This window comes from Leuresthes tenuis, unplaced genomic scaffold, assembly GCF_036924035.1.
Source record: "Leuresthes tenuis unplaced genomic scaffold, fLeuTen1.0.hap1 SCAF_9, whole genome shotgun sequence".
In the NCBI taxonomy this organism is placed as follows: Eukaryota; Metazoa; Chordata; class Actinopteri; order Atheriniformes; family Atherinopsidae; genus Leuresthes; species Leuresthes tenuis.
The window spans coordinates 22136991-23290423 of NW_027325363.1; the positions used below are offsets into that span (position 1 = coordinate 22136991).

Here is a 1153433-nt window from a genome sequence, read left to right on the forward strand (position 1 = left end):
TTGACATTTCTTTAACAGACAGAACACTTGTATGCATGATTCAAGCCTAATTTACTCCCAATGTCAAGTAAGTTTAATACTGTAAACAAATACAGGGTATTTTCTAGGCATGCAAGTTTCAAGATTTCTACAATATGTTAACAGGTATTGTACTGATTATCATCTGTTGAGTGAAAATGAGATTCCTGATTCTTAAATCTTCCACTACCAGTGATGTTAAATTAATTTTTACAGATTTATGTCTATCTTATTTAATTTCTATGGCAACACTTTATTTTAGCACCCGACTATGTATACCATTTCCTAAACAATACATTTGTTGTTAGAGACAGATCATCTTTCTTTCCTGGAATGTCATGTTTTCTGTGTGTTCTCATGGGAATAAACATAATATGGCCCAAAGAACACCATGTTCCTTTTATGTAATGTTTGCATGCATGAACAACAGTACAAGAGCATGTGAATGTGTCATCATTTTTGAATTTTTTCAACTACCTTATTTTAGAGTGAGACACTGCTCTCCATCAGTTGTAGCGTGACAAAATGACCAATTTCACATATGTGGAAAACTATATTGGCTCTGCATGATATGATGAAAAGGAAACAAAATATCATCCTACCATCAGTGCAGAACAATCTTGTTTAGGACTACAGCTTAAGGCAGAAACTACTCCATGCATGTTAGTGGAAGATAACATCAAGAGGTTTGTTGCTTCCCCTACTAGGTCTAAATTTGAATCAATTGATAGAACAGAAAACAAGCTCTGGTTTCTCAGGGATAAACATGATCGCAACTGCTCAAGTCCTCAGGACAGTTAACCCTGATTCTGCTTTGTGTGTGAAGAGATTGCAGTTACATTTACAAATTACAAGCACACACCAACCCAGAGGTCAGAAAAATACGTTGCCATTTTTTGCTTCTTGAAACCCCAAATACTGTTAATGTATCTTTTTTATGTTTTATGTTAACCTGTCTTATCTACCCACGTTACATTTCTCTTTTACTTTTGAGAAACATGCACAATCAACTAATGACAAAGCACTTTTTAGGTGGCATGTGAGGTGGTGGACTTTCATCTGAAAAACCTAGATAAAGTTAGGATATAAATACCAGGTCAAGGTTAGGCAGATTTACATTGGTGGGCATTACATTGAGAAAACTGGAAAGGAAATGGTGTTCCACTACAAGTGATTAAAGTTTCTTACCCTGGAAGGGTTACCTTATAACATATATAAAAGCCTTGGGTTGGTATAGAACCACACACAATTCAAAGCTAATAGAGGAAAATAAAACAACTCCAAGTTTCTCCTCTATACTGTTGCAAGGTTGACTAAAAGTCATAGTGCTGCTAAAATAATATATCCCCACAGCGCTTAGCTGTAACGATGTAATGGATGTTTTCACTAGTAAAATGTTGTCAGTTAGGAATTCAATTAATCTTTCGTCCCTCAGCTGACACAACTCTGGTGTTTGTTGCTCTGGCTTTAGAAAATAATGAAATGCATTACTAATACTGTTTTTCTCCATTTAATCTTGCTGAAGTGATGACAACTATCAGGGCCTCTAAATCATCAACACCTCTGTTAATCAGATCACTCTTTATGAGCTCACTATGTGCCATAGGCATTTAAGATCACTCTCATTAAACCCTTATTAATCACCCATTTGCAGAGTCACTTAGAATGATACATTTCAGTCTGGATTAAGAGTATATCACAGTACTGAAACTGCATTACTCAAAGTTACAAGTGACTTATTTATTGCCTCAAACAGTTGTCTTATTTCTGCTCTTGTCCTGTTAGATCTCAGCATGGCATTTGACACCATCAGCCACAATATCTTGTTACAAAGATTTGAACATAAGATTAATGGTAATGCTTTGGAGTTGTCTTTATCTGGTAGATTCTAGTTTGTACATGTAATAACAAATGGACTGTATTTGTATAGCGCTCTTCTAGTCTAGTTGACCACTCAAAACGCTTTAATTCAGTGCTTTTATTCTATACATTCATTCACTGATGGATGCATCGATCCTGAGCTACAGGAAACCCCTCCTTGTGTCCTCTGCACTTACCAGAGTTAGGTATGATGCAAAACAGAGATTAAACCAAAGGAAACTTATCAACTACTGAAGCTACAGGGTTGTCTTGGAAACACCAAGGCCTGGATGACCTTTAATTATCTTCTTCTGAATTCAGACAAAACTGAGATAATTCTTTTTGGCCCTAAAGACCGAAGGAACTCAATAGAAATCCTATGGTTACTATAGATGGCATTGGTCTCCAGTATCACTATCAGAAAGCACTGGAGTCATTTATCCCCAGAATTACTCTTTTAATTCACATAATAAACAGATATCACGAGCACTGTTCATCTTTCTGGGGAATATAAGCAAAATAGGGAGCATCCTGATTGATTCGTGCATTCATCTCATCTCATCAATTTTAGCTGGGTTGCCAAACCACTCCCTGACAATGCTTCAGTTGATCAATTGATAATACAGCCACCAGAGTACTGACTGGTACTGCCAAGAGAGATGCATTGTCTCCCCATTAAATTGAAAATCAAATTCAAAATTCTCTTTGTTACATACAAAGCCAAGTTCAATCTTATCTGTAAGATAATATCTGTTTTATTCTTTATCATCCAAAAAAAATCCCCTCCTATGATACTGGCCTGTTTGTGTTTTTCAGACTTTCTGAAACTAAAACAGGAGGCAGAGCTTGTAGCCTTCAGGCTGCCCTCTTGAAGAACTAGCTCCCAGTTTGGGTATAAAATGCTAGCTCTCCCTTAGTTTTTAAGACAAATCTTGAAACTTGGCTTTGATAACCTTTCGGCAGCTCTCAGCTCCACTGTTTTTATTCTTACTCTTTGTTTTTTATCTTTTGACTCTGTACTCCTTTAAATTATATTTTTATTATTCACATACTACTTGTGGAAGTTCTTTTTTTATCATCTCTTTTGCGCTGTACTGTAAAGAACTTTCTGTCATACTTTGTGTTTGAATTGCATTATATAAAGTTGAGTTAAATACCAGTCCAGTCACAGCAAAATGAAGCATGCATCCCTTTAAAACTATTAAATCCCTACGTATGGAATGTACGCTAAAATGGCAATGGATGTTCCTGGTGAGTGGGCTTGGAAACACACAAAAGAAGATGCATTAGAGAAAACACCTGAAAAACATCCCTGATTTCACTGTCAGTAACAGCTCTAAAACTGTAACGCTAAAATGAACAATCTATGGTCTATGGCGAAGAGACACTTCTGAAACACAGACTCTTGTTCAGGCTTATAAGCATGAACCTGATTACCTGTTCCGTTCAAGTATTTATGATGTACTCATTGGCTCAGATTTATCAGGTTTACTTTGATCAATTAATCCCTCCATGAGTGTTGTACGCTTCACAACAAAACAGATTTTTTATTGTTTTTTTTATGGTTCAGGATATGACAGCACACATAAGTGAGGAAAAGTAAGAAAAGTGAGAAAAAATAAACAAATAGTAATATGAAAATAAACCTTTTGGACTTATGTAGCTGCCAACCATCACCACAGAAATGTGGTTCAACATGGCTTGGCAGTTGGTAAGCTCTCATAACTTCTTTTTGCTCTTACTCCAATATATACATATACAAACATATCTTTGTATACACTCCCGTCTATATGAAGATGTGGGAAGTGTGTTCAAATGCCAACTGAGGCAGAAAAAAATATAATGATGCTTACACTCTCCTCTTTTGTTACCTGAGGCTAAGTTGCTAATTGCCTTTCTTTGAACACAGTTTGTGAAGTGCATGAGGGGTGGTAAATACAAACTGTGGTTGCTTGTGTGAGTTAACTGCGTTTCTGAGCAGTTATAGAAGCAACAAATTGATATTTTCAGTTCCCCCGAGAAGAAATCTATGAATACAAAGTACTGTTAGCCCCCTTAGCTGCCTTTTATCACATTGTTTCAATGATGTTTGTACTGAAATATGTTAGAACACCTAATGTCAATACAACACAGACATTTGAAAGTTTGTGCCCTTCTAGTGTTGGAGCGGCGTCAACTTTTAGCTTCAGTCTCCCTGCAAAGCCAGCATCGTACAGGGCCTTGTTCATAAAACTGGCTCTTTTTCAGTTATTCCAAATAGATTTACGTGAATAGAGAATTTCCGTCTTTCAAACACTCTCCTCTTGCTGGTGGTACAGCACAAAATACTACATACTGCTAAAAATTTGAAAGCAAAGGCATGTCTCTTTTTTAAAGCTTTGGGGTGTGTTTAAGGTGGTATTACATTGTTTTAACACTGCAGAAAAGCCAGAAAACATTTTTAAAAAAACATGACACTGGCCCTTTAAGAGTATCTATCTTTATGTTACATAAAGGATTAATAAAACATAATTCTGCTTCCTTAAAAAAAATCTGAACAGAGTGGATGGAAAATATATTAATAAACTTCAATGTGTTCATTAAAATACTCAATTGCAGGTCTTCTAAAATCGCTGAAACAAAATGTTACAACCATCCTTGTCTAACCGGCAGCACGTACATCTTGCTTGACCGTAGCCGGCTCTGCTCTGACACCCGTAAAGCTGTTTTCCCCACAAATCTGTGATTCAGGTTATTGTGAAGAGTTTGTAGTACTAATTGATAGTGTGCTTCTGTTTTGTTGAATCATTTTTGAAAACGTGTGTATCTGTATCAAAATATTAAATCACAGATCAAGTAACAGCCTCCTAACAGTAAGTAGGTGATAGAAGTTCTAGAACTTCCCGTCCGCAGGTGGATCTTTGAAACATAAATCGCCAGGACAACTATAAAAGGTTGAGAAAAGCTATGGAAAAAACACTGCAGAAGTAATGGGATAATTATATTTATCCAGAGCAACTATTGAGTGCAAACACTGAGAAAAATTAAACACGATGTTGCATTTAGTGGCAAGCGTGCAGAGAAAATTCACTGGATCACAGCAATGTGCTGTCAAGGCTATTCTTGTCCAAGCTATTAAATTTGGGAGCTGAATCGTCACTAAGATGACAGTCCCTGATTCAAATCTGAATAATGTACGATGATGAATATAATGCATCCATTGAATGGTACATTGAAATAGATACAGGCAGGTGCATGTGGGTGAGCATGTGAGTGTGTTTGAGAGAAAGAGTGAGAGGGAGAAAAAGAGGGGGATAGACACAATCATTCATTACACCCTCAAGCTAACAGCACACACGTACACACAACGAGAACACAAAATGATCAATTTATGCTTTTGCCAGGGAAGACAAGCACTTTTTACAGAGACACAAATGAAACACAGGAAACAGAAATACACGTAATTTCTAAAACTAATGAATGAAACCACACCAACAGAGAAAGTAGCTATTGTTCTTTCTCTTGCAGTGGCTAGCCAATACACTTCCTTTTCTGCTAAATAATTCATGCTTATGATGAACAAGGAAGCACATAGTTCATTAATTGCGATCAGAATAAAAGAAAATCTTAATAAGGACGAAAATCATGGCCAAAGAAAACAAGTAAGAGGGAAGAGTTTGGTTTTTACACTTCAGTGGGTAAATCCACCTTGGATTTCCTTATTTTGCACTCCGAACTAGCAGACTCTGCTGAACATGCCCCAGAGAGAGGGGACAAGCAAAGGTGACAAAATTATCAACCATTTTAAAATAAAGGTGTGCTGCTTTTCTTTCCTTGTGCTACTGCGCAAGATTTTCTTTTGGTATCCATCCAAAGACTAAGAGCAAAGCTCTTAAACCCCTTTGTCCTCTTTTTAGCAACTGTGTCTCCCTGCTGCAATTATATCTTATTAAGTATTCAAATCTCCTCGTACATGGTACTGTAATGCCTCCCCTGTCTTCATTTCCATACAGCTCCCACTGCTAAGAGAAGGGTTTATGTGTGACGTTTATCTATATATTCCAGTTTAACCTCACCTCAGTCACACGTAAGGTGCTTACTGCCTTGAGCCAGTTTTGCACATGCATCTTCACATGTAACTGTGCACATGATCTGATGAGTGCCCTGGAAATCATTCTCTGCTGCACAAGTCAAAACAAAAGCAGCGAGCCTCCAGATACCAGCAGTCAAATGTTTTACAAAACCTTATGTAACATTGATGCACAGAGACCAAATGAACCAATCACGAGCTGCGAGGTGACGTACAGTATTTCAGTCTGCTGTTTGTTCGTGGGAAAAATGTGTTGTGAGCTGGTCAGTTAAACTGTGTGAAAAAGCTGAGCGAGCCAAATCTGAAAGAAACATTTAGAACTCTGTGCAGAAGTCATATACCAGCCACTCATCTGCCCACAGAGCAGAAACATTGCATGCCTTCTGTTAAGCACAGCATCCCCACGCATATGCCATAGGCTGCCATGTGTGAACGCTGGAATTTTTTTAGACTGTAGATGAAAGTAGGAAAAGAGAAAACTACTCGTACTGCAAGGCAAGACTGTTCAGCTGTGTGTGTGTGTGTGTGTGTGTGTGGGGGGGGGGGGGGGGGGGTGTTATAAAGAATTTATTTTCCTTAGTTTTTTATTTTAGCAGGCAGACAAAGGCATGGAGAGAAAAACCCGTGCTTATTCCCAGCCAGGAGACAGAGGTCTGCCCTTTGATGTTTTTGGATGATGGCAGCCTTTGATGAGGATTTCTATGGCTGTAGAGTGGCTGCAACATGAACTGGCAGGGTTTCACCTGCTGAGACACACTGAGAACATTGTAGGAACAGTACTGAAGTTCAAGTATTAGTGTGATATTTTTCTAATTACAACTGATGAAGATCATTCTATAAATGTAGCAAGCAGCCGGCTGATCCAAAGATTCCTGATAAATATTGCTGTAAAAGCAAAATAGGGGGAGTTTTTAAAACTCCCAGCTTGTCATTTGTTGGCAGGCAGGGAAGTCCTGAGTTGTACTGTGTACTGTGTATATTACTACCAAGAAAAAGAGAAGTGCCCTGAATGTGCCAATGCACAGAAACGCTGTAGTGTTCTCTCAGATAGTGGCTCTGTGGTGACAAGAGGGATCACCTCAACATTGTCTCATGCAGTTCAGGGACTGTATGATACACAATCAGCTCTCTCTTCATTTCCCACTTTGCCTGGATGGATGCCTCCTGTCTACTGGCCTCATAAGTATTCATCACAGGTTAAACTTCGAATGCGGTGCATCACAAACACGTCATGGTAAGCACTGAGCGTGCACTTCTCTCGGTGTAGCAGATAACCTTCTCTGTGTGGCGCAAACCCAGTGAAATTAATGGGTTTCATAGCACAGTAGTTGCAGCGTGAAAGGGACATAAGCAAAGCCCTATTACTATTTATTTGCTACCTATTAGTCGCCCTTTTACTGGCTAGAATTTTGTACTTAGCATAAAGAACTTAGGCTGACGCCATCTGCTCAGCTAGCTCAAAGAAGGGAAAGCGTATACTTTATAGTTTGTTCCTTTTGCCTTAACAGTCTCCCAAGTGAAAAGTTCATCCAAAGAGAACATTAATGACAGATATATCATTTGCTTCATTTCACATAAGAAATTTAAGTTGCTGCCCATTGGGCCAATTATGTCACTCGAGGCTTGACTTAAAACTGCACAAACCAACAGAGCATACAGGGCTGGATTAATTAACAATGGCCTTTTAGCATCATTGTCTGCCATAACTTTAAGATTAATACTGCAGTGAAGCATGAGCTGAATTTAGAGCCTCTGCATGATGTGGAGAGAAGAGTTTGTAATCTACAACCACTTTACAACCCTACTGACTCATCCTGGTGCACACAGCCACATGGATGTTCTGATATGTGGGATTCTGAAGGATGATTTTTAGCCTTTCTTTTTCTTTTTTGTTATTTGCTTTTTTTGGGGTGGCAACAGTGGACCTCTTGGTAGAGAAAACAGGTGTTGTAAAAGCCTCAAGATTAACAGAATTCATGTCGCATCTGGTACACATTTTAACCTTTCTCATAGAACTATAGAGGCTTTCAGACAATCAAGTCACTAATGCATCTTTCTTTACACACTGCATTATTTTCAAATTTAAAAAAAAAATTGTTATTAGCTGTCCCTCTCTAAAATATTTTTTCTACACTTATCTTACATCCACATACTCCAGTGGAAAGCGTGGGGGAAAGTAGGGTTGGCACTAATGTGTGCTTTTGAACTCATCCTGGATTTAAGCCCTCTTGAGAAGCATTGAATGTGTAGGAAACGGAGAGAGCGAACTGTGAGATGTTAGATATCTTGTGTCAATAATAGAGATAAATCAATAGTTCCATGCACTGGCTTATAGCTTTGTCTGGGAGCTCTGAATTCAAAAGCACTTTGCTCAAAGAGGATTATAAGCCTACGCAAGACCTCTTCTGCATGCCAGTAATCAGGTATATAACAGCAGAATGTTTGCCGTTTAGGGAAAACCCTTTTTGTATGCTGCTAACACTAAAATAGGTAAACAATAAGGACATATTGTACAGTCAATGCCTGAGGTTAGTTTGACGATTTATTGATTTAGTAATACCAGAAATGTCTGAATCAATATCCAAGCCAATGCAGCTGCCTCCTTTTTCGATGAACCATACAAATTTAATTATAGTGAGGTTATTCATTTTCATTACCTCATGCAGTGAGAGTGGTGTATAATGTTGCACCAAAATAAACCGGATTTATCTGAGGAAACAATCCAATTGAAAGAGAGCTTGTCAAAGTAGTTTTCAGTGCAAATAATAGCCATGACAATCTGTGCAAAGTAGAGCAGCACTTTTTTGTCATAAAACAGTGTTAGGCTGCAAACTGTACATTTTACCGGTGTGCCTGAAAATGGCAACTACAGGATAACAAACTGACACATGCAGAGATGAGTTGGTATTCTTTATATTTATCCGCTCATTTCTCTCGCTGTCTTTTTGCTTTCCATCTCTCTTGCTCATTGAATTGGTAACCCTTGTGACTCTTCTACCTCCCACGCACCAAAACAATACTTGAACAGGAAAAAATGATGTCCCGCTCTTACCTGAATGTGGATGACTAAACTGTTTCAGGGGGAATTTTTCAACCAAGCACGCACTCTAGTGTGGACACAATTTGCAAAAGAAACACTGAAATGGATTAAAAAATGTTTATTCTCTTGATTAAAGAGAATTTGGATATACACAAGGTATCCAACAAATAATCTGCTACATAGTCTAAAGATAACCAACAAGCCATATGACTGCTGTTAGACTGTAACAACTAACAGCTGATTGTTTAGAAGCAGATCTCACCCGACCTGCCCTGTAATAAAGCTGACAATTGCACATGACTCAACAGTCAGTCGTACATGTAGAAAAAAAAAGACGAGTAAAAAAGCTACCTGAAGCATGTAGAAATTGTGCGCAGTTGTGGTTTCCTGAAAGCATAACATGGCAGCATACTTTCCTGGTGACTGGATTGTACCAATACTCTCTCATTAGTTTGTGAAACTGTCAAAAAAATGTCATTTGTTGATTTGTGTTCCAGGACTTTCTGCATTGGATTCTTGGGTATGGAAATAATTCCATACAAAAGCAGGGTCTCACAGCACTTACTATAAAATGTTTCTGATTGATGTAGTGGAAGTATACAACTTCTATCATAGAAACCAACATTTGTTTCCTGTCCACCCCATTACTTTTTACACTTTATGCAATTGTAATACATTAAAATGATGTTTTCACTCACAGCTTAATTAGGTTTTGTCACCTGAACTATATTGTTAGGTTTAGCCATTAAAAACACCTGGTTAGGTTTAGGAAACCACCAATACCTCCTCCTGATGTTGGAACTTTTGTCTTTCTAGTTCACAAAGTGGCGTGTTCTGTTCCGTCTGAAACTGAAATTAAGGACACCTCCAATTGAAATGCATTGCTTTGTGAGGATCAAAAAATAAATAAACCCCAAAAAGGAAAACAAACTCATTAATTTGTGCCTCAACAAATGAATAATTTAGTTTTGTGCCAAATGACTTGCAAGAATTGTACATCAGCGGTTGCAGTAGTATTGCTCCCCTTTGCTTCAGGTTCTTTGGGAAAAATAGCAAAATTTGTTAATTTTTCCATGAGCTCCAAAATAGTTTGATACTCTAAGTATATCCTGTAAAATACATTACTCAACAAAATAATTAGATTAGTGAATGCATTGCCAACTGATTGCTTCCCTCTTAAAATACATACCTGGTTATCACTCACATCACCAAATCACGTGTTTTTTTCTTTACTAAATCAATTTACCCTCTTTTGGCTGTTTGGGGTTAGAGAAATATATCAAATGTTTGTGTATCTCACTAGACTACACTGTGTTGAGTTGTTCTGAATTCAAGCATTTTTATCGAGGGCTTTTTGTCTCCTTTGGGTCCTGGCATTAATATGCATCTGTGAACCCCTTTGTACTATAACTCTTCCTGCATAAGGCAGCCATCCTTTTGTGAGTCATGTAATTATGTCAAGCATAGACCAGATGATACATAGATCAGTTCATATTCATTTCCAGAATGACACTCAGAGCACACCTCTGAGGGAAAGATACCTACATCTCATTTCTTTCACGCAAATTAAGCCAGTGAGTCTCAAAGATTGTTGAAATCCTACAGGCTTTATGCATCTTCAACACGTGTGGCTTCCTTGTCACTGCATGTCCTCCCTCCAGCAAGTTTTGCCTGTGACCTTTTAACAGATTCCCCTGGCATCACTGAGGCCTGCAGTCATTTCCAGGGTGCTTTGTCACAAGCAGCATAGTAAATGTTTCCAAAAGGGTCATAAACTGTATGTCAACCAGGCAGCTAATGATTGTATTACAAATTGCACATGTTGTTGTCATGAGGAAGTACTTCAAGGATGAAGAATCAGCAATATTCCTCTGCACCTCTACAAACACATATGGTTGCATACTGTGATTTGTTTGTTTGCCCTTCAGCATTGGATTAGAACTATATTTAGACGAATGAAGTATGCTAATGAGTACCTAGCCTCTGGAAGGCATATCTAACAGGCTCCAACACTCACTCTGCCAAGTCCGTAATCTTTACCCCAAATCCAAGTGTTTTTTCTTTGCTTCTATTTTCTTCTTCTGTCGACGGTGCTACATTGGTTATCGAGTTGAATAACAGACGCTTTTTTCACATGGATATGAATGTGGCTGAGGGGAGTCCTTACAAATATTTGCTGCTGAACTGCTTCTTAATTTGACAGTTAACAAACCTCCCAGAGAAATAATTCCCCTTGCATAACTGTGCTGCCTCAGATGGAAAGATAAGAAGCCCCACCCCATCAGGATTGTACCGACTGTCCTAGTGAATCATAGTCACACTTGGGTGCCTTTTTCTGCTAATTCCATCATCCACATCATGCTGTTAAGTCATGTCTCTTTCATGTAATCATCTCATGGAAAGAGAAAGTGAAGTGTGATTACGCAATGCAAGTTTTACTACAGCAGAAAGGCTTTTCTTGTTTTATCTTGAAATAACTAACCTGATTTTTTTTGGAGTAGTTCTCTATCAGAAAGTTGCTACCTGATCTCTGGGCTAACAGAGAATTGAAAAGAAGTAAAGACAACAACATGCACGGATCCTTGGAACATAATCAATATCAATACAATTTAAAAGTGAAAAGTTGGCTGTGAAAAAGAAGGATTTCCTTCTCTTCATTGATTAATCACCGCTCATGTCTTTTTTTTTTTTTTAAATCAATGGAAGTTTTTTTCAGGAGGCTTTTAAAGCCTTGGCACTGATTCTCTGGAAGAATCTGGATTATTCTGAAAAGTTGAACTGTGAAAGGAAAAAAGCATCAAGAATCCAAAATTAATAATGTGACCAGAAGTTGGCACTTTTCTTGAAAAAGCACATCTCTATTTTAGAACTGTATTTCTACAAGATTTTCACCCTGAATGCTCTTGAGACCAGACTATGACACATTTAACGAAGACGCTGCCATTTGTGAGGGAAATGATAGGAGCGAGCTTAGTTATTTGCAATAATTAACGAGTGTTGAAAGACAATTATTAATATTAAAAAACATGAATAATAAAGATAATTTATTATGGGTCACCACAGGAAAACCAGGAACTAATAACTAAACTCTAGTATCTTGTAATTCTTCACTTTCTTACGCAAAATACCTTGCATAATCTGTACTAGATATAATGAAAATTAATTAAAATGAATTAAACATACTTTATTTATCCTAAAAGGAAATTATATAATCATCTAACTGGTTGTTTTCTGGCATGGTGCCATTGCTACAATCAATGTAACGTGGTGATAAACGTATGCTTGAACGTATGATTTGTTCTATTTTCGACTTGATTGTCTGTGGCCTTCCCATGTCTTCCCATGACTTGCATTCAAACTCATCTGCTCTGTTTGAATTTACCCACTCGTATAAGAAAATGTTGTCTGGAATCAACCCCCGAAGACGTTTTGGAACTGAAATGTAAGGCAACTACATCCAGTGAATGTTGGTGCAAATGGAATAAAGCAAATTAAAGTCATTGTAAAGATAAAAATGCATTCTGAGTTTGTCACATCACAAAATAATGTGTAATTAACCACTAACCCAAAGAGGAATGATTAAAACAATACAATTAGAATTCAAAATAATAAGGAAATGACCAATGTTCTCAGGTCTGAAACACTGAGCGAATGTCTGCTGAAATCACTGATAATGTTTTAGCCAGTGCAACTTATACTTTCATGGTTTTGGCATGTCTTGCCAATGATGCAGCTTAGCTGTAGGCACAGTGAGCTTGTCAGTAGAAGAGGGACTTAACTGGTGACAAATGATCAATTGTATCTGTTTGCATCTATTTTTACCAGCTGTATTTTGTGAAAGTTTGCAAAGTTACTAGGGTGATAAACGAGGTGGGTGTTGATGGTTGTCCTCATAGCTCTGCATAAAATCAATCTTACTCCTGTAGCCCCCTAACCTCTGTGGTGCTGGTGCTAGCACTGTGGATTAACACTGAGGCTGTCTACAAGTGGGGACAGAGCAGACACTCCATCAGTGTTTGGTCCAAGATGATGATGAGATCTACTAAATTCTGTAAAGTCATCTGTCGGGGCAGCAGCATCAGAGCTAGTTGCTCAAAGAAAATGAGCAACTGACAAAGAGGTCTGACTCTGTGCTGGGGACTGCTCGGGAGCCGATTATGTAAAAAAGAGCGTTGCAAAAGTGGAACATGATGGACAATACTGCACACCCTCAACATAACATAGTGATTAGACAACAAAGTCAGATGAGTAAAAAGCCTCTTCAGCTCTGTTACAACAAAGAATATTAGAATAGGTCATTTCTGAACCCAAGCAATAACTATATCTCATGACTTTTTTTACAATGACGATAGACTAATAATTCTTTATACTGCAGAAAAAATACTCATTTTGGAAGAAATAAAGGGTTATTCCATTCAATTCAGTTGAATTTAAACAGGATCTGTGTTACCCTTGTAAGTATGGACATTTAAAATCCTTAAAAAATGCATTGTTAACTTTAGTGTCAGTTTAATTTGCTAGCTTGTTGTAAACACAACAACAATAACAGGGCCTGCATTGTTCTGATTGTGTTTCTTGTTTCCATATAGATGGAGTTTTTTTTTTTGTAAACTGTGCTTCGTGGACATGATTTTTTTCCATACACAGAGAAGGGGAAAAAGAGAGGGATCCATGGGTACTTAGCCTATTATGTATTACGTTAGAAAAAAATTAGAAAAAAATACCTCTGCAACCTTTTTCACTGATGTGGCTATTAGGTGCCTCATCATAATCAAGGATTTTGGCTGTTGCAGGGAATGATACCACTGGCATAGATATTTAGGTATAAGAATTTCATTATTTTCCAATACTATAGTGGTGGTGCAATTTGTAAACCTGGACATAAAATGAGAGAAATAGAATTTATGTAAAAAAGTCACTAGAGATCCTCTATGGTCATTTCCTGGTAGCACAGTATATTAAGGTATTTGTAGGCTCATCAAGTAACGCAGCCCCAGGTTTCATATTTATGCATAATGACATCCCTCCCAGCCCATGCATCCACTCTCTACATCACCTAATCAGGCAAAATAATTTTAAAAAAATACCCCATGATAGCAGACTTTTGATGGCTCTCAGGAGGTGAAGAGGGAAGTGTAGTGAATCCCTCAGTCCACTAATGTGCTGTTTATTCTGGCTGTAAAATCTGCTTTTTGCCTCTCGATACCATAATATGCCGTCATCTTGACCAAAAACCCTTTCTGCTTGATGAGTGAAGACTTATTATGAATAAAAGAATGTTTTCCCAAACAAGAATAAATGATACCTTCATCATAAAGCAACAGAATGGTAATTTTGAGTATATGTTGACCTTAATCGCTGTGCCCAAACACATCACAACACATAATCTGCATCGAATTGAAATAAATAAAATATTATGATCAAATTGTGTCGCATCTTCGGTCCTTATAGACATATGGCATCACTGGCAGCAAGCCTCATCTTTCAAAGTCTTTGTACCCATTTGTGTATGGCCTCAGTATGAGTCTCTGTGCATGCATTTTTGCAAGGACTCAGTTGTAAAAGGTCTATAATTAGAATTGGATGACTCCTCATATTATGTGTATTTTCAGCTGTTATACAGGCAGACCTCCAAACAGAAAAGCTTTCCCAAATTAGAATTGAAGAACTGCTTTTCAATACTTATCCATCCGTTGATCCATCAAAAAGAAAAGGCCTTGAATTTCCAAATGAAGTCTGTCGTACCATAATGTTGGCATTCAAAATAATGTCAAGGCAACAATGGTGTAACACTCAGTGTGAAAAACAGAAATGTCCCATGTAACAAATGCATTTTGATGGCTCTGCACACCCCCTCTAGATAGCTGTTATGGTTCAAGGGAGCTGTCAGCCTTCACGGAATAATGAGGAAAATGTCATGTGGCTTGATGAGCTCATACGAGATGTTTGTGACAGTGTGTGACACTTCTTTGCAATGATGTGTCACTGGACTTGAAAAGTAAAACTTGTGAGAAATGAAATATGTTTGCAATGACAGTGGCACAATTTCTTTTTTTTTTTTTCTTTTTTTTTTTACTCATGCAGTTCACAATGTAGGATTATGTTTAACACTTTGATTGCTGATACTTCGTTCGTTTGTGGTGCAAGCACAATTAGACTTTTAACTTCAATCAACATGAAATAAATGAAAGGGTTGACATATCAATACAAATGGTTAGGATACAAAGCTCGTACTGGTGGATTTGTGAACTGTTTCTAAGGTGCTCAGAAACTCTGAGACATGATCATCAAATGAACTGCTCGGCGCCTTCTAGTTGTAGAGGTAATTTGTCCCCTCAGCACAGTCTGCTTTGCTCAGTGTGCAATCTCTAAAAGGTTGAAGATCATGCCCACATATAGTGGGAAAAGCTTCATAAAACTGTCTGATTCATGCATGGTACATTTGTGCCTGGAAGTCTGAGAACCTTATTTAAGTATTTATGTATATAAACCAGGTGTAAAACAGCGTCTGCTCTGACCCACTTGTGGTTTAATGACTGCAGTTAAAAATGTCTAATAAGTGTAGATCAGCCTTTCACACTGGCCTGGAGGAATGTCAGCCCTTTTCTGAGTATAAAACATCTTCGACTCAGACATATTGTTGGCTCTCCTCACACTAACTGCCAGATGCCAGGGGAATCTTCTTTCTGCATTAATTGGATTGGGATATGGGCTTTTATTTGACCATTCCAAAACGCAAAGCTGATTCTTCTTCAGACTATCTTTGATAGATCAGTTTTTGTGTTTAGGGTCACTGTCTTGCTTTCCTACTTTAAGATTGGATCGACAGATGATGCAGCATTTTCATGCTCCTTTAAATGTATGCTCACTCAAATGTCCTAAAATGCTCCAAACACGCTACTTCTCATCTGTGCACAATAGATTCATCCAACAGCCTACTTTCTTGTCCATGTGATCTTAAGCAAAGTGCAACTGAGTAAAAATGTTCCCTTTTCCAGTCTTGCAATGTGCACCATTGTTGTTCAGTGTAGCCTTGAGGGTGGGTTCATGAATATCATCATTGTCTAGTGTGAGAGGCGCCTTTATTTGCTTCTATGCTAACCTGTGCTGCTTTGTGAACACACCCTCCTCTGGGGGGGATTTTTGTTGGTCGACAACTTGTGGGAAGGTTAACAATAGTTTTGAATTCCCTCCATTTGAACACATTTGTATCTGTCAGACGGATGAGGCCAAACTCTTTTGTGATGTTGATATAACTGTTGCGGGTTTCCTTTCTTTTTTTCTTTCTCTTTCTTTTGTTTGTGCCATGATCGCTATTTGTTGTGAAAGTCGGAATTTGATCGATCGCGGTTCTTGAATTAAAACAGAGCTCCAACCCTCTACTGACTGTCATCCTGCTGGTTGAAAGCATTTGACTCTAACATCTGAATTTAATTGTACAGGTTTCCACATTTTCATAAATATGTAACACTGGATATTCCACAATGATAATTATCAACTGTCAGTCAACAAAAGAATGAAATTTCTGTCTTGTTTGTTTAATTGGGTATAAAAAAAAAGGTAATACCTTTGAAAGAACATTGAAAACTATAAGCACTTCACAAACTTTCAAGCATCAGTCTTGTTTGGGATATTATTGATATTATTGACATTTTTGCCTTACGAGTTGGTGTGCAGGCACCTCAGACTGCAAAAAGGCCGCTATATTACAGGGAATCGAGTACAATTTAATGAAAGAAAAAACTGAGCCAAAACATAGCATTTTTGCCCCAAGTGTTCCATTTCCCCGCTGAAGGTGTGCATCTGTTTCTTTCCTCATATTATGGCACAGTACATAGACTACAATGAGCTCCTGCTGCCTCAACCCAGATTCTACCCACGCGATGGACAGCTCATCAAGATGAGTGACACATGCTGCCCCAAAGTTTTTTCCCAGTTGAGTTCGGTGTATGGATGCATTCTCTGCTTTTGTCTTTGATTTCAAAGTCAAATGTGAAAAACTGAACATGCCCATACAGAGCAGAGGGTAAGTTCCATACACCTGGCTTCCTGAGAGGAAGTACAAAACATGTGTAAGTGAAAACAAGAAGGGGAGACATTTCAGAGGCAGCAGTTGCATAAAATGTCAGTCTTGTGGGGTTTGCTGTGCACAATGTGACAGAGACATATTATTTACTCTATACTCTACAATATGATGAACAAATTGTGAATACCGGGTGTAACTCCATGAGGAGACTCTGGACTTCTTCTAAAATGATTACCATCATACAACCATCATGTTTTTACAAGTGTTCACAGGGTTCAACTCTATTACAGGTCTCCTAAGTCTGCTAAGTTTCCATGACATTATCTGAGCTGGAATTCCAGCTCATTCATAATTTAAATTCAATGACTCTTTTGACGCCGTCATCCCCCTAAAAAAGTCAATTGGCCAAAGAAAAGGACAGCCTATCTCTTTTTCTCTAATGTTAGTCCTTTGATTCCCACACTAATGAATGGATAAACCAGCCATAGCTGACAGGAAGCCTTTGATGTAAGACTAATAGAATGTAATGTGCCCTTGTGGCAGGGTTTTTATTAGCCAATGTTTTGATACAGTTAGCTGGGTTGAGGTTAAGGGGGCTTCTTTAGCCATGCATCACTGCGGGTAACATGAAGCCCCGATTCCCCATCTCTACTTCAGCTCCAATCTCACACACCTCCCATGCATCTTCTTTATTCTTCATTCACAGCTCTATTTAAGCATTTCAAATAAATGCATCATCTACGTCTCTCTCTCTCTCGCTGTCTCTGCTGTTTCTACTTTCTCTGACAGCTGCCGATTACATGCAGTCAGGTGGCTGCTTACATTAAGTCTAAATAGGATAATGGGTGTGAAATTGAGCAAAAATGCTATTTTATTCACACTGGATAGCTCTGAATGGATACCGTTGTTGCATAAAACTGAAATATAGTGGACGAGTTGGTGAAAAAAGAACCCAGCTGTCTTCATAAAAAACTATGTATGTCCTATTTTTAACAGCCTGAAATAAATGCTCTCAACTCCAATATCAAGTCTTTAATTATTTACTGCTAAAGTATGAAACATGCTGTCTTAAGATAATTGATTTCAAAAACCTTTCTCCTCCCAAAGCTTCAGTGAACTTGTAGGGTTCCTCATCTTCAATATTTAGTCGTACTGAAGCGTAAAATTGAAATCCATGTATTCCCTCAACAGTAATCATTTCTTACTGCCAAGTCAGATCAGGTCTACCTGGCAGAGAACTCTCTGGGAAAAGACCTTACTCATTCCCTCCTCCTTGTACAGCATTTATTCTTTTACAGCGCTGAGTCTGCATCACACATTCCGTCAGACAAAGGGAAAGATTCAGATAGCTTACTCTAACATGGCTGCTGCTTCAGACAGTGATTTCTTAATGAGCCAGGCTGTGGATCTCGTACTGGGCTGCTATTACAAATTGCTCCTTTTTTCTTTTTTTCTGTATCTTCAAACAGCAAAATCTTCGAGTATTGCTTTTACACGACAGCATTGTTATACTTGAGGAGTTGCTTTGTGGTTTGCATAAAACTGTATGCAAGCAATTTACTTTTCACCCCACAGTGTGGTACCAGGTAATGACAATTTCCATATCTTTTCTCATTTAGATTTATGCATTTGGCTCATAACAATTGACAAGACTGTAAAAAGGAGAGGTGCAAATCTTTCCCTGATAAGAGGGCGGCTGTAATTCAGGAGGACCAATCAGGAGATTGACTGGTAGTCTGTCAATTGGAAGGCTACTAGTTCAATACCCAGTTTCCTAAGTCTACATGTCTAAGTATCCTTGGGTGAAATACCAAATCCCACAATGACCTCCAATGTGTTCCTCATTTCTTTGGGGTAAAAGTACCTGTTGAATGAATTTGATGTAATATAATTGAATACTAATCTAGACATGAGGGGTACAATACAAATCAGGGAGAATTTTCTAAATGGAACTAACAGGGTGAAAATGAAATGGGGGGAAAAAAAACATTTCTGTATCAGTTTCTTTTTCTTGTACTCCTTTGTGATAACTCTATTTGCATCATGGAACTCATCATGGTGTCTCAGCATATGAGTGTTCACATTTGTCACCCCTGGTGCTGGTGCGGTATAAAATGTTCAGTCGTGCTATTGGACGGTTAATAGTACATTTTATTCAGTCCACACACCAAAGTGCTTATGCCTCTGCTGTCAAAACTATAGGCTGTAGTTAGTATCGGTAAATCCTTACTCCTCTACTATTTGCCTTCTCGTTGATCTCGGTACTGCCTTTACATATCCAACTGCTCAACAGCCTGCCATGTGCCACAAGAAAACACTAGGAGCATTTCGTATTGATTTAAAACAAAGAGCACACTAAACTGTAGAACTTTAACACTACTCTTGGACATTTTTTCTCTCTTTTTTTGCCTGCTACAGCAAAAAACTGTGCTAAGAAAGCAGTAAGAATTGTCCCTGTCATTGAACCTGACAATGCGGCATAGAAAGTACCCAAAGGCTGACAACACCAGAAGACTCAAGAGATAATTCATTTTTAAATTGTCATTTAATACACAGTTATTAAAGCATACTAGATGTAGATGCACAAATAAATAAATATTGTTTTTGATAAATCTCACAAATATTTGTGGGATCTTCAGGTGCATGCTTACATAATCATATCTCTCACTATCTGCCAACAATTTTACAATGTTTACTCAATAATCCTTGGATCCAAAGCATTTAATTGGGGACAAATTTGCTTACATTTAGCTGTAGGGTGTATTCTGTCCCCCAGTCCCCCACAGGATTTGCACGCCTGGGTTAGATAGCTCGAGGCCAGGCCTAGATTTGCCTTGAGGGTAATACATTTTTAAAAATTCATTCTAAAATTAATCAGTGGCCAGTGAAAGGAGGCCAGGGTGGGATTCATAAATATGTTTTCCATGACTCGTTAGGGTTACATTTCGCTTCTGTGGAGACAAAACTTCCCAGAAGGAAATCATATAAACCCACGAAGAGCTGTCACAAGAACAGTGAACATTTAACTTTTAAGTCTTTTAAAAATTACCACAGAAGTTTTGAGTGACTGGCACTGTCTGATGAATTTAACACCATCAAATCACTGCTAAGAGAAAGAAATAGTTAACACCAACTGTCTAAACAAGCTATTTTAAGCTCTGAAGTTGCACAAGGTTTAGTGCTGTAAGAATCCCTTGGGTCTGACCATGCACTACATACTGTAACCTTCTGTATATATACTGTGCATGTGTATGTGTGTGGGGGTGTGTTCATGTATATAACTATGTCCATGCTAATTAATTGGAACTGGAAACAAGGGAGAGTGAATCTCCAGCTGCTCCTCCCTGCTTCTGTACCCCTGGGTAAACTAATTCTGTTGAGACCAATAAACATGCATGCATGCACACACACACACACACACTCACGAGAGTCTCATTCACTCACACGAGAAGGTGTGAAAAGAAAAGAGAAGAACAAAAGCTAAAACAAAATTGAATTTACATGACCGAATATGAATCTGTCATATTTTCTTCTTAAAGGAGCTTCGTACTGTATAGAAAACCATCCCGGGCGGCAAACGTGAGGTTTCCTGTCATCAACTTCAAAGTGTCTAGTAGGCCAGTGTAACAAAGTGAAATTGTCATCCCACTAGAGTGTAAAAGCATTTCAGCCACAGCTATTGTTACAAATCTAAGAGGCTAAAAATGCTCTATCTTTCGCCTTTGAGCTGTTTCATAAAGTATATGCTTTGTAAGCATCTTGACCTGAATTTGCCTCCTGTGTTCACATCGAAGCCCACTCATGCAAAAAAGTGTTTTATCATAGGCAGAACATGCATTCACACAGTCCCTGACATTCAGAAGATCATATGTCTTGTTGAATGAGGCAGCAAACAAAAGGTTACATGTAATTTGTTCATTTGAGTCCAAGGACAGGAATATGACGGCAAAGGCTGTGGGAATTCTTCACTGGGTGTGTCCAAACATTTGACATGCACTGTATAGTACAAATATAATTATTTTAGTTTCGCCTCTATTGTCAATTTATCATGAGATTGTGCTGCAATGCAATTTGAGGCTGTATCTCATCATTACAGCGCTTTTTCTTAAAAGCTGGATATTATACAGCTCCTATTTTTACAAATTGTGGGGCTTTTTTCTCAGTGGCAATGTGTTGAGCTTTCCATATCCATACATTTACATGTATATTTATACACAGACAGTAATTAAAAGCAAGTTTTGAGTGTTTTGGGAATAAATACTACAAAATACCAGCAATGTATACATAATTATCTTGACAATAAATTCAATTTCTTATAAAATGTATAAAATGAGGAATAAAACTAAATCAAATGAGATGAATAATTCAAAGCTACCAAATACCTGCTAAAACAAGATATAAACTCAGACAACACTGCTTATACCGATAATAACTGACACTGTCTGTTTCTCCTGTAAAGCTGTGCCACTTAAAGTATTTCTCCTCACTAGATGCGCGCCGCTGCAGCACAGCTTATTTGCTCTGTGACGGTCGGCTATCTTCACACGTAGTTTGCTACTGCTAGTTTTGTGCAACATGGCAGGATATTTATCAGATTTTGATGACGACTTTGAGTACGATGGACGTCCTTACCGTTTTAAGCCAGAGTATACGGATGAGGAGCTCCTGGAAACGAGGATGCAGCGGGCATAGATGACATCATCCCACTAGACGCGTGTGTAGAAAGCCCCCGATAAGCCCCCCAAATAACAACAACACGGCAGCTCTGAACTAACAGTGCAATAGTACGCGTTCATTCATTCATTCCTCTTAAAGTATTGGTGAAATAAAGACAGATAATGCCTTATTTAGAGGCTGTATTGTCTAGGCCCGTTCACTACCGTTATATGGATATAGGCGGATCTTGAGTGATCAAAATAGCATCCGAAGGACGCCGGGTTTCACCAAACTGTTATCGGTGAGTAGATGAACGTATTTAAAAAAAGGTTTAAAAAACGAACTTCCCCTTTAAGGGACCCACCTTTTGTCATGTTATCATCATTAGTATTGCTTTTTAACGAGGAAAAGGTATCTCTAAACCAATTACTCCATTAGTTAGTGGAATAATGGATAGACTATTCATTTACTTAAATAATCTTTTGCTGCTCCCTGAAATGAAAGTGTATGATCTCTATAGACTACAACCATATACCACACAGGAAGAACAATAATGACAGTTTCTTTGCCACCCAAAGAAGAGTGGGGGGTGATATTGCCATCACAGCAAAATGCAGGTGACCTGTGAGCATCATGCACAGAAAAGTGTAATAACGATAACATGTTGACACCTGACAGTAGTGCAGCAGCATGCACTGCCAAAGCCTTTTCCAAATGAACAGAGCACAGCTACTGCCTTGATGTAGAAGAGCTGAGATATAGTGTCAACTCTGACACACTGATGATCGCTTTACAAGTAACTGTCACACCGTCAAGCTTTAAACTGACTCGTGACAGCTGAAGTGCACAACTGACAAAGAACCCAGCTCTAGTAGAGTATTCTGAAGGTGGCTTCCAGTCCAGGTAAAATTATTTAGAGCAGTTTAGCAATTTAGAGCAGCTTTAAACTCAAGAAAAAAAGTTCTATGCCACCAGGCCAAAATGTTGACGCGTAAGGCGTAATGGAATCAGATAAAACTGCGGGGGAGGGATTTATATATGTACTTCCTTGTTCCAGATCTGATATGGCACATCACTTTTTATGAAACTTTAATTCCCTGGTAATAAAAGAACCATCATTCTTTATATACATGTAAGGTCACACAGAGATATTTCCTGGCAGACTGATTAAAAAAAACCTACAGTAATCTTGTGAAGTGTCATAAGAAGAACTGTCTGTTTGCACCAAGCGAACCAGATCTTTTCTCCCTATTTCCAAATCTCTCTCACTTCCTCCTCTCTTGTCAGAGGGTGCGCACAGGCATTTGCAAAGCTTGTACGTGAAACTTTCATATCTCAGCATTAAAATCTACTTAAGAAAAGTGATGAGAATAGCCCCACTTCCCACACAGTTCCCCTTGTTAGAAGTTGCAGAGCAGCTTCGAAACATCGCTGGTCTGCGATGGCTTGTAGTATTAAGGGAGAAGGCTGTTTTCTGCAGAGTCAAGTTCTTTTATTATTTTTTTTTAATGAACAGCTTCAATAATCAATACATTCAACAGGACCAAGATAACACTTGACATACAGTAATCTTGCAAGGACTGAACATTTTATTTTACGTGTTACTGTAAATGAGAAGGACATGTATGACCTGGAAAAAAAAACACACGTTATGTTGTATTTGTGTGCCATGTCTGTGTTTCCAATTTGCCAAGAGAATCCCCATATTAAAGAGCTGCTTCCTTGAAAACCTACCTCGTGCCTTTGTGTGTTTCAAAACTGTTTTGGTTTTCAACAGAAATCCCACAAAACCCAGCGTCCACTGGTGCATGACTGGAGATATTTACCCTTCACGTGCAGCATGACCAAGAATTGAACTAAGCTAAACTGTTTTGCAGACAAACACAGCGGGATCGAGTGTTGCCTTGCTTCTGGTCGTGCCTGCACAGGGGCACTGCGCATAGCATTACAGAAGAGGTCTTCCAGATCTTGTGAGTGAGGGCCACACTGTTACTTTTTGAAGCCACCCAGGTGTAAAGCACTGGCTGGCTTAAGGTTCTATTCAATTTTGGCGTCTTAAGATAAGGATATATATAGATTCCTCAGCTTCCTACAGGCTTTTGCGGGTAGCTTCTCACAAAAATAAAAAAGGAGCAATCTCTCACCAATATCCTTTTCATAGCAGCAGGCAGCTTTAGCATAAGGCCACGTAATCAAGATCCTGTATGTTTCTTTGCTTACTATAGCACTTCCCACCCCCAAGGCCTCCTCCATGAACAGGATGGAACACATTCAGGGGCGTCCGATATGATCTCCTTTTGAATAATCTGTCGGGACGTAAGGCTCTGTTGCTCTCACGTTTTTGAGAAAATATATTTTACCTCCCCAGACCTCAAGACTTAGTTTTATCATGTTTGGCTCAGACTAGTTTCTTCAGCATCTCCACTGATTCCTGACTAATAGCAAAATGTGTATCATCTGTATTGGTAGCCATTTCCTTCTACGTCTCGCATAGAGCAAATATAGCACAAATTTGTAAAGACCACATGGGAAAGTGAATCATGTAAATGATCAGTCAAGAGCCAGGTGTGGGGATCAAATAAAGTTTTCTTTATTCAGCTCACTTACAGACTTAACTGTTTTGTTTTTCTTGTCTTTCTTGTCAAAGCTGTTGAGCACAAATGGTATTAGTTCATTTCAATGGTTTGAACTATTCAATATTCTACTACAAAGGATACAATAGAAACAGAAACTAACCAGGCTTTCTTCGACAGACCCATTTTAGCTTACTTAATAGTAAAGCCATTTGCAAACACGATATTCATTCTGCAGGAATATGTGCAGCCAAATCTACAGAAAAACATTTTACTCTTTCATGTACCTGGAAACAAGAACTGTGCACTCCGAATGAAGTTATTCTATTTCTTTTAACACATGAAAAAGAAAAAAAAAGCGGTCACAGAACTTACCACAAACTGATGAAGGCATTTTAAAGGTTGACGTAGGTGACATTTGCCCATGACTGCTTAATTTGTCCCAAATGTAAAAAATGAAGAGAATGTAAATAGTTACAAAATGCATGTAAATACTGGGCATAGGCATGATGCAAAGAAGAAGAAAAAAAGGTAAAACACCAACTGATGGACTGAACAAACACAATAAAAATAATGAACTCTGGAGCCTTGGTTGATATGACGTCTGAGGAAAACATGCAGATATTGTTGCCAGATAATATAAGAAGGGATTTAATCTTTCCAGCTGTCTTAGTTCAGTATATGCTGTTACCAACATAATTATTGGACAATAAATTTGATTAATTCATTTACTTGTGGTAAGTATTTACCAGACAACTAAAACATGTGTTTGAGCCAGTGGAAAGTCTCATCAGCTGGGCAAGTTAAATTAAATTGAACCTTCATTTCTTTATTGTTTTTATGGAAGACTGTGTTATACTCAGCCATCTGCAAGCTGTTCGTGCTGCTTTGTTCAAAGTCTGTCGGCCAAAAGACGTGTTCATGACTTGTGGACAAAAAAGAACTTGCATATTTGCAGTCTTTAAGCTCGTGTTTACCAACAGCCGACCTTTCACTGAAGCGTACATCAAGTACATGAAATAAAACGTCTCCATTTAGCTGTGATACTGTGCAAAGGGAACCATGTTTTTCTTTTTATACTACGGGATTTTTAAAAGAAGAAACAAACAGAAAAACAGTTTCAGATGAACATTTTTTGACAAAAATGCCAAATAGAATCTCTTCATTTTCGTCACCAGTTACAGGAACTTTACAAGTTGTCATTACAGTTTGACCATGAAATCAAAAAAGACTAAAAGAAAGCCACTTTGTTGCTCACTGTCATTGTTTTCTTGACAGATTTTATATACCCAAATAGTCACATTGATTATCTTAAATACAGCACAGAGCACTGTACTTGCACAAATCATCACAGTCATTGTATATAATAGTATATAAACATGTAAAAGAGGCCAAATCCCTGTAGATTTTTTTTTCTAGTCTTTCTTTTCACTTTTTTCAATTAGCCCTTGTTTTCCATTTGGGATAAATAAGTTTGGCTAATAGGCAGGTAAACAAAATATCACTCGCTCTTGAAAAAGCTTTTTTTCAGAGCCCGTTCATGTACTCCTAATTAACAACAAAACATAATCTGCAAATTTCATGCAGATAAACCCAACTGCTCTAATTGAGCAAATAGTTGTTGACGGTGGGCAGAAAAACTCATCAATGCCGTTCTGTGTGAAAGGAAACATTTTTGATTTACTCCTGGATTTTGCAGCTTCCAATAATAAACTGACAGCAAGTAAATGCGATCTGTTTTGCTAGTTTTTTAGCAGAATTAGGAGATTCGGCCTTTTAGTGACTTTTTAGTGAGTTACTGTGAAATCCTGATGGCACATAATTGCAAGTCAAATTTAGAAGTGACAAATGCACGGACAAATGCATAGTGTCTCAGCATCATTTGGAGAGAACAGAAAAGAGGCAGTTCAAGATACTTATTTGTTATGTGGCTTAGAGGACATATCCTGGTCAAAAATGGATCCAGGGTTTCTCATAGTAGTGATGGAGGTTCTGTGGTTAGATTTTTTTAGGTGTCTGGAACTGAATAGAAATATTTCAGTCCAGTTTGAGCTCCAGCTCTGAGCTCCTGCGTGCCTTTGTCTTTCATCTGGCTTTATAGATGAGTGGAATTGTATGTTATCTGAATACAAATGGAAGTAAGCCTTGTAATGTGACTGTCAACCCGTCCAGGGGGCTCTCACTATTAGCAGCTGGGATAGGGTCAATCCCCCCTGAGCAACTGAATCCCTGAATTGGTTTAAGCGGGTATAGAACATGGATGGATGGCTGGATTTACCAGGTCAATAGTCTGTAATCAGAGCACCATAAAAGAAGGGGTTAGCCCATCGTGACATGTTTGATTAAAGCAAGAGATGACAGAGCTGATGTAGGGACTGAGGACATGACTTTCATAACTGCCTGTGCCTTTTATGGCACAGGCTAAAAAAAGGGGGTTGGCAGAAATCTGCAAGTAGGCCCAGAAGATGAGCTCTACTGCTTCTAATGACAGCATCATCGATCAATGTCACTTAGGGGCTCAAGGAGCAGAAGATTTGAATCTTTCCAAAGTTGGCTGCAGAAACTGGAACTGGGTTGAAACAGGGCCTGCGAAACAGTGAGTGTTAGAGGAATGCAGATAATTAAATACACAGATGCAGTGGTTGTTTCTGCAGAAGTAGAAATGAAAAAAGTCAGCAGAAACCTTGGTTGTTCACCAATAAAAAGCATACAATAAGTATTGCTTGTACAAATTCACAATATTCCCTTTGAATAAACAAATATATGCATTCTCAGTCTGAAATGAGTTTATTTATAACAAGCATAAAAAGACTATTCTGGTGACATCTGATATTTGCCCTTTTAATCACCAAAACAGCTCATATCCTGTAGTAAATTGAGACTCCCACTATTTTGACAGTGTTGACAAGTGGATTCTATAACAAAGCTCTTTTACCCCACTCATGAATATGCTTTAGACTGGCAAAATGATTTTGAGGCGTTATGAAACAATCCACTTCTCAGAGTTTTTACATAGTTTTCTATGGTCATTATTCAAGCCTCTGTATCAGATGCAGACAGTGAGATGGAAATAAAAAATTGGCCTCTTGATACCGTGGGTGGAGATTAACACACTGAGAGCTGGGTGACAGGTACAGAAGGCTTCAGCTAACTCAAAAAAGTCTATTGGCTGTAGAAAAAAAGAGACATCCAATTTGCATGCAAGTGCGCACAAAGAAAATCCATAATAGTGCTGTAGTGCAATTAAAGATAACAGTTTTGAGTGTAATCTTAATTTTAACTTGAAATAGTTTGTTTCCATTATTAGCACATTGGTAAACATTTATTCATCTGTAAGATTACATGCAGCGCGACTGATCCAATCATCACTCTTCGCCACCCGCTCGTGAATTTACAGTCAACGTGACCTGCTGAGTGAGGTGCCACCTTGTGTCAGCAAATCATTTTGTTGAGGAAGGACACCCTTTAACCATGCTGCTGTCTCCATGTCATTTACATGCTCAGATTGATGCAGAGCCTACGGTGGAGACTATGTAAGCAGAAGCGTGTCTGAGTTCTAAATATAGATAGATTCCTAGTTAGCGACAGATTTTAAACAATGTCCCCCGACAGCAAGTTTAATTCAATTGAATCATACTTAAATCATCCATAAAAGGGAAATTATATTGTGCCACGGTACATCGATAATAGTCTTTAGTCGATATAAACAGTCATTGAGTAGGACTGCTGCTGTGTCGTTGTTTGCACAGCTGAAGAAGCCTCTGACTGAACACACTTTATTGTGGGGAATACCTGGGGTATGGACCAGAAGCTGAGCTAATTCAAGCTGATGTCTTTCCTCTGAGTGTGTTCTGATTGGTAGTCAAATCCAATGTATCCTTTAGTTTTTTCTGGTTTCTGTACCTCTTATTTCTTTAAATTCAACACTTTGTTTCCACATATATATTTGTATATATATGTGGAATATATGTACTCACAGACACACACATACACACGTGTGTGTGTGTGTGGAATAAAAAAGGACACCGAAAGGCCCTAAAAATGTTCTGAATCAGCTTTGTGTTTGTTTCTCCAAGCACTGCAAAAGTTTGATCATTTGAAATGTTGCTTTCCGTGTGAGAAGTTTCTGTTTCTTTATTTTCCTTTGTTCGAGTAATTCATTTGACACCTGTTTCCTTTTCACTCGTCAGGATTTAGCAGCGTCTGATTCCAAACATGGTGACATTTTTGCAACAAACTGGGGATGCACTAACAGCATTTTTCATTGAGCGCTGCTGCTTTGTACGTGAGGTTGGTGCTCAGCTCTGTTATCTCACCCACCCCTACCTTAAAGCCAGTCACAGCTCAGCGTTCCTCCTGCTGTGTCCCTCCGGCTAGTCTGCCATTAGTTTGCCACCCTGTCTCCTGGCACACATGCATCACTGAACAACATTTATAGTAATAAATCAGGCACCATTTTTACAGTCTGAGTAAAGATTATTCAGTCACCCATCCTTTACTCACACTGAAGAGATCAGTGAAGGACAGCAACAGATAGAGAGACAACCAATGAATAGGTAGGCGAAGAGGCGATGCACAAAATGGACGGATGGGTGAAATAAAACACATAAAACAGATAAAACACAATAGTGTAAAACAATGACAATGAAAAGTTGGAAGCTTTTATATAAGCTTTTATATATATATATATATATATATATATTTTATATAAGGTTTCTATGAGTTATAATTTTTTAGTTTTCTGATTTTATGGACCAAAAATCCTCAAGGCAGAGTGATAAACAGTGGGGATGAAAAAACCCCAAAATACATTTCTGTAGTTGAAGACTGGTACAAAAAATCGCCTCAACAGCCCAGGATAGATGATTTCAGCTCCATGGAAAATCTTTGCCTGACTCAGCATGCCAGAAAATCAATGAGTAATTCCTTCCTCATTCATCAGTCCAGATGCAGCGATATTTAGATTCACTCTCCTTCAGTCATATATTAATTTAGGTGAGAAACTGAGATTATTCTAGTTTATCTAAAAAGAGCCATATTTATTTTATAAGACTGTAGCACAAATAGATCTTTAGGGAAACTCTTGCAATAGAAGGCAGAAGTACTGTTGTATTTTTTTTTTTATAACTAACTGCAGAATCAGCAACATTTAGGTTGATGAGAGGCTTTTGGCAGACAGCTCCAAATGTCAACGATGAGTCCAAACCGTCCACAAGCTCCGCTTTGTCAAAGTCTCGCTCTGCAGTCACAGTGGATAACTTGGCTTTTGCTCAGTAGGACAGGAACAAAATCCTGTACCATACACCTCTGCCAGTGGCTCGTCTCCAGAACTGCCAATATGTCTGCTTTTTCAAGGCCTAGCTGTGAATGCTGTCTCTTGCTTCTACTGTTCGGTGCAAATTTGGTTGTTATTGCCACTGCAAAAGCGTGAGCAAACTAATTCACAGTGAGAGAGCAGAGCTTGCTTTGTTTAGTCATTGGTTGCTTTGTTTTAAAATCTAAAAGAAGCAATTCAATCTGTTCAGCCAGTGAGAGCAAAGCTTGATGCTGCCATACATGAGCACATTTTCAGTTTGGGGTATTTTGTTCATGCCAGCAGTTATATTTTTGTAAATAGTCATATTGTTCCACAGACCGCTGTGTTTATATCCGTGCCACTCTGCCACTGTAGTGTGAAGCTGCCCGCTGCACAATTCAAGTTATGCAGCACATCTGAGGTCCTCTCCAGTGACACAAAATAAAATTGAATACTGGGTCCCGTGATAGAGAGGAACTGTACACACTCCCGCCTCCAGACATTAAGTCTTGGAGGACAAGCAGACAGATGCACCAACAGACTGATAGACAGAGTGGTGCCAGGATAAAACTCCACCTTCTTTGGCACAACAGAGGGAGAAGAGGATTGTCAAGTCACACTCCATGTGTGGAGCCGGATAGCTGTCCTATATGGCAGGCAGACAGCGTGGAGATGAGCACAAGGAGCTAGAACAAATCTATTCATCCAGTCGTACTCACAGTGGTTTATATCGAGTCCTCCATCTGAGGTTCATTCAGACAGAGGGGAAACTTCAGTGGTTGAGAGAAAAAAATACAAGTGCGACGTACAGACCACCGGAACGACGTCCTTTGAATTGATAAAATCAAAGTGGAGATGTGTGAACATAATGAACGGTGCCACAATTTGTGAAAGGGTTGGGGTAGCGCTAACCCTTGCAGTCGTCGAGGCGACCCTGAATTCCACTGTATACCCAAGTATTCAAGAGTCAGATGTGTCAGTACTGAAATTAGGCCATACAATAAGACAATGATTCCAAGAACAACAGCAAATCTGTGACAGAATGCTGCTGGGACCAAAGTCCAGACCTCAAGTGAAATATAGTGGAGACCTTAAGTAAGTTGCCTTTTATTAACTGAAGAATTGTTGACTTCACGTTATTGCTGCCAGAGGTGGCTCCTCAAGCTGTTAAGTCATGACGAGTACTTGGTTTTTCACCCTATATTTCCCTGCATTTTGGCTTACTTTTTGCTTAAGAATGAATGGCACAGTAAAAATATATCAATATGTCAGGTCCTGATAAGGAACAGATGATTTTTTTTTCATGTCCTGACGTGTAAAACTTTAGAATTAAAGAGGATGTAGCTTAATTTTTTTTTTCACATGAACGTATTTATCCACTTGACTCTGACTATTCTGAAATACTGTCAAAGAAAGGGAACCGACCCGAGACAGAGTGCATAACAGGCCAGACAGCCGTCTAGCAGACAGCATGCATATCTTACATGACCGTGCATCCGTAGTCTGTCATGCTATGACACTATGACGCCATGTTCTACCAGGATTGGCTTGTATAACAGGTTTGTTTTACCTAACTGGTCACGCCACAGATCTGTGATGCAGGTTTCCGTGAAGAGTTTGTAGTACTAACAGATAACTAGCTTCAATTTCGTCAGATCACTGTCTTGTTTCTTTTAAGATGTGTATCAGGACAAAACATCTGCTGACCCTTCTTAGTTTTCTCTCAAAGCACGAGATTATTATTCGAATTTCCTGTGCAAATGTTTGTCTTAACGCTGCCAAAATGAAAATATACGCTTTTTTTATTTCAGCTTCTTTTTTTTTTTCTTTTTTTCTTACTACATTTTACCGATTTTTATCGTCGGTTGTCATGAATTCCTCAGTACTTCTCCAAATGAAAAATAGAAAAAATACTTGCTTTAGCACTATCAACGTGAAGCTTGACATTTTCTTCGGAAGATTTGAGGTTACCTCACTGCATCTTTATGGCAAAGTGTTAGCATTTGTTCAAAGAAAGACCAACGTCACCTTGATTAAACCCTGATATCAGAGTCTGTGAGCAGAAACAAATGAAAACGAATGGCTGTGTCAGTTTCAACGATTTCACAGCGAAAACAGACCCTGCATAAAATCTTCCTCCGGCTGCTGGTGGGGAAACAGTCCTGGCTTGTTTTTAGGCCTTTAAATCAGCTGAGTTGGCTGACCTTTTTGGTCTGTGCAGCACACACATGGAACCACTTCGCTGTGTTAAGTGTTTTGAGTTGGTCCGTTTCTGTTTGTGTATCGCTTCGTTTTTCTCACTCAGGTGCTATTTTTGTCACTGGTTCCTTTCACGGACACAACAGAAATGCACATTAGTTTCTTCTGTTTAAAGGCTCTCTGTCAGAGGAAGGGGGGTGGGGTCACACAGAAAATCCATAATCACATGGAAGGCGGTGGGGAAATGGAGCTTTGGGAAGGAAAAAGCAGAGTTAGCAAAAGTCAAACTGGAGAAAAGCCTCTTATCTTTTTTTTCTTGTTAATTCTTCTGCCTCACTCCCCTTACATCCATCTCATTCTCCAGGTTCCCATGGCAGAGTCGTGTTTGCATGAGCACCTGACCCATGGCAGCTCTCTGGGCTGTGGGGGTGTTATCAGCAAGCCAAGCCAGATGCCCTCTCACTAGGTAGCCAGCTTCATACTGCACCATCCCACACAAGCTGTCCACTGGGCTCCTCACACAGACACTGCAGAGCCACATTGTGTGTCTTTATTTATTTGATTTGACTTCTTTTTTTTTTTTTTTTGACATTGTTGTGGAAGAAGAAAGGCCTCGGGTGTTTTCATTAGATTGCTGTGTACCTGACATCATCAGGTCACACAATCTCACAACAAGCAATGGCTTTTCTGCTTTCTTTGTGGCTTGTGGCACATCCAACATAATGAAAGGGTTCCAGCTCCCAATCCCTGAGGTGCAACTCTCAACAGCATACAAGTGTTAACCAAATCTGCTTTTCTCTTTAACATTTCTTTGGGCTTTTTTTTTCATTTTTCAACCTCCCACGACTCCTGGAAAAAAAAACATCACTCTTGGAGGATGTTCATTGAGCTGTTTTATCTTATAGAAGGTGACGGATATGACACAAAAGTATTTTCCTTCACAACATTCTGGCTTTGTAAAACAAACCTCAGAGCAATTCGATGTTTTAACTGGAAAAATAGGTTTGGAATCCCTCAATCACGGGGGAGCGAATCACGACCAGCTCTTTGTTGCGCCTCCTCTGGCTTTTGTGGCAACTTCACAGCTTTCTCATAGAGCAGCTGGTTGATCAGTTTGGCAACATGGAGCCTTGTCACGACTCCTTTTTTTCTCTCTCTCTTTCTTTTGATTTTAATTTTTTCCAAATTTCAGTTCAAAATGAGATTCATACTGTGTGCTGGCCATGCGATTGTGTTGAGATCTTTCCTAAAGCAAAGTTTGAACTCTCATTGCTCTGTTGCTAGAAGTGCACTTGTTTATTTCCTGCACAGGTAATGACGTGCAACCTCACACCAAGAACGACCGTGGAAGTTTTCTCTCTTTCTCAAGTCATCTTTGTATGTTTCATTGGACCAGCACCAAGAGTGTAAATTTGTGACTAATCACTGAATATCAATTTCATCCAACCATTGTTAGTCCGTTACTCTTCTTTTCTTTAGCCCACTTCTTCTGTTTTTTTTTGTTTTTTTTATGTGTGTGTTTAGGTTTAAGCTGCCCTGGGTGTAAATCCCATTTCCTTCAGCTGGTTTCTTACAGTTTGGTCACAAAACACTGGCTTCTGGCCTCATTAGGAGACAAGCTGCCGGGTTCCTCTGACTTCTTGCTGGGATCAGTCACTTCATGTCTGACCGTGCTGTGGATGGTCCAGATTTTGCACACGGCCGACTGGTAACGCCCGGCATGTTTTGCCATGCTTTGGGTTGAATTACCTTCTTGAAGGAGTTTTCTAATCCTTTCTATTGTTTCCACAGACGGCTCTGGGACCATGTTTCCTGTGAATCAGCAGGTGCAACAGCACAATTAAGCCTTGCAAGCGCTTTCTTTTCGCTGCACTCAATTACACGTGTGCATGTATCTGTTGCAGGAATGCAAATTATGATGTAATTCCTTACTTTTCTCTGCTTGATTTGCAAAGAAACACCTTTGTAATATTAATTTCTTTTGATTTTTGTAGTTATGTTTCACAGTCAGAATGTTCTGGTGTTAAATAAAAAAAAAAGAGTGCTTTGTGAAGCCTCTGTATTTCTTTTCTTTTACAAAAGAAAACAGCTGAACAAACTTCCTCTGAGAGTAGTGATTCAATCTTTTGTTGCCGGCGGCTGCATAATGTGAAATCAAAAGTTGTGTTAGCCTTGTAGCTGCCTGAGCAGAATTCTCCTGTGATTTTCACACTCACCGACGAGGAGAGCAACTTCTTTAAAGTCAGATATTGTGCAGGCAAAATGAGAACGCTGTGCGCAGAGCAGATGGTGTTGTGAGATGGACGTGCTGCAATAACGATCACACTGTCACTGCTTCTGCCTACATGAGACCAGGCTTGCACACTGCACAGCAATTCATTATAGATAGTGTCCTTTCCTATGAAATTGCTGCATTGTGAAACCTTCCTCCCTGCATTCAGGGTCCCAATATGCTCTCCATGAGAGTTCAAAGCCATGCATTTTAAATCAGTCGTATTAATTAGTGCAGCTTTGGACTCTTTAGATCAACATAACTTGCATAAATATGTTGTTGGACTCTGTACAGCACAGTGTAATCAGTAACAGCGTCAAAGGTTTAATTCCCACAGGAGCTACCCAGGGTAAAAATATATGAACTCACTCAGCTGGAAGATGCTTCGGTTGTTAACACCACGTTAACGGAGCCGTGGCACCTTGAAGCACGAGGGCTTCAGGGTTCAAAGGTGAGCCAATAGTACGATAGATTTCCCCAGAAAAGTCTGACCTGATTTGCAGTTGTCACATGAGCAGCCTGCAGATTCACACAAACCTCGTTCAATTACGTAACTCCCGCTTGTGTGAGGGAAGTTAACACAGCCCGCTGAGCATGACGTGACAGGGCTCACTAACTCTTCCCCCCCATTGTTGTTTTGGGACAACAAATGTATATTAACAGTCCAAATAATTTCATCTCATAATCAAACCCATGTGCATGTACTGCATGTGTGCAGTCATGCGTAAAATGGCAAACACAAACCTTCTGTCTGTGCACATTTTTAAAAAGGGTTTGAGCACAAGAGGAGGGGCAGACAAAGAATCGCAGGCGACACCGTATCCACACGCAATGCACGGGGTGACTCTCGGATGTAAAATGATAAGCTTCGAATGGGCTGTCTGATTCCATTGCAAGAAGATCGGTTAACACCTGGAGAACGGAATAAGGGGGTAGATGCAGCCTTTACTGTGCTACTAACAGGAATAACCTCCTTATAAGCAATATGCAGGTGAAACACGCAGATTTAGACCAGGCAGCATGTACAGACGAGCCGGACAACATTAGAGTCAGGCAGCGTAGTAAAAACATCCTGTGGAAGTCATGTGGTGGTTCCACTTCATCACTCCCTTGTAGTCTGACCTTGAAGAGAATATGTATATTCCATTTTTTCAAAAGATGCCACCCTGCACTCAAGTGTGATGAGATTTTAGCTCAACAGTACCACAATCTTAGAAATGTGGCATCAAAAAGTAAGCAGTCACTATTCATATCATCAACATCTGTCCTGTTGGTTAGTCACTCACTAGCTGTGCAATTTCCTGGGCCTCCAGATGTTCATATTTCAAGTGCACACAACATTTTTTTACCACCCCAGGCACTTAAAGAGGGACTGCTGCATGACTGCACCATGTGCAGTGCAGCACACTCCAGCACCTGCTGTACATTTGGCGTGCTGAGGATTGTCACTGCCATCTAGTGGTAAGAAGTGATATAAAAATAAATGTCAAACACAAGAGAAGCTCGGTGCTGGATCGCTCCGATTCGCCGAAGCAGGTGCTGCTAATTCACATGAACACATTTAAAAGAACAATAAGTTGGCTGACACTCAAATGAGCTCCATTTTGATAACCTTTTTAATTAAAAATGTAATTCATTCTGTACATACAAAAATATCCAGTGGCACAATTTGTATTCGAAGAAAACAGTTAAATAAATTAAACAACCTCATCGCTACAGAATCAATGTAATCGAAATGTAGTGAAATGTAGTTTTCAGTCCAAGGAATATCAAAGTAAAGTAAATCTGTGTCAATTTGTAAACAGCTCACTTTAACTAAAAAGTCTATAGCATTGAATGTGAATCCCCATTGACCCCATGCAGAGTGGATGACAAAAAAAAGAAAATCCAGGCTTGTTAACGTTACTGCCCACAGATACACATGAAACCTATGGACTAATGAGCCCCTTCTCTGAGCTACAGATGTATCTGCAAAGGCTGATACCTGCAGTGTTGCCGCAACAAAGCCTGGAACGATCCGAAATTAAGGGAAATCAAAGCAGGTTTTCTCACAAAGAGAGAACTGGGTCACCACCTCAGTGCTTGTGAATTAGCTTTGGAAGTTGTCATTCAAAAACTGCAAGTCACAAAAGTTATGCAAAATGCTGAGCCACAGCTCTGGCATAAAACCTTTCCAAAGCACTTTAAATCTCTTCTCGAACGTTTCAGCTTAACGCTCCTCACTGCTGCCTCTGTGACAGTCAAGTCATCACATAAGGACTTAATGCACAAGCTTAAGAGTACCGTATCCCAACGCAGAAGGCACATTAACAGCTGCTTTAGTTCAGACCCAAACCAAGTACAAATGGAATTTGGTAATCAGTTGTGGTGGTTATCATTCTTCCTTTGTCAGATGGTGGGGGTGCATCATAAGTGCGGGTGCAGGTACAGAATGGCTCCCGAATCCTCCAGTCTCCTTAAGGCTTCAGCTTCGTTTTTGAGGTCATGGTAAGAATTCTGCGACAGAGAGAGGAAGACGCGCAAGTTTTTTACAGATGCATGTCAAAGGAAGCACAATTGAAAGATGACTGCTACCCACCATCATAGATTTCATAGTCTCGTGTCCATAATAATGGATGGGCTGCTGCGGGTTCTTTGAATTAGGGTATCCAAATCCGGCCACGTGAACCACGTCACAGTAGTTGAGCGCAACAAAGACAGCCAGGATACCCGTGGTAGGATGCACAGGATTCTGTGACAAAACAGAGGATAATGACATTCCATGGCAATAGGACAATCTCTCCTGACACGCTGCTTAAATTTGAACATGTTCCATATCAAAAACTCCTGGTTGTAACACTGAAAGAGACACGCAGGCATACTGTAGACACCCCAAAAATGGGTCGGTCAGTTCAATAAGATGAAGTGCTAAAATGCGCACATACATATCATGAGCATTACTCAATAAAAGAGGTAAAAACGTCATAAAAAGTGACACTCAAGCAAGCATTAATACTATGATTTGGGTGACCACTAGATGGCAGCAGAAGGAAAAAGAAAAAAGCTGCTGCACACTGCCTCTTCATCAGCACATGCCTTTCCATATGCTGCCTCACAGTCTCGCTGCACAAGTAAAACAGTTTAGTTTTTGTTCAACGACCTTTTCGTTCCATCAGATCTGAGGTGTTACAGGATCAGCAGCTCACTGCATTAGTCAGCAATAAGCTTTGCATCAAGCATGAGCTAAAAAGAAACGTAAGACGGAACAACGTGTACTTAGTTGGCTTTTAGCTCAACTGCTGGGCTCCTATTGGACGAACAGCCATATGGGTGGATTCTACTGAGCTTGTTAAGGATCCAAAAGCTGGTCCACAAAAACTAGGATGCCAGTTAAAATCATGGATTCTGAAAGTGCGGCTCGAAGCGGCACACGCAACAGCAAATTACAATCGCCCGAGAAGTCAACCGGACTTCTTTTCTTGCTTCTTCAAGATGTTCCATCTTTTTTCCAAACGTTTAAGAATAGAGGCCTTTCCATTCAAGTACTTAGAAAGCCAGGCTAGTAGGGGAAATGAGGGCTGAGGGCTATTGCCGGAGGCTATTTTTATCACTATAGTCAACAACTGTGTCAAACGACGTCCCCAAAACAAGCGTCTGTCAGGCTGTGAATGACAGCCTGCAGAAAGCTGCCGGTAGCACGCCAGGTGGCGGTACCTTGTGACTGCTCAACAGTCCTTGTTAGTGGGTGATTCTGTAGCTTCTGTGTGATTAGGATGGTAAATCCACAGAAAAGAAAAAAATTAAGTCATAGACTGCACATTAAAGCAGAAGGAACGGGATCTGACTTGAGAAACCACAACAAAAAAAATGCTGACGGCTACACTTTTAACTCCCCAAGTGTTAACCATCTACAGGTGACCTCACATTGGTTTCTTCCACTTCTTATGAAAAACTCCTCAATCACATGCCCACTCCACTTGGTCAAAAAAACTTTTCTTACTTTTTTTTTTCTTCAAACACACGAGATGGAGGCAATGTTTCCGGAGCAGAAGGAAGGGCCAAAAGAGAGGATTTTTACCCAAGAATTACCCAACTTCCTGCACATACCCACAGATAAATGAACCAACATTCTCAACTCTTTGTTTCGGTGAATATCGTGGAAATGTTCTTTGCGTTTTACTATCGAGACTAAATCCCCATAATGTCTTGGTCATTCTCCCTCTTGCTGCTACTCGCAGCATTCCAAAGGTCTTGGTTACTTGACTGAAAGATTACTGCGGCTTTAATCCCTGAGACTGGAGTACTTAACTCAGGGCTCCCCTGTACTTCATGCCAATGACGAGTTACAACCTCATACTTTTCAAAGTGAGAAACGTTTTACCAGCATGTCGTGTTCTAGCGGCACATGCACTTATCAGCCGTTTAAAGCAGACATTTAAGACAAAGTGGAGAGAAGATGTTACGTCCACTACTTGTTGTTGAGTTTATAAAGTGTTGATATGTTTTACTTAAATCTCGTGGGGTCAGTCAGCTTTGTTGGGACCATAAGAGCTGGACCCTCCATGTTTAGAGGGCAGTTTGAGAATTAGAACTAGGTTTCAGGATTAGGCTTGAAAAGGAGGTCAGAAATAGGGTGAGAGCATTTCTTTGTGAATAGTTAGGATTAGGGTTAAAAGATGGGTTATGTATGGTCAGTGGTGGGATGAGTGTTTCTGTGAGGATGGTCAAATGTACAGTTGAGTTGAGCCACAGCTCCAGTTCAGCTTGCACCGTCCTTGTGCCAGCAGGTCCTGTTTTTACTAAAAGGTGGAACTTTTAGTTTGTAGCACACAGGCAGGGACGGTTCTGCAACTCCAACAACTCTGAGCCTTTGTCCTGCTTTCGGAGCTTCAATTTTTGTACAATTCCAGGTGGCCGAGCAGGTCTACATGCATTTTAAAAGTCTGCTTTCGGTTGACCTAACACAAAAATTCATTCTTTTTTTTGTGTGCATCTTGTCTCATGCAGAGGACAAAGGGCTCTCTGCTTTATCTCGAATGTTTTGAGATTTGTTGACAGTCTCATTGACCGCTTGATATGGATTACTGACTGCATGTGGGGAAAAAAGAACATTAGACTTCTCTGCGAAAAAGGGGAATTTGGGAGGAAAAAAAACAATAATTCCTCCTCTTTTGCTACGATTTCTTTGTCTTTCTTTAACCACAGAAAACCGCAGCTTGTTTCAAGTCTTAAGTTATACATTACAAGCTGAAATCTGCTGTGTTTGTCCCTGTCAGTACGTGGGAGGAGCTCCTTGGGCTGGCAGTGAATTCAGTGTAGTGAGGATGGTTGAATATTTCTTACTAGAATGGTAAAGGTTAAAAATAGAGGCAGAACATTATGTGGCCCAGCTTATGTCTTCAGCTTGTTTACAGAATAACAAGGAACAAATGTGAGATTTAATGAGATGAGAAATGTTTGTTGCTTTGTCCCGAGTTGGCTCCTTCTGTGCACTGAGACTTCCCAGAGCCGTTTGCCACTTTCCTTATGCCTCTGTCAATGATTATCCGTGTTCACAGAAGCAAGACGGAGAATCCATTCCACATGAGATGGAGAAAGAAGAAACTTTCTCCATCCTTTTCCACAATAAGGCTTCCTTTCTAATCAATCCTTTTTCCTCTTCAGCTTTCCATGTTATGACCAAGTTTCCCATGCCTTTCTTTTGTCCCATGTCTCAGCGTTGCACGTGCGTCCTTGTTTTCAGGGGCCCGCTTCCGATGCTTGAGATTACAGTGATGTTTACCAGAATCAAAGCTTCTCTGGTTGATATTTCAGCTATAACCGAAATGAATACTTAAACTTTAATGTCATCTTGTTGATTTCCAGACAGTAACGGCCTTTAACCGACTGGCAGATTTACTGCAGAGCTACTGTCAGACACAAAGTTCCTATACTTAATGCTAAGCTAAGCTAACTTTCGGTAGATAATCACAGGAGGTTTTAATGCATGCCTGCTCTGACAATGTATTTGCACTCACACAATGTTTACATTACCTCACACGCCGGGGCAAACAAAGCGTAAATCATTCTCCATGTGGATTTCTGACCACCAGCAACTGCTCCGGCACATTATGACCATCCACCCAACAGTAATTTAGCGCTTCTATTTTCCTTTTTCCTTGCCTTCCTTTCAACTCCATTACTGTGGTATGAGCTCAGTCCTCTCCTCCACCCCACTGCCATGAGATTCGCTTTGGGTCACACCTGCAGAACTATCACTTTCATTGGAGGGTTATGATAGGAAATCCTTTCCTGCGTCATCAATAGTTTGGAGGTAAGGATCCTTGGTGCTCACACTGACGTAAAACAGGTGTGAGCAGAGAACTGCTAGGAATGCCCTTTTTCACAAATTAGCAAAAAGAAGGCTTCCGTTTTCCCTCACTGCTTTCTTCTGCTTGGGTAGTTCACATTTGCTCTCACTTGCACACATGACGTCAGTTGTATCACCACTTCCTTTAAAGAATAAAGGGCATACCACATGCCAACGATGCACAAGCACAGTCCTGACTTGAAAGATGTGTGAAAACTGCTAACTTTGAGCAAGAGAGGAAGTTAAGGTGAAGGAAATGCATGGTGGACAGTTTGCGCTTTAAGACTGCATGTGTTGCGGGGCTCCTTGTTTAACTGGTAGGGTTATTAGCGGAGGAAGGGTGAGGTATGTATCAACAGCAGGCCTCCTACTGTTAAGAACCCTGTTCAGCAGATGAGAAATGCCCAACGTTCATGGACAGAAGAAAGGAAAGGAGCACCGGAAGAAAAAAAGACTATAAAGAATGTAGATGTTGACAAAAAGCAGTGTGATTGAGGAAAAACAGTTCAGTCTCAGATGTTTTGATGCTGCATAACTTCCCTCTCACCCAGACCTTTTCATACAGATGGCGCTGAGCTCCTGTTGGGTGAGCCTGCCGATTGCCTGTAGGGTCACTGCCTTCCCACTGCTCACTCCTCTCATGCATCAGCCAGTTGTGTTTGTGCCGCAGTCCAAAAGAGTAACACCCCCTTCGCTCTTAAACAAAAGGGACTCCGGAGAGGGGGAACAAGCAGAACCAAAACAAAACTTGGCCCAGGCCAACGTCAGGGACCATCCCCACCAAACACACAACAACAGGCCTCACTCGCCAGATGGGACGCAAAGGGCCAATGGAAATGTCCTTCCACACAAGCAGGATGATATCCAAGTCCAAACTCACAGTTTCATAATCTTCCATATAAAAAAAAAATGTCATGCATCATGCTTCGCTGTTGCACAACCGCATCTCTCTCTCAATTCTGGGTTTCTGCTTTCGATGGCATTTTCGTTTCTTCAATTGACTTCAACCTCAGCTTAGCAAAGCAAACAGTGACAGAAACGAAGTAGATATTTACCAGAGAAAACAGCTAAATATCCAGCTTTGCAGAGAAGAAGATAAGGGAGGAGACTTTTGTTGAGAAACAGAACATCAGGCTGAATGCACATCATATTCTGGCCTCTCTTCAAAACCTAATTATTTCACAGCAACTCGCAGTGAAACCCAGAAGACACGAGGCTCTTATCTTGTAATGAGACACCATGCCAGACAAATGCCAAGCAGAAGCTTATCTTCATCATGTTCTGAAGTAATTGGATCCACAAAATTGCTAATAACCTTCAACCTATCACCTACTATATATCAAGAGACATGTCTCTCCAAATAAACTGTTGTCACACAGCTCAAGACACATCTGTAGAGGAAGTGTGGCTAATCAGTGGATGCTCTTTCCACCCTTGTTAACATTCTTGTGGCCAGCAGTGAAGGGCATGAGGAGGAAAGGGGGATATGGGAGAAAAAGGAACAAACAAGAGAGAAGCTTTTAGTGGGGAAATTGCTTTTGTGGATGCCAGAAACACTGAATGGTGCAAGTGTAGTTAGAGAGCAACAGTTTGAGCCTTGACAGTGGCAAAAGTGCCACTTCTAAAGACGCCTCACCTGTTTCCCCTTCGGGTGAAGAGGGATATGGAGCAGTTTCTCTGCAGTCTGGTGCAAAAAGTGTGGGTCCAGCACTCTGATCTTGTTGAAGTCACCCAACCAGATTTGGGGAGGAGGCTTCCAAAAGCCTTTCCTGACCTTAAATGCACACATAACAGAGGGAGCGATAAAAGCCAGGATGTTATGGATGTGAAGGCAACAAAAAGACAGTAAGGGAGTAAATGATTGCTATTTTTGGTTGGCAGAAAGGGTTCATTTACGCAAACTGAGATGCAATTGAACCGATGACTCCCTCATGTCTGGAGACCACTAGATCAATGTGCAAATTAGCAGGTAATGACCCTGCGACTATTAGCGGTAGGAGGCCGGAGGTGCCGGCAGCAGCAGAGTGAAGGATGTCTGCGATGGAAACTACGTTGGAGTCTAAAGAGCCCTGACATTACTGAAGTTGAAGTATTTATTGCTGATATGGATGACTTAAAGCAGCTGGGGAGAAAACCCAACAGAGCGTGTTGATGCTGAGACAAAGAAAATCAGACAGAGTGGGTTGTGTGTGGGTGAGTTTGCGTGTGAGAGAGTGCATTCTCACACATATCCTGTACCCTCTTCTCATCATAGACGATCTCTTTGACCCAGCGCAGATCTTGCTGCTTGAAAGGCACCAGGACCATGAGCGTTCCAGGCTCGTTGTGCAGTCCGGGGTTGTCGGAGGCAGACTCGGGGTAGAAGAACCTCAAGGTGGTCTTGTTCCCCACGTCCTCCTCATAGCCTCTTACTGGAGCGTTATTTAAGCTGCGGAAGAAGCGTGATTCCATGTTTAAGAAAGCAAACCGTTTCCATGGTGTTATCATAGCATGCTGTTTTTACCCTGAAGCCTTGATGTGTTCACTACACTTTGCATCCAATCATTTTATTCACTGAAGGATTTTTCATTAAGACCTTTTGCGTGCCATGAGAATACGTTTCCTTTACTCTGTTGGTAATTAAATGTTGGTTCTTCTATAAAGAGTCCACATCGTCCTCATCGTCAGACCCTTTGCATCTTATTTCAAAGGATCCATAAGAGTGCGTCCACATGCTTTAATGCTCAATCAGATCAATCACATTGTTTTTCTCGTACTTGTACAGCAATTTGTTGCCACCGTCTTTTTAAAATGCTCTATTTTAGCTCATGTCTCCTTAATCCATCCTCACCTAAAAGGCCCAGTCTGCTTTTTTTAGTGGGCTTGCTATTTGCTCAGTGACAGCAACGAGTAAAGCATCTTTTTTTCATTTTTGCTTGTTTCTTTTCAATTCTAGCCACTATGCAGGTGTAAGGCTGCTAGCTTGTACCCACGCTAAATAAATAATTGAATCTAAATCCTTTCTGAAATAAATAAATCAAATTTGCTTCAACAACTTTCCTCTTTGGGATCAATAAAGATTTATACTGACTGTTTAGCACAGTCAGCTACAGCAGGTTAAAATCTGCCTACACCTGAATAATTGCACTTTCTGTCAAAACTGCATTTTTGGGAGAAAAAAAAAGTGCCAGCCGTATAACATACTGAGATGCAAAGAAAAACGAGGCAATGACCACTGAAGTGAAGGATGTTTCACCACTACTTTCAAGTCTAGCACGAAATGACACAAATAAATAGTGAAACTAAAGTAGTCAGATCCCACTTCCAATGCTGTTGGTTTAGTTCTAACTAACGTTTACAACGACTGAAACCAAGACCTCATGTAACTAACTGTTTTAAAATGTCCCTCTCCCTCCACACATGCTCTGCTGTCACATGTTATAGAGCTAAAAAAACAAGCCTTTAAAGAACACTGTAAAATAGTTACCATGAACTAACACACCAGTGTGCCCGGGTTTCAAATTGCACATGCATTTAAGGAAACATTCATGTTTCATTACCTTTTAACAGATTTTTCAGAGAAGAACTTTGTAAATCCCAGTATAGCCCAGTCCTTCTGCAATCAATGGACACAGTAGCACAAGCTGAGATCTTGTTTGGTAAATTGATCAGTCTGCACTGTGGAAACTTAAGTCTCAACAGGCTTTTAAAAAGTCTAGCTGGGTTTCTGCGATAGAACTACCCTGATGACGTCAAGCTCTCAGGCATGCACTGAATTCTGAACGTCAATAACCTTAGTCTACTTGGCCAGGAAACCATTAGCTTCTAAAAGGGTAAGTAGAGACGTGGGGGAGGAGGAGGGGAGGTAACTGGTGTGAGGAGAAAAATGCATTGTGGACGGGCCAAATTCAGGCTGTTTAAAAGAGGCTTATAAAAACTCACAATACATGTGTTCATACCAAAGATGTAAAGTCAGATTTGCAAAATATCTCTGTCCCTGAGTAAACCAAAGGCTCTCCTCTCTCCTTCCAAAGAACTTGATATGACCCCAAACTTTGCTAACTGAAGAGGATGGCTGTGTCATGATCAGTGTCAATGTCCCACATTTGGATGCCCTCCATCATAAGTCTGCAACTAATCAAATGAATGTCCTACTGTCAGTAATCAGGGGGAAGAAAAAAAAGAAAAGAAACAATCTCCAGCTGATTCTGACGTTCTTACCTGAAACACGACAGTCGTCATGTAGAGGTTACGTGTTTTATTTTTTATGTGAATTCCACTGGTATTAGACTATCCATCAAAAATAGAAAATATAACACAAGTGGCAATGATTGGGATCCAAGAAGATCACAAGCTTTTTGAGCACTTTTTGTCTTCAATGAGAGCAGAAGAGCCAATCACCATCACTGTAAGGCATATTTTTACAGAAAAAAGCCCTGTTGGATGCCCTCCATTGGCACTGCATTAAAAACAGGCATGATTAGGTCACTGCAATCACTGAATGGTGTCAGGAACACTTTCAGGAATCATCGTATTTAAACAGAGTTCACCGTGCCATCCACAAATGCAGGGTAAAGCTTTATCATGCAAAGGCCAAATGTAAACAAGATCACAAACCCTGATGTCTTCTCTGGGCCAAAGCTCATTTAAAATGGACCGAGGCAAAGTCGAAAACAGTTCTGCGGTTAGAGAAATCAAACCGAATTCTTTTTGGAAATCATGGAGACCACATCCTCCAAACTAAAGAAGAAAAGAGACTTGTTATCAGTGCGGATCTCCTCAGTTCCAAGACTTTTACAGACTGCTACATGGCCCTGTCACAGCTCTTTTGAGAGGTGCTGATGTCATCAAATTTAAGATGAGTTCATTTTTTTTTTTTTTTTTTAACGACGGAATAGAAATTCTGCAATTTCAACATTTGACATGTTTTCCACGATCTATTGCAAACATTGGTTTATGAGATATGAAAATCCCTGCATTTCGCTCTAATTCAAAGTTTACCCAACACTCTTGGAATTGGGCTTGTGGATATGGCTGCATTAACGTTTCTGTGTGGCGTGAGCCTTGCTTACCGAATCACAACGTCATACTTGTTGATGGCGCTTCCCAAATAGCTGTTTTTAATGACGAAGCCATTGCCTATCACAACACAGGTTCTGCATTCGCGGCTGTAGAGAAAAACACACCACACACACTGAACAGGCATGACAAATTGATGGTCTTGTGCTTTTCCCGCAGTGTTCAAAATAGGAACAGAACGCTTGTCGAGAGGCATAATCAGCAAGATACTACAGCACACAAGGATTCTCTGCTAATGAGCGCATAAACTGGCCAAGTGGTCAAAAAAGGTTGAATATCTCATGACATTCAATCAATGAAATCAAATATCTAAAACAGTCAATATGAACCTTTGCTGCGACAGTAAAACGACGAGCCTAATGAGTTTCATTTGGCAAGTTTGCTTGGTTCATACTTACTTTTCAAGTTTAGCTGGCATTTGATAATTCGAAGTTACAGCAAGAACTTTGAGTAGCAGCAGCTCTGGAAAAGAAAGCAGGATAAGTGCTCGGACTGCTGAAAGCCTCAATTCACACAGACCGTTTCTTAGGGTATCGCTTGTATTACACGTTCAAAATCACAATATCGTTTTCATCAGATCTAATGTGGAGCGTTTGTAGGTGATATTCGTCAGTCAAACAGTAAAATGTGAGACATACTGAGGAAAGCGTGCAAAGGATATCATACGATGGAAAGTCAACATACCGCTGTCTTTAATGCCATAAGGCAACGTCTGCTTTGACTGATGGTCCCGCCAAAAGAAATCCTTCATTTTCAGAAAAAGCTGCGTCTGTCTGCTAATGCTGCAAGAGAGAAGTGTCCGAGCAGGAATTATAACATAAAACAGGGCTGCAGTGTTGAGATGAATTATATCACAGGAGGATATGAGTGAGGTTTCCGGCAGCGAGGCTGAAGAAAACCACTGTGAGAAGTGCTGGCCAGAGCGATAGAACCACACAATTGACAATAACATCTGTACAGCCACACGGTACAGCACTCATGAAAACCTGCCTCATTTGCTTAGCTGCAGACTTAACTGTTAAATGTGTTCTGGTAAGAATTAAAGGGGACATTTTATAAGAAAATAAAATTTGGATATTTGAAGTCACTATCAACTAAAAAACAATTATCTCCCTCTGTCGCCCGCTGGGATTTAAAAAAAACAACTAAATCACTTGACAAGCACAACTTTCCTCCTCCGTCTGGCCTAATTTTCTTGCTCGCGTTCAACCTGCTAGAACGATGAAGCCATCTTTGAATGCACTGCTCAGAAAGTATCGCTTAATGGGACCTATAACTTATACCCAAGAGTGCCAAACAGGGGCGATAAATCATCTATATCTATATTCAGAAAGAGCCTGAGGGTCGGAGGAATGGCTTCATCATGTTTGCGGTTCAGTCATTTATTCTATTCCCATACCCGCTTTATGCAACTCAGAGTCACGGGGAGCCTGGAGTCTCCACCAGCTGCCACCGGGTGAGAGTCAGAGTACACCCTAGATAAATTTCCCTCCTGCTGTGGGGGCTCGCAGTGCGAAGCCCGACACCACAATGCAGCCCGTGTTCCAGTTTATTGCAGAAAGTGGCGTGTCAGAGGCACAGGTACTGCAGCATACTAAAACACAGCATATGACATAAACTGGAGACACTTGCAGTCAGTTATAACACAGCCAGCGTGTCTTCAGCCAACGTGTGAACATATGAAATCTAATTGTTCACCAACATTCTGCTGAGGGAAGCTCCTCTCTGTTCAGGATCTAACTCTGGTTGCAGCTGATATGACTGCACGGTTCTGTCATAGACAGTTGCGATCTGATTGACAAACTTTCTTCCTCCCGAGCTTCGTTAAGCAGCTGCCGGAGTAGGAAGAAGCCTTTGGTATCAAGAGGCACAACCCCAGGAGGACGGGGGCAGAATGAGTAGTTGCTCACTTCCCCGCCCTTCACTCTTCACCTCTAAAGCCGGGTGGTCTGAGGAGCTTCTTGTTTTTTTCTTAGTAGGGGTGAGAAGACAACTGTTGTGCTTAAGCCAAGTGATAGTTTGACCGAAGAATTTCTCATGCGATTTAATGAGAAGAAAATCGTGCCAACTTGTTAAAAAAGGCATGTAAACCAGACTGAAAAGGAAAATCAGCCATTTATATGATGTCATTCAACAGCAATGTCCCTCATTAAAATCCTACATTGGCATTTTTTCTGCTGAGGAGAGGGAAAAGAAAATAAGAACATTCACAGAGCCTGTGGAGTGAAATAAATGTAGCAGGTTGTATTAAGTGAAAGGGTTGCATATCTGTCCTTGTTGGCTTCAGGCTGCAGCTGTTTATGACCTACTGTCTTTATCTGAGACATTTATTACCCTCGTGAGCCAGCTACCTCTCTGCAGGAGATCAGATTAAACCTCTTTTGGAGGGGTCTAATTGGAGTAAAATCACAGAGATTGCCTGAAAGGACTCCCTGTGAATGTAATAACTAATGTAAAAATCACAGAAGAGTGGACCATCAACCCTTAAGAAATTGTGTTCTTTTACGGGGGTAAACACAGGGATTATGGGCCCAAACATTTTTTACGGGTTGGCAGTGGAAGGTCTGCTGGGCTGAAGAAATAAACAGTGACCCTGGAGAAGGTTGGGACAAACCACAGATGGTGACCATTTCTCTATTTTGTAAGAGAGCAGAGCCCACAGAAAGACAAGTAAATATACAGCTGAATAAACTGATAATAAAGTAAAAGAAAAATAAATGAGAAGGGGTTGGAGAATGTGAAGCAACGTTTACTTACTCAAACTATTGTGTACCGCAACGGAATTTTATCAGTAGCATATACATGAGCTAACACTGGTTTATCTATTAACTTTGTCCCATTGATCACTCAGTCAAGACATTCCACTTGAGTGTATAAAACTTACAATAACAACTAGTCAGATGGAAACTCATCTTTCATAATAGGTTCTGCCCTTTCTCACGAAAAAAAAGAGTTTTTTTCCCTTTGTGGCAGATCGCGGGCAACTTTCAAGGGACCTGGCACCTCCGCTCAAATAAAAAACACTGGCAAAGTGTTTTCCTTTAATAAGCCACCCAAAATAAAGAAATGCCATTACTCACTTAAAGTTAAGGCTCTCCCACTTCTTCTGGGTTAGCCAGCCACCGCACTGCGACTTGCTACTGTTCAGAAACTTATTGGTGCCGCCAGAGCTGAAACACAGACAGTTACCACAACTTGTATTAAAAACTGCTGCTGAATCCATAAAGATGTCATGTGCCAGCAACAGTGTCCAGACCACTGGAAAAGTGCAAGAGTGGGCAAGTGTGAAGGCTTCAGCTGACCAGCAGCCCAGACCACTCAACGATCAGAATTTTGCTGGCCTTCGTATGTTGTAGTCACGGCACAGACCTCACTAGATTGTTTTTTGGTTTCTTTTACCAGAAAGGGGCATTTCTGTGGATTGTATGAACTTTAGAGCAGAGCAACTGATAAAAAATTCATGATTGTGTCAGTGTGTGTGGCATTACCTCTGAAGAATGATGTAGGAACAGTAGTATGTGACACAGGAGACGATGATGACAACTGGGACAAGCATAAGGCACCATGCTAAAGTGATTAAAGACAAAAACATATAATGAAAGAAACATATAGAATGAAAAAGGGAAAGGAAAGTCTGTATTTAATTGAGCAGGTATTTACCTGCCCATTTGAAGAAAATGTACAGTTTGTGTGACTATGAGTGGTGAAAAAAAAAGAAAACTGAAATCAGTACTACTTGCGCAAGGGGCAAATGTACAGTTTTACTAGAGAGAAACCATCCACCCAAAATGGTTTCGATTTGAATGCAAGGGGTGGAATTATTGAACTACAAAACACAAATCAGGTTCAAACATGCCACCTGTTCAATCATTGTTCAAATAACAGTCAAAGTTTAAAAAAAGTTGAAATAGAAAAAACTGGAGTTAAGCATTAACGGGCTCCGTAATCCTGGGTTTTATAGGCTTGATTTGAATTCCAGCAAAAGTAAGTTTGTACGTTGTGCAAAACCACTGCAGAGTTGTGAAATTGGTTTAGGTTAGTTTAACCTCATCCTGTGGCTTCAAGTATTTTTTTGTTTTCAGTTTTCAGCTGTTTGGTTACGTTTAGAAATAGATGCTTACCCACAAAACTACAAAATGATACTTGAAATTGAGCACACTTGACTATTTTTTTTTAAACGTCTTTAATTTTACAAGGCAATAAGAGAAATGTATCTCAGACTCTGGTATTACACAGAGTGTAACGTTACATTATAACACAAGAGCTTGGTTAGGTTCGAGAGCTGCCATTTTGTCTTCGAAGTTCGAACATTTGTTCGAAACGTGGGGAAGCTTTGAGTGCAGCAACCTGTTCAAATTCTGTATATTACTGTCTCTGAAGTGCTTCAGAGTAGCCTGTACAAACAGATGAATTAGATAACACTTCTGGAAATATTGTGGTTTAGTAAGGTCTTAAAAAAAATGTATCTCATAAGGACTTTCCACCTGTAGGGTCGATGGGCAAACTTGTCACATTTACTTTAAGAAAACACACTGCAAAATTTGATATTCGAGTATGATTAAATATCTTAAATCTTAAAAAGCAAAATATGTGTGCGTGTTTTTTATGTTCTTTTTTTATGTCCAAGCATTTCAATTGAATAAAGTTTTGTGGTTTATCAGTTTCTCTTGGTCACCTCTGACAGACTGGATCTCAGGAACAATCTATTCAAAAAAAAAAAAAAAGCTCGAGGATTGCTGATGAGTTGTATCACTGGTAAATGTAGAATCAGAGACAAAGTTAGGACAAAAATTATCTTCTGGAGACAGCAGTGTGCAAGTGGCCAATATCAGAAGTACGGACCAAACATGCAGTGAATCAACCCAAGGGCTGACTTTGCCTATGGGTTCATCCCAATCTTATGCAGCATTATACATTATTAAACTTTAACCGTGTATTGCTCCAATCAACTTGCATTTTTTAAAAGGTATCAGCATGAGTGTCCACCCCTTCAGGATTATGGGGTGCCAAATGTAAAAATTTATAGCTTGCAAATTTTGAATATGCATCTCAATTTCCTCATATTTAGCACATTTTCCTCACATTTAAGATGAAAGACAAGCTAAACTAACATTGTAAATGTACTTGTAAACATGCAAAGAGCCTGAATGTTAAATCTAATATTATATCTAAATATAAATCTAAACGTAAAGTGTAACTATTGGGGCTGGGCACATTAACGCGTTATTTTTGCAATTAACTAATTTAATTAATTATCGCCAACAATTATTTGTCTCCCATTAATGCAGTTTTTATTATTTATTTTTAATTGTAAACGTCTGTTTCTCACTGACTTTTATTTTGAAAAGGTCCATCATGAGCAAGCCTACTATGTTGCTTACTGCTGCGGTGCTCACAGGAAACAGTCAGAAAAGAAAATAATTCCGGATGGAGCGGGTTAAACAAACATGGAGAAGGTTACAGAACTTTTACGTGGCCATTTTCATTTCAAAGTTCTTCCAGACAGCGCAGTCGACAGAGCCAAAGATATTTGTAAGCACTGCAACGTTGAATTGTCTTCTGATCACCGGAGTACTTCGATCATATGACTGTACAGTTCCAATAAAAGTGCGTTATATGTTACTTTTGAATGATTGGATATTGCGTATAACAATGCAATTAAACATGATTAATCACAGGAAGTCATGCGATTAACGAGATTAAAGAATTTAATATTTGCCCAGCCCTAAATATAAATATTATATCTAAATTTAAATGTTAAATCTAATATTATAATATAATCTCGACAAGCCACTTCGTTTTCTGATGGCAGGTATTAGCAAACAATTTAGTTCGTTTTTTTGATTGCCATGTTCATAATATACATAATTCAAATAAGCAAAATAAGAAAACATCCGTGTTGCTACATGTTATTTCATGCTTTGTGGCTGACCAAATCATACAAGTCCATAAGGAAATGTGTCAGAATTATCTGATAGCTTACGGCTGAAAATGACTTTAGCGAAGACTAAAGAAATTATATGCGTTTGAATGAATTTTCATTTTTACATTTTCCCTGTCTCATAGTTAGCATTTTGGTATTTCTAATTTCTTATGACGGCTGTCTACTAAAGGTTAGACACTGACTGTTCATAAATCCCACCAGTCACTTAAAAAACAAAGTAACCTAAAGACTCCCCTGCTCATATTATCTATTCTATCCTGTATTTTCCCTCTGTCTACTTACAGTTGGATTTTATTTTTCGTATTTACTGGTAGATGTGAAACCGTTAAAAACTTCTCCTCAACCTGCTTAACTGCAAGGCAGAGAGCACAATACTCACAACAGGCATTTTAAAGTACCGTTTCTGTGTTTGGTAAGTTCAATTTTCCCTATTTATTTTCGAGGTTTAGTTATAATAATCAATAGCACATGCATGTTTGTTTATCAGTTCAACTTAAAGTTACAGCTAGTAACATGTTAGCCCAAGAAACAAAGAATTACAACAACGCTGACTAAATAATAATAATAAAGAACATTAATAACAAAAGACTTACTTTTAGTTGCCTTCTGGGACATCTTCACATCATCCTTTTCCCTCTCATGACTGCGTAATGCATGAGCTCATCCTGAAAGGGGAAATAATTCATTTACTAGTACAGTCTTTTTTTAAAACTGCACGATCTACTTCTGAGAAGAACATCTGAAACGGAAGTACAGTAAAGGAAAATTCACCTGAAAATGTGTTCGTTTGAAATGAGAGACGAAGAGAGTCAATTTCAGGATTCAAAAACACAGGAGAAAAAAAAGAGGGAACAAGACAGCGGTTAAGAGAAGTTAAGAGAGAGAGAAGGGCAGCAGAAGGCCGATCAATTTAAGAGGATCATGGTGAACTGATGGACAAACTGGACCCTGACCTGAGGGATGTAACGCATCAGCTCGTTTCAGCCATGCTTTGGAGAGATTAGATTATGGTTTAGATTAACTCAAGGGGCATTAAATGCAACACACATCTGACTTTTTATCTTTATATCCTATCTATCTCTACAGAGTCTGTCAGATCAAAGAATATCAGAGGCCAAAATCTCCCAAAATTACACTGAAAAGAGTGTACAGCTGAAAGTCTGTTTTGGGATTTGGGTGATCGAACCAACTATGCAGGAATAAAGAGTAATGTAAGACTACCTGGACCCTGCTCGGCCAAACATGGAGACGTTGAAGAAGTGAAAACCACACGATCAAATATAACAGAAAAAAAAAAATAGTTGTTACACAACCTGGAATATAATGTCAAAGCACTACAGTGTGAATCAGGGTGAGGCTTCTGTAGACTGGAGTGGGCGTGTCTTCATCCCAAGCAGGATATGAAGCTGAGATGCATCTCTCTCCAAGGTTATCTTTTTGGAAATGAACTTGCACTTAAGAATGTGAACAGAAGCAAACTTCTATTGTGTGTTTGTTTTTTTCCTTCTCTTATCAAACAAGCGGGAGGACTCTTCTTTTTTTTTTCCTCTTTTGCACGTATGCTTTTATTAGTAAAGAAAGCGTCTTATCCCTGATTTCATTGTTGTGACAAGGCCTTTGGTGTGATCCTTAATTCTTCCAGTCTCAAACTGACAGAAGAGAAAGCCATTTTTACAATTTACTTTCTTCTTCATGAAAAATGCCAGAACCTCCAAGTTCCAGCCTCCTTAGCTATCTTTGGATTTTGGACTGCAGGCCAGAAAACAATCAGTCTAAATGTGTGACTCAAGGCTTCGGCATGACATCTTGAAAGATCACACAGAATTATTAAAGCAATCGTGCAACCCGTTTCAAAATAAAAGTAAAACTCTAAGTAAAGTGCAAATAGAAAAAAAAACAGTTTTTGTCTTCAATAAAAAAAGCTAATTTTCTATTTAATACCAGCTACATGTTTAAAAAAAAATGCATGTCATCACGTTAGCACTGTGTTCACGAAACCCTTGACTTTTTCCAAATAACCCAACAAAGATGCCTTGGTGTCTAAACTAAATCAGGGAACTATTTGGCCAAACCCTAACCAACTACTGTACTTGGTTAGGTTTTGACATCTCTGGTTTCCTGCCAAATGTCCACATACATGCATGTTGGGTCAATTATTCATTCTAAATTTTAATGAACGTGATTGTGTATAGTCGTTTTGTCCCGTGATGGATTGGCGACATGTCCTGGATGACAGGATAAAAAAATGGATAGTTGGATGGATGAATGGATGAAAGGAAGTCATGTGAATCAAAGGGAGTGTGTCCATCCTGACTGTTATTGTCAAGAGAGTTTAAAAAGAAATCTTCAGCAGCACCAACAAAGACGAACGATGGCTTCCCATATTCTGTCTGAAACTGTCTTCCCAGCGGGCTACGTGTTCACATTCAAGTGAGAGGTACCATCTGGTGGCATTGTTGAGAATAGAATTCGCGTCCCACTCGACCACATATTTTACACTAAATAGAGCATTTTAAAGGTAAAGCACTTTGTGAAAGTGGTTCAGTGGCTAATTTTGTATGAATGCAGCGGCTATTACACTGCGCCTGTTCTGTGGTTCAGCCTGTCTCATCAAACAAACACCCACACTTACAGCTTTAAGAGAGCAGAGTGGAAAGACGCAAGGTTTTAATAACCTTGTATTTGTGGGTCTTGAGATCGCAGTGGAAAGGTAGACAACCGCGCTCTGACAGAACCAGGAAGGTTGCTTGACGAAGGTTCTTGGGCAAAAATCACTAGTTGTTCAAATGTCAGTTTCAAGAGCTTATATTTTTCAAAAAACGATAGGACATTTTCTTTTTATACAATTACACACAAAGATTTAAATCAAATGATTCGTCAAATCAAATAATTGCATGCCGTTTGGGCTGCTTGGTGGTGTGGTTGTTAGCACTGCCTCACAGCTAGAAAAACACTTCCATTTTCGTCTGGGGCCTTTCTGTGTGGAGTTCTCTCTGGGTACTCCGGCCTCCTCTCACGGTCCATGCAGGTTAACTGGTGAATCTAAATTGGCAGTAGGGGTGAGTGCATGGTTCTTTTTCTTGTTTGTGTCCATGTTGGCCACATTATAGATTTCCCTCAGTCTTTTTTAAAGGCTGTTTACTACAGCAGTTACAACAACTGGATATACTATGGCTTCTTCCTTGCAGACTCTAAAGGCAACACAAAAGCAAAGAGGCACAATAGAAGACTGAATGTGATACGGTTTGCAGTGAAAAAGAGTTGGAGGGGAGCCAGAATGGAGATCAGAGTGAGGGGGTACAATGCCGGGAGGCACACAGGATAGCTGGCTGGCACTGGCAGAAGTCCTCAAGATGTTCGGCACCAACTGAGAGAAAGATTTATCTCTGTCTGAGATGCCCCTCACCACAGACATGCTTACAGCCCTGCTGTAAATCTAACCATGGATCACAACAGAAATGTAGACAGACCACTTACGGTGCTTTGTCACACACTGTAGTGATTAAAGATGAGTCAGGCAGTTCCCACAAAATAGCCCAGTGGAAGTAATTCCGGCAAAGGCATTCAATTGGAAATTTGTTGCCAGAGGCATCATTGGTTAAAGCCGTATCCTCCCCTGTTACCAAGAAAACTGCTTCACGTTAAAAGAAATGGAGAGTTGTCATTAATTCAGCTTATTAACACAAACGAGTATTAACTTTACCATACTTCAAGTTTTTGGGTTCTGTAAGAAAGGACAGATGTGTGTTTGATTTACTGGATTAATTGTAAATGGGTAAAGTCCTTTCAAAACGGTGCAGACTGACATAAATTATGTGTCACAATGACCTTTTCCCCTCCGCAATCACTTGCTGATATCTCTCAACCACAGACACATTCTACAGGACAAAAAAAATCTCGTGTGTTCTGCTCACAATAGAAAATCACCTCTAACACATTTAATCCGTGTTTTAATCCACTGATGAGCTAAAATTGTGTAGAATGCACAGTAGATAAGATGTAGCGATATCGTATGTGGTTTTTCTGATAGACATGGTAAGGAGACTATTTCAGTTCTGCTTTGTGGGTGTTCTTGATATATATATAATATCTTGATCCTTATTGTCAGCCTCAACATCCTCACATTGTACACAAACAATCATTATCCAATTCCCTTTTATTGTCATTGTACAGGATACAATGAGATTGCAATAGCTCCCCACTAGGGATGGAAAAGTTACCGGTATTACGGTAAAGTGCGGTGAAATTTTACGCGAAAAAGATCACCCTTTATGTTTAAATTAATCTCATTATCGCGGTGGATTATCAGGATATGTAATTACAGCCTCATCCAACTTTCCCAAGCTTCGAGCAGTATCTATCCTCCTAAAATGCAACAACGGTTTCCGTTTTTGTTTTGAGACTCTTAGGAGCTGCCAGCTGAGCAGCTAGCCGTGTTAGCAGCTGTGTTGCTAAGTGTCTCCAAATTAAACAGAACCGAAGGCAGCCAGTCTACTGTCAGCTCCACTGAACGGAGCCGACACAATGTAAGGCGGCAATTTACCAATTACAAAATAAACTCTTTCTGTGCCAGTTGTTTGCCCCTTTAATGTGAAAGTTTCATTTTGATCAAATTTTGGCTTCAGATGTTTTAGAGTGATATGAAAATTACAAGATTTCAATTTCAAGAAATATTTCAATGCATGTGTTTTTTGGACATTTGTACAGCAATTAAGAATATTGCGATAATATTGTTAACCGTGATAATTTGGTCACTATAATCGAGATATCAAATTTTCCATATCGTTACATCTCTACTCCCCATACATTACATACAACAATAAAAACAATAATAAGAAAGTGGGAAAAAAGTAATAATGCATTTTATCACGAACACGTCAACTCATCTGTAAACAGAATATGCCAACAGATGTAGCCTTTTTCTGTTTTTTTTCCCCTCTATACATAAGCCTCTCTGAGTGCAACAGTACCATGGATTAAAATGGATCAGGACACCAGATGAGCCCATGTAGATCAAAGCACTGTAAAGGGTTTGTCTGTTAAATATAAAGACCGTTTGTAAAATAGAAACGTAAAATAAATAGATGAAGCACACTTCGAAGTATCTGTGTGGGATAGTGGCTTTAGAGCATCAGCCAAGGTCCACAATCCATTTGATTAGATTATGATTCACTTGTTAACAATTAGATGCATTTAAAGATGAGTTTGACTTTCCTTTCATATTGACCATGTCAGAAGTTGGGACTCTTTTCAGGTAAAGTTTCAGTGTTTATTTTCAGAAAATATTGCTTTTTGTAAATACTGAATTTGTAATTAACACGGCAACAATACCATTTCTTTTGGGATCAATAAAGCATTCAGTCTTCATTCTCAGTGTCTTACGTCTATAATGACTACATGAGTGCATTGCTATGTAAGCAGTCGCATCAGGATGCATTCCCCCTTTTTTTCAGTTCTTTCAACAATCACTTGAATCACAGTCGAAATCGATTCAGTCCCAGCATCTGAAGCGTATGTGATGTGTGCTACAGTCCACAAACACGATAAAAACAGTTATCCAAGTAGGCTTATTGATTGAATCGTTAATCAAATCCTTTTTTTTTTTTTGGCTGTAGAGAGCTTGTAGAGTTCTTTCAACACACACAAGAGCTTCAAGAACTTCAACTACTGGCAAAAAAAAACCAACTCTCTCGAATTGGAGCGCAAACCTGAGGTCCCTCATTAATTCTTGATTGATTCTGTCAACGAGGCTATGCTTCCCGAGCTTGTAGATGTTTGGTCGATAATCAAAGAGGTTATGCTTCCCGAGCTTGTAGATGTTTGGTCGATAATCAAAGAGGTTATGCTTCCCGAGCGTGTTGATGTTTGGTCAGGGCCAAAACAGATTACTCATGTTAGTCTTCATGTTACTTGTATTACCGCAATAATCCATTTTAATAGGCAGACTTTTTTCACAACTTCAGGAACGATTACTACCCTCATAAAAACATCTTCACTCCCTTTAGTATACTAGAAAAAGAGTTGGTCAGTATTTGAATGCTTCATTAACGCTATAGTAACAAACTGACGTGAAAATTGGTGAAGCATTAAACAACTCACAGTTGATTTTAGAGGTGCAGGGTGGCAAATTAGGTCTGAAGGGTAAAAAATGTGTGTAGGTTTTCTACATCTATGCGGGAGTAATGGATAATGGGAGCGTTTGGTTGTTATGGCAAATGACTCTTATACGAATATGTGGGATTCACAGCAGGTAGTAGCAGTAAACAACTGGGTAACATCATGGTGATTACGTCCATCTTTTTTTACAGTCTGTAGCAAAGGTCTAACACCTGGACATGTTATGACTGAGAGTTGGTTGAAGCTGTTTGGCAAGTGATCAGAACAGCAAGCCAATGGTTAGAAGGTGGACATTCAATAAGTTAAAGATAAGATATCATTTCAGAATTAAACGGTTGAAGAGGTTCGCTGAACTTTTCTAATGCAACAATGGACAAGAAAATCAAATAGTTAGCTAAATTTGGTTGAATTAGCTTGGATAAATGGTTCCATTAGTGAACTTAGATCATCAAATGATGGAACTAGTAAGCTGCGTGTGTGTAAATGGAACTTTTTTTGACAGGACTGACAGGTTTCTCTCCCTTCAATTTGCAGGCAAAGCTGCTTGGTCAAATCCAACACGGATGCCCGAGACTAAATTCTCGCACTGTTATCATTCCATCCCACAAATTCCAGATCCAACTGAAACTGGACTAAAGCCGACGGCGTCGATGTGACGTCGTCACTGAGCATCCGAAGTTCTGCGTCGAGGGAACACGTTGCTCTGCAACCCTGGTTCACCCACTGAGGGACCTGGATGAACAAATGCACTTTCGATACTTTCGAATGTGAACGGGCCGATTTGACGAACTTATACCGCCGTATACCGCAATTGACACCGGAAAAAAACGTTCTGAGCAGACCAATCACAGCCCTTACGTCCAGCGTCTATGCGACGTGTCGTTTTTTGAGGTGCATGTCAGACTACGGCGCAACCAAGGTTACATTGTGTTTGGGCTTTGTGGTTATTCTCATCCATAGTCCGCAACATGCTGCGGCACATCTGCAAGAAACTTCTTTAAGATATTATCTCTGCTTACCTGCTTGTTCTACCAAAAAAAAAGAGAGCTGCTACATTTCCTGTATGCTCATCCGTATCCTGTAAGCTCTAAGAGCAAGCCTCACTGTTTTTTTTGTGTTGACCTTGGGATGGTGTGTAGGTTGTGGGAGGACAACGTGGGAGTTCAAACTTAAGTGCCAAGCGGTAGCCTGAAAGCGTTTAGATTTGAGACATTTTTGCACAGGTTAGTTGAGACTGAAGATTAAACTATCTTATTAGGAGCTCGTCCTGTAAGAATCCTGCAGAGAGTCCGGCTCCCTGCTTTTCACATTTACATTCCAGTTTTACCAAATTCATGCCCTTTAATGGGGATAAAATGGCCTAATTCGGTAACAATTACTTGTTTTGAAGTGATTTATGGAAACCTCCCTGATGACTCATACACACCAGTCGGCTTTTAATACAACTCTTTCATGCACCAAAGACAAGAGAATGATTACAAATCCCCAAGATGAACATTTTGAGGACAGATGTGTGTTCATCGTATTTTTACAACCACACTAATTGATTCAAGCAGGAATGAGTCACTATTGCAGAGGGCATATCATGTGTTTCAGCTGATTTTCTACAAGTTGCCATGTGCTGAATATCTCTAAGCCCCAATAAACCCAACATCTGTGAACAAAGTCTCTCTTTTGTAGATGCCCCTACACTCACTGAACAAAACAATCTCATACTAACAGTGCTTCACACAAAGAAGAAAAAAGTCTGACAGAGAAAGTGGAAGTGGCCGTGCCATGGCGCCAGTCCTATCGTTCTCAGTATGACTCTCAAACATCAACTGGAGTTTCCACAGAATGTGCTCTGTCAAATTTTCTGTGTACACTCCCATGATAGAAGAAGTCAGTGAGTCCAATCTCCCAACTACCTCTTGAATACAGGCAGAACTCCCACGAAAAATGTTCGACAGACATTTGCATTAAACTCTGCAACTCTGGTGCCCTTTCAAGTCTGAAAGAACCAGTCCAGCTGATCCAGCTCTTAGAATCGCGGCACGGAGCCAGGCAGAAAGAAGGATTTCATGATGTACCAGGGCCATTTTCCATAGAGTGATGTACGGTAGAGAGCCATCATTCTGAGCTCTAATTCAACTTTTTCCGATTGATCTCATCTTTTGAACATGCCCTTTCAGCTGTAGATCCTTTAAGTCACTTTTCTTCTGTTTGAATTTACCAATCAGGAAGCCAGACTTCCTCATAATCCCTTTAAATGGTCTTGAGCAATAGTTGTTAACATGTTCTGACATTCTTCTCAATGTCAAAGTCAATGTTTTTCTCTGGACATTTGCTGCTTTTTTATTCATTTTTGGTACAGTCCTTGTACCCAAACTTTTTTTTTCTTCATAATTCAAAAGGAATGCCAAGGAACGAGTTTTAAATTGTATCTTCGGGCATTTTGTACCTAGCGATCCGCAGCAAAGATGGACAATTTGTTCCCATTGCTTTTGTTGCCTCTATGAAAAATGCCAAAGATAACGCAATTTGACAGATAGAAAAGGAAAGAAAAGGTATTTTTAGACAAAAAAAAGGTGATTCCTAAAAAAAAAAATCATCTGAAACTCGGCACATTTTTCCATGGTGTCCTCTTAAAAAATGTGATGAAAATCAGGCAACGTGTCAGACGTTTTAAAAAGAGAGAGAAGAGACTTCTAAGCGATAGAGGGGCAAAAAAGAAAGACCTTACATGACCTGAGAGAAGCAGGTGGTCTATCTACTGTTTGATGAAAATGCTTTCCACACAAGGGTGGCTGGGAAAAAAAAGGTCCTTTTCAAACAAGAGAATCAGGGAGAGAAGGCTGAGACATGCAGAAGTACTGGAATATTAAAAGAAAAATAAAGGTGATACCAAACTGGCTGCCAATCTTGTATGCTGTATTTCCATCTATGATTTCACGTGTTTTATTCATTATTTCCCATTGCCCCGTCAATACATAAAGAAGGAAAGGGAAGATCAGGGCTTTTTCACAGTAGCCTACGTCTTTGTTGCCAAATCTCCGAAGCATTAATAACATATTGCAGTTTTTGGGTGAACAAAAGTTGCTACAAAGTCAGTGCGAGAATGCCAAGGAGTGGCCAACCAATAATGCCACTCTTAGATGTGTTGGTAACGTTACATTTAAATTAACGGTCTTGTGACACCATGAACAGTCAGACCGTAACTTAGCTCCCACTCAGATGTAGAAGATCTGTCAATGTAATCCAATCCTCGCATCAGCCAAATAAGAAGAGCCAGTTTGAGATCCGAAGAGAACAGTTAAAACGGATCATCAATGTGTCACACGCTGATGATCCGTTCTGATAAAGCCCTCAGAACTCCCCAATACAAGCTACTCCCCGCTAGCACGAACGGGCTTTAAAAAGCCCCACTTACCAGCAGCGCTGCCGGACAGATGAGAGTTTAAGCCATGGAGGAACCCTGCTGTACCGTACAGTGATGTTGCAACCAAGTTCACGTCGCTGAGGTGGATCGTCCCTGAGTGGGAATCGACGAAATATGCCCGAAGTGCGCGCACAGGAGTTGAGGCAGAGATGTGATGAGAGCATCAAAAGCTCGTCGTGTACAAACAACGCAGTGTGCAGCAACGCACAGGCGAACCTCGGGACGGCTCACGCTCGCTCTGAAGCTGTGGTGAATTTGTCAGGAACATAACGGTTTTCACCGAAAGACTCTCCCTCTCAGAGCGCGTTCCCTTTTCTCTCGCTCAGCTCAGGGACGCATGCGCACCTGGGTTCACGCGCTGGTCGTTGGAGATGCTTTATCTAAATTACATGCCTGTTGAAGAGAGCGGGATATCGAAATGTTCCGTGTGAGTACCAGCTCATTAAGGCGATTTGCTCCTCAGTCTGTATAAAAGTGGACATTTTATCCACCAGAAAAGGCGAACAACATCTGGAAAGCCTTTGCAGTTGGCAGGGATTTCTTTTTAAAATCGCGACTATCAAAGTCAAACCAGCAACTAGCAAGGCCTGCATAGGAGCTCACTTCTTTCACTTAAACTAAGTGAAGTAGCATTAAAACCATGCATTAAGCTCAGATGAAGTACTTAGGCAAAGAGCAGATAATTACACTTACTGCACCAAACCTAAAGTAGTCTTTGCTAATACTGAAAAGACTTTAATGTGGCTGCTTCTCTTTTCTACCTTAGATACTGAGGAGCTTAATATCAGTTTACGTTGATATTAACTTCTGCTATTGATTTCGATATTAATCTATCTTAGCTCATGTATCTGTAAAGTGGCCCAAGTATTAATCAAAGCTTGGATGTAAATTGATAGAAATCCAGTGGGATTACAAGTTAATTCTGTGCAAGTTTTTTCTACATATAGTACAGAAAAAGGAATATAGGTAGCAAAGTTGTTGTTTTTTTTTTATTTCAAGGCATAAGTGTAAAGGAAAAAAAGAGTTTTATGTCACGTTTTGACTTTTGTTTTGTGATGTGTTCAGGTTCTTGGTGTATTTTCTTGTCATGTCGCTTAGTTTCACTCAAGTCACTGTTTCTGTTCCACAGCTGCACCTCCTCACCAATCACCTTCCCCAGTATTTAGCTTCCAGGTTCACTCACAGTCATTGTGAAATCCTCACTTAACCTTCCATGCCACGTTTGGCCATTGTCTTGTCAGGTTTTTGCCCCGCATTATTTGTTCATCGTCTTGCCTTGTCTTGTTTTTTCACAGTTTAGTATTTTTGATAACCGGCTCTGCTGCACCCTTTGTTCTTGCCTTGTGCTTTTGGGGTTTTTTTTGTAAATAAATCTGTTTATTTTCAAGTCCGCATTTGGGTTCCCCATTCTCGCACCACGAACATTTTACAGTTCTCAGACTTTATTCCTTTAGTTATTTTAATTTTCTTCTTGTAGGACTGTTTCTGCTGATTTTTGATAGCAGCAGTCTTTTTATTTCATGTTACCCTTCCTTAAGAAATGGGCTTCTGGACCACCATCCTTTCCCAGAGACCATGTTTGGGCAGGCATCAGTGAACTCAGCACTTCCTCTTTCATCCTCCACTTGCCCCGTTTCCTCAAAGTTTTTTTGAAGTCACACAACACACCGTGCTGAGATGTGCCAAGTTCTTGACTAATACCTCTGTTGGAAGACTATTTCAAGTCTGTCAAACTGTATTGTCCTTCACAAATTATTAGTGACAGGCTGATAGTAACAAAGTGGCAAAAGGTCCAATTTAATATGGGTTCTTGGCTAAGTTGTCTGTTATGAGTTGACGCAAAAACTGATTTAGCTAATTGCCTCTTTATTCATTTATTTTTGCTTGAATGATTCATAGGGCTGAGTGATTTCATAAGCAGCACACTCCTCAGAAAATGAACAGGTATAAGGACTGGATGAATGGACCACATCTTTTGCCCAGTGGTTTGCAAATTTAGTGGGCTTAGAAATACTGCATATGCCTGTCACCTGCAGTGGAGTAGAGGAATAAAAGTGCCGTAAATCAGAATATCTACTCGAAAACACATACCTCAAACATTCACTTCTGTGTCGTACGTGAGCAAATCTAATTATTTGATAAAAAAGATTTCAAACTGCGGGATTAAGCAAATCTCTTCTTTTTCTTCCTATTCAGCAGAGCGATCTTTAAACTCTCACGCACAAAAAAAAAAAGCCTGCTGTCCACAGTCATCTTGATTTACCATCAACTCTTTACCGTCAGTCACATCTGTTTCTTGACAGCGGTACACCTGTTGTGAAGAGAGAGGTCTCAACTAACTGCACAGATTCCTGCAGCAGCTCGTACCTCACAGAGGGTTTACTGGCACCAACCGGTGGGAGAACCGATAAATCTCGGTTGCTTTCAAGCACGAGAGCGAGGCCGTGTTTTTTGGAGCAGAGCTTTGGCGGCGGCTGTAATTCATCCATGATGAACTTTGGTCCACCCGAATCCAGACGCGTCCAAATGCTTTGGTTTTGTAAATATGTGGGCTGAAGCTGATAGGGCTGGCGCTGAAATGCGCAGGTTAGTGAACTCTTCCATGTCACAGACCTTCTGCTCATTTTGAGGATTTGCACCATCCTTCCCAACATACAGCTTCTGCCTGCCAGGTGAACTAACATCTGGAGTCTTGTTGCAGCAGGCCGTGCGTTCTGTCTTTGGAAAGGATAAAAAAAATGAAACTGATGGACAGGTGTCATTAGAGCACCCGTGAGGCTTGAAGCTGCGTAGGGAGTGATAATTTATGAGTGAAACTTTTTGTTTAACCCAGTGTTTCGTTCCTTCAAACGAGCCGTGTTTTTGGAGCGTATCTGCCTCCATTTCCCTTATCTGTTGGCCACAAGCCTCTTTTACAAACTGCAAACTCAGAGATTAGGCACTGAACAAATGTTTGCCTCCACCGGACCAATGGCCCTGTCGGAGTTCTGTAAGCATTCTGAGAGAGACCATCACTCCGTTACAAGCCCACAAATTGCACTGGAGCATTTGCTTATCATAAAGGGGCTTTCCCACCCTGGCAATTCTGAGATCAGAAGGAGAGTTTCGTTCATGCCCACTCAGCCTTTAACATTTTCTGTTATTTGACTTTTTTTTGAGAAATGAAACTCGGGACTGGGGTCTGAAAGGAGTGCAAAGTTAATCATTCAATGAGCCATCTACCGTCCAGGTTTTTCCCGAGCACGTCACAGCACAAAAACCCGCTAAAGCGGAGCCGCAGATATGAGGATGTGGTAAAGGATGTGGCAGTTGATAAGAAAAACCTTGCCTGTGCTGCCACTTCACTGCGTGTATTAGAGACGAAACCTCTTCATATCACATATATCAGTGTCTTTTGGTTGGTAGAAGTCCACAAATGTATGTTGCCTCTGACTAATACTAAAAGGTTAACAACAGGCCATCCAGTGGACTTTGTTAATAGTTTACAGTTTCTGCTTAAAAAGCAGGCAATCTTGCAAAAGCAACTACACCTAGTTAGCATAGTTCCACTATCAAATGTGTGCTGCAAGAATTGCTAGCAACTTCGAGCTCCAAAACCCTCTCAGAAGTACCCAAGGCAGTTGAATTAATCTTCAAATTGGCAAAGTACAGCTTGGTGAAATAGAGAATTAAATGACGAGTCATTTTTTTGCTTATTCCTGCCCAGCGTTTACTGCGAAGGGATGACACCCTGCCCCACGCTTAACCTCGGCCCTAACCACAGCATTCATGTGAAAGCAGTGCTGTTGTTAGATGTTAAAACATTTGGATTGTTGTAATTATAATAGATATATTAATATAATAGATAATTATGATAGATCAGAGTTTGTACTCGTGGGGTATTTAATATATACGTTGACCTATTTTTCCGGTAAGATTCAATACCTTTTTTTCATTGTTCACCAGATCTGACGACACAGAGGCTGCAAAAGGATGGAGAAGATATTTTAGGTGGGTGAGCGCTATCTTCCTTTGATGTGGCTAGAGCGGAGAATGCATGAAAGCAAAGGATGCCAATAGACTGAACAAATTCATCAAAATACATGCCGTTTGTTTTAGGCACGCTTGCAGAAAACTGAGGGCAGTCGTCATCACCTCCACGGAGCGCTGGATAAGCTCAAGAGCCGCTTCAGCACCAGTGTCTCTTCCGCCTGCTGTGTAACGGAAAGATACAGGAAATCATTCCTGCCTGGTGCTGTTTGACTGCATAACAAGTCTGACCTTGTTAGACCTGTGGACACAGATCTGGACCAAAACTGACTCACATTCTCTGCAGTGTGCGACGAATTACTCCAGTCCTGGAATATAGTCATTATATATTGACTATATATATAGTCCCTACACACAGCACATTTTGTGTATCTGAGTCATTTTCTTTATTCATTATTCTCACAACACTTGGCTTTTATTTGGGTCCTAAGTGCTAAATCTTGTTTTACATCACGTGAAAACATGTGCTGGTATGATAAAAAAAAAAAGAAAAGTCCTTCTTCTGGCCCTGTTGGTGTATTTTCAAACTGTCCCTTGGTTGAACCTAATGTACCCACCTGCTACAGTAATCCAGTTTCATTATCAATATATCTGTCTTTCTGTTTTTATTATCCCCTACAGGCTTGTAAGCTGAGACTAAAAGAAAGGCCAAGTTTAAAAATGGGAATTTTCCAGATCATGTGCATTGAGTAAAGGGTGGAAATAAGGGGGCTCATGAAATGAACATGATTCTCAGCTCCTGCTTTATTCTTTTTTTCGCAGAATATAAATTTTACTTCAGCAAATCACAGACTGTAACCCTTTCACCTGAATATGAAAGACACCGCATCTTGTAAATGTGAATAATAATGGTGTAAAAGTCATGTTCAAGTTGTTTCTTTTTATGTGAGATGTGAAAGTTGGCTCTTTTTTTTGGTCACAGTGTGCGCTTCCATGCAAGGATTCACAACGGCACCAGCAGAAGCCTCATCGAACATCTGGGCCTTTCATAGATTTTTTTTTATCTGTATTTTCTTATTTTATGTTTAGCACGGTGGCTCGCTGCAAATGAGGCGATTATCAAGCGCCTTTTGGTGTGTATTCTTTAAATGTCAGCTGTTGTTTTAGGGGGGTGTGGAAGTGGCACGATGATACAGCAACAATGAAAATGTACCAGGACATGTATCACTTCTTGAAAGCAAACAGTGCCAAGAAGAAGAAAATAAATAAAACCTGCGTGCGTTAAAAAAAAAATAAAATAAAAAAAAGCTTTATGCTCCGGTTGATTCAAAGAGTACCAGTTATTGCATCTGCCAGTACGCTTCATTGATGACATTTAATGTGACTTAATAAAGAACAAAAAGGCCTCTGAATGGAAGGACTCTTCTCATTTCTTAAACATGCTGATACTTTGCTCCAAGTGTTCAGCCAGTTGTGATAACCGCTCATTCTTCAGAAGGCTGCAGGAGTCGACTGAAGCTGGTATTAGCCTGGAGTCAGGGCTCGGCCTGGATGGCTCACATTCCCATCTCTAGATGCATAGGGACAAATCAGCCAGGAGGCAGCTTGTCAGAATTATTAATATCACCAAGCTATCAGTCTGCCAGAAGACTCTAATTAAGATATACTTTGTCAAATTTAGAACATAAAGTTCTCTCTGTGTTATTGGCCCTGAAAGCCCAGTCAAAGTGGGCAGCCTGGGGTATTTCCAGTTTTGAAAAGCACAAGCCATATTTCTCTGTGGCTAATGCAGGAAATAACTCCCCCTCAACACACTCAGTGTTGACAACGCACTAAAAAGTCTAATAAAGGCTCTACAGCTTAAATTCCCCTTCAGATCAATGCATGATGTGACAAGAGGGTCTGTGAAGTGACTTCAGTCAATAGCAGCAGTGTTTCTTTTCTATGTAGAGCCTCTCGGACTTCAACATATTTAATCAATTACGCTCACAGCGAATGCCACTGAAGCTTTCATCTCTGGTCTGCATCTCCTCCAGTGGAGCAGAAGTCCCAGCCGGGTCGTACAAAGACAGCTTTCCTTCTTGTGAACTGAGTCCATTTCAACGTCTGCCCGAGTTGTTGACAAGTTTCATTTCATTTTTAACCAGGTTCTCCAGGTCTGGCGAGGAAAACGAGAAGAAAAAAAACATTAAAGGTGGGTTTTTCCCCTCCAAAAACGTTTTGAATTATACCATACGGTCCTCTTGTTTTCTGAAGCTTAGAGGGAGCAAAATGTTAATTAGATATAACTCAATGCAGATTTCAACATATTTCATAGTTGTAGGACTACGCATCCCCAGGGGCTTTGACCGAGACCAATTTATGTTGACTACCATACAGAATGTTTTCAGTTACTTACACCTGAGCACAGTCTTGCTGACAACACTATAGCCATGGTCTGGGTTCTTGCTCAGATCAATGTAGTAGTAGAACTTCAGTTCATGAGGGTACTGCGAGTGCGTCAGATTCTGAAGCATGGGAATCATCCTATTGGACATGGGCCCCTCTGCCAGAGCCTGATGCATCATGTAATTGCACCAATCATCCTGCACGAAACTGGGAGTGATAAGCAGAGCCCGTATATGGCTGTTCTGCACAGCCTCGCAAAACTCAGTAGAAATAGCACCTCCCGGACAAGCGTCCCTCTGCCATAGGAAACACCTGAAGCTGTGGGGCGCAGCCTCAAGGAACAAGACCAGACGTGTGGCCTCTTCGATGTCTCTGTGGGCAGAGCTGTGGCACACAAACACATCATATTTTCTTTTCCATCTCAGCTGAGAACTCAAAGCAACCTGTATCTGCCGTGGTTTCGACGGCGTTGTCCCAGATGATGATGAACTCAGCTGCGATGAAGGTGGCGATCCACTGCTGACGGACGCCACAGAGTTTTGGGTTATTCTGTCCTCTCTCTCACATTGCGTTGGCGAAGTTCTTTGTGATTTCAAAAGCTTTCGGAGCCTTGCTGAAAGATAAAAGACAAACGGAATATAACTGTGACTTGGCCGCACATTTTCAGAAGCAGAGTGCAGAAAAATGACACAAGAATATGGAGTTGTAAAATTAGATAGATAAGATTCTAATTCTGCAGGAGGAAGCATTTAACTGGACACCACGATGAAGGCTGGGCTTCCTTCCGTGGGACATTTAGACATCATTTCCTTCTCTCATTTCACTTAAGAATTTGTTCATAATGAAGAGAACTTTTAAAATCAGGTTGTTGTGATCCAGGACTTGCCCGACTTCTGAATAGGTTTGGTGACCCATACATAAGGGACATAACTCTCCAAAGGAAGAAGATCTGACTCTAGTTCTTCCTGTGGACAGCAGAGGAATTTCAAGTGCAGTTTGCTTTTCACGTGAACTCCCAGTTATCAATATTTATGAATATTTTCAAGCTCAGCTAAAAGAGCAGTGGAACCAGGATTCACAATGCGTCACGCTGACTTTTGTTGTTTTGATCAGTTCACTTCCGGCCCAAGAAAAAGTGTGAGAACAAGTGAGTAATCATGCACTTGATACAGATTCAACGCAGCTCAAATGTAAAAAAAAGAACATCCTGGAAAGGTTTACCACCTTGACTTACCATGCATGTTGTTAATACCACCATGTCTGTTCACCTCCTCTCCAGAATGCCTCCAGTAAACGCGTAGTTAATGCTCCATTGCCAAGATTTTCTCTTCTCTACAAAAATAACTCACAGTAAGCAGCTCAACAGACAGCAGCAAAGTCATTGATATCACCATCAGAAAAAGAGGAAGTTGCTGTTTGCTGGAAGAGACGCCCATGCAAGTGCAATCGACTTTAAAATGCAAACTCTGTGAGAATTTATATCTCGCTGAGCAAACAGTGACCCATCGCTTAAAACAATTACAAGGACAAATAAATACAACAAAAAAATATTCAGTATACCAGATAATCTGGGTGATGTTCTTTTTTTTCTTTTTTTTTTTAAAGGCATTTTATTCCTTTGGGTAGATCAAGAATACTTTTTTTTCTCTAAATGTCATTCTACTATGAAGTAAGTGGGAAAGGCAATCCCAATCTTCATCTGCTAATGTAAATTCAGAGGTGTGAAAGCTTAATCTTATCCTGAGTATAAAATGGTGTTCAGTCAACCACATCATGAGTGTCTTCCTGTTACGTAAATTACACACTGCCTGTCTCACATTTGTAAGCAGTCATTAAAACGTCTAAAAAATCTATGAAATGTAGACATTTCTATTCTATATATTTCTCTAACTTTAATTAGATGTGTATCAAACCTTTTTTCCCTTAAAATCCAGAAATGCTGCCTTCTCTTGGCTTTAGTGTATTTCATTTTAGACTGAGGTGGAGAGAATAACAGTCCTTTGGTTTGATTGGTTGAAATTTTATGATTGCCTTTTGCTCTTTTAACAATATGTTTTATTATGTTCCCATCCAGACAACCCCTTCCTTTTTTTCAAAACGACAACGCCAGACGTAGTCCAGAAATGTCACCCATCTAAAACAGATTATATTATTATTAACGGCGATTATAGTACAGTAAATGGGCCAATTTAGCTTTAGCCAATCAGCTAATCGCTTTCAAATCCACCGCAAGTGTTGGCCATAGTTCCCAAACACAAATGTTGCATCAAATTAAGAATATAAGGCGTTTTTTTTCATTCAAATTGTGTTGAATTTTTATCACTTTAATTCATTTAAGACTTAAGTCCTTTTTAAATCATTGCATCCCGTTTCTATTTACATTTCATACTTAGAGGCGTTCAGGAACAGACATGCACCATTAAAATCTATCCTAGTAATTAATGCATGTGCCTCTTCTGAATGCAATTTGTGAACAAGTCGGAACATGTTCCATTATGAACATGGAGGGGCTTTTTTTCGTGACTAAGTGAAACACAAAGTGAGATGTGCTGCCGAGAAACACCCGTTTAAAGTAGTTACTTCACGTGGAATCCTTTCACGAGTGTGACTTTTTATAGGAAAACAGGTTCATCGAACTGCGCAAGCGCATGATCCGGAAAAAAAAAAACTTCCGGAAGAGCGCGTCTCTTCCTGGTTCAACATCTGACGTGTCTAAAACAGTTTTCCACCGGTGTGGGGTTTGTACTCGTGGGGTATTTAATATACGTTGACTTATTTTTCTGGTAAGATTCAATACCTTTTTTTTCATTGTTCACCTTTTTTTTCATTGTTTATTGTATTTCAACTGTTACTTCTTGTGTATATTCTCTTTTCAAAAACGCAGATACGTGGTGACAAGATGCTGGATTTCTTCACCATCTTCAGCAAAGGAGGGATAGTGTTGTGGTGTTTTCAGGGAGCCGGGGTCACTGAATCTTTCACGGGGCCAGTCAACGCTTTGATCCGCTCGGTGATCCTACAGGTGAACCGCACAGTCAGGTTAACTTTTGGCTGCGATTGTCTCGGTTTATCTTTTAGCTAAGCTAATGCTAAGCTAGCGCTGGTGGGTAGCAAACACCAGCTTATTGCGTAATAATACTGTACTAAACGGCCTTATTGTAGAGTGAGGTTAAATGAAATCTACCCTGTTGGATTTCTCAGATTAATTTTGACGCGCTCTCTTTAAATGTGGCTTCTTTCAGGTTTTAGCAGTGTTAGCATTAGCAACAACATATGTTCAAGTTCTCATTCACAGTCATGTTTGTTTGTTTTTACAGGAACGAAGTGGGAACAATTCGTTCACTCATGAGGCTCTGAGTCTAAAATACAAGCTGGATAATGAGTTTGAGTTGATTTTTGTGGTAAGTCGCACAGTGAAACGAAGTAGTTCATCAGAGCACTGAGGAGCAGACAGCTAACCTGGAACCACTTTTTAGTACTGTCAAACTTGAACATGTTGATGACCGTCCTTATTTTTCTTATTTTCCTATCCCTTGTCCAGGTGGGTTTTCAAAAAATCCTGACGCTGACCTACGTGGACAAGTTTATAGATGATGTTCAGCTTCATTTCAGGGATCGCTATAAGAATGAGCTGGAGCAAAAAGGAGCTTTGAAGCTTCTCAACAACAGCTATGAGTTTGAGGAGGACTTCATAATGCTGCTCAGGTGTTTTTTTGTTTTGTTTTTTCAAGCAGATCTCTCAGCTAATTGATGTACTGTGCAGAGCATTGTCTCGCGTTTCTTAATATTCTTCACCTTTTTAGCGCAGGAAATTTAGAAGGTTTCAGTTTGCATGTCTTGAATATCAGAGGGTACACATAAATTCTCACGTTGCATTCATTATATAACATATTTTGTTGAAATGTAAGGTGCTGCTGTTGCCATGACTCGGGGAAAACCGTAAGATGTCGGGGACTGAAGCGACAGTGTTATCGTTTAGGATGTTGAGTGTGTGTGATGCAGCTTTAGAGAAAATGTCGAAGAGAGATCAGATCACTGGAGATGCAAGTGTAAACGAGACCAGAACCCTACTGTTATTTTAGTGGCCAGCTTAATCAGAAGTGGCTCAGTTATTTTCAGGAAGAATGCACGTTTCTGTACAGTGGGGTAAAAAAATCATCTGTGCGATGAAGCTGTGAGATCCTTCCTCTAAACCAGGTTTCTTTTTGTCTCGCCCATGCTGACTTAAATCGACTGGTTACGACAAGGGAGGCGGAGGTGAGCAGTAAAGGTCGAAGCCATCATCAAATACGGTCCTTTAATGAGTCCAAAAAGTCCCAAAAAACTGTGAAGTCAATGATTGAAACGAAGGGTGGGGACAAGGACAAAGAACAAGGTGGCAAGAAGAGTAAAAATGCCAAAAAGGAGGGTAAGTGTTTCTGGTGGAGCTAAAATAAGCTCTGTGAAACAGCTCGCTTTGCAATCTCAGACAGTTGACAACTGATGTTTTCCAGCTCCTGCAGCTGAGCCTGCCAAAGGGGATCAGAGCAAGGCCTCATCCTCTAACCAGAAGACGGTTGAGAACGGCAACCAAGGCTTGACTCCTGAGGAGATCATTAAAAAGAACAGAGAGGAATTCCTCCGCAAGCGCATGGCGGGACCGGCTGAAAAACCCAGGTAAGGCTGATTGAGTCACGTTTTCATACACATGCTTAACGGACACAAATGGCTGGAAAAAATAGGCAAGATCGCAGCAGCTATTCTTTTTTCCAACTGTTCTTGTGTCGTTCTTCTCACAGCAAGTCCCCAAAGCCTCAAAAGCCGAATAAGAAAGCGATGCGCGTTTGGGGCAACGCTGGTAGCAGCGCTAAGGAGCTGGACTACAGCAACAGGAATGAAGGTTCTCCCAACGGTGGCGAACAGAACCCAGACGCACAAATCGACCTGGTATGAAGCAGAAACCTCTGCCTTAGTCGCTTTGATAAAACTTGAATTAAGAGTTTGGATGCTTCTCAGGGAATGCAGCTCAGCTCCATGAAAGGAGACCTGCGGTCTGTGGACTACGAGTCCAGCGAGGATGGAGAGATGGAGGAGGAAGACGAGGAAGTGGTCGTTAGCGAAACGAGCAAGACGAGGTAGCCACGGGTCTCTTGTCATAGTCCTGTGTCTTTGTCCCAAATGTGAGTTGCATCCAGCTTTGTTTGTTTTTCTCAGCTCTAAAAAAGGTGGCGGTTTCGGGGGGATTTTTGGGATGCTGAAGGGCCTGGTGGGCTCCAAGAGCCTGTCCCGAGAGGACATGGAGCCGGTGCTGGAGAAGATGAGGGACCACCTCATCGGTCTGTCTTCACGTCCCTTTCACTCGCTCACCTTACCCTGCAGGTTTGATGTGTGCTCATCCTTGTTCTCCTTTCCGAATCTGCAGCAAAGAATGTAGCTGCCGACATCGCCTCCCAGCTGTGTGACTCCGTGGCCAAAAAACTGGAGGGCAAAGTCATGGGCACATTCACCAGTAAGTACCCTTTCACAGCCATCTAATCATACCCACAACTCGGTATTGCTCCCCACTCTTCTTATCAGATTGCTATAATGATTAATGTGCATATTCTCTTCCTTGGCTCTGTCGGAAAGCATCAGTCTACATGTTGGGAAGAGTAATGTGATTACAGTAATGCACTTTGAAATGGTAATATAATTCCCACGGCAAATGGAATTAAACTTGATCTTCCCCTCAGTTTCATATCCATAGGATGCATTTTTAAGTGCTGCTCAGACTAGATTTATGGACGAAACTATAAAAAAACCCTAATGAAGTTAAGGTAATTGGGAATCTTTGTTTGAAGACTGTTCCTGCACATGTTTTATTATTTATGAATAATGATATTTGGCTTCTTTTGCTCTGAACGTAACTGTCCAGCACACACACACACACACACACACACACACACAAAACCCAGTCTTGTTCCTTGCCTCCAAATCCTGCATATTCATGTCTACGTGTGCATGAGTACCGCTTACATGCCTTTTTTTTCTGTGTGTAGCTGTGGCCTCAACAGTAAAGCAGGCCCTGCAAGACTCGCTGGTGCAGATCCTGCAACCCAAGCGCAGGGTGGATATCCTCAGAGATGTGATGGAGGCGCAGAGCCAGCGCAGGCCCTTTGTCATCACATTTTGTGGCGTCAACGGAGTTGGAAAATCCACCAACCTGGCAAAGGTCAGCTTGAACGGCAGATTCTTATACGAATCACCCTTTTCTTTTACAGCCACGTGACTTCAGTATTTAGTTTATTACCCATCCTAAGGATGCACTCCGGCTTCATCCTCTGTGATCAGCACAGTGTTGAATAAATGTAGAACAACTTGATGCTGTCTGATGGCAGCTGTCGGGTTTTACAGTGAATACAGAGGTGAGGACTCCCAGATGGAACGGTCCTTCAGCTTTATTGGTTCAGAGTAACGTCCTTTTTTATTTGAAATAACTGTGGTTGTTGACGTGAGAGTGAGCCGGCGTGCCCACGTGAACTTGCGCGTCTTTTTCTCGGACAACGTGCCGCTGAACTCCCGCTTGTCTTGGTCCAGATCTCCTTCTGGCTGATAGAGAACGGCTTCACCGTGCTGATCGCAGCCTGCGACACGTTTCGTGCCGGGGCCGTGGAGCAGCTGCGCACTCATCAGCGCCGCCTGAACTCTCTGCACCCCCCAGGGAAGGACGGAGGGCGGCCCGTTGTGCATCTCTATGAGAAAGGCTACGGGAAGGACGCAGCTGGAATTGCTATGGAGGCCATCGCCTATGGTAAAAACTCTCTGCCGGTACTTGTTGATTGTGCCTGAGGTTAGTTGTTCAAACATGAAAGTGCAGCTCTTCCGAAGCCCGTCACATGTTAACTGTTCATCTTTGATCCCTCCAGCCCGCAACCAGGCCTTTGACGTGGTGCTGGTGGACACTGCTGGGCGGATGCAGGACAACGCCCCCCTAATGACAGCCCTGGCTAAACTTATTGCTGTCAACATGCCCGATCTGGTGCTGTTTGTTGGGGAGGCTCTGGTGGGCAATGAGGCTGTTGACCAGCTGGTAAGACCACTGACAAAAGCTGAGCATTCCTGCCCGTCTATTTGGTTCGTGGGGTGGGATTTATTCAGATCCTATGTGGCTCATCAGGCAGAATAATGATTTCAGTTTATTAAAGTGTCCAGCAGAGGTCAGCGTTGCTCCATAAACCTGCTCTGTGGTTGAATAATGTGTTTACACAGATGTGCCCCCTCCCCTCCCCTCCCTCCATCTAAACCTTACAGGGCAGGAACCACGGTTTTATGCATTTTAACTCTGTGCTCATCAGTTTTCACCTGAATGATTCAGCTTTCTCTTTCCTTTGTGCTTTAGGTGAAGTTTAATCGGGCTCTGGCAGACCACTCCATGTCTGACAAGCCTCGGCTCATTGATGGAATAGTTCTCACTAAGTTTGACACTATTGATGACAAGGTATCATTTTATATATGCACATTTCATCTTCTGAGCAGACAAAAAATATTGCAGATAGGGCTTTGTCAGCGGCTGCTCTCAGGCTCATGAATAATCTTTCAGTTGGAAAGCTGATACCTGTCGTGCGTCATCCTCCCTCTCCGACAGGTCGGCGCTGCCATCTCCATGACTTACATCACAGGCCAGCCCATCGTGTTCGTGGGCACGGGGCAGACCTACAACGACCTGCGCAGCCTCAACGCCCGCGCCGTGGTCAGCGCCCTGATGAAGGCTTAAGAGCAGCCGCACGTTCCGCCGTTCAGATTCATCATCGCAAGGAAGCCACCCGTCTATCTTTGCCGCGCTGCCGTGAGATGTTCCAGCCCTGCTCGCCTGCCTTTTCACGCTCCTCTCATGCACATCCAACTTGGCATCAAACGAATGAACTTGTTACACAAACAGGTCATGAAACTGACAGAAGGTGTTTTTTTTTTTGTTGTTTTTTTTTTGTTTGTCCCAACTAAATCCAGAGGAGCCTCCTTTTGCTTTATTTTAAACTTTTGGTTGCAAAAATTAAAAAGTACCTCAGATCAGCTGGAGTTCTAAAATGGTGACGTCACATCTAAATGATATTTCGCCTCGGCCGAGTGGACGGTTTTTGCATCGTCTCTCGGTTTCCTCCTCCTCATGTAAACGAAGTTAACCTGTTCCAGAGGAAGGCTTAGTGACCGTAGTGCCTCTGTCATCTCTATTCCTAGCAAACACTTTAATTAAACGGATGGTCGGCCACAGAGAATCCCGTCGCAGTTCGGGTCAGAAACAGCTTCTACACTACAGTGGAGTGCCAGTGTATCCACAGAGGGATCGGGCTCAGTCAGCGCTGATCCTCTGTAAAACACATCCACTTAAACACTCTCCCAGAGCTCCTCACCTAACACCACGGTTGACCCGCTGTCTCTCTGATCCTTTAGGTTATCAGTGAAAAGCGCAAGTATATTTTATTCCTTTTTCTTTTTGTTCTTAGGGCTGTCAGATGTCTATAGTTAAGACTTCCCCATGTGAGGTTAAAATGAAGCTCTGTGGCCCCTCTATTTATTTTCCCCTTTGATTTTTTTTTATTTGATTTTTTTTCTCCATTTTCGAGAGGAAATACAAGTCTTAAAGACCCCCCCCCCCCCCCCCCCTCCTTTAAATTGTGGTAGTGCAATATGAGAGAATCGAGGGTTATACTGAAGATTTGAACTAATTTATGAGAATGTAAACATTTCTAAATAAAGCTGATATATGTTGAGCCGGTCTGGAAAGTGGAACTAAGCTCTGTACGATGTTGCAGAGGGACTGAATGGATGCAGCAAAGGCTCGTCGTTACACGTGCAAATGCCACGAAAAAGACAAATGGGATACCAAAAGCTTTATTTTGAAAACAGTATTTATAAATACGACACAAGAAAACACAAAAATATCAAAAAAAGAAAAGAAAAACACCATTTTCTTTCCAGCACAGGAGTGAGAGAGGTTGCTACTCGCAGAGAACTGTTTCGCAACGAATGCTGCTGAAATGAAATCTAACATGAACTACTTTGCCCTCCATGATTTGGGGACCCCCCCCCAACAATTCGTATGCAAATGTTCCTGGCTGCAGGGTTAAGCATGACTGATCCAATCCATCAACACGAAATCTCTTTCAGTTAGAAGGCATGAGATGCTTATTGGAGCTACAGGGCAGCTAGTTCAAGGTTGTGCATTTCATTCTGCATTCACTGTGTGTTAGAAATCCAAGCAGCAAAGTTTGTCAAGTAGTAGTAAGAACACAGCATCCCATCTTCTGCATATGTGAAACTGGCATTAAGCCTCTCAAACATGGAGATTTCAGCAACATTTTAACATAAAGGAGGAGGTCTGAGGCCGAGTAGTGCCGCAGCGCTAAAGCCCACCTCCCTTTTAAATAAGAACCATTAAAAATGGACATTTTGTTAAGTCTGTGGTGGATTCCTAAATCCGATCAATAAAACTAGACAGCATACCACTCGGTGAACCAGTCTCAGCAGAGCTGCAGAGGAAAACAACTGATCCCGCTTGTGTCCCTTGTCAGCAATGATTGTCTGAGGCAAAAAACAATAGGAAGGACTTGAATGAATAGTTGGAAAAACAAAGCGCATCAAGCAAAATGTTGCCACTGACGATACTGCAGAGTCAGCTTTGCATTGGTGTGTGTGGAAGGGCCAGATAAAGAACAGGCCTGGATTTTCTACCTACCAACAATGCCAGTGAGGGAAAACAAGCGTTTTTTTTATTTGTTATTCTGAAAATGTCTCTTGAAAGTGGCAACTTCTCAAGGTCAAAGAGAAGCATTCAGTCCTAACCTTGAAGAAGGCTTTTCTGTGCGTTAAAGCCATTCTGCAGTTCCTCGTTTTGTGAGGGAAATCCTGTGGATGATGATTTAAAAAAAAAAAAATAAAATTATAAAAATGCGACACGTATTGAGAGTTCATTTCAGAAAAAGGAGAGCGAGCAAATTAAATGGAAAAAAAAAATAAAAGTCTCCCACTGAGCTAAATTTCGACTGACTGGCTGTCATCGTCCTTACCCCAGCCGTTGGTGGACACGTCCCGGTTGCAGATCTCGTTGGCCAGCCTCTCAAAGTACTCAGGCAGGTCAGCGTACTCGTCTCCGTAGGAGATTACCTTGATGCCCTTGTCCAGCATGTTGTCGCGCAGCTTCTTGAATTCGCCGACGTCCTCCCGCCGCACGAGCATGAAGTGCTCCAGGTCCGACTTGTGTTTGACCGCCTCCAGGAACAGGGCCTGGAAGGTCGTGTCGTCTACCGTGCGCCCGCAGCCGAGAAACACAAACGACTTGGTTTCGTACAGCTTCTGGATCTCGCGCTGTGAAAAACAAACGGCAGCTTGTGATTAACCTCTGCGGAGTGCCTCCACACACCGCATCCTTTTCAGTGTTAACACACAAACTAACAACGGTAAAGGATGTGGACACTCACCATAACCTCAGTGTTCCGCAGTACATTCTGGTAGCCAGCAGGGTGCAGTACAATCCCACTGGGGTTGGTGTAAACTCCATGGATATGCAAAACACTTAACCTCCGTTTCTCCTGAGCCCACTCCAACACCTAGACACACATGAGCACACACACACACACACACACACACACTTAATGGTCCACTGCACAAAATCCTGTTCAGGCCGGGCAGGGAGTAAAATCACTGAACAGCAGTGAGAGGATATTAGCTCTGATGGAGACGAGGCATAAATACCAGCACTGACAGGCAAAGCAACAGGTCTCCCTCAGGCCAGTTCCCCCCCAAATTTGTGCTCTATAAAACCGTCACGCTAACGTTAAATTAGGCGGAACATAGATGACACGACAGGGATCTCAGGTGGAGCCTTTTCAACCCGGTCTTAACCCACAGCAGATAATGTTCGCTCTATAACGTTTCCTCCACCTGTCAGAGACAAAGGGGCTCCGTCAGGGCGAAGCATTTTCAGGGAGCTGAGATGGGAGCGATGTGAGACGACAAAGAAAATCCCACCTGAATTCAGTATTGACCAAGATTTTACTGCTACAGTGTGGAACACACAAGCGTTCACATCAGTGACCTTTGCACTTGTTTGGAAGAAAGAAAAATAAATAAGAGAGCGCATGCACTGCAATCAATCCCACAGCATAATGGAGGCAGCGTTTACCTTCTTTTCATCCGTCAGGTCCAGGGACTCCAGCTTGGTGCCCTGATGAGCTGCGTAGATCTCCAGCAGGTTGTCGAAGTTGGTGGTGAGGACCAGTGCGCCGCTCTCCATTAACTGCAGCACGGAGCGCAGGAGGTGTTTTCCCGCGTGCTCCATCTTGCACTCCAAATCATCAAACACTTCGTACAGGCAGTCTTTGAAGAACGTGGATCGCACGTTTCCGGTCCTCTAGAAGGCATGACAGGAGACACGGGTCGTTGTTAGCGGGCGAACACGAGCTGACACCGTGCAAATGCATATGTGAGGAATGATGCATTTTGTAATGTTTTCCGTAGGTCTGAGGTTAAGATGATAGCCGTGCGGAAAATCCTACTTTTACGTAGCTTAGTAACAGTGAATATACCTGCGTTTGACTTGTTTCAATGTGTGTGTAATTAAAGTGGAAGTACGTATGTAAAAAAAAAAGAAGAAGAAGAAGTATAAATCTTTTTAGGCCATTACTCAAATGACCCCATTTGTGACATGAAGCAAACATTCACAAAGCCACAACAAGAAGCTTTTTAAAGAAATTGCTCATGATGCCATGTGACCGGACCACATCAGGTCTCTTAAAATAAAAACTGATCTGATTGTTGGCGTTTCTGCTGTGAGTTTAGGCCGAGACGTGCAACTTCCTTAAAACAGCGAGGAGATGAAGGAGTTTTAGCTGAAATGGGTTTAAGAGCGTAATAATCGGCCACGCACTCTTACGACTTAAGACAGCATGCTTTACGCCAGGCTTTTCCCCTTCGATTTGCATCTTGGGTGGGGCGGGAAAGTGTTCACGTGGGCAGCATCGGATGCGTCTGGGTTAAACCCTCCCGTTCCCCTCTACGATACTGTCCCCAGCTCTGCAAGCAGCGATTGTCATTCCACCTGCTAAGAAAAGTGACTGCACCGTCTCGATCTCATCCGAAACAAAAAAAATAAAAGGCAGAAAGAGGCAGGCAGCTAAGAATAGCAAAAGCTTGAGCAAAGACACAGTGACCAAGGTGATCCTAGAGCCAAGGAAATGTGCCGCCGACTTCAACAGATTACAGCTCTAATGGGCTAAACAGCAGGAGTCTTTTCCACAGGAAGAGGCTCATTATCCACATCTAGTGTCCACACTGCACCCATCCTGATCCTGATCCCCGTGTCCTTGAACCATCTCAGAACTTATGTAATAACCAAATGGAACACATAAACAACTCTGTCGCTAAACATCCAACTTCAACTAATAAACTGCTTTTCCTCCACGTGGCGCCCTGATGACCTTTTTACACAGATTTATCCGTTTGTTTGTTCTTTTTTTGCTGCTTTACATGAAAAACCGCAAAAGCGTGTTAACGGGCTTCAGATGATGTGAACTTTATAACCTATCTCAGCAAATCATATGCCAAGCCTGAAGTCTGCAGGAACCGCGTCGATATTAGCAGATGAACCTGAAAAACAACAGTCGGTTGCCGTGTAAACGGCCTCGTTGTTGCCACGGTTTGGTAAATTCATGACAGAAGCAGTTTCGCAGAGGTTTTCCCTTCAGATTACCCTAATTATTTCGACTGCACCTCATTCCAGACAAAAGCGACCCTGCTGATACACAAATCCTGGGAAGTGGGCTAAACTCTCTCAGCCGACTTGTTCCTGGAATTAACCGTTCACCACCCTCGCACATATTGCCATTTCAAATGTCCCCCCCCCGAATCTGGCTCCGCATCTCTGACAACACTGTGATGCACGAGCTGGGTTTCCATTAACTAGCAAAGCCAATCCGACGTCATCGATTGAAAAGTTGTGAGTCTGACACGTTCTAGTGTTGCCGTGGTGTAAGGCGTGGTGTAATACATGTTGTATTTAATGGAAAACAGGAAACAGGAAAACAACAACAACACCTGCGGTGGACGTCCCCAAGAGAAAGCGCAGACAGGCCTTAATAAGAGAATTACTCTGGGAATACCTGAGATATCTGGGAAGCTGTCGGTCAGCTCAGACCAGAAGCAGCAGGTGAGGGCTGGCCTTTTAATCTTCTCCCGTTCGGAGACGAAAAGGTAAAAGTTGCTTCCATTCTTCTTAATGAACCCCCCCCCCCCTCCCGTCTGTGCTCGACCAAACAGCTCCGCACTCATGTTAAACAAGGTGAAATATTTTTGCACACGACTTTTATGAATGGACAGTCTGCATGCTTATGTCCTCTCTATGCTTAGCTGGAGCTTTGAATCTGAATGGAAAATCTGGGCTGGGGGGGTGTTTATGGGGGTAGGCAGGTTCTGGTTCACATTATTCTATGCTTGTTTGTTTCTTTTTTTTTTTTCCTCAGACCTGCTGTGCTGGACCCTGCTGTGTCTGTAGCCAACGGGAGTTGGCTGTGGTTCGTTCGAAATAAACACGATGGATAAAGCCATAAAAGCGCTGTTTGTTCCCTTTGTTGCAACAGGCTGAGGGCTGAAACAAAGCGCGTTTTATCAATGTCAAAGGTGCGATGAGACATGACTAACACAGGAGGCAAACGGTATTAAGACTCCCATCTGCCAACCCCGCTCCAGACCAGACTGGTTCAGTAGTAAGAGAGCTCAGTCATATGTAAACCACCCCCCCCAGACCCCCACCCCTTCGCAATTTCTTTGCTAACGATCAAAATGGTTTAAAGCTGCAGGCATCAGTAAAACAAAGCAGAAATTGACAACACATTTCCCTCATGGATTGTTGAAATCTCACTCTCACATGGTGGAACAGTCTGTTGTTGATGTAGCTTCAAGGCTAAATGGAGAATATCTGCCTTGACTGAGCAAATCTTTTTATTTAACACAAATTAATTCAAAGAAAAAGTTTGCGCAGGTGAACACGAAGCAAAGTTGCCGCGGTTGTTGTGATCTCCCACAGAGTGTGGGAGCAGGGGATGGGATGGACTCGTGTATGAACCCAGAAGTCTCATAAGTCAAGTTAAACTTCTCTCATTATCCTTCCTGCTGTGCCTCGGTAGCCGTGATTATTAGCCGCTTCAAACTTTGCGTGACAGTTATTTTCTGACGTGCTTCTTGAATGGTGCATTAAGCCGTCTGCTGGCCGCGATGTTACCGCAGCCTTGGTCAGTTCAACTCACGACTTGCGACGAGATTGTTCCTAGAAGAGGGAACAGAACCACTGTCTTTGGTCCAATAAAAGTACCAGTCGAGTAGTTTTCTATTAGCGTGACGGACGTGTGAGGCGAGTTTACCGTTTGTCAGCTCTCAGCTCTACTTACTGCGTGCTGTCGCAAATGTTCATAATGCACTTCGAGAGTAAATGAGTGCAATGTGTGTTCAAGTTATGTTTGAACTGTGGGACAGATCACAATTAAGACGTGCCGTGTGGAAGCAGGCGTGCGGGTGAGGCGGCGCACCCTAAAAATTAGCCGCATTGAAAAGAGCTGAAAATTCATAGTTTAGAGTGGAAGAGTTGGAACGTCTCTGTGGTGTTTTTGAGCAAAGCACGCCACAGACGTTCATTTAAATCTGTGGAAAGTGTGCCGACTCGTAAAAGAAGGGCAGAATATGTTTGATTTGGAGTTGAAAATAAGAACTATGAAAAATGATTTTGTTTGAAGACTGTATACGACATGCATACGGTCTCCTCGGTGCAGTTTTGTATCCTTTCATATGCTACAAGAATGCTGACGGCTTCAATCAAGGCAAAGCTAACCCAGCTTCATCAGGGGATTTGTTTTTTATAAAGCCCTGAATTTATCTCAATTCAAATGTACTCGCTGCTGTCGTGAGCTGGAGGTGTTTTAATGAGATACAGCTCAGGTGACGTCATGTAAATCTGTGGAACTTGAAACAAAAGGTCTTCGGCGGCCTGTCTGCCATGTGTTTTTTGCATGTGTGCGAGAGTGAATTAGAAAAAGAAGGGAAGGGAAAACGGCTCAGACAGTCTTACCGGGGAAAGTTTCTGAATGAGGTCATGAGCCACATGCACCAAATTCTTGTCTTCCTGCATGTGCTTCTGAAAACGCCGACTTTCCTCCTCCTCGAGCAGGTCAAAGTCATTGGCTGCATCGAGCAAGGCCTGGATGAGGCCCTTCCAGGAGCGCAGAGCAGGGACCTGCGGGGCCACTGCAGAGCTTACCCCGGTACCAATCACCAGGACGAGCTCGGGAGCACGCTTAGTCTTCAGGCTGGGCAGTAGTTTCCTTTGGGGCAGGCAGAGATTGAGTGATGACGGTTCCATAGACGGTGCTTCCCAAATCCTTCCGACAGCATGAAGGTTAAACAAACCATTTTCAAGCATGCTCGCATGCAGTGTCACACTAAAAACTCACCTTTAAATAAGACTGGCAAAAATGACAAACTGAAGAAAATAAAGTTTTTACTCAGATCTGTAGACAAAATTTCAGAGTAAGTAATAGGCATAGTTTCTAGCTAGGTCCAAGGAAGCATATGAGCTTACCGGGGCTTTTTGGCATTCGAGTCTGCATCCTGAGAATCAACTGCAGGTCGCTTCTCGGTTTTCACCACCACAACAGAGGCCATTCAGCTCCTGAAACGGAAACACCACCAACCTCAAACTGTGTCTGAAGGCTTCGTTGCAGTAATTCAAACACTGAGGAGTTCGATCAACACAACAACAATTCTGGACACTTAAAGCTGTCGCCTCAACACGAACACACTGAAATCTCCCATGTTTGGAAATGATCAAAGACATGCCTGGACCTGGACAAGAGAGCACACTGTTAAGTCAAATTAGACCTGTTTTACCTGGAACTGTGTGCTTTACCAGCAGGAAATATGTCACTCAATTCCTTCCAGGCAACACACCTTATCTGATCACACGCTGCTGGGCATTAAACAACACCTTTTAGCAGTATACTACAGTGACGCTGTTGTATCCTGAAAAATATCTACCAAGTGACTAGTTTTTGTTCAATTTCTATAGTTAGCACTGTCTATTTATCGATTTAATTTTAAATGTCAATCAGTCCTTTGAGCCATGTGTTAGGTGTAAGCGTTTATTTAACATTCCAACCCAGATCCAACAAACATTTTTGAAGAATGATGGCACGTCTAAATTAGACGGGGCACGTTTCCACTGTGTCACTGAAGACATTACATACAACAGTTAACGAGTTTAAACATTACCCCCTCAGTTAAAACTGACGTATAACCCAACAATTACTCTCGGTGTACTTACCTTGGCACAGGTATGACAATATCCAGTGTTTACTTCCCCTGAAGTGGATATCCTTTGATTTAAAGTCGGCGAAACTCGATCCTGTAATCGCTTGGGTCACTGTGAATAGTTTGGAAATCGGTTAAACTTTGGGTCTTGCAGCCTGTTTGATGGTGTCGGTGCGAACCTGACAAGTGAACGTCAGCGTCTGAACAGTGACTGACAATGAATCACCGAAGACAGACAGACGAAGCTCAGCTAACGCGCACACCGCTAGCTTAGTGTTTTTTTTTTTAAACTTTGTGCTAACTTGCCGTTGTTAAGACTGTTTAAAGGAAAAGACCCCGCGGCATTTGCTGCTCATCCTTTTCGTACAGTCCTTAGCACTACGTAGCCGTTGTTAGCGAACCCTTTTAAACCGACATGCTTTGATTTAGTTTCTTCTGAGAACCGCTATGCACCAGAAAGGCTCCCAAAGCCTGCTGCTGTTACGTAGTCATTCGGCACATTGTCCGTGTGTGTGGAAGTTCTGAGAAACCGTTGAAGTCGCCGCCTGCAGTGATTTACACCGGATTTTATGATGCCTTCAGGTGCGGTACGAACAGCTGCTTTTGTCGTCCAGCATGGTACATTAGGCTTTGTATCCTGCCACAACGGACCTATCAAATAATCAGTTGTTGTTGTTATTACCATTTAGTAAAACCGAAGTGACGCTCAAAACCCAATAAAATCCCGGCAGTGAGGGTTAGATGGTTATTAAACGGTGTTTTATTATTTAACTTCACATAATAATGCATATATGGCTATCAACCCACCTATCTCCCTCCCATTGTATGATAAAGTATATCAATAAAAAACTTTAACTTGAAAACATCAAGGGACTTTCTCAGCATTTTAAAGCCTGAAAAGGAAGTTTTACAAAGAGCGTTTGAAGCAGCGGGGAGCCTGACCTTTTATGGCTGTGATACAAACTGTTATGTGCATCATAAACTGATGTTTACATTGTCAGGAATGCACGCGTCGCCGTCAACAACAATTACAGAACAGATTGCTAAATTGTACAGGCTGTTGTTTCAGTTAGTTATCATTCATAATTATTCAGGATCAAAATATGTAATGTTCAGTAAGTAACCAGTCCGTTTGTGTCCATGGTGTCACGTTGAAAGAAGTAGAACTAGTAGCAGGGTTTTGCGTTTTCGCCGGTTTTAGACGACTTAAGCTAGGTGCTTAAACTTCTGAGAATGATTCGACGCTTTGGTTTTAAATCACTCAAAATGCGGTTTTGATTAAGCTGACAAGCACCCTGGACAGCCAGCACTTTCCCAGATGGCCGGTTTCACCCCCCCGACAACATCCACGTTGGATGTTGTCCTCGTTTAAGTTTTTCTCAACAGTAACACGTCAGCAGATCCGCCTCTGGCACCGCTACTAGACCGCCATCTTCTGGTCGAGACACAAAACTGCACCCGAGCTCAAATCAAAGCCAATACTCATTTGAATGATTTACCTAAAGTGTGTGCGTATTTAAATGTAAAAATAAATAAATAAAATTGAAATAGAAATACACAGAAATCTGTAACACGTGAGTCCTACTTAATAACAGCTATGGAGGTGACATTAATGCATTTGAAATTGAACTTGAAAGGTAATGATGTGATTGTCTCAGATCCAAACATCTTACTTCCCTTTAAGATTTGGCTGTGTAACGCAGGCTATTTAAACACTTTACTTTTAACAGCCACACTGCAAACTAAGGGATGGTGCACGTTGCTCAAGGACAACCCATATCACTGCATGTAAGTCGTTATTAAATAGCGCTTTAATTCATGAACAAATCACCATACACATATTCATTCTATACACGGAAGTGTATTTGAAGATACAATCAAACAATGAAAGGCATACTATTTGTCAGTCATCAACATTCAAAGAAATCTTCCAGTCCGAAAAAAAAAAAATTCTTATCTCAAATCATCAATTAATACAGAAAATGACAGCTCTAAGATTTCCTGAAACCTGTAAAAGGCTTTGTGTTCATGTCAGAACAGGGAGGGGAAGGCATATTGGTCACATCTGATAACTTAAATCAATGATCTTCCTCTCTCACGAGTGATCCAAGTCACCGGTTTGTTTGCAAAGCTTGTAAAGGGCTGTTTAAAGGTCAAACAATGCAGGAGGAACAGTCCCTAAACGGAGCGGCGGCGTCTCAACGGCCACCCGTTCCCTTTCAAAATGCAGCAGCTGCTGTCTGACAACAGTATCACAACACGAACCTGAAAGTAGCAGGAAGCACAACAAAAAGCTTTAGGTTCCAAGGCTGGCAGGTCTGGAGCTGGTATTTGTGACTAATGTACCGATGAAGGACATAACTGTTATTGTGACTCATGTGCACTCCTGTGCGAGATCAGTGGATTGTAAAGTGATTTATCTTCTTACAGTGAAGTATGGCTTTAAGGGCACAAAGGATTAGCAGGTCTGAACAGGCTGGAGCTAAACATTATTCTCTTCTTTGCTGGAATCCCTCACAGAAACTGACAGCAGAAGTATACGAAGGAAGCCGAAGTTAAAGGAAAAGGAAAACGTGGTTGGCCTGAATACACAGCAGCTCTATACAGAGATGGAGCCCTCTCTGAAGTTGGTCTTCCCAATCAGAACATTGAGCAGCGTGGCCTTGCCCTGTTTGGTCTCCCTCTGAACCTGAACGATGAGGTCGCTTAGCCGGTCCTCGTCTCCCCGTCCCACAAGGTAGCCCTTCCCACCGTAACCGTCTGCCACGGTGTGATAATCTGCAAAAATAACAAGGAGATGCACGTTTCTGGTTTGTGTGTATTCAAACAAGCGATCACAGCCTGAGGCCGACATTTGTGGAGGAAAGGGCACCTGAAAATGCGAGGCCACATGCCACGTTGCTGCCCAGTATGGGAACCTGCTCTCTGGATATCTGACTCCAGCACGCATCGTTTCCAACCAAGGCTATCACTGGTGTCTGGGGAACAAAGGAAACACGTTAACAGGATTATCAGAAGATAAAGAGGAAAATGACACACATTTTGACATTTAAGGGGTTTTTTTTGTTTTAAAAAGGCATAAAATTTCCTGGATATCTAGATGGACAGAAAACCGATTGAAATTTGAGTAAAAAGACAGTTTGATACTCCCTTTGTTAGACATCAGTTTGGTTAGAAAAAAAATAACTATACTAGTTAAGTTGAACTGTTAAAAACAGCAACTTTTGCAACTTTATGCTGATGGTACGGCAGCCGTTACTGAAACTGTCAGCCCTGAAAAGTACGTTTAAAAAACATCGACACGGCACCGCTTTTATTCCACAAACTCGGTCAAACTTGCGTGGCTGGAAGAACATAAACCCAAATGCAGCCTGGCGCTTGCTCTGCGTGTTTCTAAGACAGTAAATCCCACAGCGAGAGGACAACGGATTCTTACTGCTCCGCATGTCATGAGCGCAGTCTGTGATTTGGTCGACAGACTCCATGTGCACTGGTGGTGGACACGGAGCTTAATTACCACAGGCGAGTGGGGAGCTGTTTAAGTGGAGCCCTGATATACATCAGTTTCCACAACTTGACAGGTGCCCTGAGCAATAAAACTGCCAGCTCCTGTGCTTGCATACCTTTGGATAATTAGACATCCGCTCCAGGCTGAGTGATCATCTGCTCACCGTACCCGACTGACTCCCGTTATCTACTGTGTCTCACAGGCGTCACACGTTTGTCACCGATAGACGAGTTTCATACATATAATGCAAATATTGGGACTGATGTATTTACCTTGTGTCTAGTAAACGTGTCAAACTCTGCAACGCTGTACCCCAAGGAGCCGTCGCCGTAGACGATCCACACCTGAAAAGCGTGTGAAATATCATCCCGCTGCTAAAAGGATTCAGAGTTATGGAAATAAAACCAGACGAACAAAAAACTTCCATCGGCAACATCTTACCTCAGATTCAGGCCGGCACAGTTTAGCCCCCAGGGCAAAACCGCCTCCGACTCCCAGAGTGCCAAAGGCTCCTACAGGAGCAAGGACCAATGAGAGTGTGACAAAAGAAGGAATCCATAAATCAAATAGATGAACTACCTAATGTCTGATTAGTTTGATCCAACTGGGATGTCTACAGGAGTTCACCTGGATCGAGCCAACGCATCGGTCCTCTTGGTCTCATTATGTAAGCCGCACTTCCCACAAAATCTCCCCCGTCTGCTACAATGATGCTGTCCTCAGCCATCAGGTCATCCACCAAATGGAGGACTTTCAAGGGATTTAAGTGGTGTTCGGTCTTCTCGTCGGCTTTGGCCCTGAGAGGAAAAGTACGCTGCTTTATGTGACGGAGAGGGAGGACTTTGGAGGGACGGATCGCTCTAACGCATGCGCATTGATCAGAAATCGACCAGAAATCTCCACCTCAGCTTACCTGTTTGCATTTTCTTTGGTCAGATCTCCAGCTTTGAGGCTCTGAGGCCATTCCTCTGGACAGCGATGGCCTTTCAGCCCTTTGGAAAGGTGCACTAAAAATGATCCAGCGTCACCTTAAAAAAACAAGAAACAATCCAGACTTTACCCCTCATGGGTGTATTTGTTATTGTACTCCCACTCTTATATTATATATACAATATATATATGCCACACAGAAAAATGGCATATTTGTTCTTACTTTTGACCTGAGGAGCCAAACTGTTATTCAACCATAAACTCGAACGCACCCTGAATTGCTACAGCTGGTTTCCAGAACATGTCAGAGTTTTTCAGCAGCTGGGACTTGTCTCTGTTCACAGCGATGATCTTGCTGCGTCTGCTGAGAACTCTGCCGTAGCTCAGCCTGAAGTCACACACGGTGCCTGCAAAAACACAACAGGTGACGGTAACTTCATGGTCAGCCTGTGGCTTTTCTTGGAGACTCGTCTCTCATCGTATTTGAACAGGAGTAGAGCAACTCCGATTTCTAAACTCAAAACTCATCGTTCGTTCATGGGCAGTTTGCTATTCCCTGAAAACCTGAAAATATTTGAGGGGTTTATATTGTAAAAAGAATCATCAATCATGAAACTATCCTCTGTTAATCCTTTGTCTATTTGTCGTCTTCAGTCGTTCATTTAGAAAAGTTTCATAGTTAAATAATGAGCAGTTAAAAAAAATGCTAATGAACCGACTGCATACAAAATATGACTGAGAGGAAAAAGACAAAGAAACAGCATCTGGTATGTTAAAGCCTGCTCCAGCAGCTACTTCACTTCAGATGGGAGCATGCTCTACGATATAAAAGTCATGCTGCATTTCAGGACTTTGAACTGAGAACATCAATTGCAACAAAAAGAGTCATCAGAAGGAAAATAAGGCCTTTAATATGTGTGGAAACACAATGTCTACAGTAAAACTGTATGCCTGACCTGCTAAGACAACCACGTCAGCCTCCTTTAGAGCATCCCGTCTGTTCTGTCGGATGTGGATGGGGCTGTCTTTACCCAGCATGCCACGGGACATGCCCCCGAGAAAGCAGGGGATACCCAGATCCTCCAAAGCCTTCCTATAAAACAAGGAAACATTTGAGCTGAATGACCTGTGTGAAACAACATTTAAAAGCTATCTGGACACTGAAGACCAAACTAATATCAGCCGCAATACTAAGGGAGTGTTGAGCCTGAAGTCAGAATTTGCGAGGTGGCTCTTTTTTTCTTTTTTAACCCGGCCTGGATCACCGGGGTTACACTGAACACATAACCTGCTCCAGAACAGTTTCTGTAAGAAGCACTGATTCCTTTGTGGAGCGAAGACTCTCAACTGTGGTCAAACATTAAGCATCCTAACCTGCTGAGCTGTGTAATAAGCCCATAAAGACCCTTTGCTTTCACAGTACAACAAACTGTAACCTAGGTGTCCTGTTACCATGGCAACCATACAGTAGCCGGTGCGTGGAAAACGTGCACATATGCAAGTCTCTATACAGTACCAGAGAATATTCGATCAATGAATTTAACTTCCATTAGATTTGTGGCCGTTTCCAAATTGTTATGAGATGCAGTAAATGCTAAATGTACTTCTGGGGATATCGAGCTAAAAGTTTATTATCGAGCTAAAAGTTTAATACCTCGTGGTCATGTTAAGACACAAATAGCCGGCAGAGAAACAAATAATTCCAGCCAACATTCCATTGTTGTTTTGCTGTAGTGACTTTCATTTTCTTCCCTCCGATTCAAACAACCTGCTATTTCAGGGTCTCTGAAGGATTCAACAAGTCAAATTTAAGACTTTTTAAGACCATAATGAAAACAATTTAAGACCCATTTCACAACCATTCCGGCAAAAAAGTACAAAAGGCATGAAGGAAACTCGGAGGCCCGGAATTACTTCCAAACATAGGACTTTTTTTTTTACAGCTCTTTCACATTGGAATACAAAATGCTGAACCTATCTAAAAACACCAGAAGCCTCTCTACTGTGAACTCATATATGGAGATGAGCCACCCCCATTTTTGAATTGCAACACTTATATGTAAACAAAGTGATGGATTGTGAAGGGCCATATTAATGGAGACATGAAAATACAGTAGTTACAGTAACATTAGGTGACGTGGTGCACAGTAACGTGATTTTACATCGTGTACCAACATCATCACGTTAGGGTTTCATGTCAGTGCATGTAACGTTAGACTGTTAGACTGCTCTCGTTTCCTGACCGGAGTCCGGAGGAAAACACACCGTTAACGGGACGTCGCTTATATGCAACAGCAGCTCGTCGCTATGACAGAGAATATATGTGGTCAGATTTGAGTTTGCGTGTGTCGGTAACGGCGGTGATTCCCCCGCTTCATCAAAACGCCCCAAAGGAGCAATAACAGAAAAAAGAAGAACTAGTTGTGTTTGATTAATTCTGACCGGGGGGCACAGGTACTTTAGTTCTATTTTTGTTGTTATGTTGTAGCGTCCTCAAAAATCTTTAGATTATGCATTTGTTTAAATAAAAGTAATGTTAATACATTTTTAAGACCTTTCAAAATCCTATTTTAGACATTTTATGAAATTTTAAGATACTTTTAGACATTTTAAGGCCTTAAATTTAAATGATTGGATTTTAGACGTTTTAAGACTTTTTAATACCCTGTATTTTTACGAATAAAAGTCTCAGGTGATCAGTGCATTTTTTTAAGATGAGCACATCCAGAGCCCGAAGACGGAAGCCTGGGTTGACAACAAGAAATTGACTGTTATTGACTGATGCCCGTTATATCTAAGCAGACCCATTAGGTTTTGGGCGAGCCAGCTAACACGCCTGGCTGTGGTGAACCTGCTCCCCCATCGGGAGTGTTTTGTTTTTTTAAACAACATTTCTAATATCAACAATCAGGGTGTAAAGATTCTGAAGCAGAGACTGAAATGTTCACGTGTTGTGTCCCCATCTTTTAGGATCAATGTCTGTCCCCTCAAACTCCCACCGGGGATGTTACATCCCTAATTATCACAGAGCAACGGTTAGTAAAGAGTGAGAGACGGAAAAAAAGCGAAGCATTTTCCTTCACCTGACATCATCGACTGGCATTGGTGGTAGGGTTGCTTGGCTGCCCAGAAGAATAACAGGCTTCTTAGCTCGACTCACCAGCTCGATGCACTTTTGTACCTGGTTTGTATGGGGGGGGGGGCAAACATATAGAACAGATTTATGCCTTTTCACAGTGTATCCAACAACATAAATGTCTGATGTACTGTAGCTATAAACTAAAGTTATTACAGCATTGAGAGCATTTAGGTACCATCAAAGGTTTAACACCAGGAGAAGGACTACCTGATCATCTGTGGCCTGAGGGATGTGAACAGGAAGTGGAGAAACATCTCTGGTTTCCCAGGCTCCAGCGAAAAGGTTCATAAGGTGGTTATTGAGGTACCTTACAAGAAATCAAACCATGAGACTGAATAACTGTAAAATCTTCTATCTGCAAACAGTACGACTTCATTCTGTTTCTTCTATTATACGTTAACAAAACAGCATTAAGCATCCTGCTGACATACCATGACACAATACTTCCCATCAGGCCTTTGGGAGGGTTCTTAACAGCGAACTCTTTGGACACCAGATGGTACGGGTACAGTGTGTCAATGGGGAATTCTATGAAAACAGGACCAGGTGTTCCCGACTGAGCAATGGCCAGAGCCTTCCTGACCGTGGGCACGATCTCCCTGATCGTCCTGATGGAGGCACAGAACTTACACAGCGGCTTGAAGAGAGACATCTGGTCGATGTCTTGCAGCGCTCCTCTGCCCTGTGCCACAAACAGCTCAGTTCAAGAAGCGCCACAAACAGCATCTGGCAAAAGATGCTCCCAACTGGGGACTGTTTAGTTCCTTTTTAAAAAGAAATTCTATCTGTGCATTCATATCATATCTACGTTAGTATTTGAATACAATCCACCTGCAGTAGTGTACTAGCAGCTCCTCCCAAGAGCAGCAGCGGAGATTCAGCCATCTGAGCGTTCTTCACTGCCGTCACTGTGTTAGTCAGACCGGGGCCAGCCGTCACTGCCGCGACGCCAACAGTACCTGGTGGAGAAGGCAGCGGAACGTCCGTCAACTCGCTCCAAAAATCAATTAGAGCCCAAACAAAGGCACACTGTCTGCCAGCGGATAGCCCTTTACTGCCTTTACACCTCAACAAGGTTTCAACACATACAAAATCCTCTATTCTCCATAACCGCTGTCAAACACCACATGTGCATCTTTTTGTGTGCTGTGAGTTTGCACCTGAGAGCCTTGCCACGGCATCAGCAGCGAAGACAGCGGTGGCCTCGTGTCTAGTGTCCACAATGCGGATGCCCAGCTTCTCGCAAGCCACAAGAATGGGTGAGATGTGCCCACCAACAAGCGTGAAAAGGAACTTGACGCCATGTGCCCGGAGGACCTCTGCCACACTCTCACCTCCGTGCCGGGGGCTCTTTGTCTCAGTCTAAATTGAGTTAGGGCGACATGAAGAAAGACAAATGATTATTCCAACAGTTGTTGTTGCCTCACTGGTTTAAAAGAATCAACAGTTGTGTAAACTAGAAAAGTACTCTGTCTTAGATTAGCTATAATGTAAGATGATAGCCTCAGCTGTCACACTATCTTCACTCTGCAAGCCTTTCATATCTCACAACTGTAGCTGTATTGTTCAGGCCTGGCCTAAGGTGAGGATCTGCCCCTTGGCTTTGTATAATCGCTCTAACAATCAGAGTGTTTTGTTGGTCTCTGACAAAAAAAAAACCGCGAGGTTGGTCAAAGTTTACGTAAGTAGAGCAGCTCAGAGACCACAGGTGACTCTTTTATGGTGGACACATAATGAAGGTGTATTTACACAGGGTCTACTCTGCAATGCTGCTCTGAAAGATAATACAAGGATATAAAGGAAAAGGAAAACGCGCAGAGGCTTTCATGTGGATATAGACTGGTGAACACTCACCTTGTGAAACAACTGGTAGAATATGCCAAGTTTGTAGGCAGCAAGCACGAGCCCACCCACTGCAATACCAGCAGAGCATCCCAGAACGGTGCCAAGAACTCCAAATGGCTCCATGTCGGGATGCGGAAGCAAAAGCTTACTTGTAAAACAGGTAAAAGTTAGCTACGCTTAAATTTGTAACCTACTTTCAGTTCAGTTCGGCAGCTCACTCTGTCAGGCTATGCTAAGATATTGTGGTGCTGCGCATACAAGAGCTATACGCCCATTTAAAAGTGCATTCCTTTTTCGAGTCCATTCATTTCACGGCTGTTTGATGTTCAGTCACAGGAGAAACGCTTTGAAGGGCATTGTGTCGGCTCTGAAACAAGTCCGAATGACACAGCGCTCCTTCCGCCGACACAGGAACATCAGCGGATACATCTTCGATATTCTCAGGTAAGGCTAACAGAAAGCACACGGCCATATCCGGGAATTACTTTCAGAATAAAGGCACACTATAAGCTCACATATTAACAGGATGCGTGTGTGGCTTATACTGCATATCAATCGATTTATTGTCACGAACAAAGGTCACTATAACATCATTATTATATCAAACCTGATATATTCTACGCTGAGAATCAACATGAAAGACATTTACCTTTATTTTGAAGGTAATATCGGTTTTCCGCCTACTCCACAGTCCTCCACAGCGTTTAAGTGTGTTCAGTGTATTTCTGGGCTATGTGCTGCACAGTTTATGTGAAGGTGGCGTATTATCTTTATACGAGAGCGTCATTTGGGTAACGGACAAGAGTCCACTCCAATGAGGGACCTTGAGGGTGTTTCACGCCCTCAAAGGTTCAAAGTTCGTCATATCTAAGCAGAGCAAAGTTCATACTGAAAGGATACAAAAAGTCAAATCCGAAGGTTGAATTGTGTTGCAAGAGTTTATGGTTGACAGGCACAAGAAAATCGAATCAGCAACAAAAACGTTTTGCCACACATGCATGAAAAGACTGATTTGGATAATATTAAAGTTATTAAATGGACTTTTTTAAGATAATTTACAGTTAATCTCAGTACCAACAAACCATCCCTTCATGTGTGTAGCTGCATTGTGTGACAGTGTGTTTCTGCACTGTGTTCACAACAGTGTACAAAAGGGAAGTTTGTAAACATCAATAGTCTTTCCATGATCAGGATTTTCAGCAAACAGTATTTTGTCATCCAATCTTTGTTCCTCAAAAACAACGATCTGAAAGAGAACAGGAAAAAAAGAAACCACGTTTTAAATTTTAAAAAATTTACTGAAAAGATGCACAAGGGACTTATCCCCTGTCTACTATCATTCAGATGAATCACACCTGCAGTTTACAGATTATACCTGATTCTCTCCACTTCTGAGCCAAGGTCCTGGGAGATAGAGGAAATGCTGGGGACCGATGAAACAGTAACGACCAAGGTTCTGCCCGTTGACAAATACAACTCCTTTAGCCCATCCCTGAGGACAAATACACTGTTATGAATGAACAAAGAACAAATGGAAGATGTAAAAAGTTTTCCAAATCCAAATGGGATGCTTTTTTTGAAAAAAAAAAAATACTTTCATGTTCCACAATTATTACACTAGTTTATTACACAAGGATGTACAATGTGATACAAAATTTTTTTTAAAAAACAGTAGATTTTCTAGCCCTATTAGATGCAGTTTACCACACAAATCAATAAGCTGCTGTATTCACAGGGAGTCTGATGAAGGTGTCTTTCGGTGGGCCATCCACACAGAGTCTGGCCTGGACAAATGATGGGACAGACAGCGACTTGAAGTCTGTTTTCCACGGACCTGAATTCGTTAATCTAGAACAAGATCAACATTTATTTCAATTAACACTGTAATCGCACTTTCAACATCATTGTGTAGCCACTGGACGAGCAAGTAAAGGTACGAATCCGGATGTCACCCATCTACTCGCAAAACACAAGGTGTATGTCAGTACTGTTAGCTATTTTGAAGTAATAGCTCTCATTATTTCACATGAGGAAAAGTCCGTTGATGCTACAAATGGATGTGCTTAGATAAGATGAAAAATGTTCAATTCAAATATCAGACCTTTTGATAAAGCTTGGCTTCAGATCTAAACAGAAGATGCTGAATCCTCTCAGGGGTGCGTGATTCAATACGATGTCTCCCACAATACCTGCGATACGCACCATGAGGCAACAGCATGCAATGCGGCATAAAAAGAAGAGCAAAGTTGTTTACAGACCAAAAGCCAGCTCTTTGGATGTTCAGGGCCACAAAAGTCAGAGAGTTTATCCATTATTATCAATTTGAAACAGCCGTTAGAATAGTCGCTTTATAGCTTCAACAGAGTTGTTATGACAGGGTCTTCTCCCATGCACTGCAAAGGTATAAAAAAAAAAACTACACAAGAAATACACAGTGGATATTCATGGTCAAGAGTGAAGGAAATTATGTAAAATAAATGCCCGAGCACATATTGTACAATGCATGAATACCTTTGCGTTGTTCATCGAGAGCTTTCCCATAATTCACTCTTCCACAGTTCTCCACAAGTAAGGCCAATGTCCTCTCTCCCTTTGATACACAAAGAGTGTTACTTGCAGACTCATTACTCAAAAGCTCAAGTGAGAGCTGCTTAAAAGGGGGCTTGAATGCCCCCACACAGAATGGAAAAGTAAGGAGGAGCACTGAATTTGATTTTAGAAAATGAAAAAAAAAGAGAAGAAATAAAACAGTGAGGGTTTCTATACTATGGCCTCTATGATACTGTCATGAGTCTAAAAATTTAGTTTAAAAGTGTTCCTCGGGGTGTTTTCACGCAGCAGTCGGCACAGCCAATGCTTGAAAATGGAAGCAGGAAGTACTGAATGAGCAACATGTCTGACTCCGTCTGGCAGCTCCATTTCAGTCATGCTCAGCTTTAGACTTTTGCAAAAAACACCTTCCCCCTGAGAAAGTGTGCTGCCTTTAGGTATTTCTATGAATGAACTTAACAATAGTTTGTATCAGTAAGTCCGTAACACGTAGCGCCTTCAATCACTCATGCATTCGTGACCCCGAACGAGGGGAACTTTTGTTTTGACCTTGACAAAGACAGCTGCGCTTTCAGCGGCTCGGTCCTCACCCGTGTTGGTGAGATTCAAAGTTATATTTTATCTGAAGTAGTGCTGCCACACCAAATTTGGTCACTCAGCCGCTGATGTCGTCTTAGTTTCTTTCAGGCGTATGTTAAGCCGCTGTTGTTGGACGTTTGGAAGTTACCTAGTGCGAGAGTGATCATAACTGTGTGACTGAAGCCTCTGCTGGCTGATATGATTTAATCGGCAAAAAATGATCAAAAACGTAGGCCGTGCACTAAAAACACATTTACTAAAAACAAATTTATTTGTTGGACTCTGAGCTTAGTTCAGAGTTTCACTTGTTGGAGTGTGAACATGAACATGCGTAGCTGTAACCTCTGTGAACTAAACTTTCACCCAGTTCTTGTGAAAAGTAAACTTGCACAACACAGACAATAGGTTTTCCACTTCTGACCTACATCCTGTTGATAACATGGCAACACTTCACTTAAAGCACTTCTGTCACTTTGTAGTTGAGTTTAGGCTCAAATGTTATTTTGTTACGTTCGAAAAAGTTTTAAAAAATGGGTAAAATCCATCTTTTCTACAATGCAACTGTTGCCCACACGGATGTCATCCTATTGGCTGTCTTTGTTACTTTAAATTCTTACTTTAAATTGATTTTAGTCATTAACTTCACCTCATGGGGCATATTTGTTCACAGAATCCCCACTGAGTCTCTCTTTTTTTTCACACTTGTGTCATGTCACTAACATGAGGACTACTAACCTTATCAGTTGCACGGTGGCATGCTAGCTTTTTTCTTATGCATTACGTAATGGTACAATATTTTGTTGCCTCTGCCCCAAATGATTGAACGATATGCAAATCATGAGGATGACATGCGCAGATCAAACTTGTCGGTACCTTGGCATCAGGGAGGGCGACTTCGTGATTCTTGTAATCCAAACAACCAACACACTGTCTGTCCACAAAAACCTGGAGCACATCGACAGTCAGAATCACAGTATTATATGTGTGTCTATGGAGTATTGTAAACAGAGAACAAAAATGTTCTTTTTTTATAGATCCCTCTGTATGTCCTCACCAGCGCTCTGTCTCTGATGTTGTTCCTGGAGTTCAGGACTCCCCCACTGGTGATGGAGGTTTCATACAGCGTATAACCGTACGACTGCCCGTTGTTGCTGTTGACTGGGAGATTTTCCATGTTCACCGGCCTTTCTGATCTGTAGGGCTGCATGATAGAAACACATCCTGATAACACAGACGTCACACCCTACTCGACCTGAGCTCTCCCTCCACACCAGACCCTATATTCCTCTTCTAGGTTTGGATGTAGCCTTTTCAGCTGTCTCGCCAGACAAGTGCTTGCCACCTGTAACGTACCTTGTCTGCAAAGTGCAAGCTGTCCCACAGGGATAGGTGCTGCTGCACAAAAACAGGCTCATAAGCTCTCCTCTCCTGAGGAGCTGGCACTTCAGGAAGAGGCTCAGCTGGAACACAAGTTGGCAAAAAACATTTCATTAAGGCTAATTATGCCTCAATTAGTTATTCGGGATAATGACAACAACAAAATGATTGTTAAGTGTGCATCTGCAAAGCACACAGATGCTGAAGAGCCTCACAGTGGTATTGGCGGAATAAATTCCTCAAGAGTTGATATTTTGTGGTGCAGTCTCCGGCTTCAGATAGTGGAGCATCGTAATCTGCCGAGAAACCATTTACAAAGCCAGCGTTAAAAAAAAAAAAGAAGGGATTTGTGGCCCAAAAACACATTTATCATCTTTCCTCAACCCTCAATCTCTGAGCTTTAAGATTATTCCCATCATACCATAACTTGTGACCTGAGGTTTGTAGGTTCCAAAGTCCATTGCTCCATTCATGAAGCCAAAGTTGGTTCCACCGTGAAACATGTACAGGTTAATGGAAACGCCTCTCTCCAAGATCTCAGACACCACAGCCAGCATGTCTGTCAGGGGGCAGCACAAGAGTCGAAAATTTTCATGAGTCATGGCATATCACAAGAAGGGCTATTGAGCTCTGCAGCAGCGCTCCTCTTGTGTCGTTTGAAGTCTGTGTTCCGTTTGGCCGAACAGCTCAAATTCACCGGAAATTCAGTGCGAAATTCTCCACCGTGAGTTTGGTGATACCTCGAGCAGAATGGTGAGTGATGCTGGAAATCCACGAGAGGTCAGAAATAAACGCTGACTGGAGAGAGAGTGGTCAAGAAGTGTTTCAGTACCTTCTGCGTGGAAGACATGATGATGCTCTCCCCAGACATCAAACCACCCAGACCAATACTCCATCACCATTAGAGGTTTCTGAGGCTACATGGAACAGAACACACATGGACGAAGCAGGCAATCAATTCTTTGCACCACTGGCTCAGCAGAACACTCCAGTTACTCTTTAAGAAAAACATAAAACGCTGTTTTAGTGTTTATTTTTTTCTTTCTTTGAGTTTAAGTATAGATGGGCAGTTTTTGTCCCTCTGCTTGTTTTGGTCCTGAGGTTGTGTGCTGATGATTTTGAGCTTGATTAGAGCATGCCAGGGCGAGGCAGACTGAGCAACGAATGTGGCGGCAGTGACTGACACCGGTTGAAGTGGGGAGTGGGCAACATTTTTAGAATAGAAGGGTAAAAACGTCCAATTCTGTTGAAAAACAGGCACAGGGTGCTATGTGCCTCAGTCGTACAGTCTTTCTAAATGTCAAGTCTTTGAAACATTTGGTCAAAAAATGCTGTACTATCAAACACGAGTAACAATATAACAATAGTCCAAAATGTTTACTCCGCAGGAGTAAAATGACACTATATATACTTTGTTTTCATTCGAGGATGTCAAAAACTGGATTGAGACAGTCTGCTATACTGAATTCATGCAAGTTAAGGAGCACTAGGAGGAGCTTCTTCTGATTGTTATTTCTTCTATTTTCTTTTAAAGATTGTCTTACTCACAGTCTTCATAGAGGTTAAACAAACTTAACTCAGTACTTGTAGATCCTAAGACACGGTATTGGTGATTACCGTGTCCTGGTAACATAGTCATACTTACAGGTAAGTAACAACGGGTGCTAACATCTGACTGCTACCATGGCCAAAGACCACACGTCACCAGCACTTACCTGCATGTCAGCCAAGTGCTGTATAGCTCCAAACGACAGTCTCTGAAGGTTTATTGTTTTAAGAACTGAAATGAGCAAGAAAGCGCAATCAAAAGTAAATAGAGGAATGCCATTTTTTGTCACTTGTTATGTCTTTATTACCTCCGTCCATCCCTTCATATCTTAAGCCCTCCCAGTTGTCTGAAGTCAGCAGGAGCTCACTGACCCCTCTGGTCTGGAGACACTACAAGAGTTACAAGACAACACTGAACCAATCCGATTGAAAAACAATTTCATTCTAGTGACAAAGAAAGCCATTATGAACTCACATTCTTTATAAATGGCATGTATTCCTCATCTTTAGCATATGATCCATACTCGTTCTCAACTTGGACCGCAATGATCGGGCCTCCCTCTTCAAACTAAGAAGCACATGGTGTCTCAGTGAGATGTTGAACTACTCTTTCGAAGTGAAATGTAATGGATGAAAAAATACAGGGACCTGAATTTACCATCAGAGGTTTGACAACTGCGACAAGCTTGTCAAAGTACAAGTTGACGGCATTCACAAATCCAGGATAAGTTGTCCTTAACTGCATGTCTTTGTCTTGCAACAACCAGCTGAAAACAAAAAAACACGAGAATATCTTTGGTGCTAATCAAATTTAACCAACTTCATTCGTCATCGAGGGTGGCCATTCCTAAGACAAGTGGTGTGAAAGTCGTCACAGTTCGTGTGAATTGAAAGTGTCTGTTTTCTATTCCCTTTCATCAGTTTTTCATTCACTTCCTGTTTCATTTTTAAACAGATTTTGTCCTCCCGTTCTGTTACTTTTGCCTCCTGTGTTTGGCCTGCATCTGTTTTGTGTTTAGTGAACTGTTCTGCCATCCACACCTGGTTGTGATCAGCCATTGCTCACTCTGTATATTTACACCCATGTTTCTGTTGTACTCCACCGGACTGTCCGCTGTCCACTGTTGTGGCTTCCTTGTGAGTGTTCCCTTCGCTCTTGGTTTTTGCCTTTTTTGTTACACCCAAACACAAAATGCAAAAAAAAAATGTTCTAAAAGTAATAGGTGGATGATGTTACCTTGGCAACCCGCCTAAATCCCATTCTGCGCAGATGTAAGGCCCAGGGCGCAAGATAACCCAGAGACCTATCTCTGCTGCTAGACTGATATAGGCCCTGCAAGAGACACAGACATGTTCTGTTCTCTTTAAAAGTAACAATTCCTCAGGAATTTGCTCTTCTAATACAAAGTATTCCAACAGAAATGGTGTCAAGGATATTGGAACCTTACCTGAGGTCTAGCTGATCTTGAAAGTTGAATGCTCCTCTCTCAGGCTCATGCAGGTTCCATGGCACATATCTAAGAAAAGCAATGTTTCTACTTATCTTATGCTACAATATGGCCCAGTGTCACAAGAGATCCTTGTATGCTGTTCATTTGTATTTCATTTTAAGGAGAACTGTTTCCTAAGGCATAGTATGTAAGCATTTAAATGTAGTTTCTTCACTTGTACAAGAGCCTTTGATTTGAAGCATAAACAAAATGAAGTCAAAGCCTACGTTGTGAGAGTGTTGAGACCACAGGCCTTCATTTTCAGCAACCGGTCCTTCCAGTAGGGTCTGGGAACACGGAAGTAGTGGACAGAGCCTCCCAGAATGTGGAAGGGCTCTCCCTCAAGAGTGAACTGAGATGAGTCGGCCTTCAAACCCCCCGAGCGGTTCATTGTCCTCACTTTGAGATGAAACCTGGAGGCGCAAGAACAGTTGCATAGCATGATACCAAAATAAATAAGTCAATAAAGATACAGCGTGTGTTACGATGAGACGATCAAATTCAGAACTGTATGAAATGATGTTAGCTGTTTCTAAGTGACACAACAGCAACAAATTAAGCATCTGAAATGTGCAGTAATAGTAATATAGATGCGAGACAAGACAAAGACCTTTAAGAAAGTACACCAAAAGCAGAACCTTACCAAGCCTCAACTAGAATGTCCAAAATGTTGGAGAAAATCCAGGTTACCTCAAAAACACTGTCACTCCTGTGCCTTGATGCTGAGCAGGCCAGAGAGCGATTGGGGGTCGGCTGGTGCTAGGAGGCCTCAAACACCGTGGATAAGGGAAACTATTGTTGTTTCAGAACAACAGTGCGATAGTACTCTCTCTCACACAGTCAGAAAACGAAGGCATCATACAGTGCGCTGTTATGTTGCCCCACGATAAAGTTTTCAGAAAAAAATGTTCTGGTGTCCTCTGGTGGCTTTAAATGTAACCATACCACAGAGAAAAAACGTGATGTGGTGAGAAGTTACTGTCCGCAGTCATAAACGTGCACTTAAAAACCATATTTTCTCTTTACACATGCATGTTCAGACATGTCGTCAATCATGGAAGTTATAGTCTCTGTATACAGTTTTATATGCAGGGTCTGCAGGGGTCATGTGATGATGAAGGAAAGAAAGAAAACAACAAAGTTCTGACACACATCTGTTTTCAGCCTCTGGCCTTTTCCTCTTCTCTTTGATTGAATGTAAGACATTGATTTATTTGTGTATTTGCAAAAAAAAAGTTTAGATAAATCATGAACAAGACATTTAAAATATGACGAAACATTGTTTTTTTTTTTTAAATATGACCAAAGCCAAAAAGTCTGAAACCCAGAGGCTCAATATATAGGTTAAATCACAGTAGTTTTTACATTAGGAGCTAAAAGAGAAGGTGTGTCTAAACGATTGACTCGGATTTTTAGAAACATCCCAACGTTTTGACAACTGTTTCTTTGTTGTCATCTGACTGAGTGAAAATGGGTGCCTAGGGTTGGGGTTTAAAAAGATACGTTGAATGCACGTTTTAGCTCCTATTTTTTTTATTAAACAACTTTTGAATATTAACGTTGGTGAAACCAATTTGCAATGATGCTGGTGGGGGATAGGCTATTCAAAATAAAAAATTAAAGTAATAACTTAAAATATTTGTTCGTTTGTTTGTTTCTCTTCCGCAGTGCAGCTTTGCGACGGTCCCTTACACGGACCGTAACTGTCGGGTGCTACGGTTCGGGCGGCATACCTTTAAAAACAGTGGCTACTTTAGCATCAGAATTGAATGGGAACTATTTTTTTCTGCGACTGTAGTATTTTGGTTTAATTGTTTACCGAATCCTGGCGTAATGCTGTAGCTTAAATTCACTGGCGTTATCATGTTTGTCAAACGCACCAGTAACGTGTTTAACATAAGTTTAAGTGACCGAGTCGTCTGGTCGGCCGAACAGACCGAACAGAGGTTTTCCGAAGAGGACAAATTACTTTGCTGAAACTAAAGAAACGCAGTCACTGAAGTCGTGTTGTAAACTGCCAATGGAAAAGTCGTCAGTGTTTGGCGTCCGTCTGTCCTTAAAACAACGATACTTTTTGCTGCTTTGCGTCACTGGCGCATTAATAATTGCTTATCAGTTCACAAGGTAAGACAAAAGCAGACAGCAGAAGCAGTCATTCACCATTAAAGCCGCGCATGGGGATGAATTTCAGGATTAACCCCGCCCACTTACATTGAAGTGTTTACTCTTAGTGGACCTTCGAGACTCCTACTTCCCTGCTCACATGTATTTTCTTGGCTACTTCTCAGTGTCACTAAACTACCCATCAACTTTAACCTGGCTCACTTGCTGGTAGACATTGACACGGTTGTATTATGTGGCTGTCACTGCCACTGAGGTGAGTTTCAGTTTACCAAGTCTCACCTGATGATCCCAACAGATCCCAACAGTATCATTCTGTTGTTATGGAGACTTGTAAGGGAGAGCTGTGTAACATTTTAAACTGACCAGTTCTTTCATATGTATTTTACCCCAAAGACCCAGCATTAACCCAAGGGTGGGGTTTTCCTTTAATGATTAATACAACGGGAAAGATAACAGACACAATATAGCACATAAGATAAGAGCCACCTTTTTTTTCACAGTGATTCTGAGGAAACCTTCTGAACAGATAGTAGTCTTTAATAATCAGAGCTCAGCAAAATGGAGTATGTCTCAAATCCCTTCTAAAGCTTTGAAACCAGTTGTACTTGTTTGACAGTGAGTACCTAAAGCTTTTTTAACTGTGTTTTGCTCCCACAGGAACCGTCCTGAAGAAAGAAGAATGAGCCGTGTGGAGGGTCTGAGAGCTGACTCGTCTCACTTCACTTTGGAGAGAAAACCTTTTCGCATCCTGGGAGGCTCTGTCCATTACTTCCGAATCCCCAGAGCATACTGGGAGGACCGACTGCTGAAGATGAAGGCCTGTGGCCTCAACACTCTCACAACGTATGCTCCCAATGTAACAGGCTGCTGGGTGAATGAACATCCGAGCACAGGGGTGTGAAGTGTCAGATAGCTGGCGGGGAAAAGAAAGGGGGGCAATTCAAATATCATTCAAATATATTATGAATCTCATTCATGAGAAGGTTGAAGGATAAATCAAATGGATGAGCTATTGACAGTGACTGCAGTTGAAGATCTGAAGGCAAACAAAATAATCTGTCACATTTTCCCTTTTCAGCTATGTACCGTGGAACCTGCATGAGCCAGAGCAAGGGGTGTTTGACTTTGAAGATCAGCTGGATTTAGAGTAAGAATCATTGAGGTTTCACTCAGAGACCGTCCTCCAGGGGGCACTGTTGTATTGCAAAAGAGCTTCGATGTCCTCCTTTGATGGTAACGCTGCTGCGAAGGTGTTTTCTATTTGAGGAAACGTTTTGCGCGGTCGTTCCCGTTCAGAGCAGTGATTGTGACTTCCGTGATTATGATGTGCTGCTTGCTGTCAAAAGTAATATTACAAGCAGGCGCTGTCCCACAATGCAAAGAAAAAATATATTTTTTAAAAATCGAGTGAAAGAATGAATTATTTTTGATTTGCAGCTGAACCTTGGATTTACCTGCAGTTAAGAGCAATTATCTTTCCCCATGTTGTATTTGCTGTCATAGACACTTTAAATGACTACTCCTGAAAAATAGGCTTCACCAAATGCAGCCTTTACACTGATATTGCATCCTCTCCTAGAGCCTACCTTCGTCTTGCAGCCAGCTTGGACCTCTGGGTGATTCTGCGTCCAGGGCCATACATCTGCGCTGAATGGGATTTAGGTGGACTACCCAGGTAAAAAAAAACCCATAATAAACAAAAAACACAGAGTTGTAATTAGAAATGACCTCCTATTTAGAAGAAATTTGCATTTGCCTTATAATCACAGTAACAATTTCATGCATTGTAATAAAGCAGCCAGCGGGGTCCTAAAGTAATCCTTGTTATTGAAATGGAAATAGATTGTTTAGTCAGGCAATCTGTTAGCTGTGTCTTTGCTGCAAGCTAAATCCAATAAAATTATTTGTTCTAAGAGCCATGTGAATAAAGAGGAAGTTTTAGCAGCTATGTTCCCAATGATGAGGAATTTATTTTGATGGCCCACCTGACAGGATGTTATTCCCAATGCCACACACACAAATCAAGACACGTCAGGATTAGAGGTCAACGATGTGTTACCCCCCCAAAAAAGTCACAGATGACATTTAGTGTGGGCTGTAATTGAATCTGACAGGCCTGTATCCCTTTTAGGAATGAATCCATTTACCTCTGTAATGAAAACAAATTAAGACAGATAATCAAGTAGTTATCTGCAGTGAAATGAAAAAAAGGACTGGATGGAGGTATATTTGGAGGGGCCTCTCCCTTGGGGAATGTGAGGTTGAGGTGGCGTTTGCTTAATGATCGTCAAAATGGAGTAGTTGAAGAACCACGCAGTGGAAGCACTGCTTCCTCTCAGGTTTGAAGCCGAGGTTGGTGTGGCGGAGAGAGTTTCCAGCCGTGTTCTTATTAACTCTGTTTGCTTTTCAGTTGGCTTCTACGAGACCGGAACATGAAGCTGAGAACGACCTACCCGGGATTCACGAAAGCAGTCAACTCCTTCTTTGATCAGGTCATTAAGAAAGCTGCTCCACATCAGGTACTATTCGCATTAGTTTGATTTTAGAATTTAAAAGGGGAAATGATGGTGCCTCATATTTCTCATTATTTTGGCTCTCTGTGATGGAAGAGGACTTGGGGAATCTGTCAGATGTGCAGCCAGAAGACTATAACTGCTAACCTCAAATGGCAGCATTGATTCTGTGGGGCAGAATAGCCACATTATCATATGATATCCATGTGTCCACACCGGTTTATTTACAGGCCAATTCTGACTTCCTGAAAGCTCCATGGTGACATACAGTGGTGAAACGTTACGAGGACGATAGTCCTCATCCCTGTTTGATGGTTGGTCGTATTTATTTGAACTGTTGACGTAGTAAATGGTGGCGCAAAGACAACCGGGACCAGGCTGAAAGATCATGTTCCTCAGAAACCTGCTGTCCTTCCTGTGGTCGCTGCTTTCCTGCCGAATGAAGGGGAAACCTTTGACACAGAAGGTGTGACGTAATACAAGTTACCTAAGACTTTCTCTGGACAAGATTGTAAAAATGTTGTCAATATTTCTCATCGCCTGTCGTTCTAAGTTACATCATTTTTATGGCCACGCTCTGATCAACCATCCATTAAGCTTTGAGCTTGGCTTTTACTCTTTCTGTGATTGCTCATATTTGCTTTTCCACCGGTACTGCAGAACATTTAGTCCTTTTCTATCTCAGCCACGGGCCGTACTTCTCCCAATGAATCTGTTAATCCCTCTTGACCTCCTTGGTGCCACTTGCTTGCCCTATAATGAATTGCTCCTGGCTGATAAACTTTATCAGTCCTTGCCTGTCCTTTATCCTCCACAGCACCAGTCTCTCTTTTTTTCCCCTAGTTTGCCAGCGAACTAAAGAAACCGCCGGCACTCAGCTGCTGTGTTATGTGACGATGACTGTAACAAGCTTTTGCCAAACAGTTACGCAGCTGAATCCTGACAAACAATGTGGTAATTAGTGACAGTGTAGTCAATAACGTTATTTCTTTGAATGACATAACCGTGTGTTACATTATCGTCATACTTTAGTCTGACTAAAGCATTCAGACTTCTCTGTTATTGTAATTTTGAAAAGGAAAGAAAAGGTCGGTGATGGGAAGTAAAGCGAGATGATGATTTCCAACTTGCGCCACCAATGAAGAGAAACTCGGCCACTGTTGTCCACCTTGTATGCCTAAATTCAAATGGAAAACAAAACCAAAGGTGGTTATATGATATCTTGTCGTCTTGCAGTTTAAAAATGAGTGCACTGCATGTAGGGGCATTCTTTTGTTCTGTCGGGCCGTGCTGGAAGCCACGGCTGTCTGTGGCCATGAAACAGACTGAGCCGTCGTTACCAAATTTGCCCGACTTCTGCTATTTCATGCTTTGACAAAGTCAAATTGTGTGTTTGGAGAAAAGTCCATTACTCAGCAAGATGACATTGGATCCATCTTTTTGCTTGTCGGGCATCACACTATTAGACAGATGACAAAACAATTTTCCTTATAGAGTGCTGACCTCAATAACTCCAGTGTAGCAGACGCGCATAAGAAGATTTCGCGGAGAAAAATGACTAGTATTAAGGCCAGAAGACTACTACGTGTTCTTGCAAACTAAAATGCGTCCGAGTGGCTCCTGAATGGAGTGCACAGGAAGCAGGATGTAATCCAAAAAGTATGCTGTGGAAATTGCAGTGTTTGAGGCTCACAAATGAGGCTCCCTACTCATCTGTAACGGTGATGTTTTTGTGTTGATATCCATCATGCCTGGAGTTTGATTTTTCCACAACACTGACAGGCGAATGGGAAACAACATAGAAATCCAGCAAAGAAAGCCTATGATGCAGGCACAGCGTGTATCATTTTCCATATTTAGTACCAGGGAGCTGCTTAGGTGAGCTCCATTGGAAGTCTGTATGAAATCTTGTGGACATTTGCACCTACAGCCCCTATATACATTTTCAGGGCTGTGGTACATGTGTGAAAATGGTTAACGTGTCGCTTGCAGTGGCTGCCATTTGTGTCTTCAGAGCCTTATTTGATTTGTATTCGGCTCAGTGTATTGGTAAACCAGTTATTTTTAAAGCTTATTGTTCTGAGAGTAGGAAAGGTCACGAATGGTTGCCAAGCCTCCTAATCCGTGTCCTCTTTCTATTGGCCAACTAATGTGCAGTATTCCCACGGCGGCCCTATCATAGCAGTTCAAGTGGAGAATGAATATGGCTCCTATGCTAAGGATGAGGAGTACATGCCTTTCATCAAGGAGGTAAAACAGCACATTTATTCAGAGCAGTTCAAATGAATTCAAACTTTATGAAGGGCACGGCTTCACTGTTTTCTTTACTCCTCTTCTTCTTGAGGCGTTACTGTCGAGGGGCATCACAGAGCTGCTGCTGACCTCTGACAATAAGGATGGGCTAAAGCTTGGAGGAGTGAAAGGAGGTATTGTCGGTTCAGCTGACAGACCAACAAGTCTGCGCATAGACACAGTTGAACACACACACACACACACACACTGTTGGTGTGTTGTTTTCTCGCACCGTGGTTGGAGGCCTTATCTGAGGGCAGCGCGGTGTCACGCAGCTTCAGTTCACAACCAATTTGTAGACAAAGGATTCAGTGTAATGCCTTTTGACACAAACTTTCTTTTCTTTTCTTTCTGACACTTACAGTTTCAACATGAATACGAGTAACTGCGTTTTTTAAGGCCAATGGAAGATTTATTTATTTTTTTTTAATTTTACTGCGATTTTTCTGCTTTTACTGCTATGCGTAGTCATCACAAACAGCGCATTTACACTATTCATATGATATAAAGGACAGGATCACAAAGGACATTTCATGGTAAAACCCTCTTCTGGGAATTCATGAAATATTTGATTGTATCTTTTGTCCAATTTTTACACTTAGCTGGGATTTGCATGTTAGATATGAAGCAGTGTGAACAGATGAAATCCACGGGTCATTAGAACCTTCTTCTGTCTTTAATCTTTGTGAATTAGAGCACATCTTGGATTATATGAACATTACCAATGTGTTCAGTTGGACCTACAAAGAATCCTTGATAACATTTTCCTTTTTCTTTTTTTCCAAAGCACTGGAAACTATAAATTTTCAGAAACTGGATCCGAATGAAGTCAAGTATCTGGAGGAGATTCAGGTAAGTTGGGTTTGTGTTGCATAAGCCTTAAACTGCTGGCTATGCATTCATTTCAGTATTGTTTCACAAGTTTGAGCAAGGGCAAGGAAAGAACCTTTACAAGACGTCATGGTCGAACGCAGCCATCGGTGTTATGGTTGAGGACTTCTGCTTTGAATCTGCAGAGCGCCGCCTACAGTCTCTGAAAGGCGACATCAGGCAGCTCAGTAAGTTTCGTGTAGAGCATCGGATGGAAGCAATCCTGACTACTTTCATGGTTTGGGCTGCACAGCTAATTTCCACGTGCTGCGAGGAACTGATTAAATGAGATTCTCGTGCAGTCGAGGTATGAAAGCTGCTTGGTGAGTCTCACTGGGCTGCTTTTCAGTCTCATTTTCGAACTCGTTTCGTCATCTGACGCGAGAAACGCAAAAACATGTCAATGAGAGCAGCTTTATTGGTCCGATTTTCTACAAAGATGCGCTATCCCATGTGGTTATTCACAGCACCAGGACTCTTTTGAGTCTAGAGTTTATGCATTCAGGAGTGACTTGGCTCCCTGCTGCATTATATGGGTGTGTTCGTCCAGCTTTGAGAAAATGTGATATCATACATCATAGTCAGCTCCCAATGCAATATTAAGGCCCTGAGAGTTTTTTTCAACACGGATGACTTTTGTTTTTTGTGGCTGGCCTTGGTGTGATAGACCCATGCTGGAAACTTGTAAGACTTTATTTAAGTCGGTTTGGGCGGGGACAGAGATTTTTGTTGCTTGTTATGCTGGTAATAGCACTAAACCATTTGACCCTGTAGCCTCAGAAACCTAAGATGGTGATGGAGTACTGGTCCGGCTGGTTTGATCTATGGGGCGGACTTCACCACGTGTACAGTGCTGAAGGTAAGATGTGCTTCATTTCTCCAAAGATCATTAACACTCATGACCGGATGACACTTTTTCTTTAGTTTGTGTTGAGCTGCCAAAATTCAGATGAGAGCGAGACAGGATTTTTGCTGAATGATTCTTTGTTGAGGGTGAAACGGCTCGTCTCTGTACGGAGGGTCGATAGCACTGGCTGGTCTGAGACAAGGGCAAAGAGAACTATTGTGCTGCAAGCCACTACAGAATTTGTGAAGGTAAGACAAAGACTCGGTGCCCAAGGGAGAAGAAAGGCTTTAGACAAACCTTTTTTAGCTGTGAATGAAATAATCTGTGTACCAAGGGAAAGTGTGGGTCAGGGCGAACTCAATGCCTTGGGGTTTGTGTAAGATAAATTCCTAAGGCTGAGCGTAAGACAGTCCTTAGTATCAGGGCTCATTCACAAAAGGCCCAGAGCCCACTTAATGCAGCCAGGAAGTATGCCTCAGCATATGGGTAAATCTTACTTATTTTGTGGCTTTGTCAGAGATTTATATGTTTGCTGTGCAAAGCTTAGCTTAATCATTAAGAATATCTTAGCAAGAGTATTGAATTGGCTGGCACCACCCGATGAGCCAGGGACTGATAACTGAATCCCAGTATCAGTCTGGTCTGTAGATCTGTACATAGAAATATGGGGCCGACATGACGCAAACCAAGCAGATTTTTATTTATTGTTTTGTACCACGCTATGTACAAAACATCCAAGCAACTACGACACGCTACAGAGATGGACAACCAGCATCTGGTCACGAGAGTAAGTGAACATTGTTACGTGAGTGTGTGTGAATGGGTCTTGAGTGGGAGGATAGGACTCAAAAGGATGTCTGTAACCGCAAAGTTTAGTCAAAGGAACGAGGTAGAAGACGACGAATGTGTTCTGAGAGAATTTGTGACTCTCTGATAATGAGCCTTCAAAGCGTTAAAATAGACCAGGAAGAGGCAAGGATTTGGTCAAATAAGGGCCGTCAAAGACCAACTGAGTTGTGTGAAGAGAAGTGTAGAAGCGAGATGGTGATCTCGGGAGCTTCAGATGTCACCTCATCGTTAGGAAGAGCAAAACTGCAGGTGGACACTTTTATTTTGAAGTATCAAACAGGACCCCTGTCCTTGGTTTGGGGGTTTGGGAACCTCCCTGCTGTGATGTGACAGTGCCAACCACCTCTCCACTGTGCTGCCTCCAGAATGCTGTTTTTTGTGTGTGTGTGTGTGTGTGTGTGTGAACTCCACATCATACAACACAAAGCATGGAGCTTCGCCTCAGAAGTCGAACCCGAAGTCACCCTTGAAGTGACCCAGTTGATGTTCTTCTTTTGGTCGCCTTTATCCATTTAAAGATGCCTTTGCAAATAGAAAAATGATAATTGCTCTTATTGGTCAGCTCCATCGGCCTGGGCCATGCACATGAGGCCTGCCATTCAGTCAGAGAGCGTTCTACTTCGGCTTTACTGGAATTAAGATGGAAGGTTTTTGTTTTGCTTTAAATGTGGAGGTTTGAACTTGCTGGATTTTATTTCACGGTTTGCATGTTACAGGGTAAGCATACTTTCAGTCAGTGCCTCAGTCGGGCTCAACTAATAGCTGTTTTATCTTAATTCAAACTCCTGCTTATTGTCTGTGTTGTGAAATTGAAAATGGCAAAAATGCCACCGGACAAAATCTGTTCATCTTTCAGTTCTCGACAGGTTCATCTTATTATTTTTCATGCCATAAGTATGATGAACGGTTCTGGGTTGAGAAGTGTTCATTTTATCTCTGTTAATTGACACCGGTGCCGTGGGCTTTAAAGGTGGGATCACCGTGTTGTGGGAACCGGCGTCTGAAAGTGTCAGAAGGTAGAAAAAGTCACTTTCCAATACAGTATGAGTCTACTCTACACTTTGCCTCGTATTTCAGTTGTGATCCAAATGCTCATTCGATAATGGGCGGCACCTTGGTGCTACTCCCTTAAGAGATCTATGAAATGTCTTATTCCAAACGCAGAGCTTCACGCCTTCTTTTCCAAAATCATTCTGAAGATATGAAAAGGAGCCGTTTTGCTTCCTTATGGGTTTTCTCCTCAGTGTAAAAAAAAAAAAAAAAGGCAAGGGGAAAGTGTCACCATGCAGAAAGCGTCACAGCAATGAAATGAATATTCAGAGCGGATTCGTGTCCTTGACAGTTCAGTGCTCTGCAGAATGCAGCCCGCCCAGCAGTTGGTCACAGCTAGCGGTGCCACCACCACGGGGCGAGCCCGGCTTTGTCACTCGCCCTTCCCAATTGTTATTCAACAGGGATGCTGCCCTTGATTCAAGCCATTAAACTCTGTCCAATTTTACCACTAAAGTTCAATTTGAATGCGTAATTACTTGCCCCCTCCAATGTTCGCCGCAAAATGTAGGTAAGTCCTTGGTGTGAAGAGGTTGGCCACTTTAACTGGTGGGAGAATTGCCCCGTGATGAATTATAGTTCCCCATAATGGGGTGTGTGGTAGACGTCCAGGTATGTTTCAGATTAGTTTCAATTAACATAATAAGATCTGACTTGTTAAAAGTTTTTTGTAAAAGCTTTGTCATATAACAACATTATGTAAATGAAGCCATTTTCAATACTTTTTTCTTCCTTTCTGTTTTCCACCTCGGCAGACATGATATCTGTCGTCAGGGACGTTCTTAAGATGGACATGTCCATCAATCTCTACATGTTCCACGGAGGGACCAATTTTGGCTTCATGAGTGGTGCGTTTGCCGTTGGACTACCAGCACCTAAACCCATGGTAACGAGCTACGGTACGTGTAATGGATCGGTTTTCTCTTTCCTGTGTTTGCAGAATTCTTTCCGTCACTTGTAACAAACCGTCCTGTAGGTGCAAATAGGCTTTTACAGACTGATGACCAGGGTTTGACAAGGTTCTTCCTTTGAGAGTCTAATTCGGAACAAACAAATCTCTTACGAATGAAGCCAAATGCACAATTACTCGCACCTACACTCGAGTTTAAGAAAAGGAATTTTGATACGCGCATGCAAAAACTGTGGAATCCAAGCATGCAGAACTGACACATTAACACAGTAGAGATGGAGGAGTCGGTGCATGTCTCAATATTGTGGCTGTCACCAGAGGATGTAGCCGTACTGTGTAAAATGTAGCTGACATTTGATATTTTTTTGGCTGTTTATCTTGTTAAGATAGCTGCTGTTGTGGGGACTTCTGTGTCTTGCACAGAAAAAAAAACCCAATCCTGTTCTGACATTCATTGAATAAGCACAAGTCTCCAAGTCTGTGAAAAGATTGCATTTATTACAAATATGATTATTTGAGTATTTGACACACAGATAAATTCATTACCTAAAGGAATGCAAGATTAAAGATGGCACATTGGGTTTTATATCCTCATCCAGGGTGCTTAACATTGCAATGACTTCATTCGTCAGAAAGGAAGAGAATTCTTAGAACACCACCTCTGACCTTCAGCGGTTTTTATATTTGTGTTTACCCTTTGGACGTCTTTTACCTCTTTTGCCTCCAAAAGGCTCCGTTTTCTGTCAAGATAAAGCGGAATGTGTTTCAGCCCGCTGCCGTATCAAGATGTTTGATAGGGGAGCGCAGAGAAAGCATCTGCCACGGTAAGAGGCATCCCTGCCTCTCTCGAGCTCCCAAGCCTGCTGTTCTGATAGCGCATTATCTTTCAGATTATGATGCTCCATTATCCGAGGCTGGGGATTACACCACCAAGTATCATCTTCTGAGGAATGTATTCAGCCACTACCACAGTGAGTGTTGTATGTTGTTGCTGAGTTGGGCCTCACATCTTCTGTCTCTCTTTCTCCCCCTTCCCTTTCATCTCCCCACTTAAAGCTAATTCTCCTTGTAGAACCTGTTCTCTGTTGGCTAATGTGGTATAACTTTGCATATGATTACAAGCACGGATTAGATATTTGCTCGTGTGCGTTTTTGCATGTGCGTGATATTTCTGCCTTGATCAAAGACCCTCAATTACTGCGAAGGTGGAGATATCCTGCAAGCCTTGTATGATGTTTATTGTTTTTGCAGTTCCCTGTTTGTAAAGCATGCTTTTGGTGGGGGTCTCATCTGTTTTGTGGCCAGGAAGGACTTTTGGCTGGGTGGGAACCAAGTGATTTAATAGTTTGCCTTCTTTTGCACTGTGGGGATTGAAGACGGTTTGAGAGGCTGCCTGAGCGTGATTCATCCGTATGTTTTGTAGTCTGTAGAACAATGAGCAGTGGCCTGAATTCGAGAGCAAGTCTGAGATGCTTTGTGTTCCTCTCACCAACCACAAACACGTGACCCAATTCTTTTAATTAGATCAGCTTGACGGTTTTATTATTGTGTGGTTGTCAAATCGTGTCCACTTTTTCCGTTAGTCTTTGCCCCGTGGTGTTGTTTTGCGCATCGTTTGGCGTGGATTTAGGCCGAACCGTCAAAAGTCTCAACACTTAGCACGGTTCTTAGATCAGACTGTAACACGCACACTTTCCAGAACGAGCCACACGTGCTTGACTGTGCATTTCTTCAGACTGCTCATTCACCTGCTGACAATAATAAGAGAAGAACTGTTGGGTTGACTTTTATATTTTAATTTCTTAGAAGAAAGGTCCGTCAGTCATGCAGAGAGCACGGCAGTCTGAATGAGAAACAAAGGGCTACAGTTGCGGGAAGTCATTTACATGCAGGTTGTTGGGCAAGATGGCACAGCGGACAACGGGTGACAGACCTCGACTGTTACCGTGAGAGAATGTTTCGCTGTTTTCGCTAATGGGAACGAGTTGATGGAGCCAGTTGACACAATAACAGCATAAGATACATGTAGAAATTTACCCATCACACATTCTTGCTGTGGTAAATGTGACCCAGGACTCGACACTCGACTGAAGGCTCCAGCTTGTGAGAGGGCGATTTAGAAGAAGCATTGGCCATTATCCTCAAAGCTTCTCTTAAGTGAGCCAGCTTTTACCACTTGGTGATAAGGAAATGCTGTCAGGCCTTTTCCAGAGGGACTCCTGGTGTCCCTGCAAGCTCCCAACACCTTTAAGAGCAGTTTGCAGGCTCGGCCAGCCCTTGTTAATGGCTGTAAAGAGACTGTTTTGTAAAGCAGAACATGTACTGGATGCTGCAGGGGATGGCAAAGCAGGGCTGACTCAAAGAGAAGCACGAACGGGTTATTTTTATGATTAACACTGAGTGATAGGCTGAACAATATAAAGACTGTGCTTATGTAAAGAAGTGCTTTTATACCGAATCAAACGGCTGAATTTTCGTACAAACAGATAAATTGCAAGCGGCACTCATTTCTTTCTCTTTGCCTTTCAGCCGAGCCTCTCCCTGATCTGCCCTCGTCTCACGAGAGGAGGGCATACCAGCCCGCTGTGGTGCAGAAGCACCTGTCTCTGTGGGACAGTCTGCATTTCACTGACAAGGTGAGCAGCAGCTGCCCAGAGAATGACAAAAATAACACACAGTGACATCATCTCCTGAAAGAATAATCATCTGTTTGGAGCAGCGAAGCTACACGCAAGTAATCCGGCTTCATCACAGAAGCCAAATCAAAACGTAAAATGAGATAAAAAGGATTGTTGTTGTAGCGTTGTGGTAATTGTGCTGTTCACAGAGGTAAGCCGATATTTTCTATCAAGTTCTGATATAAGACGGTCACACAATATGTGTCTCTGTAAAATCTGAACGAGTAGCAGCAAGACATCTCCTCTCGCTACATTAGTAGCCTTCACAGGGAGCAGCTGGACTATAAAGCAGCTTGCTGTTGAAATAAAGCCTTCCAAAGAGGGTGAAGACAAAAAAAAACAGCAACAATTGGTTTAACAGCCTGTTTGGCTGTGTCACAATGCCCTCTCACGTTTACACCAAGCTCCTCAGAGGCATTTATACTCCAACCGCACATCTGGCGGCAGCTTACAGCATTAACTATTCTCTCCCAGTCGCAATAATTTGCTTCCTTCTGAGACGACGGTTACTTTACCGGCCTGACCAGCCACACACCCTGGGCTGTCTTGGTTTGATATTTTATCTTTTTTTTGGATGTATGTGGTAAATTGTGTGGTAACTGACAGCTCTTGTATGGTGTTGTGGAAAGTGCATCATTCATCTCTGAAGGGTATGAAAGATTCTTTTAAAAGCTGTAGCTGGCTACCCTGAAACATTTAATCTCCTCTTGATTGTATGTTAAATAGTCCGTCTCAAGTTCTCCTTTTGCACTCTGTGCAGCCTTTGAAGTCGGAGAGGCCGGTAAACATGGAGAACCTCCCCGTCAACAGGAACAGCGGCCAGTCGTACGGCTACACGCTGTATGAGACGACCATCACCAGTGGAGGCACGCTCAACTCGAAGAACAACGTCAGGGATAGAGCACTGGTGAGGACAGGACGACACACTCACTCAGTGCACCCACAATCACACATTTGTGTTCAGAAAGCTGCAGTCTGCCTGTTAGAAGTCACACCCCAGTCATCAGTGTACTTGTGGAGTACTTTGAGCAAACTGAGGCTGTGACCAGTTGCACCGCAGTTAGTGGACAGGCCTCAAACGTCAGAGAAAGACATACAGTGCCCCCCCCCCCATAATGTTTGGGATAAAGTCACATTTTTCTTAAGATAAGATGATTTCATGCACTTTAGAATTCATCGTGCAGCTGCCATCATCGGTGAAGATAAGTGCCAGTACCATAGCACCCCCACCACCATGTTTAACAGATGAGCTGATATGCTTTGGATCTTGGGCGGCTTCTTTTCGTCTCCACACCTTCTTCTTTCCATCACTCTGGTACAGGTTCATCTTGGTCTCATCTGTCCATAACTCCTTTTTCCAGAATTCTGCAGCTCCTTTAAGGACTTTTTGGAAAGCTGTACCTGACCATCCTGTTTTTGGTTTGCATCTTGCAGTGCAGCCTCTGTCTTTCTGTTAATGAAGTCTCTGACAAAGACACACCTGCCTCCTGAAGGCTGTTTCTGATCTGTTGGACAGAGATTTTCTTTACCATAGCGAGGATTCTTCTGTCATCAGCAGTGGAGGTCATCCTTGGACTACCAGTCCCTTAGTAATTACAGAACTCACCAGGGCATTCTTTCCTTTTAATTACCTTCCAGACGGTTGATTTGGGAATCCTAAGGTTTGACCGAGGTCTCTAATGGTTTTATTCTTGTTTTTCAGCCTCATAATATCACAGCCTCTCTCCTCACGCTGAACAATGTCACCTACAGAATCCAAATTGTAGAAGCAAGCCGAGGTATCTTATCCCTGAACTAATCTGAGTAATCACGCACATCTGGGAAGCCAATTGTCCCAAACATTATGGTGTCCTGAAATGAGGAGGATTATGTATAAAAAGGGTTGTAATTGTCTGTGACATTGACTTTGAATTAAAGTCTGACAGAGAGGGAACTGCGTGACTTTGTCCCAAACATTATGGACCTGTTCCATTTCCCTTTCATCTTAGTGCAGTTTGTTGGTCAGAAAGTTCTCTTTGCATTCAGTTTTTCTCTCCCTCTAGGTTTTCGTGGACAAACATTTTGTTGGCGTTTTGGACTACGAGGTGCAAGAACTCGCAATATCTGAAGGGAAGGTACGGAGCGTTTGTGTCCTCCTGAAAATATTTTGTGCCCAGGCTGCCGTTTTCAAAGGGATAAAGTTGTTAATATTTAACAACTCGCAGCATGTGAAAGCTTCAGGGGATGCTAATGGATTTCTGGCACCAAGGGCCCAGTGTGAGGCAAACAAGTGTTTATCTTGACAAATCAGAACAGTCAACTTCAGCCTCACAGAGGAGCCTCACAGCCCCAGATCGGCTTGATCGGTTACTTAAAGCAGATCGCCTGAGATGCACTTTTCCATCCTTGTGTTTTGAGATTGATTTTCTGTTTAGGAATACTGCCGTTTTTCTTGAATGCAGCTCATGTTTCATGCATGTTTGTGCCGAAGGGAAGAAGAACTCTAGGTCTACTTGTGGAGAACTGTGGAAGAGTGAATTATGGGACGACTCTGGATGAGCAGCGCAAAGGTACGAGTAGTTTACAAACCGACAGCTAGATGTTCCAGTTAGCAGAAGTCTTACCGAAAGATCCACATCTGCAGGTCATTAGGGACCTGGAGAGAAGCTAATTAACGGTATCTTAAGATTCATAAAAAAACTAAAAGCAGCTTTGACTCACCTCTCAGGTCTTGTTGGAGATATTCAGTTAAACACGGACCTCCTCCGAGACTTCATTATTCACAGTCTGGATATGAAGCCAGGCTTTGTAAACAGGTTTGTGTCTCTCAATTATTCTCCTGTTTTCTCCCCATGTTTGTGCTCCTCTGTCATCACACCGGTCTGCTTCTGATTTGATCGAGCTGATTATCTCCCCGCTTAATACAATTACAATGGGAACATGATGGCAGAATTCAGAAAACAAGACACACCCTCCTAATTCAGTGTCTTGTGTCAAATTCTAGGAAGTGCAGTGGGCTCATTAAATGTCCACCCTTACTGAATGAATAAGGACCTTTCTCTGTATCCTCTGGTGCTCAGTAGTTTGTTTTTTTTTACCAGGAAGAGTGACACGACAGTGCTCTTATCTTTAACTTCATAATTAAAGCATAATTTAAAGTTATAGTTTGTAACGGCTTAAATGCAACGTTACAAATCATTGCGCGTGAGAACGCCTATTTCCAATTACTGAAACATCTCCATGCCCTGTGATGGAGTGGCGACCCGTCCAGGGTGTACAATGACAGCAAGGATAGGCTCCAGCAGGTATTGGTTTTGCAGTTTCAATACATTGAATCATGAGGGGAAGTATTCAAGTAATTCTGCAGGAGGTTTTTTTAATAAATAGCACATGTCCGCTTGGTATATATTTGAGCTCAGTGGAATATCTGCTGCAGATGCGCTGTATTTTGAAGCCTTTTGGAGCCTGCTGGTTTGAAGAGCCAAACTAAATTGTTTTGCCTCCGCACCCCTCTGAAAATGTCGAGGCCCGAAGCCCTTTATGACCGAGTGCTAAAAATTCATACCTGAGGAGTGAATGTTGGTCTTATATCATGGCAACCTTTTGAATTTACTTGGAGGCAAGATGTAACCTATAATGTTAGAGAATATTAATATTTCCCCTGCTGTCCGTGTCCAAACTTTTACTTGGCATTTACCGCAGGCAGGATAAATATTGTATGAAGGACATGTTATACTGATGCCTAACTAAGGGGTCTCTCAAAAGTCGGGATTGATGTTTATAAATGTTTGTTTTTTTTCCTTCCTTCTACAGACTTGAGAGCTCCGGCCGCTGGATGCCTATGCGTCAGCGGCCCTCCTTCCCAGCCTTTTTCCAGGCCAGTCTCCATGTCAACGGCTCTCCTAAAGACACCTTCATCAAACTCCCTGTAAGTAGGAGTTTACAGCCTCAGAGATGGCCGTGAAGACTGTTCAACACCTCCTTGTTACAGCCCAAGACCGTCTGGGTCTACCAAACTCATGGGAATTAGATGTATTTTGCTTACAAAAGATTCCTTTTACATCATCTACATCATCTGCATAAAGCATAGACCTCTATCTTTGCACTTTATCTTTCTGCACTTCCTTCTATGCCTGCACCCTATCTCTCCTCTGTCACCTCTGACAGAGTCGGACCCGTGGGTTTCTTCTATGTAGTTTATTGTTAGATTTTTGTATAGCTTGTTATATCTTGATTTGTAAGTCGCTTTGGATAAAAGCGTCTGTTAAATACATGAACATAAACAGTAAAAGAACAGTCAAAAGCTGATGACAGACACGAGGATCTCACCTTTAGTGCATCTATTAGCAATTTCAGAAACAAAACAAAAAAAGTTCTGTTCATAACGAGTATTTTTTTCAAGGTCAGTGCTTTCAATTCATTGTTGTAATACCTCCATCAGAAAGAAAGGAGTCTGACTTTACTTCTGAGTATTGTTGTTGTCATTATGATGATCATTAAGGTCAGAAATGTTGATTGAACTGGTCTTTGCGAGAGAAACGGCTCCCGTTTTTTATTGAGTTTTTAACTCAGCGGATTTATTCAGTTGCGTTTTCCCATTAGTACATTCAAAGGATTTCTTCCAAGATTCTTTACAGAAAATTATTCAGATGTTCCTGTTTTTCATATGCGCTTCTGCATAATGCAGTTATTGACCGAAAAAGACAAGAGCCTGTTTAACATTTCCCTCGTGCTGTGCAGCATCCGCACTGTCTGTAAAAAAAAAAAGACTTGTGATTAATAACTAAGAGTCGATAAAGCAAAGGGACAAACTTGGGGGTTATTTTTATGGTTTGCACTGATTTTTCTCCTGCGGTTGTGTTTTACAGGGCTGGAGTAAAGGAGTTGTGTTTGTCAATGGCAAGAATTTGGGACGTCACTGGTCTATTGGTCCTCAGCAAACAGTCTACGTTCCCGGGCCTTGGCTTCACAGAGGGGACAACCAGGTACTGCACACGAGCTTTACCCACATCCACACTCCGTACTTTTTATTCTGAAGACGGCTTGCTTCTGATGGACAGATTCTGTGATGGGAACACAGCTTGTGCACTTCCCATGCATGCAGATGGTGTCCCGTGCTCTCACCTGTGGTGCTCTATTAAACATTCACTCTTTTGCATCGCAGGTTTTCTTTTCATCCAAATCTGGTACAGGACAGTTGAGATTACCGTATCTCAAAATGTCCCTGAAATAGAAACAAAATAAAGGTGCGCTTTTTTAGACTTTTTTTCTCTATTAACAATGTTTTTTTTATTTTTGATGATCATGGTCTCAAGTCCTTCTTTAAAAAGTACTTTACTTATGGAGTTATTATTTTTATATTTTCAAAACATTTATCATGTTGAATACCATTCAGCTTCACAGATATGGCAAAGATCGCATATATTACAGGTCAAGAATCACCATGCACAGATCTGTCTTCATCACCCTTTAGCTTTGATGAGGTTGAACTCCTCGACAGCTTCTGCTTAAGGTCTTAAGCTACATGTACCGGATCCCAGTGTTTGGCCCTCCTGCCTTCTCCTACTGTGCTTTTCAGAGTGTGCTTATATTTCCATTAATGCTCAACCACCCACTCTCTCTGTCCTACCGTGACCTCGACTGAGATGCTGTTTTTTTTTCGTGTGTTGTCTCAGGTCACAGTGTTCGAAGAGCAGGAAACAGATGGCAAAATCCAGTTCTCCAGCAGCCCTGACTACGGCATGACTGTTGATGTCCAGTGAAGGCGAGAGGGGGAGAGCGCATGAGGAGCGTGGGGGCTGTGACTGAGACGACCACAGGAGTGTCCACAGGATCCGACGCCTCATAAAGATGAGCAGGGGGGGGACCGGGTTTCACCAGTACTACAGTTTAATCGACTTTCTCACAGCAAGTCGTCTTCATGATATTGTGTTGAATCCCAAAGCACATCTTTAACCTGCCTGTGTCTACGAGGTAATTGGAAAGTGAAAGACAGTGAAAGATAATTATGTTGATTTTGTTAAACTTTCTGTTTCGGGAACTACTTAATTTATTGGTTACATCAATGTCTGTGTAAAAAGAGTGTGAATAAAGCCTTGTTTGACCACAAAGGTTTACTCTCAGCACTGCTTTCCCCATTCTATGATGATGCCTTTACAAAGAAATCAGACTCATTCCTTTTTTAGAAAACTCTTCCGGATCCCATTCCAACTCTATTACATAGGAGATTTTTTCTGTGATGCAGAAAATTCCAGTTGTTACTAAACAATACCCAATTGCACCAATCAAATGTAGAAAGCTGGAGTTTGGTAAAAACCCAGAGGACATCACATCAGTTTACAGTGAGTAATGCCATCTTATGAAACCTTATACCGCTTACATTTCAAATAGTAGATGAACATCGATCGGTTTAAAACTGACCTCGAGTAGTGAAGTCCCTGACTGGGTGTCAGGGTCTGTGAAGGTTCCACATTGTGGAACAGCTGTCGGTCCCGGAGCAGAAAGGCTTCCCGTCGCATGCGTTTGGTTTCGAACACTCGTATCCACGGAGCACAGAACACACAGGAAGTTTTCCTGCGAAGAGCATTTCATTTACATCTCGACGTGAAGATGGCTCCTTCGTTTAGACTTTACAGGAAAACAACACTCAAAGCCGATAAGGTTCTTCTCGTTTATTTATTTCTCTTGATTCCACTAACATTTTCTCTGAGACATAATTGCTGTGGCAAATAAACAACCCCTTAGAGTCACATGCATAAAATATGAATCATATGAGGCTGGAAGATGACAGTGGAGATGAGGAAAAGGGAGGACTTGGTGTGTAAAGTGTATTGTGCCTTAAAGAAGCCCCCGGAGGGCGATGCTCATTAAACCTGTGCTGCAGGAAGGTTGGCTCCAGTAGTCTTTGCGAGTATTGGATATTGCTTTATGTGTCATCAAATCCTATGTAGGGCAAAGTTGTGACGACGTGTTAGAGGTGAAGCCCTTTGACTCGTTCCACCGCTTCAGGACGCGTCACAAGAGGGACGTCGCAGAATCTTACTCAAGCAATCCAACCACAAGCTTATCTGCACACCACAGGGCATTAGTTCGCCTGCACCGAGACTAAAGCAACATTTAGAAGATGAGAGTGGGAATTCAGTTCACTTTAAAAGTATACAACCGGTTGAAAACGGGTGAACGCTTTTCAAATGTCTTTTTCTTTTAATCCAAGCTGGCACGTCCCTTGGTTTGTTTCAGTGCTGCGTCGTTTTTTTTTTTTTTTCAAGTGGATCCTTCCGTCGAGATGGAAAAACTTCAAGGACGTAACATCAGATCTGCAGTTGCCAGCTGGCAGCACTGAGCTGTTATTGATCGACATGACAATCCATGTGCGCAGTGAGGTGTTTGTGAGCATGCCGGGTTTTTTTTTTCGTTTTTTTTTGAGAGCAGCTGCGAGACGGCAGCTGTTGCAATTAGATTGCACATCCAAACTTGAAATAAATATATAAATAAATATATTAGATTTTAATATTTTTTGAATAAATAAGGGGAGGGTAGCCGGTGATCTGGACGGCAGATCCCCACGCAGTGTAATATCATGCGGTCAATGAAAACGGCCCATGTGGTGAGAGATATGAAGCAGCCACTGTCTGCGCGTGTATCTGATCGTTCTCCGAGGGAAATTCTGTAATAACGGGGACTCTGTGGCTGATGAGCCTGAGAGGAGCTTGGTGAGTTTTCATTGTGCAGGAGTTCATATTGAGGTTTGTTTAAGGGAGGGTGCACTGAGATTCTGGCAACAACACAGAGACTCTGTGTTTGAATGATCTCCAGTTACTCCTGCTGGACAGTGTTGGATAAGAACCACCACTGTGTATTACAGATGGAGGATTTGTCAAACAAACAATTATGCTGTGAGATGTGAAAAATACGTTTGTAAACGCGTTCAGCCTGATGTCTGTCGTTGGAGGCGGGGGACCCTTTTTCTTACTTTGTTCTCATACAAAAAGAAAGCATCAGATCCCATCCGCACTGAAGATGTCAACGCCACCAAAGCATTCGTAAAAAATCAAGTGTATTTTCATTGTGCTTAGCTGTCGTCTGCTCTCACTCTGGAGCTGCAGGGATGATTAGTCTGATCTATGTGAAGCTATTCTTTAAAAGGATAAAAAAAAATAAAAAATTCAGAGCCATGCATTGAAGTTGATTTTTTTTTTTAGTGCTTGTAAAACTGCTTTATCTCGTTTTTATATAGATATACTGCCCTCATCTCACTGTGAAAACTGGAGTGCTTGCTTACTAAAACTCTGTTTTCTGCTTTTTAAAACTTCCATTCTACACGAAAGCCGGCACGAGGGATCGGGTCAGCATCTGTGAATATGTGGGTTGTACTGGTAGTTGTTTAGTGAGCTATGTTGGGCCTAAAAATCAGAGTTTTGAGTGTCATGTAGGTGGCTCGTATTAAATTGTCTGTGAGGGGAAAAAAAAACAAAAAACATGATCCTCTCACTGATAAGTTACTTGATGATATCCCTGCCAACAAAAAACAGACTGAAACAACACTTACATGTCGTCATGCAGAGCTATTGAATCTGTGCTGCTGCCTGACCTTACAACCACACGGAAAGCACTGGGTAGATGTTGAATACAAGTCAAATTTCCAAATAAAAGGCAAAAAATCATATGCTCTAACGGTCATCTTATAAGTCATCCAGTGAACATACACGTCGATTAAATGTTGGCATTCTAATCGCCAAATTTAATCAGAATACAATGACATCTTCTCAGCATTTATCCTATGAAATAGATGATAACCCCTTTGACCAGAGCTCTGTGTTGAATAAAAAACATGGGATGATTCTCAGCTGAGGAAATATGTTACATATGAAAGCTATGAAGAACCATGCATTCAACTGGTGAATCAGAATGGGCTATACAAGTTTTTATATTATTGTTTGCAGTCAAGTCCATTTCATCCTTCTGATTTTGAATATGAAAATGACATTTTTGCCGGAGCTAAACGCACGTCTTGAGTATGAAGTTAAAAGTTTGAGATTTCATGTATAGCTGGGCATAAATGACAGGCTTGCTACTTTGCAAAACTAGCAACTTGATGACTGCAGTCGCCTTTTGTCTTAATTGCAGCAACGTTTGACCAGATTTTTTTATGCATTCTTAACACCTGGCCAATCGCACACAACCTGCTCTTCTTTTCTTATGATTGAAGTGCCCTAGTTGGTGTGTTGGTAGAAAATTCACTTGGAAAATGCCTCTTATAATGTGAGCAGACGCAGTGCCTGAGGAGGAACGCCTGGGTTAAGAAGGAAAGATCAGAACTTAAATCTGATTGGGAGTTCAGGTTTTGTCAGGCAAGCCAGCACAAAGAAAGCCCCTCAGATCATAAGTTGTTGTTTTTTGTGTGTGTGTGTGTGTGTGTTCTGAATGTGTCATAAACTGGACTTTCTCCTGGTGAAATCACAAATATACGACTATTCTTTCTAAGTGTTGAACTGAGACTAAACTTGTGCCTTATGGTGCATCATTCAGAGGAACTTCATTGGAGGCAAACAGAAGGGTCTTTCACACATAAATACTGTAGTTACAGTGCGTTTGTCAAAGTTTGCATTCATTTCTCTGATTGTACTTATATTCAGTTACTTAAGTTTCATAGGTATTGCCACAAAGGAACATTTGTGTGGCCTTTCAATTGCTAAGAAGATTAAGAATCTGATGTTTACATGTATGTTTCATATAACCTCCTAAGCACAAGGAACAGTTTCACTTTAAATGTATGGACGGCTGACAGTAAATGCATGAGTTTTAATGACACTATAAAATGGACAATGATAACCCAATAGTAAATAAAGGTAAGAGTCAGTAGTATCGAACTAGCATGTCGTGTTCGTAAAACGCCTAAACCAGTTAAATTAAATTAAAGCAAACATTTCGTTGTTATCAAAAGAACATTCCATCCTTTTGTTATGTCCGTGTTTGCTTAAAGGAGGATCCACACGAGACATCCTTGTCCTTGGATCTGTGTTTTCATCCAGGGCTGACGATCTAGACAACGTCCTCAAATCCGAGTGGAATTTCTCTTGTGTGCAGGTCCAGGTCCGTTAGAGTTTTATTTCCTTCAGTTTCATTAATTCAAGGTGAAGGATATTTTTTTTTTAAAACCTGCCTGTTTGCTCAAATCTGCTGGCTGTAAGCTTTTCATATTGTGCTGTCTCCTTTCTCAGGTCGTCCTCAGCGGGTCATTTTGTCTTTCAGGGGAAATGCAGGTCTCCACAGTCCAAAATAAACCCTGTGAGGGATACTTTGATGTTTTCTCTTTTGCACTTTAGCGGTAGACCTGATGAGTGCTACCTCTTACTCCTCTGTGCTTTATTATATATACATATATATATATATATATATATATATATATCTGTCCTGTTTTGGTCCATTTAAAAAAAATGTCAGACTCAATCAAGAAGATTAATTCCCCCTTAAAAGACCCCGCGCTTCTTTTTTTTATGTCATTTAATTTTTTTTCCTGATGATTAAGACATCAGCACTGGTTGCACTTTCAAAGAAACTGGACTGATTTTTCTTTCCCATCAGAAGTCCACGGCCAACCACCTGCAGGACAAAGAAATAAGATGAAAAAGAGCATTAAAAGCTAAAGTAAGTTCATTAAACCTGCTCATGATGTGATGATATCTAATAATGGACAACATCTGCTTTGATTGTGTCTGGACAAAAGGACATTAAAAATAACCATTCATGTAAGAGGAAATATTAAAAACATCTGCTGTTTTTGTTATCGAATTGGGTTTGGCAGAGTGACAATAATCCTCACATTTCCATTTCCCCTTCTGAATTCACTCAACTCATAAATTACTTTTGTTGATGGGTGAAGAGGTTCAGCTCAAAAACAGTAATTAGTTCAGTATCATTAATTACCGTGGATGGAGGGGGGGTGGGGCGGTCAAATCTCCACATTAGGGTCTGTGAATCCTTTTTTTCCCTCGTTTACGAGGACCGGCTTCTCTGTTCTTGTGTGCCAGACGAGTATCTGGAGAGAAAGCAGCGTGGAAACACAAACAACAGCAACATTAGAAACATGCTGCTCCCTTAATGCACTCGTTTGGTCTCTCCGCTCCCTGTCAGCTCCCACCATCTGCTTCATGTTCTTCAAAACAGTCGGACTTCAGCGGTACATGCAGCACCACGGGGCCCATCTTTGTGTAAAGAGCTACTTGAGCGCGAACCCTGCATTAGAGGAGAGTAAAGAGGGACCGCAGGAGTGTTTTTTTTAATAAATATGACACAACCCTCTCAGCTTGCTCTTTGTTCAGTCCTCTCTTGACCATAGGATAATGGCTATGTTCAGATCACAGCCGACTCAAGATGTTTTGAGTATGTGGAAGGGTTTGTATTTGAGGTAGAGCTACTTTTCTTTGTGCTGTATATGTCATTGTTCTATAATATTGCTCTCTATAGCCTTCATGCTGGTGATATCGCCCAAGAGACAGGACAGACAACCAGAACTATAGCAAGGGTACCAGGGAAAGAAACTAAAAGTGTCGAGCTCATTTCCTCCTCTCTTCTGTGCCGGTACCCTCCCTCCTTTCATCTCGCCTGGCAGCAGCATGAATTATGCATGAGATGTGCCAGGATCCCCTCCCCACTTTGCCCAGGTGTAGTGGGGGAGGTTAACAGTCACGCTCGCATTTGAAGTGGTAGATTATGAGGAAGAGAGATGCACATGCACGCCTTTCAATTTTTTTTCTCCCCCCTTTCTCTCTCCCCCTGCCCTTCTGTCCGTCCCCGAGCTCATCAGTAATCAGTGTGACGTCTCTGCCTCCCCCACCGAGTCCAATTCCGCTCCGTGAGCTGTTGCCTGAATCCGCTCTTTTCATTTAGCCCTGTGAATGGCAGGGGAGAGCAGGAGAAAAAGCTGGCTGAAAGTACCTCTCTTTCCTTTCCCTTTCTTGTCTCTCTTTGTCTGTGTGTGTCAGGGAGGTTTTGGTGAGGATATTGGCTGCTGAAGCCCTTTGGCTGACTCTTCCTCGCCCAGAGAGAGGCTCAGCGAGGTCACCCCGACCAACAGCTATAAGCAGGATTGATGGAAGCCGTATGGAGACGATTGTTGCTTACATTCAGTCTCCCTTACATTCAATCTCAGACAGGTTTAATCGACAAGTTTGGGTGTCCAGCAGTGATAGAGCCTGCTGATTAGTGATAAGTAAAAATTAGTTATTTTTTTAAAATAACAGATTTCTCAATATAATAAGAAAATCAGTATGGATGGACATCATTGTGTCTTCTTTTAAAGAAGTAGTCCGACATTTTGTGACATTTTCTGCCTATTTGCTTTCTTGCCAAGAGTTAGAAGAGAAGGTCAGTGGTTATGCTTCCGTGAAATTGTCAAATTAATTTTTAGTGAACCTTTTTGAAATTATGCAAAACAGAGAAAAGGCAAATTAGGTATTCCAACAACTGGTTTGGAGGTGATTAAGTGGGCTGTGTTGTGTTGCCAGAGGGAGATAGTGTCGGTTACATCATGCATGGCTGTAATACACAGATCACTGGCTACAAATGGAAACCTCAGAGACCAACAAAACCAATCACCTTGGCTGCATATGAGCAGAGAATTGAGTACGGTCTTTTGTTCTTTTTTTTTTCAATTAGGCATGACGTAACTGTGTTTTCTTTTCAGGTATTAGCCATGTGTCAAATCTAGAGATAGACTAAGCTAATTTGTAATTTGAGTTGTGTATTTTATCTCTATATTGGAGTATTGTTATGGACACTTTTTTATACAAAGGCAGAACCACCTAAAAGAAACTTTTTTGAAAGATTGACAGTGTTGCTGTTTTATCAACTTTCCATAATACTGTAATACATAGATTGTTGCCGAAGTGCACTCATATTAGAAAAAAAAATAACATTCACAAAGGCAGGTTGAGGCCTGATCCCACGACCACTTGGCCTGCTTTGCAGAGGTAAGGTGCCCCTTTTCTTTTAATGATCAAGTAGTTGTTATCTAACCATTTAAACGCCCACCAAAGTCTCAGCTAAATAGCTCGCTCTTTAATCTCTTAAATAAATGGGCACCTTACCTCTGCAAAAAGGTGGAATTTGGATGGGGCCTAAACGAAAAATACAGCTAGGAGTCAGTTAGCTTAGCACATGTGCAGTAAACAGAACAACTGTTCTAAAAACAGCAAATTGGCAAAGTTTTCCTTAGATTATTCACAGTCCTTTGTCTTGGATTTGATTCGTTCTATTTGAATTGTTCAATTGGTTGCGAATAGATTCTACTGCTTTGTTTGTGAGAGGTCACACTCTTACTTGACTTCACTGTGTTGTTGTTTAATTAGTTGTGTTTGCTACATCAAGACAATGTGCCTGCAATGATGTTAGTGGCATAAAGCTGCAAAATTTACCATTCCATAAGTTGTTGATACTAGTATTGGAAAGTTATTTTGCTAAAATTTTCAACTCTATTTCAATGGTACTTTTCTCATTAGCTTAAGATTTTGTAATATTTCATATTACAGATGAATACATTGAGCATGTGAAATAAAATGTTTTACTGAAGAGGAACAAAATGGTTCCCAACCTGTCTGGTTTGTGTCTCTTTACGGAAAGCAGTGTGCAGCGTAGGGTTTCTTTGATCTCCAGATTTTACACGGATTTACACATTCTCACAAACAGTCCAGCAGATGGCATAATGTAAGCTGCTTCAAATCCAAGAATCTTACAAACGGCTGTTACCTTAGTGCAATTGGCTGCTTTTGGCTCCAGGTCGTTGAGTGTTACGAGTTCTCGGAGCAAACTACTCTCCTGGTAGCCTCCTTTCACCCCCCGGAGCTTAAAATACGCCTGTGGCTTGAAGAGGATGAGCCTCAGGTTGATGGCAAAGCCAGCCATGTCAATGGCGAAGGGCCGATGGGGGTCGAACACTGTCTTCCACCCGTAGACCTTTCCGGCTGCATTCACCTTGGGGGACTCATAGCGCAGGCCGCCCACAAAGGCCACAGGCCACACTGAAACTTTCCGTGTTGATCTCATCTGGCAAGAGAAGAGTAGACGAGAGAAATGGAGGGAAGTGAGCAAATTAGGGATCGGAAAAAGCTTACATGACAGCGTGACAGTATTGGTGCCTCAGCAGGCAGCATTGCAGCAGAGCATGGACAGAGGCTTCTTAGAGCTGCTGCTATGATTTATTCTGAAAGATGGTGAATATTGACCGCACTGCTGTACCCAGTGCAGCTGACACACTGTTAGATGAAGGCAGATGACACATGCTGTTCAACAGCTGCCCTACAATGAGATAATGAGGCACAGCCATCTTTAAAGAGAGTAAACACGGACAGAGCCAAGAGGGTTTGAAGAAGCTAAGCCATTAGAGCAAGTGGCTGTGGTTGCTGGTTGGCTGAGAAGATTCTTTAAGGTAGAGAAGCCCTATCCTCTCTTCTTTTTCCCCCCTTTTTTGTCCTTTAATCTTCTTGGATCAAATGATTATGCCGCCCTCTCTTTTGTCTGATGCTTGGTGAGTTTTTGCCACTCTGGCAAGAGAAACTGGTAGTCATAAGAAGTGCGTTTTTCTAATGAGGGTAGAAGAAGGTTTAGAAACAGCAGAGTCGTTTAATCAAACTCAGTGGAGCAGAAATAATGATACCTCTCAAGTGAAGGGTCTGTTCAAAATAAAGGTGCGTGCCAGAGTCTCTATAATGCCCAGTAAGATAATGGAACAAGTAATCAGCATGTAAAAAATATCGATGTATATATATATATATATATATATATATATATATATATATATATATATGTATGCTGAGTGGTCAGAGGGGGAATATTGAACAGCATGATGGAGTTGTGGGTCTATTTGGACCCGTGGACTGGAGTTTCTTGGAAAACAACAATGCGAGTATATCTTAATGATCTCTTTGTTTGAATAGTGAGACTAAAGGGAGGAGTTTACACATGCATGTGTGCTCTCTTTTATACAGAGGAACATAGTTTTCTGCAGGCATCACGCAACTCATCGCTTTTCTGTCTGCTCCATTTCCCACATGCTTTGTTAGCAATGCCCAGTTTCTCCCCTGCCTTTTTCCTACACCAACGCCTCCTATGTGAACATTCTATTGCAGTCTGGCCCAAAGTAAATCTAGCTATCGTCAAGCCAAGATGTCACCTGCACTGCATCCCTCACAGATGCAACTTCAAACAAGAAGGAAAGAAGTAAATCTGTGTTTTTGCAGGCAGAGTCAAGAGGTTTGTTGCTCTCCAATCCCCACTGAAAATGTGAAAATGAGCATTCTGCCCGCTGCTTCTGGAGGGAATATCAGCCGGAGTGAAACAACACAAATCCCTCTTTTTCTGGCAGTCCAGCAAATGAAAATGCAACCAACTTTCCCCAGCTCCATTCTGAGTGGGATGTTTGTCGTACACAGTGGCTTGTTCAGAGTTGCTACAGTTTGGGAATGCATGCCAACGTGTGCAGTTAAGCTCTGTTTCCTGTTCCAGTTAGCGAGAGGCCTACAGAGACATAGTCCCATGTTTGAGTGTTGAAGCAGTGACAACTGGAATTAAACAACAACAACAAAAAAAGAGACCCAAATTGGAACAGAAAAAGAAGGCAAGCATTCGTGTACAGTAAGCAGCCCTTGAGGGTACAGAGGAGACAACAGAAATGGGAGTCTTCCACTCTCGCTGCTAAGCATCTGAAAATCCACCAATGGTGTCACAGTCCAGATAGTATTATATGTTCCTATTAAGTTATTGGGATGCCCAGTAAACGGTGGTTAGAACAATGGCTTGTCTCATCCACACGCTCAAGTGTTCTTTGACATGTTACTGAACCTCTAAGTGTCCATGTGGTACGATCAGTGGGTCTATGAGTGGGTGACAGAAAAAAGCACAGAATGTATAGCATCAAAAAGAGCTATATAAATTTGTCGTGCGTAAAAGGTAGTCAGTTTCCTGTAAAATACCAAAATATGTACGTGTAGTCATATAATTCATGTCATATTTGTATCGTTTCTTTTGTGATTTAATTCAAATCAACTTTACATTTTCAAATGCATAAAAAGGGGTCAGACATAGCTTAGAAATAAATACATTTTCAAATGATCGAAAGATGACGATGGTAATACTGGCACATTTGGAGAGCAAAAACAGAGAATTCTTTTAATTTGTTTTTGGAAGAAAAGCTAAACATTCCATATGAGGCTTGGATAATTAATGCAGATCATTACCTGGGCACCCATGAAGCTATTATTATATGAAGCTATTCCTCCAGTTATGCCAAAAACACTATAGATTCATATATAATTAGAGGGGAAAATTATTTAGCAGTGTAGCACAAGTTAGTAAGCAAGAGGTGCTAGTAAACAATGCTTTCTCATCAACCGCATTACACATGTACCATTAATTACTGCGTTTAAACATGTTGTATATGTCAGCGTCATTAAACAACTGTACGTGGAGATCTACATCTTTGTCAGAAACATGCCAAAATTGTAACGTTGGTGTTCAATGCAGCAAACGAGTGAGGAGAGGACTGATGAAAACACACCTGCAGGTTGTTCAAATGACAGAAAGTAACCATTCAACTAGAAAGCATTCTATTAACAAAGTTATGTCATGACAAAAATGGTAATCTTTCAACAAGTAACAGCAATAACTCCCTCGAAGATCTTCATGACATAAGCTGTTAGCATTATCTAATATAAAAGGATATAAATGAATAGGGTCCCAAAACGTGCCAGGGTTGCCTTATTTTTGTGTTTTTGGGTTGGTAGTGACATCAGACACCCAAATATAGGCACTAAAGCACAGAGAAAAGTTTTTTTTTTTCATATTAGTCCCCATCATTCTTTGTGTCATACATAACATTTCCATCTGCATGAAAAAGACGATCAAAGACAAATCCTGAAGTATTCATCAAAGGGAGTGATTTCATGATAGACACTGCCCCCGAACAACCTGAAATCCACCCAAATATTTCCACCTATTACCTACTTCAGAATGAAACCAGGGTTGCTTGCCTTAGTAGTTAGTGTGGCACACCTTGAACAAAGAGCAAGCATTTCTCTGCGCTCTGCTAACCAATCAGCTGACCAATCAAGTTTTGAGTGAACTTTTGTGCATCAGACAGTTACAAGGATTGGGTGTGTAAGTAAACAACAAAGCAAACTGCTTCGATCTCACATTTTAAATATGTCCGTCTCCCTCCAGCTATGGACTGAGTTACCAGCATTGTTAAATTGGGAAACTTGTGCTCATGGCGGTAGAGTCCTTTACTGCTGATTGTTAAGCAGACGTATCTCGGTGCAGCGAGAGCACACCAGTGAGGGAGGATATATTCAGTTCACATGGCATTCTCTCCTGAGGTGTGTTGTCCTTGTAGCTCTGCAATGGGCTGCAGGCACTATTGGTGTGTTGCCAGATCTGCTGCAGTGGTGCCACATTTCAGCTTTACTTTTCACAAAGTGAGACAGTTTTTCTTTTTCTCATTATTTCTTTCCATTTTAGGTAGACAGCCCAAGACCTGCAAATTCTCTCTCACAAATATGCACATTTCCTCCATCATGAATTTCTAATTTCTAATCTGCTCTCACACTCCTGAGCAGAAAATGGATGAAAACCTTTTTAACAGTTTAACTTCACAATTAAATAAAACACAGTTCTTGGGCTTATAACATGTTTTAAGCAGCTACTGTCACATAACACATAAACTTTGTCATTAGCGTTACACTGGCTTTAACTAATCCGTTGTCAAAAGGAGCCATTGTTGACTGTCGCTACATCTAAAACCCAGACATAGCTGTCAGTATAGAAAGGGGCAGAACTTTTCAGTTTTGGCAACAACTGGAGAGCTAAGAGGTTGGCAAGATTGAGTCCCGTGCTATTATAATCTCTAGAATTTTGTAAGAATCCATCTCCATACGAACTAAAATAGGCTTCTGTCTGATGTGAGCCCACACACGAGGAGTCGCCTATTCATCTACCTTTAGAGGCCTGCAGCATATTGACTTAACATCTACTACTGTTTCTGTCTATCTGGCTGTCACCTTCTCTTTTTCTCTCCTTCTTTTTCCATCTCCATCTCCATCTCTCCTTCTCCTCAACTCACTCTCTCTGCCCCTCAGCGCTGTTACTCTGGCCCATAAATAGGCATGTTGGGGTTGATGGAGGGCCTCTGAGGGAGACGGAGCACTTTGGCCGATTCCCAGAGAAAAGTAATGACAGGCCCCGTCAATACAAGGTGCACCATTTACCACATACGCCGTCTGCACTACTAACAAGACTTGAGGCTAATACTCGGAGGACCTAGACCGTGTCCGCTCAGGTAATTCGGCTGATGTCAAGATGGATGGCCTGAGATGCACTGATTACGTGCCCAAACTTCTCTCCACCAGCTCCGGATCCCTGACTGTGAGAGCTAAGAAACTGGCTTATGAAAATAAGTATTTATAGTTGCGACTTAGACAACTTTGTCTTTTAAGAAATTTGTTGGATGTACTTAAAATTTAAGTTAATATCAAAGCTACATGAGCCACAATAAAACATTACACTGACGGAGCTGGAAACTGGAAATGATTTTGTATTTATTATTGTGCGTATGTGGCAACATCTTTGAGTGGATGATACAATTATTACGGTTATATTTAGGCTAGAAAGGTTAATGTTGCATTTACAAATCAGCAAAAAGATAATTATGTACAAATTTGTAAATAGTTCAGTGGTCAGGTTAAGCTTCAATATCTGCAAATGTTGCATATGTGTTGTGGAAAGGCTCACCTGAATGTTTCAGCACTCCAAAGATTTGTCTGTTGTCAAGATACTTAACATAAAACCGGTCTTTAAATGTTTAATTTTTAATCAGAAATTCATGGTTACTAAAAACCAAACGCTTATGCAATGAGAATTAAATGAGGCGCATTATTCCTTTTCTCTTCACTTGACACAGTTTTTTAAGTCACAATGAAACGTCTGTGACATCCTTTGCACTCTTCTCAAGCCTGTTTTTGCCACCTCTGTTGACAGCAGGCACTTTTTGGAGACAGAGTGAGCCATGCCACACCTTTCCATCCTTCCTTTCTGTGGGGTGTTTATTTAGGATCGATGGACAGATTTTGCTAACATGCAAATATATATTGGGACATAAATGACTGTTATACTAATATATTCGAAGGCGAAGGGTACAGAACCTAACCTGAGAGCTCACACTGACACACAAAGCAAACTGACTTCATACTGCCATACACAAAAAGAATAAATTGATTTTTTACAAGCAATTGCATTTCTTAAAGGATAAAACCATGATCTCCAAGGTCACACCAGCAGCGACAGGCACATTGAAGTATATAAGTTATCCACACACTGCAAAGCATCTGTAAGCCATATTACCAAAGGTACATTTTCAGCTAACATGCTAACTTTGCTAATACTCAGTGAATCACATACCAAAATATTTCTCGAACACCTATATATCCTTCATCAGCCATTCAACTACAGACAGTATATACTGATCCCTCATTTAGGCACAGTCTCCTTGCCACAACCCATCACAATCCCCCTTCTGAGTAGCTTTTGACTTAACTATGCCTTTGAAGGTCCCCCTACCATCAGACCCAGCTTTGATCGGTCGGATGATCGGTTAAAAATGGTAGTATGCAGGCAGCTACTTGTTCTTTATTCACAATAAAGTCACACGTTGAACTTGCCATGTTGTTCAAAACAGTTTCACAAAACTTGGTTGCACTCAATAACAGGTTTTATTGCTAATGCTTGAACGTTGTCCCAAAAAGAATTAAGGCTCTCAGCTTGGCCCTTATATCCTTTGAGGCTGGGAGTTGATTCAACAATGTTATCTGCTCTGTGTAAATGAGAAGAGATCAGTTAATGTGTGAAGCTCAGTGCATGGTTTTAGCTTAACAAAGAAGTCTGAGCCCCCTGCAAATCGATATGGATCACTGACTGATATATTTTCAGACCTAGGTGGCCCAAAAACAAAAGAGCATACTTGTGTTATACCAGAGCTGTTGAGTCTCTAGTGCCCTTACATATGTGCTCAGGCAAAGAAAAAAAATCTTTTCTCCTTTTTTTTCATAATATGTACTCTATAAAGTAATGCAGTGTTATTCATTAAGAAAAAATAAGCAACATTTTTCACAGACAAGGACATTTCATTTGAACTATGCACAGCTCAAGTCTAGCTTTACCAGCACTGTTACTAAGACAATGGCTTGTGACCATGTGATGGGCTTACACATAACAATGCAAATGTCAAAAGGAAATAAAAATGTTTTTTTTTCAACCTACAAAATTTCAAGTGCATTATCATAAACCTACCATGAGTTTTACAAATGACCTTTAAACTGGAATAGCTTCCACATCTTCCTTCTGTCACCTGTATGCAGCCTTGTGTTTTATATCTGCATAGAACATCAGACTAACAACATGAGTAACTGTCATGTTCCTACTGAAGCATCAAAGCCCCGGAAATGGTGTAGGACATTCTAAGTCCCAGTCTTAGTGTATTTGTGCAAAAGCATAAAAGCAATTTGGCTGAGCAGCAGCAATGACACTGTATTCCAGCACTAACCTCCTCAAACAGCTCCAGGCTGTATGTGTTATCATCATCGGCGAAGTACACAATTCCGGCTTGGCTGCTGTTGGCATTGAAGGTCTCCCTCAGCCACCGCAGGGCCAAATTTCGCTGCATGGTCCCTCTGGGGATTCTGGGGTCCCGAGTGTCACCCCGCAGCTTATAGTTCCTGGGTGTCTCCACATTGAGGTGGGTGTAGTTTAACCCTGTCTCTCGGAGGAGCCGTGTGACAAGAGGCGTTCTCCTTTGGGAGTCCTCCACCAGGATCCAGTGCAGGTTGGGAACATGGAGGAAAGTGTTTGCTAACCGTGTCAGCTCTGCCTTCTGCACGGGTCGACTATATGTGGGGGTGATGATGTGGATTGTTGGCAGCACATCAGACCAGGGTGGAGGCCGCGTATACACATACTCTGTCCTCACCACCTCTACAATGTCCTTATCCGAGGCACAGTATTCTTTGGAGTCCTGGGCTTGGCCAGCTGCCTCCCTCTTGCCCTCTGCACCTTCATCTGCAGAATGGGTGATAAGAAGACATGTAAGGCATTAGTGCAACCTTGAGCTGCTCTTTGTATATTTGCCTCAGGTGACTTAAACCCAATGGGGGTAAAGTGTACCTGAGAGTCGGTGGTGGTGGACTGCAAGCCTCTCTGGAATGATAAAGATCTCTTTTACTAGGTGGTGACAGGCTGCAAAAAGTGAAAGCAGGCACCGTGAGAGGATAACACAGCTGACGGATAGAGAGACAGTGCAAGACGAGGGAAGGAAAAGATGAGCCCTGCTATTCCCAAAGCATTGTCTTTGGGCTGTATGTCAGCATGTCTTCTTTTTATGTCCAGACTCCACCACAGACTCACTCATCCTCTGCCTTCACCCCTCAATTTCTCCAGCAGACTATTGTGATACGAACCCAATATTGAGTTACTCTTTATTGCTAAATTATGTGAGTCTTCAGAAAGGTCCTTCAGAAATCTCCTTTGTTGTTGTTGTTTTTGTCCTGAATCTGCAGTGTGTGCTTTTGCAATAAAGGTTATTAAACAGAACTCACAATGCTTGTCTGTCTGTGTTAAAGAAAATACAGCTAATTTTGAAGGCTGTCACAAGTCTGCTATTCAAGGCTTGCACACACTTAAAGTGTATTCCAGTGGTTATCACTGTGACAATTTGTCCGAAAAAGTTTGTTCATGGTGAACAGCATATATTATAGAACCATCAAGGTTGTTAATTCCGTTTCACTGTGCCACAGCTAATGACGGTCTTTGTCACTCTGCTCACGCTTCATTCGCACCTCCAATGTGGAGAGGATTTTTCAGCAGCTCAAAGATTAAGGCAATCTGCTGATAGCCAGATGTTCAGCAGAGGATGCCAGGCAGCACGCTGCCAAAAGAAATCTCTAGCTTCTCTTTTGGGAGCACACAAAAGGAAGCCTGTGGGCAGAGTTTGGTCAGATAGTACAGGCCAAAAGCTATTCTTTCAAATGATTTTCTAGTTAATTGTGTCTTCTGTGTATCCCATGAGACAATAAAATAACTCAGCTGCTCTTAATTGTCAACACCTTTACCACTAGGTTTGCTATTTGTTGAGGGAATCAGAATACTGCTGTCCGAAGATCACTTGTAAAAGCAAATGGCTTCAGACAATGTGTGTATCATCATTACAAGCTGCCTTGGGTCATTTCACTAAGCCTGGTTTGTTTGTTAACCCCTGTTTGCCCTCGTGACACTGCGTGAAAAGAGCAAACAGCCTCATCGATTTGGTTTCGCTCTAATTTGGGTGTGTTTACTCTGCAGCATACTTGACATTTTAAACTGTTGGTTTGTGGTCTCTGGAGATGATCGGTAAACCTCTGAGTTTGTATTAATGGCTCAGACTGGTGTGCAAACATGATATTACCCATGGACACAGGGTACTCCATTAAGCTGATCAAGGAGGCACATTTTTATTCATGGATGGATGTGCATAGGCATGTGGGTGGTTAAGTTGTGATAGGACATGTTTTTGTACTGCAGTGGGCATGTTGTTATTAACATCGAAAAAAATACATGCAAATTAGAAATAGTTACACAATTCAAGTGACTGAGTATATGAAATCAAAATGATTTATCAGAGTGGTTGTGTGATGGTAACTTCTAAGTCTTCATTGTGTACATAAACAATCTGCTCTGATGAGGTTTGCAATGACTGCACAAGTGTTATTGAGCTTTGATAAAGCTTGTGGTCATGGCTCATGAGTGCCTCTACATGAACAGCCTGTTGTCTAAAACTAAAGTGCTGTGTTAGGTTCAAGGACCTGCTTCAAGTGTGATATTGCAAGTGGAGTGCGTACCCTTGCGGATGGCGAGGAGTGGAGCTATAGCGCTTTGGTGCCAAACAGTGATGAGCAGAGTCCAGGGTAACACAATCAATACGATGGCAAGAATATCTCTTCTCTTCGGCATCTCCAGGATTGGTTGTTTGGCTCGGCATTACCTGGAAAAAAAGGATGGTGTGATTATGTATTTTATAACAAAAGATTTAAGTGAAATGCACAATGAGAACCTTGCAAGAGATCAAAATCAGTTTTGATCATATGCATACATTTGTGCATATATTTGCAAACACAAATGGGAAGACCATTTGTTGCTTTAGCAACGACATATGATGAACCTGACTTTTATGAAACTAAAAATAACTGAATAGGACAGTTTATTTCTGCCTTCAAATCTAAAAGCAAAAATAATATTTGTTCCATATGTGCCAGTAATACAAGGTAGTACAAGAAGTACAATGAGATGATGGAGCTGAATGCTATAACATCCAAACAGAATCTAACTAAATAAAAACCAACAACTAACTAAAGTAAGGTCAAAGCCACTAAAGGAGGTCCTCTGCCAATACGAAGAGCTCATCAGTGTTAATGAAGTCTTGGTGACATCATGCCCAGTAATAAAACTATTCAATGGCCAAATGGCAGGTGGCGATGTTACCAGACTGCAGGTTGACAGTGTGGCAGATTCTCCTTCTGACTCCAAAACAGCTCACCTTTCAAAAATATAATTGCAGTGGAATGAATCAGATATTAATGAGACAGTCCCACAGTAAAACATGGATGGTAATGTTGTATATACTCAAGGTTGCTCTGTATGTAATGGTGCTCATGATGAAAGCAGTCACATAATTTGCTGGAGTTTTGAAATAAAGGGTCATTTAACCAGCCACACATGCTGACTGACTGGTTTGCCACGGAAAAGAAACCTCTGACTGTTGCCTTCAGGAAAGTTGGTTTGGGGTACAGCCTTGTTTCATGAAATAACTGTCAGACCATGTGATCATGTAAAGAAGCCATGACACTAGCAACAAGTATTTGGTCTTGACATACTTAACAATATTCTAGTCATAAGGTGGATCTGTGGAGCACAGATTCCTAATGTAGCAGTAGCCACTCGCTCTAAAGCCCCTATGTGTGGTTCAGATGGAACACAAGAACTGCATATTTTCAGCTATTATCATTATGTATTGAGTAGTTCTTATATATAAGGTAGTGTTGTTATTTATCATTTTAATTCATTCGTATCTGTAATGTCTTATTTGCTATTTGCTTATTCAAATCTGTAATTTAGATGCGTGTTGGGACACAATTCTTTCACTTGCAGGACCAAGAAAGAAGCTGTTTCTATCATGTTTTCATAGTAAAACAATTAATGGGAAAATGAAAAAATGATGGCCAGTTGGAGGGTCAACTCAGGCTTGGTAGATGGGTAGAATAATATTACAATGGTAGAAATCCTGATTTAGCATCCTAATCAATAACAGTTAACATGAATCACTCAGCTAACCAAGTTAGCTGTTGCTAGCCTATTATCTAAATAATCTATTATCCACTCTAAGTAAATAAGATGAGTTAAGCTAGTAACATGACTTGCTGTTCCATCTGACAATGTTTCAAGCTGACTTTTTTTTTTTTCAATAAAACCCCTGTATATCGAATGTTAAATTTAGTTTAATGTTGATTTTTGTTAACTTTAGGTTTTTAGCTAAATCACAGCTTATTACAAAAAGGTTAGCTAGATATGGTCCCCGTGCTAATCACTTGTTTTTATGTGGTTAGCCTAAATTAAAAGTATGTTTGAGAATGATTTATAGGCAGGGAAAGGATCACAGAAATGATGCACTGACATTCACAGTCCTGCATGTGAATTAGTTTAGATTCAGTTTGGATTGATGTTTAGCAGGGACTCTATGCATGTGCCTCTAAAGATCAATGTTTTAGCTCAAATCCCCAGTCTTGCCTGGGATCCCTTCCAGTTTAATTTCTATGTATTTTCTGTAGATAGGAATATACTAAAGACCCAAGTCTTAAATGGTGGCAAGGAAAGCCTGCCAAACTGCCCTTTAGGCAGGAATTTACAGATTGTTTCATAACAATTCAGGAAAAGCATTTGGACCACAAACAAGGCATCTCCTGCTGTTAAGAAATACTGAGTCTTTGGGAGATAATGATTTCCTTTGTTGTAGACTTTTTTACATTTAACATGCTTGGAAAAAATAAAGCTATAAAACACATTTGAGAAAGCAAACTGGTAACCTACGCCCTTATATTTTTACATAGACGCATTCTTGTGCACCATTGTAACCGAGATTTCTATCTCTTTTGGCAATAATTTGTGAGCTGCGGCCAGTGAAATAAAATTGCCATTGCAAGTCGTGAAAATAAACCTCTTAAGGGTGTGGTTGAACTTTTGGGACTGGGTGGGGGGCTCATTACTTTATAACTCTGTCAAATCTTGCTGAATATTGCTGATGAGGAGAATGTATGGTATTTATTTTATGATGTTTGCATTAGCATAGTCAATGAACATGCTCCCATAAGAAATTTGAGTCAAAGGCAGAAACAATACATAGTTCATTCCGAAATGATCAAATTCCAAACACAATTTGGCATGTGTAAAGGCTAGAAAAACAAATCTTATTTCAGATTGGATGCTTTCAGGGAGCTCCACAACTTTCAGAAACTTCAGTGATTTAAATAATCCAGTGGAATTTTGGAAAAGCAATAAATCAATAAATGAAAAAATAAATAACACTGAACTTGCTCAAAAATCTACGGTTGAAATGGTTGGCTGTTTTGATAAGCATTCAATTTCTTGTTGTTCATTGTTTGATTCTCTTAACTTTATATCTGAGACCACTTCCGTCGTTCGCTCAAATAATCCACTTTGGTAAATCAACCTTTTATTGTCCACCCAATTTAAGAATCAAAGGTGCACATATCCTCCAAACTCTTAGGCAGGTCCAGACTGGTCTATCTTATTAACCTTTCTTTAGCCTCTAACAAAAACATATGGAAATCTGATTTTGTTTTTCCTCTTTATAAAGGGGATGATCCTCAGACTAAGGTTTTCATACAGTGGATCGCATATTACTGATCTCAGAGACCACGCCAAACTGAGCAAAAAGGGGCATTTGATTATGCTGCTCTGTTTGGATGGCATCAATTTTAAAACCACCTCAAATTTAAGGAGCTGATGTCATAAAATGAATTGTAAACAATGTTATGTGACTTTAGAGGCAAAAACTTGGATGTACATGTGACCTGACATATTTGTCTTGCTGTTTTTGTTTGATTAGGGCATTCTAACTGTACTTTTAGTTATAGGGAAACTATGTATGCTTTTTGGCATCTGTCAAGGATAGCACTGATGCCTTTCAGATCTAGGGCATACTGAAAAGAACACCTCCAGGTCCATTTGGATAAGCATGGTGAGGTGCTTGGAGTGAAGTCTTGACAGGCCTGCTCAGGCTGCTGCCCTTGAGACCCAGACATGGATAAGCAGAAGAGTATGGATGGATGGGTGGACATGTCTACTCCCTGTGCTCCATTGCTCAATTACACTCTCAGAGGTGTCCATCTATCCTAATATTTAATAGACTTTTGGAATTATGCCGAGCCATAATTGGAGAAGTGTAGTTATTAAGTGATCTGCTCAATTAGACAAAGGAGAAAACAGAGATAATCTGGGAAATGTGGCCTCAGGTGTTTGCCGTATTCATTTCAGGTTTGCACATGAGAAAACAAATCATCATGTTTCCCACAGTGTTCCTGCTTTCACTGCAGGGAAAGGTGACAGTATTTTGAGGATTAGCATAATGTCAATTATGTTTTATTGAGTGTTCTAAATAAATACACCACTAATACCTAAGCCTAAAGTGTGAATGTTTTTTTTCTGAACCTCAAGACAGATGTGTCGTTTTGCACTTACATCTTTGTTATAAAAAGGAACTAGTTTCTTTTATTTTGTCTTACATTTTAGGAATGTAGTCTTTTTAACCCTGTGCACAGTATTAAAGAATATTCTCCACTAAAAATGATTGTCTCCAACCTCGTTGATTCCAGCCTGTTACTTTCCCTCATCAGACATCAGAACATCTGCCCAGAGAAACCATAAAAAGGCCAGCAGATCAGCTAAAATGCACCTTGGTGATCATTCTGTCACTCTCTTGAACTTTATTGGTGGTATAGAGCATAATCTTTCCATAAGATATGCACTCACAAGCTGGGTTTTAATTCACTAGCAAGGGAAGTCTTAAGCAATCTATTGAAAAACTGCTATAAAGAAATGTGAATCAGACAAATGTACATTATTTATCATTATTATTATATTCTACCATTTCCATTCACCTTACATTGTTTGAACAAGATCATTTTGTCAGGCTTCTCAAAGCTCATGACAATCCACATACAATGTAAACTAAACAGTTTTCAAAGGCTGAGTAGTACTCCTAATGCCCTAAAAAAACTAAAAACATTAAATTAATTTTTTTCTTAACAAAAAAGAAAATCAACATTTTCTAAAAAATCTGCAATCTGAAAGACAGGAAGGCTTATTGAATACAGAAGCAACAACATTATGAAATCAATCAGTCACAGATGAGGGTGTCAGGATTGGGTATAAAAGGACCAAGGCTTAATCTTTCTAAGCAAGGATTTCTGATAGTTTGTACTTTAGTGTTCAAAATTGTACCAAAGTACCATTTAAATAACACTATTACCAAAAAGTCTGAGGATTCATACAATAATATGAATTAATAAGATTCCGGATGCTCACCCACAGTTAGAACTAGATCACGGCACCACTGGGGATGCTCGAATTGGAAGGCCACACTGCATACTGGGTGGGCTACCTAACAATGGCATTCTCCATGACAGGTTACCACTCCTCTTTTCTCTTCCTCAGCTGTGTTTCAAACAGACCGGCAACACAGAGTCCAGACCTGAAAAATAAGAACATTTTTGTCAGCATAATATGGAACATCATCCACATTTAAAGCGGTTTGGAGAGAATCTAAGAGTCAAGAGCCTTACAGAGATCGTTGGTCGTGGACGCTTTCGTGAGAAATGGGCCTATGCTACTGCTATTTATTATTTAACATCGAACAGCTGGAGCTGAAACTGCAGCAATAGACAAGTGTACCTGCATAAAGTGGGGAACAGGAATTTAGATGCACATCTATCAAGTTCACAAGTGGAATCTCTCTCCTGGTGGTAAACCCCTGCTGTCTTTCACAATATCGCCCTCTGCGTGTGTGTGAAATTGTTAATACTTTATATATTAACACTTAATTAACTAATTCAGTCCAATCTGAATTGCAACAGACTAAAGCTTTGTTTTATTTATTTTTTTCTGTGCCTAATATGAAAACTGGAAGAGGTTTAGTCACAACTCTGTTGCTTGCCAACAGTCTGTGGTGGGGGAAGTGACAAAAATAAACTGGCATCATGTCTTATTCAAATACATCTGAGGAAATGTTTCTTCTGTGGAGGCTTCATGCAGGCAGTGATGTCTTCATGCTGCATCAGCATTTGAACTTGATGACTGCTGTATTTTTAGTACTCCTCGTGACAGACACTTCAAATATGTAGATATGTGACCCAGTAATGCAGAAGGGCAACTTTGTGTTTGATTAAAAAAAAAAAGAAAATACTTAAAGAATTCAACAAACTATCAGATAGCCCTGACATGTTGGCCAGCTTGTGCAGTATTTTCCTTGTGAGTTTGTTCTAACAAAAACTAACTTTACAGCACACACGGAAAGGCTCGACTATTGCGACCACATACTGTCATGTATTGAAGCTCACAATGACACTGTGATTTCTATAACTAAAAAAAAACAGTGTAAATCCAGAATCTGTCAATATCTCCAACCAAAAAATTCTTGAGAGGTAAATTTACTTTCAATAACAAGGCAGCTTGGCAAAATATGCCAGCAAAAATATGGAATTCATAATACCATAATGCATACTAGAGTGAAACTGTGACGTGAACATTTTTATTCCTGTTGTACACATGTATATGTATAAGTATATATGTATGTATTATGAGTGTGACGATACACTCAGCTCACGAGACGAGACCAAACACGGTATTGGGTTCACGAGAATGAGACGAGACTTTTAAGAAAACTACCATGACAAAATATATGACTGGACCAACAGACTTTTATTTAACCAAGTTGCATCTTCAACGGTAATACTGATATTTTCCAATGTCATTCTGGCTGCTGCTTGCTGCTTCTCCTCTTCTTCTTTTCCTTCTCCTTCTTTAGGTTCTGGCAGGCGAGACGTAGAAAAGGCGCATTACTGCCCCCACAGGTCACAAATAGAAGTTTGGATAGCTCACAAATCTCGCGAGACAGATTTTTAACGCGACGAGAAATATCGTCGAGTTTGGCACGAGATCTCGTCACACCCCTAGGCCTACTATCTTATTTATATATATATATGTATATCTATAGATAGATCACCTTGCCAACAACGAGAAAATCATTACAGGCAAGAGAGAGATATGATGCCACTATTTTATGTGATGCATTCATTGTTCATTACTCATTTTACAGGGACAATGTCTGACAGTGTAGCACAGCTACCTGCTCTTGGTGGCTGATGCTGTGGCTGGATAAGGCTAATTTAATATTAGACAGATTGCAACTAGATTTAGAAATTTTCAGTACCTATAGTATGAATGTGTAGAGTCATCCAGGTCATGGCAATCCTTGAAAGCTTTAATAAGGCAAACTGGACAAGCTTATAGGAATCCTAATGATATTTGGTCCCTGACTTCTCTAGCAACTGGGCAACTTGTCCTTTTGAGAAATCAGTAACGGTTGCCATGAATTGGTTAATCCATTTGCCTCTTGATTCGAGTAACATTTAAATTTCTTCAGATCAAAATTCTAAATGATCATATGCTATGACTTATGACCAACTACCTCAGCTGTAAGGCTGGTGTCATGGTGTACCATGTTAGAGGCCTTCTATGCTATAATAATTAGCTGAACACTGAGGTGGAAAAAGCAACATTTTCTCATTTTCAGTAATGGATGTAAAATCATGACTGAGGTTTTTGAAACTTGTTAAATTTGCGCAGTAACAGCAACACAGTTAGTAACAACCAACACAGTTAGTAACAACCAACTTATTTAGCTAATTGCAAAATATTTAACTCTTTTTAGCTCTAAGCTAACACTAATCTAGCTAATATTTTTGTGTTTAGAACAAGTTAATCAAAGCTAGCATGCTAACATGATACACCAAGATTGTCCCTGTAAAACATTAGCGTGATAGTATTCTTTTAATGTGTTGCCTTTTAATTAAAAGCTCTGTTTTGCCAAGCTGGTGGCTCACAGAATGAGCTACCAGTTCCTTGTGTGCCAGTCAAAAAAGAAACAATGTAGCTAGATGATATCATAAACTAGTTTGCATATTAACAACATCATATGTTAATTAGCATTATGATGAGACTATCACCCCACATTTGCAATTTGCTTGGTTTCATTCATTTACATCTGTTGTCTGTTTTTCTCTGCGTTTACTTGTATCTATATAGCCGGATTCCCAATCAAGCTGCTCTAATTCAAACATTTATCAGTTTCTGTTGTATAGAAAAGAAGCCCATTAAGATTGAGTGTTTAGCCATTTGAAAGCATTGTGATTTCAACTGCTCCAATAAAATCTTTTTAAGAGCACAACATCATCCAATGAAACCAACATCCATTTAATTTGAAGACAACTTCTGTGCAGTGATTTGGGGCTATATTTAAATGCTTACTGTAGTAAATGTATAAAACTTAACAGACTTTGTGGCCAGATTTAGCTACCTTTCAGACCCCTTAGTGGCTTAAAAAAAAAAATTATATATATATATTATTTATTTTCTTCAAAAAAGAAACTAATGTCACATCTAGCAACTTTTAGGACAAATCTTAGTTACATCACAGGGAAGGGAGTTGCCAGAGGACAGTCTGAAACATGAGTAAAAAAATTGACTGTGAGCACACTGTTCACACACACATAAATAAATAACAAGCTATTCAGTTCAATCTTATTTCTGTCTTTACAACACTAAAAATGTACAGATAGCATTGTAGTACAATCTGATGACATGGTTATAAGTATAAATAGCGCAACACTTTGGGTACACTTTTGTCATATAAAAGCATTTAGCTTTTCACAACTCATTTAATACTAATGAAATAACTTGCCAAATGGTAAAGAGTAGAATGGTAAAAATTCAGGCTATACAATCACTGTATGTATCAGGAAATGTAGCAAAAACATTAACAAAATATGCATAGCATAGTTGTAAAACGTGATGTGACTTGACGTGTTATTTGTGTTACTTCATGATAGCAGGCTGCTGTTTATAAAGACATGACAAAAGCCTTTAGTAAGCCACAAGCACCCAGCTGCCAATGTTTACTTCTTTGGCGCCTGAACTGTGTGATGTAGTAAGATTACGGAAAGTCAGTTCCAAACTGCAGGCTTCTGCAGCCAATGACAGACAACAAAGCTTGACAGCCTTTCACATTGGTATGAGCTAACCAGCTGAGACGGGTACACCTGCCACTGATTAATAAAGGATTACAGCAACAGTGCTATGTGAAAGTTGTTGAACTGATTGTTATACTAACACCATTAACTTCAGAAGGTTAAACACTGAGGTGAAACAGTACATTTCTCTGGTGGGTTTAAGTGTCAGAGAAAATTATACTAGCTGAGGCAATTGAAAGGTGTCTACTGTCCTTTTCATGATCAGCAATTTTAGACTGGGGTTATAGTCATGGATCATTTTTGCATATTGCTCCAGTAAAAAAAAAAAAGGCTTATTTTCATTTCAAAGTCATGGTGAAATATGTTTAAATATGTCACTGTTGGACTGTAAAAGCACTTTAATAGGGATCAGCTGGGATTTTTGATAATTCATCTCTCAAACTCTCACAGTGAGAAATAAATCACCTCCATCAGGTCAGCTCTGATGGCTCACGCATTACCCCTCCTTCTTCTCCTTCTTCTCTCTCTCCCTGAGATTTGTAAAGCTGAGGCTTCAAAGACGATGCAGGGGCAAGTCTCCAAGTTTGTAATCAGTCTGCCTGACTTCCGAGCTCCCGTGGCTCTGCACATCTCCTATATCCCGAGGACCAATAATGACATAATCTTTTCCATACTTGCTTTGCTGTGGCAGTTTTTTGATGTACTCTCCAATCAGCGGGATGGAGAGACTCTCAGGGGATAGTACATTCCGCAGTGTCCAATTTCTTGGTTTCGTTTGTGTATTCATTGGCCTATGACCAACTTTGCTAAAGCCCAGAACAGTTTTCAGGGATATCTGGGGAGCCTTAGAAGACAAGTCGCTGCAATACATCATTATTGATGTTACTGTCCCAGCCCCAAAAAGTGGCGTCGCCTAAAGGTGTCATTAAATGTGAATTTTAAATCTGCATTGATTCAAAGGGGCTAAATTGCTCGTGAAGGACAGTAAGCCAGGAGTAGGTGATCTGTCTGGGTTTTCTCTGTTGTCCCCCCTCTGTTTTCTGTTTATGGATTTAACAGTGCAGTGAGCCACGGTTCTAGGTTACTGCTTGTAAACTCAACATTCTAACCACAGATTTATGAAAGATGGACCTGTGCAGATGCCAATTCTCACATTAAATCGCTACAAAGGCAATACAGTTTGTTCACGAGTCATTATCAAGTCATTAACCAAAGTCACTCTTTCTGGCTTTTTTATTAATAATTTAACCATTATTTAGTTATTAGTATCATAAGCGATGACTTACAGTGATTGTAATCTCTTAAAGAAACAGAATGACATTATAAACTATACTCAAATTCAATCAATGTACATACTTTGTGATATAGGAAAATTTAGGCTTAAACTTTCAATGTTGACACAGCTGAATGCGTTCAAAAAAGGTAAGCTAAAAGATAGAGACAATACACAAATATGAATATAAATGGCTTTGGTTGCCTCATGTGCGTGGTTGAGAACAACATTGATCTTTTGCTTTCAGGACCACAGTGAGGCTTGTGGGATTTTATTTCTTTTGCTTATCTTTTCTTCACAAATTAATTAAACTCATGTTTAAACAGAGATAATGTAGTACAGCAATTTGAGACATTCAGTAGAGTTGGCAATGATTTAGTCTTATTACTCAAACGTTATGGTGAGAGCCTTTAAAATTGGAAATAATTTTATATATATATATAATAAATAAATAATGCACAACAAAACTCATCTCAGGGCAGTTTGCAGGGGAAGTAAATCTTAATTCAAGTCCAATCAAATACAATTAAATCTAATCAAATTATAATCTCATTCAACCCAGTTAATTGTCTTTTAGATTTTCATTTTCTCTGATTGATATCAGTCATATTCAGGCTTTTGGTGCAACAGTTGGTCACCGTCATGCTAGTTTAGTCACCCCAATCAATATGTTTTAGACTAGTCATAGAGTTAAGTCTCTTTAAGATTTGATCCACTCCACATGAAACAAGAGTCTGGATTGAGAGGAGCTAATAATAGCAATGCAGGGTTAACAGCTATTTTATGATTAGCCTATTGTGGGTGCCTGTGACAGCAACCTTGTTTATGACTGGGCCTTTCAAATTTAACAGCCTGAAACTGTTTTCTTGCTTCACAAGACCACCAAGCCTAGTCACTTCAAATGCAGTTTGATACAAAAATTAGCCAGAGTGTCAGCAGATACTGCTTTTCATGCTTGATTTAGTGTTGTTTTATTTTCTGGAAAACTTGAATAACCCATTAGCTGTAAGCATTGGCCTTGATTGATGGCCCCAGTCCATGTGTGGATCTGCCTGCCTCAGCACTCGTAAAAGATTTAAGAGCACACACCCTCAGGCACGTTCTTCTCTGCTGATAACCACAGGGGGTTATCCTTGCACAGCCTGCCCTCAAGTTATCTTAACTAATTTATGGTCCGGCTCACCCAGGGCACATTTCCAATGCTGGACCTGGGAGCAAAATGAGGCATCTCAGAGGTGGCTGACTGGACAGAAAGAGCTCTGGCAGGATCGTAGAAACTGCCACTGAGACTTGGACCTGCCTTGTTGGGCCAGCACAGCTTGGCTCTGATCAGGGTGGAGTCAGTCAAGATGTGGTCTTAGGGAGGCATGTGGCAAGATTAATAACAGCACTGTCTAATGGTTTCATCGCACAGTAATGAGAAGAAATTGTGCTGATTGATGATGTATTGATTTTAGATGTTAAATGTCTATAATTGATAGTCTATCTCAGACTTATTCCATTGCAAGTTTAACATACATTTATTGTTTGCTCTCAGGGAGAGAATTAGAGTAGATGACTGATACCAACAGCAAACTAACTTTAGCTTTAAAAACAGCTGGCAATGGTAAATATGAAGCTGCTTGTAGTCAGTTATCTTTCGTTAGCATAAACAGCCTGCTCTATCTGAAAGTAATGAAGAATGCCAATACTCTTTTGATCAGACCTTTTGAATCGGACTAAAACAATCGTTTTTTTCTAACATCCTTTAAATGTGCCAAGTGAAACAAATTAAAGTTGAAATGTCATCCAACTTCAGTGATGCTTGTAGTCAGATTTAATCAGCCAGCTGCATGTTGAGGCCACAACAACAAGCTAATGATTTCAGCTAACGGTGTTTGTAAATGAAAATTATTATTGCTCACAACTATTTTGTAAAACAGTGCTGGCTATTTGATATAAAAAGATATTTTGTATTGTTTATTACCTGATACTTGTGAGATTAAACATTCACAACCACGAGCAATCATGGGACATTCTAATTCCAGCCTATTGTAAGCAAACAATGTCATTAGCTCTTTTAGGAGAGTTTAAAAATGAATTCTCTTAAATGTTTTAACTATCAAAGGGAGCGAGCACCCCCCCCTCCAAATATGCAGCTTTTATAATGTATGTATTTCCTTTAAGTCTAAAAAGTAGCGACTCATGATTTGACATGCTCTTTCCCATCATGCATTGCTCCCCATGGAATTGCCGAATCCATTCTTCTATTTTGAGTATTTTTATTATTGTATTGAGCAATGACTTCTATGACAGCAATAGAAAGCTTCTTAGTCTTGTCCTTGTTGATATTGTGGAGTATGTGATTATGACAACCATGACAAGGTCTCTGTTGTCATTTGGATGGTCATATATACACTTGATAAAATATGGTACCTGGTGTGAGAGGAAGCTCATTGTAGAGGCTACCTACTGAGTGCTTGTCACTCTACCACTCACCTCGGGGAAGGTCTGAGACAAGAGCCAATAGTTACCCTAGCAGGGTATCACCTGATATGGGTGAGCGAGTGAACAGCAAATTCTGGCCATTCCGTACAATAATCGCAGGAGAAACTAGGTGCAGCGGTTCTTCAGCTCCACTGGTGGATGTGGTGTACGTCGGTTTGAAATGACTCGCGGCTGGCAAATGAGTCCGATGTATGAGGTGGAGCACAGCTCCAGAACCCAATTCAGACTACTCTCCTCTCGCTTTTTTTTCGAAAGTGCGAAAGTGAAGCTTTATTGAAAAGTAAAGTAGTCCCACACTTTATCTGGCTCAAGGCAGGCAAACTTAACCTACATTTATTTTATTTTTAAACAAACCTATGTTGTGAGACAAATTAAATAACACTAAATGTATAATATCAGTCTCAAAATATTCCCAAGGTTTTGACAATTTATTTATCATTCATAGTCTGATTTATTGAGATTTTACCATTGAAGCATGCTTTTTTGTTTGATTTCGTTCACTTTGTAAAACCCTTTGAGTCTCATACAGTATGCCAACACATTCAAATGAAACTATTAAACCTGGAATTTTCCAATTATCCACTCCTATTTCTAAAGAAAAAAATGTGCATATTTAAACATGAATTTTAAGAAAAATTGTAACACAATAAGTAACTGTCACAAGGTAGGTATCATAATAAGATTTACCCATTGATATTTTTTACTTTATTCTTCCATTGCCTGCAGCTGCTCTGAACAATAAAAGGGACTGTGCAACATTTAGCTTATCAAAATTAGTTTTGTTATGGAGGCCAAGGCACTGATTTCAACTGCATCTGACATGTCACACGCTGTGAACAGGCTTATTATACTTTAGCATAAGGTCAGAGGTTGGCAGTGGGAGCTCTTGGATTCATTAGCTAATTAAAGCCAGCTTCCTCAGAGGGAGTAGATGTTCAACCCTCTACTGCACATCTCAGACTTCAACATTCTCTAACTACTGAGTCCTGAGTTTCCTTAATATGGGTTAGACCATGGATTTCTCTGATGAAAGATTCCCCAATGTTGAAATCTCCCAATTATATGCCCCTATGCAGGAAAAATATACATTATTATGAATCTGATCATAGCTAATTAAACCTTGGGGATCAGATTCAGTGCACCGACAGTGAAAATCAGAGCTTTGTTTGAGCTGGGAAATGATAGGTGTAAACAGAGAAGATAAATGACAAGTCTTCCCAGATAATGAGTCTGTTGTAGGATAGTTTGACAATGAATAAAAAAGATTTGGTATTTGAAGGAGCTAGTAAATTGAAATCATGATCAAATTAACTGAGGTACTAAGACATATTTTGTACTTTAACTGAAAAATCTCAGCCATAAAAAAAAATAAAAAAATTGCTAAGGATGGTGAAAAATAACAAATGGGGACACTAGATGCCTCAGGATTGAGAGACAAGCCAGTGGGGAGGATGGAGCAGCTCTGCAACTAACATGCAAGGCTCTGAAGTGTCAAATGCATTCCTCATGTACTGCACCATGTGTGAATATGAGACGGAGAAGTGCCTTCTTTAGGAAAACACAACTTTTAAAGATGGAGTATGTCTGATGTGGAAACAGAAGAACTTGACACATAACAATTACATTATGCTCATCTCTGCTTTTCTCTTAATTATTATATTAGTCAGAGTTGCTGCATGTGATTTTCCTTTGACACACTATCATTAGTGTTGAACCTGCCAGTACAACACAGCCCCAGGAGACAGCTAATTGACGAGTTTAATAGTTTTTGTAATGAGTGGGTTTATCATAATTGTTATTTCCTATCCTTACTGCACATTTGAATCAATCCAAATGTTAAGGTCTTATGCATTGTAATTTTTTGAATGATTATGCTACAATCACAGCCCGAGCAGTCATGCATCAAAAGAAGAAGCAAACAGAATCATATCCAGTTGTGCTGTTCTTTATATTGAAATGACTCCCAGGAGCAGCTTTAATACATCAGTTATCACTATTTTGTCCAATTCTATGTTAGAGTGTAATGTATGTTCAGTTTTTCCCTTTTGCACAAATGGTATTTCTTGAATACCACCATAAAAGCACCGACATTTAAAGTTCGGTGGTAAAATGTCAAATAAGCAATGATGACTGCATGCTTGATGAAGCAGCAAGTCAGCATAGTTTCCATCTAAACAGTAAAAAAACAAGGCACCTTTGACATTTCAACCTGATCCCTCATAATCTGCTCTGAGCTGGCGTCTCAAATCATTGCTTATCACTTACTATTATTGTTTGTCCTTCGACTCTGCTTCTATTCAGCAATGCGGTAGCATTCAAAGAGCACCCCGGGGCAGAGAGAAATGACACCGACAGAACAGTGTTGACACAGCAACTGTGTGTCTGCTCACTGCAGAGGTGTCACTGACTCAACAGAGCAATGACTTTGCTGAGATAAAGAGAGCGCCGGTGACTGACGGCGTGTCTTCGCCGACAATGGCGTCACCAAATCCACGGGCAATTTTTCACTTCCACGTTTGCTGTGCAAGCATCCGTGAAGACATGCACGCTGCCTTATCAACAAATAAAGAATAAGAAAGAAGTCATCATTAGACTGAGACAGACATTTTCTTCACAGTGATGTTTAGAGACAACTTATGATATCAATATGCGAACATGCTCAAAGACTCTGACAGGTTACGATTGACAGGCTGACAAACCCAGTTGTAAATAAAACATTTGATTGACAAACGCTTCTGCTTGTAAAATGGTAACTGTAAGTATTTAGGAACCAGCCACTTATATTAACTGCAGAACGGTAAACAGGGAAACAGACTGGCTTGGTAGGAAGGAAACAAAATTAGGCAACAAAAACCTTTGTAATAAGATTCCTTTTTAGATTTGTGCAAAAAAAATCATTGATAAACTAGAAGCCAAATATAGCCACAGATTCAACATAACATGAACAATACAAACTAAAGAGTGCTATAATTATTTGGTAATTTAATCCATGAGCTCCTGCAACCACAATCACGTAAAGAAATGTTTTCATGTGTCACGTCATTTGCTTACTGAGTTCACATAGTGTATGTTTGGCTGTGTTTAGTGAGTTCGTGTTTATGTATTTGCTCATGCAAATGGTTGAACAAACTTGGAATTAAATGCAGTTACACAGGGAATTACAAGTCTTCACACTTATTGCTGAGGAGAGAACATTTTTTTTTTTTTTTCTACGTCAAGTGTTCCAATTACAGAGAAAAAAAAACATCCAGACAAGAAGTCGGCACACGAACAGAACAATATTGTCCGATCTGCTTATCTTGCTTCCTCTTCTTCTTCTTCTTCTTCTTTTTTTTTCAAACTGAGAATAATTGTTCTGTCGTATGCCTGGGCCCTGCAGCTCTTTCACTTACAGACCTGTTTTGCCAAATCACCCACACACAAAGAAAGTAACATGAGGTGAAATTTGGCTGTATTGAGGGACAGTAAATGAGTAAATGTGTGGATGGACAGTGAGAAAGGAAAACAAAATGCAAAGATCTGAACGCATGACTGCAATGCGGTTGCCCTCCGAGAAAAAAAACTCACTCGCACAATTACACTTGTTCTTTCTAAAATGCTTACGGTAACTCTTGTATCTTCGATGGATACTCCTATCAATAAACTATTGAACTGTCCAGTTCACCATAGGAGTGTGTGCCTTTCTTTGTTTTGTTCCAAGCAGATAATCTATTCATACAAAGGAATATAGACCACACACCTATGGATTTTTTTTTTTGTGCAAAACAGTGTGATTTATATAATAACAAAAGGCTTGTCTGTCATCAAGGCTTGAGCAGGAGATCTTGAGCTGAAAAAAGTTGGTAACCATGGGTTACAGTATACCATTGATTGCGGTGCTTGAGTTCAACACTTACAGTTTCTTCTTAACTTTTAATGTCGCTTATGTGGTTTTCAAGCCAGGGTTGAGATCAGGATGCAGAGTTGTTTCCAAAGCTTCCCACCTGCTGCTACCCCCCTAAAACCCCATAATGACTGTGTCTGCTCCCAGACAGATTACGCTCCCAGACACAGTCATTATTGATATATTTTGTCTTACAGAAACATGGCTGCGGCAGGAGGATCATGTTAACATTAATGGATCAACTCCCTCTAGCTATTTAAATGTTCATATTCCTCGAATCACAGGCAGAGGAGGAGTGTCAGCTACCTTCAGATCGGGGTTACTAATCTGTCCTAGAGCTAAGATTAGTTTTAGCTCTTTTGAATCTCTGGCTCTCAGTTTTTCCCACTCAAAGTGGACATCACAAAAACCCGTTCTACTTGTTGTTGTGTATCGTCCACCTGGCCCTTATTCTGAGTTTCTGTCTGAATTCTCAGAGTTTTCATCTCAGTTAGTGCTGAGTACAGATAAAGTCATTGTAGTGGGTGACTTTAATATTCATGTAGATGTTGAAAATGACAGCCTAAATATTAACTTTAATTCTATATTAGATTCTATTGGATTTTCTCAAAGTGTTCACAGACCTACTCACTATCTTAATCACACCCTTGATCTTGTGCTGACCTTATGATATTTAGACAGTATTTCACCATAACCCTGTCTTAACTGACCATTTTTTGATAACTTTTCAGTTTACATTACTTGACCACACAGCTTCTGAGAAGAAATTTATTTATAGTAGGTGTCTATCAGAGAATGCAGTAACCAAATTTACAGAATTAATTCCATTATAATTTTCTTCACTGCCAGGTACAAATATTACAGAGGATAGCTACCTTTACTCCCGCAGAACTTGATTCTTTTGTTGACAGCACTACAGGTTTAATGTGTACACCACTGGACAGTGTCAATCCCTCTTAAAGGCAATCAGTCAGAAGAAGCTGGCTCCTTTGTATAATTCACAGCTATGTGCTTTAAAGCAGCTTGCAAGAAAATGGCGTTCCTCTAACTTAGAGTCTCATTTAGTCTGCAAAGATAGTCTAATAACATATAAGAAAACCATTTGAAAAGCTAGAACTGCTTATCATTCATCATTGATAGAAGAGAATAAGAATAATCCCAGGTTTCTTTTCAGCACTGTAGCCAGGCTGACGAGGAGTCTGAGCTCTGTTTTGCCATGTATTCCTAACTCTCAGCAGTGATGATTTCATGAGCTCATTCACGAATGGAATTGTTTCTGTTAGAAAAAGGATTCATGGAATCCTTCCCACTATTATCACAGATGTATCATCAAGTACAGAAGCTTTAGAAGTATCTTTAGAACCTGATTTGTATTTAGACTGTTTTTGTTCAGTCAAACTCTCTGAGCTAACAACAGCAATAGCCTCATTTAAACTATCAGCTTGTATTTTAGACCCAATCACAAACAGACTGTTCAAGTAGGTTTTCCCCTAAATCGACACTTCCATATTGGATTTGATCAATCTGTCTTTGTTGACAGGATATGTGCCACAGAGTTTTAAAGTTGCTGTAATTAAATCTTTACTTAAAAAAACCTACTCTTGATCCAGGAGTGTTAGCTTATTATCAACCTATATCCATCCTCCCTTTTATGTTCTTGAGAAAACTGTTGCGGCTCAACTTTGTGATCATTTACACAGAAATAATCAGTTTGAAGACGTTCAGTCAGGATTCAGAGTGCATCATAGCATTGAAACAGCACTGGTGAACGTTACCAATGATCTCCTCCTTTTGTGTCTGTGCTTGGACCAACTCTTTTCCCTTTACACATGCTTCCATTAATCTTATTAGACAGAATGGCATAAATTTCCATTGCTATGCTGATGATACTCAGCTGTACAACCAGATGAAACCAATAGGTTGATCAGACTACATGTGTGTCTTAAAGACATAAAGACCTGGATGACTCCAGACAAACTGAAATTGTTGCCTTTGGACCGGAGCGCTTCAGGGAGAATTTATCATTTGACTCACACAGAAAACAGGTTTCTACAACTGCCTTCTTTCACCTTGGTAATATTGCCAAAATTAGGAACATCCTGTCTCAGAGTGATGCAAAAACTGCTCCATTCATTTGTTTCTTCAAGATTGGATTACTTTAATTTCTTATTAATAGGCTGTCCAAAGAGTTCTACGAAAAGCTTCCAGCTGATCCATACTTCAACCAGAATTCTGATGACAACTAACAGGAGAGTTTAGCTTCTTTGGCTCCCAATTAAATTCAGAATAGAATTTAAAATTCTTAAATCTAAAACTCTTAAAGGGGAACTCCGGTATTTCTAAACCTAGACCTTATTTCTGGCATGAAATACGTTTATCTACTCACCGAGAACAGTTGGGTATTATTATTATTATAAGATATTTAGATTACTCGAGATCCGCGTATATCCATGTAACAGGAGAGAACGGTGGCAGTGACAATACAGCCTCTAAATAAGGCATTATCTGTCTTTATTGGATTAAAGTCCAAAAGGCCGCGGGTCCTGATGGCATCCCTGGACGTGTTCTCAGAGCGTGTTCTGGGGAGCTGGCAGGAGTGCTGACGGACATATTCAATCTGTCCCTGGCCTGTGCTGTGGTACCGACCTGCTTCAAAATCACCTCCTTTGTCCGGATGCCCAAAAACTCCAACCCATCAAGACTCAATGACTACCACCCGGTAGCCCTCACCCCCATCACCACAAAGTGCTTCGAGTGCTTCGAGTGACTGGTCCTAGCACACCTCAAATCCTGCCATAGAGGACATATACAGGAAGCGGTGTCTGAAACGGGCTGGGAAAATCATCAAAGACTCCTATCACCCAGCACACAGACTCTTCGCCTTCCTGCCCTCTGGGAGGCGCTACAGGAGTCTCCGGACTAAGACCACCAGGTACCGGAGCAGCTTCTTGCCCACAGCTGTCACACTCCTGAACTCTGCCTCCTGACACATTAACAATAACCATGGACTGTATCCCCATATACACACCAATAACACATGGACTACTGTATATACTGTACAGATAACCTACTTCTGTTCATAAATACTAATAAATACTCTCCCATACTTATATTCTTTTTTTTAATAGTCTGTTTATACCCCTTCATATTTATAACTTGTTTATAGTCTGTACATTCATAGCCTGTATATACTTTTGCTTATAGTTATAGCATATTCACAACAACTTACTGTACATTTGTAAAATATATATTTATATTTTTTCTAAAGCACTTCTTCATGATGCAAACTGCATTTTGTTGCTTTGTACTTGTGACATGTGCAATGACAATAAAGTTGAATTCTATTCTATTCTATACTATTATTTCACCAATATTTTAAGACGAATGACGAATGAACACATACTATTGCACTGTTAGCTCATAGCTGCTGTGTTGTTGTTATTGGCAGCTATCAGGGGGCTCATAGAGGGCTTTCTATACACTCGTCTACTGGGATGACGTCATCGACGCGCACTGCTGCAGCACAGCTTATTTCCTTAGCGAGGCTACTTTTTATTGGACTGGCTTTGTATGCATGAATTGGACTCATTTGGAATTTAATTAATTAGATTTGATTGGATTATGATTTTATTACAATGAATTGGATTGTAATTGTCTTGAATTGGATTGTGTCTTTGAAATACCTTTAGATGACATTTGTTTTAATTTGGCGCTATATGAAAAAAATTTAATTGAACTGAAATTTTATCGGTCTATACATAGTTCAGAAAATTCTGGTCCATATCACCGCTCAGTGGGGTAATTCTCCATCCACAACTGCAACAGCCATTATAACGCTCCTTTTAGTTTTGTCGTGTAAGGAGTAAGTCATTCCTGTGGTGACACACTAAATCAGTCGAGCAGCACAGCTGGCATGACTTTACCTCCTTCCTAATGGTGATCAATAGCCTGTAGGATGAAGGAAACCCCTACTGTATTTATCACTGGACTAAACCATAAAACCCTGATGAGGGGGTGGCTAAAGAATGGCTGAGGTGTTTCTATAATGAGCCCTCTAGGGGCTGCCACATTATGTGTGGAAATAGCTCCAATTAGGCCATCCAGCTGGAAAGTCGGCATGATGGGAGGGTTGGATAGTAACAAAGTTAGATGGGAGGCTATGGATGGGACTCAACCACAGTAAGTTAAATGAGCTGCATCCTATCGCTGGTCTCAGTATGTGCTTTCCTGTTTTCTAAAAACTCTTCACACTAAACAAATCATGACGAATATTCCAAACTCATGTTAATACATAGTTAAACCCAGTTAATGACCAGGATGGTCATATTTTCAGCATTAAGCTTTGTTCTCTTCCCTACAGGGATAGAGATCATGGCATATTAATACATCTGGTGTATTTCTAATGACCTCTTGGAATTGACAAATCATTACTGGCTTGATGAATGTATTGACTAAAGTTTGACTGACCCCTCTATACCCTTACCCTTTAACAAGATCCCTCGCTGGCTGGATGTAAAAAAAAACATTAAGCAAGAGGAAAGGTCATTAGGCTTAGCACTATCATTTATCTTGCTGTAACTGTGTTATCATGCCAAATGTTTACAAGAGCAATGTGCTTCATCATATTCCTCACATTGTTTGAAATCACGATCAATGAGCTATCTACTGTGTTTGTAAATTAAATTTTTAAATTTTTCACTCTTCAGTCTTTCTCACAAAAACATTCTTAAAATCTTCTCATTTGAAGAGAATTTGAAGAGAATGAATAAGAGATGTGCACCTCACACATGACAAGATATTCTAGGAATCAACAAAATCAACATTGTAGCAAGAGCGGTTCAACAAAACCCAAAATATCCTTTTGTTTTTAACATATTTGCAGACTAGACTACTGCTAATGAGACTCTGAGTGGGTTGTTCTTTCCTTGCCTTTCTCATGCTCAATTTGCCATGAGCATTTAGAGGTAGCAGTTGGCAAAGCCATGAACCTTTCTCTATCTAATGCTGTTGCATTATGGAATAACCTCTGGTTGAGCATTGGAGAGGATTTTCACCGGCTCGCTATTGATTAGTCCCTCTTTCAATTCAGACTGGCACAGATGCAGCTCTGAGTTGAGGCAGAAGGGAGAAGTCAAGGCACGCTCAGACATGCGGCACATCCCTGCATTCAGAACTTAATCCTACATAAAGACGCTGCTTCACGCAGCTTCCCCTCCGCAAAGTAGTTTTGTTCTATGTGGGTGTGTGTTTGACTTCTTCTGCACCTTAACCACTCCACAAGCCAGAAGGGACTGTCTGTGTTTGTTGGTTTTGTCACGGTTGGAAAACTCAGAACATTTAAATGTCACTGCTCGTTATCAGCCTCATCGCTTTGTTTGTGTACTGTGATAAAATCAGAGAACAACAGTTAATTTTCATTCTTTTGTGTGTGTTTCTTTGCTTGTGCATTCACACAAAACCTGCAGAGACTCAAATGAGAAAAAAAGTGACAACAAAAAAAAAATCTTGGAATTGGTTTTCAGGAATACTTTCAGAATTGCAGTGATTGATCCCAACAGCGAGCCAGCACCATTACAGACAAAGGTGTTACTGATTGGCCCAGAAACATTGGAGATCAGGGGCTGGCTTAACAAAAAAGCGGCCATGAATTCTGGGCAAATCAAGAGTCTTTTCAAACTGAAAAACATAGCTGACTATTCAGCTGCATAATGTGGCTCGGCTCTCACTCCAGCTCTCACTCCAGCAGAAAATAGTTTCTGATTTCCAAAAGAAACTTCTTTAGGAATATGTTTTGATAAATTCAACAGTAAAAAAAACAATTCAAGCACCAGAAAATCTTAGCACCATGAAAAACCTTTAGCAGAGGTAAGATCCTGTCTTGAAGTGCAACTTGCAGGTTAAACGCCTGCAGTGACTATAAATGTAGAAACATGTAGCAGGAGCTGTTTTTGGGGAAAAAAACAAAAACAAAAACAAAACGTGTATATATGTGTTTTACAGTAATGTTTCGAATTTTTTTGACTATCAAGAGTTTTGTACACTCTTAAGAAACTCACATATGTAGTTTAGTAGCATAAGGGAGATCTATAATCAGTGTAATGATGAAAAATATGGAGCCACACCAGGTAAGGACTACAATTAGGAGAAATATCCTCAGAGCACAAGTGGTGACCATCTCAAATGGTTTTTAGCAATACTAAAGATACTCCTAACAATGTTAGCAATCTTTAAAAATCAGATGCATTTTGTATGGGAAAAAAAAATAAGGACTTCTCTCATGCTTTTGTACAGTGACAACAAACGCAACAGTGTGTTGTGCTCATTTTAGACAAGTGGACTAAACATGCAGGCAGGTGTCAGAAGTAAAAAAGTGAGAGTGCTGCCACTGCAGGACATCGGAGGAACTTTGTCTCTAAGTAAAGAAGAGACAGCTGAGGAGAAAACACAAGGGAGCCATGACAATGATAATGACGAGGATCTGGCACTTGAGAAAGGAAAACGTGGCTTGTTCACACTGAGTGAGAGAACGACTTAATGTAAAGCAGGCCTGGCAAACAGAAGCAGAAGCCTGGCGTGGCAAGAAGCAAAATTTACTGGGACGAACAGAAGGGGGCATGAACTACAAAATAAAACAGGAAGTCAAGTTAACCAGAATACAAAACTTCACATGAGTGAAGTTTCAGAGAGCTGTGGCAGAATCACGTGACACTGACAGCAAAGACAGGTTACCTTTGTGCAGTTTAAATGCACGTCTCCTTCAATGTCAGGCTGCCAGGACACTGTTGTACAATACCGAGGGACCAACAGTGACAGAGAACTGAGATACAGCCCATTTCTCTCTTGATGTAGGCTGCCCCTCTGCTCTGGTGTCACAGCACCTTAAATGTGTCATGTGCCACAAAAATGGCGTGTTGTGTTTGCTCTTTTGTCATGTGGAGCCACCAGTCTGCAGGTGTTACCAACTGTTGCCATGGAAACACATCTCTTAGTTCTGAGTTAGCCATGGAGCTCAATGTTTTTTGTTTGTTCATGCTCTGTTCTTTTTCTTTCTTTTTCCTTTTGATTATAAAAGTCAGTCTATAGTTTTGTGTAACAGTCTTACATAAGACAATTAAGACTAGACTGACACTAGTTCTAACATTTATGTTGCCTGCTGCCACTTAAACATGCCAGAAATCTTTCGCCAAAGATGTTGAGATGCTTAATGGTAAAGTGCTTTCAGTGTATGGGTCACGCTGAATTTCAATGCGAGACTATTTGCACTCTGAGTAAAGAGAACTTATTGCTCGTATTTGTGTCGCATTTCCCCTTCTGCATTTATTCTGGAGCACTGATAAAAGTGAAAATGGAATGCCCATTGGAAAATAATTGCAGCATTTAACATGTAGAGTATGTCATTTCAGAAAATTTCATTTTCAGTGCTTTTAGTCAGAGTGAGTTTTGCCATCAACCTGCCAGGCTCCGTGTTGCAGCACACTAAACAACATTCACAGTGGTGAGAGAACGGAGTAGAAAGATTGCCTTGAAGGGGTGTGTTCGAGGTCGTAGAGCTGCAGGGTGAGACAGTGTTGGCGTATCCATTTTTTGCTTTCTGACAGAGATGGTGAAAATCTAGAGGGGGTTGTGCTTTTGTTAAGGCTGTCATCTTGTTAACCAGTTGTAGCTGTGCTCGCCTGGGTCTGTCTGATGGCACACAGACATATTCAAACACTAATGTGGTCTGATGGGCTTCAGGGTGATTTAAGCTCTTTAAAAGCCTCCAGGATCCCCTGACTTGTCTGTAAGTGTGAGCATGTTTATATTTATGCTTGGGTTCTTGCGCTTGTATGGCTGCATCTTTTCTGTGTGTGTGCGTTTGTGGGGGTTTCATCAGACTACTTAACACCAACATTCACAATTCCCCGGACCCTGCTGAGTTTTGCAGCCCTAGTTATCTAATCTTGCAATGGTTCACAGTGTGCAGGTACCATACGGCGCTGCAGCCAGCTGGCTTGTGGATAAATCCTAAAATGTCTGGGAGACTGAGCCAGCTATTTGGGTCATGTAGGTTTAGGTGGAATGGAGTTGCCGATCTACTGTGTTCAATTTTTTTGTCATTTTGTCCACTAAGATACGTTTGTCTTGATTTGGCATTCTGTCTGCAAGCGTTGCGCATGTGCTGTGTTTGTTTGTGCCAAACAATTCTTTTGTGGGTGGTTTACACTCTAGAACCAGGTTGCTGTGCGCTGAATAATTCAGTGTTTAAGAGGAAAACAGTAAAAGACATTTCTCTTAATAAGAATGAAGTTGCCAACAGTTGCATCATGATACAACACTTTTTATTCCTTCTAACTTTATTGTACATCATTATCAAAATCTGAGAAAACTGTTTCCTTGTGCACAGCTCCACATTTTGCATCCCAACTTTGAGCTGATGCAAGCTGCTATTGCAACATGGATCAAAACACCTGAGATAATACTGTGTTTTGCAATCATTTAGTAAATTATGGCAGTGATTCCTTCAGACGCTAGCAATGAATGTTTTTAAACTGCAAGTTGAAAGGTTTGCCTTGGTCTTAAAGCCATGCAGAAATTATTCAAATAAAGAGCGTAAATACTAACTAAGCAATTTATTGTACAATTTTTTTCCCATCACATTTTTTAGGTTAGCCATTTGTATGCTTATTTTGCTTTTATGAATAACAGAAAACTGCCAGAGGCAAAAAGGTAATAGTATTTTAGGTGGGAAAGCCAAGTAAATATTGATGCATTTAAGGGCTTCCTAAAACTGCCAAATGTGTGTGTTATTATCTTTGAACTGCTCATTTTCCCTCTTAGTGAGTAATCATGCACAATGATTATGTGTCATGCTTGGAAATGCATCATTAATCTGCAAATGATTCAGCAGCCAATGCCTTAAAATTGAAATGAGAAATCACTGAGAGCTGAATTTCTGCATAGCAGGTTTGTGTCATTAAGAAACAAAGACCATATAGGGCGGAAGGGATGCTGCACAGTATTGCGAGTGACAAGCTCACCCAGGACCATGAAGCTGAAATCTAGGCAGGAACCTCAAGGATTGCCTAGTTTCCAGGAATAAGAAGAAAATACAACTGGTGCTTTTTTGGGAGCAGAGAGGAGGTGCAAATTTTCACTTGATAATTTATGTTCCAATTTCTTGTTCTGCATAAACCTTGGTCTCTAGTGTGTTTATCATCTAGGGCGAGGGAGAGACCTAGGGAAGCTAGAACAGAATGGGAAATGCATTTGCTGTTAATAAAAAATGCCTGGAGGTGGAGAAAAAGGTTATCCTCTATTCTAAATATGTTCTGGAGTCCTAGGTCAGGCTGTACGTAAATGTATTCTATTTCAAGCATATGCTGCCGTGTTCTGTATGTGCTGTTCAGTCTGAGGTAGATAAATGCTGTGCACCTACTTTTGTTTTGTCCTTTTTGCAATGAACAGAGAGTACAGCAAGTTATTCCTGTTTTACAGATGGTGCTGTATTACCTATAAGTGATGACTGTAGTGTCCAATACCTCTTCCAGACAGCAGGATACAGCCCTCTGGAATTTAATACAGACTGTCTATAAAATTCTTCAAGACAGGGCAATCTGTTGTCAGAAATGCAAAATGATTTTAATTATTAACTAACCCTAATCCTAAGTGTTGAATCGCAGAAACTACGACAGAGTGTTCTCACTCTGACACCATCTCTTTTGGACATGCAGGGTTTCCTAAGCTGGTAACATAAACAGTGCAGAATGCATCGTCACAACAATGTGGAAAATGTCAGCAAAACTTTCGACAATAAAATGTGTTTTAATGCCTAACCATGATGTTTTCCTCCCATAAACCAAGTACTTTTAAAGTATACTGAAGTAATGGAAATCAAAATAGAGATGACGAAAGGTGAAAAAGAAAAGAAGTTAAAAAAAAAGAAAAACTGTCAAAGTTGGACTCAAACACAAAGCTCAGACTTGGGAGTTGGGTGTCTATCTTCCTCCTTCCCTCCAACCTCCTTCCACTATCCACGTTTTTTTTCCTGTTACTGTTCTCTGCATTGGAAAGATTATTATGCAAAAAGCATCAGTATGTGAAGTTTGGGAATGAGATTGTGTTGTTTTCATCAATCTAGAGTCAATTCTAAACAACCCATGGCTGTGGGTATTGAATGCTGACACCTGGAAATTCACCACTAGATGGCACTACATCCTTCACAGCGCTCCTTTAACACCCCCCCCCCCACACACACACTTTTTGTGATAGATGACCACAGTATTTCTACAAAAAGTGAAAGTAAGTAAGGTGAGGATCTCACATTTGAAAATGCTGAAACAATGCAAAGACTTAGATAATCAGTGACTTATCTAATTAGTGGGCAATCAATTGATTGTCTACATCTGATCAAATTTAATCAGTGTTTATTTTAGAGAACATCCTCATTCAAAACAGGACAAATAAGTTAGTTGACAACTTATTGCTTTGATTTCTTTATTACAAAAAAAGGTGCTGTTTTATTTACACCCCTAATGAGAGGCTACTTTACAAAACTGAGTCGCTTACTCATCTCATTGAATTAAGTAAAGATAATAGTTAGTGAATAGTTTTTTCTTTTTTGATAAAGTGTTGGCCAATACTGAAAGAAAAGGAACTGTCTGGTGGGCTTAGCCTAAAAAATCTTTCTCTCCCATCCCCATTCGTTTTTTTTTCTGCCAAGCACACAAGAATACAGACACACTCGTACACACACATGCAATTTAAACTCCCTCTCCTTCATATCATCCTCCCTCTCTCTCACAGGCAATTTCTCCCTTCCTGTTCTTTTTTTTATTAACTTCAACTCCTCTCCACCTCCCAGCCTCCCTTCTTTCCCTCTCCTCCATCCATCTCTCACCCTGTGTCTTTCTGACCAGCCTTCTCTGGGGGCAGATGTGTCTCTGTGGCCCTCTGCAGATCTGGAAAGGACATCCTCTCAGTTTAATTCAAGTCAACCCGAGCCTCCCAGTGCTCATGTGTGACAGCTCTGCAGAGACAGCCAGAAGAAACAGACCAGTCTCATCTGCATATACATGTATGTGTGTGTGCTCGAGTGCTGGTGTCTAAGTGTGAGAGGGGAGAGTCTCTCAGTGAGGCGCCTTTCAACAGCTCCCTGCAGACGGAAAGAGTTAATTTCACCCTGGCAGCAATCAAGGCCATCTATAAATCTATGATGAGGAGCTGCCATGTTGATTAGTCAGTGGGAATTCAGCTCACACCAATTAAAAGGGTGGGGAGTGCATTCTAAATTATTACATAACATATGCTGTTTTCTCCAAGCTTGGTTGAGAGGCTGTAAATAAAGCTATAATCATGGAGATCTTATGGAATGCCACCTTTTTTCACATGTTGGAGGCTCACATGGGCAAACGGTTTGCCTGGCAGCTACCACATGGGCGCCTGTCCGCTTTAATATTGCATGAGAGAACATTAAATGCAGTGTAATAGTCGCAGTATACTGTAACAGAGTCTAATAAAACAAAGGGATTCCTCAAACGTGAAAGTATAATTTACTCCTCTCGGGTCACTAGCTTGAAAAAAATCTAGGATATATTGTAGGGCTGTTACATAAGGTTTCATAAACCGATAAAGTGTTAATTGCCTCAAAACCCTTTGTGAAAACTTACTGCAGCAGGCAATTCAAAGATGTTTGTGTACCTGCAAACCTCAACAGTTGCTGCAGCTCATTCGTGGACTGCAGTCTAAAAAATAGTTCTTAAAATATGAATCATGAGGGTCTCAGGCCCTGCCAACTCTGCTGGAATTGGCACCCAATCACATTCTCTATATCAGAACTAAGTCTACTAAATCTTTAGACATATATATAAATAAACACAGTTCTGTATAAGCAGAAAAAAAGAAAAGGTCCAAAGTTGTTCAACAGTAACAATAAAAACCTACAAGGAAACTGTCAAAAATGTTGACATTCCTATTTCAGTTTCTTGGTCATAAAACTGTGAAGATGCTTTCAAGAAGAGCTACTGAGAAGAAACTCAAATCTGGTAGGTGTGTATTTTAGGGGGAAAAAAGTAAAGATATATCAAATGTTTCAGGCTGACCCAGAGCAATGTGGACCAGTCTATTTTAGCCAGTACTATACTCTGAAATCTGAACTGAGTAAAGCTCCATAGGCCTGAGAGAATGCTACCAATGAAAGAAGGACATAAAAAAACCAATACTCTTGTTTGTAACAACCTTTCCAGCCAAGAGCCACTTGGAAAAAATATTCTGTGGACAAATGAAACCAAAGTAGAGTTCTTTCGGAATGCAGTGCTTCAGTTTGTTTATGCATGACCAAATGAAGCTTTTCAGGAAAAGGAAAACTCTACCGACAGTAAAAGATGGTGGAGGTTCTATCATCCTGCAGGAGGTCTTTCCAGCACCGGACGCAGAGTGAATGTATCAAAGGAATGATGAAACTGCACTGTTCAGTAACTCTGACAACTCAGAGCTGCTAATAGTAATAGTAACAGTAGTAGGAATGACCTCATTGATGTGTGCTTAATCTTTTGGTGTTCAAAACCCTCGTTACCATATTCATAAGAAGATGAACAATACAGTTGCTTGCACATTTGAGAGCTTGCATATTCCACTCTATTTGCATTCAACATCTACTGGAGCCTTTACAGCATAATTACGCACAATCACACTCATCTATCAGAGTGCACAATCATGTGCACATACATTTTTGGGAACAGGGTACACACACCCACACAAGATTGCATTTAAATGCTGGATGATTTATGTGTGTGTGAGCATTTGTATGATTCTTAAGTCAATGTGAGTACATGATAACATTGAATGGTTTTAACCGCGTGGCAGTAACCTGTAAGGGAATATACGCTGGAAAAAGTTTATTTCAGTTCATCATGTTGAGAGACAACGAAGGATAAATGACTGTAAGTTACAGATGGCCCAAGGGGAAAACTCCTCTTAAATAGTAATGATTCATACCTCATGACTGAACTAATCATGGCTTGGCAAGAGGACACGTCAGTCATCATCTAAATCATTAGTTTTTAAGCTCTGGTGACTATGTTCATGCGTACAAAATAAATACACATCCAAGAACAATATTTTGCTCTAATATTGATCGATGCTGATATCCCGAGGCAATGTGGTTTAGTAATTCCTACAGATTTGTGTGCAAACCCATCTTGTTTTTTCGCCACGATTGTCTGCGCCGAATCTAAACGATATTAAGCTATAAAGTTTAAATCCATCTTACCCTGGGCTTGCCACTAAGACAATCTCTTTTTTTTTTTTCCTGTGGTGTAGTGAGGAGACAACACAGCCTACAAGCAATTTACCACCCCAACCTATTTCCCCCTTTCTCTCTCCCCCACCTTTCTATCTAATCATTTACTGCCTCCACACCTTTAGATTATTTCCTCAGCTTTGTCATCAGCAGTATTGGCTCTTGAATTTCACACCTTCCCTTCCCCATCATACTCCCCTCCCCATCTTTGCCCGCTCTCCTGCTCTGAGCCTACATATATATCAGTCTCTAATAATATCGGAGGCCAGGGGAATCGTAGGCAGCAGAGGTAAGTGGATCTGTCAGATCATTTTGCCCCTGTCGTGTGCCTAATTCCTCTGCTGGATTTCCTGGTGAAAATGTAACTTCTAATGGACAGGAAATAAGACAGGAAGAAGAAGGACAGCCGTGATAGAGTGAGACCAAGAGCAAGACAGATAGCGGGTGGAGGCACTATCACTTTTACCATTCTACCTTTAACCACATCCTTTGATGCTCTGAGTTTTAAAAGTAGCCCTTCTGTAAGATTAAAGAAACAGCCATGACCGCTGCATGTTTGTTCACAATGGATTTAAGTGACAGTGGAATACCAGAGGGAAACGCAACTGTCAAGGTCAGCCTGACAGTTTACACAGATGAAAACGCTATCCTGATATATTTGAGAAACATCTCTGAATAGATTCTTACTGCTCCTAACAAAGAAATCAATAGCCTCCATTCATTGTTTACTCTCTTTATGTGATCCTTTCATCTTTGGCACACTAGAAAAAACACTGAATTGGTATGAGGCCCTGGTGAATTGCATAGAAATGTGTTCCCCCACAACAATAAGAGCAAAACAATACTCACAAACAGCACTCCAGTGAGCACAGGGCCCTCCTCCTGTGTATTTATTTCCTCCCGGCGTCTGTGCAGTCTGATACCGTCACAAGTCTCTGTTTAGAGGCTGCCCGTAATTGCTGCCATTTGGGGGGCAGAGATGTATGCAGCCGAAGGTGGTCAAACGCAGCAGATGATGTGTTGGTGACATCCAAACTCTCCCAGCAGTTTCACGTCCTCACTGCCGGCCCCTGGAGAAACAAAAGCACGAGAGATGTGAGGAAGAATGGGCCTCCTCTTCCTGATACAATGAAGGGCATTGAAGAAAGGGAGTGAGCAGAATGGCAGCTGGGAGGAGATGCTGCCATACTATAACAGCCAGTGGGTTATTGTCAGCACTTCTGACTGTGACAGATTTTTCTGTTCACATCTGGACAGATGTCAGGGGAGATAATCATTGTGTGTGTCTGCTCTTTGGATAAGTTACTGCTTCACAGGGAGCTCACAAAATCTTTCCAACCATGCAGCTATCCACAGATGAATAAATATGTGGATATTTCACGTTATTAGTTATACCTCTATGAACTTTAAAAAGAAAAAAAAATCCCAAAACTATTGATTTTTTTATTTGTTTGGCTCCCTGGGGAAACGATGACAGAAAAATGACTATCAACCCCTAAAAAATGCCCGGGCGTCCAGCCAAACAGCAGTTCCACAACTTATTCAGCCTATCAGCAATTAATTGCTGCCCTCCTCTTCTTCGTGTCCTCCGGGGAGGAACATCGTCTTAAAATGTCCATTTGGAAGCAATGTGACAAACAGACCAGCTGCATATCTCTCTCATTCCACCACAATTCCTCTGCATGACTCCCTCAGCTACCGCTCTCCATTATTGATGAGACTTCCTCTGTGGGCCTCATCTGCCTCTGAGTTGGTTGCACTTGCCTGTGGGCAGCTGCTCTGGGTGTAGAAGAGGGACCGGCTGATGCCATACGCGGGAAGAAAAATTAAAAGGGGTTGGGCGCATAAACCGCCTATTGACAGGATGCCGTCCAGCGGGCATGCCGTGTAGCAGATTTGTTCATTTAAATTCAATGGGGTTGTCATAAAGGGAGAACATAATTATCTCGAAACCTCAGGGAACGGCCTTCATATAGGTCCAGCTGAGTCTCAGGCATTCGACCCGAGCTCCTCGGTTTGAAACACGCTCCGCTGTGCTAAATTACAACAACAAAACCGGAAAGCATGGGAGAATAATTGTGGAGCCATGCGAGGAAAAACAAGCTGCAAGGTCACTCATTGGAAGAAATCCTTTTTTAAAAATATTATTATTATTATTATGATTATTATTATGATCTTTTTCCCCCCTCATCATGCTGCAGGCGTAAAGACAGAAATAAGATGAGCATTGCTGGCATGGAGGTTATCCCAAATTTGAACATTTATTAAATCTAGTTGTTATGGCAATGTATGAGATGAGCTGAAGAGAAGCTCAGGATGCATCAGATGTGTTTACACAGCTGCCTTTGATGCAGCGAGGAGAGAGCACAGCAGAACGGGGATGCCACACCATGCTCTGCCACGACACCCGTACATCTTAATAGATATATCTGCAAACTGAATATGCAACTCACTTGCTCCATGACACACAACATTGGGCTGCTTTGACACAAAAGACAGAAAACCTGCAACTCCTGCATGATAAAGAACAATATGTCACTTTGCTACCAGTGATGTTGCCTCATGTGCAAGGTGTTAGCATCAGTGTTACATGGCCACAGAAACATGAGGCTTGCAACGGAAGAACCAAAAGATGTCAAATTTGAGCGATATTTAAATCAGCCAGCATTAAAAGAAAAAAGTTACTTCTCTAGAATTCGAGGACATAATGAAAAACAAAGAAGACGCTGTAAAAGATAATAAGTAAATAAATAAAGCATACATTGGAGAAACCAAAGGAGGCAGAGGATCACAATGCCATTGCTCATCGGAGTTTAATTTAAAACCAGGCGCAAACCCAAAGTTTGTGTAGCTTTGGTTACTCCACTGAATATGAATTTGCTGCAGAAGGTGGGACACGGCAAGAGCCAAAAGATAGCGACACTGTCCAAATTTAGACAAGGACAACAAAGTCATCAAAATGCTGTTTGCAGACTGATGCATTTATTATTTATATCCCCAAACTTCCACGCCAACATGTCTGCACTCTGTAGACTGCAGGAAAACATGGTGTTTGGGGCTAATCTACTCTGATTCGTGGTGTTGTTGACCGAAGGCCCTCCAGTGAGGAAGAGAATGGCTTCTTGAAAAACAAACAAACTAATTCAGTGTATTCTATTCACAACCATTTTAAAGCCGCCCTGAATGGCTTGATCCAGTGGTTTCATCTAATAATAAAGAAGTGGGAAAACCATTGAAAAAAACATTAAATGAAAGGATGTAAGGAATGTAAGGAATGTAAGGAATGTAAGGAATGTAAGGAATGTAAGGAATGTAAGGAAAATTAATAACTAACTAACCCCTTCGTGTAACACTAAGAAGTACCCTGTGTATGATGGTGATTTGGTAATTGCAGTGTGATCCACAGACATCCAGTTTTTTCATTTTATTTTCAGTTTCAAACACAGCCTCCTGTTTTTGAGTTGAGCTGTAACACTGATTTGTGCTGAAACATGAAAGAGTAAATTTGTCCTCGCTGATGGAAAATCGATGTGACATTAAAATCTGCAGTGCTCTCATGAGCTCCTAATGTAGTCAGTCAGAGCCGGAACCCCAAACAGCAGCAGCTGGCTCCAACACTGTTCAACCACTGTTCTGTCATGTTCTGATCAGTGGCCAGACACCGTGCGTGGGCACGTTCGCTCACTTTCAGACAAGTTCGTGCAGCTCAGCGAGCAGTGGTGGCTCTGGCGTGGGCTGACCACTGACCATGTCAGCCTGTGCATCTGACAGTGATGGATGGTTGGATAAAGTCTGAAAATGGAGGACTGGATGGAGAGAACACGGAGGGGAAACCAGTCTGGACCGTGTTGCTATCGATTGACTTCAAACCTGCTAATGTAACTCATCAGAACAGAGGCGGACGTGAACTCATTTTCTCACACTGTTTTTTTTTTTTCAAACTCGATCATCATCATCAGGGTCTGTTCAATCCTCACATGGACGCTGTCCTGCAGGAAGAAATCAGACATAATACTCCTTATTTATTTATTTTTTCAAAAGTGGGATCCATGCTTGTGTGTATACTGACAGCTGCGTGTTTTTTTTTACTATGGTTTTACTCATCACTATATGGCAATAGAGAGGGAGAAGCTCCATTGCAAATAAATTCAATACCAATTCAGTCTCATTCAGGGAGCTATAGGCTTGGCTGTGTGTAGGAGCCATACTGACTGTTAATGTATATGTGCACACACAACATACACTCAACATGCACGCTTAACTGCCCAAGGCAAAAAAGGCACTAAGGGAGACAAGGAGAATGTGTTTTCTTTTACATTCATTTTTTTACATCATAAGCGGGTGAGATCTTTGTTCGCCTCCTCTGCAAAAATCCACAGACCTTTGCTGACCATCTCCCCTCATACATCACTTGGACTCACTTGTGCATGGTAAGAATTATTTCTGCGAGGATCTGTTAATGTGATCACCACTGTGGAACCATGGCAGCGCGTGGAACATGCCCTGCTTAGATGAAAACGAGAAACGCAATGACAAAACACCAAGCGCAGACCGCGCTCCGTTGAAATGTTGATGGGTCTATAAGATAATGCCTAATATAAAGACTGAGCTGGTGGCCTTTTTCATTCAGAGGACATCTGTCATTTAAGTGAAAATGGCCCGGTTTGGCATGGAAGAGAATTCACCGTGCCTTTTGAGTATGGCTCTATGATTAATTCAGGAATGCCAGTTGGAGAGTAAATGCTCCTTTATTCTCGTGTAAGTGGTCAATATTAATAATGCACGCACGGGTCTAAGTTCAACATCCGTCTTGGCAAAGTTCGACACGGAGGTTTTCACCAGCTGTGCACGCTTGTCAACACATCCCCTGTAACTCTTTCTTTCTCCCTCTGCCTCTCTTTCCGCTTCAAGCTTGCCACTCTATCCGTCCCCTTCCTGTCCGTCGCTGGCTTTGAAAGGCGCCGCATGGCTCTGACACCTACTCAGATGGAAAGATGTGGCCCATCAGCAGTAATTGGAGGAGCTGTGGTGGTTGAGTTTCTCGAGGAGGAGGCGGGGGCGTGATCGATCCCATGGATGGTGGAGGTGGGCAGGCAGGCTGCATCCCCCGCAGCTCCTGACAGCTCAATGAAGGTAGTGCCACAGAGCACAGGATGTCCTTTTACAAGAACAATCATCGAGCACGGGTCACCCTCAAGACCTCAGAGCTCCCAGTCATCCAGTTAACTCCTAATTACCCATTTAGTTGATTATCAGCTGGATTAGAAGCACGTTGAATCTAATGTTAGCATTTCATTACACTCACATTAGAGAATAAAAGAAATGTCAGAGGCTTAATGGCAATGACGTGATGTAATTATCTCCAAGGTGATTTATTTGAAAGATTTTACAGCGATAATCCGACACCCTCATGCATTTGTACACAATCTAATTGTGCACTGTGCGCACTGGCACAAAAGCATAGCAGGAAATATGAGTGATGGGCGCAGAAGATGATCTGCATATATGTGACAATACGCAGGCTGGTATCAGTGCTCCTCTGTGTTTCCACACCACAGCTTTGTGGAGCAGTCTTTGTTTGTCCTTCTGCTCATGGCTTTCTCAAGACCGAAACAGAACTGTGCTGAGCTTAGCCTGACCATGGGTTGCCATGACAACAAAAGGCAGCTGGGACTGATGGCGTTTTAAAAAGGCTTGGCACAGGTTAAATTGAAAGTACAATTTTTCTTCCTCACACCGATAAATTACACCTATTCTAGTCAGAGTCTGTGTTACTCACTGTAGGTGACTCTGTTTGCAACCACCTGCCAACCAAAGTACCCTTAATGGCTTGGAAAGAGTTTCCTGAATGCATTTCATTGAGAAAATGCATTCAATAAACTCAACCAAAACAGAAAAATGAAGGACTGAAATCCCAACTCATTTATACATGTTATCCTTCCAGCCTATTTTCCCCTTTTTTAACCTCTTGTAAAAACTGAAAGAGTTACATACAAATGACTTTCTCACTTTGTGTTGGTAACTTTCAATCTGACAAATTCAGCATCACATTTTGAGCCCCTTGAGGGTGAATTTATTTCTGTTCAGTTTCTATATGCGTTCTCTGGGGTCTTATTATTAGACAACACAACATGTCTTATCACTTCAGAATCGACAATGCGCAGTTATACATATCTATTCGATCTATTAGTTTTCCCAAAGAGAAACAAATCAGCCACAGAGTCAAAACAAGAAATGCAAAACACCCACAAATACAGTATATACAAAACAACAACAAAAGACTACAAAGCTGCAGACACATGCATAAAAGTATAAAGTCACTCCAAAGACACTGAACAACCTCAAAGATACATAAGGCAAGACAACCAAAAAGGGAAAATAAACAACCAAGAATGATTACATGTCCACCAACAAACGGCTGAAAAAAACCACCAAGAGATGTTAAACAACGACTAAGACACACTGAACGGATCAACCAAGAGACTCAAGATGGCAAACAAAATCACTGTACAAGCACAACAGCTGATTTAAAAAAAGAACCCCCCTGCTAACTGACTCAAAGTGGCTGTTTTTTCTGAGATGGAAACTAGTTAATGCCTTTGGACAAACTTTTTCCTGAAGTGTTTAGTGTATGCTGAACATAAGTCAAACAGCAATATGTGGCTTCTGCTTATTCGGTGAGCATGAGCATCCCATAAGCATGAAGGGATTTAGTTAAATCAAAGGAGGCATTTTATTCCTACACTTTCTCTGAGGAGGGGCACGCAGCCCCTGACTTTGAGCAGCCCTGCTCTAAATCAATTCACAGTGCCTTCAGCCGTCACAGTCCTGCTCTTTAGAACTCTGCCACAAACACACATGTCTGCTACAATCTGTGTTCATAGTTGATTTTATGTTTCTAAGCACTTAAAGATTATAATCATTTGATAACAGATATTTTACAGTATCAGGCCTTGATGCAGATTTTCAGCTCTGTGATTGTAGCTGTATTGATTCATGTGGCTCCGACCGCTTCAGGACTCCTTCCTGTTCTGGCTGACAGCCAGAACTGATAAACCCGACCAGGCGTTGGAGCAGAGGAGACAAACTCAACGAGGGCTAAACTCAATGGCAACGCTGAAACGACCAAGCCAGGATTTAGAGTAAGATATCCAACAGCCAAACATGCCTTCAGAAATTCATTGTCTCGAAACGGTCATTTGATCACACGCATCATGTGTTACTCTGTGACATAACAAATGTTTCGATACTTGATATAAAAAAAAATGACTGGCATCAGTCAATGGGATTGTTTAAAAACAAAGAAAGAAAGCACGCAAATTCCTTCTGTAATAATCCCCATACTTCCACCCAAAATCAACGCTACCTGCTGACAACCCCCCCCCCCCCCCCCCCCCCCCCCACACACACACACACAGAACTTCACAGAAGGGCAGAAGGTGGTTATAGATTTAAACCAGCCCTCCTGTAATATTACCTCTCTTCCCCTTACCCCACACAGACAGACAAACGCACACAGACACACAAAAACACACCACTACAGTCTCCCTGTTTTCTGGAATACACTGATCCCTGCAAAGTCTGAGCTGGAGCTGCGAAGCTGCACGAGAACGACGTCGGCAGCCTGAGTGCTGCTAGGTGAGTCTCATTTTCTCTCTGGGGTATTAAAAACACCTAATAGCTCCTTGGTGTGTCCTGCTGGGGCATTGCACTGATGAGTGCTAATTCTGTTTAAGCCTTTATGACTTTACAAAATAAAATACAACAACACAGACTCAAAACTGTATATAAAATTGGTCCATAGACAATAGCTGCTGTGTAACTCACTGCATCCCCCTTCTGCAGCCTTTCACCCTTGGAGTGACTGATACGACAGACCAGTGTTGATATTTTGAGCACCATTACACTAATAGCACATTCACTCCCAAAGTGGAGCAACCACAGCCTTTCAAGAGATGCTTTTCATCTTCACAGCTGTCGCTCAAGCTCGCAGGATAATTTCCAGCTTGTGCAGGGGCTCAATTGATCCCAGAGAGATAGTCAAGGAGCGTTCGTTTTTACTCTTGGCTAGTAGGTTGGTAACTGCTGTTGTTCGCTCTTGGCAGCTTTGCCTCTCATGTCTTGTAGGAAACACGGCAAGAGTTTAAATGGGCATCAGAAGCCACTTGAGAAGACTTTGAAGATGATAACGCGCTTCAGGCTTCACCTGCCTTAATGCGCTGAACTGTCAGAGCTGTGGAAAGACAACGCGCTTATGCATGCTGAAATGTTTCTCACTTCTATACACCATGTGATTGTCTTTTCCCCAGCACCTCACCTGCAGGTCAAGTCTAAGATCCATGTTATTAATAATGCACTGGAGATGTGGTGTAATGTAATCACTTTGGCATTTAACCTGTCGATGATGTCAGAGGACAGGGTCAGTATAATTCTGCATTAAAGACTCGGCTAACTGTGGGCCACCCAAGGAAATCTCTCACTTAAACACTTTATCTTTAAGTCAAAGTAGTCTTCACTGTTTCTGAATAATCACAAGGGGAAAAAAAGACCAACATCAGTTTATCTACTCGTGTTCACACTCTTTACTATCCTATAGCCCAGGACAGCAACTCAGGAAAAGCTGCTTTGTATGTACAGTATCTTTTTTTCATTTTCAGCTCAGACTCACAATAAAACAGATGTTTGTCCACATGTTCTGAACTTAAAAGTGTCACAATCCATGTTCAAATGACAAGACATGACATTGTATGTGTAGATTGCTGTTTTGTGATATTCTACAACAAGGCCTAATACGCCTAATACGCCATTAATCTATTTTCCATACACGTTTCGTCCTTCTTAGGGTCATAGTGGGGACTGGAGTCTATCCCAGCTGCCATCGGGCAAGAGGCAAGGTGCACCCTGGACAGGTCGACAGTCTATCGCAGGACCAGCACAGAGACAAACAACCACGCATGCTCTTAATTGCTGCTTGATACACTTTAGAATCACCAGTTAACCTGACGTGTCGGAGTATCCATGGAGAACCCACGCACACACAGGGAGAACATATCAACTCCACAAAGAGAGGTCCCAGCAGAAATCTGAAGAATTCAAACCAGAAACCCATTTGCTGTGAGGTGACAATACTCAGCACCACACCAATGTGCAGCTGAACTCAACCCTGTATATTAATTTTCCCCCTAACCATGCATTTTAAACTACACCTGCAGTGTAGAGACTGAAAAGACTTGTGTGAACATAGGTAGACAATAAACCTATATGTTGTAACATAGGGTGCACAAACAAATGGAAATAAAAGTGGAGTCACATGTAGTTGTGGTACAGATTTATTTTTTTTAGCTTTTTCTGTGAGCAATGTTCTGTGCTGTCGACCAATGTCGCTATTATATATTCTGCTGACAGACTGGGTTGTTACTGTCAGGCTGCACTTAAGCACAAAAGCAGTTTGAGCTAAATGTAAACAAAAGCACAATAACAAGCTTAGAGTCACATTTGACAAAAGTCATTTGGCTCAAACTTAATCTGAGTCCAATCCCATTTTTTTTTCAATCACTGCAGTATTTGCAATACGCTCAGCATATAAGTATGAGAATACACAGCAGCACACTGCAGCAGAGGATAAAAGTTGATGAATGAATATATATCTGACCCACTGATGTACCTGCTGTATTCTATCAAATCTGACTCAGAAACGCTTTTTGATGCAAAAACACATTTAATCATGGGCAATGTACTGAAATGTAAAACCACCACAGAAACAATAGCAGTGAAAGGACAATTGGATGTTTTGCATTTGTGGAAACACACTTGCTGTTATGCTGTTGAGACATAAATTCCATTGTTAGGTTGAAGTGATTGTATATCAAAGAGATAGCTTGGTGTGATCCATGAGGGAAACTGTAGAGCTGTTTCCGTGTTACTTACCGTTTCCTCAGATGAACGTTTTTCTAAAGTTCCTGTTTGGTTAGGTTTAAGTATGTAAGTTTTACTTCCACTTTTTAACATGTGTTTATTTGGATTAGCTTCAGATTTTGCTATATTTTGGCTCTATGCAGATAATGCACGTGAAATCTTTTCATTAAAGATACGGTGCTATCTGGGGAAGAGCTTGTCACCCAGGAAACCAGTTCAGTTGAGCAGAAGCTTGTTGATTTATTCTTTCATTCTTCAGATACTCACACACAAAAGATTTTTTTATTTAATTATTAAGATGCTACTGGATTCATGTAAAAAGCATGAGCTCGCACCATCCTCTGTGGGTGACACATGTACAGTATAACTGGGAAGACTGACGGCTAAAAAAATGAAAATATAAAAACAAGGAGACGCTATTGAATGTTTTCCATGCTTTTTAAAAAAAAAAATAATACTGAAAGCAAGTTTCAACTTGTATAAGCAGCATAGATGTGTGCAGTGTGCAGTCAAGCTATTGTGAAACCCAGCAAGAGAATTCTTGATCTTATGGTGGTAGCAGCAGAGCCGTCAGGGAATGAGAAAAATAATTCAACAGTAGAGAAGCACAGGCTACTTTAGGGACAGTAACATGTACCACTGTTCTGCCCTGCAGTAAATGCCTCTGCAGAAGAGCTGACCTCTGATCACGACTCATGTTACCTACATATTTCACTTCACAAGTGCAAACACCACCTGAACAAGGCTGTGGCCACTGGTGCAGTCAGGCAAACAATAAGAAAATCCCTCTAACATGTTCTCACAATTGAATTCTGTGCGAGCTACAATTATATTGCTCCCCGAGGAGCTCTCTTTGACACCCTAAAAAGGTAATACCATACCTTCTGCTGAAGAACACAATCGCATGGTTCATACTCTGTGGCTGCATAATTACAAGGGCTCGGGGAAAATTGAAGGGCTTCACTACCCATGAAACTAGAGGCTCAACTAATCTTTTTGTGAGGGGAGGCATTAAGAGGAACACGGATGCCCAGGATTGATCAGCGCTGCTGCACAGTTCACGTGACTGCCTGCCAGGTTTGGATATAGATGAGGTTAATAGTTCCCTCACAGCATCTTCTTACAAGCAGAGGTGTGAGCAGCATCATGACTCACACTCTAGATTTAAATATAACAATAGGCTTTATGTAATGATCAGCTGCATTTTCAGCTTGAAGGTCTATCTATCTATCTATTTGTGACAAGCTATGAGACAGGATTACTTGTGGCAGATTCTATGAGAGCTGATTGTGCTGCGTGTTTCTTACTGGGTGAATATACTGACATATCAGATCAAAATAGAGGCAAATAACGACGCATTGCCCCCATATAGGCCTGACAGGCCTGATCACTCAGCGCTCTTTCACATCCAATCAGAGAATTTCGACCTCTGCATTCCTATTACATGATGCTTCCTCCTCGGCCACAACAACATGGTGCTATGGCTGGTGACTGCAGCGGGTGTCACGAACCAAAGCTGTTCTGAGTTATAGGCGGTATTCCATCTTGATTTGATACGGCTGTATGGTCATTTGGCAAAGGACACACATTCTATCCATTGACCAAGGAGTGGGGAAAACATCATACTCTGCAGAAAGAACGTGGATGAATCCACACAGATAGATTCAAAGGCACGGTACGAGTCAATTTATTTGATTTATCTGAGAGCTGATTTGACAGAACCACAAGGCTGCCGTCTATTTCACAGAACTTTTTGAAATGAGGAGCTCAGCACAATTCATGCTCCCTCGAGGCTCTATCTGCTGAAAGTCTTTTTCTCTCAGCAAACACGTCAAGTAGATTGGTCCATTTCAAAAACAAAGCCTCGGCTCTGTACAATCTTGAAACAAATCCTTAAAAAATGTACCCTGCCATCATTGTTGATAATTGATTTGATACATTCCATGGACTGCTAGCCTAAGCCTCTGCTCCTGGCGTTAACATGAAGGTTTTTTTTGTCATTTGGCAGATTTGTGGACTGAGCCATTAGAGTAGAGCTCAAAATGATCAAGGTGACAGACTATCATTTGGGCTAGAAAACAACTTTCCTTTGCCAGTTTCCTGGAAAGCATGGAAAATGACTACGTATCAGCTTCTTTGTACTTTCCACTTAATTGCTGCCAAGCCATGATACATCACCTAAGTTCACCAGCAAACACTATTTCTGTCTCACATGCAGGGTGGGTTCTCCTTGCCATTAAGAAGACTCTCTTTTAATTGCAAGTATTTTGTGAGGCAGCCACTCTAATGAAGGCAGAGATATGCCAACCCAGCAGATCACATTAAAAACACTGAAGGTAAGACTGTGGTGTACTTGCTGACCACAAAACTGATCTTCTTTGATGTGTTTCAAAGGTACAGAATCTATTCTGAAACTGTCGACTTTAAAAAAGACACACGCTGTCATCTGCATATTTCACTGAACAGATTAATGGCGTGAGAGATTCCAGTTGTGATTATCTTGCAGAATGTAATAACCTGTCAGCTGTGCACTTCATGTGCCTATCTTACCTTCATCCGGATCTGTGAGAAAGGTTCTTTGGTTCAAGCATACAGTACAGTCATGCACATGGGGTAAATTTCCAGCAGTCCACCAAGTTAATGTGCAGGTTTCTCTTCATGGGTTCAGTGATATAGGAATAACTGTGATTTGACTTTTCAAACTGAGACTGGATGTTCACTGAGGCCATGTACACTCACGCGTAACACTTCCCCAAGGCCAAAAAATAAAATAAATAAATAGAGTAAAAAGTTGCCTCCTGAAGTGACTGATGGGATGCACTGTAGCGGTGAGTGAAACCTAGAATTCTTCACAGTGTTGGCACAGAAAAATCTGGCCTCAGCGACGGTGTTTGACATTGAACTGGGGGCCATGGAGGTCTGAAGCTTACTTTTTTTATCTGATCTCAAAGGGGTGTATGTGGTGTATGGCCTGCATTTACCGGCATTTATAAGCGGGTAAGAAGATCACTCCTCCTATTAATTCAATTAGAATTACATATTTGACATGAAGTCTAGTCTCAATAAAATACTGTACCTGTAATTGGCCATCACCTCTTTACACTGCATTAAGTGATGAAGGCAGTAAAATTCTGTGAGGGTACCTGGGATATTTTACATGCACTTGATTGATACAACTGCAAAAATCAAGTGGTAGTATTGTTATTTCTTTGGGAAGGTAGGCCTGTCCAACCCTCTTAAAATCCAAAACTTAAAGTCTTGTCTCAGCCTAATTCCATTAAGACTGTACAGAACTCAGCTTCTCTTTCATCTTCTTGTTTATCTGGCCTTTTAGTACAATATGAACCTGACAGATATTCTCGAGCAGAAAACTTTTATCTATTCCAAAGACACGGCTGAAGACTGGAGCAAACAGAGCATTTACGGTCAAAGCTTCTAAACCGCAGAACGAGCTGTGTGTGGAAATCAGGTCAGCAGAGTCACTGACCTCCTTTAAATCTCATCTAAAAAGATACTTTCATCAGAGAGCCCCTCTTCATTTGATCTGCCTCTTCATTTTGATTTTTATTGGTTGTTTACACCACTCGCCTGACATTTTATGATATTTTGAATTATGTAATCGTATCTTTGTATTGATTTTGCTTTAGCTGTCTCATTTGATTTTAAAAAACCTTTTTAGCTGCTGTTTTACTTGTGTTACTTTGTAATACATGTTTAGAACACACGCGCTATATTCATAAAGTTGATAATTCTTACTAAAAGACAGGAGACTTGAGTTAAGAACATGAGACAACAGCAATTTTCCCACTTCCATCTTTCATTCAGTCACTCTTTTCTGTCAGTTTCAGTCACTTGTTTCACTCACTCTCTGAGTTTTGTCAAATTTATTATCTCTACTAATTGTTTAGGGTTAGGAAACAAAACGTACAGGCTAGGAATAGGAAAAGATCACGGTTAAAACATTAATATCATGTTCCACTACATGGTTTTTGTGGTTACCTTGGTGATGAGGCTACAGCAGATTCGTATATGCACTTGTTCTCACGGCTGCTAGAGCTTCTATGTATATATACACACACATATTGATAAAGGTCACCATACCTGCTTGAACAAACACCCCACTTTGTTGGCTTTTGCCAGAGGATGGTCTCCCTCAGACTTAATTCAGATGTGCAAAAGCTTAAAAAAGCTATTTCAAAGATGTGAGACAGCAGCACTGATAACAGGATGGTCTGCAAGAAACACACTTTAAGAACATTTCTGATTTTCTTTTGCTTTTTGTTCAATGCTCCAAGTAAGTCAGACTTTTTTAAAAAAAAGCTGCTCCTACGGACATGGCAAAGCTGTAAAATTTTCAACGGCATGAGAAACTAATGAGAAATTAATGGGAAACAGAAGATAGTGTAGTGCTTAAGAATGATGCAGTTTGTTAACAGGATTTCAAAGAAAACAGAGGAAAGGGATGAACACATTTCCAAAACCAAATAAATTCCCATATGAAGCTGCTTTGAGCACTAAACGCAGAGTGCAATTAAACAGCCCCATCTCTGTAAACAAAGCTAAACTTGCATAGAAGGCAATATATCCTCTGTGATTATTTACCACCCTGAGCACTCAGAAAAAAATCAATAACATCTGCAAACATCAAACCAAACAAGATTTCCAAATTGGTCGTCATCAGAAAAAATTCTGAGAAGAAAAAAAAAATCCTCTAAACTTCACTGAGAAGCTTCACAGAGCCACTAGTGATAACAGCTACCCTGGGAGGTTGAAGAGCTCGATGGGTTCTTTTGTATTTGGGGCATGGATGGTTTAAGATGCAAAATGAAAGTCAGCTCACAATTAATCTGACACAATGCATGGATATATGTGTAACTGCGTGCGTCTTTGGGCACGGCCTTGACGGAGACAAAGTGTTTGCACGTACATGCACAGCTTTCTTGAAACATTTAAATGGAGACTGACCAACTCAGATTTTATGAAGTCAAAGAAAATCTCAACCTTCAGATTTAAATTTAAATCTGCATCAATCATCAGATTTACATTAATAGTGACGTTGGGTCAACAATAATGTCAATAAAACTGAATTATTTTTCCAGCATCTCAGTGGTGTTTTCTGGCCTCTTTTCTGTTTACTCCTCTTCTTCTCTCTCTTTTTTGGTATTTTAACTCTTTGTGTGGCAGGGTTAATTTAACCCTGAGTTAGGTTAATTGATGCCTCTAACAAATTGTCCCAAAGAGTGAATGTGAGCTTGTGTGGTTGTTTGTCTCATTTGTCTCTGTGTGGCCCTGTGATGGACTGGCAACCTGTCCAGGGTGTACCCCGCCTCTCACCCGATGACAGCTGAGATAAGCTCCAGGCCCCCCCACGAACCGACAGTTGGATTAAACGGGTATAGAAAATGGATAGATGGATGATTCACATACATACTGTACCATAACTACATACACTATTTGACAATGTCAGCCGTGAATATAGCTTGACAAGTGAATAATTTAGCTGAGCCTAATGAAGTAGAAAACTATCAGGATTATATCCACGGAGGCGTCATTTTATGAAAGACTATTGATTGATTCTAAAGTCAGTTGGTACTTATAAACACTCTAATGCCATGTAACAGAATGTTGATGAGAAATACAACAGCATTACAATGTGCTACATGCATTACTTGTTAGCTGTTGTTTAAATCCACTTTGAACAAGTTGAAACCAGCTAAGCCAGCCTTTGCATAGTGCAAAGTTGATTTAACCGCTCCATTCTCTGTACTGTAATTGTAACACATGCTACTCAGTTTTGTGTTAATTCAGTAGCTGCCAGCAGTAGCAAATTACAAGTTGCTAATATTTATGGTTACAGTTGTGAACAACTGTAAAGTTACTTCAGACAGAGAAATTTAATATTATTATAATTTAATATTATTTGATATAATTTTTTATAAAGGAGAATTTCAGCATTTGTCACACTGTGACACCACCACCATTCTACAAGCCTTCCACAGACACTGCCGAGCAGTTCTCTGAGCTCTGCTGTTTCTACAAAACTTGCACCAACAGGAAGCAAAGGTCAAAACAGAGAGAGGGTCATCGAGGCTCTTCATGCCCAATGGGCTTCTATGCTTGCTGTTGGCCTCATTGAAATAAGAACAGTGAGATATGAACAATAAATGGGCTGATCACATGTGAATTATAAACAAGGTATGTGATAAATATGTTCCTGTCCCTCCACTTTGTTTTAGTCTTCAACTCTTTATCCAAATAAAGACGAGACTCAAACTCCACAGCCTTCAGTGAGCATGGCAGATTCTTACTGACAGCACCAATAAGACCGCCTGTCGCTAAGCTTGTCCCCCAAAGGATAAGTCACATGTTAGAAAGCACTGACGGACAATGTGGATGCATTTGTCTCATAGAAAGCTCATAAACACCTCAGAATGGCCACTTTTTTTCCAAAAGGCTTTTATGTGCTCTCTGAATCTAAACGAGCGCACAGTTTTTAGGTGTAGCAGTCGATTCGGCACTTTAAACTGTCTTCTGAGGGTATAAAAATATATATTCAACTGTTAAGTTTTAAAAGCGGCTCCACAGGAGTTCAAATCTGTTAGTGTTCATACGCATTATAAGTGAATTGAGTTGTTTAGAAAGGCCATTATTCTTCAAAGGGCTTCTGAAGGTTTTCAAAAAGGAAAGAGCTCTTCTCTAAAGTGTATTTTCTCCTCTCTGACCAGCACACTTTCCTCCCATTTCAAGACTTCTAACAATATGCAGTGATGCCTCCAGATAGTACCTGCCCTCAAATAGAATCACTTCTTCCTGCTGCCTGCCTCCTTGTAGTTCCACACACAAACTGTGATTTACGTTGATGCAAGTCTCCACAGCCTCCTTCAACTGTCTCATTCTCACCTCACACTTTTAAAAACCTATTTGGTGCCTTCTGAACTCAGTTTAAAGTGCAAAAAGCTATTCATCATGGTGTTCATTGCTCGAGACAAAACACTGGGAGGCTTTTTCAGAATCTGTGGGCAGAGAAGGCAGCCAAGGGAGAATATATGGTTAAGGAAAAAAAAAAGAAAGAAAGCATCTTGTACCTTTTGACCAAGCTAAGACTTTCTCCAAAGCTCCAACCTCTTTCAGCCTCAGGGAGGGGCACCGGTGCTCATTTGTCATTGAGGTCTCCAGACTCCAAGATGTTGTCTGGTTTTGATGAATAGAGTGGGGGCCTCTGTCCTTACTCTGCCATCCATCAGCTAGTGTGGATGTATAGCATCAAAGACACACAACTCTTGCCAGGGAGCTCTGCTACTCTGGAATGGTTCTGACACCCAGTCTGAAGTCAGTAAGTCCACTTGAAAGATTCGGGTTCAGGTCTGGTTAAGTAAGGTTCAGTGGATTAAAGTAGCAACTGTGTATCCTTTTTTCTGTGGTGGGGTCTGCAGCCTGCTTTTAAGCTACATTTCTGTTTATTTGTCTGTATGTGCGGCCATACAGAAAGTATCTCGGACCAAGTTATAGCTTTACCATTACTTAACTGTTTACATATTCATGCATCAGTCTGAGAAAAACCTTCATACACTGTACCACCATACTGTATGCCACTGCTTTTTTTTGTGGAACAGGCGCAAGCTGTTGGAGAAGTGGCAAAATGCAGTGGAAGCTTAAGGATTAATGTCATGTGCTTTACAAATCACGAAGCAGGAAAACAATTGGGCTGGGCACTTTTTAAGTTCTCTCAGCTGGTTATTGTTGGCAGGAAGCACAGTAGACGTTTTTCATCTACAGCACAATGGGTTTTGAGAGTATGTCACTTTTATATATAGTGTGGAAGCATTGTATTTTATGACTTTGCTCAGCCTGCAGCAGCTCTGAACACATGTCGGGTTTTGAGTGGGATTGATTATCACACGGAAATGTCACTCAAAAATATCTATGAAGGCAGCACAAGCCCTCAGATTGAAAAAAAATAACCACAATCTGTCAGTCTTGAGTCCCTGGATGGAATCTCTGTGACAGTTTCGACTTGGGTATTTCATGCCGGTGCAGAACCTCTTGGTCTTTGGACGCGCCTGTCCTACACACTTAATATTTGTCAAAATACCCACACAGCGTATTAAAAGTGCTGAGCTCTGACAGAAGAGAGCACTTTCAATGACATAAAGAAGCTCAAGATGTGTGATTGCAGCAGCTGCAGAAACCCGAACACATCACAGAAGTGTGCTCCCACAGGGACACGGAAGCACAAACGAAGCTCTCGTTTCTCTCTCTTTTCAAAGAGATGCTGAGCACCCCAGCTCATGTTGCTCGTGTCTCACACCTTTGGGAAATTAATGTGTGTACTGAAAATGTGGTTTGGATTAATGCATCCTAATATGTAGACAGCACACATGGCAAATAAAAAGTCTGTATGAACTTTTGCCATTGTTATTCTAAAACTTCTGGAAGAGAGGATTACTATAGACGACCCTTAATTTCCGAACTGAAATGCATAAGCCCTCCTTTGGATTTCATGCATCTGCAATTAGCTATAAATCCTTAGACAAATTGCCTTTTATTCTCTCCATGGTAGAGATACCATCTTGCCTCTGCCTCCTGGATGAGAAGGTGGAATAGACCCTGTCCATCTCCCTGGCATGACATTGCATTAACCTCCCACATTCTTGAGGTCCATCTGGAGATAAGCTTACCATCATGGCCTGTTCTCAACCTCTTTCCTTATGCTCCTATCTCTTTCGAACTCATCCCCTTGCCTCCCGTCTTTCTTTCCAGTTCAATTAGTTTGGTTGCGCTGACTGTTCATTTTGACAGCACACCACCCGCTTTTGCCCCATCTTCCAACACCAGACTATGTTGCAACTATATTACGGACAAGTGATATCAGAGGTGCCTGTGTCAAGATGATACCATGTGAGAAAACACATGTGCGTTCACTCTGACCTCCAACCAGTGGCACTGTGAGCGGAGATCCATAGCTGACACAGTGTCTTGAATCAACCTCAGGGCCTTCAGGCAAAACGGAAGGACACACAGACGGGTTTGGGCTGCTGGTTTTATTGGAAAGCTGCATGGAGATGTGGGCTGGTGCCCCGGAGAGAGGAAAAAAATCAGAGGCTCAGGTGGTCTTAAGGAGCAGATCGTCTTCCAGAGAATAAAGACGTCATGCTTGGCTTGTCTTAACCTTGAGATGTTACCTGGGGCAAATAGATTTGAGATAAGATTTCCTGTCATAATTCAGTAGTGGAAAAAAAAAGCAGTGTTTGTGTCTCTGTGAACCTACGTGCTGTGCGTGCTGATCTGAGTCAGAGGAAAATTTTCAGCTCTTCCCTCCTTCATACCGTTAGGGATTTTGATGAATGCAGATCTTCTCCTGCAGTGTTTGTACAACATGTTTGGATTCAGGCACGGCTGGCAGTTTGGAAGGCTTTGTTATTTCTATTGTCTTGACTGATGTGTAGTTGCACATTTCACAGCATATACATCAGTTTTGTCATTACTGTTTGTATCACTTTTACTGTATGTAGGTGTTAGTGACTCATAGTTGCACTATTATAAAATGAAAGATTGTACTAACACATGTAGAAACATTAGAATAAGGATGTAAAACCTCAAAATTTCAAAATGTCAAAATTGAACCTTGTAGTTTGAAACCTAAACCTAACCAACTGTGAGTTAGAGTGAAGTTAAAATGTGAAAAAAAGTACTTGAAGAATTTTGCTTTTGTGGATGTTAAAAATGATTAACATGAATCATGAATGCACGCCATGATTTTAAAAGGCAAACTTAGGTATGTTTAATGAGAACATGTGACACCTATGTGAGTCAACAGTGCAAAAAGTTGGAATTTTGCAAAAAAAGCTGAAAAATTGGACGATGACTTTGTTTTCCTTATTCACTGCGCTACACAGATGCAGCTAGCTTATTTATGGATATGTCATCACATTGGTGTTCAACACCTCTGTACATCTTGCTACGGGATGACATTCACATTCCATGCCTTCCTAGGTTATGATGTTGACACTTCTCTTTCACTTACTTACATACACCATCATGTTCACTTTCCACACCTTGCTATGAGTTAAACACAGATAATTTGCATGAAAACGGTTCTAAAAAAGAAGTATGGGATGGTGGAAAGTACTCATCTATGTGTTCCATGCAACACACCATCTGCTTGATACTCATCCTACACATTTTTACTAGTTTTGTTTAATTTTTGTGCTTCCCTCTCTCATGATTTTCAAATTGCTTTTCTACTTGCCTCTCACTAGCGAATGGTACGGGTTGTAAATTACATTGGTATTTCAGAAACATATACATTGTAAAGGCACATTTTATTTGTATTTTGTTGCAATTCCTGCCATATGATCTGGACTTGCCCTAAAAACAGCATCAGCCAAGGGATATGTTACAATGTTGCATGTCTCCACTGATGTTAAGCTGCTCGTAAAATGTGAAATGGCCCACACTTATACTGAGCCTTTGAACCTTGTTTAGGTTCTGCAAAGGGCTTTGCAATATGTTTTTATTCACCCATTTACACACACAGTGCTTCTTATTTTCTAAAAGTACTATTTGTGCAGGGCTTTTTCTCCAAAATCTCACGAGCATGTTGAGACTGTTGTGGGGTTCAGTGTCTTGCCTAAGGACACGCCGACACATACAGAGATGCTGGAAATTAACCTGCTGACCGCCAGGTTGGAGGATGCCCACTTTACCCACTGTAATGGAACAATAATAAAGGAAGAACACTATTTTATATATGATTTTACTCCTTTAAGAAAGTCTGGGCAACTTTGGACAAAATGTTATGACCCAATTGGCATGACACTTACCGCACTTTGAAAAAAACGCTCATGTTACACAAGAACAAGAGTACTCTTTAAGCAGTTTCAGCCTCATGTCTCATACACAGGATTACAAATGAATGTCAGAATGTCACCCTTTGATTACAGTTGACATTTGATTTTTTTGCATTTGAAGAGGAGATGATATCATTAAAATATTTCCTATTTCAATCAAAGAAAGAATTGCAGTGCAGGAATGGGTTTTTATTACTATTCCAACGTTTTACCTCAGCTGCATTTACCACATGTTCTTCTTCCCCACAAAGATAATGGAGAAAGCATAAAAATCAAACTACACCCCAGTTTGAGTCAAAATGAAAATGGGTAAAGATGAATAAAGAGATAAAGTGGTGGAGTGTAAAAGTCTACTTCCACTCAGAAGGTGTCTATGACAGCTTTGCTTCTCCCTAAGCAAACCATAATAGCAAATTCTCTTTTTCCTCAAGAATTTTTAAAAGAGATAGGAAATGTGCTGAAGTGATGGTTGATGAAGTTTTGAAAGTGGAACTTTTCAATCGAGGTTAACGTTTCATAAAGCTCTGCAGATGAGATGTGACGTTAGAGGAGCTACAGTGTTAGGACCTATTTGAGTTGCCTCAACAAAGCTGATTCTCACCACGGCGCAAAAGACACAGCAGATAATGGAGAAGACATAGTCAGCCACAGTGCAGTGGCAAAGAAGCACACATGAAAAGAGCAAATGAAGAAGGCAGGTATGCATCACAAATAATGATGTGCAACCACTGTGCATACTTCTATAAATTTGCAAAAAATATCAGTGCTCATATTAGTGGAAACCATAATCGCCTGAAGGTTGCAGTTAGCGTTTGACAGTCTACTATTGGAAAAAACGAAACAAAAAAATAAGTGTCAACTCAGAATTATATGAACTTATTAAAAAGGTGTAATTCACTGCAGCAAATACAACATACACTGTTCAGTCGAGTACATAAAAACAAGTGTGGCCAGTATTTATAGTCAGCCGTGTCCTATAAACACCAGTGAGCCATTACATCTGCTATCCAAATGGAAAATATATATGTTGGATGTCTAACATAATGAGGAACTGGTGAACAAAAAGAGAGAACCACTTCTGAATTTTATAGACGTACTAATATTTTCTTTGGTACTTATATACTATGCCATACCAGATAACAGCCTGTAAAATGCATTGAACTTAAGTTTACCTTCTTTGTACCATAGCTGGAACCATTTGCTGTCATCCTGGTAACAACATCATAAACAGGACAATGTGACACAACTCTTTCACCACAAAAATATTTCAAGGCTGCTATTTTGCTTCTCCCAGCAGGGTTATGTTGCTCTTCCTCTCTTTATTCCTCGCTGCCCTTTCCACACAGGTGTTTGACTTTCTCTCTGCGTCAGAGCCAACATTCAAACCAGAGCCTGAAAGTTCATCAGCATTTTGTCTTTACCGAAACTGACCTCTGACATATACAAATTACACAAGAGCAGCAGCACGCAGCCCAGGCTGTGACCTACTAAGCCCTCACTTGTATGCTAAGATCCAGTCAAAAAAGTATTTTCAAATCACACAAAGTGGTTATGTCTCAACACGTGGAAACACACTGTCTGTCTCACACGCTCATCAGTCAACTTTTGTAGCACCAAACATAAAGATCTGAGCACTGCAGGGGAATGAAACATGAGTCATAGACCCATAAATCCATATCCATTATCGTTGCATGCATGCTTTTCATTTGCTGCATGGCTTGACTGAAATCATATTGATTCACATTTCCCAGGCTTGACCGAGGTGTAAAAGCATGTTTTCTCTCACGCTCTGTTCAAATTCATCATGATTGAGACCACATTTGGATTTTTCCTTTCAGTCATACGGTGATTATCATGAATGTCACAGGTGCACTGAACAACCAGTGAAGCGAGGATTCTGCAACATTTTTATGTGGGAGAAATTCCATCAGATTGGTTTTAGTCGTAGTTTCGTTTGGATTTTTTACACCTAACATCAATAACACGTGCTGTGAGAAAAAAGAAGAAGCATAACTGCAAGTACAGTTTGTAGTTTATACTTTTTTTTTAACTCTCCAATAACCACAGCACAGCAAAGAGTCTTTCATTAAATCGTCATCACCACATTGAAATTTACTGTTTGTGCGTCTGTAAGTGAGATATTAAAAGGCTGGAAATAGATTTGATAACAGATGTTCTTAGCCTGATTAGTCTCCACTTAACCAGACTCCATGAGCTCTGTTTTAAATGTAGAGCAGAGTAAAATTACAAGCATCAGGGATAAATGGCTTTAATGCTTTTGCTACTTTACAACATTACACATTCAACATTGATTAAGCTCAATTCAAAGTCAGATATCTGGCAGGTTTTTTTTCCGCATGTAAAAGTCTAATAGGTTAATGTTACAAATGGGCTAAAACGCATATGTAGATATTAATTTCCAAAGATTAACACTCAGCCCATGCACTTGCACACATACACACCCAAATTTGACGCAGTTAACGGAAACGTCACCCTCACGGGGACAGCGTGGAATCCCTAGAAAAACCTTCTTTGGTAAATGCTCGACTGTGAAGCAGTTGTAACGACCCTGTTGCTCCGCTGTTACCGTCTTGCCCACAGGCTTGTGATCAGACACTATAACAAATTAGTTTTAATGCATTTTGACGCTGATGAAATTGAGCATTTTTTCCTAAAGCCCTCAGTAGCACTTAAACAATATAGGAAACCTGCTGTTCTTTTGTGTTGTGTAAAAAGACAAAATACTCAACTGTTTCCAGATAATCCAGTATTGTATCTTCCCCTTCCCCCCTGTCTACGACAGATGACTCACTTCCAAGTGCCCTTTGGTGTGCAGACAAGACTTGAGTGACACAATCATAAAGCAGTCAATTAAATACACTCCCTCTGAGTGTCCTTTCGCTAGCCTGGTAATATTTCCCTCCTGTTGTGCTTATCTGAGAGCGGTTAGAGGCTCAAAATTCACTGTGTTGAATCCATTTTTCTAAAGCCTACTGTGTTAAAAACTGAGATACAATATGATAGAATACTAACTGTATTTTGTTATGCTTTTAAATGTAACTTTAGAATAGTGACTTTGGGGGTTATGGCAAATGACTGGAACAAGAGCACTGAGACAAAATACTTATGAAACCTTAAAAAAAAACACATTTGTATTTCATATTGCAATGCAGTGGTAAAATGATCATCTTAACAGGTAGCTGGTTAGAAGAAGACTACATAATTACTTCCTCTAAGCTGTGTGCTGCCTCTGCACTCAATTTTGTCTGAGTCACCATGTGCAGCTCAGACAAGCTCAACATCTCCTATGGCACCCAGCCCTGCTTATCCTCTTACAGTCATCCTGGTGAGGTATAAAGGTTTTAATTAGTTAACCACAGCACTTGGAAAATCTGCACGTCTGTCATTAGCCAGTGAGGCAAAGGCTGCAGGAGTTCCAGCAGATAGTCCCCAAACTGGGCCGATGGTCATCCACACTCACACTGCGATTTGCTTTGCCACTAACTTCAGTCAAAGGCGCTCTTCCTAACCCATTTGTTTGTCTGCCTGCTCCATAATCCCTGTCTTGTTTGTGTTTGACAAGAAAACGCTTTTCTTTGCAGTGATTATTCAGCAGTAAGTACCAACTTGTCAGATCCCATCACAGGCATTTGATTTGAGCAGCATCGACCCTGATTGCAGCGGTGGACGAAGCAGCTCCATTCAGCTGAAGAGGACACTGCTTTGTTTTCAGCCCGAACCGCGGCCTCTGGTCTCTTTCATCGGCTCTTTGAATATGAACGTGTCAATATGGCCATTGCACACAGCTGCATATGCCCCTGTAGCATGATTTCTGCCTGACTGAATCGATTCAGGCTCTGTTTATCTCATTAGCTTGTAGCGTGTAATCAATCACACAAGGGCATTTGTTTCAGGGCTCCAACACAATGTGCAGTAAAACACTCCTTTCCCCAGTGTTAATATTATTCTGTCAACAGTTATACTTAGCAGTCTTGTTGTTACACTGAGTTGCATGTAACTGAGCATTTGAGTATTCATTCAAATGATGGTGTTTCAGCAGCACCAAGTGATTTGGTGTCTGTGCAGAGAAGGGACACATGCATGTGTGCACACATTCACATCCACCAAGGCCCACGGCTAAGAATGTAAGAAATGTTTTCTCCAACTCTCCAAGCAATTATCAAGGTGCCTGCTTTGTCTGTGTTTTTACCGTTACAGGGATGCGCATTTATGTTGTCTTTTATTTGAATTCATTTGGTCTCACTTGAGATAACATTGATCTCCATGCATTTCAAATTTAAGCAAGGCTGGTAAGAAAAGGAAAACGAATCACAGCAGTACAGTGTCAAATGTAGAGCTTACAGTGGTTGTTGTGCGCAGAGGTCATGTCAGGCAGATAGATGCAAGAGCACTGCACAACATAAAGTTGTGGCAGGTAACAGCTGGGCCCCACCTAAGGCTTAGCATCAGGTTCTACGTTACATAGAGCCACTTCGATCACAGCCCTTACACAGAGAGGCGTCACAGAGCAGCACAAACAATTATTACACCGTCTTAGATACAGAAATGGTATTTAATACAACTACCACTTTATCTGCTTGGCAGCAGTTCACAGTGATAATTTACAGCTAGTGCGTCGGGCAATATACGTTTGCTCTGTTCCCTCTACTTCATAGAGATGAGGCAGATATAAACAAGACATTCCCCCGAGCCTCTCATGGGAACAAAAGGACTACAATACTGATTCTTTCACACTGAAAGCCTCTCAAACTGTACCAGAGTTTTTCAGAAGCAACAGTATAATAGGTCCCTCAGTGCACTGTTCAGTTGATCTATTAAAAATAAAAGTAGATAAGCTATTCAAAAATCTCCTGCCTTACAGAGAAGTTGCTATGCTTGAAACACTCAACGACAAAAGCTGGTTATGTTATTGTGTTTTGACCTGCTGACATGACTGTTATTTTGAATGAGATCAGTGAAAAAGTTGGTATGAGCTCTATTCACACCTCATATTAATTCAATTTTTTTTGGAAATGCTAAACTCTCAAATCCAATATGTATTTTTATCAATTTTTTTCCATGACTGCAAACCTTTACATTTACCTAACAAATTGTAAATTATCATTTTGATTTTGTTTAGCCTCAAAGCACATGTGCAGCTCTTTGTAGTAGTCTTCTAGAAAGAGAATTTTTCAAGGAATTCCTTTGTTACATCATATCTTGTAAAACGGCACATCAAGGGCATACACACTGAATGTGCAGACTTTTGATCTGATCTCACCCAGATATGTGTAAAGCATCATATCTGCAGTCAGATAAGAAATCTAAGCAGTTTATAAGAATCATTCATTATATTGCAGGACCGCATATGAAAACTTCACTAAACTATTTAGCTTACGATGAAAAGGAAAGACAACGAGCACCTGTTAAGGTTTCACATAGAGTGAAGACATTTAACAATTTATGCTATCAAAGAGCTAATATTATACTAATATAAAAGGTTATAGCTTTTTGTATTGTTCACTAGAAACACTTTATATGTTTTGATGTAAAAAACAGCAACAAAGACATATACGTATTTATCATTTGTTCCCACATGACTGCAATATCTCTAGTCAGCTTCAACTGAAATGCTCCATTTTGGCTCCCGTGTCTTTAAGGTGCAACTTGTGAAATGGTCTCCTCCGATCGGAGAAGACAAGGCCTTCTTATTTTTTTTGTTTTGTATTTGTATTAATTTGAAGAAAACAAAAACTTCAAAACAGTTTAGGGGCATTAGGAAACAAACTACTTGGGGTGTAGACTTTGGGTTTTGTAACTTTGCAGACATGCACAAAAAGGCATATAGCACATCAAAGGAAAAGGAAACAAATAAGGATAATATGACCTCTTCTGTGTCTAACTTATTCAAGACAGGCCAATTTTCTGTGGTATAGAAACCATTATGAAATAATTATGGGCATGAACAGTCTAAGCTCTTTATATTGCATCTGTATTTTAGAGTTTCTTCACGGTAATTAATTCCTGTAGCTGAGAAGCTTAGCAAATTAAAGCTGGTGCAAGGCAGGTCAAACTTACTGCTCACTGTTCTTATTAAACGAATAATTAAAGCCTAAAGCAGAAAGGCGTTAAATGTGCACAAGAGATGCGCCAACAGGTCACCCTGTCCTTCAAATATTTTGACTCTAAATCGATTCTAATAATAAGGTAAATTTCCGACAGCTCCACACACATAACATCAAAGAGGCTTATGCTCCTCAGGTGCTGCAGGGACCCAAAGAGAAAAAAAGTATGCAATACAAGTACAACAAAACTGACTGTACTGCTCTTATTGCACATTCTAATGTATTAGCAACAGCTTCTCAGAGCTTAACGAAGGGAACAGGGAGACTTTGTGATGTGGAGATGTGACACTGTAAGTTAGATGTAATTTTCATGAAGGAATGACAAAAACAAACAACAAACCCTCAGCAGGCTGCATGACATTGTTTGAAAGCACCGATCTATGTCTTTTGCACATGGAATTCACACTTCTGCAAGTAAGACACAGGCAAGTGTTTAGATTTCCATGCAATTTGGTAAACTGGTTTCTATACTAAAGGGACAGGAATAAATGAGAAATGACTGAATATTGCAGCGAGCAGCAATGTAATGTAATGTAAATATGTTACGCCCCCCTAATTTGACACATTTCTTTCCTTAATTGCTTCTCAATTAATTGTTGCTGTGTTGGTGTTGCTGGTCTGGAAATGTGAATAAACCACACAAGGAATCCCATTTATTGATATCCAGAACAATTCCCTACTGCAAATGAATTTTTATTCATGTTACACAGTCAGAATGGTTGCAACTGCTGCTTAGATTACCTTTATCAGGTCCAAATGGGAGAACCAGACAATCCTCTATTCACCAGTCCAATTTCATACTGTACAGCAAGGACGTTTGCGCCGTGGCAGAAAATGTGTTCAGCACGTTTGACATTGATGGATTTGATAGGCTTTGGTAGTGTTTTTGTAAGGTACATTAGAAAATCGGATTGGTCTGAGATGGAGAAATTAATTTTGAAAATAGCTCTAAAGCACCGACCCCAGCATTTATCCTTATTTTACACCATTGCTGGACTGAGATGCAAGGACAGAATCTCAGAGCCCCAATTAGTCACACAGTTTATTGGATCTTTGAACTGTGAATTGAAGTGGAAAGGAATAAGCCAATGAACAGCATACTTCTGCCCTCTATAGTTGGTTACACCTCTGGCTATTTGTGCCGAAAGTTTCACACAGAGTACAGATTGTCTTTATACCCTTTTTAAATGGAAATAGATGTAATTTTGTCCAGATTTTTTAAACATAATCTGCTGAAATTGTGTTTTTTAGAGGAATATGGTAGACCCCATTCTTTGACCTGAGCTTTTTAAATTACAACTAATAATACAAGTGTTCTCATCCAGCCTGGAGACAAAATTCATGTCTGACAAACATCCTGTTTGTTAATAACATTGGAGATTGAGATCAGCAGAAAATGAGATTGCTTCTGTTGATGAATTCACAGGCCTGGCAGCATCATTAGCACTAACAATGGATTCCCGAAACACATCAAGGCTCTGCTTAATAATGAGCAAGTTGTTTTCTGTAGATTACATAACATGTTGGCATTTACACCGTACTTCATAAAAAAGAAAAGGATGAGAGGCAACAAGGGTGAAATTTCAAACCGCTTCAAAGAGGATCGCAAATTCATTAACAGAAGCCAACGCAACTTCAGCACAGTTTTCCTACTGGAGAAATATGAGAATGACCAAAGATGACCCACAAGAAGGACATATCAGTTTGTTCTATATATACACCAGCAGCTTTACAGAGTCAAGTTTATGGAATCCAGTTTCATCCCAGGGCATCACGCACTGCTATTTTGTCAGGAATCTTTGATGATATAAATCAACATGGAAGGCACCTTTAAGCATCACTTTACAACAGCCAGGATAAACATGAAATAGTTTATTTTCTTTCCCCACCTATTCTTAATCTAGAACAAGTTTTTGAGTATAATCCCTAGTGCAAATGAGACAAAAAACAAACTGGCCTCCAGCTCATAATTCAAACACCAGCTCTTAACCACTTCAAGCAAAATTTGTTGCATGGTCAATGGAAAACAGAGTAGCCACAGCTGCCTCATCACAGTACAGACATCTGTAAAATTTTTGCGCTTTCCTAAGAGATACCACCTCCTTTTACAAAAAAATGTAATTACATGGTCTGGTATGAGTTAAGGAGAACAAAAAAAACTCTTTAATCAGGCAACATGTGAAGAAAAAAATATCAATGACATTGGAGAGGTAGATATATTCATTATGTGATTACATTTGCAGTTAAATCTGGCGCTCCTGCTTGGAGCCGTTGGATTTTTAACCCTGTCATTGCCGGTCAGTTCTCATCTGCTTTTAACCAGCTGTGTGTCCCCTCTGGTTCAATATCTGCAAACAGGAGCTCAGTTCTTGGTTTCACTCCTCCTGCCGAGTCATACTAGACTCTGTGACGTCATTAAAAACTGTGCAGCTCAGAGCCGCTCTCGAGCCGCTAGATAGGAGTGCCGAAAAACTAAACGCAGGTGGAAGAAGGGCAAGCTGCAGGTTTCCTACCAAATCATGAACAACCGTTGGTGCTGCTACCAGAGCACTGTTAAAGAGGCCAGAAGAGAATACCTGTCTAACCTCATTGACTCTAATCGTCACAACCCCCGTGTGCTATTTAAAACCATTGAAACTGTTCTTCCAGTCTGGCTTGAAAACACTGCATAGCACAGAGGCAGCTTTATTAAGAGTTTTTAATGACATCCTCCTGGTGAATGACTCTAGAGACTATGTGACTCTTGTCCTCCTGGACTTAACAGCGACTTTTGATATTGTGGACCATAATATTTTAGTACCTCGGTTGCAGCACCTGTGGGCATCTCTGGTACCACCATGGACTGGTTCAAGTCGTACCTGGCAAACAGAACCATGTGCGTAAGTAAGCCTTAGTGGTTCTGAGTCCCGCTCTGTTCCGCTGTCATATGGGGTTTCACAGGGTTCAATTTTAGGGCCCCTGCTTTTCTTATTGTACCTGCTGCCCCTGGGTTCCATCCTGAGAAAGCATGGTATCTTATTTACTACCCACATCTTGTAGCTATAGATGAGGGTTGGAACAAAGATGGACAAGAAAATTGAAAGGTTTGCCTTTTGGGTCAGCTCTCTCTTCACTACAACGAACCAGGGCAACACCTTCATTACTGCAAATGAAGTCTCAATCCGTCTGTCCATCTCACACTCCATCCAACTTATGAAAAGGATCTAAGACACTTTAACTCCTCTGCTTGAAACAAAGACGCATAACTTCCTCCAAAGGAGCACTCCATCCTTTTTTTTGTAAAGCATGGCCTTGGATTTGGAGAGGCTGTCTTTTGTCCTGGCCACTTCCGTTTCCCACTCAGATGCGATCTGCTTCAGTGCAGTTTGAAGATCATCCAAACTAGTCACCCATCTCTCTGTGACAATGTCTCAAAATCCTGTCTGTGAGCACTACAAACAGAATAGGTGACAAGGGACATTTTTGGCAAAATGCACTGTGAATGAGCTCGACCATGTACCAAAGGATGAAAAAACAAGAACTGTTTCTCTTGAATCTGAGGTTCAGCAATTGATTGGGACCGCCTTTCCAACATCCAGGAAAACTTTCCTAGGGAAAGTTTCCTGTTCTTGGCTGTCATTTTGCCCTAACTCTGTGTCTTAGCTGTTCATTACAAAGGACAGCTGAGTACTGTTATCCCCATACAGCCGGAGGACACTCCACAGTCCCCCTTTTTAAAAATGGTGTCCTCCACTCTGATCTGCCTCTCTTCCATGTCTACCAATTCAACTCCTCAATGTCCAAAGCCTTCAGCATGTCGAGATGAATCCTGTTCATAAGCGTTATAACTACCTCAGCAACGTCTGGCACGGTGACAAGCATGTCCTCCCTCGAGTCCTTAGGCTTTGCCACCTCAATAGAGAACATGATGCTCAGAATATGGAGATCCTCAAAGAACTCCTTCAAAGGAGATCCTCAAAGATCGAGGAGGCTGTTATTGCTGCCCTTCTGAAGCAGCGAAATCTATGTTGTTAATTTATCCAACGCAGCAAATCTTCCAATCAATAAGTCATTTGCACATATCCTTTAGTGCTTTTAAAGCAACATCTCTTCAAGCAGCAGGTGGGGAATCCAACTCATAGGTGTGTTTTACCATTTTGTTTAAGAGGCTGCAGAGAGGTCAGTATACAATAGTGGTACTCTGTACTTACATTGTCATGATTACATGATTTGTAATGTTCTCATTGTTTTATTCTTGTTAAGAAAAAAGGATATATTTTTCTTATATTGTTCTACAGAATGACAGGCTTTAAATATTTAACAGGGTTGTGTGAAGGGTGCAGTTATGTGCTATTTCAGAAATTCTTCTTTGTGGGACATGAGATTAAGACCTACATGACAGCTGTTTTTTTTTTTTACTTCAGAAATATTATTAATATCATTATTAATATCAATGGCAACACTTAACATGGCAACACTTAACGAATCCACTTTTTTTAAGACAATAACATTACCTGGTTAGGGTCAGAGTGGTGTCTTTCTATGAGGCACTGGTTAGGGTTATTGTTAGAAAACATTCCTGATTAGTTCTAAAATACTTTTGTTGTACATCATGACCATGGCTTTGTGGATGCCATTTTTAAAATTCAAGTGTACGTGCAGATGAGGTCAAATATTATTATGACATAATATCTTTCTGCATGAACATATGATGATCCATAATCCATTGGCAAGCTTTGAGGAGGAGGAGAGTCATATCCAATGTGTCCTGTGCTGACACCTTTTCCCATGAACGCTATTTTCATCATAAATTTGTCTGTACATTTTGTTTATGTAATGAATGCCTAGCTGCACTGTTCTTTTTAAAGATAATCAACCATTCATTTGCCCACTGTTAAAAAAAAAATTATACAAGATAGTTTTTAATGATTTCCACTTTACAGCTACAGCTTGTGTGATCAGACATGTTTTTTTTAACACAATTCAGCTTTGTCCAGTCATTGTTTTATTCATCCAATTCTATATGAAGGCATATTGATTTGAACTGCTATTGTGAGGCTCATAAATGTCTGCATGTGTTTATTAAACAACTCTAGTTAATAGCTCTTTTTTCAACGCTGGCTGGTGGTGGTAAAATAATCTCCCAAAACATTTTTTCAAGGAATTCTTTTCATCGGCAGAGGTGGACAGACACATATTCTGAATAAAGCTGAGGGATTAAAGACAAAACCCTGTAGGATTTTCACATAAACTGTGGTCTTTTTCATTACACTCTGTTGGCCATAGCTGTCGCCTGATTTGTGAGTAATTGCACCAGCTACCGCTGCAAGGAAGTAGATGTTCACCAGCCAGACAAAGGCATAAAAGGTACATAAGATTCACATCGCATCAATCTTCCTTCCCTGACAATACATCAGCAGTGACAGTAGCGATCTTCAGGTGGGCAGAGGTAGAAAATGATTCTTTAAGTTTCACATCTGTTGTCAGCCTAGAATTATTCAGTTGTATTTCTTTGTTTACGACATCACGGCAGCGCACTGATGTTACTCAGCAGCTAACACGCCCACAGTGTTCGCCACCACTGTCAGGTCACATTATCATCGAGTGGTTAGGGTGACGATAAGGGAAGACCCCTGTCATCATGTGAAATTATCATCTTCATCCTCTGATCACAGACACCTTCTATTGGGCAAAATATATAGTTTACTATGCCATAGCTTCACACTTGGTTAAATGCAACGGGTCCTCCCTCTGGGCTTATCACTCTGCCAAAGATACAAACTGTGCCATCTCTTATGCAATGATTGTAGGTTAAACTTATTTTGCCATGATAGACAGAATGAGGCGCTTCCTTTTTCCTCCTGAGTTATGTAATTGTTATCTGAGGATAGTTGAGACAGAGGAGAGAACTGTTTACCACCCTGTTCTTGGCCTCATTGTGTGGCAGAACATGGTTTGACAGTGGGGGAGGTAAAGCTTGGGTGCTGGGTCAGGAGCTTCGCTTATTGTGAGTGCCTGAAGACATTGTACACTGTGTGTGTCTTTGTTTTTGTTGCTCTGTGCTATATGTGTGACTGCACATACAGCACACCTCCAGTAGCATTTCTACTACATCTCCTTATCTTTAGCAAGCCTGGTGAATGTGAACAAAACAACTGAGTTCACACTGCCAGCTGTCTAATACCTTCTCTGCCCCAAGGGACCACGGGTACCACAATACCCACAATGAGATTACACCCCCTAGCAATAATAATAATAATAATAAAAGAAATTCTTAAGAAAAACTTCAAATCATGAAATAAATCAATCATGCAGAATTAACAATTGAATCAGCATTGAAAGCCTTTGCAGTCAAAATCCTGAAAAACTAAAACAAACAAACAAACAAAAAATGCTGATCCTTTAGGCAATTTATTCAGCAGATGCCAGACAGTGTGGCAGTTCTGATTGGAATAATGATTCCTTTGTTGCTTAAAAAAGCACATTAAAGCAGCTTTCATTTGACAATGGTGATATATGTAGGCATCTGCTGATGCAGTTTATTCATAGCTGAGGAGCATGACAGCATCAACAAAGAGAACAACCAGACCCAAGGGTCTCCACTGTTGGCATGAAGTATAATGCAATACTTGACACGGTGCTCAGATTTTTGGCTTTTATCTGAATGAGTTATATTCTGAAAAAACAGCACAATCTGAAGCCTTTAAAGCTATGCATTATGATCTTATTCAAGCACTTAATTTCTTAACTTTAATGCATTCTATTAAGAGCACCTTTGCCTTTTTACTATAAGATAGCATACCATCCATCCCTTACAATCCTCGCCTTTCAAGCCCAGTTTCCCACTTAAGTGAGTGGTGGTGGCCTACACACTGATTATATTTGGCCGCTTTCCTGAAATTGCTGAAACAAGTTAGGATTAACAGTTCCAGCAATTTGTAAGAGTTGAGCATCTAATTATCTGGTGTTGCAGGTCTCTCTGAGCTGCTGTGATGTACCTCAGGCAAACAACTGCTGTCCCTGGAGGGGAAAAAAGTTGATGGAGAGAAGGCAGAAAGCCTCTGCCAGCGAGAGTCTGTGGAGCACAGTTTATTCTAATTCCTCTGCAGGACATTAATGAGCCACAATAGTGGCTGTCGCAATGGGCAGTCTGACAGATTTTAAGCATCCCATGGAGCATAATCCAGGGAGGAACAGCACTGCTGCAGCAGACTGTTCTTGGCTGTCATTTTGCCCTAACTCTGTGTCTTAGCTGTTCATTACAAAGGACATAGCATGCATTTTCAGCACCTGCCATGCTCAGGCCTTGACACCATACATGTTTGACATCAGCTTATAGCCCTCAGTAGTTTGTATTCACAGTTAAGCCAGGCTTAGGTTCTAGTTCAACCAAAGCAGTTAACTGAAATCCATTTATTGACCTAAAAGTGTCTGAACACTGCAATAAACCCATTTCAGCTTGTTAGTATAGGGCATTATCATCATATTATATGTATCATATCACAGATTAAAAAAACTGAAAAACAATTTAACTGGTGGAAACTTGGTCCCACATTGAGTGGTGCGTTGGACATCTGCTGTTGTTTTTCTCTTTTCTTATATCCCAGGACAAGAGCTGTAGAAAATGGGCGGAGCTCCTCGACCAGTTTATGGAGACATTTTAATCACAACTCCATTTTCTAAGTTTGTAATACCCAATTTCAACAACCGCGTGTCCATATGATCTCATTCCTATGGAAATCCCCATAATATCAAATGGATGCGTAAAACTTTCTTTCTCTCCCAAATTTGCCTCAACAACATTTCATTATTTGTATGTTTTTTTTGTTGTAGATTTCAGAGAGAGAATGTTCTATATTAGGAAGTTTGACAAATAAAGTAATGCCTGGGTGAACAAGCAACTAGTTTACAGTCAATCTGATCACTATGTTTTAAGCACTTTCAACTGAAAATATCATGTCATATTTAGCCAACACTGGTATTATAATGTGTGGCTATGTCATGTATGTAGTGCATGCACAGTGCTTCTTATATTTGAACATCTTTTAAAAGAAAAAAAATATTCAGACATTGTTTATGTCTCCTTCTTTTTCTCAATAAAATGTTTTTACAAATGTAGTGGTTTATCATTAGGATTAGGAAATTAGGATAACTTCATTACACCTTCAGAGCAAGTATGTCTTCAGTATCATATACATATATTTGTTTACATCTACATCTGAACTCCTCAAACTGGTGTCTTGAATCTTGATTAATGAAATGCCACAATTTTGCAATTATTTGACTAAAATCCAATAAATTCAATGAATAAATAATAACCACTGCTTACTGATATAACAGAAGCGTTTTAAATGCTACATCTCTGGGTATTTGTGGTATGACTTCAGCACTTGAGTGTGGTACATGCATACAATGAAACAATTACATCCTACTTGTCTGCTGTGAACACAAAAGCTCGAGATCTAAACTGTGGGAAGGTAACCTGAAAAATGACTGAGGTATTTTTTAGAATCATTATCATAAAGATGCACCAGGCAAAGTGCACCCGTGCACCTATAGAAGTCACATACTGTACTCAACTCTGTAACGCTGTGTTGTACAGTCATACAATGTGGAAATCTATTGTCTGTGATAAATACAGATGTTTTTGGTTTTGTCTGATGCTTTGCCCTGCTTCTGAGGGTGGACAGCTCCATGTTCGTACATGCAGAGAAAGCTCAGATACCTTCAAAGAGAAACCTACAGCATGCACTGAACGGACATCAAACACAATTGAATTTTGCCTCGTGGAGTTTCAAACCCTGCGTCTCTAAGCTCTCAGTGTAGGTAAACATGCTTCACACTCAGCCCAGATGCATCCCTCTGTTTCTAAGCCTCCACAGCCTTGTCAGTAGCTTTCAAAACATTTGTTCAGAGCCCGCCCCTCCATCTTGTCAGGCTTCATATATGTTATAACACAGTGCAATGATGTGTGAAAGGCTGCTGAGCTACCCGCGATGATGAGCTGTATATTTGGACATTCGATACCTGTGTTTACAGTGTACTATTTCTCACCTACATAGCAGCATTGTATGCTAACACTGTCATGACGGCACTAATTGTAATTTGCTCACTATCTTATTGTTGATAAGAAAAAAGGTTGCATTTACTTATGCTGTGTTACAGAATGGCTGGCTTTAAACATGTCGCAGCACTTTGCTTTAAAGGAGACATGTTGTGCCCTTTTTTCTCAAGCTAACCAAATTTCCTCAGATCTTAATGAAATGTCTGTGGCATGTATTTTCTTTCAGTTATTTACCCCTCAATCCAAACAGATCCCTTTAGGATGTGGAGTGACCCACTCGACTCCACTCCACCCTTTTCTTCCTTAGAGTCTGCCTTTGTTTTGTTTTTTTTAGATCAGCAGTGATTTAAAACTTGGAGCATGTTATTAGGGAAAAAAGAGCACAAAGTAAATAGAGGTCAGACCACACACAAACCAAACTGGTGCTTGACTGCCAATTTTGTCCTTATACTTACATTTCCATTATAGTTCCATTCCCATTTTATTTACATTTCCGACAGGCATCACAGAACAAAACGGCTGCTGGTCGGTTATTTACACTACAGGGAACGCTGTTTTCTCTCCATATTGACTCTATAAACCCTGAACCTTGTTGTTGCTCCATTCTTCTGTGTTTTGTTTAAGTTTTAAGTGGCTAGCATTCAGAACTGTTTCTTATATGACCGATATTTCCCTGATATTTGTTGTTGTGAGGGCTGTTATAGTGCTGTTCAGAGGTGCATTCAATAACAAATGGAAAATCAGAATTTCAACTTGGCAAAAGTTTAGAAATTAGAAATCTGATTTCCATTTTGGAATATGAAACATCAAACAAATTACTGGTAGAGCATTATCAGCCCATTTTGTTTAACTTAGATTGGGTGAACTAATTTACTAATGATGAGATTTGATGTTGATATCAAAGCAAAAAAAAGAGCAAATGAGTTTCAATTTCAAACTTCATATGTACGGTTAATGAAAAATCTGTTGAAAAAATGGGCTTGATAACCTTGTAAAGTGATTAAAGTTCTCTCTGCAAATCTGAAAATCTGACTGAAAAAGCAGTGGATGTGGATCAGCTGATTGAGTGGTTGTCTACCCACTGTAAGACTGGTGGTGTAATCCCCAGTGCATCCACATTTCAAAGTGTCCACTGGACCCCACATTGCCCCTGATATGTTCATGGATGAGTGATTTATTGTAGAGAAAAAGCATAGCATACTATACATATGTATATATATATATATATATATATATATATGGAGAGAGAGAGAGTGCATCTATATGAAAAGAAGCACAATATGTGTCTGTGTGAGTGAATGAATGGGAAACATGTGTAAAGCACTTTGGAGAAGTAAAAAAAAGCTTTAGTAATAAAGAGTTGGGGTATTTATTCTGGACAATTAGCCATTAACACTCTAGTTACTTAAGGTGGAGATTTAGAAAGGGTTTTCTTCCCAATTGATTGTAGAGCTTGAATTCTCTAGGAGCTCTATAAAGACAAAGCAAAATTACACGGTAAAGCATATAAACTAAGGACAACTGTAGATTCTCAACCTGGCAGACAGGTTTCTTTTTTCTTTTATTTATGATTTATTATCTATGAGCGCTTATGATCAAATAAATCCCATTTAGAGATAAAAAATAAAAATAGCTCTATCCTCTCCACTAAACCCCGAGTTACAAAGGCAGAAATGCAGCTATTTTGTGTTTTTATTTTTGGTCCCTCAGCTCTCTATTGTACGGCCAAAGAGAGGAGCGACCTTAAACACAAAAGGAAATGACAAGCCGCCCATCTCCATAAATGAGTTCTTGAAGCTATTTGCTGACATTACTGTATTGAGCAGAATCTAAATATGTACGCGGTCAGAGAGTGCAAAGCTATACTGAAGCATGCTAATGCATGTGTCAGAAACAGCTGGGAACACAGTGTCACTGCATGGGAGCGGCGTATAGGCTGAGAAACGAGCGCCAGGTGTTGCTGCCATCACGTTTGTAGACTGTAAAATGGAAGGAGAATAGTTAGTCAGCTCAGGTGCCTGTGTGGAATGTAAACCACTCTGACATGCCTGTGACAATGACATTATTAACTGCTCAAAAAAAAATAAAAGAAAAAAGAAGAAAGTGTGGGTTGTTGTGTTTTGTAAGTATGGCTTTCATCGTTTGCAAAAAAAATCAGGTCGAAAGACAACATATTGCCCATAATGCCTGATGTAATGATGGGTGTCAGCAGGCTTTTGCTGGACCAGTCAGAACTTCCAGGGATATGATGATGTATCTTGACACATGAGTAAGGATTTAGGACTGGAGCCCAAACTTACTGCACTCTACCCACACTGCAAGATTTTCCACTGAGATTACTAAGAGTCTCTGCTAACCTGCAATGAACTGCATGTACAAATATACAGTATGCTGCAAAAGTCTTCAGCCGCCCCTCATTTATTTATATTTTGCTTTCAAGGAGCTATACTTTCATGTAATCTTTTAAAGTGGTCCTAAGTAATAGTTCTCCAGGCTCTCTCAAGGTCTGTTGAAGATTTATTTGACATTTTCTGCCTTTTCACTCATCTTTAGACTATTATGTGAACCTGAAAATTTAGAGAGAGATGTATTTTTTTTTCCGTGTGGTAAGCTATCTGACACTGACCTATGAAGCATTTAAGCATATAGAGGCACCTAAAGGGATGAACCAGTGTTGTTTCCACTAATAAAAAACAACTGAGCAAAAGCATAGTGAGCAGTGTGTCCTTGAAAAATCTTAATTCATTTATGGACGGCTCAATAAATCGCTGCATCTTTTTCTAGTTACCCTCAAAACACATAACAAAATTAGGGGTGGCTCAAGAGTTTTGCACAGTACTATAAGCCATTAAACACTGAACTTTGCAACAATGCTTTGCAAAGGTTACAATGGTTTAACTCCACATGCAACCTTTTCAGCTCATCACTAAACTAACGAATGTTCTTTTCTCAGCCACTAACACCTCATCTTCTTCTCAAAGAGCTGTTGTTTTCTGGGCAGGCGTCAGAAATGACACCACACACCCCATTTAACTTAAACTCCAGCCTCCTTTTTCTCGAGTCGATGTTGATTTTTTTTTGTTCACCTCTGTGAACAAGTTGTTTTCTGTCTGGAAGGCAGCATGTGCCTCTCCAGCATCCCCGGTAAAAGTAGTCAAACTGCTTTAAATTCACACGGTGCATTTTTTTTCTACTCCTCTTTTTTAAGACCTCATGAATGATTTATTTTTGAATTTCTTAGAACACACCACAGGATATTCAATTCGTACATCATGAAAAAAGTGGAATCACTATACATTTGTCAGCTGCAATCACGGACTCTAAATTCCATTTGAACTCGCAGTTCTGCCGGTCAGCTCAGAGAAAATCTCTCCCGGTCCCTCTGCTATCTCGACACCCAAATGCTGATCATGAGGATTATCACCAATTCTTTTCATCAGGCTGACACTGAACTCTTCTTCTGGCACCAGCTCACGCTGCCTCTCTGCGGCATGCAACATTGCAACATGCATAGATTTTCCCTTCTCACTTCCACCGTGCCGCCGTGCACAGTGACCCGGGGACAGATGGCAATCTCCCGACTACTGTTGCAAACCTGATCAGCATGAAAATTGGTTCATCTCTGTCAGACATATGTACATGCTTTTAAGTCTCTCCCATGCCAGCCAGTCACTGAACACAAAGGATATAATATGGTATCATTGTTTTTACCTCATTCAGAGACTTCAGTGGGAGGCTGCTATTCCCAGCGCATGCGACAGAAGGACTCCAATTCATTCTAGAAATCCTGTTTTTGTCCCTGCTGTGTGTTGTCCCCCCTCTTCCTCTGCCTTGTCCCTTGTCGAAAGAGAGGCAGTATTCAAAGCATCCCTTTTTTTTCACTCTGCCATGCCAGTAGAAGCCCGCCTTTGTGCATTGGTTGATGGAGATATTAAAAAGAGAAACATAAAGCAAAGAAAGGACTTGAGCTCCCAGGATTTATTTTCCTCCCTTCTCTCTCTTCTCTTCTTGTGCTCACACACGCCGGAACAGACGCGCGAGAGGAGACGTCAGAGTGTCAGCGATGTGTGTGTTGTGCCTCTGTGGCTCTTCACCTCTTCTTTCTCTTGCTTTCCCTCCCACCCTTCCCCTCACTACCTCTTTATATATCTCTGTGTCTCTCTCTGTCCACCGCTCATCAGCTCACATGGAAGCGGGCTGCTCTGGCGTGGTGGTTGAAACAGCTCTGAGCGCGCAGAAACGTCTGTGAATGTGCTTATGATTGGGGACTAAAGTAGCCTCTAAGCTGAGACTGAGACCACCCTCCCCTCCTCCCTTCCAGAGATGGGCTTTCCAATGGCATGTACCACTGAAGCTCGGAGCAGGGTGGGCTGCAGCACTGAAAGAGACAGGGGGATTTTGAAAGTGGGAATGGGGGGAGTTGCTGAGAATGAGGGAGATGGTAACAGAAGATGTGGTCAAAAACAGAGAGAAAAGAAAAGAAAGTTAAGGAGTCGGTTTTCTCACTTGCGTCATTCAGGAGGTGGCATACTGTGGAAGCTCTACTCCTTTTTTTTAATCAGATTTCTTTGCAGCTTTGCTCATGCATAAATGACCTCAGTTAAACAATCTCTCATTTCTGATAAAGGCGACAGCTTGGACATGGGCAGAATCCCTGTAAGACAAGAGCCCATATGTTGGTTTTGGCAGTGGTGAATTAATTCTGGAAGAGCTGCAACTGTGTCATAGATAAGGCATTCACTCACGCTTGACTGACTGTGCACAGTGGCACAAATGCAGAAACACACTGCGGAAATTGGCTTGAGTTAATTCAAATATGCACGCACATAAATTAGTCATATTATTCAGATTTGTCGAAAGTCCATGCCACACATCTCCATATACTGCAGTAGACTGAATGGCAGGCAGAGACTTACCTACTGCCAGTTCCACCACAACCTTTCCATCCCCTTAAGAACTCCACCATCTAATTTCAGGCGTCACTGAATAAAGAGCGAGTCTGTTGTGGAGGTGAGACAGCGTCTGGTGTGAGGATCACCTCAGCCAGCTTACCCTCCTCTGAGCCTGGAGAGCAGATGTGGCTCTCTGAGGAGCTCAGCCAGGAGAGCTGGAATGGGAAGAGGTATCCAAGCTCAAGGGACCCACGTTGTTGGATATGACACCTGGAAAAACAAGACCCCAGAGAAAGAAGACACAGAGAGCAAAGGCAAATGTATCACAAGAAAGACAATGAGGAACTCATACCGAGACATCTCCACACATTTGTTTTTAATTTCATCGCACAGACATATTTGCATCTTGCCATCACAATGTAATGAAAAAGGTTGCAGCCAAGAGGGAATTCAAATCACTAAATTGCTGTTGATGAGCGCAGCCACTAATATGATGGTGTGCGTGTCTGAAAGCCTGGATAACCTGAGGGGGGAAAAAAAATCAGATGATCTAGCGACTGTGTGCTACATTTCGCTGCAGAGTGCCATGCAGTATTTTGAGCTTTAGTCTGTTAGTCAGATTGAACTCTAATGACTTGAGCTGTCAGAATAAAAAATATTTAAGTGTGACACGAGGCGTTAGGCACAACAACTTATAGAAAGAGGATGAGTGTTTTCGGTGGGTTCATTGTGGGAAGGAAAAGAAAAAGAAAAAACACTGAGTGTTTTGTTTGACATAATCAGAATCAGTGTATCGCCTAGAAGATAAAATCAGTGCACCCATTAATGGTAGTGAGCTGTTATTATCATTATTATTATTATTATCATTATTATTATTAAAGCATATAAAGCTCTTCTCAGTCTACGAAGGATTTAGACATATTAGAAAGGATTCATTGCCTGTGGCGCTTTGGTTCAGCACATTAATGGGGATAAAAATGTACTCATCCTATGACCGTGTTCAGCCATTCCTTTTGTAAAGATGGCTATTTGTATTTATGAGCAGAAAATAACCTACAGCTGAACAGCCTCTGTGCTGAAGGTCAACCTAAAGGAACAGTTCAGTGTCACCATTTAAATGTGTCTCTTTATGTGATTTGTTTTGTGAATTAGATGAGCGGATACATTCTAATACCTTGTTTATCCCAAAATGATAAAACAGTAAAAGCCACTTAACTTAGCATAGCTTGGCACTTCAACATGAAATAATATGGCTTGGAATGTTCAGAAAAAATGTTTTTCAAAAAAAGCATGTTTAGCCTGATGGCTTGAAGAAGCAATAACTTGAAGGAATCATTTTTTGTCTGATATTATCAGTCTCTCACATTGCTGTGGGAGTATTTTGGCCCACTCTTCTTTATAATGCATTGAAGTTTGCTGACATTTATTTATGCACGGCTCTCTGACGGTCCTGGTACAGTGTTTCCATCAGGGCCGAGGTCTGGACTTTAACTGGATCATTGCAACACCTTGATATTTCTCTCTTTTAGCCATTCTGTTGTAGATTTGCTGCTGTGATTTGGATGATTGATTCTGTTTCATGACTGAAGTTTTAGCTGTCAGACAGATGGTCTCCCATTTGACTCCGGAATGCTTTGCTACCACCGTGCCTGCCAGTTGGTATGTGGTGTTTGTGTTAATATACTGTGACTGGTTTCACCTCAGGTGGTGCTATGCATTACAGACATCTCCACTTTGGTCTTGTCAGTCTAAAATAAATTAGAAGCTTTGTGGTTTGTTCAGATAAAAATGTGCAAACATAACCTGTGCTACCAGGTATTATTTTGATGAGGCTTTTTCCTGCCACCTCTTCCATACAAGCTGTGCTTCCTTAATGCTTTTCTAATTCACTGTCATGAATTTTAGATTTCAACATTCTAACTGAGGCCTGTAGAGTCTTAGATGTCACTCTTGGCATTGCATGGTCTGACCTAGCAGTGAACATGCTGGAACTTGCTGAACTAGCTGAACTTGCTGGAGTTGCCAGTCTTCCTCTGCCCGGAAGACTGGCAACTGTTTTCCACTCCAAATTGTTATGAAATTGCCTTATAATGCATCTCAGATTGATGGGCAGCAACAATAATTTCAATAAAGATCATTGCTGATGTCATTGCTGATTGTGTTAACAAACACCTGGATGCTCCAGATCAGCAAACTGACAAAACTCCTGCTTTATGGAGGTGCTCACACCTGCTGATGATTAATTAGTCAAGTGCATTTTAAACTAGTTCTTAAATAATTCTTATGGAAGCAGTAAAGTTTTCACACTTAATCTCAGCACATTTGCTTTGTTTCTGTTCAATGAATATTGACACAGAGTGATATGTCCCATGTTGTTGCACATCAAATGTTTTTCAACCTAGTAAGGACGAGATGATTTTTTTTGTTCATGTCTCAGTATGTAAAACCTTAGAATCGAAAGAAGGTGTAGTTTCTTTTTCATATCACTGAACACCGCTGTAAAACAAGCAGTTTGTTGCTGCACTAACTGTTCAACAGAAAATTGATATGTAAATGTGAACTTTGATGGTGGAATTCAGTCTTAGATTTATAGCTCTTTATTTGAAGCTTTTATCCTGTGGTATTTGGCTCAGGTGTAAGTGAGCTGAAGACTCCAAATGACCCATCAGTGTGAACATGGGCTCAAGTGTTTTTGATATATGAATCCTCTGAAACCTGTTTCGTGTCATGTTCAGCTATAAATAAACTTGACTTGACTATTGAGTTTGAGAATAGAACATATTTACACACACACACACACACACACACACACACACACACACACACACACACACACAGTGCATGTGCACAAACCATGCAGTCACAAAATCAAGGTCGTGTGTGTTTGGTCAGTATATCAAGGATCCATATTTAGACACGATCTGGTAATTTTTCTGCTGTTGTCAGTTTTTCAGCATGTCCAGCAGGAACTAATGTTGTTTTTGAGTGAGTATGTGTGTCAGACAATATGAATTTCTTAAATCTTTTAGAGCCTTTCTTGAAGAGTGGAATTTTTTTTCTCCCCCAAGCCATCTGGTGTGTCTTTTCAAGCCTAATAAGAGGGGAACAGAGAGGGACTGGAGTTCAGCAGATGATAGAGATGGGAGTTGAGTAGGCCAAGGCATACATACACACTCACACACAGGACAAGGGCAACAGATGGAAGGGAGCCCGTTATGCTGCCAATGCTGGAGCCAGGCCTGGTGGGCAAACCCCACCGGCCTCATTGGGGGTCCATTGATATGTGATGCTCTGACAGAGCTTGAGTTTGGGTATTTCAATCCAGACAATGTACCGTAGTTCTGCTTTGGCTAGCAAAGCAAAACCTCGGTGGGAATTGTTACACAAGTGCTTTCCTCTGTGAATTATAAGTCAAGTCATCATCTGCTCCAAACACCACACACACACACACACAAATCAATTTTGAAATAAAAGTATTCATCAGTCCATACAAGAGAATGCTTCATTTAAAAAGACTGCAATCAGTGTAGCACAAACAGAGTGGTGTTACACACTATTTGAGCATGAAATTTCTCTTAGAGATAAATGATGATGCCACTTTTTGCAACTGCTCGTTTTTGTGCATCTTTATCATGAAATTAATCTTTTCATTTTTGCCTTGACCAAAACAATCATCCATCAAAGATTTCAACTGCTAACAATGTAACACACCAAATTCATTCTGAACATCATAAAGACATGTGGATATAGTCATAGCTCTGTAAACAATACAGCTTCAAGGTATGCTGTTTTCCTTTGTGCTCAGTATTGCTCCAGATGCATGAGTGCAAAGCGAACTGGACAACATGTGCCATATGTACCGAATCTCTGTAGGAAGCAGATGCAAATAATTGCACTGAAAATATTCTTAAGAATTCTCTCAAGTACTCAAAGTTGTCAAAAGCTTTCAAAAATCAGTCCATGGCGCACAACACTTTTGCACAATTGTGTTTTTCATGTCTTGCAGAATGGCTGAGAGGCACACAGTCATCAGGGAAGAGAAATGACAGAGTGAAAATGGAAAAGTGGAGTGTCAGGGCTGTGTCAAACACAATTGTGGTATTTCTCTGAGATGCATTCAAGGAAGGGTGAAAATATGCAGGTTTGTGACCAATAAAACTGTGTGTATAGACACACTCTGGCAGCTTGTCACGGTGTTCAATAAAATGTCTGACTCTCATGTGTTTTTGAACCAGAAATATCTACATTTAAGTCCCCAGTGTGGATAAATGACACTGGCATGTGTGTGAAGATGATAAGACTTTCAAACATCCATGGACAGGTGGTCAGCACAATAATAACCACTGTTACAGCTTTCCTGTGTCTACAGTCTTGGGCCATATCAGTAATTGGAGGGGAGTGTGTTGCCAGGTGACCCCACAGGTAGTCCCAGAGACTGATGGATAGTGAAGGTGCTCTGGCCCCATTTCTTGATAACAAATGATTGGCCTCCCGAAGCCAAATTTAGAGCTCAGCTGCAGAAAAGAGAGAAAACCTTTCGACCAAAATATTGTTGTCTATAAAAGAAATGATTTCCAAATTGTGAACGCCTCCATGGAGAGCTGGAGATAAAAGTTGAGAGTGAAACTATATTTTGTGTTGAAACTATATTTTCCTCACAGTATTTGTCCAGACGGGCGTAGTGCCTCTGTGGGCAGCTGGGTAACTATCCAACTGTCATCATATTTACCTCACCACCACGCAGGAAATGATGTCAAATGGGTGCGTGCAGTTTTAAGATTGTCCCTTGGCAGCGTTAGGTCAGGGTGAACACATGACACACTGTGATCTGATTCAAATACCCTAAACACTGCGTCTGACTGAAACATTTTGAAGAGCATCTGAGCCATTCATATGCTCACATCCATGTGAACTTTCAGATGAAAGGAAAAAAACCCAAAAAGGGGCTGATGTTGAAAACAACTTGAATGATCTTGTCATGTTTTCATTAATGGGAGAAATGTGGTTTACAGTGCTTTGAAAAGCTCAGAGGGAAGAGGAGAGAGGCCAGAGCTACCCGCTGAACAGCTGTCGCTGGCAACAGCAGGTAGGCTGAGGAGGGACTGTATTTACAATGAATTAGGCCATCAGCTGGACAGTATCCTCGACATACAAGCGACTCAGACGGATCAACAAACAGATGTCTGATGCCTGTGATTCAAGGGCAAATCCTTAGACAGATACAAATCACAGACTGACACTGCAGCATCTGTAAGAGGGCTGAGCTCCTGACACTAACGGTGCAGGATAAAAATACTGTATTCTTACCCCTGTGCCACACCAGTCACACCGTCCTGGCTGTCAGTTTCTGCATATTAGGATCATAAATAACCGCCTTCTCCAAGGCCCACAATCAAGATGAGTGCTGAAGGCAGCCAGTTCCCAAGATAAGATGTTTTTGATCTTCTTTTGCAGGACAAAATGGCATCAAAGACAAACTGGAAAGCTGGAAACCACTGGTAATTTTTTTTAGACTAATGAGTTCTTAACGCAGAGTCTGTGTTTCTTCTTTCCTCAGTTCTTTGAGTATTATAGTCTTTCAAAAACTGGGATTATACTGTAGGACGGAAAGCACACTGTAACATCAGCTGACTCCAAGCTAATCATTGCATCATGAAATACTTTTTGTTTTTCATTTTGGGGTTTGGGGTGGGGATCATTCAACCAGCTTACCCTCCCACTCTTCCAGGGTTCAATTCCGGTGATCTCACTGGTTTATGATGACAGACTCCATGAATCATTTTTAATGCCTGTTGCCTAATGTTCCTCTTAAAAGGAGAATTTCAGCTTTCAGACTGTGCTTGATGATTTTCTCATTAGAATTCGATCCTTTACATACCTTTTCAAAACTTTTAGCTGGGCCTTGACAAACCACACACCTTTGAATGGCGCGCAGGCTGCTTTTTGTCCATTTTGCTGTGTTTGGCTTGACTTTGCGAAACAATTTAGAAGAGTTAATCGAAATGGCACTGGTACATGGAAGTCTGAAAATAATAAGTCTTCTGGTGGCTGATGATGAAGATTTTTCTGCAGTTTCCTCATCAACACATTTGTGAATTTTTAACACAGCTGTTTAAGAGAACATCATTCTGTGTATATGTGGCCTCATATTTGACCCTAAAATACTTTGGTATACAGAGTAGTTCATGGCTGATTCAATGACTGCAAGGTGTCCAGGTCCTGTGGCTTCTAATCGAGTCCAAATCATCCTCCACCACTGTGTTTGGCAGTTGGTGTGGGGTTTTTGTGCTGATATGCTGTGTTTGGTTTTCACCTCCATGATGCTGTGCGTTTTTTCATCTTGTCTTTCCAAAGGACATTGTTCCAGTAGTGCAGACCTAGGTCATGCTGCATGCCATGTTGTTTTTGAGAGAGGAGCCTTTTTCCTGGCAACCCCTCCAAACAGGCTGTACTTTTTTAGTCTTTTACTGTCTTGAACAATAACACTTAACATGGTGAATGCGGCCTATATAGTCTGAAATGTTGCTCTCTGACCTTTTGTCATTTTTCTAAGCATTACACAGTGGGGGGAAATTGCTGAGACACTCTCTCCTAGGGGGATTGACAACATTCTTAAATGTTTTCCACTTATAAAAATGACTTCATAACTTTTCCCAGATTGATTAGCAGCAACAATTGTTTTTCTGCTAATGTCTTTCTTCTTTGGCATTGTGTTAACACACACCTGAATGCCCCAGAACACCAAACTGCTTTTATAGAGGTGCTTACAACTGCTGATGATAAACTATTTAAGTGCATTTGATTAGCAGCACATGGCCTGCCTTCTCTAAATTCCTATGGAGGCAGTAAGGACATGAATTTTTACATGATGTACACATAACGTACACTTCATTGTCAGCCAGAGGATAGATGTTTGTCTTATATTTCTTGTTAATCCACGAAAACAAAATGACTTTTATTTTATTCCCCTCTCAAAGTCTACCCTGAGACCTAGCTGGTAGCATTCTTCCTTCCTCATCAAGTAGACCTTGACTGACTGTAGTATTGACGAAAACACATATAAGAGTGCTTACGTGCAGACTATCATCAACTGATCAACGACTTTTCTCCTCTCTGTTCCTCATATTTTTTTGTTTTTTTTTGTACTGTAAACAGCCAGTTTAGCTTGAAGAGTCAGTGAGTGAAAGGGTTACAACTGGAAAGTTGATCATGTTATATTACTCCAATAATAACATTTCAGTGTACAAATTTCACCATTCAATAGCTGATAAGTGGCTTTTGAGAAGGTAAAATAATGCACACAGTCACAAGAGCTCTTTGCTGTCACAGTTATATGACCTTGGGGAAAATGCTGTTGATAAACCTCAAAATTTTCACAGAATTCAGCCTTGTGAAACTTTTAAATGACATGATGTTCAATAACCCGCAGTGGCACAGAACATTGGAAACATGTAGCAGAAAGTAGCACAATTTTCTCGACAGCCTACGCTGACTAACATAACCCCTTCTCTTTGTCTTACAGGTTTTGTGCTGGTGTTCCACAGATTTAATGTTGCCTCTGATATAAACAGAGCCTATGAATCATTCACCCTGTGCATGACCTCATGCCTCGAATAAAGTATTGCTGTAGCTGACACCTCTACTTTATTTGACAGGGATGGTGCACTTTAATAAACATAACTGTAAATGTGCCAGAGTTTGCTAAAAGGTTATTTTTCATCTGTTGTCGGATGACTACTCGTTCTCACTTCAAAAAAGACTTTGTTTCTACTGGCAAACTATCCTTTTAATGGGTATGTTGACTGACCTACACTGACCTGCTTTAGGAGAAGCAGTGAATCGCCACTGTTTTATCAAGATATTTACTCGCACATTAGCAACAGGAGTTGAAGTTGTGGCGGAACAGGATTTAGGAAACTGATCAATATTGCTATCCCTGCCAGTTCCAACTATCTCTGATGGAGATCTTGCTGATAAAATATCCAGTGTGAGCACCAAAGGGTCAATATTTTGGTAACAACCTCCTGGAAAGAACTAGAGGTTTTATTCCAAGTTAGTTACTTGTACATGGTGTGAAATGAAATAACAGAAAAACAAGCATTATGACATCTCTACGCATTTAGTTTGATTAGAGTCTTGACTTTGCACTGATTATGTAAATGTTCCTTCATGCTGTTTTCTTTTCTTTTCTTTTCACTCCAACTCCCATTCTATGAAGTGTCTGCAGAGACTGTTTTCACACTGCATCATGAATGAGGACAGTAACGTCAATATATCTCAATCACGCTGTACACTTCCTGGAATTATGCATCACTACACAAGCAGATGTTTACCCACAACTGTGCTCACCCAGTGCTGTGTGTTGATGTTGCAGTCTGTGTTCATTTCTCTGAGCAAATACCGGCTGATGTGCGAGAGTCGCGATTTCAGGTGATGATATAGGACATAATAATGAAGAACAGATGGAGTTTCATCATCCACAAATGTATGGGTCCAAGACAAATGTGATCTTTTATGGCTAGTGTTGTTGAAATGGAGGCAAGCAGGCAGGATGAATTAAAGGTGAACTAGAAAACACACTTGCTGAAAATGTGAGATGATCTATTCAGTGACCCCAGCTGTTTTCAAATCTGAAAAATCCAGCACTGATCATTCTGTTTTATCACTTTAGTATCAATATCTTTGTGTAACAACCATCCTCCCTAACAGAGGGAATCTAAAGGCAGCACTCTCCATTTGAGTTTGTCAGTGCGGACATGTTTTGATTTGAACAAGCATAATGCACCCATCTCCTTTTTGAGACACAGACGGGGTAGGATTAATCCTCTCTTTTCATTTCAGTGATGAAAGTAACTGCAAGTGAACTGATGTATCTTTTTAAAAGTAATTCTATCCTGATTATGACATTCATATATCTTATTGCTTAACTGGAGAATACTCTCATCCCTCCAATGTTAATTCTGTCTGTAGCTAATGGTTTTAATTGGGGAGCTTGTTTTAACATTATATCATTCATAGCTTGATTTAAGTATGTTCTATTTTGTGAAGCGATAGAATGAGGTATCTAAAATGCCCTTGGTAAAAGCCTTTTAATTCTAATATGTAGATATAATCAAATAACTTAACAAGTAAATTTAAAAGGGACTTAATAAGAAAAGAATTCTGTGTTTAAGAGAATATTTGGATACTTGGAGTGACAATCAACTCAAAAACTCTATCCAGCCTGCTCATCTGTATCTTTCCTAACTTCAAGTTCAATACTAATGAGAAGTGAAAGTGGCATAAAAAGAAATTATTAAGAAATATATATAAATGTCTCAATGAATAAATTCATATTCTAATAAATGAAACTGAAATAGCATTACATAAAAAGCTTTATGCAATAATGGATGTAAAGTGTGCTGAATACATTCATATTTTGGCTTTAAATTTCAACCATATTCATTTAACTTTGTGATAATACCTCCTACTGACTTTTTTAATTTCCTTTACTTATTTCATCTTTTTTTGCTCTCTTTTTTTCTGTTATTTTCCCTTCACATTCTCTTGCACCATAACCCCCCCAGATAATTTATTTCTGTAGTTCGTTTTCAACAATTGTAACTTTTCTTCATTTATAATAGATGTATTTATTGATCTATTATGTCCCCCTTTGTATTCACTACCCCTGCTTATTTACTAAAGCTCATTTATTGCCATGGTATCTTTTTATTTTTCCCTGTCTCTGTTTGTACATTGCTGTATTTATTTCTGCTTCGTTATGCAAATGATGGGGGCTGCCATAATTTCAGATTTCTGAGTAGCAGTTTCATACCAATTGCTCACCATACTGAATTTGGTGTACACACAGCTATAAATACCAAATCTAGAATTTTCTGACCATGAATTCTAACTTCTTATAATGGTTCCTTCTTTTTTTTTTCTCCAAGTCAAAAGTTGGAAATTTTCAATTGTTTTTTAATTAAGTTTTAATAGGGCTACACTAGAACCTTTGTTATAACAAAATAAATATTGGTGTAAACAACAGTTCCTAATGTTGATTTTTAAAAGAAAATACAGAATGACGCAACAGTGAAGTCCAAGGTTTAAGGAGCCAAAATGTGATATGGGTAGAATGCTGGAATGCTTCTGACAGTCTACTCTTATTCTTATTCTATTTACCATGCAGTGTTTCCTCAACTTGGGCATGTTCAATACATTGTTCATGACAAAATGTGTGCTGAAAGAAGTAACAGTACCTACTGCCCATGTCTGAACTGCAAACAAGGGAAATTGAAGTATTTCAGACAGTATTTTCTGTTTGGTAAGTAGTAGTCTGAGTTAGATCTGCTGTGTGTGCTACCATGAGGTCTCTCTTGCACGGTAATGATGGGCTTTAAGGGTTAGTTAGTGGAATCTGTGCCCACATTTCAGTTTGTCAGGTAGCACATCCCATGGAAGACAGATTCAGAGTGGAGTCAAGTGGCTCACTCTACTCCTTAAAACTGGCTGCTATGAACAGAGCTGTAAACTCGTGGTTAAGTTGAGTGCTGTGATACTGATACTGTGGTATTTGCATTATGTCTTTAAAGTACATTAAGAACATCTTGTTTAATCATTCATTTTACAGACCAATATAACATTTATTTTGAGACAGTTGTTTTCTGTTGAACTATCATTATTGCATAAAGATTTAATCAGTTTAAGTTTAATTTAATCGGTCATTAAACTAAGGCATTTCAGTTGAACTAAATCTCTTCTTGTAATAGATAAAGTGATTTTCATCAAATGTTATGTTTATAGAAAAAGGTCAAGGATATTCTATGTACCATACAGTATGTATTACTGCCTATGAATGGTTATTTTCATTGCCATCAAGAGCAGACACAGCACAAAAACAAAAAACAGCCCCTGCATTAGAATCGAGTTTGCACTTTTGCCTCGCCAGCACATGATTTGCTTGCATTGCAGGATTGTTTCAAATTTATGGATGAGGTGCACTTAGGGACCCGAAGAAATCTCTATGAGAAAACACAGGAAAAGGAAAAGCTTCAGTTACCTTTTTACCAGTGAGGTAATCAATGGGCTGGCCTCAAGCAAACAAAGGCAAAATGCTCTTATTTTAGCCATGTCTCCACCACTAACCACACACATACACACAAATGAATTCAGCAAACATTCTCATTTAATCAAGAGATCAAAGAACAACTCACTTCAAATCCTAAATAAATGCAGTTCAGAAATACACAGCGGCCACATGAGGACTTATGTTCAGCAACAGCGGTCTGATTAGAGGACTCGAAATGACATATACTACACTCCCATACAAAAATCTTAATTCTAATCTGACACTGGCCCTGACTAGTTTGGAATTTGTGCTGTAATTTTGCATTATGACTCTGGAGGTTTGTCCTCTTTTTAAAACAGATGAAACTGCGAGGACCACAGTAACAGAAACCACTGCAATCATCAGTATACAAGGTTGAATCCCTGCGCAAACCAGAACACTCAAAACAAATGAGTGGAGCTTCCAGCCCCCTCTGCTCACAGCACTCTACTGTGACATCATGTTGAAATATTAAGATTTAAATGTGTGTTAACTGCACATGTGAATCAGTGTGTTTGAGTGAGCTTCATTTGTTCAGCAAGTGTATCGACGTCAAGGTTAAAGGGGTAATTCAATCCACTTTATTGATGCGAGGATCAATTGTTCAGAGGGCGATATTCATTTTTCAGCACTTAAATAAATTATGCATCTGTCTGCGCGTTAAACATGATATGTTTTTGATGCCAAGCCAAGTTTCTCATGAGGAAGTCTTTAAAACCAACTGAAAAAATTAATTACTTATCAGGGAGTTTTTGGAAAATGCTCATGACTTCAGTTATTAACATCGACCTTTAAACAAGGCAAACAATAGTGCGCGCTCCTTCCCTGTGCTTCCTGTTTCATATTGACATTAACCTGCACATACTAAAGCAGCAGCTTGCCTGAGGTTTACCTACTGCAACTGCAGCCGGCCACTGCTCCTCCACCGGAGCAGAGGGCTGTTTCATGCCTTGATCAAGGGCAACTCTTGAGGGAATTTTTTTTTTCTACCAATCAAATGGTATTTCCAAGGTGGTCCAGGGATTTAAATCTGTAACACTTTGATAAGAGTAAGTCTAGCTAATCTCTCTTTCATTTTCAGTGGCTTTATTTAAAATCTTACACACCAATCAGTTATGCATTTACCATTTCAAGAGATGGCAGTTTGATGTCAGTGTGATGACAACAATGCCTTTAGCTGCGTCATCTCTTGAGAACCAAATTGAACACAAATCTTCTTATATTTTCTTTCTTTATTACAGTTTTGAACTACAAGCTGCTTACTGCTTGAGTAGTTATGCAGTACAGAGTTTGCTTGTGGAAAAAACAGGGTGATTCTGCAAGTATCTCACTTAAGGTGCACACTATGTTGCATGCAGTAACACATTTCTAACATCAAAGGATTTTATGGTCGTGGTTCTATTTGACTGGAAGTCATCAGAATGTCTGCTTTAAGGGGTTATCTTGCCGATCAAATATCAACACGGAGAGACATATAGCACATTTCAAAAGTCTTGAGACAATCCTTATTTCTTTATATTTTGCTTCTAAAAACCCAGACTTTCAGGCTTTCCGGGCATTCCTACAGCCTTTCAAAGTTTTTCTTTGGAAGATGGCTGCTTTTTCACTCATTTACAATCTAGCCCTTGTACATGACCATTTTCAAAGGAACATGTTTTTTTTTTTTTCATGAAGCCAATTTTCTAACCAGCTCAAGAATCATGAAAATTAATTAACATTGCCGTGAAGATTGTAATGCTACATTGCCTCCACTGGAATGAGTTTATTTTCATTAACATTAAACTACACTATATGAATATGTCGAAAGTGTTGAGGCCAATGCTTATCCTGAGATGAATACAGCCTAAGGACAAATCGCATTTTCTTTCCAGTAAGGGAGCGAGTTGCTTCAATAAACTGTGGAAAGGAAAACCATGTCAGCCCAATATTGACTTGGTCAAAAAGTGGAGCTGCTGTTATTGTTCTATCGATTTTTCTGCCTCTTTGGTTATCACAGATTGAGCACATGTGCAAAGTGTTGAAACTATCCCAGTCATCCAAAGAACCAAAACACAGCTTCAACACTAAATTATTTAATTCGTTAATTCAGCCAACATTCAGCCCTCGGCCTCCTGGTGAATCCAGAGGCACTTTGAGGTCATATTGGATGTATGTTCTACACATTCTAACATATTCTGCTTCTTCTCTGAGTTCTTTTGCCTTTTTGAAAATTCAAATAATCCGATTCTTTAAATCTGGCTTCAGAGATAACAACCAGATATTTGGTTGTGATGGTAGTGCAAGAAAAACAAAACAGCCAATAGCTGTGAAAGTAGCAGTTATTTTAGAGATATGTTCACATTTAGCTGGGTTCGTGTCTTACTTGCTTTTGTTTAACATTCTGCAATAAGCAGTTTTGTTTGCTGCACCAGATTGTTTTTTTCTTCTGTTCAGATTCTGTTTTGATATTTTCTGACTGTTTTTAAACTTGAAAGACATTTCCAGCAGTGCAGACTGAGTATGATGCGTCAGTTGATGGATGGATCACCAACATTGCTACACTTGTAAAACTGGCCTCACAGATGGCTGATTTTCTGAGTGTGCTGCTCCTTTTGTCAGTCTGCTACACTGCTGTTGCTGTACGGATGAAACAAATGGCATCTTGAGCCGTGGATGATATTCTATGGAATTAATTTACCCTTTCAACAGCACCTCCTACCCTCTGTAAAATGTATGACTAAAGACTTCTGACAGTATATGTGCTTTTCGCTTTATGGTCAAAATGAAAAATTAAGAGCCTGATGACACCATAAAAGTTTCTTAGTAACTCAGTAAGTCACTGGACTTTCTCTCATGGTATTACTGTACTACACCTTTATGAGTGGTGATTATACCTTTACTTTCCATTAATACCACCATATACAGTTTGTCATATATTTCCTACCAAGTTACTAAGTAAAGCATTCCCCTGTATGCAGGGAAATTGTGCAGTAAAGTCAAATGTACCATAAATGTTCTGTCATAAAGATGACATTGTCTGGGCTTTCTGCGCTCTGGAGATTGTGCTGGGTGAAGTATTCTAATGATTAATGCATTTTGTGTTGAACATTTTCTAAGACAAATACACTGCATAGTCACATTTGCAGAGCTTCAGGACATTAAATGATTCTCAAAAGATGCAAAGACTTTGAGATTTGCAGATCAAAAGATTTATATCATCCAGAGAACGGTTTTCAGATAGCATACCATTGTTCTGAAATCAGAGGTCCTTTTTAGTTGTATGCTGGATCTCCTTTTCACACAGACAACCATTCTGTTCTGAGACTACCTCTGTTGATGGTTAAAAGGCACAACAACAATGCAGCAGACTGTGTCTGTGATAGAAGTTCTTGTCGCTGACCGTGGCTGTGGCAGATGGAAGAGGGTTCTCTTCTCAATGAGCCAGATCATTTGGCTCAGCACTGAAGTAAGAGTCTGCTTTTTATGCTCCCAACCTACTCTTTATTCGTATCACTTGTGACTTTTTAAAGAATTCTTCTAAATTTACTAATTTTCAACCTGATACATTGGTCAATATTGACCTATTGTAGATAAATAAATACTAACACTTATGATTGACAACATAAGAGGTTATTAAATAGAACATAATGCAGAAGTATTTTGAGATCATTCAGAAATATTGTTTTCATATTGTTCACCTGAGCAACCATGATTCCCTTCTTTACAGTATTCTCAGCACTGTCTGCAGCACATCCAGAGTTTACTTCATCTGCCCAGTTTTACTGAACAAGTAATAGCTGTACCAAAATGTAGTAGTTCTACAATAAAGACTCTAAAATGACATAGTTTAATAATAAATGTCGTTCTGCATGTGAATTTCTTCAAACTTGAATTATGAAAGTCTTGTGAAACTCGCTGCCAATGTGCTACCATGTTGGCAGTGAGCAGATCAGGGTGTGTGAGTCCAGCTGTGCACTGGATGAAAGCTTCAGTATCTGGGCATGTGACATCCACATTTACTGTTGGAAGCTAGTCGGGCTCTTGAAGAAACAGGATGTGTGTTCTGCTGTATCTGGGAACTAACAACGTCCTATCACTGTCACTCTGCTGACAGAAGTGAAACACTAGAGTAACTGGACGCGCTTCCAGCTATCAGATCAGAGCACTGTAACAACAATCGGAAGCTCTCAGCCCCAGATACGGCAGAGCAAGCCTCTGACTTTCTATAGATCATGCTACTTTTCCAACAGGGATTTTAGATTTCTAAAATCTGAGGTTTTCATCGTGTGGTTGTAATGGTAAGTAACTTGTTTGTGAAATACACTGATTAACAACGACCTCCTCACAATCCCTTTCCAATGTCAACCTGTTTCACTAGAATATATAGTGGCTGACTTATTGCTATCGGAATTATCCAAATCAGCCCCCAAAATGCACACACAAATGTCTTCTATCAGTTTAATATAAAGTCTGACATAAATTCAACACAGTACGGGCTCTCCAAGCATGCAATGCCATCTTACAAAGTAGTGTTCATTTCACGTATTCCTGTTAGACTGGGCTGAGACTTTGCAACACCCACTCATCTCAATGTTCTGACTGTCAGGACTGCTCCACCACAACTCTCAGATGAGACTTAGCCCCCGATTTTCACTTAGAGGAGCAAGCTTATAGAAACAGCTTGTATGCGACCACGACATCTCCGCAACTGTTTAATTGAGCTATGTGTACCTATTTAAATAACAGGACTCCTATGTAAAGTCATTCTTTCCTTACACCTTTTACACAGGACTGTCAGATGGATTAAGGACGAAACAGTCCTTCATTGAATAGGTAGAGTGGAAATGGCGGTTGTTTCTTTGATGAGAGGTTGCAGATTTTACCTTAGCCCATCTAACTACTCAGTAAAGATTTCTGGTTCCATGTATTTTTAAACAGAGAATGCTGTTGTGTTCACATGAGGTCTGTTTACTTTATACTTTTCTCTTAAATCCCCCTTTATGAATTGTTTATGAATGTATTTCCTGCAGCTTTGCTGGTTAACATCAAACAAGAAAAACAATAGAAGTGGTTCAAGTCTGAGTGATTGCTCGTGCAAAACTTGAGCTGTCTAATAGGCTTGATGCTTTCTAATTTTCATCTGAAAGTGGAATGTTCTTTGCTCTAAAAACTGCTGTAGAAAAAGAGAGAATGGTTTTCCTGTAGGCCTTTTAGTGAAATTACCAGTGAAGCGCAGTTTTGCTGCTGAACCAGAAAATATCAGCCCATGGGATGTTTTCATTGACCCTCATTTCTCCTTCGGTCCCTGCTGCATCTCTCCCCAGCACTGTCTGCCTTTTCACCTGGAAACTTACTGTCATTTTGCCCCCGAGGAAGCAATTTTCTATGCAGGCCTTTGGCAGGACAGTCAGTTAAACCTCCAAGCACCTCTTTAATAAAACTTCACAGTTGCCCAGAGCTTCAAAGTGCCAAAGTGTATTTGGTTACTGTATTCAATATGTGTGTATGCAATTGAAATCTTTAACTTTATCTAAAGAAATATACATAATAAATATCCCTTTAAATGGTAACTTTTGCTTTCCTAGTTGGCACTGGCAGCAACTGATCGAATTTAAGCTTGATTGGCTGACCAATGACCAGCAGATGAGAATTTTTACCTGTCAAGTAAACTGACTGCGATACAGCCAGGCACACACACTCACACACAAGCATGTCTTATGTGTGGTGGTTTTTCACCAGTAGATAGGAAGACCCAACGCTTGCAATTTCTAATATCTGTATGGTGAAAAAAGGTCATGGAGGAAGGACCACCAAAATGTTTGGTATAATAAACTGAATCTGAATTTTACAACATTCCCCCAGTGAACATGTCCAGTTTGACAGAGCCAACGGCTCTGATGACTTTTCCAAGCGTTGACGTTCATGCCGTGATAATGTCAACAGTTGTTATTGTTACCTTCAACTGAAAATGCCTTACTAGGATGAATGTTGGGGTGGTTGTTGGCAATAAGTCCCCAACCTTCGAGTAAGAGATTACTGGTTATAATCCTGTTCTTCCCAACCTTTTTTTTTTGCTTTTCAACTTGAATGATTTTCTACATTTCTACATCACTCCAGTGCTATTTCTCTATGGTAAGTTAAATGGTAAGTGGTTAGGGTTGAAAAATACAAATTGTCAAGGACTACAGTCTTTGGTTGTGGTTTCCCCCACATGGCGAAGTATTGCAGAACAAAAATCTCACAATTTTGAAGCTTGGTTTAGGAAACTACAGTGTATTGCATGTGAAGACGAATGTGTAAATGCTAACGTTTGAATAGAACAGTGGAGATAAAGCACATGTCTTTCTGTTTTTGTTTTATTAATTTAATTTGAACATCGAAATTCAGACATTGGTTTTCTAGGGGCTGAATTACATTTTGAATTACATTACTTGAGCGCAAGAGCAGTAGAGGCTGGGATCTATATCACCAGACAGGATCCCTGGTCCAGGTTGTGCAAAGAGGACTCTGAGACAGTCCAGCACATAGTAGCAGGATATAAGATGCGGGCAGGTACTCCTGGAACCAGACCCAAGTCAATTTCTTTTAGCTTCACAAAGAATAAGGAAGAGGACACTTCTAAACAAATGTTAGTTCAAGTATCTAATTCACATATAACACCAAAAGAATGAGTGGATGGGGATGTGGACCAAGACAGGGCAGAGGAAGAGGAGGAAAGAAACCAGGAACTAAGATATACAGGAAGTAGGGCCAGACAATGGCCATAATTATCATCACAGGAAAGTTCTTGTCAGAAGACAGTATTCAAGTTCTGTTCAAATGATTGGACTACGTTCCTACCTATTCTGCTTATGAATTGGGTTCTAAAATCAATCTATTAAGGTTCTACAGGAATTTACATCTCAAGGCATGGTGCAAGACAAGTCCTATACCCTCTGCAAGTTCATCATTCAATAGTCAAACCGATTATCTTCACCTTAAACCCCAGTTCCACATTTTGCCCCTTTAGAATGCTACATTTAATACATTTGAAGAGAAAGTGGTGAACAAAAAGTTTAGGTGAACAAAACTTGTTCAGGAAAATACAAGAACTGAATCATAATAATTATCCTCATGAAGGCAAAATTAATTGGTGGCATAACATGATGAAATCTTTCAATAAAGTAGATAAGGGGAGCAGTGGTGTCATTCTATATGCTTCTAAAGATGCATAAATGTGCTGAGAACATCCAGAAAGATCAAGAAAATATGGTCTTTTTTAGTGTTTACTATGTCTGATACATTTTTTATCTATATACTGAGATGCTGAGTAGAAAAAAATTTCATACGATTTTTTTTTTTGTCCATAATTTTATCAATCACTTAGAAGTCAGTCTTACTAAAGCAGTTTGAAATGGGAAGGTGGGGCTGTATATATGAGTAGGCCTACTGCCAGATAGAAGATGCTGGCTCGTTCTGAGCAGAGCACAGCATTGTTTGACAAAATTCGATATATTGTGTTTTTTTTTGTTTTTTTTAAATATTTCTTTATTCATTTTTTTTCTGGAGGCTGAGAAAATGTAATCATTTCAATATTAAATTGAGGAACATCATTCGGAAATTGCTCCACAGTTTTTAGACACAGCTTTTTTTGCAGATTGCTGAACGTCTGCCTGTCCTAAATTTCTGAGAAACTGTTTCTCCCAAAGGTGCTCTTTATATGCGCAGTCATGTTACTGACCTGTTGCCAATTAACATAAGTAGATGAGCTAATATTTTTGTGCAACATCAAAATGTCTCTCTTTCAGCATTTTGATTTCCGCTTACTATGTAATAATCTGAATGAAACTACGGTGTATCAGATTCGCAAATAATTGAATTTTGTAATTTAAACATTTCACACCTCAACATTTTGTGATATTAAGATTGTCCTTTTTTTCCAGTACTGTGGACATGCAATTGGCCTGTTTTGATACAATATATATATATTTTTTAGAATCACATCAGTTTTAAGATGTTTCCATCTAACATTTTTGGTAATACATCAGTTCAGTGTTTTGCTTACAGTCAAATCAAAATATACCAAAGCAAATAAAAACATTTAAATTGTATACCCAAAATTTCCACTGTAAGTTGTACAATTGGCAGGAAATAGAAAGTTCACATGGAACTTCATTCACACAAAGTGAGATAAGGTGTTGCAAGCTGTTTAGGCAGACAAGTCGGTCAGGACTCAGACTTGTAAACCAAAAAATGGAAATTTCTCTTAGTGGGGTAGACTTTATCACAATTTCAATCTGACACTTAAGCAGAATTCCTATCCATCCTAAGCAAGAATATATATTAATGTTGTATTGAAAATGCTAATTAAAAAGAATTTCATACAACACATGATATGTGGGCTGGCAAACTAAATGTCTGTGGTAAAGTCTTGGTAAAGCTACAAAATAAGAAAAAGCCGATATGTACACATGCACACAGCTACTTTTCCTTTTAACAATGCATGACTCGTTCGGCAGCTCAGTCATATAAAGCATTCTAAACTTTTTTTACAGCTTCATTATTTCTTACATTTTTGCCCTCAGACCCAACACTGCAGCCCTCCTGATATCGCTGACAAAGCTAACCTGGATCTCTTATATCTCAATTTCCTCAGTCTTCACAAAGGTCACGCTGTCCTGCCCTCTCCTCTCCTCCCAAAGCATCCTTCAATGCCCCCCTCCTCCTCTCCTCCAGATTCATTAGTCTAATGAGTTCAGCTACCAGCCAATGTCAGCCGACAGTCACACTTATCAGCCCTGCAGCCCTTATCCAAACAGCCACTCCCTCAGAATGTGATCCGCATCTCTGACCAGATCAATACCGTAAAGAACAAACCCTCATCATCACTTTCAAGGTGAAACTTGAGATAAAAAGTCAAGCTTGATGATCCTGATGCAAATGGTGATACTTGAACTTATGTCAGACTAAAACTATTTTTCAAATGTCTTTAATATATAGATATAAAACGTATATTAAGCTACCTCCTAAAAAAATCTTTAGCGTAATTCCTTTGTATAATTTATGTCCTTTTCCTCACTATGATTTCAAGGACTTCAGTGGCTGGATTTCAACAGACACCACGGGTTGGTTATGATCTGTCTGGGGAGGAGAGAAAGCTGATTGTGGGTCGCCTCTTTTGGGATTCTGTGCTCACAGATAAGATACCCCTCGGAGACACACTGCCTGCAAGCATATCATCTTTTATTTTCGAATCCTCTCGATCAAATCTGGGTCAGAATATTTGGCTAATTAGAGGGTAGAATAGTTTTTTTCCTTTTTTTTTCCGCAATTCTGCAAAAGAAGGATGTGCTACAATAGACATATTTTTCAAAAACAATAAGACTGTGACTGCAAACCCCTGATAGGCTTTTATACCTCCATTTATAACAACCTATCTTCTGCTCATCAGCACTGTAATTTCCTGCAGAAATTGCATTTAGGCACTTGATATTCAATAGAGGATGTTTATCAGATTATATGAGCCTGTGCAGTCTAATTTGCATGTTTCTGTGGGGCTGGCGTCATGACTTCAGTGTTTGCATTTGAAAGCAGGAAAGCCCAGGCAAAGATTTGATTTTGTCTTAGAGCGCTCTGAGCCTCTCACTCAAAAATTCAAGAGTTTGATGTTTAATTTCAGCATAAAACCCTCTCTTGCAAACAAGATACGTATATAAAACTCTTACAGTCTCACAAATATATGTCCTAATACTGATAAAGCACAAAACAGCTCATCTGTATTCTGTAAAAAAAAAGAGAAATGGGTAAGTCAGCCTGACTTATCCAGGTCAATGCTATTTGAAAAATGAAGATCTCTTTACCATCTCATTGCGTCCCTTCAGTCATTTGGCTAATTGCAGCAGAGGTTATGCACCAGAGCCACATCATAGCCTCCAGCTGACAGAAATGCAATCAATGAAACACTTAAGTGTTTTGGTGTCTTGGTTTTGTGTTCAACCCCATTTTTTTGCTTAGTTGTTATGTCATTGCTTGTTTACTACTTACCCCCAAGATACAAAATGTCCAAGTAATTTGATAAAGAGAAAAATATCACAAGGATTTGATGTACGGGGAGCTTTTCGTCAAGCGTTGGCATCTGTTTTTAACGATGGAGTGAATCAGCTCAATGAGAAGCCTGAGGATCCCAGATGGCAGCTGTTGTAAACTGGACACCACAACACAGGGATACAATCATAAGGAGAAGATGCTGTTGTTCCAAAAATAACACTCAACTGTCAGTGGGGCAAACTAACCCTGAGATGCATTGTCATTTACCAACACTATCTTAAAAAGTGTGATAAATTTGCATTTCTACAGCTCACAGGACAGTAGTAGAAGGATAAATGTAGTGTTGGTGCAACTCATACCAATAATGATATCTGGAATATACAAATTAAATCCAACAGTCTAAGCAGAGATACCCAACCACCTCCTCCAGCTCTTCCAGGGGGTAATTGGAGTAGTCTAGCAAAGTCAAATATGATTGGTTTAATTCTCTGTTAAAAATATATCAACCTATAAGAGAGTCTAACTCAACAAAGACATGTTTGGTAGCAACTCCATTGTGGCAAAGTCATCATACGGTGCAATTGTATCACAACTGTTAAACTAGACAAGGTAAAATAGGGTAACAAGTAAAAGACCTTTGGATTTTAACTGATTCTGTGGATCACTTATCAGAATTCCAGCTGCGGCGAGGCTACTGCCAATAGAGGTAGTATTGTTGTCATGGTAGTTGAGATTTGGTCTGCAAAATTGTGCTGGTAGGTGGTGAATATAAATAACACGAATGCCTGCAGTCAATGTTCTTTACATTTTAATAAGATAATCAGCATAATTTAATTCACCAGTAAGTGATTTTAATCTTTTGGCTGATACATGTAAATAAGAAGCATACTTAGCTATGCCATTACAACAAAGTTCTAGCCTTTTACATGATTAACGCAGAAACATGTAGTCTTTTCTTAGCATTGTCAACTAGTTTATAGTGTTCCCAGCAGCACAGCAGCGCACGTTGCTATCAGATTCTTGTGGTCAGATCCTGGACTTGATTGGTCACAGGTTCTTTCTACTTCCATGTCAAGGCTGTATGCATCTAACCAAATTACACTCATATCTAAATGTATTTGTCATCTCAATGGTTCTCTGATGTTTCGTCTTAATTGTTGGAATTTGTTCAGCACACAGGACAACAATTTCTTCCTTTCTTTAGTTTTTTTTCCCACCATCTTCTCATGTATACTTTGATGTTTGGTTAGTTTAGGCAACACAATATCCTTTTAAGCTCGAGGACTTGGTTTGGTTTTAGAAAAAAACAATGGCCAGGGTTAAATTACACTGCTTCATCACGCTAATCCAGCGTGCTGGAAAACACGCCGTTTAACTGCAGCTTTGAAATCTTATGCTTAAAGATTCTTAAAGCTTCTGCACTGATGAGCACCACCAGGGGTTCTGACATAGGAGCAGTATATGGCACTGATGTAGTGAAGCCAAGTTGGTTTTTGAATTGTAAGTGTAAGCAAGTTCACTGTCATGTGAGGTGAACAAATGCATTTCAGTGATATTGTCTCAATCCAACAGGACTTGTCACTTAACGCTACTGATCTAAATATCACAGTGGCACAAGAACAAAATGTGATGTCTGTTACTCAATATGTTGCTCGTATGAGTAAAAATAACTTAGTTGCTAATGCTGCCTAATAATTGGATCCCGTTTTCAGTATGAACGTCTTCCTGTAACCTATCTTAATACTCTGTGCTTCAATCTTTTGCTGCACGGCACAGTGTGCACTGCTGACTGCAGACTGATGGATGACACAAATAGTCCATCCCACTCATTCTGCCCTGTCCGTGACTTCCAAGCTGTCATTCCCCTCACCTGGTAATGACCCTGGATGACTGATCCTCCTTCATGCAGTGTAATGATTGGACAAAAAAATAAATAATCTAACTCATGGGTGCTTGAACATCGCTTCACACTGATACTGAGGAGGAAGTAGGTGCTGGAGCTCAAATGATGAGCTGGTGAATGGATATTTACAGTTGTATCACAGGTGTGCAGGGAATGAAAAGTATTTTTTTTGCAAAACTATTTTTGGACTAATTTCAACCCCAACACAGTTACCACTTCTACCATGGCATCCCACTCTGGACAGAACTGCTGAACACAGGCTTTCATTCTGAATTATTCAAGAAGTACACGGCTTTTACCAAACTGAACTTGCATAAAGCTGCTGAAATACCCATCAACATAAGAAAAGCTGATATTTGTCTATTTAAATTCAAGCCGGATAAGACCAGATTTCTCTTATTTGTCCAAACTGAACTTAATTAAATAACCCGGACAAGTAGACCTGTTTTAAAATGCAGTTTGAGATTTGTGAAATATTTGCTCACCGTTTCACCACTAAAATAAATAGCAAAACCCCAACAATTTCTCAGCCTTTTCAACCCAGATCAGACAAGGAGTTGGGCGAAGGAGGAAAAAAAACTCTTCGTAGAGTAATAAAATATGGACAGTGTAAATTTGTACAGGGAGAGTGTAAAAACTGACGAGTTTTTAAATGCAATTAAAGTTAAATTTGTGAAACTTTTTTATTCCATATTTATCTTTTCTTTTCCTTTCTATTAGAATCTGTTTACTTGTTACTTTTTGTTACTCTTTTTTGAATAAAACAACATTCTCAGACAGATAAATATTATAGTATTAATTAAACATAATGGTTTAATTATGTCTTGACACTTTCTCAACAATAATTGAATTAAATAAAATCGAGATCACTGCGCTAGATATTGTTCAATTTAAGTTCCAACATCCAAATTAATCTCCAATAATTAAATAAAACCCAAGTATAAAAATCCAGCACACACAGTTCACTTAAACTGTGAAACACACAAACTGTGTCACATCTTAGCTAATATATATATATATATAATTTCAATATATTTAGATAACCCTAACAGCAGTTGGCTAAACAATAATAATGCAGATAGCAGTGATAAATCATTAAACATTAAACTTGTTACCCAGCAAGTACAAATTTAAGCATTTTAGGGATACGTTCACTAGTGATTTCATTCATTAAGGAGAGACTATGTCTCCATCATGATGACAACATTCAGGGTGCATAACTTTGAGCTTGTAAACTGACATTCTGCCATGCTAACGTCATCAGATCCCTGGCCTTCATCTCAGCTGCCAGCTGTTGCAGAGATTTGTTTGCTCTCAGCAAAAGATAAGAATGTCAAAATCATTTCCCAGGACAACAATGAATTTAAGGACATTTGACCATTTGGTGCAATAAAAGGGAAGCTGTTATACTGGCAGCCTTAGTATCCTATCATTTAAAAAAAAACATTTCATGGAATTTAGCCCTTGCCTGGTTCACCGACTATGGATAATCTAATGGTTTCTGAGGATATGCCCCAGCAATATGCATATTCACAAACATGAATCTTATCCCTTGTGCTTTTTTTTTTTCAACCAGCAAACGAAAAAATTATTTAGCGGTTGGACCTTCGAGTAAGAGATCCAGGTTTGAGACAAGTATAGCCATTGTTTTTTCAACCTTCACCTTGAACACAACAGTTCAAATCTCAAGACCATTGTTTTTATGCTTCTGTCCTGAGTTGATGTAGAGTTAGCTTTATAGGCTGTGAAATGCTTAAAGGGGATATTACCTTAGGAAACCAATGAGTCACACCAGAAAAAGCCAGAAAAAAACAAAGAAAGCCAAAAATAGAAAGCGAAACCAAACGTGACACCCTCCAGCTCAGATTTTTCTATCTATGGACAAACACACACACACACACACACACACTGTTCCAGGAGCACAGAGGGAGAATGGTTGGGTGTTCTGGTAAGATCATGATTACACAGCTCTATATGCATGTAGCAAATAGTTGTTTGCTGTTGTGTTATGGTTTCACTTTAAGGTGGAACTTTATGATCAAAGGGGAATATCATAGTTTGGTGTAAAAGAACAGACTTTTAAAACTGCATTAACAGCACCTTATGAAGATTCATGCTTTAAGTTCCAGATAAATGGGGCTTCATCCTGAACAACACTAAGATCTTATGTCCAGATATTATATTCCCCACTCCCTCGCCACCACCACCATTATCATCACAAAAAATGAAAAATAAATTAAATACAAATTAGAAGAAAAAAAAGTCTTAGTCTTAATCTTTTAGACTTAACTTCTAATCCCAAACAACAAATCTGTAGAAACAGTATGAATCACTTTGTCAGGGTTCCCCTATGCCACCTCTTTGCAAAGTTCCAAGTTAGGATTTTATTTTTACAAAACAGCAGTTTATTTGACATTTATGGAACATTCTTTATCACTTCAGGGTATTCCCTCTGTGTGCATTCACTCTCACAAGAGAAAATTAATTTATGAAAAAGAAAAATGCTGCACAAAATTACTTGAACGTGTGCATGCAACCCTAAGATGCTATCTTGCTTTGTAAGCTAGCATTAGGGTGACCAACAGACAGGGCATTAACAGGGCTTCACTGAGTCTACTGTATATTGCCCCAGCACATAAAAACCTAAAGTAGCTATTTCAGAGAATACCGCACCCTCTGACCCATGAAGTGTTGCAGGTGTCAGCTCTGCAGTTGCTCTGCAGCATCCCCTCGTCTATAAAGAGGTAGGGAAATGTTCTTTATTTTCTGGTCCAGTAGACAGATGGTGGCTTTCTTCTGTGAAGAATAATCTCCCAGTAAAGCTGAGATAAAACAGCTTTAATGCTGTAAAATCCTAAGGTTTTATCCTTGCTCTGGTGATACCACACATATGGCTCAACATCTGGGGGAGGAAGTGAACAGTGGAAGGCCGGAGATCATGTGACAGTTTAGGCAACTCCCACAATACAACCACTGATAAAGTTCTAGACTAAATGGAATGAATGTGGCTGGACTAGTAGTAACCTGCTGCAATACCTCAGGACATGTTGTGTATATAAATCTGCGGCACAGTCTTTTACCATTCTGGGTCAAAAGAGGGATCAGTAGGAACTGTACATGAACAAACTGCAGATGAAGGAGATGTAAGTATTTGAGAAAAAAATCCATTTAGTGTGTGAGAGTGTGAGTTTGGTTCGTTGTGTGGTAGTGTTAACTCTTAGTCTAGGTACTTTATGCTTTATGTATGCTTAAAGGATTATTGCAAGTAATATGTGTCCAAATTTGTTATCACTGCAGCAAAAAGCTATTCATCAATTTCAAACAATTACAGCATTTAATTCCAATTTCCTTTTTTTTATTGCAAATTAATTGAATCAAATCTTAATAAGATTTGATAAGCACTCCTGTTTCCTGGTTGCATTTTCTGATTTGCTCTTGTTGCTCTTTGCTACTTATAGAAACTTAAATCTCTCTCCACCTATGCCTTTAGTTGTGATAAATTCTGCATAGTGCAAGGTGCATTTTCACAGCCATAATTCCACCAGTGCAATAATGGAGTCACACTTGCCACTGTGCAGCACAGAGTTTCCTTTCTTTTACTGAATTGCTGTTTTATACACTTATTAGGATAAATCGCACCTGCTCTCAACGTAATTAACCATAGTTACACCACCATCACAGGAAACGTAACACTTCTTTCTACTCAATTTACATTAAGAAAGCCCACAAGCCTCTATCCTGTTTTTTCAGTTGCCTTTTATTCGACATATAAACAGGAGGCTGTACATTTAATTAGTCATGACTCACCTACTATCAAACAAAAAAAAAAGGGAAATTCAAATAAGGATCACACTTGTTGTTGCATTGTGGGATTTAGCAGTATGAAAATGACATTGTAGGTGTAACACCACTTTTATGTGTGTGTGTGGATAGACTTCTGTCGACATGACTCTAAACAGGACAAAAAGATTATAGAAAACAGATGAATGGAAACTTTTAAGACCATAATTTGAAGAATTTTAACTAAAACGGGCAGCTTTAACTTTTGCAATACTTTGAAAATGATGGTGCAGAAAAATAAGAAAATAAACTAAAAATGTAATCACCCCATGTGTGGTTTACCTTTGCACTACACCCAATAACTCTGCACACGTACATTACCACAGGCAATCGGCACAAACGAGCGTGGCAGCATGCAGTGTATACAGATGCAACAAAAGCGAGCGGTAAAACAATCAAGCAGTTTACCTGATATGACTATATAACAGCCTCTCACTGTGACCAAATAACAGCCTTACAATTGCACACAAACATGGATGTAGCTTAGAAACTGAAGCCCATTTGCAAGACGAACTAAAACAGGAAACAGCAGGTTTTGAGAATTTGATGACTCCACCCTAAGCACTAAAATTATTTTCACAGCAATCCATTTTCCCTGTTCTGAAGTGAAATTCCATGTCAAAATGCAAAAAGGATAAGGAGGCCCATGAAATGCATCCAATCTGACAAAGAAATAGTGCAGGCATGTTTGTATCAAAAGTGACAATCATACTGAAGCATGTTTCAGACCAGCACACTTCTGCAGAGAGCTGAATTGTAGGAAGGGATACTTCAAGGCTGGAGAGGAAAAGACATTTACTGCTCTATCATGGAAATGAGTTCCACTATTCAATACCCCAGGGACTGATGACATGACTTTTAATGTTGAATCATTGTACCATGACTTGTCCTATCCATCTTGCCTCTCAGTGCTGTAATGACAATGGGTAAGTTTGGTTACAGCATCTTTGTCATACTTAATGGGCATGATTACAGTATGATAACTTATTCAGCGTAAGAAAATGGGTGCAGAAAAATGAACATTTGTTAGCTGTAGAAAATCTGTCCATCTCTTCTGCTTCTGGAGCAAATTAGACCAATTCTAATCCGTATTCTCCCATTTGATTTTAGGGAAAGGATACTGGGAACATATACTCTGAACAATTGGTGTAGAAGCGGCAGATGGACCTGTCAGTGAATCAGACTTGGTGGTGGTACTGATAGCGGAGCAAAGGGGAGTGCAACATCAGACAGAGGGGCACAGGGGAAAGAAAAGTGAGACATGTGAAATGGAAAAGGGTGAGAAGAAGATATGCGTGCGGAAAGCATGGTGACATGCGACAGACTGATTCACGCGGGAAAGGGCATGTTAAATGAAAGGCAGGTCTGTGACAGCACCAGGGGCGTGCACTGCAGTCTTGTCAAGCTCAGCTGCACCTCTTTCTCCTCAAAGGCGACACATACACACAGACACACGCATCCTTATTTTAACTGGCAGTACATGCAGTACATTCCCCTGGTGCTCCTTTCAAAAGTTGTTAGTTTGTTGACAGAGATGGTTTTTTTTGCCCTGTTTGGAGCCATAAACTTTGTCTCCAGCCGAGGGGGTGAAATGTTCTGCTACACTGTATCGTGATTCAACTTTGTACTTTGGTGTTTAGACAGAGCTCAGTGCTGGCAAACAGCTCCACAGGTAACATCATAGAACATTCAAACTGTTGTTTAGTCTCATATACAGATGAGCTGCCACATTTAAAACTGATTTATTGCATAGTTATTATTCAAACATCTGCTCTTATATTGCTGCACAGGGTACAATATTAAACTCAAGAATGCATGTCAAAAGGGCATCATTTTACAAGCGTCACCAAACCATCTGAAGTGAACCTTAAGGGCAACAGAGCGATCCAGATATATTGATGACAAACTAATTTCTTAGTCAGTTCTCATTCCTTGTGTGAAACATAATTTATCAAATTAAACATGTACCAGCTGGCAAATTATGCCCCAATTAGACTGTAAATCTCAGATGACTCTGCAGCATGACAGTGACTGCACACTGCTGTTAAATTCTTCCCCAATCACCCCGGGAGTGAGCAAGTATCCTTTCACACAACAGCCAACTTGATTTAAACTTGAAACACACACGGTTCCATCTGCAAAGCCCCACCGCATGAAATAGTACCCCTGAGCCCAGGCATCCCTATTCCCAAGTCTATGCTTTACTCTGCTTGGCTGAGTTTTATTAATGCAACCCTTCTGCATTATCCATCATTTCTTGCTGCTAAAGTCTTGACAGTTAATTAGATGCCGCATTTGCTAGAACTATATTAGGCATTAAACAAGAAAAAAGAAGAAGCAGCTGCAGTGACCTATACAAGCAACAAACACTTTTATAGGGAGAAAGTGAGACACAACACAGCTAACTGTTTTAAACTCTTAAATCTAAAAGAGGCGGAACATCAGATGGGCTCTATATATCACTGTCTGACTGTGTCCAGACTCACTGAGGTCAGACACAGATGAATAACTCCCTCTTTCAAAGCCCACAGCTTCAGGTCAGTACATGTATCAGTGCATGAACCACTCTTGTCTAATTCTTTGAAATTCCATCTATACTTTTGTCAAATTGTTGAGAGAAAAGATACTTATACCACTAAACCCAGTCATGTACAAAGATGCAGAAAACAAATATGGATTTAATTTCTTCTTGTTTGTTTAGACGCCTGCTGTTAGAGGCTAAGGGGAAATATATTTGTACTGAAATACAGAGAACTTTCTTTCCACTAGCTGACACAATTTTGTGACATAAAGTCTTAACAAAATGTCTGTGAAATGCTTTAGTCAAAATGGCACAAAGTTACAGTATACGGCCCTGTAAACTAAGAATTTACCGCTCTTGCCATCGTGCTTGGTTTCAGGGAGTGGAATGAAGCAACTGGATGACACTCCCTCTTTTCATTTGTATTCAGTGTGTATTTAGATCTGTCCTACAGCTTAAAACTACTATGCACTCAATAACCCTTGAAGTAAGTTATTATCATATAAGAGAGCTACAGTAAAAACCCTGAGAGCTAACTCTAGCACACACACACACACACACACACACAAAAACTGAGCTCTGTCTACCCCACAACAGATTGATACAAATCTAACTGTTGGCAATTTTACTCTGACATATTGAAATTGCAATCATCTGCAGTTCAGTGATGAACCACAAGTACAGATCCTTCTTTAAGGCAGAATTTCAATTTTAAACACCAAACCATACATAGGAAAAGCTGAAGTCATGTACCACCAGTTAAAAATATCATATAAATTCTTATAAACATTTGTGCATAGTTTTGACTTGTTTCTTTCTTTGGGCTATTTATTTGTCTGCTTCACAAATAAGCTGTGTTGGTAGCCTCAGTGGTAGAGGAGCCCTGTATATAAAACATTATGTTGTAGTATATGGTGTCCGTGTCATCTTCGGGGAATGAAGCCCAAGAGAAGACTTGCTTCTCATTGTGATAGATTGAGCGCTAAATATATCATCCATCACTGAGCCATGGTGCTCTTAACATCCCCCTTTGATATGATAATATAAAGGTATAGTGCATGCTCACAGAGTAATACTTCTGTTTGGTTATGAAGATATATTACCCTAAGATATCAAACAGTCTTTTTTCCTGGCTGCTAAACAGGTTATGCTTAAAAGCTCCTCCCAGCTGTGATACCTCCTGAGAGCATGACTGATGGCAGAACTTTACAGAAAAGTATAAATAGGGGACCACATGGAACACTATTACAGTGATATGCAGTTTTGACAGTAATTAACAAATCAAACAATCCATGTGTACAGTCAAAAAAGAACACAAGTAGTTTATTTAAGTAAAAGCACGTCATTTGTCAATTATTTAGCATTACAAAAAATGTGAAACACAATATTTGGTGGGGAATTCAGCAATCTGATTTATTGACCAGTGATTGCTGTTGCTTCTTCATTATTTCCCTGTTTACCAAACCTTGGGACAAAGATCCACACCCTTACCTTTGAGAAGTTGACATAGTTCTTCTTTATACGTACTTGTAGATCTGCAGAGAACAAACAACCTTCAACTGTTTGCTACTGTTTGGAGGCGATCAATAGAGACGCTCGACTCAAACCTAATTAAAAGTTAATTCCTTAAAGGACCTACAGTGATGGCAATCTTTATCTCCACTGGTGCCATTAAAAAGAACTAAGTTTGTTTTCCCTCCAAGAATGCACTCACTCCTACTGTCATTAGCTAATATGAGTCCTTTTATTGAGCTGCAGATCAGTTTGTATTTCCTCCTCATATAAAAGTTAAATCCATTAATCCACTGCGTAATATTTTGTATTTCTCATGTTGTATTCAAATTGTTGTCCTTGGGAGGTCTACAGCAGCTCCACATAATGAGGGAAATTCAACAGAGTGGTTTCCAATGGTTTAAAAAAAAAATAGATACAATTTTTGTGAAATCTGGACAGTTGAAGGTTCCTCATGTGGTTCCTCTGTGGTTGCAGTGAAGTAATTTGAGATAGACTTCTTTTTTAGTTCTATGTGACTCTGAAGAACACTTACTCCACCACACTTTATTCAACACACTTTTGAAATGCCACAAATTGACCCTGAAAGAGAAAAGAGGCTGTCTCAGGTTTCGGTTTCGGTCTCGGTTCTTCTGCGGTCACGCTGGGATGTGAACCCAGCCATCCCCTTGCTCGTGAAAAAGGACTTCTGACCATTTTTTTGCCACCGCCTGTGATGTAGTTGTGTACCAAAAAAAGCAAAGATGTGGGATGCAGCTTTATGAGCAGAATGAATAAGTGGGAAACCAACAGGCTGTGGCCAATGCTGACGTTTTAGAACCCCGCTGAATCTTCATTTTTTTCTTAAGTAGAGACGGCAGCTGTATCCCAAATTTACATAGTTGCATATTTATACTCAGATCCCAAGCAATTTAAATTTCCTCAAAGGGAATTTGATGCATAAAGCTCGCCTCAGATGACAATGAACTCCAGCTTCCCGGCTTTCTTTTTTCCAGGTCATTACCAGTGTCAAATGGTTTTCCTGTAGACTGGTTGTGATTATAATATTTTTTGTTTGTTTTTGTATTTCACCTCCTCTGTCTCAAGCAGAAATTAATAAATTCACTGAGGTGGAAACTTTCTTATTCCATCCACTGCTCAACAATAATCTCTTAGACATCACAGGAAATAGAAGGGGACTTTTCAGTTTACTGGTGTTGGAAGTTTTTAATTTTCTTTGAGGTGTTATGGATAAATTGCTGCGTTACAATTAGGTATGATGCACTATGCTGCCATGGATTAGAGAAGATTAAAAAAACAAAAATCCAAAGTAAGGAATTCTGTTTTATTCTTATTTAGACAGCAACAAAATAGGAATCTACATGGGGTTGGGGTTGAGTTATGGCAAGAAATCTAAAATAAAATGTTTTAAAAATTCATCAAATCCAGATTAACATATTAATTGCCATCATTGTTTATATTAGGATTTATCCCACTATTTCAAGGACATAGCAGAAGATGAGTTGCGGAAAGGCCCTGTTGTGTAGTATGCCAATACATACTGAGTCATTATTAACTAGTCAAGATTCACTCATCTGAGTTTTTACTACTGAACGTATTGCACTGTAAAGAGATGTGTAAGGTGTAATATAGCTCTGTGGTTGGCACATTAAACTAAGAATTTCATCAGGGTTTAAATGTGTCCCAGTGGCATGATCCAAAAAAGCAGAAAAAGGTCTTTACTGTAAGCTATCTAAGAAATCTGGAATGAAACACACCCACAAGTGCACATCAAATTTCCTCCGACACTATCAGAGGTGAAACTTATGTGTGTCCCTGCCCTTACAGAAGCACTCAATCTCTTAACACGCCTTTAATGCTTGTCGTCAACTTGGAGAATGTGTTGCCATGGCAACGGTGTCTTTCGGCACAGCCTCTGGTGACAGCTTCTAGGCAGTCCTTACACGCATGCATATATGCAGACACATGGATACGTAGAAAGAGCAAGAAGTATGAGCAGGTGAAATGCCTGCACATCAAAGAGAGAAACACAGACCTGCCCACTGCTGTTTTAAACACCAAAAAATATCCTGCTGATCTCTGTCTGCAGGGGGGGGGGGGGGGAAGGGAGGGGCTTCAAATGTCTTCTCAAAGCGGCAAAAGGTGACACTGTGTGAGGCCCACGGTGCTGCCATTTTCTGGCAGCAGCACACAATAAATCTTTGTTAGTGGCATTAAATGCCATCATATACCTCTAAAGGAGGCATCTCCTTGAGATGAGTCACTTGGCAATCGTTCCCGATTGTTGTGCTTCATATAAATACTTTTTTCTGTATTCAGTTTCAGCATATTTTTTTCTTTCTTTACATGCAGTGCCTTACAATCTCTGTGTTATTCTTTTTTGTTGCACTGCGACCTGTAATTTAAAGAGATATGTCTTTGTAATTGTATGTATTGTACAAAACTGAAAATAATTGAAATCAAAAAGAAAAAAATATTGCTAACAACAATGAAGGAAAAAAATATGAAAAGTGACGTTTGTAAATGTATTTACTCCCTTTGCTTCAATAAAAATATGCTGCTGCCAAGGACCTAAAGTACTAGAATCGTGTCAGTCAAGTCCGCTGGTGTACAATCTCAGTGTCACATCACGTCAGTATACACCCAGTAGCAAGAGGCATCACTGAGGAAGCAGCTTAATGAAGGCCAAGAAGCGCTCATCCAAAGACATCATGAAAACAAAATAAAGAAAGAAAGGGATAGATTCTAAATATCTGTTGGAGTACCTTTAAAGCCATTTCTTTTTTTAAAAAGGGAAAGAATATGGCACACAACAAACCTGCCAAGAAAGGACAAACCACCGAAACCCGCCTTCCAGGCAAAAAGGGCATTAATTGGAGAGGGGGTAAAAAGGCCAAAAGTTTTCCTGAAAGCCGCATGATTTCAGAGCAGAGATCGGAGTTTCTGTCAGAAGGCAGGCTTTCAACTTACACTTCAAAAACCTAAGTTAATTTTCAAAGAGTGCCCTGAGAAAAGTCAAAAGAGCATCTGAGAGATTCACCAAACATGTAGAAGAAGATTCTCTGGTAAGATTAACTTTTTGGCCATCAAGCAAAAGAATTCTGCATGTGGCACAAATTCTAGACCTCTCTGTCTCAGCACTCAGAAAACCAACCATATGGTTTTTTATCAAGAGTGCCTGGAAAAATGTGAAAATGTGGATAAGTACATAGGTTTGCAGGGCAGAGGATATTACCGATTACTTACAGCTAGAGATCTTTTGGGTCTAGAGAGTTGCAGGGTGGAACCTTCATGGTTCGAGCTTGTTCAGATCTATCCAACAAACGCTCGATCAGATTGAAAATTGAAATTTGCTGACTGGGCTAATGATTTTAGCTTTTTGTCACATCCCTCAAATCATTACTGAAGAGTTCTTGTGCTATGGCAAGAGGAGTCGTCCTACTGCTAGGCCTTATTGGATGTGCTCTGTGTCCAGCAGTGATTAAGAGGGTGTGGCCTGCTAAACTAGCTTCAAAATGAATATCTTCATCCAAAGTCTCCCAGCAGAACATAGCATTCTGACAAGACGATCAATTATATCTACTTTATGTGTCAGTGATTTTAATGTTATGGCTTATTGGAGTACTACCCAGCTCCTCTAGTGCCCTATTTATTACAAATTGGCGTAGCTCTAAAATTTTGTGTAGTTGGAAATAGTTGGAGGTCTGTTGTGATCGTCTCGAGTATGATACATTTCATACTTTGAACTTAATTCAATGGTCATTAGTCCGACTCACCTAATCCTTAGGTCTTTCTTCAAAACTGTGTTGTCATTTGGGCTTTATTGTAAATCAGTGGGTTAATTTGTTGATGTGCAGATACTCTTGACACAAATTCTTTTTTTTTTTTTTTCAAAACCTCCCACTTGACACTAAGATGTTCTCCTTCGCAGAGTAACTTTGCTTTGAGGAGTGTAAATTGGAAACAAGCAACAAAGGCAAAGAGAGGGCGTACCAGCAACAATCTATCAGATGTCTGCCATTAACTTGCTTCAGAAGGTTTCCATTTTAGGGTGAGAAAAAGAAGGCAAAAACATAGCTTTTCCCATGCACAAGTCAAAAATCGAGCTATTTTGCTTTTCACTCTGTAGGAGCATGTTGTGCACTAAGGTCCCCCTTTTTTCAGGATACCCTTTTTTTTTTTACAGAAATCTTTGCTGGGCATTTGGGTGCCTCTTTTGTTTAACTTAAAGCTCCGTGTTTATATCTACTACTTTAACTTTTTACTCACTGATCACCTGTAGAACTTTGCTTAGCAGCACTACCCTGACAAATGGCACTTTTCCCACTTGTGCAGGATGTAGCATAGCCTAGCAGACAGTTAAAATTAACTATTTAGTTGTTAGTGATTTAATCTTTTTTCCATTTATATGCTAAGTCTGCCACAAAATGCTTTTGAGCCAACATCATCTTCAATGATCTTTATCTTTCTGACACAAAATGAAAATTCGGTGCCTGTGTCTCTGAGCTGCCTGTGCTACTCCCAGCCCAACCACAGCAACAAGGCAAGTGTTCAAGACCTGAGTGACACCAGGAACCTTCTCATTTTACTTCTGGAAAAAGTGTAAAAACTCAGTGACAATACTTAGGAGTGGAATACGAAAATGGATTGTCTCCTACATGGACCATGGACCAGAATATTATTCCAGTCCTGTGGGATGCAGAGAAAAGTATATCAGAGACAATGAGAGAGTAGGAATTCAACTAAATTTTGAGCACTCAGGCCTCAGGAGAAAACAGTCGTATATAAAAGACAGTAAGTGTCTGAGGACAAACTATGGTCCCATCCCTTCTGGTGGGGGCCAGGCCCAAGGCTGGGAAACTTGACAGATGGTGAATGGGGTTTCTAGAATATTACCTTTTATTTCTTTTTGCTGGAATTGTGTTACAAAAAAATTATTTCTTATTTTTCCTCAAGTCAGGAACAGTACAGTAACAGAGATAGTTTGTTGTTTTCTGACTTCCTACTCTTCATAGAGATCTGATCGTTGAAGCATTTCATTCTCAGTCAGATACTGTCCAGCCAGTAACATAGCCTCCATGTAGAAGGTATCCTTTTCCATTACTTAAATGCCGCACCATCTTTGGCAACATTTGATGCTGACTGCAAAACAGCCTTAAGAATGAATGATAAAGACTAGACTAAGAGATAGGAGAGGTGGGGGTGGAATTATTTGGAAGGCAATGTTTTTTTTTTGTAATGAGGAGTCCAACATACTTCTTGGGTCCAGTGTATCTTGTAGAGACCAAACTGTCATGATCTGTGGGTTTTATTGTTTGTCCTTTGGGTTCTTGGGTTCATGCCAAATAATGTATCAAATAATATTTTCCAGTTGAATTTAATTTGTTTCTTTAATGCTATTTGTTCTGGCATTACTCGTGTGCATCAGTTAGTTTTTGCCATGTTTTGTAATCTGTTTAACTTTAATTCCTTGATGCAAATTTTTACACTTTTGTGCAATGCTTATATGGTGCTGTTCATGCTCAGCCTCCGAAGTGTCAGAGTGGCCATAGACTGACACCAGACTTGCGTTACCAAACCAATAATGTCCAAAATCCTTTCAGGTACGATCATTTGACCGTTATGTGACATTTAGTCCTGGCAATCTTATTGTAGCATTGTAGGAAAATAGTATCTTACCCGCAGTAGACAACAGTCAGAGTGCTCTCAGAAGAATCAGAGGTTTTACCGTTGGATAAGCTAAAGCTACTCAAAAAGAGCCCATCATAGAAAAACACATTTTTCACCATTTAAAACAATTAAAATATTAAAAATGTTGTTGCAGTCTGAGCAGATGCTATATTGTATACATTGACCATGTCACTTTGGCTGCAGATGGTTACATAAACTGGTCACTTGAATCGTTTTGAATTTTTTTTAGGGTTGAGTTGTTTTAGATGGTGGCCCCATTTGAGTAGCGTATAGCTTTAGCTCACCTGTCAGGAACGCTTCTGATTCTCAAAAGTAAGAGCACTCTGACCGCTGACTGCTGCATGTGATTCATTGACTACTCATAAATATTTCATACAACCGCAACTTTGAAAATAAATAAATAAACGAAATATGGAATTCTTCCCGTATGATAAGTGTCAAGTCAGTCATGCATGTTCTTGATGAACTTGACAACACGTTACTTGAAGTCTGAGGCATATCCTCAGAACACCACATGCCAGTGCACCACAGAAACTTTTATATTATGAGAAAATGGGGGGCTGAAGCAGTTCAGCTTGCTTTCTTATTCTTTGTTTTATATTTTTTGTTACAACTCTAAGCTTTTACGTAGTTTGTATGGTACTGATTCTGAATCTGCTAACGAAGATGACCCCAATCATACTCATTTAATCTTAATTTACATATTGAGCTTGAATGCCATTTTCAGTGATGTTTCATGAGTTTATAAAGAAACTGTTAATGTTTGAAAATGAATTCATATTGAAATTTCATGGCATACATGTAAATGCACTTTTGTACTGTACTGAATTCATAAGCAGTCAAAGATTTAGGATCTGTGCCACCAAGTTCACTGTGGCTGTTCTGAGCCCTGATGATGTTCTGTTATTATTCCCAAGATATCCACAGAAACCAAAGTGGGGGGAATGGAAGAGGCTTAGAGGAGGTTTGACCCATTATCAGCTGCTGCATGCCAACATCGCAAACCTTAATGAAATATTCAGCAATGTGCCAGGATGTCTTTAAGCTTCCTCCTGCCTCTACAAGATTACTTTTATTTATTAAGACACACCAATGGTTGAGACTGAGAAAGCAAAAGCCCATACAAGCTTCTATCATGGGGACTCAAATCTATCAAAGTAGATGTTTTTCTTAAGACGAATCTCATGTAGACATGTCCTGTGTTGATATATATTTCATATGCTGTGCTTGTGTGTTGGCTTAACAAGTTGTCTACTCAGCTGGTGAACTTTCTGTTCATTATGCACCAATGGACATCACTAATCAGAGAGATAGGAAATAAGAAAAGCAATGCATGCTATGGTCCCTCAACGTGGCTTTTTTGAAAATATAAATGACAATGGCAGTTTTTAGTAATTCATTCTCTATTTTTAAATTTTCAAAGTTGATGGTCCCTCAATTCTCCATCCAGGAACTCTCACACATCATTGACTTGATGGGTTTTTGATTGAATTTCTTGTCATATCGCCATGACATATAGCAATCTGACCTCACATTTCTAGATTGGTGGTCCATCAGTACACACTTCACTGCTTTTTTCTTCCTACAAATAAAACCATCAGCATGATGTTGTTTGAAGGGACACTTACGGTTCAGGAGGATCGTGTGCTTCATTTCTCCCACCTTTATATTTGTGAGAAACATCGTTGTTATGTTGGCAAGCTGAATGGAAATAATGAAAACTAGGGTTAACAATGGAGAACTTGAGGCTTTAACATACTCCTTATGTTTAATGTTAGAAAATGCAGTGGAGAGAAAAAAACAAGTATCTCAAAACAGTCGCTAAGTGTTGAGTATGATGGTCTCATCAAAGCAGATTATGGTGCAAATATGGTGCTAATAAATATTTATATATATATTTTTAGTACAGGACCTTTCTCTGTTAACTGTCAGTTGCAAATGCATCATATTGCATTAAATCAGCGTAATATGATGCATATTTCTATGTTGCCCACTTTTCAATGAGGGCTTGTGTGCTTCAGTAGATCATGTCCTTATGAGGTCTCACACTGAAAGCAGATACAACTTGTCAGGATTGAGTGCTGCAGAAGAAGAAGTAGCAGCACACTTAGAGGAACTCAGAATAGTTCACTTTTGGGTGTTTTTGGAACCTGCATGTAGCTTTAAGCGCATACACTTCTAGGCCTGTAACGGTCAACCGAAATGTGAAAAAGTGAAAAATAGTTTTTCCCTACTCAAGGCTGTCAGCTGTTCTGTCAAACCCTGATTGCAGACAGCTGGGACACACTGTAACCCTGATACAGTGATTGCATGACTCAGGCTAAAAGCTCAATTAGAAATTATAAAAGAGTAAATTAGACAAAATATGATTATTAAAGAAACCAATGGTCTTTTTTTTTTTTTTTTGCTCTCCTAAAAGCTTAGCTACTGCAGGTTTTGACTTTACCCCCAATAACCCAGACTTCAAGCTGCTTTGAGCTCAGTTGTTGGATGACTGCCCTGCACATATTGTCATTTCATGAGTTTTTCAGGATACCAAATAAAATTTTTACTCTCAGGAAAAGTATTCTCATTGGCACTCTCTTGGCTCTGTCACCTAACAAACTCGACAGCTTTATGTTGCTTTTACAAAGCTTATAGTGCATGAATCCCATCAGTCAGAAATGTGTAATTTCTCTTATTGCATCTGGATGAAAACTTACCCACAAAATAATGGGCAATTATGATCTGCAAAACATGTATCATTCAAGGACTATTAAAACTTTATGTATTCAAGTAATTTTAGCAGAATGAATTGGGTATTCTGTAAGTTTATGATTTTTTTTTCTGCAAAGAGGGCAAAATTAGTCAAAATGAGCAATTAGCTGAAGATTATTACTGTTTTATTCTTTGCATGTCTGACAACTTGGCAGGCATAGACTATACCTAGAACGACTATTGTCACTCGATGTGTATTCAACCTAAATTGCTCAATATCAAGATTCTTGTCCGCCTGTAGAATTGAGCTTCACCTTATCTGATCTGTGAAAAGTGCTCCTACTTGTTGATATAACATAGCAACTCTGGATGCAAGTGGAAATTCTGTTTCCTAAAAACATTCGGTAGCTAACATAGATTTTTTTTCTTTTTTTTTTTTCTTTACCAGAATGTGAAGATATCCAGGGCAGTGTTTCTAGTCATAAGACTGCAAAAATCAAACTAAAAGCTTTTTCAAAAAAATTCTTTAAAAGAGTAAGAAAATAATTGGAATTGTTTTTCTTGTTGTTGTGAGTCAGCTATTTTGTAGAGCCGTTCACAATTCAAATTGAAACTTTTTTATTGTAGTACACTGCAAACTCCAACAGCACGCCAACATTTGTGAGAAAAAGCTGTACACAACACCAGTCGACATAGATCATCATGTGTTGTGGCCAGAGGTTACCATCTATGGAGCTGACAGAACATGCTAATGCTACTAGCACAAGCTTTTGACTTGTGACAGTCTTGCCTGTTCAGAATGTGTGGTGATCAAAGAATTATCCTTAGAGTGACTCAAGCGTGACATGGCTCGTGACGTGACATCTTTTTCTCCTTGAGCTGTAGGATTTGAGAAATAATCGGTAAAATATGGAGCCAAAAGGAACTATATTTATTGTTCAGCATACTGTTAACAGGTTAGGGGTTAGATGTATTACTTGCTTTTGAAATATTAGCATGCAAGTAAATGTACAAGGGGTCAAGTTGGCCCTACAAAGAGTAGTTTCCTAACAGTTGTTTTGATCAAAGATTTCTAATTTCTTTCCATGTGTTAATATATATATATATATATATATATTAGTTCAGCCTTAGCATATTGAAGATCATCGCTAAATCCATCACTTCAGATTTGGAATATAGGCCACCTGTCTCTGCTGTATGTTTACTGCAAAACGTAACTGTGAATTTATGTTTGATTTACATATAATTATTATTTTTTTTATTCTAAACTTTAAAGAAATAGAAGACTGAGATTTAATATTTCAATTCCAGAAGTGTCTATGCCAAGATGGGCAGCAGTTCAAGTCAGCAGCAATAAGACTCTAATACACACTATGTACACAAAATAATATATACATTTCAATACAATATCAAGCAACTATTAAACAAATGACAATATCAAATATCAAAAGCTTATAAAATTAAAAGCCTCAATCTGTTTAGTGCTGCATTTGATACAGTCATTCACAATGTTCTATTACAGAGGCTTGAACATGTTGTTGGGATTAAAGGAACCTCATTAGGCTAATTCAGGTCACATTTATTTGACAGATTCTTTGGATTTTTTTTACATGCTTCCATTAGGTAATATTATTAGACAGCATGGCATCAATTTCCATTACTATGCTGACTATACTCAGCTTTAGTTATTTATGAAACCAGATACAAATCAGTCAGTTGGTTGTCTCAAAGGATGTCTCAAAGATATAAAGACCTAGATGACTGAATTTTCAGCTTCTAAATTCAGACAAAACTGAAGTTGTTGCCTTTGGTCATGAATGCTTCAGGGATAAACTGTCTAGCTATATAGTTACTCCAGATGACATTTCCTTGGCTTCTAGTGCTACAATGAGGAATCTCTTAGTTGTTTTTTTTTTTTACCAGGATCTTTGCTTTCTTTCACATTTGTAATATTGTGAAAATTAGGAGTATTCTTTTTCAGAGTTATGCAGAAAAACCAGTGCATGCATTTGTTACTTCAAGATTAGACTGCTGTAATTCTTTATCATTGGGCTGTCCCACACATTCCCTGAAAAGTCTCCAGCTGATCCAAAATGCTGCAGCCAGAGTTCTGATGAAAACTAGAGAGATCATATTTCTCCAGTTTTAGCTTCTCCTCATTGGCTCCCTGTTAAGTTCAGTAAATAATTCAAAATTCTTCTCCTCACACATAAAGCTCCTAATGAACAAGCTACATGTTACCCTAAAGATCTCAGAGTGTGCTATTTCCCAAACAGAGCACTTTGCTCTCAGACTGCAGTTTTACTTGTTACTAATTCTAGATTCCAGAGTTTCTGAAATTAGAATGTCAGGCAGAGCTTTGAGTTATCAGGCCCCTCTCTTGTGGAACTATAGTTGCCTAAAATACATCTGGGAAGCTGATACCCTCTCTACCTTTAAGATCAGCCTTAAAACTTTATTTTTTCAAAGCTTATATTTAAGGATGTCTCAGGTGACCCTGAAACATCCCATAGTTATTCTGCTATAGGACTAGATTGCAGGGGGACCTCCTGTGATGAAGTTTCGATTCAATCTGATGGTTTCCTTAGCTAGGCAACTTTTTTTAAATTGGCTCTGGGTAAATTGGACTAATTTGGAATTCAGTTAATTGGATTTTATTATTCTACAATGCTTATTGTAGAAACAGATGACATTTGTTGTGATTTCATGCTATATGAATAAAACTGAATTGAATATTTGTTCATCACATTCCATTATATTGTTTAAATCTTGTTAAAATTGTTTGTTGGACCATTACAGACCTCTTGTCAAGTATCCAATAAAACAAAATCATCTTTGGTCTTACCTGCACAACCTTCATAAAAGTATGATATGTTTCTCTTAACACGCAGAACATGCTTTTTTTTTTTTAATCTTTAAAGTGTGCAAATAATTGGTGGAAAAAGGTGTTTAAGTACAAGGCTACTTCTGCATGGAATCAGTTGCAAAGCCATTTGAATCAAAGGGAGCTGCTCTGGCAGGCACAGCTCACTGCACTTGTTATGATTATAATAGTTCTTATTACTATTATTGTCCATATTCTGACATGTGATTGTTTATTGCTGTGTTTTGTTGTGCAATCACTTCTTGAGCTGCTGCTTGTCTTTTTCCATGACATTAATCAATGACACGGGCGCAGCTTGTTTCTTCCTACAACATGGGACAGTAAAGCAGGAAATAAGGTAATCAGGTTGCCTGTTCAGGTAAGATATTGAACATGCTGTCTTTGTCAAGTAAAAAAAAAAAAGAAAAAAGCCATTTTTTTTATCAGGTCTACTTTGGAAAATCAACAACTCTTCATTCTTTGGTCTCACTACATTGTATTTTTGTTGTCTTATTATGGTTCAGGATCAGACAGCAGATTATTAACCCCCTTAAAATTCAGCCAGCGAGCCTTGAGTTTTCTTGTATATAATTTTCTGTGTATAAATGGTTGCGTATGTTACAAACTGCTGTAAAGATATTGTGATTCAATTTATCTGAAGCATTTTATGTACGCTGACCAAAGCAGGCATAGTCTACACCCACATCAATCAAAACAAAAATTACATCACTGACCTAAACAGCATTTTGATAATTCACTGATTGGTATTTCTCCCCCCAAAAAGGTCTTTTTTCAGCGTTATCAAGTCGTGACAATCCAGTTCAGCAAAACCTTTACCTCAGAATAATCATTTTTCAATATATCTTCACAGTTTTCTGTAGCATTGTTTAAAATTAGCTGGCAGCTGTGCTTGAAATGGTGCTTCACAGCAAGAAGTACTGGGCTTGAAACTGTGATAGACTGCCAATTTGTCCAGGGGTGCCCTGCCTCTGCAGGAACACAGCCAATTAGGAAGACACACATAAGACAACTTAGTCCCACAGAAAAATATAAATTTCAAAAAAGCATTATTTATTCATGTCCAGAGACAAATTTTCTGTACTTTCTTATTTTTCATGCTATTGAATGGAAAATAACTACATAGCGGAAACATCTGGTGTATGGACCGTTATCACATTAAACAGGCAAAAAGGGGTTTGAATGTTGGTGTAGATGGATTTTAACCACATGCCAATCAAACTGAGGAGACAAATTTGTCTCCCCTCCCTTGTTTTCTTGCACTTTCAGTAACTGTTTGACAAGGTTTTATGAGCAGTTACGCTGTTACCGTTGTGCTAACTACTCAGTGTGGAAAACATCATGGCTTGCATTAAAAAAAGACACTGTGATAAAACATTGCAATATGTATACCCAGTGACCATTCTCACCAGTGCAGGATGGCATGAAAATCATACAGAATTTTGCAGAAAAACTAATCTCAAACATTCTTTGGTGGAGAAGAGTGACAAAGGAGATAATAATTTATTTATTCATTTTGGACACTTCCACACATCATTGTCAGTGCAAATCATAACATGTTATAGTTCTTATGAAGTTATACATATATCTAAGGCTGTAAATGTAACAAAAATAAATCTGGTATGTGCATGAGCTCCCATTGCAATTCAGAAACCACAGTACTTCCCTATATAAAGAAATCAAATTTTCACCCTTGGTGGTTACAATAAACTGTGAGTTAATTCTGTTTTTAGTGGTAGCTGTCAATATACTCATTCCTAAAATGCAACCAGCTGTCTGCAGTGAAGTAAGGGTTTTGGTGTCCAGTCCATCATACAATTGTTACACATGGATGAATTTGGCAGCAGGAAACTATATGCCTGAATGTGTGTACTCACTCGCTGCCAGTTGGCATCAGTTGTTTCAGTAACAGGCTTTATATCGACTGGACCCATCAATCTCAAAAATTGCTTCATTTCCTTTCATTTCTCGTGCAAAGGTAATGTCAGATGACAGGAACGCAGTGTTATTACAAATGATCTGTCAGCGGCACACAGTCAAGACATAACACATGCAATGTGGTGGTCCCAACATTCAGGGGAAATTGTGCTGCAGTTGCAATGCAAAAAATAAAAAATAAAAAGTCCTCTGGGGTATATATAAAGACACCATTTTTGATCAAATTACACAATATAATGAAGTAGTTTGGGTACCATTATTAATTTCTTTCTTTTTATAAACCACTGTAATCCTTTGTGTAACTTCGTATCCAATTCACTTCAATGTTACAGCGTGTTGTAATTCCATCACTGTGGATAATCCATTGGAGAATGAAACCCCTTCAGTCTGTTTGTAAAGCCAGCTGTGATGCTCTTCTCACTTCACTGCTTTGTCTTATTGGAATCAATGGGAGACCAAGGTGGTTCACTCACTCCATTAATCTGATATCATGAAACTGCCACTTTGTGCAAACCCAAGCACAATATGTTGTACATCAGACTGTCCCCACACTTGTTTGGCTTTCGCCATAGGAGACTATCGTCCACAGTAATGCCCCACCCTTGGTGGATTTTATGAGCTTTTTGAGCTTACATCCAAATGTCAAATTTTCTTAAAACTGTCAAATTGTTGAGCTTCACTGCCTCCCAAAAGAAATCGATTGCAGCTGTCCGCAATTCATTGTAGTTTGAATTCATGATTTGGCCTAAGCCATTTGTGTATTCTCCAGTGTTATTGTAATACTATGTTGTTATGCTCAGTAAGCACAAATGAAACAGGCAGGCTGCAAAACAATGTTAACTCATGTGTGCTGCAGTTTCACGTGTATTGAATGGTTCCAATAAGGTTATTCTCCAACTTTATTTATTTATTTTTTTTCAATATTATTGAGTGTTGGTCCACTTACAGTAAGTAAAAATGTCTCCTGAGAACAAGACAATTTGTTACAATATGATACTTAAACCAAATCAGCATATCTCTATAACTAATATTTGATAGGTCCTCTTTATCTTGATAAAGTACAACTCTACTATTCAGAGCATGGACAAAGAACATCTGGGTGTCTGGAACTGGAATGTTAGCAATAAATCTTTTGACTCCTGTGAGTTCTGGGGTGGGGTGTTTGTGGATTGGTCATGCTTCCCACGGAAGCCATCAGATCTCATCTGTTTGGTATCTGAGAGCTTGGAGTTCTGATGAACCCCTTAGGTTCTAAGTCGCATTCTTTGAGACCCTCATAAGCAAGTTTTTTTGGGTCCTGTTGCTTCCGAGCTGGGGGAGGCTGCTACTGTAGAGGGGTGCTGTTTCTCATTAGGATGAGCATACAGGATTGGCTTACAAAAAGCATTTCGGTCTGACTGACCGAGAAGTTGTATCCCCAATTCCAACTAAGGGTTAGATTTACTAAACAGGACAAAGCAGTACAAAAAGAGCTACATAAAACACCAATAAGAAGTGAATTTGTGTGGTACATCTACTGTCAAAATAACATTGTATGAAAAGCAGCAAGATATAGAATTGTACCTTTCACCAATTTCTCTGAACACATTTAGCCTGGGCATAAATTACACTTTCCTTGCAAAGCAGCAAGATTCCTGTGAGATCTATGATTTCACAATGATGAGAAAATCAGTTTTCCAAGGCTCCAAGCTCTTTATTTTTGGGTGTGTTTAAAGGTGTGTTCACAATTGCTAAAAGTGGCTCATTCATTCATTTAATGGTTCTGCATTTTATGGTAGTTCATGTGATTGTTTGAAATTTCCTCTTAACTTTGATATGCAGATGATTCATCCAGTCATCTGTGATATTTTGCTTGCACTTTCCCAAATGGTCTCCATCGTGGACTTTAAGTCAGGTTAGCATAAGTTAGAATTATATGCTGCTGTACTATTATATGTTTTATGGATACATTACAGTTCACCATAAAGTCATTTTAACTTTTACATTTATTTTTGTTATTAATGTTCTCCTTCTGTTTCTACTTTATTTTGTTTTTCTTACTTTTATAGTAACTTTCTGTTATTTGTATATACCCTCAAGTTGCTGGAACACTCTTATTTCCCTTTTATTAAATTGTGTCTATCCTAAACATGCCTGCCACATTGGACGGCACAGAAAGACAAGTAATAGGCTGAATTTGTATGGACTACATGCACAGCTTGGAACCAACTGGAAAGAAAACAATGAGCTTGGTAAACTAAGCCTGCCTCTACCTCACTCGTACATTTGCATTTTGAAAACTACACGACAGGCTTGAAAATTGCATGAGCAGAAAGTTAGCCCCCTAATGAAATTCAAGCGTTTCACAGCAGCACTCGACTCGTATCCCTTGATGGAGAAACAGACTCTGATGGGAAAGTGAAATAATGAACTCGGATGCCTGAGAGGTACCCCCTAATTGGGATGGGCATATTCAATCAAAACACACTTCAATTCAATTTCCGTTCTTGCAAGCTTACCTCGCATGTAATTGCTTTGATTGGCAGTGGTCAGCAGAGGTTCTGAGTGCAGACTATCTTCCCCCATCAAGGAGGTATGGTCAGTATGTATCAGCTTTGAACACGATTAGTCAAATCTCTCTGGGCACCTCTGCAAGTCTCAAAGTGATTTCATGTTTGGACACGCTGTGACTGGCTGGAAATTACATGTGCTCTCATTTCCCCGGCTGATCACTTTATGCCTTTTATGGCTGTTAAAATCCATAGCTTCTGTTGACTTGAAAAAGAATTAGTAAAAATAGAGTAGGTTGTGCAGTCTGGTGCATTTAATGAATATTGGACTGCATTTAAACTAACTATAAATTTTGGCTGTTTGCAAACGTAACAACAAGGTTAGAATAAGGTATGGATGTGACATATGGCTACTGTTTGACCCGCTCCACATTATCTGACATTTCTGGACACACATCATTTACATCTGTCTTTCATACAGTCATCATATATGACCGTCATTAAAACTGCATTAAGGACACAAAAAGCAACATTTCCTAGATACAATCATCTGTCAAAAACTGTGTCTTTAATACAGAAGGGGCCACATGTTGTGATTGAGATACAAGATGGTGACAAAGTGAAGGCTATAGAGCTGGATATAAAAGACAGAAGGTCACATCAATTTGAAGAGTTTATCTAAAAAGAATTTTCAAAGAATATGTCCATAAATATAAAACATTTGGTAAGTGAGCCAACCTCTGCTCAGATCAGGTATCTGAACTTGACCTTTGCTTAAACACCACCATGGTTATTTCCACAGCCACAGCACATCAGAACACTCAGTTGTGGTTTAAATTGAGGAGGTGGAAAGAAGAGCCTTGAGTCCATCCTACTAAAATAGCATCTATTTGAGTTCATGCACACAAGCAGAGAAGTGGACGGCATCAGAGAAGGAGAAGCAGTCTGTAGGTCAATAATAATAATAATAATGTAACAGATAAAAGATAATAATAAACAGAAAAGTCAGACAATATACGGTTTAATAACTGGGTGAGGGAGATCATTTAAGTCCAGCCAACCAGTCACCTCCTATGTCAGTGTCAAACCTTGGATTTAATGCAATCTAACAAAGAGGTGTTTGATTGTGTTGACTACAGTAAAATTGCAAATGTGATCTACCATACTGATAATCCCTAAATCAGTAATAAAAGTGACACAGAAACAAAAAAACAATAATTAAACAACCACATAACCAACCACTGTGAGAAGATGCAGAATGCTACTTTATCATTCACTGGGTTTCTATTGAAACGAACAATTAAATTATAAAAACAAAACAGAAAATGTGCATCAGGTATATTTTTCTTGACTGGTCTGGAGGCAGTAAGTTTTAGCAGTGAGGTTTAAAGTTGATAGTATTGAGTGTTAAGCACGACTGTAATAGTAAATAGTAGTCTTGAAGTAATAGCAGTCTTGAAGAATAAGATAAAAAGAAAACTAGCTCCTTGGTCTAATGGTCTAATACAAAAAAATGATTAGCTGTATGGTTGCTAAATCAGAACTTTAAAAATTCCATCTCACAGTATGTTCATAAACTTTTTTTTTTTTGAAAAGGCAAAAACCACCTCAAGCAATTGTAAAAACTGTCCTGTTTGTTAGTTTTTCACTTTAGATATTTTTTCTATTTTCTTCAAACATGTTAATATGTTTCTTAACAATATTATGTGAATCATGAAAATATGTTGGTTTACCCCAGTGGGGTAAAAGTTATTTAAAGATTAAATGGTCTGTACTTGTATAGCACTTTTCTAGTCTAACTGATCACTCAAAGTGCTTCTAACACTACATGCCACATTTACCCATACAGCATGTCTTAAGTCTACACATAACTACATGATTTCTAACCATTCATACATCGGTAGGCAACGTGAGGTTCAGTGTCTTGCCCAAGGACCCTTCGACATGTAGCCCGGGGAAGCTGGAGTCGAACCACCGACCTTCTGATTGATGGGCGACTGCTCTTCCTCCTTAGTAAGTCAGGGTCTAAAGATTAATTTGTACAAAATGTAAACCATTTTAAACATTAAAATACTACTTGGACCCCTAGCTCTAAAAAGATTTAAGATAGATTGATTGAATGCTCACTTCTACGTTTAAAATCTGGTTGAGTGAGATTTTATTAGAATAAACATCAGAGACCATATGAACCATTAGTACGATGAGTCATGTGGGCAGTATGCTGCGTGAGTTGAGTATAGCTGATTTCACTTCAAAGAAGTTGTCTAACTTGTTGGTGATTTTATCTGTGCTACACCTATAAAACAACTTTTTTTTGTTACTGTTGGGCAGATATTATTAAGTAGGGGGTGTATAGCACAAAACATACAATTAGAAAACACTTGAATTTTAGTTGAAGTTTAATACCTATTCTGAATTGATACCTTAAAAGTCTTCACTGTGGCTGACTCTCAGTGCTGTCCCAACTATGCAAAAGTCATAAAAAGTCCTTATTTCATGTCACGGTAGTGGCAATGCACTTGTGTATGTGTGTGTGTGTGTGAGCACCATAATGTTCTATTTTGTTTTTGCTTATAATGTTTGCTCTCTGAGAAACACATTGTGCTCTAATTACTCAATTACGCTGTCCACATGAATGCTTTCTCTCACAACACAAACCAGCTGTCACATATGTAGCCGTCCAGTCCTGAGGATCTTCTGAAAACATTGTACAGCAAATTAATGAGTTTTGCTAGCCAGTCAGCAGTTTGTGAATGTGCTATCACTGCACATTAGATTGATCCAAACAAGCACTTAATACATTACTTTCTGGTCTGAGGTACACAGGGGGGATCCAGAAGAAATCAATTGACCTGAGAGGAAACAGACAGAAGTGGGAGGAGGACCAGGATGCTCGAGGAATCAAATCACGCTAGATGATGATTGCTTGTGTAGAGTTTTTATATGAAGGAGTAGAGGACATTGGTGAGTGAGTCAATATCCAATCTAATAAATACTTTGATCCAAAGTATCAATTTCTTAAAAAGTTGCTCACTGGGCGAATCTGTGTTTATGAATAATGTCAGAAGGAGAACATGATGTAAAGAAGATCAGCACCGTATGTGTTCATGTTTTGTTGCGCAGCTTTGCTTTGCTTTGCTTCAGAGAGGATAGCGAGATGAATGAGTTTCAAATTAGACACAGTTTTTGTGCTTTGAGTTTGCTGTATGAAAATTGTTTCTCACAGCATACTTCTGTCTCTCTGCACAACGCTACAAACTAAATATGCTGTACCAGAATTAGTTCCGATTAAACGTTTCATAAAAAAACTCCATATCAACACAGAGTAAAGCTATTTTGTTTCACTGTTGCCTGAAGAAAAGGTATCAAAACAGATTAAAAGCTCTTATATAGAATATATAAGAACCATTACTTGTTCATCTGTACAAAAATAGCCAAAATATTAGTTAGAATCTGATTTAAAAATTAAGGATGTTATTACACCAGTACACGTACTGGTCAGCTGAATTATGACAAGGAGCCAGAACCACATTTATTGTTGACTTCAGTAATAAAAATTATGCTATTCTCAATGGCAGGTTTCATTTTCTCATTCATTGATCCCTAAAAGCTTCACCTGGTTCTCCATCCACTAAAAGCTTGGTGGCTGTAACTTTGGTACAGCAGAACTTCACCACATATTTAAGAGGAAGGTGTCCAGCTCTGTACTTTAAGGACATACATACTAGTCCTGTGGAATTTTGCACTAGAACGTTAGAGGCGGCTTCTTGCAGGTTTTATGGGTGAACGCTTGTGAATCGAGTTTGTTGAGAAGCATCCTGTGGAGGCCCAATTGGATTTAGACCTTGGGAGGTTTGAGGTCTTTTGCTCTTTGTTCTGTTCTGACAGTTTGTACATTTGACAGAATGAAGAATAACAATCCCACCTCTGTCTTGATTTGCTCATTTGCAAACACAAGTAACCCACGTGAGTGTCACAGGCAGTGGAGGAGGTAGGACCCAGATGCAGTTCTTTAAGTTCAAACACAAGGTTTATTCCAAAATTACAAGACAGGGACAAAGGCAAAAACATAAAGCGCGGCTGAGCCGGGTTATTAAAATACTTGGTGTTAGAAAAACAAGGCAAGACTATGAAAATGAGACCAAGAGGCAAGTACCAGACTTAACCAGACTTAACTGTGGCAAGACATGAAGGGTAGGTGGGGATTCTGCAATGAACATGGGTGAACCAGGAAACTAATTACTGAGGAGGGCGATTAGTGAGTGAGTGCAGCTGAGGACAATGAAACAGGTGACATGAGTGAGACTAAGTGACAGGGGGAAAAACATGACCAAAAACATGACAAAAGACCTGAAACAAGATTAGCAAAACATAAACTGTGACAATGAGTATCTTACAAGCAGTCGACCACGGTCAGCATATTGTCCGTTTGAAGAATCCGGGGAAGATTTCCGACATGCGAGCCAAGCAAACTGCTGCTCAGAAGAGGGACAACAAAGCATTTTGTGTCAGTTTTTTACATTGTCAGAACATTTTCTTTTTATCAACCAGATCCACAGATTCAATACTGCAACACATGTAAAAGTCCCCAATGTAATTTTCACTTTTTTTAAAAATGACAAAAACTTGCACCTCTTTGTTAACCTCCCAGGATTCTTCAAATTGAGGATGCTTTCTGCTCTTTCACACCTTAACACACTCACGTGCAAAAGTAAATGCAGTGTTCCACTGAGAGTTTGTTATCCTGACATAGGAAGCCTGCAAGTGGAGCATGTATAATCCCATTTTCCCCTTGACTTCTTTCATAATTGCTTATCAAAGGTTGATTAGTATTAGATGCTGTCACTGGAGTCATTGAAGGGAGCGCAAAAGACAGCAAATGTTTTAATTAATTTGGGGGCACTGGGATATGACAAATGTTTTGTCTGTTACTCTGTCAGAGAAAGTTCTGTACAAATAGTATGGTTCAGTGTTTTACAAATGAAAAGCATGTTAAATATTTAATTGATTTGACCCAACACTAAGGAAAGGATAATTGTTTTGCCACAGCCTGTACCCACCTGTTACAGCCTCTGAATGTTGACTTGCTCAGCACTTGCGAGCGCCTCTTTCACTCATGTGTTTTCATTGGTTGCTCTAAATATGGCACATAACTTAAACGTTTGATAGAAATTCATTCTTCATCCTGTAATTTAGCAAATACATTTTTGTTCAACAACGATCACTACTGTTATCTCCTAACCCTCTCATTGAGGATAAAAAAACGGCTATTTCGAGTCATGCAGTCAGCTACAGTGTGAAAGAATAACTATACATTAATACATCCGCCATAGTTTCTTGCTTTACAAAAATCTGACATTTATCCTGATATGCTGTATTTTACAGCACATCTGCAATTATTCATGAATCATACCAGAAATGTTAAAACAGCCACTTTTTCCAAACACCACCCGGTACATGAATTTGTGTGATTGAACTATTGCATTACTTATTATTAGGCTGTGCAAAAATTCTCTGCAGACTCCAGCTAATACAAAATGCTGCTGCAAGGGGTCTGATGAGAATTAGCAGGATAGATCAAATTTCTCCCATTCTAGCTGCTCTTTATTACCTTCGTTTAAAATCCAGGATATAATTTAAATTTCATTCCCTCACATATAAACCTCAATTGGATGTTAAAGACCACATAGTTTCATATTTTCTAAACAGAGCTCTCAGACTGCAGGCCTATTCTGTGGTTCTAAGAGTTTCTGCAGGTAATCATAAACAAAATAACATTGCACTGACTGGCACAGTGGTGAACACTGTCCTCTCACAGCAGAAACATTCCGTAGATGCGAGTGTTTTCTGTCTCTCTGTGTTCGCCCTGTAATAGACCAGTGAGTAGTCAGGGTGTTACCTGTCCCACCAGATGTCAACTGGAATAAGCTCAAGTATCCTGTCACCCTGCATAGAATAAAGTAGGTTTAAAGAATAGATGGATGACATGACTTCCACTCTCCATGGTTACATTCACATTTGAGTTGAGCTGGGTCCACAGCTCACCCTGGCTATTTAATTAGACCATCGTCCTTGTCCCACGATACTTGAGCTAAATTGAGTTATTGATTGGAGTATATCTAACACTGTGATGCTGTGGACTGTAGGAGAACGTTTGGGACATTCTGTTCCTTCTAACTTTCTCTGCAGGAGATCATCGTCCATGTAAGCATAGCCATATTCACAGCACAGAAGTTGCCTTTAAGTTACATGAATGGTGATTTTGTCAGATGATGCAGCAGTTATAAAAATAAAATTTTATTAGAGAAGGGCGGCAGTCTGGAAATGCTTTAAGTGAGCGCAAGTTGACAAGAAGTCCTAATGGGCTGCCTTTATACATCTGTATATATATATCTATATTTCTATACTTAATACTCTGCACAAACTATACCAAGTCAGATTCCTTGTGAGTGCAAACCTACTTGGCAATAAACTTGATTCTCATTGTGATTCTAAAGCACAATTTCTGATGCGTTTAGCCATCTGACTAAAGAAACAGAAAAATGTGTGAATGGAGTAATTTTGTTGTTTTTAACTTACCCTTTACTGGAGCGCCTACGCCCATTCAAGTCAAGTTGAGATTATACATGCAGGAGTTATCTGAACCCTAATAGTATCATCTTGGTGTAAATCCAGTTTTTAGAAGCTCTTTTAGATCCACTTCTGGTCAGACTAACACAGTTATTTGTTGTTGTTTTTCTTCTCGTACTTAGTAGGTAAAAAAAGAAGATATAAAAGGAATAAACCACAAGACTGATTTCTTAGGTTGATTCAGTTCAAACGGAAATCACTGTAACTACCAACATAGGTAATCATCAAATCATTTCTACACGATAACCTTTATTTCTAATACAATATTTTGTAGTATGAAATTACTAAGAACTGTTAGTTCAGACTGGGGCCAGTAACCAATGTAAAATAACAGAAATGTGTTTTTTATGCGTACTGTCTGTGAATAATGTGACTTTCAATAACCAACATACCAACAGCACAGTAAGTTGTCCATTCCAAATATGGGCATTTCTTGTTCATATCTGTGAATATGACTCATAAGGGCGTGTGTAAAGTACAACCCCTACCAGTGACACACAACCTATTGTTGTGTCTGAGTTAGGGACACATATCAAAACTACTTGGTTGGGGCTAGAAAATGATTGAGGTTGAGCTGAAATACATTACTTTTATAACAGCCACCCTCATGCATGCATTTTCTTTGTTGCCTCGTTTACATGTAAACACCAAATGTTTCTACGAAAGTTTGTCAGTTCCTGGTTGGGTTTAGGAAGTTACATTAGTTGGTTTGGCTAAACTATAAAAACCACTGGGTTAGAGATAGTAAGCGTTTATAGTTAGGGCTGAAATACATCTTTATACAATGCACCCGTTACCTATATCAGCACTTTAAAGACCACTTCAATTCAATTCAATTTAGTTTTATTTATATAGCGTCAAATTACAACAATGGTCATCTCAAGGCACTTAAATAATATAGTCCAATTCAAGCCAATTGGAACTCAATTCATTGTAATCATAATCCAATGAAATCCAATTAATTAATTTCAAAATAATCCAATTCATTCATATAGAGCCAATTCAAAAAACAATATCCTAGCTAAGGAAACCAACAGATTGCACCGAAACTTGTCTTCGGTCCAATCTCCTATCCTGAGCGTGCCTGAGGCGACTGTGGAAAGGAACGACTCCCTTTTAACAGGAAGAAACCTCTGGCACAACCAGACTCGGGAAGGGTGGCCATCCGCCTCGACCAGCTGGGGTTTGAGAAGACAGAAAAGAGGGGAGAAAAAAAACACCATTCAAAGGATACCTGTTGGAACAGGGAAACACAATAATGTCACTTGTACATAATATCATTTGAGAAATTAAACAGGGGGAAAAAAGAGCAAAGTGAGGATCACTTGACATAATTTTGGGCTGCATGGGCACAGATGTGGAGGCATATTTGGGAGTAGAAGAGTCTGGACTGTGGGAATCAAATTTGAGCATATTTCCATTATTTGGTGCTTTCTCTATTATGTCTGTTGATGACTTTAGGAATAGAAAAATACGACCCTGTTTGCAGTTTGTAACAAAATCTAGCAGTTTGCAAGTCTGCAAATAGCAACCTGCTAAATACTCCTCACTTACCTCCAAACTGCAGTGGCTGTGATAAATCACTCTAAGTATACCTGCTGTATGGACTAAAGTGAATATCACCCACATAGAACACAATGCTTAAAGTAGATCCGGCTTTCTGCCTCCGTGTGTGTTTTGTGAAAACGAAGCACCCAGCTAGAAAATGAAACGATTTTCCTTATTTACCAGATGGGTGCACAGCTAGTCGGTCAGAGCTCTGAATTAAACAAAATCTTCAGTTGTGTTTCTGAGCACATGAACTGCTCTCTACCTAAACTGGAAGTCTTTTTTTAAATTTTATTTTAAACTTAGAAAACAGCACCACAACCTTGTCACACAGTAAAGTAAAACTCTCCCAGTGGAGTTACCCTCTTGTTCACTGCAGCATCGTGTCCTGATCACTGCAACATTTTCTCAGAGATGGGAAAAGTTACACTATTAGAGCCCCAAACCTTGTTCTCTCTGTAAAGCATTTTGAGTGGCCACACATGCACTGGGAAAAAAAATCAGGATAGATTGTAGCATGAAAGAGTTTTCTTTCAATTTTTAGGTGATTTGCTCATGAAAATCTCCTCGTGAAAAGTTCATACTGGTGCATGAAGATAATAATTTGGGCTAATCCAAATAAAATTAATTAATTGGAAAAAAAAAAAAAAAAGCTTTAATCTCTGAAAATCTCTCTAAAAATCCTGCTATTGAAGCCAAAGCAGGTGAGCACTTAAACAGCTTTCAGCTCAACAGACTGCATGATGGCATCACAGGGGATACATAATCAACTCTCTAAGCATCTGTCTCACTGCATGGATTAAAAGACTCATTACGGTAGAAGCACAGTTGAGTTGAGCCACGGTTACGGCTTGACTTGGCCATTTAATTGGACAACCATCTTTGTCCCTTTATACAAGCTCCAAAGGGGAATTGAGCTATCAAACAAAGTATGTCCGACACCACAACACTGTGGACTGTGTGAGTAAATCCTCAAGACACTTTGCCCCCTCAAACATTCTTTGTTTGTTGTAAATGTAAGTATTGCCTAAAATTCACTGCCCAGACCTTATTTTGAAGTTACTTGAATGGTGATTTTTGTCAAATGATGCAGGAGGTTATAGAAACAGAATTTTATTCGAGTGGAGCAGCAGCCTGTAAAGACTTAAAGAGACTGCAAGTTGAAAAATAGTCCTAATAGAATGATTTTCAGTCAATTTCTGATGCTTTTAGACCCCTCCAGAAGTCTAGATGCCGGTTGTGGATGAGCAGAGATAAGAGGTGGCAGAAACATCTGATGAGGTTCCTCTTATCAGGAAGAGGTGGAGTTGGGGAGGAGGCAGGTTGCACAAAAGCTAGCCTAGAGGAGATTGGCAGAACAGAAGAACATTTTAAAGAATGGATGTCAGACTGATTGGCTCAAGAAGCAGCAGGCAGGCGAGACCATTGGACCAGAGTTGTGATCGCAGGTGAGTTTGAAATTGTGGGAAAATGGAATTACAAAGTAAGGGAAACAAGGCATAGCTGGATGAAGAGCCCAAACACCAGAGAATGAGGGCAGGCGAGAATGATGGAAAATATTTATTGTCTTTACTGAACTGATGCACAAGTTTAATTTCAATCAGGACCAGTAAAACAGCTTGGAGACACTAACATAAAGCACAATATTGTCCTTCAACTTATAAGAAGTGTCTAATTAAAACAGCATGCATGTAATTCTACAATGTACAAGTCCTATTATGTATAACATAAATGTGACAACCTACCATTTGTTGGATTAACAACATGGATGCGAGCGGCTGGCTCTTGAATCAGAAACACAACTTGTAAAATGATCATAGCTTCACTCTTCCTTTGCAAGTGTCTGTGTGGGTTGGTGCTTGCAATTTTCATTATGAAATTACTACAAAAACAAAATTCATTTTCTCAGAGCATTTTAAGTGCACCTGATTAAAACTGATTGTATTTCAAAGAAAATAGAAAAGATTAACAAATATTTAGTGGCTAATACGACTCAGTAGGAATATCACTGTGCTGTTAAAGGAAAAAATCCATTTTTATTTATTTTTCTCAACATCAACATCAGTTCAACATTGTATCGTTTGATTATAATTATGAATGATATGTCATGTACGTCCAGCATTCATACTGCTGACAGTGCCATTTACTGCACAGGTAGGTATATCCACTATGAAAAATCTGAATACGAGTGTACCTGTACAGTTTTCTTACTAAACAAGGTAATAATTGCAGCCATTTTATTACTTTATAAAACTTATGATGCTACCATTAAAAGTCCATTATCAGATGGTGTGTTGGAACATAGGAGGGGTTTTTGCTGGCCCTCAGGGTATCAACCACATATGTTTAAGAGGTAAACAATTAGAGGACTTCAACATATTAGATTGCTTTTATCTGGTATAAATCAAATCAGCAAGGAACTAATTAAGATATTGCTCAGGATGCTTGCACTTTGCGTAGGATAAAAATGCCAGTGGTCAAAATTTTCTTGACTTGAACCACTTCTAAGATATAAATTATTTAAACAACAGCTGTCAGCCACATACATCTCGAAAACCTGCAAAGACACCCGAGAGAGAAATGAAAACGCATTGACAAGGGAGCTTGCAGGCAACACAACTGGTTTACAAATTTCCTGCTTCCAAACTCATTACAGTGACAAATAAGCCTATCAACACATTAAACTCAATGTCCCTGTGCTAATTTTATCATGGACAAGCCCAGGGACTGGTTGATGATGGGATAAGATGTATGCCTGTGTCTCCAGCATCTGGACCTAAGCAATGCCTGTCAGCACGTTGTTTAGTTATCAAGTAATGCAGTTTGTTCTGAGTTAATCACCTGACTGTGCTGTCCTCTTGAGTGTGGAGCTGAGTGACAGGCAGATCCGATGTTCTCTGTGAGTGGATATGCTGAAGATGGCTGCAAAACGAACAAACAGGTTTGGATGGAGAAAACAGGCAGTTTATTGGAATATTGTGTGCCTGAATAGGTGTTAATGTTTTATTTTGCCTTTTAAAGAGGGCTTAAAGGACAGGGGTCGACATGCTGTACGACCCTTCAAGGAATCAAAGAACAAACTTGCATGTAAAGAAGTCTCTATTATTTCTTGTGTGTGTGTGAAATTTCTTTGCAGTTCTTAGGTCTTAAATAAAACATTTCCCCACTGCATTGCCATTTCAGTCTGGAGTTATTTTAACTACTGTGAGCATGCCATGCTATCTCGTCTGTGCAGTAACACATTTATCTTTGTTTTTTTGTCTTCGCTCATTTAGAGGAATGTCACTCGCTTCTAAAATTGTGGTGTTCGAGGTAGAATTTTTTTTTTTCTTTTCCCCCTCTGTCTGTGTCTCACAAAGCTGGGCTCATTTGTCAAAAAGACGGTGATCTGAGGGCCCGGCCCAATGCTGTTTGTATTGTATTGATCGCTTCTTGTCACGCCTGCCATTCTTGAAGGTGAAAGGCACTTTCTCCTTTCTCTCAAGCTTGAGGTGTTTGAGGACAATTGTGTTGAGGTTTCTTACGTTTACTAAACACAGCTTTATTTATATCTAATTTCTAATCATCATGTGATATTAATAACTAAACTCACAGATAAGTTTCACTTTCAAAATCAAGATGTGCGTTTGTGTCAGGACAGAATTGACCAATTTTCCCATTGCACATTAACCTGAATTAGCAAAAGCGGTTTTTAAGATCAGTTATCTTGACTTTTAGGAAATAAAACACAATGATGCCTCATTGCACTCTTATTTACACCTCATGCAATAACAATTAGGATTTCTTTTAAAAACCTGTAAGAAAACAAATTGTGATAATTCATGTCCAAACATTAGGCTTTCTCCAGGGGAAAACTTACAGAGAAATCTGGTTTCTGTAAGCCTTTACATTAGTTAAGGAGGCAAGTTCCTCATTTCCATGATGTTTGTAAATCTTCATGTCTCAACCGTAATCCAATTACTTAAGTGCATGTAAATGCTCTTTTTGAATGATTGGTGGGCACCACTGTGAAGTGATGTATTGTACGAAACTATAGACTCCATGAAATAATCATTACACAGTTGCTAAATGAAGTGTTACACCGCCTTAAACAGAATTATTCTATAAAAGGGCTGCATTAAAGGAGAGTTTGAGAACCAAAGGGAAAAGGATGTCTCGTTTGTCTCTGTGTGGCCCTGTGACGGACTGGCGACCCTGCCTCTTACCCAATGACAGCTGAGATAGGCTACAGCCCCCTCGCGACCCAAAGCTGGATTAAGCGGGTATAGAAAATGGATGGATGGATTTATTTTTACAGTTTATCTTTAGGTCATAGTCCATTTGTGAGGCATTGTCCAGTTAGTTGCATGAGGTTGAATTTGAGCAGACATATTCTTTAACACTTCAGAATTCAGGGCTGCACGGTGGTGTGGTGGTTAGCACTGTGGTGGTTCCAGGTTCAAATCCCGGCTCTGGCCTTTCTGTGTGGAGTTTGCATGTTCTCCCCATATATGTGTGGGTCCTTTCTGGGTACTCCAGCTTCCTCCCACCATCCAAAAACATGCTTGATAGGTTAATTGAGGACTATGAATTGTCCCTAGGAGTGAGTGTGAGCATGCATGGTTGTGTGTCTCGTTGGTCCCTGTGTGGCTGTGATGACCTCGCGACCCTGAATTGGATTATGCGGGTATCAAAAAAAAAAAAAGATGGAGGAACTTCAGAATTCAACTGCTTCCGTCTTCTGTCACATCATTGATAAACATTAAGGATTCAGTGCCCCAGGAAGCCATGGATGTCCATGCCATGTTTTACAGGTTGTGTTTTGAACCATGAACTGTTCCAAACCTTCTCCATTCTTGACTGGTTGATCTTAGTTTCATCTGTTCAGAGAGTGCGGCTTCTTTTTGAGTGACAAAGCGTATTAATTCAATTTAGTTTATTTATATAAAACAGTCTCTTCTATTCTGCCACTCTCTTCGAGGCTGACTTTCATATCACTTGCCTCATCCCTGTAGCCACCTCTTCCTGATAACAGAGGAGCCTCGTCAGATGTATTTTCCACTCTCTGCTCAACCACCACAGATCTCAACCCAGATGATGGGTCCTATGCTAATCCCTTCCTACATGCATCTCACCGCTCCACTGAGAAGATGCAGCAGAGTAATCGCCAAACTCCACTGTCTCAAGTCAGCTCTTATATAGCAATACATTTTGTTACATTTAACATATTTCTTTGCCTCATTCCACCTCAAGGTGACAAAACAACATGCTTGAATTCTTGACAAAGGATCCTAGACAAAGTTAATGAAAAATTGATTAAAAAAGGCCATCTTCTAAAGTCAACAAACTATCACTCAGTAAGACATAAGGCTTCATGCGCCTTCTATAACCTGAGGGTTTTCTGAAGACTTAAAGCATGAAATAAAAACCTTTTGAGAGGTTAAACGTTTTTGCTGTAAGTGACGAATTTTATGTGAAATCGTCACAAAGCAGAGACTGTATACATGCTGGTAAGGACAACATTCAGATTTTTCTTTTAAATTCAGCATGACTTTTGTAGTAATGTATCTCAGTCTTGCTCGTGTTTAATATGTTTCAAAGACTTTAAAATATGAGTGGTTGGGAAAGGAGCTGAATTCTGTTATTCAGCTTGACAGTGTGTCTAGCTCTATCACCCAAGCCCTCTGATCAGAAATGTTTGGTTTTTTTTCCATCATATCTTTGTTTTAAGTATCACAGCAGTCTCACAGTCCATGAACACAAATTAATAAATTATTATTATTATTAAGGAAGTAACCTAAAAGTGTGACATATTGTGCTGAACACATTTTGTTGCTCAGTGGGATGCTAACAAACATAACAGATACACTGATGCACTGCAGGGCACCTGTCAAGTTTTGCATCATCATCTAGCTGTGAACTGCATTCCTGTTGTCCAATCTCACCTGAGGAAGGATGTTATTCCATGGCAGTGGGGGAAAAAAAAAAAAGGGGAGAGAAAATTGTATTTGTATCAGGAACTAACATTTGAGAACATGTTTCATAAACAAACTGTGTTGACAGACTGCATTACCATTTTGACGTGTCATATATAGCTTGAGATTTTTATCATCATCATCATAGGAAAACTAAAGGCCCAAAGGACAGGAAGGCAGAGAGAATGGTAGAACAAGATTTTTTTTTTTTTTTTTTTTTTTTTAAAGCGGCTGAAAGGGCATCAACAATCGATCAAAATAGGGGTCATCAGCCAAAGTAAGTGGTCAGAAAATTCTCCTTATTGCAGGTGCTTCCTAAGTGTGTGCCAGTAAAATCATGAACACACCGATGCAAAGGCCATTGAATGTTTATTATAGCTATGCAGTGGCTTGGCCAGAGCTATTCTCATTTAGATTAGCTTTTTTATTCTATCATCAGCATTGCTTAAATGTTTAACAGTTGCCTGGTTTTCTTCCCAGGAGGAAGTCAAAATACATGTGCTCCCTGAAGCCAGCTGGAAAAAACCTAAAGAGACAGCCCTCTCATTTGTTGCAGCATCAAAATTACATCACTATGGTGACCCTGCATCACCACAGACTCCAGAAAAGCCCCGGTCAGACACAATGAGGTGAGGACATGACCCCCATTAAATTCTCGCAACACATACATATAAACGTTCACCATTCCTACGCACCTCTGCTGGTGCAGCCTCTTCCCTCAAAGCAGCCTCACTATGCTGCTGTAGAGGGATCAGTTGGCACACGACAGCACTAGCACAGTTAAAACCCTCTAAATGTCCTGAAATGACTTGCAACGAAGGGTTTAATAGACGTGATATGTGAAAAGGTCAACTGCCATCAGACCCGACAGCTGTAAAGACCGTCAACAAGACCTGAGTCACATCAGACCTGCAAGTAATCCGCTGCATTTGATTAATCCTGCTATTACTGGAGAGATCAGATGTGTGGCATTTAAACATGCAGAATAACCCACATAAACGGTGTCGGTTATAGAACAATTTAACATTAGGGAAGAGAAATGTATTCGACTGGAAATCTATGATAAAATGGTGACAGAATTTCTGCAATGAAAACTGAATTGTTTCCAATTTGGTGGTCAGACAGTATTAAGATATTCAATGTCGATATGCTTTGTGTGAATTGAAAAAGAAAAAAAAAAAAGAAAATAGGTGGGCAATTGTGATTCAGGTCTGGAGGGGAATGCGAGGGCTTGAAAATCAGTCACGTAACCCAGTTTTTGCATGTCAAAAACATCCAAAGCACACTGTGTGCACACAATCTGTTTTGTCTGTCTTTTCACTGCAACTCTGCATTAATTAATCCGATGGAACATCTGAACCAACATTCTTTGCAATCCATCAAAAAGTTACTAAGCTATTTCAGTCCTGATCAAAGTGACAGAGAGACCTACTTTTATATATATATATATATATATATATATATATATATATATATATATAGGTAGCATGTTCAGTGAACATTTGTGATTTTTAGATAATGAAAAAAAAAAACCTTTTTCAACCGGGTGTTTCGAGAGGCTTGTATCTTACTTAAAGGGCTCATGGCTTTTCCAAGTTTTCTGGCTTATCTTAAGAAAAAGCAAAAATAAATATAAAAAACATGGTATACACATGTTTTTGCATCTTTATGCAAATACGGGATTTATCCAGTAGTCTTAAACTCTCATTCACAAAACCTTTTTTCAGCAACCTAGCCACCATCACATCATAGTTCTCTAGATTTCCTTGTATGGTCAAGTTCTCTGGACGGTGCACCTCAGCTAGAGCTTGCACATCATCCACTGAGACCCGTTTAAAAGCAGAAGTTCTTGCACCACAATGAAAGAGTGGTCTGCTTCTCAGAGCAAAAAACAGCTTTTGTTTCTGAGAGGTCTCCAAGAAATTTTGTTTTTTGTTGCAAGGACAAGTTGACCTTTTTCAGCTTCCCTTCAGACCCAACGATACGGTCAAACGGTCAAACGACAGCTAAATAAAATGAAAAAAAAAAAAAGTTCTCCTCTCCTCTTGGCCTCCAATAGCAGACTAGTATCTGTACTTGTTCCATTGGATCTCTGTGCTGCATTTGACAAACATTCTATTACAAAAACACATTATTGGAATTATAATAACGTAGTGGCAGTCCTGGCTTGTTGTGCACCCTGGGCGAACAACCCCCCCCCAAACAAACTCTCTTCTGCTTCTGCATGATGTGCTGTACGGTTTTAGCTAGCTACAGATTACGCCCTGGGAGACTGCCCACTTCGCCCATAGCAAAAACCACCCCTGAAATAATGTCATTTGGCTGGTTTAAGTCATATTTATCCAATAGAATCTAGTTTATCCATGTAAAAAAAAAAAAGATCTTCCTTACATACAAGAGTATCTCATTCAGGGATCGATTATTTCACTTATAATAAAGTTAATAAAGTTAAACAAATAAACCGAAATACTAGTGGACACCAATTTAGGCCTTTAGTATTGAGCAGTCCAAATAAAGCTCCTCTGATCCTGTTCATAGCATATGGTTAGGTGTTAGACATGGACCAACTTGGATTGATTGCCTGGACAAAACACCTAAACCCACATTTCAAGCCTGCAGGACAGCAATCACAGATACAGTGTGCGTGGAGACCAGCAGCAATCACAGGCGGAGACACTCAAAAACAAGAGAGAAAGATGCACAGAGACAAGACAACAGCAGCTGGGACCACCAGCACCACAACCCGCCTGGAAGAATACAAGCAAACCACGTTACACATGCCCACAAAACAAATAACATTCCCTGTATGGGCACATACAGGGGAGGAAGGTGAAGAAGTGAGCCATGTCCCTACCACTAAAAGAGCCAATAAGCTACAATTAGTGGCAAGACAAATTAGGGCTGTATGCAAATTTAAAAGAGACGTACCACAGAAGGTTAAGCTGCACAAAAACACTCCGGCCCAAATGCTACAGCCAACACACAGCCTGCTACAAGGCAAAGGAACAGAGCGGCTTAATGCCTGTGTGCACACTACCTGAAGCTCAACTTACAGTTTCAGATGGACAGAGGAGCAACGACAAGGCATGCAAGGGTCAGTGTATCAGCAGGCTTGTGTAGAACTTGTTTTTGAAAGATCTATTTCATCTGAATCAGGTGTGTTGAAGCAGGGAAACATCTAAAACCTGCAGGACAGCAGCCCACGAGGACCGGATTTGGACATCGCTGTACTGAGGAACCTTGGAGTTATTTTTTAAATAGGATCTATCCTTTGAATCACACATAAAACAGGTTTCTAGAACTGCCTTCTTTCATGTTTGTAATATTGCCAAATTAGGAGCATTCTGTCTCAGAGTGATGCTGAAAACGTGGTCCAAGCATTTGTTACTTCAAGACTGGACTACTTTAATTCTTTATTATTGGGCTTTTCTCTGAAAATTCTCTGAAAAGCCTCCAGCTGATTCAAAATACTGCAGCCAGAGTTCTGATGAAAACTAGCTGTAGAGATTTCTCCAGTTTTAGCTTCTCTTCATTGGCTCCCTGTTAAATTCAGAATAGAATTTAAGATTCTTCTCTTCACATATAAAGCTCTTAATGACCGAGCTCCATCCTATCCTAAAGATCTCACAGTGCAATATTTCCCAAACAGAGCCCTTGGCTCTCAGACTGCAGGTTTACTTGTGGTTCCCAGAGTTTCTAAAAGTAGAATGGGAGGCAGAGCCTTCAATTATCAAAAATCTGATTTTTGTTCCTTCCTTCCTGTCCTCTCAAACCCCTGCCAGTCGAGGTAGACGAGCCCCTCTTCCGGAGCCTGGTTCTGTCAGAGGTTTCTTCCTGTTAAAAGGGAGTTTTATCTTTCCACAGTCACCTTGTGCATGCTCAGTATGGGAGATTGGATTGCAGAGAAGTTTTGGTGCAATCTGTTGCTTTCCTTGGCTAGGAATTTTTTTCAATTGGCTCTGTATGAATTGGAATTTAATTAATTTGATTGGATTTGATCTAATTGTGCCTTGAGATGGCAATGTTGTGATTTGGCGCTATATGAATGAAATTAATTGAAATTTAACTGAAATCACACTGGAAGATTAGACGAAACGTAGAGATCCCAAGACAACCAGGAGAATAACATGTCTGCAGCAAAAGGCCTGGAAGAGCATCATCCAGTCATAGACTGCAAAGTATTTTTGGCAAGATGATGACATGATTTTGGATTCTCAATATGATTTCCTTTTGGGGATAGATAAAGTATGGTATTCACTTCACTCAATTCAATTTTAGTTTGCTGTTTACTGGTGAATGTCTAAACCTTCGGTGCTATTTGTGTAAAGTTAGTTCAGCTACTGCTGAGTATGAGGATTTTCCTCTTCCCTACTTTTTAAAAACAAGTTAACATCAGAGTTCCAATGTGAAAGCCTTCGGGCAAACTATCGGCAGAGACCTAATATAGCATTCACAACCATGTCTTGTCTCTTTTCTCTAACTGGTCGAGACAGATGTCTACCTTGCTTGAGTTCTGTTGAGGATTTCTTCCTGTTCAAAATAAGTTTTTTTTCTCCAAACTATTGGTGGAGTACTTGCTCAAATGGAATTCCTGGATTGTTGGGCATCTTTATGTTAATACTTCAGAGAAGAAAAATAAGAATTGGTGGATTCTAATTATATTCACATTTACACAGAATCACAACATTTATTTTGTTTTATATATCATGAATGAACATGGACTTTTTTCTCAGGAGACTTTTATTTGACAGTATTCCACAGCTGTGTAATCAGGTATGCTAATCAACAAAGTTGGGTAGGAAAGTCCTTGAGGCTTCTTATTGATACTTATAATCAGTTTATGTAATGCAGTAATTTACTGTATGCACCACCATTAGGAGTTATTAGGTTAAAGGGGCACTGCATCTGGCACTGCACCCTTCATTTCACACTCATTAGCAGCTCATTAGGATAGTGGTAATGGTTAATCTGAGCATAGCAAAATATTATGAAAATGCTGAACAGGTGATGCATCTGAATCAAATCCCACTACAGCTGGGCTTATTTATATGAAGCCATTTGCTAAAAGAAAAACATAATGGTAAACAGCATAATTGAGGGACGATAGTGGTTTTCTGTGTCAAATAACAGCCTGAATAGACACTTGTGTCCAACTGTTTCTGGACTAAAAAAAAACTGATGACTTTACCTCAGTCACAAAAGTCTAATCCTACCCACCAATGTGACATAACAGGCCTGTCGAGGTTTGGATTTGTCCATGTGGTGTGGGTGGTGTGAGAGACAGTGTGAGAGTTACACTTACACTGTTATTTCTTTCTACTTGAAGTTTCAACTTGATAAAGAAAATCATTTATAGAGAATGTTGATATAACTGATGCAGGGATACATTATGGGAGTTATCCCATAATGTAACTCCTGAACATATTGTGTCCAAACTGGTCCACACACCATCTCAGACAGACAGGCTCTGTTGAAGGTTTCTTCCTGTTCAAAGGAAGTTTTTTTCTTTCTCCCCACTGATGCTGAAGTGCTCGCTCAAATGGAATTCTTAGATTGTTGGGTTTCTTTATGTTCAATACTTCAGAGAATAATCGCATGAAAATAAGAATTTAATTTAATTTTTTCATATTATGAGCAATTTCCATTGCATATGTTTGTTATTCTCCTCATTCCTCTGCCCAGTCACTATAGTAGCCCAGAGGGCTTCACATATCTCATGGCAACTGGAGTTGGTATTTTGGGGACATTCATTTGGTTACATATTGCAATTTGAGCTACTAGATGTTACCACCACCACTTATTCTAGCTGCCATTAGGCGAGAGACAGGGTAAAGGTCACCAGTCTACAACAGGGCTAGACACAGACAAACACCTCCTATACTATATATGTGTATATATATATATATACACACACACATAAATGATGACCCAACAACACTTTATTTTTATCACATGGTTGTTTACTTGATCTCCTCTGGACTGGAACAGAGGGGCCAGCCTGAAAACCTGAAACACATAAAAGTTAAGTTTAGAGGGTATTTTTTTCAACTTGAACTCCTTTTGCTCTCACTAGAGCGCACTAGGACATTCCATGTTTAACTGAAAGTGCATTTGAGTGAGTCAGTGTGGTTCAGCTACTCTGTGTTCCCTACATCTCTATTACCATAATGATGACTCAGTTCTGTTCTCTCCCACTCTGTTCTTTCCAATCCTGTCTCAGCCCTTCATATTCATGCCCTCTCTTCTCCTCTGCTGCCTCTCTTTCCACCGTCCTGTCTTTCATCAGCTTGTCGAGTCATCATCTATTCTTAGACTGCTCTGTCATCCCCTGACCACTTCTCTCCTGTTCCCAACATTTACTTACCTGCTTGCTGACACAGTCTTGGGCTGCTGACTGCTATGCAATTCTTATTTTCTTTACAGTCAGATAAGAGAAATAAAAACAGCAGTGTTGTATAAAGGGAGAATAATGTCATCTGTCCTCCTGAGGTGGCACAGATTAGTTAAATAAAGTTGATGGGTATTGACCAAATGTATAACCAAGTCCTTCTACTTAAACAGGCTCTGTGTCCTCACCCTTCCCAGCACTAGGAGCCTATGTGCTGAGGATGAAAATTGAATCAGCTGCATCTTATTCTCATGGAGAAATAAAAAAAAACGTATTTCCGTGATGCTTTAAATGAATTTCAATATATCTTTGTGTGTGTCTGTCTGGCCATCCATCCATCCAGATTCACACACTCTCGAGGTTTTCTACAAGTGCAAAAGTATCATAAGGCAGTTTGGTATATACCCTAAACCTGGCAACGGGAAAATTGTTTACGCGTTAGAGCAGTTGATTGAACTTTCAAAAGCCCAAATAATGCCTGCAATAAGATCCCAAAACCAGACTGGCTGAGGAGGAGATGTTGTGGATGCAGAGCACGATCAAAAGGGAGAGAAAGGTGGAGGAAGTTTGAACCAGTTCTTCCCTGTCACAATTCTTGTAATTTTGTATTTTTCTGTGAGTTTAGTCTGTTTAGTTTGACCTTGCCATTTCCTGTTTTCCTCAGTTCCCTCCTATCAGTCACTAGTTCCACTCCCGTCGCCCGTATTAATTCCCATCAGGTGTAGCCTATCACTAATCACTCTCCCCACAGTATTTAGTCTCCAGGTTCCTTTAAGTCTTTGTCAGATCCTTGCCATCTTCTGTCACCGTCTGCAAGCCCATGGGTTTCAGTGGTTCCGCAGTTCTACTTCTGAGTTTGTATAGTTTAGTTTTGCTATTTCTCTAAGGTGTTTTTGTGTTTTCTGGTTCTTTAGTTTCGTGTTTCTCCAGCGTTGCTGGAATTTTTATTTATATTACAATAAACCCTTTTGAGTTTCCATCTAGCTCCAGTCCTGTGTCTGCATCTGGGTCCTCCTCCTTTGTCTCCATCAATAAACCCTGACATTCCCTCAAGCCTCATGTGAAGTGTGACATCATTGGCAAATAAAAATGACAAGCTTGGAGTACTGACAAGGATGCAGCAGGAACACAAGGAGGTCATTGTTTTGCCAAGAACTGACCACAGGAATAACTCTTACTCCTCTTTGCGCAGCTTTAGGACTATATATGCAGACAGTGTTAACACTGAAGGAGGGTTAGATTGTGGTGCATGTTCACACCCGCTGGTGCAATGCTGGATGTGTCACTAAGAAACACCTCTGCACTCCAAATGTTGAGCTGTGTGTGGAGATAGTTCACCTGTGTTACCAGCCAGCACTGTGTGACATCATCAGCTAAGTTGTTGCCCAGCTACAAAAACAACACCTCAGTCCAGTCACTGCAGTCTCCGAAGATTTCTATCACATCTCCCTCTGCTACACTTTCGTAGTGTTTGTCAGCTAATTTTTGTTTTATTTTCTTATCAGTTTTTGAATTTTATTTTCACAATGTAAGAAAAACTGTTAATAAATCTGTATTTTAGTAAATTATGTTAACTTTTATTCTGCATAAGCAAAGAGTAAGGAAAGGAAGAAAGGATACCAGTTGTTGTAGTTTTTCCTGAGGGAAGCTGTGTCCACATTTGCTGAATACAAGAGTTCAGCTGCTGAACAGTCCATGATGGTTTTTTGTCTGATGCATCCCCTCATAGAGCATCTCACAGTTTCAGTAGGGGACAGAATAGGATTGCAATCGGACCAGTCAAGCACACACACTCTGTCCATGAAGCCATGTTGTTTTAAGTCGTGCAGAATGACATTTGACATTGTCCTGCTCACATAACCACTTACCTTCCAATATAAAAATGTTTTGAAGGCCACATATCTCTCTCCAAAAATGACATGTGTGCAGTACAACTCTGCATTAATTGTTCCTTCACAGACATGAGATTCACCCATGCCATTGACACTGATCCCCCCCACACCATCACAGATTCTGTCTTTTGTAGTTTTCACTTAGTGAATTTTGATGCCCATTTTACCCGACTGAAGCTAAAATTTTGACTCATCTGACAACATAGCACGTGTCTGCTATATTCTACCCATCTGAGACGGATAGATGTGCCAAGAGAACTTGGCAGTGTCTCTGCACACTGTAAAGATTTGCTTCCTCCTTGCATAATAAAGCTTCAGCTTACATTTTTGGATGCAGTAGTTAATTGTGCTGTGTGACTATGCTTTTCCAAGGTACTCCAAAGCTCATGTGGCTATATTGTGGTGTATATACTGTGCTGTGACGGTTTCTCATGCAGTGCCACCTAAGATGGTCACTCACATACAGCAGTAGTTTCTAGCTTTGGCCTTTATCCAAGACCTAAGTTGAAAGAACTCCTTTTCAATTTTGCATTGAACAATTTATTTTTAACTGATCGATCATTCTCTGACTGTTGTTGGCACAAAGTGATGAGCAAAGACCTGAGGTGACAAGTATAAGCCTTTGGTCGATGCTTCTTTTATACCCAATACTGACACCCTTAATGATATGACACCCATATATATGTATATCTGTGTGTGTGTACGATTGAACAAGTTGCAGGTATTTTGTAACATAGCAGAAACCTTCCCAATTTTTCTGGATGTCAGTTTTGCCTTCAGTATGATAAAATGCAGAAAAACTGAGGAATAATGGATTATCCTAACGTTCTACAATCATCCAGCCAGTGTCTAAATATTGCCACGATGGTTACTGTGACTGTTTAAGCTAACAACTGGAAAAAGTATTTTTTTCATATTATTCAGACGTGCACCACACGACACTCTGAGAATGCCATAATGAAAGAATAATAGGCTAAACCAGCAAGCCCCAAAGCAAGTGTGGATTTGACAAATGAATTTAATACTGCCATTCATTCTTTCTCATGAATCTGTGATAAACTCATTTTATGACAAAGTCACAAATGAAACTGTGGGAAGCTTTGCCAGTAACCAACATCTAGAGTAACTGATTCTTTCAGATAATGAGATGTAAAATGTTTTCATAGTCATAACAAAGGCTGAAAGTTGCTGAATCCTGTGCAGGTGTTTTTCAGAAAAATATTACCAGCAAGTAATTAATTGAACACTAAATCAAGAACACACATAAATAATTCAGCAACAATTACTCGATGATAAAAATCCACTTATTTGCTGATTAAACATTTGAATATCTCTCATGAGCTAGAAGTGAGTCTGTTCTTGTCATAATTTTTCTATTTTGTACAGAATATTTCTTTGCATCTTTGGGTGTTGTGCACACAATTTTCTGGAACACAAAGGCTGCCATATCCATGTCAGTTAGAGGCTAAAACTGTGAGTTGTCTCTTAAAGTTGTATTTTATGTGTTTTCTGCTAACAACAGTTGCTTAAAACAAAGTAAGTCCCACTAAGAAGACAAGCTCCAGTCACCACTTGAAAAGGAATTATATATTTGAAATGCATGACAAACCTTCATTTAACAATTCCTCCTTTTTTTAAGTTACAGTTGAAGGTAGTACTTTAAACGCTAGGTAATTTTTTTTTTTTAGTATTTCCAAGCAAGGTCAATAATAAAGGTGAAAACACTGCAGATGAGGGATTGGTCAGAGAAAATTCCCACCTGTGAGCATAATTACAGCTGAAACACCAAAACACTTAGTTCTTTGAGGAAAGAAGAAATAAATCAACATGTACTGTTTACAAATCTTTTGGCATGGATTGCAAAGCAACTGGAGCATGCCCTGCATATCCTGCATGTACAAAATACTTTTTTTCCAGTGACTTGAGCTCTGTAGTATACAGTCGTGGTCACTCTGAAAGGATTCAACCTCCACCAAAAGAAAAATAAAGAAGAATAAAGCTGAACAAATACATTCAAAGACAATAAGATATAGAGGTTAGCGCCGTTGCTTCACACCAGAAGGGTTAATGGTTCAAATCCTGGGGCCTTTCTGTGTGGAGTTTGTATGTTCCCCCTGTGGATTTTCTCCAGGTACTGCCAAAAACATGCATGTTAGGTTAACTTGTCCATAGGCGAGAGTGTGTGCATAGATGGTGGTTTGTCTCATTTGTCTCTGTGTGGCCCTGTGATGGACCTGTCCAGGGTGTACCCCGCCTCTTTCCCAATGAGAGCTGCAATAGGCTCCCGTGACCCTGAGTTGGATTAAGTGGGTATTGGAAATGGTTTTGATACTTCCTAGAAGTTTTCGGTGACTTCTCTTGTTTTTCATCAGAGGAACTGCTCTATGGAGACGAAATGAAATGAAGCCGTAAGGACACATTCCAATAGTGATTGAATCCCACAATGTACAACTGCACGCCTGAAAAAGTTACACTATTACATCACTGTTGCAAGGTGGTCTACTTTTTTTGTTGAAGCAACCTACTGATCTACTTTAAGTGTGTGACAGCAATTACAATGCTGTCTGTGTATACTGATCTTTGATCTTACACTCTAAAAGAATTACCACAATATCAAAGAGAATTTTTAGAGATGGTTATCAGCTGCAGCAATCCCAGATTCTTGCCCGACAACTGTGTATTTCGTTAAAAAACAACACACTTGAGATGAGCCACGCAGCTAAGTTCATATCTCCCCGCTGTGAGGCTCCAAGTTTCATCTGCTCATGTTCTGACCTGTGCAATCCTCTTATGATCAAAGCATCTGAGTGTTAACTTTCATCTGGGCTTCATCCTTTCCGATGTGGTTCAAGAGACCCTTGTAGATTTACATCCACTGTGGCTCAGGAGAATTGTGTCATCCACTAATGGGAAGGTTGGTGATTCAATCCCTCTGTTCTTTGGTCCTCTTGTACAATTGTACTTCAGCAAGACACCAAACTCCAAATTGCCCACAAGGTGTCAGTGTGTTTGGGTTTATCAGTATAAGATCTGTATAGATGGATGAATTTGTTTTACACTGAGAACTTAGATTAAAATATGTGTTTCAAGGCTGTGGACAATATGAGATAACAGCACTAATCTGAAGTTTTGAAAAAATAGTTCTTTATAGTTTACTCCCATGTTGTTGTATCTTCTAGTAACACTCAAAAGCCTGGTCCTTGCACTCTACTATGCACCTCAGAGGTGCTTTTCAGGCCGTTGTCCAGATTCATATGATCTGGTGCACAATTACTAAGCTAAAAGCTATGAGAGCTATATTAGCCACCTTTTGTCAAATTAATTTTGACAGCTGACCATTGACCTCTAAAAGGGTGAGGTTAGGGTTAGGGGTGTGGTTTTAGCAGTAATCAGGCAGAGTGATCCGTCTCTCCTCCTGTCGGAAACAGACAACTGAGCTCATAGGATCATAGCCTCTGAGTTTCATTTAAATGTTTTACATTGGGGGCTGGTGGTGTGGTGGTTAGCACCATCACTCCAGGTTCCAGGTTCAATCCCCACCTGGGGCCCTTCTGTGTGGAGTTTGCATGTTCTCCCCGTGTATGCATGGGTTTTCTCCAGATACTCCAACTTCTTCCCACCATCCAAAAACATGCATGTTAAGTTAATTGGTGACTCTAAAATTGTCCTTAGGAGTGAGTGTGAGTGTGCAAGTTGCATTACAACTTGTTGCAAACTCTATTTTTTCCCTTGCCTGTTGTTCATGAATTTAACTACAAATTTAAAAACAAGATAGTAAGCAAAGTTTTCTATACATCAATGACCTTAATGGAAAGCTAAACTGAAAATGGCTGACTGTCTTCCAGAGACATTTCACTATTGGCCCATTGTATGAATTTGACCTCCCACACCATCAATATCCTTGTATTAAGAACATCACACATATTTGGCTGGAGGCAGAATTTTCTGAAATTCACAGAGATCCATTTCCATACAAATATAATTGGGGTAGGAAAAAAAGGGCCATTTTTGACACATTTCTCTCAGTGGACAAGCAAATCGTTCTTCTGACTTTTATTTTCAAAATGATTAAATGAGTCATGCTTCCCTCTCTCTCTGCATGGGGTAATTTAAATGTTCAACATCTTAGACAGCAGCATATGTCAAGCTGTCAACATGTCAAAAATAACCCTCTGAGGAAACCAAACACATTTAGACTTGCTGCCCGAGACGACAGATGACACGAGTGGGTCATCATCAGCTATTCAAAGTTTAACTGTGTGATGGGTTTCATTAGTGATGAAGAAATCCAAAACCAAAAGGAAATCTGAAACAAATCTATCTTGTATTTACTATCAGTCATGGACTGTATATCCACGGCATGGAAAATGCACGTATATAGACAAATAGAACGCTAATGGATCTCCAGATAACCTGTAGCAACAAAGAGTCGCATACATGCAGATAAGGGGAATAATATTTCATATGGAAACCTTTCATTTTTTAACATGGGAATGACACAAAAGCCATGAATTTGTCATTTCTCACTGTGCTGGAATTTGGTTAAATATGCAAAGTGTTACAAAGTGACACAACAGAATGGCTTCCAAGCTGTGTGAGCCACTGAAGCATGTTTGAAATTGTTTCTTGAAAGATTAATGTCCCCAGCTTTTACAAATGTAAGACAAAGACATAAGATAAAGACATTTATATGAGAATTCTTTGTTGGTCCTCTTTGTCTAAAAAGTAGTTGTTGACTGAATATTCTCACTTGACACCTTGTCTTGTTTTTTTTTTGTTGTTGCTTTTTTTAATTTTCTGGCAAGGTGGGAAATGCATCCCAAAAGATTTCTTCTTGTCATATGTATTAAAAAACGTAATTTACTTAATTTTCCGTACTCCTTATCTACCTGTCGTGGCAGATGAATGTTTGAGTTTGCTGAAATGTGTGAGCAGCTCTGTAGCTGAGACAGCGACTCATAATTTTAACCTTTTTTTTTACAATGCATTTCAAGGGGCAATATTTGGAAACCAAAAAAAATAAAGCTGGAGAGATGAGATTTGCAATTTGATATCTGTTTCAGTTCTGATCAATTAAGCCAAAGACCTTTGAGGGAAAGAAATTAAATTAGATTCTTCCATGGCCTGTCACACACCTTTAGTGCTTGATGTCATGCAGATAGATAGACTAATATTTGAGATGTTCCTCATCAAAAGTATTTGAAATGATGCATAACTAATAACAACACTTTTACTCATTCACATGGCACCCTCATTTCTCAAGGCCAAATGACAATATAAATTGCTTTTTATGACCAATCTGACATGCAGGCAAAAAAATGCAAAAGTTCCAGCTTGTTTAAAAAATAACATATAAAATACATAATTTAAGACTGTTTAAAACTGTTGCGTGATGAGCAAAGTTTGTCTTCTGAGTGTCAGAAAACTGTCAAGGAGGGCTTAGTCATCACCCATTCTCATTTACACAGAAAGCCACAGTAATGGCTTCATTTGGCTTTTACTGCCCTCTTTTAAATGTGCCCAAACCTGTAAATTGATTAGGAATCTTTTGGTTTGTTGCTGCCTTTCATTATCAGCCTCAGCAGTTCGCACTGCTAAGAGACGATAGCGCATTATCCAGACAAGCACTTTCCCCCACACCTCTGCTGATTTACTTTTCAGTCACTGATAGCAGGAGCTTGAATCGGCTTCGCTAATGGCAGCTACTTAAATAATGGTCTTTTCTGAACAGTAGCACTCAACAGTATGCTGCTCTGAATGGAGCACGTGCAGTGCATAGATCTGACTTGTGGATTTAGGAAAAGAAAGAAAACAACTCTTACAAATTCATCAAGTTTGATGAGTGGGAGGCAAAAAGCACAGAGTGCTCCCAACACAAGGGAGGGTGCTGAAGCAAGAACAGGAATCTTACTGGAACATCACAGCCCAAAAAATGAAGGCATCTCTCACAAGCTGATAACTATGAGTCTGTAACAAGACAATGCCCCTGCCACCTTCATGGATGCAGTTTTTCCTTGTTTCCTTGGCGATCAACATCAACACACTTTCTCTCTTACTGGTTGGGTTTCAGCACTAACATAGCTTGCGTATGGTTCAAAATATAAATTACCAAGCTAAAGTTAAGTAAAACATCATCATTAGGACTAAAGTGCACTTTGTTGCTATGCCATCACCGCCATTTAGCCACCACCAGCACCATTATGACACTTCTCGGTTCTCTCATGACCACAAAAGGTTGAAAATTCTTTGAACGATAGATTTTACAGGTCATCATTGCTTGCATGTGCACACTCAACATGCCACAGCGTGTCATGCACACATATTTTTTAGTTGTTACAACAAAAATAACTTGCAACAAAATAACTACATTGAAATATATCAAAAAATCTAATTTGGTAAAACATAAAGAGCAGTGTGTAACTAGGCTTAACAAAAATTTTGGAGGGGAAAATATGAATTATTATGACATCCGTTTCCTTAAATGTTCATGCTGTTGAGCATGAAATGGAGCTTCTGCTTCCTTCTAAGCTCTTGAAAATCAAAACTGTTGCCCTGGTTAAATGTTAAACAGCTAACTCTGAGTCCTTGGCGTTAGACTAGACACGATTTCAGGCCTCAAGTGTAACAGAGGACCTCTACAATTTAACTTTGCAATGTATTTAATCCACATATTACTTCCTGCAATAATGGCGGTTTTAAAGGTTTTACAGGTTGTAAAGGTTGTAAAGGTGGTACTGCAGTGTGAGCATAAATCCTGGATAATAACAATATTTTTGTTATATTTGGATACTATGCAATGATCGTTAGTAGAATTTACCAAGTTGTAAATGTATTAGTCCCAGTCCCAGTAGAGAAGTGAGCCCAAACACAGACTAAAACTCCCGAGGCAGGCAAACAAAGGAAATAAATCACCTTTAATTAAACCTAATGAAAGATGCTGCGGATGCAGGTAATCCTAAACAGTAATTCATCAGGTATCACAGTGCAAGACAGAGTGGAGTGCGGCAGGAGCAAGACTAGGCAAATACACAACATCAAAAAGACTACCATAAAACACACAAGACAAGACAATACAACCAAACAAAGAACATAATGTGTTTTTTATAACTTTGTTGTGCTTACTGATTCATTCTAGTGGTCACATTTTCCGTTTTGATATGTTTTTTGCATTGTATCAGTTTAAGAAATTGAATTATTATTTTGTTTTGTAGGTTTATGTGACATTTCAAGTGTCTACCACTGTACCTCTGTCCACCACTCTGGTGCTTAAGAAGCACAAATTGGTTTCTTCTAAATTTTATCAAGTTTTTAAAGGACATTCAATCATTAAAATTACGTCACAGGTTGAGATTTTCTTTTCATTTTTGTCAATGTATTGGACTCTAACACCACTGAGCTGCTGTCCGCCAGCTATCAGCTGCTCAGCCTTTAATCTATAAAACTCTTTGACTGGTGGCTCAAAATTTTTCTCCACACAACAAAACACAAGAACGTGTGCATGTGTGCGCAAATCTTTCACTCTAAGACGCCATGTTAAGACAATCACAAAGCTGCTATTTTGAGTGTGAAATTCACATGTGGCATTTAAATATTAAACACCCTGTTCTCTCAGTTGGAGCTCAGTGAGATTTCACTCCTCCAAACTCAATTAAATCACACCAAGAAATGTTCCTTTTTTGTCGCTCTGCCTAATTTCTGAGGCTAGAGGAAAATGATATTTAAGTCTAAATACAGGCTAATCCATTAATTATCGCAGGTGGCACGTTTCATCATCCAAATAGATAATTAGACTGCATGTTAGCAGGCATGGTGGTCATCCATCCATTAATTTCAGTCTTTATTTGTGAATCTGACAGTTTTGTTTGAAAGAAAATCTGAACATCAAAGCTTGCCAACATCTTATTGAAATTTAAGTCTATGAATGATCAGATACTTTTTTTCACAAGGGGTGCGGCCCAAAGTCGGTGTCTTAGATAAAGCTAGTAGAACCTCTGCTGTCTTCATTTCATCTACAGTGGGTATGCGGCAAAATGAAGCTGCATGCAAGAGGTGAATCTTTTATGTTTTAAACCAAAGGAGACAGGATTTTAGGAGGATGCTTTATGGATGTGCATGTCTCCTTGCTCCAGAGTATCCCATTTAAAATCGCTTTCGAAAACATGTACTCCTCAATGTATTTCTGTACGTTGTCATTCTGGCGCTATACACCATGCGAGTGTGACACAATCTTAAAAAGAGATTTTGGCTCATTAAAAGGCTTCGTGTTCACAGCTTTTATTCATCCTGAGAGGTGTCAAAGCGTGAAAACGCAGAGCGTGTTTTCTCTTTTTCTGCAACACTGTTAACGCCGCTCACACCTCTTTGATTGAATATGAAGGAATTTGCTCTACTTGGTTCTTAAGCATTCAACCAAGATGAAACTGCTGAGGGGTCAGGAGTATATATGACCCTGAGTCTTAACACAAGGAGTTTAGTTCCAAGGTAAAATTGGAAATACTCTGTGAATTTAATCCGGTGCGTGACCTCTGCCATTCTGCAGCTTTATTGCCTTTAATTCATCAAGGGTTTGACTTGGATGTAATTACTCCTGCTGATCTAAGTTCCTGGCAGGCCTACGGCAGTATGTTGAGGACAGAGGTATAATTTTATTTTCCCTGTGAACTGCAAACCGTGCCCACCTGAAAGGCCAATAAGCTGCAACAGCTCCCTATCTTTGCCTGTGCGACAGAGAAGGATTAAAAAAAAAAGAAAAAAAAAGCGAGAACTCAATTTTGACTGACTGGAATGGACTTTAACCTTTTGAAGCATGCAGATTGTGCTGAAAGTGATTCATTCAGTAGTACTTAAAATGTACTGTAACAAAGGAAAGCAACTGCAAAGGCTGTAGCTGTGGTTTAGCTATAAATATCCACTTAAGGACGAGGCAGTCTCATAATGTAGGACATGTAACGACTTCATTATTTCATATTGTGTCAAGCTGTCACACTTTGATTAGGAATACAGGCTTAAACCCTGGTAAAGCTGGTAGAAGCTGCCTCATAAACACAGTTAGGGCCAATAATGAGCTGTATTATGTATAACAATTATGTCAAATGCAGCATTTATTAAAGAACTTTGAGTGTACAGTGCATGTGTTTATATCCACATATTTATCAGACACCAGACAGTCTCATTTAAATGTTTTTAATCAAAATATAAATTCCTGTGAGGGAGCAAAGATCAAAGGAAACTGAGTCTACTGTGACGTATTTATCTCCACAGGAGCTGAGATAAAAGTATTGTAATGTATACATCACAGCACATTAACATCAGATAGCCATGGTGAAGAGATTTCTCATAGTTAAGCATGGCCCTATCCAAACTATTATTATAAAGTAGAGTAAATTATTTATATTCCCCCAACTCTTAAACACACTTGACAATAAAACAACAATCCCATGCCATTTGTCCATTGAATGAAAAAAGCACAATCCCTCTGTGTTGGCCAGATGTGGCTTATCTTTGAAATGCGATTGTTACAATCCCAGCGACTGAAGTTGTCCTCTCTGGAAGGCTTAAGATAAACTGAAAACTGAAAGGCAAACACATCAGCTGCCTCAGAGCAGCACACTTCCTCCACCAGCTGGCTTGGCTGTTATGAGAGTGCCACCTGCTGATCTGAGCCACGTTTAGCATCCATCTGATGTCCCGACTATAATGGCCCCATGTCAAAATGAAAAAGCAGAAAACTGTTATAGGTAAAAAGCAGCTTCAGCTGGTTTTACAACAATTTATTATGATAATGCTCCAGGTCTGCTAGCTGGTTATTATTAAAGCTTCTAAATCATCCCAGTCGAGGCAAACTGTGATATTAAAGGAGAACAGCACAGCTGAATGCACCAAGTGGGTAATTGTTGGTGTCTTGGATGCAGTTAATGATGAAGGAGCAGAAGAAACGTTCCATTTCTTATAAGAAAAATCAATCCATGCTTGTTGGGCTAGCAGCCGCCACGTCTAAACTCAGATAAGGAGACAAGGACTGAAATTGGCCATAAAATCACAGATAAAATTAACATGCTGAGTTTCAAAGGATCTGGAAAAAGATGTAGATGCTGGGCATATTTTACAGGCACAAAAATTAGGGGAAATTATCTCAGGAGAAATACAAAGGTGACATACTCAAAAAGAAAAACACCAATAAGATTAAAGAGCAGTTTTACTTTTGTCTTTACACACTGAGAAGAAAGCAATAAGTATTTAAGGGAAGAGATCATTTTTATGTAGATAACTGCATAATTAAACTGTAGATGTGTATACCGTCTGTGTATGCTATTGTCTAATGGTCTTTGTTTCCATGATGAGAGGGGAGCTGGTTGCCTGGCAACACAGCATCCATATAGACTTTTTGATACTTCTTTAAATCAGTTCTCTGATTATCTTCCTATTGTTACAGTATATTTCTGATGCATCATAAACATGGTGTCACACTGCTCATTACATGAAAGTCCATTTATTTTCATTAACTGAAAATGTATGAAAGCTACACTTTGTAAGTAGAAACCCAATCAAAATGACAATATTTGGAAACTACGATCTTCGCTTCTGCTTGAAAAAATATTCTGATATATCAAATTTTTTACCTCAAAGCAAGAGACTCAGGAAAGCTGATGAACCAGATACGTCCATTTATTAAACTGATGCTCAGTCTAGATTGTTCCTCCAGGGCTTGTATCACTGCAGGTTTCCTTTTATGATCAAATGGCTTGTCACTGAAACGGAAAAGGTCATTAATAATATTGTAGTGTTTGCATCTTGCTTCGCCACCATATTTATATTGTCCCTCATATTGTTTGTGCTCTGACAGTAAGTTCACTTCTGCGCAAGCACTAAATTGAATTAATTCTGAAGGAATGGGAAATTGTTTTGGTTTTTTTACAGCGTAAAGAATGAAAACAGTTATTTGTCATTGTAAAGAGTTATTGCTGTGAGCAGGAAGGATTTTCTGTTGCCACGGTGCTGAAGAAACCTCTGACTGAACACATTTATATGATTTTTGATGAGATTGATAGGATTTTTGATCATGTTATGTTGTTTGATAAATACTGTATGTTATATATGTTGTGTTTGATCATTAGGTTATTCTTGTAAGCGTGTTCAGAAATGGCTTTTGTGTACAATTGTGTGGCACGAGCTGCTTACCAAATGTTCTCTCCGTTTTCATCAAGTTGTTTCTTGTTAAAAAAAAACATTTAAAAAAAATCAAGAGCATTTTTCTAAGTATCTGAAGGGACTCAAAAACATTGATTAAACGCTACCCTGTCACTCTTCTTATGGCTTAATATTCCTCATTCAAAGAGACTTTCAAATTTGCATGATAATTTAAAGTCAGCTCAGGGTAAGATTATCCAACCTACTGATTTAATCTCTGCAAAACTCTAAATTCAAATAGTGCTAAATTAACCATATCTTGGAAATTGGAAATCGAAACTGTTTTCCTTATTCTTTCTATTTTGCTGTTAAAGACATTATCTTATCAGCAGTTACATAATTAACACATGGAGAAGACAAAAAACTTCTACAGGTACTTTTTTTAGAATATGTTTTATCTGTTGTCTGTTGAGCACATTATGTGATGTAGAAATGAGGAGGCTTCCCTCAGAGCTGGCTGTTACATTACTTCATTGTTCCTCTCTGTGCTTTAACAACCTGGATCTGTTCAACACATGAGGGAAAGTGGGATCAGTACCAACTATCCATAGCTGAACAGCAGATGAAGTAAATCTATATATTTAGGATTTAAATTTCCTTTTAAGTATTTTCTTATCAGTTTGGTGAGTGGTAGTGTAACCATGGCTTGCTGTGTGCTGGTGTTAGCTCTCAGGCTAACTGTTGTTTCCTTTGTCATACGGCAATAACATTCTTCAAGTGCTGTCATTCATTCATTCATTTTCTATACCCGCTTATTCCAATTCAGGGTTGCTAGAGCCTAGCCCAGCGTTCATTGGGCTAGAGGCAGAGTACACCCTGGACAGGTCGCCTGTCCATCACAGGGCCACATCGACCATGCACGCTCACACTCACTCCCAGGTACATTTAGAGTCACCAATTAAAATCTTTTTGGACGGTGGGAGGAAGCCGGAGTACCCACACATACAAGGGGAGAACATGCAAACACCACACAGAAGGGCCCTTGCCGGGAATCAAACCTGGAACCCTCTTGCTGCGGTCGCTATTAATTAAGCGTAATTTGTGTCTTTTACGTTTTACCTGTAAACGTGTAAACTTTAAGTTTGCTTAGAAGCAAGAAACTGTCGTTCTAATTCCAAAAGATGGACATCCTGTGGAAGAAAAGGGTGGAGTGGAGTAGAGTGGCTCACTTCACCCCTAAAACTAACTGCCATAAAGAGAGCTGCAAAGACAGATCTAAGAATAGTGCAGAGTTTCTTTAAACTTGTGGTATTTTGACCAAAGCATGTCACAGACATTTCATGCAGACCTCAGGAAATTACATCAACTGATGAAAAAAAAGGCCATTATATTCCTACTTTAACCTCATGTTAGAATTGGTATCAAACATATTACTCTCTGATCAAGAAATAGACATTTATCCTCCGGTATAAAGCAAAACATTTCTGTTATTATTTCATAGTTAAGTGATGCAGCAACATCTTAGCCTACCATATGTATAGGATGTTTGAAACTGGAGAGGTGAGACTAAATGTGACGATGGGTGTTACTTGTAAGAGTACAGACCACAGAGAAACTAATAACCTTGTGTTACATTTCTAATCTAATTTCTTGACACATTCCAAGGCTAAAACGCAGGAGATCCAAGAAATAAACCATTTGTATGTGCTTTAACTAGTGTGCAGACTTATAATAAATGTACAATAGGAAATTGTGGTTTTGTTCCCTGAAGTTTACTTTCTCAGATAAGTCAATAATTTACTAAATTTATTATGAACTGAAATTGAATCCTTTGTGATTGCAACAAAGTTAAAAAAAAAGAACACCTCTCATGAAAAAACCTACAAGCACAGCAACCTGATTTCCTGATTACAAAAGAGTGATCTTTTTTCTTTTTCAAATTTTTCATCTCATAAGTATTCTCTAACAACTATTACCCCTGTTAGGAAAAGTGCCATTATAAAGGATTCAGCATGGCAAATACGCCAAATACGCCAAATATGCCAAATCTCCCAAATCTGCCAAATCTGCTCCCTCCCTCTACATCAGACAGTCTAGTTTCCAAGAAATCTCTTGAGGTTGCCTGGCAAGTTACAATATTTCAGGTGGTTACTGCATTAGCTATTAGATATTACAAAATATTTAGGACAGGCATCATTAGCAATGCTGGTAGCACGGTAATGCCCTTGTTTCCTGTCTCTGTGGTAAGGTAGTGGAGATACTGGTGGTGACTGAAGTTGAAGACCCGTTTGGGCTTACCAGGTCTGACTGGCAGTTTTCCCCACCAATGGATCCAACTCACCACCTGATGGTGATCCACAGGTCTGATGACATGACTACAAAGTCGATCATCGATGTTTGGCCTAACCTGGCATAGTGCCAGGTACAGGTATGGACCATCTTATGCTTGAAGATGAACATGGTGTTTGTAATGGACAATTCATGACTAGCACAGAAGTCCAATAACAATACACCATTCAGGTTAACATTGGGCAGGCCGTTCCTCCCAATCACAGCTGTCCAGGTTACTCCAACATAGCCATTGAAGTCCCCCTGAAGATCAATGAAATCCCCTGGTGTGTCCAGAGGTTGCTTGTGATAGGGAAAAAGTTTTTATCAATAAGTTGTTTTTTTTTTCAATGCAGCTCATATCTTCTGTTTGTGATTAAAATGCATTTACAAAACCCTGTAGCCTTATCGTTCAGCAGGTTGTTTTGGCATTAATGGGACGAGGCGGTATCATGTGTAAACTGATTTAGGTGTCGGTAAATGTGAAAGTGTGAAAGCAAGATGCAGTGTGGGCAGCAAAGATGATGCCTATGCTCCTCTCAAGCACCTAATAGCTGCTGAGTGACTTAAAGAGAAGCAATAATTCAAGGGATTTATCTCATGATAGATGGGAGCTGACGTGTTAAGAGACCTACCAGAGTCTTAGACAGCAGTCATAAATCTTGGTTCATGCATGAAACCACAAACATATTTGCATCTCTCATTTCAGCTCATGAAATTAGCTGTAAAATGTGACGGAACAGACCACAGCCCATTCCATGGTTCACTAGAGGAGGAATAGCTATTTTCAATCCAGTTTCTGTAATCTAATTTGAGCACTGGCTTGGACTGAAGTGGAGTGGTGATATTGAAGCATCACTTATACAGGAATGCACCCTGACATCAAGTTTGATACTGCCCTCGTCTGTTTGTACAGAAGCGTAATAAGTTAATTAAAGATAGGCAATGCAGAAGACATTTTTTCTCATTTCATGTTTTCCGTCTGTATATGTCGGCTTTTTCTTGCTGTGTGTGTGCACATGCTTGCGAGTTAATTGTCACTTAATTGGCTGCGTGAGAAATGTGTGCAAATTGTCACCGGCAAGCTGGCTGATAAGGTGTTATACTCTCTCTGTGCATACAAATCGGAGCAATGTGTGAAGAAAACAGTTTTCTTTATTTGTGGTGTCATTTATCTTCTTGACGTTCAATATTATCTATCAACTGCAGTGCAGTTACTTTTCCATGTCTGTGTTAAAATGTCATCTGGGAGATGGTATGAAATAATATGTAATTGCTGTGGCCAAAAGCTCTAAAGATTCAGAACTTTTTTTTTAGTGTTCTTTAGCTTCTCTTGATTATGATAAACAGATTTAATCTATTTGGCATTTTCTGAAAAGAAGATGTAAAATAATTATTTATCAAAATGGAGTGCAAATACAGAGTTTTACCTAATTATTCATTTTATACTTGGCAAAATTCACGAGAGGTAAGAAAGAGTTAGTGATGTGTGGCAAGCAGAAGATGAGCAAACCAAGCAGGATATCAGAAACAGAGATACCTTTATTGTTCCAGTATGAACTAAGGATTTTTTTTAACTGAGGCGATGGAACTTTTCTTCATCCAATAATAAAAACAACTGAAGCATCCCGGTCCACTTAATCCACGGGAAGCAGAAATAAAGTCAAAGTATGCATTCTGCTTCTTTCAAAGTCATTTTTAAGTGGCCTCCACCCTAGTTTGGTTCGGATAATGCAGCGAAATCTTCATCCAGGTCAATAACTCTCTTGTCACACTGTATGAGCAGCTCCTTCCAGCTCCTTACTTCGTCCCCTATCAGTCTCTTTTCTCCAGTCTGTTTTGTGATTGCTCATTCAACTCACCTGTGACTTGTTTCCTCTCAACTGTTTAAATACTCTGGTCTGCTCCCCACTTATTGTCAGTTGGTCTCTGTGGTACTCTGAAGGTCTAACCTGTAGGCTTGTGCTTAATGAAGATTTTTGGCAATGTTTGGTCATTTTGTCACCTGCTCTTCCAAGTGCTGTTACCACTGAAGTCTGTTTAATTCAGTGCCTATGGCGCACCTAAATGACTTGGAGCTATGGTCACTGCAATGGAATCTTGTACTTGGATACTTAGCAACTAACCACTTTAGAAATCACTCCCAAAAGAGAAACGATCACTGTCCCAGTCACCGCTCCAGGAGAATGCCTGTTTGTGCCTACCGCTGGAGCCCCGTCACCTGTGGAGATTCGCCCGCAGAGCCTGAAATTACTATTGGGAAATTCCTACCTGAGTCTTATGAATAAACCTTTTGAAACTTCTTGTTTTGAGTCTCTTCTGAAGGGTCTAGTCTCTGTCTCAATCCAAAACAAAACCATGTAATTTGGTTTTAAATTTTATTCATCTGAACTTTCACAAATATTTCTTCTTGATTTATATATATATATATATATATATATATATATATATACACATTTTTTCATCTGTTGACAAAACAGGATTTTTTTAATTGGATTGAAAAGTATAATTAAAAGATGCTTCAGACTGATCCATAAAATACAACTTAGGCTCTTGTTTTTAATATTTGCCTATGCTTCATTATCATTTACATATAGTATAAACAAATATAAACTTGCATTTTGAATAAACCATCAAACCAAAGAAAGTGAAAGAGAAATGCTAAAGTATTTTACATCATTCAGACACACCTATCCCAGTCAGTTCAGATCTATAATTCCAATTCTGTTTCCTTTTCATCATATCTTAAGTGGCACATGTTCAACTGCCTGTGTAGTAGAAGTTATGTCCCAGATGCTCCAACGAGCCGGTGGCAGAATTTGACAGTTGTTTCAATTAGCAGATATGCAAAAGGAAGAGTGGCAAGCCAGTAAAGCCTGAGCAAACCCCCAACAATAAAACAAGTGGAAAGAATTCTTCATGCATGCATGTCATAAGGTAAGGGTAACAGCACCCAGTCATTGGTTGCCATAGAAATCACATTAAGATAAATGTGAATTACCACGTCCCCATAACTTTGATGGCTGGAGGACATTTTGAGCCAAAACAATTATGATTCAATAATTCAGTGTTGAATGTTCTCATCTTTGTAGCCAAACAGCATCTAAATATACTCTTTTCTGTATTTTTTTCCTCATTTTTAGAGTTCTTCTATTACTTTGTACAACAACTAACACCTCCGGTATCTTGCCTATTCTATCACTTAGTTTGTGTAAGGGCTGATATTTTATTTTTAATAGCATGCCAACAGAATGCCACATGCTCATTTGTCTTTACCGCGACGAACACATAAAATAATTTGGTAAATAAACACCTGGCTTGTAAACTGCTGGATAATTAATGTTACATCTGCTGCCATTTTTCATCCTGTTGTGTTAGTCTATAGATGTTAATTACTTTAGCCTTCATAAGGATTTCCCCTACAGCAGCACACTGCTTTCGGAATCTGAGGAGGTTTGTGAAATCGTGCAATTATGGCAGCAATAGGTTCCCTCTAATTGTTTATTAATTGAGCTTGCAAGAAAATCTAGAATGGTTGCATACTGTATAGACTGTAAAGTCTTTAAAGTAAAGCTCGTGATGTGGGGAAGTAGAACTGATTTTAAAAGTACTTCCAGCAGCTGGAAGTACTTTGGTTGTAATCCCTGGGCAATGTTTGTAACACGGGTTTTATTCAGTCAAAAACATTTCAGGGAAGACTAGTCACTCCAATAAATTACACTTCTCTTTTGTGTAATTCAGCTGACAATGCATTTTTCACTAATTCCAGTTGAGCATATTTTTTTTAATCGTTTACTGGACAAGTTTCTTCCCTGCACTACATTACCTGTAGTTATTTTGGTCTTGAAAAGTCTAGTCCTTGATCATCATACATACTAACATAACTAACTCAAACTAATTAACAAAGCTGCCTGTGTAACACCCTCACGTGAACTCAACATGATTTCACCTCAATCCGAATGATCCAGCCATGGAGATCCTTTTCATTTGGTGGAAAACATGATGGACTTGACTGAAGAGTGAATACCAGGTTATGGTACTAAGATAATAGGTACTGACCCCACTGAGCTTGGAAAAATCCCATCAGCGCTCATGGCTGAGGTGGAGACCAAAAAGCCAAAGACAAAGCCTTGAATAAAATGTTTATTAATTTAGTGACAGGGCGGCTATCCAAGCCAATACCTGTGTAACTGAATCTCAGGTTGATAAGTCAAACCAAGAAATTGTCTAACGAAAGGAAAATAACAAAGAGCTTGAACAATCGCTCCAAAACTGACAACGAGAGTTGGTAACAACCCAAGTCCAACTGGATGAGGACTCATACAGAAGCACAGCATCCCCTCCAGGAGGCCCTGCAGAAAGTTCAGGACTTGACAAAGAGAAACTGGGACCAAGACCGACAAAGTAGGAGCCGTCCTCTCCCTGTCCAATGTTATGGTTGGTGTTGAGAGAAGCTGCATTGTAGCCGTTAATTACTTCAAAGTTACTAACCGTTAACCATATATAGTCTCTAGAATTAGGATCCCAAATTGAATTCAGCTCTGTGATATTTTCCCATTCTGGGAAAGAATTCTGTCTGGAAGAATGTTTGTTGTCGACAATGAAGCATAATACGCAACAGTGAGCCTATGGTGGCTGTTTGAAATTTGTAGGGAATGCACACACACGTTTACATTTTTTAAATGGATATTTGAGTTTTATTGTGAAAGTTGAAGTCTCGAGTGCCCACGTGACGTCACACCAAGGACGCTTTGACACGCCCATAAACAAATGACACACGTTTGGTGAGCATTTACGTGTCCAGCGTTGGGTTAAACGGCATATTTAGCCTGTCGACTTGACTTTTTTTTCGACAGGGTTCTACTAACGCGGGTTGTTTTCATGGACGTAGTTTGTGTTGCTGCTTTCGTTATACTCTTAACTTCTTTCTACTGTGGATGTGGTGAGTACAGCTTGTATGTGTCCACACTCGGCTAAATAAAGTCTTATAGTTTATCAGCTAACATTCTCACCTGCTTTGACACCGTTCTAACAAAACAACAAAACTGTAGCTTATTGCTACCCTGGACCCAATATGTACCACAGTGCCGTGCGTTATTTTAATTCCCATAAACAGATGAAGTATTTTCCCTTTTATGAGACACAGGCTGCAGATAAACATTAATACCCTCTGTGTGGGTAGATGGGAACCTGCGCTTTGCCTCGTACTATGGAGACCACATGGTGTTGCAGAAGTCTCCACAGAGAGCTGTGCTGTGGGGATATTTTGGCTCCGAGGGGGCACATGTCACCGTCTCCCTCTCAGGGCCAATAAACCAGAAAACCTCATCGGCTGCTGTGACAGAAGGTAAGATTAAGATCAGATTTATTGTCATACATACAGTCATACACACGGAATTTGTCCTCCGCTGTTAACTCATCCAGGTACACTGGAGCAGTGGGCAGTCATTCACAGCGCCCGGGGAGCATGGGGGTATGGTGGCACCTCGGCCGTCAGAAGGACACCAGCTGTCAGTTTCACCAATCTTTTTGAGAGTGGGAATCAAACCGCCAACCTCCCGGTTACTGGGCGACCACTAACCACTGAGCCACGGCTCAAATGCAGCACAATGTGGTATCCTCACATCTGTAGGGTACGGAAAAAAGTCACAGGTCAATAATGTATGACTGTGTTTGGAGAGATTATCATAACTCATAAAGATCATTTATCCCTAATCTTAACCAAGGTGAAGATCCTTTGGGACATGATTTAGAGGGAAGTAGGAACTGTTACTTTGCAAAAACCAGAGCGAAGCAATAGCAGCAATAACCAGTAGTCAGTTGACTTGTTTTCTGCCACCTGTCAATATGGGTGTTGACCTTGTAAAGAGGGCAGGGAGAATTTGGCTCGCATCTTGTTTTCATTACTGGAGAAAAATCAAAAGCAGGAGTCGTGTGTGCATTAGAGCCACTTCTGCGTTTAGTCCAAAAGTAAACGACTCAAAAAGCGCCCGGAGCTTTGTCTTCTGACAGTCCACGTATCTGTGACTCTTTTCCCAGGCATTTGGAAAGTCACCCTTAACCCCGTTGATGCTGGCGGTCCCTACACTGTGACCGCAGCCTCGGACAACAGCACGGTTAATCTGACGGACGTGATGTTTGGGGACATTTGGCTGTGTGGAGGCCAGAGCAACATGTACTTCCCTACATCACAGGTACAGTGGAAACGCCCTCTGGCAAGCAACAATCTTGAGTCGTAATCTTTTTTGATATATTTCACACACAGAACATAGGAATTTGTCTCCAGGTAAGTTGGTTGAACACAGTTGGCAGAATGTTTTCATCGGCGCTTAGCTGCTTTACAAAGAAAATTCCACTGATTTTGATCATCCATTGATCTCTCTTTAATGCCTTCCTCTCAAACAGATTTTCAACGCGTCTGAAGAACTGTCACTTTCACCTAAATATCCTCATGTGAGGCCCTTCATGGCAGCTTTGAGAATGAACGAAACTGAGCTGATTGATCTAATCGAAGTCCAGCTGCCCTGGTCTGTGCCCACAGCCAGTAAGACGAGTTTCTTTATGTATTCGGAGAACTGTTTGAAACGCACAAAGGTTTTGTTTTGAGGCACTTTAAATGGCTTCAAATGAGCTCTGCCTAGCAGAAGCACAGATTAATGGCACTAATTCTGTTGCAGTGTACGTTAAAATTATGTAAATAGATACTCCTGACACTAGTTACATCAACCATGATGCCATTTGTTGGATTACTTGCTGCCTTTTTGCTTGCGTTACTCTGGCTGATCGACCGGTGTGCGTTTCCAGGTGTCGTTGGGGAGTTTTCGGCGGTGTGCTGGCTCTTTGGACGTTACATGTACGACAAGTTGAAGTATCCCATTGGACTGGTGGAGTCCTGTTGGGGAGGCACGCCAGTGGAAGCCTGGTCATCTCTAAGAGCCTTGCGGCAGTGTGGATTAGAGCAAAATGAGGACAGGTGAAAACATGAAGACGACATAAGGCTCGTTGTCTTATGCACATGGCAGCAAAGTGTAGTTACATTTGTTTTCTTTCTGCTTGTTGCCAATTCTCAGTCCAAAGGAGAAAAACTCAGTTTTATGGAACGCAATGATCCACCCCCTGCTCAGTATGACCATCTATGGAGCCATCTGGTATCAAGGTAGCATAGCTGTCAAAGATGGTGCATGTTCAGTGTACTCTGTCACAGACGGTGCATCTGTAGGATTTTTCATACTTCCAGGGGAGGCGAATGCAGACTATCATCGGGACAAGTACAACTGCTCATTCCCTGCTCTGATTGATGACTGGAGGATGGCATTCCACCAGGGTTCAGGGGGGCAGACAGCTCTCGACTTCCCCTTTGGGTTCGTCCAAGTAAGTGCTGCGCCGAAGACTGAACAAGTTTTCTCGTCTGGGTTGAGTCACGATGATTTCCGTGATCTAAATAAATCGGCGAAAAACCTTTTTTTACGCGTTTGCATTCGTTGACAAATGATTTCTTCTTCTGCGTAGCTGGACACCTACAAAGACGGCCCCACAGACGACGGCTTTGCAGAAATCCGCTGGCACCAAACGGCCGACGTGGGTTTTGTCCCGAACCCCAGGATGAAGAAAACCTTCATGGCTGTGGCGTTTGATTTACCTGATAAAACTTCCCCCTACGGCACGTAAGGATCCGGTTTATAGGCAGCCGTTGAAGATCAAGCAACTGAAAAGCCTTAAACTTTCCTTTCACCTACTTGCTTATGAGATCCACACTTTGGTTGCACTTGAGAAGACGCCGGATTTATATCTGCACTTTGTAATGAGTCAGGAGCCACTGGCCAGGTTTTCAGATCGTAGCAGACGGTAATGCAGGAGTATGGATGAAATGAATGATGAATAGTGACAGAAATGTTGTTTTTAATGTGGAAGAAATAGAAACATGGGAATACAATCATCCACATCACTTATGTAGCTGTCAGGATTCAATATAAAACTACAGTAATTAAAAAGAGTATAAGGTAGAGTATATTGCTCATTGAATATTGACTGGCGTAGTTAACTGGGGTTATTTGACCTCCCTTTAGGGCAGAGGTGTGGTTGCTTTCTGTTTTTAGCTTTTCAGGTTTAATTAGAAACTGCTTCATTTGACAGAAATGGCTCCGATTGCCGGAAGCTGCTGAAACGGCCCGTTTTTTTGTGTTTGAGAGTTGAATTGGTGCCATGAAATGTATTCCATTTGGTCTGCTTTTCCGTTTCAGAATCCACCCCAGAGACAAGCAGGATGTCGCTTACAGACTGACGTTAGGCGCCAGGGCTGTGGCTTATGGCGAGAAGGACGTGCCCTTCCTCGGACCTTTCCCCAAACAAATAGTGTCCACAGATGTGTTTGTGATTGTTACATATGACAGAGCCGCCTCCGTCACACCATCCAAAGACATCTTTGAGGTGAGACGAGCTGCAGAGCAGCCGCCTCACTGCTGCATTAGCCTGAGAACACAGTTGAATGTTGATGCCACATAGTCTAAGTAGTCCTACACCACTTCTGTGGGTTCCTCTGTTTGTACAGTATTACCATTAACCTGTCACTGTTAAATCCTTTTATTTGGTCTCATGTTGAAGACAAAATCATGTTTAGCTCGTTCTCATCTTGTTTTTTTTTTTTTAAATCGAGATCTTTTGCTCAGTAAGCAAGCATCCACACGGGCCGAAGTCCCAGTGGGTTCCCGCTGCCATAGAGACGTGGGGTCCAACCACTGTCCTGTTATCTGCCACTTACTGCCAGCCTCCTGATGAAGTCACAGCTCTTCGGTATGCCTGGAAAGACTCGCCATGCGACTTTAAAGCCTGTCCCATCTACAGTGCCACTGGGATTTTACCCGCACCTCCTTTCATTGTCAGTCGGTATTCAGACAGAGAAAACACTTGGAAGAGCTAATGAACCAACAACTGAAGGAATATAAAGCGATTTCAAACTAAAAATGTTTTTAAAGGTTAAATTTAGATTCTTTTTTGGACAAATCAAATCTTTTTAGGACTTTATTGCTGCTCAGAGTGGTTCTACAAGCTCTTGAATCATGAGCCGTTTTCATTTGTTAAATAACTGCCCAGCGTAATCCATCATGTGTTGCTCCATTTGCGGTTGTATTCACATAATTTAAGACCTGCTAATGATCAGATTACTTGACTATTAAGACGCCGCTGTAGAAACGAAGTGCAAGAAGTTTTCATTATTTTTTATTAGTTTATGCTGTATTTTTAATCAATGCTATTCACATGCTGGACTGTTAAAATGTGTCATCCTTTTCATCCTATAATTAGTTCAAATTAAATCATTTAAATACCACACCTGTAGGATCTCTTTTTTTTTTTTTTTTTAAATCAAATGACATTTCTACAATCTTTAAATAAACAACAGGTTTATTATTGGCATGTTATGAATGAATTTTAATGTGCTAAGCAACATACACCATCGATATAAAGCAGCATGAACTCTGTCAATGCAGTCTGAGGCTTCCTAAAAGATGACATGATCAACAACAGACCAGAGTTACCTTAACATGCGCTTCAGTTTTCAAGCGCATGTTAACCTACTTAGAAAAAGAATTGGGAAGAAACAACCCTGTAGGGGGGGGGGGGGGGGGGGGGGTGCTGTAAGTTAGGTATGGCCTCGATATCCCAGGATCCCATGACCGGAATCTCAGGAGCTGAAATAAGAGGTTGAGGGCTTCATGGTGGGTGAGGTCAGGTGGTGCTGATGAGAGGAGCTAGGAGATTGTGGTGTCTGTGCTGTGGAGAGATGGAGATAGAAGGGTCACTGATGCATCAGGTCAGCTTCACAACATGCATAAAGCCGACAAAAGCAGGTATTCTGGCAATACTTTGAAGTTATAACATCTGTGACTCCTGTTATGTGAGAAAAGGAACTTTTCAGCCAACATATCCACTTCCATTTATGTTACTTTTTTCTGACCATAAGCCTGGAGGAGCACTTGGTGGCGTTTGCACGCGCGCACACACACACACACGAAGAATTAAGTACAACTGAGCACCTCCACAGCTTTGATCAGACATCCAAACAGCATTTGCTGAGGAACACTACAAAGTTTATTATTTGTCCCAAATGAGGGACTCTAACCTGTGGCCTGCTAGCAATACTGTAAGCAGTTTAGCCTCAAGCAAATAAACTAAAGAGATAAAGAGAGCTAAAAATACTAAAACTGGGTTAAAAACTATTCAACACATTATTAAAGCCTGGAAGGGTAGTGGTGAACCATTGACTGCAAATGCAATGAAAAGTCGTGGTACTGAGAGAAAACATCTTAAGAAGGCCACATATCTCTGGAAAAACAAAAAGCCTCAATTTGCAAGGGAGCAAAAAGGTGAGACTCCACTCTGATGGGTGCATATGGGTAAGAAGAATTACTAAACCCATCATGCCTTATGCCTACAAGGCTAATACAAGCTTGTAGAGGCGATAGGATGATCTGGAATTGATAAAGTCTATATTTAGCAACATTATGTGCCCAGGAACTGAAGTCAATTGAATCACTAGGTTATCCCATGAATATATTTTGGTCTCTCTGATGGCACAGGCATTGTCCAAGATCACAATACCAAACTGTGGGGCTCAAATTGTGAAAGAGCGGTTCAGGTAGCATGAGATGTCATCACAGCTACTAACAAGACTTTTTTTTTGTTGTTTTTTTGGGCCATGCAGTGTATGTTGTCAATAAAAAAAAAACCTGTGATGTGCTCCGTCTTGATGTTCCCATCAAAGCGTTGGTGTCTCTGATAGGCTTCAAAGTTGACCGAGACGTCATCCTCCGACAAGCTGTGAGGGACCTGGCCATCACCAGGACGACACACCTCAAACCGGACCCATCTGTAGCTAAATAAACCAAGTGAAAGCAAAACACCACGAAAAGAACAGGTTAAGAAGTCGAAAATGTCATCGTTCCCCGTGATTTAGAGTCCAGCTTGCATAACAACATAAGGGGATTTAAAGTGACTGCACAACGGAAGAGGATTTTCACTGCGGTATGAGAGTTTAGTGCCAGTGTGCAACAGCTTGGAAAAAGGTGTTCGGTCTGAAAATATGGACTTAAAAATTCATGAACCATCTGTAAAGCTCGCCTGCTGTCCCATCACATCCCGTGTGGATGTCGAAAAGAGAGTTAGCCTTAGAAATCAGTTAAATACAGCTGGACAAGCAGATTACCAGGAGAGCTGTTGCTTACAACAACAAGTTTCACTGACAGTGTATAAAAGACGATACCGTGTTCATCTTCACTGACAATTGCAAATAAAGATAAAATTCAAAGTGCATGCTGTGTGGATATTTACTTGCTACATTTGCGAGCTCCAGGACAGCTCTGGGTGAGATTCTGGATTGTGGGGTGAGAAAAGCCGAAGAAATCCGCCCCCGATGGCACAATGGGTGCTACGGACTTGGAACTAAGGGAGGAAAGTGTGGGATTATGTTGAAAAACTGCCAAATACAACCGACTTAGCTCAGAGGTTATGTCAGAAATGATGTCTTGCAGTGTAAAAATAGTTGCCTTTTGCAAAAATAACGCTAAAATGTTGAAGTTTATGCAATATAAGACTGATCAGTCCAGTACCTGTTAGATGCGATGGCCTTCAGTAGATTTGAATGGCACGTCAGAGCAGAGGAGGCCACGATGGCATTCTGAGGATCCTCTTCGGGTACAATCTCAAACTAGAGATGGGGGACAGGGGGGCGTTTGAAAATGTTTCAACTAATGCATCCTGAAAACTGAACCCCATGTGTGCTAAATCAATTCAATTCGTACACACAAGGCTGCAAAAAGCCACACCTGTGTGTGGGCGGGCATGTACCTGTGGACCTGTCCCCCCATCCTTGATTTGGCAGGTGTAGAGACACTGCTGTTCAGGGTTTTTCATGCTGGCGAAGAAGCGCGTGCTGCAGAAGCCCACCGGGTAGATTGCACACTCGTCGTGGAACAGCATTCTGTCTGTGATGATCTGGAGAAAAGACGGAGAAATGCACTCAGTTGTTTCAGAATGGATTTAATATACATCTTTTATTTTGCACCATGACTCCCCATTTATGATAGTTTAGGTGATCAGAACAATATGACTGAACGACAAGATGAAAGTCCCAGCTCTACGCTAAGAGTGGTCTCAGATGCTGACCTCTCCCAGGCTGTAGACTGTTAAACCTCCCAGTACGATAGGAAACACGGGACGGCCGGACGAGTCCAGGGGGATGGGCTGCACCAGCTTCCGTGACCCGTCAGCGAGTTTCCTCTTCTTTGACATCTTCTTTGGAACTAGAAGCACAATTTCAGACCATTCATCCACACCGAGCCACGCTAATCTCTTGCGCTTGTATTCAAACTTACGTTCTTCTTTTCCGTTTTCCCTTCCTCGCTCTTTCCTCTCCTTCTTGGGTTTTTTGAGCTGTGCTTCCTCTCCTGCCAAAACCGACGATGTGAGGCTGTGGGCCGCGGACAGGCTTGAAGCTCCCGCAGGTCCTGATGTCAACGCCGCAGATGGCACGGGCGGAAGGGCGCTCGAGCAGGGCGTAGGCAGTAAGTCTCCCTCTGAGAGAGACTGGTACTGCAACAACGACTTCAGTAAGAACCTGGAAATTAAATTCAAAAAAAGAAAAAAAAGGGTCTCCTGGTATGAAAAATCTGCAAAGATTTTACTTTAATAAAATAGCATGTCCAAAGACATGGTTGGTCCTTGCTAAACACTGTAGCGGTTAGCTAAAATAATTGTAGAACATTACGGGAATCACCAGTGCTGCTCGGGCGTTTGTACTCACCTGCGCTCCTCCTTCGCTCTCAGAAACTTCTCTTCTAAGTGAGCAACTTCATCACAGAGAGCTGCGTTCTCCTGAGGGTAAAACAGCAAATACAAATTCAATTTAGTCATTCCATATGTGCAGATGTGAAACAATGGCTTTTTTCTTCCTGAATACATGTGCTACTTACAAATATCATGGCACGAGCAGTTTTGCGCAGCCTCAAGTACTTAAGTCTGTACTTTTCGTTCTGGTTTTTTCGTGGACCCCTCTTCACCTTTGGTTTATGCTCAGAGGACAGGAGACCAGTTACCGAGGTACCAGAGCTGGAGCTGGAGCCGGTATTCTGCTGGGGTGAGCCGAGGAAAGCCTGGGCAGAGAAGGCCTGCAGGGCCTGTTGTCGTTCCTCGTCACTCTGTGAGGAGGCAGAAGGAGGACAAAAACAGAGTTGTGTTCAGAGTAACGGAACATGATGCTCGCATCGCCCTCAGAGTGGTGAAATGTAGACAAAACAGATAAATAAACAAAACCAATACAACACGGATGCAAGGTTCCACTGTGTGACACACAACGGAAGTCCCCCAAAAACTAAACGTGCTTAGGTTGTTGAAAACGTCAAAAAAAATTGAAAGATTTTTTTAAAGCTTTAAAATCCATGTCGGAACTGATCTGGGAATGTTTCCAACGACACACTTTAAAACAGAGCCCGTCAAAAATCTGTCTTTGTTGGATTTATTAGTCGCAACCAGTTACCCAACATGGCTCCAGTATTAGTCAGACAGCACTGCATCTCCACAAGAAAAACACTACACCTGCTGCATAATGATGCTGAAAAGTAATGCTGTTTATGTGGTATAACAGTCTTGTAATACTAATGTATATCCTGCTTAAGACCTGGGCATAGATCTCAAGTTTGCAGCAGGGCCTCCGTACTCAAAAAAATGACAAGAAAGTCAAGCGAATTTTCGGTATCCCGTAAAATGTTTACTCAACGTTTGGATGAAAGTGGTATTAGTATCCCAGATGACTCACCAGCAGTGCAAAGACTCCGTTTCTGTTTTCAATCCTCTTGAATCTCCTGCTGCCTTTTTGTGTCTGAAACATAATGTGAGACTGAGGCCAAATGCACAGGGCTTTGAAAAAGCTACGTTTCATTCCCAAAGCTGGGGGTCAAATTCCACTGATTTAAGGCTCCCTTTGATTCAATCACACCTAAGAGATGTCTGTGTCCTTTTAAGAAATAATAAAATAAGATTAAAGAGGCAGAATGGCAAAACATGGAGAAATCAAAAGACACAAATACAGATGACACGTGTAATAGGTCCACTTCACAAAAGAAGGAGTGATTAGGAGTGTTAGACTCGACAGCAGAGGTTGCCGTCAGCCTCAGTCTCAAACACCATCCTTACCTCACGGTACATGACAGCCTCCAGGCTTGATTTTGCGCTGTAGAGGAGAGAATATTAAAGTAAGCAGAGACTCTGCATAGATTCACAAATTCTAAATGACTATCCAGAAAGCAACACACAACGCCACCTTCTGGTGACACAGAGAGACTAATGCATTCTAACATCATCAAATGTGGAAATTAGAAATGTGCAAAGTTTCGAAAGAAAAAAAGAAAATCCCCATTTTGTCAGCCGTACTTGGATTGAACAAGTCCCCTGTCGATGATTCTCTGTTTGATCTCTTTTATGTGCATGGGTCGCCCGGCCTCCTCCAACACAATCTGCCCGAAAGGAGCACAAAACACGCATGACAACACACACTCAAAAAAAAATTGCAAATAAAAAGCTTGCAGCAGCAGATGGCGCATGAAGCTCCAGATAAGTTTACAGTGTGACGCACACGTGGAAGATACCTGTGCAGCATCGAGCCATGTGAGGTTCGGTTTCTCTGCAATATCACTGGAAGGTTCACTGCAGAAGGAAAAATTAAACATGATACCGCCACAACTTAGAGCACTTTTTATATCCACAATTGATAACAATAACTGCGAAGCTGCATCAAGCGTGTGTACATGAAATTATATGAACCAGCCAAAAACCAGCCAAAAGAAAATTACCGCATCCTGCTACAGTTTAAATTTGGATGCATTTACATGGCCCCAAGTTGTAAAATGCTGATGTAGCAGTACTCTATATGAATGGATCTATGCTGGGACCTTAATATTTGTAGACAATGAGTCAACAGTTTTAATAATTAATATAATTTAAACCCTGCAAAGGGCTGTGCTGTAGGATCACATCATTTTTGAACAACCTCTCCAGAGTCTCAGCAGTCCCAGACAGACTTGCAATGTTGTCCAAAGCAGGAAACAGAGAGTAATTCCCCTGCCCGTCGGGCTCCATCTCAGATTCAAACGTGTTGAGTGACTCCATGAACGACAGGGACGAGCTGCCCTGAGAGTAGAGAAGTTGACAAGAACGTTGTTATCTGGCTGTCGGCAGCACACACACTCGGTAACATTAAAACGCTACATACAGCTAACACTAAGTTCCGTTTGAATGTACGACTTCATATCTGCTTTCAGCTCCGAATAACAAAAAAATAAATAAAAATAGAGTAATGGCTTAGTTTGCTGGAAGAAAGACAAGTACCTGCGGCAATGCAACAAACGGTTATTTCAATTCGTGCTCCTTACAGTTAGTTTCCGTGTCAAGCGGAACCTTTGTCTTCGTCATGGCGTTGTTTATATCTGTCTTGCCTAAATGGGTGACAATAAGCAGCAAAGCAGACGGTTATAGAGACTACACCATACACACATTTAAATTTGGTAGCATAATACGTTGGAATAAAAATAAACCATAACCGTCTGTTTATGTTATGAATTCAGGAACGAATGGAGTAATAAATAGTATGGGTTTCAGCGAGCATTATAGCCGTGAGGACTACAGGATGTCCGGTTTAGTCTTTGTAAAATTTACAAAATAAAACTAACGTGCTTTAAGAAAAGTGGTGAAATGAACATTTAGCACTCTTAAATGAAAGTGTTGTTAAAAGTGGTGCATATATAAAAGACTTGCTGACCTAACTGAAGCAAATATAAGTTAGCTTCTCTGCAAGTTTGTAAAAATACAATTAAATATATTTAGTTTGTGATGAAATGGTCTCATTTTCATTCTTGATATTAAAGCTGAGCTATCTGCTGGTTAAAAAAAATCTGGGTAAATGTAATCCCTATTCGAATGTAGAACATGCCATTAACAAGCCATTAACAGCCATTTATCTGTCCCTTAGAGAATAATTAAGCGTACAACATCCATAAGTGGCTTTTCTGGACCCAGAACATGCCAGATAATCGAAGAGAAAGTTGCTTCCATGGCTTTTAAATTTGGTATTTTTTAACAATAATGACTGCTCACGCCATGAATAATAAAAACAGAACAAACCACTGGATGACAGGATTACCACATATACCATATTCCCCCACTGTTGTAGCTGTATGAAATTTGCCACTACTTTGGTCAAAGTCATTTGACGGTGTTTTAGCTATGAGTTTTGCCTTGACATTCTCTTAAATTGAGGTTTAGAGAAGCCTCTTGTCAGTCACTGCAAATAGTGATTTTTTTTTTTATTTACATGTCAGTTCTTAAAATTTTGACATCGCCTGATATCACACCTGATATTCATTTCTATGCATATGTGTGGACCTTCATACATATTTACTGCATCATCCTTTCATAAAATTTTGTTTAAGAAAACTTTATTACTTGCAAACACTCTCTCTTATGTTTATCCTCTCTCAACTTCATCTCAGCTTTTTTGCCAAGTAATTCCAGTGGTATCTTGTATGCATAGATATAACTAAATATGTCAGACCAACAGCCAAGAAATACACAGGTGATGCCAGAAATGAGGACAGCTGCGCTCCTTTGAGTTTAACGGAGAAACAATTATTAGGGCACTGGAAGTACTGCCAAGTTTTTTTTAATATTCTGTCATAATAGCAAGCAATAAAAGTGCCAGTCTCCCCTTAATTCTGATTTAAGCAGCGATGTCTTATTCGTGTTTTGTAAAACCACCAGAAAATTATAACTAACGGATGAATAAAAATGAATGAACAAAAAAACGAGGTGGTTCACATAAATTACAAAAATGCATTTTCTCATTCACATAGTGTGGTTTTAATTGTGCAAACGGTCATGTTTTATCTGCTGACTTTCCAAAATGTTTGCCTCCGTAGAATGAGGTTAATTTGCGGTGCTGGTCTGGGTTATTCTCAAACCTCCTTGCGAACAGTTTTTGTACCGGGGTTACACTGCTAATAAGAAATGCTGAAAGTGTGCTGGGGGTTATATAGTTTATTGGAACACCATTTCTGGAAAGAGGTTTATCCATTGTGTAATACAGTCAGGGGTGAAAGTAAGTCGGTACGGTACTATAACACTAAAAGATTCAGTAGCGGTACGCATCATAGACATTATATTTATGTCTATGGTACGCAGTACCAGGACGATGGGAGAGCGGCTGCCTGTTATAAAGCCCTCATTCAGAACCAGTCACGATTCCACTAGCAATATGCAGTCTTAAAAACTACTTTGTCTGTTAAAAAACCTTTTAACTCAGTCAGAATTGTTTCTGAACTGCCCGTGCTGTGCTTTAAATTTGGTCAATGCTAGACGGAGCCTTGGCCGGGCATCTTGGCCGGCAAATTAAAAACCTCTTCACCTACAATCTACTGGAAGGCAGCAGATGTCTCACTTACACATACATACCTTTAAAAAAAAAAAAAGTGCATACAAACCAAAATTGAGAGTTGAAATATCAGCTTCCATAATTGGGGTAAACCAACTATTCAAAGACCCCCTGCTAAAGTTTAGATCTTCTGCTTTTGATTATCTTCCTCGTGTGCTCTTGTGTGCTCCAACCAGTATCTTTAGGGACGCATGAAACCCTGAACTATAAAATCCTTGATTTATCCGTGTTTCTAAGAACAGCAGTCTGTTAGATGTCTTTTTCGACGCTTGATCTCCTCCTAAGTAGCTAACCAAGCGTTGTGGTCCTAACTCTAAAATTGCAGCATCCAGGGAAAATAAATCAGTGTTTGACAGCATAATACTTCAGACATGTTCAGAACTATATTGGATTCAATAATTTACAATATGTTACTGTTTCATTCTCGTCAGTGTATGCAACTAACAAAAGCCTGCAGATTTATCCCTAGTAGCTATGGTTAAAGTTTGAGGGTATATTTCTATATTTTACCAAAAGCATTTTGGATTTGAGATCACACTTCCTTATTCTCCCTCTCATGCATATTGCTCTCCCTCGAAACACTTGAAAAATCCCAGCCTATTTGCAAATATGCTACACCTGTAAAATTCTTCAGTCAGATATGTGTCTCCCACATGTGTGTGTCTGTGTGTGTGTGTTTCCATACATTCTGAAGCAAGTAAATAACTGGAGGGCACACAGTAAGTTTGTTTGCAATGAAGGGATTTGTTCACAGGGCAACTTTTCATCAAATATTGAGCAACTTGGCATCATCAAATGATTGAGTAAACATCGAAGTCTGCACATTCAGAATTTGTATCAGCAAGTTCTACACAGAAAATAACAGCATTCCTATTCTAGTCAATGATTATCAACAGAATTGATTCAATGAAAGATTAATTTGCTGCAAAACACATCTATGAAAGAACGTCTATTTCTGAGAACAGCATCAAGACCTGTTGTTCTGTTCAGAACTGCTGTTCTGGTGCTTCTTTATTGAAGTAAATATTCAAGTATTTTGGAAATATCGTAGTAGTTAATATTATCATTGTTATTGGCGTTGGATCCTACATACACATTGTCACAGTTGAGCCACTCGTAGTTGAACAGCACACGCGTCACTCTTCTGTATGGCAAGTAGAACTGACTCTGTCTGGGGCCATCTACGAAGTATATATATCCTGTAGAAGGGGAGATTCAGTTTGTATTCATTTGGGAAACTTCATTTAAAGGCAAACTGATATATCTATACGTTCTAATACAAAATGTACATATAGTATTACTGACAAAGTTGGTATAGTAAAATATTAGCTACTTGTTTTCTAAGAGACAAGGAGAATCACCAGGAATCAAACATAGCTGGGTTTCTGGCACTTTGCCAACTGGCTGTTTCACTGCCATAAGTTTATTAACCCCATCTACCATTTAGCCCTGAGCATAGATCACAGCTGAGTTTTTTTTGTTTGTTTGTTTGCTTACCTTTTGATCTAAATTAGGTTGTTTGAGCTGAACTCAAACAGTTATCTGGAAAATGCTAATAAGCTCTATCAGGACAGGATTCTTGTAGCTTAGCCACTCTGGTGATATGACAAGGTAGTTATCTCTTACCATAATTCTCAAAGGCTGCGTCAACTTTGGAGCCAATGTTCGAAAAATCATGGCTGATGTATCGTGGGAATCCGAAGTCAATTCGATTCAGGCTGTCATCGTAGCTGTGAAGAAATTGAGAAATGTGCAACACTTAGAAATGCTTTGTAGTTAAGTTGCTGTGCTTAATAGATGTGTCTTACTGGTTTTCATTTCTTTAATTGCTGCGTTAACAGCTAAATAAAAACTCGATTTTAACCAGCATTCACCTCCAATATTTATCGTTCACAAAAATTAAAGCTCTTCTTATTGTTCCTTCATAGACGGCTGCATCCACCTTTCTGACTGAGCTGGGGAGACCAAAGTTGGTGATAGGCTGTGGATAGCCTGGCATTAGTGTCTTTGAGTATGACGTGATGGCCCAGTATTGATGCCCTGCAGAGAAACAGCTGGAGGTTGTGACATCTTGTATATACGTCTACAGCTTCCCAATACTCAACTCGTTTAATTTATCGGCAGTTTTTTGTTTTATCAGGTTTAATCCCAACCCTATCACCATTACCTTGAAAGAGATACACCACTTGCTTGTGAGGGATTTCCAAGGCAGCATCCACATAGCTGATTTGAGGCCACGTTGTGCTCACTTTAAAGAATCTGATTTCTGGAACACCAGAACTTTTCCACCAGTAGTATCTAGTAATACATTAGTTTGAAATGAAAAAAGACGTAAGATTGATGTTCCACATAATTCTACTCACTATGTCCGATTAATAATGTACCCATTTTTGAAGAAGTATAGGTCTCCCCAGATGGAGGTAACAGCATCAAACCCCAGCTCACGACTGCATTGCTGATCTTGTGGGTTGGGCAAAGGGATTGGATTCTCTGGTTGTGGTACAAAACCTGGTCCAAAACCTGGTCCCAAACCTGGTTCAAAACCTGGTCCCAAACCTGGTTCAAAACCTGGTCCAGAACCTGGTCCCAAACCTGGTTCAAAACCTGGTCCCAAACCTGGTTCAAAACCTGGTCCAAAACCTGGTCCCAAACCTGGTTCAAAACCTGGTCCCAAACCTGGTTCAAAACCTGGTCCAGAATCCGGACCAGTAGGCCATTCGAATCTTGGTTGTGTTGTGGGGACTTGTGTGCGCGTGCCTGAAAAGTGAAGAAGTAAAATCAAACAAATTATTTTTAAACCTGGACCTTATTTCTGGCATAAAATATGTCCATCTACTCATCGATAACAGTTTGGTGAAAGTCGGTGTCCTTCGGAAGATATTTAGATTACTCGAGATCCGCATATACACTTATAATGGGAGTGAACGGGGCTTTGATAATACAGCCTCTAAATAAGGCATTATCTGTCTTTATTTGACCAATACTTTAAGACGAATAAATGAATGATTGCATACTATTGCACTGTTAGTTCATAGCTGCCATGTTGTTGTTATCCGGGGCTATCGGGGGCTTTCTACACACACGTCTACTAGGATGACTTCATCAACGCGTGCCGCTGCAGCACAGCTCATTCACTCCACTAGGTACGTGTGTAGAAAGCCCCCGATAAGCTCCCCAATAGCCGCCAATAACAACAACATAACAGCTCTGAACTAACAGTGCAATAGTACGCTTTCTTTCATTCATTCATTCGTCTAAAAGGTTTAAAAAGGTTTAAAAAAAAAAAAAAAAACTTCCCCTTTAAGCCTTGAACTCGTGTTACTTAAGATTGGACTACTGTAATTCCTTATTATTGGGCTGTCCCACATATTGTCTGAAAAGCCTCCAGCTGATCCAAAATGCTGCAGCCAGAGTTCTGATGCAAACTAACAGGAGAGATCATGTTTCTCCAGTTTTAGCTTCTCTTCATTGGCTCCCTGTTAAATTCAGAATAGAATTTAAGATTCTTCTCCTCACATATAAAGCTCTTAATGACCGAGCTCCATCATATCTTAAAGATCTCATTGTAAGATATTTTCCTAACAGAGCACTTCGCTCCCAAACTGCAGGTTTACTTGTTGTTCCCAGAGTTTCTAAAAGTAGAATGGGAGGTAGAGCCTTCAGTTATCAGGCCCCTCTCTTGTGGAATAAGCTGCCAGTAAATGTCCGGGAAGCAGACACCCTTTCCACTTTTAAGATTCGGCTTAAAACTTTCCTTTTTGATAAAGCTTATAGTTAGGGATGGCTCAGGTAATCCTGAAACATCCTATAGTTAAGCTGCTATAGGCTTAGACTGCTGGGGGACCTCATCTGTCACACCTTTCCTCACTTTGCTGTCTTTTTCCCCCTGTTTAATTTCTCAAATGATATTATGTACATGTGACATTATTGTGGTTATGGTGTTTTTCCCCCCTCTTTTCCCTCTTTTCTGTCTTTTCTCAAACCCCAGCTGGTCGAGGCGGATGGCCACCCTTCCCGAGTCTGGTTGTGCCAGAGGTTTCTTCCTGTTAAAAGGGAGTCGTTCCTTTCCACAGGCACGCTCAGGATGGGAGATTGGACTGAAGACTAGTTTCGGTGCAATCTGTTGGTTTCCTTAGCTAGGATATTGTTTTTTGAATTGGCTCTATATGAATTAATTGGATTATGATTACAATGAATTGAATTCCAATTGGCTTGAATTGGACTATATTACTTAAGTGCCTTGAGATGACAATTGTTGTAATCTGGCGCTATATAAATAAAATTGAATTGAATTGAATTGAACTTACTTGAATCATAAGTGATAGAAAGTCTTCTTTTCCATCAGACACCATGTTTAAATCAGTACATGGAATCTGCTATCTCTATTTACCATAAAGTGCTTGAACCCCACGTCTATCATCATCTGGCAGCCTGTATCCGTCTGTGTTGACATACTGATAGGTGGGAAACATCAGTGCATTTCTGTCACGCGAGTGGTCCAGGCCCAGAGCATGGCCGAACTCATGGGCTGCCACCAGCAGCAGATTAGTGCCTGAAAGCAACCATAGAGATAATAAACTCAGATTATACACATTACATACACATGCATCAACTACAACTATACTAAAATAACACGGTGGAATATATTTACCATGCTGGGTTAGAGTCCAGGTTTCATCCTCATCAAAGTGTGAGTCCCCTCCAATACCCGGTCCTGGAGGATAAGCATGAGCCAACTGCCCAAATGGCCCATCAAAAGGTTCCATGTCCCCATGATCTACAACAGGACAAATCATGTTTAAGACAGCTTTATTTGCATTGTATTTTGCTTCAGAATACACTGAAAAATTTGAAGTTTGATTGTTTTATAACCCCAGTTCCAAAGAAATGTGGGAGCCTTATGTAGATCAAAACAGAATGCAATGATTAGCAAATCTCATAAAACGATATTTTATTCACAACAAATGTTGATTATCAAAATGGGTGTCAATGAATAAAGTATTTTCTGTTCTATTCTATTCTATTCTATTCTATTCTATTCTATTCTATTCTATTCAGTGGCAACTTGCACATATAGAAGCGCACCATCATAGCGAACAACATATGCTTCCAACCTGACAACATCTTTTCAAACTTTTTGAAAGGTGTTTTTGAGACCTTCAAAATTCAAGATGAGCTATTTACTTTTCATGAAGTAATAAAATGTTTCACTCTCTGTTTTTAACAGGTTTTCATGTTCTATTTTGATTAAATATATGCGTACACATCGGTGTGTGATATTTTCAAATCATTGCATTTTGTTTTAGTGTGCATTTTATACAGCATCCCAACACAAATTTTGAGATAGATGTTGTAGCTTGATCCCAAGATAAGCGTTTCATCTACACTCACAAGAACTCTGGAAGAGGATCATGATGTCTGCGGTACCACTGTAGACCTGTTTGAAATCCAGTGGGATTACATCACTGTAAAGCCGGAAGGCGTGAGCAATAGTTGCATCCACCTGACTCTGGGTCAGATCCGGAGTATACTGAGTGATCCTGTTCAAGTCACATCATTACCACCAGCTTTATTAGTATTGTCATATTTGCACAATTGAGTGACCTGAAGTACAACAATATGGTTTTACTAATGACAATAGACTACTTACCTGTATGTAATTAGCTGTTTATGCCATTTGGGTTTCCCAGATATGTGTTCAAATTTAATGACATCTGGCACACCACACCTCGGTGTCTTCATCACCTCCAAGGTGTTGTTATCTAGAGCACCTGTCACCTGATGTGAGGGTCAGCACAGAGATTGTTGGAATACTTTCACACAAATCCATGTGAATACCGAGTGTACTTAAACAAAAGGTCAGCCTTTAACATTTCATCACAGCTCACCCAAATGATGAGTACTCTTAGAAGTGAAATACTTCATTCACCATCATTACCTCTAGGCCAAAGAAAGCCTGCATGGCACGGAGACGCAGGCTGAACGAGTCATTGCTGGCGGTCAGACTCAGCATCAAGGGGCCCTGTGACTCGACACCACCATAGAACTCAGAGAGGTATCCCTGATGCAAAGAGAAGATTTATTTAGGAATTTTCCCTAGTGACTATTTGCTGCTAATATTCATACCAACGTTACCTTGGCGAGGCCTTCGATCTCAAACGAGATTCTTGGAAGGACGATAGGTGCTGCATGACACATTGATAAACAAGCCAGAAGCAGTATCCCAAAGTCAGCGACTCCCATCTTTTTATTTTCTTCTGTTTTCCTCTCTTCTTTCAGTTTCCTCTTCAAAAATGCAGGCTTGACAACCCGAGGTGCTGATCAACTGCAATCAATGTTCTGTGGAATTTTGCTCGCTTGTTGGACTATTAAATACAAGCCGTGGTGGGTTTGATCAAAACCTACAAAGAGAGAGCCAATTCCAGCTCCTGATGAAAGCCGCCCCTTTGCTGGAAATCGGAGAGGGTTGAAAAGGGGCCATCTGATAACACATGATAACAGTTGAACTTCGTGTGTTTTGGGTTTTTTTTTTGCCAATTTCTGCAGGTGATGTTTTCTTTTAGAAATGTTTTAAATGACCAAAGCAGAACAAATCTCCAAAAATGTTTTTGATCTTTTTGATGACGCAGTTCAACAAAATTATTCAAGAAACATTCACTGGCCTACTTCTTATTTGCTGTAGTAAAGCAGCTTGGATGTTTAAATTCAATCAAACTGTGTAACACTTTTTAGAACTTTAGTTTGTGCTTTAGTTTTACTTTGTGACTAGTTACAGCAGAAAAATCTGGCAATATAAAAATAAAGTATGCCATTTTGCCAGCATGCAATTAACTTTTCCTTTTCCTAATAAAGCCTTTTTTTTCTCCCCTTGTCAAGGCATATTTCAAAACTTGGTCACTTTAGACATTGAATTGAATTCAGTAATAAGATGCATCCTGTTTATATACCTGTTCAAGGTTTGCAGCTAAATTACTCCAGTCTCACCAGAGATTCAGAAGCTTATTAGGTATGTTTGTCCACATGCTGAAAACATTTCAGGTTCTCAAAAAAGACACAGAAGCTTTGAGATGGAAGTTTTTTCCGCTACAGGGAAGCATTCAGACAACGGGATCCCAAGTTGTAAATATAGATTTATTTGAGTTTTTTTTTTATCTTTCTTTTTTATCAATTACCCAAAACACACACACTTTTTCATGCCTAACTGGGTTCTGTGGTCTGGAGCATGTTATAGTTGTATAATATGTCTGTGTAGGCATAAGGTTTGATATGGTACATTAAGGTTCACAGTGGTATTTAAGGGTAAATCCACTTTGAATTGCCTTGTGTACAAATTGTGCTCTACAAATGAACTTGCCTTGCCTGAATAAAAAAGATATGTTGAGTTTTACATTCACATCATACAGTAGGCCCTCACACCGTATATCCTTGTAAAAAGGTGTTATACATAAAATAAACTCTACCAATTCAGTAACGTAACATGATACTCACAGTGCGACACCTGCACATGAAGCCGATTTGAACTTTTTAACTATATAAAGGATGTGTTTTTAACAAGTCAGCATCCCAGCCAAGAACTTCCAGAAATTATTTTCGCCACCCGCTGTTTTCTGAGGTCATATTGATCGAATTTTGTCCCACTGAGGAGGAAGAGGCTTCCTGTCAGATGAAAACGGTACAAAAACAATAATTATATTAATATTAATATCACAGGAATAAATTCAACATATTGTAATATAATAATATCATAAATACATTAATAATGTCCCTTCAAGTTTATGTTTCTGTGTGTGTGTGTGTGTGTGTGTGTGTGTATATTCATAGAACAAATGTGCATGTGAATGTTGTTTCTGATCAAATGTAAACAATCAGGTTTAGTTCTGATTCTATCTCTCCTTTAAGGTACTTTTTTGTTTCAAACTGAGTGTTTCTTGGCATGGTAAACTCCACCCATCTACCATTACCACCTAAACACAGCAAAAATCTAAAAGTTACTACGTCTAAGGTCATGATTTCATAAACTGATTTCTTTACCAGGCAACTTAAACGCAGCGTTGACCCTTCTCGGTATTCCACGCCAGTCCATTGGGATTAGTCTGGGGAAGCCAGGGTCCATCTGTCTCTTGTTCTTATCATACCTGAAGTTAGATCATACAGACACATTCTTTAGAGATTAAGCAATAACTGAAATGATAGTTGAAACCCTAGATGAACTTGGTCTTGCGTGATATGGAAACTGATTCGAGCAGCTATGAACACCTCAAAAGTGACAGATTTTAAGAGGTTAGTACTGGAATTTTCTTTTCTTTTTAGTTACTGACTGAGTGACATCTTTTCCTGTTCATATCTCTTTGCTAAAATAAAACCATAAGGATCCTTTCTTAACTTGGCACTTTAATAAGTTACCTGTAATAAAACTCTCCTATGAAGAACATAGTTGTCCCACGTTCATGGACATGCACCGCAGCGTCAATCTGCCTGACAGTGGAGGGAAAGCCGTACTCAAAGATGGAGCCAGCACGACTTCTTGTCTTAAGCTGTTGAACCACCCAATACTTATGACCTGGAAATACACAGCCACGTCACTACATTTCAGGACACAATGAGAAGTAGCAACATGCCACAAATGTTAAGCTGCAGAAGCCTGTAATTTGGGTGTAACACTGTGTTCTCCTGCTGGAGGACCAGCCTTGTCATGCTGAACAGCCCTGAGCGATACTTTACAGACTGCCCATTACTCTACCAGTAAATATGTACGCCACGCCTTTGGCAGGGATGTCATAAGTAGCATCAACATGAAAATTGATGCTGGGTAAATATGTGCTGATGTGGCTCTCTCTCAGGCGATTCAAATAAGTCGGCTTCGTTGTTCTCATCCGCACGCATCTGGCAGAAACAAAAAATCTGCTGTAGTTTAAATCTATTCGTATACAATTACAATTCACAGCATGGTGCACCTGTTTTTAAAGAAAGTAATAATCTCATTTTTGATCATTGCCGCTGCATCAAAAGAAAAGTTGGGGTCACATTTTTTCGGAGTAGTTGGCAGGGTTTGCCTGAGAAAAAGATCAACAGTGCATTTAAATGTGTAACAAGCTCTTACACTTTGACTTCCATTTTTTTAGGAAATAGCAGTACATATTTAATTTGTTCCTCATCATACAGCATGTGGATCCCCAGCACGTTATCTGTGGATAGAGTGTACGATGCATTGCTGCGATACCTGTACACAATATCAGAGGGGGCTTTTGAGTGAGCCAAACCCAGTGAGTGACCAAGCTCATGAGCTGCAACAGCAAATAGACTGTAACCTGGAACACAGAAATAAGACAAACTCGATTAGCCTATTTATCACCGAGAACTGCTGTCCGTGGTTTGGAAAGCTTAACAGCATGTGCTTATCGCCAGCTGTCAACAATTGCAGTAGCATCCCTGACATGGTGTGGCCTGAAAAGTCAACCACAAATGAGGCCCATAATAACTGTCTGGAAATTAAAATTTTACACAGAATTGAACTATTTTCTTGTTTGTATATATGTGAGAACTGAAAAAGTACACGGTGGACCAAAACTGACCAACAGATAGATGATAAATAAATTCATATTTTTGAATATATTCAATGTATTCATGAATTACAGCATATTACAGTTATCTATCTTAGCTTGGTGAAGCTGTGAGTACCCATTAGAGATCTTCCACTGCAATCAAATGTCTCAGTGCAGTGATAGAGATAATGGATGCATTGCTTGATTTGTAATTAGATTACTTGTTGCTACACAAAGAAGTGCTGTTAGAAGTGCTGCATGTTCCCAGCCAAAGTGTTACTCTCGAAACTGGTTTTGGTTTATTTGGGAACATTAATTCAAATTAAATGCAAAAGAAACAAACAATCCTTTGTAAAACACTGATATGTTGGTAGGAATTGGAAAGTTACATAAGGCTGATGGTTATCCTACTGTCATACACGATACATAAATGACTAAGACAACAACAGAAAAAGAAGGCAGCTACTATTGCCAAACATAGTTTTTTTCTTGTTTGTTGTTGGTTTTTTTTGCATTGTATCTGTTGAAATATATATGTGAACAGAATGTCACTGGTTTTCAATTAGTGTATATGATAGTCGGACAAAAGTGAATATATTGTATTTTTTCAATATCTTCATGTTGTTCACTATGTCTTGGTCCATGCTTGATGGAGCTTTAACCGACACTAGTGGATGGCATGATGAACTGTGTTCGCAGACAATGATTTCTGGAAGTGTTCCTAAACCCATGCAAGCTTTTTCATGACAGAATCATGTCTGTTTTTGATGCAGTGCTACCTGAGGCCCCAATAGCCTGGTTATCTAGTACTGATTTTTCGACCACGTCCCTTCTGCACAGAAAGATTCTCACAATCTTTGGATGATATGATATACATTTGATTAATGTTCAAAGTCTTCCCAACATTATTCTGAAATTGCTTCACATTTATAGATTGCTGAACCTCTGCCCATCTTTACTTCTGAGAGACTGTGCCTTTGAGAGACTCTGAATTTAAAATCAAATCAAATATGCTTACATGACATCCACAACAACTCCAGCTATTGAAAATGCTCAATATCAACAGGTTGCACATTTTTATATGGGAGTAGTCTTGAAGTTGTTGGGCAGTCACGTGGCTCAAAAATGCCCAACCCTGGTAATTACAGCTAAATCTACCTGTCCTCATTTTCTGGTGGTGTTGTGGTTAAAACCTTAAAATGAAACATATGTCAAACATATGGAATTTATGTCTGTAAGGGAAAACAGGAAGTGTGTACACTGGGTTCTGTAGTACAGGAATTAGTGAAAAAAGCTTTTCCTATACTCAGCCAAGTTAAAACATGCAGTCATTTGTGATGCAAACCTAATTTACCCTCAGCTGTGTCTGTCTAGCAGTCTACACCACAGGATAAGAAGGATAAGAAAGATTTATATCACACCAACCACAGTCGCTACTCAGTCGAGAACTGTTGAGAGCATTTTACCGTGATATACACCAAATAACCACAAACATGTATTATTATGTTCACCACTTTATTTCCCTTCATGGTGTAATCAAGATATTCAGGTTATTTCTTGCTTATTGTATTTCATACAGTATCTTTAACAGCCAAGCCAGGAATTTGCTGCTTCAACTCCAACAATATGCTTGCGGGTATAGTCGAATTTGTAGACTTGTGGTCCCAGAAAGAAGTAGATGAAACCTAAAAAAACACACACACACACAAAGAGCAGATCTTTAAGAAGAAACCTGTATTATCTCTTTTTAATCTTGTGTTATCCAGAATCTTGATGATGAGCGTCTTCTGAACTCAAATGTCTACTTTTGCTTGCAGCTGAATTTACAATTTGTTACACAAAGGAGTTTCAGCTATAAATCATATATCAGTCAAAGACAGAGCCACATGTGCTATAAAACCTTTAGAATTCCTGTGTTAGTAAATTAGCATTCCTGTGCTTCTAATAATGAAAACAGCCCCTTGAGCCACAGACACATCTATACAGCACTGAATCTGTTCATTTGTCCTTGTATATATAATACATTATGGTTCGTATGGGAACATTTTCAAGTGCACAAGTAACTGAATTTACTTTGCAGACATCCTCTCCTCTACTTTACTTGCACTGTACTTTTCTCACCCTCTTTATAGAAAGCTGCTTGTATCGTGGTGTTGACTCCAGGAAAGCCTTCACTGATGTACTTTGGGTAACCAAAATCCATAACCTTTCTATTTTCGTTGTAGCTGAAAAAGACCAGGAACAAATGCTGATCTTTAGCAGTGTTATCTACACATGATTTGTACGTGCATTGTGAGAAGAGGACTATGATATGATTTAATTCCATCTGCAGCATGCTCATACATTCATTCATAATGAACTGCCACTCCTCCACTTCCCTGCCCAGGGCACAAAAGCATAGCTGTGTATTTCAACGCTGGGGTAAACTGGCTCAAGCAAATTCAAATAACTCTCAATCAGCCAAGCAATGTAGTGACTGCAGTCTAGAATATCTTTAATATCTTTAGAATGTTGTTTTTTTGCAAGTTTTTTTATGTGTTGCCTTGCCTCCAGTAAATATCATGCATAAAGAAGAGGGTGCGTCCTGTTTTTACGATGTGCACCGCTGCATCAACGTCTTGAATCCAGACTGGAAATCCAAAGTGGGTGAGCGCTCGAGGTTTTCCCTTCACAAGGGAACCTTTTACTGTCCAGAACATGGATTCTGCCAATGGAAATGTATCATTAAACGTGTGAATTATTTTCTGCATTTATTAGTCATAAAACTGACTAATGCATGAAAAAATGTGAGTGAAAATGAAGGCTTTGTTGAATGATGCAGGTTAGAATTGTGAAAGAGATTTCACTGAATAGTTACCATGAATGAGGTAAGCAGTGGATCTCCGGGGTACCCAGAAAGCAGCATCGATACTCGTTTCAATCTTGGGCATAAAGTTGGTGATGGGACCTTGTTTGATGTCAGACTGCAGATTATGCTTAATCCAAAGATATCTTGTTGGGTCATCATTGTCAAAATAAAACAAAGAACAAACAACTTTTACAACAATAACTCTGCATTTTCTTACCTGTCAATTACAGTTGCACTCAAGACTTGTTCTTCCGTATATGATAGGTTACATATCTTCTATTTTTTAATGAGTGAATGAATGTTAAGGAAAGTTATCAACCTATCTCTGAAAAAGACGGTGGCATCCCCGAGAGTTGAAACCGCGTCAAACGTCATGTCTGGTGCACATTTGTTCTGTATGAGTCTGGGGGACAGGGGTCTGGACTGCCAGGGGTTCTGCTGAATGCCCCTCAAAACATGATTGGAATGATCTGTGAGAGGACCTGACATACATCAAGACATGTTTAGAAATCAGGGTCTACTTAGGGAGAAATATTCAAGAATAAATAATGGCTTTACAAATCCAGTATGTACAGTCATTAAAAAAAAAAAAATCACCTGGTCCTTGCCAGATCTTAAAATCAATCAGACAGACAGACGCACTACAACATTTCAGATAGGGCTGAAGTCTGGCTTTGACTGGAACATTGTTTACTTTTTTTCATTCAACTGTCATCTTCTTTAACACTCAACATGCTAACTGAGGCCTATCGAGTCTGTAATATTTTGTCTATCTGAGGTTATATTTATCTATTTTTAAGGCCTGGTAAGGACCAGGTGATTTTTTTGATGTCCTGACTCATAAACCTCTTAACTGGATGAGAGTGAACTTTATTTTAACACAACTGCAGATATCCAGTCATGTATTCATCAATTAAAAACAGTTTACTGTAAAGTGCGTTGATATTGGCCACATCCTCTCTGGATAGCAGGTTGGCAGGATGTGAGGTTTTGTAGGTAGGGTACATCAGTGACTCAGGGTTTCTGGAATGTTTCAGGCCCAATGCATGGCCAAACTCATGAGCTGCCACCACCAACAGATTAAAACCTGCACTACCACAAAGACAAAAAGTGCATGTAGGTAGACGTTATTGCCTTTAGCAGTTTCTGTGTGGCATCTTTCAGTGTGAGTCAGTTCAGCACCTGTTTCTCCTGCTGTCCAGCGCTCATTGTCATCAAAGTGTGTGTCCCCTCCAGCTCCCAACCCCGGACCAAAAGCATGAGCCAGCGTACCTCCAGGGCCGTCAAATGGATACAAGTCACCGTGCGCTTCATAAAATAATCCAGGCCATACATGAGACAGAAACCATAGGGAAAACCACTTTCTTTCATGCCAGTTGGAAATTACACTTTCAACTCATCTGAATGAGTCTGCCAAGTTCAGCAGCCAACACAAGATGATAGTACCTGAGTTAACATTTGAGTTACAACTGAAAATGCGAGAGCCTCTTTACAGTTTATCCTTAGATTTCTGCTGTTAGGACATTTTCTTCCTGACATCTTTTGTCACTTTTCAGCGAGAGACAAAAATCGAACCCACCATAGGTCACAAACTCCACCATGATGTCAGCATTACGGGTGTTAGACCTAATAAATGTCAGGCCGCTGGCTCTGGCCCAAACACCGAAAGCTGACTCAATCAAAGAGTCCACAGAGCTGCGAGGCAAATCTCTGGTGTATCTGCCGATGCTGCAAGAGCACAAAGAACATTGTAAATTGCTATTCAGGGTCACCACACACATAAAACTTTCTTTGTTTTTAAATCCCTGATACCACAACATTGTACTAATCCCCATCTCATGGCTGATAAAACATGTACCACATATATGTTTATACAAACCTATCTAACTTAACTGTTACATTTTAAAGCAATGACAACAGCTGCCTTTCTTAACTTGTCCTTAATTATACATTTATTCTGTATGCAATCCTCTAGGCATCTTTAAAATACAGCTTACCCTGAAATGGACAATGTTACATAAGTTCATGCATGTATGGTCAACCTGGCTCTCTAACAAGCCCACAAAAAAACCCACAATGGCAATTGTCCAAAGCTGAAAATCTGTTAGCCACAATGACTTGTGACACTTGCTTCCCTCTATTTCTGCCAAAGTTTTTATTGCCTGCTGGCTCAAGTTGAGTTTAAGGAATTGGCGGGGTTTGCCAATTCAGAACAACTAGACTGATTTATTTTTTTGTCATCGGCGACAGGTTTTTTTCTCAGCTTTTAAAGTAAAAAGACTGAGAGCAGCTTGCTCATTAGACATCATTAAAACCCACATTCAGTACCTGTATGTGATGACGTTCTTTTCCCAGCGTGTCCCCTGGATGTGACTGTATTCCTCCACATCTGGAACGCCACATCGGGGGCTCTTCATCAGCTCCAGGGTGTCAAAGTCTAACACGCCTGTAGCATTGAGCCCAAAGAAATTCTGCATGTCTTTCACTTTGGAGATGAAGGAGAGCCCACTCCGCTTCATGCACCCCAAAGGATCTCTTTGCAGGTTGTAATATTGCTGAAGGTAGTCCTATCAGTAGATTTAGACACCATTCAGAAACTATTTTGCACTGATGAGCCAGATGAATAATCTCAATTAATGCAAAATTACACTATTATAGCAAGCATTGTAGATTGTGCAAAATAATAAAACTATATCTATTCAATAATTAATTTGAAATAAGTGTCCTTATTTAGTTAGCTTTTCCACTAAATAGAAGAGTTAACAGGCAGCTTGCTCCATCCAAAGAAAGAAACTGTGAAAGGAAATAAGGATGAAGAAAGAATCAGCTAAAATCAGCAATATAACAGCAACAAAAACTCAGAGGGCAGAGCAGTTACTTACGTCTGCCTCCCACCTACGCAAAAATCTAATGCAATAAAAATAATTTATCAACATACACTAGGGCAAAAATTAATCCTTGCCAGGTTATTACTCCACATTATGCAATTTCCATTTCATGCAATTATGCACTTACTGTGGCCAGCTCCAAGTCAACCTGTGGTTCTGGTGAAGGAGTGCTCTCTTCGTCCCGAATAAATGTAGGTGCTGTAAAACCTGGACGAGGCACAAGCCAGACAAGGGCACAAAAAGAAAGCAGCATGACATGCATTTCACAGACCTAACACTACATGAACTGCAGTGACCTACTACAGTTTAAGCACATGGAAGTTCTGTTTAATGAGAAAGCCTTTTAAATGGTGATTGTGACTCATACCACTTACAAATCCTTGGAAAGCCTCATACAGTTCTAAGGATTCAGGGAGGGGTTTGCAGAGAGTGAGGGACAGCAAAAAGAAAAAAAAAAAAACAGTCATTTGAACGTTTTGTTTTTTTTGTGGTCATGTGACATACTTGCAAAAATAATGATTTAAATGCATGCACTGTTCAGTTTATGATCTCAACTTCAACGTCTTATAATATATTCAGTGAAAACGGGTTACTAAAATCAGACAACGGCAAGATTTATGATGGGAGTTTTTATGGCACAACATGCGCTCATAATCCTGTGACAAACTTGGACAAAGAAAAGAACAAGATTGAACAGCCAAGATGTGCTAATCACTATCACAGTGGATCTGACTGGCATAAACGTGTTAGTATTTATACCATATAAAATGTATATGATTTCCTCAAAAGAGTCTCTGAGGAAGAATATAATCAAAACTCCCTCCAGACTAGTTCAACACAATGACCTGAGAGGCACTTCTCAGTCCCACGCATTCTGAAAGGTCTCCCAAAATAACTCCATAAAAGACTATTCTTGTCCAAGTTTAAACTTGCGTAAGAGCTTTCAATGAGAGGAAAGGGAGCTGAAATTGCAGGGGTGGATTTAAGGCCTTCGCAAAATAAAATTGCCACCAGCCAGGATGCTCAGACTGGCAAGGGTGGTGCTGCGGTACGTTCAGGCTACAATTACAGTTGGTTGATCATTGTGGAGCTTTATGGGACCAACAGCATTCCTCTGTAGGGAAGACTTTAAGAATTTGTGTTGCTTTGGTTTTACAGTCTGAGTACAGACGAGGTAATGTGGCCAGATTTAACCGGCAGTGGCATTTGAGAGTGCGAGTGCAGTACTGCCAGGTTACAAACTGGGAGAGACCTTTCCAAAGACCTGGATAATTAAAGTAGCAGAATTCAGCATGAGAGGACTCACATACGGAGAACAAACAAAAACAAGTTAAGACAAGAGTATAGATTTAGAATTTTTGTTTCATACATACACTAGTATACAACCGGGTACTATTGCAGCCCAGTGTCACGGAAAACATGAAATAGACAAGTAACAGAAAATGTTATATTTGTGTTGATGAAAACAAAATCGGCTTTTTTTTCGAAATCTCTTTTTTTAATTCAACTCTTAAATGTATTTCAAAAGGATGCCTGGCTTGTGTGTCCACCGATTTTTGTGACTTCAGCCCAGGGGGCCAGACTCACCAGCCATTAATCCAGGAAAATAATTTTTTGATCCAATGCATTATTATTGGGCCAGTTTTAATGCAAGCATATTGTTTTTCTTAACTGTAGCCATTTTGATTTTGATATCTACCATTGTAAAGTGTAAAAAAGTGTAAAAAAGCAACAAATCAGCAAGTGAAACCACAGGAAACACCATTTTAGGATGAAGTTAATAAAAAGCACTGGCAGTCAGTAATGAACTACATCTTGGCTCTCATTTGTCAGACAGTTGTGTAGCACAATTCTTCAACCCTTGCAAATTCCAAATGACCTTTAGTCCCATGGAATATAAGGCAACAGTCAATACATGACTTTTTTCAAAATAGTGAAAATGTTGTGACACTGTCACTCTATAGTGTTGTGTTCTTGAAAAAAACAGCAGAAATCATACCTGTGGACACAAACCAAATCCGGTGTTGTAAGATCTGACCTTTTGCCAGGTACTTTTGCATTTGTATGATAAGAAGCCCTAGATCACTGACAAGGTGCATTGACATTGATATTGCATGGCTCAGTTTGCACTGATAAGTCTGAACTGAAATGTTTGAACTTTTAAAGGTAATGTACTTTTGCACAGTTCCACTCTGCACAATCATTATGTGTGTTAGAAAAATGATAAAATCATATAGTTATACTGTGAGAAAAGATGCAAGAATAAGAGTTTCTGTGATGGGGGGAGGCCTCCTCCTGTCTCATGGTTCTCATAATAATATATAGCAAGCAAAATTGTTTTGACTGTCTGAACTCGTCTTCCCATAACATTAAATTGCTAGTAATGCCTTTTCCCATAACATTGTGTGGCCAGCAAACAGAAACAATATAGATAGCAATAGTACCATTTTGTTAGTCAGACAACTCTGAGCCAGCTTCCTGACAGGTTCTGCGGACTTGTCTCTTTCTTGCAAGAAATAAATGTTTTGTGTTAATCGTATCAAGCAACTCTGAGCCTAATTTTGAGAGAATATAATGACATAATGGTCCTTCAAGCTGGATCCTAAAAACCCTTTCCACCTCCCAGGATCGGAGCTGAAACCGTGCACGGGGGAGTCCAGGACTCCTAACTGAAGTCCTCTTAGCAGAGTTTCTGATAGAGGCCGGCTGCCACTGGCTGGAGGAAAGGTGACAGGATCTATTTTTGAATCAGTGGCCAGACTCGCTGGATTCTTCGTTGTTGGACTTACCAGTGGTTTATATGTTCGCGAGAAATAGTGTGATTATTAGGAAAATATTTGTGATTATTTATTTAACAATTGTTAGAACCAAGAGACCTTTAACTAACTAGGAGCATTGCTATTTTCCAAAAAAAAGTTACTATTTCAAGTGCAGCTTAGTATCAGGAAAAGCCTTTAATTGGGAACTGAGTGGTGGTTGTGTTGGATTAACCCATAATAGAAGCAGTCAGTAAGGGTGAGTGAGTCCAGTCTGTGTGAGAGAAGACTATCAGGGCGTAGCCTAGCCTTTAACTGGGTACTGAGTAGTGGTGTTGGATTAACCCATGATAACATAATAAAAGCAGTCAGTAAAGCTGAGTCAGTCCATAGTCTGTGTGAGAAGACTACAAGAATAAATAACTCCTAGAAATGGAATCTTTCTTAAGAGAGTTTGCGATGGGAGATCGCAAGAATTAAATTCATCTTTGTTTGTTTGTTTAATTGTTTGTTTGTTTCTTTGCTGCAGTGTTGTTATATTTGCTATGTATGTATAAAGAGTGAAACAGCTGCTGATGTGTTGATGTTGCTGATGGTGACGACAGAAGTAATGTATTCCTGACTAATTGAGTTGAAGTGAACATTAGAGTTTGGTTGTTGCTTGTGACATAACGACAGCAGTAGTGTTTCATTCACTTGTACTCAGATTAACTCCACTGAAAATTGATTAGCTACAAGAGGACAGTATGGGAAATACCTGTTTTAAAGCTAACCGGGAGTTAAGTGGCAGTGCTAAAATCATGTTAAAAAAAAAACAGATAATATTAAATACTTAAAGACAGATGAGAAAATACATTTGGGTTTGAGGGAGATTTGAACATGGTAACATTGCCCAATCCTAGAGAAGGGGAAGACAAAAGTAATGTACAAAGTAAATCTAGTTAAAAACACAAGGTTTAAAACTAGACATTTGTACAAGTTTGTGTATTAAGATTTAACAGCTCTCTTAAAGAGTTCAAATTCAGAAGATCTCAGATGAACAAACAGAGCATTTCAAATCTTTATTCCTTTCACAGGAAAAACTGTCTGAGCAAAAGATGTTTTACAACCTGAGATTTTTATCATTTCCATAACAAACCTGCCATTCTTAGACAAAGTCCTAGAAAAAGTTGTATACTAACAGCTTTCTGACTTTTTCCTGTCTAACAATGCTCTCGATACTTTCCTCTTACAGTCTTGATTTTATGTGTTTTACTGAGAGATGAAACGGCAAGACCGAGACTGGCGAGGGTCTTTGTGCCATATTCAGGGCCAATATACCCACTCACAAGACAAAACATTTTAGTTTTTGGATACCATTGCTCCTGTCAAGGTTAGAATGGTTAAAAAGTGGGCAAAGGGCGCCATGGAGAAAAGAAGAGTCGGTCAAGGCACAGAAAAGGAAGTGCCAGAGAGTACGAAACGAAAATGGTGAAAGTCAAAGCTCCAGGTTCATGATGAGATTTACAGAGAAAAGCTATGTGTGTTCAACCAGACTTTGCATAGAACAAGGGAGAGTTATTTTTCTGAAATCATAAAAAAACTGCAGTAACAACGCTCATGTCTTGCTTGCTACAGTAAACAGATTAACAAACCCTCCAGTTTCACTACATTTAGAACTCATTTCAGTTTGCACTCCTAACAGGATTTTATTGATATATCAATGGTAAGTGATTGCACATTATTATCAACACTGAACTAGACAACATTAATGATATATTCACATCTCTCCATCAATTCCTGTCACTCAGGAAAACTTAGTCCTGACTCTCAAACTCTAAATTCCTCAATACAGTGATAAGTTTGAATAAACACATCACTACACTATCAATTTTGCAGGGATTTAAAAGTGCATAACCACAAAGTTTATGAAAAACTGTTTAAGAGAATCGCCTCTCGCCCGATGATCGCTGGGAAAGGCTCCAGCCCCCCCGCGACCCGACCGACAGACTAAACGGGTATAGAAGCTGGATGGATGCATGTTTAAGAGAGGCTAACTCTGGCTCATCCTCGTGGAAATATAAAATACTGCAACTCAAACCAAGATTAAAACCAAGATTTTGTGTGTGTTTGTTTGTGTAGTTTTCAAAAACACAAACAAACACACACACACATATACCAACATGTGTCATTTAAATTCTAAAGAATCCATAATCACGTGAAAATTTGACCTAGGTTCTAAAAAGTCTTTACTTGTATATTATATTCTTGTCTTGTACACTGTGAGTTCACATTCTGTTCAAGCACAAAACGAGGAAAGCATCATCGTGAACAGAAAATTCTCTGGAAAAAAACAGACAGCAATATCTGCCAAGTGTCACATTGTCAAAGAGCACCTTTGCATCTTCAAAGTTCTCAACTAACCTAGAAAGCTGTTGCATCGGGTCTCTGCTGCCCTCTTGCGTTGACCCTTTATCACATCTCATTTTTAAAATTATGCTGAGACTGCATGACCCGGTACCTCAGCAGTGACTGTGGTTTGGATCCTAGCATTTCCCCTCTGGTTGCAGTTGCTCATCGAGTGAAGTCCGGCCCTTTTGTTGAATCTCATTTTGTAGAACTGCAGTGTTAACAAATTGAATTGCAGTATCAGTTTTATACTGTATCATGTCAGATTTTGCTTGCGTCTTAAGCAATATTTCTTCAGGATGTCACAGTTTTCTTTAGTTTGTCTATGAAAAATGCCAAAGATAAGTCAGTTTGACAGACACAAAGTAATATTCCCAAAGGGCTATGTGCTGAAAACTTGATCTATCTCAGCTTGAACTGCATTGGGTCCTTAAAAACTGGACTCATGGAGGACAAAAGAGGAAGTGGCAAACCTAAAAAAATAAATCTACAGCAGATTAACAGTATCTGAAAGTTATGTACTTGTGAAATAGAAAAAATTAATTCAGAACACAAGATATTAATTCATCTGACCCTTGATAGATTATACTGTACATTTCCTGTTCACTAAGCCTCATTAGGAATAGTTTTCATGGAAGTGAAGCTTTCAGGAAATCATTCTTAAGAAAGGGAAACAGAGAGAAAAGGCTGAGGTATGTCAAATAGCTCATGAACTGGACTGTAAATCAGTAGCAACTGGTTTTATGGAGTGACGGTCCAACTCAGAGCCAAATGATAAGGGTTCCGTCAGGAAGGGCATCCGGCATAAAACATGCCAAATCGATGATGCGAGATTGACTCACTGTGGCGACTCCTGACAAAGGGAGACTTCGAAAGCTGAAGAAGAAGAAGAAGAAGAAGGTCCAACTCAGTGACAAGACATTTACATTATTGAAGCAGTGTGGGATCATCTTCAGAGAGGGAGAACAAACACAAAAGGCAGCCAAAGCACTTCCTACTTAAGACTACTTAAAGAAAATGCAATGAAGCTTGCCAATTGACAATCAAGTTTATATATATATACATATATATGTCATTCAAACTAGTTAAGTGCAACTGAATGACATCAAATGGAAAGCGAGGTGATCACGACTGAGGGGGTTGAACTACCAGAGGGCAGCATAGCAGACATTCAAGACAGCTACAAATACCTTGGGTTCCCACAGGTAAATAGCAACCATGAGGACGCAAAAAGGAAGTCAGAGACAACCAAGTATCTATTGAGAATAAGGCAGGCCCTGAAGAGTCAGCTGAATGGGAAGAACATAGTCAGAGAGATCAACAGACAAGCCCTGCCAGTCATCAGATACACTGCTGGTATAATAACCTGCCCAAAGGAGGAGATGGAAACCACTGATATCAAGACAAGAAAGCTCCTCACAATACATGGAGAGTTTCACCCCAAGTCCAACACGCTGAGATTGTACACAAAGGAAAAAGAGGGAGGCCAGACTTTAGTGAGTGTCAAAGCCACTATCCAGGATGAAACTACATATATCCAGAAATACATCAGGAAGATGCCCCTCAGTGACGAACTGCCAAGTGAATGTCTCAGAAGAGGCGAAGAGGAAGAAGAGGAACCATCATGGAAGGATCAGTTTATGCGCTAATAATAATAATAATAATAATAATAATAATAATAATAATAATAATAATAATGGCAGCTCAAGAAGTGGCCTTGGTTACTGGGGCGATGGAGGCTAGGGACTACCATACCACAAGAGACCCTTGACGCAGACTTAGCAAAACAGGACTCTGAGACATTCCAGAAAACATAGCAGCAAGGTGTAAGATGCATGTAGGAGCAACATACATAGAGCACCATTGCCAAGTGTCAGGAATATTGTACAACAACATCTGTGTCGAATATGGGTTGGAAGTGCCAAAGTCAAAATGGGCGATACCTCCAAAAGTATCGGAGAATGACAGACCTAAGATCCTGTGGGACTTCCAGATCCAGTGTGTTAAGTGTCAGGTGATATTTTGTGTAAGCGAATTGTCTAATAATGCATAAAACACCCATTTTATTTGAGCATGCAAAGATACTGAAGCGGACATGAGTTGAGAAAAGAAACACCATAATCACCACTGTAGTACCCATTATCTCTTAGTGATGATTTAGGTTTTATTAAGTCCATTTAAACCACGAAAGCCTGGCTGTGTTGAACTTGCTTTGTAGTATTCATAGTATGAACGACATCTCCCACTGGAATACAGTCTTTTAAAAACTGCACCTCGTGACTCAGACACACAAAATCACACGCCTGTCTGAAGCATCACAAAACCTTTTTTCAGAAATGTGTAAATTCTGCTTAGTTTGGCAATACATTTCTTATGTCTGTAACAGTCACTGAGGGCACAGGGAGGGATTTACGGGACTTTTTAGGTCAACTAGATTTTTCATAACTCAGCACAGATAGACACAGCACAGAGCAGTGGTGTCTGTTCTCCCACAGTGTTTATGTATGTGTGTATGTGTATTTGCTGGTGACATTTTGAAATAACTGCAAAAATCCCCCCCCCAACATTCAACTTCCCCAGCGTGAGTCAGAAGCACTCTCAGCCACCACCTCAACACTGATGTTACTCCAAAAATATTTGTCTCTCTGCAAGATGTGGCAGTGTGTGGGTCACATTGTTTGTTTTATGCACAGTACATGATATCACCAAAGAGTGCACACGGGCAAGGCCTTTTTTGATTTCTGTTTGTTTTTTACCTTTAGACTTGTGACATATATTAACATATTATGATGTATTTTTCTCTATATGGAGGTGTAAGCTCAGTACATTTTTTCAAGTGATCAGACTATAGCTGATGAACCATGAATGACTACCACCCCAATTGCTGTTTTTCAGGCGATGAATGAGATCTGGGTTTTTTCTGGCAGCGCAGCAACAGATGTTCCAAAAGAATGTTGACAATCGGAGCAATTGCTGTGTCAATCATTGGGGCAGCAGTTCACTGCCAATTGATTTAGGATGGCAGTAAGTGCCTAAAAGACGACAAATCTAATGGTCATTGACCAGTCTTTTTCTACAATCTAGACAAGAGCTTATAATTGCATACCAGTGTGCTGTCTCAGAGACACCAATGGAGAAGTAGCAGTAAAAGGCAGTTAGTATTTATCTGCCTTGAAGTAAATACTAGCATGGACAATGTTTTTTTGTCTTCTGTTATTTCTCTTCCTCTGAAATAACCCTACATATATTTACCGGCCAAATTTTCATTTTGAAATGTAATACTGTGATTTAGAACTGACTCTGGCAGTTATGAACTCATTGTTGTTCTTCAAAATTTCAAAGTTTGATATTTTCATAATGAAGAATTTTCATTGGCTTAAAGTGCCTTGCTAGACACCGTTCGCTCGGCCGGACCTAGCACTGGTGGCTAATGACTAGCGAGGCCAAGCAGACACTAGCTCCTAACATAAATGGTTACAGCTTTTATTTAATTCTTGCATTCCTCATAAAACACATTTTAAAGCTTTGTGAACATCCCAGGCAGTTATTCTATCAAACAAGCTTTTGGTCTTTAACTTGTTTTCTTCTTGTTGCATTTTTGGAACCTCAGTGCTACGTAGCAAATCAGCCTGGATTTCCACCAAATTTGATCAGAACCACTGTAATAGAATGTAGTTTTTCTACCTTGTAATATGTAAGATAGTGTTGAGAAAGTAAAATTGAAATTTGACAAGCTACGTATCTCTACTTTCCAACTTGTCAGGATGGGAAACACGGATGAGAAATGGGATGTGTGTTTAGGGTGGGGGGTACGGGGGTTATGAGGAACTTGCTTTATAGTACAGGCCCCTGGTTGAATTTCAGGAATACCGTTACTTGCCTAGGGTTAGAGAACAAAACTATTTGGTTAGAGTTGGAAAACATTACAGTAAGGACTACAATATATTCTTTCTACAACACCACTCACATAAATGCAAGCCATATCCAGTACATTTATGATATAGTAATACCTAAATATTTTACAATCCCTACATATGCTAATTATGATCAGATGAACCTCGTATTACATTGCATGTATTACATGCTGCTGTGTTTTCAAACATTGCATTCCAAGATATAAGATTTAAATTAGATATAATCTAACGAGACTGGCTTGGACGTTTTCTATGCCATGATCAAAAACATCTTACAGTTCCTCAGAACTGGGTCATCATGGGTCATCCGGTATCCGGTTCAATATTTATGCTTTGTGTATTCCTGGTAACTCTGAATCAGACTTTACATGACAACATGGAACACACCAACATCAGGAAATACTGCTTTTAATTACTTCGAATCAAATCTTATACACCAACACACGTCCTGCCAGTATGACAGTAATCACAGCATGCTGAGCACTGTTGGAAAATGATCAAATTCAAAAGAAGTATGTAAATCATTTGTTTGAAATTTAGATTTCACATTGCCATGTGATGTGTTCAGCTAAAATAAGACACATGAAACTCAAGACTGTCATGGGACTATCAACAGCAGCATGAAGGAAAAATTCCCAATTTTCTGTTACACTATTTAACTTCCACTGATGATGATGGCCAGAAGCCATAGGTAGTGATGTGATAAGCATATCAAAGGAAAGGATTTTCAAGAATTCTATTGGGAAACTCCTTAAGTAACAACACTTTGGGAACAGGGGGGGAGGTGATCATCAAAGCTTTTCTGTTTAGTGCAACATAGCATCCTCAAACCACAGTCACTGCAGATTTACAGATATAAGCACATTCCCAACAGACAAAATAGGAAGTGGCTAGGTACTTTTACATGAATCACCAGGATCCTTTGGAAAAAAAAGGATAAAAAAGTTGAATGAGAACACTATAAAAACCCTTCAGAACGTCTTGACTCCAAACCCTGGTTTGGACAACTCAGAGTAAACAACAATGAATGCTTTTTTGTTGCTGCTGGCGCTGGTCGCTAACTGCTCTGCTCTGCCTGTGGTGCCTGTGAACAGAGACAACTGGAGTTTAGCAGAGGTAAGATCTAAGGTCTTATTCAGTCATTGCCTTGTTAGCTGGTTTCATTTGGCTGTTTTGTCATAGTTGATCAAAAACATTTACTGTGTAAGCCTCTATCTGACTGGTTTTCCTTTATTTCAAACAGAAATACCTTCGCCGCTTCTATGGTCTTTCAGCTGGTTACCAAGGTAGACAATCATCATCAGGTGCCTTTCAGACAAAGATCATGGACATGCAAAGATTCTTCAAACTCGAGGTGACCATATGTGGAAAATATCTATCTTATTTTAGGTTTTTCTTTCCTAATAGTCTCTTTTGATCAAATACCATCAATATTTGACATTAAAAAAGAGGAAGGAGGATGTACTTCTTGTGACCTGTCACAGCAACTGCTAAACTGACATCTCCTCTTGAACTTTGGCACAGCATGTACCTAAGTGACAAATTTTGTTTCAATCTCTTCTGCTTGTAAAGGTTACAGGGAATCTGGACGACAACACCTTGGACCTGATGAAACAAGCCAGGTGTGGGGTCCCAGATATTGGCGAGTACAATCACTTCCCTCGACACCTAAAATGGCAGAACAACAATGTAACATTCAGGTACTAAGTGAAACATGCCTGAAGACAAAGCTTTGTAAGATCTTGTACTAGTCATGTGACGGTAACATACTCACCTACTCTCCTTTTCTTGTTTCTCTGTGTGCTGTAGGATATTGAATTACACACCAGATCTGAAGAGGTCTGATGTAGACAGAGCCATCCGCAGGGCGCTAAATGTTTGGGCTGATGTCACCCCTTTGACTTTTCAGAAGCTGCACCAAGGCAATGCTGACATTATGATAAGCTTTGGGTCAAAAGGTACATAAAGCCCACAACAATGTATTCTTAAAGCATTTTGAAAAGACACATAGTTATACATTATAATGGTGCATATTGTTTCTGCCATTTATTCTGAAGAGCATGGAGACTATAACCCATTTGATGGGCCTGATGGACTGTTGGCTCATGCCTACCCTCCCGGCCAAGGGATTGGAGGAGACACTCATTTTGATGAGGATGAACACTGGACTAAAGATTCATCAGGTGATAATAATTGTCAGATATTTAACAATTATATTGATCTTTGACAAGGTCAACAAAATCTTTTAATTGAACATCGATTTTCCCCCACAGCTTACAATTTGTTCATAGTGGCAGCCCATGAGTTGGGCCACGCCATCGGTATGTCCCATTCATCAGACGCAGGCGCCCTGATGTATCCAGTCTACTCTTACAGTACAGGCTTCCCACTGTCTGAGGATGACATTGAAGGCATTCAAGCTCTCTATGGTGGGCAGATGCATAATCTATGTTTAGATTTAGCATCATTACTAATCATTACTTGGTTTATTTTTCAAGGAATAGTATGAGTATCGTACATTAATGCCAGATGTCAATTCCAGGACCGAATCCAGACTCAAAGAAAGTGAAGCCAAAGCCTGAGGCACCAAACAAATGTGATCCCATGTTGAGTCTTGATGCTGTCACAGAGCTCAGAGGAGAAACCATCATCTTCAAAGACAGGTACAGTAAAGTAAGATCTTCATCATCATAGACTAATCTAAACTTATACGTCATGGGTCCGGTTAATTTCAGTTCAATTCATTTTAATTTGGTTCAATTCAGTTCAGTTCAGTTAAATTGAATAATACAATATAATAAGTTATATTGTTGAAGTATAAATCCTTGTAAAAATGTTGTGCTATTGTTAAAGATAGAGAACAAAATAGATTAAATCAAAAATCAGCTGACAAACACTTGGAAAGTTACAGTGCGACAGAAAGAGGTGTGGTAGAAATCCTCAGAGATCGCCATCAGTGGTTTTGTTTGTTGTTTCCGTGGCTTGGCAGCAACTTAGCTGACAATGTCACACATCGCAACAGCAGCTAACAGAGGTGAAACAAATACTGCCTTCCTGATCTTCTCCCTGTGACCTTGTCAGCACTCCAAGTCCATCCATTTTATCTGCCAGTGATCTCACATTTCCCATGACAATCAAGGGAAGAAATTGATTCAATTTCCTGCTCCTTTGTCTCCATTTCCCATTTCCCATCCAAAACCTCTTCAGCCAGTTGGATGTGGGGTCTTATTACAGGCATTATTAGGGCTTTGGAAAGCTCAGTCGACTGCTCCAACATGCAAACAACTTTCCCATTGCCTGGGTCATGGATAATAACAGATATAAAAGAACTGCCAGAATAATCAGCATAAATTATCATTCCAGCTTGGAAAATGTTTTAAACATCTGAGTTTTCACAGAAAAAATAGGCTCATTAGAAAATCTCAAGAAGCTGTAAGGAAGACACAACATGTCCAGGGCTACTGCAGCAGGCTACCACTAGTGAGGCACCATTATAAAACTTCTGTGAGGGAGAATAATTACTCCAGGCTTTTCAGATGCAATTTCACTCAATATACCTTGATAAACTCACCATGTATTTGATTATAGTGAATTATGACCTTGTTGCAGATTCTATTGGCGTCTCCATCCTCAGATGGTGGAACCCGAGCTGACACTGATCAAGTCAACATGGCCCTCCCTCCCGAACAAAGTTGATGCAGCATATGAGAACTCAGAGAAGGATTTTGTCATCATTTTCAGTGGTAGGTCCTTTATACTTTCTGGTTGTCTGTTAAACACAAGGCGCAGTACCTACACAACAGAACTCTCTTCGGTGTTTCAACAGGGATTCGAATGTGGGCTTTAAATGGATATAACCTTGTGGATGGTTACCCAAAGTACATACACAAACTAGGTCTTCCCAAAACCGTCAGGAAAATAGACGCAGCTGTGCACATCAAAGACACTGGAAAAACTCTGCTCTTCACTGATGAAGAATATTGGAGGTATGTGGACATCCATATTACATGTCAGATAATTCGACAGTTATACATTTTTAAATTAGCACAGAACAGTAACTTTAGGGATCAGAACTCAATCTTGCTACTTGGACTTCTACTGTATATTTCAATGTTTCTGTTTTGTTTGTCACCCACAGCTATGATGAAGCAACAGGCACCATGGACAGTGACTTCCCACGATCCATTGAGGAAGACTTTCCAGGAATGGATGATGAGGTCGACGCTGCTTCTTTTCGCTACGGTATTATAAAACCTATCAAATGCTCAATACATTTAAAGTTCCAGTATGTAACATTCAGGGTAATTATAGGTAAAAAATAGAATATGTATGTACTATGCAATATGTTTTACCTAGAGTAGAGGTATATGGAAAGATTGTTTAGTTTTTGATGTTATAATAAGTCTTTCATATCTGCAAATGGTCCCATCCTCAGACCAATAAAAAAAAAACACCAGCTCTGGAGAGAGCCTTTTGCATTTTCATGTTGTCTGTGACCGCTGTAGTTTGAGGCGAGGGGTATTCAGTTAGTTGCAATCTGCAACTTCGCCACAAGACGTCGCTAAATGCTTCACACTGCTCCTTTTCTGTATACAAGACTAAAATTCATATTTTTTCCAGCATAGCAGCATTACCTTCACTAACAGTTATACCACTCTTTTCTCTTTCAGGATACTTGTATTTCTTCCATGAGCATGTGCAGTATGAGTACAGTTACACTGCAAGGAAGGTCCTTCGTATCATGAGGATTAATTCCATTTTCAACTGCTGAAGAGGAGAACTGTGACTGTCACCCAGGACATATGTCTAAATATAGCTGGCTATATGTGATACATAGTGATGAACTACACGTATTCAGACAAGCTACAGTCCATTGTAAGAAGCGAAATGGACAGATGCAGGGATGACTAAAATGAATGTGTATCGTTGCTAGTGCTGGACACAGGATGCTTCAAAATTCCCCAGAAATAGAAGATCTTGTATTATAGCTATTTATTTTACAAGTGTATATTTATATTAAAGATCCACTACAGATATTCTTTATGATGCCTGTAGCATGTTACATTTCTTCATCAGTGAGAACACCATCTGATTTTCTGGTCAGTACCAGCGAGAACTTGAACCAATAACTTATCAGTTTTAATTACTTTGATTCTTTGTTAAGTACCAGTGTTTGAGTATAAAACTGGATTAGAGTCTAAGGTGATGAAACCACCTATTTAACGGCATTTCTTTGTACACGAGTACAAAAGATTACTTGGCAATATAAAAAAAATTTGATTTTCTTTCATCAAATACAAATCCCTATAGATCCCTAAGCAAATCTGAATTAATCACAGTTGCTTTTAAAGTCTTGTATTATTAATGTTGCAGGCCTTATTCTGCATCAATAAAACCTTTTACATGTTGAGTTGTAACAAAAGGGGTTGAATGTAACAGGAAAAACAATGAGAAAGATCCACCAGATTTCATAGTAAGTGTTCTTGTTTAAGCACTTTTATAAATGGGCTTGTATTCTCAAAAAACATTTGGAAATTATCTATTAAATAAAGTTTGTTCTCTGTTGTCTGCAGGCTGAATGAGTTATCTGTGTTTTTCCTTAACTCTGACACAATACCTTCTCATTGGATTACATATATATATATTACCTCAGCCCACCACCACATACTGTCACATCTCTAGCTTATTCATTCAGGCCAGGGAGTGGTTCCAAAGTGTTCGTGATGGGCATTATCTTACGCTGACGTTAACTGACTTCATATACATGTGCTTTATGTATCTATTGTGAATTTTTATTTGGGTTCGCTTTGGCATCAGGTGGTTGTTTTCGTTGGCACAAAATTTTCTCCACCAACATTGCGCAGCCACCGATCCTTGACAGCTTCTGGATTGATGGCGCACTACTACCGCAACACTAATCGCTGTTCAGGCTTTTATCATAATATGAAAAGCAGTGTAAAGCAAATCGGTGTACAGAAGTTGCGGGGGACGTATTATTAGTTGCACAAATATACAGCTTAAACCTTTACAACATGCATCTCTACTTCATACACGCTGCAAACAAATGCTTTAATAAATGCACACTGTAGGCTATATACCCCAACAATAAGCAACCTATAGACCACAATTCTGGCAGGGTACTCATAATGTGTTATGATGTAGTTTGTTTGGTGATATGCAACTGAACAAAGAGTTTAACTACCCTCGTATGAGGTGCTATTCAACACTTCATGCGGCTCTCTCATCCGTATGCTTGACATAGAGACAATTAATTCTGCAGCATGCAGTTACATAATTTCTCCACTAGAGAGCACTCCTATCAACGCTTTGACAACATCACAGTCTTCTGACTGAAAAATGCTGACGTGCTCAGAATACTTAAAGTCATTTTGGGGCAGGTTACTTGATAGAACTGCAGAGTTCATATGCTACATCATGCCAGTGATTTACCCAGGCTTCAGTCTTTAGAAGACTCTCAATCCATTCGTTCATTCAGTATTAGAAAGTGTTGAGAGCCATCATGGACCCGCCATGTCAAACCTGAACATTTATTAAACTAACTTAGCTCTGATCATATCAGCAGATGTTTGTTGTGAGTCAATCTCTTTTGGAGCTGTGTGAAATGTATGATTAAACATTCAGACTGTGCCCAGTTTTGACAAGTCAGAGAAGTAGGTCTTGCAAAATTTTGGGAAGCCATGTGGACTGAGCCAAGAAGACTGATCCACAGGCCCAATCATGTGGATGTAATTACAGCGCAGTGAAGCAGTCACCTCATTTGGTCATTGCGTGGTGTGTGCTGCGTCACCAGTTCACAAATCATGTTTGTTCATCATTGATTTTGACTGTAAGAGTCTAATCTGCAGTTTGCAGAAACAAGAGAAGTTATCTGTCAGAAATGTGCCTTTTATTTATTCGTCAGTTGAAGAAAAATCACGGCATCCACATGCATCGGATGGGATGTTCTTTCTGGTGTGGTGCTTCAGAGTTTTTCGTGTTTCAATAAATCACTGTAATGTTGGAAAATGGATTTCAAAAACAGCATAGCCAGGATGACAAGAAAACATCCAATTGAGAGACCAAACAGTTTACATGCTGGGTGATGCAAACTAACCACTGGTGCTGTTACAGCTGACTGCAGACCTGGACTTAAAATGTTCTAAATTACACCCTTTTCTTGCAACTTTTCCTCTGTGATAAAATCTTCTTTTGAGATATAGGGAAACAGAAATCCAGTTGAGCACGACAGAAGAAGCACTGACAGTCACTCACACTGTATGCATGGGTGAGTTTGCACTCTGCGGAGAAATTGAACAGGACAGTCTCTTGTCTTACTGACACGCTCTTTCTCCTCAGTGTTTAGCAGAAACTGAGAAACCTTCAGTGTTAACTTGACTTCAAAAGGCAGTAGAGCAGAGAAGAACAATTTAAGTTGTTGATAACCTGTGTGGATTAAGGAATACATTACTATCAGAATCAGGAATACTTTAATAATCCCAGGGGGAAATTATTTTCATTACAATGCTCCAACATATATTATACAAACAACATCTATTTAGAACAAAATATACAATATACTATAACTATACTATACTATAACCAACTTGTTCATCTCATCCAAAAGCAGAGATGAGGATTTGAATTTGAGCCTAATGAGAGGATCATAAATCCAGAATTTGAAAGCCTTTTTGCTGCTTAGTATCATGATGTCCAGCCTGGTCAGTGAGCGGAAAATTTAAATCCCTACTGCTTATCATGCAGCCAAGGCTGAAGACAAGGTTGGTGTGGTTTGGCTATCAGCACCCATCTCAAATTTTGATCTGAGATGCTTATTTAAATGTACCACTCGTTTAGTTTTTACCCAAATAGGATAGTACATGGGTATATTTGAAATAACTTTCTTATCAGCCAATGTCCAAGCGTTGCTGCAATTTGTCTTTGATATAAAGAAATTAAAACTGAATGGAGGCAGTCGAAAGATGTTGAGAAAAAAGGTCAGTGGAAGAGAAAAAGAGGTGGTATCCTCTGGGGAAAACCTTGACAGCGCAGCAGCTGCTTATGGAAACCAGATGGAGGAGAATGACAGGGGAGGGCAGCCGTCTCAGGATATATCCAGTTTCCTCTGGGAAACTCCCTCCACAGACCACCACTACAGGAAAGGTGATGCAAGATTCCTGCTGCCCCCACGCCTAGCTGATTATTCAGAGCGGCAGCTAGTTGCTTGGAGCTGGGAGTGGTAATTTCACCATTAAAAACGGACACGTGTGTGCACGCTTTACAACACGAGTGCACGTCAGTTGCAGTAGGCATGAAGTCTTTTGGACGTGGGGGTTTTGTTCATCTGAGCTGAATTGGTGTCGTTTTAACAGTGCTGATGAATGAGTTTTAACAGTGTGCTCTAAACAGCCCTGTGTGCCTGTGTGTGTGTTTGGTGAGAGTGTGTGATCAGCTTGTTTCTTCCTCAGCTGTCTTGTTCAACATCACTGTGTCCATCTCCCCGGTGTTCCTCTCCGTCTCCCCTGAATAGCAGAGAAACTATCTGAAGTTGTTTTCTTAGTAAAGTGCTGCTTCCACGAAAAGGCTTCTTTGCTCCGATGTTTCTTCAACATGGATACTGGAAAGTGGAGATAAAAAGCTGACGCATTGAGCTCAAGTGCGTACGACCCAGAGCGGTGTCATTTCAGGAACCCATGAATTTCAGTTGATGGCTTTACAGAGACATTATCTTTTCAAAGCTTAGGCTCGTGTTAAAAGACAACTACAGCTTTACCATCTGAGCAGCCTGATTGCAACTCATTAGAATCTACAATTTGATTTGACCACCTGAAATAATGCATCTGCGCAATGAAAACCCTAAATAAATCATAACCAATAATTATCTTAAAAATGCAACTAGATTTATGAACTGTGACGAAGCATAGTTCTGTTGTGTATGTTATCTACTGGGCATTTGATGTCCATCCCACACTGCTCATGATTACACCATGTTTCAGTGATTCATCTCTGTAAAGCTCTGCCTGTTTTAAGATAAACAAGTCAGCTGTCAATGAGCATAACACGATCCAGGCTTTGTCCCTGGACAAGAAGAGTCATGTTTTTCTCTCCCATACCTACTCTCAGATAAAGCAACTGATAACCTGAATCTGTTTTTAGTCTCACACAAAAAAAAGTGGAAAAAGCTTGTCTGATGTGTGATACGTATAGCATTCCAATATATTAAGGGAAGTTACACTCGCGCCTTCTTTTGCAGCATGAAAATGTTCCATGATCCACTGGCATGTGGAGATGTCACATGGCCTTTGATACTATCTAAAATAACTTTTCTTTTTTCTCTGTCTGAATAAGCTTCCCATGGACATTTTTGGTGCAGTTGGCCACATAATTGATTTACAAGTCCTGAGTTCAGAGGAAAGTCAAACATCTAAGGCTTGTAATCATCTTGGAACCCCACGAGAGGGTCCTAACCCCTACATGCACACTGGTGTTTAAAAAAAAAAAGAAAAGTGAATCACCGAGGAATTTCACATTCCTTAGCTTTTCTTTTTTTTTTCGCAATGGTTTATTACAGTAGTCTCCAACAACACAGAAAGCAATACAAATAAAAGCCGTTTATTAACGCTGTAGCCAAGCCAAGCCAAGCTAGCTTTTTCAGTTTTAATAGAGGACATTTATGGCTGAAGCTTTGTCTGAAATTTCTTATTTTTAACATTTCAACGTTTATTTGACCTCATAAAGATGTCTGGGTCAATCTGGCCTGTTATTTCTTTTTACTTAAAGAGAAGTTATACAACATTTTTTTCTTTTCAACTTTTTCTTTTCTTTTCTCACTGTCAGACGAGCTACGCGGGCCGAGTGCAGGCTGTGTGACCCTTCAGCGTTTAAAGCAAATCTGATTCACCCGATGTTGTTATAATGGGGTCATAGTTGCAGGAGAAAACAAATATGGAAAATATTTGTACCTGAACCTGTCATTTGTGAGAGTTTTTGTGTGGTAGTGGATGCGCCCTGCAACATGCTTAGCAGATCGATGACAAACTTTCCATAAATCATGAACTGTAGTGCACTTTTGCCATGTAAGTTTCCTTTTTTTAGTTCAAAGCATAAATAACAGTAGAGTAAACCTTTGTTTACCTCTTAATTCTTCAAACTAAACATCTTTATTCTACCGATATCTTGTTAGTTATTGGTTTCGTAACAAAAATAATAATGTTTTATTGATGTAAAAGGCAAATATTAGTATATATGCTGCCCATACCGGCTGTTATTGAGATTAAATAAAAATGTACGCAAATTTTTTTTATGGTAAATTGTTATGCTGCGTTTTCTTTTGAAAGCAATTCATTTTTTTTTTTAAAAAGACACACATGGCAAGCCTTACATGGAGAGCAACTTGTTGAACGTACAATCTTTCTTTGTAAAGTACATTTACAAAGTGAGTTTATGTAAGTTGTAAACTGGTTCTAAATAAATATATGTGAAAAAATATAAAGAATCAAATTCATTCAGATTGATTTGGCAAGTTCAGAAGCTGCCATTCTGACATCCAAAGAAATACTGTAACTTTTGCAGAGTTGGCATGTTTAGACAGTGGAAACTGATGCTTTTTTGCAACTTGGTCTTTTTGTGTCGGTCTGATCTGATGCAATCCATAAGAAATACTGTCAGAAACCACATTTTCAGAGAACACACAAATTTGTCAGGGTATGACAAACCTGCCAAAACCCCTCAAAACCATTTGGTTGAGGCATGTGCCCTTACTTTTTAAAATTTTGATACTTCTATCATGAAGTGATACCTCAACCATTTCCTAAAAATAACTGATTCCAAATTGCTCCAAAGAAATAAAATTGTCCCTTTTCTCAGTGAAGATTTAAAAAGTTAAGCACCAATCTCGGTATGGACAGCCACCTCAAATTACACGAGGAGTCACATGTTTCTAGTGTTTTAAATTCACTTAATGTTGGGAGAGCCACAAACAATCATGGTCAAAACAAAAAAAAAAAAAAAAATACATGGTTTTAAAACTATTTGCTTGATAAGTTTGTACAACAGTGCAAACTCCAACAGCTATTGTGGCTCTTAGAAAACAAGCAAATCTTTGTGGCCCGTGACAAGCCGAGCTGATCCTTTGTTTGCCTGGAAAACAAAACCTCTGGGCTGAGCCGCAGTTCGCTGACACAGTGCCTAAGCGTCCATTGTCACGGCAGGACAGCAAGCCACAGAGGGCATTCAGAGCATCAGTAAATCAATACTGCTGGATGATAGCCTCGAAACTGCAAATACTAACTCAATAAGTTTCTAAACTTTTCTCTAAAACACAGCCTTGGATTTCACAGGAATGAACACTAAAACCTTGCAGTGTTTGAAGCGGTGTGAGCTCATTGTTCGAGCAAAGTGAATTATCTGCTTGAATGGCTGGATTCTCCAGAGGATCTGTCCAGGAAGGTCACATTACATTTGTCTGATAGTTGTTCAAGCAAGAACAGAGCATTTAATAAAGACACCCTAGTTCTGCTTGCCTGAATTAATTATACACAGTTCAAAGCGTCCCTCTGCTTTGAAGTAATTACATCTCACAGCCAGACTGCCGCAGAGAGGCAAGTCATTACCTTTTCATCTCTTCACTCTCGTCGCACGCCACTGTAACGCAAACAGCACGCCTGAATAAGTTGTTTTCAAAGATAAAGATTAATGTTACTTGTTATTTTTCGTGTACGCTTAGAGAGACACAAAAACAAGGCAAACAAGTGAGGGGGGCATTTTTATTAATCATTAAAGTAAAAAGTACCTGGCAGCAGTTAGATCACAGATAGTTTCACCGAAGGTGTACATGCAAACACACGTTTGCTTTGATTTTTTTTCTCAGATCTGATGACAGAGCCACCAGATTTCGGGAGTCAGTTTACACAAAGTCACATTTGTTCATATTGACCAATCTGAAGAGTGATAATAGCGTGAGATAACAAGATGAGGAGATCAAATTTTTTCACATATGTCGGTTTCTTTTCCTTTCATCGAAACTCAAATCTCCATCTTTGCAGAGTCGGCAGGCTATGCCACTTCCTGTCTTCAAAGGTCTCCTCAGAGTCAGACAGAAATGCCCAATATTTCTGTTGATAACTCCTCCATTTCTGAGCTCTTTTCTGAAACATTTTCACTATCTCTAATTGGCTTTGCAAGTCATGCTCCACTGCGTGTCTTCTCTGGGAGTACACATGAACAGACTGCTTGTGGGCACATTTGTACTGCTTGTTAGTACATCTGCGTACAGTATGTCCCAGATGAGACGGCAGGACATTGGCAGGAGCAAATTGGAATGTACAGTGCCCTCCGAAAGTATGAATGCACACATAAACAATGAAGTTGTGTTGCACAGTTTTTTTGGATGAAGTCAGTTTCATTGACATGCCTGTCAGAAAATACAAAGGATAGAATGCAAAAGTAATGTTACAGACATTAGAGATGTGATTACTCAAAATATCAACCTTTAGTACTGATCCCAGTTCTGAAAATCTGACCTTCCTGGCGGTGAGATTATTCACAGTACCTTCCAGCAAACTCTTCACATCCAGAACAGATCCATCCATGTTTGCTGCATGGTCTGAGCCCCTTTGGTCAAGCTCATCCCAGACAAGTTCAGTGTGGTTGAGTTCAGGTGACTGAGGAGGCCATCGCGTGACTGATTGCATGCCTTCGTTCTCTTTTTACTCCATGTAGTTTTGGATCAGTCTAGAGTTGGGATGTAACAAACAAGTTCCCTGCAGGTATAGGATGAGACTGCTATACTTTTAACTTTGAACAGTCTATCCACGAGAGACTGTTCCAATCAGTGTCAGTCCAATTCAGACGGTCTTTGACCCACCTTGATCTTTTTTGGGAGAGTAAAAATGGTTTCTATCTGGACTCTCATGGCCAGCTCCAGACAACTGAAGCAGATACTGCAGTTGGGCATGTGTCATTCAGCTAATCAGTTAGTTGAGAAAAATGTAAGCATCTGTCATGCTTACTTGACACTCAGATAAACTTATCCTCTGCAAGCTAAATAGTCTGGGCCACACTGTTAGCCTGTGAAAATTGTTGTTTGCATGCTCTTATGCTGATGTTGTCACTGTAACCTGAGTTAGTCACATTATAAATAAAGAAGGAAGCTGGACTGTTTTTATTACCAACGCTGATGGTGCGGCCTGTGTATTTTTCCTCCATAAATGTACATATTCCTGCTCTCCTGCCCTTATTATGTCATTGCCAACACCCAGTGTGATAAATAAATGAAGGTCTTCTTAACTACCAATATTTTGCATTATTGACAGAATGTGAAAAAAGGAAGACGTAAGAAAGAACAAAAACATACTGGACATCAAAAATAGTTTGAGAGCCAACAATGAAGGTAATTACAATTTCTAACCATAACCAGGTGTTTTTGATATCTAAACTTAATCTACCACAAGTGACGTGGTAGTTGAAAAGTGACAGAACTTTAGGTCAGATGGGCTTGAACTCGAGCTTTTCACGTGGCAGTCCACAGATAGAGGCCACCAGTGCTGCATTCAGAGTGTTTATGAGCATCTTAAAAGTGGCGAGCCCTAGTGATCATTTTACTGTGTTTTCACAGTGAGACTGCACTGGAATATCTGTATCCTGATAAAAGTATATTAAATGAAGCCTTTCACTAAATATGTAGGTTTTGAATCAATATTGAAAAGACAAATTGCATGAAAAAAAATACCTGATGTGTATTTTGAATGTTTTCTTTCCAATAGTCTCAAAGGCCAAAAAGCCCTGAATCTTAAAATAGTTTTCCCTGCAGCGTCTCACTCTTTCAGCGTTATAGAGTGCATCTACTCTGCTGAATGCAGCTGGGGACAGTTTATGATGGATGGTTGGTTCCATGGAATACAACATGCGAGTACTTCACAAGACAAACAAAAAAAAAAGAAAAAAGGTTGTACAAACATCTGGAAGTGTTTTCTGCAATGGGTTCAATCTACTGAAGTTTTTTTCTTCTTCTTCTTTATCAGCCTTTTGCTCACTTGAGGAGAATAGCAGTCACACTCAGACATACACTCAAGACGACTGTAAGAGTTTTGGCTTGGTTCATGATTTGCCAAGCTCCATTTGCAGGATGTGACACACTCTATCCAGCTCTGACGCAACAGCTGAAAGCTCCTAGCTTCATTTTTGCATTCAGGCAAACTCTGGGGAGTTTAAAAGATGTGCCAAAGAAAACAAAGCATATTGTGAAGGCTTCCTCTATCTCACAAAGCAGACACTTGTTGCCCGACACACGAGAGATATCAGTTAGCTGATACCCACTTCTCTTCCCCCCACTTTCTCCACTTGTCTTCCTCTAAGCCTCCTCCCTGGCTGGCTACCAGCCTTAAACACCATTCAACGCCACATAAACGTATGTTTGTGCTTTTGTTGTATCCAGGCACTTGTATGTTAGTTAAAAATATGTTAAAAAAGCTATAAAAAAGCCATTTTCTACAGACTAGCACAGAAAGAAACTACTGTTAGGATAAAACGCTGAGATCTAAGCTTTTCCTCGTGTCCTGCAGAGCCACACCCTGCTATGATTCAGTCTTGTGCAAAGGCACAAATCACACAGTGCTTTGAAAAACTGGATTTTATAGCAAAACTGCTGTGTGCAGCGCAGACACTTACACAGTGTTTTCCTGTAAGTGGGTTTGTTTTGAATACATTTTTTTTCCTTCACTGAATCACAAGCCACCGTTGCCAGTTTTACATCACGCAGAATATGAATAACAACAGACATCCCCCATTCACAATGTGAGAATCGTCAATTTATTACACATAAAATTTACATACATACATACATATATAAAGTTATGTACAGTATAGGTACATACGTACAAATATAGACCTCTAAACCAAAAGTGGGCTGATCGGATTTTCGAATTAAAGGAAATTACAACATGGATTGCCTTAAAAAGCTCAAAGCCAAAGCAGTTTACAGACTGCTCATGGTCACAAACCCTAACGTGCAGTCTTGAGGCTGATCGTACTCCAAACACCACAGGAATGCCAAGGTAAGTTTATACATGTACGGCTAGGACTTGAAATGTCAACACATACAAACGTCACTTCGGTATAAATATGTGAGAAGCTGTCATACTTCATTGGTCCTGCTCCTCCTTGAAAAAAATCAAATAAATCATGTCTTGTTCAACTTGAGAGTCGGTAAACAAGGTCAGGGCTTGTATATTCATGCAGCGTGGTGTCACTGATACACAGCACAGGTCAATGAGCGCAAAGGCTTTGCATGAAACATTTCCCTAAACAGCGTTGTGATGAGCAGACATCGTCCCATCCCAGAGCATTTTGTTAGGATTGAGTTCCTTTTAAAAAAAAGCAAAAAGAGATGAAATGATCATTTTGTGGAGATCAAATTTATCCACTCCATGTGTGACAAGACTTCACTGTAAAGGGAAAAAAATCTGGTCCTTGGATCTTAAACCTCAGCATTTTGGGGAAATACTTTTCTTTGCCAGCAGTGTTGCTTAAGTTTCTCACTGAAGGAGCAGCGCGTCACATCTAGTGACATCTAGTGGTGAAGCTGCAGATTGCAGCAAACTGAAAATCACGTTGATGTGAAAACATGGTGGTGCAACATGGTGAACCGTGTGGTTAGAAAATCCATTCAATCAGAACGTATACTGCTCATTCAAAAGTAAAACACATGAGTTCGCATTTTCATGAATCATTTTTAAATTATACCTATGAAAATAATACTGAATTTCAACCAATAGAGCTCCCAAAACCTACAAAATGGCACTTTATGGCTGGGAACGAGGAATACAGATAGCGTTAGCTCTTTCCGCACGTCTGTCAAGCCTTCATTGTGTATCGCTGTCATGTCAAAGTACAAAAGTGTAATGGGGGTTAGAAGTTGACCTGTCGCTGATACAGCTGTGAGCCAGCGAGGGAGGTAGTAACAGGTCATGTGTATAGGGCAAGTCTACCCAGCAATGCTGCCATGACTCAGCTGATTTTTCGACACAAGCTTGATGTTTGTATGCACACACATTGATGCAACGCTGATCCACCTCTGTAAGCTAACCGATGTGTGAAAAGCACTACTGTTAGAATTGTTACCAAAATCCACCCAAACACAATAAAATCCATTTTTTTCCTCCACGTGACCAAGAGGTGCACAGCCTCAATTCCGACAGAGATTTGCATAGATTAAACAAACCACATACAAAGCATTAGTCATTGATTAATGGTTTCATCCGAGTCTATTTTTTGTGCTAAGCTAATCAGTTTCTGGCTGTAGCTTCAACAGTGAACTATTAGAAATGAGAGTAGCATCAGACTTCAGAGGAAACTCCTCTAAATCGAGCCTTTTCCATCACATTCAAAGTCAAATGACTCTTAGTGGTCAGATGTCGTACGATATCTGTGAGTGCAGCTAAAGCATAGAGGGGGTTTGGCCTGCTCAGCTGTAGGTGCATCATCAAAGAAAATACCTGTGCAAGTATAAGTGCAAGTAGATTTTAAAGTTGTCCTATGAAGGGAAGTACATGAATCCAACGCTTAATGTAGTGTTTGTACAAGATAGATTCATGCAAAGTTTTTAGATTAGTAAATATGCTGAGACATAAAGGGAAAAGCTCTGTGCTTTTTGAAATGCTGGGAAATGTTCACTGTGTTCTGAAAAGCTACAGTATGTACGACATTGTGTTAAGAGTTCTTAAAGACTATATTAAACCTTTAAGACATAATCCATAGCATTCCCATGGAACAGATTTAGCTGAGTGAGTGCAACTCAAACACCTGCTTTGCATATCAAGGCACAGCTCTGGAATCAGGACTGCAGAGAGTGGTCCATTTCCACAGGTACAGTCTTACAACACAATGCCCTCCACGTTACAGTTCAGCACTTCGTTATGTTGGACCTGGCCAATCTGCCGGTGGAACTGTCCTTGCTTCTTGGTTCTCCAGCAGTGAATGTTTTGTCCCAGCGTGATACTCTTAATGCTGGGCAGGTAGCTCAGCATGTTGGTTGGCAAGGATGCCACACCAGAGCCAGACAAATTCAGCTCCTGCAGGGAGTCTAGTCCACTGAACACTGCAGGGTTCAGGCTCTTAAGATTAGGGTTGTTTGAGAGATCCAGAACTTGGAGGCTCTGAAGGCCCTTGAAGCTGTACGGCTCAATTTCCTGAAGCTCATGGAGGCCACTGATGGATAAATAAGCCAGATCTTTCAGCTGAGAAAAAGCTCCCTCCTTGATTTGCGTGATGGAGTTACCATCCAGATTGAGGTACCTCAGTGAAAGTCCTGCCAGGCTTGGCACACTCACCAGCTGATTTGCTGACAGATTTACGCTCTGAATGTGCAAAGCTTTTCCGTGCAAAGTGGTGGAGACTGACACAAGCTTGTTATGAGACAGATCCACGCTGACAGGTTCACCGTTCACTTTGGTAGCAAACACGTCCATGCCAAACTCTTGGAAGCTGTTGTGACTGAGGTCAACTTCAGCCAGGGGGAGCCCAGAGAAACAGCTCGGTGAGAGGCTCTCCAGGTTGTTGTGGCTCAGATCCAAACTCTCCAGGTAACGCAGCTTGGACAGGGCATTGGGGCTGAGCTGAAAATGGGACAGCAGAGAAGAGATGAATAATGAGACATTCTACAGGTGTTGTGCTGTATGTTAACATTTCATTTTGAAAATTCAGTCACTGTTATTAAGCTAGCCTCGGCCCATTTCATAATGAGTTTCCAAATCTGTAGGCTGGACAGGTTGGTGCCGTGGCAATCAGTAGCAGTCTCTGTAATTTAGAGTCTTGTCATGTGGAAAGTCTAAGTCCACAATCATGGACTGCAGCTGAGGGCAGCAGACTTTGTTCTGCCTCGAGAAGCGATGAGCTTGCTGAAGCAGTTCAATTAACCGATTTAGTTCTCCTCCTTCTGACAGTTCTGGGTGGAGTAGCCATCCAACTCACAGCAGACCTTCCCAGTTCATCCGAGGAAAGAGAGATCTATTTTGAGAGGTAACTAAAGGACACTGAGGGCCAGCTCGTTGATTTTTATCATCAATGGAATCACAAAAATCTTACTTTTCCAGTGGTATGTTGCATATGCATAAGTGCACTGCACTTTTGTACATAGTGAAGTTGTGTAAAAACCACTGACATTCTGGTTTAAGCACCCTCTGTAACACTCTGTCAATTTTGTATTACAGTATTTAACATTAGCTGAGATAAGCTAGCATTAGCCACAAGTTGTTTTTAAGTTACAAGCTGGCTGACCTTGTTTAAGGATATTTTTGTTCCCAGGACCACTGACCTTGGTAATATGATTGCTGCTGAGGTCCAAGCTAACAAGGGTGGTGTAGCCTGGGCCAGTTAACATGGCGTCACTGAGCGGGCCCATGGCGTTGGAGGACAGGTCCAGGTGGGTTGTGTCCAGTGGGATAGGAATGGGCATGGAGGTCGTGGGACCCAGGCCTCGGCAGTCCACCCTGGTCAGGCTGAAGCTGTCGAACAGTCCAAAACTTTCCACCTCACAGTGACAGCCGGGATGGCAGTTCTTGACAGCGTTCGACTGGGCAGCCACCAGCAGCAACAGGTTAAGCCATAGAAGGAGTGCCATCATTCTCTGGGGGGGAGAGCAGATTACATTTAAAACGTTTTTAACAATGCCACTGTTGTTAAGATTAGAAACTTAATCACCCTTGATTAGATCAGAACACCTTGTTCATGCCAAACTCACAGTACATCTGTTTTGTGATTCCAGAAATTCAAGGAGCTGCTCACTCTCAAATGCCATCCTAAAGGCTTTCTTTTAAGCTCTCCAAAAAAACTTTAAGCCTTTATTTGTGCAACTCGAGTAGCCACAATTTCCCTCCCTCTTGGCTTTCCAGTGGGTTTGGCCTAATTCCTTTGATCAATGAGTTAATTTGCAGTTTCTTGGTCCACTCACCATGATGACTACGAGTGGCTGTAAAAGGGAAAATATGAGTGCATCGTAAATCTGAGCTCAATCTTAAATTTAGGGGGGGGGCATTGTTCTCACACTGTGCACATTGTGTGAGCCTCAGTGTATCAAGACAACTAATTCAGAAATAATGCATAATGCATCTGAAATGGCACCACAACGAAGAAATGTCTCCATGAAAGAAAAGGAAACAAAGTCAGCAAAGTAAAAAAGGATTTGGATCAACAAAAAATAAAACCACAGTGAGCAAAATACAGTAAAATACTAAGTAAAAATATAAAAGAACAAAATGATACAGTAAAGTCCATACCAAAGACAAACCTATCGTACCTTTTTCAGCTCTTGCTTAGTCCCTCTTTGTGTACCTGCCTAACTGAAAACTGAACAGAGCTCGCCCATGCAGTTCATGTGAGTCAATGTGTACCCACAGACACACACACACACTCAAACGAGTATGAAAATTGGACAGAGGTTACAAGTTGTGTAACGAGCACAAATGTACAGTCATGGTCAAGTCGACCTGGAATGACACAACAGAGCGATCCACAGTTGCACAGCATTACAGCTGCATGAGAAATTCAGTTGCAGCTTCAGCTTAAGCCAGACACGTTGGGCGAGATACCAGACTGCAATTTTGGCTCTGGCTGTCGCTTGGCACAAACTTGAAAAGGAGTTTAGTCGAAAGCGTTTCTTCCTAAATGACAGTGCAATACACAGGAATTCACCTTGAGCACCTAAGTTCAAGACTCCAGATTTAAAAGGTGGGAAGTGTTAATGCAAGTCAAATAACTGCCTTCCCAAGAGGTGGGTTTTTTTTGTTTGTTTGGGGGGGAGGGGGGAGGGTGTTCTTTAAAAAACAACAAGATAAATGAATAACAAAGAATTTCTAAATATATGCAGGCACAGCATGTGGCTCAGGTTACAGCTCTTATCAGGAGCATGTAACAGGGGTTTGATTTGTTTATCTTAGCTTATGTAAGAGGGTGAGGTCACATTGCTGCATTGTGCTTCAGGCTGGACATGCAGCCTAATGACTGTGGCTCAAAGTCTACTAAATCCAAGCTGTTCACCTCTGGGCAGCACTGTGTTCTATGTCTTGACCTCTGAACGTCTTACCACGGGCTGGCCTGTAAAACTGACAATGTAAAGGTTTCTAAAACTGAAGGACTTGTTATCTGAAAAATGGCCAGTCAGTATATGTGTCCTGTAGTCCAAGCAGCTGCAAGTTTTGACCGGACAGGATTGGAGAGTGTTAATTAGGCTGAGTAAACAAATCTTTCACTGGCTGAACAGAATTTCTAACAGGATTTTTGCCGGCCGAGTTCTTCAAAAGTTACAAAGTGCACCGCTGGAATGAGCCACATCCAGGGGAGCAGAGTTAATGTCCAAACTAATAAATCAAGTTTCCAATCCGCGTTGCATGAACAGCAGCCCCTCAACTCTCATTTCTAAGCCTATATCAATCATTAGAGGTCTCATTCCAGACCCAAACTGCATAGAGTATGCAGACTATGGGAAAACGTGCCAGTAAAACCCGTAAAAAAAACTTCTGACTTTTATCACGCCCGTCCTCAGCCGTTTGTCGCCTTTGTGCGGTGTTGCAGCCACGCTCATGACTTTCCTCGCAACATTTGCTTTCTGCACCAGCTGTCCCTCTCGAATTCTCACCAATAAACCTGAGATAACAGCAAACTCCTGCCAGCGGTGCCTTCAATTCACACGCATTCTAACAACTGCAATTAACCTACCATGCGCGAACCCCCTGGGTGGGCAATTGGCAAAGGTGTGTGAAGTCACGGCGCGACACTTTCTCACTTTCAAGGGGTCCCTTTGCACCTTTCTGAGCCTGGAACAGCAGCACAGCAACTGCACGCACAGTTGCAGAGCTTTATCTGAACCTTAACTCATCACCCTGCGACTATATAAAGGCTTGAGCAGTTATCGCTGTAATGATCCAATTATTAAAGCGTGTTATCAGTTTTATTGTGTCAAGTCACGACAACATCCCCTTCTGTGTCCAACAGTGGAAATTCTTATCTGTGGTCAAATAAAATATTCCCTGCAAGCTGACACTTTGCTGATGGTGAACGATAAGAAGGAGTGTGCACATCCAGAGCAGAGAACAAAGTGAAGAATCATTACCTGACATCTAACTCGCTCTCCAGTTTATCGCTTTCCTTTGCGTCCACGTCAGTCTACGTCAGACCCCCGTCCTGCGCTCTCGCGCGCTCTTCGTGTCCGCGGGACCACTCTGCCCCAATTTAATCTTCAAGTCGAAGGCTGAAAACTGTGTAATTAGAGGATGGATGCCACTCTAATCCTTTTAAGTCAAATGAATGCGTGACAGTGAGGAGAAGCCAGGGACTTTAAATCAAGTTGATGGTACTTAAGTGTTTTAAAACAATTAGGTGGCAATGGAACGCATTGGGCTGGATAGTGATATTAATGACCAACATTTCTTTTTTTGTTTTTGCAAAAGCCGGTATGGGATGACTGTGTGTGTAGCATCGGCTGAATTTTAACACTTTTCTAAGTAAAGACGGTTAAGTAGAGCAGTAGGTGAACTTATTTGCCCGTCTTTTAGCACCGAGAAGCATTTTCAAAGTTTGCATGAGGGTGTTGCCAATAACTGTGATATGAGAAGTAAGTAACGATGAAAAAGTAAGATTGATCACGATCAGAGACGTCAGGCCTGCAGGATCTTTTGTTTATCCGTCCATCCGGTTGCTCTTTCACTACCAATTAGTGAAATCGATCTTTTGTTAAAAAAAACTCCTCCTGCTCTCACTTTATTTTGAAGGAGAAAAAAAAAGAAATACGATATCGACGCTTTGTTTCTTTTGTGTGAGAACGTTAGACTGTGTTGCAAAACTGGCATCTGAGGAGGTGAACCAAACGACGAGTACATTTACGGTATCTAAAGATCTTTTTTTGATGTACTTCAGGATTCTCATGTTGTGCAGTTTGTCTGTTCCACAACAGCATTGATCCACCTCTCATTTCATTATAAATTAGATGTAAAACAGGGGTTACGACTTGCTGAATGGAAATACAGCATATAAGACCAAAACAGAGTTTGTACGATTCTAAAGCGCTTGAAAGACAATATTTGGTATGAGCACCATGATTCGACACAGACAAGCTCTCTTGTCATTTCTTTAAGATGTCTTCAGGAATAGTTCTCCAGGCTTCTGTTCTCTGTCGAGATGATCCCACACCACTTCAATAACGCTGAGGTCTCGGGCTCTGGGGGAGGATTCATCCCTCCATAAGACCTGTTGCCACTGATTTTCAGTCCACCTCTTGTACTATTTGGCACACCTCAGCCATTGCACACCCACGTCTGTGCCAAGTTTTCAACCATCGACTCTTTGAAAATCATGTTACTGGTGCGAAAAATGCTATTTTCTTTCTGTCAAACAGTGTTAGCTTTGGCATTTTTCATAAAGGCAACTGAAGAAATGGGGGAATAAAAAAAAAAAAGAAAAAGATTTTTCATTGCGACGGCTGATGTAACAAAATGGACTGGACTGAAAAAGAGGGAACATTCAGCCAATGTCGGAAGAAAACTTTGAAAGACACTTCAGGAAGAACTATTGCTCAAGTCCACTTGAGAAGATTAGAAGAAGGTTTTGCCACTTGGACAGGAATATATATATATATATATATATATACGAGGGCTGGCTCATCACTTTTGCATGGCACTGTACATCTAATTTACAGCTAATTTGCAGAGGTTGCTTTTAAACTGTCATCAAGTTCGTGCAATACATTTGCTCCCTGATATACACCCAGCTGTCCTTACCACAACCTGACGTTTTGCTGCGGATTTATATAACTTCTCTGGGGTCTCTTTTACGAAGCCTAATCAGCTGGGACTAATGTGCCCCAACTCTCGTCCTCCCACAAAGCGAACCACCATGGCTCTGCCCTGGGAAGTTAACAGGAGAGGCGGGCTTGCGCACACTGCACGGGCACCTCTGCAGATCAAATTTCTTGCAGCCGTACGTGGCAAACCGCTGGTAGCTGAGGACTGAGCTGCTGAAATATCTCCCAACATTCACATCACATGCTTGACTCTGTGTACAGTTAATATATCTTTATTGTCAACCACGCCCCTCTTTAGCTGTCAGTTAGCTCCACATGTCTCCTGTGCGGGGATGGCCCATAATGTTTCACACGCACCAGGAAGGCTTTTCTGTGTGCGCGTGTCCATGTATAAGTGTGTGTTTCTAAGTAATTTGCGGTAACGACACTCAGGAGTCTGGTCAGTTCAGCCGGGACAAATACGGGCGGTCTCCTCAACACAGGAGCAAACGTGAAATCTGATCTTACCGGAGGTCCCGCTGCGTTTCTTGCCCCCGAAACCACACCACTGATACAAACTTAACGCAGTTGAAAAGAAAACTGTTAGTTGACGGAAAACGGTCATACTTGTTAATCACTTTCTGTCTCGGACTGCGGTGCGAATAACTTACTTTGATGACTTTCATCCAGACGATCCGCTCTTCGGCTGAAGTCACTTTACCGCTCCCATTTTCTACACCCCCGCAGCGCCCCTGTGTCCCTTCGTTTGGTCCGTCGGCTGGTCCTCATGTGCTCTGCGGATCCTTCTCTCCGTGTCCTCTCCGCAACAATAAACTGTCAGGGGCTGGCAACGATGGGACACACTGGTTTGTTCCCATCCCGTGAAGTCCTGCCTGCCTTCGGCTCGTTTTTTTTGTTTTTTTTTTTCACCATAAAGTCAGCCAGCATATAAAATCAGAGGTCTTCCGGTCGGTGATTTTCAAAACAAATGCGAACAAGTCTGTCTTCTACACCGTTTCACCTTTACAAAAAACATATGACATCCTGGATGCTGTTGAGTCATTGTTCAGTGGCTATTGTTTTATTATGCTGCCTTGGCAACTGTTGCCATGGTGTTTCTGTTAGTAAAACTGATAAGATAATCATTTTAACTAGCTTAGTGTTTCATTTTGAGGGCACTATTGGTATATAAAACTCTCACTACACATTCAACATAGATACAAAATGGCAAGCTCACCGTAGTTCAGTGAATAGCGAGTGTTGAGTTATTTCAGACAGTGTTCCCATTAAAGTTGAGGACTAAAAGTGACCCATCGGTCTTTGCATCTCCCATGAATTCCAGGGAGGGGGAGGGGGAGGGCAAGAGAAAGCTAGCTAAACAGCCTAGATGTGTTTTTTCATTGTAATTAAAGTTGTCATTACTGATTATTGAAGTTATTTCAAAACAACCATATTTAAAACAGAAAAAAATTATAATTGAGAAAGAAGGCTATTGCTCACGGAAAACTGGCCAGTATTTAAAAGTTAGGCCAAGGTTGGTTCAGTGCGAGCTTAGCAGCGGAACTGATGTTAACACTTTTAAATGTTAAGTTGCTACAATAGCTGAAATAAATGTTTCTGCTGTGGCAAATCCAGGCATGGGGAAAGTTTATTCATGTTGGTAATACTGTAGCATGTTACCAACAGAGCAGTGTTTTCCAACCCTGGTCTTCAGGACTCACTGTCCTGCTTGTTTGAGATGTTTCTCTGCTCCAAGACACCTGCTTCAAATTAATCAACCACCTTATCAGCTTGTCATCATGGTATACAAAAGCCTGTTTTAGACCTATTTATTTGAGCCACGTGTGTTGAAACACCTTAAATATGTGAAGCACTGGGTCCAAAGGACCACATAGGAAGTAATAGAGGTCTTTTGATTAAGTTTCCCTCACTGAATGGGCTGAGCAGAGAGCAGGAGTTGGGTGGAGTGCAGCTTTTGCTATAAAAGTATTTCACAAATATAACGCTTTTATTTCTAAAGTACCAAAAAGTGAAGCTTCCGGGTTGCGTCTAGATTCGAACGTGGTCTTGATGCTGCTTGTCGTGGCTCAGTCTTGTTGCAGCGTCGTGAATGCGAAGAGAAACTGGGGAGGAGAGTGTTGCGCAACGAGGCGGTGCTGTGTTTAATTTGGCTTCTCGTTCAGTTTTTGATTAAACTGATAAGAAATAATGTGAACGGAAACCCAGAATGTTCCTGTTACAGCTTACAAAGCATGTCTGGTAAAATCCTTCAGCCCACAGAAAAAAAAGCCTCTTCCTCTTACGATTCATCCTCTGCAGTGGAAGGTTGTGCAAGTTTAAACTGGCCAAATTAGTAGAATGTTTTATATATGTGCTTGTAATATGTAATGAATAGCAAGCCAAGTCCATGTTCAAGTCAATACAAAACAAATATGTAACATCTGCGAGAAACACAGGATCTGTTGAAACTTTGGCGTGGTGGTGTTAGACATGATATTGTAAAACCTGATCAAACTGGAGGAGCTGAAACACACAGGTCAAGTGTGACCATTTATGCATTCATGACAAGCATATGGTGCTGCTTACACAAATCTGAGAGGGGAGGGAGATCAATTCTTCATCTGCACACGCAGCCATTGTTTTCCACAGAGGTGCGTGACAGCATCGCAGCACACACACGTACGGAGTTCCACGCGCACATACACGCACTCTCAAGGGAACACCGTGGACAGGATAAGGGGTACACAGACACCGGGGCCTACTTTTTGAAAATGCAAAAATAGAGTGAAAGTTCATGTGATGCTGTAAGTTGTGAGGGGGCCTGCCTCGACATGTCAGTTTGTGTTCCACACTTAACCGCCTGCACACCCACGCACGCACACTGACACAAATCTCTTGGAGATCTGGCGGTTTAAGAACAACAGTTTGCAGAGGGTTACGAAAGAAAAAAAAAGAACAAAAACTGTACTTCCTTTTTCTAACACAGACACAACTGCAGTAAACACGTTTTATCAGACATTCGACTGTTAACATTCGAGCTCAGTACAGAGTGCAGCATAACTTACAGCAATTTCTCTCTCTCTCTTAGATGATTTATGAACAAAATATAGAAATGAGCCTTTTGTTAAGTGTTCGCTTTCTGGTTTAGGAAGGGCTGTGTCATGATAGATGACAAACAAGTTTAGTTTGAAAACAGGAGTCTGTATCCAGAAAAGTATACCTTGAGGCAAAAGAAGGAAGACGCGCGCGTCCACTAGATGGCAACAGAGCTAAAGACATTCTCACTGAGGCGTCACTTTGTGAACAAGGCCGTAACCATCTAAAAGCTCCATTTGGAAGAAGAAGGGATGGAGGGAATCCACCGGTGTCCCCTTATTGTTGTGACTACGTCGTTTTTTTCAAAACCTTGACTTAGATAAAAAAATAAAAAAATACATGAAGTTATTATTCGGAATGCGCGGCGCATGCACTTCTGTAACAGGCTAAAATAAACAAAAGTTTTAAAAACAACAACAAAAGAATGATATCCTTAATTGAAAATGATCAAACTATAACTAACTGACGCCACTTTTTTCTCTCGTTTGAGCTAAAGGACAAATGCCTTGTAGCCCGTAATAGCTGTTCTAACCTTCATTGTTGTAGTGTGAGCAACATTCAAGGTCTGTTGGGTGGACCGTGCATGCATCAATATGAAATGTGCGCTTCACAAAAAAAAAACGGAATTCCCTGAAGTCTCCATTTACTTTTGATTCATGCATTCCTTTCCATCCCCTCATTATCCTCTTTTACCTGACACGTTTAATAATTCATGTTCTTCTTGCCCACACCGCATTTCACATTTCCCCTTCTTGATACATATTTGCTGACGAGACAAAGATTCCTGATTTATTTTGAGCGTCTTTTGTCGTTTTTTTTTTTAAGTATCTCCCTTCTGCTCCTACAATCACCTTCATGTTTATTAATTGATTTTGGTTGTAGACATGTTACTGTGACCAGTGCAGCGCAGGGCTTGTCTCGGGAGCAGCACCGTGTTGTGTGGTGTTCTCTGCTCACTGTGCGGACGTTACGCTGTGTCATCGTTTCTGTCCTCTATTCCGGGATGCAGGACAGCGCTGTCAAGGTGTTACGTTTAAGAGGCTCTTCAGCTTATGAGGGAGGGGGAGAGGGCTTATAGGTCAACAAAGGTGGAATCACTTTCCAGCTCCACGCTCACCCAAATAATATATATTATATATATTTCTGTAACATTTTCTATATGTACCTTTTTTTTCATTTACTGCTTTGTCTTTAGAAGACTAAGGACAACACTATTGTGTTGGAGGAGAATGCTTTTGTTGTGAATGTTTCACAAGCAAAGACAGGTAAAGAAAGAGATTGAAAGGGTGGGTCTCACTCTGTCTCTCTCTCACACAGCTGTGACCTGATGTTTTCTGAACTATTCCAACAAGCTGCCAAAACCCACGCATCCTTGATTTGTTTTCCCTTTGTGATCTTTACTTTATAGATGCAGTTCTCACTTTATGATCCATCTGTGTTCTTTCTTTATCCCTTTTTTAAAGTAGCCGATCCACAATTTTGTTCCCAACACCCATGTGTTGATGTTGTGGCAACCAGCTCTCCTTGTCTCCGTGCAAAGCAGGCTGCTTTTTCAAGAAGACCTGATAAGACTGACGCACACAAAACGCAGCAGAGCTCATGAGACCCACAGGGAAAGCCCTTTGTTATCTCTAATTACTCCCACCTTAACAAGACTGAGATTCGTTTAATCTACGGGACCTGCTGTACTGTGGGCATATTAGGCCAATTAAAGCGTGGTACAGGTGTCTTGGTGCAGAGTGGCTGAGGTGTGTCTCCATGGCAAGAAAAATGACCCCACTCTGCACATCAGAAATGTTTATGAACTGAACACTCACCTCTGTATTGGCTTCGCTCAGAGATCCAGACCAATTGAATAAGTTTAATTTGATCTAATTTATTTTTTGTGTGTGTTCATTTCTCACTAAACCCTGCATCATGAGCACACCTCAAAATAAGAAAAAAATATCAAAAATATTTTGAGACTATAGTTGCAAGGCAAAAGGTCTGTAGCCTGAAAGAGAACAAGGCTTTTAGAGTAGACTAAGGCCTGCGGTCAATCCTCTTATATTGTGCCTCACTGAAAATGGATTAGTGAGTAACACTTACGTTTGGGTCCCGGGTCACTTTGGAGGGATTTGATTGAATGGGCCTGTAGCTGACACTGGCCTCCTATACCGATGATACACCAAATCTTTTTCTATTTTTTACGCATCTGTGGTTAATGATCATTTTAGACAGCTTTAAATCGATCTGGAACATGTGTCAAAATCTAAACTCCAAGCAAAGAAGAAGAAGGGGAGGGAAAATCGGACCAGAAGTTTTTATTCGCCATTTTTTTTAGACATGTTGCCTGTGGACACACCCGTTCGTGGAGACGCACAGGAGCCTTCAGAGACACTGACTGGGGAACGTAAGTAGCTCTCCAGGGTGCTGAAGTTGTCTCCAAACGCTACAGACGCAGTGCCTGAGCTCTACCTGTCACTTCCAGCCCATGATCCAAACACAATGACCGGGCTGTGTCTTCACCGGAGCGACACTGGGGTAAATAGGTAAGGCCCGGGCATGGTTAGTTGACGACTTTTGTGAAGACAGACGAACAGATCCAAGACGGCCCCTGTAAGATTGTCTCATCGGATCCTGGAGCTGTCCTGATGGCATTGAATAAATGGTAAGTGGTTAATTTTTCTAAAGACAGACAGTGACAAACATTTATTTCTAAATAATCGCTCAAAATGATTTAGACTTGTATCTGTCTCCCTTTTGCAGGTATCAGTGTAACTGAAAGGTGAATACAAATATTCACTATCTTGGACACCCTGGACGGACAATGCAACATATTCCTCCAAATGGTTGGGAGTCCAACCATCCATGTGTGCCCATAATAAAAAGCAGACAAACTTTACCGACACTGCCCTTTTATAACTTTATGCTATGGGTTCTCTTGGGAGTGCTTACGTTCCCTTGTTGTGTCCATTGTTTAATATTCAAAGTGGGGGTCTTAGGGCCTTGGAACTGCGACCCTGTCTACTACAAGGCCCTCCCAGCAGCGGCTGCCAAGCTTGCTGTAAGCAGGATAAACGGAGACCTCGACCTGGACCTGGGTCTGAAAATGGACTACATCCTCCTCCAAGAACCTTGCGAAACATCCAAAGCACTCACCGCTTACATTTACTATGATAAATCAGCAGACGCGTTTGTTGGCCCGACCAACCCGGGATACTGCATCGCAGCGTCTCTGCTGGCAAAGAACTGGGATAAGGCGCTCTTCACCTTCAGCTGTGTCACCTACGATCTGGACCGAGCCACGGGATACCCAACGTTTGCAAGGACAGTGCCGTTACCCGTTGACGTGCTGTTCACTGTGTTTAAGCACTACAGGTGGGCCAGTGTTGTGGTGGTCTCATCCAATGAAGACCTTTGGATAGACACCGCGGGGAGAGTGGCTGCTGCTCTGAGGAGTAAAGGGCTTCCCGTCGGTCTCGTAACAGCTATTGGTATAAATGAGACAGAGGTGGAGAGCACGCTGTGGAAGATTCAAAATGCAGGCGAAATAAAGGGTGAGTCGATGAGATAAACTGTAGACCAACTGCATCAAATCCCCTCAAGTTTATTATGTGTGTAAATAACAGAAAGGAGAGCTTATCCAACTCTCAGAACAGCAAAATATCAAACCATCAAACGCCCATATCTGCTCCTCCACAATACTCCCACATCCTAGCTGTCCTCTTAAGAAGGCTTATCTCAGCATCATCTGACCAGGAAGCCATTTTGAGATTCAAATTTCACTCTGTGGCTGAAGGTGACCAGGGACATCAGATTAATTAATTATTATCTATTTATTATTATTTAATTAAGGGACTGGGTAGTGTAGTGGTATGATTGCCACCTTTCATGTGGGAGACATGGGTACAAATCCCCTGCATTAAAGGTACTACCTCCAGTAGGGGTCCTTAGGCAAGACCCCCTTACCCTATCTGCCTACCTGTAAGACGCTTTGGATAAAATCGTCTGCCAAATGCATAAACATAAACATAATTTGATTGCTATCACCAATGCTGATTTCTTTCAAAGAGTTTATTTAAGGTTTATAGCTGATTGGAAAGAGGGGAGAAGAAGCTTGGAGAATAACATGCAACAAATGTGGTTGAAAAAATAAATCAAAGGTGTGTCGTGACCCATCATGTGGTCAGCACCCTAAAGTCCCGGGCCACCAAAGTACTTCCACTTCATTAAATGATATTTAGCGACTGGCTTACTTTCAGAGAATGTGCATCCTCTTGAATTTGTCCAAATATCAGCCTATTTGTAGTAGCATTGTGTTTTTTGCTACTCTCTCTTTCAGTCATCATCATGTGTATGCACTCCATCCTGGTTGGAGGTGAGCAGCAGGGCACTTTTCTTATGAAGGCACACAAGCTGGGTATGACTTCTGGGAAGTATGTGTTCGTGCCCTACGACACGCTTCACTACAGTCTTCCCTACACCAACGTCTCCCACTTACCTCTGCAAAACAACAGCATTCTGAGGGAGGCCTATGATGCCGTGCTCACCATCACTGTGGCCTCAGAGTCTCTGTCCTTCAACGAGGCTCTCACTGCAGCCAAGAGGAACCAGGAAGTCGTGCTGCCAGTGGAAGCAGAGCAGGTAGGAAGTGTTTGGATGTCGCATCTGAAAATTCATAGCTAGGTTGGCCATTTTGTTGAAGTCTTACTTGTTCGTCAGATGGAGCGTAACTGAATCCACTGAGCCTTTGTATATTCATTAGTGCATTTTAGATTGGCCCTTTTAGATGATAATATCATTACTTCTATCATGAAAAAATAAGGGAAAGCTAGTTTTTCTCTCCTCTTTGCAAATTTCTCATTGTTGAAATTTCCACCTCCTTTGGTAATCTTAAAACCCCCTTGCTATGCTCATTTACAAGTTTATCAGTTTATCTCTGCAGGGCTTCTTGCTTTATTTTAGTCCCTGTCTCTTTCAGTTCTCCCAAATGATTGAGACTGCTCTGTTTTCTCTGCTCCTGTTGTTGGTGTAAATTAAGGAAGCACATCAAACATTCACATTGAACTGCTTAGAAATACTGGTAGATATTCATTTTTTTACCCTGATTCTTTACTTTGTCTTACTTCAGAAGTGATAGAAGGGGATCTGAATTCTATAAACCACTAACTAAACTGGCCTCTGCCATAACTAGATTTTTTTGAGGATGTGCCAAACCAGTCTTATGCAAATGCTATGTGGGGATGTAGATGGAGAAAAGGCTGAACCACAAATGGGAGATATCCAGACATTCCTTCAGTGTTTTTAGTAATTTTCCATTTTGGGTTTGATAAAGTTTTATTCGATACATTTGAATTAAAATACAGCGCCTTTGACAAATATCTGTTCAAGTGGCCAGTGACAGTTAAAAGATCAAATTGTTTTCACCTGCCCATCGACATCATCACACTTTTCCCACACCGATACGTCTAATTTAATCTTGTATGATACAAAACAACCCAATTTGCTTAACATATCACATATGTTATATTTTTCCCATTTTAATTGCAATGGTGTATTTTTGTCATAATGTTTTTTTTGAATGGTTGAGATAAGACATTTCTCACGTTTTCTTTTGCACCCCCAGTAAAACTTTACTCTGTAACCTGCAGGTGAACCCAGTGTTTGGTACCATCTACAACAGCATATACCTGTTGGCCAAATCCATCCACAATGCTAGGAGAGCTGGTGTGCAGCTGTCAGGCTCAAACTTGGCCTACTTCACAAAGAACACAACCTTCAACGGCTTCAACCAGAAGGTTGAGGTGGACAGCAGCGGGGAAGTTCAGACCAACTATATCATCCTGGACTCTGAGGGAAAGGGGAGTCAGCTGTACCAGGCCTACATGGTGGACCTGAAATCAGGGGTGCTTCGTTTTGCAGGGAGGTCCATCAATTTTCCAGGAGGATCCCCTCCGCCAGCTGATTCCCGCTGCTGGTTTGATGAGAATGCTATCTGCACAGGAGGTAGGACGCTGTAGAGATCTTGTGTTTCTATGAATGTGGTATTCACAGTTCTATGGCATGTTCTTTGTACATTATCATTCACTCATCACCTTCACTTCCCACACTTTAAAGTAATGTGTTCTCATCCACAGGTGTGGAGGTGACCTACATTATAATTGTGTTGGCTGTCGTCCTCAGTCTTGCTGTAGGAGGGCTCATCATAAGTCTTTACGTCCGGTACGGCCTGTGAAGATAGTTGATGGCAGCAACCTATTTCTACGAAATTTGCTGTTGAACTGATTTCCTTATTTTTTCTATATCCCTTTGGCAGGAGGAGACTTCAACAAATCCAACTGGTCAAAGGTCCCAATCGTATCCTCCTGAATTTAGACGATCTTACTTTTATTAATCCTCAGCTTAGCAAAAAGGCAAGCAGCACCCAGTCATCACCATAAACTTAGATTTAAGCTGATTAAACTATGCTTTTCATTTTTGTATTGACACTTTGAATGTGGGCAAAAAAAAAGATATATAGAAAGTTTTAGTGAACAACCAATTTCTACAAAATCTTTGATGGATGTTTGATGTTTCGCAGAAAATCACTTTAGAGGATCTGAGTGAATCCATGAGCGCTCTGGATGAGAAATCTGCAGATCCCTCGCACTCTGTTAATAGCATGCAGACGGCAACTCAAGATAATTCCAGTGTTGCTGTGTACGAGGTAAGCAACGCTGAGAGACTCGTTACATTACTGTTGCTTTTGGCACTATGTAATGGACAACTAATTAACTAATAACTAATTCAAAATCAACTTGGATTGAATTAGCAGGTAAAGCTAATCAGATGGAGTGAGTTACAAGTGAACATCATGAGATTGTTTGTTGAAGGCAGCCTTGTGTGAAGCTTTTCTTTGACCTGTTTCCATTCTTATACATTGTTTCAAAAAGTGGTTAGATTGCATGATATTACACAGGAAATCATTTTGGACAATTTAAGGCAGTATATTCTCGTTTATATTTTTTTAAGGACATGAATCAGTGGGTACAATTCCCCTTCCCACCAAAGGGAGATGGCTAGAAGCACTCTCTGTATCACACCTTAAAACTCAAGAATTCACACATTTCTCAGATTTGATAGGAAAAAAATCACGAGGTCCTCATATTTTGTATCAAAAAAGTTTAAGGTCATAATAATCAATGATAGACCTTTTTACCCTCTTTCAACATTGAAACATGGGGACAGATGGAGAGATTTAGATCATGTGTCACATTTGGTCAGATATAGACTCTCTTCTTCATCCAATTGGGGGTGTCCTCCTATCAAATACTATCACAGGTTTCTCTTCTTCTGTTACCTGAGACTAGACAGACATGCACATGAACTTTAATTTGAAAGGTTCTTGGAGGCACAATTCCATTTTTTTTTCTTTTTCTTTACTCCCAACAAAAGCTTGATTTTACAATAACAACATCCCTTCTGGCCCTAGGGTGACTGGGTTTGGCTGAAAAAATTTGAGGAAGGCCATTTCAAGGAAATAAAACAAAGCTCCACCAAGATTTTCACAAAGGTAGGTTGTAATTTGATAATTTAACTTGTAAAATTATGTTTGAGTTTTACAATCTGTGTGGACAAGAAAATAGACATTGAAGTTAAAACTCTAATAAAAAGTTGACCACTATATATGCAGTTCTGGTAATAACATACTGGAAATTGATAGCCATCATCATCTTTTTATACTTCCTCTCTCTCCGTTTTTAGATGAAAGACCTGAGGAATGAGAACGTTAATCCCTTCCTGGGCTTCTTTTCGGACAACTCCATGTTTGCAGTGGTGACGGAGCACTGCTCACGGGGCAGTCTGCAGGACCTGCTGAGGAATGAGGATGTTAAACTAGACTGGATGTTCAAGTCCTCACTTTTGCTCGATCTCATCAAGGTAAACACCAATGCTGTTAATGACTCAGAACTTTCATGGGCACATGTACCCCATGTCATCAGAATAGTTGTAGGAAACCTAAACTGCTAACTGTATTCTTCTTTCAGGGTATAAAATATCTCCACCACAGGGATTTCCCCCACGGCAGACTAAAATCTCGAAACTGTGTGGTGGACGGGCGATTTGTCCTCAAGATTACTGATTATGGCTTCAATGAGCTGCTGGAGTCTCAGAAAGCTCCGTTAGAGGAGCCCCCACCAGAAGGTACCTCCTTTTCTGGGAAAATAAATAAATAAATCTTTAATAAATCTTTATCATTTGTCATAACCTACTAGTTATTAATAGAAATTTTATTAGAAAGACATTTCCAAAATATTGTTGATTGTTGAGGGCTTTTCCCTATGTTCAGGGATGATACACAAAAAGTTTTATTGTTACTCTGGCAGGTATGATATTCCAGCCTCCCTTCAAATGTTTCCTTTGTTTTTCTCAGATCTATTCTGGACACCTCCGGAATTCCTGCGGGATCTTGCAAATTCTCGTAAAGGGACATACAAGGGGGACGTATATAGTTTTTCTATTATTCTTCAGGAGGTGGTGGTGAGAGGGCCGCCGTACTGCATGCTGGATTTACCTCCTGAAGGTGAGTTTTCACCACAGAGGGAGGGAAGATGAAGACATAGGACCATCAGTGAAATGTAGATGTCAGTGCCGTGTGACAAATACCTCAGTTTGACTGTGATGAAATAATGTTTTTGCAACTGAGCTGAACAGTGCACTCACCTGTTTGCAATCGCAATGTAAAATGAAAATAGAAAGAGAATGCTGTTAAATGCATTTAATTGCACTGTGTCCATGACATCAAAAAGATGTACAAAACTGATTGAGACCAGATCTTGTCAACAGGTTTTCTTTTTGATTCATCAAATATCTAAGACTCAGACATCAAATTTACGAAATGTAATCTTTGTTATGACCCTTCAACTGAGCTCTGATGCATCCTACTCCAAACGGTGGTCCTTGAGATGATTCTTCTTAACTGAAGTCCAAAATGCGTAGAATGAGATTCATTGTTTAATTGAGAAAACAGACACTAATGTGTACGGAGTCTCACGATTGATGGTGTATGTCGGAGTTGTCTGCACACCTGTGAGACAGAATTGTGTCAATGTACAAAGCTGGGAAAGGGGACAAGAACATATCTACTGCAAGTTTAGAGCCACCAACAGACTGCCTCAATCTGGCTGCCAAGCCAAACTAAGTAATGGGCACAGACAAAAAACAAAGTATTGAACTACATTTCCCTGTACTTAGTCAGAGGAGAATGCAGGCTCTGAACATCACCTCAGTCAAACATGATAATGAAGTATCACTCTTTGGTTGATATTTTTCTGCAACAAGGCACAGGGAGACACGAATGCAGAAGAATATTGAGAATCCTGAGTGGATCTCAGAATCGGATGAACATTTACATTTCAACGAGACAATTCAACAATTTGAAGCCTACAACTAAACAAAGCGCAGGAGTGGCTTCAGGTTAAAGTCTCTGTGTGACTCAGTCAGAATTTGGACCTGAACCCAGCAAAGCTTCTCTGGGAAAACCTGCGCACCGATCCTCCCCTTCCACCATGTCGGAGCTTTAAAGTGTCTGGCAAGATAAATGGGAGAAACTTCCAAAGGAATATCACATTTAATCCTTTTCATCCATTGCATTGTGGAAAATTGTGTTTTAGATTTACTAGGATAAATGTTCTTTAACCATTATAAGATGTCTCTCAAAGATACAGTAAGTAAAAGTTGTAAAAGGCCTGAAAACATTCAGTATGTTCTGTTTTTCATTGCACGGTAAGGTTTTAACTTGCACTTATGGATGCAGTGATGGACTCCAACAACAGAGCTATGTCTGTTTTTAATGCCCAAAGACCCGAATACCACAGTCATGCAATATTGCTTTTCAGCCTTGCCCCTTGAGACTTTTCTCTTATATCATTGATTACTTTATCAATGAATAAATGGGAAATTATATTGTTTCAGTATAAATAATAGAATAAAAGACAATGAAAGAAATAGTAGTTACCGTGTGTAGAATCATTTTGTAAGGTTCTTCATTGTAGGAGGAATGACCTGCCATACCAGTCTTTCCTGCAGAAGACCTGAAGAAGCCTCTGTCTGAAGACACTGATGTTTATTGTATAGATGACGAGGATCCCAATTTCTTTTGCAATTTTATATTAATAGATTATATGTTAAAGTTGTTAGTCATTTATTTGTGCAGAACCCATCCCCATCTTTACATCTTAAAGGGATCAGCCTCTCTGATATGTTCTTTTCACTTCAACCATGTTACTCAATTTTTGCCAGCTATCCGAATTAGTTGGGAAATCTTCCACCAGGATTTTTTTTTCTTGCCCAATTTTTCCAATCCCCCCCCCATCCCAACTTGTTCAAAACACAATGGTCCTTCAGTTTCAATATGAACCGACTTTAAAAGAAATGCTGCCTCTGTATCATTTTCAAATAGAGTTGAAAGGATTTTCCAGTTTATTGCGTTCTTTTTTGGAAGTGAGTTTGTGACAAAATATTGGTACACATCTTTGTTTGCAAGTGGATGAATGTGTCCTCCATTATGTCCTCAGAGATCATCCGTAAGGTGAAGAAGCCTCCCCCAATGTGCCGTCCTACAGTGTCCCCGGATCAGGCTCCTCTTGAATGTATCCAGCTAATGAAGCAGTGCTGGAGCGAACTGCCTGACCGCAGACCAAACTTTGATGAGATTTTTGACAGGGTATATGTTTGAGAACATGCCTCCTATCTGTTCACTGTTTTTCCATCATCTCAATCAGATAAACCAATTCAGTCTTTCTATGCTTATATGAGTTACATTTACATTTTTTTTTTTTGGAATATTTCTAACAGTTCAAGACAATCAACAAGGGCAAGAAGACCAATATAATTGACTCCATGCTGAGGATGCTGGAGCAGTACAGTTCCAACCTGGAGGATCTCATCAGGGAGAGAACAGAGGAGCTGGAGGTGGAAAAACAGAGAACAGAGAAACTGCTGTCTGAGATGCTCCCACCGTGAGTTCACACAGAAACAAACACACACACACCGTGTGACAGCTTGTTCCCTGATTGTCATAACTTTTCTTCCACGTTTTCTTTTCCAGTTCTGTCGCTGAGGCCCTGAAGACTGGTGGCACAGTAGAACCGGAGTACTTCGATCAGGTGACGATCTACTTCAGTGACATTGTGGGTTTCACCACCATCTCCTCACTCAGTGACCCCATCGAGGTGGTTGATCTTCTCAATGACCTCTACTCGCTGTTTGACGCCGTGCTCAGTAACCACGATGTCTACAAGGTCAGAGAATATGCTGGATTCTGTTCACAAACTCTCATAGTAAAATCTCCTAAAGCACAAATGTATCATGAGACCAAAGGTTTTGTGTGCAAAAATGTTTTTCTGCAAAAATAATGTTGTCTTTATTCAGGTGGAGACTATTGGTGATGCTTACATGGTAGCATCAGGCCTGCCTAAGAGAAATGGCAACAAGCACGCTGCTGAGATTGCCAACATGTCACTCAACATCCTCAGCTCAGTGGGTTCCTTCCATATGCGACACATGCCAGACGTGCCCGTCAGGATACGAATAGGAATTCACTCAGGTGGGCTGGTAGAAAGCAGGGTGATGTACTAGGAAGCAGGGTCAGTATTTCCAGGGTATCTCAAGGTGATCTGGCTTTGCTAACCCTAACAATGGAGCTCTCGCTTAGCAGTTTTATGATGGTGGTTACCATCTCGATAAGTTTTCCGACTCTAGACGTGGATGCGTTCATGTAAAACAGGTGGAGTTGGCATCAGTTGACCAATCACAATTTATAATTCAATCAGACTGAAAAGTAGTCTGCAGTTGCCAAAGTAGGAAGGTAAGCCATAAAAAAGGGAAAAAAATGAATGAATACGTATTTAATAAGCTGATCGATATTTGACACGTCATTAAAGCACAAATAAATCTGTACGATTGTGTATTTTATTGAATGGAATGTGATACAGATGTATTTTGCACATTTCATACTCTGCTTATATTTCAGCGATGATTTAAAAAAACAAAGTCATAAATGTTTTTTCCAAATCTTTAAATGGCAGCAGGAATAAGATTTGGCGTAACCAATCCCCATTTTAGGCGACATAAACATTTCCTTTGACTGATATATATCTAAAATAGATGCTTCTGAGTAAAAGTCAAACAGTGTAATCGGACTCCAGGAGGTATTGGACAGTCTCCTTCTCTCACTGTTAACGCATCATTATACATCTATTTTATTTATTTGGGAGTTTGGGGCTTTAAACTTCATATTTAGAGAAGATGAAAGAACAGGAGTGCTAACAAGCCTCATATTGACAAAGGAGAACAATCATGACAGTGATGACACTGACACTGAATGTTGTGTCCGTAATGTTGGACTCTTTAAGCTGAATCCATCCTCAAACTAGAAAAAAAAACTTGCTTTTGTTGACTTGTTCATATTGTTCTACCCGTTACACTTGTGCTCTTCTTCTGCACAGGCAGTGGAACCTATTTAAGGCAGACGGTGCATTTCTCATCAGCACTCAGTACCACTGCTTTCTAAATGCTATTTCATACAGGAAGATTTACTCGCTTACTGGTTTGTATCTGCAGGGCCCTGTGTTGCTGGGGTTGTAGGTCTGACCATGCCTCGGTACTGCCTTTTTGGAGACACTGTCAACACTGCCTCTCGTATGGAATCCACTGGGCTGCGTAAGTATCCTTTACCCATTACGACAGCATTTTTTTGTGTCATCATTTGTTTTGCTTAACTGGTTTTTATTGGCTTTTCTCATCTCAGCTTATAGAATCCACGTAAATATGAACACTGTAAAGATCCTCCGTTCTCTTAATGATGGGTATAAGATAGAAGTCCGAGGCAAGACAGAGCTGAAGGTAACAGTCTCGGAAGATCCTATTGATCCACAAAATGACTGACTTGCATTGGCTCTAAACTGGGTTGTATGAGCTCTTTGCTCTTTTCTCGCAGGGTAAAGGTGTTGAGGAGACTTACTGGCTCGTGGGGAAAACCAACTTTACAAAACCTTTGCCAAAACCACCAGAGATTAAACCAGGGTAAGAGTTTTTATCCTTTATTGCACCTTGATATTGATTAATCAGAAAGTGAATAACAAAATGGGATCAATACTTCATAAAAGCCAATTTCATCCTGTTTTGAAGCAATCTACATTGGAGCTGAACTGAAATGTTTAACACATTTGTAACTGACTCTGAAGAAATGTTTTCAGAAATATTCTGTTTTATCAGTTTAATCAACATGTAGATACTGTCTGACACTGCAAAACTGTGGACTTAACACAAATTGCAACTGTCCACATGTTGCTTCAGGGAAGACAATCACGGGCTCAAACCTGAGGATATAGCAGCGTACAGGAGAAAGAAAGCTGAGAAAAAGGCTTGACCTTTTAAGCCCAAATACAGGAGGTATAGATCTGCATGTCAGCTGGTGTTGTGCTGTGGAAGTGTTTCTGTGGCTGTCAGCTTTATGTAACCCAAATGCATCCTCTGAGCCTTCACACCCACACTTTCCTCTCATTGATTTCTGAATCCTACCAATCGCTCGGGTTCCACTAGTCTCGTTAATCTCTTGATCTTATCACCTTCTTCTTAAGCAGATCGGGGAAAGCCCTCTTTGCTTATTGCATTAATTTTTTATCGTGGCTTTCAGGCACATTCTCTTAATTAAAACACCTATTTTTCTGTGTTTGTGGCAGCGTTAGTTGTGGGGTTTTTTTCGTCGCACAGCTTTGCTGAAATGGAAATGCTCTATGTTATACATACATGATTTTAACTCCATTTTCTCTCTTAACCAGGGACAACTGGCAAGAGATGGTGACTGAGGAGATCAAAACTCTTTTCCGAAAGGCCAACAGACAGGTGGACAAAAAGCTGTGAATGAGAGGAAGAGAAGGAGATATATCAAAAGAGGGGAAAAATATCGGAGAGGAAGTAGCATCACAAGGATCCAGGGAAAGGAAGAGACAAAGAGCTGGGAGGGGCAGGCAGAGGACGGAGAGCACCACCCAGCCTCTCAGTGTGGCTTAATGCAGACTTATTTAAGAGGATTGTTCATCGGCTGGCTAATCTGCCTGCAGCCAGCGCAGCAGAACACAACGGTGCTAATGTAATGAGAGTTGTCACAATACCTGCCTACCTACCTGCTGCCAGAATCGCAGGTGTACCCGCTCCTTATTGAAGGATGGACTCACTCACTCCTCTCGACACTCACTGGCCACTGCGTGGTCAACTACTTCAGGGCAACCAGAGGTTCACCTGTTGAAAGATTGAACGCCCCAAACGCCTGTTTCAAACTGAAATGTTATTTTTCATTTGGTAATGTCTGTCTGTAGTTAGCTCCTGGTAGGGATGCAGAGCCAAAGCTGTCACGTAACTGGAGCTGAATATTATATTTCATTAGCCATCCAAAGCTGGAGGCTAAGGCTGCTATTGTATATAATTACTGATAAGACAAAAAAAATCAACTTTCGACACTTTTAATTTCCTCTGTTTTAGAGCAGAAAAAGGTTACAGTCGTTGCTACAAGATTTAATTTTCTTTTTCTTATGCTGTCAACCCACTTTGTGTTAGTTTAAAGTGATGAAAGGGTGGCAGCTCTTGGAAAGTACTAAAAGAACCAAAAGTGACAGAGATGATCTATTTAATTTCCATTACAGTTAGTGGAACCTTAACACCCCTCAGTAAGAGGGCCTCTCAGTGCTCAGCAATATTGCTCCATTGAAATATATTGTTGCAAGGCCTGATGTCAGCACTTTAATTCCCCGTAAAATTAAACTCAGTGATTAGAGTTGTTATAGTATATGTTTTTTGCTTTATGCCACACTGGCGTCTGAGCCTGCAGGTATTCTTACAGGTACTGTCTCTTCTGTGTAAACAACATGAAAATGTTAATGATTCATCCTGTACTCAGTGGCGTACACAAATTGTTGGTCCAATGAAATGCTTTCTTTATTTTGGAATTTAAAAAGAGCTATTCAGACTGGTTGGCTGTGCTTACTCAGGCCAGCGAAGCTGACCAATGAGAGCAGACTTGGGTTTCTGGGAGAGGATGTTGGTGTCTCCCTAGCTTCTAAATTCTTTAATAGGATGCCCTAAATATCCACTATGTTTTCTCATTTGTGGGAGATTTGAAATTCCAATTAAAGTTATTTTAAGTGATTTGGCTGTTTCTGAACGTAGTGACGCTCCAGCTGTAACCATTAGTAAGACACCTAATACAGACCAGAGTCTCTGAGTGAACCTGCTGGCCCTGCAGTTTTATTTAAATCAACCCCAATTTAATGGTGATAATGACTCTTAGATATTACCATAAAACATTTTTTCTGATTTGAAGGTTTTTATTTACTATCAAGGCTTTAAGCAAAAGGTGTACTCAATGTTAAATCGGCCATACATTGTTTGATTGAAGAAAAATGCATTAGAGCACTAAGTGGAACTTTATTATTGTCTTCTTTTTAGTCTAAAAGAATTACATGTTCACTCTAGTGGTTTACTGATGGTGAAGGTAAGAGAATGCCAGTGAAAACAAAGTAAAACTGAAAATAGAATTTTAAAAAAGATCATGAAAGATACTAGTTGGTAGAGCTGTATGTATTTTTAAGCATGTTTTTGCTTAAGCCCTGATTGTTGAAGTTGTTTTCAACATTTAAAAACACATGCTTAGCACTGAAATAAACTTTATTTTTCCATCTTTAAGGAGTATGGAAACAATCCCATCATTTTGATCACCATAGAACAGCCAAGACTGTCAGAAACATGTACAGTGTGGAACTGGTTTGATGTTGTTTGTCTTGTATATTATATATTGTTATATTATTACCAAAATGCAAAGTAAAATGTTTATGTAAATACTACAATATAAATAAATCAAATATTTGTAACACCTTAGTCCTTATTCCCATTGTTACCAGCAGTGCCAGTCTTTCCTATGGGTGATGTAGGTGGGAGGACGTCTCAATGGCAAGTCAAATTCATCTGGGCAGATGTTCAAGATTAGGAAGCAAAATCAGTTTGGCAGGATTCATGCAGATGCAACAACACTTTACGATGGGCAAGCCTGAAGCTTGGAATCGTTGCACACCAGATCAGTCAGGTGACTCGAGCAAGCGAAGCAATGGACACAAAGTTCAGTTCAGCAATGCAACATGTCCCCTCATTCAAAATGAATGATAAAGTAAGACCACAAAGGCTGAATCCTGCCTTCAGCCTTGTTTTCACATACATTTTCGTTGGGTCTGTAATTCCATCCAATTTCTTAACTATGCCTCCTAGTGTTCGATGTAAGTAAATGCATTTATTTTTGAAAACTTTACTACAACAACAGGAATGGCAAATTTTTGCAGCTTTTCCCGTCCTGTTTTAAGGAAAAAGAACATGCAATTACTGCAACAGATTAACAAAGATCATACTAAGTCAAGGGTGAGTTAAAGAGATACCTGGTTGTCATTTTCAAAAAAGATGTTAAAGATTTGTGAAGCACTATAGATGTGCTCCACACTCTACCCAGCATCCAATCCTTTCAACACTAATATTGTCGTAACCAATTCGACTGTAAAGTTATTGTTTAGTAGTCTTTTTTCAAGGTCACATATTCAAAGGTAAACATTGTCAACAAACTCAAACCAAATTCTGAGGTTATGGGGATTCCAACAGGGTTACAGTTAGCTTACTTAACACGGTTTTAATTTACCTGATTTTTGTTTTAACTCGAGGGGTGTGTTCAAAGTTTGTCTTATCGTCCACATCCTACACAGAAAGGTTCACGGTATGAAGGAAATTAATATGCCTTTCCCTGATTTTTTAACAGGCAATATTTTTACCATATTCTCAAAAATATTCTAATTAACATATTCATTTAGCTGTTTTGTTATTTTATATTGAGTTTTTAAAAACCCAAGGGCCATTTTCTAAAAGCTGATGAAGAGGCACACGTGACTGTAAATCATTCAGTTCTGCATACAATGACATGTGCCACCCAAATACATGAATTTTTTTCGCTCTTGATTGTCAGTGCTACAACTAAGACCAGCAGGCGTCATATTATTTGATTTGAATTGGAATCCATGTGAATTTCCGGGAAACGAAAACTCTTCAAAGCTCAGTGTCATTGGTAATCAGTGTTGTGTATATTTGTATTAAACATTCTCTTCTTTGTATGCTTTCATTCTACATCTTCGTTTTAAAGATCACTTATTATTGGCTGCGACAGAGTAGTAGTAATATTAGTAGTAAACTATATTGTACTGTTTATTACTATTGTCAATACCAGTTGATCTTATAGAGTGAATATGTCAATAAGGTTGAATAAGGTTCAACTCCACATGAGCTTTGACCGACAATGGTAACGAGCCCGTTTTTCTCTTTAAACCACTGGGTGGTGCTGAAACTCTCTATGTGGAAATCCAAAGTAGGTTTTTTATTCCTGACAAAGGAGTTGCACTTATTTGATGCTATATTCTATGACATGATCCGATTGTGGCATTTTTATGTTTATAGAAACACAAGGATTTAAGAAAACCGTTATAATGGGCAAATTCAAAACGACAGATTTTGCGATTTTTGTTCTCTTTCTTGTGTCTTGTTATATTTTAGCGACAACTTCTCATTTGTTGAGTTTGACCTTTTGATGATTGAGTTTCCACTCACCAGGAGAGCCCTACACTCCAGCTTTTGCGCCGCCACATTGTGTGCCTCTCATAAGTCTTGGGCTTCCCGACAAAGATCCCACTGACTGCATCATTCATGGTAGAAGTGGTGAGAGGAATTTTCAGGGCAGTTATGTATGGCAGGTTAGCGACATAAGGAAAGAGCCCTCATTGTGAAATGTCTGCATTCCAGACCTTGTTTGACCTCCAGCCAGATGGAAAGATTGTTATCTTTGATTGCTGATATGTGAACACTCAAAAAGACAACATCAACCGTCATTGGACAACATTCAGGCACGGTTTTCAAATATAGAACAGCCACACTAACGTGTTTTTGTTACTTTTATTGAAAAAAGAAAGAAAAAAAACATAATGCAACATAATTCCAACAGCTGCCTTGTGGATAATACCTTCAGCAACAGAATGACACAAAGTGGTTGATAAGTGAGCAAGAATTAAGCACCAAATTTGCCTAATTTCAGCTGCAGGATTACATCGAGCAGAGGAACAGTGCAGTGTAAACTGAAGGCAAATAATGGAAGGAATGCGAGCTGTAGAACATCTTTTTTCTTTAAACATTAAAGATAATGCAAGAAAATGCACAAGGATTGTCGTCGGACCAGCAGTGGCAAAAACGGGGTTTTCAAAAAAATACGTCACACTTAATATAAGTATGTAACCTTTTCGTGTCAACTGCTGTCCATTCAGGAAAATCTTTTTTAAAGGCACATATGTGTTCCTGGAATCTTAGGTTTGACATATTTGTGATGAATTGTTCCCTTCAAAGGTTTAATGTGTCTAAGAACGGTATGCTCAGATATACAGTCCACAGATTATCTATTGGAATGTGCACTTGAGGTATCAGTCACACCAAAAAAACAACACCCATGCTCACACATACACTCAATTTCCTGCCATGATTTCACAAATATTAAAGCTACCCGACATGATTCACAACATCAATATTATAGCTCATCACGCATCTTCTCTCCTTTGGGTCTAACCACTCTGCCAATGTACAGGATGGAGTTGGTCTTGTTGTCTTTCACCAGGAAAATGAAGGGGTGATCTACATAGAAAAGTTTGGGGTTCCTCAGCCTATCTGTGCCGAAGATGCTGGTGTCGTAATCGTTTCCAGAAATGTCCAGTTCCATGGCTGACGCGTGGAAGACGTTAGAGAGATAGAGGTCCTTCTTCCCTGAGATGTTGGACAGGTCAGCTTTGGATTTGTCCACAGCTTCAGTAAGACCAAGCTCAGCCAGATATTTCTTGGAAAAAAAAAGAAAAGAAGATGGAATTACTCAACACTGAGATGATGCTTGATTTTTACAGGTCCATAATGCAACCTTGTGTTAATGATGTTGAACCACTTACTTGCAGGTTGTGGCTGACTTCCAAAGAGATTTTGGGGAGGGAGATGGCTACAGCTCTGTTCTCCATCTTGCTAAGCCAAGTTTCCACCTGCTTCCTTGTCAGCAGTTTCTCCAGGCGTTCCAGGGGCTCCAGGTGGTAGGGCATGATGAGGATCATGGAGGCCTGCTTCTTGCCCAAAGGCATGTTCAGCACAAAGATGCGGTTCTCTGTGTCGTCACAGAAGTCATACAAACCTGCGAGGAGCAGACACATCAGCTAGCTTATCATGCCTGCATTCTTGTTGTCATGATCTAGACAAAATAAGATGAGAATCTAAGATGAAGGAGAGGCTCACCAGTACGGTGCATCATGGGAACTCCAACTGTGAATGAGCGGGTTACAAGGAAGCCACGGGTGTCAACCATCTTATCATGGAATCTCTCATCCCAGTGAGCTGCAGGGAGGAAAAAAATAAAAAAAATCCAGTTACACAACAGACAAAGAATGTGACCAGGTGTTGGGCATTAACACAAATCCTACTCACGCTTGAAGAACATGGCATTGACAATCATGGCTCCGTCTGGATTTTGCACATCTTTGGTGATCTCGGGCAGCTTGCCGCCTGTTGACTTGGCCGCCCACTCGTTGATGGAGTTCACTGCACTCCTCTTGTCCCTGAAGTTTATTTTTGAATGGTCATAGTTGTAGTGCTTCTTGCTGCTCTTCACAAAATCGTCAGCAAAAGAGACAGAGCTGGGGCCATAAAGGCGGTTGTTGATTTTCCAGGTAGTGTTGCGGGTATTGGCATCGCTCACCTGCGACGAGGCAACAAATCAACAGTGAGAAATCTGCACACACATAGAGGCACCAGTTTAAGACTGTGTCTGGGTGAATGCATACCTCAGAGAGGAGCTCTGACAGGCCTGCATGCAGATGCTCATCCTTGAGTTTGTCAGCACTAAGAACGGTTTTCACTTGGGAGGCAGTGGAGGCCTTGCCACCAAGAGCCACCATCCCCAGAGAAGAGGCCACCACCAGAGGAGAGACAACGATGTTCTCTGTGTCTTTGTCCTTTGCCACCGTGTGGTAGAGGCTGAATCAAAAATACATTAAATTTAGCCATGAAACCTGCTAAGAGCACAATCCTGAAAAGTGTAGCAAAATCATAATAAGAATACAACAGACCTGAAGGCCAGGTTGGCGCTGTTGTCAGCCAGCGTGGTGGCATGGCTGCTCAGCTTCTTATCCTCAGCAGAGGCCACGAAGGCCAGCAGACAAAGAGCAACAATGTTAGTCATCCACATCCTGTCTGTCTCCAAATGCAGCTGCAGCAACCTGTGAACGAACAATAAATAAGAAACATTGCAAGTGAGCCAGTGGAACAATGCATTTTTACTGTTGAACTGTATTCATTTTTTTCAAACCCTATTTCAGAAAGAAAATGCCAGGGCAAAGACTATATCTGGGATGTTGAGCAGTGGGGGCAGGGCATGGCAGGACTGGCTCAGCCCACAATCAACAAGGGAAGGTCTTCAGTTAGAAGCAGACATGTTCAGTGCCACGTCAGCAGCAACTTGAGGTAAAGCCAAGAGCTGCGGTCCACTTAGAGGGAAGCTGTGCAGTGACTAGAGGGTGAAATGGGATCTCTCCTGCTTCTTGACTGAAACTGTACTTGATGCAAACTATTGCAAATCTTTAATGTCTTCTGAGAAGTAGCTCAAATTAGAAGTAAGTCGTTTTTTTTCCCCCATATACCATGAGGGACCGTGTAAGGCAGTGCAGTCTGGGATACTTTTCCACAATCACAGCACTCTGGGCCACAGAAGGGCGTATGCCTGCAGGCTGTGTCTAACTCATCCCACCCCATCACAGTTTAAATGATATAGCCTCAGGCTGTAAATCACCAGCTGCACTGGTATCCTGTTTCTCTTGCAGAGAGATGTCATCTGCATCTCTGTATTGGCACATTTATGATACAGCAGAAATCACTTTCATGTTCATATACCTGGAGATGTTTTCATGTCTGCGATTTTCATTCTGAAAGACAAGAGGTGTATGTAGTCATCTCCACAGAGCAAGCAGTGAGAACATTTTTGGGCTCTGACGGAGGCAGACTCAAGCATGCAATCTTCCATCAGACACTTTTATCATTAGCTGTGTGTGACCCATCCAGCCAGCACTGTTACGGCAAACCATATGAGTTTCAAAACCTAATTTACAAGAGGTTAAACAGGGACCTGCGTCGGGTGCATTCCTGTGAATAATCTGATTAAACAGAAAGAGATGGCAACGCAAAAAAACATTCAAAAAGCTTGTTTCATCATTTTGGGATCCTGAGGACTTTGAGCTCCGCCAGCAATTCCTGAGTGTGTTTTCCCGACAAGTATGTTGAAGAGAAAAAACGGTCAAAAGGGCAAAAGACTGAGCTGTAGCTTTAAATCACCAAAACAAAGCAGTGCATTCACCGACCACATTCCTTTCTGAAAACAAAGGCAGTTAAGTTCTAATCCTCACCTGGCACAGATTCGCAGGGTGTCTTCTCCCAGTTGTGTCTTCTTTCAGTTGTGTCCGGTGAGTGGTGTAACTGGAACTAACTCTCCAGCTTTATATATCCTTACAGAGAACTTTCTAGAAGATGGGAATGGGATATTCAAATGAGGGTGTCTGTGTTTGCTCAGGAAGTTGGGAGCTGGGACGTCCCCCTGTAAAATCCCAGTGTGGACTGAGAGCTGGTCTGGGATCAACTCTAAAACTTTCCCACAGATTAATTTACAGACAGAAAATCAAAGAAAACCTGATTCTTGATCAGTCTTAGCTGCTGATGTACAAAAGCCTTCTTTTCTGGTCCTACTAATGTGTGCTGACTCAACCTTCAACCGTGGTTACATCACTTGTGTAAGAAACATTGTTATACATGCTGTTATTAATTTATTCGTTTTACTTTGGTGTAATACAATAAATTGTATGCATAGATATATGTTTTATATCAAAGCTGTTTTTTGCAGTTGTTGGAAATTGCAGAGAACAAACTCCGCTTCAATACCCCCCCTCCACATAATGAACAGAATGTCCCTGAATAGACAAACTGTTTCCAAATGTTGCCAGAAAAAAAAGCTGGTAAAACTATTTTAGTTAACCATCTTACTGATGCTTAGTTTCACATGGAAATGTCTAGAATCTTCAAAGTTTCACTCAGAAGCATTCATGCTTAGGGGAGGCTGCAAGATCTGAAGCCCTGCCCCCACACTGCCACGTCTGTCCAACTCGGCTGCTCGTTGCAGGGTGGTCGAAGGATGGGGGTGTAATGGAGGTGCACTGTCGTAAAAACTGACGTGTCCCAACAAGGACCCCATTTTCTTAACTTTTTATGAGAACACTCTCAATCAAATCCAGTTTCCAGTGCTTGATTAAGCTGTTTTTACTCTGAAATGTGACATTATTAACATCTCAGTCAGTCAGTGCATCATCTTTCATTTATTTGAACTTTGTAAAGAGGATAAAGAAGGCAACTAAACATCGGTTTGGGTGTATTATCACATGCGGTGTAAAAAGACCGAGCTTGACTTTTGATAAATGGTACATGTGATAACTTTGTGTTATGGTCTTTTCCAGCCATCACTGGAATTTCATCAGTCTCCTAAGCCTGAGTTCTTCTCTTTTACAGCCCTCAGCAAATTTTCCTCACATGCCAGCTGATGAGTGGTTTGCCTTTTTCGTAGTGACGTGTCGGGGGGGAAGCTTCCAGAACATTCCAGGAAAGTCAAAGGAAGCCTTTTTACTCCGTAACACAGGATCAAAAATTTGTGACAAGATGCAGACGCTAATCTCTGTTGTTGTAGTGAATGACTTGGGTATGCAACCTTGAAATTAGCACATCTAACAATTCTAACAAAAACTTCTACCCACCCCCACTCCCCCAAGACAAACACACACAAACTCATCTCTGCATGCAGGGGGATGTTTCTTTAAAAAGGTCACAGTTCATGCTGAAATTCCACTGAATGTGTTGAGTTAACTCAAGAAAGTTTGGTCAAATTCTTCCTGGGCTAAATCTCCAATTATAAGTAGGCTATAGTCCAGTCACTGGGACAAGGATCACTAAAAAGTTGTAAATTTTCAAGATAGATACAACCCCAATCCAAAACAAGTTAAGATGCTGTGTGAAATGTATTTAAAAAAACATGCAAAATGCAACAATTTTAAAAACCTCATAACCGATGCTTTAGTCAACATAGTACATAGATAACACATCACATGTTGAAAGCAAGATATTTAGCTTTTTCATAAAAAGTTAAAAAGCTTTAAAAAAACTGTGTTGCTTATCTTGAGGCAACACGTTTAAAACAAGTTGGGACAAAGGCTACAAAAAAGGTGGAAAAAGTAAGTGACGCTAAAGAGAAACAGCTGCAGGATTAAGCTGCAACTTAATAGGTTGATTGAGAACAGGTCAGTAACATGATTAGGCAGGTTAAAGGTCTATTGTGCAAATGAGATACCAAATGTGAACATGAACCAGAAAGACCACTATGTCTGCTGTGACAAGTTCATTTGAAATGGACTGAAGCAGATCTTCTTCTTTTTTTAGATCATGGACGCTACATCATCTGGACAAAAGAGGAGAGGAACCATCTAGCTTGTTATCAGCTGGATAACAAGCCTGTGGAAAAAAAAAGTATCTTCTTTTTTTTTTTAAGATCTTGTTAGCCCGATTCTTTCATTGGAAGCCCAAGAACAAGCTGGAGAAATCGTTTATTAAACAAAGTATTTATTAGTGATCACAAGTAAAGTATATTGCAGCGCTGGACTCGGAGTGACAGAGCTCTCGCAGGAAATCCGTCAGGCCGAGCCCCGTTATCCGGAAACATGTCATATTTATATTCAGCTTTATCTCACAGAAGTTGTATTCACACTTGTCAGAGTATAATTGACCAGTTTTTAGTGGCATGATCAGGCCAACCACTGTCCTCGTTGTGTTCTTTGGATGTGATAAACGATGTGTGTGTGTGTGTGTGTGTGCTGTTTTAGGCATGGATCTAATGTACCAGACCTATCTACTCCAATAGAGATGGTAAATGGTAAATGGACTTGTACTTGTATAGCGCTTTTTTAGTCTAGCTGACCACTCAAAGCGCTTCACTACATGCCGCATTCACCCCACTCACACACATTCATACAGCACGTCTTAGGATATAACTACGTGCTTTCTAAGCATTCACACACATTCATACCCCCAATGATACACTGGGGGAGCAACGTGGGGTTCAGTGTCTTGCCCAAGGACGCTTCGACATGTATCCTGGGGAAGCCAGAGTCGTACCACCGACCTTCCGATTGGTGGGCGACTGCGCTTCCTCCTGAGCTACAGCCGCAAAACAGATGTTTTGTCTGACCCAGTTGTTTCGTCTTGCCATATCATTCTAAGGACTTGGACCATTTAAGGTCATCTATTGTGCAGTATGAGCAGAGTGGAAAAGTACCAGCGAGGAACATAGGTTATTTAGGAAAATACAGAATATGAATACATAATGTCTAAGAACAAAGCCAATTATAACAATCTCTTGAAAAAGAAGAAACAAAATCCTGCATATCTGATGATATGGTGGTGCATTAGTGCCTGTGGAACTGCTAACTTGTGCCTTTGGAAAGGTACCATCAGAACTGAAACAGGTCTTAGAGCAACATATGATTTCTTTTTCAGGGAAAGTCTTGCATATTTCAGCAAAACAACACTAAACCGCAAAACTGCACCTAACGCAACATCTTGGCTATGTAGCAGAAGAGTCCGACATAAACGAACTGTTGATAAAGGTAGAAGTAATTTGACATTTTCTCTATGTTCCATTTTGAATAGAGTATTAGTTTATTAGATTTGCAAATGGTTTAATTCAGGTCAAATTACATTTTGCATAGCCACTTTTTTAAAATTGGGGTTGGAATGATTCCAAGAAAAAAAAAAGATTATTAACATGCATGCGTTAGAGAAACAATGCATTACATCTAAATAATATAGCTCAGTGTTGTTTCAGCTAAGAAGACAGTGGCATTAATGCTTGGTTTCTATAAAGAGGTATAAGAGATGAATTGTTGTGGAAGGGGGGATTTCCTGAGATCATTCTCAGCTGCTCCACTTACCATTCATATACATGTGTGTACGTGTCTGTGTGAGCGTATAGAAGCTTCCAGATCTTCTCTGACTCCTCATCCAACACATGAATTATAGGGACCCTTTCAACTTGGATTTACCTTGGAAATCAGTGTAAAAGAGCTCATAAATGATGCAATATTTCATCAGCTGAAAAGTTAGTCTTTCTGAAGATTACTTTTGATGTCAGTAAGAGAAGTCCGGCACGTGTAATGCACGTTTTCACGAGTAGCAGACCTCAGAGGGTGGAGCTGCTTTTACATAACTTCAGGAAAGAAATGCCATTTGAGAACAGAAGCCCATGCAAGATCTAGGCGTCATTGCTCTAATCTCAGCACCAGCATAAGAAACTTTTACTTCTGGATTTTCTTCAGAAAACTTCAGTCCTTTTGAGCTTATACAGACAGATTTAAAAGATAATTCATAGAGTGCATAGAGTTGACAGAATACCAACACTTTACAAAAAAAAATAATTGTGAGAGTTTTGGCACAAACTGGCTGGGCAATAATACCTTTTTTTTACTTTATAGTCTCTGCTGGCTTCAAACTATTCTTCATGCAGCTTTGCTATGGTTAAAGTTCCTGTGGAGGACATATGTGTGTGGGGGTTGTGAACAAACAAGACTTCAGTTCCTAACCTGCCAAAACAAACTGCAGCTGTTAAGAGCGCCCTCCTTCCTGCTTGTCTCCTCCATATCTATCAGTGTTTGATCTCCACCATATGGGCTCCAAAACTGTTAAAATCAGTGACTGTTACTCTGTCACTTTCTGCTGACTCCACACTGAGGAAAATGTTGATCACAGAGTTCATGAAGGAATTGGGACCCCAGCTGCCAAGAAGACCATGACGCAAGACCAGAAAAATGTTTCAGTCCTGTTGCATGATGTAATTTCTGAAGTTGTGTCTCAGTGTAGCAAGCTTTTTCATCATTTTCAGTATCAAATGTGTCCATGCGCGCTGCCTATTTCTGAGACACATTCTATTAACAGATATCATTAATTTCAATCAGTTTTAGAATATTTATCTATCTATCTATCTTTGCAGACATGCTGTAGGGCTGTGATGTCCCATTGTAACAAATGAGAATATTATGCCTGCTACCAGAAATCTGCCAGTGAGGTAAAGGGAAATGTAGCATGAACATGCCCCCTGGTGGAAACAATTAAAAAGTGCCCTATTCAATGTTTCTTTACTGATATTGTAGTACTTTCAGATGTGACATGTGGGTTCTTAATGTAGGAGTGATTTCAAACTCAATTTCAGCCTTCGTTTTCAAATGAAAACAGGCACTTGCACAAATCGTTTTAATGTTCCAGAAAAAGAAAGAAAACAAAGAGAAAGAAATTGAATACAGACATGAAAAATTGGCAAACGTTTTTAGAAAAGCCTGCAATCTTAGATATTTGCTCTCAGTCTCTATAACAGAAACACTGGCAGTCTCTTTTAATTGTTTGTCAGACTTTCACTGCAGGAACTGTATTGTAATGTAGGCTAACAACCACTAGATGGAGTAAAAAGCAACCAAATAACTCTCACCTCTGATCTCAGACAACTTCCCAGTTGCATCCTCAGACATAAAAACCTTTTATATACATCACAACATAAAGACTTCTATGCAAGTTTTCAAAGAAAACACATTTCAAAGTATTTAATTGATGGCCAAAATTAGCATTGAAATAATTGATACTACATTTTGACATTTCTCTGGTATTTAGCAGGAAAACATAAGGGAAATCCTAAGACTTCAACATCACAAGAATCTGAAACCAACTTTTTCATACCATCTCCACGAGGAAAGCTATAAATACTGTACTAAATCATTGCCTCAGGCCTCAGAAAAGATCATATCCCGCTGTGAAATTCCAAAAGACCCTCAAAGTCAGAACAAGCTGTCCGACTGTCTGGCTGTGTTGACATCCTCCCAAATCCTGAAACGTTACCCTTTCCCCTGTTCTGTGAAGCTGCCTCCTTTCAGACAACATCAGTTGCAAGAACCTTGCCTGATCCTGCTGGGTAATGTAACATCTCCTGCGAAGAAGACCCCTGCCAACCATGCAATCCTTCCTGCTTGTGGATGCTGGTTGGCATTTTGAAATGGGTGGAGTTCAAAACAAAGCTAAACAGCTGGAGCCTCCGACTAATGCCAGCCTGTGGAGAGAGGGGCAGGGAAGCCCGGGTCAGCCACATCAAACAGGGATACGTCAGAGGAAGACTTCCTGAGTGGAACATCGCCCTTGCTCCCCTACAGGTGAGTGCGCCTGTAGAGACAATGTCAAGGTGTGTGTGTGTGTGTGTGTGTGTGTGCTGAATCAATATGAGGTGCATGATACATATTAAACATATATTTTTTGGATATAACAGACAGTTAAAGCCATGTTTGATCACTTTATAAGTGAACAACAGTTACAGAGAACAAGGTCATTAATGTGTCAATACATAACAAGGCTTTCATCTCTCGACATCAGCTGAGCGGATTAGTTTACTGTCTTATCAAACATCCCTTATGACACACATGCAAGCACACGAGCATCTCCATCAAATGCTTATGTATCTGGATTCATCACTGCACTGATTGTTTCCCTGGTGATGAATGTGAACTCATTCAACCTTGAGATCTTCCATCACTTGACAACAAAATGTCCACAGTTCAGACACAATTCAATAATCACAGTTCAGAGATTATAATCAGCTGATCTGACAACAGTTGACACTGTATCTGTATCTACAGTTGAGTCATTTCACACACCAGGGACTTGTTATTGTCTAAGATGATCATCTCCGTCTGCACAAGTGTTCTCAGGGACAAATAAATCCCAGGATTTGTCTGTGTGTGGGAGAGAAACATTAACTTATCCAATGCAATACAAGATGAATGGAGCATGCAAAGTAAAAAGGAAACTAAACAAGGTCCCTTATGCTTCAATATTTAGCATGAATGGCATACTGTGAGGAGAGGCAAACTTCAGTCTTATGGTGGCCGGGATAGTCCAACTAATGCAAAACATTTCTGTTTTTGTTCAACCCTATCTGGACAGAACCCAAAACAAAGATCAAACTATGGCTATATGATTAAATGTAGCTTCTTATACCACTGACCATCCAGGTAATTAAAAAAAATCTTTATTCATTAAGAGAGAAACATACTTAAGTTCATAATTCACTGATTTCTGAATTTCTTCTCTGCAGATGGGATCAACTTTTGTATAAAGTCCACCAGCGAGGTGGTACTAGCAGAGCTAAGAGGAAGGGCTGACATAACATTATGCCTCTGATGATGACTGTAGGCGGTGTCCTTAATACAAATATCAAAATATTGACATAGTTTAGTAAGTCAGCTGGTATATGTCAAGGGTCTGAATGCGGAAAACATTGGGGGAGTTTTATTGTTTACTTCGTCAACTAGCTGGGAGATAGTGGAGGGAGTGGAGTGAGGTAGAGGAATCCTACACTGCTGTGTAAGTAATATTTTTACATTATATAAGTCAAATTCAAGCATAAAGTAACATATCTAGATCCATAAGTAATAGAAATACTGGTTTAGCCCCTTTGATACTTTATTATATGTGACAACATTAGCACCCAAGCATCAACATGGCAACAGCATGATACTATTGTAGTTTTTAGAGGTGGTGAGTATAAGCTACTTTTTATGCAGTTTTACATATAGAAACAATCAATGAGTTTCAATGAGTTCAATAATTCAGTTTTTTTTCTTTTTTTCCTTTTTTTTTAATGAAACCATGTTAGAAGTTCAGACAGAAAACAATCATTGTTAGGCTGTTAACACCTCACACACGCCTGAAATGTGACCTCAAGCGCACATTCTCTTTGGAAAAGCAGTCAGAAGCAGAAGAAATTTGACACTATTGTTATAGTGCTTGACAATATATTCTAAAGGCTATTATAGCCCACTGTGGTATCCGCTGTGTAAATTGTTTACCTTGAAAGTAACTAGTAACTAAAGGCAGCTGTCACATAAATGTGTAGGAGAGGAGAAATGACATAAGAGTAAGGAGGCATAGAAAGGACATACTAAAAGAAAAAAATCTCAAATGCTTAAGTATAGTACTTAGAAAATGTATTCACTGTGTACCACAACCACAGACAGAAATATCTGAAAAACACTTAATCGAATTTAATGTATGGTGTTCTCAGATTAAGGAAAATAACCACTAATGTGATTGTATGGACCACAAAAGTCTTTTAAGTATTATCACAACACATTACAAGGGAAACTATGTCTTTCTCTTTAAAAAAAAAATCAATCAGATACATAGAAAAACAAAACAGATTTTCTGATAAATAAAACTGCTTTAATGGAACCAATCAATAATTTGACTCAAGCAGACCAGCAGATCACTCCTGACAGCTTCATGCTGTCACGTGAGACTTTGATATCAGCAAGGTATGCCGGGAAGATAGCAGTTTGATAAAATGCCCTTTGACAACGACGTCTGCGTTGCGTTCACAACGCATCGGACATTGTCCCAAACAAAACGATTTACAATCATGGGAAACCAAAACTGTAGGGTTTTTCATTTGGCATTTATTTCTGCCAGTAAGCGTGTCCATTCTGAAAATTATTCATCATTAATTAAATTAAATGCGATAACAGTTCAGTGACCGTACCTTAATTTTCGTTAATCCTAACTAAATCGACGTTTTTAATGCATAAAAGCTGCACAAAGCCCGGTTAACGGTTGTACTTCACGTGACTTGAACGCGCAGAGCGAGAGTAAAGTCAGCCCAGTGACGTCCTCTCACTGTACAGGAGGGCTGGAGATAAAAAGACCGACTCTCACCCCTCCCATCATTTAGTACATTGAGTTACTCTGGCGGCGTAAGTATCCCTGCTCACACAAAGAGAAACTGGCACACTTTACCTATAGAGAGACACGGGTCGGAGTGACTGAAATAGGAGACCGGACTCTTTTAAGCAAAGGCCGAGAGCAGTGACACTATTCGTTGTGAAACTTCGGCTTGGTCGGCGTTTGCTTGTGTGCTACCCACAACTCACCCCTACTTTTGACACCGGCTGTGCCCGTTTGGGCTTTATAGCGGAGAGAACAAGCCTCAACTTTTACCGTGGAGCTCCGCGCTAACTGAAACCAAATAAAAGTGGTCGCAGCTCTCAAACAGGTGAGTGTTACTGCATCTTTGGTTTGGCATGCTTATCATTCACCAAAGTTTACCTGCACGCTCTCTCTGCTTCTTACAACAACACTTGACAGTAAAATATGTTCGAGTGCTCGTGGCCCTATGAAATTCCTCATAACCATGGTAACGCCAGCTAACATTCCTGTAATCTGACTACAGTGAATTACAGGGTCGCGCTCTTAACGAGCATGTTTCAGATTTACAGGCTTCTGCCATATCGATGGCGTTAGATATACTAACAGTATGATTCTACTCATCACAGGCTTTGGGCTCAATGCTCACTGCTCATTGGTGGTTTCACGTGCTCAGGGACGTGGGACACGCCCATGATGTTGTATCCCTTTAAAGCTAAGGTGGGCTTGAGTCCTGTATCCGAGAACTTCCAGCTCATAATTCGTGGTAACATTAATTTCTCTTTAGAATATGTCCTTATCATTTGGATGACTCTTCCACACAAGATTTCGCACAGCTCATGATTATTTATTACTTTCAGGTTAAGCAGCCTGCTAGACAGGAGACTTTGCCATGTCAGACTCAAGTCATTAGGGAGGATCCATTTAGTCCAATGTTCGCTGATTTTTCCCATCGGTCACTATTACACCTGCAGCAAAAACAGCCAACACTTGTCAGTTTTCGTTCAGGTGTTCAGACACTGTCATGATACTGGGTGTTTCTCATGACATCCCTGCTGCATGTAAATAATTGCCTCTACAGGGACTGGAACCTGCCTAGTCAGAGTTTCTGGCATGGATGAGTCAGGAAGGATGAGTCAAAACTTTAAATGTGAGTGTGCAAGGTTGTTCCCGTTGTTGAGCCCCCCCCCCCCCCCAAGGTAATTAGGCAGGTTCAGTGTAGAGGATGCTGAATGCTGTGTTTTTTTTCTTTGTTTTTTAAACCTTGGCAGGTCAGTGCTGCATATGTATGTGCTTCCTCTCATTTAGAAGGACCCCCATTTTGAGAGCAGCCAGCATTATGTAAATGTTTCCAGGTCGTGACATTGAGACTGTTATTGCATGCCATGCCAGAAAATAAACATTGTTCTTGACATTCGCAAGCCTCCAGTTGTGGTTGAGAGATTTTTGGGAGATAGCTGGGTAAAGGCTTTTGCTTTGAAAGAGAGCAGCCCTATTGAAAATTCAAGGTTTGTTTTAAAAGTTCTCTCTAGATTAGCTTTGATGTAGAAGAGGTTTTTTTTTTTTTTTGGGGGGGGGGGTAGTGGGCTACTTAATGGGTCAGAATAGCGAGGTGTTCACAGCAGTTGTGCTTTTTTAACAATTTTTTTTCCCTCTGAATATATATGATTTTTGTACATGCAACACAGGACATTTGTTAGATCATATACCAGAAGAAGCACACCTGGATGATCTGCCAAACAAGTGTGGAATTATCTGGAGGGAGAATGAGTCAGACTTGTTTTTAAAAAAAAAAAAAAAAAAATAGGCCCTGTTATTATTGGCTGCCCTGAAGCTGTCAGGTCAAGTCCAGTTGTCACTCACCAAGGAAAAACACACACTAACGTTCATGTTTTTTGGCCTATTCCTTTATGGGCACTGAGCTGGGACACCTTGGGATGTGTGAAGAATAAATGCATATCATCCTCAATAAAATGAAGTGCGACTACCATGTTGTTTCACACAGCTAATCAATAGCAAATGCTTTATCCAAGAGTGACGATCAATTTGAATGAAGACAGAAGATTAGGGGTAGAAGACTGTGTGATGTGAGAGTGTATAATTTCCACAGCAAGAAATGTTTATTCTTTTCTGTTAGTGCTCTTTAAAGAAAAAATGTTTTGCCATAGTAAAGCAGGGTTGATATCTGAAGTTGAACACACACCATGCGCCACCTAAGCTTAGCTTGTGGTTGCTGTTCTCAACCACACACGCCAAAAAATGGAGGTCACGGTAGCTACTGCGTGGGGCACTTTGGTGTAATTTTGGCCCTCCCTTTTTTTGGTAACCCATAGTGCGCAAGTAGCACGCTTTAAAAAGGAAACGGCTGAAGGGAGAATTGTGCAAGCAAATGTATGATTTGATTGTATGATTGATTGATTTATTTATTTATCTTTTTTTTTTTTTTTTTTACATCAACCCGTACATCAACTTCTAGTTCTATTCTTGTGCTGAAGCGTTGTCCCTCTTCTCGACATCTTGTGTTTAGGACGGAGACTGCGACCCGCCTCCAAGCACATAAGTCAGTAAGCGTCTAAGTGCGGGTATAAATAGTTGGGACTCTGTGCTGATGTCATGTTTTGTTTTTGTCTTTTGACACGATGAACCTTGCATCGGGTGTTGGAGTGGTGCTGAGACTAAATAGACTGAATAGATGACACTAAAAAAGTTAGTTGGTTGACCAAAACAGGACTTTTGAAATAAATTTAATTATGTTTGTCCGACCAAAGTCGAGCTTCTGAAAACCACAGTAATTTCGAATTTGTTTGTCCCCATTTTACCTCTCGGATCTAGTTGGCCAAAGAATGCAAACTGAATTTCAGTGTAAGCTAACAGTAAAGTTGTATGGAATTGTAACACAATGCCACGAGGGCACAACACTGCCCATCCTGTGGGAAAAGCAGCACTTTTCACCAGTCAGGACACTCCTCTAGTGCATACATACAGAATATGACCTTCAAGCGGATTATAAAAGAGGTTTTCAGCTATCTGCCAGGGACTGTGATCCTGGTCCTCCTGTGTTTGGGCTGAGTTTACAACATTTATATATTTACTCCTTTCTTAGGAGTGCAGTTGGCACTTTCATGCAGTGAGTAGCAATTCCTTTAAGTGTTTTGCATGCTGAGCTATGAAATTGTTAAACACATGCTCCAGATCTGGATGGTCAAATAGTCAATATTCATTTGGCAACATGCTGCTACCCCCAACTCGGAGAATGTCGCAGCTCTGCAGTTTTTTTTCAGCGTGACTCAATGCCATCTATGGCAGGTTGCCTTCTGCTTTAAACATACTGATATTTCCTACGCACTGCAAAACCTGCTGCTACACGGACCAGTTTCTTTCCAACCACAACATCAAGTCTTTGTGAATCTGCAGTTTCTGTTGAAACTGTTAGAACGGCTGGGGGAAAGATTCAGAGTAATCAGAAAGCCTCTGTTTCTCTACCCCATCTGATTTGCGCAGGTTAATTGTTGTTAATTTTGTTCTCAGAGGAACACTGGAGGCTTTCATTTGCAGTCTTTGTCAGTTTGTAACTTGAGAGTCGTTCAAAGGCCGACGCTCAGACGAACTGGGTGGTTCAGTTATTTTTGTCAAAGATGAGGTTTGAGGGGGGGCTTCAATATGTGCTCGACTGAATAATGGATCTACTTGTTGTGTTCTTTGTCATTTCTCCATCATCAGAGGGTCGCACTGCAGGGTTCAGTGTAGACAAAATATAAATTGTTTGAAAGGAGATTTGGTTTTCTTCTTCTTCTATTATATCTTCAGCGTGTCAGGCGTCTCTGCATCTTACCTGTTTCATGTTCTTTACTAATCTGCGTTTATAGAAGGCGTGTGCTGTTTTTCCCCATGTATTGCTTGTTTGAAGAACAGATTTGTTTCTCTTGTGTTATCATCCCTGCAATAGAATTAAATGAGCCAAATGCTATCTTCGGGAGAAAGAAAAGCTCTCCGTGGCGGCACCCACTCGTCTGGCCCGGGTTTTCAGGTCCAGCCTGCAGTCACAGTAGAGGACAGAGGCGGGTGTGATGTCAACACACAGATGGTAGTGCAGGGCTCTCATGCAGACATGCAGATGGCACTTTAAAAAAAAAAAAAAAACAGGCAAAAAAAAGGCAAAAAAACCAACAACAACAAACCATTTTTGTCCTGAAAACACGGAAGAGGCCAGAGTGAACTAAGGTAGAATTATTTGCCCACGCAGCAGTTTTTCCCACCTTATCTCTGCATGCCATGTATGTCTTTGGCAGTCATTCGCTTTCCAGGGCACAATATCAACTCTACATTGACACCTGTGTTAAGGGATTAATTCCCGACTACACAGTCGGACATGATGGCAGGAGGTGTTCAAGGTCACTTCCTCTGCCACTGATCTACATTTATTGAGCCTCCCTAGAGGACACCCAGTTACACTGGGTCATAACGTGGATTTAGGAATCACTATCCCAGGATGATTTACAAGGAAATCTAAATTTTCACTCGACACATTGCAAACATGTGCCTTGCTATGGCTTCCAGACCTTGCCACCTGCCATAAACGGATTAGAGCCCCTTCACTTACTTCCTGTTGGCTGATGATGGGGAAAAGAAAGTAAACCGCAAATCTTTGACATTTGGATTAGGGCTGCAAAGTCAACTTTATTTTTTTAATTTTTTTTAATTTATTTTTCTGTGTTAGTTTCATACAGCCTATGGTTAATTTCATCAGGAGGTAAGTACCGAGTGCTAATGGGAATGTCTTCAGAGAACCCTCCCCCCTTGTTTTCACTATTTTGGATTAGTCCAACCCACTAGAGATGGGTAGCTTGACGTCTGGTGGTATGTTTCATTACAGTGAGTCCTCTACCGTCCATGTCAAAGTCATCGGCAGTGGGGCAGAATTTTACCAAAATAGATGGTGGGGAAAAAAGTCGAATGCAAAATTTGCAAACAACAGTTTGCATATCACAGCTTGACTACAAACATCGCGTATCATCTAAAAATGGTAATATTTAAATATTGTAGGCTATTAATATCATATTAAACATATTTTAGTCTAATAATCGTTTATTCGTTTTATAACTGCAGCCTCCTCTATCATCCAAACGTAGCACAGTAATGCACAGCTTTATTTTGTTTGCACTTGTCTTGATCTGTGATGTTTAATGAAGATAATTTTTCCTTAATTGCCTATTGTGTTGAATTGCTTTCTTGTGCTGATATCAGTATAGTTTCGGTAATCGTGGGCTATTATATTGCACAGATGCACGTCCTACTCGAGCCCCCCCCCCTAATAACATAACATATTAACTTCATCAAGAGTCATTAATATATCGGGTTCCTAAAAATATCTGCTCACATTTTTAAGCTTTCATTACCAAATGTATGGACTACTCCATGAATGCAGTTATATACTTGGACTGCTGGGATAGGCTGTGTGATGGCACGCTTTTTTTCATCAAAGCCTTAATAAACCGTTGGAAAGAACATCAAATCCAGATGAAAGTGGTACCACGGAGTTGTTAAAGAAAGGCCTGAGCAACGATTCCAGATGTTGTGCATGTCATGCTGGGCACGTTCAAGTCGGTAAGAAAAAGAAAGAAGATTTAAATTTTCTAAGCCCGTGCTTGTATGCCTCTACACTTTATGTCATCATCTACCCCCCTTTTATTTTTTTTGTTTAACACAGTGCAGTGTAAGGAAGCGATGAATGTATTGTATCTCATGTCTGAAAAGAATAACTTTGCATAACAGAGTTGGAGGCAAACATTGTTGCCTGCTTTTGACACTTTTTGTCAAATTGAATGACTTTTCAGACCCCTTTAGCGACTTCTTTTTCAACAATACACCTACAAAAAGAACAAGTTATACCTACTATCCATAGATGGCCTTCGGCGCGGCTCAGGCCTGCTTCAGGCACAAAGAAGGATTAACTTGCAATGATGGATGTATCATAGGGTTCAGTATATGGGCGTATTCCAGGTTTAAGGGCCATTACTTTGGTGTATTTGAAAAGGCTGACTTGACTGGAGTCAGTTCAGTGAGTGGCAGAAAGCAAAAGGTGCAGAATTGAAGCTGACATGGCTATGCATGACTGCTGTTAGAGAAGTAGACTTGCGTGGTTGTGTAACATGTAAATATAGCCAAAATTAAACCACTGATCCTGTCTTTGATGCACTAAATGCACTGGAGAAAGCACCCTGTGCCAGCAGCTGTCTTTTCCAACGCTGCTCTCTCAGCAGCTGTCAGGAGAGTGGTGAACAGGTCATTACTGAAAGATGCAACCTCACTGCAAAACTATAGCCGTTTCCCAGTGTTCAAGAGACGGAGCAGGCATCGGACAAGAATTTGTTTTATGTATCCTGAGTTCAGTACAAACAAGTGCTGATTTCAGCATCTCTGCAGGTCCAATCTGTTCAAGGCAGGGCGCAGAAAGGTTGCTAAGCAAAGTGAAGTTTAAATGAGCTCATGGAGCTTCTTTTTTCTTTTTGTTTGTTTTGGATTTTGTTCCCCTGGATATTTTTGGTCCTCCTAACATGGCTTTCGTTTTTGCAAATCTTGTATATTAAATGAGTCATTTCCAGCTCTTTCCAAACACTTACTCACTCTGAGGACAGGACTGCCCGTGTTATCTGGTAAATTTCTTGCTCAGAACTAACTTTGTCAGTCACTATCGTGCATAATCTGCCCCAATGTCATTTATCTAATTTAGTACAGTCATCGGAAGTGAACTTTTACAGACAGACAAAACAGTACATTCATGAGCAGATTCCTTTATCCAAAGTGCCTCTCGGGTGAGGAACAGATTGGGTTCAATGGGATGCTCAGCATCGTCTTGCAGGGATACTTGGGCATGTAGACTGGCTAAGTTTGAGATCGGAGCAGCAATCTTCCAATTGAAGGCTAACCGCTCTACCTCCTGAGCTTCAGCCCTCCCGGAATGGTTTAAAAATCCAATTACTGCGAGGACGCCTGCTCATGCAGCCAGGCGTCCGCCTCCTGTTTCTTGGTCTGACAAAAATGAGTCAGATCTAACAGGAGGCTTGTATGAATTAGACTCACCTTTGCAGTTTGTTGTTTCCTTTTGGCTATTTCCCTCCTGATTTTGCTCATTTCTCCGTGCATGCGCTGGCTGCATGTCAAACAGAATTTGCACAAAAGCACAGTTTGTTTTTGAAGTTGGATACAAAGTTCTACATCCAATAGATAAATCCATGTCCATTTTATTACACCTGAAACCATTCATTCATTCATTAAAAGTTTACTTTATAATCCTGAAACTCTTGGATTGGAGGCAGCTTGAAAGTTTGTGTCAACACCATCCAACTCCAGTCTTTTCATAAATGTTGGTCCTTGTGGCTCTGAGTGGCCTGATATTCTTTTCTGGCAGTCGCATCCTGGTAGCTCGCCTTTTATTTTACCACCACGTGCAGACATCCAAACTACCATGCTGTACTGAAGTCGAAGAGGAGGTGTATAAATATATATATTAGACAGTCCACAGTCCGCTTGATCCAGTCATTTAGGTTATAATTACTCAAACCCACACACCATCAGCTGCCTAAACAGTGGGGCGGCAGATTGTTGTTACGAACCTCTCATCAGGAAGTGGCTGGGCTGACATACAAAGTTGACCGGGGTGTCCCTTTATAAAGTTTGCATGCTTTCCTTTCCACAGTCGTACCACCCATGTCTTTGAGATATCTGCTTACCACATTAACCAAAATGCGTTCGTGCTAGGCATCACATATACATCCACCTTTGTCCCTGTTAAGCTGCTGGTCAAACTACAGAGTTCTATTTTTTTTTTATGTCCAGGTTAACGCCTCAGGAAAACGGCTTTATTTTCAGCACCAAAAAGAGATGAAAACGATTGAACTAGTTGAACCCAGTTGCTTCAGGTCTTCTCCAGCATATCCCAAAGATTCTCAGTGGGGTTAGAGTCTGGAAAAGATTGTCTCAGGCTTCCTGAACCTCTTTCACAGCAGTCTCATCTTTGGGCACTTAACGTTGCTGAGCCTGAACCTGACCACCCAAAGCAATCCCAGATCATTTGCTTAGCATTCTTAGTCGATAGAATGCGGGCGATACATCCACACATTGCCTGACCCACTCGCACCTCTTTTGTTTTGCCTGCATTAAAATGCGCGGGTGGATTTTCTCCTGCCTTATTTTCCATTGTTTTGCTCCGATCATGGAAATGAATGACAGTAATGCCGCTTCCTCTCCCTGCTGCCTGTGTTGTAACGTGAAGATGCCGATGGACTGCGATTACATTAATTGTTTCTCAGATTATTGCTGACCCTTATTTATTTGCGATTGATGAGCCTTCAGCGTTATGAGGGAAGTGTCAGATTGTTGGAATTTGATACCCCTCCCCCAACTCTACAACAGGGCTTCATTCTGTTATTTGCTGCTGTCAGCTGGCTTGAAAATGATCAGCCCCTCGCATTAATTCTTCCTGCTATAGCTGGCTATGAGCTACAATAGCATTCTAATTAGTTTGTGCGACAGTCTGGGGGTTGGATTTTTAAATCCCACATCCCTCCAGAGCTTTTACTTTTTAGGCCTTGTGGGAGGCAGCAGTCCTTTGACAGACAAGGTGATCATGAATGTACATTTGCATGGTTGGCTTTGGTCAGATGGTTTACATTTTTTACTATATTTTGGGCTCTTCAGGCAATCCTGACCAAAACCAAGATTTGATTGATACCCAACACAATGTGTTCTTATTACATATATTATGGACTTATCTGCCAAACTATTGGGAGTTCAAGTTCTAATATAACCAGATTTTAAGTTTGGCCACAAAATTCATGTCTGTAGATCCTGTAAATGCCCTCTTTTACAGGTCTTAAGTTTGCAGCTTCTTTCAAAGCTTCTGCTGATGGCGTACTGCATGTAGCATTCTGCATGTTAGCCAAACCTGAGTTGGTCCATCTGAACTGAGGTGATGTTTTGTAATAATTTTTGTGAGCACTTTTGGCCGCCTTTTGTGTTGGGATGAATTTCCCAGCTTCCAAATGCAAAGCAATTTTATTCCGTTTATGTTCTGGCTTGCTAATGTAGTTGCAAAGGTGTTTGAGAGAATGCAAATGTTTTTTGTTTTTTTTTTCTTCACAGGTTACAGTTACCTCTTTGTGCAAACATGCATGTGTTTTCATCATCCTTAGAAGCATATTGTAATGTTTGATTTGAATCTAAGAAGATGCGTTTACATAAAACTGTAGAACACGGAATTGCACGAGGTACATTTCTATTTCTCAATATTCTGCAGCTTATTGTTGGTTAGAAAAATGAAGAAAGTGAAAATCAGGCTTGTGCACGTGTACAAGCCACGATGACTCAAACTCATAAAAGAGGCCCAGACACATGCATGGCTTTATAAATATGGCAAAAAGGATCCATATCCACATCTCTAGTTGCATACGCAGGTGTTTATTTATAAATTATTACAGAATTTTATGCATCTGACCCTTGAAAGGGATGTTAAAGTACGGCTTACTGTTGTTCAAACAACCTCCTTAGATTTGTGCGACAAATCCTACAATCAATACGACCCGACAAGTCATTTGTTTATACTCTTAGATACAACCTGCTAGGACACCCTTTAAACTGCTGTCCCTTCACTTTGCAGGAGGGCACGGCTAAATTGCTTTTGCCACTATCATGGTTGGGTTTAGGCATTAACATTACTTCCTTACTTACTTTCACTTTTTTTTGCGATGAGGTCACGATGGCTTTCTTTGTGTTAGAATACTGGAGTTCAGGCAAAATAAATGAATATTAAGAATAGTTTTGAATTGGACAAAATGATGGGGTAGCAAAACAGTGACTTAAATTTGGCACGATTGAACAGTTGGGGTGCATCCTCAGATGTCTGATTCTGTGCAGTTGACTCATTCTGAAGTGCTCTTTTTGTATGTTGTTACTTCTGGTGGCCTTAACAAGGTAGAATAAAAGGGTGTGATTAGTTTATCCATGAGTTTGTCTGTTAGCGACAGTTGATTCTCCCCTTGTTTCACCTGAGGAGTTTAGGGGCTTTTTTTTACACGCACGCATGCACGCACACACACACACACACACACACACACACACACACACACACAGTGCGGGTAGTCCACACTTTGTCAGTTAGAACACGTCTCAAGATCTGGTTTCCCAGGAAACTCGCCAGTCTTTTTCTCATGGCAAGAAGAATTAAATCAAGCACTCAGAGGCATAACATGCATTAGCCTTGTGTGTGTCTGTGTGTGTGTTACCACTGTTCACATATCTAATAATATACTTGGGTACAGTATCTTTTTCCCTTTAAGAAGTGAGGAGTTGGAACCCTTCTGTTTTGCTGAATGTATGTTTGGATCAGAGATTTTCCTCTGTTGTAAATGCAGTGACGCGGGTTTTTCCACTGTTCATTTATCAAGGCCTCCATTATTAGTCTCATCAGTGGCAGGCACTGTTTTAGTTTTGTTTTGCACAGGAGGTAACTGGATTTGCTTGATGCAGAGCACCAATGATTTGTTTATATCAAACACAGCAGGAGGTGGGTGTGTATGAAATGCAAAAAGTGTGGCACAGTCGCACTCGTACGTATTTTCATTTTAATAAGTCTGTTATGTTTTAAAGACTTTCTGCTGAGCAGAAACTCTGATGTAATGATCTGTCTTTGCGTGTAAAAATGACCTTTTACGCCCATTTCCACGTGGTTCATCCACATTATCATAGCGTTGAGCTACTTTGACTCCCTTGCACATTTCTTGTCTTAGATCTGGAAATAATAAAACAACGGCCTAAAGATCCTTCCTTCCAGAACAAGGTTTACTTTATTTTGTTTTTAGGTCTATGGACTGAGTCTCTGATCAAGTTGTTGGCTTCTGGCTGTGCTCCTGTTTTACATAAAACCTCAGAAAGCCGTGGCTTTTGTCGTCGAAATCATTTCCAGTTTTTGGCTCTGAAGCCTCTGCTGAACGGTCTCACAGTTTCGGGTTAAGACGGCACTTTGTCAAATGTGCTCACTACTTTTGCTGAACAAGCTCTGCCAGACAAGATAATGAGCCGATTGTGCTGTATGTGTGCTTTTGTGCTTTTTTTCCTATTCTATTTCCTGCAAGGTAGAGCTATGAATTTCATTTGAAATGATTGAATCGATCAAGTGTCTTTCACATCTATAGTAAAAGAAAGATGTAGCCATGATGACGCAGCTTCTTGGTTCTTCCATAATCTGGAAAAATGGGTATCTACCCACAAACCGATACCAGAATATTAGAATATTCGGGTCCAGCCCTAATATCTTTTACATGGTGTCTGGCAGCGAGCCCCACCGCAGCGTGGGAGAGGGTGACTCAGCTTGATGTCGTTGCGTGAGTTGTGGACTCCATGGATACCATGAACACAAAAGGCTTTACAGATGCCTTTTTAAATGAAGATATTTACATTTTTACAAAAGGTTTTTGTTTGTTATTCATTAGAGACAAATGAGGGACCCACAGCACAGTGTAACATCGTTTTATTGTTTAATCACTACGTCGAGAACAGGCAACAGCGATATCAGTGACTTTACCGTTCCATTGGGTAAAAATGTTGCTGCTTATCTGCGTTAATCCCTGTCTGTAGCATTGCAGCTTGAATAAGACGCTCTGTGTTAGTTTGATGGACGTTGATTTGCTCAAGCTACAGTACGTTGAACTTCAGACTTCTGATGTTTGACTTTGAATTGTAGCATACGTGGTTAGAATATTTCAGAGGTTTGAAAGGGGAAAAATATGTAGCAATCGTGGTTCAGATTGAATGTACAGGCAGCAGTTATTGCTGTGACTGTATCACACCGTCTGCGCACCACGAAGGCCGTGACGGAGGAGAATATCTTTTAATTGTCTTTTCTTTCCCATCAGTGGGTTGGCCTAGCAGTTCTCTGTTGGTCTGTCCTTCGTCACTTCTCTGGTCAAGAACTAGTTTTCTTATTGGAAACTGCTGAAGCATTTCCTCGCTCGCAGACTGTTTTCTCTCACTGTGCTTTTGATTGTAGGAAATGAGGCAGCAGAAAAGAGGATGACAGAAGCTGTTTGGGGGGGTTATATACCTCTCATCTTCTCTTGTTTTTCGCCCTAGTTCAAACAGCATGTGACTGAAATGACAGGAAGGTTGCGTCCCTCGTGCTGGAAAGTTTTGATCACTTGATGCCTCTTCTTGTGCGTTCTCTGCCAGTCATGAAGAGGCAGATGACATGTGGCAGACAGGCTCAGGATATACAGGTTGCATATAAAGAATCTGATATGCAGCTTGGTATGCGAAAAGAGATGAGTTCAGCCCTTGTTGCCAAATCATTTTAATCCTAGATTCAACTTTTTTGGCTTAGTTGTTGAGTCGTGAGTCATTCCAACAGTCCCACGCTGCCCACTCTACTGCTGGTGGTCAAGTTTCTGCTCCTAATGTGGTCAGAGGTGCTTCACTCTTGTTTGGAAAATATGCAACTGCAAAGTCACAGATGAAGTTAATTCTGCACAGAACTGCATACCTCCAGCTGTGTTCAGCTCTGCCGGGCCGCGTCATTGGGATGTATTCGAGATGGTCTCTGCCAGGTCACACTTTCCAAATGAGTTTCTGGTTGGACGTCATGTAGATAAAGGGATTAATTTACAGTGATTATCCTTGTCTTAATGCGGTTTGGTGGAGGGACTAAGACATGAGCCTCCAATTCTGAGGGCATAAATCCGGAGCCTCAGTGCTGCTCAGCTTAATTATGATAAGAATCTCGCATGAAAAAGATGGAATAAAAGTCTGTTTGATGTCCAGCTCAACTGAAGTGATATAAAAGGGAGATTTCTGACTTTGAGACGTCAACAGTTTTGGATCTGAACAAGTTGCAACATATACTGCACCTTTTTCTGAACAATCATGAGGCATTTCTGATTAGGTCTACACGTGTATCCATGTGTTTTGATAAAGTAAGGAGGGCGGTGATCACCTGCAGCATTATTCATGCTGAGGCCTGCCAGTACATATACGATAAATAAGTGATATTGGCTCATTTTCCACACGTTTCTAGTCGTAGAGGACAGAATTCAGTTTTCATTCTAATTTCCTGTCATTCTCAGTACTCGGCTCAGTGGGGTTCACTTCCCTGTTGTTTAGTGAGAGAAAAATGGGAAAACATTTGATGTTTTTAAGTGTGAATCAATGACAGTGTTGTTGGGTCAAAGTCCAGACTGTTACTTAAATGAAAGGTTGTTCTTTACTTTCTAAATTGCAAAGAGTAATGAAATTACAAAGAAATTAAGTTTTTAGAAGGGGAAAAAAAAAGGAGTCGCATGCTGTTGTTTTTCAGTTCGGTCAGACTAGTCCCATTCTGTGTCAAAGTTCCTGAATCTCAGCCTTTTAACACAAGCAACAACACACTGGATGTATAATCAGGCCTTAAAGTGCACAGTGGCTTCAAACTGGTGCTTCCCCAGCAGGTCCCAGATTTACTTTATGATACATCATCCGTGTGCTGTCACTTTCCAGCAGAAGATACGGGAAGGAAACGATTCCTTTTCTTTCATGACATGAACAAACAAGTCAGAGCCGTGGAAATTTTCATCTGCCGTTGGCAGGCAAGAAAGATGTTTGGTTTATTAGTCTTTTTGTGTGTGTGTGTGTGTGTGTGTGGCAGAAATGCAAATATCCCCGTAAGCTACTTCTATAATGAGAGCAAGGATTTGTTCAGAATAAACATCATATCATGCTCTCATCGCTCTGCCAGTATTCAAACAGGGTGTGGTCTGGTTTAGGTACTCTGCTCTGAGTTGTGCTTCACTTCTTCCTTACTTTTAAGTATCTAAGAGTCTTTTTTTTTTTCTAATGTCTGGACTTTTCTAATGTCTCCAAATTTGAGTCTTGTTACTCTTATTATAACCTGGCTGATATCGCTGTTGTTTATAGTGCGCTTTTTGGTTCGCGGCGCTTTATGTGTGAAGTCTGACCCTTACTGCTTTTCATTTTAACGCATGTCACAATGGTTGTCAAGGGCTTTGTAGTCCTGCTGGGCCGAGCCACATTCACTATACCCTCGGGTCAGGCCCACCCTTCACCAGAGCAGTTTTAGTAATAACAGGAAACATGGCCACTGCTGTAGATGCTAATTAACAGCTGTGCAGAACCTCCTGATTATAGCACAAGGAGCACACACACTGGCAGAATTGCTCTGACATGTCAGATGCAACAAGGCTACTTGCTCCCTCCTGGTTGTAGACGAAAAAGCCGAAAGCAAAGAGAAATGTTAGACAAAACACAGAGATGCATCATCAACTCCATATTCAAGTTAACTGATGTGAGTATTTTGCAGATGTAGCTGCAGCACAGCAGGCTCCATCATGTCCTTGGGAAGTGCGGTTTAGTGGCTTTAACAGTCAGCAATAAAATAAAAAAATAAAATATATATATATAATTGTTAATTGCAGCTCGGTGGGAGATTTAAGCTAGATCTTGTATTATCTGTATTTGTATTACTTGACACAGCCTTGTACATTCTGCCAGTTCCAATGAGACTGCATTAGACGGGCAAGGAAGGGATGTGGAGTTTTCTCTTAAATAAACATGGTAGAGCTGAATGCCTGCTTGACACTGATCCCCTCCAGCCAGAAATGTACAGATAAAGTGTTAAATGGTGCATAGATGCCACTCCTAATTATTTTTTTTTTGTTTGTTTTTGGGAACAGTTTTGAAAAGTTAGTGCAGCGTACCGGAAGTTTCTGAGAACATGTGCTATCAACACAGAACAGAATTATTGTTTTGTTTTATTTTTCGTCTCATTTTAGTCACCATCTTGGCCCTTAGAGTTGTACTAAGCTGCAGTTGTTGAGTTTGACTCTGCAAACTGAAGTTTCTTTGTGGCTTTAGGGACCCGATATGAAAGGGATATCTTTTGGCGCGGACACGCGCCGACTGGGTGATCTATTCACGCTCTCTGTGATTTAATGTGATGTTCAATAGATGATTGCCTCTCCAAACCCCTTTCAATTTAATTTGTCTTTTTCTTTCCCTGAGCCTATTGATGAAAGCTCCTTACAGTTTCAGTTGTCATTGGAAACGGGGTTTCTGAAACAAGGTCTTAATTTGATGCTGGGTTTTGTCTCGTTGAGGCCTGGTGCTTTTCAGGACAGCGTGTGCTTTCTGTCAAACCGCCAGGCGTGTTACCGTAGTAACTACGTCTTCCATGAGTTGTCAATCTTTGTGGTCTCGACAGTTTTTAGTGATGCGGTTTACTTCGGCACGCATTAATGTTCTTTTTTTCCTCTTTCTTACAGGATACTGTGGAGCCAGTGGGATGTTAGCTCTGGCTCTGGAAGCAGGACTGACTGAAGGAGCATGGTGAAACACCAACCCCTCCAGGTCTATGAGCGCCAGCTGTGTTTGTCGTGTATCACTGGGATCTACGGTTGCCGATGGAAACGCTATCAACGGTCCCATGATGACACAACCAAGGTGAGAGGCGGTCGAAAGCCTCTTTCGCCAGTCTGCCGCTCCAATAAGAGAAGCCGTGTTAGTGTAGTTTGTTTAAAAGTGCGCAATACTGTGCATTTACCGTAGTGTCCAAAGGTTTTAGTGCTAGATTCTTATCGATCACTCAAAGCCATGAGGAAGACGGCATGACATCAAGACCCAGAGTGCAGTCACTGACTCAGTGTTGACTGAAGGTCTTTCTTCAGATTATATGAGGAGACAGAAAAAGTCTAAATCTAGAACTGCGACTCCCATAAGATGCTTGCACAGACCTAACAGCTGCAGCATACAGGAGAGAAATTGTTTTGTTTGTAATGTTTAAAAAGGTTGTTATAACAAATAGTGACTAGATTTATTCCAGGGTCACATGTTGTATGTTTCTGTGAGGGAAAGCCTTTCTTTGTGGTTCGATGTTCAGCTACATTGAATAGATGAAACAACAAAGGTTGGGGCAGTAGACAGAGCTGAGACCGTCTCTGCTTTCCACTGATTATCTCGCAAGATAATTAGTAGCTGCGTACAGCCTCATCTGTGCACACGGGCTTACATCAGGTTGGCAGTGAATGAGAGCTGATCATCTGGTTGTGTAAGAGTGCACTTTACTTTGTCGAGGCCATTTTCTGCAATAAGCACACGGCTGTCCTGAGCGAGAGATCAATGTAGGATGATCACTTTAACCTTTTGGATACCGCAGCTTTTGAAAAAACATTTGTTTGCGTTGCACATTTTCTGATCACCTACCACCTACATTGTTGACATCAGTTTAAAAGCAGCAGTTGAATTCTGGCTGGTGAGCTTGAATCTATTAACGTGACATAAATTGGTGTGTTTTTAACAAGATGACTGTGTAGGAAGTGAGATGTTTCTAAGCTCGCTGAATTCGTTAGCAAAAACACACAAGCTCTCTTAAGCCTTAACTGAACCGGTACCTCTGGCTTGAGTTGGACCATCCTGATGTTTGTCTCTCAACAGGGACAATTACCTTTTCTTGGCTTGGACCCCATTCGATAACCTTGAACTTTATAATGCTCTATTGTTTCCACTTATCAGCAATCTCCAACAATCTGCACTTTTTAAATCAGCGTTCGCATTTCATGAATATTTCCCGTGTATCCTCTGTGTGTAAGTGAAGTGAGCATAAAGTCACAAGCCTGGCAGAAAATACAGCCGAGTGCAAACCGTGATACATAAATTGTATTATTTAACAAAAGGATTAATCAGTTTGAACGTATTTCACAGTTTGGCTCCACAGTTCTCTTTTCTAGTATTAGGCATATAAGACAAATCATCCTGAGCCGTCTGCTCAGGATGATCCGTTCGTCCTGCCCTTCATCTCTGTTACTTAGGAAGGATGAACGGCTTGTGTTGCTGCAACAAACTCAAACACACTGGCATATACCCGCATGTGCACCCGCATGCACTGGATGATTTATTTATACCCACATACCATAATGTAGAACAGTAGAAACCGAGGACACAGACAATAGTAGTTTCCCTTAGCACACAAACTGCTCATCTGAGGAAAGTAGATGGCCTGCATTAAACCCACACGAGGTGTGCTAACAGTCACGGTAAAAATAGATGCCTTCACCAGCTTTTCATGCAGAAAGTATATCTCACTAAAGATTTTTTTTCCTCCTGCTTGTAGGAAACTGGACACCATGTAGCTCTGTTTCCTCTTGCAAGTGTTTTTTTTTTTTTTTTTTTTCAGGCCAACTGATAGTAAAGTGCTTAGTCAGCATTCTCCGTTCGCGGGTGCTTATCCTCTGTTTTATGCTGCGGGACAGCATTTGTCTTGACTTCGGTGCAGGGAGCACACTCGCATCCATTTCCTTTCAGCTGATCTAATAAGAGAGGCCCCCCCCCCCTTTAAATCTGCTTTTGACTTGCTTACATCAAATATTTAGACCAAATTATTTCGTTTTCTTTAGCAGCAGCTGTAAACGGATCAAACCTGCTTCAGCCTGAGGGCATGCACAACTGTCAGTTGTGCACATAGTGTGACACTTGTTTGTTTGACTGTCTCAAAGTAGCAGCGAGTTGTCTTTCCATCGAGTTTTTTCGCGGGAGCTCTGGCTGAGGTGATGTCACATAAGACTGCATCTTTAACAATCCCAGGAAACAAACTGTGACCAGTCGAGGGCAGGTATCAGGTGCATGTAAATGGACCTGAACGAATCACAGAAGCGTGAGAACTGAGACTATCCCGGTGAAACAACTGTTGGTCTCATACATAATCCACAAGTGGATCACCCAATTTTTCTCCTTTTTTTCCCTTTTTCTTTCTTCGCTGCAGTGAGTCATTCAGACCGACTGTCTGTCTCAGTGAAGTTGCTTCTCTCCGTGTTCAAGTTGCTTTTGTAGTAAGACGGCTCACTTGCAGTGCAAGCCGATCTGGCATCTCAGTAATAATTGAGAGTATTTCCATTTAGCCTGTCTTTACCATTCAGACACACAAAGGCTTCAAAAATAGAAGCAAAGCCGCTCTTCCTTTATTGGACACTGATCGCACAGAACCTGGCCTGTGAAATGTATCGATAAAGGAACAGTCAGCGCTTGCTCTGTAAAACGGCACGTAGTTGTTTTCATTTGCTTTGTGCAAAGACAGTTTGAAGGGGAAAACATTAGGAGATCAAATGAGAAGGATTCAAATCCGATGATTATTGTTGAGATGCCTGCTGATTTATTTGTCACGTGTTTGGGCTTTAGTGAGGTTTTATCTGGCTATTCAGTTATTATCTCTTTAAAATGGAATGTTTTATGCTGATTGGAAATCAGTGTTGGTTAATTAGATTTCTTTGTTATAATCAGTCATGTGAGAAAGAAAGTACAAGAAAGGTTTTACTTATTGGGAATCTGGTCCTTACCAGGTCTTAGAATTGGGTAAATACAAGCTTTTAGATAAACATACTAAATGGAACAGTGTCGTTATCTGTTCAATTAATGTCGTTATTTATTCACCGAAACAAAGTACACTCCATAATACTTTAGCTTGTAGAAGCACCTTTAGCAACAGTAACTTAAAGTCATTTGCATATGAGGCCATAAGTCCCCCACACTTTTGTGGTCCTTTCCAAAGACTTTAATGGGCCATTGCGACACCTTGATTCTTTTGTTAGTCAGCCATTTTGTTGTAGATTTGATGCAGTGCTTGGGTTCATCGTTCTGTTTCAGCTGTCCACCTGACTCTGGAATACTGTGGTAGTAAAAGGACTGCAAGGTGTTCAGGTCCCCTGGCCGCAGAACAAGCCCAAATCATCAGCCGTCCGTCACCTACGAGGTGTTTGTGCCGATATGCGGTTTGCTTTTCACCAAAGGTGGGGCTGTACATTACGACTAAACATCTCCACTTTGGTTTTGTCTGTCAAAGGACATTTTTCCTGAAGTTTGCTCAAAGGAAACTTCACAAACTTAAACTGTGCTGCCATGTTCATTCCAGAGAGAGGAGGTTCTCTCGTCTTGGATCAAAAACTTTAACACTGAACATGCTAACTGAGGCCCGTAGATTCTGAGTCTTTCTGGGCTTTGCACTTGGACTCTGACTTTGAGGTGAACCTGCTCTCCATCTGTTCATAGTCTAAATACCTTGTTAATAGTTATTTATACCCTTTTACATTGATCATTTGCACAATATTTTCCAACTTGAGTTAAAAATCGGACCATCTGTTGATACAGTGTTACTTTTTACTGAAATGGTCATGTAGTTGCACGAAATAAAGATTTAAGAAAATCCATCAGTTAACATATTCTTCTACAATAATTAGAATATTCCAAAGCTACATCGTGCCTTGTCAGATATACAGTAGGTGCCTTGTGCTTTGTTATGTAGTTTTATGCCGTCATCCTTAAACACTTTATCCATACGTCCAGTAGATGGCTAAATATACACCTCATGAGATGTGTGGAGTGATAATTCAATGAGAGGAAGTCTGTGCTGCTTCTGACTGGCTGGAACTTCCTGTGATTGCTGAAGTCACATCTTGAGTTCAGCTTAAGAGCCATGCTGTTGATCCTGTAAGAGTGATAAACAATCGCCACAAACACGGAGCAGGAAAGCGATCCTCCCAGAGCAGAGCGGTGATCAGATTTAACAGGGTTAATAAAAGGTAGAAGCAATATCGGGTCAGCCTGCATTGTTGGATACCGACTGTTTGTCTGGAACGCAGCATGATTTCCCCTTTAATGTTGATCATGTGTGCCTAAAAGAAAATGATCAAATTCTTCTTTTCAGTATGTTCTCTGTATATATTAATTTTTAGTCTCGCAAAGACAAGATTTCTTCTTTTTTTTTATTGGCAGGATGGCCTTTGGGCTGTTTGCAGCCCGTTTTACACTGCCTGCGTGGCTCTGGTGGTATAGTTGAACTCCGAAGCAGTGCAGCACAGCTTTTGAAATACCAGGGGACTTATCTGGCTACGTCGAGGAATGTGACAAGGGACTGAGGTGTCGAGTCCAGTGAATATGGGAAGAAAGAGGGAGGCATGTGATGTCGGGCCTTAGAAGAGGAGGAGTCAAAAGACGAGAGCTAAACATTTTCTTTCTTGTCTGTATTCACTTTTGGCGAAATTCAAGAGTGTCCCACAGTGTTGGCATGTTGAGGTACGCCAGCATATGGAGTCAAGCTGCCATACTTAACTGAATGAGTCATTTATTTGTGTGTTGACTTTACACTGATCTGATCTTGTCTAATATTATATCAACAATTCATCAGCTTGATGTCGCACGTCAACACTGAATATCTGTTTTGGAATAAGAAACAGTAAAGCTTGTTGTCAGTAAGTGCTTGGCATTACATACATATGAAAGGGTGTTTCATAGCGTGTGTGTGTATGTACACAAAGGCGATGGAGTGTAAATACAGTACTGTTGAAAAGTGTTGACCTACCCCTGATTTCTGTGTCTTTTGTTTCCCAGGAGCCAGACTTTTGTGAAGTCTTTCCAAGTGGTCTTGAGCAATAGTTCTCTGAAGGTCTTTCAAAAATTCTTTGGGCATTGGCTGCTTTTATTTGTTAATTTTGAGTCCAGTCCTTAGACCTAACCATTTTCAGTCTTTTTCTTTTAGTTTTTCAATCAATTTATTTTACTGAGCCATTGAACTCTGACCTCTGAATCATTCAAGTATTTAAAAAAAAAAAAAAAGGCACTTAACTCAAGGGATGAGCCAGTGTCGTGTCTGCACTTAAGCCGTGTGTTAAATTGTGGGTCTTGTTACTTTCGGCCTGTCACAAAGTCACATAGCTTGATGAGCATTCGTTGGTTGAATACCAAGTTCTAACAAATAAGAAGTTTGACTATGTTGTGTGTCCCCAAAAAAAGAGGAAACTGGACACATGGAGCACCAAAGAAGAAGTGGCAGGCCTTAAAGAAAAAAAGCTGTCTACAGTAGACGAACAGTATGGAAATAAAATACTAAAACATCAATATGTACTGCGGACCACAAATTCAAAGTTACCACCTCAAAACGCTCGTAATAATTCAAGTGTTCTGAAAGTTTCTGTGTTATATTTGCAAGACATCGGCGCCGTCCTGATAATTATCACGCTTGACCATGTGAGCCACATGATGGGCTGTAATACTGCAGTATTCTTGCATTTTTCTGTCTTAATGTATCAACTTCATACCCTGATGGGTGATATCTGTCCCCACGAACCACCAAGAAAGTGTCTTTTATATATTCACTTTCTGTTTATTTAAAAGTCTGCTGGTATGCTTATCTATCACAAGCATAATAAATGAGTCTGACTTTTATTGCACGCTAACACTGGTTTCTATTAAGCTTGTTGTTAATTATCACCGGTGCTGTAAAATGGTTAAGAAGAACTTTGATCCCCTCTGTGAGGTATTTACTAAAATGAACTTCATCCCATTTTTACTTTATTACTGAACTTCATCATGTGCAGGACGGAGCTCAAATATCAAGCTGATGTTAAAAAGCAAAGAGGCAACGCGGCCTTTGAGTTGACATTTTAAGTGATTCTTAAACCCTAAACTTCATAAGAGCATCGCTGCACACAGATGGGAACTATCCAATAAGCTTCTTTAATAAATGCATTATTAGTTGCCTCAAATGTAATCCGCTGCATTGGACTTGCTGAGCCTTGAAAGACAAATAAAATGGTTCCGGCAGGAAGTCACTCGGGAAGGACGACTTATGCTGGCAGTTATTAAAGAACTGTTGCTGTTGTGGCTCACAGTCGGTCAAGCAGCTGTGTGTAAGACTTGTGATTTATCACAGCAGTGTTTTCGTTGCCATTCAGTGTTTGTAAAACAAGGCCAAAGTTATCTACTCTGTTACCCCACATCTGCCGTTTCTACGGCTCCAATCCTACCCATTAGGGATCTGATACGGTGCCTAAAACAAACGTAGACTCAAAGCAAGCCGAACATACAGAACCACTGTGAAGCAGCGGCCGTTTTGAAAAAGTTTATTTCAAATGAATACTTATAACCTGCAAGGAAGATGGGAGCCTTAGCCAAAATAAACAAAAGCGAGAGCAGGCCATAAACCAACCACGTGGCGAACTCCAAAACCAACGAAACTGACCCAAAAGATCCAGAAACAGGACGGCCGGAGACTCCCAACTCAGTTCGACAGCAAAAGATAAGAGACAGCCTTGTCAGGCAGGAGTTTGCAGTAGAGAGAGCAGACCAGGACATCGTCCCCCTGGCTTTATAGAAATAGAAAATAGAATAGAAAAATACAAATTTGTCAAGTAGCTCAAAAAAATTATAAAAAAAATTATATAAATATTTACAATGATTGTATATTAGACAACAAAAAATTATGATAACATGACAAATTATGTAGACCCATGTGAGTGCATCCAGCCAATCACCAGAGAGAGAAGAAAAGTAAGTTTAGTTCAAGAAAAGTCAAATGAATTGGCAATAAACTAACACAGATGCACCGTCTGATCGGCTGGTTGTCGGAATCAGCTCAACCAGCTCTGACGGGTGATGGGGCTCTTTCTGGGTTGAATTTTTACTTTTAAAATGTTGAATATATGAATCTGAGGAAGACGATTGAGAAGCAAATTTGTTCCGTTTTTTGTCAAAATACCTTCAATCCTGAACATCGGAGCTGTCAAAAACACATTTTTAAGAGTAGATCTATGAAGGACCCCCGCTTTGTGTGGAAAAGTTACAAGTTTTTCTAATTGGATACACCTCGAGAGAATAATTTGATTAGAAATCCTGTGAAATTTCTACGACCTTCTGTCTTTTATATACAATAACCAGAAAAATGACAGCATGATCAGAGCATGTGTCACGTTTTGGTTGAATTTCATTGAGAGAGCGTTGCAGCCTGTCAGACTAATATTTAGATAAATTTTCAAAATTTCAGTATACATTTGCTAGTGTAATTTGTAATCTATAGCCTAAATGTCCCATTAAAGAAAGCGCGAAGAGTTACCACTAAGATTTCATTAAAAGAAACGCATTCAAGGCAAAATGCGATGGGAGTTACTCATGAAGACCTTGGTGTTGGTAACTTATTGACTGCATGGTCTCAGGTCTCATCGTTGGAGAAAAAGAGGAGCTGGAGGGGGAGAGCGGAAAGAACAATGTCCCCCTCTCAGGCGGTGGGTCAGATCTCCCAGGTGTTTCCAGACAGTCATTAGGGAGCATGGGAACCAGGGTCGCTGCTCTCTCATCAGCGAGGCCCGTCGCACTCATGAAGTTCTTCTCTCTGTAACTGATCTGCTCTGCTCCCTGACTGCTCTGAGACAACCTTTCTGTTAGTAAATGTGTGTGTGCACTTCACCATATAACATAACGAATAACTGCTGAGCGTTAACCCGGTCCCCCCCCCCTCCCTTGTATGTGAGTGGGGAGGATCTTGTTTTTTGTCTTACACTTGTACTTCAGAGGCCATGTCCAAAAATAGAAGAGGATTAAATCCAAATTCCACCAGACTTGCTTCTCTTTTTTTCTGAAAACCGATCATTGTCATGCTGGAAAGCTGAAATAATCCCCCGTTCCATCGTGTAAAAAGCCATTTTTAAACATCAAAACATGTCCTTTAAAAAACAAAATGGGCTGAGAATTTTATTGGTATATATGGTTTTAGCTTTTTTACGTACAACATTTGAAAAACCCCCACATTCACACGCACAACACCTGGTATGGAGAGCACATGAAAGCAGGTCAAGCAGACCGTCTTACCTGGGTGTTACTTCAGCTGTTTGAGGCGATAGTGATCAGATCCTTGGCCCTCATTCTAGCCGATATGCTTGGGTTGCTGAAACAAGTGAACACATCGCCCGTAAACCTGCGATCCAACAGCAACACGCTAGCTTAATCTGGCCGAATTTCCAGCGTGCATTAAGTTCTCTTAAAACAAAGGAAAGTTCTCGTTTCCAGGCTGAGACAGAGACCTTTTCGATTAACTTTGCATGTCTTCCCAAATGTGGCCTCGGGGTTGGGGGGGGGATGTCATCCATTTAACATTTTCCGCAGTGCAAAAGTACATAAGAGATTAGGACTGTAATTAGTTTGGCTACGTGTAAAGTTATTACTCATCTTTCGTTGATAATTAGCAAAGTTTATATGGGAATACCCTCTGCAGAGGTCAGTTTGCCAGCCTGGCAGCTGTAAAAAAAACCATCCTGGCACTGAAAATGATTTAGTGAAGTCGTGCTTTTCAGTGCAGGGAGTCGCACTGAACGTGGGGGGATTTTAAAATGATTGTAGTATGTTCAAAAGGGCATAAGTCCTGTTCTCGGGTACAAGAATAATTAATTGTATTTGTTTTTTTTTCTATGTGTGCGCTCAAAAAGTGGGAGCTGCTGTGGTCTCTCATCCTGCTCCTCACCTTCTGTCTGCTGCTTGTCTGGTTCTACTTCTGGTTGGAGGCACGCAATGACTACAACGAGTTCAACTGGTGAGTACGTAACTAACCCCCCCCCCGTGTGTTGTCGGGTCAAACTTGATTTACTAAATCGCAATTTTAATCTGTCGTCTGCGTTAATCTGAGCAGCGGCGTCACATAGCAGAGACGGCTCATCCAACATTTCCTGTGCTTCACATCACTCAGCCCCACATTAACACGCTTTCATGGCATCGTTCCAGCTCATCTAATGTGCTTTCAGTTGTGCGAGCACAAATCGGAAAAAGCTTGGGCTAGTGTAGAAAATTTGGGGGGGTGCCGTGACTTTTGTATTTACATTGGACTGTAAAATATTTCATGATTTTATCTCATTAACGCAATTTATAAACGTATGTTCATGTTTGCGTTTCAGACCTCCGACACCCTAAGAAAAATATGTAAATAGATGAAAAAGAAGCTTTTACCAGTGAGGAGTACCAAGAGAGGAAGGGTTTTAGTTGCCATTTCGTCCCGTTCTTCCAGCAAGCACGTCTCAGGGTGTGTCATTACTTTTCATTTAAAAACTCTCATCACATTCTCCATTAGGGACTGGTCCAGTCCCCGGGTGTCCCTGGAAAATATGACTTGAAGGCAGCGGAAGTTGTTCTAAAATCGCAATGAACTTTTCAGCATTTATTCTTCCAACACAGAAAGGCAAATGAGCTTTGCCAAGAGCACCGATACAACTTCGCACCATTATGATTTGAGAAAGTACCTTTGTTTTGTGGTGCCTAACAAAGGCTTCTCACTTTAAACCAGTTCCCATGTGGTTATATCGGGTGTTGATGAGTTCCATCTGAGGTATTGAAAATGGCTGTTCAGCTCATGCTTGCACCCTGCTTTAATGGTTTGATCAATTTCTGTTTCAAATATAAATAAAATATGTTTTCAATTTTTCAATTTTTTTTATTTAAACACTCCTGTTATTTTCTCACTAATTTGGTTTACTCTTTCATTTATAAATGCATACAAGGACCCACTAATTAGAGATCATTTATCAAATGGAATGTTTGACTATTTGTTGTTTCGGCATCCCAGCGAACCTCAGTGCAGCAAACAGTGCGTCAACATTCCAATATAGTGGTAAAACATTGAGAATATGTGTCGTTTAATATGAGTCTTACTTGCTGTAATATACGGTGGTTACTGTTGTGTCCCACTTAGTCACAGATCTTTCTCTCCAGCCCCCCCCCTCCTGCGCTCAGGGACCTCTGCAATGTCACCTTCTCCCTTTATTATTGTCCTCTGTCTCCATTACATTCTCTCATCTTTCTCTTTCACTGTAGTGATTAAGTGATTTCTCACTTCCCCGTCTTTTCCTCTCTTTTTCCATATCTTTTGCTTTAAAAGCCACCAAATTTTAATAGCAAATCCCCTGCTTTTCTCCCCGCACCTTGCGGTGCTCTCCCAGCTGCAGAGCCCCTGCTCTCAGACTGTACCTTGTGGCGATGTAGCAGCAGAGTGTCCCGGCCCATCTGTGGTATAGATGCATTCTTAGGAGGCAGCAGCACTAAGTGACCCTTCTGTGGCTCTGTGCCACTTGAATCACTGATATGGCTTTATGTGTGATTAAGGCTATTGGCCCTGGCTGTAGTGGCAAAACACAGACACACTCGTATGCTTTTCTTTGCAGCTGTGGACCTATTTATAAACACAGTGTCACAGTTCTTAGCCGAACAGCTCAGAGCAACATGGTTATATGGGGGGGATTTAAAAGAAAAAAAAAAAAAGGTTTAATCCGGGCAGATGTTTTCTGCTGTCCTGATGTATTTGTTCCTGTTCTGAAGCCTCTCATGAGACAGAAACCAGTTGTTGATAATACGCCATTCATCCATTACTAATAACAGTGATATAATCTCTTTTGTTCCTGTTCTCTCCCTGTGGCTCAGTAATAACGTCTGTGATCACTTTGGAGCGTCTGTCTTATCTTACCGCAACAAAAAAGTGAAAAGGTCAAGAGCACTTGATTAGATCTGCCTGTAAATTAAAGGCTTCTGAGACGTCAACAGTGTTCAGTGGTTGACCAGTTTCTCACAGGATGTCCGGAGTTTTTCCATTTCCTTTCACACACGATCTGTCCCATCACGGTTACCTGTTAGACTAACCAACTCAGTTTTACTACTTTATACGAGCCACTCCCTCTGGCCTTTTTAAGCAGTTATTGCTGTCAGGCTGTTATCAGCATAAAGTAATTCCTTACGAACAGCCTTTTTGTTTAAAAAATGTATTTTAAAAAAGCGACCATGTTGTGTTAAACATTCTTTAATTTTTTTATGCCAGCAAGATGTGTCAAAAAGTTGGAATATCAGCAACAAAAGAGAAGGTAATAAGAGGTATTAGAAGCATAAATATGGGAAGTAAATGTAGCAACGGGATTGTCGTGCTGTGGAGAAAAAGAAAAGTAAATAGATGGCAACATGGGCAAATAGTTCAACAGCTTAAAATATCTGTACGCTTCGCTCAGTGGGATGAGCGGGCGGCCCATGGACGGAGGCTCTTTGGCCGTCGCAGCCGTCCCGGGTTTGAGTCCAGCCTGTGGCCCTTTGCTGCATGTCTTCCCCTCTCTCTCTTTCTCTGTACCCCGTTTCCTGTTCAGCTACTTTCAGATGAAGGCCAGTAGAGCCAACAAAATACCATCTTTGAACTCTCATTCCACACTAGATTCTAAGTGGAGTGGAGATTGTTGAGTAAAAGTCACTTCATGGGCAAAGTAACACTTGAGAAAACAAAGTGAAGCACAGTTGATCACTGCATTCTCACAACCCCACCCCCCACATGTGAGAGCATCACTAAAGCTAAACCATACAGTATATGCAAGTGTTGCTGCATCATCAGATACTGCTGCGATCCCAAGGGAGGGCTCGAAGGACCACACCTGCACCAACTTTTTCCGTTGTTGCCATCAAATTTAAAAGCGTCCTACATTATTTGAGCACAATCCAGTTCTCGGTTTCGGCGTTTCATGTGTATTTGGACCGATTTACTTTGAAGTGATTCGTCAGTCTTTAGATTCACGTTTTACACAGCACAAAGCCTGCACTCTCCTCAGCCCTCACTGTGTAGAGATGATGGAATGTGGATGAACGCTGGTGACGAGAAATGTTATTATCTCTCTTGTTTCTGCAGGTCCCTGTACAACAGCTCCGGGGAGTGGAGTGATGGCACTGTTCCCATCCTGGCTGCCACTGCTGCAGGCTTCACATACGTTGCATTTTTAATGGTCAGTCCAGTATACTTAATAAGGAGGTGTTGAACATTGTGTGCTCATCAGATTGCCTTGTTTAAACATGTTAGGATATGTGAGGCAGCCAACTTGTCTTTCTTTTTAAAGTTCTACACTAAGTGGGTGTGTGTCTTGTTTTGCATCATTTTCAGGTTTTAGCGCTTTGCCATGTCGCACTTGGACAACAGTTGAATTTGCACTGGCTCCACAAGGTAGTGTGGCATGTGTGAGACTGAGCGGCTGTACTTGTTTGTGTGTGGTTGGTGAAAAGCTTCTTTTATTCATTTCTTTTGTACTTTTTACTGTTTCTCTGTGTTGTAGTGTGAGTAGGTGTGTGTTTTATCTTGGTGTTTACGAGGTGTGCTCATTCATTGCTGGTCAGCTGAACTCGTCCTGAACTTACAGTTAGGATTTAGTTGTCCCAGGAGGGTTGTGAAAGCCCAGTGTACAGACTGCTGTAGTATGCTATCAGCAAACTAAATACTGTTACCAAACACTGTGTTGGGTGTGAAGGGCCTGGGAGCTATTTGAGGTTATTCCACTATGTGTTTTTTGTCCAAAGTAACATCCTCTTTGATTTACAGCGTCTCTCTTTTCCTCCTCTGTCCACACAGATAGGAGTGACTGCTGCTTTGCTCACCACCATCGTTGGGGTGATTTCTATCAATAAAACATGGGGGCAAGAGTGGGATGTGGTCCCCATCTCCCTGCAGGTCAGGAACTGAGAGAAATCCCCACAGTCACTGGAGATGACAAGGCATCACTGCTGATGCCAAGCTTGTGATGAACAGCCTAGAAACAGTCTGTCCTTACCCCATTCCAAACAAGACTTTAACCACTTAGATTATAATCCACACAAGTCAGTCTTTTGTATGCATATATATTTCCTTTCCTCTTATTTCTTCCAAGTCCCTTTAAACTTACTTTGCTAGAAAGATGTGATGAATTGTTCTCGATTCTATTTCTATGTATTAGCATTGGAACTGGGAGCAAAATGTAATGCGTACGCTGCACTTCAGTGACACAACACTCTATTCTCTAGTAATATTTAACAGCTTAATCAATATTCAGTGAGTTGTTGAGAATGAGTACATCCATGTGAGATCTGTACACTACCAGGAATGTTTGATTGAGTTGGATGTGCAATTCAAGTGAAACTGAGGCCGTTAAAATTGAATGTCTCTCCAAATAACAGCTATTATCTCTGAGTAGTGTTGCCAGTATCTTAGCACAAGATAATGACTGTAATTCCACGCCTCTTTATCTTCTTTACCCTTGTTTCTCTTTTCCCTTGCTCTCTCTTAAACTCGCCATCTCTTTTGTTTTACCTTTGTGTCTGTTTTTTAATTTTTTTTGGGACCTTTTTTCTCTCCAGGCTACAGCTCCATTCCTGCACATCGGGGCACTTGCTGCAGTCACAGCACTGTCCTGGATTGTGGCGGGGCAGGTTGCCCGAGCAGAAAAGCTAAGTATGTCTACCTCTGTAGCGTAGAATGCAGGTTACTTTTACATGATGCTCACGTGGAAAAGTGATGGTGAATGATTAACACTGTGCAGACAGAGGCCAGGACCTCCACCCAGGGTGTTAGAGATAACACACATTCCTCCCATCTCATGTGATGTTGCCCTGCCTGGACACCTCTGATTGTTTTGTACTCGAGTCAAGGACTCTTTCTGAGGGCTAGCAGCTCTTAACTTTACTGCTACCTGTTACAACATAACAGGTCTTAATAGAACCAAAACTATGGGGACATTTATGAACCAGCTTGTTAGCACTGTATAAACTGCTAATACACAGTCAAATAAGTCGTAGTACAGCTACAGGTCCAAAAAAAGCTGTGACGCTACATGAAATGTAAATGACAACAAAATGCAATGACTTGTAAATATCATAAACCAATGTTGTATTCACAGTAGAACAAAGACAACTTTTACAAAGTAAACTATTTTAATATTTCATGAAAATATCAGCTCATCTTAAATCTGGTGGCAGAAACATGTCTCAAAAAGATTGGAACGGGTGCAATGGGAGCCTCAAAGTTAAGTATTACTAAAAAGAAACAGCTGGGAGAACATATTAAGACTAATTGGATTAATTGGCAACACCTTCGTAAAATTATTAGGTGTAAAAAGAAAAAAGAGCTCCTTAGTGATCCTTAGCAATCTGCAAAAAAGAAAAAAAAAAACTTGGTCTACAAATTGTGGAGCATGTTCAGAATCAACGTAAAATTACAAAGACTAAAAGGTTAAAGCTTTCTCTTGCATGGAAGAAGCCATATGTCAACATAATCCAGAAACACCACCATCTTCTCTGGGTCGAAGCTTATCTAAAATAGACTGAGGCAAAACAGAAAGCTGTTCCATTCAGACAAAGTTCTTTTCTGAACTAGAGAGGAGAGGGACCATCCAACCTGGAAAGGTATGTGAAGATTTTAGAGCACCACAAGCTCCCATCCAGAAGTTGTCTTTTACAGGGAAGGCCTTGCATATTTCAGCTAGTCTGAAGTTCAGACTTTTCACCAACTGAAAAATTTGGTGCATCATGAAGCACAAAATATGACAAAGAAGACCCAGGTTGAGCAACTGGAATACATAGCAACTATTTATACAAAAATATCCACTATTAATCTGAAGCAGTTTACTATTTAAGAGAATTTTTGATCTTCTTCACATTGGACAAAACGATTTGTGCTTAACTAAAAAAAATAGGAATGATGGATACATTTGATGTGGGAAGGTCTTGAATATATTACTCCCACTTTGACACGGCTTCAATGCAGAGGGGCTTCTGAAAAATCAAAGATGCAAAGGCCTGTGTGTGCGTGGGTTTGTGTGTGAGGGTGGATGAAGGCTGTGTAACAAGAGTTGGCTACTCAACCCCGCCCCGGAGCCGACCTTGAAACCAATACATTCTCGTGTGTGTGGGGATGGGTGTGGATGAGTGTGTGGGTGCCCACGCTCGCAGCCCTCATTGCTCACTTGCTCAGAGGTGGATTCAGAGTGTCTCCTTGGTCTTTATTGGCAGTGTTGTTTGCCTCTGTGTGTAGCTACGGTATAATTCTCAGCATTCACAGGAAACACAACTGCCTCGTCCCAAACTGTGGCACCCAACTCCCTGCAAAAAACTGCATAGTGTTGCTTTTGCATTCTCTCTGTACTGATGAAACGAATGAGATAGAATCTGCAAGTTACTGAGCTCTGATTGGTCTGGGAGCCAAATTTTAGAGACCTTCGGGTAGTTCTGGGGTCGCTGTTTTGCTCTTCGCTAACAAGCTGCTTTCTGTAGCTTCATTTTTAACCCTACAGGCAGATATGACACAAATAGCCGTGTTTTCAGTTCTCTGTTCTAACTGTTGTCACAAATGCAAATGTACATTCCTTCTTTCATATCATGGCTCCCATCTGTAACTCTGTTGTGTTCCTTCTGCCAGCGTTCCAGGTGGTGGTTGTGCTGCTGTATCTCAGTGTGTTACTCGGACTTTACGTGGTGCCTCTGTATATCACCTCCCCCTGCATCATGGACACCTCCCTCAAACCACGTCCCGATGTTATCGGCCACCAAGGAGCCCCCATGGTGAGTCAGCTTAAATCTAACTTGGAGTATATAAGAATGCAAAAGAAACCTCTTACACTTCTTTGTAAGCCGCCCAGAGTGCTAAGTGTGATTCTGAAGTGGAAGATCTGGAGAGGGCAGAGGAAAAAGTGATGAGATCTCACTGCCGTGTGTCAAAAGGATACTGTTCAATTTGCTCTGCACTGTGGTGTCTGTTTTGGCAAAGTCGAAGCATAATTGACTGTAGATTTCTTATGATCCGATTTTAAACTCCCACAATAGTGTCCGAGAGCCGTTTGAAACCTCTTAGCTGAATATTCGTCAAAAGGTCTCGAGATTACGTGATTAATTTTCATCAAATCACATTTTTGCCTTCACATGGGATGTATCACGGATTAATTTGATTGCTGCAGAAGGGTTGATGGGGCTCGGCACAATTTCCTGTTAAGTGTTACGCAACACTTGGAAGCAAAAGGCGGTTATTCAAAACAGTTACTCACACGGTTGAAAAGACACCTGGCTTTCTGTGGAATCTCTGCAAAACTATCGATCCCTTCAGTGGAATCTAAAAATAGGAGCGGCTCTGCAAGGCTGTGAGAAAGGGAAAGGAAAAAAATATCACATCCCAGCACTCCGTTTCCCAGAATCACTTTGTATTGATTAGAACGGCATTCCTATCCTGTCAGTAGCTTTATTCATAGGGTCTCAAAGGAAGATACCACTCTAGTGAGTGATGTTTTGATATTGATCACAACATTGGCTTGTGTAAAAGAGCAGTCAACAGAGTGGACTGTTCTCATTATGAGAATAAAGAATCTCTTATTTCCACATACATAATATCATATGGAAATGTATTGAATTCATATGATTAATTGATGTCTTTTTTTTTTAATCAATAGCTGGAGGTCCTCCAGTAAACTTCGCAGTGCAGTCACCTGTATTGTATTTCTTGTTATATTTGTGTGCTTTTCCTCTGTGTTTGCAGCTTGCTCCAGAGAACACCCTGTGGTCTTTCCAGCGAGCTCTGCAAATGAACGTCACTGGACTGGAGGCTGACGTAGCTGTCAGGTACACACCCGCACACACACACTCTCATACAAACGTACGCCATCAATACTGTGTGTTAAAACACTATTCCGCCGCTTTACATCGTTTGTCATAATATGCTACCATTAAGCATTTATATTATTTAAAAATGTTTGCATGCGGTCACATCCCATGAATGAAGTGTTGAACAGACTTTGGGGATGCCTCCACATGTCTGCCGGCCAGCAGTCGGTAGATGGATGCATGGCATCGCCAGTATAACAGGAGCTGATAGGCTGAGTTTGGAGAGATACTCTTGGAGGAAGGGAAGGAACGTGGGTGGATGCTTTAGTGACCATGATGAATACTGGCTCTACATGTCTACTCATGCGTGTGCAGAGATGGAGGATGAGGGACGGTGGGGAGGTGGGGAGTGTTGCTTATTGTTGCAGGATGTACGTTCATGTTTTGGAGCTGCGTTTGGCGGTGCGTCTGTTATGCATTTGAGCTTTTTGCCGATACGCTTTTGCATTTTAATTAAATGTGTTCACACCTTTTCCTTTATTTGCAACCATCTTCTTGACTCGGCGTGCGTGCGTGCGTGCGTGCGTGCGTGCGTGCATGTGTGTGTGTGTGTGTGTGTGTGCGTGTGTGTGTGTGTGCGCGCGTGTGTGCACTGCGCTCACGGTGCAGTCATGAGGGAGGTGGATAGGTGTGATTGGAGCAGGCCACTGACAGGTGAATCTCCTGCCAGTGCTGAGTAATTAGATTTGATGACAACGAGAGTGACAGACAGTCTGCACTCCTGCTGGACACCACACACACACACACACACACACACACACACACATGTGAAAAAGAAAGTACACTCTGTTTCACTTTTAAGTTCTTTCATATCAGGACACAATAAAAAATGATCTGGTCCAGGTCTTAAGGTCCAGGGTAAATATAACCTCAAATGAACACATAACATGTTACACAGTGTGTGTGGGTGTGGGTGTGTGTGGGTGTGTGTGGGTGTGTGTGGGTGTGTGTGGGTGTGTGTGTGTGTGTGGGTGTGTGTGTCAACATTACCACATCCCTTGACCGCAGTAATCACTTGGTGTAATTATTTTCTTTATGATGTTCTCATTGTTGTGGAGGGACTTGGTGCCACTCCTCTTTACAAAGTTGTTGATTGAGGTTTGTAGACATTTTGCGCAGCTTGCTGTGCATTAACACCAAACATTTCCATTTTGGTTTCATCTGTCCAAAGAACATTGTTCCAGAAGTTTTGTGGTTTGCTCAGATTCCACTTTGCAAACCTAAGCTGTGCTGCCATGTTCTTTTTAGAGAGAAGACACTTTCTCCTGGAAACTCTTCTAACCAAACCAGACTTTTTCAGATTCCTTCTATTTTTACTGTCATAAACATTTACATTTTTTAACTTGCTAACTGACACATCGACTGACGAGTCTAAGATGTAGCTCTTGGGTATTTCTGTGTTGTTTCTTTGAGCATTGCATTGGACATGCTGGGACATCCGGTCCTGGGAACATCCTGGAAACTGTCGTGACTGTTTTCATGAATCTTTCTCACATTTCTCAAACAATGCTTTGCTGTTACATTAAACCTTAGAAGTCAAAGAGGGTGTACTTTCTCTTTCACATGACTGTGTTTGCACCCACAAATAAATGTACATCCTGTAAGGAACGTGTGTGCCTGGTTTGGTCAAGCCTGGTTGATCTGTTTCAGTATCCACTTAGTAAATACTAATTAACCGAACATGTGATAATGTTCACGCAGTATTTGTTATTCCGTAGATTGTGAGCTACTGTTTGAGCTCACATGGATGACATGCTGAGGTACAGGAGGACGTGCCAGTGTAACCTCGTATGAGTTGGTATTAAATCAATCAAGCAGCAGCATTTTCTTCTCGTTTGGCTTGGCCTGACTTTCTGCCTTTACTGCTCATGTCTATTATCACTTTTAGAGCTTGTCTACCTGAGTTCCAAATATGATTGTTTTGGGTGTTCCTGTCCTTTTGAGTTTCAACAGACCCTCTGCTTGAATGAATAAGTCCTTGTTTTTAAATGAAGAAGTGTGACACACCACAGGAAATAAAAGAAGAGGCGGGGATTCTGCAGTATAATCAGATGTGTGCTGCTCTTTCTCTTCCCGATCACCAGTGTTGACGGTGTGCCTTTCCTGATGCACGACCGTACCCTGCAGAGGACCACGGATGTGGAGAAGGTTTTCCCAGACAGACAGATGGATGAAGCCTCATATTTCAACTGGACAGATCTGCAGCAGCTCAACGCAGGACAGTGGTTCCTCAAGGTAGCTCCAGGTCACTTATATGCACTAAATGTGAGAATGTTTCGAAGCCTTTGTGGCTTTAACTGACCTTGTGACATGACGCAGCGATGAGTGATAAAAGCCATTAGCCCCCTGTGTCACGAGTGCATTGTGTCCTCACTCATTGATCCGTCAGGGTGCGTTTGGGTTTCATGGACATGATAAGATTCCCTAAACCACACTTTCAGAAAGGACAACATGAGTCTGGTTCCTATTGTTTTTGGACTGTTTGAAGAATGAAATAAAATGAATACACTGGTACAAACATGCAAAGAGACCATTTTGTAGTTACTATTTCCCCCATGGCTCCATGTGATCATGTGAGTAGATGGAGTTGCTTTCAGAGGAGTAGATCTATTGCTGTTTGAGCTACTTTTTAGTGTTTTACTTTAATGCTCATGCATCATAATGCATTTTCTCATTTATTTCTTTGAATCCATGAGATAAATGTGTACACTGGCTGGGGTTTGTTTCCAAAAGCACCTTTAAAGTATTAACTTCTGATGCTCATATGATGATGATGAGATGAGACTGTACACAGCAGAGAGCTGTGTCGCTATTAGATCGAATCTTCATTACTTTCTCCTCCTCAGACGGTTTACACACAGGAGATGTGCTAGACTTTGCCTATTTTTGTTTTTTTATTTTTGTTTAACTATCTTATTACCAGGTAAAATGAAAATTGTGAGTTTTTTTTCTGCTTTGAAGTGAAATGTAGCCCATCGTTGAAGACATTAATAAAAGCCTCCGATGTTCTTCTCCAAGGAGAGTGGGAGCACTGAAGTGAGGATGAATGTAAAGGAAATGAAGAAAAACAGGCTACTATTTTTATTACATGTAGGCGCTGTCCAAATGCTCTGCAGAGTGCTTGGATTCATTCTTATTTTTATAGCAATTGTCATGATGTTGAGTCCATGTATATATTAGCAGCCACATTGTTACAGTGCAAAGACTCTAAATGGAGCCTGAACAATCAGTTATATAACACGACTGTTCAATATAACTGTGACCTCCTTTCCGCTCCGCTTGTTTCAGAATGACCCCTTCTGGACAGTGAACAGCCTTTCCCCACAGGAGAAGAATCGGATCGCCAACCAGAGTGTGTGCAGCCTGGAGCAGCTTCTAAAGCTGGCCTCCTATCACAACATCACGGTGGTGTTCAGGTTGCGAAGACCTCCTCCACAGCACCCCTGCTACCACAGCTGGATCAACGATACGCTGCAAGCAGTGCAGCAATCTGGAGTTCCCCAAAGCCTGGTAATCGGATAGATCTGGATTGTTTAGTCTTTCCCCCAGTATGATGTCTGTCTATTCTGAAAATGTTTCATGCAAACTTTAAGGGTTAAAATGCAAGCTGATAGAAAAAAGAAAAAGATTGCTTAGAGTGTTCCTCATCACTGTTCACACCGTCACCTCATTTACTCTGTCAAGGTGATGTGGACTCCTGAGGAGTACAGAGCTCAGGTGAGACAGGCAGCACCTGCTCTCATCCAGACCTCTGTGATGAAACTTAGCCGTCAAGCTCTGCAGTTCTCCAACATCAGCAGGCTGCTGCTCAGATACAATCAGGCCAGCACAAGTGAAATCAGGTAAGGTCAAACACACAGATCTGATGCGCTGTCAGCTTGACACATGGTTTTATATGCAGTATAGGGCCTGAATGCTTGCTTACTGTTTTCAGAGACTTCTCCACAGCCCAAATCAATGTCACTCTCTACACTGTCAACGAACCATGGCTGTATTCGGTGCTCTGGTGCAGCGGGGTGTCCTCAGTGTCCTCGGAGGCCCCGCATATCCTCCGAAAGGTGCCTTATCCCATCTGGCTCATGGTGAGCACTTAAGATCAGGTCTAATACTCGTGAGATGGCTTCTTTTTAAATTATTAATAACGTCATAGCCAGAAATCACTTGGGGTGAGGAATCTGTACCTTTCCTGGATCAAATAAAGCTATTGTCCCCCTTTGTAAACATAAGAATATATGTTTTTGCAATAATAAACCATGTGCTTTCTACGCATATTATGAGTTTCTGGCCACTCTGAAACTCCACGCAGGCCAGTTTTTTAAAAATTAGGTTTAAACAATTTCCATGAGATATTTTTTCCTCACTCCTTTAAGAATAGAATAAGTTTCAGTTTCACCCAGTGTAATTTTATGCACTCCACTGCTTCGCTGACACGGGACACACGCGAGTCTCCTAACCAGTGTAACAAATGTCATTGGAGGCGGGACTTACTGAATTCACAGTGTTTCGGTCTGGGTTTGGTTTGGAATAAACACCAGATGTGTATTGACAACACAGAAACGTTTTTTTTTTTATTTGCACCTTGCAGTGCCTGTCTGACTGAAAAGCTTCTTTAAAAGGATGCTTTGAGAAAGCCCAAATGTATGTTTTTCTTGGCATGCAGTAACAAAAGTAAAGCACACGTCAAGCTTTCAACTGAAATCAGCCCAGGGTGTTTATTCCCTGCACTGAGCGGGATTCCAGTTAATTTTCCACACCCATCTTTAAGACCCTGCACAGCAGAGAGATGATTGCCATCACGGTGGTGCATCCTGTGATGCGAGACTCTTGGGTTTCTGGGCCTGACTTCCTCTGAAATGACTCAACACGTGTGGCACCCTCACTGAGCCTCCTGATATTTTTTTCCACCCACTTGCCAGACCAGCCTCCCCTTCTGTCCCACCATACGGGACCTCCACATGACAACTTGTGAACATGACCCCCGGCCCCCTACTGTATAGTTCAGTTAGAGTTTAGACTGCCATGGCCTCTGCAGGGCTGTCTGTTAGTTTAAACTGTGTCATCATGTCAAATCCAGTATTTGCATGTTCTAAAGACAAGAAAGTCTGTATTCAATCAGTAAAATATACAGTCCATATCCCTCTTCATCTTCTTAAACAAAGGGCTAAGTGATGTATGGTAGATTTATTAAACATTCGATTGATATTTTAAAACGGATTCGATGTTTTTCGGGATTTCGTGAAGTGATTTGCTCGTATGCGTATGGCTCCATCTTGTGGTGAATCGTGTAGAATTCAGCTGTGCCGTGACATATGTGTGCATGTTTGTGCTCTCAGGGATCGAATGAATACTGCCTGATCTGGGTGACTGCAGACCTCCTCTCCTTTGCTGTAGTCATAGGAATATTCATCTTCCTGAAGTAAGTGCAGATACTCAACAGTTTGGATGTGGTCCAGTCGTTATTGTGAGTGTATATGCAGGAGTTGACGTTTCTCTGCTTTCATCCTGCAGTGTTTTTGATCTCCCTCCCAAGTACATGTTTTTAATACTCTTTGTGAATAAGCCTTGACGGTGAACATCAGAAAGAGGAAAGCTATTCCAGAGAGTTCTGGAGTGTTTCTACTGTCTTTTATCTTTTTTTAAAAAAAAATTTATTTTGTCACATAGTAGCGTTTACAAAGAAGAAGTACATCATGTTTTCTCTTGGCTAAACCCTTCGCACTCCTTCAGTGCTTCTGTTTCTCTCTTGAAGAGTGGTTTTATTTGTTTCGGCGATGACTCCAGAGACAGATGGTGCCCCGGCCATCTCTGGGATGGAATCTTTTGCTTCCTGTGTGTTTGTTTTCTCCTTTTAAACTGTCCAGCACAAGTGTGCTGCGCTTGGCTGAGGCTTCTGCTGGCTTCTAAACTGACCTCTCTTTTCTCCTGCCTTCTTTTGTCCTTTTTTTGTCTTTCTGCTCCTCCCTCGTCCTCTCTCCTCTGCCTGATGTGCATGCTCTTCTCCTCTTCCGCTGCATTCTGGCATCTTCTCTCAGCTATCACACGATCAGGTAACTGGGTCACCTGTTCTGACCCCAAAGTCTTCTCATCTTTCACCCTCTTTTTTCTTCTCTCTATTCTTTTTCTTCTCTCTTTATTTTCCCCCCTCAGTAATATATGATCCATCTTGTTTGGATTTTTCCCTCAATTTTTTCCCGTATTTCTACATTTATTCTCATCTTTCTGTCTCACCTGAATCGACGTACTGCATTGCTGTCTTTTTTTTTCCCTTAAAGGTGACCTCTTGTCTTTAACTCTCTAGTAAATATAAAAAATACATACATTCACCCCACTTAACATAAAATACCAAATAAGATGTTAAATTTAAAGTCCAACAACTAAAAGATCTAAATGAACGACGATCCTGTGTTCACCGGTGGGGGGGTTGTCTCAGGATTGGCTTTCATTGATGCTGATTGACTAAATCCACTTAATTTCTCAGTCCCACTGCCTGAGCATGTTAGTCTCAATGCATTTTGACTGATGTTCTGAAGGTCATTTAATTGAAATATAGGCTTTTTTTCTTAAAGGGGAAGGCTCAGTTTTCCCCAAACAGGAAATACAACCCTAAGCCTTTACTATGGAGACTGATCTTGACTCTGTGTTCAGGGGCAATCTCAACATTATTATAGCATTATGCAGGAAACATAATTGGTATTTAATCAAGCTTCAGTTCTTTAATTAGGCAATATGTCATGAAGTAATTTGGCTTATAGAAAACAAAGCAAAAGCTCATATTATTACATTTTAATCCCTGATCAGTCCCTTAGTTTGAGCTTAGAGACGAGGTTCCCTCAAAGTACAGTTTCTGTTTTCCTCATATAACACAGCCAGGTGTGCACCCCAACTCAGTAGTTACCGAAAGATGATCGGGAATTAATAATAGGGAAAGCAAAACCCGACCCTGATCTGCATATTTAGTGGGGCCCAGTGCCTTGCTGTGGTTTCTAAGCAAACATGTGACCCCCGCAGGTATCGGATGAGCGGCATGCGCAGCTACAACCCCGAACAGATCATGCTGAGCGCTGCGGTCCGGACGTCCAGCCGAGACATCAACGTCATGAAGGAGAAACTTATCTTCTCTGGTAAGGCCCGCGTGCAGTGAGACCAAGGGATGCACGTGTTCCCCAGCCTTTGTTTTGAAGTGTTTATTTTTCACTCCTGAACTGATTGTCACACTTTAAACTATGAAGATCAAACGATGTTAAATCTCAGGCACGTCGTAAGCATGTCGCTCCATCCCAGCATGCAACCGAGTGTCCATGAATGTTCGCTCCTCCTCTTCCTCTCTCTCATGTTAAAGGTCAACCCCAGTAACCGCCTCCCTCATCCACCCTTTGTGTGATGTGCACCACCTCCTGACCATCCTACCACCTCCGTCTCCCCCGCAAGCAGCGACTTCTTCCTTTATTCCTCTGCATCCCTCGTTGTCCTGCCACCTCTCTGCCTACTGTCATTTTCCTCTTCATCTATCCATTCATCCATCCCTTCACACACCCATCCTCCCCCACAATCCCTCCAGTGGAGACAACCTTGTGTGGGAGAGCTTATAGATGCCCCAGTGTGTGTAGACAGACCAAAGGTAAGACATGTAGTGAGCAAAGTTTAGTTTTCTTTCTTTATTTGTAATGAAAGTGGTTCGGTTAGAAAGTGTAAGAGTTGCTCCCCTCTGACTTTTTAAAAAAAAATCTTTTGTTTGTCGCCCTCTAGAGGTGGGGAACGGAGTTGGCAGTGCTGAGGAGCTGTACGGGGACAACGGCTTCGACTACTACACTAATCAGGGCATCAACCAGTGATTTATAGTCTGCTTGAGTGAGTCTGCTGCAGCGAGCTGGAAACAAACACCACATCATTCCTATTCATCGGTGTTAGGCCTCCTCTCCCCCCACGGCCTACCGATGAACTGACAGACTACTGTTTCTGCTGGAAACACCCAGTTACTTTCTGTACATTCTGTAAATAAGTGTTTGTGGGTTGTTTTTTTTTGTTTTGTTTTTTCCCCTCAAAGACATAATATATATATATATATATCGCTCAGGACTACAAGCACTTCTTACTGATGGAATTCTTCTACTCCCATCACATCCAAATGTGCAAGAAGCCCCTCTGAGTCAGCAGTGTTTGCTTCTTTTAAGAGATTCTTTATTTTTTAGCTAAACTCCCGAAGTAATTTATTATTTTACACACCGCAAATGACGCTCTCCTCTTTGCAGATGAGTTGTTTTGGCTTAAGGCTTTTAAATCAGGTTTTATTGTGGCACGAGGACAACATTAATGTTTATATTCCAAGAGAAATCAAAGTGTTTACAGACGTCCTGCCTTCTCCTCCTGGTGAAATGTCCACATGGTGTACGTAAGATATTTTGATACTTCTGATCAGTGCAGCTGGCAGAATCCTCTGGACTTTGTGTGAGCTGTGCTCACAGTGAAACTGGTGAAAATGCTTTTTTTTTTTTTTTTTTAAATTAACAGTGAATGTGATTTTGATCTTTTTCTTTTCTAAGATGTTTTCAGTGTATTGTGTGTATCCAGGCTTGGTATGCATGTCCACCTTGCATGCAGTGCTATACAGAGTATGTTGTCTTATATAAAAGGTGAGTTAATGTGTGAGATGCTCGAGCCAATAGAACAATGTGACAGTTCAGTCATTACAACAGTAATAGTCGGGCCTTTCAGTGGCATTTAGCTGTTGGCAAACATCATGTATATATTTGCTGATGTAAATGAAGTGGGGGGGGGGCTGAATGTGGGGAAAAATAAAGCTAATAGATGAGACGCTAAAGGTTTCACAACAGGCAGCACAGGTCAAGACAATGATCGCCTTTTGTGTTTATCTGTTTGGGTATTTCTGTGCCTCAGAAGTCCACATTAAATCTGTTACAGAGGTTTCCATTAGCCTGTTCTGTGCATTTTTTTCTGAAGAGTCGGGTTAGAGGAGCCCGTTCTTTTCCCTTCTCAGTTAATAGCGTTAGAGCTTTTCTCTCTTTGACTCCTGAACTGCAGCAGCAGGCATCAGTAAAAACGTGAAAGACCGAGGTTTCAATAATTAATCCTAAAGATTTGTCAGTTGTTCTCACCGCCAGATTTTCTGAGCGTCACCTTTAAGCTGGAATAACGTTCGAATTGCTCTGCTAGTGACTGGAGGATCTTGAGCACAACCTGGGATGAGCTTGGGAGGTACTTTGTGCTCCTTCTGCAACTTGACTTTTCAAAAAAAAAAGAAGAAGAAAAGGAACGCTGAAGAAGTTGAGAAATGGAATTTTAATTGGCTGAAGAGCAGATCGCAACAGTTTAATAACTTCAACATTTTAAGTTGGTCTGAGAATGTGGGAAATTTGCAGTATGAAAAAAGATTCTAGCTCATCCAGGGGACCGGAATGATCCAGGTCCAACGATGCCAGGTACTGAACTGCATTTGGCCAAATAAATTAAAGGCTGTGATGCTCTTCATAGGAATGTGGGTGCATTTGAGTTCCTGGCCGAGACTCGCCGCACCATCGGAGGCAGAGTTCTGGGTTGGAATACAGACGCAGATCCACAATGGATGTGCAACAACCGGCCGGGCGTCTACCGGAACAACAGCAGGTGATTTGGAAAAAACAACAAAACCAAAACTATACGAATGTCCATTACACAACATTAATGTGACAGTAACATTTGTTCATATTAAACACACAAGGCACTGATGAGCAACACTTTGGTCCTTCTGCCAGAACTGACCTGCAGGTCATCACAGGTGAAAAAGCAGCCAGTCCTTGACGTGTGGAAGTCATTGCCGTTTGGATACGGCTCCACTATTGCACAAAAGAAAAGTTGTCCAACAAGCAGAGGTCCTCAAAGTGCAACAGTGAGAGGCAAATAATCCGGTCTGAACTTTACTGATGATGCCAATGATTAGAGACCGACTCGTACATTATGGCTCTGCTGCGGAGCTCCATCTGTTAGCCGGGGACTCTGAACCTCAACAGAACACCTCACTGCTGAGGCAAACAGTCTGTATATTGCAGCTGAGCTTTAAACTTACCGTGTTAACATATTTAACGTGAGGTCAAGCAACGTTCCAGAGATTTCACTAAATGCAAAGCATAGCATGGAGCAGGATAAAGGCCCGTGACTGAAGCGTTCCATTTCAAACGACTCTTTCTGAAAAGGCACGAGCGCACGGTACGTCAGCCTCTAATGAAAAGGACGACACACACACACACACACACACACCAACCGACATAGATAAATAAATAAATAGCTGAAGACGCACGGGCTAGTCTTTGAAACGAGAGGCTATTCCCTGAATGCATTAAAGTCTGCGACAACAGAGCAGCGGATCCGTGACAGACGCTGCTCGGCCACACGCAGCACAGTCGTGTTAATTCTGCTGCAGCTGCAACAAAAGCAGCTCTCGCATTCAGAATGTGGAGAGGAACGTGTGCGGGTGTTGCAATCGGCGCGGTTTTTCCGTGACCGTCACCTTTCACAACCAAAGAGGAAGCTTTAAAAAAAAAAAAAACAACCGCCACGTCGTGCTTGTAAACCTTTAGGTTGATGATGCTTTGTGTTGTGCGTTTCTCCTCCTCCAGAAGATGTTAAATTAAGTGCATAATAGCTGTGTGACACTGTTGGGAATCAGTGGAATTCCAAATCTAAATATCCTGATGGAAGATTAGCTGAAGTTCGTCTTGCGCAGGTGTCTGTTGGGGATTTCTAAGGCGCTCACTTGTAGCGGCCAGGAGCCGCCCATGATGCCGGCCTGAATGGCCACGCCTGTAACCACAGCCAGGTCAGGGTCTACTGATGTGTTGGGCTCCTTGCTAAAGTACTCGCTGATCAGTTTCCTGATCCGCGGTATTCTGGTGGACCCCCCGACCAGAACTATCTCATCCACGTCCTCCTTCTCCAGGTGGCCTTCAACCAACACGGTCTTGACCGGGGCCAGAATCTTCTGGAAGAGGTCCTCGTTGAGCTCCTCGAACAGCTTGCGAGTGATCGCGGCCTGGAAGAGAACCGGAGAGGGTGTGGAGCCTTTGGGGGACTCTGAGCTGTCGTGGGTGTGGAGGTGCAGCGGCACCCTGATTGCGGCTGTGGGGTGGAGGGTGAGGTTGAGCTTGGCCGCTTCCACCGCCAGTCGGAGACGGTGGATGTCCTCCTTTAGGGTGGGGCTGACGCCAAACTCCTGCCGAACTTGCTCTGTGGTGAACTGAAGCAACCTCTGGCTGAAGTCTTGACCTCCCAGCTTGTTGTTTCCTGCAAAATATAGTTACTTAGCATGACACATCACTTCCCCCAGTGGTGAATATACAGACTAAATCTGCTTCCTGTCAGATAATGAATCAGGAAGTGACATCAGGTTTCTCATCTGTACAAAGGTGCGGTTACTGGCCGCTTCACATTCACATAAGAGATAGGATCAGATGTCTTGTACACGTGGATATTTCTTGGCGTACGCACTTTTCATATAATTTTAAAACCCTTGAATTCAATATTGAAGAAAAAGGATAAAAAGGTTCTCCCACAAAAGCTTGGGAACACTTTACCTGCCATTGCCCTGGTGAGGAACATGCCTCCCTGTTTGTTGAGCAGAGACACATCCAATGTCCCTCCCCCAAGGTCCACCACCAGCACGTTGAACACGTCCACCTTGTGCAAGCCGTAGGCCATGGCGGCTGCTGTGGGCTCGTTGATCACACGCAGGATCTCCAAGCCTGCAAGACCCGAAGAAAGGCAGTTAGAGCAACAATTAAAGCACCAAAATAAAGGTTCAAAATATTACTTTTTGGGGCGAGGAACAGGTGCATTGTGGGTAGCTTTCCTGAGACAATGCTGCAACCTAAACCCTATCAGCAATCTGACCTGCAAGGTTAGCAGCTCTGACAGTGTAGTTCCTCTGGCGCTCGTCGAATTCTGCCGGCACTGAGATGACGGCCTTCTGGATGGGTACACCCAGCTGACGCTCAGCCATCTTCTTCATCTTCAGCAGCAGCCTGGAGCCGATGAACTCTGGACTGACAGTGAAGGTACGGTTGGTTGAGATCACAAACTCTGCGCTTCCATTGTTGTTCGACACCTGAAGGAGGAGCAGAGAACCAGCAATGATGAGGGTGGACGAAACAAAGGCTTCATTTTGTTGAAGTACAAACAGAACAATGGTGAGCTTTTAAGGTTTGCAAGCTTAGAAATCTAAGGAAACTACAAACAACAGTTTAGGGTTAAAGTAGCCTAGGCTGGAAAGTATTTTGAGATTTTTCTTTTTGCCAAATTATTAAGAAATTAGGAACATTACGGCTGACTGAAAGCTGTAAACTCCAATGTAACTATGCTCTTAACCTGGTTGCTAAAGTGACCCAAAAATGGACCACACCAATCTAACATCCTGCAATGATCAGGCCCAGCATAAGTCACCTTAAACGGGTATCTAACGCTCTCCTGTTCCAGGACCTCTGGCTCAAATATCTTCCCTATGAACCTCTTGGCGTCGTAGATGGTGTTTTGAGGGTTGCTGTCGGCCAGGTCCACGGCTTCGTGTCCGGCAAACACGTTAGTGGTGGTGAAAGAGACGGCGCTGGGAATGCTCTTCCTCCCCTCCTCGTCTGCGATCACCTCCACCTCCCCGCTGCCCGGATGGAAGACACCGACGGAGCAGAAGGTGGTTCCCAAATCCAAGCCGATGACTTTGGGTTTGGGGGGCGGCAGGTACTGCTGACCCAGATAACCGGCCAGGAAAAGAGCCAGAATTACCGAACCTGCGCCAACGAAACATCATGGGTATCACAGATGGACCAAACCGGCTAGCTCTTGTGTTAGCATCCAAATAGAATAATAGTCATTAAACTTACCAATCATGGACATTTCTCCGGCCATCGCCGCACAATGTTGCGAAGTCACCTACCGCTTAAAATGAACAAAATTGTGAAATTGTTCAGGTTGCGTTTAAGCGATGTCTGGCTTTGACAAGTGAGTGACGTGAAGCAGAAATTTTTCAGTCTGCCAACGAAATACACGTCAACGTTCCATGACCTCGTGTGGATTCTGGGTAGTGTAGTTTGCAACCTCCACCAATGACATCACGGTTTAGCCATAGCGATTTATGCTTTCTACTACAAATCCCATCAATGATAGCGGCTGATAAAGGCAAGTAAAACACTGTGAGTTAGCCTAAATTTTCAACCAATCAGGTAGAGGTAACGCAGTAAAGCTAGTATGCTGCATTCAATGCACCTCGGTAGCAGAATACAAACAATACAAAAAAAAAAAAAAACATAATGAAATTTTTCCAACACCCACGCGTTCGATACGTGGAGTGGGGAAAAAGTCTGTAGCTTTGTCGCCCCGCTATTAACAGTCCTTGTCAACAGTTCCGTAGTTCCTTACTGTGGAAAGTTCCTAAACTTTGGAAATTACTTTTAAAATACCATTTTCCTGCTCCCTCATTTAGTCTTGTAATAAGTCCGAAAATCAGACTTCTTGCGGCGTTTTTATTAATTGTTTTTCCCACCTCCGGAATATTGGTATTTCCAAGGTCCCAGTTGCTGTCAAATGCTACAATAGCATAGACTGTCACACGACAAAACACATTACAGTACGCCTATTGGTCATTGAGATGGAAAACATAAGAATTTCTTAAATGCATTGACGTTCTTACTACTTTTAAACAATCAACAGCTTCTTTATCAATTATATTCTATATTTAAGCGACGATCCAGTTGTCATATAGTAGACGTGGCATGTGAAAAAAACTATATATACACATGAAATATAAAGATATTTAACTGTATTTTATTAGTTTTATGTACAAAAGGTTGTGAAAACAGATAAATATTGGCTTTCACATTGACATACAGGCTTACATGCACACATACACACGCACACACAGAGGCTAGGAACCCTAACACCACCCACCCCACCCCCCCAACCCCCCCAATACGGTTTCCAATAGGTGTCCCCCCCAAGGTTAAACTTATTCCTACGCCCTTGCACAAAGTCATTGAAGTTCGTGTTCAGGTAATCAGACATTTGTCAATCTGTACAGTATAAGATGTAACCCAGAATCCAGATGATAGCATTCCAAAACATCCCTTCACCAGTATCTATTCATGTATAGGAAAGAAAAATGGAGCTTTGTTGAAGTTTGAACTGTGAGTGGATGTGATGGAAAATGCAAAGAAAAAAAACTAAAAAGAAACGATGCAGCGGTGATAAATAAAGGCTTAACAGTATGCAAAAACATTAAAGGATTTGAAGTGCAATAAATACAACTGAGGCTTAAGCAATGAAATGTACCCTTTTCAGCATTTTCAACTAAAATACCCTCTCATGATCAGAACTCAAAACCTTATAATGCGACAAAAAAGATGGTATTTAGAATCTGGTTGCCTTGTCTTCCTTTACAAATCGCACTTATAAAAAGCTGCTACATTAGGTGAACCCGTATGCGGAACAAGGGGTGCAAACAAAACATTTCTTGAGAAGACAAAGAGATTTCTTTTTTTCTTCAAAAAACTTCACCAGAGTCAAAGGAAAAATGTGCTGCTCTGAATTTTCGAATGTCATCTCATCCATCTGAGAAATGAGAGCTTCACGAATCCACCACATCTGTGACTTGCTCTGTGTCCTCCTTGCTATCTGAGCACTCAGATGGGATGAAGCAGCCCGAGTCTCTGGGACAGTCGCTGTCTTCTTCCTGTAGATTCTGGGTGGATTTGTGCTCCTCTGTGTCCTTCGCATCTTCACCTGCAGCCACAAACCAAATGGAATTTGGTCAGTTTAGAAGTGTAGAGCTGACGCTCTACAAGATTTCATTTGATCTGTTGCTATGATGACAACAGCACTGTGGTCTGATTTCAGTTTTAGACGTTCCTTTCAAAAATGATGGAGCTGAAAGTGTGAGCAAATGACCCAAATACAAAATGATCTGGTTCAGCTATGACCCAGCAATACGTCACCCTCTTTTAGAGATGTTTATTTTCCACAGCAAACAGTCACAGTATTCCACTGTTCTTTCATTTGTCAGAAGCGGCTAATCCTCCTAACCGATGCATTAACCTAATGGAGTGCAGCTTGATTAAATTACTGGCTCTCATGAGTGTCAACAAGCTGAAGTCACTGCCATCTGTTTAGCTGCACTGTCACCCAAACAGAGAGACTGCGATGACATCTGATTTGTGCATGTCTGCCCCAGTTGCACTGAGTACAGCTCAAACAGACACACAAAATACACTTTTATATACGCTGGGGGGTAGTTTTGTGCAGGCTGTGCGATAATCAGTCTTCTGGTTAAAGACATCAGATTACAGGAACGCCTTCTGGTCCGCTAAGCACTTTCTATCTGAGTAACAGGAAACTCCTGATCTCACAGGATGCAGAGTGACACTAAGGTCTCTGTTGTCACCTGCTTTTTAAACATTTTCAGTCTTCTGCAGAAATGAATTGGCCAGTGATGAAATACAAATACCAGTGAATTACATTTTACTTAAGATCTTTAAGTTGCTGTTCTTTATCAAAGTTATCAACGTTGTTCATGGCTTTGAGAATAATAAGCCAATGTCGGTCACAGGTGTTGCAGTGAAATGTGATTAAACTACTTCGCTCCTTAAGCCTGCATTCTACCTAATGATCAGCAGGGGGCGACTTCTACAGTTGTAAAAAGAAGTCAGTTCATATAGTCTCCAAGAAATGACTAATCTATTCACTGGTTTGACGACCTTAAAGAACATATTTTTCTTTAATGTTCTAACCACCAGAGTCACAAGAGAGCATGATGTTGATTTTGTAAATTAAGCTCCCATTTGGAGTCAAATCGGCTGTTATTTAGGGCAAGGCTAAATCAGGATTGTCAAGCCAATGAGCAGGTTTGCTACTGTTTGCTGTGTGATATTCTGTTTTAAACGGCTGTGATTGGGCACAGAAAAAACACAGAACCAACAGGTTTGAAACAAAAATCCATAAATCTGTGACTTGAGTCATGGAGTCTTAGCCCATTTGTTTTGTGTTGTTTATGGTGAGTGGCTGGGAGGTAATAACAGTGGATTTAAACCTAAAAGGAAACTGAAGCCAGCAATGAGAGAAAAAAAAACAACGAATACTGTTCTAAAGCAAAGTAACGTCTTGTTTCCTCATACATGCTTATTCAGACCAAAGGTCCAGCTGATATTCAGACTTTGCCCCTCACTGTTCACCAGACAATGCTTTTCTTTTTGGATCGACTAAAACTGCACAAAGAAATAGGAAAGGCACATTTTTTGCAGTTTCCCCAATCAGTTTTAGGTGGTGCATGGGAAAAAAAATGGGTGGAGGTAAGTTAAAAGAGGTCAATCTGCCTGGTATATTTGTGAAATTTGTTCAAAGAACCCTATGCATTCATTCCGTACGTTACAAAGCTTCCCATCATTTCAATACCAATGCTGACGAAAAACTACTGTGAAGTTTTCACTGAAGCGAGCTCAGAACATAGTGATCAGTTTGACTTTCAAGCCAGTAGTTTGTTGGCCTGTTTGGTACTTTGCTCATTTTGTCCAAAAATCACGGAAAGAGATTGTCCAAAGTTGGAGTTAGAGTTTAGGGGATTCCCATGGTAATGGATGGGCTTTTGGCTGACCAGCATACGAATTCACACATATGTGGAAAGAAGGCGTGAGCCAGTTACTACCGCAAATGACAGATCTGAGGGTCATTTGAGGGTCTCAGAGCTTATTTTACAAGAGAGATCTAAAAAAATGGCTGATTTTATTGAGGTTACTAATTCCTGGTCTTTGACTTTCTTTTTTTTTTTTTACTGTTGATGGTTAACGTTAAATGAGGGACTCCTTGGGATGCTCCTGACCTTCTGTGTAGCGGCATTCAGCAGCAGCAAGCAGTCTGAGTCTGTGTTCAGGATCTTTGACGTTCAGCTCTATCAGGTGTTTCTCCTGCAGGTGCAGCAGGTCCTCCACGGTCTGGTAGCCATTCAGCAGCAGGGCAGAGGCGTACTCCTGAAACCAAATTATTCATTCATCAGTCTGATCAAGTGTCTAAATGGGTTCAAAGACATCAGGCATCTTAAAACTTGAGACAAAAATGTAAAGGCACGTGAAGTGGAGCCCGACAGACGTTTTCAGACTTTGATTTCCCACTAAATAGTCACGTCCTGTCCTCACCTCCAGATTCAAGCGCTCCAGTAACTCCAAAAGTGTTTTAGGTCGAGGTCTTTTGCACAGCTTCTGTTGTCTGATCTTGGGAGCCTCTTCTTCTTCTTCTTCTTCCTCTTTCTCCACCAAAACATCCACATAGATGAACTTGAAGTTGCCCACTTTGTTGTTGAGCATCCCCGTCCAGATGCCCATTGGAGGCTTACTGATGATGTTGATGATGTCTCCAACCTCAAAAAGAAGGATACAAGTAATTGATTTATTGACTGGAATTCATTTTATAGCAAAATCCGTATTTCTTCATATCTCCTCGACATCTCCTCGTCTTTTTAAAAAAAAGTGGGTTTTCTGATGAAATGTTTATTTCTGCTGCTGTTCTTAGGTGAGACAGTTCTGTTGTAATTCAACACCCCACCTGCAACATAGGAAGTTACCTTCAGTTTGAGGGAGTCTGTGTCATATGGACTGGGAACAAAATCTGTGTGGACCCGAGCCCTGCCGCAAAACTGCCCCTGGTAGGAGCCGTCCTCCTCCAGCCTCAGACTGTCCCTCTGACCAGAGCCGTTGGACTCACTGGTCACGCCACCTGAACCCAGAAACGCAGCACAACGGTAGGGTTACACAGTTCTGGTGACCTAATTGCATCAAGCTATGTATGCACTTGAGTGCAGACACTCACTAGAGGAGCTCTGGCCGCTGCAGAGACTCTCCAAGGAGTTGCTTGTCTTTGAAGGATTTTTCTCGGCCGGTGGACCACTTTCTGTCTCAGCTTCTGGGTCTTTGTCTGTGTCATCACCCTGAAAGAAGAACAGCTATAACTGAGAAGCAGAAGGGCAACTGCAGGCAAGCTCAAATGGAAGTAAGATGAAAAGATGACTAAAACAGAGAAAAGTACCAGCGCTTCTGAAACACGTTATCTTAGCTACCAATCTGTGTTTCGGTAAAAGAAAAAACTGCAAGACTCTTTTTTCTGTGTAGGTCAGACCTGTCATTTAAATATTGCCAGCAACTACGTCACATTTGAGGATGTGGGTTTAAATGAGAAGATATGTGATAAGACTCTTGAGAAAAACAGCAGAAGTTTGCAGTAAGTGAGGCTGACACGGCTGAGTGACAGATGCAGTCATTTATTTGCGATCAATGAACAAGACTCAGGAGGGAGTTGATAAGGAAGGCAGTGTGAAAATAACTTACTGTCTCTTCTGAGAAAGCCTTGGCGTGTTTTTTGCCCATTTTTCTTCGCATGGTCAGTGAAATCTCTTTCATCTTCTTTCCGAGCCCAGCTGATTTGTGTGGGTCTGGGCTGTCACATTCTTCCCTGAGCTGAGAACAGAACGGCGACATTTAAGAACAGAGCTCCCACTTCAGCACATTAAGCCCAAACAATTTGGATTTCCTTCCATACACAACTTGTATTAGTTACTTATCATTAACTGCTATTGTTTACTGCAACTGTGCACCAAAAGAAAGGAAAATCAAATGCATCCACACACCACAGTTGTTCCATTTTCCTCTGGTTTTGCCTGTGATGAGTGATGCCTGAGGCCCTCGAACCTTCCGAAGCTCGTGGAGCGCTGCAATAGACAAAAGTTGTCATAAATGTGAGCATAGCATAATAGCTTTGACTTTTTGTCTGTCTTTGCCTCGACTTTCTAAAATCTTCTTGAGCTCTTGAGGGTTCTTGAGCGTCTTTTTTCCTAATTAAAGCCATAAAGACAAGCACAAGCTGCAGATACATACATCAATTCCTAATGTTCCTAAAGGTTTTTTTTTTTTTTTAAAAAGAGTTTGTGCCATATGAAGACTGTCGGTCCACCTATGTTGTAGTACTCAGCATCAGCAGGAACAAGTATATTTCCGTGGCACATCTAAACATTTCTAAGAGAAAGACATCCATAGAACTACTGTACCCTCACTGCACTGCTGGCAAGCGCCCACAGTTGCTTGACCGCGGCTCACCCATTTTTCATAAAACTAAAAGTCATCATAATCTCTCCCAAACCTCCATCATCCCCTCAGCAAAGCACCAAAAATAATTATATAAATGAATAATCCCTGGAAATCCTGGTTAAATATGGGCTGCATACTCCTAGACAGCCCACTGCCGATTGAGTTAATGCAGCAGCCCCTACTTTCATTTACAGGTCCACTTTCTGCTGCACTGCCACATATTACAGCATCAGCAGAATACAATACATTTCAGAGCCATTTTAGTTCAGTTTTCAATTCTTTCAGTTCTTAATTCTTCTTGTTTTGCTGTTTTACATTGTGAAAAGTTTCTCGGAAAGCACACCTTTTTCTTCTGTTTGTCTCAAAGCAAGATAAGAAGTCTCTGTTGAAGTGTACTTTAACACGCTTTGAAAATCAATGACAATGCGGTCTTGTTCTTTGAGAGCACATATTATATTGAGAACAGCCATGTTTATAATTTTTTCAGCGTCAAAGGCAAAATGATCTTCCAACATAATATCACAGTCAGCATATTGGGTGTTCTTCATTGTCTCACCTACCTTCGGCTTGTTGCTCTTTGCCTTGTCTGACACATTGGATGCGGTCCTGTGCAACATTTTCTACTCTTTTCAGGATATTGCTCTGATCTCAGTCCCTGCTCTTTACTCTTCTTTACCCCACTCCTCTGACACTGAAGTGTTAACTAACACAATGACTGCCTGTCTACGGGTTGACTGGCCCACTTCCTTACAAAACACAGGATGTGAGGCAATTGACAATGTGCCTGTCATTGCAGTATCGCTTCAAAAGGGAAAAATACAAATGCTTGAGTGAGCACTTTGCAGCCTTCTCATTGAAACACACTGACAAACCACTTCTAGGAATGATCGCATTTAGGTTTTTTCTAATTGCGGAGTTTGCTCTTGACAATAGAACCTGAGAAGATGAGCTTATGTCACATCTGCCACTGGTGTTGGTTTGCTTTGACACACAGAGCTGGGCTGTATTGTCACTATGAATAACTCAGTCATATAACCGCTACAATAAGTCACGTAGGTTATAATGTGATTACTTCACATGCCTGAAAAACCTCAAAGGACAAGCTGTTTTGATTAGTTTTCAGGGATGAAAATAAGTTGGAAAACATGTAATGCTGTGATAAAAATTTAATTAATTCTCCCTCAAAATTTCCCTTCATCATGAATGGGGAACTTGAGTTATGGTAAATGGTGCTGCAGGAATTCTTTGTTTCTTAATGTGGGGTGAATACTTTTGAGGAAGTGTTCATTTATGACAGAGGAACAGCTGAAAATGGCAACTTTGTTGTGTTGAAACTCTTTCCGGTTGATCTCTCCTCTCAATATTGAGGTAAATGTATTTCCTTTTCCATTTGAGAGAGCATAAAAAAGTCAATTGCTTGTTTTCGTTGTCAATACCAGTCAAAAAAAAAAAAAAAAAAACCCTCATCCGGCTTTTTTTTGCAATGTGATGTTCTTCAGCGTGAATCTGAGACGCTGTTTTTACCCTCAATTAGATCCCATGTCACTGCCAGTAATCGCTCTGATGCCGACGTGCTGGGATTTGCTGCTGTGTTTACATGGAGACTCATTTCATTTGGTCACTTGCACAAAAGGAAATTCTACTGAAAAAAACACTGCTTAATCCTGCAGCCTCCAATCAACCATAAACTCCTTTCTATCCAGATTAAGGTTTCTAATCTGTGACTTCAGAGGCTCCTGTCTCCCTTGGGAATCATTTGTTCATCTCAGTGAGTGAGTGAAAAAGGAGGTTTCTCCCATGTCAGAAAGCCACTTGCTAGTTATAGAATTATTTTCTTCAATAGGGGGCTTTAGAGAAACTCAAATGTCTTCTAAAATAGCTCTGGCTACAGGCTACAGGCTTTATACCCTGCTCAATAACTGTATCTATAAGAATCAGTGGGACTGCAGCTCCATGTGGATTTCGTAATCTCCTTTTCATCTTGGACTGTTTTTTCCCTATCACATTAGGCTTTGACAACTGCTTTGTGTGGCACATGCCACACGCTGCACGTGTCACCTCTCAAAAGATGAGAGATGCCGAGCGCTTGCGGAAGCAATGCCCTCCCATGTCAGCCTGGACTGTTGTTTGGTCACTAAACGTAAGATATAATCTACAGTCCTCACTTCCCAAAGTCCTTGCTTTTCAAATTTCAGCTAAAACTAGTATGTGGTAATGTCAGCATTCTTTGTGTTGCTATCTTAACACATATGTATGTTTTCTTTGTTTGACTGCAGTAACGTGAAAAATACCTTAGCAGCTGCTGTATGATCTGTAGATGCACAGATCACACTGTACCATGAGGTGGGTATCTGGTTGGTTCCAAATTCAGGTGTGACAATAATTGCAAAATAAGTGAGTTGATGAATAAATCCTATGACAGCAGAGACTTACATTGGGCTCTGACAGATCCACTTCAGTGATAGATCGGGGCACATTTGGGGGAATTTGAGGTTTACGGTCCCGTTTCAAGCTGTCGCTCTGGGTCATCTCCGGCTGCTGCCTTCCGTCCCACTCCTTCCCAGGCAGTGTGCTGAATTCATGGGAGTACACTCGGTACTCTGTGAGTGGGCGGCGGCAAGTGTGCTGGATGGTCCCCCATGCAGGGCTACTCTCACCTGGGTTGCTCCAGCGCTGTTGGTGAGTGGGCGTTGCTCCACCGGGTAAGTTGACCATTTCGGCACAGCGGCCCGGGGTTGTGTTCTCCTGAGCTGGGAGGGTGGAGGATTTGCCAAGGTAAAGCCTCCTGTCTGACTTAGATGGGTATGGGACATCCAAATAGGGGGGTCCCAAGGGTGGGCTCATTGTGCCTGGTGGAGGGCACACTGAAAGAGAAAGCAGAGAGAAGGAATCTCAACGAAAAGTGACGTTTGAGTGGAGAAATCAATTCAAAATGCAACTGATACGTCAACCGAATGATTGATTTCTGAAAAGTATGCAGTAATTCACACAAAAAAAAGGTAAGTGAAAATGGCCTTGAAGGAGAAACTGTAAGACATAAGTCTACAACATGAACCGGTATCGAAAATAGAGAAGGAGGAAAAGTGAAACAGTTGTCAGTCCCTTTTGCCCCTCTCTTTCTTTTATGACTCCTTCAGTCAGATGTTATGTGCTTTAAAGTGGCCCCCGTCAGACTGAAGAACTGACACATCGAAGATGTCGCAATAATTGAAATGTTATGAAGTCAAGACCACTGCATGCAGCTGGTTTGCTACAGTAAGTCCTACAGAAAATGAGTCATACGATTCAGGATATGCCATAGGGTGCAGTTCAATCTATGCAGCAGAGAAACGACATCCTTTAACAACGTTGCTGTGGAAAGCTGTCTTACCTTTGGAGTTGTGACTTTTCTTTGACCCATCTTTCCCATTCTTTCCAGCAGATTTCTTTCCGGATTTTTGGTTTCTTTTGACAGCAGAGGTATGGACACTCTACAAAGACAAAAAACAAGAGCCCTTTTAAGATACTTCAATACCCCTTTTTTTTTACTGTGACACCACTCCTCAAGTTTTTCTTCTTCTCTCCCACTTTTTTGTTACACAATTCAGTTCCTAGCCATGAAATAATGCAGTCTGTCTGATGTTTAGTCTGTTTGCTACTTTGCACCAGACTTAAATACTGGAAGTCATAAACTCGTGCATGGCTTACTGTCAGTCTTTTATGACATATTTCTTGTGTCCAGAGATTTAACCTAATCATGCCCTGACTTTAATGCGCCACTATGTTTGTGGACATGGAGCATTTACTGTTTATCAGTTAGCAAATATTAGCGTGTAACCACATAACCATCATAACTTCTTATAGATATAAAGTAACTGATTGAGAATTTGAACATTTTGATGTTAGCCTTCAGCTCAAAGCACTACTTTTACAGTGTAGCAGCTGCTGTCGCTACATGCTAATAAGATTTTAACATGGTAAACATTATGTTAATTGATGATGATCATATTGTACTACTGTGACAGTGATAGCATGTTGGTGTTAGCATTTAGCTTATAGGATTGCTTTTACAATTAAGGGCAACACAGAGCCGCTATTGCTACTGCTATAACCTCATGGTTAACCACTCAAAACTGCTAATCCTGAGCTGGCAAGCTTAACTTTGTTTGCTTCTCACTATGATGGGCATTAAACAGGCTGGGCACAGGGAGACCTGCCATGGGGCCTTTAAACAACCCCAAACACACACGCTCAGATCTCTCTCACTTACGATGGACATTCAATACAGAGAGACAACCATTGCTCTTCTTTGGAACATTAAGCCAAATTAGCATTTTCTAGAATGAACCATTCAGGCCAACAGATGGTCAGATGTTACAAACAGCTGGGGATCTTGAAACTCCTGTGAATGCAAAATGGCCTGGCATGCAATATACATAAAACTTCAGTTTCACACATGATCCCAAATACATAAGGTGCTGCTCCACCATCAGTTGGGAATTAATCACTTTAAAAAAAAGAATATACAGCATAACTGACAAAAGTGTCCCTTCAGCTCATTCAGTCAGTTTAGTTGCTTTTTGAGCTGTCTACCTATGGTTGCAGACTTATAAACCAAAGCACATACTGATGATCACAACTACTACTCTTTAAATTAGAAGTGAAATTGCTGTTCAAATGTAACATAAGCTTGCAATAATTTGGCACGACTGGAACCTGTTTGCAAAGCGCCTCTTGACTGAGAGTTTGAATGAGAGATTCAGGCTGAGTCAACAATAATGAAATCTTTTCCTCTCACCTGGTTCAATGATGGTTTCTCCTTTTTCTTTGTGCCAGAGGGATGGGCTCCTTTGCCTCCCTTTGTTTCTGTCCTGTGCTTAGTCTTCCGCGCCTCTACAAGGACAAAATATATTTACTCTGCTGGATAAGCGAGATACCACAATATCAGAGAAACACAAATGTGAGTCAGTGTAAATATTAGAACTCCTCTGTCTTTTTAAACTGATTTGTTACATTACAAAGTAACTCTGGGAATAAACCATGCATTTTTCTCCCCATTAGTCTCAGAAAGAAAACCCAATTAATCAGACATCATTCAGAGTCCAAATAGACACTGGCCAATAGTTCAGATGGGCTTAACCCATTTCTGTCCTTTTTACCTTCATTGTGATTGTTGGTGATGTGGGCTAAATCTTCTTGGCTCCTGGCAGGTTGCCACACTGCAGCATTACGGCCGGGGTTATCTGGTCAGGGGGGGAGGGTAAAAGTTCAGGTCAACGGAGGCCACAGAGTCACATCAGCCTGACTTATCTGCAGGCAGCCAAGGTTACCAGGCTGCTAGTAGAGTTTTAATCTATTCAAAAGTCATGAGTCATTTGTGAGCAGCTTCAGAACTGTAGATTCTGTAGTATCTCACAGTTGTACTCAGTGTTTTGGAACTTATACAAAGTTACAGTCAAACATGTATTTAAATCAATGCTGCTAAAACTGAGTAAAGCTCTTTGTACTCACCTAGTGTTTCATTATCTGATGCAGATTTGGATATATGGGTTCTGAAAGTCAAAGACACAGTTTATCACGCTTTTGCAATTACACGATTTTCTGCTGTAGAGCACATAGAGCATGTGGTTTGATGTCATCATGGGAGAGCAGACTCGTGCTGTTTAGATGTACCACGGCCCATGCTGTTGATTCCTTTTTTCTATTTTTTTTCAGAAACAAGAGTGCAGCAATAGTTTAGTGTCCTCCAAAGTAAACGAAGAAAAGGTGTTGAAGCAACTGGGATCTTGAAAAGCAGAGCAATGTACATGTGTATCAAACAGAGAAAATGAACTGAAGATAAATCGAGGAGCGGAGCCCTGCTATCTGTTTTGCTTTGTGAAAATAAACAGCCCAGTGAAAATGAACAGGGAGCCTGTCAAGCCATGTTACTACTCTGTGAGATGACTCTTTCTCTGGCAGAGCAGCCTTTAGCACTGGTCTGTATGCACATCCAACAAATGGAACAGAAGGAAGGACTCAGTATAGATTTGATGGACGGTGCTTGAATTTTTGGCAGGATTACAGCTTTTTTTTATTGAATTCTTTGTCTGTATATGATGGAATAAAATGAATGATAAAGAATAGATTTATATTTTACTTCAGAGGTGATAACAATAAGATTTGGTGCTTCTTGTACAGTGCAAACATGCCCGTGAATTCCGTAACGTTCTGATGAGCTCACCTTCTTTTCTTCTTATTCAAGTTGGTCCCATGTATCTGTGGCATCTCCTGGAGAAAAACAAAGCGCTTGAATTTCTAATAGTCAGTACACATCAGGCAACTTTGTGGTCAGTACAAGTGGATTTTCTGAATAAATTGCCAATTCACTCAACAAGCTTGAATTAAACATTTGGAAAAATCCAGCGTCAGGAGCATCTGTCAGGCAGATCTATTCATCATTTCATAATCAGCTTTATTTAGTCTGAACAGTCTGGTATGTGGGCGTTTACAAATGCCAATCCCTTAAAGAGACCCTGCACGACGCTGTCATAATTGTCTGCATGGCTGAGATTGAGATTCCTATGATGGAGTCATACTCACCAAGGATATAGATCTTCCAGAGCCTCGCCACTTTGTGTTGTCATCCAGCAGGAGCGCTGGGCTGCAGGAGCGGCTGCAGGAACGGCTGGATGAGCGGCTGGGGATGGGCGGCGGTGGGCCATCCCCGGAGCTCTGCACCGCCTCATACAGGCTGTCCATAGACCCCTCCTGATGCCAGGCACACAGACAGAAAGACATTCAGCAGTCAGAGGGGGGGACATTGGGCAGAAAGTGTGATTCATAAACAAATTCCATTAGTTAACAATTCAACTCATGTTGCCCTATTATATCAGAAAATCTCAGAAGAAGAAAGAAGTGAACCAACTCCACTGACCTTCAGCGAACAACGTCGTTCATTCACCATGTGAATAGCTATACAGTCTGAGGACAGTTTGACTCATACACACGTAAAATTTGGATGATCTGAGTTTCAAAATATGCTCACAATGGAAAACTGGGGTAATGGAAATTCCGGACACGAGTATAACTGCTTTACAAAATCCACAAAGATGAAAAGAATATAAAATGAAACATTGTGAAACATGCATTGTTGCTTTGGGGCCCAGTGCTGGCATGTTATGCCATTGATGGCAGATTAAATCTGAGTACTATGATGACCACACACACCAACACACGCGCACACACACACACACGCCTGTTTTCGGGTTTAAATAATCCATAACATGCATAAAACTGTTCATAGACACGCAAGCTAGGATTTCAAAAAAAAAAAAAACAAATCGTGAGGATTTGAAATGAATAACTGAATATGATGCTTCAAAGCTCTTTTTAAAATTGCTTGTCAACGACGGATGTGGAGAAGGATCGAATTTCTTCAGAGCAGATTTCAGAATGGATTAAAATTTGTTTGGCTTGTTTGGAATTCTTCTAGGAACAAATAACCAAAGCTTCTCTTCAGTTTGCTTGTTCTGTACATCAGTGGACTGGAAACACAGCCGTTTGTAGTTGGTTTCTTATTATACATTAAATTTTTATATTACATTGTGATCTGAGCTGTAATAGCATAACTAGTTCTGCTCGAATTTTCACAAAATTGGTGCATGTGTGGTGTATTTATTTCACTTTCACTTTTACTGTCATATATACAGTATAACCACATGCTTCAAAACCATTGAAACTCATCACACATAAGGTGGAATTACACCAACAGAGATGAGGATAAGTGCAAGTGCCTTTATCCATTCAAACTTTCTGCCCACGTGAAGCATGACAGCTACAGGGACGTCTGAGAGTCGTGTGTGTGTGTTCCTGCCTGTCGTCGACTTAATACATGCCGGCATCAATCACCAACTCTGTCTTTATGCTTTCTCTTGAATTTCCTTCGGGATCAATAAAGTATCTATCTATCTATCTTGTAACAACACTACCGACTATCTGTTGAAGCTCAGTAGTGTGAATGCAAACAAGTACTGGTTGTGTTCTCACTGGATGGACAGTTGCATGTCTTTAGGTTCATGTACAGCTCAGTTAGAGGCGCACTATTACAAAAATCTTGTACATATCCTACTTTTTTCACGAGACAAGGTTTATATCACAGACTGTGATTTACAAATGGAATCTATTCTTGGTGGCAAACCCCCTCTTTTTCTCCCCTTCAGCAGCTCGTCGCACACATATTCTTAGGGTCTACACATGCAAAAAAGAACGGAGAATCCCTTACCAGTGAAAAGCAGAAAAGGTTCATGTTGGCAAAGAGGTGTCCCGTGTGCTTCTGAGCGTCAGATGGGAGCAGAAACAGCCTGCTGACAGCCAGCCAGAGGCAGACAGACGCAACAGCTCAGAGTGAGCCCAGCCCGGGTCGCCTGCTGTCTTCACAGATTAATACCACAGTGAAATCCCTGCACTAATCCAATAGATGGACCACCATTACCCTATCAGCTGAGGCAGAACTCACTCATAACAACAAGCACTGGTGGGGCAACAGATTGTGCTGTTGTTTTGCTTTTTTTCTTCTTCTCTCATGTATTTTTCTTCTTTTATTTATATTGTTCAGCATTTATATACTATATTATTACTACCAATATGCCCTATACTAGATCCACAAGAAAAACGTATAAGTAAATATCAATCTTTAAACATCCATCCATCCATTTTCTACATCTGCTTAATCCAATTCAGGGTCCCAGGGGGGGCTGGAGCATATCCCAGCCACCATTGGGTGAAAGGAGGGGTACACCCTGGACAGGTTGTCTGTCCATCACTGGGCCAGAGCATACACAGGGAGAACATGCAAACTCAAAATAAAAGAAAAAAGCCTCTCTGACTGACACATTACTATATATTTGCCTACAAAATGGTAGTTGAGCAATTTTGCTGGACACTGCATATAACATTTTAAGTCCCCTTCTACTAAAAATCTAGGTGTCAGAAGAGTTTTTTAAAAGCATAATAAGATATATCATGAACAAAATCAGCCATCGGTGATATGGATGTGGATGTCTGCTTTGACTCAGCAAAGCAGCACCTACAGTCTCAATAAGGGGTCAGACATCCCGTAAATTCCACGTAGAACATCCATAGAGCCGACAACTTTGAGGGATGGATCGTTTTGCATGTGCTCTGAGGAGGACATGAAAAGCGATATAATAAAGCTTAATCTTTTTATGTTACTGCTCTCTGTTTCAAAACATATACGGCTTAATTACTCCTGTAGTGTGAATCAGAGCATAGTGTAAACAGAGTCAGAGTAAACACAGCAGGTAGTGTCATCCGTTGGCAGGTGGAGATATGAAACTGGCCCAGATTACCATTTTTCACAGATCCCCTTTTACTGAATGAGGGATAGAGTCACACTGAGGGCTATGAGAGCTTTTTTATGGCATCATCAAAGATTATTTTTTAAGGGATTAATATCTGCTGTACTGCTTAAAATAGAAAAAAAGCATCAGATATATAGAAGACTAGAAAAAACTATAAGATAATCCTAAGTATGTCTCTCATAAATACAGCTATGATCCAATTCTTGTCTGAACTCGAAGCAGTTGTGTCAAGATAGTCGTGTACTTTATTTTGTTATCTGGGTCATTGTAACCCAAAGAGTTTAACTAGAAGGCAAGATTTCATTTTTCAAGGCTCCTGAGAAAATCTTGCACCATGTTCAGCTCTGTTCAGTCCAGAGTCATTTTTTTAATCATGCATCACATAAAGGCAGCTGAAAATACTGGCCCTACAGGCACCAAGAGGGAAATACGACTCATAAGAGTGTTCCAACAGCGGAGTAAGTGCTATTCTTGAGTGCTTATTTCGATAAGCAACAAAGTTCTCTCATGGCGCATTGAGGGAAGATGGATGGTGTGATTTCTATTGCTGCACTCTTTCACTTTTAGCCATGAGACACAAGTTTAACACCTGGATACAACAACTGTTTTTTTTACTTCTGGGTTATGTTCAGTCACTAACACGCAGCATGTTATGCAAACGCTTTAGTCAATGCCCGGTTGGGATTACATCACCTGCTTAGGGTTAAAAATCTAATTTACTTAAGGACTAAAATACATTCTTTGTGAGAAAGCTTCAGTTTTACCCTGATAGATGCTGTGTTATAAGCAGTGTTTCTGTAACAAAGCCTATAAAGAAGAAAACAATAGCTCTTACGTCAGAACAATTCCTCTATAACAACTCTCATTCTGCCATCAGTTATGAAACATTATAATAATCAAGAGACAATGAGCAAGGCGCACACGGTTTTCCCCTACGAAGCCACAGTTCTTTCCTGTGTGGGTAAGAGATGTTTACCATTTATTCTCAAAACCTGGCCCTGTGCATTTCCTCTGCACAGTGGAAATGAATGTAATGAAAATAAACAGTTTTGGTGGCAAAACTTTCTTTATTTCTTTATTCTGAGAGGTCCCACGTGCAACATGTGTGCACTGACTGGCCTCACATGAAGTGTGAAGGTTATGATCTTTTAATCCACCACAGCCACCTCTGATGTCTGACCTTTTTTAATGCAGAGAAGAAACCGCTCGAGAGATTAACAGAAACGACCTACATTTTCGAGACGAAATGATAAACAGTGTCGTACGCTAAGAAGGGAGCCAGTGCGTGACGTTAAAAAAACACGGACTTTCCACCTCACTGTCAGCAAAAGAAGACGCTTTAAAACAGCCCAGTTACCCGACTTATTTATAGATGCATCCTTTGAAGTTGAAATGAAAACCAAAAATTCTTCTTAATCTCCCCTATGAAACGGGCTTTGCAGTGTTGTGTTTCTGGGAACCGGTCTGCCTTCTGCGCTACATCACATGGCTGGGAGTAGCTGGGTGTGACATTGCTAAACTAAACAAAAAAAACAATGAAAGAATAGAGAATGCTGCTAGACAAAAGGCTGTAGGTGTGAACCACAGCTTGGTCTATGGCTTGTGGGACAGTTGTTTGTGCGTGTGTGCATGTAAAATAAATCATCAAGCCAAGAGAGGCTTTTAAGGGTCCATGCGGGGTATTTGTAAATGACACCATGAGCAGGATTGTGTCTCTTACCATCTTCCTACTGATCCATTCACATCCTCTCCATTAGCCCAAATCGAAGAAAAACAAAAACAGAAACCTTTCATCCCAATATTGAACCATAGCATCAGCAAATGATCCAAAAGATTTCAATAAGTCGCCTTCAAAGAGGCAAAGTTTCACATTAGTCAAATAAAACCAATGATGAACCCACAAAAGGCAGCACATGACAGAAAAATATTAGATGAATTGAAAGTTTAATTTCTTCTCCTCTTTAATGAGTTTGAAACAGGAACAAACAGTCCAACTTTACATTAGAGTAGCGACAGGCAGTGACCCATATAGCAGCAGGCTGTTGCGCTGACCCACTAAGTGACATCAGGAAGAGATTAAGAGTGCCAGTGTGTGGTTGCCCTGCTTTCAGCAGCCGGTGTGTTGCACTGTTTAAGAAGGCTGTGGGATCGTGAATGAGGCTCAACAGTTCTCAGTTCACATTAGCATATTCAAATCAGAAGCAAAATCAAGGACAGGACATTGAATTTTGATGACACAACAAATCATCGTGCTCAAGATACATACTCTTCAAAAGGTTCTTCATTCGGTTTTGATTTTAAAAGTGAAAGTTCAGGCAGAGTGACTCATCAGGTCTAGCACAGGTCCTCTTCACAGCAGGTTGTGAAGTAGTCTTCAGCGCAGAACTCCTCACAAGTTCGAGACATTTCATCACCTGTTGAAAAAAACAAATGCCACGATGCCAAATCACTCAACTGTCGGTCTGTGATATTATCGTCAGCCTCACATTATCTACACACATCAGGCAACATCGCACGATTGAAAGCAAAATGAGGTGAATGCAGCAGTGCAAGGTCTACCTACCACGCTGAGTGGTTTTGCAGTACTGGGCTGAAGATGGGCAATCTGTCTCCGTTTTACAGATCTCGTCACCCTCACCTTCACAGGTGAAGCATTTGAGTGTGAGCACTGTTAAGAAGACAAAATCCATCAAACCTCATTAACCTCCTTCAGTACTGTGCCAGTACTCCTCTGTGTCTCAAGGAAATGGTTCATAGGTGGAAATGATAAAGGCTATATCACAACATTGTACTTCATTTTGAGATTTGCTTTGAAATATACAGCAAAAATCGAATAAAATCAAGCAATCCCTCACCTTGAGTGCTGCACAGCAGCAGGAGCAGCATCGAGATCAGCTGGAGCTTCATGTTGTCAGGTAGTATGTGGAAAAACCTCCTGCTCAGACACTTTTATACTGTCACCTTACCACATACCAAACGTCAACCGAGTCATGCACTTCCTTGTGACTGATATTCCAGTAAATTTGTCCTCTCAAGTCGTGCGGGAAGATTAGGCGAAGTTCAATTTAACCCTCTCCTGTTTGCAATCAGCGATGCTGTTTAACACCTTTGAATTTCTGAGATTGGGTTTGAGATTAGGCCAAAACTCGCAAAATCACATCAGATGGTGCTGGATATAAAAGACTCCTCCAAAGATTTCAACCAGTTAGAATGTGTTTTTCTACACTTTGGTTCCACAGAGGCTTGTGGGACAGCGAACCTTTCCAAGTTCACTTTTCTCTGCCTGCTGTATTCAGGGCTGCTCTTTAATCACAAGGCTATCATATTGCAGTTCTCTTTTGTGGCACTTCTAAGGGCTTTTTGTGAAGCCGTAGACAGCATGCAGAAACTGTTTGTGCTAAATGTGAGCTTTGGCGTGTTAAAATATCCAACGAAGCAATGTTGCCAACTGATGTTTTCGCAGTAAGATATACATGCATGGGGGTGAGGGTAGATGGATAACATTGGGAATGAACATAAAAATTAATTTTTTTAAACCAAAATCTGTACAAAATGCAAAATAAAAAATAATAATAAAGTTACAACCTGACAGTTGTTTCAGACTCAGTAATCTGTTAAGAGACATGGATTCTATGAAGCAGTGTACCAAAACTACAGGATTAAATACCTATACCTATACTACCTGCACAATTTGATTTGTGAGTGTAAAATTTGGATAAAATAACAAGAAAATTAACCATAAAAGCAGAGAACAGCTCTCCAAACACGTTCTAATCCCAGACATTTTTCGAGTGTAACATAACATAAAGTGAGGTTTTTTTTTGCAGTTCGGCTACACAAGAATATAGCTGTTTCTGTAAAAAACAGACAGAATAGATGAGATATGCCTCTTTCTTTGTTTTCTGTGAGTAATGACTGGTTGGATGAAACCCCAAGCTCTCTCTTTGAGATGCTCTGTGGCAAAAAAACAGAGCCAACATGGACCAGCAAGTATCGTCATATAACGAGACCACTGTGATACGGCTGAAAGCAGACTGAAAGGGTCTTAAACATGGATTAATTTTATAGTCCAGGATTACTTTTTTTTTCAACGTTTATTGAATTTCATTTTAGTCTTGCATGAGGCCTAATCTATGTCTGAGAAACTGCTTGATAAAGTGCTGCTGGCAGAAATTGAATGCCCTGAGAAACAAGTGTTTTTTCCCCCAACAGCTGTTTCAGTTGCATAGCTACAAGGAAAGCTATTTCAGGATGTTCAATAGGTGAAGTGACACCTGAGGGATTTTTGAGGCCCGGTCTAACCAGAAAATGTGTAATAGGTGCATTCATCCACGTGAACAAAAGCAGTCGTCGTGTTGCAATCCATGGTTAGAAATCATGAGATGACAACATTTCTGTAGGGCAACATTCAGGGGACCTGACGGGAATGGGGACCCATGAATGTGAATTTGAAACTTGTAGACCTAACCTTGTACATGAATTCTGAGCGCAGCAGAGGTGAATGAAAAAAAAAGTGAAAGAAAGTTTAAGAATAATAGAAACTGCAGAACGATTGTCAAACTAGTGGCCTCTTGCGTGAGATGTGGACAGAAACAGCATGATGTGGATGTGTGCTGAAACCAGAGTAAAGAATTTCTGAACCTTTTTCAGAGGTGAAACTGCTATATTTTCTTCTGTTGACCAACATAGCTGTTTCATGTTCTGCCATGAGATCAGGTTTTATTTAGACCATAAAGAGAGAAATGTGAAACAATGAGCCGTCACACATGCTGTTAAACCTCTCAGTACTTTTTTGTTTCTCCATTCAAACAAGACACAGTTTTTCAGAGGAAGTCATGTTAGTTTCCAATGTTCTCTTGAAAAAGGCACCAATTAATTTCTCAAAAAAATGTCCCCTCTACAAACTGTAATGTTTTTGGAGGGAGTATCTCCTCTGTAGGCGATAAAAACGTACAATTCTACCACTAACTGCAATGCTGCACCTACTTAGGAGTGGCGCTGGGAGGTTTTCGATATGGCATTTCAACTTTTCTGACCATTAGTGGGCATTTACTCAAAGTAGTGAATAACACTGCCGACTCTAGAGCAATCCACCTCAAAAGCGTCCTATAAGAGGGCCGTGCAAAGCAGCACAGCCCCACATGTATTTCTTTCAAAGCCGGTGAGCAGGATTAAAATAAGGTTACATTATTGAGACAAAGTTTGTGAATTATGTCTCCTGGAAAATCCGGGATGGGACCGTTTGAGCTGCGAACTTTTAAAACTATTAGTTTCAATTGGAGCCGACACACAGTCCCCTTCAAATGCCACTTTGCATGGTGTCATTCACACCATGTAAAAAAACAATTGTTGAAGTCACGTTGCAGAAGAGCTGATCAACAACCTGTCACACAAAAATTCATGGACATGTGGAATGTGAACCCATCTTGTTTACTTTCACTTTACTTCATATGATCTGTTGGAGGTGGCATCCTGTCAATCATTGGGGTGGAAGTGCAAACATTCTTTCTGAGCATGTAGTGAAGTCGCAAACTCCAGCGAATCAAAGTTTAAAGGCACAGTCGTGCATTTGAAAATAAAAAATGGAGCTCAATTGTTACAGGAGCATTTTCTTTCTTGTTTTAAAGCAGATAATTCAGCTCCTTTAAAGTGGAATTGTCTGAGGCATCTGTGGTTACATATTTACCCACCATGTTAAAAAACTGAGCCTCAGAACTGTGAGAGCTGCAACAACAGGGACCCTGCAGCATCTATCTAGCATCTATAAACTGACATAAAAAACGAGGAATTACCCAACATTTTTTGGTCAGCAGTTTGCCATGTGACTTTTTTTATTCTTGCATGTAGTGCCACAGAAGCAAATGGACCACTTCCACAAATGAAAGATTACACCATGTCAGTAACCCAGTGTGAATAATGTTACCACCACGGTGTATTATTCCCAACCATCCTAATAGGATCACAGACTCTGGAATTTTGTGTTACACGCACAGCTGAGATGAGCAACAGTTACAGCTCGACTCGGCCATTTAATTAGAACGCCATCCGTGTCCCAGTGTACACGCACAGGAGAGAACCAGAGTTTTAATACCTGTTTATGTCCGACAGTGCGATACTGTGAGATTACTTCATTGGTAATTTTTTTTTTTTTTTAGATAATGTTGTGGTTACAGAGAAAAGATTTTATTGGAGCACAGTGGCAACCTGGAAATGCTTTAATCTTACATTCTGGAAGTAAAATTAACATCACTTGATGTACTCTGTCTTGTTTTTGCTGTGGACTCTTCAATAACGCCCACAGTAAGCTGAGGAACAGATGTTCTTTATGTTGGTAACGTTGACATGTTTACATGTTAGCAGACTGAAAACACACTGAACGTGCAACATGCGCCGGGTCTGCTTGCGCTTTCTTCAGAGCAAAACTGCTCCAGCTCCGTTAAGTTGGATGGGTTCTGCTGGTGTACAGCAATCCTAAAGTCACACCACAAATTCTCAAATGGACTGAAGTCTGGGCGTTGACTAGAACACATTTAAACTCTGCCCCTTGAACCACATGAGCGTTGCATAGGGGTCATCGTCTGTTGGAACATGAACCTCCATCCAAGTCTAAAATCTCTGGAAGACTGAAACTGCTTTTCCAGAATTTTTCTGAATGTCGGACCATCCACTGTTTTCTCAGCTCTGATGAATTTCTCAGTCCCTGAAAGTGAAAAAAAAGTTTGGGTTTGAGGCACACATAGTGTTTTCCATGCAATAGCTTTTCACACCGGTCTCTCCAGAGCAGCTTTCCAGCTCCCTCGGGGTTACCTTTGGTCTTTTTCTCTCTGATTGATGCCCTCCTTGTCTGATCAGTGAGTTTTGATGGAAAGACCTCTTTAGGCAGGTGTGTCGTGTTTATTTTTTTCAACTTGTGATAATAAATTTAACGGTGCTCTGTGAGGTTTTCGAAGCTTAATAACTCAATCCTGAATTGCATTGCTCCACAACCTTGTCCCTGACCTGTTTTGAGAGCTCATTGGTCTTCGTGGTGTTGCTTGCTTTGTGCCACAGGTGGGCCGTATTTTCTGGAACACTTGAAACTGTATCCTAAAACCTTTTTGTTTCTCAGCCTCTAAAGGGAAACTATTTCACACGTTAAATCCTAAGCTTTACTGTAGATTACCGACATTGCCTCCATGTTTGTCAAAACTTTCAAAAAATTAAAATAGCAAGCTAGTCTTGAAAACATTGATACTACTTTTGTTTCACTCCAGGCTTTAGAGGTAAAACAATACATATGTTGCTTCGAGTTAGAACCGGTTTAACAGTCTGTGTGGGAATGCCATGGAAGTCACAGCTGGTTCATGCTGCTCTCTTTCACTCTCTGTGTACATATGACATTGTTGTCATTAACTTGTTTCTCTTAATCAGCAGCTATCCCTGGCCTGGTGATGTGGCGCTTATTGATACCTCTTTCCTGTCCCTTTAACCCCCAACCAATCGAGGCAGCTGGCCGCCCTCTCTGAGTCTGGTTCTGGCAGGGGCCTCTTCCTCTTTTTCTTTCCACCATCGCGTCATGCGAGGTCAGGACATGGGATTAAACTGAAGAGAAGTTTTGATGCAATCTGTTGGTTCCTTAGCTAGACAACTTTCATTTCTTTTCTTTTTTTGTATGAATTAGACCAATTTGGATTTGAATTAATTTGATTAGACTGGATTGAATCGGACTGTATCTTTGAATTGCTTGAGGTGACATTTGCTGTGATTTAGTGCTGCATAAATAAAACTCAATTGAACTGACTTGAAATGTACTCATGAGCATGGTTTCCAGTCACAAGCAAAGCAAATCTGAAAAATGTTTTGATTAATGTATATAAAACCAAAGAACTAGGCGGCTTAGTGTCACCACAGGGTGGTACTAAGGCTGTAATTCAGTAGTATCTGTTCCAACCAGGCACAAACCACAAGGAGGACGTCAGGGACTACTGCAGGAGATATACACAGGACGGAAAATGGAGAAAGTTTTACTTCAGAAATTTCTTTAATAAATATCTGGGATATTTAATCATATCTAGGATGATGCCAGTCATTCACACAAGATTAATGATCTGGCTCAAACGGGAAACAGCTGGTGAGTCACATGACCTTAATGTTGAAAAGTGGTTTCTATTCCCCCTTAATGTTGCATCAGGTCTAAACTCTGAATAATTCATACCGATTTTATTTATTTATTTATTTTAATTTTACCATTTCCATTCACCTTTTCTTATTCACGTCTTCTACTGTAAATGCCAATCAAAAACTGCTAAATCAATGTGGCAATTGTTCATTAGGTTTAGGTAATAAAACTGCTTGGTTAGAAATAGTAAAATACAGCTTTTCAGAATCCTGTACTTTCTTCACAAATTGCTAGTGTGTCATCAAGGTTGAGGGACATTGTAACTGCATTGTAAAATGGCATTCTATGTTGTTTTTAGCTTCAGCTTAATTCTATAATTGTCAGGAACTTTTCCTAGCATAACAAATACAGCACATTACACTGCGTTTCTTATTAAAAACATTATTAAATTTAAACACAGTTGAGTTGCTTTCAAATTTTAACAACAGCATCCACACAAAATATCTTAAAAAATTACATTTGATAGAGAAAAAATAAAGAAAAGAACATCTTAAGTTTTTTTTTGCAATTTTATGGATGATCTCACATTGTACTGGGAGTTTAATAGAACTTTTTTTAGTCTTGCTGATCACTCTATTGGTGCTTTATACTATGAGCTGCATTCACACGGTGCAGAGATGAGCATTTGTGGGGTTCAGTATTTTTCCCCAACATAACAGGCTTCAGGAGCCGGGGATCAAGCCCCCAACCGTCCAATCAGTGGACAACATCACCCTCCCTCCAAACCACAGCCGCTCTGTCACATTTTAGGTTAGAAACTCGTTTTAAAAAAGGAAAGAGAAAAAAACATCAGCTTGTCCTCGGATTCCCTTCTTCCATTGCATCCACGTTGTCTTCAGGTGCTCCTGTTTCACTGCTGCAGAAAGGAAAGAGGGTATTTCAATATTACTTATATTACACAGTTTTTCTTATAGTATGTCCAAACTGCAGCAATAAATAAAACACCAATCAATAGTCTCTCTCTTCTTTAATAGCCAAATGTTGTTAGAATACTGACTTTTTTCCTGTTTAACCTATCTACTAGATATTAACAAAAGAGTCCACGAGTGTTCTATTCTTTCTATTACCTTCAATATCACAACTAATACAGCAAGATTTAAGCAGGAATATGCATACATTTATGAACATCTACAAATTAATAAGGTCTGACATGATAAAGGTGATTGGAGAGCTCAAGTATCCTGGTATCTCGGAGCTCAAGTAACTTTTTTGTGGTTCTCCTTTCCTTTATTCAATTAAAAAACTGCATAAAAATGAAAATATTATACACTAACTGTGCTTAGAATTTTGAAAATAAGCATCTGTGACTTGAGCAGCTTGTCTTTGTCTTGCTGAGCTAGTCACAGTAACAGAAATTCTGAAAAACTTATTTCACTGTGCTGCAACTGTAATAAAAAAGGACAAATAAAATGTCTTTCGTACCTTGGCGCTTCATACTTCATCTGCCTGTACTTGTGCTTCTTCTTCGTAATGCAGAGAAGCAGAAAATCACATACGAATACTCCCTGTTGAATAAAGTTTTCTTTTTTTAATTCTTTATTCCGTGACACCAAATCACACACAGTCCAGAGCAGTTTTTAAAGAAGATTCCATTATAGATAATACTTACAGCACCCATTAATGCCAGTCCTGCACCCACATTGGTGGCTGTTGGTAAAATGCTGAACTTTCCAGCCTATGACAAAAGTTTTTCAAGCGAGAAGAGACCTGAGAACTTTTCTGAGAGTCGTATGACACATCTTTCCTGACATTTGCTTTACAAAAAGGAGAGAAATGTGTCCAAAAACACAATATGGGGGTAAACCATCTGTTGTTTTTCATTTTTCAACATAATGCTTCAGCAATATTTCAAGCACTGATCTGAATGAAAACTACATACCTGTCCATACACCATTATGTTCAATTTTATGCCGTAGACTTTGTACAGCGTACGATAACTTTCGCCTGCAGGATTCTTAAAATATCGAGTGTGTCTATTGGAAACAAGGATAATATGGAGATGCATCTTTAAGAAGTTTAAGTCAGTTTATGCCTTTTATAACCCTCTCAAGCCTTTTCTCTTTTAAAAACTTATGGAGGGGGACCATAAATCATTACATGTCTATGCAACATGCCAACAAAAATGGTGTCTTTGTCTCACCTAAAGTTAAATCCCATTGCGATGGACTTGTTGGAGACACTGCGGTCCAAGCGAATAAAGTTATACTGAGGATGACAGAAATCTCTGTCGAGGTCACAGTCCCAGTTTATCACAATACCAATGGAGGCGCCCTGAAAAAAATAGAATAATCTCGTGGAATTTCTTCTTTTACCAACATTTTAACATGATTGCACGAAGTGTGATTGCATGAAGTATGTTTGCGTGTACAAAAGATTATGGAAAAATTTGTCATTACAGCTCAACTTTGTATGCAGAGTCAGTGAGACTCGTGTGTAAATGTGTACAACTCACAGAGAGTTATTAGGTAAGATTCCACAACTCTTCACATTATACTGGTGAAAGTGTGATACTAACAAATGTGGCTATGTCCTTGAAGTCGAACCCAGCCCGCTTGGTAATGTCTCCCAGCCTAAAGATGGGGCAGTAGGGGTGACGCTCCTCATCGTATCTGCATTTCTTCAAATAGGACTCATCAGTTATGTCGAGAACGTTGCACCTTACAGTTAAGAAACGCACAGTCGTAAAAGGGCTCGTACTATTTAATGTACGTTAAAGTTTCAAGTGAACCAAACATTTGAGCTGACAATTTGCACTCAGCTTGAAGAGGAAGGCTTACTTTGAAAATGTGAACTTTGGAAATTCGATGAAGTTCTTGATGTATATGGTGAAGTTTTCGGCATTTGTCAGCAACGGTTTGCTGTGAAAAAGAATATGTACTCATATTTGTTCAGATAAAGATTTGTGTGGCAGTTTATACACACACATACATGTATGTATGTATGTATGAGTGTATATATATATATATATATATATATATGAATATGTTATGGCATGCTGTTCAGGAAATTAATCTTTGTATATATTGAATAAAACCATGACTATATTGAATGAATCCTGAATATATTGAATGAAACTTGACTGACGTCAGACTTCACAGCAGTGCCTGCGTCAGTCTTGTGTAACGTGTGGATAACGTTACAGTCTTGTGTAACGTGTGGATACTGCAGCAAAAAGTGAATGACAAGTCAGTCTGCTCAGAATCTCGTAGCAGGAATATTAAACAATAAGGACATCATTAACATACTGGCGAACGCATGTACGGGACAAAATCCTCCCGATACCCCTTCCCAATACGTTCTTCTGACGAAGAAGTTCGCTCCATTTTTAATTGTGGCAGACCTACTACAACAGGCCAGGCAGCTGCTTATCAGGCCAACCTCAGCATGCCTTCAACCTCTCAAGCGTGGAATAGCTAGGCTTTATTTAAAACTACATGAGGGCTCTTATAGTGCATTTAAAAATATAGATCATATGCTATATCTCAGTTCAGCTATGATGAGCCCTGGTACCAGGGCATCTCCTTAAAAAAATAAAAAAAAGAACTATTAATGGAACACTACGGTAGTAGCTTGACATAGCTTTCAGTTGATTTAATGAAGTTAAAACACAGTGAATGGCCATGCGTAATGGCCCTGCGCTCTACATACAAACCTCTTCGCACAGCAGAGTGTTCTGTTAATAGTTCTGCTTTTTTTATGAAGGAGATGCCCTGATCATAGCTGCACTGAGAATAGAATATGATCTATCTATATAGTCATAGTCACTCTATTGAAAGCCCTCATCTAGTTTTAAATAAAGCCTAAATATTCTTAACTCTTGTGTCTTGGTCCCTTTCGTGTGTGCGGTCGGAGAGTGTAACAGGGGCTGTATTGGGGCACTCCTGAGAGGTGGAGGCCATGCTCAGGTTGGCCCGATAAGCAGCTGCTTGGCCTGTTGTTGTAGGCCTGCCACGGTTAACAATTGAGCGTACTTCTTCGTCAGAAGAATGGGCAGGGTATTGGGCTGGGGTATCGGGAGGATCTTGGCACGCATTCTCCACTGTATTTATCATGTCCTCATTGCTTAATATTGCTGCAACTACATTGCAGGTGGCCTGACTCATTTGCTTTTAGACACTGTTACAAAAGATGGCCGCAGGCACTGCCGCAAAGTCTGACGTCAGTCAAGTGTCATTCAGTATATTCAAGGTTTCATTCAATATATTCAGAGGTTCATTCCATATATTCAAAGTTTCATCCAATATGTTCAAGGTTTCATTCAATATATTCAAAGGTTCACTCCATATGTTCATATGTCCTTACCGTGGTTTAGTATTTTTTTCAATGGGACACCAGCTGAAGATTTCACAGGTACCAGTGGAGTTTTCATCCATTTGTAAGCATCGTCCTGTCATTACACCTAAAAACAACCAAGAAGCCATCCATTTTATCCCTCATTAATTCTCTTCAAATTACAAATGAATAAACTAAAATAATCTGACATGGAACAGATGTCAGATTATATCGGATTATTACCCCTAAAGAGTAACAGCAAGGGTTAGGGTTTTTACTGACGAATACTGCATTACTGCTGACTTATGATGGAATATCAAGCAGACACAGTATAACACAGCTGATTATTTGTTGTTGTCATTATATGAGTCACTGCACTCTCGGCTATGTTGGTTAGTCAAAAGTATCAACCCTCACAATTAGAAAGATAAATAGAGAAGCCAGCTCACCAACGCTCTCACTGACCACAGTGAGTTTTGTTTCTAAAAGAATGATTCATTTCTCAAAAGACCTTTGACGATCTGTTCTCATGTGAGAACAACTCAGCTTAAGGACCACAAAAACTTAGCCTCCCAACGTTAAAGATGTTGATCAGACTATTGGTTTCATTGTTGTGATGGAGCGACATATTGTCAGAATTACTCACCATGACCTGCCACTACTATCTTTCCCTTTTTACAGTCTTCATCGCCTCTGCAGAGGCCATCCAGCACTCGGAGGCTCTGGGAACCAATGCCACAGAAAAAAAGGTTTTCTTAGTTTTGTTTTAGGACTTGGATTATAATTGATACAGTACAAAAATGATACGTTGAACTATTCACATTTTAGATTTGAAGGCTAAGTAAGGTTGTCATGTTACAATGAAATATCATAGAGCATACAAGTTCTGGATTTCACAATTCTAACTAACTAGCTTCCAATTTTTTTTTTCGATATTCATTTTTAGTTAGTATTTTGCAATTATGGCTTTGTGACTTATTGGCTTCTGCCCAGTTGTTTTGAAAAAAGATTTTTATATTTATAGCCTTTGGCACAAAATATGGAATCACCATTTCCGGAGGACTTTCTATTAATTCCATTGTATAGGAAATAAAGTAGCAGACATATCCCATAACATCTTTATCAAATAACTCAATTTAGAGCTTTGTAAAACACACCAAATAAAATGTGATTAAAAGAATGTCCATCCAAATCAAGTAAAGGAAAAAAAGGAACCTCATGATTTGCTTCTTTTTTTTTTAGTCATCGAGCGCTAGCACCAGACTCACTGACAGGAAACATTGTCCCTGCAACAGAGCTGGCCATTGAAATAATGGACATTTTTATAAAACACCTTCAAGAAGCCAATTTAACTCTGAGTGTGGCCAAAGATGTTGGTAGTTCTCAGCTGTGCCTAAATTTGGAGCAAGTACAAACAAAATGGGAAAGTTGCAAAAGGGAAACGTACAAATAGACCAAAGAAGACATCGAATTGTCGGGACAGAAAACTCAAAGCAACATGCTTGTAAACTGGAAATGCACAACAAAAGAAATGAGAAGCAAATGGGCAAAGACACTGGTGAAGGAAATGACAAGTACACCCAGAAAAGCCAAATGTAAACCATCGCTAACACTTAAACAGAAGAAAACAAGGTTACTATTTATAAAAACAAGGTTTTTAAAGATAAAATCAAGTTTTAATTCATCTAAAATAAACTCATAATCCATAATATTAGCACTTTGCTTGCTTGTTTCCTCCATTTTCATAGCAACACCGCAAACATCACATTGGCAACACCAGTTTCTTTTACTGACAGATTACCAGGGTCAAACTCATACTAGAGCGCCCTCTGCTGGATCACACAGGACACTACTTCTAATGGTCCGATGTATCTGTCAATACAAATCATAGGCTGAGGCAAATACAGATGGTAATTTTTTTCATTTAAAAAAAAGAATGCTGATATTCGAAGTTTCCCTAGATCCGAGTGAATGTTCGACCTTTGAATAAAAGAGACAACCTTTGTGAGAGTCCAGTGGAAAAATGACTGCCTGAAGAAAACAAGCATATTTCCAAGGTCATGATATGGGGTTGCATATCAGCTGAAGTACCTCTAAAGTAAATGGACATGTGAATATACATTTTCACGTTCCATCAATCTATAGTACCGTAGGATGAGAATGCATCTTGTCAGCAAACTGTGAAAACTATTCTTCAGTAAAGACTTTAAATGGCAACAGTCTGGATCTTACTGTGTTTGAAAATGTATGGTGGAAATGAAAAAAAAAAGCCTCCAAGAAATAAAGCTTATATATTCAGAGGAGCAATGAGTTCTGTGATTTTTTTAGTTACTAATATTATATTAATTTCCTCTATTTGATTTTAAAAAAAGGTACGTTTACCTAATAAATGGAATATTTACAAGCAAAATGTATTAAAAGGGTAAGAACAGGGGCATCCCTGTCTATCTTCAAGAAACTCTTGAAGACCCCGCTCTTCAGAGAACATCCCTTATCCCAGCACTTACCCTGTACCTCTCTACCCCCTCTACTGCACTTTCTAAACTTCCCTCTATACCTGCACTCTATTTCTACACTGTCACCTCTGTCACCTCTGACAGAGTCTGACAAGTGGTTTCCTTCTATGTAGCTTATTGTTAGCTTTGATGTTAGCTGTAATGCTATATCCTCATTTGTAAGTCGCTTTGGATAAAAGTGTCTGCTAAAATGCATAAACATATTAGGGACATTTGTCCTTAATGGAACATGCGTCATGCCACTGAAATGCTACCGCTCAAGTGTGGCAGGCCCTCCTCCTGGTTGGGAGCCTCAGAATATACAAGAGCAGGCTATTCTTCTTGGCTGCTGGCAGTGAGGCACAAAACTAAGAGAGGCTGAGTTTACATACCACAAACCGTCAGGAAGGTTGCTGCATAAGATGTAGGTGAGAAAAATGAGCAGGGACACACACATGAAGCAGACAGATGTGTGTAAGGCTTCGTTAAAAGTAACAACTTGTCACTGAGGGAAGAAAAGCAGACCAGTGCTCCAGTTTGTAATGGCAGTGCAACCATAGAAGCCATTTGCTGTCAAACTATAAAAGCAGAAAATAGCTACATATCAGCCAGTGCCAAGACTGCAAGTAAAAGTGAAACTCGCACTAAACAACCAAACCACTAACACCAAAGATAAGAGTGTTTGACAATGAGTTTGTATTGTTTTATATGCATTATGCCAAAAGTTTCTTTTGTGTCACACCTGCAATTCCATGTATGCAAAGAACACCAAAATCAGCATGTGATCACAGACTGTTACCACTGCTATCCATCAAATGTGAAGATAATTATGAGTAAAGGGCAAGAATATTCATTTCGACTGGGTCCTTTCACATTTTTTTCTTAAATATACAAACAAGTTGCTCTACCAGTCAGTGATTTATACGTGAATAAAAATACACACCCATTCTTACCTCAGCACAGTATCCCAGCTTCTGGTTTGGCGTCTCTATAAAACCGGTTACAACAAACAGACCAGCATCACCCTGTATGTATGGAGAAAATGCTGTGAATTGGTCATTGCATGGATATCATATGATGATGGTCTCTCTGCTGCCTCACTGTGTCCCTCCTTAAGTCCGCTGAGTGTGATTTAAGCCCACTTGATTCTGCTCTTTTCTGCAGACTCAATTTTACAGCACAGTCAATTTGGAACATATCAGAATATTATTTCTTTATTGACAAGAGGGCAAAGAATGACACCCGTGGGTTTTTACTGTTGAAAAAGAAATACGTTGTTGCTATTCTCACAAATGGTTTTCAAAAAAGCCTGACTTCACCAACCGTAGATCAGACTGGCTGAAGATAGCCCAGGATAGATGGAAACAGATGGTAAATCCATTGGCCTGCTACCTATTTGGTGAAAGCTTCGCTCTTCACTTAAATCCAAGAAGCTTTTCCATGTGGCAAAACATGTTTGTTGTTTCTTACTTCATTCAAGTATTTAAGTGTGTTTAAAGAACCACAAAAGAGGACAAGAGGCATTATCCGCAATCTGACTGCATAGCAGAGATCCTCCCCTTAGGTTCCGAATGGCCAGCTGCCTTATAGTCTACTCCTGTCCTTTCCTCTCTACAGAAGCTGCTTCTGCTAACATTTCCTGTGAAATTTCTCAGATTGCGCCGAGAGAATATGAAGCATGAGAGCATTATTATTATTATTATGTGCTCTGCTTCTCCTGTCTGTTGATCAACAGAAATGATACAGAAAGATATGTGCCTGTAACGGCCTTCCTGTAAGTGACGTCGGTGGCCAAAAGCTAATCTAGATTTAAATTTACGAAGAAAGCCTGTGTGGATTGGGGCTAAAACCAGGGGAAGACCTGAAATTCTAGGATGCCCTATGTATTTTGAGCCTGAATGGATGAGACGCATGCAGATATTTTACTTTTTAGGAAGGCAACATACTGGTAGGCTTTAAGAAGGAAATACGAATCTAAGATTTAAGATAAGATAGACCTTTATTTCTTCTACAAGGGGAAACTCGGAGCTCACAGTGGCCAAAGTTTGTTGTTTCCTGCCGTTTTAAAGTTAGACATGTTCTATGATCTAGTTTTGAAGGCGTAGTGAAGTGTGACTTGCCTGGATGTGTAGAAGGATGTTTCCCCCACAAATACTTGTTCAGAGCAGCCCATTAAGAAAATGCAATAGAAATTTCTGGTATGGTGAACGAATTCGGAACTATCAGAGCGAGAATCAGCTAATTCTTGTAAAACGTGAACAAGTGTTTGTTTTCACCTGTGGCGGGATAACATAGTCCTCGGGTCCCCACACCACAGGACCAGATTCAGTGGTGTTTGTCATCGAGACTCCCTTCAACTTGGTCATGATAGTGCTCTGCATGGCCAAATCAGTCTCCTGGTAGCCCTTCTTGGTTAAGAAAACCCAGCTTTGAATAAAAGCACAAGTGTGTAGCATTTTCAATACCTTGCAATGTAACATCTGTTTTGTGGAATAAAGTTAGTTTGTTTTCTCTTTCACCCCGCCTTCGAACTGCTTGCAGTTGGGTTTCATTCTTCACCACACAGTAACCTCCTTTTATCAAAGGCGAAGAGCTGGTTAAAAGCATTTCAAATTAAGCACACAACTCGTGAACTACTGTAGCCCCACTCAAAACCCCAAAGAGTGAACTGAACATCCCAGAGACACATAGTCCTGTCATTGTGAGAACATAAAAAAAGCCAAGTTATCCAAGAATGAGGACTTTAAATTCTGATTTGCTTACCATATTATGTATCCCAAGACAGATAACTGAAAAAGTCTGTACAAGAGCCCAATTCTCCTATTTTCTGCGACGACGTATTTTTTTGTACCATAGTTGAGAAAGGATAGAAAACGAGCGCTCCAGACGCTCCCAGCCATCATGCAGCTGCCCGCAGACTGTAGTGAGAATGAACTACAGACCCCAGGAAGTTTATTTTTCCTACGTTTCACAGCACTTTCATAAACCTATTCAACCAGCGGAAGGTAGGCTAAAGATGGCAGTTTATCCTTTCGATTTGCAGACGTAGCTTCTTTTTGATTTTTTTTTTTTTACCGTCATCATCTCGGCAACCCGTGATGATTTCCCAAGATATCTAAGAAAACCAGAGCTCGTTCTGTGGTGCAAACGGGCGTTGTCTGTCGTTGTCCTGACATATGTTAAGTCGTTGATAACGGATACCGTATATGTTTGAGTACATTGAGCCATTCCTGCCATTCGGTGCCATTTCAGCGTTTAGACTTTCTTTTAAAAAGATATCCTTTGCAAGAATTATTATCATTTCATTTGATGGAGGGCTCGTTAAATTACAAGAAAATTGTTTTAATTCATCTAAAATTAAAAATGGACAAAAAAATAAAAATGTCTGCCTCCTCAAAACATCAATTAGCTGAATTTCATTCTCTCTGGTCCCCGCTGATTAGCTTTATCACATAGTGGTGGTGGTGGGTTGCTGTCCCGTCGCTCTGGGCGGTTGGGTGCCTATTGCAGCCAGTCTCTGGCTGCCCTCTCCGGGGGAGAGTAGCTCCCCCCGGTGTATATCCCCATACCCCTCTCCCTTCTGGCTCCTGTACACAGCACACACTCACATATGAAGGGTTTTGGGGGCGTGTGTGTTCTGTGGGGTGTAGTGGATGGGGCCACGTAGGTGGTCCCCTTTGGTTGCACTTGTTTTAATTACACCTTAGACATCACTACTTATCAAACACACTCACACACACACATTAGGTCTTGGGGGGCGGTTGCACTGAGTGGCATCTGGTGGGCGGGGCTCTTTGGGTATGAAGGCTGCCGCCCCTCAATTTTAATTGCTCACTATAAGAAAATATTGGAGGGCCAGAAGGGTGAGGGGAGGGGCCTTCTCACACCCCTGCTTCCTGGTTGCTGCTCGGGGCGGGAGGGGCCAGGAGGATTAATTAATTGTTCAGCTGGTTCGGGGTCTGTGGTGGCTGGGGGGCTGCTGGCCCCCCCTGGTGTGCCCGCTGCGCTACACCCCAGCGGAGTTGAGGGAGGGAGGATGTGTGGATGTATGGGACGTGCAAGTGTGTGTGGTGATGATTGGGCCTGGATCTGGGACTTGCTGTCGCCTGGCCTGCTTGTGCCTCTCCCCGCTGCTCGCGACTTCCCCCACCTGTGGGCACGTCTTGACTCCCAGGGCACTTGGCCAGGGGCGCTGGGGCAGGCGCTGTGGCTGTCTGGGGCGCTTGGCCCTCCTGGGTATTGGGTGGGGCCTCTGCCGGGGGGTTTGAGGGCGCTCGGGCTCCTGGGGCCCGGGTCCAGTGCACGGCCCATGTCTGGGTGGCCGGGGCCTGACGGGGTCCGTGGGCTGTTGCCCCTGGCTCCGGGAGGGCCTCTGCCCTATGCTTATGGGGGCTCTGTCTGGGGGCTTCCTCTGCAGTCTTCTGGGTGGATGCGTGGTTGTCCCTGCGGTGGGCTTCCTGGGTTCTGTGCTCTGTGGGGGCTGCTGGTGGCCTGGGTCTTGTGGCCCTCTCTGCTTGCTTCTGATTGCTTGGGGGGGCTGTGGATTGTGGCCCTGTACACTTATACACTCATAACTAAGCACGGTTATCATGTAGGTCCTGTGCCATGGGTGTTGCATGTTCTCACACACACACACACACATTCATTAGTCCAGTAGCATGGTCGCTAAGCAGTTGATGTATTCTCTTGTCGTCTCAGGTCATCTATATCCACAGCTGTGTTGTATGTGATTACCGCTTCTTGTGCTTGTTTTTGTTTGTTTGTGTGTTTGTTTTTTCTCTGCTTGTCTGCTTTCAGGTGCTCCTGGTGGCGCTAAGGCTGGATTCCCCTCAGAGGCCATGGATTGTTGTCTGTTTTGTTTTTTTACAGGTGTAGCAGCTGGTTGTCTGGTTTTTGTTTCCATTTTTGTTCTGTTTCCTCTTCTTTACTCTTCTTCTTTCCTTGTCCCCCGGTCCGGTTCAGTTCTATTACATGTTATATATTGTAAACAAAAATAAATAAATGGGCATCAAGGGGAGCTTTACATTTATAAAACTTCCCTTGGCAAAGCAAATCTGTTTGGCATTCAGACTACAATTCTGCTGCCATAATGCTGGACAGGACAAGGGGGAAAAAAAAAAAACAAGAAAATTATGTTGGTCCAGTTCAGGATATTGAATTGGAATAATTTTGACCAAATTCTTGGCATATGACAAGGGGTAAAAGTAGTTTTAAATTCTTACTGGTACTACTACATTAAATGAAACGCACTGATCCCCATAGCAACAGCTGTGTTTTGGAAGCAGACGCGCAGTATCTTTTCCGAGCTGTTATGCATCGTTGAAATTGAACAAAATAACACGAAACACAACTTTTTTTGCAACAGTCACCCAAGTGTATTCCAATACATCGTGTTTATTTATTTTTATTGCTGATATAAAAGACTGGAAGCTCGGTCTGATGGACATGAAAAATAAAACGTACTGGAAGTTTTCCATTTCATTCCAAGTTTTATTCCTGTAAACCACGTTAACCAAGGTAAAATGTAACACGTTGCTAGATTACTGAAAGAGATTTCTAGTAGTTACCATGACTTTTAATCATTAATATCAGGTCATGTGCTTAGTGTCTTAAAATCATCTGCTCTAGCAGATGTTGAAATAACTGCATGTTGTCCTCCCCTCAAACACACTGTCCCTGTGACATATTTGGACATATGGTCTGTCTTTAAAAAAAAAAAAGAAAAAAAGCAAATGTGTGTTTAAAAACATTTAAAGGGGAATATTTCAGCTTGACTTTCTCACCTACTTACTCCGTTTTTTGTAATGTTTTTTAAAAAAAATATATATAAATATAGTTTTAAACAAAATATACCATATGTCATGGGGAGTCAAATGGCACCAGATTGTCGTAATGGCCATTAAGTTATTTAGATATACTGAAGTTCGTGTTTCCATCACCGCAAACATCGGTATACCACAGTAGCCAAGAGCGGCAATGCTTGAAACTCTTTTTTTTTGTCATTACCGTGAGATAACAAGTCAATTATCTCGATAACTAGGGCTGTTTTGTTGAGACAATGAATATATTTAGGCTGTTATCTTTTTGCTATGGGCGAAGTGGGCAGTCGCCCATTCCGAAATCTGTGAAAGGGCGCGCCGTGCACGAGGGGTAGAAAAGAAAAAAAAGGATCTAAGAAGAACAACATTTTTCATTTCTGTTTGGGTTTTTCTAGTTCCAACAATATGTAGCTAACTAAAACGGTAGAGCGCATCATGCAGAACCAGAAGACAGACACGGATTATGTCAGAGGCTTTTCTGCCACAGAGTTGATTCTCAAGTCAAGTGCTCAATGAAGGATGGAAAATAAAAGGTAAAAAAAAAAGCTGTCAGGAGCCTAGTTCAGGAAAAGGAAATATGAGAAAAGAACAAAAGGTAAAGGTATGCACAATGCCGTCATGTCATTATCTCTGAGTATTATGCATGCAATGAAACAGATAGCCTCATGTGAATTAATGCATTTATTAGCCTCTTGATCATAATAGCTAGAAGTAGCAACATTTGCTATGTTATGCTACTACCTTTATACATTAATTTAATTGTTAAGCCCTGATAAAGGCAGTGTGTGGCCAAAAACTATTGGCTTTATTTCATTAGTTATAGGTGGGTGTTCGCCCAGGGTGCACAACAAGCCAGGACCATCACCACATTTTGAGATAAAGACTTTTTTGTCTCGATAACGGGTTAAAATTCACTCACTGAGACTGCCCCCACGTTTAACTTTTACAATCTGGCTTCAATTCAACACTGTCACGGTTCGGAGAGGTAGGACCCAGATGCAGTTATTTTCCAAAATCAAAAAGTTTATTTACAAAACGGGGAGCAGGAACAAAAGGTGAGGCAGCGCCGGATTATCAAAAATACTTAACATGAAAAAAAAAACACTAAACAAAACAAGGCTATGAAAAAACACTGACTATGGCTATATTAAACAGGCTATGAGGCATGCAATCAAACTTATCTTTTTCCATGGAAGCATGAAGGGATAGTGAGGTAAGGATTCTGCAGTTTCTGAAAGGAAACCAGAAGACTAAATACTGTGGAGGGAGTGATCAGTGAATGAGGTGCAGCTGTGAACAATGAGCCAGGTGACTTGAGTGAACCGAGGTGGCAGGGGAAAAACAGGACTAGAACATAACTGAAACCATGATTAAACAAACTGTGACCGATAAAACATAGACTGTGAAAGAGCAGACTGTGACAAACACTTGCTCAGTTTTCACTGTAAAACGTTTTAAACACACGGGTCAGTTTGCGTACAGGTGAACAGATTGTCATGTTAAGTTTGTATCAAAAGACTGCCAAATTTGGCTTAGAAATGCCATGCCTTTTTTTTCTAGCTCTGTTGTGTGTATTTTGTAGCACTTAGATGTAGCCCTGGACATTCCTACCAGCAGTAGACATGTTTGGTTCTGACCAAAGACGTCTTTTCATGAGAAAGTCCACAGCAATAGCGGTCACAGTATGAGATTTAAGTCAACATGTTATGTATATTTTTCATGTGAAATGTGTGAAAGTTAACATTTGCCATGTGATAGTTAGTGATTAAAATCTTATTTGAAGGTGGATTACAATTTCTGTCATAAGGTGGCAGCGTGTCATTATGAAACAGCTTTGTACGCTCAGCAATGAGCCCTCAGATTGGCAGTGACAGAAGAATCTCTGCACTGTTGGAGGTAAAGAGCAGATACAGATTCTGTCCAAGTCTAGGCACCATTATCACAGACTAGCAAAAGAAAAGACAGACAAACAAATTACAGGAAACATAGGAATTCAGTATTTGTGTTCGATGTGTGGCTGTTTGATAGGTTGGTTTGAGACTGAGAGGAGTATTCTTCTAAAATATAAAACATTTAGGGAAATTCTGAACATTTTAAAAAGCACAACTCAGTATTTTCAGATTTGAAATAAGGAGGAGACATACATACAGTAGGGCTTGCCACAGCTTGATGAACAATGAATGAGCTGGAGATACAACAACAAGTTTAGGAGATGGGACAGGGTTATTTTAGTACTCTGGCAAATGTCTACTTTTTTTTAAACCAAGCATTCATGTCATGATAACTGAGATGTTAAAAAAAAGTAAAAAGAAATTACTTAAAAATTTGTATAGTCAGCCAAAACACTATTGTCACTTCCTTTTTGGGTTTAGACAATAATATTACATCAGTATGATTAGAAAACAATCATAGATGGGGCTAAAATACATTCTTTTTACAAGGTAACCATCATAGTCATGGATGCCATTTTACTGGTTACATGTAAACACAACATGTTGTGACAAAGCTTTGTCACTTGGTGAGGGCTAGAAATTAAAACTATTACTACTTACACATACCTCACTAGAGGTAATATATTCTTTTAACTTCATTATTGGCTGTATCTGCTTGCATGGACGAAGACCACATGGGCACATTTTGGGGAGAAGATCAGTCGCTTAGGGAAAGCTCAGCTTTAGGCCTGAAAAAGGACATTTGTAATGTGCTGCAGGTGAGGTAAAGCTGTTTAGAGGATGACCCATATGCAGAAAAAAATCTGCAGGCTAGGGGGAGTGAAATTTTCTTTTATAGCTTTAATAAACTTACTGCAGGAGTAACAAATGTGCTACGTTGACAGGGAATCCAAGACAGTTGAAATAAAAAAAACTAAAACTTAAATCCAAAGACACAACAGACTACTTTTACTGAGGTGTCAGTAGAAACCTGTGTGCTGCTTGTACAAGTGCAGCGCTGTCCATGTGGTTCATGAGCAGGCTGTGGACTGCGTATGGAGACGTTGAAGATGTTCTGTTCTTGCTAACTCTTTCTCTGAGTAATCTTTGTACATTAAAGTATAGCCAAACTCACTGCATAGACATCGTTTTTAACTTACTCGTTTGGTGATTTCATAGTTGCACACTACAATTAATAAAAATTTTTAAAAAAATTTCTCAAGCTTTGATAAAGGCCATGGGTTAACATGTGGTCTTTGTGGCGGCCTGTTGCCACAGCGGGTTCTCTCAGAGAGACTCAGAGACAGCGGACGGTTCAACGTATAATTTATTTAACCCTTTTCCACGAATGTGGAGTCGTTCGCAGGCCTTCCCTCCCAGTTCGTGCTGCCGACTCCACTTCAATCCTCCTTCAGCTCCAGCACGCTACTGAGTTTTTAAAAGAGGAGAGTGATTAGACAAGTGACTGCCGGTGTACTAATCACTCACCTACTCCTGCTCCCCAGAGCTCTCTCCACAGCTCTCTCCTGCAGCTGATGCACCACGCCCCCTCCACAGTCTTATTGGGCAGCTTTTTAGTCCCAATTTTAGACTTTTTTCACCATCTGACAAAAGAAACAGAGAAATACGTGAGGGAGGACAATTGTATTTTAAATTCAGCTGAGTTAATGGGATAGTTTTCTAAAGTGGGGTTGTTGTCAAGGTTTGGTAGACTTGGGTTTAGTTTTCTCTTTGTTTTTTTCTCTTCCTCAATTTTCTCAGGTGGAGAGATAGGGCAGCTCTGCCCAGAGGCAGAATACTGGCTAAAGTGGGGATGTTGCCATGGTTTGGCAGATTTGGGTTTTGTTTTATCTTTGTTTTTTTCTCTTCCTCAATTTTCTCAGGTGGAGAGATAGGGCAGCCAGTGTTCCACCTCTGTATGGAGCTTACTTTGCTGGGATTTGCACTCTACTGTAGTGCATCTTCTCATTATGGCTGTGTGCTTATGTACTGGCGAGGGCAGCAATTCTTCACCAGATTGTTGAATCCGTATGGTGATAATTTGATAAATGTTATTCAAACCCTGGTTCGGATAGGGGGTAATGAAAGTAAAGAGGGTGCCAGAGGTGGAGGCAGTACAAGACACTAGCAGATTCAGCAGACAAACTCACCTAAACAGTCCTACAGTCACTAAAAATGCTACCAAAAAACAAAGCCATACAGGCCAACTTACCTGAAATGGCCACCACATGGGCCACACCCTCCACTTAAATATACCCTGGATTTCTTCCTTGCTTCTCCCAAGAGTCTGTTTACCCTAAGTGCTGGGCCCCCAGCTACTATTGCTTCCTCTAATCCAAATCCACTCACTGAAATTTACTGCCTTATCTGACATTTCCTTCACTATTTTCCTCTGACTCTGTCCACTTATACCCAACTCCCAGAACAATGAGACAACAGACTTTGCTATATACATATCCTAATTTTCTATCCTCGCTGCTCTGCTTCTGCCCCCCAACTCCACATACCTAAGCTTTTTGCCTTTCATATGCTTCTGCTACTAATTCCTCCTAAGGAACAGTCAGCTCCATGAAATAGACACTCATTCTACTCCTATACCACAAGACTATATCAGACTATATAAAAAATGTAATACTCCTTTTTGTCACGTTTTATGTTTTGATTCATGTCTTGTCTCGTCATTTCCTGTTTTATTTTGAAATATTAACTTCCCTCTCGTTTCAGATAATTTGCCCTTCCTCTTGTGTCAAGTGTCTGATTGTCTTCCCTGATTCCCAAAGTGTTTCCACCTGTTCCCCATGGCTCCTCATGTGTTCAAATAGCCTCCCTTGTCTTGGGCCAGTGTGTTGTAACTTGCCACGTTCCTCGCTGTAGCATCAGAAATCCCAGCCTTGAATCCACGAGCCTGTAGTTGAGCGATCCTCCTACAGTACTATCTTTGTTTGTAATTTAGTCCACAGACATAGTTTAGTCACGGTAAGTTTCCATAGCCTGTTTTGTTCCTCCGTTTAGGAGTGATTTTTGTTTTTTTGTTAATGTTTCATAGAACCTCCGTCAGAGGAGAGTTGTGTTTCAGTTATCGTTAAAAGTTTCATAGTTCCTCTGCTAGTGGAGAGATTTTGTGTTTCGTTTATAGAGATCTTTGTGCCGCCGTTAAAAGTGAGCCTAGTATTAAGAGCTAAGTTTCATAGTACCTCCCTTTGTGGAGAGATTTATGTTCTGTAACAATTGTGCCCCGTTTATCGGGTGAGTGTCTTCTGTTTAAATCCGCCTCATTAGGAGAGCGTGTAAGTTTATTTGTAATCGTTTATAGCCTTTTCTGTTTTCCTCCTGGAGTGGAGAGAGTTTTGGTTTTGATATTGAGGAGGACATAGTTATTGAGGAGAGTGCTTTAGCATCTTCACAGCCCCTCGCTTTGCACTGTTTATAGCAAATAAACACTCTTGCTTTGAAAAGACCCTTCACCTGTGTTCTGACAGTCCGTGACACTTTCCTCCATAATCCACAGCTCTTTCCAACTAAGCTTTTTCTTCTCTACACCTTCCCAATTCAACCACTGTCCCTGCTTAGCATGAGCCACTGCTTTTGTACCCCTTAACATTTCCTCCTGTCTACGAACCTGCTCAACAACTAGCCTTAGGACCTGCTCTACTCCACACTGGTTTGCCTGGGCCAAACCCCAAGCCTCCCCGGCCTATTTGAACATGACCCACAATCTCTGTATGTCTAAGAGTTGATTCTGCCTCCTGAGCTGCAATTCTTGGATTCCATTTCCTCCCTTTGGTTGAGTTTGGAACCACCTTACTAACTACCACATCTTTACTCCCAGCTAACAGGAGATCTGTCCTAACTTTAGTACATTTAAACTCCTCTACTAGACTAGATACTGGGAACTGGAGTATGCCTTTTCCATACAGTGCCACAGTACTTAAGCATCTAGGAACACCTTGCCACTTCCTAATGTAAAAGCTAACTAATCTTTCCATTTTTTTCTGCAACAGATAATGAAATCTCATACACAGACAGTGGCCACATCAACTTAGGAAACAATCCAAACTGCAGACACCACAGCTTTAACTTTACTGGAAGCCCTAATTTATCCATTCTATCCAGTACCTCAGCAACATCTTTCCGAAACCGCATTGCCTGCTCTCCATCAATCAAGTCTGCCTGGTACCACCTACCTAAACCTGGGGTCGGCAATCTATGGCTCGCGAGCCAGATGTGGCTCTTTTGATCACTGCATCTGGCTCGCAGATAAATCTTAGGTGATAGTTCTTAATGCAAAAAGTAATGAATATTTCCGCTGACATTTTAAAAGTAAAACATTAAAGAAACCACAATGCTTATTTGATTGTTATTTTAATGTTAAAAATGTAAACATCTCATGCATTCAACGTTCTCATTCCACGACACCGAGACCAAAACTCCATTTTTATTGGACAATGCCATAGCCCACATGGGTCATTGAGGTGACGAAGTAAACTCCCCATCTTTCAGCTAGCTAACTTATACAGAGAAAGCCCTTTTAAGAAGAAGATGGCGAAAAGAAAAAAAGACAAAGAGTACCGTACATTCCAGCAAGAATGGATGGAGGAATTTGCCTTTGTTGAAAGAGCAGGTTCTGTGTGTTTAATTTGCAATGATAAAATGTCATCGATGAAACGCTCAAATATAAAGCGGCACTTCGACACACGCCATGCTACATTTGCATCGAAATTTCCACTGGGGGACAGTAGGAAGAAGGCATGTCAAGAGCTACTGAGCAGAGTGCGAGTTAGTCAGCAGCAACTCCGTGTATGGACCCTACAAGGTGACTGGAATTCGGCTAGCTTTGCTGCTTCTTTAGCAATAGTGAGGAATGGAAAGCCATTCACAGATGGCAAGTATGCTAAAACATTTATGCTTGATATGGCCAATGAACATTTTCACGACTTTTCGGATAAAGACAAGATAATCAAACGAATAAAAGACATGCCTCTGTCAGCAAAAACTGTTCATGATCGTACCATCATGATGGCTAATCAAGTGGAGGACATAAATGCAGCACCATACTTTTCCCTCGCTTTAACAGACGTAAGCCATTTATCACAATTCAGTGTGATTGCAAGGTATGCTGCCGGTGAGACAATATATGCGGAAAGTCTTGCTGTTTTGCCAATGAAAGGGACAACAAGAGGGGAGGATTTATTCAAGTCTTTCATTGAGTTTGCTAAAGAAAAAGACCTACCAATGGACAAACTTATTTTGGTGTGTACTGATGGCGCTCCCTGTATGGTTGGGAAAAACCGAGGATTTGTAGCGCTTCTTCATGAACATGAAAATAGACCCATCCTAGGTTTTCACTGCATTCTACATCAGGAGGCGCTTTGTGCTCAAGTGTGTGGCGAGCAGCTCGGTGAGGTGATGTCGCTGGTCATTCGGGTGGTCAACTTTATTGTTGCCCGAGCTTTAAATGATCGCCAGTTTAAAACACTTCTGGACGAAGTTGGGAATAATTATCCTGGTCTGCTTTTGTACAGCAATGTACGTTGGCTGTCGAGAGGGAATGTGCTCAGCTGTTTGCGGCTTGCCTGAGCAAATGTTTCCCGATATCGGTACTTGGCCTGATGGATTTCCTGCGAGAGCTCTGTCACTCCGAGTCCAGCGCTGCCATATACTTTACATGTGACAACTAATAAATACTTTGTTTAACTTAAGATTTTCTTGGGCTTCCAATTAAAGAATCGGGCTAACATATGGAAGAAGAGAAAACCCTGCAACCTACATACCATTGTTTTCAGAATTTCATTAGCTATTCAATGTGCCACTCCAAAGTAAAATCTGCCACAACTGGTTCGAGCCTCACACATAAGAATAGGTGCAGATACTTTTGAAGCATCAGTGAGTAATTGACTATTGTGCCCAAGCAGACAGGGTTAAAGGTTAAAGACCAGAGCTGTTTCGGTATCACGGTGTGGCTAATACATGCATGCTAACTGAAGTTATGATCAAGAATGTGCAATAAAATTAGCATCTGACCGAAATTGTGAAAGTTTGCTGCCGCAGACTGTGTGTCTTTGTGGGTGTAAGACTTGTTGTAGTACAAGTATTTTAATGGAGTACATTAACTGGACCCTTGCCAACGTAACAGGACCATTTTTGTTGAGTTTTATCTTTTCTTAGAATATTGTGAGGCTTTATAGGTGACTTTGAAATTTTTTTTGTGTTTGCGACTGGTTTTACATAAGTGTTTACTGTGTCCACAGTTCTGATTCTATCCTAAATTGGCATACATCACTGGACTAGCAAGACCCTTAGCTTTCCAACGGTATATAACATATGTAGGTACATATAAAGGGGGGCTGAGGAAAACCCCAGATTTGCCCTGAAGTATGCAACGTCCCACTGGCGGGACATAAAAACATTAGGGTTAAGCAGGATTTTCACATTGTAGAACAAATTTTTGACTGCATGGTTGTGTGGTGCTAGCAATGTCGTCTCACATTAAGAAAGTTCCTGGTTCAAATCTCCGCTGGTGCCTTTCAGTGTGGAGTTGATGTGATCTCTCCCCCGTTCTCTCCTGGTCCTCCACGTTCTTCTCACAGTTCAGTCGGTATGAAAAATGGAATGGATGTATAGGACAAATCCTTATATGGCCAAAGGCCGCTTAGCATTTTCAACAACATTTTTCATGAAATACATACGCCCACGCTGGGCGACAAGACAGTTTGCGTATCTCGCGTGATAAAGCACGTTTCTGTCCAAAAATGAAGATAAAAGTAAAGCTTGGGTTGAAAATTAGTGACACGTGGCTGATGATGCCATGTATATAATGTGAATAAATAAAATATCATCACTCATTTTAATTTACAGAAAAATTAATTACCTCTGCACATATGTAAACTTTTTTTTTTTCAAAATCATAAAAAGGTTGATCCAGAAACACTTAAGGGATGCTGAGTTTGACAGCTATGGTACAGTAATTATTTACTGATCAGCTGATGATGCCATGTATCGCATGTGATGATTAGTTATGATTTCAGTAAATAACTAATCAAGCAAACGCTGATGGTTTTCTGGTTTCACACCATGATCCTCAAAAGCGTAAACAGCCTCACTCTGTTATCATTCACACTGTTTGAGGTACTGACAATGACTGACTGGTGGATCTTGCTGTTAGCTCTGTGGCTCCTGGTTTTGTCTTCAAATAGTAAGTACTTTTGTTATCTTAAAGTGTAATACACTATGAATATATATATCTATATATATATCTATAGATATATATATATGTAAATGTGGAGGTTTGAGTATCGTCAACTATTCAAATTCTGTAATATTTATATGTATATATTATAGAATTCGAATGGTTGACAATAAATGGATAAAATATAGTACTTTGTTATCTTAAAGTGTAATACACTATGAATATATATATCTATATATAGATATATATATACACATATATATAGATAGATACATATATCTATCTATATATATTGATATATAGATAGATATATATATCTATAGATATATATATAAATGTGGAAGTTTGAGTATCGTCAACTATTCATATTCTGTAATATTTATATGTATATATTATAGAATTCGAATGGTTGACAATAAATGGATAAAATATCATCACTCATTTTAATTCAGAAAAATAAATTACCTCTACACATATGTAAACGTATTTGTTTTTTCAAAATCATAAAAAGGTTGATCCAGAAACATTTAGGGGATGTTGAGTTTGACAGCTGTGGCACAGTAATCATTTATCGCACAAGACCCATTCCTCTTTGGTGTAAATGCCCAACAAACATTTAATTACCGACATGATTCCCAGCTACTGCAAAGCTTAACTGCACGTTATTCTTCTCGGGTCTTCTTCTTTATTTTATTCACAGTTTCCATTGTTACAAATGGCAAACTACATACTCTTGGTGAAGTTTTTGCTTCTCTCTCATTTTAACCATATTTGGGTTCTTCTGTTGTATAAGCTGCTCTGACATATTGTGGTCGACGACTAAACTTGTGCTTTGTCTCCTAACTATGAATACTGTTTGAATTATTGCCACAAGTTAGCTTATGATATTGTCATTTTGATGTTAAAATATTTATATATAAATACATATTTAATTTTTTTTTTTTTTACGTTTTCAACGTTTTAAAGATTTTTTTAACTTGCAAGTAATTAAGTAAGTAAGTAATTAAGCTAATTTTAGAAAAGGTTTTGAGTGAATGAATAGTGCCAGTGTGTTCACTTCATTACCTTTTTTACCTTTTCATGTTTGATTTTTGTCTTTTGTTGGTATTAATTTCAAATATTTATTTTACATATATATATGTATATGTATATATATTACCAACCACTCTTTGAGATGTGTAAAGTCTTGTTACAAGTCCCCTCACACAGGAAACTTCTGCAGACTTCAGCAGGAAGTGGTTAGAGTAGTGTCTGTTGCCACTTCGGGGCCTTCTCAGTCCACCTGCATACTGCAAAGTAGAATAATAAAATCAGCTGAAATTCATCTTTAATATGATCCGCATTCAGTTTGAAAAATAAACAAAAAGCTTGAAACAGTTGGTTGTCGTTCTCCTAAGCGAAAGACACTGAGATATTTTCACGAACTACTCAACAAACTCTTTTGGTCTTGTGGTTTCGTCCCATGACGTTCAGAGAGGTTAAGGTAGCCTCACCCTGTTGTTGAGCACACTGTTCAAAGATGTTGATGATGAAGACTGACAAGTGGATTTTCCTTTTGGTCCCATGACGTCTTCAAATGTTTAGTGTGTAACAATAACATGTAAAAGTCTTATTAGAACAACAACATTTCATAAATGAAATACCTGTTTGGACCACTTAATGGTTGGACATATAGATTTGTTTGTTTACTTTGAATTCTTTTGCTTGGATATTTGAATTTACTGAACATTTCACAAGCCTGCTGACAGTAAATACAGTACATCTTGAACCCTCTTCTAACAGACACAACTATAAAGAAAACGATGACTAAAGTTGTGACTTTACAAAATCTATTGTCAGAATGGCATGTTTATCATTGTGTCAAAACTAGGGTGACCAGATGGCCCGCATGCATTTTCATTATTTTTCACGTTTCCACGTAGCAGAGGGGTCTGGGTCAGTTCTGGCATCAAACCGGCATTTCTGGCCTACTTCTGGTATGGCAAGTGGTAAGTGAACCGAATGTGGGCCAGATCTGGAAATGGTGGCACGTTTATGTATGGCCTGCCAGATGTGGGCCGGTTACGTTTTGAGTATGTGACCCATAACTGACACGAAACACCGCCTTGCATGGTGCGGACTGGTTGTGAGATCTGATCTGGATCAGATCAATCCCCAATTGTCCCGATTTGTTATTGATAGTCAGACTCCAGTTTTGAAATGCGTGTTTTGTAATCTAGCATTTATCAAATGGCTGTGTGAAGAAAGTAGTGAGGACGGGGCGGACTGTTTGATCATGTTAATCAAATGGGAATGCAGACGCAGGTTAAGGGCGTGCCCCCCAACAAAAAACAATTGAAATCAAGTCAGAAAGGCACCGGCATGCAGCACGAGATATGGTCGGAAAGGGAGGAAAGCACGACTTGTACAAGAAAAGAAAATGCAGCTACAACAAAGACAAACTATCTACCCCTGGGTGAAACCAGTGCAAGGCGAGTCTGGTAAAGTTAGAGAAAATACAGGAAAATCATACACTTATTAAAGCACTATAATTGAAAGAACAATTGTAGTCCTGACTGTGATAAAGTTGCATTTAAATAAGATATATTTGTTAACTTTTTATTTGCAGTTTTTTATGTGCTACTGAATCAACCAGATGGCAAAGCATAGTAATGTAACAAGCTAAGAAAAAAGTTAAAGTTAAAGTAATCTTACACTACCTTGATGCATTGGTATCCCACACTGTCTCACATTGACCAACACAAACATAGTTTTTGTCCCACATCTGGTGAATTGGAATCTGGTCACCCTAGTCATAACACCTTTCCTTTTGAATACACAGCCTGGATGGTCTTTTTCATATTTCGCTGAACAGCTCCAAGTCAATTTCTTCCCAGCAGAAGTTGAAACATTGACTTATCTGACCACAGAACAAATGTCCACTGTCTTTCTGTCAATCTCAACTAAGCTTTTGCACAGAAAACAGCAGCAAACTATGTAGAGACAGTGGTTTTCCAAGAAACTCTTAAGCCCAAAGGACCATATATCATGTTGGCTCAGGTCACGCGCATCCAACAGGGGTTTCCAGCTTTGGCCTGTACTAAGATTTGGCCTAAACTAAAATTTTCACTGACTCCCTGAATCTTTTTCACATTATGCCGTGTAGATTTTGAAAGAACAATGATATCTGTAATTTTCCAACGAAAAAACGCAAAAGTCAATTATTCTCTGATGGAGTTTGGCGCAAAGCCACGACCCATTCTTGGCTGGAAATTTGGTTGTTTCTACTTTTATATCTAATCCTGAAACTCATTCATGTCACCAATTAATCTACTGATTGTAGAATCATCTCTAGTTGTATGGTCTTTTGCCTCAATTGTATCCAACCCAATTCAATACGTTGAGACAATCATTTTGAAAACCTAAAGAAAATATAAATATCTAGTTTTATTAGTTTATTAGTTTTATTTTTGCATGTTCTAACTTGTTCATGTGTTCAACTCTTCTCATTAAGGTGAGGAATTCTGTGAAGAAGAATGCGATACGTACAAACAACTCAGTGCTCCTCTTGGCTCTTCTGTGCTCATACCGTGCAAGTTTTCTACACAGATGGACAACTGGGTTGAATGGTCCCAATGCAGTAAGATAAATAAGATGAGTAAAACGGTGGATGTAGTGAAACTCTCAGCTGAAGGGCGCGTTAAGTTCCTGGACCCCAGAGATGGCCGAGTGAAAGCCTTTCCACTCCAGGCCACACAGGGTAACTACTCCATCTCCATCTATGACCTACAAAGCGATGATCTGGGCTATTACCGTTGCAAGCTAAGGAATGACTGCTTTAAAGTGGAGTTGTCTGCAGATGAAGGTAAGTGGGGTTCTAATTTCTACATTTTCATGATACAAAGCAACAGCCTGTGCAGAGAACAAGTGAACAAACTAATGCCCCCTGTGAACAGCATCTTTGTAAAAGCACACTTTATCATGCAGGTGTACTAAGTGTAAACACGAGGCTGCTGATTTACATCTGTATTTGTGGGGCAGTTCTAATCAGCTTTTTGGGCTACTACTGCTGCATGAAATATCTACGTGAGTACCTGCCCTGTTTGCCATTCTCACTCCCTGAAGCTCACAGAAGCAGATGGATTGTTTATTTGTTGATTAAGTGGATAAATGGATTGGCTATTTATCACTTTTTTCTCTTTTTTCTCCCGTAACGGCAGAATACAGAACTGAAAGAATGCAGTCGTCTTAAAACAATGCCGCTGTTGCAGAGCAGAGACAGATCCTATCCATTTGTGGGCTCAGTTTGCAGACTGGAATCAAAAGAAGAAGACACAAACAAATCATGGCAACCAAGAAAATTCACAATCTGTTGTTACTATTCAACAAGAAGGTCTGAGATTGAGAAGCATATTTTCTTAATATTTAAAACATTTAGATAAACAAGGAATATTTCCTTTGAAAAGCCCTCTCCACTAAATAGTCATCTTTTTAACACTGTTTGCACATCTGCAAGATGAGAAGTTAGAGCAAGCCACAAGGAGAAGTTAGCTTAAACTAGGTGAAGAAGTTACTTGGTGCTTGTTTTGCTCTTGTTGCGCAGTTAGCACACCTGTCCTGTTCTGTTCACGACTGCGATGTTACAAAATCAGATTCTATATATCGTCACATCTTACTCAGATATATTAAACTACGGAATTGGATTTGATTTATTTTGAGACATTGCAAAAGTCGCCCTGCCCAAGTGCATTTTGAGTTTGGACATCAGCTAAGAAAATAAAAAAAAAAAAAAATGATAACAGCTGTATTTTGCCACTTAACTAATTATGAAGACAGACAGAGTTCAGACGATTTCAATTGTAACAGTGCCTTTATGTATAAAGATGCATCTTTATGCATAAAGATGCATGCATAAAGATATATATATATGCATATAAATGCATAAAGATGCATACATAAAGACATATATACAGAGCAAATTATTTTCTATTTGTAATGAAGATTAGCAGCCCATATGACTGTTTGCAGTTTTCCTTTTAAAATTTTATAATTATATTGTTCTGATATGTGATATTGAGTTTATAGAAAGAAACTACCAGAAACGACTTAAACTAAAATGCTTGTATAAATAAAGCTTGGCAAATGCTAGAAGAGAATGCACACTTTCTGTAGTCTGTGGCCTACCTTGCTATTTCCGTTTTCTTTACAGGTCAAATATAATCTAGTGACATACTTCACACTCAGTACCTGTTTAATGAACCTCATGGTTGTGGTAACTTTGTGATTTGGGTTTGGTCTACTTCCTGCTATACTTAGCAGTTCATTTTCAGTAACATAAGCAAATATTTTTGAGGGTGACAAGGTCATATGTGCCATATTCAAACGTGTATTGACAACTTTGCACTAATTTGTATTATTATGATTACTTTGTACTATGATTAAGTTGTTTTTCATTGCAAGTCAAAAATAAAGAATAGAACATAACAAGGTAAAAATTATATTTGTTATTTGTTGGAAATCCCATCAACATTTAGAGAGATAAAGATCTGTGTACAGTTTTAGCACGTGGACTAGTTTTGTAATATTATTGGTAATACAGAATGTATATTATTATATTCCTTTGCTAAAATGAAGTTGTGAACAGCCAAACAATAAACCATTTGCATCATGCTAAATCCTTTCATAATAATCTACTGTGCTGTTGTGATTATTGTTCAATAATAATGATAAGTACAGATGCTCTTTAAAACAGTTAAAATCACTTGCTTCCACCTTTAGCGTTCTAACTTTTCCTCATATTTGACAAAAGATGCATCATTTCGACACCCTCTTAAAATAATGGCCTAAGTCATTTTTTAAAGTTTTTCAAAAAACACAAAAAGCTAAAACATTCTAAGTTACACTCTTGACATAGGCCGGTACACCACAGGGGTAGAAACATAATATCTGTTCAACTGAGGATGTAGGCAATTTCACCTGAGGTGTCCAGCATCATGAGGAGATGATTTTGGCCAAAAAATCAGTTTAGTCAAAAAATTACTTAGGCCATTATTTTAAGAGGGTGACTTTTCCCTCTCGACGGCTTATCAAAATGACCTTAAAAACAATATTAAAATGTCATTAGAAAAAGCATTATCGTCATTACTGTCATTGCCACCACTTTCTACAGCACCAGAGACCAGAGTCTGTGATTATCATGTACCGTATTTCTGGAGGGGCCCTTTTGAGTAGAAACTCTGCTGCAAATTTTCGCACTGTTGAATTGGAGTGCTGTTGAGCTGAGTTGTGCGGTGCATCCACTTGAATGCGGTGTCTTTTTTTTAATTAAGCTTTCTAAATGTTTGGCCAACCATATACTTGCTGTTGCTACATGTAGGAGTGGTTAACAATGATGGCGAACCAATGTCAAACACTCGTGGAATATTACACAGAACACCCATAATCTGGTGGTATCTGCAAAAGCGGGTCGGTACAAGCTGCTAAAGGTAAGAGGGAAAATATTTTCTTTAAACAGAAGAATGTCAAATAGATTTAAAAGCGAGACGTCATTGTGGTGTTGTCCAAGTACACTGTGTCTCGTTTGTTTGAAGGCATCAAAAAGTACAATAGTTTTGCATGTGTAAAGATGACAAAAATAAATGAGTTGAAATAAGATCTACACCTATTCTTTACATCGTCATAGCTACTGCTTTTACTGTAGTGCTCAGTCTTTGTGTCCATCTTTGGTTAAAATGGAATGCATTTTGTTGCAAAATAAAAAAGATAACAGAAAATTCTGATTGAGTTCAGAAATTGAGAGACTGTGGTCCCTATGGTTTCACTGCAGTTATGTTTTGATGTTGTAATTTAAAGCTGGACTTTATGTGATCTAAGCCTGTGAGTGCAGGTGTGTGACAGACAGGGTTACTGCAAACAAATACACCACCATGCACTTCTAGTTGGTCAAAATGCTTAATTGAAAATGTATTACAGGTGGAGTGAGTTTACACATTGTTTTTAAAAAAGAATATTGTGCCTAGTCTGCCTTTAGACGGGGGAAACTCCTAATTGTTTATGATGTACAAATGTACTTTAAGCCACGCTGTTCTCATGATCTTAGTTGAAACTGGTTATTCATAATAACAAAATATTGTGTCCGACAGAAAATGTTAATTCCCCAGACTATTTAAAACACATATTGTAAAACATATTGTTGGATTGACAGTTTCTCACATTATTTCTTTCTTATGGAGAGCATGTGACCCCTCAAGCTGAGCAACAAGCATGGCGTCTCTGCAGTCCACCGTGTCTCGTAGTACATCAGAGGAAATTCTCCCAGAATTAGTTGACAAAATGCCCACAGTCTTTTAGTGGTTGTAAGAAAGAAGAGTCGTGATCTTTAACAACTGTGAAACAGGTAACACAGGAAGACTGCAACATCATCATGAATTTTACAAGAGGTAGACATACAAAGATACATTTGTAGGTATTGTAATCTTATGTTTTGTTTGTTCTACTGATGAATTAAGCTAGTGTTACATTACAGGCAGTCATAACAAATTTCTACAGGATTACAATGGAGTTAACATTTGGAATAGATTTTGAAATAGATTATGTTGTAAAAAGAAAAATCAGTGTTCACTTTGTGAAATCTGGATTTTAAATAGAAGCCAACATTAAATCATCTTTTAAAGTGATCTTTAAAGCTTAAAACTTCTTTAAAGCTCAAATAAATTTCTTTTGTTTGAAATAGCCTACAGTAGCTGATGATTCTTTCATACAAGAACACACCTCTGTCTTTTCACAAAGGAAAGTTCTGCAGACTTGAAAAGGAAGTGGTTAGAATCTATTGTCATGTTGGCGTCCTTTTTCAACCACCTGCTTATTGTAAACAAGGCAATATCAATTGAAATTAAAGTTTTATATGAACCACATTTTGTTTGACAAATTAAAGTAGTTTGAAATCCTTGGTTGCTGTTGTCCGTAATGAAAGACAATGGAGACAGTTTTTTAAAAAACTATTCAACAAGCTCTGATGGTCTTGTGGTTTTGTGCCATGACGTTTAGAGAGGTTAATACAGGCTTCTTCATGCTGTTGATCTCACTGTTCAAGATGCTGACAATGAAAGCGGACAAGTGGGTTTTCCTTTTGCCACTGTGGCTCACGTGTGTGTCTTCAAATGGTAAGTCTTTTCACAGTATGAAAATGTGTATTCTTAGAACTATAATGATGATCATTGGATAAAACACCTGTTTAGGACATTTGATAGTTTGATATGTAGATTTGTTGGACTAAGTTTTCTTTGAACTCGTTTGTTTGGATACTTGAATGAACTGAACGTGTCACAAATCTCATCTAAGCAAATAGATATTTGGACAGTCCAACAGTAGTTGGACAGTTCAATAATAAAAAAAACTTCCATGATGTTCCTCACCTTATCGGAAAAATTTAAAATCATTTCTAATTTATAAATCTCACACTTATACTATAGACATATACTTTTAAGGATAATTCACAAAATTATTGACTCTTGATTGTCACAAAAGAGTTTAAAACTTTAAAAAGACTAAACTAACTGATGATAAAACTTATTAGAATGTTCCATGTGGAGTGGTGTGGTGGTTAACACCGTCGCCTCACAGCAAGAGGGTTCTCTTCGGCTTCCTCCCACCGTCCAAAATCATGCATTTGACTCAATGCATAGCATTGCATTTGACTCAATTTGCAAATTGATCGTAAGAGTGAGTGTGAGCGTTTATGGTTGTCTCGTTTGTCTCTGTGTGGCACTGTGATGGACTGGCGACCTGTCCAGGTTGTACCCCGCCTCCTGTCCAATCACAGCTGGGATAGGTTCCAGGCACTCTAAATTGGGACCCTAAATTGAACTGAGAATATACTGTGGAAGATGTCAGTTGCAATCTACTGCAAAAACTCCCTGAATGGTGTCATTGAGATCCCATCATATAAAATGGGTTATCCTTGAAATGTTAAACCTATCTTGTTTACAGAAAGGTTTTGCAAACAATAGCAACAATAATCAAGCATTTGAATAATTAATATGTTTGAACCTTTATCTAACAGACACGTGTACAAAGAAAATTAATTTCAGTGCCTTCACTGAACAACGTATTTACACAATATACAAACCTGTTCACAGCACAGTCAAACAGATGTGTCAGAACACCTTTCCTTTTAAATACCCACTTTAATCATTTTGGAACTGAGAACACTAAATGTTGGAGTTCTTCTAGAGGAATCTATGTCCTTTCTGGCAGAATAAAAGATTTCAGCTGCGCCGCACTTGATGCTCCTTTTATACCCAAAGATGACACCCTTACCTGCCACCAATTAATTTGTTAATGCTACTTGTATGTTCTATAAACATTTCTGTTTTTGCCTCTATCCAAACTTTTTGGGATTTTTTATTGAGTATGTACTGGCATCAAAATGCAGATTTGTTCATATATTCAAAGGTCAATAAAGTTGGTCAAAAAACAAATTCCTTTGCACTTGTGCCTGTTTCGCAAAGGTTCAAACTAATTTCATCGCGCTTCAGAAAACTTCCCAACTTTTCTTGAAACTAAGTAGAAAATATACACTGGCACAAGTTAGTCAGAGGTTTCTGTAAAAATGGCTTACGAGTGACACAATCGTTGCATTAAGGTACCACTGGCCGTCAGTGGTAGATGTGGTAAGAAATTCTGTGAACCCATGGCAGGTCATCACCTTGAGCAGGAGATCTGCCACTATTTTTGAACCTGTGGGAATTAATTCACAAAAACTCAATGTAAATCTTTATAGTTTCAGTGTGCTTTAGTCTGGACAGACTTCGACAGCTCAGATTAAAAAGAAAATAAAACAATGAAAACATTGGCCCTACTTCAAAATGCTTGAAGTAGAGAAAACCAAGTGAAGATATCTAGCTCGGGTGCAGTGAAGGTAAAGCAAAGCAGAGGAAATGTTTGGGGCTGATTTGAGGGTAAATCTTTAGAAATCACTTGTAAGGAGCCCGGAGAAGTGAAATTCATAGTATACGTTTGTATGTATGTACAACATGCAGCCAGCTGCTGAAATGTTTTTTCTCTCAAAAGAAATCAAACTTTTAATATGGCCCGTAAAGCAAAGGGTGTAACTTTTGGGTAAATTGGTAAATTAAGGCCAAAACGACACAGATGCAAATACCAAAAGCACTTAACCTTCAGTGTTATATCTGGCCATTTGTCTGACAGTCGCTTTCTACATCTTTCCAGTTGTTCCAGAGTTAACAATACAAAGAAACATGAATAGATATTTTTCAAAAAGTAAATGCAAAACTTCGTACTATAATTTGAACCCTGTAGGTGTTGATTTATCATAAAAACAGCCTTATTTGTGACACATTGCAATCAACAAGTGAACTACAATCACTTGCTTCTCCAATCTCCGATCACTACTTATACAACTTGAAAGGTAGAAATTAGAAAGGTCATTTTTATATTTTGTTTCCACTGTACGTCATTACATGACATTGTTCTCTTGAGTCATAACAAGTTTACTGTGAAATATACCTTTTATCAACCAATATAGTAATGTTTGTCAAATTTCTAACAGTTTGAGGGTAGATAAAAAGTGTAAATTAGTTTCATGTTAAATCTTTATGCTTGATTTTATCATTCATTAGATAAGAATATATACATTAACATATATTTTGTAGCGCAATGCAAGACATTGATACAATCATTTTGAATACCTACAGAAAAGCTCAGTGACTGGTTTTCTTGTTTTTTGAGCATGAGATAAATGTTCTAACTTGTTGTGTTTCACGCTTTTCATCAGATGAGCATCTCTTTGAAGAATGCGATACGTCCGAACAACTCAGTGCTCCTCTTGGCTCTTCTGTGCTCATACCGTGCAAGTTTTCTACACAGATGGACAACTGGGTTGAATGGTCCCAAGGCAGTAAGATAAATAAGATGAGTAAAACGGTGGATGTAGTGAAACTCTCAGCTAAAGGGCGTGTTAAGTTCCTGGACCCCAGAGATGGCCGAGTCAAAGCCTTTCCAATACAGGCCTCACTCGGGAACTACTCCATCTCCATCTATGACCTACAAAGCACTGATCTGGGCTATTATCGTTGCAAGCTAAGGAATGACTGCTTTAAAGTGGAGTTGTCTGCAATTGAAAGTAAGTGGATTGCTAGTTTCTACATTTTCTTGATACAAAGCAGCGGCTTGTGCAGAGGCATGTTGCCTCTTCCTTTCCAGGGTGTCAAACCTCAAAGGCCAAACACTAAAGCGGACAAGTGAATAAGTTAATGTATGTGTTTCCTGTAAAACGCATCTTTGTAAGACCACAACTGTGCAACAGGTAGACTAACGAAAGAGATGCTGATCTACATCTGCGTTGGTGTGGTTTGTGCTCTCATTCTGCTGAGTGTCGGCAGCTACTACTGTTACAAGAAATGCACAAGTGAGTACAAACCTTGTCTGCTGCTCTCAGTCCATGAATTTGACATAATTTCTTATTTGTTAATTCAGTAGAGGGATCGATTGGCCATTGAACAGAATTCATGTTCTTTTTCCAGGCCAATATGGCAAGAGAGCAGAGGACGATGCCAACAATCCTGTGAGTTCAAGCATTGAAGGTATGCTATTACTGAACCCAGTCTGACAGCAAAATGTGAAAAAGTTTTGGAAACTGAATCCATTTGTTTGTGTCCAGACACAATTTTCACAGTTTTTTTATACTACAGCACACGAAAATAACTCTTCTGTTTCTTTGGCCAAACCCCATCAAACCACATATCACTGGAAAGCCCAGGATATCCTCTCCACAGCTCAAGTTTTATTCTAGTGAGCTGTTTTGTTTTTTAAATAAAGCTGTGAAACCCTTGTCCCTTACCAAGGACAAAAATGCAATGCTGGGTCTGAGGAGGATAATCTTTATCAACTGGCCTCTTATATCCTCTGAGGCTGGGGTTAATGTAACAGATACCAGCTGTTGAATGTGAGTGGATGGGACTTAGAGGGTGAGGCCAACCTCTGGGGGAGACTTTAGAAGTGATATAATTTGCCACAGAAAATCTGAACAGATTATTGAATGAGATATTTTGAACAAGACTGATGTGTTTATGTTTTTAGTTTTTAATTTGGTGGTGAGACACTAAATATGTGCTCTCAACAACAATAACTCTCATAATATAACCCCTTTAATCTGGTCTTGTAATTAGGTATTGCATCAAAGTATCCTTTTCCTGGATTACTGGCTGTGAAGTCTGACAACGTCAGCTGAACAAACAAAACATGCTGGACACAGAAACCGGGCATTGTAGTGAAAGGCATTACTCACAAATAAAAAGGATGAGGAAAACCCGGAAACCCGGTGCTATATACGTTCAGAGAGTGGAGCGGGAGGGTAATGACTGAAGCAATATTTCTGAATACTGAACAACAAAGTTAGCACTACAACAACGCCAAAAACAAGCAAACTAAAATATTCTACCCCTCTGCGTTGGATTGGACTTTTCATATATTGAAAAATAATCAAATTTGCTAGATTTTTCCCTCTACTCCCAGTCATTAACGTGTAACCTAAGCTTGCTACATGTACCTACTGGCTTCACACATAAAAGCCCCATCAATTTTCTTATCCAGTTCTTGCTGTGAATTCAAAGTACTTGTCTAATGTAATGTTCCACTGCAGGTGCTAGTGCTCCACCTCTGGAAACAGGGAGAGTACATCATATAGGCAATCCATCCCACCATATAGGCAATCCATCCCACCATATAGGCAATCCATCCCACCATATAGGTAATCCATCCCACACACACGAGACTAACGCACTGTTATTAAAGCTATTCTGATATCCTTGACAAACAGATGTGTCATTGTCTTTATGTGCCCACTTTCCCTGCAGGTGCAAACGTCAATAATCTTGTTTACGGTGCGTCCTCTTCTTCCTCCACCGTCATCTATTACTTCACCCGGCTGAAAAAGCCTCTGTACTTAAAGAAAGTTAGCAACCATTCAAAAATGTAACAAACTATCAATATGTTCCGATTAACTCTTTCACAAACAACAGAAAATGATGACCAATACTTGGCCCAGGCTGACCCAAACAGAGACTGTGGTGGTCTGCCAGGAGCTCTGCAGGATCCAGGCAGGAGTCAGCCTGGTCAAAGCACCAGTGGGATTTATCCAAACGTGGATGAATTCAGGTTTGAAAGGGAAGAAAGTCGGAGGACAAAACAGAGATTCCACACAGGTGCTTCACAGTTATATGCAATATGTTTACCGCAGTTTGTATTAATTATGACAGTATGACAGCAACTGTCTTCTCACCCCTTCTAGAACTCATCAGCAGGTTACGGCAAGCAAGTATCAATCGGCATTTTTACGGTAATGTCAATTCTTTATTTGTATCGCATCCTTCTGGTTGTATCAGGTGTGTTCACTCATCCCTTTGATTACAGTCAACCAGCGTGACCTCAGGAAGCAACAAGCCATGGCAAAACAGGCGGAGAATGACAGAGGTAATTCGATTTCACAGGACACATATCGGATTATCGAAGGTAGTGAGAGTAAATACTGCTAAATAGATAAATACATGTAAATATATTCTGTGTTTTACAGCAGGCTTGGGGAGGCAGAAAGCCAAAGACAGTGAGTGCTGACTTCATCTGTGGACATGTTAGTGATGAAATTATAGCGTCCTCTGAACTGCTGTCCCACTTTTCCACTTTCCCTCTCAGACTTTGATTACAAAAACCCCATTTACAACAGGAGCACAGACCAGCTCGACCGACTGTAGAAGATTAAGGACACGGTGTGAACATCTTTTCACAGTGACAGCTATTGATTACATGTTTTTTGTACTGCGTTTCTCTCTATACTGCATATCTATGACTGCTGTTTAATAAAGATCATTAAAATAACATCTTCACATGCGTATTAGCTACAACCTTGAACTACTTCACAATGAAAAATGGTCCCGTTCATTTATTGTTTTGTATGTGTGGCTCAAATCCACAAACCAGTATGAAACGGAATTAAAGACCCAATCAACCTCTCTCCTCGGACCCTTCTCATGCAGGTTTCAGTGCCACCTGCTGGTAAAAAGATGTATTTTACTTTATAGCAGAACATAATCATTGTGGCGCTAAACATATTCCAAATATAGCACTCACTGATACAATAAAAGAAAGATCATATTGAAATATAGATATTTAAAAGACTTTGCCATTGGTAACGTCAGACTCATTCTGAAAAAAAAGACATCCTATTGTCTCTTCTGAAGTGCCTTTATTTGGTCTTGTTGTGTCATAGGTTGATACTTTAATGTCCTAACTGAGAAAAAAGAAATGCTTTGCATTACATACCCAAACTGAATGGTAGAGATGGCTAAGACAGGCTTACTTCCACCATTTTTTCAGTAAGACGCAGACAGTGTAGTCTTAACTTTAAGGGTTAAGAAAATTTATATGAGAAATCCGTAAGGGTTTGGTTGGATTCTTGTTGCAGGGCAGACCTGTGAAGTAAGCCTGCAGGAGTACAGCTGTTCCAACAATGTTCCAAAATAAGCACTTTAGATACTGTGTCCTCAGTGTTCCTGTTATTTTATTTCATGAAAGACATGCCCTGTACATCGTAATGAGATTTTACAATGACAAAGTCACGAAAGTGAAAGCTACAGCCAGAAGCTGCTCACCGCTAACACTCTCCTCGCCTCCTGTTTATTAACATGAATCCCGGTTCAGTCGCCCGCTCCCGTCTGTTGGATTTTAAAAAATATATTGCCCCTTACAGCTAATGGGGAAATCATATAACCAGTCAAAAGGAACGGACATTCTCCTCTGTTTTTCTTCCATTGAAAAATGGCAGTATACTGTTCTTTTCAGCACATTAAATCAGTGTGAGGTATGGGGGAAAACCATGACCACACTGTCTACCAGCTGAAATCTTCTCTGAACAATGACAAGGCGGATAATAAAAGAATCTGTGCAGCATTTTTTTCTTTGAATTTAGTGAGTTTGACGAGACTGCTACTTCCAGTGATTTAAAAAAAGTAATCCCGATACGACCCCTACAGACACCTCTGATTGGCTGATCTGAACGCAGGACGCTGGCTGGTGTGTAGCCACTTTCACTTTGGCTGCCTCGCTCATGTGCCAATTAAAGTGAATTAGAAGCAGCTGCTTCACAGTCTCAGCAACCAAAAATGAAGACGAACAGTTCAGTTATTATTTTGGTGCCATTAATTTCTCTTTCACCTCTTTCTGAAAGTCCGAGCTTTATCAAACATTTAACACCCCTGCCAACGATAATATGGTAATTTGCCATGATGACTTTATGTCTGTTTACATATCAAAAGAGAAATTTGACAATCTTCCTTTCACCATTTATGTTGAAGGTAAGACGCACACGCTAAAAAGATGGACGCGTTAGTTAGACTGAGCTTCGAGGTGCTTCTGGTTGCTACGGTCTTGTTTGTGTTATGCAGATGAACACGGTGGATAATACCAAGCAATTGCTATAGCAGAACTTTGCCACTACTACCTTGTAAACCCATTCGTTTATCATCTTAACAGTCGCTTCCCATGGATGTTTTGTAAAAAGACAAGTGAGCAGATAAGTCTCTAAATCCTGTTGATTCATTTGTCACACAGAATTTACTTTATTGTAATTATTCTTCAACATTATGTTTATTAGAACTACATGACAAGTCTCACGGTCGTCATCATGGCACCTGCAGAAGGGGGTCTACCTGATATTGTCCAACCAATACATCTAACCTGTCAAAGGAAAATGAAAGGTAGAGATTCAGTTTGTGAGCAGTATTATTTTTCCCTATTCTTTGATTCAGTCATTCTTTATGTCCTTTCTACAGAGCCAAATCCATATGCCCTACCAGACATATCAAGATTGTTTTTCTGCAACAAAAATGGTTTCAACATCACCATCCTGAGGAATGCCACAGTCCCACCTTTGAACCTAGAGGCAGCCAGGGTCCCATCCGACCAAAGCCACAACTGCAAACCCCAACAAAGATCCCCGAAGCTGTCACATTCAGCTTTCCATTCACTGACTGTGGAACCCAGTTCATGGTAACTGTGAATACATCACTGATGGATCCTGATGGATGAAGAGTTGTTTACAATTTTAAAAAATTTTGCTTGCAGATTGCAGATGGGAATATTACCTACTGGATCAACATTGAGGTGAAACAACATCCCCATCAAGGAGTCATATTTTGTCCTACTTCATTCCAGTAGGATTATGAAAGTGATTAACTTTTATTCCTTTTTGCATGTGGTTGATATAGCTTTTAGTTACCTTGTTTTCCTTTGTTTCTAGTCTAGCTGTGCAGTGTAGCTTTGCACTGACTCGTATAACCCAAGTAGGCATCAAGGTTCAGCGAAGGGAATCTGAGCACCCATCGACACTGAAGAACAAAGGAATACTAAGGACTGAAATGAGGGGGGGGGATTAAACTGTAGATTATCTTTGCATCTAATCAAGGTGTGCCTTCACTGGTGATAGCCACAGGACTGTTGTGTTGCCAGTCTCCAGTAAGGGCACTGCGTATCCGTACCTTCACAAACGGTTTGTTGTCAAGTTGTTTTCTTTTGTGAGACCTCCAACATTTGAAAACCTGGTATGTAAGAAAATCAATGGTAATGTCACCATTGTGTATGTGCATTTTTTTTTCTGAAGTCTGTCTACTTTCTCTTCTCATCCAGGTGTATTTCCATTGTAATATAGAGATCTGCAAGGGATCAAATTGCTTACAACCTTGTAGCAATGGTAAGTGAAGCTTATTCACACCCTTTGAAACTACTCTTGAGTGATAAATCTACATGAAATGATCTGATTTCTTTTTAGAAATTGTCCGAGGGTGTAGGATATTGTACATGCAAAGACTTAAACATCGTCAGAGGGCAAATGGTGTTGTGCTATGTAAAAAAAACTGACAGTGGTTTCTGTTTTCTTTCAGTGAAGCCTAAACTTAGAATCCCACCACAGATGGGGCAAGATGTTTTCCCCAGGGTAGTCTCAGGTGGACCTCTTCTGTACGTTCTGTGAATCAGACAAACAAAAAAGTGACATCATATGAGACTTTTATGATAAATCATGATTTATTGGAAAAGGTTAAGATCTTTGAATTTGGGTAGTTGGTAACACTAATGATCTGATGTATGTGTGCGATTCCTCACAAGTTGCTTTTTCCAAGTATATCATACAGCTTTCGGGTTTGATGCGTGTTATAAATAATTTTGTTGACCACTGTACAAATTTGAAATGATGCAGATCATTCATTGGTTACTTTTTTTTTCTAAACAAAGAATAATCCGATGAGTATTATTTGCCATATGCATAGATATGTTTCTTTCTTTCTTTTTTTAGATTTCGTGTTGCAAATTTTCTTTGTAAACGCCCCCACGTTAAAACAAACGAACAAATGCTAATAAATTAAAAATAAAATAAAAAAATAGCCGGACTTTTATTTTGGTGGAGATTGGTGTCATGTGGGCACACGTGAACCAATAGCAATCGAGGATGACTTGGTTTACGGAAGTCGTCAAAGCGTGTCTTTTTTTTAAACGAAAAGAAGAATTGGCAAAATACCGAACTGTGTTCCGTGGATTTTAGGTCAGTAATTGTGTTGTCTGTTCGGCTTTTGGCCCTGGTTTCTTTTGGTAAAGTTGTCAGCCATGTCCACATCAACGAGATGGAACCCAAAAGACAACGAACCAAAACATCTGCCGATCTATCGGTACAAAACCAAACTAATTCAGGCAGTCGAAGACAGCACTTTCCTGCTAGTCACTGGTGAGACTGGAAGTGGGAAAACAACACAACTTCCAAAGTACCTGCACGAAGCAGGTAAGCGACCGTTTACTGCCAACTGTATGATATTGAAGAAATTCTACTCTTAGTAAGTAGTAAAAATAATGATGATATGAACAGCTGAGATTCGCATTTCTGCTGTGTAATGTGAATTTGTCAGTTTAACTAAAGCTGCAGCACGGATCTACGTCACTGTGTTATCATTGTATTGTTTGATTGATCTTCTTAGGCTTTTCTAAACATGGTAAAATTGGCGTGACCCAGCCCCGCCGGGTGGCTGCCATCACAGTGGCTCAGAGGGTGGCCCAGGAGATGCGGTGCTCTCTGGGAAGGGAAGTCGGATACCAAGTACGCTTTGATGACTGCACATCACAGGTGAGAGTCAAAAGGTTACTCCTTCCGCAGCAAACGCTGCTCATTTCATGTCCTTTTGTGTTAACATGAAGTTTGTGTATGAGCCAGGACACCGTGGTGAAGTATATGACGGATGGCTGTTTGCTCCGGGAGGTCTTGGCAGATCCTGCGCTCTCTCAGTACAGTGTCGTCATACTGGATGAAGTTCATGAGCGCAGCCTCAACACAGTAAGTCAGAGCTTTTGCCCAATATTATTTGTAGACATGCGTTATGAGCTTACCATCATGCCAAGCCAAAAGCTGTTCTTTCTCCCTAACATTCAACGCGCACGCTGTGTGTTTGCACGTATCACAGGATATTCTCCTGGGTTTACTGAAGAAGGTCTTCTCCAACCCGTCCAAGGCCACTAAAGGACGTTCTTTGCCCCTGAAAGTGGTGGTGATGTCCGCCACCTTGGAATCTGACAAACTCTCAGCTTTTCTTGACAACTGTCCTGTCTTTGCCATTCCCGGGAGGATGTATCCTGTAACCTGTGCGTTCGGCTTTGCTGTTGGACCGAAAGACATAGAAAGCACCGGTTATGTGAAAGAGGTACCTACTGTCCCTTTCTTTATTTGATTTATTTATTTTTAATGCACAACTCTTGAAAATTTTATTTTTATTTTTTTAATCCACTTTTTCCGGCCGCAGGTAGTGAAAGTGGCCCTGGACGTGCACACCAGTGAAATGGCTGGAGATATTCTGGTATTTTTAACAGGCAAGTGATGATGATGGTGGCTGTCCTTTTTCTGGATCACAGTCCAGACTGAAATGTGCCACATTAACTCCCTTGTGTTTGACAGGTCAGTCAGAGATTGAGCGTGCCTGTGACATATTGTTCGAAAAAGCTGAGTCTATAGACTACCGCTATGATGTCGAAGACCAGACTGTGGAGGGAATTCTCATTTTGCCTCTTTATGGATCCATGCCGACTGGTAAATGCCTACAATAGCTGTTGATGCCTGTAGAGTTTCTATGTTGAAATGAAAGACTCAACCTTGTTTGGGATACCTCTTATCTTTTTTTTTTGTTTGTTTGTTTGTTTTATTCCAGATCAACAAAGGCAGATCTTTCAGCCACCCCCCCCAGGAATAAGGAAGTGTGTTGTAGCCACTAACATTGCAGCAACATCTCTCACCATCAATGGCATAAAGTGAGTGAGGCCTGTAATGCTGCTGGTTTAACATGAAACTGACTCTAAATTATAATTTCCTCTACAAAATACACAACGATACTGCTTTTTTTCCCCCCTTCATCTTTCTCTCTCATGTAGGTACATTGTAGACAGCGGCTTTGTGAAGCAGCTCAACCATAACTCAAGGGTGGGCATGGATGTGTTAGAGGTTGTGCCGATTTCAAAGTGAGTCTCGGAAGAGAATCGACGTGCAAAAACAGTCGTTTGTATTTGTTTTGTTTTTTTTAAACTGTCCTGCTTGACACCGCATGCTGTGAAGTCGAATTCGGCAGCAGGGATATAAAATAGATTTCTCTGGGATTTTTTTTTTTTCCGTCAACAGGAGCGAAGCCCAGCAGAGAGCAGGCCGAGCCGGGAGAACCTCTGCCGGCAAATGCTTTCGACTCTATACCAAGGAATTCTGGGAGACGTGCATGCCTGAATATACAGTTCCAGAGATTCAAAGGACAAGTCTGACCTCAGTGATACTCACACTCAAGTGCCTCGGCGTTCATGATGTGATTCGGTACGCCACTTGTTGGTTTTATGTTGTCATGTTTTGAGGTCAAATTCGCACATAATTTATTCTGAAGATCTGACCTCTTTTTAAGGTTTCCTTATCTGGACTGTCCAGAGGAGAGGTTTATTCTAGAGGCACTAAAACAGCTCTACCAGTTCGACGCCATTGACCGGTGAGCGGTCGTTAAACATCAAGCCTCTGGCTTTTCCAAGCAGAAAAGCGGCAGATGAAGTAAGTCTAGAAGTTTCATGAGCTCTCATCTGTCTGGTGTAGGAGAGGAAGAGTGACCCAGCTCGGGGAGCTGATGGTGGAGTTCCCCCTGCACCCAGGCCTCACCAGGGCTTTGCTCAAAGCCTCTTCGCTTGGCTGCCAAGACCTGTTGCTCCCTGTTGCCGCCATGCTGTCTGTGGAGAACATCTTCATCAGGCCAGGTCAGCACTGGAACCTTTTTTAAATATTTCTGACCTTCAAAGTAGGATTCAAACTTTGCTGGGAGGAAAACAAATATTCATTTACAGTTGGATTAGGTAAATCTTTATTTCCAATGGAATTAAGAGTGTTAGTAGCAGCCAGGTGTTGCTAATCAAATGAAATCAAATCAGGTGTGAGCACCTCTATAAAAGCAGAAGTTTTGTTCAGTTCGCTGGTCTGGAGCGTTCAGGTATGTGTTAATGCAATGCCAAGGAGGAAAGACATCAGCAGTGATCTTAGAGAAGCAGCTGTTGCTGCCCATCAATCTGGGAAGACTTATAAGGCCATTTCCAAACATTTTGGAGTACATTGTTCTACAGTGAGAAATTATTTTCACTAGTGGAAGGATTAGGGTTATCCAGCATAAGCCAGTGCCTGCAAAAAACCTGAATGAACCAAAGCAATGTTGCGAGGAAGAGTGGGCTAAAACTCCAATGTGAGCAACTGAAAATACCATCCGCAAATGCTGACTCATGGGGTGTACTTTGTTTTTGGAAATGTGTGATTATAAAGACTTAACTGTTTAGTCCACAAACTGATTTCTTGCTTCCTGCAGGTCAACCTGAGACACAGAAAGAGGCCAGTAAGAAGCACAAAGCGCTGGCCGCGAAGACCGGTGGAATGAACGACTTTGCCACCCTTCTCAATGTGTTTCAGTCATGCAAAGACAGGTAAGTAAAGTAATTGGAGCTGTACAAAAAATGTCAGTTCGGGTCTTTATTTTGTATGAAATATGTGAACCTGTCTTTTGCCCTCTGCAGCGACAGACCGTCAGCATGGTGCAAGGAGAACTGGATCCACTGGAGGGCGCTGAAGTCGGCCTTTAGTGTGGAGACTCAGCTGCGGGAGATCCTGCACCGGCTCCAGCGGGTACCGTGTTTTCATTACTCACTGAAGCGTGCTGTCTGATTGTTTTGCACCGTATTGCTGTCAATGTTACAACTGTAATGGACAATTCCTATGAAGTGTGGTTCTTATTTTTTGTGTGGGGGGGTGGGTCTGTGCTCTTTTCTTTCAGAAGAGAGATTTCCCTGTAGAAACATATGATGGCAATAAAACTGAGCTCTTCAGACGATGCCTTTGCTCAGGATACTTCACCAACGTTGCCAGAAGGTATTGCCTGTTTGACCACAAACACCACGGTCTCTATAAGGCTTCCTGGAATATTTCACAACAGTGAGATTACTTATTGCGAATCAGTCTTCATTTTCTTTCTCAGGTCTTTTGGAAAGGTGTTTTGCACAATGGATGGCCACGGATCTATGGTTCACATCCATCCATCATCATCAGTAAATACATTTTTATATATAGATATTTTTACATTAAAAAAAAAAAAAAATCTCAAAATTCTAACCACAAAAGAAAACAACATGTTCTCTCTAATGAATCCATTGGATGTGATTTTTGTTGCGGCTCTAAGATGTTTGATGAGGAGGCAGAGCTGGACTGGATCATCTTCCATGATGTGCTGGTGACCTCGCGGATGTACATCAGAACGGTGTGCCCCATTCGATATGAGTGGGTGAAGGATTTGTTACCTAAACTCCACGAAGTGGACGTCTATGAACTGAGCAGTGTCGCAAGAGAAGAAGTTACTGATGAGGAGATGACGAAATGGGAAACCAGGGAAGCAGCCAAAAGACGACAAGGTGTTCAGAAGGATATTTTAGATATTTTTTTTAGTAAATGTTATATATGATGCGTGTTCTTTCCCTACTTCCTGGTAGAGAGTCAATGAAGATAAAATGAGGTTCAGCTACATTGTTCTTTATAAGAAGATGAAAGACAGGGTTCTGGCAGATTACTTTGAAATGTGGTTAATATCTCAACACAAATTATATGGCAGCTTGTTTTTTGGTTCTTAAAGTCCCACTTTCGCAACTATTAATCCCTTTTTAAAGAGTCATCTGTGCTCCTCAGAATTGCACCATTTGTAGTTTTTGTGACAAAAACCCTCCTTTGGTGTTAAGATGGCCTCTTCACCTTTTTCTTCATTCAGTGAAGGGGGATCGGGGATCATATTTCTGCCCGCCAGTAGCTGACACTGGCATTCCCTGTTTACTCTGGCTCTGTTTATAGGCGTTGCTCTGTTTAGGACTTCTAACGCGATAATTCAGCCGTAAACATCAGAACCACGAAAATATTCTCAAAACGTGGAATCTAAATTGTACACAATCATGTGGAAGTATCAGTGGTAATGTATTCACGGCCTTCGTATTAATAAGGTCAAATATATTTTTATCTTATGGGTGGCTTTATAGTTGCATACTATAATCTATTGAATTATAAAATAGTGCAATCTGAATACCTTTGACTTTAACTGAAACTGTGCTTTATAACCACCCCCATCCCCCATGTACTTTCTGCTGACTACAGGTTTTCTTTTTTTGATCCAGTCATGTAATCTTTATTATTTGTAATTTGTTATTACCTTGTCCTGATATTCTGTGATCCTGTTCTTATTTTAGAGGTTTCTGCTGAGGATGTTGTGAAGAAGCTGGAAAAGCGAAACAACGAAACCACAGTCAGCGACGCTCGTGCTCGCTACCTGCAACGAAAACAACAAAGACAACAAAGTAAAGCTCTGTGACTGAAGGACTTTTGGCTCTGTGGCTTATGTGTTGTATTACAGAACTTGGCAAATTACATCTTGATAATAAACATGTTTTACACCGACTCTTCTTTATTCCTTCCACTTTGCATGCTGTTTACATCAGTTGAGGGTTTTATGTGTCTTTAACTGAGAGTTGAGTGGAAATCAGGCACGTGGATAAGATAAAATAAGGGGAGTTTATTTAATTGTTCCCTTTTCCGTCTTTAACAGCTTGTGTTAGACAATCTGTGTATAGTTGAGGTGAGGTTAAGGTCACAGCATAGTACTAGATGTACTTTCACACCGACCGTTCAGGTACACTGGACCCTCTGGTGTTGTACGTCACTTCCTATTGTGTGAGTCTGCAGGGCTGTTGTAGTGACAGTCGGAGACGGAGAGCTTCCATGCTAAGCAAACGACTAACCTCATTAAAGCCATAAAAGGGCGGCTTTGAGCTTTCTCGGAGTCTGAAAGTTGTTGTTGTCGTATTTAACTTAACTATTCGCGAGTTTTCAGCTCATTGGACTTTATTCACGGCTCTGCTTGCGTATGCTTCGGTAAACCACCGCCGCAGCTACTGACCAAGCACGCCGCTGCTGCCGCTGGGAGAGAAGAAAACAAGCTTGGTGAGCACTCCGCTAAGCTGTGTGATCATTGACAGAGTTCAATACGCACGAGCCTCGAGTGATTACTGGTGTGAGCATTGAGCAGTGTAGCTCCGAGGCTGTTTCAAGAAGCAACGGCTGGGAATATTTTCGTCTCAGAAGTCGAGGTAAGAATAGCCATAGTAATGAAAACTAGCGCAGGTGGCTAACTGGCATGCTAACTAGATGTTAGCTTGAAATATATTTTGGCTAGCTGCCTTGTTTGATCGTAATGCGCTCGTGGTCAGGGTCCTCACTGCTGTCCTAAGCGCCACTTGCTTCAGCTGCCCGTGTTTGAGGTATAGTAATAATTTATTACGCTTACTCGACGACAGAAAAGCCTTGGACTTGGAAGGTAATGTTTGTTGACTTTGACTAAGCTAGCTACCACACTAACGAAGTGGATGTGTTTACGTTACTGTAGTACAGTGGGCTGCTTGTGATCGAGCTTAGTACAGAACGTCATTTTCAAACGATAAAATCTAATTATTTGTTGTAAGTAAATCTTTCATATGCATTTGTGTGGTATCAGTTGACTTTATTGGGCTTTTCCAGAGTTGCCAAATATAAGTACGAACAACTTTAGGGCTTGATGTAGTTGTTTTTAGGTTTGTGTTTGTGTAGACAAACGGATTACAATAAAGAAGTCGCCCTTCTTATTTATTAACTCGAAAAGCAATTACCTATTATTACTCTGGACTCTAAAGTGATGGAGAACTATGAATGGCCATAAAAAAAGTCTGAAGTCGAGGGAAGCCTTATCTGCTTTTATCTTGGTAAACAAAGTAGTTCAAACAGCCTCTGCGACTGTATGCTCTAAAATATTCAACCTCATGTTCACTGAATTACTCTGAAATTCTGGTGAACCTATTATCTAACATAAGCTGTTGATTCTGGACTGACCCTGAAGCACCAAGGCCTCTCCACAAACTTTCAACAAGAACTGCAGGAAACCACTGCATTTCACTGTGCAGAGCTTTGCAGACATGTTTTTAAAAAATTATAATTTTTTTTTTTACTCCTTTTAAGATCAACGTCATTGATCCCCTCATAATATTCTCAGGGCATCATCAGAGTTTTAAGCTGTAACACCACAGTGTGGAGACCAGGAGCGTGTTGAGGAGGTCTGCATGACACGATTGAAGTGCCCTGACAGGTCATGATGATGAAATGCAGGTTTCAGCAGTTTTTTTTTCTGCAGTTTTGGAGTTGTGTCTGAAGGCAACAACAGAGTGGCTAAGGTGGCACAGAATTTCTGCACACACCTTGCTGTGGTGACAACACTGTTGTGAGATATCGCTTTCATTTCATGACTTCACCTCTTGTCTCATTGGCTGCGTTTTACTTCCCCCGGGCCCTTTGTCTTTTCTCGTTTATTTTTCTGGTTCCTCTGTATCTAGTGTGAAAATGACCTCTGGCTACAGGTTTTGTTCAAAGCGAGGACCTGAATCGGGAGTAGTCGTGCAGCCGTTTAAAAGCTCACACCTCAAAAGTCAGTGGGGAGAAGAAATGAAAGAACAACAATGCACTCGTGTGATATCAGTTATCTGTTATCTAACTACGGGACAGTTTGAGATAGTGAATGTTTATAGCTTCTCTCTTTCGAGCGCTGATGGTCAATGGTTGTAACTGCGTGTCAAAGTGACAAAAGGGTGTACTGAGAGTTGTTTTGGTGTTTTATCTCTCTGACACTTATTAGTTGTTTTGATTTTAACAATATTTCTTTCTCTCCTTTTTTTTTTTTTTTTTTTTTTACAGGTATTACATAATATAGTTTTATTTTTCAACTGAGCCTCAGTTAGGCACTTGACCAATAAGAACAGTTTGCACAATTTCCATCAGCTTGTCTGCAGTCCCCTACCTGCGCAGGCAGCCTTTTGCCCCAGCATGAATGAAGTTAGCGTTGTTCGAGAGGGATGGCTCCATAAGAGAGGTAAGGACCACTTTGTTTTTCTCATCAAAATCCTCATGTTGAGCATTATTTTCTCCCCCATACGGTTGGAAGTTGTATGTCCTGTTTGTGGTTTCCTGATTCAATACCTTTCAGTTCTTAGCCTAATTATGTGTCCAAAGGAGAGCTAAACACGCAGGCATATAGTCGAATATTGAAACAAAGTGTCTGACCTGTCTCGTTTCCAGGTGAGTACATAAAAACGTGGCGTCCTCGTTACTTCATCTTAAAGAGCGACGGCTCCTTTATCGGATACAAAGAGAAGCCTGAGGTGTCCAGTGACCACAGCCTCCCGCCTCTCAACAACTTCTCTGTCGCAGGTAGGCCACCCCTACTGGTTTGCAAGTTTCAAAAAAGTGCCATTTCACACTCATTGTTTCGTATCTTCTGTCATGAGGGCCTTCAGTCCCCCAGTTTTAGCTGATTTGTCTGTGCTTCGTAGAATGCCAGCTGATGAAAACGGAGCGCCCCAAGCCCAATACGTTTGTCATTCGGTGTCTGCAGTGGACTTCGGTGATTGAGCGAACCTTCCATGTAGACACCAACGAGGAAAGGTAAAGGTCCCATATTTTCTGTGTCGTCGAAGTGGCTTAAGAGAAACGCTAAAGCCTTGGACATCTGAAACCCCCCACCACGCTTAATGGCATAACTAGTCTCTCTACACTGAGACTGCGGAAATATAAACATCGGAGAGACTGATATAGAAAGTAAATCTATGCTGAGTCACAGCCCAAAAAAGACCCCTCCCCCCCCCCCCCCCCATTTCCTCCTCCCACCATTATCAGTTACAGTATGGTGTAAATTGCTCTCAGCCATATGCTTTCTTTTTCTTTAGGCAGACATGTTAAAAGTAGTAAACTGAAGAGAGCTCAGTGTTCACCACAGCAGGCTGTTCTTTTTGTAACACATAATTCACATTGGAACACACTGTTACCAATATATACATAAATATATATATACATATATGTATGTATATGAAATAGCCTTAATGTTTGTCAGACTTATCAGCTTTGAAGTGCATTTATAGGGGATGTACAACAATCTGTTCTTAGATGTAGCTCACTTAGAGTGGACATAGTTTTAAAGTTTTAGCGAAATGGGCGAGAATCAGCACAAATATTGACAATATCATTAGGGTAGGGTGTTTTCCTAAAAAGTCTGGAGTTGGGGCTGGTTTGCATAGTCAAGTCTTTAACTTGCTGTAAAGGAAGCGAGGAAAGAAAGACACAAAGTACAAACTTAAACGCAGCGGGCTTAAAGGGCCCATTGTTCCCTACATTTAGTGAAAGCCATTTGGTTCTTAAGAGCAGGAACAACCATCCTGCTCCAGATAGAATTCAGTGCCAGATTAGACCTGATTATTTTCCTCTAACTCAAGCAACCATCATTGAGTTTTGTTGATCTCTGCTCTGCCAAATACCAAATCCCAGAAGCCCCCCTGCTGAATACTGCAGATTATCCTCTAGTCTCTAGCTCTCTAGGCTACCACTTTTTCTTATAGATATACTTTTGGCAATATCTGTATTAAGTTTGTTTAAAAAAACAAACAAAAAAACAGAGGTGTGATATCTAAAAGGGAAACGTTTCAAATTCTTCTGGGATAGATTCTGAGTAGTTTAGACGTGGCATTAGATTTGCTAAAGGTCAGGGTGTGCTTTCTTCTGGGTCAGGGAGGAATGGATGCGATCGATCCAGACTGTAGCGAATAGCCTGAAGAGTCAGCAGCAGGACGAGGAACCCATGGAGATCAAATTTGGCTCACCGAGTGACAGCAGCGGCACAGAAGAGATGGAGATTGCTATGTCCAAATCCCGTACAAAAGTGGTTAGTATTTGCACAAGCAGTGCCTGGCAGCTGAGTGTATGCCATGTTTGTCCAGCTAAGCTCATCTTTATTGAGCAAGTTGTTCAAACTTTAAGCCTCTTTCTCAAAGCTTTTTTTTTTTGGGTAAAGCAACATTAAAATGAAAGAAGGGCAACATTTGTGTGTGTATATATATGTTTTCATTAGCCGAGAGGCTTCTGTTGATGCATAATGATTTTTCTTTTTTTTCTTCTTTTTTTTTTTTGCTCTTTCTCGCTTATTTTCTTCTTTAGTTATCCAGTCTTTATTTAAACAATTGCCTTGGGAGTCTTAAGCATCATCTGCCTCTTGTACATGTTTAACATTTAATAGAGATGTTTTATGAGAGTGTGAAGCCATCGAAGGGATGTTCCTCACCTTTACATCTCACAGACTGTGTGTTTTTAAACGTTAAGCCTCGGACAAGGAGGCACGTGGAACGTGGAACATTTAGCTTTGTCCCGACTGATCTTTGACCTCTGCTCCGACAGACCATGAGTGATTTTGACTACCTGAAGCTGCTGGGCAAAGGGACATTTGGTAAAGTGATCTTGGTGAGGGAGAAAGCCACAGGGATGTACTATGCCATGAAAATCCTCCGCAAAGAAGTCATCATTGCCAAAGTTAGTGCTGTCGCATCACACTAAACACCTTTACTTGTAACTGTTTTGTAGCAATCTTACCAGCTTCACATTAGTATGTGGTTTTCCTCTTGCTGCATGTACTGCATTTGTGTGTTTGCACTTGCAGGATGAGGTTGCACACACAGTTACAGAGAGCAGAGTGCTCCAAAACACACGGCATCCCTTTCTAACGGTAGGTCAGCTTTTCTTGTCTTTCCTTTTTTTGATATAACAGGCGATTTGACTTCAATTGTCTTCAATTCTCCCTTCCTCCACAGACACTAAAATATGCATTTCAAACACACGACCGTCTATGCTTCGTGATGGAGTATGCAAATGGAGGAGAAGTAAGTGTTCCCTTTTGTCATCTGGCCTGCAGGTGTGTTGTCATATCTGTTTGTTACTTTTTGAGAAATGGCTCATTTGAAACAGCAGAAATGTAAGTTGCACGTTTTGAAAACGAAGACAGTGCTGCGCAAATGTCTTAACTCCCCTCCCCATTTCTTTTCTTCTGTCTTTTTTTAAATTCTCGCAGCTCTTCTTCCACTTATCCCGGGACAGAGTATTCACAGAAGATAGGGCACGATTCTATGGTGCAGAAATAGTGTCAGCACTGGAGTATCTACACTCACGCAATGTAGTTTACAGGGACTTAAAGGTAAGTTCTGTCCTGCTGTCGTGCCGTAGCAGTCATTTAGAGGAAGTAATCGAACAAGCTCAGCAGTCGTAAGGCATCTGATCAGAGCTGAAGTCATTTGCTGCGATACTGCTGAGAGTAATAAAGACAACGGTGTTTAAGACAGAAAAGAAAAAAAAAACTAATGAGAAACAACATCTAAAACCAGTTTTCAGCTCTTAAACTTTCAATTATTTAAGTTGCAGCCATTGGTGCCTTCCGTGATATCTTTGACTGTAATTTGACCCCCCCCCCCCCCCCCCCCCCCCCCCCCAGCTTGAGAACCTCATGTTGGACAAAGACGGCCACATAAAGATAACAGACTTTGGGCTGTGCAAAGAGGGGATCACAGACGGAGCTACCATGAAAACCTTCTGTGGAACCCCGGAGTACCTCGCACCAGAGGTAAGTCCATGTTGAGCGTGGACATCAGTTTGTTTTGCAGTCGGTAAGCGTGAGACTAGCTTTAATGGGCTGGTAGGTTTACGTCAATATTCAAGTGTTTTTTTTAAAGAAAGAGTTGCTGCTTTGGACACTGCGATTAAATTAAAAAAAAAAGATCTGGCTGTAAGAAAATGCTAAATGACCATCAATGGTTAAATAATTTGATGAGAAATTACATAAAGTGGTTTCTTAACCAACGAGAAGAAGCAGTTTAAGGCAGGTGCTACATACTGTTTATTTGGTTTCATGTGGTGAGGGAATGCTTTGAAGGTTGTGTCCTGTCTTTTGTGACTGAGAAAAGGTTGATTGCTATTTAGCAGTGACTGCCCTGTTGTTTTATCTCACAAACCTTCTGACTTTCCTTTCTGTAAGGTGCTGGAGGACAACGACTATGGAAGGGCTGTGGACTGGTGGGGATTGGGAGTGGTGATGTATGAGATGATGTGTGGTCGGCTGCCGTTCTACAACCAGGACCACGAGCGCCTGTTTGAGCTCATCCTCATGGAGGAGATCCGCTTCCCCAAGAACCTGGCCCCAGAGGCCAAGGCCCTGCTGGCAGGCCTGCTTAAAAAGGATCCCAAACAAAGGTCTGTGTGGCGCTTCTCCGTCATGTTAAGTACGAGTTAAATATTAGCACAAGAATATACACAGTTGTCCCGTAACATTCTACAATAATCCAGATACTGCTTAAGATGAGATTATTTGGAAAAGCTGTGTTAGTGCAGCTATATGAAAGGCTGATTTCTCTGTGCTTCGGACAGTATCGGGTGCAACAGGTAACAGATTTTTAAGGTGGATGTTGGCATCTTATAGTTTAAAAATACACAAAAACAACATGAACTCATGTTCATTGTTGAAATGTGTTTTCTGGCACATCTATGTTCTGGAGACGGAGCAGAACAGCGAGAGAAAACGTTCCTTTCTGGGAATCAAGACCGTGACTGTTGCACTTGATTAGTTTTCTGAGTCTTTATCTGTGCTCTGAGGCGCCTCGTGTTCAGCTAAAGAAAAAATAGTAACCGTGTTATTGGAGCCTGTGTTCCTTCTTGATTAGTTTTGGTTCAAGGTAATGGCCTCCGATGGTGACATAATTGATTGTTGTTTTGGTCAAAGCCCTGCGTTTCTGGTAATTGCAGAACTGCTAATATTAGCACATTGGGCTCTGCCTGCAGGCTGACTAACACATGTAGCTGCAGGCGGAAGGAAATTAACAACACGTTTGACAAGAAACAGGAGAATATAAGGAAGTGGATAACAACTTGAAATGAGCTTGTTGTGTGTTTACATAGATGGTTATGACAGTAATTTTGTACCGTTTGTAGGCTCGGAGGAGGACCAGACGATGCCAAAGATGTGATGACCCACAAGTTCTTCACCTCCATCAACTGGCAGGATGTGATGGACAAAAAGGTGAGAGGCGTGGACGGAAACAAGGGACGTGGCTTTTAAAAGAAGATGAGCTGTCAGTGAAATGATTTAATTTCCTCCCTCGTTTCAGCTTATTCCTCCCTTCAAGCCCCAGGTGACATCAGAGACAGACACCCGTTACTTTGATGACGAGTTCACAGCAGAAACGATCACATTAACTCCTCCAGACAAGTGTAAGTAAATTTACACCCGTGCAGCTTATGTTTGTGCTTAGCTTCAGTGGTTTTTTTTGTATGTTTGTTTTTTGTTCTTTTTTCCTGAAGAGCTACGATCTTTGACATCTGTTTTCATCTTCACTATGTGTTTGTCTCTTTCCCTTTGTGTACACTCCAGATGACAGTTTAGATGCAGAGGACTCAGATCAGCGTACACACTTCCCTCAGTTCTCCTACTCTGCCAGCATACGGGAATGATCACTCAGACTTATGAACAAGCAGGCAGGCTGGCACACAATCACAATCCCACATACACACTTGCACTGCTGAGGAATTTGAACGACACAAAACAAAAAGTGGCACAAGACACATTATCATTCTGTCTTTAACACACACACACACGGCAAATCAGACAAGACACTGATAATAGAATAGGAAATGAACACAAACCATGAATGACTGACCTCAGCGAGTTTGTGTGGATAGACTGGCAGCTTTGTCTCTGTACGTCCTCTCAGGGTTGACTTTAGGCTTCCCTGTTGGACCTCTGCTGCACTACACTGGGCACCACATCAAAGCCTTTACACTTTGAAAACCAGGTTATGCCAGCAAGTACCACCTCTTTACCAGCTGTACCCATGCTTGACACACACACACACACACACACACACACACGGACACCAAACACCCCACACATAGACTGCATATACATAAAGTAAACAAACTTGATAGAATTTTGAAAAGTATAATCAGAATCGAAAATATTTGGGGGAGAAAAGGACAAATTTTTATGACATCAGTTGTTACGGTTTTAAATGTAAAGCCATATTTCAGCTTTTTTTTTTTTTTTTTTTTTTGTGATTTAAAAAAATATATACAAGTGCTCTTTTTGGAACTTGCTGTTACAAATCAAGCGTGGGATTTTCCCACAGAAGCGGGGACACGAGGACGAGGGATAAGGCGAGGAGAGTTGCCATTACTGTGTTTGCACTGCACCAGTGTACATGCGAATGGACAAGAGGACATGAATGTATGCGTGCGTGCAGAGTGTGGGAGAGAATGAATGAACAACCATTTTGATTCTTTAGCCATCCATTTGTGTCTATTTTTATGCACGTTTTTAAACAATGAAACTTTGCTGGAATATCGACAACAGAGGACACTACACGGCACACTCAGTGGGCGATCGTTTTGTTTTTTGTTTTTCCAAGCAGGCGTGTAATTTATGATCGCTGTAACGTAACCGGCTTGCCGCTGAATTGACTGAGTCGGGATTACAAATAAAGATCTGCCGTGTGGCTAACCTTTACTGTAGAAGCTGCATTCGTTTAACTCGCGGTGACGCTTTGAAAGTTCAGGTTGCTGCGTTCAATCTGCAAGAGCCCGACTGGCCGCTGGTTGGATGCATAAAGGAGGTCCAGGCCATTCTTATCGTGTGTCAAAGATGGTGGAAAAAGACTTTAGATCGCAGTCCCCCCCCACCCAACCTGTCCAGAGAGATCTCACTCCCTAGCTGAAGAGTCAGGCAACAATCTCTTTCCTTTCCTTTCTTTTCTTTTCTTTTTTTTAAACTATCATTGCAAGTTTTTTTTTTTTTTTTAAATATGTTTAAGATGAACTTTTGATTGTCCCCATATTTAAATAATGACAAGAGTCCAGTAGTTGGTAAGAGGCCAAAATAAAAGAAGAATGACTTTTTGGACATTTTTTTCACTTATATGATTCCGCATTTTGATGTTCAGAGTCTGATTTGTATTTTTTTTTTTTAAAAAGATGTGTGGAAGCACTCGAACGCATGCAGTTCTATGTCTGAAGCTGCAGGTTTGCAGTTGGTCTGAAGGCTGCGTGAGCTGTTGGCGCAGCCTTCGGTCTGCAGTGCTCATACAAAAAGCATCCGCTGTATTAATAAGTTGAGATGAAAACGTACTTTGAGTCATGGCAGCTCACGATGGAGAGAAGCCACGGACAGCATATTGGAAAAAGTGCTCAAACTGATGTGCATTGAAGCGTGTTATATTCCATAATGCTGGAAGAGATGTTGGTTGCTTAACTAAAGGAACATCAAAACCATCCTGTATGTCATTGTTTTATTGTTTTGTTTTTGTTGAATTTCCACCTTTTCTTTTGTCCATCTATTTCTCAAATTTTGGAAGACACATTGTCCTGTTTAAGTATACATTATATAAAATATATATATTAAAAAAGTTTTGTAAACTGTTTCCTTCACTTTTTTTTTTCCATTCCAAAGGGGAGGGGGGGGGGGTTCCCACGTGAGGACTGCTTCTCTAGTTATGAGCGTGGCCAAAAGTCTGCATATTAGCCACAATAATTAGGCTTATGTTGGATAAGTTATTCTTAAAACTACAGGCGTGTTTGCCTCCATTTTGTTGGAATACCTTAACGTTGAGCTTATTAAGAAATGGTTTGGTTTCGCGCTAATATTTCACCAAGGGGGGGTCAAGAGATAAATGTATTCAGCTAACAGTAATTAAATTGAAACTTTGCTATTGTTTCTACCATAGTCTGCAGAGCATTGACTGATCTGGTGTTTGTGCGAAGGCAGGTCAGCATTCACGTGGGATATCCCTCTTGTCACGTCTTTATGTTTTATTTTTCCAAGTTTGTGTGTGTGAAAGGGTGCCTGCGAGATGTGTGCGCGTCAGTGGTGATTTCTATGTAAAGAAGGAAAAAAAAAAAAGCAGCTGGATTCTGACTCGGCAGTGAGCACGAGGTAGCTTCGGTTTCCTGCTGATGATAATGGCTTTGATTTACACCTCGCAACTCCAGCACCTCTTCTCACTGGCTCAGGCGCAACCATCATTCTCTGTCCTGGAGTCTTTGGCTTTGGAAGCGGCGGAACCGTTGCACTGATGGGACTCCGCTGTGGATTTGCCTTCATTGCTCTCATGGCCACAAGGGGGTGCTGCCGGACCCTGTTTTTAATGTTTGGTTGTCGATTTATTTTTGGGTCGTGAAGCCATACACTGAACCTCGCTGCTGGCCACGCTTTAAGCAACGCTTCACACCTAAACATGCAAGTTCATACCCCTGACCTCTGCTGTAGGCGTACACTGGCACAACAAGTGCCTCTTCATTATTGTGTAAATACCAAAAAAAGAAGAAGCTTGATGGTGAATGCAGCATCAGTAGAAAGGGGAGGCCTGCAGCTTTCCAGTCTTTGATTTGCAGCTTTACTACTGTTACCTTGCTTCTCTGTATATCTGAATGTGATCAACAGCCAGGAATGTCTTACCTGATGCTGGTGTTACAGAGAAATTCTTTTTTTTAATTATTATTATCATCATAATTTGCTTGCTTCTGTTAGATGAGGCGCAATTGGGGGTGGGGTGGGGGGTGTAAAGGGGAGGACTTAGCAGGCATTTCAGCCTCCCCTTTTGCAAGACTTTACAATGTAACGGGTTAAACCTGCTACAGAATGGTAGCTAACGACATTTGCAACTATAATGTGCCAGTAAACATTTTTACTGAATAAACCTGGTGTTTCTGTGTCTTTCATGCGCTGATTTTACATTGTGCGACACCTGCATGCTACTGTTTCCTCACTTGATATCTTAATGGACAAGAAGTTTATCTTGTACATTTTTACTGAGGTTTTCACAGCAAGTTTTAAAGTACAAACCCATATTTAATTATTTAACATTTTCTATCCTGCCAAGTTACACACACATATATCATTTGATAACAGGCTGTTGAACGTCAAGATTTGCAAACGTCTGATTTTATTCCACCGAAAAAGGGGGGTGTAAAAACATTTCTGCGGTTGTTTACGAAACGTTAAATGATTAAAAAAGTAGCGTTTCAGATTTATTCAGACGAGAGTGGACAAAGTGCTCCCGCCATATAAAAAGGGATGTTTGGTGATTTGTTAATTTCGTCGACTGTGGGCAGCCATTTAACATTATACAGCTACTCAATTTTTAAAAAATATATATATTATTCAATATCTTATGTTTTTTTTTTAAGAATAAAGATTCTGAGTCAATTTCAGCTAATATTACGAAGAGGGAGAGCCTTTATGTCAGCTTTGTCACTGACAGCCTCAGGACATTGAGCGGAAATTGACCGTTTCTACCCCAAGTGTCGACCGGAAGTTCTAACCTGTCCGCCTTGACACCGGTAAACCCCCCCCCAATCAGAGCCCACCAGCTGTCTTTATTAGCGTCATATCGGGCAGCATGACTCCTCTCTCCGCGTCAGACCTCCGCCGACACCCGTGGATAAGTAGCTGCAGCGGCCCGGCACGGGAACTCTGTCTCCGGCTGTGACCATGGCCAAGACTGGGTTCTGCGACTCCAAGCCTCTGCTGGACTTACACAAGAAGGTGAGCTCTGTGTGCGCTACAGACCCAGTCTTCATCACCTCTGACAAAGTTGATTTATCAAGTGTTTATTCAAGTCCTGCTTCTTTTTATTTATTTGTTTTCTTCCTTCTTTCCTTGACCCTACGTTTTGTTCATTGTCCAGATTAATTATTGACAGCTGCCAGTCTTGGCCAGGACCCTCACTGCAGAGATTTTGAATCTCAAAGAGTTCCAATTTTCCTGGTTAAATAAAAGTGATGAATGACAGGAAAAGCGTAGAGTGATCTGACAAGAATGGAAATAATATCTCAATCAGTTTTCATTCCATTTTGTGATAAACTGCTAATCTTTTTAAAATTCTTATGAGTGCTCTGTACACAGGATCTTTTTTTTTTCTCATGCTCTCAGGAGAAGCCTGCTCCAGTTTTGTTGCAAAAGTTTAATTCTCACACCGTGATCCCAGGTGCCGGCAGTCCCTGATTGATAAGGTTGCCAAAGCAACACCTTGAGAGGTGTAAATGAACCACTGTTTTAGCAAAGAAATGTTCTGCAATGAAGAATGATAATAAGGAAAAAGGTTGGGTAGATATTTAAGTGTCCAGAATCTTCAAATTATATGCATAGAGATGCTTTGTTGTCCCTACAGGCGGATGAGAGGAGAGTCCCATTAAGAACTTGGGCTAACACCTGTGGACCTGTAGATCGCAGGCAGCCTGCAGAAATCGAGGAGTCCACAATGGCAGCGGTTAAAATGGAACCAGAACGCAGATGGGTAATGCCTTATGTCCTGTTTGCTACCTTTGCCTTAAACCAGCTGCAGGATTTGTCACGTCAGCTCCTGTATTACATTTTCAAACTTGCTACTCCACGCCGATGAGCAGTCAGAAGAATACTGAAGCGTGGGAACTTATGTATAAGTTGTTCACTGCAGGAGAGGAGGCCATCTACGCAAACCAGTGAAAGCATCATCATGGGATTCCATGAGGACAGTAGCATGTGCTCTTCTGGGAGTGTTGTTGGTAAGTTTTTCAAACATCCTTTAGCTTCAGATTGGTGATTGATTAAAGGGAAAAACCCATAATGGGGTCACTGTATCGATATGAATGAATTGAAGCACATTGTTGCAGGATTTTAGTTCCATCATTAATGGGGCAAGAGATCTCTGCATGGTTTGAACAAGAAAATATGGGAATTAAGAGCTATGGTTTTTGAGTTGCAACACCTTAACCTAATATAAATCTCCGGTGGAGATATAAGGTCTTATACAATCTAAATCGTAGATAGTTTGTTGGTGTTCCCTTTAATTTGTCACCTTTTTTTTTCCTTCCTAAATGCTTATAGAACCAGTGTAGGACAAATGGGGAAACTGCTAAATAAGTTGCCAGTACTCGTAAGATGAGCTGACTTTATAATTTTGTTAAATGCAAGCAAAAATGATCTGCCCGTGTCTCTGTATCCTCTTGTCCTCCTTTTGCATCCTGAGCAGCAGTAGAATGTGTGGAGAAGGCTGTGCTCCTTTACCCTCATGGGCTGCAGGGGCTTCACAGCCTACAGGCTCTGGTTCCCAGCTTACTACGGCATGAAGTGGAGACGGCACTCGAGAAACTGGACCTAATTTTGGACCGAGCCTACGCCTGGGACTTGTTCTTGGACATGATGGTAAGAATCTAAACTGCTTTGTGTCTTAAATCCGAGATGGAATAATCCCTAAAGTGGTCTGTATGGAGGCACAGCCGAGAGGACTGGCACGAACCTTTTTGTGTAGTGCCAACCCCCTTTTGTTTCCACCCTGTAGAGAAGTCAAACATGGAACTCTTTCCCCAATGCCGACCTCCCTCGGCATTTCACAGATGCCACTCGAGCTGTGCTGGTGGACTGGATCATTCAAGTTCATGTGAGTAACAAAACTTTTCAAAAGACTCTTAATCAAGACAAAATTGTTGTCAAAATTAAAACTCTTAAGTTGGAGAATTAGAAGACGTGCAACGAGCAAATGAACACATCAGTTACAGCAAGTTGGCCTTCATCGACATCTTTAGGATCTACCTCACAACTGCGATTCCATACAGCCGATGGTAGATGCATAACTTGCGCTAAAGTCTTAATAGTAGCTTTGATCTTGAGACTCAGACATGTCATTAAACTAATTCATCAAAAGTGAAACAAAGACTTTAAACTGAGTTTAAGGCCTTACTTTGTTACCCGTAAGTCTCTGTTAAAGTCGAATATCAAATTTGTGACCAGGAGTTGATGCATTTCCAAGAAGAAACCCTCTATCTGGCCATACACCTCCTCAACCGCTCCCTGCGACAGCTGAAGGTGACTACAGCCAACCTGCAGCTCCTCGGTATGGTTTGCCTCTTCCTTGCAGCAAAGAAAGAAGAGAGCCTCCTCCCGGAGGTGCGCTGACTTTATACTTCCCCAGATATAAAGCTCCAGTAGGCCAACGTATGCTAGTTTAGTCATTTGTGTCTTTTCTTGAAAAATAAGATTTTACCCTGTTCTTGTCCCAGGTGTCTGGACTCTGCAGCTTGATGGACAACACCTACACTAAGAATCAGCTGCTGCGAATGGAACGCAAAGTCCTCTGTGCGCTCAAGTTTGATCTGTCCTACTGTCCCTCGCTGCATTTCCTCCTCCTCTTTGCCTCTGTTGCCCGATGCAGTGCTATGGTAGATCCTTACTGTATGCTCTCAGTCCAGTTACTGAGTCAGAAACAAGTCTGAAGCATCATCCGTCCTGCCCTCTGTGCTTCTAGATGGTTTGGATGGCTCGTTACCTGCTGGAGTTGTCTCTCCTCGAGTGCCAGTGCGTGGTGTTTCTACCTTTGCAGCTGGCTGGAGCGGCCCTCTGCTTGGCCCGCCAAGTCCTACAGGAGCCTCTGACAGCAGAGGGGGAGGCTGCCTGGTGTCTGGCCTCCAGCATCCATGTTGGCAGGTGGGTGGCTTGTTTAGATGTTCTTTTTTTTTTTTATCCATCCTGTGTGATAGTGTTACCCATGTTTTTTTTATTTTTTAAGTAGTCAACACTGGTATATGAATGCTTTGATTTTCAGTGAGACGACTCTGCTGAGGATCATGCATATTCTAGCCAAGGCTGCCAGGGCTCACACCCGGGAGACCTGTGCCACTTTTATTAAATTCTCCTCTCCAGAGACGATGCATGTCAGCAGACACCCGGGTCTGAAGAATGCTGCAGGTCTGCTCAGTGTTTGCTCTTGACATGCCTGACTCAAAGGAATTGAATTATATCCATAAGCTTCAAGGTAAAGGGTACTGGACTAAGTATCACTTAAGGACTTGATTTCTGTGATCCAGGCTTCTGGATCCTCAGGAGTTGCCAAGTAAATGGGTCAGAAAAAAGTGAGATTTGATGCGTGGATGTTGACAGATGCAAGCAGTTTGTATGTGTGTGATTTTTGGGCGAATGCAGTGGTGAACTTGTTTTATGATCTTAACTTGCAGCTGATTTAGAAAATTGTTCCGTTGTATGCTTGTCTCGTCTTTTGTAGCGTACGTGGGCTGTCTTTCAACATATTTGAGGAAGTTTTAATGTAAAAATAAAGCGTCTGCTGCAGAGTGTTGAGATGCGGCTGTCTTTATTTTCAATAAATTTAGGAGTTGTCTTTATTTCAGCAAGTCTAGGAGACTTTATGGGGAAAACAGAGCCACCATGTGACAGCATGACTGCTTTAACAATGACTGGGAACCCACAGAAGGCGAAGAACACACTGCAGGGCTTTACTTGTGGCCATTTTACCACAACAATTTGATGTTTCGAGCTTTACACGTCTTTAGAGTTACCAAGTGCCCCACCATCTTAAATATGAAGCTGATTGCATGATCAGGTCAGTTGAGTAAAGTCTCAGAAAACTGTGCACTGACACCAAAATTCTTATGCATCACCATGATGCTGTATCAGACTTTATCAAGTATAGCAATTTAAAAAAAATGCAGCACAAATTCATATCCTAGAAATGTTCCACAAGATATAAAAACAAGCTATAGCTATAAACAAGTATTTGGATATACTTGTTTTGATCAAAGTCCAATGAGTAGTCCGTGGCAACAGTAATTAGCTGTCAGGGGTGAAAAACAAAAAGGGTAACTCTGTTACTCTTCTACAAGTGCAGAGTTATCAAAGTCCAAAGCATAAAATATTCCTCAAATAGCCAAGTTCCACTGGAAAATATAAATTCTTTATGACTGTGTACAGAAAAAATCAAATCTTATATTAATTTATTTCCACACATGGATGTGTTATTTCAGCATTTAACCCTTCTTTTGTCTTTGGGTCAATTTGACCCGTTTTCAAAAGTTAATGTCATAGCTTTGGTATTCTTCCATATGATTGCATTAAAATGACACGGATGGTTCCATACTATGCTCTTTGCAAGTAAAAGTAATTGACTATTTTTTTTTTGTTAAATGTGTTTTATTCAAATCTTTAGCATCTTCAATTTGACCCAGCCACATTTAATAGTGCAGTGGGTCACACTATTGTGCTTTCCAGCACAAGGAACACACACAACTTCAACGCTACAGGTGTGTAAACTGATTTTATCATAACATCTGGTCTACCTACATGGATACCTACAATGGTTACTCCGTTACATTGGCAACACATTTCACTCTGAGACAGCACGATGAAGAGGACCTACACTGTATCACAGACTCTTGACCTCATTTTTAGCCCTGTGGAGGTGGTGAGAGATGAGGAGGAACCTGCAGATGAACAGGAGGAAGAGAACATCACAGAAAATTAGGAAGATTTTGCTCCAACTGACGATGCGGAATCAACACAATGAGTTTCTGCTTTCTGCAAAGACTTGTCATGTTGAGAATCAAAGTGTCCCGAAAATTTAACTGAATAATCCACATGAACTTCAGGAGTTTTCTTTGTGTGCCTGCTTAATACTTTCTCCTCACATGCAACAGCTCTCTTGCTGTTTGACCTGTGCACCTCTCAGCCAACAGTGCTTTTTCTGTTTCTTTCTTTCTCTCACTTGTCTTTCTCAGTGCGTTCATTTTCATTTCGGTCCCAAACTTTGTAACTTTTGTATAAATCTGTCTTGCCATGAGACTGCTGGCTGTCTTGCTGCTACACGTGTGCTCTTATCTGATTGGCTTTCGTAGTTTTGTCACGGACCAATGGGCGCTTAGGTCAGCCGGAAAGCTTTTTTTTTTTTCTTTTACTGTTTGTAGGGGTGGTCCAACAGGCAAGTGTGGGTTCATTTAAGGTGAAGCTAGCGGATACCTTCCAAACAAGGTTAAATTCTGTCTCTAGTGGGCTACTCCTTTTCTGCTGTTGTTGTTTGTACGTGCAGAGTCGAATGACAGTGCGTCGATACAACGTTGACTTTTCTATCGTCACGTCAAACAGCGGTGTCAAGTTAGCCAGCATAACGGTTACATTTCAGAACAAGAGCGAAGCAATTGACGCCGTCAGGAGAATATGTCTGTAACTTCACAGCGAATAACACAAACACAGCAAAATAATGGTCAGTTGATCAAAATTACTCAGAATAGCACTTTTTTAAAAAATGTATAAACCCTTAAAAAAACACCAACAACTTCTGGCTATGTTTTACTTTGAAACTAATCGGATATGGTCTCTGGATTTGGCGAAATTGATCACAGGCATTGGCACGTCTCAACCCGTTTTCACTCTAGTTTTATTTGTCGGTGTATTTGACCAAGAGAAGGAAATTATTTGTTGCTTTATCTCCGACAGGTAACATCTACAGTATGCCACTGCTTGCACTCTCTGCGTTTGTCGGCTCTCTGAAATGGAGCTGAATCGAGAAAACACCCGTTGATTGCATATAATCGACAGTTTTCCATCTGGAGGTAAGTTTTCATTATAGACACGAGCGCGTTTGAATTTACATGATTTGGACGTGACATTGGTCAAGTGTTTCTATTGAATTTGGCATCTTTGAGAACTTTTTCCGTCTTTCTCAGAAATGACAACACGACGCGTCATATTTAAAATTTGACCACTGTGGTCATTCTGTCCTTTATGGGTTTGTGTATAATTGAACGTACACTCAGTGTGAGACTGAGAGGAAGTGTTTTAGAGAGGGCTGGAGTCAAAGTTGATTGTTACATAACAGGGGGGGTGGGTGCTGCTGCTGTTGCTGTGCTGTGTTAGAGCCGAGGTGCTTTCATGGAACCACTGCTTCCGAAAATATCACAAGCTCGAGTGCAAAATGAGCTAAATTACTTTCTAAAGTTTTCCAAGAGCGCGGAAATGTGCCGTGGCAAAGGGGAAGCGAAGAAGTTGTGCGTTACCGGTCACTAAAGTCAAAATGCCAGCTGTGAACCTCATTTTTCTCCCTCTGCAGAACTTTTAACGCTGCCATAGATTTTTGAATCTCAGAGGAAAGCTGCGGGGTTTATACTGACATCCTTCCACCCGGACAGAAAATGTACAACAAAGAACTCCCGAAGAAAAAAGAAGAAGCCGTGTTGGATCTTAATTGGCATGTACTGACCTTTGACTTGGGCTGGAACAAACAGACACGCTAACCTTGCCGGCTGCACCTAATAAACTAATGGTGGGGATTTTTTTTCCTGGAAGTGGTAGAAAAATGTCAGTTATATTAACGTTGGACTCCTGCCCAAAAATGGAAAAGCTCTAACAATCTAATATGAAAACCAGAAGCATGTTACTGTTATGGCAGAGAGTGGAGTGGGTTTCTGGGTATTAAACTCCACATTGTGCCCCTGTAAATGCAGTTCATGCAACAGTTGTGGTAAGTTATTCATAGGTGGTTTGCAGTCAGCATTTGCAAGTTGCCAGGGTGACAACCCCAAAGGCAACTGTGAGCATGTGGTTTTGTATTGAGGAGAGGTGGGGGCTGGGGGTACTATTTGACCAAAATAGTCAAAGTTGTTGTGTAATCAGCTGCACAGACCAATAAGCATTCAGCCAAATTACAGAGTACTTGTACAGGAGAGAAGACTGTGAAATGAAACTTCCTTTTAATTGTGCTGCTCTATCTATAAAGGTCTTTTTTTTTTTTTTTTTAAATCAGATTTTTCATTGAAAGCACCAAACGGATCTGAGCTTGTGCGATAACCCGGTATCTTTTTTTCCTCCTCTTAAGTTAAGCATGCAGTGGATTATATGCAAAGTGTAAAACTGGTTGGTCAATAGTCTGTTTCAAGGCTTATGCAGAGGTGGCATTTGTTTTTTCTTCCTTTCAGAGACCGTCAAAATACCCCATATCTGTAGAGTCCATCATGGCGAAGGAACAGCCTTGCTTGAGTGAACACAGTTCCTGTCCTCCATCCAGCAAGAATGCTAAAGATAAGAGCAACAGTACAACTCTGCAGGCATTACGCGGCACTAAAGATGCAGGTGATTCCTACAGAAGAGGCTCCAACTGCAGTTCAGAAAAAGACTCTGGTTATTCTGGTGAGTTGAAGTGTCTGTGGCAAACATATAGCAATAAGGTAACTTAAGGCTAATTTCATGCCTTCCTATATTTCCAAGAACATTTGTGCAGGAAGAAACGGTGCGTACAGAACAGATTTGAAGAAAACAATTCTTAGATTTACAGTGAAAACATTTATTTATTATCAACTTTTTATATCAGCGTACACTATTCATGGTTCCCCGCACAGTGTCGGCTGCCTGAAGCTTCCCGCCCCTCTCATGCACGTGCACACACGTGCACTTGTTATGTTGGCCCCTACATGCATCAGATCAGTATACGATCCTGCGCAGAAGGCATTCTTGTTGGGTCTCACCGTCACCGACTAGATCTCTGAAAAGTGTAGACCGAAGCTCTTGCAACATTTTCAACAAACCTCAGTGAGGGGCTGAATGAACAATAAGCAGCACAAAACTGACCGGAGTGTGAAAATGAAGCCATCAAGTTGCTATTAATTTGCTAACAAAGCAATGAAAAGGCTAATGCTCCTGAACATGCTCCTGCGACCTCTCTGTGTTGGTACTTTGCAAATGCATGTTCATATGTTGTAGCATGTTTATTTGAAGCTTCTGATACAGTTTTATAAGGTCTTAAGACTAATATTTTAACTATGAATTTTCCTTTGTGTGAGGCCTTTTGTCACATGAGACATTGGCTGCGTAATGAGACGAACGCTGGTCGTGCCAGATCCCAGTGGAACACTGCATGGTTCACCACCGAGGGCACTGTCAATTCAAAAGGCAGATAGATATGATGAGGTGCTTACACGGTTGTGTAAGCACCTCATTGGAGTTTAATCGGTTAATTTGGCCTCTAAAAATGCCAGCTGTTCGTTTTGCAAAAGTATTCACCCCTTTTGGTATTTTGCCGCCTTACAACCTGGAATTAAAAAGTGGTATTTGTGCTGTTTTTGTCATTTTGATTTACCGAACATGCCAACAAATCTGAAGAAAAACCAGAAATCCAGAAAACTTGAGTATGCAAAACTAATAACCTACCCGGAGCCATCTCTTAAAGTACATGTCTGAGTTTGTCACAGTTACTCACTGAAGTTTTTGCCTTCAGCGCCCTCAATTTGGAGGGATTCAGCAATCTTTGAGTCATTCCACAGATTCTCAATTTGATTGAGGTCTGGCCGTTGACTAACATTTAAACCACTCGAGTGTTGCTTTAACAGTATGCTTAGGATCACTGCCCTGCTGGAAGGTGTCTGGAATCCTGAGAGCTCCTTGGTCTTCACGATGTTGCTTGTTCTGTGGTGCCTCTTGATTAATGTGTTGCAGACTTTCAGAGCAGGCGTGTATATATACTGAGATCATGTGATACTTAGATTGGACACAGATGGACTTAATTATTCATGTGACCTCTGTGGTTAAATGGAAGCACTTCATCTTATTTAAGGGCTTCATAGCATGTGTCACTTTCCAGTTTTTTATTACCGTATTTTTCGGGCTATAAAGCGCACCGGGTTATAAGGCTCAATATCAATGATTGACTGCTAACTGGTCTATTTTCATACATAAAACACACCAGGTTGTAAGGCACATTAAATGAAACAAAACTCATTCACAATTCAACTCACTTGTTGTACTGCGTGACTGATAGCTTTGAGTTTGAAATCCGTTTCGTAAGCATGTCTCTTAACAGGAGCCATTTTTGGGGCAGCGGGTATAGAAAGTGAATGAATGAATGCACACACCTTAATGTTGAAGCACAGATCGTATTACTCCGCAAGGCTCATGACTACGGTGGCCGTAATGCTCAATCCATCAAGCAGTGCAGCTTTGTAGCTTACCAAGGCCGTGCTAAAACATTTTGACAGATTTTTGAACGCCGTGTACCACATAAAATCGGTTCTAGGTCAGAAAGCACAACCAGAATTAATTCATAGATTAGGCGCACCGCATTTTAAGGCGCACTGTTGATTTTTTTGAGAAAATTAAAGGACTTTAAGTGCGCCTTATGGTCCGAAAAATACGGTATTTCCTATTATTTAAAATAATTGTATTAATTTCAAGCAATGTAACTGCTTCCGTTTTCATTGTAGCACTGTGGCAAACTTAAGCGCAAAGAGAAAAGAAAATGCTGCATCTGCTTGCACAAAAGACCCGACAGAGCGACATGCCGGGGATGCTGGGAGTGTTCCTGGAGGGTGTGACATATGAGGTGGACATAATGGCCACAGAAAACAGGGTGAAAGATCACAGAACACCACCACGCTGATAATGTCTGATGGGAGGTTCACAGCGACATCCATCATTACGCCTCTGCACACACAGCAGGGGGAGGATATTAGTGGTGTCCTCCTCAGTGCTCAGGGGTGCTTATTTAATCTGTTTGGTAAGCTTTAGTTGCAGCAGGCAGAAGCAACTTGAGTGTGTTTCTTTTATAAAATTCAAATGAAATGCAAGGTTGCTTAAGTAAATCACTTTGAAATTGCTATCCTTGATTATTTAGGCCTACTGAATAGTGAAATCTCTCTGGTGTTTGCCAGTTATATTTGAAAGCATGCATATGTGTATCCAGTGTAACGAAATAAACTCAGTTTGAAATTGTGAATTTCACTTTTTCCATTGAAGAATCCACTCGTTTGTCTCGTGGTCATTTCGATACAACGCGCCTTTTTATTCTCAAACACATCAACTGTTTTCACGGTTGTAGCTCATTCAGTAGTGTGACAGCAGCATTTATTTAAGATCATCCTCAAGCAGACTGTTGATCATCCGATAGATATGTTCTAATCTTATTCAGCATTTACTAATCTAATTTAACAACCTTGTACGGTCTCAGCGATCACTGGGAGCTCACTGCTAAGGCACTGTTTGATTTCACATTTAAATAGATTTCTATGTTCAGACCAATATGTTTCACTCCACATGTCCTCCCGATGTATGCGTGGGTTCTCTCCGGGTACTCGGCTTCCTCCCACCATCCAAAAACATGCATGTTATGTTAATTGGTTTCTCTACCAAATTGTCCTTAGGAATGTGAGCGTGTGTGGTTGTTTGTCTCGTTTGTCTCTGTGTGGCCCTGTGATGGACTGGCAACCTGTCCAGGGTGGACCCCGCCTCTCACCTGGTGACCGCTGGGATAGATTCCAGCCCCCCTGCGACCCGTCTGAAGGATTAAGTGGATAAAGAAAATGGGTGGATGGATGTTTCACTCCTCGAAGCAACGTGCCTTCGTCCTCGTTGGCAAAAAAAATAAAGTGTTCGCAAATACTGTCACAGTGAGGCAGAAGAAATGCAGCAATATTGCTTCCATCCTAACTAACAAGTTGAACTGAATTTCTCAACTATTTCTGCTCCAACTTCTCTACAGATGGATCAGACTGGCAACAGACAGATGTTGAGGACCAGCGGAGAAACAAAAATCAGTCCAAAGCCAGTGAACACGCAGAAGCTTCGCAGCCAGGCCAAAATAAAGAGCGTGAGCCAAAGAATCTTGAGAATCCTACTATGACGCCTGCCCAGCTGAACCACCCACCCATCTACATCATCAAAGACCTGGAGCTTAAGCAGGTAAACGGGGTGCAGCTGCAGACACTGGGGTAGAGAATGAGATAAACGTTACTCTTGTGTTCTTCTACTGCTCTTTGGGATGTATTTTCTCAGTGTATCACAGCTGCTTTCTTCTTCCTTCTCGTCCCAGCAGCCAGACATAATCCAGAAAAGAGGTCAGCTGCTCTGGACCAGTGGTATCAGGATAAACAATCAATCTCCACATATGATCCTTTTTGAACAGCCTGGTTTGACCTCCCCGCTCCATAAGCATTTGTCCCAGCCATTGAACATGAAAGAGAAGAAAACAAATGGTCCCTACCTACCCATTCTCAACTCCTACCCTCGCATCGCATCGCATCCGAGTAAGAAGCCCCCTGATAAATCGGCATCGAACCACGAATACCAAAATCTGAGCAAGCGGGTGTGCACAGAGCACAAGGATGATGAAACTCCTGCAACCAAAGGTCTACCTGAGCAGCACCTTCATAAACAGGCTAAACTGGCAGTCTCACATTCTGGCCTGTTGTGTACCTCATCAGCTAGTTCTAGTTTGACCTCTTCTACCCCCTCTACTACTTCCTCAGTCCTGGAATCCCCATCCATGTGCAGCTTGCACACCACGTCCTCTTTCACTACATCCATTGGACGTAATAAGAACATCACCACTAGTGCTCGCCACCGCCGTTTCCTCAACACAGTAGAAATCCTCAGACAGTCAGGTCTGTTAGACATTACATTGCGCACAAAGGAACTGCTGCACCAGAGCAAAGCCACCGAGCGGGACATTTCCCAGCTGCGGCAGCACACTGAGCTGCTGTGCCAGGCGGCCAGTAACCCCAACCACAGCCTGAATGGTATCACAGCCTGGGAGCATCTACACCGGGCCATGGCTGAGTCTGGCAGCTACCCTAAGCTCCAAATCCAGACGAAATCAGAGAGCCCATCACTTCTTGATTTAGTGAGTCAACCAGAAAATATTCCCACAGGCAACATGAACAGATCACAGGCTGCTGACAGCTCAGAGGTGCCGCCATCTTGTGTTCTTGCCTCCATGTTGGAGCAGTCTCACTTAAAGCAAGGCAAGAAGCCAGAGGCCAGTGATAAATCCTCAGACAGAGTCCCCTTTATGTCTCCGGACAGTTCTACTGGTTAGCACAATCTGCGGCGCCTTTACAGTGTGAGCGGGTAGTCATGGCTACAGTGCCCCGCAAAAGTATTCACCATCTTTAAAGTATTACCTGTCTTCTTGCTTTTATAACCTCGAATTAGAATAGACCTTTTTGTTTGTTTTTTGGAGGGTCGTGGGGGCAGCATTATTAATTGACATTGACATTCTTTCCATGTAGTAATGGCTTTAATGGTAATTCCAGGGATATTATTTATGACACAACATAATCTGTACTTTTCTACAACCTTTTACCTGAAGAGCTCCCTGGCCTATAATATGCTGCTAGCTCTTGGTAGGTGGTGTTGTAGACTCTGGGGCCTTTCATAACAGGTTTATTCATAAAAGCCACAATTACACTATCAGGCAGTGTGAGCTAGCTCAGGCTACAAGCCAGGGGCTTGATGCTGGGGTCCAGAAACCTCTTTGCATTTCGAGTTTAGAGAATTAAGGATTTGTGGCTGCTTTGGCTGAACATCATTAAGAGCGATTTGGGGACAAAGAGAGCGATTCCAGCTAAAGAGAGCAATTCCGGTTTCACAACGATGTGTTTCGTCACATCTTTATTACAGCAGACAGTCAGTCTGCCTCAGTATGTCATCTGCTGCCCCCAGACGAGCGTGTCACCCTGCCAAATACCAAGAGGGTGAATATTTTTACAAGGCATTGTGATCAATGAGCGTTCTGTTGTCACTTTTGGATATGTGCAGTTTTAATGCTTTATTCATAAGTATTTTAGCCCCGTGTTAAAGAAGTCATGCAAGAATATCCTTTCGATGGTATTGTAAGTATTGTACGTTTTCTTTCTTTTTCTTTTTTCAGTTTGAAAGCTCATCCGTCAAATGGCAGTTCAATCATTAGGCTCCCAGACTGACTGGAGGACCTCTGCTTGTTATCCGTTTAAATCTTTGTGGGAAAAAAATACACAAAATTATTCTCTACGTTGCCGTGCCAGACCAAAGCACATGAAAGGTTTCCTCACACCTGAGACAAACACGAGTGCCTTAAAAAACACAGCTGAAGCTAAAGATGGCAGTCCCCATGCTGTCATTTGCAGGAAACTCGTTGCAACTGAGCTACAAGCGGGAGTTCCAAGTAAAATTCCCCGGAAACCTCACAAACTGCACCACACTGGACACTGCTTTCCAACACATGTAAACTTAATTTCAGTTGATATATTCTTTGCATCACCAGGCACATCACGTATTAAATAAGGTTTAAAAAATTAAATCGATGAAAAACAGCTTCTTCAAATTAATCCATGAGACCACATTCTCTCGTGCCGCAACTCTGTTTTCAGTCTAGTGTCCTCTTTTTGGCATCAGTTTTTCCATTTTTGTTGGTGTTATTTGGACATTTATTTTTCGTTCGTAGGCGAAGCTCCGTTTGTTTTCTCAGTTGGAAAGTTGGACATCGTTTCAGTGTATTGACTAAGTAGTTTGTGTCGGCTATTTCTTCTGATTCTTTGTGCTCATACAAATGATAGATTGCACTGCTAGCCGTGAACATATCTGTGAAATCTCAAATTGTTTATACAGTGTATTTTTCATCAGTTGAAGCTATTTAAGTAAACCAATTTATGAAAAGAAATGTGACGTTCTTTTTTTTGTACCACGAGTACTAAAATACACAGTAATCATGTTTTAAAAATGAAAATGTATTAACCTACAATTATCAGTTCGTTGTGATGAGGCTGCTGAAGATCGTGACGTATTTATTATGTGGCTCTGAGAGAAGTAAAAATCTGTTGCCACAGTAACAGACATTTATAAAAAAAAATTCACCTTCAAACATATTTATTTAAGAAAAAGAAATAGATACAACTGTGATTTGACTCGGATGCCATTGTAATTTGAGCAACTGGAAAATCCATTTGAACTGCTCTTTCTATTCACACATAAAACCGTAACGTTGAGATGGAGGCGCCTCCTGCCCGTTAGTCGAAGCGTAAACTGTAGAAGCAGGTGGTCGTGGCAATGAAAACCTTTTTTACCATCAGTTAAAAACAACTGTTACTGGTCTTTTCATATCATCTAAGTGCCCTGTCAATGTCAGCCACTATAACCACATAAAGTCTGTTTGACACAAACAAACTGAATTTGATAAATAAAATAAACTGTCGTAGTTTATTAGTTTGCTTTGACTTGTTTGAAAAATTTATTTATCAGTGCTCTCTTCACCCACATCACAAAAATGTAATTTAATCTTTTGATAAGTAATGTAAAATTCCCCAGACTCTACTTCAGAGTAGAGAGCTTTCACACAACGAGCCCGTTTCACTCGTTCACACACGGTCACACGGCACTTCTTTAGTGAGTACAGTGTTGCAAACTACGCAGCGCTTTCTCTCCATCACACCCGTTCACACACTGATGGACAAACGGGACGCAACGTTGGGCTCTCTGTCTTTCCCGAGGACACTTCGAAATGTGGGTCAGAGAAGGCATTTTTAGCTGGCATTGACCTCGAACTTACCTTCATAAGTCATCATAAATGGTGTTTCATAGATATATTCCAACAACATAATTCAGCAAACTAACTTTAAAGTGAGCAAGCCAACCAACAAATGTATTTAAAGTCATAAATGACTGGTTCTGCTATTGTCACCAACAATACTGAAAAGAAGAAAAAAGCTGATGGAATTAGCCTCTGTCATTCTTCATCCATACTTACAGAAATGCAGTCTTGAGGCTGAACATGTGGGGACAAACATCACATCAAACAAAGGCTCTAACATGTAGACAAACCACTGGGCATGAGACATGAAGCCTTTTAAGGAAGTGCAGTGAAGTGCGATACTACTGACAGGTGAGCTGACACTGGGCTGATTTGCAAACATACCGTCATTTCTGATACATTAAGCCACCTGACAAATGAAACAGAAAAATATGTGATTGAGAATAGTTTTATTGGGGATTTGGCTCTGTTAATCTACACTTACCCTTTACTATTTTTTCAAAAAGATGGAACTCTGAAGCACATAGAGACCCATTTTAGTCTAGTTGAATATATATGCACAGGAGTGATTCGATCCTAACTTAATCCTTATCGGAGTGTTTCAGTCTGATTTTGAGAAGTTAGATTCTATACTATTTTTGGTCTGTTTACACACATGTACATTTCAAGTGCCACATAAACGCGCTTAATGTGCTGGCAGTAATTTTGAAAATAGTTTGATTGACAGAAGGACTGGTCGGGCTCAAAATTTGGGTATATTTATTAATTTTCATGAAGTAGTCACATCAGCCCACTCACTGGTCCATTGGTTCCAGAAAGACCAAGATGGTAAAATCCTGAAATCAAACCCTCAAACAGTGGGTTCTGTTTGTTATATTCATTAACTACATCATTTTTTTCAATGAATGTGTACATTTTATTGTTTATACCTATCAAATGTTTTTTGCAGCTGTTGAAATAGTGAGTCCTTGTTTCAGACACATCTTTACAGCTTGTTATTTTCTGTTAAAGTATCAAATGTTTTTGTTAAGTATCTTGAAAAATTCTGAAAGCATGGACTGTAAAGAAAGTGGACTCGAAGGAGCAAAGTGGAGCAATACCTGCTACTACTGCCTCTGTCAGGATAAATTCCAATTTGAAGGTAAAGATTACAAAATCAACTTTAGAGGCAATTCTCTGTTTCCTTGTTTTGCTCAGCATGGGACACAGGCAGGAACAAGCAACCTCCATGATAATTTTTACAACACCTGTTAAGTACATCCACCCGTTACTATAAAGCTAAAGTGGTGTTAAAAAAAAAAGAGAGAGATGCACAGTCACTGGTAAATTGTTTTTGTTGGACACGAAAAAGGTTACAGTTGTAGAAAGTAAAGAGTTCAGGTTCTAATGATCTTTCTGCTCAGTTGGTAGTGAACGGCTGCAGCTGCTCAGCTCCCATGTTCTGCAGCTCCGTTTCTCTCTTTTGGGTCAATGAGTTGTCAAGAACAGGCTGGCACTGTTGATGGAAGCGCTGCAAAGTATCAGAGGAAATATTCATCCATTGCTCCAAAGTGCATCGAAGCAAAATTACTTTAAGAGACTTGTTACTGTAGTGTTACCGGTACCTAGTGCCACTTAAGAGAATCAATTAATTTTGTGAGAGCTGACATGCAGGACATAATATTTGTATTAAATCAACTTTAAGTTGCACTTCAAAAGGCCTTTTCGTAATAATAATCCTAAAAAATGTGACTCATCCATATGAAGTGGAAATCTTTCAAATCTCTAGCTTCTTATTGGCTCACATTCAAATCCCATGTACAAACTTAATCGTATAAATGCTGCTACGCTGTGTAAATGTAAGCATGATTGACAAATCTCTCACACCAACATTCTATTCATGTTAGATAATAGAAAACATCTCAAATATTGAAAGTGAGACGTTTTATTATTTCATAAACAATCTTAGCTCATCTTGAACTTGATGGCAGCAACACGCCTCAAAAAAGTTGGGACAGGGCCATGTTTGCCACTGTGTAGCATCCGCTTTTGCTATTAAAACAGCCAGATGTAAGCATCTGAGAGGAGGAGACCTGTTGCTGGATCTTTGGGAGAGGATTGTTGTCCCATTCTTGTGCTATATTAGATTATAGTTGCTAAACAGTTTTAGGTCTTCTTTGTCGTGTTTTGTGTTTTATGATGTAACAATTTCATTATGTTTTGAGGCAAAGATCAGCACCCAGACTCTCCTACTACAAAGCCATGCCGGTGTGATAGATGCAATATGCAGTTTAGCATCGTCTTGCTATATGCAAGGACTTCCCTGAAAAAGACATCACTTGGATCTAAAGTATCACAAGTATCTCAAACCGATCTAAAACCACCTTTTAGTATTGATGGTGCCTTTCCAGATGTGCAAATTGCCACTACCACAGGCACTAGTGCGCCTCCATACTACTGGAGATGTAAGCTGATAACATCCTTCTCCTCTTTAGTGTGGAGGATCCTATTTTAACGTAGTGCTGCCTGAGAGCTCGAAGATCACGTGCATCCAGTATTGATTTTTGACCTTACGCATAATTGCGTCTCCAGATTCTCCGAATGTTTTTGATATTACGTACAGTAGATGCAGGAATATTCAAAGTCTTTGCAATTTTATGTTGAGGAACATTCTATTGGAGATGCAAGCTGATAACATCCATCTCCTCTTTAGTGTGGAGGATCCCATTTTAACGTAGTGCTGCCTGAGGGCTCGAAGATCACGAGCATCCAGTATTGATTTTTGACCTTACGCATAATTATATGTTGAGGAACATTATGATGAAATTGACACAGTTCTTTGCAGATTACCGAACCTCTACTCATCTTTACTTCTGAGAGACTCTGCTTCTCTAAGGTGCTCTTTTTATGCCCAGTCCTATAACTGACCTTTTGCCAGTCACCTTAATCAGTTACAACATGTTCCTCCAGCTGTTTTTGTTTAGCATCTCTTACTTTTCCAGGCTTTTGTTGCCCCATCCCAACTTTGACATGTGTTTTTGCGACGAAATTTTTGATGTAATCGTAAAATGTCTCACTTTCGACATTGGATATGTTTTCTGGGTTCTTTTGGGACTAAAACATGGGTCACTAATCATTCTGTTTTAATTTGTATGTTACACAACATTCCAACTTTTGTGGAATTGTGGTAGTACTGGTTTATGTTTTTCACACAGATCTGAATAGGAACAGGATTGTGAAGTATATAAGATGAGCTTTTGCTTTCAGCTTTATTAAGTTAAAATCAACACCGGTGGACTCGCTCACGGATAGTTGGATTAATGTTAAATCTGATCACGTTGAAGAGACCCAGTAGTTGTGACTCATGTTCATTATGTTTTGGTTATAATTACCTAAATCTTTGTTTAGTTATTTGTTTATGTTCTTATTTAAGATATAAACACCATTTGTAAATGATAAGCAAATAGAAAGTTTTCCCACCTGTCTGAGGGTCCCAGTCCCAGTACCCAGTTTATATAATGCCCATCCAGGCACGAGCAGGATGGAGGAGAGGGCCAGCACCCAGCCCAACACGTACGCCCAGGATGGGTACACATACCAGCGGTTAAAGGTCAGAGGCTGATACTCGACTAAAGAACAAATAAAAGATCCCTGAGGAAACAAAAGAAGAAGGTTCAGAAAGTTCTGACTGAAACACAAGTTTAGATAAGCAGTTCACAGTTTATATCTATAGTTGTTTGGATTCTGATCCAGTGACTTCCTCCTTTCACTGACACCGAAAGACAGCTCACCAGTGACACCAGTGGTGTGAGGTAGAGCCAGCAGATTTTGAAGAATGGGTTGGCGTGCACTCCTGTCATGTCCTTAATGATTCCATACAAACGATCGGCCCCTTAAATAGAGGTCAGGCTGGATTAGATCAGATCAGACCTTATGTTTGTGCAATAATTGGTATAAGTTAAAGGAGGATTCCACAGATTGTTTTCCACACAATGTAATAATAAGTGTATTTGTGTTGCAAGATTGTGTGGAAGTTCATATACATACAAAAAGAGAAGGGAATTATTTCTCAAATATCTGCATACCTACCAAACATCCATCCCAGAGCCAGAGTTTCAAACACACAGAGAAAGAGGATGCAGGCTCCATTACATGCATAGTAGTCAAACATCTGAAACACATACATCCCTCCCTGGGGATGACAGTAGAGACTTTTATCTTCTATCAGTTTATTTTTATTTCCTCAAGTCTGTCAAAGTGGATTTCAGCCAAAATTTGCCTTTTTTGTGTCACAATTATAGAAGTGGTTTAATAGGAAAAAAAAAAGAATTGGCAGGAAATGCTCTCCCATATTGGACGAGTAAATAATAAATGCTGATGTAACATTAAATACTGACTTCAGTGATCATGACAAGCTGGGAGAAGAAGCATATTAGACAGAAAAGGAGGAGGAGACTCTCCCGTCGGCCTGGTTTTCGCATAACTCTGGGGAACATATCGATGATGGATGTCATCACCACCTCCATGGCAACAAACTGTGCAGAGAATAAACAAAAGTAAATTTCCAAACGTAAACGAAGTCCTCGAAAAACAGATACTTAAGCATCTTACTTGTGTGTCCAGACCCAAGAGAATGAGCATGACAAAGAAGCAGATGGACCACAGTTGGGGCAGAGGCATCATAGCTACAGCCTGAGGGTATGCGATGAATGCCAAGCCGGGACCTGAAAAACAACTTCACAATAACGCCAGAGCGCTGCCCTTCCACTGTCTGCTTTTATCATCTCACCAATTCATAAGGTGATAAGCGGGTGCGTCGAGATGGTGATGGTGAGACACAATACCACTTGCATTGCTTTTGTTAACATACACAGAGGAAACATGCTAATGTTTGATGCCCAAAATATATCTGATTGTGAAACATGACGATTATGATGTCAGAGCATGTTGCTGGTGAATGAATGTACAGAGCTAGACTCAAATAGAAACACCCTAACATAAGCCAGAAATGCACAGCCCCGGATATCACGCAGTCAGTCTAGTGTGCTGTTGGGTCCTTAAATCAGAAATGCGTGCCATGTAACAGCTGTACTAACTAGGCTAGAGTCTGCTCACACATACTCAGGGCAGAGTCAACTGTTTTAGGAGCAAGTCGTGCCTTCAGTTGTTCACAAGATGGCAGCAAAGGTTCAAAGAATCATTATATTGCCCCACTGTTGCTAGAAAATGTTATATTTATGGTCCTTCATCATTTAAACCTTCATCATGCTCTAAACTTAATTGTTAACTGACTATTTTCCTTTTTTTTTTTTAAATCTGCAACATTAAATGTTGAAGCTAAGAATAGCCTCCAGTCCTCTGAACAGAATTAAAACAAGTAGTGAGCAGATGGATGGATGACGCTGTTTGGTAATTTTCAGATAGGTTCAGGAAAAGGCTGTTCTGGGTTCAAATGATAGATTTAAACAATGACGACCATATGTTATTGTCAAGTGTTAAGCTTGCCTTTCTTAAGGTAAAAGTTGTGACCACTTCTGCAAAATGAGGCTGGTGTAGATGCATCATGTCGTCATAAACCAACACCACTACAATGGTTTCAGTTGCAGAATTGTTAGTGTTCTCTTTTAAAACTGACGTCTGACAATAAAGAAAAAGAGTCCATCGCCACTTTGCAGGTTCATCTCCAGTCTTACAGTTATACTGTGTTATTATTCTAAATTTCATAGTATTACCTCCCAGTCCATTAGATTTTAGCTGTGACAAACCAAAATGTCTGAAAGTTGTCACAGAATCCAGGAAGATGAGGATGCATGTTTCTGAATATCTACAAATATGTACCTGACTCTGCCACTTCTGCAATGGGAACACCTTGCTCATGAGCCATGAATCCCAGCACAGAGAAGACTGCGAACCCAGCTACCACACTGGTACCACTGTTCAGCAAACACAGGCACAGGCAGTCTCTGCAAAGCAGTAAAACACATGCTTATACGCCGCTGCTCAGGTTTTGCTTTGGTACATCTCTAAAAGAAAAAAAAGTTAATGTGATTATAATTGGAAAAACCTAAAATGAAGCTCATTTTGCATACCGACAGACTGACAGAACCCTTGCCTGTAACAGTTGTTGTTGTATGTGTTGTAGCTGCCGAGCACAGTTAGGGAGCCCACACCAATACTGTACGAGAAGAAGATCTGAGCCCCAGCCTCCATCCACACCTGTTCCAGCACAGCAACAGTGGGTACATGTGTTCGTCTGCATTCTCCTCTGTTACATCAGTGAGGTCGTACCTGAGGGTCTGTGAGTCGCGATGGATCAGGCAGCAGATAAAACACTACTCCTTGAAGCGCACCAGGAAGAGAGAGTCCCCGGATTAAGAGAATTAACAACATCGCGTAGGGGAAGGTGGCGGTGAAATACACCACCTGGAAAAAAATAAAGATATTTTTGCCATTTGAGAATACTCTTTTTGTATGTTGTATTTTTGGAGCCTGCTGTGTATCGATACCTTTCCTGTGGACTTGACCCCTTTCCAGATGCAAAAATAGCAGATGATCCACATTGCAATGAGACATAACAGCACTTCCCACCTGATGCTGCCTATCTCTTCGATCCCTCCTGAGATAGCCAGCACTCTGCGTCTATAAAAGAAGACACACAGGTAAAAAATGTCCTGTTGAGGATTATTTTGTTTTGCAGTGAAGAGCATCTAAAAATAGAAATTTGGAATTTGAAGAGAAGTGCTGTGGGTTAGTTTGTTCCCTTCAAGGACATACTCCCAGAATTCTGTGGCAGCTGAGGTTGAGTTTGTCCTGTTGGTCCATTGGAAGGTGTCATTCCTTGCTGAAAAGTCTACACAATCATCTGAAAGAACGGTTGGAAGGAAAATGATAATTTATCAGTTAGAAAACTTTTGACGAGTACACATATTCTGCATTTTACTGTACCTGAGTTCCAGTAGTTGTTGCAGTTGGCCCATGGGAGCTGAGAGCTGAAGGAGAACACAAGGTAGAGCAAAGCCCAGGAGAGAATAACGATGTAGGTCATGCAGCTGTAGAGGAGGATCAGCTGCCCACCATAGCCAATACCTGCAAGGCAAGATTTGTTGTTCTCTGTTAGATGCAAATGTGGGAAAATCCTCAATTTATCTATTAGATAGACTCGTCATTGATGAGTTTTAAGGTAACTGTACCAATCTTCTCCAAAACTGGCTTGCTAGATATAAAAACATAAAAACTGTTCTGGAAAATGAAAATAATAGAAATGTTGAACGTGATCAAATCAGGTGGGAAATATCTTTAAAATAAACACATAGTAATAATGTAACCACAGTTTATGCATTTTTGTCCTAGAAAGAAGGTCCAAGGAGTTAGTTTGTTAATGTTTTTCTCTACAGCCAACCATGACAGTGCTGTATCATGTTGAGATGTCATTTTGCCATTCTTGCTTAAGTTTGTGTTGGACTAGTTTCCAATCCGAGAGAAAATCCTTGTACTCCTATATTTGTTGGCATGATTTAATAACATAATGCATTTTCCAGCCTAACTTTAATGTTCCCCAACTGTAACCATATACCAAAGTTTTAGCCATTTTATCTTGTAGAGTTGAGTATTTTGGAACTGGCAAAGCTATTAAACAGCAGATATTATAGAGAGGGCTTTTAATATCTGGACTCCACAGAGACAGCAGAACTATTGAGGTTTTGTAGATATGTTTGCACAGTAAATTATGCAGTTTTCCTCTCTCTGTTACAAGAAATGAAATTCCTCAACAGTTTACCTTCTGCCAGTGGGCACAGCTTCCTCCAGCATGTGATTCCTCCCTCCTGGGTGTACTGGCCCACAGTTGTCTCCAGCAGGAACAGAGGTACACCACAGGTCACCACAAACACCAGATATGGCACCAAGAATGCACCTAAATTCCCAAAATACATTGTGTACCTTCACCAGAGTTACAGGGTAACAATTACACTGTAAGACATAAAACACAAATGGTTGTGATATATAACAGTCGATTAAATTTTTGACACTCAGATTGACTTCTCTGGGATGGACCTTTATAATGAAGTTAGCCTAGTCTCAAAAGAAAATGTGTAATGGATATGTTTGTCCACTTCGAAAAAGGTAGCATCATCACAAGTATCGGTTCGTAATTGTGAGATGTGACCGGTCGCACAGTTTTTGTTTTCTGTAGGGCAGCATCTATATGACCTGATAAGAACAGCATCTAATTTTTAATCTCTAACCAGATTCTTGAGTGAGGGGGAAGTAAAACGTTAAAAGACTTGTGTGAGTGGGGATCTCAAACTCATGTGTCATGGGTTGTATGGAAGTTCGCAGAGTAGCTTGACATAGATGGTGAACATAATGATGTAGCTATACTTTTGAATATGATCGTGTGATAGACAAATGCTTTGTCTCTGTAGGACACAGAAGATGAAAAACATAATCATCGGGCAGTTTTTGAGTCTTAACTGTCACCCTGCAATGTTTTACATGGTGGACCAACATAGGTAAAAAGTGTTCTGTCATGGGATTGGATTTCCAACACACCAGAAGCATTGCCATGACATTACATCTCCTGTACTTTCTAGTAAGTTTGTGGTGGTTACTTGAGGAGGCATTTTTTGTTGAGGATTTTAGGCTACAGCGTCTTCACAAGAGGATATTGTTTCACAGTCTGCTGCTTTCCATTGGTTAATTTGTTTTTCTTACGGTTCAATGCTTTGATTTTAGCTTCTAAAGCTGTTTAGTGCCTGCCTAAATAACAACATACTATTTGCCAAAATGTCCCATGATCGAAATGCGCATATACTTCATGTGTTGTATGTGTGCTGTGAAGTACCTCCCTGACAAGTGGTAGAAGGGAGACTAAAATAAGAGTTTCCATATTGAAGAAGATGTCATTCAGAGGGATGTTCAGTGAATAAATGTTCTTAAAACACCTACCAGTTACTTCCTGGTTGGTTTTAGACACAAATATTTTAGAAGATGCCAGAAAAAGAGCATGGTTAAGGGTTGAAATACATTGTTTTTACAACCATCCCTTTCATGAATACCAGTTTCCAGATAGCCTTGGCTACATGTAAACACATGTTACAATGAAACTTTGTCACTTCCTGGTTGGGTTTACAAAATTATCATGTTTAGGACTAAAACATGTTGTTTTTCTATGCGACCATCACCCTCAGGGATGCCATTTCTACACTTCACACACAGTTGCTCTAACAGCCACTAGAAGTCACATATTCTTCAAAAATGATTATAGGCCATGTCTACCTGCATAAACATACTCTACTGAGTTTATTCAGTTTGAAAACACGTGCCGTGCGAACCCAGCACACACATGAAACTGTGGCTGATGGCCAGTTTATGGCCTCTCTCTCCCCCTCTCTGAGAAGCCTTTTACTTCTCTTTGGTGATTTGCATGAAAGAAATACAGAAATACAAAACGGTTCTGAAACAACTGTACTTCTATTGTGATGACAATTGTGTCATATACGTCCTTAAATACACTAATGTCTCTTTGTCATGTGGACCTGCTAAGTTAGGGAGAGTTGCAGGAGGCAGGTGGCGCCGCGTCTGACCCAACAACTAGAGACAGTGAGGACTGTTGCTGTTGTAATTGTTATGTTGTCTACAAGCACAAAGCCTTCTTCTCACGACACTAACCACTTACCAACACTCGAAATGCTTCTTTGACAATCATCAATCAGCAATGAACAGAGCAACACTGCACTTTGGACAGCTGGCCGAATAAATAGGAGCACAGGAATGCCTTTTCTGATGGTTGAAATTGTCTGATATGCTCAATCAATGCTCAAAAGTGAGCATTGATTAATTTTGTGTAGATTTGCACACTTTTGAGTTGCTAGTAGAGAATATTTGAAAAACATTTGAAAGCATCACCTCATGTGATAAAACATACAGTTGCAGCACAAGCTACAGAGTAACTTCATCTTTTTTTTTTAAACATACAGTAAGTGTGAACAGTTTCGACTTGATTCAAGTTCATTGCTTTGCCCTTTTGTTTTTAAATAGAAATGAAAATACTCCAATGATGCAGTGCAAGCCTTACATGCTCTTATCAAATAATTGTTTTTTTTCTTGGTATAAGCAGTGTTGAGCAACAAATAACGTGTTTCCTTCTCACATTTCAAGCTTTACTTCTTTGCAATTTTAACAATTTTAGATTTTATTTGGCCCAATACATGCAAATGGTACAAGTTTATTTTCCTTGTGAGGAATTGTTCAGTAAACCCAATATTATTTATTTAACTTCAACAGAGTAGTTCAGTGTCCCAATCACTATATTAGCTTACCCCCTCCATTTTTGTAGCAGAGGTAAGGAAACCGCCACACGTTGCCGAGGCCGACCACATTTCCAGCCACAGCCAGGAGAAACTCCACCTTGCTCCCCCAGTGTCCTCTCTCCTCCACCTCTACTTGGGTGTGTTTTTGGGCCCATTTTCTATTCACCATACTCGCAAGCACTTGCACCGGACCCAGTCGTCTGCTAGACCTCTCTGCTTTGTGTCTGGTAGCCTTTACATTCGCTGCAATTTCTGTGTCATGTAATGTGCAACTGCTTGGGTGGTTAATCAGTTTTCAGAGAAAATGTAAATTATCTCCAGGCTGCAGATGAATTTTAAAATAACTAAAAAAAACACATCACATTAGACTAGCTGCTTGTTTCCATAGATGGATCAAAGGTTCTTTGTAAGTGGTGTATCACAGATAATCATTTTCAGTGAGGGAATTAAGAGTGTCTTGTGGATTTCCTGTTACATTCTTGCATGTTCCTTGAGATGCATCAGAAATGTTGAGGGGGAAACGTGAAAATAGATTAATTCCTCTTTATTTCAGTGCATTTCAAAATTACCATTTGCAGACTTATCCAATATCTACATGTCTTTACAATAAGTGCAGTTTTCAAATTTTATCCACCAAAACAGTACAAATTTCTCTTTTGATAATTGGATGAGTCCACTGAAAGTTTGCAATCATATCAGCTTACGACAGGGGAGACCACAGCAGGCCCAACAACAGGAATATAAAGCCTGGGACATTTGTCTGTCCAGTCCCACTGATTTCTGTGCTTCTGTCTGTTAGCTTCCTCTGCAGACCGGATGTAAGATGGCACCGTTTCATGTTTCCAGCTGTGTCCCACACCAGCATCTCTGCCTTAGTGGAGCAGCAGCTGGACGTGTACCTGACCCACAGTGGCTGTGATAAGCCCCGTGCCCATTCAGAAATATTCAGAGGGGGTTCTCCTGTCTTCAATCTGGCCTGGTAGTGGTGGTGATGGTGGTGCTGATGGTGGTCTCTACTGGTTATCTTTTGAACATGTTGCTGTTCAGAGCCAGGCAGGGTCTCTCCAGAGCTGTCCTCTGTTAATGGGGGGCTGTGAAATAAGGTCAGAACACCTCCACCCTTCTGGAGCTGAAGGGCAGCGAGGCCAGAGCGGCCATTATCTGACACGACCAGAGACACACTCCAGCTGGACTTGTTGCAAATAGCAGGACAGTCAGCGATGACTCGTGCGGCAGAGCAGGATGGTGGATATATGTCAGGATCCTGCAGGCGACAGAGAAAACGATCATACAGTAAAAGATTGTACATGTAAAACAGAATGAGGACTCCTGCATTTACAGTAGGATCCAAAAAAGAATATTCCAGTCATCTTCTGCTGTTGCTCACCGGGGGGACCACAGTCAAGTAGGCCACAGCATAGTTTGATTCTGGAGAGTTAAGAGCATGCACAGTGAGCGTTAGGGTGACAGTCACTCCTGCCTGAGCTGTGGACGGAGTGAGGAGGTCCACCTGACCATGGAAAGACCCATGATCTTCAACAGGAAACCTGAGGAACAAGAACTCGAATTGAAAAAATGAAATTCTGCCCACACAACATTTCATAAATGAGGTTTTCTTTAAAAAAAAAAAATCAACGATAGTTTTAACTTCCCATTGTTAAGGCGAATTCTTTCCAAATATTACACAAGCATTTACAACTGAATGAGCTTCAAGATGAGCAAATTTGCTTTTCACCTCAAAAAAGCACATTCAGTTCTCCACTCCTCACTTTACCTGTGTGGTCCTCGTGTGTGAAGATACCCACTGTCGTCGTCAGCGATCAAATTGAAGAGTCGAGTGGGACCATGGTTCAGGATTTCAAAGTCCACTTTTGAACTGTGACCCGGTACAAGGCGGGGGAATGACAACACCTGAAAAGATAAAGACACGCTCACAACTGACCATACTCTGAAAAGGGGTATTGTCATGGTCCATGGTTTTGTGTTTCTCATTTTCTTCTTGTCTTTTGGTTTCTTAGTCTTTGCTCTGGTTTGGTTATTTCTGAGTGCCTTGATTAGTCTTTGTTCTGTGTTCTTGGTTGGCATATTGTTTAAGTTTTATTCCTTGTTTTAAGCTTTATTCTTCAGTCCTAAGAGTAAAATCCCTTTAGCTTGCCTTTACCCTCAGATGTCCTCAGTTGTCATGGTCTTTTCCCCTGCTCTCTTTCACACTGGTGTCCTGTTAATCACTCACCTGTTGTCACTCAAACTCATCTACCCTCCCAGTATGTATTGCTCTCCGGTCACCTCTGTCATTTGCCAGATCTGCCAGACCATTTTGGAACACACTGCAGACAATGCTGCAGCATGGATGGTCTGCAGTTAAGAAAGTGTGGTGACAAAGTGCACAACTGTCTGAGGTGTTGCAGTGTGACATTTCAGAAAACTGCTCAAACTGCTAGGAAATTGGTGAGCTTTGCACTGTTTTACAGGGGCTTCCCTCAGAGTAGCTTTGAGCTTAATTTCAGGAAACCTTCTGACTCTACAAACTTAGAGCACTTTGATGTCTACTGCAGGTAAAATATTGCTGACTCATAAGTACTCCACACAACCCCACTTTAAAAAAAGATAGAAAGAATAAAAACATTACCTTTTAAAGTTCTGGAACATTTGTTAGATTAGAACAGTTATTGATTTAGAGAGAAAAAAAACGAAATTCTTGGGTGCCCTCTTGGATGTGAAAGAACAAACTGTGAAGATAACACTGTTATGGTTTAAGGATCTGTAAATCAAATTATTATTGACCTACATCCTTCTAATTTTCTGTGAGATGTATTTCTAGCTCCCCTGTGTGGTTATTGTTCCCATTCCAGTCCTGTTTGTCTTTTTCCTTACAACTGTTTTGATATAAATACTGCTTAGTTGTTTTACCTCATCCTGTCTGATTTTAACTCCACTTTGTGCAGCCACCCACTCATTTTTCTGTCTTGACTTTGGACCCGCGGTGTACAAAAACTTAGCAGAAAAATTGGGAGCCATATTATCTACATCACAAACCATAGGGTAAGTTTTAGCTAATTTTGCATTTGTGCAATAAATGGACCTCTGTGGAAGACGTTGAATTCGATTAAACTGTAGGCACATAGATAATTTAGTGCTGTAGGGTGAGTGGAGTCTGGGGAGCTAGCTTAAAACAATTCTATAAAACAGAGATGCATCTCTTCTGTTTGAGGTGGATATCTGAATTCAGAAAGTGAGAGGATTGCTTATTTACAAAGTCTCTAATCTGGAAGAAATGATTGAGGTGCTGGTTAGCAAATGGTAGTTTGCCAGTAGTTCAGTCATGGTTGAGAATATGTTATTATTGTATAACTCTTTCCCACTGATGATACCACTGTTCTGAATGATGGGTCTTTAAAGTATCTTCAATAAACTAATTATGAATTTTTGGTCAGTCCTTGTCTTGATTTGCATTACTACTGATAATTACCTGTATCTGAACATGAGTGGGCTGAACCATCTCAGTGGAAACCCTCTCCAGCTTGTTTCCTCTGCTGTCTTGGCCTGTAAGTCGAACACAGAAGGGAACTGTGGGAACTGAGTCCACCAAGCCCACAAGCTCCTCCAGGGCGTGAAATGGCGATGAGGATGAGCTGTTCAGCTTCACCTGTTGGAGGCTCTCTCCTTCTGCCCCGAGCAGCGTTGCGTGGCTGAAAGACACCTTATCTAAAGCCAGTCCAGTAACAGCCAGAACCAGAAAGGCAGGGGTACCTGGAAATGACACGGTTATAATAATTGGCAAAGTCCCAAGAGTGAGGCTCAATGAAATAGCTTAATTCTATCAAATCAAAGAAATTAAACTTATGCCTCACCTGCCACAGGACTACCTTCCACTCTGGCGAGACCTGGGTGTGTTTCATTGCTCACAGTGGCAAAATCATACAGGAAATCTACACTGCTGTCAGCTGGTGGTTCAGATCAAAAGAGAAAGCATTCTTAGACTCAGTGCACAGAAGACTTGCAGTCAGATTGAAACAAACGAAGTCTGTAATTAGAAATGTTTTTTTCTTCTACCTATTACATCGAATGTGAGTTGTTCGTCACTCTTGGCTTGGAGATTCCACTGTCCAGGTTCTATAGGAGGAAGCAGGCTGATACGGTACAGACCCTGAAAGTGCTCTAACTCAGCCAGCGGACCTTGCGCGCTCAACAGAGACTGACTTTGGTCTGACAAGAGAAAGAACGTAAACAACCAGACTTATTTTATCAAGTTCAAAGCTGGGAAGTCGTTATTGCAGACTGAGAGGCCTTGAGAGTGTGCTGGAAGCATGTGAGCACATTCAATTACAGGTAATTCACTGCACTAAGTGCAGTTCTCAAACAGCTCTGATAACAGAGAGAAATAATAATTTTTACAGTGTCACAATGCTGTGTATAGCAGTGGTGAAGATGAGACCAGAGGCAGGCCGGAGGCAAGTACAAATGTTAATCAATAAACATTACTTTATAAACGGTAAATTTATTTTAAATCTATGAACTTAGCAAAGCCTACCAGAAAACCTGGGAATCAGAACACCACAAACATAACAAAGAACCCACAGACGATAACTGCCCAGATGTACAGGAGCTTCCATTAATATCAAATAAAGATTATAGCTGGTGATTTTGTGGCAATGTTTTCCAAAATCTGTGCAGGATGTGGAAGTTACCTAATGGACTAGTAAGGGTACAGTCAATCATCGTGCCAGTGATGCGTAGGATGACATTTTTTACTGAGCTGTCAACTCGGAAGGAATGAACTGACATCAACTCTTGATCACTTTCCACATGGAGGAGGGTCACCTGAGGAGGAACGAGGGGGAAAAAATAGTATTCTTGGTATGTTGGAGCAAGAAATGCTCCCGTTTCAGAGATTTTAGTAGAGGCACACAGAGCAGCCTAAAATGTCTACATGACGTCAGTGGGCATTGCATTTGTTGGGTTTCATTTGTTTAGTAATAAAGTTGCCACAGCAACATGGACTAATAGCAATGTTTCCTCTCATATCTTCTAACTTTTCTACATACACATTTACTATTTTTGTGGAACTCTCATAATTCCATAGACTGACAGGCAAGCATTTTCCAAACAAGATATTCAATATTACTGTGTTACTGGCTACTGAGTAATGTAATGCTTTTTAGGAATTGAAGTTGTATTTGACTTTTTGTAAGGCTGATCCCCATCAGAGGGTCTCACAGTTGTACCTTGTCTACAGCTGTGTTGTCCTCTACTATAGTTGAGACCTTGTGGATGTCCGAGTTGGTGGTGAATATGGTCAGTCCTCCAGACAGGGAGGACAGGGAAGTGTAGAGAGAGAAACGATCGGGGGACAGATATTCCTTACTCCTCCTCCTCCTCCTCCTCTTCCTCCCTTTTGTGTAGTTGGGGTCTTCAGTTAGGAGGAATGTTATCTGTGAGAATGTCAGATCAGAACTGTTATGATGGCTGTGCAGAAAGAAAAACAAAACTTCTCCGTCACAGCTTCTCCCCAGTTAGAACACAGTGTGTGAGACAGGACACGCAAGAGGGATGTATACATGAAAGTTCATTTTTAGAAATAAATCCATGCCGACGTGTACTTCACAGGAATAACTGAAGCAATTTGAACAGTGTCTGCTAACGTGCAAGTTGTTACAATGCAGCTTTTTATTAGAGCAAAAGCTTTGAAGTTCAACTCACCTTGCTATGTTTCTCAAGAGCGAGGGCCTTCACGGCATCAAACAGATGGGCGTCCTTGGGGGAAGCATCAGTAAATACAAAAATTTCTGACAGGGGCGGACTGTGTGTGAGGGCGAGCTAAAGACACAGAAAGAGAACACGTTAGTTGCTGCATTTAGGGCAACATGCATGGTTTCAGAAAATGTTGTGAATCATCGAGTGAGTAGAAAATAAGCTGAACTCCTAACGCCATGAAATTAAAGTTGGTACCTTACATTTTTATATCAATTTAGGCAAGATCAGTGTGCTACTTAGAAAGAGAAAGAAGCTTAAAGTTCAGGCATTTTAAGAGATTTTAGCTCTCAGATAACTTTTAACATGGTCTCAGACATCAATATGCTTGTTACGGCTATGACTTACTTACAGTCATTGTTAAGAACAGCTTTATAAATACTGCCATCAGTTGGCAGCCATGCAGTCTATCACTCTAGGATTTAAAATAACTCATGCGCACAAAGAAAAACAGCACTATAAGAGGCAAGTAGCTGCTTCTGCAGTGATGAAATTATGTAACGACAGTTAAAAGGATGACTAGAGGTCCATTTTTTGATCTGATAAAATAAAAAAATAAAATTCTAGATACAACTGTTTATGTCACTAGTAGGACAGTAAATCAAAAAACACGTTTGACTGTCAAAAACCCTCAATATGATTCGACAAAAGCCTTCTTAAATTAAATCAAATTGTCCTTAAAGCTCCTAAAACTAATGACTGCAATAAAAACTATGTAGCAAAACATGCATGGTATTTTACACCCGCTACCTACTCATATAGAACATTATTATACGCTATGTATTATACTTTAATCTGATAATTTTACTATTATTGTTAGAATTGTCATCAGATTCATTTTCTTTGTACTTGCAGTTTGAGATTGTGTTGATTTCTTATAATTTCACGTTATTCTGAAATGATAAAATTAGCTATTGATATTTGACTGTTACGGATCCCTTTAACTATACTTGAATTCTGTTTCCGTATTATTTTTATTTATTTATTTTTAACAGTATGTGTTGAGGCAAATATAAGTAAAAAGAAAAAAAGGACTGATCACTGTTCCACTGCACTCGTATGACTTTCACGAATGAGCTACCAGAGGGTCACAGATCCAGTGTCGTCACCACAAGATACAGAGTGCTAATGAGTGTGCTAACAAACATCATAATAATACTGATAAAGTCAAAATACAGCCTTTCTGCTGCAATGTGAGGAGCAATTACAATAATACAATCATTGTAGTCATGAGGGGCTCAAATTGATAATAAAGCTTTTAGAGGACAGTAACGGCTGTCACCCAGGGAAAAACTACCTGCTGTAGCATCAGGTTGACTGATGCACTAGTCGGAAGGGAAAAGGGATTATGCATATCAAAATCTCCAATGTGAAGCACACGATAATTTTGCAATTGCAGAGCATTTTGTTGAAATCTTTGCATATGAATGGCATTGGGAAAGATGACATGGCAGAAAAAATGTGAACATTAACAAACTGATAAATGCATCTGATGCTGTCTGAGTCTATCATAAGTTGACCCAGCTCTCACAAATTTTCACAACACAGTGAGAAAATGCACGTTTAGATGAGTGACACATCTTAGAATTTGCAGTGAGCGGCCCTAGAGCGCCTGGGAGCTGAAATTCAGTTCATGGCTTTGGTTTCCAGCCTGGCACCACAACGTTTTTCTTTGCAGTTGCTTGACATTTTAGCTGGCTTTTGATAGCGTCTTTGTGGCCTCTTCAACACAAAGAGGTGTACATGTGCAAGGTTCACGTGGATATTTGCTTTTATGACAGTGGTGTTACATCCCTCCACTGTAGGGGGAGTCAAAGAGTAAAATATTCTCAGTTTTACTTTCACTGGACTTTTGCATGACACTCGACAGCCATGAACACTGTCCATGCAGTCAGACAAATGTGAATACAACACACTGTTTAGCATCTTAATTCACCTGAATGGCAGAAAGGCACATCTCTGGTTCATCTCCTCCTCCCAGAGCCATCAGGCTCTCCATGTGCTCCATGAAGAGGTTCGGATCATCAGCCTCATACACCGGCCCTACCTCTGCAGAATGCAGGATACACCAATATTGAGACAAACAGATTATTTGATTTAAGAATGACCTCCAAGACGACATGCTGTGGTGGATGACATTGGGATCTTTTCCATTTTAGGGTAAAATAACTTAAACACCAGCCGGGTCAAGACCACTCTCCAGGATGTGCCCATCATTATCTAAATCTACCCCAAAAAAAGAAGACTTCAAGAGATATTCACCATAAACTGTACACCCTCCATAAGCACAAAAACTCCATTTACTCATAGAATCTCCATTTACCATACATTTGAGCAGTCACAAAGGTTCTACATATTAAAGAGATCCGTTTGGTGAATCTTGCTACAACACAAGTGTATAAATACTTGAATTAAAGCTAAGACTCTAAAGATTAAAGCTGAAAGTGGAAATATGTTTTGATAAACAGCTAAACTGAAAAAAAAAATTTTCAGAGCAAAACTGTACATAAGACTGTTAGGACACTTATTATGTCTGAAGTAAAGACGATGGTCACCACACGGCTCTATGCCACTATTATTGTTTTTTAAAGCTGAAGAGTAAATGGAGATATGTACTGGTATATATGTTCTCCATCAGTTTCAGAAATCCCATAAAGTGAGCTTTTGTTGCCTTAGAACAGATCCAGGCCAGCTGTTTTATTCTGTTTACACATACTGTTTAATCTGTTTGAAAAAAAAACCCTGAGAGGCAAGAAAGGGCATCAACCAACACACACAAACAATATCAACTATCTGACAAAGAATAAAGGAGAGATATACTGAGGGATATCATGAAAAGCCCCCTACTGGTGTGTGGCAACAGAAAACTTGGAGTTCTGATGAGCAGTCAAAAAACTACAGCCTATTGTCTTTTCCTAAGCTCTTTTTCCAGTCACCTGGGTCATGGAAAGGCACAAGTACAAAGGTGCCAGGCTGCTTGGTGCGTTTGGCTTGGCGCTGGATGATGGAGTGAGCTCTGAGTCGAGCGGCTGTGATCTCCTCAAACATGCTGCCTGTGGTGTCCATGACAAACACCAAGGCAGGGACCTGCTTCACACTGAAGAGCCTGTAAAAGATGTTTGTAGTGAAGTACATGCACATGCATATACAGAAGTAGTACTACTTCTGAGTAGTGGTTGAAGCTTACTTGAGGAAGTTTTTGTGGCCCACGGTGTCTTTGAGATCTCTCAGTACACTCAGAGTGGCTTCAGTAGCCAAAGTGGCAGCTTCAACATGGAGGTAATGATGAGGGGAAAAGAATGGTGATGTGCTGTCTTTGTTGATTCCCCCTCTGGCACTCAAATACCTGCTGAGGTCCATAATACCTCCATGACTACATTTGCCTGGAAGAGAAACAGTAACTTTGCTGACCTTGTAGACTGAATTTAAAGAGCAAAAACACCTTTAAATTCAAAGGACGAGACCACACTGTTGCAGGTGGCAGAAGCTATACCCCTGGGTTTACGAGGGGAAGTACTGAAGTAGCCAGTTGTGAGCAGCTGGGAGTTGTCCTGTGTGTTTGTCAGTGTTGGCAGGAGGTTGGTTCGGCATGTGGTGGTGAAGCACTCCATACATGTCGGAGTGTCTTCTGCAGACAGACAGAACAGTCGCTCAGTTGCTGTATTTCATTTGCTCACCTGAGATTTTTCCTTACTGTGCGCTGAAGGTCTTTTCTTTACTATGAAATTTGCTTTTGGGCAGCTTTTGTTACAGTATACAGCAGGTACATTTCAACTTAATCAAAAGCCTACATCATAACCTGTTTTAATGACTGGATTAGGTCAGACTTATTCTTCAGTGTCAATGTCAAGAACCGCAGTATAGTCAAGACTGTCAGCGTGTTTCACTCATAGAAATACATTTTGGCAGTTTTCTGGTCTGGAGCATTCGGATGCGTGTTAACACAATGCAAACAAGAAAAGACATCAGCAATGGTGTTAAAGAAGCAATTGCTGCTGCCCATCAATCTAGGAGGGATAAAAAGACCATTTCCAAACAATGTGGAGTCCATCATTCTACAGTCGGTAACGATTATCCACAGGTAGAAAACATTCAAGACAGTCGACAGTCTTTCCTGGTGTGAATGTCCCAGCAAGTTCACCCAAAGGTCAGACTGTGCAATGCTCAGACTGCAAAACTGTTTGGCAAAAGTCAAACACAGAATATCAACACAATCACCACATATCTACACCTACACTGTAATAGATGAAAACCCACGATAAGAAATTACTTGATAGCGCAAACAAATATATAGCTAATGTAACTGAAAAGTGCAACTTCAACAAATCACTTATTTCAACTAAACCCATGTAAAGATGCATTATCTCCCAGGATTAGGATCACTTTCATGTGTGTGATAAAGCTGTTGAGTGTGATATAAATAAAGTAATGAATTACCTTTAGCTACAGGGATGGCAGGTTCCTCTGGCTGCAGCAGGTGGAGGTAAATTGATCTTTTGCCCATCTCCACCCAGTTACTGTGGCTGTAGAAATCCTGACATAACAGATGTTTGAAAATAAGAACAAAAGAAACACTGGTGTTTTTATTTGTTGTCAGATCCATATGAGTTAATCGTCAAGTTAAGATTTCTAATTATTTAATAATCAGGCTAAAATCCTTTGATGCAAAGTGTAACTGAGAAACTTTAAGAAACTGTCTTTAAACATAGTTTAGCAAATCAGAAACTCGTAAACAGAACAAATCTTAATGCCGTTTTCAGAATGTACCTGCAGGGAATGGAATAGCTGACCCAAGCTGTAACGGGCACTCTGGTACTGTTTAGCCCGTACTGAGAGCACAATCTGTGTCCAGAATTGCCTTAACATCGAAATGGAGCCTTCGACATGCTCTGAATCAAAGTGGTAGACGGGGTCAGACTTGGTGGAGCTCAAGAAGTCCATGGCAGCATTAGAGTTCACAACCTCTCTCACGGCTCTCCAGAAGCCACGGCCTAATCTGGTCTGGGAAGGAATTAGATGTTCCAGTTCTGTACTCAGTTGCCACAATGGACAGTTGTACTTTTCGCATACTTTGAAACTGATACATTTTTCCTTCAGCACTGTTCTCATTTTCCTATTTCATTAGCCACTGATGCTGGCTTACAAATATGTGCAGTAATCATCCACAGCCAACATGAACTCACCTCGTCCTCTGCATGGTGTTCTTGGTGTTTGGTGGTGGCCCTCAGAACCTCCAGGGTTACATTGTGGATAGCCCGCTCTGTAATGTACTGATGTGTGTATGAGTCCCAGGACAGGGCTAACACTCGGGACCAGAAGTTTGGGAGGAAGCCCGTGCATGGTAAAGCCAGAAGGAGAAGGTATCCAAGAATGAACCAGTGCGCCTGCTTCCCGCTTCCTTCCCAGTTTCCTCTGACCTGTGACATTATGCACTGGATAGAGCAGGCCACATCCTACCTGTTCAAAATAAAAGGTGCAGCCAGATGGATAGCAAACATCATACTCATAAAGAGCTCTGTGGAGCTGAGGGCAACTAAAGAGTTAGTGTTAGTGCAAACAACACCTGCCTTTAGTTGTTCATATTAGCTTAAAAGCTATACAGGATTTTACCATGAATATAAAAAGTATTTCCCACTCCCTAAAAGAAAGGATTTGAATTGACCAGACCCCTATTGTTCAGTAACATTTTGTGCTAATTTGATCATCTACCAGTCATCCGTGTGTGCTTTTCTGTCATCACCCACTCCTTACCACCACCCCCGATTCCCCTGCTTAGATTTTTTTTCCCAGTCTTGTCTGTAAAGAGGTTCCTATTGTTCTCTGTCATCTTTATTCAGGCTCAATTATTGGGGTTTGCTCTCACAGTCTCTGCTTTTACAAGGGGAACACTGAAACAAAGCAAGAGGCCTGCAAACAAGTGTTCCCTCCACTCTGCCAGGCTTCACCCAACAAATCAGTCTCAAATGAATGGTATGGTCTCATAAAATCAGAGGCTGCTGTCCTTTTTTCTCATTTTTCATGAATGAGCCTAAACACATGCATTCAAAAGCATTTTTGTTTGTTTTTAACAAATTAGAGAAGCACAAGTTTGAAATAGTAGATCACTTTAACTATTTCTCATCATCCTTTTCTTAATTTGACAATCTGGTACACCGAACCTCCCCAATCATCACAGAGTAAAAATGCAAATAACTTACCACCACTTTTACGTCCTACCCTCCCTACACCTACTTCACTTTTTTATTATCACAGCCCGTATATGATTAGCCAAATACTGACATTTTCTCAAAGCTGCAGTTGCACTAAAAGCACTTAATAAAAGCTTTCTTACCCCAGTTCGTCCCGGATGTTTCTCTTCAGAGCTTTCTTCGAACAAGATGCCACAGTTGTGCAGCAAAACACCAAAAATGAAGGCTCATTGAACCACGTAGACTTTCACCACAAACCTGTCAGCAGAGAAGTCTTTCCCTTGTGTCACACAGCATTTCTGTCTGTGTAGCAAAAATATTGAGTCTTCACACTTGTTTGTCCTTGGATTCTTGTCTCTGTCTGGCACCTCAGTTAAGAAAATGTATACATAAGATACGAATGGATAGAGCAATTTGTTGAGCTTGGGTAGAAGTCTGGTTGCCAACGCGTGATCTTGAGTATGTTTCTTAGCATTTCATGGGGTAGAAGACCTTGCTTTTGCCCCTCCTTACCCCCCCATTAATCCACGGTGCATTGATTGACTACAATAGGGCCGCATATATTACTCATCAGGGTGTTTAGCTTGGGCCCCCCCCAATGCTCTCCATCCATCACGCTCATTTTTCCTTACAACAACCCCCCCATAAAGAAGAATACTGCTTGTCACAACTTCAAACACCACAAATCCTTCTTCTCTGGCTGGTCACCCTGACTTTTAATGGCATTGCAAAGCCAGACATCAGTGATAGGGAAAGCTTTGAGGCTGTGCTGAAGTAAACTCCTTTGTGATAAAGCAGAAGAGGAACTTCTGCTGCTTCCGAGATTTGGCTGTTCAATCGGAGTCATTTCATCCTTGTTTAGCCAAGAAGTTGCATGGAAGTTTTATCACTGCATATAAAAGGTGTTTGTCTCTAATGCACAAGCACAAGTGAAAGTAAATCAGTGAGAACAGCTTGGAGGAGGAAGAGCGGGGGGGGGGCTAGTCTACTAAACTGGAAGCCAAATACAAGTAAGGTTTATGTTTCTCATTCGCCGTTCTCATTTTTATCTGCCTTTGCAGTTAATCCAGCTGAATCACAATGACATTTCTGTCCCACATATAAACCACAAACTGCAAGTGGGACACCAGAAACTGTTTGTGCTCCTACACACTCTCACAGACAGCATTATGCCTTCTTCTCATGGATAGTTTTAGCGAACTGTCAGTTATGCATGTGTATGTATAATTTCTCAGCAAAACACAGCAGAGATACCTGTACATAACACTGATGTATTAAGTTATACCTTTTTCTTTCTTTCTTTCTTTCTTTTTTTTACAACAGCAGCGGGGTTTACTGTTGATACTAGCTGCTTTGGGCCATCTCTCAAACATCCTCTTTGTAAAAATGGTCATGCTTGCCCTAGATAGTGTGAAATGCAACTCAAATGCAAGAAGGGGTGGGGGTGGGGGGTTCTGTGATAGCAGCAAACCTACAAAAGAATAACATGTACTATAGACTACTACTTTGAATTATGTGTGGACAAATGTATCAGCCTAACATTATTATAGGCCTATATTCAGCTTGTTGACTAGAACTGGCCTATCAGCAAATAGAATAACATCAGTCCTGGTTGAGTTGCATGACTTTGCCTTGAAAAATGACTTATTTACACAGAATTGTCAGTTCAAATAAATTCTGTTAAATTCAGTTGAGTTCAGTCCAATTAATACAATTTCTCTAAAGCTGCAGTATTCTTATAGATACATAACAAAATAGAATAAAATAAATAAATAAATAAATCAGCTGACGAACATTCAGAAAGTTGAAGCGTAGCAGAGAGAGGTGTGGAAGAAGTCTTTAGATCTCACCATGAAAGGGTTAGGGTTTTGTAGCATGGCAACAACTCAGCTGACAGTGTAACACAGCTGCAATGTCTTTGTAGACAACAGCAATTCAAAGCCAGTGTTCTACATCTTTCTGTCTGCAGTCTCTGTCTGCCCACATAGTCTTAACGCAGAGTAGAGAAGTGTTAGAGCTGTTCCTGCTGCCAAGGCTTGCTGAAAAAAAAAATCCCCACAGCCTCTTCATCAAAAGTCCAAGCTTGTAAATTTAACCTTCCAGTGACCTCACATTTCTTATGATGATCAATAGAAGAAATGGTTTAAACTTCCTCCCTCTTTTTTCAAATTTTTTTCCTGCTCGGCATAGTCGACATCTCTTTGGAATTTGGGGTCTTATCCCAGACATCATTTGGGCTTTAGAAAACTCTATAAGCAGCTGAATTTTGAAAAATAACACCAGCTTTTGTAATACTTTTTCAAGGTCTCTTTGAGTTTTGCTGAAGAGGTCTGCAAAAGTAAATTTTGTTTGTGAAAACAGCGTTTCTTTTGAATATGAATATGAAAATGAAGAAGATACAGGAATTATTAGAGGCTTCAAGGGGCTTTAACTTTGAAATTTAACACCAGACTGGGCTGATATAAATGCATTCTGAATTGAAAATCCGAATTGAATTGGTTAGTGGAAACAGAGAGTTTTATGTTGATATGAATGTGAAAATGCAGAAGATATACACTATATTGCCAAAAGTATTCGCTCATCTGCCTTTAAACGCATATGAATTGAAGTCACATTCCATTCTTAATCCATAGGGTTTAACAAGACGTCGGCCCAAGCTTTGCTTGGATTGCTCGGCATTGACGTCCTGAATTGGTGTTCATTTGTATTTGGGTTTATTTGTTTAATTTCATTCTGAGAATGTGTTGTATGTTTACTTTCTTTAACCAACTATCTTTTGCCAACTATTTCTAATGCAATTAAGCTGAAATTGTTAAATGTCCCTTGACAACATAATATGCAAACTGGCAAAGTCATGGTGTCATGACGTTACTCTCTGGCATAAATTTACTGTATATTAATGCAAGTGATATCGTAATGAAGCTGCTGCCATGGACGTGTTTTTGCTGTTTTTCTCGTCAGGTGATAAGTCTAAATTTATGACTAAAAATGGCTCATTAAGACAAAGACTATGTTCAGACTGCCGGCTGATTTACAACTCAGATCAGATTTTTTTGTTGACATTGCTCTTTTTTAACATGGCCAGTGTCAGATCTCAGTGTGAACAGTTCACCATACTGAACCGACCAAAAACAAAGATGTCACTAGATACAGGAATTATCCTCCCAAATGCTTCTTAAGTCCAGCACCTCGCTGATCTTCCACTGGTTGTTCTCTTGTCCATCATGTTTAGAAAAGATGGAACGCAGCCATGTGGTGACTTCCGCCTGCACAGAACTGTGAAGAGAGTGACGGAGACCGTACAGACTGACGTTGCATCAAAAATTTAAAAATTCGGATTCCATGTAATTTGTGCCGATTACACTGTCATGAAAAAATCAGATCCGAGTCATATATGAGCAAAAAAAATCGGAATTGGGCCACATTTGACACATTTGCAGTCTGACCATAGTCTGAGTCTAATAAAATCTTTATGTTAAAATCTTGATGTTATAAACACTGCATCATCTAATAAAATAATTATCCACTAACGTAATAGTAATGCAATTTATTTCCTCTACATTTACATTTACAAGTCATCACTTAAAGTGATAGTCATAGCTCTGCTGTGACTCAAACAGAGATTGCTAACCTCAGGGAACTCATGCATGCACAAGGAAAACATTCAAAATCCCCACAGAAAGGCCCCAGTTGGGTTTTGAACCAGCAACAGCCATCAGTGCTAACCACTACACCACTAGGCAGCCCTGTGAAGAGGCACAAAACTTTGAGGTGGGTGTTGCTACACAGGAAAATCATTCTGTACCACTTCAGTCTGCTAACGCCGGTTGGTCTTCAGCTTTCTGTTAGTTTTATGAGCAGCTCTCTGAACAACTACAATTTGCATACTGACAGAACCGGTCCACAGATGATGCTGTCAATGCCGCCATCTAAACTGCCCTCATACAAATGGAGAACAAGAACACAAATGTGATGATGCAGTTCACTGATTACAGTTCAGCATTCAACGGTCAGTGGGTCTACATGATGAGATTAACTCGATTATAGCTATAGTTGGGTTATGCTCCTTATCTGAGCAAGGGTAATTATCCTTGGATATATGACGGTGAATGAATCGAATCGCTGGCACAAAGCATGCAATACCGCAGTGCAATAGGTAGCACTGTACCCATCTTAACTATCGCTAATAGAGCCACTTCCTGTTGACATCTTCACCACCAACAACAACAGCAAAACTAAGGCATTCGAGAAAGATGGCAAACGAAGAGCAAGATGAAACTAGGTCCCTCTACATTTAGTTTATGATGAGCATGGTTATGGCACAAACACGATGCACAACAGCGCATTTTCCATCACGTTGTTTATTTCTTTCCAAAGCGGCGACAACAACAGTAATATCGTCTCCTTCAAATTCTGGGAGATGATCCCGGGAAAAAATCTCGAGCATGCGCAGAATGCTTAATCCTGTCATCTGTCGACTACACGCACGTTCAATGTACATTTGGACCGAGTTATCTCGGGGTCTTAATTCGATCACGAGTAACCCGATCCGATCCGTTTTTTACATGTCTACATGAACCGAATAACTCAATCTTATTGTAATTCAGCCATTTTCAACCATCACACCACATGAGCTGACTGTAATACCCCTCACCCTCTGTCTGATAATTTCCACCGGAAGCTGAATTTCCTGTCAAACAGACCACAGTCAGTCAGAATTGAACATCAGGCCTCAGAACCATGAACACAGGAACTTCTGAAGTTTGTGTGCTGAGCCCACTGTTGTACACCCTTTTCACCAATGATTTGTGCAGCTTCAGAGAACAACACCACCGTTATAAAATTTGGGGGTAATAGGACTGATCACAAGTGACGAGGAAACCGAGGAAACCACTAACAGAAGAAAGATGGCCGAACTGGTGGGACTGGTGCCAGGAAAATAATCTCTACTTAAAGACAGAGAAGAGCAAGGAGATGATAATTGATTCCTGGAGGAGGAGTGACATTAGCAAGAATCTCAACTGGGCTGAAGACACTGTGAGAGGACACAGTCGATACTTTCAAATAAGGCTGAGTGCACGAGGGCTGCACTGTTCAAGACAGGAAGGCTCTCCAGCAGATGATAAACGCTGCCCAGTTCATCTGGGGAACAGCGTTTCCAGTAGTACAACACATTTACGCACCAGGGTTGTCAAGAGGGCCCAATACATTATCAAAGACAGCTCACACCCACAACACAGTCTCTAAGTGTCTCCCTGATGGCAGAAACGGCTTGAACATTGACTTCAAACCTATTGTGCTTGAAAACAACTATGACACCTACATGTTATCAAGCTATCAGATGACATGACCACTCGCTCCACTTAGTGACCACTTTGTGCCAAGTTTAGGAACTTACTGCTTTAACTGTGATGTTTTTAACTGAACAGGAGCATATAGCGGATTCTTTGTTAACGTCTTCTTTCTCACTGTTCTCTGGAGAACTTGCAAAAGGTTTTATCTGCAGAAATTATGCGACTTACCTGATAAACACCAGCCAGTACTTTTGAATAAACCTTAGAATCCACTGTAACACTGATCAGACACTGCTTTAGAATTTGGAGAAATGTTGGGTTATTTGGATATTTAATGAACAGAAGTCACGTGAGGAGGTTTGTTTGAGCTGTTTACAACTTATGGATGTCTCAAGTACGACTGAATCCTATAACACAGTATATATATGAATTATATGACGAACTACAGCAGGTGGTTTAAACTTCAACCACCTGCTGCATTTTAAAGCCTCGTTATTTCGACTTGTTAAGTAAAATATTCCTCTTAAGAATAAGAACTAGCTGTAAAATGATTGCATAGAAGTAAATGATACAAGATTCCCTCGCAAAAGGACTATGAATACTCAAGTAAAGTAGCTTTGTTTCACAGGACAAGATCGAACTGTTTTCCATCAATGTCCCAAACAAAGCGACTCTCATTGTGACAATACGACGTCCTGTTTGCCCTCCTCGCCACTTACACATGTAAAAACTTTTAAAGGTAGACCTGCATTTCCCAGACACGACTTTTGGTGTTTTTAAAGCCGTTTTGTTTGCTGTTGTTTTCTTTTTACCTAAATCTGACGCGCACAATACCGAAAGTACACGACAGACGGAGGCTGATAAAAGCAGAAGAAATTACGAATTCATAATAACAAGAACTCATTTTTACACAGTTCGAGTTTTTGAGGATTGAGATAGGACCTGAGACTGTGTAAAGAAGTCGGGCATGTACCCCCTCTCATAACTTCAAGTTTCATCTCGGAAATCCACCCGCACGGTGCATTCCATCAAAGAAACCGAGCGCATCCGGTAGGCGGATGTAACCGTGAGAAATCTGGATTTATATCTCTCTTATTGTAAAAGCAATCACCAGAGTACGCTGACAGAGGAAAGAGCTTCAATTAAATACACCTGACTTTAGGGAAGATTTATCATCATAGGTGAGCTTTCTTCCATTGTATATTGAGTTAAACTGTTCTAACTCACCTGTTAATACTGTCATGGATCCTTATGACAAACAGCTGCAGATTGTTGATGTTGTATACCCTCATGTTTTTACAAGAACTGTTTAATTTAATGATAGCTTGACATACAGATCTTAGATAGTTTTTTTCCCCATTTTTGTGTTATTCTCCATTATTGACCAGTAATTTTAATTGCAAAGCAATCCCCAAACTGACTGTTTACTAATTATTCTCACTAGAGTGAATCCTCAAACTTCCTTGTTGCACAGATACAATGGTGAACTGCTGTGGTCTGCTAACTGCCAAAAAGGAACCAGGTACGGAGCTGTTGGAAATCAAATTAACAAATATCTTCCTGTATAGTCATGTCCTCTTCAAATAAAAAAAACTACTATTGGTTGTATTGATGATATGATTTTCTGCTTCTCATTGTTAAACTTTATTCAGTCTGATTTAAAGAGCAATAAAACGTTCATTGTTTTGCTTTTTTTAGTTCCTCTGACGCACATTGAGGTGGAGCTGCAGGTGAAGGATCATGTAGCTACAGTGATCTCCACTCTGAAGTACGAGAACAAGGAGGACAAACCTCTGGAGGCTGTTTTTGTCTTCCCTCTTCCTGGAGATGCTGCTGTGTGTCATTTCAGTGCTCAGGTTGGACAGACACACATTGTAGCTGAGGTGAAGGAGAAGCAGCAGGTGAGCTGGACACAAAGATTGACTCACTATAATAAAGCTGAAACAGTGAAGTGAACGTTACTGACGTGCTTTATGTGCACTGCAGGCTCGTGAGGAGTACGATGATGCATTGAGCTCCGGTCAGCAGGCCTTCCTGTTGGAGGAGAGCGAGCAGAGTCCAGATATATTCTCTATGAGTGTGGGCAGTCTGCCTCCAGGAGAGAGCGCCTCCATCAGGCTGGAGTATGTCACTGAGCTGGCTGTGCAGGCTGATGACGGACTGAGGTTCTGTCTGCCTGCTGTGCTCAACCCTCGCTACCAACCTCAGGGTAGGAAAACCACAAAGCTGAACTCACTGTTCACCAAACATGCTCATACTAAGCGTTGCAATGTGCAGCATCCTAACTTGATATGGATGGAAGTCAGATTTCTAGACAGTTATGTTTGTAGCCACCAGCTTCACAAAGGTCTCCCAGACCAGAGAAACAGTAATTGTCTGTCACGTTGTTTGCAGGTAGTGAAGGTGTCAGTGTCCAGGTGACTTCGGTTCCAGCCTCTCTGGTGCCCTACAGCCTGTCCTTTTGTGCCCGAGTTTCTGCTCCTCGTCCAGTCTCTAAAGTAGAGTCCAGCAGTTCCCTGGAGCCTCTTCAGTACCTCAACACTGATCAGACACAGGCCACTGTAGGTAGAGTTGTAAGCTTCTGCTCTGAGTGGTTGTTACAAATGAATGATTTAATTGACCACACACTGATGTATTTAATGCAGGTTAAGTTGGCTGCAGGACACAAGTTTGACAGAGATGTTGAACTGCTGATTTATTACAAAGATGCCCACCAGCCCACTGCTGTGGTGGAGAAAGGACAGGCCTCTGCCAAGCCTGGTGAGTGAATCTTTATATTAGTTCAGATATAAAAAATCTTCAGCCGTTATTCTGCGTGTGTATGTGTGTCAGGGCCTCGAATACACAGGACACAGATGCAGGGTCGAGTTCAATGTAAAGGTATTTATTAATATAAACAGCAGGTGGAGGATCTCCAGGCAGAGCAAACAAGAGGGCTGTGAAAATCCTGAGCACTCTCCTCAATAACTATGGTTAAGGCGAGTGCAGCTATTTGTCAGTAACCAGAGGGACTCAGAGTCGTGTGGTTCCAAGAGGGTTTTTATTATAAACACAAGACAAGATCACGGCACTGCAGGGCGATCTCCCGGCAGCGCAAAAGAAAACGGCTATAAAAATCCTAAGCGCTCTCCTCCGTACCTATGGTGGAGGAGGAGCGCGGCTATGAAAATTAACAAACATAAAATCTCTCCAAACTGGGAGGAAAACCGAAAGCTATGAACACTTTAACAAAACTAAGTCACGCTCTCAAAATGAGGCGGATTAAAACAGAGGCGCACTCTAAACAAAACCGAGGCTCTATGAAAATTTAACTTTAACTAAAAGCTCTTCTTTAACGGAGGCGACTATGACGGGTAACAACGAAAAATCACTTCTAGAAAATGGAGGAAAAACAAAGCTATGAAACCTACCGTAACAATAAATAACTAAGGCTATGGAAGTACAATAAATTACAAAGCAAGACCGCACTGCAGGAGAGTCGCTCGCTGCAGGCTCGTGGATTATGTGGGTTCAAGACAAGACAAGGTGGCTTGTAATGAAGCTCACAATGAGACAACATACTGGCGACGAGACAAGGGAAACGCAGACTATTTAAACACATGAGGGACCAAGGGGAACAGGTGGAAACACTTGGGAATCAGGGAAGACAATGAGACGCATGACACGGGAGGAAGGGCAAGTTACCTGAAACGAGAGGACAAGGTTAGTGATTTTTCAAAATAAAACAGGAAATGACAAGCCAAGACATGGAACGGAAAATAAACCGTGACACTATTAAAGTTATCACAAACAAAAACTCTCTCCACTCTAGAAGGAAAAACAAAACAGGCTATGAAAAGATAGCAAAATAAACTTTCACGCTCTCCTAATGAGGCAGACTTAAACAAAAGACGCTCTCTTAAAAACAGAGGCACTATGAAACTTCATAACTTTGAGCACTCCTTTAACGGAGGTATGACAAGAGCTTCGAAAAAACAAAACATAAAAATTGCTCCACTGGAGGAGGAACTATTAAACTTTAATGATTAAATACAGAACGCAACGCTCAAGGATTCTGTGGCTGTGGCTTTTTGTGGATCAAGGCCGCTAGAGCAGTGTTTCTCAATTCCGGTCCTCATGACCCACTGCCCTGCATGTTTTCAATGTTTCCCTCCTTCACCACACCTGATTCAAATGAATGGCTCCTTATCAGGCCACTGCAGAGCTTGATGATGAGCTGATCATTTGAATCAGGTGTGGTGGAGGAGGGAAACATTGAAAACATGCAGGACAGTGGGTCATGAGGACCGGAATTGAGAAACACTGCGCTAGAGTGAGGCTCATAACAGAGTACAACACACTGGCACAAGACAAGGGAGACGCAGACTATTTGAGCACATGAGGAGCCGAGGGGAATAATATATTTAAAAATAAAACAGGAAATGACGAGACAAGACATGACTCAAAGCATTAGTCATGGCACTGTGTGTGTGTGTAGATTTGTGTTAATTTCTCCATCCCTCCCTCTCGTGCTTCAGGCACTCTGATGGGTGATCCAGTGGTGATGGTGAGCCTGTACCCTGAGTTCCCCCAGTCTGTGTTGTCCTCACCCGCCTCATGTGGAGAGTTTGTGTTCTTGATGGATCGATCCGGCAGTATGGGCTGTCCCATCAATAACAGCAAGTGGCAAGAAACACGCATTAGCAGTGCAAGGGTATATAAGGATGATTACCTGGACAATGAAAAGTTCATATGTGTCTCAGACAGCTGTCTTTACTATCTTCTGTGTCTTTTTTAGGATACTCTGCTGCTTCTGCTGAAGAGCTTACCAGTGGGCTGCTACTTCAATATCTATAGTTTTGGGTCCCGCTTTGAACACATCTTCCCGTACGGGATTCAGTCCACAAAATTAGCATGAATAATCTTTTCAGTATTTTAGTGTTTCCTATAAAGGGAATATGTTCTCATTTAATGTTTTAAGAAGTGAGTCTTAAGAGTGACTGAAATGACACTGGACCTCCTCCCTTTGTGTTTCTGATGGCAGTACAAGTGTGGAGTACAGTGAGAAGACCATGGAGGATGCTCTGAAGAAAGTTGAGCAGATGCAGGCTGATCTGGGAGGAACAGAGATTCTTCAGCCCCTCAAACACATTTATAGCCAGCCCTGCATTCCCAAGAAGCCCAGACAAGTAATAACGCACACACATTAATGCTCCTCTCTTCCCTTGCCTGTAAATCCCAGGAAAAAGAGAGCAAGATATTCAAAGTCATTCATCTGGGGCTCTGACTGATGCATAAGTTATTTCCACTTGTGAAACACAGCTTCATACATAGAGCTGCTGAGACGTCTCTGAGTGTCTCGGTTAACCTCAAGTTGTTCCTACTAAGGCAGAACCAAGATGTCTGAAATATTTAGTTTTGTTCTCAGACACATGGTTTGCATATAGATCCATTTCTATGTATAGCATAAGCCTCGAATGTGTATCAACATATCTAATACCTTAAATATTTTTGGGTTTGTCCGCTCTGTTGTTCCTACTGTTGTGCTCACACGTTTCCAAGTAAAAGCCCGGACAAACCTGTTAAGTAGAATCTCATATTTGCCATAGCTTTGCTATTTCTTCATGTGTTTAAAGGTGAACACCCCCTGTGTTACTGAAATAGCAGAGTTACACACCTGTTATTCATCATATATACAGGCAGGGTGCGGTTTGTGACAGTAACAGAGTTGGGGGGGGGTAATGTTGAGAAACATTTTATTCAGAAATATTACCACACAACAGTGAAACCATGAAAAGTGTTGATTCTTGTGTAGATAAATCTTACACGTAGGCATATTTTTAATGGGAACTTAACCACTGCATTTGCAGAAATATCTTCTCAAAATATTGTTTTTAAATTTGTCCAATGAAAACAAAATTTCAATTTGTTCCCAATATCAGTTCAACAGAAAACATGAAATACCACAATGTGCTGTCAAGATGTTTTTTTTTTTTAATGGTTTATCAAGTAGACTATACGTCAGACTATGAAAAACGTATAGATTTTTTGTTGTGGTCCAGTAAAATATGACGCTTTTTTTTCTCCATTAGATTTAAGCTTTTGTTTTGGTGCAGATGGCGCAGACAGGAACTTGTACTTGTGAAACGCAAGAAAATCCGGTTGGTTTTTCAACATAAAACTGCTTTCTGCGAGCGCGTCACCTCTGACTCACTCCTAGAATCAAAATCTTAGCACCCTGTGTAATTTGCAGGTGACCCTTAATACCTTAAACATTTTTGGGTTTGTCCGCTCTGTTGTTCCTACTGTTGTGCTCACACCTTTCCAAGTAAAAGCCTGGACAAACCTGTTGAGTAGAATCTCATATTTGCCATAGTTCTGCTTGTTCTTCATGTGTTTAAAGGTGAACACCCCCTGTGTTACTGAAACAGCAGAGTTACACACCTGTTATTCATCATATGTACAGGTGTAACATGTTTTCTCCTCCCATAGCTGTTTATCTTTACTGACGGAGAGGTGGGGAACACCAAAGAAGTTATAGATCTTGTTAAGAAGAATTCAGGTTCCCACAGGTGAAAAAACAACAACATAGATTTACAATAAGTGTCATGTTGCGATGCTGTGTGTGTGTTGAAAACAAACTGCTGTATTGCAGGTGTTTCTCTTTTGGGATTGGGGAAGGGGCGAGCTCTGCTCTCATCAATGGGATGGCCAAGGAGGGAGGAGGTCACGCTCAGTTCATCACAGGAACTGACAGGATGCAGCCAAAAGTAAGCAAACATTGAAAACACATGTTTTTTAGGAAAGAAATGATAATTACAAATCAGAAAAGACGTTTTACCAATTTCTTTTTTGACCACCAGGTGATGCAGTCGCTGAGATTTGCTCTGCAGCCAGCAGTGGAAGACATCTCAGTAACATGGAATTTACCAAAGAAAGTGTCTGCCACTGTCCTGTCTCCACCAATCACTGCACTTTTCCAGGGTCAGAGGTCACTGATTTATGCCCAGCTGTCCGGACAGGTGGGAACACCACCATCTCATGTTGAAGCAGCTTTTCTGGGTTACGTTTTGAGCTTTGATCTTTATTCAGAGATGGATTTTTTTTTAATCTGTTAAAGATTTCTCAGAGTGCAGAAGCAGCAGAGGGCTTTGTGACGGTGAAGTACAGCCTGGCGGGTCAACCCTCTCAGAACCAGCTGCACTTTAGTCTCAAATCTGCAGAGGACACTGGGTAAAAACAGCTTCTTGTCTTGCAGCAGAATTAGATGCTGACTTTGTGAGTGTTGTTTTTAGTTTAATGTTGAGCATTAAAACCATTATTCTGAGTATATGATGTACTGATAGTTGCATTTAGCTCAAAGCCCCACTCACTGAGGTTCTTTTGTCCTATTGAAACATGAGCAATAACTAGTTTATTTCTTTTATTTTTCTTATTTTACTTTCATTTTAGGGCATAATGATTGTTCTTTAAGAAAAAGAACTAAACCTTAAACTCCTTTTAGTTTCTTCTTATTAGTGCCTTTTTATCGATCCCTTTCTGCTCCCTCCTTCATTTTCCTGCCTGGACACTGATCCGCTCAGATTATATTGGAGGGTGTCTCTTTGAAAACAGAGAAGTAGTGAAGAATGAGGAGAGTTGACTGCAGGGGGAGCCATCAGTGAGGATGCACAGATGTATTGTTGGCAGAAATCTGTTCAGCATCAGTGACATTTAAAAGGAATATCAAGCATCATCCTGCACTGTAAACTGAGTTATATGGAAATATGTGTGTCCACGTTCATCTGACTCGTTGGACATGTTAAATAGCTTTTGCCTCCATTCTTCTTTCCTCATGTTTCTTTCTCACCTCTCCCATTCACACCAAAGGTGGCTGAGTCTAAGATACAAGCAGTGAAGGGTTTTGAGGATATAAAAAGAGGAATGAAAGGTGGGGTACAGTAATGTGTTCAACAAAATATTTGAACACAACCTGTACCTCTCTGCATCTCTCCCTCCTGTCTGCAGATTAACGGTCCACAGGCTGGCTGCTCGCACTCTGATTCGGTCCCTGGAATCAGAGGAGGGAGCGCACAGACAGCAGCAAAACAAAAAATTAAAGAAGAAGGTGGTTGAGCTGAGTGTCCAATCAGGAGTGAGCAGTTCTTTCACCGCCTTCATTGCTGTCAACAAAGACAGCGGAGAGTCAATTCAAGGACCTCTGCTGCGCCGAAATGTTGCAACAGCCAGTGAGTGTTTTATGTAGTTATTTATTCAGCTATTTCTGGGGGTAAATGAAAAAGGAAGAAACTTCCTCAGTTCAAACACAGTGTGCTGGTTGGATGTTCCCAGCTTTTTTCTGTTAAAATGGAAAAGAGCCGGAGGTTACTCATCTCTCATGCTTTTAATAATGCCTGCTTCTCCTTCTTTGTGTAGGATTTGGTTTGCTTTTACAGTTTAATTGGCACTGAAAGCTCATCTGACTGCATGTTATAAGTACAGAAGTAGCCCACACCTGTACTTTAAACAACTTCTGATTCAATTATCCAAATGAAAAAGACTTTTCTAGATATTACAGAACTATAATTCTTAAACCCTTCCTGCAGTTAGGATGCAAATACCTTGAAATTAGAACTGACTCTGCACATTTACAGTCTCTGCACAGCTGTAACTTCAGTATGCATTGGTTCATAGCAAAAATAACCAAAGATGTGTCAGTGGTCAAATATTAACCTGCTCACTGTTTTAGAATGAATTATGAGTTTAAATATCTTTATCAAAATAATGATCTTCATATAATGTCTCATTCTGTAATCTCAGTGTTTTGTTCCACAATGAGATCTGCTCCACCGCGTCAAGGTGAGTAAAAAGTTTAGTCTTTATATAAAGTGTAGAAATACTCAGGGGCACTTTTCCTTTCATCTTCATTCATTTGGTTGTTCTTAAACTGCTGTGTGTGTGTGTGGCAGTGTGAAGAAAACACTTTTTTGAATGAATAATTGTCAGACTGCTAAAAGTGTTTCAGTATCCATGCATCTGCTGTTAACATAACAAAAGTCATTAATAACTTATTATAGCGTTTCAGTTGTAGAGAAGATGCAGCATTTTGTCTGTGCTCACTGTGTTTGCATGTTCAGATTATACATGTTTTCACAAAACACAAATGTGTTTGCTAGTTCAAAGTTGCATTTGCGATGTTTTGAATCTTTTAACTACTGAAATGCACATTTTAACAGCCTGTTGTGACTCATTGTGACAAGCTCTGAAACCAGCTGTTAAACAAACATTGTGCATTAGTTGCAGTTTAATGTCTTCACTTTAATTTTTCTCTGTTTTTTTTTTATTTTCTTATCGCTCAGGTCCAATGATGATGGCCTGTTCTGCACCTGTACCAAAAATGGGAGGTATGTGAAACACTAAATGAGATGTGAGCACACATCTGTGGTTTCTATCACTTACTGTCTATTAACTAATGTTCATGTCTTCCCTTTTATATATTTATTTGTTGCTCTTTTTATGTTCAGCATTAAAGAAGTGTAGAAGTAAGAGGAGTGCTATGAGTGCACCACCAATGAGTAAGTAAAAATATGTTATTTGGTCAAATTTTCTCAGTTTAGTTTTCACTGCCAGATGAGCCTGAAGATACATTTTTCACTTTGAGTTTATCACAAAAAGTGACATGAAAATAGAAATCCACGCTCAGTCCTGTTCTTTTGGTTTCATATCTGTCTTAGAGTTTCTACAAGTTTTCTACGATTCCCTCCACATTCCAACAGCAAGAGCTGTAGAGCATCCAGTCAAAGCTCAAGAAGAATAAAATTAATTTCTTTGTTTTTGAACAGCTTATAACTTATAGTTTATCTGCTGATGTGACCTTTCAAATCTCAAACCTCCTCTGATGCCTCGAGGCCTCATCTGGCTCAACTGACTGTAATAGCCTCAGAAACCTTTTTTCTTTAATTTCCTTTCATGAGATGTTAAAGTGAAAGAAAGTACACCATTTCACAATTTCAAAGTTTTATGTATGAGAACATGACAAAAATCACGTGGGCCTTAGGTTTTAAAGTGAGATCAATACAACCTCCAGTGAACAACAACACATGACACATGATGTCATTTCTTATTGAACAGAGACAAAATGCAGAAGCAGTGTGTTTCCACCCTCACTGCTTTCATTTGAATTAAGAGGGTCTATAGCAGCACTTGTTCAAAGACTGAACAAGTATGGTTTGTTAGGAAAAGAGAAAGCTTCTTCTCTTTAAAAAGAACATGGCATCATCTTTTACTGAAGTCTCTCTTATGTGCAGCTTGGATCAAAGCGTCTGCCAAATGCATAAATATTTGAACTTTTATTTCCTTCTTTTTTTTTTTTTAGACAGTGACTGTGATGACTATGCATGTAATGGTAGGTAATGATTTAAAGACTTTTTAAAGGAATTTCAGTGGGATTTGCCATTGAAATGCCTCAACTAGATATTCATTGTCCTATGCTTACCTCGTGTTCTTGTCTTTTTTTTGTCGTTGTTTACTGTTCAGTTCTGTGTTTTCATGTTTCAGTACACTCAGACGAGTGAGCCTCAGCTGTCCTTTCAGTCTGTTAAACACTACAGTGGTTCATGTATCGGTTCATACTGTTGGATCTTCTTGTGCTGAAGTCTCTCTTATATGCAGCTTGTAATGCTTTTCTTCTCTTTATATCTTGAATTTTGAGAAATGTGTAAGTCATATGTAAGTCACTTTGGATCAAAGCGTCTGCTAAATGCAGAAACATTTGAACTTTTATTTCCTTTTTTTAGGTATTGTTTACTTTGGATGTGTTGGTAAGTAAGGATTTAATTACTTTATGAAGGAATTTAAGTGGGATTTGCCATTGAATTTCCTCAACTAGATATTCATTGTCCTATGCTTACCTCGTGTTCTCATCTTTTTTTTTGTTGTTGTTGCTGTTCAGTTCTGTGTTTTCATGTTTCAGTACACTCAGACGAGTGAGCCTCAGCTGTCCTTTCAGTCTGTTAAACACTACAGTGGTTCATGTATCGGTTCATACTGTTGGATCTTCTTGTGCTGAAGTCTCTCTTATGTGCAGCTTGGATCAAAGCGTTTGCCAAATGCATAAATATTTCAACTTTTATTTCCTTTCTTTTTTTTTTAGACAGTGATTATGCATGGAATGGTAAGTAATGATTTAAAGACTTTATGAATGAATTTCAGTGGAATTTGCCATTGAAATTCCATAAATAGATGTTCATTGCCCAATGCTCAACGAGTGTCATATTTTTTTGGTCGTTGTTTACTGTATTCAGTTCTCTGTGTTTTCATGTTTCAGTACACTCAGACGAGTGAGCCTCAGCTGTCCTTTCACCTTTTTAAATACTACAGATTGGCAGTTGTGAATTGTACATAAAGATGATTGAGTTTACCATCACACACCAGTTTATTGTAGCTAAACCCTTTTTTTTCTCCCTCAGATAAGCCTGCTGAAGATCTTTCCCCCAAGCATTCCCACAGAGACCCTCTGCTGCAGCTGGTCTCCCTGCAGAAGGCTTCTGGCTGCTGGCTGCTTGATGCGGCTCTGGCCTCTGCACTGGGAAGGACCAGTGAAGAGGTGGAAAAGTCAAAGCCTGGACCGGTGGGTCGTTGCCAAAAATTCTTATTTTACGGAAGTGATAACACAGAAAACTGTTGAAATGTTCAACATGCACCTAATTAACACAGCATCAAACTAAACATACTCAAATTCCTGTCAGCTCCCACTGAGCTGCACCAAAGTGTGATATTATACAGTAACCACCCAGCTGCCCTGTTACTAAAACTTATTGCTTATGTTAAAAACCATTTTTCCATTCAGGTGGATTGTTGTAGATTTTTTTTGTTTTAGATTTATTTACCTTTTCTGTGTGTTGGATTTGTTTTTCTTTGATAAATTAGGTCAACAAGGAGGTGTGGGCCACCATTCTGGCTCTGATCTGGCTTCATGCTTTCAACATGGATGCAAAGGAGGAGTGGGAGCTTCTGGCAGCGAAGGCTGCATCATGGCTCCGTGCTCAGAATGGTAAGACCTTCCTTATGTGTAGAATTGCTGTTTCTTTTTTTAAATGCATGCTGGTTAATATCAGCTGTTACCCAACATTAATAATTATGTTTGTATGTTTTTGCGTTTTTAAAGTCTCAGCAACATGTATGGATGCTGGAAACGCTCTGCTGGGCTGCAGCGTGCAGAAAGATGCTCTGGGGGTCTGAGCTCTACATTGAAGTGGCCTCACCGTCAGGATTGTTTTCACAAAAAAACAATCCACCAGTCAAGTTTTACCATGATATTAGTCTGCAACATCTGCCTTTACTATGTGCCTTGCTGCATTTGCACTGTATGTATCAGAAAGTTTTGCACTTCTGTTTCTTTATACATGCAACAGTTCAGCTGAAAAATAAACTTAATTTTCATGCATATAAACAAGTAAGAGAGACTATTTTATTGATCATTATTTTGCTTTTATTAATCAGCTTAAAACAGAGGCTGCATAGTTGTTTTGCTCACAATCTTGACCAAGGTTTATTTCATTGACTTCAAAGCAGAACAGAACACCTAACACCTCAGCTTTTTGTGATAAACAGGCGGGAGTAATCCTAAATCACTGCTCAGTCCTCAGGATATTTTGCTTCGAGATTAACAAGTTTTCTTTTCCATTTCCCACAAAATAACAGATGAAATCTCAAATATCCAACATTGTGAAATTTCAAAAGTTCACATAGTCTGTGTGGTTGTGACACTAAAGGTAGTGCAAGATGCATTTTATCTCACAAATAAGATCTCCTACTCCACCCCTAAAAAAAGTTTTACATGCCCCCAAACTTATCATGAGATACTAATCTCATGACATCATGAGAGAAGCAAACCCAATCTATAAACACCCTACACCACCTACAAGGCCCAAAGGATCTGTAGCTAACATCCTGGTACCAGACCTGCTAAGACACCCTGAGGTGTTCTTTGTCCATGCCCTGACTGGTCAGAGAACATTTGGCAGCATGAGATGCAACTACTCAATATCAGGTGGGTGGTCATAATGTTAAATTGTATTAACATTGTGCTAAATATAAAATTAGGTTGAGTGTCCTGCAGCTATAAGCCAAATAGATGGCAAGAAAATAAATCATTTTACATAGAGATAGTGGTTGCAATGGTAAGAATTACTGGACATGGAAAATAAAATAAAAGGATAATATTTAAACATCAGATATTAACGTCAGTCTTACTGAAAATATTCTGCACTCAGCAGGAGTTTGTGAGCTCCACTTATGAAGGAGTTTGGCGTTGAAACCAAGACATATTTGTTCAAACTGAGAAATCCATCCCACTCCTCTCTGCGCTACTGTGCGAGAGGGGTTGACAAGATTCAACAAACCTAGAGTGAATAAGTCTGATTTTCTTTATTTGAGAGGGTTTAAATTCCCAGCAACTATGAGGGGGCTGTCAACGTTTTAAGATGCAGAAGGTACAGATATGCAGGGTTGTGTGCAGTTCATACAGCGTGAGGGGTTTCAAAAGGAGTTCTTGGAATAAAATTCACAGACCAACAATGTCGTTGAGAGATTCTTCACTTCAACCCCAACGTAAAACTTGGTCCTGCTCCAGGGTCAGTGACTGTGCACAAGGAATCCAGGATTCCTGTGGGAAAGACCTCCACTACAGCTCTATATGTATGTATTCATATGTATGTCTGTATGCATATATTTGAAAAAATATGAAGCTGGAACATTTTGACTAATGTCACAATGTTATATTCAAGTTAGCAGTTATTGAACAGCTGTACAAATAAGCAGCATGTTTAACAGATATGTAAAGTGCATACAGAGAAATAATGACCAGTGATTTCAGATTTTATTATACAATGTGATGGCATGTGGCAGGAATGATTTCCTGTATCATCAGTCACATCAGATGTGAATTAAGCTGGGTTGAACAGTCTTTGACCATGTTTGACTGGACTTCAGAAATGTTAGTGAAGGGCGACGTTACATGTGAAAATAAAGAAACTGAACACTGAAAGCACGTAGAACTGGACTACTCTTCTGAGCTACAATGAAGCTGCACTACATTAATTTCCTGTTTCAGCTGGACATTGAAGACAAATGGCCAAACAGTTTAGACAATTAAAACAGCTCCTTATTTGTGCTCGTGTTTCCTAACTATGACAAACCTTTCTCTGTAACTGTAGACTAAAATAATGGTCACATGACTTTAGCAATGCTACAATAACATGGAGGAAAAATGCGTCCAGCAGCTTATTAGATTAGATCCCGTAGTTGCTGCCATATCTGCAAACTGTTGCAGCTGCATGTATGGTAGTGCAGACATTTGCATCGCTCATCCTGTATAGATATTTAACCCCAAAATATCACATGCAGTAATTTACTACTAAAACACATAGATCCGATAGATGCAGTAATGCAGCCTGAAAATAAAAAGTAGCTATCTGCATGTGTGCAGTGCACACTGCCAAAGCAGATCCAGTTTCATTGGAAAATAAGTTTGTAGATTAAACAGAGTGCAAGCTGAACTAATGTAACTAAACCTGGAACACAAAGTGTTCTCACCAAAACAAAAAGCAGTGGAAGGAAAACGGAGCAAGGAAATATGTACAGGGATTTTGAAACTGACCAAAAGACAAATGCATCCCACCTAAAATCTTCTTGAGATAAGCCGCCATCTGGAGTCATGGGCCCAGCCATGTGTCAACAGGGTGCATGTTAGCAATAATAACAGAAACATTCATAGCTTATGGATTACAAAAAAGTTTGACATTTGAATGTGTGCAAAACATAATTCACAAGGAAATATCAAAGCACTCTGAAGTCATTCTTCAGAACCACAATAAATATTCAAGTATTTAAAAATAGGCATTATTACGCTGCCACGGTGTGTAGGAAAGACAGCGAGGTTAAAATGGACTTCTTCTCTAGATGTGTACGAGTTTACCCAACAGCAACATCAGATGCCAAAACGTTATGTACAGAATTCACACCGACGTTTGGTCTCCCAGAGAACATTTAATAAGAGAGGTACACATTTAGTGAATTATGTAGTAGACAAGCTGGCAGAAGATCTGAACATTCAAAAACTGGAGCTCCCCTCGCCGGGAAGGCCCACATCAAGAGCTGCTGACTACTCCACCAGTCACCAGTAAATTAGTAAGAAAGCTCCCTGGTTAAAGTTGTACTGGTGGGCTAGACGCAGCGAGCTTGATCTTTGCTAAATGTACGTGTTTAGGTGAAGTCTGACTACAAAGGCGAATTAAACCAGTAGTGTCGTTCATCTCAGTGCCAATGAAGGAACTATCGGATCCTAAGTTCTAAGCCTAATAGTGCAAATTTATCTACCATGTATGATTTCAAATCGTGGTACCGATATGTTGATTACATTGCTAAAGAGAAGAGTCATAGCAGGTGTTACGTTATGCCATGTTATGTACCTAAGTGTAGGAAGCTTGTGCTGCCCTTTGAAGCCATTAATTACAGATTTTGTTTTTTACATTTATGAATACTACATTGCACTCTGTTTGTTAGACAAGAGCTAACAAGTCTGAGATTAGTTTCTCTTCAAAATCGAATATTTTTTATCAACTCACTGGAGGAGGAGTTTGTGTTGTAACTGATGTTTCCTGTTGTACATACATTGCAGCTAACAACGCTGATACTATACACCAGGCCTAAGAAATATGAATGTTATACGAGACTCTTTGTTAAAGGATGTGGTTCAGGATGATCCATATGGACTAGCTAAACACAAAACATGAGAAAAGATAAAATTCCGTATTTCAGAATAGAGCTCACATAAGTGAAGCACACACTGTCTGTTGGAAAGTCTCTGCAGAGCAGGGGTCCTTGTATCACTTCGCCACTGCTTTTGTTGACAGCAATGAAGGCACTGCTAACTCTTGACAGGGCACTGAGCTCCACCACCTTCTTCTTTAGCCCCTCCTCATGCTCTCCTCCATTCTCCCTCTCCTCCACCTCCAGGGAAAGAGTCACTCAGCCAACCTGTGGACTGTGAGGCTCCAGACAGGAGCGAGCTGCCAACACAGGGGAAGCCTTTTTCACATTTCTACAAACTCTCGATCTACAACTGTTAGGTCATAGTTTTACAGCCTAAACAGAGCTAACCAAATCAAACTTAAGCAGCACAAATACATCCACATCAACAGTTATTTGCTTTCCCTTCTTCAACAATAAACCATTTTATGCAAATGCTGTAGCATATTAAGGCTGAATAAATAAAATAAAATAAAAGCAAAACAATTATCAATACTTTAGTCTCATATTTCTAAGTTTATTTTTCAGTTGAAGTGTTGCATATACAAAGAAATAATAAAAGTGCAAAGCAACATATAACTTTAAGTGGTTACATGGCTGATTCTGGACAATTACATACAGTGCAAATACAGCAAGGCACATAGTAAAGGCAGATGTTGCAGACTAATATCATGGTAAAACTTGACTGGTGGATTGTTTTTATTTGTGAAAACAATCTTGACGGTGAGGCCACTGTGCTGAACAGCTCAGACCCCCAGAGCATCTTTCTGCACGCTGCAGCCCAGCAGAGCGTTTCCAGCATCCACACAGTCTGTCCCACATGATGCTGAGAATTTAAAAAAGTAAACACATACCAATATAGTTATTAATGTTGGTAACAGCTGATATTAACCAGCATGCATTTAAAAGAAATAGCAGTTCTACACTTAAGGAAGGTCTTACCATTCTGAGCACGGAGCCATGATGCAGCCTTCGCTGCCAGAAGCTCCCACTCCTCCTTTGCATCCATGTTGAAAGCATGAAGCCAGATCAGAGCCAGAATGGTGGCCCACACCTTCTTGTTGACCTAATTTATCAAAGAAAAACAAATCACACACAGAAAAGGTAAATAAATCTAAACCAAAAAAAAATCTACAACAATCCACCTGAGTGGAAAAATGGTTTTTAACATAAGCAATAAGTTTTAGTAACAGGGCAGCTGGGTGGTTACTGTATAATATCACACTTTGGTGCAGCTCAGTGGGAGCTGACAGGAATTTGAGTATGTTTAGTTTGATGCTGTGTTAATTAGGTGCATGTTGAACATTTCAACAGTTTTCTGTGTTATCACTTCCGTAAAATAAGAATTTTTGGCAACGACCCACCGGTCCAGGCTTTGACTTTTCCACCTCTTTACTGGTCCTTCCCAGTGCAGAGGCCAGAGCCGCATCAAGCAGCCAGCAGCCAGACGCCTTCTGCAGGGAGACCAGCTGCAGCAGGGGGTCTCTGTGGGAATGCTTGGGGGCAAGATCTTTAGCATCTTCAATACACAAATCTGGGGGAGTTTGGGTAATAAAGTAAACAAACAAAAATAACAATAGGTAAGAATTTCAATGGCAAATCCCACTGATAATCCTTCATAAAGTCTTTAAATTATTAATTACCAATGCTATCTAGCATGAACTCTGAATCACTTGCCATGTCTGAAAAAAATAAAATAAAAAAAAAGTTTAAATGTTTCTGCATTTAGAAGACACTTTGATCCAAAACAACTTACATATGACTTACACATGTCTCAATGTTCAAGAGATAAAGAGAAGAAAAGCATTACAAGCAGCACATAAGATAGACTTCAGTACAAGAAGATCCAACAGTATGAACCGATACATGAACCACTGCACATGAAATTAGAGCAGAAGAGAACGTTTGAAAACAAATAAATAGGATTCAATTCATTGAAATGTGTTTTAGAAATATACCATGTCCTTCAAGCAAAAAGGCTTCCTTCAGCCTGTGGGGTAAGTTATGAAGTTATTTAGCATGAAACAATCAAAATTTATCCTCCCATATTCTAAAGTTCAAATAGCTCCGCCGAGCTACAGAGATGTTAAAAATAAGCAAATAAAACTAAATAAAAAGTGAAACTTCTTTAATTGTGAAGTTTTAACTTTAACTGGCTATTACAGTCAGTTGAGCCAGATGAGGCCTCGAGGCGTCAGAGGAGGTTTGAGATTTGAAAGGTCACATCAGCAGATAAACTATAAGTTATAAGCTGTTCAAAAACAAAGAAATTGATTTTATTTGACTTTGACTTTGACTGGATGCTCTACAGCTCTTGCTGTTGGAATGTGGAGGGGATCAGAAATTGTAGAAACTCTAAGACAGATATGAAACCAAAAGAACAGGACTGAGCGTGGATTTCTATTTTCATGTCACTTTTTGTGATAAACTCAAAGTGAAAAATGTATCTTCAGGCTCATCTGGCAGTGAAAACTAAACTGAGAAAATTTGACCAAATAACATATTTTTACTTACTCATTGGTGGTGCACTCATAGCACTCCTCTTACTTCTACACTTCTTTAATGCTGAACATAAAAAGAGCAACAAATAAATATATAAAAGGGAAGACATGAACATTAGTTAATAGACAGTAAGTGATAGAAACCACAGATGTGTGCTCACATCTCATTTAGTGTTTCACATACCTCCCATTTTTGGTACAGGTGCAGAACAGGCCATCATCATTGGACCTGAGCGATAAGAAAATAAAAAAAAACAGAGAAAAATTAAAGTGAAGACATTAAACTGCAACTAATGCACAATGTTTGTTTAACAGCTGGTTTCAGAGCTTGTCACAATGAGTCACAATAAGCTGTTAAAATGTGCATTTCAGTAGTTAAAAGATTCAAAACATCGCAAATGCAACTTTGAACTAGCAAACACATTTGTGTTTTGTGAAAACATGTATAATCTGAACATGCAAACACAGTGAGCACAGACAAAATGCTGCATCTCCTCTACAACTGAAACGCTATAATAAGTTATTAATGACTTTTGTTATGTTAACAGCAGATGCATGGATACTGAAACACTTTTAGCAGTCTGACAATTATTCATTCAAAAAAGTGTTTTCTTCACACTGCCACACACACACACAGCAGTTTAAGAACAACCAAATGAATGAAGATGAAAGGAAAAGTGCCCCTGAGTATTTCTACACTTTATATAAAGACTAAACTTTTTACTCAGCTTGACGCGGTGGAGCAGATCTCATTGTGGAACAAAACACTGAGATTACAGAATGAGACATTATATGAAGATCATTATTTTGATAAAGATATTTAAACTCATAATTCATTCTAAAACAGTGAGCAGGTTAATATTTGTCCACTGACACATCTTTGGTTATTTTTGCTATGAACCAATGCATACTGAAGTTACAGCTGTGCAGAGACTGTAAATGTGCAGAGTCAGTTCTAATTTCAAGGTATTTGCATCCTAGCTACAGGAAGGGTTTAAGAATTATAGTTCTGTAATATCTAGAAAAGTCTTTTTCATTTGGATAATTGAATCAGAAGTTGTTTAAAGTACAGGTGTGGGCTACTTCTGTACTTATAACATGCAGTCAGATAAGCTTTCAGTGCCAATTAAACTGTAAAAGCAAACCAAATCCTACACAAAGAAGGAGAAGCGGGCATTATTAAAAGCATGAGAGATGAGTAACCTCCGGCTCTTTTCCAGGGATCCTAAAAGCATAATGTACATAATAATATCAAGGTATTCCTTTCTTATGCTATGCTCACTGAATCATTTTAACAGAAAAAAGCTGGGAACATGCTGTGGTCAACATCCAACGAGCACACTGTGTTTGAACTGAGGAAGTTTCTTCCTTTTTCATTTACCCCCAGAAATAACTGAATAAATAACTACATAAAGCACTCACTGGCTGTTGCAACATTTCGGCGCAGCAGAGGTCCTTGAATTGACTCTCCGCTGTCTTTGTTGACAGCAATGAAGGCGGTGAAAGAACTGCTCACTCCTGATTGGACGCTCAGCTCAACCACCTTCTCCTTTACTTCTTTGTTTTGCTGCTGTCTGTGCGCTCCCTCCTCTGATTCCAGGGACCGAATCAGAGTGCGAGCAGCCAGCCTGTGGACCGTTAATCTGCAGACAGGAGGGAGAGATGCAGAGAGGTACAGGTTGTGTTTAAATATTTTGTTGAACACATTACTGTACCCCACCTTTCATTCCTCTTTTTATATCCTCAAAACCCTTCACTCCTTGTATCTTAGTCTCAGCCACCTGTGGTGTGAATGGGAGAGGTGAGAAAGAAACATGAGGAAAGAAGAATGGAGGCAAAAGCTATTTAACATGTCCAACGAGTCAGATGAACGTGGACACACATATTTCCATATAACTCAGTTTACAGTGCAGGATGATGCTTCATGTTCCTTTTAAATGTCACTGATGCTGAACAGATTTCTGCCAACAATACATCTGTGCATCCTCACTGATAGCTCCCCCTGCAGTCAACTCTCCTCATTCTTCACTACTTCTCTGTTTTCAAAGAGACACCCTCCAATATAATCTGAGCGGATCAGTGTCCAGGCAGGAAAATGAAGGAGGGAGCAGAAAGGGATCGATAAAAAGGCACTAATAAGAAGAAACTAAAAGCAGATTAAGGTTTAGTTCTTTTTCTTAAAGAACAATCATTATGTCCTAAAAAGAAAGTAAAATAAGAAAAATAAAAGAAATAAACTAGTTATTGCTCATGTTTCAATAGGACAAAAGAACCTCAGTGAGTGGGGCTTTGAGCTAAATGCAACTATCAGTACATCATATACTCAGAATAATGGTTTTAATGCTCAACATTAAACTAAAAACAACACTCACAAAGTCAGCATCTAATTCTGCTGCAAGACAAGAAGCTGTTTTTACCCAGTGTCCTCTGCAGATTTGAGACTAAAGTGCAGCTGGTTCTGAGAGGGTTGACCCGCCAGGCTGTACTTCACCGTCACAAAGCTCTCTGCTGCTTCTGCACTCTGAGAAATCTTTAACAGATTAAAAAAAAAAATCCATCTCTGAATAAAGATCAAAGCTCAAAACGTAACCCAGAAAAGCTGCTTCAACATGAGGTGATGGTGTTCCCACCTGTCCGGAGAGCTGGGCATAAATCAGTGACCTCTGACCCTGGAAAAGTGCAGTGATTGGTGGAGACAGGACAGTGGCAGACACTTTCTTTGGTAAATTCCATGTTACTGAGATGTCTTCCACTGCTGACTGCAGAGCAAATCTCAGCGACTGCATCACCTGGTGGTCAAAAAAGAAATTGGTAAAACGTCTTTTCTGATTTGTAATTATCATTTCTTTCCTAACAAACATGTGTTTTCAATGTTTGCTTACTTTTGGCTGCATCCTGTCAGTTCCTGTGATGAACTGAGCGTGACCTCCTCCCTCCTTGGCCATCCCATTGATGAGAGCAGAGCTCGCCCCTTCCCCAATCCCAAAAGAGAAACACCTGCAATACAGCAGTTTGTTTTCAACACACACACAGCATCGCAACATGACACTTATTGTAAATCTATGTTGTTGTTTTTTCACCTGTGGGAACCTGAATTCTTCTTAACAAGATCTATAACTTCTTTGGTGTTCCCCACCTCTCCGTCAGTGAAGATAAACAGCTATGGGAGGAGAAAACATGTTACACCTGTACATATGATGAATAACAGGTGTGTAACTCTGCTGTTTCAGTAACACAGGGGGTGTTCACCTTTAAACACATAAAGAACAAGCAGAACTATGGCAAATATGAGATTCTACTCAACAGGTTTGTCCAGGCTTTTACTTGGAAAGGTGTGAGCACAACAGTAGGAACAACAGAGCGGACAAACCCAAAAATGTTTAAGGTATTAAGGGTCACCTGCAAATTACACAGGGTGCTAAGATTTTGATTCTAGGAGTGAGTCAGAGGTGACGCGCTCGCAGAAAGCAGTTTTATGTTGAAAAACCAACCGGATTTTCTTGCGTTTCACAAGTACAAGTTCCTGTCTGCGCCATCTGCACCAAAACAAAAGCTTAAATCTAATGGAGAAAAAAAAGCGTCATATTTTACTGGACCACAACAAAAAATCTATACGTTTTTCATAGTCTGATGTATAGTCTACTTGATAAACCATTAAAAAAAAAAAACAACAACAAAAAAAACATCTTGACAGCACATTGTGGTATTTCATGTTTTCTGTTGAACTGATATTGGGAACAAATTGAAATTTTGTTTTCATTGGACAAATTTAAAAACAATATTTTGAGAAAATATTTCTGCAAATGCAGTGGTTAAGTTCCCATTAAAAATATGCCTACGTGTAAGATTTATCTACACAAGAATCAACACTTTTCATGGTTTCACTGTTGTGTGGTAATATTTCTTAATAAAATGTTTCTCAACATTACCCCCCCCCAACTCTGTTACTGTCACAAACCGCACCCTGCCTGTATATATGATGAATAACAGGTGTGTAACTCTGCTATTTCAATAACACAGGGGGTGTTCACCTTTAAACACATGAAGAAATAGCAGAGCTATGGCAAATATGAGATTCTACTTAACAGGTTTGTCCGGGCTTTTACTTGGAAACGTGTGAGCACAACAGTAGGAACAACAGAGCGGACAAACCCAAATATATTTAAGGTATTAGATATGTTGATACACATTCGAGGCTTATGCTATACATAGAAATGGATCTATATGCAAACCATGTGTCTGAGAACAAAACTAAATATTTCAGACATCTTGGTTCTGCCTTAGAAGGAACAACTTGAGGTTAACCGAGACACTCAGAGACGTCTCAGCAGCTTTATGTATGAAGCTGTGTTTCACAAGAGGAAATAACTTATGCATCAGTCAGAGCCCCAGATAAATGACTTTGAATATCTTGCTCTCTTTTTCCTGAGATTTACAGGCAAGGGAAGAGAGGAGCATTAATGTGTGTGCGTTATTACTTGTCTGGGCTTCTTGGGAATGCAGGGCTGGCTATAAATGTGTTTGAGGGGCTGAAGAATCTCTGTTCCTCCCAGATCAGCCTGCATCTGCTCAACTTTCTTCAGAGCATCCTCCATGGTCTTCTCACTGTACTCCACACTTGTACTGCCATCAGAAACACAAAGGGAGGAGGTCCAGTGTCATTTCATTCACTCTTAAGACCCACCTCTTAAAACATTAAATGAGAACATATTCCCTTTATAGGCCTAAAATACTGAAAAGATTATTCATGCTAATTTTGTGGACTGAATCCCGTACGGGAAGATGTGTTCAAAGCGGGACCCAAAACTATAGATATTGAAGTAGCAGCCCACTGGTAAGCTCTTCAGCAGAAGCAGCAGAGTATCCTAAAAAAGACACAGAAGATAGTAAAGACAGCTGTCTGAGACACATATGAACTTTTCATTGTCCAGGTAATCATCCTTATATACCCTTGCACTGCTAATGCGTGTTTCTTGCCGCTTGCTGTTATTGATGGGACAGCCCATACTGCCGGATCGATCCATCAAGAACACAAACTCTCCACATGAGGCGGGTGAGGACAACACAGACTGGGGGAACTCAGGGTACAGGCTCACCATCACCACTGGATCACCCATCAGAGTGCCTGAAGCACGAGAGGGAGGGATGGAGAAATTAACACAAATCTACACACACACACACACACAGAATAACGGCTGAAGATTGAAGATGACAACATTTTTATATCTGAACTAATAATATGATAAAGATTCACTCACCAGGCTTGGCAGAGGCCTGTCCTTTCTCCACCACAGCAGTGGGCTGGTGGGCATCTTTGTAATAAATCAGCAGTTCAACATCTCTGTCAAACTTGTGTCCTGCAGCCAACTTAACCTGCATTAAATACATCAGTGTGTGGTCAATTAAATCATTCATTTGTAACAACCACTCAGAGCAGAAGCTTACAACTCTACCTACAGTGGCCTGTGTCTGATCAGTGTTGAGGTACTGAAGAGGCTCCAGGGAACTGCTGGACTCTACTTTAGAGACTGGACGAGGAGCAGAAACTCGGGCACAAAAGGACAGGCTGTAGGGCACCAGAGAGGCTGGAACCGAAGTCACCTGGACACTGACACCTTCACTACCTGCAAACAACGTGACAGACAATTACTGTTTCTCTGGTCTGGGAGACCTTTGTGAAGCTGGTGGCTACAAACATAACTGTCTAGAAATCTGACTTCCATCCATATCAAGTTAGGATGCTGCACATTGCAACGCTTGGTATGAGCATGTTTGGTGAACAGTGAGTTCAGCTTGGTGGTTTTCCTACCCTGAGGTTGGTAGCGAGGGTTGAGCACAGCAGGCAGACAGAACCTCAGTCCGTCATCAGCCTGCACAGCCAGCTCAGTGACATACTCCAGCCTGATGGAGGCGCTCTCTCCTGGAGGCAGACTGCCCACACTCATAGAGAATATATCTGGACTCTGCTCGCTCTCCTCCAACAGGAAGGCCTGCTGACCGGAGCTCAATGCATCATCGTACTCCTCACGAGCCTGCAGTGCACATAAAGCACGTCAGTAACGTTCACTTCACTGTTTCAGCTTCATTATAGTGAGTCAATCTTTGTGTCCAGCTCACCTGCTGCTTCTCCTTCACCTCAGCTACAATGTGTATCTGTCCAACCTGAGCACTGAAATGACACACAGCAGCATCTCCAGGAAGAGGGAAGACAAAAACAGCCTCCAGAGGTTTGTCCTCCTTGTTCTCGTACTTCAGAGTGGAGATCACTGTAGCTACATGATCCTTCACCTGCAGCTCCACCTCAATGTGCGTCAGAGGAACTAAAAAAAGCAAAACAATGAACATTTTATTGCTCTTTAAATCAGACTGAATAAAGTTTAACAATGAGAAGCAGAAAATCATATCATCAATACAACCAATAGTAGTTCTTTTTTTATTTGAAGAGGACATGACTATACAGAAAGATATTTGTTAATTTGATTTCCAACAACTCCGTACCTGGTTCCTTTTTGGCAGTTAGCAGACCACAGCAGTTCACCATTGTATCTGTGCAACAAGGAAGTTTGAGGATTCACTGTAATGCGACACATTAGAAAAGCTGTATAGATTTTATATATAACAACAGTCTGCAGCTTTTTGTCATCAGGATCTGTGGCAGTATTAACAGGTGCGTTAGAACAGTTTAACTCAAAAGAAGAACGCTCACCTGTTCAGACAAATCTCCGCTGTGTTTAAGTTTTACTGCGGCTCTTTTCCCTTGTCAGTGTGCACTGATGATTGCTTCCAAAGCAGTGGAGATCGTTCCGTCGGGAACACTCGGTTTCGACATAGAATTCCGGGTGGGTGGAGCTTCGAGATGAAGTTTGCGGAAGTAAGAGTGTACACAGACACACCTTCCTTATACTGGCTAAGGTTGTTCCAACTTGACACGTTGAACTCCTACCATACAAAATGTGTTCTTTCAATTGGTTCGTAAGCTTTTATCAGTCTCGGTCTCTTATAACAGAAAAAGGTTTGTTCCTTTTAAGAGAGAATATTCTCCAGGTGGGGACGCAACTGTTCTCTGACTTTCTTTTCTCCTCACACATACTACATCTGACTTGATGCCCAAATCAGATATCGGGAAAACACAGCAAATGTAGCGGCATGTTTGGGAAATGCAGGACTATCGTCGAGTTTTTACTCACGTGAACGCTTTTTAACGTAGGAAAAAAACGATCTTCTCACGATGTGTGTCATTTTCGGACATTTTTACTTGAATACGCGCGTTCTTTTATGTCTCTATATGCTACTTTATAGTCTTGAGTCCTGAGGGGGAGTCTTGTACGCTTTATTCACATGTGTTTATTTTACTGTCGGTTCTTATTCTTAAGAGGAATATTTCTCTCAACAACAAGAAAATACAAGGTTTTAAAATGCGTCACGTTTGTTACTGCGGTCCAGAGCTGTATTTACTCTGTAGGTCAAACAGCCGCTCCAACATTTTCTAGTGCGCCCTTATTGCAGACTTTATGGCAAATACTTTGAGACAATTTGGAAAGTCAGCTCTAGCTTACTGCAGCGTGTGGAAACTTTCGGTTTTCAAAATAAAACGGGTATTAAACGCGTATTTAAAAAATATGAAGAATGTTAAGATTTGATTTAAAAAAAAAAAAGAAATTAAGAGTTGTGTCTCATAAAACGAGTATGATCCTGTACTGATTTTAAGCTAATAGGTCACATCACTTGGAAGGAATGCTCATATTTACATGATGAAATATATTAAGAATTAGAAAAGAAAATATGAGAAGTGTTAAAATGCTATAAAAAGAGGTGTTTCTCATACAGCAAGTGTAGATCTACTGTCCGACACTGATTATGAGCCAATAGATCACATGACCTGGAAACTATTGAGCTATAATGCTCATATTTACATTATGGAAAGTATTAAAAACTCATGTGAAATATAAGGGGAAGTAAAATGCTGTAAAAAGAGGTGTGTCTCACACAGCAAGTGTGGTTCTACTGTCCGGATTATATGCTGTTCAGAAAGCTTGCCCTTGGCAAGAATGACTGGGGGAGACTCAGATGGAGGGGATTAACCATGGACCATCCTCTACAATGTGATACGTGTAGTTGTGGGGTCATTGTTACCATGGTATTGCCCATATGTGTCTGTTTCTTGCAGTATTTATTTTTCTCTGTCAAACGTTATGTCAGACCTCTGGTGCTTAACTGAAAAATGCAGTATATATAATGTAACGTGTTGTGTAACTGTGAACAACACAGTTTGTCATTTACATGTTTTAGGTGATGCATTACTGTTTGACCAATCAAATCACTTTTGGCTTTCTACTGCAGTAGAAGCTTAATTCTGCATTGTTATTATATATACTGTTGATGCAGATGGCTAAGGCAGCGATGGAGGCATATGCTGCGTTAACTGTCATGTCTTTTGGCACATCTAAGAAGGAGATGGCATCGGAGTGACTCAGGTAAATAAGTCATTCTTCTCTTTTCTTTACATCAAATATTTCATCTTGTTAAAAGATAAGAAATAGAACACGTCAAAATAATCTACATTCTCAAAAATATATTCCACACAATACCTTTTATTTTTGTGAAATGTGTCATAGATTTTATGAAAAAATTCACATACATCTCAGATGAACTCAAAATCCTAACACAGAATCTGAAATAACTCAAACTTCTATACAGTCAAATGCAAATGACAATTATCAGTTAGGTGTAGAATTATTATTATTATTATTATTATTATTATTATTGTTTTTATTATTTTCTTTACTAAGGAACCATAATAGTGACAGTTTAATTTCTTTGATACACTTGAAACCTCCTTCAGTATTCATGATTATAAATTATCCTGCTGACAAGCCACATTTATAGCTACACAGCTGTGTGTAATTAAGTGTGTAACGTGAACATAAGACAATATGTCAACATTAACAGAAAACAATTATTCCAGTGTTAGACTCTGAAATGAGATGGTTGACTTTGCCAGAACTTTAGGTTACTGTCCTCTACACAGACAGAGACCCTAGTTTTCAAATCTTTATTAGAATAATGCCGTGTTCTAAAGCAGAGGAAATCCAATGGTGTCACATACTTCTATCAATGACTTCAAGATGCTGGCATTTAGCTATTTAATTATAAGAGATAACTCTGGGATCTTTTTTTAAACTCATACACTCAACTAAAGCTCATAAACGGTCTTCATCACCCCTGTAGCCCCTTTGTTTTTTTTTTATTTTGATTATGATTTATCACACAAAATTACCCTATATTAATGGTTTACAGTAAACACTACATTACACATGCAGTCGCACACAGTTCTCGCCAAATGGGGAGCTACATATCTTAAGTATAATAAATCAGCAAAAAAAAGTCTTTTGGACAGTGGAAGAGTACTTGTTGATGTTTCTCATCACAATCCCTGTCACCAAAGAGTTAAACTAAACATGGCATAGCATAGCTGAGAATGAGTTTTGGCTTTCAGAGGGGGGTGAAAGCACAGCAGTGTAAAGGAAAGGGTTACACTTGATTTATAAGCAGATAAAACTAGAGCATCATTAAAAAATGGATGACATACTTTTCAAAATACATACACCAATAATAATTTTCTCAATTTGCTATTTTAAAAAAAGATATATATTCATGAACCACTAGGGGGCACTTCATAAATGCAAGTTGTCCCAATGATTTTTCCCCTATTATTCCACATTAGAGCTTGGACTGTCAGCAAACATGAAAGCTAACATATGAAATTTGCAGACAAACAATGCGATGCAGACTATTCATTCATTGCAAATAATTATCCCTATGTACATATAATGGACAAGGACTAGACAGGAAATAATTATTACTGGGATATGGTGAGTGATAAAGTGATTTGATTTTAAGAACAGCACATTATACACATTGGAAAAGTGTAATGTGGTGGACATAATCCTCTTCGTAGAAATCTGAATAGAAATGATTATGGCACACATTTTATTTTGTCTAAAACCAGAAATGACTTTCTGTGGCATACTTCAATGGAATTACTGAGAATATTATACTGATATTGTCTTACAGATACAGTGTGACACTTGTGAAAGGTGGTACCATGAAGAGTGCCTGGATCTGGTGGAAGACAAGCTGGTAAAAGCAAGGGCAGGCAACTGGAAATGCATCCTTTGCACATAAAAAAAGTTGTTGATTGCTAGGTAAACAATGTTATCAAAATAGATACTTTCAACAAGGAAAGTAAGACCCAGAGGGCTGGGTGCATGCTGCTTTTTTATTTTTTTTCTGTTTTGTTCATTTCTAATAAATTATAATGTCAATATTATCTCAATAGTGTTGTATTGGCTCAGAATCAATGGAGGACAGTAGGCACCTCTTTTTATAACATTTTATCACTTCCCATATTTTTTTTATGAATTTTTAATACATTTCATCATTTAAATATGAGCATTAAAGCTCAATAGCTTCCAGGTCATGTGACCTATTGGCTCGAAATCAATGTAGGACAGTAGAAACACCCTTGCTGTATGAGACACGCCTCTTTTTATGGCATTTTAACACTTCTCGTAGTTTTTATGAATTTTTAATACATTTCATAATGTGAATATTCCTTCCTGGTGATGTGACCTATTAGCTCAGAATCTTACTTGTTTTATGAGACACAACTCTTACTTTCTTTGTCATAAATAAAACCCACGTTTTATTTTCAAAACCGGAAGTTTCCACACGCTGCAGTAAGCGAGCGCTGATTTTCCCAGCTGTCTCAAAGTATTTGCCATAAAGTCTGCAATAAGGGCGCACTAGAAAATGTTGGAGCGGCTGGTTTGACCACGCGAAAACGAGAGACGACTGGCTTGATCGCAGGACATTGTTGAAGATTTAACCACAGGCTGTGCCGTCGGCTCTGTCGACTCTGAGTGGTATGACTCAGACGTATTTTAAACGCCTACGAGCTGATGATGATGATGATGATGATGCCACATTGATGTGAACCGCTGCGCGTGGGAAATGTCCCCATCTGAAGTGGGGCTGGGAATACTGACGAATTCGGTATATTTAACACACTTTCATACACTGTTATTCGTGTTGAGATTTGACCCAAATGGTTGGTCCCAAATGATAAATGATTCCTATGATTCCCAAATGATTTTGAGGTTTTTGAGCTAATTGCAAAAAGATTTTGAACTGAAAACAAAATGACTGAATCTGAAAATACACAATCTGAAAATGAAGAAGATAAATCTGAAATTGGAGCAACTGTTTAAAGGTGAAAATCTGACATGGCCAAATAACAAAATACCTACAACACAAATTTACATCTTGAAATAGAGACATTATTATCAGTATACTCAAAGGAAATATAAAACTTAATTAGTATATTAGAAAGTGTTGTCTCATGCTGTCCTTTTCTTTGAAAGCATCCTGTTCTTTGACACAACTGCCAGAATCCAATTCTACCTCTACAACAACAGTGGCCTTGCAGATCAGTGTGTTGAGTCTACTGCCCCAGTGTGCAGTGGATAGAGGATCACACTGGCCACCATAGACTCCTCTGCATCATCTGACCAATATTGAAACATCGCCACCTCAGAGTGACCTCTGCCAAGGCTATGGTGTATTTAGCCATTTTAACAAAAGTGATTTAGTTTCACCAAAACTGATTTGCTTCTTCCTTTGTACATGCTCAAAATTTTCAAAAACTAAGTAGGATTAGCCACCAATGCCCAAGAGTACCCACCCAGTTCCCTTTAACGGGTATATTGAGACTACCCTGTCTTTTATATATATGCCAGTACTCTGCACAGGCCCAATTTTCCAGATAAACAAAGAATATTTATAGTGGATGGTTTAGGCCAGTTTTCTTTGCTGCTTAACACAGTATAATTGACTGTACCAGTTGATAACAGTATGATACAAAAAAATCTTCAAACTTCCTTGTTGCACAGACATGATGGTGACCTACTTACTTCCCAGAAGGAACTAGATGCAAAGCCATTAGAAAACAGACAAATCTGTCTCTCTGTAACTTTTATTTAGTTCCCCCATCTTAAAATATGGCATACTCCTTTTTTTCACAACTGAAAAAGGCTGCATGTTTTAAGGTGTCTGTCACAGGGACTTCTCAAAACTTATCCCATCTCCCAAGTTTCTGATGTCCAAAAGCAGCGAGAGGATATAAGATTGCATATCTTTGTTCGGCCATGTTTTCAGTAAGAAGTAAGCTTAATATGAGTAAAGAACGGTGGTGAACTGAAGAATTCTTGGGACAGCCTCGTCTCACTAAAAACCCGAAAAATTTACTTTTAACTCCTGACCCTAACCATTTGCGGCTGAGGGAGAAGTAAAAGAAAGCGAAAGGACGATTGAACACGTGTCAGACAAGTTTTGATCCCAGAGTCAGCAGCCTAATATCAACATTGGTCAACAGTGTGCATAGTAAGTAACTAACTCTTAGTTTATTTTTTGGTTCCATGTCACTTCACTAACTCTCCTGTCATTTCAGATCCTGCCTTTCTTCCCTGCCATGCTATCAACTAATTTCCCTCACCTGGGTTTCCCCGCCCATCTCCTCCTTCACCTGCAGTCCACTTTCTCAGTAGTTGCTCTGTATATATACCAGTCCATTTTCACTTGATCCCTGCCAGATTGTCTTGTGTTGTACTTTGCCAAGCTCTGCAGCATTTCCAGTTCTGCCTTCTTGTTCTGACCCTGTTTTGCCAGTCTTGAACTACGGATACCTGACTGCCCCTTGTCAGATTTGTTTGCCTAATTCTGATCTCCTAGTTTTGACTCTGCCTGCTTTTCTTGGACTAAGTAAACTGATCTTCCCTTGCACTCGCCTGCTTCGTTGTCTTGCTTTTGGGTTCTCCTTTGCCAGCACCAGTGAATGACATCATCCTGCATGTGGCAGATAAATATAATTTAAGCCCTTTTGCTGCAAAGCGGGACATTTGGCATTATCAGCCAGCATAGCTTTTCTACATTCTGCAATGAGGTCGGTTATTCTGGGACCCCCCCTTGTCCATACTGCAATAACTGCTTGTAAAATGGCTTTGCTGTTGGAAAGTGAAGAGCCACAGCTTGATAAAGCTCTGTAAACAGAAACCCCTTGAATGTTAAAGCCAGCGTTGGGTGGTTTTTCATCCTCTAGAATGTTGCTCCCAAGACAATTTGTTGTTAAAAGAAAAAGAAAAACACTTTGCTGGCATCAAGTTGAAATTGAACAAATATTTTTAAGGATGACTGAATTATTTCCCACTTTCTTTCTCTTTGCTTTTTGGCCTAAATATTGTTTTTTAATATTAATGTGCTCTTTTGATGCAGCAGACCTATCTACTATGACACATGCGCCTGTCATCTGCATGACTCTGGCCCATTATTCTGTTTAGATATTACACTGAAGACGAGGAAGAGGTCTCATTGAGATTCAGAGAGCATACTGTCATTAAATCATACATTTCACTCACTTTCTGATATATAATTTAGACTTAGCATGGTCTGCAGGTATCTGTGATAGATGATTAGTTGTAGACTGTAATTGTAGGCTGAGATGAAAGCAAAATATTCATCCAAGCAGTAGGAAAAGGAATATTGTTGCTTTTATTGTGTTTTAGTGTTTAACAGAATGTATTCATGCACAAGCTTGCATGTTAAATTAAATGATGAAACGCATTAAAAAGGGCAAATTCTACAGCAAAAGTAATGTCTAATTTTCACCAAAAACACACATCATGTTAATGTCTGGAATGAATATGATATTTTGTATACATAAGTGCTGCCGGAGCACATTAGGCCCTATAAAGAATATTATTGAGAGTCTAATCCACAGTTAATATCTCCACAGAGCTGTCTGGAATTACTAAGTGCTGTGCAGACGTTTTAACCCACACCTAATTTCCAAGCATGTTCCCAGGAAAATTGGAAATAAGACTAAAGTTTTATCCAAACATACACAAACATAAATGTGAATACAGCACAAAACAATATACAATTCTAAGAAACTTGAAAGGCTGTATTTGATATGAACATCTTTATTCTTCAACATAGTCTGAACCATCTTAAACAAGCTTTCTTGTCATTTCTTCAGGAATAGTTCTCCAGGCTTCTTGAAGGAAGTTCCAAAGCTCTTCTTTATACGTTGCCTGGCATTTTTTCTGTTCTCTGTCAAGATGATCCCACACTGCGTGAATAATGTTGCAGTCTGGACTCTGGGGAGGATTCATCCCTCCATAAGACGTGTTTCCACTGATTTTCAGTCCACTTCTTGTGTCATTTGGCATACCTCAGCTCCAATATCTTCTCCCTGTTTCCCTTCCTTAAGAATGGCTTCTTGACAGCCGCCCTTCCATGGAGAGCATTTCTGATTTGGTTTTAGTGAGCAGTAGATGGATCAACTGAAGGGCCACATGCATCTCTCAGGTCCTGTGTTACATCTTTGTTGGATAATTTCCTGTTTCTTAAGGAGATACCTTCAGCTATTGTCAATCTACAAAATATTTTTTTTTTTAGGGCTGCCACCTCTTCTTTTGTCCTCAACTCGTCCAGTTTCCAAAATTCCTTTAAGGACAGACTGCACACCTTGTTGAGATTTGCCAAGTTTTCAGCTAATAGCTCTTTGGAATCACCTTGTTGGTGCAAAAATTATATTTCATGCTGTTTTTGTCATTTTTGCAACCACATAGATGTGATCAAATTATGTGTCTCAGTGACAGGCTGCTTGTAACAAGGTGTCTAAAAATACCATTTAAAATGGTATCTGTCCTAAGTTGTCTCTTATCTGTAGATATGAATATGAAGAAATGAGTGGTTCACATATTATAAAGACATAGCAAATTGTCCTGTGATGGAACTGCTGTATGTTGAGCTATTTTAAAATCAGACTTAAATAAAAGACATTGCCATAGCATTCTGTGACCTTTATAGGAATATCTCAGTGAAGACTCGTTGAAGACGTGCAGGTAGGCAAACGCAGATGTATCAACAGCTCCTATGTCCTCCTAAACTGTACAAGAAACGTATTTCTCAAAGTCTTGTCGAGCTGGCATCAGTCTGGCCAGCTTGGAGGACACACCCGAGCCTGCTGGAGTCAGTTCCTGCCAACGCAAAGTCATCTTTGCCGAGTCAATCAACAGCATTAAACAGCACAGTCAAAACTGGTTGTGGATACAGTTTTAATCAAGACAATTCTGAAAACACACTGTCTGAAACAAATGAAGTTGTTACATTTTGGGATTGACACGTTCCAGGTCGAAAGAAGCAAACAGCAGACTGATGTCATGGAGCTGCTGAGGCATCATCTCAAATTATTATGGAAGTGTATTTTTCTGTATTTAGTGGGCAAGATTCATGCTATCAAATGATAGGAATCCATGTTAAAGTATTTTGACTTGTAATGAAGGGTAGAAAATGACAAAAACAATATAATATGAAGACATTAGTGTTTTGCAAAGCTATAAAAAATGGCTCTGCTCATGTCATTACTGTGCTTGTAGATAGTTTTTTTCCTCAAAGAGGTGATTTTTCCACACTGAGGTAAAAATGAGTCTGTTAGTTGTTTCACTAACTAATCTTTGGTTGAGCTTTTTCAGGTTGATACTACCAGATATATTGGAAGAATGAGAGAGGAACAAGCAAAAAATTATTTAGAAAATATTACATCGGCTTACATGCATCAGTCACTAGTTACTATTATATATGTTTTACACTGTATGTAGCTTATTATACTATTCTATTATTATCCACTATACTTACAGTGTACCATCAGTGTAATTGGAAACATAGGATCTGGCAGGGGCTATCATCCCACCCTGACAAAGACTCTGACACGTCACTTGTTAGTGAGACAGATTTAGGCCTATGGGGGGGACTTGTTACTATGGAAGACAGCATGCAACAGTGATACCCGCTGTCACAAACCAACGGCTGCCAAGGCTCCTCCAGTTGAACTCATGGAAACGTTTAATTTATCTATACAAGTAATGGATGATTTGGGTGTCAGGCCTTTGATTTAAAGTCTGTGCTCTATAGTCAAAGAGTCTTGAGCTGATGCACCGTGTTGTGTTTTCATTCCAAAAGAGCTCCATTTAAGTTTATCATATTTCTGACGGAAATTAAACAAATGTCTATAAACTACTTCACTGTTTTTGGTGTGTTGACTGCACTCTGTTTGCATAAACGTTACCGTGTTGGTTACAGAAGGTCATTACAGCTAATCTTATCCAAGCCTTTGGCAGACCTCCAGCCAGCACTTTCTGAACTGGTTTCCAAGGCAACTCCGACCACCAAGACCAATTAGAACTGAAAAAAGGATACCAGAGCAATAAACTGCCTGGAGATCCGAGAAAAAAATAAGACGTATCCCCAAAACAGATAGAACAAATGAAGGAAGTGTGTTCTGATGTGTGGGTGGGGCTCAGAGACAGCAAGTGCTCAAGAGCAACGCACCTGTGGGCTCACATGTGTCTGCTTCAGTCTACTCATTAGAGGGAAAAGATTTAATTACACCTGCTATTCCCACCCACAACCCCTGCCTTGCTCTCTTGGTTGGACCTCTGTGTGTCCACGTGTGCCGTTGGAGCTGCAGACATTAAACCAAATCAATAAGAAATAGTTTAAAGAGCCGGATGCCTCTCTTTTCTGTTTAGAACCATCAGTGGAAAATGGTGGCCCCTGAGCAATACATCAGTCTCATGCTGTGTGTGTGTGTGTGTGTGGATGCGTGGGATTTAGTTGGTAGCTTTTGTACGTCAGAGGGGCATCTACTTTATTGAATAACTGACACCCATTATCCCATGGTGTTGCTTGTTGTGTGTCCGATATCAGAATCTCTGGCCTTCTGTGTAAACCCTTTTAGCACACTCTGAAGTCAGAGCAACACATTATTCCATGCAACCCTATCCGACAAAGCAACAATACAGTAACCCTATATTTAGTCAAAACTGTCGTAGGACGTTTTAATATCTATTCTATCACACAGAAATGGTTATTCCATAAAAATAGACATTTTAATTTAGCTGTAATGTCATCATTTTTGTTTGTTTTTTGTGTCCAAGCGATTTCATTTGAAAAGCAGCCGATAAAATCTTGATATTGGTCTACAGGATTTTGAATGTAGCTTTCACTGATATAAAGGTGGAAATAGAACATTTGGAAACCGAAACACAGTCCACTTTGCCCACACTTTGAACCTCACATATCTCAGCTGCCGCAGTTCTGACTCCCTTGGACAATTACAGCTCAGTCTGTATGTAGCCATGAGTATTTAAATATGGAAAATGAACCAGGAATTTAATGTTCTAAAACTTCCCGAGTGGTTTTGATGTGTATGGGTGACAAAAGGAAAGGTTATAAAGAGGAGGGGGGGGACGCCAGTTACAGTGGTATGTGAGGTAAAAGAAGTGGAAGAATAGTTCCTTACAAGATTTCAAAGTTCAGTTTCTCAGAAGAAAGCATGAAAGAGTTGCTGCATAACCCCCTCTGAACCCCTAACAAACAATTGCTGTTTGTGCCCAAAAAAATATATGACCCAGAGGTTGCGTATTTAAACACTGCATGTAACTGAACATGTGTACACATCTGGTTATAGTCTTAGTATTACTAATTAATGAGCCCACATTATGCTCACTTGAGTTCAGTTCAATTTTGATCTACCCGAATAGGTGCTTTGATTCTAGGATGGGGGTGCACTCTTGTCCGCCTGTTGGAGACATTGTGTATTGCGTCTTATTTTCTTTTTTACATCTGTAGTGATACGTAACGGTGCCACTGACACCTTAAATTCAGACAAGCAAGTTTTAACCATTTCTTCCCTTAATCATCATGGCAAATTTTAGAAAACTGGTGGATGATGTAGGCATGTTTGTGACTCTGACAAAGACACATCTGGAATATTAGAAACGCAGAATTATTTGTTTCACTTCGGTATGGTTGCAGGAACATATTATGGACTACAGTGACTCTATCCAACTTGAGCACAATGTGGGCAGACAGAGACTGCAGACAGAGTGGCAACATTAAGGGGTTTGGATTGCTTTAGCGACCTTCTGTCCAAAACACTGCTCCACTCTCATAGGTCAGCTGGTAAAAAATGAGCGTGGAGGTAGCTTTCTTTTTCTATTTGAGGTGTGCCAAACTGGCAAACTTGGCAGGCATTATGCAAACTTGTTATGCAGATAAGTTAGCCACAATAAATAAGCTACAAATACATTTTTCAAACATTTTTGAGAGTTTGTTTGCAACTCATTTATTTTTCTTTGAATGTAAAATAGAATAACTATGGTGCTTTAGTAAGATATTTACTTATTATTACTAATTATTACAGTTTGCAGAAGAAAGCTCCATTTTTGGTTTGGAACAAACAATTACAAATCAAGCAGCTAAGATATGCAATAATTTCATATTCTTTCAGGCCATTCTCACTTCTAACATTTTGAGGAGCCCCTGTACTGAACTCAGAGTACCAAAGAGTCAAGGATTTTATTTTTAATTTTACTATGTCATAATTCATTTTAACCATTTCAATCTAATCTAGATATAAATAGACAGGGAGAGTCACAGCTAATAAATAAATAAATTTCAGCCCTTAACTGGAGTTTTTTTTTAGGGTATTTTTTTTTTGAAAAAGTAGCTTCAAAAGACAAGATGAAAAAGCACATTTGGTTGTTGATACTTCAGTTTCCAGGTAAGCCCAAGTGCTGTCAGCTTCTTTGGGGATCAAATTCTAATTTAGATTTTTCTTTTTGATTTATTCCTTTTTTTGTTGTTGTGGTACATTTTTCTGGCAAATAAAACCACAGTTAGTGCAATGTTGCCTTCACTGCCATTAATGATGGGTCAAAAACTCCTCTTTCCCAGGGTCATGGTCTTTGAACTTTTAAGTGCCCTGACCTCTGCCTCCACATCCTCATTAATTTCCTCTTCTCGAAACTCTCTGCTTTTCTCTTTTAGTTGCTACTTCTCTGACTTTGGCAAAAATAAAACCCTGCTTTCTCAGCCTGACTTTTACTTGTGTTTTTCCTCATTTGGTCTTTGAAGGCTTTAAAGGAGTTTAGGCGTATCCCTCTCCATGGCAACACTGTCTCCCATTCTTACACACATGCGTGCACACACACATACAAACGCACTTCCTCGCTGCCTCTCATCTCATGATTCTGCCCTGCCCTACGCTTCATCGCTCCTCATACCCTCCCCCTGTATGCTCTCCCTCTCCCCTTTTCGTCCCTTCTTTCTCTGTCAGCTTGTTTCTCCTACTCTCACACACAAGACACACAAACACTCACGCTCTCCCCCCCTAGCTGCTGGTTTACTGCTAATGCTGCACCGTCCACTGGCTGCGAGATGTTCACCCCAGCTTCTAAAGGATCTGCAGGGGAGTCGAGGTAAGGCTTTCACACTTGTTTCCTCTGGAACAGAAACGAAGCAGAGGTGTTCATGTTGCTGTTGTTGGCTGCTGACAGGGGCTAACTGGAAGCCAAGTGACTGATGGGAAGCGTGCCAGTGTTATTTGTGTGAAAACTCTGTTGTGGAGGGCTTTTGTTAGTTACAGGTTATCTCTGACACGTGTGATCTGCATACTCACTCAATCAAGTGAAGTGAAATCTCTTCCAATTTTGATTTGATTTATCGATTTTTTTTATTTCAGTGCATTCGTTTTTGGACTTGAGTGAAATATTGCTGTTCGTGGGATTATATCTATGTGATTATGTGAGTGGTGCATGCTGATAAATAGCCCTTGGAAGCCTAGTGGCACATAAATTGTCTTGTCTGTTGTTCTGCAACAGTGCTGCAATGTCTTACTATGGTGGCACATTCTCTGACGGTTTATGACACCATGTTGTGTTAATCTGTGTGTGTGTGTTGGGGGATGGTTTGTGGGGATATGAAGTTATAGGTTTTTTGCATGTGTGAGTGGGTGGATGAGAGCAGTATTTCTTAATGTTTTCATAAATTACATCAACACCACTGTAAAATATCCAAGGCAAGCAAAAGATAAAACACCTTTCAGATATGAGAGCCAGACTATTTGTTATAGTAATACTATGAGAGGAAAAACTTGCGTGTTTCAATATGAGAGAATTTTCCAGTTGTGCATCAGTGGGGGCTCATTCCTGATATTATGAATATACTGCACAGAGTGGGTGCGTGTTATAGCTACAGACTAAAGCCCCCCTTAGGAAACATAATCCCTGTAGGATGTTAGTGCCAAGGGAGAAACTCTGAGAGATGGTGTTTGAGTCATGGATCTGTTTATCTCGACAAGGCGCTGTGAGTCTCATGTAATCAGACATTAAACATCTTTCAAGACACCTGGTGAATGCTGATCTAATAGGAGCTAATTGTTTTTATGGGTTTTATTATATAATGTCTCTGTTCTAATAGATTCTTTATAACGCTTGTACTCATTATGCATGTTCTTGATTTGCACTTTAAAAAAGAGCCTGAGTGGTACTCTTGGGAGTGAAAACAACAAATATTGCAATAAAACGCTCATGCTTGGCTGAACAATGTTGGAAAAAGAAGACAAATGCAACAGAAACAGTCTTAGAAATTAAAACATGCACATAATATTTATTGCCACATTTGAATCAATTTTATATATGAAAAAAAATATATGATGTTTTTTTTAAATGCATAAATGTGCCTATAAAATATGTTCAGAAATAACTAAATTTCTGTAAAACAAATATGTACAGATAAGTTTTTATATGACTTGCTTTTAGACATGCGTTTTTCTCACAAATAAACACCGTCACCTGAAGTCCTCATGAAATGTATGGGACTTGCTTTGGTCAAATACTACTCACAGATATTACAACTTGAAAATTATGAATTAACAGCTGTTTTCACTGCAACCAGTTTTAGGGCATGGAGCAAGCAACTCAGCTCCACTCCACCCCACCTCTTCTACAGTGTGTTCACTGAGATCTGACTTAAAGGTTCTAGCTACCATGCAAGCATGAATTGGATACAATTCCATAACCCTTGATGCACATTTTTACCATATAAGAGAGCATACAGTAAATAGCCTGAGAGTTAATAGCACAAACAGCAAACTGAGCTCACACCAGACTGACAGAATAATACTTGACTGGCAATTTTTCTCAAATACTTATTTTGATCTTATCTGCTATTTTTAACTGAATTCAAATAATTCAATGATTCAAATGGAAGAGGCCAGTGCATTCAATGTAAAATTAAAAAATAGTCTAAGCAAATAGACTTCCAAAATCAGACTGGGAAAAAAAACAAAGAATGCCGATTAGAAGTGGGATTTCCTGAGTCAGGATATGAAACAATAAGACTGGTGCTCCTTGGCTCCTCCTACAGTTGTGGGATGTAACACCACTGTCAATACAAATCTCGATGTTAGCTCTGCAAATGTACAGCTATACATATGAGTTTGTTGTGATGTTAAAGAAGGCACAGACACAACATAAAAAGCCCGCAAGAATGTCAAAGGAAACCGTAAAGCTAAACGGTCCGGTTCGGGACAAGACACCAAAAGTTGTGAACTGAGGTATCTAAACCCCCAGGCGCTCTGGACAAGTTTCAGGAATGTACATAGGTAAAGGTCAAATGTGCAAAAGTAAAAAAAAAACTTTAAAATAAATCAAAAGCATATAGTTTTAAAGTTCACAAATTTCTCTGGTAGTGCTTAAAGTTAAGTAAAATATAAAACTGTTAGTGAAAATGTGCTGTTAATAGCGAAGCAAAAAGCAGAGGCAATTCCCTATTTCTGTGTGAGGGATTGCAACATAGTTTAAAGCTCTTTTTAAATACTCCACTTGTTATGTTCCAAGAACATAACAAGCTGTCCTTAAGTAATGTTTGGAAAAGGACCGGCACCTTCAAAAAAAGAAATACTTGGCATATGATGAGATGTACCATATGTCATGCTTTAAGAAATTACAAGAAGTTCATGATGGTACAATTAGAAACAGCTTAAACTTGAATGAAATTGGGTAATGCAACAAGACAATGATCCAAGGCACGGTGGCAAACCCGCAACAGAATGTCTGAAAAAGGAAAGAATCAAGATGTTACAATAATCCAGTCAAAGTCCAGACCTCAACTTGCCTGAAACCTAAAGAGTGCTGTGCATGAATGAATGATGAAAAATTCAATTAACTGAAGCAACAATGTACAGCAGAGTGGGCCAAAATTCCTCCTAAACAATGGGAGAGACTGATAGTATCATACGGAAAACAATAACTTCAAGACTTTGTTGATAAAGGTGGTTCTAAAGGTGGTTCTACAAGCTATTGCATCATGGGTTTTTTCACACTGTGCTTCTGCAAATTGTCTAACTGTTAAAGGTGACAGGTGGTAATAATAATGACAGCCCCCCCCTGTGCCCGCCCCCCGTTTTGTTCTGCTGAAAGACTGCTTCACATGACTGACAACACCTGAGCTAACCACGGGAGAGGAAGAAAGCTTTTCAATAGAAAGTGTGTGTCTCGGACAAAACCGAGCAACTATATCAGATCAGTCAGACCCTGAACAAGAAGGTGCACCCGGAGAGACCAACAGGACGTTGGTGAAGGGTTAGTTTGTGTATGTTTGTACATTGGCTAAGAACACGCTGTCATGCTGGCTGTCACTGAAATTAGTTTATATCATACAGTGTATTTAGATACATTACCTGTTCACACAGTGTCCAATTTAATGCAGCATACAAAACATAATAAAGCTATTCCTCCAGTCATGCCACAAACACTCTAGCTCTTTATATAGATATAAGTACTGACTCCATAAATCCAAGAGGGAAATTGTTTGTATAGCTATATGTTGGAAACAGATGCAATGCAAGTAAACAATGCTTTCTCATAAGCAATAATGGACCAAGCTGGAGATGTGTACAGCGTAAGTCACAGTAATGCATCAATACCATTATTACTGAGCTTTGTTGTATATAATAACCTCATTAGATCATTCTACTCGGAGACCCACATCTTTGTCAAAAACATGTTAATAACGCAATGTTAACACATCAAGAACAGTACGTGGCGTTCAGTGTACCAAAGAGTGATGAGAGGACTTGTGCTGTTTCGAAAACACACAGCTGCGGGTTTTCTGAATTACAGAATGTAAGTGTTCAACTTGAAAGCATTCAGTTGACAAAATAAAGGTGTAATATTAATGCTAACCTTTCAGAAAGTAACAAAAAGCTATTTTTTACATCACTGTATGTTAAATGTGTTAATTCAAAGAAGTTGAGAAGCACTGAATCTGTCACTGTTTTGCTTCAGGACAGACACAACTTGTCAATAAATTGTGTCATTTGTCATCAAGAATGTCTAAAATTTAATCTGGGAGCTTTCAAGTACAGTAGTCGGTCTGCGATTGCTGACTTTAGAGTTTGACTTTAGACTTTGGAGCATTTAAATTGTCACATCAACCAAAAAGGCAAAAAGAGACTCTTGATACAGCAGTCCCAGACTAAAAGGCCTGTCAAATCATCGTTTTCCAGAGTCGAGTGGACGACTCATCCTGTCGGCAGTACTGTGTACCATCTGCTGCTTATTCCTGCTCAAAAATAGATGGTGGCTAATCTGTACCTCTCAGGTCAGAATTAATTCAGGATTTGTTGCATTTAAATGTGTGAGTATGTACAGAGACGTAGGGACGGGCGTAATGTGCATGCATGCATTCTAATGGCGGCATCTGCTGATGTTTCAAGAAAATTTGGTTTTTCTTCTCTTTTATATTAAATCAAAACTAAATATAACCAAGTAAATAATATATTTACAATGCACATGTAAAACAAGCACAGTTGACCAAAGTGCTGAACAGAACATAACACTGATAAGAAAAGAGAAAACTAAAACATTAAAAAAAGCAAAAATGACAACACCAAGTAAAACCTAATAAGAAAAACCTTCCCAAGGACAACAAATACGGCTTGAGCTGTTTTAATCGACAGTGGAGGGCTGTTCCACAGCATTGGCGCTGCCACTGTAAAGGCCCAATCTCCCTTATTTACTTACCTCATCTATATCACTTATATTATGTAAATGACTGCATCTTCTTTATCTTTGCTACTCTCTGCTATCCTCTGGCATTATCCACCTTCATTCTGTGTGTTTTTCTGGGCATTAAAGCTCATTTCACTGACTTTACTGCTCTCATTGTTCTCGTACAAGCTATTGTTTTACCTCAGCTCCCTTATTTTCCTTCGTGATATTTCATCTTCCTTTATCTCTAATGTATACTTTGAGCCAAACAGGCTTTCTAATCTCTATTCCCCCACCAACTTTTGTGATTAAATCAATGCAAACTCTGATACAGTGAAAAATGAGTCACCAGCTGCGGAGGGGATTCACTTCAACCTGCCGCAGCGTGTGTTTGTATTTGTGTGTGTTCCCATTAAGTGAAAAATGAAATGCTGTGAAGAAATTGCCCTGTTCTCTGGGTACAACTGATTAAATTATTTTACTGTGGGCTGAGCTTTTCCCCTCACGGGTGTTTATTATATAACGTTTGTGGGATTTTGCACCTTTGTTTGGCTCACCATAGCTCACCAGACCTGCAGTGAAGGGAAGGCGTGTAAATTAACTGGATGCTTTACTCTGATCAATGTTACTGGAGGTGCAGTGTGTGTGTGGGTGGGTGGGTGGATGTGTGTGAATGTGATCTGGAAGAGTGAGCGAATGGGTAGGCCACCAACAGAGAGAAGAACTATAGGGAGAAAATTAGGAAAATAAAAATAGAATGCAAGCAACAGGAAGGTGACAGCGGAGTTGTAAACAACTAAAGAAAAACACAACCTTTTACTTCACCTGCAAACTCAATTGGAAAGCAACAAACAGGTCAGAAGAAAAGTAAATGAAGGAGAAACTCTAACCAAGAAGCACACTCACCTGCACACAGGCAGTGTTTTGCTCTGTATTATTCGCTGCAGTGCTTGCATGTTGTCTCACCATCTGATGTTCCAGAGATTTTACTCGAGGGGCCTGATGGAAAATCTACACGAGAAGTCTGGAGCGAATGCTATCTGTTAAATTACATTAGTTACACTACACACCTGTGAGCTCTCAACATAGTTGGCCAAATATACTAAAAGCCACCATTTAAAGGGTTAATTTAAATAGGTTTCCATTGGGGTTCCCCTTAGTGTTCTCTAGTTGACAGTTTTATGCTCTGTACTCCATTTCAACTGCCAGGCTCCACTAGTGTAAGGAGATAATGACTAAATACATCTGGATCAGACGATAGTATTTCAGCAGGATGGTACAGCTATTTTTCTGACTTTAACAGGTTTAAAATTTTTAACAAAATACTTAACAGTTTCCCTAGTAACAGTTTTGTGTGAATTATGTCCTTCTATTTGCAAGACTGAAGGGACATCAAGAGTTATGAATAATCAAATAATGAGACTTTATAACTATTAGAGAAGCAATATGTACAAGGAACTGTGGAGCTGACATTATGGGGAAAAACTATGGAAAAAAAACACTTTTTTTTTGTTCTTGAGAGCATATATCTTGGTGTCTGAGGCCACTACCAAACCAAAAACACAGAAAAAACACAACCCTGGCACTTTATTTTGGGCACCCTAGGTTTTAAATCATCTTATTCAACAAGCCATTCACATTCTAAGTGTAAACTTATGTCACTTGTCAAGTTCACCCCAGCTCTCCTGCTAAGCTTGGACCTCGGAGCCCTGCCCGCTCACATTCAACCTGCTCGAGCACTGAGACCAGCTTTGCTTAGAAATGTTCTATAGACAGCTGTACTGGAGCATGAATCTTACATCTGCCCCCAGCCTCAGATGATATAAGAGCCCAGTTGATAAGCTACATTTGAGGGCAACGTTCTAGCAAGAGTTAGAAAAAGACAGCCGCAACCACTTTTTATCTGACCGTTTTACCAACTTGGTCTTTTTTTTTTATATATCAATTTATCTATTTTTTTCATTCAGCACTGGCTAAAGCTAACAGCTTAAAGAAGATGACATTTACCAACTTCTAAGGAATTTGGCTAAAACTTCTTGAGAGATTAACATTATTGTTATGTTTTTCCTTATTTGATAAATGCGTTAAAGTTTGATTATTACATTCTGTAATTTGTTCAACCTACAGGTGTGTGAATAAAGTAAGTTTTTGGAACGACACTGGTCCTTTCCTCACTGTCTTTGCTATATTAAGCGCCATGTATAGTTTCTTTGTGTTAACATTGTGATATCAGCATGTTTTTGATAAAAATGTGGCTCTCCAAGTACAATTATTTTATTACATTAATGCATTCAAAAGTTTAACAATGAATGCATAGCACACATTCATTACTACAAGTTATGCAGAGTACATCTCTGGCTTGGTCTTGTATCGTTGCTGAGAAAGCATTGTTATGCTGCTAACTTACAGCGCTACACCATTAAACAATTTCCCCCTCACGTCAATAGAGTAAGTGCCTTTATCTAGATGTATAGAGTGTTGTTGGTATGACTGGAGAGACAGCTTTATTTTGTTTGTGTTAACTGCATTAAATCGCACGCCTTTAAAGATGTCCTTGTGCATGCACATTGATTATTTGCTTTTCTTGTTTATTTGTGCATTCTCATTTGTGTATATATCTGTCGAAGGTTAGCAGATATTGCAAGAAATGCCAAGACACCACTCGATTGTGCTGTTATTGTTTAGTGACAGTCGCTCTCCCTCTGCGGTTTGTGTGTGTCCCTGTCAGTGCAATAATTGATGGTGATGGATGTTGATTAGACAGGAGCCATTATAGCAGGGATTCAGCTCTGTCTCTATTTCAGGATCCCTCCTGGAAAACCTCATATGACTAAGTAACCTATTAGGGAATACAGAAGGGGGAGCTGGGTGGAGGGAAGGAGAGATAAATGAAGGAAAAGAGAAAGGTCTCTCACATCTTTCTGGGCATATGTCACCCTCTGGGAATCCATCTAATGACTAAATGCCTTATTACGTGGTGAGAAGAGCAAAGGAAGACAGAAGGCGCTGCGAGGAGGGAACAAAAGTAATAAAGATGGCAACATCGCATCTCTTCTAGAGTTTCACGGCCACAGGTGATAGAGAGTTATTGAGGGAGAGATGAGAAACTAAAATTAAATAAAACTAGATTCATCACAGAGAGAGAAAGCTGAGAGAGAAGTAAGAGGGAACTATTGAAGATATATAAGGTCAGTGGCATGTCAGGACATTAATTTCCTTTACACAGTCTAATAAGTAAAAAAGAAAGCACTCACTCAATTCAGTCAATTCTAAGGTTCTATGTATTAGTGCACTTATTCAATAAAGTTAATGAATCTTTCCCATGTCTCAGAAATACATAAATTACAACCTCAGATTAACAGCAGCAGATGATGTATTACACTATGTTACACTATTCATCTGACCAAAAACTACACCTCATGATTAAATAGCTTGTAGAAGCACGCTGGTGACATTGGGTAAAATGTGATGTCATAGTTTTCAGTGTGAAATTCTCTCTCTCTCACATCGTTGTGGAGGAATTTTGGCCACTCTTCTTTACAACGTTACTTCAATTCCGTTGAAGTTTGTGTTTTTTATTTATGTGCAGCTCTGTTAAAGCAACATTGAAGTTGTGAATCTAAAAACTTTGTTCTTCCGACTCATCAACTTTCATTATGCGCATTCCTGGGCCTGAAACTGCCCTGGGCCTGAAACTGCCTGGAGGCTGAGATGCCGCAGTTCACAACTTTAGTTTCCAGCTCCTCACCACACTATGTAGCTTTAGGGTCGCTTGATATTTTTGCAGACTTTTAGGGGCCTCTTCAACGTCACATGGAGATTTGCTTTTCTATGATAGTGGTGTTACTTTACTGTTAGGGGAGTCAAAGACCAAAATTGCAAAATTGTGGTCTGTACATTTACAAACTGTCTTAGACATTTTCCAGTTGTGAATAATCTTTCTCATCAAAGAATGATGAACTCCAAATTGATTGGAAATGATTTTATAACCCTTCTCAGATTAATGGGCAGCAGCAATAGCTTCTTTAAGATCATTGCTGATGTCTGTCCTTGGTATGTCATGTATGTGCTTCGACACACACTTGAAAGCTCCAGATGAGCAAACTGACTAAACTAAGCTTTTTGTAAAGCTTTGTAAAGCTCAGACTCTCATTATGTTTATTATGTTACACTATGTTCTGTTTGCAAACATAATCCTTGTTCTAATGTCTACATGGTGAATTAAATTACCAAAACAGAGGAAGCTTCATATACTGTCTCCCAGCATATGCTGTATCGTTGCTATGGTCTCTCTCAAAGACATTTATCAGAAGAAAACTGCTGACAATCCATTTGCAGAATGTTTCTCTCTCATGCCACTAACCCTCAATTATGTGAAATATGAGGTTTTAACACTTGAGTGAATTGAACCTTTACTCTTTAAGACTTTACAGGATTAATGTGGGTTTAAAGGATTAATATCATAGGGTCTTACAAGTAGATAATTATTTAGCAGATATACTTAAAAGACATAATCCAGTTAAACATAAGAGCCCTGTACCCTTGTGTCATTCAGAATATTTAGTTGAATTAGTGATATGCATACAATGTGACACCTGGAGGACTGTGAAAGCTAAAATAAAATCTGTGTTTCTTTTTTATGCTGTGTTTAGTCACGCGTTCATTTCCACCTACCTCTTATCCAACCCTCTAAAGCTTTATAGCTTTCCAGAGTTAGGTGTTGTTTCATCTGCAACACATCAACAGAGGAGCAAAAAGCATTTCTCTGGACGCATCTGACAAATAACATCTGACAGTGATTACATCCTTGTCTGAAACCAGAAATGACGGAGTGGCCCATCACACAGAATGTACGCGACGGTGCATCATTATACTACAAACAAACTTCCATGCAGGCATGATAATATTTCATGATGCTATGTTAGTGAAGTGAAACTTTTATTTGTTTCTTGCAGATATGCTCATGACACAGAACAGTACTGGCTTCAATATTTACTTCAAACAACCACATTGCAATGCATCAGCCTGCATGTTGATCTAAAGACACCACCCAACTGGTTGCTGTTGGGTGATGTCACCCTGCCCACTTTCCAACACTCGTGGTAACAGAGAAGGGCCATGTTTCCTGTAATTCAGTGAGGTTCAGGAGACTGTGCAGGTCTGCAAGTACTCTCTTTCAACTGCAGACTCATTTGCATATTCAGGCACATATATCTGTCTGTCTGTTTATTTATTTGATGAAAACACACACCAGCCGTGGCCAAATCAAGTCATTTATTCATTTGTATGGCACAGAATCACCATGACTCGCCTCTGCTTGTGACAGGATAGAATAGGATAGATGTCAGTGTCACTGTCTGACCCTCTGTCTGATCGCCCTGCACCGATCTGTAGCTTTGTTATTTCACTAATTGAATTCAGTACATACTCATCTATGATCATGGATTATTCGGAATAAGGGAATGTAATATTCTTCTGTGTTTGTGCATACAAGAGTTTCCTAACTTTAGCAAGTGAGCAAGATTGAGATTTTAAAAACAGTTAACATGCGAGAGGCTGTGCTGTGTTCTTCTTTTTCTCTAACTTTCATGGTTTCTCTCTCAGTCTGATTTCAATGAACACTACTATCTCTTAACCACTAGAGGGAGAGTGAACACCACACTCGATATGCCAAATGATAGTCTATACTTTATTCTGTACCAGTAACACCATTGCGCCCATCGTTTTTCTTTCTGTAATCACTGTTCCTCTGTTCTATTCTGTATTTTATTATTTCCCTCACTTGTAATGATAATTACTACATTGCAGTGCCAGACTGACTGTCATGTGTGCGTTTGTGTGTTTACACACAAAAAAGCAGGCACACCACATTATACCCGTGGAGTGTTTTATCGCTTTTAATCAGTGCAGTCTCACCGGGATCGAGAAATGGACTGTCAACACATCCCGTCATCAGTTCATCAGCTTCGGTGAAAGGGGGACGAAAGCTTTTGGATGATTGAAATGTCATTGTAAAAGCTTTGACTATAATAATCAGGTTTACTTGTGACTGTTGTGATTATCACCCATTTCTAGTGGTGAAAGTATTTGACTGGAGAAGTTATTAATATAGTGTAATTACAAAAAAACACCAACCATGTATAATTATATAGAGGAAAAGCCAAACCTGGAGCATCTGGAACTGTTTTTGAATGTTTTCTGACATCTTCTCCAACAAACTGTTTCTGTAGCCTTCTCCAACTGCATCCCTGTTGTGATTCCCCTCTTAATTTCCCAATCAGAAAACACAGAAAAAAACAGATTTACAATTCTGGTATACAACAAAATACAGAAGGATTTACCTGACCATAATAGGCTTTACAGCAGTGTTTAAAGTTGTGATGGTAAAAAGATGCTCTTTAATCCATAGATTCTGCAAACAGCTTAAATTAGTGAAGAAGATACCACCAAATACGACTTTAGCAATGAAGATGATGATCTGCTTGTTTATCTCTAAGTTGCCTCTCGGCAAAGCGTACTAAAGTGCTCTCTCGGGGGCCAAAATGCGTGCTAAAGTGCCCCCTTTGAAGCCAAAATGCGTGCTAAAGTGCCCCCTTGGGAGCCAAAATGAGTGCTAAAGTGCCCTCTACAGTGGTGATGAAGCGCTATATGTGCCCTTTTTTTCCCTTCCACCCCTGCCCTTCAAAAGGTCTGCCCACAACACTGACAGAGGGGTCAGTTATCCAGTTCAGCTTGTGGATTTTATTCTTTATTTTGTGCTTGTTTTTACTCTTTATTTTTGGGCCCTTATCAAGATCTTTTCTCAAAGGTCAGTTTATTCTATTTTTTTCTAGTGCCTTAAGAATTGGATTTTTTTCCAACCTCAACCAAAGCTAAACAGGCACAGTCTTAGGCCCTATACGGGGACAGTGTTCCTCACAAGATGGCACCCATCCAATCCAAAATGGAACCTGGCGTGAGATATCCTGACATTTTCTGTACACAGGTGGCTTTGATATAGCAAAAAAATGTAATATTCATATCCTTGTCGCTGTTCTCAAAGGTTTAAACTATATTTAAACTAGCAGTATGGTGTATGTTTACTCAAATATGTAGATACTGGGCAAAATTAAGCTATATGTTGTTTTATGTATACTCAAACTGAGATAGCTATCCTTTCCTGGGTTGTACATGTGGTGTTACTTTTATGTCTTGACTGAAGATGTACTGCAATTTGACTGAAGCCACATGTTCGTGCAAAAAATAGATCATGATGTCACTTCAAGTGCAGCCACACACAGTTAAAAAGCATTAGGGGAATGAACTTAGCTGACTCTTGACAAGCCCCATCTCTGATTTGAGCTTGCTGTTAGTCTCTGAGCATATAAACTGAGTTTAGCTGTCCTTGTAACTTTTACTACTGCCATCACCATAACTGGATGAAAGAAAGGGACTGTTAATTTTTCTGTATTTCCATTTCTAATTCTGATTAACATCAACAGCAGTGTTGAGCCACTCACTTATTGAAAAAGAACAAAGGGATGCACCTTGATGGAGCGGCTCATTATCCTTTCTTAGCAGCTGCTGCTTAACAATTGGAAAACAAATTATAATGGGCCCTTCTAATGTTGCAGCATTTTAGACAGCTCACTAATAGAAAAAAACACAAAGCAAAACAAAACATTTTGTATCAATATTTGAAGGTCACAGAACTAGACGTAGATAGCCACACACGCCTCGGTATTTCACACCGAGAAACACACTTCTGAAGTGGGAACAGTACTGATTTGCTTTCAACTGAAATTAAATTGCGCTACAAAAATATGGTCAGAGAGTAGCCTAGAACTGATTTTATATTACAGTACTATACTAGATATGATACTAGATATATCTCACAGTGGTGGTCATTCTTTGTACATATCATGAAGGTATTGTGTTTGTCTGTTGTTTGCATTCTGCTAGATGGGTGCAGGAGAAGATAAGAATGCAAAGAGGATCATAGCTGAGAGTTATCACAACAGTTTATTGCATCTATCTTTCAAAAGAAACGTATGATGTAGATATCAATGGAGCAATACCTCAGTACTAAACACTCGGAGCTAAAAGTGTATTACACAAAGCTTCTGGTATCAAAACCATCTTAAAACATTTCAGTTATTTCAGTGCAGCACAGTGACGGTGTGACAGTTAACTCTGAAAGTGAAACCTGTCAACTCTGGAATGAAGGGAAAGGATGTGAGGAAGGACACACCCTTTGACCACAGCATGGGAGGTTTCTATGTATATACAGTCTGACTGCACGGCTGTTCGGCTCACTCTTTTACCTTAAATAGACTATCATACTGTATACTTTGTAATTCAGTCTGCCTCTTCTGTTGAGCAACTGGCATATTTTCCATTCAGCATGGATGCCTGCACCATACCTTCAAACAAACAACAAAGTACAAATTGAATTGGAGCCATGGCACAGTGAATGGTACAATTTAAATCTGATATTGCAAAATTCACATCAAAATGCAAGAATGAGGGTGTTTCTAGTGTTGATTTGGCTGTAGGTATCATGCATGTTAGTGCAGTACATTGAGTCCTCCTGAATGAGTGTGAGCCAAGAGTGACCGCTCACCAGGCGACACACAGTACAGGAAGTGTTCACATTTCCCAGTGGATGGCATGTGAGAAGTGTGTCGTTGTGATGATGAACATGATTAAAGAGTCCAAACACATACTCTACTTGTAGCTCTTTGTGTGTGTGTCTGATTGTGTGGGAAACAAACCATCAGAGTCAGATGTGAGACTGTGGCCCCTCCTCGCCTGGCTCCTCCCCCCTGCTGACATATGTGTACCTGTGTCAGTGTGTCAGACTGTGTGTGTATATTTAGTAGCCTGTGAAAGCCAAAGAGCAAGCAGTGTTTCAGGAAAGTAGTTGACTGGTCAAGTGGGAAAGTGGAATTCATCAGCTCCAGAGGGGCAGGTGGAAGGGAAGAAGAGAGAAAGAAGAAAAGAGGCAAAAAGTCAGAACCTGAGGGAGGTGGTGGTGGTGGGTGTGGGTGGGGGGACTGGGTCAGTTAGAGACAGACAAAGTGCAAGTGCACAGAGAATAGAGAGGGCAGAGACTGACAGCAGAGCACACACTTCCCAAAGGCTGAGAGCGAGAAAGGCTGCTGAGAAGGTCAGACTGACAAAATGCTGAGGAGGAGGAGAAGTGTTTCATTTGGTGGATTCGGATGGTATGTTGCTTTTACATTGAATGCTAGTGTGTGTCTGACAGTTTGCATTATGCGTGTGCATGCTCATGACTGCTATGGCTGCAGTTCTACTTCTTAAGTTATCTAGATTGTGCCTTCCAGTCTGCTAAAATATGCGTTAGATGGTGTCACTATGTTGCTGTGGGTGTTGCACAAATGTAAACATTTCTCATGAAAAGGAAGGATGGGTGGAGGGCTCTGACTGCCCCGCTGTCACACCTCTGACACTTTGTCCTCTTGTTTGTCAGCCATTGGGGTGTGTATGTGTGTAAGAGAACAGTTTCACTCTGCGCTGTCTCTGTTGAGGGAGAGATTACAATCAACAGGCTGCTTTGTCTCTGCCTGCTGTATGTTGTTGCTGCTGCTGTCCTACCAGGACACACAGCTCTTTCTGGTCATGTTCCTCTGCTCTATTGGCTGAGATGTGCTCCCATCATGCAGCACTGCAGAAGCTGCCAAGGAGCCCATTTAGTGCTTAATGCGCCGACTCACTTGGATGGAGTGTTTTTGTGCTGGCTCCCTTGTTGGTGGTCTTACTAACACTGATGAGCTGCTTCAGAGCGCTTAACCTTCCCCAGTTGGGCCGAGGCAGAGTATCCTGTCTGACAGGCTGCAATAACCTGGAGCAGACAGAACTTAGAAGCCTCACTTTTCACGCTATGGGGCTAATTAGTGACTGTTGTGTATCACAGAGATGAAAACAACCCATATAGCAAAATGTAACTGTGCCGGATCAGGGCTGAACCTTTGACATTATTTTGTCACAACAATCAGATACTCTCAAAGGACAGGTTTAAATAGATAATTTTAGAACTAATTCTAACATAAAGTCATGAATTTAAAGAGTGGGAGAAAAGTTGGAATTTAGGTATTTCATACAACATGCTACCAAGTTGTGTCACTGGACATTTCTAGAATGACAGAGTGGTGTATACAATCTATTGTAATGCTGGAGTACTCTAACATTAACATAGTTTGAATGCCCTGCTAACAGCCCAGCAACATATTTGAATGCCATGTGATAAGGGACTAAAATATCCACAGGCTTTGTGTGAAATAAATCAAGTGTTGATAATTACTGTAGTAATCAATTGACAGTAATGGCATAAACTGTCCCACTGTTTTATTTTTTTTAGAATATGAGTTTAGTACTTTTGCTGTTTCTGTATGGCCTGCAGAAAGTCTTCCACATTTCAGTGGAAGTCAGTGCACGGTTGGTTTCACAGAATCATAAGAAGAATTTAAAGAATTTAACTGACGTCTTATGCCACCAAGGTTAGACACTTGGGATGCTCTGTGACAGTACAGAATCTATCCTCTTGACTTACCCTTTGCTGCATTCTACGGTTAATCCTGACATAATATCTTGAAATTTTGTATGAGAGGATGATTCATCTCAGAGTAACTTTGACTTTAGCATTGCGTCTCCTCTGAAAATCCTCTAAGACAAGTCTATTAGAATAAAACCATCCTAAAATGTAAGGGGCACTGAACTTACCCTCCATCTGAGGGCTTGAATTATCATCCTATCCTGCCACAAATCTGAGTACATTCATGATAATGGTTAGTAAATGTGGAGATATGGATGGCTCGTCCAGAGACAAGCTATCTGAACACCAGTTACTGTGATAGATAGATAGATAGATAGATAGATAGATAGATAGATAGATAGATAGATAGATAGATAGATAGATAGATAGATAGATAGATGTAGGTGGTGTATATTTCTAACAGCCTAGAAACACGCATGAATTGTGTGAGAGCACAGACAGCAGCTTGATTACGATATATGGAAAAGGCCATGGAATTTGTGGTGGTGCAGGATCAGACGCAGTTGTGGCAGTTCAATGTCACTGCAGCAGAGCAGCAACTGAAATGTCAAGTACTGACTCAGAAATAGTTGCTGTATTAAAAAAAAAAAGCTCTTGTACAAGCTGTAGCTGAATGTAAACTTATTTTCCTGACATTTGAATGTCCGCTACTAACATGATCTGTAATCTGTCTCTCTGTGCTGTATTTGCTTCTGTTGACTATAATGCTTCGTTGTCTCTGCTATCATTCAATAACTGTGGAAAACATTCAACTATATCTAGATATTCAGGTTTTGTGCTGGTGCTGTAGAAATAGCCTACACTGTTTGTTTGTATGCTGTGCTGATACATGTTTTTGCATCTTGCTCCGTTAAAGAGGTGGGACTCTGTTCTAAATGGTTCAGCTTCCAAAGTAATGTGATTAAAGAATTAATGGCAAAATATCTTGCTTGGACAGGAATCCATGAAAACAAACACTGAACAAGCACCCTATTTCCATTTCAAGGTTTTATGTAAGAAGGCATAACAAAAAAAAAATCCCTTGGTTCTTACTGAGTCTTGAAATTAGGTTATAAAAACCTCAGAGGAACAACATATGATATATTACACTGTGTCATTATCTATTTAGTGAAAACTGAGCCAAAACGCATAAGCTGTGTGTTAGTACACATCATGATTTAGCAGCTTATAGAAGTAAATTTAGGAGCTATAAATTGAAGCAATTGTTCTCTGCATGATGTTATCGTTTTCTCACATTGCTGTGAAAGAATTTTGACCCTCTTTTCTTCATAATGTTCCTGTTGTCTAAGTTTGTGGCCATTAGTCTATACACAGCTCACTCAAGCGTTAAGCATTTAATTCAGATTGAAGTCTGACTGTTAACTGGACAGTTGCAACGCCTTGATACTTTTGTTTTTTAGTCAATATTTTAGGTTTGCTGCTGTGTTTGGGATCATTTGACTGTAGAATATGTTGTATGAGTTTATGGTTGACTAAACTACTGCAAGGTGTCCAGCTTCTGTGGCTGCAAAACAAGCCAAAACTGTCACTCCTCCACCATGGTTCACAGCTAGTATGAGGTTTTTTGTGTTGATATGCACACAAACTTATGTTATGTGCTTTGTTCAGACTCAGTTTCACAAACTTAATTTGAGATTTTTCCTGGAAAGCCCTCAAAACAAGCCATACTTGTTCAGACTTTTTGAAATTGTGCTGTCGTGAACTTTGAAACTGAACATGCTAGAGGCCAGAGTCTCGCTCTTGGGTTTTTAAAAAATTTCTCCTTGACCTTAGGGTACAGGGATGTCCGCTACCGGGAAGATGAGTGATTTCCACTTAAGAATAATCTCGCTCTCACTGGAGAAAAATTGGAGTTCAAATGGTTTGGAAATGGTCTTATAACCCTTCCAAGATGGGTAAGCAGCAACAGTTGCTGCCTTTCCCCTTGGCATTGTGTTAACACACACCTGAATGCTCCAGACCAGCACACAGACAAACCTTTTGCCTTTATCAGCATCAAGTACATTTGATTATCAGCATCTGGCTGCTACTTACCCTTTTAATGTCTGTGTAAGCATTAAGAGTGTACAAAATCTTTCACATACTGCTCCTACATTTTTTACTTAGTTTTGGTTAGATTAATAATGACACAGTGTTATATGTATGAATCCGATTTTAAGACCTGGTAAGAACATTGTGTTTTTTTTTTTACTATGTCCTTATACATAAAACCTCAGAATTAAAAGAGGATGTATTTTTTTTCTTTCATAAGACCATACATGTTTGTGCACATACACAAATAACATAAAAAGAGAACAGCAACTGAACTGCAAAGTTGTGACTATCAAGCGCTCTGATTAATCCATGTTTACAGTATGAACAGTTTGTAGTGAAGCATGCATGAAGCCCCTATGAACACTGACACATCTGAAAACTGGTCTGAACAGAACGTGGAGAAATAACCTTGTTAACTGAAGGCTGTTGCCACAAAGCACGCTTTGCATTCTGCCCTACTTCACACTGACACACATCTGACCTATACATTAGCTATGCCTCAGGCTTAGCTGCCCCTTGCAGAAATGAGTGCATTTACTTTTGGTCTTTGTGACCCTCTTATTGTGGTTGCGTCACAATATCTGTAACTCATGCAGATTTATGAGGCATATTGTGTGCTACATAGAGGATCAATATCAATTAGGATAAGATATTTTGTTGATAAGTAGTGGTCACATGGCCATATTTAAAGCACCCTGGGGAACCTCTAGAGCTAAAGTCATAAATCTCACTCCTCCCCTCTTGATCTAAGTGCATGCATTTCGCTGTTTATGTCCTCATTAATGTAAAAAAAACTGAAGCACTTACAACAAATAATTAAATTCCTACTTTGAAAAATCAATAATACATCTGTGTTTTTGTGTGTGTCTGCCTTTTTTTTCTGCTGCTTCTTCACCAGGATCGACAAGTCTACGTTGTCAGCGCTGAAAGCTCGGTAAGTTGCCCTTCACATCCTGATTTCAGGAAAGTTCTTGTGTCAGATTATATTAGTATTCAGTTAATATTCAGGCATTTGTCAGTCGTGTACAATGGTTGTTGAGAAAATTCCAGGAAGGCACTGATGTGTTCCTGGTCACTGATGAATGCTCTGATTTTGGCAACATTATATTACTTTCAACCTGCATTCTTTTCCTTGTTATTATCTTTCACTTCAGTCTAAATGCCTTTGACCAAAAAAACCTTATAAGTTCACTCACTGTAGGGCTATGGAGATTTTACTTGCATAGCAGACAAATGAAGTCATGTTAAAATCAATACGCACCTCCTACTCATGTTGCACTCAAAGTAAGTTGTCTCAGTCTCAGTGCAATAAAAAAATTAACTAAATTCTTTCTTTCCCTCAATGACAGTTCAGCAGCTACCAGCAGGTACCAATCAGTTTAACTTGTACCCTTCTGCAGGTACAGCGTACACATGGATGAACGTGATTTAAAAAAAGAAAAGAGAAGAACTTTTCAAGTTCTTAACCAAGACATTCCTCCCTGATCCTGTGGGATTAGTCAGTAGTAGGGAAAGACTGTGGTAACTTTATGGAACGTATGACTGTGAACCAGCGATTAATTTTTCTTTTTTTAATGTCATGAAAACAACATTTATTGTGAATCTGTTATGTTTTGCACTGTGGACCAATATACAGTGCCCCTCGTAATGTTTAGGACAGTCACATTTTTCTTTGAGTTCCCCCTCTGCTCCTCAGTGCAGAGGAGTAAATACTAAATGAGACAATTCAGATGTGATTAAAGTGCACATTCCAGACTTTAATTTTAAGCCATTTTCATACATTTCAGCTCCACCATGTAGAAAATGACACTTTCCAGACACAGTCCCCCTCATTTCAGGGTTCTTTGGATGTAAACTGTCTATTCTAAACTATAGAAAACACTACAGTTCTCATTTTCATTGTAATTTCTACTGTAAATTACATAGTTATGAACATTACACTTAATTTTTGATAATAGATCACATCATACATCACACACTCAGAATCTAATAGCTCTAGTGTCTCGTTGGTACAGTTATTCATTTCCCATCCTAAATTTCTTGAATTATTTATCATATTATCAGAATCTTTGAAGCAGCTATGTCTGAAGTTTGTAACTGCAAGTTTAAGTTTAAAAATGCTTATGAGCTAACACCATTTATAGTTTTCTGTTGCTTTTGTCTGACTAGAGAAACATCTCTTGTAATAAAGAGAAGACTCTTAACAAAGTCATCCCCTAATAGCTTACTTGGAAAACTCTTTTTGTCTCTTTTTTGTCAAATTGCTCAAGCTTACATTTGAAGGTTGATGCTGGAATGAACAATAGTGCATCGTTGCAAAACATCTGCAGCCAGATTCATTGTGAGTCTCTGAAAGTAACTGTCACAGCAAGGAGCTCTTTGTCAGCTCAAACCTCAAAGATTTGAATGCAAGAGTGGGTGTTGTATTGTGGTCACCCACTGCTAAATGATAGGAATTCCACACCGCAGGGATTGACAAAGTGATATTCAACATGGTGAGATAGCATAACACTATTTATATAACTGTTTTAACTAATGCTGACGGACAGTTTAGATTGTATTGCTTTTACTGCGACTGCACCCCGATTTGATTTACTTTCCTCCAGCTATGACAGCTCGCAGCCACAGCACACTGCCTTAGCGCAAGCTGTGTTTGTGTTTAACTCAAGTTGACGCCATCAATCCCTCTCGCACTGGATGCTGGATTTTTGTGAGCAACAACTGACAGTTTTCAGAAAATAACTCTGACTTGTATTTGTGCAGCTATATTTGGTGTTACTGAGTCCGTACTGGCTTTGATAGTGGAAGCAGTCACTTCCGTGGTTGTTTAATTTCTTCTTGTGAAGTTCTCAAGGATTATTATGTGTGCACAGCTTGTGTCTGTTGAAACAAATTGCCGGCAAGCGTCATTAAAGGAGGTTTCCATAGTGATGAGAGGAGAGGGGCTTTGGTGTGAATATGTATTTTCACATCAACTGTATCTGTACCTACAACACTTCGGTTCAAACATTTTGTGGTGTCAGTTTTAAAGCTTTTTTTTTCTACTTTTTTTTCAACTTTAAAGTCTAGATATTATACAATGAGTCTATGCTAAAATCTGTGCAAGTGTGCATGTATCACAGAGATCTCTGATTTGCTGAGAAAAGTCAACTTTCTTGAAGACTTTTAGAGAAATGAGTCTGGATCTTGAAACAAGACTGACTAAACAAAAGTTTTTGTTTTCACAGAAAGCACTGACAGCTGTTTTCTTAATGAATTATCTTAGCAAATTATAGACCGAATGACTTCTCTGTTGCTTTACTTCAGTGATCCAGGGTCTGAGTTGGTAATAAAAAAGAATAAGTTTGCAATGTGTTTTTCGATCAAGTGATTCACTTGGACTTCCTTTAAATATTAACAATATATGAAGTTTAATTCAAGTTTCAGATTTCTTTTGAAAGTGGAAAACGGTTTACAAATTGTATATGCAGGGGTACTTCTGCATAGCTGCTGGAGTTTCTGTTGGTAAAAGTTACTGGTCAAAGTCAAAGTCGAGCTCTTTAATAATCTATGACTTTCTTACGAGACACAGTATTAGAATGCTGCTCCACATGCCGTGATGACAAAAGAGAAAGAAAATCTCAGTGAGGCAGGTTTGTCGTCAGCTGCATCTCGTTCAAAATGCTTTTGGATATAAAAGAAAGATCTGGTTAATGTGTATCATGTAAAGTAAGATTTGTTTGTTATCTGTGGCGTTCTCTCTGCGTGAGTCCCTGCATGGCCAGGCGTCATTAGGTTCTCTGCTTTGGAGTGGTTCTGAATATGAATGAGAGAGTCGTGACTCCTGCCGGAGCTGCTGCTCTGCCTGGATGCTGAACAGCTCAGATTCGTGTGCGGACGTGGTTCAGATGTTTGATTTAGGTATTAAAAGAGTGCAGAGAGAAGCACTGTTGAAGATAGATTATTTGTCCTTAACATGTATTGAATAGGGTTATGGTGGTTGGCACTGTCGCCTCACAGCAAGAGGATCCCGATTCCCTGCTGGGGCCTTTCTGTGTGGAGGCTGCATGTTCTCCCCGTGTACGTGTGGGTTCTGTCCGGGTACTCCAGCTCCCCCCGCCGTCCAAAGACATGCATGTTAGGTTAACTGTTGACTCTAAATTGTGGAGTGAGTGTGCGGATGCATGGTTGTGTGTCTCGTTTGTCTCTGTGTGGCCCTGTGATGGACTGGCGGCCTGTCTGGGGTGTACCTCTTTCACAATGACAGCTGGGATAGGCTCCAGCCCACCACATAAATTGGATTAAGTGGGTATAGAAAATGGATGGATGTATTGAATATTGATTTGATACTGACGATGATATGACTAGATAGACAAACAGAGGAGAGTGTGTAGTTCTTTTGATGAAGTTCAGCAGCAGGCTAATGGCCGACAATAAATTTCTACAATTTTGTTACATTTTTTTTAATTACCGCCATCTCTTCCTAATCTATTGAAGGCGGAAGGGGAATTAACTTTGAGAAAGGGGGCAGTGTAAGGCCAAATGAACAAAAACCTCCGATGGATTGCACACTTCAAAGTTTGCGGCCACTGGGGCAGCAGGTGTCAGAGCTCTATTTTGTTCTCCTTTTCTCCCCTATCTGCCCTCTGTTGATGGTGTGTTTTTTATTCCTCTCTTGCTCCAACTATATCCTCCCTCTTTCTCCAGCTGTCTCCTCTCCCCTCTGTCATTAATCCCTCTGCTCTCTCCACCTTCGCTGCACACACTACACCTCATTAATAACTGCATAATCAAACCAGTGTTCATGTGTGTGTGTTTGTGTGTGTGTGTGTGTGTGTGCATGCGTGTGCCAGAGCAAACACATGCATCTGTTTTGTGTTGAAGTGGAGGTGAGGGTGAATATTAAAGTGGATGAACAGGGACAATAGAGTAGAGGCTGGATGAAAAGGGGTACGCTTGCATCAGATCAGCTTCTTGATATTGTGTGACGATGCCACGCAAACTGTGGTGAGTAATACTGTCTGCTGTCTGTGCATTTTTCAATATTTCATTTTGAAGCCCGATTCTATTTGTATTCATTCTTGTTTGCGAAATAGATTTATAAGAATGGTAAATAGTTTGCAATAATTTGCAGATGAATTTTTGGATTGAATACTGCTGTGTTTTTGTGTGTTTTTGTATGTTTTTTATGTAATTTCAGATATTATGGAAATGTTAGCAACGTTTTTATAGAAGTGATTTCATGTGCATTTTACAGTGGGACTCTTCATCCCACATTTTAGCATCATGGGGTGTGATCAGCTGTAATGATCATCCAAATTCCAGTCATGAAAATATAGAAAGATGAGGAACTTAAGGAAATGTATTTTTTTAATTAATGTTTTGTCAATGCAAATTGACATTGTTTTTACTTTAATAGAGATCTTAAGTAGTAAATAGTGCAGAAATATGAGTTTGTTTTAATGTGGTAGTAAAGATAAAAACCAGACTGAACTAAAGTGGACAAAGTAATAAGATCTGAAATGAAGGATTCAGTTGTTGATCGCCAGGATATTTGAATCTCTAGTCTTTAGCTCTTTATCACAGTGTTTGATACAGATCAGATGATTGCTTTTGTCGGTGTGATGTGCATACATGAATACAACAGTCTGACAAATGAATCAGTCTGCTCCTAACAGGAAAACAGCGACACATCTCTGTCACAGTATAATCCTCAGCCTTTCTTGCAAGAACTGCTTGTTTGTAATTGTCTTTATGCAATGTGTTATTTTCATGTTACAAGACGGTTTCCACATTATGATAACATTAAAAAAAAAAATCGGATGTTTACTTCTCAGGCTTGATCAGAGGTGTTTTTCTTTTTATGTGCTGGTTTTTGGATCTGACCGGCCATCTGCTTGGGTCCTCCATCCTTCTTTTGTTAGCATTCGTCCACACGTGTGAGATAGAGACTACGGCCAGCTGCAGCTAATTAGACACTGATACTTTTCATTTATTATTTCCACCCTCCTCAGACCCCCTCTTCTCTCCTCCTCCTCACCTCCTCCATTCTCTGCTGAGTTCAAACAGAGCAGCGGCTCACATCTGAGAGTGTCTCCACTCAGAAGCACTTCTCACAGGACTGTTATGGGGATCCACAGGCACCTGTGCAACCTGCTTTACTGCTGCAGACAATGTTGTTTTAAGATTGGGTCAGTGTTCATACTATCGCCCTATGAACGAAGGGTTAACATATGTTATTGTTACATGTTTTTGCAGGATTGAGGTGCAGACTGACTGGTATGAGTGGTGGATCTGAGGATGAGACGGGATAAATTATGTTCATATAAAACATGAAAGATGACTTTTAATAATTAAAAAAAAAAAAACAGTGGATAAGATAAAAAGATAAGATAGTACCCTCCCCAGCCCAGTTTTTGAGGCCAGGTGTAAATGTTATCTGTCTGCCAGCATCATGGAAAAGAGCAAATGGGCTGCTGCTATTTCTGGAGCCTGGCATTTACTCTATCTTCTTGTGCACCTTCTATATTGCAGGCAACTATGGAGTGTAGTGACCACCAAACAAACACGAGACTGACTGTTTGCTGGTATCATATTTACTTTCGATGATGGCTTATTAAAGCTTGAGGCTTTGCTCTACAGCACATGGTGAAGAAGCCGTGATTAGTCAGATGAAAGCTGTATTCAGCCTTAATGAGCTGTCAGCTTTATTGTGTTCTGCTCATTGGAAGTGGTTGTTGATGCAGTGTACACAGTCATAGCCAGTTGCTTAACCTAATACAAACCTGGCAGAGATAAAGGAGGGAAGCTGTAACAAGCGTCAGAAGTTCAGTCCGTACATACCAGTCCAGGGTGAGTATGACTCAGCTGGGGTTCATTTTGTGAACAGGGGCTTGGGTGTGACCACATTACACACATGAAGTGGATCTCACTTGTTGACACAGTGCAACCTAAGGCCCCTTCAGTGAGTTTATGTTTACTACTGCATCTCAGAGAGTGTGAGAAAATGGTACAGTAACCATGGTAACAAAGTTGCGTGTGCATTTGTAGAAGTGGGACATGGGAAGTGGTCGAACTCCGCCCATCCTCTACAGCTCAGTGGAGGATGTCGCACTTCCTCCCCTCTTGCACTTTCAGCGTCAGTAAGAGCGCACAACAGTAGATTATGAGTTTCCCTGTACAACAAGTGGGAATTTTTCACTGAAAATCAATGTAAAATAAAATGCAATGAATTAAAAATTTCATTAACTCAGTTATTAGCATGAATTCTTTCAGATCAACTTTTTAAAAAAGGAATTTTATTTGTATTTCTTTTTTAAAATCCTGGTTTGGTTTCTTGTTCACTCATTTGTTCTAACTTAATCTGCTGTGACCACAAGGGGGTGCAAGATGCTTTTGTTTCAGACTGGCATGTTGCAGACTTGTGGAGGGGACTAAAAAAACAATGCACTGCAATAAAAGTGCCTCAAGTGAACGTAAATGCTCACTAGAGGGAGCAATGTGTCTGTCATCATCTGTGTTGAATCAGTGTTGAGTGAAGCCCTACCTGTTAACATGTAACCTGTTGAAGGATGGCCACAAAACTGCTATCCGTTGTGAATGCAGTTTTCTCTTCATTCAGTATTAAGTAGTAAACTACTTAACTACTAAGTAGATTCACAGAAATCTTATCATACTTGATAGACAACTAGGTACTTTTTCTTAGCAAGATGTTGGAATCATGTTTTTTTTTTTTTTTTCTCATTTTTCCTCTGTATTGTGATTTATTCCACACCAACAGGATTAAAAAGAGATTTGTGGCACAAAATTTTCCATCTTTAGTAAATTTGATCTGATGCACACTGCCTTAGATCCTGAAGCCCTTTGTCTATAGGTCCAAGTCCAAAACAACATATCACCATGTTTTCTCAGCCATATACTGTACACCGCAGACGATAGGGAGCTGTGGCTGTTGCCACGGCAACAAGAACTGATGATCACCTAAGGGATGGTCTGGTATGGTTTATTACCATGGTGACTGCCCCGGTTGTCTCACCTTGAGGCCAGATTTCATTGCCAGAGCAACAGAACATAACCAGCGGATGGAGAAGCTGACTTTCAATAACAACCACAGTGTGTTTTCACTTCATGGATTTAGACTGAACGTGCGTGTGTTCCCTACAGAAAATATACTGAGTAAATAAGGAACAGTGAAAAAAGACAGTGTCAACTGTCATTTCAGTCATGACCTTACACAAATAGGTCATAACAAGATGCCAAGAGATTTGGGCACGTGGAGAGTACAGACAGCTTTAATGGAGGGTGGTCATGAAACTGGGGTGTATCAAGGCAGAGGCCTCCTCTAAATAAAGTTGGGGGGGGGGACTTAGCATGAAAGATCTCTTTCTCTCTTAGTTTTAGGACTTTTAATTTGAGGTGCAGCAGAAGCAAAGTGCAGTGAGTGATAGAAGAATGTTTATTCTGACAAAGCATTGTATTTTGTTTGGAATTCGCTGGTTTGTGTAAAAGAGGAACAAACGTGCTTCTCGGCTGCTCACCAAAATTAGTCTCAAACCTGACAACAATGAGCAAGACTTCTGATAACAGCTCCTGGCTGCTTGTGAAAATGAAATTATGAGAGCAATGAGAGTGTACTGAAACAATAACATAGAGCTGGCACTATATTGGATTAGCTGGAAGGACACTTCTGTGACTGACCGTTATGTTGTTAGCGTTATCTGACAAAACACTTGTGCCATAACCTGCAGACGTTAGCACACAAACCTTATTTAACTCTCAGCATTAGGCACAAGTCACTGCTCATATGAGGATGCTACCTTAGCAAAATTATGATGGACTCATGAGATACTCATGATTTGTCAGGACTGAAAATCTAAATCTGAATAGATGCAGTCTAAATGCTTGTGGACATACCAGCTGTTTCCTTTTATTTCAGTCAGAGGTTTTTATCACTGGCTGGACAAAGCAAATGTGTTGATGTCACTTTACTGTTTTCTGAATTTTACAAACCATATTCCTATTTGATGCATGCAAAGACATGCAGACTCCATTTGCACTCTCAGTCAGATGTTTAAAGACACAATTCTGAGGTCCTTGGAACTTATTTCAGCCATCCATTCTCTGCAAAGCAATCTAAAAGAACAAAAACCTAAGCTGGGCCCACAGCTGACTCAGTCAAACATGTTCAAATGTGCACAGTATCACCCCAGCAGTGTCCCTCCAACTGATTCTATCTAGCACCAATTCAAACCAAAAACTAAGCTGAAAAAAGCCAAAATCCCTACAAAGCTGTGAAAAAACATTGTTTAAAAGTATATATACTTTCAATGGGTGATGAGGAAGCAAAAAAAACCCTAAAATATCATATTTTCCCTTTCTCAGTCTCTAAAATGTTTTAAGGCTGTTGTTACTGAGTGCTCTGCTTGTTAAAGCGACAGTCTTGTTACTCTAAAGTCCCCCAGACAACCAGCCGCCTCTTTGCTTTTGACAAATATTTACTTCTTGCCATTTTCCCAATTCTGCACACACACTCTCTCACACACACAGAGTAGCTGATAAGCACACCATCTGGCCTGAGTGCTGGCTGTTAAGGGCTCATAAAACAGACCCTCACCTATTTAGAGGAAAAGGGCTCCATGAGCAGCAAGCTGTTGACGGTGAGTAAGCAGCACACACACATGCAGTCGCATGCGCAGACTCCCACCCAAATGTAAATTCATATTTAAGGGGGGGGGGGGTTTAGGAGGTGAGAGGATCAGAGGATGTACCCATTCCTGCTCGTTGAATTTCTTCCTAACTGCTGCATTCACACACTTTCCGTCAGATTAAAGACATACAGAGATGGATTTAGCAGGCTTACAAATTGACCGTACCGCTACATCTACCTGAGTGCAAAGCACACAACTTTGTACAAGATGCTACAAGATGCGAGTGCTGGGAAGGTCTATTTAGAAAGGTCATTGTTCCTCATTAGAAAAAGGTTAAATTTGCTGCTGGTTCCCCCACTCATACAGCACAGTCTGAAGGCGGTTATGAAATAGTCATGTAAATTTATCATCATCATTTGGGCTTTTGCACCCAACTTTTTCCTGTTTTTTGTTACTCGGAGCTTCTCGGAGTTAAGGAGCAACAAAGCCTATAATAGGATGTTGGAAGTTTGGCAAAGGAATAACATACCAATCACTAAGAAGATGGGTATATTGTTACGGCCTTATCAACATCAGTATCGATACCAGTTCTTTTTACTGACACTAACGGTGACTGATACTCTTAAACCTGTAGAATTCAAAAAAAAATTGACACATATGTAAAAATTTTCAACAGAATCGTGTGACTAACACACGTCATGCAACACAGGAAAAAAGTAATCATTGAACATGAGGCGAAAATGCTACATATGCTATCAATTATAGCAGGTGCCAACCCTACTGTCAAACAGAAGGGTTGGCACCTGCTTTGAGGAAAGCACAGCTCTGCGTTGTTAAGTTTGAAATACAAGATGTCTTTCCCCACAGTGTCTTTACCTTGTGGAAGCTGCTGATCTTCTTGGAAATTGAAAAATAAATGGCATCCTGCTTCTCTGCTCCTTCGAGCCAAGCTCCGTTACTGCTTCGAGTGTCTTGTTCCTCCCATGCTTACAAGTCATCTCGCAACAGTTACATTAAAACCAAGTAGGGCAGCATTTGTCCTGGTTTTAACATGGGTTCTAATCCTTATTTTTGCTACCATCCCTTTTTGAACTTTGCTTTCTAATTCCACCTCCACTTCCACTTCCTTTTCGGTTTTATCTATGATTCTAAAACCATTCTAAAAGAATAACGCAGCAAACTAGAAAAGCAAATATGTCTTGGCTCAAAATTTGTCCCCTCCACTTTGCAGGTTACCTGGGTAACCTACAAAAGACAAAGCAGTGCATGTACTAAAATCAGGTCCATATGAAATGCATTGAAAAAAGAAAATACAATTATCAAATCACAATTTTCAATGACGCATTCTGACATTGGGCTGAGGTTGCTGCACACAACTGTGGGGAAGGGGAAATTATCATATTTGGTAATATTCAGTCTTTAGTATTTAAATGTTGTAGAAAAACCAGAAGCATTGATCTGTGTTATGTTCTCTCTTCTCCGTGTTGTCAGTCTCTGTTTGCGCCGGAGGAAGTCACTGCCAAAACTAACAAGACCTGGCAGTGTTGCCGTTGGAAACCAAATTAGTCGGATGTTTTAAAGTCAAGCTCCGTTATTGCTTCTGTTGCTGGTTTGTTCACAAACACTTGACATAAGTAGGAGTTTACAGCCCATCTCCTCTGCATCAAAAAGAAACAAGAAGGATACTGTATAAATGAATTGGGGGATGGTGATTCTTTGCTTGGTCTTAAGGTGTGAAAGAAGGATCAAAGGGGAGAGAAGAAAGCAGGATGGCAATATTGAATAAACTAAGAAAAGAAAGTTATTTTCTGTCACTGCTTTCCACTTCACAAAGCAGATGCTCTTTATATTATAAAAAACTAAAGTCTCTGTGGGAAAGAAAAATAATCAACGAATAGAAAACATGACAATCTCTCTTTGAGATGAATGAGAAACAAGGAAGGGGAAAAACACTAAGAGGGCAAGATAGGGGAGCAGGGTTTGTGAAAAGCTTTTTCCATGACCTCTGTGAATAAAGGTGAGTTTATTAAACAGTACTTGTATGTCAGTGCCTTTACCGTAACCCTGTGGGGTCACCGTCAGATAGTCGAGTGCTGATGTTCATGTCACCCCTGTGATTCAAAATCCTTCCAAAGCTCTCGTTGTTTATCACTTACTGTCAGACTGTCTTTACACAGCTGTGCTCAAATCCCTTTTTCTCTATCAAAACTACATTTGGTCATCCTTGCCAGACCTATATTCTTATGCATACACACATTTTCCCTCTCAGTGTATCCATTTTGTACATACATCAGAGGCAAAGAACAAAGCCCCATCTCGCTCTGACAGAGCTTAGCTGAAACCCAATTTTCTTTCAAAGGAATAATTGATCTCTATATGAGCCATGTGCAGATACCGCCTCGCTTGTCCTTGCCTGTTTGGTCCCGCACATTGTCGCTAACAGCTGTCATGGTAATGGGTTGCGCTGATGGATCTTTGCATTTAACCCCCAGTCACTAAAAAATCAAATTACATGCTAGACTAGATGGAAATCTAAATCTATAGCGAACTATGCTCCAAGTATCGGCTATTTGTGTATAATGACTAAAAAAATATCACAGCTGAATAAGAAAGAATAAGAAAGAAAGAAATTTAAAAAAGCAACTGGAGCACCACCTTCCTTAGTTACTGTTGCTATGCCTGTGTCCTTTCAATTTTGGTATTTTCTGTTTGTTTTATTTCAAAGTCTGGGTTAAAAAACTGATGTCAGCTGTAGTGAACTGATCAAAAAAGTTCCAAAACTTTACTTTAAGCTGACTTTTCAAAATGAGAACCCCAAAAAAGTAACGTGAAGTAAGTTCTTTGCTACATTTTGGGAAAGAGGCAAAAAGTACACCACAACTTCACAAATGTGAAGATCTACTGTATGTCAAAAGGACATTGTTCTTATTAAAAGAAGGAGGAATGGAAGAGTATTCAGTTCCGCAAAGACAGAAAGATGTAAACGTATAAATGTATGCGTTCACATCTGTCTGTCTTTGAGGATTGGCCACATAATAACCACCTGCCTGATATTGCGCAGGTTCTCCACAAGCCATCAAAACAGTTCTGACCAGTCACAGCAAGGAATAAAAGAAGGCATCGTGGTGTGTCTTTTGCTGTTGAGTGGGAATTTCATGGATAAAACTTGCTTCTCAGAGATGCTATCACACTGGAATCTGGAGAGTTTTGAAGTTTGGAATCATCTCAGACACTCTTTGGCGTTTTTTTAGCCCTTCCAACAGAACATTACATTATAAATTACTTTACCTGTCAGTGGTATGTTTCATAAAGCTGTTTGGCTCTCTAATTCTCTTAAATAAGACAAAGTCACAATGAGTTCTGGATAAAGAACCCAGTCTCAAAGCAGAACATGAACCACCATGAATCACCAAAGCTTTATCTATTCATTTGATTAACATGATTTTCTGTGGGGTTTTTATTTCCCCTGCAAATGGACACAAAAATAACTACATAAGGGAGCTCAGTTCCAATGCATTTTGACAAATAATCACAAAATGACAGTTAGAAGTCACCAGGAAACAAAAGGGGCGTGCAAACCAAGCCTCTCTGCCTCTGCCTGTCTAAACGGTCTGTTCTTAGGAATACTGTTTCAATTGTGGTGAGATAAGAGCGATTGTGTATAAGTCATGTGAAATTTTGAGTAAAGCCCATTTGATACATTTCAGTATGGGCCTAATTTGTCTTTCATAAGATTTCAGTCCTGGGGCATGTAATTATGATGGTAACACCAAATAAAGTTTAATGCTACACAAGACAGATTTTTGAAGCAGCCAACACACTATTGTTTCATAAAGATGCAAGGCAATAAATAGACTTATACCATCAAAACAAATAAACAACTCAGATCTGATTTTATGCAGCTTTTTAGGGTAGGAGTTCATGTGCTCTGTGCATGTTCAGAATATAGTGCCAAACAGTGTGAGTTATTTGTCTTCTCTCTTTTCCATGCTCAGTATAATTCCTAAGGTGTGTAATTTAACATGCATGAGTGTATTTCACTGCATATGTTGGGCAACCAGCTGTCAGCCAACATCATTCAGTCAAGCAAACTGAGAAAGCAGGAAATTGATTCACCTTCCTGATGTTACGTATGACATTATGGTCCCAGAGGAAACATGGAGACGATGAAAGAATGACTGCACAGAAAAGAAAGAAACCCGCAAAATTACAAGAAAGAGATGCATTTTTTTCCTCTCTTGTGTCATGTGAAGCTTCATCTTCAAAACTGTTTTTAATGGAAGGAGAGTGAGGCTCCATTTATCTGCTCCTACCTGTCAAGAATCCATTAGCAGTCAGTTTAGCAATTAGTGAAAAGCAAAGCGCATATGAGTGACAAAAATTTCCCCAAAGTTAATTGACTAACACATAACAAGCAAAGCAAGACAACTGTGCTGAAAATAGGCCCGAGAGTATGAAAATAATTGTCACAGATGACATTTCAGTCACAGCGAAATGACAGCAGTCAGCAGAGAGCTAGTTGAGGCCTGTGTGCTTGGTGATTAACAAAGCGCTGCCTGTGATTTGACACTGTAATCAGAGCTCACAAAAGGAAAGACATGTTTCCTATTCATCATTGCCCTTCATCACTCACATCCTTCTCTCGTCCGACTCTTGTGTGCATTCTCTCACTTACATCTCCTGATCATATTTCTTCTCGCTTGCAGTGTGTCTTAGATTTTCTTCCTCAGTTTAATTTCTTTTCTTGGAATCATACTTCCCGTGTGTTGTTTTCAGATTTTGATTTGACTTTCTTCTCTGGCACCGCTACTTTAGACTTCTCCTCTGATTTGTTGATGTAATTCTTCGTCGTTTTGGGAATGACTACATGGTGAGCTTAACTTAGCGTAAAGACTGGACACAGGAGAGACAATAAGCTGACACTCTTTACATTACAACTTGCAGTTTAATAAGGGGGGCTTATGTGCCAAACTATGCCGTCCAAGAGGTCAAAAGGGGACTGTCAAGAAATGATCTGACATATAACCAATAAGAAAACTAAAACAAAGCGTTAAATGGTAACATTTGGACATGGGCATCATACTCTCATTGAAAGAAGGATGTAGATTTCTTAAGATCTAGTAGTATGACTACACAAGCTGGGAGGATATGATGTCATGCACTTGCTCCCAGGCCAAACAAGTTGTAATTCAGAACTTGCATGTGGAACCCACGGTTTCTAATAGCCTGGAAAAGACATCCTTCCAGTTTGGTGTTAGGCTGGTGACCTGTGCCCGGTGTATCCTGCCTCTCTGCAGATGCTGGGATTGGCTCCAGACGCTGCCAGCCTCAAAAGGATAAGTGATGCAGAAAATGGATGGATGGAAACACATCCTTTTCATCCTCCCCACAATAACCTCCCTCCATTAACCCGGTCTAAGATTTTTACAAGACTGGACAGATGCTGGCTGGTGTTTCTCAACACAGCTGGTATCGATTCACTTATGTCAAATCAGAGATTTTCCTAGAAGAGATGGGTGACTGCATAATGAGGTTTCGGATCCATTTGGCTTAGATTTATTTGTTTATTTTCTCCGAAAGAGCAAATAAAGGAGAAACTAAAGCTTTTTTAACATAAAATATTCAGTATTTAATAGTTAACATACAAAAGGTCATCAGTCGCATCCTGCTAGCATAGTTTTCAAGGCCAACAATATATGCTGAATATTAACATGTCAAGACAGTATATATTCAGCTATTGATAATGTTCTTCTGAATGTCACAGTCACATTCTGTTGCTACAGTATCATCACTTGAGGATGATAGAAATTGAAAATAAATCCAGGATTTTCACTTTTCCTGCTTGATCCTGATGATATTTAGCCAACTATCAAGACTTATGCCAACAAATCTGCCAAGCCATATGGGCTGCTTGAGCTTACCTTTAGATATGACCCATATAAGCATTTCTAAAACATTAGTCATTTTATAACAAGTTACACCCAACAAAGGTGTTTTTTTTTCCGTTTTCTTTTTTAAAGGATATCATGTACTGTACATTTGGGCAGATTGAAACGCCTATTGAGAATCAGAGTAAAAGTTTGCTTCAAGTTCACTTTACAGCTGGATGGGATCACAAGCATTGTCAAGAGTTTTCCTCTTTCAAAAGGAGCCACAGAGTCTACGTGAGGAGTTTTGAGGGATCACCAACGGACCCGGTTCTGGGACTCACAAGCCAGAGAAATTATTACTCTGGGGCCTTTTCTTGTTAGTTTGCTTGGTTTTCCCTTCTTTTTTATAGTTAATATTACTACCTGGTTTGGTTTGTGCAACAAAAATAAATGACAAGGGTTAGGATGAGATCATTACTAAGGCTAATTTTGACTCTTAACTCTTTAAGCTCAGTTTTCTGGGTTGCCCGATGGACGAGCCCACTATAGGCTTCATGTGTCCTTTCCCACAAAGCCTGCAGAGGTTAATCAGTTATTTTTTAAACTGAACCGCAGGTTGTAAAAAGAGTTTGCACAAATGACCCGTGATGTTGCTTTTATGAGACAGATAGTCTCCATTGTGTTGGGGCCGGCTGGGTTGTCTGTGTCACAGCCTATCTGGATACCAGGCACCAATAGCTGATAGATCATCCATCAGAAACCACTTTGGACAATCTAAGGGCAAGAGAGTCGTTTGCAATAGCTGTCTGGGTTGCCGTTGCACAGTATAGGTGTGTGTGTGTGTGTGTGTGTGTGTGTGTGTGTGTGTGTGTGTGTGTGTGTGCGTGCCTGTGTGATTGAGGTGTTACTAATGTTTCGGGGACAGATAGCAAGGCTGTGTCGAAAATAAATCAATCATCATGCTTGTAGCTTCCGCTGAAGAATTTTATAAGCTGCTTTGCTGAGATTTTCTGAGGAAAAGGCTATTCCTGATAGTCCCATAGATGCACTGTAAATGTGCCGATCTTTTTTTCCCCCAGCTTTATTTTTGGTCCAGCACCATTTCCTTTGGAATCTGAGAGGTGCATGTCTTTTTAAAATATTTTTGAAATATTTTCAGACAAATGGGCAGTTTGTGTGTGTGTGTGTGTGTGGGTGCGTGCGTGCGTGCGTGCGTGCTTGCGTGCGTGTGTGCGTATGTGCGTGTGTGTGTGAGTGGAGACATTGAAAACACTTTCTTCTCCTCTTCATCTTTGTTCTGCTCTAAATCTCACAGAGCTGCCCTCTGGTCTTGCTGCTACTTTCTCACACACACATACACACACAACCGTTTTTTTCTTCAGTTTCTCGCCCCCATTTCTTACAGCCAGGACCCAGAAGAGCTATACAACTGCTTGTATGTTCATGTGCAATATGTGTTACAAGTCAACTATACCAGCATCCATGCTAAGTTCACTGCCATTAACACTGGAGACCATCAGAGCTCCAGGTGATAAAGTAACTGTCAGCAAGCAAGCTCTGACAAAGTTGTGCTTCACAGAAATCATTGCCGTTATGATGCAGTGCTGGACGTGAAACACACTTGTTCAGATGGAGAAGAAATGAAAGTCAGATTATTGCCATAATAGTACAAGAGAGAGTCATCTAATTCAGGGTGAGTAATACTGATGAGTCACTTGGGATATTCAAGCTCAAATTAAAGTAGTAAAACTACAATTTTATTCATATGACCTATGTTGCAATCTATTTCCTACTAAAGTAATGCAGCTGTGATCAGTCTCGTAGTCAGTTGATGAGAACTTTTACTGTTATTACTTTAAACATCAGGTGGCATTTCAGTCTTGCTCAGTTTCAAGTAGGATCTGCCACTAGCCGAAGTCTGAGCTTGTATCGGATTTTTATTCATTTACAGTTTTTTGAGAGACTGACTTTTACAACTGGACAAAGCAGGAAAACGAAAAATTTAAAGATTAACTCAGAGCTCCACTGAGGTCTACATTCAGTCAAGTTTGTTTTTCTAAATTTGAATGTATTTTTTAAATCTTTTCATCCATTCGCAGCGCCAACAGGAGCACCAAAGTGTCATATTTTCAAAATTTTGTTTAGGTTCAGTTGCAGCTGAGTGACAGTTTCTCTTTCTTTCGTTTTGTCTTTGTGTAAGTTACATTTTCAACATTTGTTTTTAAGAATGGCAGTTTCTCTCCATTTATACAATACAATGCAAAAGTGGTGTCGAGCAATAGATCGACAGGCTTTCTGAAGATCTTTCAAATTTTTTCTTTGAACATTGGCTGCTTTCCCAAAATTGTCTTCAACAAAGACCAGGTGCAGGTCCTGGAAAATGCAGCTGTCTCTTGAGTTGATCCATCCACTCTTTACCAAGTGTTCAGCTAAGAACACTTGGCACTCTTTGAGAATCGGAATGATTCGATTGAATTCCTGTAAACAGTTACGGTATATATTTAGTATTTTTTCATAGATGCAACTAAAGAAATGGGAACAAATGTGTTTTTGTGACAGGCTGCCAGTAACAAAGTGCCTACAGATACAATTTAGACTTAGTTCTTTGCTTAGTTGTCTGTTGAGTAAGGTGCCACGTTTATGCTTAAATGATTCATAGCACTTGGTGTTAAGCAGCTTAACAAGAAAACAAACAGAAAAAAAGAAGTTTCTCTGCAGATGCTCAGGTACAAGGACTGGAGTGAAAATAAGATAAAAAGCAGATGATGTCAAAAGAAAAAGTTTGGATTCAGAAAGCCAGGAGAACTATTGTTAAGGACAACTTTGAAAGATTACGAAAACGTTTGGCTCCTTGGAAGCAAATTAGGAGGAAATGAGGGCGACTTGAGACTTTTGATTAGCACTGTATGTTTGACCAATCACATGAGGAAGAGGCCAGAACCAGACCCTAAAAACAGAGTTCTTCCTGTTGTCATGGTTTTAAGGTTTGGCCTCATGCAGTCGGCTCTGAGTCAGTTTGTTCCAGGTTCAGACATATGAGGAACAGCTTTTTGATAACAGCTGAGTTATAATGATCAAATGTTCTGTCAGTCTTTAGAGTTAGACCTGTGTGTGTGTATGTGTGAGTGTGTCTGAGTGTTTATTGACCGTCACACATTCCGTCCCTCTCCCCCTTCTTTCTCTGTCTCTTCTCCGCCTCCTCCATCTGTCGCCTCTCCACAAACACATGGTATCTTGTTTGGTCGACTCAGCAAGGCCCCTGGCTGCGTGGGCTGCAAGTATAGTCACAAAGACACATGCTTGCACTCAGTCATCTCTCGTGCACTGTTGTGTTTAAGATAATAAGAGAAAATGAAGGGGGATTACTGTAGTTCTGTAAATAAGACAGAGACAGGAATCCTGGGGCACATTGTTTATAAGAAAGGCAAGCCAAGAGGGACAAACTGAAATGACAACCCCTTAATAATGATGTATTAGAGAGCACACTGTGGTTCATTCACTTGAGGCTGTTAGCAGGTTCATTCCGTGTGCCCTGAAATTGTGCCAGGGTATTAACACTGTCCAGTGAAACGTGAAGAGAGGAGACAAAAGAATGGAGTAAGATAAGAGACACAAAGCAGAGGAGACAGCAGATGAAAAGAGCAGGCTGGCATAAATACTGTTACTTATGAGCAGAAAAGAGAATGAGTCTGTCTCAGGGAGGCACAGAGAGACTCATGATTGAGTGGTTTTACACAGTAAATTATTTTGGTTTAACATGTATGCACGGCGCCAGGTAAAACGTGACATCAATCTGGTGCCTTTCACAAGGAGGCTAAAGGTATGTGCTGTCTTGCATTGGTATTGATCTAAAAGAGAAATTCTCATGCTTCATTTTAGAGAATGAACAGAGATGTTACTGCGACTTCTGAGAATGATCAAAATGATTTGTAAAACCAGAGTCTTCTTAAAGTCTTCTCTTATGAATTACCTATTGTTCTGTGAGACTGGACTGCATGTTGATAAATTACTGAACTGAAACTTAGTAAGGAAAAAAAATAGTAATTGAAGGATTTGAGCATTTATCTTAAAAATCACAACATTTAGAACTGTGGACCACAGTAGCTATTTCATGTTCTGTCATGAGATTAGGTTGTAATGTAAAAAAATAATTTTTTCAATCATCAACATTCGTCACTTTGAACTTTGATTGTGTCATGGAAGGAGGTAAGTGTTAAAAGCAGTTACTACTCACACATAGATATGCCCACACACCGACATGCACATGCCAGATTCTGTTTGTGACTCATTAATTGAGTTAGTTGCAGTACTGTGGGGCTGTGTGTTGATGTGCGTGAGCTGTAATACAGCCATCATGACATCTCGTGTACTCTAATTAGTTGGTCATAACACTTTTATGATAATGTTAGGACTAAACAGAGTAGTGCACGCATCATGTACACTTAAAACAGAATGTGTCTGTGTACCTGCGCACTTAGGGTCTGGCTAAGAGCTGTCATTATCAAGCTTTTTAAACAAATAACAGCTCATAGAGTAGTTTGCACACTAAAAGATGTCTAAAGGATATATTAGCAAAAACATTAATATGCAACTAGTGCAGGGAATGTCAACTATTCTATGGCCAAGTACTTCTTGGATCACCATAATAGTGATCCACTTACTCCACAAGCCTGTGGAATTGATCGTATTCCCTTTTCCATTAGAAAAGGTGACAGGCAGAGAAAACACGGTCAAAGGGAGACTTTTTGGATATTTAAATTACAGGCAACAAAAGATCCATGCCTGAACGAGGAGTTAAGATCTTACTCCTCTTTATTAAACAGCCATCATATTGGTTTGACAACATACTGGTTTCTCTCTTTATAAAAATCATTTAATTATTATTTTCTTTCTTAAATATTGTGGTGGGCCAAGAGAATAAAGACATTTAAAAACATTGTTTAAAAGATATTCATAAACAGTTCATGTCTGAGAGCTCTGAACATGGAGAAAAAATGAGGAAGGAGAAAAACAAATACATCAAATGTACACATTTTGGCTACTTTGCTGTTTATATAATGTTTACTTTATGCATTGTAATGTAGACAGTGTTGCCTCTGTTGATGCTCCAATATGTCAGGTTTTCATTTATATAACTGAATCGAATACTACTTTTTGAATCCCCAAAGGGGATTTAAGTCGTTGCAATATATTTTAGAACAAATAGTCATTGTAGAAAGGCCAGAATCACCTCCTGCACTGTTCCTTATAGCAGCAGAGCTGAAGAAACCTCTGACTGAGGACACCTGTTGAGGTGCTTGTGCAACATAATTTTTTTCCATAATCAGCTTAAGAAGCTCCAGAGTAGTCCCCAGCTCAGGGCCAGCCTTCATGATCAGTTTGTTCAGTAAGCACTTTTAAATGACAGTAGAAAAACAAACTTTTTCAAATGCATGTATAAAAAGTCAGCCCAACCAAAACTGTACAAAATCAAGCTTGTCAAAAGAGTACTAACATACCCAGGTAATGCAATTGGGGTTTGATTTGCTTCCCCTCAACTAGATTCAAATGGTCCTGGACGTTTTATAGATGCCTCAAAGTTCCATCTTTTTGTAAAAACAGCAAAGCATACGTCTATATATAAAAACACAGTTAAATTCCCAATAAAGCTGCTCTCATTCACATATTTTTCTGTTTCTTTGGTCAGAAGACTAAACACATCAGAAATTGCGATTGAAAATCAGCTTTAAGACTACATGTGAGCTCCATTACTCAGCTCTAACAAAATCCTGATTTTATAACCCAAACGTCATCTGGCAAAATCACTATTTAAGTTATCGAAAGACAGTTTGTGCATGTGGTCTACAGCATCGATGTACTTGATTTTGCCCATGCGCATGTATACTACCACAAGGATGTAGTCAAATTTATTTATTTATCTTTACATATGTTCTTGTATCCATTCGTCTGGATTTATTTTCCTCAACCACACTTTAAATCAAGTGTATTTTTATCTGCTCATAAACTACAGGTTTCAAGCTCTCCAAGATCACGCAAAAAACAATTTGAAAAAAACTAACAAAAAAAACCACCTTATCTGAAGCGAGAACCGCCTAAACCCTTCTTTAATGCCTGGGTCAGCTACAGATGAGAGAGGAAAAGCTAAGTCAGGTATTAGGTTTCTTAATAATAAGCTAAATACTATCCTTGATGACATTTAAGACTTCTCAGGCTCTCAGGCAGTTTTTCCAAAAGGAAAAAGGAAGGTCATTCTTTTGGCCCCTTAAGAAGTATGACATTTGAATCAAGTGCACTGACCAATATCACAACATATTCACCACTGTTACCCAATGTGTTTGAGGAGATTTTATATATATATATATATATATACTTATATGCTTTCATGTTAATTTCCTACTTCTGAAGTGAATAAAGTAGGTTTTAAGATTAAGGCCATTTCAACCTGGGTTGCTTTTTTCTGTGCCGCAGGCAGATCTGCTCATTTGACATGTATTGTATTCACTTGGTGCGCTGTACTTAAAACTGTCTAAATGTTCTTGTGGTGTCGCCCTGAGTTGTTAGCAGCAGTGCTGAGCTCGAGTTGATTGCCTGTTTCATACATTTCTGTTTTAATGCTCCAGTTAAAAATGCATTCGCCATCCTTTGCTGCCGTTTTTAGTTGTGTACGCGGTTCACCACTCAGCTTCCCATGTCACTTGACATGATTTACGCTGCTCAGTGTGGTTGCATGCGTGCCTGTATCAATGTGTGTGGGCGGTCAAGCTATTATATTTTGCCTGGGTACAGTCTGTGGAGTAATAACTCAGTGTTCCCCTTTCTGAGAAGAACAGACAGCATGCTGTTGTAATCTTATCTTAATAATCCATTACCTTCTATGGTTTGTTTTGCTGCTGTGACACTGATATGGCACAACAGTGTTTCATGAAGCTGGTGTGTTGAAAAACAGCTGTCAAGCAGGTCTGGGAAAATCTTTTTTTGTGCAGTTGATGATTCATTTTATGTTGCCTGCAGAGGAAATGGCTAGTTTGCAAGATCGGCTACAGCTGCCAGACAACTAGGAGCGCCACCCAGAGACATTCTAATTTTATTAGCAGAGAGGCAAGACTATTGAAACAACTTCAGTGGACAGAGGAGAGCAACTGTGCTGAAAATTAAAGGATGTGGGACAGAACACTTTCCTCTCTCCTTATTTTTGTATTATTTATACAAAATCAACATGTAGTTTGTGTAAAGTGTTTAGATGAAAGATCTGAAAGTTGGACACAAGAAGAAGAGTCTGACAGCAGTCTGACACGTAGATGAACCACAATGGTCTTGAGATGGGTCACGTTAAATAAAACAAAAACATGAAAGTATTCAGAGAAAGAGAATATACAAAATATGAATGAAAGAGAATATACAGATCAGTTAAAACAATGTAAGACAACAACAGGGTGTTCTTCTTTCTGTCAGTATTTTCAGTTTTCTTTTTCTTTTGTATGCATTTTTGCCTGCTCAGCTGTGACATCCTGAAAATTGGTCGCAAATATCCATTTACAGTTTATCAATAAAGGCTAATTGAGTTATTCTCTAAAACAGCCTGGCACTGCAGTTTTAGGCAACATTGGTCAGGCTTTCACTGAAAGATGGCAGTAAAATGGAGATGCCTGCATTTTACTGCAGTTTCACATCTAGCCTACTAGAATTCAATTTGCCAGTAAATGACAAAATATCAAATTATAGTAGATATGTGGATGTGCATAATTAAACGTTATCTCATAACACTATCATCATCTGTTGATTAAGAAGGGGCTAACTCTGCATGTAAATGTGCATTATTTTTATTTAATTCGATTTATTTATCCAGCCAATTCACAACAAAATTCTTCTCAGGACAGTAATCAGAGAAAGTAAAGAAGTTCAATTCAAATCTATTAAATGCAGTCCAGTTCAGTCCAATTATAATTCAGTTTCTCATACTGTAATTGTTTTTGTGTTAAATTAAATCCAATGCCATACAAATTCAAACAAATATACATCTGCTTCAATTGAAATATAATCCCAATTCAATCAAAATCATTATCAAATTATTATCTTGCAATCCAAGTAAGTCCAGTTTGTTGGAGCTGTGTTTATAAAATGCCAGTTTTTGAAAAGTGGGTAGAGATCTAATAATCGAGCCTGTAGTGGACAGGACACAAACAAACACAAAAACACCAGACGAGTGAAAAAAAGACTAGATTTGGGAGTAATACATTGCAAAGTAATTGCTTCAACACTACTATTTTGTGCAGTGAGGAACATTTCAACAAAGAATACAGCAATTTAAGAATAAACTTGATGCAATAACTTTAGTAGTTAGGCCAGAAACCAGGAAGTTTCGCATGAATTAGATTTACTCAGATTATTTTCTGCTTCTCAACCCTTCATCCCTTCAGGAGACGAGCACTATTTTCCATCTACCTGTCCATGTTAAAACAGTCATTGTTATCAAGCGGCAACCCGCTGCACTTACTGTGTCCACTAGTGAGTGAATGAGTGTGCGTGGGAAGCTGCTTGACAGAAACTACTGTTTTATGCTGTTATTGCTTAACTGACCACATTCAAATGAAATGTTAATTTACAACTTTGTAACTGATAATTATCTTTGAACTGATTATTATCAAACACAATGAGACACTGTCGGTAACTGTAAATTTACAATAATTCATTACAAAGCCATACTTTCAGCTGTGCATTAACAGTCTTAATGTTTACAGCTAGTACGGGTAGCTATTTATAGTTAGTGACAATAAATAGTATGTCAAGTGCAGTGGTGTGTTTCATTCATGTGTTTTGAATAGATTTTTTGACACAGTGAAGCTCTATGCTGAAGCATGTTGTATAACTCCGACTGCTGACAACTTTTATTAGCAAAATAAGTTATAAGTAGTGAGAATTTAAAAAAAAAACTAAGAATATCAACAAACTAATGACTTAATCTGAGTTCAACCCAGCTCTTCCTTGTTAATGTTTCCTTTCAACAGCGTACAGCATATAACGAAGTAACACTCAACACTGATGCTGCTAATTTTAGATGAATGGGTAACTACAACAGGCTACTTCTGACATGACTGCGCACGCATTAGCTTAAGTGGAAACTCATGAGTAAGTGAGGGGAGGAAAAAAAGAGGAACTCTAGTTTTATATAAATGAGCTGATTGTTTTATGGATTTATGTTTACTACAGCTACCTTCATAAATTACTTTGCATTTGCTTGGCTTCAGACCTGTGTGCACTGTGGATTCACTTGGAGCACATCTGTTTGCATGGAAATTTGTCACTGCTTTACTCATGAACTGTAGTTCCTCTGAATTGTGGAAAGGATTAGATTGTACTGTACAGCGCAGGAAATAACACAGACCCATGGGGTTAAAGAGAGGGTGAGATACAAAGTGACACTAAATGGCAGTAAGGTGTGGTTGAGAGGCGTAAACTCTAAATGGATGAAGCCAATCAGTTACCGAAAACCAATTATCTAAATAGAACATTATCTGTGATAACATATTCAGCTACTGGGATCAGATTCTGATTACTTTCTGCCAAAATCTAATGACTGCGCAGATTAGAGGAGCTCTTTTTCTCATTCTGCATTTAAACGGCATTATTAGTCACTATTGTTATCATAAAGTGAAATAGTAATAAGTGAAATAATGAGCTGATAGATGTAAAATTTTCACCTCTGCCAATACACATTTCTTACCTTTCAAATATTAATATTTTCCACAGAAGTCATCAGTGTGGTTACTGTATTCCCGACAGAACAGTTTTGAAATCTGTATTTAGCTATGTAGGTCTGCAATAAGAGGAATCTGGAGAGTGGGAAAATAGGTGGGGATGGAGGGAGTTGTGAGGAAGGAAAAAACAGAAGTTAATGGAAAGTTAACGTCAAGAGCAAACGTGAGGGAGGGATCGTATGGTGACAGGGACAAGAGCTATAAGTGGAGTGTTGCTGTTACAAAGAACAGTGGAGCAAACTGTCAACAAGAATGTGAGACCCAACATAGACAGAGATTCAACGCTTCACCAAGCCCTTGTAAAAGTTGGCATTCCTGTTCAGATCTAAACTATTATAACAATATCGCTACTTTTTCTGTCCTATTAAACTACTGCAAGCCACACTGTGCAACAGTCATCTGAAGAACTTGGCTAAGACATCATCATATGATGTGTGTAGGCTGTACAATGACTGCTGAATCATAGCAGGCGGCGACTTAATTCAAATTAGGTTTTATGAACTGACAAACTGAAAATTGACTGACTTTTTAATATGGTTTGTTTAAGTATGTCCATCTATCTATCTATCTATCTATCTATCTATCTATCTATCTCTATCAAATCTTTCTAACATTATCCTTATGTATCCATAATGTATTTTTCTATGGTATCCTCCAGGATAGACCACAGAGACAAGGCAAATCAGCCACATTTACTCCTTTCTTTGAATTTCAATAGTGTGTTTTGGTCGTTTGGCTTCTATTCAATTCAATTCAAATAGTGCCAAATTACAACAAATGTAAATGGACTTGTACAGCGCTTTTCTAGTCTAGCTGACCACTCAAAGCGCTTCACTACACACATTCATACAGCACATCTTAAGATTCATAACTACATGCTTTTCTAATCATTCATACACATTCATACCCCCAATGATACATTGGGGGGTCAACGTGGGGTTCAGTGTCTGTTGCCCAAGGACGCTTCGACATGTAGCCCGGGGAAGCCTCTGAAGCCAGAGTCGAACCACCGACCTTCCGATTGGTGGGGGACTGCTCTTCCTCCTGAGCTACAGCCGTCCCAAATGTCATCTCAAGACACTTTGAAGACACAATCCAATTCAAGCCAATTAGAATCCAGTTCATTATAATCCAATCAAATCCACTTCACTGAATTCCAAATTAGTCTGTGAGTCTGTAGCACAAGGCGACTGTGAAAAGAAAAAACACCAGACGTGTACTGGCAGCAGGTTCCACAAGAGAGGGGCCTTCCATGTGCCTCCCATTCTACTTTTAGAAACTCTTAACCACAAGTAAACCTGCAGTCTGAGAGCAAAGGGCTCTGTTTGGGAAATATTGCACAACAAGATCTTTAAGGTATGATGGAGCGTGGTCATGAAGAGCTTTATATATAAGAAGAAGAATTCTAAATCCTCTTCTGAATTTGACAATAAAAAGAAGCTAAAACTGGAGAAATATCTATCCGCATCATATTTTTTACACAAAGGCAGCAGCATTACAATGATCAACACCTATTCTTTAAGGTATGTTCCTACTATTTCCTCCACCCAGTTAACCCTCAGATGGTCACAGTCCCTGTGAGTTCACCACCATGGGACATACTACAGTATGTAGTATGTACAGCTACCACATTAAAACTGCTGCCATGTGTGGTAAATAATGCTGTTGATGTTATGGCAACGGCACCTGTCGAGGGTGAGGCAGAATGTGAATACACAGTTACTGATGTTGGAGTGTCGAATGATGAGATCTTAAAGTCATCACAATAATAACGTGTTAACATATCCAACCTGTGTTCACCCCCAACTTGCTACATGCTCACGTTTTGTCAAGTTGGGTGTGCAGGGTTTCCTGAGCTGGAAACTGGATGCATTGCCATGGCAATGTGGAAAATGTCAGTGAAGCTTTCCACAATACATTCTATTTCACTGAATATTTGAGAGTTGAATCAAGATGTTTTCCAAACCTTTTAATGTGCAATGAGGATGTACTATAGTAGAGTGAAGCAAGTCAAGACAGAATAAAAGGTATTTAAAAACAGTCGCCTCAAAAATTGGACTCCAAAACGGACCTCATGCGCCAAGGAACTTGTTGATAGGACGGCACTGCAAATATGAAATTTTTTTGTTGCCATTTACTGTTGGCACAGCTGCTACATCGTTTACTGCCACCGAAGGATAACTGGAAATATGCAGAGGTAGCGAAGTACTTGACGAGTTAGGAATGAGAATGAATATCTGGGTTTTCAACGCCATTTTTTGTCCAGATTTAATAGATGTGAATAAAAAAAGGTGAATGGGAACTGTAAAAAAAACAACAACAACAAATAAAACCTTCCACTAATGTGCCAAAAAAGTATGTGCTTGAAGATATTTGGAAAAAGACTTGGTAATTATTAGTTGGTATGGAAAGAACTTTGTGAATCGCTGTTGTGTGCTCTAGTCAAAAAGCAAGTTGCTTCAAACCCAGAGCCCTCATGGTTATAGGCTGCAGAATTAACTATCGCAACTTGAGCTGCCCAGATATCTCACCCAGTGTTCATGCCAACATGTCAAACCATTACCTTCCTAAAATGACACCAGCAAAATCACCCTTACGGAGGGATTCTTCGTAATGTGTCGGAAACAACATAACACAGAGAAACCGTTTTAATAAACATGTCACGTATACAAAACAAAAAGATAAATGATGTTAGAGTTTGGACCTTCAGAGACTCATTCATATGCAGTCTGAGGAGCTTAAAAAACATCAACTGCAGTGTGTAAATACTCAGCAGACACAGCCACAGAAAGTTAATGCAGAGATGGAGCTGTATCAGTCTTATCCATGCATAAAAGACCTGAAAATATATTTTTTTAGTCCTTTAACATTATCAAAGTCCGCACTTCATCTAAATCTATATCAAACATGTTTTGTGCCACACTATCTGTACATCAGGCTATGACCTGATGAGAGATGGCATTTCTTTGTATTTTCTGTCAGGGATCAGTGATTCATTTCTATGACAATATGGCATTTCAGAGTTAATCTCGCATTGATAGTTTTTTTGTCTTTTTAATTCAAACTATACCACTGATAAGGACTTTATGGTGGAGCTTGATATGTGGAGAACGTTAGCAGAACAAACACACATAAGGTCCAAAATGAGGAGCCCACTATACTTGTGAGGTCCAATGTGTTTAGTGCTGAAAGGGTTGTGTTTGGGTGAGGGTTATGGTTAGTCATTCAGCTGCAATGGTTAGGGTCAGGGTAAGTGACCCAGGAATGTATTATCTCAAACGTGAATCATCACAAAGATAAAAAGAACACATTCGTGTGTGTGCACATCTGGGTGTGTGTGTGTATGTGATGTTTAGGGCATTGAGTAGTTGCTCTGCACCCACTGTGAAGGTCATTTTATGATTTCCTGCAGCAGGCATGTAGCTTGGTCAAGCATTTTGTTTGCCAGTGTGTGTGTAAATATGTTAGTGTGTGTGGCCCTGAAAGTGTATAAATGCTCATTGAAAGGCTTACCAAAAATCTAATATAAAAGAACATTTCTCGGCTGGGCTTTTTAATTGTGTGTGTGTGTGTTTGTATTTCCTGACATAGAATGAGCTGCAAAGATAGGTGACATCGGTAGACTGGCATCTGCTTATTTACAAGACTCTTGAGGAGCTGTGAAGTCACAGGAAAGGCTGCTTGGCACCAGTAAAGAACGCACAAGTGTGTGTATGTGTGTGTGTCTGCGTGTATGTGCGTGTGTGTGCTGGCAATAAGAAAAAACAAAGGGAGAAAGAAACAGCGAGAGAGAGAGTGAGGGTTAAAAAGTTTGTTTCTGTGAATACAAATATTAATGTCTGAAACACACAACATTCGAGCGCCATATGTTTTCAGATGTAATTTTAAAACTGTCATGCTGTTTTGTTTCAAGCTGGGCTGTGACTGTGCAATTTTGGAAATACAACACTGCCAGTACGAAAGTTCAATTAATTTTTGGGTCAATTCAGATTTTAGGCTTTTGAAATTATACATGGAGATAGCTCTGGTGAATTGTACTCAAAGGCTTTAAAAAAAAGCATCTAGGGGTTCATGTTTAGGAGTATCATCCAGAAATAGGTAAATGAATGAACGAAACAAGAAAAATAAACAGATAGATAAATAAAAAAAAGAGACCGTCTGTTGGGTTTCTTGCCCAAAAATATGTAAGTTTTGGATATTAGAATGTTAGAAACATCTGTTGACATTGTAAACTGAAAAAAGCAGCGATTAACAAATAAGTTTCAGCATCTGTTGGAAAACTCTTCACATACATTATCACAGATTGTTGTGTACTTTGAAGGTTTTTGCAACACTAGAACAATATAACATCCATGTGCCAATATGAGAGTGTTTGCTTTCGATACATTATGGGAACCAAGATCTGGGAGGTTACCAACTTATTTGGACCTCTTGTAAATGAGGGGACAGAATTACAGTCCCGCTTGCCCAGAGTGATTTTTGACAATTAAGAGTTGGTTTCTGCATTAGGGTTAGATTAGGGTTATGCATAGGTGGGGTTACAGGTTAGGGGTTCAACATTCAGTTGTGATGGTAAGGTTAATGTTAGGGACAAGAGAATGCATTGTATCAATGGAATATCTCCACAAGAGATATTGAGACAAACACATGTGTGCGTGTTAGAAAGAGAGAAGTTGAAAGGGTGTTTGTGTGTTTAAAAGTAGCTCAATGCAGGTGTGTCATCCCTCCACATCCCAGTGACGCACAATAGGACCCTGGTGGTATGGCTGAGTGTATCTATAAGAACATACACATGTATATGCTTCATGTGTTTGTAACAATCTCTCCCCAGAGGATATCTGACAGTCCGGTTGAGCTGTGAGCTTGTTTGTTTGCCACCACTAAGGTCTTGGGAAAACTTTCAGGTGGCTTTGAGCGAGGGCATCTGTAGGTTGTGTCAATCAAAAAATTGCACACGCCAGGTTTTGAAAGCAAATTCCAAAAAGGATATATGCTAAAGATCTGCGTAAGCTTTTCTTGGATGGATGTCAAGGGGATAGAGCCTTTGGCATTCTTCAGGCAGATATTCTGGCAGCTGTCTGGTTGCCATGGTGCCTATCGTACACAGAAAAAGCTATGCATGAGGACAGAAAGCAGGCCTTCCACTTAATTGCTATGTTTATTGCTGCTGTTTTCTCAGCTTAATCTATTCCCTGGCTTCTGTCAGACAATTACTGAAGCATCTCATCCACTCAGATGTCTTTGTTCCTTGTCTGAAATGATCCATTTCTGTAATTATCCTCTGTACAAGTAGTCACAGACGATTTCAGCTAGCGAACAACATTCACCTTTTTTATTATTAAGGCCGTGCACCCACCCAGACAAGCTGCACCAGATGCGGAAAATGAATCACTGTGTTTTTTTGCCGAGTCAGCATAGCTTGTATAGTTTTATGTCTGCGTCCTCGTCTGTCTGCGAAGCTCTATCAATGCTGCAATGTGACCTCTGATAAGACACGTGTTTTTTTTTTTACCTTTTAAAAATGCAATTTATTGGACATGTTTCATAGTCCAGGGGAACAGAAAATCTGTTCACCATGAACTCATTAGAGAAATGGGAAAATCAATGCAGAAAAGCCTGATGGTAAATCAGTTTAATGAGGAGCATAAAAGGCAACAAATCAGAGCATCATCATCACACTGGACTTCTGTTCATTAGTGTTCAGTGTGCAGGTAACACACAGCACCTGGCAGTTACCTAAATTTCAAATACGATCTGTTATGTTTTTACTGAGTCTGAATACAATACTAAGTAATATTTCAGCACACTTGGTATACAATCATCCTCTCAAAAAAAAAAAAATCAACATTCATAATCTCACACTATTCTAATAACTCATCAACATGTATGGTACTGTTTTGTCATGGGTAACTTTGCATCCCCATCCCCTGAAACAGATGTATAACATACCAACACTCCCTCACCACCTGAAGTACACACAAGCTACATGAAACATTGCAAAGATATTGATAAAGCCAATGGTGCTCTCATATATACAGTTCTGTGCAAAAGTCTTGAGCCAGCCTTACAATGACTGGACTCAAAATTAATAAAAAAAAGTAGCCATTGTCCAAAGGCTTTAAAAGACCATGGCAAACTACTGCTCAAGACCACTTTAAAAGATGACAAGAAAGTCTACAGTCTGAATCAGACATATAAAGAATTTAGGTTTTTTTTTCTTACAAACAAGAGCTATTAAATCATATTGGCATTTTGATGTCTGTCTTTATCATATGAATGCAGAAGACAATTAACTTAAATATGCACTGTTTTCCATTCTAAAACAACCATTAGTAATGTAGAAAACTAAGGGTCCTCTCTGATGTCCCTCTGGGATTTACAAATGTATTCCTAAGAAATAAATTACATTATTTGGCTCAAAATCCTCCCTGCAAAGATAACAGAAGAGCTAGAGTCAAAATTGCTCTAGTTTTTCCAAGATGGAGAGCCTTGCCAGATGGTGAATGGCTCCAAGATAGGTTTTGGTTTTGGATCAGTTTGTTTTGGTCTGAGAACAGCTCTGTATAAAGACTGTATAGACCTAGGGGCATCTTTATGACTAAAGCTCTATTAATGCATGCCATATGCAAATGTGTATGAAAAGACTTATGGATTAATATAGCTCATGGGTTAACGTGTAACAAGCAAAGAGAGACTCTTGATTCTTGTCTTCTGTTTAGGAATTTTATTATTGAGTACACTGCTTATTGTACATGGAAGCAGCTATACTTATATAGTGGCAAAAACATATTTAATTAAGCAACTAGTAAGCAATGAACAAATTAAAAATACAGGAAAGAAAATGAGTGAAGACATGATGTGAAAAATCTAAATAATGATAAAGCCACTGCAATTAATGCAGCTACTGAACCACGCATTCACTCACCCACAATCAGTTTGTTCAGAGAGGAAGAACAACAGGTGGCCACAGATGGAAGGAGAACACTTAAGATCAATATATTCTGGGAAGATGACTTATTTTGCTGTGTTTGCTGAAGTGAACCAACAGAAGAGGAAACTGTCTCAGGGTAAAGGCGGAGAGTAATACAAGCATAACATGGATATCTGGTGGAGGCACATAAGGTAAACAGACGGTTTATTAGTGAAAGGATTAAAAATAAGGGTAAACTGGAGAACAGGCCTGGCACAACAGGATAATAACAGAAAAAACACCAAGAAAAAACTGTAATAACTCAGTGTGTGTAAAATTAGCCCAAATCTTTTTATTTCGTACATTGTTCAGTTTAAGCTCCTATCATCTTTTGAGGTTACATTTCAATTCTGATGTCCTTGGCAACAGCACAGCAGGCAATAGGCTGATAAGCCTGTTTGAATTGAGATTTCACACCGAGGGATGTGTGTGAGAGTGTGTGCATGTGTGTACATTTAGGGTGGGGTGGGTAGGTGTTAGTGTGCATACTTGTACCCAGAAATGAAATCAAAAAATCAAGCATCGATAGAACGAGGTCAGAAAGATTAATGCAAAACCATTAACAAAGTAGAAACAAGGACAGAGAGATAGGAGAAATCCAGTAGAGAGGGTGGGAAGAGGAGGTACCTTGCTCACTCCAGCCTATGAGATGTGGGAGGGAAGGGCTTAGATGACAGAAGGGAGGGAGCAGAACGGCAGACACAGAGAGAGAAGAAGCACAGCATGTTAGGAAGGAGAAGGAGGGAGAAGTGAGAAGGCAGAGGTAGGCAGACACAGAGATGCAGTGCTACAGTGAAAGTGTCCGCGAGGCTGCAACTCTTCATCCTCTCATCAGGGACCATGGTGTGTTATGGAGCTGTGATGTACAGATTTTCCACTGGAGCAGGGAATACAGATAGGAGTTCACCTTGAGCTTAAGACCAGCAGCGGCTCACTGGACCTCTGGGACTACAACTAACCCTCACTGATCCTAACTGAGGCAACTGTGAATTAATTCGATCTGACACTAACTTTTGGATTGCTGCTGACATGTACCTAAGGGTCTGACTACAACGACAAATTGCTAGTCAAGAGGCCAGAATTCAGAAAGGTATCTGTTTCGGCAGAGGACTGTCTGCTGTCTCCAAACATAGAGACTGTGACATCCACCACTCACACTGGAATCCCGCAAAGCCAAGCAGGTCCTGCAGCCCAGGAACCCTGGAGCCAGCCTGACCTTGGACCGACTGTCACCCGAACCCCTCCTGGAACCGGCAGAAGCGTCCAGCATGCCACAGACCAGAGGACGGTACCACAACAAAAAAGCTGGCATTCGGGCTGCAGTGATCCTGATTGGACTCCTCCACAAGTCCCGCAAAGCCAAGGAGAGGGAGAGGGAAAGGGAGAGAGAGGAGAGTGAAGGGTGGGTGAAGTTTGTGTCGTCCGATGAAAAGCATGCTGGAGGGGATGATACTGGGGACAAGCAGACAATACAGGGTCTGTAGTGCAGTGTTGAGCCTGGACTGTAAAGAAAACTTTACTAGCTTGTAATGTCTTTGTTATTCCAGAGCACTTTGAGCTCTTTATGGTTCAGCAGGTTTGCATCTGAGGCTTTATTTTAGGTCCATTTCCTTAGAGTGAGCTTGTCTGAGTGTGTTCTAAGGGAGTATGTGTCTCATTGACCACACTTGTGTGTGTATCTGGGTCAGTAGAAATCACACACAGGGAAGAGAGAGAAAGGTATTGAGGACTGTTGGTGAATAGAAGTGAGCTGTGAGTGCTTTTGAAGAACTAACAAGAGAGACAGAGAATAGAATGAAAGAAATAAAACTGCAGTGCAGAGAGAACTGAAACATGGGAAAAATAAGGTTTTCCACTCTCACTTCTCTTTCTGTGTATCTATGTCCAGTTTTAGCGGTACAGAACACACAAGCATTAGTAGGCACTTGTTGATGCCTGTATTTCAAATGTGTCTATTTCATTTGAAAAGGCAGCTTGAGCACATGTTTTTAGGTTGGTGAGCTAAATCCCAGTTCAATGAGTTAGCAGCAAACTACAGAACCAAGAGAAGTCCCTAACCAACAATTCATTCTTAAGGCCCGTACAAGTGAGTTCTTTTTGATCAGATTTGTCTGTGCCTCAACGAGGACTTTTGATACCTTGCTTACCCAGTGTTCACGCAAAGGGATTTTCCCTGCCTGATGTGTTGTAGCCAGATCATCTTACTGCTAACACTACCATAGGTTGTGTGCAGTTGATATGACCCCTGAGAATATCCCACCTAGGAAAACACAGTGCATGAGGTTGGCAGAGTGAGACTGCCAATGCTTCCCCTCCCCCTCCTCCCACCCTGGTAGACCTGTTTGTCTGAGCTAACATTTGCAGCTTTGTGTGAACAGTCAAACTGGAACCTGAGGAGGCAACTGGACACTGAATATTCAGCATTGTGGTGGTTGAGGATATACAGTGTTGTTTGAGTTAAGTGTGTGTGTGTGTTTGTGCCTATATACTTGAAGGAACATTAAACATTCAGCACTGAATGCACTTTGCTCCTTAGTTTTAATAGCTTGGGCTAAAATAGTCTGTGCCAAAATAGACTGTAGCTCACTTTGCAAATGCTGATAAGTTTATGTGACCTCTGTATGTGCGTATGTTTGTCTGTGTAATTCAGTTTAGATGGTGTAAAATTAACTCCTGGTGGCGAGGCTGTATCACCAGCCATGCAAATCAGGCGACTGGCCCTGACATCCTGGAGCAGATGAAAGCCGCAGGGTTTTTATGTGACAATTTGTTCATGCCGATTTGATTAATTTAGTCTTGGAATATAAAACCTGTGAAATTACCTGATCTTGAAGACTTAGAAACAGCCAGCCATTTTTCTCAAGTTATTACCACATTTACATTCCCATATAAATGTGTCTTTGAACTGAGGCCAGGTGTTTTTCCAGATTAGAATAAAAGGCTGGTTTTAGAGGCCCCAGGCAAGATGAACTCGACAGTAGCAGGGCACATATATACAGTGATTGCAAGGAAAGCAAAGTCAGTGGGGGGCCCCTCCCTTTCACATGGATAAATGCAGCCCTGCCTGGAGGCTATGGCTGTCTGTAAATGTTGAATTATTACTTAAATATCCACAAAAACTCAGACAAAAAGACATTGACAGGCATGACTTTGATTATCTGTTTTACTGACTCATGTCAAATGACAGCTTAACAATCATGCCTGGACAGCAATTGGCCAAAGCGCTGCCAGCACAATGTTCAGCTATTACTATGGCTGGTTCACAAGATAATCCGGGCACAATCACCAGCGATTTTAAGGTTTCATTTTTCCAAGAGGTGGTTATTATGCGCATGATTGAATCCTTTTAGACTTCACATTTCTTTTAACTATAGTCCATTCACGATGAGAGGATATTTCATCTTTTTATTCATATGAATTCAAAGAAAAGTGAATTATAGACTCTTATTAGAGCTCAGCATGTATAACAACATAATAACAGGTGATGCTGTACTACACTGCCAGGGAAGTGCATTTTATTGGCTTTTTATGCTATGTGACTTTCTGTCCATGGTTTTCTGATTTCCCCTAATGAGAAGAACACACACACAAGATGCAAACACACAGACCTACAGTCTTGCTGCTTGCTCTTTCTTCTGTGTATTCTTCTCAGTCTCTATCTCTGACATGATAGAGCCATACTATATATTAGACCCCCATTAAGTTGAGCTGCATGAGGCTTGTTGCTTGGCTCTGAATGTTCACACTACTCTCTGTGAATTAATGTCCTTCATTGCTGGTTTATCTGCAGCTGCAGAACAGATTTTGTCTGTCAGATTTTGCTACGTGTGCGTGAGTTCTGTTTTGAAAGCCAGTTTTTAGATGCACATGTAGTGTAATGGTTATATTTTTATAATTTGTGGTGGTATCGTGCACAAGTTGTGTGTGTGTGTGTGTGTGTATGTGTGTGTGTGTGTGTGTGTGTGTGTGTGTGACCAACAGACTCATTTATGTCATACTATTCTTTTAAACCTAATCCATAATCACAGTGTGTAACTTCCTGTTTATGCTCCATTTTGTCCCTTTTAAGATCAGAAGCCTTTTTTTTGTACAATTGAACATATAGCATGATAAAATATGGCGTGAGACATGATAAGTCCAGTATAGTATTAAAAAAAGTCAAGATAAAACATGCATCAGTTTGAAAACTCTGAGATCTAATTATAATAATATATCAGTAAATGATTAGTATTTTTATATCCATGCTGAGCCAGTGGTTCAGCAACTCCTGTTCATTATGGGGAGCTGGCTAGTAATTGATCAGGAAAGCGCATAATGAAAATTAAACTATGAGAAGTTCTATAGGAATGATCAAATGACAAAAAATGGGCCGCAAATGTCCAGATACAGAAATTAATTACGAACCTCAAGTATAAATTTACCACGCTCCCAACTTGTCACGTACTGCCGCTTGGTCAAGAGCTTTTTGCATTAGTAATATAAGGAGAACCCTTATAGTATCCCTTTCAGCTGCATCGTGCAAGTTATCCTTCTATGGCAGTTAGTGACGCACAAACTACAGCGATAGTGACCCGTGAAAGAAAAATGGCATCATGTAGAGCTGGGTTACCAGCACTATATAATGACAACCCCCATGTAAGGAGGTTGGAGGGGAGAAGGGGTATAGAAATCAAAGCACATGAGCCTTTTCATATCCGGCACTATTAATATTGTTTTTCATTTCCTTTTTTTATCTTTATTTTTTACTTCCAATCTTTATTATGACTTCCTTTTTTCGACAAAGAATTGCTACATTAGCACTTAAAAGTACATAGTTAAGGGCCAGAAAACTTCATGGGTATGCATTGATATACACAATAAAATATGATTACCAATATTTTTCATGTTGCTTTGTGAAAGTTGTGTCCAGCTTTAGAAGAAGATATTTCTGCCTGTGCGTATGATATAAAGATTTGGTACTTCTGCAGCCCATTCCTCCTTTTGTGCTTCTTTACTGACACAGCATAGCTGTGAGGCTTGTTTGGGTTTCGCTTTACTACTTAACAAGCGGTAACTTAAAGGATTTTGACCTCCAAATCTCTCATATAGATTCTTTGTTGTAGAAGCTTTAAAAAGCCAGGGACTTATATGAAAGCGACCTTGATCGGAACATAACCGACACAACCAAGGGAGACCACAGGATTGACTGCATTTTCTCCTCTGATGAGTGCATATGAAGCCAAAGTCATCAGCTGATTAGCATAACTCAACACAATGATGAAAAAACATTTTTGCACATATGAATAACATAATTTGTTACTTAGTCAGCTTTAGACTCTCTGTGGGAGGATTTTGTTTCCTGGCTAGCTGATTTCAGTCTGTCTGCAAAGCTTAGTTGTTGCTGGCTTCAACTTCACAGTACAGATGTGAAAATGGCATCAATATTCTCACCTAACTCAAGATGAGACATTAACTACTCATACTGTATTTCCCCAAATGTCACACTGTTGTTTGTCTTCAGGGCGAAATGTTTAGATAATTTCAGCGTACCATACCAAGTAACGACACTACTTCTCCTATGGGAGTTGATGGCAAACATCCAAAATGCGGATGTACATATATGCATCAGAACATAGATACATACAACATATGTATGATACATATATTTTCTTTCTGATAAAACAGACATACAATAAAATGTGCTGAGGATTTCTTTATTAGTCAGCCCACCTAGACTGAAGTGAGTAAGATTTTTGCCCTGTGGAGGAGGACTTTGTGATGTAGCGAGTCCTTCAACCTGCTGAATCTAGAAAAAGAAAGGACATGAGTATTGATTTCAGCAAGTTATCTACTGATACACTTATTAAGGATGAGAAAATTGAGGTCGTTAAACGCAACATTTGGACTGTGTTCCAGTGAAGACATTTTTTTAAAGAAAATCAATGAAGAATTTCAAGCAAAGCTGGCTTGTCTCTATTTACTGCAGTGTGACAAACAGGATTCAACAATATCATGGTCCTTATTTCCAGTCATTTATGTATAATCTTACTATGTCCAACGTTATTTAGTCAACTTGGTTAAAGTTTCAAGTAGTGAGTTAAACATAAGTAATCTCTGTTTGCCAAATATCTGTGTATGTGTATATATATATATTATATTATATATATATATCATATAAAAACATATATATGTATGTATACATATACATATGTATATATCTGTAAAAAGTTGATATGATGACAAGTGTTATTTCCAGTCATTTATGTATAATCTTACTATGTCCAACGTTATTTAGTCAACTTGGTTAAAGTTTCAAGTAGTGAGTTAAACATAAGTAATCTCTGTTTGCCAAATATCTGTGTATGTGTATATATATATATATATATAATATAAAAACATATATATGTATGTATACATATACATATGTATATATCTGTAAAAAGTTGATATGTGTTACATTTCAAGCAGAAGCTTAGTGAGTTTAGTGGAGGAGCTGTGTAACAGGCAGCATAGGATACATGAGAATTTTGTTATTTTATTGTTTTTTTTTTATTGTTCCTGTTTTAATTTGTGAGTCATGAAAAACTACAGTTGAGTTGCAGGGAATCATTAAAACAGGTCTCATGAACAAGGTCAGGATTCATGGGTAGTTTATAGGAGAATTGTCCAGGAGGATGTTTTGTTGTTGCAAGAATTAACATTATAGAGGATAAATGCAGTTCACAAAGTTGGTTACTTGGATACTTTTTTGAATGTATATCTGTTTCTTCATCACTACAATAAAAGAAGAGGAAGAAAAGTAGCTTTAGCGCTGTTTCCATCCTACTTCTTGCCTGTGTATGAACTAATGCATTCTCACAGTTCTTTCAGTGTGAATTAATAGCTCGCAAGAGTAGCCGGCCTTTATGTCCGAGAAATAGTTGCATTATCTGATATTTGTGGGTAAAAAAAAGAACAAAAACTTTAAAGAAAAATGTCAATTGGACCGGTTATCTTCCAGCTTTGAGGATTTCACCTTTAAATAACCCAAAGCTGCATATCTCTGGTGGAGGAGTCCCTTTAGGGTGAGAATAATAAAAGAATGGTGCAACAGCTCTGAAACAGCAAGCTTTCAGTGCAACTTAAGCTGTCACCCTGAGAGAAATGAATTAGCTTTTTCCTAGCTATTTGGTGGAAGAAGTTCCTCATCCAAATGAAGATGTATAGTTGGCAATAAGTTACTTTTCTCAGCTGGCGATCCTGACACGTTGCTAAATGCTTCTTGTTTGTAGTAATTATTTTAAGTGAGAAGGCTTTCACAAAATAACAAATAATTACCTAACACTGCTCAAGGAAACTCCCATACACAGCCAGAACCATAACAGATTTTGAGTTCTTTCCTTTTGACCCCTGCTACACAGTGTTCTTGGTTGAAAGAGCATTAACATGTTGAACACTGAAAATCTTATGCACAACTTTGACATAATGTGCTCCATGTGTGCTGTTTCATACTTTAATTTCCACAACATGCATTTGCACTGTGTAAAATATCAAATTACTGTTGTTTAAATTCATATTAATTCATATAAATATATATATATAGTATGTACATATTCTAAACAGGTTTATTGGTTATCTGAGTTGTTTCTTTATTCTAGAAATAGTTTTATTTTCAAGCACTGTGATGCACAGTAACACATTAACTTTGGCTTATGAAGTCAGTGTCACCATGTCCTGGAGTAGCCATCTGGATGTTGAAACCCATGCTTTGGGACTGAAAAACTGACAGAAATAATTACACTAGCGCCTGGTCACAACTAAAAACCATCAGGGATTACTTGCCTGGCTGTCTCTGGCACAGAATCAGTCACTGCAGCCTGCCAGTCAGCCGATTAGCCGAAGAAAATGACAAAAACAACTATACCATAATACTTATTTTTCTCTTCATTTGGGTGATTGGCCTTAGATTTAGTATCATTTAAAGATAAATACGCAAGCCAGAATTTCTAAAACAAAACAAAACAGTTTTAGATTCATCGACCCATGTTTACATGTGCTAAACGTGAAGGTTAGAAGCTCCAGTGACTTAATGGTGTAGGAAAATATGTCAAATAATTTCTGTATATAAACTACAACAATTAGAGATGCTTTACAAACACAGTTTGACACACGTTAAAAAAAACAGAGCTTGGCAGCAATGTAGAATAGGGAGAGCAGCCATGCTAGGTCTTAGCAAGACATTTGGATCCACATAATTTTGAAAGAGTTTGAAAATGTTCATGCCTAAGGAGATAAAGAATTTACAAGGAAAAGAGGATATTACAACCTATAGGAGGGAATGAATTTACAATGTGATGAGGACTGGTTAAAAGTTGAGTTGCTGTGCCGGTGAGTTATTGATGTTTGCTAAAGATTGCTAACATTGTCATCACAGTACAAAGTTCCAGCTTTGTCATTATTTATCGGAGATAAGAAAAGTTTAATCAAACTAAAATATTTTTAAACATTTTTAGAAACCCCAAAGGTATTTGTCTTTGCCCCTTCCTTATAAGCTGCCATTGTGCATCCTTGCTGTTGGCAGGAATGACCTCCTGTACTGTTCTGTGTTGAGGAGCTGAAGAAGCCTCTGTCTGAACACTCTTTCCTGTTTCCATAGGTTATGCACATTTTTACAGCGCAGACTATCTTAGCTATTGCAGCCTATGGGTGTGACATAAGAGCTCTCATACTCTCAAATGATGTGCCAATCAAATCCTAGAAAGGTATGCTATATGTTGAAATCACCACATCAAGAATAAATACATAGCAACAGGTTTTAGAAGACAGAATACATGAAAGATTTGGCTTCAAAATGATGTAACAGCAATCTGGGGGAATGTATTGAGGAAATATATAGTCTTGGCGAAAAGTTTTGTAAAAAAGGTTATTCCAATGGTATGTTGCATGTGCATCCTTTTATACAAAGTAATAGTGTGTGTAGCGAATTTATATTGGAAATAGCTGGCGGCAGGTCAGCAAGCTCATTTTAGCAAACTTACATGACAGTGCCGAGTTACTTTCTCTCTTGAGTGGGATGTCTTACTGGTCTTTCATCTTTGCTCCCCGTGCGCACCAGTGTCCTGGCAGGCTGCTAAAGTAGCTGCATGAGGAGAACTGCAATTAATCCACACAAATCCGCCTCAACTTCTCATCTGGTTCTCCATCAAATCTCTGGGTACATTATCCTCCTCCCTATGGTAACATGATCTCCACACTTCTTTTAGTTTTTAGTTTTTTGGCACCAATGCATGGAAGCCGTTGCAACCTGAAAACCGTTTGCAACTGACTTGCTTAAAAACAAGAGCTCTGTAAAAATGTTGTTCTAACACAACCTCACAAAAAGATAACAAAAAAAATGTTTCCAGCTCCACATTTGTCCCACGTACAATTTTCTCTCTATGACATAATCTCAGACATAATCCTTCAGTCGGGTCTCTTCAGCTCTGCTTCAAAAAAAAATCTCACAGGAGGTCATTCCTGCCCATAGTGCAGTCTTATTTCTGTATCATGTGCTGCGTCCTGGTCACTCTAGACACCTCTTTCCCCACTCCGCCTCCTTAACATTTCCAGCCAGGAGGGTGCATGTCAAGCAAAAAACCTCCTGCTGTGAGGCGTTTGTGTGGACAACAACTGTGGGAAAAGACAAGACCAAGTTGTCATGCACATTCTCCTGAACATCCCCGATGTTAAAGTGTTAAACAGCTTAATTAACTCAAACACTATTATGTATAATTTGCTAACAAAATGGCTGTTTAGGTTAAGAAAGCTTTTTTTTTTTTTTTGCAGTTTTAGAGCAGATTAAATCCACCCCTTGCATTTTTATTCTTTGTCTTTGGTTTGAGAAATATTTGTTTTCAGCTTTTCTTGACCACCTTTCACAGTTTTTCCTCCAGCTGCCCTTTCTTTTCCACTTGCTGTTGAACCTCCTCCACTTCCTGCCATTTAACACAACCACTTTTATTCACTGACTCATGTATTTCCATTCCTGTTTCTCCCCCTATTTTCCTCTAGCTACTCCATCTTTTTAATCTTCTTGTTTGTGTTGAAAATTTCTTTGCTACCGCTGATTACCAGCAATGCAGGTATGCTAGTCAATCAGTTCACACATACATAGAAATGTTTCATTACACTTTGTTTGTAAAAAAATATGTGTGCATGACACACAACCATGGAGCGTAATGGATAAGATACTATTTGTCTCTAACAAGTGCCCAGAGACCCACCCAAGACAGGCCTATTTACCCAGCTCTGCACAAGGGATTGAGGGAGCTATTTTTAGTTAGCAGAGATTCATTTGTTCTCCCTTCCCACACCTCCCTCTGTGGCCTTCTCTCTTTCAGCAATCTGTCTGTTGTTCATTCTACTCTTTACCTATCTTACTATCTCTCTCCTTTTCTTCACAACCTGTCTGCTTCAGGGCGGTTATCAAGTAGTCTTGACGAGGTTGAGCTAGACTAAAGATGGATATTCCGTGTCAAGTAACAGATGCTTAACTCTATTTTTTTCTCTTTGATTCAACTGAGACAGGATGAGACTGAACAATGATAAAGACGCAGGGGATGCCAGAAAATGAATAGGATTAAAGAGGATTTGTGGCATTTCCACTGATATGACAAGAAGGGGTTGCTGCTAAGCATCTATGACCTTTCCTCGCAATGCAGCACGGTGCTTGCTTTAATCAAAAGTTTTTGGAAACACACCTGGTGCAGACCAAATGAGTAAAAAAGGATGAGTTTGTGGGGCTAGAATTCACTTGTGAAGCTTCACCGATGCAAATTTTCATCAGAACCTAGTATGTAGTCTGTATAAAAATCTAACTGGCTTGTAAACATAGAAGTGACCAGTGAAAAGGCAAATTAACTAGAAGAATTGTCTCCACGACTCAAACTCATTGATACACTTCAAAGTTAAAATTCCATCACCCCTCCGTATGTGTAGTTTATTGCTTGCTTAGAGAAATAACTGGGAGGAATTACAACTTTTTGTTGGTGGTATTATTCAGCCATGGTGCAGTATTTTAACAACCTGGGCAAACTCAATGTCTGATTTGTGACTTAATGGTGCCTTAAAAAATAATCGGTACCAACTCGCCATGGCTGTGACAAGGGACAGACAGTGAGAATAACATTTTCAGTCATGTGTTTTGTATAAATTTGGTGCATGGTAATCAGAACTGTGCTCTCACACAGCGCTCTCATATGGTGATAATGGACTTCAAAGGTTATTGAGTACTAACAATCTCACAAGAGGCAGACCCTGTAAAAGAAAGAGTCGGAGTGGAGTCAAGTGGGTCACTCCATGCCCTAAAACCAGCCTGTCTGAATAAAGGTGCGAAATTATTGTAGTGTCTTTCTGTGGTATTTTGACCATAGAATGTCACAGGCATTTCAACAAGGCCTCTAAAAACTGTGGGCTTGTAAAAACGAAAAAGAAAATTTTCAATGAAAATCTCTCCTTTAAAGTCTGTACAAAGCAGCCATCAATAGAGTACACAAAATAGTGTTAATCACTCCTGCAAATATGAATGACTTTGAAAAAATTGACAAGCAATTAGAATGGTTTCAAAATCTTGAGAGAATGAGCTCTAATCCCTGCTCTGAAACATTTTAAATTAACCACACTAGCCAAGTAAAGAGACCTGAATTAACTGTAACTGAAGACCTAGTTATAACATTCGATGGTTATCATAAACTATGCGCACAATGAAACATAAATTCGTCAGCTGGCATATATTTCCCATAATGTATGATTCCATATTTCATTACTACTCTGTGCGGAGTCTTGTGTTAACATGCGTTAACATGGAAATCTCTGAATTTGCTTTAAGCAGACATCAGTACCTTTAACTGCCCAGTAGAAATAATAAGTTGACCTGGGGTTCAGATGAAGTAATGCACTTTTTCATCATCTTCACAAACCTTTTTTAAGGCACAAACAATATGAAGTTTTGTTGTTTTCAAATGACTGAGAAATTCAAGAGGCTTGGGGAAATATTCCTTTGGATACAATCATACCAGCAGACATTGCTTGTGCAAAGCTGACGTTCTGAAAACAGAAAGCAATTGAATAGAGCATGGACACCTTTTCATCTTTTGAACCCAAATGGACTGACATTTCTTTCAGGGAGGAGAACACTACATTTTGTCATTTAAATTGAGCTGACATTCAGGTGTTTACTACATGAGGGGGCTGTATGTTAATGCATTCACTAATTTTAGATGCCTAACAGAACATTGACAAAGTGGAATTAACTATATGGAGAAAAACTGAAGACAAAAAAAGAAAACAAATGGGATTAAGCCGATTCGCTTTATGTGTCTTGCTTCTGTTAGGTGGTAAATAGACATGAATGTCCATCAGTAGTCTCTTGGCATAATTTGTGCTGTGATACAGAGAGCAACGCTGACATTTTAAAGGCAAGAACAAAGCTGCAGAATGTAACCTTTTACCATGTAGTGTTTTCTGTCTGTCTTATGATGGTAACTCCAATGTCAGAGAAACAGTGTGTTAGAGAGGCTGCTTATTAAGCTTGTTCATTATCGTATTGTCATCTAAGTCAGTCATTTTAGCAGCAGCATTTTGTACAAACACAGCACAGTTAAATGTAAGAGCCTGCCTTCAGCATGTCATCCAGGATAACTAACTTAACACACTATATTCTAACTAGCCTGGTTTTCCCCAGGAGGAGTTAAATAATGCAGTCATAGTTTCCATGGGTGGGCCTTGAAGTGGTTGAAGAGGGTGAAACTTCCACCAGTGTCGGTGATAAGAGAAATGGTTAGGAGAGGAACTGAAGATGGATAGAAACTGCACAAAGGATAAAGTTAAGTTAGAAATTAATTTCGCCTATAAAATGTAAACTGATTTTCCGATTTTTCCACAAAGGTCAAAGGCTCTTAGCATGTGTGTTTTTGTAATTGTGTGTTTATTGACAATCTTACATGTGGAAACCGCGAGAGTGATAATGACATTGTTAATTCAGGTGTGTCGTTGTGGTAGAACAGATTCTGGAGTGTGTCTCCACCTGCAGCTATAAGCCCTTGTCCTGCATACACACACAGACACACAAACACAAATTCCATTTACTCCCCTTCACCCTCTCAGCAGAACAGCTCAATGAAAAGGTTATTTGCATTCACCGCTCTCTGATGCTGGCTCTGCAGATGAAGGACCCACATTTTCTTTGACAAATTTATAAATGCAGCAGCATCTCTCTTCACCAGGGTCAGACTGCTCTTCATCACCCCTTCCTTATTTGTTCATCTCTTCCTCTCATTGATAATGAGTGTTTCAGGTCACCAGGCTGTATTGTCTAATCTCCTAACTACTGTCAACTTCGTATCTATTCATGTAGCAGTAAGAGACAAGACGAAGCATGATGTTCCCACAGGAAACAGCTGGTGACTTAGACTGCAGTTTCCTGCTAATCATTGCTGACCTCTCCGTATTGAATTGCATATCTGGAATGCCTGTGCTCTCCTGTTAGACAGCTGACTGACCCATGTCGCCATTTTTACTCTAATTGTGGAGTGGACGTTGCAACAAAGACAGACTGATAGATAGCTGGTAGCACGAGGGGAGATGGAGGAAAGACAGCAGGATAAAGTGGTCGCAATTCAATCTTGTTGCTTAGAGAGCATTTAAAATGATGTGACAGCGCTCCTATGTGCCTTTTGCTGCTGTTTGCAAATGTACATTTCTAACCTCTGATTTGAGGCATTAAATATTTCTTATACTTTCTGTAAGATGTCCTCACACCCTCCAAACTTAATTAACTGTGGTTATTTAAAGCAACAGGCATCACATTTCCTGCATACCTTCTCAAAAATCATTCTCTTTGAGGGCTTATCAAATCTGTAACGGTCAAGCCTAAAATGTGGTATTGGAGTGGATTCTTCATCTTTATTGTCAGTTTACCCTCCACAGCATGCTGCCTTACTGTATGTCCCCTGCCCTCTACTCTCTCCTTCAGTCTGTCTCCAATTACTGTTGTATAAACTCTATTAGTGAAACCATCAGTTGTGTAATTGGCCAATCAGCTTGAGGATCAGACTCCTTATCAAGTTCCATAACAATTATTAAAACCAGCTGTAAATTAGGCTGCCCCAAAAGCTCCTAATAACAGAGACAAGCAATTCACCCTCTGCTTGATTCTGTCTGATTCTGTCTCTGCACTTTGTTCTTTATTTCTTAATCATCTCTCCATCATCTTGATTTCTTTTATCGTCTTATCTGCTCTTCTTGTGATTGGTCAGTCATGTGGGGATTTTCTTTCTCTCTATTTCCCACATACTCTTTCCCTCTCCATATCCCTGCTTATCCCTGTGGTCCTGCTGCCCGAACTTATCTTAAGAGCGTAATCAATACACGAACAAGGAGTATGTGCGTGTAATTACTGTTGAATTTACTATAATTAGCATGGGACAAATGCAAGCAAGATTATATACATGCTGCTATACAAGACAGGTGCATCTTGTACTAGACTTGATTTAAATGAGAAGCATAATCTTTACATTTTAATGTGCAATTCTACGATAATTTATCTCAACATTGTGTTAAGTCAGAAAAGGAAATCCATCCAAAAAAACATCAACTAGTTTCTAAAATCGTATCAAGAATATCGCTGTTGTTAGAGAGGAAAATGACTTTCCAGAAATGACTTAGCTGTTCTTGGAAGAGCACCCGGTCAGGGAGAGTCACACAAACAGTGACAGCTGCAGCACGGTCCTCTCAACCAGTATTCGCTGTGTGTTAAAGTAATGTAATTCTGTGGCAGTCGCTGCAGTGTGGCACACCTTTCCTGGACCTTTCCTGACAAACACTGTTTACGTAAGCTAAAGGTTAGAGGATTGAGTGCAATATGGCTCTGGGATTTTCTGTTACATTCTAGCGTGCAACAGTGCAACATACCTTTTTCTTTCAGAGCAATTATCTGATCTCAAAGGCTCTTCTTTGAGATCTCGTCCCATTTCAATAGTTATTCTCTCATCTGAAAAGACAAAAAGACATAACCTCTGATCTACTTTTCTGCACCATGAAGGAATCCAAGGCTTGAGAACAGACTAGAAAGTTCTTCATTTAAATGAGTTTAACCAACTTAAACAGACTGACAAGATTTGTAGGTGACAAGATTTGAGTGTGTGTCATAACAACATGATGTATCTGTGGTATGGAATCCAGAATATTTTGTGATTTCTTTGTATAGTACTAAGGACTTTGAATTCACCTTTACTAGTGCTTCAACAGTTGCTTGGCTCTTAAATGTATACTACATGAGAAGCTAAAACTGTGGGTATTCTTGAAAGAAAACCAAATGTTGATCTCCTGCATGAAAATCCTCCATACCCTTAAAAACCACTCCATGCAATGGCGGTGCCTCTTGGTTTTGATCTAAACGTAAGGTGAGGAAAAAATCCCAGAGCATTCTGGAATGTCAGGTTTTAGTATTGTAATGCCAACTCTTAAGCACCCACTATGGTGTGCCATAGTGGGTGCCATCCTCCTCCTGGAGGAAGTGCATGCTACGCTGCTCCATTTCCTTCCTGGACGGGTCTAAGAGATTTCCCTTTACGACTGGGACACAAAGTTGCTTAATTTTTAAAAAAATAATATAGGCCACAAAGTGAGGTCGGCAGGGGAAACTATGGTGTAGTATGATGGTATTTTGTTTATTTAGGTGAAAAGTCCAACAAGGAAAGATTTCTTTTACTACTCCCATTTCATTTTATTAGATTAAAGTAGATAAGTGAATATGTGCCCATTAAACTACCACGAAAGCTCCTTTCAGAGTCCAAGCTGCAAGCAAGGAGAGCCGCATCCTTTTTAACCTCTTCTCTCGTATACACACAAAATACCCTCTGCAAACAGCATTTCTTTGTGTAGATCTGTCTGAGTGCATAAAGCAGCAAAAAGGGTCTCATTCTTTTGCACATACACGGCAGCCATAGAGACCCAAAGCAGGGCTCTGCCCCAGGGACAGATGTCTGAACAACCTTTTCCCAGTTGAGTAGTGGAAAAACCACTGGTGTAATCTGCAGTCTGAAGAGAACAAAGAGAAGGAACAATGAACAATGTCCATCAAAAATACCTGTTTTTTCAGTCATACACCAAAACTATCTTGGCTTATGATGTTCATTCAAACATTGTCCAGCCTTGGCTACAACCTTCCACACAGAGAAGACACGGTAGTGCATTGTTTAAAAGCTGAGTCTGTTTTTAAAAAAACAACTTCATAGCATTTGTCTGCAATGACAAATGAATAGGGTCGAACTGGCTTTGGACTAGACCTGACATTTCTGTGATTTTCCAAACTTGACTAAGTATCTGTAAGCCTCACAAAAACCGAGAAGAAAAAACTGTCAACTTTAGAGTGCCTTGTTGATTAAACTGAACAAAGGACAGAGATAGGACTATGTTGCTGCTTTGTGCTCCCTAACTGTATTTTCTATCAGGTTACATTCAACAAGTCGTAGAATTTAAGCCACAGATGCCATTGTAGACAAAGTAAGAAACTTGGGTTTTATGTGTGCTCTCCAACTTAAAAGCAGGGCTAGAGTGGGTTTAACTTCTTTGTTTTTACTTTGTAAACGCTCTTGATCTTATCTTTAGTATGAGAGATGTTCTTCACTAAGCATCACAGCTAAGCTTGTTTCTTCAAAGAGGATTTTATCAGACTAGCCAATTCTCCTGCTGTCTCTCACTAACAGCTCAACCTCTATTATCTGGGATCATTAATGTGCACTCATGCTTCTGAGAAGGCTACGATACAGAGAAAAGCGTAAAAAAAAGAACAATCTTCAAGCCTCTAATGACCTCTTAAAGCCTACTTGTCAGTCCCTGGAACTCCTGTGAGCAAAGAAAAGCAGCAGAGAGCCATTTAACTGCTTATTTCCTACTGGCTTGATTTAAAACCTTCAATTATAGCTACATTAATGTTCAAACAAACTTGTAGTGTTTAGTAACTCAATGGCTCCAAAATTAAATTGCACTGCAGCCCACTTGATAAAAAGGTTACTGAAGCATAACTAGATTAACAGAATATTTGTTGATTATGTATGAAAACAGCATATCTTTTTAAGATAAAACTCTGAATTTCTTAAGTAAATCTCAATTGGTAGATGGTACTCAGAGATTTATTTAAAAAACAACAGAAAATCTAAGGGGAAATAACTCAGGAACGTAAAAAGACTCCACATGAAATGATCCAACAATGACCAACTGAAAAATAGGGGTATGTATGCGTAGGGAACTGATGACAAAATAAGCGGCAGGTGAGGCAATCAGCAAAGCCGTCCAGTTGTAACAAGGAGAGGAAGTAAAGCTCAACAGAATACCCTCAGGGGTAAACTCTGCAAAATAAAACAGGAAGTAAATGAAGACCATTAACGAAAACCAGAGCATTGGAAAACCCAGAACACAGGGTTGCTGTTGAGTAAGGCACCATGGAGGTCAATGAAGGCCAACTCACTATTAAAGCTGTTCTCTATTGGTGATTTTAGGAACTGCATGTTGTACTTCAGAGCTGACTTCATTTTTTAACCACAGTGGTTGCGTCTGAAAAAAACCACACTGCACTCAGGAACGAGGATGTTTGCCCTGTGTACATTTTGATAATCACATAAATGATTATTTTCAATGTTTTCTTCTTCCCACCAGGAAACAGGAGCTGTTGAACATCTCCAACGTTCCTTTAGGAGAATGCCCACCCTCACCGCCCCGCACTGCACCGCCCAGCATGAAGGTATGACACACATACATGTACACAGAAATGGAAATAAAAGCAGTTCTTCACACTGCATGCTTTTTTTTCAATTGGTCACTACTAAATCAAGGATATTAAAGTGATAAAGGTATACTCAGTCCTGCCATAGTTCAAATAGGTTTGCTTCCATTTTTTTATTAATACGTACGTTATTGTGTAAACTGAATCCTGCTCCTCCAGGGGTGAAGTACTGTAATCCCTTACGTATGTGCTTGACATTAAAACAGGGATTACCTTTGGAGGCAGGGAAAATAAAGCTTATGCAGGAACTTGAGGTTCTCTGCACCACTGCTATACTTTAAATCTTTGAATTTCTACTTTCAACTTCTGAGGAAAGTGAATAATGTAAAAGGATTTCTTTTTTTTTATGTGAGTCTACAATTCTTTTTTATACTTTAACATTCCCCTCATATCTCTATTCAAACACCCACACTTATGCTGCTTTTATTTTCTTCCTTTTCGGTTCATGTTGCTATGACTGACATGTGAAATTGCTGGTATGCAAGGCCCTAAATTGGTTTTCTGGGTCTTTATCTCCTTTGTTTTGGTTTCCTCTCATCAGCCTCTTTTATTTGTTGTTGGATGTTAAGAATCAGGGGCAGGTTGTGTTATGAAAAAGGAATTGCAGTCAGATCTTTCTGTTGAGTAGACCGAATCATGACGCAGTACCTCTCAACTGATAGTATCCTGACCGTAAATTGTCAATCAAACTGTGCAGTCAAAGGAACCAAAGGGAAAAAATATGTATCACAGGGAGGGAAACCAAATGCATTTAAGCCATCTGACTTACTGTTATACTGACGCATGTTATGACATGTTATTCTGCTACACATCCAGAAAAAAGATTAATACTCTTTATAAGAGTTGATGTTTTCCAGATATTCATTACTCACAATGCACTTCTCTTGTGCTACAGCTTGGTGATTTATTTTTCTCCAGCCTGATAAAAGGCAGGTTATGTTTTGCAGAAGGGGGAGATCAGCAGGGTGATACACAGGGAATAGATGATGGCTTCTGGAAGAGGAAGCCAATCTTTTTGGTATGGTGACCTTGAAGCGAACCGTCATTCCTGAATCTGCTGAAAAGAACACAAAGATGGCAAACAGAGGAGGACAAAGAGGAGACTGGAGAAAATAGAAAATACTGTAATATATTAAAAAATATCTGAGAGACATTTGCTTTCAAGCCAGAAGACATCAATTTCAGCCTTGATATGTAGCTGATTTCTTGTAATTATTATTATCGATGGCAACCTGCAATTTTGCTGTGATCTAGAGTGCCTAATGGCAAGAAATTCATTATCAGTGTCACAATGGAATATATATTGTGAAGCTTATGATTACCACATAAATCAAATCTATGGCTTTTGTGTAAAAATACATGTCTTCTTTCTCAGACATGCTAATGAAATATGTTTTGGCAGTACTGTCATCAGGTTCACATTTAATCCTGTTTGATTTAAGTTGCTAAGATCCCCGTGTCACTCAATACCACCGTCACACTTTCCTCTTTAAGAAAGGTTTAAGTGGTTTGAGCAGCTGTTTAAGGTCAGAGATCTGGTAACAGTAGTAAGTAAACAGTATAGTTGCATGGTAGTGTATATGAGTGAACCCGACTGTAGATTTAGGCTCAGCAAGAAGGCAGGCAAGGACAATAAGTAAACATTCATTTTAAATGGCAGAATGAGAATGAATATGAGGCAGACCATAGCAAGATGATAACTGCACTTTAAGTGTAGAGAACATACAACAGAAGCAAAGATGTGGAACTGGCACTGATAAAGGAAACCCGGAGCTAAATATACTGAAAACCTGTGAGAAACACGAAACGGCAAACAAGGACCAGGTGTTAATCAAATATGGGAAGTGAATTGAACAAAATACACAAGGTGGAAAGTTATCCAGGATAAAACATAAAGTAAATTTGACTAAGATCTTCAAACTACGGTAAACACGGATACATGCCAAAGATACATATACAGTACATGAAAATCCAAATGATAAAGACAACATTAAAACAGAAAGAAGGCAAAAAACAGAACAAAACCCATAGACCATGACATACAGAGCAGGAGTGGTGGGAACCATTCAATTCAGTTGATATTTATGGTGTCAAATGTGATAGAGTCTTCAAAACAATATTAACCTCATGTAACGCAGTCTCTCACTTTAACAAACACAAATCTGCTCAAAACTTGTAGGTAAACCATTACAGGAGCATGAATAAGCATAATAACGTAATATGTTGATATGTTTCTGATCCCAGTCATGTCCTAAACAGCCGATTTAAACTGTTCTCATCAAACCAAAGATAAAGGGCTTCACATTTCAATCAGGTCAGACTGAAACACTCCTTTGTGCATCAGTCATTTCTAATTTTACAATGAAAGCTATATATTTGTGGTGTCACAATATTTTGACATATGTAAAACTGTCACGCATGTGATATTGTACATCTGATACATGTTCAATAAAACTTACAAAGAGGTAGAGTTACACTGTGGACTGTCACCAAAGAGAACCAAGTTTGAGTCCCATTCGACAAATACATTGAAACAACTTTTAACTTTTAAACTTTTTTGTTTTGGGGATAAGTACAAAAAATGCTTTCCCATATGAAGCAACGGGTAATAAAAAGCAATAATGTCTCACAATTTGTGTGCCCTGACTGAGCTGAATTGGGGCACTTCACAGAGTAAAGTAACTATAACCAGCTAAGATTTACCGTAATCTGTAATTCAACAAAATTCAGTACAATTTATAATAATCCAGTATAATCCCATACAATTTAAAACAAGTACAATTCAGTTAAACCATTGAATTAATCGTTAAATTACACCTTGGCCGTCTGCAATGTCATACTTCAGTAATTATAATCAATGTAATCTAACATGGACTAATATGCCTATGAAGTACTTTTACATATAGTTCTCTCAGTATATTTCTGAGCTGGGGTCAGGGGCAGCATCGCGGTGCAGTGTTTTCCACTGTCACCTCATGACAAAACGATCCGTGCTTCAAACCTCAGCTGGGGTCTCCCTGTCTGGAGTTTGCATTTTCTACTTAAGCCACAGTTCAAACACATTCATGTTAGGTTAATTGGTGATTCGAAATTGAGCATGTGCTGCCACTGTGTGTGAGTGCTGTGATGGACTGCAGGCCTGTTCAAAGAGTAAAGCGCCTCTTGCCAAATGTAAACCGGGCTAAGCTTCAGAACAGGTGGAGAAAATAGATGGAGCTTTACTTTATTGAATTACTTTTAAAGATAACAGGATGCCTACACTGCTATTGCACTCCAATGCGCAATAGTAGATAGATTAGAATTCAATCTAAAGAAGTCCTCATGGTTCTCTGGTATTCTACTTTGATAACACGCGATGTAATTTATTGTCTGTATGTGCAAATGCTTTAATTAGGCACGTCACTCTGTGATTTCACACTTCACAATGACGCAGTCTGTGCTAAACGCTAGTAGCCGACTGTCTTAAAAGACACTACAGCTGAGACACAGCTGAGAAAATTATTTTGTCTCAAAAAATGTAACTCACCTCATTTGCAATTGCATGTACCTATACAACACAAGCACACAGGAATAACCTGTTCTGCTTTGACAGACAATACAGGTAGCAGCCTGACGTGACTTTCCTGTTCAAGCTGCATGTATTTAGGCAAAACAGAGGTTAAAAGCAAGTGAGAGTGAAGGTAGGAGTAACACAAAAGTACAAAATATTCAGATATTCCAGCAGCAGGTAAGTCTGTGTACATTACAATTTGACAATTAAGTGTACAATAAGTGTGTAAGTTGACCTGCATGTAAATAGTACAACTATCGACTGTACTTTGTTATCAGCCTTTTAGAAAATAAGCAAATTTCTTTTGAAACTTTAGTTTTATTTTATCACATATCTTATTTATCTTGGCACGACAGCTACATTATGAATGCAACATTGTGGTAACTGTCATACTGCTGGTAAGTCAGTGATATAGTTTTTAAAAGATGTCAGATGTGCAACTGTCTGTAAGTACAGCTCATCCTGTTTTACAGCCAATATTACTGTATTGTGAGCTGAGGCTATTTCAGAATATTCTATCCTTAAATACCAGATATGCAGCTTTGGGGTCAGACTCAGCAGTGCAGGTAGAATAACTGTAAGAAAATAGTCGGTTTTGTGATTGATTCGGTTGCACCTGCATCTCTTAAACTTTCCAGTTTTGTGTCCTATTTATAGCAAGTTTACTCCCACATGTGCCATATTTCACAACAATATTTCATAACCCAGAGACCAAGCCAAAACGGCACTGACTCAAATATTCGGGTCATTACAGAAGTCAGATGTATGGCAAAGACTGGTGTGTATTCAGGCTCAGAGGTCAGAGCTGTCAGCTTTATCCTTCCTAAACAAGGCTGTCTCATGTTGCAAACAAAGGCAACAGGAGCTCTACTAGAAATGCCATGCAAGTGCAGTGAATATTATCATATTCAGTAAAATAGGAAAGGAAGCAGAAAGGGAATTAAAAAAAAAAAAACTGTGAAGCTTAGCACCCACTTCACTCATATCGGTAATCTTTGTATCCGTAACTCCGATTAAGCTAAACTTTGTGACATTTCATTATTCCTACAGTTAACATGGAGAGATATGGATATTGCTGCCCCAGTCTGTGACTTTTCATAATTTCTGTCAATTTGTGGGCCGATAACGTTCATGACTTAACATGAATATGTGTGAATTCAAAGTCATTCAGCCATGCAGGCAAGACTGTGTATCTAATCTGCCTGTGGCCTGCGGTCACCTCTTCACGTTGCCATGGAAGATAAGAGATGCAAATGTTGCAGGGTTAGAGAGAGATAAAGAAAGAATAGACACAAAAGTAAAAACACTGTGAGAATAGAGAACAGAGGACAAATTAGCTAGATATGGCACTGAGATAACAGGGAACAGAACAAGGATGAGACAAGAGATGTTCAGGTGCCATTTGATAGATTGACAGCCAAGCATAAAGACAGAAAGAGCTTTCTTGACCTTGTTCGTGTCTGGCCATTGTTGGTGGTTTAGCTGAAGATTGTCAGCACTCCGGAGTCCACTTCAACTGTCATAGCCTAGCCAGCGTGGTCAGTTGGGAGATTCGGAAGCATTCCTGATGAGCTGGGGCTCATTGAGTTGGGCTGTCCAAAAAAGACTGCTTTGACTGTCATTATGCCACTTTATCTGCTTAATGTTGTAGGCTCAACTCTTACAACTGCACCATTAGGATTTCAATAGACTGGATGGATGCACATGAAGCAATTTCCTCCAAATAGTCAAAGGTGATGAGGAAAAAGAAATCCAACTTCAAAAGGTTTTTCTTTTCTTGATGTAGCAATAGAAAGCTTTTTCAATTAATCAAAGGGAAGGTACAAAGATGTTGTGAATGTTCAGGTAGTAAGAATGAAAGGTGCTTGAAAGCGACAGATATTTTCAAGAAAGGACAAATGAGCTCAGTAACGACTACTACAGATAAAAAGAGTCTGGTAATTACTATGAAATGAGGTGTTGCCAAGCCAATTTCAGATGCCAATTTTGCTCAGGGCGCTGCACGGTGGTGTGGTGGTTGGCACCATCGTTTAACAGCAAAAGTGTTTCAGGTTCAAATCCCAGCTTGGGCTTTTCTGTCTGGAGTTTGCATGCATCTCCCCATGTATGCGTGGGTTCTCTCCGGGTACTCTGGCTTCCTCCCACCATCCAAAAACATGCATGTTAGGTTAAGTGGTGACTCTAAATTATCCCTATGACTGAGTGTGAGCGTGCATGGTTGTGTGACTGGCGATCTGTTCAGGGTGTACCCTGCCTGTAGCCCAATGACAGCTGGGATAGTCTCTAGCTCCTCCTCGACCCTAAATTGGATTGAGCAGGTATAGAAAATGCATGGATGGATTTTGCCCAGGAAAATTTAAAATCTCCAGTCACAGGTCACAGAGCGCCGTTAAAATCTAATCTAATCTAAAGATGAAAAATTAAACAAGGCCTATTGGGAAAAAAATATTAAACCACAAGCAGCATGTGCCGTAAAATAACATATTTATCGAATTAATTTTTTTGGCCTTTGAGCAGCAAATAACACAATCCCTGCTGAGAATGATGACCACTAAATTAGTCATGAGGAAGGAATCTGACTGCTGAGAGGACAGGTCAGAAACCTACAAACCGGTGATTGCAATTTAGTAGAAATCACGCCACACAGACACACACACACAAGGTACACTGGTGGATTCTGCTTGAAATGTTCAGAGGCTTCTGATATTTACATTATAGATTTAAAGAAAAAACATGTCTTGCAGTGTTAATCATGATAAGATGATCTAGCTAGCCCAGACAATTTCTTTTTAGAATTCTCATATACATATTCACATTTACATTGCAACTTTCATGCATAATCAGTAAGAGTTTTAGGTTAAAGCTGTTTAAATCAATACCTCACCTTCAAACTTATAAGGCCTACTTATAAAACTGCAGGATGTGAATAACTGCTCTATGGTTTATTTTCTGTCCCCAATTTCCTCCACATAAATAACTGGTTCAAAGTTTGACCCTGGCCTACAGTCTGTAAGAGCAGATTTAATAAAACTGTAAAAGTATACTTAATCAAATAACCCTGCTTCCCTTTTTATTTTATACTGTATAACCTCAAGTTATATTCACACTGTGCAGAGAGACTAACACACACGACTGCCAAAGAATCTAAGAATAAGAAAGCAGGTTTTATTGTTGGTCTAGCAGCCTGCTGTTGACTCTGTGGGTCCAGCTGCAGCTCTGTATCAGCCTGCAGCACCTTTGGGGGGTTAATATTAACTCTTTGATAAGAGATGTGTGCATGACTATGTGTTAGCACCAAAAGTGGTGATTATAGATGTATGTGGTGTATGGGGCTTAGTTTTTATTAGAGTAGTGCTTTAAACTTTTTTTTTTATTTCAATCAGAAGAGAACCATTTAGGCAGATAACAAACACAAATAAAACACATTTTTAACTGGTTTAGTCAGTGGGGTGTTATCAATTTCATTAACTGCATTGTAATCAACAGCAGAGAATCTAGGAAGCATGCTCATACTGACTCTTTACCAGGAATGCTGCTGTAAATCTTCCTTCCCAGCCTTTTTTTTTTAACCAGGAAGTTTAATTTGGCATCGGGGATCAACATCTGTTATGTCTGAGTGAATGTGTGAATGCACTTAAAGCCGCTAACCCTCACACACAAGCCTTTACGCATAACAAGTGCAGCAGAATTTGAGTTGAGAAGAACACGTGGACAATTCTCACTCTCACAGCTTGTTTATGTGGAAACGTGGAAGCCCAGGGGATAAAGACGTGCCGACGGGCTTGTGCATGGTTTTGTTTGTGTGCGCGTGTGCTTTAGGGTGTGTTGACATCTTAGGAAGTGGTTCCTTATCAAAGTGTGTACATGTGGGCGTGAGAGGCTGTCGCCTTACCCTGCCCTCTTGACGCAGTAAAACTGGAGAGTTGCACACTGTGGGCTGCTGCTCAGCCTGCTCTGCTGTTGTCAGGACCCATGTTGTCAGTGTAAAACCTTTAGATTCAGACGTTTGGGTTTTGTATCGAGTGTTGAGGCACCTGTATAAGGTGTAAATTAAGCACTGCTGAAGGGTGATGACTAAGCTTTTGAACTCACTAAATTTGGGTTGGGTGTCAGTAAATTTCCAAGCTCTGACGTTCAGAGTTTAGCACTCTATATTTTGTCTTTTAATCTACTTTTGTGTCTGTTTCAGTCTGCAGAGTTCTTCGATATGCTGGAAAGGATGCAGGTAAGAAATGCTTATTTTCTTTCTTCTGAAAGCATTGTTTCCTCCTGTTGTCCTTGTCTTTCTTGTTTCCTCTCTTTCATTCCTCCTGTCTGTTCTCTCTCTTTGACTACTACTGTTGAAAAGAAATCGCATACTTTTTATGTCGGCATGCTGCGAGATGCATAGTTTTTCCCTTTTTTTTCTGCTACTGCAGTCAGATACAATGACTGTATGTCAGACGTTGGGCTTAGAGTGTTTCTCACATTGGATAATGTGGATCCTGCTAGAGAAGAATAAAAGCTCCGGAGAGATCTAGACTGGCTATTTTCTCCTTCTCTGTGAGGAATACATTGATTTTCTATTTCTTCTGAGCAGCGTCTGTCACTTTCCGTGTGCGACCACTTTGTGCCCTCAACGGGCCCCTGAGGGCACAGGCTTTGAGTCAAAGGACAGATGGTGGAATGAAAAGGAAGAGGAGGAGAAGAGAGAAAGAAGGGTGGAGAAATAAAAGAGACACAAAGAACTTTAAAAGAAACTGACTCTGAAAGAGAGGACAAGAGGGGACAATGGTTAGATTTGCAAAACAGATTTCAGTTCAGCAAGTGTGAGGTGAGCAGCCGGTGAGAGGAATATATTAGGAAAAGATGATTTCATGCAGAAGGTCACAAATGCAGCTAATTAAACTAATCTAAAAAAGAAATGGCTCATACACGTCCTCCAAACACAACCCCCAATCACAGGTCTGCTGATATGTTCTGTTTTTAATTGGCAACACATTCTGTGAGCAGATATACGGCAAAAAAAAAAAAAACAATTCAGTGGACCGATTACTGACACAGCACAAATGCAAAGCTGCAAAATTAAAAAAAGTCTAATTGACGAACTTAAAAAAAAAAAACTTTTTCAGCTGCAGGCATCATTTTTGATGAGCTGTGTTGACGTAGTGATGTCGGTTTTCATATCAGCTCAAAGATAAACTGCGAGACAGGAATGTTTGCCCACGTGAACCAATACATGTTACTTTCACAGTCCATGTTTAAAAGTTGTGGCATGAAAATTGGTTTAATAGGCACTTGTTTTGTGTCAGGCCGCGTTGCAACACGTAACAAAAGATGTGGCCAGTGAGTCACATTCTATTCTAGTTTGCTCTGAGGCTGTCTTTTGTCTACATGCCCAACCAAGTACATTAGTTCTCACCCTAACCAAGTTTAAGCATAGCAGGAGCTGTATCGCAGTACAGAACTGAGGAAGGAATACATGGCTACTATACCAATTTTGAGCCTATGTTTTGAAGTTGCTACCTATTTTGACCAACATATGTATTTTACAATCTGTCACAAGTTTGTGTTGCCTGTAATCTAAACCTGAATGCATTGATTAATTTAAAACGCCATAAAGTTACTTCAAGTTACTTCAACACTCAAAAAAACGGACAAATTCAGACAGTCAAGACCTTTAGGGTGAACACAGCAGAAAGTCAACTTACGGGAGCTTTGTTTTTTTCTCAGTTTGTTTCCTGATTAATCCTCTAAAGCAGTGGCTGCTTCTCAATTGCAGAATAACCAATAGTGCGTTTTAAAGGTAAATGGAGGTTAGGCTACATCAAGTTGATTGATTAGGATGTACTACCACACACGGTCAATAGTGATATTTGATCATAGAATGTGGTCATCCCACCCTTCAGTTTAGGATGCTGGCAGATCATAATGATTAAAATATTCAATTTTTAAATATCATGGCTTCAGATACACAAGATGCAGTAAATATTCAACTTAATTACTTACCAATTGAGGGAAATCTAATGGAGGGTCTTAGCCTTTATAAAAGAGTTTTCAATTCAAAATCAGATGTTTATAATTCTGGTATTTGGTTATCAACATAGAAACTTGTGTTTGAGGTTATAGCTTTCATTGTAAAAGTATTACTAATCCCTTTTAACTCAATATAGTTTGAATACATTTTTTTAACCATTCAACATAACAATAGAAATGTTGAGTTCGTTTTGTTGCTGTTTTTGAGCGTTAACATTTTTGTTGTTGTTTTTATGTCATATAGTTGATGAATGAAGCAAGGATTTGGACCATCAGTGTTTTCTGTGCAACCAAAGCCTTAAACACTGTTAGTATCTGAGCCAGAGAGCTTAGTGAGCAACCCCCACTGTACTAACTGACATATTGGGTTCTCTGCCTTGCTTCTAAGTCAGTCTAATGTGCATCGTCTCTGTGGTTAAACTAATTAAAGCACCACATGTGTAATGTGCTGCTGTTCAGCAGTGTGCTTTTTAGTCCAGTAAAGATGGTTAAATTTGAGGCCGTTGCAGTGTAAGTAGGCAGCAATGGCCAACACTGCATCTGATTTATTTACTATAGAAAGAAAATGGTAAATAGTACCAATAATTGAATATATACATTTTCTCATAATACCAGCTAATACCAATAAAGCAATAATAGATAAAGTGGTGGCAGAGTGGATCCCCTATGCTCAGTGATAAAATCTCAAAGTGTGTTTCTGGATGATGATTATCATCATCATCATTATTTTTTTCCTCTTTTTATGCATTTCCTCTCTCTCTTTCGCTTAATTTCTTCTTTTTCTTCCCTGTCTTGTTCTCATTGATCTCTTTTATCTCTATGACTGAAAATTGCTGCCTCTTTAGAGTATTTCAGTGATGAGTCTTACATTGTCGAGAACTGTAACAGCTGCTCCAACGATATGCGCTCGGAAAAAAAAAAGCCGAAGCCTAGACTAAAAAGTGTGTCAACGTTTGTGTGCACGTGTGTTCTCTTTGTCTCTACAGTCATGTGAAAAAGAAAGTACATCCTCGTTAAATCTAGTGAACAACTTTTGAGGATAATAGAAAATGTAAGCAAGAAAGTGGATGCAGTGTGTGGAAAAGCTAAGCATATGCACTTGATTAATTAATCATCACTTGGTGTGAGCACCTCCATAAAAGCAGAAGTTTTGCCAGGTTGCTGCACTGAAGCATTCCAGTATGTGTTAACACAAGGCCAAGGAGGAAAGACATCAGCAATGATTATAGAGAAGCAACTGTTGCTGCCCATCAATCTAGGAAGGGTTATATTTCCAAAAATAATTCCGCAGTCCATCATTCCACAGTGAGAATGAGTATTCACAAGTTGAAAACAATTTTTCTGCTTAAGACCCAGAGCTCAACCTCACACTCTAGCCTCAGTTAGCATATGGGATATCAAAATTCATGTCGGTAAAATAAGTTCAAGAGTGAACATTTATGACTTGTTTGGAGGGGTTATCAGAAGAGAACTTCTTCTTCTCTCTGACAATAACGTGGCAGCACGGTTTATGTTTGCAAAGTTGCACCTGGACAAACCGCAAGACGTCTAGAGCAATGTCCTTTGGACAGATGAGACCAAAGTAAAGATGTTTGACTGTGATGTATAACACCATATTTGATGAAAACCAAACAGAGTGCAGGGTGGAGGAGGAGGTGATGATTATGGCTTGTTTTTCCGCCACAGAACCTGGGCTCCTTGCAGTCACTGAAGTCAACAGTGAACTCCTCCTTATGCCAAAGTATTATAGAGTCAAATGTGAGGTCATCTGTCTGACAGCAAATCAACAGCAGAATGGCTGAAAAAGAAAAGAATCAAGATGTTATAATGACCCAGTCAAAGCCAGACCGCAACCTAACTTAAATGCTGAGGAGAGCTGCGGTAAACCTCAATGATCTGAATCAACATTGTAAAGAAGAGTGGGAATAAATTCCTCCACAATGATATAAGAGATGGTAATATAGTACGGAAAATTATTACTTCATGATGTTAAAGGTCTGAATCAACGGTTGTGCTTCGTTTTTCATACACTGCTTGTACATTTTGGTTTAGTTTAGCTAAAAAGTTTGATTGAATTAATTCATCACAAAATGAGAAGATATTTTTTACACCATTGAGACCCTCAACCCTCAGAGCTGAAACTTTTTCACATGATTGTAAGTGATGGTAGTGGAGTATATGTTGAGAAATCTAAATCCCCTCACATGCATTTATGTCTTCAGTGTTATGCTGAGTCACGTAGACGTTTAGACTTGTTCTACTGGGCTTGTTGCATAATTGGACGATTTATTTCTTGTCTACATTTCCGTGTCTGCGTAGAAATGCACAGCACTGCTGATGGACAAAGCTTTAGCCTTTGCGTTAGTGCTGCTGTGCCCCAACAGATCATTATTACAAACCAAGAAAGGAACTTTCTCTCAGTGTGCGGTCTGATTCAGAGTAGGTGACTGAGTGTTTGCATTACCTGTGAGCATGTCTGTTTGTGTGTATGCTGGATAGTGTATTGGCTTGTATGACTCACTCAGTCATCTGAGTCAAAGCGAGGTCTGAAAATAAGAATACCATGTTTCAAGTCACTCTATAAACACAGAGAATTTTCCTTTTGACCCTTGTGCTTTTCCATCCTCATGCTGCCAACGGACACTAATAAGGTCCCTAAAGCTGAAGAGACCAAAAAATGGAAGGTGTGACTGGATGCACACTTGTTCATATGTTCTCTGTGGATCTCATTAGTTTGTGTTATTATATGGCCTCCATCCATCTGCATTCTGCTCCTCATCAGTGCTTCGTCATGCCTCCTGCTTGTCTCCGTGCTTGTTCTTATCTCACCTTTCTCCTTAGAAGTGATTCTGTAATCCCCCATGAACACTTTCCAAATTTTCCCAAGGCTTTTTGAAAAGTAAAATCAATAACCTCTTGATCTGATTGATTATAAGTTGAATGAACTCCAACTGTCAATTGATCTCTTTGGCCTGCCAGTATCCTGACTCCAACTGCTGCAGAATATAAATGACCGGCTGGCCATAGCCTCGCACTCTGAGCAATGCGGACGGGCCTCAGCAGTATTTAGAGGTCATACGCCCGAGCTGCAGATTGCCAAGGGCACATTACAGCTCTTAACCTCAAGGGCTACCGAATCAAAATAGCTCTGACATCATCAACTGGTAGCACGCCTTGCTGATGACTGTTTATTTCAGTCTGTTGCATCATTGCCTGGAAGTCCATTTGGTATAATAAATTCCTTTATCTTTCATGCCCGTGTTTGTGGCTTTGCTTGCAACTTTATCATTGTGGCATAAGTCAGGAGAATTCAAAAGTTTAAATCGGTCTTTTTAAGAGTGTGTGTCCTCTGTTTTACAGGATGACTATATCCCCTACCCACGGATAGAAGATGTGAGTCATTTCTCAAACACATATTCACACCCTTTTGATGTATAGCATGTTGCTTGAAGTGATACTGACAACAGAAGCAGAACTTTAAGGCTTTCTCTTTTACAGGAAAAAAAAACATTTGTTCTTCTGTGTCTTTAGATCACATGGCATATGAGGCTGCAGTTCAGCTGAACTTTGCCTGTTCTAGATTGATTTTGTTACATTTTTGCTTTGTTGTCTCTCTATTATTATCCAAACCCTCATGCACAAGGTCTTGGAGAAAGGTGGTCCATATCCCCAGGTAATCCTGCCCCAGTTTGGTGGCTACTGGATTGAGGATGCAGAGGGACCAGCAGGAACCCCTTCGTCCTCAGAGTCCAGTTTCTGTGAGGAGGAGGATGGAGGCGAGGGTATGAGCCCTGGTGGGGCGCACAGCTACCGCCTGGAGTGTAACAGCACGGCTCGAGCCTACCGCAAACACTTCCTAGGCAAGGTTAGTGAGTGTGGGTGTATTAATGACAGTTTCGCTGTCTTTAGCCAGGGTATGTGTGTTATTGTCTTTGACCTGAAATGTCTCTTTATCACTTTCATTCATCCAGGAGCACATGAACTACTACTGCACTGGCAGCAGCATAGGCAACCTAATCATGTCTCTCAAACACGAGGACACCGAGGGGCAGGAGTTCCTACGCATCATGCTCAGGTATAAAGACAGAAATGTACCATTAGGGATTGTGCCCTCATTTGACATATTTAGAAATATTCTTGTTTCAATCTGCTCCTTATCGTAGTTTTCTTATGTCTTTTAGTCTGATTCTGTCTAGTCAGTTACTTGCCATCGCAAAGGCTGCTGCTTTATTCAAGTCAGTCAAATCATCAGTGATACTAAAACTCTAAATAATAATGTCATAGTTCGAATCCATGCAAAAAGCTACTGATGGGAATGTAAGTTTTTCAGGTATGAGTAGAATGTATGTATCTTTATTAAACTTTATGTCAAGCCCTCCAAAAGTTATTTAGATTTAAAGTCGAACTTACTTGTATTCTCACCTTTTGCACCAGATGGTTTGTTTCACAGAACCATCCTTTTGAAAAAATAGGGAAAAAAAATAAAAAATACTAAGCTGATGAGCAGATGATGGATGCTTCTGTCAAAGTCATGAGCAAACTTCCGTAGGTCAGATTAATGAAACGGAACAACAGATAACTAGTTCATTGCTTGCTCAATTAAAGCCTGCTCGTAGCAACCTCCAAAAAGATAGTGTCGGCTCAAACATAATGTTGGGATCCTGGCAAGTCTGATTTTCTTGTGTTTGTGATATCATGATACTCAGAACTATGCCTATAATGCCTGATCTTTCTTCTCCTGCAGCTGTTTGTACTCTTTGTCATTATAACTCTGATTAATTTTGCAGAGGCTCTGCAGAGGCTAGTTTTTTCTTCCCATCATCACAGTTGGTGACATTTTCATTAACAGTGGAGAAAAACAAAAACATAAAGCCCTTTTTTTTTTTGTTTAGACATTTTTTGGCTGTTGCCAGATGATTGCTAATCTCCCCTGGACAGCTGACAGGGATAATGCTGGTAATATCACCGGTAGTGCTTCCATTTGATATAAAACACAGCGATTGCACTTGTCTTTTTACTCTGCTGAGAGAGAGAGAGAGAGAGAGAGAGAGAGAGAGAGAGAGAGAGAGAGAGAGAGAGAGAGAGAAACTGAACACTTCTGTGATTTTCCCTTGTTTCACCTGGGCAGAGGGCTGCACATTAATTAGGTTTCACTGAAACCTTCAAAAGTTGGATGATCAGTTTGATGATTAAATACATTTCTAAAGACTCTCACAAACAGCGCTCCTCTATTTTGTTCTACTTGCAGATCGAGGACCAAAACAGTTCATGACAGGATCTCTTTAGCTGGAATCAACCAGTTGCCTAGTGTACCTCAGATCGCAAAGGTGAGTGTTAGCTTAGAAGGACACATGGCAAAGGAGCAGGCATTTCCCGCTAAATTCCTAAATTCTCCTTGCACATATTGACACATCAAAACATAACTGCCACTGAAGAGCTTAATTTGATACACATAGTCCGGTTTTCTATCAGCTAAAAGAGGAAGGAACATATCTCACATCTCTGCTCACTTAACTCCTCAAACACATAAAAGTATAACGAACCACCCCAAAAAATTACAGCTTTGCATTCAGTAATTGAAGCCGTGGTAACAGATAAAAGACTGAGTACATACTAATAAAGTGAGAAAAAAGTAGATAAAAATGTTGGAGTATTCCCTTTTATTTGTAAATTTGTCTTTATATACATTTAAAAAATGAATCCACATTGCATAAAGCTTCCAGTTGTGTTTACATCATCCTCACTTCCAGAAGGTAAAAGTCATAATACTGCACAGTTTTTGCAAGCACTTTATAAAAAAGTGTTGAGAAGTGTGTTGAGATTATTCCTCAAGTAAAAGGATGTGGGTATAATTGCAAAAATATCAAAAGTAAGTAAAACACTCATTAAAAACTCAAACCCCCCCCCTTGACTCCTAGTGTTATATACTATATCATTAAAATATCAATACTTGGTTGCAATGGAGCTGAATTATTCTGTGTCAAACTGCAGTTAATGGGGTTTTTTTTGGATTCATTAACCTACTGACCGCTTTCTTCATTCACTGACTGATTGTATGTTTCTTTATTAAACAGTATGTTATCACATGATTTACTTTACTGCTGCTTTACTGCTTTTCTACTTGCATACTGTTTGGTAGTTTAATTCAGAATAAAAACATCATATCTCGCAAGTTCCTCAAGCAGTTCCTCAGCAAAAAAGTCTCAATGAATGATGGAGATGCAAGAGACTCTCAAGTTCAGCTCAGTGTTTGGACAGACCTTCCCTATCAAACCCTCATGAAAAACTCTAGAAAAGGCATTACAGCATTGTCCAATTAATGACAAACACCCATATCGCGTCTTCCGACACCAGTGCAATATTTGTACCCAACCAAAGCCTCCATAATATCCATTTAGAGTCGAAATATCGCTCTGGTTTCTCCCTCACCCCAAAAGTATGTGTAATAATAAAGCAGTGTGTGTCGCAAAATGTTTTTTAAAAAACTCCACTGAGACATAACTGAGTTTTATGTATATATAAATATATGTGTCTTAATAGGGCAACTAAAATGAGATTATTCCACGTAACTTGAATCAATTATTGCCTATACTGAATATGACCTTTTTCAGGATAAAAAAAAACAGAAAATGCTGTTTACATGACAGTGGCACAAAGTGGAACAAATGACCACCAATACATCAATTTTACATCATCACAGCTTTACACCTGAATCAGTAGTCAACTTCCAGCACCTTGAAATAATCTTTGCAGTTGTGAGCAGCCCGACAATAATACCAAAAAGTTAACCTTTTGATACGGTCGGTATTTGGAAACTGCTCCCTAACAGATACAGAAGAGAAGTTCAGGGAGCTGCTGAACTAATATCTCTCCAGAGGTAAAACGTGGAAAGGTTTCACTGATGTGCGCTCAGTGCAGGAAGGTCTCTACCTCTGCTTGACACTTCCATCGTGAGTTATCCACGAACAGCATTCTATGAAGACTTGCTGCGGTGTGGCAACGTATGTGTAGGATTGTATAGGGTGTTACAGAGAGTTGCTCTTGCTTTATTTGTGCATTCCCCTTTTTGATAGAAGATTCCCCTGATCAAAATCTGTTGTCGGATATCTCTGCCAAACCAGGTTTACATCAGAGGATTTACCTCTGACAGAACAGTTCATCAATCTATGAAAAACAAATAATTGTGAATTTTTGAACGGCACGACATGTAAATCAAGTTCTAAATGCTCTTGTAAATATTTCCAACTGTGAAAAGTATCTTTTGCAGATTGCTGTTCCTCTTTCTTTCAGCTTCTGTGTGATGACGCCACAGGGCTGAAGTTCAACCCAGTCCTTTACCCTCGGGTGAGTTTATCCTAAACCTCATCATAACCAGGCCGACATCAGCCCCTCTAATTCGCTCCAAAAAGTATTCGTTCATTGTCCTGAGTTATCTTTTCCTGCCTCTGCCAAGTAGAAAGGCACATGGTGCAGTCGAAAGAGCTGAGGCTGTATTCAGTGATATCTACAAGCTTCAAGAATTATTTTTCATAATTGTGCACAGCCTTAATTATTTCATGCCAAGCCTTCAGCCTTTTTTTGTAAACATTCACATGAGGCGTGGCTCCTTTTAATCATTTTCCCCAGCACTGCCCACCTGCCCCCACGCTTCATTAACTTTTTAATCCCCTCTAACACTTAACCAGGAGAATGCCATGCTACTTTTGACATTTTATCCCTCATAAACCCCCTACAACTTCAGCATCTGCGCCATTCAGTAAGATAATTATCCAAGAAATGACTGATGACAGAACAACTTCCTAAAGTGGATATATCTCTCCTCCTGTATGCCTCAGGGAGAACTATGACAGAGCATGCTTTCAGCCTGTGCCTTCAGGAAAGGAAAAAAAAGCCCCATCTGTGTCTCAGAATGCAAGAGACAGCAACAGGACCATTGACCTCGCTGGGGGCCCCAACTGTTTGTCTCATGTCAAGCTTACGTAACATGATTCTAAAAGACCTGCCCTGGAGAGACTTTTAAAAAGAAAAACATGTTTTCCTAGCGGCAACAGCAAGTAGAAAGTAGGCAAGTTGAGTCGGAACCATAGAGAGCAAGTAAGATACTGTTGTTTTTGTTTATGTGCAGGGATCCCAGTTGATCGTGGCTTACGATGAACATGAGGTGAACAACACGTTCAAATTTGGAGTCATCTACCAGAAGTTTGGGCAGGTGAGCGACCTTGTCAGTGAACTCCTATCTATTTACCACTCATAGCTTGGACATGGATTCATCTTTTATGTCTTTCTCTTTCTCTCGTGTGCGTGCATATACCTGTTAGACTTCCGAGGAACAGCTATTTGGGAACAATGAGGAGACGCCCGCTTTCAAGGAGTTTCTCAGTATCTTAGGAGACAACATTCAACTTCAGGATTTCAAAGGGTGAGAGTGGGAGAATAGTGCAATTCAAGGAGGGCAAAAAACCAGAGTAAGGTTTGATAAAAGGGAGGGAAAAACAGAACGGAGAATTTATGGGCATCAATGGAAACACAGAGGAGAGAAAAGACTATACAAGGATAAAAAGAAAGATGCATTAGAGCATGGCAGTGCAAGTAAATAGCAGGGTGTAATTACTATAACCTTGGAGCTATTTGTCCTGCTGTTTCAGACTCAGCATGCAACTCTGATAAACTGCTTAGTGAAACAGATCCGACAGAAGAAAGTGCTACATGGACATGTAATCAGAGCTCCGGAAATTCTTTCTTCTTTATTGTCTTGCTGGCCTTATGTAAACTGTTGAACTTGCTAATTCATCAGTTCACGAGGCTTTACGTGGGAGATAACATGTGCTTTAAAAATGTTCCAGGTTCCGTGGTGGGCTGGATGTGTCTCATGGACAGACAGGGACTGAATCCGTCTACACTGTCTTCAGACAGAGAGAGATTATGTTCCATGTGTCAACTAAGCTTCCCTTCACTGAGGGCGATGTTCAGCAGGTACCAGGCTGTAATACTGTCATTATGTTTTTTACGTGTTAAATAATTCTGCTTTGTCTAACGAAAATCAATAAAAAGCCAGTCAAGTCTGGTTATTGTCAGTATGTCATGTTCCCCTAATAAAAACCTTGAATGTGCTATTATAATCGCTTTTATATATGTAACTGTTAACTCGAATGCTTGCAAGATTTTGATGTGCAGCCTCTAAAATCCTCCAGAAATTAGACAAAGCCCAGTGGTTTATGTGTCATAAAACTGTCCTCTGACCTTTTCAACAACAAAATGACATCTTAATGCCTAACTAGTGTAATTATCCATTCTCCTCAGCTCCAAAGGAAAAGGCACATAGGAAATGATATTGTGGCGGCAGTCTTCCAAGAAGATCCCACACCGTTTGTTCCAGACATGATTGCCTCTAACTTCCTGCATGCTTACGTGCTGGTGCAGGCTGAGAACCCCTGTACAGAGCACACAACCTACAAGGTACACACAGAGTTTTGTGTTGAAATGATACTAAATGTGTCTGTGAAAATCAAACAAACTGTACGGTGTTGTAACTAGCAGTTTGGTTCATCTCAGCTGGGTTCTGGACAGAAAATCTATTTATTCTTATATAAATGGAAAGTGGTGAATCATCCCTCAAGACAATGCCCTCCTCAGGATTTGTTTCATTCTTCTAATTTAAATCTGAGCTTTCCTGAAATACATCCTTACAACGTGTGGTGATTATTAATTTATGTCAACAGGTGTCTGTTACGGCGAGGGAAGATGTCCCTTCTTTTGGGCCGCCGCTTCCAAACCCAGCAGTCTTCAAAAAGGTGAGGGACAGAAGTGGTCATGTCTGATGAGTTTGGACCAATAAAGACACAACACAATTCATGCTGCATCATTGTTGCTCGCTTCATCCTCTACGACTGTTTTCCCCCAAACAGTCATGGAGGATATGACATTACATGTTGCCAACCTACAAGAAGCTACCGCACTGTTAAAATTAACCTAAAACTTCTTGGATTAAACCTGTCTCTGGGATATTCTCTAATCGTATTTAAATAAAAGCTCATCTTTTGTTATTTTGAAAATACAGACACACAACAACAGCTTTCCACAGTTTGGCCTTTGGTGTTTGTCTGAATAACCTGCTTTTATTTGCTGTTCAGGTAATGAGTTTCAAAAGCTTGACATAGCAAACACAGGTTTGTCCCAGTAACACCAAGTATTCCAAGCAGCATGATTTGGAAGTATACACTGTAAATGTTATAGTAACAAACAAAGATGTGGTTCCTTGTTACTTTGTGGTAAGCAGCTGTCTTACTGTACAACAATAACAAATCTGGTGACGCACCTGCTAGCTTGAAATCATTATAAAGCGGGGCAGGCACCACATATAAGTTAATCAACCTGGGATGTTTAACCTTATCTGAGTGCCTACTATTAGGCAGCATTGCATGTTTATGGTATTTCAAATTTGTTTGAGCTTAGATTTTGGAAAAAATTGACAGCTAAAAATGGGTTTCAGAGCAGATTGGTGCTTATTATGTTTAGTCTGAAAGATAACTTAAAAGAAACTTTGATATGTTGGTAGATTTTGTTGACTTCAGATCATTTTCCCTAACCAAATTACCTAGCTAAAGAACCTAAGCCAGCTTGAGCTTTTTGAATATATAAAACACTTGATATGACACATACTTTGGATTAATTTGGGGATCATAATCTTTATGATATTTGCTGCACTTTCTTTTTAGTGATTAGAGATTAAAACAAGTACATCAGATGTGTGTGTTGCAGAAAAGCTATCAGTGGTACTTCAAACTCGACTACTAGGACTAAAAACTACATTTCATTGTCATGATCATGTCACTTTTGTCAAATTACTTGGCAAGCTGGGCACAAGCCTGCTGTTCAATACACAAACTTGCCCAGGTAAAATAACACCAGGCTTTTGAAGTTATTAGAGATGCAGCAGTTACCAAACACCTCACAGGGTGTGATTGCCAAGTAGATCATAAGCTACCTACCTAAGGCAATCTATCTATTTGTAAGACACTTATCTGTCAGATCCTGGATGGATTGGCTCCATCCTCATTTGATGCTTTTATCAGACAGAAAACAAGGGATGGCAGATGCATAAGAAGGAATTTTATAACACCTATGAGGAGGACAGTCAGCTCTCTCAGTGATAGCCACTCTTGTGCCAACACTTGTGAAAATATGTGAGATTTCTTAGCCTTTTATTTGAATTCATTTAAAATTATGATTAGAATGTAATCAAGTATGTAACCACCTAATTCAAATACTCAAAGCCTGCTTTGTTGTTTGTACCATTAGCCTTTTTTTCCATTGATGATGTGTTAAATCTTATAAAGTGTGCTCTGTTGAGAGCATAATTGTTCTTTTTTTTATGTATTTTGTTTCTTTATGCCGGTTCTCCAGCACACTGACTGCAGATGAAAATAAGCCAATAGTGTCCACTGAATTGTTTACAAAAATGTTGTACTATTGTGCACGCTCCCTGTAAATTTTTCACTGTTGCAAGTTGTTGCATTTAAAAAGGCCTCATAAAGAAACCCGAGCCAATGCGAGTTGCTTTATTGCTGAACATGTCAGTGGAAACTGTACTTGCGAAAAAAGACTGACATGACACTACCAAAAGATTCAGTAACTTACTAGGATATGACTTTCATAACATAACAAAAAAAAAGAGAAAATGTGGGGCAGATGGAAACTTAAATCACTGAAGTTTATATTCCGGATCAGTCACAGCATGATTCAAGAGTGCAATCTATATAGTGCTGATAAAGGTCACCTTCCCTGATTGTTGCCCCCTCCGCTGTTCCTTTGAGTTCGTCATCAAACTTCTTTTCCTTCTTTTCTCTGTCACTATCTCCTCCTCCAGGGTCCTGAGTTTCGCGACTTCCTGCTGACAAAGCTGATCAATGCTGAAAACGCCTGCTACAAATCTGACAAATTCGCCAAACTGGAGGTGATGCACGCTAAACTCAAACACCGCAGCATGTCTTCAATCACTTCTCAGTGTCATCCAGTAATCACTCTCCCGATGCTTCCCTAAATGGGTTTTGTGTGGGTGAACTGATTGCAGGGACGCACACGAGCAGCCTTGCTAGACAACCTCCACGACGAGCTGCACAGACAGAGTCAGGCCGCTCTGGGTCTGGGCCAGGTGGGGGAGGAGGACAAGCTGGAAAACGGGGGACACGGGGGTCTGCTGGAATCATTCAAGGTGAACATGAACCCAGACAAAAGTGTATATGGCAATCTCTTCACAGCTCTGTGACATTTATTTAATCACCATCATCATAGCACAAGGTCAGCTAAATGTCACAGGTCTACGTGATGACTCAAGGTGCTAAACCATTGATATTACTGTTGCTGCTGCTTTTCTTGATGCTCAGAGACCTTACACTCAGTGTGTATGTGGGTGTCCAGGCATGTGCAGTCATGCCAGTGTGTGAACACGAATCCAAAACCCTGCAATGCTCATACTGTGTGTGTCACTTTCTCTTTCTCCTCACTGGCGATCCTTTTTACTCATCACTCCATGCCTCCGCACTCTTTTGTCCACATCTGCCAGTTTGTTGATGCTAATAGGCCCAGCACAATGTGTGTTTCCACCTCCATGTGTGCGAGATGATGAAATGTGTTACTAATGTGACCATTTTGCTCTTTGCAGGCATTGTGGACAGCTACTTTGCACTTTCTGCAGTCAGTCCCAGGGGGCACTGTGCTCATTGCTGTCATAGCAGTTTCTATGTATTATCTTTTTTTATTACTGTAACTAAAAGAAAAGATTACCTCATGAAAATAAAGATTATTTTGTCAGATCTTGTTTGTGTTTATGCTTTCCAGCAGTTTTCTTTTATCAAAGCAGAATTTAATTATTATTTTATTATCAATCTATAAATATTACTGATAAAAAAACCAGTGTCATTCACTTCTTAGTTTCCAAGCACCTCAACACGTTTTTCCTTTTCTTGAAGAACTGCGCCCTCTTGTGGCTGCATTTTACCATAACATCTATTTCACATTTTTACTTTTTAACCTGATGAACCTCTGCCTTTATTCATAGTTGCATCTTTTATACCCTTCTATGCTTTTAGGTTTTTACCTTCCACCAACCTCTCCTCGACCCAAGTGCCTCTCTCCCTTTCTTCTGTGGTCGTCTATCTCCTCTCTGTCAACTTACTCTCTTATTTTCTGCTCCTCCAGAGAGCCATGCGTGTCAGAAGCCACTCCATGGAGACCATGGTGGGGTCTCACCGTCACCGGAGCCCAGGTGTTGGAGGCGGGGTCCCAGCCAGCCTCAGTGGTGGAGGCCTGCCACAGAGCACCAGTGAATGCACAAAGAGCACCTTCACTGTGAGTGAAACAGTGAGGAGGGGTTACGTTTGACTAAAAACTAAAAACTGAATTTATATTCAGTTCAGAAATACTGTGTTAGTCCAAAAAGTGTAGGTTTTTTTCACCTTAGACGACATGAGGACTTTGTTAATCAGCCTCTTCATGTACCGACATTTAGATCAAGATCTGATGAGACTGTAATTGTGTTTTGTTTAGTTACCTGCACAGTAAGTGAAACCTGAACAAATGACACCTGTACAGTTCGGATACAAGCTGATAGCTTTGCTAAACTAAAAACTTTGATGATTTTGATAATGTTTAGTGGTGGAGGATTGCTTTTGATTTTAAACAAGTTTTTTCTAGGCTTTTAAGTGCTGTAATGTAAGAAAAGACTCATTCTATAACCTGTGATCTTCAGCCTCCCGTTCTGTCAGCTAAGTCCCCTCTGAAAAGCCCAGTAAAGCGACGCTCAGGCCTCTTCCCTCGCCTCCACTCCAGCACAGAAACCCCATCAGACAAACACACACGCAGGTCAGTGCTTATTGTTTTTGACTGGTTTCATGATTGCTGCATGTTACACGACAGGTCTCTCCTGCTTGTGTTCTTCAACAATAGAGTAGTGGTCGGAGATTGACGTTTTCATTCCATTTCACTGCAGCGACCAAAAGCCAGCAGAGATGTGCCCGCTTTCGCAGGATATCAGGTCAGAGACACCATCCAATCCCAGTTCACCTGAGATCTGCCCCAACAAAGAGAGGTGAGCCGGAAGCCGGTTTCCCTGGGTTTTAGCTTCAAAAGTTTAAGAAAAGTTGGTCTTTTGAGGCCCAGTGCAAGTATTCTATTAAAAGAAATGCATTCACATTACCAGCCTTTCTGAATGGTTGTTTTTCTGTTCTCCATCAACAGGCCTTTTATCAAGCTGAAGGAGTGCAGCAGCGGCTGCAGGCCGAACATCTCGCGTTCTTCATCCAGCACCAGCAGCTTCAGCAGCACCACAGGAGAAACAGAAGCTCTGGAGGAACTGGAGACAGTAAGTCAAAAAATGTCACTTTGTTTCAAAAAAGTTGATTAGACGAAACTTGTCTTTCCCACTTTTTTGTCTTTACAAGAGTAAACAACTGAAAATGAGTATTTAGAAAGAAGTGACCAGACTAACATTTTTAACACAGGGTGAGGTTGTTGGTAGTGTTTAAGCTTTTGATAACGATGATTCTCACTCCTCTCACTGCCTTGCTTCCAATGACACTGCTTGTCTGTGTTATTTTATCATATGGGAGCAATGCTGTCAAATAGTTCCAACTCTCAGAATTAACTTGAGACTGGTTTTCAAGAATGTACCATCTGAGTATGAATACAGGAGCAAACAGCTATGTATGATTTATTGGTGTGGTAGTGTCCATAAAAGAGAATAAAATTGTACTTGATTCTTTGTGCTGACTGTTCTGTGTTGTAACAGATGGTCTGGTAAAGTATGCATGTTAGTCCACAGGTTTGATGAATCACACCGTATAAGATGGCTGCATTCAGTATTTGGATGCAGTCCTCAGATCATGCTTGAGCGGCTGGTTTTAACGTTGCTGCAGACTGGAGCGTGCCGATTGTCAATAGTCAGATAGTCGGAACGTGTGGTAGCAGGCAAAAATAGTCAGGAATTCAGTTGGAGGGGGGAGAAGCTGGATTAATAAAATAGTCCTCTGCAGGGCTCTGGTATCAAGCGTTCTGCTACTACAAGAAAGGTGGCTTTAGTCTGAAACTGTCTTTCAACTGCTGGTTGTTAAAGGAAGACTCAAATTGTTTACAGCAGTTGCCCCATAATTAGCCTTAATTTTTGCCTTTCCTGTTCCCATTTTCGGGTAGGACACTCCAGACTCATAAGGTGACGTCTTTTTTTTTTGCGGTAACGGTAATACTGAGCATTCCAAAAAGCAACAGAATGAGCGTAACCATGTTTCTGTGAGACCAAACATGGCGACTGCAAGGGAGGTAATTGTTTCTCCAGTGTCCAGTTGTGAAGTTAAGTTAATTGACTCTGGACTGCAGATTCTTAAAAACTAACTCTCTAAAATATTCTAAAGATTTACACCGACATATAATCTTAAAGAATTATACATTACGTTATGATGGTATTTTCTATTCAACGTCTAGCTGAACATTCAGCAACACTCACTTTGTTGACAGGAAGGTTCTGCAAAACATTCTGTCCTCTGGCATCTTTTCCTCCATATTAAATTGACTGTTCCCTGCTTGTTCTATCCCTCAGGCCAGCCACCCATCTCTAGCCTCTACCTCCTCCTTCAGCCCTTCCCTAAGCGTCGACAGCCAGGGATCCAGCACGCCTGTCATCATGTGTCGCAGTCCAACAGGTAACCTGCAATCTGTGGACCATTCAGATCTCTCAGATTGACCAGAATCACGTGCCACATTGGCTGAGTTTGTTTTCTAATTGGCTTTTTCTCTCTCTCTCTTTCTGTCATTTCTATGTCCTTCCCCATATTCTACAGATGGGAAAAGTAAGACATCACCTAGGTCAAACTTGAAGTTCCGCTTTGACAAAATGAGCCACTCGTCCACAGCTGTGAGTTTTAAATTAATCTCTGATATTTTAAGCCAAGACATTGTAGAAACTTGTGACATTCAAAATAAGTGGAGTGTTGCAGCTTGCTGGAAGTAATGACAAAAAGTTTCCTGGTGTCTCTTTGATCATCTGCCCATCTTAAAGACATGTGATTTAGCTCTGTCTCATTGCGACGCATGTTACTAAAACAGTCCCGTTGTTGCCCAACAGGCCCCTGCTGTCTGTGAACACATACGTCTAACAGGCCTCCCTGGTCTCTCTTCTCTCTTTCAGTCAGAGTAGCTCTGTGGAACTGAAAAAAAAACAGACTATCACAACGAAGACTCAAGTGGATCTGAAGGAAATGAAAGAAAGAAAAGTCGCAACAACAACAAAACTACTGTACAATTTCTTTCTTTCTAAGGGATAATCTAAAGGCCAACTGCACCAGAGACCCCCACATACTATAAACGTACTGACAATACTGTGAGTGTAACATGAGGAGAAGCAGCTAACGTGCTTTCTTTTCAACAGACTTTTAGCTGAAATAACTTAATATCTGCTGCATTAGAATTGTTAATTGTTCACATGAAGGTCTTGGCATAGCTGTTAAACTGTGAGTGTAGGCCGAGCTTGACTCGGCCTGAACTTTTTCTTAAACCATGTTTCATCGAGAGACAAAAGTCTATGGCCAAACTATTAGTTGACTGTTGAGTGCTCTGTGGAAATGATTACAGACAACAAGATGTTCCTTTTTACGCTTGCCCATGAATAGTATTTGTGAACGTTACTCTTTTGCCTAAAAAAATAAAGGTAGGCAGACACATACACACATGCACAGAATTTAATGTACAGTAGATTTACAGTAGCAAAGCCTTGAAAATGGCAACACTTGTAGTCTTCTCTCTCGAGTATGGGATCTAAACTCGTTCTTTGCGTATATTATTGCTTTTCTAGGAGACGTCTATGATTTTGAAGATGCTTTTGTAACCTTGCTAGCTGCTGCATTGTGTCTACAGCACTATAAAGTTGACATGCCTGCTCTGTATCTGAACGGATAACCTCAGAGCCTTGGTTAGTGAAAATCAGTTCACTTGGGGCATATTAGGAGACACTGCCAACACATTTTGCCACAAGCTTAATTTAGCCAAAGCTGCGCCTTACAATCTATCAAAAGCTTCTCTTTGCTTGTGTATTCCTTCCCTCTGAGTTTCTCTCACTATGTGAGAGGATGAGAATCTTTGGGATCTGGTTACAGCACAGTTGTGGGTAGCCGAACAACACCCACATTTGCTGAAAATAGATGCTGCACTTACTGAAAACATTTCACCTTGTACCTCCCATTGAAGCTTGCTAACTTGGTGTATCAGTGCATTTGTTCGGTGGTGCTTTTGAACAGGGAAGTCTCTCCAGGGTTGTGTAGCTGATGAAGATGACTTGAAAATGATGCTTGAAGATTCAGGTTTCAGTGAACCTTTGAACCACCTTTCGCAAAAACACTTTGAATGTGAATTACAATCTTTTTTTTGTTTTCTTTTTTGCCTTGTTATTATTACAAAGTGTAAATTGCAAAGCCAGTTACTCGTGAGCACAACGGGGCCATAGTTTTTTAGTCTTCAGGTATTCCATGACATTACCCTGCGGCAGCACAAACTGGAGTTAATCAGAAAAGACACTGAAGGAATTCTTTTTGTTTGCTTTTGGAAGTTGGGGTTGGGTGAAGTACTGTGATGATAAGTCAGTCACCAAGTTTTTATTCCCTAGCAAGCAAATCTGAAGCGTTCTTTTACAGAAAGCCCCAAATAAGAAATATGTCACACACATTTTCACGGACAGGTTTGAAGCTAATAAACAAGGCTCCTGTAATTCAGTTGAATAAGTAGTAAGTTGTCCTAACTGGAAACTAACTCTGAGCAGGAAATAGCAACAACTGTGGTGAACATCAACAGAAAGGGAAACAGAGCACTTTGCTTGGAATTACTTTCATCACTATTTTTCATCAATATTTTGGATATTACAGTATAATATATATGGGAAAACATCAATCAGTTGAGTGAGTGCATTGTTTTCCAGCTCAAACTTGAAACAGCCAGTGAATCCTGTCAATTTAAAATTTGCCAGGTCAGATGGGATTTTCCATACCCCAAAATGGACACGGAGTCTTCCTCAAAACAAGCAAGAACCACCTCGACTGAGCAGATAGCCTTTTTAGCGCATAAGCAGACGTTTTTAATTTTTACGCTTTCAGCTCCAATTTGTTTTTTATTCACATCTTCCAGTGCGAATCAAAAACAACACTGGAATCCCAGCTAGAAAGCGGTCAGAGCACTCTCAGTTTGGAGAATCTGGAAGGAATTTTGATGGTGGAGCTAAGCTAACACTTACTCAGAACAAGGTCACAGAAGAGCAAATTTTAGCCGTCTGAAACAACTCGAACCTCAAAAACTACATAGTGGCTCGAGCAAATGTTTTTAAACATTGATGTTTGGCAGCATCATTTCATGCACTTTGCCATTGTATCCTGCCTCTGATCAGCTCTGACTCACAATTCCGCTGATCTAATCCCGAAATACACACTATTAAAGATTAATGATAAACTATCAAGCCTGGAAAAGCACAAACTCTTTCCTCCTTTTATATCTTTGCAAAAGTGATGCCTAGCATGAAGCTATCCAACAAGTCTGACACCACTCCTGACAGAGTCAGCTGATCAGCTGCAGGAAATACTGACCAGCCACCATATTACAACGACACAGCACAATTTGGACATTCTTCAGTGCAGAAAACAGTGACAAAGCAAATGACTATTAGTTGCAAAAGGGATACAGTGTAAAATAAACCAGAAAAAGTGTTCGCTTGAGCCACTATGAAATTTTTTAGGTTTGAGTTTTGGTTTGATATGGTGAAACTTGGCTCTTTATCAGCCGATGTTCTGAGTAGCTCACAGCTGAGCTCCCCCATCAGCCTCTCTGATTCTTTTTCACTAACCTTTCTTTATAGCAGGTAAGACTTTAACTGCTCATAAGTACTTCACACAACCTTACTTAAAAAAAAAATATATAGATTTTTTTTAAAAAAGTGTCCCTTTAAGATTCATAGATATGTTTCCATTGTGACCAAATAACCAAACTGGCAGGTGTGTTGATAATTATCTGTGTACTCTCACTGTACAGGGAAACATTTTTGATGGTGGTTAAGAAGTGTGTAAAGATTTGAAGGTTCAGTTCAGTTAATCTACAAATAGCCTCCGTGTTTTTGCTGACCTTTTATCTTGCCGGGAAGCTGTTCACAGGGAAGTTACTTGAGAAGTTTTTTTTCTACCCCTGGACTAGAAAAAGATTTTGTTGACAGATTCGCAGAATCCTCAGATGGTGCGGGCCAGTGATTACCTCGAGTAAGGGAAGCAGGGACAGAAATCCTCTGGACAGAAGCAGAAAGTACAGATGTCATTTAGTTTGTAGCAGGTATCGCCCGAAACGCCCTGCTGCCTTTGCTCTGTTGATATGCTTAATTTATTAAATGATAACTTCTTTTGCATTGATGTCATGTAAAAATGTCCCTGCAGAGTACGCTAATTAAATGAGTTAAAGAATAATTAAAGGAAATATATTAATTTAAGAGATGTCTAAACATGTATATGTATATTTGGTTATGTAATGTGCCATTGAGAATCTATTCTAAAATAAAATGTTGTATTTTGTGTCATTTGTTTTTTTTTTCCTTGAGTGCTTTCTCTTTTTAGAATTGCCCATGCTCTCATATCACGTGTACATAAACGCATGAGGAAAACTGACAACACAAAAAAAGCAAAGTTTGTTTAATTTTTCCAAAGACCGCCACATCACATTTCAAAACAATGCAAATGGGTCAGCACACAGTGGGAAGTCAGCACACAAAGCAGTGTGTGTTTGTGTAGCTGACAGATGAAATATCTTTTTGATATCTGCCAATACGCCAGTACAGTGAAGTAAAAAACTTGGGAAAAGCCTCAGAGATGCTGTCCGATTCGTCTCGATCAGGTGTTTTCTGAAGACATCTTTGAGTTAGCAGAAAACAGAAGACAAACTCCTCATCTTTTTCTTGTTCTTTTGCAATCAGGAAAATTTAAGGGATGAGTAGACAGTGGCCTGACCAGGCTTTGTCATAACTTCCTGTTGCCTCAGTGTTTCCTGGGAAATATCTGCGTACACCACCTGTGACAATGTGAATGGAAAAAAAACATTTAAGCTTGTGTGCACGGACTATAGACATATTTTAGGCTGGTCAGGGCAATCACAAGGTCAAGAGGACTGCAAGTTACATTTGATCTCATAAAACAGACATTCACCCACCTCGGTCTTTTGCTGCAGTTTTGGGGGAGCTGCAAAATATAAGGACAGGAAATGAAGTGACGAGTACAATTCTGACCTCCCCATAACATGTCATTAAAGCTAAATTACAAGCTGATAAAGGGAAGAATAAGAGGTACCTTTGTGAGTGGGAATGTTGCGTTTCTGTGGTATCGGACGTCGAGGCAGAGGCAGTGGAGCTGGTTGTGGGCGTTTTTTGTTTACAACTGTGTATGTGGCCTGTATCCTTGGAAGTGGCTGAGGCTTGACCTCTGAACTCAGGCAGCGAGCCAACCCCAGAATGACAGGAAGACAAAGGGAAGCACCAGCACAGACCAAAACCCTGTGCAAGAAGTTTCTCTGACAGGAGGCAGCTGTATGATAAAGAGCAAGAATGCACACAAATGCTATCAGTTAAAATACCCATGATGCATATTTAGCCAAAGTTTGTAACTGTTTGTGTATACCTTTTGTGATGTTCACATGCATCCAATGTCCCACTTCAGTGCTCCCATCACCCCATGTAACACTGCATCTATAGGCGCCTTCGTCCGATTTGTTGACGCTCAGAATTTGTAAATCTAGTTGAGTCTTATTGGTTGTGAGTGTCACACTGACAAAACTGGTCCTTGAGTTTTCTTTAACAATGTAGGTCGCTGAATGTGGTGAATGTTCCCACTTCCACTTGCCCATCCAGTTACCCTCACAGTGCTGGAGCACACAGGACAGAGACAAAGTGCTCCCTTCAGGCACGTAAAATGTCTCACTTCTTGCCAGAACAGCCCCTGTGCATTCTTCAGCACCAAGCCCTGAGAGAGAGAGTTTTACTTTTGCCTCATTATATCAAAGAAACTGCACATGCCTTCATCTGGTATAATAGTGACTGACTGTTGATATACCATCAGTACTAGATTACATATAGTCACATGAAAAAGATAATGCACCCCCTTTCATTTTAAGTTTTCAGGATATAATTATTTATTTATTTATTATCTCTTACTGGGGCTTAAAATCAGGGAAATATCTAAGATAATCTCAGATGAAGAGGAACACATTACAAGTCACACTGTGCCATTATTCATCTAACAAAATCTAAGCCAAAATGTACCATGTGTAAAAATTTAAGTACACCCAGTGATTTAAAAGCATGTAGAATACACTTCAGTAGCAAAAACCTGAGGTAATCATTTTTGTATGATACAATCAGTCTCACATGTCATTGTGGTTAGAATTTGGCCCGCTCCTCTTTACAACATTGCCTCAGTTCATTGAGGTTTGCTGGCATTTGATTATGCATAACTCACTTCAAGTCCTGCCAAAGCATTTCAATCAGATTGAAGTCTTAACTTTGATTAGATCATTTCAACACCTTAAGTCGTTTCTATTTCATTCTATTTCCACTTTCATTTTTCTGTTTCTATTGTTTCAGTCCTTAAATCGTGTTAACACACTCCTGAATGCTCCAGAACCAAAAAACTTCTGGTTTTATCGGGGTGCCCGCACCTACTGATGGTCAATTAATCAAATTATTTTTTATTAACAGCACCTGGATGATACTTTTCCTCTTAATTCCTTTGGAAGCAGTAAGGGTGTACTTATCTTTATGCTAAATCTGAATAGCAACATCACGCAGTATAATATTTCAATTTTCATTGTGAATATTAATCCATTTATCCATCAATTTTCTATACTCAGGGGGGCTGGAGCCTATCCCACTGTCATTGGACAAGAGGGTACACCCTGGACGGGTTGCCAGGTCATCACAGCTGTTCATATTAATAATAATACTAATTATAAATGGTATTTATATAGTACTTTTTTAACTAATGTTACAAAGTGCTTTACATATCTACAAATATACACAAAAAGTTAAGTAAGAACAACTTGAAACAAGTCAACACAACAATGTGAAATATATACAATTGTAGTGCAGTTTCCTAATCAATAAATAAAAATTGAAAAATAAATAAAATGGGGAAAGACTCTCAGACCAAAGTATGTTGTAGGAAGATATTTAAAAGAAGACACATTCAAGGACAGTTCAGGAACTTTTTCCTCAAATGCTCTGTCCCCTCTGTATTTAAACCATGTCTGTGGAACAAGTGAAAGTCTTCTGCCACTGGATCTCGGTTTAAGGACAGGCATATGTTTTACAAAAAAGGTGAGACATAATAGGAAGGTAAAAGGCCACAAGGGACTTAAAAAGTAATAGTAAGATATAGTGCAAGGAGGTTAACACAGGAGTAACGTGCTCTTTCCTGGTTCCTGATAAAAGTCTGGCAGCTTAGTTCTGAAGAATCTGGAGCCGATTAATGGAACTTTGGCTGTGACAAGAGAGGAGACTATTAAAATAGTCAAAGCGAGAGATCAAAGAACGGAGAATGGTCTCTGTGGATCTGAGCTCGTGTCTAATTTCAATATCTGGCAAGAACCAGATGATTTTTTACTATGCCCTGATACATAAAAAGAAAGAGGGTGTACTTTCTTTTTCACATGACTGCGTACTTTTCTACATCATGTAAACAACAGACCTCATGAAAACCAAAGCTATTAAAAGAAAAAAAGAAATAGACCCACATAAGACTACATTGTTTGGTATATCTGGAAATGTTCATATGAAGTGATCAACTGAAGTAAACATCAAGTATGAAATAAACACACTGTAGCCAAACTATAAGAGAAAAAACTTCTAATTTTCTACTGTCAAAAAGTTTCAAAGAGCAGCAACTTTTCAAAGAGGGCTAGGATCGTGTTCACTAGTACTTCTTCAGTGACATTAAATCTAATCTGTTTAGTCTTTGTTTGGCAGATATCTCAAATCAAGCATTAAACGAGCTCCCTGATATATAACAAGAAGAGGTGGAAGATTACAGGCTGAAACATGGTACTCACCAACATGAGCGATGCAGACACAGCTGATTGCTATTAGCAGAAAGTCATACATGTCTGGCTAAAACTGAAAACTGTGTTGTGGCTGGCGTAATCATCAAAGATAGTTTATACTTCCCCTTTACAGATGAAGCCAACATGTTACGGTTCGCTGAAACAGACTATCAGTCCGGTACGGATGCTTGTAGAAAATGTTGTTCTTTCCTCAGCGCTCCCCCCCTCACTTTCTTTTCCTATTTTCTGTTAAACTTGGCTTTCATTTGTCCTGCTGCCGCTGTTATCCAGATGGAGACAAAGGAAGGAAGTGATCACAAGCCCTCAACGCACACTCTTCCAAGCACACATTAGAGGGTGTCCACACGAAATTATAGAAAAGTATTGACTTCATGAGCAGTAGTTTAGTTCTTCAACAAGCAAGGGATCGAATTCAAGGAGCTGTGTTGCTACAGAAAGAGAATTAATTCTACAAAAAACTAACTGATACTTCTCTTTAACCTGCATTTTAGAAAATGCTTGTCATGAGAAATGTAATGTGACAATGTTGAAGGCCATTCATGGGTCTTTCTTTTTATATTTTTCACAAAAGGCACATCATAACTTGAGCTTTTGCACAAGTTATACAAACTGATACTGATACTAACTGATACTTGCTGCTGGTGCCAGAAAGTTTGTTAACTCTTTAGAACTTCATAGATCTACGTATCACTGACTTTAAACGTTACACAGGCCCAAAAAGTTAACTAATTGAACAAATTAAACAGAATGGATAGATTAGAAGGTGAAAACTATGAAAGTGCGGGGTTTAATTTGAAGATAAAATTAGATGAATGTGTTTTTACTCAGTTCCACTCTGGACGCACCCTCTTTGATTTAAAGAACAATGGTCAAGCAAAATTAGATTAGATTAGGTGTGTATTAGTTTGAGGGGACACAAAGGAATCCAAGGTAACTTCTAAGCAACTCTCTTACATAACACCAACAGTGGCGTGCATTGAAGGGCTGCACGGAGAAAGTCATTGCTCCCATAAAGGACATTACTAGCCTTCCACAGTTCACCAAAGATCACGCAAACAAGCCACAAGGCTGTAAAAAAAAAAAAGGAAATATCTGTGAAACATAGTAGGGGTAGTAAGTGGAGGGAATTATTATGCTGTACCTGGGCAAGGACAGCTTGCCATCAGCAGTGAATCTGAATTATAACCTTAAATTGAAAAAATGTATTTCAAAATTAGATAACTGAGGTTTGATAAGTCAATCAACTTATTTATCTATTGCTGATTTTGTTGTAAAAGGTCCACTCTATTACATCTGCAAACATCCCTATTATTCAAGTCATCTTCGAGGATTTTTCAAAAGTCCCATGGACTACGGGGGTCTGATTTTTATTCTTCTTCCTGTTTTTTTTTTGTTTGTTCTCCAAATAAACACGTGATATGAATAAGAATCTGAAGTGAGCAAGAAGGGAATATTTTGACGATTAGGTTCCTCGCTATTAGATTTTATTTTCCACGCTTTCCACACCCTGTACATTTCCACCCACAAACAGCAAAGTGATTTTGAAAAGGTCTACCTTCAGAATAAAAAGCTTTTCTCACTTTTGGTGAGGAAAAAATCTATCAGGCGGATTTCAGTGAATACAGAGTTTAGCTATATGTTCGTTATTAAAACTGTATCTTTTATACATTTGTCGTTATGATGCTGGGATTTGGGGTTACAGAGAAATGGTACGGCACTGTTTTATTTTGAAAAACGGATGTTTGATACACATTTCTTCTGTCAAATTTGCCGGTGGGAGCGCTTGTTTAATGGTGCTCCGTGCTCCCCGCCCACCAGTCACGCAGACATGCGGGAGAGGAAGTGAGAGCGGCGGTGCCGTTTGGACACATGAGAAGTGAAATCTCAATGTTTTTTTTGTTTTTTTTAAATGCTCAAAAATGGCAAGTTAAGGGTAAAGTTTGGCCCTATATCATGGTCGTAAAGAAAGGTAAAAAAAAAAATGGAGACAGAGCTGAAAATAAATTGTGTGTCTACCCTCAAACTTACTTTGTAGAATCGGAGAAGACACGATATTTGCCTTGTTTTCTGTCCTTGGGGCGTGTACTTGCTGATAACAATCTTTTGTTAAATCTTGTGTTGAAATTGTAAGTTGCTTCATAGAGATTAAAATTACAATTCAAGATATAAATAATTCAACTTGATAAAGTCATTTCCAGCTCAGTAGTGATGAACATCAGATATTTTTCAGCTCCTATCAGCTGGATGAAAGTCCTCATATTCACAGCTAGCAAACTCCGCCCAACCGCCACGTCAAAGCTCGAGCGAGAGCCCCTAAACAAGCGCACCCTATGATCACACTGACTGACTGTTGGTGAATGAGATAAACAAAGAGCCGGTGATTTTCAGGACAACAGTCAACGCTCTTCAACCTCCCCGGGAACATGGAAAGTGGTAGGTGGAGTGTCACTCTCTCCTGTTTCAATCGCAGTGGTTCGAGTCGCACACCGGCGGTGCAGTGCGTCTTTTAGCAGCTGAAGGATAACAGCTGAGCGAGCTAACGTGCTAAGTTAGCATTCATTGCGTTAGCATGCCAATTAGCTAGCTTGACTTCATCGTCGTTTTCTCAGCTTGGTTGACAGCTCGTGCTGACAAATTGTCAGGCTGGTAGCTACGTTTAAGAAAGCTAATACATTTTAACTTGCCCTTTAAACACCGTTGGCTACGGGAACTGGAAATGTTCACCTGCGGAGCCAGCTGGTTCAAAACTGACTTTTTAAACTCTTTTTTTTTTTTTTTAAGTGCCTTTGGTTCATTTGAATGGGCTTTGTGTAAAGAATCCCCTTGTCTTTACTTGACAAGGAAACAGTTTAATCTGTCTCACCTAAGTCTTCTTTAACAGGTTTAAACAGTTGTTTAATTTAGACGACCGCCACTGAACTCAGCTGAGTCCCCCCCCTCCCCTTTAAGGTTTTATAACTCACTTCCTGTCTAAAAGCAAGCCTTGGACTCGTATCTGAGAAGTGTTTTCTTATTTGTTTATTTGTTTTACCAAACGTACTCAGACTTCTTTTATCCAAAGTCTTATTTGGATATGAGAATAAGGAGTGTCTTATTAAGGAGTGACAATTATTATGCACAGTTTTACAATGACGTTATAACACGTGTCTATTTTGATTTCATTTCATATAGCATATCTTCAGTTTTAGACTATTCAAACTGTGGTCCAGCCCTTTGAACATGATGCTTGGCTAATGTATAAAAACCCAGTTGCATAATCACTGATGTGTGAACTTCAAACTCTAGGCACTATGCATGACTAGGCAATGTCCTTCTCAATATTTAATTGCTCTGCACTATTATTTGACAAAATTACAAACCACACAGGCTGGTTTGATTCTGTCAAAGTGTGTGTGTGCGCACCTCCTTACCCCCTCCAGCAGAACCAGACAAGCTTTCCAGTGTGTTCCTCTCACGGATGGAGCCAGATGAGCGAGACCAGCAAGCTCTGATCTGCCCTCAGCTCAGTCGGAGCCACTGATACTAATGCTGGAAAGCATTCTTGGTTTTTGTCCTTGTTTGCTACCGCTGCCCCTCCATTTTCCACATTACGTTCTTCTTTTTATTTATAATTTTTTAGCAGGGCTCCGGCTTTAATTGGTTTAATTAACTTTGATACGTTTCTCCCCACTGTAATCTCTGTTTACAGCATGGACAAATGGAAGCATCAGACTGCTGAAGTATTTGATAAAAGGATGGCGCTGTTGGTTTATGATTATTGATCTGGCATTTTCCGGTTATTATTGTGACATTGGAGCGCACGAGTGCTCGGAAGTCAGTTCCCAAATGGGAAGTTTGTTCATCTGAAGTGCACACATGCGTCATCGGAATTGTGAATGTAGAAAACTCCTCTTCTGAGCCATTACTATGCATTATACTGTGTAATAGATATCCAAAATTTCAATTTAATCCTTTCACTGTGGATCCCCCTGTTTTTTCTTTTTTTTTATTCTTCCCTTCAACCTTCTGTCTACCTCCTTTTGCTTCATGGTTGTTGTTTTTTGTTTTTTTTTCTTCTAAAGGTTTAAGTAAGGAGAAGGTATCCACCTTCATTAAGCGGCTGAAGGCTGAGCCACGTTACCTGTTGGCCCAGAATGTGTCAACCTGCATCGACCCGCTGGAGGTTTGTCTGCACCGGCAGACTGTCCAAGATACTGTGCACACCTTCCAGCACACTATCCCCACAGAGGGCAAGCCCGTCACCAACCAGAAAAACTCAGGTAGGACATCATGTTGTGCAGCCTCATTGATGGTCAGAAAACAATCTATCGGTGGAGATGTGAGCTCCTGGACCGACACACACAGATGTTTGACTCTTCTCACAGAAAAATATATGCTATATATATTCATGGCCTCGCAGCAGTGATGAGTGGTGTAGCTGGAATGATATGTTTGTGGATATTGTATGAGGTATGGAAGTTAGACTTGTCTCAAACACAACTCGGTCGTCCCAAGTAGGGAAAAAATGAACAAAATGAACCCCACAACCAATAAACGGACGCATCTCGAGTACAGCCCACATTTCAAAGTAGAATATAGTATTTAAACTCAAAAATGCATCTATCACCCCGCACAGATGGCTATTGTTTCTCCACGGAGACGTAAAACTCTTTCAGGTGGCCAACGCCTACAACTTAAAAGTGTCGCCAAGCTTTGCAGGATATTCACATGCCTTTGTTCGCCACCTCTGGGTTATTATTAAACTACGAGATCCGTTTCAATACACCAAAAACCTTGCCAGGCAAAAACAAGTGATTCCAGCCTTTCAGGTTTTGAACTGCTTTTGGATGTTTAAAGCGGTGCAGCTGTTGCCAAGTCCTTATTAACATTCATATTCTAATATATCTGTCTTGTTTTTGTTTTTTTTTACCCATTAATAGGGAGGTGTTGGATCTTCTCGTGCCTCAACGTCATGCGACTTCCCTTCATGAAGAAGTTCAACGTAGAGGAGTTTGAGTTTAGTCAGTCGTATCTCTTTTTCTGGGACAAGGTAACAGATAAAGTGTAACTGAAGCCGTGTTAATCATTGTGGGACTCCTGCCCATTGTTGCCGCTTTCTTTTTGTAGGTGTGAGTTTTGTGGCATTGTGGTGAATGGATGTTTTTGTTATTCTGCACCAATGCGCACGTGTGCGTGTGTGGATGAGAGTGGAAGCCTGCACGTTGGTGCAGTGTTATTATGCAGCACCCTAGTACTATACAGTCATTGTCCACCTAACCACCCCCCCCCCTTTGTGTGTTGGGGTCAGAGCTCTTCTAGGACTGACGTCACAGTGACGCCTCGTGGAACGTTTTCATCCCTTTTTCACGCTCTGGTTCTTTTTGTTTCTCCCAAATGTTTAGACACATGGGGTCCCACAATGGAAATGCGTTTTCTCTGAGGCCTGCAGGCATACAGACTCCCACAGAGCATAATAGTTTGAAGATGAAAACATGAATCAGGAGGTCTTAGAATACTGTTTCTTTTTAGCAAATCTGTTTTTACGCAACATCACTGGTATAGAATTGAAAGTCTCTATCTGTCCAAGTATTGAATAAAGTCTTGAGTCAAAAGGAGCCTCGTGAGCCTCGTGAAGTATTTCAGGTTTGAGGTGAGATGGCTGTTGTGGTGGTGCGCAGCATTGTCTGAATAGTAAGCATGCTCCTTCTGACAGTGGGCAAAGGAGTCATCCCCCTTGTTTTAGTAAATGAATAAAAAGGTATAAAGTGCTGGATAAAACATTAGGACACACCTACTCATTCGAAATTAATAGGTAGCTGTGCCCCAACTGCTGACTGGTACTTTATATCCTCTAATTCAGACTCTCAGACTGTCTGTTCCTCATTTTAGTAACTGAATTCTATCTCTAAATCTGCTTTCCATGTTAGATTACGTTATTTGGTGATTCACTTTCTCGGGTTACCGACCATGCCCATTGTGTTTTGTTTGTTTTGTCTACAGATCGAGCGTTGCTACTACTTCCTCCACGCCTGTGTGGAGACGGCACAGAGGAAGGAGCCAGTGGATGGCCGCCTGGTCCAGTTCCTCCTCTCCAATCCAACCAATGATGGAGGACAGTGGGACATGCTGGTCAATCTCATTGGTGAGTTCTTATCATAACGCATGACCGCAGCAGCACAGGGTTAATGTTTAATGACTGAATAAGCTCTGTAGTCGTTTGGCTTTAAAATGGCTTTGTTTGATTTTTAGACTGATGGAACTGAACTGTGGTTAGTTTAGTTTTAGCTGTCTGTCAGGATTGGGAGGGGGAAAAATAGAGTGAGAGAAACCATTTTATACTGTCTCCACTTTAGAAAAGTATGGCGTGATTCCAAAGAAATGTTTCCCTGAGTCACACAGCTCAGAGGCGTCACGCAGAATGAATGACATCCTCAATCATAAGGTACGTTTACACTTTTCTCTAAGTTCTCAATCAATCCAGCTCACTTGAGTCTTTCAGCACTAATTTATGTTTTTGGTTTTTTTTTGTCTCGGTTGGTTTCAGCTGAGGGAATACTGCCTAAGACTGAGGAACATGGTGGCCAGCGACGCTACGAAGGCCGATCTGTCTGACGCTATTGACGGCATGATAGAGGAGGCGAGTATGAAAGAAAACATCCTGTCTTTCTTCTGCTCATGTGGGTCATTATTGCCAGAACATTCTCGTGTAATTTCAAACTTTCTGATGAACTCGGGAATGAGATTTATGGTTCATGGAGGGGGGGGGGTGCACAATAAATGTGGTTCCTCTAAAACGACTGCAGTGCCCGCTGAGAGGAGGGGTCCCGTCAGATCACTTCTCAGGCCTTTTACTCAGTGGTTTCTGAGCTTGTGACCCATCCAGAATTGTTGAAATAAAAAGGATCTGCCTTTCTTGGAGATGTCCGCATGTGAGAATGAAACCTCTGAAAGGTATATTTAAATTTTTTCTCAGGTTTTTCCTCTAGATTAGACTATATGTACATGGAAGATGATCTCCCGCAGAGAAAGTAAAGGCGTCGGAATGTCTTGAACAGCTACTCGCACGGTTCACAGCATTGTGGTGTCAGACAAATTCAATCCCTCCTCCTGGGGATAAACTGGGAAAACTCACTCAGCTTTGCATATAGACACGTTAGGGCTGCACACAGCCACGATAAGGAAATGAATAAATCAAGATTTGGAAAACAGATTTCGGGACATTACTCGGATGGAAATGATTTAGTCTGATGTGGAACAGGCTGCGGATCTGTTGGAGCTGAATGTGGCAGCGTGGCCGACCTGTCGCAGCAACATAAACAAAAGCAGGCAGTAGAATGGGAACAATGCGTGTTTCTTCACCTGCCTCATTTTCCAGTGTGTCCCAACATGACAAGGGCACCAGTGGAAGGAAATGACAAAAGCACTGGCATTTCATATTGAGAAAGGTAAGGTAGGCTGCATTTGTTAACCGCCCCCCCATTCAAACTGCGTAGCTGTAGATATTTTGCAGAGGTAGCATCGCCCCAAAACACAAGGTTGTATTGTAGTGCCTTTGGAGAGGGTGTTGTTTTGCTCTTCTTACTGACTACCAGTGATGCTTTTTTGTTTTCAATGAAAAGAAGAAGAAAAAAAGCACAAATGCTCTCTTCTGTGTTGCTTTTTTAATGTATCGTATTTTCCGCACCATAAGGCGCACCTAAAAGCCTTAGATTTTCACAAAAAATGGCCGTGCGCTGATTCTAAAATCTGTCACAGATACCGCCATTTTGAATTTACCGCGGGGAGTGCCGAGCATTCATCGGGGCATTAAGCCCCCTCCGCATCACTCACCGCTCTCCCTTCGCGCCGCTCACCGCCACGTTCACTTTTGCCACGCCTCTTCGCTCTCGTACATTGGAAATGAATGGCAACTGGCCACTTCCGTCGCTCCTTTGCGTTCGTTGTGAATCGCCAGGGACCCGCCAGGGTCAGGCGGATCCCGGCCATTCACTCTGAATGGGGTGAAGATTGTATCGAGCTGGTACTTAGCGATTGAATCGTGTCATCATTCATGCTTTTGCCCATGTCCCAGTGAGTGCCTGTTCTTCAGTCTGAGATGGGTGATGCAGACCAATGTGCAGTTTATAAGTTTATAAGTGTAAAAACGACCGATGTTGTCCTTGACCGTCGGACCATTTCCCGCTGACACAGGGATGTAATACATGCACTACGTGTGCTGGCAGCGATAAACCAATCAGAGAACATTAGGTAATACGTACGCCTTATGATTAGGAGCGCCTTATGTATGGGTTAAGGACAGAAATAATTCCATAATTCAGGGTGAGCCTTATAGTGCGCAAAATACGGTAGTTTGAACTGCACTTGTGTGTAGTAAATGAATGAATTTATAAATAACTGAATAAATGCTATTCATGTAGGTTCATTGTCGGTAACGGTGTTGCCATTGATGGATTTGGATCGCCCACTTATCCGGTCACCGGCACACCATATAGTGCATTTTACATTCTTATTTCTCTTAATCACATCTTGGCTCCTCTAAGAGAACGTGAGAGAGATGCGAGGAATGATACGCCCTGTGTTTACCTCACTTCAGACACTTCTGTCTCCTCATCTCATTGAAATGTATGTAAGGGAATGGAAAAAAACTCAAACTCTGAGCTAAAACCCTCTAGTTTCGGGATAACGTGCAATGGTGACGCTGCTTTTTAGAAGCTGCTGAAATGCTGAATCGCAATTTTGACATTGTTCTGTTTTAACCAGAAGAGGGAGCTATGAAATAATATATAACTGAGAAGAGCAATATCTATCCAGACATGCTGCCCAAAATGAACCCGCATGTTTCCAGTGTTGGAGTGAATGCTTTCATGACTAAATGTTAAAGTAGGGTTGGTCCCATATTGTAGAATAACTGAAGCGATTAGGGAAATCTTTTTCTTTATTTTGTTTTGAGCTCTTTTGTCATTAAAAACGTAGACGGCCTTTATTCAAATAGTTTTGTCATTTTGCACCAACACCATAAACGGTTAATGTTACAGTTTTGCTATATGCACTGGCAACACTCTCAGAGACACGTCGGTAACTATCGGAGAGGGTGAACCATCGTGTGCTTTGCAGCAGAAAAAAAACAACAAAAAAAACATTTGTTTGCTGTCTGGAACTTCCCACAACCTGCCTTTGCCTGCAAGTCAATGATCACATTTTCTATTTTTCAGCTTTCTGCAGCTCCCCTTTTATTTTATGTTTTTTTTCCCTCTCATTATCAGATTTCTTTCTTTTTTAAATGGACAGTTGTTACACCCTGGCGTGCCAAGCCCAAAGCTTGCTGATCTTTGTGCGTTAGCTGCCCACACGTCATCTCTGAAGTGACTGTTTGAAACTCGACGATAGCGATCTTGTTTACGGAAAAAGGTTTAAGATACGATGCTGCACGGCTGTGACGTGTTCGCCTCCAACGCGAAAATACAACTTGCGCATGTGTTTGTGTGTAAACACAACCACGCACGGCGAGTGCAACACGTGCGCATTTATACGCTGAGTGAGGTCGTCGTGGCCTACAGTGTTTGTGTTTTTGTAGACTGGACAGTTTCTACAGTGTAGGAGTGAAGCTTAATTGACACTTCGTGTGTGTGTGTGTGTGTGTGTGTGTGTGTGTGTGTGTGTGTGTGTGTGCGCATGAGGGGCCAGTCAATCAGTCTCCCATTGACACAGTTGCACACAGCACATGGGTCTGGTTAAGCTGCCTTTGTTATCAGCTGCTTTTGTGTTGCTGACTAGTTGCTTGTTTAAACATTTGCTTGTATTTCACTGCATCTTTGTGGATGCCCGGTCATCACCCCCCCACAGACACGCACACACACTCAGAGGCATACGTTGTTCACTGCTGCAGACTGCTTGCGCCGTGCTGTGCTGTACGGCAGCGTTGGGGTGGGCGGCGCAGGGTTGTTGGCGTGTTTGTCCACCTGGAATTGGTTTGTTTTGTGAAAGACGTCCCTCTCACGGCTGATGGCGATTGAGGATTTTCTCTTGCCAAAAAAGATCGGTCGCCCCCGAAGCGAGCCAGATTGTTTGAGAGTTTTGTGACTAGTACATCTTCCATCATTCAGATTCGGACACCAGCAGCAGAAGGAAAAGTTCAATCTTTTAATGGATTTGTGTTTTTTCGACTCCTCTGTGTTGTCATCAAATGAAACGGAAGTTGTCAGTAATGCCACTGCATGTTTAAATCCACTTCAAACTTAATCCACTTACTTGGCTCACATGTTTTAAAGTTAATTACAGCCCCAAATCTGAAAAAGTACAGAAACACAAGTAAAAAGGAAATCCAGTGATTCTTCCATTTACTCTAACTTTGATTTCATTGCAGACATTATGAACCCAGCGTGTGTTTCTGTTTCGTCTTGTCAACTTCACTGAAATCGTTTACATATTGTATAAAACTTTAAATCCTTTTTGCATTTTAGGCCTGCAAAACATTCCAAAAAAAGTTGGGACAGAAAGTTTTTTTTTTTTTTTAAAGTCCTTTTTTTTGCAGAGTAAAGACTGAAGTGGCAGTTTAGAAGTGCTCGGCAAGGGTTTCCCACAGCGATCGCCCGACCCTGCGGTTATATCAGCTGTTGCTGGATGATTTTGGTTCGCTGACTGTAAGCTGTGTGGTCCTAAACATCGTGACAAACTGTCCCATTCTGACGTTTGACTTGTACATTTCCATTTTATCTCTGCAAACTACAACTTACACAACTGACATCTTATTAGAGCTTTTCAAGCCAGTTACTGATGCCAGCATCTAGTGGCCATCACGTCTCGCAGAAAGTGAAGTCTTGCGTTTTTCTCTCCTGTTTTCTTTCTTTTTTGGCAGAACGGGGCTGTAAACAGTTTGTTGCTGAAGTTTACAAACAAACGGGTGGTTTTTATCGGCCGTGAAATACATGTCCCCAAGTCCAAATTGTCTGCATCCTGGTTATTTGTACGCTTACATTCATCGTCTTTCTAAGGCTCCTGCAGGAGGGAAACTGGTGTTTCCTTTGCATGTTCACATGCGTGCTCCTCGGGATCAAAGAGCCGTGTCAGTCCTACTTCAGCGTGCGTCAAGGTGATGCTGTCCAACCTCCCAATGTGGCGGCTGTGATTGTGCCCTGGTCTTCATCATTCCAGCCTGACTCCCCATGACAGGCAACTGGGGTCAACATCTCTGCTTCCACTTACTGTACGTTTGATTTACATGAGCAGATTTGCGTGTCAAGAACCTATTTTTTATTCAATTTTTTTTTCTCTGTTAACACTGGACAGGCACGTTCCCTCAAATAAGGAGCATAACATTTATCTAAGAGTCTTGACAAAATAATCATGTCTGCTTTTACCGGCACCTGCAGTCCGAGGGGCCGAACCACTGCAGTGCATCACGACCGCTTGTCTTTTTAAACGGAAGGTGAGCTGTGTGTGCGACTGATGAAGCACAGCAGATTAGTTTCCATTTCAAAGCCCGTCTTTCTCTTTCATGCTCCGTTGGATGTGTTTCGGTGCTCCCCTTCACTCGCTTGTACAGACAAGTAGTCGGCACACGGGGGAGAAAAAAAAATGCGATCACTGGAAACCGTACATGTATGCAGTCCTCAGCACACGTGAAAAATACACAGATGGTATCCCTCACGCCACGGCTGTGGCCTTTCAATGCTCTATTGCGTCATGGAATCAGAAAAACTCTAGTTTTGGCTTTGAACACGCAGAGTGATTCTGAAGATGGGTCTAATTTGTACGGCTGCCCTCACCTCACAGAGGAGCTGAGGCTCGGTGCAGCGGGCCGACGAGTTGCTGTTCAAGGTGGGTGTTTGGAGCTGCAGAAATGGTCAGTTCTGAGTTTTCCTCTCACATTTCTTGCATTTCTCTGCACAGTTGTTGGGATTCAACAATGACCACATGTGTGGAACGTTTACAAAACATGGAAGTTTAATCAAAACCTCGCTCATTTTTATCCAAACTGTTTGCATGGTGTCATTTGCTTACACTCACAAGTCCAGCTTCTAGACAATAGTTCTAAATTGACTTCAGGGTCCAAACGAGGGGCATGTTTAACCTCAGTTTGGCATTCAGCTGGGTGAGAGGCACTGGAAGTTGGATGACTTGTGTGTGTTGGCCACTATATTTAAATTGTGCATTACACACATAAGCAAGACTTAAGACTTCTCTTGTTTCTATAAAGGTTCAGGAGTTTAGTTATTATTGTTGTAATCATTTCAACCTAGAAGCTGGTTTAAACTTGCGTTTAGTCTCATCCGTCTCTAAAAAGAACAAAACTTGCATTCAGGACATAGTGAGCCACTTTTATCCCCCATGTGTTTTTCTTTTGTTGTTGGTGTGACTATCTATAAATGATGTCATACGTTGCCTCTGACTTTTTGCGCTCTGTGTATGCGTTAGTCTCACTCAGGTGAAGTGTTTGTTTGGGTAATGTAAAAACAAATGAACGCTGGAGAGCAGATGCCATCGAACATTAGCCACAGTACCGTGCAGTTAGAGCAGTTCAGCGTTTGTACAAAGGCGTGGAAACTTTTCACTTCCTACAACGCCAGGAAAAAAAAAAAATAGCAGTGTTCTATAAATCTCATACACCAGTGTTTCACTCACAATGGAACCTCCAAAACATTAAAGTCTGACATTTAGCTATTTAATGAAAAATAGCAGCTCTTGAGGTTCATGTTATTGTGCTGAATGAGTTCTGGAAGTGCTCCTGAGCCCATGCAGTGGCTTCTGGGACGTAATCATGCTTGCGTTTAATGCAGTGACTCCTTAGAGACTGAAGATCCCGGCAATCACATTTTTCAGATAGAGATGTCTCCAGACTTTCTGAATCCTTGGAATATTCTATCATTGGTCATTAGTCTTAACAGTTTTGCGCAAGATTAGTTGTCCTTGTCCCAACTTTCGAGACGTGTTGCTGCCATCCAGTTAAAGATGAGCTAATATTTTTAATGCTAATATGTGTTGGGGCATCCGAAAGAAGGTTACCAGGAAGAGCCGAGCACTGATGGAAGTGAGGCGCACAAAAAGAGGGGAGAAAAAAAAGGAATGCATAGAAAAGGCCGGCGGTCATGGGACAGACAAGGGGATGGACACCTCGGTGTGCTGTCTTGCCCGTATGGCAGTCTAAACAAAGTAGCTGCACTGGGAACAAAGTAGTTCATGTTGACTCAGAGCGTGTGCGTATTTTTGTTTGTGTCTGTTCTTTTTTTGTGACTTTACGCATTGCTGTAACGAAGAAAGCGGTTGTTTGTTTTAGTTAGCCAGGCCTGAATTTACGCATTTTTGTGAGAGTTACTGGGCTCTTGTGTTGTGTTGGAGTCCACTTTACAAAAAAGAGGACTCTCTTCATTATGAAGGAGGCGTTCAATTTGTGTAAAGTAAGAGCGGGGAAACTAAAATCATCCAGTTCTGGCCAAAAAATACTTCCTTTTCAGCTCTAAATTTAATTTGTACGAAGATTAAAGTTTCTAGATTGGTCAATAAAAATTCTGCGTCAAATGGAAATCCGTCCTTTCTCACATTCAGATTTGAAACATTTAAAGTGTGTATTGCCATTGGTCCACACAATTGGAGAAACGCTCACTGTAGTGCAAACTGTGCTGGAGACTCACTGCACATCTGCTTTTTGGCAAATCAATGCATCGCTACGTATTTGCTCTCCTTTTTTTCTACCACCAACACCGGTCTGCTCTGCATCTTAATCCCTTAGTCCCGTTTTAATTGTATTTGATAGGAAAAGCATGTGCCGAGTCCCGGGAGAGGAAAGCGGAGGATGGGAGCAATGAAAAGCAAAAGGGGGGAAATTCCAGAGATAACTGTATTGGAAGTTAGAAGGGCCAGATTGACAGACAGCCCAGTCCAAACAACCCGATTTAGCCCACAGGAACTCGGTCTGAACTTCTGCACTGCAGGAAGACACACATGGTGGAGGGGGAACGGGTGTAAGTGTGTGGTTCGAAGAGACGGGAGGGATGAACTGTAAAGGAGGAAATACGTGGAAAATTGAAAGATTCGAGTGCTGATTGGTGAGTGTGTTCTGGGATGTATGCCGAGGTCGAAGAGTTCAATGAGCGCACATTGAGAATAAGAGAATGTAGCCAAAAAAACACAAATATTAATGCTCAGTTTAATTCCTTGAAGTCAATCAGTATGATGTACTTGCTGTCATGTACTTCAGTTTGGTACAAGAATTGATTTTCAGCCCGTCTGTAACCTTTGCAGGTGTTCCGAGTGGCCAGTGTTTGTCTAGGCAGTCCTTCTGAGACCATCTGTTGGGAGTACAGGGACAAGGATAAGAACTTCCATCGCATGGGACCTCTCACCCCACAAGAGTTCTACAAGGAACATGTAAAACCCCTATACAACATTCAGGACAAAGTATGTAACACCACAGATGAACTGCATTAACCTCCGTTAGAGACTCGCTAAAGTAGCTATTCAGTCTCTGAGCTTGTGCTGTGATTTCCCCGTCTTCAGATCTGCCTTGTAAATGACCCTCGACCACAAAACCCTTACGGGAAGCTGTACAGTGTCGAGTTCTTGGGGAACATGGTTGAAGGCCACAGCACTCTGTACAACAACCAGCCCATCCAGCTGCTCAAGAAGGCAGCAGCTGACTCTATTAAGGAGGGAGAGGTGGGTGGGAGCAAACGGCCATGACTGGAGACACACACATGCTTGAACTTTGCATCTTTGAACTTTGAAAAATCATAACTGTGGTTTGTTTTTCCACCTCTTTTAGGCTGTGTGGTTTGGCTGTGACGTCGGGAAGCATTTCCACGGCAAGCTGGGCATTAATGACATGAATGTGTGAGTATAAGTTAGGGATATCAAGCACAAAATGAGTTGATTGAAAACACCATTTGGGAAGACTATTTAGTTTTATGAAACTCTGAAAGGCTGACCAGGCCTTGTTGTGGCTTTAGATAAAAATTTCCGTCACTTGCACCAGAAAGGAACTGGAAGAAATGCATTTTTACACACATACGGGCTTTTGTTATAAAATGGCTTTGAAAAATTGTGACTCTCTCAGTACAAGATCAGTGTTGCTGTCGAAGCTGACCCCTCCTTTAAATCACATCTCTTGTCTTTATAAGGTGTCAGTGGCTGGATTTCTATTTAAGAACAAAGTACCGGTAACTCCTGAGGGATCTTTTGAAAAGCTGCAAAAAAAAAAAAAAAAAAAAAAAAGTCCAATGTTTACATTGACTTGTTTGAAGCCGATAAACAACGACGCATAGTTTCAGCAGAGGGTGACAGTACTGGCTGCACTGCAAGTGGTTGTAATTTAGTAGAGGTAGTAGTCAGAAACAAACCTTGAAGGGGAAAAAACAGCAACTGCGGGGGACATCCGCAAGAGAAAAAATGGTGAGGGCTCCTCTTCAGGGATTACTTTCATACCTGGGAATATCTGGGTTATTACATCATATCTGAGAAGGTAAGGTTAGTTTATTGCTTTCTGGTAACAGCTGGTGAGTGGCATCATTTTATTGGTTTTTGACAATTTGCAAAGTTGTTTCCATTCCCTCTAATGTTCAGTTAGTCTTCTTTGGAACAGGCTGTGCACCTCAGGTTGCCCATAAACTGAGCGTTTAAGCCTTTTTTTTTTTTATTTCTTTTTTTTTTTATGTCAATACAAGTTTCTTTTTTTTTTTTTAGTTTTTGCCATTTTCATTCACTCCTATTACATCACATATTCTGAAAGTGAATGAAAAACAACAATGGAAACCTAGTCTCTCCACAAAGGCAGCAAGCATTGTGTCTGTTCTTCAGGTGCCGGAGTAGCCGTGTCTGTGTTGCTGGCGCCAGCCTTAAATTTGCCCACTGAACCGAGCCGCATGGTGCCGAATGTCTGCTGAAGCTCATCTTTCAGACAGACCTGTTTTTGCGCCAGCAGATCATAATTGGAATGAGGCTGCCGGTTAATGTAGCTTAATTTCCACAGTTGTGCTCAAGATAGAGATGAAAGGTGGTGACCTGTCTTCGAGCTCATGTAACATCCCAGATATATGAAGGTTGTGCTTTTGGCTTGTTGTCAACACATCTCTTCCCCGGGCCAAACAAAAATGGATGACTGGAATGTAATTCAGTTACACGTGGAAGTATCAAAAAAGCTTTCTCTTGGCAGTCATACAAAGGTGAAATAAAGAGTTTAAACTTTGATCACTGTGTAACTTTCCTCTGGTTACTTGTGTGTGTGCAGGTTCAACCACGAGCTCGTGTTTGGAGTTTCGGTGAAGAACCTCTCAAAAGCAGAGAGGCTGATATATGGCGACTCTCTCATGACCCACGCTATGATCCTCACTGCTGTGACAGACAAGGTGCGCTCTCACAAACTGACACTGCAGGAATGTGACAAACTTGCACACACAGCACCAAGTGACCACCAAGAATACACACAGTCAGAGTTTCCCAGGGTTTTGCTGTGTGTTTACACTACTCTAATCTGCTGCAGTTTTTCATAATTCTGTCAATTTCCTCCCTTGTAAGTAACCCCAGCTGTCAGGACACTTTCTTTCCTCTCGTCTCTGATTCTTACTGTTATCTCCCCCTCGTCTGTCTGTTGCCGTCTCTCAGGATGGGAAAGAAGGCTTTGAAAAGTGGAGGGTGGAAAACTCCTGGGGCGACGACCGCGGAAACAAAGGTAAAACAACACTCTCTCCCCACAGAGGACCTACCGTGATTACTTTAATATGACACTGATTTTTGGACGATGACCTCGAGAACTCTTGCTTTCACCTTGAAGTGATCTTGAAATCATTTACATATTTTGGAACAAAGCCCTCGGGCCTGGTGATGAATCCTAATCCTCCTGTTTGTCTGTACTCAGTTAAGAACAGGATTAGACAGAGAGGTTTCTGTTATGGCTGAGCCACCTTAAGAAATGACGATCAAACCGATAAGAAAAAAGAAATTCGTCTTTTTGCAAAGGGAACCACACCCCCCCATCACACCCCAGACACTTGTATTACATCTTCAATGGATTACCTGCTCAAGTTCTGTTTTGCAGTCACATTTACAGATGGGAATTTTATTAATTGGGACACCGGAAGCATTTAGACTTGGAAGAAACCTCAGAATTGGGCCTGCTCTGAGGAAAACCACCGAGTCATTCGGATGTTCATTTATTTTTTTTCATCAGGAGCATCAAAACGATGAAAGAATGCAAAGATTTCTGTAGGACCTGTGGTCCAGCGGGGCACAGTATGACAGATCGTAGGTCATTGTTGCACCTCCTCACTAACGTGTACCTGTGACATACCTGTGGTCTCCGTTTTGTGATGAGGTCGATCCAGCTGAGAAAGCTGAAGCTGACGTGCTTCCTTTGAAAGTAGAAAAATCTCCTTAATATTTTGGAAAATGTCTCACTTAAATCTCATCATTTCTTTTATTCTTAAAATACCAAATTGTTCTTCCTTGCTCGGCATCCCCCTTTTTCTTTTTTTTTACCTGGATATGTCTTGATATTTTAGTTCTAGCCCCCACCCTCTCCCCCCGTGTTGCTGCTTTATTAATTTCTAATTGGCTGTGTCTTGTTTCATAAAGACGCTTTGGCACAGCTGATGTTATTGGGTCGTTTTTCTTTTTTTCTTTTTTCTTTTTTAGATTTGTTTGTTTTGTCTTCTTTTAACTCGATACCTCTGGGATTTGTTGCATAACATAGTTATTGAATGAGCTAATCCTTAAGACCGGAGAGACGTAGACAGAGATCACACGCTTTATTCAAAAGATGGATTACTACTATAGACTTCTGTCTCCTAACTTTCTGCAAGCAATTGCTCTTTTGTGTAATAGCCTCCATTTGGGCCCCTTCCTCATTAATGTCAAGACTTTTGTTGCTTTTTGCTGCAAATTTATGGCCAAGTGTTAACACACACGCAAATAAAGTACAGATTTGCCCCTGCAAGCAGCTGCAAGAACTCTATTCAAAAGCCCTCGTTTGTAATCTGAAATGATTCACTCTCGATCTGAAATGTGTCGTTCATTCATTATTTTCTCTTGTTAAGGAATGTTGGATTGCGCAACAGCGTTTAGTCACAGGTGGTTTTGAAGTTTAAGGAAAAGGTCAAAATGCCGCTTTGATTGGTTTTATCAAAGCCCGTGGACTCTATCGTGACTAAGATAATGGTTTATGGGATTTATAAATCACTGCTGATTCTGTTTTTTATTTACATGTCACACAGTGTCCCAATTTTTTTTGGAATGGGGATTGTGTTATTCCTTCTATCCTTTCATCATTGTGCCTCATCTTCCTCTGACCCTGCCCGCTTCTCATCCCCACCTCTGATCTCGACATTCCACTGCAAATTATTGGAGAGTATTTCAAGTCCGTCACGGATCGGCGGGAAACACACACATACAGCGGCGGATGGACACACAGAGGCACACAAACTCGCAATATTTTCTCCAGCTCACGAACCTTAGTAACTGTTGTGAAAACATGTGAAAACCCCACAGTCAAATGAAATGCGTTTCATGCATATCTTATTCCATAAACACCAGCAGATGGGAGACGGCCAGGGACCCCAGCCCGTCCGCAGCCAAATTAATAAAGTTTTAGAGAACAAAAGTTTGAGGAGTTGAGCTCTCTTGGGAATCCAGGGTCTTTGTTTGTTTGACAAGGGGCCGGGGGAGTTCAGAGAGATGAAACAGGACTGAGGATGGAGATGAAAAAGAAATGTACTTCTTGTCCAGATAGAATCAGAAGTAAAGAAAAAAACAAAAATATGTAGATTTTGAGGTTGGTTTTGGAAAAGAGTGGCAAAGAATGGAAAAAAAAACTGACTGTTAATCACAGAAAGAAGGAGCAGAGAGGGGGAAAGTGGAGTATATTTATGAGGTTTCAAAAGACCTAATGCCTCTCTATTGGCCTCTTGATTTTCCTCCTAACCCTGAAGAGGTCTCTCATGAGAGGTTTAACTTTCTGTTTTCTCCAGCTTTAAGCCCTCACAGTTGCTGTTATGGCTCTGCTCACTCCACAACTCACACCGTTTTAGACACATCCTTGGCAACATGTGATGGATTTATTTTCTGATTTTTGAAAGTACATTTGGCTGAGGCTGAGTCCCCCTAACATCCTGTGTGACCCACACATCCCTACCCAAACCCCTTTTCAGGGAAGTCTAAATGATATCTGGCCCAATTCAGGCCCAGTAGATCAGCCTCAGCACAGGGAGATTAGAACCACCTGCTTAATATTGTGGCTCCCCTTCCACCAAAGCAGCTCTGACCCTTTGGGACGTGGTCGCACAACCTTTGGGGATGTCCCGTGGTGTTGGCAACAGATCTTTTGGCTCTAGCAAGTAGTGGGGTGGAGGCTCTGTGGTTTGGGCTTTTTCCAGTGCATCCCACAGATGCTCTATTGGTCTGGGATTTGATGGTTTCACAGTCTCCAGAGTCTGGGAGAGAATACGCATTTGGTCTGTAACGATGTTTAGGTCGGTGATGCACTTCAGCGGAGCATCCTCTTGAATGGCATAATGGAACGTTTTCCAGCAAATCGCGTTGTAATGAGATTATCAATATTTGTATTATTTATTTCATGTGGCAGTCTTAAAGCTGTCCTCATTTGCCCTGTGAGTTACCTTCAGGTTCTTTGTTTCTTAATTACCTTGTCAAAAATGTTAATTTGCCCATAAAAAGGGGGATTTTATCTGTCAGTAGTCGCTTCTTCTGCACAAAAAGGATCAACCGCGAACACTTGATTTAAATTGAAAGAAAAAAAAGAGCAGGTTGTACAGATGGACAGGTGTGAAGGATACTGTGATGAGACATGACTGTAATCAGAAAGTTGTTAGTTTTGCAAATTACTGGGCCTGCAGTTTTCTAGCTGCACAAAGCTCCTTAGCTTTTCATTTCCTGGGAAGTGCATTGAGCTCTGACACTGTCCTGTGGCAAGGTGGAAATTATTTAAAACTCTGTCCAAGTCGAAATGAAATAAATGTTTTTGATTTAAAGAAATAAAAGCCACCCTCCTGATTCTGAAAACTTGGAATTTTTGGCTCAGCGAATATCTCTAAGCCGTTAATCTTGTTTTTGGAGTACAATCTTCTGTGCTGATGGATGAAGCCAACGCTGGCCACTTGAGGCTGGCTCTCTGAAGTGAGTCTTTTACTTTAGCTCTCCATGTAGAGTAAAAATGATTAGGTTCACAGCTTGTTACCAGAACCTTTATTTTTCCTGTTTGTGACGTCTTCGGTGGACTTTCACACGGCTGAAATGTTAAATTTGCTTTGTTTAGTGTGGGGTCTCTTTGAGTGACGGGCTGATGCAGTGACTGCCACCCTAAAACATGTGTGTTTGTGTTTTTTGCTGAAATCATTTTCCCAGAATGCATCTGAAAAATCCTCTGTTGTGAACTGCTTCTTAAACTGTAATGCAAGATGGCTGCTTCACACTCCTTTAGCCTACTCTACATCCATCTGGTCTGAGACAGGACAGTCAGTCTTTCCCTAAAAACAAATAACACCCAACAATAACACACATGCACCGTGCCACCCAACATGTGGGTTCCAGGAAGCTCACATCAGCCCGCAGTGAGAACCGGGCACCGTGCCATCGTAGATGTGCGTACTTGGACGAACATGGATACACAACACACACGCCATCCTGATACAATGTTTTGAGTTGTGGAGCGTTTTTGTGGTTACCCTGACGTCCTTGATAAGTCAAGTTGACAGTGAGTGTTTTCAACTTTGAGTACAAATGAAGAGCTGGAGAAAGAGGTGGTGCAGTATTGGGAAGCAGGAGAGTGAAGTAACTAGAATTCAGTCTAAGGTCTGGCTTCCAATTCAGGTTCAGCTTCCTGTATGTGTAAGGTAGATTTAAGGTAGATTTTAGGTAGATTTAAGTCAGTTTAATTTCACAGTAAACTTTCATAACCACTCCAGATTTGGACACTTTGCCCTTGTATAACTACAAAAGGAGAAAAGGAGAACCAGACAGGCTGATATAAGAAGTATTACGTGCTCGCTGTCAACCCTGAGGGGCGGGGGTCCTGCTGATCTGCCAATCTCCCATCCTTCTGCTCGTTGAAACAATAGAGTTTAGTGATAAAGTGCAGTTAAGAGCAATTAAAACATTTGCTTTGACAGATTCAGTTCTGCTGAATTGTTCTCCCTCTTTACTCCTCCCCTTGTAGTGAAAGAGGAGAAACCATAAATCAGTTTAATGCCATGACAAGTGACAAATTGATTTTGAACTCTTGCCTTTAGTCTTACTTTTTTAACAAAGCTGCTTAAAAGGTTGGACCGCTCTGTTGTGTGGAAAAAAAAAATAAAAAAATAAAAATCTGTGCATGGGACTATGTTGAGTGTTGCATAAGGTTCCCATAATAGATGCATTCTAACTGAGCTGTGCCCTGACAAAAGGTGATGGGCAAAGAGGTGATGGGCAAAAAAATCCTAAATGCTGAATGAAAAGATCATAACGCAACCAGTGACCATATTCAGTTAGATTTCAAAGTCATGTGTTTGGCTTCAAAGAGACATGATTACAGGCTATTGTCTCGCACCTACTGCACTGTGCAAGTCTTGAGCCACACCATGATTTCTTTATATATTGTCAGGAAAGTGGGAAATGTATATGGATAATAAAATGGGAGATGTGTATATATGTGGAGAGAGCACTGCTATCACTGGAGACTGCAATATGTTTATGCATTTAGCAGACACTTTTATCCAAAGCGACTTACAGGTAGGCAGATAGGGTAAGGGAGCCTTGCCCAAGGACCCCTACTGGAGGTAGTAGTACCTTTCATGCAGGGGATTTGAACCCAGGTCACCCACATGAATGGTGGCAATCTTACCACTACACTATCCAGTCCCTGGATAAAATCATCTCGAACTGAAGGTTTTTTTTGTCTGTCTCTGTAGGTTACCTCATCATGACAGACGACTGGTTCTCAGAGTACGTGTATGAGGTGGTGGTAGACAAGAAGTTCCTTACTCCTGATGTCCTTGAAGTGATGCAACAAGAGCCCGTCATACTTCCTGCCTGGGATCCAATGGGAGCATTGGCATAAACCCAGAAAGCAAGGCTTTAGCCTGAGCCTCTGGTCTAATCGACTCCGCCCTATTCTTCGGCTGCTTTTATCTTTCCAATGTTTCCCCCAACATCTCCTTCCAAAACAGCCTGTTCTAGGAAAATAATAAAGATTTTTTTCTTTTTTTACTGGACTGCCTGTGTTGTTGTTTTTTTTCTAGAAACGTATGCATGAGCATTGTACAAGTGATTTAATCTTCTCAGAAACGGAAAAGAACTTCCAGGAACATACTATCTTTTCATAGCTTCCTCTCCCTGCAAGAACACAATAGAAACCAGAACAGTGGCATTGAGGAGCAAGAGCACAAATGAGGTGTCTGTGTGTGTGTGTGTGTGTGATATATTTCATCTTGTGTCCTCTATTTGCCCCTCAGTTGGGTATCTAGAAGTGCTAAAAGCACAAAAAGGGTCACACTCTTCCAAACACAACAGCTATGTTGCTGTTTCAAGTGAAGGTTCAGCTGCTTCTTACTCCGCAATCATTCCTCAGACATTTGTACTCTTCCTGCTTTAAAACACTCCTGTCAGAGTAATGGGGACTTCTGACCTCCCAGCAGTTGGTCTTTCACTGAGTTATTGCTGCTCATCTGCTGCAGTCAAAAAATGCCTCATCAGCCTCATACACAGGCGTAAAGTGGATGTGAGGCGATGGTCAAGGCCGTCTTTACTGTGACATGTGAGTGTTTGGTTTGGTTTGCTAATGAAGCCGTCTTTCACTGCAGTTTCAGAGATATCTCAGCATTGTCCCTGCTGGAGACAAATTAGCTTTAGAGTGCTCCTTGAAATGAGAAAAAACATGCATTTTTCACCGTATGCTTTCACCTTCTGGCCTCTCTAGTGCCTGGCATTTCACTTGTCTATTTCTACAGCTCACCTTCTCCTTTATAGGTTCGATTCTGTCCAACTTCCATCAAGTTTTTCTCTCTTGTTTTCAATGGTTTATATAAAATAGAACGAGCACATGTGTGTTTATGCACATGTCAAGATTGCTGGATAAACAGAAAAACAGGGAAAAAAAAATTAGAACAGAATTAAAATATGACTGCTGTGAGCAGCCAGTGATAGTTTGGATGTACAGTACATGTGGACATTTTTATTAAAGTGGTTTGTTGGTTTGAAAGAACTAAGCATTTTACTATTATTACTGTTGTTATTATTAACAAGAAACGCCATTTTCAAGCATTCAGCACAAAGGGACCACTTTTCTAAAAACCATTAAAAAAACAATCTAAAAACCTTTTCGTGGTAAATTTGAATTTTTAACGGCCGACACAAAATAGCCAATCAGCTAAAGTAGCCAATCGGCTCCAACACTCAAGATTCAACAGATAAGTGGGCTAACTTGATAAAAAAGAGACTTTATGACATTTGTTTAGAAAAGCATTAGTGATAAGATACTGTGTTCAACTAATTCCTGAAGACAGGTTCGTGGGGCTTTCTTCAAAACACAACGTTTCCATCAGTATGCTGTCAGAGTTGAGCATAACAGGTTCAGTTTTATAGCTTTTATTAGCTCATTTGCGCTACCAGCTAGCTAATGGCAGGATATGCGGTGAACCCAATCTGGCTTAAAATACAGAAATGAGACATTGTTTAGTTTTTTACTTTTTTGTTTACAGATTTTTTTTTCTTTCTTGAGCGTGTGTAGAATAAAAAGTTCCTGAATTTCGGTAATGTGAAATAAGTTGGGAGGTAAATTAGTTAAATTTTTGAGGTGCTTTGAACTGACTTATCGTACTATTCACTTCACGAGAGAAAAGAAAAACAAGGGCCCAGAGTTCAGCGCACCCAGGAAATCATTTATTTATCTGTTAATGTGTTACAGGTGTGTAACAACTTTACCTGTGTATTCCTTTAGCTGCAGACATGGAGGCGTTCAAAAGTCTTGAGGGCAAGTGACGAATACACATGAGAAACATGACTGAAACTGGTAAGAAGGCCCTTTTGAAATGGGTTTGCCTTTCTTTTCCATGATAAACTATTAGTAATAATTTTAAATTATGTAAATTAGATAAATAGAAATAATAAGTCAATTTGTTGGGTTAAGATTTTCATGTATGATTGGTTTCTTGTATTTTTTAATTACTTCATTTCTTTATTTATTTTTTCATGTGTCCTTGTGCGTTTAGAAAACGAAAAAGTGTTACTTACGTTTCTTAGAAGGTAAACAAGCAGACCTAAAAGATCTTTCTGTTTGACAAGCATTTCCGTCTGTAAGGAGTTTTTTGTTTTCTCCTAGCCTATTTAAAGTATAATTGGCCCCCTTAAATTGTTGATAAATGACAATTTAAAGTCAGAATCATTTGTATTATTAATCGTATTACCTATTTACCCATCTTTGCTTTGCTTAAATTAATATCTGAGTGCACTTAGCATTCCAGAAGTGTACTTTCTATGCCGTGTGTGTGTGTGGGCTTGCAGTTTTAAAACCCCAAACAGCATTACTCAGTGTTGCGTCTCTGAAACGCAGCCTGGAAAGGCTTATTGTTGACATGTTTTCAGGTATGAGACGCTGAACAAAGTAGGACTGTGAACCTATGAACCCGTCCACCCAGGCTTACCACGTTCTGACGTCACAAATGGGTCTTATGATAGTTTCCATGTACCGGCTATTTGTGTCTGACAGGAAGAATTAGCCCATCATTGAACCATACAAAACCAGTCATCACACAACCGGTCTCATAATTGCCTTCCATTTTTCCTCTTTTCTCTCCATTCTCAGTTGTTTGTGTATACGTGAGTGTGTGTGCGGTTTGTGTGTGTTCCAGTGAGGATTAACCTAGTGTTCAGCTGATGCTGATTGGAATGACGTTCCACACTTGAGCGCAGGCTGAGGAGATTGGATGCTCCGTGTGTGTGTGAGAGAGGGACAAAGCAGGACACAGTGATTTTAACATCAACATGACTGCGTTTTTTTGTTTCTGCCCAGGATGGTGCCTTTTTTGTAATTCTTACATTCCCCCCCACCCACTCCCTACTTTTCATTCACACACACACATTGAAAACTCAGTAGGCTGACTGTACTACAGCTCCTGGCACGGTGCCATTTGGCACAGTCGGTTGCAGGTGGCTGTAAATGGGTTAGTTAGACCAGGACAAAGGCAGCCTGGGAGTTAAATAATCTCCCTCTGAAACTCTTATCTGTAAACTTTATTCTTGTTGAACTACATTTTGCAGCTTTATGTAATTAATTCATACATTTTGCATTACCTACCTCCGTTTGGCCCCTTTGTAAACATACATCAAAGATTCTTTAATTGGGGACAAGGCTCCTGTTATAAAGCTCAGCGAGTGTGTGTGAGTGGGTGCATATATGCTTGGGTGTGTGTGTGTTTGTGTCTTAAGCCAGGCAGAGCAGAATATGGCCTGCTGTAAGCCCAGGCATGTGGGATTTGTGTGATTGGGTTTAGTCAGCACTGATAGGCGGCGTTTTTGGGCTGTGGATGACCAGACACTCCGAGGACAATGCCGACTGCTCTGCTAAAAATATCAAGGTAAGACCTCACTGCCACACTGGCTGGACTGATTATCAGCAGGTTTATCATCATTCATTACAATCAGTTATTAGATATAAATTCAGATTTGATTATTTAATTGCGTGTCTTTTGTATCACACTCTGTAAGATGTGCGCTTTATGTTTGTAGTGCAGAGGTTTAAGACAAAGTGTCATAAAAGGTCAAATTTTTTTATATTCTTCCATTTTTGAGAGGCCTCTGATATCATAAATCCAACCTTGTTTATGTGTACGGATGCTGGATTGGATTTGTTCTTTTGAATCGGTCAAAGGAAAAAAGGACAAAGCACTATGATTTTTGCAACTTTTGTATTCCCTGTTCTTGATCTAATTGTTGTTTTCATGACACGGAATGAGAGCTCAGCTCCTCGAGCGGACAAATTGTGGGCATCAAGCTATTAAATACACTGTATTATTATATTATTTTCATTAAGTTGGTCTCGGTATCCTGTTGTAGGAGGTGACTATAGCTCAACATGGTTATATTATCATTGTTATCTGCCTCTGATAGGCAAGAAAGCTCTTAGCTTCACAGATATAACCGACACATTTCTCTCACGAGTGACCCTGTGATCATTTCAGCTACACTCCTTTTGTAATGCAGTAAACGAGCTGGTCACACAAATGTCAACATACCGACTGAATCTGATTGTTTCTTTTTTAACCATCGGCTATGGTTGTGCATCAAATTTATGTTTTCAGCCATTCAAACCTTGAAAATCACAACAAATAACTATAAATGCATCACCAATGAACATTTTCAACAGTCCCATAACTCTTTTTTATTTAATTTTTTTAATTATCTTAGAACTTTAAGGAATTATGTACACAGCCCATACCTTGATTATCTATTCTCACGATTGAAGAGGTTATAATGTTTATGTCTCCAAACTGCCTGGAAAATATCTTTCTACCTCAAAATACTGTTTGTAGAGTCTTTCTGCCGAGAAGAGCCACAGTGTGGCTGGAAGACCATTATGATTTGCAGCAAAATGCCTTTCAGTGCCAACACAACATCCGCTTAATGTACTGGGTTATTTTCATCACTGCTCGTGGATGCATCAAAGCCATTTCATGTTCCATCGCCTGCTTTAAAAACAGAACAAACAATACTTTCTGTATTTATTACTCATAAATTCTCCTGAAGCTGCCGTCCTGCCAGTCAGATCAGTAACGTCTTAAAATCCGTGTATTCCAGTGGCCCAGTTTCAGAGGCTGCACATCACGTGTAGTTATCGGAAGCAGATCAATCGCAGACGAGACCTTATGTCACCAAATAAGGTGTAAGAAGGATTTCAAGCCTCAAAGTCTTGGTTTGGCAGGTAGCGGTGGCAGTTGGGCAGCCCAAAAACTGCTTCCAATAAAAAGGTCCCAGCTGGAATTAAACCCAGGTGACTACAGTTTGCTTTAACTCTTTTCTCATTTTAACCCGTTCAGACCTGATCCGAGAGATGCTTCTTTTTTTTAACCTTTCAAGCCTGATGTGAGTCTTGAGTTATGGTCAAAAACACAAGTAATTTCTTTTTTTCAATTTAGTTTTATATGAGGGTGAAGCCAATCTTTTGCAATAAAAACTGAAATGTAACTTCTCAAATGGTTCCCATTTGATTTTTGCATTGTTTTCAGGGGCTGAGAAATAAAATGGTTTTAGTGAGCCATTTGAATTTTTCAGAAAACCTATAAATAAAGCTTTTGGTCATAATGGATTAAAAACTTAATCTACTCCTTAACCATTAAGAACATACTGAAAATGTCTGTGAACAGGTGTGGCGTTGTGGGCCGCCCACATGTACAATGTACAAATATCCTGAATGACTGTGGGAGAACGGATTTTCCGTTTGAGTTGTTAAAATTAACATCTAGATTCACAAAAAGACTGAAAACGTTTCTTCATGTGTTGTATAGTAAGATGCAATATTGGGCCTGCATGGATTGGACTTTTGTCCGGTACATCTCACAGACAGTCGGTTGGATTAGGATCTGGAGAATTTGGAAGCCAAGTCAACACCTTGAATGCCAAGTTGTGTTTCTTAAACCATTGTGACTGGGTGAAAGGGTACCTCATCCTGCTGAGAGAGGCCACTGCCATCAGGAAATGGTGTCCGTGACGGCATGTACATGCGTAGCAACAAGTTGGTACTTGTCAGAGCATTCAAATGAATGTCAGAACCCAAGTTTTCCCAGCAGAAAATTGTCCAAAACATGAACACTGTGCCTCTGTCTTGCACTCTATCCACAGGTTATCCTGGTCCCATGTCTTCCTCAAATAGGATAAACACACAGTCCTGGCCATCCACATGATGTAAAAGAGAATTTGATTGTCAGACCAGGTCTCCCTGTTCAGTAGCTCTGTGGTCAAGTTCTGATGCCTTCGCCTGTTGCAGCTAATCTCAGGGGTGGACAGAAGTTAGAATGGCCTGACCTGTCTGTGGTTGTGCAGTCTCATGCAGATAAAACCGCGATTCTCGTGTTCTTAAAACTTTTTGTGGGAACCAGCATTAACTTTTTCAGCAATTTGAGCTGCAGTTGCCCTTCCACTCAGTCGTCATCACAAGCCAGCCTTCACAGCCTTCATCGTGCATCTGTGCTCCCTGGCTGCTGTTGACCCTGTTGAGATGCTGTGACCCAATCATCTACCATCACAGTTTAGCCATTGTCAAAGTCACTCGTATCATTATGCTTGTTTTTTTTTTTTTCTGCTTCCATCACGTCAGTCTGAAGGACAGACCTGCTGCGAGGAGCCACTCTGACCAGATGATCAACGTTTTCTCTTCAGCTTTCAGTGGTCATAATGTTATGGCTTTTGGATTTTGGTGTATATTTGTACACTGGCTCAATTTTAAAGTTACTGCTGTATGATAATACAAGCTGAAAGTTGAACTTTAATTTGAGGATATTCATTTCCAAGACGGACAAAAGGTTCAAGAGTCACTGCTTTTGAATGCATAGATTCTTCTTTAACAAGTAAGTAAAGACTCAGACTGTTCTTTGGTTTTTATGCTTTTTTGAACATGACAAAAGAGGCACTAAAGACCCGAACAGGACTAACTGATTATGAAAATTGTTCAGTGGATTTGCAGGTCTTCATTATGCTCAATCCTGATGTTTTCTGGTTAATGTGTTGTGTTAGCTCCGAGATTACTACTTGTAGCTTTATTGAATGATTGGGATTGCTACGTCACATGTAAGCTGAAACAGAGAGAAGCTTAGAGGTACAGATGAGAGAATATGCTGTGGGGGAATTAATTATGAAAAATGATGGCGTACAGAGAAAGATCTTACCCAGTCCCTGTAAAAGCCAGAGGTCATAATCTAACAATGCCAGTGTTTCCTACATTTCCTAACTTCTCATGCCACTGCGCAGTCTGCGGATTAATCTCTGCTTCAGAACAGGATGCTGTGAACGTCGTTTGCCACTAAAAACGTGTTTTCACATCTGCTTATCAGGCTGCCCTCTCAGTCTAGAACATACAAAAACCAAAAATGTTTTTCCTTTCTCTTGGGAGTAGTTTCCTTGAAAAGTACTCCCAAGTTCATCTGGCTGGTTAAGTGTTGTGTGTGCAGATGTAGCGGCAAAGTAGGCTTTTAAGCTAACAACTAAACGCTTTTCCTCTCCCATGTCTGCCTTCACTGTTTGTTTTTCAATTAACCAGAGCTCAGAATGTCATGATTTAAGGGTGGGGATGAAAAAATATAGCCCATGATTTTGGAAAACATGGATACCATAAATTAGTGCTCTTAGTGGATTCTGTTGGTTTTGTTTTGTGTGTTTGTGCAGTCACCGAGAACAACCTGTTACCGACGAAGGAACTGTTTGCATTCCTCAAAGTGTTTGAGAGCCCCATATATGCAAGTAAGCCACTGTCTGTTTTTCTTGGCACCTGTGCGTATCTGTGTGTGTGTGTTCAGAAACTATTGTTCTCTTCTGTGAAAGAAAAAAAATAAAAATCGCTGAAATGGGTTGAGAAAGTGAACTTCTACATTTATCTCTGCAAAAAGACATTATTTGTGGAAACTCATTCAAATGTTTAGTGCTCGGGTAATGCTCTTTGATTTTTAGCAAATACACAAGATCAATAGGCTGGCCAGATTGATACAGGCTTGAAAAAGTCCACTTAAAAGATTTAACCTATCAGCACACAGTTAACAAATCATGTGGTCCTTACCTGGTCTTAAGATTAGATTAGTACAGACACAGAAGAACAGTGTCATTATTAAGTCCTCCCTTTCTGCTTCCATAGGAATTAAAAAGGATATGTAGCAGCTCGGTGCTGCTTATCAAATACACTTGGTTAAGTGATCATCAGCAGGTGTGAGCACCTCTCTAAAAGCAGACGTTTTATCAGTTTGCTGGTCTGAAGCTTTCAGGTGTGTGTTAACGCGATGCCAAGAAGGAAAGGCGTCAGCAGCGATTTGGAGAAGTACATGTTGCTCCCCAGACGTTGAAAACATTCAAGCTGCAGCCAATCTTTTTAAGGGTGGACAGCAAGTTCACTCTAAGGTCAGACGGTGCAATGTTCTGAGAAACCGCAAAAGAAAAAAAAGAGGGGCTACATCTCAAACTCTACAGGCCTCAGTTAGTATGTAAATGTTAGAATTTATGACGGTACAATTAGAGAAAGAAAAGTCTAAACAAATGTGGCTTGTCTGAAAGATTGCCAGGAAAAAGCTTCTTCTCTCTAAAAAGAACATGGCAGCACAGCTTGCAAAGTTGCATCTGAACAAATCACAAGACTTCTGGAACAATGTCCTTTGGACAGATGAGACCAAAGTGGAGATGTTTGCCCATAACGCACAGCATCGTGTTTGATGAAAACCAAAAACGACACATCAGTACACACACCCCACGCCCAGCTGTCAAGCACGGTGGTGGAGTGATGATGATTTGGGCTTGTTTTACAGCCGCAGGACCTGGACACCTTACAGTAATTCAGTCAACCATGAACTCCTCTGTATACTGAAGTGTTCTAGAGAGTCAAATGTGAGGAAAGCTAAAATGTGTGTGACATAGAATTAGTCTGAAATTGGGTCCTGCAACAGGAGTATGATCCCAAACACTCTAAAGTTCAGGCTAAAAAAGAAATAATAATTAAGGTGCTGTAATGGTCCAGTTAAAGTCAAGACTTCAGGACCTTTAGAGAGCTGTGTGCAATCAAATGCCGACAAGTCTCATTGAGCTGAAGCTACATTGTAAAGAGGAGTGGGCCAAATCCCTCCACAACAATGACGAGACTGATTATACAAAAACGATAACTTCAAGTTATTGCAGCTGAATGTAGTTTTACAGGCTACTGCATCATGGGGAGTACTTACTTTTTCACACAGTGCTTCTGAAGTCTGTCTTAGTTTTTGTTAAATGACTAATGACACAGTGGGATATGTCATGTGTTCATCTGAGATTATAGTTAAGGGCCAGAGGATTTAGTTTGAAAGTGCCTGGATTGGTAAAACCTTTGAAGTGGAAGAGGGTGTCCTCTTTTTTTTCACGTGACTCTAGCTGTCGGACAGACAAGATACAGCAAGAGGTTAGCCGTGTTGTACAGCGGAATATTAACTGATCAGGGGTCCATACAGCTGTGAAAATAAGCCAGCAAGGGACAGGAAATGGCCGGGCAATTTGATCTCTTTGTGCCCGATCATTTCTGAGAGATCCACAACTTTTTTCTTGTCATGCCCAACAGAGTCATCCGTCAGATAAACGGACTGACAGATTAGACTCGTTTTCCATTTGTCAGTTCTATGCCCTCATTACGTCCCACAGAGATTAAAATCTAACAGAAAGGGAAAGTTGGCTAATAGTGCTTAAAGTGTACGACTGTCAAGAGTCCAAAGTTATTCAGGAAACCCCCTGCGAGTTGCCAAAGCAGACGATGATAAGCACATAACTCCTGACATTTGTGGCCGTACTATAGGGTGTTGGTGCATGTTTAAAATAGCTTGGTTACAAAAGCCGGCACAGCGCCCGAAGCTTTGAGCTGTTTCTGTCTTAAAGTTACACTGAGCAGGCCTTTGAGATCCCTCTGGGATACACAGTTCAAGAGGAGGGGAGACATTTGACTTCCATAATGAAATATGATTGAATCACTCATCAGCGTTGCAGCAGTGACACTCAGTCCAACTGAGCTGTGTGACTGCAGATAGAGTTTATGCAGCATGTGTGTGCGTGAGAGCATGTGGACATGAAAGCTGTGTTTAGTCAAGTGTTGGCCTTGATGCGCTGGCATTTCTGAATCATTTAGATCACTTTGCTTTTCAGTTCATGACAGTCGAGATGGGAAAATTATACTGTTTACTTCCAGCATATTATTATTATTAAATAAGTGATTCCAACTTTTTCACGTAGCCCTCACATGGACATTAAGATCCCCTTTTAAACTTTTCAGATGGTTTCATTTAAAGAAAAAAAAAACTGAGGCCCAGAGAGGTCAGACCATTAATACTTCACAAAATACTCAGAAATGAATATAAATTTGCCTTTATTTCTTTCCTCTCCCATTAATCACCTCATGAACCCTTAGATTTATGTTTCAATCGTTTAGGGGGGGGCCTACTTCTTGGCTAGAAACTAAAGAACCCAAAACAGCTGCGCAGCGTCCTGCTGCGACAGTAAATGGCAGCTCATATGTTCACATATCAACCTAAAAATGTCATACGCTGTTTTACATATTTGTAGAATAAGTACTTTAAGAGACACGGACAGTTGGATTTATATTTATATAGTTTTAGTTCATAGGAGGGTTTTCAGCCAATCACAGTACTTTTAGTTAGGGTGAGATTCTTAATATTTCTCCTGTGGCCACAAAGCAGCACTGGTAATGTTATGGGGACTGCTTTATCACAGTTTCTTTGGTGTTCTTGGGTCTCTGCAAAAATTCTCACTAACTTTTTTTATTGTGCAAACAATTTTTAGCAGTCTGATCTTATCTTGTTTCATTAGAATATTTGATATTTTCCAAATGTTGCTCAAGCAGACAAAAATGCTTACATTGCAGAAATAACCTGGAGGAGTGCGGTTACTGCAAACGAGGCTGGTTACTCGCAGAGTCCTCCCACCGCCTTGCACCAAATACAGCAAGATGATTCAGGGACTGGACTTTGCAATTCTCTTTTCCAAGGTAGCATGCTAAATATGGGCACTGAAGAGATCCAGTTTTACGCTCTCAGTCATGGTGGAAATTGATCAAATAGTGCACTTGCCAGGAAGTCAGTGATTAGATTGCTGTGACAAAGAATTAGCCCTTTAAATCAGAACAGAGTACATCTAACGCAGGTAATGTGGGACTGAACCACTGGTTTGAAGTCAAAGCGCAGGATATGAAAAAATTCAAAAACGAAAGCTTTGTATCTCCAGAGCAGGTGAGCATGAAGAATTTGAGGTAGAAGAACAAGCAAGGAAATCAAAGAATGACAGGTGAGAGCAAGAAAGAAAGGGAAAATGGAAAAACAAATAGGGAGTGTAAGGACTTAAGCACAGCAGGGCTTTACTGGTGTCTGACTGTGTGTGTGTGTGTGTGTGTGTGTGTGTGTGTGTGTGTGTGTGCAAAACAAAGTAGCAAGGAGCACCCTGACACGTTACCAAACAGCTACTTGAGGATAGGACTTCCCCTGTGTGCATTGTGTGACTGAGCGTGTGTGCTTTAATGAGAGTTCTGCCATGACCATCCTGTGTCAGAGTCGCCTACCCTTCATCATTTCTGTTTGTTATTACTACATCAACACAAACTTGATAGCGTAATGTGCAGGTCTGTGCCTGCAGGATGGCTCTTCATTGTCTCCTGTCTGAGTGCATGCATCCATCTGTGCATACGGCTCCGAACGGGGTGTGTGCGTATGTGTGCGCGCGCGTGTGTGTGTGGTGCAAGTCGGTGAGAGAGAGGGACAACAAGGGAGGGAGAGGGAGAGAGAAATGAGCGAGGTTTGAGAGCTCTTTGGGCAAACGCGGTGTCCTGATGTGTTAGTGCACTCTGTTTCTCTGGCAAGTTTTTGCCGTACCTCAGGATCCTTTAAGTTTTCAGTGGAAGTTGTTGCTGCTGCTCTTTGCACCCGTTTTAGATGCTGCAAGTTCTTCCAGTCATCTTTTGCCATCTTCAGGTAATGTGCGTATGTGTGCTGGGAGGAAATACTATTGAAAGTATTCTTTTACATTTGCTGTTTGGGTAAGTGTCAGTGGGGCAACTAGAGATTTGTCCAATTTAAGCAGAAGTAGGAAAGGGTTCAGAGGAGTGCCTGCATTTCATTTTCCATGTTTTATGACATCACATTATTTTTCTCACATACTTTTAAGTTAGTCATCGCTGTGGTCTTATAGTTATCATCTTGTTGCTTTCTTTATTAATGATGGCTGTGTGGAAAGTAAGATAAGAAAATCTTGTTGGAGTAATTATTTTCAGATTTTTACACGGCTCATCGTGTTATTTTTTTAGGTGAGGAAACCCTGCGAGAAATAGATTTTAAATCTATATGAGTTACATCTCGGTGTCTTGTTTTTCTTTTAATTTTGTCAAGTCTGTCTTCACATGCAGGTCGTACGCTGTAATTGAGTGAGTAGTTCTCAAGAAAATAACATTTTTCATTTGGACATTTTTTTGCAGATTAAAACCAAGACGGATTTTTGCTTTATCCTCACAGCTTTTCAGCTTGAAATTTATTAAATCACACAATGCAGAGGTAACAATACTTCTAAAAGACCATTTCGCGAAGCTAAAGGGTAATTTTGGTAGAAAAAAACCCAGTGATTGTGCTTCGTTTGCACTCAGCCCGGGAACACTGCGGGGTCCTGGTGTTGTGGCAGTCAGATGTGAGTGAGGAGGGAACGTTGTGCGATGTAAAAGCTGCTGGACACTCACTCTTCATTAAGATGATGGCATTCCATATACATTGAATTTTCTCACATCCTGGCATCCATTACTAATTTGACCAAACACTGTAAACAGTCTAATCCAGGTCTCAGTGGCTTTCTCAGTTGTAGCTTTAAAGTGTGCGTTGAATGTTTTTTTGTTGAAAATTTGATTTTTCTTTTCATTTTCTCCCTTTGCTGAATTTAAAACTAAATAAATCACATTTCCCCTTTGAGTGCGAAGAGTGTTAAGTTGGAAAAACTCTTTACATTTTGTGCGTGCTTAGGTTTAGTTCAGCATATGAAATAATATAAGCAGCAAACTTTGCTCTATCTTTGTGTCACCTAAAGTTGCACAACAGGCCCGTGGAATTGAACTAATGTAGAGCGTTTTTTTGCTAACGCGTGTGAATACCGTTACAACAGGAAAGCACATGCCAACAGTTTCTTTTTTTCCCTTTTCAGTTTGGTTTGTTTAGGTTTTGTTTCGTGTTTCCTCTCCTCAGAATGCCCTTAGTGTTTGTATATTTCTAAATTCTTCCCATTTAATCGCTCTAATCAGATAAGCACCTAAACAGGTTATGTAACTGATAGCATGAAATGGGAAACATGAGGGAGAGGCTGCAGTAAGTAAATTGACGTGTCCCAGCAAAATCCCCTCAACTTGTTCTGTTCTTAGAGCTTAGCTGTTTACTGATTTTTTAAATTTTTAAATTTATTTTTTTTTTAAAAAGGAAGAGAAAAAGAGAATAAAACAGATCTTGTATTTCATAACAATTTTCCCTGTTATAATTTCGTCATTTCTGTTTTGTACAAAGTCATTGAAAATATCCCTTTAAAGTGTGTATTTTCCCTCTGTGTGTTGCAGTTTGCCCCATCACTGAGAGTATCAGAGAACGAGCTGTTTGTGGAGAAGATCCAAGATTCTTGCAACTTTTCAGCTCCACATCCTGTTCAAACACATCTCTCGTCTCCTGTGCCCTCCTCTGCCTGTCCTAGCAGCCTGCTCCGACTCCCTGTTGCTCAACAGACCCTTTCACTTTCAGTCGTCTCCCACATACACACCTCCCCTCGTTCTGGCCTCATTTTCCTCTTTTAGCTCTGTTCTCCTGTTCCCTCTCTCCCTCACCTGTGCAAGAGGGACAGACTTAGTGTTTCCCAGAGTTATCCCGCGGTGTCATTGCATCCTTCCCTCACTCTCCTCCCCCCTCTAACCCCCTCATGGGCACCATATCAGCCAGCAGTATCACATTCCCTTCATCATCACTGAGAACCCCTCTACATTACTAACTGCTTTGCCAACACCAACATCAACTCAACCCAATGGAGACAAAAGATATGATGATGACGAGCATGCTGACAATGGACAAATGGGAGAATGAGGGGGAGAGAGGCAATGGGAGACAGGAGGTAAGGGGAGAAGAGGAGGAGACACAACAGGAAAATGGTAGACTGGTGCTAGCTGATGGTCTCGCAGACAGAGGACCCAAGAGCCTGACCTCTGGCTCTGGCCAGCAGGTGTCCAACGGCTTCACAACATCCACCCCTCAGAGCCCCAGGGAGGGACCAGGGACTGCAGCTGGTGCTGTGGGTACAGCCTCTGGACCTGGAGGGGGCACTGGGCCTTCGGTGCCGCTGGGAGGCCTTAGAACTCTCGTGGTCCAACAAACCAGCTTGGATAGGCCCAGAGAGACCTGGAGCAAGAAGATGGACTTCTTGCTGTCTGTCATTGGCTACGCTGTGGACCTGGGAAATGTCTGGCGCTTCCCGTACATTTGCTACCAAAATGGAGGAGGTAAGGAATCAAAAGGTGTCGGGAGGAGATAAACATGTGAATTGGGGCTGGGAAGAGTAGGACACTGGTGGAATAGAGAGAAGGGTTTGCAAGGATTTTAAAGAGGAGAGGGCCCTTTTGTGGTTTAAATTTCACAACAACATATTCTATGATTTACAACATATATTATATCTGAAGTGAGTTAAATCCCTGCAAGGTAACTTTCGCAGTTACAGATGGACAAAGACATAGATTCTATGCTCTTTCTGCAAATCCTCACAAACAAATGGATCACACTGACAAGGAATGTCACAGTTAAAAAAGTTGTTTATGAATTGAGTTTGATTGAACTCATTTTATTGCGCAGTCTTGGTATAAAAAAGTGTTTTTTCTCCCGAGTGCGTGCAGCCTGCCGTGCTTCGCTACCACACAATCCTCACCTTGCGCCCAACAGGGCCTCCCTCTTTATTGAATTTGCAATAATAATATCTTTGCAATTTCCTGTGTTCTGTGTGTGTGTCTCACAGAGCGAGGTAGAGATGGAGACTGGGAGACACTTGATAGAGGCAACAGTATTAATTGTGGTTTTTATGAGAGCGCCTTTAGTCTCTTTCTCCTTGCTTAATAACCTGTCGCCCAGGCAGCTGCTCAATCAACCCTTATCTTCGTTTTCATGTCACAAAGAGGCACATGTGTACACACCATCCTTTCCACACACACAAACGCACACATGCACATAAAGTACGTTTAGGATCTGATAGAAAGGAAGGAGTGAGATGTGTTATCAAAGCTGGACAGTCAGAGATCTGGCTTCCATCCTGCTGCTCAGCAGCGTTTGGGCCTTAATTCTACTTTTCTCCTAATGTTTTTTACTTGGTAATAATAAAGACAACATCAGATTTAGTTCATATTTATTATGACATTAAATGAAGAGTGATATAAACGTGGGAAAGCATGTCATGATGCTTTTGACTGAAATGTCAGCATGTAAATGCTCAGTGTCTTTCGTGAGTGTGGATAGTCTGTGAAAGAGCAGTTTTTCCCATGAGTGGGATTATTTTCTGTACTACTGTAGCTCGTCCTTTTTTCGCTCTTCACATCCATTTTCCCTTCTTTCCTGACTCCTTTCTTACATCTTTCATCCATCATTCCCCCAACTGCCCCCTCCTGTCTCTGTCCAGGTGCCTTTTTGCTGCCCTACCTGTTGATGGCAGTATTTGGAGGTGTCCCTCTGTTCTACATGGAGCTGGCTTTGGGCCAGTTCCACCGTAGTGGCTGCATCTCCATCTGGAAACACATCTGCCCCATCTTCAAAGGTAATGCAGGAGAGAACAGAACTGCAGTGGGAAAGTCAGGGATGAGAACATGAGAGGAGAGAGCAGAAACCTGCCAGTTAGAGAATGAGAAGGAGCCTGATAGACAGCTCATTTCACCTTCTTGCCCCCATCAGTGTTGTCCCCTAGTTTCTTGTACTTCTAGTGAGACGTACGGACTCTCTGTTATGGAAATTGTCACATTTCCGTCGCCAAATGCCAGAAGCTCCGAAATTTGATCATATGTAAATGATTGTTTTTTGGAAATGTCACCCACTTAACCGAAGGAACTTTAATAAGCCTGTAAACACTGCTGCATCATCTCAGCTGTGATTGACTTGTGTCACACACGTTACTCTCCTTTTTTAAAATTTATTCTCAGAAATGAATTGATAACTTATGATAAAGGCTCTTTGGGCTAATTATACATTTTTTCAACTTATCCAGGGATTGGCTTCGCCATCTGCATCATAGCTCTATACATTGCCTTCTACTACAACACCATCATGGCCTGGGCCCTCTATTACCTATTATCATCTTTTCGGGCCACCCTGCCCTGGTCCACCTGCAACAACAACTGGAACACAGTCAACTGTAACAGCTACATGTCCTCCGACCACAATGTGTCTTGGTCCAACTCGTCAACGTCTCCTGCCGAGGAGTTCTATACGTAAGTGCATGTAAGTCGGGTGTAGAGGTGTGGAGGGCAGCGTGAGAGGGAGGAGGAGTTTCAGAATGCAGTCTCAGGGTCGGTTCTACTGTTTATCGCCAACTCTTTCTTCTAAACGTTCAGCGGAATCACTGGTGGTGGAACAGGGCAAAGAGTGTTTTAGCTAACCAGTCTGTTCAATGCTTCTTTCACAGTGATTACCTGGAGTCATTTTCTGTAACTAAATAGTTTTTATTTTTCTTCGTTGCTCGCGGTTTCTACGGTGGACTTGCTTAGTCCCATCAGCTGTTCACGACTCCGTCTCTGAGCCTCTTCAGGGTTTATCCATAGTTGGCTTTTCTAATGAATGCGGGTTTAAAAGTAACAAATTCCACAACTCAGTCTGGCGCCAGAATTTCCTGTTTTCAACATAAATCACGCCTCAGCTTTATCATCCGAGCTGTGTGTGTTTAACCCATGACCTGATGTCAACCTAACTGTTCATTTCAGACTCCTTTTTTTTTTTTTTCACTTCAACTTGTTGACATAATTTTGCAACAAAGACCAAGCCAAAGCCCTCAGAGCTGCACTGCGGCTTTGCTGTTCTCAGATTAACTTTCACTGTTGCTTATTTGTGCTCATTTTGTTTTTTTTTAGGGAACCAGCAGTGAATGTAAATTGAATTTTTCTCTTCCTGTCGTGATTAGTGCCCTTTACAACATCCTGTGTCTTAATATTTATTTTTATTTTTGAATGTTCCTCTCTTTTTCATCTCTATCATTTCTATTTCCCTCCTTCCGAACTGTGTTTGAAGCTCCAACATCCCTTCTTTCAAATCTATCTTTCTTTTATCTCCTCTCCTGTAACCTTCTTGATTGCTCTCCTCTTCATCCATTCCTAACCTTGATTACTCTCCTTGCTTCCTGGCCTCTCTTCTTGAGCCACTTCTGTATGCTTCCATGCTTTATTATGTGTCGCTTGTGGCATCTGACTCAGCTTCAGTCCTGAACTCACAAAGTTCCCACCTCTTTTATGTCCTCTCACCAGTCGTCAGGTGTTGCAGGTCCACCGCTCCCCAGGTTTGCACCAGCTGGGCTCAGTCAGCTGGCAACTGGCCCTCTGTCTGCTCTTCATCTTCACTATTGTTTACTTCAGTATCTGGAAAGGAGTTAAGACGTCTGGAAAGGTGAGTGATGGGATGCCTGCATCGTTGACACGGGCTGTCAGTTGGATGGATGGATGGATGGAGAACTTAACAGTGATTTTTCTGTTGTCTCTTTACAGAATATGAATTTTACACTTACACTGATTCAAAGTGTAAAATAGAATTACACACTTTACATCACGTGTAAAAGTTGACGAGGAAGGCCGCCTTGATGTTAAAACTAAACAATTTAAATATCAAAATGTGGAAAATCATCTGTGAAAGGTTCAACTTAAAAACTAGTCAGTACTGATACTTTTACATATGACAGTAGAGCAATTTTAGCTGATGTTGGTCATGCATCAGCCTAATTGTTTGCACAGGAAGCTCCTGACTGTAGTTGAAAAATATAGCTCTATTTATATAGAGAAGTGATTCCTGCTGTAGCCTTTGCTGCACTTTGTCTCCCTCCTTGTGAAATCTCTACTGCCATTGTCACTATTATCTATTATATCAAGGCAAAAGCTTATGAAAATGTACATTAGCATCTGTTAAGTTCATCATTCGTAGCATAGTCAGTTATGTTATTTTTTTAAAGAGATTTACACGATTATCAATCCCCTGGATAAATCCTGTGGTTTATGTTTTGTAAAACCACGAAAGATTTCCAGTAATTACAAAGAGATTAAAGAGCTCGACCAAACATTGGACCCTGTGGCATATGAGATGATTAGAAGAAAATAAATGAGTTTATCTGCTTTTTTCTGTGTTAGGTAGTGTGGGTGACGGCTACGTTCCCCTATCTGGTTCTCTTTGTCTTGCTCATCAGAGGGGCCACTCTGCCAGGGGCCTGGAGGGGCGTTGTCTTCTATCTCAAACCTGACTGGGAGAAACTGTTAAGCACTACGGTAAGTCAGCTGGTGCAATCTAAGGTAGTAAAGGCAATCTTTGCTCCCTGTTTGATGTCCATATTTAGTTATTTTCTTTTAAACATACATAACCGTCTCAGGTCCTTCTCTCTTTCTCTTTTTCTTGACGCTTTGCAAATCAATACTGTGAACCGTGCCTTTAATCGCTGTCACTGATTTTAACACTATCAAAGGTGTGGATTGATGCAGCATCACAGATCTTCTTCTCTCTGGGTCCGGGCTTTGGCGTGCTCCTTGCCTTTGCCAGCTACAATCCATTCCACAACAACTGCTACAAGTAAGAACACGGCTCCTGTCCCAGTATTCCTTCCATGCCTCAGTTACACCTTCCTGCTTAAGGAAGAAAGCACTACAACAGTATTTATTTACTTTTCAAAAAGTACAATGAATCAAAAGTAACAAATCTTTTGACTCTTTGAATGAAAGCAAAAACCTTTTATGTGAAAATATCTGTAAGTGTCTCATCTTTCTGTCATCGATACTTTTCCCTGCCAGGGATGCATTGGTCACCAGTTCAGTGAACTGTTTGACCAGCTTTCTGTCAGGCTTTGTCATCTTTACGGTGCTGGGCTACATGGCTGAGATGAGACAGCAGAGCGTGGATGCTGTGGCCAAGGATGCAGGTAGAACACAGTCTATGACACTGGATTCTTTATCCAACTCATCTTGTTGGAAATGTATTCGTCCAAGATCACACAGACATGAGAAATCCTAAATTTCTGCTGAGCAACAGATACATTAATAACCATCAAGTTTAACAACTAAATACAACTGGAATGATAAAATTCAGCATGACAGGCGCTTCTTTCTCAACAAAAACAATCTTCTCCTTTGAACCTGTTTCTCTTGTGTCCTTCCAGGCCCCAGTCTGCTGTTCATCATTTATGCAGAAGCCATAGCAAACATGCCCGCCGCCACGTTCTTCTCCATCATCTTCTTCCTCATGATCATAATGTTGGGTCTGGATAGCACGGTGAGTCTGCTTATTACTTACTGTATCTCCACATGTTTCCCCCTCTTTTCATTACGGACCAGGTTCTGTTGTTGCCCAGTTCCCAACCTAGAAACCGAGACTTCATATTTATTTTTCATAAAAAGCTAATGCCTTCTTGTCTTTGACTTGTATTTGCTTATTGTACTCGACTCTCCACTAAAGGATTATTTGTCCGCTGTTCCCTTTTAAATAACATTCAGTGAAAACAAAGTGATCGGAGTGTCACACTGCTGTTTGTGTGTTGGTCTCATCTCCATAAGCTTTTGTTTATCTGCTCTGAGGCAGCCAGCTGGAGACCTGTAATGCTCTTATCACGTCCTGATAATCATTTTAGAATCAGCATCGAGGTTGTTTTTACGACTGAGGATATTACTGCAAAATGTGCCAGTGTATTTGAATTCATAGAGGACTGCCCTAGCATTTTATCTTATCCACAAAGGTTGCCAACAATATACTGTTTCTATATATAGATAGATATATATATATGTATTAGGGCTAGGCACATTAACGTGTTATTTTTGCAACTAATTAATTCATTATTGCAGACAATTATTTGTCTCCCATTAATGCAGTTTTTATGATTTATTATTTTTATTGTAGATGTTTGTTGCTCACCGGCTTTTATTTTGAAAAAGTCCATCGTGAGATAGACTAGTATTTTTCATAATCTGAATTGAGATCTTGCTTACTGCTGCGGTGCTCACAGGAAACAGTCAGAAAAGAAAAGAATGGCGGATGAAGCGGGCTAAACAAACATAGAGAAGGTTACAGAACTTTTACGAGGCCATTTTCATTTCAAAGTTCTTCCAGACGGCGCAGTCGACAGAGCCAAAGTTATTTGTAAGCACTGCAACGTTGAATTGTCTTCTGATCACCGGAGTACTTTCCATTAAAAGTGCGTTATATGCTACTTTTGCTAATTCATTATTGTGTATAACAATGCGATTAATCGTGATTAATCACAGGAAATCATGCGATTAACACGATTAAAGAATTTAATATTTGCCCAGCCCTAATATATATATATATATATGTCATCACAGTTTGACTTCACACTAAAGTCAACAAAAATATATATATTATGCATATATATATTATATGCATAATATAATATATATATATGCATCTTTAAAGTTTTCCTTAACTGCTCTAACTTCTCCTTTTCTTATCTCCTTGTCTTTCTTTCTGTTGGTGTTTTCCTCTCACCAGTTTGCAGGCTTGGAGGGGGTAATTACAGCTATGCTGGATGAGTTCCCTCATATATTGGTTAAGAGACGAGAGTGGTTTGTCTTTGGCCTCGTGTGCGTCTGCTACCTTGGAGCTCTGTCCACACTCACATATGTAAGTAAAGTAAATAAACCACGGGACGTAGCCGTTTACTATTAAAAGAGCCATTTTTAATGATCTTTTACTGAAGCTTAATTAAGAGATAATTAGAAACTGCAGCTCTCCATCATTTCTTTAGCCTAATGTGCCACAGATAACAGTAATCTGAATTGAGATCTTGGCATCTGTAATCTTTTCGTCTCTGATCTTCATCATAGTGCAGCAGTTACTAATTCAGGTTCCTGCACTGAACATTTTTTGTCTCAGTTTTGCGAAGGAGTGATCTATAAAAAGCCGCTCAGAAAGAACTCCTTTCGCATGTCTGTTATGTGTCTCAGGGAGGAGCGTTTGTGGTGAAGCTATTTGAGGAGTATGCTACGGGCCCGGCGGTCATCACCGTGGTGTTGCTCGAAATCATCGCTGTTTCCTGGTTCTACGGTGAGTCATGATGGTAAAAATGGACATTTGTGACTACACTGAGTCACTGCATTACAGTAGGTTTTTGTCTGTTTCCGCTGGCTCTGTGTAGTTTCACTCACAGATGTAAAGATGAGTCAAGCAAGGTAAAGAGACTCACCAGGTATTTGAGTTTGCTGTGACTGTTGGTCTGTGTGTTTTTTAGGTACCAACCGTTTCTGTAACGACATCCAGGTCATGCTCGGTTTCTACCCGGGTGCTTTCTGGAGGGTCTGCTGGGTGGCCATCTGCCCCTGCTTCCTTCTGGTTAGCATCATGAGCAGAGTTCAAACACAAACACTAATGAGATTCAGCACTTGAGGCAGCTGTCTTTTTGCTTATTAGCTTTTCTGGATAGTTTTTCATGTTCATTGTGATGTTTGATTTAGTTTTGTTTCTATTCTCACTCTCAGTTCATCATCATCAGTTTCCTGGCCTTCCCTCCAGAGGTCAGGTTGTTCAACTACCACTACCCACCATGGACCACTGTCCTGGGCTACTGCATCGGCGTGTCCTCATTCATCTGTGTGCCTGCTTACATGGTTTACTACTTGCTTAATGCAAGGGGCACATTCAAACAGGTACAGAAATACCTTTTCGTCTCTCTCTCTCTTGTTTTCTAAGATCCTCATGTTTCCCACCCTCCCCTCACTCTATTTTCTTCTTCTGTCCTGTATTGTATCCTGACATTTGCTCTGTTACTGACATGTCTCCAACAACAAGGTTTGCCTCCGGTCCTTTCCTTTCCATGCACTGTCAGGGTCTACCCTCTCCTGTGAGAGCACATGACTGGAGATCAGGATCAAAGGAGAAAACGAGGAGACGCAGGCCAGAGATTAGCGAGAAAAAAAGCCATGACAGCACTTAGAGGAGGCACATGCACAACTCATTCAAGCACACATCCACATTCTGCTGTGGAGGTGTAGACTGTCACGTTTCCAGATTTGGAAAAAAATGTAGGAGACCATGCTTGAGCAGTCAGTTGTTCTTTAACATCAAATTAGACTGTGCAGTCCAATAATCATCACTGATACAGTGTGGATAACCTTCAAAATATATTAATGAGCCCGTTATATGATTTTTAATTGACACCACCCTGTGGCTGGACCTGAAGCGTGGCACTGCTCTTTGTGGTGTATTGTGTAGCACCCTGTAACTTACATAATGAAAACAAATACAACTTCTTCATTGTCATAAGTGCTATTATTGTTATCTTATTCAGCGCTGTGTGAGGGTTGACAGAAGGGAGGGGACATCAAAGAGGCTGCTTGACAGACCTTCTCTGGCTGTTGTCCTGTATTGACTCTGCTGCCAGGATGCACAATGGCTCTGACATGAGTCAACAAATAGGAGTCCTGTTTTTTGTGTACATATGAGTATAAGAGGAAGCAGAGACCATGTAACTGTGGAGAACAAACAGGGCAGAGCAGGTTCAAAACCTGACGAGTGACTGTCACGTGTAGCATTTGTTCCCACTGTTAAAATGCAATCAGTCGAAACCTATTTAAAATTGAAAATGTTGTGTTTTTATCTTTCTTCACAGCGTCTGTTAAAAAGCATCACTCCGGAGCCGAGCAGTGACAACCACAGAGACTTTATTGTGACCAATGCAATCTGACCAAACCCTGACCATGAGAAGGCACTGCTCTAACTGCCTGGAGTGCCCTCTTCTGGACATACTGCAAAACTACAGGACAAGGGGGCTACTTTTCACCATGTTTGCCTCTTTACATACATCTCCTTCTCTGGTTTTTCTCGCTCACCAAGATCTAGAAACTGGGATGGAGCTCGGCTGAGCCAGGCGGCAGCGGCTTTCTTTAGCGTGGTTTGGTTCAGCAGCGTTACTTGCAAAACCCACAACCTTTTTTCATTGTCTTCAGCTTCCGCATCGTATTTTTACATCTCTTAAAGGCATAATTCAGGTCATTCAGTGACCAACTAACAAAAAATGTGTACACTTACATAAAGTATGATACAATCATATGCTCATACAGGTGATGATACAGCCACTCAAACTGGAGATACTGCACATGAAGCACAGATACAGAGGGCCAGATAATACTCTCCAGTCAACTCTCACTATTTATTTTTCATTTCATATTATGCTGTTAAGTTATGCATTCTAATATGTAGCAAAATTCAGGTATCTTTTTCATCTGTAACTGAAGCCAAATACATGACATCTGTTCTGTTCCCGTTCCCTAAGCTGTCTCAGTATTGTAGTTGTTGTCACGTTGTGTTGATTGTCAGCCTGTGTTCATCTGGTGACATCTTGGATAAACGACAGATTTGCAATGAGGTCCCTACACTGTGAAGCACTGTCTGGTAGTAACATGAATGTGTATGTGTGTGACACTGTGTGCATGTGAAAGCTAGACTGTTATAAAAATCCAGAGGAAAATGGATCACAGACAAAACTAACCATGTTTATTCAGTCTATAACTGCAATATAAGATATACGTATTTATTTTTTTATGTATCAGTGCTGCCGTTTTGTCTTTCCTCACAGTGACACCACCATGAGACACAGTACCTGACGGTCCTCGTTTATTTCCAGTGACGTTCTGCACTCTGTCATACTGCGTATCTGTCAGTAACAGAAGCCAAATATGGATCAGAGCTAATAACATAATCAGTTTCATAGTCTGAAAATCAGTGTTACTGCTCTTTACTTTCTACCAAAAAACTGTGTGCCTGTGAGTATTTCTGAGGGCGTGTGTATGTAGGAGCAGGACTTAAAATATGGTGAGCACTGTACATCTACATGTATTTACTAGTGAGTCTGGTATTGGTGTAATCTATCGTGTGAATACCTGTCTCCTTCCTCCATGGATGTGTGAACCTGCGTGTGTTAAGTACCTTGTGTGATGGTCAATCTGAGAGTGTGAGGGGAGGCATATGCGTGCGTCCCTTTGTGTGTGCCTGTTGTGGTGATACAATGTGCTTCAGTTGTGTGTGCGTGTGTGTGTGTGTGCATGCGCGTGTGTGTGTCAGTAACGTGATCTCCTGTTGTCATGTCAAATGCCAAAATATCTGATGAAGAAAGTAAATCCCTCTTGCCTCTCTCTCTTGTACCTCTTGAGCTTATATAAAATCTCTGTATGTCTATAAAAGACTGTACTTAGAAACATATGTATAGAATAAAGATATATAGATATATGGGAAATTACAAATAATAAAGATATATGGAAGTCAATAACACTGGTCTAACATCTGCTATGTGATTGTTTTTCCATTTTAGTTCAGTATTGTGCACATCTATACACTTTATCAATTTCAACAAGCATGGAACATAAATGCATGAGAGTGAAATACAAAACTTAGATTGGGATGGAACCATGTTATCAACATTTTTATTTTTAAAAAGCATTCAAAGGAAGAAAAAGATTAAGACAACAAACTGCTGCAAGCACCACACAAGATTCTTTGTAGCATTAATAAGGATCTAACAATATCTAAATTTTACAGCCCCCATTAGGCCTTCGAGAAAAAAGCAATACAATTTTAAACTGCATCAGGGTAAGAGTATAAACTTCTTCCGAGCCTCAGAGTGGTCATACAAGCACTGTTGCCAAACCACATTTGTAAGATGAGCATTTTGGCAGCTCTGTGTTTGTCAAAACTTTCAAGGAAAAGCTGCTATTTTTCTGTAATAATTTTCCATGAATGGAATGAACCAATCAGTCCAACCCAGGAAGGAACGCCCCACCTACAGTAAAGCACGGTGGAGGTGTTATCATGTGACTGGTAACTTGTCTGCGGTTTACCCTGCCTCCCATACTCCCAGAGTAGAACTACAAAAAAAATGGGCATTTCCTGTCACCCTGTTAATAAAGGGTAACAAAGTCTATACACCCCTCCTTATTGACTGTGTAATGAGCTCATGAGGCACAGATTTGGCACACGACATCCACAGTGAGCGTGAGACTATCACACCACACCACATTTATGTAAAATCTCGTATGGATTGTTAAGCTTCGGTTGGTTTACACGAAATCTGAATGATGCAAGATTGAGAATTGAAACCATGATCAAAGGCCTCAGTGGAGCAAAAATCATCTGTTTTCTCCGAGCCTCTTTAAATCCAGCTCGTCCCAGCAGGTCAGGACAATCATAGACCCTCTGCCAAGCTGTGCGTGTCTGTGTGTACATCTGTGTGCAACATGACGGTTCTTTGTCATCACTGATTAATCCTGTCACTGAAATCTGCAATCACCAGCTCCAGCTAACAGTCTTGTGCTCACATGCAGACACTGACACACAGACACGTGCACCGTGGAGAACAAGCAGGAAAGTGAGCAGAATTACCTATGAGCTGTGAGCTCATGTTCGGCACATGTGCAGTTAGAGCCAATGTAGTAGGTGTCCCGAAGAAGAGAAAAACTTTCAAATGAAACTCCAAATGTGCATTTTGCGGATTTAATTGCAAATCCCTAAGTTGTGCGCCTCGCAGCTCTCCTATATGTGTGAGCGTGTGTGCTTTATTGTGGCAATTTCCTCTGAACTCCCTCCCCCTGACTGATGGACACATCCTGTGTTCTCTGTCTGGCTTTATCGCTGCAGATCTATATTAAACAGCGCAGCCAGCGTATCCCTCCACCTCTGCTGTACCTGTCATCTCAGCATCTGCCCAGCTGCCTGTCTGCCAGCCTCTCTCCCTATCAGGTGTCTATCAGAACCTCCAGCTCATTTCATCTCTTTCCCAGCTCTCATATCTTCTTATTTTCTTCTTTCTCTTATTCATTTGGGCAAGTCAGCTCAGACTCCAAGTTTGTGAGCGCATCTGTGTCCCTGCTCTTTCTCTCACATGCATATGTATGGCTGCTGTCAGTTTGAGAGCACCCTCGCAGGATCATGCTGTACTTGCACCCTGATAACCCCAACACTTGCAGAAGTTCACGCTCAGAGAGCAGCTGAGTTTGACATATCTTTCAACTCTGTTTCTGCCTGCCTCCCCACAGTAGTCCTTATGAACGTTTTTGAGAGAGATCCGCGGGGTCACCCTTTTCATTTGAACAAAAGAATCCTGGCATTTACCTCTGTAACTTGCTCCATCTTTTCTCTCTCCGTCTCTCCACTTCTTCACCCAACCCAGCCCCTCTGCTGATTCCCTGATACTGTTGCTGCCTCTGAAGAACAGGAAATGAAACTCTTTTTTACTTCCCATCTGTCACTCCCACCCGTTATCACACAGAAACCTTGATTCCCTGCAATGACTGTTTCGCGCTCCCCTAATGAACTCATTTTGCACGAAGGGAGAATACCGTCTTATCTCTGCAGAGTAGGCCCCCCTTTCTCCTGCAGAGACTCTCACTTTTTTCTCCATCGCTCGCATTTCCCCATGTCTTCTCAGTTCATATAGCTGTTGCCAAGATACAGCACGAGCTTCTTCATCTGTTTTCTTCTTATTATAGGTGAAGAGATGATGAAGATGAAGGCAAAAGCAGAGGAAATTATGCTTGATAGACCAACATGGGCTCAATTATGCATGCACATAATCAAATTACCAAGGATACACAAGTATGTTGCTGTGTTATTGTTTGCGTACATGCTGGAAAAATGTAGATTTAAGTGGGTTTCAATGGGCATGAAGTATCATGGAATCAGATTTACAACTCGATCCAAAAACATTTAGACGCTGTGTAAACTGTGAACAAAAACAGAATACAATGATTTGCAAATCTCATCAACCAATATTTTACTCACAACAGAATATAGAAAAAAATATCAAACTGATCTTAAAGAATCTTTAGACTTCAAATTGAATTCTATGTTTTTCAAGTAATAGTAAAATGTCTCAGTTTCAGCATTTTATGTTATCAAGGTTCTATTGTGAATAAGATATTGGAAATTTGAAAATCACTACATTCTGTTTTTATGTGCACATGTTTACGCAACGCCAACGCTTTTTTGGAATTGAGGTTGAAGATCACCCTTAGAGACATGGGAACGCTGTCAGTGGTGAATGCTCTATATTCAAAATGTGACTCAGAGGTGGGATATTTCCTGTTTTGTTTATGGGAATGTACATCATGGTGATTGTAGACTGAGGTAAAGTGGTGGAGGCCTATGGGACAGATCCCATATACTAAATGTATCAGGGTTAGGGTTAGGATTCATTCTCTTAGAGACTGAGTTTCCAGCACTTTTCGTCCTGGTCATGAAACATGACCGACACTGTACCATTGCAACAATATTGGAGGGTCCATGGGAGTTTTTCCAACAAGACATACGTTCTGTACTGTTGGAGAAGGCTTGTGACTATGTCGCTCATGTGGGAGGTGCTTTTGAAGTGTGGGGCATCCAACTTCTTGTTTAAGGACATTCGGTCCTTCCACAACTGGAGTAAGATCTTGGCTCGCATTGCAGTAAGTCAGACTTGTTTCCAGTTTGTCTCCTTTGACTCCGCCAGGGCTGCCCCTTTATCACCAGTTCTGTTCATAACTTTGACAGAATTTGACAATGCAGCCAACAGTCACTGGGTTTCCAGTACTGGTTGTACTGTCGTGGTAAAGAGAAAGCTGATCTCAGAAGGTGAAGCTATCGTTTACCAGTCAATCTATGTTTCAAGCCTCACTGATGGCCATTAGCTGTGGTTAGTGACTGAAAGTATGGGATTTGTGAATACAAGTGGCAGATGTGAGCGTTCTCTAAATGGTGGCTGGAGTTAAGTCTCGAACATGTCTCGCTTAGAGGATTTGAGTCCAGGCCGCTCCGTGTCACCTGTGGCGTTCCCCAGGGCCCAGTCCTTGCCCCCATCCTCTTCATGCTTCCCCTCAGAAAACACAAACTCATCTTCTACTGTTATGTTAATGACACACAACTATACATCAAAACCGCCCCAAAGCCCTCCACAGCCCTGTCATCCCTCACCATCTGCCTGAGGAAATCAAGGCATGAATGAACAATAACTCCCTTCAGCTGAACAGCAATAAAACAGAAGCACTTCTCATTGGTACCCCACATCAGGTTCACTCCTCACCCATAACCCAACTTACTTTCGACGAACAGATCATTCCTCTCTCCTCCTCAGCAACAAACCTGGGAGTTCGGCTGGACTCCCACCTGACCTTCAACGACCACATAAAAAACCTGTGAAAAACCTCATTCTACCATCTCCGCAACATTTCAAAATTCCGTTCCACTCTATCCCTCCCAGCAGCAGAACAACTGGTCCATGCCTTCATTTCCTCAATACCACTGTACTACTGTAACGGGTTCTTCATCAGGACACCTGGCAAAACCATCCAGAAGCTGCAATATATTCAAAACAGCGCTGCCAGGGTCCTGGTGAGAGTCCATAAGCACGAGCACATCACCCCCATCCTTCATTCACTGCACTGGCTCCCCGTCTCATCCCAGATCAACTACAAACTTCTGCAACTCACCCATAAATGCATCCATGGACATGCACCCGCATACCTCCAAGAACTCATCACCCTACAGTCCACCACCCGCACCCTCAGATCCACAAACACTATGCTCCTCCAGGTCCCCAGTACCAGGCTCTCCACCATGGGGGACAGAGCCTTCTGCTCGGCCGCACCACACCTCTGGAACAGCCTCCCTACCCGGCTGAGGGCTATTCAGAGCCAAGACTCTTTTAAAACAGGCCTAAAAACCTTTTTATTCAGAAAGGCATATGATTTCTGATTTGATTTTACTGATTTTGATTTCACTTCATATATGATTGTATATGATTTCTAACTGATTTTTAACCTTGTCCTAACTAGTAGCACTTTGAGATCTTTTTGATGAAAAATGCATTAGAAATTAAATTTATCATTATTATTTAAAGCAGAAAAGTCACATTATTTTCTGTTAATTTAAAATTATATAGGGTGGCTGTAGCTCAGTGGTGAGAGTGGGGGTCATCCAATAACCTGAAGGTTGGCAGTTCAATCCCCACTTTCACCACTCAAAAGATTGGTGAAGTCCAGCTGTCTCATCTCCTTGTCACACCCTTGAGCAAGGCACCGCTCCCCAGGCACTGTGAATGGCCACCACTCCACTCCAGTGTGTGGCATCTGTTTCTATGAGTGTGTGACCCTGTGCATGTGTGTGTCAACAGGTGCCAACCTGGATGGGTCAAAAGCAGAGAACAAATTTTATGTGTATGCATGACAAATAAATCTGATCTTAATCTTAATATAGCTCCAGAACATAAAAACACCAGAAATATCCACTTAAATCACAGGTTACAATGCAACAAAATTGGAAAGATATTATGACCTCTGACTCCTGCCATTCCTGGAGCGGAGTGCAAAGTAGATAATCATACAATGACAATATTCAAAAAGAAAAATCTAATTATACCAAAACTCTACATAAGTGGAGAGCCACAATAACAACAGATTAAGTAATATGAACTATTCTTGGTATTGAAACCTTAAAAGGCTTATTTACAGTGGGGAGATATGGGAGAATCCCATGTGATGCATGCTCATTGTTCTGTGCAGCACAATCTCACAAGAGGTGTGGAGAAAATTATAGAGACTAGAACAAGATACATAAAACACAGTTCCAGTGCTGTGTGTTGAAAGTAATGTTATACTCGATGTGTGTTTTTTTTAATCAACCTTCCATTCCACTGTGGTTTTTGACGGGGTCATATCCCCCCCTGTTGGTTTTAAAGAGTATTAGGACTTCAGGATCAATGCAGCTTGTTTTGACCGGAGCTCACCACTGGGCGGAGGTGCACTGCAGCTCCATGGAGAGGAGGCGAGTCAGGGAGGTCAGGATCAAAAGTACTGAATGATATTTATCTGATGTCTTTGGCATAATCAGCAGAGAATCAATATGAAGAATATAGAAAAGCAAAATGTATGTTTACCTGCAGAGTGGAACAAACCAAATCTGGTTTGATATTTATATGATCATTTGAACTCAGGTTTGACTGTTGAGGGTGAATGCACCATTATCTCATAAGGTGACTCTTTTCATGTCCGCACAGGCTCCCATTTATACAACCATACACAACCACACACACACACACACACACACACACACATGCTAGTTTGTGATCCAATTTCTTGTGTAGAGCTTTAATTACCGGGAGGATTTTCTTTAGCCCCTATTGTTGCTATCTAAACAGTGATTTCCTGAAGTAGAATGATCCTTTTTTCTAATCCTAATCTTGTTTTCTCCATCACACTTAGTTTGTCTGTGTTGTGGTCACCTGTCCGCAGAGGATCTTTTCTTTCTTTCTTTCTTCTTCTTTTCCCACCTCTGTTATTGTCTTTAGCACCTTTGTCTTTGTCTTTGCCTTTGTAGTCACAAAACATATGACTTTTACCAGGGACACACCACCAAGTACATAGTTGATCTCCACTTTTAACATTGCATTACCATACAATCAAAAACAAATAAAGGTAGATTCATGAGCACAGCCGCTGGCGTTCACACATGCACACACTGTGAAGGCTTAATGGCTACACCCACACAACAGGGTTAGATATGGTAGGGGGAGGATGTGCTAAGAACAAGTCATCAGTCATTCTGTCATCCGTTTATATGCAATGTTTCCAATCATGCGCTTTCTCTGCTTTCTATTTTCTCAATTTCTTGCCACTCCATCTTGCACTCGTTTCTCTTTGCCCTCTTCAAATGCAATAAAGTTGTTGCTGCCTCTGCACCTCCTAATCAAATTCTGTTTAATTATTTCTCTATTTCTGCTCATCTTCTGTGCTTTTAACCTCTGAGGCTTATTGGAGGATTGGTGCAGAGGCAAGGTGGAGGAAAAGCGGGAGTATGGGAAGGGGCATTGGGCGGAGGAGGAGAGGACAGTTTGAAGAGGAGGCAATGACCCAGATAATGCAATGAGGTAAATCAAAATGAGCTCCTTGTGTCTGCAACCAACCCTGAACATTCTCTGAGTGCGTAGATTTGCAGAAAAATATATGCTCTCTGAGTTAAAAAAAAAAAGGCCATAAAAAGGGCGGGGGGAAGGTATTTGCTGTTCCTCTGATCTGACTCTTCATGTCAAGGTTTTCAAGGCTCTTCAAGATATGGGACTGTTTTATCTCCTCACGTCTTTCAGCTTCTTTCCTCTTCCTGACCCTCTTGTGACTCCCCTTTCACTATCATCCTTCACTCACCTCCCCCCTCCTCCCTTCACAGCCTGCCCCTCCGCTACATCTCATCTCCCGGGGGAGGTGTGCAGACTAAGAGGAATACACAATGATCTGAGCTCAGGTCTTCTGATTCTGTGCAGGAACAGAGATGAGCACACATCCATTATTCACGATGCTTTATTTGCCTGTCAAATTCCTGACTTGACATACACAGACCTATAGTCACGTACGCAAGCTATGGTCACCTATCGCATTGATCCTTTATCAAATATAGTTTAACAGATAGATGCATAGTGACCTTCGAGTGAATGGAGAGTGTAAGTATTTATCCAGGAACCAGTAAAACGTTTGACAGCTCGGTATGATTGCGCATGCGCTTAACACCAGCGCGGCAGGTTAATTTTTTAAAGCTAACTATAGTATGGCAACACAAAAGGAAGTTAAAAAGATTTTCCCTACAAAATAAAAGTCCCCAATAACTTACTCCAAAGAAGACTGCCTAAATTAGCTATCTATATGATATAATATCAATTTATATGGTTCTAATGGCTACAAAATACAGTCTTAGTTCCCATATAGTGTTAATTAATGTTTTTTTAATCAGTTATAACAGCCTTTTCTGCTTACAACCCTTATTTTTTAACCGGATGTGTATAATTATGCTTTAAGGTTTGACACTAACAAGGCAACCAAGCAACCTCCAGAGAACTAACCTCGAGTGCTGCACATACTGTTGTTCCTGCCTAAAATAATGTCCTGTGTCCCGGTGTCTTACTCTCCGAGGTGACCGGGGTCTGAGCTGCAGCAGCCGGGATGGCGCTGGTCACCGTCCAGCGGTCTCCGACGCCGAGCACTACATCTAGCCCCTGTGTGTCTGTAAGTAGACAAATGGTATGACATTTTTGGCTCAGTTGGTCACAGGAAGACCCACCGTTAGCCCTGGTCCTCTCTGCTTAGGGTACATGTAAATGGGTGGCTAACTGAGCTAGCTGCTAGCATTTTACTGTAACCAAAAAAAAAGTAACCTCTTCCAGCCCCGCTGCGGGCTGGAAGTTTTCCTTCCTACTTGTTCAATTTTGAACAGAATGTTGACTTAGCTTTGTAGTAAAGGGGGGAAGTTTTGGGTAAGTAACTTTGCTGCATGATGTTAGCATTTACAGCTCATGTTTGCTAACTCACTTCCTCCCAAGAAGTCTCCAAGGAGCCCGGTTGAACAAAGCGTTTTAGCTTTGTTCTACAAAAATGAAAATAATGATAACGGTGGTGATTTTTAGTAGCTGTTTGAACTTGTGCCTTTGTTTTTGACAGCAAAAGCCATCACTGTTCAGATTTATTGTGTGCTTATAAACATGGAATACGTGCCTTTCTGTGCCCGAGTCCTTAATATCAGTAATGGCAGCACATTAGTCCAAGTTGACTTGTTTGGTGGAGCCACGGTGAGGGAGAGTGGCTCCAAAGCAGGCTTGTCAGACCCTGTTGGAGGCTGTGGGACCCATCCTGTTATCCTCTCTGACACCCTGGCCTCAATCTCAAGGCAGGGTGGTGGTGGTGGTGGTGGTGGGGCTACCGTTGATTAGACATGCCTTCACCCACTTGAGTAGGATAAAGTGTGTTCAGTGAAAACTGTAGGAACCGGAGTTGGCCAGCCTGTCAGATTGTTTTCTGAAACAGATACCGCATGTTATCTTATGACTGAGGATCCTGACCTCTAATGAAAGCAACGTGGCGCAGAGTAATGCCAAATGCAGCTCAATGGGACGGCAGTGTCCTTCAGGGAATGACTGTGTTGGGCTATAAGAGCCGGCCTGATGGGGAATCACATGAGACTGCCATGCAAATCATAGTGAACATATTAGGGAAACTGCCATTAAAGATATGTAGAACAGGGAGTGATGGTAAAACTAATCTGGTGGTGGTGACAAAAAAGTGAATTTTTGAAAACAACTGCAGCTCACTCATTTAGACAAATCCAGTAGAACTTTGCCTCGCCTGTGGCAAGTTAAAGAATGAATAGAGTTGGATTAAAACACATTACTTATGGTGAACTATGTGACTGAGTAGTGAGGGACTGTGGGTATGAGGCAGTGAAAGATACTCCAGGCCGAGGTTACCAGCTGCTTGTCATAAGACCCGTTTGTGATTGGAAGCAGCCACGTGAGCACTCTTGTGAGATGTCTGCTGCTGAGAGGGAGAACAGGACAGAAACCTGGGAGAGGGACAGCATACCAAAGCAGTGTATGGAAAAGGGAGTACACTCCTAGACAAACACTCACGAAGCTCCGTGCTGGAACGCCTCTGGCACTTTTGCCTCTGCGCTCAGCTTTTTCGTTGTTGCGCGCTGCCTTCTAAACATTTTGTCAGTGTTAAATTTTAGTTTGAGCATTTTTTTTTTTTACGCGCTGTGGGGAAGAGCCTTACTTCAACAGTGTGTACTAGATTAATCTGCCTAGCAGCAGAATGCCCTGTTTTCATTGGCTATATGACCACACCCTACACATCCTTGCAGTGGCATGGTAACCATGGAGATTAGTTATAGCCAGCATTATAATGGCATGTTGTTTTGAACACCAATGAGAGGTATACAGACCCTACACACAGCAGCAATGCGTGTTAGTGCTCTGCAGTGGTGTCACATATGCCTTTGAAATCTGCTACGTGAGGCAATTTCATCGGGCTGCGATGAACTCTGATTTCTCCTCTGTCACAGTATTTTGTCTTGAAGTCAGGTGGTTAGTGTGCTGAGGCAGAGAGCATCACTCAGCCAGCTGCCTCTTCAAGGCCTAATCACGTCTGTGGCAGTAAGCACGAAAATGGATGAGCCCTCCCGTCTTCAAGCTTCTGCTCCTCCTGACCTGACCTACTGCATCCAGCTCCCATCATCATCTCTTGTCATCGTTCATCACTTCACGCGTTATCTGGGTACCATTCCCGTGTCTGGGCGTGTCCGTTCAAAGTGTCCCTTTTGTACACGTGTTTTGGTGTGTCTGGTAGGCAGGGCTGACAGATTGATGCCAAAGAGGAAGTTCTGAGTTTTGAAAGGATTACCGAAACAGGCTTGGATTAGAATATTGTGTGTGCGTGGAACCCGGGCTGGCTGCAGCAGTGGGGGAGGATGATTGCGTTTTGGAGAACGGGAGGCGATGGATGGTGTGGGGTGCGGGATGGTGTCTGTTTTGGCCTCATTCCTGGTCTCTTCTCTAAGCCTCGCTCAGAATACCACGCTGGCCTTGCCGTGTGACTGAAGTCACAGATGAAAAGCGCCTCGTTGACATCTCGCTGTAGCTGCCAGCCAGTTTAGCAATCTTCTAATTTAAGAATTATTGAGTCTGACGTACGATGGAAACTGACACCGAAATCTCTTTGGCCAATATGATACAATTTGTCCGCTGTGAAATGCTCACTGCTGGTACCAGCCTCATGTGAAGGGAGAAAAAAAGCCCTGATAAATATTTCTGTGTCTTCCTCTGCAGGAGTCGGGCAGTGGTGACGATGACCGTCGCTCCCAGCCCAGGAGGTGAGGCCACCGACTGTTTTTTGTCTCCAGTTGCCATGAATAACACTTTCTGTCACATGCTGCACTTAACATCATCTTTAGAAACTGTAATTTGAGACTGAGGCCTCTAGGGGGAGACTGTGCGTAAGTATTACTGTGCTCTAATTAGGTTTTTGTTTTTTTCCACCAAGCACTTAAACACATTTTCTGACAGTATTTAAACACATTTGAACAGTTCTTCAGATGTTGTGAAATAATGTGTAGTTACCACAATGTTTCTTACTTTGTTTGACCTTGTAAAGGACTCAGATACTGAATATATGCGGACCAGAAAAACACAACCACTGACTTCCATGATACTACATACCTTATACCTGGTAAAACCAGAGGACCTGCGTCCATGTCAGTCCGCTGAAATTGTATTTCGGTTGCTCATTTCTGAGCGAGACTCACATACAGTAGCGTAGCATCGAAGCGCAGTTTACCTCGGCGACTTAGAGTGGACATCTGCCTTTAAAAACAACAAGAAAACCACACAAATGCTGTTTACATTTGGAATGACTCTGTTCTGTTTAATTATGCAGGTGAAAAAACCCCAAAACGTACAGTTTAGTTTGGTTTTCATTTTAGGGTTTGTCCACATAACTCTGGAGATGCTGGCAACAGGGTTTCTGACTAGATTAGAGTTTCTCACGCAGAAAGACAAATAGTGCCTTTGTGTGGACTTTTTGTAAATATTTGGCCGGGCTTCTGATGTCATAGACTGCGGCTGATTTGCATGATACGACCTGATGGCTGTGGTGGACTCGTTTATTTCCTTTGACTTGCGTATCTTGATCTTAACAAAAGACAAAGACGTCACCGCTGTTGTTGTCCTTTTTGTTTTTGGTGATTCTGACAATCCCCGGTGCCAAGGCCCTCTTCAAAAATTCTCCCACTTCACCGAGGACAGACTTTAACTGTGGTTTCTGTTCTAAAAGTGGAAATGTTGTATTTACTGTTTGCAGTCGTTCATCACTCTAAATGTTATATCACTGCAGTCTGCTATGGGAGAAACTTGCTCACGGCCATTAAAAAGGGAGTGGAACATCAAAGGCTGGACAGCCTATTCATCTGTAGTGGACTTTGTCAGGGGCTTTTTTAGACTCATCTGCCGTTTAATCCAAATAGTCTGGCTTTGTCATTTGATCTCTTGTTTTGAGCTTTTATCAGGAATTACTCATTTTTATGGCAACCCTTGTTATAGTACAACTCTAGAGATGTTGTGCATAATCTAAGACAGACAAGTCGTACATTGGCCTGTGAGGCGTCAAGATTGAAGGGCTGTTTTGACGGGAAACGTTACCTCCCTGACGGGAAAGTAGAATGAAAGCTCGACCACAATGTATTTGTTAGGAAAACCACAGGTATAGAGAGCAAGAGCTGAGGTTTGCTATGAGTCCGGACTCTAAAGGAGCTGAGAGAGATGCGAGTTGCAAGGCAGGAAAAGCAGCTCTCCTGGGTCCGTCAGCTGACCGTAATATTGAAAAACCATCACAAACTATTTCAAAGAATTGTCAGTCTGTGACTGCGTGTAGCCTGACATATGCAGAGCATCTGATGTTGGGCACCTGCAGTCGTTAGAGAAAGAAAGTACACCCCCTTTCAATTCTAGAGTTTCAGGTACATGATAATAGTGATAAAGAAAAAAAATAAATCTGGTCGTTATTAGGTTTTAAAACCTGGTTTGATTTACTCTCAGACAAAAACACATGACCTATCGCACCATGTGGCTGTTTAACAACGACTAAGCAAAAACGCAGAAGAAGTGTGTTAAAACTAAGTACACCCCATGCTTAAACAACTTTGTTTGACCACATTTGGCTTGAGAAACTTTGAGCCGCTCTGTTACAACATTGCCTGGAGTCCTCGAGGTTTGCGGGTATTTGTTTATACACGTCTCTTCGAGCGTCCTGCCACAGCGTTTCAATCAGCTCCAGACACCTCACCAAATCATCGCCGGCGTTTTCACTCTATGGCAACGACTCAATGCTCCAGATCAACAAACAGCAAGTTGAATTCCAATGAAGCGTAAGGGGTGGACCCTCACACCGATCCTGCGTATTAGCTTATGACACAATGTGATGTGTGAGGTTGTTTTTTTTTTGTTGTTTGTTTTGTTCTGATATGCAAAACGTTAGAACTGAAAGAGGGTGTCTTTTGTTTGTCACATGACGGTGCGGTTCAGATTCGTGTGGAACAGGCTAGAAAGAATTTTTTGGGCGATGCCACATTTTTGATTATGGAACCGTGGTGACATCACTCATGCCTGTAAGTCACCCCAATAGTGATTAGAAAGCCATGTGGTCCCAGTTATCGGTTGAAGTCATACCCAGGGATGTGCATGCTCAAACACACACACACACACACACACACACACACACACACACACACACACACACACACACACACACACACACACACACACAGCTGATGGCCCGTACTGTAAAATGTTTTCCCATTTGGCTCAGTTACCAAGCTCAACATTTCAGATTCACAGTGCTGACATGCAGGGTGCAGCCAAGTGGCTCGCTGAGTGACCTCTGATGCATATTACATAAGAGTCCGGGTCAAATTAGCTGTGTGCGCCCCACCCCACATATGGCGGGTGCAGTATCGTGTTGGGGCCACTGAGACCGAGTGGAGCCTTCGCTGCAGTGCAGTTTTTTCTCTCTAACACTCATTCAGGCAGCCATTTACTGACTCATACACTGCAGCTCTTTCTCTGTGTCAATGTCTCTTTCACACAGACGCACTCAAACGGCTGCCTCTACCCCCCTGCACCACGCCTCTGAAGTAGAGCCCTGCTGCAGGGCAATAATGAATCTCTGCCACACACTGCTGCCTCGTGGCTGACGCTGACTGTGAAGGACAGAGATGGAGAAACTTTTGTTTTCCGTTCAGAGTGCAGAGCATCCGTCATTTAGAGCTTTTTCTTCTTTTCGGGGGAAATCTTTAAACAATCAGGGGAATGGTGAAAGGGGCTGACAAGATTGGTTTTGCTGAAGCTGCTGCAGAGAGAGCAGTGCTTCCCACCCTTCTTTTAAGCGACTGAATTGATATCAGGTGTCACGGCACAACTGTCGAGAGCAGAGCAGATCGAAACTCAGAGTCTGAGTGTTCTAACTCACTGTGACTGCATCTTTCATAGCCTTTTTTTTTTTTTTTGGAGCATATTTATCATTTCAAGGTCTGCGGATAGGGGGGGGCTTTATTTGCGCAACACTCATTAAGGGGTTGAGGTTGCACTTTAGAATTAGAGCACAACACAGCCAAGGTTTTACAGCAAATTCAGCCTGCTTATTGGGTCACTTATCTGCTTTATTTGCTTTAACAGGACTCAATCTTGCTCCTGTCATCCGTAGCACAATGACGTGTAGGTTGACAGTAAACCGTTAAAACACATCCGCACTGGTTACTTACACCAGTAATGTTTTACTGGTTTGCTTTGGGGCTCATAAAGTCACACGTGTTGCAGCACTAGTGCCACCAGTGTATCATATTTACTGCAGTAGAAAGTAGGCTGAGGATAGGAGGAGACCGTGTGGAGAAAGAAGGCTTTTGTTTAGCAGCCACCCCTCCGACCTTGTGTGTTCATTATTTCCACGCTGTGCAGCTTTTCCTGTTACAGAATGCAGTACAGGCCATTGTGTTATTTGATTAGACCTGGTTTCTGTTTATAGCCTTAGCTCGGCTTTGCTTTCAGTATAAACAACAGGTTGTTTGGGGACCTTATTGAACTACAGTTTATTCGGACAGTTTCTTAGTGAGAATTACTTTCCAAAGAAGTCTCCTCCAGAGTTGTTTAGTAACCACGTTATGGAGTCACTCATCAGCTCTAACGCAGGTGCGCACCGGAGGAGCAGGTTCATCGGGCCGCGACTTTAACAAGTCTGCGGTTGGAACAAGACGAGCAAGGTGCGTTACCTAACACCAAACCAAGGGAAAGCTCTTTAAACATCAGCTCCTCATGCGGAGGCATGCCTCTTTAAGTTTAGAGGGAGTTCTCTGTCATTTACACCCAACGCTGGATACCACACCTGCCCTCTGTGTTCCTGCAGTACACCTGCTGCTTACATACAGAGCTCCCTGTTCTGAGTTAGTGTCTCTGCTGACACAGCTAAAAAAGACATAATGTTTGGGACAAATGATGCTTTTCTTTGAGTTCCCCCTCTGCTCCTAAGTCAAACTATTCAGGGGTGATTAAAGGGCATATCCCAGAGTTTATTTCAGAATCATTTTCACAGTCCTCCTCATTTCAGGACACCATAATGTTTGGGACAATTGGCTTCCCAGATGTGCGTGATTACTCAGATTAGTTCAGGGATAAGATACCTCGGCTTGCTTCTACAATTTGGACTCTGTAGGTGACATTGTTCAGCGTGAGGAGAGAGGCTGTGATATTATGAGGCTGAAAAACAAGAATAAAACCATTAGAGACCTTGGTCAAACCTTAGGATTCCCAAATCAACCATCTGGAAGGTAATTAAAAGGAAAGAATGCCCTGGTGAGTTCTGTAATTACTAAGGGACTGGTAGTCCAAGGATGACCTCCACTGCTGATGACAGAAGAATCCTCGCTATGGTAAAGAAAATCTCTGTCCAACAGATCAGAAACAGCCTTCAGGAGGCAGGTGTGTCTTTGTCAGAGACTTCATTAACAGAAAGACAGAGGCTGCACTGCAAGATGCAAACCAATAGTTCAACACAAAAACACGATGGTCAGGTACAGTTTTCAAAAAAGGAGCTGCAGAATTCTGGAAAAAGGAGTTATGGACAGATGAGACCAAGATGAACCTGTACCAGAGTGATGGAAAGAAGAAGGTGTGGAGACGAAAAGAAGCCGCCCAAGATCCAAAGCATATCAGCTCATCTGTTAAACATGGTGGTGGGGGTGCTATGGTTTGGGCATGTATGGCTGCCACAGCTACTGGCACTTATCTTCACTGAATTATGACGTTAGATAGAAAAATCTGCTCAGGTTCCAATAAAGGGATTCTGTGCCCAAAATGTGATGTAACTTTTCTGACTTCATTTATTTATTTACAGATTATGTAATGTTACAAATTAGACTGTCAGAGATCTGACATCAGGGAGGTCTGAAATGACTTACTCAAGCTTTCAATTAAAAGAATGTAATAATTAGTTTCATCCACTTTATTAAGAAATAAATAATAAGTCTGTGACGTAACAACTCAGTTTTGGAGAGGTGGCTATATGATGCTGTTAAGACTGTGTCATGTTCACATAATCTACTGAAACACATTTGCAGCCAGTGTGTCTTTAGCCGCCAGTTCTTCTTTGTCTTTCTTATCTGGCTGAAAGGAGCGACCCCTGTTTTTTTCCCCACGGTTAAGCGCTCCTATCACAGCTGATTGGACTGAGCAGTCCGCCAACATTTGAACTGAAAGGGGTTATAACCCTGGCTGTCTTCTTCTTTTGGTTTGTTTTGAATCTCAGAGTACTTTCATGTGTCACGGCTGACCGCAGTTGCAAGTTGATCAGAAACAGCGGGGATTTTGAAACGGATGATGCGCGATTTCTCCAAGATGCACCAAATCTTTCTTGCCGTTCAGATTAGAAATCACTCAGAGTGGTGTGCACAGATTGCTAACAGTAGCCAATCTCCACCTCAGAGTGGGCTGAACAGCTGGCATCATTCATCAGTAGAACAGTAGAGCTAACACACACACACACACACACACACTTGGCACTCTTGACCCTGTTTCTTCCCATTCCCTGCAATTGACAAAGGAAGGCATATTGCGGAAGACGATTGTGCAACTCGTCCAGCGCTCTGCTACACATCCCGTCATGTTCTCATGTTACCAGCCCACAGACAAATAAGTTTCCACTGAGTGCTGGTAAATTCGATGACACTAAACAGAACCACATGACAAGAGCACCGCAGCGTCTGTGTTTGCGTGCTGAGTCTCTGGCGGTGCTCGAAGCTGCTCTCAGAGCTCACCGGACAACCGGCTGAGTGACGCATGGAGTCCCATAGGAAGCTGAGACAAAGCAAAGATTGAGAGCGCAGGAGTCGGTGCGTTTGTCCCGCATTTGTGATGCAATCTATTGAGCACTCAGCAGAGCACACCTACGGCTCAGGGTTAGAAAGTATGAACACGCTGCTGCTTACTTAACCGGCTCAAAATCTCCAGTGAAGACGCTGAAACCTCATTGGATGGATGTGTTATTATTGTAACGGTTTCCAGGACCTATTATGAGCGATGTCAGTGTGGATTGTTGTTTTAGAGGCTTCATCTTGACCAGGTCAAGATGCCTCATAAGGCGAGTAGTTATGAGTAATGCTTTCAAAATGGTAAGAAGAAATCTGTCAAATGATACACACGGACAAGAAATACCACTTTCATGCCAAAACAATGTCCAAACGAGGAGAAGGCGAAACAACAAGCAGTTTAAAAAGGCCTCGTAACGTGGAGTCGGACCTCACAGAGAAGCAATGAGTAACAAACAGGCTGTAAAGTTCCTGAGCACCGAGCCAAAGCTGCGTCCCATCACGGCTTTTTTTGCTTTCTTTTTTTTTAATGGTGCCCCATTTCTCCATCAGACTTCTCACGGAGAAACGTCTCCGCTTTGGAAAACTGTCAAAGCGTAAAGCAAAGCCTCTCTAAACACAACGGGGCTTAGGGTCAGAGGTCGCCTGCTGCACATGTTTTTAGTTTACAGTTAAGGACACTTGGCGCGCACTGGTGTGAATATGATGTGGCCTGTAGTTTTACTGTGTTTTCAAATTGTTGTCAGCTTACATAGGACCACGCATGTTATATAAGAAGTTTAATGAGGCTATTAAAGGAGTCCAAACGCAGCGCAGCCTTTCCCACAGCATGGAGTCTCTCACTTTCTTCACCATATCTTCAGACCGGCGTAATGTGAAGGGTCACTGCTCCCCCAGACTTTCACTGGCTCCGCCATATCTCCGCTCCACATAGATAGTACATGCTCAGCTTTTGATAACTCCGGCCTTTTTCTCATTTGTTCTCGCTTCTTATGTAAGCGAACCACAGGATTTGAGCGTTAGGAGAAATGAGAGAAGACTGAAGTCTGACTGCAATACTAAAAGCTCATGTTGGTTTAATTGATTTCATTACATTAGCTTCATAATAATCACATTCCCTGTTTGTCCCGTTGTGCCAGAGCTCTTGATCAGCTGCTGGACTGCTGGCAGTACATTATGATATCCAAACATGTTATGATTATTACAGGTATTGCTCATCCATCTAACAGGACGTATCTTATCTTATCTCATCTCATGTTGTTATATAGAAGAGCAGTCATGTGCCAAGCAGTCACCTGAGTTTGTAAACAAACACGACAGGCAGTTTGTTTCCTTGTCAAAATGTTCCTGATAAGGACACACACAGTCAGAGAGGAGGAACCAAAGGGTCTCATAAAAAAAGCTGGGGTAAACACTACGCTTGGCTTGCCAGTGTTTCGTAGTTGTTTTGCTCCATCAGCCGTCGATGCAGAGATGCCGTCGGTGTGGGCGGTCGTGCTCCCCTCCTGCCCCTCATTGGCTCCCCACTGTTCCCAAAAGCACGTGCCTGCAGCTCCGCCCTCCTCTGACTTCTCCGGTGATAGTTGGCCGAAGTTATATGTCTCAGTACTGTACGCGGCGAAGAAGTTTGTCTGTTGCACCGGGGATGAATAATGTGGAGGAAACGGCTCAGAAAGCAGTCTAACATGGGAGTCTCCGCCGCTTTTTTGGGAAGTCGTGGCCAGCCAGACTGCTGTCGGGGGGCAGGAGCACAAAGCGCAAGATTTAGGCGCCGTGTTTAATTAAGTACAACACGGTTACGATTTGGAAACATCTGGCTTTCTGCGGCTGTCGTTTCGTGGAATATTTCTTTACTTTGACTCGCACGACAATCCACAGAAGACACTCGTTCGCCTCGCCGTGTGTTGCCGGAGCACACGATCGTGTGAGAAAACGTTAAAAGTTGTCCCTTGGACTGAGAGCACCTGACGCCCCCCCCTGCGGTTCACCCGTCCAGCATGACCCTCGGCACGGTGTCCGGCTCCGACAGCTCGTCGGCGGCCAGCTTCTGCTCCTGCTGCGGGGCTAAGATGGTGCCCAACTTCAGCGACGACGCCGTGGTGTCCAAAAATCAGATCAACCAGCTGTAAGTTCAATGAGTACAGAGCTGCGAGTGTGGGAACTTTCTACAGTAGGTTCCAGTTTGTTCACGCTTTATAGCTTTCAAACAGTTGGCAGGAGAAGTAAAGTGGCCTGAGAGTAACAGTGTCTCTGATCCTGATCACACATAATCACACCTTAATTTCCAAAGATTTATTCAGGCATGAAACTGCTCCCTGAAGCTGGATTAAGTCAGTGTTCATATGACTTTAGAACGTAGGTTGTGTTCCCCATTTTGTCTCTGAATGTATTTGTTGGTAGTAATTTATGACCTACATTTAAGATTGAGTGTAAAGCTATGAGTAAGATGTTAAACTTGAGTGTATTTCCTGGTGACGTAGCAGGGCTTTACTCATCTTTGGTGCTTCCTTTTGACCTAACTAAGACATAAACACCCTGTTTCCTGTGACTCATCCTACCTGTTCCACAGGTTGACACACTCAGTTCAGAAAGGGATTCCACATGCACATGAACTGTACTTGCATTGGCAGACATCTCCAGACTGCCATATTAACATTACATGGGGCATTATTGTGCTGCTTTTTTATTTATTTAGTTGCTTTTGATTTATCCAGGCGTGGGATAGAGTTTGTTTGGTTTAATGATTCCAGTTGTTCAGCTAATGTCTGACACCTGTGTGTCAGTTGAAGGTTTCTCAGCGATGGACACACATTTGGATTCTGAGGCGGATGAAATAAGAAGGAAAGAAGCACCTGAGCTTCTGTGTGGTTGTGCCCATTTTCTGCAACTCAGTGTTGCAGATGTTCCATATGCACTCATTGATGAAACTAATGCAGAGATGGCCATTGTTGAGTATTCAGCTGAACGTTGCTTGCCTTAATCTTGTGCTGTCTTGGTGTCTGGAGACTTGAAGGCAGAGTTGTAGGTGTTTGTGTGATGTAAAAAGGACTTCGTTGACTTGTACATGTGATCTGCCCTTCAGGACAGATCAAAGGCTAGTCTGTTCCAGCATTTCCAAGCACTCCTGGGGAACTGCCTCAGATAAGTTGGAGGAGAAAAAGCATAAATCAATGAAGATATAGCTGTCGACGGATTTAAAAACTGACGAAATCAGCGTTAACCAATGGTTTATGAAAGCCAGCTTGTGTCGAAGCGTCTTTAGTGTTTTGCGCTTGTGTTCAGCTGTCAGTAAGCGGTTGGGCCCTGCGTGAGAAATGGGCCCTTCTGTTGTGGCTTTCAGGAGAGTCGAGGGTACGGTTTGTCTTGATTGCGTTGTTTTCCAGCTGCTTCACACATGACATTGTGGTGAAGTTACTGAGTAAGCGGGACATTTAAGGCTTTATTAAGGCTGTAGTCAGATTTGAAAGAAATGGGGTTTTTGGTAAATGTGGGTTTGCGCAAGGACAGCTGATGGGAAGCTGCTTTGCATAACAGTGTGTGTGCTGGCGCTCACATGTCTGCAAAACACCAGCCGATTTGGACACTATTTGTATTGCCCAGAGTGCATGCATGTGTGCGGGCGTATTTAACGCTTTTAGCTTTACTCCTGTGTGCCAGAATGGGTTAATGCTTAACCAGCACATCCAAGAGTAATTACAAGCCTTGTGGCTGTGGCTGGAGTTAAGTGTTACCTGTGGCTGCAAGGCATCTGAAGCGCTATTGTTTTCCCACCAATTTCAGAAATGCTGGTAAACCCCTCTTCCGCTTTATCCATGTGTTTGCGTTGCGAGCGTGTTTTCCAAAGAAAGCGGAGAAGGTGAGAGCTGAGAAGTGAAGCAGGCGTTTGTGTGAACAAGGACACGGGCAGCTGGATGTAGGTCACTGCTTGTGCCTGTTTTCATGCTGCGCGCGTGATGCATCTGAGAGAGTGCAACTCCCATTACTTTGTGTAAATTTTTCCAAATTAGCTCCACTAAATCGGCGTGATTCCGACCAGCTGATGTTTAACGGTTATTGCCGTGCTTACTCAGGCACTCGTGAAAAAGACGGTGGGTCTGGCCTGTAGGCTAACTGGCATCAATGAGAGATAATGGAAGTCTGTTTAGTTTGACCCAGTTTGTCCCCTCTGTCTTTATCACCTCTTATGTTCCAGCAACCCTTTTGCACATGTCCAACTTTCGCTTTCAGAATTTTAAGTTTTTGAAGTAGCTGTTGGTGGCCTTCGTTCACCGTTAAGTGGAGAGTTTATACAGAGGAAGATGCGAGAAACGTGATTTCTCTCCCTGCTAATCCTTCCTTCACTGTCTTCTGCTTGTGGCACATTTTTTTCAAGCAGCAAGGCCTAGCGTACATCCTCTGAACTCCCTGTCTTTCCCATGGGTGTATCTTTCCCCGGGTGCAAACTCATAAGGCCTCGGCGTGGCCTCCCCGTATAGAGCAAGGCCCTATATTTATCTCCTCCAGAGAGTGACTAATATGGACACGGGCTGGAAGAGGGGGTCACCCAGTTATCTGCCCACTATGTGGAGTGGTCCTTACATAGTGATGATTGTGTCTGTAACTGTCGCCCTGACAAGCACCGAGAGCTTCTCTTAAGTCCAAAGTCGGGGTTGGTTTAAAGCCAAAAGATGACCCACTTCACTCAGCCACAAAGTCTTACCTGATCTCATAGCCATATATACACTCTACCCATTTCTTTCATATATATATATATATATCAGAAAATTGATTTAATGACCCACATTCCAAAGAGATGTATTCCAGTTGTTGTAAGTATATTTTCTCATTGATTAATTAAGTGATCAATCTCTGCAGCCTTGTGTCTTATGTTTCCACACGGCCATGCGTACATGTAGCTCTCTACCAACTGCCTGAAACCAGCCGCATTAGTGTACCTACTGGACTACAGTGAGGGACAAGCTTCTCTGTACAGTAGGCCGACTGTGCTCCTGTGAATACAGTCTATCAATAGCTGAGACTTTTAAAGGACTACTGTATTTTTAGCAACTGTATTTGAGTCTTTCACGGCCCCCTCCTCTCCAACTGTCAGGTTTACTTCTCTCTCTCACTCTCTCCGTGTGTCATTGTGCAGGCGTAAAAATGTGCGTCTGCATGTGCGTGGCCTTCCATGCAAGATTGTCAGGGAAGCGCAGCAGTGTTGCATTTCAAGTGACATTGCACCGTGGAGCCAGCTATACATGCTCAACGGCATGAGTCAGGGTGTGCGAGCGCAGCGGGGGATGATGCAGCAGGAATTTGAAAGGAGGACGGAAATCAGAAGACGGATGAATTAGTGAGAAATGCAGAAGAAAAGAGGCAACAGAGGGGAGAGTGAGAGGAAACAGCTGGGTCAGGGGTGGGTGGGTTATGGGAAATGAGCTCGGCACAAAGCTGCGGTTTTGTTTACGCTCCCATGTCTCAGCAGAACTCAGGAAGGTCAGTCGGATGGCGAAGAGATGAAGTCGCAGACAAAAACGGGAATGACAGAAGGCAAAAGGACAGAGAACGCTAGACTTCTGTCTGTGAAACTCATCAACTAAAGTTAGGTTCACTGAGTTTAGATTTGACGCTTGCTTCTTAAGGTTAGATGGATTATCCAACACAGTGGTTTACCGTCAAAGCACCTATAGCATCTAAGCCAAACATTTCCTTAACTTCAAAAGACATGCGTGGCTTTGCTGTCATCACCTCCTATTTATTAATCCTGGCCCCAAAGGCTACGAAACCAGCCTTTTTTCTTTTCTTTTTTTAGCGGAACAGGTTTGCCTACTCCCTGAATCAGTGTTTCTTCTTGTAGCAGAGTGTGTTCTATATTGCTGTGGACAAACTGCAGTGAGGTTCAATTTTGACTAAAGTTATTATGTTTGACCTCTTAAAAACATTCACCTCATTTCGGTGAAAGTGTAAATATATATATATATATATATATAAAAACAACAGTTAAAGAATCCGATAGTAATTGTTTAAAGTGGAAAACTTCTCTAGAAATCTGGCAAAGCTTTAAGACCCACATTTGACTAATTATGAATCATGAATCAGTTCCATCAGTTTGGCCCAAACCACAAACTCAGCGTGTTTGTGTTACTTCGATGGAATTCTCTCAAAGCCATTTCAAACTCCAGTTAAGTTTTCATGTATTATTTTTCCCTGCAGAAATATTCATCCTGTTCTCTTCCTCCCCTTAGAAAAGGTCAGAAGGCACCCACTGTCCAAGTTACGTCATTCATTAGTACAGTTGTTAGTCCTTTAGTCGTCATAAAGGGCTGCAGAAGGAGGTCCTCACACCTGTGTTATGATAGTTTTGTGATGTATGCTTAAACGTGAGCCCGTTTGGTATCCAGTTAAAACACTGACCTCAGTCTGTTATGTTTCCTCCTCAATGCAGTGAGCTCAGTCACAGTTAATGAAATTAGGCGTGTAAGAGGGGAACAGAACCCCGTTTAACGCATCCTGCTTTGGTGTTTGGCGCTGTGTGCTGGCCAGCTTCTTATCTGTTTTCAAACATTGTGGAGGAGGGGACTGGCTCTGTCTTCCTCCTTGGACCCCTGGTCTCCTCCCCGTCCTCGTTCATCCCTCCCTGCTGGCAGCTGTTAGTGTGAGTAAGTCTGTGAGTGTAATCCAGCTGTGTGGAGGAGCAGAGAACATTGTGTTCCGAGTTCACATTGGGCCTTGGATCTTGTTTTGCTCACACAGGTCTGTCGGCTCTGGTTTCAGGAGCTCAGAAAAGCAGAATGGAGCATTGTGACACTGACATAAGCGTGCGACAAAACTCACAAACTCCCCCCCCATTTGAGAAGTTTGCAGCACGGGTGCAAACGAGTGCTTACAAATGCAGCACACTTAAATGGTTACTTAAGTTACACCAAAGATCAAAGATGATTAGAGAACTTGGCAGGAGCTCCGTGCATTTCGGTTTTCTATTCAAGTCTCATTTTCCCTTCTCTTCCCTTCCAGCATCAGTGAGAGCTTCCTCACGGTGAAAGGCGCAGCCCTCTTCCTCCCCAGGGGTAGCAGCCCCACGCCGAACTCTGCACCTCCTATCAGCCAGCGCAGGAACAAGCACACGGGTAAAGACTTGCACGTGCAGCGCCCACGCAGCTGGCAGCTGCACTTCCTTCCACCGCTCTCGAGTTTAAGATCAAGTCGTGAATGTTTGATTTGAATTTGGCTGATGAGCAAAGCAAACGCTTGATCATTCCTGCTGAATTGAGAGTTTAGGTTAGATGTAGGCCAAATTGAAGGAGACTCTTATTTCTTGCCTCCGGTGGAACGATGCACGGTCATGGCTTTTATGTCTACTACTTTCTGAAAGGACATCTGAATCCTGTTTTATCCAGGTGACCTTCAGATGCACCTTCAGACCATGTTCACTGTGCTGCGCCCCGAGGATACCATCCGACTGGTCAGTATCATACCACCACATTCAAGTGTGCACACACACACGATACCTAAGGTCACTGTCAGGGTGGAATACACTCAAGAGTGCCTGGTTTCAATTCTTTGTTAGCAAGTATAAAGAAGTGAAACTTGGCTTGTGTTTAGAAACACCAGTTGTTCTAATCTACCAACAATAAAACTTTTACATTGAGAAAAAAGCTCAAAGGGCTGGGAGTAGTAAGTATTCTCTTTCCGAGGCCCGTGAAAGCTCCCCAAAGGAGTTAAAGAAGACGTTGTGGAGTTGTTTCACAACGTTTTTTTCTTCCTGTCCACTCAGGCTGTGCGTCTGGAGAGCGCCTACCCTCAGGTAACCCGCTACATGGTGGTGGTCTCCACCAACGGCAGGCAGGACACGGAGGAAAGCATCGTGCTCGGCATGGACTTTGTCTCTTCTGATAGGTCAGTGCCACGGCAACCATAAGATAGGTCCGCATGGGCTTTTGTGGTGAAAGTTTCTCAGAGTAAACTGTGAAGTCAGCACAATTATGTCCCACTCCTGTCCTTTGTCCTGTTCTGTTTGCCGTGTGTGTTCTGTCAGACTAATGCAACTTGTTTGTTTATTGATCTTCTCTTCTAGCTGCTGTTCTGTGGGGCTCGTTCTACCTCTGTGGAGTGACACTCTGATCCACTTGGATGGAGACGGGTAAGATGCCACTCCTATGTTGTACTTCCTCTTAGTGCTCCCCGGGGCAAACTGACTGACCGCTTCGATGACTTCTGTCTGCGCTCGTCGTGTTGTTCGCCAGACATCCCATTTCTAACTCGCCACTCTTGTCTCCACAGCGGCTTTAGTGTATCGACGGTGAACAGAGTTCATGTCTTCAAGCCAGTTTCTGTCCAGGCAATGTGGTGAGCACCTCTCTTTCTTTCTTTCTTTAAAAAAAAAAAAGAGCTGAAGGTTAAACGTTATGTATTCAGTCCACCGCCCCTTTTCACTTTGACTTCTGTCCTTTTATTTGTTAGTTTTTCTTATCTTTCCTTCTTTCTTCTTGCCTTATCTCTGTCCTTTCCACTCTCTCCTTAATCTCTCCCTGACATGCGAGTGCCGCCTCCTCATTGCCTCATTTTGTTATCCTTTTCTTACTTCAACATCCTTATTCTTATTCACCTATAATTACATAGCAGAGTTAAGTCCATAGACAGCTGTACTCATTCAGTCCTTCTCTTCTCTGTTCTGCTGTTCAATAATTTATTGAACCATTTGTATACAAGTGCTAATGTGCCAATTGTTTGCTTTTTTGGCGTTTGTCTCTCAGGTCAGCCCTGCAGTCACTGCACAAAGCCTGTGAGGTAGCTCGCTGCCATAACTACTACCCAGGCAGCCTGTTTCTGACCTGGGTCAGCTACTACCAGAGCAGGGTCTCCTCCAACCAGTTCTGTATCAATGAATGGAACGCCATGCAGGATGTGGAGTCGCACCGTGCCAATTCGCCCGTCCTCTTCACAGACCTGTGAGTAAAGGAGAAGCGTGACCACAAGAACGCACACACCGGCATATCAAAGTGGTCTGAACTCCACACAGGAAGTCATTTACACAAGCTCTCTTGGTTTGTACCCGTAGCGTGGTGCGAAATTCCCGTGGAGTGAATGCGCTGCTCGGAATAGTTTTCGTATTAACAGACATGTTGGATCGAATACCTGCAAACGTGTCTAAAGTCACCGAAACGATCAGAAAAGACTGAGCTCATGCCTTTTTAAAACCGAGCTCATGCCTTTGGACAGTCGTAAGGTGTTATCTGTCTGCAGGGGTGTGAACTTCTCACCTGATACACTGAGCACTTCAGGCTCATGTTAAACGGAGAACATGCTTGCAACATAGATTCAGAGAAAGTCCGATGTGTTCCACGGGGGTTGGAGTGTCACCGCGCCTCTCCTCATGGGTCACGGCGTCGCGATCTCTGCAACACAAGTAGTGCGGGCCAGTAGGCTGAAGCTGGGGTCAAGTGCTGTCTCATGACCTTCCAGGGTAACGACAGCACAAAGAAAATAAAAACACACACCACTACAAACAAAAGCACGGGGAAATATGAAATGTGTTTGTCATGTGTGACACTGAGTTGTCAACAAGGAAGTATTAGAAAGAAGGGGGAGTGACACGGGCTTCTGGATTTATGTCTTTACTGATACGAGGGAAATTCCCCTCCCTGCTGCTCGAGTCACATGCCGCACCACCTATTTGGAGTGTCTCTCTCTCTCTCTCTCACACACACACACTGACTTCAGAGATCCTTGACTGTCCAAAATAGCAGAGGCTTTAGCTGACTCGATTTACTTTTGGAAAGATGAAATCCAGACAGACGCATAGGAAGATAGACCAAGACAGGGACGGACAGAAGCAGGTGGCAGGCAGAGAGAAAGAGGTGGTGGTGGGGGGGGGGGGGGGTTGCACCTGATCACCCTGAGTGGAAAGAATGGAGACGAGTCAGGGCAGAAATAAAGCAACTTTAAACTTGACAGTTAAGAAACTTCTATATTTACCGCCCGCCAACACTCAGAAATACTTCACTCCTTAACCCGCTGGCTGGGGTGCGTTTGTCCTTGAGTGTCCTCGTCATTAAGATTATCCATAAACTCCCAAGTCCATGTGTGTGGCTGCCGAAAGCTGCCTGCCCTGCCAGTGTTTGTTGACACAACACTTTATTTCCCCCATAAAACTTTGTTTCTGTGTTTGATTTCTGGGCATCACTGTGAATTCCCGTAAGCCCCCCCCCCCCCTTTCTGAAATACAAGGAAGTGTCATTAATTTTCCGTTCTTTAGGCACACATTAGCACAGGTCCTCGCGTCGCCACTTACTGCACGACCTTTTTGTCTTTGTCTGTTTCCATGAGGGGTCGTCACACTCTCAGGCCATCTTTGGGCAAGTTGAGGCTTGTTGTGGGGATAAAGTACTGTAGCGAGTTGGTAACGAAACCTTTAGTTTTTGATAAGGGTGAAAAGCTTTTCTTTTACTTTTGGGCCTTTTCCTCTTGAGATCAGTGAGACAAACAAGCAAAGTCTTTCTAAGCTTCCAACACGATTTTCCTCCTAAGTTTACAGTTGCACACCTGAGGTCAACACACTTTCCACCTTTTGTGACTTCTGGCCCACACCACTGTGTAATATTATGCGACTGAATAGACCAGAAGGAGCCAGAAATAAAACAAATAAAGAAGATCTGAGTACATAAGAAGGAGAGGCTCGGGGATGAACTGAGCTCTTCTCTCCGGAGGGGTAATTAAGCCACTTGTTGGTATCATCAGCGTGACGTCCAAAGGCTAAATGTGTCCCCCAGCAGAGTGCTTAGAAACAGATCCAGGCACAACAACAGGCATTTTCTACAAGAGGACTTTGTTGTGGATCGCCGAGGGGCCGTGCTCAAATTTTCTGTTCCCTCTCCAGTTTCTGAGAATCAGACAAAGTGGCAATTCTCTCAGGGAACAAGTAATCTCATTGAGACAGTAAAAATGGATGAATGAACAGAAGGCAAGGCTCGTTGACTGCGACTGTGAAGGTGGCTCTTTGTGTCCTTTTTAAAAAAAATTTTGTCCTTCATAGGCGAAGAAGAAATGCTTTTTTCCAGGTGTTTTTAAATGGACATTTCTGTGTGTACAGGCCCACAGAGAGGGAGCGCACCGAGAGGCTGATCAAGACGCGCCTCAGAGAAATCATGATGCAGAAAGACCTGGAGAACGTCACCTGCAAAGAGGTGAGGGTTGTTCTCCTCCTGTTAAGACACAGTTTATAACGTGCACATTCTGACCTTTGTACCGTCTTAATCTTCTGACCACTGCTAAATGATCTCTGACAAAAATCCTGAACGAGCAGGTCCGACATTGCCTGAATCGTTGTCGTCCGTCCACAGATCCGGACGGAGCTGGAGATGCAGATGGTGTGTAACCTGAGGGAGTTTAAAGAGTTCATCGACAATGAGATGATCGTCATCCTGGGGCAGATGGACAGCCCCACGGAGATTTTTGATCACGTCTTTCTGGTAAGAGTCCAAGAGCCGATGGGGAAGATTAGTGTTGAGGTAACTTCGGGTTTCGACTCGGGGTTTTTCAGCGTCACCAAGCTGCTTCGCTTCTTATCGGGGGAAATCACCGTGGCAACTTACAGTGAGAACCCAACCTGGATTCTCTGGAGCAGATTGTGAAAGCTTAGCAACCTAAAAACAGACTCTCACGCTTTTTTTTGGCTGACTTTTAAAGACACTGACATCTATTATTTTTTATTTGTCAAAGTCGTGGCTGACTTGTAAAGATGTCCCAGATGTTTTTTTTCTCGTATGGTGTGTGCGTTTATAAAAACTCAACAAACTGCTGATCGTTTGTATCGCTTTTATGTTTCATCTGATGCAAAAATGCACCTGCGTTGCATCGATTCAAAACAATCTACAGTCATAAATCCTTAAATCTACTCGTGCTATTAGAGTTACACACGCTGTGTTGCCTTCCAGCCTGCTAAAATAGATTAGCTTCAGTTGGTCATCTGCTGCCAGTATCCAGAGGCAGATGACCTCGGTGGACTTGCAGAGTTGATAACCAGCAGCGTAGTACCAACAAACCAGATCTCCATTGTTAGGGTTAGGTAAGCCAGATAACCAGACATTGTTGAACTGCTTCAAAGTACGGACCCCCGATGTCTGTCTGTGAAGTTTTGTCCTGAGTGGGATTAAGCCACATGTGCAGAGAAGCCTGTTTTCTGCACCCAGACTAAAATGTTGTCCTGATTTTTCTTGTGTTCTCCGTAGGGTTCTGAGTGGAATGCCTCCAACTTAGAGGAGCTGCAGAACAGTGGGTAAGAGCTCACTCCCTTTACGGTTCTTCTGTAAGGATGCACAGTATCTGCAGCCTGTTGACTGCAGTTAGAGTTTAACATCAAGTGATATTTGTCTGGTGTGTCCTGGTCGTGTTGCATTGACTTTGCCTTGAAACTGACTGGGAAAGTGTGAAAGTACGATCAGTATCGGACAAATGATTCATTTTAATGCCTGTATTGGCATTAGGGCAGAATTTCGCAGTTGGTTTATCTCTACTCTTAAATCATTGAATGCAACCTATCGACCATACTGTCGATGTCTGAATTTTCGTGAATGGAATGATTAGTCCTTGTGTATTAAACGAGGCATCCATCATTACACTCCCATCTATGAGAGCACGAGGTCCACTGAGCCCCTCTGTGTAGAGCTTTATGGCGATGTTTTTTCTGCCCTAAACCAGCTGCCATCGAACAGCATGTCAAAATTCCTCTCTGTGTCTGTCTCAGAGTGCGCTACATCCTGAATGTGACCAGGGAAATTGACAACTTTTTCCCGGGAACGTTTGAGTACCACAACATCCGAGTTTACGACGAGGAGGCCACCAACCTGCTGGAGTACTGGAACGAAACTTACAAGTTCATCACCAAAGCCAAGTAGGCGTCTGCACTCAGACTCCTGAAGTCGTCTTTGGTGTCTGAAAGTATTTGTTCTAAAGAAGCCTCTTTTCCATCTGCCCCCCAGGAAAGCCGGCGCCAAGTGTCTGGTTCACTGTAAGATGGGCGTGAGTCGCTCTGCCTCCACCGTCATCGCTTATGCTATGAAGGAGTACGGCTGGGATCTGGACACTGCCTTTGACTATGTGAAAGAGAGGCGTACCGTCACCAAACCAAACCCGTCCTTCATGAAACAGCTGGAGGAGTATCAGGGAATTCTGCTGGCGAGGTGTGTTCTCACAGACACACACACGTCTGTACAGTCTGCTCATTGTTCCGAAGCGTTCTGTGTCTAACGCTCTCCCGCTTCCTTTTTCCTCCACAGCAAACAAAGACATAATAAGCTATGGCGCTCCCACTCTGAAAGCGACCTATCAGATCGCCCGGAGTCGGTGTGCAAACCCTCATCTCCTTCTCTGGGCCGCGCTGACTCTCACAACAACAACACCTCGTCCCCCTCCTTACATCACTTCCTGGGCGTGGCCGTGCTGCAGGCGCTCGGAGCCGAACCCGAAGATTCTGCCAAAGCGAAGGACGCGCTCGCCTTCGACTCGCACACGTTCTCAAACGGTGTGTGTGAGTCGCAGGTTCAGGAGGAGGTCGGATCCGAATGTGAGGACCCCGTCCTGCTTCCTCTCCCCAGACCCCGAGCAGCCACCGTAGTCCCAGAGGAGAGACTGGACAATTCGGCGAGCGTGGCTGTCACCGAGCCCGTGGCTCGGCCACACCCTCCACCGTCCCTCCACATCTTACCTCCCACTCCTGAACCCCAGCGGGCTCGCCGTGGTCCTCCCACACATCTGTCCATCGCAGTGCCGGAGCTGTGTCTGAATTTACCCGAGAGAGGCGGCTCAGGAGAAACCTCTCCCCTCTCTCTGGGTTCATGTGACTCAGACTCAACGAGTCAGTCCTTATCAGATTCAACAAGTGACAAACGCACCCCCATCAGCCCTGCGACTACCACCCCTCCCCCGCTGATTCTTACCCTCGCCTCCAGCGACGACAACAACAACCCCAGTGAGCCGCAGATCTGCAGTGCCTTGGACAGCCGCGGCGAGGCCGACGGGTCGTCCAACCACAGCGCCGACAGCATCGACTTCTTCACAGCCAGGGAGAAATTCCTGGGCCTGGCACAAGACGGCCGAACGCGGACGGTTTCAGAGCAACGGACGCCCCCGTTCACCGAGGGAGGAGCAGAGGTCGGCGAGGAAGAGGAGCAGGGGAACAGGACCAGTCAGGTAAAGGCTTCAGTCTGCAGCCAAACCTCACGGCTTTAATTTTTCCATGAAAGCGTCGCCAGTTACTGTACAGCTGCTTGTTACCAAGTTCGAATGAATTGTTCCAGAATTGTTTGTATTGTGGTAGATTGTGGCAGCTTATCTGAATCACTAGATAAAGAAGCATTTTGCAGCATTAATCAGACTGAACCCAGTGTGCAAATGGACTGAGCTGAGTGACACCCTGACCCCTGGAAGACCAGAGAACAGACAGTATTTTGTCACTGCGTGTAGCTCCATTTCAAATGATCAAAGCAGCGCTGCTAGTTTATGATTGTGTGTAATAATGGAAGCATGTCACTACATGGCAGGACTAATACATTCTGCTTCTTTGTCTCTGCAGTCTGAGGACGGCTCTGACCGAACCCATCCCACTCACCACGACAACGGAATATCAGTCCGCCATATTGTCACAGAGATCGAAGCCATATCCCACATTGCTGCTTCTCCCTCTACTCCCTCCTCTTCCTCATCGTCATCGCTCCCTCCATCCTCTCACAGCCCTCAGCTCGTCCGAACAGAACATCAGGAGGGGACTGAGGCTTCTGAATTCCCGCACAGTTCTGTCACTCCACCCTCACTCCCCCCGTCTCCCTCCACGCTGCCGTGCGACTGGCCGGCGGGGTCGGTGCGGCGGGCCACCAAGCAGCTGGAGGAGAGGCTGAAGCAGGAGCTGGAGATGGCAGCGTCTCAGCGGTCCCCGCTGCATTCTCCCAGCACTGAGCAGCCTCCTCTCGGTTCACCTCTGCACCCTGCAGAGCAAAGGATCACTCAGGGAGAGAATCTCGCTGTTTCTGCTAAATCCAAAGATGGAGAGAAGCATGCATGGACTCAGAAGGAGCTTCAAAGACTTGATTCCTCAGGCACGGACAACCTCAAAGAGCCTTCATGCACCCCAAACTCACATATCAGCCAAGTGTCTGGTGCTATACCCATCATTATGCACACATCTATAGATAGCCATATTGTGACATCATCACTGGACTCAGCTAGTCATTTAGTAGAAGCATCTCTAGATACCTCAGCCCAGTCCCAAAGACAGGGCCAGCTGTTCAGCCAAAACCTGCAGAGTCGGACCGAATCCCAAGCCGCTTCAAACCAAGTATCACTGGACGGGGCCACAGTGCAGGAGTCAGACACAGATGAAAGGCTGGACTCCAGTTCCCAGTGCAGGCGCCAGGGCTGTGGCCCCGCCTGTGGAGCCCAGATCCGGCTGACTCGTGGCAGCCAGGAGCTGGAGCGCATACAGCAGACGCTGCAGGAGCTGCAGGCGTTCCTTCATGAGGGTTTCTGCCTGGAGGCGACGGACAGTCGAGCACAGGAGCAGAGGCTGAGAGACGCTATGGACACCGAGCCGGGACCTTTCAAAGGGGCGCGTTCTGAACAGAGCCCTCCGGGCCTGGCAGCAGGGCAGCGCCTCAGAGACAGACACGAGGGGCGGAGCCTCACGGAGCAGACAGGCTGGCACAGAGCCATGGAGCTCGAGGCTCGAATCCGCCAGGCAGGCCTCACGCCCCCATCTCTCATGAAGAGGTCGGCCTCTTTAGCTAAACTCGACTGTCTGGAGCTGTCGGCCAATGACCTCAGCGACTTGGACCTGCGGCCGCACACCAGGACGACATCCTCACACTCCCAGAATTCTTTTTCCTTGTCCCAGTGTCACCATGACGACACCTGGAAGAAGCAGAAAGTGCTGTCTCGGAGCGCAGGAACGTGCAGCGACGACAGCTCCTCGCCACCCTCCCCCCGTCCCTCCTCTTCCTCGCACGCTCTCTCAAAAGAGGACACAGGTGAGCGGGACGAGCCGGACGGCAGCGGCGTCTCCACCTCCCGTCAGCAGGGCAGGGGACACTCGTCGAGACGTTCTCGGAAAGCTTCCTCGGAGAAAAAGCAGCGAGCCGTGGCTTTGCTTTACAACACCATGTGACCTCAGCAGCGGACTGAAACGAACACGAGTGGCGAGGTGAACGAGCGTGGAGCAGGTCGACTGCGGTGTGACTTCTACCGTATGCGAAGTGTGTGAGGCATGAATGGTAAACCTATGTTTGCATGTAAACCACTGGATGTGTTTGTTTCAACTGGAGTTCAGGTTTGTGTGTACAGTGATGTGATATGAATGTCCGAACGGAAGACTGAAGCAGTGCAGCTCCTGCACTCCGTTTAGTGTTGGTCCCCTTCTTCTTTTTTTAAAGAAGCGTCTGTTTCCAGCGTGACCCTCGGTGCCTGTTCAGAGCTTGTACAACTACAACCAGAGGGGCTTTTTCTCAGAACATGCACTTTACAGTTTAGATTTATGATTTTTTTTCCTTTTTCTTTTATTTGAAATCTTGTTTCTTACTCCGGAGAGGATTCTTTTTGCACTGTTCTCGGTAATCTTGTCTCTGTGGTTATGTTTTCAAAGTGCAACGACATGTCTTTATTCAGATTTTTAATTAAAACCAGGACAAAGCTTATATGTTGTAGTTGTTTCCTTTTTAAAAAATAAATATAGCAAGTTTGTTTTGACTGCAGTGAAAAAGATTTTTTTTTTTTGCACCTCTTACATCTGACCTGATGATCGTTGGTCGCTAAATTTACTGCCACCTGCTGGCCGGATTCACCTTTAAGCCTGTCTTGGAAGAACAAGACAAGCTTGGATGGTTCCGCACACAAACTGCTGCAGCTCCAACAAACCCGCCGCAAAGTACCGGAGGCTTGTCTCGCTCTGGCTGACAGAAATACATCCTGCCTGTTATTTTAAACTGCGAATAACTCTTTCTCTGAACACGTCTCCGTGGGGAAATAATCTCCGCCGGTGTTCAGTGCAGCTTATTTCGGGCTGACATTTTACCTACCGTTTCATGTGGGTAATTAAATGCTGGGATGTGGGCCACCCGGAGCTCCCGCCGAGACGCGCAAATCAGCCAAAGAGCGACATTAAAGGACTTGACCAGACTTCTGAAATAGATCCTGGAAGTAACTAAAAACATCAAGGCGCACGAGCTTGATAATTACGATTTTATTGTAAGGAAAAAAGATGATATTTATTGAAAAGACTATTGGCGATTTTTAGATTATTTAGCCAATTAAATCCAGTGAAAAAGGGTTGAAGGTTTTGACAGATGCCTTAAATATCTGAAACTTAAATGTGTCATTAATCGTGGACAAGACAAATGTGCCATAAATTATAAATGCGTGTGGTTACAGGGAAGGATGCCCCACAGCTCTGTGGCAAGTATCCCCCGAGACTGGCATCCCTCCTCTCTTTAGCAGACACACACCTTCGTTAGTCTTGATGGCCTTTTGCAAATGCCCTGAACACACACCTGGAGCCCAGCACGTGCACAGTCCTGATGTCACCCGCAGTGTGGGGCGAGGGGAAAAGTAGCGGTTCGTGTAATGTCATTTGCATATTTCCAACTATCTGTGCCCTGAGTAGTGTTCCTAGATGGGTTTATAGTCTCTAAGCTCCCCTTTTCCTCCCTGTCAAGCCTAAAATAACCGCAGTCAAAGGAACCTGGTGGGATCTGGCTGAGGCGTCGTGGAATCTGTGTCACAGAGAAGAAGACGGAGGTGGCGGCAGCTAAAAACAGATCAGCTCTCTGTGCTGCTGGCTGACTGCAGCAGGGCCCATCTCCTGAGAAATGCCTTCTTTTTTTTTTTTTTCGGTCACCGGAGAGGCTCTGGAAAAACTGAGCAGGAGTTCAAATGCGAAACAAAAACACACGAATACGCTGCAGTCCTAAAAGATGTTTCTTTATTGGAATCATCAGGATTCACTTCCCAGCGTGTATCAGGAGAACATCTGGAGGCGTCGTTTTTTAAAAAGTAAAAAACAAACAAAAGAGAATTACAGAGGTGGATCTCCTCGGGTTTGTGCTGATCTTTAGAGTGTGAAAGTTGAACATTTCTGGAAATCATTTAAAAAAAAACAGATAAACAAAAGCTGTCCTCATATTATCTTGGTTTGTCTGCAACATTTAAGTTACTTACAATTGTGTTTTTTGGGGGGGGCATTTTTAACTTCACGTGTGTTGCAAAACAAAGCTGCTGTTCGCAGTTTGAAGCCCCTCAGGGAGTGTGCTCTGAAACTACCGGAAGGACTCGACTCAGACAGAATTAACCTCACGCAGGTGCGCGCCGCAGCTGAAATATTGTTTACATAACGTGCCGTGCGTCACCCGAGCAGAAACACAGAATCCCTTCATGTAAGGGGAGTAGATGCAAATATGTTTCAGGAGCATCTCTAATCCACAGTCCACTCATATAACACTCGCATTGTACTTTTATATAGCTTCACAACACACAAGCAAATTCATTTGCAAACAGTATAGTCGCTGCGCCGCGTGTTCGTTCCGTGGTCTCATTATACTGGGCTAAAACTAGAACTGACCTCACTTCACTTTGTGCTCAAACTCATCGACAACATCCATTAACAGTCGTATATGTGATCCAACCACAAGCTAAGTACAGTACATCTGGATTTTGTGCAAATTAAAACAAGAAAAAGAGAAAGAGAGAAAAAAGGAATTGCACCAGCTTGTTACTTAAGAATTTTCTTTAAAAACTGAGGAAGTCGTATAGTTTGTCGACATTCCCTCTCAACTTTAAGGAAGAGGGCTCATGACACCACTGGCCCCCCGACTAAAGACTGAAAACCACAGGGGTCAATGAGTTTGTGTGTGTGTGTGTGTCTGTGCTGGAACAGGGAGTTGGCCTTACACACTACGTTTTTCAGGACAGATCTGTTGACCTGTTGCAGACAGCTGGTTTTCAAACACTCACACACACACACCTGCAGACAGTCAGAAATCACTCGTCCACAGAGGAACTCCACTAAACTTGTATTGGGTGTATTGTTGGTTGTAAACTGGCACTGGTCAAGAAAGTACCATGTGGCACCGCAGAGAGGACACGTGTGCGCCTCTCTGGCTGTCTAAAGGCCGGACAGCCTCATCACCGTATGGCTTCGTGGGGAAAGGTCTGGCGGAGGGTGATGGGAGAAGAGAGAAGGAGGCGATTTGATCGTATAAAACCACTAAGATAATTTGGGTGTTTGTTTCCAGCCACCTGGAGAGTGTGCTTAAAGTTTTCGCGTAGCCAGTTGTGCCCTTTTCTCCCCCCCGTGACCTCTGCCCAGACCCTTCCTCTGCGGACCCGCCCCACGGGCCGCTCAGCTCTCATTTCTCCATGAGCGACAGCTGGATGATGCGCTGCAGCTCCTCCTCCTCTCGCCGCCGCCGCAGGTCCGCCTCCTCCTGCTCGCGGGCAGAGATCTCCATGGCGATGCGCAGCTGCTCGTCGTAGCTGCAGGCCGGCGGCTGCTTCTTGGAGGGGGTGGAGCAGAGGCTGGAGGGGGGGCGGGGCTTGTGCTGGGGGGTCCTAAGGAAGAGAAAAGAGAAACATGAGTTAAGCAACGAGTGAATCACACTGCAGGACAGTGTGGAAAGTGATTAAAATGACACTCAAAACAGCAGCAATATAAACTATAAATCATGGAAAATGACTGTCGAAGCTCCTTTAGCAGTCAACAGGGTCAGAAAAGTTCTATATGTCTTTAATCATAGTACAATTATTTCATTTCCTTATGAGATACAGTATTTTTTCATTTCATTTTTTTCTTTTTCAATCAAAATGTTCTTCGTATACCACCCTCACTGCATCTGTAAGAATTAAGTGGGTCAGTAGCAGCCAGGTGCTGCTCTAAAAGCAGATGTTTTGCCAGTTCGCTGCTCTGGAGCGTTCAGGTGTGTCTTAACACAATGCCAAAGAGGAAAGACATCAGCAATGATCTTAGGAAAAGCAATTGTTGCTGCCCATCAATCAGGGAAGGGTTCCATTTGCAAACAATTCGATGTCCATCTTTCTACAGTGAGAAAGATTATTCACGAGGGGAACATATTCAAGACGGTTGCAAATTGTCCCAGGAGTGGACGTCCCATCAAGTTCACTCCAAGGTCAGACTGCGCAATGCTCAGAGAAATTATAAAAAAACTCCACGAGCCTCAGTTAGCATGTTAAATGTTAAAGTTTTTCAGTTTGAAAAAGACTGAGCACATATGGTTTGTTTGGAAGGGTTGCAGGAGAAAGCCACTTCCCTCTAAAAAAATGTGACTAAGATTTGCAAAGTTACATCTGAAAAAACCACAAGACTTCTGGAACAATGTCCTTTAGACAGATGAGACTGAAGGAGAGGTGTTTGGTTGTAATGATCAGATTTTTAAACACATAATGACACACTGTGATATGGGTTTTTGTTAATCTGAGGCTGTATTTCACTTATTGTAAGACCAAGTAAGGGTAAGATGGGCTCTTATTAGGTCCTGAAGCATAAAACTATATAATTGAAGAAGAAGTGCTTTGTTTTTCCCCACATCTTATTGCTTTGATGCAAAAACACGGTGCAGAAGCAAACAGTGACAGCCGAGAAAGTTAGCAGGCTACAGCCAAATGCGGCGTTGTCGACTGTGACAGCAGGAAACTCCTCTCCTGCTCTCAAGCTACCAAAAAAAGACAAGGAAAACAAACATACATAAAGCCGTGCAGTGGAGATAAGCGTTGAGAGAAGAATAGCAGGATGGATAAGATAATAGAGGAACAGGAATACAGGATGTAAGGATAGAAGGACAGAGCTACAGAATGGGGAAATATACAATGGAGGACCGCAAGAATAACAATGCATGACAGGACCGAGAGGAAGTCAGAGACAGGGCAATGGCAGGATAATATCCCCCTTATGCTGACAGTCATGTAGGCTGACATTCTTTTGTTAGAAGATTTTTTGCCCATAACTGAAAGTACCACTTTTTTTTATTCATCAAAGCTTTTATCGAACTTTGTCTGCAGTTCTTGATGACAGAAGGGTCAGTCATTGGGCTGAAACATGCAGATATAACGAAAGAAAAAGGACATTTACTTCTGACCTGTCTAGACGGCTGGGGTCGCAGGACAGGGGGTGCGTTCCGGGCTTGCTATTGGTCAGCGCCTCCCAGATGGTCACCTAGAAATGCAGAGGAGGCATCACAGGAAATCAAAGAGTGGAAGGACAGAAAGATTGAGGGGTTTGTGAAACAACAGCCTCCTCCCTCCTGGTGGCATTTTCCTGTCAATCTAAACTAAAGTGCGAAAGTACCTCACACAAATTTCGAATCCCGTTCCAGCATTTATTAATCCTCTAAAATCTCATTCCAAAAAATTTACATTTCATAAATCATTGCCATGTTAAAATGGGGCATGACTGCAACATATCCTCATTCATGTGAATGGGGACCTATGAAAATGCTTATCTCACTCCGCCCAAATCCCCACCGACCGCTTCCATGGACGCAAAATGACCAGAGTGATTCTCAAGAAGTGGAAGCTAAACTGTACAATGCCACATGCAAGTGGAAGCACCAGAAAAGTCATGCATTCTCTTTCTATCGCTTTCAACAATATTAGAAATGCACAGCACAGAGTCACAGCTGCCGGCAGCTAAGGCGGCCATGTCACTATCCAATAAGAGTCGTGACATAGCAGAATAAAGTAGATCGTATTGCTGCTAAGATCAGTTGCTAACAGTATTTCTGTCACCTCTATGCCAAAAACTTAACCTTGTTCAAATCAGAAGGACTTTCGGAGGCTGACATATCACTACATAAAAGCTGTGAATATCTCTGAGCTCACACAAAGCTCTGGGCTCTATAGTATTCTAGATCTGCCACAGCAACCGAGTTTAATTCCAAACAGCAGTGAGAGTGATTTCACATTTCTAACATTCAGAATAGTGAAAAACTTCATGAAAATCAATTAAGAATGAAAAGAGTTACAAGTTTTGTATTTCTACGCAGGGCTTAGACATCACAGGCAAATCTATCACACGTGGCGGGTAAGTGCTCTGGTGGCAGCGAGCAGGGCAGCAGTCACTTGCTCAAATGGACTGTGAGTGGTGCATCTCTAATATTGTTGAAAGCAATGAAAAAGGAAACACATAAACACTCTGATGTTCGCATTTGCATGCGACTTCTGTTGCTCAGTATGTTTTTCAATTTACCGTCGGTACAGAGCTGCTCTGCTCTGCTCTGCTCTGAGCAGCTCGCCCCTCACAACGCCTACCCATTAGCTGTCAGCACCGACCCCGCAACTAGTCGGAGGTGGTTCCTCCGATCATCTGCGTGGTACACTGGGTGTCTAAATGTGCCTTTGTCAGACTGTAGGTGGTGCTAAGCTGATTCAAAGAAGAAATCCTCCAGACATTGCATTGATGGCTGATTTTGTTCAGATTATATCTTGCAACACAGGATTAAGGACTTAAGGATATGTTAACAATGTTAAAAAATAGATCTTTAAGAAAGGGATGCAGAAAAAAAAAATCCCAATCATGCTAATTTAACTCTTAGAACAACAATTTAAAAGCAAGACATGGCTAAAATCTGTTTTCACATCTTCTTGTTTGTTCTGAAAAAGAAAGTAGGAAAAATAGACACCGGTTCCACCCAAATTACTGTGAAAACTACAGAGCTTCACATTCTGTTTCATTCTAGTTTTCAACGTACAAAGGACTTTTTTTTTTGGAGGTCAACAAATGATCGATTTGTGCTGCAGTAAAATCTGAAACACACACCGTGGCAGCTGTGTAATCCTTTGACGCCTGTCTCGCTTTAATATTCCAGCCGAAATTAAAAGCCTCATCTCCTCTGTCAGCACTGTTTGATGCACCTGTTAAACTGCTAACAACAGCAAGCTGCTGGGGATGACTTTACAGAGCAAATCCTCAATCTTGCCCTGTCTCCTCTCCCTCTCATCCTGTTTGTATCTCAGCTAAAAGAAACTCTTTTGAGGATGTTCTTTGAGCTGTCTCAACAAACCTATTTATACCTCAATCTCTGCACCCCGAGGAGAAAGCCAGGGGACTATCAGGTCCAGAATCTGAATCAGAGATTTGAAAATAGCTCTTATCCCGAGGCAGAGTTAAATACAATAGGTCTGGGCTCCACATATCGGAAGCAATGTATCCTACTTATTGATTTTACTTCACCTTTGATTGTTTTTATTTTAAAATGGGCTGATTTTTCCATACTTCAGTGCATGCAGGCGTCTGGTCTTGCTTGACTTATTGTTGAATCTGTGGTTGTATTTTATAGGGGAGAACACTGTCCACCGTGATTGATAAGGCACCAACTCTTTTTGATTCTTGTACAATAAAACTTTTGCTATCCACGGGTTCATTTATCCACAATACCTTTATGGCTGCTACAATTTTCTCCACATTGTCATTTACCTTGAAAGAGGAAATGTACACTAAAGACTTTGATTCATTTGATGGATTCACTTTGTTGACAGTTATTTTCTGTAATTCACGTTAGCTTAGACATGTGACATACAACATCAAGAGAAACCACAAGACGTCACAATAGATCAGAAGAGTTTGAAGTGGACGCTAATGCAGACAAAATTAAAAAGTGAAACCTCACATGATGCCTCACAAGCAGCTTTCGTGTCTTTTGTCACTATGATTAAGCTGTGTGCATGAGGCTGTAGTACAAGGTTAATCCTGAATTTTGAAGGATCTTTTTTAGCTTCTCCATAAGCGATGATTCTGCTTATGGAATCTCTACTTTAAGCTGCAAACACCAACATCTCCAGCTAACCGATTTGCTGTGTGTGCAACATCCAAAGGTTTTTTTTATTAGCAATCAACATTAGTTTGTTTATTCCTGGAGTAATTAAAAGCAAAAAAAAACCAACTTTTTAGAGACTTCCACTGTGTCACCATCCCTCAGAGAGCAGAAGGTGCTCCAGGATGCCAACACAGAGCGTGAGCATAGACATAAATTAGGGAGCTCTGTGTCTGGGAGCTTGACAAGAGGTTGAGAAAGGCCAGGAGGTCCATTCTCAGGTGAACTTGTGTTGAATGCTAATTGTTTAGATTCATTACTGTTATGTAATTGTCATTTTCTATTTGAGCAGGCAATACATTTTCCACAAACAGTTTAGTTGCATTAAATTCTTGTAAAAATTAACTATGTAACTATGACACAGTCTATGTTTTTTTGGACGTAATGTTTTTTTCTTTCTTTCTGGCTTTGTAGACCATTATAGCATTAAGTAGAATGTGTAAAATGCACTCTTTAACTAAGAGTTTCGATGATTTTGCATCAGTATCACAGCTAATGTAAACTATGGATGCTAATCAAGTTAGCTTTAGCATTAGCTGAAAACTTGGAGCTCCTCAGTCTCTTAAAAATAGAATAGAATAGAAAAATACTTTATTCATCCCCCAGTGTGGGAAATTCAAATTAGTCAAGTAGTTTAAACAATTTTAAATATTTACAATGATTGTATATTAGAACAACAACAATAATAGTAGTAATAATAATAATAATAATGATAATAATAAATTACTAAATAAATAAATGTGAGAAGAACATGTCTGTTCTTTCTGACACTGTTAAAAAGCCTTATGGCTGTGGGGACAAAGGACCTCCTGAACCTCTCAGTCCTGCAGCGCAGTGAGATCAGCCTCTCACTGCAGCTGCACTTTAAGGTCTCTTTAAGGTCTAAATACCCCAAGACAGCAATGAGAAAATGCTAAATTTACTCTCAACATTTTCGAATAACTTTATGAACTTTAAAAAACTGTTGCTGCATAAGTGGCCCATAGATTTGATATTAGCTACTATAGCAAAACAATGGCAGTCACCTATCCTGCCTGGCAACGTCTCTACTGTCCTTGATTTTTGAGTCATTCCAAATAAGAACAAATTGTCCTATTTTTCCTTTTAAATTACAAGAGTTACAAAGAGCTACAGAAATAGAGAAAAGGGAAGAATGAGAACTCCATTTTGTTTTAGTGTTACCTTTAAAAAAGACACATTTTCTATTGATTTACAGAGCTTCATCTAACATTTTTGTGATAGTAGCAACATCAACTAAATAGTGTTTCCCCAACTAAAAGAGAAGAAAAAAACCCAACTAACACTCAGTATCATCTGGAATTAGTTTTTTATGACAAAGTGCACACATGGCACTCAATTCCAGGTCAGATAACCCATTAGCAGTTGCAGGTATTTATTGCGTATCGAGTCTGATTGCATTGGAGGAAACGTGACAATTGTGTTGCCAGGCTTATTCTCTCTGAGATGGATGATCTTAGAGCTGCAAGAGCGAGCTCAACCTCGAAATAAGCTTTAAAACTATTCATTTATGGACATCTCACATGTACACCTTAGAGGCAGGATGACCAATCTGAGGATACAATGGATCAAATTCACCATCTAAACAGATAAGTGGTGTGTGGGATTGGCTCCCAACAACTAATTAAACACTGATTTCTGTATGGTGGTTCTTTTATTTCAGAATAGAGATGAGTTACCTGATCATATTCAGATCCAGCCTCCAGGAGACTCTGTTGTATAGCAAACTGTAGCAAGTCTTCCTCCTCCTCCCTCATGCTGTCTCTCTGTTTACCTCCTAGCATGGTGTATCCAGGAGGGGGCTCGAACACACACGAGGGAATCTCTCCAGCTCGGCACGACACTGTTTCACACAGGGGGGGAGGAAAAGGGCAAGAAATGGGAAGGGGTGTTATCTGACATTATAGGAAACTAAAGGAGACGAGTGGAAAAGGAAAAACAGGGACAGTTTCTGAGCAAAGGAATGAGATATGAAGAGGTTGCAGCACTTAATTTTCTCACTACTGTATTATGAAGAAAATAATTACACTACTCAGCCGTGAGTGCTTTAATAGCACAGCAACTCAAGCGACTCAAGGTGGATTATTTCTGCATGATAACATCAGGGATTTCCAAAGCAGCAACACGAGGAGTTATGCCAATGTTTAATTTTAACTCACAGAAGAAAAACCATGCATTAAAAGTCAGTGATTAAAACTGCTCATAACCCCATCAAGTAGCCCTGTTTATAAAGTAAAAAGTGCTGGTGTAAATATTAGCGTGGCTTTATAAAGAGACTTGTCAGAAAAACAAAGATGGAGCATGAACAGGTGAGACTCATCAGTAACGGGGCGTTTCACGGGGCGTGAAGAGCGGGATGTTTAGAAATATGGTGGAAGCATTTATGGGAGCATCATCTCACTGGTGGAGCTGGAGCTGGAGACGCTGGAGGAGTCACTGCCTGGAGACGGAGTGTCTGTCCTTGGAGTGTCCCTCTGTCCGTCCCCCTCCACCCCAATTTCGTTGTCAGTGCGGCCGCCGGTTCCTTCCTCACAGCCGTTCAGGTTGCTGAAGGTGATCCTGGCGTTTAGGATGTGGTACAGAGGGATTTCTGCAGGGAATGGAAAGTATCATCTTTTATCAGCGTTTTCTAAAATGATTTATCTCGCCTGTCCTTTAACTCCCACTCTGAATTCATGTCACTCCCTCTGTCTCAAGTTTATTAGCTTTTCATTTTCCTGTCACCCTCTCACTCCCCCCTTTGAACCTCCCCTCCATCATTCATCCAACCATCTTCCCACCCTGCGCTCACCGATTTTGACAGGGAAGCCAGGCGGCAACCGCAGAGTGATGAAGTCGCGCAGCTTGGCAAACAGAGCGTTCGAGATCGCCATGAGATCGATGATGGGCACCACTTGTTCTGCCAGGGACAGAGGATGGGACTCACACATCCACAACTTGGCTTTAAACCTGGAAACAAGAACACACACTCTGAAGATACTGGTGACCAGTGACAAAGGAAGAGTTTGATGATGAACATCACCCACTTCTGACTTGAGTAGAATTAAAGCAATGCATGTCCTCGATCAGACAGTTCTTTGGCCAGAGGTACATAAAGACACTGATTACATCAGCTAACAGCATCTGTCTGCAAGCTGCTGAGTCGTGTTCAAATCCAGCTCAATCAATTCTTATACTCTAATTTGTGCGATAATGAACACAGAATTGAGAGGCAGGTCGAATGGCGCAAAGACTTTATCATCATGTCCTGTCACTCTTCATTTAGTGGTGGAGAATGATGGAACAGACAGCTGAAAATGAAAGGCAGACCAACAGTCAGAAGAAAACTGAATAGAGTGTAAAGTTATTTGGCAGGCGGGTGAGAGAGACTCAGTTCATAAATCTAATCAATACGTCAAGTTACAGTCTTGTTTCACGTCTGGAGCCCAAGTCCTGTTTGAGTTCTTGAGTTTTCCTCTTGAGAGCCACAGTAGGATTCCTTCATTTCACGTTTTGTTTTTATTATACCGGAATGAGGACAATGTGCCATGAGTCATCCAGCTAGAGCTATATAGCAGACCGTGGAGACAGACTACCTAACTGCTTTACTCTGCGGCAGTTTTGTAAAAACCAACATCCTGACGTATGACTAAGCAGCCAAGAAAGGCTGATTTTACCCCGACTATTCTACGCCTTTAAGTGTTGACACTTCAGAGTTAGTTCTGAGGGCCTTCTCTGAATCCTGCATGACTGCCTGTCAGTATTCCTGTCCGCCCGTGTCACCTCTGGGTCTTGGTGGTGAGCTGGCACGGGTGGCCGATGTCCCTCAGAGTTGGTGACGAGCTGGGGTTGAAGTACTCCTCAGCCGTCAGTGCTGCAGGGTTTGTTACTGCAGGGGACGACATCTGAGTCACCAGAGCCTGGAGAAAGTAAATAATGAATGAATAATGAATGTTTGCAAGAAAACAAGAGGATTACTATTTATCATCAGTGGCCCGGAGTTTACTAAGGTCAGATTTGAGGCTCTTCAAACTTATTTATCTGTTTGTTTATTTCCTATGTCCTGCAGGGCAAGAAAAAGTCTTTCCCCCTGCATTGGCTTGCAAGAGCTGGGGATGCTGATAAGCTGATAGAGTAAAAGTTGAGCTGATTTGTAGGGTGCTTGAATTTAATGCAGGGCAAGCTTAATGCTCAGTACTTTGTAAGATCCCCTTTGGCAAATATCACAGCTCAAAGACAGTTTTTAAAGAGTGTCAGTTCTCGTTTGTTTTTGGGTTTTTGTGTGTGTGTGTGTAGGCGTGTGTGTGTGTGCATTATTCCTGCAAAAGGTGTTCCTGTCCCACATTCATCTTCAAAGCTCTGGAGGCTGAAATGTATTAAGATCTGGACCAGAAACTGCCACTGACTCTCTGGGGACAAGCCTGTATCTATGACAACATGCGGTTAGAACTTTATACTGTATTCTACAGGCTGTGTTAGATTTCTGATAAGTACAACTTTCCGAGATTTCCGAGATTATTTAGAGACTATTTCTGACTGAACCGTGAATGTCAGCCCCACCCAGAGGAACTAAGAGTGAGCTGCCACAGATGCTTCCTTCTAAGAAAAGTGAGCTGTGCATGTTTTAGCACTGTTGTTGAAAAGTACCACGTGCACAAAGGTGTCTTGTTCCCATCAATGCCAATCTGAGCGGTAGCTGATAAAAACCTATGACTATCTCAAAGTCTTTTGATGCAGGATTTGAGGCCAATTAAAGCAAAAATACAAGTTTAAAAATGTTTGAGATTGTTGTTTGATTGTCAATGTAACATTGAGAAACTGGTCAAGTACTGGTGTTCATCATAAACTAGATATGTGAATACTCTAATTATGAAATTTACATCACACAATCACAACACGGTCCAAAAGAACTCATTCATCTGTATATGGAGATAAAGATGATAACAACATAACTCCAATGATTGCTGTTCATGATAGACTGAAAACATTTCAAAACGCTGATCGTAATTTCCTGGACCTGAAAAAATAATACAGATGATGCTGCTAGTGCACAGATGAGCAGTTAAACCAGACTGCTAAAACGGAAAGCAGGTTATCAGTAATCAATTTCAATAGCAGAGAGCTGCGTGCAGTAACGTCAAAGAATATTCAAAACAATTTACACAAACATTCCAAATAATTGCTATATCCAAAACACGGATCGACACGGATAAAGGAACTGATTTAGACGTGGATAAGTATGAAGTTAAAGGCATAAAGAGCGCAAGAGTAGAAGTTTGGCAGGTTATATGCATAAAACCTTGAATTATAAGGTGATAGAAAGTAAAACTATATCAAGACAATTTATCAAAAGATTACCAGGAAGAGAAAATGCTATTAATCAGCGAAAAGCAGAAAAAGGGCAGGTGTAAAAAAGCTTTGCTTCCTCATTCTTCTTCTTTGATATTGTTCTTTTTTTTCCTTTTAAATTGTATTTCTTTACACACAAACAAAACATTTGCCCATTCATCACTATGAAATTAGGCTAAACAAATATGATGCAACAATTTAGCTTAAAATGTTAAAATGATCTTTCACTTGGTGACTTTTCGAGATCAGTTCACCCGCCTGTTTCTCAAGAGCAATAATATTTAGCAGGGGAGCCCAGACTTTTTGCAAAGAATTGATCTGACATTTTCAACAGCTCAATGAAGGTTTCCCAGTGAAGTCAAAACAAATGACAAAGCCGTTCTTACGTCAGCGTTCAACCTTCTAGTCAATGCTTAAATAAAGGGTTTTCATCTGTTGACAATGACTTATCAGCACATGTTATTATCGCTTTTGTGAAATGCAAGTTTAGCAAACGACTCTACATAAGGGCTTCACAGCTGCCTGAAGAGCAAACATCAAACAGAAGAAAGCACTTTCAGAGCGGTGTTCAAGGGGTAGACAGAGATGCAAACAGAGTGAAAAGGCGACAATGAGTAGGAAAAATGAAGAGTGAGAATACACAGAGAGAGGGTAAGGAGGGAGGTGTGAGTCATAGACGCTGTGCAAGTGAAGCAAATTAAAAAGCATAATGTTTGAGAGGAGGTTGGAGCCTTGGAGTGACTGAGGGAGTGAGAGGCTGCAGTGATGCTCCCCTGCTGACATGGTGGACTCACAAATTGCCTGTCCATCCAAAGAGAAGTGCAGACTGGGATCATTATCATCACCATGAAAGCTGTTCACAAAGTCCTATCATAATGTAAGTGGCATAACCCAGGTGATATGAACTGCCTGACGATACACGACTGAAACAAAAATCTAACATCAATGTAAAAATGAAACCATGCACTATTTCTAAGTGAAGGTTTTACAGATCAGGACATAAAAATAGAAAAATAAGGTGCTTATCAGGTCTTAAAATGAGGAAAATACAGACTCAGAAGATCAATAACACCTGGCGTATTATGACATTATTAACTGAACATAAAGTAAACCAAAATGCAGAAGCAGCGAGTGAAAAACTAAGTCCACCCTTACTGCTTCCATAAGATGGTAAGTGGCAGCCAGGCGTTGCTAATGAAATACACCTGAAAAATTTATCAGGAGGTGTGAAAACCTCTGACAAAATTAGAAGTTTTGTCAGTTTGCTGGTCTCGAGCGTTCAGATGTGTGTTAAGGCAATGCCAAGGAGACATCAGCAATAATCTTAGAGAAGCAATCGTTGCTTCCCATCAATCTGGGAAGTGATGTAGGGCATCCATCATTTTACATAGAGAAAGGTTATGCACAAGAGGAAAGACACTTGACAGTTGCCAATCTCCCTTGGAGCGGACATCCCAGCAACTCCAACCCACCAAAACAGAGCATGTCTCAGACTCTACAGGCCTCAGTTAGCATGGTAAATGTTAAACTTCCTAACAGTAAAATTAGAAAAAGACTTTACAAATATGGCTTGGTTGGAAGGGTTGCCAAAAGAAAGCCTCTTCTCTCTAAAAAGAACATGGCATCTCAGCCACCAACTGTCAAGGACTGGGGAGGAGGGATGAGAATCTGGACTTGTTTAGCAGAAACAGGAACTGGCTAGCTTACAGCCACTGAGTCGACCATGAACTCCTCTGTATACCAAAGTGTTCTGGAGTCAAATTTACAGCCATCTGTCTGATCGCTAAAACTTAGCTGAAATGTGGTCATGACAATGATCCTAAGCACAGCAGCAAATCTTACACCAAAAAGCAAAGAATCGAGGTGTTGCAATGACCTCAACCCAAATGAAATGTGGGACTGGATAGTGTAGTGGTATGATTGCCACCTTTCATGTGGGAGATCTGGGTTCAAATCCCCTGCATGAAAGGTACTATCTCCAGTAGGGGTCCTTGGGCAAGATCCCCTTACCCTATCGGTCCCTAAAGTCGCTTTGGATAAAAGCGTCTGCTAAATGCATAATCATAAACCCTATGAGAGGGGTGGGAAAAAAAGTGCAAATCTCAATTAACTGAAGCAATGTGGTGTAGAGAAGACGACTAAATTCCCCCATAATAAGAAAAGAGACTGAGATCATCAAACTGAGTTCAAGTTGTTGCTGTTAAAGGGGGTTTACAAGCTGTTTACTTCATTTTTCACACACTGCTTTACCATTTTGGCTTAGTTTTAATTAAAAAGATGCACGGATGAATCAGTGTAATATGTTGTATTAATCATCTGAGGATGTATTTTTTTAATTCCAAGGTCTGGCAAGGACCAGATAGTTAAGTTTTAGAAAATAAAGAACATCTGCTTTCTTTTCACAAGGCTGTATACATATGCTTATGCTATCCACTCACCCCATTGTTGGGCCCCATGTGTTGCTCAGCAATTCCAAGGAAGTTCTGCAGTGGAGTTTTCCCGCCTGTTCAGCCAGAAATGACAATAAATGAGTTAAAACAGCTATCCGATCAAAATGAATCAACTCAAACTGTCCCGTTTTAACACTGTTGCAACTTCAAAGCAACATGAAGTCAGTGCTCCTTCATCCCAATGTGAGGAACCATGAGCTCATTTATATCACTTGCAGTGTTATTTCACTCGAGCGGCTTGTTCCGAAAAACCTGTGATATGAGGTTTTCGTCAAGCACTTTTGTCATCTAATATTCAAACTGAAATGATCAGAATCACAGTCAACTGAAAAGATGTGAGGTATGCTTCTAAGCTGCTAAGGAAAAGTGGAATTGCTTCAGAATATGATCAGTATCATTAAATCTTACAGTCCAATTTGATGCACGGATTTTCTCTTCCGTCTTCCATCAGTTTCCCTCCCAAATCAACCTTTCCCAGTTAAATAATCCATGCCTACACTGCAACTAATTAATGGTCAGCAATCATGCTCTCATTTTCTCCTAAACATAGAGTACATGTCTCTATCATATGTCATCACTTCAACCATGAAGTGTCTCATGTTATGAGAAGTAAGATTTCCGTAGATGTTATATGATTAAAGTAAAGCATGATGTGAAAAGACAATGTGGAACACGGCTAAAAGCTGGGGGTATAAAGGCGTGGCAGAATCAGTGAGTGGTGGCCTGACTCATTCTGGGGACATGGGAGGCTTAGACTAACATGTTGAAAAGGGGCATTATATAGGATCTTTAATATTCTCATAAGAAAAAAGGGAAGGCATCGATTATAGAGAATTATTCAACAGGCAATCCTAACTGTAAAGTCATATAAATCTCTCAAGAAATAAAGGAAAATATTTCTAATAATCCCACGGAACATTCTAAAATTATACACAGTACTGTGCAAAAGTCTTTAGTCACCTCCTTTTCCTTTGATATACACACGTGGACAAAATTGTTGGTACCCCTCAGTTAAAGGAAAAACCCACAATTCTCACTGAAATCACTTTAAACTTACAAAAGTAAAAAATGAAAATTTATTGAAAATTAAATAATCAAAATCAGCCATTACTTTTGAATTGTTGATTAACATGATTATTAAAAAAATAAATAAATAATGAAATAGGGCAAAAATGATGGTACCCATAACTTAATACTTTGTTGCACAACCTTTTGAGGCAATCATTGCAATTAAACGATTTCTGTATTTGTCAATGAGCATTCTGCAGCTGTCAACAGGTATTTTGGCCCACTCCTCATGAGCAAACTGCTCCAGTTGTCTCCAAATGGCATGTTTCAGCTCCTTCCACAGATGTTCAATGGGATTCAGATCTGGGCTCATGGAAGGCCACTTTAGAATAGTCCAACGCTTTTCTCTCAGCCATTCTTGGGTGTTTTTGGCTGTGTGTTTTGGATCGTTGTCCTGTTGGAAGACCCATGACCTGCGACTGAGACCAAGCTTTCTGACACTACTAGGCAGCACATTTCTCTCCAGAATGCCTTGATAGTCGGCAGATTTAATTTTACCTTGCACACATTCAAGACACCCTGTGCCAGATGCAGCAAAGCAGCCCCAAAACATTGCTGAGCCTCCTCCATGTTTCACCATGGGGACAGTGTTCTTTTCTTCTTATGCTTGGTTTTTGAGTCTATGAACATGAGTTGATGTGCCTTACCAAAAAGCTCCAGTTTGGTCTCATCTGTCCAAAGGACATTCTCCCAGAAGCTTTGTGGCTTGTCAACATGCATTTTTGCAAATTCCAGTCTCGCTTTTTTATGATTTTTTTTCAGCAGTGGTGTCCTCCTTGGTCGTCTCCCATGAAGTCCACTTTGGCTTAAACAACGACGAATGGTGCGATCTGACACTGATGTACCTTGGCCTTGGACTTCACCTTTAATTTCTTTGGAGGTTGTCCTGGACTCTTTGGATACAATTCGAACGATCTGTCTCTTCAATCTGTCATCAATTTTCCTCTTGCGGCCACGTCCAGGGAGGTTGGCTACTGTCCCGTGGGTCTTGAACTTCTGAATAATATGAGCCGCTGTTGTCACAGGAACTTCGAGCTGTTTAGAGATGGTCTTACAGCCTGCACCTTTAAGATGTTTGTCTATAATTCTTTTTCAGATGTCCTGGGACAATTCTCTCCTCCGCTTTCTGTTGTCCATGTTCAGTGTGGTACACACCTTTTCACCAAACAGGAGAGTGACTACTTGTCTCCCTTTAAATAGGCAGACTGACTGATTATGAGTTTGGAAACACCTGTGATGTCAATTAAAGGACACACCTGAGTTAATCATGTCACTCTGGTCAAATAGTTTTCAATCTTTTATAGAGGTACCATCATTTTTGTCCAGCCCTACTTCATTAGTTTTTTTTTTAAATAATTATGTTAATCAACATTTCAAAAGTAATGGCTGATTTTTATTATTTAATTTTCAATTAATTTTTATTTATTGTTACTTTTGTAGGTTTCAAGTGCTTTCAGTGAGAATTGTGGGTTTTTCCTTCTTTAACTGAGGGGTACCAGCAATTTTGTCCACGTGTGTATATTTATCTTCCACAGAGCTAGACTGTCGAAGCGGTTTTGTGTAATAGTCCAAGCTTTCTGAAGCTCTTCCAAAGTTTTTCTTTGCACATTGGTTGCTTTGTCATTCTTTTTTCAGTCCAGTCTGTGTACTTAAACATTTTTTGAGGATTGTGGGGTTTTTTTTGGTTTTATTCTGGTGTGTTAAGCCACTTAACAATTACCTATGAATCATTCGAGCATAAAAAAAGTTCTTAACTAGAGGGATAAACCAGTGATGTGTCCACACATAACAGAAAACTAAGGAAAGAACCAGTTTTAAATTGTATCTTTAAAAAGGTAACTTCTTATTCGCAGAATGTCGCAACGACAGATCATTTGTTCAAACCTCTTTAAATCGCATCTACAAGTAATCTCAAAGACAACACAGTTGGACAGACATGAAATTGTATTTTTGCACCGATAAGTTGATTCTCAGAGCTTTCAGCCGAAAACGTTGCATATCTCAGCATGTTGGGCAGTGTGGGCAATTGCACGAGGCAAAGGACAAAATAAGAGGCAGACCTAAAAGAAAATAGCTACAGCAGATGAACAGTCAGAAAGTGGTGTGCTTCCAGCTTTCTGGCAGAGAATAAATAGATGAGGGGAGGCCCAAGAATGAAACTCCTATTCACTTTTCTTTTCTTTTTTTCTTTTTTACATTGCCTCACAAAGCACCTCATTCATCTCAATTCAAAACAACTCATAACGCTCGTCATTCATTCCTTCTTTGGATTTTTAGAGCCTTTATCTGAACTGAAGAACTTTTTCAATCAAACTTTGATCTGCCTGTTTGATGACGAGCTTCTGGGGATGTATCACAAAACATCTGTCTAGTATCGGACTGCACGTGAATCCTCCTGCTCAGGGATGGTCAATCAAACATTTAGTCCTCATAAAAAAAATGATACATTCCTTTAATATAATGAAAGCTAATGATGATTGATAAAGGCAAAAATATTGTAACATTTGCAGACCCACATCACAGCTCAGTGTAAGTGTGGCTGGATTCTCATTGCAGCGTGGCTGTGTTTTCCTAAGCCCTCGAGAATTTTTCCAACAGCCTTTGATTAACGTCATGACGTTTTTCACGAGGTCAACGAAAAGACTATAGGAGGTTGTTTTTTTTCTGACTGTTCGACCGGACTCTGAGAATCAGTAAGTGCCCTTCGCCTGCGCCAAAGTTCCTGTTGAACAGAAGCTGGTAAACAGGAGCAGAAGAAGAAGCTAGTATTTAAAAAAAGAATAACTACAAGGGATAAAGGGCCTCTTTTTTTGTAAAACATTTAATGTACACAGAAAGTGGAAAATGTACAGAGCTGTAAAGATGTCCACCTCAACGTCTGACGATAACAATAAGATAAATTGTTTGTCAGCTGTTTTGCTCAGTGAAGTGGTGGGTCGGGTGGAAAAGCCCAATATTAAAAGCTGAAAGAAGACATGGCGCCATCTATTGCAGCGGAGTCAGACATACTTTCATCAATACATCATTTCCCCTCCTTTGCTTGTATACTGTAACATGGAGAGTAGTTTGATTACAGTGAAAGGCCTGGCTGAGCTATAACCATAACTCAACTTTATTGTGCTTGGAAACGTACTGAGTGAGAAAATGTGGCTGTCCCCACTAACCAAAACACTGACTGAGTGCTAAAAGCAGAGCAGAGTTCATCTTTCGTGTTGACGCCAGTGGTGTTGTGCTGTTTTTAAAGCGAGCATTTACATTTTGACCTTTCTGCCCGTCAGCCGCTATTGTTAGGCTATTTGTATGTATTTCTCTGAGGATATGTAAACGGTATATAAATTGCATTTTAAGTTTCTAACAGCTTAAAAAAAAATGTTGGACAAGCTGCACAATGGAAGGGCAAATGTCTCATTCAGAGGTCAGTGTAGCAGCACCACTTTCCTTTCTATATTAGCAGAGCGCACCAAGGGAACCTGTGAGAGTGGATCTCTCAGAGGAGCGTGTGATGGTTGATTCTGGCTGACAGCCACAGTCCAGAGAGGGAAGCCTGCTAATCATGTTTGATTTATGTTCTGAACCAGAAAACGAGAAGAAGTCACAGAGCGAACGTTACGATCAGTTACTCCGAGTGATCTCCTCGAGCTCAGGTGAGGGGGATCAGTGGGCTCACCAGTGTCATCAGATATGTCGTAGCTCTGTGGCTGGGAACTGTATCCCTTCAAATGAAGTGAATTACCTTTCGTCTTGTTCTTATTCTGGTCTGTCAGATGGTCAGTTCTGGTCCTGGTGATCAGCTCAACGTTGGATGCTGCATACACCTAAGATGAAACATTTAAGCGATCTCAATGATGTTCTCCGCAAAAACTGTAACCCCAAAAGTGTGTGTCAAACCATGTTTTCTGTCTACCATATCACAAATAGATGTAACTCTGCAGTGCAACATTTTTCAGCATTCCACCGCAGAATAAAAGAATTCCTCAGTCGCGACCATAAAAATAAAACAAATTAAATATTGAGAAGGCTGCTGATTCTAAGCTCATACTTGACAGCAGACGAGAACTAAAAGCGTCGCAAAGTGCCACTCAACAAGAGTTGTGTGTTTACATTTGTGGCTCTAAATCAATGAAGCAGAAAATTGATGCAGTTCAAGCACCAATATCTTACTGTTGAGCCAAAGTGCTTTAAACCACCAGTGGCAGATGGTCCTGGGTGTTGTAAACTTGTCTCAATTGTTCAATCTTTCCAAGGGTCAAGAAATCAAGGTTAGGTTCAAAGTAATGCATTTACCATTTTTTAAACTTCATTTTAGAGGCCAACTGGTCTTTTATGCATTTCTGAGTCCAAGCTTGCCGGTTGAATTTGAAGAAAAAGCATCAAATAGCTTTTAGATTCATTAATTGCGAAAATGAAACACATTTGAAGTAGATATCAGGCTGAGCTCTGACAGCAGCAAACGCTGTGAATTCAGGGAGCTATCTGAGTAGCTGGTGCTCTACCTTGGCTTCATATCCGTTCACCGTCTCCGTCTTCTCACTCCTCCAGCCCAGGATGCCCGTCTTATTCCTGCAACAGCCATCCAACACAACCCTAGATTAGTTTTCCATGGCATCAAACTTGTTCAAGTCAAGAGACAGTTATGTGACATCCCCAAGCAATTCTCAGATATGTTCTCACTGCAAAACACACCCAGCACACTATGGGAGTAAAATCATCCGTCTCCCCATCGCTGCACTATGCAGCCTGAAACCATTGCTCCTATTGTCCTTGTTTGCCATCAGTGATAATCTGCGGTTCAGTATGCGGTTATGAAACCTGTCCAGGAGTTAGTGAGGCATATCTCATCTTCATTTAGTCAGTCCTGGTGGACCGAACCACAGAGTTTTCAAGGATCTTTATTCCCTACATACCAGCAATCATACGACTTTAAGTAAGACTCATATGCATTGTTATATGAAGTTGAATTGAAAGACAGATTTGGGAGGACAATACTGAGGATGGATATGGAAATGCATTGCAGTTAATCATAACTGTCCAATCAGCAAATCCCCCTAAGGGAAAATTGTAATACTGCACATTTCCTTTTCTCCTTCACTTTTCCATAAAACCTGAGCTTTACTTGGCTAGTTAGTGAATGTTTGCACACAGAACTAAGATGTAGATATGGTCATAAACATTATAACTGCTAATCAGCAAGTAGAAGACGATCGCATCACACAGTCGGGTATTTAAGAGCAAACTCAAACAGTGACGAGTATCATTGTAACTATAAGGTATGTCATCCTGAATTCTAAAGAGCCCACATCATATGAGGATCAGTACGGTTACATCGCAGTTGAGTGGCGCTTTGGTTACAGCTCTATCAGGCCATTTAATTTCACCACAGTACTTCTCTGAGTACACATGCACCAGAGAGGAATCAAGTTATTAACTCAGACATGTCCAATTCTGCGACACTGTGGACTGTGAGTAGACATTCAAGACATTCTGTTGCTGCTAACTTTCACTACGGTAGACCGATGTACATCTTAGTGTAACCGAATTACCTCCACAGACGTTTTCCTTATGTTACACGAATGGTGATTTTCTCAAGATGACGCTGCGGCTATAAAAATCATGATTTTCTTAGAGCAGAGCGACAGTCAGTCAGCTGTATAACTAAACACTTGCTCTTTACTGCTTTCACATAAAGATGCAAAAAGATGGAGCTTCGGCGCATGTGCAGAGCAACATTGAGTCTAGTTGGCCCATTTGAGTCTAGTTGAGTGTATACATGCAGGAATGAATCGATCCACAATCTGTTAGTCCAGTTTTGAGAACATTACGGTGGGAATAACATCCTTATATGAGTTTTGAAACTCCAGTTTTGGTCAGACTGATACATATATTATTTTTTTTCTAGTGTCATGTATACGTGCTTCGTGAAGCCCAGGGTTTATAGAGCCGATACATGACTAAGGAATTACTTTTGATTCTTTATTGGAGTATCATTCTGTGTTTAAGTGTCAGTTTTGTGGTATTAAGCAAAAAACTGTGACGGTAAAACAATACTTCACAACCTTCAGAGACCATTCTACCCTTCTACACCTCTAAGTCCAAACCATTAATGGACTGTGTATCAAATTAAAAGAAGAAAAAATCATGGGAGACATCAAGACATGGGACTAAAGGACTATGTAAGTGAAGAAATATCATTGGATGTCATTAATCTCATCAACTGGCAATGGTAACAGTTGAGGTAGATGAAAAGAACTTTAAAACAGTTGATTCTAAAGTCTTTGAAGGGCACTATAGGACCACTAAACATATATTTTAAAAAGAAAATCGAATGAAATGAAAAATATATTTAATTTACATTCTATAAAGACTGAATAAACTGATACGCCAGACAGTAAAGCAAAAAAAAAATGATTATAATTCATACATTATTAGAATTCAGTTAGAGACTAGGCATATAATAGGCTAGTTTGATAGTAAATTCAAACCAAAAAGCAAAACCAGTTCAAATCAGTGGATAAATAGACAAACTAACAACTAAAACTGAACTGAGCAATGTACATCTTATTTCATGTACATTAAATGTTAAATTCTCATGACTTTTACATTAGAGCCTGCTCCTGCTCTCATTTGATCAGCGAATGGTTACATAAAAACAATGTACTGCGTACATTAATAAGAATGATCAGCTCGGGACAACAAGAGAAAAACAATGAAACATCAGTTTCTGTGCCTCCACAATGAGTGTAATGGTCTCAACCAGGCCAAGCCTAGAAAGATTTCCTGACTCCGCTACTGTGGGTATGAGTATTAGCTCTCAGGCTTGGCACTTGTATGCTTTGTCATATGGCAATAACGTGCTTCAAGGGTTATTGTATACTACTGGTCTGAAAAGAGGCAGACCCTGTGGAAGAGAGATGTGGATTGGAGTGAATGGGTCACTCCAAACCCTAAAAATGTCTCATGTGAATATGGGTTCATAAAAGGAGCTTTTGTGCCGTCGTTATGTGGTATTTATTATCACAGACATTCACAGACATGAAAAATTCATGAAATGATGGTAACTTGGGAGAAAAGGAGATAATATGTCTCATTTAGGTAAAGGAAGAAAATCCCGGAGGCATTTCAGACAGTCCAGGTGCGGTGCGGTTTTTATGGGAGAGTATTATTCCCCTCGGCGTGAAGTCTGAGCGGTATACTTAAAATTTCAGAACTTGTATGTGCACAATAGGAGTGTGCAGGGGGGGATGCTGTAGCTTGAAATTTCAACAAAAAAGCTCGCAAAATTCAATAGACCTCCTTTGCTCGTGCTCCAACTTCCAATTAGTTTCATGAAATGTTGCCACATACCTCTGCCTTGGCTCTGAAGAGAGAAAAAAAAAAAAAAGCATAACATGACCTCATCAAAGCTATTTTGTTGCTCAGTTACAGAGAGTTGAGTTAATTTTGTTCTCATTAGTCCACACGTAGAGCCACAAAACTGCAGCACTGTGTTTTTTTTGTGCAAGGCAGCATAAAGATGAATTAACTCCAGAGGCAGATGTCCTATCTGGTGTGCTTGACAAAGTGGTTTGCTCTAAAGCATCATAAATAGATTATTGGCATGTAGACAGGAGTGCTGACCGGAGAAAATGCGCAGAGGTGACACTGAGGTGGAAGTGTGACAAGGAGACGATTACCCAGCCATCACCTCTCCCTGCTCACTTTGCTGAGTTGTTCTCCATCTTTTTTTTAGCTCACTTTTCATCTCTTAACATTCTCTTCTTGTCTCTGCGTCTCTCTCCATGATTCACCTGTGCCTATTATTATCTTTTTTTCTTTCCTGCTCCCAAAACCATCAATACTTCCCTGTTATTGCCTACTTATTGTGCCTCAGTTCCTTCCATAGACTTGAGTCGCATTCATTTTCTCTCCCTTTCTCATTGCACCTTTCCCCCTCACTTTTCTCTCACCTTCCAGTCTTCATTGCCTTTCTTTTAAACATCTACTGCCATTCTCCTTCTTGCCTTTTTTCTTGTTCTCCCCTCTCTATGTCCAAAATCATTCCTCTCCTTGTCACATCATCAGTATGACGATGCAAAACAGATGAGTCTGAATCTCAATGTTGCTGCTGACCACTGAAGTGAGCAAAGGTGTATTACACATTTCACACGTGACAGGAATGATTTACTTTATTATTTCAAAAGCTTTGTGGTCTCTCTCTCCAACAGGTTTTTCCAAACATTTTTTGTAAAGCTGTGTGCATGCTCTGTTGGCCCTGCTTCCTCCCAGAGCTGCTGCTTCTGTTTGTGTTTTCCTTCAGTTTGTCAAAGGCATTTTGACAGCCACCAGAGAACATGCCTGAACCTGTTCCCCTCAGCTGTGGGCAGCAGTGTAGGAGAGAGCAACACTAAAACAATGACAGAAATTCAACTGTAGCAACAAAAGAGTCATTTTCTCTCTTTCTAATCAGAAAAGAATAACACCACAAGCAGAACATGTTCTGTGGCTGCATTCCACTGTATTGTGCTGTAGCTATTGTTGCTGGAGAAAATTATACTTCTTCTCGTTCAATGAATGATAGATATCCATCACAAGCTGTGTGTCCGGCTCATATCATTTGGGCTTGGCTGTTTTGGGTTCGATGACAGTTTGGAGAAATTGCATATACCTGCCGTTTATAAGAGCCTGTAATTAAGTACTCTACAAATTCATATTTGCTGTAAGTTTCTACTGCTTCTGACCTCTCAAAAGCAATGTTGCGGGTGTCCAGTTGAGTGGTGACCACTGGAGCAGACAGCCTGCCTGCTACCTGCTCATCGCTGGGCTGCGTCGCCCCAAGAAGACCCAACCCTGCAGCGGAGCTGCTGCAGGCTCCGCCTTTAACCCTGCCAGGCGAAAGTGCCGTGAGAGACGAGACGCACAAGGTCTCGCAGAACACCAGCTGCCTGTCATGGTCGACCTCCATCACCTCTGCACTGGAGTCTGAGAGACAAGAGGAGAATAAGAGCAAATCCAGTGAGCAAGAGAGATGCAAAGGAGAAATTCATAATGTTATAAGACACAAAAAAGCTAAAGGGATAAGGACTGATGCCAAAAGCCAGCAGATATTAGCACAGATGGAGAAAGAAAGGAGCAAAAGAGCAAATCAAAAACATTTACGGGCAGCCCAGAGAACAAAGAAACACTGAGAAAATTCATGTGAAAAGGTCAAAAGGAGGAACAATTGAAAGTGATGTGAGGAAAAGACTCAAAAATAAAAGAAGGACTGGGTCAGATAAAGCAGAGGGAAGAAAAGAAGAGCTTGGTGATTAAGCTAGAAACACAGGGAGAATTTAAAAATGAAGCATAAACTGAAGACTGGTCTCATCTTAAACTCATGCCAATTAACTGAAACAGCATTTTGAAGAAAAGCGCCCAAATTACTCCCCAACAATGTGACTGATAACATTGTGCAGATGGTAAAGGCGATTCTTTAAGACATTGAATCACGGGTGTACTTGTTTTTTCATGCACTGCTGCTGCATTTTTTCAGGCTTTGTAAAAGGACACGTCTGTCGATGGCGTCGTCTAAAATTCTCAGCAGCAAAAGAAATGGAAGGTAGTCCTTTGAAATGGGCTTTTCGCTCCAATGAGAGGTCTCTGCAAAAAACATAAGCGGGCCTTCCCCAATCAAAGAAGACATTCCTCAGCTGTTAGACGTGGTAGCCTGGAAATCATAAGTGGTTAAGTTTACCTGTAACATAAGTGATTCCAGCCAACTGCACCTGACAGCTGAGAAACACCCACTTCGTTTGAGCAGTGCTCAAACTGTGCATAACAGAGTCTCTTTGTTGTTTTGCTCTAACATCTCACACTGTTATCAGTCTAATAGAAATACTTTTAGCCTTAAAATGTATATGTATTCTACATATGTATATATAAATGTATGAATACTTTTTCCTTCATTTTTCAAGTAGGAAAAAATTATTTAAGAGTATTTTAACACAGACACTGCACACAGTGGGATCCTGGCGTTCCCACCTTGCCCTCTGAATATGAAGCTCCTGTTGCCTCTCTGCCACGTCATCTGCTCAAACCCCATCAGGGTGGTGTCCACGCGCAAACACTGACCACTCTTCCAAACCCTGTAGGTGTCACTGGGGCAGATACGAGACACCAGGGGAACTAAGGACAGACAAAGACACAGTCTGACTCAAACAGTGTCTCAAACAATATCTAATTGACAAACAGCTCTTTTTCTTCTTTTTACCATTTAGGCAAATAATGAGCAGAGGACTGTTACAGTTCTGCGGCTACAGAGAATAAAAAAACGTACAAGCGGCCTGTGAGCTTCGTTTTTCAGTACAACAGGAAGAAACAGACATTTTCAGTCTCAGAGGAAGAAGATAATATGATTAGTTGTAACTGGTACAGGCCTGCTTTATTGACTCTAAGGATGCAAAAATTGGACTCACCCCAGCTCGTGAACTCCCATTTCATCTCCACGTAGAAGTCTTGAGCCTGGACAGAGAGCAGATTGATAAAGAAGGAGATTGGAGCAATGGATTTCAAGATGGTGATGAAGAGAAACAAGAAAATGAAATTGAAAAAAAAAAAGGCAGTCAGGCTGCTTCAGTTTCTAAGCCAAAGATGGAGTAATTGGCACAGAGAAGTGGAGTGAGTGTGTGATTGAAATAATGGAGCTGATAGCTGGAGAGGGCAATGGTGTGGGTGAGAGCAGCAGCAGAAGAAGGACGCGGCGACGCACGTTATGCTTGCATCCAGCGCCAGAACTCTTTGTCGTTTTAAAAAGTGTGAGGGTGTTGTGTCTACTGTGTGTGTATGCTTCAGTGTGGGCATCATTCTGTGTGTGTGTGTGTGTGTGTGTGTGCGTGTGTATTAGGAAGCCAGCTGGATGAGAAATACACAGAAACAGACTGTGTGAAGGCAGCTCTCTACATCTCTGCCACTGCTCTGTGCGGCAGCAACATGATCTGCTGCTGAAGAATTCTAACCATCAACCTCCTGCACAAGCCACCCGAACTTGTTCAGCAACGACACCCTGACCCATTTAGGAGCTACAGATTACCGAGAGACAGTCTGCTGTACGACATAGAGACATATCCTTTAAGTGTGTCTCCCTTAAGAATAGGTATAAAAACCTTGAAAAATAATATTTTATGCTAAACAAAAATACATCTACATTTCAAACAAATTTAACACTCCTCTGTTTGTAGTTTATGTATGAATGTCATCTAAGTCGCATGCACACTCATTTGTCTCTGAAAGTCTTTGGCGTTTTGTTTTTTTCCTTTCGCCTGTGCGTGTGTCTGTGTGTGAAATCCCACTTGGCGCAGTCGCTCCAGCAGGACGGGGATGCCCGCCAGCCTCTTGGCAGTCCTCTGGTAGTCACGGTAACGAAGCACGAGACGCACCAGCTCCGGGTCTCTGGTACTCACCGCCTCCTGAAGAACTGAGAGAGAAGGAGAGACGGACAGTAAAACAGAGCCAAACGCTCAGGCTTCATCTAAAATTCATGTGAATGAGCAATTTAATGGGGCAGCGAGAACTGCCGAAACTGAGGCAGGCCAAAGGAAAAGCTGGTAGGACTGATTACTGCAGCTCGCCCATCATTCATCTAAACACTACTTTGCTGTTAATCTTACAAGCTGTTCTACACTTGAACGGTTATAGGCCAATGTTCCTTCTCTTTTATTACTGCCAAACATGTGAGTTAAGACTTAAACACACTCATATGTAACACACATTAAACTGTCCTCACAATAATCTGACAATTAAACAATTAAATTGGTCCACTACTGATAAGGTACAGTCATTAGGAAAGAGGAACCTTAGGGGCATCCCTTTACCCTGACTTTAACAGATTCTCACCTGCAGTTATATAGTTCGCTCAAGTTCAGTGAACTACCAGCAGTGTATCTAATGTATCTAATCCATCTTATTGCTTGGATAGGAAATCAGGCTTCTAATCATTCTTCACCATTTTCTTCTGATCTGAGCTGATTCTGATCAAGTCATTGAATGTACCACCCCATGGCATTACAAAAACAAGCTTCACTCAAAAGTAGACTATATAAGCAACAGTAAGATTAATTGAGTAAGATGAGGATTGAGCGACTGCGGAGCCCAGGGCCTTTGGAGCCGATATGTGACAGAGGAATTATTACCGTACGTAGAACCTTACTATTTGTGGTCATGTGTTTTATCAACCTGAGCCAGTTCAACACATCACTCACAAAGACAATGTGCCCAAAACGTTTATTCGTATCATGCTGTCTGTGGTTAAACTGTAGATAAGGGTATGGTAAGGTATTGGAGAATAAAACTGTCAAGTATTTTTCAGTCAGTTTGGTGTGTGGTAGTGTGAGCTTGGTTTGTTGTGTGTGCTCTTTCAGGCTTGTTCCTGTAGGCTTCAAGGGTTATTCAGTGTAATTTGTAAATTCATGGCTTAAAAATTAATTGGGTATTTTATCTCTGTGGTATCTTGACCAGGCAATTTATCAAGATTTTAAGAAATTGTGTCAACTTGTGAACAAAGGGCATGATATGTCTCCTTTAATAATCTTTTTAGAGTAAAGACTTGTTTATCATTGAGAAAGGCTGCGTGATACCATTTTCACAGCTTTTAAAACACTTCTTAAACCCTGACCCAACAAACAACAGCCAAAAACCTCTCCAAGGAGCTGAACAGTACACTGAAAATTGCACAATGTAGTGTGCAGGAACAGTTTCACAAATTTGACCTTTACAGGAGAGCCATTAGAAGGAAACCTTCGCTGCATTCTCTACACAAAATTTGCTGGTTACAAAGGTTTGCAGCTGAGCTTTTGAAAGGCCTAAAAAGTTTTGGAAACAAGTCCTGTGGACTAAGTTAAAACAGAACTTTTTGACTGCAGTGAGGAAAGGTGAGGGGGTGGATCGATCGTGCTTTGATCCTCTGTTGCTGCCAGCTATGCACAGAACATTTCACTATCAAGGGAAAAAAGGATTTAGTGCAATACCAGAAAATTCAGTTTAAGCCCCCAAGGCTAAAAAATCCACTTTTTCACCTTGTTAATATGCTCATATCGTGTTTTTATGTGTTATAAGACATACCACAAGCAACAGGATTTCAGCTTTGATCTACAGAGCAGCATCCTCAGCCTCCCCCTCAGCCAGAGAGGAGAAGCCAGACAGCCTGAATAGTCCTTGTACGCTATTTGGGGGAACTAGTGCCAGCCAATCCTGACAACCTGCTGGGTGGGGCTGTACTAGCTGAGTGGAGATCGGTGTGTTTTCCTCTGGTTGCTAAAATAGCAGGTGTGACATGTTCTGTTTATGACTGTGATAGCATGGAATCAACATCTGTAAGCCTATATGTCTTATCCAAAGATGTTAAATAGTTGCAGAAGTTCATTCATATCATTTGGAGACATTGCAATGTCCCATCAAAAATACCAGAGAAGTGGGTTTTGTAGTCTTCAGTAATCAGAAAGTCTTTCAATTTGACCCATAACCAGTTTGTTTTTGCATCTAAATGAATTCTAAAGTGTGTCGTTCACTGTTCATGCTGCAGCTATTGACTGAAGCTTGTTCAACGGCACAACGCCATGGATTCTGCCACTTCTAAATATCCTTGTTGGAGGTCATGTAAGTATAAATCAAGTCACTCCAGAGACCATGTCTTTAAGTTATAACTAAAGTTTAATTTAAGGTTATAAAATTAGGTCTTTATTACAGCAGAGTGACAGTGTGAAAAAGCTTTAAGTGAGTGCTAACACATGGTTTCAATGGGCTGATTTTCCATCACATTGTCTGATACGTGTAGCTGTCTCACAAAAGACGCTAAAAATTCTGTTAATGAGAGCAACGTTATTGGGAATTCAGCTGTACTAAAATACACTTAAACAAAAATATGTAAAAGGATGTATCGAGTGAGTATTGCATAGTCAGAAGATACTTTGAGGAAGTGCTGAGAGGCGATATATGGGTGGAGCTCATTAGCACGTTAAAACTGTTTTTAACAGAAGTTTTTCTTTATCATTCTGAAACAGTAAAAGACAGAAATAAATAATCGAATAAATCAAGATAGTATAGCTTGGAATACAGTACGTTTCATGACTTGAGGTAGTCAGTTCATTTTTTTACTCCCTTGGCCTCAGAATTGCAGATATCTGTACGAGGAGTGTGAACAAAGATCATTTTAAGGTTAAGAATTAATTGATTTCTCACTCCTACATCCTCCCATTGCCAGATCTCCGCACTATGTGTGCACAGTGCCAGCAGAGAGGAGATATCCGGCAGAGCCTGCTGATAAAGCGTTGAACGTGGTTTGAGTTTAGAAAAAAAATGAAAAGATAACTAAAAAAAATTTTAAAAAAAAGAGAAGAAAGGAACACAAGATGTCAGATGCTCATGTGAAATTGAGCCATAAATATGTTGACATTTATTTTGAGGGATGGAGACGGTTTTAGCCACATTTAAGACATTCTATGAGTGACTGTGATGATGACTGCATTTGGGGCCACCTGTGAAGGTATAGAGTATAGCTTTTGCTATGCAAGGCATAAATCCATAATATTATTTATCCTCCGAGAAGAGGCAAAGGTGTTAATGGGAAATGTGGTCATCAATCATTTTTAACTCCTGTTTTGACAAACAAATTACCAATCATCTCCACCATTATACTGTAATCATACTACACATATAATTACTTTAATTGTGACATATTACTAAATAAAACTAACTCCTCTAAGCATATCTATTACGAAACACATTCCAGTTTGCAACAAACTAATCTGCGTGGCTTATGCATGCTTCATATAAACATAGAAAGTTACGTGCACATGTTATGCACAGTCACACTCCCTCACTCACCGGTCCATCCATTGCGGTTTTCCTTGCTAACATCCGCTCCGTGCTGCAGCAGGATCCTGGCACAGTCCAGGTGACCCAGAGTGACAGCCAGGTGGAGAGGAGTCCGACCACGAGGGTCCAGAGACTCTAAATCCGTCTGACAGAAAGAGAAAAAAGAAAGCAGACGAAATAAGTGAGAAAATTTGAGTCAAACAGTCTTGAAGTCAAGCACATGAAGTGTAAGGGTGAAAATTGAAGTGAGAGAGGAGGAATCTGGGAGTGATCGAGGAGATATGGAGAAAGAAACAAAGACAGAAATGTGCTGGTGATGACAGACATGGAAGGAGAAACTGACCGGTGCTAACTGATCTGTCACCACTCCAACATTGCTGGGCACTTTGCTCCTGTATCCCACTTATTTTTCTAAGCTATATAGATTGTGTTTAACTACATAAAGACAGAACAAACAGCACTGTTAACCAGGCCCCCCACACAAAAACCTTGGCGCATTTTATCAAGGTTCACAGAAGGCCACCAGTTTGAATCTTGGCCAAGAAATGTGAGCAGCACAGAAATAAGCGCCAGTGTTCTCCATACCGTGCCACTGAGCAAAGTTTATCACCTCTTTGTCACCAAAGGTGTATGCTTTTCCTTTCTCGTCTTACTCTGAACCGTACTGAATGAAAAGCATATCCTGATAAATGTATGAGACTTCACTTGAGTCTCAGCTTTATTCTATATTTATAAGCATTTCAAGAAGATCAGATTAGTTAGCTATATTACATGTATGTTTATGTTTTACATCAATCGCACTAATGATCTGATACACAGAATAAAAAAAGAACCTTTGAAAATCGTCTCAAACTTTAAAAGAAAACTGGTTGACATCCACAGCCAGTTTAATTTTCTCAGAATAAGCTATTAATATGGACTACTGATGCCTCAGTACATTTTTCTTTAGTCAAACAAATAAACAGGCAGTGCCCTCTTGAAAACTGTTAGCCTAGTAAATGACTGAAAGCTATTGGCAGATAAAGTTAGCATAAATTAGCATAAAAAGTGCAAGGCAGGGGAAACTCCCAAGATTTAAAAAAATCTACTGACTTTCTCCTATGAAGACTAGAAGGTATTGAATAAGCGTGTTGGTTAAGCACACTAACGGGAACTAATTCTAGCACATAACTCACATAGCATGAAGCGTTTATTAGTTAGCTTTGGTGTGTTTGGTAGCTAATGATTGTTGGCTGTAGGCTGAAGCTTTATATTAGAATAACAGAAATGACTGTGGCACTCTTGGCAAAGATAAATAACTACTGAAACCAATAGGTTAAAAATCCACTTTAAAAAAAGTGTACAGTAAACTGGTTTGTTGACATGACAAGGAGATAAAACCCGCTAAATGAGGGTTTCATGGAATTGGGCAGTTGCAGATTCTATTAGGCCTCACATACATTTACATGTGTCAGTCAAAGGAGAATATGGCAAAAAAGATTAGTCAATGGGAAAGTTATTTGCTCCCTCTGTCAAAGATTGTAAAATATGACAGAGAATTAATTACGTAATGTCATTACTGATCCAAAACATTGAGAATCTCATAGGTTTTATTGTCTCAAACAGCAACAAAGTCCTTATCACAATAGTTTTTTTAAGATTACAAGTTGTGGTGATACAACTGATGGAAAGTCCCGTGTAATATTGCAGTAATAATCAGTTCCCAGCCGTACTGTTGTGCATGATGTTGCCAATCCCTCTCTGTAGCAACTGTATCCAGTATCCAGGATGCCTCATGCACCGTTTTCATGTTATGTCTGCAATGTGCTCCTTCAGAATGAGCTCATTTTCCCACACTTAGTTCTGCCATCCAATTAAGCAGAGCACCTAACGGCCCCGTTATCCTGGGCCTAAGCTGATCCAAAGTCAGTCTGTCAGTCAATAGCAGGCTTGAATTCTAATTAAGGATTTGTCTCTAGGGTAAGTGAAGAATGTGTCAAAACCAGCTCTTTCGGGAAAATTCTCTCTAGGAATAGAAAAGAGATCATTTGAAGAGTATAGAGCGTTTGAAATGTTTTCTTATGCTATGTTTATAATATAGTATCCAGAAAAACTGTATAGCAAGTGCAGACAGGGGAAAGTCTGAGTCTGCAGCAGTGTAGAGGGGGGCTCAGCAGTTATCAGTCAGTTACTGCAGCCTTCTTTTTCTCTCATCTGCAAGGGAAATGAGGAAAACCACATGGGATACACACAAACACGCAGGAGTGCATGAGTGCAGAAGGAGACATAAATGCTCACATACACAAGATACTTATACGCTCTTAAAATGTTTTAATATGTTCAGGATTGAGTTACGTAAAGCATAAACTCAATAATGAGACATAATGCTGTGGTTTTAATGTGTGTTAATGGGCTTACTATCTCTGTGCTATCTCTAAATCTTTAGCTAACAGTTCTCTGCTCTCTGCTGTTCCCAACAAAGCAAAGATTGAGGGCAGGGAAATTTCTTTTGACTGTCAGCAACACTTGCAAAATGTAAGACAGGGAGAGATGGAGGGAAAGGTTAAAAAGAAAGATGGATCCTGCAAGTGATAGCTCTGACAAGACAAAGACTGTACTGGAGAGGGCGGGTAAAGAGAGAACAGAAGGATGTGAGTTAGAGGGAGGGAGCTGAAGGAGACAAAAACATGAAGGAGTCCCTCAGGAGCTCTGTAGGCTGGGGAATAGATGGAGGGAGTGAGGGGTTGAGCATCACGGCAACACAAGAAACCTAACAGTAAGCTTGTTTGTGTTGAGGATCCAGGTGTAACATGCAAATACAGCCACTTTCAGCATTGTATGTGAGCATGTTTAACATAAGTAGTGCCTCAAAGGATATCGCAAAACACCAACTGCTTCAGCAGCATAAATATGAAAAACAGTCTCAGTCACAGAAAGTGTAAAGTGGTGTCTGTCATTTAAGGAGGATGGACCGCTAAGACAGATGTCCAGTGAAACCAGCTATCAACAAAGCCCCAAAAGGGACGTAAAGGGCAAAAAAAGGAAAACTGGAATGGGTTTTTTCATAGCACTTGTACTGTCTTAGAGCTGCCCTCCGCTCCTCCTTAAAGTGGCTGCATGCTATACTATAAATCTGAGATTTTTTTTTCTTTTTCAAACAGATGTGCTTAATTTGACTTACTATGCGTGCAAGAGCTCAGGGTGAACGACTGAAATATGCCAAACAGACAACGCGATATGAGGGTGCTAATAGGGGGGGGGGGGGGATAAACAGGAACATATGGTGAGGTGGAAGGGCATAGAAACAGGAGGGAAAGTCAAGGCAGCTGGATGATTACAGAGGAATGGGAGGTTGCTTAAGGAGACAGGTCAGAGCGAGAACAGGATGCTCCCAGAAAATAGTGTATAATATCTAACAGAGGATGACAGGGGAACAACAGAGCAATCCACTCAGCTGTTGCTTCAAGTTGCTGCTTCCCCTTCTCCTTAACTATATTTGACATTTGACATATCTTCATATCTTATGGAAAGAATGATTTAAAAAGCAAGAACATAGAATAAACATCACTTTACATGTCTTCTTGGCACGTTTTTTTTTCTTTTTTCTGTGATGCATTGTGCTACTAGCCATGCAGTACTACCTGTATTATCCATTATTGTGAATAACTTTCCTGTAACAACTGGGAATTAATGGTTGTAATGGTATTCAGTGCAAATTATGTTTATTGTGTGTAACAATGAGCCAAACCTTTATAGCCTAATCACTCTGCACCTTTTTATAGTCAGAGCATCAAAAGCTGCTTGCTATGGAGTTTGGTGGCACCCTCACAGTCCATCTTGGACGAGTTGATGCCACGTCAAAAGCAAACATTTTGGAGGATTGATTCTTTGGCCCAGTCACCTCTCACATAGCTCTACTTTATTATGATTTGTAACCCATGCCAGAGTAAACCTCTGAACGCTTTTCAACCCTTCAAAACAACATGAGTCAGCTTGTAAGAAATTTTCCGTGATGACACTTTTGAGCAGAATCAGCAAACAGCGAGCAAATATATAGTAGTCTAGATGGTCCAAGTTAAAAGAGGGTAGAGGGATATGCGTTAATCTAAACTGTGGATTTCAGATCAAATGTATTGTAAAGCAAACTTGATCAATGGAAAAGAAGGTCATATTTACATGGGCATGGGTTGCTGAAGCAACGATGTAAAGATTTTCACCAATAATTTCCCCAGAAAGATATAAAATATGGAGTTAGTCAACCTGACATTGTCCATTGGTTTGTGGTTGTTACTGTCCTGGGATTTTTAAGTTAGGAACAGGGTTTGAGTACTGAGATTACATTTTTTAAGTAACTAATAATGTAGTGCGTTAGCTTCGCAAATCAAGTAATCAGTAACAAGTTGGGCTGGGCAAATATTCAATTCTTTAATCGTGTTAATCGCATGATTTCCTGTGATTAATCCCGATTAATCGCATTGTTATACGAAAAATCCAATAATTAATTCAAAAGTAGCATATAACGCACTTTTATTGGAAAGTACTCCGGTGATAAGACAATTCAACGTTACAGTGCTTACAAATAACTTTGGCTCTGTCGACTGCGCTGTCTGGAAGAACTTTGAAATGAAAATGGCCATGTTTCTCCATGTTTGTTTTGCCCGCTTCATCCGCCATTCTTTTCTTTTCTGACTGTTTCCTGTGAGCGCTGCAGAAGTAAGCAACATACTAGGCTTGCTCACAATGGACTTTTTCAAAATAAAAGCCAGTGAACAACAGAAGTTTACAATAAAAATAATAAATAATAAAAACAAATAATTGACGGTGATAATGAATTCATTAGTTAACGCAAAAATAACGCGTTAATGTACCCAGCCCTAGTAACTAGTAACCTTTTCAAATAAGCAATCGGTTACTGTTGATATTTTGCCATATCTAGCAGGTGCTAGCTACTAGCAGCTAAGACTCGGCCGGCTGTGTGAGTGTAGAGGTATGGGCGGGACCAGATTAGCATATTCATAGACTCCATTTACTGAATGAGGAAAAAGATATCAAATTCTACTTTTTTTCCCCATAATAAATACTTTGAAATGAACAATCTTAAGAAACGCAGATGAGTTTTAGCAGATGAAAAAATACTGGAGTGGGACTTTGATCAAATTATTCCAGGTGAGTTATTTTATTTTCCCTATATAGTTGTTGTAAACAAAGAAATTAGATATACAACCCAAAAGCTATTTGATTCTGGTGTTCCAGCTTGTTTCTTTCTGTTGTAAGACTTTATCGTTGAATTCTTTTGGGATTGGCTGGCTCTTGCAGCCAGTCCCAAGTGGCCATTAAAGCAACTGCAGTTTTAGGAGCCTCCATGTTCAACCCTGGAGGCTGCTGTTTGGTCTAGACTTCAGCACACAGACCAAGGAGCGCCACTGAAGTCAACCAAGAGCTAATGTCCTCCCAGCACTATATGCTGACCTGCAGACATATTGACATACTTACTCATTCAGATGTGAACAACATTCAGTTGAAACACAGATACACACACACACACGCACGTATACTCCAAGTTAAATTTTAATAAAGAAGTCTTCCCCTCCCCCATTAACAAAATACAAACTCTCAGGAGAAAATACTGTTGTTTAAAACTAATGGGCTATGCACTCTGCCTCTGTGATTCTCTCACATGTACACACACACACGCGCACGCACACACACAGCAGTCTCACCGGTCTTGTGTGGTGCTGTAGTCCCAGTGGGGGCATTATGTCATTCCTGCTCATCTCTTAGCAGCAGGTCATCACTCACCAATGAAATCTCACAGTGGAGATTGTTTTTTATACCATGCCTCTGATGAAGGGTGTGAACAAGCTGCTGACATTATTTACCGAAGAATACTTCCGCGTATATTTTAATGGGAAAGACATGCTTTCAGGAGCTAAACTCAGAAGTGGGAATCATTCAAACAACAGAGTTATGACCTGCACCACAGACTGAAAGGGAAGTGCTTGTGATATTTGCTTTGTGGTGAGTAAATCAAGCACTTGGTCAATCACAGGCCGCATTATGACTTGCCACATAAAGATAAGATGTTACAAATAACATGAGCTCAGTTCTGCCTCAGTGAGTTACAGCCGTGAGACGGCACGGATGACATCCATTTTACTGCAGTCATATTGACTTGTCATGGCAGGTTAAACTAATTTTGTTTTTCCCAAAAGCTGAGTGAGTGTGCACAACATCCACCCTGGCACAAAACTAACTGAAAGCAGTCATATTGATGAAACTGGAAGAAGTGGTCTTCCTGCTGTGACAAATCAAAAGCCCTGATCCACTAAAATGGGCAAATTGCAGCATGGTTGCAAATCATAAATGATTTGATAAATAAACTCCTACTGTCACACGAGTGTCATGACACAGATCTGAAACTACATTCAAATTTGTGATTGTTTTGGGGGGGGCGTTATGGCTCAGGATCGGATGGCACACACAAATAAGGATTTAAATGAGTAATCTAAGCCTAACCTATAGCCAAATAACATTCATCCATCCGTCCATTTTATATACTTACTCTCTCCAATCTAGGGTCACAGAGTTTGGTCTTCCCTGAGGCTAGATTCAAAAGGTTTTTGATATTCAGCACCAGACAGTTATACAGTATACTTTGTCACTACTCTTTCTTACCAGCAGAAAATCTGGGCTTGGTGCCCGGTTCACAGTTACAATAGCGTTCGCTTGATCCGCTATGATTTAGTTTTTTTTAGATTTGAGTCATTCTACAGAATCATGCAGAAGCCTTGTATCATATTTAATTTCTTTATAAACTGCCAGAAACACTGTAAATAGGTGTGGTGAAGGACCTGTCTTTTAAGTTTTATTAAACTTTTATTAGATTTTTTAAGGACAAATTGCACACAGTGCTTAAATATGCCAAACTGTAGGCTAAAAGCTCTTTGAGAATCACATTTTCGATACAAAAATATTTCAATATATATATATATAAACTAAAAATATTTTATGCCTGTCGAACTTTCTTTGGCATTTTTCAATGCAGTGAAAAAATGTCTCTGGTAGTAACAGAGTGCTTCACTCTGATCCAATGTCTCCTTGCTAAGTTAAAAAGCATCCAGAACTGTTGCTAAAGATCCCTTTATAAGTTTCCAAGAAAGTCAGGCTCCTTGGAAGAAAAATGTAAAGAAATGGTGCAGGATCTTTTCAGAGTAATGCAGATGCCAAAAAGTCTGAGTAGCATTTAGTTCACCCATCAGGACACCCAATTCTCCAAACTGAGAGCACTCTGACTGCTGATGACTGCAGGTAAGACACTGACTACTCATAAGCGTTTTACACAACTGCACTTAGAAAAAACAAAATATCCCTTTAATGGCAGTTTTAATGGCAGTGCATGTCTATGAGGGGCCTCAGCTATTTTACTTAATGAGGGAATTATTTTCATGGAAAAAACTTCTCTATACTCCTTTTAATGAACAGAGGTGAGTTTTAGGGTTTTATTCCATGCCTGCAGAATGACTTTAATGGCCACTTTATGAACTTTGCTATAGATGTGTATCTCTGCACTTGTTCTTCTGTTTTTTTCCTCACCACCATTCACCCCACAATCTTTTTCCTCTTGTCTGTCTACCAAAAATCCAAAACAATCTTTTTTTTAAATTCTATCCCCGTCCCCTCACTGTTTCAGTTGTTCCCGCCCTCCCGGAGCAGTGAGCTCAGTGGAGGTTGCATTATTGATAGACATCTCTATCTGTGGCATCTGCTCCTTCTCTCACTCCCTTTCCCCTTCTCCGTTCCCTCCCCCCCTCTCTCCCTCGCTCAGCGTGTGCTTGGCCTGATGCAGCTTGGCAGGTACTTAGGCCAACATCAATCTTTCATATAAACACTACAGACACACACACACAAAAATTGGGCTTATACACACACAGCAGCCTCCTCCAAATGTTTGTGCATGTGTGGCGCATAAGAGGGTGGATTGTAAAAATAACCTTTCCTCCCACTGCCTTCCTTCGCGCCTCCATGATTCTCCATCCAGAGGATGCTCTGACAAATGCAGGAGTGCTATGAAACCTTGATCCATTTTCATTGTGACACTGCTTCAGAAATAAAAGGACGGTACAAAAACCTGAGTCACAGATGATAGCGTTAGCAGCGCAAATGATGATGATAACCCCATGGAGGAGCAAAACCTCTTGAAATAGTCCGACATTTGTTTTAATACAGCCGCGATGCATTTCAGCTCATACAGCATACAAGGCCTGCGAATTCAAACTGTGGAAAAAAGACCAAATCATCAATTGAAAACGCTGACCTACATTCCAGCATCTCTAATGTTTTTCTGTTTCACTGCACTTTGTCTGCTTACCGTCAGAGGCAATTTCAGCGGATACCACTGCAGATGTTCAGGAAGATAGAGAAAGGAATCAAGAACACACAAACTGGACAGGCAGCAGATTGACCTATCAGAATGGCAGCACAAGCAAGGAGAAAGCTGACGGTTATCTTCAGGAGCTGACACCTGTTTAACGCACTGAGCCGACAGACCTCATCAAAGCACAAGGAAAGACTTGCATGTGGACTGACTTTGTTTGAACTAAGCACGTAGCACAAAAAAAGCTATAGAAAAGGTTAATCACAAAACGAAGCTGTCACCTTTTTTTGTGTGTGTGAGAATTATGTAAAAAAACAACCGAGGTAAAACCCAGCGATCAGGCGGGAGACATCTGCAGTGAGCTTGCACCTGATAATGAAATCAAAGGCTCATTTTTTTCTAGGACATTCTGCTAACTTGCTTACGTGTCAAGTCTAAGAGCCTCCTTATGCTTAAATGGGTGGTGACAACACAATTAGCATTTCACCTTGAAAACAAGGGAGAAAGCAGCTCAGCAAATCCATACATTGAAAAATGTCAGAGTATTGGTTTAGTTTGATTTTCAACAACACATTTGAAAACTGTTTGCTTGCCTATAACTACATATAGAGTCAAATGCACGACCCCAGAGGCTTCCTCGTTCTGATTTCAGGTTGATCAACAGTCAAGGAAGCCCAGTATTTCAAAGGCCACAGATAAACTGAAATTTGCCATAACAAACATAGTAACCCACAAAGAGACTGTCCTCCACTCAAAAACGACCCCATGGATTGTTCGTTCATGCATGCAACAACAACAACCTATGACTACATTAAAAGAATATGCAACCTCTTGTGTGTGTCAGTGACACCACAATGGTGACAGTGGCATAGTACAAAGAATGTTCTGTAACTTAGTCCTAATCGCAATGTTTTTTTCCTTTTTATGTGGTTTTGATTTCTAACCCTAAGGAAGTAATGTTAATGCCTAAACCCAACCATGATAGTGGCAAAAGCAATTTAGCTGTGCCCTCCTGCAAAGTGAAGGGACAGCAGTTTAAAGGGTGTCCTAGCAGGTTGTATCTAAGAGTATAAACAAATGACTTGTCGGGTCGTATTGATTGTAGGATTTGTCGCACAAATCTAAGGAGGTTGTTTGAACAACAGTAAGCCGTACTTTAACATCCCTTTCAAGGGTCAGATGCATAAAATTCTGTAATAATTTATAAATAAACACCTGCGTATGCAACTAGAGATGTGGATATGGATCCTTTTTGCCATATTCATAAAGCCATGCATGTCTGGGCCTCTTTTATGAGTTTGAGTCATCGTGGCTTGTACATGTGCACAAGCCTGATTTTCACTCCCATTTAAAATAATGGCAATAAAAACAACAATGTTAAATTGAGACACTCAAGAGGAGAAATTATGATACATAAAGGATCATTTTTTGGATTCACAAACAAAGCAAAAGACAACTCGGGAATAATGGGAAAAAAAATGAACAAAAGTGATCAACTCTTTACGTTCCGAGTAGAGGCACAGACGAAAAGGTTGGCCTACAAAACAATACTTCCTGCTTATTTCTAATTTCCTCGTCTATGTAACATGTTTGACTTGCCCTTTATAATCAAGATGAAGCATTCCTTTGTGTGTTCTCTAATTTGTGTGTTGGTGAAGGTGGATGCATGACTTTGTCCATGCACATCATTCATTCATCCATGCCCAGGTGCGGATTAAACCCCTAAAATCTCATTTTTGTTCATCAAAATGACAAATTAATTACAAATTAACCCCTTCTTGCATTAAATTGACTCACATGTTACTGTGTATCTAGATTGCACTACAACTACTATATGCCTGGAATGTTTCAGGAGAAAAATGAATGACTTGAAGCCCTGATTTTAGATGACTAAAAAAATAACGACTGCTAATGTTTGCATAAACCTACAGTTTGGACTTGGATTTCATTACAGCGAGGAAAGTTTGAAGGGTGGGGATAGGTTTGATGGATGGATGCTTGAGATAATGATGGTTTAAGGGCACCGGGGAAAGAACACAGGGAAAACCTAATACAGTGGGTGGATGCGACTAGAGGAGGGAGAAAAGAGAAGAGGGGAAGCTGTTCGAAGACAGGTGCAGGCGGATAGCAGATGGTGCACATTCAATCCTAGAGTGAAGGCAAGGAGTTTGAGAGCCCAGATTTATTGCCCTGTTCCCTCAAGCCAATAGCCCGGTGCAAGATTTTATAATGCTGATCTAACATTAGCTCCTTGCCCAAGGCATCGTATATAAGCGGAGGAGGGAGCTGGGAGCAGACACAGAGACACAGACAAGAAACAGTGATGGAGAAAACTTTTTGTCATTTCCTGCCTTTGTCCTGAAATAGACCATCACTCCTTGCATGGTCCTGCTTTTTGTCACTTCCACTCTGCTTCCTTGTCTGTGTGCAACCAGACTCTGTTCATAGTCGAAGTTTGTAACTAATTCCTCCCCACCTCCTCTTCTTTTCTCCACTTTGCATCTGCACTCCTATCATTACGTCGATTTTTCCTGCTCTCCTTTGTTCAGGTTGTCAGTTCTTCCTCGTTTTTCTTTCTTCTTCATGTAAGTCCATCTTTTGGCCTGGGCCAAAAAGGATCTCAGAATGTTCAATTCCCTCTGCCATCCCACAAATGTTTGCTTTTTGTTCTCTCATCTTTCTCTCTATATGGTCTTTACTCTGTGTCCATAGCAATCATTCAACCACTCCTCTATTTATCTTGTAGCCATCAATGAGAACACACACACACACACACATTTATATGCTACATTAACAGAACATCTGGAAAAAAATTATACACTCCCATACAGAAGGATTGCACAGTAGACATAAAGAAACAATAATTGAGTGCCATGTCATAACGGCCAATCACTATATTGTTGGAATGAAAAACAATCAGAAACGCTGCCGGATATGTGCTGCACGGACATGGTGAAATGAAACGGAAATGGAGTCTTGTTATTCATTAAAGTCTTGATAGGCTTTAAAAAGCTCTCACATGGAGGAGGCAGTGATTTTTTTTTCTTTTCAATGAGCCTCAATACAGAAGTCAGTGTTTCAGGACAGAGTTGAAGAATGATCCTTGAAAGCTGAGTGGACAAAAATGTGTCAGTTAATAGAGATCAAACATTTTCATGAAAAAACTGCAGAATATTGCGCTCATCAGTTGGACTATAGAGTGACATTATTATCCCTACTTTATTGTCTAACGTCACATACACTATCAAAGCGCAATGTATTGTAAAAACATCTCCTTTTTCTAAGGAGGCTTGACTGAAACCGAATCTGCCTCCGTTTGTTACAGAGGACGTGAGGTTTAAAACGCAACTTTTGATAAAGGACATTGACACAGAAAACACAACAAAAACTGAAAACAACAAAATTTGCTTCACAAAGTTCAACAACAAAATCAAAGACGCAATCGGGCTCCTGTGGGGACATCGATGGGAAAAATATTCATATAAAGAGATGCTTAGGTCATGTTTTGGGATGGGAATTGTTAAGAATTTAGCAATTCCGGTTCCATTATCGATGTTGCCAATTGATTCGGTTCCTTATTGGTTCTCTTATCGATTCTCATCCAGTTATATATAGTTCAAATGGCTTTGGTTGCAGTAACAGTTTGATTTCAAGTGTGCACCAACATTTTATCTATTATTTTGTGCATAACATTTTATCTGTCATTTTACTTTTCCCTGCCTCGTTAAAAGGGGAAGCTACAGGTATGCAGGAGCCTCTGAGCCTGCTTCACTCTTGCAGTTCTCCTAAACTAAAAGTTAATATCAGATGGAAATTATTCATACAGTCACTAACATTATTACAATCAACAGGACCTGGAAGTTTTACGTTAGAGGGCTCTCAAGTTTTGAATGCTAGGCTAAAACTGCTCTGCTCAGACTCATGGGAGACGGGCTTGTTTCCTGCCGTTGCCACAGCGATAACGGCGTGCCAGAGAAATGTATATTAGAATTTTTTTCAGCGTGAGAAATGTGTGGCGGGAGTGAGTGACAAAATGCGTACGCTCAATGCGTGAGACTTGAGAGCCCTGCGTTACCTGGGACTTTTGAGAGGGAAGACGCTGTGCTACAGGCTCCTCCGCAAGAGTCGGCGCCATCGCTTAGCAACGTGTCAAAGAAAGTAACTGCACGCTGTGTGGTTTCAGCATGTTGGAGGTATTTCCCCCCTTTGATGTGATCACAGCTCTGTGATCACGTGTTGCAACTGACCCAAGTATTGTCCTTTTTGGTGAAATATAACCAACTTTGGAGGGCTTCTGCCTCGACGCCATGTTGGAAACATTCTGAGCTAAAATACAACGTGAGAACCGGTTCTCGATTCCCATCCCCAGTCATGTTCGTGAGTTAGTAATAGGTGAGAATGTGATACCTAAACTGTGGCCATAAGATGGGAATACTGTTTTCTGAACTCAATCTCTCGTACTGCTATAGCATTTGTTTTAATCTTATGTTATTTTAATCTTTGGATGATTTATAATATCCTGCAATTTCATGCTTTAAGCACTGTATCATAATTAGTAAGAAACACTTTATCTGTCTACTTCACAGTTTGAAATGCAAACAGAATGGACATGGAGCAAGTTGTCGACTTCATAAAGCAGGAGCTGGAGGGGCCTGGAGACCACATGACTATAAGTGGATGCAAAAGAAATATGAGAAGGATGGGGAGCATATGCAGAAAAAGGACGATGTTTGTTTAAGGCTTACATCTCTAGCTCCAAACCCAAATGTTGTAGCCAGAGGCTTAACAGCAGTAAGTATTTTAAGGGTCTGCAGACAATCTGAGTAATAAAAAGAAGTGAGTCTCTCATTCATTGAGTTCTACTCATGTCCTTATAACTCGTTCTGCTCATCAAATAGAGGCAGCTGGTTATTAAGGTTTACAGTCTGGAGAAAGCCACTTGAGCTGGAAACAAGAAAATGAGGAATTTGGGTTCCTGAAAAAAAAAAGCTGTAGCAAAAAAGCTTTATTAGCTGTAGCAGCAACATGGACAATTACTTTAATGCCGTTCGATCTTAGAGGGAAAGTTTGGCCACACAATGATTCAGTTTTAGCCACAATTTGAGAACTCATCCCAAACTTTTTGAAACAACCAACTTAATAGTCTCATTCCAAAGGATCACTAAGCCGTGGCCACCCAATAACATCTTTTTTTCACACGTTTGTTATCCTTGGCCATGGACTTAGTGACATACGACAACCTCATGATATTTTTTCGAACAATGTCACCACAAGAGCTCCGTAGTTTTTGGAAAATACAACAAGAACAAGAACAACAAAAAAAAAAACTTTTCAAAACAGTTTTTCTTTTCATTCACTTACATTTAGAGGAATTTTGTTTTCTGTTGTGTTTTTACTTTTTGAGATGCTTTTGTGTTTCAAGGTGAGCCTTGGGTGAAAAACTCAACGCGACGACAACAAAACGAAAAGCCCAGCATTTCAGAGAAATGAAAACGAAGCACACAAAACCACATGACAAATCCCGTTATGTGTGCTGTTTTCTGAAAGGCTTTTTATCCCGCGTTTCGGTGGAATGTGATCTGCTTGGTTTTTGTTTTACTGAGGAGTTTTTGACATGCTACTGTGCTTTCTGTTTTTTGTCTTCCTGTTGTGCGAAATGTAGTTTTTTTTTCAACAATGGGTTTTCTGCTTTGTTTTCTAAATTTGCCGTTGTGTGTTTTGGTGCTGTGCTTCAGTGAATCATTACATTATCACATCAGTAACTGACTGGACAATGCTCAGTGTGTTTAACAAAGTGACTTTCACCAGCGTTTTGATACTGTGTTGTGTTGGTAGAAACTGGACATGCTAGTTTTGACCACTTGTGACTTCACAAATATCTTTGTTCTGTCAAAATCTCCTCCTCTTCAGCCTCTTCCACATTTTCTTTCAAGCAGTTGACCTAGCTGAATATTATCAGTGAGAAATGTAGGTTGGCAGCCTTAATTTTAATGCAAAGATTTTTTCTAAATCCAAACATGGAAATCTAAGTCTAGGGTGCTCACAGGGCAGGTCAACTAGGTCTTGGACATACTGAGCAAGTTAATCTTGGTGTCCTGATTTATTCAAGTGGGTATTTTAGACACACTAGAAAGTTGAAGCTTTTATATTTTGCAAGTATTGCTATTTATTTTTCTTTTTTTTCATATTATAGTTAATGTTTATCAGAACTGAAGCTTTCTGTTCTAAGGCAGAGCTAAGGTTATTCAAAGCACTGAAGCATGTTGTCAGTTCTGTCCTTGTTAATCAGTACCACACAGTGCTGTTTTATACCTGTATGATTTATGGAAGCCAGTGTTTGTTTAATGGCTATTGTACCAGTTTTATGAGCTGATTTGAGCTCACGAATGAAGAAGAATGCTTGGAAATGCAAAAATAAAGTGGGCTTTACAAGATATTGTAGTAAAGTTGGAACTACAATGAAAAAGAAGTTACAAAGTAAAAACAAACTGATCTGCAGTTTAGTACTTGAGATGTTTATGGGTTTGACAATGTTCTCAGACAGTGTCGGAAGCATATGTTTGGGTTAGTTTCTAAAAAAAAAGGCGTGACCAAAATACGCTGCATTCAAATTCATAGAAGAAGAAGTTTTTTTATAGAATATTCATTGCACATAGAGACGAGTCCTGAAAAATGAATGATGTGGAGCCTCAAGGTTTATCTGCATTTCTTCAAAGTAAAGGCTGAACACCTCAGAGGGAAATTGTTCCCACAATCCCAACTCTCATAACCTTGTGAACCCATTATTTCATTCTAAATGGAAAGTACAAATATATAATTAAACAAAAGTTAATTAATTGCTATTTCTTGAAAAATATTAGCTCATTTTTAACTTGATATGTTGGGACGGGGGCAATGAAAGGCAGGAAAAGTGGATGGTGCTGCAACAGAAACAGCTTAAGGTGCATGTGGCAACTAATCAGGAGTCAGTAACATGATAAAAAAAAAGTCTCTTAGAGAGGCAGAGTCTCACAGAAGAAAAGATGTGCAGAGACTCCCAAATCTAAAAGATTCAGGGAATCTGGAGACATCTCTGTAAGCAAGGAACATGGGCAAAAATCAAGACTGAACGACCACAGGCCACAGTGCGCTAAAGAGTTTTATTCTGTCAAGGAAATCACTGCATGGGTTAAGGTACACTTCCATAAATCACTGTCCTTGAACACTGTTCACCATGCATTAGTGACTATGGAACTGGAAACTTGCATATCTTAAATTGCGCCGTCAGTGCTGATGGGTATGTACACATGCTCCCATGTAGATGGCATATTTTTCACGGAAGGCCTTTCATATTTCAGCAAGACAATGCTAAACTGCGTTCTGCATCTATGACAACAGCATGGCTTGGTTGTAGAAGAGTCCTGGTGCAAGACTGGCCTGTATGCAGTCCAGATCTTTCACCATTCCCATGAAACCTAAAATATAACAAAGTAGAACTGAGACAAAGCACACCGACATGTTGGGGATACCCCTTCCATTTCACGTTTCTACCCCATATGGGGTAACACATATTTCCATGCAGGAAGAGCAGAGAGTGGTTTTAAGTCTGGGCAGACAAAGCTTTGCAGAAGCTTTTATGGATGGTAGTTTTCTGACTTTAGATTATTTATGTCAGATGTACCAGTAACAAAAAAAAAACAAAAACACTTTTTAAATACTTACAGCTAAAACATTTTATACTATCCATTATCACATATTGAAAATCTTACACTTCTAAACCTAAAGGGGAAGAGTCACGTTTCTTTCTTTTTACAAAGCCTCGATCACATATGATAATGAATCTGCCCTTGACAGACGAGAGGCGTGGAAGTTAGATATCCAAGAAAACAAACTGGGAAAAAGCTTGTCTCAAAGCCTATAAACAATCAATCAATACAAGAAGGAAGTTGTTGCAGTATAAATGTCAGATGAGAACCTATATTACACCAGTCAGTCTGAATTGTGGGACCCCTTACATTCCAGATTCTTCAACCAAATGTTTAGATAAAAAAAGGGGCCCTTTGTTTCGCTGTGTATGGGACTGCCCCAAATTGCAAAAGTATTGGAAGACAGTTTTTCAAACTATATTGACTACTGTTGAACTGTGAATGCCCTGGCAACCAAAGCTATGTAAACTGGGCGTATACTCTGTGGTCAATTCAAAACAGTCTATTCTAATCAACTTTGGACTCCTGCAAGCCAGGAGAATGATAACCCTGTCATAGAGGGAAATAGATGTGTGGAAATGTGAGATGGTATCTTGCGTGGTGTTGGAGAGACTGAAATAATAAGAGGAATTTGAGGAAATCTGGAAGCCTTTGGCGGACTTTCTTAGGTGTCAAGCAGCAGTTTTTATTAATTTATCATTTCCTTTTGGATTATATGTGCCGTTTTCCCATTTTATATTATCACTATACAAAATTTAATAAAGATATTGTTAAAAGAAATTAAATGAGAAGACCTCAGACTGTTAGAGGACTAGAATCCTACATCAGATAAAAATGGGACAACATTCCTCTCCCAAAGGTCCAGCAGTCGGTCTCCTCAGTTCCCAGACATTTACAGACTGTTGTTGAAAGAAAAGAAGACGCTACACAGCGGCAAAAGTGACCCTTTCCCAACTTTGAGATGTGTTGCTGCCTTCAAATTCAATATGAGCGAACACTTCAAATATGTCCTTTCTGTCTTCTATTGTGAATAAGATATCGGTTTATGGGATTTGCACATTATTAGATTAGGACTTTATTGTCATGTAGATACACGAAATTACTCCTCCACGTTTAACCCATCCAGGTTGGCACCAGTTGAACACACACATGCACAGAGTCACACACTCATGGAAACAGATGCCATATACACTGGAGCAGTGGGCAGCCATTCACAGCACCCTATCTCTCACGCTTCAAACGTTCAGGTGACAAGATGAGTTTCCAAGGGGAGGACACATAGTGGCAGCAAAAACAAACTGATCCTCATTTCCCGATTGGACAAATGTCTCTCACCAGTCTCTGCTTCAGGCTTTCGTCCACAATTATTCGAAAATCATTTAACAATTTTCCCTCTTCTTGTTGTATAAAAACAGCTCAAACTGACTGCAATTTATTAAAGAATTTTTAGGCATCCTTTACAAAGCAAGAATATCCAGGTATTAAATAAATACTACCGCGTCATATCGGCATTTTACCTTTTTTTTTTTCAACAAAATAAAATATCTCAAAAAACATCCTCCACAAGTGGCAGTTCCATCATTTTTTGCCAAGGGTTGTATTTGTTCATGGAAACACAGTTGTTTGCTTATCTAACCAACATCGAAACTCTACATAACCAACTATAAAAAACAAACAACCAGTGAGGGCTGATCTGTTAATTACAGGCATTGAGTCAGCGGGGTATCAACAAATTATTAGAGAGAGGAAAAGTTTATGCCTTTTTGGCCTGGAAAGGAAAAGTTTTTCATTCCCATCTCTATGAAATCCATTATGCTACCTCTACCTGCAGCATTGATCTGGATATCAGAGACCTTAGTCTGTTCCTAGACCCTATCACTGTGAGGCGGGACATGTACTTCCAGATAATTATGGCTTTATGTTAAATGATGGAATATCACAGTACTTTCCTGTAAATGTAGGGAGAATGTCAGCCTACCTGGTAGCTGTGAACACTTTTGGAGTAAAGAAAAAGCTGTAGCTTTCGGCTGTGATTATATAAGAACAAAAAGGTAAGAATGTATTTATGCAGATGCACGAGTATTAATGTGTGTGTGTGGGAAAATGTATTTGTATGTGTTGAAGTGTCTGCAAGGTGCTGCTTAGGTATGTACAAGGTATGTAAAAAAAATGGAATTCTTAGTCCCCTCACCCTGAGCTGAGGGACTCCCATCTTCCCACTGCAAGATGATAATTATCAACGCTTTTGTGAACAATGGTAGTGCAATATGTTATGGATTCCATGGCTGTATTTACTGTGGTTTCTGGCAACTGTTCGCCCACATGATACAGCATCTGCATTGTCTCACCCACTCACGAATGGTTTGGGTGCTCGTGGGAAGGTGGAGAGCCTACACAGTTTGGAGTAGATGAGGCAACAATGCCGCTCATGACACACACACACACACATGTATACTGAAAGAGCATCCTGCTGCACTTTGAATTTCCAGAAAAAAAAGGGAGGAGAAAAAAAAAAACCTCCTGAAACTTCTCATGCATATTAAAAATGCACCTTTGTGACACACTTGCCAAACAGTACCTGCTGAAACTGGCTATCATGTGAATAAATGAATAAATGTATGAAAAAAAACCAGTACGGGGTCCAAAAGTGCCTCCCTCCACCCTACAGATAACAATTAACTGCGCTATTACTGCCCAGGATCGTGAATGAGATCCTACTCAGATGACACCCACACCAACACCATTTACACCAGTATGGACCCACACGGCCGCAAATTGTAATAATGACACACGTCTGTAAGAGGGAATATGTTTGATCGCTCCTCCTCGTCTCACCTGCTCGTTCGTTGCCAGCTCCTTCTCCAGCTGACGGTGTTTGTTGTGCCACACGAGATAGTGGAGAGGATAACGACTCTTCTCCTGAGTTTTCTTGGCGGAAATCATCCTCGGATCATAGTTTGCCTCCACCTCTGCCTTCACTGTGGATTGTAAGAATACTTTTGTCGTGAATTTGCCCTATACAATCGAGCCTACCATCCCTCGTCGGCGGTGATGCCCAAAAGGCGTGTGAAAACCTTGGCAGGGCAGTGTATGATCATCCACTCTCTCTGCTTGGAATAAAGTGTAAATCCCTGTGGTATTCGAGGAAGAAACCCCTCGCTTGATTGTCTCAGGAAATTTAGCTGCACCTTTATTTCTTCACCACCCGCTCCTACACCCCTTGGCTTTCTCTCTTTTCTCCACTTCCTATTCTAACACATCTATTCTCCTCCTTCTCATCTCCTCCTCCCATCCGGTGGTGGTGGTGACTGAGAAGGATGCGTTGACAAGCTGCAATAAAATGTGCTCACACTCAACCAATCCGCTGACGGAGAAGCTGTGATTAAAGGCATGTCTTACGAAAAGGGACCAGAAATTGAAAATCACATACATGTTCGAAAATGAAACTACATAACCCCCAACTCAAGTAGGCGCGCACTAAAACAACAGCAGCCTAAGGAAACAGTTCAGAGCTGTAATTCATCGGACACTTAAAGATGTATTTTTTATTTTGCAGTTTTGTTGCAGTAACATTTGTTGCTGTACACGTTCAAACAAATCACAAACTGACAATGACTATAACGGCACCATTTTAACCTTTATTAACCTTTATTTACAGATCTATAGGATAGTAACCTTCATCCAAATCCCGTTTAGAAATATCCAAAAACCGTTTTGGTCCTGTGTTACAAAAAAATGTGACATTTTTACCATACTGTATTCTGGTCTCTGTTTGAAAGCCATCTCACCTTTAAGATTGACGGGATTGACCCGCCCTGCCGTAGGTGGGTTGCAGGGATGTTGGGTGTGTGTGCGCGCGCGAACTAGCAGGTAAAGAGCTGCCGTCTCCCGGCGAGTCGCAGGCGGTACAGGGAGCAGATTTAATGTAGCAATGTTCGGGTATGATTCATACACGCTCATTAACCATGTTCACATAACTTGACCCAAAGACTTGGAGTTCAGAAGTGAATGTGGGCGAGGAGACCACAGAAACAAACGGGGGATTCAGCTCTCAACTGGCCGGGAAAGCCGACCACACCACCCGGCTTCCGGGGATTCTGGGGCCGCAGCGGTTGACGGCAGACGTCGGTCGGTAGCTCTGGGGAAGACGGGCGATTGCTCACATCGGCGCAGACATCTACTTCTCGATTTCAGCCACTTTCGAGATGTCAAGAAAGCTTCAAAGGACAGAAGTCTGCGCCGACTGCAGTGCACCAGGTAGGGAGGGGGTGGGGGGATAAATAAAATAGACCATTGTGCTGGAACAATACGTCGGGAGGGCGACATAGTGGGGCTAACGGGGCCCGAGTTGCTGTCACTGTCAGCGGGTCCGCAGAGCAGGAAAATAGCCAGGGCTGTTGAGCGTCAGTTAGGCCCAAAATAAACAGTGAAAAATAGGCGTGTTGTCACAACGGGGAATATCTTTGGCTAACAGCTAATCGGCGTTAATGTAACTTACTAAGCAGCTTGATATGAGTTCTTGTTTGACTAGGACGCTATGCTGGGACGAACAGCTTTATCACTGCAGTGGAAGATATGAGTGTCAGATTTATGCTGCCTTATTGCTCGGGGAGACGTTTGTTTTGATTTTCGTGACCTGGACAGACTTCTTTACGCGTTATCTTAGCTCGGCTAGCAACTGGCGATTTTGCCTGGATGCTCAATTTGCTGGTTGAAGCTCGGGCTGAATATGCAGTTTTTTTTAATATCACGGTTATATTGAAATAACCTCCGTGTTAGTGCGGACGCTTTGACTTGCAGCTTTTTGAGTAGCCAATAGCTAGCTTAGCCCAGGACGCTAGCTACTCCAGCTAACTTTTGCTAAACGGCAAGTTAGTACCAAGCTGATTCAGCTAACGCGTCAGCAACCTGCCAGTAGTGGAGTCTTCTGTAATTTCAGTTGATTGTTGATGGACTAAATTGATTGTTTGCCTCACTTATTTCAGAGCACAGTTTAGAAATGTGACTGTCTCAAAGGCTGAGAGAGTTGACAGAAGCAAATTAACTTGAAAGAAATCCCATATTTAACCTAAATTAGCATGAGGTTGAAAAGAAGTAATTGCCCCAAACTTAACACGTCAGTCAAGAGTGAACGGTTTCGGCCTTTATCATGACTATTCATATTTGTAAGTTTAGTTTTACCTGTTGTTGGCACATCTGTTTGTTAAGAAGGCAGGTTTAGGTGGTGCCAAAAGAACCTTTATATCACCTCTCTTTGTAAATTCTCCTGTTTCCTTACAATGTCTTGACTACTGCTGATCTAGTGTGACTGGCTTGCTTTCATTCATGTGTACATTTTTTTCAGCAGCTGCTCTCGCTGATAGTTGTGTGTAAGTTCAAACTTGAAGGCCTCACGACTCTGTGTCTAAAATCCACACTGCCCGCTTTATTATTATGATATACATCAACGATGTATATCTCTCAGCTCTGACGGACGCGCTTCATTTCGTTTGTCTTTCCTTGTTTTTCCATCTATTGCTTTTGTACCACATAATCTCCCCAAGCATTACCCATCCCAAGCTGACCCCCTTTCTTTAAATACCTTAACAGCTTACAGAATAATCGATGTCCCCCGTCTCTAACAAATTAATCCAGTTCTGAAATAAAAGTGGCGACTTGTGCTTTGTGGTAAAGCACTAGTGAGATTACGTGGCAAAATGACTCATTTTTTTCATACGGGTTGGGTGTCCAGTTTGTATTATTGTACCTGAAACAAGTGGTACATGTCTTCTATCATGCATGTAGCTCCTCCTTATCACAACATGCACACACACAGACGCAGTCCACCCTGCAAAATGCTGACCAAGCCTCTGGTGACAGGCCACCTCCCTACTATCCAGCTTTGTGTCATACAAGGGGATAACTCGATGGCAGGACTACAAAGCACGACTGCTGCTCCAGGTCCTAGCCAAGCCTCGGGAGGCTTTCATGTCGCAGCATGGAAATGTGCGCAGTTTATAGCAACAATGAATCATGTCTTCCCGATAGTAAGCCCTTTATTGTTGGGTATTGATGCGGCTGTTGCAGAAACTGAGACTTGCGTGCAGGCACTTAGAAGTGTTTGATGGAGGTAATTGTAATGCCTCGACGTTGACGTTGAGACCTGAGCCCAACTTGGACGAAATAAAAATAGTGTCGGCAAAGTGAATTAAGCTAATAGAGGCCTGTGATTATCAATGTTATGCTGTTTATTAGAGTATAATTTCGCAAATTTCTGGTTTGCCCATCAGACTGTGATAGCCCATCAGACCCCCCCCCCCCCCCCATGTGGCAGGGAAACTACACCCTCTGTCAGTTCTGGGGTTTCACATTTCAGAACATAATGAAAACTCATCTGGAGTCAGATGCATGAATGAAACGTACACACAAAAACCATGCGTACGCCTCTTCCTCCATACAGACTGTTTTTTATAAAGGAAGAAGGAGTATGTGTGCTAATGCTACTCCGCTGTAGTGCTGATGTGACGTGCGGGCTGAGTTTGGCCTCTGGTTGGGATCATCCTCCTATTTAATGGCCAAGCTTTAGCTGTCAGACAGATGGCTTCGAGTTTGACTCGAGAATACTTTAAAAAAAGAATTCCGTGGTCGACTTAATGACTGCAACGTGCCAATATCCTGTAGCTGCAAAACAAGCCCAAACCATCACTCTTCCAGCACTGTGCTTGGCAGCGGGTATGACATGTTTGTCCTCATGCGATGAGTTTGGTTTTCACCGGATGCGTTGCTATGCGTTGCTATGCATTTGATAAAACATCCCCACTTTGGACCTAAATTCTACGACAACAAAGAATTTCCTGATACGCATGTTTGTGTGTCGGTGCGTTATTCACCATTAATACTCTCTGTTGTGCGTGTTTTAAGCAGGCACAATCACACTCTCTGATAATGCTTAGATGAATTAGGCCAACTTTTTGCAAAATTATGTCATGCTGCAAGTTTGGCCAATAAAGCAAAGCTAACAGTCTTTCCAGGTCTAATAGCTTAATGGCATTGCCATCATATTGATTCAGTGGGCCAGGCAGATAGCCCAGACTGGGAGTTTGTAAATTTATTACTCAGATTAAGGAATTAAATTGCTGCAGTCCGACCTTTAAAGCCTATAGGCTACTGTCCCACACTGGGACGATAGCACTCATCAAAGCAATTTTGCATTTTGCTGCTGCATTCTCTGCAGACAAAAAGATTCAGAGCACATCATTTCATCAGATGATGGACTATTCTAGCTCCATTAATACCCTAAGCTGAGACACTTTTATCCCAGCCTGATAGGGACTAACACAGATAGTGGATATGTGGGCGTTGTGTGTAAAACATGTTGGTGTGCAGATATTTGTTGCGATCTTGCAGAGCGTGTTGTTTAGTTGTGAGCTCCCCATCGCATCATCAGGGCCTCCAGGGCGCAAACACGACCAGTCTTAAAGTGCCTGGAAGGCCGATGTCGGCCCTTCTTGTCCTCACTTCTGTCATACTCTTTTGTTAATTTTTTTAGTAGTAAGTTTCAGGTTCTTGTCACAGGTCCAAAGAAAAGTAGAAAAAGTAATCCTCATCCTAGATTTCTATCAATACTGCACCAATTAGACAAATGTCAAACGTTGGTGCTGGAAACTCTTAACTACTGTCAAAAGCATGTGACATTTGGTAAAGTAAGTGAGGCGGCCCTCTTATTCTGAAATGTGCTGGACTTAAAGGTCAAAGCTTTCTGTTGTCATTTACTGGGATTAGAAACTGAAAAATGAAGGAAGAAAACCTGTTGTTTTACCGAAAGGTGAAAGAAGTCTGAACATAACTCACAGGGTTATAGCCCTGTACACCCCGGATTGCAGTTTTTGAGCCAATATGGTAAATTTGATTAAATTTCTTTATTTCCTTATGGAAATGCAAGATAACTCTAACAGAACTTTGTTTCCATCACTGTTACCATCTCATTTTCAACAGCTTGAGGTTTGACTGCCAGTGTTTTAATGACATCATCTCGTTGCAAAACCCGCTCCCTGCGGTTAAATGGCACCCCCCGGGGGCAGAATTAGCACCACCAGCTGTTTATCTCAAGGCGCTTAACATCTAATATTCACCTGACTGCTTTTAGATGAGTATACATTGACATTAATGTTGTGGATTTTAATGCATGCGCTTTTTGGTTTTATTCCGGTTTCAAAAGAAAAATTGAGTCATTCGGAGGAGGTTAATTGTTCAATTCAATTCAATTCAATTTATTTATATAGCGCCAGATTACAACAATTGTCATCTCAAGGCACTTAAGTAATATAGTCCAATTCAAGCCAATTGGAATTCAATTCATTGTAATCATAATCCAATTAATTCATATAGAGCAAATTCAAAAAATAATATCCGAGCTAAGGAAACCAACAGATTGCACAGAAACTTGCCTTCAGTCCAATCTCCCGTCCTGAGCGTGCCTGTGGCAACTGTGGAAAGGAACGACTCCCTTTTAACAGGAAGAAACTTCTGGCAGAACCAGACTCAGGAAGGGTGGCCATCCGCCTTGACTTACACCGCCACGGTGTAATTGTTGAATTTGCAGCAAAAGAAAAGAAGGTGACGGTCGAAGGTGCTAATACTTCTAATCTTAAAACTAACTAACTAATTGCCCCGTGGTTCACCGCTCCATCCTGTCTGTGTGGTTTTGGGAGTCTACAGAAATCTACAGAAATGGAACTTTTCAATATATGTTCCAGTGCTTTTTGCCAAAGGGGTATTTTTGAATAGGCTTATAAATGAACAACAAATAGATTGTGAAATCATTCACCGCAATTATTTGTATGAGTCCTGTCATCCAGAATGTCACGATTGCTTTTATGTCAGTTATGTTGAAGCACTTTTATCTGTGTTGGCCAGACCCAGGCTGGACCAGTATCAACCGAGGGGTCCTGATCTGCGATGAATGCTGCTCGGTCCACCGCAGCTTAGGCCGCCATATCTCCATAGTAAAGCACCTGAGGCACAGCGGATGGCCTCCCAGACTACTGCAGGTAAGGCTGAGACAGAATCCGGCTTGGCTCAAGCTCTTGCTTCTCTTATTTATTTGTGACGATGAACCATCGCTGTGTCTGTGCTTGGACTGTGCCTCAGATGGTTCAGACCTTGGCCAGTAATGGGGCTAACTCCATATGGGAACACAGTCTCCTGGACCCTGCGCAGGTGCAGAGCGGTCGGAGGAAACCGAACCCTCAGGACAAGGTTCAGTAAGTATGCTACCGACTGGCTTAGAATAAACAGTCTTTGATGACCTACCTAACCATTCTTGCTCTGCTCACATAGCCTTTTGTACCATTAAATGTTCCGGTGCTTTTTTGGGTTGAAAAATGTCCACGGGAGGGTTGTGACAACGCTAATTGGATGTGCAAGAGAAACATTTGCTCGTTTTCAAGTTCCGCCAATCTGGAACAGCCTCTAAAAGCTTGCTGCATCTTGTCTCTAATACAAGCAGGAAAGCAGCTTTATGTCAGTAAAAATGTGACAGAAACCCACTCCATGAAAAAAAGAATTCATGTCATGAAATGGATCTAAATGCATAAATTGGTGTCACATCTATTTTATCTTCACATTGATTTGTTTGCCTTTTTTAAGACTTGGATTTTTGCTAATCATCTTACTCCCCCCCCCCTCCTGTTCAGTCCCACTAAGTCAGAGTTCATCAGAGCCAAATACCAGATGCTGGCATTTGTGCACAAGCTTCCCTGCCGTGATGATGACGGTGTCACTACTAAGGATCTCAGTAAGGTAAGTGCTCAGTATTTTGGTGCTTTGGAGTTGTATCTGTGCATCTTTCCTGGCGAAGCATTGAGAACACAGACGAGATCTTTATAACACATGCAGTCGTCTTTTAAAGAAGTTAAAATAACAGTTCAATCTGTTTTGTCTTCAGAAAAAGATGGAAGTATATTTTCTGTCGAGTGCCGACGGTTTTCTCGCGTTTCCCCTCTCGTGTGCCGTCGGGTTTACATGCGCGGTTTACATCCCACTTTTCCACCGGGCGTTTCTGTGTGACACAATACAAGGAAACTGGAGAAGATCCGAATGCTGGTGGAATCATTTCTATCTCTGCACAAACGCAGTGGGGCACGGAAATGTTTGGACGCTGACGCAGTTTTTGGCGTTTCAGCGGTTCACCAAAGCACATGGATGTGGGCTCGCATGGCACGCGCTCAGCTTACATTTCATGGTGTATCAAATTTATAAAAGTATGGTTTTAAAAAAACATTTTTAGTACTTTGTTGAGAAATATTTTCAGGCACTGGCTGATATTGGAAGCCCAATACGGTCAGCAGAAAATACGTTGACTGAGCTCGAGTTACTGACTTGTTCGTTGCAGGAAACTGTTTCTCCCTTCAAACCTCCTGGGCTGTTTTGGCCATCATCCATCTGTGAAAAGCACCGTCCAATCAGCTTTGCTGCATTTGATGTGTCAATAAATCCCAGTCAGGCAGTGTTATTGGAAGTCCGTGTTTTTTAAAAGAAGTAAACGTAGCAGCGTGTCCTTTACTTTTCAGAGCTGGGCTCACGTTTTGTTGTGGAAGTGTTGCTTTCTTAGCTTTTCAGCATCGCTCGCGCAGTCATTCGCCATGCTGAGGAGCCAATCGGAGTGAGCTTTTCCACCAACGGCCACAGAAACAATTCTACAGCGTCTGACACTGGTTGCAGGGCCCACACACACCAAAACTCCACAGAGACAGACCTTCATCGACGCTCCAGACGGCTGATGGTCGGCTCGATGTATAAAAGCTAAAAAGCAATTTTTTGGCAGGGTGTCCTTTTTTTTTTGTTTAATTTGATTAATAGTTCTCTTTGTTGTAGAGCTTTTTCCTTCAGAATGTAACAACATGGAGCAGCTTTTGGGTTAAGCAGTCTCTTAAAAAAAGAGGGTTGTGCATACTGAAGAGCTATAATACCCTCAAATGAAAGCAGAGTCTCTATACTTTAAGCACGTTTTCGTCACATAACAATAATATTTTTTTTCGATGAACGGTTGGGTTGAAAAAAGAAAAACTGTCCAAAGATGTTTGGACCAAACTGCATAAGTTTGTAACCTGCTGAAGAGTAGGATGTTCAATAATGATGAGGAGTTTAGGTTAATTAGCCTTTATGGACACAGTCATACTGTGGAACAGCATGTGCAAGCACAAAGATTGTTTCATCGCGCCGCACACACATACACTCACACAAACACACACCTCCACTCTCACTTTAAACCCCCCTGGCAGGAAGTGTTCTGGATGACACAGCAGGATGTTTAATGATCTCTCATGCTGTGGCCTTCCACTGGGTTAATAAGAGGCTGCTGCCCGCTTCTGTCGGTCCACCCAGACTCTCTGGTCCTCTTTGTCCTCACTTCCTGTCTTCTCTTTCTTTTCTCGACTTTTAGCAACTTCATTCGAGCGTTCGGACGGGGAGTTTGGAGACATGTCTTCGGCTGTTGTCCCTCGGCGCTCAGGCCAACTTCTTCCACCCGGTCAGGAAATATCTGCTCTCTGACTCACTCCATCCAGCAATAAGCAAAGCTGTTCAGCCATTCTCTCTGTACTAGGCCTGTTGGTCTGACTCTCTGTGTGCTCCTCACTGTCCAGGAAAAAGGCACAACCCCGCTCCACGTGGCAGCCAAGGCGGGCCAGATCTTACAGGCCGAGCTGCTGGTTGTGTACGGCGCTGATCCCGGAGCACCTGACATCAATGGACGAACGCCTATGGACTATGCTAGGTACTCATACCACACCGATCACACATGGTCATAGGAGATGGCCGTTTAAGAAACAGCAACATTACAAATGGCAGCACAACTCGAAATTAGAATAATGCGTGTTTTTGTCTGTGTGTGTGTTTCAGGCAGGCGGGCCATACAGAACTGGCAGAGCGTCTGGTTGAATGTCAGTATGAGCTGACAGACAGGCTAGCCTTCTACCTGTGTGGCAGGCGTCCTGGTTAGTTTGCTGCTTACACGCACAACAGTTAACCTCCTTAACATACCGTTGTAGCTTCCATGCGGTTATTAAAAAGTTCCCTCCTCTCCTCTCTCCTTAGATCACAAAAATGGCCATTATATCATTCCTCAAATGGCAGACAGGTACGGATCATGTGATTATTTATTGTGTCAAACTGGCTACTGGTTGCACGAAAGAAAAGAAAACTGCATTAGTACACTTCCAGCTACCTAACTTGCCATGCTTCTTTGATTCTGTGACATCTCCATTTTCACCGTCTCATACTTGGGATTTATTTCGACGTAGTTCCGAGTTCTTACCACAAGGTGTCACCGTAGCATTTGTACCTTCACCCACAAAGATGTTGGATTTAAGAGGCATCTTTTATGAAGGTTGCTTTGTTGAATACCTGAGGTGTGCTGGTTTAGGAATGCTGAGCTGCAGGATTGATATGAGAGGTGCAGAAGGGCACAGTTCAGATGTGGGAAATCAGGTTCAGCATTACTTTGCACGGTTCCTTTCAAATATTTGCTTCTCAATTGTATTTACTACCAAAAAAAAAATAAAATAAATAACCAAATGTGCATTTTACTACGTGGCAGCTAATCCAAATGCACTGCAGCAGTTTGTCACCGAGGTGGATCTTGTTTCCGAGCTGTCGTCTAACTCTACTCACATCTGTTCTGTTCTGTTCTGTTGAATGGTTTCTCTTGATAATAACAATTAAAGCTGTTTTGATGTGGCTTCTCTTCCCCTTCTTTCTGTCTCTTTCTTCTTTTTTTCTCACTCGTTTTCTGTTCTCTCCATTTCGCTGCGCTTGGTGGAGCCAGAGCTCGTCCTAAGTGCCCGACACAGAGGTATCTTTACTTTCCTTGTTCCTCTTTTCCAAAAAAATTCTCTTCCTGCCTTTCGGTCCCTTTTGTCTGCAACCCAGTCTTTTGTCTTTTTCCCTCTATTGTACACCAGGATAGGTTTATTCATTTAGAGTTAAATTTCTACTAGAAGTTAGAGCTATACAGACAGAAAGAAAAACTGCTGTTAGAAGGCCTCCATGGAACAAGTCAGGGCTGTGGTCAGGAGAACCACACCAGGGAAATAACCCATTAACGTGTTTTTTTTTTGTCCTTAGCCTATTTAGAATCGACTTTCAGATTAATCTGCACAGCTTTTGACATATAGAAATTCTACATCTGTGTCATCAAACACAGAGGAAGTTGAGGTTTGCCTGCCAGAAATGTGTCATGTCACAACTTTTAGTTGCCACCCGCAGTCACCATTAGCTCAGGCTGTTTGTATTTGACACCCAGCGCATCCCATCCGATACGTACCTGCCCTCTCCCCTCTTTCTAGCAAAACGCTGCCCTGTCCTCCTCCTCAGCTCTCGCTTTTGTCGCCGTCTTCGTGTTTTCCTCCTTTCCCTGGCCCTCTGTCTCTTTTCTTTTCCCGTATTCTTCCGACGGCTGTCTGATTGTCGTTTTCTTTTGTTTGTTCTTACTTTTCTTAAGTCTGGACCTCTCAGAGCTGGCCAAGGCCGCCAAGAAGAAGCTTCAAGCGGTGAGCTGAGATCAAAATTCCCTTTGCTATTTGTCCAAATGTATTCTGTTCACTTCTCAGTTTAGTCTCAGGCACTTCTGACCAAGGGTTTGGGTTCTTTAAGGCGATGTAAGGGAAGACGTTTTGTTGACGTAAAATTTCTGTTCATAACTCAAGTAATTCAGACTTGATGGTCAGTTATCAATGTTTGAAGGGCTTAAGTCATAAATATTGATGTTTTTATTCAAGAATGAAGCCATGAAATACTTAAACTGATAGAGCGTGCCCTGTAAATTCTGTCCTGATGACTGTTGATCATTTCTGCCATTGTTTTAGTCGTATATTTAACGGTTTTTGTGTATTTAGACATGTGCAAACAGACCCGTTGACGTATTTGGGGTCCATTTGTTTATTTGTGTCACAGCTCAACAACCGATTGTTTGAGGAGCTAGCAATGGATGTCTATGACGAGGTGGATCGCAGAGAAAACGATGCAGGTGAGCCTCATCTTCTTTTAATCCTCTGTTAGGTGGGAATGTTTGTGTGTGTGGGGCAAAAGAGAGGAAGTTGAGAGTGTAAAGCACCTCCTCAGCGTTAACGACGTTAACTTTTTCATGAAACCTGAGCACAGGAAAGGCAAAGCATCGGTGATACGCCAGAGAGAGAAGTGTTTAGGAGGGTCTGAGGAGGACGGAAAAGTGGCTGCTGAAGAGGAAGGCCAAATGTAGTGAGAGCAGGAGGAGGAGAGTCGACGCGAGGAAGTGCCTCACAAATTCTTGAGTCTCTCTCCTCCTCCTCCTCCTCAGCTCTGTCGCTCCTTTGCTTTTCCTCTCTCCCTCTCCTTAGTAGTAGCAGAAACCGTCAAATTGTGCTTTTTTTTTCTTTTTTTTTTTTGACAGAAGCACCGCAGGTAAGTGGCAAGGATACACCCCCTCGCACACAAACACACACACACACACACCAATTGCGCTCAGTGGGAGGATTGCGAGCTCATAACTACACTGTGTAATCAAGACTTCCATTTTTGGGCTCTATTGTACAGTTTAGTTGGGTTTTTTTTTTCTTCCCCTGAACTTTGTTTATGTTTTCATGCGTGTGTGGGTGGATGGACCGAGTTCGATGTGGGTGGCTGCGCATGCTCTAACCAAGATGACCTTGTTGCTTGATAACACACACACTTTTTTTTCTCCGTTTTTGTCTCTAGTGTGGCTGACGACGCAGAACCACAGCACTCTGGTAACAGAACGAAGCGCGGTTCCTTTCCTGCCAGTCAACCCGGAATACTCGGCCACACGCAACCAGGTAAACATACTGCACACACACACACACTTGTGTATATACACAGGTATCCATGCGTGAAATGAGCTTGAAACTGGGGATGTTCTTCGGCTGTGAGAGATGAGAATCCACCCCCACCCCCCAACCTCTTTCCCTCACTATGTGCAAGAGTTAGAAATCCCTCATGTCCTCTCATAGTTCCTCTTCATCTGTGTGCCTCGTCGATGTAAACACTGACTTCAACACAAGTGTACACACACGGAAAAAACACCCACACTGCCACGCTTGCTGCTACCTGATTGGCTAGTTCATAGTGGTCAGGAACAGAGGAAAAGGGCAACACAGGTTTGAAGCTTTAGAGTGGTGCATAATGAATAGTGCATCACTTTGTGGAAAACTGCTGGAAACTCTTCTCTTTATTGTCTCATACAGATGCCAACATGCTTGCCTAATTGCATGGTTTATGTCTCTTTACACACGATCGTGTTCATGTGAGCGCAGTTTTGCTTGATGGTGTCTGTTGGAGTGTGTGTGTGTGTGTGTGTGTGTGTGTGTGTGTGTGTGTGTGTGTGTGTGTGTGTGTGTGCGCGTGCGATGTTGAGAGTATGACTGCGTTTTTCCACAGCACATGGTCGTTGACCACAGGAGTCACTCAGGCACTGAGCCGCTGACTGCGGGCTGCGTTCTGTTCGTGCTCCACACGGCTCACAATGGGAACTTGTTTTAGTGATTTTTTTAAGCAACCAGGCCAGTGACTGCATGCATTTAGATGATAATTAGTCCTAACGTGTTATTCTCTCAGGGTCGTCAGAAGCTGGCCCGTTTCAACGCTCGGGAGTTTGCGACGCTCATCATCGACATCTTGAGCGACGCCAAGAGGAGACAGCAGGGGAAAGGTCTCAGCAGCCCTACTGGTGAGACTGGGAGGAAGGGGGAGACGGACAAATATAGATGCATCTGTGATTACACAATAAAATGGAACCAGTCCAGCAGTTTAGTGGAGAAGGGCAAAACTGTTTTTTTTTTTTTTTTAGCATTTATTGCTATTAAATCTGCACCAGTTTTTTTTTTTCTTAAATTTTAGATCTGCCCTCAGAAATGGTGAGAAGGGCCGATGAATCATTGATGCTTTGACACTTCTTTCCCTTCTCCAGACCCACTGGACCTGGGCATAGACGACGATCAGCATGACTATGACAGCGTAGCTTCTGATGAAGACACAGACAGCGAACTCACCACCCAGAACAACAACAACACGCAACGGAGCAATCGTGCAAAGGTACAGCACCTCACCCACGGCCTGTTTTGGGAAAAACTATTTATAAAACCCTGATTCCAAAAAAAGTTGCAAAATCATTTACATTGATTTGCCGTTCTCGTAAACTGGTGTTTTATTCACATTCAGGATGGTGAAAGTGAGACATTTTGCCTTTTCCTGAAAAATTGTACCTCATCTTGAATTTGATGGCAGCAGCGCATCTGAAAAATGTTGTGTTCAGGGGCGGCAAAAGGCTGCGACGGCTGAGGGAAGATGATGTAACTAATCAGGTTAACTGGCAACAGGTCAGAAACATGATTAGTTCTAAAACAAAAAAAAAGAGCACCTTAGAGAGGCAGAGTCTCTCAGAAGTAAAGATGGAAAGAGGTTCGGCAATCTGCAAATGGCAACGCCAGCAAATTGTGAAGTAATTTCAGAATAATGTATTGGTTGAGCCCAAAATGTCTTTTTTTAATTTTTTTATTTATTTGAGACACATGCATAGTTTACCTTTCCATAGGCGACAGTTCACCATCACTGCTGAAAGGTATATAAGCAGCTTCTGATCCCATGTAGATGGCATCTTTTTCAGGGAAGGCCAGTGTTCAGGTGTCCACGTGCTGGACTGACCTGCCTGCAGTCCAGACTTTTCACCAACTGAAAATATTTGGCATATCATGAAGCTCAAAATGACAAAAAGCACTGTTTAGCAGCTAGAATTCTATATCAGACAAAAGTGGGACAACAATCCTCTCCCATGGCTGCAGCAGCTGGTCCCCTCAGTTCCCAGATGTTCACAGACAGATGTTAGGAGAAGAGGAGATGCTGCACAGTAGTAAACTTTTTGGACACGTGTGGCTGCCATCGAATTCCAGATGAGCTTGAAACAGTCACTGTTACCATGATGTGCTTTCTGTGTTCTACTGTGAAAAAATATAGTTTTCAGAGATTTACAAATCATTGCGTTCTGTTTAGATGAACTTTTTACATGTCTCAACTCTTTTTGGAGTTGGGGTTTCACGTTGTGGCACCCGCCACAGTGAGAATGTCTTTTTCTTTGTCGAGTGTCGTAGAAAAGTAGACGTAAACGCTTGAAAAGCTCCTAAAAGACTGCCTCTCCCAGCATACTTTGCAGGAAGCGGCCACGGCTGGGGCTGCCACATAGCTCTCGAGTGACATCATCGACTATTCTGGGGGTTTTGTCAGTAAGCCATTGTTCATACAGTCGTAGAGTTTGTGTAACTGGAGGGGAAAGGAGAGGAGAGGACCGAGTAAACGAGCCAAACCAGTGACTATCATCTTTTTCTGGGAACGAGCTCAAAGGGCAAAACCGTTGCAAACTATTCCATATAATGGAATGTGTGCAACAGTTATTTTGCTGTGGTTTTAAGATGAGCCAAGCAGGAGGGTAAATTATACAAAGATGGATGAATAATAAGTGAAGCGCTTTGAAAAGAGGTCCTCACAAGTTGTTATTGGTTCAGTTGTAGGGAGTGGTAGAAGCTGAATCTGAGCCTGCTTCAGGGTCACAGGAAGTGGGGGGGGTTTGCTGAGCGTAAGAACTAAGGCTCTACTGTCCGTGTGTGATGCTGACTGCAAGCCAACCCTCTTCCTCTCAGACAGCTGAAGGCTCTGTGTACACATAGCTCAAAAGGCAGCGATTCGTCCTCACTTTACCCCATAAACTGCACAAATTATCTCCGACTTGCTCATTTTGTGAGTCGTAGCGAGGGTTTTTGATAGATGACTCTGAAGGAATTTGAGTCTCAATTTCAACGTCTTCACAATGTCTGTTCTAGCTGCCACTCCAAATGTTTCTTTTCTCCTGCCAACTCAGAGTATGGACTCATCAGACCTGTCAGATGGTCCCATCACCCTTCAGGAGTATCTGGAGGTAAAGAAAGCCCTGGCCTCCTCGGAAGCCAAAGTGCAGCAGCTGATGAAGGTCAACAACAACCTGAGTGAGGAGCTCCGGCGGCTCCAGAAGGAGGTATGAAGGATGGGCAGAGACTGACCCTCAGGCATGTTATAACATTTAAAAAAATGACTGATAAAATTGGAAATCGGTAGCGGTTCAAGAAAAAAAAGGATCATGACGAAATGTCTGGAATGAATTAAAGTCTGAGTAAAGCAGGAAGAAATCACTTTAAACCACACACGAATGATTAAAACAATCCCCAAATTAATAGATATTGGTGTCAAAATCAAAAGAAAAAACCAAACGTGCAACTTCCATGTTTTTGCGGGGATTCGACCGCTGAGATGCACATCAGCATGGCAGGGAGACTTGAGCTAGCTGTCACACCAGTGTATCGGTGTATCGTTAAATCCCACCAGTGTCGGGGAAAAGTTTTTATGAAAAATGAGGCGGGTGTTGCTGGCAGTTCCCAATTCTCTTAAATTGGTCGTGTCTCCACTAACAGATTCTCTGAGTGTGTGCGTGTGTGTTTATGTAGCCCTCCGCAATGATGCTGGTTCTGCTGGTGTGTTGCCAGGTCTGTGGTGCTGCCATCCTCACAAAATTAATCCAGTTTTTCCCGTTTTCACTGTTCCTCTGCGTTTCTACATAGACTGCTCATGTTCTGCAAACTCTGACATCCAGTGACGGTGTGTTTTCCGTGATGAGGCCAGAACAGTTAGCTAGCTAAGTTACTTGTGTAAGTTACAGTGGCTAATGCACAGTGGCTAATGCACAGCGGCTAATGCACAGCGGCTAATGCACAGCGGCTAATGCACAGCGGCTAATGCACAGCGGCTAATGCACAGCGGCTAATGCACAGCGGCTAATGCACAGCGGCTAATGCACAGCGGCTAATGTACAGTGGCTAATGTACAGTGGCTAATCTACAGTGGCTAATCTACAGTGGCTAATGCACAGTGGCTAATGCACAGCGGCTAATGCACAGCGGCTAATGCACAGCGGCTAATGCACAGCGGCTAATGCACAGCGGCTAATGCACAGCGGCTAATGCACAGCGGCTAATGCACAGCGGCTAATGCACAGCGGCTAATGCACAGCGGCTAATGTACAGTGGCTAATGTACAGTGGCTAATCTACAGTGGCTAATCTACAGTGGCTAATGCACAGTGGCTAATGCACAGTGGCTAATGCACAGTGGCTAATCTACAGTGGCTAATGCACAGCGGCTAATGCACAGCGGCTAATGCACAGCGGCTAATGCACAGCGGCTAATGCACAGCGGCTAATGCACAGTGGCTAATGCACAGTGGCTAATCTACAGTGGCTAATCTACAGTGGCTAATGCACAGCGGCTAATCTACAGTGGCTAATGCACAGTGGCGGGTCTATTTCCAACATTCCCGTATTAGAGATGGGGTTAGAGATGGGGTTGCTTCAGCTCTACCTTATATCTTCAGCCTCACTGCGACATGGATTAGGGATTTTTCGATCTGCCCTAATAACCCGGAATAGTCCGACTCCACAATTCAGTAAACGCAGCTTTAACATGTTTTAAGCACCCATCGTCTGGCACATATAACGCGTTTCTATTCAAATCTCTGAATTTGCTTTTCTCAGACTTTAAAGAAGACACAGAACAGAGTGTGACAACGAGAGCTTCTAAAAGAGAGGGAACATTTGACTGAGACAGAAAGAGGGCAGGCTGATGGAGAGACTGAATTTTTTCCCCTCCATTCTCCCTCTCTGAAAGATCGATTTAGGTGACAGATTTCCAGGATTAGCTAGAGACTAAAACAGCTGTCATTCTCATGCTATTTGTCATTTTTGGTTTAATTTTTTCGAGGAATGTTCATCTGATGTTCATTGTTGCTTCTTTTGGTTCACTTTGAGTCATCGGTTAAGTGGATTCAACAGCGTTGGCCTGTGCGACCCATGACTCATCCGTGTGTTGTCGTCACTTCACGGGAGATTTAGTGAAGATTTGAGGCAAATGTTCACCTTCACAAGCAAACGCTGCCCACGTTGCCACCAAATGTTGTCAGAGTAGTGAACAGCACCGCAGAACAGACCAGCTTTCATTTTTCCTCATGCGACATGTGCAGTACTGTGCAAAAGTATTGAGCCAGACCTCATTTATTCCAAGCACCCAGACTTTCGTGTTAGTCTGTCAAAGATGTCTAGAGCAATAGCTTTCTAGGCTTTCTGAAGCTCTTTCAAAGTTCTTTCAGGCCAGATCTTTAGCAATGTCATCTTTTGCAACTTGTCACAAAGACACCTGACTTGTTCCCATTTCTTAAGTTAAATCTGCAAGAAATGCAGAGGATAGCAAAGATGTAAAATGTTATTGATTCCCAAAAGGCTATCAGCTGAAAATGAGGCATAAAATTAAGTGGCAGGCTTAAAGATAAAACTTTATCTACAGTAGATGAACAGAGTCTGGATGTGATTTCCTTTAAAAATGAGACAAAAATCCAGCAAAGACCTGACACAGGACCTGAGAGAGGCATCTGGGCCTTCAGTTGATAATTTACTGTTTCTTCAAGCCTCATCGGAAATGGTCTCCATGAATGAGTGGCTGTCAAGAAGCCATTCTCGAATGGAAAAGGGAAAGAGGGGCTAAAAAAGGCCAAATGACACAAGAACTGGCAGTGGCGACAGGTCTAATGTAGGGATGAATCCTCTGTGCGGGATCATCTCTACAGAGAACGGATTGAAAGACAGCCGACATCCAAAGAAGAGATTCAAGAAACCTGGAGAACTATTCCTGAAGACTTCTTAAAGAAATGACAGAAAGCTGGAAGAAAGAGGGTTCAGGCTGTGTTGAAGTTACTCTTCAACACAGCCTGAATGAAAGTTTGTTCGAAGCGTACAAGCACTTATTTTGTCTTATTTACATCCATGTTTGTAGATGTTTCGATACATCTATGTACGTATTTTTGTTTTTTCTGGGCAGTATGTAAGGAGATGAGGGGGTGCATCGGTGTGTACTGTAGCGTTCCCACCTGCCCCCTCAGTACTGATGTGAGTTACTATGTGAAGCCCTGTATGAGCCTTTTATTGAACCTGTCATTATGGATGCTTGTTTTGACCATTCAGTTTATACCCCCCCCCCCTCTCCCTAAAACCTCCCCATGTTCCTCCCTTCATTCCTCCCTCCATCCTCTCATCCCTCCCTGCTCCCCTCCTGCTTTCCCGTAGATCACCCGGATGCAGACAGAGAACAGTGCGCTACGGGGGGGCCAGCAGGCTGGGGGGGCAGCTGGCCATGGGGTAGGGGGCCCTGGTGGAGGTGGGGGAGGAGGAGCCCACTGGGCAGGGGGTGGGATGCGTGGAGGAATAGGTGGAGGGGGTCTGGGTGGGCTTGGGCCAGGAGCGGACCCCCCGGGGCTCTCCGTGCCCTCCTCGACCGCCCCTCACTCTCACCCCCACCGGAGGGAACGCCAGGCCTACTCAATGTACGAACCAGGGGCGGCCCCTGGCCCCACGGCCCATGGTCCCCCAGCCCTGGACTCCCTGGCAGCCCGCCTGCAGCCCCTCAACACACCCAGCGTAAGTTAGATCTCCCCCCCGCCCCCGAGCCCCTGTCCACTTCCCACCCTTCTTTGATGGCCCTGATTGGCTGTCATTGGCCTAATTACTGGGTTTTAGTCCAATCCTGATGGCTGTATTTTCCCTTTCCCTTATATCTTGCATCTCATTAACCGATCTTTCTCCTTGAAAAGTCGTGTTGTGCACAATTAAATGCTGATGTGTCCACAAAATAATGTGACATCATGCTGTGATTTCTAGTCTAAAGGATGCAGTGCACAAGTATGACCTCAAGGCGAAAGATGGGGGGGAAGGGAACATTTCATCTGATCTTATTGCCTGGTAATGCCTCTGATGCTCTGCTCTCTTGCCTGCACCCTTTTCACCCCAGTTTTTTGACCTCCCAGGTAGAGTCTGGAAATCTCACCCACACAAGTGCATGTACACACCCTCACCTCGAAATGGAAGCACATGTTTGTCGTACCGAGCACACATGGGAGTGGTGTCCCAGCGATATCTTTTCGGTGGGCAGTCTGATAAACCGCTACCGTATGCAAACACACTCACCGCTGCACTCGGGGCTCGGTCACTCTCATGGATCATCGCCATCTCCTCACAAAGTTTCACCTGTTTGTCTGTTTTCTGTCTGTCTCTTCCACCTGTCTGTCCCTCGCTCACTGCAGTGCAGCCGTGCATCCTCCGGATGTAAGACTCCTGTCTGTCTTTGCCGTGTTTTTCATTTCATCTTCCCCCGTAGGGTTTTCTCACTCTATCACCTGCGTATTGTGCGTTCTGATCTGCAAATCAGCATCGCTGTCATGTGTGTTTCTAGTGATTTTGTTGTTTGTTTTTTCTCTTTAGATGCAGTGTGATTTGTAGAAGCTCATAAGCAGATAGTAGTCTTAGAACTGAATTATTAGATGAGCTAAAGAGGCACGTAGTCATGATGGGATGATGCGGGAGCTGCAGTTTTGATATGGCGCTTGTTAATCTTTTTTTCTCTGCCTTCACACTGCCCCCCCCTCTTTCTCCTCCCTCTTCCTCTCCATCTGTGTGTTCCTCTGTCTTCTCAGGTAAGGAAGGGTGGCACCGGGGGTCCCGCCCCATATGGAAGCCAGCATCTGTCTGGATCTACAGAGATGGGCAGATACATGGTGAGCTGCTGCTGTTTTTGTCTTTGACTGTCTGTCTCTTATCACTCTGTCCATTAAGCTTTACAGGAGCAGGTCACACAGGACGTTAAGGCGACTTCTAATTGTTGGTGTGTCTGTCTCTAGATCCCTAAACCAGAGAAGCACGGCAGTGGCACAGACAGCGACTATGACAACACACAAACATATGACCATTCACTAAGGTCAGACTGATCGAGCACGTGTGTCGTTTGATTGATAGTACATCTGTTTTTTTTTTACTTATCGTTTGTACCAAATACTAAGATTTGATGCAATCGTTTTTTCTTTTAGTATCGGTCGCAGCAGTGAGGAAGAAGGTCGTGGCGAGTCTGAGGAGGGAGGAGGCGGGGAGGTGGGAGAGCCAGACCCCACCCTGCCCTGCACGGAGGATGTCATACTGAAGACTGAACAGGTGACGAAGAACATCCAGGAGCTGCTCAGGGCCGCTCAGGACTTCAAGCACGACAGGTGGGTCAGAGACGCCCCACAGATGGATGAACACGTGTCGGCTGAGCGATCGCAACTACTAATTGAATTCTCGCTGATTAGTAGCCTGAGTCTTCACGTGAGCCTTGGGCTTATTTTTGTTGGATGAAAGTATTCTGGTCGGTTTATACAGCTGCTAATGAGGTAAATGCTCTTATCGGTGCTTGGAATTTCACTGTCCGGGCCAGGCTGAGTGGCTATTGTTATCATCCATCAATCACTCTGTTTTTGACCACATGCCTGGAGTCCATTTTTGGTGTCACAGGCCTAAATGTTAGTCCAGATGTTTTCTCCCCAGTTGTGAAGTCTCCTTCGCAACCCTGAAGTTTACGGTCACCTTTCTTGACCTCATGTGCTGCAGCGTGTGCCAAACTTGACGTCACAGTCCCTGCCGTGTTACTGGAACGCTGTGTGAGCGTTTAAAGGTTTCAAAACGAGCTTTTTCCCATCACCCCCCTTCATTTATAACATTAGGGAAACATCTGATTCCGAAGGCACGTTAGGAGTGAGATTTAACCATCAATAAATTAAAGTTGAGTCGGCTCAGTTCCAAAAAGAGTGAGGATGCTGTGCAAAATGTAGATTAAGAACAGGATGCTAAATGATTTGTGAAGCGTTCTGGAGTTCATGCAGTGTTTTCATGACAGAATCATGGCTGTTTTTAATGGTCCACATAGATATGCCTGGAAATCTCTGAATCTGTAGATGGACATCATGTACTCTGGATGATGGAATATTAAAAGTCTCCACAATATGACATCGTGGCAATGATTCTGTAATTGCTCCACAATCTGTAGCCACGGCTTTTTGCTGATTGCTGAACCATCTTTGCCCCTCTAAGGAACTCTTTTTATACCCACTCATGTTACTGACCCGTTGCAAATGAACCTAACTGGAAGCAGCTGGTTCCTCCGGTAGTTTCTTTTTTACAGTCTCTTACTTTTCCAGCCTTTTGTCGCCCCTCTCCCAACTTTTGAGAATTGTTGCTGCCGTCAAATTAAAGATGAGATGATATTTTTAATGAAACGATAAAACAAAAATCTAACATCGTGGACTCAAAGGGTTCATTGCGTTTGCATATAATTCCAAGCCTGGGTTCCACCCGTCTCCCTGAATCGCATTAATCCGTTTGGCTCGTCTCTCTTTACTTTTGGATTGCAGAACAGCTTTGCCCCAGCTCTTTAGATAAGTTTTCATGCCAGTTAAACAGTCTGAGACCATTGATGTAGGTGTTTTCTTTCCCCTCTGTGGGCCCTCTGTGGGCATCTGTACGACTCATCAGAACACAGGAAGGAGCAGCTACTGCAACAACATCAAACACTGATTCAAAGTTGGTTTCTGCGCTGACGTCACAGCTCACTGGCACAGTGACGGAGGCATTCACACCCTAATCAGAAACACATACAACTCATTTTGGCTGCAGTCTCATACTTGCTGTAACTGTACAAAGCTCTTGACCACACCTGGAGGTTGGAGCTTTAAAGTTTTAATCCTCCGGTCCTTGTGAAAAACACTCAAACTGCTTTGCCTCCTTACTCCCACAGACCAGCGTTGGGGGGGGGCTCACAGTTAGGCACACTTAAGGCTCGCAGCTTCTGTTGAGACTCTTGTTGCCTCAGTCATTCTTTTGACCTAAAAGTGAAATAATTTCTCTCTTCAGCTTTGTTCCGTGTTCGGAGAAGATCCACTCTGCTGTCACTGAGATGGCCTCCCTCTTTCCCAAAGTAAGTTCTCTCTGCTTACGTCTGACCCTGTGCGTCTGATGTTCTTTTGCCCGTCTGGCTGCCTTCCTTTTCACCTCTCGACTGGTTACCGTTCTCTGTCCCTCCTACTCACAAAGTGAATTGTAATTGGCCCTTTTTCTCTTCGTAGCGGCCAGCTTTGGACGCGGTCCACTGCTCTCTACGCCTGTTGGCCTCCAGTGCTTCACGGCTGCAGGTGGAGTGTCGTAAGGCGGGGCCCTCGGATCCCGGGGCCCCCGCGGTGGACTACCAACTCCTCACTCAGCAAGTCATCCAGTGCGCCTACGACATCGCCAAGGCCGCCAAGCAGCTGGTCACCATCACCACTCGTGAGAAGAAACAGTGACCATAGATGGAGAGGGAGCGGATCGATGCATGGGAGGGGCTTTCAGGAAAGAGGGAAAGAGGGACAACATGATCACACTGTAGATGGGAGGATGGGGAGGTGGAGGAGAAGAATCATTGGGAAGAATCGGAGGCAAGCAAATATTGATTGTTTAATAGAAACACTACAGTGAGCAGGAGGAGAAAATCCTCGTGTGTGGAAGTGTAAGGAGGGAGGGGTGAGATCCCACATGTGTAATTAACCGCTGAAACTGTGATGAGCGCAGGAGAACTACAACGGTGGCCATGTACAGTGAACTGGATCCTGACAGGTTACCGCTTTATTTATTCATCATTCGTCACTCGCCGTGCCTCCCTCCCCCTGCTAGATTCAGCATGGGGGAGGGAGGTAGCGTCTGCTGCCGGAGGGGGCAGGGGATGGACCAGTCATGCCCTCTCCATGCCTTCTCCGTCCTCTGAGGAGTCGGAGTGTTCCTCCTCTTTTTTCCCTTTGACCCCTCTGTCTCTCTTGAATGAGGTCCCTTCGCCCCCCCGACGCCGTCCCATGCAGGATAGGCTCACGGTGCGTGAGCTTTTACAGGGGGAATACAGCTTCCTTCCAACCCCCCCCCTCCCTTCCCAGTAATTGGTGGTACACAGCATGATCTGGCATGTTTTCATCTCTGTCCTCTTTTTCTTTTCTTCTTTTCTTTTGCCTTTCAGTTACGCAGATCAGCCCGATCTGCACCTCTGAAGACAGAAATCCTTTCTTTTTTTTACTGACTTAAAAACAACACTTACACTGGAATAATTGTGATTATTGTTATTGTTTCTCATGCTGATTGATTTTTCTTTTTTTGTATTGATCATTTTACTGACTGTGGTTTTGATTTAACTGATGATATGTTCGTTTCTTCGTCTCAGATGTGATTCTCATTTAGCGGAACCGGGAGACAGGTGGGAGTAAGTGTCAGCCTCTAACTGGGATATAAGTAGACACGCACACTCTTAAAAGAAAAGGAAAAAAAAACCCTGTGAAATGGTCCTCAACATTTCTCAAGCGCTCCTTTTCAGGGTGACAGTTGAGGTTTTTTCCTGATGATTTATCATGTGGCCAAGGGGTTGAACAGTTGCCAAAGGACAGTTGATGTCCGGACATCGCATCACGACAGAACCTGGATCAAAATGCTATATTTATGTGTCCTCGGCTGTCTTTTTTTGTTTTGTTTTCTTGATTTCTCTTAAAGATTTTTGCCTAATTTAACAGAGCCAGTGGAATCATCTCAGACTCAGCGTCAGGATCATTTGCAGTGCCAAGAAAGTCCATAAAAAAAACACTTACACGACACGGGTGCTTCTGGTTACGCAGGAGCCATTTTATTGCATGCATGTCAGCAAGTGGGGGGAGACCCATGTTAATAAGACATAATGTATGTTGCAGTTATGCTTTAGGTAAACCTGTGGAAAGCACCGGATCTGGCAGCCTGGAACCTACACAAGGCCGAACATTCTCATTTAGTGTTTTGAAGTGAGAAAATGTGCATGTGCTTGATTTAGTTTGCCACGTATTATTCTAGCTTTTTTTTTTTGTCCTTCTTTCTTTCTTTTTGACTGTCTGGCAAGCACAATCAAGCCCACGAGCTGTTTTCCGACCCACGTGGGCGCTTTTAGTGCCGTGTCTCTGAGCTGAGACGAAGACTGCATCGGGAACAAACATGTTTACTTTATTTTTCTTAGTTTCTTTCCTGCTAAACCTACCAGCTTGTTGCGCTGTGCCGAACAAATGCGTTCCCCTCCGTTTGGTGCGGATCGTCTTCTGGTGGATTCAACTCCTGCTTTCCGTTGATGCGTTGGTGTGTCTTTAAGCATCGGCTCCTTCCGTTCTCGTACTCGGGGGGGCTTCTGCGTGTCGTCTTGCGATTACGTTGAGCTTGTGGCAGACGTCCCTCGGCACTGCTCTGTCCACCCGATTTCACATTATGCATTTAGTCCCCCCCCCCCCCAGGTAGTCACCGTCTTGTCCCCCTTCAGTCTTTCATGTAGTTGAACACACCTCTGTAGGGGAAAGTTGAATTGTGTCCATTAGACTCTTGCAATGTATCATTGTTTTCTATTGAATGCCTTTGCACATCATCATCATCTCCTGTTTAACTGGCTGAGTTACAGTGATCTTGACTTGACTGCTGAAACAACAGAAATACTTGCCCACACACACACACACACACACCTTCAGGGGCCAGTGACAGAACTTGCCCCTTCCATCATGAATGCCCACGTTCTAGACTAGAGCCATATATATATGAACATATATTTTCATGCTATATTTTATATTAAGCTACATGTTAGGTTGTTTGAGAGATATTTATGTCTATTTGTTGGCCTAAGAGGGCTTCATGCTGTGACATCCGCTCACCAAATCTTGATTCGGCTCTTAAATCTTGACACCTGATGTACTTGTAGATGTTTTAACTATTGTATGGTTTTATGCTGTGGTATTAGCCTCCCGTGTTGTCATACTGTACATGCTAACGATCCTACTGGAATCCACAGGAAGTGAGGGGTAAGAACCACAGGTCGATTTGGAGGTTATTAAAAGCGGTGGTCTTAGTTGCACTATTTCCAAACACCAGCTGGCTGAGGTGGGATCTGCTTTATGTACTGCACTCTCCCAAAGGTCTTAGTTCAAGTACATTAGGTGCAGGATGCAGGGTTTGATGTTTTCTTTTTCTTTTTTTTGGGATAGGCTAAATGGGAAAGGTCTGAAGCGCACTTTGGGCTCAGCACTACAGTCATCTCAACAAACGGCAGGACAAGAGTCTTAAATGCACATGGCCTCGTCCTTCCTAGAGTTAGTGGACGCTACATAGGGTGCCTCCAGTGTGAATGTTTAATGCTTCCGTCAGCTCATGTCACCTGACAAACTTTATACGCCATTATGTCCAGAATTTAGCACATACTCTCCAACATCCGACACACCCTGAACTTATCAGTTGGACCAATACATGCACAAGTTACAGACATTGAATTCGCAGCCAGGATTCTACTCGCATCCACTTCTGTTGTCGGGCTCAGCGGCGCATTTTGTTTGGCCGGACTGTCGCCGCCCCCTCGTTTCTTCACAGCTCTGCGCTTTGGGAGATGGGTGATGGGAGAGTTATCTTTTAACAGAAGATGTTTAAAAACTGTATAAAGTAGAGAAAACAACGACTTAAGGAAGAAAAAGAAAAAAAAGAAGCAAAAAAAAAAGGTCAATCGTAACGGAAACTCATAAGCTGTACATTTGTAATGAAATAATAAAACAATTTAATTGTCCTGGGAGTGTCTGCTTTCAGCTTCTTCCTAACATGTGGATGTTCTTTTAACAGGGAGCGCTTACGTGTTCGAGTACAGACACGTGACAAAGAGTCAGTCCAAGGTTTTAGGTGTCAGGAGATGAAAAAAAATTAATGAAATCTGGTCCTTACAAGATATCAAAGTTGTCCTGATGCAACCTCAGACGAACAACAATACAACATATTATTTAAACGAATTCAAAATGCAGAAACTGCAAATAAACTAAGCTCACCCCCATGATTCAGCAGCTTTTTAAAAAAACATTTTCAGACCTTTTATTCACTTTGTAATAAAAATAAAAATAAAAATTCCAAATTTATCCCAGATTGAGCTTTCCGGCATCTGGACGCGATTTAACATTTCAGCAACCGTTTTGCATATTAAGAGCTGATTAGACTGCATCTTCAGGTTGTTGAAGGTGACCTCAAACTACTGCAGGTGCAAAACATTCAACTTACAGTGACTTAGAAAAAGATACGTTATCACACTGAAGTGTATAATTAAGAGGTGACAACTTTAGATTCCATATGAAAACAGGCCGCATCCCATTTCAGGCTCCTTACCAATAGAGCCGTATACCTCATCTCATTTTAAGCTGCTCAATATCTGGTATCGGTTGGCAACAAAACCTTCGATTTCATAAATGTAAACAAGTTTGAGGTAAGTTGGGTAGTTTATTACCACCTTTCCACTCCACCCTCCAGCGTACCCAGCTCTGTTCTCGTTATGTAGAAGAAGTTTTTGCCTGACTAAAAACGGAGTCACGGTCCAGTTTACACTGCTGCAGGTGGAAATACGATCAAGGCTTTAGGTGCGAGTTCCAAACGCATCTTGAACTTTGTTATCAAATCGCAGCGATTCACAATCACATTAACACACAAACTGCTTACAACAGCAATTTACATTCTAAACTTTTACAGTAAAAATAAAAACAACTATTACTGTGACACTACTTATAAAAAAACAAACAAACAAGAAGAGCACAGGGACATGCAAGAAAAAAGTTGCTGCAAAAGGCAGTAACTTTACAAATCTATTGGCCCATCTCCGTGAGCATCATCCACAGCTTTACAGCCAATGCAAGGTAAGCGAACATCAGTTCAAGTACAACATGTGAGGGACATCGGCTTTAGGAAGATTGTGTAACTTGTCAATGATGTATACCAAAGTTTCGAGCAGTATCTATCCTCCTAAAATGCAACGACCGTTTCCATTTTGAGAGCAGCTACTAGCCGAGCAGCTACTAGCCGAGCAGCTACTAGCCGGGCAGCTACTAGCCGAGCAGCTACTAGCCGGCGTTAGCAGCTGTGTTGCTAAGTGTCTCCAAATGAAACGGAACCGAAGGCACCCAGTTTACTTTTGGCTTTGTGTGCTCCACTGAGCGACACAAGATCATCACACGATTTCGTGAAATTATTTCAATTCATGTGTTTTTTGGACATTTGTACAGCAATTGAGAATATCGCGATAACATCGTTAACCGTGATAATTTGGTCACTATAATAGAGAAATCAAAATTTTCATACCTATTGGGTCCAATTAACACAACATATTCTTGTCATTATTTCAGTCCGCTCTTCTTCTACTAAAAAGTGACATCAGCCCTTTCACGGTCTCCAGGATGTTTCCTTCAATTGTTCTATGGATATTCATCCGAGCTGGAGGAGCTCGGGAGGAGAACACACTCTTGCCTTCTGCTCCTTTTTCGCCTTCTCTTTGCGATTCGCAACCTCCTATGGATCACATCTAGAAGACATGCATGCAAACAAAATATAGAATCAGTTTCCATTTAAAGGCTGAGATTGTGACGGCAGAGGCTCAACACAATAACTTCCAGTGCGGTACACCCACCTGCGACACTGTCGTAGTCCCGCCGCGGGTCGTGCCAGTACAGGCTGGGCACGGTCCTCCAGTAGCGGTACAGGCGAGTGTGGAGAACCGAGAGTGTGAGGAGAACCAGCAGGAAGCCCAGTGCTGCCGCTGCCCACACCGCCTCATCTGTCCTGGGGGTCCTCGGCAAACCTTTGCTCCCGACAGCAGCGCCAGTCTCGGCCCCTGAAGTCTTGGCGCAGTCGCAGTGTTCTCCTTTGCAGCCGTCGCAGTCATTGCTGAGGATGGCCGGCTGTGGCTTTTGCTGTGGTTGAGACTCCGAGTGGGTTTTAGAAGCAGAATCGAACCCAGTGTTTTCACTTTTGTGGCGACTGTGTGCGGCGATGTGCTTCTGCTCACGCTCCGTCTCTCTTTCTTTGACATCGACTACTTTGTTTTCCTTCATCCTGCCGTCTTCGTCAGACTTTTTCTCTTTCATGCTGCGTTTAGCAGAGTCTGCATCACTACGGTTCTGCTCACTGGTCTCACCATCGGTGAAAGCATCTGTCCCAGCAGAGGAATCCATGCCTCTGAGATCAGTTTCTTTACGACTGGGCTGCAGAGCTGCCGTCTGTGGCACTGGCCCGCCTTTCTCAGACTGAGAAGTCCTGAATCCCACTGAGTCACTTTTAACTTCACTCTTAAGGATGACTGAATGAGTTGTGGGTCTGTATGTAAAGCCCTGATCTTGTTTCCGGAGTTTAGATTGAAGCGCAGGCTTCTGAAAGGAGGGATCTGAAAGATTCCTTTTCCCTGCAAGGGAATTTGCTGATGATCCAAGCGCGCTGCTGTCATTTTGGGTGACGGTTCTGTTGGTCTGATTGGTCGTGTTGAGCCTTTGGTTGTTTTTCTCCTCTACCACCCTGATGGCAGCTCTTATCTCTCTGCTTTTACTTCCCTCTTTAATTTGTATCAAGTGTTCCTCCTTCATGCTGGGAGGAGCCACGGAGGTGGAGCCCAGCAGAGAGGAGACGGCCTGCTCACAGCATTGCCACAAAGAACCCTGAGGATGTGCAACAACAGTTACTCACCGGCACTCTCATCCCCCAAACCCAAACTATGCCTCTTTTTGACTTGGCTGTTCAAAAATAAACACGATGTAAATCAATTAAACCAATTGAGAACCAAGCCTCCCAGCCTTCACCTTTGTTTCATTTCGTTCCAGCTGCTGCAGCCCCGCTGACCTGGTCAACAGGAGGTTGTACTTCATGGTCTGGTTCGCATCATCGGTCTCATTTCTTGTGGTTTGTGTGGTCTGCAGCCAATCACAGACGTCTAAAGAGGCCGCAGTGGCCAGCTCCAAAGTGCGGCCCCAGGACACTAACGCTATTGGCTGAGCATAGAGTGAACATAATGTCAGAGTCATCCAAAGGCTTAGAGCTCCAATTAAACCATGTGGTGAAGTGAAACTGTGTGTTTCTTGCCTTGTGTCTGTCCAGCTGTGGGTGTGAGGTAATGATGTAGCCTGTGAGACAGGAGCGGGCCAGTCTGGACAGGAGTCGGCGCTCATGGAGTGGTGCACAAGGATGGTGGAGCAAAACAGCGTCTCCATTCTGGAAAATATACAAACACACATTCCTGTCATTCACTGCAACTGAAGCAGGGTTTCCTCTGATTTGGTGCTCACCAAACGGTACGACAAGTGTTACGCTCACATTGTTTCCCAACTGACCAGAAAACTGGGCTGGGCTTAGCTTCTGTCCGTCTCACATTCACACAGGTTCTTATTTTGTGCAGTCTGGGTAACACAGCCAGGAGACGGACTGGTTAAAGCACTTATGTGTTGCTGTCGTTCTAATAAGAGCTGGGAGTAACGTTTTAAATTAATGTCACAGGGCATGACGATGTTCAGTTAAAAAGATGCTGAACTTCCAAGCACAGGCCACCGGTTCTGTGCTGCTTTTCCTTTCCCACTTGGCTGAACTGGGCTGTAAAAGAACTGGGCTTATTATTGTTTGTTAAATCCCTGATTTTCAAGTAGCAGCCCTGAAAAAAGGTATTACTCAGACTTTAAACTGTGCTGAAACAATACGCCGTCTGTTTCACTTCCAGCTCCTGGAATCGCTGCCAGATTGTAAAAAAAAATACAGGAAGGTGTGTGTTTTTTCCACAGTTGGCTTAAACCAGACATTAACGTCCAGATCATGTCCAATGTTGTGTCTCTGTTAACTTTTTTTTTTGGGCGACTATTTGAGCGGCATCAAATAACGAAGGTGAGTAACGGTCATGTAAACATGTGACATGTTCAGGGTATAGTCAACACAAACTGCTGTGAGGTGAAACTTAAGACAGAGACGGACGCAGCGCCAAAAGATGTTTGATTTTGCGACTTACGTGCAAGTTATTGAGCCATCGCTGAGGAGGACAATACAAGTACTCTCCAGTCTCTGCCCTCACAGGTCTGAACGCTCCGCTGCAGCAAACACAAACACACAACTCGATGTCTACGACACTGCTCAGAAATGCCGTCTCTTTTCACACCAGCCTGAACCCTCTTAGACAAGCTTTCTTGCTATTCCTGAAGTAGTCTTCAGGAATAGTTCTCCAGGCTTCTTGAAGGACATCCCAAAGCTCTTCTTTGGATGTTGGCTGCCTTTTGTTCCATTTTCTGTCAGGATAATCCCACACTGCTTCGATATTGTTGAGGTCCAGGCTCTGGGGAGGATTCATCCCTCCATAAGACCTGTTGCCACTGATTTTCAGCCCAGTACTTGTGTCATTTCTCCCCGTTTCCCTTCCTTAAAAGGTGCTCCTTGACAGCCGCCCTTCCATGGAGACTATTTCTGATGAGGCTTCAGTGAACTGAATCTGATGAGATTCAGATGAATCGGTCACGTGTCAGACTTTACTTTACTTTATTCTTAAAGTCATCTCTTTTAGACACAGCCTAATCTGCTATAGTTTTTTTTGTTTGTTTTTTAGGCCTGCCGCTTCTTCTTTTCACTCGGCTGGTTTCCTCAATTGAAGGACACACTACACATCATGCCGGTATATGCAACACTGTCAGCTACAACCTCTTTAGGAGTCACCTCGCTGGTGGAAAGGGAGTTCAAAGAAAAAAAGTGAAAGTGTGAAAGACCTTCGTGAAGCCTGGAGAACTGTTGCTCAAGGTTGAAAGATCCCAAGAAAGCTGGTCTCCTTGGAAGTAAACCTCTGCAGAGTACTGACCACTTACCTGTTGGGAATGGTGTGACTGTAGGCGATGGGCTCATCCATGCACATCTGCCTGGCTGGCTAAGGCGAAAAAGGAAGAGGTCCAGTCAGTTCTTGCTGCTCTATCTGTACACCTACTCACCGAACACACAAGCTAAATGAAAAGACTTCTTTTGCATGTTTTCCTGAACAAAAAACAGTTTTAAAACGACTAAGACCGAACCTGCCGCAACTAAGCAGAAGCTTTAGGATTAGCTCGTGCATTAGCTTCTGGTTTGAGAGCTCTGAATCTGGAGGTGTCACGGAGCGTTATCCCGCTTAGCTTTGATTTTCAGATACGGCCAAGTTGTGTTTTATGTTCAGAGGGTGAAAGGTTGTGTAAAATTCAATAAAGATAGCACGAGTGAAGTGCCTGGAAAAAAAGTTTACTGACCTCTGGATCATACACGGTGCCAATACTTGGAAGAATCTGTTGATAGGAACAGAGGATGAGCAAAGCCTGAACAACATCAAACATGAGCAATGAACAGTATTTACGCTGTGAGGTGATTGAAGGCGAGCCAAGAAGTTTTAAGGGCTGATTGATGCTGTGAATGGTGCCAGATGTCGAGAGTTCATCACAAATGCTTTCCTATGATTGTTTTAACTTCCTGGCACGAGATGTGTTTAACACACCCGAGCCAGCCGAGCAACTGAAACTCTGGAGATAATGCAGATAGTGATGATGACTACTGTAACCATGGTTACCTCGGTAGACTCTGGCCGGGTAGAGACTCCACAGTCCCAATAAACAACATCTGCTGGCAGATCCCTGTCCAAGGAGAGCTATCACACACACACACACACACACAAACATGAGTGCAATTAAACGCCAGCAATGGCTGAACATGACCCATATTAGCTGAACTGGTCACACACACATACTCAACCGCACCTTTCCATTGTCACATCCTAGTCCAGGAGAGTCGGAGGTACCGCACCGACCAGAACCGACCCACAGCGCGACCAGCACGGTCACTGCCAGCAGCGGGGACGTCGCCTGGCTCGGCATGGTGATACCCAGTTAGTCATTTAAGAGGAGGGACAGGGAAAAAAATGATTTGATTGGTGGCCATAGCTTCACTTTGGTCTTTTAGCCAGGGAGCAGCTGTCAAAAACCGACTTAAGGTTATGCTCAAACCAGAACATGACCCAAACAAAAGCACCGTAACAGAGGACAGACGTCAGACGTGTCAGAGTTGATTCAAAAGCTATCCGAAAGTATCGGGCGTCCCCGGTTTTCCCTCAAGAAAATTAAATATAAATCACAGAATTAAATCAGAACGAGCGAAACGGGAGTAAATAAAACCGTACGGCGAGAAGAAGGTACTTCCATAACTTCTCGTGAGAGCGAATGATACACAATGGTTAAAGTTAAAAAGCGTCACTGAAACATACGTTTTCCGTATAAATTTCAAAATATAACTCTGGTTGTTCACTTCGTTTTTCATTACATTCAACTTTGCTCCTCTCCATACGAGCCAGCTGATATTATATACATATATATTACACTATGTTCAACAGTAATGTACAAACACCACCCCCCTCAATATTCTTATTATTTTTAAAGAAATACAATGAGTAAAAGTAACCCTTATTTGAGGCGTTAAAAAACTACTTCCGGAATTCTAAACCTCACTTTGCTCAACTCAGAGGTCTAACTACGGAAGCCGATAAGAAAAAGAAAATAAAAAGACTTTTTGGTTAGTAGATATTGGCCGAAATATCCTCTGGGAGGCGACACAGGAACATCTTGTGATTTAGATCAGTGAACATTTTCACTCTTTGTAGTTGATATATGAATATTACAGAGCACGTGGAAAGCTTTTCTCAGAGTGATTTGTAAATACCAACTTACTGCGAACAATTCCAGGATATCTTTAATAAGTAAAGTTGATAAGTCATTTAGGTAATTCATGGGTAACAAATTTTGCGACCAATATTGACCTGTTTTACATAGCCTCCAATGTCCTCCGCCATGCTGGCTCTACTAGGGCTAGGGTTACAGCCCTAGGGTTACAGCCCTGTCACTGTGAGTCGCAGTAAAACAAGCATTACCTGCTGGCACAGCTCTACCTGCCCCACAGGCTCTGCTCAGCCCACAAGATAAATACGGTCACTTTGCCACATGTAAATAATACCTTGCTGCTTTCAGAATAAAACAGAAGAGGTACAAATAATCAATTACAAAAAGTCATAGCGTCAGTTTGTGTGTCAAAAGGAAATAGGAGATACCATAAAAAATATTAGATTGTCTTATTGGACCTGACTATTTAGTTTTATCCGAAAATTTTTCTTTCGAAATTGGCTTTATTTTGAAACTTCTTTGGGATGGGGAGTGCCTGATTTACGAACCAGCTCACCTCCACTTCATTTCCCCTCCCAAAACCTGCAAAAACAGTCGCACCTTACAACACAGGTGGGTTTTTCAGAGGAGCCCTGGCACTCCTGGAGTGAGGAAAAATCTGGGCTTCAATGCAGTCCACCCTCTCCAAAGGTTTGCAATCTATATGCTTAACTGTGACCTTGTAGTTGTCTTAGTTTATAGTTTTGAAATCGACAAATGTTTTTTTTTTCTTTCCTTCCACTATTAGGGGCGTGGCACTTTTCTGAATTGGTGTAATTGATAGATAATTCACGGGTTTATGGCAATGGACACCAGAGAATAATCAATATGCAAGCAAAGTAATATTGATTTGGCAGTTTCTGTTTGATTGTAATTCCTCTATCCTTCAACCTGTCCTCTCCATTTGAGGAAGTGGAATGATAAGGAAGTCAGTCACACAGTGCCCTCATTTGCTTTTATTTCAACAGCATGGAAAAATAGGTGTCTGTTTTCTGATTTCGGGGGTTCTAAGTGAGAAAGAGGGATTGTGGCGACTGCTTTCTGTAAACCGTGTTCTAATGTTGTCACCATGAACTGAAAACTGAGCAGACCCTGAAGGCGTCCAGCCAGCAGCGGTGACCCCCGGTGCTTTGCAGCTGCATCCTGAGGGGACAGAGCCTGCAAAGCTGGAAGACAATGGTCAGCCTCCACACCCCAGAGGAACCGGAGATGATCTGGTGAGTGGGAGAGACGTTCAGAGAACAAACTTCAACCACCCGAGTGGGAAACGTTGTGCCTTTATTATCCATTTGTTATCATTTCACAACATCCATCCAAAATCTTACAAGTAAAAACTGCATACCGTGTCACAGTGACAACTGTGCATTTGCATCCAGCAGTGAATTCTACAGAATTATGAGGGACACGAGGAACTAACCACTCCTTTGTGTTCTTTGCCGTTATCAGGAGATGTATTCATTTGATAGCTCCCCGGACAGTGACGATGAGGGCATATGCAATAAAGAAAAGAAGAAGAAGAAGCTGAAGAAAAAGAAGAAGAAGAAAGTAGGTGTTGCACAAATCTCAGTAAGGCACCGCTGGTGGAAATGGGACACTTTGGTTACGATCTTCACTCTGCTTGTGTCTAATACGTTGAACTCATGTCGCTACACGACAGTCACTCAATCCTGTGGCTACGTTAGTGTTTTGGTTAGATTTGAAGCCACGCATGCATGAAGAAATCATGAGGTTCAGCTACTGACAGAGGAGGGAAGTAAAGTGTTGGTTCCACCAGAGACAACGGTCACTGGCTTGTAATTGATTGATTTATTTATCATGTGTATCAACTGTCACTTTTCCACTGCTGGCTCATAGCATAGTTGCAAAAGGTGTGTATGAGATTCTTTGTATATTGTCAAGTGTGTGTAGAGCTCCACCCTTCTTCTGGCAGCTACACCGCCTCCCCCATGGGTCCATGACAAAACCGCATTTCACTGCGTTTAGTGACTCATTGAAATGTTCATTTATCACTTTTCCCCCCACAAAGAATGCTAAGTTAAGACCAAAGTAATGACTTCCTCACCTCTTTCTCACCAGGATTCCAGCTCATCCTCATCATCATCTTCCTCCTCTTCCTCTTCTTCCTCCAGTAGCTCCTCCGACAGCGATAGTGAGGTAAGTTGCGGGTCAAGAAAAGTCATTTGAAAAAATATGTCGATATGAGGAAAATTACTGTTGACACATTTGGACAAGCAAACTCTCTGATACTCCTTGAGACAATACCCAGAGACTAAGGTGATACGCCTTAACAAAACCAGAGGAAAATGAGCTTTTTCAATCATAATTCAAGAAAAATATCAATAGATGCACAGATAGATGGTCAATGTAAATACACACTGGCCATGAAGGCTGGCATTGGTTCTTTGTAGGACACACTCCATTCAGTAAGATGCACAAGTCGAGCTACAGTTAGAGCTCAACGGGGCCATTTAATTGGACTACTGTCCTGTCCCCAGCACGGGAGGGAATGGATTTTTTTTGTTGATAAAAGTATGTCCTACTCTGCTATTATAGGTGGTGAGATGACCCCTTAAAGCTTATCAATATTGGACTTCTTCTCATTACGCTCAACATGACCAACTATAACAGTTGACAAACAAATAATTTGGAGGCCAGTTGGTACCATGTTGAACAGTGAGTTGGACAGCTTTACAACCCTTACTACTGTTAATGGCTTCCTCTGGTGCTTTCGGGTCAAAGCCAGGGGCGGGAACTGTGGAGTATGCACAGAGCTTTGGCCAATTTGAGTCCAACTGGATGTATGCATACATCAGTAAAGTTGGGAAGTAGCGGGACCCTCACCAGCCCATGGTCTCAAAATCCAACATGGCTGCCCTGCGCAGAAACAGTTTTGATATATCTGCAGAGATAAATTGTTTATTAGATCATCTGTCAGTTTGTGTCTCGCATGTCTAACTTCTATCATTACAAGACATTATTACAGAGTTTGTGTGAGCAAATTATAACTTTATGCTACACCATCAGCATGTAATGCTAATGATGGAATGAGCAAATCTTACTAGTTTTCCCAATTTCAACTGGAACACGGTCAACTCATTTGCATTGGAAGTTTTGACTTCTGAAGCAAATGGAATGCAGAATTACAGTAAGTCCAACATTCAAAAATCCGATTTAGTGCGATTTCAGTCAGACCAACATGTTTGCATTTTTAAAAGTTTAGGTTTAGTTCAAACAACAAAATAATTTTTGTAATAAAATAAATAATCTTGTAAATGTGACCGTTGTGCTCCCTGGTCAAGCTAGCTCAATACGAGCTGATAACAAAGCATCGCATTATATTTTGGGTAAATAAAACCACAGCGATGTGTTTAGTGATAGAGGTCGGACTGTATTTGTGTGCGACTGATTTAGCACAACACAAACTGACAGATAATGATATGCTAATAATGGGTTTGTTACAGCAGCTATCACCACTGCTTATGCACAGGGCAGCCGTGTTGGATTTGGATTTGTAAAGGTACTGTTGGAACTCCTGGTTCAACTGGCTCTACCTGTCTCTCTCTAACAAGGTCCTAATCAGTGTCACCCAGGCTGGAGCATCTGATTAAAGGTGTGATAAATGTAGTGCTGTGCTTATGTTATGTTATTCTTCTTTTAATTCAAATGGTAGAAGTTGACTGAAGATAATGTACAGACTTTAGTGTTGTTTGTTCAAGCGTTGTGACGGTTTAAAAAAGGATCAAACGTTATCCTGTGTAAATATATTGGAAAAAAAAAAAAAAAAAAATCAGCAGTTGTCATGGAACATGCTTATTTTATTGCACAACTTCAGAAAACTGCTTCCCTGTAACTCCTGTCCTGTTCTGTCCTAACATGTCAGGACTACCTGTTTTCTTGACATACCTTTTAACACCTTAGGCTTAGTCATGATAGCGTAGCTTGCTGTGATTATTTGTGGATGTCTTGATGCTTGACAGGCAATCCGCACCACTCTCACACACGGCTTATTTTCTATGTAGAGCAAGAATGTCCTTCAGATTAGTTAAGAGGGACTCAAGTTTTGTTTATTTAAACCCTGGTGAAATCTTTCCAATAGGACTGCTAAATTAAATCCTTGGCGAGGAGCACTACTTCACATCAGCTCATAGGGATTTGACAGACTCTGTGACAAGGTGAGGTAGAGTTGCAGGCAAACGGCGTTCCATTCAGAGAGGACTGGCTGTAAGACTGAATTTAGGAATATAAAAGCTGCCCTTTACTCCGAAAACATCTAAACCAAAGAGCACACAAATGAAGTACTTCAGTTTTGTGTAGTGTGGTAACTTTCACAGTCAAGCCACCTCAGTCATATCAAAGCAAGGCATCTTCATTTTCTGAGGGCGTGGTTGGAAAATCAGGAGACTCAAGGAAAGCCAGTAGCTCAGCTCTCACACGCTTTTAACAGCCGAGAAAAAAGCACAAATCAAAGACCCCCTCACCTCAACAAATGGGTTACTCAGCTGAGGGCTGAACGGAGTCTGGACTCTTTTAAAGCTGGCCTAAAAACCTTTTTATTCAAAAAGGCCTTTCACTGCTGACATGACGAGGATCTGTGTATTTTATTATTTTTCTTTATTATGCTTCCTCCCTGTAGAGATCCCTGATGAAGAGTGTATTATAAATAAAATCTCTTATTATTATTCATTTATTACCCACTCTGGCTCCCTTCTAAAGGAACTCAGCAGTCATTGTAAGTGGTTGTAAAGTAGAACAAATGAAAAGTTTGTGTACAAAACTCTGAAATGTATTTCACCCTGGGCAACGGGCGGAGGCTCGTATGCCTTTGACCTGATCGCAAGCCGTGTCAGACGGGAGACGAACACACCCATTGACAATGTTTGAAGCACTTTTGTTTTATCATATTGATATATTTTGTCTTACAGAAACCTGGCTGCAGCAGGAGGATCATGTTAGTATTAATGAATCAACTCCCTCTGACTATTTAAATGTTCATGTTCCTAGAACCACAGGCAGAGGAGGAGGAGTGGCAGCTATCTTCAGATCAGGGTTACTAATCAGTCCTAGACCCAAGATTAGTTTTAGCTCTTTTGAATCTCTGATTCTCAGTTTTTCCCACCCAAAGTGGAAATCACAAAAACCTCTTGTGTTTGTTGTTGTGTATCGTCCGCCTGGCCCTTATTCTGAGTTTCTGTCTGAATTCTCAGAGTTTTTATCCCAGTTAGTGGTGAGTACAGATAAAGTCATTGTAGTGGGTGACTTTAATATTCATGTAGATGTTGAAAATGACAGCCTAAATATTAACTTTAATTCTATATTAGACTCTATTGGATTTTCTCAAAGTGTTCACAGACCTACTCACTGCCTTAATCATACCCTTGACCTTGTGCTGACTTATGGCATTGAGAGTGAACAGTTAACAGTGTTCCCTCATAACCCTGTCTTGTCTGACCATTTTTTAATAACTTTTGAATTTACATTACTTGACTACACGGTTTCTGAGAAGAATTCTACATATAGAAGGTGTCTGTCAGAGAATGCTGTAACCAGATTTAAAGAGTTGATTTCATCATCCTTTTCTTCACTGCCATGTGCTGATATGACACAGGATGGCTACCTAAATTTTACTCCAGTAGAACTTGACTCTCTTGTTGACAGCACTACAGCTTCAATGCGTACAACACTGGACAATGTTGCCCCTCTGAAAAGGAAGGTAATCAGTCAGAAGAGGTTGGCTCCTTGGTATAATTCACAGCTGCGTGCGTTAAAGCAGACTGCAAGAAAGCTGGAGAGACAGTGGCGTTCCTCTAATTTAGAAGAGTCTCAATTAGTCTGGAAAGATAGTTTAATAACGTATAAGAAAGCACTTCGTAAAGCTAGAACTGCGTATTATTCATTATTGATAGAAGAGAATAAGAATAATCCCAGGTTTCTTTTCAGCACTGTTGCCAGGCTGACAAAGAGTCCGAGCTCTGTTGAGCCATGTATTCCTTTAACTCTCAGCAGTGATGATTTCATGAGATTCTTCATCAATAAAATTGTTTCTATCAGAGAGAAGATTAATGGAATCCTTCCCATTATTATCACTGATGTATCATCAAGTAGAGCAGCTTTAGAAGTATCTTTCGAACCTGAATTGTATTTAGACAGCTTCTGTCCAGTTGATCTTTCTGAGCTAACAACAGCAATAGTCTCTTCTAAACCATCAACTTGTATGTTAGACCCAATCCCAACCAGACTGTTCAAGGAGGTTTTCCCCTTAATTGACACTTCCATATTGGATTTGATCAATCGGTCTTTGTTGACAGGATATGTACCTCAGACTTTTAAGGTTGCTGTAATTAAACCTTTACTTAAAAAACCTACTCTTGATTCAGAAGTGTTGGCTAATTATCGACCTATATCCAATCTCCCTTTTTTGTCCAAAGTTCTTGAAAAAATAGTTGCAGTTCAACTTTGTGATCATTTACATAGAAATAATCTGTTTGAAGAGTTTCAGTCAGGATTCAGAGTGCATCATAGCACAGAAACAGCACTGGTGAAAGTTACCAATGATCTCCTGTTAGCCTCTGATAGCGGACTTGTTTCTGTGCTTGTCCTGTTGGATCTCAGTGCTGCATTTGATACGATCGATCACAGCATTCTGTTACAGAGACTTGAACATGTTATTGGGATTAAAGGAACTGCATTAGGCTGGTTTAAGTCATATTTATCTGATAGATTCCAGTTTGTTCTTGTAAATGAAGAATCTTCCTCACACGTTGGAGTAAGTCATGGAGTTCCTCAGGGTTCTGTGCTTGGACCGATTCTTTTTACTTTATACATGCTTCCATTAGGTAACATTATCAGACAGCATGGCATAAATTTCCATTGTTATGCTGATGATACTCAGCTGTACTTATCTATGAAACCAGATGAAACCTACAGGTTGGTCAGGCTACAAGCCTGTCTTAAAGACATAAAGACCTGGATGACTCAGAACTGTCTGCTTTTAAATTCAGACAAAACTGAAGTTGTTCTCTTTGGACCTGAGCGCTTCAGGGAGAAATTGTCTAGTTATATAGTTACTCTAGATGGTATTTCCTTGGCTTCTAGTTCTACAGTGAGGAACCTTGGAGTTATTTTTGACCAGAATTTATCATTTGACGCACATATAAAACTGGTTTCTAGGACTGCCTTCTTTCACCTTCGTAATATTGCTAAAATCAGGAACATCCTGTCTCAGGGTGATGCAGAGAAACTAGTTCATGCATTTGTTACTTCAAGATTGGACTACTGTAATTCCTTATTATTGGGCTGTCCCACATATTCTCTGAAAAGCCTCCAGCTGATCCAAAATGCTGCAGCCAGAGTTCTGATGAGAACTAACAGGAGAGATCATGTTTCTCCAGTTTTAGCTTCTCTTCATTGGCTCCCTGTTAAATTCAGAATAGAATTTAAGATTCTTCTTCTGACATATAAAGTTCTTAATGACCGAGCTCCATCATATCTTAAAGATTTAATTGTAAGATATTTTCCTAACAGAGCACTTCGCTCCCAAACTGCAGGTTTACTTGTTGTTCCCAGAGTTTCTAAAAGTAGAATGGGAGGTAGAGCCTTCAGTTATCAGGCCCCTCTCTTGTGGAATAAGCTGCCAGTAAATGTCCGGGAAGCAGACACCCTTTCCACTTTTAAGATTAGGCTTAAAACTTTTCTTTTCGATAAAGCTTACAGTTAGGGATGGCTCAGGTAATCCTGAAACATCCCATAGTTAAGCTGCTATAGGCTTAGACTGCTGGGGGACCTCATCTGTCACACCTTTCCTCACTTTGCTCTCTTTTTCCCCCTGTTTAATTTCAAAATTGATTTTATGTACATGTGACATTATTGTGGTTATTAACCTATGTTTCCCTGTTCCAACAGATATCCTTTGAATGGCGTTATGGTGTTTTTCCCCCCTCTTTTCCCTCTTTTCTGTCTTCTCAAACCCCAGCTGGTCGAGGCGGATGGCCACCCTTCCTGAGTCTGGTTCTGCCAGAGGTTTCTTCCTGTTAAAAGGGAGTCGTTCCTTTCCACAGTTGCCACAGGCACGCTCAGGACGGGAGATTGGACTGAAGACACATTTCGGTGCAATCTGTTGGTTTCCTTAGCTAGGATATTAATTTTTTGAATTAGCTCTATATGAATTAATTGGATTATGATTACAATGAATTGAATTCCAATTGGCTTGAATTGGACTATATTACTTAAGTGCCTTGAGATGACAATTGTTGTAATCTGGCGCTATATAAATAAAATTGAATTGAATTGAATTGAATTGAATCTTACGCAATCAGTCGGGACTATAAAGTAATTTATTTTATACATTTGCTCTATTTAGGATACGCCCGAGCCACATAGTATAAAATACTGTCACACATCTGAGGGTTTGTGTGCATGCATGGTTATGTACAGGCAATCCTGCAGTATGCAGCACCGTCTGTGAACGGTGTTTCTTGTGTGTTGGTTTTGGCTGCTCCACAGATGGTGGAGATATATATATATATATATATATATATAAATTATTTATTTATTTTTCTTCAGTCCGTAATAAACTGATGGGTCCTCATCCCGATGTCTTTATCTGTATCTTTATCTAATTCATACTGTATCTGCCAAGGGGGTCAAGCGGCTGGTATGATTTGTTCGTTCGTCTGTTTGGGATTATTTAAATAGCTTTGGACAGATCTGCAACTATGGAAAGATTCATGTTGAACACTCTCTTGTAGGATGACAAGAAGAAAAAGAAGAAGAAGAAAAAGGAAAAGAAGAAGATAAAGAATGGCGAGAAAGAATATGTCTGGGACAGTGTCGTCATAACTCAGATAGGCAAGTGGCCATTATATGATGTTGTAATAGCTCACATTTGTGTGTAGATATGTATATTTTCACGTTTCTTGTAAATACAACCAGTGTTGTTGGAGTTATTCTTTTACAGTTCATCCAGATCTTGGTATTAATTTCCTCAGACTCTAGATTTCCCTGATTACTTGAAATAAACTCCCTATGAAGATAAATAATGTTTTTTCTCATTCTATATTTCCCACTTGCATCGTGTAACTGCTTTATCCCCCCCCCCCCATGTGTGAACTTGTGCTAAAAAAATAAGGATGTTTGCTGGAGTTTAATTCTATTATGCGTGGCGATTTTTTTCCTCCACAGATTACTTTGCAATATTACTTGAAGGCATCCAGAAGTCAGTTTTATTAGTCATCGTAAATGCGTTCAGAAGCTTAATTTACAGCCTTCTCACTTAGGCGTAAATGCCAGCTCACAGAGCCTCGTGTTCATGTGATAACTCCTTGCTTTATGGTACCTCCAGCTCTTCCAGGCCTATCACTCCCCGGTCTCTCCACCAAACCAACGTTCAAACCCACATTTTGTACTCATGCTAGACTGACTTAAATACAATGACCTATGAGAGTTGGTTCACAAGCTTTTATGTTGCTGTTTTTGGGAATACTGTTGACAGAACTGCATTAAGCCAGATCAAAAACAACAAACTGAATGAGTGTTGTGACAGGTGGTCTGAACTGAAAATGTTATCATCAGGATGTGTCTCAGATGACAGTTTGTGGAATGGTTCGTCTTACGATTGATCGTGCTTGGCCGTTTCTAGGTTCCGATGGTGAAATGGAACAGGTGACTGCAGAGGGTCTGAAGATGAAACCGGTGAGAGATAATTCAGTGAAGCCATTTTAAAACACCCCGTTGCTGTGAAAGTTTATTAGATATTTTGTGTCTCCTACCTTGACTCATTTTAGGATTTCAGCTCATCGGATGAGGAAGAGGAAGGGAAGAAAGAGAAAAAGAAGAAGAAAAAGAAGGACAAAAAGAAGAAAAAAGTATGTCAGATATATTCTGCATATATTCTGTCAGATCTCACAAAGCTGTATTATTGGTCTACTAGTGCTGATGCATTCATACGTAGATTACAATTTACCTTCTGTATTCTGTAACATCTGTCCCAGGATTGCTCTTCCTCCTCATCTGACAGTTCATCGGACAGTGAAGATGAAAAGAAAAAGAAGAAAAAGAAAAAGGCACGATTTGTGAGTCCTTATCTTGGCTGTCGACAGTCTAATATGTCTGCTCTGCTTCAATTCAAATGCAAACATAATCGCCACTGATCTTTCTACAGGACTCCAGCTCCTCTTCCTCGGATAGCTCCTCCTCATCTTCCTCTTCTTCTGACAGCGAGGATGACAAGAAGAAGAAGAAAAAGAAGAAGAAGAAGAAGAAGGTATATTGCGGAAAAACAGTTTTCATCTCATTAGTCTCGGGTCAGAACTCATATGCTCCTGGTTTTTTTTGCTCCTTTTCCAAAGGACTCCAGCTCCTCTTCTTCAGATAGCAGCTCCTCCTCCTCATCATCATCATCATCATCATCTTCTGACAGTGAGGATAGCAAGAAGAAGAAAAAGAAGAAAGACAAAAAGAAGAAAAAGAAAAAGGACAAGAAGAAGAAGAAAAAGAAGGACAAGAAAAAGGTAGAGTTACTTGGAAGTTTCATCACTTCGTTAAAGCAGCATGTGACCCCTCAGCTTCCTGCGCTGCGACTGATGCCGTCAGATACCGTTAAGACGTGGAAGGCTCTGCACAGATGGGAGTTGTTGATAAATCGCAGTATCTGCCACCACTTTTCACAGGTTTACTGAGCGTGGCACCTTCCAGAAAGTCCAAACAGAATTGTCCGAGTGTTTCTTATCTATAGAGGCTGAGGTTGTTCAGTTTGACCATATGTAGTTTTGGAGCTGCTGTGGACTCAGTTTGAGGATGTTGAAAGTATTAAAACATGTTTAAAATTCAGCATTAGAGGTTACTGAAAATTGTATTAAACTATAATTATATGACATGATATGACATGATGGTGCAGGGTTCCAGCTGCTCTTCTTCATCCTCGTCTTCTGACAGCGAGAAAGATAAGACGGAAAAGAAGAAGGACAAGAAAAAGGTGAGATGTTTCTCCTTTATTAAAAAAGCCTTTAAAAAAAGAAGTAAAAACAAAGGAGTAAAGGTTTGTGTCAACTACGTAGCAAAGAAGAAACAATGCATACGCTGCCTGGGAAAATGAGCTCTTCTTCTGTGCTGCCAGAGCCTGTCAGAGAATGCCATGAAAAGATACTCCCGGTTCTATTTTCCATATACGAGGAGGTGGTCTGAGCAGACAGAAAAAGAAAAAAAAGCTCTAGAACAATCCTCTCCCTGCAGCAGCTTTGCACCTGCAGGAGAATCCTCTTTCCTACCGGCAGCTAATGCGGTGTTTCAGCTTAATTAAGGTTTAGTAAACATTCGGAGCCTGACTGTACGTTTTCTGTCACAGGATGAGGAGCAGGAGGGGCCCTCAGGAGCAGGTGAGTGTTTTCACCTTTGAATATAAAAAGGCCAAAAAAAGATTGTTCATAATGTTGAAGCAGCATTCTGTGTATGCTTCCCTGCAGGTGGTGAAGTTGGAGAAGCAAGCGCTGATGGAGATGGGAAGAAAAATGGCGACGGTGACAAGGTGAAAACTTGCGCACACTCGCCCACTTCTCGTACCATCAGTGCACAGACACCGAAAATCTTTGCTTTCTTTTGTCGTGACAGGCCAAAGATCTCAAAGCGGCAGAAGAGGGCAAAGTCTGCTCTAAACTTGCTGGTTCGTGGGCCTCTCTGACTCGTACACAGACAGTTAGAATAAGTGCTCGTGTCTTGGTTGTAATGATGTCACCTGATCAGCAGGGGGAGCTGAGCCATTCTCTGATTGTGTCGAAGAGGGTCACCTGAGTGACGATGAGGGAGAGGGAGAGGATGAGAAGGATAAGAAGAAGAAGAAGCTGAAGAAGAAGCCAAAGAAGAAGAAGGTAATCTTACATTAACGATAACGATGCAAAGCAAAAAGCTCGTCATGTGTTCCTCGTTGGGAATGTTCGTGCGCCTTAAACATTTCTGTTTGATTTGATCTACAGGATTCCTCCTGCTCTTCCTCCTCTTCTTCATCTGATAGCTCCTGTTCAGACAGCGAAGACGAGGAGAAGAAAAAGAAGAAGAAAGCAAAGAAGAAGAAAGATAAGGTTTGTATCTAGATAAATCTTCTCCAACATTTCTTTCTTGTGTTGTTTTGTTGCATGTACTGTAGCGTTGCCAATTTTTTTTCTTTTTCTTACAGGACTCTTCCTCCTCTTCTGATAGTGATGACAAGAAGAAAAAGAAGAAGAAGGTTTGTGTCCTGACAAAATATTCCATATTTTGAATCTGGAATACATCCGTTGCATTCTTCATTTTTGGTGATCTGCTTTTGCAGGATTCCAGCTCTTCCTCAGCATCATCATCATCTTCTGATAGCGAAGATGATAAGAAAAAGAAGAAGAAAAAGAAGAAGAAGGTTTGTGTCCTGACAAAATGTTCCACATTTTGAATCTGGAATACATCTGTTGCGTTCTTCATTTTTGGTGATCTGCTTTTGCAGGATTCCAGCTCTTCCTCAGCATCATCATCATCATCATCTTCTGATAGTGAAGATGATAAGAAAAAGAAGAAGAAGAAAAAGAAGAAGGCAAAGAAGAAGAAGGATAAGGTTTGGCAACACCTCTGAATATGATATGGTTCTGTTGTGTGCTGACATTAAATTATTTTGGTGCTCTTCTTTTACAGGATTCAAGTTCCTCTTCTTCTGATAGTGAGAATGAGAAGAAGAAAAAGAAGAAAAAAAAGAAGAAGGCGAAGAAGAAGAAGGATAAGGTTTGAATCTTTCTGTCGTTTGTTCTCGACTTACTGCGTTGCGTGTCCTGATATCAGACCACTCCTCTGCCACAGGACTCCAGCTCTTCCTCCTGTTCTGATAGTGATGACAAGAAGAAAAAGAAGAAGAAAAAGAAGACAAAGAAGGTGGTAAAATCATGTATTATAGTTTTATTTATAGTGTTATTCTGTCCTTGTTTATCATTGCACCTGACCAACACGGCGCCTCACATGCACCGCTGAGTCTAATGAACATCATTGCTGAGCTTTCTGGCAGATTAACCAGTGGAACTAAGAATTAAAGATGATTTGTGATTTTACCTCTGACCTGACTGATATCCTTTCCAGAGTTCCAGCTGCTCTGACGATAGCTCCTCTTCTTCCTCGGACAGTGACGACGACAAGGTGAGACAACCAAATATAATCTTGTGCGCTTGCCCGTTTGTGTAGTGAGGGAATAATCTGCAGTGCATTCTTTCATTGTAGAAGAAGAAGAAAAATAAGGACAAGAAGAAGAAAAAGAAGGTGGGGATATTTCATCCTTCTTTTTTCATTCCAGATTTTTTTCTTTTCGATATCTTCTCATGAAAAAAAAAAAGTTGCCAAAAAAACAACAGAAGAAACAAAACATCAAAACTGCGTCCTCACGCCAGATGAAGTGTACCATTAAACTTGTTTTTGTCCAGGATTCTTCTTCTAGCGATTCTTCTAGTGACTGTGATAAGAAGAAAAAGAAGAAAAAGGACAAGAAGAAGAAGAAAAAGAAGGACAAGAAGAAGAAAAAGAAGGTGGGGATATTTCATCCTTTTTTTTTTTATTCCAGATTATTTTTTTTTCCATTAAAAAAAAAAAAAAAACCAAAGTTCCCAAAAAACATCAACAGAAGAAACAAAACATGAAAACTGCGTCCTCACAGCAGATGAAGTGTAACATTAAACTTGTTTTTGTCCAGGATTCTTCTTCTAGTGATTCTTCTAGTGACTGTGATAAGAAGAAAAAGAAGAAGAAAAAGGACAAGAAGAAGAAGAAAAAGAAGGACAAGAAGAAGGTGGGGATATTTTATCCTCCTTTTTTATTACAGATTTTTTTCTCTCCGATATCTTTTCATGGAAAAAAATACCAAAGTTCCCAAAAAACATCAACAGAAGAAACAAAACATCAAAACTGCGTCCTCACGGCAGATGAAGTGTAACATTAAACTCGTTGTTTTTGTCCAGGATTCTTCTTCTAGTGATTCTTCTAGTGACTGTGATAAGAAGAAAAAGAAGAAGAAAAAGGACAAGAAGAAAAAGAAGGACAAGAAGAAGAAAAAGAAGAAGGACAAAAAGAAGGTAGGTTAGAGGATTCGGGAAAATCTATTTTCAGGCTGTGATTTCTTCTTTTTGTTTGTTTGCTTTAATGAAAGGCTGATGATGGAGTGTTGCTCTGTGTGTGAACAGGACTCCAGCTCATCCAGCTGCTCTGATAGTTCCAGTGACAAGGAAAATAAAAAGGAGAAGGACAAGACGACAAAGGTAAATTGGTTATAACAAATATGGGAGTATCATCAGATGAAACCATGTTATGAGGAGATTTTGTTGATTTGTATCCACAGAGTCCAGGATCATCAGAGGATAAACCTGAAAAGGAGAAGAAAACCGTAAGTTCTGATTAACTCTAACTCTAAAACTGATTCGCAAACTGTTTAGTCTGTGTGCGATAATTTTCTTTATCCCGGTGATGCGTTCCAGGAATGCCCCGACGGTGGGCAAAGCGGCGAACAAAAAGTGGAATCTTCTGGCTCAGGCGGACTTTCTGCCCCAAGTGACAGCAGCTCCAAGCCGAGTGGTGCTCCCGCCGTCTCCTTTGCGTCACTTCCCTCCAAACCCATGGTCAAGCTGGAACCTCTCAGTTCTTCAGCTGCCTCCAAGCCGTCCGTCTCCGGCTCCACGCTGAGCACTGGAGGCAGGGTCCATGTTCGCAGCCCCATGGAGTCTCTGATGGGGGGCCCAAGGAGGACTGGAGATGGAGCAACCCGCCCCGCTGCCCACCTCACTTCCAGCGACCTGCTGAAAGGCCCCAGGCCTTACCAACCGTGAAATGTCATAGATCAAAACATCCAATCCAATCACATGAAAAAATGACAAATGTTTGCTTTGGGGTAATAAAACAGAATCATTTCATTTTCATGTTGTTGCTTTTACCAGCAGGCCCTTAATAAACTTCACATAAGACCTTACCAATGACTTATGCACTGCTTTTAATTACATTTTGGGCAGCTTTGTACGCACAACATCACATTTCACACTGAATTATACTGAAGCCACTTTTTTTTTATTTTTTTTTTTAAACATGTTCCTTCTTAATTCACAGAGTAGTTAAGTACAGTATTTACCTGTCAATTAAAGAAACTGAAACATGTATACTAATCAATGAAACCGATCATTTGGATGCTGAAGTTGGCTTCAGATTTGTAAATCAAAGGGATACACATCAAATAACATTCCATTGCTTTTATTTAGCATGCAGATCACCCTAGGCAAGGTATTGTATGAAAATACAATAGCTAAACCTTTCAAATTTGTACTGAATTATTATACAGAGGGTATAGATTCACTATTGCCTCAATGTGAAACCATAGTTTTGATTTGTGAAAATGCATAAAAATGTCATTTTGCCTCTTTGTCCACACGCAAATTCCCCTAAACTAGGTCCTGCGTGAAAAACAATAGTCAAATCTGGACTGAGTTATTCTGCAGAGGGTATAGATTCATGAAAACACACTTTTTGGTTTGTGAAGCCTTAATTTCATATGTAAACAATAAGAAAAGAGTTATCTCACAGCTTTTTTCACATGCAGATGTACTATCTATTCTGACCCATCATACTCAACTGAAATGGCATGGAGCTAAAAGTGAAAACTGTTCATTTAAAAAAAAAAAAATACAAAAATTGGTATGCCTACATCAACACACAAACACGGTTTACATTGGACTGTATGACTCAGGGGAAACTCTCATAGCAGTCATTTGAACCTAAAATATTAGGCTCATCTATTGGCAGTAACTAATCTCATTAACTCTAATAGTTTAAGTAAAAATAGCTGCTGTGAAAACAATGGTAAAAGTTTCACATAAGTGTAACAATAGCCCCGAGCTACAATAAAATCTGCTAGGCTAGCTGCCATCAAGTACATTAGCAAGTTGCTAGCGTTCATTTCTATCCAATAACCTACAGAGAAAGTTTAAAGTGCCAGTTATCTTAAATTTATACAGCAGAAATCAAACAGACAACAATAAATAAATAAAATAAAATTATTTTCACACATGAAAAATTATTGAAAATCTGAAAAACGTCAACATTACCTGCAGCAACTACTTCAACGAGGTATGTGCAGCGCCTGCTTCATTCACGGCTGCTTACATTTTAAATAACGAAAAATATGCGTCTGCAGTGAGATGTTTACCCTAAATTATATGCACATATCTTAAAGTCACACATTCTAATCAAACAGTGAAAAAATAAAAATAAAATCACTCATATTCTACCTACATTCCTATACTACGCTGGCGCATACCAACTGACATTTCCGCTTGCATTTGAAGGCATCTCCCGGCTGAAAGCATCGATCACGGAGGCGTCAACCAGCTGCAAGTTGGAGTGGTTTTGTGGGGCGTGGTTTTGTTGTGTTTCGTACTTGAGGTGCGGTCCAACACATTTCCTGACAGGTAGAGGAGCACACAGTCCAGCGCGATAGGGTTTGGAAAAACGCACTAACAGGTTCATAATGGATTTCGATCTGTCATCAGGTAATTTTAAACCTACTTAAAGGGTGTTTCGAGCAATCTTTAAACGTTACCATTCGATGCTGGTTTCTCGGTTCTAACCAGGTAGGTGTGACGAGCTAGAGTAGATGTGCTAAAGGAAGGCACTGACACAAGGTGTGTTAAACTTGCACTCAGTTTTAAAGAGGTTCTGCTCCTTTATCATTATTTTTTTCTGACAACAGTTCAGATTTTGATTGTTGCTTCTCACTTTCTGACTAATTTGCAGCTATAGGCAATGAGGATGTAGTGAAGAAGGAGGATGCACAGAAGGATGAGTTTAGCCTTCCCTGGAACAAGGACAAGGATAAGGGGAAGGTAGGTGCTCTGCATGTGAACTAGTCAAGCAATGACTGTTTTCCAGGTGATGGAACTGCTGCAAGTCTCAGTTAAACAAACAGATGCTGATTTTAGGCTTTTCTCAGCAGATTCCATTAAAACTGAAAATAAAAATAAAATGACCTCTAGTAAATTTGCCTAGTCTGTGACATTTTATTTAATTTTGGTCTTTGACACACGACAGGCCACAGCCAGTGCATTTCTGATTCTACATTGGATGAATGTTGAAATAGATAAACAAATGCATGATTTTCAGTGCTTCGTCTCGTATCGACTCGTTCCATTTTTAGGGCGACAGCAAGCACAAGTCTCACAGCAAAGACAAGGACAAGTCTCACGGCAAAGACAAGGACAAGTCTCACAGCAAAGACAAGGACAAGTCTCACGGCAAACACAAGTCCAAGGACAAAGATGGCCATAAGAAGAAGAAGGAAAAGAAAGAGGGAGAACACGGAGGCTCCTCATCCTCCTCGTCCTCTTCTTCATCTTCTTCCAGCAGTGATGAGGTACAGTAGGCCCACTTCTACATACCCCCCCCCTTCCCTGTCGAAGTCACAATCCGACATTTGTTTGAGCTCCTTCTTGAAGGTTTCTGCAGGTTGTTAGATGACCAGAGAAAATGCAGCTAAACGGGATGTGCCTGTCACGCCTTTGTTCAAAGGTTGACAACCGAATCATGTGTTAGTGCGTGTGGGGAGCGTCCACGACAGGTCGTGCAGGAAATGCCGGTTTTGATTAGTTCTAACGCACCACACCCACCTGTAGGTGCGTGCGTGCGCTTATTTATAGATCAACGTGGTTTTGCCTATCATCCCGATCTGCAGAGGAATTTTTGCTGGTCACTCACCAGAAGAGTAGTTTTCCGTGCAAATAACTAAAGACAGACCCAGCCCTGAGTGGGAGATGGGAGTAACTGATTAAACATGAGACATAGGAAGCATGTTGCCTTATGACCTCTGGAAAGGACCTCAGACCTGTTGTGACCGGACTAAACAAAAAAAAAAAGTTTTAGTGCTCATGCTGCTGCCAGAAGGATTCATACATTAAAGATGGCAGCCGTGGCACTTTGGATGTTCGTGAATAAATCATGTATCCTCCCTGCAGTTAACAGCATTGTCCCTTTTTTTTTTTTTTCATTTCAGGACTGATGCTTCGTGGTGGAACCGGCACGTCTGTTTGTCACTCTAACCTTGACTGATGAAGAGATGTCTGTGTGATCTGGTTTAGCCACTTTTTTTTTTCTTACACAGAAACATGCTGGTCTTTTTGTAAAGGTGTCTCATTCTCTGAAGTAAATGTTTACACAACAGAAATGTGTGGATGTGTTTTTTTCCCTCCCGTCAGCTGTAGTCTTTCTCTCACCACTAGATGGCAGTGTCTTGCATTTTTAGGGTCAATTGAAGTTCAAGTACTCAAAAACTATACAAAGTGTGTGTGTGTGTTGGGGGGGGGGGGGCACGACTATTTAGGAGGACTGAAATCAAGCATCAGCTTGACATTAAAAATCTTCAGAAAAGAGACTAATAGCTTGAAAAGTTGAGACAGTCAACATATTTTTTTATTTGTTCCAAACTAAAATCTTGGCAGTTCTACCTATGAATGGGTGCCAACTGAACAGAGGAGAAACAGTCAGAGGGTAATTCAGCCTTGAAAAATAGAAACACTTGTATTCAAATTTCTAAAGTCCAATCAATAAGTTGTCATGAAAGCAGTGGTTTTCAGTCAGTGGGTTTACATGAGATTAACTCTATTATAGCTATAGTTGGGTTATGCTCCTTATCTGAGGGCAATTATCCTTTGTTACATGGCGGTGAATGAATCGAATCACTGGCACAAAGCACGCAATAGGTAGCGCTGTACCCATTTCAACTATAGCTAATATAGCCACTTCCGGTTGACGTCTTCACCACCAACAACAAAACTAAGGCATTCGAGAAAGATGGCGAACGAAGAGCAAGATGAAGCTACGTCCCTCTACATTTGTGATGAGCGTGTTTGTGGCACAAACGCGACGCACAACAGCACATTCTCCATACCTTGTTTGTTTGACAGCAGCTACAACAGTAATATCGTCTCCTTCGACTTCCGGGTGACGATTGCGGGGAAAAAAACTCGAGCATGCGTACAACGCTCGATCCCATCCGCTGTCGTCTCCAGGCACGTTAATCGAGTTATCCCGGGGTCTTAATTCGATCACAAGTGACCCGAACCGATTCGATTTCTTGGCGGCTTAAGCTTGTTACTTGAACTGAATAACTCAATTTTATTGTAATTTAGCCATTAATCCGATCCGATGGCCCGTATGTAACCGCACTGATCGTGTCACCTTTTCTTACCTTTTCTGGGATTTGGGAATTGTGGAGGATAATCAGTAGAACGTGTCATGATGAAAAGTCCGGTTGCTGTGAATAACTAAGGAAATAAGTGGTAAATGGACTCTTATGCGGCACTTTTCTAGCCTATTTGACCAATCAAAGCACTTTTGCACTACAGGCCCCATCCATCCGCTCACACAAACACTTGTTAAAAGTCTCCCCAGGGATTTTTCTCTCGTCTTGCCCAAAGACACTTCGGCGTGTAAAGTCAGGGATCAACCACTCCACCACAGCTGGCTAAATGTCAAGCAGGGGTTTCCTTTACCTGTAGTTAAGTTTAATAATACTCTACTAATCCCCAGAGAGAAATTATATTGTTGCAGTTCAGTTTTATTTATATAGCGTCAAATTACAAAAAATATCATCTCATGGCACTTAAATGATATTGTCCAATTCAAGCCAACTGGTGTTCAATTCATTGTAATCATAGAGAGAGAGAGAAAAAAAAAAAAAAAAAGAATAAAACTACTACTCCTTGTAGAAAAGGAAAATCCAACTTCTGGCACTGAAAAGTATGTATAGGTCTGTAAGTATTCTTTTTCTTGCAGTATTAAGTAATATCAAATATATGCTATTACACAGATAATAAAATCAAATATAAATCAGCTGACAAACATATAGAAAGTTGAAGTGTAGCAGAGAGGAAGGTGTGGAGGAAATCTTCAGGGTTTTGCCATCAGTGGGTTGGGGTGTTTTTATAGCTCGTCAGAAACTGAGCACACAATGTCACACACAGCGTTGGCAGGTAACAGGGGGAGAACTCTGTCTGCAGACAACGTGGCCAGGACCTAGGACTCCGATCTTCTTTAAAATCCATAGCCGTACGTTTGTTTTATGCCTTTTGGAAATAAGTAAGTAAGTATTCATAGCAACAGTAGTTTTGTCCAATAAAATTACCGAGTCGGTAACTAAGGTCAGCAGACAGAATCCCTGTATGCTGAACCTGCAGGAACCCTGTCCGTTTTTTCCTACATAGTGTTATTTTGTCAGAAAAGATTGGATTTTCACACGACTCCACTGAGCTTTCTTTTATAATTTTATTTTTAAATCAGGGAGAAACGCAACATATTGTCAGTACACTTTCACACATACAAAAAGGAGCATAGACACCGTTTACATAACTGCACTAAGTCGCAGTCTCCCATCTATTACTCTCCCTTTGATTTCACATTTGAAAAATAACGTCTGAACAAAAAAAACAAGACGTGTCTCACCTGCTAACTTCCTATTGAGGTCTACTGTTGTCGCAGCAACTTCTTATCTATTATCACAATGGCCTGGTACCACAAACATAATAACTTTACTTAAAGCAGTTCTGGTCTCCATTTTGACCACAATCTCTTAAATGTTTCTGATTGGAGTTTCAAAGAGAATGTCAGTCTCTCGATGTACACTTCTTAGCCAGTCCTCCAGTGTTGGTGTGTTTGGTTGTGGCCACTTCTTTGTTATAGCTTTCTTCCCTCCAATCAATAATATCCTTATTAGATATTGGTCTGCCATCATTTGAGTATACAGTGCTAAAAACATGGTGCTAAAAACATGGACTGGACATCAAATTAAATAGTAGTTCGAAATAAGTATTCCAGACATTCATGAATATCGGACCAACCAATCACCACGTCTTTCCACCCAAACTCCCTCCAACTATAAGAAGCTGTGGTTTTCCATTGCAGTTTGCAAAGGTTTTCCCATTCATCATCAGATATGATCAGATCCCCCTCTCTTTCCCGTTTTAACATTTAATATGCAGAGTACCCGAGTCTAAAGGATCCTGGAAACTTTTGTATAACCTCGATATCAATCTTCATCCACGTCCAGATTTGTAGAGACAAACTTTTCATATATTGCTTCTCAATTCCTCTGTCATAATTTAATTTAAACGGTGCCTTAGTCGTAAATACCTTAAAAAGTCTCGATTCTCCAAGCCATACTCTTTTAAGATCCTCAAAAGTCTTCACAGTTCCATTCTGTATTCCACTGAGCTTCCATCGTCTCAGCAACACTAACATTGTAGAAAACTGTAGCAAAAGTGGCATGAAATGGAAATTCTCAGTAGTCCATCTGGTCGATTTATTTTGTAGTGAAATCCATAGAGTTGCAGAGCTGAATGCTCTCATGCCAGCAAGGGTCCAACAACTCAGAGAATACACCATGCAGTACTAAAACAAAAGGGCTCAACTCATTTACCTGACATAAATATTCAAGCTGCGGTGATCTTCAGGACTGACAGCAGAGGAGGCTTTACAACATTTAGCGTTGCGGTCTCTCTTTCAGGTCTTCTGAATCTTTTATGGAGTTGCAGGGGTGGAAAGAGAAAAAAGAAAAAAAAGAAAAATGGAGCAGTTTCTGAGAGGAATCAATAATAAATCAAGCATGCATCTTTCTGGGGCTACGGAAGAGGCCCAATTTAACCCATCCATCACGAAGAAACCTGAATCTTACTTTAATCTGTAAGCAACTATTGACAGCAGGGACTGCAAGAACATTTCTCCAAAGAAATCGATCTGTGTTAGATTTTCAAGTCAATTTCATTCATTCATCAGACAGACATTTTTTTTTTTATAATTTCCTTTACTTACACTGGCAGATCCCCTGTGTTGTGTGTTTACTTGAAATTGGCAAATTAAAGCAACACCGGGGTCAGAGATCAGGGGAGTACATTGGACAAGTACTGCAAGAATTGGTTAAAAACTCTTATTTAAAAGAAAAAAAAAATCAATTTGTAAACAGAATATGAGCTGAAATTAATGGTAGAAAACTAATTACAAGCCATTCTGATAGGGGGAATAAAATCCAGTGATGATCTTGAACACTATTCGAGGCACTCAAAGCTGCATCCTTAAACAGCAGCTCTTAGGTAGAGAACAAACTAAAACACAGTCCTAAGGGAAGATCTAACAAAACACGGAAAACAGTGTTAACACAGTGACTGAATAGTGGCTGAGATATGATAATATAATATAATATATGGAAGGATGATGATCTGGGCTTGTTTTGCAGCCCCAGGACTTGGACATCTTGCAGTTGTAGAGTCCACCATTAACTCCGACAAACGGCCTGATTGAAATGCTGAGCCAGGACTGCACAGGAATATTTGCTTGCAAACCTCAATAAATTAAGCAACCGTGTAATCCTTTTACCACAAGCTCCTTAGGGTTAGAGAAAACACCTTATGATATGCTAAACAAAGCATTAATTTTTCTCAACTCCAATGCCATGTTAAAAATGGTGAAAGAGACACCCCATTGTAAAATGTACAATGACTAAAAAAATGACTAAAAAACTAAGACTCCATCTGTCGAGTTCAACATTTTATTAACAAAATTAAGAAATAGGCAATAAAATAAATGCAGTGGTTTAGTTTGGAGTCAACCTTAGTCTCAAGAAAACTTTTTTGTCAGGAAGTCATATTTTGGCAAACTTGCACGTGAGTTTCATTGGCGCGCTTTAAATGTTAGAGCCCATGAAGAGAAAACCGTTGAGATACCTCTGTGTAAACCAGTCAGCTTCTTACTGTATCCCCGGAGATGACTTCAGGAACTCCCATGAGAGCTGCAGCTACTCGTCCACGACGTCCAGTCGGTCTCCTCCCGGTATCGGCCTCGTCCTCCTCCGTGCAAAACAGGTGCCTACATCAGGTGCCTACACCCGTAGCTAGCCGTAAGCTAACTGAGCTAGCCGGCTTCTCAGCCTTCAGCCAGCCACACTCCCGCAGCAGCGAACAATCTCATGTCCCTCTGACGTCCGAGCACACGAAGGGAGGCCGTTCAACTCGGCTCAGTCTAATACAGCAATACCAGACCGTCTTTAAACCATACACACCACTGCCATGTTCTTCTTTTACCGCCCCTACTTCTTCTTCCTCTCCTCTTCCGGTTTGCTGGAAAGAAAATAACTCCTTCCGGTCTACTTCTTGTAAGTGAATATACACAAATATGTATTTCATACTTTTTTTTACAACTGTTAAACATTAGCTGTTAAATATTAAACACATATTTGAACTTCTCCAAATTATAAAGATCAGTTCGCCGTTAAGCATTAAACATTCTAAGGAACTCCCAAAATAAAGTCATTAAATGAAAATGCACTGTTTGTGGCACATTTCTGCACATTAATATCAACAGAAGATCGCTGAATTCTAATCCTAATAGTTTGGTTGGGAGGCAATAATAAAGACAAGTGATAGAAAATCAGGTAATTGCAGTAGTAAAAAAGAGTGGATTAAATTTCTCAACAACAATGTGAGAGATTCATTATGCCATACTGAAAATGATTACTTCAACTAATTGGTGCTAAAGGTGGTTTTACAAGCTACTGAATCATGGGGTGTACTTTTCCCACATGACTTTTGCACAATTGGTTCAGTTTTACTCAATAAATAATCACACAGTGTGATATGTCATGTGTTGTTCATATTCCAATTATCTGATTTTTAATCTCAGATGATTCCTTTATGATGTGCTGATATGTAAAAGCTCACACAGTGTATCTTCTTTTCCACTTGACCGTACTTTGACCCATTCTAACCGGCAAGCTGCATCTTTACTTTGACAGGCTACAGAGAAAACAGCTGACAGGGTGACTCACAATGAAATTGTCTAAAACTCTTGATGTGTTTCACTCTGATAAAGAAAAACAATTCACCTGTTCCCGGAGTCATTCAAAAAGGCACGAAGGGAGATAACGTTCAACTTGTTAATCATGTAGACGTGATTGTTGATAGCAGTCTGACCTTTAAGAAACATTTTACAAAGTTTTTAATACAATTAAACATAATATGGCCCTTTTAAGATTCATGACGAATCGGATGCAGTGAATCTGTTTACGCATGAGATAATCTTGTTGCTTTTCTCTTGCTGTTTTACAGCCTGGTCTTTGAATGATACTGCAGCAGTGCAACCACTTCACAGTTTACTGCAAGCACTGAAGATAAGAACAAAAATATAAATTCTTCTTAGTGTCAGTGTCGTGAAATAATACGTTAAGGGTTAAAGTGTGACCTGCAGGCCTGAAGAGTTCAAGTATAGCAACATTTAGAGACATTTTAGTGTTAGGTTTTGTAAAGAGAGGCAGAATGTCAAACACTGCCTCAAACCTTTAACATGTGATACAGCTCACTAGATTTCTTTCTTTTTTTCTGAACTCGCATGAGTATCAGAAAAGTTGCATGACCATGACAAAAAAAAGGGAGCATCTGGGCAGGTTTACAGTTCAAGCAAGAGACAGAGTTGAACGGAGAGAGAGCGATGCGAAGACTTCAGGGCATGCTCGAGATGCCCTTACTTGCACCTTATTTGTCTGCAGTGACAGCTAAATGTCTGTGAATTCCTGCCAACTGCTCAGAGGCAACAAGGCAGGATGAAGAGATGGGGGGTAGATGGATGATGCTCTCCCATCACGTATTTCCCTTTGATTTTTTTTTTTTACTCTCTCTTTTTTTTAAGTTCTAAAAATCAAATTAGGGAAGAAAAATCTAAATGACTTGAGTTGTAAACTTTCTCTTTTGATGTTTGGATGCGCTAAAACTGCTAAGAACAGACATCCTGTGAAGTTGAGAAGATACAAGCAGTCACTTAATGCTGAGCTGAGCCAAGTGTCATCAGTGGATCAGAGTGATTAGAGGCTGCATCTAACAACCTACATTGTTTGATGCAGTCTTCTTGGTAGCTCACAGTATTTTAATCGTCTTTCCTTCAGTCTCCCAACAGTTATTTCCACTATTTCCTGATGCTGTCATGATGAATGTTTTTTTTTTTCTAAATAAAACAAAAAAGATCCTGCATCGAGGCTGTGCACCAATTCACATCCAGAATCGTTGAGAGGGACCTTTGCAGAACTCTGTCCGCTGTTTGTGTTGTGGCTGTGCTCCATGCAGTGTTCTTTTTTTCTTTCTTGTTGCCACTGATGTGATTCAAACCGGTGAAAAAAATCACCTGAGAAGAAATGATTGAACGCTACATCTGTTGCAGGGACGCTGTGCTGAAATTTACATTATGAATGAACAAAAATGATGAATGAAGGGTCTAATATAGCATCGCTGGTTAGAGCAGCTGCTGAATGATGTCACAGTGGCAGAAAAAGTAATGTAGTAGAAATGTCGCCCTAACCCTGTGATTGATTACAGTTTACATCTATCATCATTATTTATAGCTATCATAAATTAAACGTGCCACGAATCTAAGGCTATATTCAATGTGGACACTATAAATAGTGTATGGGCACCATAAATACACCATCACTTCATATCAACGTGACAATAAAGATATATTCTATTCTATTCTATTCTATTCTACTCTTTTGGTAGTTCTGTGGACGCGCCGCAGGTGGGCTTGGACGTCTCTCTCTCTCTCTCTCTCTCTCTCTCTCTCTCTCTGTCTCTCTCGTGTAGCGTCAGCGGTCTCCCAGCAACAGCCGGGCTCGAGCTCAACTCAATCAGCCGCAGCTGAGCGATAAAGCCGCACAGACTTACTCAGGCTGAAGGAAGCCGATAGACTGCTGCCTACAAAATAAAACAAACTCGTCAAGTTCCAACGTGCTGATGCTTCCCCAGGCTGACTGCCGTCCTTCAGTCTGTGGTGTTGGTAATCGCGCCAAAGACAAATAGCTACTTCGTTTTAAAGTGGCGGACACGCATCTTGTAAGCGTAGAAATAAATAACAATAAATAAACAAGTTCGTTGGAAACGGAACTTCTTGAGCAGAAATGTATAAAGTGGCGTCTTGGTACAGACGACGAAAATAGTAGTTCAACCGTGACCTAATGACAGTTGTGATGTCAAAACCGTAATGTCAGCTTCTGATTCTCCGAGATGTATTTTATTTTGACCAACCTCGGCCGGAAGTGACAGTGCCTCGCGCGCACCTCTCAGCTGTGACCTGCTCTCGGCTCCGCTTGGCAGCAGCGGAGAAGACGAGAAACCATGGAGCGCAACAAGACGCGTTGGAGAGACTCGCCAAGCGGACGGGAGAAGAGCCAGTTTCAGCTCTGTTTGTAAGTCTGTTCGTGGGCACATTTTTTTAAAGGCTCGCAGGTGGACGCTGAGTTTTACCCAAACTGAGGTGTGGGAAAAAAATTAATCTTGGAATCACCAGCGGCTACCAAAGAACGGGACGAGAGGAGCGATAAAAGCGGCCGAAGTGGAGACAAGAGATCTGTGGATAAAGCAATACCCTGTGCTCGCCTACTTTCTTCCTCACATTTGGGCAGATCACGCAGTTTTGGGAAAATATCGCAAATGTGCGCTGCGTAAAACCTTAGATTTTCTTACATGTCTCGCGTCACTGCAAGGAAGACTTACTTTTCTTTAAGGAATCTGTGAGCAAAGCTGAGGTTTCCAAAAAGAGAAGCATTGGACTTGAAGTGAAAGCCAGCCCACGGAACACTTCGGAACCATGTTGAAGTTTCAGAACTCAGACCTATGGATAGCCTGGATGGTCATTTTCTGCATGGAGGGTAAGTTGTGTGACACTTGGAAACTTGTTTATCTCTAAGAACAAGCAGAGCGCGTCCCGTGTGCTCCCACTGCGATGACGATAAATATAATGAGCCCCATAGTAGCCTACATCAAATGGCTTACTTCCATTTTAAAGTGTCTGCTCCAGCCCTGCGAAAACGGATGCATCTGGAACTAAATTGTGCCACCGGTTCAACCTCTCCAAGAGCGCGTGCCACGGCCTGTTTGATCCCACCCTTCCTTAATACAGTGTTTTTGGATCACGCTGGTAAATCCCCGGCAGTCCCACAAAAACTAAAACACCCGTTTTCAGTGACCCCCCACCCCTCCCCCTCCCATGGTCGTCACGTCGGTTCTTTCCAAAGCACTTTTGATTGTGCGCATCTTATCCCTAATGCGCTCTGCTGGCGTGCCTGGTGTTTCTTTCCGCTTACACAACGCAAGGACTTTTCTTTATTTTTTTCTTTTTTAAAAGCACGCTACCGCGACTGATAGACACGTATAAAAACGTGGTACAGTATAGTGGGAGTGTCCGTGTTTTGAAATAGAAACGTAGCAGACGGTGGAGGGTTGCGCTGGTAATCCGTCCGATTAACGAGAAGTAGGCTATGATGAGCAGCGGCGCAGGAGAGCGCGGCAACCCCAAAGGGAGGAGAGAGAAAAAAATCACTGTGTATTCCTCCACTTCTCCAGCGGGAATTACACTGTGTGCGCGTATAGATGTTTTTCTAACCTTCCCTTCTTGGTTCCGTGCGGCTTTCCCTGCAGCTACCCATCAATGTTCTTATTAAAAGTACATGCGAGTTAAGCGAGGTGGTCATACGTTTATGTTGGTTTTTCGTCATTCAGAAAATGGTATTCTGTGCCCTTATCAAATATTAAGCTCAGAGAAAGCACTTTTGGAATAAAATGCAAAACTAGAAGAAGACAACACTGAGGAATGGTCCCAAATGAGCCTCTTCTGTTGGCTGAATTTCTGTTACGAATGATGGTTTTAACCGTGACTGTAAGTTTAAAATGAAAGTCACAGCAGAGTAGATCCCTCAGAGTCTCATTTCAGAGTGAAAATACTGCTCTCTTTCAACTACACATACACACACACACACACACACACACACGCATACACACAGAGACTGTTCTGATATGTCAGTTTGAGATAGAGCAATTGTGGGAGATTGGATTGAATTCAGTCCTGATCCTGATTGGCCAGGTGCTTTTACTCTGCCCCTCGCTCATTTAGCCTCTGCAGTCTTTGGATGTATGGTCTCATCAGCTTTACACGCGCGCATATATCAGCAGCATGATTTGATTTTCCTGATCAGCTTTGCCCAGATTTTCAGATGCAAACATTGGATTGTGGTTGTTTATTTCATTTTATTCTGTTCCCCCTAAAGAGATCAGCATCCACATGTCTGTCCACTGCACACGACTGAATTAAGTCTCCATGACGTCACCACCGGTGTGAGCTCTATCAATAAGAGAAACTTGTTCATGAAGACGCTGCACTTGGCAGGACAGCGCTCCTTCCCTCCTCTCTCTGTCTCGGTGTGGATGGGTGGGGGGTGCTGCCGGTGTTGCTATAAATAAGTTCTGATGCAGCAAAGCGGGTATTGATTGTGGTTGCTTGTTTTGGTCGCACGTGCCGACCTCCACCTGTCATGTCAAGACATTGTCACCGCAACGATCTGATCAGTTCTGATCACTGTAAGCAGAAACGGGATTGTTTATTACACGTTTCCTCGCGCCACAGTTTGCTGTTTGGCTTTGATGTACGCGCACACAATGCTTCAGCACCGTGGACGTTTAGAAAGAAAAAAAAAAGGCAACAAGTTTTTGAAAAGTTCCGGAAAGCAAAAAAAAAAAAAAAAAAAAGAGCAGAACTCACAGGAGTCATTCTCGGCCTGCACTCTCATGTCAGGGTGTGCATTAGAGAACATTTCGAATCCATCAACCCCCCCCCCCCCTCCACACACACACACACACACACACTTACACATAAATATTGCATCATCACCTCTGAGTTAGTTACAGTGGATACACGTTGGGTTGCCTGGATCTGCAGTTCTTAAAGCGTCAGAGGAAAGTTTCGAAAAGTTAGAAGAATAACCAGCAGAGGCTGTGTGCTAATAAACGGATTGATTCGCCCCCGGCGTTAGCGGCACAGAGCTGCGCTGTTCGTGACGCCCGATTTTACGACCCACCCAGAACACCCCTTGAGGCTGTGGCAGGGACCGATCCGGAGATTCAGTCAATTCAGCAAATTAAAACCAATCTGAGGTTGTTGGCTCTGAACTTTTCAACCGCTTTTGTTTTTCCCTTTGTCTTGTTTTGATAGTTTCATAGAGTTATAGAATATTTCATAAACATTCAAAGGTTCACAGCCTCAGATTAGTTTTGAATGAAGAGCCCAGTGAGAAAAAGCAGAAGCGATAGCATGGAGTGTTTCTCAGACTCATTGACATTCAGGGCATTCGTGTCTGCATCAAAGCGGAACTCAGACCAAATCTCCTCTCCTCTCTCACTGTAAGCTTGTTAACCTTTGAGGGTCTGCTTAAAGTTCTGGCATAAATTTCATAGCAAGCTTGGATTGCCTGGTTTTTTTTTTTTTTTTTTTTTTTTTTTTTTTTTTTAACAATCTGGTTCTGTTTTGCCGATTGAATTTCTCAGACAGTAGATCGCTAGAATATGATAGCTGAGCTCTGTTTTCACGGTGTAGTTGGCAGCATTTTGGTGGTTTGAATGTCTCCAGCGAAAGGTCCGATTAGATCTGGCTGCTCCTCGTCCACCTCCTAAAATCTGCTTTGTTTTGTTCAATTAGAATTGTCTTTGAGTGTTTGACTGAAAAGAGCTTTAAAAAAAGAAAAATGTTTTAAACATTGTGAGTGTGGAGTGCAGATGCTGCACCTGATTCATCAGCGGATGTGAGAACCTCTATAAAGGTTTTGACATTTTGCCAAGGAGGAAAGACATCAGCAATGATCTTTGAGAAGAAATTATTGCTGCCATCAGTCAGGGGAGGGTTATGTGGTCATTTCCAAACCGTATGGAGTCCACGAGGTTGCATCTGATTTTAAGAACCTGTAAGCACCACGTGATTTTTCTCATTATGTCCATTATAAGTAAAACCTTAGAGTCTTGGGTTCAGTTTCACATGACTGTGCGTCTCTTCCTGCTAAAGCAGAGTTAGAACAAAAAGCCGTCTGTAATGTTCACGTGATAAGTAGTGTTTTTTCCCCTCCTCTTTCGGCCCGTTGCTAAAAAGGAGCAGCTGGAACAAGAGTGTCGGACAGATGGAACTTTCCACCTCGGTTATTTTTCCCCTCTAAAAATAGCCTCTCAAAAAAAATTAAAGGACCTTTGGGACCGCTCACAAAGTGCACGTTTGAGCGACGGAGGCGCAGGGAACTTCAGACGTCGCGCTCCTCTGGATGATGGCAGCAGCCGCCATCCTGGGAGGGGACATAAATAAATGATGGGCTGATATTTGGAAGGAGAGAGAGCGCAGCATTTTCCCCGGTCTCTTAAGCACACATTAAACCAGGCCCCGCGGAGTCCTGCTCAGCCGAGCATCTGGGCCCAACATCTGATGTGGTCAGTTCACGGAGGTTTTGGGGCTTTGAGTTTTTTTTATTTTTTGGGAGTTGTACCTTTTAATCAGAGTGGCAAATGAGGAAAACATGAGTGAGTTATGATATCATGTAGGGAGCAGTCCGATGATGATGCAGCTCTGTTATCAGCTGTGTTTTTAACTGCATTTGGGTCAGACCATGAGGCGAAGTGCCGGGGAATTAGGGTGTCACTTATCAAAACAGAGGCTCAGTCACTGCACTTGTCAGACACGCTTTAGACTGAGGTTTTGTTGTTTAAAATGTGCCACACACTTCCCTCTCTGCTGCAAGTTTGGTCATTTCAGATAAGGAGTTACGTGAAAAAAATAGCTTTTATTGTTTGACTTTCAGGGACATTAAAGACACTTTTAATCAGTGCTTAAAAGCTGCTGGGGAAATCTGTCTTACTGCAGCACGATGAGCAGGTTATATCTCGGTTTGCTTTAGCCACATAATCATTGCTTTAAGGAGCAAGATAATTTCCTCTGTGGATTAAGTGCGATAATGGCACTGTTATAAGAGCTGCTGTTAGTTAAGAATCTGTTAAATGCAACTTCACACTGTAACTCGGGGATGGAAGACAGTGTTTGGTTACAGGCACAGAGCACATGATGTCATTCAAGAAAAATTCCACAAATCTGACTGTATGTTATAATACCTTTGATTTAGTCTTTATAGTATGCTGGGACATGTTGTAGATTTTAAATGAGAGTCACTTTTTGCTTTATTTTCCTTTTGAGCATGCACATGAGCCCTGGGCTCATACATATTTAAAGCGCATGTCTTCCTCTCGTCATGGCGCCCTGAAGATCCCACCCTTGAAATGAGCAGTTTTGCTTTGCTGGCTGCAGAGGTTTGACAGGGTTTTTTTTTTTTTTTGCTGTCAGCACTTGCATATAACATCAGTAACTCAGGGGTTGTTTGCTTCGTGCTGAAACAACATTAAGTTGTAGAGAGCTCTGTCTTGAAAAGCATCAGACAGGCTCCTTTACGGTTTTTTAAACCGTACATTTTTATCAGCGAGAAGTTTAGCTAGTCTGTGATTGTCCCAAAACATCTGCTTGAACAAATACAGGGGAGGAAAAAAAAGTCTCTGATTGTGTAAATCTGTGCAACGTCATAACATTGAGTCAGATGTCTGACTGTTGAACAGAGTTACTTTTGTTTCTCTGTACTGTCAGTATCACACAGTGACATTTAAAATCTGTTTCATTATGGCGAGCCAATCCATGTAATTCTTTCTTTCAAAAAGCAGCCACAGCCAAGTTAGTAGCAGTAGCATTAAATGATACATATAGCACTTTAGTTAAGGTCTTTCCTAATCTTATTTGTCATTAAAACCTGTCAAAAATAATGCTATTCTCTTATTCTTCAGGGCATCGGCTCCAATTTTCATGTCTGTAACAATCCATGTTAATTGACTTATAATTCACAAAAGGCCCTCCCACACCATTCACTTCCTTGTGCGTGTGATATATTGTGGCTCTCAGTCAGTGACTGCCAGAGGGTCGTTAAGTTGTTCTCTGGTGTTACTGGGAACAGTTGCTATGTTTATCATTGGAAGGCTTTATGAGCTCAGATCAATGGCGAAAAAGATGCTCCTGAGCACACATTATTCCCGCAGGTGTTTGTGCTGGGGGCCCTTTTATTTCCCTGGCAACTAAATTGCAGTCCACCCTCAAAGAATCACGGTTTATTTGAGACTGTGATGACTTCATCAGTTCGATCCATCTCTCACAAATCTCCTGGTCTCAGGCAGTCGGATTGTCTTGTAGGGTCATTAAGCAGGTTCAGTCTCATCTGTTCCACTGCCCTTTTGTTTTTTTTATTTGAGTGTGTGACACGATATCATGCATCTTATTTAAATGAATTGGGGGCAAAAAGCAGATAAAACACCAAGCTATCATGTCAGTGGCTAAATTATCCAATAATTTGAATGTGACAATAGCTAATCTTGGTAATTCAACCCTCACCTCTAACATGGCTTTTCACTCTGTAGGATTAATTCATCACACTGATGCAAGCTCAACAATGCTTTTAAAACATACAAAAGTCAACGATCAAAGTGTAGCTGGTTTGCATCAGAAAACAATACTCTGAATTTAAAGTGTTAAATGTTAAAGCCTTCGACCTGCTGCGCACAGCGATCAGAGCGCTCTCAGTTTGGAGAAGCTGGGAGGGGAGCTGACAGACCAGCCAAGCCAAAGTTGCTCGAAAAAGGGACGGAAAAGAGTGAATTTTCACCATCTAAAAGAATTCAAACATCATAAACTTGGCAAACCTTATACTCTGAATTTTTACACAACACTTCACATTGGCCCACTACTCGTGCAACACTAATGTTATTCAGATGAGAAACTATAGTGACAAAGAAAAACAGCCATCTGATGCAATAGTTTACTGCTGTAACAATCCACAATGCTGCATTTACCCAAACTGCTATAAGTTTATGAAGTAGTTTTGAAATTCTTCTCCTGTCCCTGTTTTGAGTAGCTTTTAACCAAGCTCCCCCATCAGAAGTCCTCCCCAATTCTCCAAACTGAGAGTGCTCTGACTGTAGTTTGCTGCAGGTAAGACACTGACTGCTCATAAGTAATTCTCACATACCTGACCTAAGAAAAGAAAAGCAAAAAAACCCTTTAAGGCATTGTCTGTTCAACTGCCAGCTAACCACTTACATCATTCCACATTCAGCCAAGTGTTTAAGAGTAGATGTCGTGACCGTCCCTGAAAAACAGTTGGGACTTCCAAGATATTTTGTATCATTTTACATCTACAACAGAAGAACACGTCGACATTTAGAAAAGCAACCCGTGCTCACTGTAATGCTTTTAAACACCTACATTCAGGTCAAATATGATATTTCACATGTCCCTAAATCAGTCATTTGTCTCATCGAGCACTGAAGACTCAAATGGCTGAACCTAGGTGTACTATTAGATGCACAAAACATGAATTATCCAGTTGCTGCATATTTTATTGAATTCGCCCATTTCCTCTTTAAGACATATGAGACTTGAGCAAGTAAGTCTCCCTCCAAGAGGAGGTAACTCTGCGGGATCTGCGCCTTTATTTGTTTTAAAGTTGAAATGATATTCTGAAGTTTTTCGGTGAATTAGCTGCTACCAATACCTTTTTTTTTTCCACATGATTAAACCACGTAAGCATTTTAAGTTAATTCTGCCTGTCAGCCGTTGTGACATGAGCCTTTTTTTTTGGTTTGTGTGACTAATTTGAGGAATATTTTTCTCCCTTTGACACCCATCAGACCCAGAGAAATACTGTAGGATGAGGATGAGATCAGGAAATACAATAGCGCTGATGTGGCGAGCATTTGATATCTTACATGAAGAGATTTTACTGCACCAATGATAAGCACAAAACAAAAACCAACAGCACAGTGCTCCTTTGGGGGAAGCGGGCAGTCTCTTTCCAGTCCACTATGACAGACAGTTACTTAGGAGCTGTGTTTACTGAAGATGCAGATTCAGCTGTGGGGATGCTTTTAGGACACGAGTTCGTCCTGAAGCAAGGACTGGTTATTGGTATTTTCAACTGCACTCTCTGGAGTACTGTGGCCTCGCACCACTAATTTGAAATTGATTGGTAATCGACTCACACAATGACTAAACGACCTTACAGCGCTTGATGAACCCAGGGGGGCTGAGCTGGTGTCACTCGGAGAGGTAAACAGATCCTGTGACCTGTTTTAAGTGCATGGTGGTCCGCTCATTATGTTGACCATGAGCGGACTGAATGATAAAAACACGCAGGGGAACGTTTCATGTCTCTGATTCATATAGTTTGTAAACTGCCCACTCTTGCGCTTCATGGGTTGTTCATGGTCTTCTGTAATGGCTGTTGGGGATTCAGTTGAGAACTCCGACAGAAATGACCTCCTTTAAGTTTTTTAAAAGCCTCCAAGGGTCAGAGGTGAGCCGGACATGATGCTGTGTCAAAAAGGATGGAAAAATAAAAAGGAGTGGTAAGGTTTATGTTGCTGTGTATACAGTTTTTCTTTTTTGTTTTTAAAGAATAGGTCCTTTATTGATGCATCCTTGAAGATGAAGAAATCCTGCTATTTGGAGGCAGTTTGGTCAGTATGCATGTGAACTGTTGTCCTCCGAGATGTTGGGCTGCTAATGAAATGAAATTGGTACTACAGCAAAGAGAAAGAGAACAGAAGGGAACAAAGGGAAAAAAGGACAGATTCTCTTGCATTAAATATGTTCAGGGCTTTTCGCTGCCATTGGTAATTCATAAAGTGACTGTTTGGGGTGAAACTTGGCTGTTTCATTTCCTCTTCTCTAGCTCAGTGCCGCTGCTCTTTCTATTGGTATTATCTATGTAACTAGAATCATGAGGAAAGACACTATCAAATGTAACAGACTGCCGAGGAGAACATTTAGATTTTTATATGGTCCTGTAATGTACTGGTAAGATGTAGGAACATGCCACAATACAAGTCACACCCAGGTTTAATTCAGATTCAGTCCAGTTCTGTCCAGTTCAATTCAGTTCTACTAAATTCTATTTAGTTCAATTTTAATTCAGTTTCTTTGTAGATTACCCTTTTCTCAAAAAACACAGAAAGTTAACAAGTTCTGCCCAAGTGTAATTAGATGCTGTTAGATTACAGTTAAAATCCTAATCAGTCCAATTCAGTCCGATTCATTTCAGATATATTTATGTAATTCCAGTTCATAAAAAGCCTCCTATAGATCTGACAGCATCAAATATTTTAGTTCAATCCTCCACCTTTAAAATGTACCAAGGACACTTTCAGGGGAAAAAAAATACAACAAAGTAATGATTAATAACGGAAAAAGTCAGATGTACAGCATGTTTAAAACAGATACATTAATAAATAAATTACAGACTGACTTCATGATTCAGCTTTCAGAATTTCTTCGACGAAATTGACCACTGGCTGCATTTATGTAGCACTTTTATGACCCTTAGGAGCTATTTGGGTGACTCATTGTCCCCACCAAGGACACGTAAGTGTTGGACAGAAGGTCTTTTGGATGGAATCACTAAGCCTGTATGTGGTGGAACCTGCTGAACTATAGTTGCCACAGAGCGCTGTCTAATCATAGCCATTCAAGTCCAGCTGGTCAGCACAGACTTCACTCACATATCAGCACCTGGTTGGGAAAGACTGGAGAGAGAATCACACCATACTGTTCTGATTAATCACCACAAAGTCACCCCACGAGATGATTGATCATCTTTGTCTGTAACACGTGGCAGAGTTTATTTCTTAAAGACTTCTTGCCTCACTTTCTAGATTCTCGTGGTTTTACCTCATCATGCTCAATGCGCCAGTGTTGATTTGTTTTGGGAATTAAAAAGAGAAAACAAGCATTAAAAGAAAGGCACGAAGTTGTGATAAACCCAGCTGTTTTGAACAGGAAAACAAAAGAAATTCCTACAAAAACATCTGTATTGTGTCAAAGATCTATATTCTAATCTAAACACCAAAATGAGGCCAAGCTGCAGAAGTGAAAGCAGTCGGTGCAACACAATGTCTCTCAGAAAATGTGTGTTAAGTGTCTGAATTGCTCCCTGTTGGAGAGGTTGTGCCGCAGCTCTCTGTAGCTTCATTTTAAGCCCCTCTCTTATATTGTGCTCTTGAGCTTCACTCAGTTGTTATTGTTCATCTCTCTTTTAGATGACATTCTACCAAAATACGGGACCAACTTCTCTTTGTGTCTTTGTCACAACCTTCATCCTTGTGTGTCTCTCTAAATGCCTCGTTTCCTTTTCCTTGCCTCTGCTCTCTTGCCTTACATCACCACGTTTTCCAATTTCACTGTCTTTCTCTTTCACCCTCGATTTCACTCTGTGCCTCTCTTTCACACAGTCAAAATATCACGCCCTGCCTCTATTGCTCTGTCCACCCACACTTTGTGGATGCACAAACGGCTTTCCAGGGATGAGAATGGGACTGAAAAGTGGTCCTCGGTTGTACTGTCCCTGCAGACGAGGAATGCGCCTGTCAAATCTGATGCGTGTGAGCAGCCAGGAAGAATGGTGCATCACTGTAGGCACACAGTGAAAGTGAGGGAGATCCCATCTGTGCTCTGTTACAGCAGACTTCACCGTGGCATTGTCTCTGTTGGATCCAGAAGAACGGTGGGGGGGGGGCGCCAGGTGGGACTTTGACAAAGTGGTGAACACGTGTTTGCGTTGCTTATCTGGGCACACTTGCACAAAATCAAATACACTTCTCAGACATACGCTAACATTGCATGCACATGCCTACACAAACACACACTGAAACAGTTGATGATGTGTGTATGCTTACAAGCGTGGCCTTGCTCATGCACACTGAGACACCTGAGGCCTAAAACAGCTTCAGTATTACTCCCAGTTTCTGTGTTACAAAATCTTGTATCTCTGCATTGCTGTCTCGATGTGCGCAGCACTTTGAGGACAAACAACTACAGTGTAAGCTGGGATACTATACGTACAATAGCAACATGAATACCTCACTGAAAGCATGAAGATTTCTGCCTCTAGTATGTTGTTAGAGAAGATGTTCCATCAGAAATAGTAAACCACCAAGCAATCAAAACTGCTATGAAATACGACCAATGCAATCAGGAATCAGCCGACTTCATTTCAGATTCTAGTCAACCTCCAGGGTCTAAACACACATGCTATCAGAGACACTTAACGGCACAGCCAGGTCATTGGATCTCAACATTGTTGACGTCACTAGCAATGATCCAAACCAAGTAGTAGTGATAATAATCTGCCATAGCTTGAAACACCTCATCTATCAAAGAAATAAACATTCCCAGTGGTACAATATACAGTGTCATTGATGCATTGAGGCAGATGTATCTTTAGCAGTTGTTTGCCCTGGCTGAGACGGGGATCCGAGTTACAGTGTTAGCCAAGCCTTCCTCACAGTCTTTCTGGAAAAGTCCCTCCTGAAAAAGTCTTAAGCAGTGAATCCAGCTTCAGACATCCCTCACTGAAAACCAATAAGGCTAAGTAAAAGTAAGAACCAAAATCCTATAATTCTAGCTAGCATGTTACATGTAGCAGTTGCTTGCTAGGTACTTTGCTTCGCTAACCGTCCATCCATTTTCTATACCCGCTTAATCCAACTGTCGGGTCGTGGGGGGGCTGGAGCCTATCCCACCGGTCATTGGGGGAAAGGGCACACCCTGGACAGGTCGCCAATCAATCACAGGGCCACACAGAGACAAACAACCACACACACGCTCACACTCAATCCTAGGGACAATTTAGAGACACCAATTAAGGTGGGACAGTGGGAGAAAGCCAGAGTACCAGATGCAAAGTCCACTCAGCTTGGAATTGAACCTGGAGCCCTCTTGCTGTGAGGTGACAGTGCTAACCACCATACCACCGTGCAGCCTCGCTAACCATCATTCCCTGATTTTTTAACCACAGATTGAACTTCTTAAGGCCTTTGAGTAGGTTTTACTTACTGAGTAAAAACACAGGTTAAAAAATGTGCTCTAGTTTTTTTTTCATGCACTGGAAACTACATGGAGAGCAACAATAAAATAGTATTGACAAACAAATTGAAACAAATTTTAAGAAATATCCAAAATTTAAATGAAAATATGTGTCAATAAAATTTTGTGATTCTGACATCCAGGCGAGCAGCGAAGGCGTTGCTGGCACTGACTACCAGCCTCTAGCAAAGAGAAAAGTGAACTGACCTGAGGTTGCCTTTGATGGTTCGTTCTTTTAAAATGTTATGTTATAGGCAGATATTAAAATGCAGCAGAGTTACTAAATCATGTGACATCAACAAAAGTTGAAGGTTTTCATTCTCTAAAACACCACCTACAAGAGCTTACAACTGTTTCTTTGTTCAGACACTTTGTATACTGTGTAAACTAAGCTTTCTTTAAAGACTCTCTTCTGTCAGGCTTGTTCATTTTCGTGTTGGGACTCAACTTGTCACTTGTGTGTGCATTTGTGTTTGTTTTGTTTTTTTTCTTTTTTTGCCCTATTTGTCCCTTCAAAGCCTTTCAAGTAGATCCCAGCTATTGGAAGAGCTTTAAATTAGCAAACCATGATAATGGCTTGTTGTCCCACTTTACTCCGCGAGGAGGCTAGAAACAGAAAAACCTGACAACTATGGAGCAATGCCAAGACATTGATCCCGGCACCCTTAAAAATAGGATAATAGCTCTGTGATTAAAGAAACCCACTCAAAGACTCATCCTGAACAATGACAGAGTGCTAATGAGCGCACTTCTTCCGTTTTCACACATGCACTGGAGTCCTGAATAGTTCTGAAGGTGCTCTGGAGCAGTGGGATGCGCAAACTCAAACGTCTGCAACATTTGCTCCTGACAGATTTTTCAACCAAGCGTCCAAGTAAACTCTGTGGAACATCAGAAGGGTGAGACCATGTGCGAATATGTCAGCAAATATTCCGGAGCATTTGCTGCCGCTGTGTGAGCGAGCATGTGTGCGCTGGTGAGAGTTTATTTCTGCAGACCTTTCCTCTTTCTCCCCGCTGTTGTAGATGAAGATTCATGCAGTACTTCTGTCAACACAAGCAGCCTCATCTGCTATTCTCAATGCGTTGCAAAGAAAAAACTTCTATTTCCAGATCGTAATTTCTGCACAACATGTTGCCTCATGCGCGGGCTACAGAAAGCCAGTCCCCCGCACCCTCTACCTCGCATCTTTAGCTGAGAGAGGGCATCTCCAGCACAAAGCCTCCCGCTGTGATGTGCATGTGTGAACACTCACTGCAGAAAAAGTCCGAACCAAATACTCACTTTCTCCTGGAAATCTACAGCGTTCGCGTGTTAAAATGGCTTTAGCAGGAGACAACAGTGTCCATTACCACTAACACAGCAGTTCTAAAATCATCTCTGATGAACCCAGAATTGCCTTCCTCTTTCCAGAAGCTGCCTTCATGGCCTCAAGGCAGATGGTGTGTCACATTAAACATTTACTGATATTTGTTGCCAAAGTTGCTCTGAGAGGTAAACCCTTTTCTGTCTCTCCCTGTATACAGGAAATGATTGCAATTTGGATTACATATCTAAAACATCTTGCAATTAAGATGAAGAGATAAGGAGTTGAGTGCATTAATGGAACTGGATGCGTTCCTCGCATATGTTAGAAAAATATTTGGTGTTTGCACGAAGAATACAAAGAAATCTTAATGATTCACCTCAATAAGGAGTGAAAAAAGCTAATCTAATTTTCTCTCTCCTCGCTGCCGGTGTATATTTGTTATATTTCTTATATTTGACCAAAGAGGCTGTAACTCTCCCAGCGAGACACGGCTGTTGATCCATGCCCAGCACGACTGCCAGGAGATACTTTATTAATATGGAATAAAATGTAACCCATTGAGCAAAAACCCAAATCTTCTCCTGAAACAGGCATAGCTACAGATTAGATTTGCTATTGCTTTGTGACCCTGTTTCTATAGATTATAGATAGATTTGGCTTTATTTGATCAGTTGAGTAGCAGAGGAGCGCGACCTCACAAATGAACACACCAGCACATGCTGACACACTTGTATAATACCGTGCTACCATTTTATTGATACTTGCTAAATGTTACTAATTTTTGTTTGCTAATCAGCTTTTTAAAAAATGTCTAACAAAGCTTTGTCATGAAATGTTCAAAAGTAAAACGAGGCGACACAGTTTTTTAACACAAATCTTCGCAGTGTTTGTTGAGAGAAATATCAGTGAGGATCAAGTCAGTTTATTTCAGCAGCCGTTCTCCTCAGGCATGCTTCGGCAGAGTTTTTTCTCTCAGTCAGATAAAGTATAGTATATGAACGTACAGTCCAGTATATAAATGCTTCTTGACATGTTTCATCAGACAGAAAGCAGACAGCAACTGACCATAACAAGGAAGCAACTCAGAGGCAGCTCTGGAGTGGACTGTGAAAAGCTTGTCTGTGTGTGGCAGTGCTCCTCAAAGTATAACAAGAGATTGTGTGATAAAACAGTGGATTGAATTTGAAGATATCACAGGTTCATCTTCCCTATGGCTCCCAAAAGATATGTGTGCTCTGCTGCCTGCTAATTTCCTCTTGATTGTCGGTGATGGCCTGCCGGCCAGCTCCCTCTGATTATAAATTGTGACAGGATGTGTAACGGATGATGAGATCCCATAAATATGATTGTGAGAGCTTGTTTGCTATTTCTGTGCTTGCAGAGGCTATTAGAAATCAGATCTGGTGCGAACAGGGAGACAGTGAAGGGGTCAGGATGTGATCAAACTACAGAGAAGCTGAATTTTGGGTGATGAGCAACTAAACTGATGGTTCGCGGTAAGGCAATCATGCCATGAAGGCACATGTGTTGATAAAGCATAATGATTTTTCAATATTTTGAGCTGCCAAACATATACAAAGACTAAAGCTATTACTAACTGATGTTAAAAGCAGTGAGAAGCCTTTCTCTGGCCTGTCTCTGGCAGATTGAAAAACATCATGTTCATTTAGTAAATTATGGCAAGCTGTGACTGTTTGAGGGTGTTTTCTGAATTTGACACAATAAAACCAACAATGGAAAACATGAATAGTTTGTTAGCGGCACTGATTAGTGATCAGTTAGGGGGAATAAAGAGTAAAAATGTAGCTAACTAATAACCTTAAAAAAGATGTAATACACTTTCTGTCTTTGTAAGAATGGTCTTTGCACTGTGAAAATTGAAATTGATATTCCTGAAACTATATTCTCTGCAAGAGTTACTGTTCTATTCAGAAATTCACATTGTTGGAGATGATCTTCTAGAGTTTGTCACTGTCAATTCAAAGTTGATTCTTAAGCAAAGTGAGCTAGACATTCCCAGAGAATCAACAGTGAAGATGACACTGACAGTTCACTGCCATCACACTGGTTTGGGGATGCGATGCTCCTGTTGTGCAGTTCCTACAAATGGAGTCTCCTGTGGTTATTTGTTTATTGCCAAGGGCTTCCCACACACCCACACAAACAAACAGACACACCCACACATGCACATCCACACATTGTCAAACAATCCAATTAGCCACCATCCAGTCAATTGGGGTAATTACCCAAAGGCTATTAAGTTGTTTTCTGCCTGCGCACTATCACAGCTGTAATTATGCCAAAGCAACAGTGATGTGAAGTTACAGCTCACTGTCATCGCTCCGTCAGTAAGGATGACAGACGTAGTGCTGAGATGATAGAAAATCACTCTATACGCTATTAGAAGTTAGAAACGGCACCATGGAACAATGAGGAGCTGAGTCAGAGGAAGCAGGACAGAGTATCCTCACAGGGACCAGTGAGCTGCAGTCTGACTCTTCATAAACATATCTCATAATCAATGGCAGAATATCAAGTGATCCATCTTCTCTGGCCTGTAAACGGTTGACATTTTCCCTTTATTAAAGCTGCGAGATGAAACGCGGGGTTTTAACGAAGACACGAAATGATCAATGACTCCTTTGTGCTCAGCTGGAGGATGCCTTATTAACGCAGGGCATTGTCCCATTCAGAACGATATCTCTGTGTTTACAGGATGATTTCCCCATTGGAATTAGGATCTCCAACAGCCCCGTGTTGAATGTGTGGCTCCTCCTCACTTGTGCTTTGTAAATAAGCAGAATAGAGCTGCGTAATGCTTGGGGAGTGAAAAGGACAGACAGAGAGGCAGGAATATATAGCTTGACTTCGCTGCTGTAACACCGGGTGATGAGAACGGTGCGGAGATGTGTGCTGCATATTAGAGCACAATGGAAAAAAAAATTACTCTTTGTTTAAGTGAGGATAATGTAGAATAGCAGGGCCCATTGAGACTGCCATCAGTGGGCCTGCACAGCCACATGAGATGCTATTCACCATTGTTATAACAAAACAGTGCTTAGATAAAAGCTGATGAATGCAGGTTGCATGGCAGTGCCAAAGCAGTAACAGATTACACAACCAGCGTTCACAGCAGGGAGGGAAAAATGACTCCAATTATAATGACTCCTTCTTTCGATTAAGATGAAAAATGAATATTGTGAGTTAGCTGTGCAGATGAGATGAGGCGTACATGATACAGTGTTTAATAGCTGGTTATCAAACCATCACAGGCACTTGGAGGAAACGGGGCGGTGGGTTAAGAGCTAAATTCTTCTGGAGCGTCAGTGAGGGAATAACTGGGGACCAGAGATGGGGAGGTGAAAGTGAAGCTGAGAGAGCAAAATCAGCGGCGTAGGCAGATTTCACACCTGGTTTAACAGTCAGTCGGAGGCTGAACCTGACAGTGAGGGAGAACTCGCTGAGGGGGATGACTCGTCTGGTCTTCAGGGTGCAGGGCTTTAAAACTCGAGGTTGAGGTTGTCATCCCAAATGTGACATGTAGTTTCCAGGGCTTTTTCCAACGTTTAACCCAGACCGTGATCTTGCACTGACTGAATGCAACATGTGTCGACATGCTTTCAACATTTATGTTGGTCCAAAGTCCCAAATGTTGAAGTTTTATGATAAACTTTCAAAAGCTGCAGTGTTTTCCACGTTGTCTTTAGGTGTGTTCCGATCAGAATCTTTGGAGCAGATCAGCAGAGCAGCCTGTTCTTGGTTATTAGGAACAGATTGGAGCTTAAAATATATACAGTTATCTTTTGATATACAATGAGCCACTTTTCATGAAATACAAGTTGGTATAAAAGCTCACTTAGAACAGCACACCAATGTAACAATGAATGGTTTGAGGCTGTGTAAAGCGTTTCCCCATGGGGTAAAAGAACAGAAGGAAGAACAGGTGTTGCTTTTCATAGCTGTGTATATATTCATTCCACATTTTAATGAATTTACTCCTTTAAAAGAAATTGCGACCTTAAGAGGATAAAACCCAATGAAATTATTATGACTGTGCTGGCTTTGGGTAAAGGAAAAAGATTAATAAAGTAGTCAAAACAGACCTACTGCAGAGGTGCTAGCACTGTGTTTAATGATAACTATCACAGCCCCCCCTTACACATTACACACATTGTTCCCTAAGTGATTTACTTTATCACTTAGGGAACAGTGTAGATCTAACTCTGTTTTCTTAACTAAAATAAATAGATAAAACAGTAGTAGACTAACCTTAAAACAAACCAAAACAAGAACAAATGTTAGCTAATTCCAATCAGATTGACCAAAGAAAGTGACCAATCTCCTTCTACTTCTTTAAAAACATGATCACTGTACTTAATCGTCGCTTACAGAGTTAGCTAAAACCAGGGATAAAACCATTGAAAACCAGAAGTTTAAACAAACAAAAAAGCCCCCCCTACTAAAATAGATTCAAAAGAAATAAAAATGATGGACCAACATTTACATGCCGACTCCTGTTCAAGCAAACTGTCGCCATTAACCAAGAGCTATGGCCGCCGATCACCGATGCTTTTTCAATACCTGGAAGATCTCCACGCCAGCTGCTGTAGTTAGCTAGAGGTAACTAATCCTGCAAACAGGCAAGGCTCAGTGAGCTGACTTGGAAGCCTAATATGTATTATATGACTACACATATAATACCAAATGGTAATTGTTCTGCATTGACACTGAGTGCAGTATTTCGTGCTGTAATGACTATGAACGCAGCAGCGTTTGGACTACTGTCTGTGATTTCACTGGAACACATTACCGTGTCATTGTTTCCCCTTATCCCATTAAGTTACCATGTGTCGCTGATTCCGGGATTCTGGTGACCTGGACTTGTTTTATTCATGCGAGGAAAAAAAAAACGCTTTGTGTTTAATATCAATGACACATAGATGCAGAGGTTGAGAAATAGCTTCAGTAATGCTGTCTCTCACTTTACATTTAACCTCGGGTTGGGAGTTTAAATAATGTAGACTCCACGTCTCACACATTTTAGATAGATTAACACTGGTTTGTAGACGTTTATTGAACGTATGGTAACACGGTGACAAATACTTCTGTTGTGCTCTGATCTGTGTGACCACGGATCAAATTATTCAGGATGAATAGTGGCTGATAACAATCACTGTCTCAGTTACCTACTAATATCACAATGTCTATGTTTGATATCTCACTTCATCCCTTATCATTACTCATACATGACATCTCACTATGTAATGATGTCAATCCATCCTGCCAAATATAGACTATTGTAAATAGCTTCTGTAATTAAAGTAACTGTAAATAAATGATCTTTTTTTTAAGTAGTTGTGACTGATATGCTGTCAAACAAAGTTTCTTCAACACATGATCTATACTGCAGGGTAGCCACTATGTTCCTTCAAAATGTTTTTTTTTGTGTGGTTTAGTTGTGTGGAGATATCATTTCAGGGGGATTAAGCCAATCCCAAGCCGATATGTGAGTAAGACTGCAACTACATCATCAGCGGTCCAGCCCTACTATGACGTGTCATGCTTTTTGTTTGAGTGAGAAAGCTTCTAATGACTGCAGTAACTATAACAGCAGAGGCCATAAAGCCTGAGGGCTCATGTAGGGAGATGGCGGGGGCAGACCAATGGGTTATTAAAACATCAGGCTTTAAAATAATAGTAAGTAACTTTTTCATTCCCAGAAACCAGAGTTCACTGTAAATGTCACCGTAAGAGCCATCAAACCCTGACATAGTGCTAATTTTGAATCCAATCTGTGTGTGTCCAGAGACCTAAATGAGTCATCTTTCCAGGCCTAAACCAAACCTAACTCATTGCCGTGCAGTAAAAAGGACAGTAACAGTTTTTGGTAGAAGTTTGACGGGCACACACCAGTTACGTTGTCCAACGTTGTCAAATTGCATATTCATTTATTTGATTACGACGGTGCTGACGATTTTTTTGGACATTTTGCCTGTGAAACGTATTGATTCTTGTGCATTCTATAAAACCTATACAGGGATGTAGATGCAAGTTGACTTGTGTAGAGTTAAGAGGTAGAAAAAAGGGCAATATGCGTTTGAAAGCTGTCAGATATATCTGTTTCATCCTCTTCTTTTCTCTTTTCCACTGTATTCCCTTGAGCTCAAAAACATCTGGAGCTCGCACACAACCCAAATCCCCCTCTCTTTAACCTTCTAACATGTCTTTGCTTCATTCCGTCCCTTAATCATCTGCTCTCTGTACAAAGGGTGTAGCGTTCTTTATCAAACCCACACGCTTGATTTCCCCTCTTTTTATTTCCTGTTTCTTCACAGCCTGGGGAGTTGTGAATGGAAATTTTGATGAAAAATCTCCATTTTCATAGTTAATTTGCACAGCATATCTCTCCTTAGCAAGGCGGAGACTCAGGTGGGCATGAGTATTAATAGCTTCCCTCGTTGGTGACGTCAGCTGAATTCACACATGCGCCTCTTAACACTCAGATGGTGTTTTATGTTAGTTCGGCACATCACTGTGGTTATTTAGTCGGAGCTGGAAAGCACTCAGTATGAAATGGAGAAAAAGAATCTTTTATCTCCTCCAGCATCCCTTTCTGCCACTTATCCACAATGGCTCATTCATTTTCATGTCTTTTCTACCTTGTTTATCCCTCTGGAGTAGTGTTTGTCCCTCATCTTTTTTTGTTTCTAACCTGCTCTCTGCTTCACTCTTTCTCTCTTTCACTTCTCTAAATCATTTTGCTTTTTAATGTGATTGTCAAACACTATTTCAATGTCCCTCTTTTCTCTTTCTCTCTGCATGTGAACCATGTGACTCTCCCCGTCTCTGTGTTCATTGAAAAGGCCTGCATACTCTGCCTGAAAGCTTTCTGGGGTCCTCAATGCTGAATGCCAGTCTGTCTCTGCCAGGCGCCCGCTTAATGCTGGTCTCCTTGGTGATGAGACCAGCAATCAGGCCGTTCTGCACCAGACACTGAGGGGTTTTTGATGGAGTGTGCATGTTTGTGTGACTGTGTGTGTGTTTGTGTCTTTGTAAAGTAGATTTGTGTGTGTGTTTTGCCTCCTGTCTCTGGAAAGATGCATACTGTATCTAAGGGAGAGAGAAAAGCAGGGCAGTACGAGGGAGATGTATTCTCTTGCTCGTTATCATGTGAATGCATTATGTTTCCTGTCAACATGCCTCTGCCAAACAAGGGGCCCCCTGTTCTCTCTGCCAGGGCTCGAGCGCTGCGTCAGCCAGGCCCCAACAGGGTGAGGTTCTTCGCTGGCACAATTCACCAGGAGTTTAGCTCCACAGACACGGCTGCTGGCCTCATCTTGACTCAGTCCATCTGTACGGGCGTCTCAGCAGCCGGCGAGGAATCGGTCTGCAGGAACGAGACGAGAGGGCTCCACTCAGAAACATTCATCCACCAACAGATGCCTTCTTACATTAGATTTAGATACATGTCTGACAAACTTATATTCAGACGTGCTATGCAGATTAGCATTCTACTTTCATGATGATAATGATATAATGGAAGATATTTTTTATTACCTATATTAATCACTTGGATGATAGATTTACCAAAAAGTTGTTTTCTTTCTAATGTCACTTCTTGGTATGATTCTCATAGATGATAATGATCAATGTCGTGCTCAGTTATGCAGAGACTTGATGCCCAGCATCTCTCCTGCACCCTCAGCTGACAGCAGGGTGAATTAGCCAAATGGCAGAAGCTGGAGCTCATCTTATCTGTCAGGTGGATGCTCTTTATGTCTGTGTGCAAAGCAGTCAGGTGCGGACACTTGGTCTGAAGTCCGCCATCAGTCACCTTTCATGATCTATGCTCAGACAGAAAGACTTTCCAACAGGACACTCCTGTATATCAAGGACACATACAAATTGTTGAGAATCACACCCAACTAGAGCCCTGCATGGGACTTTTTCTTTCTTTTTTCAATCTTGCCACCACTGGATTTCTGACCATTACCATCAGCTCCTATGTGCCAATTCCTATGTACCATGTCCCTATCCAGTGGTGCCCACTTGTGTGAATCAGCTAATGAATGCACTGTTTTTTAGGGAAACAAAACGCAGCAGCAATAAAGAAAGCTAAGGAGCGCTTTTCATATTAACATAATTAAGTCTAGTTACACCCGAACATACAGTAACATGAAGCCACAATTAGAAACAATTTCAAGCAATGACAGCAATTAGTCAAAAAGGGGTGAGTCTAAGTGCAAGGTAGGCTGGCATCAAAACAACATTTAACATTCTATTTTATTTCATGAGGCTGCACAGCGGTGTGGTGGTGCCTCACAACAAGAGGGTTCCTGATTTGAATCCTAGGTGAACTGTAGGTTCCACACCTAATGCAACCTACGACGCTCACCACAGTACACTACATTGTATAAATTCTTAAATGACCTTGGTTTCAGCCTCTATTCATATTTTTTTGTAGATATTTCTGAGGTTTAAAGTGACTAAAAAGATTAAATCAGAGAAATCATGTTTTAGGTTGTATGTGCCAGGTAGCGATAGCATGCTTTCTGTAAATTGCGAGCTAGCTAGTTTACTTCCGCTATTGTGCTTGTGTTTGTGAGCGAGAAGAAGAAACTGAGAGCAGTACAATGCACCTTGTAATGCTGGTCCTGCCCGCAGACCAAAAATAATAGAAATATTACAACTCATATCAAAGACTGCTTGAAAAGTGAGTGGAAACAAAGATTGGGGGAAAAAAACAGATGCTAAATGGCTACAGTTACAGCCCCTTTGCAGCCCTACTTCTGGATGGTCTGGTCCTTTACCTTAGTAGTTGTGGATGAGGCTGGAAACAAACAGTTGAAAGCTCTTCTTCTTTTTTGTTTTTGGCGTATGACACTATAATCAACATAGTTAATTATGATTTTCGGTAAGTTTCGTGGTGTCGAAATTAAAAACACTGCAGCCATCTGCGGACACTGGTTTGCACTGGAAACTTGAAAGCCTGATTCAATAACAAACCAGTCAAGATCATTCTCAGATTATTAATCATTCCAAGATATTCTTACATTCTGGGGGACTTTTCGTTAAAATCATACCTACTCTTAAAGGAGAACCACCAAGCAGGTGGCCTTTGCCATCACCATCATGTAATGCAGTCTTACATCAGAGCTGGGCCTTTAGCTGTGGTCGGGCAATCAATCAGGCTGACAGTCTTAATTCTTTGAGTTACAGGAGTAGAGTTAGAGGTCAGCCCTGTGGCCTGAGCTCTGAGCACATCTCACTGGGACCAATTTAAAGGCCTGAGTAGCTGGAGGTCTTAACAGCCCAACCCCGTTGTGTTCACGCAAACCTAAGCTGTTATAAAGTTGCATCTGTGTGGGCTGCAGGTATATGTGCGTGTTTATGTGTGGATTTTTAATATGCATGTGTCTTAACTGTTCTGAAGTGCTTGTACAAGCAACTTTGATAAGCTCTGACTTGTATATGTGAGCTGCTCACGCACTCTCATCGTATCGATGTGTAGTTGAATGACTCCTGAGTAGACACTGTGAATGAGCACATAGGAAGGAGCAAGGAATAAAACACAGTGTTAGCCTAGAGATCAAAGGTTGGTCCATTTAGAAAGAGGGATTTTATCCTAACCCAACTCATCTCTTTGACAGATGACAGCAAGTTATAAGAGAAGCCAAAGGTAACGAAATTGTTACAAATGCAGCTAAGTCCCAGAAACTTGTGGACGCTGTAAAATGAATAGAAACAGAAATGCTTTGAATTACTTGCAAATCTGATGAACCAACATTTTATTCACAATGGAACGAAAGAAATCAAATGTTGAAAGTGGCCCATTTTTCCTATTTCATGAAAAATGTATTGCTCATCTGGAATTGGATGGTGGCAACATGTCTCAGAAAAGTTGGGACAGAGCCATGCATTTATCTTTCATCACTGATGGCAGCTTTCCAGATGTGCAAGTTGAAGGTTCCGTAGGCACCCCCATACCATCCAAAATGCAGGCTTTTAACTGAGCACTGATAACCAGCTGGATGGTCCCTCTCCTCTTTAGTCTGGAGGATGCAGCACTTTTCAAAAGGAATTTCAGATTGGAATCCTTCTGACCACAGAACAGTTTCCCACTTTGCCTCAGACCACTTTAAAAGAGCCTTGACCCAGAGAAGACTGCGTTGTTTCTGGATCATGTTCACATATGGCTTCTTCTCTGCATGATAGAGCTTCAACCTGCATTTGTGGACATGACAAACTGTGTTAGCATATAATGATTTCTTAACGTGTTCCTGAGCCCATGCAGCGATGACAGAATCTTGCCTGTTTTTATTGCGGTGCTACCTTATGGCCCGAAGATCACGGGCATCCAGTACTGATTTATGGACGTATCCCTTGCAAGTGGAGATGTCTACAGATTCTCTGAATCTTTTGATGATATTATGTACTGTGGATGATTGAATATTCAAAATTTTTGCAATTTTAGGTTGAGAAACATTATTTTGAAAATGCTTCGCAATTCGTAGAAGCAGATTTTTGCTGTTGCCAGTTACCTTAATTAGTTGCAACATCCCAGGCTTTATCACTCAAACTCCCAACTACTTTTCAAACTGGGTTCATATTGTCCCACTTCTTCCTAACCAGTGTAAATTATCCTCGTAGAAGGATTTCTGAGAAGTCGAACTCAACCTTTAGGTCTTCTGAAACCATAAAATACAATATGAAAATATATGCATCGAGTTGGCTTGTTTCAGGGAGCAATCAAAGTGAGCAAAACAGATTGTTTGCTCACTTCGAGTGTTTTATTCTAGGCCAGGAGTCAAATCACTTTGGTTCCTGGCATGGAGGGCTGATTGATAGAGAATGTGAAAATAATTTTGGCTGCCCCCACTTCTGCTTGACTGTTATGATAAAAGCATATGTGAATCCACAAAGCTGGCTCCAAGAGTCTCACGCCCTGCTACGTTTGTGCCAGACTGGGCCACTCTTCCATTTCCTTCTCGCTTACTCCAATTCAAACATGACTTGTGAATAAAGGACAGCAGTCTGCTTGATGATATGTACAGTCAGAGTGTGTGATGTGTTAGGTTTGACCAAATGCTTCCTTTTATGTCATTATTACCTTAGTTTGTTGGTGCAGATTATCTTTGCTGTACCATGCGCCAAGTGTTCTTAGTTCACACAGCGAGCTAATTGACCTCTGGAGACGTTTCTCTGCTAAGTTATAATGAATGTTTGGATTAAATCATTTCTCTGCATTTGCCTTAGATGTGAGATTTGTACGGGCTTTGAGTTTTGAGTTGGCTCATTATTTCTCTAAATGAGACACACGAACCCACTAAATATCAAATGTTTAATGTTTCACTGATACCAACGTGAGGCGGAGAGTTAAATTAAGGCCAGCATGATTTTGGAGCATGAAAAGGCAACATTTTCAAACAAACTGTGACCCTTTGAAAAGATCCAATCACATCAGACTTAATCAAATGATTAAGAAACGAGAAAATCAGTCAAAACCACGTTGACAGACCAAATAGTTATTCATTGTTGGGTTAAAAATCCCTCATCGCCACAAAAAAAAACCCAAAATAAATCCAGTGTTTTAAAACAGAACGCTTCATTTGTTTTATTCACGTGCATATAAATTTTATATGAGCAATATTAAAAGGTTTGATCATCAATGATTAATAGTCGTTGCGCTGTAATGTAGGTTAGGGCCCGGGAGGCTCGCGAGCTGCAACGTTAAACAAACAAATCATTGTCCGTAAAGGAAAACATCTTTAACACCGCCTCCTCTGCAGCCTGCATTGTGATGACCTGCATTCCCAGTAACAAAGAGAGCTGAGGGTGTGTGTGTGTGTGTGTGGGTGGATGGGGGGGGGAATCAGTGTGGTAGTTACCGTGTTAAAACTTTGTCTGCAGCAGTTTCAAGGACTGTAGGTGGGTACATTTGATGCTAAATAAACATCTGCATGAATGGATTCGCACGCTCACTCGGAGGCATTCGCACTTATACAATCAAAGGAACAAACTAATGAAGTCTTTCTGAAACAAACAACTTGATTAACACCCAGGAGGGGCGAGAATCAGGTGTGAGCACCGTGGGTCTTGAAATTATGTGTGAACGCCTGCCAGGAATGTGCTTTTAAGGAAGCAGTTTGTGTAGAACATCGGCTCCGGTGGGACTTAGTCTGAGAATGCTGTGTCCAACGCTGCTCCTCCCAACCTGGTGAAGATCTGCCTGCGGGGGGGCTTCATGTCTCTGCTTTGCTTGATGCTGCATCTCTTCACTGTCCACTGAGCAGTGCTTTTATTTCCCTTTTTCTCATCACCAAAAGAGTAGCTGTTTGTGCTGCACTTCTAATTGGATATAATCCCTCTGATGAGCTGAGGCTGAGTTTTACCGTTCCACCAGAACAGGCAACACACTTTGATTTGATTTGACTTTCAGCTCTGCATATAGGCAGTAATATCCTCCTTTTTCTCAACTCTTGTTTTCAGTGTTCAGACACTGCTTTGAATCAATATTTATGGGATGCAGGCAAAGCAAAAGGCACCCAAGAGTGATTTGTTTTTATCGGCGCTGGTTTGCTCTTTGTGGTAGAATAAACAGGCGAGGGAGAATTTATATCATTGGGTTGCAGACAAAAGCCAAAACTGTGAGTTTCTAAAGAAATGAGCAACAGAATCAAAATGTGTTTTACCTGTAGGGTTTGTATTCATGCGATAATATCTTCCCAACCTCTTATCTATGTGCACGTGGTTCATTTCATTGGCACTAATGAACTGTTTCTGAGCAGTTATAGAAATAGAAATGTGTGTGTTTGCCGTTTCTTTGTATGTTCTCATGGGATAAGGACTAACAGTCCAATGCAAACCATGCAGTGGTGCTGACTGAGTGTTAATGCTGGACGAATTGTTTAGAAAGCCTTACCCAAGTACAAGCTTCAGTACTTGGTTTGGTCCCTCTGGATGATGTTTCATTTTATCCGACATCCTTAGATCATTGATACAGAAGCATCTCTGTGTAAGCACCATGCTACTGCTGCAGCTGCTATGTACAACAGTTTACAGAGACACCAGATACATCTGAAGGGGTTTATAAATCATTTATGAAAACCCCAATACTGTTTGCTTTAGGTGAGATGTTATCATTTTGAAGCTACGTGAGAGGTCTAATTGGAAAAGTCATCTTTTGTTTTAGCCGTCAGCAACTGTCAGCAACCTCAAAAAACACACTGCCTACAAAAGATACAAAAAAATTCCAAATACTTTGATTTTCAGAATATTTGAGACCGAACCGTGTGCTTGGAAGTTGTAGAAAACAAGTGGCTAACGAGCGAACAAACAATTAGCTTCACAAGTTAAATCTACATACTCTGCACTTTGAGTATCAAATCAAATTAAAATCCTTTCTGGATCTAATTAGATAGAAACCCTCCTGGAATATGTGCATTCTTACCATATGCCACAGCAGACTGGACTGGTGCAAAGTAATGAGATTAGATTACATTCATTTAGCAGATGCTTTGATCCAAAGCAACATGCCAATGAGGAATGTATTAGGGGGAATGCTAGATTCAGTGTATTGCTTCAGTGTATATAGTGTATTCAGTGTAAGACATGTTGGCATATGAATTTGGAAAGTTGGGGATCGAACCAAAAACCTTCCAAATTTAAGATAGATGACGACGATAGATAGATGACGACTTTACCGCCTGAACCACTGCTGCCCTGAAGTGCTTCAGTGAGAATAAAAGTCTTTGGCATCCATTTTTTTCCTTCCACCTCCCATTTGCCTGTTTTGGGGGCTGAACTTCATTTGTTCAAATCCGGATCTTTATTTAAGTTAAGTTAAACTGTTAAGTATAGGTAGAGTTATGTAATTGTGTCATTATGAGTATGTGGATGTACAAATTTTACCTTTGAAATGTAGGGATGTAGGTCTTTGAAGTAAAACTGTATACAGCAAAAATACAGCACTCAAACAGATGCGCTGAGTTGCTTTCCATTGTTGAGGAGAATACATAGTGGACTAGTAGAAGTTTATTCCTTTAACCTAAAACAGCTTTAGGTTCACAAATGAAAACCAGACAGATTTGGAAACCAGCCAGAAACACCCAAACTTGACTGAAAGCTGGTCAAATGTTCGAGATGGACGAATCTGATGATGATTTAATTTGGGTGTTTGCTGTAACCTGCAGCAACATTGTAAGTTATTCTATTGTTCAAGTTAAAAATGTTCATTAGAGACGCTTTAAAAGCCAAGTCAGCTACATTGAACTGTTTTATGTCTTTAATTCGAGTCCACCTCCTACGCTGTATGAACATTAAACCTTGTCACTTGTATGAGTCTGAACTGTACGTCAATTCTATTCAGCTGACCATTAACTCCCATAACAACCTCTCAGACTCCTTCAAATGAGCATTTGCTAACACGGTTAAACACAGAAGTAGATCCGCACAAACAGTGGCGTCAGTTCAAGAAACAGAGATGAAAAGTAGGCAAGACAGAACTGCAGAAAGGTTGGTGATATGTGGCCCTCAAAGTGCTTTTTCTGCTCATGGTGAGGGGGATAGCGGGGACCACAGCTGGGGGTAGCAAGGTCTCCATGGAAACTGACATTCCCTTGAAGGTGCTTGGCAGCCACTACCAATTGTTGAGCTTGGGTAATGGTTTGAAATTCTCAGAAAAAGTGCTTCAGCGGTTGAAATTAAATCCAGCCTGCTCGAGGTGGACTCAGGCAGCGACTAATCACACAGTTTAACAGAGCTAAATGGAATTCTGAAAGGGAAATCGCTTCATAACCTCTTGCTCACATCATCCAGTTTTCATTTTTCTTGTTTGGCTGCCAGTCACTCAATGAAACATCATATTAAAAAGCCACTTCTTGCACTCAAAAGATATTCTTGGCGAGAGGCGGATCCAACCAACATTTGAATGTTCACATTCAGATTTGCACTGCCGTCACATCCAGGCTGTTGCAGAAAACATCCTTTCTCTTCAGACACAAAGATGTTTTTATTCCGTGAGCTACGTTTACTGTTTATGACATCGGCATGTGCAACACCTTTTCCTCCCTTTATTTCTTCGCACCTCCTTCCATCTTTTCCATGAGCCTTTGCTCCGTCTTGACAGGAGTGGTCGGGCACAGCTGCTTAACAGCCGATGAAATGATTGTGCCCCCCGCCTCTCCGTGCGCACAACACTTTAGCTGTATGTGGCAGGTAGCGTGAAGACTTCCTGCTTATGGTCCTGTGAGCGGCAGCAGCTGAGAAGGATCAGCCAGGCAAAGTGTCAGCCACACACCTCTGCCTGAGCCGCCAGCTCAAGCAGAAAACACTGTGTTATTGCTGTGTGCTTTTTGAATTTTTTTTTTTATTGTTGTATGTCTCGTTTCCTTCATCTTGTCGCACATGACAGGTGTGAATATTTTGTCCGTTACGCAACTAGACATTTATAAGGTTAAAGCACTCAGATTTCAGCAAAAATATAATTTTCCTTGTAAGCGCAAAACAGCTATACAAAGAAATAAGGAGATATTTAGAATAATGACAGAACATAGAAAATATTTAACTTTTTTTAATGAAAGATATTTGCTCATCTTGAATTTGATGGCAACAACATAACTCAAAAAAGTTTGGTCAGTGACATGGTGGGGTACGAAAAGAGCATGTTAGAGAGGCAGAGCCTCTGAAAAGTAAAGATGGGTAGAGGTTCAGCAATCTGCAAAAATCTGCATATTGTGGAGCAATTTCACAATAACATTCCTCAACATAAATTTGTGAAGATTCTAAATATTTCTTCATCTGCAGCACATCATATCGCCAAATGACTGATAGTCTGGCTACATCTGTGTGTGAAAGGGAAACGGACAAAATACAACATTCAACTCTGATGGAATGTGGTGCATTAGTGCGTCTGGAACTTGGAAGCTTGTTCATCTGGATAGGCGCCGTCTGTCATGAATGGAATATACAGGCTTAAGAGCAACAATATGCACCCATCCAAACGGCGTCTTTTTCAGGGAGGGCCTTGCATTTCAGCAAGACAAAGACCTGCCTGAAGGCCTGAACTGTCACCAATTGAAAATATTTGGCACACACTAAATATGACAAAGAAGACTGTTGAGCAGCTAGAATCCTATATTAGACAAGAATGGGATGTTAGAAGAAGAGGGGATGCTGCATAGTAGTTAAATGGCCCTGTTCCAACTTTTCTGAGATGTTGCTGCCATCAAATTCAAGATAAGGTAATATTCATTGCTCATGGTCTAACTTTCAACAGTTTATGTTTTTTGTGTTTTGTTATGAATAAAATATCAGCTCATGAGACTTTGCAAATCATGGCCTGTTTTTATTTAGAACTTATACAACACAACATTTTTTGGAATTGGGGCTGGAGTTCTGTCGTATGCAGTTGAGGCCATAAACTTGCTCCTGAGAAGCACAGTGATTTCATATCAGTGTGTGTGCATGTATGTGTGTCTGTAGCAAATAGAAAGACTTATTTGTATGCCAGAGAAGCTGCTTTTGGGACCTGGCCTTTTTGCAGCCTGGGTGGTCAATGTCTGTTCAGCCCGAGAGAATCAAAGGTTTTTCAGGAGAGGATAGACTGTAGGATAGACAGTGTCTCCTCTTTTGAAAATGCAGCAAATGGAGCCACAGGGTCGGACAATGAAGCAGTGTTTTGCAAGAAAAGAAAAAAGGAACTTTTTAAAAAATTAAACGCATCTAAATCTCTCTCATGTATTGCTCTCACATATGCGAAGTCTTGAGAAAGTGCCCTTATTTTATAAGAAAGTATTGTAACCTGCGAAGCAAAGTTGAAGGTGGAGAGTCTCAAACTCTCACTGCACTGGTGAATCCAGAGCTGGGCCTTGCCACTGAGCAAATCCAGTTATCAGACAGCAGATGTTTGCAGTTGTACACAGATCAACTACTTTGTTCCAGCACGGCAGCTTCAGACTGGAAAGTGCTAACTGAGATTTTTGGAATTGCACAGAAAATACTGGCTTTGGTTGGAAAGGCCAATTTGGCACTGGGAACGCCTTCCGGCGCCAAATTTATTTACATTCCTTTGTTTGGTATGTTTCGAAATGAATACAGAAAAAGATCATCAGAGCGTTTTCTCTTCTCGTGAACATCAGTGCACCTCTCTGAGGCAACGGATGTTCTGTCGGCATCTTGCGCGCCCTCGCCTGTCAGCACATCTGTAACAGTCTTTTGTTCCGCTCTGCTCTGCGAGTCAGAACCGGGACGTATTGTTTCTGCTGCCTCCACACCGGTGCGTTCAGCTTTGAGCGGAAGTCAGATTCAGTGGTTCCTGGCAACCGGGATGACGGCAGCTGCAGACTTGTTATTGGCAGCTTGTCACATGCAAGTCAATGCAGTCACATTCAGTTGCCATCTGTTTTTTAGTTAGCCTGGCGCACATTGAACAAAAAAGTTCATTTGGGCCCACATGCTGCTGAAAAGCAACTCGTGGTGATGAAAGCATGCCTGATTTATGATCTTTTTTATGTAAAGGCTAACACGACAGGCGGATGATACAAAAAATGGGATTGACTGTTGATGGAAGTACGTTGACTTTGTGTATCGTCTTTTAAGGGAAGTTCTTTGTGATGCGTGCGTGTTGGAGCGGTGCACACGTGACATATATTTAGCACATGTGGTTGATGACTTCTTGTTGGTGGACATGCAACCATGCACAATAATTACTTCATGCCTACTGCCAGGGGAGAATTTAATTAACCGTCCTCTGTCAGGCAGATAATTAGTCAATAGCACACACACATGCACCCACTCACTCATATGCACACGTAGATTAAGTCAATATGTAACACTAATGCTGAAACAAGAATATACTGACTTAGTTGCTGTTGCAGGAACATAATGTACAAGCCTTGAGTGACATTGCTCAATAGGCAATTACAGAGGGGTGTTGAGTAAAGCCGCAGAAGTGAGGTGAGCACGAGCTGGGCTCTGTCTGCCTGCAGAGAGACGCAAATGTTGCAGATTTTTTTTTATCTAAACTGCTCCATCAGAATATTAATGCACTGTGTGATCTGCTCTCAAACAACAATAATTATGTTTCCTTCTGTTTTCTCTTTATATTTTTGCAGGCTCAAGGTTTGATCTGCACACAGGGAAAGGTAAAAAAAACAACCTTGATTTCACCTCCACATCTCTTTCCCAGCCCTGGTTTAGCTTATTTCACTGAAGTAGAAGCAGAATGATGAGGAGGTGTCTCTGCAGGTGTGTGTGAAAGGACAAAGTGGCATTATGGGACAGATCTGTGGACCATCTCCTCGTCTTTGTCACACCTTCACACATATATTAATGCTCACACAGTTGTTAGCATTTGCTTTGTTTATGATGATGAGGGTAGCTTTTTTAGTTCTTTTTGCTGTCCAGGCAGTGTTTGATCACCATGTCGATGGTGGGCCCACAACTATTTTAGGTCTATTTCTGGCAGATGGAGCCTGTAACGGTTTATGTCTGCGGCCATCTCTCTGTAGATCCCCAAGTATTTTAGTCCAGAATAATCCCCACCATCTGCTGTCTCCTCTACTACATTTTAGCGCTCAGGATCTCTCAATCAATCCGTCACTCCAGTTTATTTCCGGTTTTATTTCCTTTTTTTTTTTCCCCATATTTTTCTGCGATTTCTATCAGCTGTATTTTTGATCAGAATTATTATTACTATAATGCTCCTCTTCCTCTCCCATTCTGGCCTCCAATCTCTGCCATGTTCCCACTTCTCACTCTGCTCAATCCTAATCTCGCCGATTCTTCTCTCTCATGGGTTTTAATTTTCTCTCTCATTCCTCTTTCTTTCCATCCTCTTTTCTGTGATCTCCTTCTCATGCTTCTTTTCGGTGTCTGCTGTTCATCTGCTCTAAATCTCTGGATGCCTATGCGCACTCTTGCCTAATTTATCCCTACCCCACCCCCCCCAAACTCATGCCGATGCCAACCACTCCTCTCAGGCAGTCGGATTGTAATCTGGGCTTCCATGATCACAAACCACTCCCTCTGGTTTCAAATCGAAAAGTCCTAAAAATTGCCGCTGCTGGGATTGTAAAGAATTCCACTTTGTACCTGCATTATTGCAGCAAAGCTGCGTCACAGGATGATCCAGCCATGTGTAATTCCAGCTAGGTTTCAGGCTGATGATCAGCTGACTCATGTTGATTTCAGTCTTACACATGGATTACAGACTCATACTGCTTTACAATTCCAGATTTTTTAAATGGAGTTGGCAGTATATCACAATTAAACACACATTTTTAGAGGCACAAATACACATTTTTAATATCTAGGTACTCGAGAGGGGAAAAAAGAAAGAATGAGGCTCTTGTCTACAGGTAGGAAAAGAGCACTTCTCACCTGCTCCGCTGTCGCTGTTCTGTGGTAAATTGTACAAGACTGCTGCAGAAATTCTTATGTGTGTGCTTGTATCCTTTTTTCTTCTCTTCCCTGTTCTATCAGACTGGTGCTTTAAGTAAAACTGAGCTGTTTGTCAAATTAGCACTGCTGAGAACATGACAACGTTTCACTCTGTGCGCACACACTTGCGTTCGCGACACTGATTATCCCTGTTGAGGCAAATTCAGTGTGCTATATGCAGCACAAGGTGGAAGGTTTATTCTAGGAGATAGACTCAGATGTAGAGTTTGTAGCAACAGCAGTCAGACACTAAAAAAACAGACAGGTGTGACATCAGCACTGGTGACTTTGTTGTTGTCAGCCATGTACAGCACATCTCTGCTCTGGCACACAGCTGGATTAACAATGACTGGGTGGATTAGTGGGTAAATGTGGTGAGGTGTGTGTATGTGTGTGTGCAAAACTGATGGAGTCATGCACAGACTGAAAGAGAAAACATGGTGGTGACTCCTGTGTCAAGTGGGTATTTTACAAAGCCGGATACCTTAAACAGATACCGATAATACCTCCAGATCCTCATATTTGGGCTCTAATGCTAATGACAAAACCATGCACTTATGCACACATGAGCTCACACACACGTACACTGAGCAAATCATATCACCATTTGACCTAAATCCATTAGCACATAGGAGTCACAACCTCCTGCTCATCTCTCTCAGTTTTATCCCCTTCAGCCTCCTCGTCTGTTGTTCTTCCCCGGGCCTCCTATCCCCCTGTGAGCGACGGTTCCTGTGAAAGCTCGTCTGAATTAACACAGACAGAGGGAAATTAAGCACACACTGGAGGTGTTTGCTGTCTTTAGGCTCTTGGGACCAGTTTTCTAAATCAGCCCTCCTATACTCATGCCGCACAGATCGCCTCGGATTTGATGTGCTATCTTACCATTTTTTTGCAGATCACAGAGTTACTTAAAAGGTAAAGGTGATCCTGTTGGTCTCTTCTGCACAGTTTTTTTTTTCTTTTTCACACACGGTGTGTGTGTGTGTGCGTGTCTGAGACAGTAGTGTGATTGCCAGCTGGGGCGTTTATGCTAAAACTGCATGTCTCTCTGCTGCTGTAAATTGCTTGGGATTGCTGTTAATAGCTACTTTAACCATTTCCCTCTGAGATCAGTATTAACATATGCCATGATGTCATCCCTCTCTTGCTCTTTTATCCACACTGCTGTAATGGGCTTCTTGGATTACTCTATTTTAACATTGTGTTGAGCTCTAGGAATGTCAGTAATGAATATAAGGCATGCAATCTGCTTGACTACTCAAAATAGTCCTAATTGAAACTCTGAAAAGACAGCTCCGGCTAATCAGCTTAGAGATGTAGTCCACAGCTGACAGATAATAAAGAGGATTTTTGTGCTGAGGAGTCTATTACACCCCTGTAATGAGAGTTCGTATAATATCATCTGGGAACAAAGGAGGGATGGGGAAGTTTGGTGAGAGTGGGAGGCTTAGAAAGGTAAAAGCTGGCAGGTGGATGACGAGGTGACTTAGTTTTTCCAAAGATAAGGTTAAAAAGGAAGAGCACTGAACAAATGCAAGCGTGTGAAATGGATTATAAAAGGAGATTATACGGATGTGAGGGAGGTAACAAGGTAAACAGATGCAGTGTAGGAACACGATAGTTAACAACAACCTGGTAAATCTAGTGGAGCATTTACCTAGTTGAAATTAAGGTGTTTTTATTAGCTGAGACAAAAGCAGAGTTAGAATAGGGTGAAGTTTGGATGTGTGTGTTCTCTCCTGAAACTGCTAGATGTGCTTGTGGGCAACATTTCAAGCAGGTGTCAAGAACGGTGGAAGAGGTAGGACCCAGATGCAGTTCTTTCAAAAATTTAAAAGGTTTATTCCAAAAACACAAAAAACAGGGAGCAAGGCAAAACAGAGAGCACGGCAGAGCCGGATTCAAAAATACTTAACTGTGAATTAACAAGACTAAGGAAAATAAACAAGACTATGAATAAATACTCGGAACAAAGACTATGACGCAAAACCAGACTTAACTTGGCAACTGTGACATGAAGGGTAGTGAAAGTGAGGATTCCGGAATGAACATGGGTGAACCAGGAAACTAATTACTGAGGAGGGTGATTAGTGAGTGAGTGCAGCTGAGGACAATGAAACAGGTGACATGAGTGAGACTAAGTGACAGGGGGGAAACATGACCAAAAACATGACAAAAGACCTGAAACAAGATTATCAAAACATAAACTGTGACAGCAGGTTCACTGCCTCAACAGAAAACGTTTGTTGCCAGTTACTCTTCAAATGACATTGTCCATATTTGCAAACTCTTTAATATATTGGTTCTCGGCCTGTATTGGGCCACCAATTTTCCATTTTTTTGTCTCATTATTTTCAGTGTTAGCTTAAGTTTAGACAATCAAAAATGTTTGCTCAGATTTGGAAACCAAAACAACTTGGTCAGGTTTGCTATGCTCTCCAGCCTATAAGCTTCCCTGTTATGGTATAGTTCTGTCAAAGCCTTCTTTTTTTATTTTCACTGAACTCTTTATTTCTTAGATAACTTTAAAACAAACCATCAAATTGATACAGTCTTATAGGTTGTTTGCGAGTTGGATGCCGCAATATTAAGTAGCTCTTTGAATCATTCATATATTAATCATAGTGTGTTTGGGACTTAAATACGACGAGGGTTTCTCACCTGTGGATTACCTCCATTTAATAACACAACACTTTACTAAAACACCTTTGTCACTTCATGGTTGGATTTTGGCAATAACATAACTTGGTTAGTGTCACAAAAGGTCACAGTCAATGGCTAAGATAGTTTTTTTTACACTGCTACTGTCATTCCTCTGGTTGCCATTTTTATGGGCTCCCTAATAAATGTAAACGCAGCATGTTACGACAAAACCATCAGTTCCTAGTTGGGTTTAGTTAATAATTTCACTTGCGAGGGTTAGAAATGAAAACGTCTTCTTAGTTTTAGAAAACATTAAGTTTAGATGGAAAAATACATTCTTTTTTACAATTTTTTGACCCTTCACAGAGTCCATTCACTTGCAGTTGCTCTTACAGCCACTAGAGGCTATTCTTTAAAGTGATTTTAGGCCGTGTCAGAAGAAATGTGCATGTGCAGAAGAAAATAACTACTTTCGAGGCCACACTATGCTTGCTGAAGTTTATGCATCACAATTTTCTTTCATTTAAAGATATAAGCAATAAAAATTACGTGGTTAGTTTGAGGAAAAGGCTGTTTAAAATGCATCACCTCATCGTGTGCATTGGATCATAATGGGAAATTCACTGTTTTACAACACTTTGCTTTGAAAACGGACACAAGGCTACTTTTCTAAGCTGATTTGTAATGCCATGTGGTCCGGTCAGAAATCGCAGCATATGGCACAGTTCCATCGTAGATAAGCTAGTTTGAAAGGAAACAGGTTTTATGTCTCAAGTACAAACAGATGCAGTAATTAATATGTGAATTTCAGTTTGGAGAACAAACTTACATCATTTGAAACTTAAAGCTGACAAAAACAAAACAGAAAAAAGTCAGAACTGAAATGACAAAGAGTTTACTTGTACTTTTTCACGCAGCTCACTTCTGTACTAAATGAGGGCCACTACCACAGGGTGACTTGAAATCTTACCTTCAAGTCACAGATAACTCTCAGTCTTCTTACCTTTCATTTGGCCATTCCAACAAAAGCCGTTTATAATCCTATTAAAATTTAAACAAACGCTCCGCATGAACAGCACATGCCACTTTGTTATCGAGGGGCTTCTCTGTGATCAGATGTCCACTGTAGAGTAACCTGCCCTTGCACTGTGTCATAGTTGGCACTGCAGGGGAGCCTCTAATAACATTGTTCTCAAAGTCTTGACTCTTGCTGCTGTAGACATACATTCTCTATCCTGAAATGGGAGACCATTTCCACAATAAGAAAATATCAAGGCTGGCGTGAGATTATGATCACAAGAGCCTAAATTTCATTTGACATTTTGGGAAATTCTTTCACTTTCCTGTTGAGAGCTTGGTGAGATCAATAACTTTCTCATATTTCTCTATTAATACAAGGTGCTGGTAGCAACCGGTTAGCTTAGCTTAGCAGAAAATTCTAGCTATATATGTCACAAAAAATTAAATGGCACATTGCTGTCATGCAGAAATTCTACAACTTGTGATTTTGTCATTTGGTTGAATGATGAACTTAAGAGGCACTCGTCAGAGTTTTAACTGGATTCCTCTCAGGTAAGCGTCTTCACTCATGAGCTTTGATGGCTGTAGGCTACAGTCAAAGAAAGTTGTTCAGAGATACTTTTGTGATAAAAGGATAAATGGAAAATGACACCCTTGAGTGAAAGTCATGATTCAGTTCAGTCTCACAAGAAAATCTGTGACATCGACATCAAAGCCTGTGTCTTTTGTCCCTAACCCTAACCGACTGCTTTGATGGTGAAGTTGAAATGTGAAAAACTGTGAGACAGTATTGCACCGGACGGTACTCTGACTTCTTATGTGTGACACTCTATCGGGTAATGGCACCTCCCGTCCCCTCCTTGAAGCTTTTTGTCACGTTATAGCTGCGCACGCTTGTGACAGTTTCCATAAAACATAAAGTGTACACATGTGACATTTGTTAAGCCTTAAAAATGCAGAAATGTTCAAGTTTTTAGGCACCAGTGACAGCTTCATGTAATGCAAGATGTAAACCTGATAAAAGTGAGCATCTAGCAATTTTGTAGCCCATAAAGTGTCATAATTTAACAATTTTTGAGCCTTTGTTGTGAAGCTGCTACATGGTGCACTGCAGAATGAAGTAGCTATTATTTGTGTTGATGTGACTTCTTTGAGTAACTAGTATCAATCAGCTATCTGTTGCAGCTACACGCCAGGTATTGCCGTAAACCCACAGCTGAATCCGGTGTAACACCAAGCTGAGTAAGTTGGAGGCAGCTCTCAACATGCTGTTACTCCACTTAATCTATGTTAGCTGTCTCTGCTCTGCCCTCCAGCCAGACACGGGATTACTTTCTCTCTGCTTGTGTAAGGTGAGCAGATGCCAGCCACGGGAATGGAAGAAAGAGGATCGTGCTCATTAACAACACCAACATTAATCATCGCACCTTTAAGGTATCTGGGGCCTGCAGGACAGTAACAGAGTCGGATTCTAAAGGTGGCAGCAGTTTCCCACGTTTGTGCCTTCTAACAAGGTCGATCATTTTGTCGCAGCCTTGAAGTCAACAATGTTTCAGTTGCACAATTTGCGTTTCTTTTGTACAAATAAGAAGCTTAAAAATCTGAATGACTTTGCTCCGATGAGCATTTGCTCTTATGTTTGAAGTCCCAGTTTGGTGTCTGTGAAGTTAAGGAGACATTCTTGGTAAGCATGAGGTCAAGCCCTGATGCTCAGGCAGTGCTTAGTGCTAGGCGGCTAATTTAGAAAGTGTTGTGTCAGAGAAAAAGGAGCTGAGAGGAAGTTCCAGATACAAATCACACACACACAGACTGCCTGTCTGACAGACTGATACTGGCACCATACGTTTTTCTCAATGGAACAATTACTCACGGTAAGTCAATGAAAACTAAAAAAAGATGTCAGCAGAGAAAAGGAGTAAGAGTGCTTTATAAGGACAGACAGCAGATGAAAAGGAAATCTGGTTGGAGAGGTAGGGCAGGAGGAGGGGAGTTAAACGTTTGTGATTGACAGAGTGTAAGAGAGGAAGTGCAGCTGTCCTCAGATATCAGTCTCTGAGGGCTCAACCAGGAGACATCTTTCAAGTTTCTCAACCTTGGCATTTGGACACCAAGAGGAGTGCAAAGATATGAAAGCAGCGCCCAGAAATAAAACCGTATGACACTCGGATGGAGAATGTTCTCTGGAATCTTTCTCGCTCATAAATAATATCTTCAAATGCAAGATTCATAGTTCAGATTAAAAATTTTGGATCTGGGATTTCGAAATCAGCATTTCCTGAAACTATGTATAAAATTGCATAATTACTTGGCCGGATAGTGTACTATGTGTGCCGAGGGAGTCTCACGTCCCACGGGACCAATTTAAAACCAATTACTGCATAATTTGAGGAATACAAAAGGTGACCAAGGGGGAATTAGAGAGTTTTCTTATTGACTGACCTTTTGGAGAAAAGGCAAAAAAGGATGTGTCAGAAACAGTGCCCTTGAGCCAGCAAGGAAATATGATCCACACTCCAGCCACCTGGAGTGATTGTCATAATCAGAGGCGCCACGACTGCAGCGCGTATTGATTTCTGCTCAGCCTCGATTGTAGTTTTGGCACGCGGGGTGACGACTACATCACCGCAGTGTGTTAACACTGTAGCGCCCTGTGGCCCATTCATCTTCACCTGACTTGTTACTGCTGCCCTGATTTCTTGTCGTTGCCACTCTCCATCTGCCTCCGTGACATATATGTCTGAAGTCTCGCGTGCACCAGTGGTTCGCTGTCCCTCCGGTTGTTATGGGGACAGTTTGAGCCACTTCGCAGCGGCCTTGCATTATGCAGAAAATATTGCACTCTTCGCTGCTGAGGAAAAGCAATAAATGTCCTGCTATCATCTGTTATACTGGGCAAATTAAAGGATAGTAATGCACTTGCTGGATGGATAATATCGTTTCCAAGTTATTGTTTTTCGGTGGTATCCCTTTTAGTCATCATTGGAATCACTCCTGTTATGACTTTCTTGCAGATTTGGAGAGATGCCATGTTTCAGTCTCATTATCAAAAGGCAGACACATAGATGAAATATTCTGTTTTAAATAAAGCAGCACTTCTTGAATATCAATGTGAATAACTGAATTTCGAGGTGAGGCTTTTCTTCTTTTCTTTTTTTTCTTTTTTAATATGCGTGCACCCGCTCGCCTGTCATATCTGAACTCATCTACCACAGAATAACTCGTTGCTCAGCATGGCAGCTATCTGGTTTCAGTTTTTTAAGGTGAAGGCCACTTGATATATTTTATTTACACCTCTCTGAATTATTCACAGAAAGTGTTTCTAGATGGAGCTAGCTGGCTAGCTGCAGCACCAGTGTGTGGTTGAGCCAGTCTAATGATCCCACTCTCTCCCGCATGTATTAGCGCTCGCCTGGAGGCTTTACCGTAGCTAGCTACCCATCAGAGAGTTTCTCCTCAAGAGTGAAGATTCTCTCTCTCTCAGCAGAAAGTTGCTCCTTCAGTCGGTGCTATCACAGGGGGGTAAGATTTGGGCTCTCAAAGCTCTCCAGTGTGTGTGCTTGTGAGCATCTTTTCAACTTGTATTTGCACATCCTTCTGCGACCAGCTGATCCCCCCCCCCCTGCAAACCTTCCTGCATCTTTCCTTGGCAGAGTATCCCTCCCAACGTTTCTTTCATCTGAACCATGCTCCACCCTGTTTGATTCTACTGCTCTTCATCTTTTTATCCACTCCTTGTCTCATTCCTCACCCTCCCGCCCCCTTCTCGCTGTTCCTCCCTCCATCCCCTTTTGTTCCGACTTGATCCACTCCTTCATCTGTACTTTGAAGTGACCACAGGGTGAACCTTTTCAAATGGGCTTCGAGGCCCATCAGCTTTTTCCCAAGAGTGCGTTCTTGAGTGTTTGTTGCGTATGCATGCGTGCGAGTGCGCGCGCGCGCTTGTGAGCAAGACATTTGGAGAGATCTCTGCCAGGGAATCTGACCTGTCACAGCTGACAGGACCTTCAAACAGGATCCACTTTAGAAATATCTGACTCTAGGCTGCAGCAGTTGCAGATTGAGAGGAAATGGAACTTTTGCCGTGTAGGATGAGATTCAGCGGAAATCTTTTGAAACTAAACTGTCAGATGTCGTTTTTTTTAAACTTTTTATTTCTTGTATTTGTGAGAGTTGAACTACTCGGTTTGGACTTGGGCCAGCTGTAACAACTCAGAACTCTGAAACAACAGCAGCCATCTCAGCTAAGCTCCCTCCCTCCTCCCTCAACGCACACATACCCTGGCCTTACTTATTCTCCTCTCACCAAGCCTTCATGATACCCCCCCCCCCCCCCCCTTTACTTTCTCTGATCTTCTGAACATCAATCCCTCATTCCTCAAAGCAAAAAACGAGGGAAAGGGAGACGACAAAAATGAGATGACAGATTACTTGCTATTTATAGAGCCAGCCTTGTGTCGGCTCCCTTATTCATCTTCTCACTGCACCCTCAAGACATTGGATACACCTTTTGGTTTCCAACTAGCAATGCAAATAGACTTTCTCCCCCACTGCTGCAGTCGCATCGTTTTTGTAACTGGGACTGGACCTCATGGTGAGAATATGTTATCGGGAACATTAACTCATAACAGAGTCTCAGTGAGACCGTTTCGCAGGTTGCTTTTCTGTGAATGGGGCTCGTCGTTGTGACGATAGCCTCCTCTTCGTTTGATCAATATGGCGCACATCTCATCAGCTCAACCAGTGAAATGAAAAAACTTGGGCTTGAGCTTGGGCTGTGTTGCATTGTCACACACGATTAAGTGTGCGAAAAGTGTTCTGATGCATGTTTGTCACGTGTATTACCCCATAGGCTCAAAGTAACCTAACATACTTACTGCATGACTTTAGAAAGAGACAGATTAACATGACCCACAGTGTAATATCCTCTGTTCTATACTGTCCATTTATCTAAGTGGTCTGAATACCATACAGCAGACTTACGCCCTCTTGGACCATAACGTTGTAAAATATGGATTAGTACAGCAGTGAAAGGCCTCTGATAATCTCACTGTCTTGCTTTGGTTCTGTCGTTCTCGCTCTTTTGCGCTCTCTCCAGTCCGCCACCTCACTCTGCTTTCGTTGGAAGATGCTGCAAGACACTTAACATTTGAACAGGGAAATGCATAAATTCACTCACAAGTATACGGAATCCCATTTTAATCAATGCTGAATTAATAAATACGTCGATAAAATAAGCATGAAAACATTCAAAAGTGTTCTTGAACAAGATATCTAATCCCATATCGGTCGTGCTTATGTTTAACTGGTTTAACTGGTTTATCAGGCAGGTTTATCCCCTACCTGTGTATTCTAAAGATATGCTTTAAGAGTAAGAGTGGGTAGATTTGTCCTGTAGGTCAGCTAGCGTGACACATTTATTAGAAATAAGAGTCGATCTCTTAATCTTCCAGTGTTCGGTTTACTTTCCAGCATGAAAAATCTGCCAAAATTTACAAGTGACGTTACAACCTGGAAGTAGAATAGCATGATAGCATTAAGCCCTATTTGGTATACTTGATGTTTAAAAAGAAGCCAACTAGAGGTTAAACAGACAAACTAACTAATGGGTTTGCTTACTTCGTAGCCAGAGGCCTTAGTAGGCTCCTTTGAATGTAAAAACCTTTCTTCGCCAGTTTTCAGCTCACCTGAAGCATATAAGAGCTGCCACCCACACAGCTGCACACAAGCCCTGGTGAATATTTATCCGTTCACAGTCCCGTTCCCTCTTTCTTGCCCCGTCTTCTTCTCTTACACTTTCATATATCTTTATCATCACAAATCATAAGCATTCTGCTGTGTTGCACTTCTTCCTCTGTCATCGTAAAGTATCACTTTTCCTTCACATCGCCTTCACTTTAATCCTCACAGAACAGAGGGAGGGAGAAGGACTGAGAGAGGGGAAGGAAGAGAGAGGCACAGGTGCAGGTGCACCCTTGGGATATAATTCATGTTATTGCATATATTTACATCAAACCCAAAGGTAAGGCCTTGCTCTGTAGTCAACCAATCTACCTAGAACTCGAAAATGAATGCATATTCCACATTCCCAATTGATTTTTTTCCCCTCTCTTCAACTCCTCGTGTCTTTGCCGGTAGCATAGTTTTTTTTTTTTTTTCATTTTTCAGATGAAACGCAAAAATATGTGCCAGCGAGGGCAGGGAGAGACAAATTGGAGCCATGAAACTATTCCTTTTCATGCTGAGAGGAGAAGGAGAGCTCTGTTAAGCTAGCTGACATTCCACTTAATTTGATTCATTACTGCGTGGTGACGCTTTTGTCGCCACATGCAAGGAACTGGGCCAGTCGCGGAGCTTTGAAATAATTTTGACAGAGGGCAGTTCCACCAACACAGTGTGATAAAATATTGAATCAAGCCCAAGTGGGGTAGCTCTTTCCAGGCCCCAGTCTGAACGGAAAACATGCTTTCACCTCAATTTCTCACCACATTTGTTTGGCAATTGTGAGAGCAAATTGTCAAAACAAACTATTTGTACAGATTTGTTCCAACCCGAAAAGGTTCATAAAAGTTTATTTTCAGCAAATAGGGCTTGGCACAGAGAACCCGATGTGGTTGCTACGGTCAGACGTGGCGCGGCGCCTCCTTAAAACAGCATGTCTTCGTCCTTGGAGGAACATGACCCGCTATAAAACCTTGTGAAAAAATTGGTGAAGGCACTCGAGAAACCATACAAGTGTAGCTTCTTCTGAGTCAACTCTAAAGGTCGCTTTTCCTTTACCCCTGAAAGTTTGGATGTGTTCTGGCTGCGTGAGGGGGCTTAAACAACGTTAAGCAGATGGTCTGAATGTTCCGGTTAAATTGAGCGAATGCCATGTTTATGTATTTTTAGTTGGTAAGGAATAATATCTGTTATCAGATCAGTGTTATCAGTGATATTTAAAACAGCAGTTACAGGAAACAGTTTTAGAAAAAAGTCAACATTTGCAGAATATTTCACACTTTACCAGTTTAACACGCTGCACTGACAGTAAATCAATCTTGTTTTGAAACGTCAGTCGACGGATTTCCAGTTTTTTACGTGACAGACAATATGTTGACTGGGAGATGACGAAACAGAGTAACAATATGTGGCTGTGATATTGCTGACATATGAAAGGACTCAGATGGAGAGCTAAGCCCAATCTGTCTGTGTGACTTGCTGTCGTATGACTCATGGCGTATGCTTACAGTAGGGACAGATAGTCACTGAGTGGTTTTGGCCGATACAAGTCACTCACTCAAACGTTACTGAAAATAAAAGTCACATGAAATCATAGAATAACTAACAGCACATTTAAAAAAAAAAAAGAAGACTAATTGCATGTGTAAGAGAAACGCTCTTGGACATATTACTGTCAGGCCATGCAAAGACAAATTTAAAGAACATCTTTTCTATTGATGTAAATGCTGCTCTCTGGGGAGCCAAACATCACAGGAGTTCCCTCTTTGATAGATACAGCTTGTATAATTGTAAACATGTGAAATAAATGAGTGTGAATAATATTAGCATATTAAACAGGAACCTGGTCTTTAGTCTTCAGGGTATCAGTGAAGACATACATTTGAATAAGTCGTTAGCAGCCACAAGCCTACCTATGGTGGACTACCTATATTTATTGACTCTTGACTCTGTGCACTGATCCTTACTGACAAACATCTCAGAAAGAGCTATAAGAACGGAGGCTTTCTTATCCACAGCAACCCATTTTTAACACAGACATCACAGAGATCTTATTTTTAATAAGTGAGGCTTTCATCCTTTGTGAATTTCACACAGTAAGCCGCTGCTGTCAGCTGATGAGCTACTGTATATCCGGAGAGGCGTTAAAACAAAGATACATGTACATTTGCTCATGGCCTGTTCTGTTAAAAAAACATGACTTTTGAAAAATACTGCAGCTCAGTGCTGTGCAAGTTTTATCCGTTCAACATTCTTCCGGGGGTCCTCAAGGTTTTTTCCGTCTTGCATTATCTACAACCATTTGTTCTTTTAATACACAGGGGTGGGGAACAGATAAATGAAAGTTAGAAAGAGAAGCTGCCTGCAGCCAGTGGATGGATCTCGAGCCTTTTTCATGTGGGAGGAAGATCGTCTTGATTGGCATGCATAGACCACATTCATCCATCATACCACTGCACTTACATACGCCGCCACAAGTGATTTTAAACCTGGCCATCCACCGGCTCGCCTCTCCTCTGCCATAAATCATCATCTAGCCACAGGCTGCTGGGCACAGAGCAAGGTGACACTCCACCGTGCTTTAACACTACTGGAGGTGGGAAGTAGAGGGAGTGAAACAGCAGGGAAGGAGTGAAGGAGGGAGGGAAGGGCAATACTTTCAGAACAGGAAGGCAAGATGGAGACAGAGAGTGTGTGTGAGAGTGTATCCATCTAGTGGGCTGTCACAGCGGGAGGGAAATCTTTGATGTAAACTCTATTAGTATTTGACATGTAGAGACACGGCTCAGACTTGAAATCCAGGTATCCTCACAGCACCTCAGAAGGATTAAATCTAGGCTGGACATCCAGGCACAACGATACCAAACTACTCTGTGATGTGCACATGCTCGGCTTCTTGCAAATGTTTTAGGCATTCTTCGGCATAACGGGGCTTTGGATAAAAGCTTCTGCTGAATGTGATGCAACTTGTATGAATTCAGTCGATGAATGAAATACTGTATATTGTGACATTATTTTTTTAAAGCATCCTCACCTTAATTTTAGTCCCTGAAGTGGTAATAAGGGGATGAAATACCTTTGCTACTGGAAGTAATATTTTACTTTAATGGATATTTCAGCCCAGTCTCACATTAAATGTGGAACAATCATTTTGGTCCACGGTGCAAAATGCTGTAGTTTTACAATAAAGGCTGTGAAATTGTGTGGCGGCTGCCGTACGTTTGACAATATAATTGGATGGGATGTAAGAAAATTGGAAATAAGGGAAGGCTGTGAACGGGTCTTTTGAACCCAAAACCTATTTTTTTTTCTCTAAATCTTAACATACAGTAACTGGAAAAACTGAAAAAACAGAAAGCAAACAGTGAGGGAAGACAGAAGTAAACAGTGAATCGAAATGTACGAAAATAACAGAAAGCTGTTGCACATTTTTATATCAGTGATTTGGAATGTCCTCAGTATAGAATAGATGCTGACAGAGTTCAGCAAACATATTTTCTACCTCTGCGATTACATCAAATTTATTTAATTTTTTTGAGAAATAATCCAAAAGATTCAAAGATTCAACAGCTCAACATCTATGAGAACGCAGTGATGTAGCACAGGGTGGAGGTAAAGAGTAGACTTCCGCTTTCCTTAGGATGGCGAAGGTATTGCCCATACTTCTGTGTCTGACTTTCATTCCATTCAAAGGCAGAGTTGTTGTGCACGTGCGATTTGTTTTCAAGCTAAGACTTGGACGGCAAAACTGATGACAAACTCCTGACTGAATGCAAGAGACAGCCGGTTGTTAGCTTTGTTTATGTTCATACATTTGGCAGACTTACATATGAGGATATAACAGTACAGCAAACATCAAAGCTAACAATAAGCTGCATAAAAGGAAAACCACCAGTGACAGTGTTGAAATAGAGTGCAGGTATAGAGGGAAGTACAGGGTAAGTGCAAGGGTAGGACACCCTTGAAGATAGACAAGGACGCCCCTCTTCTTGTAGCGCTCCATAGCTCCTTCCACCATCATGGAACGACACAGGAAAAGAATCTGGATTGTCTTGTGGTGTAGACACTGCCAGACAACAATCCTTTGACGACCGGAGTGACCGAGTCGTGATGTAAGCCTTTGCAAGAGCATTCAAGTAGATGGGAGCCGTTCCATTAAGCACTTTGTAGGTTAGCATCAGCCTACATCAGCATCAGCTTTGCTTGGATTAAAGAAGTAACAGCAACAACGTAGCCCGGCTCAGTCCAAAGCTAAAGGAAGGAATACGAAAAAAAGAGAAGAAAACAAGCAAAGCAATAGAAAACAATAGAGAAATATAAAGTAGCATTGGTGATGCTGGTGAGGGATTTTTGTTCACCGTAGGACAGTTTAATTCCTGCGTGTCTTCTTCAGGCTTAATAAAGCAAACATTTGTTTCTCAGCTTCATTAAAAAAAAACCTTCTGAATTTAAACGGAACTCACCGCAACACCTCAGCATTGACCCCAGTTTTATCCGTCATTCTGTCTCTTTCAAATAAAATCAATGTAATATCTAATAACATTATAAAGGACTCCGAAGCAGCTGTCTGTATCTGTATGTAACAAAAAGAAACTTAAGAATTCTTCTTTTTCATATTTACAGAAAGAGGGGAGAAAAAACAAACGAGGGAAAAGAGAAGGAATCACAGAGGTAGTGTCTCTGCTCATTAACTGAGTGCAGTAGCAGTTTGTGCAGTGTTATGAGCAATTACACAGAAGGTCTATGGGTTTAACTCTGAGCCACCACAGTGTGAAGACTCTATTTCTGTGTCTCTTACTGTAGCCAATTGAACTGTAGGTTTACAAATATTGAGCTTTATGAGGGGGGATTTTGTTTTTGATTTTCAACATGCTCCCATGGGAGTAGAAGCTCTTTATTTGCCCGCGACAATCTCAATATTTCATGCTGCCTTCATTAATCATCTCTCAGATGTAATGAGCTCATCCAAATGTGAGCAGAAGGTTGTGATAGCAGCTTAACAGGGAGTTGGCTCACTTAACCTGGATTGCAGTGGCTCTTATTTCATGCAATGTACAGACAGAAAATCAAACTGTATCTAATTAATGACCAGCTGTGGTGTGGTGACCCATGTGTATCCTGAGCGCAGAAACCTCTGATTCTGCTGTGCTTGGTCAGTCAGATTGCGGATTAATGCTTACATCACATTGTCTCAGCCAAGCAAATATCAAACAATTTACAATCTCGTGTTCATCATTTGTCAGCTGAAATGAAGCGGACGAGGCTGGATGTATTGTTACGAGGTTGACCCAGCAAGCTTTGCATAAAGTACCACCCAGTTTTAAATTGCTTGTGTATGAAGGAGAAGACGAGGAAGCCGGGGACAGGCATTTTATCAGCCCCGGATGTTGCGAGAGACGCAGCAGGAGAGAGAAAATAATGGCATTACAGGTTGTTCTTCCATTCTCGTTGCTTCTGTTGTTTACAGCAGGGACGGCATGCGGATGCTGCAGGGTCGCAGGATCCCACCGATGCTTTAAGAAGTCTTTGTTGCTAACTGAGGTGCAACAGAATGTCAATATAGTTTCCTATTGACAGTTTGCTGCAGGTGTTCATTGCGTGGTGCAATAATGATTGGCATGTAGGTAATAAAAAAGACAATAACTGGGCTTCCGTTGCTGTTTTCGATTTGCATTAGAAAATGGGAATAAGAAAAGGGGGATGGAAACAACTTTGTAATTCACATCTGGCCTGATGGTAAACTCAGGTGACCCACAGGCGTCATCCCAGATATCCCCAGAGATTAAAGTAAGTTTTTAGTTAGGACAACTACTTCTTCCACTGAATTACAGACATTACGCGGCCCAGTTTATTAGCTCCAAACCAGACAATGAAATGATTCGCATTTCATTTTTGCGAATCATTAGATCACCTCCGATAGAGAGATAGAGATCTAGCTCTAGAGATGTACTTTATTGATCCCAAAGGAAATTTGTGGATTCAGGTTCGCTGCTGAATCTAAACCTGGCTAGGATCAGTATTTGTAGCAGTAATGATTTCGTATTGCTAATTATAAAACAGCTATATAAAGTGACTAAATACTGGCTGCTGCCTTTATGTCTTGTTTTCATTGTTTTTAAATAGACGTGGCTACATTGAACAAAGCCCTTTGATTTGATGACTCAGTGCCATGAAATTTTCTCTTGATTTAGATAATGCAGAATCTCCTCTATTGTCAGCTGGACGCTTTCTAATTTTTGGAAATGTTCTCGGCTGAAGCTGGTGTGATGACAATTGGTTCCAACTACCCGCCATTAAAGTGCTTCATCTACAGAAGTTCAACCAGAATACTTCTCTGATTCGAACGCAAATGACTCTGAACTGATTGGCAATTTCTTTCTTTTATTTTTCTGTTGAGGGAAGAGAGAAAGTGAGCCACTGCTGTTGCGCACCCCCCTCCCTCCCTCCAGCGCTTCTGTGGCGCAGACTAACACAGACATACAGACGGCATGTGAGCAGTGATTTCCTGATGTCAGCCACAGATGGCCTGTGCCACGACAGACTAATGGTGATACTGGGAGGGAAAAAAAAACAAAAATGCAGACTCACTGAAACAACATGAACAGATTTGAGGCCACAGAGTAATTGCTCAATAGGTGTCTCGAATTTCTTCATTTTGATGAAAAAAAAACAAAACAAATATGAGTAGATTGATGGATGTGGACAGATGCAAATATATATCATATTATATATTCTAGACATCTTTTCTGTTTTGCATGAGATTGTGTACTCCTTAACAGGCTTTTCATGGTGTGTTTGCTCTCTCGCAAAACTCTTGTTAGATACAGACACACTGTGGTGTCAGTGGGCAACCACACACACACACACACACACACACACACACACACACACACACACACACACACATGCATAAACACATCCACACACACAGTGTCTTCTTACTTGCTGCAGGCAGTTCTTCTGCCTGGTTTGCTGTGCTTGTCCTCTTGTTGGCTAAATGGTTCAGGGTAGCCACTCCAGTTCATTCTATGATAGTAACAGTAATAATGTCCCCCCAGTCATCAGCTATTGTTCAGCTCTTTATAATATCCACCTGGCACCCTTCTCTCAGGCTCATCTCCAATTGCATCACAACTACAACATACGATGACTGAAATCTCCAGCTTTAACTCAAAAACAGCTATTAGTTTTTCATATATATTTTAGTATATTTAATCGGAGGTCAGTTGATGAAGCTTAACATTTCTTCAGTAGCATAGTCTGCATCTTGGGGTTATGCTGAACGTTCTCAGGTTTATATTGGATCTATATATCCTGAGAACAGACTGCGCAATACCCAGCGGTAGAATTGCAGGTTTTCACTTTAAGCTGCGAGTTGTCATCACTTTATATGTGCTTAGTTTTTAGTCCCACAGCTAGCAGATGCTGGAGTCTATTTCCAGCCAGTCTCTGGGTGTCCCAACACAGCAGAGTTAATGCTTGGATTCTGCTTTCAATTAAACTTCAGCGGGAAGTATATTCTGGGAGTGTAACACACTCACAGAAAGTGTACGGCAGATTATATTCAAGCATCGACTTCAAAGGGCAGGCCCCTCGTGTTCGATTAACAATGAAGGGAAACAGGTTGAGGGAATAATTTCAGCTTTTCCACAAACATTCGTGTTGTTATTTGGGTTTTTTACTGTAGCCTGGAGGGATTCTAATAAACTGCATGAAATATACAATGTTTAGCGTGTTGGTGGAGGCAGAGTCGACTTAGAGCTGTCTTGAGTAATTAGTTAACTAATCAGGCATGCTTGTAATAGAATTCAAAATTTAAGAGAGGTCGTCTTCTATTTCACATGATTATACGCTGACAAAAAAACTGGGAGAGCATGTGTCATCTGTGGAGACGTTTGAACGGAACAACACACGGTGACGGAAGACTTTTGTCAGAGCAATTTATGTTCAAAGTGAAATAAAAGTTTAGCTCAGCTGGATGTATTTTCCCACTTCTTCCAACATCATTTGTGATACATATTCACACACAATACCTTAAACAACGAGGTTAAAATTAACCTGAACGTTTTGATTTATCTTTAATTTGGTTGGCATCATGTAACATGACACCATGGGAAAAAAACGAGATGTCCAGCTGACTGAGGCCTGGCTCATCCTGAACAACAAATCACCTGACTGTCCTACAATCTAACTGTGGTACTCTGCATTGTTTTTACAGTCCTGTGATATTCTTTAGGCTTTACAGGTTGTGACCTAATCCAGCTGTTCGCTGGCTCTGCAGTGTGTGTGTGTGTGTGTGTGTGTGTGGAGACCTGGCCAGGCAGCCTCCTATCTTCCCCTCTGTCATGCACAGTATGATGCTCAGCTAATGGTGAGTCTTTTGCCTCATCGATCAGATCAAATCACACCTGACGGCCTCGCTTCTGTCTCCTCATGCTTCAAAACACCCCCTGCTGTCGCCTCATCACAACAGAGGAGCATGTACATATTTGTGGATTGTGCCTTTTCATCTTGGACTTATTTGTCTTCTCTCTAATGGCTGATACAGTGTGTAAAATGAAACTCATTTTATTTTGTCTTGTCGAGGGTGAGCTTGTTTGATAGATTATTTCTTTTTCTTTTTTTGTAACAGAAAGCTTTATTACAAATGCTGCACGTGGTTCTTTAAAACAAGGGGTTTACTGACCAGAAAGGGACTTAAATAGTTGCATCATGGGAAATGTAGGATACAACACTTTTTGGATCCTGACTTAGGAGAACATCAGTTTCAGGGCAACCATGAAGTGTAATGCTACAATACTGTAGCTCCACTTTAACAAAAATACATCAAAATAACTAAATATTGATCAGACAAGAGCAACTTTCACTTTGCAGAATTATATTGAATAACATTTCTAAATTTGGCATAGTTTTGGTTTAAATCTGGAACTAAAGAAACTGCCACCAGACAGTTAAAGTGATGACCATAACCATTTAAAAAGCAGTATTGTCTTTGTCCTTCCAGATGGGTAAATATGCAATTCAGCACAACTTCACACACAACTTCTCCTGTCGCATGCAAGCCATGAGACCTGTTCACACTGCGTGCAGAGCCCTAACTGTTGTTTCTTTGTGGAGATTAGATGTACCTCTACGAGTGCGAGGGTGCAGTTACAGCACATATCAGGGATCTCAGCAGTTGGGCTGGTTCACTGGAGCATATGACACAACTAGAGATGAACAGAGAAGAGTCAGCGTGTGAAGGTAGACATACCGAGGTATAGAAAAGAAAGCCAAAGTTCATAAATAAGCTCTACTTGACATTTAGGTAAAAAGTCCCACATGGCACCTACTTAGCAAGGATTAGTCTTCGCTAGTCAGCAGTGTGTAATTCACCATACATTTTCCAATGGCATCAAGTCTTATAGCATATCAACACTTTGTATCTGACTTAATGATTTCTTGCAAGACACTTCAAGATGATGGTGTTATTTTTACACAACAGCAGCTGTGGCATGTAAATGGTGGAGGAGATAGTGTCAGTGGTTATTTTGAGAGTTTACACAACCAGGCAAGGCCTTTTAAACCATCTTATCTGCGTGTGTGTGTGTGCGTGTGTTAGAAGGAGATTCAAGGGAAAGAAAAAGAAAGTGCGTGAGGCTTCTTTGACCCCAGCGAAAGTGAGGAGAAGATCAAGTTGCCGGTCGCACTAAGCGAGATGGCTATTCCAAGAGGGGGTGTACAGTTTCGTCTTTGTCATGTTGAAACGCCAGTCTGAGGGCTTGGGTCTGTCTGTCTTTCAAAGACTATGTGCTAATTCCAAACTGTCTTCCAGACGCCTCTACATACCCTGGGATTCATACGTCGAGAAGCCTCAGAGGTGTAGAGAGACGGTGGGAGTGTTTGTTTGTGAGACCGAGTGATGCGCAGATCTGCTTTACCAGGAAACCGCACTTGTGTCAGCCATTATGTACCACAGCCGATCTCTATTGTACATTTGCTGTGTCTTGTGATTGCCAAAATTATATGTTTAGCAGCTCAGGTGGTACTGCTGTAATTAGCGTCAAATAGCAGGAGACATGCTCGTTACAGTACCTATTATCCGTTAAGAGTTAATGCATCACAGTGCCACACAATGCATTTCTTCTCATGCTTATCTTATCTTCCCTTTAAACAGCATTTCCACTGGCAGGCCGTGCTGTGCGATTTACTAATTGCACGCTCAAGGCTTCTGTGAATACCAGTTTTGTCAGACATACTGAAGATAATCAAATAAAGCCAAACACAATTTAAGGACCTCCCATTTTTTTCAGTAATGAAGTAAACATCTCTTATAAATGTTCTTTAATATGCAAAGCACCAACACCAGAGGACAAATTCCTCATGAGCATGCCTCGCAAGCTATGGGGGAACTAACGGGCCAAAATAAATATTCTTCACTCCTGATCACCATACTGGTTAATCAGCTTAGAGTCAACTGTGAATGAATAAATAGCTTTCATCCTAGTCCTAAAGCCATAGAACATTACAAGTATGTAATTACCAGTCGTATTACAGCAAATATCTTAGTTTTTATTCATTGGTAACCACACAATGAGGCAGAGCTCTTTCCATTAAGTCATTCAGCACTTATGCCAACGCATGAATACAGTTCAAGGGAAATTAAATAAATAAATGGTAATCAAGCTTTAGACAGTTTAACAAGCAGTCGGGGTACTGATGAGTGAGTTAATGTCTCACAGGTTAAGCATTTATATATGTAAAAACGCTAAAATCCACAAAAGTTCAGGAATACTCACATTGTAAATGGGGATAATGGAGTTCATAATGTATTCTTGTTGTGGACTAAATGTGTTTTCTTTGTGATTTATGACAGAGTTCGACCTGCTCATTACTCCTTTCCAACCGAGTTAACACACACAAGACCTGTCTTTCTCCATTTCCTTCCCACTCCCAGGCTGCGAAAGGTGTGAACTAACTTATTTGCATAATTTGCTGATTCCTCTTAACTGCCTTTCTCACTGCATATAGATGCATAGATCAGATCTGAATCCCACCCCCCTCCCCCCCTTCCAAAGTATGCGCATAAGCAACGATCGTGTACTTTTGATATATCGTTACCTGTTTGTGTCTGTGTGCGTTGGGTATTTCAAAGAGAGAGTCAGTTGATATTATGCATGTCACGTCACAGCCAATTAAGGCCCTGCTTATTGGAGTCCCTTAAAGTGTGATTTTTCACAGGAGAGAGTGTGAAATCTCAAGGATTGGATGGAAATTACACCAACGAACCTTCCAGCTCCTTTCATGTTAACCTGCTTCTTTAGAGAAGCTTTCAGACTGCGCACAACAAAAAAAAAATAGAACAACAAAAAAAGAAAAGTCAGACTGTGGCCCAGTTGTTCATTGAGCCAATCCCATGGATAGCTTTCGGCACAGGTGTGAAGACACATTACTGATGCATTGACATTAAATTGCTCGGATCACCTTTAGAGTCTAGGACGCATTCAGTGAGTGAGTTTACATGATGTGATTAACTCGATTATAGCTATAGTTGGGTTATGCTCCTTATCTGAGCAAGGGTAATTATCTTTTGTTACATGGCGGTGAATGAATCGAAATCACTGGCACAAAGTATGCAATACCGCAGTAGATAAGTGGCGCTGTACCCATTTCAACTATCGCTAATAAAGCCACTTCCGATTGACGTCACCACCTACAACAACAAAAGGTATTCGAGAAAGATGGCGAACGAAGAGCAAGATGAAGCTACATCCCTCTACATTTGTGATGAACATGGTTATGGGACAAACGCAACGCACAACAGCGCATTCTCCATCGCGTTGTTTCTTTCTTTCTGACGGCGGCGACTACAACAGTAATATCGTGTCCTTTGACTTCCGGGTGACGATCGCGGGAAAAAATCTCGAGCATGTGTAGAACGCTTGATCCTATCCACTGTCATCTTCAGACATGTTAAGTGGGCAATCGGATCGAGTTTTCCCGGGGTAATTCGATCGCAAGTAACCCAATCTGATTCGATTTCTTGTCGGATTAAGCTTGTTACATGAGCTGATTAATCCGATCCGATTGCCCACATGTAACCACACTGACTATCATCAATCCATCCACTCAGGTGTAATGTTTGCCCCTTTTCTGGTGCAATACTAACGTCAGCAATAGCTATCATGGAGGAAATGAGGGATTGCTGCATCCATATGTGACCTCTGAGAGTCTTTGTCACAGTTTGGGATTGTCAGTTGTTTCCTGTTTTTACTGTGAGAAGCTTTGTCATTTTCAAACCCCAGCTATCTTCACACATAGACTGGCATACTGAAATTGTCTGGAGAGGTTTTGCAGCAGGACACATCTGCTTTGGACGTCTTGTATAGATTCCAACAAGTCCTCCGACTGAAATGGTCTTGTAAGTTGTTTGTTCGTACCTCTCACTATGACTACTAGCGGCTTCCTGTAAATTACAGCCTTGACAAGCTGCTAAAAGTAGAAGACAACTCATATGGGCATTACCACATTGGAGCAGGCGTCATTCTTAAGTCTTTATATTGAAGAAGCAATAAAATCCCTTTGAGGAGGAAGGAGAGTTGGGTGGGGCTAGGGTGAATGGAGCAGTGAAGTGCTTCGCTGTCAAATATGGGCCTTCAGGAGAAGTGAGATCAAGACAAACGGTTGTCACGTCCTGGTTTAGTTTTAACTATAATTTTAGATATTTGGGTCAGAAGAAGATCATGGTTGAGTTCAAAATACATTCTTCTTTCGATATGACCGTCACTCTCATGGACACCATTTTGCTGGTTGCCTTGGTTACATATAAACTCAACTTCATACGGCAGAATTGTCACTTTCTAAACTGTTGCTTCAGAAAATAACGTCACCTCCCTAGGGTTAGAAATCAAAGTTACTTGGGTAGATGTAGTAGTCATGGTTAGTGCCAAAAGACATTTTTACAGTACGACCTTACCTTCAAAGGCACCAATTTTTACCCTTCACTTACAGTTGCTCTCACAACCATTAGGTGTCACATGCGTGCGAGTGGTTTCAGCAAAATTTCTCCACCATATCCTGATCCCTTTGCGCTCCAGACAGACACCCCTTCGCACCCGTGCCTTCGCATTTCCAGCATAGAGTTACGCTTTCTTGCGATTGTCACATTGACGAGGGCTTTTGTCTTTTATTTGATTGCAGTAAGTGAATTCCTCAAAGAGCGACTCTACAACTCAGCGCACAGCTGTGTTTTAAGTTAAAATGAACACATTCATTCTACAATGAGACCAGCAGCAAGATGTCGGGTCCTGAATCAAGCGGTGCAAAGACACTCTTCATGTTCAAACTGGTGTACAGAGTTGTGAACTTGCCAAAAGGGGGCCTACAACAATCTCCACCATGTGTGTGTATTTATGCATTTATGTTTTGCTTGCCCATTTACGCAGCATAACAGTGTGCTTTGAGAGTAAATTAAGTCCTGTTTTACAAATGGTGCCATTCAATTATCAAAGAAATCCCTAGGTTGGACCTCAGCATTTCCAGCCTGGAGGATGTACAATACTTTGGCTGTGATGATGAGTTTTTTCATTTTTCTAAATGACTCAGGAGAACGCATACGAATGTTTTAATTTGTTTTAACCAAGGGGCATAATAAAGTACCCAGAGAGGCCAAACATACAGTTTTATGTTTTTTCTTCTGTTGAGCACTAAGTTGCCCACTCTCGGAGATTTTGCACCTTGCAATTAAAACAGAAGTCCAATACAAGGCTGTCACAAACATCTCACCTGAGATCTCATCCCTGGACACAGGTATGAAAGCTCAAGGATGCTGTTAGTTTTTCATGAAAGGTGACTGATTGTTCTGGAAATGGATGCCAAAAAAAGTTTAGGACATGATTCTTTTCATGTGTGGGCCTCTGTGCCCGGGCAGGCTTGACAGCAGGGAGTATGTGAACTCATCCAGTTGCCATGGGAAAGGAGTCAAATGCCTTTTGAAAGTAGATTTCCATCAGTCAAAAAGAGAAAGAAAAAAGAATAACGCATATATAGACGCTAGTATTTGTGCAAGAATCCCCCTCCCCCTATTTCTGTCATCGTATCTAAAAGCTTGTCTCTGGGCAGATGTCTAATGTCCACATGTGTCCATACTTAGCCTTAAATCTGACCTCGTGTTATCAAATCTAGGTGTTTATGATTCCTCCTGGGAGCTCACGAGGGATGTTTTTGAAGCTGTGTGTGATTTAAATCTCCACTGGGTTGAAAACGATCTTTGGAAAGGCTTATGGTTGAATCGCAGCCTCCCTGGAATTCATGTGTGAAACAGAGTGTCTGATGGAAGTATAACTGCAAAGTGGAGCTGACTGTCGGTTTGTATTTTTAGATGGAAAATTTGTTAACAGCCTCCCCTCTGTGTCTGTCACTCACCCCTATTTGGTTTCACTGATTTGCAGTCTTAATGTCCCAGAGACATTAGATAACAAATAGATGCCTGTATTTTCGTCCCACACGCTATGTCTTGCCTTTCTGTGCTTTGCAGCATCTATAGTCATAGTTACCCAAAACAAAGTTTGGTAGACCGCTTGAATTAGCAAGAAGCTTAATCTTTTCTATAGCAATGCGAGAATGTACAGTCATATGAAAAAGAAAAGTAAAAAAAAGAGAAAAAGAAAAGTAATCATCTGGTCGTTAGCAGTCTGCAAATGCTTTAAGCGTCCACAAATTTAGACGTAGTCCTAGTGGGCTGATGTTTGTTCACAGTTTAGTTGTCTGACATAAGTAACAAAAAATATGTGAATAATGGCTGCTTTATTTGGAATTTGGCTGTATTAACATACACTTATGCCGTACTGTTACAAAGATGGGACTATGGAGCTTGTTCAGAGCATCCAGACTCATTTGTGTCTTGTTAGGCATACGCATACAGGAGGGATTCAAACTTCAACCTCATGATTTGGGGCGTGTTAGCAGTAATTTGGTCAGACTAACGTTCTTGAAGTCTGGTTTGTGATTGTCCTGACATGAACTTCAACAATTAACATGCTAACTAACCCTTCCTAGATCGATGGGCAGCAACAGTTACTTCTCTGAGATCATGGCTGATGTCTTTCATCCTTAGCATAGCATCAACACACACCTGAGTGCTCTGGACCGTCAAACTGACAAAACTGCCTTCTTTTATAGAGGGGTGCACACCTGCTGACGATCAGTTGATCAAGTTCACATGATTAGCAGCTCCTGGCTGCAACTTGTCCTCTTAATCTCTGTAGAAGCAGCGACGACTTACTTAGTTTTTCACACACTACTTCTGCATCTTGGTTTAGTTTTAGCTAAATAATTCATAACAGCATAATATGTAGTATATAGTGGCATCTGGGTTGGAGAGCGGTGTTGTCATATCAAAGAGTGTATAAATAATTCTACTCTTTTTCTAAGCTGTACACTTTACTTGACTGCAAAGTTGTCGTCTAGACATGAAATATTACCCAGCTGTCGAGCCAGAAATGTTGTCTTGATATGTTTGTGTGCTCATGAGGTTGCCTCCCCATCTGTGTATGTCAGTGCTTGGATGAGTGCATGTTACTGTGAGAGTGGATGATTTTACAAGGCATAGCCTTCTCAAATAGGGCTGCATCATGCGCTGATCACCCCCCCTCCCCCTCCCGTCTGTCCCCGGAACAAATGTCTCCTCTCTTTGGCACTTTGTAAGGCCTCTCTGTCTTCACTGTTAATTGGGTTAGGTTGGCTGTCTTTGGATCTCTCTAACCATGTAGGACCCTGTAGGATCAGTTCCCACTGATGCTATGGCTGCACTAATGCAACGCATCAGAGAGGGGATTAGATGTTGGCTATGGCGAAGAGGTAACAAGTCTCAGTGATCACTTTGGCTTGATTCTGTGCTGCACATTTCTGCCACATATATTCCCAAGTATGCACTGGCACAAGCTTTTTTAAAAAAAAAATTTGTCAAGGGAAAAAAATCCAGGTTTTTCTCTTTTAATAGCAGAGCACATAAGTGCATCTTAAAAGTCAAGATATCCCTGAAAAAAATTGCATCTAATCTATACCTACTTTGTAATGCTGGAAGTTCCCAACTTGTCACCTTTTCATATTAAAAAGCTTTAACCTTAGTGCAAACTACAAAGGTCTGGATCTTGTCATTTATCTTTTTTATAAAAAACAACAACGTTGCATTCAGACACCTTTTGCTGATAAGGCAAAGTTAAATAACACAGAGATAAGGCATGCTATCCGGATGTGCTTCCCAGCCCCCACTGCTGCCTTTCATCTTCAGTTCAGCTGGTTCTTTGTATGAAGAAGATAGAGAGAAAAAAAAAAACCACTGCATCACCCAGAGCAGGATTTCAGAGAATTGGTCGATACTAATTGATATTCTAAACTTGCCTGTCCGCCCCTGAGGCAACCCCATTTCTATTAAACGATACAGGATAACCAACAAAACTTCTTTTCTTGACGATCTAAGCAAAATGTTTGAGCGCATTCACATAAAGAGTGAGGAGTTCCTAGAGGACACACTCAGGAGCAGAGAAACACCAAAGCCCCCTTTCACACATGCAATGCTTTCCATTAATCCGACGGCTGCCGAATATGTCAGCGTTACATTTTTACAATATTGTAATTAATGAATGACAGAAACATCATGGAACAGCTGAAGCCACTTCTCTCTGACTATATTAATATTTCAACCACTCCCATCCACTGTTGTTTTTAACACGATCCTTTGTGTTTTTTTAACTGAGAACTGAAAACTGTTACAGTAGTGCAATCTCACCCTAATGAGCGTAACACGGACTGTTTAACAAGCTTCAACATGTGGGAAAATTTTATATTGACATAATAGCTGAAACTTGCGTTGAATGTCCTGTATGTGCTTCAACAGAATTTGTTGACGATGGACCAATTCCATTTCTTCCCATTGGCCCTACCTTTCTGTTTTAGTCATCTAGTCCTTGAACCGGGGTATTAGAGACCATTTGTACCAGAAGATGACCTTTGCTCTTTGATCTTCAAGAGAAAGGGAGCACCTACTTGACCCGCAAAAGTGGAAAACAAACAAAGAAAAAAGGTGGAGTGAGTTTGGACTGGCTTTAACTGTGATTAGTCTACTTTCAACAAAATGTCAGTCATTGTATTAGACAAACATGTAAAGCACTGCAATAGTTTTTTTTAGAAGGATTTGTCTTTTAGCATCGGCCCCCTCCATTCCTGCACCTCTTGGCCGGGCCTAAAGCTAACGCTGTCTTTCTAGGCCTATCCCCAAGATGTCGGTTCAAGTTCTAACCAAGGTCACCCATTAATTTTCCAGGCTGTGACAGTTCTGTGGTACAGATGTGGGTCAGAGCTCTCAGAGTGCGGCCCAATTCTCCTCTTTTTTTCTCAATGACCCACCACTAAGAGCTATAGGAGAGATTGAGGGGCGGTGGTAACGCTATTGTACATATATAGCCACAATCTCTTCTGAGATGTCTCAGCGGGATTCCCGTATAATTTTAGACTCTCGTGCTCTTCACCGACATTACGTGCTGCGAGGAATCTGGAATGTACTTTCATCGATTCTGCCGTGCCATATGAAGGCCCATTAAATTGATTGTGGTGGCAACAATGGGAGCACGCTCAATGCTCGTAGATTTCCTTTGTGTCACTCTCAGTCCCTCAAGTCTGTATTTTACAGGTGAAGGATGACACGATTTACTGAGACTGGTTGGTTTTCTCATTACTTGGTAATTGTTTGGCATAGATACAAGCAGTCATGACTTCACATGGGACTAATGTGCTAAGAGATGGATAAACAGCGAGGCGGGATCCACTTCATCATTCAAAGCAGTTGACATAGCACCAAAGTTGCTGCGTATACTTGAGCTATCGTCATGTTGTACTGAAGGATCCCAGTGGATAGCTTCACGCAGAGCTGAGCATCTCAGCCAAGAAATGTTTTATTCTCTCTCTGGTGAGAGTGGTAAATGGAGATAATGTTGGCCATCAAATCACATACAGTACTATCCTGGTTGTAGTTCCATTGTCTCACTTCTAATGAACTGTACAATAGCCAGCACAGTGTGCGCTTTTGCCAGCCTGTCTCCTCCCCAACAATGAATCCCGTTCTTTGTTTTACGACAGTATATTATCACTGCAGTTAAATCTCATCCAGCAACCCCACCCCACCCCATCCCACCCCACCAAACCTCCATTCTTCTTCGCTCCCTAATAATCTAATGTGATCATATTTAGATGAGTCTCTGCAAATATTTCCATCATAAGCCTCATGTGACCCTTTCTTCTTTGTTTTCAGTGCAAGGTTAGCAATTAAATTAGCTTTTCGGAGTGTCAGGGATGTGGGCGAAAAAAAAAAAGAAAAACGAGTGAATAAAACGTATATTAAAAATGTGGCTCTGACATGAAAGAGACATTTGTCTCTCTCCTTGTAAGAAATATCTGCCCAAGATATTTTCAGTTCAGGGAAAATGAAGAGAGAGAGAGGGGGGGGGTCTGTGAAGTGATCCATTTGAAAAAATCGAAAGTTCTCCAAATATCGTTAAAGATGAACGCATGAATCATTCATAATGTGATCCTCTCTGAGCATGATTGGTGCCTCATCTCTCCATCTCTCTCACTCCCTCTCTGTCACTAATTCACTCCTTTTTTTTGCCCCTGCATGTTCTCCGCCTCCTTTTACTGGAGTCTACACTCACACATCCACACGACAGCATGTGGGAATCTTATTTTAAGTTTAGATTCACAGATTATTCGTATGAAGAAAGTCTCAAAATCACTCAGCAGGCAGTGTTATCAGCGCAGAGGGCTGTCTGAAGCGCTACTTTTCACACTTTATTTAGTTCAGAACTTAATTCTTATTTTCAGTCACTCATTTCCTTTTACTTACTCTTTAGATTGAGGCACGTAAGCCACCCAAGTATTTTTATGAATTAAAAACAAATGCTATTATGACCATGAAAACGGGAGGACTTGCCTTTAAAAGCCCCCCTGGCAAAGTTGGCTGTCCATTAGGAATTCCTTTTTTTCCTGGCTGACAGGGCGTCAAGTTGGGTCCCACCTGCAAATGGCCGTTTGTGGCCATCAGTCTTAAAAAGATTGTTTTTGTATTGTGCTGTCATTATTGTTGATGAAACAGACAAACAAAAAAAGATTTTCCCGCCACTGAAGTTAAGTGTGTAAAATTTAAAAAGAGACGTGTGTGTGAGCAGACTCTCATTTACTTGTGGCAGCATCCAAACACACCCACACACATGAGTTAGGAAATCCTCTGGAGTAACAATATAGAAATCAGGTCTAGTTTTCTAGTACTGCTGTCATTTACCTCAATACCTGCCAAACTCACTCTAAACCTTGAGAAGAAGAAGAAGAAGACACCCCCCCCCCCCCCCCCCACACACACACACACACACTCAAATGGTCAACAGTATGAACTTATTCAGAGGGATTTGCCCATCACTCTCTGCATCATCCCTGGATCTTACGTGTGCGCTGCACTTCATCGATGTTGCATGACAGAGTATATAGCTAGTCTTAATCCCTTTTAATCCATATGTTATAAAACTAAAGCGAGGCTACATATACTGTCCTCTCAATCTGGTTGGCCTCAGATGTTCTTTTGAATACATTATAAAATGACACTGACTCACACTGAGATCAACAAGGTTACAGATGCAATATTTATTGTATCTCCCTATACGTGTAGAGTATTCCGCTTCAGGATACGTTTGCGTGGTATCCTAACTTTAATAATTTGTATGTAAGTGTACGTAATATCAGTTTATGTAACCAGTAACCGACTCTTGTCAGGTCAGGTTATATTGTGACATTTTAATCTACTATTATGAATAATCTAAAAAGGCCACAGGAAGCAGTGTGAAATAATGCATTTGCAAGATGCTCCCCCATCACCACGACAGCATCTGTGGACATAGTTATGACCGTGGCTGAGGCGTTTGTTTGTCGGTTGCGTTTACTTGTTTGTGAGCCTCATTCAGCAGAGCAGCTGGAAGATGAGCCCCCTCCGATGTGGCGCTGAACCTTCATTTATAGACTCTTCTGCCCACGTGCGCTTTCCGTAATTATGTTTGTGATACGGTGGTGGTGAGGGACGGTTGGACAGGTCTGCACAATGCGCACGTGGATTAAGCACTTACTTCCATATGTGTTCCTTTACACCATAATCTATATTTATGTGTTAGTGTTAGTAGCTCGGGCCTGTCCATGTGTGTGTTTCCTCCCACATTGTCCAGGTGGCACAAGGAGGCATCCCTTCCGGCTTCCACTGTGTTCTCACACATACACACACACACACTCCCAAGCTCGCTCCGGTGGATGCCTGCACGTTTCTACGGATGATTAGATTACGTAAGAAAACACAGCAGAGCCCTAATAGTTGGTAAACCCAGATTACGCCGGATTATCATCCCTTTTGCTCCGCCTTTATTCTTCCTCTTTGTGTCTCTGTCTGTGTGTTTGTGTGTGTGTGTGTGTGTGTGTGTTAGAACACAGGGAGAGTGGATGATGACGAGGGATGAAGCATGAGGATGGGGGGCGATGGGGAGGGGAATGTGTGTAGGGCGAGGTGGGAGGTGAACGATGCCGCAAACACCAGAGCCAGATGGGACAGAACCCCTAAGCAGCTTAGAGTCACAGTAATCATGCTGGGCTAAGTTGCCATCAATGGTGTGCGTGCGTGTTTGTGTGCGTGTCAGACACGCACGTCGATGTGCAAGTGTCATACATTAAAGTTGGCGGCACACAGGCGGATGCTCGTGAAAGACGGAATGCAAGAAAGAGAAAAGAGTTGTCATGCGATTGTGATGTTAAATCGTAGAGGAGGGAATGCAGCAGCAGAGTTACACACCCTCAGAACCTAAAAACCTGAAGAAATGTCTTTCCGTGTGTTGAGATACAACATATCCTCTCTGTACTGCATGCAGGTGTAACCACTGACGCCCATGTGTTCATTAGCGCCCGTTTCACCTCACAGGAAAAAACTAAATAAACAACCCAAAAAAAAAAAAGCTTTCTACTCCAGAAGGGCACCCTGAATAGATGTATTTAACTACATGAATATTCAATAATGGGGCTGCAGCACTTCACAAAGGGAAGTAATCACTGATTTATTTATTAGTGTTTTTGACTTGCAGTGCAATTATGCTTCTGCAGGCAATCTGCTCGGCGCTCTCTGGCCTGCCCTAAAGCTTTGCACTTGTGTTTGTTTGTGTGTGTGCGTGTGTGTGTGTGTGTGTGTGTGTGGGGGGGGGGGGGGGGGGGGTGTGCTTGAGTTTATAGCTGTAATATTGATTTTGACAGATCAATACTGATGATTGCGCTGGTGTAGGAATAATGACAGTCATCATTAAATGATGGATGAATGACATGTTTTTTTTTTTTCCAACTGTGCTCAAACTTGACATTGTTTCGTTTTTAGTGGAAAATCTCTCCAGTGGAATAAGTCGTCGTTCATTTTCTGAGCTTCCGTATTCATTCAAACGCTGCAATCAGAGGATTTTTTTCTTTTTCTCCAACGCTCACCTCACTTTTCTTTGCTTTCACCGTCTTCCTGCTTCATGTTCCTTTTCTCTTCCCCTCAGAAAAGAGGGAGTGTCAGTGAGCCCCGCTCTCGGCTCTGAATATTCTTCATTGCTTTTGATGGAATTAATTTGAATATAAATGATACAGTGATGGGTAAAGCTGTCTTTGGCCTCAACACAAAATTTCCCAGCGATGCTACCCCCCCAGAGTCTGAGCCAGTCAACGGGGAGGGAGAGGAAAACAACAAAACGCTGCAACTTTATGGACCCATTACTTTCTCCCAGGACATTTACAACCATGGAGCATAATGAAATTACATTGTCACTCAGTGGATTTAGACAATGAATTGATCAATACACGTCTTAATTCTAATTTGCAATTTGCACTCTACACCTATGGGGCCATTTGTGTCAGGACTTATGGCTCTTAAGGGATCTGTTAAAACAATTAAGCACATTTTGCGTCCCCAAACAGACCGTTTCAAATGAGAACAGAATGCATCTGAATGCAAAACTGTGCACAAGGCGTCCGCTGAGCGGCTGCACTCTGCACCAAATCAAAAAGCAAAGAGTGCTCGAAAACATTTACTTTGCCGGCAAGTAAACATAAAAATAACCTTCAATCGAGCAATGTTTGCACAGAGGCAACCACGAGCCGCACAAAAACAAAGCTTTTAATTGTTCAGATGAAAAAAAGTTCAGCTTTCAATGCGTTCCCGGTTAGTATGTGTGCATTACGATTTAAGTGCCGTTAAAGAGTCGCTAATCGGGTAAGATCAATGTGGATTTGTTGACCAACTTTTCCTTAAAACTTGGAATGTTGGAAAACATAATGTTATTAAGGAAAAGTGGGGGGAGAGATAAAATATCCAACAAAAGGTGCTTTAGATCCTTTGTTTATTTCTTATGATGTCTTTGTCATGTTTTTAGGTCCAATTCTTTTTAATCTGTACATGCTTCCCCTCTGGGATGTCATCAGGAGTCAGGGCATCAGCTTTCATAACTGTGCTGACGATGCGCAACTGTACATAGCCGTGTCTCCTGATGACACAGGGCCACTTGATGCCCATTTTAACTGCATTTTTTATATCAAGTCATGGATGGCAGCGAACTTCCTGCAGATCAACCGGGTCAAAACTGAGGTTTTAGTCATTGGTCCTGAATGCCAGAGAGAGAAACTTTTAACAAAATTTCAAAATCTTAAACCATCTAAAACTGTAAAAAATCTGGGCATGATTTTTAACTCTGAGCTTAGTTTTATTCCACATATCAAAAACATAACAAAGATAGGTTTTTACCATATTAAGAATATAGCCAGAGTCCGCCCATTTTTCTCTAAGGCCAGCACGGAGGTGCTGATGCATGCTTTTATCTCTTCTCGTTTAGATTACTTTAATGTCCTGCTCTCTGGTCTTCCAGAAAAAGAGTATTTTTAATCTTCAGCTACTCCAGAATTCAGCTACACGAGTGCTGACAAGGACCAGAGGGTGGGAGCACATTACACCAGTTTTAAAATCGCTCCATTGGCTCCCCGTACGCTTCAGGATCAATTTCAAGGTTCTTTTACTCATTTTTAGTTGTCTTAACGGTCTTGGGCCTTCTTATTTATCTGACTTACTTTTACCATATCAACCCTCACGGACCCTGAGGTCTTCCTGTACTGGTACTTAACAATACCACATGTTCGATCTAAAACACACGGGGAGGCGGCTTTTAGTTATTATGGCCCCCGTGGTACAGCCTGCCGGAGAACCTCAGGGCCGCAGAGACTGTTGATGGTTTTAAAAAGAGGTTTGATTTGAAGATATTTGATTTTATTGATTTTATTCATTCCTTTTAATCGATATTTTGTTCTATATTATTTGAATTATGTTTTAAACTCCATGTGTTAGTTAGACGTTTTAACTTCATGTTTTAACTCCATGTTTTAGTTAGACATTTTAACTATATGAGCTGAAAAGCTTTTTAACTACTTTGTTCATTTTAAACCCTTTTATATTATTTAACTGTTTTAGTCTTTCAGTTTTTAGCTCCAGTGTTTCCTCATGGGGGCCTACCACACTGGGAGCCGCTTTTGGTCCACTGACGGGGGTGCTGTTCTGTGGACTGCTCTGGCCCGGGAGGACTCTGCACCTTGGTGTGGAGCCTCTTGTCTGGCCGGGTCAGGACTGTCTCTGTGGTGGAGCTCCCTGTGGTTGTGGGCCAGGAGCCCTCTCAGTGTGGTCGGCCCCCAAAGTTGGCTTTTTCCTTGCATTAGGTCTGGGTGCCTGGCCGTGTCTCTGTCCGATAGGTGCAGTGGGTCTGAGCTTGTGGTGTGTTTGTGTGTGTGTTTTTAGCCTCTGTGAGGCACTTTGTGTTGCTTTTAAAGTATGAAAGGTGCCATATAAATAAAATTTGATTTGATTTGATTTGACTTTATCACATATATTAATAATATATAGATAGTAAGGCTGGAGCGATACACTAATCTCACAATACGATACACGATATTCAGCCAACAATTTGACACGATTCAATACACTTCCATCATTTTCAGAAAGAACAGTGTGATTTTCGTTAAGGCTGGAGCTGATTGGACTGGTGGTCCGTCCTTTGAACCGGAAGGATAACACCGCCAGACAAACAGAAAAAAACCAACACGTCACAAACGTGTCTTCATCGTACGCAGACTCATGTTTATCCTGAGAATTGTCAACATATCCAGTATCGCATCATATCCACGTCCTGCATCAAAATAGTCTTTAATAGCAGCGTGTACGTTGTCACTAGAGCCGCCCATATTTTGAAAACATGTAAGCCATGTCCTTCCGGTTCAAAGGATGGAAGGACTTTGCCTTGTCGCTAAATATCTGATTATAAATAAGATTAAAGATTTATCTGGTTTCCCTCTTACATATGTAAAGGCACTGTTTGGGTTCCTCTCCTCTCATGCGAACAACAAAGATCAATATTACATCATCAACCTGCTTATTTTACGTGCTAAATACCATACACACAAATCCAAATTCTCTAATCACAAACCATCTTTTTTCATTTTTGAGAAGGAGCTCAAACAATACCTAACAACATTCCGACACTCTATAAACAGAAAAGCCATCAAAACCACAAACCACTGAGCTATGCACTTTATATAACATTTTTAGGAACTAATTTATCACTGTTTTGTTTAATGTGACCCCCTGACATTGTACTGTATATTAATGTTCTGTGTTTTCACTAAATGACACATCTGACTTTTCAATAAAGTTTGCTTTAAAAAAAAAAAAAAGAATCTATACTTGTGGCTGAAAAATCGATACTTATCAAAATATCGATAAATATCGCAATATCGATAAAATTTCCCAGCCCTAATAAATATGACATATGATGTTGCTATCAAGGCTGGTTTACCTTTTTTTTACCTGAACATAAAGAGTCTGTTCAATCGGAAAAAAGTACTCAGTGGCAATCCCTAAATATACTGTGAAATCTTTATTTTCTCAATCACATTATGACTTTATTCTTTTCTTGCCACCTTAATTAGCAAACTGTGAAAAAGCTCTAGTCACTATCAGTTTATATAGCTGTGTGATAAATAAATAAACTCTCAATAAACACTTTAACTAATCTGTGCAGCATCAACAATTTGGCAACTTGCCAAAAAGAGTGAATATGAGAACTTTTCCATCTGAAACACATTTGCTATTACAAATTAATAGTGTATGGATGCAGTGTCTAGGAGGCAGGACTGTCAGTAGAGAACAGGTCTCTGAATAAATGATTTCAAAGGTTGCGAGACTTAGAATATACCTAGAATATGAAAGCAAGAGTGTCCTCATTTCCAAACAGCCACCCACATACAGGTAAGAATTAGAGGAAAAAAGTAAGAGTTTTAACAGCTATTGTGGTCAGATTTGGATTTTTTGTATACGAAGAAAAATCTACTTTAGAATTTAGAATGGGGGTGCCGGTATAAATCCTGAGTGTACATCCGGGGATTCAAAGTGAACCTCAGCGATGGCTTCTGCTCCAGCTTTTTTCCATACCTGCATGCTGGAGTTGTTCTATGTTTATCACTGCACTGCGAGTGGGGAATAATGTCAGATAACCACAAAGTAATGACAAAATATCTCTGTTCTCACCTTAATATGCTCCATCTCTGTTCACTCTTTCTGACTGATTCAGCTCGTTCTCTGGTCATGCTTCACTTCCTCATTCGTACCATCTATTTGCCATTTAAACTTTTCTTTCACTGTCATCATTAAGTGGATACAGATGCACACACAGAAAAATAACCCTCCATTACCCTGAAACGACTATTAATTATGTAATTTATAAGTTTCAAAAGGACGCTGCTGCTCATGTCGGTCTTCATATTAAGCTTCACTGAATTCTTAGGATACATTGAAGTGTTAAATATTCCTTTTTGAGAATGAATGATCCTCCTACATTTTGACTATTTAAGAATCTAACGAGTAATCTGAAAAATGCATTAGGCTGAAACTATGCCATGAGATAAGGAGAAAGTGCGAAGATATGTGGGTTTTTCGCAGAACATCCATTAATCAAATGTCAGTGAAAAATACCACAGTTGCTCGCAAGTACACAGTAGAAATAGAAACAGATCAAAAATGAGATTTTGAAATCCACATGTTCATCCAATGGACAGAAGAAAGGAAGAGGAGCATTAAATCCTCACATTTATACCCTTCTTGGTCTATGTTTAAACTATTTAAAGTCAAAGAGACCCCCAATTTATATTTGCCAACATCTGAACTCAACCCCTTTCCCACTAATCACTGCATTTCATGAGGCAGCTCCACCTCCCTTCACATTCAGAGGTCCAATATGCCATTCACTGTCCTTAGGCTTTTACACCATCATTGATTTCCAGTGTGCTCCCAGTGCGAGCCTTTGGCCCACTCACCCAAGGTGTCGTACATCACCCTGCATTAACGCTTCACCTTTTATATCCCCCACCTTATATCATCATATCCCATACAGACACCTCTGCCTTTATGTCTCTCTCAGCTTCTGTGATTTCAGACTGATGCCTATGTGGATTGCCGCTCAAATTCCCTTGTGAATAATGCTGTTGCCTTTTGGAAAGAAATTCTAAGAATGGTGGAGGTTTTTGAAGATTTATCAGCCTTTTTCCCCATCACCCGTGCATCCGCCTTTCCTGAATCCTCCCCTTTCAGCCGCGCGGGTGTAGATGCACAAATCAGTCAAGATGTCACTTTGATGCTTTGAAAATCCTGCTCCTCTCTTTTGACTCTCCTCAGATGGAGGTAAAAAGAATCTCATAATATCTTTTGGAAATCTTGCTGTTCTCTCCGGGGCCCTTTGAGACAGGAATAGACTGATGAAGAGTGTGACTGCCTCCACAGTAATTATGTGATGAATGCGTTCTTTCTGTGTGGAGCCCCAAGCGGTGAATAGCTCAACTGATTATTGAGGGGTGTGTTCTCCCTATGTGTGTTAGCCTGTATGGGTCTGTATGTAGGAACACATAGAAGAATAGATGGCATTAAACAAAGAATCCCAAAGAAAGAGGATAGCATGTGCCCTGTTAACTGACGCCTCAGTGAGTGAATCATAATAGTCCACTCTTTGAAAACATTGAAAATAACCTGGCATTCTTCTTGAAAGTCGTGCTCCCTTAAGGGTGTATTCACCAAGCCAGCTGCCTCTTTGCTGTTTCTGTGGCAGCACCTATTCTCTGTGCTTTGAGTAAAAAGTTTAACACAGCCTTCAAGATTTGAAATCCCCCTCAGACGAATGGTAAGCTCCATTAATAATGCCACGGTTTTGCTGTCCAGTTCCTATAGATTTTCCTTCACAGACAGGGAGACAGTGAAAGAGTCAGTGAGCGCCAGAGAAACGGTGCTGGAGATATGGAACAAATGAAGGATATTGTGCAAGAGAACCCATATATAGCAGACTCTCAAAGATAAATAAAGGCGGTACTGAAAAGTTGAGGGACTGGAAAGAAAAAAAAAATGTAGAAGGCACTGGTGGCATTCATTGTCCTTTTAACTCCACTAGATTCAGCCTGCGGTGTAATAATTCTGTAAATATTTTACATCTACTATTTAAAGACTTCGTATTTCTTTAACCATATCTATACACCAGACCACCAAACGACTAAAACTATTTCATTATGGATTAGGGGAAATTTATTTATGTCTTAAATGAAATCATCCATATAAATGATCAGTCTTTCTCATTAGGGAGTCACATGAAGGGGCGGGGCTTAGCTCGACTGATTGAGCAGGCGTCCCTATACGCATACGCAGTTGTCCCCGGTTTGAGTTCCGTGGCAAAGCAGTGATAGAATCATACAATTTAATTTCAGAGAACTTACATTAAAACGGTCGAACAATGGTCAGGGCGGCACTCAAACGCACTAGTCTTTTTCATGTGTGCGGCTCCATACCCCAACTGCCCTTGGAGTTTAGATTGAACTTTTTTTGCCTGGTAAATGTGATGAAACAGTCATTGTGTGAATTACAAAGTATTATGACGCAGCGTTCCTCTCAAGCTTTGTTTTTCTCTTTATGCAGCAAAGGTGGCGTCTGTGGATACGAATCAGTAGAAGTTTCCATCACTGTCTCACGTTTGGCTGTGAGTCTTGGTTGAGCTTTAACTCGATGGTGATGTTGTGCGTTGATGGCGCGTTCCCAATCGCTTCTTTAACCTTCTAAAACAGAAGAAAATAGACCTGATGACATTTTTGCCCCTCAACTCCGCTGTGGTGGCGTTGTGTTGTTGTAATAAAGGTCTAAAGTGTGTTTTAGTGTGATTTATGTACCTTCTGGAAGCATTTAGGTATATTCTGGAGGTTCCACTAATAAAACGCTGCACATTCATTCAAATCAGAAGTGATCGTGAAAAAGAAAACTAGTGTAAAAAAAACCATTTACCTCACAGGTGATCAGAATACTTAACTCAGCACTGGTAATGTGACAAGACGTTACGTTTACAGGACTCTCGGGATCACTGTTATGCTCAAACGGGCAGAAGCGCACACACAGCTTGCCTTATGCTCGCCGCCTGTCAGTCAGGCCGCGAGCAGCCTCGGCGGATCATTGCGCACAGAGAGACGCGCAAAAACGATCAATGCGCTTGCACTTATCGAGCAACGTACTCCCAGTTGTTCCCACACACACGAACACTCCTCCAGCACACCATCGTCTCCATCACCACCCGCTCAGTCTGACCTGCCGCTTGACAGCTTGTGAAGGTATCGATTTCCTCATATTAATGCAGCCTTCGTGAAAGGCCCCAGGCACCAGAGGAGAAGAGGGAAGCGGAAGATGGGGAGTGAAGGAGGGAGCCGGAGGAGCTTTGTTTATGCAGCGGAGACAATGCACAATTCATGCATCACACCTGATGTGCTGTGGCTGAAAGCTCAATTTCATGAAGGTCACAGAGAAAGAAGAAGACCAAGAAGTGATAAAACTCCAAGAAGGAATCCCAAAGCGAACAGAAAAAGAAACAGGGAAAGGATAACATAGGAAGCACGATGTCAGCATTCTCAGCACCACTAAAATCACAAGCTTGGGGTCTGGTTGAATCTTCTTTTTTTTTTTGCTTAAGAAGGTTCCAAACCGAGTGAAATGACCCAGGAATATCCACTGTAAAGGGCGGCCATGACAAAAGCATTTGTATTTTCCTTACAAACTTCTCCATATCTCCTTAACCCATTATGTTTTCCAACCAGGTCACGGAAAAGAGTTCCGGAAAAGTAAAAATCTTTTTTACTCCGTTCGACCGTAACTATGGTCAGTACGGACAAATGCTGGCCATATTCGGTGCTTTTTTTTCAAGTTACAGTAAAATGTTCAAAGACAAGAGGAGATGGAGAGGAGGAGGAGGAGGACAGCAGGAGATGTAGAGCACTGTTTGATGTCACTGATACTGTACATCACACTCACAAAGATGCACATGTCAGATATAAGCCAGATCCAAACCTCAGTGGCCTTTGAAATGTTAAAAAGCACAAGGATTAGCTTTCAGCAATATGTATTTATGTTTATTTGTGGGTCGTTTTGAGAAGATAAAGAAGGGTAGTTTAACAGTCAAAATAGCTAATGTTTGAGCTGTTTGAGCTTTGTATTTATCATCCATATCACTACCGTCCCAGCTTACTCGTCCTTTGGCTTTGGAGCTTGACTTATTTTTACTTCCATGGAGTCACCAGGTGTCGCTACACTAAGAATAGTTTCAGCTGCCTAATAGTCGTTCTACGCGATACTTTTATGTTTCTCCTCAGCTCTCCGTTTGAGGTGACGATCTTATGCAGAATCGCCCATAAAAGAATAATATAACAGTCCAGTCATCCCCTCATATACCCCTCCATTCACGTTAAGCCTGTGGTTGAGAATGGCAGTGCTGTTATGTAATCAGGATTTGACCTGGACTTGGTGTGAACGGAGGAACGCAGTCGTGTCAGGGTGTTTAAAGGTGAAGCGGATCTGTCCGCTCGGCGCAGCACATGCAGCTCCTCGCTCATCAGCTGTTACTCTCATCTGCCCCCTCCCTTCCTCTGTGCTTTCTCTCTAACACTTCTTTCTCTCCGTAGTGCACGCACAACCATTTTCACTCTCTTTTCATGACAAACTCCCCTTGTGGAGGAGTAGTCGGAGGCTTTTTTGCCACCCATATGGCATCGCCAGAGGCGTCCTGAGCAGATGTGCTTGGCATCGGGGCTCTGCTCTGTCGGGCAGACGCATACTTAAACACACACACACAGGGGCTTTTGGAGGGGCTTGTTACCAAGGAAGAGGTCACAGATTGGCCGTGTTAAATAGGGAGCGACGGAGGTGACACCGAAGAGTCTTTTAGTTCTCAGGGGGGGACTTCAAACAAAAGCCAATAAGTCTCCCTCAAAAAACTGAATTCACATTTTCACAGTCAGGTACATCTGGTACAGAGTACATGTCAACTGGAAGTATCTGAATGCAATCAGATGGGAGACATTTAGTAAACTTTGGACAATGCAATGCAATCCAAGAGCAGCCCTGGACAGGATGTTAAACAACAGGATCCAGTAGTATATTTAAATAATGATATAATTACTAATAGAGTTGCTCATTGCTCAACGAGTTGATTCCCACTGATCAGACTGTCAGAAAACTTGTCTTCAGTGATCAGTTTACAGCTTTTTCGACCTCCTTGCTTCTTCTGCTGCCTGAGAAAAAAAGCCCCCCTCCGCCTGAAGATCGCTCACTCAGCATGTTTGTGTAGGTTTTCTTTTTCCTTTTTTTTTTAATCTCTGTTTTTTTTTTGCTGAATCGTAGAAGAGCGATGGAGGTTTGTACATCTTTGTGTGTGAGTGTGTGTGTCTTTCGGTACAGTAAAGTTTCCTCGGAATGAAATGGGATGTAAATTTGACCAGTGTGCAGAATGAGAACACAGGCTGGGTTTCCAAGTGTTTGCTGAGCCAGCGTTTGACCCACATCAAACATCCAAAAGTGGAATAAGTTAGAAAGCATTACCATGCTGGTCAACACCTCGGCACGAGCACACATCAGAGATCAGGCGAAAAAAAAGATCAAAACTCTCCACCCAGTGCAACTGTTTGGAGTTTTTTATTCATTTTTTCATTTCATTTTAAATGTACCTTAGTTCAATATTTACCTCTCACAAGTGTATCTGAGTTTGAAATAGATAGAAACAAAATTAATCAGCCTGTGTATTGTGTTCTTATTTGATAGGATTGCATTCTCTTTTATAATAAAACATTTCAGATGATGAGTGAAATGCTTGCATGTAAACCTGTGTTTTGATGGTATAAACTGGATGAAGCTAAGCTTTGCTATTATTAGAAAAATGCTGACCTACGACCAGTTGCAGAGCAACTTCATGGAATATCTGAATTCTCAGACGAGCTGACCCTTTAGTGCAGATTTACAGCTGCTAGACGCGACCCATGACACAGGTCGTTCTTCTTCTCTAATAAAGAACACACGTCACTTGGCAGGTTGCATGTCATGCAGCATGCAGGAGTCAACTGAGACCACCTGTCCGCAGAGAGATCAACAACCTCTGTGACGCCCAGGGCAAAAAGGTTCAGGGCAAATATGTGCAAGTATGTGTCTGTCACAGCCATTTAGGTGCATTTAATGAGTTTTCCTATATGTTCTTCTGTTTTTTTGGGCCTGGTCTCGCAGTGAATCGTCAGATAGAGAGAATACAGAAATACACATACACTTAACACACTTTTAAAGGTGCTGTATTTCAGTGGAATGTTTCTTTTGTGCCTCTATAACATTTAGTGTCATTTATAGTTGGGGCTGGAGTTGCCACCGCAAGAAGCGAGAAAACAGACATTTCAAACCCGCTGTACTCTGATATTGTGGGAGCATCTCTCTTAAGGAACAGAAGTTAGGTTTTCCTCGGTATAACCAGGTAACTGAATAACTTAATGTCTAAACTCAGTGTTTCATAATAACTTCTGCAGGTGATGCCAAGCAATCACCAGCACCAGACAACTCACTTTTGATTTTTTTCATGGTTTAACGTATGTGTACTGAATGTTGAATAAATGCTCTATAAAACATTAGTATTAGGCTTTGACAAGGTAATTCAAGTGGCAAAGCCTGCTTACTGAACCCTGAATATATCACGTCTAATCGTGTCTAGATGACATGCAGCTCTCCCCTGAGGCTATATTGTGCGGTATCCCAAGGCCCGCACATGTCCGCAACCTGGGCCTGTTGTAGTTTCCCATTACCGGAGGCCACAGCCTGTGACCTGTGACTGTGCAACAACAATTCTCCCAGTGACCTGCTTCCACGGAATAGAGGACTTAATGCCAGTGTTTTACAGTTCCCCGTCCCGTAACTCCCTGTCTCAGCTTACCCCTCGGAATCTTAACCTCGATGCAGTGCTGCAGCTTTGCCCTGTGTGGCTTTCTCTCTTGTGTCGCCAGATCTTTTAAGAACCTGGCTCCTAACCACAGCCTAACCACAGGAAGGACAAAAAAATTATAATGCTCCAACGTTGCATCACAGGGGTCTTTTTTTAAAGGTATTTAGAGCACGAGTGGCCTTTATTTGACATTGGGTAGACAGGAAAAGGGGTAGAGAGAGTCAGGGAACACATGCGGGAGAGGGCCTTAGGTCAGGACTCGAACCAGTCCTGACCTGTTTTTTTTTTTGGATTTATGTATTTATTTCCTTTTTCCTTCTTTTTTCACTTTTGGATGTCATTTGGATGCATTTCAAGCTTTTTGCAGGTCATTTTACACCATTGAAACAACTCGCCAAATGGTTGGGGTAAAGTGCTGAGCAAGGTGTCGTCCTCTGGCTGTACATAATGTGACACGATGTAAAAATGTCAACAACTCACAGTTATTCACAGTTACAACAAACAACATGGTGCGTTGTTCGTGTGCTATTTCAAATGGACTCCCTACATCTGATAAACAGCGCGTCCTTGATAAAAGAAACACCCTGATGGTTTTATTGCATTTGGAATGCAGATAATTCACTGTCACAGGGTGTTTTCTTTTCTTTTTAACCTAGAGCATCACTCTCCATCGTCAAACAAAGATTATAAAGGATGACTATAGCAAAGATGATCAGTGGAGAGCATCCTTACTTTCTCTCCACCGCATGTCCCTAAGAAACCTCAAATTTACCCCCAGTACAGTATATCAAATGTAGCAAAGAATTTTGCTCCATCACAACCTCCTGCTCTATGCTTTCCTCTGGTAATGCACCTGACTGGCGTTGAGTTGAGCGAGGGTTCACGGTGAAGGTGAACCTCACAGGGACTCCAACAGACAATAAATCATTACGAGCCCTTATTGCTCGAGAACCGCGCTGACCAAATCACCTGCAGAAGTGCTGCTCCCAGGTGGCCTCACCGGCATTGCCGGCTTTAAAATCACTGTCCTCATTTGGAGAGCTACTGAGGGAGAGAAAGAAAGAGTCAGACACACTGTTGAGAAGAGATCGGGCCGAATTAGCGGCAAAGGCAGCAAAGACAGGAGCGAAAGAGAGTTGGAGAATTTAGAGACAGAGAAATCTCTACCTGCTAGGCAATTAATAACTGAACAGCATCAGACAAGGTTACCTTAGGTTAAATGCTAGTTCCAGGAATAGACCTCTAGTATTATCTGTTGGCGCTGGCTCGACGACTGAGAAGCTTAGACGGCCGTGTTAACCTGTGTTGTGCAGACGGTGCCAGGAGTGAAACATGACGTGCTACCTGCTTAAAACACAACAGTCCAAAGCCCGAGAACATTACTTAAGGCACTTTTAAGAGAAAGTGCCCTAACGGAGTGCTTTTCCAATAGTTTTATAGGGGGGTAAGCCTGTAGCCTGTAGCTTGATGAATTTAAGGATAAGGATAAGGATAAGAGACCTGGTAACATTTCTGCAGTATGTCATTTATGTTCTTAATGCTCTTATCCAAGTTAATAAAAAAAAAACACTCCTGGAAGCTGTGGAGTTGACACACTCTGAATGCTGCTGTCACCTCCATACTATCTATACCTGGAAACCTGACACAAGTCGTGACTTACTGCTTCACTTGATGATGTCTTTGGCAGAATCCAGCTGTTGAAAACTAGTTGAAAGGGACTTGAGGATGACAGCTGCGAAATAGCAAAACAGAACCCGTGCCAATCATGTCATCTTAGTGGCAGATCAGTATGCTTGGCAGGATGTTAGATTTATATGCAGACCCAGTGACAGGTTTGCCAAACATACAAGTCTGCCAGGGTATGGAGTTACTCCGCACAGAGTGGGTACAAAGGTCTATGAGGTGGCTGTTGACCTAGAAGGGAGTCCGTGTGTTCGGGAAAATCAAGGTCCGGTTCTTCAGCTGTCATTTGAAACAACACAGAGAGCGGCATGTGCCGGCAGTTTGCAGAATAGTGTTTTATACGCAGCGCACTGTGGATGAGTGTGCGAAGGATATTCCAGATTAAAGCTGTATATTTGTGATTTGTGTCCGCCGCTGAAGTTGGTACTTGATGTTTTTCAGACACGGTGTGTGTATCTGTGAGTGAGGCTGTGTCCGCGGCTGCATGTGCAGAGCCATCTGTTTGCTGCTTTAGCAGTAGTCTTCCAGTGCCCGGGCTTATCTGTGCACGCGGGCCGTGGCCTACTTTAACCTTCTGCTCGCTCGGTGCACACATGCGAGCGCTCTAAATTGGACGATCTCCCGTCGTCTTGTACTCAATAACTTCCATTTCATTAGGGTTAGAGTTAATTTGCTTTAGCAGTGATTCTTTTGGTTGCTAGTCTGTAAATATAAAGGGTAAAAATAAACATTGTTTTTTGTGAAAACCAAAATCTAAGTCATGTTTATTATTTATGACACTGCAGGCTTTGATTTATCCTGCATGTTTTAGTGTTGATTTGCAGTTTGAGAACTCTTGAGTCCATTCAACTGATTGTGAGATGTGTGAACGTGGCTCTAAGCAGATCCTGTGACCAATGCTACATGCTAAAGCTTGTGCTGTGTGTTTATAGGAGCAGTGCATCAGGCAAGTGCAATAAGCTGTGCTAGTGAGACACGGTACAGTTCAGAGAAGAGTATTAAGCTACAGTATGTAGGCTAGTCAGTGGGCCCTGTTCAGGGGTCGGCTTTTGTGGCTAATAGGTCAGTTGAGTCGGGCGGGGCAGGGGATGAGCAAGAGGTTTTAAGGGCTCTATCATTGGGCGTTTGTTGGATAGGCTAAAGAGAGGAAAATTAGGGAATGAGATTGGGAAGGAAAATATTGCAAATATCTATCACACTTGCTGCTATTTGTATTTCTGAATAGAAAATAACAAATCGACTTTTGAGCTAGAACAGTTGTGTAAGACGAGCGTGGAGCTGTTTAAGTTTCAGCGGAAGCCGTTTTGCTTTGAGTGGAGCTTTGTGTGCTCCGTACACATTAGACAGGGCCAACATTTGCTGCTTTGTGAAATATGAATGAGGACCCTTTGTAACACGGTCTCTGTTATAAACAACCTCGACCTAAAAGTTCACTTTGTTTACTTTGGAGTGCAACATTGTTTTTCAGCGTGAGCTTGAGAAAGCAAGTGAAAGTTAACCCCTTCGGTAGATCTCAAATATGATATGGGCAATAAAAGAGCAGATACCTTTTTTTGTCTCTCTCCACTATCTAAAAAGGGTGCTTGCACCCAAAAAATCTTTATCTGTATGTAGTGAAAATTAAAACCAATATTCAATAGCTGGAAGTCTTTGGGTACGATATATAAACACATATTCATTGTTTTGTTGCAGGTTAGTTTAGTTTGAATGATTTGGCTCACAAAGATGAAAATGTCCAAAGGACGGAATTTTCCTTTTTGTTTTGCATCCTCACAGAACCAGAGTAGATGTTTGCCTCTGTTTCCAGTCCTTATTATCTGCTAAGTTCACCACGCTCAGGTAGTAGCTTCACACCTATTGTTTCTTAAAATGTTCCCGTAATGTTGGTACCATTATAGTCATCTAATTTAATCACCACACCGTACATCAAAGGATAATTTCAAACAACATTACAGCCAACAAGAAAGAACCGTAATTACGTACAGAAAGAAGTCAGTTGGTTTTGTGGCAGCATTTTTACCCCAGCAGTGCTTTGAGCCTAGTGCTTGATGTTTTGCCATTGTGCAGCTGGGTACACAATTACACCACCTGAGTTTTACAGGACTGTCTTTGTTCGCTCATTGGTTCACCCCGGTGCCTCATTGGCAGGGGCGACGGCGCAAAGTCCGCTTTTACAATAAACAAAAGTTGCCACAAAGCCCCCTGAGCCTGTTGCAAGAGAACAGGACAGTTCAGTTTGTGTGAGGGCACAGGTGTCGTTGCACATGGATCCACGTGTAGATGTGTTCACAACTACGTTAAATTATATAGTTTTTGCTCTTTTGGTTATTATATTTGCAGGGGATTCATTTCCAGTGTGGAGATTATAGAAATAGGCCAATCAAAATAGCCATTTGTGTCCAAGGATGCAGATTAAACAGGAAATGCAGTTAGAGCTGCCAACTTTCACGCCTGAAACAGGAGATAGACCGACATGATTTTATGCTTGATCTCTCCCTGCTTCCCGATACTCTCACTTCTGAAGAGGTCCTCCATTTTAGGTCAAAACCAGCTCAGAGTTGTGACAACTGGGTGGAAATTTGAGGTGCAAGACCGAGAATTTAGAGCACTCTCTGGTGCTTTCAAAGAAGAGGGAACTTGATTTATTTCACTTTTACATATGTATTAAGGTGATGTCTTTCTTTAGTCCTTGTCTTTGCAACATCATCAATCATCTCACTCGTGCATGTGCATCTCTGTGCATGTGTATTCCTCTGTGTCCCAGAGAAGCCCACCCAGTGAAGCTGTGCCAGAGGCTCATCACATCACATCACAGCATCAGGGGCATCTGTTTGAAACAGAAATAAAAGCAAAGCCTATGAATAAAAGAGCCACATGAATAAAAACACAGAATGCAAATGACTTGCAAAGCAGGGAATGTGTGTGTGTGTGAGCCGAAGTGTTGAATTCTCCCTGCGTTTGTTCTCCATCCCATCATGGCTCCACCTTCGCTTGAGTCAGTGAGTGAGAGCACACATACACAAATCCCGCTCTCCGAGGTGAATGCTTTCCTCATACATTAATCAACAGCAGTTTTGACACTTGGAAAGTGGAGAAAGAGCTGTTTTAACGGAGCCGCGCTGTTGGTTCTCTGCTTCACTCCACGGGCACTGTGAGCGCTGCCTCGGGTGACTTTATCAATTAGGCCTCTCTGGAAACAGCAGGATCCTCCCTGCTTTATCTCGCCCTCCCCTGTTCCACTCCCTCCCTTTTCTTTCCTTCCTTCCTTCCTTCCTTCCTCCTGATTTGTTCTCTCTGCACCTCTCCCTCTCGATTTCAGTCTGCCCTTTTTTTACTTCCTCCCTCGCTTTCATGCTGTTGAGAAGCGTTCCGTATGCGAATGTGTTCCGCTTACAGATCAACTCGAGTCCACAGCAAAGTGTCAGTTTTGCTGATCTATATTTAAAGAGCATTTGCAGTCGACGCTTTCAGTTGACTTCTCTGAGACAAAAGCTAATAATTTCCTTTGGGCGATCATAATGAGAATTTATGTTTTTGTACAAATTGTTGGGTGGCAGTACATGGTAAAAGAATCAAGATTTGAAAAAGTCATGACCTAATGTAGGATTTATCTTAGCATTACATAGCTAAGCTGAGTGGTAGAGACAGTTTAGGTAGGTTTACTTCATCTTGTCAGTAAGATACAGTATAAACAAAATGTGCTTTACCAAATAGTGGAGCAGGTCGTTAAAGGGTCGTTAAACATCATACCCAGAAGGCAGCTGAAAAAAATGAATCAGAATGACTTGTCCTTATAATAAAAAGAGGATGCAATATATGTCACATTTTCACTACAGTCCACTTTAGAACGGTCACTTATGGGAGTCCAGTAAGGCAGACAATACAGCTTTCCTCTATCACAATATCGTAGATAACTGCAGATGGTGGGTGGTCAGCATGAAGGAGTTGTGTTTTCTATTTTGTGTTAGTCAGGATTGTCAGGGTCCTGCTGAGCGATGCCTCGGGCCAGCTCAAGGCTGGATGTGAGAAGAGGAGGGAAAAAGATGTTTGTCGATAAAATAACGAATAGGCTTGGTTGATACGAGCTGTGAATTGGACAGCTTATTTACACCGCTTCTGTGGGCATTAGTGTCATGACGTGGGGATGAAAAGCCAGTCCGGTCTCGCGAGAAGACAAAGCTCACACTAAAGGTCCAGAAATTGTGACATGTGGCAAAGTTTTTCCTCGCTTGTTGTTTTGTGTGGTGAAGTGTTCAGGTAGCTTGAAGCAAACCTGAAACATTTAAGATAAACCAAATGACCGGGGACTGACAGCAAAGTAGAAAATTTAAACATTTAAGGAAAATATAAGGTTCCCTTGCATGAAAGTTCCTCCATCCACACCTTCCACTCCTTTATATGCATTTTTGAACATGTAATAGTTGTGATATATCACATTATAGAATTTCACGAGTGAAACACATGATGAGCAGGTTTCCAGTTTGTGAAGGAAAACTCAGACAGGTTGTTATAGCTCAGAAATGGCAGTAATTTAACAGATTTTGAGTCCTCAGTGTGAAACCGTTGCTATGCTTGGTGCCGTAGGCCGATGCAGCTATTTGACATTGTGGCATTCATGGCAAAAACAGCTGCTGCTTTTAGCTTGTTCATATTCTATTGAATGTATTGTTATGTGTTTTTTAGAAAGGCCGCCATATTTGACAGTGAATGGCTCACCATTTGTCCCTCGCCTATCAAACCCTTTACAGGATGTATTCCGGAGGAGCAGCTGTCTACCAGACATGCTTTATGAGTGGAGCTGAAGAGCTGGCGTGAAGTTTTGGCAGCAGTGTGCGCAATAATGAAGCAATGCCAGGCAATGCCAGGCAATGCCGCTGCTCCATCTCTTAGATGTGTCCCCAAAGGGCCACCATACATGTCACAATGACATGCACTGATGAGTCTGAGTATGTGTGCATGGCAGTGGGTAGTGTGTCATGCTTCTCTAAGTCAAGATGGGTATATACTTTATGTGTGCATATGGCTGGCGTGTGTGTGTGTGTAGGTTCTTGTTTGTGATGTTGAGTGTGTGTTGTTCTTTGGTCGTAGGAGCTTACAGGCTCTGAGCACAGAGGTTCTCTAATCCAGTGTTTTGAAATGAGCCCTCCAGCTGTTGTGGGCTTGAGAGACTGCAGCCTTGGAGGAGGCTTACAGATGATAAGAATGCTCCTTCTATCTTCATTCCTCTAGGATTGTTCTGTATTTCTTTTTTGATTCTCCTTTTCACTCTCCTGTCCTCCTCTATTACTTTCAGTCTTCCTCTCTTTTTTTCTCCTATAAATCCACCATGTTTAATACCTATACTGTGTGCCCTAATGAGAATAAACACTCGCGCTGATGTTGCCAACAGTCACACATCCTTATAAGATCATAACTCATTCATCTTTAATTTTCCAATAAGATCATGGATTATTCTGTAAAGGAAAGTGAACACTGTGCACAGAAAGAATAGAAGGAGACCTAAGACTTTGTTATTATTGCATTTATCATAATGGTCTCACATTGGAGATGTTATAAGAGGTAACGGGGGCTCTTTAGCTGCACATTGACCCACACACAGACGGATGGGCTGCTTACAACAGTGTTATTATTTAAGCTATTAAGTTACAGAGAGAGAATTATGCCTTTGTAAAAGATACGTATTGATGTTCCAGGGGAATATAATCCCTTTAAGTAAAAATGCCTCCATAATTTATGGGAAGTTTTTTTGTGTGTGTATGTCTCTTTTGAACCATAGCTAAGCAAAGCAGGATGAGTGCTGCCTATCTCCACAGCAGTGAGCCTGCAGGGCCTGTGGTGTCTGCCAGCAGAAGGAAAGCGTAGGAAGCCCAGCAGATATCGGACAGACAGACAGGCAGGGAGCAACAGGCAGTCTGTCAGCTACTTCAGGATATCACAATATTATTCGAAGGCCAAATTTGCCAAAAATGTATCTTAAAACCCCCCCTTAAAACCCCGGTAAATGGGCCTGGAAATATTGCAGAAATTATAGAAATAACCAAGTAAATAACCAGCATGAACCCTGACCACAAACCATTACATTCTGGTAGTTTCTGCTATTGACTTATGACAGGATCATCATCTTACATTATCAGTAACAGGGACGATTCACAGGACGTGATCAATTATCTGTAATCATATCAGTGCATCCTCCTCCTCGCAGTGTTTAGATAAGATTACTTCCCATTGGGGTTTTTGGACATGGATACATGTTTGCGGGGGTGATCTAACTTAATTTAGGTCCTAATGCCTTTAGCTGGTCTCGAAATAGATGCAGCATGTACATATTTATCTCCCTGGGTCTGTTATGGCTGACAGCCGAGTCCAGATGAGCAAAGCTGCCTCTGAGTTTCTTAGTGTGAGAGGACAGACCTGCTTTTGTTGCTCAAGAAAATAAGTCATCATCATGTGAGCTGTGTGTCCACAGGAAGCAGCAAATGGCGTCAAAAAACCAATACTGCCCCCACTTGTCATGTTCATTCAGTCTGTATTGATATTCAGTGTGATCCCATATAAAAAGCAAGTTGTTTTAGGAGATGAATGAAATGAATAACTCAGGAGACAGCTTATCATGTTTCTCCATTTAACTGTTGCATATTTCATGGGATCCTCCTCGGTGTGGTTTAGATGTCTGTTTATTGCTGTGAGCAAAAAAAAAGAAGGTTTGGTTTGCTGAAAAGATTAAAAGAGAGCAAAAGAAAACAAGAAGGATATGCAGAGAGATTAAACATCACTTGGTTGCTTTTTGAAATAAGCGTGTAAATAACTTTACATGTGCATAGCGTGACCAGATTGTTCCCTGACCCTAACCCTATAGCAGCTGGAGCAGCCAGCCACAACCCCGAATGGGATGAAGCGGGTGTAGAGAACTGATGAATGGACATGTGCATTCTAGTCAAAGATTTCAGACTGATGTCCGAAAACCAGTCGGATTAGCTCATTGTTGTGCTAACTGATGGTGCTAGCCATTATCAGAAATACAATGTGATAACAATGCTTTACACTCTATTCTGTACAGTCAAACACTGCTGTGCTGTGTTCACTGATAGAGGTTGGGCATGACTGTGTATGAGACTGATCTAACACGAAAGTCTCATGCTAATAAACCAAAAATCACTGCAGCTAACACCACATTTTGCACAGTGCTTCCATATTGGATTTTAAGCTCAGAGCTAACTTTTTGAGTTGGAAATCCAAACTAAGGGATCATTCTAGTTTATTTTTCATGAGGGAAACTCTGAAAGTTCAAATGGGACACACAATTATAGGCGAGCTGACTCGAGATGCAGCTGTGCAGAGTTTCTGCAAATTTCTTTGTCGAGATGCTGATCACTGCTTCTCTTCACCTGCAGTGTGTGTGCGGGCGCTGGATGTAACGGTGTCCCAGAGCAGCGTCCAGGTGGCCCGGGGCCAAGCAGCCGTCCTGCCCTGCTCCTTCACCACCAGCGCTGCCCTCAACAACCTCAACATCATCTGGATGGTGATACCGCTCTCTAATGCCAACCTGCCAGAACAGGTATGTATCACTCACATCCATTTACTGACTGCTCTCACAGTAATAATTTGGAATAAAAGAAAAGACTAGACTAGGTACTCCTATCTCTGATGTGGATATTTAGGTGGCGTATTTTTACTATATAACATACTTCTGAAATGCACCTAACCACTTTTCCAATGCAATATCATTACATACGCATCACGTGGATGGCCATACTGCATCTTCTTCAATGTTACAGTCAAAGCAGGTACACAAGACTAGAGCTGTTTAAGTGTGTGAGATGAGGTGTCAGATACAGCGCAAAGAGAATGCTAGATGTTTCATAGATGCACAGAAAGTCAGAGATTGATCCAGAGGCACAACCACAATGGTTCCAATTTAGATGCTTCCGTGTTTTCTTGAAGTAAAAGTGTTTCAAAATTGAGACATTTGCAAGACACAATCCCAGCACAACTCATGATTATGATAACGATCGTGGCTGTATTCAAAGCATGGCTCCTTTCAGTCTTAATATCAGCTTCGTCCATTAGCTTATAATCAAGGGTATGCATGTGATGTCATCAGACATGTGAGAGACGTGACTGTGCTCCGTCACGCCCCACTGAGTGGTAAAAAGGCAGCCGGCTGTTTGACTGGGGAAGGGCTGCTGTTCAATTGACAGTACCAACAGATTCAGAGAGAAGTCAAAGTTTTATTTCCATAATTTCACAAAAAGTAAAGAGCAGAGAGCCAAATAGATTTCTGTTGAGACAACTCAAAATCCAGGCTCAGAAACGTTAATTTCTTAGAAAACGCTCACATTTATGATTTGTGAACCAACATTTGCGTTAGATGGAAAAAGTGATTCGTTTCGCTAACAAATTCCGCTGTGAAGTATGACCATACATTCATACTTTTTCAGTCTTCCAGGCTTTGCTTCATGCATTTTTCCAGCGTACAAAAGAGGTTCATGTGAATAGCAGGAGACCCGATTTCTGGCCAGATGTTAATGTCCGTGGTCCAGAAATTCAAGATGACATTCACATGCTGTAATCCATTTTCACAACTAGTGGCAACAGTCACGTTGAAAGTTTTTGCCACCCTTTGTTCACTTTTTGAGCCCGCCCAATCATACTACCAGAGTGTTCAGTCCTGCTTACTGCTTTGGAGAGTGGAGCTGCATATGTTGGTAGTATGTGGTCGGCAGTTTTGAATACAGTCCATGTGTTAAGTTACAATACAAAAGACAAAAGCGCATTAAGCATTTCTGCAAAAGTATACATGCACACCGACTACAATAAAAACAAACTCACAAAATTTCTCTTTTCGGTGCATCTGACAGCACCTTTAGAATACGAGTTAATTATAGAGTTTATCATAGAGCAATAGAGATGTACTGTGGTGCTTGAAAGTTGGCGAAGCTTTTAGAATTGTCTCTGTGTTTGCATGAATGACCTAAAACATAAAAAAGAAATTCAAAACTATGACTATCCTCCCGAGGAGTGGAGGAATCCAGGGTTTTAAACAACTTACAACCTTTTTGTTATATTGTTTGATGATAATAAGTGTGAGTTCAGCATCAGGAGAACATTGAACAGTGGCGTGGGCGGCAGCTCTGCAAGTAGGAAGCTACTTCTCTTCAAAATGAACTTTGCTGACTGTCTGCAGTTTGCTTAAAACAAGCCACGGGGCTGTTTCTAAATATTTTCTGGACAGATTGGACCAAAGTACAACTCATTTTGTTTCAAAGAGGAGACATGTTAATGACCCTCACCCCAAATGTAAAACATGGTGGTGGTAGCATAATTTTTGACCTTGCTTTGTAACATTTGATCCATAGTGACTGGAAAAATAGCGGCTACTTAAAGTTTAATTAAACCAATTCTATAATAATGTGGGTCATTCTCACAAAAAGTGGTTGAAAAAGAAAAAAAAAGTTCATGTTTCGGAATAATCGAGTCACCGAAGAGACTGCAGCTCATCAGAGGAAACCCACAAACATCTCAGTGTGAAAGCTGCTCTGAAAGAAGAAAGTGGGTTAAGAGTCCTCCAGGCTGCTGTGCAGGACTTTTACGATTAATGAAATGTCAAGTTGCTGTTTACTTGCCTCAACAGTGTAAGATCGCGAGCTGAATGAGAAGTTGAAGCACTCGGTAGTACGAAAGAGAATTGGATGCAAGGATATGGATGAAGGCTTGGGAGGAGGAGACTCGTTGTGTTGGTTCTTTTTAACTGCTTTAAAGAGCATAAACAGGATGTTTTTGGCCATATATTAATGCTGAAACATTAAAAACTCGAAAGGCTTCAAAAAACATGGTGTCAAGCTTAAATCTGTGCTCATAGTCCAAAGAAAGTTGTCACTTTCCAAGTTATGAGGCCTGCAGGACAGCTTTGTCAGGTGGCAGCATTCTCACTTAAAACGATACATCAACTGTTAAGTCCAGAACATCTTAAAGCTCTTTTTACAGATGGGATAACAAGGGCAGTAGTCATATTTGTACAAATAGAACAAAAACATTACATAACTTAGCCTACTGTACGTTCTGCTGCTTATTTAGCCTCTCTGGCCTCCCTCTTCATAGCTCCCTCTTATTTTCTTATTTCTCTCACCTTCTTTCCCTCCCTCTCTCCCTACGCTTTCCTCCCCCTTGCGGGCCTTCTGTGATTCCGTTTGAGTTGTTTAACATGCAGCTGCAGGCCGTACAAGCTCACCTGCCTCCCTTCACTTTGAACCCCAGTGCTGGTCGGCCGTCCAAATAACGCAATCATCTTCTGCACTAATTAACTCACGCCCACGACAGGCTCTGCATCGCAGCTGTTCTCACCACACACACACACACACACACACTCACTCAGAAACACTGGCATACGCAAATACACATGCACACTCGCGGACTGGCCTTGGACAGACTGTTGGTCCAAAAGCAGGATTCATACACATGCACGCGGGGGCTCGTTTATTGTACGTTTGCTCAATTCGAATTTCCATGCTGAGTGCACGGTGAGAGCGGGAATGTGAGCATGCAAATATCTACATACCCAGAAATTATTAAACCATTCTCCTACATGTGCACCTGTGGATAAAGGCTTATTCAGATACACACACACATACACTAAAAACAGCACAAAGGTAAAAACACATACGTAAATACAAATGAACTGAAAGATGTCAAGTGATGATGGGAATAAGCAGTAGGCCGCATCACAATCACTATACTGTGTATGACAGATGCATGTATACTCAAGGGCTCGACCACTACACCCACACAAGCATTTAGGTAAACACTGTAACCCACAGCACTTGCTACATGCGCAGTCCCACACGTGCGGTGGCAATCTGTGCTCTCAGACACGAGGAGAAACAAATACCGTGCGAACTGTGCAGCTCTGCCGTCAGGCTGCGTGCACGGAACGAGCGAGCCGTCTGAAAAGTGTGCGATAAAGTACCTTGTGGTGTCACGGAACACGTACAAGGTCATTTAAAAATGAGCGTGTCATAAATGATTACAGTTGATGCTAAAAGCCATTAACAATTACTGAATAGAACGCTTGCACAACCCGCGTTAGCGCTTTAGCAAACGCACTCTGGCCCCTCGGATCTCTCCATCCTCGAATTTGAGTGCCACTTTCCGACGGGTTTGTTGTAAATTATACATTGTTACAGTGTGGAGGTGAAAGCATGTGATTGTCAGCTTCTCCGTGGCACAAACATGTTTGTTTGTTCTTCTCCAAATGAATCCCTTTACATTTCCTCGATGCTTTTATTGCCATGTTGTATAAGGCCTCACCTTATGTTTTACAGCCTTGAGCCTTCACGGTTGACTCCACTTTCCAGAGTATGGCACTTAATGAGTCGAGTCTAAATGGGACGGCTTGGTGCTTTTGCCCTATGCTCAGATGCTTGATTCCCCAAGTAATTAGTGTAAAGGAGTGACGTGGGGATTTGTATCATTAAGAGCATTAAGAATTTTTTCTCTTTGGTGTAACATTGCATCTCCTCAGGGTTATTATGTGGCTAATACTGGTCATACCGCTGTCATACCACTTGTCTGGTAAGCCAGTCCTTGTCCCAGAGGCCATTTGGATGTCATGCATCTCCGTGTTGCCATTGTTGTTTTTACCCTCTTCATTCATGACTCTTAGATCTCATTTTGGCTCTAACTTATCTCCTTCTGGGTTGAATTTTTGAGATTGGACCAACTGCCTGTATCTGGTTTCCCATTCAGTAATCGCCCCGTGGTCACAGCTCCCCTCGACACCATTTGCTCAATTGTGCATTTGCAAGAAAAACTATAAAAGGATAAGCTTTATAAAGCCTCCACCGTCATACAAGACCTATTTATACGACTTACGCAGTCTTCTTGAATTGAGATGGCAGTATCAACTGAACTGAACTGAGTTGAATTGTTCAAGGAAATGACAGTCAGCCTTGAACCTGGTTTGTTTGCAACTCGGTTTGTTTTCACCATCTAAGTGACAGGCCGAGCTTCAGACTACATGCAGATCTTACCCGTGTGTTTGGGTGAGTGCACATGTTCACATATTGTTTTATGTGTTTAAAATCTGTCCATCATGTTGTGATCAAATGTCCTGCTGCTTTACTTCGGTCCATTAGGTATGAGATAATCTAGATATACACACACAAGCCCAGACAAGGGTTTTAAGTTTTCTAGCTCTTTAAACTGTTTGTTGGACATTGCTGTTATTTATGCTCTAATGACATCTGCACCTTCTCTTTCCACTCCCACCACCTGTGAAACTAATTCTGCAGCTCATTTTGTAGTTGCACTCATCAAAGTAGCTTACTTATCTGACGTTTATATCGACAGCGTGGTGAGCGGTGGGGTTTTATTGTTTATAGCCAGACATGCCTAAATTCAATTCATTCTCCTCTTACCTGAGGCCATCTTTGCATCGCCACAGAACTGGATGCAGGGTCATTTTTCTGTCTATTTTCTGTCTGGAAAAAAAAAGAATACAAAACGTTTTTCATCAGTTCCTGGAAAAATCTGGTGAAATTGAGATCACAGAGAATCTGGCAGAAATTATTTAATTTGTAATTGAGAGCGTCTGCCACGGTATTTTAGATGATCAGATTGAACCCAGGATGGCTCAGATAGATATAGTGCACGGAACTTGCTCTCAAATTATGAGTAAACAATTTTTGATAGACGATGATTTTTAGTGAAAAATGGGATGCTGTTTGTCCAAGGCTATGACTCCTCCCTTTTTAAAAAGCAAAGGGACGATGCGTTTCACATCCATGACTCATATACTCAACATACTCTTTACATCCAATTACTGAATACCTTTTAGTAAGCAAAGATTGATTCTTTTTTTCATTTGCTCAGCTATAGCGGGGAGATCTGTGTGCAGGGTCAGCGATGGCTTGTCAGGATTTTGGCTGTAGGATATCAAGTGTGTTTCAAGCAAAGAGTTCAACTGGGAAAATCCTACTTATATGGACTGGACTCCAGAACCCTCAGTTACAGAGTCTAGATGACTTTCTTAAACTGGTCACTGTAAATCCAGATTGCTTGCACTCTCGGTGAGATTGCACCCTTTGAACTTATGAAGAATATATGACTTCATCATTGTATATAGCTCTGAGAGCAAACACGGTTGAGTGTAAAGAGTGACCCTGTCACCTCCACTCAAAACAATCAGACTGACCATTTCCACTTCAATGCCTCCTAATTCAGACTGGAATTCTCTGTACTACCTCCACTAGCTACTCAAAGGTCTCACGTTCTAGCTGATGATGCCTGGAAGTGCAGCACTGCACAGTCCACCACTCGTTTGATGCTGTAGCAATAGGACCTATTATATTAACTTTAACTGGCCTATATTACCTTGAGGATGTAGCTTGATCACCTCCACCACTGCCCAAAAGTTCACTTTGATTATCTTCACTAGTCTAGTGTTGACATTGGTAGGGCCATACTTGTGTGTTGCATGTTTTGGGCCGTGTTCTGCATCTTTTTAAGGGTGGAGGGTCCTTAAAGACATCAGACATGACATGTTGAAGTGTTAATTTTACAAAGTACTCCAACTTTCTCCTTTTTTTCAGTTTTATTCCTGCTTTTATACCATCAGCTGTGTGGCAAGGTTTCGCTCCATTTTCAGGATGCTTTTATAATCAAGAGCAAGAGAATATTCAAATGAAAGCTCTACACAAAGCACAATGTCCCTGAACATCATTGGCTGCATTCACATGCACAGCAACGTTCCAATATCAGGGCAGTTAATAACTTACCTGAATGAGGACACATTCATGGTAAGAAATTGTTGAAATATTTGGAGTACGCCGACTGAAATCGGGACATCTTTTGCAACACATGTTCAAGGCCCCAGAGTTGCCATAACGGCTTACTTGAAGCAACTTTAAGTTCTTTTTTTTCTTTTTATTTTAAAGAACCCAGTCGCTTGATTTGTGTTTGTTTTTAAGTATGAAGCTGCTTGTTTCTGTCCCAAAAACTTCACTGAAGTTTGGTGCAGAACAGGAAGGCTGCGGTATAAAGAAGACACCTTACGGGTGCTGAAGAAACCCGAGTAGGTAGATCAGTGCTTTGTGTTTTGCATTAAAATCTCCGATACAGTCTTTAGGTTCACAGTTGGAATATTGCTGTGCATGGACAGATAGCCAGAGTTAGCCAAAGTATTGACATGATCAGTTTAGATGTGTATGCATGCACAGTGGTTTGTGGAATAAGTCAGTTACTATCAGTCATATGAGAATAGATATTGGTGAAAGGGGTCCATATTGTTCAGGACATGTCTCAAAGGATAGAAAGAGATAACAGTGGCAGCTTCCAGTCAGTAAATTGAAGAGAGCTGTGGGGGGTTTAGAGATTTATTCAGGCTTTACTGAGGTGATGGCAGTATCCCTCATGTCTGCTGCCAAAGGGGCCTTTACGGGGTCAGCTAGAAGTAGGATATGATCATGCAACTGTTTCAGTGATGGAGAATATCTGAAGGTTTTCGCATGAGCATCCAGTTTTAGGATGTAGGGCAACGTGTGCAGATGCTTATTCTGTATCTGAGCGTAGGATTTTAGAAGAGAAACGATGCAACAGAGGTTTACCGCTGGGCCAACAGCGGGGTGTCCAGCTAGTCCAGATAGAGTTCTTAGGGCCCTCTGCCATCTGAGTCCCAGCCATGGCCTCTTTCCTGTTTGTGCACGTCCACAAAGCCAACGAGGTCATGCAGGCGGATGAGGTGGTTGATCCATACTGTACACTTTGATAAGGATGGATCAAAAAGAGAGACAAAAAAGCAGTGAAATGGGGGAAATACAACACATCTACACATCAATCCTCCCCTCATTCACACACACACAACCGCATAATGGTGCGTGTAAGGCGGATTGCATTGGATCACTTTCAGTGTGCATGTAGATTGTATTGTCAGGTCAACGGGAGTGTAGAGCCAGGTCACAACAGGTGCCGTCTGTTCGAGAGGGGAAACAAAGACTCCGGCTGACAGAAACCTCGGCAAAGATCTGAAAGCAGAAGAGAGGACAGAAAATCAAAGTGGCGTCACGCAATTATTAGACGAAGCAGCAGTTACTGTGGCAGACTGCTCTCACACACACGCAACTCAAAAATTGATATGCTCCTTGTTAGTAAATGGATTTAGACTTGAACACACACACACAAGAGATGCAGTTGCAGACTCTCATCACAGCTGAGGAGCTGCCTATTCATCTGCACATAAGAGGACAAAGCGAGCGTACTGCACTCAGGAAATTGCAGCCACGCAATTTACAATCGTTAGGCAGCGGTGGAGGACACAGCCACACACACGCACCCCAGCACTTTCATCAGAACTATCAGTCCAGTGTTAACACACACACACACACACACGTAAAAAAGCACACTGAAACACACTGGTACTGGTTGTTTCCCTGCTCGGGTCTTTGAACAGTTCAATGAGGACTCTTTTCAGCGAAGTGAATAGCCCCTCTGATTCCCATCCGTGCTCTGCGTGTGCGTATGTATGCCTCGCCGTGCGTGACTGCCACAGTTGTGTGCACATGCTATGTGTTTGTGTGGGCCCTTCATCTTTTGTGTGGGCCCAGCTGAGGGGTGAGAGCTGTTTTGCATGTGGCTCGGCCCCACAAACGAGCTGTTCAGCCACAGTTTGAAGCCCAGAGGGAAGCTTTTTTTTCTTCTTTTAAACAAGCTGATCCTTCATTGCTCTTTAATTTGGACCTCATACAAGATTACCTCAACCTGAAGGCGTTGTTTTATCTGCTCAAGTGTGCTGTCGCTGTGATTATTTGCAAAGGTCACTGACGGAATTGTAAAGGATGATTTCCCTCTGGACTTGCTCCCGTGAGTCTCCCGACATTCCCACTCTTGCATTCATCAGATTTGGAGTTTATATGTTTCCAAGTGAAAAATGCTTTCAATTATACATTCCGTTTAGGGGATGCTTTTATCCGAAGAGCCTTACTGTACCATGAAAGCATACTTTTAGCGTGTACCCTCTACCCTGAAATCAACCCACCGAGTAAGAAAAGAACCACTCTGAAATAAAAGTTGTTTTTTTTAGTTTGTTTGTTTGTCTGTTTGATTCTGCCAGGGAAATAAAAGTCAGTTCACTCCATTAGTTACTCTGTTCACTGTCTATTTTAAGCCTCGCAGTAGAAATAGGTCTCCCTCTAGTGAAAGAGTCGCGCAACAGACCAGCAAAGGAAAGGCCAATGGGGATTGAATTCTTATGACTGTAGCACCTTTAGTAATATTTGTTACAATTCTTTAGATAGAAGTAATACATTTTTTCATCATTGTGTTGACATTTGTATTATTTTTCTTATTTACTTTTCTCATTTAACTAATTTTTTTTTTTTTATCCCTTGCCTGTTCTTTCCTCCATTCCCTCTCTGTGACTTCCCAACCCAGGTGATAATTTACCAGGGCGGCCAGGTGTTCAGCCTCGCCAATCACCTCCACGGTCGTATGGGCTTCGTGGCCACCATGCCAAGCACAAGTGCCTCCATCTACATCAACAACACCCAGCTGTCCGACACTGGGACATACCAGTGCCTGGTAAACAATCTCCCAGACAGAGGGGGGCGCAACATCGGCGTCATTGGGCTTACAGTGTTGGGTAACGAACCGCACATCACCACAGCACATTTCCTATATACTTATATGTCTTGTATTAGAACACAGTGGGTTAAAGCTGTAGCAGTTGTTACAAAACATTTCCAGAACAGCAGATTCTTCTGCGTTATTCAGTATGAAACGAGCCAAACATTGCTTTAGCTTTGTGAAGTGGTTAACGCGGCACCACCCACTCTTCCCATCTGCCAGTGCCCCCCTCGGTGCCAGCATGTCGAATCCAGGGCACGCTGGATGTGGGCAGCGACATCATGCTGTTCTGCAGCTCTGAGGAAGGTATTCCTACGCCGTCCTACTCCTGGGAGAAGCTCGACGCACTGCCCAAGCTGCCACACAACGCCATGCAAGGTATAACAAACAAGTTGGCCGTCGGAGTTCCATTTTGCCCCACCTTTGCTGGTAAATCTCACACATATAGTGGAACTCAGACCCCAGTTCTTCCATCACTGCCATTAACCATGTGCCAGACACGAACTACCACCAACCCGATGGTTCCCTTCCTCTGATCCTGCTGAGGGGTGATAGATAGATGGAGTGACAAAGTGAATGAGTCTATCTGTGTGTGTGTGTGTTCCAGTCAATGAAAGCTAATAAAAAAATAAAGAGCTCTTGTGAAGTTTCCTTCTTTCCTCATGCTGAATACCAAAATCTGCTAACACTTACAACTGTGAAAACTGGAATGGTGTAATGATGAGTTTGGTCACATTGTGTGGACTCCCCTCATCCTTCCAGTAAACAATGCAAACACAGGCGTATTTGAAGTTGCATTTGGTTTTCAGCATCAGAGACTCTCCTTTCTTTTCCAGCTGTGCCAACTGCACAGTACAATAATCTTCATCCCCAGTCTGTACACTACTGGTCTGCCGAAGCCCTCTGTGCTGGGCTCTCATCAGCAACAGACAGCCATGACGATAAAGACAACCTTCTTCTTCGTTCTTTACAAAGAAGTAGATCTAAGCTCTCTCAAATGTAAAAGCTTAGTACAGTAAGATAATTATAATTGCAAATTCATCTACAAAGGAGGACCATAGTTTGATAAATACATGTCAATTATTAGCATTTGTTAGATGCTGATTTGCATGTTTGGCAGCCAGCCCTTTGAAGTGATAACGGTTAAAGAACATCAAATAGGCCAAACTGTATCTCTCTATAACTGAAGTGTCATTGACATAAAATACACAGAAAATACAACAACGGAGAAAGCCCCACCGCATAATATTTGCATGCAAGTCATACATTTATTTTCTACTATATTAACTTCCTGGAATTTTGATGTATTAATCTTAGTCAAATGCAGTCTTATCTTAAATGGTAAATGGACTTGTACTTGCTTTTCTAGTCTAGCTGACCACTCAAAGCGCTTCACTACATGCCGCATTCACCCCACTCACACACATTCATACAGCACGTCTTAAGATATAACTACGTGCTTTTCTAATCATTCACACACATTCATACCCCCAATGATACACTGGGGGAGCAACGTGGGGTTCAGTGTCTTGCCCAAGGACGCTTCGACATGTATCCTGGGGAAGCCAGAGTCGAACCACCGACCTTCCGATTGGTGGGCGACTGCTCTTCCTCCTGAGCTACAAACAGTCTCAGAAGAGCAACAACATATTAGATATTACAGTGATTTTCTTTTTTGTTTGTTTTGTTTTTACAAAAACTAAGCCAAGAAACAAGTCCACACTTTGATTCAGTGGCTTGTAAAAGCACCTCCACTCAGGGCCCCGTCTCATCACTTAGATCAGGTTCAGATCTGTACTAACTGGGTCGTTGCAAGCTGGCCTCTCATTTGACTCTAGAATACTTTGGCATACAGAGGAGTTCATGGTCAACTCATTGACTCCAGGTCCTGTGGATACTAAACAAGCCCAATTCACCAGCCCACCACTGCTTGACAGTTGGCATAAGATGCTTGTGCTGATCTTCTGTGTTTGGTTTTTGTGCTGCTGTGCATTACGACCAGTGAGGATATACAAAACTATTCAACTGAAACAGCGTATACTTTCATATTTCACAAGATATGTTTCTTTTCTGCCGTTTACATTTAATTCAAATTGAAATTGGATTCAGTGATGTCACCCCCAACACTCCTTTAGCATGGCACAGATGACATCTGACATTTGTCATTTGTCACTGAGAAGTGACAAAGACCTGGCTGGCTTCTTACACAGCTGACATATGAGGCTATGTTAAGCACATTTAAATAATTCCAGTAGTGTACAGCTCTGTGATTCTAATCTCACAAATCAACCCATTCATCATTTGTCATAAAGAATCTGCAGCCTCAGTTAAACAGTTAAACACTCTCATAACTTGTATTAGTATGTATATAGCACCCTCTACTGGTAGTCAGAAGAGGTTTTTTTCTTCTATATTGTAGATGTGCAGCTTTTGTGGTGTTGTCACTTACTTTAGTTTGTGGCTGCCTGTGTGTGTCCTCCAGACCAAATGCAGGGCACTGTCACCTTGAAAAATATCAGCACCAGCACCTCAGGACTCTACCAGTGCACCTCCAGCAACGCCATCGGCAAGAGCACATGCGTACTCAATGTGCAGGTTGTAGCACGTAAGTAAACTCGAACACTGCATCAAACAGAAAGTTTTGCCATGTATGCGCAGGGCGATGCAGGGCTGTGTTTGTTTTAAGGAGGACGTATGAGTATGGGGCAGCAGTATAACACTGACAGGTGGGAATACTGTTAGATGTCTCTTTGAGTGACACTTGTCAGAAAGAAACGTCAGCAGAAAAACAAAGCTACCAAACAGACGACAAGACCTGAGCATCTTGCACATAGCAGCGCTCCTCACATCTGACATCAACTGAACAAAAGGCAGAGGGTTGGTTTAGGTCATGCCGGGTCGGGCGGTTTGGACAGCTTGACAGGGAGGAGCGTAACATGGATTTTGTTTTGGCTTTTGACAGCATGTGACAGGCCACCACTCAGTGTCAGGAAGATGAGCGCCGAGTCTGTCCGTCAAACACACTAGTGGGCCTCAGTTTTTGAAAAGTGGAAAGTTTGTCCTCTGCTATTAATGTTTCTTGTTTACATTTTTTAGAAGAAGAAGAAAAGACAAAACATTCATACCACACACTGGCCTCCTAAGCGTTGGCTTTTGAGTGCAATGTGAAACTGTTTAAATGCTATTCAACTGAGGTGCATGCACTAATTTTCACTGAGGAAGCTGCGGTCAGTGTCAGTTGTTAGAAGCACACATTTAGACCATAGTGTGTCACACGGAGGCTCTGAAACCGACGGCAACAAGAGACTTGCTCGATTTTACCATTTCTATGACTAAACAAGCTTCCGTCATGGCTCCCAGTCAGAAGTAATAAAGTAGTGTTATTACCTCAGATAATCATGATTATTTGGAATTTTGGTCCAACTCAGCCTGCATGATACTGCGGAATGCCATCCCCTCATGTTGTCATAGTTACAGTACAGGCTTGTCCCCCTGTAGTGGTAGTAACTGGCTTTGTCAGTAAACACACTACTACTGGCTATCAGAAAGTTGTAGCGGGTTCACCCGTGTTTAAGATAACCTCTTTAAACACACTACTTTTGGTGTTAAAAAGGCACAAATGTACCACTTACACATGAACATTTCTTTGGCAAGCACTTCTCGTATGTAAAGCTGTTTTGATGTTTTGAGCTTTTGTCCTATGAGAACTGGTCTTCAGTTCTGGAGCTCTATTCCTCATTATTCCCTTTTTGTACTCGTTTGTAGCCCATTCAGCTCTCTGACGTCAGTTTCAGGTGATCCTGGGTAACTTGGACTGTCTCCAAATGATTTGCTTGACATGTCAAACTTTTCCCTTCTGTTTCTCCATCTTGCAGCCCAGCCTCAGAGTTTTGGTCTGATAGCAGGGACCATTGCTACGGGAGTCCTGGCTGTCGTTATCTGTTCACTGTTAGTGGTGGTCACGCTCTTCTACTGGAGGAACAAGAACAAATATGACGAGGAGGAGATCCCCAATGAGATCAGGTTAGGTTTAAAATTACTTTTGTTTTAGTTAGAACCAAAGATTGTTGCAGTTTTAAGTATATTGAGAACAAACAACATAGTGTAAAAGGTGTGAAAAGTAAAAACATGCTTAGGATTTGTCATTTATTCAAAGGTTGATAATCTGTTCAGTTATCTGCTTATTTACTCACATATTTTGAGAAGTTATGTTCAACCACTGTAGTAATGCTATATGTGAACACACGTTGCTGAAATATATTTAAACTACGTAACTGCGTCTCACCAAGTGAAGAGAGCTTCTGTCCTCTTTGATGGAAATAGCTTGAGCATTCCTAATTGCCAACATTTTCATCAATGTATGCATTTTACCAACAACCTTCAAGGGGATTCGTGTGTTTCTTTTTTCCTCGACATTGAACACATTTAATTTAGCGTGTCAGGAGTTGTCAAACAGGGACTGTTCACTAACACAATTATGTCCTTGTTATTTCAGTCAGTACAGGGGTGACAAGTGTGGCTTCTCGCCTGTAAAAGAATAAGAAAATAAACTACTAAAAGCTTTGGCTTTGTGGTTCCTGTCAGAGAATATAAAGAGCTAATGCACTTTATATTCTCCCTATATAAGCCTCCACTCAGAACACCTTTGCCAGTAAATTGGATTTAGAGTTTGGAGGACTCGGCTTAATTGCATCTCCTGGCAGCGACTTATCTCACCATCACAGGCCAATTTGTCAGTACGAACTGTCTGTAAACATCAGCCAGTTGTTTACATGGGCTGCAATTTGGCCTTGTGAATATTCCAGGATTCATTTGGACACTACACATATCTCATGCTCTGGCAGACAGGGATCACATCTGCCTCATTTTGGGTTCAACTGCAATTCTCCATTTATAGTTTCTGCCCCTGAAGCTCTGTTTGTCCTCCACAAAGAGTCCCAATGAATGCACTTCACCTGATAAGTTTCAGGAGTTCAAATCCAGAATCCTCGGGAAAATAGAAAATATACTGAAAATAGATCTGATAGAGCTGAATGAATCATTCTTTTTAAAAAACCTTTATGAGATTGTGGAATGAAATGGTTTCCAGTGTTTTCAGCGACCAACTCGGTTGTATTTAGAAAAAGGAGGTTTTAGAGTTTGATGCCGGCAACACACCCAAAAATATTGGCATAGAGGCACGTTTACCATTGTGTTACATCAGCCCTGTTTTTAATCTGTTGGAAACAGAGAATACCAATTATTGCATTTCTGCGAGAGGAATCTGTGTCCCACCCTTTCTGAATATAAGACAGCTGAACAGTCTGTGGTTGCTGTTATGTGATTGTTCTCTCCATGATGAGCCATACAGTTTCAGGAAGACACAGATCTGGACTGCAGGCAGGCTAGTCAAGCACACACACTAGGTCTGTGCAGCCAGGCCATTGTAAGCCATACAGAACGAGGGAGAGATTTGTCCTGCTGAAATAACCACTGACATCCTGATAAAATAACATATTGTCCTACCAAGACAAGGGTTAGTCTTGGTAGGACAATATGTCTTTCTAAAATTGCAATCCGCATCACACCCTTACACGATACAGGTCACCCATGTCATGGGCACTGATGCACCCTCATGCCTCAGACTCTGCCTTTCACTGATAACCGCTTTAATGGTCCTTCAAATCTTTGTAGAACCAGGTGTCAGATTTTCCCATCCCTGAAACATGGACTCGTCTGACAACGTAACGCGTGTCCACTGTCGCCCTCGTCACATAATTCAGTTTTGGGTGGTAGTACACCGTGTTGAGTGGAAATGGTTTTCCAAGGTAGTCCAGTGCTCATTTGGCTGTATTGATCATAGTGACATGAGGGTTTCTCATGGTGCGCCGCCTTGAAGGTCACACATCCAGTGAAGGTTTCCGACCTTGGCCTTTAGCCATTTCCAATCACTCCCTGAATCTTTTCACAATGTTATGAACAGTAGACGTTGAAAGACCGAAGTTTTGGGAATTTATTGATGAGTCTCTTACCAAATCTGGCACAAAGCAATGAGCCACAACTTATTCTTCCTTGGAGACACTAAACGTTTGGTTGATGCTTCTTTTATATCTAATTCTGACACCCTCACCAATCACCAATTAATTTGCTGGTTGTAGAATCTTCCAGAACAATGTCATACTTGTTTACTCTATAAAGTGTTCTCCCTTATTTGCCCCTTTTGCCAATTTCTTGCATCTGGCATTAAATTCTGGAAAAATTCTGTAACAAAATACAGATTTTCATTCTAAAAATAAAAAAAAACAAACATCCCAACTTTTCTGCAAATGGGGTTTGTAAAACATATTTTCTCTAAAAGAAGTGATCATAATATTTTTAACAGTAAAACAACCCCCCCTTCTTTTAAAGAAAAAAAGAAAAAATCTTCTGTATTTATTAGCACCTCGTTGCCATAACATTAGTTGTCGTGAGAGGGTTGATGCAAATTTAACGCAGTCAATTCTGAAAAGAGCTCAGAACAAAAATGAATAAATGAGCTTAATTTACACACTCAAAAGAAGCCGACTTTCTAGAGGAGCTCAGTTAATTCTCAGCGTGGAATTGTAACTAATATTTGAAGATGAACAACCACTTCTCGTGTTACTTCTATCATCACAGCAGCAAAGTTTAGCAGAGTGCTGTTTTCAATAGGTTAAAAAATACAGATGTGCAACCTTTCATGCCATCTGACGTGTTCCAAAATGTACTCTTTTGTTGCTTGCTTTTTCTGCCTTCTGTGTAAACTCCTGCAGCTTTGTTTAGAATTTGATTAGAGACGTGGGAATGAATTATGTGGGTATCATTTAAAGCAAAACAGCGTCTGAAAGATGTAGATACACTCGATGGAGACGAGGGAAATGGCAGATTTACCTGATAGTTCTAGGGTAAATAGTTTCAGGATGTAGGTGCAAAGTGGTGGATTGTTGTCTGAGTGAAGTGACTGAGCTCTCTTTGTCATGTCTCCTCAACAGAGAAGATGATCTGCCTCCCAAGCGGTCGTCATCAGTGAAGGCTTTCCACGCAGACGCCTCATCCTCAGAGAATGACACGCTGACGTCTACCAACACATACAACAGTCGCTACTGGCACAACCCCAAAACCAACTACGACACCAACTCCTACACGCGCTACAACGGAGACACTCGCCAGACCTTCTCTGCTGCTGCTGCGCATGGAGCACATGGAGGACATGGACCGCACGGAGGGCATGGACACGGACAATCCCAGAACGCTGCACATGGCCACACCACAGCAGTCACAGCGCCAGGCTCCACCCCACTGCCCCGCCACGCGCCGCCCACAACGGCAACAACGACATCGTTCGCCAACGGCAGCCACACTCTCCCTCCCCCCAAAACTCTGGTGGTCACCACGAACTCTGCCCCGTCCCCTCCCGTCATAGTGCGCAGCAACGGCTCTGTGAGCCTCAAACCGGTGGTGACGTCCACACACGGGCAGCACACGCACTCCTACGCCGTGAGCCAGGCGACGCTGGAGCGGATGGGGGCGGTGCCGGTCATGGTGCCTGCCCAGAGCAGAGCAGGCTCACTTGTTTGAAATGTGATTTAACAGACTGTTAGCTTTGAAAACAAGACTAAATGAGAGTTTGGTTGTGATGTTTGAGACCCAATAATGAAAAACATACAGAATATGGGCTGAAGCAGCCTGCTTCCCCTTTACGGTTGTGTCTTTCTGTTTGTCTCTACCTTTCTATCTCTATATAAACTGGGATTTTACAGAGCAGAGTTCATTTTATGCCAATTCCTTCAAGGACAGGATGCTGCATTTTTAAAGACAAGCGCTACACGGAATCCCTTTATTTGATGGCTTTTCCCTCTGGTGGGTGAATGATTTTTTTTCCCTAAACCACTTTGATGATTTCACAAAGCTGGAGCAAAATACTCCGCAAAAACCTGGAATCCCAGACGCTGTTCAGGGCTGGATGATTGTGGTTATTTTTTTGGACTCAAAGCAGGCATCGTCATCTCAGCATGGTCAGACAAGACAAGCTTGGATTCTCACTTTAATGCATGTGTCCTTTGATTTAGGAGAACAAATGAAGACAGTTTTATTTTGAATGACATATTTTTGCTCCAGGTTTTTGATTGACAGTAATGGTAAAACATGTCAAGGCTTAGAAAAGAGAATGTTGAAATGTGTGCTCAGAGGAACCAAAAGCATGAAAGTGTAAGAGTGAAAGGATGGTGGTTGAAATGGCCTTAGAAGGTAAAAGTGGGTGGGTGTAATACAATGAGTCGTAGTTTTCACTGAATACAAACGTTTTTGCACTTTTCAGAGCTAATGGATGATGTCTTATGAACAAGAGTCTTACTAATGATATGCTTTACATCTAAAACATAGATTAAAACTACTCTACAACCCCAACTCCAAACAGTCTGCGTCACTGTAAAATTTATCCGCAGTTTCAACATTCAACACTGAAAACACGCGAAATGTATATGCAAAAAATGTTCCCGCATCTCGAATTCGATGGCAGCAACGAGTACGGAGCAACAACAGGCTGGAAAAGTAAGTCGCACCAAAAAGAATTAGCTGGTAGGAGGCGTTGCACTAACTAGGTTCATTGATAGCAGGCCGGTGACAGGATTTGATATTAAAAATGAGCACCTAAGAGTCTCTTAGAAGTAAAGATAGGCTGAGGTTCAGCAATCTACAGAAACCCAATTTCAGAATAATGTTCCTCAACATAAAATTGACTTTGAAAGACTTTGAATATTCTGTCTATGGTATGTAAGATGAAAAAAAAATCAGGGAGTTTGGACTGTGCGCTACAGACACACCTGGAATTACTATTGGATGCCCTCGGGTGGCACTGCATTAAGAACAGCCATGATTCTGTCATTGAAATTACTGCATGGGCTCAGGAACTCTTCCAGAAATCACCAAGAGACTTTAGTTAATGTGTTTGTCCAAACAAAACCAGATTTTTTTTCTATGCCGACTGAAGTCAAACAAAATCGAGCTTCTCAAAACTGGACTAACACATCCAGTTCATGCAGCTGGGGACTGTATCACTTTGCATGTCAACACATTAATTGGTCTCAGTTCGTGTTAGATGTTCCAATGCCCCAAGTTTCCATCTTTTTGCAAAAATAGTAAAGTGTAAATGTGTCTTTTAATACAGCCAAGTTTGCAACAAGGTTGTCGGCTCAAGGCGTCACAGACCCAGTCCATGAGTCGATTCTGCTTCTGTGTAAACATACAGGGGTCCTGCTCCATAAATGACAAAGTCAAGTCATAGCTTGACTCAGCTGTGCACGTAATTGCGCATCTGTGAAGACAGTTTACCGTGTGCAGGTTAAAGCTGTATCAGGCAAAGAAGAAGTCATATGTGAACTCGATGAAGAAATCTGAATCTTGTCTTGGACAAAGCTCATTTAAAATGGCCTGAGGCTAAATTGAAAGCTGACGTGTGGTCGGACAAATTGAAATTATTTTTAGAAAATCATAGACTCCACATCCAGAGGACAAAGAGGAGGGACTTATTATCAGTGCTCACTTCAAAAGCCTGCATCTCTCATGGTATGGGTGCATTAGTGCCTATGGAACTGGCATCTTGCACATCTGGAAAGGCACCATCAACACAGAAGGGTATACAGGTTGTGAAGCAACATGTGCTCGCATCCAGACAACGTCTTTTTCAGGGAAAGCCTTGCATGTTTCAGCAAGGCAATGCTAAACCACATGCTTTACTGATTTGCAAATCAGTGCGTTCTGTTTTTATCCAGTTTTTACACTGTGTCCCAGACTGTTGGGGAATTGGGGTTGTACACATAAAAAAACACTGGTATTGCTTCAAGATAGTGTTTAATTTTTCAGAGAATAAAGTTCCCAACTGAAAGCTACTTGTGCTGCTTTGAGAAAGAGAGGATGTCATATTGAATATATGCTTTATAAAGAGACAAGAGAATTCTATATTTTTTCCTCTAACATCTACTGTTTTCTACTGTAAATACTGCAACAGTGGGCTAGATTGTGAATCAAAGAGGTTTCGTGTTGGATGAACATTTTACAACTATCGTGTCTTAATTTTACAACAGTTTGTCACATGCGACAAAAAGCTGGGTTTGACGGCGTAATATTCCCATTTTTACACAGTATTGTCCTTTCATTACAATGTTGCTTCACGTTAATGGCCATATGTTTAACTATGAGTAACTGACACCCATGCTGTGTGTGATGCGACTGTGTTTCTGACCTACTGTATTTATACTTTAACCAAAAGCCACCAGTGGAATAACAGCCTGAACTGTTAGTTTCCCCAAATTTAGCAATTCTTGTTTCTTTTTGTGCCTAAAAGCACAATCATTTCTAATGATTTTTCGTAGCTATGACGCAATATTTGACACAGCAATCTTGTGTGTTACATGCAGTCTTGGAAAGTGTGTGTGTGAATATGAATCTTCTCTTTGTTAAATGTTTTAAAATATCCTGTTTAGCATTTAAATGGAAGTGAAACTAAACTTCCAAACTAAACTAAATGTTTTATCTGGAAGTCTTCTCTGATTTAGTACACACTTCATTTCAGAATATTACACGTGAATTTCCTAACTACATATTCAAAACTGGAAGAAGAATAAAGAGATTGCTCCTTATTTCAAGTAAATATTTAAATCAATTCAGAGATGAATGTAAACTAAGGAACAAACTGAGGAGGACGAGTACTCAGATATTTTTTTGGACTGAGAGCCAATTACAAAACCTAATAGATACCAGTCGGAAAACCTGAGTCTCCTTCAGTTTTTGCCTTGAAGTTGGGATGAAAATGGCTCAAAACCTAATTTCTTCAAGTTTTATTCATACATTTTTCACTTACAGTAACACAACACTTATAACGCATGTCTGTCCAGATGAAAACACGGGCATGTTTTCTCATTTAAAGCCAGCTCTGACCACAGCAACGCGCCCGTTTGATGTCGTTAATGCCACGTTTCTTCTTTCTGTCCAATTCTTTTTTCTCCCCCGTCAGCACTGTGTAATATGAGGGAGAGCCGCAGTGCTTGCACACATTGATTTATAAAAACAGCGAGGCTGAAAGAGGTCTAAAGATCAGTAATTACATCCCCCTCCTTTTCGCTCTGACAGTGTTTTCAGATTAAAGTCTTATGACTGTGTAGATTTCATTCACCATCTCTCCCAGTGTGCCTGCCCTGAGCACTGGCTCACAACGCTTAAAAAGAACCCTTCTTGAAAGGCCTCTGGCTTTATTATTCCCAGACACGATGGCAGGTTGAAAAAGCTAAACTGAGATTATTTTACTCTCACTCTGCCCTCTGTTTGCAGGAGAAAATAGAGGAAAGAGAGTGCAATCAGTAGAAATCTACTGAGGCTTTAACCCTAATTAAACAAACATCTCATCTTCTGCCCTGGCCATGAAGTTGGCCCATGGTATTATAAGGTGGTGTATGGGTTGTGTATATAGAGAAATGTGATATATTGCCAATAGTAAAAAAAAAACAATCTGTAAATATGTAAAGAAATCAAAAGGAAAAAGCATACATCTTGTTCTTACTGTTGGATTCAAATGAAATAGGAAAAATAACACTGGACTTGTAGTGAATAAATATTGTTAATACATTCTAGCTGGTGTCATGTTTATTGTGTGTGTACAATATGTTTATGTGAAGTTAATCTATTTACTTTTCCCTTTTAGACGTGGCAAAAGAGGCAAATTTTTAAGATGCTTGACATATTGCACATGAAATCTAAAATGTATCATGTTCAGGTGGAGCCCCCTGGCGCTGCCGCAGGCTATCGAAACATCCATAAAGAAGAGGAGCTGTGCAGAATTACTGGATTAAAAAACATTTAAAACATAATTTTTTTATTATAGGTTCTTCAAGCGCTTATGTTTTTTGTTCTCAAGACAAATGAATACTGAGAAGGTACACCCTCCAAGTTAAAAAAATAAAATAAAATCTCACTCAAATGGTGATGTTACCAGATGCTATATGGAAGCTGATTCTTTTTGTGGGTCTATTGCGTATTGGGCTGATTTATACATGGCCATGTATATCTTAACCAGCTCAGCACTGTGTGGAATACAGAAAAGTCATTTGAAGCATCTTGGGTGAAACACTACGGAGCCGAAGGTCTCCAATAAACCACTAGGGGGCAGTGTTGATACACTAACACGGCCTCTATGGACAGAAACATATGCCACCACATTAGTCAATTCAGAATCATCTATTATAAAAGTCAAATGGTGTCGATCTATAATAGATTGGGCATTAATGGCGTTATTCAAATTTAGTTAAACTAAGGAGAATTTGGCAGAGCCTTCATCTTAATGCAGTCTAATTCACTGCATTTGAATCCCATTAATCTTCAGTATTTCCTCTCTTTTCTGAACTCCCATCGGATTAGATTGCTTTGTTCTTCCTCAAGCTCATTTCAGTTATAAGATTGAAGAAGGGTGACCCCTGAAAAGACACCATCAAACGAGGGCAAAGGATGAAGAATTATTCTGAAGCTGTTGCATCATCACCCTGGTGTGTGTTTTGTGCTTGTGTACCATACCAGGGTGCTCACACCATGGGGAGCATCGAGGTCATCTTGTGAGACCTGAATTATGATGAATCAAAGGAATCTTCCCCTGCTTTATTCCCTTTTTTCTTCTTCCTTTGACCCAGAGCTGTGTTTCATTAATCCTTTAATATTACTTCACTCCTCATCCCCTTGCTTTTATTCACACTGCATGTACTACGGTTTGCTACAGGTGGTGTGAGAACGGCACACAAATTAGTTTTAGCGATAGTTTGAGTAGATTAAATTCAAACAGAAATTAAACACGGAATTAAACAGAGAACTTGCTGTGAAGGCGGTAGGACTCCTGCCAAATCTGACCACAGAAGAGAAGCTTAAGCTTTATTGAGCCGTTAGGTTGTTTGTGGCCACAAAACAGCCATGAACCAGGAGGAAATAACATTCACACAACAAGAAGCTTCAGACTGCATGAGAGTTGGGCGTCGTGCTAAAGTTTGGCCAAAATTTCTGTCACTGTGAATAGCCAAGTAAAAGTAAAAGATACATTTACTTTCAAAAGACATACAAATTCCATCGGTGTATCATGCAAGGTTACTTTTTCATTGGTCTCTTTTGGAAGCAAAGGAGTGGGCGCTTCACAGGGTCAGAGCTTGGTCACACACAAGCATGACTCAATCCACAGGCTTTTGAAGATGGTTAAGTGATGGCATTTTGAGGGCCTTGGAAAAAAAAAAAAAAAAATCTTTCAACTTACACCTCCAGAGGGAGTCAGCTGTACTTTTTTTGGTTTGTTTCGGATCCGTTCTGTTGTCGAAGCAATTCTCTTCTCATACCGTCTCATTTGTTGAATCAGTTCATGTCTCAAACACCGAAATGCTCATCCTCAAGCTTATCAGAGGCAAAGATGTTGTTTTCATTCAGTTCTACCCTGCTCTCCTTTGAATTTGCTCTGCCTCAGCTTCATCAGTCCAGAGGACTCGCTCCTATAACACATCTTTTGCTGCTGAATCGTTTGAGGACACAGGGGAGGTTTTCTTCTAATGACTCCTCCATAAACGTTATATTTAATAGTGTCAGTGCACAGTGTTGTGCAATTGTGAACCACCACTCCAGAGTCCGTTAAAACCTCTTGAGGGTCTTGTGCAGTAAAATGTGGGTTTTTGATTTACAGTTCTGCCTATCCTATAAGCAGTTCTCTCGGAAAACATTCCTGGTTTTCATGATTGATCTTGATGATTTCCTGTTAATTCTTAATTCCAAAACTAATGAGGGAATGCTAGAATTTGTTATGGCCTTAGCTTTGTGGGCACTAACTGTTTGACTTTTCAGAGTGCTGCCCAGAGGCATAAAATAGCTGCTGATTGTTGTGACGTGGTTTAAGGAGTCAAAGTTTTGAAAAAGTTTTGTACTGTAAAGGAGCGATATTAATTAAAACCAGACCTCAGTAATCAGTTGGAAAGAGCTCAGATCTCTTCAGTTTCACAAATGTTTCCATGCTACTCTTTCCCTTTCCTCCCACTCTTTAAATAAGTTACCTTAACTGAGGAATATTCATTTACAGAAATATTGATCATCCAAACCTTTGCGTGCCGTCTGTCAAAAGACGTGTCAAACACTCTCTTTTTCTCTTGTGGAGATAATTAGATTTGAAAATTCTATCAATCAAATCATGAGAAAGCTTTGCACATTTTTGTAGGCAAGCCAATTTAACAAGAACAGATTGCACCCTCAGGTCGCTGTGGAAAATTTTACAATTAAAATTCGAGCATAAATAAACAAAATTATCAGAGTGGTAAATGGAATCGACAGGTTTTCTACAAACCTTGTGTTGCCAAGAGATGCATGTCCCCCCCCCCATATTTAATGCTGGGTGGCACTAATGATACTGAACAACAACATCCCATAAATTAGATTAACTCATCATTACAATTTAATGACAAACAAACGTGAGAGAATGATTCACATCCATTGATTGTGGCAGGATTGTGCACTGGGGGATGGAAGAACATAATACTCAAATATAAAAAAAAAGCAGCATTTGCAAGTACATATTTATTATTGTGATGGCCCGTTTGTTCATTATTCCTTAATTCATTCACTGAGGCTAAAGTAAATACACAGACTGGTGGGAACAAGGGAAAGTGACAAAATGGCAGACATTCATTTGCCAGAGGGGCTGACAGTTGGCAACTGTGCAGCTGAACAGTTGCTGCGAGCTGAATGCTCAATGCCATTTCTGAGAAAATCGCTTTGGACATTCATTGCGTGGCCCCATCCAAATTAATGTCTCCTCTAGTGTTGTCTAAAAGGCAGCCATCCCATAATTATGCCCGAGCAGTGGCACAGGCCAACTGCTTCTTTTGCCTCTGCATGACTATTTGCATAAAGGAACAGAATACTCTTTCTACCCACATGTAACTCCAAAAAAACAATGCCAAACTCTTTAAATGACAGATTACAGCCAGTCATGGTCATACTTGTTGTGTCAATGCTACAAAAGAACATTGCAACACGTACATTTCAGTGACGAAACTAACAGTCGATGAACCAAAATGCCATTCGGTATCAGTGTCAAACAAAAACAGCAATTAAAATGGAGGAGCTTTATGATCACATTCAAATGCGCAACGTATGCAACAATTCTCTATGGCCCAAAGAAAGCGGCTAGACCAGATGATATCAGGGAGAAGGGCTCCTCAAGGTGCTGAATCATCATCACCAGGGAGTTGTCAGTGAGGACTTGATGTGATCCGCTGATTTCCTTTGGCAGTATATAGATAAAGTTATACTGAACTGACTTGAATTGGATTATTTAATTGGACTGTATGTACTTGGAAACATGTTGAACTTGTTTATTTTCTGTTTAATATGTAACTGAATTGGATCACATTAAACTGAATCAAATTAAATTGAACTCTTGCCGCACCTCAGCAACAGTTAACTGTGGTTGGTTTTTCCAGTGAGTTTTAGCATGCACCTTCATTAACCTCAGTGACTTTTCTTATCAGTGTTTCCTGCTTTCAGAGCGCTCTTGTCGATGACTCTGCTTTGAAAAGATAGTTGCTTTTTTTTTTTTTTTTAAAGTCAGCTTGTCTTGTTCTCTGCTGAATGTTTTGGCATTGTCATTATAACAAAAGTCAGTAGTTTAACTCCACAATTCCACCTCTTAAAGTACTTGCTAAACACATCAAGTTTAAAGTGAGTTTAAATATAGTCTACGTCCAATCACCCACGACCTAAACGTGTTAAACAAGAATAGGATTAAGATGCACTGAAACTAAAGTTTCAGTTTTTCATAACGCTTTCAGTTTCAATTAAACATAAAAAACACAGACGATCTGTGCCAGACACAAAGCAGAAGAATTTTGCTTTCCAATAAGCACAGTAATAAACACATAACGCCCAGTGGCCCAGGTGGGAACAAAAAGAAACCAAAAATAAGAAAACAATGCAGGAGTTTGTTTGACCACTGTCTGGTGGTCCCTCGTCTCGCTGCAGTTCAGTAGACGCTGTTAACCCTCTGAGTTTGAGGTCAGAGTACTCCATCTGGGAGAGAATCGGTACAGAATGGGAAAGAGGTGACAGAGGCACTTCCAGCTGTGATGGACAAGTTTAGAGGAGAAGAAATCCTTCAAAAACAATTTAGTCTTTGATCAAAAGTCGGTGGAACTTTTGAACTTTGTATAGTGAAAACTGATTAGAAAGACATTTTTTTGAAGTTGAAGGAGCATCTCAGAAATTGAAAAGAATTGTGACTTGTATATCATATTCAACATCAGGGTATGCTGTAAATGATATTAGCATGTACTTATACATACCTTGCAATATTCTCAGAGAAAAAGACCCAAAGGATGGATTTTAAAGTAATACATTACTACGTCTTGACATTTAATTTTCTGCTAGAGTTAGTCTGGGATAGCTATAACTTCTCAAGAGCATCTTTGGTCAGGGTAAAGAGACTGGGGTGGAGTGAAATATGTTGTTTTATTTTAAATGTTCACACTACAAGATCTTAGACATGTGTTTAAAACTTGAAAATTGGGTTTGGGGTAGCAGAGAAATGGCCCAGGTCTGAGGCAAATCAGCGTTTGATTGGTGGTCATCAATCTCTATGTGCGAATGCTTCAAACACGCTGAAGTTCAGAGGCTCCAAACCATTTCCAACCAAATATGTTGCAAGCTTGATAATCTGGAGCAGAATATGGGGGAAGGGTTGGTGAGTGAGAACCTGCAGTCATTGAGACCAGAGGAGACAGGGGACACAACAGGGGGATATCCAGGAAAACTCCACACACATATATACCTTGCAACCATATAACATTCTGTAATTTTACACATTATAGATCAATTTTGCAAAAAGCCAACACCGCACTATGGAGGTCTGAGTAATGTGTGTATACTCAGAAAACTTACATTTATGGAGCAACTATGGTCAGTGAATTGATTCTGTGCAGAGCCACGATAATAAAGAGATGAAGGTCACCACCAACACCTGCTTCATTTTTCACTCAGTTGTTTCACAAACCCATGTTGGAGACTGCTACACACGTCACATTTATTCATTATGTAACAGACTGAGAACACAATAAGACTTTAAATATCATGAGTTTATGCATAGCAGAAGCGTGCTCATTAAATTTCACTGCACGTTATGTTTCAGGCATTTTTTTTCTTTTTTTTTGCGTGGGAAAGGTTGACAAGTAACAAAGTCCACACAAAAATGCGACTTAATCTCTCCCATTAAAGACTATGGGATGGAACAACCTGAATTGCTCATTAGTAGATGAGGCTTTTTTCTTTTAGTGAAAATCACCACGTACACCTCTGCATACTGCCTGATTAAGTGACTTGTTTGTCACACCACAAACAAACAGTGAGTATCTGCACTGTACTATGCGATTTCAGGACTCATCAGCTGACCAGTCAGAGTAGACCGGGCCTTTTGAGATGGAAGTCTTAAAGAGACAGAACCTGCAATGTACAGAAAGTCAGAAAGAGACAAGGTGCTGCAGCAGCATATGCATCAAACCATGTGTTGTTGTTTGTTTTTTTACAATAAAAGATGTAATATTTCATTTGAATAATATGGAATATCTAAATATATATTTCTTGTATCCCATGGCTGAGTGATACACTAAAGCATATCAACATGTCTGAAGTGGCCTAGTCTGTACCCTCCTAGTTTCCATGTGACCCTTACCTATTTTGTTTTTTAAACTAATAATAACCAGTAATGTGTTTCTATAAGACTGTCAAATATTTGATTTCAAACATAAACATAAGCCACAATTGATTTTACACGGCCTTTTCCAATGTTCAGTCATGGGAAACAGAAAAGGACATTTTTCTCAGTTCATCTTAAGGCTAACACTTGATACAGATTCCAGGATAATTTAGCATATCATAGAGAATACCCACAAGAGTCCATGTTTTTTCCCCCCTGAAACATCAGAATTGGCTTTGCATATTAAGAAAAAGGAGAAAATGTGTAAACTGGGACCTGCATAAGTGCAGGTCTGAATATTCTCACACAGATGCATAAATTCAAACACATTCATTTTAAAGATGAGCTCTACCTCATTTAGCTCGAGGCACCAAACAAAACTTCACATTGGGAAGGGAGGAAAGCATTTCATGCAAGTTTGTGTGCGTCTGTGTGTGTGTTGTGTCATCTTTAATGACACTGGCCTCCTGGGTAGGAAAGGAGAAAGTAAAGTCTTTGTTAAAAAAAAAGCTGGTAAATAGTACTTGCAGTTTTGTTTTTTATAGAATTTTGTTTATTCACATAATCGAAAAAGAGGTTAAATTATGACGTCATCGTGTCTTACACAGTGTCATCTACAGTGTTGAGTCATGGATTATTTAATTCACCAAACTCTGTGTCAACCCAATGATATGGCCTAAAAGATGCCAAGAAAGCCCAAGTCTGCCCTCATTCCCTGTCGTTTGGGTTTTTCATTCAGCTACGCTTTGTCACTTCTGTTTTCCCACACTGTCAAACTCCTCTGAGTCATAATTCTGTCGTCATTACTCTGGTCCAGAGGCCCGAAACTTTTCCAGCCTTGCGGTCTTATCCACGTTCTTTAAAACTCTCTTCTGCTCTGTGATTCTCCCTCCAGGCAGAACTTTGCTCATCAACCATCAGCATCCAGTCTCAGAGGTTTCTATCCCCTTCTTCTGTTCATACAAAACGCTCCACCAAAATAATACACACCAAAGTCTAATCACCAAACATATTTTCTCCAATTTAATCTCTTGTACATCATTACATTTTGTTCCATCCTTCTAATTGATCTATCCCTAATGAATTGACTCTCTTCAGGTTAACACTGTCAATACTGATATTTTTTTCACCTTGTTCTACTTCTCCTGATCTTTTTGTTCCCTTTCTCCCACTCTATCAAAACTCAAACTGGAAATTGCACAGTTCTTACAGTAATCTTTGTTCCCACTCTTGCCGTTTGCACCTCCCTAAGAAGAGTTAAAGAAAATCGCCCCTTGGTACAGCCAGACCCTGCTACTCACATGGATTTAAAGAGACTGTTTAAGTGAAAATGGAGGACAGTTATTGCAATCGTCTTGTTTCCTTTTATCTAAGTGTTGGACCTTCAAATCCTCTCTATGTTGCCTCTTTGTTACACTGAGAGAGAGAGAAAAAAAGAGTACTGCATCACAGGAAGGAGAAATTATTGCATCGACATGGTAGAATCAAATTTAAGCTTTGTATCAGGACCTTGCCACTTGCAACATAATCACTTTCCCTGCAGCAGGGAGGGACTGCGCTCAGTTTATTTCGACCTTTTCCTGTCTGTGTTGATCTCTTTTTTTTTTTGACATCTCAGATATATTATGTTTGTCCAAAAAGAGCCAAAGGAAGAGATGTGCTGAGCAGCATACAGTATTTGAAATGAGACCAAACAACTGCTGTTTTTTTTTGTTTGTTTTCCAATAGATAATATGGATCAAGAAGATGGAGAGACGGAATGTAAATCAGCCTGAGAAACTTTAACTTCACCAGAAATTGTGTCATTCATACATTTGTCGGCTTCATCATTTAACTGTAGCAGTTTCACAATCAATGACTGTAAAATATTGCAAAGTATTCCTCCTCTGTTGTCTTCTGTAGGGCAGTGTTCATGGGACATGCTGGGAATCACGAGCAACGAACAGAAAAATGTGTAACATACAACTGTAGCATAACAGTCCAATAAGAGTAAAAAGCACTGAGCAGCTTCTCGCATGAACGGATAACATGAAGGTTTGTGGCCAAGTAAACACCAATAACAAAGTGGATATAGAAAGTGGAAGTCACCACAAAGCAACACAAATAGAGATGACCTTTCAATTAGAAACTTAAGCTGTATCTGTATATGAAACAGGGTAAAGAAAATATGGCAATTTCCCTGCTTTTGAGCCTTTGTTGTGAAATTGTACCCTTTTTCACTGTGGACCAATGTAAATAGTTCTGTCTGTCTGTCAAAGAGATCAAGCTGCCTGCTGTTATCCATGATTTGTATTTTCATGGCTTTTTTGGGCTGTTGACTAAAGTGCCCCAGGATGAAGGCATTACTGTCGATGAGCATTTGTTGAAAAGCAAAATCATCATCCAAGGCTGTGAACTGAAGGTAGATATTTTAAATCATTTGCTGTCCTGGCCTCTCCCAGAAACACATTTTAACTCGACTCCTTCTAAGCATACGGCACTACCTTAAGGCAGCGTTTGTGTTCACTTCCTCTCTGTCACTTTTTCTTAGTCTCGCTAATTTTGCTGTCATAATGTTGTCACAAAGAAAATGCATTTTTATGGCCATCAGTTCAATTTTAAGCCGATAACTAGCTCTTCCTGACTACTGCTTCGTGTTCACTCACCTGCTCCTGACATTTTTTTCTGAATTTCCTTCAGCTGAGTAGTTACTAAATTTTCTCTATGGCTCCATCAGCTTTCCTTGTCTTGATTTCCTTTCAGCTGCTCTCATCTAGCAAAAAAGCAGCTCTGATTCTGTCTTTCATCTATCTGCAGGCAGCTCTGAGACTGTTGTTCCCTTTCGCTTTAATCTTCTGTTCATTATTCTTTTATGCTTGATGTGAATGGACTCCCTTACCACCTAAAACAACACCCTACCAACAAAATTTATATTAATTTGATGTAATATTAGTTTGCCTTTCAGCATGATTCCTACAAATGAATCTAAATGGATTTTGCTTTACACGAGCCCAGGCTTTAAATTTCAAATGACCAAAAAAAAATTAAATAAAAAAATCTGTACACAAAATGGACAATGCAGACAAATCAAATAACCAGTGTGTCACAAAACACCTCTCAGTGATTTAAAAGCACTTGTAAACCAAAGCAGAGTAGCTGTCCTGGCAGGTGGCATGTGACACAGTCAATCTGCTAATGAGGAGAAGTGAGAAGCTTTTTGGAACCAACAATCCTGGTGAATAAACACAACAAGACAATTATAAGTGAGAGCCAGAGGCAGAAGGTGGAAGTAGGAGGCAGACGTTGCAGACAGCACTGACATTAATGCAGCACTTCTCTATCCCTGGAGGTTTGTGCATGTAGTGTGTGCCTGAATGAGTAAGGTCAGCTCTGCCAGGCCCTTCCTTTCTTTCGAGACTGTGAGACTATTTTGTGAAGGGTATATCTGGCAGCCAGTCACCTGCTCAGCAGACCTGACAAAACAGTAGATTGGCAGAGGTGCTTGGAAAAATAAGGAGGTGGCTGAGAGCCAGATAACAATGACATGCAAGAATAGCTGGAGTTATTAACCATTAGAATTTGTCCAGACTTTGATATGATGCAGGTCACCTGTCCCATCTGTACTGTCGGACTGTTACCATAATAATACAGAACTGTCATCTCATTACATAAAAAAGCAAGATGAGTGTGATGGTGTGTGAGAGACTGGTGAAACTGCCTGCCCATAGTTTTCTGTCAGCTGATAAAGAGCTGAAGCTGGATCCATCAAGCTACGTTCCATTTCATTGTGGAGTTGAACAGCATCCCCAACTCCCCGCTCATGGAATGTCTGCTAAATTAACTTCCTTTCATAGCAGGCTACAAAAATGTCTAAGAAGGCCGTGTCATCACCAACAGACAGCGCTTCTACCATACATTGCCCTTGTAACCTAATCACATGAGATCTGTTCACATCTGTTACTGCTGCTGATTTAGTTTTAGCACCAACAGCTCAGTTGTTTGTCGCAAGTTACACCGCTATGCTAGCCAAGAAACGTTAGCTTAGCATGCTAATAGGCTTCAGTTAATGTCAGCAACAGCTTTTCCTCTTAAAAATATAAAATTATTCAAAGTGTTTTGTGCGTTCAGTTTCAGAGCAATTTAGAGCTTTTAAATCACATATATAGTGGTGATTTGAATCCCTATAACAATGGGTTACATGCTGCCATTCCAACAAATTGGAGGCCAATGTCGGAATGGCAACAATTAATTTTTTATCAATCGTCCTCCTTTTTTCCTCCTATGGTCGGAATGGCGGTATGTTTTTTTTTTTTTAACATACCGCCATTCCGACAGTTCCTTTTAATAGCCTATTTTTCACCCAAAACATTTTGCACTGATGATATGCCCTAAAGTTTGTGCGCCAAACTTTAGGCCCACAACCTCGCAAACAAACTTTAATAATCTATTAGCAAAATCCCCTGAAATTTCAAATATCAAAATACAGATATTAATGTAACTCTGGTGAGACTGAAACTGATTAAGCAGAAATACAGTGTCAGTGACCTGTCACAGCAGCCAGCTGGAGCGGAGCTCTCCACAGAGCCCATGCGTCTTTTGCATGCTGTCATCATATGCAAAAGTAATAATTGCAATTACAGATATCAATACCAGCGCTCCAGTTACATACCTGAAATCACTGCCTACAGCGAGAATATGTCACCTGGTACAGAGGTGAGTATCATTAACATGCAGAGACTGAGAATAAATGAGATGTCCGCTCATTATAGCTTATTCACGTGATTTATGAGTACTCGCTCCAATTTTGGGAAACGCGGATGGGCTTTGCGCATTTGGCACAAACACACAGACGTTGCGCAAGGCTTTAAACAGCCTGTTGATATCTTAAGGACTTAACTGGTCACACCTGGGAGTAAATGTCATGTAGAGATTGTTTTTACATGACATTACAGCTGAACATATAGCTTTCATCCACAAACCAACGTGGGAGAGCCCGAAGACGCATGTGCCAGACGCACAGAGGCATGCGTAAAACCAATTTTGACCATTTCATGCTGTTTATTTGCTTTCTTTTAGGTGACTTTCGTTTCTTTTGGATTCTTATTATGGAGCCGTTTCGGTCCATGTTTGTAAGCCTTTTTTTTTTCCTGGATTAAATTTTCGGAAGTTGAAACAAGTGGCATTGGAGTGTGTGATTGAAAACAACGTCTGCTTCTCCTCGTCCAGTTGCCAAGACTTTGTGTTTTTAATAACGCTTATCTGTAAACATGTGTTAAACATAGAAATTGCATGAACAGAAAGAAGGGACTCACCTGTTGAGTAACGCACATTTCCTTATATGGAAAGCCTCGTCGGAATGGTGGGATTTCGGAATGGGTGTTGCCATCCATAACAATGGATACAAGCAATAAATTCCAGTGACTCATGGGCAGTATTGCAATTCAGATTATCGTGAAGTGTTAAACTTGTTCAATTCTTCCACAAACAGTACACAGAACTGAGATTTCCTGTTCCCTACGTTTCGGAATTTTACTGAACATGGCTGTATACATTGTGTAGTAAATCAAAATCCATCCAAACTATGTTTAAACAGAGCACAGATGATAAAAGATATTGATTATCAAAACATTCATCAGGTGTGAATCAAAATTGCAGTAGAAAGTGCCATGGAGATCGTAAATGCAATATTCTATCCGACTACACTGAAAGTTCACAAAGCCTTTGTGAAACTGCTGCTTTTTAGAGAAAAAAACAAAACTCCTAATCCCCTATTCTTTTTTTTTTTAAACCACATTCATTTTGAGACTTTTTTATGAATGCCTGTCGGCTTAGAGAGTTAAATAGTGAGAGACAAGACAAATTTGCCTTATGTTTTATTAAAACACTTTTAAAAGATTATTTTTTTCTTCCTCCACTCTTTTTGTTATTCTCTATAGTGACTGCTAAGACGGGAATTTTTTTAGAGGGAATTTTTTTCTGATGGATTGTGGATTGTTTAGAAAAGAGATTGTTGAGAAAAGTCATGGATGCAGACACAAACAGGGAGGTCATTTTGTCATTTGAATCTCTATTTTGAACAGTGTGTGACTAGTTAGTGGACCCCCCCCCCCCCCCCCCCAAAAAAAAGAAAAGCGTAAGAACAATACAGAACATGTAATGTAATTGGGCTTTACAGCAATCCCATCAATGATTAACATATAGTATCCCTTGTGATCTTCACAAGAACTCAATTGAAAATTGTGAGAATGAGAGGAGGCTTCTTCAACTTTTCTGATTCAACTTCAAAGTCTCCAGCATCCGTCCCCCACCCCCTCAGCCTTTTCTTTTTTTTCTTTTTTTCCAATTCATGGAATAGGGGAGACTTTTTTTCATAGACTGGTGGAAATAGAAAATGAAGCAAAACCAGAAAAAGAGAATCCAAATGACTATAATTTGTCTGGCCTCAGATCCTTTCTCTCTTGGAAGCCACATTTAATTTAAAATAAAAAGACATCCTGGGGGCTTGATAAAGGATGTGGTGCATGAGAATGAGTGAAGAAAAATGGCATGGATGAAACATTAATAATGATTTCAAAAGATATTAGTGCAAGTGCAAAAGCCATGTCTTAACAGCTGTGAGGTGAGCTCTCAGTGTCTGCCTATGGTGCCTGTGGAGAAAGGTGTGCAGTTGTTGCTCTCTGCTCAGGAATGGACTGTGGTGTTTAATGAGGGGCATCATTGATCCATTAGCAGTTCAGCTCAGCTCAGTACCTCTGGACTCTGATGTTGTTTTCAGAAATGATTCTTATTTGCTGACCTTGAATGTAACAGCAAAATACAAAATGAAACTCACTGAAAATGGCTCTTTTCTTTATTTTGGATGGAACAAAATGACACGTGAAGGCTCACATTTTTAATCCACTGAGGGAATGAAATTAGGTAGTTTCACCAACACTAACTTTAATGTTGTAGAAATTTTTGGATATGTATTCAAGATCCCTCTTGAAACGTAATTGCCAGCTAAATTAAACAAGTCTTAATTATTAAGATGCTTATAAAATACACTGTTGGCTACATATTCATACATATAGGTACTTGAGCTGACTATGCGGTCATAAATGTATTGATAACAGTGAATAAAGACAGCATGTTCAGAGTAAGAGGTGGGATTATATATGTGACAAGTCTGACACTTACAGCATACTGCCGTGGCTTTGGCGAGGCTGCCTTTATAAATATTACATGAACACTTGCATACAAACATATACAAAAAAAATGGTCAGTATCATGAATAATATATGACAATGTGCAGTTTGACTTCATTGCTCAACTGGCTTGTGACGTTGTCAAGCATTTAGTGATTTAACTCTACCCAGACTTTGTTTGATCCCCCATTTCTTTTCATCCACTTTTTAATTTTTTTTTTTTATTTGCACCATTTTTGCATTTTAGCGTGAACACGGGTGCTTTCTCTTTTCCAAATTGCCCAGGGTGTAATCCCAAGGTCTGATTTAGCCTTAAATGGTAGCCTCTTTTGAACTTTTTGCACACTGGGACTCCATGCAAAAAGGTCAGATGAAAAGTTTCTTTGCGCTATTGCAGGATGACATTTAAAAAAACACATTGATAAACATTTTGCCTCACTGTAGAACAGCTAATTGGACCACCCTCTGCTCAGAGAAAGTGCATCAGACTTTTAAAAACAGCAGAGTCCCACCGTTGTCTGATCTGAATAATTCATAGATACAGATTTCAAAGATCTAAAAATGAATGGATCAGAAATGTCTGGCACAGTTCAACACTTGGACACTCCTGAACAAATATCGTACCATTCTCTTAAGCTTAGAAAGCATTACCTTTTCAAAGGTTCCGCCATCTCTGATCAAAAATGTGTCATGCTATTGTACAGAGATGTTTGCTGTTCCTCTAAAACATGACAGGAAATACTTATGCCTCATGCCCTCATCCTGTCATTGTAAGACAGCTACAACGTACGCCAACGCAGAATACTCTCACATCACATTCAAATGCTTTGAACACGCAACCTAAGAGGGTTCGTAAGGGCAGAGCAGTCAATCAGCAGAGTGAAAGCACTTTGTAGATAAGTCACAATAAAGCCCGGATTTCACTGTTTGGGTCTGTGTTTTTTGTTGGAGCAGTTGTATGTATGGCCTACGTTTCATTGAAACTCAACATTTTACACATACTGGTGTTTTGCAATGGTGGGGATAGGTTCTGGTGACATATGTTAAACCAGCTACTGTACAAGGTCTTACCCTACATGTGTTTCAAACAAGGATCACCCTCAGCTCATGCAGTGTGAACTACAAAAAAAAATAATATAATAAAGACGATTCCCTCTATAAAAGTTATAGGACAAAAAAAAACAAAAAACCCTGTGGTCTGAATGTGGCCACTGCCCCTTCCCTACACCATCTAGAAAATGTTTCTTTCGTTTTCAGCATGAGATGCCTTCAAGAAAAAAAAAACATTAAAGCCTTGGCTGAAATATTGTTAAGGCTGGAAGTATAGTATGTCAGAAACCGTACCAGAATGAGGAAATGTGTCTTGGCAAGTGATGATCAATGAGTTTCTGAATAAAAGTGTGGAGATTGAGCGACTTATTTAGCTTTTTCCTTCACATCCTCCAAGCTTTGTGGTAACACTGTTAAAAGAATGTCAAATAGCGAGAAATGTTGGCACCCAGATAATGATTTTTTAAAGCAATCGCACTTGCAGACTTTTTAGTTTTCCATTAATGAGCATCTTACAGTGGAGGTGAACGCAGAGCTGAACAGTCAACTTTTGAACCAATATTTAAACTACCAGGAATAGCTTCTAAAGCTTTTGTCTTAATGAATTCCTTTAAGGCAGTTGAATTGCTGGGCAAACTGACCTGAACGCACAGAATCAAACCAAAGTATTCCCACTTGGGGGTTATCAGACATTCCACGCTTGGGATGCTGCAGACAGTGGCAGAGTTGCCGTTCTGGGGAAAAAGTGGAGACCAAGAGGGACAGAATGGTAATAATGGTAAACCGAGCTCAACAGAAGTCCTTTAATGGTGTGTGGCTAACAGACAATCAAGCAACTTACATTAGGGTGCTTTTTCCAGAAATGGGAAGATTACCAACACATTTACACCTAAACCATGTCAAATACACTAATCTGCCAAGAGATCTGAGGAAAATATAAATGACAATGTACATGATTCATGGAATGAATTATGTCAGCCATATGAGGTGTTATGTCACATGTTGCTTGTGCTCTGATAACTACTGCTGATATATTCTGGTAAGTCTGATTTACTCGCGTCATGCTCCTCCAAACCACTTGGAGGACGGATACTGTGCGTGGTGGCCCACTGGGCTCAGCTTCAGTTCTCTCTCAGCCAAAAAATAAATAAATAAATATCCTTCTCTCTAAAAACACTAGATGGCAGGACAGGCCAAGCAATGGGCACTTGACAAGCCTGAGCCTGAGTCCGGTGTTTGCTCCTCCAGCACTTGTGCGGTTCGACCCGGCTGCTGCTGAGCTGAATCACTTTGAGCTTTGTTTCCTGAGGATAGCTTATTATCCTCACGGACGAGATATTGTCCGTGGACTCAGAACCTCGGCGGGACACCAAGTTTCTTCTGGAGAAGCGCTGAGTCGTTGGACCTGAGGACGGAACGCCATGCATTACTTCTGGATATACAGCGTTTGGATCCCCTGCGTCGCGTTGCTGTTCGGCTTTCAAGGCAGGATGATGGTTTCAGTAATTTATTTCCACTAAGTGTAAAGGAGAAATGATCAGTGCTTAGACTTTATGCGTTGTCAAAAAAAAAAAGAAAGAAAAGAAAAAAAAAAAAAAAGAAAGAAACGGTACAGTTTAGAGTCATTGTGATTGGATACGTGTTAATTACCCCGTGACGCACCTTATAATGCTGATGTTATAAAGTGTCCCAGGCTGCTGCCAGTTCTCTTTAAAGTAAGACTGCCGCTTCAACTCAAACGCTTGCAGTGGATAAGAATAAACTGATGTGAGAGTTGAGAGCAAACACAGATAATCTGTTTTGTGTCAGCTTCTTCTGTTTAAAGTGAGTTTGCTCGGTTGGCTGTTGGAAATGAAATGGCCTTGGCTGGTATTGTAGGTCCCTTGCTCGCATCTTGTTGGTGAGGCTGTTTGTAAAGACTGCAGTATCTAGTTTTATTGAAACAGGTTTATGAGTGTATGTTTGAGTGAATTATGAAAACCTTATAAGTTAGTCAGGCATTAGTTCATTGCATCAGCACTGGAAGTGGCCTCTGTAAGATTATGTCAGTTGCAAAGTCTTTTAGTGGTTAGGGGCAATCATGTCAGGTTCAACAGCATGAAGTCCAGCAACATACCACAAAACAATTAAAACTTTCCTGATAAGTTATTCTTCATTTATCAGAGGTCTGAAGACCAAACAGACTGGTGGAGAAGTTAGAAAAGAGTTACACACCCACTGTCAGTCTGTCAGTCTTGCTAGTCTAGACTGGATTTCTCTGTTCATTTATACCGTCTGACCTCGCAGATTCCTCTCTTGTCAACATCGACTGTACTAATGGAGCTGATTTAGCTCCTCTCAGGGAGCCGGGAGTTGAATCAATTAGCTTCTTTTGTCTCCCACTGGAACACACTACCTAGAAAAGCGAACGCCCTGACCAAGCATATTGAATTCACTTTAACACTGCTCAGATGCTGGCAAGCAGCCTGGGAGGCGTGATGTGCTGGATTTGGGCAGAGAAAGAGGAAGGAAGGGAGAAAACCGATGAATGGATGAGATTAGTCAGTTGAAATAAGGAGCATGCAGGAATACTTACTTGCTTCTGTTTCATAGGTAAAAGCAGTAGGTATGCTCCAGTATTCCCCTCAGGCTTTTTCAGTTACCACACGCAGCATTTCACTTCAAAGAAAATAATATCACAAAGAGACTGAAAATCATGGATTAATATTTCAAGATGAAATTAAAAAAAAGACCACTTGCTTTTTAATGATGATAAATTGTTCGTCTTCAACTCACTATTGATTTGTAGCTCTCTATTCCATTCTCTTCTTTCCTTGCCCACGCGGTGCCTTCCTATTCAGCTCATGTAGAGCTTTGCTGCCTGTCCTGAATTTTAAAACACTACAGGGACGCTTTCTTTCAGAGCAGATATACAAGAAGTTTTCGTATTAACATGGCGATACTATGAATAGTGTTAATTTGCTCAGGATCAGCAAATAAAAACAGGCTATTCATCTTGAAAGAGTTTAACTATTGTGATAATGGTGACCTTTAGTTCACCAACCCAAATCCTTCAAATTACCACAGCTTCGTAGGCGAATATCAGGTGGCTTCAGTTGTATAATCAAGTAAGACGCAGGACTGCCTCATTGCTAGTGGAGCAATTTCAGCAATGATCAATATCATTACGGTCTGTCACTTTGGGATTAAACACCTGCTTTTCTTTGGGAACAATTACCTCGGAGGCAAAAATCGTCTGTCAATACATCCACCAAATTATTAAACCAATGGGTTTGTTGTTATGTGACTTGTACATTCGAGTGGACGGTGTGCCTCTGAAATGCTCCCAGTGGGAAAAGAAACAGCATCTGTGGAATGTGGAAAATTTTGTGTGGGTTACTATCAAGCAACAAACTTGAACGCATTTTGCTCAATTAAGATTACATTTCATAGACTTGGCACACACTTCAGAAACTTCTGCAGTCACTTGAAAGCAGAATGGAAACATCCCTAAATTAAATGTAATCGCTTGGCAACAGCTGCTACATTATCATTAGTGGTGTTAATTGGAGTGATTTGACATTAAGTTGATATATTATTACATTATATTAATAGCAATTGCAGTTCTTTTTGTGACATTGTCAGTAGGCTACTTCAGTTCTTAAATCAATTACTAATTTAGTCCCTATCCAAGAATATATAGCCTGATCTTACGTTTGTTTTCCCCCAGTAATTTTCACATTTTAAATTTCACTCTTCCCAGCTTTTGTTTGAGACATTTAGACCTCCACTCGTGTCAGTCAAATACAGATTTGCGTCCAGCTTTTTTGGGAAGAGCTGGTTGTATGAAGTACTTTGAGTTTTTTCTTGCTCCTGTGGTTGTTGTATATTTTCTTTTAGATTCTGGATATTCACAGCAAGACAGCAGCTAATTGTAGAGAAGAGGTTGTGTCACTTTCCCTATTCTAGCATGCTACCAGACAAACCTACACTTAGCTAATTAACTATCTATCTTATCTCTCTATCAAGATCTTGTTTTTTCTTTTTTTTTAAAAAATGTATTAAACAACATGTTTCTCTTTGTGTCTGTGGTTCAGTTCATAAATGCTACATTTCTTTTGACTTTTACTCATTTAAAAAGTTAAATGCGCACCTTTACGGCTAATGGCATTAGACCTGTGCCAGGAATGGAGGGAGTGGGGAGGGTAGGGGAAGACCACAATGCAACATTAGGTCTTGGATTACATGTTTTGTGGTTTTGGTTTTGATTTAAGCATCTTTGCATGACTACTGAAGAGTAAAAAAAAAACAAAAAAAAAAACACTATGCAGTGATGTAATATGGAGTTGAGAGATATTTAATGGCAGATTATGCATTTTTCATATCATGAAAGGTATTCTCATTTTCTTCCCTCAGAGGAATGGCTTATATCAGAATAATCAACTTGTGTGAGATTGGTGAAGCTTATTTAGTCTTTATATGGTTCAGATGGTGCTACATTTTTCTTCCGTATCATTTGTGCAGTTAACTTTTATCTTTACTGATGATCATGACTTTCTCATCCTCTTTAAAATATGCTTCTGCCCAGCAGCTGAATCCAAGTTAAAATGCTTTGATTTTCAAATTTGTCTCTTCATAGGAGTACTGGAGTGTGTCTCTGTGTGGTTTGATTAAATTATTTAAGACAAGTGACACACTGTGATTTTAATTAGTTGCTGCTTTATGTTTCACATTAACAGTGAGACTCTACAAAGTATCAGAGAAAAAATATTGATAAAGATTTATCTCAAAAACCCACCAGGATGAGTTGACTTCTGTGTTATAGAAAATTTAACAACTGAGTTTAAATACGTTTAGTTGGCAGAAGCAACAGCATATAGGACTGTATCCAGTATGGATGAGTATGAGATCCTAATGGTAGAAGTTCAAAGTGGACGTGGCATGATCATTTCCAGTAGTTTAATTCTTAATTTTTGATGCCCCAAGACTAGCTTTGGACACTTTGTAACTCAAATTTGTCAATACAAACAGTCTGTAATCATGTCAGAATGAGGGAGAGCTCCTCCTGAGAACTAGAGGAAAGTGTCTTTTGATTAGTCAAATCACTGGAGATTTGCCAAGGGGACAGAGGAGGGGACGCCGGTGACTGTGAATGCGCACGCATGTTTTCAGGCATGACAACACGTGAGATCCAGCCTCACATGTTTGAGCCAGAATTGGATCTACTACAAAGTAAGTAGCGTGACAAATTTCCACAACGAAGATTACAGCAGGATGCTTGTGTGTGTAACTCAGTGTTTCTGAGAAATTAGAAACAAAAAATGGTTACATTGAGTTGCCTTGAGTATAATTTTAGCACAAAGTATTGTTAGTTCCCTTAGCTGCCTTTTTACACAACATAACCATGATGTTTGAATCAAAATCAGTTAATACGTCTATCTAATGCCAACACAACAGACAGTTAAACAGTGTTAGCCACCGCTTGCGGTTGAGACACATGTCCTTTCGGTGTTGGAACAACCTCGACTTTTAGCTTAAGTTAAGCCAGCGTTGTTCTGGTTCTTGTTTACAAAACTGTTGTCCATGAAGTGTCGTAACAAATCCAAACCTTTGAAAAACAAAACCGCATCCACTGGTCCAAGATTACTGGATCTTTGGGGAAGCTGAAAAGGGTCAACTTTCACAAACGAAACCAAACACATATGCTCTTGAAGACATCTGTGTTCCTGTGTTGCGATAAATATTGCTCTTAAAGCGCTCACAGTGGATAACTTGCACATGTTTCCATGAGCATGTGCTATCTGGAGAATTTGACCATAAAAGGAAGTCCTAAACTGTGACGTGTGATTCAAAAAGGGTGTAGAAAAAAATGTCTCTCGAGCGTGAGTTTCAGACTTTTGAGACCCGAATAAATCGAGTTCCATCTCCTATTTTTAGCTTTGGATGATGTTTAAGGTAGTAATGCGTTGTTTTAACACAGCAGATAAGCTGGAAACATGGAAAGCACGCCATGGGACTTCTAAGCAAAAATATCATGGTTTACAAGTTTAAATCAAGGCAAGTACCTTCATCCTACTTCTCAGTCTTGTCTCTGGTCCTCATTAGCGACAACAATGTTTATTAGTGCTGGACAACTTTACTTTATTTGCAGAAAGTACTGCTTTTAATCTGGTGAGTAACGTTTAGAGGGAAACTATGTTAGCTAGCATTAGCCTCAATAGTAAACTTGTAGAAAGTTTCTTTTTTTCCCCACCAACGCCACACATGATAATTCTTGTAGCTGGCTGCAAACGTTCAAATTAGGACGGTGTTACCTTGAAATTGAGAAAGAATGATTCATGGTGCTCATGCAGATGTGAATTCATATTCCAGTATTGCCTCCCCTGTTCATCACTCGCAAACACATCTCACATGTCAGATCACCTTCCTCTTCCAAGCCATTTTCTTTTTAGTATCTGAAGCGTATATGTTCTCCATGTTTACCTTTTCCAGTCATCACTGATACCTCAGAGGAAGGGTTACTCTGCACTGAACACAACCCGATGATTTCCTGCATTTTCAGTCTTTTATGAGTCACGTAAAGCAACTCATTTTGCAGGAAAGTTATGACGGGAATTTTAGTGGTCTTGAAACCTTCACGTTGGAAATCAGCCCGTGTTTGATAGCCAGCTTTAAAGTGTGAAAAAGAATGCACAGGGGCCTTGTTGGAGTGGAGGGGCTTTTTAGTTTTACACGTTAGTTGGATTTTTTTTCTTCACTCTGATTTTCTTTCTCACATCAGAGCTTACCTTAAAATAGACCCATCCACAACGTTCATCACATGTTCAAAAACACACTTTTACCAACGTGGCGAGTCTCATCCAATCAACTAATAAAACAACCATGTTGCAGGCACGAGAGAAATATTTAACTGAAATCCATACTTTATAGGCATTTCACCAATTCTATCCGTCTACACAAGAACATACATTTAACTTTTTTAACTAATTGAAGATCTGCCACTGGGCACCTATTGTTGTAGAATGTATTATTGTAGAAACCAGGCAGTGCCTTGATCTTTTTTCCAGCTTCTAGTATCGTGGATGCCTAATATGGGTTTGCATTTTCTCGGTTTCACTGCAGCAACAAACAGGACCAAAGCTCTGGTGTAATGGAGGTATCGGAGACAGGGAGGGTCCTGAAACTGGCATTGTATTTTCTGTGGTGAAAACTGTAGTGAGTTGGGTATTTTGTTGAAGTTTATTCTGCTGTGGGAGCAGTAGAACAGGCCTATAGGCAACAAAATTGAGAAATATGCTGCAGGAAAGAAAACTGTGTGGAACTCTCAATTTGGGTAACAGAAGGGCTCAGAGGCAGTGTTAGAGACAGGTTTAGAAGAGTATTTTGGATATTGGTGAAAAGTCCATACATCAGGCTCACTGTCAGAGTTTGTTTGTTCCAGTCCCACAGTAGTTATTTTTTTTAGGAGAGAATATCATTGTTTTTTCCAAATCCTCTATTTAAAATGCAAAGTTCGACAGTGCAGAACAGCAGAGGGCAGCTAATGTATACAGAATTGCAGAAGAACAGCGAGTACTAGTCCTTGCAAGGAGCTTCGGAGCCACAACACACAAGTATATCAAAGAGATGGAGAAAAATAGGCCGTAGGAAAAAGAAAATATAGTACATTGTTCCCAGCACTGATGTTAACAGTACCGAATCACCTGGGAAGTGAAAGACTTGACATGAAAGAGAGCAATCAAGCTACAGGCTTCCATAGATATTTGTTCTTTCTTGCAGTTATACACAAAATGTGATTCTAGAGGGAGCTGTCCTTTAAATCAACTGGAAAAATGGACTCACTCCAAAATGGACAGGGTTTGGCTAAAAAGTGAAAAAAAAAAATCTCTGCATTTTGACAACATTAACTTGTGTGTATTTATCTGGCGTTTATTATTAGGACTTCCTCCACCTCTGTCCCTCTCCTTGTCACTTTCTCTGTCTCTTAAACGTACTTGATTCAACAAAGAGGCTGCAGGTTCTGGCTACTAGTGAAACAGAAGAAAAAGTACATTGCTGTCATGAAATTAGATTAGATTGATTTTTACAGTGCACATCACATAGCACTACAAAATACAAACTGCTGTTTTCTTCTCTCGAGAGACATTATTGATTGATTTCGATTGGTTGTTGACGGCTTGAGTCAGAATTTTTCAGTTCTTCAGAGAACACTCACATTGCTCCCTTCAGCAACTGAGGCACAAATAGGATCTGTCACATTCCACCTTCTGCTTTTCATTCTCAGCCAAACACTTCACATTTCTATTCCTGATCCAGTAGCTACCTTTCCTAGGGGATATCACAAGCCATCAAGACCCAAAGATGGAGGCCTTAGGTTTACAAAATGTCCCTCTCTCTCTGCCACTCTCACTTTTCTTTTCACCATTACCACAGAAAATGTTCTCCCTTTTCTGGTGCTTAACCCCCTGACTGGATGTCGTTCACTTTGCTGTAGCTGCCTCTTTCCTTCCTCTGACCTCACAGTCGTGATCATGATGGTGATCATTACGCTCAGTAGTAAGCAAGTGACCATTTAGTTATCTGAGCCTGTCTACTATCTATCTACATACATATATATCTACATACATATATATATATATATATATATCTACATACATATATATATATATATATATATATATATATATATATATATATATATGTATATATATATGCATGATGTAGTCATAAAAAAAAATGTAAATCTGAGATTAATGTTATGATTTGATATCAGTCAATGGCCAGCCACACATGGTAATATCCACACCTCACCACCAGTGTATTTCCACTTTAATTTACTTTGCAGTCACTACACATTGGTCTTTACCAGATTAGTTTACTTTTTTTACCTTGTAATGTTGATATGGGGTGCACACATACCAACACTGCAAGGTACAATTCTGTTAATACTTTGTATTAATACTAATTTTCTTTCTTTTGAGTTACCTGTAATATGACTTCTCCTTCCTGGTGCAGCAAAAGGTGTGGCCAAGGCCTGAGGACTCTAATATGCTGCAGCCCGCCTTATTGGACTGAACCACACGCTGCATGGTCATAGGGGTATATGGGGTTTACTTTGTGTTTTTTCTGTTGTTTTAGAACGTAGCAGCTATTATGTTTCCCCCTTGTGTTATACATGCTTTAGCTGAACCAGTTCCCCTTATGCCTATGTAGGTAGCTCAGTTTGTGAGTTATGGTCATGCATGTGTTTGTGTTTCTTGAGTTCTGAGTCGAGTTCTGTTAGGTTGACCTCTTTTATAGGCCTGTTTAGTTGGACATTTTTCATGTTTTCTGGGTAAATAAAAAAAATCGTTTTTGAGGAAAACCACCTGTGTCCTTGCTGCCTTACTGCTTGGTCCCTGACAGTCAGATTATCATTGTCGAATGATCCATGAAAAGACGTGGCTTTTGGAACTGCAGCAATTTCAAGTTACCTCCCGTACTCTTTGTAGACTGTACTTTGGTACATACTGGATCTGCTATACCTGTAACTGTGGGCACACACATATACTGTACAACTGTGCAACTTCTATGTTATATCTTTGCCTATAGTCATTTCAGAAAAAAAAGTGTGAAAAATAAAACTTCTGACTCATGTATTAAATAATCCCGCACATAAAGACATAAAATCATATCGGTGGATTGTCTCTGGTGTAGGCTGATCAGGGTTGGAACAGAAGATCGCTTCTGGATTCTGAAATGTTTTAGAAAAAGGAGAGATGCAACTTTGCTTGGTGTTTCTTGCTTGGTCACAAGAAACACAATAAAACTTTGCTAATTATGCACTTGAAACCACTTGAAATATTTTCTGAAAACATTCTTTTCTTAACTTTAGCCCTCTGGAATTGCTTGCTTGAATTCAGATGGACGCTGTCCATTTTCTACCTTGAAAAGTGTTTTGACATTCATTCCACGTTTCATAAATGTATGAGTTTTATTGAAATGCAAAGAACAATATGAAGGGCAAATTGCATTGAATTCAAAGGGGACAAGCGCCCACCCCCACAAAAAAACCCCTCATGTTTTCTGTGCTTGAGAGCATATGTTTGTATATATTATATAGTGTCTGAAGTCATGTACTCTCCACAAGGTTCTCCAGCCCCCTCCCTCTTCATGTCTGTCTCACGTCACTTTAAGGTGATGCTGCATTCACTGTACCTTGGAAGTGAGAAGATGAAATAGTTTTACTAACATTAACCTCATAGTTATGTGTATAGTTCACGTAACATAAGACATAAATGAGCTAATAATGCTCTAACAGTACTTTGTTTAATGTTTTCTATCACAGAAAGGAAATCAGACTTCTAATTTGTCGTTCTTTAAAAGCAGATTTTTTTGCAAGCTGGAAAATGTGGGATTTCTTGTTGAATGCACCATCGATAGACCTTTTTAACTACAGTTAGAAAAACCGACATCAGCAAAATATTGCCCATATAGCCAACAGTTCTTAATGTTGGTGAAGAATTGTTGTACGAGTTAAATCTCAGTTTTGTTTAGCATTCACAGCTAATGTTCGCTGCTAAAAACTTCGGCAAAACACAGACGAATGGAACAGCAGTAAAGTCCAGAGTTTGCGTAGCCAACATGTGCCAAAGAAATTACAACGTTTTCATTGGTGTTACTAACAGGCCAGCAATCGCTAATTTCGGTGGTGCATTTAAAAAAAAAAAGTCATCAAACTGCAGGCAAGGGAAATGTAAGTATTTGATGATGAACATCAGTTTGGCATGTGGTATCTTATACCATAATGACAAGCTCCAAAGGTTTTTAAATACTGTAGTTCTCAAAATAGGCAGATCCTGTGGAAAAAAGGATCCAGTGAGTTATGACGCAGAAGAAACAACAAAACTATAATGAACCGCTGCGCATTGCAAAAGGTCCTGCATGATTCAGAAGAGTTGATTCTGAAGATCCTGGTTCAGGAACCGCCAGAGATTCCACCGACTTTTCTTATCAGTTGTGATAAGCGTTGTGAAAGTTTCCATTATGACGCAGACAAAAAAGCCTCCACTTTATCCACTATAGCATCAACAAGCAGACATGCCTCTGTACAAGCCACCCCTGGGGATATTCTGTGGGATTTGGGTCAGGCATTCAGATAGGCCAGACTGAAACTTAGATCTTCTCCGGAGAATAAATCTCTTCCAACAGGTGACTGGAATGCTTCAGATCATTTTGTCACTTCAGTCATGTGTTACTCTGTTTCTTAGACATTTTGTCCTTGCACATCTCGATTTCACAATTCCAAAAGCCCAATACTGAGGTTTTTCCAAGTTAGAATTCTTCTGCTGATTCTCAAACACAATACACCTCTCCTTTTCTCCTTCTATTTAATAACAACACAATCCAAGCTTTTTTTCCTGTGTAGTTTGGGTTGGTGCGGTTACTCCCCCTCTGCACCCCTGCTTCTTGATCCTATATAATGTGTGTGAATTGTATGGTGTGTGAGCTGTAGCAGGTAATTCATCTCCATTAATTTATCTATGTGGATTTTACTGTTTTTCACCCCTCAGGTTTTTCTGGCTGTTTGTGTACTCTTTACTTTCATGGTGTCAAGTCCTTAGTTTTTTTCTGTTTCATTGTTATCATTATTTTTTTCTAACAATATACAGTATAAAAATATGAAGGACAGATATTTGAGTTTGTTCTCATTCCTATTCAGATGTCTTTTTAATCTTGCACCCATTTTGCGACTCTGTGGCATCAAGAAAGATATGGTAGGGCTGTTAATCCCATCTCGGCCCCTGAATGTGTCTGTGTCCTTGTCCTGCTGTAGTTCAGAAAATTGTGAGGTTTGAATACTCAGTTGCTTTTAAATAGAGAGTCCTTGTGCTCATTGTCATTGCTGAGACGGCTCCCTTAGGGTCGTACATATATTTGTTTTTTGCTTGTCTGACTGTGCAGAGTAATGATTACGTGCTGTGTCACTGCAGTTCTCTACCTGCACGTGTTAACACTTAGGCCTTGATTACACCGCTCTGGATATTTTTTCAAACTGAGGGGAAAATATTTGTTTATAAAATATCCACAGTGGTGTAATCCAGTGTAATTCATTAGTCCAGGCTAGAATGCTGAAATCCCCACAAATGCCGAAATATTCATGCCAGGCCAGTTGGTGGCAATAACGTCTGTATGAATAATACATGAGGAGGAGATTCTGTGTCTAGTGAACTGATTCTTCTTTCACGAAAACTTCAGAAGCAAAACAGTGGTTTGCGTAATGGTGAAAGCAAAAGACGTGATTTGTGTAGACAGATGACGAAATAGAGTTGTTGGTTGCAAGTTGATGGAAGCCCAGCAAAACATCAGAGGAACCGGTAGATAGGCACCACTTTTGTTATGGTTTCCAGTGCATGCACAATACACAAAGCAACAGCTGGCATGCACAAAGTACTCTCGTTTCTCATGTAACCATGGATATACTGAAAATGAAGATCTTTTTCTCTCTTTCTTTCCATTTTCCTCTCGTGGATGTCCATTACAGATGTGTTGTTTTTTCTCCCTCTGTTTTTCTTTCCTCTCGTTAGGAATACTACTACTTCTACTGAATTACAGCCACTATTTTATAGCTTATACTGCCACCTTCTGGCAGCACAATGCAGCCTCGTTTATTAGCTCTGATGTGTGCAATGAGCACGATCTTCAGTGCTCAAAATCTGCAGAGATGTTACATGGTTTTATTGTTTGCAGGCTTTTATAGAGGCTTTTAAAGATTTCAAATACGTATGTTCCGTTATTCTAAAAGGATTTCTTAATTCCCAAAGACATTCAGGGAACTTGAAGGTAATTAACAGAATTTCCCTATTATGTATCTAATGCAAGTGAAAGTGCGGTTGAAAATTGTCCAGGACAGATCAATTGTGCCTTCATTATTAAAGGAACCACTGAATAATTCATCCTCTTGGAGTTCGCAGTGATTTCCACAGGCAAGCCACTTGTGCGCTCAACAGTATGACTGTAGAGAAACTGCTCTGAAAACTCATTCAGTTCATCGGTTATTCAGAGCTGTAATAATATTCACATTGATCATATTGGAAATAATCAACCCCTCCCCAGTTCTCTCTCCATCTCCTCTCTTCTGCTCAACCCCTGTTCTTCTGCACTCCGATGGCCATCCTGAATGCGAACCCACCAAATCAATCTGTTTCATGTGACACACGGAGACAGGCACGACACTTGGAAAAAAAACGAAAGGAGAGAACGTTAGGGGAAGTCAGTGTTGGATAAATGTCGGAACTGGCTGGGAGCTCAACGCTGTTCATCAAATAGATGCTCTCCAGAAGAAAGCAGCCCTCAGCGCCAGATAAGGCGGATTTAATTTATTGATTTCAATGTTGTATGTTTACAATAGATAAAACTAAATAAAATTAAATAAAACTAAATTTATTTTGGTTACAATCCTCCAGAATTCAGAGTTATGATGACAAAATACTTTATTTTCTGTACGATAAGTACACACAATGTTGGGAAGAGCTGAAGGAGAAATCTGATCATTTGGCAGGGAGAAGCATCTCTCAGATGTCATCCCTAAACTCTCAAGGAGCATAGCACACATAACACCTTATAAATCTTAGAAGTCCGATTCAGACATTTCAAAACACTTAGTTTCTCTTAGATCTTTGAATAAACACCCTAAATAGTAATCTCGGTTTAATGACATTACATTTAGATGTTTTTGTTTTCAATGAAGAGGATCCCCCTTATGGCTTGTAGTTGCTTAGATATATCCAATCATGCAACTTAGCAGTACAGCTGCAGGATCTTCTGTGTTTATCCCAAAAAGCAGTGAACAACAGTTAAGTATTACTTTCTGCAAACAAGAAGGGAAAATCCAGTGCTTTGTTTCCAGAAACTCTTCATGGAAGCCTTCCTCCACTGTAACATGCGAGTTGACAACTTGCCAGTTAATTTTCACCTCATCTCCTCCACATGCCGTTCCACACTGTGTTTTTGTTATGACACGTATGACTGTGGCCTTGAAATTACACCATTCCCTGGAATCACGCTTTGTGATATGTTATAGAGAAAATAACACTGCTGCTTTGAAGGGGAGATTAGTATAAAGTCAGTCATAATAGAGACATACAGACAAAAAACAGACCTTTACTTTTTAGTTTTTCAAAATAATAGCTAACACGTTAGCACACAGCTAATGTTGTGTTTCTCATTGCTAATGTTGGATATCCATTGTTCCCATCTGCCAATCTTGAAAATGTAGCCTCATTCTGGAAGTTATGTGTGAAACTTTGGCAGTTTGAATCTGTTACTTCTCTCTCATCTCACTGTCTGCTGCTTCTTACTTCTCAATAGCACTTAGAAAGCCAAGTTCACACTGCAAGATTTGTAGCCAGTAGTTCACATTGTGAACAAATGCTTTTGGAGGTGGCAAACAAATGGCCCAGAACTGTGGCAAATCCGCTGTAAAATTGGCAGTCATTTCTTGTTATGTGTGAACACTAAAAAGATGTGCTTTGAGAAGATCGTAGAGACGTCCCAGTCTCTGATTTAAACCCTAGCATGTTGCATGTCTTCAAGGAGTTGTTCATCTGCAGTTCATATTTTGTTTTAGGCCTGCCATTTCTTCTTTTTCCTACTTGTTCAGTTTTCTCTGTTTTTTTCCTTCACACGCCATGCCAAGATATAGAATAGAAACAGAGTAGAATTCATATTTTCCTAAGATATGTCAGGTTTTCAGCAAAAAATGTTTTGGTAATCACCTTGTTGGTGCAAAATTACTATTTTAAGTCTACTATTTAAGTTTTGCTAATGCAGCTGAAGAAAAGAGCACAAATGATGCCTCTTTTCAAGAGGACTCCAGTATCAACACATTTAAAGATACAATGTAAATATGGTTTGTTGCTATGTTGTCTGTTATATATAGACACAACTCTGGTTCATTTCTTGAGTTAGGTGCTTTGCTGATGCTTGAATGATTCATGCGTAAGTGTTAAGACGCTTAAGACACAAACGAAAATAGTCAGGTACAAGAAGTGGACTGAAACTGCGTCAAAAAAGTTATATAAAAACAATGAAAAAACCTTTCAAGGAGGCAAAAGAATAAGATACAAATGTAAACTGTTTCCTGGACACAATTATCGGCCCACTCCACTGACATTTCTTTGAAAAGTCAGTGGATGCCTTGTTTTTAACTTTTTTTTTTTTTTCTCTTGCCTCCAGCAGTGCAACAACAGAGTAGCCCTAACTCATGACAGGACCTCTGCCATGCTTTACTTGTAGTTGTAGTGTTCTTCAAGGCTTTATTTTATCACATATATTAAGAAGAGGGTGAAAAATAAAAAATAAAAAAACACCAAATTCCACAAAGCTCAACTATGGCTTTCTCTTTTCACGATAAAGATGCCAGAAAGAGCATGGATTTATGAAAACTTTGAAAACATTAGTTTTGCTCGTTTTTTTTATTGACTTATTTCTTTTTTTTAACTTAAAAAAACAAAACATTCTTTCAAAGTTGTTGTCCTCCTTTGCCCTGGAGCCCAGCTTTAAATATGGAGCGTATGATGGTGCCTGGAACAACTATCTAGCTATCTTCAGGGCAACTTTAAGCTCTTGAATATGTGGCATGTTTATTTTTCATAATCCACATAAACCTTCTCAAACTTTCCTCACTGTTTCGTCATACCAAGTAACAGAGACATCTCAGCAGTTTCCTTTCTTTTTACATTTTCTACATCTCAATTACCTTGTTATTTCCTGAAATAGGTAGACATTTGATGTTATCTTGTGGCATCTGGGATTGTGAGTCTTTTTATTGTGTTGGTTTTTGTTATATTTTAGTTTGGTTTTTATTCTAGGAAACCGTTTAAATGAATAGGTTTTTTTTTTTTTTTCCATACTTCTCAATTTGACTTTTCTCCTTCTCTTACTCCTTCACACTAAAATATTGAGATTCAACATTGGTTTGAATTGGCATGTTCACATTTAACTCTAAATATTTTGATTTATGCTCTTAGAATTCAGATTTGCCCAAATTTTTTTTATACTTATATCCTATTGTATGTTGTTATTAACTGAGTTGCTGTTTGTTGTTGATACTAAACTGCCTTCAGGCATCTATGTGCCTGCTGAATAGTTTGAATTTCCCCTAGGGATTAATAAAGTATCTATCTATCTATCTATCCATCTATCTATCTATGATTCTGACTAACACAGTAAAACAGTTACTGTTTTATTGTTACTTTATTTTTATTGTCAACACTAAATTGAATAAAGGGAAAAAAAAACCAAAAAAAAAACAGCTGTTCTTTCCCATAAGATTTAGGACTGCATTATTAATTGAATCCTCTGTTGTGAATGTATTTAGGGAACATTTAAGGACCTTTAAATAAATCTAAGTCTTGCACTCTTCTAATGCTTAAACCTCGTCACCTGTGGTGCCTGTGGCAGTTCAGGTTCTGCAAGCTTTGCATTTTTTTTAAAAACCCATTCGGTGTGCATTATTTCAGAAATAAAGAGAGCAGTAGGCAGATGGTGTTATAATGGGGAAAGATATAGAAAAAGACAGAAGAAGAAAGATACTGACAATTCTGAATAATAAGAATTGCCATTGTTATTACTTACTGTCAATTACTTTGACAATAATTATGGCCCTTCATTTGCTCAACAGGTGCTCATTTTATTTCCTGCACTTATCTATAGATCAAAAAGATGCCTGAAGTAATTCCCTCCATACACATTAAGTAGTCAGATGGAGCCAGTATAAAATCTTCAAAACCTTCTGACATTCTGATTAAAAAAAAAAATCAGTTTATCTGGTCCGGTCAGTTTTTTTTCCCAATACATTTCAAATGCAATACATGAATTGAATGTGCTTCAGTATAACTTTATTATAGAAGAGCTAAATATCAGGTTATAGCTGTTGAATGAACAGCTTACTAGCTCAGGAGAACTTGGATGTCTTCATTCTTATGTGTATTGAAAAGGAAATCCTTGTTTCTACAATGACACAAAGAAAGTGGCACATTGCTTAGACTGCAGTAAAACAGTACAACGTTCATCAAATACTGCCTGCTAATAAGAACGACAGGATACAAAGAATCAAAATGTTCAACTAATTTACTTCCCTCTGAGAAAATGATGACTTTTTTTTGTTCGTCAAGAAATCCCATCAGACAGTTAAGCTGTTTTTCTACAACCTGCTTTTGTCTTATCATTTACACAATTCTAGCCGTCAGTTTAACCTTTGCTGTTTTGTATTGAAGGAAATCTTGTGATATCTGATTCTGCACAAAGGATCAACGCATTCCTCAAGTCTTTCTCTTGCGACTGGTAATAATTTGCAGCCTCCAGTTGAATCAAAGGGCAGACGGTGCTGAATGTTAACGTACTGCTGGGGCATCTGGGAGGTTATAACACATATTAACAGTGCTACGTCACCCAGCATGTGTGGTGGAAGAAAGAGTCTTAGATCAAATCTGAAAATCTTAGAAAAGCTTAAAGGGACAGTCCCAGTGAGAGACACAGAAAGGGACAGATCCTGCTGTTTTCTTTTTAGTGAAGGAAGTAATTTGTTTTCGGTGAAGAATATTCTTAGAACAATCTTGGTTTCTCTCTTCTCTGCACTGTGGCACACAGATGATCAGGTCATGTTGTGAGAGAGGTTGAAAATGACTTGTGTGCCTTGTGAGAACAGACTCTCTTCAGGAGAGAACTTGGTTTGATGTTCTACTTCAGTCACTCACTGACTCGAGAAATGTTTGTCTTCAGTGAGAAATGTGTCTGTCATTAGCAAAACCTCATGTTGCCGCCACCCCCTGCAGGAAAGAGAAACATTAATTTGGCATTTTCCATCAAATTACAGCTACAGGTGTCATCCTCACCTGCTCCATCTTCTCATACAGATGGTGGAATCATCACACTTGGAGGATGTTCATTTAGCGTGTTTCTTTTTCAAATAAAACTATTTGATTTGATAGCTGAACATCCTGTTTTTTGAAAACACACCTAAAAATGTGTAATAAAATTTCTGTAATTTTTCACCTTTTTTTTAAGGCTGCATGATATTAGGAAAACATCTTAAATGCAATGTTATTGTTGAAAATCTAGATGGTGATATGACTTGCGATATATAGAAAAATACTTAGCGTGTTTGTGAGGGCTGTGTTCCACGTCTGCACCTGTGCATGCTATTTAGCAAAACTCCCTCTAAATTGATGAGTTCTCATCAATATACCTATGCTTGTTATATTTCAAGTAAAAATCCTCTTTCACATATCGGTTGTGCCTTTAAGTCACAAAAAAAAAAAAAGAGGTCCTCCTTAACCCAGTGCTGTCCCTCCTTGTACTTCACACATATCAAACAAACGAAACTAACCCCCGCATCAGTGTGCCCTCACACACTGTTGGTTAGAGTGGTAAGTTCTGCAATGCTGGCAAAAATTTTTTCAGCAACTGTTTTGCCTCTGTTACTACTTCCCTTGCCAGTTCATAGGGGGTATCAACGGCAGATCAACTTCAACTCCCCCCTTTCGCCTTGTACTTTCACATAATAGCACATCAGTCCTGGTTTGAAAAGGCATAATTGAAAGAGACTATCTGTTTGTGATACTGATATTGTGCCGGTTTATATGAAAATAACTTTTTCACATATTGTGCAGCCCTCGTAATTTTATTATCCATTTGAAGTTCTTCTGTCATTTTCCTTCTCACACATTACAGCCACCTCATGTTCATTGCCACAGAACCTGTCGAAACTCAGGGAAGAGTTAAAATAACTTCTGTCTATTCTTTTGTCTAATTCATCCATCCATTTTCTATACCCGCTTAATTAATTTCATTATTAGAAATTAATTTGAGTTTTTATTTAAACTTTCTTTTACTTAGTCAGTTTAACCCACCAATCTGCACACCGATGGACAATCTGAAAGCAACTGTAGTGTAAAATGTTGCAACAATACAAAAAGGCCTCTGGGCTTGAACTTCGTTGGGTCCCCTGTGGCTTTATTCATTCTACACTTTGGCTCAGCTGTGCCAAAGCTTTCCAGTCATTGGCGTGAATCAGTCTTTTTGTTGTGCATGTGGACAGCCACAGATGGGTGCTGTGGAACCTTACTGGTGCAGTTGAGATATCACACAGGCCTGTGCACTGTGCAGTTGGCTACTATTTCATCAGTTCAGAGTAAATGTTTTAATGTGATGTTTTTAAATAATTTTTCACGATGACCTCTTTGAAATCACCACTGGGGTGATGTTTTGATATTTTACAATGTGCCGGTGTAAAATCATGGTATCTTCTTGCTGTTTTGCTGCAGCAGGATTTGTCTAATTGGCTACAGACCCACCTTTCTTTAAAATACAATGGGGAAAAAAAAGGAATGCACTACACACCGGGCAGCATCCTTCTGTTTCAGTAGACTTTTTTGTGGCTGAGTCGGTACTGAAATAGTCAAGAAGCACAAGCTCTCTGCGTGTGTGCATATATATAGAATGTGTGTCATTACGCATTTTCTTTGTTTCTCATTGTTGTCTCTACAGGAGTCATGTCACTATCAATCAGTTAGAGAGGGACTCTGTCAATAAATGACTGATAGGATCTACAGGATTCCAATTTTGCCTTTCCGATCCTTTGTATTACCTTAGTTATTTACTTCCACCTCCTTGCTATAGTAGCTGGAATAAATCAGTCATAGAGTTAAAACTATCTGCCTTATATGTTGTTCCTCTACACAATCTAATGAAACATTGTGAAATACCTATAATAAAGCTTAAAGAACTGTAGGACTGTTTGATTTTACCGGCTCAGCTCTCGAGCCTCCACTGTACTACTGAGGATATTTAGAAACCTGTTGCGATGTCATGATGTTGACATAATGACATTGATGCTCGCCACATATTGATGACGACACTGTTGACAGAGAAAAAAACCCTCATTGGGGGCAGGAGGGGTATTGAAACCAACCAGCTCTCAAGCGAGGAGCTCAGTTCCCACCCGACACTGTATTTTCCGCAGTCCCTCCAGTTTTCTACTTCCACCCCCAGTCACCATTGTTTCCTGTGTTTACCTTCACCTGTGCACTTTTCACTTATAACCGTATCCATTTGGAGTTAGAAAACGACACACCATCACATTTAAACTTTTTCATTCTTTTCATCCATGATGGGAACGGGCTGCATCCCGTTCCCATCATATTACTCGACACTGCCACACACAAAAGTACCTGCTGAATCCTGTCGTGTCATCTTTTTTTTTTTCTTTTTAGCCTGGATCGTAAAGCTACCTGGATCTTTGTCATGTACAAACACAACACTTCTTTTCTGGGGAGGCTGAGTTAATAAAAAGCACACTCACACTGGGACGATCATGGGCTGTGACACAACAGGGTTAGTAGTTTGTCCTGGCTTTATATTTACCTTCAAAGATACCTCTATCTGCCACTCTGGATTATTGCCACTCAGTTATATCATTACATGCCTTGTTAAAAGAGATGCACAGGAACACTAACATACTGTACCACTATAATCTGTGAATATGGAATGAGCTTTGAATCTCTGGAGCCTTGATAAGAAAGAAATTAGTTTATTGAAGCTGACCTGTCAGCACCAGCAACATTTCCGTAGAATAAATAACATATTCATTGCCTGTCTCCTCATTTCATCCTTCTTATATATCCTATTCTGTATCCTACTGATTTCTTGTGAAAGACTCCTCTGATACCCTTTTTAAAACGTATAATACAATATCTTTACAAAACATCTATTAGGACACATATTAAAGATGTATCTTCTGAGTCCATTAGGCTTTATTGATTGTGACACAGATTAAAAACAGATTAGTAATAAAAAGTATTTGGAAATGTGGAGGACAGTGGTTTGTTGTGTTTATGTAGGCGGTACATGAATGCACTGTAAAAGCAAGAAGTACAAATACTGACTTCAAACCAAAGTATGTCTATTTGAGAGAGGAGCAGGCAGTGAAAGTGGAATCAGAGTTGGTCCATTAAAGTAAAAGAGCACTTTTCTGCTGTAAAACATCTGTTAGATCATGTGTAAGTCCCGTTGAGCATGAAGTGGAGACACCTCCACAGAGCAAATGGTCCGTAAAATAACTAATCAAGAGAGTCTGAATCTCCACCATCATTAACGTTGACTTTGGTGAAGCTTGACTGGAAATGCAGACGAGATCACTAATGTATGAGGATCACGTATAAGTGAAATAACTCGGTTAATGTTTAAAGTAAAAATCATGCATGACCCCAATTCAAATGAGTGACTTAAGTGGGGCTGCCAAGTTATTGAAAATTATAATCAAAATTCTCAGTAGTTAATTTTCAATTTAATTACAAGGTTATTTTACTCGATCAGTTACAATCTTCTTCAAATGCAGTAATGCCTTACAGAATGAGCAGTATTATGCAAAAGTCCTGAGCCACTGCTAATTTCTGTACATAATGCCAAGAAAGCCGGAAATAGGTGCACTGATTTATTGAAACACATGCTGACATGAATATAAATACAGTATATAAGGAAACACATTCTTTTCACAATTCTAACAAGCTTAACAATGGATATTTGGTATTTGGAAGGACATTCAAAAGCTCTTCTTTTGATGTTGGCTGCCTTTTGTTCCGTTCTCTGTCAAGATGATCCCACACTGCTTCAGTAATGTTGAGGTCCGGGCTCTGGGGAGGATTCATCACTCTATCCATAAGACCTGTTGCCACTGATTTTTAGTCCAATTCTTGTGTATTTGGCATACCTCTGCCATTGTTTCCTGACAGTCATCCATCCATGGAGACTATATCTGATGAGGCTTCAGTGAACTGTAGATGGAACAACTGCTGTCAGATTCATCACTCAGGCCCTTTGTCAGGTCTTTGTTGGAGGTTTTTTTGTGCGAGTACCTAAGGACATCACTTTCAGATTCTGTGATTCTGCTATAGATATTTTTTTTTAAGCCTGAAACAACATATTTTCCCTCATTTTGTCCAGTTTCCTCAGATTCTTTTGTGAGAACTCTGCACACCATGCTGAGATGAATTTTGTCTCACAGCTCCTTAGGAATTAGAGTGATCGTACAAACATCTTTTTTGACAGTGTGAGCCGCATCATAGTAATGTGAGTTTCACTAGACTGAATATGTAATTACGTTCATGACAAGTTATACTTTACCTCCTGCCACATTTAACAGAAATTACATCTAATGCACAACACAGCTCAAATCGTTCACTGCCAGGGGTCTCAGCAGGGGTCATTTCTCAGCACACTTATTTCAAGATGCTTTTATTGTAATAAATTGTAAAATTCAAAGCCCATGATTAATGGTGTAAAGACCATGGTCCAAGCTAACAATGTAATCAGTCCCAACCACTGTCCCAGACTAAGCTTTCTGTCAAAGTAATTGCATAGCCAGATACACATAATTTAGAACATCAGTAAGTGTTTTTTACAAAGAGAAGAAGGAAAAGTCTCCTTGCTGGGGAGTGCTTGTGCTTATAATCATGTTCTTTATGTAATTTTAGGAGATCAGACTTTAGTATTTTAAGACAGATTGAACACAGCTGCTTTTGGGACTCACGGGACGCCGGTCGGCTGTTTTACTGGTCTCAATCTTGTTTTGCACTTGATAAAAGCCTGTGATCTCTTTGGAGTTTTGAACAGTTTCCATCCATCTTATTGGCGACTGGTAAGTTTGCCTGCTTGTAAACTTATTGTTAAGTTTACTCGGTTTAGGAGCAAGACTTTCAAACCAGGCTGAGTGCTGCTTTCTGCCCAATAGCTGTGTGATCTAGCAGAGATCACTCTCATATTATCTCGGCCTATGGTTTGTACTTTGTACTCTGTTTAACTTTACAATAAAAGCAAATATGCACACTCACCTGCTAGCCTTCCTCCTACCAAAGTGAAACAATAGACATTCGAAAACATTTGAAGAATTGCGTGTTTACTTTTGTTCGAACTTAATTTCTGGAAAGTAGGCAGCCTTAACAAGTACAGTGATAACAAATTCACAGACATATGGCAGCCTTGCTCATCTGTGTCTACTGTGTTTCTCCACTGTATTTTAAGAGAGTGTGTCAGGACTCAAGTGATTCATTTATTTTTTTTAAATATCAAATTATTGTAACAAACTAATATTTCAATCACCATTTATTCAGCTTCACCTCATATACTGCCAGCTCATCACATATATTCTATTCCTTCGATTTTCACTCTGACTCTGATGTGTTTAGCTCTAATTGATCTCTGACAATGACCCAAGTCTTAATCACAACTCGGATGCCCTACAGCTTACAGAATTTAGTTTGATGAAATTTGCAATGCAGTTTTGCAAACTTATCTAAAATAATATATTATTGTTTTTTATTACTTTTATGATATTCAGAAATTAAACAGGTGAATACTGTTATGCTATAACATAACTTTTCAAACAATGACTTGAATTTATTACTTGATTGAGTGCGCTTCTGTGTGTTAAGAGATGGCCTCTATTTGCATTTAACCTGACAGACTGGTTGACATAAATTAATATCCAATCAGCTGAAACTGATTAAAACCATAATCAGAAATATAGAAATATTCCTTTTCTCAGTTAATTTGGCTGAGTTTTGAAATTCTTAAGCTTGAGGAAACTTTGATGATTTAAATTCTGAAGATTTCCTGCCTTCATCTCTTGGCTCCATGGTTGGCCTTATTAGTGTGGTCAAACAGATAAGATAAAACTTTAATGAGCCTCGATGGGAAAGCAAACAATAAAGTTCATGTGTCATCAGATTCAGAGCACCCATCTCCTGCTGTGTAATACTGGCTGCTTCCTTCTGTCATATACATATTTTTCTTTTCTCAAGGCTCTGTTTTATTGCAATACAGAACAGGCAATGAGTAGGTGATTCTGCTGTCTTATCTGCAACAAAATAATTGGCCTCTAACAAACCCTGTATGGTTTTTTCTTGTGAAATTCAGCTAGTTTGCCCTATTGCACACGGAATATTTGTCTTTATTTGTCGCTGAGGGCTTTGCTCATTTATTATGAAATGTTAGAATCGTGAACGTGTCAACCTATACTTCACCTTCTGAGGTTCACAATTTTTCAACATATTTCAAGAGGAAAACACTTGAACCTCTTTCAGACATTGCCTATAGATACAGGTGACACATTGTAACAGCACAATGAAAAGTGACATTTTAATACATTAATTCATGTAGAGGGGTTTTCCTACAAGTGCTCCCGCACCCGTTTTAAATCCCCCTATGACATTTGAGTAGGATTTAAAATCAGAGCTTTGACTTTCAAGAATATTTTTTTAAAATGGGATTGTTCGATTTACCCACACACTTATACATAATGTGAATAAATTCATGCTGTTGAATCAGTCAAAGCAAGCTCTCCAGTTCCTGAGGTTCCCAAACCATAACATTTCTACCCCCAAGCTTCATAGTTCATAGATTCATCTCCTGTGAAAAAATGTCTGTTGTTATAAGCATATGCTTTTAATATGACCAAATCCCCATTTTATCATCTGTATATTTGGATGGAAGCTTTTTCAAGTTGAGAAATGACCTAAGCTGTTTGTAACTTTGACCATGAGTGAAATTCATTTAGTTGGAATGTGGTTGTAGAATTTTTTGTCTCTTAAAGAATTCAATGAGATTTAATTGGTCAGTCAATTGACAGGTAATTGATAGCGAAAGAATATTTTGTATGTCAGAAGGAAGAGCAGTCAGAAGGTCGGTGTTCTATTCCCGGCTTCAGTCAGTGAACCCCAATGTATGATAGAGAAAAAAAGCTCTCTGCAGCCTGTCACATTGTAAAGTCGAATGTAGCATATAGTTTTGAGTGGTTAACAATGCTAGAAAAGTGCTTTACAAGTACATTATAATAGGCATTTTAGTTTGTAGTTTAGTCTGAGTAAGACAGGGCTGCACAATAATTGTTCAAGATCAGACAGGCTTTTTCTACTCAAACTGAAAAAAATACTAGCACAGGTGGACAAATTGAATAAATCAGTGTGCAATTAAAGAGTGTAAACAAGTATCATTGTGTTGGCTGTCTAAAAGCCACTTTGGGCTGCCCTGAAACAATCATTTGAACAACCATATTCCAGATCGTTTTTTTCCCTCATTTTTCACAACTGAATATTTATACAGAAAAGCTGGGGAGCCAAAACCCTGAGGCTGCAGCTCAGCCACAGCATGTTCGGTCTCTTTGCTATTCCATGACCCATCAGAGACAGATGGACTCTGAGTTCACATTTTCAGATAATGATAATACATTTAGCTGTTGGTTTCTCTATTACCCAGTTAAGAGTGATTGTTGATGTGGAAGCAATATTCATTTTCAGGATAACAGTTGTGGAATACTGCTTTCGATAAGTAGAGATGTTCAATGTCCTGTGTATGAGACAGTGTGGATGTGGAGGTGGACCATTTCCTTTTTTGTCCTTCTCTTTCCAACTTGCATACATATATATATATATTAATGGGCTTTAAGTAAGTATGTTATTAACTCTTTAAGACTGCATATTGCATTGAAAAAATGTCAAACAGCATAGAATACGATATGCAGTAATAAAGTCTATCAGTAAAGATATAGCCTCGTGTTTTCACCACTCTTACTGTGAACCGACTCTGTGTTAAAGTGTTTGTGTGGAATGTGTGTGAGGCTCCAGAGTGCTGACATGTTGGTGTACATCTGTCAAATTGAGTGGAGTAATTGGTCCCTCAGAAATCAGACTATTGTGAACCCCTAATAAATCACAGACTGCTTTGTTAGATTTTTTTGCTGAATTTTCTGTCACAGAGTCCTTTTCTCTCCTGTTACCGTTTCACACAGTACTGGACATTGAAACACAACCATATCGGGGTTTTTCTGCACATTATCCAACGGTAAGAGAGTCATATGACAGTGATAAAACTGCCCTTCACTAAATTTGTAAAAGGGCCCTGTGATGAAATGGCAAACTATTCAAAATGTATTCTCCCTCTCACCCGGTGATAGCTGAGTCTTTAGTCTCTGGTTAGTTTTGTGTTTCCTGTTTTATATGAATTTGTCCCTTTTGTTTTTTGTCTTGCTTTACTTTCCACCCTTTGTGGTTGTCTATTGCCAACTGTGTTCCATCAGCCCCTGTGTGTGTTTTTAGTTTTGTCTTTATTTTTTGCCCCTTGTCAGTCTCTATGTTTTCTGACAGTTCAACAGCCCTGTGATGCTGCAGCAATCTTGCTTTTATTCTTGTTTTTGATCTTTGGTTATCTGCTGATTCTGCAGCTGCTTTTGTTCACACCTTTTGTTCATGACTAAATACAAACACACACATCAAACCTTTTGGACGGACCGGTCATGGACCGAGGAGGCAAAGACCTGTTGGAGAACCTGCAGTTGTTTTTGAACCATTGGGAAAGCTTGAGTCCAACAGTTCATTGTGCACTCCTAAGGAGAAGCTCATGCCAGAATATGAGTCACTCCTCAGGGGAATACACACCTAACTATCAAGCCAGTCTCGCACAGACAGCATGGCTCTTCTACATGCTGTCCAGTGCTTCAGTTTTAGGCAGATCGACTCCTCCATCATCACAGCCTGCAAACTCAGCACCATAAACAAGGTTGTATCTGAGTCAGCCCACCTGGCTTGCCACCTGCTCATCGTACTATTCCCAGCTGACAGACTGCTGACAAGTTGCCAGAGCAAGCACTCTAATTTGGTCTTTTGATTGTGTAAATATTTCTACTCCCTCCTTTTTGTTTCTGTGGTGAGTTATGTTCATCACGCCTTTTTTTCTGCAGTAAGTTTTATTTATGGTCTATATTAAGGTTTGTAGCGGAGAGAGGTGTAGGGCTTTTGGGGACCTCAGCCAACAGCTGAGATGTGTGCTCTTAATGGGAATAACTAATGCGTTGCAACCCAAGATGCAATTTAAACTTTGGTTCGAGACGGATGGATGTGACGGCCATTGTTAGCGAATGAAAACATGCTTCCAAATTGTTCAGGCTGATTTACTGCGATTTACTACGTTGTTGAATGGCCCCTTTTGTGTTGAAGAGGAAGTCACAAGACTTGTCACACTGCAATATTTTATGGAGGTGGACACAAAACCTGAAGTTAGAAACCAGGGTTAACATAGAAAATGAATAATAACCATTTTGATACCTAGAATTTCTAATTGGGGCTTTAGGATTCATTAAGCCAGAAAGTCTTGCAGCTCATCCTATCAGCTCTGTGTTCACAGCAGTGAGTTAAACCTTGACCTTCATCTGCCTCTGTCCATGGTGCTGACTGAGGGCAGTGAGCAGCTCAGTGTGTCTAAAGGGGTTCACAGGTTTCTTAAGATTTTTGTGACAGTTAATACCTCAACTATGCACAGCTATTAATCAACACCTAAATCTCTGCAAATAAAGAAGAAGATTTAACTATGTTATGGTTGAAGTAAAATGTATTCAATGCTACTTGTAAATGTAATTTTGAAACTAAGAGACATTTGTCTAGAGTTGATTATGGGATTCTAAATAAAAAATGTTCAAAAGAGGGATGGTGACTGATTCTAGTTTTCCAGTTTGCTCCCTCTGCCATCTGCTTAAAACGAAACAACCCAGTCCAAACTAAGGGAAGCACTGAGCAATGATTCAAAACGGGTTTAATAAAGTCCCTGCTTTTTATTCCATCTGCTTCTAAATCTGATATATATTCTCATGTTGAGCACAATTTATATCCAATGTAAAGGTTACGGGGGGATGCATTTTATTTTTGTCTACATTGCTTGAGATAAACAGTTCCAGCGCATTCTCAGACACGTCTGATATCGCGTGCTGGCTTAATGAATAATGTTTGATACCATGGTGAGGGTGTCACAGCAGAAATTATTTATATTTCCTCTGTCTGACCGTTGACCTTTGCAGTTTTAACTTCAAAAGTGAAGCAAGACTTGTCTCTTAGAATCTTCACTCATGTGTTCTGACTTTGACAGAATTGTTGTATTTTTTTAAACAAGCTTCCATCTACCTGTTTTTTTTTCTTTTTTTTTATCTTTGTGTTTTTGACCTATTGTAATAAAAATAGCATTTTTTTAACATGCAAATGAGAACTCTTGTATTTGGAAAAACAAATTGGAAAGTTAATGTTGGGAATCATGGATATCATTGTCAGAAAAGGTTGTGGCTGTACACACATACTGTCTCTCTCAGACACGGCAGTTTGCTCATTTATCATCCGTTAAGTTGTTTTCCAATACGGCTTCAAAGAGACTGAACTATGTTCAGGAATCAAACGAGAAAAACGATCATTAGGATGCTCTCTGTAACTAACAGGAGTATAAAACACATTATTGTTGAGATAAAATTTTTTCCAAGAAAATATTGTTGCGGTTCCTATGCAACAAGTTTGTGATAAATTAGAAGGTGGCCAGGAGAATGTGAAATTAACCAGATATTCCAATTTCAGGATATGAAGTAGAAAAAAAAAGTAGGCTATATGCTCTCAGATATGTCAAAGTGAGCTAAAAAAAAGAAGTTATATTTGAGGTAATAAAACAAACAAAAAACAAAAGAGGGCAAAGTCTACTTAGTCGCAGGTATAAAAATGTTGTTGAGAAGAAAGATGTAATATTTGTTTGTTCCTGCAGTTGCATCAGTTATTAATCCCTGTGGGAGCTTCGTCCTAGAAATATCAGGAGAAAATCATTTTCACCTCAGCAACACAACAAATACTGGTTTTCTGTTTCTGTTATACAGAATCTCACAAAAGGGGAGGTGGGTGTGTGTGTGTGTGTGTGTGTGTGTGTGTGTGTGGGGGGGGGGGGGGGGTGTTGTCAGTTATGAGGCTGAAAAGTGCTTACAGTTTATATAATCCGAGGTACAGCACATATGAACAGCACTGCAAGGTGACACTCACAAACTCTTCATCACAATTGATAAGACATCAGCATTTTTTTAATTAAAATAATGTACCCTTTGAATAGCAAACTCAGTCAGTTTTGATATGTGACAATGTGAGTTTCTTTCAACAGTTTCTTATTCATTTTTAAAATTTTCCATCTTTTTAAGGAGTCTTTCCCAGCTGACTTGAGGCAAGAAGCAGGTTACACAGTCCATCACAGGGCCAACACAGAGAATGTGACAAACAACTCTGCACACTCAAACTTGCTCCTGCAGTCAGTTTAGAGCCATCAATTAACCCAACATGACGGTTTTTAATTGGACTGAGTATCTGGAGGGAACCGACGCATGCACGGGGAAAACATACACACACCGTGCAGCCCCCGGGGTACGTCATAATAAAGTAAATAATGTTGAGTCCTTGACTATTATTATTATTATTGTTCAATCAATTACACATATGTAGTTTGTCTTTATTTATGGATGAATGGTTTCTTCTGTTCTGAAGTTATGTAGATGCTTTTTTTTACCTTTTAAATTATCCAAGGTTGCTTAGAGGGATGTTGATTGAAGTGCTTTGCCTGGCAGAGCGTGTTAAATCAAGGGATTTTCCTTACCTGAAATCCCCACAGACCCCTTAGATTACAATGTGTGATATCCAAATAAAATGGAAATGGAAAGTTGTCAAATATTCTGACATTTACACTGAGAGAGTCCTGTAACTGTATCTTTTTCTGACTTTCTACATTCTGGTATTTTTTTGGATGTGTTAAAGTCATGCATCCACCTGCTCTGTTTTTAACAAAAAAAAAAGTTTTTTCGAAACTGCTTCTTGGATCAGATACTCTAACCAAACGCCATTATCTTAACTATAGATATTACTCCACTGCAAATAAATAAGAGCCTGCAAAACTTACTTACTTCTGTTGGATATCAAAGTATATTCCTCACTTGTCTGTCACAAAGCCTCATGATGATATTGTAAAGAGGGCCTCTCTTTATTGTTTTTATTCCCTTCAATTGGTAACCCCACAGCTATTTGTCATAAATCTTGTCCTTAAATCCACTATGTCCTTAAAAAAGCAGCAGCTTGGGGGGCAGCAGAAGACCATAAAAAGATATATATCCATAGTGCTGCAGGAGTAATCTTTCTGTCACAGGCACATTTTTTAAACAGTTGATTTACATCAACTTTCTAGGTCAGATCATAATCATCCCTCCCCTTGATTTCTGTTGGAGAGTCGAGTTATTTCCTTCTTGTACCCTGATTTGCAGGTACAACTGCTACTGGTACTCCGTAAACAATTCTGCTCTGCCCAAAACCCACTTCAGCTGTTTGTTTCACACTGCAGCACCCACATGAATGAACAGATGTACTGTAGTTCATGTCAAACATACACCTCTGTAACTTAGTGACCACAAAGAAAAGGTCTAACAAAACAGTTTGTCTTTAAATATCCTGGGTCATTCCATCAATGTTCATCTGATCGCAGCTAAACAGCTGGTCAAATATAGTGTTGTTCAGCACATTTTGTGTATAACATCTACATTTGTATGTGCCAGTGATTCATATTAGGATGTCACATGTAAGATTCACTTCTCTTTCATTTTTTTCAGAAAAATGTCTTCTTTTGTGAACAACTTGTTCGATGTTGAGCATCTTGCTGCAAGCTTTTTGTAGTTAGACTTTTATCAGCCTTTTAGTTGGAAATGGCTGTGGTTTGCCTTTAGAAAATGGGATAAATAAAGCAGTGAGAAAAAAATAAAAACATTTTTTGTAGGCCTTAAGATTTACCAAAAAAAAACAAAAAACAAGACATTTCCTTTCAGTGACTTCTCACGGTCATGGTCTCAGCCATCATTAGCTGCTTTAACGGCATGCAAAGGAATTCCTCCTATTTTCAGGTGTGAGTGGATCCTTGTGATGGAGAGGTTTTTGCTTTTTTTTAACGTAAAAGTACACATACAATTAACTCCCATCTGCTCTAAAAAGAAAGAGGTTTCAGAAGCTGATATCATGACAGAATGTGTGTTAGCCATGCTTGTATAGAACACACAATATTGCAGTTTCACAATAGAGGCTCAAAACTGAAGAAGTTTTCCTGGCTCTTTTCCCTTTTCTAATAAAAAGAAGCAGCAGATGTCTCTCTGCCTGACAACCTGACGAGACGTCAAAAGTTATCACAGGGGGTATCACAGTATACGGTGACCCAGAGAACCTAGTTTTAGATTAAGAGGTAATTACATTGGATACTTCTATTAAAATGGTAAAAAAAAAAAAAAAAAAAAGGTAAATGGTAAAATGGACTTGTACTTGTATAGCGTTTTTCTAGTCTAACTGACCACTCAAAGCTGGTTGAATAAATGTTTTGCATCATGATTTTACACATTCAAAACTATGTCAACATCAGAGTAAAATGCAAAAGTCGGAACTCAGCAATACCACAGAGGCACGGGGCAAAAGGGTGTGTCGGCAACCCCATTAAAAGAGTGCATCATCAGGCCCTGTGGTTGTCCCAATCAGATCGAGAGGTGAAACTGATACATACGCAACGACAGATGCATAAACGCAAAATATGTTTGAAGACCATTGCTAACACAGCTTATAATGCTCCATGAAATCAAATGTCTGGAAATCATTTGAATTTCATAAGAAGGAAGGAACACGACACAAAAATGTGCTGATTCAGTTCAGATGGATTGGATTGAAATGCATTACAATAAATGACAGTTTAGCAAACATTTTTAGATAAGTACTTTCTTCTGTCCATGTCAGCACGACATGTTCTTCCATGTCAGTCTTGCTATTGACGAGTTTTTGCAGTTAGATGTGATGAAACTGGCCAGTATTAACCTCACCCTATCAAAACAACATTACCTCTGGCTTTCAGTTAGAGGAATATAGCAATAAAGAAAGACAATCATTTTTAGTAACTACCAGCACCAGACACTTGCATGTCTAAACTAAACTTCAAAAGAAAATTAAGATGAAATCGAACACATTTATACTGTAATATGTCCGATATAAATGTAATTTTACTGTTATAAGGAACATCATAATCTGATAAACTCAACACTCTCAATTACTGTTGCAAACACAAAATTCATGAAGGAAAACCAAAAGTGGAGGCTGGTTCCATCGTTGGTTCTGTGTTATAATGTTTTAGATCTCTACATCAAAATCTGTGCAACAAAAGTCTTTAGTTTAGATGATGATGAAAACATTTCTCCCAGGCAGCCTTGCAGTCATGTTTGTCGGGCCTGTTTTGGAGTTTCATGCTGCCATCTCTGGCATTTTCAAAAGCAACATGCCCTCTAACCAAACCATGATCTCATCTGGGGCCTGTACTACAAACAACGTTTAAGATCGTGCTTAGCAGTGTTGCAGGGCTGGTTAAGTCAAACCTGGCTTTTGATATGTGGGAGTTCATGTAAAGGGGAGATGTTGGTCCCGGGTGACCAGACACAAGTGTGGATTTTGAGCTGCATGTTTCTTACAAGAAAAAACTATGAAAAATTTGAATTTACTGAGTAAAGCATTTTGCAAGTTGATTATCAGTTGCTGCAGCCAAGGCAAGAAAGCTAAAAAAAAAACAACAGATTTTTGAACAATATCACAGCCCCATTATAAAGGCTCCTGAGGATCACACTTTTATTACTTTTTTTAAAAATGTAATATATATTGCAGGTACTCTCCGAGTGTATAAGACATCATTGAAGCTTATCACGCATACATGAGAATCATTCCAAATACCCTTTAGTGTAAAGGAATTATATATATATATATATATATATATATATATATATATATATATATATATAAATATATAGAATTCAAACCATGCTTTTTGCAAATGTATAGTTGAGATATCTTTGCCATGGCAAGTATTTTACACTGCATAAAAAAATGCTGAGGGAGACTCTTATTGTTCAGTGATGATGTTGATAAAGAAGAAAAATAAACAGTTGATCTAGATCCCGCAGGAACAAGGTTTACATAAGCATTTCACTGATAAGATAACTCATGAAGCTGCTTTGCGTACAAAATTAAAAACATAGACAATCTTTAAGTCTGAGAGATATTAAATGTGCTGATTTCTTTTTGCAAACAAGAAGTGGACCATAATTTGTGTCATTGAATATGCAGAGTTGAACCAGATAACTGTCACTCAGCCACTAGTCTTTTTTGTGCAGTCAAAACTACAGTTAACTTTAACGATGTAAACACTTAAGCACGCATTGTGGGAACGTGGTAAAGCGGTTGTGGAAAAAAGAAAACTGGATACTATTGCACAACATAAGTGCACATTAACTTGAGATATATTAGCTGTATTGAGTGTTTGTGCGAACTATGAAATATCAAAGGAAAAAAAGCTAAGTCAGTAGACCTACAGCATGTCCATATTTCCCCTTCAGTTGTAAAACCTCTCTATTCGAAGCCTTGACAGTGTTGAAAGCATGGTGTTGAGGTGCAGCTGAAACACAGATGAAAGGAACTAAGAACAACAGAAAGAACAGGAGAAATGAAAAAAAGACCAAAGGCCATTTTCAATGCCTTAACAGATGTTTTTCTGCACTGCATATAAGAAGCAGTCTTTACTTTACTGTTCTATCAGAGAGACGTGGTGAATGCCACTTACTGTTTATGCACTTACACAGTGGTACTTTACACTGAGGGGGACACTGAACTCAAAGAGTACAAAGCACAAAGGCACGTTATTACATCATAGGATAGATGTTGTGACAAAGATGAGAAAGTAGTCTGCTGTTGCGGTGATAAGGGTCAAACTGGCTGCGTTTTGTGTCGGGAGTGGCATCAAGAGTGGCTGTGATGCACAAACAGCTTATAAGAAATGACGCAGGCATGAAGCCAGTGGAGAGAAAAAGGGGAAAAAAAACACTGTAGTCTGTGCTTTGATTGAGGAGTAGAAGGTAATCTCACCTCAGGTGTTTGAGTGTTGGTTTTGCTTTTTATAACAAAGAGGCAAAAAAAAGGCAGCAGTAGAAAAGTCGTAAAGTTTTCTTTGACATCAGGATACATAAAAATTACTGTAGACTTTTACAGTCTACCTATTTTACTTGATGATACTGGCCTCTCACAAGGGGCTTTTATTTTTTGTTTTTCATCATAATATGGACATGAACTTTACAATGATCTCAATACTTTCTGAGATAACTTTCTCTAAGTGGTCATAACTGCAGCTTGTATCAAAATCTAAAGAGCGAAGATTCGATTGACCAAAACAACAGTGTGAAAAAGAGCCGGACCTCTTTTTTTAAAGAAATATTTTGTTTCCAAGGAGCCAGACTTTCTTGTAATCTTTAAAAGTGGTTTTGAGCGATGGTTTGCCAGGCTTTCTGAGGGTTCTTTTCTCTGGACATTGGCTGCCCTATCACTTATTTTCAGTCCAGTCCTTGTACCTGACCATTTTCAGGGTTGTGTGTGTTTTTTTTTTTTTTTATGTTAAACTGCTTAACATTGACCTATGAATCATATTAAAGCGTAAAGTATAAAAAAGGCTCCATATTCAGGACATGAACCACCATGCTTTACAACGGGTCAAGTTTTTATCTCGCTAGTGTGTCTGTGGAACACCTAAATTCCAGGAGTTTTACAAAATGGTGCAAAATTGCAAAAATCACTTGAAAAAGTCTATTGATTGAAGACTATTACACACAGGACAAAGTCAGATGCTTGCACAGACCATTCTAAAATGAAATAGCACTGCCATAAACCGTCTCTACAGTAACAGATTAATCAGACTAATAATGGATGGCATCCATGTATTGCCATGTTTGCTGCTCACAGCTCTCTCTTGAATACTTTCAGCTTCAGAGAGAATCAGACTCTAATGGCAAATGACCATGTGGAGCCTGCATTTCGTCACTTCACACATTTGAGTTGTCACACACCATCACACTTTATCAGCTAGCGTTAAACGATTTGTTACACAGCTGCCATCTTCAGCGTCACTTCTGAGATCCATCACAGCTGGCAGGATATTTTTATTTTCCTGTCAGAACCAGTTTGATCTATTTACTAAAGTCAAAAAGATTTTTATTTCTGTAATTTTGTTGTGGCTGTTTCACAATCTTACAGTAGGCTATTTTCAACGCAGATATTTTGTCTACAGATGCTACATACACAGTAGAATTTAACCTCTGTTAACCCCTGTCTTTGAACTGTCATTCATCAATGGCTGATTTAACTATGTGGGCAAAAGGATCACTGTGGAAAACCTTTGTCACGCACTACAATACAGAGTTACATTCACAAGTTCCACTTTAAACTTCACCGTGGAATAATTAAGCCTTATGTTAACGTTGTCCAGAGGGTGGCGCCGACTTCTCTGGGCTCAGGCATCTGGAATGGACCATTACACGTGGAAACATGTATTCTGGTCGGACCAATCAGTATTCAAGATCTTTTTCGGAGGAATTGGATGCCGCTTGTTTCAAACAGAAAACAAAAAGGACCATTGACACTGTTATCAGCAACAAGTTGAAATGCCAGACTCTGTCATGGCATAGAGTTGTCTCAGTGCACTTTGCAAAGCTCATTTGCATTTCTGTGATGGTTTATTTTTTTATGCTCAAACAGTCAGAAATTCGGCCAGAGTAATGATTGTTGATGCAACATTTTGTGCACATTGAACATGGTGGATCTTTCGGCTGATTGGATGGAGCGCAGCTTGAATCATGGATGGCCTTTGGGGTCCTCGGTGGACTTTGTGTGCGGGTACTTTAGAACAGGTTGTGATGTGGGGGGATTTAAATTATAAGAAGTTTGTTCTGTTTAATATGTGTTTTGCCTGTATAGAAAAGACATCCTGTAAAGGAGTTGGGGTTTTTGCTGTTTTGGGGAACAGAATATATTGGGGAACAGAGTTCGTGATATAGAGGCAGTCAGACAGCAATGAGCTCAGCTGCCTGTTTACTACCATCTGACCTCAACTTAATGGATATGGCTCAATTATTTTTTTGTGCACATGCCTTTCCCATTTGTCTCAACCAATACAATTGTTACTGGAAATTATAATTACAACCTTTTGTCTAATAAACAACTCCAAACAGTTGAGTAGCTCAGCAGCTTGTATGCTGAATATAAAGCAACATTTCTTGGTTCCTGGAGCCACACAGCTTCATCATTTAGTAAAAGAGTTTTCTGACTGTGGATTTATGAGCAATGAACAGCCATGGAGGAATTAATTTAAGACAGAGACAACTGAATGGCATATTTGATTACATCATTCTAATAGACAGACAGACAGCCTTCATCTCCGTCTTTGTTTGGATGGGCTTCAGTGTACATAAAAATGTAATTTGTCATCTATCTCTTTATTCAGTCAATGTGCATTGCATTGTGCACTGTGACCTTGCAAACAAGCCTCCCAAGCCATTATCTATATGTATAATTCGCCATCTCAGAGTGATTAAAGTTATAAAGAGGGATTTCCGCACTCACAAGTCCATTTAATGCATATAGATAGAATAGGGAGGTGATAAAAGAGCTTGAATACAAACAAATATTGACAGAAAACCAGCCTTAGGGCTTGATGTTCCAGCAACAAGCAAAGAATGAAAATAGATTCTGTTTTGTTGTTGTTTTTCCTCTGCCACCAAAGACGCATGAAACTCAGCTACCCTCCCATCCTGCAGAGAGCTAAGCTTTCCTTATTTGAAATCCTGAGTCAGATGTCTCTTGAGCAAGATTTGAAAAATAATTTGCTGTTTCTTACAGTGAAGTAAATTATGCTTCTTGGAATTGGCACAGTCTCTGCCAGCTGCATGAGTTCAAGGAGTGTTGTTTTAAAGTAATGTACAGTTATGCATCATGCTGATCATGTCAGGAAGGACTCCATGAGAGGATATGACCCATTAAAAGGTTAGAGACACAGCAGGCAGACAGTCAGGAGAGAGTAACATAACACAGTCCTTTGCCAAGGTCGCACACTTATAGAGCTCCACACTGCAGGTTAGCTTTTTTTAATGCTGAAGCACTATCCCAGCTGCCATTGAGGACGAGGCTCAGTCTCAGTCTGATGAGATTACATGAGGAGATCCAGCAGAAAACAGTGATTAATGTGCAAAGGATGTGTTTATTCTGCCCTTTGTAGTGGTCTAACTGGTGATTCTTGGCTGAGCTGAATGCTCTGTATTCCTGGTTAATCCTGGATCTTATCAGTTGGTCATAAATGAATAGAAGAATCCCCCAACTCCTTTCAAAAACACAGAAATGGATGAAATGAAGTGCTTCAAAACTCTTACCAGTCGCTTTGCGAATGCCATCTGTCACCGAATCATCTCATGTATAGCCTTTTCTGTGTGTTAGCATATAAAACATAATTTCTTGTCAAGCAGTAAGTGCACTCTAGCTCCTCAAGCTTTTCATTCTGACTGGGTGGCTCCACTGAAGTCGTGCTGCTTTTCTTTTTTGCAACAAACATCAAGATAAAATGAGAAAATAACTGGTAATCAGCTTGCAGCCTGTGAGTGTTTGGGCAGTACTAAGTAGGTGAAGGAGAGAAGCAGCCTTCCACTTAAGAGACACACTCCACTCATTACACAGAAAGCAGTGTTGAATGAAAACTTGCATGCTGTTTCTTTCTGGTGGGTTTATTAATTAAATTAGTGCACCTCAGACGACAAAAGAATGAGTCCAAAAGACTTTAATAATAAAGTCCCAGCCTGGTAGTTCCTGATCCCCTAACAACTCTGTTTTCCTAAAATCTTACGATTTAAATTTTTTGCAATGAAAAAAGAAATCCAAAGGCCTTCAAATTGAATGCGGCGTGAGTTTCCAACTTCTTTCTCCACCGACATTTCAGCTTCTCATCACCTACTCGAAGTCTTCTCCGACTCAACAAATCTCACTCTGCTACGCTTGTATTTTAAAGAACAAACCTTGCAAAGTTTAAACTAACAAACTAACTGTTTTTGCAGTTTCAGAGAAACACCGGTACAACTGCACCAAGGCAATGCAAGGCAAGGCAATCTTATTTGTATAGCACATTTCATACACAAGTGCAACTCAATGTGCTTTACATAGCAGGAAAATAAAGAACAGAATAAAAGGATGAAAGGATAAAAAGATAAAAACATGCAAAGACACGTTAAACAAAGCAAGACAATAAAACCTGTAAAATCTACTCAGCTGGAACCAGAAGTAGTGCAAGATAGAATTAATAAAATGCTTTGGTAAAAAGGATAAGACAAATAAGAGATAATAAACACTCAAGAGTATCTGCAACTCTAACCATTGGCACCCATCATCACATTTCATAGGCCTGACAAAAAAGGAAAATTTTGAGCCTTGATTTAAAAGTAGCAACATTTGGGGCACATCTAAGTGTTTCAGGGAGTTTGTTCCAGAAATAAGCAGCACAATATCTAAATGATGCTTTACAATGTTTTGTCTTAGGACTATAAACCGTTAGCAGTCCCTTTCCAGATGACCTAAGGGTTCTAGATGGTTGATAGGGAATAAGAAGATTTAGCAGGTATTTTGGGCCCAAACCATTTAGGGATTTGTAGACCAGCAAATTAATTTTAAATTCAACTCTCTCACACAGAGGAAGCTAGTGCAAAAATCTGAGAAATGGTGTGATGTGGTCGTATTTTTTGTTTTTTGTGAGTACCCGTGCAGCTGCATTTTGAACACGCTGCAGAGACACCAGTCTCTGTGACATTCTGCCCAGTTAGCAAAGTCAGTCTGCTTGGGAGCCATTGATTGAGAGGTGGCTGTGTGAGAAGTTTGACAGTGTACAGCCACCACCTCTGGGAAAGCCTGCTCCCCGTAGGCTGTTTGAGCAGTGTCAGTGAGTTTTTCTACAGAAACAATGGACACAGCCGGTTTGCGGCTGGGCTGCTGGCGGCGCTGCTTGTGGCCTTTTCCCTGGTGTCAAAGCGAATGGAGCAGAGAGAAAACACCAGAAAAAATAATCTTAAAGGCATGCCCTCTTATATACACCATGTCTCCCAGATAAATGGCTGGAATGCCATCAGTCTTCATAAAAAGTTCAGTGGCGAATATTGCTATTTTCTTTTGCGGGTTATAGTTGAGAGCTGGAATCACTGCCTGAGTGAGAGCCGTCTCTCCCAGGGGAAGACGCAGGTTTGTGTTGCTTTGCCCCAGTCAGCCAGAACTGGTGGCTGCAGCAGTGAACCTCAACCAGCCAAGGGCTATCTGCTTCACTGTCTTGTGAAGAAAACACATTGAAAGAAATGGACAACTTGGAAACAGCTGCTCGTGTCTCTCAGATAAATGGTTTGAACAGTGTCAGTAATTAGTTGAGATGTGAAACCAAGCTGTTTATACTGTATACCCTAAATGGTTGCACCACTACAAGGTTTAATGTTATTTCCCCCCATATTTAAATTAGTACAGCCAGACAAAGTTAAAAGCTGTCAAATAAATGGATGCTGTTTCCTGGAAAGAGACCCATCCCTTTTTGTAAGTGAATGGAGAGCAACTAAGTAGGATCTGAGTGGAGAGAATAAGATGAGGATGTGGTGGTAAGATGAAGGTTCTCTCCTTTGAAAAAGTTAAGACAAGAGGAAGATGAAGATGAAATGAGGCCTTTGGGGAGGTGAAGGCAGTGTGTACCACGCGATATGAGTCTTCGCTCTAACTGTGTGGGTGACAGGTCGCAGTACCTCCCATAGGGAGACACAGCTCAGGTTCCAGGAAGGAGAAAAACAATCTTTTAGCAGTGGTAATGCTTCTACACTATAATGATACACTTCTGTTTCGGCCCTGACATTTCTCTCTCTCTGGAGCTTTTGTCAGCCTTAAAATGGAACTGTTCTTGTTACTTAGAGTGCAGCATAAATCTATCTTTTAAAGTAAGGTTTATTGACATGGAAAAAGGAACCTAATTGAGAGTTGTACATTGAACTTGGCGTGGGCTTAAACAAGTGGGCCTTGCAATCAAAAGAATTGTTCAGAAAATGACATTGTAAAGATTCTGTTTTTCCCTTGTGGTAACCACTTTTCTTGGGTAGCTCGTCAATAACGAAAAAAACCCCCAAAAAACTGTGTGTTTGTAACTTTAAACGCATTTCAATATGGGTGTGTCGTACAACCCATAGTCATATAGATATGATGACAGAACTAATAGAGATTAGTATTTAATTTATGCTTGTGGTAACTGAGTAAATCAGTGAAAAATTAGTCTAATAATAGATCCTTGGTGTTTGGCTTAAAAATGATAATATGAAGGACTGAGTTTAATGAGGAGGATTTATCAGAGATGTCCATTTGAAGTTTGGCTCAGCTGATCTTAAATTTCCCATTGTGACTCATGGTCAGCTCTGCCTCATGACCCCCATTTTGTGGTCAGGAATTTGAAAAAAACAGAAAAACTGCCTTTTGAATCTGAATCTTTTGATCAACTCACTGATGTACGACTTTAAGCATTATTTCAAAACCGTCATGTTCTGACTGTAACAGCACAAGCCGACTGCATTACATTTCCAGCCCTCTCACTGATGAAACCCTCAATTAAAACCAGTTCAATTCTAACGATCAAAGCCGTGCACAATTGAAGGAGAAAATGTAAAGAGGATTTAAGATAAGAGAAAAGAATAAAAAACTGTATTTAATAGGTGTACAGAGCTGTAGAAAGACGGCTTCAGGTTGTTGTTTTTAGTAAGCAGATAAAAGACCCTGCAGGCATTCAAACTGCATGAAAGATCTTGTTACTCATTACTCTTCTGCTTTACTCCCATTTTCTCTCACCTTGGGCAACTGCCAATGCATCATTACAATGTGGGATTATCAAAGCAAGTGCGGTAAATGGGCTGCTCATGAGCGTAAATGACTTGACTGCTCTCTCTTTCTGATTCATATTTTCATTTTTCTCATAATTGCATTACATTAAACCTTCAGTCAAATAAAAAAGGCACGTGTTTTTCTCTTGTTTACATGGTGCTGTGGTATAATTAGGATACATTTTTCCATTGTACTCGCAATAGTCCCAGGTATTCGATTAGTATATACTGGCACAGGCTGTACATTTTTTACAGAAACCAAAAAAAAAAGGGGGGGGGGGGGGGGTGTCTGGGATGTGAACCATCAAAGTGTTACGCTAATAAATTTACTTAACTTTGGGCTGGAAAAAAACAATATAGAACACCTCTTATAAGTCAGATTTCTTCATTTCGATACAAAACATTAGATAAAGACCTGTTAGAGCATTAATATTCATAACTGCTGGAGGGAATTTGCTGTTAATAGGAAAAGAACAAGTTTTGACCTTCCATTTCCAAGGTACAAAGAATACAGCGTGGTGTCATATTCTTTGTGGGGATAAAGATTGGAAAGATCAACTTTTAATGTATTCTGAGCTAAGAGAGTGATGTGGAAATCCACAGCAAATCTGGGCGGCTCGTTGAATTAGATATCTTCCAACCTAATGGTCCCCAAACAAAGTGCCAGGTTTGTGAATTTTTTTTGTGAGATTTTGAGTTGGCAGTAACTTCAAACTCCCAGATATTTTCTCTGAAGCATAGAAGAAGTTACTATCTTTCCCAAAATTCCCTTTATGTGAAAACATATTAGCCATAAAATCTGTGGATAAATATTTTGAAACTTTTATGTGCACACTCACCATCTAATGATGTGTGTTCTTGTTTTTCTTTTTCTTTTTAGGTAAGTGCTGACAGTCCTACTCAAGGGAAAAGACAAGAATAAGAAAAAAGAAGACATTTACCACAGATTCCCCATTATCTCCAACACTGTTCATGCTTAAGTGGGTTTGTTCCTCATCATTCTAAAAGAGTGCGATTCTGTCCAGAGGGTTTCTCCCTATATTCAGCTTATATTTCAGCATAATAAGTCATGCAATAGGGTCAAAACCAAAATAATTTCATTTATGCAGATGGACACAGACGTTTCAGGAAAGAGCTCCATGTTGGACTGGATTTTTATATAAAATAAGTAATTTTGAAGGTTTATTGGCATCTTTCTTGTCACCAGGTAAGCTGGAAAATGGAGATTTGTAATATATAGTACATGTATCTAAAGCTGCCTTGTATTTTTAGGTAGATTTTGGCTCCTCTAGTCCATTGCAAGACTGGCAACTCATCCAGAGTGTACCCTGCCTCTCCTTTAATGGCAGCTTGTGTAGGCTCTAGCTCCACATGACCCTGATCCCGGTTAGATGTCCTATCCTTGGGTCACCCTAGCTTTGACACAGCCTAGCAATGATAAGCAGTTAATCCCGTCTATGTTGGCTATCTGCAGTGAAAAACAAAGAGTTAACTCAAGTTAATTTGGGTTCATTCATGCAATGGAAAAACTGCTTTACATGAAAACCCATTCAGTTTCAATGTTGTATCTTTACCACCAGAATAACTACACTTTTATAGCATTGTGCTTAAAGCTCTCAATTTTTTATGCTTGAGCCTGGAGTAGAGTGGACTTTAGAAGGGGCTGCTTGGTTTTCTCAGCACCAGTGGAAAATCCAGAAAGAGAGCAATCAATCGGCAGATCTTTCACTTTCTACAATAACTCAAAAAGCTCAAAAGTGTCATAATGGTTTGAGCGAATGCTGTGTTATTGATTCTTACACATATGTCACATCAGAAAGTTAATCAAACCATGTCTGCATTGTTGGAATGGATTTTTTTTTTAAAAGGGTCCCTTTAACGTAGTGGACATGTTTGCTACAGCAAAAACCCCTTCTTTTAAAACGGTCATCATGATAGGAAACGGGGTGTTACAGACTCAAAACATCTCCCTTTGATGACAAAGACACAGTTAAAAGAAAACCTCACTGATCTAAAGAAAAAAAAACAGCAACAACAAGAAAAAAAGAAACATGTAGTTTCATGAATCCCAACATTGTCTGGCCACACTAAAGATGACGCACACAAGCACAACTGCACATCAATGCAGTTTATGGATGGTTTGGTACCATGGCGACCGCGACTTTATCAGTAACACTCCCACAAACACTTTCTGCTCAGCTGAGACAGCAGATGGATACAGAGTAACGAAGAGGAGATACTTGAAAATATGTGTCTGTGCACTTGACAACTGATCCAAGATCATAAAAAAATACAGTACTCTTTAGATTTTAATAACGTAAAATTGTGATTACTGTCATTCAGATGACCATATTTGTTTTGGACCGTAGTAAATTTGCAGATTGGATGATGCTTTGGAAAGTTTTTTTTCTCTTTAACTTCATTAAAGATGACACTGAGTCTGAGTTTTACAAGACAAATCTTTAGCAGCAATATCAGCAGTAGATCTTTTCTTTTGAACTCTATTAATTCAAAGGACAAGGAAGGAGAAGGAAACTCTATTACCTGAGGAAAAAAAAGATATGTTGGCACAGGGAGAACATGCAAACTCCTGCTGAGATTTTAATTAGAAACCACCCTGTTACAAGGCGCCAGTACAAAAACAACACACATCCCATCCATCAATAGCTTAGCTTGTTTGCTGAGAGCTGAAAGTTCTTAGAATTACAGCTGTGTGTTATTATTTGTCAGTGAAGATTTTGTACCTGGTAATTTTAAAAAAGGTCCTCTGTATTTTCCCGAAAGACCATTACCGTACACTAAAGGGTACTTTTCTGAGGACTTAAAAAATTAAACCCTTGTGTATGCGGACTTATTGATTATATTCTTTGAATAACTCTTTCAATTCCTCTTTTATTGTCACCTCGGCAAGTTAAAGGCTTTTGATCATTCACACCCGTCACTGAGACTTAAGAGTGTGCACGAATTTCTTTAAATATTGAATTCAGCTGGAAGAAACATTATGTTCATACATATTCATTTTCAATATATGTTTTAACTTCTTAGGTGGCACTGCAAAGACATTTTGTTTATACTGGAGACACCACACTAGCAATCGTTTAAAACTGGGAACTTAGAATACTTGAGGCTCTCTCTTTCACAATACATTGGCAAGCCTTGTGGAGGAGCTGTGGTCTTTTGTATTATGTATTGTGAGAAGTTACGTTAAAAACAGCAAAAGCTGTCACATCAGCTTCAGCCATTTAAGGCTGACCTCATCTGAGACCTGCAGTGTTATTACAAAGGTTCAATGGTCCATGAGAAAGCTCTAATGTAGTGAGGAAATGGAATGAAAATGGACTTCTCAATATAATATTCCTCACAAACTATTTCACCCTCCCTCAGATATCATTATTTGTGAATGTATAAGCCAGTGTCATTGTTGTATTGGAGGGCAGTAAAACTAAAGATTCTTGTCACCAGTGTGTCTAAAATGAAAGATGAATACAGCCAAAAAACGCTTTTTAAGTAGCTCTCTCTGGTAATTTAAATTGAAAAACTTCAACATAATCCCTCTAGAGGAAAAGTTTGAATGACATGCTTGATTATGTATGGATTTACTGTACCACATGCCCATGCAGAATGGAAATATGGTTTTAAAACCAGAGTCACTTAAAGTTTTGGCGGTTGGGATGTGTTTGACCCAGGCAGTTTAATGAGATCATCATTAGTTATCAAAAACCCACAACCTGATCCTAGCCCTAAGATTGCTTTATAGATTGAGATTTAGCATTCAGACTCTTATTAACTTCAACTCAATATGCTAAATGAAAATATTGATGCCTCTGGTCCAACCTGTGGATATAAATGCAAATTTTAGAGTTAGCTGGACTTTTACGATGGATTGTGGAAAGAGATTACATGCCAGGAGATTGGTTAAACAAAGCAGCTCATGGGCTAACAAGCCACTTGTTGAACTGGATACATACTGGATAGACTTTCCTGTTCTTATTTGGACTTTCAGGATAAACTGAGAACCATTTATTCATCCAACAGGGAGGATCAGATGGCTAGATCTCAGGTGGGTCAGAATGAAATGATCAATCATAATAGTCTGATAACAAGATCACTCTCATAAATGCATGGTTATTGCTTTTAACCGATTAAATCAAAGTGGTTGAAAATGTGTGAAGTTTTCATCTTTGGCATGCACATTGTAATAACAGGTTTGCAAATACTGAAAAGGCTGGCCTTGATGTGTTTGTAGGATACCCATAAGAGGCCTGACTTTTATTTAATCCCAGTTTTCACTGGACAAATGGTATACAACAAGAAAAACAATAGGTATCCCATCCAGGATGCTGCTGTCCCATTATAATATTCCAATAAATTTCTATTCTTTCTTCTGGCTGAACTCGCAGACTATCTTCCCTCAATGTAAACTGTTGCTTTATTTCTTCACTAGGAATAATGCATAGTCTGTTCATTGTGTACGAACCCTCTGTTATTACATTAGCTGACACAATGTGGATTTAGGAAAAAAGAATGAAATCTTGATATCCAATGTCATGGCAGAACTTTAAGAACCAAAACATTAAACTATGCATTGTATTGATACTTTCAAAAGCAGCTGTATTTATTTAAAACCTCCTTATTCTCTTTGGTTCTTGGTTTCCCAATTCCCTCATTCTTGCTTTTATCTGTGAGTATGGATTAGCATGGAAACATGATCCAGTATTAAAATGGTTGAGAGCCAAGAGCAATATGCTTGAAGGGAAATCTTATTTTCTGCATATATATGATAGAAAAGCATCCCTCTACATTAGCATTGCCATCAACACGTTCAATGTCATGCTTATTGAACAACAGACTTTAGAGCAGTTTTATTGTCTTCGGTTCTGAGATTGCTAAATATTTCACCAAACACAGCAGCCTTATTTTTAGGATTAGAATATTGATTCACACATACATAATTTGAGAGTGCTTTTGTATGTATTCCAACAGCGTTAGATTTGGAAAATCTTGGTTGCATAGTTATAATTAAATTTAATCTTGAATCCCTGTGTTGGAGTGTTCTCAGCCTTGTTGTAAGAAAGTGTCTCAATATCATGATGTTGATAAGTAAAAGATGTTAACATTGAATTTGAAATATGTTGGTGTTTTGGGTGAGTGGTGAATTTGCATAAAAGCACGCCTGGTATGTGTTGCAGTGCTGGAAGAAGGGAACATTCAGTCAATGTAAAAAAAAAAAAGGTTTGATATGTTATTGGTCAATGTCTATGACCCATAGGTCAATCCGGTGTTTCAGATGCGAGGTATGATTTTTACCCCAAATCTTTACCAAAAGATAAAGAGGCCAATGAAATGGGACTAATGAAATAAATAAGAGTGGGGGACCTCCTCAACTTTGTACCACACATATCTTCGGCAGCAAGGTCAGATTATTTATTATGGGTTTTTATATTGCAAATCTGGTTAATCTTACTGCTAATTCTTGTTTTTTTTTAAAAATCTCCTTCGTTCTTGTTTTAATCTCAAATGCTCATAATAAGGAGATGGTATTTAGTGACCTCTTTACACACCCTGTTTTCAGTGAACCATGTAAGTCTTACACTTCTGAACTGATGTAATGTATACCCTTCATACGAGTATGGTGACATCCATCCATCCATTTTCTATACTGTCAATCCGTTAATCGGGTAGCGGGTGGGCTGGAGCCTATCCCAGCAGTCATCGGGCGAAAGGCGGGGTACACCCTGGACAGGTCGCCAGTCCATCACAGGGCCACATAGAGACAAACGAGACAAACAACCATGCACGCTCACACTCACTCCTAAGGACAATTTAGAGTCACCAATTAACCTAACATACATGTTTTTGGACGGTGGGAGGAAGCCGGAGAACCCGGAGAGAACCCACGGGGAGAACATGCAAACTCCACACAGAAAGGCCCCAGCCGGGGATCGAACCTGGAACCCTCTTGCTGTGAGACGACGGTGCTGTATAGTGACATATTTATTGAAATATGCGTAAACGGCAATACATATTGTAAGCCAAAAACAAATCACAATTCTAACAAGTTTGGGAGTAAATCTTTGGAATGACCACTTTTTATTGTTCAATGCAGCCTGGACCCTCTTAGTCAGGCTTTCTTGACATTTTTTAAAAATCTTTAGGGATAGTTCTCCAGGCTTCTTGAAGGACATTCCAAATCTCTTTGTTGGATGTTGGCTGCCTTTTGTTCTGTTCTCCTCTGGGGAGGATTCATCCCTCCATAAGACCTTTTGCCACTGATTTTCTGTCCAGTTCTTGTATCATTTGGCATAGCTCAGCCTTTTCTCCCTGTTTCCCTTCCTTTAGAATGGCTTCTTGACAGCCGCCCTTCCATGTAGACCATTTTCTGATGAGGTTCTGGTGAACAGTAATGGACCAACATAAGATTTAGATGGATCTCTCAGGTCCTGTATCAAGAATTATTCTTTCATATTTATTAAGAACATCACTTTCAGATACAGTTAATCTGCTGTAGATAGTTTTCTTTTTAGATTTGCCACTTCTTTTGTCCTCAACTTCTCCAGTTTTCTCAGATTTTTTGATGACACACTGCGCATCATTCTGAGATTTAGATTTAATTAGGCTTTAATAGCTCTTTGCAAATCATTCCACAGAAATTCTGTTTTATGGTTGAGGCATTTTTTGTACGTTCAGTTGAATAAGTGGGGACAAGTTTTGTACAAGTTTTGTACTGTGCTGCTGGGTAACAAAGTGCCTAACGATTTGATTTAAAATAAATTCTTGGCTAAGTTGTCTGTTATGTGTAGACACAACTCTGGTTCATTTATTCAATTAGGGGCCTTTTCTATGATTGAATGATTCATAGGCTAGTGTTAATTGGCTTAAGAAACAACAATAAAACAACAGGACTAGACTGAAAATAAGTTAACACACATTTGCATTGACGCGATTATCTTGCTGTGCATAAACAATAAACAGCAGCTCCAGTCAAGCAGTGTGTATGTGATATATGTGTTAGGTTTCATTGGTAGAATATCCATCCAAGAAAATGAGAGTGCAATTGAGGCTAATTTTCTCCTGTGACTCATCAGCTGGCTAAAGTGTGTGTGTGTGTGTGTGTGTGTGTGTGCATGTGCATGTCACCATATATGTAATTACTTTCTTTATGCTAATACAAGCACGGCAGCTTTTCAGATGTTCTGGTGAAAAGATTGCAACCACAAAAGAGGCACAATAATGTGTTTTTTCTTCCCACCATCTGATTAAAGTAGAATATATTTCCATTTCTGTTTTTAGACAAAATAAAAACTTGCTACATTATATATTTATATTGTTCTGGTTCTGCGTGGGACAGTAACAAAGATGAAAGTAATCCCTTATTATCTCAGGCCCTTAGGAAGCTTAGGAAGTGAATGAGAACAGGTATTTTCCACCAAGAAAACTACTGATAATCCAAGTGGGTCTGTTTAAGTTAATAGGCGAGACACTCATCCATCATGGTTTTTTCTTCTGCCAAATTACAAAGTCCATCTGCAGTTGGTTTAATGGAACTTTGATAAGATTTAGATTAAATAACCCGAGGACCTGCTGTGCTAAGTATAGAAATTATAGTCCACAGACTGTCTAAACTAAATGAGTTAAAGAGAGTTACTCCTACTGCCTTGATGCACTTTGTTCAGGTGAAGAAACTGTACTTCAGTGATGCAGCTGTAACAACAAATGCTGCTATGCATGGTGTTCATATTAGATAGAGGGGTTATTTACACAGATATTTGATGGAGTTAAAGATAGGATGTAGACGAAGTCAGCAGAATTGTGTGAGATTGACAGCAGTGCAGCTACGTCTGCTGTATGCCTCAGTTGGTTTCAGGAGTCAGGTGTTGATGGAGCTCAACAGAGCCAGGCAAGGCTTCATTTCTAATTCAGCGGTTCATATTTCATTTTTCACTTTATTTACCCTCCCTCTCCTGTTCTAATGTATGCGACTGTACAAGTTGGCCTTGCTGTTTAATTTGACAAATACTCCCATCAGCTCAACCTATGGCATTACGTTCCATTGTACATCTTCTTTAGCACTCAGTCCACCACTAGATTTGTAACTCTGATGTGTGAGTATCAAACTGTCGTCTGACATGATGTCTGGAGAGAAAAAAAAGATAAAAATATGAGGCTAGCAACAAGGTGGGAGATTTATAGACAACATAGAGAAAACATACCTATATGCATATCGGAGGATATCAGATTTTCTTTCCACTGAATGTTTTCTAATCAGAGCTGTCATAATGTTTGTAATTTAGCCGTGTGTGTGTGGGAGTATTACTAACTTTAATGATCCACATTGATCATGCGGGGATGATAAATTTATCTGACTGCTGTGTGGACATACAGTTCTTATTTAGATATTGCAAAGCCTTGGGCATTTTGAGAACTCCGACATTTAGAAAATGTGTTTGCCCTTTGATGAATGTAACTCCTGCAAATGCCTCCAGGTCTTTGTGGAATGTCTTGTACAATATTTAATGTTTATGGGCGTGAAAGTGAATATTTTTATCTGGACTGTGTGAATGTGACGCAGAGGGTGTTTGTTTGTGCGTATATAAAAAGATACACCTACACACATGCACACACTACGCATTCCCTGACAAACTAATTTACAAAAACATTTACATAAATCTGAGCTCTAAGATCACGAGGAAAAAGAAGATGTGTGGGTGAGCTTTTTAAAGTGTTTGCAGAGCTAACAAGGTTGACTTGGTTGAATAAAAGCTTGGGAAAAACTATGTAGTTAAATTCTATGACCAAAGTGGCTGTATTGTTTACATGCCTACCATTCACCACACAATTAGAGTGAGAACAGAGATGTCTACAGTGATTTTGAATTCTCCACCGAAAGATGTAAAAGCTGTGAAAACAAGCTAGGATATGTCTTGAGACAGGGCAACTTACTAACTGCTTCAGTTGATTTAATTCATCTCTGAGTTAACAAGGAAACAAATATTATTGCATGGAAAAGTGATTCATACTCTTTGATACATTTTGCAAGCAAAGTCAAAGGAATTTATGTGAAACATGTACTCTTTTATCAAAAATCTAATTTTATTTACTGACTTAATGCAACCGCACCCTTGTTAAAGTGGGGTCTTGTTGATAGAACAGACTCAGTCAATTTTATTTAATTAAAACATTTACAATAAAACAGAAAACGTAGTGGATGTTGTAAAATAGCATCTCAGAAAAGTTGAAATGGGGTAACAAAAGGCTGGACAAGTAATGTACTAAAGAGAAACAGCTGGAAGGCATCTTGCAACTAATTAAATTAGTTATGCCACTAACATGGCTGGGTATAAAAAGAGCACCTCAAAGGAGCTGAGTCTCTTTAAGGTAACGATGGGCATAAGTTCAGCAATCTACTAAAACTGCATCTACAATTGGTGGAAAATTTTCTGAATAATGCTTACCAGCATAACATTGTGAAGACTTTGAATTTCATTATCGACAGAACACAATATCATTGAAAGATTCAGAGAATCAGGAGACATCTCTGTGTGCAATGGAGAAAACTGAAATCAATACTTGATGCTCATGCTCTTCCGGCCCTCAGGCAGCACTGCATTCAAAACAGAGATGATTCTCTCATGGAAATCCTCACATGGACTCGGGAAGACTTCCAGAAATCATTGTCTGTGAAAACAGCCCATCATGCCATCCACAAATGCAGGTTAAAGCTCTGTCACGCAAAGAAGAAACCATACGTGAATGTGATCCAGAAACACAGCAGTCTTCTCAGGGCCAAAACTCATTTAAAAATGGACAGTTGCAAATTGGAAAACTCATGTGTTCAGACAAATCAAGATTTGAAATTGTATTTGGAAATCATGGATACTACATCCCTGGGACTAAAGAGGAAAGTGACCATCTGGCTTTTTATAGTCACTTAGTTATTCATTAGTGAAATGGCAGGTTGTATGTGATGAAAGACACCATTAATTCTGAAAGGTTTTATACAGGTGTTAGAGGAACACATGCTCACCTCTAGGTGATGTCTTTTTTCAGGGAAGGCCTTTCATATTTCAGAAAGACAATGTTAATGTCAGGGCGGGTTAGCTGTGGTTACTGTGGCTTGGCGTGGAGGTAGGACCCGGATGCAGATTTATTTTTAGAAAGTAAAAGCTTGATTTATTTAGAACACAAAACGACAACACAAAAAGTGTGGCTGAGCCGGAAAACCAAAAATTAAACTGACTATGAAAAACTACCAAAACAAAACATTGCATGAAGCATGAAACATGACAATAACTAAACTAAACTAAACTAAACTTAACTAAAGCAATGGCCAAAACCTGATATGTGAACAATGAAGGTGAGGATCTGGCAAAGTGCAAGGGGAAACCTGGAAACTAAATACTGAAGGGAGGTGATTAGTGATGGAGTGCAGCTGAGGGGGAGAGCACAGGTGAAGTGAGTGAAGCTGATGACCAAGAGTGACTGAGGGGAAACGTGGCAAAAACTAATGACTAAACACATAACCTAAAACATGAAAACAAAAATCATAATCTATAATCATGACAGTTAAACTACAAACTCCATTCATCACAGCAGCATAGTTGAAGGGTCCGGGTGCTGAACTGGCATGCCTGCAGTCCAGACTTTTTATTTACATTTAACATTTAGAGCATCATGAAAGGCAAATTACGACAAAGACTACCCAGAACTGTTGAGCAGCTGGAATCCTACATCAGACAAGAATGGGACAACATCCTCTCCTAAATGTCCAACAGCTGGTCTCCTCAGTTCCCAGATGTTTATACACTGTTGTTAGAAAAAGAGGGGATGCTACACAGTGGGAAACAAGGCCCTGTCACTACTTTTAGAGATGTGCTGCTGCCAACAAATTCCATCCATCCATCTATTTTCCATATCCGCTTAATCTGTCGGTCGGGTCGCGGGGGGGCTGGAGCCTATCCCACGGGTCATCAGGAGAGAGGTACACCCCAGACAGGTCACCAGTCCATCACAGGGCCACACAGAGACAAACGAGACAAACAACCACACACTCACTCCTAAGGACAATTTTAGAGTACCCGGAGAGAAGCCACGCATACACGGGGAGAACATGCAAACTCCACACAGAAAGGCCCCAGCCGGGAGTTGAACCTGGAACCCTCTCGCTGTGAGGTGACGGTGTGAACCATATTGGTTTATGAGATTTGCAAATAAAAGCTGTTGCTGTTTTTATCTACATTTTACACAATGTCCCAAGTTTTTGGGGAGTGGGGGCTCTGTCTTTCTTCCACAGCTTATTGAATATTTTGCTTTGGTTTCAATCTCTAAAACTTTTCTGTTTTTGTAAACTCTTAAGTTGTGTTTTGAGTTATGTGAGAGGAAATTCTAAAGCAGGTGCATCGATTTCTGATGATTTGGAAGAAATAAACCAAAGAGGATGTGAGGAAGTGCTAACCTTCTCACTGTATGCTGGGTCAGATTGTAAATGTGAAACAATGTGATTTGTCACCTGGTCTCTCCAGTCCTGTTTGCATCTGGGCATGGGCTCAAAGAGGGAGCTCGCTTCTATAGGTCTCCCTTTATGGAGACCAGAAAGAGGTGGGGATTGTAGACCCACCCATAGACAAAATGGGTGGAAATATTTTCAGTTAATTAAGTTGGATTATTTATGTTGTACATTTTGTGGATTAGTTTTGAATGCACTATATTTTCTTTCTTTATTTTGCAGGAGTTAATTTGTATTTGTTGGCACAAACAAATTAAGATCTGTATGATTTCATTGTTAATGATGTCTGGTAACTACGTTGGATGAGTTAATAAAAGTCAGCTTGTACTCTGTACACCTCCTGACCAGCGTGATGCTTTTGGGCCTCTGCATCTCTCACTTTACTACAAATGGTGTCAGAATCTATGGGATCTCATATGTCTGTGAAGAGTCAGCGGCAGACCCCTGGGTAAATGAAAGGTGTAGGACGTGGAAGAGCCCGTTCGGCAAGAAAAGCCACCCTGGCAAACATGGAGGAAAAGACAATGGAATTTGTGCCTCCAACAGATGGAGCCACAGCGGCTGAAGGGGAAGAAGAACCAGTGGTACGACCTAAGATGGCTGTGGTCACTGGTGAAAGTCAAGAACTCTCTGAACTAAGCTTTTTCGAGGAAATGAGAGAGTTTATGCGTTGATCTAAACGGACCGAAGCAGTACTTTTTGAACAGATTAAGCAACTAAGAATTGACATAGTACCAAGGTCTATGCAGGACTGTTCCTCAGAAGAACAATATGAAGGCCCTGGTCAATTTCCTCTCTCCATGACTGCTGGTCTTCAAAAGCTGCAGACTGGAACTTCCAGACTCCAAAAGACAAGTGTCCAACCTGAAAACGTCACTCCACATCAAACTCAAAGGCCCAACTTCACTTCACAGCAGCTTCCAGTTCAGCATCAAGAACATGCTTCGCCACCCACGAGTGCTACAAGAGGCCATGTTGGGGATCCTAAAATACCTCATTTCAAAGAAGGTGAAGACCCAGAGAGTTTCTTTGTTCGGTTTGAACGGATAGCCAGAACATGGGGATGGCAGCCAGTTGAGTGGGCAGCCAGAGTGGTCACTTTACTGACAGGAAAAGCGCTTGAGGCTTATGCTGGAATGGATGAAAAACAGTCTGAATCTTATGAAGCTATTAAATCTGCAGTTTTAATGAAGTACAATGTAACCGAAGAAACCTACAAGCAGCGTTTCCGAAGCACGACTGTGCCAGTGGGGGAGACGGTCAGAGAAAAGTACAACCGGATTAAGGGACTTTATAAACGATGGATGCGACCGCAAACTCACACAAAGGAGCAGATTGGGGAAGTAATAATTTTGGAGCAGTACCTCCGTGTGCTCCATCCTGATATTCGCAACTGGGTTAAGGAACACAATCCCCAGACTGGAGAAGAGGCAGCGGACCTGGCAGAACGCTACACAGCTGCTCACCGGAACTCCTCGGAGAAAAGGATGACTGTGGGCAAACCAAGGTTTGAAGAAAGCAAACAGTGTAGATTTCCTGATATTGACAGTGTGTACACTGGGGCCGGTAAGAAACCTGCTCATTCCAACTTAAAACCTAACTACTTGGTATGTTTCTACTGTCAGCAACCTGGCCACAAAGCTTCAGTGTGTCCTTTAAAAAAATCTAAATGTGTTGAATTGTGTGCTGTACCTCGTCCAGACCATGATCAGAGTAATATTCATGATACTGGTATGGTTCCCCATAAACATATAGTGGAGGTGACAGTTAATGGTAATGTGGCAAAGGCTCTCACTGACACTGGTAGCTCACAAACTTTGGTGAAATCCAGCTTACTGGTAAATGCACATGCTAACTTTGAGCGAAGTGTAAATATCACATGTGTTCATGGATGTAAGAAAGATTATCCAATGGCAGATGCGATCATTGAGGTTGAAGGCCAAGCTTTCCTGTTAACTGTTGGAGTCTTAGATTACCTAGCTTATGATGTGATCCTTGGTGAAGATTTGCCCATCTTAGACAACTTAGTCCAACAAAACTCAGTAGCATACTCCTGTGCTGTCGTTACCTGCTCTGCTAGTAAGGGGTTAGAACCACTGCCAGACGCAGTTTGTTTGAAGAGGGGTGTAGGGTGAAGAAAACAAAACGACAAAGACGTCGGGAGAGGAATAGAAATATTGGCAAAAGCGCGGGTCATGAACCTACTCTCCCTGTAACCCCACTAATAGAACCTTCATGGCAAATCCCAGACAATTTCAAAGAAAGTCAGATGAATGATTCTTCTCTAAAACCTCTTTTTGCTAAGGCACATGTACTAGAAGGGAACCAGGAAGCAGGCTCAGGGGGACTGAGTAGTATTATTGGGGATCCCTTCATCATAAAAGATAATCTTTTGTATTTGGCTGACATTGACAAACCCAGACTTGTTGTTCCAAAAGAGCATCGTCAGATAATTTTACATTTGGGCCATACCATTCCGTGGGCTGGGCATTTAGGACAGGCCAAGACCTATGACCACATTGCTCAACGCTTCTATTGGCCAGGTTTGTACAAAGAAGTAATGGAATACTGTAAGACCTGCCATGAATGTCAGATAGTAGCGCCCACCAAAGTTTCAAACAGAGGCCAGTTACAACCATTACCCATTATGAGTGTGCCATATGAGAGGATAGCAATGGATATAGTTGGTCCCTTGCCAAAAAGTAGTAGTGGACACAAGTTTGCCCTCGTCATATGTGACTATGCGACCAGATATCCTGATGTGTATCCTCTGCGCTCCATTCAGGTCAAACATATCATTCAGTGTTTAGTGGAGTTGTTCTCTAGAGTTGGCATCCCAAAAGAGATCTTAACAGACCAGGGTACAAACTTTATGTCACATCTAATGAAGTCACTGTATTCCCAACTTGGTGTAAAAGGGATAAGAACAACCCCATACCACCCTGAAACTGATGGTCTTGTTGAAAGGTTTAATGGTACACTGAAACAAATGTTAAGGAAGTTTATTGATGATACTGGTAAAGACTGGGATAAATGGTTGCCCTTTCTTTTGTTTGCATACAGAGAGGTACCCCAGGCTTCAACTGGTTTCTCCCCTTTTGAGTTGTTATATGGCAAACAGGTCAGAGGCCCCTTGGACATGCTGAAGGACAACTGGGTGGCTGGAGAGGCGACATCAAAACCAACCAATATCATCTCCTACATTCTGCAAATAAGAGACAAACTGGAAAGTTACAGAGAAAAAGTCTAAGAACACCTGCAAGAAGCTCAACATAAACAGAAGGTATGGTACGACAAAGATGCTCGTGAAAGAGAACTGAAAATTGGTCAACAAGTTTAGCTACTGCTTCCTACAGGGCCCAGTAAGCTACTCGCTAAGTGGCAAGGCCCTTATTCTGTTATCAGAAAGGTGGGACCTGTAACATATGAAGTTTTCTGTCCTGACAAACGTAAACCCAAACAGTTGCTTCATGTAAACCTGTTAAAGGAGTATCAGGATAGAAGCAACCCGGACACAGGTGGGGAGCGTGTTCTGATGGTCCAGGATATCCAGCCAGAAGATGATGAGATGGTGGAAGCTGAAGAAGCTGATATGGTATCCTTAAGGCAGCAGTGTAAACCCCATCTTCCTCCCAAACACCTGAGTGTGGATCAGTGGCGTCAACTGGGTGAGCTCCAACAACTTTTCCCTTCACTATTCTCCGAAAAACCTGGACTTACTGATGTGATAACGCACAAAATTGTTCTGAAGGACGCTAAACCTGTCCGCCTAAAGCCTTACAGAGTTCCAGAACGAATGATGGAACCACTGAGAAAGGATGTTCAGATGATGCTGGACATGGGAGTCATTGAGCTGTCTAGGAGTGAGTGGTCAAATCCTATTGTGCTTGTTCCTAAGAAAAACTCCAATCAACCAAGGTTCTGTTCTGACATGAGGAAACTGAACAGTATATCTTGTTTTGACACTTATCCTATGCCACGTATTGATGAGCTGTTGGAAAGACTGGGAAAAGCCAAATATATCACGACCTTGGATTTATGTAAAGGTTACTGGCAAGTGCCTCTTGTAAAGAACACACAGCTTTCCAGGTTCCAGTAATGGGTTTGTACCAGTACACTGTGCTACCTTTTGGACTTCATGGGGCACCGGCAACCTTTCAAAGATTAATGGATATTGGGCTTAACGATTGCTCCAGTTTTGCGGCTGCCTATCTCGATGATGTGGTGATTAACAGTGAATCGTGGGAGGAACACATGCAGCATCTTGAGGTTGTCCTGACCAAGATCCAGGGAGCTGGACCCTTAACACAAGCAAGTGCTCTTGGGCCCAAGAGGAGGTGAAATACCTTGGATATTTGGTTGGCCATGGGCAAATAAAACCGCAAGTAGAGAAGATAAAGGCCATACAGCTGATTCCGAGACCGCTGACCAAAAAGCAGGTGAGATCCTTTTTGGGACTTGTGGGATGGTACAGAAGATTTGTCTGTCTGGTGTGGGATTAGGTGCTGTGTTAGCCCAGGGAAGGCCAGGTGAGGAGAAACCTGTCCTATTCCTAAGTAAGAAGCTGTTCGACCGGGAGAAAAATTACTCGACCGTAGAAAAGGAGGGACTAGCTATAAAATGGGCTTTTCATTGAAGTATTATCTTCTGGGAAGAGAATTTGTATTGCAGACGGACCATCGACCCTTGAAGTGGATGCAATCAAAACAGCATCAGAATGCAAGAATCTTGCATTGGTGTCTAGCCCTCCAGCCATATCAGTTTACCATACAGCATTGTCCAGGTAAGGTAAACCTTATTGCTGATTATCTGTCCCGTTTGCTGGACCTGTGCAAACCAGAGGGGGAGGAGGTGTGAAATGTGAGGAAGTGCTAACCTTCTCACTGTATGCTGAGTCAGATTGTAAATGTGAAACAATGTGATTTGTCACCTGGTCTCTCCAGTCCTGTTTGCATCTGGGCATGGGCTCAAAGAGGGAGCTCGCCTCTATAGGTCTCCCTTTATGGAGACCAGAAAGAGGTGGGGATTGTAGACCCACCCATAGACAAAATGGGTGGAAATATTTTCAGTTAATTAAGTTGGATTATTTATGTTGTACATTTTGTGGATTAGTTTTGAATGCACTATATTTTCTTTCTTTATTTTGCAGGAGTTAATTTGTATTTGTTGGCACAAACAAATTAAGATCTGTATGATTTCATTGTTAATGATGTCTGGTAACTACGTTGGATGAGTTAATAAAAGTCAACTTGTACTCTGTACACCTCCTGACCAGCGTGATGCTTTTGGGCCCCTGCATCTCTCACTTTACTACAGAGGACTTCTTAAAAGCTATTTTTTGCTCAGCATCTTTTGTGAATCAGACACAAACACTGAACTGATCTGAGGGACAATTAAAAAGAATGCTTGCTTTTAAATCCAGGGACACGCAGGCAAGCAGCTTCTTTTATCCAAAACCTACAAATACCAGACAATGAAGGCTTGGTATAACTAGCTTGATCATTAACTATTAATTTTCTCATAGCACCCTAGCTTGTGAGTTTATCACTTCATTTAGGCATGATGATTTTTTTTGCCTCTGAGTCTGCAGTACCAGTGTTTGCAGTTTGTGAAGTTTCACTCTGACGCTTTGTGTGTTTCCAGAGCAGAGCATACTGCGTGGCGTTTAGACAAGTCAATTAACTATATTTTATAGCAGAGGGAGAGTAAGTGCAATAAATGTGGGGAAAAAAGAATAATAGCTGAGAGTTAAACTAGACCATAAATTCGATTAAGCGACCATAGAGAATAAATGGATAATTTCATATTTTAGAAATTTCAAATCCACGTTATTCATTCTATATTATAACAATATGGGATGTAAAATTCCAAAACCGTAATTTCCAGCTGACTTAAAAAAGTTTGTATTATACATTGGTCTCCAGCTGAATGAGTGTGGCTGTGACTTTACATAACTTCTGCGTGCTAAGTATGTTCAGGCTACAGCGACTGCATCTGATAAAAAAGTTGTATCAGAATTGGCGAGCATTTCCTCATTAAAAGAAAAGCAAAGAACAACGCTTGAAGCTTTTTTTCTCAGCTTTCTCCTAATTGGTTGGAAATTTTTCGCACAATCATCTGCCACATATTTTTTAACAGCGTTCTCCAAAGATAATGGCTTTTATGATGTCATTACCACAGCGGAATAGTGTAAATGAGTGGTGAAAAAATTCCTTTATTTGTGTGTTTGTCCCTCCTGCTTGTTTTGGAAATGGAGGTTCTGAGGCAACAGTGAACAGTGCTTCTCAGAGGAGGCAGGGATGGTAATGCCTCCCTCAGGGAAAAAAAAAAAAAAGGTGTTTTCACCAATGAAAACTTCTTTTTTAATTTGATTCTGTGCTTTCGTTAAGGTTATGTGCTGAGATCTAACCGTCTATCAAGGGAAGTCTGAAATGCCTCAAAAAGCTTTGCTTCCTTTGAGACAGGAAAAAAACAAAACAATTTTTTTTTGCTGTCAGGGAAAATTCTTTAAAGCAACACTAGAGAAGTCTGTGAACTGTAAAACTATGTGCTTCTGACTCTTTCAAGTACACTGGCTGTTGTTATGCACATTCCCAGGTCTCAAACTGCTCTAGGGCTACCATACCATAGTTCACTACTTTGGTTTCCTGGCCTGCACCACACTGTTTTGCTTTACGGAGGGTTGTGAATGGTGTCTTTTTGGCCTTGTCAACATGATGAAAAAATGGCTGCACATTTTCTGTGCAATGTGTACATGCTGATGTCTGCAATTTCAGTCTTGGCAGCCCTTGGAAAACTATTTTGTTGACGTTTCAGTACTACACGTTTGTTCAAATCACATCAAAGACCACAGATGACACAGTATTGTGCTACTTTGGTATTTGTAGCTCAGAAGTACAAAACCCCACGTGTTTCTCACATGCAATCTGCATTGATATCATGTCTCTTATCATTATTGGTGTTGGTGACATTTTTTTAAATATATTTTCTTTTTGATAGGTTTGTTATTTCAGGCCTCTAAATGTAATTGGTTGTGTTGGGTGTATATGTGTATAGTAAGACAACCTGCATAACTATACCCTTGTGTACTAAGAGACGAGAAAATAAGAGCTAATATGTACCATTTTTGAATCAGACAGAGTCATATAACCACTGTCTCTATCACAAACATAAAACTTTATAAGCCAGGAAGAATGAGGTGTTATTTGTGTCCTACTGCTCAGTCACAGTTCATTCCATATGAGCTCCCTGCACTTGCTGGAGAGTTAAGCCCATCACTCTACATGACTGAGGTGCTGCAGCCATTTGTGGACCAGTGTGTGCAGTAGCCCTATAGCCATATGAGCTACAACTTCTAGTCTGGTGGGTTTCTTCATTAGGGCCCCCTTTGGAGTCAGACTGATGAGTTGCTCCAGTAAATGGCAGCCGGGATTGTAGCCAATACCATTAAGGCCAACTGGCAAGCACAATCACTCAGCCTTCCTCTCCTCCCTAAAAGCCTTTCTATCTACAAATACAGAACTTTCATCATGCTTCTCACCCACTCATTTGGCACAGGTGGGCTTCATGATGCCCCCACTGTCCTGCTGGTTTATGCCTTGAGAGATGAGGTCTTGCCTTCCTGAGCACAGTCACACAGCTTATAAATTCATGAAATTCCAGTGACACAGAGACAATAAATCTGACAGGATGTCAGCCATATATCAAGTAGATAAGAGGTCCTGGAATAAATCAGTCCTGTGTGTTCTTGTCTTATTTTATAATCTGCAATTCCGAATCTATATATGATCAGAGGACTTGCATACATGTATGAAGTAAAAATCTTTGTCTCTCCATGTTCCGTTTCTATTTTGAGATCAAATCTGTTTCTCAGACTTTAAGCCCAGATGACATGATTTCTATTCAGAGTGATCCGGTTAGACTCTCCTCAGTGGGGCATCGTTCTGGCTCACTGCTTATTTATCAGTATCTAAGAAGACAACATATGGTCATACTGCTCTTGACCTCTTATTGAACTGTAAAATGGGAGATTTACACACGTGGACAAAATTGTTGGTACCCCTCAGTTAAAGAAGGAAAAACCCACAATTCTCACTGAAAGCACTTGAAACCTACAAAAGTAAATAATAATAATAATAAATAAAAATTCATTGAAAATTAAATAATCAATATCAGCCATTACTTTTGAATAGTTGATTAACATAATTATTTAAAAAAAAAACTAATGAAATAGGGCTGGACAAAAATTATGGTACCCATAACTTAATATTTTGTTGCACAACCTTTTGAGGCAATCACTGCAATTAAACGATTTCTGTATTTGTCAATGAGCGTTCTGCAGCTACAGGTATTTTGGCCCAATCCTCATGAGCAAACTGCTCCAGTTGTCTCAGGTTTGATGTGTGTCTTCTCCAAATGGCATGTTTCAGCTCCTTCCACAGATGTTCAATGGGATTCAGATCTGGGCTCATGGAAGGCCACTTTAGAATAGTCCAACGCTTTTCTCTCAGCCATTCTTGGGTGTTTTTGGCTGTGTGTTTTGGATCGTTGTCCTGTTGGAAGACCCATGACCTGCGACTGAGACCAAGCTTTCTGACACTAGGCAGCACATTTCTCTCCAGAATGCCTTGATAGTCGGCAGATTTCATTTTACCTTGCACGCATTCAAGACACCCTTTGCCAGATGCAGCAAAGCAGCCCCAAAACATTGCTGAGCCTCCTCCATGTTTCACCGTAGGGACAGTGTTCTTTTCTTCGTATTCTTGGTTTTTGAGTCTAAACATAGAGTTAATGTGCCTTACCAAAAAGCTCCAGTTTGGTCTCATCTGTCCAAAGGACATTCTCCCAGAAGCTTTGTGGCTTGTCAACATGCATTTTTGCAAATTCCAGTCTCGCTTTTTATGATTTTTTTTCAGCAGTGGTGTCCTCCTTGGTCGTCTCCCATGAAGTCCACTTGGCTCAAACAACGACGAATGGTGCGATCTGACACTGATGTACCTTGGCCTTGGAGTTCACCTTTAATTTCTTTGGAGGTTGTCCTGGGCTCTTTGGATACAATTCGAACGATCTGTCTCTTCAATCTGTCATCAATTTTCCTCTTGCGGCCACGTCCAGGGAGGTTGGCTACTGTCCCGTGGGTCTTGAACTTCTGAATAATATGAGCCACTGTTATCACAGGAACTTCGAGCTGTTTAGAGATGGCCTTATAGCGTGCACCTTTAAGATGTTTGTCTATAATTTCTTTTCAGATGTCCTGGGACAATTCTCTCCTCCACTTTCTGTTGTCCATGTTCAGTGTGGTACACACCTTTTCACCAAACAGCAGAGTGACTACTTGTCTCCCTTTAAATAGGCAGACTGACTGATTATGAGTTTGGAAACACCTGTGATGTCAGTTAAAGGACACACCTGAGTTAATCATGTCACTCTGGTCAAATAGTTTTCAATCTTTTATAGAGGTACCATCATTTTTGTCCAGCCCTATTTCATTATTTTTTTTTTTAAATAATTATGTTAATCAACATTTCAAAAGTAATGGCTGATTTTGATCATTTAATTTTCAATGAATTTGTATTTATTGTTACTTTTCTAAGTTTCAAGTGCTTTCAGTGAGAATTGTGGGTTTTTCCTTCTTTAACTGAGGGGTACCAACAATTTTGTCCACGTGTGTACTTTGCTCAGTCCTACAATTTGAAAATATCAAATCAGATGTTTGTGTTTAACTGTGAAAAACAATTAATTGATTCTAACTCTAGATTTCCAACTATACTGAAGATGTGCATAGCTGAGAATTTCTACTTTGAATTTGCAGAGCACTACCTACATCCTCAGTGAATGGATTTCAGACAGCCCCTATGTTAAAAGAACCAGACAACTTGCGAGGTCAGGCTGTACAGCTAATTTACATACTGTGAAGGGATAATAAAATGAGAAGCTAGTGTCAAGGAGAAGCTAGCACAAGCTAGGTCAAGAGGCCGCTTGGTGTGTGCGCTAAAATGACAGACCTGACATGTTCAGTATATGTCAGCAGCCTGAGAGGTAATGTTAGCTGCAGCAACAGTTTCTTGGTAAACATCTCTCCTACTCCCTGTGGTCACATATTGTGACAGTTTGTCAGGGTATAAACTTTCTTATTCAGGTATTAGCCAGGTGCCACTCATGACATATAAGCTTCTTCAACCTAATAACCAAATTGAGGATGTAACTGATAAAACTCAAAGCTGTCCTCCTACACACTAAATTCAAGTAATAAAGTCAAAATAATGCTTAAAATATGTATAGATATATAAATAGTTTGATCATAATTAAAAATAATAAAGTCCAAACAAAATGTCCACATCCATAACAAATGGATCCAATGCCCAGGTTGTCCACGAGGGAATTCCCATTCAAATCTCCAGTACTCATTGACATACTCCACAAAAATGAGATGACCCAGTCTGGTTCCATTCTTTAGGGGCATGAGCGGGACAGGACTGCAGGCACAATCCAGAATGGTATCTTTGAGAGCAATGGTTAATGACAGAAGGGTGAATATTTCACGAGGTATTAATGTCCTCACAGGAGGTTTAATGATGCCACGACCTCACTGTTCAAACTAAGGTCAGGAATACACTTAATTTTAAATCACATGTCCAAATAAGCCACTTGCTCCATCGTGGCCCTAATTGTTCACATACTTGCCTGTAAACTACACCCATTTCCAGAGGATTCCACCTCAGGGCACACCAGATGATTCAGACTGGATGGAGTTGTCAGATATGCAGGATGTACAAAGTAAACTTGATGTCAAGAGGTTAGCATTTGGTTGATCTTAAGGTCATTGCAGAAAAAGCAGTAGCGGCTGTTTTGTAGATGATGAGGCCCCTAAATCAAGCATGCTCTGAAAGAGCCAATTATGTCTTAATCATTCTGTAAAAAATGTACATAACACACAATATTTTCCAATGTCTGCCAAAACCATTTGATGAGCCACTCTGGTGGTTAAGCCCACTGATTTCCCACCTACACACATACATTGTACCAGTCAGTTTGTCAGACTACCTTGCTGTCACCCTTGCAAATGCGTAATGTTAATTTCTGAGGATGTTCACGAGTGACGCTCCAAACAAATGCAGGTTACGTGAATCAGCCATGAAAAACATGCGCATCTGTTATTACAAGCAATAATATTTCTTCCTTTAGTTTGAGCGTGTTGCACTGCTGGCGTTCTAACTCCTATACACTGCCCACTTGCAGGTAAATCAATGGGGATAAAGTGGATGTGATAAGTGGACGCTGGGATAAGTTCCACTCCCTCTGCAACCCTGAATTGGATAAACGGTTAAAATTCTCAACAAAGGAGAAGCTTCTGAAATTATCTATTTTTTTAAACAGAGGGAAAAATATCAGTATGAAAAATATCCAGAGCGTAGACATAGATCAAATAGATTCTGTTTTGAATTTTAAACAATTGTCAGCCTTTTTGACATAAATGATCGGTTGGAAATTACAAGTACAATACAAACAGGAAGAGTGACATTTGAAAATAGCAGTCAATTGGTATATTCATCAGCGCCTGAGATATGCTACAACATATGTAAACGGACTATAGGGAGACTCAAACATAATGTCTGTGACAGGTTGAGCCAATAACCATTGACATGATAGGATTCTTTATTATCATTGTAAAAAATCCAAACTTTAGGAACTTTAGGTGCACTGCCTCAGTACATAAAATTAAACTTTTATACGTGATGTTAAGAATCTGTACTTATATATGATTACGTTTTTTTAAAGTATTTTTGTACCATCTGGTGTCATTTACTGTATGCAAAAAAGATTTAATCTGTTGGTCACTGGGCTGGTTTTCCAGCACATTTAGACTGAGTAGACTGGGCACATACTGCTTCAAGTCTAGGCTCTGCCTTGATATTAACTTTGTGTTGGAAGGCCCCTTTACTATAGCAAGCTTCTCTCAGAGATAACCAAGTCATGTCCTGTGACAGTGATGCCACCAAGAGTAAATATTTGTTTATGATGGCATCCTTTTGAGATCTACCAGCGTACACTGCATTGACAAACTTTCTGAAGTAACTAAACAACAAGTTGAGAAGTTGAGACCAAGAAGTTGGGTTCAGGCAGTTCATAAAGGCTACAAAAATAATACTACAAACTACAATTAGTTGCCGTTAGATAAACTAGGAAATTATTTCCGAACACCTCTGTCTGGAGTCCCGGTGGACACTGGTCGGCGTTGCTTGTTACAGGTGTTAATGGAACACGTCGATATAATTTGTGAATATTTTCTCTAAACACGAATGCTTATTTATTTTAAAAATTTACTTCCCTGTTCTGGTAAATTAAATTCAAAGTCAACTGTGATTCCATTATGACACTTCACACACTACTACACCCCGTCCATCCTCTCATTTCCCATGTTTTTTTTTTTTTTGTCACTTCTCTTTCAAATATGGTGCTCTTCCTCATAGTCGTCTTGCTTGTCATCTCGGCTTCCACCACCCCCCCAGCTCCACCTAATAACAGTGGACTCAGAAATCCTCACACATCAGGCTCAGACACCCACCCGCAGAGCACCATCCTAAATTAGTGTGATAGAGTCTTCTATTTGAATTCAACAGCTTTTCTGAGACTGCCTTCAAAAACAAAGTCAAAGCACTCTAAAAGTTTATACAATTTTATGTTTGATAAGTCAAACAGCTCTTTGATTTTTTTTTCCTTTGTGGGAATTTTATTGTGCTTAGTAGATGATTTTATCTGACAGTATTACTAATGAAATCATTAAAATAGCCTAAAGTATTTTCTATTTTTTCTTCACTATGACAAAAATACGAAATGTTCCCTTTGAACCAAAATGTATGCATTTTTTCTAAGTGCTAATGCTGCACAATAGGCTGTATTGAAACAAATAAAAAATGCAGAGCAAACACAAAACATCATACGTTTCATCATCACCATCATTCCATTTGAAGCGTTCAAACAAGATTCAAAATATGGGAATAAAATTTCATTTGAATTTCTAGAAAAAATATTTCAGTCCCAGAAGCACCTGTTGGTTACAAATTTGTCTCTCTGACAATTTCTTCAATTTCCAAAGTGCACACATATGGTCCTGTGCATTTAAACTATAACCAGAGAACAAAAAAACCCCAAAACAATCTCTTAGACATTTAGCTTTAATTAGTTAGTGTTGCTGTCACAAGATCTGTCACAACAGGACGTATTAACATGACACCTGGTGTATGATCACATAAGCCAAAAAAGTTGAATGTAGGTCTTCTTTCTGATACATTAACAAAGTGTGCCCAACCTCATCCTTCTGTCCTCTTATTTCTTTGTTTGATTGGCAATTAGTATGACTGCATAAGATTAATTAACTGAAGGAATAAAAGGAAGGATTTATTTACTTCTTTATTTATTGGAAACGTACGCCCAACCTACATTTTGCTAAAGGATAAAAAAAGAAAGCTGTTAAGCCCCTTTTGCTTTTTAACTAGCTTTAAAATCCCAGTTCCACACAGATCCCCTAAGTTGGGATGTTTATGGGAGTTTTTCAAAACATACAAGACTGAATCCTCCTCTATTATTTGAAGTGTTGTGTAAAAGAGTATATCTTTAAGTGTTCAATTTTACACGGGTGTCAGGAGGAGAAATCTAATAACCTTTTATCCTCGAGCCCACTCTCCCTTTTGCAATATTGGCACAGTATGATAAAAGGTTTGAATTTAAAAATCTATACAATTTCAGTTTGTTTTATTTTATTCTCTTTCTCTGTCGGGAGATATAGATGTTATGTGTTGCTGTGCTTATTGATGTTCTGCAAAAAAAGCTGCTTTTGAGAAAAAGTAAAAAGAAACAAGACCAAGTGTTTGACAATCTCAAGTGAATCACCATGGAAACTAAAATCAGCATAGAATAAATCTGCAATTTTGTGTCATTCATCTGTTCAATCATCAGCACCAGAAGCTCAAGCCGTAACTTGGTAAGATTCAGCTTTGCTAGTTGACACTCTTCACCTTACTGCGCTGCTCCTTAAAGTATATTCTGTTGTTACTAAATCACATTATTTAAATGCCTTCATAAATATTTATAGTGAGGTACGAAAGAGGCCAGTCTGGTTTTCTGCCTCTAGATTTCTGCTTGTTGTAACAACTGAATATGAGAGATACAGACAGAGAAAGACTACTGAATGATTTATTTGACTGGCCTGCAGCCACATTAATCAACCCAAGACTGCCGCAATTTTTATTTTCTGCTTAAACACAACAAATTCTGTGGAAATTTTATTTCTCAGCTGTTGTCTTCTGTCGAGTGTGAGAAATGACTTATTTTATCACTACGACACAGATGTTAACTGTAACTGCCATTCAAGCCACTATTAGCATAAATATCTGCATCATTTTGAGATAAATCTGTTCAAGAATACCATGAACTATTGGTTGTACCAGCCAATCAGTCCAACATAATATCAACACAGAAATTGCCTTTTTTTTTAAGAAACCCTGATGTCATAGGTGATAACAAGCTATCCTCTGACCATGTCTCTGTTTCACGTTGCTTTACACTTTACAGCAACAAAATAAGGCCATATTTGACTCACCCAACCTTTGATACAGGCTACAGTTGTCTTTCAGCTCAACAAATGCAAAGCTCTTCTAGCAAATATAATGAACCTACTACTGATTGTCCAAAATGTTGCAGCCCGTCTTGTCAACCAAATCAGATGACATTTCACCACATTACTCACTGAAGTCCACTGACTATCTATAACATCCTGAATCAAATGGGAGTGCTAGGTCTGATTCCGCTATCCCTACACACACAAGAGTTTCAGCAGAGACTTTTCTCATATGTGTTTCCTACGATGGACGGAAAAAGCTCCTGAATGTTTTCAGGGCAGGCATGTACCTTTGAGAATCTCTTAAAGACTAATCTATAGCAATGGAAATGTCGTTTAGTACCGGACAAAATTAGTCAGGTCTCATAGGGCCCGATTCCTTCCAGATGAGTCAGTCTCATAAGTCTCATTTGGAGACCCTATAGTTGCAGTGTCATTTCTAAATAAAGCTTTTCTTTATCAATTTGTCAGCAGTCCTGTACTTTGCATATTTAGTAACTATATTAAACTTAACTATGTCCTCTATGTCTGCTTACTTATCATTCCTTGGCTAATATTGCTGTTCTCTTGCTAACCTGTATTATACACCTGGAAATTATGCCAATAATGTATATCATGTATCCTACACATTTTCTTTGTCTTTAGACTTGTTCATTTGTTAAAGTGAGAGCAAAATGGAATGTTAAAAGAGAGGAATTGAACATGACAGATTATCAGGCCCAGTTGTAACTACGTTGAGAACAGAGTGGACATGTGAATGTAAACTGAATGGATCATTGCCTACTTCCTACTCACAGTTTCCGTCACTCAAACAGACTTACAGTACTCTGCAGTACTCTATTTTCCTTTCAGAAGAAATTTCAGCATGACATTAGTGGAAGTGGAGTCACTACATCACTTAATTTGCCAGAATTAATGCCCTGAAAGGTTCAGTAAAGGAAAAGCTGCTCTTACCGAAAGGTCTGTGATTCAAACAAATACAAATGTATTAATGCAGGGATATCTGCTCTGTAGTCTGTGTTGCTGACTAGGCCGGAGGAATCTCAGCACAGTGAAGGAAGCCAGAGGCAGGAACGTAAAAGAACCCTATAATGTTATCATCATGAATTAGAAATGTTTTGGTTATTAGTTGAACAAGTTTCACTGATCACTTTTGCCATTTATGTTCCAGTGTGTAACATTCAAGGCAATTTGGTGACAGGTATGCAAAATATTGTTCATGGCTACCGAACAGTATTCTTTAACAGAAAAAAAAAGAAACAAGTCATACCAAATTCTGGTCACTCTAATACCAATTTGAAGCAGACAGAACACTTGGATAATACAATTAAAAAGTTCCAGAAATTGAAAACTGTATCTACTGCAGCTCAAAACTTTATCCCCTGCCGCGTTTTATTATAGCGAGAAAAGAGAAAATGTAAATGTAGAATATGTCTTGTGAAAGCCAACTAAAGATTAAAAAAGAGAAACACATTAGCAGAGAACAGAAAAAGAAAATAACCATGTATCTGAAAAACATGGTGGCTTAAAATGAATGATTATTACATGATTTTTTTTTTTTTAATGGTATAGTATGGATTTAGAATTTATCAGTATGTCAATAAAAGGCAGCTGAAGGATGTAAGAAAAAAAGTCAATTTACAGACAAAAAGAAAGCTTTTTAAAAAGAAAGTCAACATCCCGGGATCTGTCATTCTCCACCGCTTCTAGGATCAAAATAAAGTTATGCTTATTTCTACCCCACCAAAAATCAACAATAAACTTCCTTATCTTGTTATTCAGCTTCAATTCCACAAAGCTATCAATTAGTTCTTGGTACTCAGCCTCTTGTCCTTCACTGATACACCATACAACTGCAGAGTCATCTGAGTGTGTAGGCGTATGACAGGTCTCTTAGTTGTGCTGCCTTTTTAGACGTGAAATCCTTTTGGCTCTCAAGCTGCAGTCTGTCTGTAAAGTAGTCGATAATCCAGGGAAATATGAAGGCAACCACCTGTATTTACGAGAGCTTCTCACATAATAGTACATACTTAGTGTTAAAAGTACTGAAGAAATCAAAGAACATGTTCCTCACAGTACTTTGTGGAGAACAGAGTCATTGATGGCAGATGGATGATATTTTTTTTTTAGGTACCACAACAATGCAAGATGTCTTCCACAGCACTGGGGCTTTAAGAGTTGCCCACATAGCTGTTATGTACAAGCCTTGAGGACCCTGGGGCTGACACTATTTGGACCTAAAGCCTTTTTCAATCTTTCTAACTGCCACTTCACGTAGCTGCCTCCTATTAGTGTTTCCTGACATGGGGAGAGATGATGGTGGGGTTAAAGTTCATGACTGGAAGGTTGTATAAATGTGATGGTGGGAGCTGTGGGTCCATTGTGGATTTGAGTCTGTGAGGGCACAAAGAGAAGAATGCAGAGAGTAACAGAGAATACAGTAGTGAGAGGAAGCCCAATATTCTCTTCAGCTACAGCAGAAAGGGACAGCTTTGCTTGGGAAGAAGAATTTGAGAAATATTATGTGTCTCAGATATTTATCAAACAATAAACTCTCCTGTGTGGCTGGAAGGAAGTTATTAAGTTAAATTAATGGACCTCAGCCATCTGGCTAAATCTCTTCAGTAATGTTGGCCAAAGGTTGCATAGAATATCAAAAAACAGCACTTCAAGAGAGATACCTTAACGTTTAAACCTATCTCAGAATAAATACTCTGGAGCTTTGGCCAAAAAACAGAGAGACTCTATACAATAACATCAACCTCTCAGCACTGCAATCAGAGAGCAATCAGCAATCAGATGTTCCCTAATCTCATTCCGAACTCTCCCTTCTTATTAGATTGAATTAAGAACTAGAGGTGATGGTGGCTGGTAACCGACAGCTAACCTACAGGGAACATTTACTGAAGAAGTAGAACAAAAAACAGCAGGAGAGGCATTTTTATTTAATGAGCTCTACTATTTTTTGTGCATATCATGTGTGGCCACAACAGGCTGAAATTGCATTTTAGATTGAAATAAGAATTAAAATTGAAATAGTAACCAGGATTTTGTTTTTCCTTTCAAACATATTGGCACATTGAAAAATCTAAACAGTGACAAAAATCATGAACCTGAATTGATTGCATTTTAATAAAATGCTTTAGCAAGATAGGGGTAGGGTTCATAATGTAGGTTTTATGCTTCTCACCATCTCTCTTACTTCAAGATGCTTATAGAACAAAAAAATAAAAGAACCAATTCAAGTCATTGGGGATATTGAGAAGCTCATAGTCACGACCTCTTCAGTGAGCAAAACACAAAATAAAGAATAAATTAACTGTTTATGGTAGAGGAGGTGTATATCACTAACAGAGCACGTAACTGAAGATCTAATTCTCAACAGCAACCTTATGGACAGAGAGTGTAGTCCATGGCATATCTGAAAGATTCATCAATGAGGGTTGAATTTTATGGTTCTCATAATATAAAATATAAAATGAGACCTGTCACATAAGCTATGGAATTTCATAGTGATCCTGAAAACACCTAAAAGAGGATAGAAGGGCACTGGAAACATCACTTAGAAGTGATAATGAGAAATTCAAAAAGAGAACAAAAGAAAAAAAAGAGAGAATAAAGAGGCTTTGAGTTTGGCACACCCACATCATCAAAAGTAGACAAGGACACTTTGAGCACGGGTGTACTCACACACAGATGCACTAACACAAGTCCTACGATGTGTGTCAGCTGGCATTTTCGGTCCCAGGGAGAAATGGGCTGTGCCAGACATTACGGCAGCACACACATCCTGAATACAAATGTAGCCTGTGCTACCCGAAGAACCTCACTGAAGGTTACAGGAAAAACAAAAGAATGAAAGAAAGAAAGCTGTATATGTTGAACCTTTAGCTCTTCATACTATACAAAACTATACAATTTTTTTAGCCCACGATCTTCTGGCAGAAATCAGTGAACATACTCTTCAGATTATTAATTCCACTTGCTTACCAGAAAAATGGTTAAGCCTCAACGGCAACGTCAAATGCCTGATAAACATTTCAATGCTGGTCTTAGTGTAAAAGAAGAATCAAAAGAAAAACATAATACATAATATAGTAATAATGTAATAATACTGCTGTTGTTGACTGTTAAATGCTAACATTTCACCAGCTGTGATAAACGGATCACCTAAAGAGATGAACAATTAATTTTTTTGTGTTTGCCTCAAAGATACATTTCAGTTGACTATTGTCTATTTGCTTAATTTTACTCCAAACTAAAGTCAACAGGTTCATAAGACAAGGTCAAGTGTGTAACTGAAGTTGCCAATCTGCTTTCATATTTCTTTACCTTACCAATGATTTTTAGTTGACTGTACTCGTGTACAGTGACAAAAAGCACCACATCTGATTGCAAGTAAACATCTAGATAAACTGCCTCTCTCCCGCTCTCATTTACGCATGTGATTGTTCAGACTGAGTCTTGATATGTTGCACACTGTCATCAGAGGGTGTGTGTTGGTTTTCTGCACGTCTCTGACAGTTTGTTATGACACCGCTGACTTGATTGACTGTGTTCATGCAATCATACATCTTTCAGTGGATGCCGATCTACTAGAGTGCAATTTTCCATGTGGAAACTATGACAGGGACAAATATTTTGTTTGCTGGGGACTATGATTTTTTAGTTAAGGTTTGAGAGTGCATATTTGCAACCCAGAATAATTGGCCACTTTGGCACCTTATGAGATGGTGCAGAGAATACTTTGACTGAGTTGCCAGTTACTGTATAGAGGCACATCAGGTGAAAGTTGAGAGTAAGGGGATTCTTTAACTGCTGAGGTCATGCATGTACAAGTTAATCTTGAAACCAACCTATAATCTCACAGAAGTACACTTAATTAGTTCTTTTTAGTCAGCATACCAGTAAAACAGCATATATTCCATAAGAGTTCATATGTATACGAGTCAGGCATGATTCTGATGTTGTAATAGCCTTAATCATAAATATCAGTGTATCTGTGTTTTGCAATAGCAGGTAAAGTGTGATATTTTGAAACAATTAATTTAATGAAAGGAATATATGTATGCAGCATTTACTGAGGCATTATTGCATCAATATGGGACCCTAAACATCTGTAACATATTCACTTTACTGTATATCACTCTCAACATGTTTAGAAATTAAGAGTTCACTAGTGAAACAAGCAGGGACACTTTAGCAGCTTGCTCTGGCCTTTTAGCTGCTCAGTGTTGGCTAGCATTTATGGCTATATTAGCTGGCTGCTTGAAGCTGCCCAGAAGCTAGGAAAGGCTAGCCTAGCCCCAGATGCTCTCATCCACCACTGCTAGGCGGTCAGCATTGCTGCTACACCTGTACCTGTATAACAAACTGTTAAAGTGCATGTGTGCAGTAATGACTAGTTGTCTCTGAGGCCTTTTTAAGAATCCAGTTACAAATACTGGCACATCTATTGTGAATGTGATCTTATCTGTTCACTGTAACAGAGTGTCCTGCGTTTTAAAATTATCTCTATGGACAAAAGCAAAAGCAAAGTTAAATACTAATGATAATCAAGGTAATAACCAGACAAATGTGAGAGTTTGTGTGTCCTTCCTAAATTCTGAAGAAACAAATTTAACCCTGACCAGGGCCAGAGCAGTCACAGGCTATGGATAGTATATATGTATATTTTTTATTTATTTATTAATTTATTTTAAAAGATAAGCATGTACAGACAAGCAGTCACATCAAGCAGTCACGTCACTCAGCACATTTCCATCCTGATGATTTTACAATGCCTTCCTTACTAATGTGCAAGCCCAAACTATTATAATGGATATTCACTTAAACTGTCACACTTTAATGGTGTATTGATGAGAGTCAAATGTGTATGTATACATAAGATACGCTAAATTCTCTTAAAAAAATGGTGACAGAAGCTTTCCTGAGACCTGATGCCTATTTTCTACTTCCTACTGCAATGCTTGAGTGCTAATGGGGCTCAAAGATAACCGACAGAGGATGCAAGTTTAAAATGGGTTTACTGGTGCAGGTAGGTGGCTGGTGAGGGGGTCCCAGTACTGGGGAGCCAAAGTTCCTTTATCCAAACACAGACTGGGTTAGAAAGCACAGGAGTCCAATTCCACCCTGAAGAGAGAAAACTCATTAATCAACCAGTTTAGAGAGCATGCAAGAATCAAAATCCAGGTCCATGAATGGGAGAGGACAGGTGAGAATGATTTGTGTTGATTGCTAGAAAGGAGGTCGGCACAGGAAGTGAGTTGGAAACCATGACACCTGTCCTTTATCTTCTTCTGTATCAAGCTTCTTATGGTTACTCTGGTGATCCATTACTCACCTGATGATTGATTACTGACTTACTTAATACACACATTTTGGCCTTACAATCTTTAAATTCCATGTACACCATTGATATTATCCTGTTTCATTTTTTTTTTTGAAGAATGCATGAATCCTTAAATACAAATGCACAATTTGAGGTTGATGCCACTCCAATTCCATTATTTTTGCACAATTAAAATTAAATTTGCCTTGTCTTGTTGATTCCCTGTCATCTACTTTCACAGCCACAAGAGTTGCACTGTCACTGCTTACCAGTGAACAGCTGGCCAGAAATAAATTGTTTTTAACACAATATAAAATGTGATGAGCAGAATGTTACTATCTTGCACTGGCACAGGGAATGTAAGCAGACACTTTGCAGTAAGGACATTCAGTTAATTAAAGGCACTTTAACACACTGTCTCTGCTCAGACCTTATAATAAAATTCTGCAGAGCACCATAAATCACAGCTTATCCTCATTCCACAGCAGTCAGACAGGAAGAATGTACAGCTGCAAGGTTAACACAAAAAAGCCAAAAAGTGACCTGTGGGTTTATCTATTTCTTGGTTCTAACAAGACGCTATTGAGCATCTGGAAAAAAAAAAAACAGTTGACACCGATATTAGAGGCTGGTAGACTGCGGAGGACTATTAAAAACAATAGAGGAAAATACCTGAGGATTGATTGTCAGCTTCATCTGCTGTATTTTACTCTTTTATTTTATTTTTTTGTGACTCACCATGATCTCTCTTGTAGGAGAATCACCATCTGCAGGTTTTATAAGTAAGAATAAAATAATATAGCATTCATTTAATTAATTTATGTGACCTTTTTTAGTTGTTTGACTTATTCTGTTTATTTGTTAATGATAAAGACTAAATATTTCATTCATATGAGTATTCAGACTTTTCTCTTGGTACTTTGTTAAAGCACCTTTACAACTGTGGCCATATACTTCAATCCCTGTTTCATCAGTTCAGAGGATTTTGAGAATGAGGATTTTTCTCATAGTGTGAGACTAATTCAAGTGTCCTTTGGCAAACCCCCAGCAGGCTGCCATGTGAAGATTAGCTGGCTATTGTACCATATCACCAAATTGTTAAAATGCTGCCTTGAAGGTTGTCCTTCTTGAGGATTCTTCTATCTTCATATTGAAACTCGAAATCACATTCAAAGTGACTATTGACATGTTGTCACCATTTGCTCCTCATTTAACTTGAGGTTAGAACCCAAACACAGGACTAACAGAGGAAGGAGGCGAAGACAGGTGGTGACGGTAAATGGTTGCTTATCAAAAAGAAACCAAAGGAACTGCTGAGGCAGGAATAATGAACTACAAACAAAACTCAAACTGAACGAACGAGAGATGAACTGCCATTTTACTGACCTACAGAGAAACTACAAGGAGGACAGAAACATACAACAGTGATCTGGCAAGAGGTGACAGGAGAGCAATAAATGCTGGGAGAGTTGATGAGTTGAGCGGCAATAGTGAGGGATTATCAGGTGACAGATGTGAAAGAGACCAAAGGCAACTGAGAACATCAAGTGATAATAACAAGGAACAAGACACTGAGGACTGAAAAGTAAAACAGAATACACACCAAGTACAGATACTAACCAAGGCACCAAGCAACATCTAAACCAAAGCAAAGACTAAGAAATCAAAAGACAAAAAGACAAAAACCATGGACCATGATACGTTGGCTTCTTACTTTGGCCATGATGGAGGTTACCATGGGAATTTTTTTCGCTGATATGTACCTTCACATTATTTCATTGCACAGACCTACATCTCCCTCAATTGTGAAAACATAAATAGACGTGTGCCTTCTTAATCATGTCAAATAGATGAATTTGTTACTGGTTGACTCCAGTCAAATTGTAGAATTTGTAGACAGAAGAGTGACTCACCACAGTTAATGTGAATGTCACAAGAATACTTATATGAATGAGATATCTCAGTGTTTTATTCTTTCACCTTGTTTTGAATGAATGTTCAGTGTCGATTAGAAACAGGAAAACTGTAAAAACTTGAAAGGTTCTGGAAGGCTTCTATCACAGGTACAGCGCTTTTGAATCTCTCACAAAATTACGATAAATGAATATTTGTATGCCAGAGTGATCCCATCTTCAGTTTTGAGAGCTGACAATTATTTACTTCCTGTTTCCAGTGTATCAGCGCCAGTTCCAATAGAGCAGTGTTTCTCAATTCCGGTCCTCATGACCCACTGCCCTGCATGTTTCCCTCCTCCACCACACCTGATTCAAATGAATGGCTCCTTATCAGGCCACTGCAGAGCTTGATGACGAGCTGAGCAAGTCTAACGTAATCAATTAACTGACTCAGTTCTTCTTTGTTTTTTTCCCCTTTTCCTTGCTCATGTCACTGTGTGCTTGCAGATCTTGTTAGTTACCAGAAGCTTTTTTTAGTAAATGCATTTTGAGGAATAAATCTATGATGAATGTTTCTTGAACATGCACACTTTGTTATGCTGATGCGAAAAATAGTATATCACTCAGGCCTTGGTGGTGTATGAGTCTCCTTACTGTGGATTATAAGGAAATTATTTTATAAGGCTGCACTGCAGAGCACTTTTATTGTCTTTATAAACCTTTATTGTTGAAAAAGGACATTTTATGAATATTCTGTTTATCAAAAGTAAACAGTCAAGCAGGACCCCTTATCATTCACTTTAAGGAAAGAATTATTTCCTTGTATGAATGGGTATATTATTTCATCATAAAGAGCTTTTTGTGTGGCCACAAAAGGCCACTTCAAAATCCATGTTGTAAGAAGTATTCAGAATGTGAACTACCCGTACTATGACAGGTAAAAGTATTGCATTTAAGACTTTGGCTGAATACAGTGTTTCAAGTATTATCAGGAAATCTACTAAATTTAACTTTGTCAATTAAAAAAAATATACAATACAGAAAAGAAAGAAAGAAAAAAATAATGAATAAAACAGTTGCAGACATGCACGCAGCTTCATTCATACTGCAATTATTTCAGAAACCATGACCTGGCATTAAGGAGGTCAAAAAGCTGATTGCGAGCCCCACAGGTAAGATGAGGAAAATCATAGCAATTAAATTATGATGGTAGCGATCAAAGCCTTCAAGGGAATAAGGTCAGGATAAAATTGATATGACATAAAGAGATTGTACAATTGTTCATAGGGACAAAATAGGCACACACACTCGACTGGCTCATGATTAGTTTGAGTTTACCACACCATGTTCAGATGGTGTTCCTTGATACATTAACTTTGAGCCAAAAACATGGTTTCTCTGAAGCAGATTACAGCTTATTGAACATAAAAAGTTTCACATGGCTAAATTCAATGCTGTGTCTACAGCATTATCTTAGAGGAGACTGCAATGATTTCTTCAGCTTGTTGTGAACAAGATCAGCGGGAATTGGATGGTAAAGAAGCCATTTGTTTGCCACGTTAAGTTTACAGTGTCTTAAGTGCATGTCAGCCTATAGAAGCGAGTTGAAGCATTGACCCTTTGTTTACCAGTGGCAGACTCATTTGCCTCAGGTTCAGCTGTATCACTACACAAGTCTGTGTTGATGAGCCACCTCTCTGGAGCAGAAATGACCTCAGCTATACAGAGAAAAAAAGCAGGGGCCATATAAGACAAAACCATAGTATTTGTCATGGATTCAGCTCATGCTAGTTAAAAAAAAAAAAAAACTTTTGCTCTAGAGTTGAAGTAACTGAAGCTGATCTCAACTTCTTAACGAGCTTGAATATACAAAAAAAGAAAACCTAGTTTATGTATAACCATAATTCCTAAACAGTTGAGCCATGTGAAGTGTGAATAAAAAGAGTGCAATGATTTTCAAATCTCATCACCTGATATGTGATTAAAAATGGTGCATAGAAAACAGATTATTTTTTCATGAAAAACAATTCATCTTGAATTTGATTACAGCAATGTGGCTAAAATGCATTGGGACAGGGCTGTGTTTACCACTGTATAGCATCCAGGAGAGGGGATGCTAATTCTTGCCCAATGAATGTCTTGGATAAATGTCTCGGCCACTATTACATGGAGAAGTCATTATTCGGAAATTGCTCCCCAATTTGTGGGTGTAGCTTTTTACAGATTGCTGAATCTCTGCCCATCTTTACTTCTGAGAGACTCTGCTTCTCTTTGGTGCTATTTTTATACCCCATCATGTTGCTGACCTGTTGCAAATTAAATTAATTTGAAACGACGTGTTCCTCCAGATGTTTCTTTTTGGCATCATCTTTCCAGCCTGTGTTGCTGCCATCAAATTTAAGATGAGCTAATATTTTTCATGAAATGGTAAAAGGTCTCAGTTTTAAAACTGAGCTTGTTTCACTCTACATAATATTTGCTTATGAGATTTGCAAATTGCCTTCTGTTGATATTCATATTTTACACATGTTCCAAATGTTTGGAAGAGGGGTTACATGATAGGACAATATAACAAATGAAGGCTTTTAATTCTTACCTGTTGCTATTACAGGACAACATTAACATGCCACCCATGCGGATGAATTTCCTGCTGAATCTCCTTCACAGCGTTGAGAAAGCACACTCTGTGAAACAGTCTTGTTTAACCTGCGCTTGTAAACATTACTGAGTACACTATCTAAATCAGCCCTTCTCCAACGTGTCAGTTGAGCAGACTGTGTTTTCCCTCAAAATGAGCTCAGCTGAAATTCGCACAACACAGGCAGAAGCGAACAAAAGAAAAGAGCCTTTGGCTTACTAAAGAGCAGAGTTTATAGATGTGCGTGTGTGTGTGTTGACATTTCCTCATGTAGCAGTGTGTCTGCAGGCAGAAGACACTGACTGAATATCAAACAGAGCCGAGCGCAGAGATTCTGCTTTGATTTTAAATGTCTCTGCAGACTTTGTGTGTCGATGTTTTTTTTTTTTTTTTTTTACAATGAAAAATGTATTTGCATAGACACGTGAACTTAAAGGCACCGATGCAAGCCAAACATTACAACATTATATTGATGCATGTAGCAGACCCTGGCACCATGGTCCCAAACATCTGCTTACATATAATAGCTTGAAATGAAATTTTAGACTCTGCAACTGTTTGAAAATGTCTCCAATAGATTCCTGACTTTTATGGTAAATGGACTTGTATAGCGCTTTTCTAGTCTAGCTGACCACTCAAAGCGCTTCACTACATGCCGCATTCACACAGCACATCTTAAGATTCATAACTACAAGGACGCTTCGACATGTATTCTGGGGAAGCCAGAGTCGAACCACCGTCCTTCCGATTGGTGGGTGACTGCTCTTCCTCCTGAGCTACAGCCGCTTTATGAATTCAGTGATACTCTGTTTCAGATATGCGATGAGCTCCTTTGATTTACCTATTATGCTGTATGTTGGTCAGTCTAATGAGTACAGTTGAACACACCCTTTTTTGCAGAAAAGTTACTTGTAGCCAATTATGTTCACCAACATAATGTTAGAAGGCCATGGCAAGTTGAACCGAGACACAGCAGACAAAAATCAAGTGGTCAATTTGACATTTTTGGGTTAATTTGCTTCTTTAGCATGTGTTCTTTCAGACTTGTGTAAAGAAAATTTTCAGATTTCAGGTGTTGATTTCATGACACTTATTGTGATATGCTGGCTGGAAATGGTGACTTCTAACATAAATGTGTAGAATTTTAACATATCACTTATGTTGCCATCAATATTCTACAGTGTTAAAGATTGTTTATACACACATCAAAAATGTAATGCTTCAGACCATCAATGATCGATTCAACACTTTAGAGCCATGAGTGTGGGAAAGCCTTAGCTTTACATGGAGAGAATATCAAACAATGTAATGAGCTATTCTCCTAGTTATATGAGGGAAAAACCACCTGCAAACAGGAAAATTATCCCTGTAAACCTGGCCACACAGTTATACACACCAACCACAAACCTGCATGCAAACATTTCGTGAAATTAAGAATAAATAATTTCAGGATCCACAGAGAAGGATTCAGGATGGTCTATGTCAGGAGACAGGAGCCAAATAACAGAAGGGGAAGAAAGGAAAAAAACAATGAAATCTGTTAACACTTCACTCTCATTGTACCGTTATTGCTATAATGACATCTTATTACTTAGAGAGAATTTCTTACCCCAACAGCCTCACAGCACCATTTTTCATTATTCTATGTGCTGTCAGGTATTTTAAAACTTCTGCTTTAATAATATGGTAATTCATTGAATTTCTCTATTAGCAGCCTGCCTTGGTACAAAATCTTTTGGGTTGGCGGGTGTGAGTGTTAAACCAAGGTGTGTTTTGCAACTCTTATTTGGCAGCTCATATTCTAACCTTATTAAATTCCTTGAGCTTATCAGAAAATTAGGCAAAGGTGTACCTATCGAGTGAGAAACTGACAGCGATACAGCTCGTCTCAGCAGGAGCATTTTTTTGACAAGATCTGATGGTACAAGTGTCAGCAAAGGAAGGAATTTGTTGTACTTAAAAAGCAGATTAACTCTAAACATGGATACTTGTCACATAGGAGAAAATTTGCATTCAGCTACACTTTAATTATTCATGAAAGTGGCACTGCTTTTCGGGGCAGCTCAGACCGTCTGACTGCTGAGAACACATCTGCCACTGTGGTCTGTGTTCATGACTAATGTACACTGTACGAAGAAAGGCTAAGCGAGGAAGTGTGCAATGTTTCCTCCTGACAAGGCCGAGGCTGCTTTACAGTGGGTTTTAGAAAGATTTGTTCCTTCCTGTCAGATCAGTTTGACAATGAAATTAATTACGGTAATATTAGGGATTCAACATTAAACAACACTAATTTTGTAATGAGTAATATTATAAATGTAGCATTTTTTTAATTACATTTTCTTATTCACTTTTTTTTAGTTATTTTTCCTTGATTAGATTATTTTGCAACTGCAGTATACAGTGTAATTTCTTTTTGGACATTAACATTCACTTTTATTAGCTTCCATTCAGTTCAGCATGTTTGTTACATCCAGTTCTCTTCATTCAGAAGTATCTTTCTTGCAGAAGGCAAAACATTCACATAATGGTCCACACCGATGTAGTGGCCGTTACAATGACAAAGTTCATGATTTCAGATCTGTTTCAAAGAAAATACCAGAGACCAAGAGACAAAATAAGCTAAATCAAGTCAGGTTTTTAAGTTTAGCATTTCCTTAATTGCAACAATTGGTAAGATGAGACGAATAAAAAATTTTGAAACAGAAATTAGTTCACCAATTAAAAAAAAAAGTAAGAAAGCCGTGTGAAACATAAATGAAAACAGTAAGCAATTATTTACAAATCTCATAAAACAATATTTTATTCACCAAAGAACATTGAAAATATGTCACAATTTGAGAGTGAGAAATTTTGATATTTCATGACAAAATACTGGCTCATCTTGAATTTGATGGCAGCAACATGTCTCAAAAAAGATGGAACACAGTCATGTTTACCACTGTGTAGCATCCCGTCGTCTTTTAACAATTAGCGACGGGATGCTAATTACCTGATGAAGGTGTAAGCAGCGTGCAGGAGTTTCTTTTGCAGCCTTGGAATTGAGCATCCTTCTTCTACACAACTGCTCTAAAAATGGATGTCTCGAATATCTTTTTTTTTTTTTAAATATCAGCTAATCTTTAATTTGATGGCAGCAACTCATCTGAAAAAAAAAAAAATTGTGACAGAGGCAGCAAGGCTACAGAAGTAAGTGGTAAAGTGGTAAAATAAATCAGCTGAAGGAACATGTTTGAACTAATCAGGTTAATTTGAAAAAGATTAGTCACGTGTTTGGGAATAAAGACATATCATCAAATATACAAAGAATTTGAAGACATATCTGTACACAAGGGAAATGAGTGATTCAAGGCATTTGGCACATTATTTAAGTGTTTAAGAGATCTTCCTTACAGTCACAAAAAACACTGTTCTCTCTATCTCATACTCTATCACAATCATGCTGTATTCATACAAATACAGCAAATACAAACTGTGTTTGTAGGTATACAGCATGCACCATAATTCTATCATGATATGGCATACATTGCAAAGTTTACACACAAAGAATCAGATATACCTTGCTTACATCAACCAAGAGAAAAGCTACAAAATGCTGCTGTAGTGGGGTATCCAACAGGGAAACCCAACTGTGATAATAACTAGAGCTTTGACTCTACAGCTCAGCATAGAGCAGCACGATCACACGCGGGGAGCAGCACAGCCATCTAAAGCCCCATTCAGACATGCACTACTATCTCATTAGGTCTGTCCGCTGTCTACAATTCTGAACTGCATACAGTCGTGTTAATGGACAGAAATGGACAAGTAGGGGTGACTTACATCTGTTTTTAAGAGGGACAGACTTTTAAGCAGTAGACTGAAGCTATATAGTTGTAAACCACTTATCTGTACCAATGGAGTCCTGGTGCTGGTAATTGAGTGAACGACGGTGACAAATGAAAAGATGACTGCTGAAATATTCTGGGCAGTAAAACAGACACCGAACAAAACTGCCGCTCACGGAGGATAAAATACTACAAAAAATTTAAATAATTCATTGTTATTACCTCTGAACCCAAACAAAGATGTGGCTGTTTAGTTGGGATATAGTAGATCACAGTAACTGAATTCAACTTTTTATGCTTACAAAGTTTCATGAAAACTGATTTAGAAATAAGTGAGGTGGAGTTGATTTTGAAAAATCATGGTTTTCTGTATACACTGAAAGAGAGGAAGAGAGGAGAGTCACAGCAGCTATGGACAGACTTGGCTTGCCATTAGTATGACAAGACTCACTATTCGCTGATAACCTCCTTACTAGCATGCGAAAGCTAGCTAGTTTAGCTGCTGATTTGACTGGTCTCCTTCTTTTCCATCAAGTAGCAAATTGTGTGGTACACTACTGCTGCAAACCAAGACTCAAAGCAATAACTTTATTAGAATCACCATCCAAACAAAACAGTTCACTCCAGGACATTGACAACAACAGAAAGTCCAAGGCAGGTAGCATTGGCAAATTGACTTTTTTAAAAGGATAACTAAAGACAACTGAAATATGCACAACTAGCAGTTTGGTGCCATTAACCACTGTTAGCATAAATGTTAAAATGCTGATCATTTTGGCTATAAGTAGAGTTTTTGTATAACATCTCAGGAGACGACATTGAAGGAATCTTTGATCATCCACACATTGAAAAGGTTTGCACAGCAGAGCAGCAGGGAGAGTTCAGTGAGAGATGCAGGAATGAAGTCTTGAGCCTTCAAGTCCACTCCTACCATCAGTTTAAAGCATTTCTTTCACTTTAATTGTTGATTTCAGGAGCAAGTGAAATGCAGGTGATGCTGAAATAGTTGCAGAAACTATTCAGATGTTGTAACAGCGGAGGGCTGAGAAATATAAGATGTCAAAACTAAGTTGGGCTATTCTGTGTTGGTTAAATATTTAAAGTATATATTCATATAGCCAAGTCAAATGACTTTTATTTTCTTTTGTTGGAGATGGAATGATAATTGGATAGTTATACCAGCACCAGAACAAATATCTTCCTCGATCCAAACTTAGATTCACTAAAATTAAAACAAATTATCCTTTTTCTGATTTTTATCAGAAAACATGATTTTTATACATGTTAGTTGTGCATCAAGATCTTGTCCTTCTCCTGAGGTCTTACAGAGCAAATTCAGACCTTCTGTGTTATAATATATTTTGTGCTATTAAGAACAAAATCCCCTAGATTGCGAGTGCACAATCAACAGATGATATTTGTATCTAATAGTTGTTATCAGTCATTTCATCCATTCAGATTGGTAGTACTCAGATAACCGTTATAATTATAAATTAGTTTTAAGTTTACTTATCCAAATCACATTGTAGTGTGTTGTAGAAATGTTTCATTCATACAGTATACAAGACTATCCTTGTTTGAACATGTTCTAGTACATTAGGTTACATAACGTTTGCATAGAAAATAGACAAGCAATAGATGTCCTGATATACACATTACACACTGCTCTTGGTAAGTTCTTGCACCATCAATCTAACCCATCTGGACTAATGAAGGTGGCTGATTCTTATATTAAAACACAGAGTGTGAAAATTAAGGAAATTTATAAACTCTTTTGTCTTTTCCCAAGCTCGCTTCCCCAATTTCAAGCAAAACCAGGTTGCCATGACTGCAAAAACAGATATCTACAATTCAGTAAATGAGACGAACTGAATAATAAACATGCCGACCAGCTTTTTTGAGTGTGTTGCTGACATCAGATTCAACATTTCTTTATATTTTCTAAATAGAATTAAGCTTGTCATTCAAGTACTTTTTCAGTGTTTTCCACCCAAGACAGATTTTGAAGCTATGTAGGTTGTAAAAATGAGAAGAAGTATGCAAAGGTTGACTTTTAAAATCAAACTGTCAAATGATGTCGAAGTAATCATGTAGAATGTGTGAAAACAGTTACCTTGCACTAGAAAGACTGAAAGAAATGTTTTAAACAAGATCACGGGCCTCTTGGTTTCCTGGTATTTGGCTTTTCCGTCTGTTTGTTTATGGAGCTCTTGCATTTGGACACAATCTGAAAATGTTGCCGGGTGATGAATGGACTCTGTTTTTGAGAAGTTCCAGTTTAAAGGTTAGATGCTGTTATTACTCTACTAAATGCCAATTGACTCACAGGCAAGTAACACTTAAAATGTTCAAACAGCTCTGGATAACTCAGCTGCGATTTCTTTTTTTGGTGTTGGTGCAATAATAAAAAATTTTTTTTTTAAAAAGTAGGTAGGTCAAAGAAATGTTTTATGCAAAGAAAAAAAATCTTCCATTAGAGGCATGTATGTGATTTTGTGACTGATTGCACAGCTCATTTTAAAACCACCTCGGGTTACACTGATCAGGGGGACTGACTGTGACTGGGTGCAGGATATTAATCAGATAATAATGGTTAATTAAATGAATTTCAGTGATGAGCCCAGAAGCTCTGATTTACTCCCTGCCTTTATTTTATATGGAGATTTTTTGGGGGGCAGGAGTTGAGACCCATTTTAGTACTTGTAATTTACTGCTTCTTGTCTCGGAGCTCCTGTTATTGTGGGTGCATATGCATGTGTGTTGGTGGTGGGGTTTTATATATATATATATATATATATATATATATATATATAAAAAACTTCCAAATGATATTTATTAATATTCAGCTCATTTACGTGAAGTTTTGCTTTTTTCCTGCTTTTATAGTAATTTTTCTTTTTTTCAAATGTTTTTTGGGCACGAGTGGCCTTTGTTTGACAGTGGATAGACAAAAAAGAAGGCAGAGAGAGTGGGGGAAGACTGCAGCAAAGGGCTCACCCAGTTGAGCTATACAGAGGCACAGTCATATTTTCTTCTGAATTTCATTCGGATTTTTACTTCATTGTCAGTACAGTGATCCATATGAGAAGACAGACTGTGTTGAAAGAATAATGTCCATTATAAATCCAAACAATATATCTGATAGTTTTGCAGTGTTCTATGCCTCTCTTAAAAGTTATGAACAGGTCTTTTGACCTGTTCATAATGAATTGCTCACAAACACGACCTTGTTGTGACCCTCTCACCTGTGCGTAAACAATTATTTTGTTAGCGGTACCTGCCGGTCAAGTCATTTTTCCTTTCTTGGAGTGAATTTTTTTTTGGGTTACAGAATCTACACTTGTGCAGCAGATGATGTTCAGTGAGTGTGTCTGCTTTTTTACAGTTAGCTTCCTCGTCTTGATATGCCCAACTGTGACCAGCTTATTTGAGTGAAAAGACACCAGTGTGCAGTTATGGGCAGGCTGAACTCACTTTGGTTTTTTGCTGCATGTTTGTCAACTTGTTCTGTCTACCTTAGGACTGATGTCCATTTAGAACCAGTAAAATACAGACCCAACTCGATAGATATCATGCTAATGCACTTTTATAGAACCAAATGTAGAAGCAACATTTCAGACAACCTCAGTCATATAAACACAATTTCAATGCAAATATAAATTCAAATTTGATATACAAATGGAAAGGAGAGAAGAATTAAAGATTTTGGTGTGAAGAGCAAAAAGGGCTGTAATGTAGAATTCTGATATACAGACATGACAGGAGGAACAAAATGAGAATAGTGCTATTTTTCTATAGGATGTATAGAGCACTGAGCAGCAGAAGACAGGTGGACTCTTCATATTCCTAACCCTACAATGTATTATTTCTTTATTTGTATTTGTCACGGACCGTGAAAGCACAGGAGGCAGATGCAGGGTCGTATCAATAATAGTGTTTTATTTATACAATAATCACTGATATTCTCTTTTGCAGAGAAAAGCAATGGGCTATAAATTCCTAACACACTCTCCTCAATATCTATGAAGAGGAGAGAGTGACTATAAAACTTATCAAACGAAAATTCTCTCCATGCTAGGAGGAAAAAAACAAAAGCTTTATAAATTTTACAATTTAAACTTACCACTCTCCGAACTGTCGGAGACACTATAGAAATTTAATAAAACAAAAACAGAAAGAGACTCCTCCTAATGGAGTTGCTATAAACTTTAAGGATATAAACAAAGAAACACTCCACTAACGGAGATACTACGAGCATGTAAACTGCAGACAAAAAAATCACTTGGATTAAATCTACGACTATGGAAAAAGTACAACAGAAAATCACTCTGAAAGAGGATCGCATCAATAAACAAGATCTTTGAGTTACTCAAGACTGTGGTCGCTGTGGAGGCTAGAGTGAGAACTCTTAGACAGACAAATTCAACACACAGGCAATGAGACAAGGGAAGACGCAGACTAAAATACACATGAGGATCCAAGGGAAGCGGATGGAAACATTTAGGGTGATCAAGGTAGACACTCAGACACATGACACGTAGGAAAGGCAAGTTATCTGAAACAAGAGGAATTGTTAATACTTCAAAATAAAACAGGAAGTGACAAGACAAGGTACAAAAAACTTTTTTACGAGTTTTTACGAGACCTGACAGTATTTATGGGTACCACAACCTGAGTCAGATGCAAAAATGATGCCGTGTACACAAAAACCACATGCACACTTTTTCCTGGACACAAACAGTTTTTTATAAAGGAAAAATTATTTGTGACAATGTGCATAACCTAAATTATTCTACAGACATACACATGTTCTATCATAGGGCAACTTAAGTCTCAAATGGTGCGCAAAGGTGAAAAAAAATTCACCATTTGACATGAAACAAAACTTCCTCAGAATAGTATTATGTTGTTTTTTGTGAAATAGTTTAATAATAAACTCTTACAAAGCCTTAAGAATTTAAATGTATTAGATGACATCACCATACTCCTGCAGATAGCTCCCTGGACAACCAGGTTTCTCAACAGGCTGAAAGAACTCCTCCTTTGGGCAAGGATGCCTTTCAATCAAGAGGGAGCAATGGATGATAACATCTGCGGTCATGTTGAGGGAGATAAGATATCAATCATTGGCAGAGCAATAAATAAAAAGTGTTAGACACTACACTGCCAAACTATCAGACTAACATAGCCTCCTCGGTCATTACCCAGCTCTCCCGAGGCTTGCTAAAGATAGACATAAGCACTCTCCCTGAAAAATTCTAGGTTTGGTGCTATCAATTCACCTTATACCAACTCTGAATGAGGTGAAAAAATTCTTATATACAAGCATTTTTCTTGCAAGGGATGAAGGGGAGCCAAATGTTGGAGCCAGAAAAAGGGGTGTTGACCACATAGGGCTAATTCAAAAGGTCACCAAACAAGGCACTGATACAACTGAGATATGTCAAAGTAGCTGTTTTTGTTGCATCATGTGACTTAATCCACTTCAGTTATCTCTCCAGTTGAGAAGGGGCAACTATTCCAGCTGGTACATGACATGGGGTGGGGCCGGGTAAGACTGGTGAAGTGTGAGACAAAGAACTTATGTGACCCTCTTTGCCCACGACAATGAATCCATTCTGCTGAACGAAAACCTGCTGGGTACTGCTGTTCAATGTATGAGCACAAACAACCCTTTGCCAGCCACGCAGCCCACACTGCACCAGACCTAACTGTTTCTCCCCACCTGTGGTGAGCCCAAGGGGAAGTGGTGTACTAAGGCTTTGTCGGAGCCGAGCCCCAAGCCACAGGAGCCAAGACTCGGCCACCAGATGTGGCTCCAGTGGAGAGACCCAGTTTTTTTTTTTTTAATTCTGGGTGAAGTATTTTCCCCTAACTGGCTTTGTATCATCAAGGTCTTTGAGTTAGGCTATCTTCCTTCATTTAAACTAATGTCTTTAGCCAATACGATGATCAGACCACCATTTCATCATACCCATGGCTTGTAATTTTTAGCTGTTTTCTGTCTGTTCAGAGTGCTTTTGGTGCTTGACAAGATCTTCTACTGAAGTATTTATTGTATTGTTTCTATATTTCTTTAGTTCTTCCTGTTGTTTTATTTTTAAAGCCTTCAACAATGCAGCCTGATGCTGATGTACATTTCCTATAAAACGATTTCTCAAAAGAAAAAATATTTTCTTCCCAACTGAGTAGAAATGCAGCTATAGATTAGTGAGGGTAGACTGCAGCAGCCTGTATCCAGTCATCCTGGATACTCAACCCTTGGTAGGTGGTACGTTGTACCCCCAAGGGCAAGCGTGAACACATTTGGTGTACACAGTACCAAATGGTTTGCTACAGGAGCGGTAAGGGGTGAGTATGTTTCTAAGAGCGATGCGGTGTGTTATTTTGCCCCAAGAATGAATTAAGCACTGGGAAACTGCAGGCAAAAAGAACCCACAGATCTTTGGAACTTGAATTTCATTAAAAAATAAATTCTGTTTACTGCTCTTGTAGGGTTTATTTTTATATGAAATGTGTGGGGTGATAGTTTTGAGCAGTCTGAGTTGCATCCTTTGTTTATGGAATGGTTTTGGAGTTAAAGAATCTTTTATGCAGCTGTAAAAGATTTTCAAAAAGAACATTGCCTGACAAAACCGTCATAAGGATGCCGGAGAACCCATACATGCACAGGGGTAACATGCCATTCATCAAGATTCAAACCAGGAACCCTCCTGCTGATGGTTAGCAACAGTGCAAAGCAACACGCCACTATCCAGCCCCTTATGATTTCCAGCACATGCTCTTTACACAAAACAGCGGGTGTGTGCAAAGTAGGCTAAGATACCCATAACCTAATCTTTGCTCGGGAAAGGGTTTCTTGAAAATTACTGTTTTTCTAACGAAAAACGCTGTTTTTTAACTATATAAAAGGCACAAGTGCAGAAGAGAAAGTTTGTTTGGTGCGAGTGTGGGCCGAGCCTAAAACTGTAGATTTGTTGTAACTCTCCTTTATGAAAGGATTTGATACACATTGAGACACATTGAATGTAACAATAAAAAGACAATACATTTTTATGCAGTACAATTTGTTTTTATTCAGTCCTTTTTGATTGAATTGGTGCAGTCTGATGGAGTTTCTTTGGTTAATGTAGGTATTCATTTTCCATTGTAAATTAAACAAGCCATTTCTATACATTTTGTACAATTTTGGTGCCTTCAAAGAATATTTGATAAAAAGGTATGACAAGTATTATTGGTACTATATGAAAGGAAAAAATGCATCTCTTAGTTCTTGTCAGATTTTGTGTTTTACTTTGATATTCAAGTCTGGACTACAGTCATGTGTAAGACACTGTCAAGGTGATGTCTATTACATTGAGTCCATCCATCCATCCATCTTCTATACCGTCAATCTGTTAATCAGGTAGCGGGTGGGCTGGAGCCTATACATTGAGTCCAATGCACCTAAATAATAATGCCACCAAAGTTATCAAATCAAATGGCTTTATTGACATGACATACATTGTACATATTGCCAAATCAAGAATTTGGAATTAAAAGAAATAAAAAGTAATAATCATAACAATTATGGAAAACAACATCTACAGTATAGTGTAGTGATTACTGTAGAAATAAATGTATAAACATTGTAAATACAAAGAACAAAACAACAAACAACAAATGTGTGTGTCAGCTGACGAGTGTCACTCCCTGTCCCTCAGTCTATGGCAGGCAGAAACATAGACTGCTGCTAATTCATTAGTCTTTGGTTTTTCCCCGGGCAGGATGGGCAGTTTTTCCTCATCCGATAGTTTAAAAAAAAAAAAAAAAAACATTTATTATCGATTCAAATTTTGGGAAATATGTGTCTCTGATATTTAAATATTTTTCACATTTGGTGAGGAAGTGTGATTCTGTTTCTGGTTGACTAAGGCTGCAGTGACAGCACAGCCTCTGCTCTGCAGGGAGCCAGGTTTTCCTGTGCCTCCCTGTTTCAATAGCAAGTCTATGTTCACTCAGTCTGTACTTTCTCAGGGTTGGTTTTAGTTGCTGATCAGTCACCATGCTCAAATAATCTGCTCTGGTGTACTGTCGATTTAGGGCCAAATAGCACTGCATTTTGCTCTGTGTTTTTGTTTGTGTTTGCCAATAGGTGATGTAGTCTTGTTTTAGTGGTTTAGTAATTTGGTTGGGTCTGATTGATGAGGTGTTGTATTCCTGGGCTGTGCCAGTAGGGCAGGTTTGTGATCTCAGCCTCAGGACCATTTGGGTAAGGGGGTTCCTACTGCTCATGTCTTGGTATTGCAGGGCTTGGAAGTAATACGAAAGGGGTTCATTTAGTTTTAGATGTGTCCAAAAGTGAATTGCTCTTTTTTTATTTTTATTATTAGTGGGTATTTGCCTAATTCTGCCATTGTTTGTCGCCTTCCTCTGGACGTGCAAAAGAATTTTACACAGCTCTGCATGCAGGGTCTCAATGGGGTGTTTATCCCACTGAGTAAAGTTATGTATTGTAAGTAGACCCCACACCTCAATGCCATAGAGTGCAGTCGATTCAATAACACATTCAATTAATGTTAGCGAAATTCGTGTTGGTATATCGGTTTGTATTTTCTTCTTTATGGCATAGACAGCCCAGCATGCTTTTTCTCTCAGCTCACGAACTGCCTCATTAAAAATTCCAGTTGAACTTATTTTTATTTCTAAATAGGTGTAGTATGTGCAGTATTCCATTTGTTGTGTGCCAATTAAGAATTTAGGTGGAATATCCTGAGATCTGGATTGCTTTGGTCTTTTTGAGGTTTACTCTCAGGGCTCAGGTCTGACAATAATGCTCTAGCAGATCCATGCTCTGTTGTAGACCATGTGCTGTTGGGGACAGCAGAACCAGGTCATCTGCAAAGAGTAGACATTTCACCTCCTGATTGTGCAGACTTAAAACAGGTACAGAGGACTTTTCTAGGGTGGTTGTCAAATAATTTATATAGATATTGAAGAGTGCAGGGTAAGTATTCTGTCCTCATTTTATCAATTTTTACATTGCACATATTGCCAGAATATATTGATTTATTAATACCATATGTTTTACCCCCTATACCACTCTCAAGCATTTTATAGAACAATCAAACATGCCAAATAGAATTAAAAGCTTTTTGGAAGTCAATAAAACAGTCCAAATTGAACAGTTTTAATATAGTCAGTTAGGAATTTTTTTGTTCATGTGTTTTAGCATCTCATACAGGATGCCATCAGGCCCACAAGCTTTTTTAGATTTGAGGGTCTGCAATTTCTTTAGGAGTTCTTTTAGAAGTTCCTGCTGTTGTGTTTTAAAATGAGTGGTCCATATATCACTGTTTTGTATAGCCAATTCTTGATGTTGAGGTTTGTTTAGGTTTTGCCAGTGTTGTCAAAAGTTGTTTGTGTTGATTGCCTCTTCAATTACTGTCAGTTGCTGTTTGTTATATTTCTGTTTTTTGAGTCTGAGTGTACGTTTGTAGAGTTTTAGGGTTTCACAGTATAGAGTGCGTAAGTCAGCATCGTGGGGGTCTCTGTGTTTTTGGTTTGATAGCGTTCGAAGGTTTTTTCGAAAATTTTACAATCTGTATCACACCAGTTCTTATTTGTTATTGTTTTTGGTTTGTACTTGGTCAGTTTTAGTTATGCTTCTTTTGCTGTTTAATATTGTTCACTGCTAGATTGAGGTTTTCTTTATTCCAAACGTGAGTACAATCTAAAAAGTTATCTAAAAGTATTTGGATGTTTGGGGTGTTAATTGCCCTTTGGTATTGGTCTGTACTGTTTTGGTCCCATCTGTATGAGTTTCAGATGTTGTACAGCTTATTGGGTTCTGTGTGTATCCTTTCAATGTCTGATCTTTTAATAAACAGGGGTTAGGGTTAGTGGTTTAACAGTGAATGAGCTGAGAGAGGAAGGTTCAAGGTCTCTGATCATGTAGTCTACAGTACTGTGGCTAAGAGGTGAGCAGTAGGTGAATCTACCCTGGCTGTCCCCCCTACCCTACCCTTGACAAATTACAGACTGAGGCTCTGGCAGAGCTACACCAGCTCTCTTCATCTCTTGTTGATGAGCTGGTCACTATTGCTCCTGTGGGGCAGAGTGAAAGTGTTAAATATATTTCCATTTATGATGTATTTGTCCCTTTGTGGATCTGTAAGGTCAATGAGTGTTCCTGTGTGTGCATTTGTGGCCACACAGATGAGCATGTTTCCCTGGGCCTGGAAATTGCTTATCTCTGTCTCTAGGGTATGGAAGGTGTCTTCTGAGAAGTAGGGGGATTCGGAGGGAGGGAATTAATTGATTGATTGATTTATTAGTTTATTATTTAATTTTATATCTTTGAAAGAATACTTTGAACTTATATTATTAATTACTATTATTAATTACTATAATATTGTTCAAACATGTTACATTTTATACAGTTCAGTGTTTGTAGCTCTCTTGACAGTCTAATTGTTTCACTTGTTTTGTATCCTACCTATCGCTGTCTTGTACAATGAAATCCCTTTGAATATGCATGTGGTCTCGGTCTGCAGTCTCAGTTATTCTATTCAAAATGAAAGAAACAAAACTCTTTAAATACAAGGAGCAGAAAGGACATACATTTTATATATATTGTGGTGACAGAGGAATTAGAACGCACACACAATTAATGTTCTATTTCTAGTCTCCACGACAACGATTGTTGTCATGAAAACTGAAATGTCTGTTCTGTCAGTTGATGTCAGTTTTAAAAGTCTTCTTTTATGATTTTTTTTTCTCTTTTTTTGTAAGGAGAAGAATAAATAGTAGAGACTTACTGAAACGTTGTCTCTTTTTCTTCAAACTCCACAATATTTACTTTTATTTTAAATGTTGCAGGGTAAAGTAGGTAGAGAGCAGAAGTTACACAATAATTTATTTATCTATTTTAATTCTTTATTCCAGGCTTTCAAAGTCTACATCACAGCTGTTTGTGTGTATCGAGTATAACTTCAACACTCAATGGAGTTAAATTATCATAAACCATATTTGTTTTATAAAACATTGGGGTTTAAGAATATTAATACTTGAAACGGCATGTTGACAGCAGGAGACAGAAATCACTGGAGAAGCCAAGATATATGTGTACCAGACTTATGATGGGATAACTACAGCTTTGTGATCAGTCTATTCAGCAGACCTCAGTGTGTCCAGCATTCTGTTTCCTTCACCACCAAAACAGAGTCCTTTTTTTCTTGAGGAGAGTTAACACTGGGTCAGAATATTAACGGAGCTGGCAGTGAAATCTGATAACAGACTTTGTTGAAAAGGATGACTGAGTACAGGAGGAGGAGCGATAACGGCAACGAAGTTGTTTCTCTGGAAAGGAAGACAAGCTTGTGATTGTCTGAATAAGAAGTGGGTGGAGGGGGTGTCACGCAATAGAGGCCTCTAATAGCCTCATTCTTCTGCTCCTGCTGCTGTCTCATAATCTTAGATAAATGTTGTCTAGGGGTGGGATGAAGTCTGCATCTACCTCTCTGAATTCAGCAACTGAGAGACGTACAGATATACAACACTGGCTGTAATTGCAGCTTTTAACTCGAAGGTTTTGCTGTCAGCATCTCTGAGTTGAAAATGTGTCAGTTGAGAAGATGACCATGGTGCTTATTATATTTCTGTGGTGTTCATGCTCTGTTTCAGGACTTAAAACCAGTAGGGATTAGCCTTAAAATATTTTGGTGAAAAGAGTAACGATTTAAAACGCATTTACATGATGTGTTCTTTCTGTCCTCTATCTGTGTTTTCGGCCAATTAAATCAGTCACTAAATTCTGATAAGATACACTTCTTCTGTGTAATGGCCACAGATCAGTGACAAGATAATTGCCGGCCTGATGAAACCAGGGAATTGTGGGTGATCAGATAACTCCTTTAATCAGGAGGCTTAAAAGGCTGACCACCCAATTACATGCTGCGTTATGCCTCTATTATTGTCAATTAGTTTTTATTAGGTTGTGTACTGAATAACAAGCGGGTGTTGAACAGAGAGGATGAGTTTGTGATTTTGTACAAAACAGCAATAAAACAGGTTCAGCAAAATTTATAAGAATACATTTTTTTTTGTTCTTAGTTTTTTGAAGATTATTATGAGACAATTATCAATGGAAAATGGTACATGTGATCAGATAGCTCAATCACATAACATTCATTAATATTTTTTTTCCTGTTGGTTTTTGATTGCATATTGACGAACCAAAAATCACTCCATATCACTACAACACATTTAGATGATTGGAAGTCTTTGTATGTTGGTAGAGCAACCCACCTTCTGACAGGAGAGAATGGCATGATGATATCACATCTGTATTGGCTCTCTACACAGGTATATTAAACGATCCAGTCTTTAGGGGAGCCTAGCCCAGCTCCCACTGGATGAGAGGCAGGGTAAACCCTGGACGAGTCGCCAGTCCATCACAGGGCCACACAGAGACAAACAACCATGCACACACACACACTGTTAGGGTCAATTTAGAATCACCAATTAACCTAACATGAATGTTTTGGGGTATAATGGGAGAAAGCCAGAGTACCTGGAGAGAATCCACACAGAAAGGCCCAATCTGGGATTTGAACCAGAAACCCTCTTGCTGTGAGGCCAAAAGTGATAACCTACACACCACCATGCAACCCTTATATTCAAATGTATTTTAGAAATAAATATTGACTTGATGTGATTCTTCCATCCTTCTTATTTTTTAAAAAGGTGTTTTTTTTCCAGACCTTCCCATCTTTACTTTTTTACAGTTTATTGTCAATTTAGCAGGAAACCTTTTATGTCGAAAAGCTGCTGCCTCTCAGGAAACAAACAAATCCATCTATTTTCCATGCCCTCTTTATCCCACTCAGGGTCACAGGGCAAACAAATACTTTCTTTTTAAAAGTTATACTCAATGTGTCCTCAAAGTTACCAAATTCAAATTAACTTGTAAATGCTTGCTATCAGCTCTGCTGTTGGAAGTGTTTCTTTTAAGATCAAGGTACAATCGAGGTATGAGGTTTTTCTGACAATTTGGGGAAATAGTATTATGAGATATAGTTACAGGCTTGAGTTACTTAATGCACTGATTTCTGAAAAAATTGAAATTACTAAAGATGAAATTATGTTGCAGTGGTTAGCACTGTCTCCTGACTGCAGGAGAATTCCAGGGATCTGAACATGCTGATTGGTGTGGGCCCTGTTCTCATACTTAAACTTCCTCCCACTCTCCAAAGATAAGCATGTTCAGTCAGGTGGTTCAGAGATATTTAAATAACATGGATCAGGGGTTTATAAAAACATTTTACTCTGGTTATTTGGTTGCCACGTATTTGTTGATGCAGGTTCCAGCTCCCCACAATCCTCTTTAGTATAAAGTTGATCCATGTAGTGAGACAGCAATACCATACTAAACATGACTCTTGTACTTAGAGATTCCCTCATAAACTTCTGTTTTATGGGATTGTATTTTAGGCTATGTGCCAACTGATTGGGCAAGTGCTCCTTTAGCACATTCAGATGTCACCTAAGAGGAGCATAAGGACACTTTTTACCTGGCAGAGATCTTTCCATGCCTTGTCCCGCAGCTCCGTGATTCGTTTGGATACAGAAGTTTAGAGGTCTGAGGTTAGCTGTCTTTGATTTTTTTATTCTGTCTGTAGAGAAAATCTGTACAGCATCTAACAATTTATTTGACCTTCAACCCCTCCTGCCACAATTTTTTCTCGTAAATAGCAACTAATCATATGTCCTTAATAAAGCCCAGAAATAGAACAAGGTAATGTGTTTACCTGCAGACAGCTCACAATAAGTTACTGTATTCTTTATTAGATTGCTCTCACTGTTACTGTTGTGTGGGCTTGGGGATTAGTTCTCATCTGATCATCGTCACAGTGTCTGAACACAACTGAGTTTAACAGAAAGGAACAATGAACATCTGATTCATTCTGCTGCTCAACGGTCAGACTGTAAAGCTACACATCCCTAATCGAGAGCAAAGGCTTTTCTCAGAGACTCACTTGTTTAAGATGTTTAACTCTATCCATAAAATGAAAAAAGTTATTCTGTTGAGAAATTTGGTAATTTGAAAAAGAACAATATATATTATTTAATGGTGATTACAAATGTTTAGTTACTCATTATTAGACAACTAGTTTCCTTGTATATGCAAGTAACTAGCTTAGCTATAATCAATCCTTATCAATTCTTAATAAGTATGTGAGGACAATTAATAATTTGTCATGCCACTGACATAGTTTTTCATATATTGGTGGCGCCCCGTGATTAACTAATTACTAAACATTAGCATCAGTCTCAAATGTCTGTTAGTCAATATTTGTCCATCTGGGACAGATATCACAGATAAAAAAGTAAATGGTTGAATCCAAGCACTGACTTTTACAAACAGCAGTTATCACCACACAAGCAAAACGACTACAAATTACTTAGAATTTATTGAAGCTTTAAATATTGTCGATGACATCTTTTATTGAATTGTGCAGCATTTACCACAGCAGCACAACTGCAATATGCGAACATCTAATAAGATAAAATGTTCAAGCTTCCCGACCTCAAAACAATGAGACAGCAGCATAGGTGCTTATTACAGTGAGTAATATTCAGATTTTGGTTGGTATCGGTGCCTGGGAAATCGTTTAATTCAATGTTAACTCAAGTAATACCTCGTATAGATTAACAAATGCAAGCAGCTAGTTTTGCAAAGCCACTATTTTTGATCAAGTCTGTAAGTTAGATGCAGTTCGTTCATGCACAATGCTCTGTGATTAATTTGATTTTAATTCCATTACAACCTTCAATGATAATGAATGCAAGATAGATTGCAAAAAAAAAAGCTTTATTCCATCTCCCAACAGTACTCCCATTTTATCTTCTTCGATAAATACATCACAGTTTGTTTACAAGCTGTAGAGAATATAAAAGTCAGAATGTCTCAAAAGGTGTACATGTAGCCTTAGACAGCCTATATGTACCTACCAACCTCCACAGGTTTGCACGACAGGCTTTATGAACACTCCATAATTTTGTCTACACAACAGCTGACCAACAGCAGTGTATGTCCCATCATCTGCACAGACACACCTCAGCGTTACTCTCTTTTTTATTGGTGCAACAGTCTGAAGCAGGTGGTGGTGCTTGCAACGCCATGCAAGCTGATAAAATTCTATTTGGGTACTCTTTGGCGTGCTGATAAATCCATCTATTTTCTATCTTTTTCTTTTTCTCATCTATTGAAAGTCACTGTGTAATTGTGTTGAATAATCATAAACATAACACTGACCAAAATAATCATGATTATGATTGTGGATATAATCGAGCAGACCCAGTATAGACTAAAAGATCAATGAAAGATGCGACTACATTTATCAGTAAATTAACCGAAATTTTAATCAACTAAACAGAAAATGATCATTACGTTAATCGACTGCAGCAGATCGATGATCAAAAACACAACTCAGCTAAGAGTCCACTGTTCAGTACCCTACTTAAAGGGAAGAATTCAAATGGAAGGCATGACCACAAAGGGACTACAGGCTCAGACCATTTGTCCACTTTGTGGCTCCTTGTCACCTCTTCCTCTGTTCTCATGCTCCTGACCATGTACAATGTACTGAGAGGATAGAAAAGCTAAGAAAGAGGAAGTTTGTTGGAGAAGCTATAAAAAAGATCTGCAATTTATCCATTGCAGAAGGAAATGTAAATAAATATGTTGTCATGAACCCCTTTAATGCTCATCTGACAAGAATAATGAAATCTGTCTGTATGCTACAACAACCAATGGTCAGATAATGTGCTTATATGTCATATTCAACTTACAATGCTTTGAAATAACCACTCCGAAACAAGGACATCTTTTTTTTTTTTATTCCAATTTGATTGCAAAAAAATTAAGACATGACTGAAAGTTGCAATAACAAATAAAACACGATAAATTCCCACAAGGCAAAAAAAATTAAATAAAACAAGACAAACAAAAAATTAAGTGTGACCATCTTATATGGTGTGAGTGTTTGTGTCTGAGGGCTGATGGTGTGTGGGAGTGTATGTGTAGAAGTGCGTGTGCCTACCCGAAGGTGACATTGTCGGAAAACAAAAGGTTGACAATAGTAATGGACAAAGACGTCTCAGAAGGACAAGCTAACTATAACACATAGCAATATTGTTGCAAAGAGGAAAGAAATAAAATCAACACACCTCCATAGACACAGGAAATAGGTTTCTCTGTATTGTTGTATTTTTATTGAAGAACAAAGGTCTCTCAAGGTTTGGATTATCTGTTTAGGGTGCATTCTTGTTGTCAGATAACAGGAAGTAGCTAGAATTTCAATTTCAGAGTAGAAGCCTTGTTTAAAACACACAGATGTCCCTTTTCATGAAGTCACTTTAATCTCAAGATTGTTGTTGGTTCAGGACCATGAAGCTATTGATTTCAACCTGTATTCATTTTATTGTGCAACAGATTTGCAATGAAGGCTGAAGAATCTCAAGGTGATATAATTTGATGATTGTATATTTATTTTTTTTCACATTATGCATAAAGAGTTTACAACAGAGTTATGAAGGCTGCAACATCCCTGAACAAGGATTCATTCCATTCAATATCAACAAGGATTCCTCCTTCCACAAGTCCAAATTTGGATTAGAATTTAAATAGAATTTTAGGGAACATCATCACAGCTACAACTACTCAGGTCAACGCATGTGAGCACAGGTGCTTTTCAACAACATGGCATGTTTCAGAGAACCATCTGTGGGCTCATCGGCCTCACATCTGTGGGATCCATCTGGAGGAGAAAGCCTGTCAGTCCAGCTGAGAATATTTTGTGAAAGCAAAAATAAATCTCATCCAACTGACAACCTGCCTATTTTTAAAAGTGGCATATCCTTACATTCGGTTGTGCCTTTGGCTAGACACCTTTTTTTTTTGTTTGCCTGTCTGTTTCTCATCAGTTTGCCTGAAAGCTGTTCTGTTATTAATTAAGGTCAATTCAGTTTGAATGTGCCATGTTCACAAACTTTAACACCATATTATTTTTCAATGCAGCCACACTTAATTATTGTCCTTCGTCTGTTTTTTAGAGGGAGAAAAACAAAACAAACAAACAATTCTTGTAATTTTATTAACAGGGATGTTTGTGCTTCCATTGGATAATAATTCTGTTTACCAACACCGTGGATCTGAATCATAGATCCATCATCTGCCGTTTCTCGGGGGATCGGGTCGCAGGGGCAGCAGCTTGAGCAGAGAAACCCAGATGTCTCTGTCCCTGGCCACTTCCTCCAGCTCGAGGCGTTCCCAGACCAGCTGAGACATAGTCTCTCCAACATGTTTTGGGTCTCCCCCGGGGTCTCCTCCCAGTGGGACGTGCCTGGAACATCTCACCAGGGAGGGATCCAGGAGGCACCCTCACCAGATGCCACCTCATCTGACTCCTCTCGATGCGGAAGAGCAGTGGCTCTACTCTGAGCCCCTCCCGGATGACCGAGCTTCTTTCAGCCACTACCTGCAGCTTGTGACCATAGGTGAGGGTAGGAACGTAGATTGACAGGTAAATCGAGAGCTTCACCTTCTGGGTCAACTCCTTCTTGGTGGATGGAACAAGACATGATGTCCCAGATGTACTTGATTGGATTCAGGTCTGGGGAACAGGCAGGCAAGTCCATAGCATCAGTGCCTTCATCATGCAGGAACTGCTGACATCAGCCACATGAGGCCCAGCATTGTCATGCATCAGAAGGAACCCATTTAGGGTCCACTACACCAGTATATGATCTCACCCCAGAGGAGCTCATCCCAGCACCTAATGGCAGTCAGGCTGTGCAGCCCTCCAAAGAAATGCCTCCCCTGCACTACTTAAGCAACTGTGGGTTGTAGACACCACCTCACGCTACCGACAAAATGCAAAAGGATGAGAACAGAGAAATGGTCTGTGGTCACCACCTGCAGAACCACTCCTTTATAGGGGGTTGTCTTGCTAATTGCCCCTCATTTCCACCTGTTGTCTGTGCCATTTGCACAACAGCAGGTGAAACAGATTCACAATCAGTGTTGCTTCCTAAGTGGACTGGTTGATTTCACAGAAGTGTGATTGACTTGGAGTTACATTGTGTTGTTTAGGTGTTCCATTTATTTTATGGGCAGAATTCTGCACACAGTCCACGATGCATATCCTGTCAAAAACCGAGCCACGAAACTCCACTGTTTAGTGAGCTGCATCACTTTTATAAGATAGAGCTTTCCTGTGTTTTTTTTCCTGAAATCTCATCCACGTGTCTATCCATTATCTTTATCTCCCTTATTTTGTGAAGAGTTCCAGGGGTTAGAAGCTTGTTTTAGCTGATGGGGTAAGAGGAGAGTCACAGGCTGGACACCAGAGCTCAGACCTAAACCTCACTCCCTCATACCTCCCTCCTTCACACTTTCAATGTGAAAACCTTTTCTCATTTGCAGTTTTTGATTGACCTTCATTCATTGTTTTTTTCTTTTTGTGCAGCCCTTTTTAATATTTTCCATCATCATCATCTGTTTCTTTTGGTTATTTTTGTCTGATGATCGACAATATTAGAAGTACTGGAAGTTTTAAAAGTTTGCAATTCACAGCACTGATACATTTAACATTTCATTTTTGATTTGGAAAGGTCTAATGTAACTGCTTAGTATGAAAATCTGTACATATAGATTGTACATACATTCATACTCCAACAGCGTTATAGTGTGTGGTTTCGTCAGGAGCTCTGGTGTCACGAATAATGTAGAATGCATCTTAGCACAAAAAGTAAACGTAGTGAAATTGTGTCTTTCCAAGTCAATATCCAATTTGATTTACATAATGATTCTAACTACCCAATCAATGTCAGGAACGATGGTGGAACGGAGGACCCAGATTCAGTACTTCAAAATCAAAAGGTTTATTCCAAACGCAAAAAGCACAAAAGGCAAGAACAAAAGGCACGGCTCAGCCGGATATCAAAAGTACTGTGAGAACAAAAAAAGACTACGGAAAAACAAGGCTATGGAATAAATAACAGAACAAGACGATAAATTACTGTGGCTATGGCACTGTGAAAAACTATGACTATGAGGCAAAACCAGACTTAGCTTTTGTGAGCGTGGAAGGGAAAGTGTGGAGTCTGCAAAGACTGTGACTGAACCTGGAAACTAAGTGCTGTGGGGAGGTGATTGGTGATGATGTGCAGCTGTGAAACGGACAACAGGTGACATGAGTGAACCTAACGTGACAGGGGAAAAAACATGACCTGAAAACATAAGAACCTGAAAACATAATTTAAACTAATTTAGCCAAGTTATTGTGATGCCTAAACCCATTCAAGCAATGAATAAAACTAAAATTAAACAGGAACAGTAAGAAAACGAGGAAGTGAGAAAAAGCTACCCGAAGGTGGTCTCATACATGACTTCCCCCCCCACTTCCCTGCAAGCTGCATGTTGTTGCTTCTGCATAAGTAAACACTCCAGAGTAACGTTTGCTTCTAATAACGGAGACATCGGGGTCATCGGTGCATTAGGGCAGCGATACCCAGATGTGTAGTCGGGGGGGCTTTGAGAGTATTTGACTCCATGAGAGTAAGACTCTACCCAGGCCAATACCTAATTCAGCCATTTAAAAACAAAGAGTTTTGCTGCACCAAAAAAAGAATTAGTCTGCCTATGTCCATATTTTACCTCAGTAAGTTTCAGGAAATATAACTGCTCTGACCTTGACAGAGGAGTAGAAGAGGTGCACTGGAGTTTTTCATCCAAACCTGAACTTAAACTTAATTAAAACTGTAAATAGTCTTTTTATGCTATGTTCAACAAAGCAGTAAAACCCAAATGAAGCACTGATGGATCACTTTTTTTTTTTTTTTAAAGATGAGATAAGGTGTCTTTAATTAGCTGTAACATTGTCTAAATTTGGCTCCAAGTGTGACCTTTAAAGGAACATTTACCAATGACAAAAGGGAGGTGATGAAGGAGAAACAAATTTAGAGGAAGTTAAATTTATTCTTTTCAAGCTGCTGTCTCTGTCAGATCTGAGTATGTTGCATTGATAAAGATAAACTCACTCAAGTTTTCAGCTGCTACATGTCACCTGTGAACTCGCATGGTCTCTATTTGTCTGTGGGGAAAAAGTGCAATACTGCTGGAGTAGGAAGTGATGTAACATGCAGCCGTCTATAGGACTGCATCAGCCTGAAATGTCTCCTCAGGTGTTCGTAATGATCAGTTAAGTGTGTCAGCAGCTCTGACTGTTGGTGATTGGATCACCGTCTCTCCTCAAGACTGGTGTAGAAGGAAATGTGAGCATTGAATCTTTGTTTTCCTAGTATAGGTTACATTGAAATGTTGCAATCAGTTTATATTTCACAAAAAACAAAACAAAATTAATTAAACTGCAGACCAATTCTTTTAATTTTAAGCATTCAGACTTCTTTGCATCAGCTTTTGTCACAATTGTTATATAACAGAGGCAAACTTGATGTCTCAGTGGGAACATCCTGTCCTCTTCATTTGTCTGCTTCTTGTTTCTTATCAGGTCTCTGTTGTCAGTATAATAACGGATGTAGCATATCCAGCTGAATGATGGTCATAGGCCTTGACTGATGGTTCACAGTGTTTTATTTTAGTGAGTTTTCTTCACTCATGAACTCACCGTAAGAGCTAGAAAAGAGAACACAAAACATTTCTATCCCTTCTCAGAGAAAGTCTTTTGAATTACAGCTCTTTGACAACACAAACTAAAATCATGCATTTCCCAGCTACTGCAACATGAAAACCACGCCTTCCATAACTCATTCCAACTTACATTCTGATTTTCAACATGTCATTTCCATATCAAACAAGCAGCTCCAACACACATACCATGGAAGACAACACAAGGCACACAAGTACATTGTTTTTCCATTAATGAACACACTTGTAAATTAACTATAGAACGACCAGGAGCTCGGCTAACGCTGATTAGCATTAACGCTAGCAAAACACTCAGCAAAAAATATCCTAGAAAAATCACACAAACAGCACAACAATTCCAACTCGGTGTTAAACCTTGTATTAACTTAAACAATCACGAACCTTGTGCCAAATCAGCCAGGAGCTTACTAATAACAGCGTTTTCTTCTCACTCCGTGAATGTCCTTCTCTGCACACTTTCACGTGCAGTGAAAGTTCTCACTTCTCACTTTCGACCGGAGTACTTTCAAAATAAAACTTTCCATTTCTAATGTAAATAATTAAATAATAACATGGCTTCAAAGAATATTAATAAACTTAATGAAAACAATGTGTGCTTAGAAACAATAATCACATCAAAGGTAATTTACAACGGATTATTCTCTTTCTTTAGTGGAATATGTATCGTCTTTCGGAAATTATCAATGTCATACTGCACTTTGCTTATGGGAGAAAGGTAAAAATATTGCTGGATTTATCAAAAAATACAAAAATTACAGAAATTATCCAGTGAGGAATTCAAGAAATCATTGCAATATGATTGACAATCCACTGGCTGTAATCAATGCTAGTAAAATAAGTCTGTCGTTAAGTTGTCATGCTTTATCTTAATTGGTATCTAATTAAGATACCGTAGAGATATTTAACCTGTGAGAGACAGGCTACCTAAAAATGTCCACAATATCAGGTATCATTCACACCTCTTAATTTTGGTGGCCCAGGTCCTCAGTTGTTTACCTCTCTGCTGGAGTACAAAGCTGGAAGGGAGCAGAATGATAGACAGTTCCCAATGAATTCACATTACCTTCCCTTGCATCAGGAGAAGGAGCTGAAAAGAACAGGCCCCTGTGGCTGCACAGCTCAGGAAGGAGAAGAAAAGAAGTAAGATAGTTTTCAAAGTAAGATCAACACGAACAAGACATTTTTAAGGATTGTTTTTGTATTTGTTATGAATCGTTCATTTGAACACTGATGTATTTACAAGTAAGATTATATGTGAGGTTTTCGAGCTTTATCAGACATCTTATTTATGGATTTAAGACTTCATCAAATTGGGTTTTTATTAAACAGTACATGAGAACATAATCTTACTGGTTGAACCTTGTAAGCACACTGGTTAGAGTAGGTAGTTTAACAGAAACAACATGGATCATTATCAGTTCTCCAATTGAAATGATCACAATGGTTGTTTGTTCATACCTATATGACCCATGAGTTCAAGAGCAACATACGGTATGCAGCTTATTCTCCTCTGAGTTGTGTTTTACACTTTACTTAAACACTTTGTTACTTCCTGAATGTGTTCAGTTGATTAGTTAATTGGGGTTAGAAAAAGATCACACTGTAAGATAATTCAACAAAGACAGATTTTATTGAAAAAATACCTATATGCTTGCATAAAATAAATGCATTGAGTTTAGATTTGTTGTGATTTATTCCCGTTTGTTGTACATATGTCAGTCATTTTGTATTATAAAATATTCAATGATGATTAAAAAAATTGTTTTCTTTCAACATTAAACAATTAATTTGTATCAAACTTATTTCTTTTGTTTAGTTCAAAGTTACATTTGCTTCGGCTGGTTCTCAGTTTGTTCGACAGACTGAACTGTTCTTACATTAGCTGTTGAATGAACCAGAGGAGGTTTTATGTTTTTTTCAAATGGATCTGTGGTAATTCATTCAACAAGATTGTTATAAGTAACAATGACAGAATACGTGTTCATACAACAAGATTAAGTTTTGATTCTGTTGACCTAACCCAGATATTTCTTAATTCTGAGAGGAAAACATCTATAATTGTATGGAATTATTTTCCAATATTCATTCAAGTCTTTTCTATTGTGATTGCAATTAGAATGCATTATTTTCATGAAACACCTGTCTCTCTGATGGATAGCATTTTGCTGGTTGACCAGACATTAAAAATGTATGTTATGAGATTTGGCCTGAAAGGGAAATAAAGTACCGTCGTGTGTTGATGTTGTTTTGCCTCAGTGACAAGGCAAGTCAATAACTACTTTCCTTGCTAAAAGCCTCTCATCAAGCTTACTGCCCTCCACATAATAACTTGTGTGTTTAGGAAAACAAAAAGAAAAAACCCTACATTTAAAATGGACTGGAGATCTTGGAAATCTAAGTTTTTTGTTCTGATTAACCAACATAACATGTGCAAATGATATTTCAGCTTCTGTATACTTGTTCCTTCCTGATGTATCTGTTTGTGTGTTCTTAGTTGTAAAAAATTTAATGTATTTTCATTAGGGGTTCATATCTCTCCCTTAAAATCTGATTTGATATATATTTAGATACATGGGGTGAGATACAATTTAGGGACGATTTATTTTTATAGATTTTTCAGTAATTGTGGCAATTGGCAAAAAAAATGTAGTAATTAGAGAGATCTAAAAAACATGTAATCACAAGTATTTTCCCTTTTCCAATTGTTTTGGCAAATAAAAAGGTAAATACAGAGCACCAATTTGCAGTTCCTGCACTCTCATCACATGGGACATTTACTTATAATTTACACATATTCATTCTATCGTATTCATCCCTGCACTCCAGTATGTATACAGGCCGACTCGGTGTTACATAATACGATTTATTATCTTGTGGATCGTTACGAGGATAAAAACAGGCCAATTTAATTTGATGGTCGGCCATATGTCCTCAGATCAGATCAGATACTCTGAGAAGGGGCCGAACAGACCGGGCTCATCAAAAACATATAAAAGGCACCTTTATCCACTTGTCCAATATATAGCTTTATTACAATTCATGGTTGTAAATTGGGAGAACGTAAGCTGTCTTTCTGCAGGGCAGAACGGGAATGGCAACATGAAACTAAAAATGTGGAAACAGTACCAGTTTAATATTTTCAATGGTCTTACCGTGCATTTTCTAACATGTAGACCTTTCTATTTATTCTCAATCTAATCATGTACATAGCAAATAAAGCAAATCACTAATCATTTGAATGTGGGAGTGCACAAGAAAAATAAGGAATTGGAAGTGGAAGGTAAGTGTAGAGATGCAACCACTGTTGAAAACAATGTCCAGGTTGTGTCTTGAACCAGCAATATATTGAACAAAGATGTTTTGAGTGTCACAAAGGTCCCTGGATCAGTCCACTCCACCATCCTGTCCTTTTCTTCTGATAAGTGTTTCTCGCCAAGACAAAGTCACGATATGGCTGTTATATGGACATCACCGTCATCATTCCAGTGTAGTTGTGATTTCTTGTGCTACATCAGAAAGTCTGCTGGAAATTTGGAGCATTTTAATGCATTATCAGCAGTGTTTGTGATGTAGATTAATTTCCAGATTTAGATTAATAAAGAAAACCTATTTCTCATCTGGATAAGCCAAGAAATATTCTGATGTTACACAAAGGCAGATTTGTTATAGCTGCCCTTCCATTTCCTGATCATAGAATGGCAACTCAGTGTGAAATGTAAAATTGCTTGTTGTAAGGACATATAAGGTGATTCATTAGTCTGTTTGTGTGCTCCTGAAGTGAAATTCTAGTCAGAGGACTGACTGTAGCATGAGCATCAGCTGATTTCACATTCCACTGATATCCAAAAGTAGAATTTGCTAAGACAGGAGTGTGACCACAGTCTGATCCTCTCCCCTCTGCTTTTCGGCACTGGAATGCAAATGTTAAATCTGTGATCATTCAAGATCGTTTAATTTGTTACCAAGCATGTAATCCCTATGAAGTGCTGGGAACTTCAGGAATGTAATGTCATATGAAAACAAGTAAGAGTGTGACTTCACACATTTTGAACTTGAAGTTAGCTTCTTTGCTCACGAGGCTTTATTACATTAGCTGAGATAATTCCTCAGCACCATGCAATGATGTCAAATTGTCACATCACAGAAAAATTTAATCTAATTTGTATGGAATACGTATGGTGTTTCAGGTCGAGGGACTTTTTACAGTTTATCTGAATATTTAAAATGATTTAACCCCAGTCAAAAAGTTTTTTTTTTTTTTTAGGAAACCTTGATTGGAAAAATCTATTGTAGCTATATGTCCTTGTTGCCAGAATATGAACACAGTTTCTGACCCCCCCCCCCATGCCTCAACTATGTATTTCTCTTGTTCAGTTGACTGGCTTCATTTAAGTCCATCAAACCTTTAAACAGGACATACAGGGCCTTTTTTTAAACCCTGTCAGCTGCTATTCTCAGTACAACTCTACCCTCTATGAGAAGTAAGGCATGAGCATTATTTTCCTTCCATAGGTCGCGGTACACAGGACCCCTGCCTGGGCTACAAATTCTCTGTTTTTAGAATATTTTTTGACAATCTGTGCTCACAGTCTATGAGTCACAGACACAGTATCTAACAATCAGGTAGAGTGCAAAGTTTTGCAGCTAATGCTTTGATTATCATTCACTTTTTACATGCAAACTTTGGGTTGAACATTATTTCCTGAACCAGCAGTGGGTTTAGGAACATAAGGCTAATGAGGAAAACCTGTGCTGTTCACAGAATTTCATAGATAATATATTTTCTCCCTAAGCTTGAGCTGAGAGCAGTAAGACTTGCGCTGATGATGTCAGCTGAAGAAATATTACATCTGAATTGTAACTGTGGCTTGCAGCTGGGAAATGCATGATAAAACTCTCACAGTTTCCTATTCTTCCATCATCCACTGTCTGCAGCAAAGAGCAGCTCCAGGATTTGTCTAATGACACAGTGATGACAGTGTTTCTCAAATTCCAGTTTAATGAGAGTCTGGTTCATTTCTTCGAAAACCCAACTGAGCAGAAATACTTTAAACGTCAACGTGGGGGAAGAAATAGGCTTCCGTTGTTTTTCATTGTTGACTCATTTTCACATACGTTGACAAAGCTTTGAGTATAATTGTCTGTAATTATGTGCTCAGTTGGACTTTTCTAAGTGACTTGCATCATGTTTTATGTGTCATAGTTATTTGTTCACTGATGTACTTAAAAAATGTGGTCACATGCGAGTACATTCATATACATGCTGTGACGACCTGCTGCTATTAGAAAGGCAGTAGGATGTGTTTGTGTGACATTTCAACAAAGTCTAACTTTGATGGAGCACTGCAAGGATCACAGTTCCACATGAGTCATTTTCTTGTGTGATGCTAATTTTCTTGGTAATTTAAGTACATTTTATCTCAGTTGCATGTCTGGAAACATGGAAAAGATTAGCAGTTATTCCGACAGGGCCTTATCGTATTTCGAGTTGCTCTGGAACTTCTCATTTAATGTAATGCAGTCATGCTTTATCACAGTTTAAAAAAAATTGATCGATATCGACAGTGACAACGTGAATATGCTATTAAATTCCTGATTCACAGTAAACTCCACCTAAAGCTGGAAAAATAGCATAGAGTGGCAATTTTCATCAGGAAGAAGGATGTTTTTTGGATCAGTGAGATACATTTACAGCCATAGTTTCAGTGGCCAAACAGGAACTTTGGGAGCACTCCTGGTTGGCTGATGGTCTGCTCAAGAATCATTGATTAATACTACACCACTTAATCTGCTCAGTCTGGACGAGTTTTGCTTCGTACACTAATGACTGCACACCATCAGGATCGCAACGGGCGAGATAATATGTCCTGAAAAATGGAATGAAAATTCAGTTTCCACCTTAAACACTAAGTCTTATTTAAACTTTTTTAATATAAATAAAATAAAAAACAAACAAAACAAAAATCCATCCAGGATAGTTAATATTGAACTTTTTATTTTATCCAATTTCCTCCATCTCCGCACAGCGCTGGGAATATTACAAACAACCCAAGCACAAGACTAACATCAAGACTGGAAACGGGCCAATTACTCAGGATGGGAAATATTTCTCGGTATCTGGAGAGGAGACAAAGCAATTAGTCTGGCGTTTTCTTTAATATCCTCGGCCATGTCTCCCGTGAAGGTCCTCACCTCTGGCATCACTGAGGCAGCACAATTAGGAGGTGTTTGATTATTCAGGGGGATTGAGTGTATGGACAAGCTTAAATGATGTTGGTCCTAAGAAGCTGATTTGAATGTGCAGCTTGTCATTTTTCAGATCATGTGCAAATGTAAACAGTAGTGAAAACACAATATAAGGTATTACCTTGAATAACATTGAACGAACTGTCTCCATTTTCTTTTGTCTTTCTTCTAGGTAAGATGACCAAATGTGGGTGTGCCTGATTTTCTGAGTGGTTGTGTGTATGTGATGCCAGTTGGATGGTAAAGACACAACCTCCTTGATTAAACTGACGCTCAGAATTGACAGTAAGTACCACAATTGAATTTCTCAAGTGACAGGCATGATTGTTTCGGATCAGCTGATGATCGGCTGATGTGTTGCAAATCAATTTAATTTCTTATTTGAAATGCCATTCATTTAATCGGAATTAGTTTTTCATCATTCCTATCTCTTGTCCCCTCTCGTGATTTGTTTGTAATTGCACAGCGTTGGGAGGTTTGTGTTGTTTTAAAAGTCCCCCCCACTCCTCTTGTCTCCGTTTAAGCGACCTGCCAGAGAAGAGCTGCTTTCTCAGAATGCTCTCATCCTGGGTGGTTTCCTCCTGCATTATGTTTTGTTTGTGAATCTTGTTCGCCTGTTGCTGGAATGAGTCCTGGCTCTCAGGATTTGAACAGATCAGTTCTACCTGTTTGGTTTGACAGTAGAAATGATGATCATATGGACAAACACACAGCAGGGACAAGTGTTTGTCAGGCAACACTCTATTCCTAAATGTACTGTGGTTTTGAACTCTGACTGCACTCATGCAAAGTTCAGATCAAACAGTGATCACTCTGTGCTGTTGGCAAAGAGTTTGAGTAAATAAAATGATAATTATGCAGTCCCCGGTTGCAGAGTGATCCATAGTGCACTTATTTAAGAATCTGTCTTGTTAAAAACTGTTGTGTACCAAATGCACCAACGCTGCAACACTGGCTGTTGGTCAGAAAAGGGGAAAAAATTCTGTTTGTCAGTCTGTCCAACACATTCAAAAGAAACTGAAATTCAGTTTTTAATGGAATGAATGTGAAAAAGACAAATGCTTGCTAAATAGCTTTGGTTACTCTATTCTTGTCATTACTCCTCTGTATCCTCAGTAGTTTTGGTCTTGTCCCTTGGTCTCATTTCACACCTGTTTACTATTAATTAGTCTCCTGTTGTCACTCTTCTCATCAATACCTCCAGTATTTATAGAGAAGCAGTACCCTCAGCCATTCACCAGTTTGTTGTTGTCTTGAGGTTAGAACCCCCAGTAACTTAAGTGTAAAAACATATAGCAAAAGCTTTTTCCTTTTAGATAAAAAAAGGCTACATACATGCTACAATAACATTTAGCTGTATTTTTTTTGTATCAGAGATTTGTACACTTACATAGTTACATACCTATGGCAAAGCAGCCATGACAGGACAAGTTGAACAATAGGAAAACTGGATCTACACAGTGGTTTTGACACCGAAAAGATCGAAAAAGTAAATGACGGACCACATCCTATAATTATGAGCCCGATAGACATCAGCGAAGCCAGCAAAGGGAAGAAATATCATCCATCAGAGACAAAATGATTTGTGGTTTGATGAAAGCCAGAGGAAAACTGACTTAGACAATTATGCTAATGTTTCCACAGTAGTGTAAAAATGGTCAGGGTTCAACAAAAGCAGAAGTGGACACAAAACAGAATTAAAATGGCGCACAGTCGAACTGAGTGATGAGGTTGGAGAGACGTTGGAGTGAAACAGGTGAGATAAATTAAGAGAAAAATTAAAGACAAATCATTGGATTTGAAAAGGAATTATTCGGGGCACAGCTGGATTTCTCACTGCTTCCTTACTGTTTCTCCACTCTGTATTGCACAGCGATATAAGCAGAAGTGGCTGCATGGAGGGAACCTGTTTCAGCTGTTAGTGTCAGGCAGTTTTGTTGGTTTTTACATCCCACCTTGAACTCAATCAAATATCTGGGTGCATAATACTCTCAACCAACTCTAGTCGAAAATGAGCAACACAGACTATTGTGACAGTCACATTTGTTATTGCAGCTAAGGCTTGTTTTTTCATCTGTTTCTTCTCTGAGCAATCGCTTTCAGAGAAACCCAAGAAATTAGATGGATTATCTCATCACATCAAAACAAGCGTGGTTATCTTTTAAATATTAGAAACATTCACTTGTGATCATGACATAATGGCACCAAAATACATATTTGCAGGCAAGGCTGCTCTAAAAGGCTTTTGATTACATTTCTAATACATTAATTTATTCCATGTTTGTGGTCATTAATTGCATTGTGCATTTCTAATGTATGGCTGTGCAGCATTATTAAACCAGTAAACCATTATTTTAAAGTGCTATACAAATATAGTTTATCAGAATGATTTAGTTTTGTTTTATTCATCATATAATGCAACACGTCCTTTGATCTATGTTTGAAAAGAGAAAATATGTTGTTTTTAACCTGTCAGGTGGCCAAAAACTTTCTGTGTTTAGTCGGCTAGAAAGTAAATGAGTACGTGGAAAATTCAGTTGAGCAGAAGGTCAATGTTCAATGTAGCCCGATACATTTGGGTACAAACTACCAACCTGAGTCAGACCAATGCGGTCAGTGATAATCCACTACTTCCACACTGCATTATTGACATTCACACTTGTAGTTGAAGCTTGCGACTGGGTTATTCTTGATGCATGCTTATTTTAGGTGTGATAAGGCAGAGACTGCCTATTCAATTTGGCTCAGCTTTGAAAGATCTCTAATCTTTGAAATAATTAGATCTTCTCTTTTTGTTTTGCTTCACTTTTTATTTGACTCATCAGTACACTCAGAGGCTGAAACAACAGTGATACATATCTGAGCACTTGGGTTCCTTGAGTAATCATTTCAACCGTTCCTTATTTTTTCTTATCTTATTTAATCCCACGTAAGACCCCTGATGTTTTTGTTTTTTTTCTTTTCCCACATTCTGTCTCCCACAGCATTCCCTCTCAAACTAATTACAGGCATCATGTCTCATTTTTCTTTTGCCTTTATCCAAGCTTTACTCATAAAAGACAATCAGAAAGCAGCATAATGGATCTGACAAATGAGATGGACCTGCCGCGAGACCGAAAGTAATGAAATCCAGATACGGCAATCTGTCACTGGAGAGAGGGAGAGAAAGAACATGAGATACAGTAAAGGAGAGATCGGATGAGCAGAAAAGAAGTAATAAAAAGAATAGCTCTGCATACGGAAGCTTTTTTATTGTGTTTTGCACTTGAATGCTGTTTGTATTCAGCCCTAAAAACTGTTGTTTTCCTTTGATGAGGATCACCATTGTGCTCATGATGTGATGTGGTTGTCAATATGTTGTTACAAATTAATACCTGTGAGATGATTTTCATTTGTTCATATTCCCTTCATTTATTGTGGATTATAGCGAATTATAGACAAACACATATTATACACACATATTATTTTGCATGTTGCTATATTTGCCTGTAATAGTTGACTTGACATAATGGAATCCGATGAGTTTCAAGTTACTTATTTATTTAGTGGTCAGTCCTAGCCTGGGTTACACATACTGTCAGAGGACATGGAGATTTTCATATTTTCTAGTTCCTAAAAACTTTGGCACTGATTACAGTTTCTTTAACTTTTCTTTGTTCACAAACTGTGATCCGTAATGCCTTCGACAAAGCAGATTTAATAATTCACCCATTTTTAATAAGATCACTGAACCGCCACACTTTAATCTGACGTTAATTAGCTTTTAATTGGCCCATGATGATAGACTGCCAAAATATTATGCAAAAGGGTTTTTAGTTTCTAATGACATCAAGTTCGTCACACATGTTCAGCAGACGCTCTCCTCTCACTTCTGGAGGCTAAAACTCATGGCGGATTTTGTCTGGTTGAAATGGAGGGACTGGCCCTTATGTCAGGTTCTTCAGTGACACAGACTTTGGTTGTGAATACAGTTAGAGTAATGCAGGCATTAATGAGTACAAATGTGAGAGCACACAGTCGTATAATTTTATACACTATGAACCAGATGGCTGTTTCGGGTGAAATGTGAGATAGCACTTGTTGCAGTCATGTAAAGCTGATATATTTGGTTTTGTCAAAGGGTTCAACAAACAGCCAGGCTGTTTGCTGTGCTGCACACAGCCAGCCTCAGCAGACGGGCCTCTTGGTGAGAAACACTCATAGATCACATGTATAATTGTGTAAATCGTGCTGATATTGCCTGTGTTATAAGTGAAAAATATAATTTTCACTCCTTCAGGGCGGTTATTTTGAAATTTGTATAAACTGACTTAAAGACGGAAAAAAAAAAAAAAAAAGACAGGCACTGTAAGTATGACTACTAGGACCAGAGTCTAGATTCTAGGTTCAGGTGAGTGATTAATACCAGTGCTCAGGAATAACAGACCACAGACCAGTGAAAAAGTATTAGCTGCTGGCTTGTTTATATAGTGATTGATTTGAAAAATTGCCCTCCACGAGTATCGGAATCAGCGTCTTTTCTATGGGTGGCTCACCATCTTCTTTCCACAGCTTCAGGTGTTTTCACACCCCAGCAATCCCAACTAAAAACCTGGCCTGCCATAGGACAAGGCAACGCACAAGCAGGCATTTTAGCTTCACACATATTAGGAATATAAATTAAAATAAAGTCCTAGCACTGAAATACGGGTTAACTATCAATTTAAATCCAAACCGCAACCTGAAATGGCGGCTTGACTCTCGCTTTCATGCTGCTGTGAGGCAACTTGACCGTGTACATTGCACAAATGAAATTGAACACAAAATACCCAGCTTTACACTCGTTCAGACTGCCTTAGCTGAGCTGCTAGTTATATCGTCTTCACATTTAGCTAATAATAAAAGAAATAACCTGCTAAAAAAATTGCTTTTTGACTCACCAAATCCTCGGTTAAAACTCAATTAAACCAAAATCCAGTGCAGACAAAAGGTGAAAATATTGCTAAAGGAGCAGTACACACAAAATAATGATAAATAGAACTGTCTCACTATTTTAAGGCTTCTTGTTACCTTAAACGCAACTGTTATTTTATTTGCTTACATTTAGTATTGACCTAGGCTTCTATTAGTTTGTTTTCATATTCACCTAGGTTACAACTGAGATTCACCTCATTAAAATTATCAGATAACCAATCACAAATATATTTAAAGGAAGCTGAAAGTGTCACAGGTGCTGCAGCCAAAGCAGGAAGGAAAGCTGACATGCAGAAAAAAAATTATGATTATGTTGATCATCAAAGTCCAATGATCTAAATCTGATGAAGAACAATCATGTCTTTGATTAAATAAATGTGCTACATGTGTATTCTTGAAGCATGTGAGAAAGTTTCAGTTTTTAGTCTGTCAGACGCAGTGTTGACTGTCGTAGTACTTGTTGAAGATCACGGGCATCTGATACTGATTTTTGGTCGTGTTCTTTGCCCATTAAAATGTCTTCAGGTTCTTGGAATCTTTAGATGATTATGTATTGTAGACTGAATGATTACTGAATGATCACTCTAAGGTGCTCTTTTTATGCCCAGTCATGTTGCTGACCAGTTGCTAATCAGCCTAATTGGTTGTGACATGTTCCTCCAGTTGTCTCTCTTTAGTCCCACTTTTTATAATCTTTTGTTTCCCCTGTCCCAATTCTTTAAGAGGTGTTGCAAGAACAGCAAATAATCTTCAACAGATAAACAGTAAAATATCTCACTTTATATGTTCCATAGTGAATAAAATGTTTGTTATACTTGTATATATTTGTTTATGGATTCTGTTTTTATTCACATTTTACTCAGCTTCCCATTTTTTGGAAATGGGGCTGTATTAAAAGGATATGATTTCATGTTCAAACTGAAAATTTCCATTTCTTTGAAGTTTAATCGCCGATTATTTTTTATTCATTCACAACCAAAAAGAGAGGTAGTAAATAGTGGCCATTACATGATTTTTGTTAGAAACAGGCCTTTGTGACAAAGATTTTTCTCCTACAGAGTAAAATGACTGTGTCTGAGAAATGTAAGGGTCAGTTCAGTCCTCCGTCACAGTCCACAAGGTTTAACAGCCCCTTTGCTGCCAGCTGGAACGGGTTTTATGTTACCTTTGGAAGATGCTGGTGTGACAAGGCAGATAGAGCTGTCTAAGAAAATTATTTTCCGCAACACTGTAATATTTCTATATTTCTACTGTAATGAAGCCCACATTAAGCCTTTTGGTTAAAGCGGTTCAGTGTCATTGTATTTGTCTTCTCTTATGACAGAAGTCTGATCATTTACATTATATTGAAATATTCAAATGGAATTTCTTATATTCCTTCTGGTGGGAAAGAATAAACCCTAACTCTTTCTAAAAAGTAACCCAAATAAGCAAGTTAATGAAGGACCTTCATAGGTCCACCAACCCAGTCTAACATTATAATTGAATCCTGTGTGTGTGTGTGTGTGGTTTGTGTGCTCAGTTACAAATCTTTGGGCGACACATGGTCAGCTGCAGATGGATCTGATGGGCCCTCACAGACTCAAGGATGACAAAATCTACTTCCCTCGGACCGAATGGACGTGCAAATCATGAACTGCCTTAAAGCTGCTTCTGTGACAACAGTGTTAAATCTGTTGCATCCACATGCAGCAGCCACAGTGGTCAGTTTGCCTCCTGGTCACTGGAAATCTTCACATATGTTCCGTCAGCTTTGCGTCATTGAAGAAAAAATAAACTTGCATACCTTGCTTTGAAAACATATCAGTTGGAATAATACATATTTCTTCAACAATATGTCTGTACATTTTTGTAATGTCACTCTGTTGTAAGATAAAGGCCCTCATGTGCATCTATGATTTGTGAGAGCTGTGCCAATTAATTCTAATAATACACATTGGTCTCAAGAGTACCACTGCTGATAATGTCAAGTAAGGTGTATGTACTAATTAAAACAAGCAGCTGAATTCATTACTCCACTTGTCATCAAGGTAAAAATGATCGAACACCTATATGCATTCTAAACTTGAATATAACAAGAATATAATGCCCTGGCAGGCAGCTGGTTCCACTGCAAAGGAGCCTGAAAACTAAAGGCTCTGCCGCCCATTCTAGTCCGAGTAATTCTGAGATCAACAAATAAACTAGAGCTGAGAGGGAAGTGATCTTGTGGGATGATAGTGAATAAGATCTAAGATATTGTCTTAAGATCTTTCAGAGTAGAAGTAGAAGCTTGGCCATTCGAGGCTTTGTATGTAATGAGAAGGATTTGAAATTGTATTCTAAACCTTACAGGGAGCCAATGCAGAGAGGCCAAAACTGGAGATATGTGATCTTTCAGTACCAGTCAGTGTTGTGGCCGCAGGGTTTTGGATCAACCAAAGCTCCTTAGGGAATTACTTGGAAAGCCAGCTAAAATGGTATTGCAGTAGTCCAGCCTACATGTGACAAATGCATGAGCAAGTTCAGTATTGATTCGTCAAAGTGATTATCAGTCGGGTTTGTTTGTGGGATGGAGGAACTTTGATTTTGTGTTAGGCGTATAAAAGAGGAAGCAAGACCCTACTTATTATTCAAACCCTGGGCTTTTTCTGAGAGCAAGGTCTCACAGGCAGAGCACATTAGCATCTTGTTACCCATCCCGCAATCTTCCATTCCCCATTCAATTTTGAAGATGGCTGCAGTTTTGCAGTTGTTTTCTTTTCTGTTTTTCCACTTTAGTGTACCGTGAGTTCCAGCCACATTACTTTCTTCTTTTTCAGTGGTTATGATGTCTTACTTTTCTCTCTCCCAGTGCACACTTTTCAACCTGGTGTAAGTAAAAAAAACAGTTGCATATCTGCTGTGCAAATGGATTTTCTTGCATGTGTGTTTATGACTTACAGATAAGTGAGAATGAGAGCTCAAATTTCTGTTTTTAATATGCATGTTAGCAATTCCCCCTGTAAAATAAGATTGTTGGTAAAATGTCACCTTAAGAATCAGATTGCAGGACATATTGTGAAAGAAAAATGCTGACGTCAGACCGGCTCAATGAAAGGATGTACGTTAGTTGAGGTTCTAATTCATCTTTGTGAGATGATATAATTATAAACAACTCAACTGAAAGGTTTTTCACTGTTGTGTCTGCAACTCGCATTGTTCAGAGATGATCCTCTCACCAAAGCATCGTTAATCTTTGATGTTCCTTATGGCTTTTGTCTAATTGTGGATTCAAGCTGCTGTGGAATTCCTGGAGCTTATAGCGTAAAGAAAAATGCTGCACAAGTCGCTAAACATAATTGACAACACTGCGCACCCTTGACGGCATAGTGTGTTCAGCCAGAGGCTTCTTCAGCCTCACAGCAGCAAAGAACGGTACAAGAGCAGATTTTTGCCCTCAAAAAGCTCTAACCAATGACTGCTAGAATGACTTACTAATGACTATTATTTGCTTGTTTTAGACTGAAACAGCCTAATTTCCCTTTAAGGATGAACTAAGTACATTCCAATTTCATCAAATTCAAAATACTATATAAAACAAAGGCAAGAAACTGTACGATCCAAAGGCTGTAGACATTTTTATTCATAACCGAGACCAACCCCTGCTCCAGATATCCTCTCCTGACATATCTGTCAATAAACTGTGTTCTTTGATACTTCAGTCATCCTGACATCTTATAATTTCAGGGTGCAATGGAGAGACTGTCACTCAACCTCTATGTCTCCATGCAGTCAGTATTCTCTGCCTTCTTTGTTAGCATATAGGCTCGATGTCAATCCCACATTATAGTGAATGGAAGCTGTGGGCTGTTTTAAAGGTCTAAGGAGCTGTTCATCCTTCACTGCCAGTTAAACTCTGACTTCAGCTCCCCCAAAACTTGTATTTTTATGAGTTTTAGAATTCAGACAGAGAAACAAAACCAAAAATGCGTTTATATAGCGAGTCTTACGTTTCCTGTTATGTGCATGGGAATAGAAGTAAAATCTTCTCTCATTGTTTAGTATTGCAGTCCGTCCAATAAGATGTTTGAGTCGAAAGCTGCAGATTTTGAGTTGAGAATACAGGAGCCAAACCTGTACTTTCCTTGGCATGTTTACAGATATACTGTATCAATGAATGCATTTCCCAATGGTTCTTTGTCTTGACATTTTTAAAAAAATGGTCAACACAGACGATCTCCCGCCTTGCCTGTGAAAAACAAAACATAGTCACAAATCAGTTTTATGTCTGTGTGGGGACATATAGCTGCACTACCCTCACCAGCCTCTTATATGAAATTTGCAGCCCCACTGCGACATCAGATGCAAGTGATGTGATTTAATGCTTGTGCAGATCCTAAGGTAAAAATCTTTTCTGCGTACCCAGACATGTGTCTTTCCCCTACTGTGCTGAAAAAGGTTTCTTTATCTGCTTTGACAGATTTCAATGTTAACACTGATCCAACGTGGACAAAATACTACAAAAGATTTTTGCTTGTTAATATTTCATGCAGCTGTGGCCTTATGGTAAAGTATTTGTTTTGAAATGTTAAACAACAAATTGTTATCGGTTTGCTAACAAGGTTAGATCCAAGAGTGATCATTTATGTCCTCTTTTTTATTTTAAGCCTAAAAGGAGAGTTGCTACAGATTGTGCTGCTCTCTTTTTCCTGTTTTCTGTACTTTTCGCATGTCTTTTTGTATTTGAGTTTGCGTTTTCATGTGTGTGTATTGCCTTCACTTATACAGCGTATGCTTCCACTACATGCTGGGTTTGCTCTGCTCATCTTCCCGCAGTGGGTGTGGGTTTCCCTGTGAGCAGAGGGACACGACAGACACAGATAGAGTAGAGGAGAAAAAGATAAGTGTAGTAAGAACTAAACTGACAACATATTATCACCTCATTGTAAATGCAAAGAGTATTATGTATAATTACAGAAGTATAAGCTCATCTTAAGCCTTGCAGAGGTTGAATTGTCAGGCTGAAGACCAAAAGGGTGATGTTGAATATCATCACGTCAAAGAGAACATTCCTTTACATTCCTCTGAATTGGTGCAGCTGGCTGAGAAACCTCGCCTCTTTCAGGCAGATGCGCAGAACCAAAGCATTTCTTAAAAGGTAGCAAGTGACAAAAGCATTCTCTCTTGTCCAGACTCACGCTATTCTTGTTGAGCTGTAGACTCGACTCAAATTGGTCTTGTCACTCTGCACATGCTCCAACTTGTTGAATCATTTTTTATAAAAACAGTGAAGTGTAAGTGTATTCTATTACAACTGAAATCCTAACGAAGCTGGTCCAATTTGCACATATTTCGGTTTCTTTTGTCAGATTGCTAATATGTCAGAAAATGTGTTTGGGGGGGTGGTTATGTGGGGTTGGGGGTGGTTCTCACTTTGTAACATTTGTCTTTCCCCCTTTTAACATTGATTCAATGATTATCTTTCACTGTTCTATCAAGCTGTGTTGTCCACATAAAATCAGATCTCTGACATTTTTAAGTGCAGTGTTTGATTCTCAGCCATTGGTCAGTCACTGGCTCTGCTCTCACAGTTCTTAAATGAAGCTGAGTTTATGTGTTAGTGTCCCCTGCCTGCTCACACTTCAGCTACTTTATACTTGCCAGCTCATGCCTGCCTTCTGTCCTTGTCAAGCAACCCTGTCAGAGTGATATAATCTGTAACACAGCTGTGATGGATAGTGACACAGTGTATAACTTTGGCATATGATCTGTATTTCTGTCCAAACCTTTCCCAGATTGGGGTTAACACACCCCATAAATCTTCCAGTCACTTTTGAAAATGTCTGAAAAATGACTTCACCATAAATTATGGAGATTTTCTAAATCACTACATCCTTCTCGTGAGCTTTCTTGCAGTACTCAGCATGTTTGTGTGACTTCTGGAATTCCCCACCCTTTCCGACTTTTATTGCTTCTTTCTACATTTTTTTGTATTTTCTAGTCCAAGACACACTTGCTCGGGCTACTTGTAACGGACATTTTTATTTGATAAGTTATTCAAAGAGAAAATAATACTTTCAAATTCTATTACTAGCAACATTTCATATCAAAAATTAAAAGTTGTTTTCCTGCTGTGTGTAAAAAAATCTGTCGAAAAAACTTTATTCTGGTCTTTCCTGGATCTTTAGAAAACATCCCAACAATAAGACAAAAACATTCAGAGTGCTCAATCTGTACATAATACTTTATGGACATGTTCTGATATTCATTAGATTTTTATTTTCTATGTTGAAATTTTGCCATCATAGTCAATTGTTTGACTGCCATGACATGATCACGTTCAGTATTGTAGCTAGTGTAACAATACTGTATTAAGACTGTATTAATATGTAGCTGTTGGCTGGTTCAAAACAATTTTGATTGACATATTAGTGCTATTGCTGCCAAACTAATCTAGAATCAGTTCTACATCTCTGTCCTTTAAAATAAATTATTCTACTGAAATCAAATCTAATATAGAATATAAAATGAATTCCTTGACTGTGAATTCAGAGTATCTTAATATTTTCAGAATATTTTTTGCTTACTAGAATATGTATTGGCACTGTTCATGTCACCACCGCTGTTTGTATTTATGTGCTCACCGAATTTGAAGTCTATGAACATAAAGTGGAAATGTATTATGGAAATACATAACAAATGTGGAAATACTTAGCTTGAATTTAACCCTGCCCCAAATGTAAAAATCCTCAAAGGGAATGTAAAAATGGCATGCATTGCAGGAAAACACACACAAAAAAAGTACAGTACCTCCATAAGGATAATAGACTTTGCGTATGATTGTGCTTCTGAAAAACATTACGTGCCACCATATTTTCCATGCAACTGGATTATTCTCACAATATCCACAGCAACGACAGAGTCACCTTGCTGTGGATATTGGTTAATTTTGGTCTAACATACAGCAGCAGCAGTAGTAAAAAAATAGTAGCATCTCTCTGTAAAGTTTCTCAAAATACAGTAATACCATCGGAGGAGAAAAATAAACGTATATATTTGATTTAAGTAATCTTGTTTACTCATATTGTATATATGTATGGCAGAAGTTTAGGTTTGCACTGGGTTTTAGAATAAATAAACAAATCCATCCATCCATTTTCTATACCCGCCCAATTTAGGGTTGTGGGGATGCTGGAACCTATCCCAGCTGTCACTGAACGTGAGGACCTACACTCTGGACAGGTCGTCAGTCCATCACAGAAAATAATTCAATACCATTGACATTTATTGAGTGTTTAAATGGAATATATACATGTATTCTTATTGTGTACGGTTGAAAATAAAGGGAGGAAATTATTATGTTGCATTTGGTTTTTCACGAGTGTTAATCCTCTGTTGGGTTCCTATGTACAGATTTTATGATGAGCCATTATACAATATAGGTGAGGAATAATTACCAACAGGGCAAGAATACTTAGAATTGGACTGAACTGTTGAAACCCTGATAACTATTAAAAGTATCACTGCCATCGCATAATTTTATGTGAGTTCAGTTCACACAATAGCTCAGTTCAGTTTTTAGCAAGATCAAATTAGCAGAGTAACAACTGTTACATCACTCACCGGTTTGTGGACCTTCATTTTGACGTTTGAAGTTCTTCCATCACAATCTTGGTCTGCTTTGAAACTGGAGGCTATGCTCAGGCAGGGGATCTGACTGAAAGACACAGAAGCTTCACACTTTGTGTGGGTTGCTAGATTTGGCAATCACAACATATACCTATCCTAATGCTTACCCTCTGTTCCTCTAATCAAAGCCATAGTTCACCAAATAAACACGATGCTCTATTTGATAGGAATGCGATTGTGACTCATGCATATTCATGACGAGAATGCTTAGTTAGGCTCAAAAATTATGTGACAAGTAGTAATTTTCCAATAGACTTCTACACAAAAACTTTGCAGCAACAGGACTCGACCCCTGGCAGATTCTATAAAGATACCAGGTTTTAGGCACTCAAAATTTGCCTGATTTTTTTTTTTTTTTAAGCTGGAGGCTACATCTATTTTTTGCATTTATAGTATAGTCGAAGGGTGGAAAGTAACACCATGTTCATTTGTTTTGTTGAACTGCCTCTGCTTGCAGTCCTTCCTTTCATGTTGGATGGATGGCAGGGTAGACACCATGGTGACCAGCTATCACATCTAAGGACACTGTTGGGATGGTTAGTCAAAGCGGTATTACATGAGTATATGGGACACATTTATTATGGTTCAAGTTCAAATTTGAATGATTTAAGTTGATTTTAAACAGTGTTACCCTGCATGGATCCAACTGTTGTTCAGCTCAGTAAATTTTATTTTTATTGTCCTTGTAAGAACAGATATTCGAACCTGTTGCATATCTACATTTTACTATTTAATCAATGTGTTTTTTGTAATGATGAAACCCATTTAGAAGCTATTACATATGTACATCATGGATGGATATTGGCAATTTGTTGAGTACAACACAGCTGCATCTGTTCACAACATTCCTCATAGCGAAAAAGTCTTCAGGAGGGTATTTTTATTTGTACTTTTGCTAAATGTGGTCATAGAACAATGACTCAATGCAGACTTTCTACATCTACATGACAAAAAAATGACTGGACAGTGGTTGGATGTAGATGAAAGCTGGATAAATTATTAGTTTTACCACAAAGAAAATCTCAAACATACACATGGATGATGTATTCAAATATGTGTGCACACCAAGAGCTCTTTTTTGACTGCCACAAACTGCCCTTTCTTATTTGGCTGTGATGCAAAGTTTATTTTTCATCACATTTATATACTGAATCACGTGAACCTTTGGGAAATTCTTGTCTCTCTGCATATTATTTTGAAACCAGTACCCTCTCCTGGGAGTCTAAAATACAAATGAGAAATTTGAGACAAGAGGGGAATATAAACAAAAGAAGAGTCTGTCTTCATCAGACTGTTATGTGGTGAAGGCCCAGAGAGGGAAAACAAATGATCTTGAACACAGAACATAATGGAAGCACAAGCTGTCGAATATTCAATTCAAAACTGTGACAAACTGCTTAAACACTGACGACGTGCAGGTAAACATCCACTGCACTGCCATCCGCTCACATAAGCAGCTTCCCAGCTAATGAGCTGCTGCCTCAGTTGGCAGCTTTACTTTAGCACTTGTAGAGTAAACCTGGAGCTGATTATTTAGTGTTGGTGTGGCAAAAACAAATTGAAACAGCATATTTAGCTTACGGTTGGATTTTTGACTGTCATCAGTGCACATCACACAATACTTAAAAGACCAGTTTTATTTGAGATCATTCCTACTCAGGCTTGCCATCAAGTGCTTTAGGTTTTTCATTGGAACATGATAGTCCATGTGATTACACGGTGATGGACCTTTTGTGTCTCAAATCACAGTGGGAATGCCATTTAGCTTTGGTTAATTCCATCTGAGTGCTTAGTGCTGTTATATCAATGTGAAAGAATGATCAAAGGTCAATTCGTAACCTTCAAACCCCCTCCCCACAACACTCTTGTCCTTTTTTTCTATTGACCAACATTTATTCTTCTTCAGCTGCCGTGTGCCACCCGCTTGTCCAAATATGGTCACTTCTGCCTTCAAAATGACAAAGATGCCAGCAGCCAAATACCAGACTTGAGGTCTTAAAATGGCCACTTTTCATTAAGTCTATTGATGCAGTGAAGCAATTTGGTTGGAAAAAAACGGATCATATTACACTGTTTCCTGAAACCTCTATGTGCCCTTGATGATCGTTAATAAAACTAAAAGCTTGAAAAATCTCATATTTCACCTCCTTGTTTTTACAGCAACCTATTGCTATTGAGTGTGTCTGCTGAAGGTATTGGAAACTTGATGAATCCTAAAGCTATATTTGGAAACGGTGAGCGGTGGAAGTTCTGTCTTGTATCATTTTCTTTTTCTGCAACTTATCTCTCAAGCCTCTCTCTCATCTCTATCCCTTTTGTCCCCCCCATGTTCCTTCTCTTTCAGTTGCCCTTTCACAAGCTGTTGACTTCCTCAAGCTCTTCTGACCTACTGTGTCCCATTTTTCCCAGCACCTCCGATGCATTCAATGCATAGTGTGGGTAAAAGCGTAAGAAAGCATGAGGGGTTTATCTGTCACAAGTGTGAGTTTGCAGACGCTGAGCAATAATGCTGGAAACTGAATGCCGTGATAAGATACTTCTGTCTCTGCACTAAAATAACTATCACGTTCAAGAGTTCTTTGGTTTGAAGGATTTTTGAAATGTAATAATGAATTCATAACTGCCTTGTGATGATAGTAAGAAGTTTCTACTGAGCACTACAACGGTTTAATTTACACTACAAAAGAAATTAAAATAACAATTGCCTGCTGACAGTGAGGCACAAGCTCTCTGAAACCTCTTGATTAGTCTACATTCAGTCCAAAGAACTGACTGCAACAGGGATCATTTGCTGGGCAACTTTTGGCTCCCTGCTCTCATCTTAGAAAATAAAAAACACAATCCTGTTGTCCCCGTTTTGATCAATAAACTTTCTATGATAAAAGTAAAAATGTTTAACACATTTAGGAGACATGCCTTACACCATCATATCTAAACTACACTGTAAAATGTTAAAAATGAACTTAACCTTTTGGTTTCCTTTTTGAGTTTTACTTGATTCTAATCTTAATGAAGTTTTCCGGTTTAAAAGAGAAACTTTTTATGAGGTAACTGATTTCAATAAAGCTTATCAGTGTAATACGGTTATACTAACACTGAGTTGACACTGAGTATTACCTGCTCTTGGTTAAAAGATCAAAATGTGCCACAAGATGTCAATTAACATTCCCTAAAGGTTCTTAGTAATTTGTTTTGTTGTGGGAATAAAATAGTGACAACAACAATTTGAATAAACATGTCTTCATACCCAAGATGTTTTCCCACAACAGGTGTGTAAATGTTATTTATAGGCTCTAAGTTTTCTTGGAGGAATGCTTTATTTAGTGGTAAGCTTTTTCTCTGTATCAGATGGGCATTGGAGAGCTCTAAAGAGAAAACACAGATGGTATAATTTTAAGCCTGAGCTGTAATTATCGATTCCCCTGAAGTATTAGTGGTGTATTAGAAGAAAATTACCCCGTGTTTCAGATGGACCCATCCTTTGTCTGTTTATTCTCTATTTGTTATTCACTACACATGCTATAAGTCCATTTGAGATAATACACACAGTGTGCAATTAGATGACTGGCCTTTAAAGCTTGCTGATTAAATGACTGATTATCGTCTGATTACTGACGATTTCCTGGTTTCATGTTTAACAAGTTCTGCAATGAGAGAATTGTGTGAGCATGAGTGTGAGTTTTGAAAAGGCTTGAATGTCCAGTTTCTGAAGTGTTCCATTGCTCCGCTTGAAGACAGCTCAGTTTTGATTTTCACCAATTGAAAAATTCAATGGTATTTCTTGTTTTCTCCCCTTCTGAAATCCTTATTCAAAAACATATATGGATCAAGTCAAAAGCCTTTTGTGGAGCTCAGCGTTGGGTTACCATCTGCTGGTTGCTGAAATCGAATGCTTTTAAGTTATTTGAAAGCTCTGTTGCTAAATCCAAATTCTCATCTTCTGCATGAAGAAGTGAATGTCTGCTGTTTCACCTTTGGCAGCACCTTTGATGGCTTCTTTTTATCAGAATCATTCAACCTCAAGTCATTTTCAGGTCTTCTGGCTTCAGGTCAAGACATTGACTACATCAGTCCTGTCAGAGGTTTTCTGAAACCCCATCCAGTGTTTTTCCTGAGTGTAACTTGGATTTTGGTCTTGTTGAAACATATGCTCTTTTTTCCTCCCACAAACATTAAGAAATATTATGATTTGCATCTCTGAACCAACAACTTCCAGCTAATTTACCGCTGTATGTCATGTCCAGACAGTTTTCACCACTCATTTCCTTGTAGCAGACTAAATAATGTTTCACCCACCAGGAGTCAGAAGCAGGTATTTTCTGATTTCACAGTGATTTTGAGTTACATCATGAAGACTGGATAGTGTAGTGGTAAGATTGCCACCTTTCATGTGGGTGACATGGGTTCATGTAGGGGTGAACCAGTAGGGGTCCTCAGGCAAGACCCCCTTACCCTGACTGCCTCCCAGTGTAAGTCGCTTTGGATAAAAGTGTCTGCTAAATGCATAAACAGAAACAGAAACAGGAAGGGTTGTTGCAGCTCATAGAGAATTACCTGGGTCTTTAAGAAAATGGTGTGATAATGTGTCTTCATTAAACATTGGAAAAAGTTCAGAGTCAGAGGAACATTTCTGTTGGCTGAGAGCAGCTTTCCTCTTAGCAGAAGTGTTCAGAAGCCAGACTACTTGGAGAGAGCATGTTGAGCACAGTAGAGATTAGACAAAAAAATTGTTTTACCTGCATCCCTAATAATGTGTCTCGGTGAGATCCAAGTGATGATGTTAAATAACTGAAGAGAATCAGATAATGTTTTGTAATTTAAAACTCTTAATTATTTTAAATAATAGCTACAACCAAATCTATACCATTAGTGGCAAGTAAAGAATCATTGAAAGATTTTGGAGTTGTGGGTCATCTTTCTATACAGTCTGTGGTTTAAGCCTGTAGCATTCACATTCAGTATAGTAGCATGTGTTGAAGCCTTGATTAAAAACACAATATATTCAGAGAGGAAGAGAGAAAGGTGGCTTGTATGTGTCGGTGGATGCGTGTCATTGCTTTGCTCTACTTCCATGTGCTCCACGTGCATGTCAGGATGAAAGAATAGTTATAACAGGAGCCGTGACTTGAGTGTTTGATGACGTCACAAACCAGTTCAAGGAGTGTGTGTATATGCAGAAACTTCTGCACATCAACAGTGCATGGATAGAGAGGAGACCATCTTTTCAGAAGCTGTCATTAGAAAAAGGGTTTTTTTAAATGTTTTATCTGAAATGTTATTGTTCAGTGCAGTTTGTTTGGATTGAATGTTGTAGTTAATAAATTCATCTCAATCCAAGTTTCTAGAACACCCTAGCTAATCCAAAATTCTGTGTATTAAAAAATCCGACAGGTCCAAACCAAACCCCTGTAGAACAGCAGGTCAAGCTGAAAGCGTTTCAGCTCCATCTGGCAGAGAACAGGATTCATATGCGAATAATGAAGCACTATACTTAATCTTCACGATGAGGAGAACATTTTACTTTTCTTAGCTGAGAACACACTGCCAGTGCGGAAGTTAGAAACAATCATTGAACTTCAGCTACCAAACAACAAAGCTCTGCCATCTCAAAATGGAAAAGATGCCATTTCATAGTCGTGAGTGTGAACAAAAAGTCAGTTTTTCTATTTGTTCCCTTAGCTGAGCTCAGGTATTATATGTGGATAATTCACTTTGCTTTTAATTTCTTTAAGTGTTCATCCTCTGCTGAGAGTCAAAGCAATCACTCAGGTACACTGTTCCACCTACTTTGTCACCATCTAGCAAGAAGTGCTGGGAGGCTTTAAAGAAAAGATTTAAAAAATTTAAAGAAAAAATTTAAAGAAAAGGCTTGTCTCATCCTCGCTATCTCCATATTTTCAAATGAGTTGAAGTAAAGGAAAATACCCTTAAATCTTTCTATCCTTCTATCAGGCTCAGTTTATTTGTAGTTGTTTAATGATATTGGAGAGAAGAAAACATCATTTGTAAGTTTTACCTACCAAGTAGTTACCAAAGTGTGGATCATTTATTGCATAGAAAGTACATTGAGATAATTTTATTGCATATTATGTTGCATGCAGGATTTTTTACTGAAGGCTTCCGCTTTCATCTTGTTCCCTTTGTAAGCAGCCAGGCAGATCTGCCCTGTTACCTGATCAGATTCAGATCTATGACCGCGTTTTGTATTTCGAGCTTTTCCATATGTCATAGGGCAGTTTTTGATAGGCGTTCAACACACACAGCCCAATATTGTAGGGATGTAAAGTTTGCATGTCAGGTTATTTTGTATTTTCACTGCGGAGGTGTGGAGCAAATGGATATTTAGCCATATGCTTCAGTTTGGACATCCCAAGAGGATAAAGGTGTCCTTGTTGTCGTTTTTCTGGCAGCACTTTTCAACAAGGGAAGTGGTGTAAGGAATATGCTTGACTGAGTCTGACATCCTTTAGCTGTGAGGGATCCAGCCTCACTGACACAGGTGAAGCGAAGACATGTAGAGCGGTTCAACCATCCATTTCTACTGGGGATTTATGGCCTGCATTTGTGGTCGGCTGGAAAGCTGCAATTTTCATTTTCTTCCATGAGACTGAGGCCACACTGCGTGTTGCAAAGACTTTTGTCAAACAGTTCTGCCTCTGTCTTGTTTGTGTTTGTCAAATGTGCTGACTCTCTGGTTTTTCAGTGAAAAATAGACTGTGATTTGGATTAAACGGCCAAAAGATGTTAATGGGTTATTCCTAATTCAGAATCGAAACCACACTTCTGTCCTCTGTGATTCTTTTCTTAAATTCTTAATTGAAAAAAAAAGAATTGCTCACCTCCATTTCTAACTAAACACACTTACAGACCATGACTCCTGTATTCCTGGTGTTCTGTCACAGAGCAATTTGAGCCTATTCCTTTGCCATCCCTATGCTCGGTGAGTCATTATTTATGACCCACAAACTCCTCCTCTGACTGCATCCCCTCTCAGCTTTAGGAAGTCTTTGGCACTGTCTGACCATGTATTGTGTCACTGATAAAGATCAGTCATGCTCTTGTGCCTTTGTTAAAAAGGGGAACCTCATACTCTGTGTTCCATTTTATGTTTTTTACAAAGTTAAGTTAATGATTTTCTAATGCTTAACTTTTCACAGAAACTTTATCCCTCTTTTTTAGTGTCTGCACCCTCCTCTAAATATGAATGAATTTCAGCAGAGCATAAGCTTGCATTCTACTGACTTATAGCACTGTGGCTGCATTTGTTTTTCCTACAGTGAGTATAGCTGGGTATAAGAACACAGTACAAAAGGATAATCTTAGACTTTGATATTTACCTGTAGATATCAGTACTTATTCCTGAAACACAAGCTTTATGTGTTTGCAGCACTATACATTTTGGAAATGAGACATTATTCACAGGCCTGCAAGAAATAGGTTCTTGTGTGTGTGTCATATCTGTAACTGATAGGTCCACCTAATGGCATGCTTTCTGAATCTGTCTATTTGATCTCATTCAACTGTCTGAAGGCCAGTAGATTAGGAACTTTATGCTTTTTGAAGTTTGTTTATGGGCATGGAAGCGTGTGTAGAGGTGGATGAATAAACCATCGGTCTCATGGTGTTTTTTACTGTCCCGATATCTGATCTTTCAGAAAAATGACTGCATTAGTTTGTTATACATATAAAGATCACGTAAATATCCCATTAGTAACTTAATTGTTATGAATTTGTGGAAAAATAACAACTCATTATGCATGTTATAACCATGCACTGTGTGTGTCTTTTATACCCTGTAATCTTATACTGAACTTATATTGTGCCAGGTTTATTAAGGTATGTAGTGTATGGTTTTCTTTTATAAATCTTCATTATAAGGAAACTATATTCACATGCAAAAGATTCTTTTTTTTTTACCATTTTGAATGGGTGTGAACATCCCTCAAATGTATCATTTGCATATGAATCATAGTCTGCCCCATAATTAACTAGAGATGACAATGAAAGCAAACTCAGAGGAGGAGCAGGATTTTGTTGAATGAGAAAGTGAGTTGATCAAGCAGAGAAAAGAATATCACTATTTGGTGATCCCAGTTCTGGAATCACCACCAGAATGAAAGTAACAGAAGCAATCACATCTTTAATTTAGGAACAGAGCACCCTGCAAAGAAAAAAAAGAAACAATAACAAACAAGAGAGCAAAAAGCGCATCAGGATCACAGCATCCAAGGCTTAGGTCCAGCAATATTCCTCTTGGAATGTGCCACCTGACTGCAGATATGTACGTCGCCTCTTGATTTCTAACCATGTCCTATGCCACAATAACATTTTGTCCACAAGATGTGCACAAATGTACATATAAAACAGTTTATTGTAAAAACTGGCTAAAAAAATAATAATAGGGTGACAAAGTGATATACTTGACTAATATTTTATTTGAAATAACGTTTGGAACGGATTCAGTTTCAAAGCAGTGATTACAGCGAGCATGCAAGACTGCTAAACAGTCAAATTGTTAGATTATCAAGAACAACCGCCTCAAGTGAGTGCTGTATTTTTCTGGCATTGAAATATAGCAGGGAATTAAATAAGGGAACACCCAGAAATAACTTCAGAATTACCATCAGGCCATTTTAACTGTCAACAAGATCAATCCAGTTTCTTCAGAACTACAGGATAAATGGATTTGAGAGCAAACAAAGGATGTACAGGGTGTGAGAAAGGGCTATAAATCACCCTATGGAAATAAACCGACACCAATACAAACACAAAACAGTTTGACATACTTATTGTATGCTAGAGGTTGATGGGAATTGAAACTATCTGCTCATAGCTGCAGCTCATGAATAACATGAACAGCTTCTTTGGTTAATCTGCCTCATCCAGTCAGCCTCTGTGTGAAAGGCTCCACAGTAAAAGGCGCACTGGGTTCAATAGTTTTTACTTACAGTCTAACTGATATGGATCTGGCATTTACAGAGAGGAAAAGAAACCCTTGATTCTGCTCCTCTGTGGCTGAATTTCCTGCAAGGAAATAGAAAAGACTAATAATGGACAAAAGAGATAGAACTACTTTTCATGGGTGATTCGTTATTCATTTCATCTAGGAGATTCTGTACTTTCTTAAAGGTACAGTTGGTAAGCTGGAGAAGAGAGCAGACTTGCCCCCCCCCCCCCCCCCCCCCTCTCCGGTGCACTCATGCCCTGCCTCCAAGCCCCTCCTCCCTGCCGCGACCGCACTGCTGCCGTGACAGCGCCAAAGATACTCAGCTGACACGACTTGAAGCGGCAAAGCAGCCGCTAAGTCACGGAGCTAACCGTACTCACCGCAAAGGTTTACTGTAACAATTTCCCACCCAAGAAATTTAAACAAATATAAACCAAGCAGGGGTAATTACCTGTCAAGCAGAAACGTTGCCAACTCGGAGTCAGTTTTAAACTCTTCCAGGTCACACTGCTCCCTCCACCTCTGAAAAGCTACTCCGATATTTACCCTTGTTTTTATCTTGGGCTCAGACGAGTTCTTTTTCGATTGTTTGTCTTCCCCGGTCATCTTCTTTTTGTTGTCTTGGCCATATATGCTGTTGTTGGCAGTTTCTCCTTTGCTGGTGGCTGTTGCTCTGCTATAGCTTTCGCTAGCCTCCTGCAGCTACTCACAGAGCTGTTCAGACAGTGCGGCAGCCGGCAGCATGAGTGGGGTAGGGGCGGGTCACGGCGTGTGCGTGAGGAGTGATTGACAGATGTCAGACACTCCGTCAGACGCTGCTCTGGCTCTGATTGGTTGTTTTGTCTCGGTCGCGGTAAATGCTTGAAAATTGCAGTAGGGGCAGTAGGTGGGACCAATGGAGCTGCTTTTTTCCACAGATTACAAGTCTCATGTCTTACCTTCCTGGGCAAAGGGACAGTTTTAGGAAATATCACAAGCAGTTACTTTTATTCAAGTTAGTAACTGAAGCTTTAACACGCGGATATTGAGAAAATATGGAGAATGACATGCTGAGGGAGCAGTTATTTGAGTTTTTTCTCTGCCAAAGGTTTTGATTCTTGGCGCAATCTTGATTTGTTTCTGAGTGCAAGAACTGCAAGTGTTTTACTACCTGCTTAGTCTGTATGTTGAGATAGAAAAACTTGTATTGTAGCTGCAGTAGAAATCAGTGCTTGATGAGATAATTGTAGCTGTCTGGTAGTAATGAATTGTAGATGATGAGAGTGATATCCTTTCACCTTTACATTGAGGGAAGAAGTATATTCCTTTGTTTCTTCTATATTACCATGTAAAAGTTAAGACCTTTAAATGACAGAGACAAAATACTTTGTAATAAGCAGAGGTAATATGAATTAAAATGTTAATTAACTTGGCCAATGACAACGATTCCTCCTGCAGACACTTCAGTATGTGATACACAGATTCACAGTTCTTCAAATTCTGCTATCTAACAGAGACGAGGTGTACTGTACATCATGTAAAGCTTTGAGTAATTCAAGCTCGCCCAGAATTCTACTTCCTCTTAATCCAGTTAGCTGCTCAACTGTAGCCAAGTCTCCTCTCTGGAAACCTCCATTCAGTGGTGTAGTATTTCGTTGCTATTTTCTGGATTTTTCAACACTACAGTTCATGCCTTTTGACATGAAGAGGCAGACAGTTTCTGCCAGTGCTTTCTCTGTACACATATTTGGAAATTGCCACAACATGGATAAATAAAAGAAGAATCCTGTGAAATCCTCTGTTAACCGTCTCTGTTTGGGTGTAGATCAAAACAAATGTCTAAAACACCTGTTTTGTAATGCTGAGCAAACCTTGGAGATTAAGCTAGAAATGAGATTTGCTTTCATTATGTTTCTGCAGCTGCACACATATTAGTGGGTTACAAAGATACAAAGAAACATCTTTTAGAACCTCTGCACGCAAATTTGTAGGACACAACAGAAAGAAGTGTAACAGAAATGTTTAGAGAGCTTTTGAGATGGAATTCAGCACATCCTTTATCTACTTCATATTTCCTTGAGGTAGAAATTCATCATTATAGATAGTTTAAAGTCTTCCTCTGGGGATTGATTAAACTCTTTCAAACTAATCGCTGCTCATTAAAACGACATATTTAGATTCTTTTAATCTTTTTTTAATGAAAATTAATCCATTCATGTCATAAAATGGCTTGGTTGTAACTCGCCCCTTTTAGTATTATGAGGTCTGTGAATATGGAAATTGGCCCCCGCTTCTGGCCTCCACAGGTCATTCTTGTATGACCTGCTTTGTCTTCTCGCTGTACTTGTGTTCGCTTTGGTCACTCCGATTTTAATTTGGAAGGAGGTTGGAGAGGTAGAGGCGTGGTAAATGAGATAAGGTCTGATTTGGGTAACTTCTGTTACTTATCTGTTTTTAGCCACAGAATATTCTCAATCACCCTCTATTGTTTTCACCTTGTCATTTAACACCTGTTCCCTGTTTCCAATTTCCAATTGCCTCATCATCCTCAGTCATCATCCTTACACACTTTTCCAGATCCTTGTTAGTGTAACAGGCTCACTTTATGCATTGTTCTCTGCTCTGTTTAACCCTATCCTTGGATTTTTCTGTTATTGGACTTCCGGACCTGCACTACCTTTTGTTTTTACGTTTTATTAAACTCTTTGTTTCCTGATGAATTTGGGTCCTTAATAATGTGTGCGTATATGTTTGAGCGTGCATATGTCTGGTGTGTGACGGAAACGATTTTTGACTTTTTACATGGCCTCCATGTGTTTTTGAAACAAATGTCATTGGACAAACACTTGAGGAGAAAGCCTTATCATTCAACTCTCCCTGTCTTGTCAATTTATGAGTACACAGCACATTTAGAGTTTATGCTCTTGGAGTATTTTTTCAATTTTTAGAGTAAAAACTGAACCTTTCAAGGTTTTCATGTTTCATTGCCAGATTCTCACCGTCATCCATGCCATTGTCACTCATGTTTATGTCAGGTTTGTTCTTTGGTTTTTTCACAGTCTACAGTCAGGTTTTGTTTTGCCAAGTTTTTTTGTCATAGTTAGGTTTTTAGGAATTCCAGCTCAGCCGTGACTTTTTGTTTGAATTGTTTGTTGGAATTTAAATAAGTCAAGTTTCTTTGAACATCTGCATCCGGGTCCAACTTCACCACACCATGCATCACCACCAGTCCAAAATGACAGAAGGATCTGGCAATGTGCATGGGGAAACCTGGAAACTAAATACTGAGGGGGGTGATTGGTGATGGAGCGCAGCTGAGGAAAGAAACGCAGGGGACGTGGATGAACCTGATGGCAGGGCAAAAGAAACTAAGGAAAACATGGCTAAACACTAAACCAAGAACTAAAAACATAACAAAACTAACAGATGTGAAAGCATTCTTCTGGCTTCTTCATAAAACAGTCATTTGCAACTGTTTTGCTGGCCATGAAAAACAAAACCACTCATCCACTCATTCACGATCAACCAAAAACGTATTTTCTTGAAAACATCTCGGAACAAAAATAAAGTACCACGCCCAGAGAAGTACTATCGGATCACTTATTCCTTGCCGCATGATAACTTCTGCTTTTAGATTGTTGGCAGTGGTTAACATGCATGCTCTAACTCCCATGAGCACGCACTGCCTGGAGAATTTCACCATGAAGGAAATCAGCTGTGAAATGTGAGTTAAAAAGATGTAGAAAAACACTCGAGCATGAGTTTGACTCTGCTGAATAAAATTAGACCCTTCTGCATGAAAATACAAAAACATGCATCTGTCTCTTTTTTTTAGCTTTGGGTGATGTTTCATACATCATTTTAGCACTGCGTATAAGCCATGAAACCTCACCCAAAACTTGATTTTCACTTGAGACTGTTCTCAGACACCTGAGACTGAGATCTGTTTTCAACAGAAGAATCAGCTTTTTTTTTTTAATGTAGTAATGCTTTATTCTTCCCATTGGTTCCCAGAGTTACTTCTCAACGCTGCTTTGTTCTTGGTAAATTTGTGCATGAAATGAAAATATTTGATGTAATTCATCGCTTTACCAGAGGGTTAAGAAAAAAAACTGAATTCAAATTTCAGAAAAAAGGAGGCCTACCTGCTGTAGCTTTTTATCTGCAGGTGTTATTTGTCAGTGATCAACACAAGGCTCTGTCCAGATCACTTTATCCTCCCATAATAATCATCTTCAGAGAAAAAAAGGGAAGATATCAAAAACACAGAGGGGTGAACCATCACTTTGATTTACCTTAATCCATTTAGAGCTGAAGGTCTCCTGATAAACTTAAAACTTTTTAGGACGGTTAACCTCCCACTTTTCTTGTAAATGATTGGTTCTGTCTTTTTATTTTGTGATTTACGTTTCTTTAGAAGTTCATTGTTCATTCTTCTTCAAACTGATGATACAACGCTCACGTCGCTCCAGGGTTAAAAGGTAAAAGCACTCATATGTTGCATCAGGTCTGACTGAGTTAAAATAAAAGCAAAACCTTTTTTCCCTGATTTCTTTTTAGAAAGTGTTACGGGGCAGTATTTTAATAACTGCCTCAGACACAAATAATTTACATTTAAATAGGAACACAGTGCCGTGAAGATAAAGTGTCTTTGGGTGGAGATGACGTATTTGCACAAGTCTGTCATCATAATATATGATGAAAATAACTTGTTAATGGAACAGCGAGTGCTTGAAAAATGGTAGCATGTGAGCTGATTTATGTTTTCAGAAAAAGAATCCCAGCCACACAGTACACAGTAGATATCTTGCTTAGTCTGTTTATAGTTTATCAGCCTTAATCAGCCTGAAAGCTGGCTCGATGTGCCATTGTTTTCCTGAGCAGCACAATGTCCACAAAGCTCCCACATTCATATGTGCATGTCAGTGTAAATGTTGGTGGAGTTTTCTGGTTGCAGATGGATGTAAATCCCATCCCCGCCACAAATATTTGGGATTTACTTTTGCAAAGCATTATTTACATATCATCATTATGCTAATCCACTGTCTTCACAGACACGCAAAAACTCACACACCCAAATGTGAGCATGGAGGGTAGCTGTCATGGAGGCACAGAATACTTAATTATTCACAATAAGAATTACAGATGTCATCTGATAGACCTGAATTGATCAACAGCCATTTTTGTGAAATGGATTGTTTTAGCTCTCAGTTCCTGGGTACAGGTCACATCAAGTTGAACATCCTTTCGTATATGTGTTGTGCATTTTGGTGGAAAATGTGTCAGAACCAAGGACAATTCATCCAGTTATTAAATTCTGGCCTTGCATGTCTGTCATTTTTAAAGGCTGAAAGCAAAGGGCTAATAAAGCTGGTCTCATACATCATCAAAATCATCAATGACTTCAGCTGAAAATTTTTCCACATGATTTGGGATAGATTGCACATGTAGGCACCATTTCAAATAATAGCTTTTATTTAAAAGGGTCTATACCTATTTTTCCTCAGAAACTAAATACCTGTCGAGTGAGCATCTTTCTCTCTCTGTTTCTCTCGGTTTCTGTCTTTAATGATTTCAGCATTTTCAAGGGTAATTTTCCTTCCCAATAACCTACAACCGTAAAAACCACAAGGAAACCACAAACACCCGAACTCCTTGAGGAGCTCTTACTTCTGCTGAACAATTCATTCGTCCTTCCAGTCTTCTGGGTTGCTCAGGCTGCTGCACTGTAGGGCTCTTTACACTAACTGGTTCAGACAGCTCTGGTATGGCTCTGATATTTCCGCTAAAATAACAATTCTAAGTGTTGATTTGGCCCTCAGCACACTTCTGCAGCCAAGAAAAGTGAAATGGAATCAAGGCTTCTGTTATTGGTGAAAATAATGTATGTTATTTGTAGTGTATGCGTGTATGAGGTGTGCAACATTGCTAATAAAAGCTAATTCTGGAAAAAATATTGCTGCAGCTTTTTCCTGCTTCGTACTGTTATACTCTGTACTGGATTAACCTTTGATTAAACTCATACTGAGAATGTATACAAAAACACCCACTCTTAGTCTCAATTTAACACACACCCCCCCTCACACATGCACACACACACATGCTATGCCGCAAAGGTGGATGAGGTCTGCTGCTGTGGTTATAAAGGTTGTGCCATTTTATTTGTTGATTTTCCAAAATACTTAGAGAGCTTTAGATATGTGGATCTGATGCACAAAGGGGCTTAAGGAGATACATCAAGAAGCAAAGAGGAGTGAAGCAGAAAAGCCACTGATAACAGACAGATGACGTTTGAATCTCAGGTTAGTTGCAAATCTTTAAATACATTCTTCTTTATTTCTAATTTTGCCAAACATTATCCTATTTTTCTAGCTTATAGTATTGGTGATATATAAGCTGGTGTCAAGAACTTGTAGAAAGAATCCCTTGCATAATATTCCTACTAAATTTCTTCCAAGCAATAGGAACCAGTCCTGTCCTATATCTCAGGTTACAGTGGATCGTGTAGATAATAAAAAGGCATTGCTCTGCTCAAGAGATATTTAAAAAAATTTACCTATATGAGCTAAAATTAGGGTTTGTAAACTTTTGGCCTTCTGAATCAATGTTCACAAATAATTCCAGTGTGCATGAAATAGATCTGCCTGTACAGTTAGATATTTTACAAGTGTATAAAAAATTTGCATTTCAAGAAAATTAGATGTTTGGAAATATAAAAAGGGAAGTTAAACAGAGACACTAAGAAAATGAAGATACTTATTTTTACAAACACACACCAGAAAAGTGAAAGAAAAGAACTGCCAAATTGCAGATGTTTGTCTACTTGAATAGAGTATAGTGGATACTGACAACTCAATCAGACATCAAATAGTCCCATCAAAGGGAGGGTAATTTGGTTGCCTTTAAGTGAGGTAGAAATTCAAAATTAAACTTGGACAGTTTAATTTGAGTAAGAGTAAAGTAACTTCACCCTTCACACATACCCAAGACAATGAATGCTTATCTTTAGTTCCACAATCTCAAAGTATAACCAGACTGAGTCACATAAACACTTCAGCACAGTTCAAGGGCCCTCTGATGAGTACAAAATTGTTTGCAACAAAGAGGAATTTTATCTAATGTGACCTGTTTGGCAAAAAGAATTATGTGCCAATTCTTTTCAAATTCATTTTTGTAATGTTTCAATGTTGAAAAAAAGACACTTAATGAATAACTTGAACATTTGTTTTGACAGTTTCTTCTAAAGAGAAGTCTTAAAATCTTTCTTTGTCATTTGATTGATGATTAAAAGTCAATTTTGTCATATAGGATGTGATAGGTTTTCACTGAGTTTCCAAACCCAATGTGTTGCGCATCGTGACAGCAGAGCTGCGCTGCACCCAGCCGGGCACCAAGCTGGTTACCCAGCTTGATGCAGTGGGTGCAGTACTAGGTCGGGCATGCCATCTGTGCACTTTCTGCTGAAGTTAAAACAAGTTCAGTTTGGGCACTACGCTCTGGGATGACACATCAACGTGTCCAGTTGGAGCGAATCTGTCAGATCTGAATAAATCACCCACTTCAGACATGTAACCAGACTGTCTACAGCGTGATTGGCTGCCTGAAGTAGTTTCTAATTTTTGTGTGACTCTCCACAACCCGCTGTCAAATTGATCCCGACACTAAGCCTGAAATATAACAGGAAGCAGTCACTGTACGGGCGCAGCTCCTGAACATGACTGAACTCTCCAAACTCCTATCTTGCCCAAAGGATACTTTGAACCCACAACCTCTCCTGGCAGTGCCAGAACTTTCCTCTGACAGTTTGGGAGATACATGCATCCAAGTCTAGAGCTATAAAAAAAACAAATTTTTTTGATGCATGTGCACCCTCTCTTCTGGTCTATGCCTTACTGGTGCAGTGAGCGCAGCTCATACCGTATCCTATGTGAAAGCCCCTTGTAATGCCCCTACAAAAGATTTTAGTCTGAACTAAATTGTATTGTATTGTGTTATGTTATGTTATATTGGCTCACAGGAAAGGTTTCAATTGTGGAAATGTACTTAATTAAGCACTTTTTATATGTGATAAGATATATACTCACAACTAACTTGCACATATCAATGAAGAAACTAATCATGAAACTGTTTACAGTGTATTTAGATGAGAAATAGAACATTTAAGTGAATGTTTCTGCAAAAGATAAATTTTCTAACAATCAAAACTGTTGAGCTCTAAAACCCCAAAGCACTAGGCAGACCGAAGTGAGCAAACTAAGGCATTATGGATGAATTCTGAATTCAGTAAAGCTGATTCACTCTCATGGAGTCCTGAAATGTTCTGGAAATGTACTTGAGCAGCTTCTACTGAACATCAGTGGGTGGGCCAACATGGAAAGGTAGCAGCAAGTACCCTAGAGCATTTGTTGCTACTGACCAAGTTGAGTGAGCGGGTTGCTGCTAATTCTCCATTCTACTCATGTTTGCTGCTTTATTACTTGCTCTTTACTAATGTGTGAAACTTATGGTATTGATATCAGCACAACAGCAGTGGTCAAGGAACTTCACTCTCTATTTTTGACAAGCAAATGCCTTTTCAGCCTAATACTCTACAGACACTTTGCAGTAATGCATTCTGTATAGATGTTTTCCCAGTGAGGTGCACCTGACATTACAGCATTCTTTCAAACTTTCCCTTTGTTTTACACCTAATTTCAACTCGGATCCAGCATCCAGGATATTACCATGTATAGCTTGTACAGCTAGGTAGAATGATTTCTGATCTCTGATCTCAAACTGGATTACCTTTTACTTCAATTGAGAAAATGAGCCATCCAAACCCATTCAGAATAAGCATCCATCCATTCATCCATCCACAGACAAACAACCACACAGGCTCATTCCTAGGGACAATTAACCTAACATGCATGTTTTTGGACAGTGGGAGGAAGCCAGGGTACCTGGAGAGAACCCATGCATACATGGGGAGAACTTGCAAACTCCACACAGATGGGCCCCAGCCAGGAGTTGAACCTGGAACCCTCTCGCTGTGAGGTGATAGTGCTAACCACCACACCACCTTGCAGCCCCCAGAATAAGCATATCCAGTGCATTTTCTTTATTCAGCTCCTCTCATTCCACATTCAGCATCTAACATGCATTATTTTCTCTGGTGTGTGTGTTTGTAGGAGTGTCTACATTCTCTTTGCAGACACAAGCTACCAGTGAGCACAGATTGTAAATTACAGTGCTCTCGGAAGCTCAATGTGCTGGTCACCAGGGCTGTTTCTGTGGAAGTTAGCACGATTACAGGTCAAGTCATCAGGTCTCTGCCCATCACTTAAGACAGTGAGGAGACAACAGAAATAAGCGTTTAAATGTTGGTTTATTTCAGCAAAACTGCATTTTGGTCAACAGTGGTCTAATGACCCTTCTCAACAGAGTAGAGAATAACATAAGTGGTTATCAGTCTATCTGTGTCCTTAACAGCCTTTGGATGCCCAACTGCTGGAGGGTGTAGCTATCCTCCTCTGGAAACCACAATGCTCCACAAGCCCACAGTGTTTTATCTTAATTATGTGCCCTGTTGGTCCCAGATTCTAGCAGTGATTCATGCAAGCCAAGATAATGGAACTGCCTTCTACTCTGAGTTTGTAGGGTAGATACAGTTAGTATTATGGCCGCTAGACCTGTTGACAATGGTCTTGAAGGCTAAATCATGTGAATTATCCCCCTCTGACAGCAATATTGTTGCGGAAGTTGTGTAAAAGATATCAACGTCAGGACTAATTTTAACACTGGACGACACAAACATTTAGCAAAAATGTCCGATTACAGCAGTACTTTTAGAAAAAGTGTTTGTGGAGAGAGTCAAACATCCAGTACAGTAGAGTTTATTCAGGAAAAAGGAATTAACCAGAGTCTCTTCTGGAAGGAGACTGATATTACAGTCTCCTCACTTTATGCAGGTTTTTTTTTATATATACACTCAATTTCTGTTTTAGCCCCACCTTTTCTCAAAGAAAAACCTCTTTTCTGCTCAGAAAACAATTAGATCGCACTCATTGCCCCTCCCCTCTTAGTTTGGCTTTCGACCAACATTTAAGATTCCTTCTGTCTGAGGTAATGGTATCGGACCGGACCAAACCGGCTTCAACCTGTACCAGGCAGTTTTTTTGGCTGTTCTCGAAGTTGTTTTTTGCCACTGTTTTTGGGCCAAATCCTACTTTCTTTTTAAACTTAGCTATACCTTCAGGGAAGTTCCCATGGAGACAGGTCCCACTGCACCTTCTAAAACTTTGAGTCTTGTGCATTAGTATATATTCTTATAATCCACTCAGTGTACAACTCACAGGACATGCGAATTAGTTAAATGTAGTATGTATCTTCATAATAACAATAAATTGGGTAACTTCCCTCAGAATGTTGTAGAATACACAGTATTTACTTACTTCAGACTAATGTAAAGCACACACTATCTATAATGAGATATAAAGTACACACTATAAAGAGATATTTAATGATTTCTTCTACAAAGTCAAACCACATTCTACCGAGGATAATAAAGTGAGACTCAAAATTGAAACACTTTTTTGTTTTTTTTTCATTTGATGAGAACCTATACGGGTTTTGCAGAATGTCTGTCTATCCAAAGTACATAAAATCATAATGCTGGCTGGAATTTAAGCAAAGAGGGAACGTGCCTTTGCACTTGGCCTAGCTTACTCGATGTGCCCTTCTTTATCAGCTACATACTACCAGAAGTTACTCAACTGGCTGCCATGACAGTTCCTCCCTCCAAAACCAACTGATTGGCTTTAACAGCCTCAGGCCATGGCAAAGGATGAGGAACTTCCAGTCACAGCAAGAGAGTCCAGGCGGGAGTCCAGAAGGATTCATTAAAACTGCAGTTTCTTTCACAGTAATAAGAAAACATACAGGAAATAAGCACAGAACATCTATCTTAAAACATGCTGACACGACTCTCTGTATATCATGACCACAAGTTGTGTTAATTTTCTTACCATAAATGCAGATCTCCTGTTGTACACACAGCCATTACCCTCCTCAGCCTCTCAAGCAGTAATTTTGGAAAATAGCCTGAAACAGTGGCTCCTCTCTGAATAATTTCATGCTGTGTTTCAGTTTGGAGACCAACATCAGGGGAAAAGGGGTATAGTGCGTAGGAGGAATGTGTGATTCACTCAGACAGCAGCCACACAACCCACTCCACTCATTATTGTGGAAACAGCTTTGAAGAGAAACACAGAAGAGGAGATTAATAAGGAATTAATTCAGTTCAACAGTTTCCCTCCTAATGCATTTGTCATTATTTAGTTCCCTTATTATCAAAGACTCATAATGTGTTGTAATAAAAACAAGTATTTATATATATATAGTTGTGTGTGGATGTGTGTGTGTGTTTAAAATCTGCTGTGTGTTTGAAATAATATACCCAAAAGTTTCACACCACCCAAAATGAGAGCATAATTGTTGCAAAATAAAACTCTTGTATCCCATTAGAATCACTAGAAGCACAAAGTGCTCAAAACTTCTCATTTCGATCTAATTTAAATTTGCCTGGTGCTTGTTCTTATATCCCAAAAGACTTCCAGCCTCTCATTTTTCAGCCTGAAACCCAATACTTTGGCAACTTATGCCTTTTATGGCTCATTTGGGTTGGTTACACATTGTTAGTTACCAAAACAGAATCTCAGTTCTCTCTCATACCTTCTGAACAGAGCTAAATCGAACATCCTATTCGCCAAAAACTGGAAAGAATAAAGATGTAGGAGGAAGAGAAAAATGAAACAAACAACAAGAAACTGCGAAATTGGAGATTGATTTTTGACCATGTTTCTGTTGAATAAAAGCTTCCAAGGAGAAAAAAATGCCTTCAGCACATGAATAGTAGTGGGAATGTGGATCACACTTGACAAGATAACTTAAAGGAGGACACCTGAAAGGGTTGAGGGAGAAAGATCAAGTAGTAAAATAAAGTAATCCCGACAGCGGAGGGCAAAAATGAAAGAAATAAATATGTCAGGGGAGGAAGAATAAAATACAGTGTCATGACAACTCTATTGTCACCTCCTCCAGCAAAACGGAAAAAAAAAAAAATCAATAATTGACTCATTAGGCTTTTTCTGCTCAGAGAAAATTAAAGGAAAGCTGACAGAATGGTAAATGATCTGCACTCATATAAAGCCTTTCACTGTTGGGTAGATTCCATGAGTGTTTTACATTACATTCTTTCACACACATACCCGTAACCTTGGTGGTCTAGGTACCAGATAAAGGGTCTTACCAGCCATCAGGTTTCAACAGAGAGACATGAAAATGTGACGATGCCATTTGCATACAACCGTTTCAACACAGGTCATGGCATATGATATAGATAATATTATAATCTGCTATGAGATCACATATATAGTGATAACCACATTCCCTGGAAAGTTAATTTAACTGCTAAACTGGTCAGCTGCAACATTAAGATAAATAAAAGGTAAAGGGAGTAACACTGCTGATCTTTTCTTCTGGAAACACTTTTATTCTATCGGTGACATGGATGTTATTTTGACATTTACCCAAACATTTGCCAACCCAAACATTTTTACAAACCCCAGTACATAAGGCAAGCTGTTGCCTTATGTGCTGGGGTTTTGACAGTGTTGAAACTTTGACACTTGCCAACAGTAGCAGAACATCAGTGGGCTCTGAAAAAACTGCTTAGGAAGGGCTTAAAGAGCACGATAAAGAGTCTGACATGCACTGTTAAACTGAGCTGACTACAGTTAGTTACAGCTGCCACGAGCTGACATATACTCTTAATGGCTGATTTTGAATCACATTTTCTTATGCCTTAAGCTGTCTGACAAAAGACATAATTACGTGAATGAGAACAGCTTTACTGGGAATTTGGTGACGAGGATTTTGGACAGATTAACATGTTTACATGCATTTTAAAAGTCCAGTTTTGGTCAGACTAACACAATAATGTGTTTTTTGTGTCATGTAAACACACTTTGAGGAGTCAGTGTCATCTCATGACAAAATGTGAAACAATCACATGAACTTATTCTTATGATTTGTGTCCACTGACAGTGTTTACAGTTTTTTCATGCCTCTGCACACAATGTTACAGCATTTTGTCAAAAAATTGTATACTGTTGCTTCACATTTATGAGGTAAAAAAGTCAGCAGTTGGAGGTCGAACAGGTTGAATGTTGACCCCAGACACATGCCTCTCAAGTAGGAAAGCAAAGATTGAGTCCCATGCTGGCCAATACGGTTTCAAATAACTTTGAAATGTAATTTTTTTCTATTTCCTTAACCTTAAATGATTATTTTGTTGCTGTTTAACGCTATTAAAAAACTATGGGGTTAAGGTTTAATATAAAAAAATTAGATGGTTAAAGTTTTTTCACACCATAATAACATTGCATTAAAACATCCTTTTCCTGATTTACTGGCTGCCAAATCCCACCCAAACAGCTAAGCATCTGGACACAAATTCAGAATCCTATTGACATACATCACCAGCAGGATGCTGGATGTTTACGCTACTATTTTGCGTTTTGCCCAGAGACTGGAGGTGTTCACCCAGGCCACAAATTTTCCCAGATACTTCTATGGAAGGCAAGCCCAATCCACGTAGACCCTACCCCACAAGGCTGAAAGAATTAATAGCAAACATCCCAGGAGGAGATACACTAGGACACCCTCAGATGTTCTTCGTCAATGCCCTGGTTGCTCAGAGCTCTTTTGGTGACATGAGGATGGATTAACTACACAACATTAGGCAGGTAGTAATGATAATATTTCTTATTAGTTTATGTAGCAGAAAATGTACTATCAAATTCCAAGATATCCAATCCTAACCCAATCTTACGACAGGTTTTATAATGGCTACAATGGTTTGGAGAAGTCATTCCCATTGGACATTCATAATGTCTTGTTATGTCTGTCACGTCACTGACCTTCGACATCTCACCATATAACGATATACATGTTCAGCGTTGTACATCTGGTCACTAACGCTTGTATGAAGGAGGGAAGGATAGCCGGAGGTGGTGGTCTCCAACTCTCATACTGAAGAGCCCAAATTACTGAATACCCATTCCACACACCATTTTCCTCTGTCCTTTTACTTTTCTATTTTTACTCACACATGAAACTGGTTTGGAGTTTAAAATACATGATCATGGTTAGAAAAATGTAAATGATTAGGGCTTAGACATTTTATTATTCACCGGTCACAGTTCCCATCATGCCAAGTGAATGCTGTCTTACAAGAGCCTCAGGATATGTTGCCATCTCAGATTGTCTCAGCAAACTACATTTAGGACATGCAGACAAACATAATCCTTCCTTTTTTTTCTGATAATACTGGGTTCAATATGTATAACACTTTTCATGCTGCAAATATAGAAATAATTCTTTTTAACATTACATTTTCTTTACTCAATTTTTTCCATTCAACGTTCAGTGTATCACTGTATGCTGTAGAAATAATTCTTGGCCCCAGAGAGCAACGCAGTACATGATCATATTGCCTCTTTGCAGTCAGCCTCCTGCAGACTCTTCTTTCAGGGTGTTTTCATCTCTGTAATGCAGCCGCCCCAGGGTCCTCTTGGATTACTTATATTTAGAGCTGCTCGATGAGCATTTACATTTCAATTCCACCTGAGAGAATATGGCCTGTTATTTTATCACACATTCAATATTTAGACACTAATTGAGTAAGTCCCCGCACACGAATATTGCAGTATACAGTAAATGTTGCATTCTCACACTAATTATGGCAAAAGCAGGAGGCACCTGACATTGAAGGTCTGACAGTAATTGGACGAATGATGAAACAGATCTAGGATGCTTTAATACTTTACACGGGTGTGGTAAAATAAGTTCAAATTTCTGATGCTTTTTGGGGTAATTTCATAAATCATCAAAAGAAATTCACCTGTCTTTGAAATGTAGGAAGTTGTCACTTCAAAGCCTTCTGTGCCACTCTTAATTCCCTGTCAGAGCCCGACTGGAACCAAGAGGCACAATGACATTGTCTTTAAAGTGGTGGAGGATAATCGGAATTGTGTATCAGGTTATTGTCTTTCACAGCACAGAGGGGACTCTCAGCAGTCTAGTCACATAATAGCTGTTAGTATTTTCTTTCATCATAAAACTGCTTCTCTGATATTTCATAGCATTTATTTTACTTCACATGAAGTCTTTAGAGCTTTGGAGAAAAAAATCTGTTCAAAGAGCTTATGTGATGGCTTGCCTTCTTGTTGTTGTCATGAGATCAGTAGATCAGTTGTCAGCACTCTGCATGCCTGGAAGATTTCATGTTGGTTTTAAGGAGAAAGAGGTACCCTGAGGTACAAAAAAAAAGAAACTGCTTGTCAGTGGGTGACCAGTAAGAGCACAGGAGATTGACCCTGCAACCAATTAATGTCAAGAGGCTCTTAAACAAGAAGGCTCATCTTTTCTCAGAGTTAGATAATGACAATTACTTCATTTAGTCCACACAACAGTTTAATGAGTCTAAATAAGCTTTAGGCAAGCCTGGTAGAGTACCACAGTGCCTTTTCACAGGGTTTTACACACAGTAGGGTCAGGGTGTGTGGCTCCAGTCGATTTCTCTTATCAGCTTGTATGAGACTGTCTTCAGCTGTTTGTTTATAGAGCTCTGTTGGATTTCACCTATGCTTCACAGAGCAGCTCGGTGCTTATGAACCCGCCCAGTCCTGTTTTAAAGATTTTAGAAAATCGAGAAGGGGCTCTTTTATACCCAGGCTTAATGTTTACACTAAGCTTTAGTGTCTCAGAAACCAGCTCCTTAGTCACGAAGACATCAGTCTCTGGAACAGCTTGCCAGATGACAACAAATTAGTAACATAATGAAGGTGGGAAGGAAGGGCAGAAGCACAACAGAGAGAGGACCTTCTTGTGCAGGGGGTCAGTTGGGGCAGGCAAAGAAGGAACTTTGGTGACAGAGGAGCCAAATTCCAGAGCCCGGAACAGGAAGCTGGGTGGTCCAAGACAGACTCATGAGTGGGAAGTGGCAGGAGGCTGGCTAGCTGTTACCTGTCCAGAGGAATAATTTGGAGCTGGTAGGCTGTAAATAATCACTTTGAGAGTAATCAATAGAGGTATGGAAGGTAATTAATTCTGGTTAAGATTGGAAATCATAGCAATATAGTTAGCTTTTGCAAAAGCCTTCATTATTTGGGGTCTTAATAAACTAGTTCTCTCCTGCCTGCATTTTATGTTCATAATGTTACGTTCACCAAGGAAAACCAGCAAAAAAATGGAACATAGGGTGCAAAACAGAAAAGGAACACCAGCATGGATCCCAAAGAGATGAACATTTCTTTTGGGTTAAAATGCTTGATATTTGGTTTAAACCGAAAATCCATTGTGGATCACCATTCTAACAGGTTAAACATTGAAAATAGGCCATTGAGTTGACGTTGTATTTTGATTTAGTTTTTGACTATTGAAATGCAAGCATTTAATCTTAATATGCTGTGCAAAGCTGTGGATGGATACCGAAGACAGTTGTGCAAGATGCTTTATGGAAGGTCTTGGTCCTTATAAGTTGAAAATTAGCCATCATATACTGTCAACAAATCATGACCCAATATTATGGGCAAATCTTCTAAACTTGAGTGTGTATGATGTGTAATGACAAAAAAAACCTACCGAATGGTGGTTACCACCATCACCTCAAAGCAAGATTGTTCCTGGTTTGACGCTTTACTGGGGCCTTTCTGTGTGGAGTGTGCATGTGTGTTTTATCCAGGTACTATGGCTTCCTCCCACTGTCCAAAAGTTAGGTTAATTGGTGATTCCAAATTGTCCCTAGGAGTGAGTGTGAGTGTGCACAGTTGTTTGTCTCATTCGTCTCTGTTTGGCCCTGTGATGGACTGGTAACTTGTCCGGGGTGTACCCCGCCTCTTGCCCAATGACAGCTGGGATAGGCTCCAGCCCTCAAGCGACCCTGAACTTGATTAAGTGGGTATAGAAAATGGGTAGATGGATGGAGAATTTGGGGATTTATTTTGTTGTTTGGCTTCAGTTGTTATTACTATATCATTATTATTATATTAATGCATTAACTTTAACAGGCCTAGGCTATTCATGTTAGCTATAACACAGGTACTGACTATATGTGCCATACTAGGGCTCTCCCTGTTTTCAAAAATCAAGCTCGAACAAATATGAAATGAAAACAATGTTTTTTTAATGTATTTGAGTGGTGTAACTTAGCTGCTTTGTTTAAGGTTGACAAACTGCATTATCTTTGTTTGTTACACTTAAAACTTAATGTGCAAAATCTACGTTCCGTGATGGTGATGGTCCTCTAAGGAAAATTTTGTTTTCAAGATTCCTTCACGTTTGTAAAAATCAACATTTGTTTCATACTGAGGGGCTAGCAAAGTGAGCATTCAGTCGAGCTGATACTAGAGCACTGTCTGCTGTTTCACAAGTTAAACTGCGGCTAATGATCTGATCAGCATGTCCTCAAACAGAAACACTTCTGTTGTTTGTTTGTACCTCTCAATACAGCTCATTGAATCAGAAAATAAAGTAAAATACCACCCGTACAAGCAACAGAAAGGAAATATGACTCACTTCCTGGTTGGATTGAGGAAATAATATTACATGGTTATGGTAAGCAAACAATCTTTTTTTTTTTTTTCTTCAACAACGGCACTGGCATCCTCACAAATGGCATTTTGCTTGTAACCTTTTTTTACATGTAAACACAACACTTAACGACAACATGTTGTCATATTCTGGTCTATTTTAGAAAAAAAAAACGTCACTTTGCCATGGTTTAAAGACCACTTGGGTAAGGTTAGACAACATTTATGGTTAGCAATAATTAATTTGCAATGCAATGGAACAATTATGGACGCCAATTTTATCCTTAATATGCAGTTGCTCTTAATACCTATAGAGGTCACACATTCTCTGAACATAATTGTTGATCATACCTGCCTGCATAGATAAATGCCACAAGAGCAGATCTTGAGGACAGTCTCATTGGATGTTTGCTGCCTACAGTTATAAGCACTTGAGAATTAAACTCTTTTTATTTGAAAGGAGTACTGAAGTTTGTAGTTTCCCCACATTCGGATAGATTTTTAGACTTTAATAAAAAATAACAGGCCTAGTATGTACAGAATATACTTTTATTTAGTGTCAACACATTGGTGTGAAAACAGGATATCCATTAATGGTGTTAAGTGGTCTTCTTCCTCTTCTGACTCTCACACTCTTCAGTTTATTTTTTTCACTAGAACATCTGACATAGTTCTGCTTATTGCTTCACAGACACATTTAAAATAAGAGTAGTTCATCTTGGAAAGAAACACCTACTGTGGAGGCAGTCCAAACATTAACCTATATGCTGTAGTTGGCCCACAATTAATTTCTATTCCAGTTTGCAGATATGTACTTTGTCAATTTTGGTATTTTGATATATAAAACGTCACTAGTTGCCTGTAATGCAGTGCAAAGGAAATATATGCTGTTGTGATAGTGGCATAAAATGTAGGGAAAATGTGAGGGAATTGTGGGTTTAAATGCACTAACAATTGGAGTGTAGTTAACATGGAGCATATCTGCGTTTACTGGGGCAAGATGTATTTGATCACCAGCACCTCTTTTACGTTGTTCTCTGTTGCTTTGATGTGGTGAGAATGACTCTTTAGAAGCTGCACCTAATTATTAAGAGTTTAATACAATATATAGATTTTTCATGTATTTCTTCTATTGTTTGAGGAAGAAAAACCTCCTAACCTATTTACAACATCCTGGCTAATTCTTGATTTAGGGGGAGATGGACGTGTCTACAGTACATTATCTTTTTTACCAAATATTTCCAGATAATACAAATTTTAATGCAGCAACATCTACTGTGATATAAACTTTATTGTACTACTGAACTGATGATGCACCAGTTGTAGTTTAATTTCCTCAACATAATCAGATGTACCTGGTTGTAAGATGGAAAGGAAATTAGGTGTAAATAAAATCTTCCTAATCACTGCTAATTACTATAAACTCTTTATTATTAGTCTTATTGTTTTAGCAGTATACTTGCATCTAAGTAGTCTGTCTGGACATTTAGGTGTCCCTTTCCGATCCCAGAAGCCCAAATGACAGCGTACAACTAGATCTGAACCAGAATTGATGCTTTCATTTGGCTCTTTGTCAGAGCCAAAGCATTACCCAACAAAATTCAAAAGCTCTCATAGTTTAAGCACGCCAGCCGAGAGCTGCTGCATTGCAGCAGAAATCTCAAGTATAATAGGAGCAAAACAGCCATAAATCAAATGCTCTCAGTAGAGTCATAGGTAATCAGCTGTGGGTCTGCTGTGATGGAAACCACTGGGATGGAGCCACCAGAAATAGACAGAGGAGCTCTTTATTCAGGACAGAGAGCAAACTAGAAACTAGAGCTCTAAGAGTCATTAGCATCTGACTGCAAGCAGTGCACACCATTTGTAGCTTTAGTGTAAATTATCCACCTCTCCAGATCACCGGGGTGTCATATTTAGAAGACAGATCAATGGAGGTCTTTTCTAAAAACATAACCTGATATATCATTGGTTGAAAGATACAGTCTCCTACTAGATTGTAAAATATATTTGTTGGTTTTTGGAAAAATGTGTAGCAATTCCCAATAAAGCCTTAAAAAGGGATTTTTTGTTGTTTTGCTTTGCTTCTGTCATTCCCTGCTGCAATACAACACCTGTCAAACTTCTGATGACATTTATACACATTCACAATGCGCTAATGTTGACAGCTGCCACTCTTGACTAGGACAAGAAATGCCTCATTAGGAGAAAGGCAGCTGACCTTCAAATGAAAGCTTGCTGGTTGTACTCCCCTGTCACACAACCTTCACTTCTATGCTTTGCACCCATGCACTAGTGGTTATGGTTAGGAGGTAAAAAAACATGGCTGGGATTAGAAAAATGTACACTATCACGCTCACATTGGTTTCCGTCTTGTAATGTGACTCTAACAGGCACTAAACACACGCCTAAAAAACTTTGTGGATTGTGAAACTGCTACGTATCGGATGCGTAGACAAATGTTCACATTTTACAATTTCATATATTCATTGTTTTGCTAATTCATAACTGTAATTGTTAGTTGGCATGAGGATTTCCTCTCCTGTGCACGTTAGCATGAAGGTACATACAGTCTTTTAAGCCACTGAGATATTATTCATCAATATATTCAAGTTGCAGTGGAGCATGTTGAATTTATGTATGTGAAATGTATAAATCAAACAGACTGGGTGAGAGCATCTTATCATGATTAACAAGATAGACCTCTGTTTTCCATGAAATATAATATGCAAAAACATAGAATCCTCATGTGTATGTGTGTTTTCTAATAATTTGTACTGACTTATATTCACATCTATTGTTTAAACAGGTATCTGTCTCTCAGCAAACTCCTTGTTATTTGATGCTAAGATGATACAAAATTATTTGATAAAGGGGTTCATTTGCTGCGGGCTGCACGGTGGTGTGGTGGTTAGCGGTCATCTGTTGCATTGTTCAGGGACAGGTGTGAATGAGACGGGTGAGAATGGTCTGGAATGTGAACCTGTAAGTGCTCTGGGGGGGATGTGCGTGTGTCATGAACTGGTGGAAAGGTAGGACCCAGATGCAGCTCTTTTAGTTCCAAAAAAAGGTTTATTCCAAAAAAACAAGACAAGGCAAAAACAAAGCGCGGCAGAGCTGGATCAAAAATACTTAACAATGAAAATAAAACAAGTCTGTGAATAAATTACACGACTATGAAAAACAAGACTGTGGCACTGTGGATAACGAGGCTATGATTAGACAAATTGTGGCTATGAGGCAAAACCAGACTTAACTCTCTGTGGTAAGGCATGAAGGGTTAATGAGGATTCTGCAGTGACTGAAAGGAAACCAGGAGGCTAAATACTGTGGAGAGAGTGATCACTGAATGAGGTGCAGCTGTGAACAATGAACCAGGTGACGTGAGTGAACCGAACGTGACAGGGGAAAAACATGACTAGAATATAACCTGAAAACATGATTAAACATAAATTGTGACATTAAACCTAAACTGTGAGAACATAGACTGTGACAGTGTGTTCCTTTTAGTATGATGAACAACTTGATTGTATCAGAAATGGAAAAGAAGGACAAACTCTGGAAGCTCAGACCATGGCTGTATCCATTCAGGGAGAAATGCCTCCAGACAGTTCTGCTCCCAACGTTGCAAATGTACATTTCCCTAAAAACTAAAATGTAAAAAATCTGAAAACTCTTTAATTTCTACATCAGAGGCCTCCTAAAACAAGATCTGAGAGGTCAAAAACATTACAGGATTAACTGGTGTCTCTAGAGTTTTTGCATGTATTTTGGGGGGGGGGGGGTTATGCCTGTAATGGATAGGACAGTTGAAGAGAGACAGGGAATACAGGGCAGAGAGAGGGAGAATGATACACAGCAAAGGCCATCCAATGTGGGACTTGAACCGGGGCCAACTGCAGCAAGGACTGTAGCCTCTGTACATGGGGCCCCTGCACAATCCACTACACCACCGACCACCCTCCTTTTGCACTTTTTAAAAGATATACTGTAATATTTTCTATTCAAATGACATTTAAAGAACATTCTTATGATTTGACATTTTTCCTGGCAACCTCCTGACAACGTGGCGTTCCATAGTAATTACTTGATTCACTATAATCTCTTTCTTTACCTTAAGTAGCGATTCTATGCTTGTTTGTCAAATCTATTAGGTTGTCACATTGACCTGTGTCAGCCTACAATACCTTTCACTCTCTACTGCTTTTCAGCACCTGATTGTGCCTTTATAATGGTTTTAAATGCTATGCTGTGAATTTGAACTTGTGAATTTCAAACACCACATGAAGCTGTTTTTTGTCACCTTGGTTGATTTGCTTCAGCCTTGATTGCATCAGGTGGGGGCATTTGTCTGATCTTTTGCAGGCATGACAGTGCAGTCATAAATGTAGAAAGTAATAAAAGGGTTAGACATTGAGCATATTAAGTGCTGTGATTATCAAATGTAACCTTTTTGGTAGTGTTACTGGTCTGTAGCATTTAGGTGTGTTAACACAACGTCAAGCAGTAAAGACATCAGCAATGACCTTAGAGAAGCAGTTGTAGATTCTCATCAATTTGGGAAGGGTTATAAGGTCATTTTAAAAACAACTTGGGAGAAAGATAATTCACAAGTGAAAACTTTTTTGATGATTGCCAGTCTTTCCAGGGGTGGATGTTCCAACAAGTTCACCCCAAGTTCAGACAGTTCCATGCTCAGAAAAACTGGAAAAAACCCAAGTGCTGCATCCCGACACTGTAGGCCTCAGTTAGCATGTCAAACGTTCAAGTTAATGACATTAGAATTAGAAAAAGGCTGAAAAGTATGGTTTGTTTGAATGGGTTTCAGGAGAAAGCCTCTTCAGAATATGGCAGCTTAAGTGTTATAAGTTACATCTGAACAAACCACAAAACTTCTGGAAGAATGTACTTTGGACAGACGAGACCAAAGTGGAGGTTTGGTGAAAACCAAACACAGTATAAGCACAAACACCTCATGACTGTTAAGCAGTGTGCTGGAAGGATGATGATTTGGACTTGTTTCTAGGCACCTTGGTGTCGTTGAATTGACCATGAACTCCTCTGTATACCAAAATATTGTGGAGACAAATATACATTTGGTAGGTCATCTGTATGACAGTTAAAACTTGGCCAAAACTAGGTCACGTGAGAGGACAATGATCCTAGCCGTGCCAACAAATCTACAACAGGTTGGCTTTAAATCATGGGACCTAAATCACCTAAATCAAACCTCAACAAACAAAATGTTGTAAAGTAGGGTGGGCCAAAATTTCTCCACAGTGATGTAAGAGACTGACAACATTATACAGAGAATAATTATTCCAGTTTATTTTTGCTAAAGATAGAAAACTATTAAGTCATGGGGTGTATTTAGGTTTTTACACATTGTTTCTGCATTTTTACTTGCTTTTTGTTAATTTAGTAATATCTATACCATGTTATATGTTGTTCATCTAAAGTTGTATATGTCGAATTTTCAGACCCAATAAGAACCATATAATTTTTTATTTTGATCTGATACATAAAACCTTAGAATAAAAGGAGGGAGTACTATCTCCTTGATTTGACTGTATCTCCTGGTTGTACTTTTGACAAACATTTTCTTCTTTTAAACCCATTCCCCCTTCAGATCTATTTAGCATTTCCAACTCACCACTTGCTCTATGTATCTTGGTCATCATTTTCTTGTCTCATACATGCCCCTTGCATTCACTAATGCACACAAATATTCTCTGAATCTCTCTCCAGATCCTGTATCTTCTGCTTAGGGGCGGCTCAGCAAATTCACCAACATTAGCTTTAGGCTTTCACACAGATTTGCTATAAATTGGAAGTACATGGGCTGGAAATTAATTATTTATCAAGACACACAGAGATGTGTCTTTGACCTTCATGTCCAGAGTAAGACATGAGTGGTCTGCAATCTCTTAAATGAATCTGAATTTTTCTCTCTAATTAACCTAAAGTAATGAGGAGGACTTAGAGTGTGAGCGCCCAGCCACTGGGGATCACAAGCGAGTGTATTTCTAGTGCCGGCCCCAAGCCCAGATAAATGGTGAGAGTTGCGTCAGGAAGGGCATCCGGCATAAAACATGTGCCAAATCAATGATGCCAGATCGACCAGCTGTGGCGACCCCTGATAAAGGGAGAGGCCGAAAGAAGAAGAAGAAGAATGAGGAGGACTAATTTGAGGGCTGAAGTGGTCGTAAAGTCAGTAGCACTTCTATATAGTTTGCCTGTTCTTTTGTAATTGGGTGATTCTTTCTTGTTTAATCTCAAAGTCCAAATAAATATTTACTGGTTATTTTAAATGGCTCTATTAGGTATATGAGTGTCAATATGCATGGATGTCTTTCTCTCCCCATGTAGAAAGATAAAGTGCTTTTAGAGAGTGGATGGACGGACTTGTTGGACAAACAAACTCTTACTGTCTAAAACTGCAAGCCAGAAAGTTTGTCTTAAATAATTATTTAAGATGAACTATGTGGACTATTATTATCCTCCTCCATCACTGTTAAGAATTCTGTATTCTGTAAGTAATGTTATCATCATTTTCTGCGATCTGCCATACACTTACTCTTCACAAGCTGCAGTTGGTGTGAAGATTTATTTGTTAATGACATTTGTTTCATGAAGCCTTGTTCAAAAGGTACATTGTTTCCACCTTTGTTTCCAGCGGATACATTAAACAACTCACAGTGCATTTTTTTACCTTGTGTTTTATTCACAAAACAGGCTAA

The 1153433-nt window shown here is 40.5% G+C and overlaps 41 protein-coding genes and 2 long non-coding RNA genes across 79 annotated transcripts; 21 read left to right on the forward strand and 22 right to left on the reverse strand.

Annotated features, from left to right (window-relative positions):
- Positions 1-35602: 35602 nt before the first annotated feature.
- st3gal4 (ST3 beta-galactoside alpha-2,3-sialyltransferase 4) lies at positions 35603-61116 on the reverse strand. 2 transcript variants are annotated; one of them, XM_072392844.1, is made up of 11 exons: positions 60866-61113; positions 51933-52004; positions 48884-48962; positions 48476-48565; positions 46080-46177; positions 45794-45857; positions 45389-45484; positions 42576-42765; positions 41974-42111; positions 36588-36740; positions 35603-36505 (listed from the first exon to the last, which is right to left on the reverse strand). In XM_072392844.1, the coding sequence occupies exons 2-11, from the start codon at positions 51952-51954 to the stop codon at positions 36416-36418; spliced, it is 1020 nt and encodes a 339-aa protein (XP_072248945.1). In that variant the 5' UTR covers positions 51955-52004; positions 60866-61113; the 3' UTR covers positions 35603-36415. The 2 variants fall into 2 exon arrangements, with proteins under 2 accessions (XP_072248945.1, XP_072248946.1); XM_072392845.1 differs by having other exon boundaries at positions 36415-36505; positions 42565-42765; positions 60866-61116.
- An 89-nt stretch (positions 61117-61205) lies between these two features.
- LOC140314561 (uncharacterized) lies at positions 61206-66224 on the forward strand. Its single transcript, XR_011917149.1, has 3 exons — positions 61206-61301; positions 64820-64864; positions 64973-66224. It is a non-coding gene; the product is annotated as an uncharacterized lncRNA (long non-coding RNA).
- A 450-nt stretch (positions 66225-66674) lies between these two features.
- tirap (toll-interleukin 1 receptor (TIR) domain containing adaptor protein) lies at positions 66675-68555 on the reverse strand. The gene is made up of 3 exons (XM_072392850.1): positions 68466-68555; positions 67242-67844; positions 66675-67001 (listed from the first exon to the last, which is right to left on the reverse strand). The coding sequence occupies exons 1-3, from the start codon at positions 68470-68472 to the stop codon at positions 66943-66945; spliced, it is 669 nt and encodes a 222-aa protein (XP_072248951.1). The 5' UTR covers positions 68473-68555; the 3' UTR covers positions 66675-66942.
- Positions 68556-69903: 1348 nt separating this feature from the next.
- srpra (SRP receptor subunit alpha) lies at positions 69904-75957 on the forward strand. Its single transcript, XM_072392846.1, has 15 exons — positions 69904-70014; positions 70116-70253; positions 70549-70632; positions 70773-70936; positions 71479-71639; positions 71725-71887; positions 72010-72157; positions 72227-72345; positions 72425-72546; positions 72633-72719; positions 73249-73421; positions 73787-74000; positions 74116-74279; positions 74589-74687; positions 74835-75957. Exons 2-15 carry the CDS (start codon positions 70131-70133, stop codon positions 74961-74963), a joined length of 1950 nt encoding a protein of 649 aa, XP_072248947.1. The 5' UTR covers positions 69904-70014; positions 70116-70130; the 3' UTR covers positions 74964-75957.
- A 113-nt stretch (positions 75958-76070) lies between these two features.
- On the reverse strand, positions 76071-84126 carry fam118b (family with sequence similarity 118 member B). Of its 3 annotated transcripts, XM_072392848.1 has the most exons (8): positions 83993-84126; positions 83553-83651; positions 82812-82901; positions 82302-82611; positions 78369-78596; positions 77665-77793; positions 77254-77551; positions 76071-77092 (listed from the first exon to the last, which is right to left on the reverse strand). In XM_072392848.1, exons 3-8 carry the CDS (start codon positions 82892-82894, stop codon positions 77025-77027), a joined length of 1116 nt encoding a protein of 371 aa, XP_072248949.1. In that variant the 5' UTR covers positions 82895-82901; positions 83553-83651; positions 83993-84126; the 3' UTR covers positions 76071-77024. The 3 variants fall into 3 exon arrangements, with proteins under 3 accessions (XP_072248949.1, XP_072248948.1, XP_072248950.1); XM_072392847.1 differs by lacking the exon at positions 83993-84126 and having other exon boundaries at positions 83553-83986; XM_072392849.1 differs by lacking the exon at positions 83993-84126 and having other exon boundaries at positions 76073-77092; positions 82302-82554; positions 83553-83986.
- Positions 84127-85332: 1206 nt separating this feature from the next.
- Positions 85333-93709, reverse strand: ilvbl (ilvB (bacterial acetolactate synthase)-like). Its single transcript, XM_072392874.1, has 15 exons — positions 93611-93709; positions 92971-93109; positions 92277-92478; positions 91948-92075; positions 91548-91798; positions 91324-91423; positions 91061-91158; positions 88934-89070; positions 88250-88384; positions 87961-88075; positions 87675-87844; positions 87489-87559; positions 87320-87391; positions 86412-86517; positions 85333-86317 (listed from the first exon to the last, which is right to left on the reverse strand). The coding sequence occupies exons 2-15, from the start codon at positions 93082-93084 to the stop codon at positions 86139-86141; spliced, it is 1878 nt and encodes a 625-aa protein (XP_072248975.1). The 5' UTR covers positions 93085-93109; positions 93611-93709; the 3' UTR covers positions 85333-86138.
- A 171-nt stretch (positions 93710-93880) lies between these two features.
- glb1l2 (galactosidase beta 1 like 2) lies at positions 93881-101292 on the reverse strand. 2 transcript variants are annotated; one of them, XM_072392876.1, is made up of 19 exons: positions 101149-101292; positions 100733-100918; positions 100464-100532; positions 100253-100348; positions 99674-99782; positions 99491-99583; positions 99324-99405; positions 99183-99247; positions 98300-98384; positions 97889-98026; positions 97683-97763; positions 97444-97550; positions 97145-97291; positions 96964-97035; positions 95473-95551; positions 95063-95150; positions 94695-94809; positions 94337-94453; positions 93881-94207 (listed from the first exon to the last, which is right to left on the reverse strand). In XM_072392876.1, the coding sequence occupies exons 2-19, from the start codon at positions 100894-100896 to the stop codon at positions 94097-94099; spliced, it is 1818 nt and encodes a 605-aa protein (XP_072248977.1). In that variant the 5' UTR covers positions 100897-100918; positions 101149-101292; the 3' UTR covers positions 93881-94096. The 2 variants fall into 2 exon arrangements, with proteins under 2 accessions (XP_072248977.1, XP_072248978.1); XM_072392877.1 differs by lacking the exon at positions 93881-94207 and having other exon boundaries at positions 94367-94453; positions 94666-94809.
- Positions 101293-102247: 955 nt separating this feature from the next.
- Positions 102248-465855, forward strand: LOC140314580 (beta-galactosidase-1-like protein 2). 3 transcript variants are annotated; one of them, XR_011917150.1, is made up of 20 exons: positions 102248-102629; positions 103287-103472; positions 103708-103776; positions 104209-104304; positions 105040-105148; positions 107300-107392; positions 107487-107568; positions 108222-108286; positions 109079-109163; positions 111806-111949; positions 112851-112931; positions 114490-114596; positions 115399-115545; positions 116681-116752; positions 117109-117187; positions 117346-117433; positions 118431-118545; positions 119486-119602; positions 120293-120700; positions 465842-465855. XR_011917150.1 is itself a non-coding variant. In XM_072392873.1 (19 exons), exons 1-19 carry the CDS (start codon positions 102526-102528, stop codon positions 120377-120379), a joined length of 1926 nt encoding a protein of 641 aa, XP_072248974.1. In that variant the 5' UTR covers positions 102248-102525; the 3' UTR covers positions 120380-120727. The 3 variants fall into 3 exon arrangements, 1 of the variants encoding a protein (XP_072248974.1); XR_011917151.1 differs by lacking the exon at positions 465842-465855 and having other exon boundaries at positions 120293-120438; positions 120476-120727; XM_072392873.1 differs by lacking the exon at positions 465842-465855 and having other exon boundaries at positions 120293-120727.
- b3gat1a (beta-1,3-glucuronyltransferase 1 (glucuronosyltransferase P) a) lies at positions 124589-207107 on the reverse strand. 2 transcript variants are annotated; one of them, XM_072392851.1, is made up of 9 exons: positions 206575-207107; positions 167780-168000; positions 142290-142455; positions 137531-137673; positions 135822-135893; positions 135205-135716; positions 128364-128660; positions 125544-125655; positions 124589-125219 (listed from the first exon to the last, which is right to left on the reverse strand). In XM_072392851.1, the coding sequence occupies exons 4-8, from the start codon at positions 137640-137642 to the stop codon at positions 125569-125571; spliced, it is 1080 nt and encodes a 359-aa protein (XP_072248952.1). In that variant the 5' UTR covers positions 137643-137673; positions 142290-142455; positions 167780-168000; positions 206575-207107; the 3' UTR covers positions 124589-125219; positions 125544-125568. The 2 variants fall into 2 exon arrangements, with proteins under 2 accessions (XP_072248952.1, XP_072248953.1); XM_072392852.1 differs by lacking the exon at positions 135822-135893.
- On the forward strand, positions 294968-299532 carry siae (sialic acid acetylesterase). Of its 5 annotated transcripts, XM_072392854.1 has the most exons (11): positions 294968-295127; positions 295368-295532; positions 295610-295813; positions 296225-296379; positions 296591-296729; positions 296990-297158; positions 297256-297341; positions 297423-297556; positions 297695-297849; positions 298426-298612; positions 298839-299531. In XM_072392854.1, the coding sequence occupies exons 1-11, from the start codon at positions 295067-295069 to the stop codon at positions 299100-299102; spliced, it is 1719 nt and encodes a 572-aa protein (XP_072248955.1). In that variant the 5' UTR covers positions 294968-295066; the 3' UTR covers positions 299103-299531. The 5 variants fall into 5 exon arrangements, with proteins under 5 accessions (XP_072248955.1, XP_072248956.1, XP_072248954.1 ...); XM_072392855.1 differs by having other exon boundaries at positions 295332-295532; positions 297256-297556; positions 298839-299532; XM_072392853.1 differs by having other exon boundaries at positions 297256-297556; positions 298839-299532.
- Positions 299584-305843, reverse strand: tbrg1 (transforming growth factor beta regulator 1). 3 transcript variants are annotated; one of them, XM_072392861.1, is made up of 15 exons: positions 305605-305842; positions 305223-305362; positions 304822-304879; positions 304607-304689; positions 304370-304406; positions 303993-304055; positions 303151-303375; positions 302982-303052; positions 302554-302795; positions 302345-302481; positions 302027-302173; positions 301789-301886; positions 301511-301621; positions 300910-301055; positions 299584-299953 (listed from the first exon to the last, which is right to left on the reverse strand). In XM_072392861.1, exons 2-15 carry the CDS (start codon positions 305339-305341, stop codon positions 299865-299867), a joined length of 1626 nt encoding a protein of 541 aa, XP_072248962.1. In that variant the 5' UTR covers positions 305342-305362; positions 305605-305842; the 3' UTR covers positions 299584-299864. The 3 variants fall into 3 exon arrangements, with proteins under 3 accessions (XP_072248962.1, XP_072248961.1, XP_072248963.1); XM_072392860.1 differs by having other exon boundaries at positions 305561-305842; XM_072392862.1 differs by lacking the exon at positions 303993-304055 and having other exon boundaries at positions 305561-305843.
- LOC140314568 (collagenase 3-like) lies at positions 308383-314006 on the reverse strand. 2 transcript variants are annotated; one of them, XM_072392859.1, is made up of 12 exons: positions 313794-314006; positions 313597-313719; positions 313309-313436; positions 313050-313198; positions 312310-312435; positions 312049-312210; positions 310323-310415; positions 310043-310178; positions 309826-309956; positions 309533-309698; positions 309285-309388; positions 308383-308857 (listed from the first exon to the last, which is right to left on the reverse strand). In XM_072392859.1, exons 1-12 carry the CDS (start codon positions 313899-313901, stop codon positions 308670-308672), a joined length of 1614 nt encoding a protein of 537 aa, XP_072248960.1. In that variant the 5' UTR covers positions 313902-314006; the 3' UTR covers positions 308383-308669. The 2 variants fall into 2 exon arrangements, with proteins under 2 accessions (XP_072248960.1, XP_072248959.1); XM_072392858.1 differs by having other exon boundaries at positions 310311-310415.
- Positions 318763-323238, reverse strand: mmp20b (matrix metallopeptidase 20b (enamelysin)). Its single transcript, XM_072392863.1, has 10 exons — positions 323064-323238; positions 322377-322615; positions 321628-321776; positions 321231-321356; positions 320977-321135; positions 320368-320530; positions 320058-320191; positions 319748-319904; positions 319322-319425; positions 318763-318885 (listed from the first exon to the last, which is right to left on the reverse strand). Exons 1-10 carry the CDS (start codon positions 323196-323198, stop codon positions 318785-318787), a joined length of 1467 nt encoding a protein of 488 aa, XP_072248964.1. The 5' UTR covers positions 323199-323238; the 3' UTR covers positions 318763-318784.
- Positions 332973-337167, forward strand: mmp13b (matrix metallopeptidase 13b). Its single transcript, XM_072392864.1, has 11 exons — positions 332973-333110; positions 333238-333348; positions 333567-333694; positions 333804-333952; positions 334052-334177; positions 334268-334423; positions 334537-334657; positions 335604-335737; positions 335821-335980; positions 336133-336236; positions 336665-337167. The coding sequence occupies exons 1-11, from the start codon at positions 333018-333020 to the stop codon at positions 336763-336765; spliced, it is 1383 nt and encodes a 460-aa protein (XP_072248965.1). The 5' UTR covers positions 332973-333017; the 3' UTR covers positions 336766-337167.
- Positions 346777-355684, reverse strand: tsku (tsukushi small leucine rich proteoglycan homolog (Xenopus laevis)). 2 transcript variants are annotated; one of them, XM_072392865.1, is made up of 3 exons: positions 355431-355684; positions 350302-350613; positions 346777-349603 (listed from the first exon to the last, which is right to left on the reverse strand). In XM_072392865.1, the coding sequence occupies exons 1-3, from the start codon at positions 355443-355445 to the stop codon at positions 348863-348865; spliced, it is 1068 nt and encodes a 355-aa protein (XP_072248966.1). In that variant the 5' UTR covers positions 355446-355684; the 3' UTR covers positions 346777-348862. The 2 variants fall into 2 exon arrangements, with proteins under 2 accessions (XP_072248966.1, XP_072248967.1); XM_072392866.1 differs by lacking the exon at positions 355431-355684 and adding an exon at positions 351283-351530.
- On the forward strand, positions 360665-371742 carry gucy2f (guanylate cyclase 2F, retinal). Its single transcript, XM_072391766.1, has 18 exons — positions 360665-361394; positions 362180-362481; positions 363489-363843; positions 363975-364059; positions 364154-364250; positions 364418-364543; positions 365309-365389; positions 365581-365757; positions 365865-366021; positions 366251-366400; positions 368394-368542; positions 368674-368837; positions 368927-369119; positions 369250-369424; positions 370441-370539; positions 370628-370722; positions 370817-370902; positions 371661-371742. The coding sequence occupies exons 1-18, from the start codon at positions 360665-360667 to the stop codon at positions 371740-371742; spliced, it is 3303 nt and encodes a 1100-aa protein (XP_072247867.1).
- serpinh1b (serpin peptidase inhibitor, clade H (heat shock protein 47), member 1b) lies at positions 375839-379495 on the reverse strand. 2 transcript variants are annotated; one of them, XM_072392867.1, is made up of 8 exons: positions 379377-379495; positions 378868-378899; positions 378048-378197; positions 377763-377955; positions 377407-377677; positions 377218-377316; positions 376884-377116; positions 375839-376777 (listed from the first exon to the last, which is right to left on the reverse strand). In XM_072392867.1, exons 3-8 carry the CDS (start codon positions 378164-378166, stop codon positions 376475-376477), a joined length of 1218 nt encoding a protein of 405 aa, XP_072248968.1. In that variant the 5' UTR covers positions 378167-378197; positions 378868-378899; positions 379377-379495; the 3' UTR covers positions 375839-376474. The 2 variants fall into 2 exon arrangements, with proteins under 2 accessions (XP_072248968.1, XP_072248969.1); XM_072392868.1 differs by lacking the exon at positions 378868-378899.
- On the forward strand, positions 387762-500023 carry gdpd5b (glycerophosphodiester phosphodiesterase domain containing 5b). 4 transcript variants are annotated; one of them, XM_072392878.1, is made up of 19 exons: positions 387762-388144; positions 388425-388515; positions 403098-403275; positions 412074-412177; positions 415289-415382; positions 415538-415597; positions 416000-416098; positions 416761-416854; positions 418817-418959; positions 419924-420006; positions 422133-422283; positions 423337-423558; positions 423733-423890; positions 423983-424130; positions 425382-425464; positions 426081-426095; positions 427057-427169; positions 427795-428969; positions 500006-500023. In XM_072392878.1, exons 3-18 carry the CDS (start codon positions 403159-403161, stop codon positions 427878-427880), a joined length of 1770 nt encoding a protein of 589 aa, XP_072248979.1. In that variant the 5' UTR covers positions 387762-388144; positions 388425-388515; positions 403098-403158; the 3' UTR covers positions 427881-428969; positions 500006-500023. The 4 variants fall into 4 exon arrangements, with proteins under 4 accessions (XP_072248979.1, XP_072248981.1, XP_072248980.1 ...); XM_072392880.1 differs by lacking the exons at positions 388425-388515; positions 500006-500023 and adding an exon at positions 427388-427666 and having other exon boundaries at positions 387763-388144; positions 427795-427879; XM_072392879.1 differs by lacking the exons at positions 388425-388515; positions 426081-426095 and having other exon boundaries at positions 387763-388144; positions 500006-500022.
- On the reverse strand, positions 429331-433110 carry hspa13 (heat shock protein 70 family, member 13). The gene is made up of 5 exons (XM_072392869.1): positions 432912-433110; positions 432478-432818; positions 431929-432142; positions 431613-431780; positions 429331-431322 (listed from the first exon to the last, which is right to left on the reverse strand). The coding sequence occupies exons 1-5, from the start codon at positions 432934-432936 to the stop codon at positions 430742-430744; spliced, it is 1329 nt and encodes a 442-aa protein (XP_072248970.1). The 5' UTR covers positions 432937-433110; the 3' UTR covers positions 429331-430741.
- Positions 434006-439891, reverse strand: LOC140314577 (SAM domain-containing protein SAMSN-1-like). Its single transcript, XM_072392870.1, has 8 exons — positions 439709-439891; positions 438692-438772; positions 438393-438521; positions 437878-437995; positions 437633-437784; positions 437208-437429; positions 436895-437042; positions 434006-434805 (listed from the first exon to the last, which is right to left on the reverse strand). Exons 1-8 carry the CDS (start codon positions 439763-439765, stop codon positions 434651-434653), a joined length of 1062 nt encoding a protein of 353 aa, XP_072248971.1. The 5' UTR covers positions 439766-439891; the 3' UTR covers positions 434006-434650.
- Positions 440675-446073, reverse strand: LOC140313647 (uncharacterized). Its single transcript, XM_072391645.1, has 10 exons — positions 446044-446073; positions 445710-445877; positions 445351-445397; positions 444639-444679; positions 444287-444370; positions 443926-444020; positions 442519-442618; positions 441582-442012; positions 441440-441459; positions 440675-440735 (listed from the first exon to the last, which is right to left on the reverse strand). The coding sequence occupies exons 1-10, from the start codon at positions 446071-446073 to the stop codon at positions 440675-440677; spliced, it is 1077 nt and encodes a 358-aa protein (XP_072247746.1).
- Positions 450433-451449, reverse strand: LOC140314578 (lymphocyte antigen 6D). Its single transcript, XM_072392871.1, has 3 exons — positions 451345-451449; positions 451053-451157; positions 450433-450903 (listed from the first exon to the last, which is right to left on the reverse strand). The coding sequence occupies exons 1-3, from the start codon at positions 451394-451396 to the stop codon at positions 450824-450826; spliced, it is 237 nt and encodes a 78-aa protein (XP_072248972.1). The 5' UTR covers positions 451397-451449; the 3' UTR covers positions 450433-450823.
- Positions 457148-466347, reverse strand: LOC140314587 (P2X purinoceptor 5-like). The gene is made up of 12 exons (XM_072392885.1): positions 466178-466347; positions 465691-465841; positions 464368-464439; positions 461566-461641; positions 460950-461046; positions 459425-459505; positions 459163-459304; positions 458788-458918; positions 458527-458620; positions 458257-458322; positions 458070-458152; positions 457148-457503 (listed from the first exon to the last, which is right to left on the reverse strand). The coding sequence occupies exons 1-12, from the start codon at positions 466315-466317 to the stop codon at positions 457437-457439; spliced, it is 1200 nt and encodes a 399-aa protein (XP_072248986.1). The 5' UTR covers positions 466318-466347; the 3' UTR covers positions 457148-457436.
- LOC140313648 (uncharacterized) lies at positions 486349-491151 on the forward strand. Its single transcript, XM_072391646.1, has 5 exons — positions 486349-486491; positions 489125-489472; positions 489656-489757; positions 489873-489932; positions 490991-491151. The coding sequence occupies exons 1-5, from the start codon at positions 486365-486367 to the stop codon at positions 491149-491151; spliced, it is 798 nt and encodes a 265-aa protein (XP_072247747.1). The 5' UTR covers positions 486349-486364.
- Positions 495885-501370, forward strand: dhx40 (DEAH (Asp-Glu-Ala-His) box polypeptide 40). The gene is made up of 17 exons (XM_072392872.1): positions 495885-496171; positions 496365-496510; positions 496598-496717; positions 496845-497081; positions 497181-497247; positions 497333-497464; positions 497583-497682; positions 497803-497889; positions 498047-498229; positions 498315-498395; positions 498497-498654; positions 499251-499365; positions 499456-499564; positions 499713-499807; positions 499914-499983; positions 500115-500343; positions 501163-501370. Exons 1-17 carry the CDS (start codon positions 496000-496002, stop codon positions 501282-501284), a joined length of 2223 nt encoding a protein of 740 aa, XP_072248973.1. The 5' UTR covers positions 495885-495999; the 3' UTR covers positions 501285-501370.
- Positions 501371-501648: 278 nt separating this feature from the next.
- akt2 (v-akt murine thymoma viral oncogene homolog 2) lies at positions 501649-512544 on the forward strand. Of its 3 annotated transcripts, none has more exons than XM_072392882.1 (14): positions 501649-502059; positions 503690-503864; positions 504071-504202; positions 504325-504436; positions 505553-505706; positions 506216-506347; positions 506475-506540; positions 506626-506694; positions 506883-507005; positions 507300-507428; positions 507840-508054; positions 508790-508877; positions 508966-509068; positions 509229-512544. In XM_072392882.1, exons 2-14 carry the CDS (start codon positions 503819-503821, stop codon positions 509306-509308), a joined length of 1449 nt encoding a protein of 482 aa, XP_072248983.1. In that variant the 5' UTR covers positions 501649-502059; positions 503690-503818; the 3' UTR covers positions 509309-512544. The 3 variants fall into 3 exon arrangements, with proteins under 3 accessions (XP_072248983.1, XP_072248985.1, XP_072248984.1); XM_072392884.1 differs by lacking the exon at positions 501649-502059 and adding an exon at positions 502097-502286; XM_072392883.1 differs by lacking the exon at positions 501649-502059 and having other exon boundaries at positions 502947-503864.
- A 653-nt stretch (positions 512545-513197) lies between these two features.
- ccnp (cyclin P) lies at positions 513198-516947 on the forward strand. Its single transcript, XM_072391767.1, has 9 exons — positions 513198-513392; positions 514018-514143; positions 514303-514390; positions 514858-515030; positions 515167-515265; positions 515616-515771; positions 515885-516043; positions 516130-516308; positions 516427-516947. The coding sequence occupies exons 1-9, from the start codon at positions 513339-513341 to the stop codon at positions 516590-516592; spliced, it is 1200 nt and encodes a 399-aa protein (XP_072247868.1). The 5' UTR covers positions 513198-513338; the 3' UTR covers positions 516593-516947.
- A 2061-nt stretch (positions 516948-519008) lies between these two features.
- Positions 519009-527056, forward strand: LOC140314590 (CLOCK-interacting pacemaker). 2 transcript variants are annotated; one of them, XM_072392889.1, is made up of 4 exons: positions 519009-519220; positions 520583-520793; positions 524134-524333; positions 524467-527056. In XM_072392889.1, the coding sequence occupies exons 2-4, from the start codon at positions 520619-520621 to the stop codon at positions 525466-525468; spliced, it is 1377 nt and encodes a 458-aa protein (XP_072248990.1). In that variant the 5' UTR covers positions 519009-519220; positions 520583-520618; the 3' UTR covers positions 525469-527056. The 2 variants fall into 2 exon arrangements, with proteins under 2 accessions (XP_072248990.1, XP_072248989.1); XM_072392888.1 differs by having other exon boundaries at positions 519010-519220; positions 524464-527056.
- A 2172-nt stretch (positions 527057-529228) lies between these two features.
- Positions 529229-538571, reverse strand: LOC140314591 (sodium- and chloride-dependent GABA transporter 2-like). Its single transcript, XM_072392890.1, has 14 exons — positions 538236-538571; positions 535694-535828; positions 534862-535002; positions 534691-534778; positions 534423-534555; positions 534205-534339; positions 534029-534132; positions 533755-533879; positions 532528-532640; positions 532314-532451; positions 532006-532108; positions 531708-531808; positions 531397-531567; positions 529229-529447 (listed from the first exon to the last, which is right to left on the reverse strand). Exons 1-14 carry the CDS (start codon positions 538393-538395, stop codon positions 529337-529339), a joined length of 1758 nt encoding a protein of 585 aa, XP_072248991.1. The 5' UTR covers positions 538396-538571; the 3' UTR covers positions 529229-529336.
- Positions 538572-538757: 186 nt separating this feature from the next.
- On the reverse strand, positions 538758-551059 carry vwa7 (von Willebrand factor A domain containing 7). The gene is made up of 16 exons (XM_072392887.1): positions 549161-551059; positions 548745-548978; positions 548415-548511; positions 547471-547605; positions 547165-547360; positions 546914-547083; positions 545914-546026; positions 543927-544043; positions 543452-543658; positions 542915-543047; positions 542280-542432; positions 542078-542170; positions 541696-541976; positions 540001-540137; positions 539614-539773; positions 538758-539490 (listed from the first exon to the last, which is right to left on the reverse strand). Exons 1-16 carry the CDS (start codon positions 549401-549403, stop codon positions 538927-538929), a joined length of 3033 nt encoding a protein of 1010 aa, XP_072248988.1. The 5' UTR covers positions 549404-551059; the 3' UTR covers positions 538758-538926.
- Positions 551060-556907: 5848 nt separating this feature from the next.
- Positions 556908-567744, forward strand: LOC140314595 (von Willebrand factor A domain-containing protein 5A-like). Its single transcript, XM_072392901.1, has 19 exons — positions 556908-556981; positions 557158-557360; positions 557446-557668; positions 557854-558020; positions 558105-558219; positions 559977-560152; positions 560237-560325; positions 560483-560627; positions 561931-562010; positions 562094-562208; positions 562302-562460; positions 562559-562671; positions 563446-563666; positions 564238-564276; positions 564777-564821; positions 564942-564992; positions 566886-567046; positions 567346-567469; positions 567584-567744. The coding sequence occupies exons 1-19, from the start codon at positions 556939-556941 to the stop codon at positions 567655-567657; spliced, it is 2343 nt and encodes a 780-aa protein (XP_072249002.1). The 5' UTR covers positions 556908-556938; the 3' UTR covers positions 567658-567744.
- A 4152-nt stretch (positions 567745-571896) lies between these two features.
- LOC140314592 (von Willebrand factor A domain-containing protein 5A-like) lies at positions 571897-580555 on the reverse strand. Of its 3 annotated transcripts, XM_072392891.1 has the most exons (20): positions 580435-580555; positions 580227-580274; positions 579846-580048; positions 579538-579760; positions 579186-579352; positions 578987-579101; positions 578678-578853; positions 578505-578593; positions 578207-578351; positions 576809-576888; positions 576611-576725; positions 576359-576517; positions 576146-576258; positions 575151-575371; positions 573913-573957; positions 573742-573792; positions 572871-572909; positions 572592-572761; positions 572170-572293; positions 571897-572053 (listed from the first exon to the last, which is right to left on the reverse strand). In XM_072392891.1, exons 2-20 carry the CDS (start codon positions 580267-580269, stop codon positions 571974-571976), a joined length of 2358 nt encoding a protein of 785 aa, XP_072248992.1. In that variant the 5' UTR covers positions 580270-580274; positions 580435-580555; the 3' UTR covers positions 571897-571973. The 3 variants fall into 3 exon arrangements, with proteins under 3 accessions (XP_072248992.1, XP_072248993.1, XP_072248994.1); XM_072392892.1 differs by lacking the exon at positions 572871-572909; XM_072392893.1 differs by lacking the exons at positions 571897-572053; positions 572170-572293; positions 572592-572761; ... (1 more) ...; positions 573742-573792; positions 573913-573957 and adding an exon at positions 574226-574495.
- Positions 580556-592982: 12427 nt separating this feature from the next.
- Positions 592983-689422, forward strand: rap1gap2a (RAP1 GTPase activating protein 2a). Of its 7 annotated transcripts, none has more exons than XM_072392897.1 (24): positions 592983-593110; positions 611173-611208; positions 660148-660232; positions 668014-668049; positions 672491-672523; positions 673200-673232; positions 673483-673704; positions 673811-673914; positions 675088-675166; positions 677130-677183; positions 677965-678048; positions 678158-678258; positions 678683-678812; positions 679140-679295; positions 679559-679630; positions 681706-681792; positions 681910-682050; positions 683037-683186; positions 683587-683699; positions 683827-683925; positions 684075-684198; positions 685429-685531; positions 685670-685743; positions 686017-689422. In XM_072392897.1, exons 1-24 carry the CDS (start codon positions 593070-593072, stop codon positions 686023-686025), a joined length of 2166 nt encoding a protein of 721 aa, XP_072248998.1. In that variant the 5' UTR covers positions 592983-593069; the 3' UTR covers positions 686026-689422. The 7 variants fall into 7 exon arrangements, with proteins under 7 accessions (XP_072248998.1, XP_072248997.1, XP_072248995.1 ...); XM_072392896.1 differs by lacking the exon at positions 592983-593110 and adding an exon at positions 606720-606891; XM_072392894.1 differs by lacking the exons at positions 592983-593110; positions 611173-611208 and adding an exon at positions 643208-643897.
- A 110-nt stretch (positions 689423-689532) lies between these two features.
- LOC140313788 (uncharacterized) lies at positions 689533-693274 on the reverse strand. 2 transcript variants are annotated; one of them, XM_072391768.1, is made up of 5 exons: positions 692943-693268; positions 690518-690859; positions 690191-690424; positions 690054-690082; positions 689534-689915 (listed from the first exon to the last, which is right to left on the reverse strand). In XM_072391768.1, exons 1-5 carry the CDS (start codon positions 692992-692994, stop codon positions 689817-689819), a joined length of 756 nt encoding a protein of 251 aa, XP_072247869.1. In that variant the 5' UTR covers positions 692995-693268; the 3' UTR covers positions 689534-689816. The 2 variants fall into 2 exon arrangements, with proteins under 2 accessions (XP_072247871.1, XP_072247869.1); XM_072391770.1 differs by lacking the exon at positions 690518-690859 and having other exon boundaries at positions 689533-689915; positions 692943-693274.
- Positions 693275-695260: 1986 nt separating this feature from the next.
- On the forward strand, positions 695261-715121 carry blmh (bleomycin hydrolase). Its single transcript, XM_072392902.1, has 12 exons — positions 695261-695387; positions 697016-697213; positions 697874-697983; positions 698934-699075; positions 699287-699375; positions 699478-699570; positions 707172-707327; positions 707427-707585; positions 707692-707759; positions 709153-709270; positions 709527-709593; positions 714824-715121. The coding sequence occupies exons 1-12, from the start codon at positions 695378-695380 to the stop codon at positions 714970-714972; spliced, it is 1359 nt and encodes a 452-aa protein (XP_072249003.1). The 5' UTR covers positions 695261-695377; the 3' UTR covers positions 714973-715121.
- Positions 715122-726420: 11299 nt separating this feature from the next.
- On the forward strand, positions 726421-739127 carry slc6a4a (solute carrier family 6 member 4a). Its single transcript, XM_072392903.1, has 14 exons — positions 726421-726598; positions 728212-729138; positions 730299-730433; positions 730878-731100; positions 732127-732265; positions 732997-733131; positions 733326-733429; positions 733648-733775; positions 734013-734125; positions 735356-735487; positions 735811-735910; positions 736095-736195; positions 736342-736509; positions 737472-739127. Exons 2-14 carry the CDS (start codon positions 728667-728669, stop codon positions 737544-737546), a joined length of 2025 nt encoding a protein of 674 aa, XP_072249004.1. The 5' UTR covers positions 726421-726598; positions 728212-728666; the 3' UTR covers positions 737547-739127.
- A 7570-nt stretch (positions 739128-746697) lies between these two features.
- Positions 746698-772207, forward strand: ssh2a (slingshot protein phosphatase 2a). 2 transcript variants are annotated; one of them, XM_072392905.1, is made up of 15 exons: positions 746698-746877; positions 749472-749515; positions 762545-762657; positions 762928-762992; positions 763305-763426; positions 763605-763670; positions 763811-763876; positions 764284-764478; positions 766620-766713; positions 766870-766998; positions 767758-767804; positions 768273-768419; positions 768508-768708; positions 768805-769717; positions 770100-772207. In XM_072392905.1, the coding sequence occupies exons 1-15, from the start codon at positions 746815-746817 to the stop codon at positions 771681-771683; spliced, it is 3849 nt and encodes a 1282-aa protein (XP_072249006.1). In that variant the 5' UTR covers positions 746698-746814; the 3' UTR covers positions 771684-772207. The 2 variants fall into 2 exon arrangements, with proteins under 2 accessions (XP_072249006.1, XP_072249005.1); XM_072392904.1 differs by lacking the exons at positions 746698-746877; positions 749472-749515 and adding an exon at positions 757094-757676.
- A 2307-nt stretch (positions 772208-774514) lies between these two features.
- Positions 774515-822391, reverse strand: ankrd13b (ankyrin repeat domain 13B). The gene is made up of 15 exons (XM_072392907.1): positions 821949-822391; positions 803085-803220; positions 799556-799680; positions 798683-798728; positions 798249-798392; positions 796970-797210; positions 792749-792815; positions 791989-792070; positions 787176-787240; positions 783172-783308; positions 782201-782358; positions 781811-781999; positions 781089-781252; positions 776659-776735; positions 774515-775117 (listed from the first exon to the last, which is right to left on the reverse strand). Exons 1-15 carry the CDS (start codon positions 822054-822056, stop codon positions 774916-774918), a joined length of 1941 nt encoding a protein of 646 aa, XP_072249008.1. The 5' UTR covers positions 822057-822391; the 3' UTR covers positions 774515-774915.
- Positions 822392-822958: 567 nt separating this feature from the next.
- git1 (G protein-coupled receptor kinase interacting ArfGAP 1) lies at positions 822959-847642 on the forward strand. 3 transcript variants are annotated; one of them, XM_072392908.1, is made up of 21 exons: positions 822959-823370; positions 828009-828142; positions 828243-828355; positions 828788-828893; positions 830536-830622; positions 830738-830868; positions 830994-831088; positions 831189-831231; positions 831919-831945; positions 832594-832642; positions 833046-833118; positions 833826-833923; positions 834702-834813; positions 835054-835178; positions 836995-837147; positions 840277-840627; positions 841680-841760; positions 841884-841960; positions 842070-842246; positions 843925-843988; positions 844137-847642. In XM_072392908.1, the coding sequence occupies exons 1-21, from the start codon at positions 823319-823321 to the stop codon at positions 844350-844352; spliced, it is 2364 nt and encodes a 787-aa protein (XP_072249009.1). In that variant the 5' UTR covers positions 822959-823318; the 3' UTR covers positions 844353-847642. The 3 variants fall into 3 exon arrangements, with proteins under 3 accessions (XP_072249009.1, XP_072249010.1, XP_072249011.1); XM_072392909.1 differs by lacking the exon at positions 840277-840627 and having other exon boundaries at positions 822960-823370; XM_072392910.1 differs by lacking the exons at positions 831919-831945; positions 840277-840627 and having other exon boundaries at positions 822960-823370.
- Positions 847643-848386: 744 nt separating this feature from the next.
- tp53i13 (tumor protein p53 inducible protein 13) lies at positions 848387-854082 on the reverse strand. Of its 3 annotated transcripts, XM_072392912.1 has the most exons (9): positions 853620-854082; positions 853433-853510; positions 853119-853154; positions 852708-852766; positions 851867-851945; positions 850957-851085; positions 850671-850865; positions 849515-850535; positions 848387-849409 (listed from the first exon to the last, which is right to left on the reverse strand). In XM_072392912.1, the coding sequence occupies exons 1-9, from the start codon at positions 853734-853736 to the stop codon at positions 849303-849305; spliced, it is 1821 nt and encodes a 606-aa protein (XP_072249013.1). In that variant the 5' UTR covers positions 853737-854082; the 3' UTR covers positions 848387-849302. The 3 variants fall into 3 exon arrangements, 2 of the variants coding, with proteins under 2 accessions (XP_072249013.1, XP_072249012.1); XR_011917153.1 differs by lacking the exons at positions 852708-852766; positions 853119-853154; positions 853433-853510; positions 853620-854082 and having other exon boundaries at positions 848387-848468; positions 848501-849409; positions 850671-851085; positions 851867-851948; XM_072392911.1 differs by lacking the exons at positions 852708-852766; positions 853119-853154; positions 853433-853510; positions 853620-854082 and having other exon boundaries at positions 850677-851085; positions 851867-851948.
- A 1117-nt stretch (positions 854083-855199) lies between these two features.
- On the forward strand, positions 855200-869426 carry LOC140313649 (uncharacterized). Its single transcript, XM_072391647.1, has 18 exons — positions 855200-855221; positions 855660-855787; positions 856020-856115; positions 856647-856724; positions 864787-864828; positions 864914-865075; positions 865462-865539; positions 865909-865939; positions 866027-866088; positions 866172-866223; positions 866304-866428; positions 866534-866638; positions 866734-866784; positions 866929-866949; positions 868333-868353; positions 868745-868819; positions 868900-868944; positions 869036-869426. The coding sequence occupies exons 1-18, from the start codon at positions 855200-855202 to the stop codon at positions 869381-869383; spliced, it is 1542 nt and encodes a 513-aa protein (XP_072247748.1). The 3' UTR covers positions 869384-869426.
- Positions 869427-871327: 1901 nt separating this feature from the next.
- On the forward strand, positions 871328-872684 carry LOC140313790 (uncharacterized). The gene is made up of 3 exons (XR_011917088.1): positions 871328-871426; positions 871756-871953; positions 872590-872684. It is a non-coding gene; the product is annotated as an uncharacterized lncRNA (long non-coding RNA).
- Positions 872685-880730: 8046 nt separating this feature from the next.
- On the forward strand, positions 880731-984728 carry igsf11 (immunoglobulin superfamily member 11). Its single transcript, XM_072392913.1, has 8 exons — positions 880731-881274; positions 911805-911834; positions 963974-964137; positions 973005-973212; positions 973419-973574; positions 975679-975801; positions 977072-977219; positions 980186-984728. Exons 1-8 carry the CDS (start codon positions 881214-881216, stop codon positions 980769-980771), a joined length of 1476 nt encoding a protein of 491 aa, XP_072249014.1. The 5' UTR covers positions 880731-881213; the 3' UTR covers positions 980772-984728.
- The last annotated feature ends 168705 nt before the right edge of the window (positions 984729-1153433 follow it).

Coding starts and splice junctions, on each gene's coding strand:
- st3gal4 (XM_072392844.1), bottom strand. CDS start 51,954: ATGTCCCAGAAGGCAACTAAAA. Junction 48,963..51,932: donor GTCCCAGAAGGCAACTAAAA/GTAAGTCTTTTG, acceptor TAATCACTTTAG/CATGGTGCCTTATGCTTGTC. Junction 36,741..41,973: donor TTCACCCGAAGGGGAAACAG/GTGAGGCGTCTT, acceptor GTTTTGTCACAG/AATCCTGTGCATCCTACCAC.
- tirap (XM_072392850.1), bottom strand. Junction 67,002..67,241: donor CAGCAAGACTGTGCTCAGGT/GTAAGTAACTGA, acceptor TTTCCTCGCCAG/ACCTGGAGAACCTGGTTAAA.
- srpra (XM_072392846.1), top strand. CDS start 70,131: ATGCTGGATTTCTTCACCATCTTCAGCAAAGGAGGGATAGTGTTGTGG. Junction 70,937..71,478: donor GACTTCATAATGCTGCTCAG/GTGTTTTTTTGT, acceptor GGTTACGACAAG/GGAGGCGGAGGTGAGCAGTA. Junction 73,422..73,786: donor AATCCACCAACCTGGCAAAG/GTCAGCTTGAAC, acceptor GTCTTGGTCCAG/ATCTCCTTCTGGCTGATAGA.
- fam118b (XM_072392848.1), bottom strand. CDS start 82,894: ATGGCCTCTGTTGTGGTGGTGAAAACCGAGAAGCGACCTGCAGTTGAT. Junction 78,597..82,301: donor TCATTCAGAAACTTTCCCCG/GTAAGACTGTCT, acceptor CATGCCTTCTAG/AGGACCGGAAACGTGCGATC. Junction 77,794..78,368: donor ACCTGACGGATGAAAAGAAG/GTAAACGCTGCC, acceptor ATGTGTGTCTAG/GTGTTGGAGTGGGCTCAGGA.
- ilvbl (XM_072392874.1), bottom strand. CDS start 93,084: ATGGAGCCATTTGGAGTTCTTGGCACCGTTCTGGGATGCTCTGCTGGT. Junction 92,076..92,276: donor TGCCGTGGCAAGGCTCTCAG/GTGCAAACTCAC, acceptor CTTCTCCACCAG/GTACTGTTGGCGTCGCGGCA. Junction 87,845..87,960: donor ACCAAAGAAAATGCAAACAG/GTAAGCTGAGGT, acceptor TTTTCCTCTCAG/GGCCAAAGCCGACGAGAAGA.
- glb1l2 (XM_072392876.1), bottom strand. CDS start 100,896: ATGAACCGCTCGGGGGGTTTGAAGGCCGACTCATCTCAGTTCACTCTT. Junction 100,533..100,732: donor GGTCTCAACACTCTCACAAC/GTAGGCTTTGAC, acceptor TGCTTTTCTTAG/ATATGTGCCATGGAACCTGC. Junction 94,208..94,336: donor TCAGAAGTGGAGAGAATCAG/GTATAATCTGTA, acceptor GTTCTCTTTCAG/ATCGTTGTTTTTGAGGAACA.
- LOC140314580 (XM_072392873.1), top strand. CDS start 102,526: ATGGAAAAGTCGTCAGTGTTTGGCGTCCGTCTGTCCTTAAAACAACGA. Junction 107,393..107,486: donor ACATGCCTTTCATCAAGGAG/GTAAAACAGCAC, acceptor CTTCTTCTTGAG/GCGTTACTGTCGAGGGGCAT. Junction 107,569..108,221: donor GCTTGGAGGAGTGAAAGGAG/GTATTGTCGGTT, acceptor TTTTTTCCAAAG/CACTGGAAACTATAAATTTT.
- b3gat1a (XM_072392851.1), bottom strand. CDS start 137,642: ATGCCGAAGAGAAGAGATATTCTTGCCATCGTATTGATTGTGTTACCC. Junction 135,717..135,821: donor CCACCACCACCGACTCTCAG/GTACACTTTACC, acceptor CCCATTCTGCAG/ATGAAGGTGCAGAGGGCAAG. Junction 128,661..135,204: donor GCCTGGAGCTGTTTGAGGAG/GTTAGTGCTGGA, acceptor TTCTCTTGCCAG/ATGAGATCAACACGGAAAGT.
- siae (XM_072392853.1), top strand. CDS start 295,067: ATGGACGTAGTTTGTGTTGCTGCTTTCGTTATACTCTTAACTTCTTTC. Junction 295,533..295,609: donor ATCGGCTGCTGTGACAGAAG/GTAAGATTAAGA, acceptor TAACTCATCCAG/GTACACTGGAGCAGTGGGCA. Junction 296,730..296,989: donor CTGGTCTGTGCCCACAGCCA/GTAAGACGAGTT, acceptor GTGCGTTTCCAG/GTGTCGTTGGGGAGTTTTCG.
- tbrg1 (XM_072392861.1), bottom strand. CDS start 305,341: ATGGAGTCACTCAACACGTTTGAATCTGAGATGGAGCCCGACGGGCAG. Junction 303,053..303,150: donor CTGCTCGTGCCATGATATTT/GTAAGTAGCACA, acceptor TTTTACCCTCAG/GAGAACGCAGCTCTCTGTGA. Junction 302,174..302,344: donor CAGTCTACAGCCTGGGAGAG/GTCAGCATCTGA, acceptor TCTTTTCTCCAG/ATCATCACAGACAGAATGCT.
- LOC140314568 (XM_072392858.1), bottom strand. CDS start 313,901: ATGGGAGTCGCTGACTTTGGGATACTGCTTCTGGCTTGTTTATCAATG. Junction 312,211..312,309: donor CTGGACTCTAACCCAGCATG/GTAAATATATTC, acceptor GGTTGCTTTCAG/GCACTAATCTGCTGCTGGTG. Junction 308,858..309,284: donor CGCAGCCTTTGAGAATTATG/GTAAGAGATAAC, acceptor CCCCTTCTACAG/GATATATATACTTCGTAGAT.
- mmp20b (XM_072392863.1), bottom strand. CDS start 323,198: ATGCATGTCATGCTGCTTTCTTTTTGTGCCCTTGTCTGGCTTGTGCCT. Junction 321,357..321,627: donor GGTGGAGTTTGTGACCTATG/GTGGGTTCGATT, acceptor TATTTTATGAAG/CGCACGGTGACTTGTATCCA. Junction 319,426..319,747: donor ATGCATGATATTTACTGGAG/GCAAGGCAACAC, acceptor GGTCTTTTTCAG/CTACAACGAAAATAGAAAGG.
- mmp13b (XM_072392864.1), top strand. CDS start 333,018: ATGAATGCTTTTTTGTTGCTGCTGGCGCTGGTCGCTAACTGCTCTGCT. Junction 333,953..334,051: donor GATAAGCTTTGGGTCAAAAG/GTACATAAAGCC, acceptor TTTATTCTGAAG/AGCATGGAGACTATAACCCA. Junction 335,981..336,132: donor ACTGATGAAGAATATTGGAG/GTATGTGGACAT, acceptor TGTCACCCACAG/CTATGATGAAGCAACAGGCA.
- tsku (XM_072392865.1), bottom strand. Junction 349,604..350,301: donor GCAGCAATCATATTACCAAG/GTCAGTGGTCCT, acceptor TCCCATTTTCAG/CTCAGCCCCAATGCCCTGTC.
- gucy2f (XM_072391766.1), top strand. CDS start 360,665: ATGCAACATATTCCTCCAAATGGTTGGGAGTCCAACCATCCATGTGTG. Junction 365,390..365,580: donor CCACCAAGATTTTCACAAAG/GTAGGTTGTAAT, acceptor CTCCGTTTTTAG/ATGAAAGACCTGAGGAATGA. Junction 368,543..368,673: donor TTGATGAGATTTTTGACAGG/GTATATGTTTGA, acceptor TATTTCTAACAG/TTCAAGACAATCAACAAGGG.
- serpinh1b (XM_072392868.1), bottom strand. CDS start 378,166: ATGTGGATGACTAACATTGTTGCTCTTTGTCTGCTGGCCTTCGTGGCC. Junction 377,678..377,762: donor TGTCAGAGCTCCTCTCTGAG/GTATGCATTCAC, acceptor GCCTCGTCGCAG/GTGAGCGATGCCAATACCCG. Junction 376,778..376,883: donor AAGTCAGCCACAACCTGCAA/GTAAGTGGTTCA, acceptor TTTTTTTCCAAG/AAATATCTGGCTGAGCTTGG.
- gdpd5b (XM_072392878.1), top strand. CDS start 403,159: ATGGTGAAACACCAACCCCTCCAGGTCTATGAGCGCCAGCTGTGTTTG. Junction 416,099..416,760: donor TGGTCCCCATCTCCCTGCAG/GTCAGGAACTGA, acceptor TTTTCTCTCCAG/GCTACAGCTCCATTCCTGCA. Junction 416,855..418,816: donor TGCCCGAGCAGAAAAGCTAA/GTATGTCTACCT, acceptor TCCTTCTGCCAG/CGTTCCAGGTGGTGGTTGTG.
- hspa13 (XM_072392869.1), bottom strand. CDS start 432,936: ATGGCCGGAGAAATGTCCATGATTG. Junction 432,819..432,911: donor CGGAGAAATGTCCATGATTG/GTAAGTTTAATG, acceptor TCGTTGGCGCAG/GTTCGGTAATTCTGGCTCTT. Junction 432,143..432,477: donor GCGTTAGATACCCGTTTAAG/GTGACTTATGCT, acceptor CTCCTCCTTCAG/GTGTCGAACAACAATGGAAG.
- LOC140314577 (XM_072392870.1), bottom strand. CDS start 439,765: ATGTTGCACAGGACCGCATCCAATGTGTCAGACAAGGCAAAGAGCAAC. Junction 438,773..439,708: donor CAAAGAGCAACAAGCCGAAG/GTAGGTGAGACA, acceptor TGTCTATTGCAG/CGCTCCACGAGCTTCGGAAG. Junction 437,996..438,392: donor AGGCTTTCTCAGAAGAGACA/GTAAGTTATTTT, acceptor TTCTTCTTTCAG/GGTGATGACACAGACAAAGA.
- LOC140313647 (XM_072391645.1), bottom strand. CDS start 446,073: ATGGTGAATGAACGACGTTGTTCGCTGAAG. Junction 445,878..446,043: donor AACGACGTTGTTCGCTGAAG/GTCAGTGGAGTT, acceptor GCCTGGCATCAG/GAGGGGTCTATGGACAGCCT. Junction 441,460..441,581: donor TGGATCTGTCAGAGCCCAAT/GTAAGTCTCTGC, acceptor GTGCATCTACAG/ATCATACAGCAGCTGCTAAG.
- LOC140314578 (XM_072392871.1), bottom strand. CDS start 451,396: ATGAAGCTCCAGCTGATCTCGATGCTGCTCCTGCTGCTGTGCAGCACT. Junction 451,158..451,344: donor GCTGCTGTGCAGCACTCAAG/GTGAGGGATTGC, acceptor TCTTCTTAACAG/TGCTCACACTCAAATGCTTC. Junction 450,904..451,052: donor CTGCAAAACCACTCAGCGTG/GTAGGTAGACCT, acceptor TTTTTTCAACAG/GTGATGAAATGTCTCGAACT.
- LOC140314587 (XM_072392885.1), bottom strand. CDS start 466,317: ATGATGGCTGGGAGCGTCTGGAGCGCTCGTTTTCTATCCTTTCTCAAC. Junction 465,842..466,177: donor GTCTTGGGATACATAATATG/GTAAGCAAATCA, acceptor TTTTATTCAAAG/CTGGGTTTTCTTAACCAAGA. Junction 458,153..458,256: donor GACTGGCATTAATGGGTGCT/GTAAGTATTATC, acceptor TTTATTCAACAG/GGAGTATTCGTATGTGATTT.
- LOC140313648 (XM_072391646.1), top strand. CDS start 486,365: ATGACGTTTAGAGAGGTTAATACAGGCTTCTTCATGCTGTTGATCTCA. Junction 489,758..489,872: donor CTGTTACAAGAAATGCACAA/GTGAGTACAAAC, acceptor TTCTTTTTCCAG/GCCAATATGGCAAGAGAGCA. Junction 489,933..490,990: donor TGTGAGTTCAAGCATTGAAG/GTATGCTATTAC, acceptor GTTCCACTGCAG/GTGCTAGTGCTCCACCTCTG.
- dhx40 (XM_072392872.1), top strand. CDS start 496,000: ATGTCCACATCAACGAGATGGAACCCAAAAGACAACGAACCAAAACAT. Junction 498,396..498,496: donor CAGTTCGACGCCATTGACCG/GTGAGCGGTCGT, acceptor TGTCTGGTGTAG/GAGAGGAAGAGTGACCCAGC. Junction 499,808..499,913: donor TTCACCAACGTTGCCAGAAG/GTATTGCCTGTT, acceptor TTTCTTTCTCAG/GTCTTTTGGAAAGGTGTTTT.
- akt2 (XM_072392882.1), top strand. CDS start 503,819: ATGAATGAAGTTAGCGTTGTTCGAGAGGGATGGCTCCATAAGAGAG. Junction 506,695..506,882: donor AGTATGCAAATGGAGGAGAA/GTAAGTGTTCCC, acceptor AAATTCTCGCAG/CTCTTCTTCCACTTATCCCG. Junction 508,878..508,965: donor AGGATGTGATGGACAAAAAG/GTGAGAGGCGTG, acceptor CCCTCGTTTCAG/CTTATTCCTCCCTTCAAGCC.
- ccnp (XM_072391767.1), top strand. CDS start 513,339: ATGGCCAAGACTGGGTTCTGCGACTCCAAGCCTCTGCTGGACTTACAC. Junction 515,772..515,884: donor AAGAGAGCCTCCTCCCGGAG/GTGCGCTGACTT, acceptor TTCTTGTCCCAG/GTGTCTGGACTCTGCAGCTT. Junction 516,044..516,129: donor TTGCCCGATGCAGTGCTATG/GTAGATCCTTAC, acceptor CTGTGCTTCTAG/ATGGTTTGGATGGCTCGTTA.
- LOC140314590 (XM_072392888.1), top strand. CDS start 520,619: ATGGCGAAGGAACAGCCTTGCTTGAGTGAACACAGTTCCTGTCCTCCA. Junction 520,794..524,133: donor AAAAGACTCTGGTTATTCTG/GTGAGTTGAAGT, acceptor ACTTCTCTACAG/ATGGATCAGACTGGCAACAG. Junction 524,334..524,463: donor AAGACCTGGAGCTTAAGCAG/GTAAACGGGGTG, acceptor TTCTCGTCCCAG/CAGCCAGACATAATCCAGAA.
- LOC140314591 (XM_072392890.1), bottom strand. CDS start 538,395: ATGGTGAATAGAAAATGGGCCCAAAAACACACCCAAGTAGAGGTGGAG. Junction 534,779..534,861: donor CAACAACTACTGGAACTCAG/GTACAGTAAAAT, acceptor CCGTTCTTTCAG/ATGATTGTGTAGACTTTTCA. Junction 534,340..534,422: donor GGGTCAAGTCCACAGGAAAG/GTATCGATACAC, acceptor ATTTTTTTCCAG/GTGGTGTATTTCACCGCCAC.
- vwa7 (XM_072392887.1), bottom strand. CDS start 549,403: ATGTCACAGGTCAGAGGAAACTGGGAAGGAAGCGGGAAGCAGGCGCAC. Junction 547,361..547,470: donor TTCCCCTCGTAAACCCAGGG/GTATAGCTTCTG, acceptor TTTCTCTTCCAG/GCAAATGTAGTCATGGAGGT. Junction 543,048..543,451: donor ACAACACAGCTGTAGACAAG/GTACAACTGTGA, acceptor GTTCCTCCTCAG/GTGACCCTCCTCCATGTGGA.
- LOC140314595 (XM_072392901.1), top strand. CDS start 556,939: ATGGTGAACTGCTGTGGTCTGCTAACTGCCAAAAAGGAACCAG. Junction 564,277..564,776: donor ATCTGCTCCACCGCGTCAAG/GTGAGTAAAAAG, acceptor CTTATCGCTCAG/GTCCAATGATGATGGCCTGT. Junction 564,993..566,885: donor TATGAGTGCACCACCAATGA/GTAAGTAAAAAT, acceptor TTTCTCCCTCAG/ATAAGCCTGCTGAAGATCTT.
- LOC140314592 (XM_072392891.1), bottom strand. CDS start 580,269: ATGGTGAACTGCTGTGGTCTGCTAACTGCCAAAAAGGAACCAG. Junction 576,726..576,808: donor AAGAATTCAGGTTCCCACAG/GTGAAAAAACAA, acceptor GCTGTATTGCAG/GTGTTTCTCTTTTGGGATTG. Junction 575,372..576,145: donor AAATCTGCAGAGGACACTGG/GTAAAAACAGCT, acceptor TCCTGTCTGCAG/ATTAACGGTCCACAGGCTGG.
- rap1gap2a (XM_072392894.1), top strand. CDS start 643,764: ATGCCACAGACCAGAGGACGGTACCACAACAAAAAAGCTGGCATTCGG. Junction 681,793..681,909: donor ACAAATTCGCCAAACTGGAG/GTGATGCACGCT, acceptor AACTGATTGCAG/GGACGCACACGAGCAGCCTT. Junction 683,187..683,586: donor GCACAAAGAGCACCTTCACT/GTGAGTGAAACA, acceptor TGTGATCTTCAG/CCTCCCGTTCTGTCAGCTAA.
- LOC140313788 (XM_072391768.1), bottom strand. CDS start 692,994: ATGTATGACTTTCTGCTAATAGCAATCAGCTGTGTCTGCATCGCTCAT. Junction 690,425..690,517: donor GCATGTGAACATCACAAAAG/GTATACACAAAC, acceptor TTTATCATACAG/CTGCCTCCTGTCAGAGAAAC. Junction 690,083..690,190: donor CAACATTCCCACTCACAAAG/GTACCTCTTATT, acceptor TATATTTTGCAG/CTCCCCCAAAACTGCAGCAA.
- blmh (XM_072392902.1), top strand. Junction 699,376..699,477: donor ATGACATCCTCAATCATAAG/GTACGTTTACAC, acceptor GGTTGGTTTCAG/CTGAGGGAATACTGCCTAAG. Junction 707,586..707,691: donor ACTCTATTAAGGAGGGAGAG/GTGGGTGGGAGC, acceptor CACCTCTTTTAG/GCTGTGTGGTTTGGCTGTGA.
- slc6a4a (XM_072392903.1), top strand. CDS start 728,667: ATGGAGACAAAAGATATGATGATGACGAGCATGCTGACAATGGACAAA. Junction 733,132..733,325: donor AGAAACTGTTAAGCACTACG/GTAAGTCAGCTG, acceptor ACACTATCAAAG/GTGTGGATTGATGCAGCATC. Junction 734,126..735,355: donor TGTTGGGTCTGGATAGCACG/GTGAGTCTGCTT, acceptor TCCTCTCACCAG/TTTGCAGGCTTGGAGGGGGT.
- ssh2a (XM_072392904.1), top strand. CDS start 757,549: ATGACCCTCGGCACGGTGTCCGGCTCCGACAGCTCGTCGGCGGCCAGC. Junction 757,677..762,544: donor AAAAATCAGATCAACCAGCT/GTAAGTTCAATG, acceptor CTTCCCTTCCAG/CATCAGTGAGAGCTTCCTCA. Junction 769,718..770,099: donor AGGGGAACAGGACCAGTCAG/GTAAAGGCTTCA, acceptor TTGTCTCTGCAG/TCTGAGGACGGCTCTGACCG.
- ankrd13b (XM_072392907.1), bottom strand. CDS start 822,056: ATGATTTCCGCCAAGAAAACTCAGGAGAAGAGTCGTTATCCTCTCCAC. Junction 792,071..792,748: donor TGAACGGATATGAAGCCAAG/GTAGAGCACCAG, acceptor GTTTCATCTTAG/GTGTATGCAGCATCCAACGT. Junction 783,309..787,175: donor ACATGGGGCCCAACAATGGG/GTGAGTGGATAG, acceptor TACTTTCTCCAG/GCTCTGGTGACTCAGATGTC.
- git1 (XM_072392908.1), top strand. CDS start 823,319: ATGTCAAGAAAGCTTCAAAGGACAGAAGTCTGCGCCGACTGCAGTGCA. Junction 831,946..832,593: donor CCTAAGTGCCCGACACAGAG/GTATCTTTACTT, acceptor ACTTTTCTTAAG/TCTGGACCTCTCAGAGCTGG. Junction 837,148..840,276: donor TCCGGCGGCTCCAGAAGGAG/GTATGAAGGATG, acceptor GCTTTCCCGTAG/ATCACCCGGATGCAGACAGA.
- tp53i13 (XM_072392912.1), bottom strand. CDS start 853,736: ATGCCGAGCCAGGCGACGTCCCCGCTGCTGGCAGTGACCGTGCTGGTC. Junction 853,511..853,619: donor TAGGATGTGACAATGGAAAG/GTGCGGTTGAGT, acceptor TGTGTGTGATAG/CTCTCCTTGGACAGGGATCT. Junction 850,866..850,956: donor CACAGCTGGACAGACACAAG/GCAAGAAACACA, acceptor CTCTATGCTCAG/CCAATAGCGTTAGTGTCCTG.
- LOC140313649 (XM_072391647.1), top strand. CDS start 855,200: ATGCAGTCCACCCTCTCCAAAG. Junction 855,788..856,019: donor GAGGAACCGGAGATGATCTG/GTGAGTGGGAGA, acceptor CGTTATCAGGAG/ATGTATTCATTTGATAGCTC. Junction 866,950..868,332: donor AGAAGAAAAAGAAGAAGAAG/GTTTGTGTCCTG, acceptor AAGAAGAAGAAG/AAAAAGAAGGACAAGAAGAA.
- igsf11 (XM_072392913.1), top strand. CDS start 881,214: ATGTTGAAGTTTCAGAACTCAGACCTATGGATAGCCTGGATGGTCATT. Junction 911,835..963,973: donor TGATCTGCACACAGGGAAAG/GTAAAAAAAACA, acceptor CTTCACCTGCAG/TGTGTGTGCGGGCGCTGGAT. Junction 973,575..975,678: donor GCCACACAACGCCATGCAAG/GTATAACAAACA, acceptor TGTGTCCTCCAG/ACCAAATGCAGGGCACTGTC.